At 46.2% G+C, this 1,153,433-nt stretch overlaps 1 protein-coding gene across 10 annotated transcripts; it reads left to right on the top strand.

Annotated features, from left to right (window-relative positions):
* The first annotated feature begins 352,174 nt into the window (after window positions 1–352,174).
* On the top strand, window positions 352,175–988,141 carry PHC2 (polyhomeotic homolog 2). Of its 10 annotated transcripts, none has more exons than XM_069240302.1 (17): window positions 352,175–352,334; window positions 433,860–433,978; window positions 568,524–568,740; window positions 662,081–662,251; window positions 663,178–663,255; window positions 673,018–673,182; window positions 715,930–716,088; window positions 723,313–723,610; window positions 781,824–782,284; window positions 785,336–785,510; window positions 867,232–867,434; window positions 881,001–881,075; window positions 892,929–893,079; window positions 938,504–938,618; window positions 957,717–957,858; window positions 960,056–960,338; window positions 982,585–988,141. In XM_069240302.1, the coding sequence occupies exons 3-17, from the start codon at window positions 568,618–568,620 to the stop codon at window positions 982,737–982,739; spliced, it is 2,754 nt and encodes a 917-aa protein (XP_069096403.1). In that variant the 5' UTR covers window positions 352,175–352,334; window positions 433,860–433,978; window positions 568,524–568,617; the 3' UTR covers window positions 982,740–988,141. The 10 variants fall into 10 exon arrangements, with proteins under 10 accessions (XP_069096403.1, XP_069096401.1, XP_069096405.1 ...); XM_069240300.1 differs by having other exon boundaries at window positions 673,015–673,182; XM_069240304.1 differs by having other exon boundaries at window positions 352,176–352,334; window positions 715,996–716,088.
* The last annotated feature ends 165,292 nt before the right edge of the window (window positions 988,142–1,153,433 follow it).

Raw genomic sequence — 1,153,433 nt, 5'->3', positions numbered from 1 at the left:
CGCACTCTAACACCCAGACAGACAATCTGACAGCCACTCTCACCCCAGGTACTCCCTCTCACATCTATTCTCACACCCAGAGAGGCCACAGCCAGCTCCCACCAAGCACGGCTAAGGGCCCGTGTACAGCATGGGGTTTAGTGGTTAGGGGCAGTTGGCTGCAGGGTCTGTGTGCAGGCCAGGTCTTGCAGGCAACCTCCCCTGCTCATAGGTGAAGGCCATGCACGGGGCAAGTTTGGCTGCTAATAGGGGGTTGGCCGAAGGCTGTGTGCAGCAGTGCCTGGATTACTGTATAGTAATGAAAATTACTATATGTTAAAAAAAAGTAGAAATTCAGTGAAAAAACAAAGTTTAGTGGGATGTTATAGTTAAGCTCACATTTCAAGCATACAAAACCACAGAAATTAATCAGTTACAGTTAGAGTTACCTCAAGTAACTATAACTCGTTCCCTAAGGTAACTATAACTCGCGCCCTCACCATACACTGCTAATTATCCCACCAATTTAACGAAAAAACTGTGCATGGCGGGGTGTGAGTTATAGTTACCGTAGGGCATGAGTTATACTTACTTGAGGTAACTCTAATTATAAGTGCTGAATTTTTACGGTTTTCTCCGCTTCAAATGTGAGCCTAACTATAATGAGCCTAACTATTACGTCCCTCTAACATTTGTTTTTTTCAGTGAATATATATATATATATAGACTTAAAAAAACAAAGGATACATAGACGTTATAGTTAGGCTCACATTTCAAATGAGCAAAACCATAGAAAATCAGCTGTTAGAGTTATATCAAGTAACTATAACTCGCACCCTAAGGTAACTATAACTCGCACTCCGTCATGCACAGTTTTCTCATCAATAATGTTACTGCAAACGTTACGGTGATATTATCAATTAATTTGTAAAAGATGTTATGAGTGCTGTCATGTCTGTGGGAACTAGAAGTGTGCGGCAAGTGCATAAATTATAGTTACCTTTGGGCACAATTTATAGATACTTGAAATAACTCTAACAGCTGAATTTCTATGGCTTTGCAAGTAACATCCTCCTATCCTTTGTTTTCTTTAAGGGAATTTATATGTTTTAAAAAAAAAATCCTATTTCCTAAATATAAAGTCCCTGTAACCTTTGCTTTTTTCAGTGAAGTTCTATGGTTTCTTTACAATAAGTAATTTTAATTATTTAATTTTATGTTAATCCAACCCCGCGCCACACACCTCCTTCGGCCAGAAGCGGCAGGGGTTGGTCTATAACCACCCAACCCCATGCCATACACTGCCATGGGCCGTGCGCAGCATTGGTTGGTCACAGGGCCTGGCCTGCAGCCCACCCATGTAACCATCCAACCCCACGGCATACCCACCCTTTGGTCATGCACGGCCAGGGTTGGCTGCAGAGCCTGGCCTGTGGTCAGGCCCTGCTACCTATCCCACAGCACTTGTGAAGCGCTTCTTTCCTAGGTGGAGATGTGATCCTATTTCTATGCATCAGCACCACGTCTTCAAAATCGGAAGGAAACGTATTCAGGGGTGTTTTTAATAAGCTGTCCATGTTCCTGTGAAAATGGAGGAAGACATTGCATACCACTAATATATGAGACTGGACGAAAAGGACGGGTCTTCTAGGCCATTTTACATACTTTTAGTTTTTAAAAGGGATAACACAATCTCTGATCTCAGCAGCGGATGACAAGAATTAACCCATTTGTCACAGTCATGGGGCATTGCACTTGAAATAAGCAAGGATTGAAAGAGCTCCATCAAGGTTTACAGATAACCAAAGATAAATACGCAGGGCAGGACTTATTCTTTTTTACTTTATATTTCAGGGACCTTGGGGGAGCTTCAAGGCTCCAGCGGTCTCGGCCAGCTTCTCGCTTCCATTACGGGACGGCATTGCTCCAGCACACAGGGAGCTGCTGGAAATGAAGCTGTCTGCGCGTGGGAGCAATACCTTTATCCCTTTCCCTGCCCACATGTCTGCGGGTAGGGAAAGAGTTAAAAACTCTGCTTCCAACATGCGGTAGCATTTTGCCAGCTCCTGCTTGGTAGTAGCGAAGGTTTTGCTTTTGCTTGGCGGGAGCTGTCACTGCTCCTGCCAAGCAAAAAAAATAGCTATCTCCCGATGGTGGGCACCTTGGGAGATAGCAGGATCCAGCCCTGGGGGGTGGTGGTTCCAAAGGCCATCTAAGGCTCCAGGAGGGGGGCCAAACTGCCAGCTCCTTTGTTCTGCCCCCCTACCTTTTTTCAAGAGTAATTGGCCCTGGGGAGGTGGCGGTCCCTGTGGCTGGGGGTGGGGGGGGAGCAGGGCCCCCCATTTATTTTTTTATATCTTGCCCTGGGCGTTGGTGACCCCATGGCCCCCTGCATAATATTAGCATTAGCTCTGGGGAGGTGTTGTCGGCGGGGCATAAGAAAGTCCGTGGAGGGAGGCCCTGTGTGCCCCCTCCATTTTTTTAAATAAAGCATGTATGCCCCCATGACCTGGCCCACGGGGGCTTAATTAAAACAAGCACAAGATATTGTGCTTTTTATAAAAATTCACAGTGAAATTCGCGACTATTTGCAAATTTCCCCTGAATTTAAAAAAATGCTTTTTTACCCCGGCAGGGTCTGCCCAATTCTTTTTTTTTGCAGTTTGTTTTTTGGGACTCAGCTGAAGCCGAGTCGTAGAATGTCTGGCAACACTTCTTGGTTAAAGTTTTGGTAACCAATAAGATCTCTGCACGAGATAGGAAGTATTTGCGAAGTCGTCATGATTCTAGAAATACAAATTTGGATTTCCTTTGATTTCTTTAACACTACTGAACAGATTTACAACAAATAACAAAAAATGTGATTTCTGGACCAAAAGCTACCTTTTTGCCTAATTTTGTATAATTCTGTCCAACAGTTCAGGCTGTAGTCATGTTCAAAAGCCCTATGGGACTTAAAATGGGAAACACATTTTTTTTTACTCCACTTTTTCTCAACCTCCCCTTGACAGATCAATCTGGAACTTTCCATGTACAACAAGACCCTTGGCCACAGTTATTTTGAAAAATGTCATAAACATTCATCAAATGGTGCCAAAGATATAACCAAGTCAAAAATGCCTTTTCTATGGAAACTAGATCCTAACTATATCTACCTACTGGCGACTGACAGTAGGTACATTATTGAGGTCACCAGTAGATAGTTATAGTTAGGAGCTAGTTTCCATAGGAAAAGCATTTTTTGTTTTGCTAATAGCTTTGGTGCCTCTTGATGAATCTTCACACCATTTTCAAAACCGATAGGCACCACTAATATATGAGACTGGACGAAAAGGACGGGTCTTCTAGGCCATTTTACATACTTTTAGTTTTTAAAAGGGATAACACAATCTCTGATCTCAGCAGCAGATGACAAGAATTAACCCATTTGTCACTGTCATGGGGCATTGCACTTGAAATAAGCAAGGATTGAAAGAGCTCCATAAAGGTTTACAGATAACCAAAGATAAATACGCAGGGCAGGACTTATTCTTTTTTACTTTATATTTCAGGGACCTTGGGGGAGCTTCAAGGCTCCAGCGGTCTCGGACAGCTTCTCGCTTCCAATACGAGACGGCATTGCTCCCGCACACAGGGAGCTGCTGGAAATGAAGCTGTCTGCGTGTGGGAGCAATACCTTTATCCCTTTCCCTGCCCACATGTCTGCGGGCAGGGAAAGAGTTAAAAACTCTGCTTCCAACAAGCGGAAGCATTTTGCCAGCTCCTGCTTGACAGTAGCGAAGGTTTTGCTTTTGCTTGGCGGGAGCTGTCACTGCTCCCGGCAAGCAAAAAAAATAGCTATCTCCCGATGGTGGGCACCTTGGGAGATAGCAGGATCCGGCCCTGGTGGGTGGTGGTTCCAAATGCCATCTAAGGCTCCAGGAGGGGGGCCAAACTGCCAGCTCCTTTGTTCTGCCCCCCTACCTTTTTTCAAGAGTAATTGGCCCTGGGGAGGTGGCGGTCCCTGTAGCTGGGGGAGGGCGGGGAGCAGGGCCCCCCATTTATTTTTTTATATCTTGCCCTGGGCGTTGGTGACCCCATGGCCCCCTGCATAATATTAGCATTAGCTCTGGGGAGGTGGTGTCGGCGGGGCATAAGAAAGTCCGTGGAGGGAGGCCCTGTGTGCCCCCTCCATTTTTTTAAATAAAGCATGTATGCCCCCATGACCTGGCCCACGGGGGCTTAATTAAAACAAGCACGGGATATTGTGCTTTTTATAAAAATTCGCAGTGAAATTCGCGACTATTTGCAAATTTCCCCTGAATTTAAAAAAATGCTTTTTTACCCCGGCAGGGTCCGCCCAATTCTCTTTTTTTTGCAGTTTATTTTTTGGGACTCAGCTGAAGCCGAGTCCTAGAATGTCTGGCAACACTTCTTGGTTAAAGTTTTGGTAACCAATAAGATCTCTGCACGAGATAGGAAGTATTTGTGAAGTCGTCATGATTCTAGAAATACAAATTTGGATTTCCTTTGATTTCTTTAACACTACTGAACAGATTTACAACAAATAACAAAAAATGTGCTTTCTGGACCAAAAGCTACCTTTTTGCCTAATGTTGTATAATTCTGTCCAACAGTTCAGGCTGTAGTCATGTTCAAAAGCCCTATGTGACTTAAAATGGGAAACACATTTTCTTTTACTCCACTTTTTCTCAACCTCCCCTTGACAGATCAATCTGGAACTTTCCATGTACAACAAGACCCTTGGCCACAGTTATTTTGAAAAATGGCATAAACATTCATCAAATGGTGCCAAAGATATAACCAAGTCAAAAATGCCTTTTCTATGGAAACTAGATCCTAACTATATCTACCTACTGGCGACTGACAGTAGGTACATTATTGAGGTCACCAGTAGACAGTTATAGTTAGGAGCTAGTTTCCATAGGAAAAGCATTTTTTGTTTTGCTAATAGCTTTGGTGCCTCTTGATGAATCTTCACACCATTTTCAAAACCGATAGGCACTTGAGTTCAGGGTGATTTGTTAAGCGGTGCCCGAGAAGAAGGGGGTCCTAAACATGTTTTCCCCATGCAATTTCTCACAGTGATTTAGACATGACTACAGCAGAAACTGCTGGGGAGAATTACACTAAATTTGGCAGAAAGCTAGCTCTTGGTCCAGAAAGAGCCCTGTTTGTGATTTGAAGTCCATTAAGTAGTTTTGGAGTTACTGAAGTTAAAAATAAATATGCATTTCTAAGGACGTGAATCCTCCTCGGATCCGACAGATCTCATGCTGAGGTCTCATTAGCTGCCAACACTTCAACCAGGAAGTGTTGGAAGCCATCTTGGGACTGGGACTCATCCTGGTCCAAGAAAAAAGGTGAAAAAAGCCTAAGGGGGCAGGATAGCAATATCCTGACCACCTAGGCCTGGTTGTGCGGTCACACTGGGCCCTGCCGGGGCCATCATTTTTTAAAACAATTTTGCTGCAATTTCACGGTGGATCAGTGAATCTGTGGCAAAATTGAAAAAGAAAACAAGCATAGGCTCCTGTGCTTGTTTATTGTATGCCCCACGGGTGGGCCAGGTCCTGTGGGTGAATTTATTCTAATAATGTGGGGAGGGCGACACATGTAGCCCTCCCCCCAGGCTGATTTTAACCCCAGGGACTACATCCCTGGGGGGGTCCGGCTGAATAACAGAAGGGGGAATCTTTTTCCCCCTTTTTACACTTTAAAGCTTAAAAAAGGTGTCTTCAGGAAGCGCCAGAGGTTTGAAGGGGTGCTTTCAGCGGAGATCCACTTTGCACCCACCATCACCATGGCCAACACCGCCACCTTTATCCGCTTCACCGTCGAGTACCAGCTGTACGTACAGATTTATGCTCTTAAATTACTAAACATGTGCTTGCTTTTGTACAATTCCTGATGTGGCAATTGCGGCTGAGCGAGGGAAACACAATAGATCTTGTAAGAGTGGGACCGCTCCCATTTAATAAAGTATTGATTGAAACCAGCATGCACTCAACCAGGAGAAGTGCATTATGGGTCTTGTGCCGAATGTGGTTAGAATATCTACTCGAGACCTACTGAGCCCACTGGCACCACAATTGTGATCAAGGGACTGTAAGTTGGAGCTTGGCTTTCTGACTTCTTGTTTGGCATCATGAAGATGTAGAATTTATCCTTCATGCCCTTAGATGTCAAAGATATGGATGAACTGCACAATCGTGACGTAGACGGTCGAATTCTTCCCACATCTTTAGCATGTTAGCCTAATGACTGTACACTTCCATTATTGTCGATATGGGGGCTATAGCTGCAGCATGTCCTTGAAGCCCATTATTGCTGGTTTCTGGATGCTGATCTGTATTTATCTCTGCTAACATGTTTTTTGCTTATCATTCTTAGCACTTTCTCACTGAAGTTTCTGCTGGACTACATCACAACAGCTTGTTTTCCAGCCCTCTCCTCCACCCTTTGTTTTCTAGTATGTGTGTTTCTTTGTGCATCCTTCCTCAAAATGATTCCAACTGACAGTCACCTGTAATGTGGTGGTTCCTCCTTTAGGGCAGAAGAGCGTCGCCCCTCTCCCTAAAATGACCCCCAGAGCTGAAAAATAAAATGGTAATAAAATTAGTTTATTACCATTTTATTTTCCATTCTCTGGTCCTGAACCGAGTTTCAGGAAGGGGGGGCACTGCTGCTGAGTGGTAGCAGTGAGCTGTGCAGTTTAAAGTGCACATGTCCTTTTGACTGTCTGTCTTGCGACAGTCAGACAAACATGCGCACTTTAAACTCCTCTAACTCAGCTGTCTTAGGAAAGCTGGGTTAGAGAAGGCACAGGCCTCCAGTGCTCCTAAAAGTACTGAGTGAGGCTGCTCCCTCCAATCTTGATGCTTCCTTCATGCTGGTTGCCAGCTTGAAAGCAGTGCTAGGATTGATAAGGGAATTTGCTGGAGCCCGAGGAGACCGGAGCGAGGAGGAAGTCGGACGTTGTGCAGCAAGCACGGCGAGTGTTTTTTTCTTTTTATTTCTTTTTTCACACTACTCACCATGCACGCATGCACCAACACCACATTTGTCTGCCTCAACACTCTGCCTACATGCCAGCCACTGCTGTTACAATTAGGGTTCCCAGTTTTATGGTATTTATTTTTTTAACATAGTTATTTTGTGTTTTAAGAATAAATGGAGTCGTAAAATGGTACATTTCCACATTTATTTAACTGTTAAACAAGCACTCATAATTGTATGCCTGACACATTTTAGAAAATTAAGCAGCCATATACAACTGAACATTACACCCACAGGTAAATATTGCCATTATACTTCAGATATACGTTAAAATATGCTTGTAATTAAGGAAATCTCACCCGTTTTTTTTAAACTCCCTATGCTGTTTACCTGCTTAGCTGTTGGCCTGGAATTCACTAAAGACATCATGGCGAGTTGCTCACAAGAAGCACAAATTTCAGTATTTTTCCACTTTTAAAAATAAATACAGACAGAAAACTCATTGTTCTCAATATGTATTTCTCTGTAAAAAAGAAAAACTGGGTGCCCTACCTATAATTCATGGGTCTATGGGGGTGATTCTAAGCTTGGCGGACGGCGGTAGCCGCCCGCCAAGCGGGAACCGCCAGAAGACCGTACCGCGGTCAAAAGACCGCGCCGGTCATTCTGGGTTTCCCACTGGGCTGGCGGGCGACCGCCGAAAGTCCGCCCGCCAGCCCAGCGGGAAACACCCTTCCCACGAGGACGCCGGCTCAGAATGGAGCCGGCGGAGTGGGAAGGTGCGACGGGTGCAGTTGCACCCGTCGCGAATTTCAGTGTCTGCAAAGCAGACACTGAAATTCTTTGTGGGGCCCTCTTACGGGGGCCCCTGCAGTGCCCGTGCCATTGCACTGCAGGGGCCCCCAGGGGCCCCACGGCACCCCATACCGCCATCCTGTTCCTGGCAGCCGAACCACCAGGAACAGGATGGCGGTATGGGGTGTCAGAATCCCCATGGCGGCGCAGCAAGCTGCGCCGCCATGGCGGATTCCCATGGGCAGCGGAAAGTCGGCGGTACACTCGCCAGCTTTCCGCTTCTGGCCGCGGCTGTACCGCCGCGGTCAGAATGCCCGGCGGAGCACCGCCAGCCTGTTGGCGGTGCTACCGCCAACCTCCGCCATGGCGGTATTTACCGCCAGGGTCAGAATGACCCCCTATGTCTTCTTCGTCATTGAACGTGCTGAACTGACAGTGCTTGAGAAGTTTTTGTATGTGCTGGGCAGATTCATCTGTTGTCTCCTTAGGGTGTTGTTTGGCTTTGTTAAATATGTATCATTCGTAGTTAACGTTGGTCTCAAGGTCAAACTGTTTGCGAGTGTGTCTTTTACCTTCTGATATGTAATTATCTCTTCTTTTTGGATTTTGAAGACTGCAGTCACTTCATCACCTACCAGGTTCTTTAGGTATTATTATTTGTCTCCTGTTTCCTCAAACTTTTCAGTAAATTATTCAAGTTTTTCAATCTTTTCTGCCTACCTTGCACCAATATTCAGTTTTTTGCCGTGTCAAACGGTGGTGGGGCACTCCTACCTCATTCCTTTTCCTGCGCATTCACATGGCGTTTCACGGCTCACAAGGTTAACGTTTTATTATTTCTAAGCTTTATGATGTGGCTGTAGTTGTTAGATTGCCACTGCAAGATGGCCTCCTTTTCAATGGGGCCTGCATTGTTGGCTGTAGTACTTTGTACTCACATAACTTGACTTGTTGGAATTCGTTTGCTATGTTCATAGTCTCACTCTAGGGTTTCATTGTGTTTCTCATGCTTTGATGTGCTATTCCTGCTTTCTTGTATGGCCCAACAGTTGCTGCTCGTTTTTCCTTGCCCAATATTAAGAATTATTGTATGTGACATGTTCCATGACAATCACAGCCCAGTCTGAACTAGTCATTATAGCTAATTGATTTACTGGAGCTGAGACAGTTGCTTGAGTTGAACAGGCTCACTTTGAAACAGACTGTCAAAGGCGCTGCTGGTATGAAAGAAGGAGCTGCAGGATTGAGGGGGGAGATTATCAATGCGCCCAATTGGGCCCACGTCTCTCCTAACAAACAGTCTATCATACTTTGGCAAATACCAAACACTTTTCTGTGAGATGGTATAAGTGTTGTTAGGCTTTGAACATTCATTATGTGCAGAGACAATTGAATAATAGTTGTAATTATTTGAATTCAGCAACGCAGTATTTAGTTTGTAGTGCTATCTATTTTGGCTTTTTCTTACCCAATTTATTATTCTTTTTTGTTTTCAGTATAGTGTGAAGAGTTATTCTGAAAATTAAGAAGGCATTTCAGATTAGGTTTTCATTCTGCTGCAGTGTCCAGGTATGATATGCATGTTCAGTTGAATACTCTTTTCAAAGAGAACAGATGAGGAAACAACTGGCTGCCCTTCTGACCATTGTCCACTACAAATCTTCAAAAACATTCTTTAACTACCTAGGCTGCCACACCAATAATAAGAATCGTCAATAATTCTTTAACTACCGAATCCTTTCCTGTAGACCTAAAAAGGACATACATACTCCAATTATTAAAGAAAATAAATCTACACATGCATGGCCTCAACAACTACAGACCCATAACAAATTGGTTTTTCCTGGGCAAGCTGATAGAAAGAGCAGCATTCACCTAGATGTCACAAGTCACTCAAGATAACTCCATACTTTCAGACTACCAAATAGGATTCCGCCCAGGAACAGGCACAGAATCTGTCCTCATCTCCAAATGGGATATGAAAACAAAGTAGCTCGTAACAAGGTCGCTGCACTGCTTCTCTTTGACCTCTCAGCTGCCTTCGACACAGTTGACCATGACACTCTAATTTAAAGACTCTACAAAGTCGGCATAGAAGGGACTACTCTCAAATGGACTACATTCTACCTTCTAAACTAAACAAATGTCTTCTATTCTACCCTTTTCTCATCCAAACCGTACTACACAAAAGCAGGGGTCCCTCAAGGCTCTATCATCTCACCCATGCTTTTCAACATCTACATAAAGTAATTACCAGCAATGATCATTAAATGTCAGCTCACATGCTATAACTATGCAGATGGCACACAAATACTCCTTAAACTGGAAAGCCCCAAGACAATGGAAACTCAAAAATCCTCAGTTGCCTCAGATCCGTTGATAAGTGGATTACATGGAGTCATCTCAAACTGAATGCTTCCAAAACTGAATAACTCACTCTGTGTCTAGCCTGACGATCTGGAACCACCTCCTAAAGTTTTTAAGTAAACCTTGGAATTACTCTAACTCCAAGTTATGAATGAATGCCCAAGTGGACAAATTAGTAAGATCAAGTTTCATTACTATGAAAACTCTTGAATTTCCACACAAGATCCAGGCTACTTTCTCTCTTGTACTGGTTAAACTGGGTTACCCTAATGGCCACTACCATGGGACTTCTTGATCAACTATGAAAACACTACAGCAGTTTCAGAACTCTGCTGCCAGACTACTTCTATTTGCAAAGCTACGAGCCCACATCTCTCCTGGCTTGAGGGTCCTACATTGGTTATGAGTTGCCAGAAGATCCACTTTCAAGCTGCTTTGCATCACCCACAAACCAATACATGGAACAGGACCGCTTTACATCAGGAATAATATCACCAAATACATTCCACAAAGGAACCTCCTCTCCAGATTGGCACTGTAGTGGGCCCTGTTTGGTTTTATTGGGAATCAGGAAACCCGGTCACCTAGTGACTTTTAACCTACTTAGCCTGCTCTGTTTTAGCGAATTTATTTAATTATTTCTTCCGAAATGGCTGCTATGTTTATAATTAGGAAGATGTTTTAATTTCACGTTATCAGTGACACTCTGGGAAATTGTCACTATCAGCGTCAAAGATAAGTGATATACGTAGGTATTCACATCATGTACTTTCCCACTTATGTGTGACAGTAACATAATGTACTTTTTCAGGGAATTGTTTATAAAATTGCCGCCCCAAGTGTGCCTACTTATCGCTTGCTTCGGAACATACCTGCATCATCGGTCCTACAAGATATGTATGAATACATCTCACGCAGACAAGGTTATCAGAGGGGTTCCTACCAGATGCAATCAACGCTATCTATGCTACACGTCACCTTGATGCAGACCCAGCCTTCATGTCCCCACGGAGTCTGATCTAGAGACCTCATTCTAAGATGAGGAGGGTTGGGGGGCTCTTCTCATGGACATGGTACTGGCAGATTGGGTTTAACACACCTAGCTCTCTTTAGGGTAGAGATTAGGTTCATCATGCTAGGGTATTAAGGCTTATTTCACATCTCATGTTGTTTCAATATGGTGGGGGTATTTATATTCACTACTCTCATTTTTACATTTCTGTTTCTTGCATTGTTCATTATCCTAATCATTGCAGCCCATGCATTTTACAGTAGATTGCAGGCTTGTTTATAAAACCTATAGAAAACGTTACTGCAGCTCCTTCACTGCCTGTGTATGACTGAGGCTTGTTGCTCATGTGAGAAAAGCGTAATCTCCATTTAACCACAACTCCACTGAGATGTCGCACTCTTGAATCCATTCATAAAGGCTGCCACAAATCATCTTTTACTATTTGGGTTTTTGGTGAGATACTGCTTGTGAGCCGTGAGGGTTGGGCTGACAGTTGCGACTTGCTATAGGATTGACCTTGTCACCTACAAACAAAAGTGCTGTCATCCTTAAATCAGCAGTCTTGCCTAGAGCAAGAGTCCAACTACGACATGGCGCCACCAACAATGGTGTTTTGGCACTAATTTACGGATGTCCTGAGTATCACTGTCTCACTCACAACAGGTACCATAAGTACCATTATACAGAGATGTCCGTGCTCTTTGGGATAATCCTCCTCAGCTGAACAGGGACCACCTAACTAGGCTGTAGGTTGTTCGAGCTCAGATTCTTAAAAGGACTTTCTCCCCATTTTGGTGTTCCATCTCTTTACTCATTTCATAATATGGCTAATGCCATAGACATTCCTGAGAATGTCAGAGATGCATTAACACTCCACCTGATAGGGCACGGTATGTCAGATGAGGGCCGGGATGTTACATTCATTGTAGAAGCTAATGAAGTTTACCAAACAGAAACATTCTATTCCTGTGTTACCTTTCCTGAGGAAGACCTTGGCACATTCACATTCACATTCCACACATACAGAATTGCAAACATACCACAACGGTACTGCGCATACCAGCATCTTGAAATACTGATTACTTCTCAAGAACATCATCAGAACTGGTTTTATGGGTCCCTATCACACATAATACAACCCGTGAGATTAGGTCCCTTAGGTAATGAAGGACCAACATGGCCAATGTTTGCCACATATACACCTCACAACTGTGTACAAACCATGTAGGCAGCAGATCTGCTCAATCTATACAATGAGCTAGCAACACTATATAGACGACTTGTTCAGTTCGTAATGTGAACTCTGCACAAAACACCAGTGTGTCTAGCACCACCAGCACCTGCTGATATCAATTGGCCACCACTGGGATTAATCCACAAACAGTACATTCTATCATGGGCAAAGTGCCCATGGAACGAGAGAAAATCCTGTTCTGGATATCTCAGAAAACTAATCAGCTGGAAGCTGTGTTTCCCCATATGGGACCATAGAAAAAACATGTTTGCGCTTCTGGATGCTTCCCTCAGTGGATGACTGCACACATGGAGTGCAGTCGTCGCTGCGATTTATACTACCACACATGGTACCCCGACACTTGCCAATTTACCAGAAGTGTTAAAACAAATTTAAAACAAACACAGGGCTGCTCCAGCCCTAGAGTTGGAGATGAAATTGATGCGTAACGTTGATGTAGTCTCCTCAATAACACTCAGTAACACTAAAGGGAAATCGGTAGCATTGGCTATACGCCAGCAGCTCTGAGAGATTCCACACTTGAAATAGGAGCAACAGCTACCAAAAATAAGTTCTGTTACCTATACCAGTACAGGATGGGGTAGTTTGTAAGCCAAGCAGAAAAAGCCTGAAATACAAAGTACCACCCCTAAGGAAGGTACCAAACAAGCACAGGAGGGTTCTAAAAAGCACTGGGATAAACAAAAACAAGTTAAAGACAGACAAAGTCAGAGAGCAGATTCTCCACCCTCGGAGAACTCGGAAAGGAGATATAGGCCCTCATTACAACCCAGGTGGTCGTTGTTAAAACTGCGGTTATACCGCCAACAGGCCAGCAGTAAAAAAAATTGGATCACGACCACAGTGGAAACCGCCATCATAAACAGCCACTTTAACACTCTGACTGCCACGGCGGTAGCAACCAACACTGCGGCGGTCACCGCCATCAGACAGGCGGAAGACAATGTACCGCCCACAAATTTACAACCCGGCAATCCGCCAGCTTTTCCGGGGCGGTACCAACGCCATCTAAAGCACGGCGGAAACAGTGTTTGGAAGGGAAATCACGCACCTGTCGACACTCAACGAAGAACCACAACGCCATGGAGCCCGAATTACAGGTCCTCCCCATGCTGGTGTACCTCCTCATACACCAGGAATATCAAAGGCGGCGGCAGCGACCACAGTGAGTACTGCACCTAGCACACGGGGGGGAGGAAAAAGAGAGTGACACACACACGCAACACGCAACGCCCCTACCCCCACCCTCACCCACAACACCATACACACAAACACATGCATTAACATTACCTTTACACCCCGTAACCCCCTGGAAGAACGCAAGGACAAAGGGAATTGAGTTAAACAGTGGTATTTTAGAAATAGTCAGATATACGTAACGATTCAAAAAACAGTATTTACAAAAATATACAATATGTACATAAGGTCGTACATTGTCCTTTGCAAATGTCCATGGCCCACTGGGCCAAAAATCATTGGCCAAGCCCACACTTAACTCCTGCATCAATACAGAGAGAACACTGCAGGGGCATCAGGTCCAAAACACACAGGCACCTCAGAGGGATGGGGAAGGTGGGGGGGCCTTAGCCGGAAGATGGAATAACGCCACTGCTCCTCGAGGGGGCTCCATGCCCACTGTGTGGTCCTGGGTAGTGCAAAGCCACAGTCTCTCAAGTCTCTCAAGTCTCTCAAGTCTCTCAAGTCTCTCAAGTGGGTGGGTTGCCCACTGCTTGGTCCTGGGGAGTGTAAAGCCACAGTCTCTCTATTGGGTGGGTTGCCTACTGCTTGGTCCTGGGGAGTGTAAAGCCACAGTCTCTCAAGTGGGTGGGTTGCCCACTACTTGGTCCTGGGGAGTGTAAAGCCACAGTCTCTCAGGTGGGTGGTTTGCCCACTGCTTGGTCCTTGGGAGTGCAAAGCCACAGTCTCTCAAGTGGGTGGTTTGCCCACTGCTTGGTCCTGGGAGCGCATGACAGAGTCTCTCAAGTGGATGCCTGTCTTCACAGGTTCTGGAGGGGGATTGGTGCCCAGTGTGCTTCATCCTGCCAAGGATTGGGTGAGTGGATGCCGGTCTTCACAGGTCTGGAGGGGGCTTGGTGCCCAGTGTGCTTCATCTTGCCAAGGATTGGGTGAGTGGATGCCTTTCTCCACAGGTTCTGGAGAGGCATTGTGCCCAGTCTGCTTCATCCTGCCAAGTATTGGGTGAGTGGATGCCTTTCTCCACAGGTTCTGGAGGGGGCATTGTGCCCAGTCTGCTTCATCCTGCCAAGGATTGGGTGAGTGGATGCCTTCCTCCACAGGTTCTGGAGGGGGCTTGGTGCCCAGTGATGCAGCACATGGGGTGTGGCAGTTCACATTCACTCACCTGGGTGTATGAGGCATGAGATTTGCAGGGGACAGGTAGCAGGAACGTCCATGGAGGCAGGGCCAGACTCCATCCTGCGGCGACTAAGGCTGCTAACTGGTGGTTGTTGCAGTGCTGGTGGGGGTGCTGCCAGTGGTGGCTGGAAATCCGTCTCCTGCAGCCCCGGACGGACGCACACTGGGGCTGCTGCTGCTGGTAGTGGTCCTACTGTCAGCGGTGCAGGTGGCGGTGCTGGCGGCGGGGATGCTAGTGGTGCTGGCTGTGGTGCAGGTGCCGGTGCTGCCAGTGGTGGAGGGAGGCACCAGCCCTTCTCCTGCAGCCTCTGACGGCTAGCCACTGGGGATGCTGCTGCTCATAGTAGAGATGGCAGCCGTGGTGCAGGTGGCGGTGCTTGCGGCGGGAATGCTGGCAGCGCTGCCCGCGGTGCAGGTGGCGGGGCTGTCAGTTCTGATGGTGGCTACCAGGAACCCGCCTGCAGGCTCCAGTGTCTGAGGTGCCTTGCCTTGGCTTTTCTGTCCCTTCTTCACCTTGGCAGCTGCTGTTGGGACCTCGGCTCTGGCAGCTGCAGTTTTGGAGGACGTCTTGCTGGGTGGGTCGTGCTCCTTGCCCTTGGTGCATGCTGTCTCTCTTCGTCACCGTGGCAGGTGGCGGTATTGTATGGTCCTTTGCAGGGGTCGGTGGCACACTTACTGGCCTGACGGGTGCCCCCTTGAAGCCCCTGGGAGTTGCATGTACCACAGCAGATGCCGACTTGGTGGCTGAGGTGCTGGCCTGGGTTCTGGACACCCTTGCCCGAGGGGAAGGATGGGGTGGGGGAGAGGTAGCAAACAGTTCAATGTTTGCCAGGAAAAGTTTTTTAGACACACTGGGGCAGGAAGATGGAGAGGGTTTGGGAGTGGAGGAAGAGGGAGTGGTTTTAGGAGGTGTCTTTCTGCTGAGTTTGGGTGAAGGTGCATGGGCTGGATGCTGTTGTGAGGTGGATGGCTGTTGGGTGGGTGGGTGCTTGCGTTTGTGTACTTTGGGAGGAGGGGTCACAGACACACTGGAAGAGGACACAGGGGACGTGTGCATGGTTGTGGGGGTGGAGATTGTCAGTGAGGGGTGTGTTGTGATGGGCGTGCTGGTGATGGAGGTAGTGAATGAGGATGTAGTGCATGCAGGTGTGAGTGGAGACGATACTGGGAGGGAGCCCTGCTACACCCTGGATGGCATTCAGTATGGTTGACTGCCCAACAGAGAGGGATCTCAGGAGGTCAATAGCCTCCTCCCAGAGGGCAGCAGGGCTGACTGGGGCAGGGCCTGGGGTGCCTGGGGCCAAGGAGATTCCCACCCTCCGGGGTGAGCGGGCATGGGAAACATGCTGAGGGGCTGCTGGGAGGGTGGGTTTGGTAGAGGGGGGGTGGCATCTGTACCTGTTGTTGGGGTGGGCACAGAGGTGTCCGCCACCACCAAGGAGCTTCCATTGGAGGAGGAGTCGCTGTCCGTGGTCTCCCCTCCTAAACCTGTCGTGGTGCTCCCCTCGCCCTCCGTCCCACTGGTGCCCTCACCCTCGGTGGATCCGGCCTCATGGGCCATGTGGGATGCAGCTCCCTCCGTCACCGGTGCCTCTGCTCCTCCGCCAGATGATGCTAATGCACACAAGGACAGGGAGACAAAACAAAAAGCGGGGGAGACAGAGGATACACTTGGTCAATGCCACCAGCACCACTACCGTTGGCGTACACAGCACACAGGGAGCAGCCCTATGCACTAGGCAATGCCCAACCATTTACTAAGACAGTCACCAGTCTATGGGGTTCAATGTCTAATGCCATTAGCTGCACACCTGAAACCCACAGGACCCTGCCCAGGAGTAGATGGCCACCAACACTATTGGGGTAGGAGTGAAACTGAGCCTGCCCATCAAGGGACCTACCCTGTCATGTTCACCCTGGACTAGGGGCACCCACAGCCCACATCCCACACCCAGGTACCTCCTAATGCGCACAAAGTCATGTTTCAGATTCTGTACTCACCCCCTCGTGGCTGCCTTCAAGTGCCCATCCAACTCCGGATAGGCCACCACCAAGATGCGGAACATCAGGGGGGTCACGGTGCGATGGGCACCCCTTCCTCGTTGGGAGGCCAGCCCTAGTTGGGCCTCTGCCGTCTTCTTTGCTCAGCGGCGCAGGTCCTCCTACCTCTTGGGTCCGCACCTCCTTGGTGATGGCACGCCAAATACCCTTTTTCTGGTGGGCGCTGACCTGCAGGGAAAAGACAGCAGAAAAGGGAATTATTCACCCGTTCAGACCGTCAGACTCATTGCCCACCGTATCCCACACATCACCTGACGCACATACATTGACCACCTTACATGTTGCACTCTGGCCAGGACCCCTCTGCCTCCCCCTACATGTGGCTTACACACACAGCAGTCCATACATTCATGGCCCACACATCATGCTCACAGTGTACTCACCTGTTTGATGGAGGACAGTAGAGTAACGTGTACTGGGGTAGGACCCCATCCACCAGTTTCTCCAACTCCTCCGCTGTGAAGGCAGGGGCCCTTTCCCCAGACACATGAGCCATTGTCGCTTCCAGACACATGTCACAGCAGCACTTGCAGTATAGGTCCTCTCCTGTTGAAGGCCAGGTAGCAAGTGAGTGATTAGATAGAAAATGGTGGTGACGTCAGCGGCGGTGCGTACCGTCACCGCCGGCATACATCGCAATAGGGTCCTGGAACCCATAGGGCCCAATGATGACCAATGCGAATTTGCACGGCGGTCATCAACCGCCTACCGCGACAGCGCACAACACCAGCGCAATTACCTAATTTCCACTTGTCCCTCCTCACAGGTCAGGCAGCCGCCATTTCAGGGGGACACAGGGCATGGCACCTAACTGCGTCACAGCAGACATTGGCACATCAACGGACTCTCGAGTTCACATACTGTTTCTGTAAAGTCAACAATTCATCATTAGTGCATTATAAGTGTGAATATGACCCTCTGCTCACTGTTTTCTTCTAAAGGCTTCAACCACTGAGGCAGATTATGAGATGGCGGCATCCTCTGGTGTACAGACCCCTGATGGACCTAGCGACAATGGAGGACAGGCACATTATCCTGACCTACAGACTTGATTGTGCCACAATCCAAGAACTGTGTGCCCAATTGGAGCCAGACCTGATGTCTGCTATCCACCAACCCCCTCTAGTGCAGGTCCTGTCAGTTATCCATTTCCTGGCAAGTGGTTCCTTCCGAGCAACAGTGGCCATGGCATCAGGGATGTCTCAGCCAATGTTCTCTAACGTGTTGACCAGAGTGTTGTTTGCCCTACTGAAATGGATGAGCGCAACATCGTGTTCCCCCAGGTGGAGGAGTTGGCCACAGTGAAAGATGACTTTTATGTCCTCGGACCTATCCCCAACATCATTGGTGCCATTGATGGTACACATGTATCATTTGTCCCCCCGGAGAAATGAACAAGTTTACAGGAATAGAAAAAGCTATCGCTCAATGAATGTGCAGAAGGTGTGTTTGGCGGACCAGTACATCTCCCATGTGAATGCCAAATTCAATGGCTCTGTGCATGACGCCTATATCTTTAGGAATAGCATCATCCCATATGTGATGGGCCAACTCCAGAGGTACCGGGTGTGGCTAATTTGTGAGCCAAAAGTCTCCACACAGTATGAGTAGGTGCCTGGGTATGGGGTTGTCCCTAAGGGTTAGTGTGTGTCTAACAGTTGTCCCTCGATATTTGCAGGTGACTCTGATTACTCCAACTTCTCATGGCTACTGACCGCTGTAAGGAATGCCAGGACAAGGGCAGAGGAATGTTACAATGAGGCACATGGGCGTACAAGGAGGATTATGGAAAGAACCTTCGGCCTCCTGAAGGCCAGGTTCCGGTGCCTCCATCTGACAAGTAGATCCCTGTATTACTCACCCAAGAAGGTGTGCTAGGTCATCGTTGCATGTTGCTTGTTGCACAACCTGGCCTTGAGACACCAGGTGCCTTTTCTGCAGGAGGATGAGCCTGGAGATAGTCTTGTGGCAGCGGTGGAGCTTGTGGACAGTGAGGAAGAGCAGGCAGAGGAAGAAGATGTTGACAACAGAACCAATATTATTCCGCAGTACTTCCAGTGACACACTGGTAAGACACTATAGCTTCACTTAACATTTCAGTTATCTGTTGGACATTGTACAAGGCAGCCTGTTTCCCTATGTCTATGGCCACTGACTGTGCCCTTTGGCATCTCCATTTTCAGATCTCTGTGCCCAACTCTGGCTCCTGCTATGTGTACTGCTGCACACCAGAGGTCATTCTAAAGTATATTTCACAGTACTTTTGATCTGCAATGCTTTGATAATGTTGTACTAATACATATTTGAATCATTTGACAGACTCCAGATTGGTATTTGTTCCAAGGGTGTTTATTTAGGTGCTCATAAGTAGAGGGGGTGGTGCAAGGGGCTGGGCTGATGGTGGAAGGAAGTTCAGGGTAGAGTCCAGTCTCTTGATATCACAGGTGCATTGTCCAATGGGGCATAGGAAGGGGAGTAATGGCAGTTCAAGATGGACGGGTGACAGTGTGGGACACAAGGGTGACAATCAGGAGAGTGTTATTTCCTGGCGGAGGTCTTGGCACTGTTCTTTGTCTTCTGCCTGGATCGCAGGGACCGTTTGCAGGGTGTTTCTCCTTCTGCAGGGGGTGGGGTGCTGGTGGCATGTTGGTCCTGTGGCGGGGCCTCCTGTTCACTAGCGCCAGTGGAGGTGGAAGGCTGTTCCTCAGTTTGGCTAGTGTCAGGCGCCCATTGTTGTGCCACACCCTCCCTCATGGTCTTGCCCATGTCTGCCACCACCCCTGCAATAGTGACCAGGATGGTGTATATTTTTGTTAGGTCCTCCCTGATCCCCTGGTACTGTCCCTCCTGCAGCCGCTGGGTATCCTGCAGCTTGGCCAGTATCTGGCCCATCTTCTCCTGGGAATGGGGGTATGCTCCCATGATGTTGGAGAGTGCCTCATGGAGAGTGGGTTCCCTGGGCCTGTCCTCCCCCTGTCGCTCGCACAGCAGTCCTCCCAGCTTCCCTGTTGTCCTGCGCCTCTGTCCCCTGAACCGTGTGCCCACTGCCAATGACCCCAGGTCCATGGTCGTCCTGGGTTTGTGGGGTTGCCTGGGGACCCTGTAGTGGTGGACACACTGCTGATTGACGTGTCCTGGGAACAGTGGCATGGGCCCCCTGGGTGGGTGCTGTGGTGGTGTTTCCTGAGGGGAGAGGCTCTGTGGTGGGTTGGGACTGTCCTGGGTACCCGACTGTCCAGAGGTCCCGGATGAGCCAGGTTGGTCATCGAGATCCAGGCGTGCAGATCTGCTGTCGTAACTGTGGCCCTCTTCAGTGGGGGGTCTGGATGTAGCTGGCACCTCCTCTCCGGTGACGTTGACTATGGGTCCTGTGGGGATGCAAATACAGTGTTAATGTATCTGCGTGTACCATCTTGTGCATGGGTGTGTTTCCCTGTATGGGTGTGATTTCCCTGTCAGCTTGGCCTTGTGTGAGTGGTGATTTACTGGGCATGATGTGGTGATGGGTGTCCATGCAGGTCTGTGATGGGGGTCCATGCATTGGTGTTGCATGCAGGGGGGCTTGGTATTGGGATGGGTGGGTTGTGATGGTGGGGTATATGTAAGGTGATGGAGTGATGGGAGTGAGGGTAAGGATGGGGGTATGTGATGGCATGCAGGGAGGGTGGGGGATATAATAATAAAGATATGACTTACCAGAGTCCGGTCCTCCTGCTATTCCTGTGAGGCCCTCAGGATGCATTATCCCCAAGACTTGCTCCTCCCACGTTGTTAGTTGTGGGGGAGGAGGTGGGGGTCCACCGCCATTCCTCTGTACTGCTACCTGGTGTCTTGCAACCACGGAATGCACCTTCCCCCGTAGGTCATTCCACCTCTTCCTGATGTTATCCCTTGTTCTGGGGTGCTGTGCCACTGCGTTGACCATGTCCACTATTCTCCGCCATATCTCCATCTTCCTAGCTATGGACGTCTGCTGCACCTGTGATCCGAAAAGCTGTGGCTCTACCCAGATGATTTCCTCCACCATGACCCTTAGCTCCTCCTCTGAGAACCTGGAGTGTCTTTGGGGTGCCATGGATGTGGTGTGGGTGAAATGTGTGAGGATGTGTGGGGTGATGTGTTGTGGTGTATGCTGTGATGTGCGTGGATGGTGTATGGGTGATGGTGTTCTGTGCCTCTGATTGAGTGGGTGCTCCTGCCTTGTCTCTGTCTGTGTACTATCGTTTTTTTTGCTGTAAAGGGTTGTGGGTAATGTGGGGATGTGTTTTATAGTGGCGTGAGTGTGTGGTGTGTGTATATGTGTCAGGTGGGTGTAGTTTGATTTGTCCAATGTGGTGTTGTTTTGTAAATGTGTGAATTTTGAGCGCGGCGGTGCGTACCGCCAATGGTTTACCGCGTTTGAAAGACCGCTGCAGTGATTCATGGGTCGTGATACTGTGGGCGTATTCCTGTTGGCGTAACGGTGTGGGTTTTTCTATCACCAGTTTATCACTGACCTTTGGTCTGGCGGACTTGTGTGGGTGTCTGTATTGTGGCAGATTTCTCAGTGTGGGTCATAATACCCATAGCGGAATACTGCTGCGGTCACGGTATGTTGGCGGCCATCAGCACGGCGGTAGGCGGCATTTACCGCCAGGGTTGTGAAGAGGTTAATAATCTCAGGAATAGGAAAAATTTAAAAGCTCCTGACTCATATACTGATTCACGTCCCTCTTGTTCCTTTAAGGATGCACCGGATAGACGTAGCGAAAGAGTGGGCTGGTCAGAGCAATGTCCTGACTACGTGAAACAGAAGAAAGACCCACCGCGGTCTTCAGACAAAAAAGAAGACTAGTTGCCACAACAAAGGCCACAGTTTAAAAAGAAAAAGGTGGCAGCACTGTCAATTAAATACACCAGTAAACTTGAGAACATTGCTGAAGAACAAGATGTGGGCAGTAACGCTGCTGAACAGCGCGGCAGTAATCACGGTATGTCGCCGGAGCCTGAAAGATCATCTCGATGCGACAGCAACTAGCGACTTTATTGCAGTTTAGACTGTGAACGGGCAAGCTCTCCCACCCGCCAGGGTTATTGATCTAAATATCCAGATTGAGGGAGACATAGAGCGCACCATTAGTGTGATATTCTGGGATGAACTTAGTTGTGGTATCCTAATGGTTGACAGGGATTGGCCACCTGAGCACGTCCGTGAGCTGCCACATGGGGAAGATGTAATTTTACCTTCTTTCTCTGATCTTGTTTCAGAATAGGTAAAACAAGCCTACGCTGTCAAATGCGATTTAGCACAGTAACCTCCAATATACTGCAGCCAAATAGGTTGGGATAGGGATTCTCCTTATCATGTAATACAGATTAGGTCTACACCTGAGCCTTAGCCACAATATCCTGTAAAAACACAAAGCTAAGGCTCCAGTGAGGGAGATCCTCACTCAGCTTGAGTACCAGGGAGTAATTGAGCCCTGTGTCTCTGCAATGATTAACCCGTTATTCCCCATTGCAAAACCTGACCATTCATATCAAATAGTCTTAGATTACAGACACTTAAACAGTCATACTCGCAAATACCTAATACAAAACTCACACATCAGAGCACTTATTAACAACATAGTGCGTAAAAAATATTTAAAAACCTTGGATATCTCCAATGTTTTTTTCTGCCAAAACTTAGCACACGAAAGTCGGGACGTGAGTGCATTCTCATTTGGCTCACAAAAACACTTCTGTTGTTTGCCCTAAGTCTACAAGAAAAGCCCAGGGCTGTTCTCAGCCGGTGTAACATCAATATTGCATGATATTGATCCAGAGGCGTTGTTCTATGTGGATGACATCTATCTCACAGACAATGAACTCAACATTGATTTTGCCAGGGTCAATCAGATCGTTCTGGGATTCGCAGCCCTGTGTTACAAATTTAATTAAACTAAAATAGCCTCTCTCAGTGTATTGTTCTTGGGGTATGAGCTATCAAACGAGGGCAAGAGCCTGACCCAGCACTTTTTAGAAAAATGTGCTCAACTCCAGCCACCAAATACTATCAAGAAACTACAGTCTTTACTTAGATTCTTCAACATTGGCAGAACTTATGTTCCTGACTATGCACAATGCATCTAGCTACTTTATGACTTAATATGCCCTGATTTGTCTAGCAGGCACTGGACAGTAGAACACACACTCGTTCTTAGAGGATTGTAACAGGACATGCTACAAGCAAAACACACACCCAACACAACAAAACAAATTTGGTCATCCAAATAATTGCTGGTGCCATCGGGTACACTTACGTCACCTTTAATGAAGTCAACACAGTGCCCATAGCATATAAATCACATTTATATTCCAATGCAGAACAATGCTTTGCACATACAGAAAAAATTCTAACTGCAGTACACATGGCTGTCATTAAGGCGAGGCCACTCGCCCAAGGGAAACGTATTATTGTCATTACCCCAGTGCCAGCCTCAGAGGCTGTCACCAAAGCAGGTGTTGCTGACACTAAAGCATTACATCCATGTTAGATTCAATGGGCAACCTCCCTGACTGCCACCGATGTTGATTACATCTTTGATCCAAAACTTCAAACACAATAATTTCTCCAATATGAACAGGAGTACCCCACACCTCTAGACATCTAGCCGCTTGACATATACAATACTGTCATTTACACAGATGGTTCAGCACAACCAGCTGTAGGTACTAAACATCAGTACTCAGCCGCTTCGGCAGCCGTGAGCGGAGTGATAAAGGATGGTGTATTCCACCCTCACAATACGTATACACAGACCCTGGGGGACTGCACAGCTCAGGTGGCTGAACTTAAAGCACTTACACTAGCACTGGAACATACGGATCCAGGACAACTCACATTGATTGCTTGTGATTCGTACTACTGTGTCCAGTCTTACAATGATTATCTTAATCGATGGTGATTGAAGGGGTTCAGAGACTCAAAGGAGAACACCATAAAACAGTGGTTCCCAACCTATTGACTCCTGCAGTCCCCCACTGAATCATTACTGGAAGTCAGAGACCCCGAACCAACTTGTACGATTTAAATTTCAAGCATTAAAACAGTAATTTGCCAAAAATATACAAACAAGTGCACACCAAACAAACGCTCAAATTATTTTCAATATAATTCTTTTATATGGAAAAAATATGCAAAATCAAAAAAATGTAATGGGAAGGTTGGCACTGCATCTAGATGACTAACTTCTCAATGTTTAGTTTTATTTAGGAAAGCTGAATCCTCAGGTCAGATTCAACACTTCCCAAGCTATTCCTGCTTTTATCTTTAGGTATATAGATCTGAGAAAGTTTTTTCACATAAATATGTGGTGGGGAAAGAAAGTAAAATCATAAGAGCCTCTCATCTCTCCATAGGCTTTCTATTAGATGTAATTTATTTGTTCTATAGCACCTCTCATACCAGTGAAGGGAGTCAGAGCACTTTACAGGGGAAAACAAGGAGTAGGATTCACATAATCCACACTGGTAGGCATTTTCTAGAGTGCTTGGTCTCGAGAAGCACAAACTCAGGATTCAGAACACAACACAGTAGTTAGCATTGGGTTTAATAATAAGAAAGCATTTCCATGCAAGCAACCCTTTTTTAGCAGTGCAAGGAAAATGAAATTCTATGGAAAAAATAACTTTCTAATTTGTGCCTTGCATTTTGCATGCAGCTCCTTAATGGCAGCTCATAGCGCACTGTGCCAGATTATGATTGTAACTTGTGTACTGCACAGTAAGAAAAGAAACAAAAGCAGTAATCCACTGTGCTATTGCACATAAGATACTGTTCTTTGCCTGATACAGGTTCTTTTCAGCAGTCATATTAACCATCTGTGCTACCCTTGAGTCAAAACTACCACTAAACAAAACTCCCACCCCTCTCCAGCAGGGACATTAATCACTAGTGTAATCTTGACGCTTTTATTTTTGTCCGAAAGCTGCTGGATGTAGGAGGAAGTTTGCAGTGCTTTTAAAAATGCTGAAGGGAAGCAATAAATATTAAAAAATGCAAGTGTTTGTCAGAGGAGAATTGCCTTCCTCCTGGCCCAGGCCTGTGGACCCCCTGGGAATGTGTCACGGACCTCTGGGAGTCCGCGGACCACAGGTTGGAAACCACTGCCATAACACACAAAACTCTGTCGGGAAGGATAGCTGATCTTAAGGATAAGCTACCTACTGCTCATGTAGTCCATACATTGGGCCACCATCATGTAGGAGTATACGTTATTGGTAACACTTTGGCTGATGAAGCAGCCAAATCCGGAGTAACCACGGCTTCTGTTGCTGCAGTGACTCGTCCCCAGAAGAGATTGGATAATTAACTTTTCTGAGGGCAAGCCTCTCCCAAAAAGCATACCCTACAAAATATTCATACCATAACAGTGCACAGAATATTGCCTATGCAACAATTTCTGGGGTTGGAGATCGAGTGATCCCCAACCAAGACCAGAGATTAGATCTAATTAAAGCAGCGCATGAGGGTGTAGCCTCTGCATATGCTGGTGCTGCAGCCACAATAAGACTCTTACAGAAACGCTTCTGGTGGCCGGGTACATACCTACAGACCAAGCAATATGTTTTTAGTTTTGACATCTGCTAGCAGATAAAGGGCTCAAATATCAAGCGCCCACGGCAGACATCCCTCTTGGTGTCCAACAGGCCACTACAATGTGTGTACCTGGACCACTGTGGTCCCCTTAAACTGGATGGTGCATACAAACACATCTTAGTCGCAGTAGATTCTTGTTCTAGATTCCTGTGTGTATGGCCTCAGCGGTCGGCTGACGCTCGAACTGTTATAAAAGACTTGCAGATCTTTATTGGTACATATGCAGTTTCAGCATTCCATTCGGACCAGGGACCTCCCTTTGCCTCTAAAGCATTCAGGGACACCATGAGGACAATGGTTGTCGAACTCCATTACTTTTCAGTCGAGGAATCGAGATTCAAAGCAGTCCTTAACAGCTAGAGTACTAGGGGGCACATTTATACTTTTTGGTGCAAAACTGCAGTAACACAGTATTGCACCAAAAAGTTTAGCACCAGCTTGCGCCATTCCTGAGCACTAGCCGGGTGTCATATTTATGGAATGGAACAAGCCGGTTCAAAGGGCTGCATGGCGTAAAAATAAAAAATGACAGTAGCCGGGTGGGGATGACGGTATAGGAGAAGGGGGTTTTGCACCAAAGAATGACATTAGGCTGGTTAGAGTAAAAAAAGATGACACTAACCAGCCTAGCGTCATTTTCTGAAGCAAAAACATACATACCACATGACTCCTGTCTTGGAAAAGACAGGAGTCATGCCTACCACCCCAATGGCCAGCACAGAGGACCAGTGTCCCCAGGGCATGGCCATTGCCCCAAGTTGGGCCCCCGATGGCACTTTAATTAAAAATAAATTACTTACCTATACTTACCCTACCTACCTGGGATGGGGTCCCCCATCTTCTGGTGTCCCTCTAGTGTGTGTGGGGGTGTTCCTGGGGCTTGAGGAGGCAGCCTGTGGACCCATTCCATAGTGTTTAACCATGGAAATGGGTCGACAGGTCCCTTAATGCCCAGTCCGACCCAGGCATTAAATAATGGTGCAAAGCAAGCTTTGCACCATTATTTAGCCCCTCCCCCCACCCATGCGTCAATTTAGCACAGGGGATGAATATGGGGCTATGGGGTTAGCACCATTTTTTAGATGGGAACGCCTACCTTGCATCTCATTGACGCAAGGTAGGTTCACACATCTGAAAAGTGGTGCAAACTCCAATATTTTGACGTTAGACGGGTCTAACGTCAAAATATAAATATGGAGTTAGTTTTGCACCTAAATTGCATTAAAAAAATTATGCAAATTCTGCGCAAATGGGGTATAAATATGCCCCTAGGTTCTGGCCACAGTTCGCTTCATCACCTATAAGGGGCCCAGAAAGCACTGAATAATCTGGCAAGACGGTTCTTGGGAGGACGCACTCCTTATGAAATTCTCTTTGGGATATCTAGGTATGTCCCAGATCTAGATGGCCCTGGTTTGGTGGCAGCAGATACACCTTTTGACATAAATGAACGTCTCATTGTCTTAGAGGAGCTTCAGCAGTTTTGTGATGATAATTCATCTGCCAGTGCTCCCACCTTAGAAATAAGGGATTTACCAACAACTTCTACTGGCTTGAGTCCTAAAGTTGGGGATCTGGTTCATGCAAAGATTGCTGTGAAGAAGGAATTTGGTCCCTCTTACAGAGCACTGGTCCAAGACCTGAAATACAAGGTACCAGAACTGTCATCCTACCACCGCTGCCTGGTTCCAAAGCAAACAGATTCGTCTCCATTGACAACATCAAACTACACCATGTGGCCGATCCTGCACAGTAGACCCAGAAGTCCCTTGGGTTGTTCCCGGTCCCCTCTCCCTACCCAACAGGATATACCTCTTCAAAGGAGAACCAACAACACTTCCAACTACACCATTATGTACAACAATGCTACGAAGTCCTCCTCAAGCATGGGTAGGGCAGAAAATTAGCTTTTACTGATTCCTGTTACCACTTCACCAACAACACCTGTCCATGATGTGGCTGCCCTCAATTCCAACTCAACAGAAACAGACGAGATTGTCTAGTATGAACCTCCACACAAAGTGGATCCATCCACCAGTAATGAACAGGCTCCTGTCTTTGCAGGGACTGCTTCTGGTTATTTCATCGACCTTGATGACTTTTCTTCTACTTCATCCGCACCTGTACCTGAAACTGTTTCAAAGACACGTAACCTGTACAAATAGCGTGAAAATAACTATTTAATTTATCCAAGGAATTATCTGTGGATATTTCTGACATTGCTTGCCTTTCTTTTATGGACTGCTTTTGTGACTGTTCTCTTTCTCCTTATAAATTCTCATTATCTTCCTGAACACTCTTCTTTTGAACCAGTGGATAAAGTCCTAACTCCATATCTTTACTCACATAAGGTCAGAAGAGAATTGTTCCTTGTGAACATTTCAGCAGTACCAATTCTTGATGGGACTGTGTGAGATATATATAGGTACAAAGTATTTTTCTGCTACATTTTCCCAGCATTGACAAAGCTGATAGTGCTGACTTTAAATTGCATTTATGCATACAGTGCTGATAAAGAGCCTTTGTGAATATCTGCGTTAAATTTACATTCAAAAGCCAGAACGGAAAAACTTGTTTCATTGTGGTGTTCTATAAGATCTGGTACCCATCAATTAATGCCACTGTCAGACACAATGGACCAGATTTAGAAGGAACTGGAGCAGTGCCACGCTGCGCCAACATTTGCAGTGCTGCGATGTGTCAGTTCTGGAAACCAGGGATGCGCTGTGTTTACAAAAATACGGAGCACCCCTGTGTTTCCCCTAGCGTTGGTAGTGTTGGTGCTAGATTTAGCTGCCAATGCACGCATCCTTGCATCAAAGTGCAAGCGTGTCTGCGTTTAAGGGAATGACTGTTTGTGTGCAGAAAGGTGTCCCTTACTACATGTAAACAAGTTACAATGGCGATTTGGAACTTCTACCCATAGAATTAGCAAATCGTCATTATTGAATTATTGTTTATGTACAGAAAGGGACACCTTCCTGCACATAAACAATCATTCACTGCATTTGCTCTTTCTATGTGTGCTGCAGAAGGCAGCACACATGGAAAAAGCAGAAACAAGTAGAAATACAAGTATTTCTCCTCATTGTGCCATGCTAACACCACCACTGTGGGGCGTTAGTTTTTGGCGCTGCCTCAGATTTACAATTCCTTGTAAATCTGGAGCACTGTCAAAAGCAATGGGTGTTTCGGTGGAACGGCCATAGCAACACACATTGCACACCCCTCTGCCACAGAAAACTGCACCAGAGGGTCCCATATTTTCAAGGCAGCGTTAAGCCACAAAAAATGGCTTAGCTCCACCCTGCAAATATGGCACAGTACACAGTGCCACTGGAGCATCACAAAAAGTGACGCTCCGGTGGCGCTTGTAAATATGCCCCAAAGTTCTTAATTGGATCTTCCTTTCCCAAAGCATTGCAAAAGATGCATTGCTGTATGGATTGTGCGTTCCAAAACAAGAACAGTGCTGATAGAAACAAATAGCCTCCTCTGTGTTAACCTGCATTTCAAATTCAGCCCTTTCATTAAAAGTTTCCATCTGTGGCTGCACTTCTTCGTTTGTGCTTAATGTCCTTAAAAAGGAAAGCATACCTACACACTTTCCACACGCCATAAACATTACAGCACCCTTGACTAACAAATCAGTACTTGTATATGTCATAGAGGAGGTGGGGCATGCATGCATTTCTGCAGGTCTGGCGCTTATAAAAGGGCAGATTGGGATAGAGGTAAAAAATGGGCAGTTCCTTCTCGAAATCACACCTGTCTTACCTGTATTCAGAGGATTTTAAATTATTTTTAGTAGTGTTTTGCAAAAGCATATTTCAAAAAGTTTTCATTCCTAGGGATGGTAACGAAAAAAACAAAACAATTGATGAGAATTCAGGGTCTGGCAATGGCCCTTGCGAAGCATCGTATTGCCATCTCCTGGAAGGCAGCTGATACACGTGCTAGAGATGGGAGGTGTACCCTCATGGAGCAATGGGATGATTATCTGTCAAAACTGAAGGACATGTTGGGCCCTGGATGAGTGACACCTGTATGTCTGGAGGGGAGGCCCCAGGGAGGGACTGATCCCTGTTATGGTCACATTATAAATGTCCATGCTGTGGGGGGAGGTAGGATAATGGGAAGCAATGTTGGGCCTGGTTCTTGTGAATAGTTCGACTCACTGCCTGATTACACTTATCCCTCATTTTCCATCTGAACGGGAAAGTACTCACCTCTACATAATAATGTACTTTTGTACCCGTTGCTTTCTTGCAATCGGATTCTTGCTCATGCCCCATCACTGAACTGTTATAAACTTAGGGCCTTATCATGAGTTTGGCTGTCCCACCACGTGACCGCCGAACTCAAGGGGAGGACGCCACCATCATAGTGGTGACGTTTCCCCCAAGTGTCGGGCTGTCTGGCGTGAACATTGTAATAAGTGGGAACAGTGTAGGATATTGCCTCTGACTCCCTTAAAGGAGCCTAGGCCAATATCCTGACACTCCAGCACCCTTGGAATGCACACTGTCTGCAGTGCTGGGCAAGGGAGCCCCTGCACTGCCTACAACATGGGTGTGAGCAGTGCAGGGCCCGCCTATGACCCCCAACACATTCTTTCCACCTGCCTTTTCATGGGGTGGATCCCGACCATGAAATGACAGGTAGAAAGCGGGGTTGCAATCAGCCAGGTGGCGTTAAGTCCAGTGCCTCCATGGCTGGTTGCAAGTCCAACCTGCGTCATGCCGTTGGGAGCCATGTTCCTAGCGTGGACAACGGTCCTTTGGCGGTCCGACCGCCAAAGTCGTAATTTAGTGGTCTGGTGGGAAACACAGGGCCTGTGCTTACTTGGCTGCCTGCTCACTAAACCCTAAATGAGGCTGTAAGTTTGCAAAAGGTATAAAATAGAATAAAGATATCATCCTTCATCCACATTCATTTCAGTACACATTTCTAAGAACAGAAAAATTAAGTATTCACTTTGGATCCTATCCACAAAGGTAAGTTTAAATGTAGAAATCTCCATATGTGGTGATCTGCAGCTTCACCTACGTTTAGGTCTCCTCGTGGATGAAATTCACCATTTCTGTGCAGAGATCTCTTCTAGATTTACAAGTCTACACTCATTCAACTAAAGAAGTGAAGACTCCTACAACTGATTTAGGACAATAAAGTTACTTTTAGTGATTTTCCAGCTATTGGTGTTTATCCCTATCACCAGGGCCAAGAGATGAACTGTAGTAAATCCACCAAAGATTTGGAAGAATAGACTCTTGCAATGCTTTCCCTGAAGGTGTGGGTACGCCCACAAAGATGGAAGTTTGAGAGCATTCCCACTCCATGGCCCAACCCAATTTCACATTGGAAATGATAGGAGATTTACTCCAGCACAGTACTGGCATAACTAGACCGCCCCTGTATTTGGTGGGGTCATGGGATTGGACTTTTTAATAGAAAAACATTTTTAAAAATCTGTGGCTGAACGTATAATGCTTTATTATGACTAGAGCCCACAGAGCCACTTCTAAATTCACCAATTCTTATTGGAAACAGACTCGAAAGCTGTGCTTAGGGCAGCTTTCCGTGAAGATTTCATTAAGAATAACATGTTATTTGTTTCCATTCCTTCTGTAGCAGAGAACTCCTAACAGGGGGGATGGATTTCCTTGTGTAAATGCACTTACATTTTATTTTTATTATTTGTGTGGAAAATATTTCCTACCATGGAGAAAGCCTTTCCCCTTCACCTCCACCAAACATGGGGGTGATCCATTCTCCTTCCCACCTAGAAGGAGAGTTGAACCACCCCTGTGCTGAAATAATTCTATTTCCCTGGTGGAATGGGTCAAAATAGGTTGGGAATGCTGACAAATGTACTTTCTTTGTGGGCATTCTGAAACGTTTGAGGCAAGGACTGCCTTTAAACACCCCTTAAATGAATTTATAGATGACAAGATCACTGCACTCAAGTTGGAGAGGTCCACCTTGGACAATGGGTTTACGCCTTCTAGGAATCCATTTGTGAATTCCTTGCAGGGGTAGAAATGGAAAATGTGGCCTTAATATTAAGTTTACAACCAGTTTACAACCAAATTTACCATTGTGATTAGGGCCCTTTGTGTTTTTTGATTCAGATTGAAGGTGTTTTCCACTAAATGTCAGGATGTTGCATCTGTGCTATTTAAACAAATCTTTGCTATACCATGATCTCTGAATTTAAAGGTCAAATAAAGCGTGAAGCTTTGTATATCTTCACAAAAGCAAGTTACAAACTCACTGGAGCATGTTCCTTCATTTCTAAGAACATGTTCATGTTAGATCTAAACTACAATAAATATATACTTTATCAAAGCCAAATAATGCATTAGAACTGCATTTCTAACAGCTTGTGTTGATACCTGTTATGCCATTAATTGTGTTTGACCACTGACTTTGTGTTTCACCACTGCGCATATTAGTTGTTCAATGTTCACCAGTAGCACATTACATGTTGTATTCAGTTTTGCTGCCTATTGGCTTTAACATGGTGTTAGACATTACATTCTTTATTCAGTTTAGCTGCCTATTGGCTTTAACGTGGAGTTCGACATTACAGTTGAGACATTGCAGATGAGCTGTGTGTTTCCACATGGTAGACCAAGCTGTGTTTTTCGTATTGTGTTCACACCGAACCCTAGCGTGATAAGAGAGCATATGTTTTGTGTTTTCCTCTCTACTAAGCCTTGGAAAGAAGCGAGGTTTAGGAGATCTGGCCAATCTCCAATGGCTTGTTTACTTCCCAACTCTGCATGTTTTGACTACTAGAGGAAGGGCTCTGTTAGCAGGATTTTTCATTATAAGACGGTGTCCCTGGGCAGCAGCAAGGGGGAATTTTCCAGGACTTCAGTCAGGAGTGGACGTCAGCTGCCTGACCTCCCGTTTGGGTGGAAAATCTCTTTCTCGCAGTTGAACAGGAGTCATCAACTTGCAGGCATGAGAAGGATGATGAGCAGTGATAGGCCCTACAGGGATGAATTTTGACTTTTATTCTTTGCTTTGAAGTTATGCTATAACATAATCACATGTATTTGCTGTGTACATTGCAATTGAGAAGTACTTTGACATAATTTCCTTTCATTACTGTGACTACTTTTAAACGTGTGCTTCCAAACTACTAATCTCGTCTCTCAGGAACCTTGTGGTGAAGTAATAATAATAAATGTCTTCTTTAAACTCAGAAGTGCATTCCAGAGAAGTTTTGTCAGCTCGGTTATAAGATAAGGAAAGCAAAACAATACCCCAGCTCACGATAAAAGAAATAATACAGTTGTGTTCTACCATAATATTAAATGAAAAATATAATTATTTATTAATATTCTTCCATTTATATTGTGATAAACAAAATATTGTTGATATTAATATCACAGGTAACATTATTCTTTTAGGGCCTCATTGCGAGTCTTTCAGTCCGTGAAACACCCTGATAGTGGTGGCAGTCCGACCACTGCAACTTTGGTGTTCGAACCGCCAGATTATGAGTTTGGCAGACGGACCACCAGAAGACAGCCGGCACTGCCATAGTCAGTGCAGCTGGAACCAGAGCGGTCCTGACCACGGCAGACAGTGTTGGAGATCCTGACATTGGGACTGCCATGGACATTACAACCTGCAAGACTTCCAAGCTTTTAATGGCAATGCAGCCACAAGGAAAGCTTGGCGGTCAGGCATGTAAGGGGCCCAAAATGGGGGGCTCCAGGGGGCACAGTCGAATGGAGGGTGAGGGGGGGCCATGTGGTCCCCCAAAATATTTGGGGTTCTCGGGCACACTGTGTCCTGTGCACAACATTGTTCATGGGTACAGCCCTCCCGTCGTGCCAACAGGTAGAGATGCATGGCCAACAGTATCTCCATTATACTGCTCACTGCCTCCCTCTGTCAGTCAAGTCAGCCCCGTGGGGAACTAGTAATCCGGCGGACATGGGACCATCTGCACGGCACCGTTCGAAAGACTGCCAATATTGCAGTCTGGTGGTCTGACCTCCAAACTTGGCCCTTAATTTTTGTTTAAACAATTCCATAAATTACTACCATACATGGCAGGCATTCAGTTGACTGTGATGGTGGTCGTTGCCCTCCATTGCGATCAAGCCTTGCTACAAAGACATTTTACAAAGACATTTTACCTACGATTACAAACGTTATTAATACACCACTTAACATAGGCTCCACAATTTGAAAATCAAGCAAGCATGGACCATTACTCTAATGACATGTATCTTGTTTGGTTTCTGTGGTATTCCTTATGGAACTTAAGCATTCTTTTTGAAAAATGCTATTTTTGTTGGAAATGGCATTTTATTAACCATTTAGAAGCCAGATTAGATTTGGCATCTTTACCTCTCAATAAAGTGAATGGGGCAATGCTTGTTGTACATTGTGGTGTGGTTAAATATGCCCATACCTTCTCTTCTAAAACTTGTGATACATCCAAACCAGAGGAGATGGCCATTTGCACACCTTCCTTTAAAAATCGATTCGCTCTCTCAGCAAGACCATTCGAAGAGGAACTATAGAGTGCAACTTGTAAATGTTGTATTTCAAAATCCACTAAAATAGTCTCATTTCCTTTGAAACAACATGTAGCCCATTTTCAGTTTCTATTCATTTACGGGTCCCGTCAACTTTAATTTTATTTAAAAAAAAATCTACAACATTGTTTGGACTAGATTTAAGAAGCCCTTAGCGCCATCTTGCGCCTCATTAGCATAATTTTTTAAAAACTAATGTGATGTTAGGTTGGCAGAAACGCAGGACAATATTTACAAAATGGCCCAATGTACGCATTGTGCCACTTTGTAACCCTGAACAGTACATAGGGGCCCATTATAAATAATGGTCTGTCCCCTTTTAAAGCCTTCTCTGAGCAGTCGTTAAAAATGCCACAAAAAATGGCACAAAGAAATCTAAAAGATTTCCTTGTGCCATTTTTTGTCCCCCAACGGGGGAACTCCTCCCTTGCATACATTATGTCTGGCGCAGACATAATGTGGCGCAAGGGTTAACAAAGTCATGCAATGCATGCATTGTGTGACTTTGTAAATCTGGTGCAGCGATTTTGGCTTTGTTGGGCCACATTACTGTAAAAAAAAAAAATGATGCTAATGTGGCGCAAGGAGGCACTAGACCCTCCTAAATCTGGGCCTCCATTTCTGATGGTAGCAAATTAAAAGGACCTGCAAAGTCCAAAGCCACTTTGTCCCAAGCATTCAAAGACAATGTAACAGATGAAAGTGGCTTTGTCTCAGATTTCTAGTGCTTGTTGGAAACAATGCATTGAGGACATATAGGGGGTCATTCCGACTCCGGCGGGCGGCGGGCGCCGCCCGCCTGTCGGGAACCAGCACTTGGCCGCTCCACGGTCAAAAGACCGCGGAGGCCATTCTGACTTTCCCGCTGGGCTGGTGGGCGCCCGCCAAGGGAGCGCCCGCCGGCCCAGCGGGAAAGGCCCTGCAACACAGAAGCCGGCTCCGAATGGAGCCGGCGGTGTTGCAGGGGTGCGACGGGTGCAGTTGCACCTGTTGCGATTTTCACTGTCTGCTATGCAGTCAGTGAAAATCATGCTGGGGCCCTGTTAGGGGGCCCCTGCACTGCCCATGCCAGTGGCATGGGCAGTGCAGGGGCCCCCAGGGACCCCACGACACCCGTACCCGCCATCCTGTTCCTGGCGGTAAAAACCGCCAGAAACAGGCTGGCGAGAAGGGGGTCAGAATCCCCATGGGGGGGCTGCTTGCAGCGCCTCAATGGAGGTTCAGCCCAGCCAGGGGAAATCCGGCGGGAAACCGCCGGATCCCCTTTTCTGACCGCAGCTTTACCGCCGCGGTCAGAATGGGCAGGAAAGCACCGCCAGCCTGTTGGCGGTGCTTTCCGTCGTTCACGGCCCTGGCGGGTTTTACCGCCAGGGTCGGAATGACCCCCATAATAAGGTGATGTGCCACTTGTTTGTCCAATCCTGACTGGAGACTTCACTTACAACGTGGTCAATGCAAAGGCATGCATTTATCACGCTGTCATTACCATGCATATTCTTCCAGCACACATGCCTTTAGCATGCATGCCTTTATCGTGCATATGCGTGGTGATGGCAGAGAGAGTGATCTAGCTGTCTGGGTGGACAGGAAAGAGCAGAGGAAAGAGAGGTAAGTGGGGCTGGGCCTGGGGCCGTGTTGTGGAGGTAGCTTTTAGGGCAGGCAGGGTCAGGGGGGATGGGTAGTTTTTAGGACAGGGTGGAGTAGGTTTTAGGGTTCAGGCTGGGGGGTTGGGTAGTTTTTAGGACAGGGTAGATTTTAGGGTACAGGGCGGGGCAGGGGGGTCGGGTAGTTTTTAGGGCAGGGCGGGCTAGGTGTTAGGGTTAAGGGCAGGGGCTCAAGGTAGTTTTTAGGACAGGGTAGGGTAAGTTTTAGGGCTCAGGGCAGGGGTGGGTGTTGGGATCGTTTTTAGGACTGGGCAGGATGGGTTTTATGGTTCAGGGCGGGTGAGTCAGGGTAGTCTTAAGGACAGTGCAGGGTAGGCTTTAGGGTACAGGGTGGGGGCAGGGGGTTGGGGTAGTTTTCAGACAGGGTGAGGTAGGTTTTAGGGTCCAGGGTGGGGACAGGGCATAGGGATAGTTTTTAGGACAGGGTGGGGTAACTTTTAGGAATCAGCGCAAGGGGGTTTAGAACTCAGGGCAGGGGTGGAAGGGACAGTTTTGAAGGGTTGGGCTTGGTGGAGTATGGTAACAGATGTAAGGGGGTAGGGTGGGGGAGAATTTACCATGCATGTTCCTTTAACAAACATGCTTTTACCACAACATTTGTTGTAAAGACATGTGTGGTAAAGGCATGCGTGGAAAAGAAGAGGTCGTTGATGATACTGTGTTGTTAAGGCGTGGATGATATAGGCATGCATTGTTCCATCATACAAACAATTCCTGGCCACCAATAATTCCGACCGTTTTTTGCAAGTGGCAGATATCCCTAAATGTGCTTGGTGAGCAATTTTAATTAAATGATTACTCAAACTTGAGGGTGGAATAAACGAACCATTTCTCAAACATATTCAGGCGATATTGGGTGAAATGTTTTCAATTCCCCTGAAAGTTGTTTATCATTGGGCCACCCTTTTTTCATATACTCACATACTTTGTATCATTAGCTGTGGCAGCCACCGATTCATCTTCGGTTATCAAACCACCAGAACCCTGAGCAGCATCCAGAGTTGCAACTACAGTCAGTTTCAAAATCTTAATCTAATGGTACCAAGATTGGTAATGTTAAGCGTGATAGGAAATCAATTTTCAATAAAAAAAACTTTCTTTTGGCAAAACAAGCCACAAAAAGTCATTCAAGGTAATGAGCTCTCAATAAAAAAAACTCCATTCAAGCATAAAAAGCATTAAACCTCATTAAAATCAAGAAATTGATTAAAACAGAGAAAATTCATATAAAGGCGCACAACACAACAAATTTATAGCTAATTTCCAACTTTTTTCCTAGCTTTCACAGCTGACGAAATAAAACGATACATAGCAGCACACACCACATCAGTTTGTAGTAGCTTTAAATATAATATTGCTTCCTTGGAGGTCCTAATATTTCAAAGCCCAAGTAATGGAATTAAAATGGCCCTTCTCTGATCACTATATAAATCACAAAGTAGGACCATATGCAATTCTGATTGTGGTGTTCGTGAGTCACATGGGCAAGGAATTAAATCCCTGGCAGTGTGTGTGTGTTCGAAGGGTAAGTTACCTAAAACTGAGTTATACCCAACCAAAACCTCATCAGATAAAATCTGTAATGTCGAGGAACATTTAGGAGATATGGCTCATCTTTCGGAGTAGTGCATGAAGGAAGATATGCTGCCACCAAACCTTTCAATAAATTACTACTCTTTCTATCCTCAGAGATCTTTGCAAGTAGCTCATTCTTAATCAATAGGACAGCCTGTTTAGTTATTGACCCTGGGTTAGTATACAGGGCTGATCTCTTAATACTGCCCAGCATTTTCTCGACATACACTAACCACTTGCACTTATGGACCCCTTATAATTTCAAGCAATCCAAAATCAATGACTAAGGGCTGCTTCCGGTCTGGTCCACAAGGGCATCCACAAAAATTCTGGGGCTAACCTGACAACATCCTCTACTAAAATAAAACAAGGGTCTGATTTAAGGAAAGTGGTGCTGGACCCAGTGCAGCACCACTTTCCTTGCACCCCTCTACACCCCCCTAACACCACAATGAGTGCGCTGTATCTAAGATATGGTGCACCATGGCAGTAGTTAGGGAACTAGAGTTAAAAAAATTGATGCTAGGTCGGAGCTTTGCAGGATTAGTGTAAAAAATGTTGATGCTAATCCTGCAAAGCCCATTGAGACCCATTGTAAACAATGGTGTGCCTCTTTTTAATGCCTGCTCTGAGCAGGAGTTAAAAGTGCTGAAAAAAATTAGGCAAAGAAATCTCTTGGATTTCTTTGTGCCATTTTTTTGGCCCCCCTAATGGGTTAACTACCCTTTGCATACATTATGCCTGGCTCAGGCACATTGTAGCACAAAGGGGGTCATTCCGACCCTGGCGGTCCATGACCGCCATGGCGGAGGGCGGCGGAAGCACGGCCAACAGGCTGGCGGTGCTTCCTGGGCTATTCTGACCGCGGCGGTAAAGCCGCGGTCAGAAAAGGGGAACCGGCGGTTTCCTGCCGGTTTTCCCCTGGCCCAGGGAATCCGCCATGGCGGCGCTGCTTGCAGCACCGCCATGGGGATTCCGACCCCCTTCCCGCCAGCCTGTTTCTGGCGGTGTCCACCGCCAGAACCAGGATGGCGGGAACGGGTGCCGTGGGGCCCCTGGGGGCCCCTGCACTGCCCATGCCACTGGCATGGGCAGTGCAGGGGCCCCCTAACAGGGTCCCACAAAGATTTTCACTGTCTGCTTTGCAGACAGTGAAAATCGAGACGGGTGCCACTGCACCCGTCACACCCCTGCAACTCCGCCGGCTCCATTCCGAGCCGGCTTCCTCGTTGCAGGGGCTTTCCCGCTGGGCCGGCGGACGGCCTTTTGGCGGTCGCCCGCCGGCCAAGCGGGAAAGTTGGAATGACCGCCGCGGTCTTTTGACCGCAGTGCGGTCATTCGGCGGTAACGCGGTCAGAATGACCGCCAAAGTGTTACAAAGTACTTTATAAATTTGGCTTGGCGATTTTGGCCTCGTTGCACCACATTAGCATGAACAAATTACGCTAATGTGGTGCAAGGAGACGCTAGGGGCTCCTAAATCTGCCCCCAAGTTCTTCTTGTGCTATAATAGCAGGTATGCTGGTGGGGAGTGAAAACAAACTCCTCATAAATGTATTTTCACTTATTTGCAAGGATAGCGCTCCTGTGTACCCCCAAAGGCTATCACCATTTGTGGCAATAGGACTGTGCCTTGCTTTATAGACAGTAATAATTAGTGTAAGTGGCGCACAACTAAGTTTAGAAATACATTTGCACAAAGATGCAACCGCCCAGTTGGTCCCATTTACTTTCACTATCAAAGGGTACTCCGAAATAGGTAAATATAATTACACATTTCAAACGAGTATCTCCAATAGAAAAAGGGGGTACTCTGCTTCTGGGATGTCCACACACCATGGTATATGATTTAGCTTTGTGGACAGACCCAACATTGTCATAAAATCAGCGAATTTATCTAATAGCTTTTGGAGCCCCCTCCCTCTTCTCTCCATAAGGACGCAATCATCAGTGTACAATAGGACAGATTGCGGATGAACACTTAACTTTGGGGATGCACCTTTGTCTCTACTAGGGCCTCCTCAAGGTCATTAATATCAAAAGTAAACAGAAAGGAGGCCAGAACACACACTTGTCTGACCCCCTTCCTAACCTTGAGGAAATACAAGCATTCCCCATTGAGCCCGTACCTAGCCCTCACTTCTACATCACTAGGAAGTTGTGCCAGTTTACTCCTAATGGCATTATCAAATGCCGCACTTAAGTCAATGAACGCCAGGTATAGACAACCCTGCCTGGCACCTATGTACTTCTCTTGTAACAGATGGAGGGTCAGACATTGATCAATGGTCCCTAGCGCCCTCCAAAAGCCATACTGCACCGGCAATAGTATGTTATTGTCAGATTCCCAAGATTCCACATGATCTAAAAGGATCCTGCCAAAATGTTTTGCTGTAGCATCAATTAATGATATAGGTCGATAACATGGAGGATCATTATGATCACCCTTCGGAATACTAGTAGCTTTGGACCCTGATAAAGGAGGAGTACTACTTACAGAAGATCTAAAAACATTGGCCAAGATGGGTGCCCAGAGCAGGGCCGGCTTTAGGACTGATGGTGCCCTGTGCGACAGTTTATTTTGGCACCCCCCCCATCCCCATGACCTCCTCCTCAGTTTTACTCACTACCACCTGGCAACTGTGCCCCTCATCTTTCTATCGCTGGCCTTTCACATACATTCATGTGTTTTAAAGAACTTGTAAAGGCTGGCTTTACAAATCCACTCAACTATCTACATAAAATATAGGGGCATATTTAAGAGCCACATTAGCGTCATTTTTTTACCGCTAATTGGGCGTTAGAAGGCCAAAAACGTCATGTCATATTTACAAAGCGGCGCAATGCATGTATTGCATCACTTTGTATCCCTTTGCATTACATTATGCTTGCCCCGAGCATAATGTATGCAAAGGTGGCATTCCCCCATGGGGGGGGGGGCGCAAAAAAATGGCGCAAAGAGATCTGACAGATTTCTTTGCGTCATTTTTTTCTGCCACTTTTAATGCCTGCTCAGAGCAGGCATTAAAAGGTGACTTCCGTTGGTTACAATAGGCCTCTGGGTGCTTTGCATGATTAGCATAATTTTTTTTTACGCTAATCTGGCAAAGCGACTGAATAGCGTAAAAAATTCTGACTCTAGTCTCCTAACTACCGCCATGGTGCGCCATATTTTAAATATGACACACACATGGTGGTGTTAGGGGGGCACTAAGGGGTGCAAGATAAAAAGTGGCGGTGCACTGTGTGCAGCGCCACTTTTCTCAAATATGCCCCATAGTTCTGTTTTTTACAGCAGGCATATTAACCCTCTATGCTACTTTATGTTGAGTCAAAGCTGCCACTAGGCAAAACTCCCCTCTCTCTCCCTAGCAGGAACATTAATCACTAGAGATATCTTGACATTTTAATTGTTTTCTGAAGTCTGGACGCACAAGGAACTTTTCAGCAGGTGCTTTTAAATCGCAAGTTTCTGAAGTTATTGCTAAATACACTGCTAGCGCCACCCAAAAGCCAGCCCTGGCCCAGAGTGCCACATTGTCCTTAAAAAGGTCAACTGGAACTCCATCTGGGCATGGGGCCTTATTTTGGAGTGATCTATCGATTGCCATTATTACATCACTAGGATATATCACCAGTTCCTCACTGTTTGCTTTCTCTAAACCCTCTGCCACCTATTCCACGGAATCCTCCCCGCTACTGGAATACACCTTTGTGAAGTGGTCAATCCAGACGTATTCTGGAATAAGAACTCCCTATGCCCTTATTCATACTTGGAGCAAAAATAGGGGTGTTAGCTACTTTCCAAAACTTTGTTGCTTCATTGACAGCTGCGGCATTCACTAACTTCTCCCAAGCCTCCTCCCTAATCACCTTTTTCCTCTGTGCAATTGCCTCTTTGAAATGGTCTCTACATTTCCTAACTTCAGGTTGACTCCTTGGGATAGGCTTGAGAGCCCATATAAGTTCAGCATGGTCCACTCTTAAATTCTTATCCCCTTGAATATATTTCATTGTTATATTATTTTCTTGTACCTTAGATAAAAGCCTTACAAGACGTGCAGATGCCTTACCCAAACCATTACCACTTAACAAATGCACTAAAGATTTATGGTCAGTATATATATATCAAATGTTGTTCCAAAGATATATATTTTAAATTTTTGTACAGCCCAAGTACAAGCTAGAGCTTCCTGCTCAATTGTTCTATAATGCACTTCAGAATCCTTCAGCAAACGTGATGCAAATGCCACAGTATATTCTTTTCCTGCTATCCATTGACCAACTACAGCTCCTATGCCTCTCAAACTGGCATCTAAAATGTTGAAGGATTTACCATTAAGCACATATGAGTGCAGTGCAGGCGCATTTATTATACGTTTCTTCACTTTTTCAAAAGCTTCACTTACTTGGTCTGACCATAAAAATAATTTGGAATCCTTTTAAAATAAAGACCTTAATGCTTGCACAATTAAAGCATAACCTAGAATGAAACGGGGATAGTATTCACATAAACCTACGAATGAACACAAAGAATCTTTATCAGTTGGAGAAAGTGCTTTAACTATGGCTTCAACATTGCTAAAGTTTGGTTTTATTCCATCCGCTTATATGGTATGACCAAGATAGACTTGTTGTACCATCAATTGACATTTATTTGGTTTTACTGTCATGCCTCTTTCCTCTAAAATTCTTTGAACTTGATGTAAGACTTCCAGTGATGTATCTCTGTTTCTGTGAAAATGAGAATATCATCTTTGAATACTTGCACATTGGGTATGCCATTAAAAAGTTAATCCATCATCTTTTGAAATACACTGGCTGGCTGAAATTTGGCGATATGCCGAATGTAAGTCCATGGTTGAAAAATAATTTGATTCCCTAATGTTGGTGATCGTTTCCTGGATATGGGGCAAATCAACTATTATAGTTTGATTCACAGATCGTAAATCAACACATAATCAAAGTTTCCCTTAATATTTTTTTGTCAAGACAACTGGAGAGACCCACTTTGACGAGTCTGTAGCTTGAACAACTCCTTCAGAACACAACCTTCCCAAGAGTGTTTTCAAACAATCTCTTACACTCGAGGGAAAGGGTGGACTTTATGTTTCACAGGAATAGATTGTTTCTTCAATTTAATCTTATGCTCAAACCCCTGAACTGTCCCTATGTGATCCTTAAAACGTTTGGAAATGTTGGCACCATGCTATGCAAAATAGTATTCCGTTCATCTGTAATAGATAATATAGGTACTTCTCCCAAAACTATAGGAGGATCATGTCCAGGACATAAGTGAATACGTAACTTGGCTAAGTCAATCCAGCCTGCAATGTTGAGTCCTTTTACAGCTATGTAAACTTTTGTCCAAATAAGTCTTTCCAGCCCTTCTAAAGTTATTTGAAAGTAGCCCAACAAATTAATGGTCTGCTCCCCAAATGCCTTGGGATTGATGTCAGGTTTAGTTAAACAAATAGTATCAGACCACAATTCATACAAAATTGTATCAGTCAAAATGGTGATTGGTGCACCACAATCTGCCATAACAAGTACAGTAGCCTGGCATGCTGGTCTTTTAATTGTTCCCACTGATTTATGAGAATCCTGGTCATAGATTGTTAGACAAACATTGCTGAATGTTTCCACACACTTATATATAATATCCTTTTCCTCTAGATTCACATTATTTATTTTGATTTTGTCACTTCCATTCCAACTTCTACAAACTGCCTGGAAGTGCACAATCTTACAACAATGATTATATCTCTTCCCTAAAGCAGGGCACAAAGAACTATTCCCTAGATGCTTCCTTGACCCACATCTAAAAATACACACCAGTCAGCATGGTTTGAGGTTTCTGGTTGTTTACCCCTTTTGCATTCACTGTATACACTGTGGATTCTTGCCAAAAATAATTAACAGGTGTGAAAGCATCTTGTTTTTAAATTATCTGAGACGAAACTATAGACCTTGTCTATGCTTTTAGCAATATCTATAGTTTTCGCAGGGAGAGATTTCTGCAGGTTAATAAATGTTCTTACACCTTTTTTTGACAAAAACAATTAAGCACAAATTGGTCTCTTATGCATATGTCTACATTGTTCTCAAATTCACAAGTAGATGCCAGGACTATAAGTGTAGCAATATATTTTTCAACAGATTCATGCCTCGACTGCTTGCACTTAAAAAAGTTGTGCCTCTCTAGAAGAATTATTGATTCTTCTGCAAACTGTTTGCACAGGCTAGCTTTGGCTTCCACATACACATTCCAAGCTACACCTTCTTGTAAAGGTGCAGGAATGAGAGGTAAAGTATAAAAAAACCTTTGTCCTGTTGTGCCCAAGTGATTAATCGGTAGTGCCAACTTCCTGGGTGGATTGTAGCAATTGGCATCAATTGCAGTCAAATAATTATCAAAATATGTATCGACTCCTTCCCCTTTATCTCTGGCTTTCCTGCCTTTTGAAGAAAAGGCAGTAGCTGTATCACTCCTGAAATAGTTCTCATAGTATAAAAAGAACGGCAGATGAAAATGAAAATGTATGTTGGAGTCTTGAATACAGTCAAAAAACAGAATTCAAATGGGAAAATATCCTTTCGCAATCCAAATTGGCACCCAAAATTGAAAGTGCAAGTCAAAGTTAGGGCCCCATTAGGAGTGTGGTGGTCGGACAAGCTGGCCACCAGACTCGCAGTGAGGAGACAGCCGCAGGGTTGAAGGTCTCCCCACCAGCCACATTACAAGTTTCCACTAGGCCAGTGGTTCCCAACCTGTGGTCCGCGGACCCACAGGGGTCCGTGACACATTCCCAGGGGGTCCGCAGGCCTGGGCTGGGAGGAAGGCACTTCTCCAGCTGGGGCCTCTGACAAACATGTGCTTGTGTGTTTTCATATTTATTACTTCCTTTGTTGAGCAGTTTTAAACGGACTGCAAAGCTCCTTGTACTGCTAAAATAAAAGCTTCATGCTAACTCAAGTGATTAATGTATCTGCTGGAGAGAGATGGGAGTTTTGTGCAGTGGCAGTTTCGACTCAAAGGTAGCGCAGATGGTTAATATGCCTGCTGTAAAGAATGAGTATCATGCAAAGAACAGTATTTTATGTGCATGGCACAGTGGGTTATTGCTTTTGTCACAGAGATTCTTTTGTTACTATGCAGTTCATAATCATAATCTAGCACAGTGAGTTGTGAACTGCCATTAAAGAGCTGCATGCAAACTGTATGGCACAAATTAGAAAGTTGTTTTTTTCCTAGTCTTTCGTTTTCCTTATGCTGCTAAAAAAGGTTTGCTTGTATAGAAGTACATTCTTATTGCTAACGCAGTGCTTAATTTGTGCTTATTGTTTCCAGTGCTGAGCACCGGCACTTATTTTTGAGGGCCGGGGCTTATTCTTCTGCCTCAAGCATTTGCTACGGGCAATAGACACATATGGGAAGGACGGGGGAAGGGAAAAACGAAAAAGCGTCACAAAGGGAGAAAGAATAAAGCTGCTAGAGTGAGATGAAGTGGCAGGGAGTGGCTTTATATGGATTGATCAGCCCGAGATGGCTTCAGGATTATGCTGCCTCAGTATTCCGTGTACCCACATTTAATTGCAGCAGCCACGAGTTTAAGAGGGGGGCTTTGGGCACCGGCACGTTTTTATTTACAAATGAAGCACTGTGCTAACGTCATGTGAATCCTACACCTTGTAGTTCCCTGTAAAGTGCCCTGACACCCTACAGTGGTATGAGAAGTGCTATAAAACAAATGAAGTACATGTGACAGAGAGGCTAGGGAGAGATGAGAGGCCCTTATGGTTTACTTCCTTTCCCCTTCACTTATTTATGTGAAAACTCTTTCTCAGATCTTTCATACCTAAAAAATAAAAACTGAAATCGCTCCGGAAATGTAGAATCTGACCTGAGGATTCACCTTTCCTAAATAAAGCCAAACATTGAAAAGGTAGTTGCCGAGATGCAGCGCCAACCTTCCTAATAAAATGTTTTGGTTTTTGCATATTTTTTCAATATAAAATAATTTTATCTTTAGTAATTTGAGTATTTGTTTGGTGTGTACTTGTTATATGTTTTGCGAATTACTGTTTTAATGTTTGAAAATTAAATCGTACAAATTGCTGGGGGTCCCCGGCTTCCAGTAATGATTCATTGGGGGTCCTCAGGAGTCAAAAGGTTGGGAACCACTGCACTAGGCTGACCAGCAGAAACCAAGGTTTCCGCCGGTCAGCCCGGTTGAAACTGTTCTGCGGCATTGGTATTGGCTCCACATGGAGCCGAGGCTAAAGTCGTCACACAGTAGGGCCCTACTGCATGTAACACGCTCTGACAGCATAAAGTGTTGGTGCAGCCGGAGTAGCACAGGAAAGCAAACTATATCTTCGCCGCAGTATGAGTCATACAAGCCACATCCACATTAGTAAAAATGTAATCCTTGGGAAAGCAGACAGAAACAGCATCTGTAGATTCACTCCTCTCACCAAATATGTAGTATGGGGTACGAGAGAGAGTCAATTCAGTACTCCAACGCCAATGAGACGAAGGCCCTCATTACAACCTGGTGGTCGGTGATAAAGTGGCGGTAATACCGCCAACGGGCCGGCAGTAAAAAAAATTGAATTATGTCCACAGGCGGAAACCGCCCAGACTGACAGCAACTTCAACACACCCACCGCCATGGTGTTAGCAACAAGCACCATGGCGGTAACCGCCAACAGCCAGTCGGAAGACAATGTTCCGCCCACTGTATTAAGACAGGCCTATCCACCACCTTTTTCGGGGCGGTACCAACGACATCAAAAGCACAGCGGAAACAGTACACAGAAGTCAAAGGTCTCACCTCTGGAGACTCAGGGAACAACCACAACACTATGGAGCCCGAGTTGCACATTTTTCCCATGCTTCTATATACCTCTTCATGCATTACGAACATCAACGCCGGCTAAGATGACCACAGTGAGTACTGCCGCCTAGCATACAAGGGAGGGGGGAGGAAAAAGAGAGTGACACACACACGCAATACCCCAACCCCCAACACCATACACACAATCAGATGCAGCAACATTACATATTCAAACCGTACCCCTCAGGAATAATGCAAGGACAAAAGGAATTGATTAAAGTGAAGGTAATAAGATAAAATAGTATAAATATATGCTTCTATATCAAAACAGTATATACATATGTACAAATGGAGGGACACTGCCCAGTCCTCAATGCCCATGGCCCAAAGGGCCACTACACACAGGCCAAGGCCCCACCTCACTCATGCAACAACACGGAAAGAACACTGCAGGGGCATCATGTCGAAAATACACAGGCACCTCAGGGGGATGGGGAATTGGGGGGGCACCTCAGCCGGAAGATGGTACAACACCACTGGTCCTGGAGGGGGCTACATGCCGTGTGCAATGTCCTGGGGAGTGCAAGGCCACAGTCTCTCAAGTGGGGGGTTTGCCCACTGCTTGGTCCTGGGGAGTGCAAGGCCACAGTCTCCCAAGTGGATGGCTTCTTCCACTGGTTCTGGAGGGAGCCTTGTACCCTGTGTGCTTCATCCTGGCAAGGATGGGGTGAGTGGATGGCTTCTTCCACTGGTTCTGGAGGGGGCCTTGTGCCCTGTGTGCTTCATTCTGGCAAGGAGGGTGTGAGTGGACGGCTTCTTCCACTGGTTCTGAAGGGGGCCTTGTGCCCTGTGATGCAGCACTTGGGGAGTGCAAGGTCACAGTCTCTCACCTGGGTGTCACACCTACAGGATTTTAAGGGTCCAGGATGCACTAAGGCTCATGGAGGCAGGACTACAGACTGCCCGCCGGCGGGGACGGCTGCTCAGTGGTCGCAGTGGCGGTGTTGGTGTCGGGCTGCCAGTGGTGGGAGAAGGCTCCAGACCGTCCTCTACAGCCTCGGATGGCTGCCCCTTGGGGCTGCTGCTGATGGTGTTAGTGCTGGTGTGGTGCTGGTGGCGGTGCAGGCAGTGGTGGGGGGAGGCTCCAGGCCTTCCCCTGCAGCCCCAGACAGCTGCCCACTGGGGCTGCTGCTGCTGGTGGCGGTGCAGGCAGTGGCGGGGGGATGCTCCAGCCCTTCCCCTGCAGCCTCGGATGGCTGCCCACTGGGGCTGCTGCTGCTGGTGGCGGTGCTGGTGGCATTGCAGGCAGTGGTGGGGGAGGCTCCAGCCCTTCCCCTGCATCCTCGGACGGCTGCCCACTGGGGCTGCTGCTGCTGGTGCGGTGCAGGCAGTGGTGGGGGGAGGCTCCAGCCCTTTCCCTGCAACCTCGGACGGCTGACCACCATGGTTGGTGGAGGGGGCTCAGAAACAGACCCAACACCAGGCCTCCTGTCCTTCCTGCCTGCTCGTGCAAGCCCCTTGCCCTTCCCTTTGGCAGCTGGTGGTGTCTCCTTGCCCTTCCCCTTGGCAGCTGGTGGGGCCTCCCTGCCCTTCCTTTGGCGTTGGGACGGGCACACTTACAGTGCTGATGGCTGGTTCCCTGGAGCCTCTCCCACCTGCAGTAGCTGTCGACACTACTGTGGTTGTGGACTGGGTGGCTGAGGTGCTCACCTGGGTTCCGGACACCCTGGGAGGGATAGGGAAGAGGTCAACGGCGGAGAGGAAAAGCTTCTTAGGGACATTGGGGCGGGAAAAGGGTGAAGGTTTCGGAGTGGAGAAAGAGGGAGTGGTTGTAGGAGGTGACTGCTGATTTTGGGAGCAGGTGCATGGGCTGGATGCTGTTGTGAGGTGGATGGCTGGTGGGTGTCTGAGTGCTTGCATTTGTGTACTTTGGGAGGAGGGGGCACAGACACAGGGGGAGAGGACACAGGGGACTTGTGCATGGATGTGGGGGTGGTGACTGCCAGTGAGGGGTGTGTAGTGATTGGCGTGATGGTGATGGAGTGGATGAGGATGTAGTGCATGCAGGTGTGAGTGGAGACACTACTGGGAAGGAGGTAGAGGACGAGGAGGAGGGGGACGCAGTGGAGGCAGTGGATGTTGGTATGTCTGCATCTGGATGGTGTTTGTGTGAGTGCCCGTGGAATGATGTGTGGTGCTTGTGTTTGCCTGAGCCACTCCTGTGTGTTGTCTTGGGTGCATGCTGGTCTGACTGTGTGCTTGGGATAGGTTGGGGTTGAGGGGAATGGGACTGGGTGCAGGAAGTTGGATTGGGGAGGCTAGAAACAGTGACAATGGCTGCCATCAGGGAGGAGGCCAGAGCCTGGTTTGATCTCTGTTGGGCCACCATGCCAGAGCGAATGCCCTCCAGGAATGCATTTGTTTATTGCAAATGAGCTGCCAGCCCCTGGATGGCATTTACTATGGTTGACTGCCCTACAAAGATGGATTGCAGGAGTTCAATAGCCTCCTCACTCAGGGCAGAAGGGTTAACTGGGGCAGGGCCTGAGGTGCCTGCGGCAAAGGAGATGCCCACCCTCCTGGGTGAGCGGGCACGGGAAATTCGCTGAGGGGCTGCTGGGAGGGCGGTGCTGGTACGGGGGTGGCAGCTGTATCTGTAGTTGGGGTGGGCACAGCTGTGACCTCCAACAGCAGGGAGCTTCCATCGGAGGAGGTATCACTGTCAGACCTGTCCCCTCCTGTCTCCACCGTGGTGCTCCGCTCCGTTCCACCGGTGCCCTCAATGTCGGTGGATACGGCCTCATGGGCCCTGTGGGATGCAGCTCCTTCCATCACCGGTGCCTCTGCTCCTTCGCCAGATGATGCTAATGCACATGAGGACAGGGTGACAAAACAAAAAGGGGGTGGGGGGAGACAAAGGGAACACTTGGTCAATGGCTGATCCAACACCACCGTTGGCATACTCAACACTCACACACAGGGAACAGCCCTACGCACTAGGCAATGCACTACCAGTCACAATGCTAGTCACCAGGCCATGGACAGGAATACCTACTGCCAATAACAGCATGCCTGGCACCCACAGACCCCTGCCCAGTAGTGGATGCCTACTAGCTTTGTAGGAGGTGGTGTCATCAGCCCCTGCCCAACATGGGACCTACCCTGCAATGTCCGGCCTGGCCTATGGGCACCCACATGCCCACCTCCCCCACCCGGAGACCACCCTACCTCACACAAGTAGTATATTGGGGCACTGTACTCACCCCCTTGTGGCTACTGTGATGCCCTCAAGTGCCCATCCAGCTCCGGATTGGCCACCGCCAGTATGCGGGCCATCAGGGGCGTCAGGGTTCGACGGGCACCTATTCCTCGTTGGGAGGCCATCCCCAACTGGGCCTCTGCCGTCTTCCTTGCCCAGCGTCTCAGGTCCTCCCACCGTTTGCAACAGTGGGTGCTCCGCCCCCCATAGACCCCCAGGGTCCATACGTCCATGGGGATGGCACGTCATATACCCTTTTTCTGATGGGCGCTGACCTTCAGAAAAATAAACATAGAAAAAGGTATCAGTCAGACCGTCCGGCCCACCATTCATGCATCACACTGCCCAGAACCCTTCCACCAACCCCCCCCCCAAACGAGACCCTCACACACAGCACTCCATGCATTCATGCCCCTTGCATCGTGTTCACAGTGTACTCACCTGTCGGTCTGGAGGCCCATACAGCATTCGGTACTGGGGTAAGACCCCATCAAACAATCTCTCCGACTCCGCAGCGGGGAAGGCAGGGTCCCTTTCCCCAGTGACACCAGCTATGGTCGGTTCCAGACACAGGTAACAGCAGCACTTGCAGTGTAGGTCCTCTACTGTTGAAGGTCAGGTAGCAAGTGAGTGAACAGATAGAAAATGACAGTCACGTCCGCGGCGGTGCGTACCGTCACCGCCGGCGTACATCACCATTGGCCACTGTAACCCATAGGGCCCAATGACAACCAATGAGGAGTTGCACAGCGGTACTCGACCGCCTCCCGCAACGGCACACAACGTCAGCAGCATTACCTCATTTCCACATGTCCATACAAACAGGACAGGCGGATGCCATTTCAGGGGGGGCAGGCCATGGCACCTAACTGCGTCACAGTACACATAGACACCATTAGGACCAATGGAACAATATACTGTTACTGTCACAACATTCAATGCAGTGTAGTGTTTGGAATTGTGGAATACTAACCAGATGCTCCCCATTTTGCCCCCTAGATTTAAACCGCTGCAGATGAATAGGAGATGGAGACATCCTCCCCATGTACCTACCCCTGATGGACTTGGCAACAATGGAGGACAGGCACATTATCCTCACCTATAGACTGGACAGGGCCACAATCACAGAGCTGTGAGCCCAATTGGAGCCTGACCTGATGTCTGCTATCCGTCACCCCACCAGGATTCCCCTTCTTGTGCAAGTCCTATCTGTGCTCCATTTCTGGACAACTGGCTCCATCCAAGTGACAGTGGGCTTGGCAGCAGGAATGTCACAGCCAATGTTCTCAATAGTGCTGACCAGAGTGTTGGCAGCCCTGATTAAACACATGTGCAGCTACATTGTTTTCCCCCAGGTGGAGGATTTGGCCACAGTGAAAGCTGACTTCTATGCAATGGGGCATATCCCCAACATCATTGGGGCAATCTATGGTACACATATTGCATTTGTCCCCCCCCTCCCCCCGGGAGAAATGAACAGGTGTTCAGAAATCGAAGGAGCTTTCACTCCGTGAATGTGCAGATAGTGTGCCTGGCGGACCAGTACATCTCCCATGTCAATGCAAAGTATCCTGGGTCTGTGCATGATGCCTTTATCCTGAGGAATAGCAGCATCCCATATGTGATGACTCGACTCCAGAGGCACCAGGTGTAGCTAATAGGTGAGCCCTGGTTCCCACTCAGTGTATGTTGGTGTATGGGTATTGTGTAGGCCATAAGGGTTAGTGTGTCTAACAGGTATCCCTCAATATTTGCAGGCTACTCTGGTTACCCCAACCTCTCATGGCTACTGACTCCTGTGAGGAATCCCAGGACAAGGGCAGAGGAACGTTACAATGAGGCACATGGGTGAACAAGAATAATAATAGAAAGGACATTCGGCCTCCTGAAGGCCAGGTTTCGTTGCCTCCATCTAACTGGTGGATCCCTGTACTACTCACCCAAGAAGGTCTGCCAAATAATCGTGGCATGCTGCATGTTGCATAACCTTGCCTTGAGACACCAGGTGCCTTTTCTGCAGGAGGATGAGGCTGGAGATGGGCGAGTGGCAGCAGTGGACCCTGTGGACAGAGAAGATGAGGAGGCAGAGGATGAGGACAACAGAACAGCAATTATACGACAGTACTTCCAGTGGCACACAGGGAAGACACTGTAACTTCACTTTACATTGACAGTTTTGTGTTTGACAATGTACATGGCAGGCAGATTCTCACAATTCTATGGCCACGTACTGTACCATTTGGCATCTCTATTTTCAGATATGTGTGCCACACTCTGGCACCTGGTGTGTTGACTGCAGCCTACTACAGGTCATTCCTATGTATTTATTCCTGTACAGTTGTATTGGAGTGTTTAAAGCTTGTTAAACAAATACTTTGTTGAATCATTTGACAGACTCCATACTTGTATTTTTAAATGGTGTTTATTTAAGTGCTAAGAAGTAGAGGGGGTTGGGGAATGCTGGGTTGATGGTGGAGGAAAGTCCAGGATAGAGCCCAGTCTATTTGTATCACAGGTGCATTGTCCAAGGGGGCATAGGAAGGGGAGCAATGGCAGTTCAAGGTGGACAGGGTGACAATCAGGAGAGTCCTATTTCCTGGCAAGGGTCTTGGCAATGTTCTCTGGCTTCTGCCTGGATTGCAGCGACCGTTTGGGGGGTGGTTCTCCTTCTGCAGGGGGAGGGATGCTGGTGGCCTGTTGTTCCTGTGGCGGAGCATCATGTCCACTGGCTTCAGCGGAGGTGGACAGCTGTTCATGGATGTGGCTAGTGTCAGTGGCCCGGTGGTGTGTCACTGCCTCCCTCATGGTGTTGGCCATGTTTGCCAGCACCCCTGCAATGGTGACCAGGGTGGTGTGGATGTCCTTCAGGTGCTCCCTGATCCCCAGGTACTGTTCCTCCTGCACCCACTGAGTCTCCTGCAACTTGTCCAATATCTGGCCCATCGTGTGCCCACTGCCACTTACTCCAGGTCCCTGATCGTCCTGTGTTTGTGGTGTGGCATGGGGTCCCTGTAGTGGTGGACACACTGCTGATTGACGTTTCCTGGGGACAGAGGTATGGGCCCGCTGGGTGGGTGCTGTGCTGGTGTTTCCTGAGGGGGGAGGCTCTGTGGTGGTATGGGACTGTGCCTGGGTAACCGAATGTCCGGAGATCCCTGATGGCCCAGGTTGGTCATCCAGATCCAGGTGTCCAGAGCTGCTGTCATCACTGTGGGCCTCTTCTGTGGGGGGACTGGTCGTTGCTGGCACCTCCTCTCCGGTGACATTGTGTGGGGGACCTGTGGGGATGTAAATGCAGTGTTATTGTTTCTGCGTGTGACATCTTGTGCATGGGTGTGTTGCCCGCTATGGTTGTGATTGCCCTGTCAGCTGTGCCTTGTGTGAGTAGTGATTTTGTGGGCTAGGTGATTCTCTCTAATGTGTATGCTTTAGCGATGTGTGTCCATGCAGGTCTGTGATGGGGGTCCATGCATTGGTGTTATGTGCAGGGCTTGGTATTGGGATGGGTGGGTTGTGATGGTGGGGTGTATGTGAGGTGATGAGGTGATGGCATGCAGGTAGGGGGGTGAAAGTAGTAAAGAGTTGACTTACCAGAGTCAAGTCCTCCTGCTACTCCTGCCAGGCCCTCAGGATGCAGTATTGCCAAGACTTGCTCCTCCCATGTTGTTAGTTGTTAGTTGTGGGGGAGTAGGTGGGGGTCCACCGCCAGTCCTCTGCACAGCTATCTGGTGTCTTGCTACCACGGAACGCACCTTCCCCCGTAGGTCGATCCACCTCTTCATGATGTCATCCCTTGTCCTTGTGTGCTGTCCCACAGTGTTGACCCTGTCCACTATTCTCCACCATAGCTCCATCTTCCTAGCAATGGATGTCTGCTGCACCTGTGATCCGAATAGCTATGGCTCTGCCCGGGTGATTTTCTCCACCATGACCCTTAGCTCCTCCTCAGAGAATCTGGGGTGTCTTTGTAGTGCCATGGGTGTAGTGCGTGTGGTATGTGTGAGGGTGTGTAGGGTGATGTGTTAGGTGTGTGCTGTAAGGTGCGTGGATGGTGTATGGGTGATGGTGTTCTGTGGCTCTGGTTCTGTGGGTGCTCTTGGTGTCTCTCTCTTTCTCTGTTGTCATTTTATTTTAGTCATAAAGGGTTGTGGGTAGTGTGTGTGTGTTTGTTTTAGAGTGGTGTGGTTGTGTGGGTGTGGTGTGTGTATGTGTGTCATGTGTGTGCAGTTTGAATTGTTTAATGTAGTGTTGTTTTGTTAGGTTGTGTGTATTTTGAGCGCGGCGGGATGTACCGCCAATGGTTTAGCTCCATTGAATGTTCTCCGTGGTGATTCGTGGGTCATAATGCTGTGGGTGTAGTTCTGTTGGTGTAACGGTGTGGGTTTTGCTACCTCCAGTTTATCACTGACCTTTGGGCTGGTGGACTTGTGTGTGTGGCTGTATAGTGACGGATTGCTATGTGTGGGTCATAATATGGTTAGCGGAAAATCGCAGCACTGACAGTATGTTGGCAGCAGTCAGCATGGCGGTAAGCGGTACTTTCCGCCAATGTCATAATGAGGGCCGAAGGGTTTTCTTTGGCTTTTTCCATAACAGGTTCACAACCTCAGAGACATCTGTCAGGCTCCACAACTCCTGGCAACTGACTCTGCCGAGAGTTCCAGAACTCACCAACAAACTCAAAGGATGCAGAATACGTCATAGACACATAGAACTTTAAATACCATAAACATCAAAGTAAAAGGAAGAAACAATTACAATCTATTACCATAGTACATAGAATACATGATGTACACACTACAACCCTGTTTTTTATCTATGAATTATGTTTTATTGTAATGTTTTATGAACATTGCACTCTATGATAAAACTTCATAATTATTGTGTCTTTAGTAATAACCCTACTTTCCTGTCTGAGTATGCTCCAACGCAGGCAAAAATATTAGTCTTTGTATGGTAAACAACTGCATGGATTGTAGTTAATACTTTTTTGTTTCACTTTTTACACAGCCTTTTTTGCTCTAGCCTCATAGTTGCATTGTTTGCTACATGTGACCACACACAGAATGTATGGTACACCACTGTTTTGAGGTGATACTCTTCATGATGTTCAGAATGAAAAAAAAGTGGTTTTGCTTTCTTGTATTATCTTATGCTAGGTGAAGACAACGGTGGAGATGCTTACAGCTTTTTCAACCCACTTGTACTCTTTCCATCATAAAATGGTATAACATTTTACTGATCTAGAGCAGAGTGATCATAGAGTATTTGTGTCTTGATGAATGCCTTACACTTCTTTGTAGGGCTTCTAGCAAGGCAGAAAAATGTTGACCTCTGCCCCAGGATTGGGTAGAGAATTCCCCATGTGGTTTTCTTTTTAACTCTACCCTTTGGGGACATGGAATAAAATTGGTTTTAAGTCCAACATGAGGTTATTTTATTCTTTTAATTTCCCATTCTAAATCATCTATTCACCACACTAGTTCACACATAGGGCTCCCCTTACTCCTAAAAAAAGAAGCAACCTTGAAAGAACTCCTCCGTTGAGAGAACCAGTAGCCCACACTGTTATACTTACTAACAGTGAAAGGAGGAACCCTTTAATGAAGTATAAAATCTAAGGGCGAATGAGGGTTCTCTTCCTTAACAGAAAAAATTGTAATTGATCATACAAGACAGACACCTCTATGATCCTCCCAGTGTGTAGTTCATCACAGTATTAGCCCAGGTGCAATTTTTATGGTAATCCAAATGAATGGGAGTTGTGCACTGTGCTCTTTAAATTACTCCCTTCCTGACCCTTCTGTGTTGGTACAAGGGAGTTCCCATTCATCCACCCACGTATTTTGGTGCAAACCCATATTCACTAAACTCAGTATGGTTTGATGGGTGTGTGGGAGTGGTGTGTGTATGTGTTACACATGTGTGTATTTGGAATTGTCCAATGTGGCTGTGTTTTGTAAATGTGTGTTTATTTTGAGCGCAGCGGTGTGTACCGCTAATGGAATACCGCAGTTGAAAGACCGCCGCATGGATTCGTGGGTTGTGATAGTGTAGGCGTATTCCTGTTGGTGTGACGGTGTTGGTTTTGTAATCGGCAGTTTATCACTGACCTTTGGTGTGGCGGACTTGTGTGGGTGTGTGGGTTTTGGCGGATTCCGGCCTGTGGGTCGTAATAGCTGTAGCGGATTTCCGCCGCCGCAGCGGTGTGTTGGCGGTCTTCTGCATGGCGGTAAGCGGGATTTACCGCCATTGTTGTAATGAGGGCCTATGTGTCTCATGGTGTTTGACCTGCAGCAAAACACATTACACACCCCTTGCACAGTACGTATTGGTTGGACGGTTGTGTTATTGAGTGTTATTGATGTTGGAAGATTCATCTTCCAAGTTGTACTGCCAGTTAAGGCCATGTCATTGTCACTGTGTGGTTTTAAATTGGTCCCTTGAGTCTCTAGAGTGGCATCTGTTGTTATTTGCATCTGCCATTTGTCCCTAGGTGTGTATCCCATTGGGTCAGGATATCAAACGTGACTAGCAGTGTCACAACCTCAGTTTCTTCCTGGCCATGTGTCAATGTAGTGGTGTATGTGTTGTGTGTCCTACAGGGTTGCTGTGCTGTATGTATGTAAGTAGGTTTCTGTACTTACGAACAAGTAAGCCATTTCCATATCGTCCATCCTAGAAGTGTTGATTGATGGTGCAGTGGCGGAAGATAAATGAATCATGCACACTCCCAGGATACTTTGTCACGATGTTGGTGATCAATCCCCGGTGATCCACAGTGTCCTGCACATTGATGGAGTGGGTGTGCTTCCTGTTGCGGTATAGATGCTCGGTTGCAGCAGGTGGCACAATCCGTACATGTGTGCAGTCAATGGCACCAAGCATGTGTGGGAAGCCGTTGATTTGGTAGAAACCCTGTGTGGTCTCCTGCTGCTTCAGCTGTGTGTTGGGGAAGCTGATGTGGGGGGTGTGAGGGAGATGATGGCATCCAGTACCTTGGGTAGGAAGGCAGAGAATGAGGGCTGTGAGATCCCGGCAACCAGGGCACCAGTGGTTTGAAAAGAGCCACTTGCCAACATGTGCAGGACAGCTAGCAGCTTGGTCTCTGGAGAAATAATGTGGGGTGTCTGCAATCTGGGTGCCAACTGTGGCTCAATGTGGTGCAGCAGCTGCTGTATGGCTTGCCAGTTTAGTCCGTACCGCTGGGTGATGTCATGTTACCTTATGGCCAGAAGGGTTGTCCTGGTCCTGAATATCCTCTCCTGCCTGCTCTGTTGCCTTTGGGGTCCCTTTTGGTGTTGTGGTAGCTGCTGGTGTTGGTCCTGTGCTCTGCGTCTTTGTGCATGCTGGATGAATAGCACCTCAATGACTTCCTTTTAGAGCTCTGATGTTGCTTCTGTTTGTTTTCCTTAAGTACTGGTGTGTTTGGCCCATTTTAACACCTGCCCTGACCCAGGCGTTATTTTTTTACGCAAATCGGGCTGTGCGCCAATTTCCGACTCCGCCTCCCAGCCGTGCGGGATTTTTGCACGGTAGAATAAATATGGTGCACAGGTGATTAAGTAATTTTTTGGACGGGAACGCCTACCTTGCATGTCATTAACTCAAGGCGGTTTCACGCATCCAGAAAATTATATACACGGCTGAATGTTGGCGTTTGCGGGGTCGGGCGTCAAAGTATAAATATGGTGTTAGGTGCCTTTTCTGCAGGAGGATGAGCCTGGAGATGGTCTTGTGGCAGTGGTGGAGCCTGTGGACAGTGAAGAAGAGGAGGTAGAGGAAGAAGATGTGGACAACAGAAGTAATATAATACAGCAGTACTTCCAGTGATACAAAGGTAAGACACTGTAACTTCACTTTACATTTCACTTTTCTGTTGGACATTGTACATGGCAGCCTGATTTCCCTATGTCTATGGTCACTTACTGTACCCTTTGGCATCTCGATTTTCAGATCTCTGTGGCCCACTCTGGCTCTGGTATGTTTACTGCTGCCCACTAAAGGTCATATCCAATGTATAAATGACTGTATATATGACTTGCAGTGTTTTCAGAATGTTGTACTAATACATGATTCAATCATTTGACAGACTCAAGATTAGTATTTGTTCCAAGGGTGTTTATTTAAGTGCTCATACGTAGAGAGGGATATGCAATGGGCTGGGGTGATGGTGGAGGAATGTCCAGTTAGAGTCCAGTCTCTTTGTATCACAGGTGCATTGTCCAATGGGGCATAGGAAGGGGCGTAATGGCAATTCAAGGTGGACAGGGTGACAGAGTGGGACACAAGGGTGACAATCAGGAGAGTCTTATTTCCTGGCAGGGGTCTAGGTAATGTTCTCTGGCTTCTGCCTGGATCGCAGGGACTGTTTGCGGGGTGGTTCTCCTTCTGCAGGGGGTGGGGTGCTGGTGGCCTGTTGGTCCTGTGGCAGGGCCTCCTGTCCACTAGCGCCAGCAGAGGTGGATGGCTGTTCTTCTGTGTGGCTAGTGTCAGTGGCCCGTTGGTGTGCCACTGCCTCCCTCATGGTCTTGCCCATGTCTGCCAACACCCCTGCAATGGTGACCACAATGGTGTAGATGTTTTTGAGGTCCTCCCTGATCCCCTGGTACTGTCCCTCCTGCAGCCGCTGGGTCTCCTGCAACTGATACAGGTTCTGGCCCATGGTCTCCTGGGAATGGTATGGTGGTTTGCTCCCAGGATGTTGGAGAGTGCCTCCTGGAGAGTGGGTTCCCTTGGCCTGTCCTCCCCCTGTCGCACAGCATTCCTCCCAGCTTCCCTCTTGTCCTGTGCCTCTGTCCCCTAAACCGTGTGCCCACTGCCACTGACCCCAGGTCGCTGATCGTCCTGTGTTTGTGGGGTTGCCTGGGGTCCCTGTAGTGGTAGACACACTGCTGATTGACGTTTTGTGGGGACAGTGGCATGGGCCCGCTGGGTGGGTGCTGTGCTGGAGTTTCCTGAGGGGGGAGGGTCTGTGGTGGGTAGGGACTGTGGCAGGGTAACAGACCAGACTGTCCAGAGGTCCCTGATGGGCCAGGTTGGTCATCCTGATTCAGGCGTGCAGAGCTGCTGTCATCACTGTGGGCCTCCTCTGGGGGGAACTGGATGTTGCTGGCAACTCCTCTCCGGTGACGTTGAGTAGGGGTCCTGTGGGGATAAAAATGCAGTGTTATTGTATCTGTGTGTGCCATCTTGTGCATGGGTTTGTTTCCCTGTATGGTTGGGATAGCCCTGGCAGCTTAGGCTTGTGTGTGTGGTGATTTTGTGGGCTAGGTGATTCTCTCTAATGGGCATGCTGTGGTGATGGGTATCCATGCAGGTCTGTGATGGGGGTCCATGGATTGGTGTTACATGCAGGGCTTGGTTTTGGGATGGGTGGGTTGTGATAGTGGGGTATATGTGAGGTGGGGGAGTGATGGGGTTGAGGGTGGGGTGGGGTTATGTTTTGGCATTCAGGTGGGGGGGTGATAGTAGTAAAGAGTTGACTTATCAGAGTCTAGTCCTCCTGCTACTTCTGCCAGGCCCTCAGGATGCATGATTGCCAAGACTTGCTCCTCCCATATTGTTAGTTGTTAGTTGTGAGGGAGGAGGTGGGGGTCCACCGCCAGTCCTCTGTACGGCTACCTGGTGTCTTGCAACCACGGAACGCAACTTCCCCAGTAGTCCGTTCCACCTCTTCCTGATGTCATCCCTTTTTCTTGGGTGCTGTCCCACGGCGTTGACCCTGTCCATGATCCTCCGCCATAGCTCCATCTTCCTTCCAATGGACGTCTGCTGCACCTGTGATCTGAATAGCTGTGGCTCTACCCGGATGATTTCCTCCACCATGACCCTTAGCTCCTCCTCTGAAAACCTGGGGTGTCTTTGGGGTGCCATGGATGTGGTGTGAGTGATATGTGTGAGGATGTGTGGGGTGATGTGTAGGGTGATGTGTTGTGGTGTGAGGTGTGTGGATGGTGTATGGGTGATGGTGTTATGTGGCTCAGACGCCACTGATGCACCACATTTGAAATATGGGGCACCATGTCGTAAGGACCTAAGGTGCATCAGAAATTCTGATGCATCTGTGGGAACTGAGGATAGCCTCAAAAGTGGCGCAAAGCTGAAGGTGGCGCAACTTCAGTGATGCATCAAAATATAGAGGTGCTGCATTTTAAACACTAGTAGCCTAATGTTTTAGGACCAATGTAAAATACTATAAAATGGTGGAATATCATCTTCTGCACTTTTACCTTGGTCCTTGATGGACGAAGTAGTGTATGCAGTAAGTCTATCTGTCACATTACAGGGCACAGTGTACTTATGTGTATGTACAGACCTGAGTATGTGCGACATAGTGAGTAACAGTGTAATGTAAGTGAATACAAGTATGTGTTGAAATGTGAAGTGGCAATACATGTATTACCTGCCTTATGAGTGTACTTACCTGTTGATCTTTGTTTACGAAGGCCTGGATTGGGGGCCAATTCCTCCATGGAGAAGTGACAATCCTGTCCTGTTCCTTGCAAAAAGTACACAACGTCACATTGCCTTGCTGCAGAGGATGACGGAATCATAGGTGCCATGGTCCCAGCTTGGTCATAGGGTCCTACAACATGATTCTCACATGTGTAGACCCACTACTAGAAAAGGGGATGTGAAATATATGCATATTCCAGTGTGTAAAGTGACTTCAGCTGGTCAGATTCCTTTTGCAAAGCCAATATGCTTGGGTTAAGGAGGCTTAGGAATTCTAGATTCTGCGTGTCATTTACCAATGATGTGTCACTTCCCTTAAAACTTGAAAATATGGATGCATCAGTTCTGCGTGGGATTATAACTCCTTCACTGATAAGCCTTCATCCCCCACCCGTGGCAAGCCTGTTTTTGGGCTATTTAGGGTAGTTCGCGCTTAGTCCCTCATAACTTTTTGTCCAGATAAGCTATCAATGCTAGATTTGTGTCCTTTTTTTCCAACATCCTCGGAAATCTAAAGGTACCCAGGGTTTGTGTATTTCCAAGGAGGGGACCAAGAAATAATCTAAAATACAGCTACATTTGGGGGGTTTGGGGGAAAAAGGGAAAAAAGTGCTGCAGAGGAAAGCATCTGTTTTTTTTTCCTTCACAAGTTATCAACAGAGGGTTTCCAGTGCTAAAATCACCATCTTCCCAGCTTTCAGGAAAAAGCAGACTAGAATCAGAAAATCATATTTTACAACACAGTTTTGACATTTTACTGTGACATATGCCATTTTTCCTATTTTTTGTGCTTTCAACATCATTCCAGTTAGTGACAGAAACAGGTGTGAAACAAATGGTAGATCCCGGAAAGCTTTACATTTATGAAAAGTAGACAACATTCTAAATTCATCAAGGGGTCATTTGTGTAGATCCTTCAAGGTTTTCCTATAGAAAGTAACACCTGAAATAAAAAAGAGTTTGAAATTGAGCTGGAAAAACAGCCATTTGTGTCTAAGTTTTTATCTGTAACTTTTTCTAAGCATGGCAGATTTTCAAAACCAATATACTGTTATGCCCGCTGGACCTAATGCGTAATTTGAGATGGTGGTTGCCGGTGGGAGGCGCCAGCATATAATTTTGAGGGCAAGTACTTACTTTTCTGCATTAGGCAATCACTGCGAGCAAAAGACACATATGGGAAAGACAAAGGAAAGAAAGAGAGAAAAGCCTCACAAAGGGAGAAAGCTGCAAAAGTGAGCTGAAGGGGCAGTGAGCTGTAAATGGATTAAAGAGGCCTGAGATGGCTTTAGGATTACTCTGCTTCAGTATTCTGTGCTTACACATTTAAATGCAGCAGCCGCATGTTTCAGAGGAGAGTTTTGAGCACCAGCATGTTTTCATTTACAAGTTAACCACTGGCTGGACCCTTCTGTCTGCAGGGTTATTTAGGGCTTGTAGGTTTTCCAACAACTCAAGCTACCCAGAACCAATAACTGAGCTGCACCTTGCAATGGTTTTTTATTGTGTACCGGATACACAGCAATTCATTTGGTAAAATATCATGATGGAAAATAAGTATCAAGGAAACCTATGTATTTCCAAAATGGGCGCAACACATAATTTATAGAAGCAGTGGTTATTTGCACATCTCTGAATTTGGGGGTACCTATGCTAGCATGTGAATTAGAGGGTATTTCTCAAAATTACTTCTTTCTCACACATTGTCTTACATTTGTAAGGTGTAAATATAGAGAAAGACAATTGGTAATAACACTAGTTCTACTATTCTGTGTTCCCCCAACTCGCCCGATAAAAATGGTACCTCACTTGTGTGTGTAGGCCAGGAAATAGCTAAAAATGCAACTTGGACACCGTACATTTTTCCACTCTAAACTGACCCTTTTTTTGCAGTGTGCCTAGCTGTGGATTTTGGGCTCTAGCTCTGCCAGCACCTAGGGAAACCTAGGAAACCTGTTCATTTGTCAAGACTAGACACCCAGGGGATTGCAGGATGGAGTAGCTTGTGTGGCTCTCACCAGGTTATGTTACCCAGAACCCCTTACAAACCTCTAAAATTGATAACAAATCACATTTCCTCACATTTCCATGGTGGAAAGTTCTGGAATCTGATGGGAGCCACACACTTTCTTCCACCCAGCATTCCCCTATGTCTTCTGATAAAAATGATACCTCACTTGTGTGGGAAGGCCTAGTGCCCAGGACACGAAATGAACCTTTTTCTTGCAATGTGCTTAGCTATGGATTTTTGGCCCTAGCTCAGGCACCATCTATGGAAACCTAGCAAACCTGTACATGTTTTAAATCTAGACACCCAGGGGAATCCAGGATGGGGTGACTTGTGTGGCTCTCACCAGGTTTTGTTACCCAGAATCCCTTGCAAACACCAAATACTGTTTAAAAAGCACATTTTACTCACATTTTTGTGATGGAAAGTTCTGGAATCTGAGGGTAGCCACAAACTTCCTTCCACCCAGCATTCCCCCAAGTCTCCCAAAAAAAACAGGTTCTTCACAGGGAAGGACCCAAAAGTACCATGGAGACATCAAAATATTTATTAAAAAATGACCTGTTTTTGCAAGGGGGCACCAGTGGTTTTAGTCCTTGGCTTGGGACCTAACAAACTAAGACATTTCTAGAAACTAGACATCTGCAGAAGCCAGGGATGTGTGGCCTACATGGATTCCCCAGTGTTTTCCTACTCAGAATCCCATGCAAACCTCAGATTTTGCTAACAAACACATTTTCCTCACATTTCTGTGTGGTATCACCACACCTGCACAAATTTCCGACCACCCAGCATTCCCCTCAGTCTCCCAATAAAAATTGTACCTCACTTATGTAGGTGGGCAAGTGCCTGTGATAGGCAAAAACCTGTAGAAATTGAGGGGAAACCAAACGGAGTCCAAAACAGCAGTTTTTTTCATACATTTTTAGGATGTCTCTGCTTTGGGCACCCACACAAGTGGGGCAATGCAGTTAGGAATTTTGTGGACTCCGGTGGATTCCAGAAGTTTTTCATAACAGAAATGTGGGGAAATGTGTTCTTTCAGGCAAAGTTGGAGGTTTGCAGGGCTTTGTGGGTAATAAAATTATGTGGGAGGCATGTAACCACACCATTGTGGAAATCCCCCAGATGTTCAGTTTTCAAAGTGTCTGTGTCTGGTAGGTTGTTCCAGGTGGCAGCCTAACCAAGTCCAAGAAGTGCAGCCACTCACCATTGGAAGAGGGACAATGTTGGGAGTTAAGCACGCTCTCTTGGCCCATAAGTAAAATCAAAACCCAAGAGTCAAAAGTCCTCTTGCTTGCCATTGTGGTGAGATTCTTTTGTCCACGGGGGGTGAAAGACTGTTATTCACTGCTGTTCGGGTGGGGGCATAACCATGCCCATGGTGGTGGGCAGCCCCCACCCCTCTATTTAAAAAAAAAATCCTGTAGTCTAGTGGCCTGTCTGACCCCCCCGGGGGATCGGGTAATCACCACATCTGCCACCAGGGGGTGGCAGAAAGACTTTATCCCCATTTATTTGGGGTAGGGGCATGGCTAGTCCCCCAACCCTATTTGTTTAAAAAAAGTACTCTCTGAAGTCTAATAGCAGATCCGGGTAATAATTATCATTCCCCCATCGGGGTGGCAGAAAGACTGTTTACATGTTTGGAGCAGGTGGAAGCATTGGTTAGCCCATTTTGGGCAGCCCTGACCAAAAAGTTTAAACTAAAATAATCCCTGGTGCCTAGTGGGCTTTTTGCCTCGCTGGGGGTCAGAAAGACTGTTCACTTAGTTGGGGTGGAGGGTAATGGTAAGCACCATTTTGGGCAGCCCCACCCCAAAGTTTGAAAAACCAAATAATCCCTGGTGACTAGTGGGCTTTCTGACCCCGAGTGACAAATTGGAGACTATTGACCCAATCTGTCCCCCAGGGGGGGGAGACTGTATATATATTTAAGGTGGGAGGGGGCATTGGTAACCCCATTTTGGGCAGCCCCCCCACAGTTTAAAAAATAATAATCCCTGGTGCCTAGTGGGCTTTCTGGACCTCTGGGGGGGGCAGATCAGGGGGCTATTGCCCCCATCTCCCCCTGAAGAAGCAGACTGTTTAAATATTTGGGGTGGGTGGGGGTCCTTGGAAAGCCCATTTTGGGCAGCCCCCCACCGCAAAGTTTGAAAAAAAAAAACCCTAGTGCCTCGTGGACTTTCTGCCCGCCCAGAGGGGAATATCTATTGCCCCATTTGCCCGACCGGGGGGGGGCAGAAAGACTGAATTGTGCCAAAAATATTTAAGGGGATAAAAATCCCTTGCCGAAGGTCTCGCTCCAACTCTGCGCTGTCTAGTGGAGTGGGTCTCTGCTTGGCGATCGCCCTCCTTGAGCGATCAACAAGCAGGGATCCACTTGTGAGGGGTACCATCAGAAAGGGGAGATTCTCCCCATTCCAACAGTACCTCTTCTATCTGGATCGGTTCTCGGGGGCTGAGATAGCCCCACGAGCACCAATGCAGAGCATGTGAAATTAGTCTATTGGCTCATTTCACTTTTGATTTCCACGAAATGACCTCATCGCACCACATGTGCTGATTGTCTTTTCCCTGACAACCCAAAAACAGCATTGGGAGAGGGGGAAGCTGTTTCCCACCTCCCAAGGCTGTTTTTAGAAGCAGGAAATCCCTCTGGTGCCCACACCAGAGGGATTTCCTGGCTCTTGTGCGAGGACAGCTGGGAGCCTTCCGACGCACATCAACACTGTGACGTCGGACGACTCACAGCAGTCCATCACATGGAATGAGTTAAGAGGGAACACCTACTTTGCATATGATTCATTAAACCTGATGAGGCTGGCTGTAGCACAGGTTAAAAATGATGCACCGGACAGAGAAAAGTGATGCATTATGCCTAATGCACCACTTTGTAAATGTGAAGCACTGAAGCACAAAACAAAAACGGTGCAGTGGCGGCGCAAGCTCCTTGTAAATGTGCCACTTGGTTTCTCCATGTACTGCCTTCAAGGTTTTTCTATCAGACTCTCTGTTAGTAAAACAACAGCAAGGTATGTTAGCAAAAAATGCAGAAGAGTTTCTCATGTTAAAGAAATTCAGACCTAGTAAAGCCAACTTTGAACATTGTTCAGCAATTAATTTCACATTATACTGTGTGCATGTTAATTTTCTACAGTTATACGAATATCAGTTTCATAGATTCAGCTAGGATTTCATGTTATAATCAGAATAAATGCAGACTTACTAATACATGAGCTTAGATGTAGTGGAGACATACATTTCAAAATTGAACTATAAAACATTAATGCACGCACTACATAAATAGTTATTGTTTCTAATGCAAATACAGTGAAATAACACAGGGATGGTTAAAAAAAAAAATATCGGGTACATTTCATTTAATAAAGTTAAGGCACTTTGAATATGTTGTTCCTAACACTATAGTGAACGTACTTCATTACTGATGTCGAGTGCACCATTTTCCATTAATCAGATGTTATGACGCACATTATATTTTCATTATGAATCCGTTTCATGATTGTAACGTCAGGGATGGCAGCAAAGTCTGAGCTATTCTACTTGTCATGTGTGCTGGTTATGTGGCTTAGATTTTTAGTGCAGATGAAGCAACATTATAGTTAACTAAATCAAACAGAAAAGTTTTTTGTACAGTTCATAGCCTGAAAACTTGTATTTGAGTGTGCCTTTATGTGATAAGAAAAAGAGGCTGGGAGAAATAAATATTCAGCTAGGCTCACAAAACTTGGTCAAGCAGAGAAGCTGAGACTGAGCACAGTGGTTCTAGTTTCTCATTATGCAATTCATCCACCAAGTAAGTATCCAGTTCTCTTGTTTTTCAATCAGGGATTAATGCTTTTTCTTTCATTCTTGGTATATGACATTACACTGTGGGTATCAGGCAAAAATGAAATCAAAGTTCGGCTCTTTTTGAGCTCGAGGGTGTAAGAGGGACTCCAGCTAAGCCAGGCCAAAACTCCAATGGCTTGCCCACCGCTTTCCCAAAAGGAATGTGTCAAGAAAATGGGAGACCGAGGCTTCCTTTGGGAAAAAACTGTTATTATGGCAAATGTTTCAGAAATCTGAGAAAGCTACAGTATTGAATGGCCCATTTTGGGCTGATGGTCACTCATGTTGACCCAGGGTAAAAAAACCAGTGTTTGATACCTAGTTCGAGATGGTGCGGTCGAATCATCTAAAATCCCCTGGCTCTTAGACACAACTCAGAGCCTAAATGTAAACGCACAAAGGTTGTTTAATATTTACTTTACTGAAATTATAATATAGATCCTGAAGCTGCACATGCACCATGTGACTTTCATGTTATCTGTGTCACACATAGCCTGACCCATTGTTTCTATTCGCAGAATGTTGCATTCTGGGACTTGTGCTAAGAGCAGGCATTAAAAAGAAGCTCTCATTGTGTTCAATGGGCCTCTGGTTGCTTTGCAGGATTAGCGTCATAATGTGTTATGTTAATGCTGCAAAGCGATGGACTAGCGTAAAAAATTATGATGCTAGTCCCCCTGACTACTGCCATTGCACACCATATTTTAAGTGTGGCACACACATGGTGGCATTAGGGGGGGCGCTAAGGGGCCAAGACAAGTGGTGCTGCACTAGGTACAGTGCCACTTTTCATAAATCTGCCCCTCTGTTTTCAACATTCTCAGTGGTAAAGGGGACCCCTTCTTATTTGGGAATGGGCTACCACTACTTTTAAGATTAAGGTAAAGTATTGCTGTTTTGCGACAGGAATTTGGTCACAAAAGAGTAATACATACCATACCAATCAACATACAGACATAAATAGCTGCTTCCTATTCAGCTGAGGAGGATGAATCCTTTTCACCATGGACATCTCAGTGTAAAGGTGAAATAGGAGCCTTGGGCACATGCAAGAAAAAAACCTAATGAGACCCATTAAATAAGTACTTGACCTTAATGGTTGGTGGTGCTATGTTTTATGGTTCCTACGAGGTCAGTAGGATTCTGTATATAACAACAAGAGCTTCACTATATAGAGACTTAGGGACTGATTAAGAGTTTGTCGAACTGGTTTCTCCATCACAAATAGATGTATTATGATTCCCTTAGGATATAATGGGATTGTAACATGGCGGAAGGGATATCCGTCACGTTTGTGAAAAGCAACCCCATTCTCCAAGCTCTAAATCGGGCCATTCTTTTACATATATAAACAATAATTGTTTGTTTCTTTTGGCTAGCTCACAGTAGCACATCCAAACGCCTAAATTGACCACCGTAATAGATGTTATAGGTAACCTCAAACATGACACTCAGCAATGGGTGGCAACAGATATACCCTTTTGTTTGATCACTCTTGCATACCAAGGTAAACACAAGAAATATACGAAAATGCATTTTCAAAACATTTATTAAAATGATTATATTCTTGCAAAGAAAGCATAAGTTGCGATTTTTAGAAAGATGAGATATTACTGTATTTCCCATTTTTAGCATGGTAAACAATATAAACAATTCAAACTTGTTGTTATTAAAGTTGACTCACTCCTATCTGTATCTTATACTATACTAAAAAGAACATAGCGGAAACCCCTTCTTATTTAATATTATTATTAGTAGTAGTAGTAGTAGTAGTAGTAGTAGTAGCAGTACTAGTAGTAGTAGTTTATAAAGTGCAACATTAGTCCAAAGGGCATCTTGCCGCTATCAAACCATCTATCTATACAAGGAGTTTCTCTTCATATTTGCAGCCAGAACAGTTATAACTTACCTCATCTATTTAGGGAAAAGCCATGTCTTCAGATTCTTTATAAAACTCAGCAAATTTCCAGTCACACTCAGGGAATTTGGGAGCTTGTTCCGAAATTGTGCTGATATTACTTGAAAAGATCTCCCATCAAGTCTAATCTTTTTAAACCTGGGCACACAAACAAGCTTTGCTGACAACAACCTAAGGGACCTTAAAGGCTTATAGTGGCAGAATTTATTTTGTAATGTCCTATGTCCAGTTCCATTTAAGGCTTTGCAAACTATACACATGGCCTTAAAGATACATCTTACCTTAATAGATAATCAGTGGACCTGATACAGAATCAAATCTTGATTTTTTTCAGTGCTAACTTTAGCAGCCATCACTTATATCCTGTAGACTCTTTTAAACAGGTAGTCTGAAGCTCCTAGCAAAAGAGAGTTACAATAATTGATTCTGCTTAATACTGTACACTGTACTACAAGCTTTCTGGCTGGCTGTGATAGTAGAGGGGCAGCAATGTTTCTAACATTTCTCATAGGTCCATGGCAAGTATCAGTTTTATTGACATGAGCTCACATAGAGAGCTTCTCGTCATTCTGGACTCCTAATTTGGACCTGAGCAGGCTGTTACAAAGTCTGTGTCATTTGTCCAAGGCCACAAATTGCTTGGAAGTTGATGCAGTACTGAGCTGGATCATCTGGGATAGTCTAACCCCCATACCATGGTCTAAGGTGTTAGAAAGACGGTCTAATTGTGTGGGTTATCTTCAATTGTAAGATGGAGGTCGGAGTCAGCAAGGCTGCATCTCGGTCACAATTCATAGCGGTTCCATGATAATCTGGTGTGAAGTGCTCCTTTCAACAAGAGTAGCATGGATGCTGTTTATATAATAAAACACTCTTCTTATCCCACTGTGACAGAGATGCAGAACAGCCACTTTAGATCATCTAAACGGGTTGTCTCCTAATAAGCACAGAAAAGGAAAACAAGGGAATTGTGTTCTGAATGTACATCCCTAAAATTAATGTGCAGACTACAGGGCTACAACGCTTACCAGGAAGAAATGTGTGAGCGGCACATACTCATGTTAATAGGAAACTATGTGAAAAGTCATCATTATAAAAAAGGATCAAGCTAAAAATGTGAATCTAAAATTGAGACCTAAAGAGGGCCATGCTACTTGATTCTTTTTGCCTAGCTCTGGACTTAAAAGCTTTGAACGAATGTCTCGGGCTTGAGAGATTCAATATGATTACTCTTCAGGCCATAACCCCATTAAGTGCAATGGGTCATTTTTTACCAACATTGGATCTGAAGGAAGCTTTCGTTAATGTCCCAGTTCAACGGGACAGTCAGAGCTTTCTGAGGTTTGCAATCAGCAGAAAACATTACCACTTCCAGGTTCTCTCTTTCAGATTGGCATCTTTCCCAAGTTTCTTTATCAAGCTATTGGCACCAGTTGTGGCATTACATTTGAAAGGGGTGTCTATTTTCCCCTTATCACGATGATTGCCTTTTATGTGCTTCTTTCCTTCCTAAGGTGCAGCTAGATTTGGCAACAGTTTGCAGACTACTAAACCACTTAAGTCTGATAGTTAACCACTAGAAGTCCAGAATAATATCAGACCAGCAGGTGAATTTTATAGGGGTGAATTTCAACACTGAAGTGAGTCCGTTTTCTTGCCCGTCAAAAAAGTGTTGCAACCATACAAATTAATCTGACAAACCTTCTCTCTCCAGAGTGCCACAGCAAGGAACCGGTTGAAGATCCAAGGTTTAATGATAGCTTTGACCTTGGTCTCGTTTTCAAATAAAACCCTTGATAAATCACCTTCTTGCCCATTGGGATCAGACCTCTCAAGCATTTGATTCTCCAGTTCAGGTTCCTGCTCAAGTTGCGGAAGATCTCCAGTGGTGGTTATTCAAGGATAACTTAACAAAAGGAGTCTCTTTCCATATGCCCACCGTGTTGTTACTGACAACAGATGCCAGTCGGTGGGGATAGGGTGCACTTTTCATTCATAAGGAGAGAAAAGGAGAGTTGTCAGACAGGACGGGGACGAGATCGGGGAATCGCAGGGAATTGGCAGCAGTTTGGGAAGCACTAGCATCCCAGGATCAGTTAGAAGAGGTGAATCTCATTGTTTAAAATAGCCAAACTTGTAACCAGCCAGGTGGGACTAGGAATTGGAGACTTCACAAATTAACAACAAAAATCTTTTGTTGGGGAGACCACATCCTCCTTGCAAGCAGGGCAATCTATGTATAGAGTAATCTCAACTTTCAAGCAGACCCCCTAAGTCACAATCTGCCATCATCAGTGCCTTACCACATATTCCAGTCCCATTTCAATCAGATGTCTTCTATTTGGGATGTCCAAAATAGATCTGTTTGCATCAACCTGCAATTTTTCTCTTCCCGTGTTCCCAAGCTTAGTGGGTGGATGCATTTCCAATACCTTTGCCCAATGAAATCCTGTACACTTTCCTCTGATTACTGCTGATAGCGCGTCCAGTCCTTATAAATTACTTGTACTTGGGCACGCTGGAGGTCGGTGAACCTTTTAACCTAGTTGTGCTCTCCTCCTCCTAGAATAGTCGGATCATTCAAATCAATAATCAATAATCATTATAATCAATACCGAATACTTAATTACTGGATCACACAACACATTAAGAATCAATAACAATCAATATTTTGACGCACCATGACCTTTCAGTCATGAATACCACACCAGTTTATTAAAAGTTAATGAATTTATTTTTCTATATTAACAAAGCTAGCACAATATATATAAGTCTCAAAACTAAATGAAATATGTATACGAACATTACTAGCCGTCCATAGCGGCGGAAGAAACGCAATCTACGCAAAATCTGAATTATAATGCATTTGGTTATAGCAATGCAAATCACTAGTATAAGCAATTGAATTTGACTAATTTCATACATCAGTCAGCAGAACAAGATTTCAATTTAGCATGGTGCATCAAGTGAATACCTCAACTAACCTCTAATTAGCATTGGCATGTGGGGTTTCATGCAAAACTAATTTAGTCAACACAAATTTAGAAAACTCCTAGCTTGGGCCCTATCAAAATAAGCAGTTGGTACCTAGGGAGGAAAACACAATGCATAATACGATTATCCTTTCTAAATTACCAAATACAATCAGCATTCAAGAAAAGTCTTCGTCCTTCAGGTACCGGTTCGATCAGCATGGGCAGATTTCAAAGGGGCAGAGTTAAGGGCAAGTTTCCTTGCGGCAGCAAGGAAAATGGGGCAAAAGTTACTACATGGACAGGACGGGGCAAAGTTAAAGTTAAAATCTATAGGGTGAGAATTCTCAAAGTCTCTTTCTCTGGAATAGAGAAAAGGGCATCAAGATGTCGTCTAAGATGGCGTCTGGCATTTGGCTTAAAAATTGGCATCAAGGAAAATGGCTGACTTCTCTTTGTCCGGTGGGTTTAAGTAAGAAACATTCCAAATCCTTCAGGGTCTTCCATTGAAGGGTTCATAGGGTGGCTTCAATTTGACCAATGAATAGTGTCTTTCTCCTAGTACTCATTTTTACATAAGGTGTCCTTGGAGCCTTGGAACACAAGTTGCAACAAAGTTTGCCAATTAATTTTATCTTTAGTGTTTTTGTTGTCTGCACCTGCAGAAACTGACCTTGCTTAAAAAAGGGATGAAACCGGCCTAGCACGAAACCTTGAGATAAATGTATTAGTCATCTCTACTGGAAAAATACAACCTTTAAAGTAAAATACTGTCTTTGTTAATGCAAGTGAAATCCACGCAGTTAAATTTGAGACCAGGCGACTAGGCCAAAGCCTCTACTAAATTTAAGCTAAGCATATAACAGTTTTGACAAGAAAATCATAGAATACATTTGTAATTATGACGGATTAATACATTTGTCAATTCTTCATGATTAATTAAGCTTGTTTATAATAATGGCGAACTACTCCGTGGGCACAATTTCCCACGTACATTATTTTTCTTTGCTAAAATCACACTACCTTATACGATTTTGATTATATGATAAATGAATATTTGTTAGACCTTCTTTTCCGCATCATCAATCCCTCCTCTGATGACTAATTATGTCATCACATCAAATCTTCCACCAGAAATTTTATTCCATTAAAATTCTGTTTTAGTAATTTGGCACTTCAGTCAATTCCCTCTTTCTTTTGGTTCCCTTTGATTTTTCTCTGTATATTTCTACCATTTTATTTTGTTCTTTCTCTTCTCTTCTCCTTTTGTTTCTTGTTTTCAATATTTTAATAGCTTTCCATATTCCCCAAATACCTAATAAACAAATTAATATTATTAATATTCCTTTTACTATTTTCAGTAATATTCCATTCCAAATGTTGCTGAGCCAATTTCCCACAGAAGCAAATCCTTTTCCAACCTTCTCCTACACTCCTGGTTCTTTCAATCCTTACAAATCTGTACTCTTGTTAGTTAAATTCGTAAGCATTTTTCTAATTTGCCCGCTGTTGTCCGGAATATAAGAAAAACAGTGACGTGCACCAAGCATTTTGCAAACGCCGCCATCCTTTGCTAAAAGAATGTCTAAAGCAAGCCGATTTTGAAGAGTCATAGGGGCATATTTATACTCCGTTTGCGCCGAATTTGCGTCGTTTTTTTCGACGCTAATTCAGCGCAAAACTAACGCCATATTTATACTTTGGCGTTAGACGCGTCTAGCGCCAAAGTATGAGGAAAGAGCGTCATTTTTTTGCGTGAACGCCTTCCCTGCGTTAATGAGATGCAAGGTAGGCGTTCCCGTCTAAAAAAATTACTGCGCCGCAAATGCGTCGTATTTATACTCCCGGGCAAAAATGACGCCCGGGAGTGGGCGGGGCAAAAAACCCCGCATTTGCGCCGGATTTTAGCACCTGGGTCAGGGCAGGCGTTAAGGGACCTGTGGGCTCAAAATGAACCCACAGCTGCCCTCCCATGCCCCCAGGGACCCCCCCTGCCACCCTTGCCCACCCCAGGAGGACACCCAAGGCTGGAGGGACCCACCCCAGGGACATTCAGGTAAGTATAATTTTTTTTTTTATTATTATTTTTTTTGGCATAGGGGGGCCTGATTTGTGCCCCCCTACATGCCTCAATGCCCAATGACCATGCCCAGGGGACATAAGTCCCCTGGGCATGGCCATTGGGCAAGGGGGCATGACTCCTGTCTTTACTAAGACAGGAGTCATGTAAATGGCGTCTGGGCGTCGTTAAAAATGGCGCAAATCGGGTGGAGGCGATTTTTGGCGTCAACCTGACTTGCACCATTTTTAAGACACCCTAGCGCCATTTTTCCCAACGCCGGCGCTGCCTGGTGTACGTGGTTTTTTTCCACGCACACCAGGCAGCGCCGGTCGCAAAAAATTTTGACGCTAAACTGCGTTAGCGCAGTTTAGCGTCAAAAAGTATAAATACGGGCCATAGTTCTTTCTGCAGCAAGTTCAGCATCCATCAGGATTATAGCTCCTGAGAATTTTGTCAACATGTTATCCACAATAGTAGACAACTTTCGTATTTTGATTGAATTCAATATGACTCCTACTGAAGGAATCATCGCTCCAAATATATCTCCTACCACATCAGAAGCAGTCTCTCTTTTCTGAACATGATGTGATCCAGACAGCTTTGGGAGTTTCTTTAAGTCGTCTAGTTGATAAATCTTTGGAAATACTATTCCCAAATAACATCTCCCATACCATCCCTTTGGAAGACGATAATAGGCGTTGGGTCCACAGATATAATATATCCCTGGAATAACTGGGTCTTGGCCATTTAACATGAACGTCCATTTAGCTTGAAACAAAAACGTATGTTTACATTCACTCGTTCCCACAAAGATTGTGTCATAATATGATTTAGGTCTATCTACACAAAGCCTCCCTACGTGTACCGTATCTAAAGCTATTTTCCCCTGTGTCTTTATCGCGGCAAAAGCATAATTATCTACAGATGTCCTCTTGTGTAATTCCCTTTCTAATATCTCCTTCCCCTCCTTCCTCCTATCGTCAGTGTGATCTAAAAAGCTTTTCTCTATCGGTGAAAGCAAGCATGTAAGATTTTCTCTGTGAGCGTGAGCGGTGTGAAAAGGTGACAATGGCTCAAAGAAGCCCCTAACTAACTTTATATAATAATCTCTTGCTGTTTTACACAGGAGCTCTATTATGGGGATATATGCAAATACAACAACATAATTAGAATAAAAGTAGTGAATATACTCCTGGCCATAAACTCTGGTCATTAGTAAACTACATGAAATTCCATACGTAAGGGGCATGCTATGATATGTCACTCCTTCTTTTACTGAGGTAGGTATTTGTGTGCACACATAACAATCTTTCGCATCCATTGTCTCAACATACTCATTCAGCAAGCGATAGAAAACATTTGAGGAGAGTTATTTCTTGTCATGCAAATATTTCTCGTCTTGTTCGAGTTTCTGCAAAGGAGTTAGTTCAGTAGTAGGTTTAGAAGTAGAAGCATCATTCGCGTCTCTTTCATTCTCTCCATGCATTCCAAGAACTATTGCTATAATTATTAGTATACATGCAGTTATTAAGCCTATACATATGTATTTACAACATTTCATTTTGTGTCCTTTTGCAGTGTAGCCTGTCATGATCTATATAGAATCAGAAAGTTGAAGACACTTTATCAAATCAGATTTGCAGATATATATATAAAGCTGAACAAGTTCAATGTTCACACGGCTTTCTTTAGCAGCTTAGGGCCAGATGTAGCAAAGGGTTTTACCCATTCTGTGTCTATGGGAAAATGTGTTCGTACATATGGCCCTTAGTCTCTTATCGGTTAGCAGCTTTGTCTCAAAACCGGTTTCAAAGTCAATCAGGCTATCAATGTCTTATCCGGTTCAAAGTCAATCAAATTGTCAATGTCTTATTCGGTAATGTTCATGGAATTTTAATTTCTCAAGTGCCAAAGTGTTGGTCAGCTTCTTCGTTCTCAAGGCTGAGAGATAGGAATTCATCTGACCAGTCGTTAGTGGCTACGTATGCCCACTCCGGACCAGAATATCTTCTGCTCTGTATTCTTTTCCTTTTCAATTTTGCATCTCCTTTTGATTCTCTTTCGCTGGTGCCTTGCTCCTTGGCTGGGTCTTTCTCTTCACTTGGCGTTGTTATTGTGACAGACACTTCTTTTCTTTTCTCTTTCAACTTTGGCCCTTCGTTTTATATTTCTTTAGTCCTTAATTTCACTGGCGATATGCTTTGTCTCCTTTTCGCACTGTTTTCACCTGATGGACCTGCAACCTGTTCTGGAAGAGGTTGAACGATTTCACTCTGTCCCGCCTCCTTTTCTCCCCTAGGAGGTCAATCAGGTTTTCTTTTTCTTTTCTTGTATCATCTGCTTCTGGGAGAGCCCTCCTCTGATCAGGCTCTCCTGCTTCTTCACCTGTCGCAGGCTCTTTGTCATCCTCAGGATCTTCGTCACTTTCTGATGTATCTCCTCCGTTCTCCTCAAATGGATCAGCTGTTTCTTCCTCAGAAAATATTTCCCCTTCCTCTATTTCTGCCTGTTCGCCTCCAGGTTCTCTTTGTCTTGTCTCGGTGCCTGGTACTCTTTTGTCAGTTGCTGGTAATTTCAGCGCTTCGACTTCCTCTTCTGTGGGGCACATCACCCTTTTCGTGTGACTGGCGTGAATCCAGTTGGGAACTCCTGCACACTTCACAGCGGTGGTAGTTGTCAGAATCACTTGGAAAGGCCCTTTCCAACGGGGTTCCAGGCACGACTTCCTCACATGCTTCTTTATCACAACCCAGTCACCTGCTTTCAGGGCGTGTCCTGGACCTCGGATCGGTGGCAAGGTGGTTGCCTCCACCTGGTGAGAAAAAGAGCGTACCACATCAGCTAGACCTCTGCAGTAGTCCAATACCATATCATCGGTAATATTTACAAGTGCATTTGCAGGGACTGCTGGGAGCCTCATGGCTCTGCCCATGAGGATCTCATCCGGCGATAGTCCAGTCTTTCTATCAGGTGTGTTTCTCATTGACATTAACACCAAGGGCAGTGCGTCAGGCCATTTCAAGTTTGTGGATGCGCATATTTTCGCCATCCTCTATTTCAATGTGCCATTCATTTGTTCCACTAGTCCTGATGCTTCAGGGCGGTAGCTACAATGCAACTTTTGTTCAATGTTCAGCGCTGCAAACAGTAATTTGATTACTTCGTTATTGAAGTGACTTCCCCTATCTGATTCTAAAGAGATCGGGAATCCGAAACGTGATATTAGCTCTCTCAAGAGTAGTTTTGCTACTGTGAGACTGTCATTTCTGCATGTAGGGTACGCTTCAATCCAATGATTAAAAATACACACAGTCACCAACACATACTTCAAGCCTCCATGCACAGGCATCTCAATGAAATCCATTTGCATCCTGCTGAATGGCCCACCAGCTCTTCCAATGTGGCTCAAATTTACTACTGTTCCCTTCCCTGCGTTCATTTGTTGGCAAATGATGCAACGATGGCAAACTGCTTCAGCAACTTGACGGAATTTGGGGTTAAACCAATCAATTTTGAATAGTCTAATCATGGCATCCCTCCCAAGGTGGGCTTGTCCATGATACAACCTGGCCAATTGCGTTAAAAGACTGTCTGGTAGAACCAATCTCCCTTCACTTGAAACCCACAAATCATCTGGTTTCTTTATGCATTGTAATTTGCTCCATGAGAGTTTCTCATCCTTACTGACATTATTTTGTAGGAATTTCAATTCATCAATCGTATCTACAAATTTTAAAGCAAAGGCTTCACTGGGTTCAAGTTCTGGCTCATTTATCAAGTTCCATTCGTCTCTGAGCAATATGCAATTCAATGCGCAAAACCTTGCGACTTGATCTGCATATCCATTTCCCAGAGAAACGAAGTCTTGTGATTTCGAGTGTGCACTGCATTTTACCACTGCCACTTCTCCTGGCAACTGGATAACGTGTAACAGTTCTCTTATTCTTTCACCATTTTTCCACAGGTGACCCCGAAGAGGTCATGAAACCTCTCTGTGACCACAGTTGTCCAAAATCATGCACTATTCCAAATCTGTACTGACTGTCAGTGTAAATGGTGACTTTCATTAATGCGGAAAGTTGGCAAGCTCTAGTAAGGGCTACTAGTTCCGCTACCTGTGCAGAGTAAACTCCTTGAAGCCAAGATGCTTCCAGAACACCTGTTATTTTACATACAGCATATCCTGCTCTCAATATTCCTAGTGCATCTCTTAAACATGAACCATCAACAAAAATAATTTTTTCGTTTTCTTCCAATGGGGTGTCTTTGATATCAGGTCTTCGCTTTGTACAAAATTCAGTCACCTGAAGACAGTCGTGCTCGATGTCTTCAGCGTTCTCAATTTCGACATTTTCACTGGGAAACAAAGTTGCTGGATTCAACGTAGTGCACCTTTTCAGCTGCACATTAGGTGAACCCAGAATTATTGTCTCGTACCTTGTAAGCCTAGCACCGGTCATGTGCTGTGTTCGGGAACGTGTCAAAAGTATTTCGACTGAGTGGGGGACCATGACTGTTAAAGGATGTCCCATCACTATTCCTTCACTCTGATTTAGGCTTATACCAACTGCTGCTACAGCACGCAAGCATCCCAGTAAGGCTGCTGCGACTGGATCCAAAGTAGCTGAAAAATATGCTACTGGTCTGTTTACGCCACCATGGGCTTGAGTCAAGACAGACAAGGAACATGCATCACGTTCATGACAAAACAATATAAAAGGCTTTGTGTAATCAGGCATACCTAAAGCTGGAGCTCTGCACATGCATTCTTTTAATTCAATAAAAGCATCCATTTCATCTCTTTTCAACACTATTTCATCCAGCGCTTCTCTCTGGGTCAGTTTCAGCAAAGGTTTGGCTAGAGCCGAGAAATTAGGAATCCATTGGCAACAGTAGCTCACCATTCCCAAAAACTTTCTCACCTCTCTTCTCGTCTTTGGTGGGCTCATTTGAAGTACGCTTGTTATTCTCTCTTTCATTATTCTTGTCGACCCTTTCTCTGTTTGGTGACCCAAATATTTCACTTTCTTCTGGCAGAACTGTAACTTTGAAGGAGACACTTTGGGCCTCATTCCGACCCTGGCGGTCGTAGACCGCCAGGGTGGAGGCCGGAGGTAGCACCGCCAACAGGCTGGCGGTGCTACATGGGCAATTCTGACCGCGGCGGTAAAGCCGCGGTCAGAAAAGGCCAAGGGAATCCTCCATGGCGGCGCTGCTTGCAGCGCCGCCATGGGGATTCCGACCCCCTTCCCGCCATCCTGTTCCTGGCGGTTGTTACCGCCAGGAACAGGATGGCGGGAACGGGTGTCGTGGGGCCCCTGGGGGCCCCTGCACTGCCCATGCCACTGGCATGGGCAGTGCAGGGGCCCCCTAACTGGGCCCCATTAAGATTTTCAGTGTCTGCCTTGCAGACACTGAAAATCGCGACAGGTGCCACTGTACCCGTCGCACCCCTTCAACTCCGCCGGCTCCATTCGGAGCCGGCTTCATTGCTGAAGGGGCTTTCCCGCTGGGCCGGCGGGCGGCCTTCTGGCGGTCACCCGCCAGCCCAGCGGGAAAGTCGGAATGACCGTCGCGGTCTGTTGACCGCGGAGCCGTCTTCCGACGGGGTTACTTTGGCCGGCGGCCTCCGCCGCCCGCCTAAGTCGGAATGACCCCCTTTGTGTCCGTTCCTTCCCAAGTGGTTCAATATGGCAATAGTGTCAACCGTACAGTCATTTTCTGTCTTGGATGCGATCAGCAAATCGTTAATATACTGTACCAAGGTTGATTCAAAGGGCTTTCTTTAGAATCTGATTGAATATTGATGGTGACTCCGAAAACCCTTGAGGAATTCTACACCAACTGTCCAGGAATTTGAAGCAAAAGAGAAACTGGCTGTCCTCATGAAGAGGCACAGAAAAGAATGCTTGTGACAAGTTGATGACTGAGAACCACTCTGCATCACAGGGAATTTGAAACATTATCACAGCTGGATTTGGTACCACAGGACAACATTTGACTATTATGTCATTTATTTTTCTCAAATCCTGAACAATTCAGACCTTTCCACTTGGTTTTATTAATCCCATTATAGGTGAATTACATGGACTACTTAGTACCTCTTTCAGTACTCCCTGTTTCACAAACTCATCAATGAGTTGGGCGACTTTTATGAGAGTGTCTTGTGACATGTGGTATTGTGGAGTCTGAGGAAAGTTTGCATTGGGTTTTACAGTCACTTTCACTGGTTCTCCTCCTTTAACCAATCCTACTTCTTCCCCTGTCATGTCCCACACTTCCTTTCCAACTGTTTCCTGTAATTCTGCAGGAATATCTGCTTCAGTGAGTATTGGATAAAGAGTAATCAGGGGATACTCTTCATCAACAGTTTCCACTTCGTCCCCTCCTAAACTGTCCTCTTCTTCATCATCACTGTTTGTCTGAATTTTAATTCCATCATTTGAGCACATAATTGAGCATCCCAACTTGCACAGTAAATCTCTCCCTAACAGGGATATTGGACTCGAGTCACACACCACAAATTTATGTGATCCTTGATAGTTACCAATTCTGACTACCACTGGATCTGTGATTGGGTTTGTCAGATACCTATTTGCTACTCCCACTACTTGAACCGTTCTCCCTGAAAGTGGCAAATTTGGTTCTTCGATACTTCTGACTGTAGAGCGTGTAGCTCCTGTGTCAACCAAGAATGAAGCTCTGTGACCCATAACTCTTCCTTCAACATACGGTCCCTTTTGATCAACTTCCAGAGATGCTGCAAGCATACAATTTCCCTCCTCATCTGAACTTTCACTCTCCCATTCATTGTTTATTCCATTCTCACTGTGTAACGGGAATTGGTGTACTGTGTCATTTTGATTCACTCCTTGACCCGTGACCTGCTGAGGAAGCATTACTTGTTGCTGATTCATTGGTGCTAAGGGTATTTGCATTTGCTGATTAGGTACCATGGGAAACTGCTGTTGCATTGGCTGCAACTGTGCCATTTGTACACGGGGCATTTGCACCTGCTGTGATTGTATGGGTTGTAAACCCTGCATCTGATTCACATTATTTTGAAAATTTGGATTTGCACCCCTCATTTTTGGTCCTCTCATATTCTGAAATGAATTGACATCATTGTTTTGCTGACCTACACCTTCCTGCACCATCATTGGGAACTCCCGTTTCCAATGCCTGACGATTCCGCATGTGTGACATGGCATCACCTTCTTCATTGCCTGTATACCATTTGAGACTACGACAGTATTCAAATCAGGACCATTATGCACAAAACCTCCTCGGCCTCTGCCTCTCATCTGTGGCTGAAACATAGCATTTCCCTGCTGTTGAAACTGCGGTAACTCTTGTTGGAAACCTTGCAAACCTTGCAAACCTGTCTGAGCTGCTCTAAGCTACATCACCATCACTTTTTCCTTCAACCTTTTCTGCTTTGTCTCAATCTCATCACTGCAGTACTTTGCATAATTCAACACCTCATCGATCGACTTTGACTGCCAACAAATCAAATGCATTTTAATCATCTGACTGATTTCGGGTCTCAATCCTTCCACAAATCTGAACACAAAGTTGAGCATGTCCTTTGCCTCAATCGTTTCCGTACCACTGTAATTTTTAAACGCCTTCAACAATCTCTCATAGTACGCATGTATTGACTCTTTAACTTCTTGTGCTGTTCTGTCAATTCTCTGCCAATCTACATTTTTCTACGCAACCTTTGTTTTCAAATGTTCAATCACTTCATGGTACAAATTCATTACCGTAGGCGATGGTGCACCTGTGTCTCTGTCTCTTTCTGGTTCACTTGTTGGCCAACCTACAGCCCTCTTACAATCTTCCCATAAATCTGCCAGAACCACAGTTTCGAATAAAGTATTCATGTCTTCCCAAAGACATTTTGCGAGTTTCACAAATCTATTTGTTTGTTGATACCATTCGATCGGTTTCTCTCTTAATTTGGGGAAATCATCCGTAAAGGATTGAATATCGCACCTGTGCCACGGTACATGGACAAGTTTTCCCCCTGCTGTTTCTCTCATTGGCAACATGGTTATCAGATCGTCATTCTGTTGTGCTTTTTCGTTCCGATCTGGGGTACTTTCTTTCTTTTTGTCCTTTTTCTTAACCCACCTGCTCTCCCACTTATCTAAACATCTCCAGACCTGCGCGCTTTGCAGTATCTCTTTAAGGTGTGTTTTCATCCCTGCAGATCTCATGTGTTCAAAATCCTTTGTTTCAAAGTCTAGCCTGTAACTTATGCTCAAGTGTTTGGTCTTACCTATATCGATCTTGTTTCTATCTGCAATTTCTTGTAACTTCTTATGTATGCTGCTTACTTCTCTTGTAATCCTAGGGCACATGTATCTCAGCTCTTCTTCTGTGTATGATTCTAACCTGTTCAGACCCATCGTTCCCTCTACTAGTTTGTCTGCTTTCATGCCCAATCTTATTTTATTCAAATATTCTTCTCCTTTTCCACTGGGTGTACTCTGTGTTGAGTTCAGGCTGTTCAACCATTGTGTCAACTGCTGCACGTTCAGTCCCATGAATGTAGCACTTACATCAACTGCTACTGATGGTTTCTGCAACATTTCTGTTTTTGAAGTTAGCGGTACTATTGGTGGTGGACCTGACCTTACCACAGTTGACAGAGCACAAGCTGGAATTGGACTAAATTCCAACAAGGACCCAGATCTATTTAGCAGTGCACCTACCGGAGTTGTTTCTTGGGTATTTTCTATGCATCTCCTTCCTGTCTCATCTTGTGTCATTGCCCCTTGGTCGCACACATTCGGCTTTGCCTGTATATACAATGGTACTGGCAGACCTACAGTAATAGGCAGGGATATTGCGTCTGGATTCTGTCTGTTCCCCGAATTCTGTGGCATGTTAATTCCCACATTATGGTTCATTATTGCTGGCATACCTAACTGGTTTTCTGCTATTTGAGTGTACCTCGGCACTTCTTGTATCTGCTTTTGAGGCATCAAGACTTGTGTTGATTCAGCTTGAATCAATGTCGGTCTTTGATAATTCTGTCCTCCATGCGCCATTAAGCTAGAAGTCATTTCCAAATTATGTTCATCACAATAGCACCTTTGGACTTGCGGCTGATAATCATTGACAGGTTTCAATTTAGGCACATCAGGATATATTCTCTGAATTTGTGGGATTTGTGGTGTAAAAGGCATATCAGGACTACTCTGCCTTTGCAATATTCTCAAATTCGGTGTTACATTACCCTGTATTGGTTCTGGAGGGGCAGTACTGGTGCTTGGGGAATTTTCGCTTATCACATATAGTGGCGGGCGGTCATTTAGCAATTGTATAATGAACTCCTCATCGTCTGACTCGTCTAACTTTTTCGAATTTCTGTTGTTTTCTCTATCTCTGGACTGGCTCCTGTTTGTTTTATAGGTAGCTTTCCTTCCTTCCGTCTCTGCTTCGTCAGTAATTGCTGGAAACAATTTAATTCCCTGCAATACGTCTGATCTCCAAACCTTTTGAGTACCATCCCATCTAGCATCCGCTAGAGTCTTTTCTACTTTTCTCACTCTTGTCTCAAATTTCTTTTGTTGTTGATTTCTAGCCATTAGTTCCCAAATTGCTAACGCTTCAAATTGTGCTGGTCTTGGAGGTACTTTCATGTCGTATAGCGCGAATCTTAGATTCTCCAAAACTCTGAGGTTAAACGACCCATGGATAGGGAACGCTACACTTCCATGCTTTTCTGTTAACTTACACCATTGCTTTAACCAAAGACATGGTGCAACACCCTTTTCTTCAATCACGATGTAAGCTGGTGTACCCTCAGGCGGTGTTTCTTCTCCTACATTTGCTTTAATATATACATCTCCCCTCAAGGCACTCTTAAATGCTTTGAAAAATGTAATCTTTCCGTCTTTTATTTTTCTAAAATATGTAATCAATAAGTGACTTTAATTCCCGGAATACTCTTCGCTTGCCTTTCCCCACCAATTGCGCTTCACGGACTACCTCCAATCCGTGCGCGACCCTTCTCACCAAGCAACCTATCCCAGCGCGGCTCCTAGTGACGTCACACTCACACACTGCGGCTGACAAAGTCCCGCGGATTGTCCTCCTTCATTCAGCTTCACTCAAAACTAATTTCTGCAATATATCACAAGCACTAACCAAAAAGAAGAAAACAAATCTGTCGGTTTACTACAGGAAGGGTAATACAATCGCTTCAGAAACCTTAGGGATTTTTCACTAGCCTCTGCAGTTATTCCATCTTTCTCGGTTTCCCACTTTCGCAAGCAAAATTTGACCTGCAAACTTTACTCTCAACTGATCAATGAACTATTCTAGCGCACCTTAAAATTAGTCAAATCTCAAAGTCGAGAAATTTTCTTTCATTCCTCAATATTCATACCGACTTGTTGACCACGCCCGATCAACCTATTAAACCGAACAGATTACAACATCAATCAAGTGTCTCATACACTTTTCAACATACTCTGGAGTCTCTTGACCTCGCAGGGCCCGTCTCAACATCAACAACCACGTGGACAATTTTTCCTGCACAAAGCGCTACAAACATGTGAAGTTCGACGACTTCCCTACTCTCACACTTTGGAGTATCACTCCTCTAAAATCTTTAATTGGAGTTCGTAACCCCCTAAAATCCTCACAAACTTCTCAATTCATCTGCGGCAATAAGCTGTGCAAGTGTGAAACCCTAACTTCACTCATACTGTCACAAGAAACGCCGAAAACATTCTCACACCTCCATTTCCTCCATTCCCAAGCTCCGAGATTCCGGGAAAGTCATTGGGGACTTAGGGCATCATCATCTCTCAAACTTGTTTTATCAAAGAAAATTCTAACTTGGCTCCGTCTATTGTTCGGATGGGGTCCCAAAGGGACAAACCATCAATCTCTGCTACCATCTACTGATAGCGCGTCCAGTCCTTATAAATTACTTGTACTTGGACACGCTGGAGGTCGGTGGACCTTTTAACCTAGTTGGGCTCTCCTCATCCTAGAATAGTCGGATCATTCAAATCAATAATCAATAATCATTATAATCAATACCCAATACTTAATTACTGGATCACACGACACATTAAGAATCAATAACAATCAATATTTTGACACACCATGACCTTTCAGTCATGAATAACCACACCAGTTTATTAAAAGTTAATGAATTTATTTCTCTATATTAACAAAGCTAGCACAATGTATATAAGTCTCAAAACCAAATGATATATGTATACGAACATTACTAGCTGTCCATAGCGGCGGAAGAAACGCAATCTACGCAAAATCTGAATTATAATGCATTTGGTTATAGCAATGCAAATCACTAGTATAAGCAATTGAATTTGACTAATTTCATATATCAGTCAGCATAACACGATTTCAATTTAGCATGGTGCATCAAGTGAATACTAATTAGCATTGGCATGTGGGGTTTCATGCAAAACGAATTTAGTCAACACAAATTTAGAAAACTCCTAGCTTGGGCCCTATCAAAATAAGCAGTTGGTACCTAGGGAGGAAAACACAATGCATAATACGATAATCCTTTCATAATTACCAAATACAATCAGCATTCAAGAAAAGTCTTCGTCCTTCAGGTACCGGTTCGATCAGCATGGGCAGATTTCAAAGGGGCAGAGTTAAGGGCAAGTTTCCTTGCGGCAGCAGGGAAAATGGGGCAAAAGTTACTACATGGACAGGACGGGGCAAAGTTAAAGTTAAAGGGTCTGATTACGACTTTGGAGGAGGTGTTAATCCGTCCCAAAAGTGACGGTAAAGTGACGGATATACCACCAGCCTTATTACGAGTTCCATAGGATATAATGGACTCGTAATACGGCTGGTGGTATATCCGTCACTTTACCGTCACTTTTGGGACAGATTAACACCTCCTCCAAAGTTGTAATCAGGCCCAAAGTCTCTAGGGTGAGAATTCTCAAAGTCTCTTTCTCTGGAATAGAGAAAAGGGCATCAAGATGTCGTCTAGGATGGCGTCTGGCATTTGGCTTAAAAATTGGCATCAAGGAAAATGGCTGACTTCTCTTTGTCCGGTGGGTTTAAGTAAGAAACATTCCAAATCCTTCAGGGTCTTCCATTGGAGGGTTCATAGGGTGGCTTCAATTTGACCAATGAATAGTGTCTTTCTCTTAGTACTCATTTTTACATAAGGTGTCCTTGGAGCCTTGGAACACAAGTTGCAACAAAGTTTGCCAATTAATTTTATCTTTAGTGTCTTTGTTGTCTGCACCTGCAGAAACTGACCTTGCTTAAAAAAGGGATGAAACCGGCCTAGCACGAAACCTTGAGATAAATGTATTAGTCATCTCCACTGGAAAAATACAACCTTTAAAGTAAAATACTGTCTTTGTTTTAATGCAAGTGAAATCCACGCAGTTAAATTTGAGACCAGGCGACTAGGCCAAAGCCTCTACTAAATTTAAGCTAAGCATATAACAGTTTTGACAAGAAAATCATACAATACATTTGTAATTATGACGGAGTAATACATTTGTCAATTCTTCATGATTAATTAGGCTTGTTTATAATAATGGCGAACTACTCCGTGGGCACAATTTCCCACGTACATTATTTTTCTTTGCTAAAATCATACTACCTTATACGATTTTGATTATATGATATATGAATATTTGTTAGACCTTCTTTTCCGCGTCATCACTGCTCTCCCAAGTGTTCTTCAGAAGATTCAGTAAAAGAAGTGGACAGTGATATTGGTGACTCCATATTGGCCAAGGAGGCCATGGTTTCCCATTTTCCTAAAGATGTCAGCCCAGGCCCTCTTTCATCTACCATTACATCCTCCTCTTCTTCAGTTTCCAAACCTGGGTTTAGAGTCTCTTTTCCACCTCAACTCATCAGCATGGAAACTGAAAGGGACGGGACAGAATAATTTGCCTTCTCTAGTAAGGGTGCTCCTGAAAATGAAGCATTTTCAAAGCCTCTTCTTTAGCTGCATACAACAAACACTGACACTCTTTCCATTGGTGGTGTTTGGCCAACGCCACAGATCCAAGGACTCTACATCCTTTTCGGATTCAGAAATTTTTAAGGGTCAGCTTTCTTAAAGGTCTTGTAAAAGCTTCTATTGCAGTTCAGTGGGAGGTCATTAGGGCATTTAGTACTCCTTCAGATGATTTGCCCGTAATCCAACTATTAGCCAGTTGACTTTTGAAGAGTTTTAAGCGCTGGTGCTATCCTGTACAGGAGCCACCTTCAATATGCCTGTACAGCAAAGCATTTATTTTTCAGAAACAAACCCCCAAGCAGTGAATTTGTTTTCCAAAAACAAAAAAATATTATACCATGCAGCTCAGAGGGTTATCTCTCATCATATGGTAGTCATTTATTTGTTTTCCTGATCAGGCAGAGCAGGATTTCCTTGGCAGTGCCAAATTGGAAAATTAACACATTGGCTAATCTGTCCTGAAAAGGGTGGAAGGTCTGATGCACTTTAACTAGTGGCCCAAATCAGGCATGTTGTGAGTCAAATGTTTCAATTGGCAGAGTCAGTGAAGGCTCCGCCAGTGGAAACATGTTGGGTCCTCAAAGCCAAACAGAGCAAGTGAGCCACCAGTTTGGCTGACAGAGTACACTGTGACGTTTGTGGTGGAGTACCATGTCCGGCCATAGCATTTAGGTGGTGGAGGAAAGAGGCATGAGGTGGACTCAAGACTAGACATCCTTGTTATTTGTCAGATCGATTTGGCAGCACTGACTCCTGAAAATAACTTTGGGCCTAAACAGTGGAGTTCTGAAAGTAATAGAGCAACCATCAAAGTGTGACACTGAAAATGTTTTAACGGTTAACAGTTTCATATCACCATATTGAGGTTGACAGTATCAACCTGCAAAAGTAATTACTTCCACTACATCGCCTAACACTATAATGTCAAGGTAGGCATAACTAAATAAGCATAAATTTACTATTCTTTACCCCACACAGTGGCGGCTGCCACAAATGTCAAGGGGGTACAACGGGGACAGGGGAAACAATTTAAAAAAAACACCATTCTGCTGTTCCCGCAGCCGTCACCTCCTGCCGCCTCGCTCCTCTGCTGTTCTGGTGTCCCAGCATTCACTGGGACACCAGCACAGGCTCCCTAGCAATCCTGGTGCTGCTCTCATGCTGAACCTAGCATGAAAGCAGCATCAGGGCTGGTCTGAGCGGCTTGGCTTCCGCTCAAACACCGGCCTGGGGTCTGTGCAGTTTCTCCAGCCCAGCTGTTCAAAACTGCCAGGTTGGAGAAACCTAAGTGCTCATGTGTGTTTGGCCAGGCTAAGACGGGCGGCCAAACACACATGCGCACTTAGTGCATACCACTCCCCCTTCCAGTGGCCCAGCCCCGCCCCTCTCTGCACTGCTGGCTGAGTCAGCAGATGAAAAATAAAACAGTTGTAAACTATTGTTTTATTTTTCATCTGCTGGCTCTTAGCCAGAGGGGCGACGGCCCTGACTCCACATTTACTTAGATTGGCAATATAGTAGTAGCTCATATAGTGCTTGCAATATTTCTCTTATGCGATACTTCACACACAATATAGTTAACAACACCTTTCCCACTGGCTTCTAATGAAGGTCAAATCCAGGAGAGCAGTGAAGGAAGTAAACTACTGTGCCAGGCCAGGCTTTAAAACAAACTTGGCATTGCTGATGCAGTCAGATATATGTCACTAGCAGGATCTGTTTACTTAAACAGAGCCGCCCCATTGATCTCTTGGAAAATAATCGGTCTGCTCTGAGGCACAATTATGTGCAATTTCTGGGAACGGAACATAAAAATAGCCAAGCGAAACGAGCTGAGGTTAGCCAGATCTCATCATCACTCCATCAAATCTCTGCCTCCTTCCAGGTTTCCAGGCTCCAGTACCAGTGCCCACCAAGCTTACAAAATGATAAATGTAATGAAATGTAATTAAGTGGAATAACTTTCCAATAGGCTCCGCCTCGGACTACTTCTCTGCTTTAGGTAGGGGGCGAGCCTCTTTCCAGTGTGTCCTTCTGTTCTACTATGATGCGAATCTGTATCCACAGGCCACGCAAGTATGTGTAGTTGTGGTATTTTCTTCAAGTATTCAACTGTCCCTGTCTTCGAGCAAATGTGAAAAGTAGCTTGTACCTTCCAAAGTAGGTGCAGAGACGTTTTAACCACTTCGCTGCTAGGCCTTTTCCCCCTCCTGTGCCAGGCCTTTTTTTGCCTATTTGGGGCAGTTCGCGCTTAGGCCCTCATAACTTTTTGTCCACATAAGCTAACCAAGCCAAATTTGCGTCCTTTTTTTCCAACATCCTAGCGATTCTAAAGGTACCCAGACTTTGTGGGTTCCCCTGAAGGAGGCCAAGAAATTGGCCAAAATACAGTGAAAATTTCGTTTTTTTCAAAAAAATTGGAAAAAGGGGCTGCAGAAGAAGGCTTGTGGTTTTTCCCCTGAAAATGGCATCAACAAAGGGTTTGCGGTGCTAAACTCAGCAGCTTCCCAGCTTTCAGGAACAGGCAGACTTGAATCCGAAAACCCAATTTTTCAACACAATTTTGGCATTTTACTGGGGCATACCCCATTTGTGCAATTTTTTGTGCTTTCAGCCTCCTTCCAGTCAGTGACCGGAATGGTCATGAAACCAATGCTGGATCCCAGAAACCTAAACATTTCTGAAAAGTAGACAAAATTCTGAATTCAGCAAGGGGTCATTTGTGTAGATCCTACAAGGGTTTCCTACAGAAAATAACAGCTGAAAAAGAAAAATATTGAAATTGAGGTGAAAAAAACATCAATTTTTCTCTACTTTTTACTCTGTAACTTTTCCCTGCAATGTCAGATTATCGAAAGCAATATACCGTTACGTCTGCTGGACTCCTCTGGTTGCGGGGATATATAGGGTTTGTAGGTTCATCAAGAACCCGAGGAACCCAGAGCCAATAAATGAGCTGCACCCTGCAGTGCGTTTTCATTCTATACCGGGTATACAGTAATTCATTTGCTGAAATATAAGGAGTAAAAAATAGCTATCAAGAAAACCTTTGCATTTCCAAAAAGGGCACAAGATAAGGTGTTGAGGAGCAGTGGTTATTTGCACATCTCTGAATTCCGGGGTGACCATAGTAGCACGTGAATTACATGGAATTTCTCAAATAGATGTCTTTTTTACACACACCCCTATATTTGGAAGGAATAAATGTAGAGAAAGACAAGGGGCAATAACACTTGTTTTGCTATTCTATGTTCCCCCAAGTCTCCCGATAAAAATGATACCTCACTTGTTTGGGTAGGCCTAGCGCCCGCGACAGGATATGCCCCAAAACACAACGTGGACACATCACAGAAAACAGAGCTGTTTTTAGCAAAGTGACTACCTGTAGATTTTGGCCTCTAGCTCAGCCGGCACCTAGGGAAACCTACCAAACCTGTGCATTTCTGAAAACTAGAGACCTAGGGGAATCCAAGGAGGGGTGACTTGTGTGGCTCGGACCAGGTTCTGTTACCCAGAATCCTTTGCAAACCTCAAAATTTGGCTAAAAAAACACATGTTCCTCACATTTCTGTGGCAGAAAGTTCTGGAATCTGAGAGGAGCGACAAATTTCCTTCCACCCAGCATTCCCCCACGTCTCCCGATAAAAATGATACCTCACTTGTGTGGGTAGGCCTAGCGCCCGCGATACGATATGCCCCAAAACACAACCTGGACAAATCACAGAAAACAGAGCTGTTTTTAGCATAGTGACTACCTGTAGATTTTGGCCTCTAGCTCAGCCGCCACCTAGGGAAACCTACCAAACCTGTGCATTTCTGAAAACTAGAGACCAAGGGGAATCCAAGGAGGGGTGACTTGTGTGGCTCGGACCAGGTTCGGTTACCCAGAATCCTTTGCAAACCTCAAAATTTGGCTAAAAAAACACATGTTCCTCACATTTCTGTGGCAGAAAGTTCTGGAATCTGAGAGGAGCCACAAATTTCCTTCCACCTAGCGTTCCCCCACGTATCCCTATAAAAATGATACCTCACTTGTGTGGGTAGGCCTAGCGCCCGCGACAGGATATGCCCCAAAACACAACGTGGACATATCACAGAAAACAGAGCTGTTTTTAGCAAAGTGACTACCTGTAGATTTTGGCCTCTAGCTCAGCCGCCACCTAGGGAAACCTACCAAACCTGTGCATTTCTGAAAACTAGAGACCTAGGGGGATCCAAGGAGGGGTGACTTGCGGGGCTCGGACCAGGTTCTGTTACCCAGAATCCTTTGCAAACCTCAAAATTTGGCTAAAAAAACACATGTTCCTCACATTTCTGTGGCAGAAAGTTCTGGAATCTGAGAGGAGCCACAAATTTCCTTCCACCCAGCGTTCCCCCACGTCTCCCGATAAAAATGATACCTCACTTGTGTGGGTAGGCCTAGCGCCCGCGACAGGATATGCCCCAAAACACAACGTGGACATATCACAGAAAACAGAGCTGTTTTTAGCAAAGTGACTACCTGTAGATTTTGGCCTCTAGCTCAGCCGCCACCTAGGGAAACCTACCAAACCTATGCATTTCTGAAAACTAGAGACCTAGGGGAATCCAAGGAGGGGTGACTTGTGTGGCTCGGACGAGGTTCTGTTACCCAGAATCCATTGCAAACCTCAAAATTTGGCTAAAAAAACACATGTTCCTCACATTTCTGTGGCAGAAAGTTCTGGAATCTGAGAGGAGCTACAAATTTCCTTCCACCCAGTGTTCCCCCAAGTCTCCCGATAAAAATGATACCTCACTTGCGTGGGTAGGCCTAGCGCCGGCGACAGGAAACACCCCAAAGCGCAACGTGGACACATCCTAAATTTTGGAAAAAAACAGAGGTGTTTTTTGCGAAGTGCCTACCTGTAGATTTTGGCCTCTAGCTCAGCCGGCACCTAGGGAAACCTACCAAACCTGTGCATTTCTGAAAACTAGAGACCTAGGGGAATCCAAGGAGGGGTGACTTGCGGGGCTCGGACCAGGTTCTGTTACCCAGAATCCTTTGCAAACCTCAAAATTTGGCTAAAAAAACACATGTTCCTCACATTTCTGTGGCAGAAAGTTCTGGAATCTGAGAGGAGCTACAAATTTCCTTCCACCCAGCGTTCCCCCACGTCTCCCGATAAAAATGATACCTCACTTGTGTGGGTAGGCCTAGCGCCCGCGACAGGATATGCCCCAAAACACAACGTGGACATATCACAGAAAACAGAGCTGTTTTTAGCAAAGTGACTACCTGTAGATTTTGGCCTCTAGCTCAGCCGCCACCTAGGGAAACCTACCAAACCTGTGCATTTCTATAACCTAGAGACCTAGGGGGATCCAAGGAGGGGTGACTTGCGGGGCTCGGACCAGGTTCTGTTACCCAGAATCCTTTGCAAACCTCAAAATTTGGCTAAAAAAACACATGTTCCTCACATTTCTGTGGCAGAAACTTCTGGAATCTGAGAGGAGCTACAAATTTCCTTCCACCCAGCGTTCCCCCACGTCTCCCGATAAAAATGATACCTCACTTGTGTGGGTAGGCCTAGCGCCCGCGACAGGATATGCCCCAAAACACAACGTGGACATATCACAGAAAACAGAGCTGTTTTTAGCAAAGTGACTACCTGTAGATTTTGGCCTCTAGCTCAGCCGCCACCTAGGGAAACCTACCAAACCTGTGCATTTCTGAAAACTAGAGACCTAGGGGGATCCAAGGAGGGGTGACTTGTGGGGTTCGGACCAGGTTCTGTTACCCAGAATCCTTTGCAAACCTCAAAATTTGGCTAAAAAAACACATGTTCCTCACATTTCTGTGGCAGAAAGTTCTGGAATCTGAGAGGAGCCACAAATTTCCTTCCACCCAGCGTTCCCCCACGTCTCCCGATAAAAATGATACCTCACTTGTGTGGGTAGGCCTAGCGCCCGCGACAGGATATGCCCCAAAACACAACGTGGACATATCACAGAAAACAGAGCTGTTTTTAGCAAAGTGACTACCTGTAGATTTTGGCCTCTAGCTCAGCCGCCACCTAGGGAAACCTACCAAACCTATGCATTTCTGAAAACTAGAGACCTAGGGGAATCCAAGGAGGGGTGACTTGTGTGGCTCGGACGAGGTTCTGTTACCCAGAATCCTTTGCAAACCTCAAAATTTGGCTAAAAAAACACATGTTCCTCACATTTCTGTGGCAGAAAGTTCTGGAATCTGAGAGGAGCTACAAATTTCCTTCCACCCAGTGTTCCCCCAAGTCTCCCGATAAAAATGATACCTCACTTGCGTGGGTAGGCCTAGCGCCGGCGACAGGAAACACCCCAAAGCGCAACGTGGACACATCCTAAATTTTGGAAAAAAACAGAGGTGTTTTTTGCGAAGTGCCTACCTGTAGATTTTGGCCTCTAGCTCAGCCGGCACCTAGGGAAACCTACCAAACCTGTGCATTTCTGAAAACTAGAGACCTAGGGGAATCCAAGGAGGGGTGACTTGCGGGGCTCGGACCAGGTTCTGTTACCCAGAATCCTTTGCAAACCTCAAAATTTGGCTAAAAAAACACATGTTCCTCACATTTCTGTGGCAGAAAGTTCTGGAATCTGAGAGGAGCTACAAATTTCCTTCCACCCAGCGTTCCCCCACGTCTCCCGATAAAAATGATACCTCACTTGTGTGGGTAGGCCTAGCGCCCGCGACAGGATATGCCCCAAAACACAACGTGGACATATCACAGAAAACAGAGCTGTTTTTAGCAAAGTGACTACCTGTAGATTTTGGCCTCTAGCTCAGCCGCCACCTAGGGAAACCTACCAAACCTGTGCATTTCTGAAAACTAGAGACCTAGGGGGATCCAAGGAGGGGTGACTTGCGGGGCTCGGACCAGGTTCTGTTACCCAGAATCCTTTGCAAACCTCAAAATTTGGCTAAAAAAACACATGTTCCTCACATTTCTGTGGCAGAAACTTCTGGAATCTGAGAGGAGCTACAAATTTCCTTCCACCCAGCGTTCCCCCACGTCTCCCGATAAAAATGATACCTCACTTGTGTGGGTAGGCCTAGCGCCCGCGACAGGATATGCCCCAAAACACAACGTGGACATATCACAGAAAACAGAGCTGTTTTTAGCAAAGTGACTACCTGTAGATTTTGGCCTCTAGCTCAGCCGCCACCTAGGGAAACCTACCAAACCTGTGCATTTCTGAAAACTAGAGACCTAGGGGGATCCAAGGAGGGGTGACTTGTGGGGCTCGGACCAGGTTCTGTTACCCAGAATCCTTTGCAAACCTCAAAATTTGGCTAAAAAAACACATGTTCCTCACATTTCTGTGGCAGAAAGTTCTGGAATCTGAGAGGAGCCACAAATTTCCTTCCACCCAGCGTTCCCCCACGTCTCCTGATAAAAATGATACCTCACTTGTGTGGGTAGGCCTAGCGCCCGCGACAGGATATGCCCCAAAACACAACGTGGACATATCACAGAAAACAGAGCTGTTTTTAGCAAAGTGACTACCTGTAGATTTTGGCCTCTAGCTCAGCCGCCACCTAGGGAAACCTACCAAACCTGTGCATTTCTGAAAACTAGAGACCTAGGGGGATCCAAGGAGGGGTGACTTGCGGGGCTCGGACCAGGTTCTGTTACCCAGAATCCTTTGCAAACCTCAAAATTTGGCTAAAAAAACACATGTCCCTCACATTTCTGTGGCAGAAAGTTCTGGAATCTGAGAGGAGCTACAAATTTCCTTCCACCCAGCGTTCCCCCAAGTCTCCCGATAAAAATGATACCTCACTTGCGTGGGTAGGCCTAGCGCCGGCGACAGGAAACACCCCAAAGCGCAACGTGGACACATCCTAAATTTTGGAAAAAAACAGAGGTGTTTTTTGCGAAGTGCCTACCTGTAGATTTTGGCCTCTAGCTCAGCCGGCACCTAGGGAAACCTACCAAACCTGTGCATTTCTGAAAACTAGAGACCTAGGGGAATCCAAGGAGGGGTGACTTGCGGGGCTCGGACCAGGTTCTGTTACCCAGAATCCTTTGCAAACCTCAAAATTTGGCTAAAATAACACATGTTCCTCACATTTCTGTGGCAGAAAGTTCTGGAATCTGAGAGGAGCTACAAATTTCCTTCCACCCAGCGTTCCCCCACGTCTCCCGATAAAAATGATACCTCACTTGTGTGGGTAGGCCTAGCGCCCGCGACAGGATATGCCCCAAAACACAACGTGGACATATCACAGAAAACAGAGCTGTTTTTAGCAAAGTGACTACCTGTAGATTTTGGCCTCTAGCTCAGCCGCCACCTAGGGAAACCTACCAAACCTGTGTATTTCTGAAAACTAGAGTCCTAGGGGGATCCAAGGAGGGGTGACTTGCGGGGCTCGGACCAGGTTCTGTTACCCAGAATCCTTTGCAAACCTCAAAATTTGGCTAAAAAAACACATGTTCCTCACATTTCTGTGGCAGAAAGTTCTGGAATCTGAGAGGAGCCACAAATTTCCTTCCACCCAGCGTTCCCCCACGTCTCCCGATAAAAATGATACCTCACTTGTGTGGGTAGGCCTAGCGCCCGCGACAGGATATGCCCCAAAACACAACGTGGACATATCACAGAAAACAGAGCTGTTTTTAGCAAAGTGACTACCTGTAGATTTTGGCCTCTAGCTCAGCCGCCACCTAGGGAAACCTACCAAACCTGTGCATTTCTGAAAACTAGAGACCTAGGGGGATCCAAGGAGGGGTGACTTGCGGGGCTCGGACCAGGTTCTGTTACCCAGAATCCTTTGCAAACCTCAAAATTTGGCTAAAAAAACACATGTCCCTCACATTTCTGTGGCAGAAAGTTCTGGAATCTGAGAGGAGCTACAAATTTCCTTCCACCCAGAGTTCCCCCAAGTCTCCCGATAAAAATGATACCTCACTTGCGTGGGTAGGCCTAGCGCCGGCGACAGGAAACACCCCAAAGCGCAACGTGGACACATCCTAAATTTTGGAAAAAAACAGAGGTGTTTTTTGCAAAGTGCCTACCTGTAGATTTTGGCCTCTAGCTCAGCCGGCACCTAGGGAAACCTACCAAACCTGTGCATTTCTGAAAACTAGAGACCTAGGGGAATCCAAGGAGGGGTGACTTGCGGGGCTCGGACCAGGTTCTGTTACCCAGAATCCTTTGCAAACCTCAAAATTTGGCTAAAATAACACATGTTCCTCACATTTCTGTGGCAGAAAGTTCTGGAATCTGAGAGGAGCTACAAATTTCCTTCCACCCAGCGTTCCCCCACGTCTCCCGATAAAAATGATACCTCACTTGTGTGGGTAGGCCTAGCGCCCGCGACAGGATATGCCCCAAAACACAACGTGGACATATCACAAAAAACAGAGCTGTTTTTAGCAAAGTGACTACCTGTAGATTTTGGCCTCTAGCTCAGCCGCCACCTAGGGAAACGTACCAAACCTGTGCATTTCTGAAAACTAGAGACCTAGGGAGATCCAAGGAGGGGTGACTTGCGGGGCTCGGACCAGGTTCTGTTACCCAGAATCCTTTGCAAACCTCACAATTTGGCTAAAAAAACACATGTTCCTCACATTTCTGTGGCAGAAAGTTCTGGAATCTGAGAGGAGCCACAAATTTCCTTCCACCCAGTGTTCCCCCACGTCTCCCGATAAAAATGATACCTCACTTGTGTGGGTAGGCCTAGCTCCCGCGACAGGATATGCCCCAAAACACAACGTGGACATATCACAGAAAACAGAGCTGTTTTTAGCAAAGTGACTACCTGTAGATTTTGGCCTCTAGCTCAGCCGCCACTAGGGAAACCTACCAAACCTGTGCATTTCTGAAAACTAGAGACCTAGGGGGATCCAAGGAGGGGTGACTTGCGGGGCTCGGACCAGGTTCTGTTACCCAGAATCCTTTGCAAACCTCAAAATTTGGCTAAAAAAACACATGTTCCTCACATTTCTGTGGCAGAAAGTTCTGGAATCTGATAGGAGCCACAAATTTCCTTCCATCCAGCGTTCCCCCAAGTCTCCCGATAAAAATGATACCTCACTTGTGTGGGTGGCCCAGGTGCCTGCAACATAATAAGGCCCAAAACCTGAAGGGATAGAAGGGATAGCACAGCAAGTTTATAAGGGCATATTCTTGTATACATCTTTAGACGGACTCTGCTTTGGGGACCCACATAAGTGAGGTGTCATTTTACTTGGGAGACTGAGGGGAAAACTGGGGAGTAGGAATTTTGTGCTGGAGCGGTGATCCTACTAAGAAAAATCAGGAAAATATGCTTTTTTATGCAAATTGTGAGGTTTACAGAGGAGTCTGGGTAAGAAAATGTTGGGGGAGCCACACAAGCCACACCTCCCTAGACTCCTTGGGGTGCCTAGTTTTAAAAAGTTTCTGGGTTTTGTAGGTTTCCCTACATGACGGCCGCACCCAGGACCAAAAACATAGGTGGGCCCTCCCCCCCAAACACAGGTATTTTTGGAATATATCACTTTGATGTGTGCACATACGTCCGTAATGTGCCAAACACTAAAATTGTGAAAAGAAACACACTTAGGTTATGTGAAGAAGACCCCTCACCCACCAACCAAGTTGGTGGCATGCTTCATCATCGGGGTCCCACCTGAGGCACCTAGCGTGTCTCAAGTGTGCTGCGACGCCTGATTACAGCGGAGCAGGTTTTGTCATTTGTACCACACATACTGGTTGGATTTGGCACGAGGGTGAGTGATGGTTCAGTAGATCAAATTTTATTAACAAGAGATTTCACAAAAGTGAAATGCACTGGTAATAACTGAAAGGCCAAAAAACTGAACCAATGACTCACAGCTCGTGAGCTGTAAAGCCACGACAAGGCACCAACCGCTTTACAGTCCATTCACACACCTTTCATACATGACATGCACTAGACCATTCACGCCGCCAGCCACGGGCCCAGCACATTACAAGACTCGCATCCACAGACAGCGCCAGTCAAGAGCCCATCACTTTCATACGCCCACATGCCTGATACAGCAATCACACCAGCTGATGAGTGTGTGGACTGGCGTTTGGCCGACACTGCCAGCCAAGCGCCACCCCACCCACACCACCAGCCAAGCGCCACCCCACACACACCGCCAGCCCAGCGCCACCCCACACACACCGCCAGCCCAGCGCCACCCCACACACACCGCCAGCCAAGCGCCACCCCACACACACCGCCAGCCAAGCGCCACCCCACACACACCGCCAGCCAAGCGCCACCACACCCACGCCGCCAGCCAAGCGCCACTCTACACATGCCATCCCCTTTTTTTTGTTTTTAAACAACAAAGAAACCACTAATCATAAATTAGTACAAAACTACAAACACAAAAGCTCTAACTGAATACATGACTAATGCCAACCGTGAAACCGAACATATAAAAATATAAAACACCAGTTTACGCTCACGGAATTTCCCAATAATTCTTCTGTGTGTGGTAGCTCCTGAAACAGCCACCCACACACAGCCCAGGCTTTGAAGGACAATCAGGGCAGTACATCCTAGTCTCCTTCCTGATACCTCTTCGAGCACAGACTCTACATCTCTTAGCAGGAAAGTTTTTTTTGGCCGTGGGAGGAATGTGCTCAGCAAAGTGACGATCTTTCAATGTAGCCACATCCTCCACCACTGCTTCTCTAGGAACTCTTGCCTGTTCCAGCACAACAAGGCTAGCTATGATAGACTCCTGAAATTTCACAAATGTCATCCTTGACTCTGGAGAACTATCCTCAAACACAACAAAAGCATTAAAAGTTGCCAAGTGGAACAAGTGAAGCGCTAATTTCTTATACCACACATAAGACTTACGAGCAGCAGTGTAAGGTTCTAACCTCTGATCTACTCTATCAACACCACCCATGTGCTTATTATAGTCTAAGATGCACACAGGTTTGCGCACTTCGGCAACCTGACCCCAAACAGCCACAGGTGAAGTACTCTCATCATGGATGGTGCTTAGCATGTATACATCCCTCTTGTCTACAAATTTCAGAGCTAGCAGCTCATCATTCCGCAAGGCACTGCACTGTCCCTTCTCAAGTTTTTTACAGACAAGCTCTTTTGGATAGCCTTTCCGATTAGAGCGGATTGTGCCACAAGCAACAGTGTCCACTCTGAACAACTCCTTGAACAACCGAACTCCAGTGTAGAAGTTATCTACATATAAATGGTGACCTTTGTTAAACAGTCGTCTACCAAGTTCCCACACAATTTTCTCACTAACTCCAAAAGTGGGAGGACAACCAGGGGGGTCAATATTGGAATCCCTACCAGTGTAGACCCGGAAATTATAAACATATCCTGTACTACTTTCTGACAGCATATACAATTTAATTCCATACCGTGCCCTCTTGCTAGGAATGTACTGCCTAAAAACCAAACGACCCTTGAACAGGACCAAAGACTCATCTACAGATATTTCTTTCCCTGGAACATAGATCTCTGAAAACCGATCTACCAAATGATCAAGGACAGGTCTAATCTTAAAAAGACGGTCAGAATCAGGATGATCTCGTGGCAAGGCTAAAGCATTATCTACAAAATGCAACATCCGAAGAAGAAGCTCATACCGGTTACGACTCATGATGGCAGGAAATATAGCAGTTGCCATCAAGGGACTAGTAGACCAATATGAAGACAGCGACGGCTTCCTTATCAGCCCCATCAAAAAAGTTAAACCCAAGAACTTTTTCAACTCTTCCAGATTTGTGGGAATCCACCGGCTAGCTCTAGAGTGTGGCCTAAGTCTGGCAGCGTTGTCCCTCAAAAACTGCTCTGCATACAAATTAGTCTGCTCAACAATCTCTTCCAAAAATATATCGTCCATAAACAACTCAAAAAAGTTGACGGGCAAAAAGTTTTCCGTATTAACTCGACACCCTGGAAAACCAGTAAACGCAGGCAACTGTGGCTGCTCCATGTTTGGTGCAACCCATGCGTCAGGTCTTCCAATGGGAAGCCTTTCAGCCGCTGGCTCCTGCACCATTGGCACATCACTGTCCTCCTCTAAAACAGGCCCTTCATCAGCACTGAGAGTGGCTTCATCATCAGATGATTCATCTCTGACAGAAAATTCACTTCCAGAATCCTGCACTTCCTCCTCTGCCTCAGATGCAGAGTCAGTCTCATATTCATGGTCAGAAGATGACTCAAAAAGCACACTAACAACCTGCTGAGCGGTCATCCTACGGCTGGCCATGATCCTTCCTACTAAAATTAACTGGACAAATACACCACCAACAACCAGCACTGTGTAAGATAAGTAACAAAGTATAGGTTTATCACTAAGAATTATAAACTCAAAAACTATACTGCTCACTTGCCTGAAAAAGCTTGACTCACCAGCAACTACTCTGCACAGCCACAGCAATCACCAACGATATCCCACTAAAAAGAGAAAAAAAAAAGCAAATTAGACATAAGACAACACAATAATCATTGTGCATAACTCTAAGGACAATTTCACACACAATCCTGCATTCAGTACACCACCTACAAACATGTCATTCATGCATTGCAACAATACTCACTTGGAGTAAATTTATTTACTTACCTAAAACATGCAACTACGCAAACCGCAGGACAACTACTGCCAAAACTGCAACAAGCCACAGCAAAGTCAGCAAAAGCTTTGAACTAAAACAAAAAGGAGAAAAACTGTTATTATCATAAAAGTAAATACTTCACCAGTTGACAAACACTCCGCCACTAACCATTTTTTCATTTTCCCGTGTCTAGTCTTCTCTGCTTGGGGGAAGATGGGCCTAAAAAAAAAATAGGCCAATCTACCCCCAAGGGGAGGGGGCAGAAATCACCCAGATTACATTGCACCCTTTGGGGGGGGGCGACCCTTGCCCAAGGTGCCACACCCCCACACAAAGCACACACACACATACATAGTATCCCTGGCGCTATGGGGATTCTGCCCCCCTTGGGGACAGAAAGGCCTAAAAAATAGGCATATCTGCCCCCTAGGGGGGCAGAACTGCCCAAAAATACATGTGGGCCCCTGGGGGCGACCCTTGCCCAAGGGGCCACCCCCCAACACAAAAAATAAAAATCAACAATAAAATCCCTGGTGTCTAGTGGCTTTCTGCCCCCCTTGGGGGCAGATCGGCCTAAAAATAGGGCCAATCTGCCCCCAAGGGGGGCAGAAACGACAATAAATACATTGCGCCCCTGGGGGGAGCGACCCTTGCCCAAGGGGCCACCCCCCAACACAAAGCACACATACATACATACTATTTCTGGCGCTATTGGGATTCTGCCCCCCTTGGGGGCAGGAAGGCCTAAAAAAAATAGGCCTCTCTGCCCCCAAGGGGGGCAGAACTGCCCAAAAATACATGAGGGCCCCTGGGGGCGACCCTTGCCCAAGGGGCCGCCCCCCAACACAAAAAATACACATCAACAATAAAATCCCTGGTGTCTAGTGGCTTTCTGCCCCCCTTGGGGGCAGATCGGCCTAAAAATAGGGCCAATCTGCCCCCAAGGGGTGCAGAAACGACAATAAATACATTGCGCCCCTGGGGGGAGCGACCCTTGCCCAAGGGGCCACCCCCCAACACAAAGCACACATACATACATACTATTTCTGGCGCTATTGGGATTCTGCCCCCCTTGGGGGCAGAAAGGCCTAAAAAAAATAGGCCTCTCTGCCCCCAAGGGGGGCAGAACTGCCCAAAAATACATGAGGGCCCCTGGGGGCGACCCTTGCCCAAGGGGCCGCCCCCCAACACAAAAAATACAGATCAACAATAAAATCCCTGGTGTCTAGTGGCTTTCTGCCCCCCTTGGGGGCAGATCGGCCTAAAAATAGGGCCAATCTGCCCCCAGGGGGGGCAGAAACGACGTAAAATACATTTGCCCCCAAAGGGGAGCGACCCTTGCCCAAGGGGCCGCCCCCCAACACAAAAAATACAAATCAACAATAAAATCCCTGGTGTCTAGTGGCTTTCTGCCCCCCTTGGGGGCAGATCGGCCTAAAAATAGGGCCAATCTGCCCCCAGGGGGGGCAGAAACGACGTAAAATACATGTGCCCCCAAAGGGGAGCGACCCTTGCCCAAGGGGCCGCCCCCCAACACAAAAAATACACAGCAACAATAAAATCCCTGGTGTCTAGTGGCTTTCTGCCCCCCTTGGGGGCAGATCGGCCTAAAAATAGGGCCAATCTGCCCCCAGGGGGGGCAGAAACGACGTAAAAAGCATGTGCCCCCAAAGGGGAGCGACCCTTGCCCAAGGGGTCGCTCCCCTACACTAATATTCACTCACACACACACACATACAGAAATCCCTGGTGTCTAGTGGGCATTCCTGCTGCCCGATCGCATCGCGATCGGGCAGCAGGAATGCTCAAAGAGACATCGAGGGAAAGGAAAACCCTTTCCTTTCCCTCGATGCCTCTCTGAGAGCACCCCCACCCCGCAGGAAGGTGAAATACTCACCTTCTCCCTTGACGCGCTGGAAGCAAATGGCTTCCAGCGCGTCATTCCCCGTTTCCATGAAATCAGCGCGCGATCGCGCGCTGACGTCATGGGGGGGGAGCGGGGGGGGGCGTGAAAGGGGAAGGGATTCCCCTTTCAGCCCTGGCCTGGGGGTGTTGGGGGGCGGCCCTCGGGGGAAGCGCTAGCGCTTCCCCCGACTGCCAGTCCCTGGACGTAATGGTTACGTCCATGGCGCCACACGGGCGCTGCCATGGACGTAACCATTACGTCCGTGGCGGGGAATTTGGGCTAGGCCCAGGAACCCAGCCCAGGGCCCTAGTCTTTCAGGGACCCCTGGTAGTGCCAGCTATGTTCTGCAGAGAGTATTGCCTCGATGTCCTCGAATACTTCTTAAACAGATTGTTTTGAGCATCGTTTTCCTTTAATTTGTTTTTAATGTGGGTGATGGGTGAGAATCCTTTACAATTTGCAGAAAAATTTGTTTATGTTCACTACAACATCCATATAAACAAAACAGGACTTCTCATATAAGAAATGGGAGAGTGCCACAGAGATTATTTACAGTAACATTAGAGAGCTGCTGCTGTGTTACAATCTTGAAAACACACATAACTATCCCTGAATATTAGATGTAAATACATTGATAATGTGAACAAGTGTGCCAGTGCACTGCCAGTGACCTGGCGAAAGAGGGCATGAAAGAGCTGAAACTGAATCGTAAATTAAAAGCTGCTCCGAACAGGGGCATCAAAATATGTTTGGCCCAGGGCCTCCACAATTCTTAAGATGTCCCTGAGTAGGTGAATGGGGTTTCTCTTGCGTGTGTTTCCCATATTCGCTCATTCTTACAGGTTCACATTTCACATCTCGTTACGGGCCCTACATCTCGCTCCGTCTCGGTCCTTATCTCTGTCTATGACATACATATTCATCTCTCTCTCACACTTTCTCTGTCCTTTACATACCCGCCAGTGCTTTAAATGGGCCGGTACTGTCTGGTACTGAGTACCGGCACTTTTTTATTTTGGGAGGATGAGTACCAGCACATCTCAAGAAAACTGTAATACTTTTAATTGGAGACTACCTGCACTTTAATTTTTCCATTTCAAGCACTGACACCTGCTATATCTCTCTCTCTTTTACAAACCCAGTTCTTCTTTCTCTCATTTTCCTATCACTCTCTCACAAGTCCCCTATCTCCGTTATCTCTCAACTCCGCCTTTTCCCTCTTTCTCTCGTTTCCTCCACTCTCTCTTTCATTGTGAGAATGAGGCTGCTGCTTGCTTTCTGTCTCTCGCTCTTTTTTATCTCTATGCTTGCTCGTTTCTGCATGGTGCAACGCAAAATAATAGACCCCCACCACCACACACACATACGCACACACGCACACACACACACAGAATGTGATCAGGTGCCCATGAGTCTCACATATGTTACAGATAATCATTGGCCTTGGGCTGAAAGGGAGCCCCCTAAACGGTTGGGAGCCCTGGAAGGGTTCCCCCTGGCCCCCGAGCTGCAGGAGTTTTTGTTACGACCATGTTTTCTGTCTATTCACTTCACACTCACCCATTTCACTTCTGTCCCTCGCCCCTCTTGCTTGCTGCTCTCTCTTCTGTTCTTCTCCCTCTTTCTATATCTCTCTCTCTCGTATTTCTTCCCTTATCAGTCTTCAGTCCCAACGCCAAATGTCACAGCAATACTGAGCAAAAATCTCAGTCCGTGGCTCCAAATTCTTTCTGTCCACCTGGGGAGAGCTGTGCACAGAGAATCTGGAAGTCACACGCATTCCATTAAAAGCGCGAGCCTTATCACATTCTGCCCTGTGTCGGCCATCATCCCTCGGGCGGCCTTGTCAGGCAGCGGGCCCTTACACTTGTACAAAAGCACAGTCGTCAAAATCAACTCATTTTGACCACTACTGGTGGAATGGCTAATGGTAAAATAACGATACTAATCAGGGGTGTTATAACAGTATTACTTTTAAATAGAGATGTGTCCTAACAGCTAGAGACGCCGACTTTGGAACTATGGAACCAGGTTCAAATCAGGTCTCTGCTCAAGAATATGTGTCTGGGATTTGGGGCCAAATGTACGAACACATTTTCCCATCACACAGAATGGGTAAAACCCTTTGCTACATCTGGCCCTTGGTTCTTATGTGAAGTGCTCACATGTCCTTGGGCCAAGTTCGTGCTTAATAAAACAGCACACAAACAAAAGATAAACAAAAGTAAGACTGTAAGAAAGAACTGAGATAGCTCTGGAAGAATAGCAAGAGTGGCTGCTTCAAACAACCATTTGCAATGCAGTGGGTCTCGCGTTTGCTCGAGTTAGAGCTATTAGCGTTGTAAATTCCTAACTGGACTCTTCTTGCCACATAAGTTGAAAATGAAAAGTAACACAGTAAGCTCCACGGCCCCTATGCGAATGAGCGCAAAGAAAAGACACAAAAGGAAAAATAAGTTTGCTCGCAGTCAAACGTTTCGGCAAACGTGCACTTATCCATGTAACAGGGTCGAGGGCCAAGGCGGTAATAAAACTGCCCCAAGGAGGGACAAACGTAAAGCATTTACCAGTGATGACAAAGGATTTTTGAAAGGCAAGCTCATTAACAAGTGATAGTGATGGGCATGCAGTGGGCGTGGTTAAAAGCCCACAGATAGATTACAACACGTAAAATCATTTGCACACATGACCTAAAAACCAAGCACTCATCCATACGGCACCAACCAATGAAGGCTGTATCCGTACAGCTGGCTTACAACAGTACCAAGAACATGTGACATACTGGGATAAGGTACTTTCAGGTTGTGTTAAAGGATCACAGCCACTGCCAGTTGTAATAAAGACGGGATGATTCCTAGCATAAAAAGATAACAAAACACCTGAAAATTATAAACATGTTAAAAACTGGAACTTGCCCCGACAGAGAAAGATTATTTGTACAAACTGGTTCTCTTGCACGTTGTAACATGTGATGTGGATAATCAAAAGGACAGCTATATAGCAAGTTTGCACGTGGATGCTCAGAGGGAAAGTACAATGCCCTTTAAATTAACAGGTTTAAAACGTGATTGGATTCTAAGCAAATCCTTCAGTCACGGGTGGTCCTCAAAGTATTCAAAATGTTTCCCACACATCATCCAAAAACAAAAACATGAGGCACAAACAAAATGTCTTACCTGAACAACCTAGACACTAAGGCCCACATTGAAAAGTCCATGGTAATTCAGATAGGTAGTACCACAGGGGAAAAAATAGTCAGCCTCTGTAAACCAATTAAGCCCTCATTAAGAGTGGCCCACCTGGGAATGTGATATTTATCACACCTACTGACATATGCTACATACCATAGTGTAAGGAAATGCCTCTTCTTGCATGTACACCCTCACATTTTTGGACTGATGCTGCTGGTTTAGTGCACTGAGGCCTGATAACCAGACCTCAGTGCCAGTGTTCTAATCCTTTACAAAGTATATGTTGAGTTGGCTATCCCCAATTGGCAAGTACTGACTTACTTATAAGTCCCTACTATACAGTAACCAAGGTACCGAGTGCATGTAATGGAGAGTGTACACCCCGGCTGCAGCACTGATTGTGCCACCCTGTGTGTGACAAAGTACAAAATGGCTCCCAGTGTGCCACTGCAGACTGAAAGGGCAGTGGTCACAGTGCTAGTTTGGCTTTGCCATTCAAACTCAAGGCAAGGCCACCACTTCCCTTAACAACATATGTGATTCTCCCTTAAGGAAGGCCTAAAGAGCACTACGGCAGGGAGCTATATATTATTTAAGTAGAACATGTATTTTTATATATTTCTTAGCTGCATCACCTTTAAATTGTCATTTTGCTGTGGAAAAGTTAGCTAATACAAGGTTACCAGCTGGCACTGACGCTGGCTAACTTCTGAATGGAACTACCTAACTGGGTACTGTAAGGTATCAAATTAATCATGCTATTAAACCCACTCTGATGTCCCTGTCAAATTTAATGTTACCATTAAAGTAATACAATTTTTAGAGAGTTGCCACTCCATGAACTAGCTGCTCCCGTAGCCTCACATAGACACTGGCACACAGACAGCTGGGAATTCAGTTGCCAAATTGGTGTTCTCCATGAGCGTGTAACCCACAGGTAGCCTCACCTCTAGGATGGGCTGCCAAGCTCCTAATAGCTGAGGAAGGTTGCCAAATCTTAGGAGTGGGCAGAATATTGCACTCTTGGATCATTAGGTGCAACACATTGGTGGAAAGACATCACCAAGAGAGAGGGGACCTGGTAGCCCATTGACAAGTGACTGCGTTGCCCATCAGGGCACTTTGCTGGGATAAATATGGCACCCTAAACCTCAGGTCATGTCAGAACTGGAATGAGGACCAAAGAAGGACTGCCCTGTTGACCCCTGGACCACACAAGGGACGGCTGCACTATCTGCTGCATTACACTTGCTGCACCTTGGGATAGCGAAGGTGGGACTGTGTCTGTGGCCCATGGCTCAGGGAAACGTCATGTACTAGGGCAAAGCAGTGATTCCAAGGGTCTGCTGGCTGACCCCTGGAACCAGTTCCAGGGACAAAAGAGCTGAAGTAGCCCAAACCAGCAAGTCAGCAGCCATCTCGGAAGAATCAGCACTGACTGCCATCGGGCACCCTCAAAGACTGATACTCGATGGCCAAAAAATGCACCCAAGTCAGCCAGACCCAGGAGCGTTGTCAGAGACCTGATTAGCCTCCAACAAAGGATATCACTGTGACCACTGTATTCGGAGACCAGTAGCTCAGCTGCAGGTGGCCTTCTGTGGTCTTGAAGATGACTTTGTGGGACCCTCATCTCTGTAGCTTGCCCCACATCATTCGTGGACTGAGGAATCACCACAAAGGCACCCCCTGTCGACCGCACAGCACAGGAGCATCTTTGGCCATCTCTTCATTCTGTATCCCCAGCATCAGGATCACTCCATTAAAGTCTATGGCTGTTGTGCTGTAAAGTTTGGCATTGGACTGCAGAACACTCTGGTGGTGGCAAGGTAACTGTCCAAATCTACCCCATTGCCCCCCAGACCTCCATCTTATCAGAGCTGGTTGCCCAAGCAGGGCTGCCAGAGCTGAACCAACTCTTTACAAATGTTTCCAAAGTTTACAAATGTGTTTGAATGTTTGCGGTTGAGTTAAATATTGAGGAATCTTTAAAAATCTGTATCTCCTGAATCCTCTGGTGGATTTTGCTAATCTTGAACTCTAAAAATTAATAAAATATAATCTATTTTTATAAATTGGTTGTGTTTCAATAATATTGTATAACTTTCTTATTTCAATGTTTACTACTGTTAAATGCTTTACAAGTTATTTTGTGCAAGCCTTGCTGCTCAAAGCCATAGCTACCCAAGGTTGAGCTTAAGATTGTTCAAACAAGCCTGACTGAACCCAAGACAGTATTTGCAAGGATAGTCCACTGTAAGGCTGCACAGCTATACCATGTAATACACCAAAATCCTCACACATAGGGATCGGAATTTAAAAGGTGCGATAATTATTGAATGTTACAAGTTGTGCCCATCAAAATGGAGCATAAAAATTGAAATGCAGACCTGGGGCTTGGGGTCCCAAGGGCATGAAAAAGACAGCATTTCTTCCATTGACGCAGCAGATACAATTGTATTGGGCTCACAGGCCTGATGGGTCAATTTATTACCATATTTTATCATTCAAACGGTAATCAAGGAGCCCATTTCCTTCCATGCAAGAGGGCCACTGGCACACTGGCTATGCTCTGCCCAGACTGTGAAGCTCAAATTCACAGACAGGACTTCTCAATGTGTGGCTGACATCTGGCTCACACTGGTTTTGTGCCCACTGAATAAATGGAAAGAGATGGAGCCATAGTACAAATGGGGAGCACTGCCTCGGTTTGCACGAAGGCGCACCTTTTAGCAGATGTGCCTGATACAAACAGGGGCACCCCATTATGATTAAAACACTGCCATCATGGCAGCCAGAAACTTGTATCTGCCCTGGGGGAAGGGCATCCAGTGAAATACAGAGCTGCAGCTATGATACCACTCTATGTTTTCTCTCTTCAGGCAGCAACCTGCCTACACTTTGAAGAAGGGAGAGAGATCTTATAGCAGGCCAGTCCAGTGAGTAATTGCATCTGCCTGAGGGGGGTGTCTGGGGGGTCTATGGGACCCCCTTTCCCACCGCTAGAGGTCTGGCTTGAAAAGGCGCACTGACAGTGCACCACATTTTGACAAGTGTTGTCATTGCACCTTCTAAGGGCCTGTTTGCCTGTTTGTTTCAATATTACAATGCGGGCGCAAAGGCAAAACGATTGCCTCATTTACATGAGGCCACCCCTCATGCAAATGAGGGAATGTCCTTTGAAAATAGTACTGGAATAGGGTGACCACTTGTCCGTAAATTTCACGGACTGTCCGTAATTTCGCCATGCTGTCCGTTGTCCGTGATGAAAGCTTTAACGGACGGCATTTGTCCGTAATTTTAGCCTTTCACCTAAAGGGCAACGGAGGCAGGGCGAAATTACGGGCAGAGGAGTTTCCCCAGCTGGACTGAAAGGCTGGGAGTCTCCTGTGCTCTGAGGGAGGGGCAGACAGATAAGAATCAGACCTTCTTGCCAGGGGGTCTCCTTCCCTAAAGACATGCAAATGTGGGCAACTGGTAAATCTGCAAATACAAAGGGGCTTGAAAACCTGCATTGACTTTACTAAAAGGAGTCACTTGAAGTTTTCTGGTGGCAAAGATATTTCTTTCAGGGAGGTATTGTAATGGTGTTCCATGGTGAGCTGTGGAGTGAGTGGTTTTAATGGAGTGTTATACATTTTTTAGCACTAGGTATAAACTGTATATTATTCAAATCTGTATTTGAGAAGCACTTTTTTTTTTATTTAACCGAAATGTATTTGCACATTTTGTAGCGGCCGTTATTATGATGTAATTGTATTTTTTACAGTTCTTTCAGGTACTTCGGTACCTCATAGTACTAACAAACATTAGCAAAGCAATAGGTCTCATCTACGAAAGAGTAATTGGCTTTGCTAATGTGTTTTTAGCCATTAGCCATGTTATACACCAGAGTGGCTGCTGTTCAGCATGGCTTAAAGCTAGTGGCATAGTGGTGTGGAGTGGAGTAGAGTAGCATAGGAGCAGTGGCGTAGAGCCCAGTGGTGCAAAGTACAGTGCAGTGGGGCACAGTGCAGTTGTTTAGAGTGCGTTAGCGTAGAGTGCAGTGGTTTAGAGTGCAGTGGCATGGAGTGGCATGGGACAGAGTAGAGTGGCAGAGTGCAGTGGAGTAGAGTGGCATTCAATAGAGTGGCAGAGAGAGCAGTAGTGTAGAGTGGTGCGGTGGCATAGATTGCAGAGTAGACTCACTTTGCAGGGAGTGCAGTGGTGCAGTGTAGAGTGGTGCAGAGTAGGGCAAAGTGCTGTAGAGTGGAATGATGCAGAGTAGAGTGGCATAGAGTGCAGTGGCATAGAATGCAGTAGTACATAGTACATTGGTGTATAGTACGGTGGTGGAGAGTGCAACACTGCAGAGTAGAGTGTCAGTGCAGTGATGTGTGGAGTAGAGTGGCACAGAGCAGTGGCATAGAGTACAGTGGTACAGAGTAGAGGGCAGTGCCGTACAGTTCAGTTGTTTAGAGTGCATTGGGGCAGAGTGCAGTGGCATAGAGTGGCATGGGGTAGAGTTACATAGAGTGCAGTGGAGTAGAGTGGCATACAATAGAGTAGCAGAGAGTGCAGTAATGCAGAGTGGTGCAGTGTCATAGAGTGCAGAGTAGACTCATGTGGCATAGAGTGTAGTGGTGTAGAGTGGTGCAGAGTGGAGTATTGTAGAGTAGTGTAGAGTAGAGTATAGTGCCTAGAGTGCAGTGGCATAGAGTAGAGTGGTGTAGAGTGCAGAGTTGCAGAGTAGAGTGTCAGTGCAGTGGTGTAGAGTGGTACAGAGAACAGTGGCATAGAGTACAGTGGTGCAGAGTAAAGGCAGTGCAGTTGTTTAGAGTGCACTGGTGTAGAGTGCAGTTGCATAGAGTGGCATTGGGCAGAGTAGAGTGGCATAGAATGCAGTGGAATAGAGTATATTGGTGCAAAATGCAGTAGTACAGAGCAGAGTGGTGTAGAGTATAGTGGCGGCCAGAGCAGTGTTGCAGAGTGTCAGCTTACAGTGGTGTAGAGTGCATTGAACTAGAGTGCAGTGGTACAGTGGCGTAGAATAGATTGTTTCAGAGTAGAGTGCAGTTGCATAGAGTGGAGAGGTGCAGGGTAGAGTGCAGTGGCATAGAATGCAGTGGCACAGAATGCAGTGGCATAAAGTAGATTATTTCACAGTAGAGTGAGGTGGCTTAGAGTGGAGAAGTGCAGGTTAGAGTGGAGTTGCATAAAGTGGCATAGAGTGTGATGGCATAGAGTAAAGTAGTGTAGAGTGCCGTGGCATAGAGTGCAGAGGTGGAGAGTAGATTAGAATGATGTACAGTGTATTGATGTAGAGTGCAGGGGCATAGAGTTCAGTGTTACAGAGTAAAGTGCATTAGCATAGAGTGTATTAGCTTAGAGTGCAGTGGCGTACAGTGCAGCATTGCAGAGTGGCAGAGAGTGGAGTTGTGCGGATTAGATTGGTGTTGCCTAGACTTGAGTGGTATGGTGTGCAGACGAGCAGAGCGCAGTGGTGTAGAGAGGCGTAAAGTGCAGTGGCTTAGAGTAGAGTAGTACAGAGTAGAGTAGAGAGGCATAGTGTGAAGTAGCATAGAGAGCAGTGGCATAATGTGGAGTGGTTCAGAATGGAGAAGAGTGCAGTGGCATGGAGTGGCGTAAAGTGGAGTGATACAGAGTAGGGTGCAGTGGTGTGGAGTGGTGCAGAGCAGAGTGGAGCAGGCATGGTGTGGTAACACACTGCCATTACAGACAACACATTTTTTATTGAAATGACCATTACATTTGCACAGATATAAAGTTTTTCAAATCTAACTATATTGTGCACAGACGATGATGTGTGGAAATTGCATCACCTAATGCAATTATTTGTTTTAATCATGTAAAGGTATTTGTTTCCAGCACAGTTCAGAATTAACAAAAATATGCTTGATTTGTACTTCTAATTCTGATATATTGTGAAGTCTATTTAAATGTTGTCATGTGATAGAAAAAAACTCTTTCCTAACCCCAGTATCCAGCAAGATTGTCGCATAAATCCTCTCACTTTGAAGTCAGAGAAAGGAAAGTAAACACTAAGTTCCCACCGAAGAGAGAGCCTGACATTTGACTTTGTTCTTTGAATGCACAGCAAATATGATAAGATAAGAACAAGATTTACAGGCCTGTTTACAGAAAGGGAGCACTCGGCAGGATACTGTAAATAAGGTTTTGGCAAGGGAAGGGACGAATTCAAGCTGCATAGCCTAAAACAAATAAAGCCAGCAAATTGAAAGCAACAAATTGTGAGTTACAAACCACAAGGCCAATGGCAAGCAATGGGCAGAATGCATTTACAAGGAAGCACTATGAATTTACTTAAAGTGACAGCTGTGGGAGCCTTTGTGGGAAAAGTCCAGTATTTTAGTCCATATCTTGCAGAGGTTTGGCTACATCAATCACCCAGGTAGTATGACAAAAAGACCTGGAGTGGTTTTCATGTTGTAGATAGGTCTGTCCACCCATTCCATCAGTTTGCCACCATTTCCTATGGTACAAAGCTTCTGGCACACCTCTTGTAGAGATAGTGCTAGGCAGCAGACATGAAATAGGGCATTTAATGATTATTTAAGGTGGTTGTAAGTAAGGAGTTGACCGGGGTGAAGATGGTAGTCTGCCACAAGGGTTTGGAAATTTAGTAGCTCAAGGTTCAGAAACAAAGCCCCCAATTTTAAGACACCTGAAACATGCCACTGATGGAGTTGCTCTGAGCACAGCCATCCTGTGCGAGTGGGAAGGCTTAGCAAAGGTAGTGTAGGAGCATAGGGTTTCTTCGTGTCAGTGAGTTTACAGGTTCTGGCAAGGCAAGAGAAAGCCATGCATGATAACCCCGGATGGTGATCCATAGAATGGTCAGTAGGAAACGATGAGCAGTGCAGTAAGCCTTCCTTAAAAGTCTTTACTTGTAAACCCCATCTCATGCAGGGAGGTGGGCAGAAAGCCAGTGTGCCACCCATTGGACCTGTGCAGCTGAATAAAAGCATTCTAAGTCCAGAAGATCTAATCCACCCGCAGTCACAGTTAGCTTTAGAGTGGAAAGAGCTCCCGATGTCGCCGCAGCGACCAAATCAGATGTGTGGCCTGTCTGAAGAAGGAATGAAGGACGAGCAGGGGAAGGTTTGCAAAATAATACTATCATTGGGGCAGCACACCATCTTCGCTAGTGCCACATGGCCTCTACAGAAAGCAGAAGAGAAGACCAAAAAGCAAACTGGGCTTGGAGGGACCATTCGCTCTGCCGAGATTTTCATCCAGGAAATGAATGTAAGAATGGTAGATATTAATCACTAGGTATCAAAAGGTAACTGGTTCCCAGTTCAATCTGAGATCTAATTGTGTATAAAGGCAAAAACAGTGCCATATGTTAAAGAAACACTAATTACATTTTAAAATTTGTAAATTTTGTTTGTGCAATTTACATCCCAAATATTTTGAAGATTCTATGTGTACTTGACACTTAGGGATAACCCAGATCTCTAGTTTGGCTTTTGCTCCATTTCAAAACCATATAAAGACATGGACTAAGCAGGCAATTGCCTTGCACAACCTTGCAAGGGGTCTGGCCCCTGCTCACCCTTCACAAGCACTAACAGCGAACCATTGCACCAGAAGAGTTTGCCAAGGTGGATGGGTGTTGATTGTTCAACCACTTGAAAGTGCCCCTTCTGTTTCGCTCCTGTGTGCAGACAACTCCCCAGGTACCCAATACCTTCAAATAGTCTTGGTGGACCCATCTTGTCTGATTTTAGGAATTATCCCACCTTGTTCTTCTCTTCTTTATTTATCCAGTTGTTAGCAACAACCTTTTGAATTACTTGCTGTGGATCTCCCATTTGATCTCGATTTCATCCTACTCTTTTATTATCTTTGATTGGTAGTCCGGGCTCCCATGAGATAAATGTAGTGTCCCAAACATACACTCAAGTGCAGTGAGACTACAGACAAGTTATGGGTACATCACATCCTGTCATTAGGTGTGAGACTGTCACCCACACCATCTGCCCAGCCTCTTTAAAAAAAATTAGGTTGAAAGTCCATGGGCGGTTGGGGTAAGCCAGATGTTTTTGTTCAATTTGTTTAAACTAGCATAAGGTTAATTACCTTAATGTTTCCCAAACTGTTTGCCAGGGGTTTTGAAATGTTCAGAAACATAATCAAAATGTTGCTGTTACTTTCTCTTCAGGAAAGATCGGGTAGATTTGGGTAGGGGGGGCCTTGCCGTGAAGGGCATTAATTTACTACTGAACAAGGACGTAATGTGACATCTGAATGTAGCACACCAGGAGGCAATCACAAAAGGTCCACAGTGAATAAATAGTGCTATGTTAAAAAAGAGTAAATAAATCACTGACAACATAGTGAGGCATGGCCTCTCTTGCGTGTGTCTGTAAAACTGACGTTTGTTCTTGAATTTTTGTCCTGAATTTTGACCCTTTGTCCTGAATTTTTGTCCTGAATTTTGACCCTTTGTCCTGAATTTTTTTACAGTCCTGTCCAGAATTTGCCTCAGTGCCAGGTGGTCACCCTATACTGGAACAACATGTGTGACAGCGCTATCAATATTACAGAAAGGGCCGCACAACCACCTGCAGCCTCTTCTGTCGTACCAAGGCACTTTCCCTAAGCCCCTGGTGCTGGATATCGGACAGGATGTGCATACCCTGGGGCGCTAGATTTGCAGCCGGGACTTGGAGGATCTTTGTTACCCTAAAGGTGCCACTCCGTGGCCTCTTCCTGTGCGCTTTCTACCAGCGGAAGGATGGCTTTTCTGTTCCAGGTCAGAGCCTGAAAGGTATGTACCACCTGAACCGCAACTTTGCTAGCACTGCCCAAGTTCGTACGTGCTTATTAACCTGAATAACAGCCCTGCTGTAAAGCGCCTGAGCCCTGATAGTAATCGGATGTGTCGTTTTTTGGTGTCAGATGTCAAATGCATCTATTTTAAATACTAGAGGCTGGAAGACTTTCGTAACCTGATGCAGAGTTTTGGTGCACAAGGCCCGAGCCTTGAGGACCTGTGCAACCTGAAGACAAATGCCCATATTTATACTTTTTTAGCGCCGCATTTGCGTCGCTTTTTGACGCACAAGCAGCGCAAACTTACCAACTACAATTGTATTTTGTATGTTTGCGCCGTTTTTGCATCAAAAAGCGGCGCAAATGCGGCGCTAAAAAAATATAAATAAGGGCGAAAGTGTCTTGGTCATCAGGGAATCAAACTATGGTTTGGGTTACAAGATTTATTTAAGCCAGTTTGTCCATTTAAATTGCATAATGAGGTGTTTTATTCGGTACTGAACCTGTTACTGCCCCGTGTTTATTTTTATTTTACTTTTTGTATTTTAGCCATGAAGAGGCATCAGATACTGTAAAACTCCCGTCAGCTTGTTTTCATTATTTGTAACAATGAAGTGTGTACCTTTTTACAACAGTACTGGATTGTGATAAAATAACATCTGGCTATTGTTCTATAGAGTATTTTAAAGGGCTCTGACCTTCATGTAAGAATTAAAAGAATGACACAAAAAACTTTAGAGTGTCTCGGATACTGTTTCCCAGGTGCACACTTTTATAATGCTGTTGGTCTGAGGTTGGAGATATTGTTTCATAGCTGCCAGGTGTCTCCATATGAAAAGTGACACCTTTAAGCATTCCTGACATTTTTGCCAACAACATGGTGCATTCTGGTACTTGTAGTTGAATTCATAAACTTAGGTTTAGCAATTCCAAAGTGTAAAGTTTTCTTGTTTAGAAAGCGTGGGCAGGCACTTGGCAGACTGGAAAACTAGTGGCCGTATATTAAGGGGATACAACACCCCTACTGGTCACGAATATTATATTGGAAGTCACGCCGGTGTTCCATGGTCTTGCAGCGGTACTTTCCCTGCATCCTTATGCCTTTCTGTCCGTAGAACGCCTCGATGACTTGCATAATATTAGAATGTGGACATATTTTATCCCACATACAAATATAATGATTTTGCCATTATTGTCGTTAGTATTGTTATTAACAGTATAATACGTGCTAATTGTTTTCCGTTTTTTGACTAAGCCCAGGTACTACCATATTTTAGTAAGCATGCAATATTTTGCTTAATAAGCCAATGGGATAGAAGTCTTGTTTGCCTGGTACTTGCCTTCATATCTGACAGGCAATTTGCTAACCACGCGCTATGATTTCTCATTCCAGTCTGAGGCTTCTGGTTGCCCATTGTCATTCTTCAGAATGTTCAGTAGAAGTCATTCTTCGGAATGTCCAGTAGATGGCAACACTATCTCTTCAATTCAATGCAGGCTGATTTACAAACACGATTAGATAGGGATGACCTACGCTTGGAAAACCTTTTCTGACTGAAATAACTGCTATGAGCTGTCTGCTTAGGATCCTAATAGTGGAGTTTAACACATGACTGCATAGCATGACCTAGTACTAGAAGGTAGTACACAAACAATATGAAGTTGCCCTATGTCTACTAATAGGGTCTGTGTAGCACAGAAGTATTTTTCTTTCACTAAATGTCATCGAGTGCTTAATGTGTACATAAATAATTCCCGGGGCACAAAGTTTTTGCTCAGAAGCCAGGGGCCGCGCTATAGAAGTTTGGCGTGTCAAATATCGAAGCTCTGTGGCCTTGAATCCGCCTCATACCATACCGCTTTAATTCACCGTTAGGCACTGCCAGCACATTCATCTCCCGTTCGCAGGTTCTTTTTTATCGAATTTCTCCGTTTGTCACTGATTTTCTCTTCCTCCGTCTTTCCTCTTTTTGTGTTTTACTGGCTCAAGCTCGTTGAGAAAAAATTAGTGCCGATCTCGAAAAATGAGTGCCGGTGATCCCACCTGCAGCCACGGGCTTAAATTGGGCCCTGGTGTTACTTCCAGTCGTGTTTCTCCTTGGGCAGTTTCTGCTGTCTTGTTTCATGGTGTACTCCTCACTAGTGATATTATGCTACAACCAAATGTATTTATTGCATGCGTGTACATCAGTATCAATGTATGTATGTATGTATGTAGGTAGGTGGGATTTACAGAGCGCATTCCGGCTCCGAATGAGCATTGAAGCGCTAAATGAGCATCGAAGCGCTAAATGAGCATCTAAGCGCTAATGTCCTTCGTGAACTGTCAACAAGCAGCAAGTTTAGCTCAATCTGAATAGTTTGAGAATCTCAGGGAAGTATTTGAATTTGTTGCAAGTGGTCATCAAGTTCTCAGCGGTTCAGTGCAAAAGCAGGATATGTTATGGATGTCTTAGAAGGTACCAGCTTGACAAGAGAGATCCTTGTTTTATGTTAAATATGTGCTGGTGGTTGCAGGTGTTGGATGCTCACACTCATTGCTTGGGGACTGGGTCTTATTTTTCATTATTAGACTTGAACAAAAGCAACAAAGGTAGGAACAAAAGGGAAGATGACGAGGAAAAAAGGACAACAGTGGCAAAGGGAGAAGACGCAGATGAAAAAGAACCTGCCAACAAGAGCTAAAGAGATAGTGGGAGCATGATGATGGAAAAAAGCGGCATGAGATGGATCCAAAACTGGACAGTCTTGGTGTTTGGCTACACGGTTTTTGGCAGGCAGCAGTTGGCACTCAAGACTATGGGGGTGATTCTAACCCTGGCGGTCGGTGTTAAAGCGGCGGCCAACCCGCCAACAGGCTGACGGTCCAAAAAATGGAATTCTGACCCTGGCGGGAACCGCCAACACAGCCCGCCAACTTAACACTCCGACCGCCGCGGCGGTACAGACAAACAGCGCGGCGGTCACCGCCAACAGGCAGGCGGCAGACAATGTACCGCCCACACTATCATAACTCACCAATCCGCCACCTTTTCCTGGGCGGGAGCACCGCCGATAAAAACACGGCGGAAACAGACTACGAACGGGAAAACGCTCACCTCTACGCACTCCACGAGGACGGAGGACAGCATGGAACCCGAATTGAACATCATACCTGCTCTCGTCTACCTTCTCATCTACCACGAGTACGAAGTCCGGCGCAGACGACAACGGTGAGTACTGCACCTACGACACACGGGAGGGGGAGGACGAAAGGTTACGGGCACACACATATGCGACCCCCCCCCCCCCAATCATGTACTCACCAATGCAGAGCACCAAGTCACAGTGACACCACCCAAACACCCCTGAAAAATGCTAGGACATAATCATATTTGGAATAAATATTTATGTACCAAAAAGCTCCAGAAAATTAGCGTACAACCATGAAAGATATCCACAACAAAACTAATGACATACACATCAGTGTATGACTGAAGTACCAAGTCCTGCACATCCTACCAATTCAGCATGTCCGTGGGCCAAAGTCTTGAGAAACAAGGGCAAAGCCCACACAGGAGACCTGAGTCCTTTGGAGAGAACACTGCAGGGGCATCAGATGTAAAAACTACAGGCACCTCAGGGGGAAGGGAAGGGGGGGGCACCACAGCCACATGAGTCCACGACGCCAGATCCACGAGGAGCCACCATGCCCACCTTTCAATCCTGGGGAGTGCAAAGCCACAGTCTCTCAATGTCTCTACAGTGGGTGGGCTGCCCACTGTTCAATCCTGGGGAGTGCAAAGCCACAGTCTCTCAATGTCTCTACAGTGGGTGGCCTGCCCACTGTTCAATCCTGGGGAGTGCAAAGCCACAGTCTCTCAATGTCTCTACAGTTGGCGGGCTGCCCACTGTGCCATCCTGGGGAGTGCAAAGCCACAGTCTCTCAAGTCTCTGCAGTGGGTGGATTGCCCACTGGACCATCCTGGGGAGTGCAAAGCCACAGTCTCTCAGTGTCTCTACAGTGTGTGGCCTGCCCACTGGACCAACCTGGGGAGTGCAAAGCCACAGTCTCTCAATGTCTCTACAGTGGGTGGGCTGCCCACTGTGCCATCCTGGGGAGTGCAAAGCCACAGTCTCTCAATGTCTCTACAGTTGGTGGGCTGCCCACTGTGCCATCCTGGGGAGTGCAAAGCCACAGTCTCTCAAGTCTCTGCAGTGGGTGGATTGCCCACTGGACCATCCTGGGGAGTGCAAAGCCACAGTCCATCATGTGGATGACAGTCTCCACTGGTCAAGGAGGAGGCATGGTGGGCACAATGAACCATCAACGGTGCTTGAGACGGCGGGGCCCAGCGGAGCGGTGCTTGAGACGGCGGGCCCAGCGGAGCGGTGCTTGAGAGGAAGGGCCCAGCGGAGCGGTGCTTGAGAGGAAGGGCCCAGCGGAGCGGTGCTTGAGACGGCGGGGCCCAGCGGAGCGGTGCTTGAGACGGCGGGGCCCAGCGGAGCGGTGCTTGAGACGGCGGGGCCCAGCGGAGCGGTGCTTGAGAGGAAGGGCCCAGCGGAGCGGTGCTTGAGAGGAAGGGCCCAGCGGAGCGGTGCTTGAGAGGAAGGGCCCAGCGGAGCGGTGCTTGAGACGGCGGGGCCCAGCGGAGCGGTGCTTGAGACGGCGGGGCCCAGCGGAGCGGTGCTTGAGACGGCGGGGCCCAGCGGAGCGGTGCTTGAGAGGAAGGGCCCAGCGGAGCGGTGCTTGAGAGGAAGGGCCCAGCGGAGCGGTGCTTGAGAGGAAGGGCCCAGCGGAGCGGTGCTTGAGACGGCGGGGCCCAGCGGAGCGGTGCTTGAGACGGCGGGGCCCAGCGGAGCGGTGCTTGAGACGGCGGGGCCCTGTTCAGCGGTGCTCTTCTGCACCGCGGGCCCTGTTCAGCGGTGCCTATCTCCACGGCGGGGCCCTGTTCAGCGGTGCTCTTCTGCACCGCGGGCCCTGTTCAGCGGTGCCTATCTCCACGGCGGGGCCCAGTTCAGCGGTGCTCTTCTGCACCGCGGGCCCTGTTCAGCGGTGCTCTTCTGCACCGCGGGCCCTGTTCAGCGGTGCCTATCTCCACGGCGGGGCCCTGTTCAGCGGTGCTCGTCTGCACCGCGGGCCCTGTTCAGCGGTGCCCATCCAGCAGGTCAAGGGAGCCAGACCTGGCCTGGACTCCCTGTTCATTCGCCCTCGGACCGTGACGTATCTGGACCCTTCGGGGACGGACTCCTGGCCTCCTTAGTGTCCTCCTTCCCAGCTGGGATGTGGCATGTGGGGTCCACCTTCTCCGCGCTCCTGCTGCCCTTCCGCTCCTTTGATCGGTCTCTCGGGCCCTTGCCTCCCCCAGATGGTGTGGGTGGTGAAGTGGCCGCACATTGCTCCTTGGGGGCAGCCCTGTCAGTCCTCGCACGGCGGTCCTTGGTTTTGCGGGTCCTCTTGCCGGGGGGGGGCTGGACGTGTCCTTGCTGCAGCTCGATGTGTCACTGCTGGCAAAGGGTGGGCTCCAGAACCCAGGCACAACAGTGACACCCGAAGCTGGGCTGGTGGTGGCTGCGGTGCTCTTGGGACTCTTTGGAAATGGATGGGGGGGGTCATCGGGGGGAAAGAGGTTAAGGTTAGCCAGGAAAAGTTTTTTAGGGCCAAGGTAAAGGGTAGGAGTAGTGGAGATGGAAGTGGAGGTAGAGGAGGTGGTTGTAGGAGAGTCAGGTGTGCTGTCATTGGGTGAAGGTGCTGGTGCTGTAGGCTGTCGTGAGGTGGATGGCTGTTGGGTGGGTGGCTGCCTGCGTTTGTGTGTCTTGGAAGAGGGGGTGACAGACACAGTGGGAGAGGACACAGGGGACGTGTACATGGCAGTGGGGGTGGTGACTGCACGAGTGTGGACTGTACTGGAGGGTGAGGTGGTGATGGAAGCACTGGCTGATGTGGGGGTGCATGCAGGTGTGAGTGTAGACGTCACAGGGAGGGAGGAGGGAGACGAGGAGGAGGGGGACACAGGGGTGGCAGTGGCTGTTGGCATGTCTGCATCTGGGTGTTGCTCGGGTGAGTGTTTGCGGTATCTGTGGTGCTTGTGTTTGGATGAGCTGCTCTTGGGTGTTGAGGTGTGTGCAGGCTGGTCTGATGGTGTGGATGGGATAGGCTGAGGAACAGGAGACAGAGACAGGCTGGAGGCAGTCAGAAGAGGGAGGCTGGAAACAGGGACAATGGCTGCCGTCAGTGCTGAGGCCAGAGCAGTGAACGCTCGTTGATGGGCAGCCTGACCCGAATGAATGCCCTCCAGGTACGCATTGCTCTGTTGCACCTCCCTTTGCACACCCTGGATGGCATTCAGAAGGGTCGTCTGCCCAACAATGAGCGTCCTTACCAGGTCAATGAGCTCCGCACTGAGGGCAGCAGGGGCAACAGGGGCAGGGGCTGAGGTGCCTGGGGCGAAGGAGACGCGCGCCTTCCTGGGCGAAGCGGCACGGAGCGAAGACTGAGGGGCTGCTGGGAGGGCGGGGCTGGTGCGCTGGGTGGCGGCTGTACCTGTAGAGGCAGGGGGCACGGATGTTGCCGCCACCCCTAGGGAGCTCCCATCCGAGGACGTGTCGCTTTCGCTGCTCTCACCAGCGGTCCCCGTCGTGGTGCTCCCCTCGCCCTCCGGATCACTGGTGCCCTCGGTGTCTGTTCCTGGGCCCACTGGGCCTTGTGTCCTGCAGCTCCCTCGTGCTCCGATGCCATATCTCCTCCGCCTGATGATGCTAATGCACACATGCACAAGAAGATGAAGAGAAAGGGTGGGGGGAGAAAAAAGAAGACCAGGTTGAGTGCATGCAATGTCAACACCGTTGGCGGAGAGGACAGACACAGGTGCCTAATGCACTAAGCCGCGCATTCGGGGTACACTACTCAGTACTACTGACTAAGACAACAGGCCAAGAGACGTCAAACGCGCACATGGGAGATGCTGGACCTTCAATGGCTGTACTTGTCACCCTACAGAGGTGGGGGCCGGGGGCACAGGGCCATGCCTAAGGGAGAGGACTACACTACAGAAAGCGCCCTGGCCTAATGTCACCCACAGCCCTCCTCCCCCACCCAGACGCCCCCACTGCGCAGAAAGATAGGAGAATGTGCTGATACTCACCCCCTTGTGTCTGCTGTGATGTCTTAAAGCGCCCATCCAATTCAGGGTAGGCCACCGCCAGGATCCGGGACATCAGGGGGGTCATGGTGCGACTGGCACCCCTCCTAGGTTGGGAGGCCATCCCCAGCAGTGTTTCTGCGGTCTTCCTTGTTCCGCGGCGGATGTCCTCCCACCTCTTGCGGCAGTGGGTGCCCCGTCTGTTGTGGACCCCCAAGGTCCGGACTTCCTTGGCGATGGCACGCCAAATATCGATCTTCTGATGGGCGCTGACCTATTAGACATGTACAGGGTGGAAAGGAGGAAATCATCAATGGCCTGCATGTTAGATGTAATTGGCCCCCCCCACCCACTTTGCCATATGGCACATGCTCTCATCTGTCGGGCGTTGCACTCCTCATTCGCCCCCCACCCCACCCCACCAATTTACATCCACCCCAATCCACACAGGCATAGCCCATTCCATTAGCACCCGGGGTACTCACTTGTTGGTCTGGAGGACCGTAGAGTAGCGCATACTGGGGGAGGACCCCATCCACGAGCTTGTCCAATTCTTCAGACGTGAAGGCAGGGGCCCTTTCCCCAGTCACAGCAGCCATTGTATCTTCCAGTCCGAGGTCACAGCAGCACTTGCAGTATAGGTCCTCTCCTGTGGATGATCAGGTCTCGAGTGATTAAGCAGATAGAAAATGGCGGTCACGTCCGCGGCGGTGCGTACCGCGGCGGTGCGTACCGCGACCGCCGGCGCACTTCGTTATTGGCTCCTGAAACCCATAGGCTTCAATGTTAACCAATGCGGCTTTGCGCCGCGGTCTTCGACCGCCTACCGCCACGGTGTGCCCCGCCAGCGCAGTGACCTCACATCCCATTGTCCCACTTCACAGGTCAGGCAGCCGCCATTTCAAGGGCCCACATGGCTTAATTTTGACTGCGACACACAGGCCTAGGCCTTGCATTGCCACACATACACGCCTTTCAACCCATTGCCATTCTTTACCTGTGCAAGCTGTCTGTACGTACCTGTGGTTTGGCTGACTCTGTGCTCCATGTTGTCCTTCATAGGCACCGTCCGCTGGGACTTGGGATGAGAAGGAGGAATCCTCGCGTGTACCGACCGCTGGTGGACCTGTCGACAATGGAAGAACGCCATATAATCCTTCGATACCGACTTGACCGTGCCACTATCCATGAACTGTGTGCCCAGCTGGTGCCAGCCCTGATGTCCCCCATCCGCCAACCCACAGGGATTCCCCCTCTGGTGCAGGTTTTGTCAGTCCTCCATTTTTTGGCCAGTGGGTCATTCCAGACCACAGTGGCCATGTCATCTGGAATGTCTCAGCCTATGTTTTCAAAGATTTTGAGCAGAGTGTTGTCTGCCCTGATGAAACTCATGCGGAGCTACATCATTTTCCCCGAGGAGGGTGACTTGCCCACAGTGAAGGGTGATTTCTATGCCCTTGGACATATCCCCAACATCATTGGTGCCATTGATGGGACCCATGTGGCTTTGGTACCCCCAAAAGACGATGAGCAGGTGTACCGAAACAGAAAGAATTATCATTCGATGAATGTCCAGGTGGTCTGTTTGGCTGACCAGTACATCTCCCATGTAAATGCCAAGTTCCCAGGGTCAGTGCATGACGCGTATGTGATGCGAAATAGCAGCATCCCCTATGTGATGGAGCAGCTACAGAGACAACGTGTGTGGCTAATAGGTGACTCTGGTTACCCCAACCTGCCGTGGCTACTGACCCCAGTAAGGAATCCCCGGACAAGGGCAGAGGAACGCTACAATGAGGCCCATGGGCGTACAAGGAGGGTGATTGAGCGAACCTTTGGCCTCCTGAAGGCCAGGTTTAGGTGCCTGCATATGACTGGTGGATCCCTAATGTACTCACCAAAGAAGGTGTGCCATATCATCGTGGCGTGCTGTATGCTTCACAACCTGGCTTTGCGACGCCAGGTGCCTTTCCTGCAGGAGGATGGTCCAGATGGTGGTGTTGTAGAAGCCGTGGAGCCTGTGGAGAGTGAAGAGGAGGAAGACTCTGAGGACGACACAGACAATAGGGACAGAGTGATACAACAGTATTTCCAGTAACACCCAGGTAAGAATCACCCACGCCATTTCACAATTGCTTCTAGCCTCCTGCATCTATACTTTCTGTAGTTCCCCACAGATGTTTTTTATTAATTTATGCCTTTCCCTTCCCTTCTCAGTGCTGTCTGACTCAGTACCTGACTTCTGCTTGGTTCGCCCATGAAATACAGCGTATTGACATTGGTATGTTGTCATGACTAATTGACAGGACAGAAATTGAACAGTAATATGTTATCCCTTTGTTAATAATACAGCATGACTCAAAACAGGTTTGTGTGCAAAAAGTGATTTATTTACAGTGCTAGATACCGGTACATGTGATTCTAAGGGTGATGGGTGGGGGTGGAGGAATATCCATGGCAGAGTCCAGTTCTCAGTCTCACAGGTGCATTGTTCTTTTGCCTGTGGAAGGATGGAGCTAGGCAGTTCATGGTTGGACAGGGTGGCAATGTGGGACAGTGGGAAGACTTGAGGGGGTATGTCCTGCTGGCGGGGGTCTTGACATCCTACTCTGTCTTTTTCTTTGGTCTCAGGCTCCTCTTACGGGGTGGTTGTTCTTCAGCAGGAGGTGGGGTTCTGGGGGGCTGTCGAGGTGTTGGGACCTCCTGTCCACTAGCGCCGGCGGAGGTGGTAGGCTGTTCCTGGTCCGGCCTAGTGACAGGGGCCCTGTGTGGTGCACCATGGTCCCGCAACGCGTCCTCTATCCTGTGGAGGGCCAGGACGATGGTCCCCATTGCGGTCCCGATGATTCTCAGCTCCTCCCTGAAGCCCATGTAGCGTTCCTCCTGCTGTGCCTGGATCTCAGTGAACCTGGCCAGTACCATCGCCATCGTTTCTTGGGAGTGGTGGTAGGCCCCCATGAGGGTGGTGAGGGCCTCTTGGAGAGTGGGTTCCCTGGGCCTCTCCTCCCCCCCCTGTCGCACAGCAGCCCTCCGAGCTGCCCGGTTTCCCCCGGCCTCTGTCCCCTGGCCGGTGTGCCCGCTCCCACTGCCCCCAGGTCCCTGTTGTTGTTGGGGTGTCGGGTTAGCCTGGGTGCCCTGTAGTGGCAGACACACCGCTGATTGAGCTGTCCTAGAGACAGAGGCATGGGCCCGCTGGGTGGGAGCTGTGCTGGTGTCGGCAGAGGGGGTCGGGTCTGGTGTGGCCTGTGTCTGGGTGAGGGAAACCGACTGCCCAGAGGTCCCCGATGGTCCGGGCTGGTCATCAGGTTCACTGTCGACAGAGCTGCTATCCTCAGTGTGGGCCTGTTCCGGTGGTGGGATGGACACTTCTGGACCCTCCTGGCTGGTGTGTTGTCGTTCGGGTCCTGCATGGGGTAAGAGAGTTTGGTTATTGTTTCTGTGTGTGCAATAGCAGGCGTGTTGTGGGTGCCCTTGTCCCCCAGTGCAGGCATTCCCTGGAGGGAGGTGTTGTGAGGGTATTTAGTGGGGGGGAGGGGTTAGTGCAGTGGTCATGCTTAGGTGATGGGTGCCCATGGTTTGTGTTGGCATGCAGGAGTTGGTGTTGGGATGGGTGGGTTGTGCTGGTGAGACATTGTCAGGAAGGATGTGTGCTGGGGGGTTGGGGGTGAGGGTGGGGGTGTGGGTTGGCATGCTGGTGGGGTGTGGGGGATATAGTAGTTGAGATGGGACTTACCAGAGTCCATTCCTCCGGCTACTCCTGCGAGGCCCTGAGGATGCAGGATGGTCAAGACGTCTTGTTCCCACAATGTAAATTCGGGAGGGGTGGGTGGGGGTCCGCCGCCAGTCTTCTGGACCGCGATGTTGTGCCTGGAGACCATCGACCGGACCTTCCCCCGTAGGTCGTTCCATCTTTTGCGGATGTCCTCCCTATTCCTGGGATGCTGTCCCACCGCGTTGACCCTGTCCACGATCCGCTGCCATAGCTCCGCCTTCCTGGCTATACTGGTGTGCTGCACCTGCGAGCCGAAGAGCTGGGGTTCCACTCTTAGGATTTCCTCCACCATGACCCGGAGTTCTTGGTCCGAAAATCGTGGATGCCTTTGGGGTGCCATGGGGTGGTGTGGGTGAGGTGTGGGGTGGTGTATGTGATGAGGAGTGTGTTGGGGAGTGGTGCTTTGTGCTACTATGTGGTGTGTGTGATGGTGTAGTGTGCCTCAGTGTGTCTTCCTTTGGATTGTCTGCTGTGTCTCTCTCTCCTTCTCTCAGTATTTGGGGTCGCAGGGGTTTGTGGGTGATGTGGGTGTGTGTTTTATAGTTGGTTGATTGTGTGGGAGTGGTGTGTGTATGTGTATCAGGTGTGTGTTTTTCAAATTGTCCAATGTGGCTGTGTTTTGGTGCTGTGTGTGTATTCTGACCGCGGCGGTGTGTAGCGCCAATGGAATACCGCGTTTGAATGACCGCCGTGTGGATTCGTGGGTCGTAATGGCATGGGCGTATTTCTGTTGGCGTGACGGTGGAGGTTTGGTCATCTCCAGTTTATCGCTGCCCGCCGATGTGGCGGGCTGCAGTGGAGGACGGATTTTTGGAGGTTTGGCCGTTATGGGTCAGAATGACCGTGGCGGTTGACCGCGGCCGCGGCGGTGTTATGGCGGTCTTCTGACCGGCGGTAAGGGCATTTTACCGCCGAGGTCAGAATCACCCCCTATATTTGGGTAATGCACGTATATGTTTTTTAAAGTAAGTGATTCTGATGTTTGCTTGAATCAGGAGATTTTCGTTGAAATGATAATGTACCGTAATCACAGAGGACAGTTGGAGCTCTCAATTTTTGAGGAGCATGAGCGATTGAATCTCGAATGGATTCAAACAGTGTACACCCTAACATAAAGTAAAACAGCCCGTTATAAAAGCATCTGACTAATTTCTATACAGGTCAAGTTTTATAGAAAACAGAAATGATCTGCAGCGTAGTAAGGCTGTTTACCCAGCACAATACAATGTGGTTCAATGCTGGAGCAAAGATTAGAAAACATGCTCTGTGGTTGATTTTTTTTTTTTACATGCAGGGGAATTTAATTTCAATGAAAAAATGCATCAATGCATTTTGTTCCTTTATGATACTGGTTAGGCCTCTTTGAGACTATTTTGCTCAGTTATGTCTTGGACCAGAGGCAAAGAGTTGAGAAGAATAGATAAGGAAACCGATCGTACCAAAGTGGAGCTAGAATCTTGATATCCTAGAAACCTATGCTGGGCTGACAATGGTAAAAATGGTGTAGGCAGTAATGGAGCAACAATTTCACTGATTACACTACTATGAGAAGCCTATTCACTTATATTATATAGGTATATAGAGTCATGGTCATGTAACTGTCCTTTAGGAAATTTCCAGTGCAACTCGTATGTAAATAGTTGAGTAAAAAGTGGGTGGGCGGGTTTATTGTCTTTTTATGAGCAATGGTAGTAGTAAGTAAAGCAGGGAGAGAGCTCTTTCTTTCCCTCCTTAGTATTGGGAAATGTATTGGGTTTTTTTCTACATAAAGAATCCAGACACAATTAAAAAAACAATTAACAACCCAAAGAAACAACTTCATAATAACTAATTGAAGGTAATACGCACTCTTTTAGATTACCAAACTACAATAAATTAATTGAGTTCCAGGATCGTATCAAGTTTAGGCAAAATTTACTTAATTTTAAAGAGATTTAGAGTCTTGTTTCCTTTTAATTGGGTAATGGTGTAAATCACTTTTTTGAAACAAAGAACGAAACCAGATATGATTGTCATTTTCAGATTTGAACTGACCTTCAAGAGTTGGTTATTTTACCACTGTAAATGCACCATGGGTATTGGTTTAACATATGTGAGGAAAATCCCCTCTCCTCACTGTGAAAATTAATTTAGCCCTATAATGCAGTTGTTCTGGTTGCATGACAGTTGACTAACAAACATATTTCGTAAATTTGGCCCTTTTTTTGTTATTTTGAAGTTGTTATTTTAGACATTCTAAATTCCAGTTGCATGTACATCTCAATGTACTGGAGGCTTTAGTTTAGGTTGCAGCAATGTAAGTTTGTCTCACTGTTTTTATCATTCTGTTCCGTATACAGCGGAGAGAAGGAAGGCGTTTTCCAAGTTGCTGATGTTTTCGAAATGTCCCAGTTTTACTTTATGTTTAGGAAGGTCTGTACTTTCTGAAAAAGTGTCTTAAATAAACTGAGAACGATATACACTTAATGAAGCAGATCTGGCACAAATGTATATATTGCTTCTAATATGCCAAGAGTGGTAACCACAGACAATTAACTATTGGAAACTGATTTAGATATATAACTAGTTCTGGGGGGAAATTCCTCATGGTGTGCTCATTGGAGTGATGTTGTTGATGGATGTATGACTAGAATTGTCCTGAAGAAGTGTTGAAGAAGACATTGTTCCACAGAAACACTGCATCAACACATTTGTAACAGACTACCATTTACGCCATCCAGTGTATTTTTTGATGCATGCTCTGTTCTTTGGTGGGAATTCACGTTTTTATAAATGAATCTAAAGGAAAAGAGTTACAGGTGTACACGCTTGTTTTTAGGAGGGACAAAATAAATACAGTGAGACGTAATGCATAAGGGCAATATTATTAAATGCGTAAAATAGATTTTCATAGTAACATGAATATTTAATACTTTTCATAATAATCATAATAATAAACGTTGGCTGCCAATGTTGATTCTGTGTACATGGGTTAATAGAGTGTACCAACAAAGGCATTTCTATAGGTTATAGATGGGGATTACATTATTTGTGTTGCAAAAACAGGTTTTACCTACATATGTGCCTTAATATAAATAGGTGTATTACGAAAACACCAGTGCTCATGTGTGCCTTAACATGAACTGTTACATTTTATTATTGAACTGTTATGCCGTTTTTGTACCAGTTTAAAGACCAATACAATCCTAGTCTTTATTCTGAGTTACACCTATTTGAAATACGCTGCAGCCATTTAAATTCATATTGTACAATTGAACATTTTCTGCACTGTGTAGTAAGCATAGCCCCACAGAGACATTTTAAGGCAAGGCGGGCTCTGGCCCAGGGCCCCAGCCTTTCAGATAGAACCAGCTCTGTTCTCCAGTGTATCTTGCCCTAATGACCTTGAACAATTCTTAAACAAATTGTTTTAAATACTCCTTTCCTTTAAATTATTTTAAATGTGGATGATATGTGAGAGTCTATTACAAACATTCACAGAGAAATGTTGTTTTTCTTGAAACACACATAAAAGTTTCTTTTAGAACAAAACAGGACCTCACATACGATAAATGGGAGAGCGTCTCAGAGATTATTTGCTGTAATATTAGTGAGCAGCTGCTGTGTAACAATACTGAAAACACACATTGCTATCTCTGAATATTAGATGTAAACACATATAGAATTTGAAAGTCTAAGCCTGTGCACTGTCAGTGACCTGGCCACAGAGGGCATGATAAAGATGAAATAGGATCATAAATTCAAAGCTGTTCCTAACAGGGGCCCCCAAAATACATTTGGCCGAGGATCCCCAGAAGTCCCTAACATGTCCTTGTAGCCCCATTCTCACTTTTGGCAAAAAGAATCAAACTTTTTAGAAATGAGTGGGTTAGCTACCGTCTGTGCCTTCTGTACAAGGCTGTCAAAGTCTTCTTAAATTTTTTCTCATTTAAAGATCTTGGCTCCTGCTCATTAGTCCATATCAGTTTGTTAGAAATGGGGTTTATGTTTGGCTAGGATATACACCTAAGCCAGGCAGAACCCACCACTCTAATTGAGGCAAGGGAGATACACATCCAAGATAACCACTGCTCACCCCCTTGGTAGCTTGGCACGAGCAGTCTGAGTTATCCCAGAGGTCATGTGTGGAGCATTTGGGCAACACCGTCATACCAGTGACACAATAATTGCACCACAAAAGAGACTCCACACGGAATTATATAAAAATAGGTTTCTGTATTTCATGTAAACATGGACCAAAAGGACATGAAGCAATACTTAACTTGCAATTTATCAACTGTCAGGCATCACGATACGTGAAATAAGAGAGAGATCTATATGGTACAACCAACATGAACCAATATTAGTGTGTGTGCCAGGCAGCCATATCATATGGTACTCGTTATCCTAAAGCAAGGTAAGGCAGAACAACATATATCACTATATTATACATCCATCGCAAGACCAAAACAACGTGAATTATGGCTGCTACGCATAGCATGTAAATCCTAGTATACATGAAATCCATACATACCTGGAAAGGATACATCCATCACAAGACTAAAACAACGTTAATCAAGTCTGCTATGCATAGTATGCAAATCCTAATATGCATAAAACCCATATATCCCCAGAAGGCATGAATCACCAATTATTCCCACAACAGTGCAGGGGGCATTGCATTTTTATTATAGTTCGTATAGGAGTCCTGGACTCCTTGTTGGGCACTGGAGTGCTTGTGCCCGTATCAGGCAAATTACTGTGATTTCTTAAAGAATCATAGACCGCAGGGACACCCGTGGGCCTACTACAGGTAATGTGGTAAAAAAACACACTTTCCAATGATCCGGTCCGGGTGTGGGGCCTCTGTAGAGGACTCAACCTGCCACACACAAGCGAGACCAAATGCCCCCCCCCTCGAAGAGAAGATAAGAGATGGACCTCGAGGGATGTAACTGTGGTCTCTAGGTGGGGGGGGAGTATCTTCCTCCGGTGTGCGGCTGTGTGGCCCCCAGGGCAAAGGACACAGCACATTGAGGCCTGGGCGGCCTCCTCTCTTGTGGTTTTGGGCTGCGGGCTGGGGAGAGAGGCATGAATACAGTTCCTTCAGACGTGCTCTCGCCCACTGCGAGCCTGTTCCTCCATGCTCCACGCAGCCGGTATGGGAGGCCTTGAAAAAGGAGAATCCTGACAGCCGGCAATGCCGCTTCCTGGCAGCATGAGGGTGCTGCGGGATGGCATCTCTCTGGTCGGGTGGTATGTCGCAGCCCCTTTGGCTGGAGGAGGGAACCGTGCTGGACTCTAACCCCCACATGCAGGAGAAGGGTCAGGAGCCAGGTTCAACAGCACTGGTAAAATTGAAAGAGTTCACAACGTGCTTTTACGGCAACCAGGGGCCTGGGGGTATAAAGCACTCCTTTTTGAGAGTGAGCCACCTGTGAGGCGCCCAACCCATTCTTGCACAACGCGTGGGTGGCCTCGCAAATAACTGATCAGGGCTTCCCATCTTCACATGCTCAGGGAGATAACCAAGCGACAGGAAGCAGTGTTCTTCCTGGAGAGACACTAGAGGGGAAAGGCACAAAAAGGGTCAGGCAGGCCGGTACACCAGAGCAAACAGTGGCGGTTCCTCCTGGCAGTTCAGCAGTGCTGGGAAAGTCCAAGTCAGGGAGTACTGCCAGCAAGCCAACAAGCAGAGAAGCAATCCTGATGAGTTCCTTGCACCATCCAGCAGACACCAGGCAGCTGGGCACCAGACAGAAGAGAATTCCAGATGAATCCTTTGTGCAGTCCAGTAATCCTTCTGACAAAGGTCCGGAGGTCCAGTCGCAGTTCCAAAAGTGTTCTCTCGTTGTGAGGAGCAGCCCCCTGTACTCATTTTCGCTCAGCTTCCACAAAGGAAGAAGGGGGGGTTCTGGCCAGCGCTAACCGGTTCCAGGAATGCCCCCTTCTCCTCATGCACTGGCTCCAGACATCAGTAGGGTAAGTGAGCTCTTTGTGTGAGGGCAGGACACAACCTTTACAAATGAAAATGTGCCCACCCTCTCCCTCTCCCAACCCAGGAAGGCCATTCATTATGTAGATGCAATCCTGTTACATCTCCACCCTCCCTGTGTACTGGTTGTCTGAAATGTATGCACAAAGCCCAGCTTTCACTCATGTGGATTGGAGTCAAGCTGAAAAACAACAGAGTCATAAGCACAGAGGAATACTCACTTTCGAAAAGTGGCATTTCTAAAATGTAATAAAAAATAAAAAAAATTCTAGCTTACGCGTCAATAATTTTCAATTCTATTAAGGACACGGAGGCGAGGATTATACTTTCTCTTTCTTTTACTGTTCCAAACAGCAGCCAATTAAATAACAGAAAAACAAAAACATCAATACCCATGATGCTAGATAATATAGTCACATGGTCCAATCATAGCTCAGGACCTCAGCCCATAAAAGCTATGACCCCAAAAGTCACTTCCTCTTTCTTTGTAACATTCAGATAAGAACCAGAATGCAGTAGAAATGAAAGTCCTAACAGATTAACAGTCCATGAACAACCATTCTGAAGTCCAAAACATCCCAGTCCAAGCTCAACAGCCGGCAGGAGAAGATGCAACCTCAACAGCTTCAGCAGAGAAACTGAAAGTCAAAGAGCTGTCTTCTTCAAACACAGGAATCCATAGGTCCAACCCTTCACAGTGTCTTCTGATCTGATCCTAAAGATGATAAACAAAAATTGAAGGTAATACCTTTGTTGAAAATAACAGATACTCAAAATAAAACATCTGTATAGAATCCATAATTCAGGGTGGGCAAAACCCAAAACATAACACAAATTGTAATCATACAATTCTCATCAAAACGAATCAGACATGGTTCATATAATGTTAAGGGCGGGATAATCCTCGCCCCGTGTCCTTTATAGAATTGAAAATTCTTGACGGGTAAGCTAGAATGTTTTGTATTCTATGTCAGGACCAGAGGCTTTGATTATGCTTGTTTAAAGCTGCCCAACAACCACAGTTGCAACATCAACTACCGGTTTGTGATAGAATTTCCTAAACATAGATTCTGATGACCAATCCGCTGCTCTCATAATGTCTTCCAGACAACAGCCTAACGCATAGGTATTGGAAACCATTTCTCCCCTAGCTGAATGAGCCCCATATTTATAAGTGTCTATTCCTGCCTCATTCATCAACCATCTCATCCATCTGGATAAAGTAGCAGATGACACTGGTTTAAATGGTTTCTGCAATGATATTAACAATTGACCCTAAATATCTTGTCTGATATCAACTGTAGCAGTTTTGTAATCCTTCAAACATTGAACTACACACAACTGTTGATTTACAGGAAACCTAGGATATGTTACCAACCTGCAATTGGTTTTCGTTATTCTGGTGACGTTAAACGTAACTCCCTCCGGAGAATATGTTCTCCCAGCTAAATCCAAAGCTCTAACGTCCAAAACACGTTTACAGGAAATAAGGCAAAGTAACATAGTTAACTTTGCTGATATTTGTTTTCTGGAAAGATAACGGTTAGATTGCCATTTGTCCAAAAACTTTAAAACTATATCAACGTTCCAAAGGGAAGAATACCTTGATTGAGGAGGAGATGACATGCGAATCCCTTTCATCACTTTACAAACTAGTGGATGTTCCCCAACCGGCTTATCTTCAACCTGCGTATGACCAGCAGAAATAGCTGACCTGAAATTATTCACCGTACGATAAGCTAGACCCGAACCCGTGAGTTCTGATTGAAAATTTACAATCATTTCAACATTTGACCCCATGGGATCGATACTTTGTCCGTCACACCAACTAGACCATGTCCGCCAGGCTGATGCATACCGCTTATGAGTGCCTGTTGCCCAGGCCTGTTTGATGAAACCTGCAGCCTGTTACGAAATTCCTGGGGAACTCCATCTTGACCTGAAACTGTCCAAGCCATCAACTACAGTTTTTCCCACAGAACCAAGGGATGTTGAAGGCCCTTCGGACTCATCAGAAGATTCTGATGAGGCGCAATGAGGAGAGGAGGAGCACAAGCTAACAGCAGACCTACTGGGAACCAGGGTTGAGCCCTCTAAAGAGGGGTTAAAAGCACAATCTCCACTTTTTGTCTTCGAACCTCAGATAGACCCCTGGAAATCATCATAAATGGCGGAAATGCATATCCCTGAAACTGACTCCAATCCTGAAGGAAGGCATCTGTCGCCAGAGCCATTGGATGCCAACTGAAGAAAGTCGGGATGCAAAGATATCTATGTCGCAGGGACCCATTTCGAGAAGAACCTGGTGAAAAAGATCCTGATCCAACCTCCAATCGCTGGCATCCCTCAAGTACCTGGAGTTCCAGTCCGCTATGGCATTCTGAACCCCTGGGAGATAAACCGCTGTGACACCCAGACGGTGTAGAAGGCAATGATGCCAAAATTCCTTTGCTATCTCAGCTACAATTCTGGACTTGGTCCCCCCAGCTTGTTGACATATCTCACTGCTGATATGTCGTCCATCCTCAATAAAATACAACAATCTGACTTCTGAGGGGAAATACTCTTTATGGCAAATGAGCCCGCTAGAAGCTCCAAACAATTTATGTGAAGTCACATTTCTGTCTGAGACCAACTGCCCTCCATCGCAATCGATCCGCAACGGGCCCCCCAGCACCACTGGCTGGCATCCGATTCAATTATTACGTCTGGGTGAGAACCGAAGATGGCTCTGCCGTTCCAAGCTTCCATACGATTCAACCACCAATGAAGCTCCGTCTTCACCTCCTCAGATAATGGAATCTGTTCTGAGTAGGACAGACCCTTCCGTAGGTGCTGAATTTTTAATCTCTGGAGAGCACGGTAGAGAAGGGGGACAGGAAAAATGGCCTGAATGGACGAGGACAGAAGTCCCACTATCATGGCAATCGCTCTCAATGACACAGTGTGGTTGGTTAAGGCCGACCTTAACACACTCTTGATATTGTGAATCTTTTGAAAAGGTAGAATCAGCTGGGCGTGAACCAAATCTGTCTGAAAACCCAGAAAATCTATCACCTGGGAAGGATTCAACAGTGACATCTGCACATTGATAATGAATCCCAGATCCTGTAAAAGTTGAATGGTCCACAACAAATGACTCTGGAGAGCCTGAGGATCCTGAGCCTTCAGCAAAATGTCACCCAGATAAATGATCAAATGAACCCCTTTTGCTTGAAGGGACTCCACCACTGGTCTCATCAGTTTGGTGAAGCACCAAGGGGCCAACGACAGGCCGAAAGGAAGAGCCTTGAATTCTAGACACTGTCCCCTCCACAGAAACAGGAGGTATCTCCTGTGAGGGGACGAAAATGGGAACTGAAAGGTATGCGTCTTTTAGATCCATACGAACCATCCAATCGCCCTCTAACAGAACGTCCCTCAACATGTGAATCCCTTCCATTTTGAAGTGTCTGTATAATAACCAGCAATTGAACTCTTTGAGATTTAACACTAGATGATGACCTCCACCCTTTTTGTCTACTAAGAAAATAGGGCTGATGAAACCGTAAGGGTGAGGTGAGGAAAAATCCATTGCCCCTTTGTCGAGAAGGGACTGCACCTCTAGATCTATAATGGACAGAACTGCTAGGGAAAAATACTTTGGGGCAGGAGGCCAGGTTTGTTTTGGGGTACTGAAAAACTCCAGCCTGAAGTCTGTCACTATCTGAAGAATCCAAGGATCCCGCAAAATCAGTTTCCAATTGTGTAGGAAAGAACACACTCTGCCCCCCAAAGTCACCTGGGAAGAATGTATAACACTTACCAGAATATCCTGCGTCCTGCATCGCTCCTTGTTGGCCCTGCCTGGGACCTCTGCAGAACATGGCGAGCCCGCCACGGGAACAGGGGGGATAGAAGGTGGCCTCCTCAGGTTCTCCGTACCAGCCTCCTCTACCTCTGGGGTAGTAGGCTTAAGTGCTCGTAAAGGCTCCTCGGCCGGGCATATGCCCTCCATAACGACCGTCCCTGAGAAAAAGGCCACGTTTAAAAACCTTTTTTAGGGACATCTGAGCCTTGTCGAGGGATGAGTAGGTAGAGCAAAATTTAGATAGTTCCTTCCCAAACGGTGCTCCAAAGAGCATTCCATCCGCAGCAGGACCAGCTCCGATGTTGCTAGATCATTTAGTTTGGGATCAATATGCATGAGGAAGGTCCATCTACGTTCGGAAGAAATAGCACAATTAGTATTGCCCAGTTGGCAAATGGCTCTCTACGCCCATCCAATCAGAATATCAGTGTCCATCGCTACTCCAGATGCTTTGGAGTGAAAAGCAAATTCAAAAATTTTAGTAAGAGAGCCTGACATGTCTAAGAGTTTGTCCTGACAATTACGCCATGCCCTGTCTAAACTCTTCTTCGGGTCTTTAGAATTTTTGTTCATGAACATCGTCATTGTGGGGTCCACTTCTGGGATATCTGCAACTTTACCCTCTAAATCTGGTCTGGGGCATTCAGCACGAAGACGGGCGCAAACCTCCTTATCAAAGCTCTTGCGTAAGTGAGCATGCACGTATTTGGCCACTTCAGGAGGAGGGACCCAGTTGGACGCCCTAGGATGAATCATGTCTGTGGGGTCAAAATCAAGAACTTTGGGCGGTGAGGCCCGTTTCTTAGGCCTTTTGCTGGGCCCTGGAACATCCAGGTCATCCGAATCAGAAAAGGAATCATTATCAGAGGTGCATGACGAAGAGCCAGCATCTTATTTACTAGTGGAATTAGGTTTGCTGGCTCTTTTGCGGCAAAATTTATCAAAGGCATCAGCTTGAGCATCCGGGGATGTAGAATCAATATGTTTCCCTTTGTCCTTGGACTTAGAACTTTCACTGGGGGCTGGAATTCCCGGCATCCAACCTTCATTACGAGCGTAATCAATCAACTGGCCGGAAAAGGGTCCCAATGCCTTCACAAGGGCGTTGTTGACTGATTGTTGAACCCTAGAATCAAGGGCCTCGACCAGATTCATTTCAAGCTGGTCAGTAATTATCTACAGGATAGTATTCTGACTCATCCCCATGCCATTGAACCATTCTCCTCTACTAAAGTTGTTAATATGCAGATAAATTTGTGCAGGAGAGATCAAAGGGGGAGTGCAAAACCCCTGCCAGGCTATATTTGAAATTGCCAATAAAATGTACAGGGAGTAGCCTGGAATATGCACACTATGCAGTGCCTATTCAAATATTACAAACACATGCGCTAGCTGTAGGGCGTCCAGGGAGCACAGAAGAGCAAAGATTCTGGGTAGTATTCCTCCATCGTGTCGCTGAAACGAGCCAGCTTCTCTTTAGAAAGTAGAAAGAAAAAAGCCAGCTCGCACACACCACACGAAACGAGGCATAAAAATAGAAATAGGACTACATGAGGAACTCCCGCTCCACAGGCAAAGAACAAGCCAGGCGGCACGGGAAGAAAATTAAACGCTAGACAAGCGTTAAATAAAACAATATAAACATTGGCAAACAGAGTTATAAAGCAAATGTATGCAAACAAATACACAAAAAAGTGCATAGAAAACAATGCTGTACTTCTCTGGCTGCGGAGCAGCAAAGAAAGAGGAAGTAACTTTTGGGGTCATAGCTTTTATGGGCTGAGGTCCTGGGCTATGATTGGACCACGTGACCATATTATTTAGCATCATGGGTATTGATGTTTTTGTTTTACTGTTATTTCATTGACTGCTGTTTGGAACAGTAAAAGAAAGATAAAGCATAATCCGAGCCTCCGATCCTGACATAGAATCCACCTACACCTGTAAGCAGCATTTCTCACTACCATTCCAAACATACTAAACATGCCCACACCGTTCCTCCTAGATTAAAAGATACCACATAGACATATGGCAGGGCATTCCCAATGCAATCCTACTCACAGTAGTGAGAAACTAAGTAGGATGTTTGTCACTACTAGGACATGTAGTACATGAAGTCATATGGCCTACCTTTTACATACACAGCACTCTGCTTATAGGGCTAGCTAGGGCCTACCTATGGGTGACTTACGTGTAGCAAAAGGGGAGTTTAGGCCTTGGTAAGTAGTTTGACTGCCAAGTCAATGTGGCAGAAAACTGAGCACGCAAGCCCTGCAATGGCAGGCCTGAGACAGGTTGGAAAGGCTCCTTCTGTGGGTGGCGCTGGAGGCCCACTAGTAGCATTTAACTTTCAGGCCCTGTGTATTTTTTATACCACTTTACAAGGGACTTACAGTTAAATGAATCAAGCCAATCAGGTGTAAAGCAATTAAAGCAAGTTGTAGGGGAGAGAGCACATGCACTTTAGCACTGATTAGCAGTGGTAAAGTTCCCAATGTCCTAAAGCCAACAAAAGAAGGGTCAGAAAAGTAGGAGAAGAAAGGCAAATAAATTGGGGAAAACCCTGCAGAAATGGAAATTGCCAACACAGTTTGTTTCCTTCTCTGGCACGAATTCCCAATACCATTTGCCTTTATTGAAAAAAAATTCAGAAATATGACAAAGAACTGTATGGAGTTTAGCACTACATGCTCCATCTCATTAAGGGCGGAAGCTGTGGTTCATTTAAACGACAAATGCCTTGCATTATTTTTTGCTTGCTGGTTGGATATTTTTCATTAGATGCAAGTTAGACTTTATAGCTTATTCCGCGTGTTTTGTTTTTCTTTTACAGTATCATCCTACTCACACACTTAACTGGACATGGTTCACAGAATATCCAACACATTAACATACATTATGCCAAAGCAGAACAGGAATAATACAAACTACAGTTGAGACTGTTAAATTAGCTAATACATCCTGCAGTACATAGGGCCTGATTACGAGTTTGGTGGTATGCTTTGCCGACCACCATACCCCTGGTGAGGAGACCGCTGTCGAGGTGGCGGTCTCCCCATTGGCCCTATTACGACTTTACCTCTGGGCTTACAGGCGGGAACCAAGGTTCCCTCCCGTCAGCCCAGTGAGTAAGGTGCGACAGCATTGTTGCGGCTCATAATAGAGCCAGCGGCATTGCTGCCGCACGCAGGGGGCACCAGCACCCCGAAATGGCAGTGCGCATTTGGAGGGTGCTAGCAAGGGGGGCCTTTGCACTGCCCATGCCATCAGCAGTGCTACGGGCCCCCCAGTGACCCCCAGGACTTGTTCTCTGCCAGGCTTTTCATGGTGGTGAAACCACTATGAAAAGGCTGGCGGAGAACAAGGTTGTAATCAGCAGGGCGGTGCTGACTTCAGCATCGTCCTGGCTGATTACAACCTGCACCACTATCATCCTATCGGATATTCTGGCAGGGACAGCGGTAGGTTGGCGGGTCTGCTCACCAACCTCGTAATGTGTCAGCCGGACCACCACAACTGCAGTGGTCCGACCACCACTGCCAGTCTTGCGGTCTGTTGACCACCAGACTCGTAATAACGCCCTTAGAGTGCAGAGTTTATACATAAGGCAAGTGCCCTCATTGCACTTTGTGCTACGTTTGCCTTGGACTTTAGTCCTTTAATGTAAAAATCTTCAATAAGTGGACATTGAGTATACAGTCCCATTTCTAAATTTTAAAATTAATTCCATGGTCTACTATATTTTTGTATCTACTTCACTGACAGAATATACTCATCCCAATGCTGGGTATTTATATTTTTTATTTTTCTAACATAATTTTTCAACTAATGTTTTAAAAACCTTTCAGCCATTTCACCATCACTCAACGCCATAATCTATACTGTAATTATGACGTCTGACCCTCATGAACAATATTTTTTATGAACTTTCCTGTTTGTTGAGATACACATGTGATGTGAAGCACCATTACTTTCATTAAGGTGTATAAGGAGGGGGTATAAATTATTATTATGATTAATATTATTATTACTATTATTATTATGTTTTAAATGAAAGAACTAATTTTCTATATAAACAAGTTAATAGCCTGGAAAATGTCCTAAGCATGCCAGCTACTAGGGCGCCAACTGTGCAGGCTGTGATACGTTCAGATATGAAGTTGAACTAGAAGCTTTAAGCAATCAAGAATCAATTTAAAGAAAACCCCATAACAGAAACATTTCTTAAATGTTCCCAACATGATAGTTGAAAAAAATTAACAATTCCTTGATAATCTCTCTGTGCTGCACATATGAAAGGTTCATAATTTTATTATGACGAAGGGAACAAACCAGTTCTATAAAGTGCAGACATAAAGCTGATACAAACAATCCAAATGTATTTGTCACAATTTAGGAAGTGGTATGGAGACATAATCCCCCTCCTCTTCTGATATACATTTCATGCACAGCCTAAACTATTATTGCTGGTTTTGCCCAGCTACCTTGGATCAAGGGGCCAAATGGTAAAATCCCCTGGTTTATCTCATAGCAACTCAAGGAGGGACCACTCCTCCATTAGAGTGGAGGAGCGTTGCCCCACTAATTAAAATTACGTCATATGTAAAAAACAAATGGTAATAAGTATATTACCATTTTATTTTTCATTAGCTCAGCAAACCTGTGTCACAAGCCCAGTTTCAGGACGGGGTGGGCCGCAGCTGAGAGGCAGCAACAGAGAGGAGTCATGGTCTGGGCTCTTTGGCTCTTTACGTTTAATGTGCGCATGACTCTTTGGCCAGCTGTCTTGCAATGGCTAGCCAGACATGCACACCTTAAACATCTCAGGACAACTGTCTTGGTTGAGAGCAAGCAGACACCTCCAGTGCCCTTTGGAGTGCTGAGAGAGCCCGCTCCATCCAATCCTGGCACTTCTCTCATGCTTGTTTACAGCATGAGAGCAGCAGCAGAATTGGTTGGGGGAGTTGGCTGGGCCCGCGCTGGAATAACACTGGGACGGTTGCGAGCATGTGCAGCAATGTAAGTGACTTGTATTTCCTTTTTTGATGTAGTTTATGTCTTTATATGTGTATTTTATGTATTTGTATGTGCATTTTATGTGTGTGTGTGTATGCTCTAAATCACTGACATGCATTACATTACCATTTTAAAGGTAAACATTTTAAAAACGATAATGTAATGCATATAGGCATTAATTTAGTTAATATAATTTTGCCTGTGCATTACCCATTTTCCTGCCCCACCACTCTCCGTGGTTGGAAGCCGCCACTGGACTCAGGTATACAGGTAGATGTAGCCAGTCAATATATAATATGAAGAATTAGTGAATTACAATCAAAGCATAACATTAGATCACCTGCCAAGCACCATGCACAATGGGCATAATGTACACAACCATCCAACATACTGACATTCTTAGCAGGCCAGACATACAATAGGCGATATTCCCTGCTCCAGTCTATGACACTACATAGGGCACAATGCAAATGCAAATTTCAGTCAGGCCATAATGTTAGAGGGTATGCCAAATGCAGTTGTGCATTTTAGACGGCACAAATGATAGAATCTAAACAAATAGCAATTCATCTGGGCACATTCCATGACATCGTTTTTGTAGCTTGTCAGAGTTTGGTATACTGTGGATTCTATGGATTACTGATTTGGTCCATTGAGTGTGTATGTCAATATGTTGAATGCCCCACCAAGCCTGCTTCCACCAGGGAAGGGTGGGCCCGGGAGTATAGATTTGGAGGATGGGCAAGATGTGTATAGCTTCTGTGGAAGCTTCTGCCTGTATCCTGAAAATGAAGTACAGAAATTTACATTTGGATCTGCGTGGTTCCTGCTCCACCTAGCATTGTGAATTATAACACAGTGCCATAATGGAGCAGATCAATCATTTACAAATAATTATTGGCCCTCCTTCGATAGGAACAGGACAGCCCAAACAACAAGGCCACATACCCTCCGATGGTCATAATACACATTCCGATACCCTAACTGAATAGCTTGTCAGACCATTACTGAGTATAGTAAGTCGATCTGTGGGTGGTGGGCGATGGCGGGATTGCAGTAAGAGGGTGACATATGTCAGTACTAATGTGCATTAGCAGGTCAAATAGGAGTTTGTGACCCAGTCATGAAATTATTAGGAGGTGGTGGAGGACTTTGATGCTTCGCTGGATCTAATTGGTCAAGTAATGGTATTATTTTATGTCTTGAAAGGCACTAGAAATTATCAGTAGCAGTCGGTTCATCATGGACTGTTTCACAAATTTCGATTCAGCCAGTTTGACCACTGTATTTTAGAATATGCTAGTTTTTATAACAGAGATTTTAGATCGGGCGTTAGCCAAAACCTTTTTATTTTACTAAAATTACATCTACGATATACCTATCGTGACTTTCAGCCATCTCTCTTCACCCATGGGCCTTTTCTTGCAACATGGATATTTTCTTCTGCCACCACAACATTCATGGGGCAATAGGTCAGACACCTTTCGGCCATTGGCTAACTTCATTCTTAGTGACATCAATTTGCCTTTTCACAAGGAGCACATCCCTGCACTAAGCAGTTTCTTTAAGTGCCAGGGATTAGTAATGCAAGGTGTACTTTTAAAGACTAAAAAATACTTTTAATCTTAACCATTTTTAATCTTGAAGAGGGCCTGGCATCTTGTTAAACAATGGGGTTTTTCAAAACCCATGTCAAAACAAAACAAGCATTAACCAGCAAAAGTCTGGTGGTCAACGCCATAGAGCAAGAATGTAACGTTGTAGAACCTACCAGATAATTGCCTACGTATGGCATGGCAATGCCAGGAGAATTCCACTTTGGGTAGCTGGTGACAAGGGAAATATTGCTAATTATGAACTATAATATTTGACACAACCCATGCATGACGTTCTTGGCTACAATGCTGATATCCCTAAATTAATCAGAATGTTCATGTGCCTTTGGATATTGCGTTCTTTTGGATGGATGTAGGGGCCTATTCCTAAACTGAACAAATGAGTGAATGATGTAATATAATGTAAACACAGATGAACATGAGTTACTTTTGCCTCTAAAAAAGATATCTGGGAGCCAGTTCGCAGCTATCTGGAGAAAAGGAATATCCTTATGGACTTTTCAAAATCTGATTTTGGATCCCATGAATGTTCGATCCAGAAATTCTTGGATCCAGGTGACTCACTACCAGTTTTTTATATATTTTTTTGCAGTTATATATTGTGAAAGTTCGACCCAGTGGCACTGGAGCTCTTTACAGAAGCACCAGATTACATTACACAAGGTCAGATTTTTTTCAAGTATAGCAATATTAAATAATTTGCCCAGAATAACAGGATGTTGAGCTGACCATGAGGACATGGCTCCCCAATTCCAAAGTGAGTGGTGTTGGTAATTAGGCCACTTCTCGCGTGTCACAGTGTGTGCCAAACCAACTGCAGCTGTGTGTCGTCCAGTATTTTTGCTATAGAATACTATTATGGTACATACACATGCAACATATTTATTTGACCTATTTTTATCATTTTAGGCAGGAGGCTCTATTATGGAGTCTCTCTTCTTGCTTTATTTTGTACAGCACTTACAAGAACACTACAGCTCCCATAATGCCACTCCCCTGGGATTAACATAAACGACGAACACCTCCTTCTATAAACAGCAGGAGTCCATTCACTATGTTCTCGTTTCTTGCTGTTAGATACAACTGAATTACAAAACCCGATTTGTTATCATTGGATTGTGATGTACTGTAGATTTAATTATTGTTTGTTTGATGTTTAAACTTAGGTTTTGATTTCTTTAGTTCAGTTTCACAAAGGTGCCTACACAAGTGCCTACTTTCTGTTTTGTATGAAATTATCACTTTGTGTTGAACAATTTCACATGGGTGCCTTTTAAGGCTCGTGTGTGAAATTGTTACTTTGTTTCAGTGCACTGTGGCTGTGTGTTTTTTTAACTTAAGGTCGAATTCGCCTGTTTCAAGGTTCACGTGTGAATAATTACATTGTAACAGTTCAAGGCTGATGGGAAGTTTTGCATATATTTATTTCATAGTGCGATACATTGTACTGTTTGTTGCAGGGCTTACGCTTGCAAAGCAAAGCGTTTGAGCAAGCAGCTACTTGGAATATGTGAATACCATTTAAATGGACGTACATTTTTCTTTGTACTTATTTTAATATAACTGATATAACTTGTTCAGGGAAAATATTGGTGGGCTTCAATTATCTACTATTTGCTGTTTAAAGTGGTTGACCGCAGTATTAATAATGAGGAGGATGAGGTTTTTAAGAAATACCTTTGTGAGTTATTGGACAATTTAGATTCTAATACTATTTCTAACGGAGTCTCGTCAAAATTTAGAAGTGTCAGAAGTGTTAGATCAGAAATTAGGACGGGCTGCCGAAGGCCAAAAATACCTGAGAAAGCGGCTGAGATTGGATGATAAAATTGTAGCATTTTTAAGCAAAGGTGGAAAAGCCCTTACAAAAGGTGTGGAGAGGGCATGGCCCTAATGCCAAGATAACGCATTGGCTTCCTTGAGTCCTGTTTCCTGTATGCTGTGTGGTGATACAGAAGAGAGGAAATCAGGGGTCAATAGGACCCAGAAACAATTTCTGGCTGAGCCAAAAGGTCATCTTTTTTTAAGGAACACTTTCATTCTTTCATTTCAAGGTTTTCATTTTAGTGATGCAAAGGGACCGTTGTTGCATATTGATCCCAATTTGGGGAGCTAGCCGGCTCAAAGATAGGGGCCAACTCTCTAGGGTGTCTGTTTGGGGATGAATTGATTAAAGAACTTGGGCAATACATTCAGACATTTGTATCTCTGGCCAAGGCACAATTATCACTGGCCCTTGTTTATGGACAGGTCTCTCCCAGGGCCGGGGGTTATGGCGGTCATTTCACCAGCCAGCGGTTCTTCGTCAGACCTTTCTAACACCAGCAGTATGGATGCTCAAGTCCAACATTCTTCCCATAAAGAAGAAGAGGAGGAATGTTTGAATTCAGCAGAGGCCAAGCACAGGAGGGGGGAACTCAAAATGCGTTTAGTGTCCTCTTCCCTTGGAGGACACTTGGTTGGGCCTTTTGATTCTAGAGTGGGGTGTAATATCAAAACACCTGTGAGTGTTACAGATGGTGAGAGGGTTTCAAAGTGAATTGTAGGCAAACCCAATAAAGCCACTATCAAGCGCACAGGAAGTACCTGCAGTTTCTGTGGCAAAGTTAGGCATTCAGATTCAAGCCCCTTCAATTCGGATTGTCCTCCGCTCCTTCACTGATGAGGCTGCTTGTGGCAACCTTCAGAGAACGGGGCTGAGGATTGTGGTATACCCGGACAATATTATATTCCTAGGACAGGCTTGAGGGAGGTTGGTGAAGTATGTTCAGGGGGTCATAGAGTTGATTCTGTCATTGGGTTTTATTAGCAAAGTTAAAAAATCGAGTTGATGCCCTCAAAAACAATAGAATTCATTTGGGTATCTGGTGTATTCCGAAAAGGAGACTCTGCAGCTGCCAGAAGCAAAGTTAAAGATGAAAAAGAAGGATTTGAAGGTGCTGTTATTGCAACGATTTCTCTCTACCAGCTGGCAAGGCAGTAGGTGGAAGGTGGTAGGCTGCTCTCATTTTCAGTTGAGGTGATATTTTCCAAACCCCTTTCTTAAAGGCTTGCCATGGCCTAAAACTAAGATCTCTTCAGAGAAGCCTAGAATGCTCACAAATAGTCCCTTTAGATCAGGAGTCAAAAGTGAAGAAAAGTTGGTGGGTACGTCATGGAGACACATGAAATGGGCAAATGAAATGGGCAAACCATCTTCCCTATGTCCCTTCATCTTGTTTTAGAATCAGATGCAAGTCTGTCAGTTGAAGCACAACATGTGGCATTTTTTTCAACTGTAGGGGACGGTCCAAGAAGGAATCCTTGATGCACATAAATTGTTTCGAGTGTCTTGCTGGCTCCTCTGCAATCTATATCTTTGAAAAAAACAGTGTTAAATGTGTGATCCTACTTCTCATGGGCTGCATTACAGCAGACAGGTACATCAACAGTTCGGGCGGAACAAGGTCAAAGCTATTGGCCGTGTCCCTTTATTAATTTTGTCTATGGAGGAAATTATCTCTGGTGGCAGAATATTTTCTGGGACTGAACAGTGCAGTAGCGGATTGGTTTTCAAGCACTTATATGACTGCAGCGAGTGGTGTCTAGATTCCCATTTAATTGTTAACCTGGATGGGACATAGAGGGTGATTCTGACCGCGGCGGACGGCGGTCGCCGCCCGCCAAGCGGTTCCCGCCGAAAGACCGCTCCGCGGTCAAAAGACCGCGGCGGTCATTCTGGCTATCCCACTGGGCCGGCGGGCGACCGCCGAAAGTCCGCCCGCCAGCCCAGCGGGAAACACCCTTCCCACGAGGACGCCGGCTCAGAATGGAGCCGGCGGAGTGGGAAGGTGCGACGGGTGCAGTTGCACCCGTCGCGAATTTCAGTGTCTGCAAAGCAGACACTGAAATTCTTCGTGGGGCCCTCTTACGGGGGCCCCTGCAGTGCCCATGCCATTGGCATGCCCCGCGGCACCCCCTACCGCCATCCTGTTCCTGGCGGGAGAACCGCCAGGAACCGGATGGTGGTAGGGGGTGTCAGAATCCCCATGGCGGCGGAGCGCGCTCCGCCGCCATGGAGGATTCTCAAGGGCAGCGGGAAGTCGGCGGTACACCGCCGACTTTCCGTTTCTGGCCGCGGCTGAACCGCCGCGGTCAGAATGCCCAGCGGTGCACCGCCAGCCTGTTGGCGGTGCTACCGCCGACCTCCGCCATGGCGGTAATTACCGCCAGGGTCAGAATGACCCCCATAGTGTCCTTTCAGCATAGTCCTCTTTGCATCCCACACAACAGCTCAGTTAGAATATTTTATAGCTACACAGTGGGTCCTAAACCTCTAGCAGTGGCTGCTTTTCTTCAGACTTGGGTCCAGTAATAATCATCATGTTTCTTCCACCATTTATTATGATTCCAAGAGATGTTTCCCAGATCTGCAGACAGTTGGCAAAAGGTCACATTGGTAACTCCAGAAGGTTGCAGCCTACAAAGGTCACATTGGTAACTCCAGAAGGCTGCAACCTGCAAGGGTCACTTTGGTAACTCCAGAAGGCCACAAACTAGGCTCACTCTGGTGGCCTGAAGCCTTTCAGGGTGCTTACAGATATGCCAAGCCTTTCAGAACCAGCTTCTGCTTATATTGGAGAGCCCTGGTCGAAAGGTACATAAAGGGCCTATAAGTCAGCTCTGAGTACCCGGAACAACTGATCTCTGGGAAGAGGTATCAATCCTGTTTTCTCTGATGTAACAAGTGTTCTAAACGTTATGGCACCTGGTTACCGATAGGTCATATGGTAGACTGGCCAGTGTGGAAGGAGGAAGACATGCAGACACTGGAGCAGGTGATTCTGAGGCATACTCTTAAACCATTTGCGGAACTGGGTTCCTAATATGGCCTACAACAAACAACACAATAGAAATGTCTCCAGTTATGTCACTGCTTCGGAAACAAGCTAGGAAGAGGTCCTCTAAATCTCTTGACTTCACTGACCCCCTCATATTTAGATAAGTGGGACACTACAAGTTGAGTGATTTCAGGACTGTATAATGTACTGTCAATTTTTCACAACCTACACTTGATTCGAACAGAATTATTTGGCAAGAGGCTGTAGGACGTCCAAACTCTAGGAAGAACTTGTCTGTGTTGTTGGACTCACTTCGTAAGAGAGGCTAAGTTAAACTTTTCTTACTTCAAATTACTCCATGACTGGTCACCAGCCAAGTTACATAGAGCTGGCTTGTTACGACATTCTGCTTGTTGGAGTGTGGAATGAGTGGTTGTGATGAGGTGCATATTCTATGGAGTTACACTCAATTGACATGTTAATGGTCTGAGGTGTGGTCAGTTCTTGATCAGCCAGAGGATATCCTGATTGTTCCGTCCATCCATCTGGCCCTCTGCGTGACACGAAAGGCAGTACCCTCCTCACTAAACATAGGAAGCAATGGGTAGTAGCTGTCCCGCGAGGGACAAAGGCCTGCACTGGAGGCAGCCGACTGTACCGACAAGCTCTGAGTAGCTTTTGGAAACAGTAAAAATTGCAAAATGAGAGCTAATTATTTACAAAAACATATCAAATGGGCATATATGATAACAGAAACCCTTTTTGTCCCCTCAGGGTGAAGAGTGGAAACAACCAAGGGAAGAGCGTGACTAAGACATTGTTGGGTTCTCGAGGACTTCACAACCGGGGTGGGTGTATAAAATATGCCCTTAAACAAAACAGTCTCACTTTTGTGAGTTTTGCTGCAGCCAGCCTCTCCTTCCCATTTGTAAAAGTACTTCTTTGGGCATAAAGATATGACCTTGGCACAGACACAATGAGATGCCTCACCCGTGTTTGAGGATGAAGAGAGATAGGTTAGTAACCCAGAAACGGAGGACCATTCAGACCAGGAGGGGGGGGAATGAGGAGGAAAGGAGGACAGGTCAGACTAAGGGTGGGAGGTGGAATCGAGCAGTCAGACTCATCTTGAGAAAGGTCTCCTTATTTTCATTTTGTGTCAGAGTAGAAGTGTGACAGACCTGAGTTGAGGATCACCATTAGATGGAAACTTATAATTGACCTAGTGTCAGTATACAGTTGCAGAATTAATGTTCCCTGATTTAAAAAAACCTTTATTTGTACCATTGGGTAGGGTTGTGAGATGTTTATCCTCTGTTGGTATTCAGCGCAATGTTGCACTTGTGCACCATACATTGTAATACTTCAATAAAGAATTGTACCAAAAAAGACATAGACCAGGGACATGCTTTAAAAAAGTATTAGGGTCCATTAAGCTGAACGTGGTTATGTGGCATAGACATTCTCCTCCTTATGGGGTGCAGTGTGGGGCCTATGGTGGAGTAGGAAACAGCTGATTATTCATCCATTGTCATGGTTACTATCTTACTATTATTTAACGGACTTGACATTGTAGCAATGAAAAACATACAGATACATTTCCTGGCATCCTTAGCAGAGAGAGAGGAGGCTTCTGGAACTATTAGTTGAAATAGATCAGCTATGTTAGCAGGATGTCAGAAAGCTGAAGGCTAACCTGGTTGGGAATCACCCGCTGGTTTGTCAATTATTGAAGTGCATCCAGTATATGCACCTACCTAAACGTAGGTATTCTACTTTATGGGAGCTGGAGGTGGTTCTTCAGCTTTTTCCTACGGCTAATGAGAGCTTATTCTTGTAACTGTTGTCAGCAAAATTTGCAATGTTGTTACATTTGATTTCTTTTCGAAGGATTTCAGCTGTTAGTGGACTAGATGTTCCTGTCATGCATTTTTCTTCTATGGGTGTTAATTTTAAAATATCAAGTGGGTCACTGACAGAATATGAAGGGCAAAAATATTGTGTGGACAGAAAATTATGTTAAAAATATTGAGGATCAAAATATCGAGATATCAAGATGGTAAATGCAAATAGGTAAGTATAGATTTGCTATTCTTAGCTCCACATCTATGTGCCTTCAAGATATATATATTCCATCAAGATACATATACGTGGAGCTAAGTATAGTAAAAGTTTGCATACCCATACCTTCACAATATTCTTGCCCTCGATATTCTTGACAAAATATTTTTAACTCAATATTTTGTCTAAAATCCATATCAAACGTACCAAAAAAGCCCCTACTTCCATCGAGTTCCCTACCTTTCCTCTACCACCAACGTTGTGTGTGGTCTGATGTCTTAAACTTTATGTACACGTAATTGATAATTTGAGGGCATATTATGTGGACCTTTTGATAACTGTGCCTAAGCCATTTAAGTATGTTTTTCCACTACCTTTATTCAGTGGGTTAAAAGCAGAATGGGCACGGAAGGGTTAGACACTGATTCTTTTGAGGATCACTAAGGGTGCAATGGCATCTAAGGCTTTTTGGGCTGAGGCATGTTTGGGAATGTTTTTAGAACACTATATTGATCAAGGGTAGCTACATTTAAAACTTTACATTGAAAAACCATGGAGTGTGTGGCTTTAGAAGTTGTGCAAATGCTTTGGACTTCCAGATTAGAGCCTCCTACTTTGTACTAGAATTGCAGACTCTGAGATAAAATCGATATTATTAAAAATAAAGGTGAATTTTGTCCCACCTCTGATATTTGTTAGCTCTCCTTATGGCTATTGGTAACACACATATTTGATTACTTCTAGTGCCAATCTTGACTAGGCAAGTGTAATGCTATCTGTATTTAACCACTGGCTCCATCTCGACCACTAACCCCATCTTGTGCTTAGCTTAGCTTCAAATGCCATCTCTTTGGTGGCGCAGCTTTTTTTCCACGCACAGCTTGTTAACGTGTTTTTGCTCTTTCTCACCAAGAATGGGACATAACTTGGGGGAGTAGAACAGATAAGGCTGTAACAGGCTGAGAATCTTTATGGTAGAGCAGGGTACTGTTCAGTCTTGGAAGTACACCTTTGGGATCTTCCCAGCCTCTAGCATATTCTTTCAACACTGACCTAGTATGACCAGCATTTAAATTACAACTTGGTTGATGGGAGGAGGGTTTCTAGAACCTTCCTCTCATGTTTGTTTAAAGTATATAAGGTGGGGAAGCTTGACAACTGGGAGAAGAAGGAACTCATCTGGTAGTGTACACATTGCTCAGAAAATAAATCCCATTTATATAAATTGGTCCCCCTCTTGTTTCAGTTATCCAGGGTTCCACAACCTGAAGCTGGCAGGCAAGGGATCTTGTCAGAGTCAAGCCCCATGGTGATGCATTTTTAATTCTTATTTTTAGCTTTGCGGTGAGCAGGCATGAATACTTATCCACAAAATATATATATATATATTTATATATATATATATATATATATATATATATATTATATTCATTGTTGAAGTATTGCATTTTCTTTGTTTCTTTGATCATTTTTACCCTGCTGCTGTGATTATGTTGACAATTGCATGTGTGTTGCTACGTTTGAAATAAAAGTTCATGTAATTCTTTTAATGTCTAAAACCTGGGAAGTGTCCTAATAAATTAATTACTCAGACTAAGAGTGCTGCACTTCTTTGCATTCCTTTTCATTTCATTTCCTCTCAGTCTGAAGCAGCGCAGAACTGAAAGCAATGGGTTCAAGCATCTGACCTTAATCTGGCTGGACAATATCAAGTAATGCAATTTGAACATTCGTACTGGGAGAAGGATGTGCAAAGGAAATCATTTCTTTGGCTGCTTCTTTGTGTTCTGTTACAGTTTGTGATTTTTCATTTTTTTTCCATGGGCTGCAGACTCAGACTCATCAAGAAAAGAGAAAATAGTCTATGGATTATTGCTATTTATAGGCAGGGCAGGACCACTGGAGTTATATCATTTTCAGGTGCAGCATTTTCTGCATAACTCTGGATTTCCTGCATGTGCACATAATCCACCATTGGTGCATAATCTGCATGTTTTAACAAAAAAGGTTTTTAGCTCAAACTGATCGAAAGATCCTAAAATCATTGTGGCCGGTGCTGCTGTCCAGTGAAAAGCCCTATGCAAATGTTGACTGGTCATCTTTTAGTTGCTTATCACTAATGAGGTGAAACTATTGCTTAGATAGTGTTACTTGGTGATAAAATGGCAAATTTATGAAGTAATATGATCACAAAACTTTCTTCATACGGTCACATAATTTGCCTTCGCTTAGTTCATAAATTAGTCAAGCCTGCCACATAATTTGGTCTAACCTTGCCACATAACTCCAGTGGCCCTGTTTACAGGTGAGGATGTGGTTTGTTTGTATTAATACCTTCTTGCCCAGAGGTGAAAGATTGTAGGAATTGTGTTCTTTTAAGTGCGGCAAAAAAACAAGAAGAAAGTCTTCCTAATATTTGCCTCCTCTGCCTTTATTAAAATCAGGAATCTCCTTCAATGTTATCTAGGATAATCTGCATTTTCTCCCTCTTATGATGAAACAAAAAAACAAAAAAACAAAAGAGGTCTCTTGATACAAGAAATGAATTTGATGAATGAACTCAGTTTGAGTACGTCTGTTCGAAGTGTAGAATTACCGGGTAGGGAAAGTTGCTAAATGTGGCAGCTTGGCCTGCATTTTTGCATGAAACATCTTCCAATATGTGATATTGCAAACCTAGAAAACTTAAAGCTAAAGACTTTGGGACATGAAGAATAAAACACATTTATCTGTGGGCAAGTGGCCCCCGTATGACCCTGTATGCAGCATTTATTCTGATACCAATACTGGTAGAAGCTATGGCAATGCACAATTTCCCTGAGAAACACCAACTTTTGGCTTCACTTCTTCGAAACGAAACTAAAAAAAATGCCCACTTTATTTGTGCCTTTGTGAGGGTTAATAGAAAGATCTCTCAGGTAGGTTTAACAGTCACGGACACGACTGAGGCTGTTCCGTGTGATGTGTCCGCCATGCTTTGAGAGTAATCAAACTCCGGTCCGGGAGATGCGGCCTAAAGACCAGGGCGGAAATGTGAAACCAGTTTCTCGCTCCGGCATCTGCTCAAAGTTTTGTTATTGTCGAGGAATCGCTTCATCTTCCCCTACCAGGAGAAAAAGTCTGACCTTGGGTAATATAATCTGGGGCTCATATTAAACGCTCTAATGCCCTTGAATCAAATATCGCCGTATAACTGAAAAAAGTACGTCAACTGATATTTAATTTACATAAAAGACTGAGAAGAGGTTGTCGAACTGTACTTTACTAGGACAGCAGAGGGTGCTATAAATACGTAAAACTGAAGGGAGTTTCTTATCATATTCAGTTTGTGGTGCTGCAAATTAGTGAGCTGTGTGAGAAATGTATACACTCTGAATCCGTGTGCTTTAGGCTAAACAAAACGGTCTACTGTACTTAGCGCCTAATTCAAGCAGTGATACATCTGGCAGGAAAGAGAACTGAGGTATATGAAAAAAGAAATGAGAACAAACTTGTGAAGTGGGCAAGTTTCAGTTAGAACCCAGGTCTTCTGGCTCCATATAAACAATTTAGTCACTAGACCGCAATCATATTTGCCCAGCGGTGTTTCTGAAGCACAATAATGCAAAAACACGAAGAGACCGCAAGCCAGTCAACCGTGAGGCGCACCAATGGAGAGCTGTGCATGGCCCTTATCACGTGCAGGAGCTGCTGATGAGCAGGAGGACTGATGTGTATGTAGTCAGTAGCTGTGCACTCAGTAGATGGCGTGCAATAAGCAGATGCCGTATCTATGCATTTATTTCATAGTTATGCAAAGTTTGTGCTGCCTTGTGTTTACCTTTTGCGCTTTGATGTTTATGATATATTATATTTTATATTAAATTGTGTACGACTGTCTCTGGTCGGGCATCGTAGCACTCTGCCTGGTGCAATTACCGGCCAACCAGTTTGTAGTATGACATGTGGGGAGAGAGAGGTCCTGGCACTGTTCTGGTCACGTCGTGGATAACGTGGCACTCACTGCTCATGTGTGTGCTGATGTTTAAAGAGTAGATGCGAGAGACAGATGGTGGTTTATGCAGCTTTATTTTACTGTCCAAGAAGTACTGTCCTGTTTTGCATTGTGGTTCACTAGTGTCCTATTTGATGGGTGTTTACTTGGCGCTTAGGTATCACTTACTGTACAAAAATTCGAAAAGTCATGTCCTTAAGGATTTCCAAAAGCAAGGTAGGCAGCGAATTCTACAACTTGACGGCGATGACTGGAAAGAGAGGCATCCTAGTCAGGCTTTGATAAAGCAGAGCGCCTTCAGCTGTAGGAATGTGTTGCAATAGAGGCATCTTCTAGGGTGGAAAAGTTGATTGTGTTTTTTTGTTGTAAAAATGTTGTGCCTGTTCCATACCATGCTCGATATGTGATTTGAATCCGCTACTGTGAAACGGTGATGGTCAGCACAAGGCCACTAAGGCTGGAGTGATGTGGTCCTAGGTTCTCAGGTGTACAAATAGTCTGGCCATTGGATTTTGAACCAGTTGTACTTGGTTTGGGAGAGATTTCTGAGTTCTGTAAACCATATGTGTAGTCAAGGAGGGAGAGCCCGAGCACAACTTTTGCTTGAACTCTCTGGCAGAAACAACAGCCAGGCCCATCAACCAAGGTAGGAATGTGGTCTGATTATCGTGAGTTGCAGCTTGTATTCAGCGGCAGTTGAGTTCTAAGGAAGTCATTTTTCAAAACATTTCTCAACCTTATGTAATTCGACATGGCTGTCAGGTTGGGTTGAGTGAAGATGTACACTGAGTAAATGATGTGTAGTAAGGAGATGCATACTAAGAATATTATGTGTATTGAGAAGTCGAATGCAGTAAGCAGAGGCGGCATTTGCTACGATAGTGCCCTGGACGTGGGTGGAGAGAAATTTGGCGCCCTTTCTGGTGGTAGTGAATTAAATGAGGCAGCAGGGGGTCGCTTTTGTGTTCACTGGGCGGTCACCCAAATCACCAATAGCTTAGCTGACTCAAGCAGATGATGGTTTTGTTGATGTGTACCAGTAGGGGTCAGAGGGAGAAGGGAGGGAAAGGAAGAGGGCTAAAGGGGTGTTAAAAACATCACTCGCCGTAGGATAATGAAGGACTAAAACCACTGTAAACTGTCAAATCAGACAGAAATGAAGAGACAGGAACAAGCACAAGGCTGGTGCAAGATGAGGAGGATGCTGTTGTTCACATTGCCTTAATGCTCACAGTTCCATGAGCGCCTCAGAATATTGGCGCCCTAGGCCTGGGTCCAGCTCGCCTATGCTAAAGCCTGGCCCTGCAGTAAGCAGATGATGTGCAATGAATATGTATTAGAACATTGGAACGTTGGCAGCTCCATTGAAAACAATGGAGTGCTGCAGGCTTTTACTGGCCGGTAAAATCCCGCTGCGCAAACATTCCAATGTTCGCTTTGTTCACAGCAACAGCTGTGGACAAAGCGTCACGGAGCCTGAGGGGATTTTAATCCCCTCGGGCTCCATGAGGAATTTGTTTTATTTAATAGAACATTCTGCCCTGAGTGGCAGAATGTTCTAATAGCCTTAGAACCCGCCGTAGCGGGCTCTATCAGCTATTAAAGGCCCTCTCCCTTGTTAAAGGCCTTTAATGCGGGAGCGGGCCTTTAATAGCTGGTAGAGCCCGCTACGGCGGGTTCTAAGGCTATATTAGAACACTGGAATGTTTGGAGCCACATTGAAGACAAAGGAGGAGCTGAGGGCCAATAGTAGCGAGAATATAGAGCTTCTGCTCCAACATTCCAATGTTTGTTTTTCTGTTACTCCTGTCTAATTTAGAACATTCAACCCTTAGTGTATGGAATGTTCTAAAAGCCTTAAACCCTTATGCCCCAGGTTATGCCAGTTGCTAAAGGCCCTCTCGCTCATTATAGGCCCCCAACTATAGCTCAGGCTAGTAACTTGGGTTTAAGGCCTTTAACAAACGGTATCGTCAGTTGGCAGCAGTTTAAAAGGCTATAGTCTGTGAATCTTTACGAAGTCTGCCAAGAAACCACTAGATATAAGCTTGCCTTGAGGTGACTATCATGTCCTTGTTGAACTCTGGACCTACAGTGATGAATCATATTAGAACAGTAGGGTATAATCTAATGATATTCTTTTGAAAGTACAAACTTCTAAGGAGGTGCATGTAGGCACACCTGATTTCAGGCATATGTACTCTTTCCCAAAACACCATTGAACAATGCACTATTCTTAAACATCTGAAAAGTGCTCAGTAAAGTGTTTTTGGCATCGGATAAGCCACTACTAAATGACCTCCTTAAGGCGTTAGGCCCTATCACCCATCCTGGCAGTAGCAGACCTTAAATATAACCACCACAATTCATGTAAACTGCCTAGGTCCGTCCGTCAACCATGTGGCCTGTAGCTGATATTTCTGAGATCATGCCAGCCCTCCCACCCAAACCTGCCCTTCAGATCTGGAAAGATGAGGCCCAGAGATTCTCATGAGAAGCACATGCATCAACTGTCTCTGACAGGAACTTGAATCCAAACTCCTGCAGGGTTCCAACACCAGACCCACAGGCTGCGTTCTTCTTCTCCGGCTCCATCATCTATGCAGTGGATTTAATTTAGTTCACCATAATTTTTCTCTAGAAAGTACAAAAAGTTAGCATTTTATGTACCTCTAAAACAGATTGTCAAATACATGCAATGGTGTATTCATTGTGTTCAAAGTCTCGAAACTGACCACAGATTTGCACTGTTTGACAATATGTGCCAGGGTTATAACCCTGGGCAGATGATAATTGTAGAGAATGCTGGGTAGAACAACAAGTGTCTTGAGGGTGACGTGTATTGAAGAACGAATGGGTTCAATTGAACTAAACCAAGATTTCAAGTATCAGTGTGTTCTAATGTGGTAAATAAAAACCTGGGACTGAACATGGCGTGTCCTGTAGCATGGAATGGCAACTCCAGCTTAAGCAGAAAACTATCCGTAAAATCTTTAAGATAACTGAGAAACACCTCCCTTCTGCCACCATCTTCATGGAACTGGCATCTTTACACAAGTGGTCCTCAACCAGTCCCTCCAAGCACTCAGCTCTACCGTCAGCATGCAGAGTAACTACCCTGCAACCTTGGCAGCCCCATGTGTAATCCCTCTGGCATCACTAAATAATGTCAGTCACAAAGTATGATAGCCCCACAACATACTGCAGAATTCCACATGGCTCATTGGCACACAAAGCTATGTGGTTATCTCAACCTGAGCTACTGATGAGATAACAAATGCTACTGATGTGAACTATTGATCCTCATGCATAGCACCAAAACACTTCTCGCATAAACCATAATTGCAACCCGCACACTTCCAACTGGCACCATGCTTTATAAGCCAAAACAACTCACCTCTCACTCATCTTCACTCCATTACATGCCCATGTATTGTGTCATATGACACACTAAGAAAACAACTTTGGTTATCACACACACAGCACAAATTCCCACATTAGCCATACTATAATCCACCAATCTTCCAGCTAAGAATGACCTACTGACAAGCATGGCACCTCCATGCCAAAACACCTCCAGGGTGAGGAGGTGCAATATAAATGCTAGCACAATACAATAAAATGCAACAGACTAATGAGAAGATGGCGTGTATTCAGTAGATATATGCTCATCAAATGTTTAACGAGTATTTTTGTAATGAGCTGATGTCCATCGAGTTGATAATGCATTTGAGTGAACTATGCCTACTCAGTAGATTTGTATATATTAGATGTGAATCCAGTAGGTGTATTCTCGACAGAGGTGTACTATTTGATGTGTACTCAGTATTTCATGTGTAGGGAGTATTTCCCCTTTAGATGATTCTGGGATTTTAATTGTCTGTTTGCATTTGCTTGATGAAGATTGGTTTGCCCAGTGTACTGTATAATAATGGTTTAAACGGGTTAATCTGAAATTAAAACATGTCTGATACCTCCATGGAACTTTGTAGGTAATATGTTTGTGAATGTGCGTATACTGAAGCAAACTGCTATTTTTTCGTTTCACTGGGGAGAACCAGTATTCAACTCCACGTCCAAGCAGAGTGTTGTGTAAACTGACATTGATAGTCAATAAGACAACTTCAATGCATTGTGTTGTGAGGGCGTGGTATGCGTAAACTAATTTATTCTGAATGGTTTTAAGATGTATATTTGGTTTAGTGAAAGGTATATTCGCTTGAGGTGGCATTGCACTGCCAACTATCTGACCTTTGTGAAATGAGGTGCACATGAAGGTGTCAAAAGGTCTGTCTAATGTGTTCTGTTGGGATAAAGTACTTTGTGAGGATTGGAACTGTGTGATAAGGTCAGTTTGGTGCATGCTCGGGTGAATGTGTGGTATTTCTTGGTATTGGGTGAAATAGGTAGCATTGTGATACTTGACTATACGGCATATCTGTGCTTTATTTTATGCAAGGGAGGTGTCCTGCCAAACTGTAAAAACCATTCATGCTTTCAATAATAGATCATAGTGATGTCATTTATTTAAGATAAAGCACTGAATAAATAAGATGGTATGTTAACAGCATTTCACATGTGTGGTCTACTTCTAACCAGGACATTCTGGCCCTCATTATGACTTTGGCAGTCATGAGACCGCCAAACTTGCCGTGGCGGCCTAACCGCAGCGGACCCAGCAGTAAATACCACTGCATTACGAGGTGTGGAGATTGGCCTAAGCCAAACTGCTATAACACCGCCTGTTCCGCCGGTCCAGTCGGACCACTGTGGCCGGTGGTGAGCTTTTCTAGGCCGGCGGCAGGCCTAAGGTTGCATGAAGAGGCAGCGAACCGCCATGCTTTTTGCGGCGGTCGCCCCGCCACAAAAAGGCTGGTGGATATGCACCCGGCAACAGGAATCCCCATTCCTGTCGCCAGCACCTGCACCCCCCACACATCCACACACGTGCACATAGACACCCCCACCCATCCACACACTTCCAAACACCCCGCACCCAACCACAGACACCAATACTAACACCCCCACCCGCTTTCACACTGACATACACACACCCCAATTCACACATATATACCCCCTCCGCAATCATTCACACCCACCTCATCTGCACACTTCCATACAAACACCCCCACATACATGCACTTCCATACAAACACCCCCACATCCCCAGACTTCAGTTCAAACACCCCCACCCGTCCGCGTGCATACTCATACACACCCCCACTCACTCGCAGACTTGCACATATGCACCCCCTCGTCCGCATGCATATACTCAGACACCCCCACTCACTAGCAGACTTGCATACATGCACCCACATTCGTACCCTGACACACACCCCTCTCCTCCGCATACACGCAGGCGCACACACCCTCCACACACAAAAACATAAACACACGCACTCATGCACAGGCGTGGGTCACTTGCTCGCTGCGCCACTGGATCAAGCTAGCCAGGTTGATGAAGGGTGATACCCTGAAACTGGTCCCAGGATGCTTGTTTCCTGTCCAGGCAGAACCTGGCCTAGCAGTTCGGACTGGACTGTTCCCATGGGGAAAAGGGTCAAGACTGATTTGCATATGGCTGGGTCCAAACTGGGGTGACGTGGTGAACCAAATAACAATGGATTAAACCCAGATCTGTGACTGGTGTTTGAAAAGTTTCAACACTCAATCCATCATTTTATTTTATGATGTTGCTTTCTGCACACTAAGTGGCAGAGGTATGCCCAGACGTGGGTCCCTTTCTCACTGCGCCAGTGGATCAAGCTAACCAGGTTGATGAAGGGTGATACCCTGAAACCAGTCCCAGGATGCTTGTTTCCAGTCCAGGGAGGACCTGGTCTAGCAGTTTCGGCTGGACTGTTCCCATGGGGAAAAGGGTCAAGACTGATTTGCATATGGCTGGGTCCAAACTGGGGTGATGTGGTGAACAAAATAATGATGGATTAAACCCAGATTTGTGACTGGGGGTGAGTGTTTGAAAAGTTTTAATACTCCGTCCATCATTTTATTTTGTTTTGTGATGTTGCTACTAATTCTAACCTTGATTTTAAGAGTCTCATCACAGACTAGTGTCATTAATGGTGTATTTGTGGTGATTTTAGTGTTTCTAGGAAGTGTTATGAATGTACTGTACACCGAGTTGTAGTGCTACATGCACTACGTGCAAGGTAAACAGTGGTGCAGGGTGTGGACCATTGGCCTCTGCTTCCATTGGCCTTCGCTTCCATTTTGGTTCACGACTCCATTTTGTCGAGTCTGGTTCTGTGCGTAAGGCACTGTTCTGTGTTTTTCCACAAGCTTCGGCAAGCTACAGGGTGGGGTGTTTTTCTGCTCAACTTCGCTCCATCTGCCTGATACGAAGGGCGCTATTTACATTCCACGAGCTATCAGTTTGGACAACAGGGGGATGCGCCTGTACTCAAGGAGGAATGCAAACTTCACCTTGGAACCCTCTCCTGGGAACTTGGCCCGTTCTGAGGAGACGTCTCGAAGGGTGAACAAGGTACCGCCGATTGCACAATTTGTAAAGGAGGGGGTCTTTTTCTAGAAAAGACTCCTGGGCGTTAGTAAATACTATAAAGGTTGGGGGCCTGGATGGACTGGTTTAGGAACTCTCTTCTGGGTTGGACGCAACGCCAGGAGGACTGATTGTCCCGAAGGAGGCTCCCTGTGCCAGCCGATTTGGGTTCCCCGGCTTTGTGTACGGCGGAGGGTTACAGACGCTCTTTTCGGTGAAGCTTTTCAATTTATTAAGTATATTGTGTGTGCGTGCGTAATATGCACTTATTCTTGCAGTCATTTTCATGCTATTAAGCATTGAAGTATATTGTGTGTGCGTGTATTATATGCACTTACTCTTGCAGTGATTCACAGAGTGCTTATATTCTCACCATTATTCTCATGTTATTCTCTTGATATATATATATGTATATATATTAGTGTGGTTAGCTTTGCCATATGAGAACTTGCCCCTTAAACAAACTTGATTATTTTACTCACTAAGGTGTCTGAGAGTGCTTGCTTTACATTGTGCCTTAAAATATCCTGAAGTGCATAGTTTTGATATTCTGAAGAGTAAAGCAACACAAATTGGCGTAGTCGGCAGGATTCGAAAAAAAAAAAAAAGGGAAAATGCTTAATAAGATCAAAGCGAACTCAAAAGCAAGTTCTCATGTAGCAAATCCGGACATAGAAATACCGGGGTGGGAAACTGCCCCGTATAAACTTTTAGCTCAGGAATGGTCACGTTGTGCTGGTTTGTGTGAAAATTGGAATGTGTGTGTGTCAAATGCAGAACCTGAAGATGTTCTTACATGATTACAAAAGGTATCAATTGATAAGGGAAGGGAGATTTGTGCGTTGGGGAGGCGAGGCTAGATCTTGCTTTCTGCGTACCGAAAGTTGTATGAAAAATGTTTACAGTTACAAAAAGACCACGGGCAGCTGGAGAAGGAGTTAGTAGAAGCCCGAAATTCCTGTACCATGTTAGCTTGTCAAAATAAATTGTTAAGTGATAAGCTTGAAATGTACCAACTGGTTGCAGAGAGAACGGCCGTTAGCGTCGCTAAATATAAACACAAGAAACGAAGAGGGAAAGTTAATAAAAAGAAGGTGCATTTAGCTATCTCTCAGGCAGGATTAGCCTTTGACCCTGAATTTTGGGATGGAAACATCTGGGATACATCTGATTTTTCAGATGAGTCCGGGGGTGATAACTGTCAAGATGTTAGTCAGGGAAAGACAGAGCGCAGGAATGTTGTCCGTGCGCAGCCCATATATCGGCGAAAGTTACAGCATAGCCCAGCTAATCCTGGAGGGGTGATGTTGGATGCCCTGGAGGATTATACACAGCAAGAACTAAGTGATGTGATAGACAGATTTCGACAGAGGTCTGGGGAAACATTTCTTACGTGGATGGTGCGTGTGCATGATATGGGGGGGCCAGGGGGTCCAATTGGATCACGGCGATGCCCCGAGGCTTTGTATGTTAAGTACAGACCCGGTTATCCAAAATGAGTTTAGAACTTATCCAGGGAATGGTCCCATGACCATTTTGTTGGAGTTAGCTGCGCAAGGGTGTGCTCAGAAGTATCCGACAGAGTCAGACTGGCCGCCTAATGATAAACCTTGGTATACTTTGAGAGATGCAGTACAGAGATTGAAGGAAGAAGGGATGAAAACAGCTATCTTTATGGATAATGCCCATGATTTGATGAATGGAATTTTAAGTGTGTCTGTGCGAAACCGGTTGATTAGGGCCGCTCCTCCTGCATATAAGCATGTCATCATGACTTTGTTAATTAATCAGACGGGTAACCCATTGTCTCAGGTGGTAGAAGCGGTGCGTGAGTTAAGTGACTTAGGAGAATGGGCTAAGCCAGAGAGGAATTCACGGTCTGAGAATCGTACTGATAACAACAGGGTGACAAGGCGAGACATGTTTCAGGCCTTGCTGCGAGATGGGGTGACCAGGGATGAAATTGATGGGATAAGCACCAAGGACATGTGGGAAATGTACCGCAAACGCGGTTTGGATAAAAAGGAGGGGAGCAGGAAAGGGAACAAGAAGGATAACAAGGTGGTGAACCAGAGAAAGGCAGGAGGGGAGGAGCGTGAGGGTGAAAAGGGAGAGAGAGGGAGAGAGCCCCACAGGAGAGAGAGATCCCCAGATGATGGAGATTGGGAGGAAGAGCACCGAAGCTCAGAGGGAACCCGGAGCAGGGAGAGAGACCGGGAACTGACAGGTTCTGGGAAAACTCGAGGAAGAGAGTGGGAGAGGGAGCTGGTAAGCTCAGAGAGGTTGCGAAGCAGAGACAGGGAGGAGGAGTTCCCTGAGAATTACCGCAAACTGTATCCAGATCTGACTTGGGCAGACTCTGATGTGCGCAGAGTGAAAATAGATTAGGAAACAGGTCAAACTCCGGTGCAGGGATGGGCTCGCAAAGATAACAGACCTCATGTCAAAGTAGAAATTTATTGGAAACGTGGAAATGTTCAAAAAGTTCGAGCCCTCGTTGACACCGGAGCGGAGGCCTCTTTGATTCATGGCAACCCAAGAAAATTCAGGGGACAGTACTTCACCATTACGGGATTGGGCGGAAAAGAAACTCCGGCAGTGCAGATAGTGGTTCCCATGAAAATAGGGGCACTTCCAAAGAGAGAATACACTGTCTTGATTGTGCCCATTCCCGAGTACATTATTGGAATTTACATTTTAAAAGGGATGACCCTACATTTGGAAGATGGATGTTATCAATTTGGTTCCAAAAGATTTATATCAATAGCCGCCGCAAGGGTGGGGCTGTTGAAGATTCCTCTGGTAACACTTCCCCAAGCTACTAAGGTGATTCAAATGAAACAGTACAGAATACCGGGAGGACATGAGGAGATTAGCCAGACTATACATGACTTACTGGAGGCCGGGGTAATAGTTCCCATCATCACTGCGTGGAATAATGCCCTCTGGCCTGTTCGTAAAAGTGATAACAGTTGGAGGATTTGCATTGATTATCGCCAATTGAATAAACATACACCTCCTCTGACTGCAGCGGTCCCAGACACCATTACCTTGATTGAGAACATACAGAAACACAGTGGGACTTGGTATGCCACCGTTGACATTGCCAATGCGTTCTTTACGATACCAATAGCTACTGAGAGCCAGCCTCAGCTGGCATTCCAGTGGGCGGGGCGTCAGTACACCTTCTGTAGATTGCCCATGGGGTATTTACATAGCCCCACCATCTGTCACCGGCTGGTGGCAGAGCATTTGGATGAAGTACCAGTGGTTCCCGGAGTGCAAATTTCCCACTATATAGATGACGTGATGATGCAGGGAGAGACACAAGAACAGGTGCAAATTCAGCTAGACAAGGTGGTGGAACATTTGCAGAATAAAGGGTGGGAGATTAACCCCGAGAAAGTGCAGGGACCGTCTCAGAGCGTGAAATTTTTGGGCATTCAGTGGAATCAGGGACACAGAGAAGTGTTGCCAAAAGTGAAACAAAAGATTAAGGAATTTGCAGTGCCGCAAAATCGGAAGGAAGCCCAGAGTTTTATTGGACTATTCGGGTATTGGAGACAGCATATACCCCATTTGTCTCAGATTTTAGCCCCATTGTACAAAGTTACGCAAAAGAAGAATGCGTTTGAATGGGGACAGCAGGAGCAGCGCGCGTTTGAATTGGTGAAAGACGCCATTCAGCATGCTTTGGATTTGTGGCCGATTCGGGAGGGAGACATTGAATTGAATGTGACAGTCCAGGGGCAGTATGCCAATTGGAGTTTATGGCAAAAACAAGGAAGAAAGAGGGTGCCCCTGGGATTTTGGACAAAGAAGTTACCCGAGGCAGGAGAGCGATATACTCCCTTTGAGAAGCAGCTGCTGGCCTGCTATTGGGCCCTGGTTGATACTGAACAAATTACACTGGGACACAATGTGATTTTAAGGCCTGAAATTCCCATCATGCAGTGGGTGATGAGTTCCCCTAAAACTCATAGAATTGGGCATGCGCAGGAAGCCAGCATTATAAAATAGAAATGGTATGTCCAGGTCAGGGCACGAGCGGGTCCAAAAGGAACCGCCGTTTTGCATGAGCAGGGAGCGCAGGCTCCAGTGGAGAATTCCGAAATGTTGCATGATGTACCTTCAGTGTGTGAATCCCCAGTAGGGTGGGGCCAGCCGTTCGCGGACTTGTCTGCAGATGACAAAAAACATGTGTGGTTCACGGATGGCTCAGCAAAATATGTTGGAGCGAAAAGGCACTGGAAGGCAGTGTCCTATAATCCTGTTACAAAGAAGCTTTTGACAACTACAGGACAGGGAAAAAGTAGCCAGTTTGCAGAGCTTTATGCCGTGTATCAGGCTTTAAAACAAGAGCTACCCGGAAAATGTCACATTTATACAGATTCCTGGTCTACCGCCAATGGGTTAGCTACTTGGCTTCCCACGTGGCATGCACATCAGTACAAAATCCATAACAAAGAGGTATGGGGGAAGGAGTTATGGCAGGAGATCTGGGAAATGTTACCTCAAAGCACCGTGACTGTCTATCATGTGGACGCTCACTGTCCAACTGATTCATTAGACCAATGGTTCAATTGTCTTGCAGACGATCGAGCCAAGATTCAAGAGGCTGAAGTGGAGGCGCAGAATTCTGATTTGGTGTGAATGGCTAAATGGGCACACCAGAAATGCGGACATCTTGGAGAAAAGGCTACTCACAGGTGGGCTGAGATTAGAGGGATGCATCTTCCCCTAGATTTGATTAAAACAGCGATCATTGAATGTCCCATTTGTTAGCATGCACAGCACAGACCGGTCCCACAGGTGGTGAGAGGCCAGCTAGGCAGAGGTAAATTGCCAGGACAGATTTGGCAGATTGATTACATTGGACCAATGCCAGTGAGCAGAGGGTGTCAGTATGCCTGCACTGTGGTAGACACTTACTCTGGTTATCTCATAGCCTTTCCCTGCAAGCGCGCAACTCAGCAGAGCACCCTGAAAACATTAGATCTGTTGATTCTTTACTATGGGGTGCCACTCCAGATTCAAAGTGATAACGCCAGCCACTTCAAGGGCAGACTAGTGCAGGACTAATGTGCACAACACAATATTGAGTGGATTTTTCACATACCTTACTACCCACAAGCAGCGGGACTGATTGAGAGAATGAATGGGTTGTTGAAAGAACAATTGCGTAAGCTGTCTGATGGGACACTGAAGGGGTGGAGGGATAATATGTACGATGCTTTGCAAATTTTGAACAACCGACCCCTTACAAATGCCGAGACACCTCTCATGAGAATGCTCACACCTGCTTTACAGATTAATCCGTTTACAGCAAGCAATACCATTGTGTATTGGTAAACAGCTCCAGGAGCTTTGGCCCCATATCGAGCTACACCAGAATCTGCAGGACTTGACTTACATGCTTTACACATGCATCGATTGAAGCCTAGAGACATCACTCTGATTGAAACTGGGGTGGGAATTCAGATTCCCCCTGAGCATTACGGTCTGATCGCCCCTCGATCTGGGCTTGCCCTGAGAGGCATCCAAGTTTTAGGAGGCGTGATAGATGCAGACTACCAAGGCGAGTTAAAAGTCATTCTCTTGAACAGTGGTGACGCAGACCTAGTGGTGCAACCTGGTGATCGCGTTGCCCAAATTGTCATCATGCCGGTTTATGGAGGTGTTGTTAAGAAGGGGAGCGCCCCAGCTCTTCTCACTGTAAGAGGCAAAGGAGGGTTCGGATCTACTGACAAGAACCCAGGGGCCAAAGTGTGGATTGAATCCCCAAATAACCCTCCTCAACTCGCTGATGTCATCGCCACTGGACCAGACAATGTCCTGGTAGTTATGCGACCTGGTCAAGACAAATGGGAACATGTTCCCGCTGACAAATGCTATTTGCGAGAATGATAATACGTGTTTTGTCCTTTGTTCTTTTCAGATCATCCTGTGGAGTGCCTGTGCCATGAGTGTGGTGTATGGAGCCCGTTCGGGAGACTCCACCGGGGAGCAGGAGGGGCTCATAGCCCAAAAATTCAACCGTCAGCCGCAGATGCCGACGCTGCTGCATCAACCGAACAATGTTTGGATTCATCTAGCGCAGGAAGTGCTGAATATATCTCACTTCTGTATGAGTAACATGCAAAGCGTTCAAGATCTGATTACCACTTGTCTAGTGGCAGTGCCCACTCCTGCTGCTGTATTATTGCACATCTTTAACAATACAAATCAGGATGAAATGGTGGATGTGAGTGACGTTCGCTCCCATCTGTCACTCTATGAGTACTGCCGTCATTGCCCGGAGGTGGGCTGGCGGTTGTGGAGGAACATGACATCTATACTCACGTTTAACATCTCAAATGGGGATGTGTGCTATTCATTGACCTGTGATCCTATGAAAATAGGTAAATGTGCTCAGCTCAAATTGGAGAAAAGAGACAAAAACTTAACTGCTGCACAACGGACGTTGTGCCACTCACGGAATGACCTGACCTGTTTAAATGTAAATAATTTGATGTTTTGCCAGCATGTGGTGCCTGCTGCCAGCCACATTCAAAATGTTAAGTTGCCTAAAGGTTGGCTCTTTTCTTGTGGTAACCTTTCTTTTACTTATATTCCAGCCAATCTAACCGGAGGGCCTTGTGCCTGGTCACGCTTAGGCTTTCTCATGTTTCCTATGGATACTGCTCTACACCCTCGCTATACCAGAGACACTATTCAATTACCTACGGACTGTGATTCTGAAATTTCATTGCTTTCCAAAACAGAATATGTTAGTTGAGCTGGTTCTATCGTAGGGGTGCCAGGACTTGCAGTATATAATACCAGAGTTATTAATAAACTTGCATGTTTAGTAGTCAAGAATATTAACTATACATCAGCTGCCTTAGCTGAGCTGTTATTAGATGTACAGGGAATTAGAAGAGCTGCTTTGCAGAATCGCGCTGCTATTGATTATTTACTGCTTAAACACAACCATGGCTGCAGTGATTTTGAAGGGTTGTGTTGCTTCAATTTATCCGACCACTCCATATCAATCAACTCCCATATAGAAGCCCTGCATAAGTTAGTGAAGGGGGTGCAGCAGGATGTTGACAAGGGGTGGTGGGATTGGGCTTTTGGATGGCTGCCTAATTTAGGCCAACTGCGTTATATCTTTGGTGCAATCATTATCATAACAGTTATTTTAATTTTGTTATGTTGTTGTATTCAGTGTGTGCCTAACCTTCTATCTCAGTGTCGCCCAAGAGCCTTGCCATTTCAGCTTATAGGATATACTTAGTTGTAAGTTGGCCAAATGGTCCAAGGGTGGAAATGTAGTGCTACATGCACTACGTGCAAGGTAAACAGTGGTGCAGGGTGTGGACCATTGGCCTCTGCTTCCATTGGCCTTCGCTTCCATTTTGGTTCACGACTCCATTTTGTCGAGTCTGGTTCTGTGCGTAAGGCACTGTTCTGTGTTTTTCCACAAGCTTCGGCAAGCTACAGGGTGGGGTGTTTTTCTGCTCAACTTCGCTCCATCTGCCTGATACGAAGGGCGCTATTTACATTCCACGAGCTATCAGTTAGGACAACAGGGGATGCGCCTGTACTCAAGGAGGAATGCAAACTTCACCTCGGAGCCCTCTCCTGGGAACTTGGCCCGTTCTGAGGAGACGTCTCGAAGGGTGAACAAGGTACCGCCGATTGCACAATTTGTAAAGGAGGGGGTCTTTTTCTAGAAAAGACTCCTGGGCGTTAGTAAATACTATAAAGGTTGGGGGCCTGGATGGACTGGTTTAGGAACTCTCTTCTGGGTTGGACGCAACGCCAGGAGGACTGATTGTCCCGAAAGAGGCTCCCTGTGCCAGCCGATTTGGGTTCCCCGGCTTTGTGTACGGAGGAGGGATGCAGACGCTCTTTTCGGTGAAGCTTTTCAATTTATTAAGTATATTGTGTGTGCGTGCGTAATATGCACTTATTCTTGCAGTCATTTTCATGCTATTAAGCATTGACGTATATTGTGTGTGCGTGTATTATATGCACTTACTCTTGCAGTGATTCACAGAGTGCTTATATTCTCACCATTATTCTCATGTTATTCTCTTGATATATATATATGTATATATATTAGTGTGGTTAGCTTTGCCATATGAGAACTTGCCCCTTAAATAAACTTGATTATTTTACTCACTAAGGTGTCTGAGAGTGCTTGCTTTACATTGTGCCTTAAAATATCCTGAAGTGCATAGTTTTGATATTCTGAAGAGTAAAGCAACACACGAGTAAATGTGTGCTGAAAGTGACTTGTAGTGAGTATATATGATCTTAGTCTACATATTATTCTATTACTTATTTGTTTTCGCATTTTTATGGCAGATCGATATTGTTATTTCAGCCATTTCAGAGCACTGAGTAAGATCACTGTGAGGTATTACTCAGATTGATATTGTCTTCAAAAGATATATATATATATATATATATATATATATATATATATATATATATATATATATATACATACATATATATATATATATATATATATATATATTTATATATATATATATATATATATATATATATATATATATATATATATATATATATATATATATTATATATTCACTTAACAAAACAAAGGTTACAGGCACATTATAGTTAGGTTCTGAATTGACTTGCGCAAAACCAGAGAAATTTAGTAATAAGAGTTAATTCAAGTAACTATAACTGCCGCCATAAGGTAACTATGACTCACGCCTCAGCCATGCACAGTTTTCTCATCAATAATTTTATTGCACATGTTGCAATGATGATATCAATGATGTCATACAAGGTGTCATCAATGATGTAATAGGTGGGGTAATTAGCTATGCAAGGCGAGAGCACGAATTATAGTTACCTTAGGGCACAAGATATAGGGTGTCATTACAAGTGTTGCAGTCTTCAGACCGCCACACTCTCGGTAGCGGTCAGGACCGCGGCAAATGCGGCGGTCCCACTGCCACATTACAACCCTGGCAGTTAGACTGCCTGTGAACCACCAGCTTTGCCAGGATCATGGATCCCGACTGCCCAGCAGTGGCGGAGATCGGAATCCACCAGGGCAGTGCTGCAAGCAACAGTGCCCTGCGGATTACAACCTTGTTCTCCTCCAGCCTTATCATTGCGGTAACACCGCAAAGAAAAGGCTGGCAGAGAACAGGTGCAGGGGGCCACAGGGGGGCCCCAGCACTGCTCATGCACTCGGCATGGGCTCCTCTGCCCAGCACCATCACAATGTTCACTGTCTGCTTTGCAGACAGTGAACATTGCGAGAGTGTTGGTGCACCCTGCTGGCAACAGCTTTGCCGCTGGCTCGATTACAAGCCAGAAACAATGCTGTAGCCCGTTTCCAGTGCTTGTTTTCAAATAAGCCCCCGGGTGGGCCTGGTCGCAGGGGCAGTGTTTTGTTTTTAATAAGGGGGGGGCTCCTGGACTCCTGCACCCTGGGGACCACCACCTCCCCGGGGAGAAATGCTTTTATAATGTGGGGAGGCTGGAAGGCCTCCCCCACATCCCCGGGCCCTTGGGACCACCACTTCCCCTGGGTGATATATTAGCATATGTGCAGGGGAGGCCACATGGCCCCCCACGCCCTAGGAACCACCACCCCCCCCCGGAACTGCAGAAACTGAGTATGGGGGCCATGGGCCCCCAGCAGCCCCAGGGTCAACCACTTCCCCAGTAAAAATAATAGAATATGTAAAGGGGTCCATTTCAGTCCACCCTTAGCCCCAGGGACCACCACCTCCATGGGGCTATATTTATTCTAGGTGGGCCGCGCAACCCCCCTCGAGGAGCCACTGATGGCCCTGGGGACTGCTATGTCCCCGGGTGCCCACCCCTGGGACATAGCTGTCTGCTGTGGCTTGGCTGCAACTTTGAGAGCTGCAACCAAGTCACAGCAAACACTCCGATTTTGGATAGGTCAAACAGTTCCCACTGTCAAAAAGTGGAGAATTCATCTCTGTTCCCTGCACGCTGGTATGCATGCAGGGAACAGAGATGGAAGCTTTGCTCCAGCAAGCACTAAGCTGCTTCTTAAAGAAGCTGCCTGCTTGCTGGTGCAGTGGAACCACAGGGGAGGCCTTGAGGCTTCCCCCACATTCCCAGATAGCCCATAAAGGGCATAGTATAAAATAAATCATAAAAATTAGTCAGGGACCGCGGACAGGCCTTGAGGCTCCCCCGTGGTGCCAAATAGCCTATAAAGGGCAAAAACAAAATCATGAAATAAATAAGTAGCTCAAGTTTGAAGGTCGCAGACTTCACACTGAGAGTTGAGGGTTCAAATCCAGGTGTGTCCCTGGTTGTTTACCTTCTTTATTAATTTTTTTAAGGATTATACTGAAAGGTGATCTTTCTCTTTTTCATTGACAATACATTTTTCTTTTCAATTTGTGCAGAAATATCTCATTCTAAAAATATCATCCATCAAAGCCTAAAAAACTCTCAATCTCTCTCCCTCTTACTCTCTTTCTCACTCTTTCAATCTCGTACTCTCATTCACACACCCACTCAGACCCTTACGCAGCCACTCACAGACACACTCAGACACTCACGCACCCACTCATAGACGCACCGACACCCTGATGCACCCATTCACAGACCTATGCAGACATTCACGCACCCACTAAGACACTGATGCAGCCACATCACCCCCAGATACACCCTTTTCTATGGGGTGGAGCTTGCCTGCCAGCATGATGGCCGGCACTCGCTGAGGCTCTGCTAAGCCTGGGGCCTCGACGTACCATTTCTCCTTCAGGACGGCGGATCCCACGTCCTGCTGGCCGGGCGGCGCAGCGGAGATACTGGTGCGGCCGGCGGCAGTGTGAAAGTGGCCCCCCTGCCTCCTCCATGAAGAGCTGGTGGCGGAGGTGAAGGGCCTGGCTGGGCGGGGCCGATAGGTGCGTGGCGTGACGGTCTGGTGGCGGCCCTGGGTGCCGGGGCCTACCCGGGGGCGGGCCTGGTGTGCCATGAAGGATCTGGCGGCCGGTGGTGGAGGAGGCTGGCCAGGCCCCAGCTGTGAGCTGGGAGATGGCATTTTTGGAGTGGCGGTGTGGCCCCTGCTGTACATAGTGTAGCTGTGGACCCTGGTGGCTGCTGGCTGGTTGGCGGCTCGCTGGCCCTGCGTCGGTGGAGACCCGGGCGGCCTGGTTAGAGGAGCCGTGCCGGCCGGGTTGGGTCTGGTGGCCGCCTGAAGGTGTACATTGGAACCGGCGGTGCGCATTTCTGGCCTGGCGGGCCGGCTAGAGGAGAACTGCGCAATTGCTGGCCCGGCTTCCTGCCTCGGCTACTGCGCCTTGGCTGGTTGGTGCTGGGCTGGGAATGCCGGGCCCTGGCTGGAGGGGGCCCACTGGCCGGAGGACGCTTGCGTTGGAGGAGAATCGCTGGCTGGCCCTGGGAGTTCGACTGTGGCCTTTGCTGCTCATGCTTAGGATTCTGGCCAGAGTAACCAGGTGTTGCAGGATGGGCTAGGCGGAACAGCAGCAAGCGAAGATTTCTTTGAAGGGGGGCGGAGGAAGGGGGGGACCCCTTCGGCACAACTGGGAGACGAAGTGTTGGAGGCCGCTTCGACTGACATGTCGGTCAGGGCCATGTTTTTGGATTTGAAGTCCAGTCTGATAGGAATTGACGCCAAGCTCGACCATCTAACGGAGCAGCTTGATCGTATTAAGACAAGGGTAGATGACCATGACTCTAGGTTAGATCGGTTGGAGGTGCGTACTTCGGATATAGACGACCAACGTCAGGGCGAGCGTGCACAATTGTTGCAAATGGAGAAGATGTTAGAGGTAATACGTAATAAGAATGAAGATTTGGAAGCTCGCTCGCGCCGCAACAACGTCAGACTGATTGGCCTTCCTGAATCTACTGACATGGCAGAATGGAAGATTTATTGAAAGCATGCTCTCTGAACTCTTTCCTGGTCAGCTCTCCCGTTTGTTGTTGGTGGAGACGGCGCATAGGTCTCTGGGCCCTCGGCCTCCGCCTGGCACCCCCCCCTCTCATCCCATCATTATTCGACTACTGAATTATCGAGATTGAGACACTATCCTCCGGCTGGCTCGGGAGTGGTGCCAGGTGCTGTATAAAATTAATGAGCTGCAGTTTTTTCCGACTATACCCCGGGGGGTGCAGGCTGCGAACAGGGACTTTTTGCCGATCAAGCGCGTGCTCGGCTAGACGGGCGCCAGGTTTTCCCTTATCTATCCTGCAAAATTGAAGGTGCAGCATGGAGGGAAACTGCACTTTTTTACGGACCCAAAGCTGGCGGCAAAGTTTGTTAAGGCTCTCCCTCGAAGACCTGCGGATGTGGATTTGGGCGGGTCGGGTGCAGAGCGTGAGACGCTCAGCGATAATGATTGATGGTACTGCTGCGGATGCATAAACTGATCGCACAGTTACATTGATATAGAACAGTTCGGCGTCCTGATATTTATTCGCCTTTTGGCCCCATGCCTCCCATTCCCGATTTACTTCTGGGTTTGGGTTCGGTGGCTAGCTGTTCGCCCCGTGGATGAGTCTTGTGGGACAGTTATCGTGTTCTTTCTTAGTTTTCTGGGTTAAGGTGGGCGGGTTATTTGACTTGACCCAGTTGGGGGGGGGTCTGCTTGGGAGGAGGGTGGGTTTATGTGCTTTTATGTTAGTTCCAGTATATTGGATGTTTTCTTCCCTTGTGCCGTGTTTGCGTTGGCTGGGTTGGCTGGTGGGGGCGGCGGCATGTTCTGGCAACTTGATAGGAGTGTTTGGATGAAGCAGAACGGGGTGACAATGGTCCGTTGCCTCACCTGGAATGTGCGTGGCCTGAACGATGGACGTAAGGCGCGGCTCATGTCTGCGTACGTTAAAGGGCCAGAATGTAGATATGTGTATGTTACAAGAAACTCATTTGGTGGCGGACACGATGCATCGCTTGAAGGCTGGATTGGTTGGGGAATGCCACGGAGCGGTATATTCGAGGTATGCCAGAGGAGTGGCAATTCTGCTCCGTTAGGGACTGCAATGGCACACTCGGCGAACTATAGTAGATCCCAACGGGCGCTATGTGCTGATGAGTGGTGTATTGCTGGACAGGCCTTGCAGATTAGTGGCTGTGTATGGTCCTAACACTGACAACCCGGATTTCTTTAGCGAGGTCTGGCGGCTGGCTGAGTCGTTGGGAGGTGGGGATGTGATCTGGGGGGGTGACTTTAACCTAATTCTAGATGCAGAGCGAAACAGGGAGAGTTTGGCCTGGATACAGCATGTGGCAGCGGCTCGAGCTCTTACGGCAGTTATGGAAGATGGTGCATTGGTAGACATCTGGCAGATGAAACATGGAGGCGCTAGAGAGGGCACGTCTGTCAACTAAGCGCATTGCAGTTGGTCTCGCTTTGATTGCTGGTTGGGCTCGCTGGACGTGGCGATGTGACCGCGTTTGGTGGAGCACATGGCGCATACGCTGTCGGACCATTCACCGGCCAAGCTCGATCTGGCAATTCCGGGCAGACCGGGACGTGCGTTTATGTGGCGTTTGTCCCAAGGGGCCTTAAGGGACAAGATGTTCCGGGAGGAGATTCGTCAGCGTATAGTCATCTATTTTGAGGAGAACAGTGGCTCTGTGAGCTCGGCAGGCATGCTGTGGGAGGCCTTAAAGTGGTTATCCGCGGAACTGTATTTCGAAGCAACATGGTGTGCTGCGAGGGTTGCGCCAGGAGTTGGCTGACCTGGAGGCGCGAATTGTAGAACTGGAGGCCCAGTTGGTGGTGGATTGGTCTGGCAACACGCTGGCGGAAATCAGGCATATGATTTCCTTGTAGGAGGAGGCTTCGGAGAGAGAGGTATGCTTCTTGGGACGCTTTGCCAGGGCTAGGCGCTACGGAGAGGGCGAGAGGGCTGGAGAAGGCACAAGCCTTGGGCCAGTAGTTATGTAACTGAAATAGATAATTCGAAAGGTGAACGTGTGATGGGGACAGATGGAGTCATGCAAGTGTTTACAAAGTTTTTTTCGGATTTGTACTCTGCTCCCGACCTCTGGCAAGCCGAGGTTATACAGGCTTACTTTTCGGAGATTAGTTTATCTGGTTTGAGGCTGCCCATAGGGCATATTTCGATGCACCTTTTTCACTGGAGGAGGTGAAGGCTGCAATTCGTGCCCTGCCTGGAGATAAGTCCCCTGGCCCTGATGGCCTGACCCCAGCGTTTTATAAAGAATACTCTGATATACTAGCACCTCATCTGTTGGAGGTATATGCAGAAGCTATGGAGCATGGGATTCTTCCAGCCTCTCTTTGGGAGGCAACGATCGTTACGATCCCTAAGACGGGCAAGGACCCCCTAAGTTGTGACTCCTATCACCCACTCTCTATGATTAACGTTGATAACAAGAATTTGGCCAAGATGATAGCGGCGCGGTTGCAGCCGTTGATGACAAGGTTGGTGCTTTCTGATCAGTCTGGGTTTGTCCCGGGGCGGTCCACGGCACACAATTTGCGGACGTTCTTTGCGGTTGCTGGGTCGACTGCTGCTGATGATGATGTTGCAGCACTGTTTTTAGACGCCACAAACGTCTTTGATTCGCTGGTATGGGAATATCTGTTTACACTTTTGAGTCGGGTGGGCTTAAGCTTGCGTTTCGTGGGCTGGATCCGCCTGCTGTACACTAAGCCTGTTGCTCAACTTCGTCTGAATGGAGGTATCTCCACCCCATTTTGGGTGGCCAGGGGGACACGGCAAGGATGTCCTCGGTCCCTGTTACTGATCGCGATGGAGCCACTTGCGCCCTGTTTGCGTCAGCACTATGGTGACAGAGGGATACCGTTTCGGCAGCGGCCCTTCTTGATCTCCATGTACGCTGATGACATTGCGTTGTGTGTGCGAGAGCCCCGGAAGAATCTGGATGTTTTGTTGGATGAGATTTTACGGTTTAGTGAATTTTCGGGTATAACGATCAACTGGTCTAAATCTGTGGTGCTACCACTGTCGTCGGGTGCGGTGGGCTTTTTGTCCCGATATTCTATTGCATGGGCTGACGGCCGGGTGAGTTACTTGGGAGTCTGGCTGAGCTGTGACGTTGAGACGCTTTGGAAGGCTAACTACGGTACAGTCATGTCATGGCAAGAAGATAGGATTGAGATGTGGCACCCCTTGCCACTGTTGCTGATAGGACGAATAGCCATTGCCAAAATGATTGTGTTACCCAAAATACTGTACTTGTTTGTAAATCTCCCCCTGGTCCTTGCAGCGTGTTTTTTGAAGCATCTCCGCTCTGCCATGATTCGTCTGGTCTGGGCAGGTCGCCAACCCAAAATTGCATGGGAGAAGCTAACGCTTCCGTTTGAACTGGGCGGACTTGCCGCTCCAGATATGGAGCTTTATTACTACTGTAAACAAGCCAATTTTGCGTATTATTGGATCCGCCCTGTTCGTTATATGCCACATCTTGCTCCTGAGAATGACGCTGTTTGGCCGGATGACTTGATGCAAGTGTTCGGGGGTCTGTCTCGGCCTCAACCTCGGGGTGGATACTGTGGCGTGCATTGTTGAGGCATGGCGGGCACTTTTGAAACGATCTGGTGTGCGTGAGCCATTTGTTCCGTCGATGGAGGTGGCTGCTGTAGCTGACGAGCAGCTGTTTCGCGACTCGCGGCTGCTGATCTACCTTCGCAACTCGTCTTTGTCCCTCTTGGGGGAGTGGTTTGTGGATGGACGGTTGATCTCTCCGGAGGTGGTGCTGAGGGATGGTTCTGATGGTGCCCTGCATCGGCTATATGTGCTGCGAGTGTGTCCGATGCCCCGGGCGCAATATTCAGGGTCCCCGGCGTCCCCGGAGTGTGTCGAGTATTGGAGGTAGTATGGAGTGCACAGACGCCTAGGAAGCTAATCATCAAGCTATATGGATGCATGCAGGATCAGAGGGCTGCGTTTGCAGTGTCTGCTAACGTTAAATGGGAGGCGGATGTGGGAATGGCAATCTCTGATGAGACATGGAAGAAGTGCTGTGCGCATATGAGGGCGCTCTCGCCAAACTATCGTCTGCGATTAATCAACTTCACATTTCTGCAGCGTCTTTATTACACCCCCTGGGGCCTGTGTGCCATGGGGTTGCAGACAGATGCTTCCTGTGAGAAATGTCATGCCCCAGATGATGACTTTTTCCACCTGGCGTGGCAATGTGGTGAAGTGCATGATTTCTGGCTGGAAGTTGCGCATGTGATTGGTGAGATGACTGGGCTTAAGCTGGCTCTCTCCCCCGTGCTGGCGCTGCTGGGCAGTGTGGACCCGATGCCGCCGGCTCAGCAGAAACTGGTGGGCATGCTGCTGCTTTTAGTGATGCGCAGAGTTGCGATATGCTGGGGGCGCGGCCGCTGTGCTTGGGTCACTGTCTGGCTGCGTGATGCTGCTTATTGCCGAGAACAGTTGGAGACGTTCTGGGAGTTGGCGCCTGAGGGCTCTAGACCGCGAGATATCTGGGTGCCTTTGCGTGAGTACCTCGAGACGGCTTATTGAGTGACAGGTGCTAGAGCCCATTGCAACACACTTTGGGAATGGTTGTGTCACCCTGACTGAAAGAAGATGCGAATTGTGGACATTTGCTGGTGTCGCCTTGCCTGTTCCAGCCGCCTTGCTACATTGATGTTGGTTGTATTTGTTCATTCCCCGAATACAAACAGCTGTGGTTCATGGTCCCTACAGCTTACCTATTGTGGCTTATTGGTTTATAACATTGCCGAATTCTGATGCACTAGAGTCGGGGTCTTTGGGTGATAATGTAGTTATAGAACAGGGGATTGTTATTCTTGTTGTACTTCCAAATGTACAAATAAATAAATAATAAAAAAAAAAAGATACACCCTCTTATACCTATTCTCACACCCAGAGAGATAGGTTGTGGTCAACTCCCAAAGTGCACTAGCCAAAGGGCCATGCGTAGAGTAGGGTTGGGTGGTTGGCCGCAGGAACTGTTTGCAGGCCAGACCTTGCGGGCACCCCCTGCTGCGCACGGGAGAAGGCCATGCCTGGTGCAAGGTTAGGTGTTTATAGGGAGTAGGTCTCCGGGCCAGGTCACAGGCCAGGCCCTGTGGCCAACCGCCAATGTGCACGGCCAAAGGCTGTGCGTGTCAGTGGTTGGATTAACGTATAGGAACGAAAATTACTATATGTTAAAAATAAAGATAGAAATTTACTGAAAAAAACTAAGGTTACAGGGACTTTATAGATATGCTCACATTTTAAAAGCACTAAACCATAGAAATGTACCTGTTATAGTTACAGTTATCTCAAGTTACTATAACTCGTGACCTAAGGTCACTGTAACTCATGTCCTTGCCGTGCACTGCTAATTACCCCACAAATTACAGCACTCATGACATCTTTGATAACATCACTAATCCTATCATTGTAATATTTGTAGTAAAATATGTTGCAAAAAAAAGTGCCATGGCCAGTCGAAGGCTCCGGCCAAAATGCGTAGCCACTTGTGTTGTTCCTGCACTGAAGGATGATATGAAATAAAATACAATTGATTTAAAGTCTGGTTGTGCTGCCCATTCCTTTTAAACCAGACCTGGATTCTTGAAGTAGAAATGGTATGGTTTGGAGATATATTGGATATATTCATTTTAATTCATGATTTTCATATTAGGAGTTTAATGTTTTACTACTTCAAACTCGATTTATACTAAAATTAGTGCCAGCAATATTTTTTCAGATACTTTCGTACTCACCATTATAGGTAAAGAAGCATGATATTGTGGTAAAAACTATTTTTAACACAATATTTTAGTCAACATTTGTTTACCACAATATTGTGCCAATGAGCCTGGACGATTATATTTGATTGATTGTTCATCGCCAAAGCATAATCCCTCAAATTAGAGAATAAGGCGTGTTTCTTGCTTGTGTGGATAGTTCAGATGGTGAAGGTTTCCCAGAATATAGTCATTTCCTCAGCCTCTGTGAAAATAGTTAAGGTGGTTGATGCTCTCAGGTGTACTTCTTAAAGATTACATCTTTCAAATTTGGTAGATCTGGTCAAGCTTTGTTTTGTTTGAACATGCCTAAGTGGACTATTCTGGAACTACTGGATTTTAAATGCCCTGAATGGATGTAGCAGAGCCATTTTCTGATAATAGATTGGCCATGCTCCCTCAGAGGCTTTGGATATGAGACACGGGTTGTTAGAATTTGTTCTTTGAGTCACTGAAAAACAGTAAAGGGATTTCTGGGGGTTCAGTGAGTTCCTAAATGAGGAACAACCTGGTTGTGTTTCTTCAAATCCAACAAAAAAGTTTGGAAGACTGGAACTTATTTTTTGTGACCACTGGTGTGGATACGGTCAAAGTAGTCCTTGTGGACTGTTACAATGTCTGCAATGATGTCCACCAGATGATTAGACTTGATCAGCAGAAGAACTATGCAAAGCATTATTGATTGGAATTGCATATCTTTAACTATTGTATTGATAGGTAGGGTAAAAGAGAATTCAGAGTCAAAAAGTTACAACACAAATATTTGCTTTCTTGGCTGGGATGTTGCATATCCCAGATGTCATAGCCAGTTAAATACCCCTTGCTGTGTTTCCCACAATTAAAATCCTTGATTTGGAAGAGTGATTATCTTCCATTTTCTGCTAGGTCTTTGGAGGTGGATTTGCAAGTCCTGCCCTCAAACTTGTAATTGGACTCGCTGTTAAGACGTCATTACATCAAGGGACCCATGTAAGAATTGAGCAGGGTTGGTGATAATGTAGAGTGTATGGTACGCCACTTGTCTCCTTTCCAGATAACAACAAAGTGGCACTCATTCTGATATGTTGACTGTGATCAGAAAAAAAGAAAATTAAGACAGGGCCTGTTGTCCATATCCAGGTCTTGAGTCTCCCCAGATGGAGTTTGTGCTCAGGAGTTTGTGCTCAGGAGTACTGTAGGCCATTAAAGTCATGTAGCACTAGAGCAGTGGTTCCTAGTCTGTGGCCGGGGACCCCTGGGGTTCAGCGAAGCCTCCTCAGAGGGTTTGCAACTGCTCAGACAATTCAATAATATTAGCAGATTAGGTCCCCAGCTTTCGGTAATTACTCAGCCGGGTGTTCCTGGATTCAAATAATGATTCAGTGGGGGTCCCTGGGATCCAGTATTTATAAAGTGGGGGTCCACAGAAGTCAAAAGGTTGGGAACCACTGTGCTAGAGCATTGCTATTGGCTTTCCCTGGAGGTATGAGAAAGGATACACTGATGTTAATTGGGATTATCATCCCCCCTCTCGATGGAAGGAATCTCGATCATCGACCTTCATCATTGAGAGATTTCTGTCTGCCCTTGAAGTTGCTTCACAACCTTTCCTTCCAAGATCTTGCTGAGTTGAAAGAGGTTGGATAGAGGTCAGTAGTTATTAAGGACTTTGGGACTAGCTTCAGTTAAATTGTATATTTTAGTGTAACAGGAAATTATCTCTGCTGTGAGATACAACGATGATCTCGGCAATGTAGAACATCAGTGCTATGTGGTGCTTAATTAGGGTCGCTGGAAAGGGTCTTCTGGGATTTAGAGTGTTTTAATATTACATCTGCCAGGATCACTTGGTTTCAGTTCATGATTTTAAAGCAGTTAAGAAGTGACAGTAGTTTAAGGGAGTTGTGAGCATATGTTGTGTTTGTTCTGGGTTGGCCAATCTATGTCCTAAGTAAATGCAATCTTCTTTTCAAAGCTTTTTTGGACATTTTCACAGGGATCACGGGTGAAACAGTTCATTGTCTGAACTCCTTGGTGTGACATATGTATTGAGCTTTCTAACACTACAACACACTCTGTGGCAGATTCCCATCGGCAGAAGGAGCCCTCTGGGCTTTTTCTGTGCTAATCAATGCTACATGTGCTGTGTAAAGAGTGGATGATATGTAATGAGTAGATGATGTGTACTGAGTCAATTTGCACTTGGTGGAATATAGGGACGATATGTCCTGAGCAGTTGTGTTTGGGCGATGTGCACTGATTAGATGAAAATGTGAAAGGCGGTGGAGTTGTGGCTGTGTCTCAGTTGGCTAATGTATCTACTGTATGGAACTATGCTTGACTGCCTAGTCACAGGTTCAAATCCCAGCAGCTCCACTCACCCTTTCACCTTTGCAAGGTGATAAAATGAGCAGAGCATGGTAACTCGAAATAACCATTATCTGCATTACCTCTGGATGTCACCAAAGTACTCATCTGGGGAGAATGTGCTCTACAAATACACCTGTTATGTTATGTGCCCTGAATAGATGTTATTAACCTGTATTTACTAGGTGTGTCCCCAGTAGATTACTGATACTAAGTTGTTGCGCTCTGAGTAAATGCTCTCTACTGAGTGCTGCGTAGGTGACAGACGTTCAGCAGACGTGTACTGACTCTATGACGTGTACCCAGGAGATGTATACTCATTAAACTTCAGGCAGCCTGCTGAGCTCTTTCCTCCCATCCCGCCACCTGTCTGTCTCACCAACAAAAGACCATTCCCATTCATTGCGTGCTGATAGGGACACACATAATGGTTCAAGTGCCTGAATGTGCTCCAGTTCACCCCTTCTAATGACTCGCCTTCTCTCCCCTCCCCGCCTTAGATGATTTCGGAGATGACACTAAGGGGCTGCGTGAACAGCATACTTAATCAGGCTTCACTGGACAGGGTCCAACATTTGCATGCATTTAGGTTCCAGGATGCTCCAATGAGAAAGGAGGGAGGGGGGTTGTGCTAAAAAATGGATTACAATCGCCAATCCTCCTCTGCCGCTTCCCGGGTTGCCATGACAGCAGCCAATAAAGAAAACAGCTGGTTATCTAATTTCATTTATTCCGAGCATCGGTACTACTCATGACCGAGCATGTGTTGAAAGGGTGGGAGTCAGGGGCTGCACACATCAATAACCTAAACAAGCGTCTATCACAATAATAATATGGGTTCCACACTATGGCATATTTAATACTTATTGATGAGTATCGACCTTCTGTGTATGAGCCTACAATATCAGGGTTTTCTCTTTTCTCCCTTCCCTTTATTGCATCCACTCTGATTTTGAAATGCATTCAGGATATCACATCCATATGTTTATTTCTGCCACACAACCGTGTTCAGTAACACTAGAAGATAATCCTTTCTTTCCATGGTTAGATGTGATGTCTTTTCAAGCCATGTTTAAAGTGAATTTAAAAATGAAACGTTAATGAGCAAAACATTTCCTGCTTCTGTTTAGTCTGATTTTGGTATTGTTCACAGTGGTTGTTGATTGTTGGCTAAATATAAGGATTATGGTTTCATACAAAGCGTGTACCTTTTATTCTGCATAAAGACTGTATTTATGATCTCCTCTTCTTCGATTTTATAAGGCTTTTCTTTATGTTCCGATTTATAATGCCGGTAAAGCTTGGCCTTTGAAGTAGAAATTACCTGACAATGCTAAGAAAAACCTGTGCTTTGATAGATAACATTCAGCGGGTAAATGAGAAAAATACTAAAGCCTCGTGTACCGCATGTATTTTTTTTCCAGTTTAAGTTTAATAAGTTTTAATTGACTTGAATAATTTATTAGCAGCAAATATGCTACCAAAGAGGCCTCAGGGCTCTATTCCATTCAAAGCAGGCGGAGCGTGTAGCCACCCTGCGGCATGAACATGCAATCATTGACTGTTCATGGACAAGACAAGATTGGTCATGGACTGATTATATGATGAGGGTACCGGGCTGGTAAACTTCAGTGACTGCCATAGCTCTCCCTCTGATGCAAAAACAACAGATGATGGACGGAATGCAGAGTAAATCAAACATTCACCCCCAGTCACAGTCTGGGTTTAATCCATCAGTTTTTTTGCTTGCCATGCCATTTCAGTTTGAACCCAGCCATATGCAAATCAGTCTTGACCCTGTTCCTCATGGGAACAGTCCAGCCTGAACTTCCAGGCCAGGTCTTCCCTGAACCAGAAACAAGCATCCTGGGACCGTTTTTTTTTTTTTCAAGTTTCAAAAACCTTTATTAAGTGCCTCAAGTAGGGGATACATAGGTTTTTAAAGAGTGGTACCTCTTCCCTTAGGAAGGGCAGTCAACTTCAACTTTGTTTCACATCACATTTTAACAACACAGTCAGTTTACATATGAAAGAAGTAGTAAAGGGGGTTTGGTTTCTTGGGGCTGTGTGGGGATTTCAGTGGGAAGGAGAGGTTAGGGTTTACAGTTCTTCCTCCTTCTCACGCTCCTTGTTGTCCTTGTCTGTGTAATCTCTCACCAGGTTGTGTACCATTCTGCGGCACGCTTCCCTGCTCACCACCTCCCCGTTGGTCACCAGTCGGGTCCTGGCATACAAGAGGATGTCCTTTACGCAGCAGAGGATTCTCCAGCATCCTTGGATAGCCTCCACTGAGTGTGTCTTTGGAAACAGCCCATACAGCACAGAGTGGTGAGTGATGTTTGGGTATGGGATGTGGGCTTCCATTTCTTGTTTTAAGGCTCCCCGCAGTCTCTGGGCAACAGGGCAGGCCCAGAACAGATGGTATGTAGTTTCCTCTGCAGGGCATCCCCTTGGGCATTCTCTGTGTGGGCACAGGCCCCTGCTGTGCATGAATGACCGGACTGGCAGTCCCCCTTTCACGGCCATCCATGCAATGTCTTTGTGTCTGTTGGTTAGGGATGGGGAGGATACATTTTCCCACACCCTTGTTGCTGTAGCAGGTGGCAGGTCGCTCACTGGTTCTGTGGTGTCCCTGGACCTGATTAGTCTGTGGATTGTCCTGGGCTTCCATAGGCTTGGTGTGACACAGTTAATCCCAAATTCCACCACAAACTTCTCAATCTCCTTGTAGTACCAGGGGAGGTCCTAGTTGAACATTGTTGCATTCTGCCACTTATCCCACCCCAGTCTTCTCCATATCGGGAGCAGGAAGAAGCGGAAGACCCTGTAAGCTGAGTGGTCCTTGTTCTCGTTCGTCAGGGTTATTCGTACGCAGCCACACACAAAGAAGGCTCTGAGGATTGTCAGGATGTCAGGGACTGCCTTCTCTCTCTTGCGATGCTCCTTGTGCATGACTGTCCTTTTCACCCTGTCCATCTTTTAGTGCCAAACAAAGTGGAAAACCATGCTGTTCACAGCCCATGCTACATTGGCCAGGAGTGGCCAGGCCTGTGTCACATACTGCAGCATGGGCAGAGCGTCGTTCCTGAGCACCAGAGCCTTTCCTTCAATGCTCAGGTGTCTCAAGCTCCAAAAGCCCAGTTTCTGCTTGACTTTGGCCAGGCATTCGTTCCAGCTTTTCGCCGCTGCTCCTGGTCCCCCAAACCAGATACCGAGGATCTTTACCAGTCCTGCCCCAAAGGGGAAAGGGAGAGGCTCGTTACATAGGTCCCAGCGGCCGAAAAGCTTTGCCTGTGATTTGTCCACGTTGATCTTTGCTCCTGATGCTTTGCCAAAGTCCTTGCATGCCTCCTGCAGGACCGATTTCCCATCCATGCAGAAGAGGGTGACGTCGTCCATGTACAGCGTGCACTTGACTTCTTTCTTTGCGTCTCCTGGTGTCGGGATCCCTCTGATGTTTGGGTTCTTCCTGATGTACTCCGCGAGTAGCTCTATAACCAAAACAAACAAAGAGGGCGAGAGCGGGCACCCTTGTCTTACCCCAGACCTGATAGGAAAGGGGTCTGTTTTCCAACCATTTACCATGACTGAACTGAAGATGTCTGTATACATTATTCTAACATAATTGCAGAAGCGCTCCCCCAGCCCAAAGCCCTGCAGGACCCTCTCCATGAACTCATGGGAGACACGGTCAAAGGCCTTTTCCTGATCGAGACAGACCAGCGCAGCGTGGATATTCCGGTCTGTGATGTACTGGATCATGTCCCTGATCAGTGCTAGGCTGTCCGCTACCCTGCGTCCTGGAACCCCACAGGTCTGGTCTGGGTGAACTATCTCTCCCATAGCACTCTTGAGTCTATTCACCATTGTCTTTGCCAGGATCTTGTAGTCCACATTCAGGAGAGAGATGGGACGCCAGTTCTTGAGGTCACATCTCTCCCCCTTATGTTTATACAGGAGCGCGATCGTTCCTTCCCTTAATGTGTGGGGCATGACTCCCTCCTGCTCCATCTCCTCATACAGCTCCAGAAGGTCTGGTCCCACTAGGACCCACAGTGAAGTGTAGAATTCAGTTGGTAGATCGTCACTACCTGGTGTCTTTCCTGACTTGAAGGATTTAACTGCAATGTGCAGCTCCTCCAGAGTGAGGGGTGCGTTGAGGACTTCCCTTGCTGGTGTGGAAACCTTTCTCGGGATACCTGCCAAAAACCTTTCTGCCTGATCCCCATCTGACCTCTTCTCTGGTATCACCCTTCATCAGCCAGCTTAGCTTGAATCTGGTGACATAGCAAGCAAGGGACCTACGTCTGGGTATACCCTTCCCAGTTGGGGCGACAAATGCAAAAACAACAGATGATGGATGGAATGCAGAGTAAATCAAACATTCACCCCCAGTCACAGATCTGGGTTTAATCCATCAGTTTTTTTGCGTGCCATGCCATTTCAGTTTGAACCCAGCCATATGCAAATCATTCTTGACCCTGTTCCTCTTGGGAGGTCCCAAAAGAACGATGGATTAAACCCAGATCTGTGACTGGGGGTGAGTGTTTGATTGGTTCCGCATTCCGTCCCTCATTTGTGTTTTGCTATAGCTCTCCCTCTAGCAGCTGGAGCACATTATTATGATTATGAGTATCATTATCATTATTATTATTATTCGACAACCAGAGGTCAGGAGCTGTAGCACTTATAAATATTAAAATAATACACAATAATTCTAAAAATAAAAAAAAGACATAAAGTAATAATTTTCTTATTAACATCCAAAAAACTATAAATAATAATAACAGCCAGACGAAACTAGAGTTCCCGTGCTAGAAGTTGTAGCTGCTACTATTATAAGAATCACAGACGCATTCTTGTCATCATTATGAATAAAAATCAGAATAATTAATATAATTAGTAGACGTAGTGTTTATTATTATTATTCTTATAATAATATTATTGTTAATCTTGTTATTACAATGTTATATAATACATGGGATGCAGTAATCCCATATAAACTCTCATCTCTAATATCTTTATGGTCAACGACTTGTGACTCACCAAGTCACAGATTATAAAGAAAATACGCCAGAACTCAACTGTAATACGTTAATACAGTCGAGTTCTGCTATAATAATGCCTGCTGCTAGATCCAGCAGCTCAGGTGAAAGGCAGGTTCGATCACGAAGCAGCTGTTTAAAGCAAAGAAAATAAAGCGCTGCTTTCCTTTCTTCTGCTCTATTTTTCAAGCTCCCAGTAACAAGCAGAAAGAACATGTATATTTTTTGCACTCCTTAGATAAGAATAGAAGTTATAATCTTTCTGCGTATTTTCACACATTCTGAGCTACTGCAGCTTTTTAAAAAAAAAAACTACCTTGTAATGAACTTTTTCTAATATATTTTTGGAACAATTATTTAACCGGTTTTTGATGTGTTTAATTTTACCCTAGAGATCCTATTTTTATTCTTCGTGTTTGCAAACATGCACTCTCTTCCATATGAAAGGGCTACGTACCAATGTTTTAAGAGGTTTGAGGGAAAGGTGCTGTTGTGACCAGGTATTAAATGGGACGATGCACACCCTGCCGTTCATGACAAGAATGTTGGAAGTCACCTCGGCATTCCATAACCCTATAAAGGAATTCAGCCTTCACCCTCATTCGTCCATATAGTTATGGAAGTTCTTGGTGACTTGCAATATCCCTATAATGTATGGCCAGGAGTACTTTATCACTTACATTTCTCTTTCTTTCATTGAACCCCTCCTTCTCCTTGCTTTCATTTGTCTCACTCTCTTTCTCTCTCAGACCTCACTCTTCCTTTGTAATTCTCATTCGATTGTTTACAGCCCTGTCACCATCCTCCAGAAGGTGCAGTCAGCCCTTTCCTGTGACTGAAAAAGCTAATCAGTGTAGGGTTCAAAGAGTTCTCGAAATTTCCTACTGGTATCACATAGTAACATGATACAGTCATCAAATCATGCCTCTTGTCAGCCTACTTTCCTTTGCCATTGACAGTTCCTGTTTGTGTTCCATTTCTTCTTCGTCTAGTGCTCTCTCTTCTTTGAACCTGTAGAAAATAGATATGTTTTTAGCCATGGCTGACCTTTAGCATGCATGAGCTGGGCCCACTCCCAGGGCACATACCTGTAGAGCAGGTTTTTCCACTAAGTAGCTTGGGAGCTACTGGTAGCTCTCGAGCTACCTGTAACTAACTTTCCTCTGCACCGTCCAGCCTAATAAATTAGTAACTTTTACGTGATTAAATTAAAATAGGCATATCAAAATTGAAAACTGTATGTTTGAGACAAAAATGTGTATATTTTCAAAATTCATTTAGCTGACATTATCAATAATATTAACTTGATGTCAGGGGCGTTGCAGCTATTATGATTATATATTACCCACGTAGATGTAATGCACATGGACAAAGCATTTTTTCCTATTACTGCTGACATACGGTCCTAACGTACCGAAGTGATCAGAGGTCGTAATCTTGACAATTGTGGCCACTTATATAATTTTTCCTGATGTGGTCACTATTACAACTCTAATACTACTAGTAGCTTGGGATGATTCCATGGAACACTAGTAGCTCTTAATGCTAAAAAGGGTGGAGACCTCTGCTTTGGAGGCACGCAGGAGCTTCCTGCAGCAGTTTTCATTCAACACGGCTCCAAAGAAAAAGGCATTTAAACACTCTTTCCTGAGGCTTCATGGCTCTCCTTTTCTTTCCCCCCTCACCTTCCCCCTATCCCTATTATTTGTATCAACATACAGGCAGTTAAAAGTATGAATAGGAGAGGGCACCAAATCTGATTTTGCCTTGTGCACTCCGAGCAAACGTTGGCTGTGCTCCTAGCACCTTTACTGCAGTGCAACCTCTCACTTTTTTCAACAATTTGTATTTATTTTCGCATAATAATACAGACATTTTCAAACATCTTACAATTTGGTCACATCAGTAATTGTGAACATGACCTGGTTGGTAGAGGTTTGACCCTGTGGCTGGAGCTGATGTTTCGGTAACAACATTTATTAAAAAAAAGAAAGAAAAAAAAGAGGTGTACAAACGACAAATCACTGCATAGCATTTAGATAAGTTAAACAGTGGTGTAACATGGTAGGTAGTTCAAAAACAATAGCATCAGTGGTGCAGATAGCACAGTTCCCTTTATAAATTCTATCCACCTTCCATCATGAATAAAGACTGTGTCCAAAAGTAAGGAGCAAGGAGGAAAAGGAGGGGGCTGGGTCTGCAGACTCAGTATAGGCAGTTCCCAGCATGGCAGGTGGAAGTGTTATGGTAACTACTTCTCAAGTAGCTAAAGCATCTTGGTGTGGCTGTAGGTCTAGCAACAGCACATCTAAGGATGCCGCCATAGAACCCACGGACCTCTTTGCATCATAGTACAACAGCTTCTGCCCTGCCCCAATTTAAGGTCCCTGGTGTGTGCTTTCCAGTGCTATGCTATAGAACGTTTGACCATGAGAAGTCCCAGGTCATTGAATCTAGTGATGCCTTTTTGAGACGTGCACTTTTTATTTAGACCCAACAGGGCACCCTCCATGGTGTGTATGTTGGTACACCCTGTTATTTCAAAAAGAATGTTGGTGACATCCTTCCATCTGGTGCCTGCTATAGGGCAACCTCAAAACATGTGGACCATGTCAGTGTGTGACGCTCAACTCCTGGGACAGTGGAGGGAGGAACCGTGCATCTTGTGTATGCTGGCCAGAGTAAGGTATTCTCTGTGCAGTATAGTGTGCCGGATGTACTGGAATTTGGAGTTGCAGGAATGTTTGCGCGGGTATCCCAGGACTTTGCCCCACTCTTTGGCAGTGAACTCATGCCCCAGGAGATCGCGGGAGTTAGACACCAGTGCCTTGGCTAGCCATGTGACAAGTCGGCAGGCACTGCCCATAATGGGAAGAGTGTGTACCATTGGGTGGTGTCTGTTATGTGCCATGAGCCACCAGTGTTGCATATGCTAGGAAGAGTCCCATCTGGAGATTACATTCCTCTTGAAGTTGTGCAAATGGAATCAGTGTACCGTCATGAAAAAGATCTCTGACTGTTTCTACCCTATCCGTGGCCCAAGTTCTGACACCTTCCTGACCAGTGTTCGTAGAGAAGGCTGAGAGAGGTCTAGGCGTATTTCTGGTGAGTATAGAGTGAGGCCTGCCATAAAGCGCAAGCTCAGCTTGTAACTATCATTTGTTATTCACAAAAAGCAGTTTGCCTCAGGGGGGTAGTCGCACCCACAGAACCAATTTTGTGCCTATGACTCCTTTCGCCCTAGGCACCGGTATGGGGCCTATTTCCTCTGTCTGCCGCCCCACTAACCATCGTGGTGGCTATTGCAGCTGCACAGTTAGGTAATAATGTTCCAAATTCGGCACCCTTAGACCTCTTTTATCTGGTGGCAATTACAGTTTGTGTAGTGCTCTCGCCTCCTGCCTTTATTCCAGAGTAAACTACCAAGAGCTGTATGCAGGGCTTGAAAGGTGGTTCTCGGTATATGAATGGGAAGATCATGAAAAAAGTACAAAAACTGAGGCAGCATCACCATTTTGGCCAAGGGCTACTCACCCCTGAAACGAAAAATGGCAATGTGCCCCATGGAGGGAGGAGATGGCACACATGAGGTAGCCATCAATAATGTCTTGGGTGTCGTGATAAATGTGGATACCATCGTATCAAAAGTAGCAGGGCTCCTACTGCAAAGTGTTGGTGGCATCCTAGATCAATTGGGGGGGGGGCATTTCTGTCTTGAGGGCATGACATATGACTTATGTCACGGTCATGTGGAATTCTGAGAGGATCTGTGCAATGTCCCCTATCCCCTCTTGGAGGTCTCAGACATATATTAGGACATCGCCTGCGTACAGGGACTCTACATGTAGTTCATCGGGTAACGAGATCCTCCAAGTCAAGGCCCGTACTTGTAATTTGTGGACCAATGGCTCCATTGCTAGGGTGAACAGGAGTGGTGAGAGAGGGCACCCCTGTTGGGTACCCCGAGTCACCATGAGGGGCTGTGAAATTAGGCATCCTACTTTTACCCGCGCTGTAGGTGCAGTGTAGAAAAGGCGGATGAGTCTCAAGAATGGGGCATTAAAGCCCATTCTGGCCAGTACGGAGAAAAGGTAAGTCCAGTCCACTGTGTCAAATGCCTTTTCAAGGCCCAACACAAGGCAGGACATGTTACCAGCGACTCAGGACTACCTCCATGACCTGATGAAGTCGCCAAATGTTATGAGTGGTCGCTCTCCCGGGCACAAATCTATTGTGGTCTCTGTGCACCAATCGGGGCAGATGCTCCATAATGCTCCATTAACCTAAGGGCTACGATTTTACTGAGCATCTTGTCATCCATCCCTAACATTGAGAGTGGACGGTAAGATGATACCTCCAATAGGTCCCTGATTGGCTTGGGCAAGGACACTAGTAGTGATTCTTGAAAGGTCGGTGTGAGGCAGTTTGATAAAGTTCTAATAATTTTGGGGGGGAGAGAGGTTCATAAGTTTTGTAGAACTCAACAGGAAGCCCTACAGGGTTTTCTGCGTAGTGGTCCCTCTAATGGCTGCCCGCATCTCTTGTACATTCAGTGGGGAGTTCAATTCTTTCCTTTCTAGGAGATTGAGGCGAGGGAGTTCAATGTCACCTAGGAAGTCATTGACATAAGGTTGTCTGTCTAAGGGAAGGGGAGTCATGTAGTGCCTGGCAGTGGTTAGTAAATGCTCTATGTCTGATTGGATGATCAGTGGATGGTATATTACATCCTTAAGCATAGTAATGGGCACCATAGGGGTCATGCTGCGAGGAGCCATGCCAATAGCCAGCCAACTCATCACCTTCAGCGTGCATTTTGGCTTGGTAAGCCCGATAGTCCAACAGCACATTTATTTTATTAGGTGGGCATGTCTCTCAGATGTCTCAGCCAAGGCCGGTTGTGCCGCTGTGTCCTCCTTAGTAGCACACTCCAGTCTTCCCAGTGACATCTTAATCTGCTGTAAATTGTTGTGGGTGTCTGTTTGAACTCCCACCACAGTTCCTACACTGTGTCCCCTGATTACTACTTTCATCGTCTCCCATTCCAAAAGTCTGGAGGTGGACGATCCCCAATTCTCAGTGAAATAGTGTGCTAGGGTTTCACATGTGCTTTCCCTAAAGGCCTGAATTTCCAGCATGGAGAGTTGGATTCACCAAGTGGGGCTGGGGGATGAGGTGTGACCCATTCAAAATAAACCTGCAGGCGATTAAGGTCTGAAAAGGTTTTTCCCAAGACACACGGAGATCATGTGAGGCCGTGTAATGAGAATATTCACCTGTCCCGGGTTATAGTTCTCTCCAACTACCATGTAGCGAACAGTGTGCTAGCCAATTTGCAAAGGAGGTAGCTACTGGGATTGACTGAGCATATGGGAGCAGGGGATTTGATCTGCTTAGCTGTGGGTTCAGGTCTGTGCTAAAGTCGCCCCCAAGGATCCAGGGCATATGCGCCCATCATGTGAGTGTGATAGTGAGGCATGCTAGAAATGCCGATTGTGCTGTTTTGGGCACATATATGCTGCAATAGGGAATGGGCTTGCCGTCAAGCTGGCCCTCAACCAGAACATATCAACCCTTTGGATCTATCTCCGTCACAGTGTGAAAGAAGACCCCCAAGTGGATCCATATGAGTGCACCCCTAGCAAAGCCGGAAAAGACCGTGCAATAACACTGCCCCGCTTTTTCAGGCGAGCAGCCCCCCTTTCACTATGTGAGTTTCTTGTAGCATCGCTATTTGCACACCCCACTTTCTAATGTACTGTTGTATGTTAGTACTAAAAGTTTAGATATGGCAATTTGAGTGGAGGGTCAAGAGAGAAGCCTAGGAGGTGGGCCTGCACTGTGTCGCTAAGTGTGGATAAGGAGGGGGCAAGCGGAGGGGCAGTGGCCTGCGCATCCCAAACATACGCACCATGCCTAGTTAGATTCTGCTGTGTTGCATGATCTGCATAATTAAAACTGTTGAAAACCCACTCAACTCCCTTCCCAGGGTGGCTCCCAACAGAGAATCTGCCTAAACAATGCACCAACTATCCCATCTTGGGTGAAACTTTATCTCACACCTTCAGGTGGAGCATCATCTCAGGTGAGACTCAAAAAGATGGGGACAGGTACAGGAACACCGGTGGCCAGGCAGGAATAATCTGTCTCCGTCAGAAGGAGGAGGTGGGTAATCAGAAGGAGAGAGAAAAGGGGAGTATGGCATGCATAGGGAGCCCATGTTGTCTCTGTAGTGAAGGTCAGCTGTTTTATGCATGTGCCTCTGACAAGCGGCGTGGAAGCTAGTAGACCTCGCCAGTGGAGGGACACCTATAGATCAAATGATCCCCTTGTGAGCATGGCTGAGGTGAGTGCTTCCTGAGGGGATGGGTGATGAGAGGTAAGGACAACAGCAGAGTGGCATAACAAATAGAGTGTGTGTACATAAGTCAACAGACTTACATGTGGTAAGAATGAGACATGGATCCTATATCAAACCATCTGCAGTGTGTGGGGTCACCTCAGGAAGCAACCAGGATTCTGCGATATCACATGAGTGGCTTGATCCTGCATCAAAATGGGTATCTGCAGTTCAAATTGATGGGAGGGACGTCTTTCAGCCCACCAGGAGTTGGCCATAGACAGCGCCTGAGTCTGGTCCTTTCTTGCGCCAGCGTGGGGGTGCCCCTCTGGTGATCACGTTTAGGTAAACTGGGAGATGAAGTCGGAAGGGTGTCCATGAAGCAACATTGTTCCACCCAGTCCCAGTCATTCGAGGGAACAGTGAAGAAGTAGCTGATGTCATTTGCCATGATCTTCAGTTTTGCCGGAACAAATAGGGACTACCACAGTCAAGCTTGTCAGAGTTTCCTTGTCATGCCCAGGAACGAGGCTCGCTTGCACTGAACTGCCGTGGTGTAGTCTGGAAAAACATAAACTCGTGCATTTTCAAAGAGGATGGGACCAGTGTCCTTGAAGTATGGCCTCTTTGCCCCTGTAGTTCATTACTCTTGCCACTATGGGACGGGAGGAGGTTTTTGGGTTGGAACTCTGTGAGCCCGTTCCAGGAGGAAGTGTGGGGACAGCTGAATAGGGCCACTGTACAGATTTGCCAGTCCTCCAATATGTCATTGGAGCCTGCCCCTCTGCCTCTTCAGGCAGCCACACTACTCGGATATTGTTTAGACAGGTTCGACCCTCTGACTCCTCTGCCCTGGCCAAGGTCACGTACCTTGTCAGTGAGGGCTTGAAGGATGGCTTCAAGTTTTCAGAGTCATGCTTGAATGTCTGTGATGGTATCCCCAGTAGTGACGACTCCCACAGCCAGCTTTTGCTGGTCATCTCTATGCAGACCTAACTCCACTGCTATCGCATCGACCCTGCCAAACAGCTCCTGCTTGGTGTCAATTATAGCAGCAAATATTCTGTCCATTTGTAGGTCAGTTGATGGTGTCAAGACAGTAAGCAATTTGGGGTCCACATCTGGCATGGTGGCAACGATGTTGTAGGTTCGCAGTTTTGGTGGGGGGGCTGTGCCTCCCTTTCGGTCAATGCTAAGGCTGTGGTCCATAGATATCACTTTCCATTCCCAGGCCCTCAGGGGTGATATGTACTTGTCATACATGTTGTCTCTGGAGGATTCCTTGTCTTGTGGTAAGGGCGCCCCTCAGGACCCCCCAGACACCTCAGACTCCAACGATGAGCCAGCAGGTTGGGGAAGAAGGAGGGTGGCATGTGCAGTCCAGAAGGACAATAAAGGCTGTCACCCGGGAGTGGAGTGAGGGAGTGCCATCCAGTCGCCTCGCTAAAATGTCAAGAGGCAGACATACGTCCCATTGATTTCAGTGGGCATCCAGCTCTCCACTACCAGCAAGAGCAGAGAACCATCTAGGAGGGGCAGGGCTGCCTTCCCCCAACCACCTAGGGTTAAGGGGGAAGCTCAAGCAGTACTGTGTTGTAGGCAAGTGGGTTGCAGATAGTGCGATTGGCTCAAGTAATTGCCACATGAGTCCATTAGTAAGGGAAGGGAGCCCCCAACCGCGTGGCTGCTGCTGTGATGGCAACAGTGGAGGCGTGTGAAGGGCTGTGCTGCATAGCGTGTGTCCCAAGTGGTGCCCCCATCAATGCTGACCCTGTGAGGCAGGGCCCCAGGAGGTGTCTCAGGGCAGAAAGGACAGAAAGGGGGGAGCCTCCTGCCCGCGCCACCCCTGAATGAAGAGTGTCTCTCTCCGGTGCTAGGCCCTCTACATTGTAGTCCAAGCGCTGCAGGCCAAAATTCAGTACCAGTTTGTGTCCCAAGGGTGCCCCCGAAGATAGCAAGCAGTGCTGGTCGGGCTCCTCCCACTGTATCCCTAGTTTCTGTTTCCCAGGCACTCACCATTGAGTTGGGTAGGGGTGTAGCAGATATCCTCCACATTTCATCGCCGCTAGGATAAGCTGTCACAGTGCAGCATATTTCTTACCACTGTAGGGGTGCGAATGCCATCACTGTGTGCGCTGCAGCAGGCCCTACCACTCTCCCCTCCTACTGCTGCCACGCCAGGACCCATTATTCAGCACCTGGTGTGCTGCTGCCCCAGCCAGGGCAGCTCCACTGCTCAAATGGTGTCCCTGGAGCGGTATAGCCCAAGCACAAAGCTGCTTCACTTGCCGGGGCTTGCCCGGCTCACTGACGGATCAGGGCATGAGGCTGCGTTCCAGACTTTGAGGAGCAAAAACCAGGAAAGGTCAGATATAAAAGAAGGACTAAATACTTTACACTCACTTTTATATCTGGCCTGTCCCGTTTTTTTGCGTAGCTTTGTGAGCGTGTGCCTATACATGTGTGTGTATATATATATATATATATATATATATATATATATATATATATATATATATATATATATATATACACACACATTTGCAAAACTAAACATATAAAATTAGCTATGACTTGACACCCACCCTGCCCCCCCAACCCACCCCCACCCACCTCTCACTGCTCCCCACTCCATCTCTCTGCTGGGAGCAGACAGGAGACTGTGTTGCCTGACAGTAACAGATAAATTACTTTAATTATTGCACTTTGTTGGAGTCTGTCAAAGGAGAGCATACCTTTAACTTTTGCTTCCCTAGATAATCTGACCTTTGTGTCAAAAACCGGGACATTTATGTAATGATCTGACCTTTGTCCCCAAAACCGGGACATTTGTTTAAAATTAAGAGAAGTGTCAGGACACGGGACAGTCCTCTGAAAACCGGGACTGTCCGGGGAAATCCGGGACGTCTGGTCACCCTACCAGGGCAAATCAGCTGGCTGGCGGCCTGCCCCCTGTAGAGGGCCGTGATGCAGGAACCATGGGCGGTGGCCTGTCACTCAAGGTCCAAGTTATGGTTGCCTATGCCTCCGCTGCTCTACTTCTCCTTAAAATGAACAAATAGTCTGTTCGTAGGGAGGCAGATCATGGAGATAAATGCCCGATTACAGGTTCTCCAGAGGAGAGAAGCTATTCTGCCATCTTGTGTGGGCAGGCCACGCCCACCACAGTGCCACCTCTCGCAGCTGTTACCAGTGTGTTATTCCTTCGACTTCTGTCCTTAGCGAAGTTCAAAGGCATGCTAAAATTGCCTCCCTGGCTTCAATGTCAGCACCAAGTCACCGGGTCGGACTTCTAATGTTATAGCTCTTCTCAACTTGCACATCTGAACATGATTTTGCTTACTTTGAGCTTTACCTCCAATAAACTGTAATTCACACGAGCCCATCTTCGGTGAAAGGGTATGATTACATAGTTTCTGAACATATCCAGTAAAAAAATGCAAAGTGCTTATTTCTTCTGTGATGAGCTGAAAAGGGCTCATTCTGACTCCATCATTTTCTGATTCACACTTCGGAGTACTTTTAAGGTCTGGCTTGACAGCGCGGTTGCTGCCATATCATATTTAAATTACGGAGCAAGAATTGTAACTGTAACTAGCGAGAGAGGGACGTTGGCTCCACCCACAGGTTGATCCCCTTGAGTACAGCATTAGACAGGACAGACGTGTGCTTCTACTGAAAAGAGAGCTAGTATTGCACATTTTGCCTTTTGAGGAAAGCTAACGCTCAATACTGCAGGATTATGTAGGTTATGGAAGCAGATTAATGAACAAGACTATAAACCTCATCTGTGTACTATTTGAAGGCATTGCATAGGCAGTAGCCCTTACATATTTATTTATATATGATAAGTATATTCTAAAGTCAATTTGACTTTGGAAGGTGATTTTTATAACATTATAACACTGAGTAAAAGGTGTAGATTAGCATTGTCGTATGCAGTATCTCACAGATCACCATAGTAAAAACGGATTTTGGTGTTACCCGACCCCCATGTCAAAACCTGGGATAGAAGATTTACATTGGGATAATCCTTAATAGACTCTCCTAGAACTGAGTGCATTCTGTTTTGTCAAATGATTTTCTCTATATTTGTCATTTTATGATTGTATACCTAATGGATGCCTTGGGTGGGAACTCATGCTCTATACATCAAGCTAACCGAAATGCCATAGGGCTGATTGGGTCACTGGGAAAAGTTAAGTCTGTTGCCATGGGTACGATCTATTTATAATGAAAAGTTATGACAAAGGCAGTAAACCTCACTTATGTGATAGCCAATAGGATTTTAAAGGGTGGGGTGTTATTACACTGTGTTAAAGTCTGTAGGTAGGTAGTTTGTTACATTGAGTTTCACAGATTAACGTAGTAGGCAACATTTTGGTGGTCGTTAGAACATTTTAAAAACTCTTGAGACCGAAGACTTGCTATGTGATAATCCCTGTTAGCTAAATGTATTCCCTGTAAAAACTAGAGGTTAAAGTAATGATATATTTAGATTAAGCATTCAGTAACAATGTAACGGTTTAAACTCTAAAAACCACAGAAATTCACCAGTTATAGTTACAGATATCTCAAATAATTATAACTCAAGCACTAAGGTAACTATCACTCGCACCCTCACCATGCAAAGTTTTCTCATTAGTAATTTCATTGCAAATGTTCGATATTATCAGTGATGTCATAGAAGATGTCATGAGTAACGTAATATGTGGGGTAATTCACAGTGCATAGCGATGGCGTAAATTATAGTTAGGGCACGAGTTATAGTTACTTGAGGTAACTGTAAGTATAAATGGTGAATTTCTGTGGTTTTTAGACTTTGAAACATCATGTCATGAACATTTCACGTAACTATAATGTTACAATAACCTTCGTGTTTTTTCAGTGAATTTGTAGGGTTTTTCTAATGTAAAGTTACATTTTATTACCAAACATAAATCCAACACTCTGCCACTCATGCAGCCAACTCTACACTGCACACAGCCTTCAGTCATGTGAGGTACGGTGTTGGCCACAAAGCCTGGCCTGCGGCTTGGCTCTGTGGCCAACATACTCAAAGGCAGCCAACCCCACGCCGCACAGGGCCTTCAGTCATGCACAGCGGGGAGTTGGCCACAGGGTCTGCGGCCAACTCTCTGCATGTCACCAACCCCACGCTGTGCACAGCCTTTGACAGGACATGGCAGAGGGTGGGACAAAGGCCTGGCTTGCAGCAGCCAAACTCACACTGCACAGGGCCTTCAGCCGTGCGTGGAAGGGCGTTGGCCACAGGGGCAGTGGCAATCCTCCCACAGCAGCCAACCCGATGCCACACACTGCCTTCTGCTGTCTGCAGCAGGGGATGAGCCTGTGCCGCACGGCATAGGATTAGCCTTTGGACACCAAGGACCCTATTCTCAGGACCAAATGGGTCACATGCAAGGTTATCAACAGCATTTACAACTCCGGAGGTTTAGGAATTTAGATGAGGTACTGTCAGATAGCCGGACCAAGGAAGACTTATTCACTATACTTTGAAGTTTTGTTGACCTAATACACAGTCCTACTAAATTAGTAGGAACAGTATAACATGGCACAACCAATGTTTTAGATTTGGTACCTATTTAATGGGTCTCCTGAGAAATTTATTTTGTGTGCCCTTGGTTCTCCTTTATTGACGTTATACAAGACATCTGTGGCACCAAGGATTTATCCACTTCAGTTTTAATATTAAGTACTTATTTATTTCTATAGGTTGATCAAGTTTGGTCTTTTAAAAGGATAATCCCCTATAGTTTTCCCTTTCTTTGACATCCATTCATTACTATGGCGCAACCAGTGGTTATTGCTGTTAATTGCAGACAAGCAGTAACTGCATATTTAACTAGAAATGGGCTCACCGATTGGCAGATGAGATGTTACCTTCGTGATTGAGGCTCACAAAGCATATAAATGCGAAATGTTATATTTCTGAGTTATTTTTCCTGCAGTCAACGCACATTCAGTAAAGTTTCGCATATACTGAGCTGCTGTTCCAGCAGCATAAAGACGTTATGAGTATTTAGAAATACCATTAACTTACCAGGAACATCAGTATTCATTCCAAGGTGCCCTCCCACATGCACTCCTAATATAAGATTGGGTCCTCTCGGTAAAGAAGGGGCTACCTGGCCGGTCTTAGCAGGCTAAATGCTTTTTCCGAATGCAAGTACCTTAACACAGCAAGCAACACTTGCTCTTTTAAACCAATTGGTCAGATTGTATCAACTTCTCATGCAGTCCATTATGTAAACATTCACTACTGCCCCAGCAAGGGTTCCTCAAGCTGGACAGGCACAGTTAGCTGTGCCTGTAATTAGTCTCATTACTATTAATGGGCACATTCACATCCAAACATTTTGGGATTGCGTTCTGGATAGCACAAAGAACATATCATCTAGAGGTAGTATTTCTCAATATGGGACCCCAAGATAAATTTATAATTCTCACTATGGGCCTGATTTAGATCTTCGTGGTAACGGTCCCGCCATTGACTTTTCAACTGAAAACCCATCTGCCACCGCTGCAATGTTCCGCTTGCCGTATTTGGATGTTGGCAGTCCCACAGATGAAAGCCAACATTTCAACTGCACCTCTGCCAAGAAACACCACCTTCATCGAAGGCACCATAGGGAAAAGTGGGTGATGGTGGGACCCAAGACACCTTTACCTTCATGCAGATTTGGATGTGCAATACTGCAAAGAAAAAAGTGGCGGTCTGACCTCCATATTTGAGTTGGAGGATTGTGGGAGAAAGGAGGTGAAAACTCATGTTTTTTTCCTATTCCACCCCTGTTTTGGACAAGATAACACCTGCCACTGCTGCCACTGACCCACTGAGAAAATACAACACCCCCATTGTCGGACTCAAAGGTAGGGATGTTGCATTGCCGGGGTACTTTGGGTGGGCCCTGCACAGGAGGTCAGAACCACTGCAAGCATAAACATGTCACAGCAATTTTTGTGATCACTGTGACATGCATTTGTCGGGTGACAATTGTGTCACATGTGGCTGGGGACACACAGGCACAACATGCATATCGCACTCATATACAACTGTTTTTGTGGTGTCATCATTCATTGCAAAATGTATTCTAGCACAGCAATGACGGTGCACTCACACTGGGCAATGGCGTCCATGTGTGTGCATTGCCTGGGGAGCTGTAGAGGTAGGTTTGTGCTATCTGTTGTATATGTGAGTCAGTAAGTGTATGTGTGTGTGGATTGGCTTTTTGAGGTGGAGGGAGCTGGATTGGGTGGTGTAATTGCATCCATGTGTGTGTAACTTGCATGTGAGACCGATGTTTTTGGGTATGTTGTGTTGCCGTGTGACATATCAGGTGAGTGTTGTTGTTGTATGGCAAACATTACTGTGATGTGTGTAGTTGTGCTTGTGTGTGAGTGTTTGAATAGCTAAGTGTGTAGTTGTTTTGGTTGTTGTGATTTGTGTCATGTGTGGGTGCAGTGTCAATGGTGTGTGTATGCTGTGTCATGTTGTATGTCAATGTGTGTTTTCAGCATGTATGGGTTGTGTTGTGTTGGAATGGCGATGGGTTATTGTAGTTATGTGGTGTGTTGTGCAGTGTGTAGTGCAGGGGTTCACATATTGGTAAGGGACAGTGTGTGAGTGTGTATGTCACTTACCTCTATTCCATAGCCCCTGCCATTGCACAAAGTCCATTAGGTTCCACCACCATCTCCCTCCGTGACTAATCCATAGCCATTCAATCCGCTTCGAGAACTGTAACATCCAAATACGGCAGGTGGAACACAGCTGGCTTGATTTTTTTTGGGGTCTGCCGTTGACGCGGCTTGGTGGTAACACTGTCAAGATCTAAATCAGGACCTGTGTCTTTCACTTAGTATGGGTCTCACAATTAAGGAGTGTAATACATAGGGGGCTGCATTTGCTTCCCTCTACACCATTACTCATGGTACTCCTTCAATTGTGTTTTGCCTGAATTGATTAAACAGATTCAATCTGAACACGGAGCAGCCACAGCCCTAGATTTGGGATGGAACTAATTGTCAACTTTACCACTGTGTGCTCAATTATTTAAAGTAATATTCGAGGGAAAGCAGCTTCTTTGGTGATAAGCCAACAGCTTGCTTTAAATCCCGTTGTGAATCAGGAACATGAGCTACCCAAAATAATCTCTGAAACCTATAATGCTAGAGGTCAAGGAATTTTGTGGACCAGGCCTAATAATCCACAAATCAAGGAAAGATGAGAGGCCAAAATTACCTAGCAGACAGGTGAGTTCTCTAAAAAACACTGGGATAAAAATAAAGACAAAACTAGAACAAAAACTCAGATTGCATCTCCTCAAACGGAGTCTTCTAAAAACATTATTTTTGATGTGAGTGTGATGAACTTAAACAGCCTAATAGATGTCAGTATTCTGATACATGTCCCACTCATTCCTTGCAGGACTCCCCTGAGAAGCAGTGAGAGAGAGGGGGGTCGAGGCGACCGCAGACAGGAAGGGTCTGTGAAACCAAAGACCGACTTGACAATGCTCCTCTGACATCCTTAAATGAGAAGATAAACTTACACCATAAAAAGCCCAGTTTAAAAAGACAAAAGTGGCAGGTATTTCCACTAAAAATGTCTCAAATACTCAGAACTCTTCTTCAGAATAGGAAGTGAGCAAGAACTCTTCTTCACAATATAGCAGAGGTCACGATAGTTCCCCACACTTTGAGAGTTTCTGGTGGTGAGACCGACTGATGAATTTATTCAAGCTGAAACTCCAGATCAGCAGCTCAGCCCTCCTGATAGACTTTATAATTTGGACAGTCAAACTGAGTGACATACTGCGTACTATTCAAGTAATTTTCTGGCAGGATTTGACCCCTGAATATGACATTCCTTTGGCTGAGATTGATTGGCCACCTGTTTTTTTTAGAAGTGTTTAACAATGGGAGGATGTAATTTTACCTTTCTTTTAAATTCTTGTTCCCGAGGAAGTGAAGGCAGCATATCTTGCAGAATGGGCTCCTGTACAAGCCCCAGCTTTAAATTGTAACCAAGCGGGTCGGGATATAGACTCTCCTTATCCTGTTACACCTTTAAGGTCCAGTCTGCAGGTTCAGGCACAATATCCTATTGCACATGAAGCTAAACAGGCAATTAGGGAGATTCTATCACAATTAGAATATCAAGGTGTGCCTGAGCCTTGTGTCTCCCATATGAATAATATGTTATTTCATGTAATTAAACCTGATCATTCTTATCGTATGATCTTATGCTCTGGACATGTGAATAGTCACACATGGACTTTTGTATTACATAATATACACAGTACAGGCTTGATAAATAATATAGTTTGTAAAAAAAATACAAAACTACATTTGACATTTCCAAAGTTTTTTCTGTCAAAATATAGTGCCCGAAATCCGGAATTTGATGGTGTTCTCAATACTAGAATATCAATGATGGTTCTGTCAACTTCCACAGGGATACAATAACTGCCAAGGTCTGTTTGCAGCCCAACTTATGTCAATTTTACAAAAAATTGATACAGAAGGATTGTCTTACTTTGTTGACATTTGCGTCACTGACGATGATTTAGACACTCATTTTGCCAGAATGGATTGTATAATTTTGGGATTCTCTGACCATGGCTATAAATTTAATTTTCCAAAACCTAAAATTGCCTTTCCCACTGTCCTACTCTAGAGATATGAACTATCAAATGAAGGCAAAAGTCTTGTACCACATTCCTTAGAGATATGGGCTTTATTACAACCACCAAACATTTAAACAGCTACAATCCCTTTTTGTTGAATTTTGGTAGAACATACATACCAGATTATGCACAGGTTAGACCATTGAATGATTTAATTTGTCTAGATTTTTCTCATAAATATTAGACTTCTGAACGTGCTAATATTCCCTAGAATATACAGGCAAACAAGCTTAATTCTAAACACTTACATATTCATGTTAACTACTAATTTAGTGATCCGCATAACTACCGGTTATGGTGGTTACACATATGCTGCTGTTAAGGGTGTCATGAAGGATGGAGTTTATCAGGCACAAAAAATATATACAGAACCTTTAGGTGACTGTACCACTCAGCTGGCTGAACTGAAAGCTTTGGTGCTTGCTTTGCAGAATACGGATTCAGACTTCCTCATACTTATAGTGTGTGATTACTATTGCTGCGGCCAGAACTTTAATGATAATTTACCTCATTGTCCCTTGAATGGATTCAGAGATTCTTATGGTAATTCTATAAAACAGAAGCTTCTTTGGGGAAAGGCGGTGGCTCCAAAAGATGCTTTTCCAGGGGTACATGTGGTTCATACATAGACCCATCAACGTGTTGGTTTACCTGTTGCAGGGAATTCACTGGCTGATAAAGATGCTAAGGCAGCTGTTCAGACTGGCCATGTCGCTACAAATACTCATTCACATATGAGGATAGATGATGACATAATGGCTGCCGTCAATGCTTTGGCTAGTGGCATGCCTTCGCCTAAAAGGTATTCTGCTAAAAACTCCTATCTGTTGAGTCCTCAAAATACTTCCTTTGCCCACATTCCTGGGGTGGGTGATCGAGTGATACCCAATCGGGACTGCAGGTTAGAGTTAATAATTGCTGTTCATGAAGGGTTGGCATCAGTCCATGTAGGTGTGGTGGCGACAGTTTCTTTATTACAGAAATTATACTGGTGTCCAGGTCAACAGAGCATAAAATGTTTACTTTATTGTGACATTTGTCAACAGATTAAAGGTCCCACTGTTGCTGGTCCAACACAGACACCACTTTTAGTAGCAAGCCATTACAATGTGTCTATTTAGATCACAGCTGCCCACTCCATACGGATGGTACCTTCAAATATAGCTTAGTGCCTGTTCATTCTTGTTTTCAACTTCTATGGATGTGATCACAGCAATCCGCTGATGCTCAAACAGTTATTAAAGATTTTCAAGTCTTTATCAATATATGCAATGGCAATATTCCACTAGGACCAGAGCCTGGCTTTCGTCTCTAAGGCATACCAGGATACAATGGGCACCCTGATATTTTATGTGCATTTTTTTGCCCCCTACCATTCGGAGGGAAATTCAAAAATGGAACAGAAGAACTGTGACTAGAGCAGTCCTTAACAGCTAGGGTATTAGGTTCAGGTCAAATTTGGATCCAATCACTGTATGGGGTACAGAGAGCTTTAAATAATCTGCCTAGATTAATGTTGGATGGCTGAACTCCGTAGGAGGTACTTTTTGGGCTAAAAATGTTTTTTCCAGATCTTGATAACTCTGGCGCAGTGTTAGTCGATGTGCCCTTTGACATCACTGAACGTTTCACTGCCTTAAAAGAATTACAAAGCTTCTAAGATCAACACTCCAATTTAAGTTCTAAACAGTCTGCCACTGATGAAGAGAAGGCGTAAACTGGAGTTTCTAGCTGGATTGTTGAAATTGGGGGACTTCTGAGAGACGATTGCAGATAAAAAAGAGTTTGGCCTGTCCAATTGTGCAACAGTGCTCCTCCTTGCTGTTCAAGTTACTATAACTGTGATTTTATGACTGCTTGCTGTTAATAAACAGAAACAAGTTACCATTGATTTGATCAAGCTACACAGTGTGGCCAGTCCTCCATAGTATGCCACAAGTGTATCTGGGTAGTTCCATTTGTACTCTCCTTACCCTGCAAGATGTCCTTCTACATGCCATAAGTAGTCCTAATCTTGCTGCTCTCATACTGGGGTCTTCAGATGCTGAACTTTCTATCATACAGGTTGATGGTGGAAGCACAGGGTGTGTTTCTGACATTAGTTTACCGTTTTCTACTGCTGCTCCATGTAGTGAAGTTGTGTATTATCAACCACCTTTGGATGCGTCCACTGTATCTACTTCACAAGTTGAGGTTTCTGTTTTTTCTTAGACTGCCTCTGGTTATTTTCTTATCATTGATGATTTTTCTTGAAACTCCACGCATACATCCTTGCATGATTTGCACAGACTGTTCCTTTGGCTGACAAAGACTTACCAGATTCCTGCTTGGTCCTATTTTTGGAATTTTCTTTCCTTATTTTTTCTTCTCCTTTCGGTTAGATTAATTACAGTTTTCTTTCTAATGTTGCATGGACAATATTTTCTGATCGTACTGCTCCTGAACTGGTTGCTGAGCTCCTTACTCCTCATTCTTCCTCACATAAGGTCTGAAGAGACTTGTCCCTTGTCAACATTACTGCATTCCCTGTTCATGGTGGTATTGTGTGGGAAACGTTCACCATGACATTGTTGGTCTCACAGAGATTTTGCAAATTCTGTATGTGTTTAAAATTGCTGTGGGTGACATTAGTACCCTAAGTTTTATTTCTGATTAGTGGGATGTTGTGACTATTACTAATATGCTATCTGGACTAGATTCATACACAGTATTTGAAAATGAGGATTTGGATTTGAACTCTGTAAATTAGGGTGAAATGTTTGTTTATCATCATTATGCCCATCATTACTTACATAGAGCTACTCCACATATTTGTGTTAATTACATACAGTGGAAACCCTGTCCACCTGTGGGTAGCTTGGCTACATATTTGAACAAGTTCCCTTACTTTTTCCACTCATGTTCTACAAACCAGATTTCATATTATTATAAGCTTACACCTTCACCACGGAAGAAAAACATGAGTTATTCTTATTTGTTTATTTCACAACTTTCCATACAGAGTTATGAAAATTGGAAAAATAATATTGAGCTGAAATCTTTTGGGGCGAACGCAATAGGCATGTCCAAGGAACCGATGCTTTGTTTAGGGCATGTCTAATCCCTCCCCAGATGATCTTTTTAAATAAAGCAGTACAGCAGACTGCATGTCTTGGATTTGGTTGAGCAAAAAATGTAAATATGTCAAGCATTCGCTCTATTGCATGGTTTCATATCTGGTAACCGTTTGTTAATTTTATGTAAGATCATCTTAATGAAATGTTACAGAATGGAATGGTACAACTCTTCAATTTCTAGTTAGATGGGTGGTAGTTATGGCCAATTGATACCAATGGCTGTAATGGTAAATTGTTTAACTCTTCTACAGATAAAGTTCCCTTTTCAGTTGTTGAAACTCCCTCTGCTGTTTGGTGAGTCATGGTTTCATGTCTTTTCTGATTTCCACATTTCATTTCACATCTTGTCTTCGGAAATTACAAGTAGGCCAATATAAGGTGATGGCTTCACACTTTTTACATGAAGCTTGGGTCCTCCCTTTTCAATACAGATGCATGCACAAGAACAAAGAGGTCTTAGTTAGTCTTCGTGGCTGTGTTACTTCACTAGATCACACATTGTTTTGCACAAAGATTACACTTCATGGAGTTTGGACTCCATGGAATTTGTAATACTTCTGTGGATAACTTAGCATATTACTTGAAAGGTACCCCAGTACGACTAATCAGCACTGATTTTTTTTTTGCTTTCAAATGGCAGCCATTTAATTTTTAATGATTGAGGTTGTTGCAGGATGAGACCAAATGTAGTCACTGTTTCGAAAGTTGTCATTTGCTGCATGCATATCTTATATCTCCCTATACATATTACTGGGAAAGTAACTTTGTGGCCCAAGGTCCCTGTACAATTCACTTTTATAAGCTGAGCCAACTCAGTGCCTTATTGTTTCAAATTGATTAGGTTCTCACATCTGGATGAAAAACGTTTAATCTCAATGCAGCCCATTCCTCGTCAGAGGTGCAGTCACTTTAGCGCACCCAAATGCCACAGCATTTTGGTGATCTTGAAGGTATTTTAAATGTTTATAACACCGCTATAGTGCCACACTTTTTAGAGTGATTGGGTCTTCAACTGGTTTCTAGGTTCCAGACAATGCTTGGAGTAATTCAGTCTTTTTAGCACTCTTTATTTTGAAGTGTTTTTGAAGATATTCCAGTTGTACTGTTTCTCCTTGTTGCTATTTTGGTTCCATTTTTCTTGCACCGCAATGGATGATCCGCAACAAGGCCAAATGATCATGGAACTACTACACGTGCTTCTGTGTCGTGAATGCATGATACACTATTATGGAGAATCGATATAACTGGAACTGAACGAGAACTGGTCTTTGCCTTTCCGGTCCATATTGTTTCAGAGACTGTAGCAAGTGTTTAACTGTTTACGGTGCTCATTTAAGTGTGAGCTCAACTTATGCCTTGCTACGCAATTGTCACAGTTTCCTGATATAAATCTGCTCGTGAGTTCTTTGCGGTGGCATCAGCTGTGTTGGCAAACCTTCCTGCTTCCTTTCCTGCAAGAAGCCTATAGTGAGCTGCTTTCCCCAATGCCAGTTGCTGCTTGAACTTCTGGTTTCCTGGCATTTGGGTAGTCTTCCGATGGTGCATTCCTGGAACTGTTAACTTCTGCAACTTTCGAGTGGGCTGGTACTGGCCTTCTTCATAACTTGGATCTAGCTCTTTGGGCCTCTTTCGATGTGCTGTCTGTGGGTGCAGTCTCCATCCTGTGATCTGGTGCCACTCCTGACATGGATGCTGTGTACATTTTGGAAATGCCATCCTCTTCTTTGGATGGCGCATAATATTTTGCATTGGCATTTTGAAAAAATGCTCTTTATGAATAAAAATGCAATAATTTTTATTTGGCAGTTTTTATGGGCTGTGAGTTTACTTATGCTGTTGAGGTATCATTCCTCATGATGTTGAGGTAGTATTATTATTATTAAACACAAAGCTTTTTACATGCACCTAGTACTGTTGAGACTTTTTATATAGTGGTCTCCTTCCAACCAAGGGGAGGTGTGATGTATGGATTGCATTTATTCTCCATTACGTTTTTTTCGGATGGTGGTTTGAACATGTTTTCAATAACATGAGAGAATGCCACACGTATTTATTTTAGACAATTGTTGTTCTGTAGTCTGGACAGTTAGTTTCGGGGACAAATGTCACAACACAATGTCCTTGTTTTATTGTGCTCGTAGAAACACACTTTCACTCTAGACTAAGGGGGTTATTACAACTTTGGAGGAGGTGTTAATCCGTCCCAAATGTGACGGATATACCACCAGCCGTATTAAGAGTTCCATAGGATATAATGGACTCGTAATACGACTGGTGGTATTTCCGTCACTTTACCGTCACTTTTGGGACGGATTAACACCTCCTCCAAAGTTGTAATAACCCCCTAAGTAAGTTGTTATTCTGCATCTCTAGCACAATTAGATAAGGCTGGTGTTTTAATATTAAAACCGTGCCCTTTTTTAAGTCAGGTAGAGGCACTTGAATAAGGCTGGCATTATCAGACAAGCTTCGGAGAGTTGTCAATTAAATGCATCTCTTACGACCCAACATTCATCCTAAGAAGGAAGATAGCTGTGCAGGCTTGCACACAGACAGAGTGCATTTGTTAATGCACTGAGACAGGCTTCCTGACATTACACCAAGGTATGGTGTTAGATCATTCCAACTAAATCTCGCAGAATGTTCTCACTATTATAGGAATATCCCCCAGGGCCGTTTTTTTTCAGAGATGGGTGTGAGCACATGACCCCCACTTCCTGAGCCTTTTTGGCCACGGGGACCTCATCCTTAACGCCTCTACTTATAATTGGCTGGTGCCTTGGTGCCCACAAGAGAAACCACCATACACACTTTGGGGAATGCGGGTGGAGCCCCAGGGCACCTGTGGCCCTAGCCAGCACCGTGCATGCTTCGGGAGCCGGCATTGCTCCCTCCCAAAGGGAGCAGCTATTTCTGCTGCTCCCTCTGGATGGGGGCAATCTCTTGACCTCTTTCTCTGCCTACATCAGTGCGATCAGGAAAACATGTGGGCAGGGAAACAGTTGTCCAGTCTGGCATTTTTAAAGCTCCTGCTGGCTGGGAGCAGACTTTGGCCCTCATTATGAGTGTGGCAGCCTGAAGGCCGCCACACTCGCTGTGGCAGTCTTACTGATGCGGGGCCGGTGGTAAAGACTGCTCTATTATGACATTGGCGGTTTGGCCAAAGCCAAACCGCCACAACATCTGTCGGTACCGCCAGGCCAGAGGTGAGCACCTCTGGCCCAGCGGCAGCCGTAAGACCCCCGGTGGTATTTTGAGTCGGCACACTGCCAGTCTTTCTGTGGCGATCGCACCGCCACGAAAACCCTGGCGGTAACGCACCCGGTGACAGGAATCTCCATCCCTGTCACCAGCACATGCACCCCCACACATCCACACACCTTCAGACCCCCTCCTCATCCACAAACTTGCACACACCCCTCCTCATTTGCACCCTTGAATGCACTCCCCCATCTGCATGCATCCACACAGACACCCCCACTCACTTGCAGACTTGCACACATGCACCCCCTCATCCGCACTCATCCACACAGATGCCCCCACTCACTCACAGACTTGCACACATGCACCCCCACTCGCATGTATCCCAACACACCCACCTCCTCTCTGCATACATGCAGACACACACCCTCCATGCACACATACATACACACAAGCACTCACGCACACCCATACCTCTACACATACATGCACACAACACTCCCCCTAGCCCCCTTTTCAGAAGGTCCACCTACCTGTCTCGGTGAGGTGGTCGTCCAGGAGGGGATAGGTCTAGTTGTTTTCCACCGCCAGCACCACTCCGTTGTTTAGGAAACCGCAATGCCATATTACATATCGTAATATGGCGGGCGGAGTCCTCTTGGCGTGGAGATGCTGGCGGTGGCAAACTGGTCTGTTACGCTGTTGGCTAGGCCGACGGGGTCGGATTTCCACCCGTAAACGGCAGAAATCCGAATGAACTCGTAATTTGGCGGTTTTACGGACCGCCAACACTGCCAATCTTCTGCCATCCGCAACTTCAGCGGTCTGTTGAAAAGACCGTTGAAGACTTTGGGGGTTATTACAACTTTGGAGGAGGTGTTAATCCGTCCCAAAAGTGACGGTAAAGTGACGGATATACCACCAGCCGTATTACGAGTTCCATAGGATATAATGGACTCGTAATACGGCTGGTGGTATATCCGTCACTTTACCGTCACTTTTGGGACGGATTAACACCTCCTCCAAAGTTGTAATAACCCCCTTAATGAGGGTCCTTGTGTTTGCTTCCGTTTCGTGGGAGTGTTAAAAATGCTCCTGCCAAGAGGGAGCAAACTCATGTTTCCCTGCCCGTGCAGGCAGGGAACCGCTGTGTCCCAGGGGTGGGCTCACCAGGACACAGCAAGTGAGCCAGCCCAGAGAGATGGGGTCTCCGGGCCCTTTAATGGTTCAGGGACAGAGCGAAGTGTCCCACCTCTGCTTAAAATATACTTTGGGCCCTGGGGCATAGGAATCCTGGGGCTGTAAACAGCCTTGGGAGGTGGGCAGTGTGCCATTCTTTCCTTCAAAATACTTCAGGCTCCAGGAGATGTGATGCCACGGGCCAACAATGGCCCATGGAGGTGGGCCATGTGCCAAATTTCCCTCTGAAAAAAAGAATGATGAAAACACTTTTTGTGACACCCCCTTTTTCTCAGCTCCGCTTTATGGATTGCCCCAAATTTTTATGAGTGCAAATTAATAAAAAAATTGCATTTTTTAAAACATTTTGGGGAGATTCTTTGAATGGAGTCAAAGTTATTAGCAACACAAAAATGCCTTTCCTATGGAAACATGATCTTAACTATAACTACCCAGTGGCAACTCAAACTGAGTTACAGCTATGTATTTGTAAAAAGTAAGGTAATGACTAACATTGAAAAGCCTAACACCACTGTTGGAAATGGTCCTTTCTGCAGGGACATCCCCAGACTTTTAGCCTTTCTCCTCCTCCTCCTCTTTTTCTGACCTCGTTTTTGCTGGATTTAGGACTCTGTGAACTTTACCACTGCTAACCAGTGCTTAAGTGCTTGTGCTCTTTCCTTAAAACAAGGTAATATTGGCTAATACCCAATTGGCATATTTAATTTACTTATAAGTCCCTAGTAAAGTGCCCTGCAGGTGCCCAGGGCCTGTAAATTAAATGCTACTAGTGGGCCTGCAGCACAGCTTCTGCCACCCACATAAGCAGCCCCTTAACCATGCCTCGGCCTGCCATTGCAAGGTTTGTGTGTGCAGTTTCACTGCCACATCGACTTGACATTTAAAACTACTTGCCAAGCCTTCAACTCCCCTTTTATTACGTATGTCATCCCTAAGGTAGGCCCTAGGTAGCCCATAGTGCCATACGGGAGCGTGCTATGTACGTAAAAGCCAGAACATGTACTTGTAAGTTTTACATGTCCTTTTAGTGAAAAAAAACTCCCAAACTTGTTTTTCACTATTATGAAGCCTGCTCCTCTCATAACCCAGCATTGGGAATTCTCCTATCAATCAGTCAATCAATCAATCAGTTTTTGTAGGGCGCGGCTACTCACCCGTGAGGGTCTCAAGGCACTGGGGGGAGGGGCTTCATCCGAAGAGCCACGTTTTGAGGTTCTTCCTGAAGATGGTGAGCGACGGGCTTTGTCTGAGGTGCACAAGGAGGTTGTTCCAGTTCTTTGCTGCAATGTAGCTGGAGGATCGTCCTCCGGCGGGGGTTTTGCAGATGCAAAGGATGGTGGCCAGGGCCATCTGGGCAGAGCGGCGGGATCTGGCGGGGGTGTGGCAGGAGATCGGGTGGTTCAGGTAGGATGATCCTGCGTTGTGTATGGCCTTGTACGTGTCGGTGAGTAGCTTGAAGGTGATTCGCTTTTCAACCGGTTGCCAGTGGAGGGTCTTCAGGTGTTAGGAGTTGTGTTCTCAGCGAGGGAGGTCCAGAATGAGTCTGGCAGCAGCGTTCTGGATGAGTTGTAGTTTTTTTATGTTTCTAGTGGCGGTGCCAGCGTAGAGGGCGTTGCCGTAGTCGAGTTTGCTAGTGACTAAGGGGTGGGTGAATGTCCTGCGACAGTCTGCTGGGATCCATCGGAAGATCTTCTGAAGTTTGCGGAGTGCGTGCCAGCAGGAGGAGGAGACTGAGTTTACCTGGTGGGTCATGGATAGGGAGGAGTCGAGGATGATTCCTAGGTTGCGGGCATGCTCAGTCAGTGCAGGGGGGGCGCTGAGGGATGTGGGCCACCAGGAGTCGTACCAAGCAGAGGTGGCATTTCCAAAGATGATGAGCTCAGTCTTGTCGGTGTTCAGCTTGAGGCAGCTTTCTCTCATCCAGGTGGTGACGGCTGCCATTCCTGAGTGGAAGTTCCTTTTGGCCGTGAGGGTCTTCGGTGAGGGAAATGATGAGTTGTGTGTCATCGGCATATGACACGATGTTCATACCGTGACTTCTAAGGATGGCAGCGAGAGGGGCCATGCATATGTTGAACAGTGTGGGACTCAGTGAGGATCCTTGGGGGACTCCGCAGTTGACTCCTGGTGGTCTGGAAGTGCAGGGCGGGAGTCTGACCATCTGCGGCCTCCCGGAGAGGAAGGAGTGGATCTATTCCAGGGCTCTTCCGTGGATTCCTATGTCATGGAGTCTGGTGCACAGAGTGCTGTGGGAGACCGTGTGGAATGCTGCTGGGAGGTCAAAGAGTATGAGCGCTATGGTGTGGCCGCAGTCTAGGAGTAACTGGATGTCATTGGTGGCTGCCAGGAGGGTAATCTCCCTGCTGTGGTTGCTGCGGAGGCTGGACTGGGAGCTCTCGAGGGAGTTGTTGGCGTCGATGAAATTTTGTAGTTGTACGTTGATTGCTTTCTCCAGTACTTTGGCGTGATAGGGTAGAAGCAAGATGGGCCGGAAATTCTTTAGTTCTGATGGGTCGGATGAAGATTTCTTCAGGAGAGGGAGTATTTTGGCATGTTTCCAGTCCTTGGGGATGGTGCCAGTGTTGATTGAGCAGTTGATTGTGTTTCAGAGCTCGGGCAATGGATGTGCTGGCTCTGATGTATATGTAGTGCAGGCAGAGGTCCGTGAGGGCTCTGGAGTGGGTGCTGTTCATGATGCTGACTGTTGCCTCTGTGGTGAGCGTGGACCAGCCGTGGATGGTCTGGGTGGGTCCTGGGGGGGGTCAGTCACAGGTTCCGGTGCCAGGATTTTCTGGGAGGAGGCTGTCGTAGATGTCCTGGATCTTGTGGTGGAAAAAGGTGGCGAGTTTGTCGCAGAGGTCCTCTGACAGGGGATGCTGATGGCTCTGGAGGGGAGATCTGTGAACTAGTTGATGACTGAGAACAGTTTCTTAGAGTTGTGTGCGGAGGAGTTGATGTACTTCTGGAGTGTGCCCTTTTATGCGTTGTTGATTTTTCATCGGTGGGTGGCGGTTGCAGCTCTGAATGAGGCGAGGTCTTCGCTGGTTTGGCTGTTCCTTTATTTTTTTCTCTAAAAGTCTGCGGGTACACTTTGATTATGGGAGTTCGGTGGTGAACCAGCTGGCTTTCTTAGGCACATGTTTGGCTGATGTCAGCCGGAGGGGGGCTAGAATATCGGCGCATTCAGTAATCCATGTGTTGAGATTGCGCGCTGCTGTGTTGGTGTCATCGGAGGGAGGGATTTGGCGAGCGATGAGGTCAGTTGCTTGTTGGTGGTTTCGTTCCATTTTGTGGGGGGGTCCTGGGGATGCTGGTGCAGCTGCTGGGTGCGGTGATTGTGAACTGTATGCAGCGGTGTTCTGTCCAGTCTAGGGTGGAGATGGTCTCAAAGGTGATCTGGTTGCTTGAGGTGAAGAAGTGGTCCAGTGTGTGTCCTGCGATGTGTATGGGTGCGGAGACCAGCTGCCTGAGGCCTAGGGTGGTGAAGTTGTCGAGTAGAGAGGTGGTGTTTGGGTTGGCATGGCCTCGAGGAGGAGGTAGTCGTCTGATGCCAGGGCCTGGGGTAGCAGGGTCTACAACATCATCTATGAAAGCTGGATGGGGGCTGGGTGGCCTGTACACCAAGGTGCCGCGGATGGAGGAGTTGTGGTTGGAGTGGACCAGAAAATGAAGGTGTTCCATGGTGGTGCATTGTTCTTCTGGGACGGGCTTGACACGTAGTGAGAACTTGTGTATGATGGCAAATCCTCCGCCCCGGGCGGGAGGGCCGGTCCGTCCTTAGGATGCTGTATCCATCAGGAATGGGGATGGCAATGTCTGTCCCGAGGTGGGGTTGGTCCAGGTCTCGGTAAGGAAGGCGATGTCCGGTCGGGCGGTGTTGATCAAATCCCAGAGTTCGGTGGCGTGTTTGTGGAGGGAGTGGATGTTCAGGAGCAAGTAGTTGATGGGGTTGCGGAGGTTGTTGGTATATTTGTGTGCAGAGAGTACCCTCAGCTTGTTAAGGCTGGTGCTGAAGTTGCAGTTCCTGCAGGTGAAAGGTCCGTTGGTGTCCTTGGGGGAGATGATGCAGCAATTGCTGAGACATCCGGTGTTGAGGCAGAGGAGGGTCTTGCAGTCGTAACAGAGGCACGCCAGTGGGTGATTTAATGGAGAACCAGGGTTCTTGGTGCTGAGCGTGCTCCAGGTGCAGATGGGCTTGCCTTTATCATGACAGCAGCACACCTGCTGGTGTCGGCCGCCATTAAGAAGGGGAGAGGGTGGGGGGAGCGGTCAGCTTGGAGGCGGGAGGGTGGGAAAGGTGCTTTGCAGGGATGAAGGGGCAGAGGAGAAGAGGGGAGAAAGGAAATAAAAGGAAAAATGAGAGAAAAAAGGCAGAACAAGCAAGAGTGGAAGAGCAACAGAGAGAAATACTTACTTGTGATGGCCAGTAGACCACCAGGAATGAGGCGCAGGGATGAGCTGGTAATTTCTGCTCTGAGAGGAGTGGCATTGCCATGTTTTGTATGTTTGGAATTGTAGTGAGAAATCCTGCTTATTGGTAAAGTTGGATTTAACATTAATATTTTAGAAATGCCACTTTTAGAAAGTAGGTGGCATTTCTCTGCTCTTACTGCTCCGTGTGCCTTACAGCCTGTCTTTAATCCATGTCTGGTCTGTGCTGGGTGACAGCTCCCCTTGCGCATTCCCTCCAGACAGCCATAACCAAAGGACACTTAGCTGCATCTGCATTCATCTGCAAACCGATGGGTCTTCCTGGGCAGGAAGGGTGGAGAGGCTCTCACTTACACTTCAAATGGTAATGGCTTGACCCCTCACAAAGGAACGATAATCCCCCACAGATCTCCTGGTAGATGGGCTGGGCTGAAAGATGAACTGGTGCACTTCAAAATCACTCTTTGAAGTCTCCCCCACTTCAAAGGCACATTTGCCTATAAGTACCAGGTCTTTGACCCTCTAAAATCTGACACTTCAGGACCAACAAATGAACTCTGTCAAAAGGACTGCAGTGCTACTCACGGACTCAATGGGACTGCTTTTCTGAATGGACTGCTTTTCTGTTTGTTGCCCTGCTGCTCGATGCTCCCTGACTCTGCTGGACGTTCTCTGCTTTCCCACCACAAGTGATCTCCAAGGTCTTATTAGTTTGCCTCCTGTTCCCAAGTCTCAGGGACAGCAAAGACTTGAACCGCCTGCATCTGGACTCTGAAAGTTGTGAGTCAGCCCTGCCTTGGAACTAGGCCTAAGGTGCTCTACCTTCTGTGGTGTTCTTCGGAACTGCAGCAAAGCAACACAAAGCCTCACAAAGCCTCACCATGCAGATGCCAGCCTCACCAGACCCAACGGCAGGCAGTACGACGCCCCACAAAACCTCACAGCGCAGCTGCCAGTCCATCATAACTGACACACAGCGACGCCAAACCCTGAAAAGTCTTGCCGCACAGCTCTCCAGGATCGATGCAAAGTGATGCCAAGACCCACAAAGCCTCGCTGCACAGCTCCCCGATATTAACACAAAGCTACGCCAAGCCCCTCAAAGCCTCGTCGCAATCTTTAAAATTGCATATCTCTGGATCAACATAGTGGATTTTTGTCATTTTGGTCTTGTTTCATTTATAAATGCATAAACTATTTTTTTAACATGGTGTGGAGTCTTTTTGTGGTCTTTTCATTGTGTTACTGTATGAGTTAATGCACAAATACTGTACACATTGAGTTCTAAGTTAATCCTGCCTGCTCTGTGCCAAACTACCAGTGGGTAAGCACAGGACATTTAGACTATGTTGTGACACACCCTGACTAGGATTGTGGTCCCTACTTGGACAAGGTGCATACCTCTGCTAACTAAAGACCCAATTTCTAACAACCTCGGAAATGCACCGGCTATAGTTTAGTGAACTAACTATAATTTGTACCCCCATTATGCTTTGCTTAGAACCTCATATACTACATAACTAATGACATGTAAACTGACATAATTTATGACAACACTGACTATATCTAAGTAACAACATTCCTGACATTACTAATGAGCTCAACCAGTACTTCTGACAGTGTGTTATAAAGTTTGTGAACGTGGGGTAATATAACAATCTAAACTAATGGTCGGACTCTCATAAGCTCGTCTGTAAGCTGCAAAATAAATGGGATAGTAAGACACTTTTGATCGATCTCATTTTCTTTATACCAGTATTCCCCCAAGGAACTGGTGCAGCGGAGTAGGTAACTTGGTGAACGCTGGCCACTGAACATTATTAAACCATAGACTATTTAGTCAACCTATGCTGTAAAGGGCTGAAGGACAAGCACGTATGTTAGGTGGTCATGGAGGGGATGGTCAATGACAGAGTCAAACATGTCCTACATATTGATGAAAATTGTGTGCAGTGGAGGTTTGATGCTTGAAGAGGGTTAGGTACAGGGCCTTGCTGAAGTCTCAGCACTGAGTGCGGAATGAATGTAAGGTTTGGCTAGAAGCTACGAATGAGATATCAGGAGTGATATTATAAATGATGTAATTTAATACATCATGAGTGAAGCAATATTTGCGGTCATAAGCAGTTAGCGAAATGGTACAAATTAAATTTACAGTTAGTAACTGGTAATTTTAGTGGTTTTTGTTTTTTTAACATTCGGTTATTCCCATTTTTAACAGCTTATTCTAAAGTCGCTGCAGCCATTGTTTTTGTCTTTTTGTTTTGCTTTACATAAGATAAATTATTAATACCTAATCTAAGTATGACCATTATAACAGCACTTTAACTCAACTTTTGTTTTTTTTCTCCATGAAACTTTCCAAAAAGGGTGCTACTTTTTGACAAGTTTCTGTATGGAATGTCTTCAGTCAAGCCGGGGCCGAGGAAAAAGGGGGATTCAAAATGCATTTTTTCACAGAATTCTTTAAACAGGGCCGCACCAAAAATGTGTAACCGGAATTACACCAAGTTTGGCAAGGAAGCTAGCTCGTGGTACGCAAGTCCTGCTTTTTGGGATTTGGTGTAAATCCATTCAGTAGTTTTTGAGAAATTAAGTATATATAAGTAAAGATATCTGAACGGTTGGGTTCGCGAGAGTCTTCAGAGACTTTTTGTGGGAGTGCCAATTTGAAAATAGAGTGTTCTGATTATCCCAGGAAGCTTTAATTCCTGTGGGCCATTTTGCTCCCACAGGACTCCCACTCCCACAAGAGTAAGTGCTCTGATTGCCTGACAGCAACATGAAAAAATTGTTGTTGGCAGCCATTACAGGACTTGGACTTAGGGCCTGATTTAGAACTTGGCAGATGGAATACTCCATCACAAACGTGACGGATATCCTGTTCGCTGTATTATGATCCCCATAAGATAAAATGGGATTGTAATAAGGCAGATGGGATATCAGTCACATTTGTGATGGAGTATTCCCCTTCACAAAGATCTAAATCAGGCTCTTAGACCCCTGTCCTGAACATGTAAAAAAACAATATATAAGGGGACAAGGTAGGGATACCCTGATTCCATGGGCCCAATGAGGGGAACCCAGAGGGTACCCCTCCAGCTGGGCCAACAGACAAATTGCCAAAAATTGCTGTTATCAGGCACAGCACCCACGGGATAAAATAAATATGGCATCCAGGGCCTCATTGTGAGCCCAGCCTCAGGCCTTATTCAATAAGGGGAGGGGGGGCCATGCGGCCTCCCTCCCCAAGTCATTAAAGGCCCCATAGAGCCCACACCCAGGGCTGATATTTTCATAAAAGGGGAGGGGGCCATGTGGCTCCCCCGCGAGCCTATAGAGGCCTTGTGCACCCCATCCCCTGTGGGGCCCATTTCATTAGTAAAGAGGAGAAGGTCACACCACTAAAAGCCATGTGGAACCCACCCCTAGGACCGAAATGTTTAGAGAAGGGGAGGGGGCATGCTGACCCCCTCCCCAAGCCTTCAAAGGCCCCAGGAAGCCCACACCCCCGGACCAATTGCTTTAATTAAGGAAGTGGAGCAACATGGATCCCCTCTCTAAGCCCTCTTTGGTCCTGGGGAGTACATCCCCAGTGCTGGCTCACATGCTGTGTCATGGGAAGTACACCCCAGGACACAGAGGATTACCTGTCTGCACCAGCGTGGGCTGGGAAACCTATCTTTGCTCCCGCTTAGCGAGAGGATTTTCAAATCTTCTGCTATGCGGAAGCAAACATAAAGTCTGCCCCCAGCATGTGTGAGCTTTGAAAGTGCTCCCGGCAGCTGGGAGCTGACTTTTGAGCTGTCGGGAAAGAGATCAACATATTGTCCCATCTGGAGGGAGCAGCATAAGCAGCTGCTCCCTGTGGGTGGGAGCAGTGCCGGCTCCCGTAGCATGCAAGTGCATTGTAGGTGCCCTTTAAGTAATGAGTGCCCAGGGATGGGGTCCACGGGGGCTGATAACAGCTTGGGGATGGAAGCTGCACTGCACTCTCCCTTTTTATTTTAAGTCGTGGCCCAGGAGGAAGGGGTCCTTTATAGGGGGGAGGTGGGCCATGTAAAATTCTCTTACACCATTTCTGCACCCACATCAATGTCTGAAACATTCCACAAGTGTCACATGATACTAGCAACTGTCCAACTGTTGCAAAATTAGATTTAGCAACAAATTCTTATGCAGTATTCTGACCCTGTTCTTTGGAAAACCAGGTACCCTATTGTATAAATATCTAGGTGTCTGCATACATAAACAGCAATACATGACCATAAAGATGTTCAGTGCACTTAAAATGTCATGGTCCTGCATCTAATGAACAGGTGGCGGAGTCAAACCTTTGGATGGCAAGGCAGAAATTGTTGGCCCCACAAGGCACTCTGGTTCCAATAAATAAGGTTGAGGTTTAGGCTTGGTGGTCCCAACTTTAGACCACAATGTTTCTGAGAACAAGGGACCCATAAAAATCCCCATTATTCCATTCCCCAGAGTTACCAGGGTCCCAATAATCTTTGGAGGGAGGGAGAGCTAGCAGGAAATATGAAATGCTGGGGACTAACATTCAGAAATGCAAAGACTTCATCTGCTTACAGCTGGTGAAATCGCCAGGTGTAATACCATTGCGCAAAAGTGTTACGGTTCCTACTAAACCCATATTTCCTATGGACCTCATAACTCCCTTTCTCAGGCCCATCTGAGTTAAATGCCCACCCCTAATGAATGCCATTGTCTCTATAATCATAAAGGTGGGTCAAATAGCCCCTGAGTCAGGGTGATCAATCTTGGTCAATGGAAACTACTTCAACACCTATTGGGGACAGAAAATCCCAGTTTCCTAATGCAAGGAAAGTAATAATATGATCTTTTACAAAATTAAAGATGGTACGTACTGAGTGACTGTCATGCTGGCTTAACATTGACTCTGCAAAGGGTGAGCCCTCAACTCAAAGTTCATGTACATTGTGGTCCTTATCCATCTTGTATGGTTTATTGAGAAATACTAAAAATATGTGGTTACAAAACAAAATACTGACTTTTGCTTTTGTCACCCTAAGTGGAAGGATATGACCAGACGTGGGTCCAGTGCTTACTGCACCACTGGATTCAAGATACCTGGCTGATGAGGGGTGATACCCCGCAAGTGGTCCCAGGATGCTTGTTTCTGGTCCAGGGAGGACCTGGCTTGACAGTTCGGACTGGACTATTCCCCTGGGGAGCAGGGTCAAGATTGATTTGCTTATTGCTGGGTCCAAACTGGGGTGGGGTGGTGGGCAAAAAAACAATGGATTAATCCCAAATCTATGTGACTTGGGGTGAATGTTTGCATTATTCAGCATACCATTCCAGCATCTTTTCATTTTGCTTTTGTCACCCGAAGTGGGAAGGGTATGCCCAGACGTGGGCCCCGTGCTTACTGCACAACCGGATTTAAGCTAGCCTGGCTGACAAGAGGTGATACCCTGAAACCGGTCCCAGGATGCTTGTTTCTGGTCAAGGAAGGACCTGTCTTGGCAGTTCGGGCTGGACTGTCCCCTTGGGGAGCAGGGAGAAGACTGATTTGCATATGGCTGGGTCCAAACTGGGGTGGCATGGTGGGCATAACAAATAGATTAAACCTAGATCTGTGTGACTGTGGGTGAATGTTTGCATTGTTCAGCATTCCATCCATCATCTTTTCTTTTTGCTTTTGTCACCCTAAGTGGGAAGGGTATGGTGAGTCGGGGTCCTGTGCTCACTGAGCCACTGGATTCAAGCTAGCCTGGCTGATGAGGGGTGATACCCCTAAACCGGTCCCAGGGTGCTTGTTTTCGGCCCAGGGAGGACCTGGTTTGGCAGTTAGGGCTGGACTGTTCCCATGGGGAGCAGGGTGAAGACTGATTTGCCTGTGGTTGGGTCCAAACTGAGGTGGCAAGGTGGGGAAAAAAACGATGGATTAAACCAAGATCTTTGTGACTGAGGGTGAATCTCTACATTGTTCAGCTCTCCGTCCATCATCTTTTCTTTTTGCCTTCAACACAGTAAAAGGATTGTAATTGTTCTTAAAGTCCTTGATTCTTTTGTTATACAGATTTGTTTCGTATAATACTGGCTAATGCAGCTGCAAGGTTTGGATGACTCCGGTGTGACTCACTTCTCTTAGGTGACTTGCACCCTTGCTTCATTTTGTGGGACTGTGTTTTGTCCATCTGGTCAGGCTGCTCATGCTCACACTAGGCAGAACAGTGCATTCTTCTACCGGGGGCAAGTCACAGAATCAAACCATCTTTCAGAGACCTTAACTTGTTCCTAGCTTAGAGGCACAACTTCCAGATGCCAGTTAGTGATGATGTCCCTCGGTGTGGATGCAGCGATGCTTCTCTGGCAGTCCAGTTAAATACAGTCTACTAGTTCCTCCAGCCAGTATTACTAAAGCTGTAGGCACTGGAGGAAGCACAGGCCAATGAAGATAGGTTGCCGGGTTCAAAAATTATAACTCCAGTCAAGCATAATGACAAGGTCGAGCATCGGCTCTGTTCCAATGCGTTCACAAAGAAGGCAAAAAGCAGGCACTAGTTGGCGAAATAATGCTACTGCCATTCGTGGCATCGTAGACTGCTTGAGTTATGTCACTACGTTTTAAAAGCCTGCTCTGCAGACCACCAAAGCAGGGACCAGAAACAGCTGTACGTGCTTTAAGTTAAATACCCTGACCAGAGAAAAGCAATCTCCAATCAGATATTGAAACATATTTTCAAAGGTAGTCAGCTGGGTTTATGCCAATCTTTTTAAATTAGGCACATCTTTGGACCGATGTATACTTCAGACAGAAACCAGAGAAAAGAGAAACATATGATTGTTTCAGCTGTGCAGAACGATTGGCTGCTTACACAGATGGAAGATGCACTGGTCCTACTCTGGCAAATACTGTTTCTCAAAGGGACAGCCTCAAGAAACCTCGGGATGTGGCTCAGTGCAACAAGAATGGACGTGTTGCTTGCTGCTGTTGGACAAGGCAAACACTGACACTGGTTTGAGGGGAGTCCTTATTATCCATCTCGACTTAAAGTTCACTTGGCAAAACAGGCACATGGCACAACAGAGGAATAGAAGAAACAGTCTTTTTCTTAGTTTCCTGACCCAAAGTGCCCTGAATTCTCTGGACCACTGAGGGCACGCCGAATCCTGATAGGACGTTGGCTTACTGTAGAGTAGTTTATCTGCCCAAGCAAGTATGAAGTGCCCAGCAGCTTCAATCTCTCATCACTTTCACCATTTGTTCCAGCTCATCACTCTTATTTGGCCTTGCACAACTAATCTCACTCAGGAAGGCAAGCAGCAAGCAACCTCGACAGCCCTAGCAGTTCAGAACTCTGCACCCATGAAACACTGTTCCCTATGCCTCTTCCTCCTGAGACACTAAGGTGGTCATTCTGACCTCGGCGGTAAAAGGCGCCTACCGCCGGTCAGAAATCCTCCATAATCCCGCCGCGGTCGCGGAAACCCGCCACGGTCATTCTGACCCGCAGAAGGCAAACCTCCGAAAATCCGACCGCCACAACAGACCGCCAGACCAGCGGTCGGCGGAAAGGTGGAGGTGACCAAACCTCCACCGCCACGCCAACAGAAATACGCCCATGCCATTACGACCCACGAATCCACGCGGCGGTCATTCAAACGCGGTATTCCATTGGCGGGACACACCGGCGCAGTCAAAATACACACAAACGAACAAAACTCACCCACATTGGACGATTTGAATCCCACACACCTGATACACATACACACACCACTCCCACACACACAATACAATATAAAACACCCACCCACATCACCCACAAACCCCTACGCTTAAAAATTCGTAAAGAAGACAAGAGCGAGACACCAGCATCCAAAACATAACAGCCACAGCCACTCAACACCATCACCCACACACTATCCACACACAAAACAACACACACCACCACACTCAACTCACTTAAATACACATACTCCACCCCACACATCATACACACCACCCCATGGCACCCCAAAGACAACCCCGCTTCACAGACGAAGAACTCAGGGTCATGGTGGAGGAAATCGTTCGGGTAGAGCCCCAGCTGTTCGGCACACAGATACAATACACCAGCATTGCCCGGAGGACGGAGCTATGGCAGAGGATTGTCGACAGGGTGAACGCAGTGGGACAGCACCCCAGAAATCGGGAAGACATCAGGAAGCGATGGAACGACCTACGGGGGAAGGTGCGTTCCATGGTATCCAGGCACAACATCGCCGTGCAGAAGACTGGCGGAGGACCCCCACCTCAACCCCCACAATTCACATCATGGGAGGAGGAAGTCTTGAACATCCTGCATCCTGACGGCCTCGCAGGAGTCGGCGGAGGAATGGATACTGGTAAGTTGAAGCTTCAATACTGCTTCCCCCCCACCTGCATGCCAAATCAGACCCCAACCCTCACCCCCATCCTCGAACCCCACCCTCACCCCCACCCCCATCCTCACCCCCACCCTCACCCCCACCACCATCCTCACCCCCACCACCATCCTCACCCCCACCCCCAGCACACCTATTCCCCGCCAATGTCTCACCATCACAACCCACACATCCCAAAACCTAGGCCTGCATGCGTCCACTAAGCATGGACACCCATCACCAAAGCATGCCCAATGCATATACACATCCCCCTCACAAGCCACCCTCACCAAAGCCCCCACACACGAATGCCAGCACTTGGGGACACGAGAACCCACAGATACACCCATATGCCACACATTGAAACTATAACCATACCTCTATACCCCTGCAGGACCCGACCGTCAACACACCGCGGCGGAGGGGCCAGAATTCTCCACACCCCCCACCCAAGAGGCCGTCAGCGATGACAGCAGCTCTGTCGACCTGGACACCGATGACCAGCCCGGACCATCGGGGACCTCTGGACAGTCGGTTCCCCTCACACAGGCCCAGGCCACTACAGACCCTAACCCCTCTGGGAACACCAGCACAGCTCCCACCCAGCGGGCCCATGCCTCTGTCTCCAGGGCGCGTCAATCTGCGGTGTGTCTACCACTACAGGGCACCCAGGATAACCCACCACCCCAACAACAACAGGGACCTGGGGGCAGTGGTAGTGGGCACACCGGCCAGGGGGCAGAGGCCCAGGGAAACAGGGCAACTCGGCGGGCAGCTGTGCGACAGGGGGGGGAGGAGAGGCCCAGGGAACCCACTCTCCACGAGGTCCTCACCACCATCATGGGAGCATACAACCGCTCCCAGGAGACGATGGCGACGGTACTGGCCCGGTTCCAGGAGATCCAGGTGCTGCAGGAGGAACACTATCGGGGGTACAGGGAGGACATCAGAGCCATCAACACCACCCTGGTTACCATGGTAGGGCTGCTGCAGGACCTCGTAAACAGCAGGGCGGACACTGAACAACACCCAAGGGCCCCTGCCACTAGCCTGGACCAAGAACAGCCATCCACCTCCGCCGGCGCTAGTGGACAGGAGGCCCCCGCACAGCAGCAGCCCACCAGACCCCCACCTCCTGCAGGAGAAGAGCCACCCCGCAAGAGGGCCCTGAGATCTTGCAAGAAGACAGAGTAGGATGTCAAGACCCCCGCCAGCAATGGATACCACCTGATGTCATCCCACTGTCCCACATTGTCACCCTGTCCATCCTTGAACTGCCCATGCTCCATCTCTCCACAGGCCTCTGGACAATGCACCTGTGTGACTGTTACTCTGGACTCTGCCATGGACATTCCTTCACCATAGCCCCCACCCACTTGAAACCACCCATCCCATTTTGAGCACTTCAATAAACACCTATTTTGCACCAAAATATCAGGAGTCTGGCTGTGATTTCAATAGATTGTAATTGACATGACAGTGCAAATATGTCCTTGTACATGGTGAAGTCAACAAACAGCTGCCACAAAGCTGTAGTCCATGGGGAAACGAAGCACAGGACTCGTAGTGGGGACCCCAGATCTGAAATAGGGAGGGAAAAGCCAAAACTCAGTCATCATACACTGGGGCAAATAGACAGGCAGCAGAGATGCAGCAGAGTAGTTAACATTTACTAAATTATCTTTGAAATGTTACCTGTGTCCTATTGGAAGTACTGTTCAATGATTCTGTCCCTGTTGTCTGTTTCAGCCCCGTCGTCTTCCTCCTCGTCACTCTCCTCAGGTTCCACCGCTGCCACAACACCACCGTCTCGACCATCCTCCTGCAGGAAAGGCACCTGGCGGCGCAAAGCCAGGTTGTGAAGCATGCAGCAGGCCACGATGATGTGACATACCTTCTTAGGTGAGTACATTAGGGATCCACCTGTCATATGCAGGCACCTAAACCTGGCCTTCAGGAGGCCAAAGGTGCGTTCGATCACCCTCCTAGTACGCCCATGGGCCTCATTGTACCGTTCCTCTGCCCTGGTCCGGGGATTCCTTACTGGGGTCAGTAGCCACGACAGGTTGGGGTACCCAGAGTCCCCCACTAGCCATACACGGTGTCTCTGTAGCTGTTCCATCACGTAAGGGATGCTGCTATTCCTGAGGATGTAGGCGTCATGCACTGACCCTGGGAATTTGGCATTTACATGCGAGATGTACTGGTCAGCCAAACACACCACCTGGATGTTCATTGAATGGTAATTTTTTCTGTTCCTGTACACCTGCTCCCTGTCTCTTGGGGGAACCAAAGCCACATGGGTCCCATCAATGGCACCAATTACGTTGGGAATATGTCCAAGGGCGTAGAAATCACCCTTCACTGTAGCCAATTCGCCCACCTCAGGGAAAATGATGTAGTTCCTCACGGATTTCATCAGGGCAGACAACACTCTGGATAACACCTTCGAAAACATGGGCTGAGACATCCCAGAAGCAATTCCCACGGTTGTCTGAAATGACCCACTTGCCAAGAAATGTAGTACTGACATGACCTGCACCAGAGGGGGAATCCCTGTGGGTTGGCGGATGGGGGACATCAGGTCGGGCTCCAGCCGGGCACACAGTTCATGGATAGTGGCACGGTTAAGACGGTAGGTCAGGATAATGTGGCGTTCTTCCATTGTCGACAGGTCCACCAGCGGTCGGTACACGGGAGGATTCATCCGTCTCCTCGCCCAACCCAGCGGACGGTGCCTAGGAAGGACAACATGGAGCACACAGTCAAGCAACCCACAGGTACGTACTCACAGCTAGCACAGTATACGATTCTCTATGCAGTGAATGGCGTGTCTGAGTGGCTATGCAAGGCCTAGGCCTGTGTGACGCAGTTGAAATTGAGCCATGTGGGCCCTGGAAATGGCGGCTGCCTGACCTGTGAAGTGTGACAATGGGATGTGAGGTCAATGCGCTGGCGTGGCACACCGCGGCGGGCGGCGGGCCAAGACCGCGGCGCGAAGCCGCATTGGTTAACATTGAAGCCTATGGGTTTCAGGAGCCAATGGCGAAGGGCGCCGGCGGTGGCGGGACGCACCGCCGCGGTACGCACCGCCGCGGACGTGACCGCCATTTTCTATCTACTTATCCACTTGCGACTTGAACTTTCACAGGAGAGGACCTATACTGCAAGTGTTGCTGTGACCTCGGTCTGGAAGGGACAATGGCTGCTGCGACTGGGGAAAGGGCCCCTGCCTTCACTGGAGAGGAGTTGGAGAAACTTGTGGATGGGGTCCTCCCCCAGTATGCGCTACTCTACGGTCCTCCAGACCAACAAGTGAGTTTAATTCAATATGGATTTGGGGCCACTGGCTGGCTTGGGGGCCTGGCGGGGATGGGGGGCATGTTGGGGCTGGCGGGGGGCCTGGCGGGGGGCCTGGCGGGGATGGGGGGCATGTTGGGCATGGCGGGGGCATGGCGGGGATGGTGGGCATGTTGGGCCTGGCGGGGGGCCTGGCGGGGATGGGGGGCATGTTGGGCCTGGCGGGGGGCCTGGCCGGGATGGGGGGCATGTTGGGCATGGCGGGGGGCATGGCGGGGGGCCTGGCGGGGATGGGGGGCATGTTGGGCCTGGCGGGGGGCCTGGCAGGGATGGGGGGCATGTTGGGCCTGGCGGGGGGCCTGGCAGGGATGGGGGGCATGTTGGGCATGGCGGGGGGCCTGGCGGGGATGGGGGGCATGTTGGGCATGGCGGGGGGCATGGCGGGGGGCCTGGCGGGGATGGGGGGCATGTTGGGCATGGCGGGGGGCCTGGCGGGGGGCCTGGCGGGGATGGAGGCGTTGGGCCACTGGAAAGGAAAATGCTGAGTAACTTGAACGTGGTATTTCTCCCTCCCTGTACGTGTCACATAGGTCCGCGCCCATGAGAAGATCGGGATTTGGCGTGCCATCGCCAAGGAAGTCCGGGCCCTGGGGGTCCACCATCGACGGGGCACCCACTGCCGCAAGAGGTGGGAGGACATCCGCCGCGGGACCAAGAAGACCGCCGAGTCTCTGCTGGGGATGGCCTCCCAACGTAGGCGGGGTGCCTGCCGTCAACTGAGCCCCCTGATGTTCCGGATCCTGGCGGTGGCCTACCCTGATTTGGATGGGCGCGTGAGGGCAGCACAGCAGACACAAGGGGGTGAGTACAAGCATTATCTACTCTGTTGTCGCGCAGTGGAGGTGTCTGGTGGGGGAGGAGGGCTGGGGGTCCCCCTAGGCCAGGGCGATATCTGTAGGCTGGGCACCCCCGTAAGCCCCTGTGTCCCCAGCCACCACCCTCAGTAGTTTGTCAGTACAGCCATCCCTGGGCCGTGTCATCCATGGGTGCAGTTGTCAACTCTAGGCGTGTAGGGCATGTTCCACGGAATGCGTAGCGTACCCCAAGTGCGCAACTTAGTGCAGGGGGCATCTGTGTCTGTCATGTCCGCTAACTGTACCGGAGATCCATGTACTCAATATCCCTTTATTTCTCTCCCCCCCCCCCTTTTTGTTTGTCTTTCTGTGCTTGTGTGCATCAGCATCATCAGGCGGAGGAGAAGTGGCATCGGGGCAGGAGGGAGCTGCATCTCACATGGCCCAGGAGGGCCATGCCACAGAGTCAGACTGGACCAGTGAGACGGAGGGCGAGGGGAGCTCCACGACGGGGACGACTGGAGCCTGCAGCGACACGGACACGTCCTCGGAAGGGGGCTCCCTTGCGGGGGTGGCACCATCCGTGCCCCCGCCATTACAGGTACAGCCGCCACCCAGCGCACCATCTCCGCCCTCCCAGCAGCCCCTCCGCGTTCGCCCCGTGCCCGCTCTGCCAGGAAGCCGGGCATCTCCTTCGCCCCAGGCACCTCAGGCCCTGCCCCTGTTACCCCCGCTGCCCTCAGTGAGGAGGTCATTGACCTCCTCCGAACGCTCATTGTTGGGCAGACTACCCTTTTGAATGCCATCCAGGGGGTGGAGAGGGAGGTTCATCGCAGCAATGCGTACCTGGAGGGCATTCATTCGGGTCAGGCTGCCCATCAGCGATCGTTCCAGGCTCTGGCCTCAGCACTGACGGCAGCCATTGTCCCTGTCTCCTGCCTGCCTCTACTAACTCCCTCCTCCCAGTCTCCTGTTCCTCTGCCTGTCCCACCCACACCATCAGACCAGCCTGCACACACCTCAACACCCAAGAGAAGCTCATCCAAACATAAGCACCACAGATCACGCAGACATTCACACACGCAACATTCCGATGCAGACATGCCAACAGTCACTACCACCTCTGTGACCCCCACCTCCTCGTCTCCCTCCTCCCTCCCTGTGACGTCTACACTCACACCTCCATTCACCTCACCATCAGCCAGTGTTTCCATCACCAGCACACCCTCCACTCCAGTCCGCACACGTGCAGTCACCACCCCCACTGCCATTTACACGTCCCCTGTGTCCTCTCCCACTGTGTCTGTCACCCCCTCTTCCACACCACACAAACGCAGCCACCCACCCACCCAACAGCCATCCACCTCACGACAGCCTATCCCTCCTGCACCTGCACCCAAAGACAGCAAACGTGACTCACCTACAACCACATCCTCTCCCTCCACTCCCATTCCCACTGTACCTACCACTCTCCATTGTCCCAAGAAGCTCTTCCTCGCCACTACTAACTTCTTTCCTGACCCTGAGCCCCCCCCTCCTTCTCGTCGGGGTAAGAAGAGCACCTCAGCCACCACCAGCCCTGCAGCCCCCTTGACAAGGGTGCAGGGGTATTGGAGCCCGCCAGCCCGCATGTCTGGATCTTCGCCCAGCAGCAAGGGGACAGCCAGCCCACCCCCTGGGAAGAGGAGCAGAAGGCGGAAGGGGCGCCGCAGGAGCCCGCCTTCTACATCCCCCCCGGACACCACCCAGAGACAGTCACCAGCCACAGCTCCAAAGGGAGGAAAGGGCCACAGGCCGACGACTAAGGAGGGCAAGGGCAGCAAGTTGGAGAGGTCAGGCAGCAGGCCTGCTGCCCAGGAGGAGCCCACAACCCCCATAGCCGCTGCCCCGGGAGGAACCGGCACAGCTGCCCCGGGAGAGCCCACCAGCCCCATAGCCGCTGCCCAGGGAGGACCCAGCCCAGCTGGCCAGGAGGGCCCCACCACCCACAGCCCAGGTGGGCAGTGAAGGAGCACCATCCCCGCTGCCCAGGAGGGCACCACCAGGCATTTAGCAGTTGGCCATAGACCGTCCGCCGTCTCAAGAACCGCTGAACTGGGCCCTTCAAGGCAAGAACCGCTGAACTGGGCCCTTCAAGGCAAGAACCGCTGAACTGGGCCCCGCCGTCTCAAGAACCGCTGAACTGGGCCCTTCAAGGCAAGAACCGCTGAACTGGGCCCTTCAAGGCAAGAACCGCTGAACTGGGCCCCGCCGTCTCAAGAACCGCTGAACTGGGCCCTTCAAGGCAAGAACCGCTGAACTGGGCCCTTCAAGGCAAGAACCGCTGAACTGGGCCCCGCCGTCTCAAGAACCGCTGAACTGGGCCCCGCCGTCTCAAGAACCGCTGAACTGGGCCCCGCCGTCTCAAGAACCGCTGAACTGGGCCCCGCCGTCTCAAGAACCGCTGAACTGGGCCCCGCCGTCTCAAGAACCGCTGAACTGGGCCCTTCAAGGCAAGAACCGCTGAACTGGGCCCCGCCGTCTCAAGAACCGCTGAACTGGGCCCCGCCGTCTCAAGAACCGCTGAACTGGGCCCCGCCGTCTCAAGAACCGCTGAACTGGGCCCCGCCGTCTCAAGAACCGCTGAACTGGGCCCTTCAAGGCAAGAACCGCTGAACTGGGCCCCGCCGTCTCAAGAACCGCTGAACTGGGCCCCGCCGTCTCAAGAACCGCTGAACTGGGCCCCGCCGTCTCAAGAACCGCTGAACTGGGCCCCGCCGTCTCAAGAACCGCTGAACTGGGCCCTTCAAGGCAAGAACCGCTGAACTGGGCCCCGCCGTCTCAAGAACCGCTGAACTGGGCCCCGCCGTCTCAAGAACCGCTGAACTGGGCCCCGCCGTCTCAAGAACCGCTGAACTGGGCCCCGCCGTCTCATGAACCGCTGAACTGGGCCCTTCAGGGCAAGAACCGCTGGCCCTTTGGCAGACGTGGCAGGGCAGGATCTATCTCGGGCAGGGCTGCAGGATGTCCTCTGGCCAACTTGCCTCCTCCAGTGGCAGTGGGGTCTGTTATGGACTGTATGGACTGTGGCTTTGCTCTCCCCAGGATGGCCCAGTGGGCAGGCCACCCACTGTATGGACTGTTTGGACTGTGGCTTTGCTCTCCCCAGGATGGCCCAGTGGGCAGGCCACCCACTGTATGGACTGTATGGACTGTGGCTTTGCTCTCCCCAGGATGGCCCAGTGGGCAGGCCACCCACTGTATGGACTGTTTGGACTGTGGCTTTGCTCTCCCCAGGATGGCCCAGTGGGCAGGCCACCCACTGTATGGACTGTATGGACTGTGGCTTTGCTCTCCCCAGGATGGCCCAGTGGGCAGGCCACCCACTGTATGGACTGTTTGGACTGTGGCTTTGCTCTCCCCAGGATGGCCCAGTGGGCAGGCCACCCACTGTATGGACTGTATGGACTGTGGCTTTGCTCTCCCCAGGATGGCCCAGTGAGCAGGCCACCCACTGTATGGACTGTATGGACTGTGGCTTTGCTCTCCCCAGGATGGCCCAGTGGGCAGGCCACCCACTGTATGGACTGTTTGGACTGTGGCTTTGCTCTCCCCAGGATGGCCCAGTGGGCAGGCCACCCACTGTATGGACTGTATGGACTGTGGCTTTGCTCTCCCCAGGATGGCCCAGTGGGCAGGCCACCCACTGTATGGACTGTTTGGACTGTGGCTTTGCTCTCCCCAGGATGGCCCAGTGGGCAGGCCACCCACTGTATGGACTGTATGGACTGTGGCTTTGCTCTCCCCAGGATGGCCCAGTGGGCAGGCCACCCACTGTATGGACTGTATGGACTGTGGCTTTGCTCTCCCCAGGATGGCCCAGTGGTGATGGAGTCCCCTCGTGGATCTGGCGTCGTGTACTCAAGTGGCTGAGGTGCCCCCCCTTCCCTTCCCCCTGAGGTGCCTGTCCTATTTTCTTTCTGATGCCCCTGCAGTGTTCTCTCCGTGGAGTTCTTGTCGTGGGACTGGGCCTTGCCCCTTTGCACAGGACCCCTGTGATCCACGGACAGTGGTTGGACTACATTTAGTAGCTGTATATATTTTGTACATAGTTTATTTATTTATTGGGATTAATGGCGTACATATTTCAATATATCAGCCCGTTTATGATCTCTTCTTTTGGTCTTTGCATTATTTCGGAGGGGGGTGGTTTGTGGGTTGTGACAGTGATCTGTGGGAATGCATTGATGTGTGTGTTGTAGTGGGTGTGGGTGGGTGGGTGTGTGCCGGTAATCTTTTCCCTCCCCTGTGTCGTAGGTGCAGTACTCACCGATGTCTTCCGCGCCGCCGGGCGTGCTCCTGGTATATGAGGAGGAATAGGAGTGCGGGGATGACCTGTAACTCTGGCTCCATACTGCCGGAATCTCGCGTGGAGTGCGTAGAGGTGAGCGTTTTCCCGTTCGTAGTCTGTTTCCGCCGTGTTCTTATCGGCGGTGCTCCCGCCCCGGAAAAGGTGGCAGATTGGTGGGTCGTAATAGGGTGGGCGGTACTTTGTCTGCCGCCGGGCTGTTGGCGGGAACCGCCGCGCTGTTTGTTTGTACCGCTGTGGCGGTTGGAGTGTTAAGTTGGCGGGCTGTGTTGGCGGTTCCCGCCAGGGTCAGAATTGCATATTTTAGACCGCCGGCCTGTTGGCGGCTTGGCCGCCGCTTTATCACCGACCGCCAGGGTCAGAATGAGGGCCTTAGTAGGCTGTCTATGGCTGAGTATTTGCACTGTCTCCTATCTGCAGTTGCACCTAAAGATATTACTCACTGCTGCCTTTTCAGAACCTGTGCACCACTTTAAGGGCCATATGTACTAAAGCATTTTCCCATAGACACAGAGTGGGTAAAACCCTTTGCTACATCTGGCCCTAAATGCTTCTCGTGGTCCATTATTGGTGGTGAACAATGGGCATGCGGAACCTATAATCAAAAAAACTTGTAAAAAATTGGACGCTGATGTGAGTGATCCTATGTCATTACTTTGACTGTCTTGGATCCATGGTCATAGGCCCCGCTAAACAAATACCCTAATTTAAAAAGAGGAGGTGAGTGCTGAGACAGTCAGACACATTTTAATATAGTGGAACTTGCTTGCAGGAGGAAACCTTGAAGTTATGTATCATAATTAAGACATAATTTATAACCTTAGGGTGACAGAGGTTAAAAATTGGAATTGGTTTGGTGGAATTATTGGGACCTGGGCTTTCAACTATTACTCTGTCATCGTTTCTAAGATTCAGCTCAAATTATTAAAGAGTCTCAAACTTAAGTGAAGTGAGTTCAGTAGAAAATGTTCCTATTTAGTGTACCTATTCAGCTTTCTTTCCTAGCATGGTCCCTTTATCTCTCCCTCACTGTGAGAGATCCCAAGATTAATGTGATGTGAATGTGAAGCAGAAACAAGAGTATGTGCCTTTAGATTAGGCAAATCTAGGCTACAGTACACAGAGGTGGATACACTCAAGCACGTTTGAATGTCGAATATTCTGGGATAAAAATATCGCCCTATTACAATACTATGGACAATTTATATCGATTATCGAAACATGAGGAAGGAAAATAAATACAGGAAAGCATAACCTTACTATTCTTGTCTCCACATCTACGTACATTGGCTATATAAATGTCATAGCAGTACATACATGTGGAGATGAGTAAATCTATACTTACCTATATGTGAGTATCAAAACGATTTTCTGATTGTCGATATTTCAGGTTGATATTAAAATACCAATATTCTGTTAATAAACCTCTAGCACAAAGATGGACTTGGCAGGGAAATAAACATTCAGCGCACCTTACACACAATAAGTCACCATACGATACACATTGCTATTCCCCAAATATGGGTATTTTACACCAATATTTACAAAAAAATAATTCAATAATGTAAAGGATGAAAGGGTGATCAAAGGAGCAACTGCACAACTTAGCCTTCAGCTTCCGGAATCACAAAAATGAGAACCATTGATCTGGGTAAAAGGAGACATTTGACTACAAGTCAATGTCTACCTAGATCGGTGCTTCTCAGTTTCCGAGCTGGGGCATGTCCTTAAAGACCTGATCGTCACCTCTACAATGCAGGATGCAGATACTGGATTTGTGACCCCTGCTCCCCTGTTCACGCATCTGTTGTGAATGATTTGAGTCATCCACTGACTGCTACACACACATGTTCACTGCTGTTCAGGAAGTTATGCCTTTATAATAGTCTAAAGCCCCTTGGCCTCTACGAAGTAAAGTAAAATCGGGCACAAATGCTATTTGCGCTAATGGTATTTGCGCTAATATTTATGCTCGCACCAACTGGGCATTGAGTTCAAATTGCTCTCACCCCTGTATTTTCGCAGGCGAAAATTTTATTTTAGGTTTGTATTTTTTTGCACTTTTATTTAGCGCAAACTCAACACTAATGTATTTAAGTGTTTTACATGAGCAGCAGTTACATATACAAGGACACATTAATTTTTTGTTGTTTTTTAGGCACGGGATGATTACGGGCATGACTTAGATTTTGGTGCCAGGTTACTTCATCACAACAGTGACGAATAGCCCGTTCGCCAAAATATAAATCCCATAGGAAATAATGGGATTTATAAGCAGGCGGATTGAATGTCCGTCACAGTTGTGACAGAGTAACCAGTCTGCCGAAATCTAATCAGGCCCTAAGTGATTTGCCCGGAATCACAGGGTGTTGAGCCGATGCAGACACGAATCTGGTTCCCCACCTCATATCCCCATTGCCATGTGTGCTCTTGTAAGCTGCTACCATATTTTTGATCATGATTGGCAGTGGGAAGCAGTGAGGTTTGAAGTAGTACTCCAATCACATTGTGGTAAGCTGATGGATGCACTTAAGCAGGGATGCCGAAAGATGTAAGACCAATAAATGCACGTTTGCATATACACACCACATTCCTCTTATCAAACACATGGCTGAGTGGCCATGTGTGTGGCCAAAGCAAGGCCATCTTCTGAAGTAAGGAATGTTCAAAAGTAAGGCCAAACTGTATGGGAGAATCAATGTTTTGTCTGTAGATGCAAAGCATAAGCTAAATGGATAGCAATCAGGGGCCACATATGGCCCAGTCCTTAAAGAAAATATGTCTGTCCACAGACAGTAAGTGCAGAGCTTTTAGGACTGAAGTGATGTGGTGATGATGCATGGGGTAGAAGTTGCCTTCCCCCTCTCCCCCAATTCTGGATTAGTTTGAGTCTGCAGAGTAATTTTATTGTATTTATATAGCGCTTACTACCCATGATGAAGCGTTAAAATGTTTTCTGGCGAGTAGCAGGCTACTCTGTAACCCAAAAGGATTAGTGATGGATTAGTATAGGGAAATATGAGTTAATTTGGGTGGTGGACATGTGAGTCTGTTAATTGGATTGAATAGAATAATGGAGGAATAAAAGAGGGTAGAATCTCAAAACTGTTAATTGGGATATCATATTAGTAAGATGCGGTTTGGGATGAGTAAAAAGAGGGATGGAGTAAGGAAGAGTCTGTAGGAAGGTATCAAGGAGATCATAGTAGTAAAATGAGGTTTGTCCTATCTTGCTCAATAGCCATGATCAGATCAAGGCAATGTTGGCCTGCACCTTGTGAAATTATCATTGATATGGAAGGATGTTGTATGTACTTTGAATGGGATAGAAGATGCCTTTGATCAACTGATTTATCTACAATTACAAGAAAGTCTTGGGAGTCCATGAACGCCTCCCGGTTCCTCCTGTCCTTTAAAGTGGTAGTTGGACATCCAAGTTCTTGAGGCCTGGTGGTGAGAGGTACTTTGTCAAATTTCCACCTGTAAGAATCTCAGTGGTTGAGCTTGAGGTGGTTGTATCACCTCCAATGTACAACTTCTGGGAGGTACTGAACTAGGACACATTGGTCCAGGTGTAATGGACTGTGATGCATTAGAATGATAATTTGTCTTCTGCATAGTTGAAGTATGTAATATTGAAGGAGGTGAGGAAGACCAGTACAAGGCTAGGATATGCATTGAAGACAAATAAAGAGATGGCGAAACCTGTGTCATGGCGGAAAAAGAGATGAAAAGAGTGACAGGGAGGAGTAAAGGAGTGACTGCCATCTATAGTCACTAAATCTTACTCTGGAATTTCAAGAGTCTAGAGGCCCATCTATGTCTTTTGTTGAGCCTGTAACTGAGATTCTCATTTCCTTAGGGCCCGACGATTCCTGTTTCAAGCTGAGTCTGTTAGGGGAACAGTCTATTCCTACTACCTCTGAATGATGTGTCCTGCACAGTCTACATCAGAAATGCCCAGCGCCTGGAGCCTCAGGGCTGGCTTTAGAGAAGTGCGACTGGTGCAGACGCACCAGACACAGACTTTGGGGTGGGCACTGTGTTTAAAAGTAACCTAAGAATTCAAAAGCATGTGAACTTCCTTGTGAGTCCAACAGTTTTCAGGCAACAATAAAAATGTCACGAAAACTCTGGTGATTAACGTTACTGCTGTTGAGAGATCAGAATTTTGTCTAGTGCAACTTTTTACTCATCATAAAGTAGCACAGAGGGACATTATGCTTGCTGAAAAGAATGTGTACCATGCAGATCACAAAGCTGTGTTAGTGAACTATGAGTAGCACTTTAAAAAACATTAAATTTATATTAGAGAATGGCTATGGAGGGATGAGAGGCACTGTTGGAAAGTTGTAGTGAGGGAATTTGTAGAGAAGGAGGCTTTGGGGGAGCCAAAAAAGACTGTTACATCAGGCACCACCAGCACTAAAGACAGCCCCGTGGAGCCTGATAATTTTCTGTCTGAAACACTCCATTGTCAATGTCTCAATGTCCCCTGTTAATGCACCTTGCAAAGTTTGCCTTATTGTACAGGCACCAGAGGTCCACTGATGTCTCTTGCTCAAATCAATCCTTCTCTGAAAAAACTTTGAGCCTCATTTACAGTTGGTAGACATATAATGTAACGCATTAGTAATAACGTGGACTGGATATCCATCAGGTTTGTGATGGACGACCTGTCTGCCAAACTCAAAATCAGGCCCAGAAGTCCTTATTCTCCATCCATAAGTCCTTATCCCCAACCCTCTGCACTCAAGCTTATTGCTGGGTCTGTCTCTTGCCTCTATGGGAGATATGAGAGATGTCCTCTGCTGAGCGCCCCTCAGGACCGCTTATGTTCTAGAACCCCCAAGACACGTCTCTTTTTAAGTCGATCTCTGTGACACTCTTTTCCTAGGACGTTCCTTTTGATGCTCCTAGCTGAGTCACTTCAGGAAGCCCAGGAGACAGGTCCTTCCTGCCTCCGGTTTCTGACATATTCCGCTCGGCGTGGCACCAAAACTTCAGACAGCCGTAAAACGACATAGCAGCTAACGTGTGATCTATGCCAGGACCAGATTGTGCAGCCCGTGGGTCATTAACGCTACAGGGCTCCTTTGTGGTGCGCCATGTGTGCAGCCAGACCTGACTAATGTGGGAGCTAATGACTGCGAGGCACACACACTCGTGTCAAAGGAGCAGTGCGGTAAACAGGATATTACACAGCCTTCCAGGACTGCTTAGAAAACAAGAGGCCGGGCTGCATTTTAGTAAAAGGATTTTTGTAAAGATTGGTTCCTCTTGTGTGCGCATTGAAAGCGACGAAGGCTGATAAAAGTGCGTCTTACCAACAGAGAGCCTCCCCTGAATGTGTGCTCCACAACCAATGTGCTGGTTCATAATGAGGGCTGCCGGTTTATGGTAGTTATTTTTTTAACATTTCCGTCTGTATTTATCTATGTTTCTTTTGTTTTCTGTGTTAAGATAAAGGTGCACTAGACTGTTTTCGCATTTATTTAAGCAATAAATGTGCACACAAAAATGGATGCCTGTTGCGGTTTAGCACTAGAAGGAAACGCGTATAATACAACAATGTTCACATTAAAACGTTAGCATTATAATACAAATATGCACATCTTGCGTAATTTTTTTTATAACTCCCAGTGCTGTCATTCTGCCCACATTATGGTGTAACTGTTATGATTGACAGCATGGAAAGACACTAAAAAGAGACCAACTTTCTGCATTTGTCCATTTCTAAAAATGAATAGGAACAAAAAATCCCTTTTTCCTGTCTATAGATATAATTAGAATTGGCAGAACAATGGGTCTGGTTTGGCTGCCATACTTTAGGCTTCGCCGATGTGTCTTTTGTTTTGTAATTTTTTTTCCAAAACTTAATTTTTGAGGAAGCTGTTGGGTCCTCGTAAAACAAGATAAACAGGAAAAACATTTGGTAAAAGCAAAAACATTTTAGGCATTTAATAGGACTCTTTGCCATCTTAGTCTCTGGCACTGAAGGGAACTACTTGGTGTATGATATGTCACTCTCAAAATACCTTGGCATTAGGATGGTGAATACTGCACTTTAATTAACGGTGTGGCTCACGGTCAGCCATCATTCAACTCCGAGTAAGGACAATATGGAACGTTAGAAGCATTGCATAAGATACATTTCCAGAACAGCCAAGAATTAGTCAAATGTTCTCTGCATTGTTAACTGCCAGCTGTATTTATGGGTTTATTCAGGTAGGAATACAAATTAAAGTGATTGATAGACTGATCTTGCTTGTGCATCTGGGGAAATTCTGCTTCTCAAATCCTTCAATAAATTCCAGTTGGCCAAGATATCCTTTGAAGGTAGATCACTTTTTTGAGCCAAGGTAGCTCTGCCTGCTGTATCCTACATACCTATCGGTCTACTCAAAAACAAAACTGCAATTCCCAGAACCCCCAATGTTGTTGGGTAGTAAGCCACCACTTGCTGATGGGGACCTTCATTACAAGGGTTCAGTTTAGCAACTCTGTCTCACTGAGCCTTGGCAAGAAGGGAATCTCTTCTAGACACTTGTAACTTGTAACTGCAGGCAATATTCTACGCTTGCATTGAGGGAGAGATATCTTTAGAAATAAGATGTATCTCCAGACTGACTATGTACATTCAGAGGTTGCTTTATCTTTCACAGGAACTTCATTCAAACCCATAGATACTCTGGGACTGTTTTAAGGTTAGAAGGGTACATGACGTTCAAGGCAGTATGAGGCAATTATGTCAAGGGGAGGGCGTGGCCTGTGGAGCCAACATGCTGGATGCACTTTAATCGGGCTCTGTCATGAGGCCCAGTTAATCCTGAAATTCCTGGTGCACAGGGGCACCATGGAGTGCAGATCGACTGGCTGAGGCAGTGGAGATGCGTACATCCTGTCCTGACTGAGGCCAACAACGCAACCCGAAACCGATGGGTTGTCGGCAGCGGTCTTGTACTGCGTAAGGAAGTGGATTGGTCATCTGGCTGCAGGGAGGAGTGGAGGGTGTGAGGGCCTGGAGCCGCAGCCAGAGAGAGGAGGAGAGAAGCCGCTGGGTTCCATTGCAGGTGAGGGGGTCCCCTTCTGGGGTCTACAGTGCTGAGGTGACGGGCTCCCCCGGGGAGCTCGGAGAGGAGAGGCAGAGTCTCTGGTGAGGTATAGCCCACTGCGGTCCCATGGAGCGGAGGGATGAGGGGGCAGCCCTGGGCAGGCAGCGGTGAACACACAGGCGCTCCCTTTCTGATGGGGAGACATCCTTGGAGCCCACGGAGTGTACGCACCCTCCCCATTTGATAAGCACGAGGACGGCAAAGCCTGGAGATGGAGAGGCAGGGGCCCTCTCCTGTTGTCCCGCTAGGCTGCAGGTTCGTGGCCTAGCGGGACAACAGATCCAGGCCAATGGAACTCGTGGTACCGCCGGCTTATGACGAAAGTGTCGCTGGAGGTGAGAAGACCCGGGTTTGAGCTGCGGAGGGGAGCAAGGAGAGAGGTTGCAGCTGAGGCATACCGTGGAACACGGTGTGGAGCGTGACACAGACTGGAAGCTGTCCCCCCCCTATTTAAACAATGAGGTGCTGATTGGTGTCTCCCCCTCCCCTCAGGCCCATCACAAGGGTGAAAACAGAGCAGCAAAGGAGTTGGGAAGCCACAGAAGCCAGCGCCAACCAGAAACAGGGTTGACATACTAATACTGGGGTGCTGCTGGGGGTACAGACACTGAAGACCCCTCCATACGCCCTAGCCACGTGGGATATAAAATCGGATTTGGGACCACACAGTGAGGGCTGGTTGAGTTACACTGTCCCGGGGGGGACGGCCGTGGAGACACGGCCGCCACGCTATACATCATCCTTTGCCCCGAGAGAAAGTAAGGGAATCTGCTCCCGACCACCAGCGGCATGGGGCGGTTGCACACTGGGACAAGTGGTGGCTCTTTGGCCGGGAGCGCAGGCTCTTCATCCACACTAGACAACAAATTAGATGCGGTACTGGAGGCAATAGAACGCCTCTGAGTCTCATTGGATCAAACCAGAACGTCACTGGGGCAAAAGTTAGACACTGTGGCGACGGACCTTAACCTGCTACATGCAGACCACCGGAAATTAGCAGACAAATCACACTCCATGGAGCGCACCTTACTCGAACTTACCCCCAAAACTCAAAAAGTTGAGGTTCGATGGAGTTGCTGCTGGACAGAGTGGCATTCTTGGAGCGCAGGGTAGAGGACTCAGGTGGGCGCTCCCAGAGAAACAACATCCGAGTGTTGGGTTTGCCAGAAGGGTTCAAGTGGAACAACCCAGTGTCCTATGTGGAAAAATGGATAAAAGAACTGGTCCTTGCTGAAACGCGTACACCTTTTTTCACAGTTGAAAGGGCACACAATGTGCCAGCGAGACCCTTGCCCCAAGGGACGGGCCCGCGCCCATTTCTGTTTCGCCTATTACACTATGCTGATAGAGATTCCATCTTACGTGAGACAAGGACCCTGCAAAGTATTCAGGTGGAAAACATCAAGGTAATGCTGTTCCCGGATTACACTATGTCTGTGCAAAAGCAAAGGAGCTCCTATTTGGGGGTGAAGCAGCAGCTACGCACCTTCAGCTTGAAGTACTCTCTTCTTTTCCCGGCGCTACTTTGGGTGGTGGCTCAAGGACATGCAAAATTTTTCAATACCCCCGAGGTGGCCTAGGACTGGCTGGAGGTGACGGGCTGGGTCCGACAGCCTACGACACTGGAGGCGCATGATGGGGAGCGAAGGCCGAGGCCCCGCCACCGTTGAGCCAGGGGCCAGGGAGGAACAACTGTGCAATGATTGTCGCATGCTCCGAACCTTGAGCAGCTCATACGGGACAGGAGAAGCACACTGCAATCAGCGGTGGCCATTGGGGACCCGACCCGTGGCTTAGACCAGGAGGAGGAGGGGACTGACACTGCCGGTGGAGACGAAGACTCATTTAGTGGGAGCCTTTCAGAGACTGGGACAGTTACCCCACCGGTGGTGACACCGCAGACTGCAGATGATATTGTTTGAGTAGCGAATTCGTGCAGTCTTATGTGATGTGGGTGCGCTGCGGTTTCACAGAGCTGCCAGAGAGCAACCAAAAACTGATGGCCAGTGACATGTTCAGGGGCAATTGCATACTCTGTTTGAATCTCTTCTTCCCCTGGCCGCTGCTCCTGTAGGGGAGGAACCCCCTTTCCCACCCCCCCTGCTGTGCCGGGACCTCCCCCCTGCGAGTGATGCTTCTCTGGTTGAGCATGCGGAAACTGGATGTTTTGGCTCCTGTGGGGGGGGGGGGGGGGCTACGGGTAGCTGTCTTAATGCCCCCTTGTGCGCCGCCGAAACAGCAATACTGGATTGGGCCTTTTGTGTGAGTTCTCCCATAGGCGCTCTCTCTCAGTTGTGTTAGACCAACCATGGCAGTATGATTGGAAGTTTGGGCGGGAGCAGTTTGTCTCTCCACTCTTATGGTATATGCACTAGTTGTGTTGGTTTTGTTTGTGCTTTGTTTTATTGGTCTGTTGTTGTTAGGAGCCTCTGCTGTCACTCTCGCCCTGCGCCCAACCAGTCGTCTGTGAGGGACACAGGTCCTTACCCCATCACAATTTTACATCCGCTTTCATACACCGCACACGTGGCACCAATTAATATACTCATGTGGAATATAAGGGGTACGCATCCACCAGTACGTCGCTACACCATTTATTCATATCTCAAAAGACATTCAGCACATATCGGATTCCTACAGGAAACGCATCTTGTTCTGACAGAGGCCACCAGGCTGCAGAGGCGCTGGTGTGGATAACTCATGGCCACGCATTACTCCTCCTTTGCCAGCGGAACACTCATATGGATTAGACCATGTACCCCCTTTCTAGCTGAGGAGCAGGTAGTGGAAGCTGACGGCAGCTATGTCTTTGTACAAAGCCGTTTAAATGGCTGAGCACTAGTTTTAGGATCCAGAAATGCGACACACACAGAACAAGCATCCTTTTTGCATAAATTGTCTGGTGCTTTGTTCTGATGGAGTGCCCTTCCATGGCTTCTGGGTGGAGACTATAACAGTGTCATCGATCCGGGCTTAGACCATTCCTTCCCGCCCTTGCCCACAGTGCCAGCAATATACGCTGCAACATCGCTGCGTAACTGGCTTCAAAATTGGAGCTTGACGGATATATGGCACCATCGCCTGACCGAGACGAGTATATTCCTATTATTCAACCCGCACGATCTCTATGTACGATTAGACAGAATCCTTTGCACTGAAAACTTAGATCCTCATTATAACATTGGTGGTAAAAACCACCTACAGCCGCAGTGACGGCCGCCAAAAGACCGTCGCCGCGGCTACCAGCCATCCACCATATTATGACCAAAGACGGATTTCTGCCACAAGAAGGGCGGAAATCCGGCTGTAGCCATACTGGTGGATGGCGGTATGGTGGTGCTGCTACCACCAGTAGCGCCACGCTAGTAGACCGTCCCCAGCCGTATTATGAGAAATAATACAGCCTGGCGGTGTTCTGTTGGCGGGCGCTGCTGGCAGTAGCAGCACCCCGTCATGTCTCCTGCCAGAAGACCCCCTGGATCCAGGAAAGTCGGGTCTCTGACAGGGGAGGGGGGTGTTGTGTGTGTATGTGTGTGCATGTATGTGTGTGCGTGATTGCAGGTGTGTGTTGAGTGTTGATTGCGTGCATGAATGTATGGAAGTGTGAGTGCGTGTATGTATAGAAATTATAATTCGTATCTGCATGTATGTTTTGAAGTGTGTGCGGATGTGTGTGTGATTGGATGTATGCATGCATGTATGTATGTGTGAATGAGTGTGTGCCTGCGTGTGTGTGTGTGAATGGGGGCGTGGATGTAGGATCGGGCGGGGGGGTGTTCGGAGAGTTAGGGGGTGGGAGCTTCCTATCAGTAACAAGGAAGGAATTCCCTGTCACTGATGGGGCCTACTGCCATGGTTTTCATGGCGTTACGAACACCACGAAAACCATGGAGGTAGGCTGGGTCATAATACCGCAGTGGCACTATGGTTATCTCCAGCCCAGCGGCTGCTAGCGCCATGGCAGTCGGAATGGTACATTGGCTGGTTGGTGTCAGGAATAAAGCTGTGTTCGGTCAAGGTCCCGCCCGAAACTCCGCAGCGCGCATTTGCGGCGCTTCATGCACATCACTTGTCATCCCCTCTTGTTTTAAAAGTGGTCTTCAGCGTCTCCTGCCCTGTGATAAAGCTCATGTAGCTGCAGGATCAGGACATTGGTGGACAAGATGCACTTATCAGTGCTATTTTAGGAATGGACTACGATTCCCAGGTTTCTAGAGGCAGAGGCCATCTTGGGGTGTGGCAGGCCTATAAAGCCCAGCCACACCCAAGCACATTGCTCACTATTTTGAAGACTTCAATGCAGTCAGACCTCGTGGGGGTTCCTCTGAAGAAGAGCAGATTTCCTGCATGGCAGATTGACAGTAAATCGGAGTATCCTTGTTTCTATGGTGAATTCAGATACGAGTAGGTCGTACTCGTAGCGGTAAGGTCTTGATGAGCCCAATCTTGAAGGGAGTTGTTACTTCCAAAAGTAAAGCGCCCTTTAGCACAACGAGCAAAGCGTTTTCAGTTCAAAGAGTAAAGCGGCCTTGGCGCGATGATCAAAGCGCTTCGTATCACATGAGTAAAGCGCCCCTTAGCACAACAAGAAAGCACTTCAGCCCACACTTGTAAAGCGCCCTTGGCACGGCAATCAAAGCGCTTCAGTCCACATGAGTAAAGCGCCCTTGGCACGGCAATCAAATCACTTCAGTCCACATGAGTAAAGTGCCCTTGGCACGGCAATCAAAGTGCTTCAGTCCACATGAGTACAGCGCCCTTGGCACGACAATCAAAGCGCTTCAGTCCACATGAGTAAAGCGCCCTTGGCACAACAATCAAATCGCTTCAGTCCATATGAGTAAAGCACCCTTGGCACGGCAATCAAAGCGCTTCATGCCACACGAGTAAAACGCCCTTGGCACGACAATCAACACATTTCAGGTCACATGAGTAAAGCAGTCTTGACACGAGGATCGAAACGCTTCAGGCCGCATAAGTAAAGCGCTCCTTAGCATAACGAGCGTATCGCTTCAGATAAAGCAAGTTAAAGCGCTCTCTGGCATATTGAACAAAGCGCTTCATGTATGATGATGTAAGGAAATGCCTCCTTGGCATGGTTACCCCTTGACTTTTTGCCTTTGCTGATGCCAAGTTATGATTTGAAAGTGTGCTGAGGCCTGCTAACCAGGCCCCAGCACCAGTGTTCTTTCCCTAACCTGTACCTTTGTTTCCACAATTGGCACACACTGGCATCCAGGTAAGTCCCTTGTAACTGGTACCCCTGGTACCAAGGGCCCTGATGCCAGGGAAGGTCTCTAAGGGCTGCAGCATATCTAATGCCACCCTGGAGACCCCTCACTCAGCACAGACACACTGCTTGCCAGCTTGTGTGTGCTGGTGGGGATAAAATGACTAAGTCGACATGGCACTCCCCTCAGGGTGCCATGCCAACCTCACACTGCCTATAGGCATAGATAAGTCACCCCTCTAGCAGGTCTTACAGCCCTAAGGCAGGGTGCACTATACCATAGGTGAGGGCATAAGTGCATGAGCACTATGCCCCTACAGTGTCTAACCAAAACCTTAGACATTGTAAGTGCAGGGTAGCCATAAGAGTATATGATCTGGGAGTCTGTCATGCACGGACTCCACAGCACCATAATGGCTACACTGAAAACTCAAAAGTTTGGTATCAAACTTCTCAGCACAATAAATGCACACTGATGCCAGTGTACATTTTATTGTGAAATACACCCCAGAGGGCATCTTAGAGATGCCCCCTGAAACCATACCCGACTTCCAGTGTGGGCTGACTAGTTTTAGCAGCCTGCCATACACCAGACATGTTGCTGGCCACATGGGGAGAGTGCCTTTGTCACTCTGTGGCTAGTAACAAAGCCTGTACTGGGTAGAGGTGCTTCTCACCTCCCCCTGCAGGAACTGTAACACCTGGCGGTGAGCCTCAAAGGCTCACCCCCTTTGTTACAGCACCCCAGGGCACTCCAGCTAGCCACGGCCCCAATTTTGGCAGCAAGGCCGGAGGAGATAATGAGAAAAACAAGGAGGAGTCACTGGCCAGTCAGGACAGCCCCTAAGGTGTCCTGAGCTGAGGTGACTCTGACTTTTAGAAATCCTCCATCTTGCAGATGGAGGATTCCCCCAATAGGATTAGGGATGTGCCCCCCTCCCCTCAGGGAGGAGGCACAAGGAGGGTGCAGCCACCCTCAGGGCTAGTAGCCATTGGCTACTAACCCCCCAGACCTAAACACCCCCCTAAATTGAGTATTTAGGGGCTCCCAGAACCTAGCAAGAGAGATTCCTGCAACCTAAGACGAACAAGGACTGCTGACCTGAAAGCCCTGCAGAGAAGACGGAGACACCAACTTCTTTGGCCCCAGCTCTAGCGGCCTGTCTCCCCACTTCAAGAAAAACTGCAACAGCGACGCGTTCCACAGGGTCCAGCGACCTCTGAAGCCTCAGAGGAACACCCTGCATCTAAAAGGACCAACAACTCCCGAGGACAGCGGCTCTGCTCCAAAGAAGAAACATCTTTGCAACAAAGAAGCAACTTTTAAAGGTCACACGTTTCCCGCCGGAAGCGTGAGACTTTGCACTCTGCACCTGACACCCCCGGCTCGGCTTGTGGAGAAACAACACTAAAGGGAGGACTCCCCAGCGACTGCGAGTCTGTGAGTAGCCAGAGTTGACCCCTCTGAGCCCCCACAGCGACGCCTGCAGAGGGAATCCAGAGGCTCCCCCTGACCGCGACTGCCTGCTTCAAAGAACCCGATGCCTGGTAAAGACTCTGCACCCGCAGCCCCCAGGACCTGAAGGATCCGACCTCCAGTGCAGAAGCGAGCCCCACGTGGCCCTCTCCCTTGCCCAGGTGGTGGCTTCCCCGAGGAGCCCCCCCTTGCCTGTCTGCTTCGCTGAAGAGACCCCTGGGTCTCCCATTGAACTCCATTGCAAACCCGACGCCTGTTTGCACACTGCACCCGGCCGCCCCGTGCCGCTGAGGGTGTACTTTTTGGGCTGACTTGTGTCCCCCCCCCGATGCCCTACAAAACCCCGCTGGTCTGCCCTCTGAAGACGCGGGTACTTACCTGCTGGCAGACTGGAACCAGGGCATCCCCTTCTCCATTGAAGCCTATGTGTTTTGGGCACCACTTTGACCTCTGCACCTAACCAGCCCTGAGCTGCTGGTGGTAACTTTGGGGTTGCTCTGAACCCCCAACGGTGGGCTACCTTGGACCCAACTTTGAACCCTGTAGGTGGTTTACTTACCTGCAAAACTAACAAACACTTACCTCCCCCAGGAACTGTTGAAAATTGCAGTGTCCAGTTTTAAAATAGCTTATTGCCATTTGTGTGAAAACTGTATATGCTATTTTGCTAATTCAAAGTTCCTAAAGTTCCTAAGTGAAATACCTTTCATTTAAAGTATTGTTTGTAAATCTTGAACCTGTGGTTCTTAAAATAAACTAAGAAAATATATTTTTCTATATAAAAACCTATTGGCCTGGAATTGTCTTTGAGTGTGTGTTCCCCGTTTATTGCCTGTGTGTGTACAACAAATTCTTAACACTACCCTCTGATAAGCCTACTGCTCGACCACACTACCACAAAATAGAGCATTAGAATTATCTCTTTTTGCCACTATCTTACCTCTAAGGGGAACCCTTGGACTCTGTGCATGCTATTTCTTACTTTGAAATAGTACATACAGAGCCAACTTCCTACAGATGATCAAAGCGCTTCATGAACAACAAGCAAGGCGCTTCTGCCCAACGAACAAAGCGTTTCAAGTTCAATGAATAAAACTTTCAGGCCTAGGTAGTAAATGTGAAAACGTTTCGGAGATAAGCAAATTATAGTTTCATTGTTTTTTGGGAAGCATAATATGTGAGATACATATTTAAGTCTTTGAGAATTTCTAGGCTGAGATCAAACATTTATGTTTACGAATGCATAGTTGTTACATGATTGATATTCAGAGTATGTCCATAGTCCAAGGCTCTTGCCATCTCTAGGTTCAGAGTTGCAGTTTGTTCTTGTTCCATGATTCAAAGAAGGGGCTACGCCCAATTCACAAAGGGTCTCAATCTGATATCACGGAGACGCCTTTATTCAAGAGACTATTGGTGAGTTATACTGTTATGAATGAGTATATGCATATTTGTTCTAACCTTTTCTTTTCAGATCTCTCTCTCTGCAGTTCCCTACCCTAATTCCCTTCCCCCCGCCTGGCTTCATCATAACTCTGTGCTATAATATCTTTCTGAGTTGGTGATGCCGGGATGTGGGCCTTTTGTTCAGCAGCGTGCAGATCCAGAGGAAAGGGCACCATGACAGAATAGTGAGCCCACAAGTTTATACTTTCCTCTTGGTCTGTATGTGAGCTGCGCAAAATGGCCACCTTACACACCCTTATGCAGCAGTCACTCAAATGCAAAGGGATTTGACAGACGCAAAAAATGTTACAGCTGATTTAGTTAATAAAGTAACCCAGTTACAGAGTAAGGTGGATGGTTCTGAATCTGAGTCTCGTCCTACGCTTTCCACAACAACTAACATAGATGTGAACATGCAGACACAGGTTCCTCTAGCTGCACCAGAAAGGTTTTCAGGGGACCCCAATAAGGTTCAAATATTTCTCAATCAGGTGGAACTACATTTTACGTGTCGTCCCAGTGCCCTTCCGGACGCACAATCTAGAAATGCATCCCTTATATCATATCTGAATGGTGATGCAGCTACTTGGGCAGTGCCATTAGTCCGATTAGACAGTCCCCTTTTGTATAATTAGCATCAATTTGTAGAAGAATTTGTAAAGGTATTTGACAGGCGCGCAATAACTATGTCTGCAGACAAAGAGTTACTAGAATTACGCCAAGGAAACAAAGACTTGATAACATATTTGTCACACTTCAACCGGTTAGTAGTGGAAACCGCTTGGCCAGAGGAAAAAAGATCAGCAGTATTTTATCAAGGGCTAAAAGACGAACTGAAAGACGTATTGGCCCAGGTTGAACCGCAACCGGAAGCTTGTACTGATTTAATTAATCTAACCCTGAGGATAGATTATAGACTCTCAGAGAGAAAAAGGAGTAAGGGAAAAATGGGAAAAAAAACAACTGGCGAATGGAAAGGTCCAGACACCTTCAGTTGTCCTCAGATCCTATTATAGAACCGATGGATATCGGCTTTGTTCGCCCTTCAATGCCAAAAAGGGGAAAGACATGCAAAGAAGAAATGAACAGTGTCTGTATTGTGGAAAAAAGGGTCATTTCGTAAAAGAATGTCAAAAGAAACCCAAATGTAAAATTGATCCAACATTTGTGACAAAGAAAAAGATAGGGATTGCTTTGGAAAATTCACAGGAAAACTAAAGTGCCCAAGAAAAAACAAAGGAGACCTCTTGGTCACATTGACAATCTCTTCAGTGTGTTCTTGCACAAATCGTTATGTCAATCATTTTTGAATTTGAGTACAACTGACTGTACAGGGAAAAAGACATAGGGGGTCATTCTGACCCCCGCCGGCAGCGGAAGCCGCCCGCCTGGCGGGAACCGCCACAAGACCGTACCGCGGTCAAAAGACCGCGGCGGTCATTCCGACTTTCCCGCTGGGTTGGCGGGCGACCGCCAAAAGGCCGCCCGCCCAGCGGGAAAGCACCAGCAACGAGGAAGCCGGCTCCGAATGGAGCCGGCGGAGTTGCTGATGTGCGACGGGTGCAGTTGCACCCGTCGCGATTTTCAGTGTCTGCTAAGCAGACACTGAAAATCAATGTGGGGCCCTGTTAGGGGGCCCCTGCAGTGCCCATGCCATTGGCATGGGCACTGCAGGGGCCCCCAGGGGCCCCACGACACCCGTTCCCGCCAGCCTGGTTCTGGCAGAGAAAACCGCCAGAACCAGGCTGGCGGGAAGGGGGTCGGAATCCCCATGGCGGCGCTGCTTGCAGCGCCGCCGTGGAGGATTCACAGGGACAGGGGAAAGCTGGCGGGAAACCGCCGGTTTCCCTTTTCTGACCGCGGCTTTACCGCCACGGTCAGAATTGCCCTTGATGCACCGCCAGCCTGTTGGCGGTGCATCCTCCAACCCCGGCCCTGGCGGTCCATGACCGCCAGGGTCGGAATGACCCCCATAATGTACAAGTTCTAATTGATTCAGGGGCAACAGGAAATTTTGTGGACCAACAAACTGCACTAGACTTGCATATACCCAGTGTCAAGAAAAAGGTTCCTGAAGTTGTTTATGCAGTTGATGGTAGTGAATTGGCCAGAGGCCTGTTACTAAACAAACCTCACAAATACAAATGATTTGCAAAGATGATGAGAATCAGAACCACTGTGAGATGATTTGCTTCGATATAATCCAAGCACCCCAACATGGTTTTATTTTAGAAATGGCATGGTTAATGTTACTCAATCCATGCATAGACTGGCGCAACCAGGTTTTGCGTTTTTCTTCTTCCTCTTGTGTAAAAAAATGCCTTCAACCAAAATGAAACAAAGAAGGAAATCTTCAGCACTCTATTGCTACTGCAGCTGAGAAAGAAATTGATCTGCCACCACAGTATTCAGAATATACTGACGTTTTCTGTGAAAAGAAAGCGAGCTCCTTACCACCTCACAGGCCATACGACTGTCAGATCGACCTTGTACCCGGCGCCAATATACCAAATTGTAGAATCTATGCATTATCAGAGAAAGAAAATCAAGTCCTACGAGAATTCCTAGATCAATGCTTAGCCAATGAGCTAATTCGGCCATCACGATCTCCAGCGGCTTCTCCGCTGTTTTTCGTACCCAAAGCTAATGGCGAATTGAGAATCTGTATTGACTTTAGAGCGATAAGCAAGATCACTGTTAAAAATAAATATCCACTACCTCTCATACCAGTCTTGTTAGACCAGGTAAAATCCGCCGTTATTTACACCAAAGTTGACTTACGAGGTGCTTATCACCTAGTTTGAATTTGAGTGGGGGATGAGTGGAAAACTGCTTTTAAGACTCGTTATGGTCTCTTTGAGTATCTAGTGATGCCGTTTGGTCTCTATAATGGCCCAGCAGCTTTCCAATATTTCCTAAACAATGTTCTGAGAGAATACCTAGACATCTTTGTCATCGTTTATATTGACGATATATTGATTTATTCAAACTCTGAAGAAATACATGAAGAACATGTAAAAAAGGTATTACAAACTCTACAAAACCATAATTTGTTTTGCAAATTAAGTAAATGTGAATTCCATACCAAAGAAGTTGAATTTGTGGGAGTCATTTTAACACCTGATGACATACAAATGACTGAAAGAAAAATTCAAGCTGTATCTGAATGGCCCACACCAAAATCAGTAAGTGACATCCAATGTTTTTGGGGTTTTGCAAATTTTTATTGACGCTTCGTCCATCACTTCTCCCAAAAGGTAGCACCAATTACCAAATTGCTAAGGAAAAAGGCCGTCTTCAACTGGTCCCAAGAGTCAGAGGAAGCATTTCAAGACTTAAAAAAGGCCTTTACTTCAGCTCCTATTCTAGCTCATCCCAATGTGGAGGAACCATTCATTGTGGAAGCCGATGCATCTGATGTCGCTGTTGGGGCCATCCTATCCCAACGTCACAGAGAAACTGGACAGTTGCACCCCATAGCATATGTGTCAAGTAAACTGAATGAAGCAGAACAGAATTACGCCATAGCAGAAAAAGAATTATTAGCAATTTGCAATGCTTTCAAAGAATGGAGACATTATCTATTGGGAGCAAAACACAACATAACTGTATACTCTGACCATAGAAACTTACAATTTATGAGCTCTGCCAGACTACTAACTCCCAGGCAACTGAGATGGATGCTATTCTTTGCAGAATTTGATTTCATAGTGACTTTTAGACCAGGAGTAGATAATGGTAAGATTCTTCGATCACACATACTGAAAAAAAAAACATGCCTCTTATAACACCTTCAAAAGTGTTGTGTTTAATAGCAGCAGAGAAGTTCTTTGATCTCATTGGTAATCCTTTTCACATCAACAAGTGGCAAGAGTGGTTACAACAAGACACCAAAAGGTCCATTCATCAAGGCCTACCTCTACACAAATCTTGAGTATTCCTGCCTACTGAGGAGTTAGGAGAGACAGCTTTTCATTGGTTGCATAGTCATCCTCTGGCAGGTCATCCAGGTCCTCAAAAAACAATAGAACTCATGAAAAGGTATTTTTGGTGGCCTACATTTGTTCATGACCTAAAGCAAATGCTACAATCATGTGAAGTATGTGCAAGATGCAAAAGCGAATATAGCAAGCCTAAAGGACTATTGATACCTCTACCCATTCCCATTCATCTGTGGGAACATATCTCTATGGATTTTATTACTGGTCTTCCTCAAGTAAAGCAATTTACAACTACTTTAGTGGTGGTGGATAGTCTTATCAAATATGCTCATTTCATTGCATGTAAAGGTCTCCCAAACTCCGACACCTTAGCAACTATCATCTTAGAAAACATTGTTCGCCTTCATGGACTTCCAAGAGTCATCCTCTCTGATAGAAGAACACAATTTTCTGCACGTTTTTGGCAGCAATGGTGCAAGGCTTTACGAATTGATTCGACTTTATCCACTAGTTATCATCCACAAACGGATGGTCAAACAAAGAGACTAAACCAAACTCTAAAACAATACTTATGATTTATGCAACAAAGTCTCCTAAAACCTGGCTGGATCTCTTGTGGCTTGCAGAACTGGCTTATAACAACTCTCACCACTCTTCAATAAACTCAACTCCTTTCTATGGTTTTTCGCCAAAATTAACATTTTGCCAGTTATGCTACCTGCTTCTACTCAAACCACTCCAGCAGTCATGGACATGTTAACACTCATGAAAAAGGTACATTCACAATTGAAAACAAATCTGCACCAAGCAAAGACAAAATATAAAATGCAATATGGCAAGAAACACCAGCCTGGTCCTCAGTGTACAGACAAAGATAGAGTTTGGTTTTCCACAAAAAACTTTGTATTAAAAAATAAAAATATGTTTCATCCAAAATTCATAGGGTCCTATAAAGTTCAGCGACAAGTGAACCCTGTAACATATAGGGGGTTATTCTAACTTTGGAGGAGTGTTAATCCGTCCCAAAAGTGACGGTAAAGTGACGGATATACCACCAGCCGTATTACGAGTTCCATAGGATATAATGGACTCGTAATACGGCTGGTGGTAAATCCGTCACTTTTCCGTCACTTTTGGGACGGATTAACACCTCCTCCAAAGTTAGAATAACCCCCATAAACTAAAATTGCCACCGTCCTTGAAAATTAATCCGGTGTTTCACACTTAATTTCTTAAACCTGCTTCGCACTCAAGTGTCACACAACCTGCTCCTGTATTAGTCCAAGGTCATTGGGAGTATGAGGTGCGATCTATCTTAGACTCCAGATATCTTGGATCTTCCCTTTGGTACTTAGTGTCCAGGAAGGGATACGGACCGGAAAATGACTCATGGGAACCTGTAAGACATATCCATGCACCACGTTTGGTGCGACACTTCATCTTCTCCATCCTGATAAGCCGGGCCCTGGACCGCACTTGGGAGAGGGGTGTAATGTCAGGAATAAAGCTGTGCGCGGTCCAGGTCCCGCCCGAAACTCCGCTGCGCGTATTTGCAGCGCTTCATGCGCACCACTTGTCATCCCCTCTTGTTCTAAAAGTGGTCATCAGCGTCGCCTGCCCTGTGGTAAAGCTCATGTTGCTGCAGGGTCAGGACATTGGTGGACAAGATGCACTTATCAGTGCTATTTTAGGAATGGACTACAATTCCCAGGTTTCTAGAGGCAGCGGCCATCTTGGGGTGTGGCAGGCCTATAAAGCCCAGCCACAACCAAGCACATTGCTCACTATTTTGAAGACTTCGATGCAGTCAGACCCCGTGGGGGTTCCTCTGAAGAAGAGCAGATTTCCTGCATGGCAGATTGACAGTAAATCGGAGTATCCTTGTTTCCATGGTGAATTCAGATACGAGTAGGTCGTACTCGTAGCGGTAAGGTCTTGATAAGCCCAATCTTGAAGGGAGTTGTTACTTCCAAAAGTAAAGCGCCCCTGAGAACAATGAGCAAAGCGTTTTCAGTTCAAAGAGTAAAGCAGCCTTGGCGCGATGATCATAGCGCTCGGATCACATGAGTAAAGCGCCCCTTAGCACAACGAGCAAAGCGCTTCAGGCCACACTTGTAAAGCGCCCTTGGCACGGCAATCAAAGCGCTTCAGTCCACATGAGAACTCCACCCTTGGCACGCCAATCAAAGCGCTTCAGTCCACATGGGTACAGTGCCCTTGGCACAGCAATCAAAGTGCTTCAGCCCACATGAGTAAAGCGCCCTTGGCACGACAATCAAATCGCTTCATTCCACATGAGCACAGCGCCCTTGGCACGGCAATCAAAGCGCTTCAGACCACATAAGTAAAGCGCTCTTGGCACAGCAATCAAAGCGCTTCAGTCCACATGAGTAATGCGCCCCTGGCACGGCAATCAAAGCGCTTCAGTCCACATGAGTAAAGCGCCCTTGGCACGGCAATCAAAGCGCTTCAGTCCACATGAGTAAAGTGCCCTTGGCACGGCAATCAAAGCGCTTCAGTCCACATGAGTAAAGCGCCCTTGGCACGGCAACCAAAGTGCTTCATGCCACATGAGTAAAACGCCCTTGGCACGACAATCAACACGTTTCAGGCCACATGAATAAAGCGCCCCTTCGCATAACAAGCGTATCGCTTCAGATAAAGCAAGTGAAAGCGCTCTGTGGCATATTGAACAAAGTGCTTCATGTATGATGATCAAAGCTTTTCATGAACAACAAGCAAGGTGCTTCTGTCCAACGAACAAAGCGCTTCACGTTCAATGAGTAAATCTTTCAGGCCTAGGTAGTAAATGCGAAAATGTTTCGGAGATAAGCAAATTATAGTTTCATTGTTTTTTGGGAAGCATAATATGTGAGATTCATATTTAAGTCTTTGAGAATTTCTAGGCTGAGATCAAACGTTTATGTTTATGAATGCATAGTTGTTACATGATTGATATTCAGAGTATGTCCATAGTCCAAGGCTCTTGCCATCTCTAGGTTCAGAGTTGCAGTTTGTTCTTGTTCCATGATTCAAAGAAGGGGCTACGCCCAATTCACAAAGGGTCTCAATCTGATATGACGGAGACGCCTTTATTCAAGAGTCTATTGGTGAGTTATACTGTTATGAATGAGTATATGCATATTTGTTCTAACCTTTCTTTTCAGATCTCTCTCCCTGCAGTTCCCTACCCTTATTCCCTTCCCCCCGCCTGGCTTCATCATAACTCTGTGCTATAATAGCTTTTTGAGTTGGTGACTCCGGGAGGTGGGCCTTTTGTTCAGCACCGTGCAGATCCCGAGGAAAGGGCACTGTGACAGATGGGTTCGTCATAATGTGGCAGTAAGTACTGCCAGCCTGTTGGCAGTACTATCGTCACATTATCGCTGACCGTCGGGGTCATAATGACCCCCTAAATGTTCAACATGTCCCACATGGATTATTTAGGTCGCACACTCGCAGACCATAATCCACAATATGTGCAGGTGATGGAGGAGGTCCTGGTCCCGGCTATCCCCACCTGGCGAATCTGGACGGAGGCATTGGAGGATCCACCCTTTCGTGAATCGCTTGGCAGGGCTATCAAGACACATTTTGATAATAATGCTCAAACGGTCTCCTCAAGGCGCCTGGAATGGGATGCATTTAAGGTGACGCTGAGGGGCCTATGTATGGAAGTATGGTGGAACATGTGCAGGATGATTGAGACCAACCTGATGAGGCTAGAGGAAGCTTTGCTGGGACATTAGACACATGCGCTACGTGATCTGGAGCGGTACCGCACCCTGGCGGACAGTCAACGGGAATGCCTATCTCTGTTAGAGCACCTGCGATGCCTTAATTATGCTGCCCACTTGGCTCGCACACATGCTGCAGCGGACCGGTAGGGATGACTGCTGGCGTGCCTGATATGGAAGGAGAGTCCATTACCCCGTTAGTGGGGTTGCGCTCTGCAACGGGAGTGATGTTACAGACCCAACAAGAAGTACACAATGAGCTTATGCATTACTACACGCATTTATACCAGTCAATAGTGTCGGCTAGCCTTAAGGAGTATGATACTTTCCTTACTCCGTTACATTTTCCCCATCTCACGGATGATCAGCGACTGGACTTAGAGGAGCCGCTAACATTATCAGAATTGCAGGAAAGTATACGCGCTTTAGCCACTGGCAAGAGACGGGGCCCTGACGGACTCCCAACTGAGTTTTACAAGACTTATGCGCAATTGCTTGGCACCGCCTCATGAAAGTGTATGAGGAGGCGCTCACTGTGAATGAGCTCTCTATTTCTCAGCGCAAGGCGCTGCTGATCTCTCTCCCAAAGCCTGGTTGCGATCCGACTCTACTGGGCTCGTATAAGCCTCTGGCTATGCTTAACACAGACTATAAGGTACTGGCTAAGGTGCTTGCCGCACGTGTGGCATCATTGGTCCCCCAGTTGGTCCACTCGGACCAAAATAGATTTGTACCCACCTGTAGCACGTCCTTGAATATCCTGTGCTTTTTCCGGGTAATGCGATACTCCAAGCAGGCCTGGCCAGACGCCGGATGCCTGGTGTTGGACCTTGAAAAGGCCTTTGATTCTTTGGAGTGGGCCTTTTTTATTTCAGGTCCTGCCTCAATATGGCTTTGGCCCGGGTTTGCTGAGGTTAGTGAAGCTATTACATTTTCAACCGTTATTTAGAGTGCATACTGGCTCGGCTATCTCTGATCCGAAACTAATCGGCAGAGGCACTCGGCAAGGCTGCCCCCTTTCCCCTTACTGATTTCACTAGCTACAGAACCACTGGCATCAGAGCTCCGCCGTCGTGGGGCAAATTGGGGCATTCAACAGGGGGACGGTCTGTACGTCATGTCCCTCTATGCAGATGATCTACTGCTTTATTTTAGATCTATCTCGGGAGGGCCTGCTGAGGTAGCGGAAGTGCTGCAACTTTTTTCCTCACTATCGGGCCTACGAGTTTACTGGGGTAAGTCGTGTCTTTTCCCATTTCATCCAGACTCAGGAGACCCAGCCCTGCACCTGTCTGGTACCCCAGTGATGTGGCAACTCAGGTCCTTTAGATATCGTGGGGTTCGAGTATATCACTCAGATACTGACTTATATGATGGCAATATTAGGAATGCGGTCACCTCCATCCGCACACAAATGACCTTCTGGCAGACGTTACCGTTGTCTGTGGTGGGATGAGTGGCCCTCCTGAAAGTGGTAGTACTTCCCCGTCTTTTATGTGACTTCTCCAACCTACCCATTTATATACCGGCAAAGTTTTTCCGGGACTTGGAATCCAGGATATGACAGTTGATCTGGGGCGCTGGTCACTGCAGGGTGGCATTGGCAAAACTACATGAGCCACTGGACAGGGGAGGCCTGGCTGTGCCTAATTTAGAACACTATTATTTGGCCACACAATTGCAGTGGGCGACCTATTGGCTTTCAGTTCACTTCTTGTCGGACACGACCATGGCCACGACAAGGCCTCAATGGACACTGGCTAGCATATCTCATTTATTACACCCCAACACACGTACTAAGGTACCAAACTCTCTTCTTTTAGGGGTGGCGCACAGCTGCTATCGTAGGAGCTTAAAGATTACATGCCTGAAAACTCCTTATATGCCAGTGCTGCCTTTATTGGGCACCCCTAGGAATACCACTTTTATGTCGACAGCATAGCTAGAGACATGGCATGCAGCTGGTATACACTCACTGGGAGATTTATATAGAGAGGGCACACTGATTCCTTTCGACACTCTGATGGAAGAGACTGGGTTACCAACGGGTCAATTTTTACTGTATAATTCCTTGAAAACATCCTTGTCCCTTCACTTAGGAGATGTATCGGGGGACCTCCCAACCCACCTAATGGTCCAATACATGTAGGTTATGGGTCGTGGCACACAACTGGCTAGCCAGCGCACTACAAAGTCATACCACGCCTGTACATGCTGAGCTGCGCGCCCGCTGGGAAGATGACCTCACTAGACCCTTCAAGGACAGGTAGTGGGGGATGGCGTAGGCAGGCCCCATGCATGTCCCACGGAATGCGTCCTTCTGCCTGATCCAATTCTATATATTCCACAGGGCGTACCGCACCCCCGAGAATAGGTACTTTCACCGGACGGATGCGTCCTGTCCTAGATGTGAATTGGTTGCAGCTGATTTCCTGCACATAATGTGGTCTTGCCCCTCACTGGGTGCCTACTGGCAGTATGTGGTCACTTCCCTTTCTACCTGCATGACATGCCCATCTTTAAACAGATGGGAGGCCTGCCTACTGGGATTATTCCCCAGATCTAAGAGGCACATGGCGACTACATGTTTCCTGGACCTGGGATTGATAACAGCAAAACGCCTCCTCACCAGGTGGTGGAGGGCACCTGAACCTCCGCCTTCGAGGGCTTGGCTTTGCTCTTTTCTGGTGTGGGCACGGGCTGAGGGAGTGGCACTGCGAAGGGAGGATACACTGGATTGGCGCAAGTATCCTACATCTGCAAGCTGGAACATCATGCTTACTGAGCTTGAGTCTGTACTGGATACACCTGCTGACAATTTGAGTACCTAGGGGTGCGACACTCATAATGCATTGTTTGTGGAATGTGGGGAGCGGTTCTTTATCCTGTTAAAGGTACTCCTCTAGTGTAGGCAATTTGAATTGTTGTATGCATCTGTATTTGGCAAACAGAGTGGGGTCCGTGTGGAAGCACTAAGTGGGCAGCGGGGGTTGTATGAGGGCGAGACATAGTTGGCAGGCTCTGGTTCTGATTATTGAAATTATTATTGTTATTACTTATTAAATCCAGCTATGCCAACACATTCATTATGCAACAGAGGCGCTGTTAATGTATGCCATGCTGGTCTGACAGTCCTGCTCTCCAGATTGGAAAGTTGCCTAAGGATACTGATAGTTCTGCCAAGAGACCTTGAAATTAAAGAAACCAAGAGAGCAAATTACTATATGATTATCAATGAGCTGTAGAAATGGCAGAATACCCATTCCTTCCACATTCTAATCATCACTGGAAGACTAATGGGCTACACTGAGAAAGTAATGGGACGTGGATATTGGAGAAAATATCAGAAATAAATTGTAGGGTAAAAAGGTAAAACATAAGGGTCTCTGGAAAAGTCTGTTTCATTATCTACATTGTATGTGCTAACCAGGTAGTAAATAAGGTGAGTCCGACCCATAACAAGGGCTTCCACTACAATGCTGATTTTGTACATATATGAAAATGTGATGTAATGTAGGGGCTCTTGCACTATACATTATATGAAGTTACGGGATCAACTGACATGGGTATAAAATGTGCATGATTACCAGTCCTATGCCCCAAGAGGAAGAAAAACTGCAATGCAAATTTATAGACTCAACGAAAATACTGGCCAAAGGAGCTACAGTAGTAGCCTGGAAATCTCTGACTTACCACAATGTCAGAAGTGGTTGTTTGCAAGAACAAACAGACAGTGGCGAAAATTACGTATTTGGAAGTGCACAGACAAGATCACAATGGCAACTGACTGTTGGACTCTGGAGGATGCTCTCTGGCATCCCTTAATGCAATTTTAGAAAGATGTAAACTGTTGTTAAGAGTTTCTGTACTAAAGTGATCTATACAATTAATATAATTACATAATTTTAAATCACAGTAGGTTACACTTAAGCTTTTGAAAAGAATGATAACCTGTTCCAATTCATTGTACTGATTTCGAAAAAGAAAATAATGTTCCTTGATTTTTTCTGTTAATTTTACTTTATTATTGTAAGGAGCTGCCTCGTTGTGTATGCTCACAATCCACATTTTGGACTCATGCTTCTGGTTTTTCGACTTTGAGAGTGCACTGAGGCCTGCTAACCAGAACTCAGAGCAAGTATTCTAACACCTTAGAATGAGTATGTCGAATTGGCTGTACCCAATTTGCAAGTGCTGGTTTGCTTATAAGTCCCTAGTATATGGTAACAGGATACCTAGAGCTAGAAAGACAGAGTGCACAACCCAGGGATGCAGCACTTTTTTTGCCACCTTAAGCGTGACAAAGGCCAAAATGGCTCCTAGCTTGCCACTGCAGACTGGAAGGGCAGTGGTTACACTGCTAGTTCGACTTTGTCATTTAAACTAATGGCAAAGTCACCACTTCCCTTAACTCTATATGTAAGTCACCCCTAAGGAAGCCCTATAGAGCCCTAAGGCAAGGAGCTATATATTGTTAAGTAGGACATGTATTTTTATATATGTCGTAACAGCAAAACCCCTCAAATTGGGAAAAAGTCCTTAACCACGCGTCCTCAACGACGCAGACGTTTCCCACGCAAGCGTAGCCACGCTTGCCAGAACATTGCATGGCTTTTTCAGTGTCTTAATCACTCATGTGCTAAACTATGCATATGCGTGGTTAAAGCATAGGAAAAAGCCATGCGTTGTTCAGAAGAGGACGCGGAGGACAGGGTGAGGTAAGTGGGGCTGGGGCAGGGGTGGGGGGTGAATAAAGGGATTGGGGTTGGTGTGGGTGGGGGGACAGGGGTAGGCTATTTTTTCTGAAGGGGCAAGCAAGGGGTTTGGGTATTTTCTTTCAGGGCTTACGGTGGGGTGGTTCGTTTTTTTTTTTTTTTTTTTAGTGGGGGAGTGAGGGGTGTTCAGGTATTTTGTTTATTTAGGGCTGAGCAGGGTAGTTAATTTTTAAGGGGGTAGGGGAAGGTTTAAGGAAGGGTGTTGGAAATGGGTTCTTTGGTTGGCAGTCAGGTTACCCCCTGTCCAAGCAAGAACCCTCACTCTAGTCAGAGTAAAGGAGACTCACCCTCAGTTAACCCCGCTCACCCCTTGGTAGCTTGGCACGAGCAGGCAGGCTTAACTTCAGAAGCAATGGTAAAGTATTTGAACCAACACATACAGTAACTCAGTGAGAACACTACAAAATGACACAACACAGGTTTGGAGAAATAGGTAATATTTATCTAAACAAAACAAGCCCAAAATGACAAAAATCCAACATACACAAGTCGAGATATGAATTTTAAAAAGAGTAAGAGTCTTAAATCCTTAGAAAACAGTGTGAACGCTGTTAGCGCACAAAAGTACCTGGGTAGCATCAAAATAAAACTGCACGGGCGAGCGTGCGTCGGAAAAGGCCAGCGATTTGTCGATTTCTCAGCCACAAGCGAGAACGTGCGTTTTTCCTCCTCCAGTCAGATCGGCGTGTGTCATTTCTTCTCTTCTGCAAAAGAGCGATGCATCGATCTGGACGGGCACCTCAGATCTGGGCAGGCTTTGCGTTGATTTTCCGTGCCCAGCGATGTTGCGTTGAAATCTGGTTGCACGGTGTCAAGGAACCGTGCTGCGTCGGGACTTGCGTTGTTGCGGCTCCAGGTTCCAGATCTTCTTCTTGGCAGAGGATCTCCTTGGTTCCAGAAGTAATCTGATTTTCATGGGTTTTGGGTGCTTTTCTTAGACCCCTTTCTGCCTTTAAAGGAGGCCTACTTCAAAGAGAAGTCTCTGTTGTTTTCAAGATCCTGCTTGCCCACGCCAGGCCCCAGACACACACCAGGGGGTTGAAGACTGCATTGTGTGAGGGCAGGCACATCCTTTCTAGTGTAAGTGACCTCCCCTCAGCCCAGATGGCCCATCAGGATATGCAGGCTACACCCCAGCTCCCTTTGTGTCACTGTCTCGAGAAGAGGTGTAAACAGCCCAACCGTCAAACTGACCCAGACAGGGAATCCACAAACAAGCAGAGCCACAGAATGGCTTAAGCAAGATAATCCCTACTTTCTAAAAGTGGCATTTTCAAACACACAATATAAAAACCAACTTCACTAAAAGATGTACTTTTAAATTGTGAGTTCAGAGACCCCAAACTCCACATGTCTAGCTGCTCCCAAAAGGCATATACGCTTTAAGGATATTTAAAGGCAGTCCCCATGTTAACCTATGAGAGAGATAGTCCTTGTACCAGTGAAAACCGAATTTGGCAGTATTTCACTGTCAGGACATGTAAAACACATAAGTACATGTCCCACCTTTAACATACACTGAACCCCTGCCCATGGGGCTACCTACCTTAGGGATGTCTTATATGTATAAAAAGGGAAGGTTTAGGCCTGGTAAATGGGTACACTTGCCAACTCGAATGGGCAGTTTACAACTGCTCACACAGACACTGCAGTTTTTTTAGGGCTCAGGGCGGGTGGTTTTGGCCAGGGTGATTTTGTTTTTAGGGCGGGAGTGGGGGGTTGTGATAGGTTTTTTTTTAAGGCTTAGGGTGGGTGGGGGGTTCAGGGTAGTTAGGGGGAAGGTTTTAGGGCTCAGGGCGGGTGGAGGGGCTGGGTTGTTTAGTCTTACGGGGGAGGGGTCGGGCAGTTGGGTAGATTTGTTTTTAGGGTTCAGGGTGGGAGGGGGTCAGGGTACTTCAGTTTTTAGAGGCAGGGTGGGGGGTAGGGATAGTTTTTTAGGGCTCATTCAGTGTAGTTTAGGTGTTAGGGGTGGGAGTAGTTTTGAGCGTCTGGGCATGTGGCGGTGGGTGCCTCAGACGGCCGGCCAAACACACATGCGCACTTAGGTGCACACTCCCCTCCTCCCCGCTCCCACTCCCATGGCCCAGCCCCGCACTTCCCTGCACTTCTGTTCCAGTAGCAGAAAACTAAAACTATACAAAACTGTTGTTTTATTTTTCTGCTTCTGGTTTAGTCAGTGGGGCAACGCTTCTTTGCCAAATCAAAGGAGCCGCCCCTGCATGCAAGGGCTAACAATTTAGTTCAGGAGCCATCTTTGTCAGGAAAAAAACAGCCTCCAGTGGGTAAGGTAGGCAACCTCACCCATAGGGCTGCTCAGTCAACATCACTAAGAGGTGCAAAATGCCCATGAAAAATAACATAAATCATAATTTTCGTTGTAAAAGCCTCAGAACACTAAGGGGGTTATTACAACCTTGGAGGTGGTGTTAATCCGTCCAAAAAGTGACGGTAAAGTGACGGATATACCACCAGCCGTATTACGAGTTCCATAGGATATAATGGACTCGTAATACGGCTGGTGGTATATCCGTCACTTTACCGTCACTTTTGGGACGGATTAACACCACCTCCAAAGTTGTAATAACCCGCTAAACGTCTTTTTCATCTTGAAAATAAAATAGAATAAAACGTTGCAATCCTCTTACCTTTTACCTTAAGATTATGGACATGCCTGACAGGAGTCGACTAATAAGCCAAGAAAAAGAAATACCTGGAGGTTTAAAAAAAAGTGAGTGACAGCACCCCGGCCAAAGTGACTGTAGTCCCATAACACCCTAGCCACAATATAGTGACCATGGAATTTTCTTTCCAAAAAGGATACTGCCATCAGTAGCCAAGCTTTCCATTGATCGTTGGGGTGGGAGTTAGAAAATGCTTTTAGACTTTCACAAGAGTCGAAGCACACTTGCAAATGCTTGTTGCCACACCCCCTGGTCGAAAACCCTCCTTGTCTGTGTCCAGAGAAGAATGCATGCATGTTATGCGTTTCCGTTGTACGAATCAGACTGCCTCGTAGACAAGCGGCCCTGCTGGAAATTTCTCTCAACAACTTATTTTTCGGGCAATCATGTGGCATATAGATCACCTACTATACCGAAATCTTCATGAATTCCAAGGATTTAGATCAAGACTTGTGGTAAGGTGGTATGCTGAAATGGGCAACAGAGTGTACTAGAATAAATAGTCAAACCTCTCAAAGAGTTTGCCAACTATTGTACTAACAACAAATATTGTCTACCGCTAGCAAGTGGAATATTACGAAAGGTAGTAAGCAAGGAGAGTCAGAGGAAAATGTATGTAGTCGCTTCTGCAAAGCAGTATACCTGATGCAGCAGACGTTTCAAAGGAAATTCTAAAACAAACTTGCAAGGGAATATATAATCTGTAAATGCAATCGGTATCATGTACTGGACACACTGTTAGCAAAAAGAAAACAACCTACGTTTACGTTGCAGTGTAAGAAATGAATTAAATGAATACACTTGCTTTTGGGCAAAACTAAACTTCTGAGTTTTCTCCTTTGCACTATGTACTTTTATGCTGAATGCTGAAAAACAGAGCAAAATGAAACCTGAAAATGAGTGATTGTACTTGTTTTTCGTGTTCGTACATCTACATTAGAACAACCTATTCTGGGAAGTCACAGTAAAATAGAAATTAGTACAGCGAGATCCCTGGTGGAAGCGGATGAGATAAACTCCATCAAATAAGCGTTGACTGTTGGCTATTTAAAAAAAATGTTTCTACTTGTGTCATAGTTTTTAAAACTCTGTATATATTCTCTGATTCTCAATTTAATATTGTGTATCAAACAGAATCACATTTTGTAATAAATATTGGATATTAAAAAAATGTTAAAACGTAATGAATTGATCATTTGACTCCCCTCAAAAAGTAATCTCCCTTTGGGGTGTTACAGTGGAAATAAAGTGTCAAGTTGGGTTGTGCTTGCTTAGGGAAACACAGACAAGAGGGTTTTGAGTTTGAGTTGTTGCAGCGCCACAGATATGCATGTAGTGGACTCCTTTGAATTTCCACAAGAATCACCATTTTGGAAGGGTATATTATGATTTACTCTATGCCATTAATAGTTACACCTAGTTGCAGGCAACAAATCACTTATCTCACGCACAACTCGATGACAGGCACAACATCCTCTTGCTTCATTGGGCTCCCATTGCCTTTTGAGTGAGAGCCAATGAAGCCCTGGTCATAGTACCAATAGTGTCTCTGGTCCCTGTTGTCGCTCCTGTGAGGTGTTTCTTCTTACCCTTTCTTGAGATACGTTATTGGTTTCATGAAACTGGATATGACTCTTTATGTACAGAGTGGATATTGATAAGAATTCTATTCACCTGTTGTCAGAATTAAGTAACTTCTCTTTTGCAACTTTTTTGTAATTCCTTATAACCAGGGTCTAAACGGGTTACAGCTATAGACTATACAGCTTCAAAAAAGGTCCCATTGTTTTGGGACTTCGAACGTGTTGGTACAGAAGCTATACAACTTTAAAAAATCAAAGAGCCACATAGATGCAAATTGCAACTGCTCTCCTCCCATAAAGTCCTAGAAAAATATTTGAAAAGGTCACAAGAATGAATCAACACTGTAGCACCTCCTTGACAACATAAAGAAGATACCAACTGGGGGTGTGGCTTGAGCAGCCAAAATGGAAGACGTGTTTTGAGTAGGCTCTGCTGCTATGGGTGTGGCTTGAGCAGCCGAAATGGAAGACGTGTTTTGAGTAGGCTCTGCTGCTACTACCCATCTATCCGCCCTTTATCCTGTCGAGGGCTAGCCATCGCCTCATGATGGTCCAACTCCTGCCCACCCTACCTTTCTATTTGCCGAAATACGGCTCAGCTGCCATCATGGGTGGCGGAAGTGGTGTAGCACTGCGACCGGCTGCTGCGGCCTGGTGTTTGAATCTGCAGCCGGAGGGGCGTGGGTGTTGGAGTGGCGCTGTGGAGTGCCTCTAAGAATTGTACCTGCCCTGCGTCCTATCTTCAGGTTGCTGTGGCCCGCTGAGCCCTTGGGGACAGTGAGCTGCTATGACTTGGGAAAGGACTATGCCTGGCTGCACCGGTGGGGCCTACAGCGTACATGAGTGGCCACAGTGAGTTAGCGCATGGTAAACAGAGCTTGCTGCTAACCGCACGGGATTCCATCCTTCTCTTGATGCTGCGGAGGGTGCGGCAGCTGGCTGGGGCGCTGTGGGAGGATGTCCATCGCGTGGCTTGCTGTGATAGCCTGTGCCAGCCTTAGGCCCTAAAAACTGGTCTGCGCGCCAACTGCCACCCCATGCTTCATGGCATGATCCCTCCGGGTTGTGCCTACTGTAAAACGTAAATTGAAATACACTAATGTGGGCCATGCTGGGGGATCGGCTGAGATTTGCTGGAATATCCACATTGATCAGGTGACTATGCAACATTTTTAACAGTGCATAGAACCATGCAGGCCTAATGGTTGCCTTGGCAAACACACTGTTTACTGTTGGGAGAGGCCCCCTGGCCCATTCGGCATGCTTCTAGGAGTCGCCTCCGCCCCTTCAGTACCTTGCACAACTCTTGTGCAATTCGACTCTGGGCCAGAGCTCATCGGATCCACCTACACTCCAATGTGCCCTGGAGCTCCCTAATGCTACTACGGCTACTACGCAACTACACTGGGTATACTAGAGGAACTGCAATGCAGCTCTTTGGTTGTCGACGTGCATCTCTGGTGTGACACGCTGATATATTGTGCTCTTTGTCCAACATCGTGACAGCCTTGTGTGACCTCTTTTGTGACCTTCACTGCTTCAGTCCATGCTCGTCCTTGCCGTTCCTAAGTCTGCCAACTTACTCCTGGATCCACAGGGTTGCTTGTGCTGCCACACCTCTGTGACCTGGCTGGCACTGATAAGTGCCCCCCCCCCCCTTCTGATCACCATTTTCATCCCTGCTGTGCTGGATTTTATGAATGGAGACTTGACCGGTGACTAACCCAGAGGCAGCAACTGTGCAGACCCCTATCAGAAATATTTGCCTTTCCATGTCTATTCCTCACTGAGTGGGCTATCCTCATTAACCTATTCCTGGACCTCCAGGACTGCTCATGCTGCTGCGTCCCTGTAGCGCCACTGGTTGCTGGTAAGTGGGCCCATGTAAGAACACTGTTTTCATTCAACATAGACCTACAGAGCAGTGTGTTATAGGTCGTTAATGAACTGTCACAGAGGGCATGCCCTTGCAGTCATTTGCAGACACTGGCCAACTTATCAGAGGCTCTGGATCCACAGGCACTTCCACTCCTCCTGTATCACCTAGTGTCAAGCTAGACTCTATCCTGGAAGCTGTTGAATGGATTGGGACCTCCCTGGAGAACAAGCAAGCATCACTGGAAAGCAAAATAAACAGTGTGACAGCAGACCTCACTTTGCTGCATGTGGATCACCACAAGCTGGCGATGAGACCCACTCTGTTGAGCAAACCCTCACTGACCTCCAGCCAAGGGCTCAGGAGGTGGAAACCTCAATGCGCACATTGGCAGAAAGGATACGTATCCTGGAGTGCTGTGCTGAAGACACAGAGGGCCGCTCACGGCCGAACAATGTACGAGTGGTGGGCCTTCCGGAGGGGGTGGAGTGGTCGAAAGCGATTACTTACATGAAGCACGGGCTGAAATAGCTACTACCTCCAGAAATGTTTTTGCGGTTCTTCTCTGTGAAACACGCCCATCGTGTCCCTACGAGCCGACTGCCTCCTAGCTCCAATCGTAGGCCACTCCTATTTCATCTACTTTACTATCAGGACAAGGAGTTTATCCCCTGCGAGACACAGAAGCTTCAAGAAATCACAGTTGACAATGGAAAAGTCATGTTCTTCCAGGACTATAATGTAGTGGTAGAAAAACAGGAATTCTTCTCTAGCAGTCAACTACAAGACTTGGACATCCGCTACTCACTTCTGTTTCTGGCATGTCTGAGAGTGGTATCGGAGGGCAAAACAAATGTTTTCAATACCCCTGAGGACACTTGGGACTGCTTGGAGACCAAGGGTCTATCCACTACGGACCAGTCTGTGCAGACTGCCACATTTTCTCCTTAAAACAACCACACTTTGCTGATGAGGTCATCGGCCTCGGTCATGACGCCCAAGACTGTGCACGATCTGGAACAAGCCATAAGGGAGAGGCGTCAGGCCCTGCAGATCACGGGTGCGATATATGAAGCCTTCTGGGTTTGGACCCTGAAAACGATTCCACTGTGTCTATCAGCGATGACGGCTCATTGACCACATGGCCCTCCGGAGTGGACTCAGCTGTCCCACCTGATGTGTGGCCACAGACAGCTGATGACAGTATTTGATACTTGGGTTGAATAATCAATAATGTTTGATATTTCCGTTGTAGTTGATTGTCTTGCCATAATATGCCATCCACATGCTTCTTCACTGTCCTTCCATTACAATTGTATTTTTTGCTTTGATATGGGCATCACTCGGTCAATCTTGATCGAGTTGTGACCACCCTCCCCTTTCTTTTACAGTATTTAATAAATTCATGATGTGCTACCCACATGGGCCCTTGCAGCTGGAAATCCCCTGAACCCCCCCCATTAGCTGCCTTGACGAGCTCGATGCTCAATTGGGAACAGGCAGAAAGCGTACCCTGCACTGGGAAGATAATATCAGATTAAGGAAATACCCTATTGCTATTCACTGGGACGCTATCTTATCTGAGCTTCAATCTAACTCCCAACACAATGTGACTGGTAGCACTGACCTACCATAGAAAGGTATGGCTGACTCACCTACCATCACTGCCTATCTGCTATTCACAACCAATGGGTATTGGCACATCCTGCATATGCTCGCCCCACTAACCCTTCATGATGTGCACTTCGTGCAGGAGTCATATGTGTCAGGGAGACCAGATCCTCTGGGTCTGCGCACGTTCCTAACATGTCCACCACTAGACATTTCCAAGACTCTGATAGATGCAACACGGAGACTGAGAGAGTCCAAGTGGGAAAAAAGAGGATTAGGATGGGAACAGCTGGGAAGGAGACCTGTAGGAACCAAAAGGTTAAAACACACAATATCAAGATTATAACACATTGACATTTACTAGGCTATGGTTCTAAGCATTGTCATACTGTAACCATGGATAACTTAAGAAAGGACTAATAACTAGGCCTCAAGACTTCTGGTTACCTGGGAAGGAATCAAGAATGATTAATACAACTTCTCAATGAACCTTTTCATGAAAGGTTACACATTGACTAGGAATATAAGAACCTTCTAGAATTATGTTTTCAAAATCAAACATGGTCTTTTTTCATGAGGACAAAAAAATAATCTGAACGATTTCCTGGAACACAATAGGAGTTGTATTAAGGACTTATTATGCACATATAATGTAACATCTAGAATTTTAACACTTAGGGGGTCATTCTGACCTCGGCGGTAAAAGGCGCTTACCGCCGGTCAGAAGACCGCCATAACTCCGCCGTGGTCGCGGTAAACCGCCACGGTCATTCTGACCCGCAACTGGCAAACCGCCAAAAACCCGACATCAACAAAAGCCCGCCACACCAACGGCCAGCGAAAAACATGCGATGACCAAACCTCCACCGTCACGCCAACAGAAATACGCCCATGCCATTCCGACCCACAAATCCCTGCAGCGGTCTTTCAACCGCGGTATTCCATTGGCGGTACACACCGCCGCGCTCAAAATGCACACACCTTTACAAAACACAGCCACATTGGACAATTCAAAATACACACACCTGAGACACATACACACACCACTCCCACACACCCAATCCAATATAAAACACACACCCACCTCACCCACAAACCCTTACGACCACAATTGCGACTGAAGGCCAGAGAGAGACAGCACAGAATAGAGTACACCATCACACAGAGGCAAATCCCAACATCACCCACACAATATCCACGCACAAAACACCACACACCACCACACTCACCACACTCTACAACACATACACCACCTCATCCACACCACCCCATGGCACCCCAAAGACACCCCAGGTTTTCTGACGCAGAACTCAGGGTCATGGTGGAGGAAATAGTTCGGGTAGAGCCCCAGCTCTTCGGGACACAGGTGCAGCACACCACCATTGCCAGGAAGATGGAGCTATGGCAAAGAATAGTGGACAGGGTCAACGCTGTGGGACAGCATCCCCGAAATCGGGACGATATCAGGAAGCGGTGGAACGACCTACGGGGGAAGGTGCGTTTCATGGTATCAAGGCACAACATCGCGGTGCAGAAGACTGGCGGCGGACCCCCACCTACTCCCCCAGAATTTACAGCATGGGAGGAGCAAGTCTTGCACATCCTGCATCCTGAGGGCCTCGCAGGAGTAGCTGGAGGAATGGACTCTGGTAAGTCAAATCTTCACTACTTCATTCCCCCCACCCCACCTGCATGCCAAATCATACCCCCACCCTCACCCCCACCCCCATCACACCAACTCCTTGCAAATGGCTCACCATCACAACCCACCCATCCCAACACCTAGCCCTGCATGCGTCCACAAAGCATGGACACCCATCACCAAAGCATGCCCACTGCACATACCCATCTCCCCCACAAGCCACCGTCACAACAGCCCCCACAAGGGAATGCCAGCACTGGGGTACACAGCCACCCACCCATTGCACACTATGGCACACACAGAAGCAATAACCATACTCTTATACCCCTGCAGGACCCGAACGCCACCACACCGCCCAGGAGGGTCCAGAAATGTCCATCCCACCCCCAGAAGAGGCCCCCAGTGATGACAGCAGCTCTGTCTCCCTGGACCCAGATGACCAGCCCGGCCCATCGGGGACCTCGGGACAGTCGGTTCCCCTCACACAGCCACAGGCCACAGCAGACCTACCCCCCTCTGGGAACACCAGCACAGCTCCCAACCAGCGGGCCCATGCCTCTGTCTCCAGGACACGTCAATCAGCGGTGTGTCCACCACTACAGGGCACCCAGGTTGACCCACCACCCCAACAACAGCAGGGACCTGGGGGCAGTGGTAGTGGGCACACAGTCCAGGGGACAGAGGCCCAGGGAAACAGGGGAACTGGGAGGGCTGCTGTGCGACAGGGGGGGGACAGGCCCAGGGAACCCACTCTCTACGAGGCCCTCTCCTCCATCATGGGAGCATACCACCACTCCCAGGAGACGATGGCTACGGTACTGGCCAGGTTCCAGGAGATCCCGGTACTGCAGGAGGAACAGTACATGGGGTTCAGGGAAGAACTCCGAAGCATTAGTTCCGCAATGGGGACCATCGTCGTGGCTCTTAACCAGATTGTCACCACATTGCGGGACCATGTGGCACCACAAAGGGCCCCTGTCACTAGCATGGACCAAGAACAGGCTACCACCTCCGCCGGCGCTAGTGGACAGGAGGCCCCCACACAACAACAGGCCACCAGAACCCCACCTCCTGCAGAAGAAGAACCACCCGCAAGCGGGGCCTGAGATCTCGGAAGAAGACAGAGTAGGATGCCAAGACCCCCGCCAGCAAAGGATACCCCCTGATGTCATCCCACTGTCCCACATTGTCACCCTGTCCAACCTTAAACTGCCCCTGCTCCATCCTTCCACAGGCATATGGACAATGCACCTGTGAGACTGAAAATCTGGACTCTGCCATGGACATTACTCCACCATCACCCATTACCGATTTTCAAGCATGTCCCTAAATTTAGCACTTAAATAAAATCACTTATTGCACTAAAATTATCTGGAGTCTGCTTGTATTTTGAACAAATGTATTAGACATAACGGTGCCAAAATGTTCAGTTACATTGTGATGACAACATACCACTGTCACACAGCTGTAGTCCATGGGCAAACAAAGCAGAGGTCACGCAGTGGGGCCCAGATCTCTGAAAACGGAAGGGAAAGTCACAACTCAGTTAACATAAACTGGGGGGAAACTCAGACAGTAGAGAGGCAGGAGACTGTAAGTACATGTAAAATGGCGGTGTTGATTCGTACCTGTGTGTTATTGAAAATACTGTTGTATCACTGTGTCCCTGTTGTCTGTGTCGTCCCCGTCGTCTTCCTCCTCTTCACTCTGCACAGGCTCCACAGCTGCCACAACACCACCCTCTGGACCATCCTCCTGCAGGAAAGGCACCTGGCGTCGCAAAGCCAGGTTGTGAAGCATACAGCAGGCCACGATGATTTGGCACACCTTCTTCGGTGAGTACATTAGGGATCCACCTGTCATATGCATGCACCTAAACCTGGCCTTCAGGAGGCCGAATGTCCGCTCGATCACCCTCCTAGTCCGCCCATGGGCCTCATTGTACCATTCCTCTGCCCTGGTCCGGGGATTCCTCACTGGGGTCAGTAGCCACGACAGGTTGGGGTAACCAGAGTCACCAATTAGCCACACACGGTGTTTCTGTAGCTGTTCCATCACTTAAGGGATGCTGCTATTTCGCATGATGTACGCGTCATGCACTGACCCAGGGAACTTGGCATTTACATGGGAGATGTACTGGTGAGCCAAACAGACCACCTGGACATTCATTGAATGATAACTTTTTCTGTTCCTGTACACCTGTTCACTTTCACTGGGGGGAACCAAAGCCACATGTGTCCCATCAATGGCACCAATGATGTTGGGAATATGTCCAAGGGCATAGAAATCACCCTTCACTGTAGCCAAATCGCCCACCTCAGGGAAAACAATGTAGCTCCGCATGTATTTCATCAGGGCAGACAACACTCTGGACAAAACCTTAGAAAACATAGGCTGAGACATCCCTGATGAAATGGCCACTGTTGTTTGAAATGACCCACTTGCCAAACAATGGAGTACTGACAGAACCTGCACCAGAGGGGGAATCCCTGTGGGTTGGCGAATGGGTGACATCAGGTCTGGCTCCAGCTGGGCACACAGTTCCTGTATAGTGGCTCGGTCAAGTCTGTATGTCAGTATGACATGTCTTTCTTCCATTGTCGACAGGTCCACCAGCGGTCTGTACACGGGAACATTCCTCCATCTCCTCGCAAGTCCCAGCGGACGGTGCCTAGGAAGGACAACATGGAGCACAGAGTCAAGCAAACCACAGGTACGTTCCCACAGATTGCACAGTACACGATTCGCTATGCATTGAATGGCTTGTATGAGTGGCAATGCAAGGCCTAGGCCTGTGTGACGCAGTAGAAATTAAGCCATGTGGGCCCTTGAAATGGCGGCTGCCTGACCTGTGAAGTGTGACAATGGGACGTGAGGTCAATGCGCTGGCGTGGCACACTGTGGCGGTAGGCGGTCGAAGACCGCGGTGCAAAGCCGCATTGGTTAACATAGAACCCTATGGGTTTCAGGAGCCAATGACGAAGTGCGCCGGCGGTCGCAGTACGCACCGCCACGGGCGTGACCGCCATTTTCTATCTGCTTAATCACTCGAGACCTGATCATCCACAGGAGAGGATCTATACTGCAAGTGCTGCTGTGACCTCTGTCTGGAAGAGACAATGGCTGCTGCGACTGGGGAAAGGGCCCCTGCCTTCACTTCTGAAGAATTGGAGAAACTCGTGGATAGGGTCCTCCCCCAGTATGCGCTACTCTACGGTCCTCCAGACCAACAGGTTAGTACACTGGGACCATGCTTTGAGGGCAATGCCCGGGTTGAGTAGGGTGAATGAACGATGGTGCGGAGGGGAGCGTATGAGGCATGCATCAAACGACAGATGAGAGCATGTGCCACATGGCAAGGGTGGGGATGGGGGGACACTCACATCGAGCATGCAGAAAATGATGATATTTTATTTTCTCTCCCACTGTATGTGTCACATAGGTCAGCGCCCATCAGAAAGTCGACATTTGGCGTGCCATCGCCAAGGACGTCCGGACCCTGGGGGTCCACAACAGACCGGGCACCCACTGCCGCAAGAGGTGGGAGGACATCCGCCGCGGGAGCAGAAAGACCGCGGAGGCTCTGCTGGGGATGGCCTCCCAACGTAGGCGGGGTGCCACTCGTCATTTGACCCCCCTGATGTCTCGGATCCTGCCGGTGGCCTACCCAGATTTGGATGGGCGCGTGAGGACATCACAGCAGACACAAGGGGGTGAGTACAAGCACATTCTGTTATCTTAGCGCGCAGTGGAGGTGTCTGGGTGGGGGAGGAGGGATGTGGGTATCCCTAGGCCAGGGCGAATTCTGTAGGCTAGTCCCCTCCGTAAGGCATGGCCCTGTGCCCCCGCCCTCCACCTCTGTAGGGTGCCAAGTACAGCTATCCATGGCCTTGTGTCACCTATGTGTGCAGATGTCGTCCATTGGCTTGTAGGCCAAGTCTCACTGATTGAGTAGTGTACCCCAAGTGCACGGCGTAGTGCAGGGGGCTTCTGTGTCAGTCCTCTCCGCCAACTGTGTTGCCAATGCATGCACTCAACATGTCTTTATTTCTCCCCCCCCCATTTTTTGTCTGCTCTTCCTGTTCATGTGTGCATTAGCATCATCTGGCGGAGGAGAAGTGGCATTGGAGCATGAGGGAGCTGCATCTCACATGGCCCCGGAGGGCCATGCAACGGACTCTGATTCCACCAGTGAGACGGAGGGCGAGGGGGGCTCCACAACGGGGACACGTGGAGACATCAGCGACACCGACACGTCCTCGGATGGGAGCTCCCTTGTGGTGGCGGCAACATCCGTGCCCACCGCAACAACAGGTACAGCCGCCACCCAGCGCACCAGCTCTGCCCTCCAAGCAGCCCCTCAGCGTTCGCCCCGTGCCCGCTCGCACACCAAGGCGGGCATCTCCTTCGCTCTAGGCACCTCAGGCCCTGCCCCAGTTACCCCTGCTGCCCTCAGTGAGGAGGTCATTGACCTCCTCCGGACGCTCATTGTTGGGCAGTCTACCCTTTTGAATGCCATCCAGGGGGTGGAAAGGGAGGTGCATCAGAGCAATGCATACCTGGTGGGCATTCATTCGGGTCAGGCTGCCCATCAGCGATCGTTCAACGCTCTGGCCTCAGCACTGACGGCAGCCATTGTCCCTGTCTCCTGCCTCCCTCCTCCAACTCCCTCCACCCAGTCCCACTCCCCTGTTCCTCTGCCTATCCCAGACACACCTACAGACCAGCCTGCACACACCTCAACACCCAAGGTCAGCTCCTCCAAACATAAGCACCACACATCCCACAAGCATTCACACAAGCAACATCCACATGCAGACATGCCAACAGCCACTGCCTCCTCTGGGTACCCCTCCTCCTCGTCTCCCTCCTCCCTCCCTGTGACATCTCCACTCACACTTGCATGCACCACTTCATCAGCCACTACGTCCATCACCAGCACACACACCAGAACACTCCACACACGTGCAGTCACCACCCCCACTGCCATTTACACGTCCCCTGTGTCCTCTCCTAAGTGTGTCTGTCACCCCCTCTTCCAAACCACACAAACGCAGGCAGCCACCCACCCAACAGCCATCCACCTCACAACAGCCTCCGTCACAAGCACCTGCACCCAAAGACAGCACACTTGACTTTCCTACAACCACATCCTCTTCCTCCACTCCCATACCCACTGCACCTACCCTTCCCATTGCTCCTAAAAAGTTTTTCGTCTCCAAAATTAACCTCTTTCCATCACCAGACCCACCCCCTCCATCTTGTTAAAGTTCAATCAGCACGTCAGCCACCACAACCCCTGGACCTACAAGGACCATAGTCCAGGGATATTGGAGTCCACCACCTTCGAGGGCAGCTACATCGCCCAGCAGCAAAGGGACAGCCAGCCCACCCCCTGGGAAAAAATCCAAAAAAGGCAAGGGCCAGCGCGAGAGGACAGAGACGGCAGCCTCCACAGGCACCACCCTGGCACCGTCAGGAAGTGGGGTGCCACCTGGCACATCTCCAAAGGGAGGCAAGGGCCACAGAGGATCAGGCAAGGATGGCAAGGGCAGCACGGCCGACAAGTCCGGCAGCAGGCGAGCTGCCCAGGAGGGCCCCACCTGCCCCATTCCGGGGGTGAAGGAGTAGACCCACGGGCACGGGACACCAGCACAGGAGTGCCCCGCAAGCGAGAAGTCGGATGGCGAGTGAACATCATATATTGGCCGGATCTGGTGCCCTGGAGACACATGTGAAGAACCGCTAACCAGGGCCCTTCAAGACAGGCACCGCTGAACAGGGCACCGCCGTCTCAAGAACCGCTGAACAGGGCCCTTCAAGACAAGCACCGCTGAACAGGGCCCTTCAAGACAAGCACCGCTGAACAGGGCACCGCCGTCTCAAGCACCGCTGAACAGGGCCCTTCAAGACAAGCACCGCTGAACAGGGCACCGCCGTCTCAAGAACCGCTGAACAGGGCCCTTCAAGACAAGCACCGCTGAACAGGGCACCGCCGTCTCAAGAACCGCTGAACAGGGCCCTTCAAGACAAGCACCGCTGAACAGGGCACCGCCGTCTCAAGCACCGCTGAACAGGGCCCTTCAAGACAAGCACCGCTGAACAGGGCACCGCCGTCTCAAGAACCGCTGAACAGGGCCATTCAAGACAAGCACCGCTGAACAGGGCACCGCCGTCTCAAGAACCGCTGAACAGGGCCCTTCAAGACAAGCACCGCTGAACAGGGCACCGCTGTCTCAAGAACCGCTGAACAGGGCCCTTCAAGACAAGCACCGCTGAACAGGGCACCGCCGTCTCAAGAACCGCTGAACAGGGCCCTTCAAGACAAGCACCGCTGAACAGGGCACCGCCGTCTCAAGAACCGCTGAACAAGGCCCTTCAAGACAAGCACCGCTGAACAGGGCCCTTCAAGACAAGCATCGCTGAACAGGGCACCGCCGTCTCAAGAACCGCTGAACAGGGCCCTTCAAGACAAGCACCGCTGAACAGGGCACCGCCGTCTCAAGAACCGCTGAACAGGGCCCTTCAAGACAAGCACCGCTGAACAGGGCACCGCCATCTCATGAACCGCTGAACAGGGCCCTTCAAGACAAGCACCGCTGAACAGGGCACCGCCGTCTCAAGAACCGCTGAACAGGGCCCTTCAAGACAAGCACCGCTGAACAGGGCCCTTCAAGACAAGCACCGCTGAACAGGGCACCGCCGTCTCAAGAACCGCTGAACAGGGCCCTTCAAGACAAGCACCGCTGAACAGGGCACCGCCGTCTCAAGAACCGCTGAACAGGGCCCTTCAAGACAAGCACCGCTGAACAGGGCCCTTCAAGACAAGCACCGCTGAACAGGGCACAGCCGTCTCAAGAACCGCTGAACAGGGCCCTTCAAGACAAGCACCGCTGAACAGGGCACCGCAGTCTCAAGAACCGCTGAACAGGGCCCTTCAAGACAAGCACCGCTGAACAGGGCCCTTCAAGACAAGCACCGCTGAACAGGGCACCGCCATCTCAAGAACCGCTGAACAGGGCCCTTCAAGACAAGCACCGTTGAACAGGGCACCGCCGTCTCAAGAACCGCTGAACAGGGCCCTTCAAGACAAGCACCGCTGAACAGGGCCCTTCAAGACAAGCACCGCTGAACAGGGCACCGCCATCTCAAGAACCGCTGAACAGGGCCCTTGAAGACAGGCACCGCTCCGCTGGGCCCTTCCTCTCAAGCACCGCTCCGCTGGGCCCTTCCTCTCAAGCACCGCTCCCCTGGGCCCTTCAACTCAAGCACCGCTCCACTGGGCCCTTCCTCCCAAGCACCGCTCCGCTGGGCCCTTCAACTCAAGCACCGCTCCGCTGGGCCCTTCAACTCAAGCACCGCTCCGCTGGGCCCTTCCTCTCAAGCACCGCTCCGCTGGGCCCTTCAACTCAAGCACCGCTCCGCTGGGCCCTTCCTCTCAAGCACCGCTCCGCTGGGCCCTTCAACTCAAGCACCGCTCTGCTGGGCACCGCCGTCTCTGCACCGCTCCGCTGGGCCCTTCCTCTCAAGCACCGCTCCGCTGGGCCCTTCCTCTCAAGCACTGCTCCGCTGGGCCCTTCAACTCAAGCACCGCTCTGCTGGGCCCTTCCTCTCAAGCACCGCTCCGCTGGGCCCTTCAACTCAAGCACCGCTCCGCTGGGCCCTTCCTCTCAAGCACCGCTCCGCTGGGCCCTTCCTCTCAAGCACCACTCCGCTGGGCCCTTCCTCTCAAGCACCGCTCCGCTGGGCCCTTCAACTCAAACACCGCTCCACTGGGCCCTTCCTCTCAAGCACCGCTCCGCTGGGCCCTTCAACTCAAGCACCGCTCCGCTGGGCACTGCCGTCTCTGCACCGCTCCGCTGGGCCCTTCAACTCAAGCACCGCTGACACATTGGCAGAAGGGGCAGGCCAGGATCAGTGTCGGACAGGGCTGCACGATACACTCTGGGCACCAAGACTCCTCCAGTACCGCTGGAGTCTGTCATCCACTTGAGAGACTGTGGCTTTGCACTCCCCAGGATGGCACAGTGGGCAAGCCACCCACTGTAGGGACTTGAGAGACTGTGGCTTTGCACTCCCCAGGATGGCACAGTGGGCAAGCCACCCACTGTAGGGACTTGAGAGACTGTGGCTTTGCACTCCCCAGGATGGCACAGTGGGCAATCCACCCACTGTAGGGACTTGAGAGACTGTGGCTTTGCACTCCCCAGGATGGCACAGTGGGCAAACCACCCACTGTAGGGACTTGTGAGACTGTGGCTTTGCACTCCCCAGGATGGCACAGTGGGCAAACCACCCACTGTAGGGACTTGTGAGACTGTGGCTTTGCACTCCCCAGGATGGCACAGTGGGCAAGCCACCCACTGTCTGGACATGAGAGACTGTGGCTTTGCACTCCCCAGGATTGAACAGTGGCCATGGAGGCCCCTCGTGGTTTTGGCGTCGTGGACTCATGTGGCTGAGGTGCCCCCCCTTCCCTTCCCCATGAGGTGCCTGTAGTTTTCCTATCTGATGCCCCTGCAGTGTTCTCTCCAATGGATTCCGGTCTCATGTGTGGGCTTTGCCCATGTGTTGAGGACCATTGGCCCACGTACAATGACAGGAAGCCAATTTTGACGGGACAATTTACATATGTGTATAGTTATGGGATGTTCGACTTACTTATTTACTTAGCCTTACAATATATTTGTATTCCAATAACATATTATTTTGTCTTTGCTTTCTTCCGGGGGGTTTGGAGGGTGTCACTCTGAGTTGTTGCTCTGCATTGGTGTGTAGGTAGTTGGGTGGGGGGGGGGTCGCATATGTGTGTGCCCATATTCTTTTCTCCTCCCCCCTCCCCTGTGTCATAGGTGCAGTGCTCACCGTTGTCTTCTGCGCCGGCGTTCGTGCTCCTGGTAGAGGAGCAGGTAGACAATTGCTGGTAGGATGTGTAGTTCTGGTTCCATGCTGTCCAGATTCCTCGTGGAGTGTGTAGGGTGAGCGTTTTCCCGTTCGTAGTCTGTTTCCGCCGTGTTTTTATTGGCTGGGCTCCCGCCCCGGAAAAGGTGGCAGATTGGTGAGTTGTGATAGGGTGGGCGGTACATTGTCTCCCGCCTGTCTGTTGGCGGTGACCGCCGCGCTGTTTGTTTGTCCCGCCGTGGCGGTCGGAGTGTTAAAGTGGCGGTCTGTGTTGGCGGTTCCCACCAGGGTCAGAATTCCATTTTTTGGGCCGCCTGCCTGTTGGCGGGTTGGCCACCGCTTTAACACTGACCGCCAGGGTTGGAATGACCCCCTTAGTTTTAAATGCAGAAAAATGAATCATGCACACTGCTGATTTGAACAAGAATATGCAAATGCCATGAAATGATCGCGCAGACTGCAAGCGATCTGAAACATCAAGTTTTTAATGCGGGAATGAATCGCGCGTCTTGCCGATTCGAATGCCACCATGTAAATGCCAAGAAATAGTCGCGCACACTGATTATCAAAGTTTTAATTGCAAGGAATGAATCGCGTTTCTTGCCGATTCGAATGCCACCATGTAAATGCCAAGAAATGGTTGCGCACAATAATTATCAAGAATTAAATGTACGGAATGAATCGCACGTCTTGCCGATTCGAACTGCACCATGTAAGTGCCAAGAAATGGTTGCGCACAATGAGTATCAAGAGTTAAATGCAAGGAAATGAATTGCGCGTCTTGCCGATTCGAATGCCACCATGTAAATGCCAAGAAATGGTAGCGCACAATGAGTATCAAGAGTTAAACACAAGGAATGAATTGCGCGTCTTGCCGATTCAAATGCCACCATGTAACTGCCAGGAAATGGTAGCGCACAATGAGTATCAAGAGATAAACAAGAGAAATGAATTGCGCGTCCTGCTGATTCGAATGCCAATATGCAAATGTCTAGAAATGGTCGCGCACACTGTTGCCGACCCGAATCTCAAAAGTCAAATGCCAAAAATGAATTGCGCGTCTCGCCGATTCGAATATCAACATGTAAATGGCAGAAACCAAGAGCACATTCACACGCACAAGGAAAAATCGCCCAATATGAAAATTAGGCCCAAGAACTCGAATGCCTTCAAAAACGGGATCGGGGCCCAGCCCGACCTCCGTCTTACCTCCCTGATCAAGGATCACCAATACAATGAAGGGCAAGGCCTGGAAGATCAAAGTAGGCCTCCAGAACAGAAGCTCAGGAAAAGGCTGCTGCTCTGCACCAGGACCTCTGAATAGTGAGCATGTGGAGCTGGGCTGGCTCCCTTATATAGAGTCTGGCCCAGCCCACAAACCACACCCAGTCATGCTGCAGAGAAAGCTTCTAGAAGGCCATGGAAAGGGACCACACCCTGACACACTCTGAAAACCTGCAGCAATACATTGCAAATGAACAGTATTTACAAGCACATTGAATATAAGTTTTCAGAATTAAACTCTGCAATGCAAAAGGTTAAACAACAGCATAGCAACATAATTCATGAATTACGTTATTTCATAGGTGTTGGGTTGTTGCATTCCAGTCCTGATGTTGACAGTACTCCCCTCTCCCAAACGTGCTCTAGTGCCTGGCTTGCCTGGATTGAGACGATGAAAACGCCTCACAAGTAGTGGAGCATCAATATCAGTTGCGGAAACCCATGAGTTACTTTCGGGGCCATAACCTTTCCACAAGATTAAGTACCATAGGTTATGCCCTCTCAGTTTGGAATCCAACACCTTCTTGACTTCGTATTCCACTTCCCCCTGTACTAGAACTGGAGCTGGATGAGGACTGACCTTCTGGACTGCCTTTTTCAGGAGGGAAGTGTGAAACACTGGATGAATATGTAATGACCTTGGTAATTGCAGTTTATAGGTCACAGGATTGATTTGCTGAAGGACAGTGTAGGGACCTATGAATTTGGGATTAAACATGTGCTTTTTCTTGAAGTCTATGGGGGTCATTTCAACCCTGGCGGTCGGAGACCGCCAGGGCTAAAGTGGCGTCCGTACCGCCAACAGTATGGCGGTACGGAGACCCATATTTCGACGGCGGCGGTAGCGCCGCGGTCGCACCACCGGGGCCGGCGGTTTCCCGCCGTTTTAGCCCCGGCGGTGATAATCCGCCAGGGCAGCGCTGCAAGCAGCGCTGCCCTGGGGATTATGACTCCCCTACCGGCGGCCTGTTTCTGGCGGTTTGCACCGCCAGGAAGAGGCTGGCGGTAAGGGGAGTCCTGGGGCCTCTGGGGGCCACTGGCATGGGCAGTGCAAGGGCCCCCTAACAGGGCCCGTGCAGCTTTGACTGTCTGCATAGCAGACAGTGAAAAGCGCGACGGGTGCTACTGCACCCGTCGCACGGCCGCAACACCGCCGGCTCCATTAGGAGCCGGCTCCTATGTTGCGGCCGCATCCCCGCTGGGCCGGCGGGCGTAAACTAGGTTTGCGCCCACCGGCCCAGCGGGGATGTCGTAATGGGGACCGCGGGAGTGCGGCCGCATTGGCGGCCGCACGGCGGTTACAGCTTGGCGGGCGGCGTTAGCCGCCCGTTAATGTTGTAATAACCCCCTATATGTCTTGTAGAAAGCCACACTTTATCACCTGGTTGATACTGAGGTCCCTCACAATGTTTCTTGTCGTAATGCTTTTTGTATTTTTGTTTGGCTTTTTCTAAATGCTGTTGAATCAATTTCTGGGATTGCTGAAGGTGTTGAATGGTTTCTGACACAGCTGGTGTAAGAGAACTTTCTTGAGGGATCGTGATGGGCAAGGTGTTAGGATGATAGCCAAACAAGCCAAAAAAGGGTGTAACACCAGTGGAGGTGTGAAATGAGTTATTGTAGGCTAACTCAGCTAACCAGAGCATTGATGTCCAAGAATGAAGTGCTTTCTCAGCGTAAACACGCAGGTATTGCTTCAATATCTGATTTAGTCTCTCAGTTTGGCCATCTGTTTGAGGATGATGGCTAGTAGATAGTGTGGACGTGACTTGAAGTGTTCTGCACCATGTTTTCCAGAAATTGGAGGCAAATTGCGACCCTCGCTCTGAGAGAATCCTTTTTGGCAGCCTGTGATAACGGACCACTCTATTCAGTAAGATGGTTGCTAGTTCGCTGGAGGTGGGCAATTTCTTACAGGCAATGAAATGTCCATATTTCGTGAGACTATCCACTACCACAAGGATTACTGAATGTTGTTGAACCACTGGTAGTCCTGTAATGAAGTCTATAGAGATGTGCTCCCAAGGTCGACATGGAGTAGGGAGCGGATGCAACAACCCTTTCGGTTTTGAATGACTTGTCTTGATGCGAGCACAGTCTGCGCAGTTGTTTACCATTGGATTGATATCTTTCATCAGAGTAGGCCACCAAAATTAGCGCTGGATTAATTCAAGAGTTTTAGGAGTACCTGGATGACCTGCCGTAGGTATAACATGCAACCAATGAAATACTAACTTGCGAAGCTTGATAGTGGGCACGAACAAGCAAGCGTCTTGGAAAGGTAGTCCTTGCTTGATTGACCTTTTGGGATCTGCTTGAGCCCATGTCTGCCATTTCTCAATGGTGAAGGAATTACGGATGTCTTCAAAGAAATCTTCAGTTTTTATGACGCATAGGACTTTGTCTGGAGCAATGATAGCTCTGGAGGGTTGGACTGTAGGCAACGTGGTAGACTCTTGGCGGGACAAGGCGTCTGCTTTGCTATTGTCTTTACCAGGTCGGAAAGTTACCACAAAATCAAATTCGGCAAAAAACAACATCCAGCGTAATTGCCGAGGAGTCAAAAGTCTGTCTGAACTCATGAACTGGAGATTGCGATAATCAGTATCTACTGTGACAGTGTACTTGGCACCCAGCAAATTATGTCTCCATTCTTTAAAGGCGTCACGAATTGCCAGAAGCTCTTTTTCAGAAATGACATAGTTCTGTTCGGCTTCGTTCAGCTTTCGAGACATGTAAGCTACAGGATGAAGTTAGCCAGTGCCTTTGCTTCGTTGTGACAAGACTGCACCAATTGCCACATCTGAGTCATCGGCTTCCACTATGAATGGCCGATCCACATCAGGGTGAGTCAAGACTGGGGCAGTGAAAAAAAGCTTCTTTCAAGGTTGAAAAGGCTTGATCAGCTTCTGGGGGCCATACACATTTTTCTTTCTTTCTCAATAACTTAGTGATTGGGGCCACTGTTTGAGAGAAATAGTTTATAAACCTGCGGTAAAAGTTTGCAAATCCCAGGAAACATTGTACATCTCAAACAGTCTTGGGAGTGGGCCAATCAGATACAGCTTGTACTTTCTTTTCTGCCATTACCATACCTTGAGGGGTAAGGATAACCCCTAAAAACTGAACTGTGGTAACATGAAACTCACACTTGGTTAGTTTGCAATATAAATGGTGCTTTCGAAGGGCTGCGAGAATTTTCTTGACATGTTGCACATGCTCGTTTTCATTGTCAGAGTAGATCAAAATGTCATTGATGTAGACTATTGCATATATGTCGAGATACTCTCTAAGAACATCATTCAGGAAAAATGTAAATGCTGCTGGAGCATTACACAGAACAAAAGGCATGACAGTGTATTCAAAGAGACCATGGTGGTCATTCTGACCTCGGCGGTAAAAGGCGCCTACCGCCGGTCAGAAATCCTCCATAATCCCGCCGCGGTCGCGGAAACCCGCCACGGTCATTCTGACCCGCAGAAGGCAAACCTCTGAAAATCCGACCGCCACAACAGACCGCCAGACCAGCGGTCGGCGGAAAGGTGGAGGTGACCAAACCTCCACCGTCACGCCAACAGAAATACGCCCATCCCATTACGACCCACGAATCCACGCGGCGGTCATTCAAACGCGGTATTCCATTGGCGGGACACACCGCCGCGGTCAGAATACACACAAACGAACAAAACTCAGCCACATTGGACGATTTGAATCCCACACACCTGATACACATACACACACCACTCCCACACACACAATACAATATAAAACACACACCCACATCACCCACAAACCCCTACGCTAAAAAATTCGTCAAGAAGGCAAGAGCGAGACACCAGCATCCAAAAAATAACAGCCACAGCCACTCAACACCATCACCCACACACTATCCACACACAAAACAACACACACCACCACACTCAACTCACTTAAATACACATACTCCACCCCACACATCATACACACCACCCCATGGCACCCCAAAGACAACCCCGCTTCACAGACGAAGAACTCAGGGTCATGGTGGAGGAAATCGTTCGGGTAGAGCCCCAGCTGTTCGGCACACAGATACAATACACCAGCATTGCCCGGAGGACGGAGCTATGGCAGAGGATTGTCGACAGGGTGAACGCAGTGGGACATTACCCCAGAAATCGGGAAGACATCAGGAAGCGATGGAACGACCTACGGGGGAAGGTGCGTTCCATGGTATCCAGGCACAACATCGCCGTGCAGAAGACTGGCGGAGGACCCCCACCTCAACCCCCACAATTCACATCATGGGAGGAGGAAGTCTTGAACATCCTGCATCCTGACGGCCTCGCAGGAGTCGGCGGAGGAATGGATACTGGTAAGTTGAAGCTTCAATGCTGCTTCCCCCCCACCTGCATGCCAAATCAGACCCCAAACCTCACCCCCATCCTCGAACCCCACCCTCACCCCCACCCCCATCGTCACCCCCACCCTCACCCCCACCACCATCCTCACCCCCACCACCATCCTCACCCCCACCCCCAGCACACCTATTCCCCGCCAATGTCTCACCATCACAACCCACACATCCCAAAACCTAGGCCTGCATGCGTCCACTAAGCATGGACACCCATCACCAAAGCATGCCCAATGCATATACACATCCCCCCCACAAGCCACCCTCACCAAAGCCCCCACACACGAATGCCAGCACTTGGGGACACGAGAACCCACAGATACACCCATATGCCACACATTGAAACTATAACCATACCTCTATACCCCTGCAGGACCCGACCGTCAACACACCGCGGCGGAGGGGCCAGAATTCTCCACACCCCCCACCCAAGAGGCCGTCAGCGATGACAGCAGCTCTGTCGACCTGGACACCGATGACCAGCCCGGACCATCGGGGACCTCTGGACAGTCGGTTCCCCTCACACAGGCCCAGGCCACTACAGACCCAAACCCCTCTGGGAACACCAGCACAGCTCCCACCCAGCGGGCCCATGCCTCTGTCTCCAGGGCGCGTCAATCTGCGGTGTGTCTACCACTACAGGGCACCCAGGATAACCCACCACCCCAACAACAACAGGGACCTGGGGGCAGTGGTAGTGGGCACACCGGCCAGGGGGCAGAGGCCCAGGGAAACAGGGGAACTCGGAGGGCAGCTGTGCGACAGGGGGGGGAGGAGAGGCCCAGGGAACCCACTCTCCACGAGGTCCTCACCACCATCATGGGAGCATACAACCGCTCCCAGGAGACGATGGCGACGGTACTGGCCCGGTTCCAGGAGATCCAGGCGCTGCAGGAGGAACACTATCGGGGGTACAGGGAGGACATCAGAGCCATCAACACCACCCTGGTTACCATGGTAGGGCTGCTGCAGGACCTCGTCAACAACAGGGCGGACACTGAACAACACCCAAGGGCCCCTGCCACTAGCCTGGACCAAGAACAGCCAACCACCTCCGCCGGCGCTAGTGGACAGGAGGCCCCCGCACAGCAGCAGCCCACCAGACCCCCACCTCCTGCAGGAGAAGAACCACCCCGCAAGAGGGCCCTGAGATCTCGCAAGAAGACAGAGTAGGATGTCAAGACCCTCGCCAGCAATGGATACCACCTGATGTCATCCCACTGTCCCACATAGTCACCCTGTCCATCCTTGAACTGCCCATGCTCCATCTCTCCACAGGCCTCTGGACAATGCACCTGTGTGACTGTTACTCTGGACTCTGCCATGGACATTCCTTCACCATAGCCCCCACCCACTTGAAACCACCCATCCCATTTTGAGCACTTAAATAAACACCTATTTTGCACCAAAATATCAGGAGTCTGGCTGTGATTTCAATAGATTGTAATTGACATGACAGTGCAAATATGTCCTTGTACATGGTGAAGTCAACAAACAGCTGCCACAAAGCTGTAGTCCATGGGGAAACGAAGCACAGGACTCGTAGTGGGGACCCCAGATCTGAAATAGGGAGGGAAAAGCCAAAACTCAGTCATCATACACTGGGGCAAATAGACAGGCAGCAGAGATGCTTGAGAGTAGTTAACATTTACTAAATTATCTTTGAAATGTTACCTGTGTCCTATTGGAAGTACTGTTCAATGATTCTGTCCCTGTTGTCTGTTTCAGCCCCGTCGTCTTCCTCCTCGTCACTCTCCTCAGGTTCCACCGCTGCCACAACACCACCGTCTCGACCATCCTCCTGCAGGAAAGGCACCTGGCGGCGCAAAGCCAGGTTGTGAAGCATGCAGCAGGCCACGATGATGTGACACACCTTCTTAGGTGAGTACATTAGGGATCCACCTGTCATATGCAGGCAGCGAAACCTGGCCTTTAGGAGGCCAAAGGTGCGTTCGATCACCCTCCTAGTACGCCCAGGGGCCTCATTGTACCGTTCCTCTGCCCTGGTCCGGGGATTCCTTACTGGGGTCAGTAGCCACGACAGGTTGGGGTACCCAGAGTCCCCCACTAGCCATACACGGTGTCTCTGTAGCTGTTCCATCACGTAAGGGATGCTGCTATTCCTCAGGATGTAGGCGTCATGCACTGACCCTGGGAATTTGGCATTTACATGCGAGATGTACTGGTCAGCGAAACACACCACCTGGATGTTCATTGAATGGTAATTTTTTCTGTTCCTGTACACCTGCTCCCTGTCTCTTGGGGGAACCAAAGCCACATGGGTCCCATCAATGGCACCAATTACGTTGGGAATATGTCCAAGGGCGTAGAAATCACCCTTCACTGTAGCCAATTCGCCCACCTCAGGGAAAATGATGTAGTTCCTCACGGATTTCATCAGGGCAGACAACACTCTGGATAACACCTTCGAAAACATGGGCTGAGACATCCCAGAAGCAATTCCCACGGTTGTCTGAAATGACCCACTTGCCAAGAAATGGAGTACTGACATGACCTGCACCAGAGGGGGAATCCCTGTGGGTTGGCGGATGGGGGACATCAGGTCGGGCTCCAGCTGGGCACACAGTTCATGGATAGTGGCACGGTTAAGACGGTAGGTCAGGATAATGTGGCGTTCTTCCATTGTCGACAGGTCCACCAGCGGTCGGTACACTGGGAGGATTCATCCGTCTCCTCGCCCAACCCAGCGGACGGTGCCTAGGAAGGACAACATGGAGCACACAGTCAAGCAACCCACAGGTACGTACTCACAGCTAGCACAGTATACGATTCTCTAAGCAGTGAATGGCGTGTCTGAGTGGCTATGCAAGGCCTAGGCCTGTGTGACGCAGTTGAAATTGAGCCATGTGGGCCCTGGAAATGGCGGCTGCCTGACCTGTGAAGTGTGACAATGGGATGTGAGGTCAATGCGCTGGCGTGGCACACCGCGGCGGGCGGCGGGCGAAGACCGCGGCGCGAAGCCGCATTGGTTAACATTGAAGCCTATGGGTTTCAGGAGCCAATGGCGAAGGGCGCCGGCGGTGGCGGGACGCACCGCCGCGGTACGCACCGCCGCGGACGTGACCGCCATTTTCTATCTACTTATCCACTTGCGACTTGAACTTTCACAGGAGAGGACCTATACTGCAAGTGTTGCTGTGACCTCGGTCTGGAAGGGACAATGGCTGCTGCGCCTGGGGAAAGGGCCCCTGCCTTCACTGGAGAGGAGTTGGAGAAACTTGTGGATGGGGTCCTCCCCCAGTATGCGCTACTCTACGGTCCTCCAGACCAACAAGTGAGTTTAATTCAATCTGGATTTGGGGCCACTGGCTGGCTTGGGGGCCTGGCGGGGGGCCTGGCGGGGATGGGGGGCATGTTGGGCCTGGCAGGGGGCATGGCGGGGGGCCTGGCGGGGATGGGGGGCATGTTGGGCATGGCGGGGGGCCTGGCGGGGATGGGGGGCATGTTGGGCCTGGCGGGGGGCCTGGCGGGGATGGGGGGCATGTTGGGCCTGGCGGGGGGCATGGCGGGGGGCCTGGCGGGGATGGGGGGCATGTTGGGCCTGGCGGGGGGCATGGCGGGGGGCCTGGCGGGGATGGGGGGCATGTTGGGCATGGCGGGGGGCCTGGCGGGGATGGGGGGCATGTTGGGCCTGGCGGGGGGCATGGCGGGGGGCCTGGCGGGGATGGGGGGCATGTTGGGCATGGCGGGGGGCATGGCGGGGGGCCTGGCGGGGATGGGGGGCGTTGGGCCACTGGAAAGGAAAATGCTGAGAAACTTGAACGTGGTATTTCTCCCTCCCTGTACGTGTCACATAGGTCCGCGCCCATGAGAAGATCGGGATTTGGCGTGCCATCGCCAAGGAAGTCCGGGCCCTGGGGGTCCACCATCGACGGGGCACCCACTGCCGCAAGAGGTGGGAGGACATCCGCCGCGGGACCAAGAAGACCGCCGAGTCTCTGCTGGGGATGGCCTCCCAACGTAGGCGGGGTGCCTGCCGTCAACTGAGCCCCCTGATGTTCCGGATCCTGGCGGTGGCCTACCCTGAATTGGATGGGCGCGTGAGGGCAGCACAGCAGACACAAGGGGGTGAGTACAAGCATTATCTACTCTGTTGTCGCGCAGTGGAGGTGTCTGGGTGGGGGAGGAGGGCTGGGGGTCCCCCTAGGCCAGGGCGATATCTGTAGGCTGGGCACCCCCGTAAGCCCCTGTGTCCCCAGCCACCACCCTCAGTAGTTTGTCAGTACAGCCATCCCTGGGCCGTGTCATCCATGGGTGCAGTTGTCAACTCTAGGCGTGTAGGGCATGTTCCACGGAATGCGTAGCGTACCCCAAGTGCGCAACTTAGTGCAGGGGGCATCTGTGTCTGTCATGTCCGCTAACTGTACCGGAGATCCATGTACTCAATATCCCTTTATTTCTCTCTCCCCCCCCCTTTTTGTTTGTCTTTCTGTGCTTGTGTGCATCAGCATCATCAGGCGGAGGAGAAGTGGCATCGGGGCAGGAGGGAGCTGCATCTCACATGGCCCAGGAGGGCCATGCCACAGAGTCAGACTGGACCAGTGAGACGGAGGGCGAGGGGAGCTCCACGACGGGGACGACTGGACCCTGCAGCGACACGGACACGTCCTCGGAAGGGGGCTCCCTTGCGGGGGTGGCACCATCCGTGCCCCCCGCCATTACAGGTACAGCCGCCACCCAGCGCACCATCTCCGCCCTCCCAGCAGCCCCTCAGCGTTCGCCCCGTGCCCGCTCTGCCAGGAAGCCGGGCATCTCCTTCGCCCCAGGCACCTCAGGCCCTGGCCCTGTTACCCCCGCTGCCCTCAGTGAGGAGGTCATTGACCTCCTCCGAACGCTCATTGTTGGGCAGACTACCCTTTTGAATGCCATCCAGGGGGTGGAGAGGGAGGTTCATCGCAGCAATGCGTACCTGGAGGGCATTCATTCGGGTCAGGCTGCCCATCAGCGATCGTTCCAGGCTCTGGCCTCAGCACTGACAGCAGCCATTGTCCCTGTCTCCTGCCTGCCTCTACTAACTCCCTCCTCCCAGTCTCCTGTTCCTCTGCCTGTCCCACCCACACCATCAGACCAGCCTGCACACACCTCAACACCCAAGAGAAGCTCATCCAAACATAAGCACCACAGATCACGCAGACATTCACACACGCAACATTCCGATGCAGACATGCCAACAGTCACTACCACCTCTGTGACCCCCACCTCCTCGTCTCCCTCCTCCCTCCCTGTGACGTCTACACTCACACCTCCATTCACCTCACCATCAGCCAGTGTTTCCATCACCAGCACACCCTCCACTCCAGTCCGCACACGTGCAGTCACCACCCCCACTGCCATTTACACGTCCCCTGTGTCCTCTCCCACTGTGTCTGTCACCCCCTCTTCCACACCACACAAACGCAGCCACCCACCCACCCAACAGCCATCCACCTCACGACAGCCTATCCCTCCTGCACCTGCACCCAAAGACAGCAAACGTGACTCACCTACAACCACATCCTCTCCCTCCACTCCCATTCCCACTGTACCTACCACTCTCCATTGTCCCAAGAAGCTCTTCCTCGCCACTACTAACTTCTTTCCTGACCCTGAGCCCCCCCCTCCTTCTCGTCGGGGTAAGAAGAGCACCTCAGCCACCACCAGCCCTGCAGCCCCCTTGACAAGGGTGCAGGGGTATTGGAGCCCGCCAGCCCGCATGTCTGGATCTTCGCCCAGCAGCAAGGGGACAGCCAGCCCACCCCCTGGGAAGAGGAGCAGAAGGCGGAAGGGGCGCCGCAGGAGCCCGCCTTCTACATCCCCCCCGGACACCACCCAGAGACAGTCACCAGCCACAGCTCCAAAGGGAGGAAAGGGCCACAGGCCCACGACTAAGGAGGGCAAGGGCAGCAAGTCGGAGAGGTCAGGCAGCAGGCCTGCTGCCCAGGAGGAGCCCACAACCCCCATAGCCGCTGCCCCGGGAGGAACCGGCACAGCTGCCCCGGGAGAGCCCACCACCCCCATAGCCGCTGCCCAGGGAGGACCCAGCCCAGCTGGCCAGGAGGGCCCCACCACCCACAGCCCAGGTGGGCAGTGAAGGAGCACCATCCCCGCTGCCCAGAAGGGCACCACCAGGCAATTAGCAGTTGGCCATAGACCGTCCGCCGTCTCAAGAACCGCTGAACTGGGCCCTTCAGGGCAAGGACCGCTGAACTGGGCCCCGCCGTCTCAAGAACCGCTGAACTGGGCCCCGCCGTCTCACGCACCGCTGAACTGGGCCCCGCCGTCTCAAGAACCGCTGAACTGGGCCCTTCAGGGCAAGGAGCGCTGAACTGGGCCCCGCCGTCTCAAGAACCGCTGAACTGGGCCCTTCAGGGCAAGAACCGCTGAACTGGGCCCCGCCGTCTCAAGAACCGCTGAACTGGGCCCTTCAGGGCAAGAACCGCTGAACTGGGCCCCGCCGTCTCAAGAACCGCTGAACTGGGCCCCGCCGTCTCACGCACCGCTCCGCTGGGCCCCGCCGTCTCAAGAACCGCTGAACTGGGCCCTTCAGGGCAAGGAGCGCTGAACTGGGCCCGGCCGTCTCAAGAACCGCTGAACTGGGCCCTTCAAGGCAAGGAGCGCTGAACTGGGCCCCGCCGTCTCAAGAACCGCTGAACTGGGCCCTTCAGGGCAAGAACCGCTGAACTGGGCCCCGCCGTCTCAAGAACCGCTGAACTGGGCCCCGCCGTCTCACGCACCGCTCCGCTGGGCCCCGCCGTCTCAAGAACCGCTGAACTGGGCCCTTCAAGGCAAGGAGCGCTGAACTGGGCCCCGCCGTCTCACGCACCGCTCCGCTGGGCCCCGCCGTCTCAAGAACCGCTGAACTGGGCCCTTCAGGGCAAGAACCGCTGAACTGGGCCCCGCCGTCTCAAGAACCGCTGAACTGGGCCCTTCAGGGCAAGAACCGCTGAACTGGGCCCCGCCGTCTCACGCACCGCTCCGCTGGGCCCCGCCGTCTCAAGAACCGCTGAACTGGGCCCTTCAGGGCAAGGAGCGCTGAACTGGGCCCCGCCGTCTCGAGAACCGCTGAACTGGGCCCTTCAGGGCAAGGAGCGCTGAACTGGGCCCCGCCGTCTCAAGAACCGCTGAACTGGGCCCTTCAAGGTAAGGAGCGCTGAACTGGGCCCCGCCGTCTCAAGAACCGCTGAACTGGGCCCTTCAAGACAAGGAGCGCTGAACTGGGCCCCGCCGTCTCACGCACCGCTCCGCTGGGCCCCGCCGTCTCAAGAACCGCTGAACTGGGCCCTTCAGGGCAGGGAGCGCTGAACTGGGCCCCGCCGTCTCAAGAACCGCTGAACTGGGCCCTTCAGGGCAAGGAGCGCTGAACTGGGCCCCGCCGTCTCAAGAACCGCTGAACTGGGCCCTTCAAGGCAAGGAGCGCTGAACTGGGCCCCGCCGTCTCAAGAACCGCTGAACTGGGCCCTTCAAGGCAAGGAGCGCTGAACTGGGCCCCGCCGTCTCACGCACCGCTCCGCTGGGCCCCGCCGTCTCAAGAACCGCTGAACTGGGCCCTTCAGGGCAAGGACCGCTGAACTGGGCCCTACAAGGCAAGGAGCGCTGAACTGGGCCCTTCAAGGCAAGGAGCGCTGAACTGGGCCCCGCCGTCTCAAGAACCGCTGAACTGGGCCCTTCAGGGCAAGAACCGCTGGCCCTTTGGCAGACGTGGCAGGGCAGGATCTATCTCGGGCAGGGCTGCAGGATGTCCTCTGGCCAACTTGCCTCCTCCAGTGGCAGTGGGGTCTGTTATGGACTGTATGGACTGTGGCTTTGCTCTCCCCAGGATGGCCCAGTGGGCAGGCCACCCACTGTATGGACTGTATGGACTGTGGCTTTGCTCTCCCCAGGATGGCCCAGTGGGCAGGCCACCCACTGTATGGACTGTATGGACTGTGGCTTTGCTCTCCCCAGGATGGCCCAGTGGGCAGGCCACCCACTGTATGGACTGTATGGACTGTGGCTTTGCTCTCCCCAGGATGGCCCAGTGGGCAGGCCACCCACTGTATGGACTGTTTGGACTGTGGCTTTGCTCTCCCCAGGATGGGCCAGTGGGCAGGCCACCCACTGTATGGACTGTTTGGACTGTGGCTTTGCTCTCCCCAGGATGGCCCAGTGGGCAGGCCACCCACTGTATGGCCTGTTTGGACTGTGGCTTTGCTCTCCCCAGGATGGCCCAGTGGGCAGGCCACCCACTGTATGGACTGTTTGGACTGTGGCTTTGCTCTCCCCAGGATGGGCCAGTGGTCATGGAGTCCCCTCGTGGATCTGGCGTCGTGTACTCAAGTGGCTGAGGTGCCCCCCCTTCCCTTCCCCCTGAGGTGCCTGTCCTATTTTCTTTCTGATGCCCCTGCAGTGTTCTCTCCGTGGAGTTCTTGTCGTGGGACTGGGCCTTGCCCCTTTGCACAGGACCCCTGTGATCCACGGACAGTGGTTGGACTACATTTAGTAGCTGTATATATTTTGTACATAGTTTATTTATTTATTGGGATTACTGGTGTCCATATTTCAATATATCTGCCCGTTTATGATCTCTTCTTTTGGTCTTTGCATTATTTCGGAGGGGGGTGGTTTGTGGGTTGTGACAGTGATCTGTGGGAATGCATTGATGTGTGTGTTGTAGTGGGTGTGGGTGGGTGGGTGTGTGCCGGTAATCTTTTCCCTCCCCTGTGTCATAGGTGCAGTACTCACCGATGTCTTCCACGCCGCCGGGCGTGCTCCTGGTATATGAGCAGGAATAGGAGTGCGGGGATGACCTGCAACTCTGGCTCCATACTGCCGGAATCTCGCGTGGAGTGCGTAGAGGTGAGCGTTTTCCCGTTCGTAGTCTGTTTCCGCCGTGTTCTTATCGGCGGTGCTCCCGCCCCGGAAAAGGTGGCAGATTGGTGGGTCGTAATAGGGTGGGCGGTACATTGTCTGCCGCCGGGCTGTTGGCGGGAACCGCCGCGCTGTTTGTTTGTACCGCTGTGGCGGTCGGAGTGTTAAGTTGGCGGGCTGTGTTGGCGGTTCCCGCCAGGGTCAGAATTGCATATTTTAGACCGCCGGCCTGTTGGCGGCTTGGCCGCCGCTTTATCACCGACCGCCAGGGTCAGAATGAGGGCCCATATCTTGTCTTGAACGCCGTTTTCCATTCGTCGCCCTCGCTCATTCTGACTAAATGAAAAGCACCTCGTAGATCGAGCTTAGTGTAGATTTTAGCTTTCTTTACTTGTTCCAGCAAGACCGGAATCAGGGGCAAGGGATATTTATTCTTGATGGTGACCTTGTTCAAACCCCTATAGTCAATACACATTCAAAGATCTCCATTTGCCTTAGGGACAAAAAACAAAGGAGAAGCTGCAGGATACTTAAAAGGGCGGATGAAACCATTCTCCAAGAATTGATCAAGATACTTTCGTAAATGTTGATTTTCATGTTCTGACAAGGCGTATACACAACAGCTGGGGAGTATCGCACCTGGGATTAGATCAATTTGACAGTCATAAGATCTAGGAGGAGGCAAGGTTTCTGCTTCTTTTTTATCTAAGACATCTTCATAGGATGAATAGTGTTTGGGCAACTTTACTTTTTTCTCTGCTGCAGTGGCTATGTAAGAGTGGCAATCTTTGGTTACTTGAGACTTGTGGAAGCATTTTTCTTTACATAGAGCTGAAGAGAACACGACCTTCCGTTCTGCCCAATTAATCTCAGGATTGTGATGAGTTAACCAAGGTAAGCCAAGAATAATTCCATACTGAGGAGCATGGATCACGTCAAGGATGAGTTTCTCTTTATGTTTGGTTCTTTGCTTCTTCCCCTCACAGATCACCGACAAGGGGACAGTCTGAAGAGTTACTGGGCCTCCAGTCAAGAGTTTTCCATCTACTGCTTGTATTATTTCTGGAGTCTTCTTTTTGGTACATGGGATCCCCCATGCGCGGACCAATTGGGCGTCAACAAAGTTCCCGGTAGCCCCAGAATCTACAAGGGCCTTCTTGAAATAGGTTTTTTTCTTTACTTGAACTTTTATGCCCAGCTTGAGATGTCTAGATTGTGAAGGATCCACGGTGACACCCAAGAGCAAATCTTCTTAACATCTTGGGTGATTTAGTTTTCCGGCTCAACTTGTGCATTGGCTGCAAGTTTCTGGACAGGACCTCGTTTGCTCTTTGGTTTGATTGGACATTCTTTGGCGAAATGACCCTTGCGCCCGCAATAAAGACATTGTCCATTCTTTCCACGTAGGTCCTTTTCGTCTTTGGTCAAAGGCCTCCTGATTGTTCCGATTTCCATAGGTTCTGGAGTTCTTTCTTTATAGGTTCTTGATTCTCTATTATTGTGAACACGCCAGGAATATTTATCAGTCTTTTTGCGTGTTCCCCTTCATTCTGCTAAACGATGATCCAGTCTCAAAACGAGGTTTATCAGATCTTGACAGTCTGTAGGCTGCAGGTCTATTTGAGCAAGAATGTCTTTTAACTCCTCCTTGAGTCCTTTGTAGAACAAGACCGCTTGCTTTCCTTCAGGCCAGGATGTCCTGGCTACCAGCGGATTAAAGTTAGCTAAGTAGGACACTAAATCCTGGTTACCTTGTCGCAAGTCTAATAATTCACGATCTGCCGACAATGTCACAGTTCTACGATCAAATACTCGTTCAAACTCACAAACAAAATTTCTCCAATTGTAAAGCAGGGGACTGTCTTTAGGCACAAGAGGAATTGCCCAGGTAGCTGTGTCCCCAGTCAGGTATGGAAACAAGAAAGCCACTTTGGATTGGCGTCAGGGAAAGAGTGTGGTCGGCAGGTAAAATGTAATTCCACTTGAACCAGGAAAGATTGCGCTTTCAAGGGATCGCCTGACAAATGTTCTGGAGGAGCTAGGGGAATGGCCGAAGGAACGTTGAGGGAAATGTTCGTAGGAGGATTACCTCCAGAAGCTTGAGAAGAAGGACCAGGCCAAGATACACCTGAGGGATTTTGTTCCTTCTTCTCTACCTTTTCCTGTAACTGACTCACTCTCTCAGCTAAGCTGGCTGCTATATCTTTTGATGACACTACCTCTGCTTGGAGCTGCGTGATAACCTTGACTAGCTCGTCCAATGTGGCCATGCTGAGAACACACGCAAACCAGGAGGATAATTAATTCGTAGGCTCACTATTCTGTCAGGGAGAACAGATCCTCAGGGTCTGCGCACGTTCCCAACATGTCCACCACTAGACTGCTCCAAGATTCAGATAGATACATCACAGAGACTGACAGAGTCCAAGCGGGGAAAGGGGGATTAGGATGGGAACAGCTGGGAAGGAGACCTGTAGGAAACAAAAGGTTAAAAAACACAGTATCAAGATTATATCACATTGCATTTACTAGACTATGATTCTAAGCATTGTCATACTGTAACCATGGATAACTTAAGAAAGGACTAATAACTAGGCCTCAAGACGTCTGGTTACCTGGGAAGGAATCAAGAATGATTCATACAACTTCTCAATGAACCTTTTCATGAAATGTTACACATTGACTAGGAATATACGAATCTTCTAGAATTATGTTTTCAAAATCAAACATGGTCTTTTTGCATGAGGACAAAAAATAATCTGAACAATTTCCTGGAACACAATAGGAGTTGTATTAAGGACTTATTATGCACATATAATGTAACATCTAGAATTTTAACACTTAGTTTTAAATGCAGGAAAATGAATCGTGCACACTGCTGATTTCAACAAGAATATGCAAATGCCATGAAATGATCACACACACTGCAAGCGATCTGAAACATCAAGTTTTAAATGCAGGAATGAATCGCGCGTCTTGCCGATTCGAATGCCACCATGTAAATGCCAAGAAATGGTTGCGCACAATAATTATCAAGAATTAAATGTACGGAATGAATCGCGCATCTTGCCGATTCGAACGCCACCATGTAAATGCCAAGAAATGGTTGCGCACAATGAGTATCAAGAGTTAAATGCAAGGAAATGAATCACGCGTCTTGCCGATTCGAATGCCACCATGTAAATGCCAAGAAATGGTAGCGCACAATGAGTATCAAGAGTTAAACACAAGAAATGAATCGCACGTCTTGCCGATTCGAATGCCACCATGTAACTGCCAAGAAATGGTAGCGCACAATGAGTATCAAGAGTTAAACACGAGAAATCAATCGCGCGTCTTGCCGATTCGAATGCCAATATGCAAATGTTTAGAAATGGTCACGCACACTGTTGCTGATCCGAATCTCAAAAGTCAAATGCCAAAAAGGAATTGCACGTCTTGCCGATTCGAATATCAACATGTAAATGGCAGAAACCAAGAGCACATTCACACGCACAAGGAAAAATCTCCCAATATGAAAATTAGGCTCAAGAACTCGAATGCCTTCGAAAACGGGATCGGGGGCCCAGCCCGGCCTCCATCTTACCACCCTGATCAAGGATCACCAATACAATGAAGGGTAAGGCCTGGAAGATCAAACTAGGCCTCCGGAACCGGAGCTCAGGAAATTGCTGCTGCTCTGCACCGGGACCTCTGAATAGTGAGCACGTGGAGCTGGGCTGGCTCCCTTATGTAGAGTCTGGCCCAGCCCACAAACCACACCTAGTCATGCTGCAGAGAAAGCTTCTAGAAGGCCCTGGAAAGGGACCACACCCTGACACACTCTGAAAACCTGCAACAATACATTGCAAATAAACAGTATTTACAAGCACCTTGAATATAAGTCTTCAGGATTAAACTCTGCAATGCAAAAGGTTAAACAACAGCATGGCAACATAATGCATGAATTACGTTATTTCATAAGTGTTGGGTTTTTGCATTCCAGTCGCCCGTAGAGCGTGCACTGCCCTGGTGTTGACAATGGCCCTCATTACAACTTTGGCGGTAAATGCCGCTTACCGCCGTGCAGAAGACCGCCAACACACCGCCGCGGCGCAGAATTCCGCCACAGCTATTACGGGCCACAACTCAGAAACCGCCAAAATCTAGACACCCATACAAGTCCGCCACACAAAAGGTCAGTGATAAACTGGTGATAACAAAACCAACACCGTCACGCCAACAGGAATACGCCCACACTATCATGACCCACGAATCCACACGGCGGTCTTTCAACCACGGTATTCCATTGGCGGTACACACCGCCGCGCTCAAAATACACACACATTTACAAAACACTACCACATTGGACAAATCGAAATACACACACCTGATACACATACACACACCACTCCCACACACCCAATACAATATAAAACACCCACCCACATTACCCACAAACCCTTATTACCCAAAAATTGGAAGAAGGCCAGAGAGACAGCAAAGCAAAGACAACACCACCATCCACAGGCACACAACACCATCACACATACACATATAAAACACCACACACCCCTAAACATCACCCCACACATCACAACACCCCACCCCACACATCACCCACACCACCCCACGGCACCGCAAAGACACCCCAGGTTTTCTGAGGAGGAGCTCTGGGTCATGGTGGAGGAAATCATCTGGGTAGAGCCACAGCTATTCGGATCACAGGTGCAGCACACCACCATAGCAAGGAAGATGGAGCTATGGTGCAGAATCGTGGACAGGGTCAACGCAGTGGGACAGCACCCAAGAACACGGGATGACATCAGGAAGAGGTGGAACGACGTACGGGGGAAGGTGCGTTATGTGGTCTCAAGACACCACAATGCGGTTCAGAGGACTGGCGGCGGACCCCCACCTCCTCCCCCACAACTAACAACATGGGAGGAGCATGTCTTGGCTATACTGCATCCTGAGGGCCTTGCAGGAGTAGCTGGAGGAATGGACTCTGGTAAGTTAAATATTGAACTACTTCATCCTCCACCCTACCTGCACGCTATCACATACCCCCACCCTCGCCTTCACCCCCATCACTCCAACTCCTCACATATGTCCCACTAACACAAACCACACATCCCAACACCAAGCCCTGCATGCAACAAAAAGCATGGACACCCATCACCAATGCATGTCCACTACACATACCCACTCAGACCCCTAAACAATTATCACACAAGGTCCTACACAGGAATGGAAGCACTGGGGTACAGGGTCACCCCCCATTGCACACCATGGCACACACAGATGCAATAATCATGCCTTTACACCCCTGCAGGACCCCTACCCAACGTCACCAGACAGGAGGTTCCAGACATGTCCACTCCACCCACAGAAGAGGCCCACAGTGATGACAGCAGCTTTGTCCAACTGGATCTAGATGACCAGCCCGGCCCATCTAGGACAGTCGGTTCCCCTGACACTGGCACAGGCCACCACAGAGCCTTTCCCCTCAGGAAACACCAGCACAGCACCCTCCCAGCAGGCCCATACCTCTGTCCGCAGGACACGTCAAGCTGCAGTGTGTCCACCACTACAGGGAACCCAGGCTAACCCACCACCCCAAGAACAGCAGGGGCCTGTGGGCAGTGGTAGTGGGCACACGGTTCAGGGGACAGAGGCCCAGGAAAACAGGGGAACTGGGAGGGCTGCTGTGCGACAGGGGGAGGACAGGCCCAGGGAACCCACCCTCCACAAGGCCCTCTCCAGCATCATGGGAGCCTGCCATCATTCCCAGGAGACGATGGCAATGGTACTGGCCAAGTTTTAGGAGACCCAGCGGCTGCAGGAGGAACAGTATTTGGGGTTCAGGGAAATCCCTCAATACCACCCTGGCACCATTGTAGGGGTGCTGAAGGACCTCGTGAACACCAGGAGGGACACTGTGGCACAACAAGGGGCCCCTGACACTATCCTGGACGATGAACTGCCCACCACCTCCGCAGGCGCTAGTGGACAGGAGGCACCGCCACAGGACAACAACACCAGCACCCCACCCCCTGCAGATGGAGAACCACCCCGCAAGCGATCCCTGAGATCCAGGACAAAGATAGAGAACAATGCCAATACCCCCCCCCAAGAAATGAGACCACCCTGATTGTCATCCTCTGTCCCACTTTGACACCCTGTCCATCCTTAAACTGCCCTAGCTCCACTTCCTATGCCCCTTTGGACAATGCACCTGTGAGACAAATAGACTGGACTCTGCCATGGACATTCCTCCACCATCACCCCTGACCATTTTACAACCCCCTCCACTAACTTGCAATTAAATAAACACCCTTGAATCACAAAACAATCTGGAGTCAGTCTGTGCTTTCACAAATGTGTATTTGCTATAACTAAGGAAAATACCAATGTCCATTGTATTGTCAACATACCTATGTCACACAGCTCTAGTCCATGAGGTAACATAGCAGAGGACACACAGTGGGACTCACATCTGTGAAATCGAAAGGGAAAGTGACAAATCAGGGTCCATTCACTGGGTGAAAGTGACAGACAGATGAGAGGTCAAACAATTTTATCAGATGTAGGAGGCAGTGAGGTCTTCTTACCTGTGTCTCACTGGAAGTATTGATGGATAACGGTGTTTCTGTTGTCTATGTCCTCTTCTTCTGCCTCCTCTTCTTCACTGTCCACAGGCTCCACAGATGCCACAACACCTCCTTCAGGACCATCCTCCTGCAAAAAAGGCACCTGTCGTCGTAAAGCCAAGTTGTGCAGCATACAGCAGGCCACGATGATCTGGCACACCTTCTTTGGTGACTACTATGGGTAACCACCTGTCATATTGAGGCACCTGAACCTGGCCTTCAGGAGGCCGAAGGTCCTCTCTATAACCCTCCTGGTTCACCATGTGCCTCAATGTAGCGTTCCTCTGCCGTTGTCCTGGGATTTCTCACTGGGGTCAGTAGCCATGACAGGTTGGGGTAGCCAGAGTCACCTGCAAATGTCGAGGGACAACTGTTAGACACACACTAACCATTAGGGACAACCCCAGATCCAGACAACTATTCACACTGTATAGGGTCCTTGTCCTCACCTATTAGCCACACACGGTGTCTCTGGAGTTGCCCCACCACATAAGGGATGCTGCTATTCCTTAGAATGTAAGCATCATGCACTAAGCCAGGAAACTTGGCGTTCACATGGGAGATGTACTGGTCGGCCAAACACACCATCTGCACATTCATTGAATGGTAACTCTTCCGGTTTCTGTACACCTGTTCACTCCTGCGGGGGAGGGTACCAAGGCCACATGTGTCCCATCAATGGCACCTATGATGTTGGGGATACGTCCCAGGGCATAGAAGTCACCTTTCACTGTAGGCAAATCCTCCACCTGAGGGAAAACAATGTAGCTGCGCATGTGTTTCAGCAGGGAAGACAACACTCTGGACAGCACATTAGAGAACATTGACTGGGACATGCATGGTTCAATGGCCACTGTTGTTTGAAAGGACCCACTTGCCAGAAAATGGGGTACTGACAGGACCTGCACCAGAGGGGGGATTCCTGTGGGATGGCGGATAGCTGACATCAGGTCTGGCTCCAACTGGGCACACAGTTCATGGATTGTGGCACGATCAAGTCTGTAGGTGACTATTAAATGTCGCTCTTCCATTGTCGACAGGTCCACCAGCGGTCTGCACACCGGAGGATGTCGCCATCTCCTCACCTGCCCCAGCGGACGTGCCCTATAGAGGAGAACAGCGATCAGAGGGTCAGCCAACACTGAGGTACGAAATAAACAACTTTATTGCACACATTTGTCAATCCGCTATGTGCCTGTCTTAGTGTGTATGCAAGGCCTAGATATGTGTGACGCATTTAAAATTAATGCCATGTGGCCCCCTGAAATGGCGGCTGCCTGACCTGTAATGTGGGACAAGGGGAAATTAGGTAACTGCACTGGCGTTGTACACCGTCGCAGTAGGTGGTCGAAGACCACGGCGCAATCCTGCATTGGTTAACATTGGACCCTATGGGTCCCAGGAGCCAATGACGATGTACGCTGGCGGTGACGGTACGCACCGCCGCGGACGTGACCGCCATTTTCTGTCTGTTCACTCACTTGATACCTGATCTTTGACAGGAGAGGACCTACACTGCAAGTGCTGCTGTGACCTCAGTCTGGAAGTGACAATGACTCAAGTGTCTGGGGAAAGGGTCCCTGCCTTCACATCGGAGGAGTTAGACAAACTAGTGGATGGGGTCCTCTCCCAGTACACGCTATTCTACGGTCCTCCAGACAAACAGGTGAGTACACTGTGAGCATGCTGTATTGGCAATGCCAGTTTGGAGTGGTGTGGATGGGAGATGGGAGGGGAATGAGGCGTGCATGAAACTACGGTGAGTGGATGTGCGTCAGGGCAAGGGAGGGAACGTGGGCCAATGACTGTGATGGTGCGGACGGTTATAGTTTTTCCTTTTCCCCTGTACTATTCCTGTAGGTCAGCGCCCACCAGAAGAAGGATATTTGGTGTGCCATCGCCAAGGACGTCCAGTCCCTGGGGGTCCACCACAGACGGAGCACCCACTGCCATTAAAGATGGGAGGACATTCGCCGCTGGAGCAAGAAGACAGCGCAGGCCCAGCTGGGGATGGCCTCCCAACGTGGGAGGGGTGCCCGTCGCACCATGACCCCCCTGATGTTCTGGATCCTGGCGGTGGCATATCCGAAGTTGGATGGGCACTTGAGGGCATCACAGCAGCCACAAGGAGGTGAGTACCGTCACATCCATCTGATTCAGCGCCCATTGGAGGTGTCTGGTTGGGGGAGGTGGGCTTGTGGGTTCCCCTAGGCCAGGGCGAGTTTTGTAGGCAAGGTCCCTTCGGGAGGCAGGCTGTGTGGCACCCCACCAGTGTTAAGAGCCATCTACCCCTAATCAGGCTCCTGTGACTTCCATGTGTGCAGCAATCGGGCATAGGCCTTGTACCCCATGTCCCTATGATTATTAGGGAACTCTAAGTGCTTGGGGTAGTGCAGAGGGCTGCTGTGTCTGTAGTGTCCGCCAACAGTAGCGGTATTGCATGCACTGAACATGTCTTTCTACTTTCTTTCCCCCCCTTTTTGCGGTCTCCCTGTTCTTGTGTGCATTAGCATCATCAGGCGGAGGAGCTGTGCCACCGGTGCAGGAGGGAGCTGCATCCCACATGGCCCTGGAGGGCGAGACTACGGACTCAGAATTCATTAGTGGGATGGAGGGCGAGGGGAGCTCCACGGCGGGGACAGGAGCTGAGACCAGCGACACCGACTCCTCCTCTGATGGGAGCTCCCTTGCGGTGGCGGGTCCCTCTGTGCCCACCGCATCTACAGGTACAGCCGCCACCCCCCCTACCAGAACCACCCTCCCAGCAGCCCCTCAGCGGGGTGTTGCGTGTGTGTGTCACTCTCTTTTCCCTCCCCCCCCCTGTGTCGTAGGTGTAGTACACACCCTGACACACTCTGAAAACCTGCAACAATACATTGCAAATGAACAGTATTTACAAGCACCTTGAATATAAGTCTTCAGGATTAAACTCTGCAATGCAAAAGGTTAAACAACAGCATATCAACACAATGCATGAATTACGTTATTTCATAAGTGTTGGGTTTTTGCTTTCCAGTCGCCCGTAGAGCGTGCACTGCCTTGGTGTTGACAATGGCCCTCATTACAACATTGGCGGTAAATGCCGCTTACCGCCGTGCAGAAGACCGCCAACACACCGCCGCGGCGCAGAATTCCGCCACAGCTATTACGGCCCACAACTCAGAAACCGCCAAAATCTAGACACCCACACAAGTCGGCCACACCAAAGGTCAGTGATAAACTGGCGATAACAAAACCAACACCGTCACGCCAACAGGAATACGCCCACACTATCATGACCCACGAATCCACACGGCGGTCTTTCAACCACGGTATTCCATTGGCGGTACACACCGCCGCGCTCAAAATACACACACATTTACAAAACACTACCACATTGGACAAATCGAAATACACACACCTGATACACATACACACACCACTCCCACACACCCAATACAATATAAAACACCCACCCACATTACCCACATACCCTTATTACCCAAAAATTGGAAGAAGGCCAGAGAGACAGCAAAGCAAAGACGACACCACCATCCACAGGCACACAACACCATCACACATACACATATAAAACACCACACACCCCTAAACATCACCCCACACATCACAACACCCCACCCCACACATCACCCACACCACCCCACGGCACCGCAAAGACACCCCAGGTTTTCTGAGGAGGAGCTCTGGGTCATGGTGGAGGAAATCATCTGGGTAGAGCCACAGCTATTCGGATCACAGGTGCAGCACACCACCATAGCAAGGGAGATGGAGCTATGGCGCAGAATCGTGGACAGGGTCAACACAGTGGGACAGCACCCAAGAACACAGGATGACATCAGGAAGAGGTGGAACGACATACGGGGGAAGGTGCGTTATGTGGTCTCAAGACACCACAATGCGGTTCAGAGGACTGGCGGCGGACTCAACTAACAACATGGGAGGAGCATGTCTTGGCTATACTGCATCCTGAGGGCCTCGCAGGAGTAGCTGGAGGAATGGACTCTGGTAAGTTAAATATTGAACTACTTCATCCTCCACCCTACCTGCACGCTATCACATACCCCCACCCTCGCCCTCACCCCCATCACTCCAACTCCTCACATATGTCCCACTAACACAAACCACACATCCCAACACCAAGCCCTGCATGCAACAAAAAGCATGGACACCCATCACCAATGCATGTCCACTACACATACCCACACAGACCCCTAAACAATTATCACACAAGGTCCTACACAGGAATGGAAGCACTGGGGTACAGGGTCACCCCCATTGCACACCATGGCACACACAGATGCAATAATCATGCCTTTACACCCCTGCAGGACCCCTACCCAACGTCACCGGACAGGAGGTTCCAGACATGTCCACTCCACCCACAGAAGAGGCCCTCAGAGATGACAGCAGCTTTGTCCTACTGGATCTAGATGACCAGCCCGGCCCATCTAGGACAGTCGGTTCCCCTGACACTGGCACAGGCCACCACAGACCCTTCCCCCTCAGGAAACACCAGCACAGCACCCACCCAGCGGGCCCATACCTCTGTCCGCAGGACACGTCAAGCTGCAGTGTGTCCACCACTACAGGGAACCCAGGCTAACCCACCACCCCAAGAACAGCAGGGACCTAGGGGCAGTGGTACTGGGCACACGGTTCAGGGGACAGAGGCCCAGGAAAACAGGGGAACTGGGAGGGCTGCTGTGCGACAGGGGGAGGACAGGCCCAGGGAACCCACTCTCTACGAGGCCCTCTCCAGCATCATGGGAGCCTGCCATCATTCCCAGGAGACGATGGCAATGGCACTGGCCAAGTTTTAGGAGACCCAGCGGCTGCAGAAGGAACAGTATTTGGGGTTCAGGGAAATCTCTCAATACCACCCTGGCACCATTGTAGGGGTGCTGAAGGACCTCGTGAACACCAGGCACAACAAGGGGCCCCTGACACTATCCTGGACGATGAACTGCCCACCACCTCCGCTGGCGCTAGTGGACAGGAGGCACCGCCACAGGACAACAACACCAGCACCCCACCCCCTGCAGATGGAGAACCACCCGCAAGCGGTCCTTGAGATCCAGGACAAAGATAGAGAACAATGCCAAGACCCCCCCCCCAAGAAATGAGACCACCCTGATTGTCATCCTCTGTCCCACTTTGACACCCTGTTCATCCTTAAACTGCCCTAGCTCCACTTCCTGTGCCCCTTTGGACAATGCCCCTGTGAGACAAATAGACTGGACTCTGCCATGGACATTCCTCCACCATCACCCCTGACCATTTTACAACCCTCTCCACTAACTTGCACTTAAATAAACACCCTTGAATCACAAAACAATCTGGAGTCAGTCTGTGCTTTCACAAATGTTTATTTGCTATAACTAAGGAAAATACCAATGTCCATTGTATTGTCAACATACCTATGTCACACAGCTCTTAGTCCATGAGGTAACATAGCAGAGGACACACAGTGGGACCCACATCTGTGAAATCGAAAGGGAAAGTGACAAATCAGGGTCCATTCACTGGGTGAAAGTGACAGACAGATGAGAGGTCAAACAATTTTATCAGATGTAGGAGGCAGTGAGGTCTTCTTACCTGTGTCTCACTGGAAGTATTGATGGATAACGGTGTTTCTGTTGTCTATGTCCTCTTCTTCTGCCTCCTCTTCTTCACTGTCCACAGGCTCCACAGATGCCACAACACCTCCTTCAGGACCATCCTCCTGCAGAAAAGGCACCTGTCGTCGCAAAGCCAAGTTGTGCAGCATACAGCAGGCCACGATGATCTGGCACACCTTCTTTGGTGACTACTATGGGTAACCACCTGTCATATGGAGGCACCTGAACCTGGCCTTCAGGAGGCCGAAGGTCCTCTCTATAACCCTCCTGGTTCACCCATGTGCCTCAATGTAGCGTTCCTCTGCCCTTGTCCTGGGATTCCTCACTGGGGTCAGTAGCCATGACAGGTTGGGGTAGCCAGAGTCACCTGCAAATGTTGAGGGACAACTGTTAGACACACACTAACCATTAGGGACAACCCCAGATCCAGACAACTATTCACACTGTATAGGGTCCTTGTCCTCACCTATTAGCCACACACGGTGTCTCTGGAGTTGCCCCACCACATAAGGGATGCTGCTATTCCTTAGAATGTAAGCATCATGCACTAAGCCAGGAAACTTGGCGTTCACATGGGAGATGTACTGGTCGGCCAAACACACCATCTGCACATTCATTGAATGGTAACTCTTCCGGTTTCTGTACACCTGTTCACTCCTGCGGGGGAGGGTACCAAGGCCACATGTGTCCCACCAATGGCACCTATGATGTTGGGGATACGTCCCAGGGCATAGAAGTCACCTTTCACTGTAGGCAAATCCTCCACCTGAGGGAAAACAATGTAGCTGCGCATGTGTTTCAGCAGGGCAGACAACACTCTGGACAGCACATTAGAGAACATTGACTGGGACATGCATGGTTCAATGGCCACTGTTGTTTGAAAGGACCCACTTGCCAGGAAATGGGGTACTGACAGGACCTGCACCAGAGGGGGATTCCTGTGGGATGGTGGATAGCTGACATCAGGTCTGGCTGCAACTGGGCACACAGTTCATGGATTGTGGCACAATCAAGTCTGTAGGTGACTATTAAATGTCGCTCTTCCGTTGACGACAGGTCCACCAGCGGTCTGTACACCGGAGGATGCCGCCATCTCCTCACCTGCCCCAGCGGACGTGCCCTATAGAGGAGAACAGCGATCAGAGGGTCAGCCAACACTGAGGTACGAAATAAACAACTTTATTGCACACATTTGTCAATCCGCTATGTGCCTGTCTTAGTGTGTATGCAAGGCCTAGATATGTGTGACGCATTTAAAATTAATACAAATACACAAAAGGAGAGCACTGGGAGTGTTGCTAGCCCACACCGCCTCCCTAAAGAAATCTATATAATCACTGAAGGTGTGGAGTAGTAGGGAACCGAAGGTAAGACTGGGTCAGTCTTATATCGGTGTCCAGTATTGGTTAGGTTGCTTTGGATCCTAAAGCAGGGGAGTCATTGTTGGAGAATATCCAGGCAGGGGGGTGCTGTGTTGTCCTACAGGGGAAGGGGGAGTTTCCCTTACGGACTAGGTGGTCTCACACACATAATAGTGTCATGCTTCATCATATGACCACCTAGCCCCACCCAAGCAAGATGATACTGCTTGGGCGGACTCAACCTCTTGGTTAAAAGAACCAGAGGGAGTACTGAAATTAAATTGACTGGATAGTTACTTAGATCCAGATGAGGTGAGTAATAAAATTACCAAGCATGTCACCGATAGTTGCTGCTAGTTTTAATATAGGTGCATGCTGGTAAGACTAAAAACAAGGGGAAGAGGCTCGTTAGAGTGTAATGTCTCCTGGAGTCTAAAATGAAAAATGGATGACCAACATGTTTCTGCCCTCACTAGGTGCTGGTAGGTCAGGGGCATTCGTCAGGGTCGGAGCACACGCAGTAAGTGGAGTGCTCAAAGTGGATAATGAATGGCCTACCTGAACGGGTAGTTCACGGTGGGGTAGGTCTGTGATAAACAATAAATAAACCACAATTTATTCAGAAAATATTCAGAGTGAGGAAACCGTGGCAAACCACTGCAAGGCACACAGCAAAAGGTGAAAACATGTAAAAAATGTAAAAGGCAATCACACACGCATGCAGATGTGACTTACCAAGGGGTAGGGGCGATTTGCCTCTGGTCTGGCTAATGCCGGGGAGGGGTTTTCCCTTGTAGTCACACTCTGAGGAGATTAGGCGTTTAAGTAGGGAAGAACGAGGGGAAGAAGATAAAAAATATATAGAGAGAAAGGGCAGAACATGAGGGCACGAGGGAGACCCAGAGAGGGAAGTAAGGATAGACAGGGAAAGCAAAAACAGGGACATAGGGAAGAGAAAAGGGAAAGAAAAGGGGGGGGGAAGGGGGATAAAAGAGGGGGAGAGAGGGGGGGAAAGAAGGGGGAAAAAAGCGGGGGTTGGCGGTTGGTGAAAGAGAAAGGAAGAAAGAAAAAAAGGGAAAAAAAGGGGGGAAACAAGGGAAAAAGGACAAAGAGAAAAGAAAGAGGAAAACAGGAAAAAGGAAAAAAGGGGGAAAAAAAGGGTTGCAGCTAGGCAGTAATGGAAGCAAAAAGAGGGAAAGTAGGGTAAAAGAGGTGAAAGAAAAAGGACAAGAAAAAATCCAAGGGGCCAGGGAGGCCAACACTTACCACTCCAAAGGGAATACCATGGGGGGTACCTACGTGCCGGAGCCAGGCCGCTCTGGTACTGACTAGAGGGCTGATCTGTAATTTATGTCGATCAACAACCAATAGGCGAGAGGCTGGGGAGCCTGGGGGCGGGGTCTGGTGTAAGGATTGTCAGGTGTGCCGGGCGTATTGTCTAAAAGACTCCCGGTTCTCAAGGAGTATTGTTGCCACGCCCATAGACCGGCCGCGCCCCCGTGTGGGGTGCGCCGGTGCTTTAATGCGGGATCCGCCCGCGGGACCTCTGTGAGACCGAGGCCCGCGGGAGACGTGCTGATAGTACGTGATGAGGATGCGGTGCGGCTGGCAGGCGCTGAGAGCGTCCTGCCGTGACGCGTCGCGGGAGGCGCGGCGCGTCGTCTACGCTCGCGGGACTCTGGGAAATTGAGTCCCGTGGAGCGCGCCTGGTAGTTCTGCTAGGACGCCCAGGCGGGGTAGAGAAAAGATGGGGCGGGGGCGGGCGGGTGGAGCCAGGGGAACAAAAAGGGAAAGAAGAAAGAGGGGGGAAAGGAAGGGGGAAAAGGGATAAAAGACGAAAGGCTAAAAGGGGGGGGGAGGGAAAGAAAAAGGGGGGGGAAAAAAGGGGTGAAGCCAGGGGATAAAAAGGGGAGAGAAGGAAGGGGGGGAAAAAAGGAAAGAAAGGGGATAAAAAGGAAGGCTAGAAGGGGGGGAGGGGGTCGGGGGGGAAAAACAGGGGGGAAAAAAATGAAAGAGGGCAAGTGGGAAAGAAAAGAAAAGAAAGAGGAAAGACAGAAGGAAATTGAGGAAAGAACACAAGGGTCGGGGAGAGGAGACAGACGGGATGTGTGAGGAGAGGAGAGGGTATCAAAAGAGGGAGAGCGACGAGGGGGGGGGAGAAAAAAAGGGGAGAAGGACCAGGGAAAGAGGAGGGAAAAGAAGACAGAGAACGAGAGAATAGAGGGGTATGTGCAGAAGAGAACAGGAACAAGATGTGAGAAAGAGAGAGAAAATGAGCGACAATAGCTCTGATGACAGGAGAGAGGAGATTGCTCTGGTTAATAGGGGTATTCCCCTGGTCAAAAATAATAGTAACAAGCGAGTGGGTAATGGAACACGCAGAAGGGCATTAAAAGGCCCCGGGGGGGGGAATTTTTTTTTTCATATGGGGAGGGAATCATAATGGTATCTAGTCATCAACCTAAAGATGACCACTGGATATTGTCATTCAATCCTCTAGTGTCTGTTTGCAGCCTCCATATCCACCCCTGTTCATATAGGAATAGTTTATGTTTGGCATTGATTGTTGTTGATTTCAATTGGTCCAACACCACCCATTGCATGTGGTCAGGATGGTGATTATTGGAGATATAATGTTCAGTGAGTCTTGTGGCATCTCTTTTGCAACGGATGGTGCTCCTATGTTCGACGATGCGTGTGCCCACTTTTCTCGTTGTCATCCCAATGTATCTCTTGTCACAGGGGCATGTGATCATATATACCACGTTTTTGCTGTTGCAATTTGTTAATTGTCTCAGTTCCCAGGGCGTCTGTAATCCTAAATCAAGTGTAAGGGTTTTCTTGGTGAGTGCGCACACGCTGCAGCTGCTGCATGGAAAGTGTCCTTTGGGGGGAGGAAGGTCCCAAAGGGTCCTTTGTCTACTTGTGGTAGGGTTTATCCGTGGGCGTGTATGTACGATCATATCCCGAATACTTTTTGCTTTTTTATAGGCATTCAATGGGATCTGAAAGGGAAGACCCCCAGAAGTGAGGATTTTCCAGTTTTCATTTAGTATCTTTTTGATCATATTAGACGCTGGGTTGAATGTAGTCACACAGATCAATGGGTCTCCCTTATTGGCTCTGCTCCTAGGATGCAGTAGAATGTCCCTAGGGCTCACACGAGCACGTTTATCGGCTCTTCTCAGTAGATGGTCCGGGTATCCTCTTGCTCGAAGTTTGTTAGTGAGCTGCTGCGCATGTTTTTTATAATCCGTTAGTTCGGTACAGTTCCGCCGAAGACGGAGAAACTGGCCCACTGGCAGGTTTTCCTTGAGTGAGCGTGGATGGAAGCTCTGAAACTGAAGGAGAGTGTTTCGATCAGTGGGTTTGTAGAATACGTCTGTTGCCAGTGAGCCATTTCGTTCTGTTATTAATAAGTCAAGAAAGGAAACCGCTGGGTCACCCAGCGTGGCTGTGAATCTCAAAAAGGGATTCAAGGTGTTCAGCCAAGTGATAAAAATATTTGCTTCTTCCCTTGTGCCTCTCCAGATGACCAGGATGTCATCAATGTATCTCTTCCATAGCCTGATATGGTTGACATATGGGTTCTCTTCAGTGAGGACCATTTCTTTCTCGAAGTGATCCACATATAGGCATGCCAGGCTTGGAGTGAAAGTGCTACCCATAGAAGTACCCTGGATCTGTAAGAAGAAGTTCTTATCGAACTCAAAGAAGTTTCTAGTAAGGGCCAGATGAGCTAAGTCCAGGATAAATTCTGGGGGGGTAATATAGTTCCAGATACCCCTATTTAGTAGGTCACTGACCACTTCCAGAGTTGCCTCCTGTGGAATGTTGGTATATAATGATTCCACATCTAGTGTTATGAGATGTTCTTTGTCTTTATCAAATTCCAGGGTATCTACAAGGGAGAGCACATCTGTTGTGTCTTTGAGGTATGTGGGAATTTGTTTCACGAGTGGTTGGAGGAACCAGTCGCAAAATTGGGACAATGGTTCTAGTATGGAGCCAATCCCGGAGACTATTGGTCTTCCCGGGGGTGGGTGTTTATTTTTGTGAATTTTGGGCAAGATGTAGAAGTATGGAGTTTTAGGGTCAGATTGGTTGAGGAAGGCGGCCTCATGTTTAGTGATCCACCCGTTGTTCATACCCTTGTTAATCAGGAAGGTAATTTCTTCCCTGACCTCTTCTGTCGGGTCCCTTGATAGTTTCTTATAGTGATGGTCGTTGTTCAGTAGGCGTAGACATTCAGTATTGTACATCACTGTGGGCATTATCACTATGGCCCCGCCCTTATCGGCTGGTTTAATAGTGATAGAGGAGTCATTGCTAAGGTTCTGGAGGGCTGTGAGTTCTTCGGTACTAATATTGTGGAAGATCTCCCTTTGTGTGTTCTGTAAGCTGTCGATCCTCCTACTCACTGATTTCTCAAATGCCAAGACTTCTGGTGGCATCAGGTGAGGGGAGGGAGTGAACTTGGAGCTCGTTGGTATTTAATACTCTTGGGCTCAGGTTGACAACGGTGGTGGATCCCTTGTTTATACTCTGCTTGTACTGGGGGATTCGTCGTCTGTTAATCCCTCCTTTAGGTTCCAACTTACTCCCTTTTTCCTGCCCCTTCCCCGTCCGGGGCCTCTCCCAAAAAAAGGAACATTGGGATGGGACCAGGTCGTTTGTGGCTGGGGATACAACGGGGCTTGGAATTGGTTTGGTGGCCCATAGGGGGAGGGCCAAGCCCAGGGGGGCATGTTGAGCAGCGGGGGTGGGTGGGGGTGGGGGGATGTTTGGCCTGTGAATGGAGTGGACCAGTTATTCCGGGTATTCCCCCTCCTGCCCCGCCTTGGCCGTGTAAGTTGTGTGCGGCTGGCGTCGGAGTCCGAGCTCGAGTAGCCTCCGGACGGTGTATCGGAGGGCAAAGAGGACTGGGCTGTAAAGTCTTCCCTAGAGTAGGGATGTACTTTCTCTAGGGAGAACCTGTCCAGATCTTTCTGGAATTTGGTAATTTTCCGGTGAGTGAGGTAGTCTTTGAATTCGCCGATTGTCTTGTTAGTTTCTTCTAGTTTCTTCTTGAATGCTGCGACTATGAGTCCAGTCTTTAAGTTACTTTCTGCCGTTTTAATTTGAAGCACTAGAGCCTCTGATAGTCTGGTGGCTGTCTTGATGATTAGGATTAGCCAATCACGTGTGCATTTCCAGGCTATCAGTGACCAGTCCTTCCTAAATTCTTTGTCCTCTAGAAAGATACGTGGTTCGGTAGTAATAATCAAACCATTTGGTGCTGCGTTTTTTCTTAAGTATTCAGTTAGGACAGCCCCGTGTAATATTGTTTTCACTTGTGTCCTCTTAAGTTCAATCAGAGTGTCCCAGTCCCCTAATTGAGCTATTGTCTTGGAAAGAGAAGCATCTCCTAAAAGTGAGGGTGCAGCGAGGATGGCTTGGAGCTCCTCCTCGCTGAAGGCAAGCCCTTCAGCCATGATAGGGGAAAGGAAGTAAGGATATCCAATATTCCTGTGCGTATGTCACAGGTATTGAGGAATATGTAACAAGGCTCTCACAGCTGGCTGCTGTGCTCACTACAAATACACAAAAGGAGAGCACTGGGAGTGTTGCTAGCCCACACCGCCTCCCTAAAGAAATCTATATAATCACTGAAGGTGTGGGGTAGTAGGGAACCGAAGGTAAGACTGGGTCAGTCTTATATCGGTGTCCAGTATTGGTTAGGTTGCTTTGGATCCTAAAGCAGGGGAGTCATTGTTGGAGAATATCCAGGCAGGGGGGTGCTGTGTTGTCCTACAGGGGAAGGGGGAGTTTCCCTTACGGACTAGGTGGTCTCACACACATAATAGTGTCATGCTTCATCATATGACCACCTAGCCCCACCCAAGCAAGATGATACTGCTTGGGCGGACTAAACCTCTTGGTTAAAAGAACCAGAGGGAGTACTGAAATTAAATTGACTGGATAGTTACTTAGATCCAGATGAGGTGAGTAATAAAATTACCAAGCATGTCACCGATAGTTGCTGCTAGTTTTAATATAGGTGCATGCTGGTAAGACTAAAAACAAGGGGAAGAGGCTCGTTAGAGAGTAATGTCTCCTGGAGTCTAAAATGAAAAATGGATGACCAACATGTTTCTGCCCTCACTAGGTGCTGGTAGGTCAGGGGCATTCGTCAGGGTCGGAGCACACGCAGTAAGTGGAGTGCTTAAAGTGGATAATGAATGGCCTACCTGAACGGGTAGTTCACGGTGGGGTAGGTCTGTGATAAAAAATAAATAAACCACAATTTATTCAGAAAGTATTCAGAGTGAGAAAAACCGTGGCAAACCACTGCAAGGCACACAGAAAAAGGGGGGGGAAAAAGGGGTGAAGCCAGGGGATAAAAAGGGGAGAGAAGGAAGGGGGGGAAAAAAGGAAAGAAAGGGGATAAAAAGGAAGGCTAGAAGGGGGGGAGGGGGTCGGGGGGGGAAAACAGGGGGGAAAAAAATGGAATAGGGCAAGTGGGAAAGAAAAGAAAAGAAAGAGGAAAGACAGAAGGAAATTGAGGAAAGAACACAAGGGTCGGGGAGAGGAGACAGACGGGATGTGTGAGGAGAGGAGAGGGTATCAAAAGAGGGAGAGCGACGAGGGGGGGGGGAAGAAAAAAAGGGGAGAAGGACCGGGGAAAGAGGAGGGAAAAGAAGACAGAGAACGAGAGAATAGAGGGGTATGTGCAGAAGAGAACAGGAACAAGATGTGAGAAAGAGAGAGAAAACGAGCGACAATAGCTCTGATGACAGGAGAGAGGAGATTGCTCTGGTTAATAGGGGTATTCCCCTGGTCAAAAATAATAGTAACAAGCAAGTGGGTAATGGAACACGCAGAAGGGCATTAAAAGGCCCCAGGGGGGGGGGGGAAGAGCGTGCACTGCCCTGGTGTTGACAATGACCCTCATTACAACATTGGCGGTAAATGCCGCTTATCGCCGTGCAGAAGACCGCCAACACACCGCTGCGGCGCAGAATTCCGCCACAGCTATTACGGCCCACAACTCAGAAACCGCCAAAATCTAGACACCCACACAAGTCCGCCACACCAAAGGTCAGTGATAAACTGGCGATAACAAAACCAACACCGTCACTCCAAAAGGAATACGCCCACACTATCATGACCCACGAATCCACACGGCGGTCTTTCAACCACGGTATTCCATTGGCGGTACACACCGCCGCGCTCAAAATACACACACATTTACAAAACACTACCACATTGGACAAATCGAAATACACACACCTGATACACATACACACACCACTCCCACACACCCAATACAATATAAAACACCCACCCACATTACCCACAAACCCTTATTACCCAAAAATTGGAAGAAGGCCAGAGAGACAGCAAAGCAAAGACAACACCACCATCCACAGGCACACAACACCATCACACATACACATGTAAACACCACACACCCCTAAACATCACCCCACACATCACAACACACCACCCCACACATCACCCACACCACCCCACGGCACCGCAACGACACCCCAGGTTTTCTGAGGAGGAGCTCTGGGTCATGGTGGAGGAAATCATTTGGGTAGAGCCACAGCTATTCAGATCACAGGTGCAGCACACCACCATAGCAAAGAAGATGGAGCTATGGCGCAGAATCGTGGACAGGGTCAACACAGTGGGACAGCACCCAAGAACACAGGATGACATCAGGAAGAGGTGGAACGACTTACGGGGGAAGGTGCGTTATGTGGTCTCAAGACACCACAATGCGGTTCAGAGGACTGGCGGCGGACTCCCACCTCCTCCCCCACAACCAACAACATGGGAGGAGCATGTCTTGGCTATACGGCATCCTGAGGGCCTCGCAGGAGTAGCTGGAGGAATGGACTCTGGTAAGTTAAATATTGAACTACTTCATCCTCCACCCTACCTGCACGCTATCACATACCCCCACCCTCGCCCTCACCCCCATCACTCCAACTCCTCACATATGTCCCACTAACACAAACCACACATCCCAACACCAAGCCCTGCATGCAACAAAAAGCATGGACACCCATCACCAATGCATGTCCACTACACATACCCACACAGACCCCTAAACAATTATCACACAAGGTCCTACACAGGAATGGAAGCACTGGGGTACAGGGTCACCCCCCATTGCACACCATGGCACACACAGATGCAATAATCATGCCTTTACACCCCTGCAGGACCCCTACCCAACGTCACCGGACAGGAGGTTCCAGACATGTCCACTCCACCCACAGAAGAGGCCCACAGTGATGACAGCAGCTTTGTCCAACTGGATCTAGATGACCAGCCCGGCCCATCTAGGACAGTCGGTTCCCCTGACACTGGCACAGGCCACCACAGAGCCTTCCCCCTCAGGAAACACCAGCACAGCACCCACCCAGCGGGCCCATACCTCTGTCCGCAGGACATGTCAAGCTGCAGTGTGTCCACCACTACAGGGAACCCAGGCTAACCCACCACCCCAATAACAGCAGGGACCTGGGGGCAGTGGTATTGGGCACACGGTTCAGGGGACAGAGGCCCAGGAAAACAGGGGAACTGGGAGGGCTGCTGTGCGACAGGGGGAGGACAGGCCCAGGGAACCCACTCTCCACGAGGCCCTCTCCAGCATCATGGGACCTGCCATCATTCCCAGGAGACGATGGCAATGGAACTGGCCAAGTTTTAGGAGACCTAGCGGCTGCAGGAGGAACAGTATTTGGGGTTCAGGGAAATCCCTCAATACCACCCTGGCACCATTGTAGGGGTGCTGAAGGACCTCGTGAACACCAGGCACAACAAGGGGCCCCTGACACTATCCTGGACGATGAACTGCCCACCACCTCCGCTGGCGCTAGTGGACAGGAGGCACCGCCACAGGACAACAACACCAGCACCCCACCCCCTGCAGATGGAGAACCACCCCGCAAGCGGTCCCTGAGATCCAGGACAAAGATAGAGAACAATGCCAAGACCCCCCCCCAAGAAATTAGACCACCCTGATTGTCATCCTCTGTCCCACTTTGACACCCTGTCCATCCTTAAACTGCCCCAGCTCCACTTCCTATGCCCCTTTGGACAATGCACCTGTGAGACAAATAGACTGGACTCTGCCACGGACATTCCTCCACCATCACCCCTGACCATTTTACAACCCCCTCCACTAACTTGCACTTAAATAAACACCCTTGAATCACAAAACAATCTGGAGTCAGTCTGTGCTTTCACAAATGTGTATTTGCTATAACTAAGGAAAATACCAATGTCCATTGTATTGTCAACATACCTATGTCACACAGCTCTTAGTCCATGAGGTAACATAGCAGAGGACACACAGTGGGTGGGACCCACATCTGTGAAATCGAAAGGGAAAGTGACAAATCAGGGTCCATTCACTGGGTGAAAGTGACAGACAGATGAGAGGTCAAACAATTTTATCAGATGTAGGAGGCAGTGAGGTCTTCTTACCTGTGTCTCACTGGAAGTATTGATGGATAACGGTGTTTCTGTTGTCTATGTCCTCTTCTTCTGTCTCCTCTTCTTCACTGTCCACAGGCTCCACAGATGCCACAACACCTCCTTCAGGACCATCCTCCTGCAGAAAAGGCACCTGTCGTCGCAAAGCCAAGTTGTGCAGCATACAGCAGGCCACGATGATCTGGCACACCTTCTTTGGTGACTAATATGGGTAACCACCTGTCATATGGAGGCACCTGAACCTGGCCTTCAGGAGGCCGAAGGTCCTCTCTATAACCCTCCTGGTTCACCCATGTGCCTCAATGTAGCGTTCCTCTGCCTTTGTCCTGGGATTCTTCACTGGGGTCAGTAGCCATGACAGGTTGGGGTAGCCAGAGTCACCTGCAAATGTTGAGGGACAAATGTTAGACACACACTAACCATTAGGGACAACCGCAGATCCAGACAACTATTCACACTGTATAGGGTCCTTGTCCTCACCTATTAGCCACACACGGTGTCTCTGGAGTTGCCCCACCACATAAGGGATGCTGCTATTCCTTAGAATGTAAGCATCATGCACTAAGCCAGGAAACTTGGCATTCACATGGGAGATGTACTGGTCGGCCAAACACACCATCTGCACCTTTATTGAATGGTAACTCTTCCGGTTTCTGTACACCTGTTCACTCCTGCGGGGGAGGGTACCAAGGCCACATGTGTCCCATCAATGGCACCTATGATGTTGGGGATACGTCCCAGGGCATAGAAGTCACCTTTCACTGTAGGCAAATCCTCCACCTGAGGGAAAACAATGTAGCTGCGCATGTGTTTCAGCAGGGCAGACAACACTCTGGACAGCACATTAGAGAACATTGACTGGGACATGCATGGTTCAATGGCCACTGTTGTTTGAAAGGACCCACTTGCCAGGAAATGGGGTGCTGACAGGACCTGCACCAGAGGGGGATTCCTGTGGGATGGTGGATAGCTGACATCAGGTCTGGCCGCAACTGGGCACACAGTTCATGGATTGTGGCACGATCAAGTCTGTAGGTGACTATTAAATGTCGCTCTTCCATTGTCGACAGGTCCACCAGCGGTCTGTACACCGGAGGATGCCGCCATCTCCTCACCTGCCCCAGCGGACGTGCCCTATAGAGGAGAACAGCGATCAGAGGGTCAGCCAACACTGAGGTACGAAATAAACAACTTTATTGCACACATTTGTCAATCCGCTATGTGCCTGTCTTAGTGTGTATGCAAGGCCTAGATATGTGTGACGCATTTCAAATTAATGCCATGTGGCCCCCTGAAATAGCGGCTGCCTGACCTGTAATGCGGGACAAGGGGATATGAGGTAACTGCACTGGCGTTGTACACCGTCGCAGTAGGTGGTCGAAGACCACGGCGCAATCCTGCATTGGTTAACATTGGACCCTATGGGTCCCAGGAGCCAATGACGATGTACGCTGGCGGTGACGGTACGCACCGCCGCGGACGTGACCGCCATTTTCTGTCTGTTCACTCACTTGATACCTGATCTTCGACAGGAGAGGACCTACACTGCAAGTGCTGCTGTGACCTCAGTCTGGAAGTGACAATGACTCAAGTGTCTGGGGAAAGGGCCCCTGCCTTCACATCGGAGGAGTTAGACAAACTAGTGGATGTGGTCCTCCTCCAGTACACGCTCTTCTACGGTCCTCCAGACAAACAGGTGAGTACACTGTGAGCATGCTGTATGGGCAAAGCCTGTTTGGAGTGGTGTGGATGGGAGATGGGGGGGGAATGAGGCATGCATGAAACTACGGTGAGTGGATGTGCGTCAGGGCAAGGGAGGGAACGTGGGCCAATGACTGTGATGGTGCGGACGGTTATAGTTTTTCCTTTTCCCCTGTACTATTCCTGTAGGTCAGCGCCCACCAGAAGAAGGATATTTGGTGTGCCATCGCCAAGGACGTCCAGGCCCTGGGGGTCCACCACAGACGGAGCACCCACTGCCATAAAAGATGGGAGGACATTCGCCGCTGGAGCAAGAAGACAGCGGAGGCCCAGCTGGGGATGGCCTCCCAACGTGGGAGGGGTGCCCATCGCACCATGACCCGCCTGATGTTCCGGATCCTGGCGGTGGCATATCCGGAGTTGGATGGGCACTTGAGGGCATCACAGCAGCCACAAGGAGGTGAGTACCGTCACATCCATCTGATTTAGCGCGCATTGGAGGTGTCTGGTTGGGGGAGGTGGGCTTGTGGGTTCCCCTAGGCCAGGGCGAGTTTTGTAGGCAAGGTCCCTTCGGGAGGCAGGCTGTGTGGCACCCCACCAGTGTTAAGAGCCATCTACCCCTAGTAAGGCTCCTGTGACTTCCATGTGTGCAGCAATCGGGCATAGGCCTTGTACCCCATGTCCCTGTGATTATTAGGGAACTCTAAGTGCTTGGGGTAGTGCAGAGGGCTGCTGTGTCTGTAGTGTCCGCCAACAGTAGCGGTATTGCATGCACTGAACATGTCTTTCTACTTTCTTTCCCCCCCTTTTTGTGGTCTCCCTGTTCTTGTGTGCATTAGCATCATCAGGCGGAGGAGCTGTGCCACCGGAGCAGGAGGGAGCTGCATCCCACATGGCCCTGGAGGGCGAGACTAGGGACTCAGAATTCATTAGTGGGATGGAGGGCGAGGGGAGCTTCACGGCGGGACAGGAGCTGAGACCAGCGACACCGACTCCTCCTCTGATGGGAGCTCCCTTGCGGTGGCGGGTCCCTCTGTGCTCACCGCAGCTACAGGTACAGCCGCCACCCCCCCTACCAGAACCACCCTCCCAGCACCCCCTCAGCGGGGTGTTAGGTGTGTGTGTCACTCTCTTTTCCCTCCCCCCCCTGTGTCGTAGGTGTAGTATTGTATTGTATTGTATTGTATTGTATTGTAATCGTATTTATATAGCGCTTACTACCCCTGACGAGGCGTCGAAGCGCTTTTCGATGAGTAGCACGGTACTCCGGTATCCAACAAGAATTAGTGATGGATTAGTATAATTTAATAAGGAGTACAGTTTTAGTATTATTATGAGTTAATTTGAGTTGCGGATATGAGAGTTTGTTAGTTAGAATGACTGGATTAATGGAGGGGTGGAGGAGGAAAGAAATCCAGAAGTGTTAATTGGGAGTATATCCTTCATTTTCTCAATCCAAAGGCTTGGGATGAATAAAAGGGGGACGGAGGGGAAAGAGGATGTGGAAGGGTTAGGGAGAGCATAGTAGCAGGGTGAGATGAATGCAGGAGAATTTAGTAGGGTTGTGTGGGAGGTCACAGAGGTAGAGTGAGGTTTGGTGAGTTAGATGTGGAGGTGGAGGGAAGAGCTTAGGCAGAGGTATTTAGGAGATGAAAGTGGTCGAAGGGATTTGGGATGAGTCAGAGTGAGAATGGAGGATAGTTTGATAGAGACATGACATAAGAGTGATGAGTAGATAAGTGTGATAAAATGAGAGCAGAAATTCATAGATATCTAGTATAACAACCCAAAAACCAGGAGCCATGCAATGATCCACAAACATGCCAGGCACAGAAACAACATATACACATACATACATATATATATATATATATTTATACACACACACATGAATATACACACATATGCACATACAATACATAATTAGAATCATGGGTAAAAAATACTTAGTCAGACAGGTTTAAAAGAGTGTGTGTGTATTTTATTGTTATGACAGTAGCAATACATATTTTCCAAAGAAACTATAAATAAATAGAAATACATATTTTCCAAAGAAACTATAAATAAATAGAAATATAAGTATAATCTAAAAAAAATAATTATCCACATAGGCATATGCAGTTCATAGTTGTTTGAAAAAGGGGGTTATGAAGGAAAGAGCCAACTCTTGAGTAGTTTCCTGAAAACAAGAAAGTTATCTGTGGCTCTTATAGTTGGGGGTAATGAATTCCATAGTTTGGCTGCTTGGACGGAGAAGGATGTACCACCTACAGTCTTTTTCTTGTATGGTGGTGTTCTAAGGCGGGGTGCCAGTCTTGAGCGGAGGGTTCTTTGTTGGATGTATTTGGTAATTTTCTTTCTGATAAAAAGCGGTCCTGTTCCATGTATAGCTTTGTGGGTGATACAAAGCAGCTTGAAAGTGCATCTTCTGGCAACGGGTAACCAGTGTAGTGCTCTCAAGGCAGGGGAGATGTGGGCTTGCGGCTTTATATGTAGTAGTAGCCTGGCTGCGGAATTCTGGATACGTTGTAGTTTTTTCATAACAGATAGAGATGATCCATGGTAGAGGCTATTGGCATAATCCAATTTGGATAATACAAGTGAGATAGTAGCTTGCACCTTGTGTGGAAATCCGAGGTGGGGGAAGATGTGTCGTAAAGTCTTTAAGGTGATGAAGCTTGTGCGTGCTAATTTGTCTACTTGGGCATTCATAGTTAGTTTGGAATCCATGGTGATTCCTAGGTTTTTTACTTCCTTGGATAATTGAGGAGGTGGTCCGAGATCGTCAGGCCAGACGCACAGTGGGTCATAATTTTTCCAGTCACCACATATGAGTATTTCAGTTTTGGAGGTATTTAGTTTGAGATGGCTCCAGGTCATCCACTGATCAACGGCTCTGAGGCAACTGAAGATTTGTGAGTTTTCAATGTTTTTGGGGTCTTCTAATTGAAGTAGTATTTGTGTGTCATCTGCATAGTTGTAGCATGTGAGATGGAAATCATTGATCAGTTCTGGTAAAGATATCATGTAGATGTTAAAAAGCAAAGGTGAGATGATTGACCCTTGGGGTACCCCTGTTTTTGTGAGGTAGGGTTCGGACGAGAAGGGGGGCGAGTGGATGATATTCGATCTTTTTTGGAGATAGGAAGTAATCCAGTCAAGAGCAATCCCTTGTATGCCGGCTTCGTGGAGTCTTTGAGTTAGGGTGTCATGGTCAACCGTATCAAAGGCAGCTGAGAGGTCCAAGAGAAGTAGTGCAGCAACTCCATTTCGGTCGACTGTGTTTTTAAGATCGTCCCAGATTGCCATGAGTGCCGATTCAGTGCTTCTTCCTGGGCGGAATCCAGTTTGGAAGTCTGAAAGTATAGAATTGTCTTCAATGAATTGTGACATCTGGGCGAATGCTGCTCTTTCTATCAATTTGCCCAGGAAAGGTCCATTTGTGATAGGTCTGTAGTTGTTGGGGTCTTGCGGGTCTAGATTTGTTTTCTATAATAATGGTCGTATGTATGCCTTTTTCAGGTCTGTAGGAAAAGTTCCTGAAGTTAAAGAGTTGTTGATGATTCTTCTTACAGGTGTGGCAGCAGAAGTAGATAGCAGGATGTTCTTGAAGATTTGTGGTGGGCAAGGGTCAGAAGGGCAGCCAGAAGGTCTGCTTGCTTTGACCAAATCCATAAATTCATCCTGGGATATTTGTTTGAAGGACTGTAGAGGTTGGGATGGTTTATTCTTAAAGGGTATTTTAGTAAAGGGGTTGGTGCTGATGGTTTTCTTCTGTTTTAAATAGGAGTCCAATGTGTCTGCCTTGGTTGTGTAGTGAGTTGCCAATTTGTTTGTGAAATCTTGAGTGGTGGGATGACTTCCTTCCATGCATGTTGGTTTTCGAAATTCATTGAGAATTTTGTAAAATTCCTTGGTTGTAGATTGAGCATTTTGACTTCTGTCTGAGTAGTATCTTTTTTTAGCTTTTTTGATTGATGATTTGTATATCCTGTTAAGTTTGTGTAGCTGCAGTTTGTCTTGACTGTTGTTTGTTTTGAGCCAGGTCCGCTGCAACTTTCTGATTTGTTGCTTTATCTTTTTAAGTTCTGTGTTTCTCCAAGGTGTTGGTTTTCTTTTGTCATGTTTAGTTTTTCTGAGTGGTATTAGGACATCAAAAGCTTCCTGTAGCCACTCATAAAGTTTTGGTACACAATTGATTGTATCTACATCTGTGTTTGCTGTTAGTTGTGTTTCTAAGTGATCCAAATTGAGTTTGCTCCATGGTCGATAGGTGTATGTATGTAAGTGGTTGTGGGGTGTGTTGATTTGTGGAGTTGTCTGTCGGAAAGTTATCAGATGGTGGTCTGACCAGGTGGTTGGTGTGATGCTATGAATAGTAACGAGTTCAGGCTTAGCAAAAATGACATCTAGGATGTGACCAGCGATGTGTGTGGGATTGTGTACAATCTGATGTAGGTTCAATGCGAGTAGGCCAGCGGTGATAACTTTTGGATGGGGCATATTGGGTTTGTCAAACCAAATGTTTAGATCCCCAAGAATGCATAGATTGGAGTATAGTGTAATAAGGTTTGAGACTGTGTCAAGAAAAGCATCTGGGAAAGTGGAGTTGTTAGGTGGAGGTCTGTAAAGGAGGAGAAAGTTACAGGTGGAAGTTGGAGTAGGGTGGCATCTGGTAAGGAGGGCTTCACAACCTTGTATGGAGATGTTGTCTGTTTTACTGAGGTTTATTGCCTGTTTGAATATAATAGCTAGTCCACCTCCTCTCTTGCCTATACGGTTTTGTGTGATGGTTTGATAGCCTGGAGGAAGGGCTTCGTGCAGCACGGGTGCCATGTCATCTCCCAACCAGGATTCCGTAATGAATAGTAAGTCAGGTTGTGTGTCTGTGAGCAGGTCGTAGATGTGGTGCTTGTTTTTTGAGAGTGATCGAGCATTTATGAGCTGGCAGTTTAGATAAGGTGTGTACACACCCTGACACACTCTGAAAACCTGCAACAATACATTGCAAATGAACAGTATTTACAAGCACCTTGAATATAAGTCTTCAGGATTAAACTCTGCAATGCAAAAGGTTAAACAACAGCATAGCAACATAATGCATGAATTACGTTATTTCATAAGTGTTGGGTTTTTGCATTCCAGTCGCCCGTAGAGTGTGCACTGCCCTGGTGTTGACAATGGCCCTCATTACAACATTGGCGGTAAATGCCGCTTATCGCTGTGCAGAAGACCGCCAACACACCGCCGCGGCGCAGAATTCCGCCACAGCTATTACGGCCCACAACTCAGAAACCGCCAAAATCTAGACACCCACACAAGTCCGCCACACCAAAGGTCAGTGATAAACTGGTGATAACAAAACCAACACCGTCATGCCAACAGGAATACGCCCATACTATCATGACCCACGAATCCACACGGCGGTCTTTCAACCACGGTATTCCATTGGCGGTACACACCGCCGCGCTCAAAATACACACACATTTACAAAACACTACCACATTGGACAAATCGAAATACACACACCTGATACACATACACACACCACTCCCACACACCCAATACAATATAAAACACCCACCCACATTACCCACAAACCCTTATTACCCAAAAATTGGAAGAAGGCCAGAGAGACAGCAAAGCAAAGACAACACCACCATCCACAGGCACACAACACCATCACACATACACATATAAAACACCACACACCCCTAAACATCACCCCACACATCATAACACACCACCCCACACATCCCCCACACCACCCCACGGCACCGCAACAACACCCCAGGTTTTCTGAGGAGGAGCTCTGGGTCATGGTGGAGGAAATCATCTGGGTAGAGCCACAGCTATTCAGATCACAGGTGCAGCACACCACCATAGCAAGGAAGATGGAGCTATGGCGCAGAATCGTGGACAGGGTCAACACAGTGGGACAGCACCCAAGAACACAGGATGACATCAGGAAGAGGTGGAACGACTTACGGGGGAAGGTGCGTTATGTGGTCTCAAGACACCACAATGCGGTTCAGAGGACTGGCGGCGGACTCCCACCTCCTCCCCCACAACTAACAACATGGGAGCAGCATGTCTTGGCTATACTGCATCCTGAGGGCCTCGCAGGAGTAGCTGGAGGAATGGACTCTGGTAAGTTAAATATTGAACTACTTCATCCTCCACCCTACCTGCACGCTATCACATACCCCCACCCTCGCCCTCACCCCCATCACTCCAACTCCTCACATATGTCCCACTAACACAAACCACACATCCCAACACCAAGCCCTGCATGCAACAAAAAGCATGGACACCCATCACCAATGCATGTCCACTACACATACCCACACAGACCCCTAAACAATTATCACACAAGGTCCTACACAGGAATGGAAGCACTGGGGTACAGGGTCACCCCCCATTGCACACCATGGCACACACAGATGCAATAATCATGCCTTTACACCCCTGCAGGACCCCTACCCAACGTCACCGGACAGGAGGTTCCAGACATGTCCACTCCACCCACAGAAGAGGCCCACAGTGATGACAGCAGCTTTGTCCAACTGGATCTAGAGGACCAGCCCGGCCCATCTAGGACAGTCGGTTCCCCTGACACTGGCACAGGCCACCACAGAGCCTTCCCCCTCAGGAAACACCAGCACAGCACCCACCCAGCGGGCCCATACCTCTGTCCGCAGGACACGTCAAGCTGCAGTGTGTCCACCACTACAGGGAACCCAGGCTAACCCACCACCCCAATAACAGCAGGGACCTGGGGGCAGTGGTATTGGGCACACGGTTCAGGGGACAGAGGCCCAGGAAAACAGGGGAACTGGGAGGGCTGCTGTGCGACAGGGGGAGGACAGGCCCAGGGAACCCACTCTCCACGAGGCCCTCTCCAGCATCATGGGAGCCTGCCATCATTCCCAGGAGACGATGGCAATGGTACTGGCCAAGTTTTAGGAGACCCAGCGGCTGCAGGAGGATCAGTATTTGGGGTTCAGGGAAATCCCTCAATACCACCCTGGCACCATTGTAGGGGTGCTGAAGGACCTCGTGAACACCAGGCACAACAAGGGGCCCCTGACACTATCCTGGACGATGAACTGCCCACCACCTCCGCTGGCGCTAGTGGACAGGAGGCACCGCCACAGGACAACAACACCAGCACCCCACCCCCTGCAGATGGAGAACCACCCCGCAAGCGGTCCCTGAGATCCAGGACAAAGATAGAGAACAATGCCAAGACCCCCCCCCAAGAAATGAGACCACCCTGATTGTCATCCTCTGTCCCACTTTGACACCCTGTCCATCCTTAAACTGCCCTAGCTCCACTTCCTGTGCCCCTTTGGACAATGCACCTGTGAGACAAATAGACTGGACTCTGCCATGGACATTCCTCCACCATCACCCCTGACCCTTTTACAACCCCCTCCACTAACTTGCACTTAAATAAACACCCTTGAATCACAAAACAATCTGGAGTCAGTCTGTGCTTTCACAAATGTGTATTTGCTATAACTAAGGAAAATACCAATGTCCATTGTATTGTCAACATACCTATGTCACACAGCTCTAGTCCATGAGGTAACATAGCAGAGGACACACAGTGGGACCCACATCTGTGAAATCGAAAGGGAAAGTGACAAATCAGGGTCCATTCACTGGGTGAAAGTGACAGACAGATGAGAGGTCAAACAATTTTATCAGATGTAGGAGGCAGTGAGGTCTTCTTACCTGTGTCTCACTGGAAGTATTGATGGATAACGGTGTTTCTGTTGTCTATGTCCTCTTCTTCTGCCTCCTCTTCTTCACTGTCCACAGGCTCCACAGATGCCACAACACCTCCTTCAGGACCATCCTCCTGCAGAAAAGGCACCTGTCGTCGCAAAGCCAAGTTGTGCAGCATACAGCAGGCCACGATGATCTGGCACACCTTCTTTGGTGACTACTATGGGTAACCACCTGTCATATGGAGGCACCTGAACCTGGCCTTCAGGAGGCCGAAGGTCCTCTCTATAACCCTCCTGGTTCACCCATGTGCCTCAATGTAGCGTTCCTCTGCCCTTGTCCTGGGATTCCTCACTGGGGTCAGTAGCCATGACAGGTTGGGGTAGCCAGAGTCACCTGCAAATGTCGAGGGACAACTGTTAGACACACACTAACCATTAGGGACAACCCCAGATCCAGACAACTATTCACACTGTATAGGGTCCTTGTCCTCACCTATTAGCCACACACGGTGTCTCTGGAGTTGCCCCACCACATAGGGGATGCTGCTATTCATTAGAATGTAAGCATCATGCACTAAGCCAGGAAACTTGGCGTTCACATGGGAGATGTACTGGTCGGCCAAACACACCATCTGCACATTCATTGAATGGTAAGTCTTCCGGTGTCTGTACACCTGTTCACTCCTGCGGGGGAGGGTACCAAGGCCACATGTGTCCCATCAATGGCACCTATGATGTTGGGGATACGTCCCAGGGCATAGAAGTCACCTTTCACTGTAGGCAAATCCTCCACCTGAGGGAAAACAATGTAGCTGCGCATGGGTTTCAGCAGGGCAGACAACACTCTGGACAGCACATTAGAGAACATTTACTGGGACATGCATGGTTCAATGGCCACTGTTGTTTGAAAGGACCCACTTGCCAGGAAATGGGGTACTGACAGGACCTGCACCAGAGGGGGGATTCCTGTGGGATGGCGGATAGCTGACATCAGGTCTGGCTCCAACTAGGCACACAGTTCATGGATTGTGGCACGATCAAGTCTGTAGGTGACTATTAAATGTCGCTCTTCCATTGTCGACAGGTCCACCAGCGGTCTGTACACTGGAGGATGCCGCCATCTCCTCACCTGCCCCAGCGGACGTGCCCTATAGAGGAGAACAGCGATCAGAGGGTCAGCCAACACTGAGGTACGAAATAAACAACTTTATTGCACACATTTGTCAATCCGCTATGTGCCTGTCTTAGTGTGTATGCAAGGCCTAGATATGTGTGACACATTTAAAATTAATGCCATGTGGCCCCCTGAAATAGCGGCTGCATGACCTGTAATGTGGGACAAGGGGATATGAGGTAACTGCACTGGCGTTGTACACCGTCGCAGTAGGTGGTCAAAGACCACGGCGCAATCCTGCATTGGTTAACATTGGACCCTATGGGTCCCAGGAGCCAATGACGATGTACGCTGGCGGTGACGGTACGCACCGCCGCGGACGTGACCGCCATTTTCTGTCTGTTCACTCACTTGATACCTGATCTTCGACAGGAGAGGACCTACCCTGCAAGGGCTGCTGTGACCTCAGTCTGGAAGTGACAATGACTCAAGAGTCTGGGGAAAGGGCCCCTGCCTTCACATCGGAGGAGTTAGACAAACTAGTGGATGTGGTCCTCCCCCAGTACACGCTATTCTACGGTCCGCCAGACAAACAGGTGAGTACACTGTGAGCATGCTGTATGGGCAATGCCTGTTTGGAGTGGTGTGGATGGGAGATGGGGGGGGAATGAGGCGTGCATGAAACTACGGTGAGTGGATGTGCGTCAGGGCAAGGGAGGGAACGTGGGCCAATGACTGTGATGGTCCGGACGGTTATAGTTTTTCCTTTTCCCCTGTACTATTCCTGTAGGTCAGCACCCACCAGAAGAAGGATATTTGGTGTGCCATCGCCAAGGACGTCCAGGCCCTGGGGGTCCACCACAGACGGAGCACCCACTGCCATAAAAGATGGGAGGACATTCGCCGCTGGAGCAAGAAGACAGCGGAGGCCCAGCTGGGGATGGCCTCCCAACGTGGGAGGGGTGCCCGTCGCACCATGACCCCCCTGATGTTCCGGATCCTGGCTGTGGCATATCCGGAGTTGGATGGGCACTTGAGGGCATCACAGCAGCCACAAGGAGGTGAGTACCGTCACATCCATCTGATTTAGCGCGCATTGGAGGTGTCTGGTTGGGGGAGGTGGGCTTGTGGGTTCCCCTAGGCCAGGGCGAGTTTTGTAGGCAAGGTCCCTTCGGGAGGCAGGCTGTGTGGCACCCCACCAGTGTTAAGAGCCATCTACCCCTAGTCAGGCTCCTGTGACTTCCATGTGTGCAGCAATCGGGCATAGGCCTTGTACCCCATGTCCCTGTGATTATTAGGGAACTCTAAGTGCTTGGGGTAGTGCAGAGGGCTGCTGTGTCTGTAGTGTCCGCCAACAGTAGCGGTATTGCATGCACTGAACATGTCTTTCTACTTTCTTTCCCCCCCTTTTTGTGGTGTCCCTGTTCTTGTGTGCATTAGCATCATCAGGCGGAGGAGCTGTGCCACCGGAGCAGGAGGGAGCTGCATCCCACATGGCCCTGGAGGGCAAGACTACGGACTCAGAATTCATCAGTGGGATGGAGGGCGAGGGGAGCTCCACGGCGGGGACAGGAGCTGAGACCAGCGACACCGACTCCTCCTCTGATGGGAGCTCCCTTGCGGTGGCGGGTCCCTCTGTGCCCACCGCATCTACAGGTACAGCTGCCACCCCCCCTACCAGAACCACCCTCCCAGCAGCCCCTCAGCGTGTGCCCTGTGGCCACTCACCCAGGAGGGTGGGCATCTCCTTTGCCCCAGGCACCTCAGCCCCTGCCCCAGTCAGCCCTGCTGCCCTCAGTGAGGAGGCCATTGACCTTCTCAGGTCCCTCACTGTTGGGCAGTCTACCATTCTGAATGCATCCAGGGTGTAGAGAGGCAGTTGCAACAGACAAATGCATACCTGGAGGGCATTCATTCTGGTCAGGCAGCCCAACAGCGAGCTTTTTAGATTTTGGCCTCAGCACTGACGGCAGCCATTGTCCCTGTGTCCAGCCTCCCCCCTCCAACTTCCTCCATCCAGACCCAATCCCCAGTACCCCAGCCTATCCCAAGCACACCATCAGACCAGCATGCACACACATCAACACACAAGGGTAGCTCTGGCAAACATAAGCACCACACATCCCACAGGCACTCACAAAAGCATCATACCCATGCACACATACCAACAGCCACTGCCTCCACTGTGTCCCCCTCCTCCACGTCTCTCTCCTCCCTCCCTGTCACTTCTCCACTCACACCTGCATGCACTACATCTCCACCACTACCTCCATCACCAGCACGCCCATCACCACACACAGCTCACGTGCACTCACCACCCCCACTACCATTCACACATCCCCTGTGTCCTCTCCCAGTGTGTCTATGAGCCCTCCTCGCAAACTACACAAACGCAGTCACACACCCACCCAACAGCCATCCACCTCACAACAGCCTCCATCCCTTGCACCTTCACCCAAAGTCAGCAAACGAACACCTCCTACAACCACTACCTCTTCCTCCACTCCCAAACCCCCTCCATATACCCGTCCCAGTGTGTCTAAAAAACTTTTCCTGTCAAACCTTGACCTCTTCCCTTCACCTCCCCTACCCCTTCCATCCCCTAGGGCCCGCCTCTCCAGGTCCCAACCCAGCACCTCAGCCACCACATCACCGGGAACAGTGGTGCCAGCAGTAACCAGCTTCTGGAGTGCGCCAAGCAGCAGGGCAGCCAGTGTCCCAAGGAGCCAGGCCAAGGACATTCCCCCACCTCCAAAACAAAAGAAGTTGCCCACAGCATGGAGGGAAAAGGCCAAAACACCTGCCACCAAGGGCTCAGCCAGGACAACAGTTGGGAGTGGCAAGACAGCTGCGCCACCATCCAAGGTGGGGAAGGGGCAGAGACAGAAAGGGAAGTCGCCGCCAAACTGCACGGCGGACAAGACCGCCACCGGCACCGCCACATGCACCTCCGCCAGCAGCACGCTCAGTGAGCCCCCCACTAGCACCGCCGCCCAGGACACCACTGGCAGCAGCACGCTCAGTGAGCCCACCACTAGCACCGCCGCCCAGGACACCGCTGCCAGCAGCACGCTCAGTGAGCCCCCCACCAGCACCGCCGACAAGGACACTGCCGCCAGCAGCTTGCTCAGTGAGCCCCCCCACCAGCACCACTACCCAGGACACCACCACCAGCAGCACGCTCAGTGAGCCCCCCCACCAGCACCGCCACCCAGGACACCGCCGCCAGCAGCTTGCTCAGTGAGCCCCCACCAGCACCGCTGCTCAATGAGCGCCGCAAGCACCGCCGCTACTGAGGCCGCCGCCAGCACCGCCAGCGGCCACGCCACATCCTGTGCCAGTGGCACCACCGCAGACATGGCTGCCATCCCTAGTGGTCAGTCGTACGAGGCTCGTCGTCAGTTCCAGGGGCCTGGACAGTTTCCATGTTGCCCCACCGTCAGTGGAGTGTCAGATCCACTACCTCAGTCCTTGGCAGGATGAAGCACTCTGGGCAGAAACCCCCTCCAGAACCAGTGGAGAATGACATCCACTACCTCAGTCCTTGGCAGGATGAAGCACTCTGGGCACAAAGCCCCCTCCAGAACCAGTGGAGAATGACATCCAATACCTCTGTCCTTGGCAGGATGAAGCACTCTGGGCACAAAGCCCCCTCCAGAACCAGTGGAGACTGTTATCCACTTGAGAGACTGTGGCTTTGCACTCCCCAGGATAAAGCAGTGGGCAACCCACCCACTGGAGAGACTTGAGAGACTGTGCCTTTGCACTCCCCAGGATAAAGTAGTGGGCAAATCACCCACTGGAGAGACTTGAGAGACTGTGGCTTTGCACTCCCCAGGATAAAGCAGTGGGCAACCCACCCACTGGAGAGACTTGAGAGACTGTGGCTTTGCACTCCCCAGGATAAAGCAGTGGCCAACCCACCCACTTGAGAGACTTGAGAGACTGTGGCTTTGCACTCCCCAGGATAAAGCAGTGGACAACCCACCCACTGGAGACACTTGAGAGACTGTGGCTTTGCACTCCCCAGGATAAAGCAGTGGGCAAACCACCCACTGGAGAGTCTTGAGAGACTGTGGCTTTGCACTACCCAGGATACATCAATGGGCATGGAGCCCCCTCGTGGAGCTGGCGTCATGCACTCATCTGGCTGAGGTGCCCACCTTCCCTTCCCCCTGAGGTGCCAGTTTTATTTCGATCTGATGCCCCTGCAGTGTTCTCTCCGTTTGGATCGGGTATTGAGTGTGGGCCTCGCCCATGCATTTTGGGCCCAGTGGTCCACGGACTATATAGGTGCAGTACATGGACTTGAATTCTTGGTGTACATATTTGTTAATAGTGTATATATATATAGATTTGATTAATGGATTTTTCCTGATTACAATCGTTCACCTCATTTCCTTTTGTCCTTGCGTTCTTCCAGTGGAGTTTGGGGGGTGTAAATGTAATTTTTCAGCATGTGTTGGTGTGTGTGTTGTTGTGTGTAAGGGTGAGGGTGTTGCATGTGTGTGACACTCTCTTTTCCCTTCCCCCCCCTGTGTCGTAGGTGTAGTACTCACCGTGGTCGTCGCCGCCTTCGGTCGTGCTCCTGGTAGAGGAGCAGGAAGACAATCGCAGGTAGAATATGGAGTTCCGGCTCCATGGCGTCCTAGTTCCTCGTGGGGTGTGTAGAGGTGAGAGTTTTCCCTTCCAAGTCCAGTTTCCGCCGTGTTTTTGTTCGCGTTGAATCCGCCCCGGAAAAGGTGACGGATTGGCCTCTCATAATGGTGTGGGGGGTACATTGTCTTCCGCCTGTCTGTTGGCGGTGACCACCATGCTGTTTGTTTGTACCGCCGTGGCGGTCGGAGTGTTAAAGTGGCTGTCTATGTTGGCGATTTCCGCTGTGGTCATAATTCAATTTTTTTTACCGCCGGTCTGTTGCCGGTCTTACCGCTGCTTTAACACCGACCGCCAGGGTTGTAATGAGGGCCAATATGTCCTTTTGTTGTCTGTGCTGAGGGTGGGAGATAGATGGCTTCCATAGTCATAAGTGTTTATTTATGTCATTAGATTAGTTATGGTATTGTTCCCTTACTTCTACATAGAAACAAATTGAACCTGTTTCTAAAGTTATCAATGATGAACCTGTCTGTTCCCCTTGTCACAGAGGTTATGCTCTGGTCTCCTATTGTATATTTGTTGTCAAACTGTCACAACATATGTCACTCTTACAGGGATGGACTTTAACTGTAGTTTCTCTTTTACAGGATCCTTTAAGATCGCTTACCAATACCACCTAACTGTACTGCTGGTAAATTCCACGTATGGTGACACCTGTTATTGAACATGTGAAATTATGCTTATAATTGTATGCTATCCTATTTGTTGACTCCATTACCTCTTTATTGTGGAATGTAAACTCAATAAACAGATTCAAACAAAAAATAAGGACGATACCAACAGTTGTTGGTTCAGGGAGCACCTATAGGAGACGAAGTAATCTGCATTTCCCAAACATACTTATTAATAATACTGTACTCTTCGAATTAGAATTAATCAATCAGTGAATTTATAAAGCGCGGCCTATCAGGTGCTTGCCTGAGGGATTATTTGAGAAGGGGAGGGGAGGTCCGTAGCTGCAGTGGTCAGTCATTCTATGTCTTTGCTGCAAGTTAGGAGAAGGAGCGTCCTCTGCTTTGGTGGATTCAAGGGTGCGGGTGAGCAAGAGGGATCCAAATAGATGTTGTCTGGCTGATTGGTGGAAGTTCAGGCAATGGTTAGTGTAGGTGGGTCCTTGGTTGTGTAGAGCCTTGTATGTATGGACCAGCAGTTTGTATCAGCATCCCTTCTGTAATGGGAGCCAGTGGAGTTCCCTGAGGTGAGAAGTAATGTGCGTTTGTCAAGGTAGGTCAAGGACGAGTTTGGCTGCAGCCTTTTTTATGGTCTAAAGTCTCTGTAGGAGGTGTGTGGTGATCCCTGAGTAGAGAGTGTGGCTGTAGTCCAGTCAGTTGGTGATGAGGGCCTGGGTGATGGTGTGTCTTGTGGTCTGGGGAAGCTATTATCCCAGCATGCACTGTGTGAAGAAACAGGTGGAGGAGACTGAATTGACCTGGGACTTCACTGTCAGTTTGCTCTCCTGGATATAGCTGAGGTTTCTGGCATGGTGAGTAGGAGGAGTGTGAGAATCGTAGCTCCAAAGGCCACCTGGAAGCATGCAAGTGAGTTTTATTGTTGCCAAAGATCAGTACTTCTGTTTTGCCCGTGTTGAGCTTCTGGCAGTTGTCCCTCATCCAATCGGCGACGCTCGTCATGCACCTGTGGAAGTTGGCTATGGTTGTGGTAGGGTCTTCAAAGAGGTAGAGGATAAATTGAGTGTCGTATGGATAGAATATGATGTTGAGTCTGCAAGATCTAACAATGTTGGCCAAAGGGGTCATGTAGGTGTTGAAAAGGGTGGGGATGAGGAGAGCACCTTGGGGAACTCCGCAGATGATTTCCTTGGGTTCGAGATGAATGGTGGTAGATGGACCTTCTGTGTTCTACCGGTGAGGAAGAAGGCAATCCATCTGAGCACGTTCTCTTGGATGCCGTTGTGTTGCAGAATTGCGATCAGCGTGTGGTTGGATACGGTGTTGAAAGCTGCCAAGAGGTCGGGGAGGATCTGAGCCGCTGTCTCTCCATGGTTGAGGAGGGCTTGGATGTCATCTGTGGCTGCGATCAAGGCGTCTCGGTGCTGTGATTGCTGAGATAACCGGACTGGGAGTTGTTGAGGAGAAGGTTATTGTTAGAAATGGGGTTTCTGGTTGGCCAGAACATGCACAGAAGCTGGGCAGGCTGCCACCACTCTAGTCAGGGCAAGTAAGTAATATACCAAAGAGAATCTGTGCTCACACCCTTGGTAACCAGGCTTATCCCCAGAGGAAATGTGTAAAGCATTTGCGCAACACACTCACACCAGTGACACAATAAATACACCACAAAAAGAGACTCCACACAGGAATCTACAAAAATATCTTCTATGTTCTAAACATAGCAAAAGCCCAAAATGACATAGATCATAAATATGGTGCATATTATGCTACTACTGAATTGTACTTGTTATCTTGTCAGTGCAAGAATACATTATGACATAAGGGCATACAATGCAACAGTTTGGTAAGGACAAACCTACCCAGAAACACCAGGTATCACCATAAGTACATAACTGCCCAAAATGTCACCATGAACACATCAGTAAGTGTAAACCCACATGGACACAGGGAGCCCTGTGCTCTTATCACTAGAGTTACAGTAAATGTTAGAGAGCCTGCATGAGACACGTGTGCTTTGGTGTAGAAAGGTATGGCACAGGAGCACCTGTGTGCCTACTACTAATAATGAGGTAATTAGAGCATGTCCCTGTAATGAAGCATAAAGCCACTTCTCAGTGGTGAATGGGGTCTCAGTGGAGGAGTTGCCCTGTAGGGCAAAGAACCAATGCCCCCAAGGTATGTGCAAAAGCGGTGGCACACACACTGCAAATCTTGGGTGTGCATGGTAATCACAATGCAGCTGCCTGTGAGCGCGTGGTGCAGCTGCCACCACCCTGTGAAACTTAGCTCAGGTTCCAGAGGAGGGCTGCCCATGCAGGAGGGCAGGTTGGTGGCATCATCCCCCACAGAATCTGAGGAGGTCCGGTGTCGATCACAACCCGGACAGGACAGTACTCAATGAGTTTCCCCTCTCTGTTCAGCAGTGTACGAGTGGCGCAGTACTGCTATCAGGGGCCACCCGGACCAGTTAAACTTCCAGAGTTCCTCGGATGAGGCCAGGTTATTGGGGTGAGCAGCTGAAATCTCCGGTACCACGCTGACGAAGGGGCTGCACCAGGACACGCAGGTCCAGACAATGCAGCTGAATGCTGGGACTAGCAACCTCCCTTGCAGAGTAGTGGGCAGGACCAAGCATTGTTTGAGCGATGCTTCCCCCAAAAGGTAGTAAGAGGATCTGGTACCTATTCGGACTCAGACGTGGCCACAAGGGGGTAACGAGTCCCTGAGGGAGACCCACACAGATTCCAGTAGGAGATCAGGTAGATGCTGATCCTCCCAGACCCCGAATTCTAGACTCTTAAAGGGGCACTTATGTCAGCTGTCATTTGGGGAGTACCAAATGTTCACCACGCGCTTTGTGAAACCTGAAGGCAAGAGCCAACGCCTCAGGTTCAGGCAGGCCAAATAAAGTGCTCACCATGTGCTGTCTTCAAAGACACATTTTAGTCTCTGGGGGCAAAGTGCTGAGGCACACAGTGAACCAGGGAGTTGCAAAGCAACATTAACCCTGTGTTGGGTCCTGGGAGAACACTGGTGGGAGAAACACAAGTCAGGAAGCAGGCAGGTAGACCAGCACAACTAGACCAGAAGTCCCGACGATGATCTTTCTTGGCAGCACTAGAGTGCTCTTGCAGAAAAGAGACAGGGAGCAGCTGGCAGCAGCACAACAAACAGAAAAGCAATCCAGTAAGTCCTTTGGCCACCCAGCAAGTAGCAGGCAGCAGGGCAACAGCACAGGAGCAGTCTAGATGATTCCTTTGCGCAGCGCAGCAGTTCTTCTGACAGAGGTTAATTCCCTGTTCCAAAAGTGCTCCAAAGAACATCGGGTCAGGGCCCCTGTACTTACCCTCAAAAACATCTTTGTTCAAGGGGTGACTTCAAAGGAACCCTTTCAAGTGAAACACAGCCCCTTTCGGCCCAGATCTGGCTCTAGACATCAGTAAAGGGTAAATCAGTCCATTGTGAGAGGCAAGGACAAAACTTATTGACATGTAAGTGTGTCCCACCTCCCTCTCTTCCGGCACAGGAAAACTGTAAGTATGTAGGTGAATGCAGATGCCTGTCTTGTCACACCAAGTCTCTTCTGGGTTGTGGCTGTCTGGAAAGTATGCATAAAGTGTAACTGTCACTCTGCCCTAGATATGGATTGGAGACAAGCTGCAAAGCACTAGGGTTATAAGCTCAGAGAAATGCCCACTTTCTAAAAGTGGCATTTCTAAAATATCAATGTAAAATCCAACTACTCCAGTAAGCATTAGTTCTCACTACCATTCCAAATATACCAAACATGCCAATGCCACTCCTTTCAGATCAGAAATTACCACTTAAATATATGTAAGGGAATTCCCAATGCTACCCTATGAGTGGAACAGCCCACACAGTAGTGAAAAGTGAAATAGGATGTTTGTCACTACTAGGACATGTAAAACATAAAAGTACATGCCCTACCTTTTACATAGACAGCACCCTGCTCACAGGGCTTACCGCAGGTGTGACTTAGGTATAATAGAAGGGGAGTTTATGCCTTGGCAAGTAGTTTGAAATGCCATATCAATGTGGCAGTAAACTGTGCACATAGGCACTGCAGTGGTAGGCCTGAGACAGGTTTGAAAGACTAATTCTGTGGGTGGTGCAATCTGTGTATCAGACCCAGTAGTAGCATTTTAATTACCTGCCCTGGGTATATGGTGTACCAGTTAACAAGGGTCTTACAGGTAATTAAATGTGTTAAAGCCAAACATACCATATTTTAGGGGAGAGAGCACATGCACTTTAGCGCTGGTTAGCAGAGGTGAAGTGCCCAGAGTCCTAAAGCCAACAAAAACAGGTCAGTAAAAATAGGAGGAAGGAGGCAAAAATATTGGGGATGACCCTGCAAAAAGGGACAGGTCAACAAAGGGCAGGATGAAGGAGTAGAAAAGAGCAGGAAAGATCATAAGAGGAAGCGGTGAGGTAAGTGGGGTTGGGGCAGGGTTGGCAGGAAGGCACAACTTTGGGAATAGCCTTGCAGAAAGGGCCATTTCCAACAGTTTCTGCTCCAGATGTCTTGTGAGTTGTCTGTTGATGGCCTTCTCCAGGACCTTAGCTTGGAAAGGGAGCAGGGAAATGGGTCAGTAGTTCTTGAGTTTGCTGGGGTCAGAACATGGCTACTTGAGTAGCGGTTTGACCTCGGCGTGCTTCCTGTCTTATTGACGTGTTGAGCAGGGTAGTGAGTTTGAGGATGATCCTGTGACTTTCAAGGTTGAAGATGTGGTGCGGGCAAGGGTCTGTCGGAGCTCCTGAGTGAACAGAGTTCATGATGGCAATGGTGTCCTGGGGTGTGGGTTGGTTCCAGGTGGTCAGTTGGTGTTCTGTGCTGGTTGCGGTGTATGAATATAGGTTGAGGAAGTCTGTAGGTTTGGGCTGTCGGTTGAAGTTTTTTAAAGTAGTGGTGATCTAGTTGTGGAAGAAGTTGGTGATATTGTTTCAGAGTTTCTGTGAGGGGGTGATGCTGTTTTCTGTGGTTGCAGAGTTGAGAACTCTCTGACAATGTTGAAGAGTTCTTTGCTGTGGTTGGAGCTGGATTCGATGCAAGCAGCTTGGGCATTCCTCTTCTTCTCCCTCAGTAGCCACTGGTAAAGGTTGAGGGATGTCTTGAAGGAGGTCGTGTCGGTGGTGTCTTTGCTGGCACACCATCTTCTTTCCAGTAGTTTGCAGTCACATTTTGCAGTTATCAGTTCTTTGGTGTACCAGCTGGGCTGTTTGCTGGATCTCCTATGTCTGCTGTTCTTGATGGGGGTCATGGTGTTGGCACAGATGGTGATCCAGGTGTTGAAGTACTTGACACCCTGACCAGGTTTGTTGCAGCGTCTGGTTGGAGGTGTTGAGAACGTTGGTCCATTGGTTCTTTGATACTTTGCTCCAACTGTGGTGATGGGTGCTTGACAGTGAGGGAGTGGTGGTAATTGGGCTAGTGACTTTGAAGTGGTTAATGGAGTGGTTGGTACAGGTGAGTTTGGTGACGTGGCTGTACTTGATGCGGCTGCCGGAGGTGCATACCATCTATGTATTGAAAGTGGATGATTATATCTGAAATGCTTCTACAAGATATACCCTTTCCAAGTGAACAGATAATGAACTTCCAGCTGTACTACAAATGTGGATGTTGTTTTGAAACATTACGAATTGTCATTTATGTATCTCTGTCAAACATTATTTCTAGGCCTATTGGAATGCAAAATGCAAAATGAGACACTAGAATCTGAAATGTGTTCAGAGGTACTCCCACGTTATGCAATATTGAATGACGGCTAGCCTGCCCCAAGGAGATGGTTTGCAAATTACACAATGTCATGTTGAAGACATTCCTCACCATAAAAAAAGGATTTTTTGTTACTGGTACTTTCCTCATGAAATGTAGTTCACTGTAATAACACCCATAATAATGAGCTAACAAGAACGGATCCTGATAGTTCCTGGGGAAAGAAAGCTGAACTTAATTGGAGATAGAGACGTGTTCAATTTATCATTAATATATTTAAGGGAATCTACTTAACTTGGTTATATTTTATGTTGAATACTCCCCATTATGGTGAATTTTGTTGGTCTTTGATTTGTTAGTAGAAAGACTTGATGAGATTTTACGTTTAATGACTATCTTACATTAATGTCATTCCCATTCTATTGGTGTTTCACACTGACTTTCATCTCATAGCTATAGTTCCCCAGATTAGCAGACAGATCTTTCTCTGCGTTGAAACCTACGGCATGAAATCAATTGACTTTATTTCTCCACAACATCACAAATCATGCCTCCTTTCGAAGAATGTTAAATATTTATTTATTTTGTTGATTGTCACCATTTATTCAGTCGAAATCCATTCTATCACCAAGGTGCCTCATGGTGCATGTGTGCTTATAAATAACACTTGAATTTTCTCATTAGTGTTTCAAGCATCAAATGTTTTAGATTATCACAATTGATTGTATGATTTCTTCATGTGCTAGAATGTGGGCCTATTCTAGCAAAAAAAGTGTTTAATGTTGTGACTATGATAAAGGGTTGTGAGGTAAATGAGTTGTAATTCACTAATTCACCAAACGATCTTGAAAAAAACACCACATTTTGCCATGTTCTGCTTACATTATAAAGAAGCAGCGAGGAGAAGAGTAGTTTCTTTTTTGAAATTCTAAAAAATCAGAGATACAAAAACTATACTGATATTCCTCTTGTGGTACTTTGATGAAGGAGTGAGAACAAGGGTGAGTGACTTTCATGAGCAGATTGAAAATAAGGTATCGGGAAAGCATGAGAACCGCTTAAGTGATCAACTGAAAGGCATTATCAAACGTTAATGGTAGTTAATTGATATTGAAGTTTAGAAACGTAACATTACCACAAGGAACGTGAGCAGTACAATCTTCAATTGGCATGGTGATCATGGGAACACCATCTGATAAGAACTGAAAATACAAAACAGTTCATAGAATTCGAGGCGCCTCCAATTTGCAAAAGCTAGCAGGGAATTAGGAACCTGACTGGATAGGTATAGGGAACTCTAAAGAAAAATATATACAAGGAAACCTAATCTGATAAATTTCAATTTACTCCAACCTCAGCTCTCACATTTTTCCGTATAGCTTGCATTGCACGAATGTCAAATCCATCCTTGGGAATGACTTTTTGTCAAAAAAGTGCCCGCCATACACCTTTTACCGGATCAAAAGGATCCATTGTCTGTGTAGGAAATCTGCCTTTTCTGTAGATTTTTCCCATTTGCTTGACCATATATTTTCCCTGGCTTCATAACTCTGCTTTACCCTTGCTATCAGTATGAAAGTGCCAGTGATCCCCTTTAAACATGGTCGAATAGACATACTCCTTATTGGTATATTTAACTTGCCTTAAAGTCCCTAGTATATGACAAACACTGTACCCAAAGGCCTGAAAGTAAAGTGCTACTAGTGGACTGCAGAACCTATTGTGCCATGCATTATGGTGGCAGTGCAAACATGGCTTCAGGCCTACCCTGTGTAGTCTGACTGTTCTAGTGTAAACATGCACTGTAACCTGCTAAAATAAACCCTTTTGGCAGGCATAAATCTCCATTTTAAATATTAGCTGGTCACCCCTATGTTCATCTTGCAGCCCATAAGGTAAGGTACATGGCATTTAAATATGGCACACGTACAAAGTGCGAAGGCCTTAGGGTGACAAGGCCTTAAAAGTTATTTTCACTATGGCAGGCATAGCTGTCCTATTAAGAAAGCCAAACTACAGATTAAAATATGTATACTGTATCTCTAGAATGGAAACAGCTAGACATTGTTTAAAAAAATAATTAAACAACTATTTTAATAGTTATTAAAACTACAATTCGATTGTAAAGTTTGATTTTTAATAACTTTTAAAAGATTATTTTCCCAGCCAGGTGTTCCTTGAGGCTAATTTCCATTGGCTCTTCAGCTCCTTCCAGCCTTGAATAGGTGTAAAAATTGTGTGAAGTTCCTCCCAACAGCATGCAATAAGCTGACCTAGATGGGCAGAGATGACTCTGGGGAATTTACAATTATATGCAGGGTAGGGGCTGTGAACATCCTTTTTGACACTACAGTGTCAAATTGTGCTTGAAAGGTCTGTTGAGCTGCATTCAGCACTTGGGGCACACTTGAAGGCGATACAGGATGCCAAACAATTCTGATGTATCCACTGCTTGGTTCCTGGAGGACCCTGCTTTTGTCCTACCAGACATTTATCTCTGGATTTGTTGTGGGTACAGTGGCTATCTCAAACAGGAATATGGTGTTAGATATAACAAAACCCTAGGATTAGCATAGTACACTCCCACTCACACCCTCAACCCTCAGAGCCCAAGTTTAGTGTAGCAAAATACTTTTGCCATTTTGAAAATTCACTGACACATTGAATTTTGGGCCTGTTTGCAGAAGGGTAAACAGGAACTTCTCCAAACGTAGAAATGTCAAGGACTAATAAATTTTACCCCGATGGTTAGCGAGGGGCTAGAAGTCACCCCCATACCCACTAGATGGTGCTAGGCATAAATATAACACTTCCAGCAACACACTTCTGAAAACTTTGGACCTGCAGAAGATCAGAAGAGAACTGGGCTTACTGTCTGTGACCTCAGAGGAGCCCTGAAGGACTGAACAAGCTCCCGCTTGTACTCTGGGCAATGAAGTGAACACCAAGGGCTGTGCTGGCTGACCTCCTATGTAGCTGCAGGGAAACAGCAAGATACAAGAAGCCTTTTTCTGGAAGTAACCACCTGATCAATAGCAAATGGACTTAGACTGGATCCTACTGTTGGCCTCGGCCTGACACCCTTGTAGTCTCTGTATCCCTCCCCTGAGGTCCCTGGGGATGTAGAAATGAACTCCTGTGGCGGATTGGGACTTAAAAGATCTAGTGCCTGATTTAATTGTTGGGGGATGGCCCGTTGTTATGGCAGGGAGACAGAGTACTTTATTCAGTCCTCCGGTGAAGTGACCATCTGCTACATTTGTAAATGACCGCCAAGCAGATGGTCATTTATAATGCATTCGACAGTTCCTGCCACTGATTTTGCTGTTTGGTGCAGGGCTGTGTCTTGCAGCCCTGCAACAAAAGTTTTCTTTTTTTATTTTCAGAAAAAAATAACAAATGTAATGCTCCCCTAGCCACAGGAGTATTATTACCATTTTATTGTCTCTCACCGCCAGAGTTGCCTGGCGGTGGTGGACAGTAAAAAAATGGCTATATGTCTGCCCATCCTAATTCGTTGGGCAGACAAAAAATTATTTCTCTGTCTGCCCTTACTCCGTGGGGGCCATCAGAGAGGTCTGGCTATGGAGTAGTAGTCTGTAGCCAAACCAATGGTCAACCCCCATCTAAATCAGGAGGGTGAACCATTATGTTGACGCTATGTATACTCTGTCTCCATTGCAATGGAGTATACATACTGCCGACCTATAAATGAAGCCCTTAGTTAAAAGGTAAAATCTTTACCTGCAACTAATTTGGTTGGTGCTTTGGACCCATGCTCCATCACAGGCAGTCTCAAATTGCTCCTTGGTCCAGGTCTACCATTAGCATAGATTATCATTGGCACTTTGTTCTTGGTGGCTGTATTTTACCTCAATTATTTTAGAACTCATAGAACTCATATATCTGGTTCCCCTGATTTTTTTATGTTGGTGTTGTTTTGTTTGTTAAATTGCACTGTATTTTTCTTACTAGGTTTGGGACTGTTACAGTTTTGCATTTTGACTTTATTTCTTTTTTGGTAATGTATAAATATGTTACAAAGTTCCCTAAGTTAAACCTGTTTGCTCTGTGCCATAACACCTGGGGATTGAGCTCGGGTTAATTTACTGACAGTGAGGGTTCACTCGTACATGGGGTTGTGATTATTCCTTGGGGTGGGTAGTTACCCACTGCAAATATTATCCAATTTCTTACAGTTGCATTTTATGGTGAGAAATATCTGCACCCCCTTCCTCCTCCTTTTTCCTGTCTTGTCATTGCATGGAAAGCTAAGCCTCTCTCCTCTTTCCTCTCCTCCTAACTTCATCTCTCTTCCTATATCTGAGTCAATATCTCCTCTTTCTCCAGCAACTGTTTATTTTATTGCCCCACCCTCTCCACCTACTTACTTTTAGTATCTCTCCCCTGCCTATACTCTAGCAACTCAACCACTGCCCATACCCTATGACCTCTTCCAATGGTAATATCTCAGCCAGTCCATATAGCACTATGTTTTAGGGGGTCACAACGCACCTAAAAACATTGTGGCATTGTTAATCGTGTGCTCTTCAATGGGAGTGGGAGAATGCTGGCCCAAGCACAGGGCATTACTAGTGAGTTGGAGTAATTTTAAGCAACTAAGAAAGGAGGGAGTGGAGGAAAAGACAAAGGGCCAGACCAACATACGAATCTGGGGTAAATATAGTCCTACATTAGGGTCTTTCAACTTTTAGACCCTGATTATGAGTGGGTTGGTATTTTCTGACCCTTCACAACCTCCAGGTTGCACAGGGGTTGCAATTCCGAGTTAGATGTATTTTAACAAATCTAGTAGACACTGGGTGCTTTAAATACCTTGTACATGGTTAAATTTCAACTGATCAATTCTGTTGAAGTTTAACAGGGAAAGGTTGTTCAGATTTTACCATACCATGTGGATTTTGTTACTTTAGGCACCAAAGTCAGCATGTTATTCCCCAGAAACTCAGAATAGGCGCTATTTATGGCACTTGATATATAACTTACTCCGGAGTATCGTTATGAGTAAGTCTTCCGGTATTCCCCGTTTTCACAGATTTTTACAGATAAATACAGAAAGAAAACAAAGTGTTTCCTGTCTGTATTTATCTGTAAAAGTGGAAAAATATTGAAAATTGTGCTTCTGATCAATTACTTTCCATGCCGTCTGTTGTGAATTCCAAGACAGCAGATGAGCAGATAGGCAGCATGGGAAGTTAAAAAACAGGTCAAGGTAAATATAGGCATATGATAAAATATATTGTAGTAAACTGCTAATGTTTACCTGTGGTTGTACTGTTTTGCTGCTGAATTTGTTATAACAGGACAGGCACCAAAGTATGAGTGCATGTCTATTTGTTAAATAAAAGTGAAAATGTACCATTTTTTACTCCACTTATTTGAAAACCAGAAAATAAATATGGATACATACTAATAAGAAGGTCAAAAAATATATATGGATACATAAGATGGAAATGTTAAAAAAATAAATATCATAAAACCGGGAGCCCTATTTGTGGGGTACAATAAATAGCACCTTGATTTTGATGAATGGGGCCTTATTGCATTTGAATGTTTTTCCATATCCTTTGCGGGTCCCAAACAATTATTGTGAAAGCTGAATTAATTCCTAATACATTTTCATTGATTGATGGTTAAGAATTTACATGAATTAGGATGCCATATAGAAAATGATGTGTCTTGGAGAATGTGCCGACTTGAGTGGCCGCCATTATGAGTGCAAATCTTAATAAAGAATTCACATTTATAGTTTAAATCATGTGCACATGTAGAATGAAATATATTAATGGGTTATACCAATATATTAATGTTATGTATTTGCTTAAATAATATTGAGCTTTGATTAATTTTGAGCTTTGGGCATAATCGACAAAGCCTCATGTTAAGTTCCATGGGCTAATAAATGTTCGTAAATGTTTTGTGAAAGTAGAGAATTAATATTGTTCATTGTTCACATGGCATTGTCCAAGCGATTTGTAAATGTATTAAACTTTTCTCATGAGAACTGCTTACTGAAACATCCCGTACTACAAGTTAATACTTTGTAGATTTGATGCGTGAGAAGAAGATGTTCCTGGCCTGGACAATGGCCGCACTGACTGGAGCCAGGATTGCATCGAAAAAGTTACCTGACGACCTTGATGATGGGAACGGGAGAAGAGGAGCCTATCATCTATGTGTGAAAGACTGTTTAGTTTGATTTTAGACTTAGAATTTAGAGACTATTGGTCCTACTGTGAACGTACGATTTTCTGACCAATGACGGCGTGAGAAAATGCTTTATGGATTTTAGTATATCCAGACTACACTCTGTAGAATCGCGGTTCAGTTCAGCTCAGTGTAGCAGTCCCTTTTTCCTTCTAGTCCTGTTAGAGCCCATTCCCTGTCTTTTGTCAGTCAGCTCGGTTGCTCTATCCTATTCTCTACCCCTTAGTAATCCTGTTCGTGGAGCACCACAGTTCCAGGTGTTAATTTCCTTATAGTTTTATCCTCATAGAGTAATTGTGGTGATGCTGTTTTCTTAGTGTTATGTTTTCTAAGTTGGTTCAGTTAACTTAGAGCTCAACCATGGCTGAGCCAATCCCTTTCACTGTCCCGTTGTTAACGCTGATCAGACGGATGTCCAACTGACGAAGAAAATCGCAGCTTGCTGATCCATTGAGGAGAGATATAACGAAATGCTATTGTTTCTGTTATAGATTTTGGCCCTCAATATGACTTTGGAAATCTAGACCACCGTGGTGACGGCCGCCAAAAGACCTCCGCGGAGGTGGCAATCTGCCCGCCGTATCATGAGTCACAAAAACAAAACCACCAGAAAGCATCTATATATTCAACACCGCCAGATCCAACGAAGGCGGGAGAGAGTCAGTCCCACCACCCTTACCGCCACGCCAACAACAAACCGCCCTCCAAATTACGACCCACGAGTCACCACAGCAGTTCATCAACAACGGTAACCCATTGGCGGTGTGGTCCGCAACTGTCGATTTTGCCACTCCACATCAACAGAAGCCAACATTGGCCAGACTGAATTACCCACACCTGATACACACACCATACACACACCAACAGCACTATAAAACACACCCCACCACAACCCACAAATCCCAAATGTTGCTACAATTGCTGGCCCACATATCCCTAGAACTGCACATACAAACCACAGCCACTTATATACCCTTCACGCATTACACACCACACATCAGACATCTACACCAAACACACACAACACCACTGCACTCAATCACTACTTCACAGCATCCCACATACGCACACAACCTGCACACCATCAAACCATCCACCCACTGCACAACACTCACACTACACCCACTACACAATCAGCATGTCTCCACAAAAGAACCCCCGTTTCACTGATGAGGAGTTGAGGGTCGTGGTAGACGAAATCGCCAGGGTAGAGCCACAGCTGTTTGGTGCACAGGTCCAGCAGAAATCCATTGCCAGAAAGATGGATCTAGGGTGGAGAATTGTAGACAAGGTGAACTCTGTGGGTACCTATCCACGCACAAGGAACGACATAAGGAAGAGGTGGATGGTGCGTGCAATGGCACCAAGGTACCACATTGCCGTCATGAAGTCTGGCGGTGGACCCCCACCTGTTCCTCCAGAGTTGACAACATGGGAGGAGAAGGACTTGGCTATTCTGCATCCTGAAGGTCTCACCGGAACAACTGGAGGGCTGGACACTGGTAAGTCACCCATACTTGTCATCCACCACATACATCTGCATGGCATGTTTCCGCGTCACCCTATCTCCCTTCAACTCACTCCATCTCAAACTTAGAACCACCCCCATACCTACCCTCAACAATTTTCCCCTGCATGCCTAACCCACTTAAATCACACCTCTCCAAGGTCATCATTCACACACATAAGTAATGAAAGTTCACCATGAAGCACTACCAATCCCACAATGCATCACCATACACAAACCAAAGGTGATAAAACGACACCCATCCCATAGAGAAACCCATGAATGCTGAACATGCATCTGAGGAGGAATTTAACAACAATCATACATGTCCACAGGTACCCCCGCCAATGTCAGCCGGTAACATGTGCCACGTCTACCCAGTCCTCCCCCAGAAGAAGGCCCCAGTGATGACAGCCACTCTGGATGTCTGGATCTGGAAGATCTTCCTGGCCCATCTGGTACCAATGGTCAGTCAGACACCACAAGCAACACCCAGTCCACCCCAGGGCAACCCACATCGGACTCCACGACAACAGGCAGCCACTCCCACCCATGCTCCAAAACCAACTTCCCCACCCCCAAAACGGAAGAGAAAGACCCCCACCTCCTCCCAAACCAAAGTCTAAAGACCCCCCTTCCAAGAAGAACCCCCCTAATGCCTTTCCTCCAGAGGTGCCTGCATTCCACATTGTTGTCCCTGCCCAGTGGAGTCACTTGGGCTGTCAGGAGTCAAGTTGGGCCAATAACGTTGCACTGTGTATTGGCATGGACACTCGGACTGGACAATGGCCCTTTGTGTAAAGGTTTTGTTTTGTTGTGGGCGCTATTCCCACCAGAATACAATGGTTGACTCACAGGTATTTATCCTGCCTTTCTTTTCTTCAGACTTATGTAATTGTTGTACTTTTCAGCGGATTGTTCTCCATGTGTGTGATATGTGTGTATGGTATGTGTTGTGCATGTGGGTGTGTCACTCATCTCTCCCTCCCTTGTGTGCTAAGTGGCTGTACTTACGGTTGTCGTCTTAATCGACATTGGTGCTCATGGACTTCCATTATGGCACAGCATCGGCAGGACTTCCAGTTCGGGTTCCATGGTGGACGCAGACTCTCTGAGTCCCTGGAACTGAGTGTCTCCTTTTATTTGGCTTGTTTACACCAGGCTTTTGTGGTGGTGGTCCCGCCCCGAAAATCTTGGCGGTCTGCTATGTCGTTATATGGTGGGCGGTGAATGGTGTTCTGCCTGGCTGATGGTTGGTGGCCGGACCGCACTGGCAGTTCAAGCGGTGCATTGGCTGTATGTGGGAGGGATCACAACTGTGGTCATAATATGGCGGTCTTCACTGCCAGCCTGGTGGCAGTACAACCTCCATCGCCGGTGTGGCGGTCAGCTGACCACCAAAGTCATAATGAGGGCGTTTGTTCTTTCTTTTAGGTACCAACCGCTAGTTTGTTAGAACCTTAGTTAGATGTTTTACAAATTAACTTTTTACTAAATTGCTTTTGCATGAAGCCCAAACATACTATTCTAATTGGAGGGTTAGTTAGTAGGTCCAATGTGTTGACAAATGTTAATAACAAAGAATTGATTATGTTCATCTGTTAAATCTAGATGTATGCTATCTCTGTTGTTCAGTTATTGATGTTATTCATTTGTATCATAACTCTTGAATGTCTAATCATTGATGCATTAATTAAATTGAAATTCTTCCACCGCTTTGGTCAGCCCGTGTTGCTTGTATACGCTTATCATTTGGTTTTGAGATTAATTTATGTGATATTAGCATTTTTAATATATGAAAATAGACTTTCTAATTTTACTAAAAGGCGTGGTTATTCATGGCCACATGGGTCATGGTGCATAAAGATTACTGACTCAAAGCTGCTGATATTCAGTCTGTTGAACCTGTTATGTTGTTGCTTTAAAGATAATGAGTAAACGTTTGTGTATATTGTGGAATCACCCAAAACATAGTCAAAATGTCCACTGAACCTCTAACGTGTCCCCTTATAAATAAATTACCCAAGACCAAATAAGGCCAGTCGTGCTCACATTGATAGTGCACAAACTATTGGCAGATAATGACAGATGTATACAAAATGACATGGAGTGGCAATAATGATCATCCCTCATGGTTCTGGAAGTCAAAAACTTTGTGATGAAAGATCAACTCTTACAGACCTTTGGAAACAGAAAAATGGGTTGCAGTAATAGCTTTCTTGTGCAAGATTTGATGGGGTACTCTATTTGGAATACAAAATGTTTTCACATATGCTACTTATCATAAACATAGAAGTATCTAATGCTAATATATGAAATGTCGGCGTGAAATTAAGACCATGAGAGACCACCATAGAGAGCAAAATTGGATTTTGGAGAGTGTTTGCATCATCCCTGCCTGTAACCATGATGGAGCATTTGTATGCTCTTTGCTTGAGGTCAACGGGTCTTCTATTCCCTGCAAAAGGATTATATAGGAAGTTAGGCAACAATTTGTCATAAAAAAAATACAATATGCCAATATGGCCTCAGAATGAAAAAACAAATCAGAAATAAAGTTAAGGGTTTATTACAAATTAACACTCAGGTTAATGTAGACAAATCTCAAAATCATACTGTAAAGATACAGAATAGCAATTAGGTAATCAAATCTTCTGAATAAATTTAGGCAAATGACCATAGGGCAAACTAGGAACTCATTTTCAACAATTCAGAAAATAAACGGCAATATCTGGAGAAAATAATTGTTGATCAGTCCTCTTACACATAGGTGCAAGTTAAAGCATCTAACTGGTGGAGCGTGGCCAAGGTGGAGACCCCCCAAGGTGCGTCTCTCCTGGCTCTCGCTTGGTGCTCCCTTTCCCCTCTGCAACTGTTCCCCCTAGTGAGAGCTCAAGCCTCTAAAAACCCCACGATGAAGCACAAATTCCAGTGAGCCCCATGAAGAGGCGAGAGGGGGTCACGGCGGCCTGAAAAGCGCTTGGGTCGGCCTCGCTTCGCTCGGTGGCTTGGCCCAGGGTGCAGCGGACATCTTGTGGGTTGTCAGTTGGCCTCATGGGGCTGGCCACTTGAGCCCGCTGAGAGGAGGCGGAACTGTTGAGCTGGGGCCCCAGCGGCAGGAGAGCGGACCACCTGCTCCCTCCCTTGCTTGGATGTGATCTCTAGCTACCGGGACCACTCAAGGATGGGTAGCGGTCCGGCGGTGCCATGGAGAAGGAGGACAAATCGTCAGCGGGCCTTGGGTGCAGGTAGGCTGCCTGGAGTACAAACAAACTGGAGGTATGACTGCACCCCCCTTGCCCCGCTGGCGCGTTGGGCTCTGTGGTTTCCAGCAGTGGTGTATTGGGACAGATTTGTGCTTACCTCTGGCTTCTTTCCCGGTGTATCTCCCTGGGTACACCGCCCGTTGATGGTGCCCACCTACACTGCTTTAGTTGACCCTGAGCCCTGACAGCGGACATGTTGGGCTTCCTCTTGTTTCTGGGGCCAGAAGGTGGAGGGAAGCTTGCCTCTGGCGACATCTCCCCTAGGTAATAGCCTTCATGGGGGCTCTTCCTTTCTGGTCATGAGAGTTTGGATGCTATGCTGATTTTGGGCATACTTACTGCATTTCAATAGGCTCCCCAGGCCTGCAGCCATCCACGGGCACCCCCTAGGTTTTAACAGTGACGCCCTGGCTCATCTGTGCTTCTGATACATTACTTGCACACAATCTATCACGCCTCATAGTTGCTCTGCCACATGATTGCTTTCAGAGGGTGTTTCTGGCAGACCTCCTTGTTCTCAGAGAGACACTGCTGCTACTGATCCTCCCCCATAGCACTACTGGAGAGATGACTAAGCAGGCCTTGACCTTCACCAGTGTTCTTACAACACTCGTCTGGTGACAGAGACGTGCAGATGCGTTGTGGCAGCTGCCCACAACCCCTACGGGTCCCACAGCATCTTCATAGGAAATGGCAACCAACTGTGCTAAAACCCCCTGGAACACATCAATCAAAGATTTACTTCAGAAGCTGTACCATCTCAGGTGAGTGAGCATTCTCCCCCACTGCCCCAGTCAGTTTCTGGAGACACCAACGGAGAACCAGACTCCTGCTACCAAAAGGAACACACGCCTCTTACTGACCGAGTTCTGCAGAGACATTAATGCGCTCCACGAAGATGTCACACCCACTCCCTTGGACCTTGACAAATAGGTCTGGCAAATAGACTCTCGTCTAACCATAGTTGAATCAACCTCTGCCGACCTGGTCCTTGAGAATGTCGACCGCACAAGGGGTATTGAGATACTTGAAAAGAACAATGGCCTATTACAAGATAACCTAGACGACGTGGTGAATCACTCCAGGCATAACAATATACGTGTCAGGGGAATTAGTGCAGCGGTCTCCACATCGGATCTATAGACCCACGCCCAGGCTCCCTTCGCCCATCTCTTCGGCACACACTGTTACCAACTGGTTCTTTTAGATCAAACACACAGGGTGTTTTCGTCATATCAGCAGCAGAAAAACCTCTCGCCAGATGCCCTAACCAGGATTTATTACTTCCACATCAAAGCAAAGATAATGCAAGTGGCCAGACAGCAGGAGCCAATAGTCTTCGGGGTGACTGCTTGTCTATATACCAGGACGTGTCCGCTCAAACATTGGCCCGACGCAGAGAGTTTTGGGCTGTCACACTCCAAATGTGTGAACAGAAGATCGTATATCGATGGGGCTTTCCTTGCACCTCCACTTCACTCGTCAAGATAAATGAGTGGTGGCACATACTCCCAAGGAGGCTGGCGAAGGTCTCAGCCTATTGCCTTCACGAGACAGGGAGGCTTCCCCTGAGGCTTTGGCGCTTACACTGGTGGACCGGGGCCAGAATAGCGATATCTGACCTATAGATACACAAATAAAAAAGCTTGTCAGCAGCAAATGACAGATGTGCTGGTCCACCATCAAGCCTCTTCCGATGATGATAGCCCTGCCTGATAGCTGGACTCATGTAAGGGCCTAAGACAGACTACTACAAATGACAGCCGAATACTCGTGTGGTTCACAAGAATACCTTGAGCTCTGACTGCATGGTTTGGATTGTGTATCCTTAAACTGAGGGGATGGGGGACCAAGTATTATTTCTGAGACTCGCTTCCTGCTATCCATTTTATCCTCTTGGTTGTGAGTTGTTCTCTATACTTTATGCTGTTTTTTTTGTTTTCATGTTGGCCCATATAGTCCACACTGGCATGGGGCAAGTCTAGGCCCTCTATATTGGCACATTAGGTGCTTTTGTTTGGTTCTTTCTTTATGTTTTTTATATGTATGTTCATTTGTAGTTTGACACATTGAGATGTCTATGTCAGTTTAAGAACAGGAAGACATGGAGTGCCCCTAGTACCCCTTTAACTGACGATGGTGTTTCCTGTTTTACTTACGACACTTAAATTAGTTACTTTAAACGTCCAGGGTCTCAATTCCCCCATAAAACGCGGGACAATTACTAATTGGCTTCCTCGCCGGGAGGTCTATGTCACCTTCCTACAAGAGACACATCTCCTCAGGAAAGACACTAAACGTCTATGATCATACTGGTACCCCATACAATTTCACTCATCCCACACCTCCAAAACATGTGGAGTGGCCCTGTTGTTCCACAGAGGGCTATTGTTCCATCTCAAAACTACTCATAGATACACAAAGGGTCGCCTGGTGGGTAGCAGGGGTCCCTTGGTATACTCACTAGTTACTTTGATATCAGTCCACGGACCCACCACTGATGGTGCCTCTTTCTACACTGAGTTATTCCCCACCCTTTCTCATTTTGCAAGCAGCACCATTATCTTGGGAGGGTCTCTAAACACCACAGTCTATCCATGCATTGGTAGATCTGGAGCGTGACTTGGTGGGGGTCACCAATTTTCTGCCATGCTTCAGCGCATGTCCGATCTCGCTTAACGATTGGAGACACTTTCATCCTCAAGAGCGTGACTACATGTTCTACTCTTAAGTCCACAAAAAGCACTCACTACTTTTTGGTCTCAGGCATGCTGGTCACGCAGATAGTTGTTTCCACGACTGAAGCTAAAGTCCTATCAGACTATCCACCTGTGCAGCTAGATATAAGGCCTGATGCTCCTCTGCCCCCATTCCTTCGTCCCTGGGTGGTAAACGAAGTGGTGTTTCATTATCCCTATCTTCGTGACAGGATCAAAGACACTGTAAAACACTATTTTACTGAAAACAACACTGGGGATGTGTTTCCTGCGACCCTTTGGGGGCGTGGAGAAGGTGGAACTCAGCAGCGAACCAATATCCCAAACACCTGAGTTCGAACGAGCTGGTCAGCTGAGCAGGCAAGAATTAGAAACTAACCTGTTAGAAGCAGAAATGTGCCACAAACGTCAGGGTGCAGCCCGCACTCTGAATGACTTCTGAAACATCAGGGAAGAACTGGAACACCTTCTAATTAAAGAAGCAGCTAAAAATCCCTTTATATTGGCCACACATATTACGAGCGTGGGGACAAAGCAGATAGATTATTAGCACACACACATAGGCCTCCATTTAACACGCAATCACATTCATGAGATTGGTGATGAAGAAGACCGCCCTTTCTACTCGACTCCAGACATAATGCAGGTCTTCTATGATTACTATTTGGTCCTAAACCAGTATCATTCCCTGTCTGAGCACTTGCAGGATGCCTAACTGGACGGATACGATCCCCCTGACTACAGGGAGGACTTGCTACAACTTGATTCCAAAATTAGCCTGAAGAGGTTAGGTTAGTCATCAATGGGCTACTCGTGTGGAAGGCGCCCGGCCACAATAGGTATCTAGCTACATTTTACAAAGCCTTTGTCCACATCCTAGTCCAACACCTAGCACTAGTCTTTAACCATTTCTTGACTACAGGATCGGTCACCGACACTATTATGGACTCCCACATCACTCTGCTCCTTAAGCCTAATAAACCTCTTACTAGCTCTACATCATATTGCCCCATTGCACTCCTTAATTGTGATGTCAAGATCTTTATGTCTACCCTGGTTAAACGCTCCAACATGTCTTGCCCAGCATGATAATCCCACAGCAATCAGGTTTCATTCGAAATTGTCAAGCCAATGACAACACACATTTGACTATAGCCCTCATAGAGGTAGAAGAACGCACCCACCAACCCCTGCTCCTTCTTTTCTTTGGTCCCGAAAAAGCATTTGATAGGGTGGATTAGGCTTACCTCTTTAAACAGTTGGTTAAATTCCACATAGGCCCCAAATTGTTAACCTATATCCAACCCAATTTTTGTTGGCCTAGAGCAATACTGAAAATTAATGGCACCCTCTCCCTCGCCATTCCCCTGTCAATGGGGACCCGCCAGGGTTGCCCCCTTTCACCCTATATTTTTGCGCATTCTGTGGAACTCTTCAGAATAACCCTGACATCCATGGCATTAGGGTGGGAGACAAAGAGCACAAATTGGCCTTCTTTTCAGATGACGTTCTATGCTTCCCCACCCATCCTTCAACCTCTATGCCAGCACTAATGAAGGAACTTGATGTTTTTTCTGCAGTCTCTGGCTTTAAGGTGATTTTTGCAAAATCCTGTGGTATGGAAGTGGCTGATGCATGGGGCACCCAAGAACAGCATGTGCGACAGGCAGGGTTTCAATGGACAACACGCAGCATCACATATCTCGGCATTCAACTCACTTCAGACACTGCGGCCCTGTACCAGGGCAATATTCCTCCCTAGCTAACCATTTTATTCAAGGACCTTTACCTCTGGGGCAGGCTGGATATTTCCTCGTTGGGCAGACTCAACGGTCTCAAGATGAACTTTCTAATGTGCGTCCTTTATGTTCTCCAGACTCTTCCTCTCTCAATTTCCAAAATCAGCCCTAGCCCACAGTCTAGGTTTGTCTGGGGCAAAAAATCTCCAAGGGTGGCTAGGGCGACTATGTTTTGTGTCAAATCAGATAGGGGGGCCTAGGGTTTTCAGACATACGTACCTATATGCTTGCTGTGCAGCTGCATCCCTCACTTGATTGGACTCACATTCCAGACAACAAACCATGGGTGCAAGTAGAACAAGCGTACTTCCTGGTACCCTTGGATGACATGCAGTGGCTTCCCCTCACACGGGACCCTGCATCTTACTATTCAAGGACACTTTGAGCTTCTGACATGTGGGTCCTTTCATCCCCAGATTCTGCTGAATATGCCTCCTAATGGGGCTATACCACATCTGTCCTGGGTACGGGATGTTCGTCCCTGTTGTGGCCTATAGTTCTATTAAAACCAAGCACAAAGTGAAAAAGGAGAAACTGCTAGAAGCTTAAAGAACAAAGATGACTGTACCTTCTTACACCATCTTAGCCCCTTGGCCCATGTTCCATTGTGGGGGTTTTAGTTGACCTTGAGAGAGGGAGGTGCATTAGAGCACAATAGTTGTAGGCCTGGGGATGTCTTGGGAGCACTTTTTTTAAGTGATAATAATAGATGTTGCTTGATTTGTTAAAACCATTACAATACAATATATCAGTCTATCAATCTATCCTCTATCCCACTCTCTGGCTCACCCCAAACCTCATTCTACTACTGTGAACCCCAAAGTAATCCTTCTTAGACTCTTCCTTCCTCTACCCCTCCTGGCTCACGCCAAACCTCAGTTTACTACTTTGATCTCCCAAACAACTCTACTAAATACCCCCTCATGTATCTCCTCCTTGATTCATCCCAAACCTCATTTTACTGCTATGATCTCCCTAATCCTTTTCTACAGACTCTTCCCTCCTCCATCCCTCCTGTACTCATACCAAACATCATCTTACTACTCTGATCTCTCAATTAACACTTCTGGATTCTTCCCATTGGTCTATTCAATCCAACCAAAAGACTCACATTTCCACTGTTCAAATTAACTTGTATTTCTCTATACTAATACTTCACTCATATTTCCCTTTACTAATCCACTGCTAATCCTTCTGGGTTCAAGAGTAGTGTGCTACTTCCCAAAAAGCGCTTTGGTGCGTCGTCAGGGGTAGTAAATGCTATATGGATACTGTTACATTTTTCACCCTAGGTGGGCTGGGGATAGACGAGCGATCATGGTCATCTCCTTATTTTGTGCTACTTTAGCCACTCATTGAAGACTTGTCATACATTGCAATTGTTACTGTCTTCTTGTTTCATTCTTCACACTCACTTGCTTCTACAAATGCTAGATACTTTGATCAATGTGTCTTGTTTGCTAACTGTTCATATGCAAACTAAAACTTTTTTTAAAAGCATCTAATTAAATAAATCTATGGACAAATAGGAAAAAAACTTCAAAAACTCTAAACTATAAAAAGAGGAAAAATCTATTGAAAAAAAAGCCATAAGGATGAAAGGTGAGGAGAAGGAATAAGGCAAAAATGAATGGGGAAATTGAAAAGAAGGTGTCAGCATTTCAGAAGCTCAGCAGAGAGTCTTCTTAGAGAGTTACGTGTAAGCCTAAGCCACACTCAGCTAAGCCTAGGGGAGAAAGGGGAAAGTCAGAGGTCTATACCTCTCAAATTCCAGGGGAAGAGTGTCCTCAAATCAATCTATGAAAGCCCTAGTAAATACCACAAATCCAAGTAGTTAATACCACTAATTCACACAATCATGGGAGAGGATGTGGCGTAACAGCCAGAGTTGCCGACTTTGGAGCTGGGAACCAGGTTCGAGTCTTGGCATCAGCTCAACATTCTGTGATTCTGGGCAGATCACTTAATCTCCCCTTGCCTGCCAAAATTAATGTTTCCTTGTGTAACATAGCTGGTGCTCATGTAAAGCACTCCAATACCTTTGGGTGAAGTTTGCGCTATATAAAACTGCAAAGAAGAAAAAAATGGTATTCTCCTATCCCATGGTGTAACTTGCAACATTAGCTCCTTTTCTCATACCAGTCCCGAGAACCCTGTTGTCCTTGATTCTCTGGACATCGTTTGCAACATGTATGAATATGGGACTGTCATCTTGCACTTGGTCTCTCCGTGTTCTCTTTACCAGATTTTTCTCTCACACTCTCTATTAGTAAAACAATAGCACATCTGTTTCCAGTCTAAAACTTCACGTGAATGCACCTGCAGTGAAAGGACACAGCAGAAAATGAAGAACAGTTTCTCACGTTAAAGAAATTCAGGCCTAGTTAAGTCAATTAATTTCGGGTTATATTAATTAATACATTTATATCAATGTCAATTACATAGATTCAATTAGGATTTCCTGTTACAGCTAAAATAAATGCATGAATTGTAAATACATGAGTTTACAAGTGACTAGGAACTACATTTTCAACATTAAACTTCAAACACCTTACATAAATTGTTATTGTTTCTAATGCAAATACAATCAAATAGCATGAGGATGGTTATGAAATTCAATTCAGTTATCATATTTCATTTAATAAAGTTAAGGCACACAATATATTTTGTTACCAACACTACAGTGTGCTCACTTCAATATTGATGTGGGAATGCACCACTTTACATTATTTTGTCAATATTGATGTGGGAATGCACCACTTTACATTATTATTTTATTATGAATACATATAAATCATGTTTGTGAGGTCTGGGGTTGAGGCAAAATCTAAGTTGCTCCAACTGGAATATTTAGCCTCTCTTGTGGAAAGCAAATGTTATTTTGACCTAACTTTCATAATTCCTATAATCGATATAGCCAATAATACAGGCTCGTGTTTGCGATAATACACTCTAATATTTGCACAAAGGTAAAATTCTAAGCACCATTTAGAAATCCTCAGGGAGTTTGACTAATAGTAGACACATATGCTAATTTACTCATTAAAATTGCAGCCGAACATTACCATATGATTATGCAGCCATTATTTCTGCCTGTTGTTCGTAATATTGTTTCCGATAATGAAAACCCTGATAAATTACTATGAAACCCTGCACAGCTTCTAAGGTGATTTTTCCACATAGTTTGGCTGAAAAGGATCCCTGCTGCACTTGGAATATTATTATGTGTTTGAATGGCTAGCTGCAGTGTGCGAAGCAAAAATCTATGCTAATATTAAATCATCCTTCCTTTTACTGAATTTGACTTCTGCGCTTCTCCTCCCGTAATATTCTAGGGGACACCAGGAACTGAAGTGCTTAATATGAAAGAAGAGCCTTTCTCCCCACCCCCTCCTAATCCCCCTGCGTTGCTATGGGAAATGGTAGAGGCCCATAGCACCACTGACCTGCCAAGACTGTTTCACTACAGAAAGTGGGGGAGGCGGATCCGAGCCCACCCAGCCTAGGCTCGGATTGGTGGCTGCTGCCATGTGATTCACACTGGAATGCAAATGAATTATGGCATTTTCTTCTCCTCTCGCTCTCAGTTCCCCTCCCCCTCCCCGGCTCTCCCCCTGGTATGCTGTCTAAGGGAGGGTGTCCAGATACAGTATTGCTGCAGAACAGCGGGGACCCCGGAAGGACGCAGAAGGCAGCAGAGGTGTGAGACGCTAAAGGTACAGTTTGGCATGCGCCACCATATGTCTCGTGCCGGCACAGTGAAGCAGGGGTGACTTTAGGAGTGCGCACTTAGGGGAGGTGTTTTGCATGATTCTAGATACTTAGACAGGCACCTCTGATTTAACCCCTTCTACGCGGCACTGCCTCGGTCTCCGAAAGGGGCATAACTTCAGTATTTGTACATAGCACAGACGAGTTTACCTGTTCCACATGTGTGCATGTATGCACAATCATTGTAAATATATTTATCCTGTTTAATTGCGCCTGCAACTTTCTGAGCTTGCTGCAATTTACGGATAAGACAAAGGGGGGCAGGGTTTGGTAGCTGACAGGAGTCTTTGAGGAGCTCCCCAGTTGGAGTGAGGTGAGAGCTGCTGTGAAACAGCCAACCCATTCCTGGATTCTGCAGCTGTGCTCTCCAAGTTGTAAAACGTGTGTGTGTGGAGGGGGGAGGGGAGGGGGGCGAAGGGTGTAAACCATCCAGTATTGTTTATTTTTTTGCTCTTTGTGTCTTTAGTCCCTGGATAAAAAAAAACAGGAATTGCAAGAAATCATATTTAACGGAATGTAATGACAAACAAACATTTGCATGGCTTTCATGTCCCGAATTGTTTATACACCTGTCAAATAGCTGATTTTTTTTGTTCTTGGGTGGGTGGTATTTTTGTCATTTTCTTAAAGTTGAAATATTGGTAATTGACCTTTCAAGTAGGTGCATAGGTCCTGATCGTATCTTCAATTAAATATGCATCACAGAATATGTTGTTGCATTGCAATTATGAGCAGTCGAACTCTTTCTTTTGCACTCTGACAGTTTATAGTGTTTCTTTTTCCGTTGTGGATGCAAATTCCAGAATTAATTCTAAACTGCAGATCTGCATGACACCGGGTAACGTCTGATGTCAATAAATTTTATAACATTTAAAACTGAATTCAGTCCAGATCCCAGCTTGCTTGGCAAAATTACTGACAACGGGCGGCCTTTTCGTTGTATTTATTGTCTTACGAAAAGGATTAAAGTTCTCGCTGTCGTCTAGATGTTTTAGCACAGTAGCATTTTAGTTTGTTTCTAACCCCACTGACTTTCTGACGCGTAGCGCAGTAAATAATGCTTGATAATCCTCCCTAACTACATCCTTCAACCCCATAAGAATGAAAGGCTGAGTTGACCCATTTGGGATTTGAGCTTCTGAACAGCAGGTTGCCCCGAGATCAGCAGGCCATAACTTGAATTTAGCCATGTTCAAACTAATCGTGCTAGAACCAAGAAACAAGGAAAACCCATAGGTATGTAAAATTATTTTCATTGACTAAAGCTGAATCTTTTCTTTCAGTTATTTCAGGCTGAGGTAGAAATAAATGGTAATATTAATTTAATAGCATATATAGCGTATATAATGGCCTTGCACCAAAAGTACTTGGGTGCTGTATGTAGAGCTCAATATATCACAGTCTGATAACAGAGAACATGGGACACATCCGATTAGACCTAATAGGTTTATACAAGGTGAGGGAAGTGCGACAAAAATTCAACCTAATGTAAAATCATACATTAATAGTAGTTTTTTAAGGTGGCTTTGTCCATTGTGTTCACGTTGTGCTCGTCCTCAGAGGTGGTCTCCACACATTAGACAGGCTAGACTTGTGCTGCCGCTGCCCGATGGCGGTCTCGTGTATTTGACAATAAAGGCGCCATCTCGTGAAAGATGCCACAGTCCGGCTTGAAGTTCACCTGTTAATTGTCTGGCATTTTCTGGAAGGGATAGCTGGTGCTGCTGTTGTGAAATTGCACAAAATCACAACTTTACGCAACGAATACATTTAGTTCAGTCAATTGCATATATGGCCCATACCACTAAATGAAGTATCGCTCTGCCGGCTACACATTATCATAAGAAAAGGCTGGAAGTACTAGTTTAATGGCGGTTCCCCCCATTCCAATTCATTACTTGACACTGTCGCCAGTCCTAACTTTTCAAGTGTGTTAGTCTAATTCTGGGGTCCCCAACCTATTGTGTAATAAGAGCTACTTATGTTCAATGAAGGTCATGCAGAGCTACTAATATTATTAGTGATTTAATAGTGACCACGTCAGACAATATTACGTTAGTGGCCACCCCATGCAAGACTGCCAGCAGTGATCCAGCATTAATGTAGAAACGACTTTGTCCATTTGGAATGCCTCTACATATGTAATATTAGTAATAAGTCTCCCCACATGATTAATCACTGAAAAATCACATTTAATTATATTTTGAAAATTGAGAATTTTTTTCTCCAATTTCTTGAATACATGAATTTGGCACATATATATAAATTAAACTAAGCAAAAGGTAGGCTTGGATGCACATAGGAAAGCTACTTGCACGCAGCTGGTGAGCTACTAGCAGCTCACAAGCTACTCCTTGGAGAAGCCTGGTCTAATTAGTCCAGGGGTCTCGAAAGCTTTTCTGTGATAGGAGCTACTTTTTGGTCAGTGAAAATCATCATGAACTACTATTACTAGTGTTGTAATAGTGACTACATCAGACAGGATTACCTTAGGGGCCATCCTATGCAAGATTACCAACAGTGATCAGGAAGGTTGCCAGCAGTAATGTTAAAAAAAGCTTTGCTGAGTCGAAATGCCTTTACATGAGTAACATGTAATAATGTGGACTTTCATTTCCCTCTGCCCATCAAAAACCACACCAGTCTTCCGTCTTGGTTTCTTAGGATCACCTTTATATACGTTCCGGGAACTCTGTTGAAGTATCATATGCAAAGACACATTTGGCCATTCTCAAAGCATGTCTGACTGCACATAGTTTATATACATTTTTACATGTGAAATCAATGGTTTGCATGGTTTGGTCCCGGCCTCATTCCATTGCTCACCAAAAGGGCATCTGCTGATCATCAAAGTCACACAGTCTTTTTTGTACAGAGAGAGTCTGTTATTCACGTCTGGCCTAACCACTAATGTCCCTCAAGGCCATATATGCTCAGCTGTGTACAGGTCAGTAGATTATTTCTTTGACCTGTTTGTGTTCTTTTTACCAAAAGTCACGGCCCCCCCTCCATGACTAGTACATTTAGTGAAACTCCGGTCTCAGCACATATTTTACTGGTGTGTCTATTTCTGTCTCACATATATTTTTTGTATAAGATGGAGTCTGTGACTAGCACATGTACTGAAAACTCGGTTTCAGCACATATTAAACTGGTGTGTCTATTTCTCTCTCACATATATATTTGGAAAAGATAAAGGGGGTCATTATGACCTCGGCAGTAGGCAATAATGCGCTGCAGCCAACCCGCCAATTTACCACACCAACTGCCATGGTGGTAGCAGCCCCCGGGCCAGAGATAACAATCTCCAGCCTGGCAGCCACTATTGTACTGCCGGCAGCATTTTGACCCTGCCTACCGCCATGGTTTTCGTGGCGTTCGTAACTCCACAAAAACCATGGTGGTAGGCCCTACCAGTGACAGGGAATTCCTTCCCTGTCACTGGTAGGAGGCTCACCCACCCCCCAAACACTCCCCAGATGCCCCTACCCCCTCCATCCACGCTCCCTCCCCCCTTCTGATCCCCCACCCCTCCATTCACGCACATTTGCAGACACGCACCACGCATACACACACTCACTCACACTGCCATACACGCATTCATTCATGCATGCATCCATTCATTCTCGCCCGCATCCGTACACACATTCACACTGACATGCAAACATGCATTCACATATCCATTCTTACACACATTCTCACACATGAATAAACCCATGCAAACAACACACAGTTGTATTCACGCACACACTCACACATTCATGCACACAACCCCCCCCCACACACACACACACACTACACCCCCCCACCCCTCTCACCTGTCAGAAGCCCAACTTACCTACATCCAGGGGGTCTTCCGGCAGGGAACGGGATGGGGCGCAGCTACCGCCAGCAGCGCCCGCCAGCAGAACACCGCTAGGCCGCATTTTTTGTCATAATAGTCCTGACGGTGGTCTACTGGCGTGGCGCTGCTGGTGGTAGCAGCGCCACCTTAACACCATCTGCCAGAATGGCCACAGCCGGATTTCCACCCTTCTTGTGGTGGAAATCCAGCTGTGGTCATAATCTGGCGGACGGATGTTAGCCGCAGCAACGGTCTGTTGGCAGCCGTCGCCGCGGCGGTAGGCAGCATTTACCGCCATTGTTAAAATGAGGGCCAAAGTCTGTTCGTAAGATGGAGTTACTGTAGATATTTCTATTTCCACTTCCCCTCTGTTGTCGATTGACTGACACATATTTGATGCTGGTGATTTTGTGACTGCCCCCAACAGTCCATTAGCCTAATTTTTTTTCTAACCAAACTAATCCCTACTCTTCCCATGTTTGCCATCTCTCTCTGGCAGCATTGTAGTATTATTTGGCAACAACATAGCAGTAGTACTATTATTATGGGCAGGAGGAATTTAAATAAGCCTGTCATCCAGGATGGTAAGCCCGAAAACCAATCAGTAGGTTTAGTTTGTTCCATTGTCATGTTTTCTCTCAGAATTTGCAAAGCTAGCATTGCTTTCGACAGGGTACTGTTGGCTTAATCATTTCCTGGAATTAACATACAGCAGAAGGAGCCAATCTTGGCACACACTCCTCCTTCAAAGGCCATTAGTAAGTCCAGTACAACACAATACTGCATCACTTTTATTCTCATTGCCCTTGAGTCTTCTCTGATAGCATTAAAACCATAATCTGTGGATTCACTAATAACATAAGTTCATATTTTGTTTTCTGCAGCTATATGGCATTAGCTACAGCTTGAACCCTGGAATCAGTCCTCCAGAGGACATACTCTTGCCTCAAACCTCACTTTCGGGGAATAGTAGAAACTCTAATGCACACCTTTCATGTCCAGGGCAAATTGTTGACAGATGCTCCTCTTCCACCTGCGTGTTAGGGCATGCTTCCTCTCTTGTCCATTCATATAAAGGTTTCCCACTGTGATATTTTCATGTAATGGTATCACTGGCATTTGATACATTAGCATAACAAGGGAGCAAACACCGTACCAACTTTTAGACAGTTGATAATGTGCTTGTGTACCACATGCCCAATAGGTTACCATTAATGCTGCTGTTCCTTCTTGTAGGCTTTGAAGATCTAATATAATTTGACACTCTTTGTTCATACCTACTGGCTGTGTCCTATTGCCTCGAAAACATATAGCATAATTCACGGCTGGAAACATATGTATTGGTGCTGGTATTGGGTTAGAACACCACTTACTTGTTGTTTCTTGGTCCCATATGGGACTTCATGCTGTTTTTCACATTCTTTCGATGTGCTTCACATCTATTTTACTCGCATTGGTACAATGTCGCTCTGCTCTTCTTCCTAATACTGCTGTGGTATTCATCTTTACTGCCCTGAAATAATATTTGGAATACTGTTTTCGGCCCCCACAGGAGTAGTACATTAATGCTAACAGAAATGTCAGGTCTGTGCTCTCCTTTACTCTCTTTATTTCAGTACTATCTGCTGCATGTGGTATTAATGAGCAAACAAAACATGACTTATCTGAGTGTTCCCTGACAGTAGTGTGTAAACCTTTGTACCAAGTGTTCCTCATCCATCATGGGTGTAGTGAGTGGTCGGTAAGTTCTCTTTTTTGCTTAGGTGATCAGGAAAGGTAAATGCCTATTATCCCTAGGTGCTTGTGGTGTTACAATTGCATTGTTACATAGCAGATCCTTATCTCATAAGGAGGGGATCAGCAACTTCTGAAAATGACTACCTAGCGGGCTCTCATCCTTTATGAGTGTGAGAGACAGCATCACAAACAAAAACAATAATCAACATAGAATAAATGCAGTCCAACATCTGATCAGTCTCTTAGCCCCCCTCTCCTTACTCTTGAGAAGGATACAACGTTCTTCAAGAAGACCTGGCATCTGGGATGGATGCTCTTCTGTTGTACCACTAGTGGGTGGGATGGAGGAGCTCGCTGGTTGCAGCTGAACTTGCTTTGAGAAAACTTGCACAGCATGTGTTTTGCACTCGTATATGTTGATATCTCTTGCCATACTAAATCAATTGGTTTTTGTGCATCAATATTTTTTTATGTGGACCATAGCCCATAGCCATTAACCTGCTATGACTTTTTAATGCAGTGTCAAATGATGGTCCAAAGGGAGAGCATTCCTTAGGGCAAATAGAGACAAAGGTAACAATAAAGCCAATTTGCATTCAAGGTGACTGATAATTTATATATTTTATCCTTCAGAGAACCATTAAATTGCTCAACAATTCTGTTACTTTGTGGGTGATAGGCAGGTACTAAAGAGTGTTGTATGCCTAATCATTTAGTCATGTGCTCAAATATTTTGTTGGCAACATGTTTTCCATTATCTGAGTGAATCCCTTTTGGAATTCGCCATCTTGGGATAACTTCTTTAACTAAATATTTGACTGCACTTTTTGCATCTTGGCTGCAAAGAGGTCCTGCCTCTATCCATCTAGAGAATGGACAGACGACTCTGTGAATCATGTCCACATAATCTATGTGTAACTAATGACAAAGGCCTCCGGGTCTTGGAATGGAGGATGATGGTGTAATTGGTCGTCATGTGGTACCATACTGTTTTCAAATGAGATATTGATGTAAAAACATATCTAATAACTTAGGTGGATCTGGAATGAACCAGTTTGCTGAAAGTATATCCAATTGTTTTTTCTTTGGTACATGTGATGGCAAATGTAATTGAGTCAGTGCTAAGTGCAACAACCTCTGTGGCATCACTAACTTTCCTGTGTTTGTATGTGGATATAGAAAATCACTTGAAACCATACATTCTCTATTTTCCAAAACTTCTTTCTCTTCCACAGGAGTTGTTTCCTGTATGTCCTGTAAATTATGTCCTGTAAATGATGTGCTGCTAAATTGAGATAAGATATGTCAGTGTTTTTAAAGGGCCATTCTGTCACTATACACATTCTAGAGGACATCTGTCCTGCTTCTTTAGCTGCTTTGTTTGCTATGTCATTACCTTGGGAAATTATATCTAACTCACCAGCATTTGCTTGAAATTTGATAATTGCGTTTGTCCCCCATTTCTTTAATTCTGAAATCAGTTCCTGTAGGATAAGACCATGTGCTACTGGCGTACCGTTGCTTTTCTTGAAACCCGGTCTCTCCCATTTGCTAAAACCTGAGTGTACAGTGGAAGTGATATAGGCCGAATTAGAATAAACAATAACATCATTTGTGTGTGTTTAGTATCTGTAAGGCTTGTATCAGAGCTTTCAATTCTGCAGCTTGTGCTGAAAAATGTGATGGCAGCGGTATATACTGTAATAATAAATACATGACATTTTTTGAAACTCCAGCTTGTTTTACTACTGCTGCACCTGTGTGCTTTATCCCTGTTTGCTGATCTATTAGGGACCAACCATCAATATATAACATTCGGCTGTGTAGTAAGGATAATTCTGAAGCATATATTTCTGTGTCTTCCTGATGTGTTACACAATCATGATCGACTTCTGTCAATGATTCCACTTGAAATTGAGCTTGGCTCACTGTGTCAACACAGACTATCTTAATAGCGGAATTAGTAAGTGTTACTTCATAACCAGATGCTCTGTGCATGGTTAAAGTACTTTTTGTTTTTTGCAGAACTGCAAAGGGGGCATGTTCTACGTATAGTGTTGTGAGAATCCCTGCTGTTATCATAGATGCTTTGTCTACTCTGAACACTGCAGCTGCCAGTCCTTGTTCGCATGGAAACTGCCCTTTCATCATCTCTTCTAATTGTCCACTGAACTAGGCTATGGGTTTATGACCCATAGGATACTTTTCCATTAGTCCTGCTGTCATGGTATCTCCATTAGTGTGGGAGAACAGAAAAAAACTATTTTTTATGATCCGGTGTTGCTAACACTGGGGCGGTGGCTATGAAGTACTTTCATTCTTGGAATATTTGTTGCAGTGGTGGTGTCCATTGCAGTGCCATGGTCACTGAAGGTGTGCACTTGAAATATCTGGTACAAGGGTGCAGTCTCAGAGCTGTAATCAGAAATCCACTGTCTCCCAAAGTTACATAGCCCTAAAAAAGATCTGTAATGCCTTCCTTGTCTGGGGTAGTGTTGATTTCTAACTGCTTCAACTCTGTCTTGAGTAATGTGACAGCCCTCAGCAGATACAACCTGTCCTAGGTACTGTACTTGCTGTTGAGCAATCTGTAATTTTGGCTTTTTAACTTTGTAACTTTTGCATGCTATCTGTATCAGTAATTCCTCAGTGTCCTTTTCACAATGTGCCTTAGTGTCACTGCAAATCATCCACATAGTGTAACACTGTACTTTCACATTGAAAATTCATTAGATCATTTCTCAAAGTTCTGTTAAAAACTGAGGGTGACTCACAGTACCCTTGAAGCAAACGAGAATACAAATATTGAATTCCAGAAAATGTAAAATGCTGTCAAATAATGACTCTCTGGGTATAACGGTACACCAGAAAACGCATTTTCGAAATCAATCCCCGCAAGGCTGGTTCTGTCATTATGAATTTCAACATGTCTTTCTGTAGCAGGGATACTTTTAGGGGGAGGCCTCTCATTTGTACTTCTGTATTGCCTGTAGCGGTTTGTAAGACCATACACATGGATGTTATCCCAGGTGTGGAACAAAACATTGTCCCATCATCATTGAATGTAATGCACATTTTTAGTGTATGTAAGAAATCTTTTCCCAGTAAATTTGTAGGAGCTTGGAGTGCATATACCAAAGACTCAGAAACTACAGAATCTCCTACCTGAACTGGAATCTTACAGGTGCATGGTACTGTCATTATTTCACCTGAGAACCCTCGTGCTGCCATGGTTTCATTTGACAGAGGTAAATGTCCATGCCTAATGAACGATTAGATTGCCACTGTATCAATCAATAATTTATACTTTCTTCCCGATATACTAATGGATGCTATAGGCTCTTGTTTGTAATACCATGATCTTGATATCACAGGGCACATCAGGGTCTCAGCCGCAGACCGTCATGGCGTGAAGAATAGAATAGTGCCCCCCCCATCATTGGCTGTAGTGTAGGTTGTGCTTGCTGTGGTGTCTGCTGAATATACTGTGGTGCTGACTGTTACCCTGGGTGGATGTTACCATCCCTGTCTGATAATTCTGTTGTGGTTGTATCATTTGCATTGGCTGTTGTGGAGCCATTTGTCGCGCACTGTACACAAAACCTTGTGGCTGTTGCTTGTACTGGGATGCAGGAGAAACATTCCCTGCAGGGGTAAAATGTCCTCATTGTACCAACTGTGCCTTTCTAAAGTGACAGTCGGCTATTAAGTGCCCTTACCTAATGCAATGTTAACATGTCATATTTGTTTTATTTCCTCTACCTCTGCCTTTACCTTCCCTCAGTCATTGCTTTTGCTGCTATCCTTAGATCATTTGTTGGGGAGGCTGACCCATGGGACCTTGATACCACTGCTGTTGTGACTATCTGTGGTAGTTGTGCTGTAACTTGAACTGGAGGTGCTTGAGTGACTACAATTGCTCCTATTGTGCTCTCTTTCTTTGCATTTTCCTCTAATTTTTGAGTAGCCAATTTGGCGTTCCTTTTCCATCTTTTTTCTAGCATGGTGCAGTATTATGCCCTGTATTTTCGCCCACAGTTTGCTATCAAGGTTTACTATCTATTGCCACCACTGTACCTAATGGCTGCTGTAGATTCTCTGGCAGCCTGTTTTTCACAGTGTGAAAGAACAATCTTGGCCCTTGTGCATCTAGGGGACCCATTTCAGTGGTCCATAGTTTTCTTACGCATTCAAAATATTCTAACACTGACTCATCCTTCCCCATTACTTGGCTCATCATGCCACCTATATCAAACGCGTCTGGATATCTCCTTCTCAATTCTGCCCAAACAAGTGCATGTACACTTTTAAATGTTTCTGTGTCCCTGTCACCATTAATCAATGTTATTAGTCCTGCATTGGTACGCGGAACCACTTGAGAAATTTTGTCTGTCTCATCTCCCAATATACTTGCAAAGAGGCTCTTCACATCGCCTATACCTTATTGTACTCCTGCTGTGTGCCTTTCGAGGGCGGCTATCCATTTAGAAGCTTCCTCAGAAAGTGATGGTAATTGTTTCTTTAGGTTCTCCTTATCCATGTGTTGCCATGGCACATAGGTCAACTGTGTGCTCCTGGACACTTTTGTATCCATGCAAGCTGTCTGAATTGTGGTCTTCTTCTCCCGCCTGTTGGTGTTTCATTCTGGGGTACCTACCATTTCTCTCACCTATTATTGTTGCAACACGCAGAGAGTCTCTCATGTATTCATAATCCCAAACTACAGGCCCTTCCCCCTCAATACAACCTTGGGCTGTTGCTAAGTCGTGTGGGTGGAGGGAACCTTCTCTAGGCCATGGGGGAAGGAAACTTGCCAGGTTTACACCAAGTGCAATCCGCCAAGTAATTTGAGAAAGGGTACACTGCAAATTAGTCTTGTTCTCCTATAATTACTATCTCATTAAGTGGCAGATCTCTCCTATTTGTCATTTTGCGACATACATTCATATAAACCTGTCTAGCGGATTGCAAATAATACATATACTTAAATCCTTATCAAATTTTCCTACTATTTCGCTGTCACTGTCAGTCTGTTCATCCGTTATTTGTCCTTGCAGTGTTCCCTTAATTACACCTGGATTGCCATGCTTCTCATATATTTTCAACCTTTCTACTTCTGTCATCTTTTTCTTGGTGTGTTTTAAAGCGTCACTCAACCCTTCACCATCGGCAGCCTCTGTTGTTACCTTTTATGTTCTGCAGTGGCTGTATCATATATATCCTGAGATAATGCATTAGCATTATCAATGTGTGTTGTCATGGCCTATAATGTATTCCTTTCTTACTCTGTCATCAGTGTACATTCCTGTTCCTTGCTGTCTTGCCATGTGTTTGCTTTCTCTTCTATTTCCAATATGTGTTTTCTAAATAGTTCGTTTATCTGTTCATTATTTGACGGGCTGAATGTTAAATGTGGTGGTGGTAAGCTCATTCACCTGCAACTTCTAGAACTTAGGTCTGGCGAGTTGGAAGAAGTCTGGATCTAGTATTCTTGTTGTTTTACCTGAAATCATAGGGTCACGTCTTTTTGTGTAGGACACAGTATCCTGGCTACGAGACTGTGTGACATTTTGGCCTTCGCTAGTTTCAAAGTGAAGTTGGCTGTGACCTACCCTGTGTATTTATTTTTTAGTGTGCAATGAGTACCTGAGTCTTCTGTTTGTGTTATATCTGGAACAATGTTGCTCTCTCCTAATGGATGCATTCCTGTTGGTTGTTTACACAGTCTTTTGGCTTCCTGATAGGGGCTTACTTTATCTTTCTTATATTAGGAGGAGGGGGAGGCCAACCACATTCAGAAGGTTCCTCTACCCTGTCAGGTTCAAATGCTTGCCACATGTTTAAGGTCACCATTCTTTAATTAATTTATTGCCTTTATATGCCCCATAAATATATGTTTTTAAATGCCCCAATTGGCATAGGTCAAATGATCCCTCTTCTGGCCAAGGTCAAGGACTACGTTTGGTACATATATACCATTCCTTACAATGTTTCTTTATTCTATTTTGATCACCCTGAAACACTTCGATAATATGTTGCAAAGGAGAATCAGACATTTTACTTTGATCAAATGTTCATGCAATATGGATAATTTTCAATAAAAACTTTTCCAATGTATAATAGAACATAAGCAATGTACATATATCATTGTCAACTCATATCACAATCTGACAAAACAGTATCATAAACTATTACACTATTGTCACTTTCCTGTATTTAGTGACACGTCATTCCTGTTTGGTCTCTAGAACAAAGGGATAGATACACCACTACTAACCAATTTACTTAATGCAGACATTTTGACATTCTTATTCACATCTGACTAATTAGGATTCCACTCTATAACAATATCCATATTGTGCCTTATGCTCCTTCAAGGAAGCTTAAGAGGGGAATACTTTTAGGGACATCAATTTATTTAGAGAATGTCTTGGGCTCACCAGTCATCCTGAACTACTAGGACATGTTACCCTTTTGCAGGCAGATTTGGTACAAAAACTGGTATCTGCTTACCTGTTTGAGCGCTGTTTAATCAATGAAGGGTAAGTTGTGGGCTTGATCCCCGAGATCCAGCAGGCTGACCGCAAGAATTCTCCTGGCTAAGGCTCGCCAATGTCACAATGTGGACTTTTATTTCCCTCTGCCCATCAAAAACCATGCCAGTCTTCCGTCTTGGTTTCTTAGGATCATCTTTATTTACGTCCGGGAACCCTGCTGAAGTACTTCATGCAAAGACACATTCGGCAAATCTCAAAACATACCTGACTGAGCATACCCTATATACATTTGAAATGCAATGGTTTGCATGGTTTGCTCCCAGTCACATTCCGTTGCTCATCACCAGCACGTCTGCTGATCATCAAAGTCACACTGTCATGTTTGCACTGAGAGTTTCTGTTATTCATGTCTGGGCTAACCACTAACTTCCGTCAAGGCCATATATGCTCAGCTGAGTACAAAGGTCAGCAGGTTATATCTTGGACCTGTTTGTGTTCTTTTTACCAAAAGTCACAGCTCCCATCCTGTGACTAGCACAAGTACTGACACACCTGTTTCAGCACATATTTTACTTATGTGTCTATTTCTGTCTCACCTATATTTTTTTGTACAAGATGGAGTCAGTAACTAGCACATGTACTGGAACTCTGGTTTTCAGTACATATTTTACTGGTGTATCTATTTCTCTCTCACATATATTGTTTGTACAAGATGGAGTCTGTTCGCAAGATGGAGTAGCTGTAGATATTTCTATTTCCACAAGTATGTAACTGTTATAGGTGCAGTGTCCCAAGCATCAAGGTAATACTGATAGTAATAAGTATCCCCATAGCCACATGGTTTGTCACTCAAATAGCAGCTTTAAATATTTTTGGGAAATTCAACCATTTTTCACCAAATATCATATTATGAGCTCTGAAGATAGACACGTTTTCATCTCAAATGCACACTTTCTTAATTTTAGTATACATATATTAATTAAACCAAGCAAACACTTCAAATTTAGGCCCTCATTCTGACTTTGGCGGGCGGCGGAGGCCGCCCGCCAAAGTACCGCCGTCAGAATACCACTGCGCGGTCAAAAGACCGCCGCGGTTATTCTGAGTTTCCCGCTGGGCTGGCGGGCGACCGCCAGAAGGCCGCCCGCCAGCCCAGCGGGAAACCCCCTTCCATGAGGATGTCGGCTCCGAATGGAGCCGGCGGAGTGGAAGGGGTGCGACGGGTGCAGTTGCACCCGTCGCGATTTTCAGTGTCTGCTTGGCAGACACTGAAAATCATAGTGGGGCCCTGTTAGGGGGCCCCTGCAGTGCCCATGCTGTTGGCATGGGCACTGCAGGGGCCCCCAGGGGCCCCACGACACCCGTTACCGCCATCCGGTTCCTGGCGGCGAACACCGCCAGGAACAGGATGGCGGTAAGGGGGTCGGAATCCCCATGGCGGCGCTGCTAGCAGCGCCGCCGTGGAGGATTCCCCAGGGCAGCGGGAAACTGGCGGGACACAGCCGGTTTCCCGTTTCTGACCGCGGCTGTACCGCCGCGGTCAGAATGCCACGGAAGCACCGCCAGCCTGTTGGCGGTGCTTCCTCTGCCCTCTGCGCCAGGGTCAGATTGAGGGCCTTAGTATGCAGACTGTACAAAGGAGAGCTAATTATACATAGTTAGAGAAGCCTGGATCCGTTAAATGAAAACAAAAAAAGACTACAGCAGCCAGAATACGTAAGGCTGTTATACAAAAGTCAAGGGCTGGAAACAGTATCCGTACTGTCATGGAAGGAGGTGAAAGGTAGAAAACAGTAAGAAAGAGAAAAATCTGGGATGATAAAATAGTCTGCAAGAGTGAGGCAAAAAGACACAAAGGGGGTCATTCTGACCTTGGCGGTAAAAGGCCTATACCGCCGGTCAGAACTCCACCATACGACCGCCGCGGCCGCGGTAAACCGCCACGGTCATTCTGACCACCAACTGTGAATCCGCCAAAAACCCGACATCCAAGGAAGGCCGCCTCATCAGCGGGCCGCGGAAAACTGGAGATGACCAAACCTCCACCGCCACGCCAACACAAACACGCCCATGCCATTCTGACCCACCAATCCACGCGGCGGTCTTTCAACCGCGGTATTCCATTGGCGGTACACACCGCCGCGGTCAAAATACACACACAGCTCCAAAACACTGCCACATTGGCCAATTTGAAATACACACACCTGACACACATACCAACAACACTCCCACACATCCATACAACTATAAAACACACACCCACATCACCCACAAACCCCTACGACCGAAGATCAGAGACGAAGGAGAGAGAAACACATCACAGAATAAAGAGCTACATCATACAGAGGCACACTACACCATCACACACACCACATAGAAGCACAAAGCACCACACACCAACACACTCATCACCATATACACCACCCCACACCTCATCCACACCACCCCATGGCACCCCAAAGGCACCCACGCTTTTCGGACCAAGAACTCCGGGTCATGGTGGAGGAAATCATAAGAGTTGAACCCCAGCTCTTCGGCTCACAGGTGCAGCACACCACTATAGCCAGGAAGGCGGAGCTATGGCAGCGGATCGTGGACAGGGTCAACGCGGTGGGACAGCATCCCAGAAATCGAGACGACATCCGCAAACGCTGGAACGACTTAAGGGGAAAGGTGCGCTCGATGGTCTCGCGACACAACATCGCAGTGCAGAAGACTGGCGGGGGACCCCCACCCACTCCACCCGAATTCACAGCATGGGAGCAAGAGGTACTAAACATCCTGCATCCTGATGGCCTCGCTGGAGTACACGGAGGAATGGACTCTGGTAAGTACAATCTCAACTACTTCACCCCCCCCCAGCATGCTAACCCCCACCACCACCCTCACCCCCAACCCCCCATCACACATCCTCCCTGAGAATGTCTCTCCAGCACAACCCACCCAACACCAACCCCTGCATGCCACCACAAACTATGGACACCCATCACCCAAGCATGACCACTGCACATACCCCCCCCCAAAACACCCCCACAACACCTCCCCCAAGGGAATGGCAGCACTGGGGGACAAGGGCACCAATCAATGGCACGCAATAGCACACACAGAAACAATAACCATACTCTCTTACCCCATGCAGGACCCGAACGCCAACACACCGGCCAGGAGGGTCCAGAAATGTCCATCCCCCCCCCCCCGGAAGAGGCCCCCAGTGATGACAGCAGCTCTGTCGACCTGGAACCTGATGACCAGCCCGGACCATCGGGGACCTCTGGACAGTCGGTTCCCCACACACAGGCCACAGCAGCCCCAACCCCCTCTGGGAACAACAGCACAGCTCCCACCCAGCGGGCCCATGCCTCTGTCTCTAGGACGGGTCAATCAGCGGTGTGTCCACCACTACAGGGCACCCAGGCTAACCCACCACCCCAACAACAACAGGGACCTGGGGGCAGTGGTAGTGGGCACACCGTCCAGGGGACAGAGGCCGGGGGAAACAGGGCAACTCAGAGGGCTGCTGTGCGACAGGGGGGGGAGGAGAGGCCCAGGGAACCCACTCTCCAAGAGGCCCTCACCACCATCATGGCAGCCTACCACCACTCCCAAGAGACGATGGCGACGGTACTGGCCAGGTTCCAGGAGATCCAGGCACAGCAGGAGGAACGCTACATGGGGTTCACCAATCAACTCACCAACATCTCTACCGCTATGGGGAGCATAGTCCAGGCCCTCAACCGGATAGAAGACACGTTGCGGGACCATGTGGCACCACACAGGGCCCCTGTCACTAGCCAGGAACAGCCTACCACCTCCGCCGGCGCTAGTGGACAGGAGGCCCCACCACAACGACAGGCCACCAGAACCCCACCTCCTGCTGAAGAACAACCACCCCGCAAGAGGAGCCTGAGATCCAAAAAATCGACAGAGTAGGATGTCAAGACCCCCGCCAGAATGAGACACCCCCTGAAGTCATCCCACTGTCCCACATTGCCACCCTGTCCAACCTTGAACTGCCCCTGCTCCATCCTTCCACAGGCATATGGACAATGCACCTGTGAGACTGAGAACTGGACTCTGCCATGGCCATTACTCCACCCCCACCCATCACCGTGTTTATATCATGTACCATTATCTAGCACAAAAAATAAATCACTCAATGCACTGAAATCAAACAGGAGTCAGGCTGTATTATTTACAAATGTATAACACATTACCAATCAATTATGTTCTGTTAACTTTGTGCTGAACACATACCAAGATCAATAAGCATTAGTCCATGGGCTAACCAAGCAGAAGTCACGCAGTGGGTCATACAGCACTGAAAAGGGAAGGGAAAATCAAACATCAGTTTAAAAGAACTGGGGGGTCATAGACAAAGTTGAGAAGCAGGAGGCTTTCAGGAAAAGTAAAATGGCGTGGGTGATTCTTAACTGTGTGCTACTGAAAATACTGTTGGATAACTCTGTCCCTGTTGTCTGTGTCGTCCTCTGAGTCTTCCTCCTCTTCACTCTCCGCAGGCTCCACAGCTGCTTCAACACCACCATCTGGACCATCCTCCTGCAGGAAAGGCACCTGACGTCGCAATGCCAGATTGTGAAGCATACAGCAGGCCACGATGATCTGGCACACCTTCTTTGGTGAGTACATCAGGGATCCCCCTGTCATATGCAGGCACCTAAATCTGGCCTTCAGGAGGCCAAAGGTCCTTTCTATGATCCTCCTAGTTCGCCCATGGGCCTCATTGTACCATTCCTCAGCCCTGGTCCGGGGATTCCTCACTGGGGTCAATAGCCAAGGCAGGTTGGGGTAACCAGAGTCACCTATTAGCCACACACGTTGTCTCTGTAGCTGTTCCATCACATAAGGGATGCTGCTATTACGCATCACATACGCGTCATGCACTGACCCAGGGAACATGGCATTCACATGGGAGATGTACTGGTCAGCCAAACAGACCACCTGGACGTTCATAGAATGGTAACTTTTCCTGTTTCTGTACACCTGCTCATCGTCTTTTGGGGGGACTAAGGCTACATGGGTCCCATCAATGGCACCAATGATGTTGGGAATATGTCCAAGGGCATAAAAATCACCCTTCACAGTGGCCAAATCAACCTCCTCAGGGAATATAATGTAACTCCGCATGTGTTTCGTCAGGGCAGACAACACTCTAGATAAAACTTTGGAAAACATAGGCTGAGACATTCCAGATGACATGGCCACTGTTGTCTGGAATGAGCCACTTGCAAGAAAATGGAGGACTGACAGAACCTGCACCAGAGGGGGAATTCCTGTGGGTTGGCGGATGGGGGACATCAGGGCTGGCTCCAGCTGGGCACACAGTTCATGGATAGTGGCACGGTCAAGTCGGTATCGTAGTATGATGTGGCGTTCTTCCATTGTCGACAGGTCCACCAGCGGGCGGTACACGCGAGGATTCATCCTTCTCCTCGCAAGTCCCAGCGGACGGTGCCTAGGAATGACAACATGGAGCACAGAGTCAAGCCAATCACTGGTACGTTCACCACAGCTTGCATAGCACACGGTTATTTATGTTTTGAAAGGCGTGTATGTGTGGCAATGCAAGGCCTAGGCCTGTGTGTCGCAGTAGAAATTATGCCATGTGGGCCCTTGAAATGGCGGCTGCCTGACCTGTGAAGTGGGACAATGGGATGTGAGGTCAATGTGCTGGCGGAGCACACCGTGGCGGTAGGCGGTCGAAGACCGCTACACGGAGCCGCATTGGTTAACATTGAAGCCTTTGGGTTTCAGGAGCCAATGACGAGGTGCGCCGGCGGTAGCGGTACGCACCGCCGCGGTACGCACCGCCGCGGGCGTGACCGCCATTTTCTATCTGCCTAATCACTCGAGACCTGATCATCCAAAGGAGAGGACCTATACTGCAAGTGCTGCTGTGACCTCGGTCTGGAAGTGACAATGGCTGCTGCGACTGGGGAAAGGGCCCCTGCCTTCACGTCTGAAGAGTTGGAGAAGCTCGTGGATGGGGTCCTCCCCCAGTATGCGTTACTCTACGGTCCTCCAGACCAACAGGTAAGTACACCGGGTGCACATGGAATGGGCGATGCCTGTGTGGAGTGGGGTGGATGTAAGTTGGTGGGGTGGGGGGCGAATGAGGAGTGCAACGCACGACAGATGAGAGCATGTGCCATATGGCAAGGTTGGGGAGGGGGGGCCAATCACATCTAACATGCAGTAAGTTGATGAATGTTTCCTTCCCACCCTGTACATGTCACATAGGTCAGCGCCCATCAGAAAGTCGAGATTTGGCGTGCCATCGCCAAGGAAGTCCGGGCCCTGGGGGTCCACGTCAGACGGGGCACCCACTGCCGCAAGAGGTGGGAGGACATCCGCCGCGGAACCAGGAAGACCGCCGAGTCACTGCTGGGGATGGCCTCCCAACCTAGGAGGGGTGCCAGTCGTACCCTGACCCCCCTGATGTCCCGGATCCTGGCAGTGGCCTACCCTGATTTGGATGGGCGCTTGAGAGCATCACAGCAGACACAAGGGGGTGAGTATCAGCACATTCTGCTATCTTTCTGCGCAGTGGAGGCGTCTGGGTGGGGGAGGAGGGTTGTGGGTGACATTAGGCCAGGGCGCTTTCTGTAGTGTAGTCCTCTCCCTTAGGCATGGCCCTGTGCTCCCGGCCCCCACCTCTGTAGGGTGACAAGTACAGCTATTGATGGTCCAGCCTCACACATCTGCGCGTTTGTCGTCTCTTGACCTGTTGTCTTAGTCAGAAGTACAGAGTAGTGTACCCCGAATGCGCGGCTTAGTGCATGAGGCTCCTGTGTCTGTCCTCTCCGCCAACGGTGTTGACATTGCATGCACTCAACCTGGTCTTCTTTTTTCTCCCCCCACCCTTCTTCTTCATCTTCTTGTGCATGTGTGCATTAGCATCATCAGGCGGAGGAGATTTGGCATCGGAGCACGAGGGAGCTGCAAGTCACAAGGCCCCGGTGGGCCCAGGAACAGACACCGAGGGCACCAGTGATCCGGAGGGCGAGGGGAGCACCACAACGGGGACCGGTGGTGAGAGCAGCGACACAGACACGTCCTCGGATGGGTGCTCCCTAGCGGTGGCGGAAACATCCGGGACCCCCGCCTCTACAGGTACAGCCGCCACCCAGCGCACCAGCCCCGCCCTCCCTGCAGCCCCTCAGCCTACGCTCCGTGCCCGCTCGCCCAGGAAGGCGGGCGTCTCCTTCGCCCCAGGCACCTCAGCCCCTGCCCCTGTCACCCCTGCTGCCCTCAGTGCGGAGCTCATTGACCTTGTGAGGACGCTCATTGTTGGGCAGACTACCCTTTTGAATGCCATCCAGGGGGTAGAAAGGGAGGTGCATCGGAGCAATGCCTACCTGGAGGGCATTCATTCGGGTCAGGCTGCCCATCAACGATCGTTCACTGCTCTGGCCTCAGCACTGACGGCAGCCATTGTCCCAGTTTCCAGCCTCCCTCTTCTGACTGCCTCCAGCCTGTCTCTGTCTCCTGTTCCTCAGCCTATCCCATCCACACCATCTGACCAGCCTGCACACACCTCAACACCCAAGGGCAGCTCATCCAGACACAAGCACCACAGATCCCACAAACACTCACCCAAGCAACACCCAGATGCAGACATTCCAACAGTCACTGCCACCCCTGTGTCCCCCTCCTCCTCGTCTCCCTCCTCCCTCCCTGTGACGTCTACACTCACACCTGCATGCACACCAACATCAGCCAGTGCTTCCATCACCACCACACCCTCCTGTACAGTCCGCACGCGTGCAGTCACCACCCCCACTGCCATTTACACGTCCCCTGTGTCCTCTCCCACTGTGTCTGTCACCCCCTCTTCCAAGACACACAAACGCAGGCAGCCACCCACCCAACAGCCATCCACCTCACGACAGCCTACAGCACCAGCACCTTCACCCAATGACAGCACACCTGACTCTCCTACAACCACATCCTCTTCCTCCACTCCCATCACCACTTCTCCTACCCTTTACCTTGGCCCTAAAAAACTTTTCCTGGCTAATCTTGACCTCTTTCCCTTCGATGACCTACCCCCTCCATCTGCAAAGAGTCCCAAGAGCACCACAGCCACCACCAGCCCAGCTTCGGGTGTCACTGTTGTGCATGGGTTCTGGAGTCCACCCTTTGCCAGCAGTGACACCTCAATCAGCAGCAAGGACACATCCAGCCCCCCCCCGGCAAGAGGACCAGGAAACACAAGGGCCGCCGTGCGAGGACTGACACGGCTGCCCCCAAGGAGCAAAGTTCGCCCACTTCACCAGACACATCATCTAGGGGAGGCAAGGGCCCGAGAGCCCCATCTAAGGAGCGTAAGGGCAGCACGGCGGAGAAGTCAGGCAGCAGGAGCGCGGAGCAGGTGGGCCCCACATGCCACATCCCAGCTGGAAAGGAGGACACCAAAGGGCCCAGGACTCCGTCCCGAAGGGTCCAGAAGCATCACGGTCGGAGGGCGACTGAGCAGGGAGTCCAGGCCAGGTCTGGCTCCCTTGACCTACTGGATGTGCACCGCTGAACAGGGCCCGCCGTGGAGAAGAGCACCGCTGAACAGGGCCCACCGTGGAGAAGAGCACCGCTGAACAGGGCCCGCCGTGGAGAAGAGCACCGCTGAAGAGGGCCCGCCGGTGCAGAAGAGCACTGCTGAACAGGGCCCGCCGTGGAGAAGAGCACCGCTGAAGAGGGCCCGCCGTGCAGAAGAGCACCGCTGAACAGGGCCCGCCGTGGAGATAGGCACTGCTGAAGAGGGCCCGCCGTGCAGAAGAGCACCGCTGAACAGGGCCCCGCCGTGAAGATAGGCACCGCTGAACAGGGCCCGCTGTGCAGAAGAGCACCGCTGAACAGGGCCCCGCCGTGAAGATAGGCACCGCTGAACAGGGCCCGCCGTGCAGAAGAGCACCGCTGAACAGGGCCCCGCCGTGAAGATAGGCACCGCTGAACAGGGCCCGCCGTGCAGAAGAGCACCGCTGAACAGGGCCCGCCGTGGAGATAGGCACCGCTGAAGAGGGCCCGCCGTGCAGAGGAGCACCGCTGAACAGGGCCCCGCCGTGAAGATAGGCACCGCTGAACAGGGCCCGCCGTGCAGAAGAGCACCGCTGAGCAGGGCCCCGCCGTGAAGATAGGCACCGCTGAACAGGGCCCGCCGTGCAGAAGAGCACCGCTGAACAGGGCCCGCCGTGGAGATAGGCACCGCTGAAGAGGGCCCGCCGTGCAGAAGAGCACCGCTGAACAGGGCCCCGCCGTGAAGATAGGCACCGCTGAACAGGGCCCGCCGTGCAGAAGAGCACCGCTGAACAGGGCCCCGCCGTGAAGATAGGCACCGCTGAACAGGCCCCGCCGTGCAGAAGAGCACCGCTGAACAGGGCCCCGCCGTGAAGATAGGCACCGCTGAACAGGGCCCGCCGTGCAGAAGAGCACCGCTCCGCTGGGCCCCGCCGTCTCAAGCACCGCTCCGCTGGGCCCTTCCTCTCAAGCACCGCTCCGCTGGGCCCCGCCGTCTCAAGCACCGCTCCGCTGGGCCCTTCCTCTCAAGCACCGCTCCGCTGGGCCCCGCCGTCTCAAGCACCGCTCCGCTGGGCCCTTCCTCTCAAGCACCGCTCCGCTGGGCCCCGCTGTCTCAAGCACCGCTCCGCTGGGCTCCGCCGTCTCAAGCACCGCTCCGCTGGGCCCTTCCTGTCAAGCACCGCTCCGCTGGGCCCCGCCGTCTCAAGCACCGCTCCGCTGGGCCCTTCCTCTCAAGCATCGCTCCGCTGGGCCCCGCTGTCTCAAGCACCGCTCCGCTGGGCCCCGCCGTCTCAAGCACCGCTCCGCTGGGCCCTTCCTGTCAAGCACCGCTCCGCTGGGCCCCGCCGTCTCAAGCACCGCTCCGCTGGGCCCCGCCGTCTCAAGCACCGCTCCGCTGGGCCCTTCCTCTCAAGCACCGCTCCGCTGGGCCCCGCCGTCTCAAGCACCGCTCCGCTGGGCCCTTCCTCTCAAGCACCACTCCGCGGGGCCCCGCCGTCTCAAGCACCGCTCCGCTGGGCCCCGCCGTCTCAAGCACCGCTCCGCTGGGCCCTTCCTGTCATGCACCGCTCCTCTGGGCCCCGCCGTCTCAAGCACCGCTCCGCTGGGCCCCGCCGTCTCAAGCACCGCTCCGCTGGGCCCCGCCGTCTCAAGCACCGCTCCGCTGGGCCCTTCCTGTCAAGCACTGCTCCGCTGGGCCCCCGCAGTCTCAAGCACTGCTCCGCTGGGCCCTTCCTCTCAAGCACCGCTCCGCTGGGCCCCGCCGTCTCAAGCACCGCTCCGCTGGGCCCCGCCGTCTCAAGCACCGCTCCGCTGGGCCCTTCCTCTCAAGCACCGCTCCGCTGGGCCCTTCCTGTCAAGCACTGTTTATGGTTCACTGTGCCCACCATGCCTCCTCCTTGAGCAGTGGACACTGTCATCCACCAGATGGACTGTGGCTTTGCACTCCCCAGGATGGTGAAGTGGGCAACCCACCCACTGTAGAGACTTGAGAGACTGTGGCTTTGCACTCCCCAGGATGGTGAAGTGGGCAACCCACCCACTGTAGAGACTTGAGAGACTGTGGCTTTGCACTCCCCAGGATGGTGAAGTGGGCAACCCACCCACTGTAGAGACTTGAGAGACTGTGGCTTTGCACTCCCCAGGATACATCAATGGGCATGGTGGCCCGTTCGTGGATCTGGCGTCGTGGACTCATGTGGCTGTGGTGCCTCCCCCTTCCCTTCCCCCTGAGGTGCCTGTAATTTTTTCATCAGATGCCCCTGCAGTGTTCTCTCCAAAGGACTCAGGTCTCCTGTGTGGGCTTTGCCCTTGTGTCGCTACACTGTAGCCCACGGACTGTTCCATTTAACTTTCATGTACAGGACTAATTGCCTCGGTTCTCCATGGCAGTGTATATAGTATCATTTTGTTATGGATATTTAGCATAGTTAACCGCTCCATATCAGAGTCTATTTTTTATATACATTTTTCGTCCCAATTCATTTCTGTCTTTGCATTCTTAAGGGGGGTTTGGGTGGTGTCACTGTGCATTGTTGCTCTGCATTAGTGTGTACATAGTTTGGGGGGGTGGGGGTCGCATATGTGTGTGCCGTAAGCTTCCCTCCTCCCCCCTCCCGTGTGTCGTAGGTGCAGTACTCACCGTTGTCGTCTGCGCCGGAGTTCGTACTCGTGGTAGATGAGAAGGTAGACGAGAGCAGGTAGGATGTTTAATTCGGGTTCCATGCTGCCCTCCTTCCTCGTGGAGTGTGTTTTGGTGCGCGTTTTCCCGTTCGTAGTCTGTTTCCGCCGTGTTTTTATCGGCGGGGCTCCCGCCCCGGAAAAGGTGGCGGATTGGTGAGTTGTGATACTGTGGGCGGTACATTGTCTGCCGCCTGCCTGTTGGCGGTGACCGCCACGCTGTTTGTCTGCACCCCCGCGGCGGTCGGAGTGTTAATGTGGCGGCCTGTGTTGGCGGTTCCCGCCAGGGTCAGAATTCCATTTTTTCGACCGCCGGCCTGTTGGCGGGTTGGCCGCCGCTTTATCACCGACCGCCAGGGTTAGAATCACCCCCAAAGTGAGCTAATAAGAAAAAATGGGGGTCCCTGAACTTATTTTGCTTTATAAACAAAGCACTGTCTTTGCTGAAGGTAATGCTACCAATAGTTCACTAGACAGGATTTACAGCTGTTCCTGTTTAGAGACAACAGTGCTTAAACATTCTGTAATCATTTCTTCATTCATGCTTATTTTTGGTGTTTTGTTAAGCTCTGCATTATTTTTGCTGTCACTTCCGGGGGGTGTGGAATTTTTTAAATAATCTACTTCTCCAAGGGACAAAATGCCACTGAGATCTACTTGTCCTGCAAAATCCATTGGTCCCACCTACTCCCTACATCAATTATAAGGGCTGACAGAGAAACATTCAATATATTTTAATTTTGTTTTATTGAAGTCAATAAACAATTCAGTGATTTGTAATAATGCTAAATAAAAACCTGAAAAGCAATATTATCCCTAACATTCAAAAGTATAGAAATTGTATAGGAATACAACTTTAAATGATCTTACATGTCAGGCTGCTTTTAGACTCATAGACTCATACTGACAATACTTTAATAGTTATGCTAGATGTGGCCTTCTATGTCCACTCACATTCTTTGTGCCTACTGTTGTAAGCCAGAGATCAATAGATCTGGTGTGGTCATATTCCTAAAAACTGGGTCCTTCTATCCTAAAAAGCATTAGGTCTTGGAGCACATCTTGATTTAACTGTGTCCTTAGTGGGTTCGTAATGATGTTCATTGCAGAAAACACATGTTCAGCTTCTGCTGTAGATACACAATCTTTAATATAGTAGTCACCGTGGAGGTTTTGTTGCTAGCAGCGTAGAGTATGCAGTCAATACAGTAATACCTCGGGTCTGAAAGCTTTTTAAATGGGTTTTAAGTCCACAAAACTCCTCTATGATTGCCAACCTCTCTCGTCTGTGGTGAAAAGTGGCTCAAAATGTTGAACAATTGCCTCAATATCAGAGATCCCATATTTATAGAGTTCCTCTCTACTTTCTGGCCACAGTGTATAATCAAATGCCTGAAATTCTTGAACTTGCATGCAATTAAAATTTGCAAACCTCTTATTGGTTTATTGGCCACATTGTCAATAAGCTCACTGTCGCTTTGGATTGTGGTTGGTGGTGGGCAGTATCCTACCCTATTTATTTCCCAGCCATCAGTAGAAATGTTTTCAAACGTATTTCATTTGGGGTGGTACAGTTTTTAAACTGCTGCATATATTCACCCAACTCACTCTTTAGGCCTACTAGGGTCAATGCACACCTTTCTACAGTAGGTGGAACATGAAATGAAACCAGTTCATTAGACAGAAAGAATTCTGAAAGCTGAGACACTGACTTCAGACCATCTCTTGGACTGTAAATGTTTTTAAGAAATGTAAAACTAGTTACAATTGAGAGGTATTTTTTTGCCCTAGTGGCAGAACCTGCTGCAACCTGTCCCGGGTGTTAAACCACTGTCTGCCGGCTTAGTTGCATGGGTGCCAAAGCCCTGGTTTTGCTGGATACCCATCTAGCCTGCTTAATATCACTGAAATATGAAAACATTTGATCATTTATTCTTGAAATTTCTTTGGCATCTCTTCGCCTCTTAGGACTATACCAGTAAAAATTGAAAATCAATTTCAAAGTTTGTTCAAACAGACAAATTGAGTGATTGGATTTTACAGAGACTAGAATACTAGGCTGAAGCTTGTGAGCTACACAGTGGAACGGCAGAAGAAAAGGAATATCTTTCTTTAGGAGTGTAGCAACCCGTCCCTTAGATCCCATCATAACTGCAGCACCATAGAAATTGACAGCAATTAGTGATGGACCTGGATGTTCTGTAGACCTCATACCTACTAAATCCAAAGATAAGCTTTTGATTTCCATGGTCGAGTGGAACAAGATCTACAAATCAAGTATAGTGTTTCTCACCACTGACTACTCTCACCAGCACAGTTTCCTGTTCAATGACGGGATTATCTGTGCTTCCGTCAGCAATAATGCAGATGAAGCAAGAATTCTAAACTAATATTTTGATGACCTTTCGAAGTATATCTGCCTCACATTTTATGAACTCTGAGTCTTTATTGCAGTTTGTGTAATTTTTTCTAATATCCACACCTGCTTTCTTCACAGCCAAACATTTTTTTTTTTTTAGATATATTTTATTGTTTTATCAGCCAGGTGGCAACTTACAAATAAAATAACCAAGATTACAGTGTATTCGAGACGCGTTGTACATGACTGTCGTTATGAGTACACACTACATGTCACAGTTCAACCGCAGCACAGTTGAGCATTACAGATTATATTTTTAAGACATTCAGTAGTTTAGTATGTGCAACGTCAGTAGATAATCAGAGAAATATAGCAAAGGAAATTAAACAGAGAGATAGAGTGGGCGCGGCGGGTACAGTCAGGAAGGGAGGAGAGGGGGCAGGCGGGGGGGAGGCAGCAGCTGCGTGAATTATATGTCGGGATGGGGAGAGGTAGCGCTGCTCATTTTCAGCATCTCTAGAGAGCTGACTGGGATTTTTACGCAGTTTATTTCGGATTCTGTGTTGGTGTATCTCTTTCACCGAGCGTTTCGGTCAATCTTTGTAGTAATGATTCCATTTGCTACAGAAGTAACGGGGGTTGTGTTACTGTATTGTTTTAGGGAGGACGAACGTCATCTTTGTTTTCTGCTGCTATCACAAATGAAATTCCATACCTTTAGGCCTTTTACTGGAATACCCTTCTCCAGCATATTTTGTAGGGTCTGTGATTCTGCTTTAGCCCAGCGTATTACCTCTTCTCGCCATTGGGCGGTCGTAGGGGCGCCCGGGGCCTTCCAGTGCATGGCAATAAGGCGTCTATATAGCACCAAGGCCAGGGCGATGCACTTATATGATCGTTTGTGTTTCTTGGAGAGGGGTGTTATACCCAATAAGCATACTTCAGGAGTGGGGGATAATGGAATGTTCGTCCATTCAGTCAATAACGATGTTATGGCTATCCAAGTGTTCCTAACCGGGAGACATTCCCAAGTCATGTGATAAAAGGTGGCTTCTTCTGTATTGCATCTGGGGCATGTCTGGGGTGAAAGGGGGAACATGCGTGTAATACGGTGTGGTGCTAAATAAGTCTGATGTACATAATTAAACTGAGTATATCGAAAGCGGGGATTGCGCTAGACCTCTCGGATCACTCTCATCGCCTGTTCCCATAAGTTAAGTGTTAAGGGCTCTGGTAGCACACTATCCCATCTGTTCTTCGCTTGTTCCTGTTTGTGTTCGGTATGGGAGGTGAGGATGCAATATATATTTGAAATGCTCGATGAAACATTGATGTTCCCCAGTAGCTCATGGAGCAAGGGGGAGACTTCTGGTTCCGAGCTGCCTTTTCTCCAGGACTCTCGTATTACCTGTCTGATTGCGGCGTAGGCTATGAACCCCCCCGACCCAATTCGTGTTTATCGGCTAATGATCCATATGATTGAAGTTGCCCTTCTTGGTAAATGTCTCCAAGTGTGTGTATACCTCTCCTGACCCAAGCGTTCAGACCCAGCGTGACCTCAATATTTGCCAGCGATGGGTGTGCCAATAGTGGTATCCTGGGGGAGTACTGCGGGTGTTTACTGTTTCGCAGTACATAGCGTCCCCAGGCCCAGTGTGCTGTGGTCAGTAGCATATTACTTGTGTGTCTAGGATTTGTCCGATTCATGAGGTATTGCAGAACCTCCGTTCCATCGAGATCAGCCAGCGCCTTCTGTGCTTCCGCTCCGGTGGGATTTCCCAACCAGGTGGTTATCCATTGTATCTGGGAAGCTGCATAATACGCTTCATACTTGGGGGCGCCCAGCCCCCCTAGTTTAAGTGGCTGGGTTATTTTTGCTAATGCGACGCGTCTGCAAACCTTGCCCCATATTAGGTCTGTTAAGAGGCTATTCAGTTGTTTAAAAAAGGAGCTCGGCAATGTTAGGGGCAATGCCCTGAAATAATAGAGAAGGCGCGGGAGCACTATCATCTTTGCGATGGCAATTCTGCCCATGGGAGACAATGGGAGTGAGCACCAGAAGGGCAAGGAGCCCCTCGTTGATCTGATCACTTGACCAAGGTTGCCATCTCTTAGGTCTTGATTGTCATGAAATATATTTACACCTAGGTATTTGAATGTGATATAACACCATTTCAAGCCACCCAGGCTTGATTGCGTTCTGAGAGTCTCGGGGACCGGGTGTAAGGGGAATATACAGGATTTTGCCCAGTTAACTGTTAGCCCGGCTACCTCGCTGTATTTTTTAAGGAGTTCCAGCAGGCCCGGGATGGCCGTAGCATGGTCACGTAGAAAAATAAGGGCATCATCTGCATATAAGGAAACTATCTGGTGCGACTGGCCATCAAGGATGCCCCATATGGGAGCCATTACACGGAGACGGGCGGCCAGGGGCTCGATGGCTAGTGCAAATAGGAGTGGGGATAGTGGACATCCTTGCCTGGTGCCTCTTCCAATGTTGAATTTTTCGGAAATCGTGTCTCCAGTCTTGACCGGGCCAGCGTATAGTGTTTCCACCCAGCCGATGTATGTTCGCCCAAAACCCATTCGATTGAGTGTTTCTATTAAGAAAGGCCATCCCAGTGTATCGAACGCCTTTTCAATGTCCAGTGAGACTGCAACTTGCAGCTCATCATTCGCTGGGGAGTTTCCCATCAGGCGTAACAGATTCCCGATGTTGCTGAAGGTGCTGCGCCCGGGTATGAAGCCTGCCTGGTCCTGATGGACCAGTTCAGCTATGCGCGGTAGCAGGCGGTTGGCTAAAATCTTACCAAGTAATTTACAATCAGTATTTAGCAGTGATAATGGCCTATATGAGCGAACATCTAGAGGGTCACGGCCCGCCTTCAGCAGTACTGCTATCAGTGCTTCCCGGCATGTGTCGGGGAGCTGGTTTCGCTCTAGAGCCTCCCTTAACATTATTAGGTATGGTGTCAGAATCTGGGGTTGGAACGTGGTGTAGTATTCGATGGGAATACCATCGCTACCAGGTGCTTTGCCATGCGTTAACTGTTGTAGTGCACGCTAAATTTCAGCTATCTCTATTGGTCTGTCTAAGTCTGTCGCGTGGGCAGCAGATAAACGAGTCAAGGTGATACCACTGAAGAAGTCTTTTAGTTGAGCGTTAGTGGGAGGTGGACGTGGTTGATACAGTGAGTTATAGTACTCTCTGAAAGCATTATTTATCTCTGCCTGCGTGTTTACTATCGACCCAGATTCCAGGCGAATAGCCCCAATGGGGAGATTCCGGCGTTCATTGTTTATAAGCCATGCTAATAATTTGCCAGATCTCTCGCCTTCAGCGTGTGTACGAGCTAAATAGTGACGATAGTCGTAATGCCTGAGGCGGCTATCTGCGTCAGTCCATTTAGAGCGCATATCAGTAAATTTCGCAAGGGTTATGGTGCCTTTAGCAAGTTTGCATTCAGAGGTTTGGATCTCTTGTTCCAATGCTCGGAGATCGCGCACTAAAGTCTGACGTACTCCGACTGTGGTTGAGATACATACCCCCCTTATGACTGTCTTATGTGCGTCCCATTCAATAGCTCTAGAGCTAGTTGTCCCAGCATTCGACCTAAAATATGCTGATATATGCGTGGCTATGTCCTTCCTGAATGGCGGGTCTTGTAATAATTGCGTTTGCAGCCGCCAAGTTGGAATACATGAGCGGGGCTTGCCCCATCGGATTTGTGCTTTGAGTGGGCAGTGATCCGAGAGTACCCTGGCAGAGTACTCTGCATTCATTATTTTGTGTGTTATGTTCTGTGAGGTAAGGATGAGGTCTATCCGGGTATACAATTGGTGTACTGGGGAATAATAAGAATATTCTCTTTTATGTGGATGCAAGTGCCTCCATATATCTGTCAGCCGGCGTTCTTCTATCCAAGTACCTAAAGCTTGGGAATTTTTCATTGGGAGGGTGGCCACTAATGGGGGATGATATCTATCTTTATCGACGTGTGGGACGCAGTTCATGTCCCCTCCCCAGATGCATGATGTTGTTAGGTCGTTGTTTGATATTGTTGTTTGTAAGAATTCACCTTGCTTAATATTAGGGACGTATAGTCCATTTATCGCGAGCTCCTCCCCGTCCAGTAGCCCTTTTAATTGTATAAACCTACCGTCCTTGTCTTTTATGCTATGTTGTACTGTGAAGGGGACCCCCGGGGCAATCCAGACCAGCACCCCTCTAGCAAAGGATGAGTCGCCAGAGCTGTATATTGAGCCCGACCAGTGTTTTTCCAGCCGGGCAGCCTCCGCAGTTGTAATGTGTGTTTCCTGCAATATTGCTATGTATGTATGGTGGCGCTTTAGATATGCATGTACTCTATGACGTTTACTGGCACCGGCCATGCCCTTCACATTCCAGGTTATTAAGTTATATATAGGTTCCTTGTTCATTGCGTTGTGTGGGAATTGGTGGGTGCTGTCTAATCAGTATTAGCTCGAGCCACCCCATCCCTCAGGACCCCCCCGTCCCACCTGCACCCACCTGCCCCAACCAACCCCATCCCATGCCCAACCATCTCTCGCGCGTCGAGGAGGGAAAAAGAATCCCATAGTGGGTTAAGAGAGAAAGATAAAGAAAAGAATATTCCAACCAAAAGGATATTACGGACAATGTCCGTTCGTTAGACAAAGTGGCACAACCGGTGCCTAAGATGACTTCCGGGGAAGTCAGGTCCATTCGGAAACCGTTCAGGTTTTAGGGGGTCGTGGATGGACGAGGTCGGGCCCTTGGGAGGCCCACCGTCAGGATACGAATCTGCCTCTGCTGGCCCAAGCGCATTTGTACAGTTTATCAAGGATTCAATCATTGATTCTTAAGTTGAGGACTGTTGTCCACAGAAGATTCCAAGGAGAGAGCCCCAATAGTGAAGGCGGGCTGCACCTCAGTTGTTGCCGCCGCCCGGGGGGGGCCGCGGGCACCGATCTTTTCCTTTTAAAGTTCGTCTGCCGATCGTGGGGTAAGGTCTGGGCCCACTAGCAGTGGGGAGGGAGTAGGGCTTGTGTCGCCCCCATGTGAGGTAGTGTCGTTAGTGTCCGATTCACTCCTAAGGTCCATCATCGCACGGGCAAAGGAGTTAGTGTCTTTTAGTGTTTGTGCTTGGTGTAACGCCATTTGCGCTTTTGTGGGGCGAGAGGACGTTTTAGGTTTTTTCCTTTTCTTTCTGGGGCAAGCGGTAGTCCATTCTTCGGTAGGTGTGTCTTCTTTGGTTGGGTCTACCAGACCTTTTGCGTGGATCCATGTCCATGCATCTTCAGGTGTGGGGAACATTAGGGTTGTCTCGTCCGTTACTATGCGTAGTCGCGCTGGGAACATGAGGGAGTAGGTAATGCCTTTTTCTCGCAGCAACTGTTTGACCTTGTTATACGCTCCTCTTCTGCGCTGTACCTCCATAGTGTAGTCAGGGTAAGCTGTGACCCTACTATTTTCCAGCTGGATCTGGTTTGACGTTCTGAAGCATTGGAGCACCAGGTCTCTGTCCCTATAATTCAGGAAGCGTGCTATTAGTGGTCGAGGCGGAGCTCCAGGGCGGGGCGGGTTGTTTGGGATTCTGTGCGCCCTTTCGATCACTGGTGTTGTACCAGAGGACTGTTCTGTAAGTATGTTTTTCAACCAGGACTCCAAAAACACCTCTGCCTTGGGGGATTCCATATGTTCTGGGATTCCGAGGAATCTGATGTTATTGCGTCTGGAGCGTCCTTCAGCTTCTTCCGCTCTGCGTTGTAATTGAGCTATGTCCAGTTCCATTTGTTTCATTTTAGTTTTCATAACTAATACTTCTGGTTGGATGGTTTTCAGGGTTGTTTCAGTGTCATGGACCCTTTCTGTTAATTTGCGGTGGTCGGCACGTAGCAGTGAGACTTCCAGTACTGCGGCGTCAATTTTCCCTTCCAGCGAGGATTTAGTGTCCATTATTGCTTGCATTATTTTATCGAATTGGAGGGAGTGCGTGCGGAGTGTTTCAGTGAGTTGTAGGGAAGTGTCCTATTGCTTGTCTGGATGTCCAGATGGCGGGGGAGGATCACCATCTCCTAGCGGCCCTGTCTTGGGGTGTTTTGGTTTGACCATGGTTCTTTGAAATCTTGCACTGAAACGTTCCACTGGGATTAATGGACAGGTGTTTGCTGGGGGTCCGCTTATACCTCCGGTCTCTGCCCAACACAATATTCGTTTCAGCCGCTTTCCAAATTAATAAGGGGTTCCATTGCTCATGCTATTGTTGGTGTTCATTTTGATGTTGTTTGCGCCTCCATGGGTTGGGGCCCAGTGTGTTTCATAAGTGCCCCTGGCAATGCGGCAGCGGGCCCCACGGCCCGTACGAGGGGCTCAGCTAGATCCGGCACACCATGCGGTGCCCTGCGCCAGGGCGGGGGGGCTGTTCATGAACCGAGGCCAAGGGAAAACCTGCAGCTATGATTATTGAGGGCTCCAACGATGATATCTGGAGGCTGTGGAAGGCCGTTCCCTAGGTCTCCCTCATTGGGGGATTTAGGCCATGCACGTTGGGTCCGGGGCTCTCGTGTGGCGCCGTGGTGGGGGACGATGTTTCTCCCCCCGTGGGTAGTTGAATAGGCCCCAGGCATTCAGTGTAGGTATAAATCACCATCGATCATCCCACGGGGACCAGCCCGGGTGGGGCGCCCTCTCAGGGACGAAGGGCGTCTCCCGTTCCCCAATCCGGGCGGCACGTCGGGGGACGCTCGTCAAGGTACGAGGCTGCCGGACGCTCTCCCTACCTCCTCTTGTTTCGGCGCACAATGTGCACGAGTGATGGTCCCGCGTTGGGGGCAAGATGGGCCCGAGCGTCTGGTGCTGGCATCCGCCGCTCCCTATCGTTCCTCGAGGCGTGCGGCCGGGCCCAGCCCGGTTGGGGCGCTCGCTCTGGAGTGAGGAGCACCTCCCGATCCTCAGTCCAATCGTCGGGACAAGGGAGCTCGTCGAGGGGCGAGGAGGCCGGGCGCTCTCCCTACCTCCTCTTTGTTCGGCGCGCAACGCGCTCTAGCGATGGCCACGATCCTCCGCTATGGCGGCCGCTTCGATCCGCGATCGCCGGATCCACCACGATGGCCGCGCCTTCCGGAACACCGAACTCCCGGAACTTCTGATTATACCCGGGAGTAGTTGCGCTGTAATCCCAGGCGCTTTGGGTCACAGCAGGGCACAGGATTTTGAAGAAACGGTGGGCCGAGAGCGGAGCTCTAAGATTAAGCTACCGCTCCGGCCGCCATCTTGGCCACGCCCCCCTTCACAGCCAAACATAATGAGAGTGGCTTACTGTGTTTTGCAATTAGGTAAGCATTGTTAAACAAGATGGTCAGTTTCTTTCTTTCTTTCTCCTTCAATTTTTTGCGGTGCTTGCATGATGAGGGGACACTGGAATTTGAGGTACTTGCAGTAAGAGTCTGAGACTGCAAGGCTGTTTATTTCATTTCCGGGCAGTGCCATGAAACAAATGCTTATGTACCTTATTAGTTTCATGAGCTCTGATTGGTTCAATGTGCAACTGGTCACATCCACTTAAGAATGCATTTCTACCTGAACCCGAATAGCTGAATGCTACCGTAGGATATTATGGGCAAATAGTGCAGTACACTTTTGGTCTTTGTCCCTCCTGACTTTCCTTCAGTGCTATCCATGGCCAGGATTCCACCCAGTGAGATTGAAAAACTTGCTATGTTCTTTCAGCCTAATACTTTTTGTTCTTGGTTATGTTAGTATTATGAAGGGTGGTCACAGGCCCAACCTCAGTTGGTTCTTTTTGGTTTCCTTCTCCTGGGATTTCTCTATCAGAGTCTTTACTTTTTTAATCCAAATTTGAAAAGGCTTTGCTGAGACATAATTGCCAGTCAGCAGGACAAAGTGATCAAGTCTGAGACTATGCTTGATTCCGATTTAAACTCACAGTCCAGAAATGTTGGGCTATTTATGTCAGTAAGCTTTTTACAAAGGAGACTGCACTAAATCTTTTTCTCCTAGACTTTTTCAAGGTTGTTGAGAGCAAATGCTGAGGCTGCCTGCCGCAATAAATCTCTATGCTGCGACTGTGGTTCATGCTAAGTTATGAATGCTCTGAAGTCTGACGCTACACTGGCTGCACTCTAGGCCTAGAAGAAAAGATTTACACTAAGAACAAGGATCTGAGCTTTGGAAAAGTGTAAGCCTACATAAAGACGATTAAAATCTACCATCCAGATTACCACTTTAAAAAAAAAATCAAAAACATTAGAAGTTATGTGTAACTGACTGCTTAAGATAATTGAATACAATAAATAAAGAAAATGACCAAAAAGAAAGAAGGAAACAAAAAAGGAAATAAGGCAAAAAGGAAAGAAAGAAGATAAAGAGTGAAAGAAGGTAAATAAGAAAGAAAAGAAAGAGGCAAGAAGGGAAAGGTAAAAAGAAAGGAATGAAAGAAGGAAGGAAGGAAGGCAAAAAGGAAAGAAAGAAAGAAGATAGATGGAAGGGAAAATAGTACTTAGTATAAAAAAATGGATACTACAAACCAAATTATATCCCAACTATATTTAAAAAAAGTACTGCAAATTAAACCGTAGCATTTGTTTTGTCTTGGGCAAAGTTTATCAAAGAAGCATGGGTGAAACAGAGTTGTGAATGCCACGAAATAGCAGCAGTCCACAAATTTATAACAGTGTTCGAAGGAGATGGGAAATGATAAAGCTGAAATGTGCCATGTGCTTATTTATGTGTCATACGATCACATTAGGCAACACTGGTACTAAAAACTCCTTGTGGCTTGTGAAAGAGAAAAATGCAGCAAGTGACTTTAACCAGAGGCTTACCTATGCTGACCCACTGCCCCATGCTGTACACCTGTATTGGGTGGAATCAGGAAGCAAAATGGGAATGACACAACAAAACGGATAAACAGAGGTGGCCGAAAGCCCCTTCAAATAAGTAATATATAATAGTACATAGGGTTTGGAGACTGTTCTATCCAATGCATTCCCTCAAGAACATTATATTTCATTGTTTCATTTACACGTTTCCTACTCACCATGGTAACGTTACGAGATGGCACCAATCCTGGGCTTACATTTACACTTTTGTGTGTAACCCTGTAGGTTTGTCTGGTTGATTAAATTGTTGTGAACAAGAACCACAACTCCCAAAGTGCACTATTCCGTTACATGATAATGCATTGTGTTCTCCATGATATAGAGTCACTTGCTAACTCTACTCATCTCACCCCTCCCATGGGCTGCCACATTTGTGATCATCGCCCCCATCCAGCTTAATTGAAATTAAGAACACCGTCTATATCACATAGGTGACTGAACCCCAAGACCAACTGTGTCTGTGATCATTAAACATCCTATAAATAAATTAGGGGCAAGTGGACAGCCATGTTTAAATTGCACGGGTTTCAGTACTTGGCAGGGCTGTCTCAGGTTCCAGTAGCACATTCCGGACCCAGGACAGTGCTCAGATATTGATATAATACTGCTGAGTGCTATGTTTTTTCAAATAATTATAAAGTCTGCGGCCAGGCTGTGACTATGTAAGTGTCGCAATATAGCAGCTCAGCTGCCTTCCGGCTCACACAGCAGTGCACTGAAATGGGTGTAATTTCAGATATTTACTTGTTTCCCTCGTCTTCATTGCTTCATTTTGCTCGCTAGAAAGTCAGTGTCACTCATAGCTACACAGAAATTATGAAAATGTCACACATATCAATATGAAACCTTGGCTGCTATGTTCATTCTTATATATTGCTTAACTTGTACTTGTCTTTTAACCTGGCTTAATTCAGTCTATTCAAGATCAATGGCATGTTATAAATCATAAACAAACGTTTAGTCAATTCTGCACACAAAGGCACAGCAAGGAAGAATGTAGGCCTCGATCATCCCAAACGAGGTACTAAACAGCCCCTCCGGGTTGGGAGTTACAGCTGACCTGGCTTTAGGCTGGCACACACGTGCCACCCTAGCTCTGGAGGAGGAGCCCGCCTATACAACAAATACAGGAACCCACATCCTAAGTTGAAAGTACCATGATAATATTCAAAAGTAGGAGGACCGGAACGAAACTTATTAAGGATTTCCACAACACATGAAAAAAAAGCTATAAAGTACTCCCCGTCTTACCCCACCATCACCACCTGTATAACTGGAGTGAAATCTGGTTCTTCGAGTAATCGTTGTATGCCCGAGTCCACTGTCAAGAGGGATAGCTTATTACAAAAAAGACAAACACACAAAAGGTAAGGGTTCTCATTTTGGACATTAATAAATGCTGCTCCCATCTGGAACCCTTCTGGCAATGCCTTGGCATGACTGCAGCACAAGGCACTGACTGGCGCTAAGTCTTTACACCGAGCTACGAAAGTTAAAGCGGGCACATACCAATGTGCAAAACCATGAGGAGAGTTTTGAAAAGAAAAAGATGAAAATCTGAAGTGAACACCATTCATGAGCTGGCGATTTTAAAAAGGTGTGTTAAACATGATAATAACAAAATAATTGGTGCACCCACCTCCACATCCCAGCTGCCAAAGGAAGGAACTTGCCATCACGAGCTGAGCCATGAAAGAAAAGCAGATGACCCATAATTACTGTTGCGGTAATCTCATTAGCATGTATTGAAGTGTGGGATACAATGTGTGTGAGTGCCTGTGAGAGGAGGTGCGTGTGTTATGTGTGAAGACCGGAGAGATACTCTGTGTTAAGAGATGCATGCTGCATGAGCTCATTGCTTGTCACTCTATTTATGGTGCAGACTATTAAATTGACCACTTTACTTTAACACCCATGCTATTTCACTGCAAAATAGTTCACTAGGGTGGTCGGGAAGCGCTGTTCTACAAATAGCACAAGCAGCTCCCAGTAAGCGTGTGGCCCTGGAAGCGCATGATCAAGCAGTGAAAGGCCATTCATTTTTAAACCCTGCTCTGGACAGAGACACGAAAAAACCCTTCAGAATAAAAATGAGGGGAAGTGGAATCTTGCCATTCAGGTCGTCAGATGACCGATCTTGTCCCTGCACCACTGAAAAGCTGGTAGTGCTGGGGCAGAGTCTGTCGCCTAACAGGGTGTTGACTCGTGACCACAATGTGGTATTTGTAGAATGGCGCTGTCTTGCCGCTCTTAGTGAACCACTACCAGCTCTTTAGTTTTGCACTTCTATCTCCGCAATTTGGTAGAGCTTTGAAGCAGCACTGCAGCCCACACAGCACCAAGAATGAAAATTCCGCGCTATAGAAACCCTTCATTACATAAGCCAGCGTAAACGTTAATATGCATTACAATAGCGCTGTGTCTGTACCTGCGCTAGTGTCTGTGCGGCACTTGCGTCATGAATCTCTGATGCAAACACACCGTGACCGGCCCACACAAACGAAGCATCAGTCATCCAATGAGATTGTCACATGTCTGGGGCGATAGGGGGTTTGAATCCCTCAGCCAGTGGAAACAGTGCCTTTTGCAGTTCTAATTTTTACACTTAAGCCTCACTGACACTAATGTTTCACTCCCCCAGCCAATCTCTAGCTAAAGCCATATAGTGCCTAAACCTCGTATAATATATGTGATTTAATGTCTACGTGTCCTTCGGAAAAAATAACCCTTAAATCTTCCTGCCTGTCATAAAAAACAACTTGGTTTGTGCGTGGGGAGATACGATTACCGCATCCCTGCACTCCAGTGCACTAGCCAGTAAATATACAGGGAACTGGTAGGGGTTTTAGTGGAGATGCAAAGTGTTCTCGAACTGGGTGCGGGCGTTTCTTAAAACTCCATTCTCCTCCAAATGAGAGCACTAAACGGCAGGCTAAGCTATCAGTATGGAGCATTTCTGTAATTCATGAGGCGCACATAATCAATGTAGGGCCTCTTCCCTCCATGTTCTTTCTCTTTCAGAGAGCTCTGCTAGGCTTAGCGCCAAAACAGCTAAAAGTACATCACCCAAACTTCCAGTGAGCATGCTACTGTGTCTGACATGTGAAAAGGAGTCGGGCTGGGGCACTGGTTATATCCAGGAAACTAACCCCTGTTAAATCCTCTGTCTCAGAAGCCCATTAAAGCCAAGTTTTTTGGGATGGATAAATCTAGAGGGTCCTTTGCAGCTGGCTTTATCCCTGGCAGATTTTCATCATAATCGCTGTGCATCCAAATGTATTCCATTTACATTTATTGTATGCTAATTTATCTTTTCTGGATATTCTGAAAGTCTAGCCTGTATGGAGACGTCCTGGACCTGTGTTAGCCACATTTGTATTATCTGCACAGACCTACAGGACTCTCTCAAGCAAACTATGACTCAGTTTGAGTTATATGAATGCGAGCCCTTGAGTCTGACTGCTATAGTGTCTTCTAGATAGCTTCTGAGAAGGCCCAAAGGCAAATTGGTGCCAAAATGTATTTTAGGCCAATTCCCTGTCCCTTTTGAGTTTGTGTGCAAACATTGACTCCGTTGACCATCCCTTTTCTGTGCACTGATTGCCATCCTCTGCTCAGATGTAGTTCAATCTGTTGATGATTACTCTTTTTTTTAAACGTCTCCAGCTGGAGCAGGTACTGAAAGACCAGACAGTGGCTAATAAAAGGATTTCCCAGGATCACACAACTTTGTCACTCCACGATACAAACTCTGGTCCTCTGGTTGAATGGTTGATAGTTTATCCAGTGTGCCACATGTTCTACAGTACAAGAGGGCATAGGCAGGGAGTAAATCTGGGTGACTGGGAAAATTGAATATCTTTGTTAAATTTAGCTTTTAAAATATATTTTAGATACTATGTTGATAGTATTGTTTTCGATGTGTATGGCCTAATGGTATGTTAGAAATATTGTTGGCCATTAATGCAGGTGATTTGTTATTTGTGATTCCTTTGCAAACACCTGTTTATGCTGAGATCTCACTTATAAATAGTGCAATATTTAACACACCCAGTAATTACCACATACAAAAAAGTTCACACCTTTCTTAAAATTTCAGTAGGTCCAACCTCTTAAAATTTACCTGGTGGAAAAAGCACAGTATTTACCTAGACATGTGATCTTGGTGTGGTAAACACAAAAATCTGCATGTTACTCACCAAAAACCTGAAATAGGTAATAATTATCCCATCTGATGAATTAAGAACTCTTCAATGCTGGATTATATTGTGTGCAATAATTATTGCATTCAACAGGGACCATTTGTACTCATCCCCTTTCTGTGACAAATGCTTATGCATTGTGTAGATTTACAACTGCTACACAGATTTACAATACAAACACTTGAATCACAATAATACTGTACAAAGCTTGTGCTGTTTTGAAAAAAACTACAAAGTTGTGCTTAAATTGTAAAAGTGTAAGTGCCTGGGCCCAACGTTTTCCTTAGATGCCCGCAGCTAGCAGTATAAAATGTTGGGTGTGCCGATTACCAAAAATCCACATCATGTCTCTTTCATTCCCACAAGACATTCTCAGGTTCTTTTTCATCCCTAATTTCCCCAATTGTCACTATTTTTTTCTTCCTACTTTTTTCCCCCTTTTGTGTTTTATTTCTGTTCTTCTGGGTAAAAGTCTGATGGTGAAAAACAAGGTCTGGTTCCCAAAAATGGGTGTTGGTTTGCCCACTCTGCCACCAATGACTCAAATTACGCACTGCTGCACAGAGCTTCTGGGGGTTCAGGGATTCTATATGCATACTGTTAGGAAATTATAAAAAAATCATTTTGATCTTAGGTATTTTTCATTAATTCTTTTCTTCTTTGTCCTTTCATGAAATTGTAGAACATTGTTGCACCTTGCCTCTCCTTATATGCCACTTTTACTTTCCAATTTATGCTTAAATGGCAGTGACGGCTGGTAATTTTAGGAGGGGGGGGCGGGAAGCACACACACACTCATTCATTCACATACGCACGCACATCCATTCACAACACTCATCAACATTCAAACATACACACATGCACCAAACATTCATTTAAAAAACACACACACACTTACCTTAAGCTCGGAGGTCCCAGGAGGGTTAGGACTGCTGCCTTCCCACACTGGCTGACCTTAGGTCAGCCAATGAGGGAAGGCAGCAGTCCCAACTTCGTCACAGAGTGGGATGTAGTCACTGAGACTTCTGACCCCACCCTACTCTATGACGAGGTGTCACTGATCGACACTCGCCCTGGGCGCTTCAGGGCTTATACCTGAAGCGCCCAGGTCGAAGTCAATGGGTGACGCTTCCCTCGTCACTGAAGGGAAGGACCTCGAGGCAGCTTTGCTGAGCCGAGCAGGTCAGGCCTATAGGAGCTGTGACCGCTATAGCCCAGCGAAGTTCAGCTCAGGCAGCCAGGAGTCTGCGCAAATCGTGCATGTCTCACTGCCTGATCTGAACATAAAGAGTGTCTGTCAGGCTCACCTTTGCCCAGCCTGACAGACACTCTTCATGAGGGGCAATAGGTAGGGGGGTGTTCCCTCCGCCCTAAAGAACAGGCCACGGCTCTTAGATGGGCAGAAAAATGCACACTTTAAATGAAAAGCACTTCATACAAAGCCTCCCAAAGCCCCTTTCTACTGGTTTGGCATGACTAACAGCCCTAGAGACTTGGCTGCATGTTTTGTGTGTTATCCTGCTGTATAATCTGTGGGTATCTTGTTGCATTAGAAAAGAGCAATGGCTAGGTGTTCTCTTCCTTTAGGTTCTCCAAGTAACAAGGCAATTCACAAGAATATTTCAATATTATAATTGTGCTTTTACCTTGAAAGTTTAACAGCGGAGGAGGTCTTCAATACTCTCTGAACTTCTGACACTCTGACTCTGGAGAGCTAATATGGAAAGGAGTTTGTGAATGAGGATTCAAGGAAACAAAGACATCTTCCTCGACCTAAGCATACTAGTTCATTTTGGGAAGCCGGCTGTTGGGGTCTGGTTGATCAGGAAAATTCAGGTGAGGTTAGATCATGGGGTCCGTTTAAGGATGTGCAGGTTAGATAGAGTTTCTTGGTATCAGCGTTTAATATGAGTTTCAGCAGTTTCTGTTGGTGGAGATAGAGAGTTTGTATTTTTCACAGCCATTGAGAGCACTTCTGGTAGCAGGCATGCTTGTACCTTGCTTTAGCATACTGAAGTTGCTTGTGGCAGCCGCCCAGTTGGCCTGCATGTTAAAAAGGAGAAAGAGCATAGGAGTACAATTTTTGTTGTGTTTGTAAAATGAGATGTTAGATTTCCGGTGACTTTCGGGTTTATATCTTTTTATTGATCGTCTGAGTATGGTCTGCTGTTCCATGTATTTTGAAATTGTCAATAAGGTTACTGTAACATACCAGCTGGGATCACCCATTGTCAGTGAGGATTGCTAAAACCTGCTCTTGTTGGCTAGACAGGTTATTCTGTGATGTATATAAATCCATCATCATTCTCATAAATACAAGAGTCATGCATGAACATATGAACATTAGGGTGGCTCAAAATGGTCAATAATTCAAATAATACAGCCAAAACAAAAGTAGTGCATATGCTGTTAAACTTCAGACTTGCTTGCAAAATCCGGTTCACCTGAAATTGTACTCTGTTCCTGATGCAGACCATCTTAGGTTGACTACAGATTTCTAAAATAAACCATTATCAAGTCTTTTCAGAGGACGCAAACAGTATGCTGAAAGGTCTATCAGCTACCCAATAAGGCAATTTGGTAAATTCCGTATCCTGCATTACCATGAATCTAAATTCAGGCTTTCAAAAGCTAATAAATGAGCTGAAATGGATAAAAGAGAACAGCTCTTCTCAACCCCTGGAAGAAAAAAAAACAATCATCCTTTGTTTCTCAAAAGCCTTTAAAAGCATGTTCCACAGTGAATCAAACCATATTGTTCAAAACGCTTTAAGAAAAGATCTCAAGATCTGGGTGAGTTTTATTCCTCCATCTCCAAACACACTCAACATGTTTGGATCAGATCATTGAAATTATTGTCCTAAATCACACTACTGAACTGAAAGAAAGACAACTTTCATTTGCTTCTGTGTCGACTTTGTTGCAATTGTAAGTTCGATCTATAGTTTTCCCTCACTCGTACATTCATTCATTCTATACATGAATGAAGCTGACATGGAAGTTATGGTTTTGGAATGTACAGAATCTGACTGACTACAGCTTGACTAGCCTCTCAGTTTAGGAGCACTTTCATCTCTTGTGCAGAATGTTAGGAACTTGGGACTCAAATCTGATTCCCTCTTTCATTCCCAAAGTCAATGTTGTAGTCAAAGGCATCTTTGTACACCATTACCCCTTCCATGTAATTTTTTCCTCCTTCAAAAAGACCCCATAATCAGGGGTGTGGAATTTAATAAAATATCTAGTTGTTCATGGGACAGATTGCTTCATAAATCTATTTGTCCTGTAACACAATCCGCTCGGCTCTTTGGTGCAATGTGGTGCAACAAATCATGGCAGCAATCTCATTATAAAAGGGCTCTGATAATAGCCTCTCTGATTAGGCCAGGGCTCATACTATAGCACGGCTGGATACTAGCAAATCCCTTATTTTGCCACTTTTACACAGATGTAAATACTGAGGCTGTAGGTAGCAGTGAGCAATAGGTCCTGGTTCGGAACGCCCTTTTGAGTCTGTGCAAACCTACGAACTTGCATGTTCTAGGGGGGTTTTATCAACTCTTCTCTAATTGTCTTCCATACTGAGAAAGCTTGGACATTTATTCCTGACCGTTGGAGAAAAAGTAATTGGAGGGAAAGTGAACTTGTAAATGCTCCACCGATTTTCACATGAGCAAATCTAGACATACATATTTGCTTGAGCTAAAATATAGTTCACAAATAATTTCTAGGAGTACCATTTCAGGGCCTACTCCTCTAAATTCTTGGTAATTCATAAGTCGTAAATCTGCCCTAATGCAAGGAGACATATTGTGGGTACACCTCTGACTTCTGTTAAGAAATGGGCCCTAATTCGGTCTGGTGATAGTCAAGACCTTTGGTTTTTATTACAATACTGTCTCTCTCTCTTTCTCAGTCTATTGCCTGCATTCACTGTGAGTGACAGCATTGTGCTCTTTGACAAGGAGCATATTGGTACACAAAGTACTTTTGTTCAATGCCAAGAACTAATGTGGCAATGTGTGCTTTTTGAGATCAAAAAAAAATTTTTTGGCAAATGTTTCTTATAACAGTGAGGGCCTGACAGCATAACATTTTACAAAAACCATGTCCAAACAATCCACGCATTGACAAAATCAAAAGACTGACAACCACTTTCAAACCTACTGACTTTGGCAATGCTTGTTTATTTTCATGTTTCCCATAATCTTATTGAAACTGGTTACCACTATTTTGTCCACTATGGATATATTTTTTATAAATAGTAGCATGCATCAACACATTTTACTAAATGATGTTTCAAAGAAATGGTACCTAAACTTTCACAGCAGCTTGGCAAAACGTTTATTTCCTCAATGCATTTTTTTAATGAACATTTTGATTTTGGTATCAAATAATCCTCAATATTGTTTTCAAGCTTCTGCAGATATATGCATCTAATCAGTGAGCATTCTGGAAGCATTATACGTAGCCTCATATTGTCAAACTTGGCAGACATGCATACTCATTTTTATATTGGAACTATTATCAGTAGTGCTGTCCCAGCTTACATTTCCTTAGCACACACTCACCCTAATAATAAAGGCTTTGCATTAATGAACCATAAATACAAGTTAGAACAGCATTATCATATGGGCACGGAGCCAAGTCAAAAAGCAGCAGAGTGCTGTACAAGGTCAAAGACAGGCATATAGTCAATGAGCAATAGATGAGGTAGCTAGTTTGTGGGGAGTTAATGCATTGTGATGTAGTAATCTTTAGAGAGGTGTGCCCATCCACCGAAATCAAAATCCTATTATGTCTTATGGGATTTAGATTTTGGCGGATGGGATATCCATCTCCGTTGCAACAGAGTAACCCGTCTGCTGAGTTCTGAATCAGGCCCTTTGTCTGCTTTCCTTTTAGATCAGCAGGCAGTGAAGGGGCTCTCTTATTTTCAGTTCCACCTGGGCCCAAAATAAAGGCATGATTTGTTTTGAGTATCATCCTGACTGGAAGCTATCTGGAACCTACAACCTAAATGCCAATGCAGTAGAGGGAAACAAAGATAGAAGACTTCACATACTCAAGGGAAACCTTGATTTGGAGTCTGCACTTATAAGAATGTCAGAAGCACCTGTCTGGCTGATTAAGTACATAAACACCAATTTACACAGGACTTAGCAATTTATTTTCATTTTAATCTTTTATGGTGCCACTAGTTAGAGTTCTTTACATCACACACACATTATACAGAGACAATAAATCATACAAGAAAATCAAAGTATGAGAAAGGTAACATAAGACAATGTAGGTTACAAGGTGTAGGACCATGCTCGTACGAACTATATGTTAAGAGTGCATGGTCGAGAAAAACACAGTCAGGAACTAAAAGATAATATAGTGGTTAGGGTTGTCTGTACTAAAAATACTTTATTACTACCCTAAGGAACCCTTTATAGCAACCTTAGAATAACAACAGATTGATAAAAAAACAATGGGGGTTATTCTAACTTTGGAAGAGGTGTTAATCCGTCCCAAAAGTGACTGAAAAGTGACGGTTTTACCACCAGCCGTATTACGAGTCCATTATATCCTATGGAACTCGTAATACGGCTGGTGGTATATCCGTCACTTTACCGTCACTTTTGGGACGGATTAACACTCCTCCAAAGTTAGAATAACCCCCAATATGTTCTAAATCTGTTCCTTGCCACTTACATGATATCAGTCCATAGCTCACTTGCTGTTTAAGAAGTATTGCAACTCATGCATTTGCAAGTGATCAAATGATCTTCAAAGGAGTTACCCACATACCTATCTACATAAAATACAAATATGTGATATGCATTCATAAGGCACATTAGCCCTCCATTCAGTTTAAGGGATAAAAATGATGACTAATCCAAAAAAAACACAGATTCACCACTTAAGTTATCTCACCATTATTATTATCCTCTGAAAATTGCTGGACATGCAAAGGTATCTAAACAAGTGTCTTACACTAGTAGAAAGCTACCTTTTATGATAAATGAAGTAAGCCAGAACAGTTTTACTGTCACATTTGTCCATTTCCAATTTCTTTGTAGCAGAGCTTTTAAAACCTAAATTTGTAAGTGGACTGTCATATATATATATATATATATATATATATATATATATATATATATATATATATATATATACAAAGAGAGGGGAAATTGAGAAAAAAAATAGATAAAGCGGCACAGCTTGTAGAATTATTTTCTTTCTTTTGAACAGTTTTTAGTAGGTTAAGTGTTTTTTAACACAAAGAACCGCACTGCTGTGCACTCAGTACAGTGTATTAGAATAATTTCACACATGCAAGTTGTTTTGTTTCAGTCTCTCCAGGACCTACACAACCCAACACAATTGATGCAATTTGTTTCCATCAACCCATCACCCAATTACATGGTTGCATTTTATTCTGTATGTCCACTCCCCCGAGGGTCCAGCATGGAGGTTCCACTACTTGTTGATTTCCCCAGTCCATAATGTGTTCTCCATTGGCCCCAAACGTTCTCAAATTTCCTGGGACAGCCCCATCCTACCTACATTACCCTCTGCCTCCATACGGAATTCTTTTATTTTTAGCCGTGAGTTCAGAGTTCTGCAGCCAACACGATTGGCAGCTTAGGGGCATGCAGACTGACATTTTTAAAGGCAAAGAGGGGACTCCATTATGTGTTGCTATTTCTTCTTGTGTTTGGATACCTCACTCAAATTATGGATGTGGTAGTTTCATGTGGTCTCATTGAATTAGATTGTCCAGTCTAAATGAGGTCTGGAGAATCCACTTTTTTATGATTCCACCCCCTGTGGCTACACCCCTTTACAGCAGGCCCAAGATTGGTGGACACACTGATTCAAACCACTAATTTCTTTTTTCGCTCCAAGCACTACATCAAGGCCAAACACTCAGTGAAGACTGTGTGCAAGTCATACTTGTGTGGGGGAGATTATTACCTGGTATTAGCACAGAGGTGTAAATGGCCTTACTGGCAGCATTAATATAGATGGGGTAGTAATTGGTGAATAGGATGATATGGCAATGTTTTAGCTTGCTTTTGACCAAGATGTTGATCAGACAGGGTATTGGGGTGTAGGAAAACTATGGATCAATGACTATCACTCACAGAAGTGAATGTCCTTGGTGTGATCATGTTATCACATCATGTCTTGGTAAAGAAGGACCACCATCCCTCCTCAGTTTGACTTGAATCGGCTCAGGTAAAATGGTAATCGGCCACCGACATGAGGCCATGGTCCAAATAAATACAAATCATGTGGAAGTAACAGGGAGGGATTGGTTTTGCTCTGGCAGGAGATCTGTGACTAATTCAAAAGGTATGGCTGACTATCTCTATCTTCCCCATTCATAAAGACAAAGGTTTTCAGAGATGGGAAATAAGATTGTGACCTGCTGGTAAGGATCTAGCTGAGTTTGGGAAGACTAGGTAACAGGATATATCAAGCATCATGCTGAGCTCATGGCAAGGCTTGATACCAGGGAATATTTTCTCTCTACAATGACAAGGGACTTCAGGGTCAGGGGCTAGCATATGAAAAAGAATACCTGAAAGCTGGGGACTAAAGTAGGACAGAAGCTGAGAACTGGAGCAAGTTTGAACAGACCATGATCAGGGGACTTGACATGAACTGGAAGCCTGCAAGGGAAACTAGAAAGAAAACACAAGTACAACAAGATGATACATGTCAGGAAGTAAAACAAACTATGTAAAAGGATAGTTTGTATGCTGCTCGGAAAGTGATCTCTCTGTGTAAAAAACAATCTAAAAAGAAGACAAAGATCAGATTAATCTCACAGACATTGGGGGGATGCCAAGGAGCTCTTGTGGAGAAAGAGTGCTGGGTGGGTCTCTGTGCCAGGGGCACAAGCCTCAGAATCAAACTGGCACCGTTGGTAGAGAGCAGGAACACAGACACAGGAATCAGGCTCAGTGAAAACAGGACTGGAATCAAGATTAGGAAAAGGGCTGGGATATACAGAACTATGAATACTGACAATCTGCATGCTAACTAGAATAGAACAGGAATACGAGGTCAGAAAAGGAACACAGATCACAAGGCAACGAATCTGCATATGCAAAAGGTGTTCAGTCAGATTTAGGAACAAGACAATCAGAGGAACAAAGTGGCTAGAAAAATATAAGATGGATAACAGATACAAGTTACTAGTAAAAACAGGAAATGAAATCAATGAGAACTGACATCAAAGAGTAAACCTGGAAAAGTAGAAGCAGGATTGTGACAGAGCACATGGAGACTCAACATCAAGGTAACTTTGCGAGGCGCTGCACATTGAGCTCGCACAGTGTAAATAGCTTTATGCCCAGGATAAGAGCACAGTTGTAGGGAGCAATCAAGGAACAAGGAGTAACCACCGCTGAGAGAACAATGCTTGGGAAAGAAAAGACAAGGACATCCAGTAAGCACAAGACTGAAAGCAGAAAAACCTGGATCTGAAAGAAGATTGGAAACAAGAGAGAAAAATACAGATGACAGGTATGAAAATCAGAATGTCATAGGAGCCAAAAGATAGAACGACCAAAGAGCCATTGCCATTGTGATTTAGGCAGGGCTTGGTGACGAACAGAACTTCAGGAGCCATGATACATCAGGATAGTTGTGTGGAAACCTGGTCTTGAATGTGACGTGGAGCTAGGAATGCAAAGTGTAGAATAGTGTACTGGCTAATGCTTCTGTAAAAGCAGGGCCTCACAGGGCCCTCATTATATGCCACCATGTGGGCGGATGGCAGGATCCTGAGAACTACGTGCTCCCAAGTGTGGGACAGGCCTTTGTAAATCTATCTTAAGACAACCACCTTCTTGTGAAGCACTCATGTGGACCCAGTAATTCACTTGACCAGGTACACATGTGAAAAACATGCAACCCACGTCCTCACACATGCATATAGATAGTCTTCATACGTGTCCCAGATATTAGAGCGGCCAAGGACCCAGTTATTGGCAACTGAATATAGTTCTAGACAGAATGAGGCAGTAGTTTATATCTCCACAGAGATGTATTTTTAAAGTCCTGTATCCCTCACTATAGGTAAAGTTGTTACCATTGTTTGTCTTGCAGCCCGGGAGGATGGGGTGTAATAATCATCTGCTACAGAGTTGAGGATTCAATGGCCTTTTGAGCAAGTTTCTGATATCCTACTCCCTTAAAACAAGAGTTTACTAATTGGGCCCGCATGAGTGTCACTGTCACTAAGGGGAACGATGCACAGTACATACCAGAAATGTCCCAGTTTCCCAGAGTCATGCAGTGGATTTTCTTCTCAACAAAAGTATGACAACATTTTTCATAATGCCAAACTCATGTCAAATAGAACACCAATATCCTTAAAAGGAGGCAGGGGTTTTACGTGTATTAGAGTGAGGAGATCGATATGATAGTATGTGTGGGCAAAGGATGCAGGGAGTAGATTACTTTGATCTTTGTGGAGTGAAAAATGAGAGAATGGAGAAACAGGAAATCTCTGATTACAGTGAGACAGATAATCTAATTGAATTTTTAAGGTTGGAAATGAGTAGTGGGAAGGGGTAGAAAAGCTGAATGTTATTTGCAATCAGGATAGAAGAAGCAGAAGGAAGGGGATTTATTTTTTAATAAGGTTCGTGAAATAGGACCGTTGTGTAGAGTTTTCCACGTGTTGAGCATAACATCTGGACAAGGACAATTTTGAATTACTAACTTTTGAAGGAAGGCCCACATAATTAATACAGAATCTGGTAAACTGGTATATGATGATTATATTTAGTCTAAAGGCTGTTATTTGTTTCTCCAAATACTATAGGTTGAAGGGATCCAAATCTGCGTTGCAATGGCAAATAAAAATAATAAAATGTGTGTACCCTGTTTTTTAAGTGTAGGTATGGGGAGCAAAACACAGGATGAGGCTGGGGAAACAACACTGAGGGCACAGCTAGGGAAAGCAACACGAAGTTGGGTGAAGAGGAGAAGCAACAGCGACAGAGAGGGAGTGTATGGGTGGGAGAAATCAACATGCGGGGGTTGGAAGCAATGCAGAAGGTAGTGATTGTGGGAAGAGAAGAAGCAACAGGTGAGATAGCGATGTAGAACGTATAAGGGAAAAGCACACAGGTGAGTAAAGAACAGGGAGGACCAAGAGTAATCCACTACCCAAGGGTGGGGGGCTGGGTGAAGCATAGAGGTGTCAGAGAGTAACAGAGTGCAGAAGGGAGAGAAGTACACTAGGGAGACACCGGGAAAAAACACATGCACTCTTGTGGGGTGCTTGACGAGAAAATAGGAGCTTGCTTGAAAGCGAACAGTAAAAGCATAGAAGCCAGCCAATCAAAAGAAAGGGTAAAGAGACTGACAATCACAAGATTGACAAGCTTGGACACAAAGAAGCAGGCAAATAAGAGTGAATGGAAAGCCAAGTAATAGGAAACAGTGAGCGGGCTTCAAGTCCCTGTACATTATTGGTAAGCCCACAATGTATCTTTCACAGCCATACAACTGTGCTACCTGATAGGCCTGTGCAAAAAAGCTGCAGGAGTACCCGTCTGGTCCAGAGCTCTTGCATTCTGCAAAGTTAATATAAGACTGAACAGTTCATCTTCTCCTTTTGGTAACTATGGGCACAGCAGTTATTTCTTAACTTTTGAACTTGTTGAGAACAGTGTGACTAAACATAATATAACAAAAATTATCACAATAATTTGTACAGCTATAGATGACTCCTCCCCCCTTGAAAGACATAGGCCCTCATTACAACCCTGGCGGTCGGTGTTAAAGTGGTGGTAATACCACCAACAGGCCGGCGGTAAAAAAAATGAGATCACGACCATGGCGGAAACCACCAACACAGACAGTCACTTTAACACTCCGACCGCCACGGCGGTAGCATCAAACACTGCGGTGGTCACCGCCAACAGACAGGAGGAAGACAATGTACCGCCCACACTATTACAAGGCACCAATCTGCCAGCTTTTCCGGGGCGGTACCAACGCCATCAAAAGCTCGGCAGAAACTGAACAACGAATAGGAAACACTCAACACTCCATGAAGAACCAGGACGCCATAAAGCCCGAATTGCAGATCCTACCCATGTTGGTGTATCTACTAATGCACCACGAAGTAGAAAGAAGGCGGCGACAATGGTGAGTACTGCACCTAGCATACAGGGGAGGGGAGGAGGGAAAAGAGAGTGATACACACACGCGGCACGCAACACCCCCACCCACAACAACATACACACACACATATCCAGCAGCATCACAGATACACCCCGTCACCCCCTGGAAGAAGGCAAGGACAAACCAAAATGAGTTGGAACAATCAGATAGATCAAGAGAAAGGCAAATAATCAGTATACACAAATATTTACATCAAATACACAAGTCTGTACACTGTCCCATGTAAATGTCCCCAAAAAGCATGGGTGAAGCCCACACATGACACCTGCCTCAAAACGGAGAGAACACTGCAGGGGCATCAGGTTGGGAAAAAAACAGGCACCTCACGGGAAAGGGGAGGGGCTGCACCTCAGCCGGATGATGGTACGACGCCACTGCTCCTAGAAGGGGCTCCATGCCCATTGTTTGGTCCTGAGGAGTGCAAAGCCACAGTCTCTTAAGTCTCTCAAGTGGGTGGTTTGCCCACTGCCTGGTCCTGGGGAGTGCAAAGCCACAGTCTCTCAAGTGGGTGGTTTGCCCACTGCTTGGTCCTGGGGAGTGCAAAGCCACAGTCTCTCAAGTGGGTGGGTTGCCCACTGCCTGGTTCTGGGGAGTGCAAAGCCACAGTCTCTCAAGTCTCTCAAGTGGGTGGGTTGCCCACATGTTCTAGAGGGGGCCTTGTGCCCAGTCTGCTTCATCCTGCCAAGGATTGGGGGAGTGGGTGCATTTCTCCACTGGTTCTGGAGGGGGCTTTGTGCCCAGTGATGCTGCATCTGGGGTATGGCAGTTCACATCCTGTCACCTGGGTATCTTAACCACGCGATGTACCTGGAACAGGTAGCATGATCTTCCATGGAGGCAGAGCCACACTCCATCCTGCAGCGACTTAGGCTGCCAGTTGCTGGTTCATATCAGTGCTGGAGGTGGTGTCTCAAGTGGTGTGTCCAGGGTCCAGGACGTCACCTGCAGACTCGGACGGCTGCCCACTGGGGATGGTGGTGACGTCTGACAGAGTGGTATCGGCTGTGCACGTGGCGGTGCTCATGGTGGTGCAAGTGGCGGTGGCTGTGGCGGATATGCTGCCAGTGCTGGCCGTGGTGAAAGTGTCTGTTGTAGTTGATAGAGACACCATACCGTCTCCGGCAGCCTCAGATGGCTGATCCTTGGGGAGGATGTTGCAGCCTGACGTTTGGTAGCAGCGGTGCAGGTGGCAATGAAGGTGGAGGTGCAGGTGGTGGTCGGAGCAACAGTGGTGACTGTGGTGCAGGTCGCTGCCATCCCTGATGATATGGTGGTCACCAGCCCCTCATCAGGAGACATCGTGCCCTGAGGTGACTTGCCCTTTGGCCTGTGGCCCTTGTTGGCAGTCGCTGCTGGGACCTTGGCACTGTCCTCTCTGTATTTGGGCGAGGCCTTGCTGGGTGGATGGTGTGACTTTCCCTTGCTGGAAGCCGGCCCCTTTTTGACCTTTGCACGTGGCGGAATAGGGTGGTCCTTCATATCTGTCGGTGGCACACTGGCAGCTCTGACGGGTGCCCCCATCGATCATACCAGACTAGCTGGGACCCCAGCGGATGCAGATTTGGTGGCTGAGGTGCTGGGCTGGGATCTAGACATCCTGGTGCTAGGGGAAGGGCGGGGGGAGGTGAAGGGAAGAGGTTAATGTTAGCTAGGAAAAGTTTTTTTGACACACTGGGACGGGAAGATGGAGGGGGTGTGGCAGCGAAGGAAGAGGTAGTGGTTGTAGGAGGTGTACGTCTGCTGAGTTTGGGTGAAGGTGCATGGGCTGGAGGCTGTTGTGAGGTGGATGGCTGTGAGTGGGTGTGTACCTGCGTTTGTGTACTTTGGGAGGAGGGCTCACAGACACACTGGAAGGGGACACAGGGGACGTGTGAATGGTAGTGGGGGTGGTGATTGCACGTGAGCGGTGTGTTGTGATGGGCGTGCTGGTGATGGAGGCAGTGGCTGATGATGTAGTGCATGCAGGTGTGAGTGGAGACGAAACAGGGAGGGAGATGGAGGACGTGCAGGAGGGGGACACAGTGGAGGAAGTGGATATTGTTATGTGTGCATCGGTATGGTGCTTGTGTTAGTGCCTGTGGGATGTGTGGTGCTTATGTTGTCCTGAGCCACTTTTGTGTGTTGAAGTGTGTGCATGCTGGTCTGATGGTGTGCTTGGGGTAGGCTGCGGTAGAGGGGATTGGGTCTGGGTAGTGGAAGTTGAAGGGGGGAGGCTGGACACAGGGACAATGGCTGCCATCAGTGCTGAGGCCAGAGCCTGAAATGCTCTCTGTTGGGCCGCCACACCAGAATGAATGCCCTCCAGGCATGCATTTGTTTGCTGCAATGCCTCTCGACACCCTGGATGGCATTCAGAATGGTTGACTGCCCAACAGTGAGGGATCTCAGGAGGTCAATAGCCTCCTCACTGAGGGCAGCAGGGCTGACTGGGGCAGGGCCTGAGGTGCCTGGGGCGAAGGAGATGCCCACCCTCCTGGGTGAGCGGGCACGGGAAACTCGCTGAGGGGCTGCTGGGAGGGCGCTGCTGGTAGGGGGTTGGCGGCTGTACCTGTTGTTGGGGTAGGAACAGAGATGTCTGCACCGCCAGGGAGCTTTCATCAGAGGAGGAGTCGCTGTCGCTGGTATCCCCTCCTGTCCCCGTCGTGGAGCTCCCCTCGCCCACTGTCCCTTCACCTTCTGTGGATTCACCCTCCTGGGCCATGTGGGATGCACCTCCCTCCGTCGCCGGTGCTTCTGCTCCTCTGCCAGATGATGCTAATGCATACAAGGACAGGGTGACAAAACAAGAAGGAGGGGAAAGACAGACAACACACATAGTCAGTGCCAGCAACACCACTACCGTTGGCAGACACAACACACAGAGAACAGCGCTATGCACTTGGCCATGCACTACCAGTTAGTAGGAAAGTCACCAACCCATGGGGTACAATGCCGAACGCCATTAGCTGCACACCTGAAACCCACAGGACCCTGCCCAGTAGTAGATGCTCACTAACACTATTGGGGTTGGAGTGCTTCAGATCCTGCCCAACAAGGGACCTACACTGCCATGTTCACCCTGGCCTAGGGGCACCCACAGCCCACATCCCCCACCCAGATACGTCCTAAACCGCGCAGAGTCAGCTGTATGACACTGTACGCACCCCTTTGTGGCTGCTGTGATGCCCTCAAGAGCCCATCCAACTTCGGATAGGCCACCGCCAGGGTGCGGAACATCAGGGCGGTCATGGTGCCACTGGCACCCCTTCCACATTGGGAGGCCAGCCCCAGCTGGGCCTCCGCCGTCTTCTTGCTCCAGCGGCGCAGGTCCTCCCATCTCTTGCGGCAGTTAGTGCTCCATCTATGATAGACCGCACTTCCTTGGCGATGGCACGCCAAATACCCTTCTTCTGGTGGGCACTGACCTAGAGGAAAGGTACAGGAGGAAAGGAAATTACTCACCCGTCTGGACCGGCAGACTCATTGCCCACCAGTTCCCAACCATGCCCTGATGCACATACACTGACCATCCTTACATACATCCCTCAGCCCCCCCAACATGTATCTTCCATCCACACCACTCCAAACAGGGATTGCACACGCATCATGCTCACAGTGAACTCACTTGTTTGTCTGGAGGACAGCGTGTGCTGAGGGAGGACCCCATCCATCAGTTTGTCCAACTCCTCTGCAGTGAAGGCAGGGGCCCTTTCCCCAGACACTCGAGCCATTGTCGCTTCCAGACTGAGGTCACAGCAGCACTTGCAGTGTAGGTCCTCTCCTGTTGAAGGTCAGGTATCAAGTGAGTGAACAGGTAGAAAATGGCGGTCACGTCCGCGGCGGTGCGTACCGACACCGCCGGCGAACATCGCCATTAGCTCCTGGAACCCATAGGGCCTAATGATAACCAATGGTGAATTACTCAGCGGGCATCGACCGCCTACCGCAACGCAGCACAACACCAGCGCAGTTACCTCATTTCCCCTTGTCTCTCCTCACAAGTCATGCAGCCACCATTTCAGGGGGGAACATGCCATGGCACCTAACTGCGTGGCACATATACGGACTAACTGCGTCACACACGGATTTACTAACATTACTGCAGACACACTTGTGCAACCTATGTGGTACACAACCCTCTGCTCACTGTTCTCCTCCATAGGCCACAACCGCTGGGGCAGATGATGAGATGGCGGCATCCTCTGGTGTACAGACCCCTGGTGGACTTGTCGGCAATTGAAGACAGACACATCATGTAGGAAGTTGGCTCTGTATGCACTATTTCAAAGTAAGGAATAGTATGCACAGAGTCCAAGGGTTCCCCTTAGAGGTAAGATAGTGGCAAAAAGAGATAATACTAATGCTCTATTTTGTGGTAGTGTGGTCGAGCAGTAGGCTTATCAAAGGAGTAGTGTTAAGCATTTGTTGTACATATACACAGGCAATAAATGAGGAACATACACTCAGAGACAATTCCAGCCAATAGGTTTTTGTATAGAAAAATATATTTTCTTAGTTTATTTTAAGAACCACAGGTTCAAATTCTACATGTAATATCTCATTTGAAAGGTATTGCAGGTAAGTACTTTAGGAACTTTGAATAATTACAGTAGCATATATACTTTTTACATAAAACACATTTAGCTGTTTTAAAAGTGGACACTGCAATTTTCACAGTTCCTGGGGGAGGTAAAGTATTGTTAGGTTTTGCAGGTAAGTAAACCACCTACGGGGTTAAGATTGGGGTCCAAGGTAGCCCACCGTTGGGGGTTCAGAGCAACCCCAAAGTCACCACACCAGCAGCTCAGGGCCGGTCAGGTGCAGAGTTCAAAGTGGTGCCCAAAACGCATAGGCTTCAATGGAGAGAAGGGGGTGCCCCGGTTCCAGTCTGCCAGCAGGTAAGTACCCGCGCCTTCGGAGGGCAGACCAGGGGGGTTTTGTAGGGCACCGGGGGGACACAAGTCCACACAAAAGGAACACCCTCAGCAGCGCGGGGCGGCCGGGTGCAGTGTGCAAACAAGCGTCGGGTTTCCAATGGGAGTCAATGGGAGACCAAGGGGTCTCTTCAGAGGTGCAGGCAGGCAAGGGGGGGCTCCTCGGGGTAGCCACCACCTGGGCAAGGGAGAGGGCCTCCTGGGGGTCACTCCTGCACTGGAGTTCCGATCCTTCAGGTGCTGGGGGCTGCGGGTGCGGGGTCTTTTCCAGCCGTCGGGAGTTTAGAGTCAGGCAGTCGCGGTCAGGGGGAGCCTGGGGATTCCCTCTGCAGGCGTCGCTGTGGGGGCTCAGGGGGGACAACTTTGGTTACTCACAGTCTCGGAATCGCCAGAGGGACATCCCTGAGGTGTTGGTTCTCCACCAGTCAAGTCGGGGTCGCCGGGTGCAGTGTTGCAAGTCTCACGCTTCTTGCGGGGATTGCAGGGGTCTTTAAATCTGCTTCTCTGAAACAAAGTTGCAGTCTTTTTGGAACAGGGCCGCTGTCCTCTGGAGTTTCTTGTTCCTCTTGAAGCAGGGCAGTCCTCTGAGGATTCAGAGGTCGCTGGTCCTGGGGAAAGCGTCGCTGGAGCAGGTTTCTTTAGAAGGCAGGAGACAGGCCGGTAGGACTGGGGCCAAAGCAGTTGGTGTCTTCTTTCTTCTTCTGCAGGGGTTTTTCAGCTCAGCAGTCCTCTTCTTCTGTAAGTTGCAGGAATCTAAATTCTTAGGTTCAGGGGAGCCCTTAAATACTAAATTTAAGGGCGTGTTTAGGTCTGGGGGGTTAGTAGCCAATGGCTACTAGCCCTGAGGGTGGGTACACCCTCTTTGTGCCTCCTCCCAAGGGGAGGGGGTCACATTCCTATCCCTATTGGGGGAATCCTCCATCTGCAAGATGGAGGATTTCAAAAAGTCAGAGTCACCTCAGCTCAGGACACCTTAGGGGCTGTCCTGACTGGCCATTGACTCCTCCTTGTTTTTCTCATTATCTCTCCTGGACTTGCCGCCAAAAGTGGGGGCTGGGTCCAGGGGGCGGGCATCTCCACTAGCTGGAGTGCCCTGGGGCATTGTAACACGAAGCTTGAGCCTTTGAAGCTCACTGCTAGGTGTTACAGTTCCTGCAGGGGGGAGGTGTGAAGCACCTCCACCCAGAGCAGGCTTTGTTTCTGTCCCCAGAGAGCACAAAGGCTCTCACCGCATGGGGTCAGAAACCCGTCTCCCAGCAGCAGGCTGGCACAGACCAGTCAGTCCTGCACTGAACAATTGGGTAAAATACAGGGGGTATCTCTAAGATGCCCTCTGTGTGCATTTTTTAATAAATCCAACACTGGCATCAGTGTGGGTTTATTATTCTGAGAAGTTTGGTACCAAACTTTCCAGTATTCAGTGTAGCCATTATGGAGATGTGGAGTTTGTTTTTGACAGACTCCCAGACCATATACTCTTATGGCTACCCTGCACTTACAATGTGTAAGGTTTTGCTTAGACACTGTAGGGGCATAGTGCTCATGCACATATGCCCTCACCTGTGGTATAGTGCACCCTGCCTTAGGGCTGTAAGGCCTGCTAGAGGGGTGACTTACCTATGCCACAGGCAGTGTGAGGTTGGCATGGCACCCTGAGGGGAGTGCCATGTCGACTTAGTCATTTTCTCCCCACCAGCACACACAAGCTGGAAAGCAGTTTGTCTGTGCTGAGTGAGGGGTCCCTAGGGTGGCATAAGACATGCTGCAGCCCTTAGAGACCTTCCCTGGCATCAGGGCCCTTGGTACCAGGGGTACCAGTTACAAGGGACTTACCTGGGTGCCAGGGTTGTGCCAATTGTGGAGACAATGGTTCATTTTAGGTGAAAGAACACTGGTGCTGGGGCCTGGTTAGCAGGGTCCCAGCACACTTCTCAGTCAAGTCAGCATCAGTATCAGGCAAAAAGTGGGGGGGTAACTGCAACAGGGAGCCATTTCTTTACACATCATAAACGTCTACAGACTTGATTGTGCCACAATCCAAGACCTGTGTGCCCAATTGGAGCCAGACCTGATGTCCTCTATCCGCCATTCCACAGGAATCCCCCCTCTAGTGCAGGTCCTGTCAGTGCTTCATTTCCTGGCAAGTGGCTCCTTTCAAACAACAGTGGCCATGGCATCAGGGATGTCTTAGCCAATGTTTTCTAACATGTTGACCAGAGTGTTGTCTGCCCTTCTGAAACACATGCGCAGCTACATCGTGTTCCCACAGGTGGAGGATTTGCCCCCAGTCAAGGCTGATTTTTATGCCCTGGGACATATCCCCAACATCATTGGTGCCATTGTTGGTACACATGTGGCATTTGTCCCCCCCCCGCAGAAATGAACAAGTGTACAGAAATAGAAAAAGCTACCATTCGATGAATGTGCAGATGGTGTGTTTGGTGGACAAGTACATCTCTCATGTGAATGCCAAGTATCCTGGCTCTGTGCATGATGCCTACATTTTGAGGAATAGCAGTATCCCTTATGTGATGGGCCAACTCCAGAGGCACCGGGTGTGGCTAATAGATGAGGCCACGGTCCCCACACAGTATGAGTAGGTGTCTGGGTATGGGGTTGTACCTAAGGGTTAGTGTGTGTCTAACAGGTATCCCTCGGCATTTGCAGGTGACTCTGGTTACCCCAACCTCTCATGGCTACTGACCCCAGTGAGGAATGCCAGGACAAGGGCAGAGGACCGCTACAATGAGGCGAACTAGGCGTATTATTGAGAGGACGTTCGGCCTCCTGAAGGCCAGATTCCGGTGCCTCCATCTAATAGGTGGCTCCCTATACTACTCACCGAAGAGGGTGTGCCAGATAATCGTGGCATGCTGCATGTTGCACAACCTGGCATTGTGACACCAGGTGCCTTTTCTGCAGGAGGATGAGCCTGGTGATGGTCTTGTGGCAGCGGTAGAGCCTGTGGACATTGAGGAAGAGGAGGCAAAGGAAGAAGATATTGACAACCGAACCAACATCATCAGGCAGTACTTCCAGTGACACACAGGTAAGAGACTGTAACTCCTCCTCACATTTCAGAATACTGTAGGACATTGTATAAGTCAGACTCTTAACCTCTGTCTATGGACACTGACAGTTCACTTTGGATTTCCATTTTTCAGATCTGGGTACCCTATTCTGCCTTCTGCTATATGTACTGCTGCCCAACAACTGTCATACATTGGTATGGGTAAATGCACATTTACATTGCTGTTTGTTACTAATGTTGTCATTATACATTTGTGACAGATCAGACTGACTGTCCAGGGCAGAGACCAGTCTATTTGTATCACAGGTGCATTGTCCAATGGGGCATAGGAAGGGGAGTAATGGCAGTTCAGTTAGGACAGGATGACATAGTGGGACAGAAGGGTGACAATCAGGAGAGTCTTATTTCCTGGTGGGGGTCTTGGCAATGCTCTCTGTCTTCTGCCTGGATCACAGGGACTGTTTGCAGGGTGGTTCTCCTTCTGCAGTGGGAGGGGTGCTGGTGGCCTGTTGGTCCTGTGGCGGGGCCTCCTGTCCACAAGCGCCAGCGGAGGTGGAGGGCTTTTCCTTGATTTGGCTAGTGTCGGGGGCCCTTTGTTGTGCCACTGCCTCCCTCATGGTCTTGCCTATGTCAGCCAGCACCCCTGCAATGGTGACCAGGTGATGTTGGAGAGTGCCTCGTGGAGGGTCGGTTCCCTGGGCCTGTCCTCCCCCTGTCGCACAGCAGTCCTCACAGCTTCCCTGTTGTCCTGTGCCTCTGTCCACTGAACCGTGTGCCCACTGCCACTGTCCCCAGGTCCATGATCGGCCTGGGTTAGTGGGGTTGCCTGAGGTCCCTGGAGTGGTGGACACACTGCTGATTGACGTGTCCTGGGGGCAGTGGCATGGGCCCGCTGGGTGGGTGCTGTGGTGGTGTTTCCATAGAGGGGAGGTTCTTTGGTGGTTTGGGACTGTGGCAGGGGAACCGACTGTCCAGAGGTCCCTGATGGGCCAGGCTGGTCATCTTGATCCAGGCATGCAGAGCTGCTGTCATCACTGTGGGCCTCTTCTGTGGGGGGGGCAGGATATGGCTGGCACCTCCTGTCCGGTGACGTTGGATAGGGGTCCTGTTGGGATGTAAATGCATTGTTATTGTATCTGTGTGTGCCATCTTGTGCAATGGGTGTGTTTCCCTGTATTAATGTGCTTGCAGTATCACCTTGGTGAGTGGTGATTTTGTGGCCTGGGTGAGTCTCTCTATTGGACATGCTTTGGTGATGGGTGTCCGTGCATGTCTGTGATGGGTGTCCATGCATTGTTGTTGCATGCAGGGCTTGGTTGTGGGAGTGGTGGGTTGTGATGGTGGGGTGTGTGGGAGGTGGTGGAGTGATGGGAGTGAGGGTGAGAGTATGTGATGGCATGCAGGTAGGGTTGGTGGGTATAGTAGTAAAGATTTGCCTTACCAGAGTCCAGTCCTCCTGCTACTCCGGCGAGGCCCTCAGGATGCATTATCGCCAAGGCTTGCTCCTCCCATGTTTTTAGTTGTGGGGGAGGAGGTGGGGGTCCACCGCCAGTCCTCTGTACGGCTACCTGGTGTCTTGATACCACGGAATGTACCTTCCCCCGTAGGTCGTTCCACCTCTTCCTGATGTCATCCCTTGTTCTTTGATGCTGTCCCACTGTATTGAGCCTGTCCACAATTCTCCGCCATAGCTCCATCTTCCTTGCAATGGATGTCTGCTGCACCTGTGATCCGAATAGCTGTGGCTCTACCCGGATGATTTCCTCCACCATGCCCGAGCTCCTCCTGAGAAAACCTGGGGTGTCTTTGAGGTGCCATGATGTGGTGTGAGTGATGTGTGACGTGATGTGTGACGTGATGTGTGGGGTGATGTGTTGGGGTGTGTGGTGTGAGGTGCGTGGATGGTGTATGTGTGATGGTGTAAGGTGCCTCTGGATGATGGTGTAGTTTTTGCTTTTCTCTCTCTCTGCTTCCTCAAAATTGTTGCACGTAAGGGGTTGTGGGTAATGTGGGTGTGTGTTTTATAGTGGTGTGAGTGTGTGGGTGTGGTGTGTGCATGTGTGTCAGCTGTGTGTATTTTGAATTGTTCAACGTGATTGTGTTTTGTAAGTGTGTGTATTTTGAGCGCGGCGGTGTGTACCGCCAATGTTTTACCACGGTTGAAAGACCGCTGCGTTGATTCGTGATACTGTGGGCGTATTCCTGTTGGCGTGACAGTGTGGGTTTTGCTATCGCCAGTTTATCACTGACCTTTGGTGTGGCGGACTTTGTGGGTGTCTGTATAGTGGCAGATTTGTCAGTGTGGGTCATAATACCCGTAGTGGATTTCCGCTGCGGTCACGGTATGTTGGCGGCCGTAAGCACAGCGGTAAGCGGGATTTACCGCCAGGGTTGTAATGAGGGCCACAGGGTTGGATGAACGTCTGTTGAAAAAAAGCCATTCTGTTGATATATAGTATTTACAAATCTCTAGACATCATCTTGTAGTTAAAGACCAGCATGGAAGCAGATGTTGGGGGATTTGAAGAGGAATAAGGGAGGAAGCTCCTGGAGCCCCTCATGAAGTGGCAACAAGGTCAGGGTTTAAGCTGATACACTAAAACTACATGGATCATATAATATCAACAAATAGGGAAAATATCTGCAGACAATAGTTTGAGGGGCTGCTCTGGGGGCGTTTGGGATCCTTTCTGCATATACTGTGGTCCTGTGCAGACATGAGGCCATATTGGGGTGAGATAAGGGAGTGTCTGGGGTTAGTGATTGGAATTAACAATAGCAAAAGGGAACGTTGTCAGAAGGTGGGGTGCATGCTTCTGCCAGATATTTGAAACTGGCAAGAGGACTTGGATGGTGTATGCTTGCTGAGAAACAGGTGTACAAACGCAGAGGGTGACCGAAGAAATAGAGAAACATTTGTAAACCCTCGAAGCAATACAGGTGAACAGATATCAGCGTATAGCGTGTGAAATGGATTGCTGCAGGTGAGGTTTACTAGCTGGATGAGGCGCTGCCTAATGTTTAGTCTGAAGGCCCATACTTTCTCTGCTATTGACAAATGCTACAAAGCCGCAGCCTATAACAGTATCAAATGGGCTAATTAATTGTTCAAATGGGTTTCAAAATAAACACAAATATTTTTTTTAACAATTATCACGATAAAGCCGGGTATTGTCTAGACGGGGGAGTTTCTTTTAAAATTAATACAGCTTAGTAATACCTTTTTAATGGAGCCCTTAAACTGCTGATCTGGAGGGCCGAGAGCCATAGCTTCAGTGGATCATGAAATATCATTCCAGGCAGTGTTTTACCATTGCTTAAAATATATCAGAGGCGGCGGCAATGGCTGTTGTAAGTGGCAGATCTTGTAAACTATCTTTATGGAGTACTCAGCACTGCGTCATCCTCGATAGCCCAAGGGCTAGTGTGGCTAAGGGCATGATACAAAGTAACCTGAAGTGACAGGGAATCCTTACACGTATGACTGGTGCAGAGAGTTTCTGCTAATGTAACACTTTCAGCCTTTTGCAACAGGTAACATTGGCTCAACCACATTTCGCTTTAAGTCTTTAGTGGAATGCTGAAATAATAGGTGGGGTTTAGTTGATGTGGTTATAATTTCGGAAAAGAAATGAAAGTTCCTAGAATAAAAGTGTTGTTTTTTAAATGTTTTTGTTGATGTGGTTATGATGTGAGAAAGAAATTAGAGTTCCTAGAATAAAAGTGTTTTTTTTTTTTAATGTTTTCGTTGATGTGGTTATGATGTGGGAAATAAATGAAAATTCCTAGAATAAAAGTGTTTTTTTTTTTTTAATGCTTTCGTTGCCATTAGCGTCTTATAATAAATAAATAGCCTTCCTTCCCTGCAAGTGGGTTTATCTTGTCTTCGGGGATTGGGGACACCAGAGAGAATTCTGGGCCCTTATTTTAAAATCCACTGAATATGGTCATGATTATCTGTTTTCCACCAAATGGTTTGGTTCTGTGTCACCTCGCGGACAGGCAACGTGTAAAGGTATACATCTTAGATTAATCTGTCATACTATTTGTTTCTTAGACCGAAGATGCCTTACGTCTTCATTGCCACTCTGGTAGGTTCAGGAGTCTGCAAAAGAGGCAGGGCATCTTAAATTTCAGCTGGGGCCAGTCAAAAGTGGGAGGCGTTCTCCTGGCACTCATGGACCTGCTGGGCACTGATAGACCATTGTGCAATGCCATACCAGGCGGAGATGTGTACTGCAGGAGAGGAATTTAAATCAACTGCTGTGTGGGGTTATTGGTACAGGGTGCATATTTCAATACCCAGGGTCACCACCTCAGTCTTCTCACCTGCACATTTATTCTGGTGACAGTGCGCCGGGAAATTCCATTTCATTATACAGCTTCTTAGTCAAATCAGGGTTCACAGGCTTATCCTTCCATGAGGCTAATACTCTACTTTTACTGAATTTGCTTTCAGTACAGACATTCACTTCAGACACACAGCCAGGCCCTTCGATTATGGCTCAACAGCAGAACTTCACCGGACTTTGTTTCTAGCTGGAGGAAGCGATTTCCAATGCAATCCATCAGCCAGGAAGCCCTCCTTAGTTCCATCAGGAGTTTCTGAGAGTCTCTCTTCATAATTGTAGACACAGGTTCATGACTTATTCAGTGCAGGGTGGGGTTAGGCCCCAAACAGAAAAGAGTCTTGTTTTGTTTTAGAGTGACAGCTACACTGAAAAGGGGGCATTTTATCAGGCACATCCTGGGAAGACTGGTTTATGTTGAGTTGCCAAATGGTATACATATATTGGGCTTATCGTATGTTGAAACATTCTTTTGGAAAAACAGACATTTGAGGTGCTCAGATTTAAAGTGTATGTATATACCTAGTGGCGGTCGCAGCTAGGTAGTTACAGTTAGGGCCATGTTTCCATAGCGAAAGCCCTTTTTGGCTTCCTTATGCCCTTGTCGCCGTTTGACGAACCCCCCCGAAATTTTCCCCCAAAAAGTGCCCCGATGATTCTTGTTGTGCACTGACAATTTCAGGGTGATCTGTCAAGAGGTGCAGAGAAAAAAGGTGGGTTAAAAAAGTTGCTTTTCCCATGTTAATTCCCATATGACATTTAGAAACTATTACAGCCAGACCCACTAAACGGAATTACACCAAATTTGGTAGAAGGCTAGCTTTCGGTACGCAGATTACGCTTTCGCTTATTTGGTGTAAGTCCATTCAGTAGTTTACAAGAAATAAAATAAAATCCAAATTTGTATATCTGGGCACGGGAATATATCACAAATGTTCACAAATGCGTGCATGAATAGAAGTGCTGTTATTGGCTGGCCACAACCTAAACAGAAAGTACGTCTGCCATTTTATGTTACGGGAGAGGATCCCTGGGGCTGAAAAACAAAATGAAAAGTAGTATAAGGGGTCAGGGTGGAGGTATCCTGACCCCAGGAGTGCGATTTAGGGTTGTTTGAGGGTCAAATTATGTGTTTAAAATGATTTTTCTTCACTAGGTGCAATATTCTTGATTAAACAAGATTACTTGAGATTAATCACAAATAAGCACAATTCACACTCATTCATACACTAATTCATTCACTCATACATGCACTCAGAGACTCATGCGTCCACTCACAACCCACTCAGACACTCATGCACCCACTCAGACCCCCTCATAGATTCACACACCCACTTTCAGACCCACTCAGACACTCATCCACCTATTTAGACCCACTCATAGACTTCCACACCCACTTTCAGACCCACTCAGACCCTCACACACCCAGTCACAGACCCAATCAGACACTCAGGCACCCACTCACAGACGCACTCAGACACTGACGCACCCACTCACAGACCCATTCAGACCATCACACATCCACTCACAGACCCATTCAGACCCTCACGCACCCACTCATGCACCCAGAGCGGCCAAACCCAGTGGGTTTGGGTGGTTATAGGAGGATGGTCGTAGGACCTGCGGCCAAGGGCTGTGCGCAACATTGCTTGGATTAATGTATAGTAATTAAAATTACTGTATGTTAACAAAACGAAAGAAATTCTCTGAAAAAAACAAAGGTTACAGGGATTTTTATACTTAGGAAATTGAATTTAAAAAAACATATAAAGAAATTCACTGAAAAAACCAAAGGTTACAGGGACGTTATAGTTATGCTCAGATTTTAAATGTACAAAACCATAGAAATTCAGCAGTTATAGTTATATCAACTCCCTTTGGCTATGCATGGTGGGTGTTGGCTGCAGGGCCTAACCTGTGGCCCAGCCCTGCAGCCAATCCCCTAAAATCACCAAACCCTGCACCGCGCATGGCCAAAGATGAAAGATGCATTCCCCTCCTCAAAGTATTTTAGATTGTTTTTCAATATGGAATTGCGACGTAAACACACTTGCTTTGCCTTTGCCAAACCCAGGAGTTAGGATAATTTGTACTTTCCAGAAGTGGAGCTTTAACTGGGGAACCTGCTATGTTTATATTTGTAAGTGCTTCCTGATGAGGTTTATTTTCTGTGAAATTAGCATCATGGACAGAACGGAAGCTCACCAGCATGTTTATCCAACAAGAGTCTACAGGTTTGCACAAAATGCTATCCAACTGGATTGCTTTCTACTGGTTAGTTAGTAAGTGCTACCTTGTTGTGTGTGCTAGCTCGTTGGGTGCATTGTGCAGGAGGGGGTCCGCGTGGCCACCCTCCCCCAGCCGATTTCAGTCCTGGGGACCCCATCCCCCGGGGCCAACCAGTGTTAAATGGGGAAAGGGGCTGCATGGCCTCCCTTCCTGGGCTGATTTTGGCCCGCGGGAACCCCATCCCCAGGGGTCAGGCCATCTCTCCTGGGTACCCCCAGGGCACCCAGTGTGCAGGTGCAGTGGGACTGCAGGGGAAGCCTCAAGGCCCCTGTGGTCCCAGCCAGCTCCCTACCTCCTGCGAGAGCCAGCATTGCTGTCACAGACAGGGAGCTGTGAAACATGCAGCTCCCTGTCTGTGAGAGTAATTGTTTCCTCTGTTTCCCAGTCCGCATCAGCAAACAGCAATGTCCCAGGGGTGGGCACCCTGGACAGAGCAGGAGCAGGCCCTATGGGGTGGTGGTCCCCAGGGCTATTATTGGCTCCATGAGGAGGGCCCTCCTCAATCATTTAAACAGCCACAGAGAGGTGGTGGTCCCGGGGTCCATAGCGGACCCCATCTTCTTTTATTTCAGCCCCGGAGAGGTGGTGGTCCCTGGGGCTGCATGATGGGGCAGCATGCCCCCTCCTTAGTTTGAAACAATTGCCATGGTGAGGTGGCCACCCCTGGGTCTGCAGTGGAGGTTGGTGGGGCACATGCCCCCCCCCCTTATTTTGAAACAATTGCCCCAGGGAAGTGGTGGTCCCCAGGGCTATGGGGGGGTCCATAGGACCCCTCTAGTATAATCAAGCAATTTTTCCCTTTCGAGGTGGGGATCCCCTGGGCATAAATAAGCCGAGGAGGGGGCCCAATACGCTGCCCTCCTTTTTTTATATGCCTCTGGGACCTGGCCCACACAGGGGCTTTATTAAAACAAGCACAGGAGACCCAGCTTGGGTTGTAAAATATTTTTGCCACAAATTTGCGACATCATCACGAATTTGCAGCAAAATAGTTCTAAAAAAGTGTTTTTTGCCCTGGCCAGAGCTAAGAGATCAAGGTGTCCCTATCCTGGCCCCTTTAATTTTTTTCACTTTTTTTCCAGGGACTGGGCTGAAGCCAAGTCCCAAGATGACTGCCACCTCTTCCTGGTTGAAGTGTTGGCAGCCAATCAGACCTCTGCAGATCTCAGCACATGCTCATTATTATTTGCGAAGTCGTCCTGGAGGAACCGCAGTCTTAGATATATACATTTAGATTTCCTTTAATTTGTCGGAACGGTTTTATGCCAAATCTACCTTTCTGCCAAATTTAGTGGTATTCCGTGCAGCGGTTCAGCCCGTAGTTGTGTTCAAAACTCCTATGGGAATGAACATCGGAAACGCACCTTTTTTGACCCACCCTTTTTCTTGGCCCCTGCTTGACGGATCACCATAAAACTTTTTATGCGCAACAAGATTCACCAAAACACTTGTTTTAGAAAATGTTGATAAGATTCATCAAACGGTGCCAAAAATATAGGCAGGTCAAAAATGTTTTTTCTATGGAAACATGGTCCTAACTATAACTACCTACTTGGGTAGTTATAGTTGGGATGATGTTTCCATAGGCAGCGCATTTTTTGGGTTTGCTTATAGCTTCTGTCTCTCCGTCTGATGTATCTTCACAAAGCTTTTGAAAAAAAAAATTCCTCCACCTCAGCACCTTCCTGGAACTTTTTTGGGGTGATCCGTCAAGCTGGGGACCAGACAGAGGGGGGCCTCAAAACATGTTTACCCCATTTTCCATAGGAAATGTAGACACAGCTACAGCCGAAATAGCTGAACGGATGTATGTAAAATTTGTCAGAATGCTATAATTGGGTGCAGAAAGCATGATTTTTATGATTTTGTATAAATCTATTCAGTAGTTTTTGAGAATTTAAGTTTCCTAAATTTTGTATAAATCACACAGTCGAGGACCCGCAGAGCTGATAGAACTCAAAACAAGACCTTATTTGCTGCCACCACATTAACAACAAGCATTTACAATGCAATAGGTCTAGAATTTTCTTATTTTCTTGAGTTAGAGCTGCAGTCATTGTAAATTCATAACCGGACTTTTCTTGCCACATAAATTGGTCAACCCTGCCTCAGAATTTCGTTTTTTCCTGCCATATAATTCCAGTGGCCCTGCATAAAACTAAAGCGCTTCCATGTATCTTCTTCCTGTATCTGCAGCAAAAAATGAAAATGTTGCTATTGAGCAGTGTTTAATTGGGCAAAGCTTAATTGAAGCACGCTGACATTGTGTTTACTGAAGGCAAATATGCGCTTACAAAATACACGATTTCCACTTAAAAACTATAATCGAACCACGGAACACATTGGTTACGTGGAAAATAAATATTTTTTAAAAGCTAATGCCTGCATATTAGTACAATTGTGTCTTTTAATATGTATGTTTGTGTGTTGTTTTACTGGTGTGTCCCATGTGGTACTTGGCTGCAATTTACACTGTTTAGGTGTGATTCACTCCACAAAGTTTTATAGCTTCTGATAAGATCACTGCTGTCTACAGAGCAAGCCAGCCATCCAGCCAGCCAGTCATTTACACTCTTTCATCTGGATGATACCTCCCTTTCACAAACACATGCTAATGTTTCTGCTCTGTATTTTCTGTTTTTCACCTCCCCAGCAGTCTTGTTTAGGTTCATTTGCTGTATTTCACTGGGTTTATGAGTAAAGGGTGATTCATGTCCTTGTGTTCAAAATGTTTTCTACAACATGATAACATCTAGTTGGTTAAACTTCTAGCCTGGCAGCTTGTTTATAGTTTGGAGCGGAAGGATATTATCACATGTTACAGTTTGCATTTCTAATAAATTACTCTTTATTTTGCCCACAGTAAATCAGTGAGGCAGAAAAATAACTGATGGACCTTCAACAAGAATTATTTGTGCCCTGCATCGGAACACACCAGCTCAAACTAAGCACTGTGAACATAATAAGTGTGCCGTGTTTAGATACAGCTGTTATGCTACCCATAAGGCTGATTTATTTTTCCTTGATAGCGAAGCCATAAGCTTCATGTTTTTAGCTTACAAGACCCACAATTGCCTTGTTAGCATACACAAAAAGTATGTTTTTTTCTATGTTCAGCTGTCACCCTACACCGCACGCTAATAACTGCTGCATATACTTTTACGAGTACTGAATACTAAAGCAGGCTAATTTGAAATAGCAAAGAAGCGAATTTTCTGTCAAAGAAGCAAATTTTCCTTGTTTGTGTTGCAATTTTGTTTTAGATTTGTTATGACTTTCCCAAGTGTCTCTTTTGAGAAAGTCTCTAAATGCAGCACTGTAAGCAAGAGATGAAGCTTGGAATTATTATAGGGCAGTGCAGAGGGTTAATGTGGCTGCTGCAAATAACGTGTTGTAGGCAGATCACAGACTACATTCAGTCTTCAAATGTTAAAATAACTCTGGTGATTAATGTTATTTCTGGAGAGAGAACTTACTTTTCTCTAGTGGAACCTTGGATTTATTATAAGGTAGCGCAGAAGGTTAATGTGCCTGCTTCGTGGAACATTAACTAGGCAGATCAGAACTAGCAACTAATGTAACAAACTCACACGAAAGGCGATATTTACGGGCTGTTGGCAAGCAGTGGAAACTCCACTCTATGGCACTCCCCTGTCCCCTGTCCCCTGTATGAGGCTCCCCTGTATGCCACTAACTTTTAGCCACGCTGAACAACAGCCACGCTGGTGTACAACATGGCTAAAACATATTGCCAAAGCCAATAGTTTTTGCAAATGGCACAGCCTATTGGCTTTGCTTTTTCTAGTTTATTTTCACCTCCAGCTTGGCCAGGACAAGGGGCTGATTTAGAGGCCATCAGCTCTTCTTTTGGGCAGTACAGTCCTGTCTGGGAGAAATTTGCAGACGCACACCTACGTGCATGAGCAGTGGAGGGGAAACAAATGTGCACAGCTTGTTATCACTTCACAAGCGTTTAAGAGAAACTAGGTTTTGAAAGCAAGCTTTTGAATTTATTCAGTCCCCACGAATAGCCATTTAAATAGCCCAATATTTTTATTTCATTCTTTTGCATATGCCACTTCCTGTGATGAGAGATGAGATGTGAATCGCAGGGATGCACTGAATAGAAGAGATAGTGAGGGTGCAGATGAAGAGGTGTGTCCTTGGAGGTGGATTGACTAAGCCTAAAGGTACAAAACAAGGGGAAACTCCTGAGTAGCAAAAAGGTAGAGACAGGCAAAGGCTGCGTAGGTAGTCCTGCAAGAAGGAGAAGATGTAGTCGTCATCAGGGTTAGATATTTTTCTCTGATAGTCAGCTGGACAGTAGTGCATCATTAAACTTTTCTGGAGGTGGTGTGATGCCACTTGCAGTTGCACAAGAAAAGTCCCCACAGCCCCTTCGGTGCGGGGGGGCCTGAGCTCCAAGGAACCCCCACGGCAAAACTAGTAGGCCAAGGAGGAGGGGGTCCCATCTGTGTACTTTGAAGGAGGGGAGGGCTCAAGTGTTGTTACGCCACTGGCCACTTGATGCATTTCTTTAAAGTTTAGGTTGGGAACGTTTGAGCTTGCTGGCCGGATAAAAATGTTATTGTTTTATAATTTTGAATTTGAATATTGGGATGGGTTGGGAGAAATTTTTATGGGTGGTGGTGCAGGGTGACATAAGATCAGGTGGATTTTTTGTATTTAGGGGGAGAGTGGTAGAGCGCCCCCCCCCCCAAAATGGAGGGGTGCGGCCCCTAGATCTTGGGGGCCGCCGTGGCCCAAACCTTGCGCACTAGTCATGCGTCGGGCTGGCCTTGCCACTTCCTCCCTTTCACCTTACAAGGTGTTAGGGTGGAAGTGATTCGGTAGGGGTCGCGCAGGGGCTGCGTCACTTCTGGGTCCGGCCGCCGGCGTGCATCAGACGGGCCTCTGCCTTTTCTGATGCGATGTCGGTGGTCGGAGCACCCGAAACGTCGTAACCCCACCCGCAAATCTCCTGTTTTAAGGTTGGGAGAGGAAATACTAAAGTCACCATAAAAAACAGAGGGGTCCCCAAGGCAGGGTCCCCTGAATAACACCAGAGGTAGGATCCTGAAGTCCTGAACCAACCTGTGGATGTACACACCAGCTTGGGGGTAGGGAGCCCAGATCGCTGGGGTGGGCATGGGGCTCCCGCTCCTGGCCGCCCTGTTAAATCCCCAGGGCGGATTGGTGTTTGGGGAGGGGACGGAACCTAAAGCTTGAGGACAAGGGATGGTGAAGTCTGGAGAACCGCTCCCTCAAGGGATACAGATGAGGTACGGTTCACCTGTGTGGTCCAAAGGAGGTTCAGGACAGCAAGGGATCCTGTCACACTGATTTATGACTTGAGTAACTGAGTAATTCTTATTGAAATGAAATGATGTGAAGGAATTTGATGTATTGTATTGTTTTTCAAGTGAAATATTAACTGTGTGTGTTTTTAAAAATGTATTCTTCAATATAAAAATAAATTTCCTCCAACAAATAAGACTTGTCGGTCTGTGTGTGCAGGTGTTGGGGAGAGGGCTTTCTGGTGGCCTCCAGGTTCTATGTAAGGATGAGCTGAAGGAGGTGCCCCAATTTAGTGCAATCTGTGCCCTTGACTCTTTGCTCGTGCACAGCTGATCTGTGGGTATTGGGTTTTGGAGGAATACACAAGACAATAGCTGAGTATTTGTCAATCATGCAGTTTGGCAGTTTGGATTTTAAATAACATTATAGACAATTCAAGCTTTGCTTTCATTTTTTGTTTGTGTTTCCAAGGAATGTATGACTTTAGTGTAAAAACAATTTTTAAACAATATTTGTTTTTAAAAAATCTACCCACCTGAATTTTTTTTGTTTTTAGTTAATGTTGAGTACTTTGTTAAGCAGTGTGTTTAATTAATAATAATTTTAAATGATTGACATTTTTATTTTAAAAATCAGCTTTTTTAATTAAGTGCATTATTAGCACCTATCAAATAACCTTTTGATTAGATTTTAATCACCACAAAGCTGTCTCTAAATACATACGTTGGAGTGGAATAAATGCTGTGTATCATTTTTAGGTTATGTAATATATCCATGGTCTTTTCACCATGCCCACGGCACGCCCATTACTATCACTACTTCACAGGCTTGCCTTTCGAAAATTCTGTGTTTTCATTGGTAAATGCTTTACGTTTGTCCCTCCTTGGTCCAGTTTGGTTGCTACCTTGGCCATGGACCCTGTTAGATGGATAATTCCACGTTTGCTGATAAGTTTGACTGTCAGTGAACTAATTTTTCCTTTTGTGTCTCCCCTTATCGCTCATGGCGGCCGTGGCACTTTTAATCGGCTAGCTTATGTCAACTGTTTTACTTTTCATTTTCAATTTATGTGGCAAGAAAAGTCCAGTTAGGAATTTACAGCGCTAATAGCTCTAACTCGAGCAAACGCGAGACCCATTGCATTGCAAATGGTTGTTTATAAATGGGTTGTATGGCAAGAGAAAAGGATCTGGCAAAAAGTAAAATGTACTGTAAATAAAGATTTAGGAAATTAGGAATTTGTCATGGTTTTGTTTAGTTCTACCACTTCCCCTTACACGATGACCTAAGCCGCATCCCACGGATGAAAATGCCATTGCTTTAGAAGCAGAAGCAGGACCAGGACCGAGGGGAACAGAGAGGAGGGATGGCCACGTGGATCCGAGGGTTATGGCCATGAACTCTTGAACGTTCTGAAGCGGCCGTTGCCCTATGCTTCACCTTTCCATTTGTTCTTGTTATCCATCGATTCTCCTATTGTGTTCCTGATACAGAGTAAAGGCTGGGTCAGCCATGCCAAAGATTTGAACTTTTATTACTCACTTATAAAGATGTTCTCATAGCACCTACTATTCAGCCTTAGAACCATTTCTGCTCCAATCGCGCTACGAGGAATCACTGCCTCTCTGAGCATCACAAACAGCATACTTGCTTGGAGACTTCAAGCTTTTGTTTCATGCTACCACCTCAGTGCTGTGACATCGACTTGACATTACCTTTTAACCCCGAAAACTTAATTCCACTTACTGAAACTTCAAAGCGCCTCTGTGCAGTTTCCTTCAGGATGCCATATTGGTATTTCTATCAGAAGAATGTATATATATATATATATATATATATATATATATATATATATATATATATATATATATATATTTATATTTTTTATTTGTTTTCTGTAGTGCCAACATCTAGCCTCGTGGCGCAATGGGACTACTGTGGCTCAGTGCTTAAACTCGATAGCGACAAATGGAGGTACTCACAATCCGAGAGTACCTACTTCCAAGTGAGAAGTGCCAGTACACTCCATTGATGCTATTGGATCCCTAACGTGGAGTGCTGGCTCAATTTTTCAAATCAAGTAAGTGCAGGAAACTCCGAGTTTGCCAGTACCTACCTGCAATTTTACAGAACTTCTTCGATTAAAACAACTATAGGAACATTATGTATTCAAATAGGCGTCCGATCCCCCGGTGACGTAAAAGTCTGACAGGATTGCTTATTCTAATTTGACGTGAGCACTGTTAGGTGTATTATGCCTACTTCAAGACGAGTACCCTGAGTAGGAAGTATATTATTTCTTCTATTAATCTTTGTCCAAAGCACACGGTTGTTCAGAATAATAGAGATCACAGATGTCAGTTTTCATTGAGTTACCTGTTTTTAGGTTTGTGGCAGAGACGGACACCATATTTGGATGATGAATTGTAGGTGGAAACACATACTAAACATGTGCAGGTTTAAATTACTGTGTCCAAAGCCATTTCCACTATCCATAAATAATCCATTACGGCTTGACTTGAAGATCAAAGATTTTATGCAGTGTGTCTCAGATACGAGCATTAACCCATCATGTGCGCAAGTATATGAGTTTAAGTGCTTCTTGGTGGAAGGGTTCTTTACTAGTTTCTTGAAAATGGGAAGCTAGAGGGCATTTCTGAGATGATGAGCAGGGCATTCCATTTCTCAGGAGCATTTCCTGAGAAATATATGGATAATGTACTTTATCGTGTTTAAAATGAAATTTCTAGTAGTAGTTTATTTTTGCTTCTAAACAGCCTTCAGTCTCCTGAGACTTAGAGTTTGTATCATGTGCTTTGCAATATTTAGGTCCTAGACCAACTGTTTTAAAGAACATCTGACCTCGATGAGGAAACATTTACATTTGTAGAAGGTGCGTGAGTGTTATAAGCTGTTAGCCAAGACCTTTGTTTTTAACCTGTATATATATATATATATATATATATATATATACTGTAAATGCTTAATTATACTGTTTTTTTATCCAGCCCTCTTCATCCATTTGTCTGTTGTTCTGTCATTCATCCACATTGTGCTTCTACCCACCACTGCAGACAGCACGTGGGACAAGACCAGCCCACTTCGGCCATTGGATGACCTGACTGAGTCACGTCATTCTGCTCTTGCACAATGTGCACATCCGCACAATAAATAGCCCACTTCAGTTCTAGGGACACCAGGTGCAATGTGTTATTTTTTCTTCATAAAATATATACATTTTGGTATTTAGAAAATTCTTGTTTTTCTCAGGTGAGGGACTGGCACCTGCACCAACACTGCTACTTGGTCGCTTATGCATTGTCATACAATGTCAGCAGCCAGACTGATTGGTTTGCCAAGGTTTGTTTATTTTCTGTTGGGCAAGAAACATTCAGTTTGAACTTGACACGGTATTCAAAAGATAACCAGTGCAACATCTAGTGATGTGCTCTTGAATCTTTGTTTCAAGGCACTTTTCCCATCTGACAAAAGCTTATTTTCTGCAACTGATATCACCTTTTCTCCCATATGCATTTCCTTTTGATGCAATTTTGTCTTCAGAGAACATCAGGGTTTAAGTCATTTTATGCCCATCTGTCTGTCCTATTGAGTGACCTTCTCAACATTAGCAACAGTCACTTCAAGTGATTACTGGAGCACACCCGGGTCAAGCCTTGCACACTCTTCACTTCCTTATTACTGGCCTTCTCGTCTGTGCTTGACTGTTCCAACATATTTCTGGTCTACCATCCCGCACAAGGACACCTGGAGTCCTTACCAGTTTCATTTCTCAGGAGAGTGAGCTTGATGCATCCCTTTGACTCCCATCTAGTCTTTGGCCCCCAGCTATGCAGCCTTAGCCTTGCCATCATCTTCATCTGTTGCTGCATTGCCACCCACACACTCCCTTCTCAAGTTACTATCAAGCCCTTTGCTGTCTTGTCTCATGTATACATTAGCCCCTTCATCCATAGAGTTCCTTCCTTTGGAACAGTCCATATTGCCTGCTGTTCAGGAATCTCCGTCACCATATTTCAAACTGTTTCTCATGATTTGCCTGTTGTACACAGTATTACTGGTCCTAAGTACTATAATCCCTTTGTGCTGCTGTATTGTATCAGCCTTTCGGCCACTTTAACTACACTATTACACAATGACGTATACTGTGCATTAGTAGTAGATATTACTGTACATAGTGGAGGAGGTAGTCCTGCTTAGAATATGAGAATAGTCTTGGGTCATAATATTTGGAATGGGGGATAGGAGGGTGAGGTCGTTAATGGAACAAAGAAAGGAGTCTATCTAAGAGGATACTGACTCAGTACAGTCCATAGTTAACAGGTCATCCCCAGGCCTTCTTTGGTCCCCTAAATCTATGTGGAAAGGGCGCTGGTCACAACCTTTGGTGAATTGGTTGAGGAGTGGATTATTGATCACAAGCAGTTGTCCTATTATGAGCCCAGGCTGCCATGGTAATAATTGGTTGTCAAAAAGCAACAGAAGTAGCTAGCAAGTCTAATCTGCCCTCTTGATTTGAGTTCGGTGAGACAAGGAGAAATCCATTAGTCTCTGGCTCTTGCTCTTCTGTCGGTTGGATGATTGCCTAACTAATGTTGCCTGAAAGAGTTTTCTAAATTTAAGGAGCTTGGGTTTGCCTCTTCAGGATGGTTGCAAGGCATTCCTGATTCAGTCCGTTTTAGTGGATTCAGTCCATATCTCCAAATGATCTGAGGTCTGCTGAAGTTTGAATCCAGGATGAGTGAATGTTTAGCAGTTATTTTTCTACCTACAATCGGTCTTGGAAACTATATCGGTCAATAATCTGACTAGTAGACACAACCAGAGATCGACTAGGAGGGGACCTAGGGTTGATCCATGTGGGACACTACGAGAGATCTTCGCTTGGATGGACTCAGCTGAATCAATTTGGACTTGCTTCATGTGGTTTTGAAGGAATCATTGAATTTCGACAGTGTCAAAATTCCCATGCACCCTTTCATCCTGTTAAGGTGCCAGGATCTACTTATGTGGCAGATCGATATAATAGTATCTGCTCTGCTTTGTGGGACTGTATCATTATTTTTGCTAAAATGTCCTTTTTGTATCAGTCAGTACTGTTTTGGCTGCTTGCATCTTGATCAGACTACCAGTTGTGGAATAAACTTTTCTATTTAGTGTACGCTTGAAGTTGTTGGTTGGCCTATCTTTCCATGATTTTGCTTCGGAATGGGGGTTCGAGAAAGGCTTCAGCAAATTTGATGAACACCCCCATGTGGAGGATGTGCTTACCATAAGTTTGACCACGTTTTTCTAACATAATGCAGCCCATTTTAAAAATTGGTGAGTGGTCCATTTTACAATCCACTGTCATGATATTGGCAGATGTCTCGTTAACTTCATGTTGTTGATGGCAAGGGTGCTTGAATGTTGGATTAAGTTCCTGCAAAGTTGTTGACTTCAGTACAAGGATAATTGTTGGCGCACTACTGTGCAAAGTTTTGTCAGCAGTACATATTATTGTGTGTGAAAATCTAGGTTAGACTTTTGCCAGCACATGTGGCATGATGTTGACAGCCCCCCCCATATGTTGTGTTGACAGCTGTCCTAGGAAAGATGTTGGTTGCACTCCTTTGCATGATGTTGGCAGCAGTCAGTGGCACACTGCTGGAAACAGTCTGGCAAAATGTTGACAGCACTCAGTGGCATAAGCAGGAGTCAATAGCATACTTTTAGCAGTGCTTCCAAGCATGATGTTGGCAAGTCATGTCGTAGTGTTGCAGTAGTTCATAGGATATTGCCGGCACGCATAATGCATTACGGCATTGTTTCAGACAGCGAATGCCCAATTTTGACAGCAGTCCATGATGTAACATTTGTAATTGTCACTGCTCCAAACATGACAGCTATCTCCTAAATAAGGGTTTTCGGCAGACCCTGCTATAATGTTAGAAGCAATGCTTGACATAAGGTTGGTTTTACTCCCTGGCACGCTATTGACAGCATACAACTATATAAGGTGGGGCCTCATGTATCACTTTACTTCTAAAAAGGTTACTAGGTAATTCTAGTGTAGCTGGGACTCCATTTTGTGTTCCTTGGTTTACCTAAACACCCTTGTACATGCTAGGATTTGTATTCTTAATTCACTTCAACAAAGACAATGAGACGTCACACTTGAAACCATTGATTTTGTTTTTAAAAAGGTAAATCAAGGATTGGAACATGGTCCCCATGATGACATGAAGTAACTTGATAACCTTACTTCTGCTAAAAAATTTGGAATTCCAACTGCCACTCGTGTGGGAAAAAAACCCTTGTTTAATATAATAGATGGGGTATCCACACATATGGAATTGCATGTCAATCTAGCAAATAAAATCAAATTAAATACTTATTTGGAATAACTGGTGGCTAACACGCACAGCAAGTGATAGATGGGATGCTTGAATTATTTTCTGCATTCTCTGAAATATTCTCTGCATTCCAGCACACAGTTTTATAAGTTGCCTTTGCCATTAGAGACTGGGACCAACAATAGAATAGGCAAACTTAAGAGTTAGTTGCATTGAAACAAAGCCAACAAGCCACAGATTTTACTGGATACATGGTGCCATTCTCAAATTAAGCAATGTGGCACTTTTAGTCCGTACCAAACACAAATCTTTACAAGTCGCACATTGCTACCATTTTCATATTTAACACTAATATAGGTAGAATAGGCGAGATCTCTATTCATGGAGGCCTATACATCACCGGCTGGGCTCATGCATACTGCCAAATGACTGAAGCATTTTACTTAGTTCCCAGTCCTTAGAAAAGTAAAATAGGCCTTGGGAGGCATGTTTTAAATTCTGACTGTTCATTTTTTTAAAAAATTTTGTTCAGTTTCCTGAGTGAAAAGTGTTTGAAAAAATAAACAATGCCGTTTACAATGTTTGCAAATATTGAATTCAGTGAACAGTTTCTGGTGACTTAAGAAATATTTGCGTTTGCTTTAGTATTTTGAATTAAAAACTACTTTACAAAGAAGCATTGGCAAAGCGAAAAGCTGGGTATTTCAATTATAAAGCTTTGTTTACTCAACATTCTGGTGTTTGTCATAATTGCAGGACTGCATGTACCAGAATGCAAAAAAGAAAAAAAAGTACGGATCGAGGTGATTAACAAAACACCAAATGCTACCGCGGGAAAATTCAGCAGAAATAGAAGAAGGGATTGCAATTCTATGTGAGCAGGAAGTTTGGAGTTTGTGCAATAGAAATGACCAGAAATAGGACCAGAAACCCCGATAGAAAGTAGAAAGAGAAGAGAGGCAGACTGCACGAAGGAGTGCAACGACGTCGGTTTTATTGAGGGGGCGGAGCCCTAGAGATAATATCCCATAATTGCTTCTGCTCCTATTCCGGGCAAATGCCGCGCAGTGGGTCCCAAGGGGCTGTCAGGATTGACCCCCGTCTGGGGGTAGCAGGAGCCTCTATGAAACGCGATTAGCCCGCAGTATCAGCTGCGCCTCGCGCCGCCCTCTAATGGCTCATTTATATGCTAATTACTGAGCAGGGAATCGATGGGAGCCGGTAATCAATATGATATCAGAGCAGCAAGGGACGCGAGCTCTGCCAGTCTGGAGGGACAATGCAAGGCAAGCAATTATGTGCACACTGGAGGGGCCGGGATGCCCTGCTGCAGGAGCCCAGCTGCACTCTTTCCCTCTGAGGCGCGCGCTTCCGGGAGCCATCAATGTATACATGGTCTGTCAGTCTAGACTGTAAGAGGAGAGCCCATTATTACCAACTGTGCAGGCGAACCATTTTTCCAACGTCTGCTCACAGCGTTTTAACTCTGGAAAGGCTGCCTTTATTTACATTCAGGCTTGCTGGTAATTTTGTATATAGTGGCCACCAATGTAATCTTTTCCTATGTGGTCACAATACAGAACTCTTAATATTAGTAGCTGACGATGATTTTCATTGGACATAAGTAGCTCTTATTACACAGAAGGCTGGAGACCCCTGGATTAAAGTATAGTTCCTTAGGGTGTGACTAGGCTCCGCCAAACAACCACTGCTAAGTTACAGCTACTTCTCAATCTATGGAAAAGCTAAGAATCAATGCAAAGATCATGGATCGGTGATCTGTAGCACCTATGTTCTTGCTACTGACAAGGAACATCATGGACATATAAACGGAGTAAAATCTTAATTTGTTACTTGCTCATTCTCGTATTCATTCCTATCAGTGAGTTAAGAACCCGCACCAGAGATTTCTGTAACCTGTATGATACTTATACCTTAACAGCGCATGTTCTGCGAGTGAGAGATGCTTGCCACACTGAATATGTTCTGTGCGGAATGGAATATTGCGCTTGCGGCTTTCTGTGTGTGAGAGACGCATGCGTTGCTACTTCCATGCTGCATCTCTTCTCTGAGGAAGCAAAGCTCGTACAGCCGCCGCCTGGTTTGTACATGTCCTCTGATGGCAAAAGTCTGTGCTGCTCTCAGGTGTACCTGTGGTCTGAAGCAGGGATGTATGCAGTGTTTCTGCCAAGGTTGTACCTGTTATAGGAAGACGGGGGTCTTTCCACTGCCTTTTCCCCAGTTAAAAACAATACAAATAATATACCCTATGAACCAGGTCTTGTTCCAGGATATTTGATGTGTTGAACCAAGACCCCTAATTCTGAGGAAGGCGCCCGACCACGTGGAGCAATATTTAGATCATCTAGAATGTAAACGGCCGTATAAAGAGACGTGATACTAACTTGTTTTGCGGGATGGCCTTGGGAGTGGAGACATTTTGCAAAGGTGGACACCGCAGACAACGCATCGAGGTTTGTTTGAAAATAGAGAGAACAATAAGTAAGGGCTGGTAGCAATTTTAGCTGGCCTTTCTGGGAACCCTGCATGAGAGTTTCTGGGCATTTTTTGTGTCTGCAGTGGGATGTTGTTGATAATCGGCAGAGCAGCTGGACAAAAGAGTGCTATTTTTTGGAGCATTTTCTGTATTGTGCATTTTCTGTATTGTGCATGGTATGTTGCTTTTGGTCAGTAGTTTTGCTGTTCTTTATTGCATCATTTACTTCTGTTCAAAGTGAGCAGCTTCTTGATTTTTTTGATTTTGTTTATTGCTTGGCAGTTACTTATACCAATATGTTATTGCTTATAGCTGCTATTGATAGTGTTCTAAAAGACCATGCCTCCTAAAGCTGTGAGGAGGGCAGCAGGGCAGTCTATCAGGGAAGATGGCATAGAGTGGGTAATGTGGATGCTGGACTCCATCGAGGAGTTGCTGTCTTTACTACGCTTATCTGTTAGAGGGGTTGGGAGGCGGGGACTTCGCCAACTACTATGCAGGAGCCGGCTTGAAGACTGAGAGTCCCACTTAAGACCACTTTGCCCTCTCTTCCCAAGAGGCAAAAAAAGGATGGGACCAGTAAAGGAGTCGGAGCAACCCACATTCCTGATAGTGGCAATGTACTGATTGTACAGGTAGCATCTCAACTCCAAGGTTTGTCTATTGGTCCCACCCATCCAATCAGGGGGACCCGTCACCTGAAGTTGGTTCTGTGGCTATTGCCTCCTCTATGGCCACTCGTGCGACAGCCAGCAATGGGAGGAACATTTCTGCTCTCAGATAGAGCACCCTGCAGCCTATCATTGCCCCAGTGGTTCCTAGTTTGAGGGCTGTCAGGGGCTCAAGCAGCTGAATTGACAGTGGCTGCCGTTATAGTTGGTGCTCAGGCAGGTCAGCCTGATTAGTGTCAAAATTGACAGAGTCGCTGTGGATGTCTAAAATGGGGCATCTTTTTGCTGCAGTCAGTACTTGTTTAGCAGCACAAGGTTCTAATGAACCGTGGTCTAGGGCCAAGAGGTTGGTAGGCTTACTTGATGTTAGTAGTCAGAGCCAAGGCAGTTCAATATCCAGGTCATAGGTATAGCATCAGTGTCAAGGTCACCCCCACGGTGGGAGCGGCTTAATCCATCTCATTGTCTGGTAGCCATCCTTCAGCTCATGGGGTCCTAGCTGGCGAAGGGGTAGCTCAGCAGATGTGTACACCTGTGAATCAGTCTCCAGTTCAGGGCCTCCTGGTTAGTTGGGCTACAGGTCTGACATTAAAGGTGCTGACTGTTACGTTTGTGGAACAAAAATCCTGAGACAAAGTCGGTAAAAAGAAAGTTAAAGACCAGCCTTTGAAAGGGTAATTCCTGGGTTCAGTTATGTCCTCCAAGAACCTGCTTGGCGTGCACTTACATGAGGAGGTTAAGAATAAGATTTGGATGAGGAGTTTTGTGGCAATGTCTGACCTGATATTTGAAACACTGATCGGCGAGGAGGGTGAGCACAATAAGCAATGTTCTCATAAACAGCACAAGCCCAAAGTGGAGGAGGCACTTACAAATTGGATAGAGTTTCACAATTTTTCAGGCACTACTGATGTAGGAGTTCCCTGATTTTGCTCCCTAAGTATCTTGTTACTACGTCAATTGTGTATTCTACAGAGTGATTGAGTGACACGGGCTGGCAAGACTCACTGCATAGGTTTCCATTGATTAGACCTACCTGAAACCCAATTGAGTTGCTATTGCAGCAAAATGTTATCTTAGTCCAGGCCAGAGGTGTTGGTATGCTTTCTCTCTTCTGAACATTCAGACAGATATTAAAAAAATCTACAGGAGTTAGCACTGTTCCTGTTGGCATAAAATGCAGTAAATGATGGTAATATGGCTAGGCCTCATTACAAGTGAACCAGAAACGCATAACAATGGTCTTAGGCGCTATATATAAAAATAAATTGAATGGAAGGTTGAAAATGTGCCTCTGACAGTCATTGTTCAATGTTCCATCCAGGTGTGACAGACAAATCAGCAGAATTTCCTAGAGGTGAGCGGTCATTTGGTGTAAAGCTGATCTGGTAACTTGTGGCTGCATTACTGTACCAAAGACAGGCCTCACAGAACACGGCCACTGGAATTATGCGGCAGGGCAGTGCCAAATTATGCGGCAGGTTTGGCTAAATTATACAGCAAGGAAATGCAAAATGTGCGGCAAAATCCATCACATTTTGTGATAGAAATACTTCGTTATTTTGTCATTTTAAAACTGGTTAACACTGTCCTGGCATTGGTTACAAGCAACGCGCGCCACTGCACTTTTTCTAACTTTTGAACCGTTTGAGCTAGAAACATTTTTTTTTGGTTAAAATTCGCAGATTATACAGCAGATGACGGATTATATGGCAAGTGCAGAAAATCTATAATTATATGAAAATCGCCGCAGCAGCACAATCGCATAAATCCAGTGGAACTGTCACAGATTTACCACAAGGCCCCATTCTGCTTGAGCCAGTCTATAATGAGGTTGGCAGAGTACACCAGGGACCACCTATAATGTCTATAATGAGGTCGGGGGCTACGGTGGAGACAGGCATAGGCCAGGCTGTCCCCTTCATAGTGCGTTTTTTTGTCTCCGTTAATATGTCCCTCGAGAGATGGATGAATTGTTCGGGACTACCCTGCAATTTCTTGCGAGTATATGCTTGAAATACTGCTAGTGAAAAAGCGGTGCCCCCCTGATTGGTCGTTGCCCGGTAACATCATAATCATCAGGAAATTAGGTTGTTCCTTTTTTTCTACACAGGGCATGCGAATGATTGCAGTACGGAGGAGAAGGGTGAAGGGAAAGCGCCTGTCACGGAACAAAGAGATACACGGGGTGGTGCAACGCCCATGGATCCACACAGGCAGCCTCATCCCACGGTAGGCCGCAATTTCCATTTCTGCCTCTTTGTCAGTGATGGATGATAGGCGAACAGAGTGCACAGTCATTTTCTTTTATAGGTTATGAAAAACAGAACCCTAATGAAATTGGGATAAGGTTCAGTTTGGGCTGTTCTTGTGGATGTGCTTGTATTCGTCAGTGTTTTCTGCTATATGGCGTAAACGTGTGTGGCAGTTTTGTGTCTGTGCTCCTACTTCTTATTCTGCCAAATTATATTCTATTTTTATTATGCTGTACTGCTGTATTGATGTTTGTGTTTTCCAGAGTACAATGTGCATATCTGTGTTCAACTGTGTGGATCTGTGTAGGCCCCTCCTTTGGCCTTAACGAGCAAGTGTGTGCGCTTTGGAGGGTCTGTGTGAATATGAATGGTTCTCTCTTTGCTCATATGTTAGCATAGTTTCAGTATGTTTCATATCTGTACACATTATTTGCATGGCTTCATTGAATGGCTGCCCAGTTCTTGGCATTGGTATTCGTGTGTATATCTCCTGGCGTCGTTATGTTTGTGCTTATCCATTTCCCTCGGTTGGTATGTTTTTGAGGAACTAGTGTACCCCTAGACCGGGCTTTGTATCCAGGGGCCTTTACATAATTTAGCCTCTCCCTGTGTATGCTGCTGAGAGCTGTTGTTTATTCTGCTGCTCAGTTCTTGAAGTATTTTTGGTGGTTTAATTTTCGCGATTGTTTATTCTGCTGCTCAGTTCTTGAAGTATTTTTGGTGGTTTAATTTTCTCTGAGTGTATGAGGGTGATTGCTTTCTTGGTTGTAGACGTGTGTGAGACAACTGAGTACTCATGCATTTTTGTGGGGGATGAGGGGCTTAGGCTAAAATCCTATCTGTGCTTGTGCCTAGCAGTGGTTTAAAACTCGTTTTGAATTTCTCATCGATGTTGCAAAATGATTTCTGCCAATTGTAGCTCTTATTTTTGACAAATTTGTGATAATATACTTCGGTTTTTTTCTTCTGTTTATGATTTTGTTCGTATTATACCGTTTTGGGATTTGGTACATAATCTCGAATTTAGTAGTTACTTTTGTTTCTAGTTTTCTAAATGTCCAAGTTCACCTGTTATTTTTTCAGCATTCTGTTCAGATGCCTGTTTGTGGAGGGTACATGCACCTGTGGTGCTGTGAACCTTATTTTCAGCCATGCTACTTATATAGTAATTGTGGCCACTAAATACAAACAGCTATATATCATTATGAGCCAGAAGCCTCAGTTATGTATCTGTAAGCATCATAAATCAGTAACCAACAGGGAAGTAGTGTTGATAGTGCTCCCTCACATCACATGATAGGTGGCCGGCATGGCTGCTTTTGAGAGAGTCTCTCTCTCTCTCTTTCTCTCTCTCTCTCATCTCTTCTCTTTTCTTTCTCTCTCTCTCTCTCCCTCTCTCCCATTAAATGTTTTCTTTTTTACTTCATTTTTGTAGTGTTGTTCCATGCTTTCTTCTCTTGCCTTAAGGGAGCCATAGCCCGTGAAACAGAAGAATGCCTCTTTGCTGCTCATCAGCAGCCCACTGCAGATGCAGGTCATACCCCCTGTAGGTAGAAGATCATGCTGTGGGGTCCACATTTTGGTAAGATGGATAGGCAGGTGTTAGGGCAGTAGCACAGACGGCAGCAATGTACATTGGATGTGCAGCGCCTGCACCTACATTCCTTACGAATTTCTGCCTCTGTCCTGGAAAACCAGGCTTTCAGCGCACCCTATGCTGGCAACAAAGCTGTCGAACCGGCCGCAGGTGCTTTTCCTGTCCCAATGTGCCATGAAAACCATAGGTCAAAAACTTACACAAATCTACCAACATGACAGTAAAAGTCAACAAAGGTCACCCATGTGCTGTGTGGAAGCTCCCAACATGTGGAGCGGGAGGAGGGGAGATTACTTTTTCACTGAAGACAGACATCTGCTTTGGGTCTTTATCATTAGAAAACAATTACTGACAAGTCTGCTTGACAGTGCATTCCTCCTTTTGCTGTTTTAAGGCCTTGCATTTGCCTAGTAGGCAGTACAAGCTGTCTGCAAAATAGCTATTATCAACTTACAGAGGGGTTATAGCCCACCCATTGCTTACAGGTGGGTGGCTTTATTGTCACTCTCATTTGTTTCCTTATTAGGCCAAGCGCGCAAGTGATTTTCGACCTTTTTATAAGTAATATGGGGGCTTTCAACCACGCCCATCACTTTCACTCATTTGTGGGCTTGCCTTTCAAAAATCCCTTGATGTCATTAGTAAATGCTTTACGCTTGTCCCATCTTGGGGCGGGTTTGTTACCGCCCTGTAGACTGACCCTACAAGGATTATTGTACGATTGCCGATATAGTTCCGCATGGGCAAACTATTTTATTGCTTTTGTCATTCCCCTTCATGCTCCATGGTGGCCATGGCGCTCACAGGGAAGAACACCATCGCGAACTCCGTAAAGCGCTGGTCACATTGTTCACAAAAGTAATTTTTTTTGGCTCTCCCTTTCAACTCCACAGCTTTCACAAAACACTTGCTATCGATAAATACTAATGTAAAAAACACAGAAATCCTCAAAGCGGTTCTGCCCAAACAGCAGGAGAGCCAATACTAAAGTAGTCACTGCACTCGGGAAACTCGCCCCATAATGCTTCGCTAGCATTCTTTTACAAAACATTGCTCCCCATAACCCAGCCTGTGGTGGTCCTAGGACAATGGGACCACCACCTAAATGTTCAGCACAACACACTCTTTCTGTCTAGGTCATCTCTGGGTCTCCATACTTGGTTAGTTGGGACTCCAAAATAATAACTAATGGTTACATGATCATGTTTCTCAGAAATGCAATTTTTATTGTGATGTCCTCTAGGGGCTTTTCTAAGCATTACAGTCAACATACTACAATATTTGAAGCACTCAGAGACTTGGCCCATAATGCTTTGCAAACATTCTTTTACACAACATTTTTGCCCATAACTTAGTCTATAGTGGTCCTAGGACAATGGGACCACCACCAAAATGGTCACAGCAATGTGCCCTTTCTGTCTACACCATCTTTGGGTCCTCACACTAGGTTAGTGGGGACCCCAACATGATAACCCTTCCCACCATTCAGTGTCTGTTTAAGCTCTCTCATGGCTAGAACTTTTGTTTCACAGTTGAGATCATTTTGTATTTTAAGGGCCTTGTTTGTAATAACATTGTTGTAGGCATGCTAGCTGGGCTACCTCTTTAGGGGCTAAATATATGCTTGCACTGTCTTATTTCCTGTTATTCTGTATTTATGTGATTACGCCATCTAGGGGCTAACTATATAGTTACATGACCATGTTTCTTAGAAATATTTTTATTTTGGTGTTCTCTAGGGGCTTTTCTGAGTATTACAGTCAACATACTACGTTCTGTCTAGGTCAACTCTGGGTCCCCACACTAGGTAAGTGGGGACCCCAACATAATAACCCCTCCCACCATTTGCTATATTTTTAAGCTCTCTCATGGCTGGAACTATTGTTTTACAGCTGAAAGTACTTTGTGTTTTGAGGGTTTTGTTTGTAATATCATAATAGTAGGCCGCTAGCCTTTAAAAATGTGTATTGTACTACGCTCTATAGGGGCTAAATATATGGTTGAATTGTATTATTTTCTGGCATTCTGCTTTCATGTGGTTATGCCCTCTAGGGGTGAACTATATGGTTACATGACATGTTTCTTAGAAATGCGATTTTTATTGTGGTGTCCTCTAGGGGCTGTGGTGAGCATTACAGTATACTACAATATTTGCTGCACTTGGAAACTCACCTCATAATGCTTTGCAGGACATTCCTTTTACAAAACATTTTTGCTCATGACTCAGCCTATGGTGCCTATGGACCACCTTCAAAATGTATTCACCTTAACGTGCTCTTTCTGTCTAGATCATCTCTGCATCCACACACTTGGTGATTGGGGACCCAAAATAATAAACCATCCCACTATTCAGTGTATTTGTCATCTCTCTCTTATGGCTGGAATTTTTGTTTTGCACCTGGGACTAGTTTGTGTTTTAAGGGCCTTGTTTGAAAACAATATTCCAATAGGCCTGCTAGCCCTTTAGTTATACGCAGGGCCACTGGAAATATGTGGCTAAAGACCAAAATATGTGGCAGGGTTGAACTATTAATGTGGTAAAAGAAGTCCAGTTATAAATTTACAATGTCAATAGCTCCATCTCAGGTAAATACAAGACCTATTGCATTGCAAATGTTTGTTATTTAATGGCTTCCTTTCCCTATCTTCTGTTTGCCCTTCACCTGAAGCATACCCTTTTTACAATCATTTTGATAAGCTGCTGTCTTGTGTCCTTCCACTGCTCAAATTTAGGGATCTACTTTCGTTTTGCACTCCATGAAAGTGTATGCATTGCTAATCCTCCACAAAATTCCCATCTTGTCTGTAAAAGCAGAGCACGAGGGATATTTTTGGTGGTTATATATGACTGAAGAATATACTTTATGGGTCCGTTTTGTTTCTTTCTCCCGAATTCCACATATAGCACAAAAGTACAAGCTTTTGAACCGAAATACTCTTCTAGCGCAGAGACAGGCCACCAGCAGCACTCAGCTGGCATCTAAGGCAGAATGTGTACTTGGCATGAACCTTCTCCTAGAAGCCCATAAATCTGCTCCTGATGCTATCGCAGATCACCCAATGGCTGAATCTTCTGGAAAGTCAATTGGCCATTGCCAAACCTTTCCATTCCTACACTTACTTTATTTTAAATTATACTCAGAGTTTTCTGAGTGAAACATTAATAAAAAATAAATTATGCTATTTTAAAGATTGATAACTTTGATTTCAGTATAGAGTTTTGAAAAGTATCCAGTATTTAAAAAAAATAAAATTGTTTGCTTTTTGTAAACAATACTTTATCCACAAACATAGGCAACGAGAACAATTTGGCACTTGCATTATAAAGACAAGACCTACTGCCTTTTCCAGTGCTCTGTTTTTCTTTAAGGTGGCTCAAGCTACATCAGGGTGATAAAATGACACTGCCACGATAAATAGGCCTGCCATGACTAGGATGGCTGCTTAATCGCTGTTAGTCCACTTAGGACAAAAGGAGGCCATCAAATCCTATACATGTTCCTTTGTGTCCCGTATGTATCTCTGTCTCCTCCAAGAGGGCTTCACCTAAAACAAATCGGAGGCAACTCATCCAGTTGCAAAAAAATTAATAGGTAAAAACAACAGCAAAGACAACATGCATTGTCACTTTTCACTCTTGCCATTTAATGAAGACTGTTCTTTCATGATCTCAAGCCCATCAGATTGTCAGATAGGGATGGCTTCCTGCAAACTGTTCGAGAGCTCACATCATACTCACAGGTCACAGGACATGATATCTGAACTAACATAATAAAATGTAATATAATAACTGAACCATAAACCTTTGAAGGGATTTACAGACCTAACAGTATAAATGATGCAAGGGTATAAATCCCTTTAAGAATGGTGGGTCCCAGACAGTGATCTCTTTTGAACAAATTTGTAGGTATTTGCGGAAGTGGAGTTTGACTGCTCCACTATGACACCTGAAGTGTTTTAACATGGCATTTATCTCTCCCTCCCAATAATGAGACATTGTACTTGGTAAGGCACAGGCATCGATAGGAGGTAGGCACACACAACAAGCCACTTTAGCAAACAGTAAAAACAAACTTAACTTTTAGAAGATCGTAGTCAGTGTAAGATTAGTTAAATCAAGTACTTCAGACAAGTCACTTTTTGACATTTCACAAAAAGTCTAGAAAAGGCAATACACTCTAAAAAACATGAGAAGTTCACACTTCCACAGAATCCTTTGTATTTAAATTATGAATTTCTGATTTGTTGTTTCTATCTATTCTTGAGTCCTTTCTGCCCTCTTGGTACCTAGACTAGGGCACCTACAAACTCCATTTGCAGTTCTGACTTCTGTTTGCTCTTAGAAATGAAAAGCATACCTCATGGCTCACATAGCAAAAGACGCTTTGCTGAAAGATGCATGTTTTTACTATGAGCATGAAAGTACTGCTTGCTGTGCATAGCCAATGTAGCTTCAGCAAACCGTTCAGATGCCTTTTCCCAATCCTAACATCCTCTTTCCTTCATCCTTTTTCTTTGAACATGCGCATTCCTTCTCCCTACATCTGCCAAGGGTAGACTAAAGGCATGCTTGGGAATGGAAGTGGGATTGGTGGAACTGTCCTCCTATTTATTCTTGTAGGAGATGTGATCAGGCACCAGTGGATTCTTTAAGCTGGATTAGTGTTGCATCTCTGCCACTCTGCAGCTAATGTTCACATACTTATCCTTCCACCAACTCTGGAACCAGCACATTGGTTGTCTTTTTGTGCCTTCCGAGCCCTGTGGCAACATCTGGAGCTCAAGGTTTTCTTAGCGGCGAGTGTGGGAGAGTCAGGAGATGCACAGAGTGTTGGGGCACTTTATAGATTAGTGATTGGAGAAACTTGCAATGTGGAAAGTGGCGAGGCAAGAGAAAATATTAAGGACATATCATGTGTATATTATTGTGCGCTCCTAGAGCTAACAGAGCAATGGATGTTCTAACAGGTGGCCAAAGATGACTGGACATGAGTGGGTCATCAGTGTCATCCGAGTTGCACCCCCCTTTGATACTGCACCACCCTTCTCAATAGAACCTATTGTTAGAGAATAAGGAGACAAAGGGGTCAAGTCATGTAGGGCTGGCCTTTAGCATGGGTGAGCTGGGCCCATTCCTAGGGCACTCACTTTCAGATGAGCTCAGCAGCTGCCTGTAGCTATAGCCTACTGACCTGCCTCAAAAGAGAAGTGTATTAATTACTGTTTCAGAAGGCTGCTGTGTCTTCATTTGTGTGTTTTTCTACTCCTGGATTTCCTAATTCCTTCCAACTACACCTTCCCCCCTGCTGCTCTCAATTTTTCAACACACTAGCAATTGAAGACAGGAGGTGGGATGGGATGCTAAATTTGTTTTTACTCCGGGCACTATCTGCACAAATGCCAACTCTGAAGTCATGATATCCGATGAGAGAATTAGACCATGAGAGGGAGCTAAATAGGCCTTAGCCATTAGAAATTGAGAATTATAAATTGTCCTGGTGTTCAAGCATGAGAGAAAAGCATGAGTAAACTGTAGCAAATGGTAAAGTTGGCATTACATCAAGCCCTAGCTTAGTCCCTGGTAGTTAAATCACATAAAATAATGCCAGATATGCTCCAGAAAGGTTGTCTACAGATTCAGAAGTAAAGTGTATATGATGATGCTCCTAACGAGTCTGTATTCCTATCTTCTCAACTGGAGAAGCTGTGTGCTAGATGTACTCACTGAACTCTTTGGCAAAACAGCAAACTAGCTTGTCCCAGAAAGTGAGAATCAACAACTTGTCCATTATAGCAAATGACACCAAACCTAGGAATGTACAACTCCTACCAATCTAAAAGCAGTGCACAACAAATTACTTTCTTCCCTAATTGACTTGTTCTCCTGAGTTTTGGAGCAGACTGAAATGATTATCAGAAACTTGCTGGAAGACAGTAGAAAAGAAGTGCATTGAGAGGAGCTTCCTTGAATGAACTCAGGGATGTAACAGGATTGTCTCTTCAGACAAAACCAAACTCTGCTACATTACCTGACATTTGGAGCACTTAAGCGTTGCGCATCAAGCCATACATTTTGACAACTTGAAATGGTTCTATATGCCAGACGATCCTGTACCACAACAACTGTATATCAGGGTTGTCTTTCAATCAAGTACTACAATTGTGGTCTTAAACTAGATAACCTTGTCTAATGAAATCCCCATCGTTGTTGTTTCTAGAAGAAATCATGCTATGTATTTGTTTGCTGAAAGCCAAGTAAGCAGCTGGCCTGCATGTTATGGCAAAATCTCGGAGACTAAAATAACATTCTTTTGCAAAATATGCTAATTCAAGAAAAGACGGTGAACAAACTTAAAGCACTTGAAAATTGCATTGTGTGGTTTTCTAGAGTCATGATACCACAAAGGAAGCAGGCACGGCTTCTCCATTTGGGCGGAGGATCGTCGCCCCACCGCCAGCAGCAACCACTGCAAATCCTTTTACATGGAAAGGATAAATAACTCTTTTTATTATCTTTCCCATGTGAAAGGAGCCGGGCATTTGGGGTGTCAAGCAGAGGGGAGTGCACTATGCACTCCCCTCAGAGTGCATGTGTGTTTGGCCAGCCGTCTCGGGCTGGCCAAACACATATGCACACAGGGCTTTCTCCAGCAACATGGTTGCTGGGCTGTAGAGAGCCTGCACAGGCTCCCAGTCTGCCTGGGAGCGCCTGTCAGGATTGGCCGCAGGGCAGGCTAGGAGCATGTGTCTGCGGCAGCGATGGGAGAGCAGAGGTGCGGTAGCTAAGTAGGTAAGTGATTAAAAAAAATATATATTTTCTCCCATGCCCCCCAAACTCCTCCCCCGCACCCCACGCCCTGCCCTGACAAAGCCCCGCAAGCCCCTTCTGAAAGAAGAGACAAAAAGAGAAACACAGAAGAAAGTTACTGTACCACAGGTGCAGCTAGAACCCCAGCCAAAAAAATAGGAAAAATATTGTGGCATTTGGGAGATAGGAATCCAAAGGAGGAGTAAACTGAGTTTGTGTCGTTTGATAAGGGAAAAGAGAACATTCTCTTTAAACCTGAAAAGTTAAAAAGTTTGAGCCATATTGAGAAACCCGACTAAAGAGCCAACAATGTGACCGTCAATATACAAAATACCTCTTTGAGCACACCTAGAGATATAATGAAGAGAAAATTGTTGTTAACTTGGCTAAACCACAAGTTGTGATCAGCCACGGTTCCTGACTAATGACCTGAAATTCTTAAAAGAGTTTACCACTCCCAGAATGATCAACGCAGAAGGAATGCATAATAGTAGTGGAAAGTAGAATTAAATCCTGCCTCTTCAGCGTACTAAATACAACGAGTTGTACATTCTTACATTTTAAAATGTTACTAGAAGACATGTCTACCCTATTCAAAGTCACAAAGCAACACAACTTTGTGTATGTCCACGGTAAGAGATAAGAACATTTTACTGAGCTGAAGGTCAAATAGATATAAGGAAGTAGCAAAATATTTCCCAAAAATGTTAAGCGTGAAGGACATAAAAAGGTGGATATATATGTGCCTATACCACCAAGAAACACCCTGCTATAGCCCTGGGTATAACATGCAGGTCACCGAAGGTGGGTGGGACACAATGAAACTTCCTACATCCTACCCAGTGTCTTTATGTAAGTTCGGAACGGTACTCAAAAACAGAACACAGCAGGTATAAAATCCTTCTTTTTATTTGTGTTTGTGTGTGTGTGTAATACGAAGCTGGTATTTTCCATGTTCTACTTTCCCTCGCATTGTTTATAAAAAATTTAACTGACCCAAAGATAACTTTTGCCTGAAATTTTGAGAAACATTTGAAAAACGTAAAACCGCAGGATTCATCCTGATGTGCCAAGATAATAACGTTCGTTTATTTTGTTTATTTTATTAAGGAATTCATTCATTTCCTCAGCTTTATGAATAGAAATATTTGAAATTGCAAGAGTAGAATGACTTTTAAGCATTGAATGATATGAATCCCCCTCCAAAACAGTTAACTGAAGAAGGATTTGCAAATCAACACAGAGATGTTGGAAGCAGGAATAGCTCTCTTCGGTCCCACAAGTATATCCCCTAATTAACCATTTCCTAAGCACGTCACAAATACGTTATAAAACAAGCATTTCATTTGTAACTGCACAAGCATGTTAAGTTTTATAAAAAGTTCATATAAATATATCCTGAAAGATGCATATTAGCTACAGGAGTGTGAGAAGAAACTTTTTGGTTGGTGTTTTACCTGGGAACAACAAATAACCCAATACATTTCCATTTATGGTTTCCTATGTGGTAAAACAAATTCCCTTTCCTAAAGTATACTACGAACAAAACAAAAACAAGCATTTTCAAAGCCAATAGGTTTGAAGTTGGCACTGAAGCTCTGACAAAAACAATACAAAACTGCTTGTCACAGTGCAAAACAGGGGGGAATGAGTACATGAGGGAGGCTGCCGGTAAACACAGGTACTGTAGTCAAGTGCTTAAACAAAAAGTGAAAAGTAGTGCTCAAAAAAGGAGGAGTTGAAGGGCACAAGTAATGCGGCCATCCTCCAGGGCAGGGACAAACACCATAGTGAAGTCCGCACGCACAAACGAATGAGACGCAAGGAAATGAGTGAGACCATGAAGTCAACCAATAGTAAGTAACAAGCAGTCTATAAACTTTCTGTAAGCTAACAAAATACCTTACAATCAACAGCACTGTCTCATACGAGACCTAAAAACTCTGCTTTAGACCTTTAATTTGAAAACTCAGTAGATTACTCCCAGCAAAAGTCCTTTATCGGAAAGAAGTGTTTGGCTGACACCCACTGGGAGTGCTACCTGTATCACTTCAGCTTTGTAGAAAATGGTTGGGTGTCAGGGGCACCATTAACAATGGCGGCTAGAGGTGAACGAGCCACTAAAAGCTTGAGTCAGATGCTCAGCTTGGGGGCCTATTGGACCCTGCTGCCCAAAACAAGCAGAGCTTTGACGTGGATTGTGTATGCACCTCACATGCCAAGAATGCAAGACAAGGCAGTGATCCCTTCTATGTAAAATCGCCAGAGAAAGAAATACACATATTGTGGCAGAATTGCACAATGCAAAGCCTTAAAATCTGGGATCAATCCTGGGTTCCCCATTTGGCCAAGCCTTGGGATCCCTGGCAAATACTTTTTCACTGAACCTCCTTTTTCTTCATTATCATATGGGAACAACCTTCAAGTACGTGAGTTCAGAATGTGCGAGGTACTTGTGTTTGATTTAATAGTCTTTAATGTCCCTTTACCTATAATAATAACAGGATGTGCGTTGCACAAGAACCTCTTGTGTTTGATATAATTGAAGGCAATGTTCCTTTAGCTACAATAATAAATAAGGAAGCTTGTAGAGTACACTTGTCTCTTAGTTCGCTAGTGGAACTGCCCTCATGATGGAGGCATGCACATTTCTAAATTTATGTTTTTAAAACTATCACTTTTATTAAACACCTCTCAAATCATTTATTTAAAATGATGTACGATGGTGAAACAATTCCACATATTAAAGCAAGACCCTTTCATTAATTTTAAGGAGATTTATGACATTTGTCTTGGTGGCTGTTGTATAATGCTCTTAGAGCCAAGACAGGCCAATAGCTCAGCTCTGGTTGGGCTATCTCTGTTATTTGCTGACTTGCCATCCTCCAGTGGTGACTCTTTACAATTTGAACAGGTGCAACACCTAGGCTGAGACTGCACTGTGTCTGGTAAGCGCAAAACAATTTGTGCCCTATCTAGTGCATTGTTACTGAGACTGTGACTAACAGTAGTCTTTAAGGTTACAGCTTCTTCTCGACATGTTGATAACCAAAGAACCAACTTAAACAGCATGTCCCTGAATGAGAGCAGCAGGATTTTCAGGATGCTGGTGTTGATCTCTCAACAGGGAAGTGTCGGAACTATGCCATATTCACTCTCTCCACAGAGCTGCCTGTAGCCCTATGTCTTTATAACATAACTGCTCATGTTCTGTGAGGGATGAAAGTTTATACTAGCCTGTCCTGCTGAATCGATTCTGTGGGAATCGAAGTTCACCTTTGCTGCCTTCTGTTAGAAAGAGAGAATTTGATTTTCTGCTGCTGAGCTGTATCTGTTCTGTGAGGAAGCAAAGCTTGCACTGCTGCAATCCGATGTGCATGTGTCTTGAGCTTGTAAAGCATGTACTGTTCAGGTCTAGTTGTGGCTGTCCTCTGAAGGAGGGAAGCTTGCACTGTTTTTGTCCAAAATGTACCTGTTCGACGAAGTAGGGGTGTTTCCACGGCTGTTACCCCGTCCGATAAAGGCCTCATTTAAATAACATGCGAACCAGAGGCTGTTTCACATTATTTGAGGCAAGATACAGAGACCTATAGTCCTGAGGATGGCACTAGTCTCTAGGAACAATAAATATAAAGGCATCAAAACATGTCAACACAAAAGAGAAGCAGCGTCTGTTGCTCGACAGTCTTGTTTTTAGGGTCGAGCCTGCGTTGCATGCGCTCGCGCATGCGTATCGCAGTGAGACGCTTTTGTATTTAGAAAAGGGCTCGGAGCCCTGTCAACTTCACGTCAGTGTTTCTTATTGGTTCGTGGGCTTGCCTAATAAAATCTGCTTGCTTTCATTAGTCAAAGGCAAGCATACGTCATGCCTTTTCCGGTGGCTAGCCCTCCTCGAGAGCAGCGACCAAGTACAGAAAACATGCAAGGCTCGCTGTTTTCCATCGGGCTCGTGGACTTCTTTTTCTCTAATTTACGAGCGCGATCTCCCTTGGCAGAAGTCGAGTGCTTTACATAGTTAATTTCACTTTTTCAGGTTGTGTACACAAACGCACTTTTGCCCGATAGGTGAAAAATCGGGTTAGGAGTTTACAACGCGATCAGCTCTAACATGAGCAAACGCGAGACCTGTTGCATTGTAAATGCTTGTTAATCTTGTGGCAGTGTAACTCGGCTCACTCACAAGCAATTTCAATGCAGGTTTGATAGTTAAATAAAGGGAGAATGTAAATGCCAACACGAGGGACGTAACCTCACCCCAAACCAGGGAATCCTTAACTAGGAGACTGTAAAAGCAGAGAATAGATGCTCTTATATGCTTTCTAGTGCTAGTTCTTAAATACACTGATGAAAAATACTACACCCTGTAGGGGAGGGCTCATTATCCTATGTGGATATCTGAATGTATGGTAATTCCAGAAGAGGTTTGGCTGTTTCTTTCAAGAATGTTCTATTAATTGAATGTTTATGGAGAGCATACAACAGTTCTTTAACTCTTCTCACTCTCTATTTAGTGTCTTACCTGTGTTGGGACTGTTCTGTATGTGCAAGCGAATCATGTTATGTTCTTTGTGTTAGAAAATGTTGTACTGCTGCTGCCTGTGTTGTATTATACCAGTGGTTCCCAACCTTTTGACTTCTGTGGACCCCCACTTTACCATTACTGAAACCAGTGTACCCCCACTGAATCATAATTGCAATCTGGGGACCCACCGCTTAGTCATTACAGAAAGCTGGGGACCTAATCTGTTAATATTATTTAATTTTCTAAGCTGTTGCGGACCCCCTGAGAAGGCTTTGCGGACCCCCAGGGGTCCCCGGTCCACAGGTTGGGAACCACTGTACTATACTACTCACTAACTTAAGTCACTTGACAAAATATGTAAAGCATAATGATTGTCAAGAAAATAATGCAGACAAATGCTGCTTAAGTCTCGATATTTCGCCTACGGTTCACATTTTGTGCCTGCAAGATTTCCTAATCAATACGGCACTATCCTGGGGTGGTCTATGAAATCTTGAAGCTTGAGTACCCATTTAATTAATGCATACTTGTTCTCCAGCAATGTGTAAGTAGTTTCTCCTAGGTGCATTGTGGAACAATTGAAATTGAACTTCGCTATGATGTTGACCTGCCTAAGACACCGTCCGTTCAAATTCATGCACACTTCTTCACTCAGACATCTTGCTTTTAAGGTTGTTTTTCTGGTTGCTATTAATTCACAGCATAGATTTAATGAAACCCATGTATTCACAGTAAAGCAGACTTTGTCACTTGTAACTTAACATAAACGGCTAAGAATTATTCCTCTCTCTGCTTTTTTGCTGATCTAAGGTTGGCAGCAAAAGGGATTTATAGACGTTGGATGTTAGATGAGTCACCGTGTTTTACATTGACAAAATAAATCCGATAAAGACGTCTATCACATGCTCCAAATCTGGTGTGACCTGCAGGTCTTAATTTTACATCCTTGGAAGAACAACACATCCTTTTATTCTTCTGAGGTCCACAACTTGATTACCTTTAAACTAGGTGATAATAGCACCTAAAATTGGTACCACTTAGAAATGTCAAAAACTGTCGTATGATGTGCTGTATAATTAAAGCAAGCTTTATTTAAAAAAAAAAAAAACACACACACACACATTTTCTGTGCCTTTCATTGTGTTTCTGCACTAGTGGGTGGATCTGCAGCACAGGTGCTAGTTGGTGCTTCTCCAGTCTGTAATGTGCACCAGTAGATTAATGTGCCAGCAGTTTAGATGTGTGCGGTTGTGGTACAGCTGCAATGCCGGTGACAACATGTTTAGATGTAGTAGTGGTGTGAGTAGGCACAGGTGTTGTGAAGCTGCCAGTGGGTTCATGTGACAAAGAATGGATACATAACTAGGTGCAAAGCGAAAGCTAAACCGTAGGTGTAATAATGGTACTTGTGGGTGCCGGTACTGTGCAGGAATCAGTATCTGTAGAGGTCCCAGTGTTCACTGTTTGGCTGTCATGTACTCTCATCCAATCTCTGACTGGTAGCACAGGCCAATGTTCTCTCCTTTTGGCGGATGCCCCCTCGAATGCAGAGTGGTAAAGCCCCCCCACCATTGGCAGGCGGAGGAAGAAGAGCTTTCGGAGGATCTCCAGGGTGAGAAAAAGCATACAAGCGATGGGCCATTAAATTGAGCTGGGCTGAAAGGCAAGTGAATCCTATCCATGAGCGATAAGAGCCTTGTGACCCATAGATGCTGTTTTTCAGAGGGACTATGTGTCCCAAAGCCATCTTTACTGCCCGTGACTGCAGGGGGAGGAGGGGCCCACAACTTATTTGCGCTACAGAGTGCTGGGCCTACTCCAGCTGCGCGGGACCCAAGGAAGCTGCTTTTCAGAGAGACTATAGCCCTCATTTTACTCCGGGCCAAAGACCGCCAGTGGTGGCGGTCTTCCGTCAACTGTATCATGACTGCTGGCAGACCTTTTTCGGACGGAGAGCAACCAGCATCCATAGTGGTGGTTGGCGGTGAAGTGGAGGCTGCTCCACCTCCACCACCATGTCTTCAGGACACCGCCTACCGAATCAAGTCCCAGGATTCGGTGTGGTGGTGTTCTGTTGACGGGGTGCTGGCGGTGGAGCAGCCCCCATGGATCCCGTTCCCTCCCGGAGGATCACCGGAACAGGTAAGGTGATCATCCGTTAGGGGAGGGGGATGGAGGGGTGTTGTGTGTGTGCGTGCATGGGGGTGTGTTTGTGAGTGTGTAGTGGGGTTGTGTGAGTGCGTGTATGCATGTGGGGGGTGTATTGTGTGTATGGGAAATGTGACGTATATGTCTGTGTGCATGTGTGTGTGCGTGTTTGTGTATGTGTATGAGTGGTGTGAGCGTGCGTGTAGGGGGTGTGGGGTGTGTGTGGGTGTTTCTTTGGGGGGCGCATGGGGCAGTGGTTGGGAGGGGGTCCTACCACTTTTGGAAGGTGGTAGGGGGGTCGTGTGTGTTGGGGGAGGACTCAGGTGAGGGGGAAGGAGGAGACCCCAATCAGTGCCAGAGTACGAATTCCCTGGCACTGATAGTGCCAACCGCCATGGTTTTCGTGGCGGTAGAAACCCCATGAAATCCCTGGCGGTATGCGGCATCCTGATACCGCCGGCGGTCTAGTGACGGCCGACAGGCTGGAGACTGAAGTCTCCAACAACCCAGCGGTCGTTACCACTCTGGCGGTCGATGTGTAAAAGTGGCGGTTTTGCATGGCGGTAACCGCCATGGTCGTAATTCAGTTGTTTTTTCCGCCGGCCTGTTGGCAGTATTAACGCCATTTTTACACTGTCTGCCAGGGTTGTAATGAGGGCCTATGTGTCCCAGAGCCATCTTTGCTATCGTGACCACTGGGGGGAAGCAGGGCCCGCAACAGACTTGCACCTGAATGTGCTGGTTGTACTCCCACAGTGCAGGCACGTGCACACCATGCCCTGGCAAAGCCTGTGCCAAGGGCGTGCCTGTCCTGCACCCGTTAGCACCCGGAAGAAGCTAAGCACCCCCAAAGAATTCAAGTCTGGAATCGTAATGTATTTTGGCAGACCATTTGCTCTTTGCTTCATGTTTCTACTTGACCAGAGTGCATATTGTGCTGATATGGGAAAGAGAAAGTCTGCTTTTGTAAGAGAGAACCCATGGGCAGGCACTATGGCATCTTCCCTAACAAACACCATGAGAGTACTCAAACAGGAGATTGGCTCTGTCGAAGGGCAGCTGAATACTGCTATGAAATCTGTTTCCGGAAAGGTAGCGGGATAGAGCCTAGTCATCCTATTGAGACCAGCGGTAGTTCAAATGTTCCCTTACGGCAGTCAGCCACAGGGGGGAGAAACTTGTGCTTAGCAAATATTTCAGATGAACTAATTATTACAGATGATGCACCCACTGCACCTATTCAACCCGACTCACATTACTTATCAAAAAGAAGTGCTCCCAGTGCAGGAAAGGAAAAGCCACTCAGGCTGCTTCCTTGGCAACTGAGGGGGCGGTGCCAGCAACAGCAGGGTTCTTGGGGACAGCTTTTGACATAGTAGGATCACTTGCTTGCAGGATAAACAAGCAAATTTAATCCCTGCTGTGATGGGTAGGCTGGACTCTCATATGCTGAGCAAAAGTCATAGTGGCCATAATTCTGGACCTCCGATTAAGGATGCAAGTACAGACCCTGAAATGGATAGGGGCCAGGAATTGAACAGAGGGATTTTCTAGCTCCTTCTAGGCCCCCTTTGAAAATTCAGACAATTCAACAACACCAAGCTATGGAGCTTTGCGATGCAGGGGCCAGTCACAAGGTGGTCTCTGGTGATAATCTTGCTGATATATATGCCACGAGCAAGGATCAGTCGTTAATGACACCTCCATCTGGCCTTCAAACGTTTCATCTACCCCCACGTGCTAGTTCTCAAAGGTGTGCCTCTGTTGAGGCCAGGTACTCGCGAAAACTATGAGCAGCTGCTAAACAAGGTAGTCCACTGTGTAACTAGGAAGGTGAATGACCCAGGACAACTACACAGTCAGATCAATCATGTGTGAATGGTCTCTTGGGTTGGCAACCTTCCAAAACCGGATAGCATTGATTGCATTGTTGTGAACTTTAGGAACCGAGCTATTGTCAAATACATCTTGGGCAGGGTTCATTTTCCTATCTTTAGCTGTTTAGCTATTGATATTGATATTTTATAGACCAGTCAACAATCCTATCTGGCCATTATGAAGCTCCAGTAATTGTGTCACCACTACAGATAGATTACTACCTTTAGCAGCCTGCCTCAAAGTTAAGTCTGCCGATCCCAAGGTCCATATGGGTAGAGACATGAGTTGAACTAAGCCCATCCTTCCTGAGAGGGTGGTTGGCTCTCTCATCCCAACTGAGGAAAGTCCTGCTGCTAGGGGCTTCGGAAACTTCTGAAGCAACTGAGACAAAAACAACAACTTTACATCTTGGAATGTGGCAGGTCTGGGTGGAAAACTGGAGAATACAGGCTGGTGAGATTTTATTACGCAGTTCTTTGTTTTCAAGAGACATGGATCTTAGAACCTTCGGTCACAAAGGTGGCCCTTAGTTTCTGGGGTCAGATTATGAGGACAAATCTGGCCTTGCCCCCACTATCAGATTATTGCTATTGAGTGTAAGAAAGAATGCATGCTACTGGTAAATCTTTATAATAATGTTTTTTTGTGTATAATACTGCTATTGTGAAAGCATTGTAGGAGGATATAGAGCAAAGTCTGAGCTAACTTGAGGGTAACTGTGTGGTTTTGTGGATGGGGGACTTCAGTCTAAACATTGTCAAGAGTCCCCAGAAATGTTACGCAGCCTGTTGAACATTGAAGGGGAGCCCACTACATAGTTTAGTTATAGCCCCTATGGAGAAAAAATGAATGTGCTATTAACAAAGTACAATCTAATGTTTGCTTTTGACTCATCGAATAGTGGCTTGATTTCTACTCTTACATTTGTATGGCATGGCCATGGCATGGCTATCCCAGCTAAATTGATTTTATTCTAATATCCTATAATTTGTTGTAATTGATAAGAGCCTTTGTGATTCTGGATTCCCCTCTAAGTGATCTTAGGCTCACATCTGTTTAAATAAGAAACTGCTTCTTTGAAAAGCAGCAGGTGTTGGCCTATCTGAGGCTGCTGGCTTACTCAATAAACAAGGGGGTCATCATGAGCTGGGCAAGAGTGGGTAATGATCTGTTCCTTTCTAATCTAATATCTGCAAATCACTGCTGTTTTACTGTGTGCCTGGAGGTGAACAAGGGGATGAGATAATCAGCAGTTTTGATAGAATATGTGAGACCATACAGGAAATGCTCACAGTCAGAACAGACACCCATCAGAAAAACGTGTGAGGTGGTTTGACAAAACTTGTGCCAAAGCTCATAATCAGCTATTTCTGGCACATACAAATGTGCCTGAGAATTGGTTCGCACCTGCAGAAAGGCCGCCATATTTCCTCAGAAGAAGTTTACTTATTTTTTTTTAAGGTCAGTGATCTGAGAGATAGCAAGCTCTTCTGCAAACAGTAAATCATAATTATCTGAAGAGAGTCAATCATACCAGGCTTGACACAGTAATCCCCCCGAAGGTATGGGTTAGGCATTTTTCCCAACTTTATTTGGATCGTGTCCTTTCTGAGGACCATGCTTCCAGCAAAACCCAGACATCAACACCTGTAGTCCCAACAGCCCTTGCCAAACAACTATGGCCCCGAGATCAATATAAATTATGTCTTAGAGGCCATTTATAAGTGCTCCACTGCAAAGACTCCTGTCCCAGATGGGATACCAGTGCATCTCTTTAGGGCAAATCTTCCCCTCCGGTCTTTGGGCGCCTCTCCTGATAAATGTTCTTAAGGCTGCCTTAGCTACGGGTCCACCCATGGCTTAGTCACACGTGACATTAGTCCCGATATTTAAAGAAAGTATCTAGCATGGACCCAAAGTGTTATCACCCTAAATTTTTTATTCAACGGCAATAATGATGGGCAGTATCTGACTAGAACGTGTGTAAACTTGGGCAATGGGAAATAACGTGCTCTCGGATCTCCAGTTTGGGTTTCTTGTTGGCCTCGGGACAGTGGAGCAATGTTTTAACTGTCAATAAATATACTATAGCAAAGGAAGTAAGGTTTATGCAGCTTTTATGGATCTGAGCTCGGAGATCACAACTCTGGGTAATTATGACGATATTGGAGGTTGAGCACAATGTCATATATTTTTAATGGGAGCTTCATTGGGAGGTAACAGCAAGCGTGAGGTATGGCCCACCAAGGGAAACAACAGATAGCTTTAACCTTGACCGTGGCGTGCATATTTCTTTTTTCTCAGTATGTTAATGGCCCAGAAAAGCAATTATTGCAATTTAAAGCCGATTGTCCCATGGGTGGCAAACGCAGTATGCCTGTCTCAATTTATGCTGATAAAACTGTTTTAGTAGCAAGAACTGCGATTGGATTCTAGTGTCTATTAGGTCAGTTATGCACCTTCATGAACACCTTAGGCCTGATGGTTAATCAATCCAAAACACATATTATGTGCTCCTAGGGAAACCTTTTTATTACCTATTTTGCGTAATTTGCTCACTCTTTCTTATAAAGAAGGATTGATTGGCATTCAAAGCCTTTCGTCCGAATAAATGTGCAGCTCTATTTGAAGTTTTATCAAATCCGCTATCACCATTAGGAATCGATATGAATTAGCAATGTGACTATTTATTAATGGAATTCAAATACTGTTTTATTGTTGTATACGATTTTATAAGTATTTATATTATATATTGATTTAGTAGGCTTAAGTGGTACGCTTAGATTTTATAGACTTGCAGATCGAAGAGTCTTGCCTTTTGAATTATGCAATAAGTACTGTATTTTATGATGATTTATATTTATGCATGTGTACTTTTATGGCAATACGCTGAATAAAGTTATTTTGACTGACTGACTGATTTGTGGATCTCAAAAAAGGGACAATAGGGCTCTTTCTGGTGCGACAATTAGAAAGGTCCGGTCTTATCTGTATCTGGGAATAGCATTTGATGACAGACTGGCTTGGGGCACTTTGAAAGCTCGAAGGGCAGCTGCGCTATGCAGAAGCACAGAAGCAGTTTTGGGTTTCGCAGCCAGACTACGCAGAAAGCCAAACATCTGCTAAAAATCTATAAATCTAAGTGCTACATAGGGGCTGGTGTTTGGGGTTTATGCGATCAGCTGGGGCTGGAGAAAGTAGAGCATGCCTTTATAAAAAAGGTTGCTAGCTGTGTTCAGGTTCATCAGTAACTTAATATGTCATATGGAAGTCGGACTTGGGTACATATGTGTCTGTCTTAGTGAGGCTGCCACCTCTCCTGCTATGGTTGAAAATTTGGACTAACGAGGCAACCATATTGAACCACACAATTGTAGCTGACTGCCTGGGAATGGAAAAGAGTTTAAAAATTCCATGGATCGCATATATATCTAAGACCTGTATTTGGCTAGATCTAAATGAGTTGTTTTCAAACCCCTGTGCCTTTTCTGCCAGCTTTTCCAGAACACTGATGAAATTATTTGTAGCTAAATGTGCAGAGGAAAGACTTCTAAAAAATGCAGGAATATTGTTCATTTCCTTGGTAAGGCAAGGATTCTAGGCAAGGTAGTTTGCTGCAAACCTGACAGTTTGCCCATGTGATGGACAGTCTGCACAAAGCACCATGCACTTTATCCTTTTTTGCAAATTGTATTCCTTGTTAAGGAGCGTGCCCATTTTACCTTTCTTGAAGAAGGCGACCCATAGACAGTGCCGGGCTGCTGTGGAATTTTTAAAAACACTACTGACTGTGAAGATATGCTTTGCGAATGCAGCCTTTATACAGCGATCAACACGTATGCGCTCTACAACTGTTTTATGAATTTATACTATTGTGGAACATGTTTCTAGTCCTTATTCTTAAGATTTTATCAGATTTCATATGACAGTGATTTTGAATATCCTTCAAATGTGTATGTTATATGACTTTATTGTGTTGTGAATCTTTGATGGTCACTGGATGACCAAATAAAGAATAATGACGGCCATGCGAGGCTCCCTGCTTGACACCAGAGACCGGAATCCTTGTAAGCCTAGGTTTGAGGGAGTGTGCCTCAGAGAGTACAGAGCTCTGTGATGGGTCTCCAGGGTGTACATGGGGTGGAGCAGTTTGGGGCGGGGAAGCCTCCAGTTAAGCTTCACCATTTGGCTTTTCCTTGTTGCTTTTGTTAAAATAGCCATGTTTTTAGAGTGTGAAGGTGAGATGGTCATAGGTTTTCAGATGTGAACTGAAAAGGATTTCCTTCGGTATCAAACCTCTTTTAAATGATGGCAACATGACCTAGAAGATGTGACACAGAGCCAGTTTTCTTACGTACGTAGTCATGCCAAGATGCTGGTTTTCAGAGCAGCATCAGGTGTTGCCATTTGATTGCTGGTCTTCTTCATCAATGGTTAGTTTCCGACCTTCTCATTCTACATCTCCCAGTTTGTGTGTCTCACACCTTGAAGGTTATAGTATGAGGAAGTTGATCTGTTACACTACTGTTTGTTTAGAAGGCCTTGTGAGGTTGAAAAGTTCTCTAACAAGGCAGATTACTGAATTAATAGAAAATATTGTGTGTTTCTTGTGAAAAGAAATCATTCAGTCATCACTCAAGCAGGATTACAATTATTCTTAAGTATGCCACCTCCTAGATGTGCTTTTGGAGCTTTTATATTAACTATTGTGCAACTTTGTATTTTGCAAAAGAATACATACAAATGCCAGTAGCCTCTGTGTCTTATAGCAACAACATTACAGATTAAGAGAATCTGTTTCTTAATATAGATCAACTCCCTTGGATGAAACTTCTTGAACTGATAATGCATCTTATAAATCTTTGTAACACAGTTCACCAAAATAATTTGAACCTTTTCTCTTTTGAAGGTAAACTTTAGCTGTCAACCATTTATATAAGACTGCTTGATATGCCACACGTTAGGACTTAAGCAAGAGAGGGATAGGAAAGGGAGGGAGCTGGAAGAGCAGGTAACACAATCGGAAGCACAATATATTACATCCTCCGACGTAACCCTCTCCACCCAGATGGAAGACACGAACGACGTATCCTGTATCAGGAGGAGAAATCACTCTATAGGGTCAAACAGTACAGGGTATACAAGACTGGGAATAAGGCAGGGAAACTCCTAGCACGGCTGGCGAAGAGAGAACAAGGCCAACAATGGGTGCTGAAGCTGTACGCCGGGGACAGTCACTTGGTGAAAAAGGCGGGGATGATTGCACAAACATTTGTAGACTTTCTATGGGAACTAAATTGCTTGTGCAGAGGGAGGCGAGAAATCTCTTGGATGGAGAAATCCAAGAAGGCAAAATTACGGAAGTCTTGATTCAAAGAGTGGGAGGACCTAGATGGACTGCCTGGTGAATTTTTTTTTTTTTATGTGTATGGAGCAGGGTCATGAAGGCGATTACCTGAATGCTTGGACAGTCCAGAGAAGCAAGAGAACTCCCCAAGATCTGCGGTGTGCAACCATAGTGGCCATACAAGATGGCACTGTTGGAGAGGCTGTGATTTGGTCTACTTACAACCGCCTGTTCGCTCAGGTTGAGGCAAATTGTATGCTTTTAGGGGAATTTGAACTGGGAAGGGGGACCAGGCAAGGGTGCCCTCTATCTCCAATCCTATTTGCAGTGGCAATGGAGCCTGTGGGTGCGTGGATCTGCAGAGAAGCGCTGGTGAGGGAGCCACGATGGTATCATACCTGGGAAGATGTCATCTTGCTATATGCGGATGACATCCTACTTATTTGGCAGAGCCAAAGAACTCCATTGAAATAATTCTTTATATCTTTGAACTATTTGGGGGTGCTCTGGAATTCACACAACCTGGAAAATGTCCTGCCTGCACCCGTTGGAGGGGTGACAGCCTTGTGAAGGACAGTACTGCTCTGTGCCCAGGGAGGCAAGAGTTTTACATCCTTGGGGATCTATAAAACTCAAGATCAGAAATCACTCTGTGAGAGAAATCTGGGACGGTTGTTGGATGGCTACAAGAGGTACAGTATTGGCACTGACTGCAGCTATCCCTGCTGGGCAGGCTGGACCTTTATAAAATAATTATCCTGCCCAAGTTCCTTTTTGCTCTCCAGAACTCCCTCTTTAGGATCAGTGACTGCTTTTTTGCAGTGGTAGAGACTGAAATGAGGCTCTTGCTGTGGAACAGCGAGAATAGCACTATGTACATTGACTAGGAAGTCGTTTGATGGGGGTATCACCTGGCTGGCCGGACTTGCACTTTTACTACTTGGTGTCCTAATTAGTTGCTGTTAATGATTGGTCCTTTGCGGAGCAGACAGAGCCATCACTAATGGCGGACCATATATGGGAGGGGAATACTGATGGTCATGCCAGTGACAGCAGTGGTAGCAGTCATGGCCTAAAGAAAGGAGACCAAAGGACAGGATGACAATTTAGATTGACTTTGAAATGCCTCTATGGGACACAGAGACCTTGGCCCTATTGAGGAATGTTGAAGGTTGCAAAAAACATGGGACAATATGGGCATCTCAAAACGAGGGTACATATGGAGTGACACTGGGATGGCAATGTTTGCGATGTTACAGGCACAATACAAGATGAGAGGAAGTCAATTCCAACGATACATGCAGATGAGGCACATTCTAAAGGAATGCATTGACATTTCGACTGAGCTCCCTGGCAAGACCCCAATGGAATAGAGAGGTTTTGCCCCCCCTGCATAAGCATGCCATTTCCATATTATACAACTCAATAAAGGTAAATAGCCTCCAATTTGTGACAACACTAAGGGAGAAATGTAGCAATTCAGGTGGAGTTCCGACTGATCATCTCAAGCTCCTTCACAGAGCTTCTTATACTAGAACTAGAATGCAAGCCGTGGTAGAGCAGATACAGATCATTGCTCGCAGGGGTGTGCACTAAGAGGTACACTCTCACACACAGTGGTGTGGAATGACCCGAACTGAGGCTGTTTTGGATGGGAGTACAGAACAGGATTATGAGACCATAGAAGAGCCGCTGGAGCTGAGCCCATGATTGGTAATGCTGGGATTGTGGAAACACCTCACCCTAGATAGGTGTTTGCTTATCTTCTGCATTGTGGCACTAATGATGGCTAGGTGGGACATTATCTGAGGGGGGGGGGCTGCTTAGATCCCAATGGTGCCCCGATAAGAAGCCAACATGAACTGGTGGACACAAGCTGAGAAGCAAGTATAAAAGGCACAGGCTTGTTCCCAAAACTTAATCAAAATCTGGGTCCTGTGAAGAAATCTAACAACTGAAATGGTTTGGAAGGATGAGCACTGGGCCTGCCACTAGATTATTAATTGGGGCCCATGGAACGAGGGTACGGTTCACTGAGAACAGAAACAACATTTTATATTAAATGGAGAGACAATCCCCTGAAGAAGAAGACAAGTTAGACTGTGGGAATGTGGGAATGCTTTCCTGTTCTGAAGGTTGCACTTGTCTGCTGTCAAGGTATATGTAAGGGTATTGTTTTAGTGTTAAGATATGTAACAATGCAAACTAAAACAGAAAAAACAATTATATGAGAGGTCAGTGTAATTTGTCCTTTATGTACAGATCCAATGAATCGTTTATTCCATCAGGGTAAAGTATAGTGTACAAATATAGATTCTACTTTCAGTGGTCTTAGGCATTCAACTGAATCAATCTGAAATGCTTACACTTTTATTTTTGACATAAAAAATCAATAATAAAATGTGCCACCAATTGCCCTTCTACAATGAGTGAATTCATTTGTTTGGACTTTCTGAAAATATTTAATTGGTTGAGAACATTTGTAGATGACAAAGGAATACATAGTCTGTCTCAGAGTACCAAGCCTTTCTTTGCTATCCTTCTAAAAAAAGACTTGTTGTTAACGGCTTTGGGGTTTCTCTTTATGATCCAAAGCATTATCAACGTTGTTCCCCTTTATGTTTCCTGCCTTCTAAAGGTGAAGTTCTGACAATATATGCAGTCTTTACTTCTATCCAAGAGTCTCTCGCTGTTAATTATTACACCGGGGTTGATGGCAGGTTTCGTACACCAGTCTAGAGAACCTTTTGCTACTGAATTTAGAAGTTTTTGTTTATGATCACTTTTGTTCCTCATCTCACTCTTTCCATTTTACACACTGGTGGGAAAATCCTTGAGTGGTCATGATTTACACGTCTAAGAAAATGACAAATAGTAAGTTACAGAGTAGAATGACAACTATCAGAAGTATGTTCTTAATTTTTAAAGTCGACAAATCTTGATGTAGTTGGGCCACCATGGGTCATTGTCACCATCTCCACTTGTTAAATAGTATTTAATAATAAAGGTCACTTGAAACCTTAAAAGGATGGCTTTCTAGCCACTTGCCATCACAAAGCTGTCATTCGAATCAAAACAAAAATGACATTGAAACTACACTGGTATGTTTCCTATTTTGGTTTCAGATATGCAACCTCTCCTGCTGGATATTGTTCCCCTTTTCTTGCAGTTGTCTACTGTTAACACCTATAACCCTAGCACGGTGGCCATAGCTAGTGTTCGCTTTCTGGCATGTTTCATAATTCCTGCTATATGTGCAGTATTCATACATAACAACAGACATTCGTCATCCTTGGTATCCTCACTAGCACATGTCCGATGTGACTTGTTTCCTGGGCAACAGAAAGTTCTTATGTTTGTGTTGTGCTTCTCTAGAGATTGGTTGTTAACTCTCCTTCAGAGTTGAGGAATGGGGCAACATGAAGTTGCAGCATATGTAGGAGTTATCCAGTCTAGATTGCTCTGTACCTGGTTCAGGGTAAGAGTCTATCAATCCTACCTCCATTGTCACCTTCTATTAGGGTTTTAGGTCTTTGGATGAGCCTCGCACCATTCCAGTGTTCTTATGTAGGGTTAGTAGAAGATACTGTCAGATTTATAACGCTGTCCTAGGGACTTAGGAAAGTCGAAGTGGAGGTGCTGCTGTATAATCAAACACACATCATATTAGGGCTTCTATACTGAACAGAAACCCTAATATGGTGTGTGTTTGATTATATGGTAGCTCCCCCAATTCCTGCGTTTTATCATGGCCTGATTCCTTTACGTGCTTGCTCTTTACATTAACTCGTGGAGCACTTCACATGCAACCTTCCCTCTTTTATTCAGAATACTTTGTGTTGTCAACATATACCTTACCACTTCTACGTTTTTCACCTTCTTGAAGTGAACACCAGCAATGCAACACTTTTCGGCCGACCAACTTATCAGGTCCTTCGATTACCGGAGCCACTGACCAGTAAAATTTGTCAGCATTGATAAAGTCCAGTAGGACGAAACATGGTTCAGCTGCTTTGGATGTTATTTACGGTTCTATCTGTGTATCCATAACTATCATGGAAGGACAATAAAAGGATACCGTTAACTTTAATATTGAAACTCAGGAGTGTTTCTTTGACTATTTCCTCCCAACAACGTTTCAAACTTTTTGGGCCCTCATTACAACTTCAGCGGTCTTACAGAAAGACCGCCGAAGCTGCCGGCTCCACTATACCGCCAGTGCTGGCAGTATTTGTGGTTCCCTATAATGACTTTTCAACTGGGCCAGAGGATGGAAACAGCGTTTCCGAGCGCTGGACCAGCGGAAAATTCACATCAACATTGCAGCCGGCTCATAATAGAGCCGGTGGCAATGTTGATGTGCAGCGGGTGCAGCAGCACTCATCGCGCATTTCACTGCCCGAAATTCGGGCAGTGAAATGCGCAATGGGGCTGTGTGTGGGGGCCCCTGTGCTGCCCATGCCAAGTGCATGGGCAGTGCAGGGGCCCTCAGGGGCACCCCGTGTCCCCCTTACCGCCAGCCTTTCCATGGCGGTATTTACCGCCATGAACAGGATGACCGCCAGGCAGAAGCCTGGCGGTATAGTGGAGGGGCCGGCAGTATGGCCATGGCTAATGCCCCACAGTCATAATACACTGGCAGTACACCGTCAGCCTGTTGGTAGTGTTACCGCCAATGTACCGCCGGCCGTCAGGGTCATAATGAGGCCCTTTGTGTGCTCCAAACCTATTGTCCTGTATCTTAGATGTTAGTCAGAGTATCTGTCTGCTAGCAAGACACTTGGGCGCCTTGATTTTTCTTAGGCACTTCGGTTTTTCAGTAACCAGTGGGAGGCAGCAGGGAAGCTTGTGGTATGCAGCCTGAATGAAGTATAGTCTTAGCACAGTCAAAGGACAGTGAGAAGTAATGAGGCCGATGACCCTTTTCCTAATACCAACTATGCACACACAAAAAGTGGATTAGCCTATGCATGTTATTGTCTGTGTATTCGAATGCCTTATCCTGTTTTCTTTATATTTTATTATTCCTGTAGGATATGGAATTCAAATCCACACAGGACATAAAACACACAGACAAGGCCTCTGTGCTTGGGTTGTGGAAGGTTTCTGTATTTGGCAGGTGCTAGGTAGGGACCCAAATTAATCTGTCTTGAGATTGTAATAGCTATGTAATAATATTGGCCATTCTGTACAGGGGGCTTTTTCCCCAGCCACTCTTACCTGCTAGCCATTTCTCTGGGTACTGCTGCCAGCCAAATTGGCTACTCGGAGTTAGCAGTGGAAACTGGTCTAGTGTGTCGAGCAGATGTTGCAGGGAAGTTTAGACTCAAGCCTCAGAGGGCCTTTCCTTGCTTTGCATAATGGCCTTGTTCCTCAGTTCAGGTATCTTTAACTGGCCGGCTATGTCATGATGTCACAGGTGACATAACCTGTAGACAAATTGGTAGAATTGACAAGTAGTGGATGCTGCAGAACAAGCAGAGAGCAGCTCTGAGGATTTATTTTAGTATGTTGCCCCCACAACCTTGGATTTGTCCAAGCTATGCGTTCCTTAGGGTCTCTTGGTTTACCTTCCTGCTCGTAGAGCCTACAAACCCTCTGACAAAGTACTAAATCGAGGATTATTTATTGTACTTCTGATGGATTATGCAGGTGCGTCACTCAAGTGATTTAATCGGGCATCCAATAACCTCGTGGTGATGCTCACTTTTGCCTTGTAGAGTATTCAGATGGGGCTTTCAGATAAAATATGTCCCCTGATGTAGTACAGTTATGGCAGTAGTGCACCTCATAGTGCCCCACACCCTACTCTGGTACGCTGTGCGGCACATCCCAATCCATTCACTTATTGAAGTACAGATGCTGCTCGGTCATTACTATGGTGACTAAGTGTACTTGATTTGATGGAATAGTTCAGTTGTTTCACCATCTTTGTCAGGCAATTCATGATGTGTTCCTTGATCAGTGCAGATTTGTATCTTACATATATTTGTGTAATGCCTTGGTATTTTGATTTTTAATATCTTGGTCACGCTAGTTATTACCCTTGTCACTGCTCAAATGTGCAATGTGATGTATGTCACTCATAGGTGCTGCCAAGCTGTGCACGTTCTGTAGTTCAGTTATGACCATTGAGCACCTAAATATGCTACTGGTGCTGCTCAGGTGTGCCTGTGACACACTTTAATTATGGCCAAGGTGTTTCTCACTTACACTCCTGCTGCTTAATCGTGTGCAAATCACATAGCTATGTTGTGTTGCTTAAATATGGCCCTGATTGGATTTCAAATTAAACTCACGATGCTGCTCAATTATGCACCCCTAGTGCCGGTCAGCCACAAGAGCAACCAATTCCCTTCAGCCACCGAAGGCATCCAGACCCAGCATTGCCCAGTTCTACTCCCAGCATTGGGAGGCCCCTACTGTCCCACCTCTTGTTTTGTCACAAATGAGTTTAGCGGTACCTGCTGGAGGAGGCAAGGTATAATGTGGCACTGTCTCACCGGGTACAAATTTGACTGTATGTGAACAGCTGACTAAAGACTGAATGTTTGTGGGTCTGGGCCAAAAGCTTTAGCCCACGTTCACTCAATGTGTGTACAAGTAAACAATAGATTCCTCAGTTTGAAAACAGATATGTTATATAGATAACCGGCATCCAGTGTCTGTGGACAACCAGGGACTTTCTCAGTGAACTGGTCGACCAATTCACCTTGCTCCTTTCAAATGTGAGAAGTCACAGTGGCAGCGTTGGAGTGCAAGATTCATCAACAGAAACATGATGTGCATGCCTGCTTTGATTCTGTATTTACATTCTAGACAAAAAGGGTCAAAGGTTACCCTCAGTCCTTGAATGGTTAATAAAAATGAACTTCTCAGTCCTTGAATGGTTAATTAATAAAAATGAACCTGACTACAGTGTTTTATACTGGTGGCTTTGCCTAGAAGTTTCAATCGTAGCAGGTACTAGCCATTTGGAGGGACATATCAATGCATGTTTCTCACACAGTGTTCATAATGCAAAGGTTTCAGGGACTAGCCTTTTTATTACCTCTATGATTCTGTCACTTACTACCCCAGACAAGGCGTTGAAGCTCTTTACCCCAGGCAGCATGCCAGCATGCTGCTTCAGAACCCAAGGTTAGTTGGATTAATTGCTGGGATTAGTCTTGAATGTCAAGTAAAAACTATTCCAAGCATTCACTCCAGTTTGTTTGTGGTAGATTAAGGTAGTAGGAGTTAGGAGTGATTGTTATTGTGGTATTAGAGTTCATGTATATGGTCAGTGGGCACAATAACTAAGAAAAAAAAGATTGGGTATTGTTAGGTCGCAGGTATGTGACTTTCAAAGAAGAGGTTGTGATTTTTGGGTCTCGCCTGCCAGAAAGAGCAAGCTGTCTGTTTATGATAAGACTTAGGCCCTCATAGACCGCCAAAGTACCGGCAGCCACAAAACTGCCAGTGATGGCAGTCATCAGACCACCATATTATGAGTGCTGGCGGCTCTCCGCCATAAATTGGGCAGAGAGCCGCCAGCAGGCATACTGGCGGTTGGCGGTGCAGTGGAGGTTGCTCTGCTGGCACCGCCACTTCAACACAACACCGCCACACCTATTACGACTTAGTAATAGGCGTGGCAGTGTTGTATTGGCGGCAGAGCAAGCGCCATGGACCCCGTTCCCTCCCGGATGACCACCACGACCAGTAGGTAAGTTGATCGACCGACAGGGGAGGGGGGGTGTTGAGTGTTGTGTGCGTGAACGGGTGTGTATTTGTGTAAATGGAGCGGGTGGGGGGTGTCGTGTGTGTTTGTGTGCGTGAGTATGCAAGTGTATGTGTACGTGTGTGAATGTGTGCATGCAGGGGTGGCAGGGGTGTCAGGGCCATGTGTTCATGTGTGTGTGAATGAGTGTGTGTGTATGTATGTATGTGTGATGTGTGCCTGCATGGCTGTACGGGGGCAGGGGGGTTCGGAATGGGGATCGAGGGGAGGGGGTGTCACTGCTTGTGGGTGTGGGGGCATCTGATGGGGTCAGGGAGTGGGGGGATGGTCCTACCTGGATGAGGGGGGGTTTGGGAGTCCTGCAGTGGCGACAGGAATGAGCATTCCTATCGCCAGTATCGTTACCGCCAGGAATTCCATGGCGGGGTTGCTGCCACGGAATCCCTGATGGTAAGGATGCTCAAAATACCGCAGGCGGTGTTAGGTGGACCGCTGGGTCGAAGGTGGTCAACCTTCGGCCAGGCGCTCCTACCCCCCTGGCGGTACAGGTGGTGAACTGGCTGCAATACAGCCAGTTTACTCCAATTGTCATAATTTGGCAGTTCTGCACCACTACGCAGTCGGCGGCCTGGCCGCCACCACCGGCGTGGCAGAGCAGGACCGCCAGGGTCATAATGACCCCCTTATTGTCAGCTTACAGTGTGCTGAGAGTCCTCCCATTGCTTAGCATTTGTTGACTTTATTGATTTGCTAACTTCTTATTTGTAAGCCTGTGCATGCTTGCCTAGAATACATTGGGCTCCTCCTCTGAAACTCTGAAACTTGAGGTGCTGTTAACCGGCAACAGCATCTCCAAAATCCTGAGGAAAATTAGAGGCACAGGAGCGCCTGGCCCAAATGTCATACCAGCACAGGTCTTTAAAGAAGACACAGACCTGTGGTCAGCAATACTAGTCCTGCTATATTAATCCTGCCTTTCAACCCAGCAGGTCCCGGAGAGCTGTAGGGGCTCTATCTTGCACCCTATGTTTTAGAAGGATGATAGGCAGGCCCTAGCAAACTACCGCCTCATTGCCCTTTTGGTCATCGAAGCAAAGGTCTACGCCTCTACGCTCTTGAAAGAGGTGGAGTGTTGGCCTGAGGCGAAGAAGATAATTTTATTTAGCCTAACAGGTTTCAGGGATAATTCCTCAGCACTGGATAACATAGTTGCTCTTACTTAATTCATCAGGCAACCAGCAAGAAGCAGCTCCCGCTCTATGTTCTTTGTCGACTATTCTGTGGCATTTGACTTGGTAAACAGGAATATCTTATGGAGAATATTCAGAGTGTGGGTGTTCCCAAACAACTTGATTCAGGAAATTATATACTTATACACCTCAACCTGGGTCAGGGTGAAGTTTATTATCAACTGTGACTACAAGGTAAATCCAGATGGACAAAGGCCTAAAGAAAGAGTGTGTTCTTGTGCTGCTGTTATTCAATCTGTGGTACAGCTTATGTGCAGTTCTCTAGAAAGGCCCTCCATAGATCCAATAAGATGTATAATATGAGCAACACTCATGCCTACAATCAGATATGGCCATGAAGCCTACCTGGGCCAATTTGTCAACGCCATGGATAAATTCCAACTAAAAGCCTACAACAGAGTATTCAGATTACCAACATATTTACGGAAATGCCTGGTAAGGCTGGGATTAGGCTCAAACATGGGCCAGTATTGTGTCCTTTGTAAAGTTGTACTTACAGGTTCAAAGCAGCACCAACCAAGACCCTGAAAGCATTCCTCCAGAATTTCTTCAAATCATAAGGGAATCCTGGATCATACTATCTCTAAAGATCAATTGCTACTCTCCAAATTGACCAGACGGTATTAAACAAGTTACAGATTTCTTGCACAGCACTTAAAGCGATACTAAAATAACAAATAAGGACACTTTTGAAGGCAAGTGACTTAGACAAACTTAAGAACTCTAATGATTATTGCGAGCTGTGGAAAGATTGTAAGCCAAAACGCAGCCACATTGCCTAAGTCCTGAGCCATAATGCCATTGGGTGCTTCAAAAAAGTTGCCTCAAATAAACACTGATTGTAAGGCTAATGGGCCTACAATCTAACGAACTAAACCCAAATGGCTCTCTCTTTCCAAGATCACAAACTGCAGACTTTGCGCTTATAAGTTTGAGTCCTTCGATCATCTACTATGTTGCTGCCCAGCATTTCTGCAACCCTGTTGCACATTGCTAAAACCACTCTTTCTTGCTCATGGACTTTGAACTTGCAACGAGGCAAAGAACCTGGGGTTCACTATCGCTGAGCAGACCAAGGTGGCTAAATTTGGCAAATACATCAGCCTTACATAAGTTTGTATAAAAGAGGTGAATGAAAACTGTAATCCCTCTCCAGGGAAGGATAACTTTGGAACCGGCTAGCTATCACCGGATAGCAGCAAAACAGTAGACCACTCAAGGACAATCAACCAACCTGTTTTTCAAGGTAGATAAAATGACTGAAAATTACTGGGGCTAGCGAACAACTTGCTAAACTACACCACCCATCCCCCAGCGTATATGTAACCAATGCTAGATAATCAACTTGCACTTTATCTTTTGATACCACATTGCATTTGAGAGTAGTACGTTGTAACACTTTAGCCAGTATCCTGTCAATGATCAAGCACCTTATAGCTTTGTATGTGTGATATTCAATGCTGCTATAGTGTAGATTTTTTTTAAATATAATTTCCTCCCGTGTATACTGATGCTTTTACATTTGCTTGCCTGCGACTATATGCACTCGCTTTTTTATAGCTTGTAACGATTGTAATCACTTATAAAACCACTTTATTGCTTTAATGTGATTCACAGCTGCTTCTTTTTGCCCCATTTGCACATCTTGAGGTTTTATTCTATTTTAATATAATCAGGCTCCTAGTGTTTTTATGTATTTGTTCATTCAAGATTCGAATATTGTAAAAATTGTATTTAATCACACAAACACTTTTTCATCGTTTGTAACAGAACTACCCAATGAGAATGGCTTCAGCCATAAATATTGAACTCGCTTTGTACGTGCTTCTTAAATTTAAATAAGATTTGGCTATTTGAACTTGAAGAGACTGCTTTCATGACTTCTCAAAGAGTGCAGCTTTGGGTTTATGGCTAACTGGTCCAATTGTTTGGGTTAATGGCTGGACACATATATTGGAAAATATCAAGAGCATTAGGCTGCCCTCAAAAGAAGCAGTAACATCAAACAGGGAAAAGGTGATTCTGCAGATGCTGGAGCAAATGTCTTCTGATATTCATCCTCAGATTTGGCTCCCGGTATTAATATCAAAGCAAAGTAGGATCAATGTTGAATGCCTGTAGGTTGACCTTGCCGAAGATGAAGGACAATGACACCTTTCCCAGACAGTGAAAGTGTATTGCTTGCGTTCCTGTGGCCAGAGATGGAGATCCAGACATTGAAGAGAGGAGGATGAAGACAGGACTTGCCAAATAATACATTGTTAGGGAGGTGCTGCTTATCCGACTTCCAGATGCATTGTTCTTTGATGAATGGTAGGAGTGAGGGTTGGCAATACAGATTCTGTTGTGCAGGGCAAAGGGACCGTATGGATGAGGCCCAACCTTTTGTCTTCCTTGATCACTTTTAGTTGGGTTGATAGGAGACCAGCGCAGGAACTTCACACCTCTTTCTGCCTCTGTTTTGCGGGCTCCAGGCCTGAGACTACCCTGCTGTGAAGATAAGTACACAAAGGCTTTGTTTGACGAGTAGCCTGGAAAGGACATTTGAAATGTGCTTTGTGTATTTTGTCTCATTTAAAACAAATTGGTTGTCCACTTCTAAATCAAGCCTCAGTATTAGTTCATGTATTATTTAAATTGAAATCTCTTCACTACAGTATTTTACAATGCTGCCAGGTCTTAGTAAGAACAGATTTAATATGCAGATGCTGATAAAACTGCACGAAATTAAATAACTTATGGGATACTATATTCTGCTTTTGTTTCACTCCTCCTCCTTTTAGTAGAGGAATGAACTCTGAGTTAACCCTGAAGAGAAATAATGAAACGGAAACATTGGAAAATCGTAACCAAATCATTTCAGCTTTTGGGGTTTCCTGTAAGACAGCCTATGTATTACAGTGGCAACAGTGCAGTAAATCATTTGACTTTCCTTTTATGGCTTACTTGTGAAAAGTTGCATCATTGAAAAGACACATTGGACTCAGCCCATCCAATCTTGTGGAAGGAAGAAAACAGTTGTGTGCTGCAGTGTCCAAATGTGTAATTATTACATTGTGACAGGCTTTGCACTTGGGGGGGAAAATAAAATAAAGTTAATCAAAGACTACAAGTATAAGACCGTTAACAAGGCCAGGAGTGGGAGGAAGTGGTGCTTAAACAACTACTCATGTGGTAATTAGTACTACAATCTAGTGCTGTCTATGCCTAGGAACTGCAAGTGCTTATAAAACTCATCGTATTGATGGAGAGAACTATATGCTCACTCTAAATCGACCAGCAAAATGTTCCACTCTTGAACTAAGGTAAATAATACACTGAAGTTCCTGGGATGCACTTTACTGTGGTAAGGGGAAAAAAAAGTCTGAAGCCTCTTCACACCAGAGCCGCCACCTCAGACATGACTCTTCACATAGTCCACACTGCTCCTACTTTTTAGCACCAGGATACTGTTAGCGCTTTTTTCATGTAAATGTTGGTCCCATAAAGCGCTGTCTGATTAATCAAAATCCACAACTGAGGCTATCCGTCATCATTTCAAAACATTTAAATAAAGTGAAGCATGTTAGACTCTACAAGGAATACAGAGTGATAAGTTTCAAACCATAAAGGTGTATTAAAAGTTACAAGGTTTACAGATTCAAAACCATCAAATCAGTGTCAATCAGTAATCAATACAAGAATGGATTAGTAAATGTGAAGCTCATGTCAATCAAAGTTATATAAACAAGAGGTTGAATTATCATAAAGTCGCCACAAAAGGAACAGTTAAGTAAACCCTACTCTGCTGTAAGCTAGATCAGAAGTGAACAAAGCATGTCTGCAATTGTTTTCTGAGCTCTCCTGTACATTGCACTTGTATAAATCACACAATTCTAACATTTGTTCCACCTACTCATGGTTATCATAAAATGCTTTAATCAGGTTGGAGCATGAAGAGAGAATTCAGAGCATGTTACTTTCTTCTGTTCCTTCACAATATTTCTTCTCTAACATCCTTCAAACTTGCAGGTATCTGCACCAAAAGAAGAATCATTGGACCATCCTGTACTCTGCAGGTGTACTGGTGCAGTAATTAGGTCAATCTACAGTTATCACATACAAAAACAATTCACATGGGAATAAAAACAAGATGCATCATATTTCATACTTCAGTTTCTCCTAGAAGTAAAATGCACGTGTTTATATAACAAGATAGCAACCAGGTGTTAGCCTTTTAAGAATGGGGACCTACATTAGCTGTGGTCAATCTAAACATAAATAATACACAGTTAATACTAAATGTGCACGTTTACATATTAATGTTGATTAAAATGCAAAACATTTCATATGGAAAAAAAAACTTTCAATACCCTCCTGGTTGAGCTGTGGACTTTACAAATATGTGTAAGATAATGTAACAAGCATATCAGCTCCCCCATCTTTGGCTCGGAATTTTCCACATTCTGTTGCCACTTCCAAATCCTATCAGGTCTTTTCAGAGAAAGGTTTACACATTGCGTTCGTATCTTCTTTAACATGGGTATACATTTTGGGAACGATAAACCTGTTCATGAATCAGTAAATTATGAGAATGTGACACTTGCCTTTTTAGTTCAAGCCTAGGGAGCGCCCATGTGCTGTCTCTGAACATGCTGTATCTCCTCTGTGGGCTTTCAGCATGCATATCGCTTGTCATTGGTTGGTTCGGATGCCTTTCTAAATTGCTTACTTTTCATTGGTAAATCACTGCCATTTGTCCCTCCTTTTAGTGTGTCGTTCCCTCCCATGGCGAATGGCCCTGTTACATGGCTTATTCTGTTTCTTGCATTTGAGTTTGTTACAGCACACTACTTTTTTAGATTGCCTTAGCTCATGTGTTTGGAATGCTGTGTTTGTTGGCTTTCCGAGTCACACGCGCACAGTTGATGTTTTCAACCTTACGTTTTTTTTATTTGAGAAACATACTGGTTACTTTTAGTGCCAATCTTAGCTGACAGTTTATGTTTTTTACAAACACACCGTACACATTGTGACCCGGAAATCATGCTTGAGTTTGTGTGGTTGTTGCTGTGCCAGCACCGGCACGGCCCCGCCTCTCCCACCTGTAAGTCGCGATCCACCTGGAAAGAAAAGATGAGATCTGGCCGAGAGCATGCTGCAAACAGTTTTTTTAATGCCACTGATGGAAACAATGATCAATCTCTAGCCACACAAAGTGAGCACACCTGGTTTAAAGTGAGCAACGATCCCGGTGGACAGCCTCACCTCTGCTCCTCTCTACCAGTACTGGGCGGGCACAGATCTGTAGCTGTCTCTTTCCAGGGTGAATAACTGACACAATATTATTTTTTTAATCTAATTTATGACAATGGTAGTTTTGATGTATAATCTTCTAAAACCCAGGACTGCAAGTACCCAAATGCAGTGTAACACTCACAACAGACAGAGCTGCTCTCACAGTGAAACTGCAAGAGTCAAAGCAGCCTGCACGTGCTGCTTGTTTACAGTGTGTGCTTTCTCAAAGGCAGATTCAGTCCCTGCAGCCTGGGTGGTGAGGCGTGTGATCATTACAAGTGCTGCTGTGTGCCACCTTAGACAGCATTGGTGCTATCCGCAGAAAGAATCGCTGGGGTTTCTGAATCTAGTACGATGCTTGTGTTTATTTGCAGTTACTGCAACGTAGGGTTTCAAAGCTTAGTGGGTCTCATTACAGGGTGTAGTGTGCACAGCGGCATGGTTTGTCTCATGCAGTGTAAGGTTTTGGGCACCCTGTCCGCGAATGCTTTCAGTGCCTTCTACATAACCATCCAGATCCTACCGCGGCATCCAAGGCTTTGACATGTTTTGTTTAACTCACTGAATGTCGTACAAGTAGCTTTGATGAGACTCTATGCCCAGACTGAGCTGTTTCATCCCTCCCTTAATTTCATTGTAGTTTGACAACCAGATGATTTCTCCCATGGCCCTGGGTGCAACTTCTGATACAGTTGTGTCACTGGGGGTAGCTAGGACAGTTTTAGGTAACTATGATGTCAAGAATCAGGGACGTAGGTATTCGTTGTGCAGCAGGTGTAGTGACACTGAGAGCCATCCATTTTATTACCAAATCATTCACGGAACTGGAGAGGGGACATTAACTCTGTTTGCATTAGGGCCAGTGAGAGGCGTTGGTCGGGTGACAGAAGCAGGAGTAGGCTGACAAAATTTAACCAGGGAACTGTGCCTTATCTGTACCGCCGGCATGTCCCCTTAACACTTAGCCCTGCCTGGAGTCGAGGTTTATGAAGTCGCACACACGCGTGAAGAGCCTAGGAGTTCTGTGAAACATGTGTCTGCAGCTACCGCCCAGGTGCATGTGTAACCTTGGCACTGCCTGTGTTTACATTGTTAGAGCTGCATGCATTCAGACGTACGTCCCACTTCTCTCTGATCGGAGGTGCTTTCCTCTTTGGTCAAACTTTGTCCAGACATTTTCTCTTAGCCTTCGTACTGCTCTGGTGTCCAGGAATTTCATCTAAATGTGTTATTTCCAATTAGAATTATGCTGTTTTTTATTAGACACTGTACTTTGAATTGTATTCTACTTTGCCATGTTGAGTTTTTTATGCTAAAAAAGACACTATGCTTGAACTTGAGAACGGAGATAAATCTCAGCATGAACAGTTTTCAGACAACAGGACAACTGCAGCCATTGGACTTATTGCCATAAGTGGTTTAATGCTGCACTTTTGCCAAGTGAGAATACCCTTCTGAATCGGTCAGTCTCTTCATTTTCAGCCGACCAATTTGCCACTCGTGTGTATTTTGAATAACTTTCCCTCTTTGTTCAACCACGCTTCCAAGCAAACGCACCGAAAGTGTAACCCAAGTGATTGTGAAGCATTGTGGTAATGAGTATTGGTGACCGAAAGCAAAAGGTAGCGCCTTTAGGTGCTGCACCACACAAGGTTAGTGGGGGATCACACAGTGGTTTAATCTTTCAATAGCCTGGATATGAAAAAGATATGACCCAATGTAGGAGGCTGGCCTGGCTTATAGTGGGTACCTTGTGGTAATTACACCCTGTGCCAGGTCCAGTTATCCCTTATTAGTAGAAAAGAGGTGTTTCTTGCAGCTTAGGCTAATAGAAGGTAGCTATGGCAAAGCAGCTTAGGCTGAACTAGGAGACATGCAAAGCTCCTACTGTACCACTTATATAGCACAATATCACAAGAAAACACAATACTCAGAGTTACTAAAAATAAAGATACTTTATTTTTATGACATTATGCCAAAAGTATCTCAGAGAATACCCTCACTTAGGAGGTAAGTAATATACACAAGATATATGTACACAAACCCAAAACAGGTAAGTAACAGTAAGAAAAGTAGTGCAAACAATGTAGAATCACAATAGGATGCAATAGGTGAACATAGGTCTAGGGGCAACCCGAACCATATACTCCAAAAGTGGAATGCGAATCACGAATGGACCCCAGACCTATGGGAGCTTGTAGAGGGTCACTGGGACTGTAAGAAAAGAGTCAGGGTGTCCAACTCAGAGGGTTGAGCATTGCAGGACGGAGTGCTGGGGACCCAGGCTAGGCTGTGCACAAAGGAATCCTTTGAGAAGTGCACAGAAGCCGGAGCAGCTGCAAATCACGCAGTACACAGGTTTGCTGTCTGGTGTGGGGAGGCAAGGACTTACCTCCACCAAACATGGACTGAAGGATCACTGGACTGTGGGGGTCACTTGGATCCAGCTCCTTTGTTTCAGGGACCACGCTCGTCGGGATGAGAGGGGACCCAGAGGACCGGTGATGCAGTCTTTTGGTGCCTGCTTTAGCAGGGGGAAGATTCTGTCGACCCACGGGAGATTTCTCCTTGGCTTCCAGTGCAGGGTGAAGGCAAACAGCCCTCAGAGCATGCACCACCAGGAAACAGTCGAAAAAGCCGGCAGGATGTGGCGCTACAATGTTGCTGGTAGTCATCTTGCTACTTTGTTGCGGTTTTGCAGGCGTCCTGGAGCAGTCAGCGGTCGATCCTTGGCAGAAGTCGAAGAGGGAAGTGCATAGGAACTCTGGTGAGCTCTTGCATTCGTTATCTGAAGAATACCCCAGAGGAGAGACCCTAAATTGCCAGAAAAGGAGGTTTGGCTACCAAGAAAGGAGCTTTGGCTACCAAGAGAGGTAAGAGCCTATCAGAGGGGGTCTCTGACGTCACCTGCTGGCACTGGCCACTCAGAGCAGTCCAGTGTGCCCCTAACACTTCTGAATCCAAGATGGCAGAGGTCTGGGACACACTGGAGGAGCTCTGGGCACCTCCCCTGGGAGGTACAGGTCAGGGGAGTGGTCAATCCCCTTTCCTTTGTCCAGTTTCACGCCAGAGCAGGGCTGGGGGATCCCAGAACCGGTGTAGACTGGCTTATGCAGAGATGGGCACCATCTGTGCCCATCAAAGCATTTCCAGAGGCTGGGGGAGGCTACTCCTCCCCAGTCCTTCACACCTATTTCCAAAGGCAGAGGAAATCATTTGTTCTGCCTTCCTGGGCCGGGGCTGCCCAGACCCCAGTAGGGCAGAATCCTGTCTGAGGGGTTGGCAGCAGCAGTAGCTGCAGTGGAAACCCCAGAAAGCCAGTTTGGCAGTACCCGGGTTCTGTGCTAGAGACCCGGGGGATCATGGAATTGTCCCCCTAATACCAGAATGGTATTGGGGTGACAATTCCATGATCTTAGACATGTTACATGGCCATGTTCGGAGTTACCATGGTGACGCTACACGTAGGTAGTGACCTATGTGCAGTGCACGCGTGTAATGGTGTCCCCGCACTCACAAAGTTCGGGGAAATTGCCCTGAACTATGTGGGGGCACTTTGGCTAGTGCCAGGGTGCCCACACACTAAGTAACTTGTCACCCAACCTTCACCAAGTGAGGGTTAGACATATAGGTGACTTATAAGTTACTTATGTGCAGTGAAAATGGCTGTGAAATAACATGGATGTTATTTCACTCAGGCTGCAGTGGCAGGCCTGTGTACGAATTGTCTGAGCACCCTTTGGGTGGCAAGAGAAATGCTGCAGCCCATAGGGATCTCCTCGAACCCCAATACCTAAGTACCATCTACCAGGGAATTATATGGATGTACCAGTGTGCCAATCAGAATTGGTAAAATTAGTCACTAGCCTGCAGTGACAATTTTAGAAAGCAGAGAGAGCATAAACACTGAGGTTCTGGTTAGCAGAGCCTCAGTGATATAGATAGGCACCACACAAGGGACACATACAGGGCATACACTATGAGCACTGGGGTCCTGCCTAGCAGGATCCCAGTGACACAAGGGGAAAAACGACACAAGGGGAAAAACAAACATACATACAGTGAAAATGGGGGTAACATGCCAGGCAAGATGGTACTTTCCTACACAACCCCACCCCAAATGAAGGACAATAAGACTAGCCTTGTCCAGGCATTGTCTAAGTGGAAATATCTGGAGAGTCCATCTGCATTGGAGTGGGTACTCCCAGGTCTATGTTCAACTGTATAGTCCATTCCCTGTAGAGATATGGACCACCTCAACAATTTAGGGTTTTCACCTTTCATTTGTTTTATCCAAAGTAGAGGCCTCAATTTGTTCAGTGCCCAGACCACAGCAAAGGCCTCCCTCCTATGGCAGACCAACGCTTTTCTCTAGGGGTCAACCTTCTGCTGATAAAAGCAACTGGTTGATCCTGGCCCTCAGAATTCAGTTGTGATAGTACTGCCCCTACCCCTAATTCAGATTAATCAGTTTGAACAATTAATTTATTGGAGTAACATGGGTTTTTTAGGACAGGTGCAGAGCACATGGCCTGTCTGAGCTCCTCAAAAGCTTTCTGACAGCTGGCTGTCCATAATACCATCTTAGGCATTTTGTTGCTAGTGAGATCATTAAGAGGGGCTGCTATGGAGCCATAATTCTTGATGAATCTCCTGTAGTACCCTGTGAGGCCTAAAAAGGCTCTCACCTGGGTCTGAGTTGTAGGGGGAACCCAATCCATGATAGTTTGGATTTTCCCCTGTAGTAGTGCAATCTGTTCTCCACCAACCAGGTGGCCCAGATAAACCACTTTCCCCTGCCCTATCTGGCACTTTGAGGCCTTGATAGTGAGGCCTGCCTTTTGCAGGGCCTCCAAATCTTTCCATAGGTGGACCAGGTGATCATCCCAGGTTGAGCTAAAGACAGCAATATCATCTAGATATGCTGCACCGAAAGCCTCCAACCACCCTTGCAGGACTGTATTCACCAACTTCTGAAAAGTGGCAGGTGCATTTTTCAAACCAAAGGGCATTACTGTGAATTGGTAGTGCCCTCCAATGGTAGAAAATGCAGTCTTGGGTTTAGCATCTTCTGCCAATCTATTCCGCCAATACCCTGGAGTTAGATCAAAAGTGCTAAGATACTTGGCAGAAGCCAGTGTGTATCAATGAACTCATCTGCCCTGGGTATAGGGTGAGCGTCAGGTTTTGTTACCTGATTGAGACCTCTGTAGTCTACACAAAACCTCATCTCCCTTTTTCCATCTTTTGTGTGAGGCTTTGGTACAAGCACCACTGGGCTAGCCCATGGGCTTTCAGAAGGTTCAATCACCCCTAAGTCCAACATTTTCTGCACCTCTTGTTTAATGCAGTCCCTGACATGTTAGGCTGCCTATAAATTTTACTTTTGACAGGCAGGCTGTCTCCAGTGTCAATTGTATGTTCACACCAGGATGTTGTACCTGGTACAAGTGAAAAGAGGTCTGAAAACTGGCTTAAGAGATTGATGCAGTTGTCTTTCTGTTCTGCAGTCAGACAATCTACTAAGACTACTCACTCCACTAAGGCATCTGCCTCAGTGGTGGACAAGAGATCAGGGAGAGGGTCACTCTCTTCTTCCTGTCCCTCATCTGTTGCCATGAGCAGGGTTAGATCAGCCTGTCATAATAGGGTTTTAGGCGGTTGACATGAATCACCCTAAGGGGACTCCTGGCAGTGCCCAGGTCTACCAAATAGGTAACCTCACCCTACTTTGCAACAATGAGATGGGGTCCACTCCATTTGTCCTGGAGTGCCTTTTGGGGCCACAGGCTCCAATACCCACCCCTTCTCTCCTGGTTGGTACTGAGTCAGGACAGCCTTCTGGCCATGCCATTGCTTTTGCAGCTCCTGGCTGGCCTGAAGGTTTTTACTGGCCTTTTTCATATACTCAGCCATTTTGGATCTTAGGCCAAGTACATAGTCTACTATGTCATGTTTAGGAGCTTTTAAAGGTTGTTCCCAACCCTCCTTCACAAGAGCAAATGGACCTCTTACAGGGTGCCCAAAGAGGAGTTCAAAGGGGCTGAAGCCCACTCCTTTCTGGGGTACCTCCCTGTAAGAACAAAGGAGGCAAGGTAACAGGACATCCCGTCTCCTTCTGAGTTTTTCAGGGAGTCCCATTATCATACCTTTGAGAGTTTTATTAAACCTCTCAACCAGACCATTTGTTTGTGGATGGTAAGGGGTGGTGAACTTGTAGGTAACACCACACTCCTTCCACATTGCTTTTAGGTATGCAGACATAAAGTTGCTACCTCTGTCTGACACCACCTCTTTAGGAAAACCCACTCTGGAAAAGATTCCCAGGAGGGCCTTTGCCACCGCAGGAGCTGTAGTGGTCCTTAAAGGTATGGCTTCAGGATATCTTGTGGCATGGTCCACTACCACCAACATAAATCTATTGCCAGAAGCAGTTGGAGGGTCAAGGGGGCCAACTATGTCAACCCTTTCAAAGGGCACCCCAACCACTGGAAGTGGAATTAGAGGGGCCTTTGGAGTGCCACCAGTCTTGCCACTGGCTAGGCAGGTCACCCAAGATTTACAAAAGTCTTTTGTGTCCTCTGACAAATGAGGCCAGTAACACAAGGGGACACGTCTTTCCCAAGTTTTCGTCTCACCCAAATGCCCAGCAAAAGGAATGTCATGTGCTAGGGTGAGAAGAAACTCTATGTACTGCAGGGGAATGGCCAATCTCCTGGCAGCTCCAGGTTTTGAGTCCCTTGACTCTGTGTACAAGAGGTTGTCTTCACAGTACACCCTATGACTGTCACTGAAATCCCCATTCTGCTGTTTGACAGCTTGCTGTCTTAGACCCTCTAATGTGGGACAGGTTTGCTGTGCCACACTCAGCTCTTCCCTGGTAGGCCCCCCTGCACCAAAAAGCTCAGCAGTGTCAGCTGCCAGCTCCTATGGTGTAGGTTCTGCACAGGGAGAGGATTCCTCTTCCTCAAAAGGGGATTCATCTGTAGAGGGAGGGATAGTGGGTAGGGATTTACCCTTTCTACCCCTAGCTTTAGGGAGCACTTGGTCCATTGTTCCAGGATCCAAGTTTCTCTGTCCTTTTTGCTTCTTGGCCTGAGCCCTTGTCAAAGCAAAAATATGCCCAGGAATGTCCAGCATTGCTGCATGGGCCTCCAACTCCACTTCTGCCCAAGCTGATGTCTCCAAATCATTTCCTAGTAGACAATCTACAGGTAAATCAGTGGCTACCACAACTTTCTTTGGATCAGTAACCCCCCCCCAGTTGAGATTCACAACAGCCATGGGGTGGCTAAGAGTGTTGTTATGAGCGTCTGTCACTTGGTGCTGCTGACCAAGTAGGTGTTGATCAGGGTGGACCAGTTTTTCTATCACATAGTTACACTGGCTCCTGTGTCCCTGTAGGCCTCCACCTCAACACCATTGATTAGGGGAAGTTGGTTGTTCTTACCCATATTAAGGGGACAAGCAACCAAGGTGGCAAAATCATTGCCACCATCAGAGACTAAAACAGCCTCTGTGGTCTCCCTAACAAGACCAACCCCAACTACATTGCCAATAGTGAGCCCAGCTACACCCTTGGATTGGCTATTAGTAGTAGATTTCCCACCACCACTGCTATTACTAGGGGCACTAGAATTTGCAGCAGGGGTTGTGGTGGTGGGAGGTTTGGTGTTTTTCTTTGGACAAGTGGAATCACTTGCCCAATGGCCTTTGACTTTACAGAAATAACACCAAGGCTTTTTCTGATTATTAGAAGAGGATTTGGACCCACCACCCCCAGAGGCTTTTTGTGGGCCTGATGAAGACTCAGAATGTTTACTTTTGTCCCCACCCTTCTCAGAAGACTTACCATCCTTCGTCTTGCCATCGTTGTCACCCCCTGTATGAACTTTTCTGTTCACCCTTGTTCTGACCCATTTGTCTGCCTTCTTTTCCAATTCTTGGGGAGAGGTCAGATCAGAGTCTACTAGGTATTGGTGCAACAAGTCAGACAGACAATTGTTAAGAATATGCTCTCTCAGAATAAGATTACACAGGCTTTCATAGTCAGAAACTGTACTGCCATGCAACCACCCTTCCAAGGCCTTCACAGAACAGTCAACAAAATCTGTCCAGTCTTGAGAAGACTCTTTTCTGGTGTCTCTGAACTTAATCCTGTATTGTTCAGTGGTTAAGCCAAATCCATCCAAGAGTGCATCTTTCAAAACTTTGTAATTATTGGCATCACTTTCTCCACCAGTAAGGAGCCTATCTCTACCCTTTGCAGTGAAAGATACCCACAAAATAGCAGCCCACTGCCTTTGAGGGACCAACTGTACCATACAGGCCCTTTCAAGTGCAGCAAACCACTTATTAATGTCATCCCCCTCCTTGTAAGGGGGGACTATCTTGTGCAGATTCCTGGAATCTTGCTCTCTAACAGGATTGCTATCGGAAATACTGCTGCTGCCACCATGGGGAACTAACCCCAACCTCTGTCTTTCACTCTCTATGTCTAGGGATTCCCTATCTAAGGCCAGCTGTTGCTGTTTAAGCTTCAGTCTGGTCTCTTCCACCCTCAACGTTTTGAGTTCCCTTTCCATCAAGTTATCCTCAGGGTGGGTGGATTGGGAATGTTTAGACACAGAGGAAATGTGGGAAGTTTCAGAGGGAGACCTGTCCCTAACTGTCTGGACCCTAGTAACCTGGCTTCTAGGGGTGAAAGATGCCCTACTGGTGTGGGACCCTCTAACACTACCAGTGTCAATAGGTGCCCTGCTAGGGGGTAGGACTTTGTAGGAAACCTCCCCAGCTTCTTCAGGGCACTGATCTGAGTCTGACTGGGGAGCTTCCCCATCTTCTAACCTCTCGTGAGATGGGCCAGACTGGTTCTGGTCATCTACAATGAGCATGTTAAAGAGAAACTCTTTTGTAGGATTCTTACCTATACTCAAACCTCTATCCAGGCAGAGACCCCTCAAACTTTTATAGTTCAAACTCTCATATGTTGCATTAACAGTTTTTTGAGTGGGCTCTACAGACTACAGACATGATAGAAAAGGTTTAAGGATAGTGAGAGAAAAAGTTTTAGAACTTAGAAAGCACAAAGAAAAAACATTTTCAAACTTTGGAAAAACTTTTAGAAGTTTTCAAAACTTTTCAGAAACTTTGTTTAAAGTTTTAGAGTAGAAAAGTAAACAGTTTTGGTTAAGTGTACATATACTGAACTATTTGATATATGATTTTCTTATGAAAAGCACCAAATGGCAAAGTGGTAGAGCAGTTACAAGTACTTATCCCACTGCTGCACCATCAATGTAGGAGGCTGGCCTGGCTTATAGTGGGTACCTTGTGGTACTTACACCCTGTGCCAGGTCCAGTTATCCCTTATTAGTAGAATAGAGGTGTTTCTTGCAGCTTAGGCTGATAGAAGGTAGCTATGGCAAAGCAGCTTAGGCTGAACTAGGAGACATGCAAAGCTCCTACTATACCACTTATATTATATAGCACAATATCACAAGAAAACACAATACTCAGAGTTACAAAAAATAAAGATACTTTCTTTTTATGACATTATGCCAAAAGTATCTCAGAGAATACCCTCACTTAGGAGGTAAGTAATATACACAAGATATATGTACACAAACCCAAAACAGGTAAGTAACAGTAAGAAACGTAGTGCAAACAATGTAGAATCACAATAGGATGCAATAGGTGAACATAGGTCTAGGGGCAACCCGAACCATATACTCCAAAAGTGGAATACGAATCACAAATGGACCCCAGACCTATGGGAGCTTGTAGAGGGTCACTGGGACTGTAAGAAAAGAGTCAGGGTGTCCAAGATACCCCACCCCAAGACCCTGAAAAGTAGGAGTAAAGTTACCCTACTACCCCAGAAAGACGCAATAGTTGTGATAGGGGGATTCTGCAAGAACCACAAGCACCAGCAAAACACTGAAGACAGATTCCTTGACGTGAGGACCTGCAAGGGGACCAAGTCCAAGAGTCGCGATAGTGTCCAGGGGGGGCAGGAGCCCAGGAAACCCCTGATGAAGGTGCAAAAGGGCTGCCTCTGGGTGGAAGAAGCCGAAGATTCTGCAAAAACGAAATGGGCTAAGAACTTCTCCTTTGGATGGAAGATGTCCCACGGCGTGCTGGATGTTGCAGAAGTGTTTCCACGCAGAAATACTGCAAACAAGCCTTGCTAGCTGCAAGGGTCGCGGTAGAGGTTTTTGGATGCTGCTGGGGACCAGGAAGGACCAGGATGTCGCCCGTTGGAGAAGGAGACAGAGGGGGCGGTCAGCAACTCAGAGAGCCCCTGCAGAAGCAGGCACCACCTACAGAAGTACTGGAGCAGGCACTTAGAAGAGTTGTGAAACCGGAGTCACAAAAGGAGGGTCCCACGACGTCGGAGTCCAACTCAGAGGGTTGAGCACTGCAGGACGGAGTGCTGGGGACCCAGGCTAGGCTGTGCACAAAGGAATCCTTGGAGAAGTGCACAGAAGCCGGAGCAGCTGCAAATCACGCAGTACACAGGTTTGCTGTCTGGTGTGGGGAGGCAAGGACTTACCTCCACCAACCTTGGACTGAAGGATCACTGGACTGTGGGGGTCACTTGGATCCAGCTCCTTTGTTCCAGGGACCACGCTCGTCGGGATGAGAGGGGACCCAGAGGACCAGTGATGCAGTCCTTTGGTGCCTGCTTTAGCAGGGGGAAGATTCTGTCGACCCACAGGAGATTTCTTCTTGGCTTCCAGTGCAGGGTGAAGGCAAACAGCCCTCAGAGCATGCACCACCAGGAAACAGTTGAAAAAGCCGGCAGGATGTGGCGCTACAATGTTGCTGGTAGTCGTCTTGCTACTTTGTTGCGGTTTTGCAGGCGTCCTGGAGCAGTCAGCGGTCGATCCTTGGCAGAAGTCGAAGAGGGAAGTGCAGAGGAACTCTGGTGAGCTCTTGCATTCGTTATCTGAAGAATACCGCAGAGGAGAGACCCTAAATTGCCAGAAAAGGAGGTTTGGCTACCAAGAGAGGTAAGAGCCTATCAGAGGGCTGACATCACCTGCTGGCACTGGCCACTCAGAGCAGTCCAGTGTGCCCCCAACACCTCTGAATCCATGATGGCAGAGGTCTGGGACACACTGGAGGAGCTCTGGGCACCTCCCCTGGGAGGTACGGGTCAGGGGAGTGGTCACTCCCCTTTCCTTTGTCCAGTTTCACGCCAGAGCAGGGCTGGGGGATCCCAGAACTGGTGTAGACTGGCTTATGCAGAGATGGGCATCATCTGTGCCCATCAAAGCATTTCCAGAGGCTGGGGGAGGCTACTCCTCCCCAGCCCTTCACACCTATTTCCAAAGGGAGAGGGTGTAACACCCTCTCTCTGAGGAAATCATTTGTTCTGCCTTCCTGGGTCGGGGCTGCCCAGACCCCAGGAGGGCAGAATCCTGTCTGAGGGGTTGGCAGCAGCAGTAGCTGCAGTGGAAACCCCAGAAAGGCAGTTTGGCAGTACCCGGGTTCTGTGCTAGAGACCCGGGGGATCATGTAATTGTCCCCCTAATACCAGAATGGTATTGGGGTGACAATTCCATGATCTTAGACATGTTACATGGCCATGTTCGGAGTTACCATGGTGACGCTACACGTAGGTAGTGACCTATGGGCAGGGCACGCATGTAATAGTGTCCCTGCACTCACAAAGTTTGGGGAAATTGCCCTGAACGATGTGGGAGCACATTGGCTAGTGCCAGGGTGCCCACACACTACGTAACTTGGCACCCAACCTTCACCAAGTGAGGGTTAGACATATAGGTGACTTATAAGTTACTTATGTGCAGTGAAAATGGCTGTGAAATAACATGGACGTTATTTCACTCAGGCTGCAGTGGCAGGCCTGTGTACGAATTGTGTGAGCTCCCTATGTGTGGCAAAAGAAATGCTGCAGCCCATAGGGATCTCCTGGAAGCCCAATACCCTGGGTACCTAAGTACCATCTACCAGGGAATTATATGGGTGTACCAGTGTGCCAATGAGAATTGGTCAAATTAGTCACTAGCCTGCAGTGACAATTTTAGAAAGCAGAGAGAGCATAAAAACTGAGGTTCTGGTTAGCAGAGCCTCTGTGATACAGTTAGGCACCACACAAGGAACACAAGGATTTATTGCAACATGCATCCAGTGGCCACCTCAGAGGTGCACCCTACAAAAGCTAACTACCCATGCGTGGTTGCTGGCTGGTCACATCCAACCTTCCACCACCAGACAAGATTCTGAGTCCCCCGGGTGAGAGATCCTGCTCTCTGGGACCCAGAACAAAGCCCTTCCTGGGTGTAGGTGCTAACACCCCCTCCCTCAGGAATGTGCACTGCCTTGCTAGCGAAGGCTTACAACCTTTGAAACTCAACCCCACTTTTGGCAGGAGCAACGGCGCAAAACCAAAGGACAGGAGGCCTGGTCAGTCCTGGCTTGCACTACCACTAAGGTGTTGCATGCAAGGTGACCTCTTCATTTCATTTTCCTCCATTTTGCATGGAAGGAAAAAGGCCGATCAGTTGTAGGAAAGTGACCTCTGCCCTGAGGAAGTGGCCACTAAATGGGTGTAGCCACCCTAAGGTAGATAACTCATTGGTCACTACCAGGTAACCCTTAAAACACCCACTAAATACAGTATTTAGTGGGAATCCACTAAATACAGTATTTAGTGGGCATCCCTACACCAAGAAATCAGATTTTAAGGACAAAAGAAAACCAGCAACAAAGAAGACCCAAGGCTCGAGAACTGAAGTACTGCTGCACCAAAAAAAGGCGCCAAACCTGCCAGCTGCACCCAGGACTCGACAATCACCACTGAGGGGTTGCTTGAACGTTGGACGGCATCTGCAAACCCCCATAGGACCTCCATTCTTCACAAATCGCCAAAGATCTCCCTCCAGAGTGAAGTCATCACTCCACAACAGCAAGGAACCAAAGTCCCAGTATAGGCCACTTCACTGACCTGCTGCTGACGAAGGAACCGTACACCGCATCCTTACAAAACTTTGCCTTTCAGACAGTGAGGGGGAACCCTGCCATTGTGTCAAGTTTGGTAGCACTGCGCCCTCCATTGGCCAGACTGTGAAATATCCTTAGGTACTGGTCACCTGACATCAGACACCCAGAAGAACCATCCACACCGGACTGAAAAAGGACCAGGAGGAAGTCCCAGTCAAGGGACTTCAGGAACCACCTGGACCTACTACCAGAGTGCCCCTGGGTTAGCAAGGGCCCTGGGCACTGACAACTTTTTAGGCTACATCAAATACCAGGCAAAAAGTGGGGACTAACCATGACAAACAAGACCTTTTCTCACATCCTCCCTCAGCCCCACCCTGTTCAACATTCATCTGGCCCCCTTGCAGACATCGTCAAATCCTACTGACTCAATATAGTCTCCTACGCTGATGACACTCAACTAAACCTCTCACTCACCGAAGACCCCACGACCCCAAAGCCAGCTTCAGCAACGCCATGACCAACGTAGCAACATGGATGAAAAACAGCTGCCTCAAACTAAACACCAACAAAGTGGAAGTTCTGATCTTTGGGAAGGACACCTCCCTGCGGGACCACAACTGGTGGCCAGCAGACATTGGACTAACGCCATCTCCATCAAACCACGCATGAAACCTCGGCATCATCCTTGACTGCCAATAATCCATGAATCGATAAGTAAACTCAGTAACCTCCTCCTGCTTCATCATCCTCCGTATGCTCCGCCGCAGTTAGACTCATCCTCAACCTCCACAAGTGCTCAAGCATCACCCACACATCAGGAACCTCCACTGTCTCCCCATATAGAAGAGATGCCAATTCAAAATCCTCACACTCACATACAAGGCTCTCCAGAACCTAGGGCCATCGTACATCAACCATTGACTAACCTTCTATGTCCCACCAAGACATCTGCGCTCTGCCTCGCTAAACCTCGCTCATACCCCCCTGCATCCATTGCAGCCCCAGCAGAGGCCTCTCCTTTTCCTGCACAGCAGGCAAGTCCTGGAACAGCCTGCCCTTCCACCTCCAAACAGCTCTCTCACTGGCAGACTTAAGAAGGAGACTCAAGATGTGACTTTTCGACAGAGACACTGCACCCTCGGTGCCAGCATACCCTTAAGGGTGATAGTGCTGCACTTTACATATGCTATGATTGATTGCTTCCAGTCCTAGTAGCTCGTCGTCCATGACTTTTTCCATTGTCATGAGTACGTCTTCCATAGTCCGTACTGCTCCCAGTGCCAGGACTGTACCTTCCATGGTCCTCACTGCTCCCAGTGCCAGGAGTGTACCTTCCATGGTTGGCACTGCTCCCAGTGCCAGGAGTGTACCTTCCATGGTTGGCACTGCTCCCAGTGCCAGCAGTGTACCTTCCATGGTCCTCACTGCTCCCAGTACCAGGAGTGTACCTTCCATGATTGGCACTGCTCCCAGTGTCAGGAGTGTACTTCCATGGTTAGCACTTCTCCCAGTGCTAGGAGTGTCCCTTCCATGGTGTGCACTGCTCAAGGTGCTAGGAGTGTGCTTTCCATGGTCCTCACTGCTCTCAGCGCCAAGAGTGTACCTTCCATGATCCTCACTGCTCTCACTGCTAGGAGTGTACCTTCCATGGTCCTCACTGCTCCCAGTGCCAGGAGTGTACCTTCCATGGTCCTCACTGCTCTCAGTGCCAGGAGTGTACCTTCCATGATCCTCACTGCTCTCAGTGCCTGGAGTGTACCTTCCGTGTTCCTCACCGCTCCCAGTGCTAGGAGTTGGACCTTCCATGGTTGGCACTGCTCCCAGTGCCAAGAGTGTACCTTCCATGGTTGGCACTGCTCCCAGTGCTAGGAATGTACCGTCCATGATCCTCACTGCTCCCAGTGCTAGTAGTGTACCTTCCATGATACTCACTGGTCCCAGTGCTAGTAGTGTACCTTCCATGGTCCACACTGCTCCCAGTGCCAGGAGTGTGCCTTCCATGGTGTGCACTGCTCAAGGTGCTAGGAGTGTGCCTTCCATGGTGTGCACTGCTCAAGGTGCTAGGAGTGAGCTTTTCATGGTCCTCACTGCTCCCAGTGCCAGGAGTGTACCTTCCATGGTCCTCACTGCTCCCAGTGCCAGGAGGGTACCTTCCATGGTCCTCACTGCTCCCAGTGCCAGGAGGGTACCTTCCATGGTCCGCACTGCTCCCAGTGCCTGGAGTGAACCTTCCATTGTCCGCAGTGCTCCCAGTTCCAGGAGTGTACCTTCCATGGTTGGCCCTGCTCCAAGTGCCAGAAGTGTCCCTTCCATGATCCTCACTGCTCCCAGTGCTAGGAGTGAACCTTCTATTGTCCGCACTGCTCCCAGTGCCAGGAGTGTACCTTCCATGGTCCTCACTGCTCCCAGTGCCAGGATTGTACCTTCCATGATCCTCACTGCTCCCAGTGCTAGAAGTGTACATTCCATGGTCTGCATTGCTCCCAGTGCTAGTAGTTTGCCTTCCATGGACCTCACTGCCCCCAGTGCTAGGAGTGTACTTTCCATGGTCGGCACTGCTCACTGTGCCTGGAGTGTACCTTCCATGGCCTGCACGGCTCCAAGTGCCAGGAGTGTAGCATCCATGGTCCGCCCTGCTCCCAGTGCTAGGAGTGAACCTTCCATGGTCTTCACTGCTCCCAGTCCTAGGAGTGTACCTTCCATGGTCTGCACTACTCACAGTGCTAGGATTGAGCTTTCCATGGTCCTCACTGCTCCCAGTGCCAGGAGTGTACCTTCCATGATCCTCACTGCTCCCAGTGCCAGGAGTGTACCTTCCATGGTCCTCACTGCTCCCAGTGCTAGGAGTGAACCTTCCATGGTCCTCACTGCTCCCAGTGCTAGGAGTGTACCTTCCATGGTTGGCACTGCTCCTAGTGCCAGGAGTATATCTTCCATGTTGCCAACGCTCCCAGTGCTAGGATTGTACCTTCCATAGTCCTCACTGCTCACAGTGCTAGGAGTGTACCTTCCATGATCCTCACTGCTCCCAGTGCCAGGAGTGTACCTTCCATGATCCACAACATGGATGAAAAACAACTGCCTCAAACTAAACACCAACATAATGGAAGTTCTGATCTTTGTGAAGAAACCTCCCTATGGGACCACAGCTGGTGGTCAGCAGACCTTGGACTAACGCCATCTCCATCAAACCACGCATGAAACCTCAGCATCATCCTTGACCTCCAACTATCCATGAATCGACAAGTAAGCTCAGTCACCTCTGCTTCTTCATACACAGTATGCTCTGCTGCAGTTAGACTCATCCTCAACCTCCCCAAGTGCTCAAGCATCACCCACACATCAGGAACCTCCACTGTCTCCCCATAGAGAAGATATGCCAATTCAAAATCCTCACACTCACATACAAGGCTCTCCAGAACCTACATCAACCATTGACTAACCTTCTATGTCCCAGCAAGACAACTGCGCTCTGCCTCGCTAAACCTCGCTCATAACCCCCGCATCCATCGCAGCCCCAGCGGAGGTCTCTCCTTTTCCTGCACAGCAGGCAAGTCCTGGAACAGCCTGCCCTTCCACCTCCAAACAGCTCCCTCCCTGGCAGACTTAAGAAGGAGGCTCAAAATGTGACTTATCGACAGAGACACTGCACCCTCAGCGCCAGGTACCATTAAGGGTGATAGTGCTGCGCTTTACAAATGCTGTGATTGATTGCTTCCAGTCCTAGCAGCTCGTAGTCCATGACTTTTTCCATTGTCATGAGTACGTATTCCATAGTCCGTACTACTCCCAGTGTGAGGACTGTACCTTCCATGGTCCTCACTGCTCCCAGTGCCAGGAGGGTACCTTCCATGGTCCTCACTGCTCCCAGTGCTAGGAGTGTACCTTCCATGGTTGGCACTGCTCCCAGTGCTATGGTCCTCACTGCTCCCAGTGCCAGGAGTGTACCTTCCATGGTCCCCACTGCTCCCAGTGCCAGGAGTGTACCTTCCATGGTTGGCACTGCTCCCAGTGCCAGGAGTGTATCTTCAATGGTTGGCACCACTCCCAGTTCCAGGAGTGTACCTTTCATGGTTGACACTACTCCCAGTGCCAGGAGTGTATCTTCCATGGTTGGCACCGCTCCCAGTGCTAGGAGTGTACCTTCCATGGTCTGCACTACTCACAGTGCTAAGAGTGAGCTTTCCATAGTCCTCCCTGCTCCCAGTGCCTGCAGTGTATCTCCCATGATCCTCACTGCTCTCAGTGCCATGAGTGTACATTCCATGGTCCTCACTGCTCCCAGTGCCAGGAGTGTACCTTCCATGGTCCTCACTGCTCCCAGTGCTAGGAGTGTACCTTCCATGGTCCTCACTGCTCCCAGTGCTAGGAGTGAACCTTCCATTGTCTGCACTGCTCCCAGTGCCAGGAGTGTACCTTCTATGGTCCTCACCACTCCCAGTGCCAGGAGTGTACCTTCCATGGTCCTCACTGCTCCCAGTGCCAGGAGTGTGCCTTCCATGGTTGGCACCGCTCCCAGTGCTAGGAGTGTCCCTTCCATGGTGTGCACTACTCACAGTGCTAGGATTGAGCTTTCCACGGTCCCCACTGCTCCGAGTGCCAGGAGTGTACCTTCCATGGTCCTCACTGCTCCCAGTGCTAGGAGTGTACCTCCCATGGTCCTCACCACTTCCAGTGCCAGGAGTGTACCTTCCATGGTCCTTCCATGATCCTCAATGCTCCCAGAGCTAGGAGTGTACCTTCCATGGTCCTCACTGCTCCCAGTGCTAGGAGTGTACCTTCCATGGTCCTCACTGCTCCCAGTGCTATGGTCCTCACTGCTCCAAGTGCTAGGAGTGTACCTTCCATGATCCTCACTGCTCCCAGTGCTAGGAGTGAACCTTTCATGATCCTCGCTGCTCCCAGTGCTAGCAGTGTGTCTTGTGATCCTAACTGAATAGGCCACTTATGGCTCTGAATGTTGCTGGAGAGCAGTCAGGACTCTTTATGTCTGATGTTACTCCTAGTTTTGCATCCATCAGTTCTGGTGAGGGTTCCAGTTGTTAAGCCATGTGTCATGTTGATGATCCTCACACGCTTGATCTGTCTTTTCTTCAGGTCTCATAGCTGTCACCATCCTCCCCTTCTGACGTGCCACCGGACACTTACGGACTAGAGGATTGTTCTGGGTCTCTTAACCAACCAGTTAAGACCCCTTTTTAATGGTTTTACTTTCATGTTTCCCTTGTGGATGGGGGAGACGTTTGGCTTGGGCTTTAAAGGAACCAGGATCCCAATGGCTCACATCTATACGTTTTTACCTGGGATTGCCAGGACGCAGTGTTAATGAAAACAAATAAAATCACATTTGTTTAACAAAACAGGAAAATAGTGGGCAATGACTCAAAACACAGGGGACACAAAATGATATAAACAAAAGAACTCAGGCGATGCGTTACATAAAACAAAACAAAAATCTGTTAGCCACAAATAAATCTACAGCAGCAGTTCTGCCCTTATGTGCATTACTGTATACATTTTATAAGGTCAGTGTGTGTGAGTCGACAACGTGTGGATCCTGTAACCATAACAGGAGCATCATCAGGACATTGCAGTTGATGCATGGGAAGTGTAAGAACACAATAGCTCAGTTATGGGAACTGCTGTCGCTTGGGTGCACCACCTGCAGTTTGGACTCACACCCCCAGAGCTATCTCCTCATGGGACTCTGCAAGGACACCCAGCAGGCAGAGGTTGATGGTGGCCCCTCTCCTTGGCCTCTAGAGTTGGTTGACTGGAGTATAGGAAATTAAACTGACGCTCAGGGAGCCCCGGTGGGATGCAGAGGTTGCAGATACTTCACGTTTCCTGTCCCAGTGGTAACAGTGCCTGCAGATGAAAATGGTAAACAGCTTTTGGGTTGTTATACTAGATATCTACGAATTCCTGCTCTCATCTTATCACACTTATCTACTCATCACTCTTATGTCATGTCTCTATCAAACTATCCTCCATTCTCACTCTCTCATCCCAAATCCCTTCTACCACTTTCATCTCCTAAATATCTCTGCCTAAGCTCTTCCCTCCACATCTAACTCACCAAACCTCACTCTACCTCTGTGACCTCCCACACAACCCTACTAAATTCTCCTACATTCATCTCACCCTGCTACTATGCTCTCCCTAACCCTTCCACATACTCTTCCCCCTCCATCCCCCTTTACTCATCCCAAGCCTTTGGGTTGAGTAAATGAAGGATATACTCCCAATTAACACCTCTGGATTTATTTCCTCCTCCACCCCTCCATTACTCCAGTCTAACTAACAAACTCTCATATCCGCGGCTCAAATTAACTCATAATGATACTAAAACTGTACTCATTATTCAACGATACTAATCCATCACTAATTCTTGTTGGGTTCCGGAGTAGCGTGCTACTCATCGAAAAGCGCTTCGACGCCTCGTCAGGGGTAGTAAGCGCTATATAAATACGATTACAATTACAATTACATACAGGACATACACTATGAGCATTGGGGCCCTGCCTAGCAGGTTCCCAGTGACACAAGGGCAAAAACAAACATACATACAGTGAAAATGGAGGTAACATGCCAGGCAAGATGGTAATTTCCTACACAACCCAATAACTAGTGAACTGTGAAATAAATAAAGACGGCTTCTTATCCTCACTGCCAAGTTTTGCCATGTTGTGTGATCGTGGCCGCATCAAATAATGCACGTATGATAAAGTTGCTTTATCTGACAAAAAATGGCAACATTTATAAACTGTCCCTAAAGAGCAGTATGTGGAGATTGATATCTTCACTCGCTCTTCTGCAAGCTCAGGCAACACTCGTGCTTGTCAAAGCTCCTAGTTATTCCAGTGTATGTCACTGATATCTAAACTTGAACCTGCCCATTTTACACTTTATGCAGCACATGGCTGAACCTCCAGTGATCACACCTCTATTAACTGCCCACAATACAGCACACACACTTTTCTCTCTCTGGTGGCACTCGACAGTTACCTTACTTCAGTATTACCTCTCTTATTCACAGCACTACAAAAACCATGAAAATGCACATATCGACTATTTAAAGACAAATTTCTTCACAAAAAGGCAGTGGGGGCCCCATACATAGAAAAGACAACCAACTCTGCCCATTATTCTGATTAATTCAACCTTCCTTTAAGCAGCAAAAGGCATGGAATGTGCTTGCTCAAGTGCTCTGCAAAGCGCTGCGCAGGCGGCTTCTCTGAACTATAGATAATCTGCCAATGCTTGGAAGTCCAACATGCCAGTAATTGGTGTTAAATGGATATGCCTGTGCCTTTCATGCAACGTGGGGTTTACTGAACACTGAAACAAATCTGCACATACTTAACACCTGGTCTGACGCCTTCTGTCAATTAATCAAGGTATCTATCAATTTATGACAAACCAATAATTATTACTAATGACCTTACATATTCATTTATTTGATGGCTTTTTTTCGACAGCATGTTAATTTACCACAAACGTTGATGTCTTTAATGGCTAATGTAATGGATAATGTCATTTAATGGATAATGTGCTCTATAATAAACACTTATAAGGTCCCAAAGCTGTTACCTATTGGCGATGCCAGTGCTTGTTTATCGTGGTCCTGGTTTACCAGATCACGGGCACTAGGGCTGTCTGAGTATGAGGTGCTGTGCAAACAGCAGGCCGGCTCCACTGAGAGCATTTGTGCAGAGTTACTTCCCGCCTTCAGCGCTAAGGCGGCGCTCCATTGGGAGTGCTAATTAGGTGCAATGTGGCATGAGGCGTAGTGCACTCTTCGTGTTGGTATAGTCAAGTGCTTGCACAAGCCCTCCTGCTCTCCCCTCCCCCATGCCTCCCTTCTCCTCTTCCTATTTCTTCACCCCTCCAGGAAACAGCTTGTTTGAAGGGGCGGTCTTTGATGTGTGTTTGTTTTAGGGAGGCAGAAGGCCTCGTGCCCCCTCTGTCAGAGGGAGGGGCTTCGACAACTGCTCAACATGAAGGGGTTTGTTAAGGAGGTGTGAGGCTAGACCTGCTAGAGATGTGACGGAGTGCACGAAGGTGGGAGACAAGCACAGCCCTCTCAAGAGATCGGAGCAGCACGGCACTATGACCAGCTCTTTAGCCAGTAAGTGCCCGCGAAGTGGGGTTTGGGAAATATATTTCACGAGCAGGTATGGAGTTCACGAGTTATGCATCCTGTTGCCAAATTTGGAGGGTAATGTGAGCCGTGGGGGAGGAGAAGGGAATACATTGAACGTGTTACATTGGCTTAACGGGCAGACATATAGGATTTAATGCATTTAAAACGTGTTGGTGGTGTACTTGGTGGTGCTGCTGCAAATAAAGGGGTCTTCCAGATTTTGATCGTTGTTGTTTCACTCCATCCTAAACAATACTCAGTACTGTTGTGCACTTGTTTCCTTGGCGCCCTCTTCCCGAAGCTTGCGAGATAGCTTATTGGTTCGAGTCCCTGCCACAGAGATGTGTATGTGTCCTTCATGTGTCAGCCTTAATTCCTTGCTCAACTTTACCCATATCTAAACGCTGAATAAATGAGTATCGCGGGATCAGTCAGTGAGGCCTGCTATTTGAGTGCCAGTGCACTATGTTTTTGTGAAAGGGGCATTCAAACAGTAAATAGTCTGAGCCCAGTACACGCTCAAGAAGATGGTATGCAGCTCAAATGACATGAGGATCGTTGGACATTTACTCCCGAAAATAGAGGTAAGTACCACAAGCAATCCGTCACCACAGTGCATTGTGCGGAGTACTAACTTTAAGGTTTGGGAAGGGTGGGGGGAATGTTAGTGTCCAGTCAACATGTAGTGAACACCTACAAACCCACAAGTTTGTTGACCTTTACACACGTTGCCTGTCATTTTGCACCTTCTGAGTCAAGGCTTGGAAAGGGGAGATGATACCCTATATTTTGTGGAGCAACAGGGATAAAGGGTTACCCCAAGGAGATTTCCCCCATCAGTCTTTTTATTGTCCTCAGTGCAGACAACAGGGGTAGCCATCACTTTTCTTCAGTTGCACAGACAGCAGTGCCGCCTCTCACTTGTATCAGCAGAACTGTTCACCACTCTGCGGATGTACATATAACAGGGCGCATGCATTTTTGTCTCTACATCTGTATCTATACCCGGAGACAGAAAGTCTTATGGATGAGGAGTATTTAGGGACAGAAAGGACTAAGGGGGTCATTGCCGCCCGGCAAGCGGTAACCGCCATGCGGCCGCCAATGCGGCCGCACTCCCGCAGACCCCATTACAACATCCCCGCTGGGCCGGCGGGCGCAAACCTAGTTTACGCCCGCCGGCCCAGCGGGGATGCGGCCGCAACATAGGAGCCGGCTCCTAATGGAGCCGGCGGTGTTGCGGCCGTGCTACGGGTGCAGTAGCACCCGTCGCGCTTTTCACTGTCTGCTATGCAGACAGTGAAAAGCTGCATGGGGCCCTGTTAGGGGGCCCCTGCACTGCCCATGCCAGTGGCAAGGGCAGTGCAGGGGCCCCCAGGGGCCCCAGGACTCCCCTTACCGCCAGCCTCTTCCTGGCGGTGCAAACCGCCAGAAACAGGCCGGCGGTAGGGGAGTCATAATCCCCAGGGCAGTGCTGCTTGCAGGTCGTAATACGGGTCTCCGTACTGCCAGCCTGTTGGCGGTACAGACACCACATTACCCCTCGTAATGACCCCCTAAGTTGCTTCAGGGAAATGGAACCCCAGACTCAGTGACTCTAGGTAGACACTACAAGCAAGTCTTTAATATAGGATTTTCCTATGGATATACCTTTATGCCCCCATCATACATACTCTATAAATTGCTACCATATGCATTTTAAAATATTGTGTTTAGTCTTAATAATATTGATGGTAAGTGATAATGGCAGGGGTTGACCAAATGTTAATTATGTATCTCTGTTTTATGCACCAGAATTAACCCATTGAGTTTTATGAGTAAGTGAGGAGAGCTCGAAGACCAATGCTTACTAGAATTTGGGGTCTGTAACCAAGCCATTGCTTGATAGACGTCTGTTTTAAGATGTTCTGGTGAGGGATAGTGTGTGGTGTGTTTTATTGGACAGTGCTGTTGAATGAATGCACAACAATACCCATCTGTAGGCCATTTTGTGATGTATTGGATGTCTATGCCATATTTTGTGTACTGCTGGCAATTAAGCACGTGATCCACTACGTGTAATCAGTGATGTGTGTTGTTTTGCTATTCAGCTACGTGAAGTACATGAGCTGTGTTGGATATGTGTTGTATGGTCTGTCCAAGGTGTCCTGTAAGTGCAGACATAAAAACCTGCATTGCTATAGTGAGACAATTTAATATTTTGGTATAGCTCGATTGAGCTTGAACCAGATACTTGATTAAAGGCCCTTATATTTGAGGAAAGTGCAGTGGACGAGTTCAGATTGTGCTGGTGTCCACTCACAAACCATTGTTAGAGCCACACTCCTATAAACTCACCATCTACCTTTGCATTTATGCTGGTCCAGAGTTCACTGGAATGGTAACCCAAAGCTGTTTGTTTCTCAGGTAGATCACAGTATAAAGTGAAGCCGGTGTGATGAAAGTAATAGTTGGATTGAGTTGTAAGAGATATACCTCTAGTGGGTTGTTGTAAATTTAAAGCACTTAAGCTTATGTCACTAGTTAGGTTAATTGTATGATTTAAGCAGTTCTCACCCCGAATAATTACAGTGATTTTTAGGTTGTTCTTTAAATAGTTTTTATAACATCTCTAAAGTAGTGCAGTCAAAGTGTTTGTTATATTCCATTCCCCTCCCTCGTCCCATCTGACTTCGCAGATGATAACAATAGTTTTATTTTACCCTGTGCTTCAAACCATTCTTCTACCATTTCTAAACACTGAAGGCTAACAGATGTTACTATTATCCAGTGGAATGATAGTCTATTTACTAACTTTCTGGGGAATGGAGAGCTCAATCATCCTTACCAGGTTTCAAACTTGATCACCGATTTGCTAAAAATGTTCTTCTCATTGAGGTATTCCTCTGACTCTGATGCAGACTCAGAAACTTTAAAATCGTACATGTTCTAAAGTTCCCTGGGGCATGCAAAGTGACTATGGCCCTTTGCTCTTCATGGATCTTCTATTTTCAGTCATTAATCAAAATGGATTGCATGACAGCACTCCAGTTAACAAGTGAGGTTAGCTGCATCGATTCTTGCTCACTAAAGTGAGAAAAATATTGTGTTCTGCCACCTTCTCCTGCTGGGAATCCATTCCCACCTACATGTCTGAAATCAAGGAAAGAAGAAGCCCAAGATGAATCAGGTTTGTTCCTGAAGTCCCGGGATGGGCCAGAGAGCAACCACTTGGTGAGACCTCTTCTTGTAAAGCACATTGAGGTGAACAGCTTCACACGCTGCATGCTACAAATCACATTTCAATTCTGTTTTCCTTGTTTCAGGCTTGACTCCTGTGTGTCTTTGGCTACTCCTGGATGGACACATACTTGCTGGGTGGTTTTCTGGTTTTGCTGGACCTATGTCCCTCGGGTCTGTTGTATCTGGGCTGAGAAGGTGTTGTAGAAAGTGCGTAAACTGAATAGAATCCCAGTTGTACTCAATATGTTAAAATGAGCTGTTGTGAAGATGAGGACACATGTAAGGCATCACCAGAGTGCACAGCCGCAAATTTGGCTAGTACAATGCACCTGATGCCAGCACTGCTCAGGCTTGAGACAGACTACATAAAGGGAGGGACTCCAGTGCCGACATGCAGAGGTTTTAATCTAAACTTGAAAATGTGACAGAAATAATGCTTTGCGCTTGCTTGTTCTTTGGCAGCAGAAAAGTTCAAAATGTATTTTTGGAGTACAAAATTTTACCTGTATATGGATCACAAGCCATTGATATATATGTTGGGTGACAGTTGCTCTAACAAAGCATCTTCCAGATTAACAAGGTAAATTTCTAAATTACTTGAATTTAATTTTGATATTAAGTGTATCCCAGGCAGTAAGAATATAAGAGCAGACTTTCTTTCAAGTTTGCCAGTTGTTGAAGATCAGAGTGAACAATATGTTGAGAAAGAGTGTGTGATGACCGTGTCAGATGCTACTTTTGATTTCAAGATATCTGAGGAAGAGTGGAATGAGAGATGCAACAATGAAGATTGTTTATCCAAAGTTGAGGAGTATCTAATTTCTGGTTGGCCTTCCGACAGTAACTTGGACTAGGATTTGAAATCCTTTGCTCAAATAGCACTTGAATTGTCAGTGGTCAATGGTATTGTGATGAGACAGAGTGTGTTTGTGCCACCTTTAGCTTTAAGATATGGTATTATTTCAATTGCACAACAAGGACATTTCGGCATTTCGGCCACTGTGAAGAATATTAAACAACATTACTGGTGGCCTGGAATAGACTTTCAAGTTAAATGTTATGTTGATAAGTGTGCTGAATGTTTATGTTCAGATAAACATAATCCTTTGTGTTTTACGGAATGGCCCAATAATGCATGGTAAAAGATTGGGTTAGATTTTGCTGGACCATTTACCATGTTGAAGAATGAGAACAAATATATGATAGTAGCCATTTGATTATTTTTCCAAGTGGTTGTATTTTGCTTTTGTCGAGTCTGCTCGACAAAACAGAAGTTTTTGAAACGTCTGTTTCTATTTGAAGGTCCATCGAAGGAAGTTGTTAGGGATAATGAAATGACATATGAAATTACAGATTTTCTTTTAGGACATTTTGTGAAACATTATAAAGTACCCCTTTACAGTCCTTCTTCGAATGGACTAGTTGAAAGAGCCAACTGTATGTTGAAAGAAAGACTGCAGACAGCCATTGCTAATAATCTTAATGTTTCTCAGTATTTACAGCAAAATGTTTGGTCTTATAATACCACACCCACAGTACTACTGGGGTTGCACCTTTTGCCCTGTTGAGGGAAAGAAAACCTGTTACAGCTCTAATGCCCGCCTAGTTGGAAGATATAAGAGGACGTAGCAATGATTGTATTGATTTGGAACAAGTTTGTATGCGTATGAGGAGCAAACAAGAAAGCTGCAAGAAATATTTTGACAGAGTGAAAAATGTAAGGGATCTAGAGGTGAAACCTGGTGCATGGGTTTTATTTAGAAAAACTTATGAGAATAAACAAAGGTGAATCAAAATTTTCAGAACCTGTCAAAGTTGGGTAGGTTTCTAGAAGAGCGACTGTCCTGCTACAAGGCACAGGTTGGTGGAACAAGAATGCCGTAGTGAAAGTTACATGTGAACAAGCTGATACTATCAAAAACGAACTGAGAAATGGAAACTATGGAAACCTTCATCATGATAATATTGATTGTAATTATTGGGATGTTTTATCTGACAAGGAGAAACATGGTAGGGATGTGGGTTCTGCAATTACTGAGCATGACATCAATCAACAAAAAAGTTTTGAGACTTCTGTGAGTAGAAATATTGGTAAGAGCTATAGAATTAAAAATACTCCTGTTAAATTCAAAGATTTTTTTAGATATTAGTTATTTTGCTTTAGATTTTAGTTATGTGCTTTGTTCTAGATTTTAGTTATTTTTCTTTGTTAAAGGAGAGATAGTGTTATGTGGGTAGTAATCTTATGTGGAACTGTGATATTTCTTAGGTTGTTGTGCTGTTCTAGAATTCTGTATGCAGACTTAGTCAGTAGGAACTTCGCAAGCCTGGCTGTCAGTCGTGGATCCTTTTCCAGGAATACATCTACTTTCTTGGAGTACTTCACGTATTGCTGGCTGTTTATTACCCGCGCTTACTACACCAATACCTAGACTACGTAGTCTTTAACCCAACTCATGCCACCTTACTTCACTACCAGATGCCCCCTTGCCTTTATCTCACTCTTGCAGGATTCTGCTTTCTTTCTTTATGACGTCTTTTTCTTCCTCTGCCTTTCTGCTTTGTTTTTCAGTCGCTTGCTCTTGGTAAATGCCTGGTACAGAAAACTAAGTGATGGTCCCCACAAATGTGTGCAGGTGGCCTTCACCGGCCACCACCAGCTTAAATTAAGCACTATGTGCTCCCTGCCTCACCCGGGTGGATGCCTCAGGTAAGTGCCATGGCAGGTTGTAGAATGTTCATTCCTAAGGGTTGCTCCCTGCCACACCCATGGGAATGCCTCGGGTATGTACTGTGGCTCGCTGTGTTCCCTGCTACACCTGGGTGCACTCCTCAAACAGTTAGCGTAGTTTGTATTGAACTACTTATCTAGGATCCAGGCTCGTTGCTAAACTCAATGCAACACAGGCTAGGCCGCCCTGCCCCTTCTGATCATAAGAAGGACTTTGCAGTCTGGGTGTCTTTTAAGACCACAGGTTGTTACTGAAGGACCAGATAAAGACAATCATGTACGATGCTTTTTGCAATCTACGTCAACAATGGAGACATTCTGATTTTCTCCATGGTGCATCATAAGGTCGTTACATAGTTGCCCTTTTAATCAATTCCAAAATTGACTAGTCAAATGACAGTGGTTTTCTCAGATAGAGCAGCTGCTGGTGGTTCACACAGTAGCTCGTCTTGACTTGGAAATAAAATAAATACTCTGCTGCGCGCAGTTGGAAGGCCTTGCACTGGCTCTGGCTCTCTTTGGAAGCGGATAGATTGTGAGATCATACACTTGTCGTACGTGTGTCTCAATGCTATGGCTAACAAGGATCCGAAGAAGTAGATAGATAAAAGAAGATAGTCCCCTATGCTCCAGCTTCTGCATTTTTATCTGATTCCCGATTAATTCACACATTCCTGAGCACAAATCATATTAGTGGAAAGACGTGACTATCTCAGTTTGTACCCCCAAATTATTGAGTATGCTTCTTGAATTTAGGCGACTTCCCGACCTACACTGCTGCAATCCTGTAAGTCTTTTCAGACATTATTGTTCTACTGGGTTATTCGTTTGACCCTATGCAATAACGTGACGGGCATCTCGGTGTTTGAGAAAATAGATTAAATAAAAAATAAACTTTGGAAAATGTATGCTGTCTTATTTAGATAACTTGACACATGCCCCTTGCTTATTGGATGATATCGTGGTACTTGCCGTCAGCGATGTCTCAACTGCTTCCCGCATCTCATTCCCCCCCCCCCCCCCCCACTCCACATCCTGTGCATCCCAGTGATTTCCTAGTAAATTTCACGTTGCAGAACTGTACGCATTGCTAACATTTTACGTGTTTCATCGGTTCGCTCTTCATTGTATAGTACACCAACGTGAGTTATAATTTAGGTTATTACTGTATCATATGCCGTGCGTTTATCAATGAAATCAACAGTGGACACTTAGTCCAGCAAGACGCTCAGCCGCTCACTGTCGGCTCGTGAGTGAACTCTTTGAAGTTTAAGTGAAACCCCGGAAGCACATTTTTCCTTTTTTCCTGGGGGTGTTACGTTTTGTTTTGACGGGTGCTAATTGGTATGGGGCAGCTGCAGCGAGGGGGGGAGGGCGGAAAAAGAGCAAGGGGTCACCAACGGCGTAGTTACAAGTGGATTCAAGTTAGCATTTAACATTGGTACCGGATACAACGGGGAGTGGAAACGTTGAAATCATTTAGGTGATCTGCGGGCTGTGACCAAATGATGTACTTAGAACAGAGCGTCCCTAGACCACCTACAATGCCATTGAAACGCCGAATCCTTTCTTAACATTGCTCAAGAGGTGTACCAGCCACGACTATCCGTTTGAGATTTGCATACAATAAGATGTTATCAACCTTGTGCTCGACTCTAAGGTAGTACCCAGGTAGGCATTTGCGGTAGAAGCGTCGTCATTCGTGTACCGAAGTACACTGAAACACAAAAAGAAGTAACTTTTTATTTTAAAATGTTATCAGATGTGCACGTGACAGTTGCGTGGTTCGCACGTCAAATCTTGTGATCTGGCTGGATCTCACGCTTCATGGATTTGTACATCACATTGGCAACAGTAGTATACATTCATACACACACACACAACCTCACCAGTGAAAACGTCCCCCACAGGACAGATTGTCTTTTTTTCACACTTAATATATCAGTAGGTTCTGTTCCATTCTTTGTACACATAGAGAAGGTTTCAATTTCCAGCGGCTTGCTTTGTGCTTGGGACTGTTGGTGGTTGAATAGAGCGGGAGGTGAATCGAATGTCGGAAAGGTGTTTCTCACCACGCCTCCATCTGCTCCTCCCGAAGGCCCGTCATACATTTGCAGCAGTATCTTCCTTTTTTAAAGGCTGGGCACAAGTAACAGCGTCAATAATTCTAGATCACTTGCTAACCCGAGAGGACAAAGACCTGCAGCTGGTGCGGTTCGAACTGCGGCCAGCTTCATATTTGCCAACTTTACTGAGAGAGTTTTCCCTTTGGTGATTACAAACTTTTGTAGCGATTAAAAAGGCGGAAAAATGTTTCAGCTTTGAAAAACAATCCTTTGAAGATTTTTTTTCTGGATATTTTAAGAATGCAGACAGAGATTTCACAGTCTCGCAGTTGCTGCTGGAGGTTACTAACTGAAGCAGTGTTAGGAAAATTATGCTGACCCCCGTAATCAAAACTGTCTCACTTATGACATGTAATTTATATTTAATGATGTAATCTGGACAGAAGCCACTTGTTTTTACTTCTCCGATTTAGATCTGATTCCATGTCATACTTTCCTGTGATATTGTTTGCGCAACGGTCTGTAACTTCTGGTGACTCCATTAGTATACTATTTAACCATCTCACGACTGAAAACTCGATCTTATTTTGGTCATTTATTGTTGGCAAGTATTCAATTTTTTACTCTAGCTTCACGATCTCTTGTATATAGAGCCCGGTGCATAATGTTTGCTCTCAGAGCATGCATATTTCTGATGGAGACTTGCAACTGCAAATTCATCACCTTTTGAATAATTCCGAGGCGCCACACTGGATCCAGAGGCTTTTCACAGCAGTTTGTCCACGCGCCAGTAGGTGGTGTCATGCGGCTCTTTCGTTCTGTCCTGAAAGTGACTGAGTGGAGCCAATATAGTCGCCAGCTTTGTTTGATGATGTCTGTTCTTTTCTTTCCTCACCTTCAAGTGGTTGTACAGCTCCTCTTTTCCTTCTCGTAAATATTTTGACAAGGTTTTTACCCACTTTTTCCTAAAAGTAAATACCGTAAAACTAGTGTGCAATGAAACTATGTCCCTTTCAAGTTCCACTTTTCCATTTTGTCATTGTTTAGAAAAGCTTTTTACCCAATTTTTGCGTTAAAAAATAAATAAATAAATACTTTAAACTAGAGTGCAAGGAACTGTGTCCCTTCCGAAGACTAAAGGATTTGCCCCATGCAGGGACTTTTATGAACACAGTGCCTGTCTTTTGTGTTTGTCCACAGGACATGGCTCCAAATCATGTGAGGAATGTGTCTTGATGAACCCTAAAACAATCTGAGAACGTGAAACGAAGCTGCAAGTCATCGATAATCTCCGGAAACTGCCCAAGTTCTGCCTTTGTTCAGTCTAGAGCGCAGACCAGCTTCTGCATCCAGACCTAAGGTCATTCCCATGATAGGTCCTTGTCAAGGTTGAAGTCCTCAAATTAGATTTGGGCTTATCCTAGGAGTCACACAAGAAAGCCAAGCAAGATTCATCTCTGTCACTCCACTATGTCAGGTGAAGTCGCAAAGGCATCCACCTGCCACTGGGTCTCACTCCCTATACACAGAGGAACCAGTTTCACAGCGAGTCCTGATGCGCCCCAGATTTCCTGAGTCATTGGCAGCACTGCAACAGGGCCTTATGGCAGGCTACCGCTGGATGATCCGCCCTTGGTGCCATCTGTGCCTCTCAAATCCACTTTGAATTCTGCCCTGGCATTGGTGCCAACCTCCGCTTTGGTGGCAGAATCTGTGCTAGTCCCTTTGACATTGGTGCCAGTACTGACAGCAGTGGAAGGAGACTTCATACCGATTTTGGAATCTGACTCCAAGCAAAACTTGTATTGTTTTGACCGAGGTCACATTGGGAATCCACACTGATACTCCCTGTCCCCACTCATTCTGATTCTGACAGAACACTGCCCCTGCAGCAAAACTGCCCTAAGTGATCCATCAGCTGTTTGGTTCAGACTCTAACCAGAGTTGCAGATGGCAATGCAGATAATGGGGATGTTAAACACCCCCCCTCCCCTCCTCCACACTCACTACGATGACAGTTTGTCAATGGACTTGCAAGAGGCCAGTGGGTTTGATATATTTCCTGGCACCCGAATTATCTCTCCCATGGAGCCTCAACATAAGAAAGTGCTTCCTTTGCTGTGGTCATTAGACATAAAGCAGAGGTTTTGGACGTTGACCGTAACACTATGGATGTCAAAGCTAACATCCTGACAGAGGTCCTGCACCCTTGGAAGGCTTCCCCTGAGCAGTTGGGCAAAACCTTCTTCATATACCCCATGGTGAACAGCCAGGTTGGCAGACAGCACAGGCTAGCGCCTGGCGACCCTGATTTCCTGACTCAGCATTCCATTCCTGAAAGCCTAGTGGTTCAAACTTCTTCCTCCAAGGTGAAACATAACTCTTTCCCTATGACCCCCTCACACCCATGGACAGATCCACATCTTCCTCCAACATCAGAGCTGTTTTTAGAGAACCACTTAGCCATGTCACTGCAGAAAGTGAAGGCTCTCCTGTTCAAAGTAACCAGAGAGGATGCTGGCCTTGGAAATCAGGACTGAATATTATTACCTCCATTTCATGGTGCCTAAAAATGACATACTCTTTTGTCCTATTTTTGATTTTAGTCAATTAGGATTCCTTTCTGCCGAAGGACAAATATAAGATGCTCACATTGCCCCAGGTTCTGCCTGTCCTGGATTTGGGCGACTGACTGGATAGTAGCTTTGGACCTACAGGATGCTGATTTTCATATGCCTATCCTGCGGTCCCACAAACATTACTTGCAGTTCAAGGTATGCAGGAGCATTTCTAATTTACTGTGTTCGGCCTCGGTTTTACCAGTGCCCCTCTGATGTTTACAAAAGTGATGGCGGTGGGCGTGGAACATATTCAAAGTTCTGAGATAGCTGTTTTCCCCTACCTTATAACTGGCTTTTGAAAGTGGGCTCACCATTGTCAGTCGTACACCACCTCCAGATGACTGCGAACCTCTGGGGTTTATTATCAATGTGCTAAAGTCACACCTCACTCCTTCGCAGAGGCTACCTTTCAATAAAGCTATTCTGGATACAGAGCAGTTTTGGTCCATCCTTCCATCTCAATGAGTCCGTAGCATCCAGGCTAAGACCCCAGGGTTTCAGCTTTGCTTCTACATCTCAATAAAAGTTCATGGCCTATTGACCGCCTGAATCCCGCTCGTGGATCATGATAGGTGGCATATACAGGCCCTGCAGTTGGATCTGAAGTCTCCATTGCGCCAGCACCAAGGGAACCTGTCTGATTCCATTCTGGCTTCAGAGGAGACTGCAAAATAGCTGCAGTGGTGGCTCCTCGACTGCAATTCCAGTGAAAGACCCCTCTTGCTTCTCCACCCATAGACGATGGTGGTGACGGATGCATCGCTGCTGGGCTGGGTGATGGAGATCAGGTGATGCTGGTCTCCAGCAGAAACTCTGCTCCCCCTCAGTCTGTTGAAGTTGTGGGCCATTCACCAGGCATTGAAGGCGTTTCTGCTACCCAACAAATGGAGGCTGGTGTAGATTCTCACTGACAACACCACCCGAATATGGGACTGCAACAAGCAGGGTGGAGTTGGGTCCTAAGTCTTGTGCCAAGAAGCTTTTTGCCTCTGGAGTGACTGGACCGTTAGGGCATTTCCCTGTTTGCCAACCACCTTGTGAAGTTTTAAAGAAGATCAGAAACATCCAGACCCAAGTCATCCTAGTTACTGGGGATTGCACCTGGAGAGTGTGGTTCCCAGAACGTCTATGAATGAGCATCTGCTCCTGATCAGGCGGTCACACCTCAGGAGGCCCTTCTACTGCAGCAGCAGTGTAGGGTTCTGCACCCAGGCCAGCTAGTCTACTACACCTCTCAGCATGAAGATTGAGCAGCAGCAGATACCTTCATTCTATTTGCCTCCTCAGGTCATCCTTGCTGTGTAGATGACTTCTATAGAATCCATTTATGCATGGCACTGGGAAGGTTTGTGGCCTGGTGTAGAACCTGCAAAATGGACCCATTGCAGGCTCAACTTTCTAATGTTTTATTGCTTGTTGTGCCTTTCGCCCAGCAAAGATGCTTAGTGGTCACAATCAAATGTTATCTGCTAACACTTTTTAACTTTTTATGAGCGAGCACAAAGTGCTCCGTCCATTCTGTAATCTCTCTTTGGGCTTGAAACCACGCCCATGTCACGTCAGTCACTTACATTGGTTCGTGGCCTTGCCTTTTAAAATCCGCTTGCTATCATTTGTGAAAGGCATGCATACGTCATGCCTGTTCCGGTGTTTACCCCACCTACACATCACCGGTAAAGTAATAAAAACATATGGGGCTCAATGTTTTCAGTATGGAGTCCGGACTACTTTATCTGTTTATTTTCCACGCAGCGTGATTGTGCTGCATTTTACATAGCATGATCGCGCTGCGTTTTTTTTTTGCTTTACAACACTAATAGCTCTAACTCGAAGAAATGCGAGACCCGTTGCATTGAAAATGCTTGTTGTATTTGCCAGTTCAGCTGTCCTTGTTTAAGTCACCAGTGGTGACGAGTTTTTTGAAAGGTTTGACACAAGTTTCCTATAAAACCCTTTGTGATGCCTCAGAGGGATTTTAATTTTTTTCTCGCTTCTCCAATGTGCTGTCATTTTGCCAAACGCTGTAGCTCCTTTTCATACTGGGTAATCTGTCACCTGTCCAACTTTCTTTGTTCCACTTCACCTCTATCAACTGGACCCTCAAAGAGCATTACGTTTTTACATTGATCGCACCACAGACCATAAGGGCTCATTCCACTAGGGCAAGGCTACTACCACTGCATTGGCACAAGAAATGCCTGTTATGGATATTTATCTGCCTGTGATGTGGGCGTCCGTGCACATGCTCACAAAGCACTACCCCCCAATTCCACAGACCCTCCACCTTAGGGAGTTGATGCTTTGATATTTATTCTACAGATGAGGAATCTGCAGTTAGAAATATCCATCAAAAAAACAAATTACATACCTTCAGTACTGGTCTTTTTGGTACATACACTATTTAACCACAGATTCCTCACTGACCTCATTGTTTTGTGGAATGGTCTCTTTACCCATCTAAAAAGGTGCAAATCTACAGATCTTCACATCGGTACCTCTGATTAATTTATGAACTAACTGTCTGAGGCATGTACAGAGTCAAGGAAGACACTGATGTCTATATGCAGGGGTGATTCCTCTATTGGCTGTGCTCTGTCACTTCCGGGGCAGAACAAAGATATAGGAGAGCTGCACGAGGCCATCTATTGGTGCATTGGAGCACTGCTGTGAAAAGCTTACAGATCCAGTCTGCCGTCTGGAGATTATTCTAAAGATGAGGAATCTGCAGATAGAGAATCCACCAGGAACAGTGTTCCCTAGGGTAATGCACTTTTTGTTTTGTTAGAAAAAATAAAATAAATAAATAAAGCAAAATTATGTGACTAATAAGCCATTTAAGGGTTACACGTACATTGTAGGTATTAGAAGCCCTGCTGGGATTTAACTTGTGAAGTTCAGCTCACACAGCTATGTGTATGGGGATGTTGAGCATCAGCAATGCTGCACTACATTGTGGCATTTTCGATGGGCAGTAAGAAATGACTATGGTTTCTAGTGACACCTAGGAAGACTGTGCCGTACTATGGGTGATTGGCTTACAGGTGGAGCTTAACTTCTTCAGTCAAACAAACATTTTGGACAACAGTGTTTTACAGTATGGGATGACGACGATGCACTGATTGTTCACACAAGGGGTGTTCACCACAGACACTTATGGTGAGGAATGGCCCAGTCAGGCAACTGTGATGATGAGGAGCAGAGGAGCTCTGAAAGAGGTGGCCCCTGGCATGTTGGTACAGTCTGAATGACTGTCAGGAGTGAATTGCACCACAGATGCATCTTTAGGGAGGTAGTCCAATCAAGAGAGAGCTAGGTGGCTGTGCGGCCTTACGTCAGGGACTGCAGTAGAGAGTCCTACATGCAGGTGGTAGAGATTGGGCACAGTCTAGTTACACTGATGCCCCTGTTGAGGAGATTCTATCACTGTCACCTTCACCATGATCTCACTGACTTAGTTAATTATTCTGAGTGGCATATGACATTCACTTACAAGTTTGCACACATAATTGGTTTCTCCCACTAGAAGTGATGAGATTTCATATCTTCAGTCTTTCAAAGCTGTAGACATACTCGTTAAGATGTCACCCACCCCTGTGCTGTAGATATTTCTTCAATAATACTGTGGTGAAATGTCCTATACAAGCGCTTCATATGTGAGACACACAGCTGAACAGATTCTGTGTCTTGGCTCCTGGCACTATCTGTGGGATACCACCACACTTGAAGGGAGTATCCAGGATGAGACCCAGACTTTACATTACACTGCCCCAGTAGTCTCGACTCTGCTTACAGAGAAAACTTGTGAATACAACAGATGTAAGAAGTGATTAAAGGGTTAATGACATTTTCTGAACTCTTGTTTGGAAGGGAGAGACATGAGAGTGAAAGAGTGAAGTTGTAAGTTTATTGTGATAAAAAATTTGACTTAACTTGCATGAAGTGCCACCCACCAAATCTTCACACCCACGCATTATTTGAGTGAATTGCACACTGTGCCACGATTAAGTAGCTCCTCATGGAAAAATTTATAGAAGCCATCCAAGAACCTTTTGTGATGAGGGAGTTGTGGGGCAGGGTATGACAGAGTGAGTGTATGGAAGAAAGGAGAGGAAAGAGTCTCTGCCTTTGTGAATCTAACCTAAAACTGCTACCACAAATCTGACTTGTCAATGAAAGGGTCAGTGGCCATGCGTGTAGCCCACGATCTGGCCTTATCCCATTTCACTAGCCTTTCATTTTGGGAACAGGCCTCCACCTGGAATCCCTTTTGGGGGGGGGGATGTAAGTTTACGGCCTTTTGTATAGTTTTAAGTATACTTCTTCTGTGGGCTTAAAACCATTTCATTTGTTTGTTTAAGTGTCATTTAAAAATCCTTCATTGCCAGTGGTCAGTCATGCCTCTTTGTGCCTCCTTTTACTCTTTGGAAGCAGGGACCAACTACTGTATAATTAAGCTTTGTATAGTTTATTTCTTTTTTGGATGACTTTTTTTTTTTCCTTTGTTTTCTGCTTGTGTTTGGCAAAGCTTCCCTTTTCATTTGCAGGCCCACTTGTTTATTTAATTACTTGTTTTCACTTTCAGTGCTAAGGTAGTCCAAACTCGACCGAAGGAATTGAAAGCTTTACATGAGTACCAGGTACATTACACATATTCATTTTTTGTAGGCACGGGTAGATATAGTGATGTTGAGCCGAAGTCGTGACTTGAACTCGGTCCACAGTTCCAAAAGCAGCTCTGGTCGTGGTGCCACACCTTCTTCTTGTTTGACCAGGTTTCGGTGGAGCGCATGAAGCATTCCAGTTCCTTTCATTGTTGCAGGGCGGCACGCCGCGCTATATGTTTATGTATGTCGGCCGCACCTTTCTTTCGTTCTGAGGCTTTCCAGTTCCTTTCATTGTTGCAGCACTGCACGCCACACTTTATGTTTACATATGTCAGATACGCCTTTCTTTTGTGCTGAGGCATTCCAGTTCCTTTAATTGTTGCAGCGTGGCACGCCACACTTTGTTTACATATGGCGGCTGCTCCCTTCTTTCGTTCTGCACGATCTTTACAAAGGAGTTGAAGTAGATCAGTAACACATGGCTAAACAAATTATTACGCTAGCAAGAGTGAGCGACAAATACCCCTCACGGATGTGGAAATACACACCTGTCTAAGGCAGCAGTTGTTGTTGCCACATACGGCTAAAGTTACTGACTCTCCCGCGGCTCCACCGGCTTTTCATTGCCTTCGTCTGGCAAACCGGCCTTTCATCATATCGTCCAGTATTTATTTTAGGCGACAGCCCCTATTTCTGCACAAGAAAAATATCAACATTAAACTGGTAGTAAAGCCTACCAGCAGCAGGTTCTGCAGAGTGAAATCGGTTAAGATCAATAGGTGCATAGTGGGAAACCGTTCTGCTGAACCCCTTTCAGCGTGTAGATGGGCTGAGTGGAAAATGTTGCTTTAATAGACATTTAAACGGGTGCAAATAGCTTGTATGTGTGTGTTAATGTGGCTAGCATCTATACTTAATAATGCATCGGCAGAATCACTCCTTCTGCCTGCCAAAGGTCACACCAGGGTCACCCCTATTGACTGAAAGCTTCAGGAAAGGTAAGAGAACCCATTAACATTCCCTCTTAACTTTTCTAGCAGAATTGTTGCTTTAACCCTCATGCAGGAGCATTTACCACGTACCCCTAAACCCAAGGGGTTTAGCTTGCCCTTAATTTGGCTTTTTTCCCCCAGACAAAATGCAGGAAATCTGAACAGCTGTTCTGAGAAGCAGTGCAACCAACACATCACCACAGTAGTCCCTTGTCAGGAACCCCCAACATTCCTCTGTCCCACCAACCAAACCTTTATATGTTTTCTCTTGACCCAAAATCCTCAAACCCAACAAAAAGACTTGAGCTAACTGTACTTTTACAACTGCATCTAACACAGCGAAACACCAACCAACCCAACAATAGCATCTATAAAGAGAAAGATGTCACAGCCATACAAGTACACACTACTTAGTAGGGGCATCTCTAAACTTCTAGTCAGCCTCTGGAGTTATGCGGCAAGAAAAGACAATTTACGCATCATTATGCAGTACATTTTGTGACAGTATTACTTCATTATTTAGTAATTTTTAGGTTGAGCACATAGAGGAAGAAGGTAAATGGAAGTGCTTTAGTTCAATGCAGGGACACTGGAATTATGTGACAGAAAAGGACCAAATTATAAGGCAGGGTTGACCAATTTGTTTGCAAGAAAAGTCCAATTAGGCATTTACAATGCCAATAGCTCTAACTCTTGCAAATGCGAGACCTATTGCTTTGCAAATGCTTGTTTCTTTTGTTGTTTATTTGCTGACGCGCTCTTTTCCTTTAGCTGCATAGCCATGGTAATTGTGCCTGGCACCATGCACGTGCTTTGTTGTAAAACCTAAATCTCCCCACTGTCTGATACCTGATTTGGACAGGGTAAATGTGACAAAGAGGATTAGGATTATAATATAATGCCTATTCTTTCACTCCGTACTGTCCTATCTGTTTTTGGAATGTCTTTGGATGTTCTCTAGAAGAGCACGGAAGTAATTGGGGAGATGAAGCAGAGGACTATTACAGTACTCTAGAGTGCTAAAATCAGGGAGAAGATAAGTGATTTGGCACCCGTGAACAGAATCAATGAGTGGATTTTATATACCTTAACTAGTCTGAAGCGACTGCGGTGGGTGTGTTGGAAGGAAATACGGTTAAGTCCTTGCTTCTGGGAACCGAACTTGGAACCTGCAGATCTCAAACGGGTCTCTGACACATAAGATTCGTTAAGACTCGGAAGAGTTCAGGCAGTTTGGGCTGCTCGGATTACATAGGTGGCGGAGGCATTCGGGCACTAGTCTCACAAGAGTTTGGTCAGTAACTAGAAGGAAAATAAAACGCTTAAAAGCAGTTTTTTTTTTTTTAAAGCGAGTGTTGGAGAAAGAATGGAAATAACGGTGGGACAGAAGAAGCATTGAGGACGACGAGGGAAGGCAGAGGAGGAAGGGGGACGCCAAAGGAACCTTGGGAAGGGTTGATGGGATGGCAAAGCAACACGGGAGATGACGTGAGGGATAGCGCAGCAGCAAGGGTAGGGGTATGGCAACACAGAGGGCGAGTGGAAAGATGCAGGCCACAACACCATGGGCAAGAACTCCTTACTTGTCCTAAATGTAATGATTTGCATACATGATATTTCCTCCAGATTTCAAAGGAGAGCCTCTATCAGAACTTTTAATATTGTTTTGGATATTTGATTTTAATATTCCTTCAATTGATATTGTGGTGCGATACTTTTAAAATGGATCATGAAACTCAAAAGTTAGGTTCTAAAATGTTGTTTCCCTAGTTTTATTGTGATATTGAATTGAAGACTGGAGTTGTTTATTGAGACAGTGGTTGGTCTTAAAGTGATAGTGAATGAATATGTAGATCATGTTAGTCATATCTGTGAATAATGTCCAGCTCCAAGGTAATTAGCTTTTTTTTTTACCCACAGAGGATAGGAAATTGACCTGATTTTGCATTAGTTTGATCTGAAGGTGGCTACACACTGATATTTGCAGAAACAGCTTAACCCAACCAGCTCTCATGCCAGCTAAAAAGCATCATACTAATTATTATAACTTCTGTGGTATTCCGTTTTCACAACTGGAGAGACGTACAAGTGATAAAGGCAAACCTGACCCTGGTCTAGAATCCCTTCCTTGGGCTTCGGATTACATAGTGACATTAAATAAAACACATGTTATTTAATGGTATTTACAGACAGAATTAACTAAATCATTGTCTTCTTGGCATGATTAGGTCAGGTAGAGCAGATTAAGATCTCCAATTGGGTTCTTCCATTCGTAGTGCCACGCAAACCCCCCCAATGCCCCTAAAAGTGTACTGTAAGGGTTTTCCCTAGAAGCGTTTTTTTATATGATGTCTGATTGCGCAACCTTCCATGTACCATATGTATATATATTCCCCCAGCTCCTCACCAAGAACAGTTGAAGGCCCTAGTAAAATGAAATTTTTTCATAAATCAGACTATTTCCTCTACCAATAAGGCCTTTCGTTTCAATCTGGGGTCCTCATGTGGCCGTTTTGTAATGGCAGTGTAAGGCAACTGCCTTCAGTGGGTTTATGTAGCATTGGTCTGTTTTCACTACGAGTTTTTTGAGAGAAGATTCTAGTATTACGACCCCCACCTAACCCATTCGAGCTATAGCTGCCTTGTGTTCCATTGTGGAATGCAAAGTACTATACCGCGAGTACAGTAGCAACACTTCTGGCACACTCCTGGTTAAGATACGCTCTATCATTGTACTAATTTCAGGTAGCCTCTCTGCCTTTTGTTTTAATATCCCCTTAAAATGATTAACTTAGAACTAGTACAATGCAAAAGTTTTAAAAACTACCTTTGTTCACTAGTTATTTAGAAGCTATTAGAAAGCAGGATGCCTTGCAGGTTTCTTAGTACTCGTGATGAAGATTTTTTTTTTTTTTTTTTTACTTTCAGTCATGCTGCACAACAGCACCACTGCTGTACAACATGGCTAAAACATTGTCAAAGCCAATACTTTGCTTAGGCGAGGCATATTGGCTTTGGCAGTGCTTCTTGTTTTTTAACCTCTTGCTCTGTGGAGTGTCCTTGTGGTATTGTAGCAGCTTAAAGCACCTCACCCTGAAGTAGCTGGCATCCTCAGGTGGATAAAGGGCTGGAACAGGCACCCTCCTGAGGGATAGTACAGGTTAAAGGTTATCAGCTATCAGAAGGAAGGCTGTTTATGGGCGAGCACAAAGTGCTCCGTCCATTCTGTAATCTCTATTTGGGCTTCAAACCATGCCCATGCCACGCCAGTCACTTACATTGGTTCGTGGGCTTGCCTTTTAAAATCCGCTTGCTTTAATTTGTGAAAGGCATGCATACGTCATGCCTTTTCGGTGTTTAGCCCACCTACACAGCACCAGTAAAGTACCAAAAACATACGAGGCTCGATGTTTTCAGTGTGGAGTCCAGACTACTTTATCTGTTTTTTTTCCAAGCAGCGCGATCATGCTGCATTTTACATAGCGCGATCGCCCTGCGTTTTTTTTTGTGCTTTACAACGCTAATAGCTCTAACTCTAACAAATGCGAGACCCGTTGCATTGAAAAATGCTTGTTTTTATTGTGGCTACGTTTCAGTCACCTGAGCTGGAATGGCATGGCAAGCATAAAAACTGATGGATTAAACCCAGATCTGTGACTGGGGGTGAATGTTTGATTTGCTCTGCGTTCCGTCTGTCTTCTGTTGTTTTTGCATTTGTCGCCCCAAGTGGGAAGGGTACGCCCAGACGTGGGTCCCGTGCTTGCTATGCCACCAGATTCAAGCTAGCCTGGCTTATGAAGGGTGATACCCTGAAACCGGTCCTAGGATGCTTGTTTCTGGTCCAGGAGGACCTGGCCTGGTAGTTCGGGCTGGACTGTTCCCATGGGGAACAGGTTCAAGACTGATTTGCATATGGCTGGGTCTGAGCTGGAATGACATGGCAAGCAAAAAAACTGATGCATTAAACCCAGATCTGTGACTGGGGGTGAATGTTTGATTTGCTCTGCATTCTGTCCATCTTCTGTTGTTTTTGCATAAGTTTCAGTCACCTTCAGCTTGTCAGGTCTTCCTGAAAGGGGGACGGCTCCATTGTTAAAGATATACGTTAGACACTTTCACCTTGCCAAAGTACACGTTTTCATGTGTGTTGTAAATATGTCTTTTGGGGACTAGGATGGGGTGCGAAGTCTAAAGCATTCAAGGGAAAACGAAGCTTTTAGGCTTATAGATGAAGTGCATATCTTTGCAGAGGCAGATGGTGTTCCGTATAAAGAAACTTTGGACAATTGCCAAACAATGCATTTCTGGCTAAAAAGCCACCTGCCTATCACACATTTCGGACGGCTAGTGTATGGGATAAATCAATCCTTAAAGGCCAGCCATATTTCTTAATCGCGTTATTCTTAAGCAGCCGAAATACATTTGTGTCCGTCCTGAAAATAAATGTCTTGTAGTAGGGCTGGCTGGATAGTGAGTGTCCAGCGGGAGAAAGTAGTTGTTGGTTTTGCAGCACTTGACACTACACCTCTTCTGTTTGTAAGCACTGTAAATAACATGTGTTATTGTCTTCCCTTTCAGTGGTACTTTGGGTTAACCATCTGTGCAGGATGGTTGGCCATGCCACTGTTGGAAGTCACAGCAGAAGTCAGCAGTGAGAGTTTAGATTACTGAGACTTCTATTTCCTGCAAGAAAATACGACCAGCATAACTAACCATTGTACCAGGAAAAAAGAAAACATCAGTTTGTTTTGTAATATTTTTTCCAAGATGTAAGGACATGATATACTTTTGCCAGTGTATGTCCTCCCAGAATCTGATAATTTTTATGCCTGAAAATAACATACTTTTGGAACTGCTGCAGACATTTGCCACTGTGCTGTCCTTACGTGTCAAATTACTGCTATGCTATGCCAGACTGTGTATTTCTGATGCTGTTCAGAGGCCACAAGCAGCTGCGGTGCTGCTCAGTTATGCCCCTGAAAGCTGCTGCGGCCTTTTTATGCTGTGCCCTCATTTAATTATGCCCTGTAATGCAGCTTTGTTCAGTCACTGTGCAAATTAATTTCCCCGTGTGGTGAGCTCAGCTACCCTGAGTGACCGTTCAAATATGCCCATGGTACTGATGAATGATGCCATGCGTTAACGATGATTTATGCCACGTTGGCAGGCTCAGTAACTCCTCTGGCCCTGCTCGTTGTGCCGAATGCATTTGCACCTGTGATGTAGTTCTGTTTGACTTCATTGTGAAGGTTAACAAGGAGCTTCCGCACAGCTCGTGTTAGCACCCGTTGCTGCCTGGCTATGCCCTGTGGTATGCCACCGTATAATCTGGATGTATTTGCACCGAGAAACTAGATCGATGTTTGGAAAAGCGTGCCTGCTTCAGTAAAACTGCATCAGAATGTTATTCTCCATTGCAAACTCGATTCGTGTTCCATCCTCAAGTCTGGCGTGTAGGCAGGTGTGAGATTAGGCTTTTGGCCTTCAAGTGTTTTTGGAGGATTGGTGGTGCTCACTGGTGCAGGACATAGAATGGGGGTCACAGGGCTTATTTCTGATATGTTTGTAGAGTGAAAGAGGGAAATCTTTAGTCCTCAATGAAATTCCAGACGTTCAGCTTGGAAACCTGGGGCCAGATGTGCAAATGCATTTTTTGTGGTCACAAACCTAAGATTTGTTAAATCGAACATTTTGAAACAGGAAATGTATTTTTTTGACTGTGTTAAATACATTTACAGATTCGGTAATAAGTGATTAAATCAGTAAATGGGTTCAGGAAAGTGTTAGAAATCACAGTTTGGAGCAGGCATGTTCAGGGCATTACTTCAAAATAACAGCAATTCATTATGATACATATTAATGTTCTGAAACCGGAATCTGGTAACAAAACATTGATGTTTTACTAAATACTGAAAGACAGTGGTAGACAGTTGTCAAAATGGAAGGGGTCCTTTAAGAAATTGGATTATTAATGGTCGCGGGTGACTACCTAATGGAAGGAATATTCACAGACCTGCTGAGGGTAAATCCTCAAAGTCAGCTAATCTAAGTCTAACCTCCTGGTAGCTATGGCACAGAGCATGTATAAAGTATTTATGCGATATTAAAACATTAATAAAGTCAAAAATGCAACACAATAAAAATCCCAAACCAAATTAGACAAAAGAGTAAAGTTTTAAATAGAAGTAGTGCTAAGAAGCATAAAGTGGCAATGAATGTCAGTGGTTGCGATAGTCTGGGCCCCAGACGCCATTTGAAGATGACCACAGCACAGTGGGGTCGTATATGCCAACCAGTTTGGTTCTTCCTGGTCAAAAAGTTTACCTTCTGGCTTTAATCCTTTAAATCCCAATCCATCATAGGATTACACTTCCAAAGACCCCCAAGGACTCTGGGGGGGATTGGGGGGGGGACAATTAGAAATGCACATGGGGGTGTCAGACAGAGGCCAAACAGCAGGGTCTAGTCTAGTCCAGTTCCAGTTGCCACTGGACAGCTGGGCAGTTGCATCCCTTTAGTTTTAACAGGAGATCAGGCCATGCCCTGGAGTCCACTTTGCCCTGGGCATAAGTAGGGTTCAGGTCTATCCTTCTGGTTCTTCTCACTCCTCAGACAGCAACAAACAGCAAGATCAGTTCCCATCGAATTTTCTACATATCTAGGAGTGTTGTGAAGTGGGTGCCTAGAGGTGCCACATTTATCCCTTGCACAAGCTAGTGGGTGGGAATGACCCCTGGGCACACCCACCCAACCAGTCTGGTCAAAGGTCTCAGGACCAACTCTACCCAGTATGGGCATTTTCAAGATGGCAAAAGTTGTCTGATACACTAAACTTGGGATGTGCGGGCTGAGGGTGTGTGGGATGTACACTGTGGTAATCCCTTTCACATCTAACACTAAAATCTAGTTTTAGGCTGTCACAGTACCTCCAAAAAACTGAGAGACAGAAGTCTGATAGAACAAACCGTGGGTTTACAGCAACCATACAGTAGATACACAACAATTATTTTGACATCCTGTTCTCACTCTTTGAAGTGCACCCCCATTGTTATATGTAAACACCAGCAGATCTGTCAAGCAGGATTTGGCTCTGTAATATAAAAAAGAAGCCTGCAGTGATTGGAACCTGCCTGGTTGTGGTGAGTTGGGTAAAGAATGAGCTCAGCCAAAGTGTCAGCTACTTTTTGCCTGTGACAGTACAGTTCTCCTTAAAGTGTGCCCTAAGTGCTATATTCAAAATCTTAACAGAGCTGTCAAGCAGGATTTTACATTCAAGTAGTATTTGATGCTGTAATTTCAGAAAGGATTCTCACATCCCCTCCCTGCATATTCTGTCAAGTACACATCGGTCATCTCTTCCCATTCAGGTCAGCCTATTGACTGCTGCAGGGAGGCATTTCATACCCATTTACATCTATTCAAATGCTGATTACTGGTCGCAGAAGTGGGATAGCAAATTCAAATGGTCCTTCAGAGGCCTCTGGCAGGGAAAATGTAATTTTCTAAATGTTAATTATCCTTAATATTTAATTTAAAAAAACAGGCTTCACAATTACATTGGATTTTTAATGCATATTAAAAATAGTTGTTTGATTATGTTGTAGCTATCCCCATTATGTTAGGATTTTAATCTGTACTCTGTATTATGATTTTAATTTGTTTCTACATTGGACAGGTATGACTACCACCGTGAAAAATAGTTTGTGGGTGATAGTATATGTAAGGACATGTTAACATCAAATTTCTACATGTCCTGCTTTTAAATACGATGCACCCAGCCTTGTGGGTGACCAGTTCTACATAGGGGTGCCTTATCAATATATAAAGGGGAATTTTTGAACTGTCAAAAGTGTTTATTTTGACATGTCAAACTGCATGCTTTACACTGTTAGTCAGGTTATGTAGGTAGCCCTGAAGCCTTGTTTTACACTGTCACTGTAATCGGTGGCACAATAGGTGCTGCAATCCATCATTGATATTTAACTTACAGGCCCTGGGTACACATTGTACCAATACTAGGGACTTTTAGGTAAGTTAAATATACCAGTTGGGGCAGTTGGGTATATAACAATACAACCCTGTTAAAAAGAGGAGTGCAGGCCCTTTCTACTGCTTTTCATGGGGAACAGCTATAGAGTTCAAAAACCACCGAAAATATATGGTCCAGCAAAAGAAGATAAAATTGAGGTGACCATTCAGAAAAGGTATATTTCCACAGGTCCCACAAGGAGCCCTTCCTTTTTGTGAATGGCCATTTGCGGATTTGGCAGTGGTCCATGGGTCTACTGTCTACTTTTAAAAATTAGTTTTAAATATTTTTCTTTTTGTGAATCCTGTCTTAGTACATCTGGCCCATAGTTCTTTAGTTAGTGTAAATAAATAGTTATCCTAGTAGCCTATTGGGACTTGAGCCCACTGGAAATACCCTGATAGGTCAGTGGCCGAATCCAGGCCTGATTGTGACAGTGTCGTTACAGCGACAGAGGGATATAATGTGTTCAGTGCACACCAGACTGCCCAGATATATGGTAGAATCAAAGTTGGATTGGTGCCCAGAGGCTGATCATGAGGTGGTGATTGCTTCAGACTCCACAAAAGTTAAAAAAAATAAAATGCATACATGGATCTGGATCGGGCACACGCATGAACTAGCAGATGGAAAAACAAGTATTGGCAAAGCTGATAGGTCTCACCTTTAGGAATTATTGGCTTTGCCAATAGTTTTAGCAATATGAAACTGTATATACACTGCATATTTTACATAAGTAAATACTTTGACTTTGCTAACCTTTGTAAAGTCTCTTTTTTATGGTGCAGTTATGTAATGTAATTATAATTTACTTTACTAAGTATGAGCAAAGCAAAGAGGTGTCTGCTCTAAATGGCTGACCTGTGCTGGGCTGTTGTGTTTTCCAATGCTTGTCATGTGAGAGGAGTCACATTTAGGTGTCCAAATGAGTTCTGGTTGGGAGAGGGTGGTTCTATTGGTGCAACTCGGAGCTCTGGAGCTAAGGCTGAAGGCAGTGCGAGTCAGTGGGCTATAACTGTGTTCACATTACTTGCTCTCACAATCCTTGTCCAATCTTTCCAGGACGCACATACTGAAAGTCACATATGTCCCATTTTAAAGTTAACGAATCTCGTAATAGAAATATCTTTATTCGGTTTATAAAAACCATAAAGGAACAATGTAAATAAAATAAAACATCTTGTACATAAAAATCCACTTAGCAATAAATTATACAGGAGTGCATAAAATACACACACTGTAGGTGGTGAGAAAAATACAATTACACTTATGATTAAACAGCACTGAGCATTACCTTGCATAATCACTAGGGCCTATTATTGCCTGGAATTTCCACAAATGCTTCCCATTGGAGGTAAGTAAAAACCCTATAATCGGTATTTTCTGGCGTTTTCAACATTTAAATAGGATTCCAAAGATTTACACTTGCATTCAATCGCTCTAAAATAAAAACGGGTTGGACGTTTCCACACAAACCTAAGACTTACAAATGCTTCATAAAGTGCCTTGTATAGCAGTAATATAGCAGCAAATATTTTAAAACGGCACCAATATTCCATAATGTGTAAAGTGGTGACAGGTTAAAATAGATTGATATCAATTTGTACTTGATATTTTTGACCTGTGTTTAAGAAGACATCTAAAATAATAAAAACAAATTACAATACAATATATGACAGTACATTTTCCACAGCAATTGCGGGCCAAGGCCTGCAAGATGCAAGCATAGTACTGATATACCTAAAGTGCCCGTGCATCCAATTGACTAGCATCATGCGAAATGTAGGAATGGTGAGCAAAAAACTGTTAAAACACTGGAGGTATCTGCTAAATTGACAGTTGTAGTAAAAGCCTTACATGAATATGATCACATATGTTTGCAACGCACCCGTCAAGCATATAAAAGATGCCGGCAGAGTGCAAAATGACTAATTCTAATTATTTACAACAAAATAATTGTTGCTACACCTCATGTCAAACAGTTAACAAGCACTCACAGAGCCAATAGATCTGGCTTGTTTTTGGTGTAAGTTTGTTGTTTTGTGGTATGTCTGGATGCAGTAGCAGAAAACTCACAAAGTGGTGCATAAATGCTGGGCAGACAGTATGCTGTGTAAAATACAGGATTGTAGTGCACGTCTTAAGCCAGACCCTTAATTACTTGGACCACACCTTTTTTAGAGACCCTCTTCCCCCATCCCACCTTTTTCATATCACTTAAAACACCGTGGGCCATAATAGGCTGTTGCCTATTGACAGCTAAAAGCTCTTTCCTTTCTTATGTGAGACCTGAAAATTTGGATGCCGCAAAGCGGTGGAATCCTTGAAGTCCTATCTAAAACTTGTGGAGCAGAATGGAGTGCCCATTCTGTAATGTCTGGGAGGGCAGGAGCACAGCTGGTATGACGTATCATAAGGGGTGAGTAGTTAATTTCAGTAAAAAAGAGCAATGGGTCTGACCTCCTCCACTGTGACACCCCTGGCTGTTTTTGTGGGTCCTGGGGATGTTCTGCCACTGTGCCCCTTTAGAAATGGTGCTGGGTATTTGTCCCCCAGTGAAGTTGATTCAAATGTTGTGAAGGTCATTTGCTTTCTGGCAAAGCTTATCCAAATATCCTAAGCTTCTTTGGGAGTCTAGAGCAAAGCGAGAAATACAGGTGAGAGACAGCATTGTGGCGTGTCGTGGGAGCTGGGCACAATACGGTGAGCAGGTCGTGGAATCATAAACATTGGGGTTTGGTAAGGAGCTGGTGGGCATGGAGAAGCAACAGGGTGGGGCAGGGCAGAAGCAACACGGAGGGCTCAAGTATGGGCCAAGCAATACAGAGGGGCACATGGTGGAAAGCAAACTAATGGTGAGATTGAGCAGCATGGAGTGCTGGGAAGAAAAGTAAATGGTTGAGAAAGCAACGGAGCGGGTTGATGAGAAACACATGGGCACAAGAAAGACCGCAACAGGAAGTACAGAGGTGGAAGAGACACACTAGCGAGACAGCTGGAAAACATATGCACTCTTGTAGGATAGTAAAACAAAAAGTAAACTGTAGGAGCTGGAAAGTGAGTAGTGGAGTGACTCAGGTAATGGCTTTGGGGGAGGGACAAACTCACGAAAAAGAAAAGCCCACTCAAGCTAACAGATAAGAAGCCAGCAAATGTGAGTGACAATAAAACCAACCAATGGTAAACAATGGACTGGCTCTAAGCCCACTGTAAGCTAACAATACCTTTTGCAACAGACAACAAATGTGCTGTCTAGCAGTCAAGACCTAATGAGAGAAACAGACATGATTAGATCACTTCATTTGGACTAATTTGATTGTTTATGTGAAGGAAACCTAACCAGGCACTAACCTGTCCTAGAAAAGAGACAGAGACTGAACCAGATACATTCTTCAAACCAGAGTTTTGCCTTCATTTGCATGGCCCTCTATAAATGAACATGGGGTTCATTGATTGACATTAAGGCTACAACGGAGAGTTAGGGGATATATGAACATTTCACCCTATCACAGCTACAACAGAATGTGGACTTCATGGTACTTGAAAGCTTGCTTAATGTATAGTAGCAAGAAGAAATCTGGGGACCATAGCTCCTCCCAAGAGTTCAAATGAAATTCACAGACAGGTGAAACACAGGGAGACAGACTTCAGTGAGGTCGAAACCCCCTTTTGCCTGTCACAAGTTGGAGTCTATGGTCTTTGATAATCTATCAAGGCTACTTCAGCAGTGTATTTTGTAGCCGTAGATACTCGTGAATAATATGAAGGAAAGGTGTAATAACTCGTAGACACCAACACATTAGCAAGCTGAGAATGGGCTGGGAAGTTTGTGAAGGATGACCCATTAAACGTCTATAGTGGATAGATGCATGGACAGCAGCGAACTGTGGAGAATGGCAGAGCTGTGAAATCCATGGTTTATGACACCCTGCCAATGTTACAGCCAAGGTGAAATTGATGGGCTGGAATACTTTGTCAAGGTTGAAATGGAAGGATAGAGTTTATAGACAAGGGCTACTTGTGAAGGCTTTAACAGCATGCTTGAAATTAAGGAGAGTGACACCCTGCCAAATCTAGAGAAGTTCATGAATAATGAGACATCTCATCAAGCCTACACTTGCTTGAAGCTAGGTCTGGTTTAAAGGAAGCGATACAGCTAAACACAGGAAATGTTATCTATCAAACTTTCCTCCCTCTCTTCTCTTGTGCTCACTCACATTGTAAAGTAAAAAAAAGAATCAAGTACCTCACTGCTAAATGAGGCAGCATTGCTTTAACATCCACATAAATAAAATCGGAAAGCTGTGGTTTTTTTTTTAGTCCTCTGAAATTGCAATTTAAAATAAAGGAAGAAAAAGAAAAGTGAAAATATTTGTAAGGACCACAGCTTGACTGAACCTACTATATCTGCTGCATTCAGAACCCATAGCCTTAGAGGTAAAGTCGTGTCACCTTGTGTAAAGTTACTGTTAATGAAGGAGGCACAGGTTTATAAAGCTGAAACAGATAATAGCGCAACGACAAAGCAACACACTGGCCAGCAGGGTAAGAGGCTCCATGCCTAGATGTAGATTGTACTCATATAAACCTACAGAGCATGCTGCACTACTTGAATTCCGTAGCCACCATAGCAAGAACATGGACTCAGGAAAAACCACAAGCTGTACGTGGACATTAAGACGTAAAATTACTGTTTATTTGTAATTGTATTTATATAGTGCTTACTACCCCTGATGAGATGTTGAAATGCTTTTTGGCGAGTAGCACGCTACTCTGTAACCTAGAAGGATTAGTGGTGGATTGGTATAGGGAAAAATTAGTATAATATTAGTATTAGTATAGGGAGGTATGAGTTAATTTGAGCAGAGGACATATGAGTCTGTTAGTTGGTTTGAATAGAATAATGGAAAAAGAGGGAAGGATCCTGGATTGTTAATTGGGAGATCCTAGTAATAAGATGAGGGATGGGATGAGTAAAGGAGAGATGGAGGAGGGAAGAGTCTGTAGAAAGGGATTGGAGAGATCATATAAAATGAGGTTTGAGAAGTGTCAAAGGAAAGATGCACAACTGAGAATTTAGGCTTGTTTGGGAGATCATAGCAGTAAATTGAGGTTTGGGGTGAGCCTAGGAAGGGTTATTTTGGAGATCGCAGTAGAATGGGTTTGGGAGACAGGAGACAAGGACAGGAGCTAGAGGATCTATTCATAGAAGTATAGGGTGAGGGTGAGACAGAGTAAAGCTTTTGAGAGCATATTTCTTCCCCTTTTTTTCTCTTGTACAGTAGGACTAGAGTAATATGTAGATTCATGATTACATAGTAAGGGGATATATGTAAAAGGAATATTATATATATTGAGATTTAAAGTTGTATTGGGACCAGGAAGGCCGGCAATATCAACATTTTAATAAATTGCCACAGCTGCCACGTTTTCAGTTTGCTCAAGAGTGCTTTCTTGGCCTGCGTGTGAAATTTAAATGCTTTAAGTGTGACACTATGAGTGACACTTCATCATAGGTATATATCAAGACAGTAGATCCACGTAACAAGGTACATTTCATAAATTAACACTTCCTGTGCAATTTATTGGGGTACCATCAGTCTTCAAATGTTGTAATGCTTTTGAAGGATTCACTCTCAAGAGGGCTGGGGGACGATCATGTCTATTCCGTAGATGCACAAAGTGTGTCAGCCTGCTTCAGACTACAGGACAAATGGTGTGAAGAATTCACTGGGAGAGTGAACCTAGCACAAGCCGCCTCACAACATGTATAATCCGATATTAATCCACGTCCCAGTATTTACTAAACAACTTCTGTTCACTTTTCCTATGTATCTGCAGAAGGACCTCAGGGCCTGATTTAGACAAGTTACTCCATCACAACTGTGACGGATTTCCCATCCACTAAAATCTAAATCCCATTATATTCTATGGTATTTAGAATTCGGCAGTCGGGATATCCGCTACCGTTGTGATGGAGTAACTAGTCCGCCAATATCTAAATTAGGCTCTAAGTCACCCATTTAGAAATTTGCATGTAATGTTTCCCTGTGTCATTAACCCATCACATCAGTATGTGAATTGTATTTATGCTAAATGGTGTGTGTAAAATTATGCTAAAATTCTCTTTTATTGTGGTGTGTAGCACAGAGTTGACTTCTGGAGTAAAAAATGTTAGCTGCGCCTATTTTTTAAATTTATTTATTTTTATGGAAAAACTCAAAGTTTTTTCAAACTAAAATCTAATTTTAATGCTTGAATGCATAAAAACAGTAAGCTGTAACGAATACCTTATACCCCATTTACACTATCCATTGGCTGCAGGAAAGTCTTTGAGTCAGCTGCTGAAGGGTGGCGGGCAGTGGTGTAACAAAGGCCCCTGCGGTGCAGCAGGGGGCCCAACTCCAGAGGGGCTCTCTCAGCACAGTACCCTGGCTTGAGACCTCCCAGGTGAGTTCGGAGGGGACACCCTCCATGTACTTTGCAGTAATCAAGTTTCCTCCCGCTGCTGGTGGTAGGCAGCTGCTATAAACCTACAGGTGACCAGTCTTTACCCTTGATCTATTTCTAAAATCATCCAAACCAATAGGAGACATTCTGTATTGTACTGCATCAAACAATTTACAAAATTCCAGGATAGGCCCAGTTACATTGAGTACCACCTTTCTGGTCCCAAAGTACACAATCTGTTTATCTGGAAAGATAGCTGTGCAGGTTTTATGATCCCTTTTGGAAATCTGTGGCATATTGCAGGCCACCAGTCGAAATCCCTCAATAGCCAACTCAGACTTTATAAAGTGAATATTCATTGAGTTGAGTCATGGTAACACCTGGTAGTTCAACTGTAGCGATGCAGCAAGAAGTGGTTAGCAAGTACCATATCAAATAAATTCAGATGAGGTGAAGGGAATCATTTTTCGGGTTAATCCATAAAGTCCCATGGACCAAGTGTCCCAAGTCACAACCTCCTAGATTGCAGTTTGTGAGAGAATAATGCTTTTCAGTGCGACCTGCACATAGTGCCCTCAGAGGCCTGAGGGCCTCACCGCTACCTTTCATCACTGTTTGTTGGTATTTCAAATGGATTCTGCTTGGGCCTTCCGCCTCCCCATGGCATAACCATGATTAATTAGAAACTAGCTCCACTTATTTCTAATTACTGTCTTTGTTGAATTACTCCTAAGCGGCCTGTTTGCAACTTAAATGTAGGCAAATCCCGAAATAAGGACCCCATTTGCACTGCGCTAGGAGTGGTGTGCACAGTTAACTGTCAATGAAGCAGGCAATCGCTGGTGCTAACTGCCCTCAGTATTAACTGAAACAGGCAGGCCACAGTGTCTGCAGTATTAATTCCCACCAACCAAAAGTGAGCGTACAGGCCTTACTGTAAACAAGCCCCTTCTGGTGTCTAATGGTGCGGGCAACCATCTGGAACATTCAGGTGTGCTGTGCCTGTGCGGGTGCTGTGTGGGAGTTGCAGCCTGATTCCTGTAAAAGTCGCACTACTCTCCAGCTGCCTCTTGCACAAAGCACCCTGATCCCTATGCCTGATTGGACCCTCTAAGAACTCTTACTTATGATACACCTCCAACTTATTGCCAACACTAAGGGAGGACGACCAATGGCACGACCAATAGCAATGGCATTGCCAGGGGAAGAAAGCTTAGGCCATTGTGGTCCAGTCAGAATTGAAGGACTCACTCGGGGGTTGTGCCATTCAAAAAAATAAGGAGGTTAAACAACCCACAATTAATTTAGGTTCCAGCCTGGCAAAGAGGGTTGACATGGTGCACAGAGCTGTGAAAAATGTCCTGCATTTGCATCCAGTTAATCAGCATCAGCTCAGTACTGTGAGTATTCTTGAACCCTGTGGTGATGCACATAATTTTAGATAATGCAACATTTGAACCCATGATGTTTAACTTGCCAGGGCTGCACTACTCTGTTTTCCTTAGGTTTACATTGTGCTGCAGGGAAGAATATGGATATATTTTTGAAACACATAGTTTGCTCAAATTTCTGGCACAAACTTTACAATAAAATGACTCTATTTAGTGTCCATGTCTCATGTGTGATTCAGTCATACTATCAATAGTGTCCAGTGTTAGCACTCAAAGTCCTGTACTGAAACCATTTTCTTTCCTCACAAAGCTAGAGAGGATAAAACCTCAGACTGTGTGGCCAGGAAACTGTCAATTCCAGTTCCCACTAGGCCAAAATGTGTCAATCAATCAATGGATTTATATAGCGCGACTAGTCATTTGAAAGGATATCGAGGTGGTTGAGGGTCATGAGGGTCAAGGTGACACAGTTGAACAGCCAAGTCTTCAGTGCTCTCTTGAATTCCACTAGAGAAGTGGAGGTCTGTAGCTCCACAGGAAGGTCGTTCCAGGTTCTGGTTTTCATTGTAAAGCAGGAGAAGGAGTGCCCTCCTATGCTGCTTTGGTGGATACAGAGGGTGTGGGGGAGTTTGAGGGAGGCGGCGTGTAGTTGTCAGTAGGTTGATGCAAGTTCAGACGGTGGTTGATGAAAGCTGGTCCTTGGTTGTGCAGTGCTTTGTAGGTATGGATTATCAGCTTAATTGGCATCGCTTCTGTATAGGGAGCCAGTGGAGGTTTATGAGGTGTGTGGTGATCTGGGTCCCTCCAGGAGGTCGAGAATGAGGATGGCAGCAGAGCTGTGTATTGCGTGGAGCCTCTGCAGAAGATATGTAGTGATTCCAGCATAGAGCACGTTGACATAGTCTAGTTGGCAGGTGATTATGGCCTGAGTGACGGTATGTCTGGTGTACTGGGGAGCCATTTGAAGACTTTGTGTAACATGTGAAGTGTGAGAAAGCAGGCAGAGGAGACTGCATTGATCTGGGACTTCAGATGGTTCTAGTCCTGAGGGTCACCAGGAGTCGTTCCATGGGGTGGTAATGCTACCGAAGATCAGCACTTCTGTTTTGTTCATGTTGAGCTTCAAGAAGTTCATCCATTTGATGACATTCGTCATGCACCTGTGGAAGTTGGTTCTTGTGTTGGCGGGGTCTTCTGAGAGTGAGAGGATGACCCTGGAGTTGTCTGCTTAGGATATGATGTTTGGTCCTTGGGATCTGACAATGTTGGACAAGGGGCACTTGTAGGTGTTTAAATGGGTAGGGTTGAGGGAGGAGTCTTGAGGAACCCTGCAGATGATGTCCTTGGGTTCGGAGGCGAACGGTGGTAGGCGGACCTTCTGTGTCCTTCTGATGAGGAATGAGGATGAGCAATCCTCTTGAGGTCATTTCTTTGGGGACCAATATGGTGCAGTCTTTTCATCCAGGTTTGATGAGATACTGTGCAGTGTTAAAGGCTGCTGAGAGGTTGAGGAGGATCCGAGCCAGCATTTCTACCTTGTTGAGACATGCTCTGATGTCATACGTGGCTGCAATCAAGACAATCTCTGTGCTGTGTGCGGACTCCAGCTTGAGAGGTATCTGGTAGAAGGTTCTTCTCCAGATGTTTCGTGAGTTGTCGATTGAAGGCTTTTTCCAGGACTTTGGCGGGGGAAGAGAGCAGGGAGATGGGGTGGTAGTTTTTGAGTTCGCGCTGGTCGGCGGATGGTTTCTTGAGGAGTGGTTTGGCTTATGAAATTTCTTTCTTCGGGAAAGGTGGCTGTAGCAAGTGAGGATTTGAACAGGCTGGTGAGCTTGCTGCTAATTCTGCGGCATCCGAGGTTGAAAATGTGGTGCGGGCAGGGGTCCGTGAGAGCCTCTAAGTGAACGGGCTTCTTGACGGTGGTGGTGTCCTGGGGATGAACTGGTCCCGTGAGGTAAGTCGGTGGTCTGTGTTGGTTTCTGTGAGTGCGTGAAGATGTAGTAAGTCTGAAGGCTTCGGCTGTGGTTTGCAGTTCTTGTAGATGGGGCAATCTTTTAGAAAAAGTTGGCAATTCTGTCATATAGTTTTTAGGAAGGGGTGATGCTGTTTTCTGTGGCTTCGGGGATGGCGTACCTTCTGCCGATGTTTCTGACAAGGCTGAAGAGCTCTTTCCTGTGGTTGGAGCAGGACTTGATTCAGTTGGCTAGGGCATTCCTCTTTGTCTCTCTCAGTAGCCAGTGATGGAGGTTGAGGGAGGTCTTGAAGGTAGTCCTGTGAGAGGTGTCCTTGCTTGTGTGCCATCCTCTTTTGAGTAGCTTGTAATGGCGTTTTGCACCTCCCTTCAGCCATTGTTTTTATATGATTTACATTGCTTAAATAGGCTGTTCGTCAAGCCTATGACATTTGTAGGACGGTTACATTGTCCTATCTGTATTCAAATTGGGTTTTGGTAATCAAGTAGTTCTGTTTGATCGCAGATGCTGCATGACCTTTTGTTTCTAACTGAGGACTAGTGTGTGTTCTTTGATGTATTTATGTTTTTTTTGTTTTGTTTTTTTAAATCAGAAAGCCGTACATTATGGATTCCTCACCCTTTCAGAACTGTACAGTGCTATTCACTAATCAATCACCCTTGCAAGTTAGTTTGCATTATTTTACTGTCATGATATCCTGTGGGAATTATAGATTTTGTGTTCACACAGTAAAGACATGCAGGCATATTGGGATTCATCAAATAGGAACTAAAATACTGGCCCTATACTGTGCCAGCCTTACGTTCAACATTCATAATGCAACTGTAGTGTTCTAACTACTTTTCACAGTACTGTCTTGACGATAAAGTTTAACTTTGCTTATGTGGTTTGTTGAGTAAAGGGAACCTACTTCCATATTGGTGTTGCCTAGAATTTTACTTCATCATGGACTACTCTTTCTAGGACAACTGGGGGCAACACACAAAGTTGCCCAACTAATACCAAATGTTTCCCCTAACACAACACTAGACCTATTGGCTCTGCCACTGCTTATGTCTTATAGTAACCAAAAAGCACAGACATAAAGCTGTACTTTTGTGCCAGTGCTTGTATTTTTACATCTAGTTAAGTACGCGTTAAGAAGGTATGGATTTCAACATGACATTAAGCAAATCAATTGAAACTAAGTTATTGAATGAAATTTCAATTTTCAAAAAAACAAATGATCTTTTTTAGAATTTCAAAAAGTCTTGCCAGATTTTTACATGGCATCTGTTGCATGATTTATATTGTGGGTCTTTGAGTGGCTTGGCTTCTACTTTGACCATTGAGACCAAGCCAGACACAAGCTTGATCCTTTCCTACGGGCATTTTGTGTTTTTCCCACCTCTTACTAAACTTCCCTGAGAAATCTCTTAGCTCTTACCTGTTACATGTATTGTAAGGGCTTGTTTTTCTACTACTAGCAGAATTGAAACGAGTGTTGCTCTTTGGGAAGCAGGTTCCCCTACAAATATTCAAGACCAATAGTATGAAGTCAGATTACCATAACATAAAATCGCCCAATTAAAGATTCAACAATACACCAAAAAACTAAGTATTTTTAAAAACATTTCTGATCATTATCAAACGTCTCTGTTTTCTATCCTAGAAGCATCCCCTGAATTACATTAGCCAAATTCTGATGATTGTCCTCTATTTCCATTTTATGGCATACGCCCTTATCAAGAAAAGATGTAAATTACTCATGATTATTAAAGAAACCGAACATTGTGCCTTGTTATTTTACTTGTTCAGTGTGTGGCAAGCTTTTCTGTGACCACTCGAGAAGCATTTCTTGAAGGCAAATGAGCATACTGATGATATAATCTAGTTGTTAATGTCCTTTGGTAGGGAGAGAGCTCCAGGAGGAATTAGTAAACAGACATTGGCAAAGCTAATGGGTCTTGCCTATGTAAGACCTATTGGCTTTGCCAATTTGTTTTAGCCATGTTGTACACCAGTGGTGCTGCTGTTAAGTGTGGCTAAAAGTTAGTGGCATAGAGGAGAGTGGCGTGGATTGGCGTAGAGTTAAATGGTGAAGAGTGGAGTAGAGGGTTGTAGAGTGGAGTGGTTGAGAGTTATATATTGGAGTTGCATAGTGTGGAGTTGCATACAGTGCATATACTGGAGTGGCGTAAAGTGGACTGGTGTAGAGTGTTGCAGAGTATAGTGGTGTAGAGTGTAGTGGATTTGAGTGCAGTGGCATTGAATTCAGCAGCGTACAATGCAGCGTTGTAGAATTAGTATCATAGATTAGAGTGGTGCATATTAGAGTGCAGTGGAGCAGAGAAAAGTGGTACAGAGTAGATGGCACAGAGTAGAGTGATGAGTGAAGTGGCATAGAGTTGAATGATGCAGAGGGCAGTGGCCCAGAGTAGAGTTGAGTGGCATAGAGTGCAGAGTAGAGTTGAATGGCATATAGTGCAGTGACGTAGAGTGATGCAGAGTAGAGTAGCATAGAGTGGTGCAGTGTGACCCCTGACCTGCTTTTGGGCCAGGAGTACACTCTGCTCCACCAGCCTGCCTTTGTGCCCCTGGCCCCACCTTTGCTGCAGAAGGAAGTTCGAGGCCCTCCACCACCCGCAGGCACCCGCGTATCTAGTGTGCATTGTATTTCATTTTTTGTAAATCTTATTTTGTTTTTTTGTAACTTGTATTTCGTTTTGTGCACTGTTTTTGGCGTTGCCTGTGCCCATTTGCTGCTCTTCTTTGTTTTGCCCTCTCTGATTGTCCCCGTGCTCAATTCTGGCTCTTGCCGGTTGTTCCGACCCTGCCGCTGCGTCCCCTGCGGCCCCGCCACTTTCGTGCCCCCATTGGCCTCTCCATCCCGCCTCCCAGCTGCTCCTCCCTCCCACCTCCCCTTCTTAATGGCACCCGCTGCGCGGTTCCGAGTGTGACCTCTGACCTGCTTTTGGGCCAGGAGTACACTCTGCTCCACCAGCATGCCTTCGTGCCCCTGACCCCACCTTTGCTGCAGAAGGAAGTTCGAGGCCCTCCACCACCCGCAGGCACCCGCCTGCGCCTCATCTCTGGTGCCTACTGGTAGGCGTATCTAGTGTGTATTGTACCTTGTATTTCGTTTTTTGTAAATCTTATTTCGTTTTTTGTAACTTGTATTTTGTTTTGTTCACTGTTTTTGGCGTTGCCTGTGCCCATTTGCTGCTCCGCTTCGCTTTGCCCTCTCTGATTGTCCCCGTGCTCAACTCAGGTTCTTGCCGGTTGTACTGACCCGCCCCACTCAAAATAACCAACACCCACACCAACAGGACAGCCCCCTGGTTCATCGCAGAAGTTCAGTCTTCCGAACGAGAATGCCGAAAAATTGAGAAAGCCTGGCACAAAGAGCCCTCAGTGAACTCCGCCCTCAAATCAGCCATGCGCAAACATCACCAGCTCATCCGGACCACCAAACAATCCTTCTACAAAGAACGCATAGATGACAACGCACACAACAGCAAGGAACTTTTTGCCATCATCAAAGAACTCACCAAACCCTGCGACATCGGGCCTCCACACTCCCAAGACCTCTGCAACTCCCTCTTCAACTACTTCCACTGCAAGATCGCAGACATGCATGACAGCTTCACATCATCATCACCCACCATCACCACCACCGACACAGCCAACACCACGGCTCCCTGCCGCACCAGCGTACTGAACACCTGGACCCCCACCAACGACAAAGAAACCGGCAAAACCATGAGCTCTATCCACTCAGGCTCCCCAACAGACCCTTGCCCCCACCACATCTTCAACAAGGTTAGCCAAATCATTGCTCCCCAGCTCTGGGCCGTCATCAACAGCTCCTTCGAGACCGCAACCTTCCTTGATATTTGGAAACACGCCAAAGTCAACACTCTTTTCAAAAAACCCAAAGCAGACCCTGAAGACCTCACAAACTACCGACCTATCTCTCTACTCCCCTTCCCCGCAAAGGTCATAGAGAAGATAGTAAACATACAACTGTCTCGCTTCCTAGAAGACAACAACATACTCAACGTCTCCCAGCCTGGATTCCACAAAAACCACAGCACCGAGACCGCCCTCATCGCCTGTACAGATGGCATTGTGACCAAATTGGACAAGGGCGAAACCGTACCCTCATCCTCCTAGACCTCTCCGCACCTTTCAACACTGTATGCCACCAAACCCTTAGCACACGCCTCTTCGAAGCCGGAATTCGCCACAAAGCCCTGGACTGGCTCACCTCCTTCCTCTCCGAAAGAACCCAAAGAGTTTGCCTCCCTCCTTTCCGGGTCTACAGCCACCAAGACCATCTGTGGGGTCCCCCAAGGATCCTCCCTCAGCCCCACCCTCTTCAATATCTACATGGCTCCACTCGCTAACATCATCCGCCCCCATGGCCTCACCATCTTTTCATTCGCCGACAACACCCAGCTCATCATCTCCCTCACGAGGAACCCATCTACCGCTAAGAATAACCTACATACAGGACTCCTCACCATCGCTAACTGGATGACAGCAAGCCACCTCAAATTGAACTCAGAAAAAAACAAGATCATCATCTTCGGTCCCAACAAGACAGCATGGAACGACTCTTGGTGGCCCACCACCCTTGGACCACCCCCAACACCCACCACCCACGTACGCAATCTCGGCATCATACTGGACTCATTGCTCTCCATGACTCAGCAAATCAACGCCAGATCATTCTCCTGCTCAAATAGATTCCTTTAGAAACAAGAACGGTTACCCACGCCATCATAAGCAGCAGACTGGAGTACGGCAATGCCCTCTACGCTGGGACCACAGCCAAGCTTCAGAGAAAACTCCAGCGCATCCAGAACGCAGCCGCACGTCTCATCCTCAACCTCCCTCGCCACAAACACATCTCCGCCCACCTCAGATCCCTACGCTGGCTGCCCATCAACAAAAGGATCATTTTCAAAATCCTTGTCCATGCTCACAAAGCCCTCCATGACACCGGACCAGCCTACCTCAACAAACGAATCAACTTCCACAAACCAACTCAACAGCTCCGCTCCACCGACCTCGCCCTCGCTACAGTCCCCCGCATCCAATGCACCACCTCCAACAGCAGATCCTTCTCCCACCTTGCCACCAAAACCTGGAACTCCCTCCCCACCAACCTACGCAAGACCCGGGACCTCCTTACCTTCAGAAAGCAGCTCAAAACTTGGCTCTTCGAGCAGTAACCCCACCCCCCCCAGCGCCTTGAGACCCTACCGGGTGAGTAGTGCGCTTAAGAAATTTATTTGATTGATTGATTGATATAGTGCTGTAGGGTGTAGTGGCATAAAGTGCAGTGGCGTAGAGTGGAGCAGTGCAGAGAGTGCAGTGTTGCATAGTAGAGTGTACATGTGCAGTGTTGTAGTGGAGTAGAGTGCAGTGACTGCATGTTTTGTAGAGTGCATTGGCGTAGAGTGCAGTGTTTGAGAGTAGAGTGGCATAGAGTGCAGTGGCATAAAATAGATTGTTTCAAAGTAGGGTGAAGTGGCGTAGAGTGGTGTGGTGCAGGGTAGCGTACAGTTGTGTTACACCATGTTACTCTGCGCCATGACATATAGTGTAATGGCGTAGAGTAAAGTGGAGTTAAGTGAAGTGGCATAGAGTGCAATGGTGCAGAGTAGATTAGAGTGACGTACAGTGGATTGGCGTAGAGTGCAAAGACATAGAGTTGAGTGATACTGAATAAAGTGCATTGATATAGAGTGTAATGGCACAGGCATACAGTTTTACTAATCAAACCATACAGTGCACAGATGAAAATGTGTGGAAATTGCATCACCTAGTGTAATGATTTATTTTGATCGTATTGAAGTATTTATTTCCAATATTCTTCAGAATGAACAAAAAATATGCTTTGTGTTCCTAATTCTGATATATTCTGAAATACTTATACAGTTCATTTAAATGTTGTTGTGTGCTTGAAATAAAACTCTTTCCTTCCCCCACTATCAGCAAAATTGCTACATAAATCCTCTCACTCTGAAGTCAGAGAAATAAAAGTAAAAAAAGCCATCCTTCCCCCCATTGAAGACAGTGCCTCACTTTTGACCTCGATCTTTCAATGTACAGCAAATGTGATGAGATAGGATCAAGATTTTCAGGCCTGTTTACAGAAAGGGAGGACTTGGAAGGATACAGTAAATAAGGTTTCGACAAGGGAAAGTACTAACTCAAGTTGAACACCTAAAACAAATGAAGCCAGGAAATGGAAAGCAAGAAAATGTGAGTTACCAAGCATAAAGCCAATGGCAAGCAACGGGCAGAATACAATCCTGAATGTCCATAAGATGTCCTTAGCAAACCACATAGCTGCGCTGTCTGGTCAGCTTCGACCTAAAAAGAAAATGGCTAAACCACAGCCACTTATGCTGTGATGAATGATAAAGACAGTTAAAAAGTATTTAATTTACTGCCACACTGGATGGGCTGTTCTGGTCCTGAGTGGTAGTTACAATTTAACACTTTAGCTAAATGAGGGAGAGACTCTTTCCTCGGCCGCTCTTGACGAACATTTTTATTACATTGTGTTGAGGCTAATTTTTGAAACAGAAAGAAATCTTCTAGGTCAAAAGATAGCTCAAAAATCCCCATTGGCAATGAGGTAAAAGTTACACGTTGGAGACTCCACATTTATGAGGAATCAAGTGTTGGCAAAGCCAATGAGTTTGCATTTAGCAGACTGATGAGAACAGTATCATTTTTATTTTTTATAGCAAGAAAGTATTGCAAAGTTAAAAAGAAAAATAAGCAGGCTGTCTAATTGGGGAAACCATATGCACCATTTCATATATTTTAAGATTATGAATACTTCCAAGCAGGCAGTGGTACTTACAAGAGGTATAGATGTGGTTCCTTTTGGTGCAAAGAAAATTGATTATAGGCTGTAAATTTATGTAACATGAATACATACTTTAACTAAAAACACATTTTGTAAATAAGTTTCTGCTCTTTGCGGGTCATTTTAATACATTAAGTACTGCCTGGACAGAAGCTAGATCTCATTGCTAACAGTAAAACACCTGTGATGCCGCAATCCAGAACTCAAAGGTGCCCAGTTAAACTTTGCAAAGAGCGTGACACACCACATCATCACTGTATGTGTCACTATTTTAAGGAACATTTAATCAACTTGAGCTACATTAAAATGTCTATTGTGCTAAAGTCTGCAAATTATGCAGCACACAATAGATAATATGGGAAGTCTTGTAAATCCATAATTATGAGGAAAGCAGAGAAACCGCAGAATTACATTATTCCAGCAGCCTTCACTGTACTGTACATGTTCGTTGTGGTCACATGTAAGTACTTTTTCACTATACTAATGACGAAACGATTGGCTTCTCCAAAGTTTGTTCAAAGTGTGTAATGGTTCAACATTCTGGCAAGTCGAGCTGTTAACATGTATCAGAACGTTTGGTTTAAAAGAGACGTGCGAGTAGTTTGTTTTACTGCAACACAAGTGAGCTTGGAAGCTGTTGCAACTTAGTACATTTTGGGTACTTTGCATATAATCATCATAAGTTCTTGTTTAGGACCAGTAATGAAACCAGTATTTCGGAAAACCTTTGCAGTAACAAGCAATGGGTACAAGAATGATGAATAGCCTTTGGGTTGAAAAGGATATAACAAAGATGGGCATCAGTAATAGGTTGGCCTTTTAAGGCGGGCATGCACTGTGACACATAACATCCATACCTGTAGTGACATAGAGTACAAACTCATGCTTATGCAGAGCCACAGACCAACAGGCATATGTGAACACCCATCCTATGCATCTACAGGCATCCACACATTCAGACCCGTAGACATGCATTCACCCATGCACACAGACCAACTAATACTAATACGTTTGCAGGTCAGAGTAGGCAAGGAACCAGGTTACGCCGGCCACCAAGCAGTGGGCCACAGACGCAATGCTTGCTGCTAAAAAAGTTTAGTATGACGATGTTGACGGCCATCGAGCAACAGAAAGTAGGCAGGTTTGAAAACACGTAGGAGGGTCTTTCTGGAAGCCACCGAGGCAAAACTCCAGGTCTGTGTTATGGGCAGAGGCATTAAAAGAAAACTCAGCATTTCCCATGGGGCCATAAAGGCTTTACAAATATGTGGGTTTTAAATATGAGCTATGTGGGAACGTACATGGCAAGCGTTTCAATTCAGACTGAAAAAGGGGTAGTGAGACTGAACCTGCCCGGTGAAAAGAATATGATCCAATTCATAGATGAAAGGCGAGCCCCATCTTGCAAAGCAACAGTGGACGGGATGTGGTGTTTCAGGACACCGACAGACTCAAGACGATGAGTGTGGTAGCATTACATTCAGCTCAAGCCTGAAGTTGTCTAGGACTGTGATGAAGGCTATGTCAGCTGTGAGCAGGCCAGAAACTTGACAGAGCAGCATCCAGAGAGGTGGTTCCTCCAGAAAAAGTTGTGAGCTCCGAAACCTTTCCACTGTTTTTGTTGGTAGACAGAGCAAAGATATAGAGAGATTGTGGTTCAGTACCAAAAATCCGTAATGAGCATTTTAAGTACCACACTGAAATTCCTGGCTTGAGAGAAGATGGGAGAGCAGCAGTGGCCATATAATGATCGAGGTTGTGCCATTGTGCAGATGAACCAATCAATGGATCAAAAAAGGACCCAGGACTATAATAGCATTAAGATAATTGATCACCTATTTGACTTTGGCCAGGAAAAATTGCAAGTGGTTGAAACTACTTAAGTGGGGAATTGGAAATGGAGTTCAGGTGATCGACTGGCAGCAGGCTGAAAGTTTCTCAAGGATTCCTTTTTTAAATCCAAAAAGTAAAATGTATGAACAGAGATAGTGAAGGAATGAAGACGAGGTTCCTCTTAATATAACAGTGACCAAACATAGGACAATGACGTTCTTACCAACTACATTTGTTGTCCCGCAAGTAGCATTCCACTTTCAGGACGAAAATCACATTTCAGTCCGTTCGTTGTAGACAGTGCGCTCCTGAGCGCTGTTAATGAATGAAGGGCTGGGTAATGAGATACCTGAAGAGATGCTCATGTCTGCACATCAAAGCCCAAAGCTCCGCGTTACTCATTTGGCTCCTTAACTGAAAGGGCCTACCTTCCGAGGGACAATAACGAAACCCATCACAAAGTGATATTGTTTATTTGTTTACCTTTTGCAAAGCTGCCAAACCGGTTTCCGACATGAGGTATGCTTGTTTGGTGTGCAAATAAGACTTGCTTGTGTACCGTTGAAAACCTTAGTGCATGCATCAAGGGATGCGTAGAGCAGTATTTTGTATTATGTATTTTTTGTAGCAGAGATTCTTCCTAATACTGTAGTCTTTAAGGTGCATGGTAAATTACATTTTTTTTCAGTTATTGCAAGTTGTCCCTTTAGAATCAAATATGTAAAAGGAATACGAATTGGAAATATTTTGAAGCATCTTTTGTTTCCACCGGCTTCAAGGTTGCTGAGATTCCAAAAAGGTGTATGTGCATTTTGGTACCAGTGCTGCAATTGAAAAGGCTTAACTGAAACTGGAAGGGCGAGGCAAGCAGAAACAAATTACCAGTATACTGTGCATATATACCAATAACCCAGTTTATGTGTACAAAACCCTATATAGTATCAACCAAAGAGGAGTGAATCAGGGGATCCGATTACAGTCTGCTAAATGAATCCATCCAGGCTGGATTCAGTTGGAAGAATGTGTACAGGTCCCTTCATGTATCAGGTAAACGGGGAGACGCATATGCAGTATCTAGACAGGTATTCTTTGGCTGTCATTGAGACTCTTGATTTATTCCTCTTTGTTTGGTACTATATTATGTTGGGACTGTGTTCATACAATTAATAAGGTTTCATTTGTTTTTAAAGTGTGTTCTACCCATATACTAGGTTCAACACCTTGTCCTGATGATGGCCTCATGTACTTGTTAGATGACTGGAGACTGACAGGTCAACGGATTTGACCACCACAATTGCTTGCTGTAAGGACTCACACGACTCTCCCTAAGGAAAGCCTACTTAAAAACCAAGGAAGACTAAATGATTGGGTGTCCCCAGTTCTCATCCCTTTAAGGATTATGAGGTGCTTTCACTTGCATTCAGCGACCATGATCCCTTATTTTCAAAATTCAAGCAAACCCGGCCCGCCATAATACCTACTAAGGATTTCTGCTCCAGCAGCTACACAGTAATTAAGGGGGTGCGTTTTTAGTGGGACACTATCGAACCATATACGTTTTCTATTAATTTGGTTAATTCCCATCACAAAGAGCTCCTGAGTTGTCTCGCCTGTGTAGAAGATGACCCCTCCAAAAGTTTGGGCGGTTTTAGGACGATTTCAAGTGCTATATCAAGTGGGCTCACTTCTACTAAGCCCTTTAGCGAGAGGATCGGTCACCCATGGTTTAGTCATGACTGCACATCAGCTTTAAAAACCTTAAAAGCAGCTACAAATACCACCCTGCGCAATATTATCAATATCAAAGCAGCTAAGTCATATCATAACTATGGCCTTCAACAGAGAAAGAGTGATATTAAGAGGAGAGCCTGGGAGGATCTCTCAAAAGCAGTTATGTTAAAGGACATTTGTTTATTTTGGAAATAATCACCCCTTTTTTCAGATAATCAGTCAGCAGAGTTGGTCTGCCACATTCCTGCACAAGATTGGGTGAACCATTTTAATTCTATTTTTAATTTGGCCATTCGGGAGGAAAGAGGTCACACTGAAAACAAGCCCAATTCACACCCCATGAATAGAGTGGACCTTATTCACCTACCACCAGTAATTGAAGCCATTACGAGGGCTAATAATGGGAAGCGCCCCCCACCCCCACGCCCCTAACACAGACCTGCTGGGGTCCTGAGTGACCTGTTTAAATCAAATATTGTATTTTGGGGCCCCCTGGTCACCACTGTTTTGAGGGTGACAGTGAAGGGCGACCTGAGGACCTCATGGAGAGAATCCGTAAGCATTCCCATTTGTAAAACGGCCGACCGAAACTCTCCCAAGCACTGTCATCCAATTTCTTTGATTGATTCAACAGCAAAGATCTTAGGTCATGTCATTCTGGAAGCACTAGAATCCTGGGCAGCTTCAATTCTTTTTTAAGTCCTGTTTAATATGGGTTTCACTCAGGTCTGGGCACAGTAGAGCAGGCACTGAACCTTACACTTATAAAGGGCAAATACGTTAAGCCCAGGAGAGGGTCCTGCATCTGGCCTTCATGTCCCTCTCCTGTGCTTTTGACCTTGTGGACAGAAAAATATTTTGGGGTATGATGAGCCAGGGTGGTAACGAGCCCTTTTTATTGAACCTAATCAGGAGCTTATATCGCGAATTCTTAGCAAGGGTGTGTTATTCCCGATCCAGTGATTGCACTGACACAATAAGGGTGACCAGAGGAGTCAGGCAGGGCTGTATTTTAGCCCACTTTCTTTTTCTAGTTCATATAAGTTAATTGGAAATAACTCTGAAGACCTGTAGCGAAGATGCTCCCAGGATTGGCATTCGGGCAGTTCCTGTGCTGCTATGCGCAGATGATGCAGTTCTCTTAGCCTGTACAGGTAATGATATTAACAATTTTATGTCTGGTTTGAAATTAAAAGTAAACCAGCAAAAATCCTTCACCATGTCATCTAACCCCAGAAACATTAAAACAAAGGGAACCCCATAGCAAAAGTCACCACTTTTAATTCTTTAGACATTTTGCTAGATGCAAGCAGATGCTTGGATTGGCTTCTGGTTAAGAGGGTGTATAAAATGAAGGTTGTCTGCAACGCTATCTTCAGGTTTGCTAAAAGGCCGGGGCAAAAGCCGGTCCAGGAGCTGGCTCAATTGTGCAAAAGTAAATGTCTTGCAGAGGGTACATATGGAGCAGGAGTGTGGGATTACACCACAGCAGGGAAACTCCAGGCAGCTGGAAACAGTTGTTTGTGTAAGCTCGTGACTGTATCTAGAGCCACGACAAATTTTATTACTCATATGGACGTGGGCCTGAAATTTATAGAGGACCAAAATAATGTTACACCTCTTTTATTATGGCAAAAAAATTGGAATACACCGGACGCCACTTCTAGGCAGGTGCTGGCGGATTGTGTCTGTCTGGCAAATAAGTCAGCAATTCCGTGACTTTAATATATAAAAAAGTCTTTGATTATTCTGGGGTATATATTATTTTTTGACAATCCCAAAACTATCGGCCCAAGGTCACAAATATTGCTCAAAGAAGCCTTTGTGTCCTATAAAGAGGAGAAAAGACTTGCAAGCCTTCTGAATATGTCCTCCGTATTGAGGCATATGCAATTGTCCCAACAGGAGGCTTGGAACCATACTCAACTTGGATACGTAAACCCCAGTACAGATTTTACCTTGCAAGGTTCAGATTCTACACTGTGCACTATCAGTGGCTTTTGCCGTTGTAGATTTCTGGCATGCTTCTCTCCCGTGTTGTCCCTGTGATGGTAACACAGCACTATCCACCACACACTTTATACCTTTTTGCACTTTATATTTATAAAGTTCAGCTGTGGCATTTTCTGCCACCAATTCTTTATTTGAAGCATTTTACTTCCCATAAAGACTGGCTTAAATTTTTGCAATCTCTCTTCTCTATCGAAGTTTGTACTGCTGTCCTCAATTTTATTATTTCCGCTATTAATTTGAGATCATTTTATGCATTCCAATAAATGTATATTTAAATGTACAGTTGATCTATTGCCTTTGCTTTTAATATGTTCTAAGTATTGGACATACTTTTAAATGTGCTTTTATGGCCAAAACATTTGGCCAGATAAAGATTTATTTGCCATTTTTGGGTTTCCCCAATCTATCTCGGATCACTCTTGAGGGTACAGGAATATTTTGGCGATCCTTAATCTTGCAGCGGGAGAGTGCGATTTGTTTGACTCTTTCTTGATGTTTTTAATACATTGTGTATTAAATACATTGTCATTTTGTGTCATTGAACTTAGAAATAGGCCTGCCTCAACACTTACTTGTACGCTATAAAGCATTAATTTTCTTTTTATTATTCATTGCATTGAATGATGGGAGCGGATATTTTGACTGCATCTCGTGAGGAGAAAACTGAGTCTTGAGTTACTCCTTCAGGAGGCATTGTTTGTTATATGTGTTTATACCCAGTCTCCTGTGGGGTTATTGGGTTCCCCAACTGTTTTGATGTGTCCGTTTATAAGCATATCAACCAGGTTGAGCGGTTCTGTACTGCCCCATTAAATGTAATGTAGCCTTCCTGTGAAGTACTGGTAACTATTCATTAGAAGCACAGCAGCCACCCTGAAAATACTCCGTACTGTTATAATTGACACCCCACTGCTCCATGGAGAAGTGCTTATTCTGGCTCATTAAAAGTTTGTCATTAAAAGTATGTCTGCCGTGCTAACAAGTGCACTTTTGCTCCCATTAAAATTTAACATCCCTACTAAGAAGTGCAAAAAGTGCCTCAATTAATTAAAGCAACCCTGCTGTCAAGTGCTGTTTCTGCCCCCTTCGTAAAAGGCTGCCCCGCAGAGATCTGCCCGTGCTGTACCTTTTCTAGTACAGCTTCCTTGCTATGAAGTGTTTGTATTCACATTTGAGGTCGACCAGCAATGATGAGAAGCAACAGTTCTGCTTAGACATGGGTCCTGTGCTCACCGTGAACCAGGGCTTTAGCTGTACTTCTCTTATGAGGCCCAGCAAGGACAAAACTGATCTGAAGGTAATTCTGTGCCAGTCGGGTGGTGACCTTGTCTGACAGATTTGATGGACTAAGATTGATTTGTGTATTGATGATCTTTGTCCAGCATGCCACAATGAGTAAAACGATAGACTGGGATCAGACACGAGCCATTGATAGGGGCTGAGATAAATTAAAGCCTTCCTTCTAGTGCCCTGTTGTCGATTCCATTTAAAGTTGTGCAGACTGGTGCCTTAAAGAGCACTGTAGATGTATAATAGCCATCTGAAACTGCATATAGCTTCTCTCGTGCCCTCCCAGCTTGCAAGATACCTGCTCAGTAGGGTAAAAAGGATCTCCGATCCCTTAGTCCTAGTATCCCCAGTACTTTGTGCTCAGATTCCAACAAGTGAAAGTACTGACTTCAGATATAGCGTCTTAGAAAATATGATACATCATAACATTCAGTGAGTCAGTGAGTGTGGGAGTGGGGTCAAAGGTATGGCTACGAGCAGCAGCATATTATTTTAACTCGATTGAAATGGGGTCGATCTTAGGGCAGGGGACGACCTCCAAGGGGGCCATATCAGCCAGACTCGGGGAATGAGTCAAAAAGATTTTTTAAGGAATGAAAAGAACCAACCTCGCTCTTAGGCTTATTAGTATTCATTCGGGGCTTCTTCTATCCAGAGGTTTGCGGACTTCAATCCGATGTTTCTTAAGGGCAGTTTTTGCCTGGAGAGAATGGAATGATGCCTCTCGCCCCCCCCACCCCCCCAGTACCCCCTCACCTCACCCCATTCCCCACAATTTGGAAGAATTGCCTCCTTCCCTCCTTTTGTTTTTTTCACGAACTGTGCAGCCCAATTTATGGCATCCTCCCCTCCTTTTGCACCCACCAATACCTATATAAGTTCCAAAAGAGTATGCTCTGAATTATTTACAGATTCTTTAACAGGGCAAGAGTGGAAAACAGGATTCCCTCCATGCACTTGAGACATTCCGAATTTTGGATATAAAGACGAAGAAGATTACAACATGGATTTACAAGTAAATCTAATTCGGAGGTAGCTGAGGTTTCTGGGGCAGATGACTGTATCCCCATAGGGGTGCTGCTGAAGAGGTATAGTGCTTATTTTTGAAAGGTAAGCAGGTGGAGGCAGGTAAGACTAACACTTGTGCCACTTTAATCACCAATTCTGTATTGACATCGGGTTTTGAAATGCGATTAAGACCCTTCATCATTTTTAGACAGTGGGCATGTTCCTTAGGGGATTAGGTTTGATCTTTTTTTACAGGCCTTATAGGATCATTCTCCCAGAACATAACTTCCTTATTGTCATATCTCACTCTCTCCTATGACTTCCTCGCACCAGAGCGTTGGAGCTTAAGCCTGTTGCTCACACCAGAACGTGGTATGGCCGCTTCTGCACTGATCTCCTGTGGGCTCAACCCTTCGTCACTAGGCCTAACTCCCGGGACTCACTGCTATCTAGAGGCTGTCTTAAGGGTGCAAGGTCATCAACAGGGCAAGAACGCAAATGTGCAAAAGCACAAAGGGCAAGGTTGCAAATTAAAGACGCCACATAACCTCCCTACCTCCATGGTGTACACGCTTCTCACCCCACTGTGGTAAAAATGCTGATGCTATTGTCCAGAGACTGCCAACGTGCCACACAATAAAAGGTGGGAGCGCAGACGGCGATGAACTGGAGGTCTGTGGCATCCTAGCTCATACCTGGCTCCCACTCAAGCTCCTGAAGACAGTTTGCAGCTTGTGACCTCAAGGTGGTGGGGAGCCAGAGGGGTAGTGCCTAATGGCCTGCTATGTCTTTGTGAGACCACCTCGTTCACCTCAGCGCTTCGCTGATCTCTGCTCGGCGTCCTCGGCATCCATGGTGCTCCTCTGCACCAATGGTCATAAGATGGTGGGGAGTCAGAGGGCAAATGGCATGCTACAGGGTCTCAGAGCCTCAGGGACTGCTGCATCCTCATGGCTCCTCTGTGCTCCTTGCTTCCACCACACGAGATTCGACTTGTCTGGTCTGGCACCTGGACCAAGCACTTCCCTGAGCAGAGCTTTGTCAGGTACCATTTTTGACCATGATCGACCAATAGGTTTTGTTACATTTTTTCTACATGGCTACAAGAGCAAAATCATCTCTAACTATGTTGTGGCCCTAAAATATTATAGACATACACATATAAAAGTAAATGCAACTTAAACTCGTCTGGTGGAATATATACTTCTGGTAGGAAAGTTAAAATGGTTAATGCGGTCACACCAGCTGTGTGTCTAACTGTAGGGTCACTGATTTGAATCTTGGTTGGTGCACGGGGAATAATGACATGTGCAGAAAGTTTCAGTATTTGAGTACTTGAAGTACTTTTTAAAAGTTATACTTTTAGTACTAGGAATCCAACTGTACTTACTACAAACCCTTTTTGTAGTTTTACATTGATATAAGGCTTTCTAGAACTGGCAATGCAGTTACAGTGATTCGGAAAGAATAACTCTTTGTCACCTTGAAGCTAAAAATCACACCGACAATTAAGGTCTAATAAAAGCTCCCAAGCAGGCTTTAGATATTTTGATTAACGGGTTGCACACATTTAAATTTCTTTCAAGTAGCAGGAACGCATTACCTTACTGCATAATTTTTCGTAATAAATGTTTTCATGCATACCGGAACCTGTATAGTACTTGACAAAACTCAAGAAAGTTTGTTTGAAAAAAAGTAGCAGGACCCTGGAAGGATGGATTGTTTTTTTTGTTTTTGTTTTAGGTATCTGTCTCTTCTCTTACTTCACAATCCTTCCTTTCCAATTAAAGGCTCCTCAGTGTTACACTAACTATTCCAGAATGTTGGTTTGAAAAACAAATAATGGGAACAATTTTGGAAAAATGAAAAAAGGTTTGTAACATAATAACCAATCGATCCCACTGACTTCGACTTCTGATGATACATTGGGCACTTAATAGCAAGCACTCAGGGCTTCAGAACACATGTATAGATGACATGGTGCAGTGCAGTCCAAGGGGTTCATTCTCTGTCTGTGGAAGTACTCAGCATTGACCCCGCCATAGAAACCACAACAATCAGTCATTCAACCAAGTGGATTTATATAGCGCGGCTAATCATTCGAGAGGGTATTCAGGCTCTTGACTCAGTCGAACAGTGACTCTCTGAGCACTCTTCTTGAGTGCTCTCTGGAATTTCACTAGAGATGTGGAGGTCCGTAGCTGAAGAGGGAGGTCGTCCTGGGCTGTTGCTTCGCTGGATGCAGGGGGGCGGGCAAGTGAGGGGGAGGCAGAGCATAGTTGTGTGGTAGGGTGGTGGAAGTTCAGGCGATGGTTGATGTAGGTTGGTCCTTGTTTGTGCAGTGCGTTGAAGGCATGGAACATCAGCTTGAATTGACATTGCTTCTGAATGGGAAGCTGGTGGAGTTTTCTAAAGTGGGGGTTTATCTGGGGAGGTCGAGGGTAAGTCTGTCAGCAGAGATCTGTATGATCTGCAGTCTCTGCAGAAGGTGTGCGGCGCTCCCAGCATAGAGTGCATTGCCTTAGTCTAATCGACTGGTGATTAGGGCCTGAGGGAGCCTTTTGAATACTTTCAGTAATATATGAAGTGTGTAAAAGCAGGCAGAGGCAACTGCTTTGATCTGTAACTTCTTGTTCAGTTTGCTGTCCGTGATTATGCTGAGGTTTCTGGTGTGGACTGACACACTCCAGACCCAATATTTATTCTACATATTTGCAACCATTATAATTCGTATAAAGGAGCAAAATAAACAAGGATTTAAAATGTTTGGCAGAACTACAATGGTTTGACTATGTATTATAAGAAATTAAATACCCCAAAAGCTGTTGTAAGTCACCCAGGAGTTCCAGCCTTCAACTTCTTTCCCCCATATGTTCATGGAACTCTACGGTTGCAGTATAGTTACACCACCAATTGGTACTTAATACCATATAACATTTGTGGCACAGGAAAATACAAAGTTGTCTAGGATATGTCTTTATCTGTCTCCACCAGACTGCACCCTTTTCACTATTTCCAGAGCTGAAAATGCATCTCTTCCACCAGGATCCTTTCATAGGGTGGCCATCCGGCTGCCATACCACCCTTAAAAGGTGGCCTCTCTGTAAACATCACCCCAGCATAATGCACCACGCAATTCAATTTAGGCTGAAGCCTGATAGGTATTTTTAAGTCTGCATTAAATTTGACCCAACACCTCCTTGGTGCTTTACTTGTGCTAGTTTTTCTTCACAGTTGAGATACGGACTGTCAAAATAAGATTACATCGGGCAAAAGCCATTCATTATGTGCCAAAAATGTTTCAAATTATTTTGCTCCCAGATATGCCACTAGCTAATCCCTGGTGAGAAAGTGAATCTTCCTGCGTCTGTGGACTTTGTACCCAACTTATAAGTAAATTTGTATTGATACTGCACGTGTAAGTTTTCTATGCCCCCCTGTTTTGGGGCTCACATGATATATTTAAATTTAGGTTAAAATAGGCCGGTTGGGTTAGATCAAATTTAGCCCATGTGAGGCTGCATTTTTGGATTGTAACTGAAGTGTTTTGTTTAATTATTTGATGCTTGAAATGTACAACTCAACGGTTATTTTTTCAGAGAAGCATCTAGAGGTGGATTCTGAAACTCTGCCAGTTAATGACTGTTTACTATGTATAAACTGCAATGACGAGCTGCAGTTCAGATAGGGATTGACTGGAGCGTTGAAAGAGGCAGTGTGCAGGTCCAAAGCCCTGTACAAGAACACACCAAGGCTAGTCCAGGCTCTATCTAGTCCAGGCTTCTTCAACGAGCTCGCAAGCTAATGGTAGGGCTCCTGCTACCTGGAAGTAGCTCTCCTATGTGCATGCTAGCCTTGGAATTTGTTACTTGGTTGAATATACGTATGCCAAAATTATGTATTAAAGACAGAACTCAGAAGTTGATGTTAGGAGAAAATTATGGTAATTTTCTAAAATACACTCAATACATTCAAAGCTGCTTTAGAGTGATAACTCATGTGAGGAGACTTATCACTAATATTTTTACTTTCGTGCCGGGGCTGTATAGCTGTGGTTGGCATGTAATAGCTATGTAGAGGTATTTCAAATTGCCATAGTCATTTTACATAACTGCTAGAAACCTTGCCTGATACACTGAGGCGATCTTTAATTTTCATTTATATAGCGCTTACCACCCCTAACAAGGCGTTGAAGTGCTGTATGGCGAGTAGCACGCTACTGGGAGCCCAAAGTCACTAGTCAGTCCATTAGTTACTGAAGTTAGTTTTGCTTGTCCGTTCCATGCAGTTACACCAATTGCTTGTGGTACATTATTACATATATGTGCTAATTAGATGGGGTTATGTGAGAAGCAATTGTTTGCTGGAAATAAGATACTTATGATTTCCAACCAAAAGAGCTCATGCATGTCTGTGACCCATTCAATACCCAGTTCAGAAGGTGCTGTCCACTGCGTCCCGCAGAAGATACCAGGGCCAGAAGAATGACCGTGTCTGAGATTACTGTCACCTTTTGGTGATCTTCTATGTGATGGCCATTGATGTAATGCTTTCTGATGTGGTCACTGTAGCAACACTAATATTATTTGTATCTTGCGTCAATTTTCAATAAACATAAGTACCTCTTAATAAACGAAAGGCTTAAGACCCTGCTTCTTGTCTGACTAAATTAGACAATGAGATGTGATAGGGTGGACTAAATTATGCCTCAGGCAAAGGCAAATTGTAGCCTAACATGATACATTTGATTGCAGTGCGAAGTCACTATTTTGCCATCTTTACACGTTAATTCCCTCTAGGCAAATGTTTTACCTCACTGTCGGTGTAATACCTAAATACAGAAATCAGCACCAAACATTGACTTACCCCCAAGCAGCGAAGGGCCTGCCACTGCATGGCAATAGATATGGCAGTTTGTTAATAACTTGATCCGTTCGAGCTATAAACAATACTTGTAAAAATCTGCAAAGTATGCAAAAGATGAGCGATCAGTGGCAAGTGTGACAGATCTAGAATGATTCGTAAATCTCAGCAGCAGCAAAAATGGGTACTTGCCCTTGATATTGTATTTCACACACTCCACGCGCCCTCACCCGAACAACATTACACAAACTCAACCGGTGAAGCTGCCTGCTTCTGCACCTAGTGTAGTCTATTACTACTTCTCATCGGGTAACGGGTGTGTGTATTACAGATGCTTGAACTGCAGCTGCCGCGCGGCACCTGGTCCGTGTGTGCCGTGACATCGCTAGAGGGAGGCTGGATGCCCACCCACCCCAGTAGGCGCTTCCACCATTGCTATTGAATTTGCTGGGAGGTGACAAAAAAAGAAAACCACACAGTGCACTTTGCCACTCACTGTTTGTCCAACTGGTGTTCACTGCTAAGAGGGATTCTTGTAGGCAATATAGGAGCCCGCATTTCATTAACATGTTTAAATCGGACATTGAATGTACATGTGTATATCTATAGGTAGATGCTCAAACACATACAAAGTCAGATTTAAACATTTTAAGCAAATCTGTATGTATAATCCATATATAGATATCAGTGCGTATATCTGTATTTGTGCATATATATATCTGCATAGCCACTGGAATTATTCGCTGGGGAGGACCACATTACGCTGCAGGCTTGACTAAATTGTGTGGCAAGAAAAGCCAAATTATACAGCATAATGCTGTACACTTTTGGGATAGTATTTATTATTCTTGTCATGTTTACTTCAGATTGTACTGTCTAGGCAAAAAATGAATCTCGTGAGTAACAATTTAACATTCGAATACAGCAGTAAGCAACTGAAAGATGTCCCCTTAACTTTTGCGAAAGACCATCCACTGTTTGTGGGAGTGTGTCATCAGGGTTTTGGTAACTTTAGATCCTTGTGAGCTCAAACGTTTTTTTGTTCAAATCTTCAGGAGCTGATGAATTATGTGGCAAGCATTGCGAATCCTCAATCATGCGGAAAACTCTGCGGCCGCAAAATTGCGTAGTTTCACTGGCCGTTTATGTATGTGCACTCGCTGTTGTAGTTGACACCGCTAGTTTTAACCTGTGGCCCAATTTGTACCCCCCTCTAAATTTTACTCTTAGAGATGCCATTGTGTCTGGAAACCTTGTACTCCCGCGACCACCTACACTGTACCCGCTTTGTGTGTTAGGGAAACTTTCACTGCTGCTGCGTGTGCTTGATTTGTGGTGTGTGTTAGCGATGACTGGTAAAAGTATTTTCACTATGCCAAAGCCAAACTTTATGAGGAGGGGTAAGGGACAGGATTTGTGCAATTCTGCACACAGAAATACACCAAATTCCCCCCAAAAAGTCACATTGCATTTATTTGCAGTAGCATGGCATTTCCAATCGACGCCGGCTGTGACTGGCACATATTTTTAGTCGCACTACTTGGAATGTTTGTGATTTGCAAAAGATAGTAAATCTGCATCTCTTTTTCGAGTGTTTCCACGATTACTGATTTCCTACTTTTCTGAAATAGGCCCACTGAGAAATGTCTAGAGACAAGCAAAGATGGAAACCCCATGGAGGTAATAGGTTACTACCGCCTGGTTTATTACAGCACACTTCTGGTGTTGGAGCAGAAGAGGCCCAGTAAAAACGAGGGTTACAGGAATCCCTCAAATTCTTAAACTGTCAGACCGCGCGGCCTTAGCAGCTACCTCACTTCACTGTAATGCTGGCTGGCTGCTGGTCTTGGCACGTGGTGCACATAACACCTCAAGGACTGCTGTGTGATAGAGACAACGTAAATGCATGCCACTGCCTTTTTTTTTAACCAATTCATACACATTTTCACATTATTGCACATATTTCAGTGCGGATGTCAATATAGTTTTTGGGTGAAAGAGTGTGCAGACGGACTACTGACACGAGTATGTGTGAAAAATGTTGCTCCATTGAAACAGGTGGCCATCACAAAAACATAGCTCGGCATACCTCCTTTCTCAACGAAAACATCACTGTACAATTCTGTCACCTACTCTTCTTACTCCCCACCCTTAAAGACCCACCCTCACTTAACGTACCCCACAGTTATCTGCGTCATGACCTCCTGCACTCCTGTGGTTGTAACACTTTATTTCCCCTTTCATTTAACAGTGAATCTCTTAACATCTATAAACTGAACTTCCTATGACGTAGCCTTTAACTTCCTGTGTCGTGCCAGTGTGAGGTTGTCGACACCCTCCCGCTGAGCCTGATCCCCCCTCTGTTAACTACAATAACATTATCGGAAGCCCTGCAAACTTGTGGGCCAACCTCCAGCCATTGCACCTCTCTCAAAATGAAAACCATGGATGACCTTCAAAACCTTCAAATCCTGCAAACCCGTCCCGCATACCACTGCCAGAGCTGCAACACCACCATCTCACATGCTGCAGAATTCATGGCTTGAGTGATTAAAAGCTTCCTAAAATGATAACTCTAGGGCTGCCACCAGGTGTACCCACCACACAATGGTGGTAGGCAGCTAAAAAGAGGCACCTGTAAAACCCTTGGTCTACATCTTTTAGCGGTTGTAGCCCAAAAGCGCACTGTCGTCTAGACTGCACCTGGCTTCCCCAAATGCCGCCGTGGGACAGACCTCCCTCCGGTCATCTATCCATCAAAACCCTATTGGGTGAAAGGGGGCATAGACAGATTACTGATACTCTATTATGTGTGAAAAAGGCCTATTTATTGAAACAGGTGCACATAAAAAAAAAGTACCTCAGCATACCACCTTACAAAACTAAAACCTCACTATATAATTTTGTCATCTCCTCTTCCTAACCCCACCTTTAAAGACACCACCGCCACATAACCTGCCCCACAATCATCTACATCATGACCTGCTGCACTCCTGCGTTTGTAACACTTCACAACCACTCCCATTTAACAGTGAATCTGTTAACATCTAATAAATTGATCTTCCCATTATGTAGCCTTTAACTTCCTGAATCGATCCGGTGTGAGCTAGTTTACATCCTCCCTCTCAGCCTGATCAGCCTATGGCAACAACAATAACCTTATTTAAAGCCCTGCAAACTTGTGGGCCAACTTCCACCACAAAAAAGCATTGGCTTGACTTGTTCTGCCCCTCCCCCTTTATTTTCGCGGTCTCTGGTCAAACGTACACTAGTAATCTCAGCGTTCGGGACAAGAGCTCCTTCAACTCCAACAGATATAATTCTGCCCCATAATGGGACAAATGCACTCCATCGTCTCTAAAGAACTCCACTTCCTCATCTCCAACAGATATAATTCCAGCCCATACCGAGACAAATGCACTCCATTGTCTCTAAAGAACTCCACTTCTTTATAACGTATGTCGGAATGTTCCACTCAACCTACGACTTCATCCCTGCAAAAGTGCCTCATTTCCATAGTCACCTTTCTCCTTGCTTTGTCTATTGTTGCCTGCTTGCTAGCATCTCTCCAAGTACTTCAGAGGTTGAAAGCGGACCAAGCTACAAAACACCTTGCCCACTGAGCCTTTGTCTCCCTGAGATCCTTCTTCAGGGCTCGTAGTAACGACAGACCCTTCTCAACAACCACATTATTTTCGTCCGAATGAATCAGCAAAATGCCAGGACACGCTTTCCTCCTCAACAGCTTGTTAAACAAAGGCAACAGTTCTTTCTACCTCATACCCTCTTTTCCAAGCCACACCACTGTAAGAGTATTAAAATCAAACCCCAGATTACGTCCCCCAGCGCTTCTGTCTGCTTCCCTGACAGCCCACTTCACAAAGGAATGTCCAATGAGCCAAACCGCCCAGCCGGCAGCCATCAGGCCTGCAACCAAACCCAAAAAGAAAATAACAGTCAGAAGCACAAGAAAATTACATGCAACCCATCTCACTAATCATTCCTGATATACCACTGAAAACAGGTGGAAGACCACCTACCCAATCCCATAATTTGTTCTTTGAACCAACCTCTCCTCCCTGCCTCCATAGCTGCCCAGATGTGAAAAGAGTGCGTGCCATAGTCAGTAGCCACTAAACACACCCCAAACAGCACTTTCCTGCAGGATTGCCAACAACTGAAACGCTGTCACTGAATTACCTTGGGCATGCTTGAAAACCGCAACTGTAGGTGCCAGTCACTGCTCCCAAAGTTTCGTACCCCATGTCAGCGGGCAAAAACCTATCAGTGGATAAGTTGGAAGAAGAACTATCTCTGATCTTTCTTGTAACTACATAGCCAAATGCTTAGCCCTGTTGCTTTCCCACAGTACCACCCTGATCCCCCTGACTCTCAACAATTTTGACAACCTGAAAGTTCCAAAAAACATCAATGTTATAAGTGTACTGAACATTGTTGTTTCATGTGCAGTGACAAAACGTCTGGCAAAATACCAATAACTTTGTAAAAAAAACTGCAAGGTTAGAGGTTCCCCTCTGCCTCTTTGCACGACAATGCTTCCTAGCCCAACTCCCCCACCAAATCCTGTTTCCCAATTCCTTTGCCAGAACATCATGCCAGTGAAATCTATACCAGCTGTTATAAAGTGCCTCTTTTTGGATGGTCCCCCCCAAGTTTTGGCTGCCATATGCTCTTGTTTTTGACCTGTCATTGTAATGATGCCTGCTAACGAATGTTCATCCCCTTAAATTATATGTTGAATTGCATAGGCAATTCGCAAGAACCTTACCATTCCTAGTAATAGGTACCCATGGCAAGGGTGGTAAAGGGGGTCACCAGGGCTGCAGACCCTTAGAATAGTGGGTTCGGGGTAGAAAAGTGACGTACTCCCATAGGATGTTGTCACTTCAGGGATTAACCGCAGGAAATAGTAGCCCATTGGCCTCTGTCCCTCACGCCCTTAAACGCCCCCTAGACCAGGATGTAAAGGGCTCCCATGGCACCAGAACTTAGATCTGACCTGGAAAAGAAGAAAGAAGCACAAAGAGACGTCTGCATAAACAACAGGACCTGGACTCCAGCCCCAGCACAAAGAAGCGGACACAGAGTGACATAAGGAGGCCAGGACTGGAACCGAGTGCCCGGCCTGTGTCTGAGGTGAAGACTCATGGGTCCCAGCAAGAGGGATCTCAGTGGACAAGGAAGACTCCCCTGACTGGTGGTACAAGTCCCATGTAACTTGGAGTAAAGGAGGGCTGAGATCGAAGAACTGTGACCCGACAGGCTGTGCATGTCTGAGCCTAAGGAAACTCTGTGCCCAGCTTCTAAAGAGTGGGAGTCAGGCCCAAGCTAAGTTTCAAGCCTCTACTCTCCACTAAATGACCTCCAGCTGCCAGAAAGCCTGTCGACCACACTTGGAGCTACCAAGGCTTGTCTGTTGCCTGCTACATGATATTCACCGTCTCCAGGGCACCCCCCAGTATAGAGACCGATTCAGCCAGTGACCCCCCTTCTGTGGGTTTGCAGTATGAAGGAAGTGACTTTTACTGGAGCAGCAAAGGATCTTTGGCACAACCAGCCCCGTAATTGATAACTAGAAGCCACCTCTGCACCTGGAGATGCTGGACGATATGGTGACGATCTAACTCTCGATTCCTGGTCCTGACCTCCCAAAGACCTCTACGTCCGAAGGGTAGAGTGTGAGTCCACCTCCAGGTCCAGTTTTGCAATGGAGTGCAAAACGCACCAGCCACTGCGGACCATTCAGCACCGAGGACAGCCAAGGCACCTCTGCAACCAGACTCCCTGGGCATGGTAACAAAGTTCTGACTGTTGAATCTTGGTCTAGGTCCCCCCAGAACCTTAAGTTCCTGTGGGTTTGTCAGACCTCACCCTACAAGCGCCCGAGTGCACACTGCTATTTTCCCCTTTGACTACAATGGAAGTTTTTTATATCTATAAAGTACTATATTTTCTAAAGGCCTCAAAGACTGCAACTCCGATTGTACCAAAGCTACAAAGTTTGTTTTGGTGTCTAAGTTAAGATTAAAATCTAATCTATTTTTATAAATTGGTGTCGGATTTCTATTGAGCTGTGTCATTTACTTATTGTCCATGCTGATATTGTGAAATGCTAACACCTGTTCCTCTAAGTAGCCTGACTGCTCTTTTTGCCACACTACCAGGACTAAGCTAGGGTTTACTGTGAGTGAATCTGAGGTCCACTACTGGGTATTGTGTTTGTATTCCATGGTAAGACTACCTAGTCATACCATATAATACCTTCCCCTTGTTACACCAGCCAATTTACCAGCGATCGTGACCCGTGAAAGCCCTTTTTTAAGTCAATGACTGGAAATACTGCACAACATCCTCAACTCCCATTCTGCCACTCTCCTGTGAGCTCTTGATGCCAAAAATTCCTCCCAGGCCTGAGTATATGCCTTCCTAGTGGACACATCCAGAGTCCCTACTACCATCTGGAACATCTGTCTCTTACTGTCCATAAGTCCTGTAGCATATTAGTCTTGACACTGTCTGCCTCTGTGGCCAGTCCATGGAAACTCTCCTACTGTGAACGAAACAAAGCATCCACAATGTAATTGTCCACACCTGGCACATGTTTTTCCTTAAATAGAATATCACGCCGCAAAGCACTATAGCACCAAAACCCACAGCAATTTCAATACCTGTGCCCTTCGCCGACTGCCTATTGATCGCCTGTACCACTTCCATGTTGTCCACTCAAAACAGCACCTTCCTGTGTGCCAAAAACTCTCACCACAGGGTGACAGCCACCACCACCAATGGGAGTAACTTGAGAAAGGCAATGCTGTGTTCCCCATGCTTCCAACTGTCCATGCATTCCTCCACCTACCAACAACTCTGCCAGTACAAGCCAAAACAATTGCCCACTGCTGTATCTGAATAGATTTGTACATCGGACTCCAACTCCCGGGGCGCATTGGGATGCCATTGAAAAAGTCCCAAAAGAAATGCCACATTCGCAAATCCTCTCTTACCCGTGCTGACAGGCTTAAGTGGTCGTGTGGCATTGAGAAGCCTGAGAATGCCAATCAAAGTCTCCTACAAAAAGTCCTATCTGCTCTTACCACCCTACATACAAAATTGAGATGCCCCAGAAGTACCTGGACCTTCCTGACCGTGACCTTAGGTTTTGCCAGCATTGTGTCCAGTAGCAACGGCATCCCCAATTTTTTGCCCTGAGGCAAGCGAGCCTCCATGACCTCAGAATCCAGTTCAATTCCCAAGAATGACAGTGTTGCCTGTGATCCCACTGTTTGTTTTCGGTGCCAAAGGGACCCCTAAGTCCCCCATGAATTCCTGAAATCCTACCAGCAAATGCTGGCAGTCCGTGAAGCAGGAGTCTGTGACGAAAAGTAAATCATCCAACTAGTGGGTCGCCCTCTTGTGCCCAGTGCACCATGTAGACAACCATTACAAGAAGGAGCTAAACCTCTCGAAAAGAGCGCATGAGATTGAACGTCCCATTGAGTGGGCCTTGTCCACATACCACTGCCCTCCAAATTGAATACGCAGTAACTGAAAATCCTGTGGATGCACAAGTAGCAATCGGAAAGCCGATTAAACATCACCTTTACCATTTGTGCGCCTACCTCATCTTTTTCCACCAATGCCATTGATACGTCCAGTGACAAATATGACACTGACAACAGCCTCACCAATAAATTCATTCACAGATTGTCCTTCTGGCCAGCATAAGTGCTGGACCAACCGGAACAGACCCTGTTCATTTTTGGGAACCACCCCTAGCGGGGATGCAATCAAATTCTCCATAGGCCATTCATCAGATGGGTCAGCCATCTGACCCTCATATCTCTTCCATCAACTTTTCCTGTGCAACATGGGGATGTGCCTTGACTGATTTCAGATTTTCCGCCCAGCAACGCACTCTAGGCCCCTCAAACCCCAGACGAAAACCCACTTCAAAACCACCTTGCAGGATTGCTGTATCCTCCCTATTCGGGTAGAACTGCAGCCAAAATCTTAGTCTGTGCAGCTTAAGTAGCATACAGGCTTTTCCCCCCAGATCCATGTGCCTCCTGTCCTCACCTATAGTTGCCTTACGTGGCAATTGCTCCACCTGATCCTCCTGCAGTCTGTTGCCACCAATTAGAGATGCCCCCTGCCTGACTGCCTTGCGTTCCTTCGGCATTACTATAGCAATGCATGCGTCCCCAACCATTTGCCCTTTATTGAACTCCCAACAGAACCCAAACGTTCCTCCGTGGCTCTTAGCTGTTGTACCCACCCCTTCACAGGATGGACAGGCATGAAAGGGCACGTAAACTATTGGTAAACCACTTGTGGTAAAAATGGTCTTCCCAGATTATGCTGGACTCATCGTATGCTGCCAGAGGTCAGCATCGATTCCCTCCCCCCTTCCATTTTGCCTCTGGATCCAAAGCCATATGGGCACAAAATTAATCATAATTCTGCACCCAGGAATTGCACCTGAATGAGGTTTTCACCTTATATATGACGTCCAAGTATTAGAACAGGACCACACTCGGTTCAGGGTATTTCTCGCATTATACACTAGCGTAAATTAAAAAGACCGCCGTCCAGTTCTCTGTGGTCATTTGGCACCTGTGGGCGTTTCGCCAATTCTTATTCCTTCTCTTTGGACCCTGGGCCCTCAGTTCTCTATGTAAAAGCTTAAACATTCCTATGTACTCCCCTTTCCAAATTTCCCAATTTTTTCTTTCGTAGATAACATTGGATGTGCCCCCAACGGTTTGGTGACCCCCAATGTAGGGGAGTTTCCTTAGTTTAAATTCCTTGCTTTCCTTGCCTTCTACCACATCTGTCTTATTGCTTATTTTTCCTTGTTACTGGCACTCATGACCTCAGCAAGCTCATCGGATTGGTATCTCCCCTGTTGTTCCTGCTAAGGTCCTACCCTTTGCACAATCTGTCTCTTTTTCGTAACCTGCATTTCATGTGGCTCAGTGTCATATGTCCCCACTCCTCTGTCCCTCACATACATGCCCTTCTGCAACCGCGCTTCATCTTGCCCCTCCAGCACCCTGCATCCATGCCTATTGATATCACCACCGGGGCTGCCTTTCCAGCCGACCACTCTTACCTGGCGTTAAGGTCGGTGCCTGCTCAAAAGCCAGCTGCCTTGCCAATGAAAGCCTCTGTTCCTCCAGTGCTTATCAGTGGATTTTGCCAAAACCCCCCATCTGTTCTCTCAGCACACTTGTACCACCACCTGTGTTCCATATCACCTAAAACATCACTATCCACAATCTCGCCCTCTTTGAGACTGTCATCCTCGTAGTCCAATTTCACAAAGTCGGACCATATGTCCTTCCTTACACCATATTTAACTTAAGCCACCCCATGTGACACCTTGCACCCCACTACAGGGCCACCGTTTACCTTACCCTGGGAGACTGTACCAAACCTTCCCGGGGCTCCCCGATGCAGGACATTGCGACCCATGAATCTGGCCAGTTGCCAATGCTCTTCACACGTCTGTGGATGGTCTCACTGCACCTTCATGCATCTGTTACGGCCCGGTCCCACAACGCTGTCCGGCCGTTCTGCTCAACTTTGGAGTGTATGAGCCAAACTGTACTCTCCCGAGTCCGCTGCCTAATGGAAACCTGCTAACTGGAAAAAAAAGGATAGGTCTAGCGAGCAGCACCTAGAAATCCCTGAGGCCTGACCCTTACCATTGGAATCTTCCTTCCCACGGAGTGGGAAGGTAAACCTCATGTGCTCCACCTAGCCTCCGAGTTTCTTGTTGCATGTGTACTGCCCCTTCCCCGACAGTACAGTAAACGCGAAGGAGCCTGCGCCTCAAAACCTGACATTCCTTCTCTTGACCTACATTCTCGTTCCATACCACCATCTCAGATAGGATTGCAGATACTGGGCCCCTCTTTAAAGCCGCGGCAACGTCTAGGGGCAAAGGAGTGCCCCTCCCTGGACCACCCCAACTCCTGCTGGTCCAGATCTTCCCAGGGGAAACTCTTATGCCACCTCTTCTGAATTCCTTTGGGCGCCCTCTCGAGCCAGTCCCAAGCTCCCCATGACACCCGGGGCTTGGCTAGAGCCCCACTGGCCACTCCGACCATTGCCAAACCTGAGCTTCCTACACTCATCAGGCTGGCTTTGACCTCCCTGGGGGGTGCCCTTCTAGCCCCCTGCCCTCCAGGAAAGGAACCTCCTGCGTGTCCAGTGCAGGGCCAACAAGGCCCCCACCTGCAAAGAGCTCATGTAGGGGCTAATCCCCTCATGGTCATATGCTTCTGATATACCATGTCCCCAAGTTGCAGTGTGGGCCCCTTCAGATTCCGGCCTTCGCACGTGTTGAGCCGAGCCTTGTCTACTGCTCTGTTCTTTGGCAGAATTCTTGAGGGAGATATTCTCATTAAACCCGCCACCCAAGCCGCTTATGCTAGGCGATTCCTCATGCGCATTACCCAGGCATCTCTTGGCTTTTGGGGCCACCCCGTGGACTCTCCAGTCCCCGCCCTATTGGCCTTTTCAGTGCTCATACAACGGGGAGCATGCCAAGACCATGGCAGCTACCCTGCCCGATGCAAGCCTCGCCGCCCGGCCCGCCTCTACAAGGGCACCTTCCCGAATCAATAAATGTAGGCGCCTGGCTTTCTCAAGAAGTGGGATCGCCTTTACACCTTCTCTTCAACCATTATTGAAATTAAGCCAAACAGGTACAATGGCTGAAAACGAACAATGTTCTGCTAAGGCACTGAACGAAAGAGATCATAAAACGCATCAAACAGTTTGCTAAGCTCACTAAAACGCTCACCCTGGGGCTGCCACCGGATGTTCCCACCACATAATGGTGGGAGGCAGCCCAAAATGAACCCCTATAGAGCCCTAGAGCTACATCCTTTAACAGATGTTGCCTGAAGCCGTAGTTGTATAGACTACACCTGGCTTCCCCCAATGCTCTCGGGTGACAGACCTCCCTGTGGTCGTCAGTCCCCCAAAACCCCATTTTCCTTACACGCTTAAAAATACTGAAGCTAGAAAATATATTCTCAGAGGATTCATACATTGCACCGATTGCCATTGACATAGTTCTATCAGTACGACATAAATACAATGTTATGTCATCACAAATGCAGTTTATAGGTTAGATCACTCATGCAGACTGCAACATTTCCACCCAATCCCTCCTCCTTTACATGTGTGGCATATGGACTCTATAGCCTCACAAATCTGTCCATTCTGTCACAATCCATGCATATTTGCCATTGCATTTGTTACTCATGTTTTAATCCTCCATAACCTCATGAAAGGGGATTCATCTTCTTCCTAAATTAAGCTATTGAAAACCCTGCTGTTAACAGAAACTGTATAAAGAATGTGCTGACATTAGACGAATGTGGGTAAAATCAATCACCACCCATGTATCCCAACAATATCACTAGTGGGTCCAGATCAAATATGATTTCTTTATGTCTTTAGTAGTCTGTATTACTGTCACCCAATAATTTAGATTTTTGAATCTGTCCACCACATCAGCACCCATGGTTAGTTAACAGCAGAACCTGTCCAGCATCACGCAGAAGACCCAAACATAGACTTTAGTCTTACCCACCCAAACTAACTCTCATTAGAATATTATATCAATTTTCTTTTTATTGTGAGCATATTAAAGTTTTGCAGCTTTTTCTAAATACATGTCTTCAAGCAGGGTTCGACGGAAAGTCCTTACATTTTTTTTATTTTTATCCTGCTGCTCACTTCCCTGCATTGATTTGAACAGAGTTACCTGTAACCATCCATGGGAGAAAGATCAAAGGCCTTAGCACATTTGCCTCTACTTTTGGTCTCTCCGTTTTAAAAGTTTTCCTAAGCAGATTGTGATGGACAATTTCCACTCAAGAATCTAGGACCAGTCACCCCTGGTGTAAGGTCTTGATTGTGGGCTAGGAGAGTCATTGGTAATGGGTATGAGGTAATATTTTCTCCCCTGTTTACTATATCCCAGTATTATAGAAGAATTGTGACTGATAATACAGTGTTCACCTTTGTGTGTTTTGGCAAAAAACATAGCAGGTGAGATAGTGGAGCTATTAAGGTCTGTTCTACTAGGACCCCTCGTTTTGAGTGAAGCCATCTAGACCATTTAAGTGCAAGCATATCTGGTCTGCTTTGGATATACATCTATACCCTTCTAAGGATTGTGTTTGTTTTACCTAGACTTATTGTTGGATGAAATTCATTTTTTGACAAAACAACAAGATCTCAAATTGGACCATCTATTCATGTCCTAGTAGAGTGTGTCCAGGTCCATGTTTACATCTGTACAGCTTTTTTTTTGGTTGATGCAGTATTTACCAGGGCTCTGTCCCCAGGAGTTTTTCACCCTTATTAGTAGTTATGTCCTAAGCAGGGTTTGTGAATTAATATGTGTCTGCTACACTCATTCCCACTGATTTACCATAGTAGATTGTAAAGCCCAAACTTTCTGGGAAACACTGACTGAGATCCCAGGGTGAGTTATAAATAAAAAGATACTGTCTGTAATTAATACCATTTATTTTGTCTGCTTTGCAATGCGAGTCCCCTGATTTCTATGTTTGTATTTTTATAATGACTGGCCGAATTGACGGGGCAAAGAGGAGCAATAAGAACGGGCACCTATGTTTAGTCCCCCTCAGTTAAGTTATCCTGCCTGAAAACACACCATTCGTCTTGACCCTTGTTTTTGATACTTGTAATTGGCTGTAAGGAATATCTTCAGGATTATGCCTAGTCCTGACTTTAACAGGTTTGCATCTGCCCTGTCAACTAATACAGAGCATCCAGTGTTAGAAGGAATAGCTAGTGTTAGTTTGTTCAGAAATGTTATTGTTGAACCTGGCCCTTGTGGCAGGTTCATCCCCTGACTTTTGCATCCGTCCTCCTATTTTTGTCTGACCTCTCGCTGTTGGTGCTAGGACTCTGAGCACTTTATCACTGCTGATCAGTGCTAAAGTGCAGATGCTCTCCCGTCTAAAGTTGGTATGATTGGCTTATACCTATTTCCAATATTTAATTTACCTGTAAGTCCCTTGTACAGTGGTATTTCTAAAGCCAGGGCCTGTAAATTAAATGCTACTAGTGGGCCTGCAGCACTGCTTGCCCCACCCACTGAAGTAGCCTTTCAAACCTGTCTCAGGCCTGCTAGCACAGGGCCTGTGTGCGCTGTTTTCTGCCACAGGGACCTGGCATCTAAATTTACTTGCCAGGCCCAGAACTCTCCATTTACTACATGTAAGTCACCCCTAAGTTAGGCCCTAGCTAGCCCTATGGGCAGGGTGCTATCTATGTAGAAAGCAGGACATGTGCCAGGTAGCGTGGCCTGTCCTGGTAGTGACAAACAGCATATTTGGATTCTCGCTGCTGTGAGTGCTGCCTTCTCATAGGATTTCATTAGAAATTCCCTGCCTTATGTGTAGGGGGTATTGTCTGATTTATGAGGGGTAGCATAGGCATGTTTGGTATGGTTGTAGTAGTGATGAGAAATGCTGCTTACTGGTGTAAGTGGATTTTTTTTATTGCTGTTACAGAAATGCCACTTCTAGAAAGTGATCATTTCTCTGTCCTTAACTCGAATCCACGTCTGGGCAGAGTGACAGTTGGGCTTTGGGCATACTTTTTAGACGGCCTGTACACAGGGAAGGTGGAGGTGTCATAGAGGTGCATCTGCATACTGAATGGTCTTCCTGGGCTGAGGGAAGGGAGAGGCGGGGCACACCTGCATTTTGAAGGCTGTGCCCTGGCCTCACACAATACGGTCGTTTACCCCCAACTGATGTTTGGAGCCTGTGCTGGAGGAGAGAGGGGGCACTCCCAGAATTAGTTGTAACTGGTTGGAACCTCCTTTCACCCTTATTTGTAAACACACTGTAAAACTGAGTATAAGTACTGTGGAATTTTTCCCACAATTTGGAGACACTTTGGAACTTACTTGAAACTGGACACAGAATGCTGGAGGAACTCACCAGGATTCACCATGGACCGCTGCTGCTTTGCTGACCTGTGACCTGCAGGGTCACTAGGAGAGACTGCCACCTGCCTGCATCCCCCTTGCGCTGGCCTGCTGCTGGGCCCTACCACCTGTGCTCCTTTTTCTCAGACTGTTGTTCCCCCAGGGGCAGGGTGCTGTGGCCCCTGACCTCTGAAACCACCGAAGCACACAAGGAGTACTTCTCCTCCATCACATAGCGCCTGGAGAGCGCTGGATTTACGGATCACAAGGCACCCTAAGAGCTACTTCTGTTGTAGGTCAATAGCACCTTGCAGAGCGCTGTCTTTTAAGATTATTGGCGCTTGAAATCGCATTGCTGCCGTTGGAGAATCATCACTGCTACCCAAACATGGTAAAATTCCAAAAGCGCAAGTGACTCGATGCTTCTGGGACCCCTGGGGCACCTGTGATTGGAAAGAAGTAGCTAGCGCACTCCTACCGTGCCCCCGGGGCAAAGCGCGCCTCACAGTTATTAAACCCCTGTTCGGGCAAACTATCCCATGCATATTTTTGATACAACTGATTTGGTAGCCTGGCCATATTGGATTGAGACTTATGACAAGCATTTTAGTAAATATATTGTCATCCATGTTCAGTAGGCCAGTAATACTATAATAGATGCATTTAGTTTATTTTTTGTCAGATTTCAAAGTCAATGAGAGCGTGAACTCCATCATTGTTCCTGTCATGTTTCCTGACTGTATAAACAATTTAAAACCTTTATCAGGGGCTTTGCTAGTATCCAAAAAAAATGCTTCCATAGAGAACGTGACCACAAAGCTGTCTGGCCATGGGGCCTTATTGTCTGTTAGATATTTCATTGTATGTTTCACCTCAAATGTAGTTTCCTTTGGCTGTACACTGTGGAGTATACAGTCAAAAAATTGAAATATAAAGTTAGTTGTAGGTGATATTAAATCTTTCCCAATGACTGATTTTGCCGTATCCCAATTTTAAACATCTCATCAACACCACATTGTTGTTACTTTAATAGATGCAGGAACCAACGGAGACGTTCCAATCTCGATCCTCTGCTCATTCGGCTTTCACCTTGCTGACATTCCCCACTCACCGCTACCCGCCACTTGCAATCCTTCCTCCCTGCTCTCGGGACTGCTCCGCTCGGCTCCCCGTAGCTTTCATCAAAACAGCATAGTTGGTTCTTTGCTTTCGGCTCTGCTTCGCCTGCCTGTGGCTGAGAGCACCGTGAGCATATTCAGGAATAAATGTTTTGATAGAGGTGAATGCTACAAATCTGGAAGAGTGGGAGTGCAAATTTAACCTCCTCAAAGAGAGAACGCTTTGACTGAAGGTATGAACCAAATAATACCAAGAGATTTTATCTTTATGTTCCAAGTGGCACGGTCTTGCACTGTCTCACCGATTCAAATCCATCCCCAAGCATCCAGTGCTTCGCGTTCTCAAACACAGAGACCCTGGACCATACCTAATTCAAATCGTACCACATTCGAAGATCTGGCGCCTAAAATGTGATATATACTCACTCCTCCCCTTCAGTAACTGAGCCTGCATAAAAATAACCAGGAAAATCAGAAACCCCTGCCACCACCTTACTTTTACCTAAAAGGCCCACATTGCACCAGATTTAGTTAGTATCATTTCCATTGCATTCTGTGGCTTAATCAGGCCCCATCTGTCACCTTGCGCAATTACGCGAGTGACAAAAATTTCCCCAAAGCATCTTTACCACACGCCTAACTTTCTCCCAGCAGTATTGACATTAATCTCTATTTGTGTACATGTGTACCCGCATATACCTTTGAAGCTGGCCGCAAGAATGTCTGAGTAAGAGAATAAGACAAATTATGCCCAAGACATTTCCTTCATCATGGGAATTTTTAACTGGATTGAATTAAGCGATTCAGATGCTAGGTTGCTCTGATTCACAGAAACTGTTTTATACAAATGTATCTTTTTTTTTTTTGACCTACTGGTCCACAGATTGACTTGTATGTATTTTCCCATTCAGCGTCCTCCTGTAGACAATATGTTATTGGTGGGAAAATGTAATATGCCATTTAGGGAAAAATGCAGTAACTATTGTACAAATCAATTGGTCAAGTGCTGATGACAGCATCTTTATCTGTGACTTGGATCCTCGGTGTAACGGTTTTGCTCTGATAACAGAGTTCACATCATTGCTGAATGGGAATGATTTGGCCCAACAAAAAATGAACATGTACATTTAAAAAGGCCAGTGTATCAAAATCCGTCATTGATATAAGCATATTCAAATAAGACTTCCCCAAAATCAGCACTCCTTTTGAGTCTGCTCGTTACCCCTGAACATTCCAAAAACAATGACCAATAGTGAGACGAAGTGCATAAAAAGTTAGCCCAAACCCTCAAATTGGCTCTGCACATTCTGACACCCATCATTCTCCTCCTGCATTCTATAGGCATATAGCGCTGATTTAAATCTCCTTCATACCTGCTTTAATAAAATTGTGATTGACACACAGATAAACTAATGCAAGTAACCATAAAGTCTACTCTTTGATTCTCTGTAAAGTTATAACATACATAGAAGAGATGGATACAACATAGTATATAGGGAACTGTTAATCGGGTAAATGCATTTTGAAAAGATGGGTTTTTATGCTTTTGTGGAAAAGCATGCAATACAGTTTTAGTTTGATATGATCAGAGACGCAGAGTTCCACAGCCTGCGGGCTAGGGAGGAGACAGCCTGTTTGGATGTTTTTGTTCTTCAGAACCCTAGTATGTCCAATCTTACTTCGCTTCTCTTCCTGGTGTTTCTGCTTCATATTGTGACCTGAAGTTTATCTTTCAAGTAGGGTGATTGGGCTGTATAAAACGCTTTGAGTTAAACAGCCAATCTTGAAGTCAGTTCTTGCTTCCAGGGGGACACCATTGAGGGTGTTTTAGAATGGGTGTAATGTGATCAGACTTTCTAAACTCATGACTAAGAAGATCTGAAGGTGTTTCTGCTCAAAAGACACACTGGTGACAGACTCACACCCCTATCTACTTTTAACCTTTCCTCACTGAGCAGGACCAACAAAAACTATATATTAAAAGCCAAATGGACATGCATCAAGACACACATTGACAGAGCTGGTGGTAGGTACCATAACAAAGTATTTAAGATTGTTAGACATGGGCCTTTCCACCCCCAATGATCTCTCAGTCATATGCAAAGTTTCAAGAACTCACATTGTTCATTGTGTGTATGAAAGAAGGTTAAGTGAGAGATAGTGCTCTCTGATCAAAATCTTCACCTCCCCTCTAAGCAAGTCTTATGCTGCATGGTCTCAGTTCTCACCCAGCCTACGATTGATTTACAAAAATTGATGAACTGTTTGAAACCTTTGAGCTTCCGACTCTATACTTTCCTCCAATGTAAAGTCAGAATTTCAGGGCATAGATCTAACATAACACCATTAATACTTCATTGCACCAAGGAGAATTTCATGACAGCTAGGAAATAGAGAAAGGCACTCCTTGAAAAAAGCAACAGCGTGCGTATTGGACTTCAGCAACTCTTGTCCTGTTATGGCAAACATAATCAAAAGTTGTATATCCACACAATTCAACAACATGATTAATGACCTGTTGAGGATGCACCAGTCTAGTTGTCGACGAAGATATATAGCAACAAAATGTTCACCTAGCACACTGCAGATTGCATGTTTCTCATTGTTGTCATAGGATACTCATGCCTCCTTATAATTCTTGACCTTTCAGTAGCCTTCAGCACAGTTGATCTGTTAGTATCTATCAATAACATAAAAGGCAGAATGGGCAACAGTGGCACAGTGCTCAAACGGTTTACATTCTTCCTGCAGGATCAAGCCCAATATTAAATCTCACAGATCCCATGTCCATGCCATCCTAATAATATATGGATTTTCCCCAAGGAGCTGTACTATCCCGATGTATTTTAATGCTTATATAAAGTCTCTAATCGGAAAAATAAACAGATCAGTTCACCTGTGGTTGGATGATACTCCATTGTGTCTCTCAGAATGAAATATTGCCCACCCATACTAATTCAAATTCATCCAGGATGTTCATAAAAATTCGAAACTGAGGTCATAGAAACTTTGAGGAACATCTGGAACAATGTCCTATGTTGTTAACACAAGCGGAACCACGGTTGCGTTAATGACTCTCTTTTTCTCTGCCTTAGCCACGCATATGTTGAACAACACACCTGCATGGTTAAGTCAGAGAAAAAGGGAAAGTGCATTGGGAGAGGACGCAGGCAGGTAAGTGGGGCTGGGGCAGGGTTGTGGGTGGTTTTTAGTGGTGGGCGGATTAAGGGCTTGAGGGTGGAGGGAGGTCAGGGTAGTTTGTTTTTTTAGGGCAGGAGTGAGGGGATCGGGGTAGTTCTAGTTTTTAGGGGTTGGGGTAGTTTGTGCTTTTGGGGGTGGGGAGTCAGGGTAGTTTGGTGTTCGGGGGTGGGGGATCGAGGTAGTTTTGTTTTTAGGGGCTGGGTGGGAGGTCGGTTGTTTTTAGGGTGGATAGTTGAGGTCGGGGAAGGGTTTAGGGCTCTTATCCGGGGTAGTTTTGTTTTAGGGTTGGGTAGTTTTAGTATTAGGAGTGGGATACTTCTTGGCCTTAGGACAGGTGGAGGGGGGGCCGCATGCTAGAACCACGCATGCTGTTCACACACATGCCTTTACTAGGCATGCTTTTACAATGAAAAATCGTTGTAAAATCATGTGTGGTAAAGGCCTTCGTGGTAACAACGCGGTCGTTGTTCTGACCGTGTTATTCAGGCATGCGTTGTTCCAGCATTCGTCGTTCCATCATACATTCAGAAACGACATTTCTGATCCAGACGCCAAAGTCTTCCTCTTTCATTAGCCACCCTCAAACTCCTCGAAGACTACTGTATTTATAACCTGGCAATAAAGCATGATATTACATGTACAGCATTGAAATAGTTCTAGTCCCCAGCATCTTCATCTGAAGTTCTTTCATGAGTAAGGAGATCTGCTCTCTACATAGGAGGCTGGCACTGGCATGGTGGCATGTAGGACCTGAATAGTGTAGAGGGGTGCTACACCACTGAGACAGCTAACACCCCACTCTGTGGTTATGTAGTTGCCTTCAGGTGGCATCTTAATTGCTGTTGAGTCTTTCCCTTAACATTCTTGAGCACTTTCAGTCAGATAATGTGGATTTACCAGATTGTTTACTCTTGCAGTTATCCCTCAGCATTATAATATCCCGCCAATCCTGCTAACCACTAACTTAATTTCAACTTCCATGTGGCTAGTGTATCCTACAGATCTAACCTGAGCAAGAAATGACTACATCTTCTGAAGCCAGGTATCTCTACCAGAAAGATGATGCCCAGTTAAAATAGACTCAACCAGACATCATGAGTCCCCTCTTCCCTTCCCCTCCCCTCCCCTTGACAGTATGCAAAGGAGGGACCAAGGTTGGCTTTGGTTGATAAAAGTCAGGATAATTGAAGAAATAAACCAAGACCAGGAGGGCTAGGGCTGTGGACCTCAACAGGGCCCCACTGCATTAAACGCACTAGGGTCAGTCACGTGGTGAAATAGGGCAGAAGTATGAAATTCCTATAGCCCAACTCCCAGGACATATTGCTTGGGGTCAAGGACAACAAGTTTTCATGTTTAGTTTGTCTTTGGGACAAGTAGGCCAAACCCTCTACAGCACAAATCATTTGGCTGCCAGTTTACAGTACCACATTATGGATCAGGGAATGGCATTCTCTTCAGTTAACGAAATATTTGTGCCCACAGGTTAATGCTGTTCGAACTTGTATTTATGGTTCATTATTGCAAAGTCGTTTTTATTAGAATGAACGCTCAAAGGGAATGGTGTAAAATCGGACTGCACTGCTAACAGTTGTCCCAGTATAAATATGTGTACACACATTTACAAAGTTTAGCAATATGAGGCTATGTTTAATGTCCAATAATGCTCTTTGACTAGATGCAGATAATTGCAGAAGCATGAAAGCAAGATTGATGAGCCTTTGTTTTCCAATTAAATATTCACAAAAAAGCGCAACTAGGAAAAAAGGATTGGTAAACTAATACTAATCTTTGAAGCATCATCCAGTAAAATGTGTTGATGCATGCTAGTATTCCCAAGTAATATTCATAATGGAAAATAAGTGCAAACAGTTTTAACAAGATTACGGTAAACATGTAAGTAAATAATCCTTAACAAAGCCAATAGGTCAGACATAGGTGGTCAGCCTTTTGTTTTTTTCAACGAGTCTTGTGTTTTTACATGAATTTTGTAAAACTTTATTGTGGGAATTGCCTGGCCCTCACCATATTAACAAACATTGTGAAAAAGCAATAATATTATTTGGTCTCAAAAAGCACACATTGCCACATTAGTCTCTGGCACTGAACACTACTACTGTGTGTGCCAATATGCTCCTTTTGAAAGAGCAAAATGCTGCCTCAAAGTGAAGCTAGCCTATAGATGAAGCCAGAATTTTAATAAAAACAAAAGGTCTTGGTTAATAAAAATCCTAATTAGGGACACAATGCTTAAATAAAGTTTCAAAAGTGCATCCATGGTATATGCTCTTCCATTAGTGCAGATTTACAGCTTTCACAAATTCACAATAATTTACAGAAGTAGGCCAGGAAATTGTATTTCTAGAAAATATTTGTAAACTGGATTTTAGCACAAGCAAATATGCACATGTAGATTTGCGCATTTGAAAATCTGTTCAGCGTTTACAAGTTCACTTTCCCTCCCTATAAGAAGTTTTAATTCTTCCCTTATCAGAAGTACATTTCCAGCCTTTCTCAGTATGGGACAAGATTAGAGAAGAGCTGGTGAAAACCCCTAAAACCTGAAAGTTACTAGGTTTTCACAGACTCCAAAGCGCATTCCAACTCTGGAACTATTGCTTAATGCCAACTCCAGCCCCAGTATGTAGATGTGTGAAAAGGTGTCAAAATGTGGGAATTGCTAGAATTCAAACCCTACTGTAGTATGAATTCTGACATAATCAGAGAGGCTATTATCAGAGCTCTTATATCATGAGATTGTTGCCATAATTTATCGACGCACTATGCTGTGACGCCAATGAGACAAGTGGATTTGTTTTAAGGACAAGTGGATTTATGAAGCAACCTGTCCAATGAACAAGTAGATATTTTTTTTAATGCCACACTCCTGTAGGGGCACTTCTGTGCATGTGATCACATTCCTCTTTGTGTTCGAACATTGGAATTTTGGAAGCTCCTTGGAAGATAGCGAAGTGGCTGAAGGCCGATATTGGTTAGTACTGACCTTGTACTTCAACAATCCCTTGTTTTTCAAGTTTTTTGTCCCCGAGTAATTTACACCATACTAACCTCAACGGATGGAATGTTCTAATAGCTTTATACTCTCTGCTTCTTAAACGTTAACCCTCTTGGCTACCTCCCACCCCATGGCTATACCACTTGTGAAGACTATCTCTCTCTTCTGCATGCTTAGTACTGTAACTAAGCTAGAGGGCTTATAATGGCCAGCATAGCTCTTGGCAGCAAGCTGCAATGCTATATTACCACCATTAAAGAGGAATACTTTAATAAAGCTACATTGTCCATTACACCTTCTGTGCTGCAAGACCCCCTCCGTTCAGTGCTTCTATGTAAAAGATGCTGGCCTTTCACAGGCACTCTTTACGGGTCATGTTAACAGTGTGTAGGAACATGCAAGAGCCAACCTACCTGGATCATTCTAGGAACCCCAGCCCATTCCAGATGGGCCTAGTTTCCAAGACCTACTCACAAAAGACAGAAATCTGCTACTTTCCGCCAACATTTAGATACAATTTCCAAGAATTCACCATTACTTCCCAAAATTAAATCTGGACAATTCGTCATTAGATGGAATGCGAGTGCGAATGGCCGTTTGCGAATGCAAAAATTCCTTTCAGTATGTATGAAAGGCATTCGCTATGCAATTTTAAGGAATCGCTAAAATAGCGATTCCTTAAAATTGCGAGCCCGATAAGAGAATTGCAAATTTTGATTCTCTAAGTAAGAAATCGCAAATAAGTAATCCTTATTTGCAATTTCTTAAGCACATGTATCAAGCTTTTCCTTAATGCAAATTGGGCATTAAGGAATCGCAATTACCACCAAATAAAATTTTATGGTAACCCTGTGCAAAATTTTAAAATGCAATAAAAATGCATTTTTAAAATTAACATGTAACACACACATGCCCCTTTGGCATGTACTAAATTTTTTTTTTTGGGTGCAGCAAAGGGGGCCTTAGGTCCCCAGCACCCTGGGGTTTGCATTTCCCAAATTGCGAATTCCAGTTAGGAATTCGCAATTTGGGAAATGCAAAAAATTTGTAAATATGGCCCTCCAGGCCCATAGGTGCGAATGGGGTCAGAATAGCTATTGGCGATTCGGTAATAGCATTTGCGATTTTAAAGAAATCGCTATTACCGAATCGCAAATATGTTACATACCATTTTGCGACTCAGAAATAGCGATTTCTTAAAAATCACTATTAGAGAATCGCAAAGTGGATTCTTCATACATCTGGCCCTAACTTGTTTTGTCGTTTAAATCCAAGCTGGGAGTATGTGACAAAAGGTAAAGGGCTCCAAATACTCTTCAAAACTCCCCACCCCCAATAATCACACCGTGAATACTTTTCACGTTAGTAAGGCCTGTATTAATGCAATTAAATATATAATGGCAAACATAAGGCATCATGTATTTAATTGCATTTTTAAAATATTAGCAGAATTTAACTCCAGTGTTTAAATATGTCTAGACACATCTTAAATTTGCCAAAACATTGCCAATGTAATAGAATAATTGTGAAGAATCCGGTAAAGGGGGGGGCGATTATTTTTGTGTTACTGGGGGCATGCACAGCATTAATAGTTTGGAGACCACTGATTTACACACACTGGCAAACTTAATTTTGATCAGGAAGTAAGAGGAAAGTTTAAATTAGTTATGCAAAAGTAGAGAATGCATTCAAGTGTGTTCAGTTGAATATATTTTACTAACACAGAAGGTGAAATACTTTAATAGTGAATGACTTAAGTTGAAAGGGTTTTCATGAGAATCCATAAACGTGTTCTAATGGTGTTCTATTCCCTTATTTCTTCGTAGCTTTAGGTTGATGTTCCTCATTCTTAAATCAGTGGCAGATACGGATTTGTTCCATCCAACATTTTAACCGGAACTTTTGACCAAAGCTGCCGCCATGGAGAATGAGCAGCAGGCCCCGCCCCCATCCAGCAGCGCCGCCACCACCACCACAGCCAGTCGCCAGACAGCCCCTCAGATATCCGTGTACAGCGGAATGCCAGATCGGCAGACAGTCCAGGTAACACTTGACAGATTTGAAGTATGACTGTCCGTGAACTGTTTAACAACTCCCTAAAATGTATGAATGCTACTTTTTTTGTGCCCACTAGTGATGAACTTACATTTTCTTTAACAAGTGTATGGCTCGAGAGCCATAGTAAGTGCATTACTTTCGTTATTTTGTACTAGGGATGTGAAATTTCTATGTGAAAAGAAATTGGTGTGCAAAGTAATACTGTTCATAAGTCATGTATGAGGTAAAGGAGTAATTTAGGTAAGTTGTTATGTTGTGTAAAGTAATACTTGTATGCAGTATGTTGTCACTCCGGAAGAATTTGAACCCACTGTGCGTTTTCGTAAACCAGCATAGAAAATAAAAATCATAAAAAATATTTAACATGACAAAGCAATTTAGATAAGCTCCTTTAGTCGGGCCCAAACAGCGCATTTGTTAGTTCCATTAGGAATGTGACCAGATTGCGGTGGCCAAGATGTCAACGTTTGGCGAGACAGTTGGTGACACTCAGGAGTGAGGGGCTGGGAAAATCACCAGAAGATATACTATACGGATGATTCCCCATTGTCTAGAAACCTGTTGAAAAAAGATATTACGAGAAAGGCTTTCCCATTGTGCGTACAGGTCGCAGTTACATTCCTCACTTAAGGCCCCTAAAATAAGGGCACAACAAATCTTATGCAGATTACCTAAATTGCTCTGTCATGTTCTTTGGGGTGTACGTCTCGTTACCTTATAGTCAGTGTGTTAAAAAAAACAGAAGTGGATATTAATAAAAGTTGTTTATGGCACTGAATATTTTATGTAGATTCTTATTAAATTTGTGTATAAAATGCGATCCCTGATCCCCCAGTTATCTCTTCCAGCTCTGTTGCAGTATCATATTGTTATCTGATAGAGACTTCTACCTCAAATTCCTTACCTTTGAATTTCCCCAGGCATCAGACTGGACCTGTAAGATTTTTCGTGAGCAGTCCCCCATGCGCCGGTAGGTGGCATTGATCGGCTCTGTGCTGCATTGTGTACCTATATAGGTGCCACCTCGATGCTCTGGTGTCAGTTTTTTTCTTTCCGTGCAGCTAGCGCTGATCCGGAGAAGAGCTACCCTTATGTCATTTTAAAAAAAAGGAATTTTTGACATTTTCTTGACTTCTTTTTTTAGGTTTTTCTTCTTGGTGTGTCGAGGATGTCTTTGAGGAAGACAGGTTTTAAACAGTGTGGCGCCTGTCACTGTGCTATGTTAGGTACGGACCCGCACCTTGTGTGTCTGTGGTATCTGGAGCACAACCATGCCTCCAAGTCTTGCTCCGACTGCTGGACCATGGTCCTCAAGGCTTTGAGGGAGTGGTCCCGAGCGCCTGACAGGCGACTCTGCATCATGTGACTCCTCAAAGGTCTCAGTCCTGGTCAAGAGGAAGGTCCAAGGACCACTCCAGGAGCCCCAGGATATCTTCATCCCACTCAAAATCTTTGGGTCACTTAGGTAAGAGACACAAGAAGCAAATGACACGACAAAGGAACATCGGCGTGTGAGGCATGGCTCTGGATAGCCTGTGTTGACTTTGCGCCTCCCTTCTTTTCTGAGATCCGGAGCAGCCCCCGCTTAACTTAAATAATTTTACCAGGCCATGCGCCTAATTTTTGAGGAGGCCGACCCCTCCAGAGCACCTTTGGGCCCCATGGGGTTTGAGGGGCCCCATCTGGTTCCACACCTGTGGCCCCAAGGATCTCCAGACCAGCAACGGCTGTGCCAACATGACCTTCCATAACGCTGATGCTCCCGCTGGTGCCCACCAGCCCCATTTGGATCTCCAAATCTGACACAGAGCCGAGTTAACAGATTCCGACTCTGGTGTCGACAGGACCTGTGTGTGCTAGGTTGGTGTCTCCGCATTATTCGGAAAGGCTAGGCCTCCGGGAAGAAAGGGGAGGGATCACTGGTCCCTTTATAATACCTGCCTGAAAACTGAGAGAAGGCCCTCCTAGCCACCCCAAGGGGACAGGGCACCGTGACACAGTAAAACAAGAAAAAGTCCCCAGAGGAAACGACAATCAATCAACACACCCTTTCAATTCAATAACTATTCACCAATACACCACCTTAACTGTACTATGTCACCCAATCACTCACTCCAATGATTAGTCTCAGATAAAGGAATCAGTAAAATTCTTTGATTTAGAATACCAGCCTGGAGACTGGGTCAGGTAGCCAGCAGCCTGCCTGATTCACCACCCTCTCGGCAGCTGCAGCCTCTTAGCCCTCCTAATCTGGCCCTTCAAAATCAAGGGCATCCAGTTGGTCAGTCAGGTCTGCAGGCTTCGGCGTTTCGCCCGTTTGGTCCTGAAGGGCTTTCTAGTTTAAATTTGTCAGCAGCCCTACCACCAGGGATGGTATTGCTTGGGTATCTATTCAAAGGTAAGTAATCTGCGACTAGAAGTCACTAGCAGATGTACAAGTTACTTATTGTCAGTAATGCCTTATCTGGTAGAGACAATGTCTAGCAGCAGATTCTTTACCAACCCACCCAACCTCCCCACTCTGTGGATAGATTTTTGTGGTTAGGGATGATCCCTTTCAAGGCCCTATTTTGGTCACACCACTGTCAGTGCACTTCATGGTTCTGCTCTCCTGGCGTGGAAAGTCGTGAAAAGTATCTGACGTCAGCATGCTAAGGTGGCGCCCATGTAGTTGACACGAACTTCACGTCCGGCGCGGACAATGCCGTGCAAAGCCAATTAACGTAATCTACTGGAGCGCAGTGGTACTGCTGCGAAAAATCTTCCGGATCCAGTCTGACGCCTGGGTAAATTCAAAGGTAAGGAATCTGCAGGTAGATATTGTCTCTACCATATAGGGCATTACCCAAGGAAAGAAATGTGTTCATTATGCCACATACTGGAAACATTTTGAGCCAGTGTGGCTTTGTCTTGCACATGATATGATGTTTCTGGATTTGTTGTGTGATTTTGCTCACTTATGGTAAATTACGTAAGTAAGAAATTTTGTACATTAGACTGCTAGCAATTCAACTGATATGTCTGGAATGATCTAAAGATTGTTGCTGAAAGTGAAATTCTACAAAGATGTGGTTTGCAAAGAACACAATATCCACATCTGTCGCTTGACAGATTTTAGAGCCCAGGCTTCATTGATTATATTTCTGGAGTGACACTGAACTGAGCGCGCCTTAGCTCTTTAAACAGCTAGCAGTGTTTTTCAATTTGTAAATTGATCAGTGTTGCAAGACAGCTTTCTCAATTCATAGATCTTTGCACAAAGGTTGCTATGCACACCCTATTGTCATGTTCATTTTTTCATTTTGTTAAAAAAAAAACTAATTATATGAAAAAGCCAATAATTTTTCTAAGTCTATCTTCAAAGTTTATTTAGGACCATTTGTGTAGGTCTAGCTGTGAATTTTCATTTTCTGTGGTAATCACATAAAAAAAATACTCAACACCCTAAAAAGCTGACCAAATGTCCTTTCAAATTTGTGAGCACTGGCTGCTGTACAGTAAGGGCAACCTTTCCTTTCTGCGTTTGGAATACAAATTTAAAAATGTGCCATTTGCATGGGAACATATTCAAGTAAAGAAATGTATTTTAATATATAGTAAATGGTGAATATTATCATGATAATAAATTGTAAATGCTTTACTATTACTATGAACACTTTTCAAGGGTGGGGGCTGTCTTTCCTGCATCACCAACTCTCGTATTTGAAAGTAATGCTGCTTATGGGAAATAAAGACATTTTAGGAACTGCTACTCTTGCAAAATTCTAGATAAATGCTGTTTAGCTCTACATGATGCTCTGGCTGGTTACGCCATTGTGCTGTCATTTCCGAAGCACATTCTAGAGTAATTCTTCTGTAAAGAGCTTATAACTTAACTAAACGTGTCACAGTGGGTAGACCATTCAGAAGTCTAATTATTGTATTGTGGTTGTGTTCATTCTAGGTGCCAGTGCTGTAACCATGAAAATGATTTACCAGTGATGTGCGTTCTGAGACACAAATGTAATCATGGCACAAGACAATGAAATATAAATATTTTTTGATGAGGGAGTTTACTCAAAAGTAACTTATTCAATGTCTTCCTAATTTTTGTCTACGTCATATGTAATTTTTTCAATCCCTACGTAGAACAAAGTAAAATGAGGTGGCTTAGTAATACACATGTACGAATACTGACATGAAAGTAATATATTTAATGATACAAGATTAGAAATATATTCAGCATTCTTCTGATAAGTAGTTACATTTTTGAACATGGCAGTGAAACACAGCAGGAGAAATAATAGTAAACTACAAGTTAGGGACTGATTAAGAGTTGAGGGATAGATAATCCAGCACAAACCAGACGGCTGTCCTATCAGTCTTATTTACCAGTCCAATGGATTATAATGCATTTGTAATAAGAGTGACTTGATATTTTATCTTTGATGAAGTAACCCATCTGCTAAACTCTAAATCAGGCTCTTGGTATCTAAAGTTATTTCTTGAAGTAGTATGCACACATTTTGATCTTGCGTCTCCTGTTTTGTGTATTGTGGTCACAAAAAGATAATTTTCAATAATTATGGAACTCTTACCTATGCTCATAAATTAGATACCATTTAGAACGCCTGTGTCGTTCATTCTACTAAGTAAGTTTTATTTCAGTAGTCTCAGAATTAAAAATAGGCCAGGCCCTGATTACAGAGTGATTTGGAAAATTATTACAGTATTGGTGACGTTTTATAGTGTCCACATTTAGGCGTTATCTGGGGTGGAGAACCTTCAGGGTTGAGGTTCAAAACACATGAAGAATAGCTCATTTGTTTTGGTTTCTTAGAAAAAACGTGTTGCAATTAAGAGTTTTACTGTTGTTACCCGCCCAATATTTGTACAGTGGTGCTGACGCCGCACCAACTCTGAGTACAATCACCAAACAAGCACCACTGTCCAATCATGCGCTTTAATCAAAGACAGCAGGAGACATTTTGCTCATTTTACAACATTCCGACCCATTAATTTTAAATACTTAAAATAACGCAAGCCCGTTAATTTGTCGGTACTGACCGCGCTTACGTTTTTGTTTAAACAAAAATATCAGATTTTACTTAATTAAATAATTATTTTATATCCATAGACTGTAAAGTTGTATCATCTGGAACCTGAGCGAGTCTGATGGGAAATCATACAGTAAGGTTGCAACAGCAGGTAGCTGCGAAAACGTTTAGGTTTATAAAAAAAATGGGGAAAGAATAATGACTTATACATAGAACGTAAGCTCCACGGCGCGTACCACCCAGCCTGCAAAAACAAATGTTACTGACGCCTGTGGCACGCCATGCGCCCCTCGGCCAGTGCGTAGTTTTCTGTTTCAGTGCAACTGAACCCTACACGGCCCTGCAGATTCAGTCAGGCCCGTTGTTCTGCCATTTCTTTGTTGTAATTACTCATCCGGTGCAGGGTCCAAACGTTAACGGAAAGAGACCCCCCCACTCCACCTCACCCATGTCTGTGGCCCCGGCGATCAATCACCATCAGAGACTGAGATTTGGACAGGCCCTCCTCCTCTGTTTCTCTTCAGGAAGAAGTGACCAGGCCAACGGGCATTTAGGGGGAGACGCTGTGCAACCTGTTAGCAGAGCCCTCTGGAGCTGCAAGCCACGTGGTATAAATTAAAACTTAATTGAGAGGCTAATGACTGGGTGGGTTCGTTACAGACGTGTATGGATGGCTTTTGTTCCTCTGAGCTAGATTGCAGCCTCATTGTGCCTCGAGGCGGCGCAGTGGGCAGCAGCTTAAGTGACCTGCAGACACATCTAGCTTCAAACAAAACGCGTGTCGCACCTTGGCAAGACTCACTGAACATTTGACTTCCACATATGAGTGTCGAAGTGTGTCTAGTTTTGTAATTTTAAGTGTTTCATAAACACTGCTGCTAGGCCCTAAAAGTAGAGAACGTTCTTAACAACAAATGGTAGTAGGGTAAAAACTTGCAGGACGGCTGTAAATTTAGGAGGAATCATAACCAATACATCAGTTGGGGGAAGTGAGAGGTATACATCTGTTGTTGCTATCGGTGTAACAAGAAGACCATTTAAAAGGTCTACATATTCTTAGTCGGCTTTGAGCAAACATTTATGGAGAGCAGCAGCACGACATATAGATTTGTAAAAAGCAGCTGTTGTGGGAAAGAGGATAAGGGAAGAGTGTCTGTCCTTTAATGCATGAAGAAGACACAGATCTCTCTTGAAACACTACGTGTTGACTAGAATTTAAATTAACCCAGGACTGTAAAAATGGTGTTCCAGAGTGGAGTGAAATGTGGCTATTTAGTAAAGCTAACACTCTACTGTATCTTAGTTGATTTTAGGTTTCAGTCGTGTTTAATGTAGGGTGGACACTAAATTCTACTCCACCGGCTGTGTTGGCAGACTTTTGACAACTCCGTATTACGCTTGTAATGTGGAGTTCTAGTCAATGTCTGCCAACTGCTGTGTGGTAGAGTTTTTTCTGCGGTAGGCTCACTAACAGATAGTTGACGAGCAAGAGCGAGACTTGGCATCCCTTAGCGTGATTTTTGGCCGTTAGTAGGGCACAGGGCGAGATTTTTCCTATACGGTCTGTTGCTGGCGGGCGCAATCATTTGCGGTAAGAAACCTGACGCTCGAGTAGAAATTTTTCTCAAGCTGCAGCAAAATCAACTTGCGAAGCAGCCCCCTCTGGCACACCAAGAGGTGTCATTAGCGCAGATTTTTCAGTGCAAAATGTGCAAAGGGAGCTACAAATCAGTGCAAGCAGCGCAATGTGCCTATTTCAACCCATTCACGGAACTATGCAGAATGTCACGGAGGTTTCATGTAACTCCGCAGAATTCCACAGAGTGAAACTCTGCAACTTCTGCCCACCCCTAATATTTTTGTTATGTTAGTCTTGTTTTTTCTCTTGTCAGTACTTATTACTTTTAATTTTACTCACCTGATTACCCTAGCCCCCTCTTTTCTTCACCATCAATTTGAGGAATAACTACTTGTATATCCTACATGTAGGAAAACACCTTTTCTGCGTGGTCACCCTTGGTTTTTCACCTTTTGCCAGACCCCATACTTACGCTAGCTTTATAACTGTGCACTTTACCCTTGCTTTGCCTATGCTCCCATTTTAATCATTGGTAAATTGGCTATAGCTAGTTGTAATATTTAGCATTTCTATATGTCCCTAGTATATGGTGTACAAAGTGTACCCATTGCCTGGTAGTTAAGTGCCACTAGTAGACTGCAGCATATATTGTGCCATTCACTACAGTGGCTAAGCAAACATGGCTTCAGGTCTACTGTGTGTAGCCCAATTACTGCAGTGCAACCTGTGAAAATAATCCTTTTTGGCGGGTAAAAACCTCCCAATCCATCATTTTATCATATGAGTAAGTTACCCCATGTAGTCTTTGTAGCCAGTATTTAATAGTGGGGTATGTAGAAAACTAATGTTACTGTGTCCCTACAGTGACAAGGCTTAAAATATATTTTCACTGAGGCAGGCCTAGCTGTCCTATCAAGAAAACCAGAGCACAGAAATTGAACAGCTATTTAATAGTTGTTAAAAATCCAATACAATGGTGAAGTCAGATTTTGGAAAAGTAACATTTATGATGTTACCCTTTATCTTATTGAACTGTCAGAAGGCTAATTAACATAAGCCTCTGCCAGCTCTCCGCCTCTGCTGAGCCTTGAATAGGTGTGAAATAGTTGCGAAATTCCTCTCGGGAGCAACCAATAAGTTGACCTGAATGAACAGAGATGACTCCTCTGAACTCCACATTTAACACTTAGGGTGTACTTCAGAGGGAGAGAAGAGGATGGCAAAACAATTTGTGTGTATCCAGTGTATGGTTGATGAAGGGCACTGCTTTTGTCCTACCAGGGTTCTGTTTCTGGGTTTCTTGCAGATATGCTGCCTGCCTCAAACTGAATTTTAGTGATAAATGTGGGACACTAGGATTAACATAGTACACTCCCTCCACCCAGCTGGCCTTCAGAGTCCAATTTTAGTGTGGCCGAAGACTTTCGTCATCTTGAAACTACCCTGACAAATGGCAATTTGGACCTGTTTGCACCAAGGGAAATAGGAACTGCAGTAAAAATCGGTAGGTCAGGCCCTGGGAACTTTTACCCCATTGGTTAGGGTGTGCCCAGGAGTCCTTTCCACACTGTTTAGTGCCAGGCATACATGTGACATCTCCAGTCACCCACTCCAAAAGACTTACTGAACCTGCGAAGGAACAGAAAAGGACTGGATTTGTTGTCTGAGACATGAGTGGAGCCCTGATGGGCTGGACCTGTCCCATTTGTATTCTGGACACAGAAGCGAACAACAGAGGTCAGTTGTCTGACCTCCTGTGTGGCTACAGGGAGACAACAAACTGAAAGGGGCCTTTGGCATGAAGTACCCAGCGATCAGTGGGAAATGGACTGGACCCTGCCTTTGGCCTCAGATTGGCACCTTGTGAGCCTCTTAAGTGCCTCTCCCGATGTCCTGGGTGGTTTTTAAAGTGTAGTCCTGTGGTGGTTTGGGACTCAAAAGACTTAAGGGCCTAATTTAGAGTTTGGCAGAGGGTTACTTCATTGCAGCAGTGACAAATATCCCATCTGCAGAACTATAAATTACATAGGACAAAATGGGATTTATATTTCGGCGGATGGGAGATCTGTCACCATTGTGAGGAAGTAACCTCTCTGCCAAACTCTTAAATCAGGACCTAAGTGCAATTTGAAGATGACTGGGGTAGAGTGCAGGTCAGATACACTGACCAAATATTTCCTGTCACACAGTAACCGCTCCACCAATATCTAAATCAGGCCCTAAGTCAGAAGTTACCTGTTACCTTCACCAGGACAAATTTGGTCAGTGTATCAGACCTCTACCCGGGTCATCCTCAAATTGCACTAAAGTCCTGGTCTACCTCAACCATTTGCTATCATTAATGTTTGTGTTTAAAAAAAATCATATTTCTGGTTCCCCTAATTGGATTTTTTCCTTTAGCTGTCTTTGTTTATTACATTTTACTCTTTGTCTAAGCCACTTTGGGGTTTTTATTATTTTGCATTTTGGCTTTATTACTGTTATGGGGCCTAAGTTCAGTTTCTCTGCTTTGTGCCATATCTGCTAGGGAGTTGAGCTCAGGATAATTTAGTAAACGGTGGCAAGGGTTGTGATTACTCCTTGAAGAGGGTAGTCACCCACTCCAAATAATCCAATTTCCTACCCAGGGATCCAAGAAGAGACCTTTATAGCTGGTCCCCTCAGTCCATCCCTGTTTTTCTAAATCTGAAGTAACAGAGAAAGTCATAATTTGCATTACAGCATTTAATGGTTTCAAACTATTCAACTCTCAATATTGGGGCTTTCTACAGAACCAGCATGAAAGCAAAATCCAAACAAGTTTAAAATGTGCTGCTAATATCAATAACGGGAACCTAAATCAACACTTAAATATGAAGGAATAAATGTGTGAGTTTATTAAGTGTACAGATACCTCAAAAGGAAGTGTTCTGATGGAGGGCAGAAGAATACCGGGAATATGGGGCTATGTATACTTTGCTGAATCTAAGAAATAGTATAATGGAAGCTTTATTGAGATTGACATTAGAGCACAGCATCCAATGCTTTGGAGGGCAAAATAACTTTGTCATACTGTTTATGAATGAATAAGTAAAACCAGGTCCTTCACTTACAATTAAGGAACTGCTTAAAAATCCTGGCAGTATGGGTTGGTTCTATAATGAGAACATATATTAAATAATTACCATGTATCTCATTTTTGAGTGACACAGAGATGTCCTTGATTTGCAACAAAAAATATATTGCTGTTGCAGTACACATCTTCACTTTTAAATTGGATAATCAGGCTCTACTACTTCGGACAATGTGTATCATTCTAGTTGGGCGATATGCTGAATTGATTGATCTCTTGCAACTAAGAACTATAACATTAGTCCATATCTGAAGGTCATAAGAGCAAAACATTTAAAACCTGATCGACTAAAACATGAGTTAAGAAGTTGTAAGGAAGGATTTGTATATTATGGTGCCAGTAACACTGACCAAAGTTGTTCCTTTAAGTTCACTACTTCTGGCTACTGGCAAGTATATTGCAATAACCAGGAAATTATCAGATATGGCTCTGTTCTGTAAAATTTTATTATTGAGTGGATTTGATTAGACCATTGTAGTTCTATTTCCTTGACTGTGTTTTTAAGTTTGTTTCCCTTCATTGGATCCCTTCTCTTAAACTGTAGAGTTCACACGTTGTAGAACTGTGCACTATTTTAATGAGCCATTTTAATAAGTTGTATTTTAACTGATAAAAGTGATGATTATATTATATTTTCAATGCTGCTGCATTAAGTTTGCAGTCTAAAATGCAATAAAGATTCGCTAGTACTACTAAGAAGAACTTGTTTTTAATTGTAGTTCCTCGTAATTTTTATAGTTATATATATAGAACGTATATATAGTTTTTGTTGTCACTTACCAATCGCATCAGACTGCTGGGTAACGCCAATAGACAAAAGAATAGGGTAGAAAGCAGGCCATTAGATTTTGACAGGACTAGGTGGCCATCACCATCTTTGATTGCAGCTCTAGAGAGAGGGCTTGAGACAAACGTTTTCTTGAGGTGTTCGTATTAAAACGTTACCTAAAGAAAAGGCAGATTGTCTCAGCTTTGAGCTTGGGGTTCAGTGCTCCACAGTGTTGGACCCACAGACCCAGAAATGAGTAGCCATATCTGTCATTTGAAGGAGCATTGTAGCATCTCTAGTGTTCCACTGGGGCATACGAAGACAGCTTATTGCTCGTGCTTGGTGACTAATAAGGAGTTTTTCATAATTGTCATTTGAGTTGTCAGGAAAAGGACAACCTGTTTCGTGGAAGAAGCTGTGCAAGGTTCTCCGAGCAGGTTCTATACTTTGAAAGTAGCATATTGGTCTCCTCTTTGCTAACTTGTTTGATATGAGTAAATCGTGACTTCTAGATCGATGTAGTTAGCTGCATACGGGGGAATATGGAATGTTGTTAACAGTTGATTAAAGGAGATTTGTAACGTGACTAAAGAACTGACGCAGAAGTTCACAGTGATGTGGTGTTTGTGGACTGGTTAGAACCTGTTAAACGCTGAACATTTGCTTTGTTTGCTTTGTGAAGTCATTAAAGGTTTTGTAAGGTTTTTTTTTGTTCTCAATAATTTTAAACCAGTTGATCATGGTGCATCTCACCGCACCAATAGAATTACTGTTTAAAACTTTAAAACGACATCCAGTGTTTAAAAAGATCTACAGTACTTTTAGATTAATTGAACACCATTACTCAGATGGCACACCACGTAATGCTGTGAAAAAAATGTGTAAAGCTTACATGGTAGTAAGCAAAACCTAGACAGCATATCTGGGATTGTCATTTTGAATGTGACTTTTTTTTAGCCAAAGTCATATTTAGCTTAAAGCTGTTCAGCAACCTCAAACAGCGGCTGCAGGGGTATGTATGATGTATCAGTTATGGGTTACATAGCACCTTGCAATGGATGTCTTCCCCTGTTACACTTTGGCAAAATGGCACACTGGGTGAGATCTTAAAAAATGCATCTTTGTGATAATAGACTACTTGGTTGGACGTAGCTGAACTCACCTCAGCAGTACCTTTGCTCCAGTGAAAAGGTTGTTGTTAGACTTTTCATCCTTGGCGTGGTCTCCCTTAACTTTTTGCCTCTGTTCCCCAGGTTGTTGATGTGTGCTGGACTCTGATTTTATTGTGTTTGTTACTCTGGGCACTTTACCACTGCTAACCAGTGCTAAAGTGCAAGTGCTCCTGTTTAAAATGTGTACGTAATTGGTTCTCCATGATTGGCATATTTGTTTTACTGTTAAGTCCCTAGTAAAGTGCACTAGAGGTGCCCAGGGCCTGTAAATCAAATGCTACTAGTGGGCCTGCAGCACTGGTTGTGCCACCCACATAAGTAGCTCTGTAATCATGTCTCAGACCTGCCACTGCAGTGTCTGTGTGTGTATTTTTACACTGTAAATTCGACTTGGCAAGTGTACCCACTTGCCAGGCCTAAACCATCTCTTTTCTTACATGTAAGGCACCCCTAAGGTAGGCCCTAGGTAGCCCCAAGGGCAGGGTGCAGTGTATGGATAAGGTAGGACATATAGTAATGTGGTTTATATGTCCTGACAGTGAAATACTGCTAAATTCGTTTTTCACTGTTGCCAGGACTGTCTCTCTCATAGGATAAAATGGGGGCTACCTTTAAATATGATTAAAGCGTAGATTCCCCTAGAGAGTAGATGGACATGTGGAGTTTGGGGTCCCTGAACTCACAATTTAAAAATACATCTTTTAGTAAAGTTGATTTTAAGATTGTGCGTTTGAAAATGCCACTTTTAGAAAGTGAGCATTTTCTTGCTTAAACCATTCTGTGACTCTGCCTTGTTTGTGGATTCCCTGTCTGGGTCAGTTTGACAGTTGGGTTGTTTTTCACCTCACACCAGACAGTGACACAAAGGGAGCTGGGGTGTAACCTGCATTTCCTGATTAGCCATCTCTGCTAGGAGGGAGGGGTGGAGTGGTCACTCTCATCTGAAAGGACTGTGCCTGCCTCTAACAATGCCGGCTCCAACCCCCTGGTGTGTGTCTGAGGCCTTGCCTGGGCAAGGCAGGATTTCACAAGTAGGTGTGAGTCCCCTTTGAAGAAAGGTGACTTCAAAGACTAAAATGGGTATAAGAAGGGCACCCAAATCTACAGACTTTAGAAACACTTCTGGAATCAAGAGGAACCTCTGCCTGGAGAAGAGCTGTTAGCTGAGGAGGAAGTGCTGCCCTGCCTGTGACTGTGCTTTGTGGAGCTTTCCTGCAGTGCTGCTTCTGCCAGAGTAAGAGGGCAAAGACTGGACTTTGTGTGCCTTCCATCTTGAGAAGAAATCTCCAAGGGCTTGATCTAGAGCTTGCCTCCTGTTGTTTGAAGTCTCAGGGACAGCAAAGACTTCTCTCTGCCAGCACCTGGAGTCTCTGGAGAGACTCCTACTCTGCCCTGTGGTGCCCATCCAGTTCCTGGGACCCTGAAAGGAGAAGCTGGCAGCCTAAAGACAAGAAAATCCACGCACAGAGCGCCTTGCGGGGAAAAGATCGACGCGAATCCGATCTGCGGCTGAAAAACGACGCGCCGCCCGCTCCGCAGCTGAGAAACGACGCTCGCAGGAAACGCGACCGAAGAATCGACGCACGGAGCAGGAGAAACGACGCGCAGCATCGCTGACGGAGGCTGGGAGATCGCAACCTGCGGAGCGGGCGGCGCGTCGTTTTTCAGCCGCAGATCGGATTCGCGTCGAACTTTTCCCCGCAAGGTGCTCTGTGCGTGCAACCTGCGCGGCTGGATCGTCAACTCATCGTGCGGCTGGATTTTTGACTCGAGTACCGCCGTGCGGAGTTATTTTCGACGCACGCCCGCCCGTGCGGGGTTATTTTTGACGCACACCAGGTACATTTTCACTCTAGCAGCGCTAGTGTGTTTTTAAAACTACTTAAAGACTCTTTTTGATTTTTAATTAATAACTTGACTTGTGTATGGTGGATTTTTGTCGTTTTGGTCTTGTTTTGTTTAGATAAATATTTCCTATTTTTCTAAACCTGTGTTGTGTCATTTTGTAGTGTTTTCTTTGAGTTACTGTGTGTGTTGGTACAAATACTTTACGCCTAGCACTCTGAGGTTAAGCCTACTGCTCTGCCAAGCTACCAAGGGGGTAAGCAGGGGTTAGCTGAGGGTGATTCTCTTTTACCCTGACTAGAGTGAGGGTCTTTGCTTGAACAGGGGGTAACCTGACTGTCAACCAAGGACCCCATTTCTAACAGTTGTTAAAAGCTGCTGATTTTTATAAACAAGGCAAGTCCATCCTATTGTATGTACATTTAAGATTCACATGAAGTAGCTATTATTAATCTGTTGAAACCAGGCTTTCTGTCTTTAAGGTAGAACAAATACATAGTTTTGCCACGTTGGAAAATGACGGAAAGCTATTGCATTTATCTCTATAAAATCACACCAGCACCTGCCTAGAATTGTCTTACAATGCAAAGCCAAGTATTTGAAACTGAAATCCTTTGTGATCGCCTTTTTAGGAGGCATCTCGTGTTCCATAATTTCGGTGGACCATGGCGAGAGCTGGTGGCACACACTTGCACACAACCATTCAGTTAGCAGGAACAGTATTTCATTAGTTGCTCGAAAGACTGGTGACCTTAGGTTTGTTACGTGAACTTGTGCTTGGAGTAGCTGGTGAAAACTTGCTAATTGTTGATTGGTTGAGGGTCCAAGAGCAGGGATCCTCACTTATTTACTTATTATTGCCTGGCTACCATCACTGTCATGTTGTCCTGGGCTATACCTGCAAGATCCATGTCACTCGCAAGAATGGCTTGGTGCTGGTAGTACCGTTGCCTGTCAGCCTGGGGTTTGATATTTGTTCTGGACACAGTGGATTACAGTCATCATCTGGTAACCTTGTGTTAGTGTGTGTGCATAGAATGTGCCCCGTAGCCTGGAGGTGTTGTCTGTTCTGCTTTGCTTTATTTGGCCATTCTGCCTTGAAAAACACTCAGCCTTTTGAGTATTCATAATGGGTGAGGTTGAGTGGTTTTAGGCAGGTGAATAACCTGTGAAATAGATGGAATGGAAATCAGACATTTGCAGAGGATGAAAAACCTTTTCAGGGCAGGTGGTGCCATTGAACTCTGAGAGGCATTTTGCCTTTTTGATGGGCGAAGCTGACCCCAATGAGAGTAATCTGAGAGGTATGCTTGTCTCATTTACTCATGGTTTACTACATTGGCATCTAGTGCATGGGTGATGTTTCTGGAGTGTGCATGGTTTTAGGCTTGGTCCTTCTGCATCCTTCCACTGCTGAACTGCAGGAGAGCTTATTGGATGCTGATGATGAGTGTGGGGCAGAATAAAGAATTGAACAAACAAGCATTTGCAATGCATTTGCAAGAGTTAGAGTTATTGGGATTGTAAATGGAAATGTCTTTTATCTTTGTGTTTTGGTTTGGAATGGAGTTGATGTATGTGGTTTGGAGTGGAACTATGTGCGTTGAATTGGAATTGTTAGTTATGGAATTGTGTGGTGTGTATTTGTGTAGTGGAATTATGCCACATGGTGAATAGGTATGGGTGATAGCTGCACAGACTAGATAGAATGGAAGATAGAGAGGGATAGGTAGTTATTTCATGACGTAGCAAATGAACTCTAGCCAGAGGGACAGAAAGAGTGTGTGAGAAAGAGAGAAAGAATGAGAGAGCAAGCCACAGAAGCATTTAAGAGGAAACGCCTGTGTACGCAGAAGAGACCTTAAGAAGAGGATTGTGAGAGTGTGGGTATGAGAGATGGAAATGTTGAAAAGGCACTGGAAAGAAATTGTGCTTGAATACCTGAAGTGACCAAATTTGAGCGAGACGAGAAGCGTGCATGAGAGAGAGTTGTGAGAAAGAGTACGAGAGCGAGAGAGAAAGAGACGAGTAGGAGGGGCACCTAGAGATTTGGGTGGGGTGAAATTTTGCACAGCACAAGGTGGTACAGGAAGGTAGCATGTGTGAGCAGACAGTACAGAGGAGGCACGGATTGTGAGGGAGGGATGAGAGGGGGTAGTGGAATTGTAAGATGAGAGGGGTAGTGGCAGTGTGAGGGAAGAAATGAGAGTGGCAGGGTGTGGGGGAGAGATGCTAGGGTTGGTGGAATTATGAGTTAGAGATGTGTTGTTTTGGAATTGTTTGTTGTGGAATTGTGTGGGTGTGAATGTGTGGCGTGGAGTCTATAAATAAGTTGTGTTTGTCAAGAAGGTGAATGGGGTGAAAAGAGAGCAGCACCCACCAAATTAATGCAGGTTGAGAGAGCAGTGCTAAATATGTGGCTTTGTTAGTTAGCAGCTTTCAAGTGTTTTGTGAGAAAAGCGTTAGGATCCGGAGGCCTCCAGATGGCCCCCACTCCCCCCACCAGAAATTCGCAGAGTGACAAGTTTAATCGTTGGGAGTGGTTACTTTATTCTTAAAAACACATCTCAAAGAAACATCTCATAACTCAACAAGCAAAATTATTTATAACAAGTATAAAAAAGGTTAGTCATTTCCACAAACATTTTTATTTACATGTAACGAGAGTTTTTGTGACCATAAATCAAATCTGACAGGATCCCTTCCTGTCCTGAACCACCATTGGACCACACAGGTGACCCATGTCTCACTTGTATCCGTAGGAGGGGCGGTTACCCTGACTACACCGTACCTTGTCCTCATGTTTCGGGTTCTGCCCCCCCCCCCCCCCTCCAAACACCAATCAGCCTCGGGGTGTAACGGGGCAGCCAAGAGCTGGAGCCCCATGTTCCCCCCAGCGATCTGAGCTCTCTTACCCCCTGATCTGGTGTGTACATCCGCTGGTTGGCTCAGAACTTCAGGATCCTATCCCAGATGTCCTCCCGGCGGCCCAACCTTGGGGACCCCCCCTGTTGTTTTTAGTCACATTTATATCTCAATTTCCCAAAACCTCACTTCCCAACATAACCAAAAGAAAGGAGAGGGTGGGTGGGTCAATTGCGGGCTCCCGCACAGGTCTGGCCGCCGCACACAGGTAAAGAAGGTCTAGCCTTCTTGGGGGGGGGCTCTTAAGTAGCCCCCCACCGGTTTGCGGCGGCCGGATCCGGCCAAGAAACCAACGATGGCCCCACGTCAGGCCCCCTGCTGCACTTCCGCCCTAACGCCTCGCGAGGCGCGAGGGTGGAAGTCCGGCCGACACTGCGCACCTCTGGTGAAAAGAAGACAAAGGAAAAGGGGGAGTACGCCTAGGGCCTCGGCGGCCCCGACCCCTAACGGGCCGTGCCCCCCCACCTTGTTGAGGGCGCTTTTCCCTAGGATCCGGAGGCCTCCAGACGGCCTCCACTCCCCCCACCAGAAATACGCAGAGTGACAAGTTTAATCATTGGAAGTGGTTACTTTATTCTTAAAAACACATCTCAAAGAAACATCTCATAACTCATCAAGCTAAATTATTTATAAAAAGTATAAAAAAGGTTAATCATTTCCACAAACATTTTTATTTACATGTAACGAGAGTTTTTGTGACCATAAATCAAATCTGACAGGATCCCTTCCTGTCCTGAACCACCATTGGACCACGCAGGTGACCCATGTCTCACCTGTATCCGTAGGAGGGGCGGTTACCCTTACTACACCGTACCTTGTCCTCATGTTTCGGGTTCCGCCCCCCCTCCAAACACCAATCAGCCTCGGGGTGTAACTGGGCGGCCAAGAGCTGGAGCCCCATGTTCCCCCCAGCGATCTGAGCTCTCTTACCCCCTGATCTGGTGTGTACATCCGCTGGTTGGTTCAGAACTTCAGGATCCTATCCCAGATGTCCTCCCGGGGGCCCAACCTTGGGGACCCCCCCTGTTGTTTCTAGTCACATTTATATCTCAATTTCCGCCACAAGGGTGACCAGGGCCAAAAGGTCCTTCGCCCTACCCCCCCCCCCCCCACCCAAAGAAGAGACTGCGGGCAAAACCCCACAGGTCACGGATAAATTGATCGGTTCCTTCATCAGATAAATGCACCTGGTCTTTGTGAAACATGTGGGTGCCCTTAAATAGTTTGTGGGGGATGTTCCATAAGTGCCCCGGGCCCGGGCAAAGTTTTGCCATCTCGGCGTTAAGCCGGCGAACTGACACATTGATAGTCCTCAATCTAATCCCTGCCCCCCACTTTCGACGCAGCACCATGTGTGACCAAGCAGTTGCTGCCTCTGGGAACTGCTTTGCTACTTTTGTGATTTCTAAGAATACTGTCTCCCTTAGTGCCTTACAGCCCAATCGCACCAAGTCGTTGCCCCCCAAGTGAATAATGATTAGATCCGGAGACTGCAGTCCCCCACATCCTTTCGCCATATTGACCAGATGCTGTAGTTGTGTGATGCCTACTCCACCAATTCCGCACCAGCGAAACGCCACACCTTGCATGCTCGCCGGATTCAACCCACGGAGCTGTTGCACCCGGTACGCCGCCCGACGAACAAATGAATGACCCAAAACCCAGACCACACGTTGAGACATTTGACTGAAAAGAAAAGAAACAGGAGCGTGAGAGATAACAAACAAGCATCCGTGCCGCCATTACACCAAATCAGGCCTGATGTACCGCTTGTAACATTCTGAAGACTACCGCCCTATGCCTTTTACTGCGGTAGCTGGAAGGCCCGCTGCCGCCGCCACTGTGGCTGCCCCTATTCTAAATGAATGGGAGGAGTACCCTTTTGGATTCACCCCAATTGCTTTTAGGGTCAACTTGAAGACTTCCGAGAACTGGTAGCGCGATAGGCAGTCTCCATTGGGGTGTATGAAGAAGGCCGAAGAGACTGCTGGAGGGCAGACTGCGAAATATCGGTTTGTAAGCACCACCGGGCATAAGGGGGAACCGGGTGCGGCACAGAGCGCGTGATGCATGTTCCTTTTTTAAGCTGGTCTGTCTTTGATTTGCGCGACATTATGGACAAGGGACCCCATGCAGACCGACACATCTCCCCGCTGTAGTCCCCCTAAGTGGTCACCCCTGGAAGAGCTCACCAATTCGCTGATGCTGAAAGCCCCGTAAAAGGCCAACGCGAATGCTACGGCGAATAAAGCCGCCTCAACCGTTGAAGAGCAGATGACGTGGAGTGTACTTAAAAAAAAAATCGAACAGAGGGGTGGTGACGGATCGCCTAGCATCTGTGCTACCTGGGGAATCCCTTGTCCCAACCCACTAGGGCCTGTCTTATAATAAAAGTATTCAAAGGTCCCTCTGAATTTCTGATCTTTGAAAAGAAGCGTATCGCCGCCAAGTAGGCCATTGCGCATGACACAGGGGGCCCTAAATTTTTTAAATGCTGCAGGAAAACCCTAACCGCGGATTCAGTGAACGTGTCTGAAATATGGTCTTTCCGCAAAAACCGCCTGTAAAGGTAAAAATTGTTCTCATAAGCTGCTTTTGTACGTGGTGTGGGAGGGCGGGGCACCAATCTTCCACAGAGATTCTTCTCCATCGCCTGTGGGTGATACCGCAGAAAATCCTGCATTAATGAGCGAGACAGTGCGTCAGCTGCGTTGTTATGGACCCCAGGCACATGTTTTGCCCTGAACGTAATGTTGTGTTGCAGACAAGCCAGAATCAAGTGTTTCAACAGGCGCAAGACCAGAGGGCATGAAGCCCCTTGACGGTTAATAACGTCTACAACCGCCATGTTGTCAGACCAAAAAATTACAACCCTGTTCTTTAATTCTTCCGCCCAGATATTTACAGCAACCACGATTGGGAATAATTCCAAAAAGGCTATGTTCTTGGTCCACCCCCTACTGACCCAATCTTCTGGCCAATTTGCCCTACACCACAATGTGCCCAGTATTGCGCCAAAACCTATGCTACCCACAGAATCAGTGTATAGGCCCAGCGTGGGGCTGGATATCGCTTTTTGTGGCCAAAGGACAGATCCGTTGAACTTATTTAGAAACAGGTCCCACAACCTTAGGTCCTCCCTAACTTCTCGAGACAAACAAGTGTGGTGATGTTTTTCCTTCAGACCCGCCATTGAGCAAGCGATTGACCTGGAAAAGGGGCGGCCCATGGGAATGATTCTCAGTGCAAAATTCATCTGGCCCACTAGCACCTGGAGCTGGTGCAGGGTCACCTTTTCTTGAGACAACGTAGCACGAATGGACCCTTTGAAGGCTAGCAACTGAGGCAAGCAACACTCCCCCACCACTGAATCAATTTCAATCCCCAGGAAAGTGATGCAGGTAGAAGGGCCGACCGTTTTCTCTGGCGCCAAAGGTACCCCGAATTCTTCAAACAAAGCGATCAAGGCACGGAGAGCCCACCTGCACCTGTCAGAACTAGGAGGGACCAGTATCAGGAAGTCATCCAAGTAATGAATGACCTTGCGGTGCCCAGTACAAAGGGAAAAAACCCACTGAAGAAAGGAGCTAAATTGTTCAAAATAACTGCACGATATACTACAACCCATGGGCTTGCATTGGTCATAATAGTATTCACCCGGGAATTGAAAACCCAATAGGTGGTAGTCATCGGGGTGGACAGGAAGCAAATGGAAGGCTGACTCAATGTCGGTTTTTGCTAACATTGCCCCCCGGCCCAACGCCCTGACCTTATCTACTGCATTGTCCACTGATACATAGCGGACCGAGCAAAGCTGAGGATCAATGGCATTGTTGACTGAGTACCCCCGAGGGGCCGACAAATTGTGAATCAGTCTGAACTGTCCTGGTTCTTTCTTAGGAACCACTCCCAAAGGGGAACACATAAAACCAGTTAACGGTGGCTTTTGAAAGGGCCGGCAAGCCTGCCTAGTGCCCTTTCTTTCTCCAGCTTCCTGGCTACCACTACAGAGTTCTGAGATGCGGATATTAAGTTCTTACAGTGATTCACAGGAGAGACATTAGGGGCAGGTATCCTGAAACCAAAGAAAAAACCGTGAAGAAGTACTAATGTGGAATCCTAAGCCGGGTAAGCTTGCAACCAAGGGCGCAACGCGTCTAGCCTAATAGGAGAGGGCAGGGGGCAATCAATTTGATGGTTTACTAGGATCCCTACCCCGCTCTTTTGACTTCTTGATACATTTTGATTCCGGGTGGGAGGGGTGCCCACAAAAGGAACAATTATGTCTGAATTTGCAGGTTCCGGCGGGACGTGAACACGTCTTTCTGTTGAATGCCCAGCATGACCCCTTCTTCGCACCTGACATCTGAGGCCGAAAGGGCTGCCTCCCAGAGACCTTGTTGTTAACGCATTCAAGCCACACATTAACCTCAGTCTGATCCCAACCAATGGACGGATACTCTACTTTAGCCCAACGAAAATCTCTGTCATATTCCAACCAAGCCAAACCCCCATAAGTGTGTTGAGCTTTCAATATTTTATTTGCGTAATAAATCAAAGAGGTGCCCAACTCTGTTTTTTTCTCCAACAGGATTGACATGAAAACATTAAAACCGAATAACCAATTTGTGATGTTCTCCTCTATTTTGGGCTTCCTTTCCACATAAGAGGATGACTTAGGTTCTTTTTCTTTCCCTTCAACCTCCCTCCTTTTTGCCCTTATCAAAGAAAAGATGTCCACAAATTCCCCCTTCCATATCTTTTCTTTAACTTCCGTACTGACGTGAGCTGCCAGCTTACCTGGTCTGGATAGTAACAAATTTGTTGTCCCTTCCTTTGTAGGGTTGACCTGACCAGGGACCTTGCTGGAACTAGGCAAGACGTTTTGCACTAAGGGGGGTGAGGTGAGAACGGTGCTCAGTGTCGGGGCGACACTCGGGCTACTATTTGAAGCCTGTAGAGGATTTGAGGTATGCGCTGCCACCAGTGCGTCTACTTGACGCTTTAGGTCTGTTACTGTATTCTGGCAAGAGTCGCTTGACCCCCACGGTGCTGTAGGCGGTGGGTGTTGGTAGCTGGAGCCTTAATACTGGCCAACAACTTAGATACCTCTAATAGCGCCAACCTGGAAGGATCCTGAACCTGCGCCTGCTGCTCGGGCAAGCACACTGGCGGGGGGCCCGATGGTGCGGGAACCGCTATCCCTGGTAAAGGAGTGGGTGGTGCCCCGGACTGAGCTGTAGGCACCAAGGCCGCCAGGGACTTACAGATATCAGCTAGGACCCCTTCTAAGCCCAGGCCCGGTGGTGCTGTGGTGCCCGTATTTAAGGCGGGAGGCGCAGGGGGTGGCACTGCGGAAGGGGCTGGGGTATCAGGCAAGATAATCTGTGCTGGCAGACTAACAGCTGTGGAAGGCGTCAGATTAATGGAGGCCGGCACATGCGCTTTCCCATTCTTCCTGCGCTTAACCGGGAGGAAAGCAGCGCTGGGGGCCACATGGGATCATTTTGGGCGGGTGCCCCTATCCCCACCAACTTCCTTTTCAGGGGGCCCATTGACCTCACTTGCGTCCTCACTCCCCAATTTTTCTAAAACTAATCTTAAAAGCTGGGACAACTCGGGGTCCCGACCTTTTCCTTTTTGGGTGTTAGCCTTCTTTGGTGGCATGATGGACTGTAAGGTGGGCAACTACTCTGAGGCTGAATTGAAGAAGTTAAATATAGATTTTTCTTTTTTTTTACTGAAGAACCTGAAAATAAGATGAATACAACACAGTTAACCACAAGGATTAAGAGGATAACCCCTCTTCAATGCTTAACTCAGCGATAATTTGGGCCACCATACATATACCAAAGCCCTGTGGCTGAATCAGAGTAAGCCCCTTAATAAATCAACAATTTCTCTTTAGTTACGCGCAACTCAGGCAGGTCTAACACAACATAAAATCACACTTGCCTTCAGGCACCTTCGTATCTGCGAGATTCAGAATATTTTTCTAAAACAGTACACTGTGCAACAGTACACCCGACTCGCGTGCCCTTTGGGCGGTGTGTGCAATACGGCCAAAAAAAAACCCGCGCGCCAAGACTTGGCCGGTTCTCTGCAGAGGCAAACACGACCCCCAGGACTCAGCTGCCTTGAATTGCTTAAAAGCGCAGCCGACGAGCGCTGTATTAATAAACCTACTACCTCGCGTTACTGGCGCGAGGTATACTCCGATATATACCCCCAGGACCCAGCTGCTTTAAATTGCTCGAAAGCGCTGCAGACCCGCGCTGTAATAATAACCAACCACCTCGCGTTACCGGCGCAAGGCATTCCTCCGATATACCCCCAGGACCCCGCTGCCTTAAATTGTTGAAAGCGCTGCAGACGCGCGCTGTGTTGATAAACCAATTACTCGCGTTACCGGCGCGAGGTTTCTTCTAATATACGGAGAGGGGAGCAGGAATCAAAACAAGGACCTTCAAATCTGCAGTATAAAGCTCACCCGAATGAGCTATTTTTTAGGCGCTTAATGTACTAACTAACATTCCCCAACGCGCGTGCAAGAAAATTATCATTAGTAGCAACAACCAGCAGCCCGCGCCGATACTCACACACAAAATCCGGACCACCGAATGGAAACTCCTGTGCCGCTCCATTAGAAGTGCCACCGGCGCAATCCAGCCCCTTCTCCGCTCCTCTAGGACTCCGCGATGCAGGATGAAAACCAATGTCGGTAAGAAACAGGGGGAACGAAGGACAGAGTAACCCTAATCGTGGGCTCCTCAATCGCGGGCTCCCGCACAGGTCCGGCTGCCGCAACACAGGTAAAAAAGGTCTAGCCTTCTTGGGGGGGCTCTTAAGTAGCCCCCCACCGGTTTGCGGCGGCCGGATCCGGCCAAGAAACCATGTCAGGCCCCCTGCTGCACTTCCGCCCTAACGCCTCGCGAGGCGCGAGGGCGGAAGTCCGGCTGACACCGCGCACCTCTGGTGAAAAGAAGACAAAGGAAAAGGGGGAGTGCACCCAGGGCCTCGGAGGCCCCGACCCCTAACGGGCCGCGCCCCCCCACTTTGGTGAGGGCGCTTTTCCCAAGTCTTCTCCAACTTCAAGTGAGTTTACTGTAGATATTAAAACTGCAGATTCAACCAAACTGGGTTAACTGTAATTTTACATTTGGTGTCATGCTCATTTGAAGACTTTTTTACTCAGCCTTATAGTCTTCCACTCAGCCTGACAGACAGCTAAGCTCATATTTAAGAGCCCCTAGCACCACCGGAGCGTCGTTTTTCATGACGCTCCGGTGACACTAAGCACTGCTCCATATTTACACAGCACTTTTTTGTGGCATTACGCCTCCTTGTAAATATGGGCCCCTGTGACGCAGAAATCTGTGTCAGAGGGGTGTGCAATGGGTGTTGCGGTGGGTGTTCCCCTGCAACACCCATTGCCTTTGATGCTGCCTCAGACTTACGAGTTGTCGTAAACCTGAGACACCGCCAAAAGCTAATGCCACCCCAAGGGTGGTGTTAGCATGGCAAAAAATAGGAGGAATGCTTTTATCCCTCCCTGTTTTTTGATTTTTGTATGTGTGCTGCATTCTGCAGCACACATAGAAGAAACAAAGGGGCATATTTATACTCTGTTTGTGCCGAATGTGCGACAAAAATTTCGACACACATTCAGCGCAAACCTTTCCCCATTTTTATACTATGACGCCCGACCCCGCAAACGTCAAAAATCCTAAATGTGCAGCATTTTTTGGATGCGGGAAATAGCCTTGCATTAATGACATGCAAGGTGGGCGTTCCGTCCAAAAAATGACTTTAAGGCCTGTGCGCCTTATTTATACTCCTGCGTCATTTTAACGCACAGGAGGGGGTGGGCCTTTAAAAACAGCGCACAGCCTGATGTGCGCTGTTTTTTAACGTCTGGGTGACGGTAGGCGTTAAGGGACCTATGGGCTCACTTCCATGGTCTCTGACCATGGAAGCAGTCCAGAGGTGCCCTTCCCTGCCCCCAGGGACACCCCCTGCCACCCTCGCCCACCCCTGGAGGACACCCATGGACGGGGTAGCCATCCCAGGTAGGTACAGGTAAGTTGGAGTAAGTAACATTTTCTTATTTTTTGAAAGTGGCATAGGGGGGCCTATTCCCCCCCCCCCCCCCACATGCCACTGTGCCCAATGACCATGCCCAGGGGACAGAGGTCCCCTGGGCATGACCATTGGGCAAGGGGGCATGACTCCTCTCTTTGCTGAGACAGGAGTCATTTCAGTGGGGGCTGTTCGTCAAAAAATGGCGCAAGTCCGGTTTGAGCCATGATTTTTTACTCAAACCTGACTTGCACCATTTTTTGACACACAACCCCCATTTTCCCCTACGCCGGCTAACGTCAATCCTGAAATAAGGCGCCCGCCTGGTGTGTAGGAATGGCGCTAGCCGGCGGTAAATCTTTTGCCGCAAACCATCGCTGGCGCTGGTTTGTGTCAAAAATTATAAATATGGGCCAAAATGCCATGGGCGATTGTTTATGTGCAGGAAGGGATACCTTCCTGCACATTAACAATCATTTAGAATGATGCTTTGATACTTCTATGTGTGCTGCATTTTGCAGCACACATAGAAGTGCCAGATCGCCATTATAAATTGTTTATGTGCAGGAAGCAACACCTTCCTGCACATAAACAATCTATCCCCTCAACGCAGACACCCTTTCACTAATGTGCAAGGATGCCTGCGTTGGCACTAGGCAGCTCAATTCAGCGCAGGAGGAAACACAGGGGTGTGCTGTATTCCTCTAAATACGGCGCACCTCTGCGTTTCTAAAGTGGCACAGTGTGGCACTGCTATTTTTGGCGCAGCACCGCGTTGCGCCACTTTATCATAAATCTTGGCCCTAGTATTTATCATTTCCGTGTCTCCTCTGAGTCAACCAGCACGCTCTCAATTTCATGTAGCAAAATGTTGTTCTCTTCAAATGCCAATTGCTTTCTGCTGTGGCGCTCAGAACTGCAGAACGCAACTCTCCTGTGATGATTTATCGTGCATGCTTAGAGCTGATAATGTATTTGAATAAAAAATGGAGATGCGTTATTTCTCCCAGTCATTTTATGTTACCTCGTACTGTTCTCGTGCGCTATAGGCACACTTCATGCACATTTCATCCATGGCCACCTAGCTCACATTGCTAAAAAGGATGTCAGTATCCATTATTTTCTGTCAAGTAGTTATCGGCTTTAGAGGATTTGAATTGATACTGCTAAACAATTACACATGTCTGAGCAAATCAACCAGAGCAAAGAAACTCAATGAAATGATTGATCGCAAGCGAACTAGGGAAACAAGTTTTGATAAATGAAGTTTAATTGTCAGTAAAATCTTACTCTTGTTCTCAGATGGCAGGAAAAGAATTTGGAAATGGAATGCAAAAGCAATAGTCAATCTTTAAAGTCACAATGAGTGTTATTAATAAGACAGCTAAAGAGGAAACTCTTGATGCATTTCAAGTCTTACATAAAATTCTCTGGGTAATTATTTGATATGATCAGTTGTTAGTTATCAAGAGCAGTTCGAGTGAACCCTTATTGCAAATTAGTGTGCATAGGCAGAGAAAGCGAAGGGGTCATTCGGAGGCCATGTTCAATCAAAACTTGGGCCCATATTTATACTTTTTGACGCTAAACTGCGCTAACGCAGTTTAGCGTAAAAAAATTTTGCGCCGTCTAACGCCATTCTGAAGCGCCATGCGGGCGCCGTATTTATGGAATGGCGTTAGACGGCGCAATCAGACCGGCGCTGCCTGGTGTGCGTGGAAAAAAACCACGTAGACCAGGCAGCGCCGGCGTTGGGAAAAAATGACGTTAGGGCGTCTTAAAATGGCGCAAGTCAGGTTGACGCTAAAAAATCGTCTTAACCCGATTTGCGCCATTTTTTCGACGCCCAGACGCCATTTCATGACTCCTGTCTTAGTAAAGACAGGAGTCATGCCCCCTTGCCCAATGGCCATGCCCAGGGGACTTGTGTCCCCTGGGCATGGTCATTGGGCATAGTGGCATGTAGGGGGGCACAAATAAGGCCCCCCTATGCCACAAAAAAAATAAAAAAATAAAACAAATTATACTTACCTGAACTTACCTGTACTTCACTGGGATGGGTCCCTCCATCCTTGGGTGTCCTCCTGGGGTGGGCAGGGGTGGCAGGGGATGTCCCTGGGGGCAGGGGAGGGCACCTGTGGGCTCATTCTGAGCCCACAGATCCCTTAACGCCTACCCTGACCCAGGCGTTAAATTCAGGCGCAAATGCGGGTTTTTTTGACCCGCCACCTCCCGGGCGTGATTTTTGCCCGGGAGTATAAATACGACGCATTTGCGTCGCCGTCATTTTTTTAGACGGGAACGCCTTCCTTGCATCTCATTAACGCAAGGAAGGCGTTCACGCAAAAAAATTACGCTCTTTCTTCATACTTTGGCGCTAGACACGTCTAACGCCAAAGTATAAATATGGCGTTAGTTTTGCGCCGAATTTGCGTCGAAAAAAACGACGCAAATTCGGCACAAACGGAGTATAAATACGGGCCTTGGTCTCTCCACCAGGACAAGCATAGACAGTGTCATACAGAAATTAAACAGATTGCACAGGAATACACACACAGACTTAGACACAGACACAAGAGTCTACAAGTCCACATAAAAACACACTCCTACTTCATACAACCATACTTACTCAGACACACGATTGCTGGCACGCAGACACACATACATAGCTGCCAAGGTTTGAGATTGCTTATATGTGACACTTTAAGAGTTTCAGTGTACTGATATTTAAGGACCAAATGAGTGACACTTTCTCACAAGTAAAATCAAGCAATGAAGTCAAAGAAAACAGATAAACGTTACACCAATAAGAACAATAAGAAACTGTAGTCTTTAGACTGCTGCGAAGTACCTGAAATGGAAGGGCACTAATCCCTCTCTTTCATGTTTTTCATTTGTTTTATAGCACTCCTCATACCAGTGCATGGTGTCAGGGAACTTTACATCATACACACAATATGCAGAGACAACCAATCATACGTGTGTAAATCAGTTTAAAGAAAATGTGACATAAGACAGAGGATTACAAGTTGTATGAATCACGCCATCCATACTAGTGGGCAGTATCTTTTAAGTGTGTTTGGTCAAGAAAAGCACAAACTCTGGATTTAGAACGTACCGCCGTGGTTGGTTTTACTATAAAGAATGTATTGCTACCAAACTAATCCTTATAGCAACATTAGGATAATGAAAGACGGGGAAAATTAATGTTACAACCTATACCACACAGTCTGAATGAAGCCCCTTGATGACAGTTCATATGTAATTGTGTTATATTAAGATTGTAACTTATGAACTGCAAGAAACAATTGGATCTCTGACAAAAGCAGTAACCCACTGAGCTAGCCTTATAAAATGCAGTTTAGGGATCTACCCTGTACATGTCCTGGCAGCAGGCACATTAACCCTCTGCGGTACTTCATAGTAGGCAAAAATTGCCATTAGACAAAAGGCTTGTCTTGTTCCAGCAGAAACATTATTCACAAGAGTTATCTTGACATTTCAATTGTTGCCTGAAAATTCCTGGACAGACAGGGAATTTGGCAGAAGGTGATTTTATTTCTAAATACACAGCGCCTGAGGAGGGAGGGGGCACTGCATGAAGTAAAGTAAAAGCAATCTAAAACACCATCAGGAGAGGGAAACTTGACGTACGTGACATGATGGCCCCCGCACCACAGCAGCTAAAACAAACAATACTCCTGAACTTTTGATATTAAAAAAAAACAATTCCCACCTACTAATATGAAAAGGAGGCCCCTGCACTTGTAGTCGAGGGAAACCTTTAGCAACCTGCCCAGAATTTAAAGTCCATAGTCTCACAAATATGTGCTGTGGTGGCCTCCTGCCCTGAAGGGGTTCGTGTGTCATGGTCAGGGAGGTCAGCCAAACTATTGCAAGGGGCAGCAATTATTAGGGGCTCAAGTCCATTGGCAGGAAATTGAAATTAAAAACACATCCTGCTGCCACAGCCTGAAACTAGGCCAGACCCTGCAGCTATAGAGAGACCGAGTCTGTCTGCATGCCCCGATCTGAGTGACGTCAGCAGCCTCAAACTGGCGACGATGCCAATTCCAGATAGAATGAACTGTAAGTGCCCTTTGTAATACTTTGCAGATAATCCTGCCCGTGACTGCCAAAAGGTGTCAGTGGCACAAACGGGTTGTGGGTGAGCTGGTGCCAGTTGCTGAAAAATAGCAACACAGGGAAGGCACCACCCCTGGTTCACTTGGCTGGCTCTACACTCACTGCTACAAGCAGAGTGCCCACATGAAATGGTACCACCTAGGAGGCAGCTGCAGCGGGTCTCAGCTGTTTACAAATCAGTGCGGTCAGCTGGAGCCAGCACACAGCTGTAGTCCCCACCGGAGGTGAAAGCAGGCTGCTAACGTTTAAAGTCGCTTTTGACACACAGACCTGATTGAATAAAGCAAGAACGATTCTTGGAGCACAGACTGCACCGCACTTGTCGGGTGTGCTCTGCTGTTAATGTAGCTCCCAAAGACGTGCAGCCTCCCGAATTGGACGCCATGCTTAAAGATGAAGCACGACGACTGTGAAGGGGGTGCCATGCTCAACTTTGGAAACCCTGGAAGGCTTGCGTGGAGTGCTCTTTTACATTTAAAAAAAACAAAAACACCATATTTGAGCGCACTCACCACAGAGCACCCCGTCGCAGCAGCTCCGATCAAAGCACAGCAGCTGGTCTTTTCAGGCTACGCCCGATGCAACGAGAAATTAAAGGGGGTAGAGTTAAAGCCACCAGAATTAATTGCTCTCCATTGCAAGCTGATCCTGGGAGCTGCCTTCGGGATAAATAGAAACGTATGTCAGCAACTTGGGAGGAACTGGGAGGGATGGATAGTGCCATAAAATGCAACAGTTACAGGCCTGAGCACCCACAGTGTAACAAGGGCTGGAAAAAATAAATAAAAAAGTCCCCCCCACGAACAGATAAACACAACAAAACATAATGATTTTGTATTTAGTTCCTTCTCCGTGAGAGGACGAAAGAGAACAAGCATTTGCAATGCAATAGGTCTAGCATTCGCGAGAGTTAGAGCTGTTGGTATTGTAAATGATAATGACAACCTCACATTTTGGAACTTATAAATATTTAGCCATGCATCACTTTAAACCTTTATCAGAAATAAACTGTGTTTATGCATTCCTCCATACACTTGGCATTAGACTGTAATGGTCTGAACAGCCCCTACAGAGCACCACAGTAAAAATAGTATTTGGAAGAAACATGGTTACGTAACCATATATTCAGCCCCTAGAGGACATAATCACATAAAAAGAATGATAAAGAACATTGCAGTGTAACCATATAATCAGCCCCTTGAGGGCATAGTTTATTACACATTTTCAGGCCTAGCAGGCCTTTAAAATATCATTTAACTGTGGAGTCAATGGCATAAGGGTGCAGTGCCACAGGTTGTTAATAAATGTCCCTGTAGAGTCAACAGCAGAAGGTGCAGTACCACTGGCCATGGCTAGATGTCCCTGTAGAGTCAACGGCAGAAGGTGCAGTACCACTGGCCATGGTTAGATGTCCCTGTGGAGCCAAAAGTACTCAGAGTACAGTGTCAAAGAAAGCTGTCAGAACTTCTTCTGACGCCAGAAGCTTAGAGTGTCCCCCAAACCCGGAAACAGCTGGAGAAGTACCAGGTCCTCAGTGAAACGGCTGAAATATTTTACGCATACATTAAACCTTTATCAGAAACAAACTGTGCATTAGCAGAAGGTTCAATACCACTGGTCGTGGCTAGGGGTCCCTGTGGAGCCTACTGAGTTAATAGTGCCTTTGGTCACTTATCATCCTTCACCCCTTGGAGAGCATAGTGCATTTCACATTTGCAGGCCAAGCAAGGCTGTCAGAATATTATTACAAACAAGACCCTTATGACAAAAACTCCTCTCAGGTGTAAAAACAAAAGTTCCAGCCGTAAGAGAGAAGCTTAAATATGCATTGAATGGTGGAAGAAGTTATGATTCTTGGGGCCCCTCTAACCTAGAGTGGCCCACAAGATGACCTGGACATACAAAGCACATCGTTCTGAATGTTTTGGTGGTGGTCCCATTGCCCTACAGGCACCACATGCTGAGGTATGGCCAAAAATGTGTTGTAAAAGGAATGCCTGAAAAGCATTATGGGGTGAGTTTCCCCTGAGTGCAGTGAATATTATAATATTGTATTTCTGCTCTGTGGAGAGAGTCACAGTTGAGGATTCATTTCTGGGTTGATTTATGCTATATAAAGCCACAAAAAATATACAAAATACCTGCATGACACAACTACTAGTATTTACTGTTCATGTAAAATAAAGACCAAGTGAAGGACAAACACAGAAAACAAGCTGCACACTTGAAAGTGCATACAAACAAGAACCTTATAAGACAATCTCCTTTCTGCTGTATAAACAAAAGTTCCAGCTATTAGAGAGAAGTTTAAATATGCATTGAATGATGGAAGGGGTTATGCATTTTTGGCCCCCTCTAACCTAGTGTGACCCACAAGATGGCTGAGACAGAAAGAGCACATAATTCTGGGTGTTTTGGTGGTAGTTCCATTGCTCTAGGACCACCACGGGCTGAGGTATGGCCAAAAATGTGTTGTAAAAGGAATGCCTGCAAAGCATTATGGGGGGGAGTTTCCCCGAGTGCAGTGAATATTGTAGATCGGCTCTCCCACTGTGTGTGGAGAGCCGCTGTTGAGGATTAATTCCTGGATTGATTTCATGCTACATAAAACCACACAAAAAATTTACAAAACACACACACAACACAACAACTTGTATTTACTGATTATATAAAGTAAGGACGAATTGAAGGGCAAACACAGAAAACAGACCCCGGGTGTGAACTCGAGTGCTTACTGACAAACATGAGAGGGAGGAAACAAAAAATAATAGTCCGTCCAAAGAACAGAGAAACATTCCAGGCGTAATTAAACTGTACTTGGCCGGTGCTCCTCTGCCAAGTACAGGAAGTGACGTATCGGATTCCAAACCAGTTAGGAGGCAGCAAAAAAACCAGCAACACTGCCTTCAACCTATGGTAAGCGGCAGGCGGGAGCAAAGTCCTATACTTATTCCAAAAGGTCTTGCAGACAGCGCATATGCGCTGTCTAGGCTCGACCTAAAAAGGAGGGACAAACCAGCAGTACTGACCACTAGCAAGCAATGATTTTTAAAGGGCACTGAAACAAACTTAGGAAAAGCAGGGGGATGGCTTTCAAGCCCATATAGATGTATACTAAAGTATACAGGAGGTTGTACGCTTATGCTCGACCTAAAAACGGCTGGGTAGCAGACCAAAACCGTTTGTTAAAGGGGTCAGTGTTGTTCATTTAGTTCAGAGTAGTGCTCGTCTCTCTGCCTGCTGAATTTCTCTGCTAACTGTCTGCTTTAGCCGTTCATCCTCGTGCGTTATACACTGTTCTTAACTTTTTCTCAGCAGTGTCCTGCTGTTTCAGGGACAATTTCTGAAGTGTTCCTTCATTCTTGTGTTCTCTTGTGTTTGTTGCAGCTGGGTATTCACGGTCCTCCTGGGCACTTCGATGTGCTGCAGTTGACTGTCATATACATGTTCTCTTAGGGACGGTTGTACTGCAGCTGCCTGCTTTATATCTGTCTTGAGTAAAGGAGGTTTGTGTGGGAGTCACCTAGTTTCTCCCTGTTGTGTCAGTGAGGGAAACTTGGAATTATAATCTGTGCCCCGTACCTTTAATGTGTGTGTCTGGGGGGAAGGGGTTCCACTGCCGCTACAAGCCATGTATCTCTGTTGTGCATAGGGGTAACTTGCAGTGCTGCTGCTTGTGCTGTACCTTGTATGTGTAAAGGAGGAGCTTTCTTTAATGCTGCTTGTACTGTACTTTTGTGCGAGAGGAGCTCTTGCTGCTGCCTGTGTACCCGGCGTGTGCCTGTGAGAGAAGCTTGCCTTGGTAGGCTGCAAAAAATTTGGTGCGATGTACCGTCTACTGGCTGGTGACATGCAAGACAAATAGATGCCTGAGAACAATTTTTTCAGCCCAATACCTGTAACCAGGACCACCAGAGCTATGTAATGCTGTGCCTGTGGTGTATGCTACATATGATGGATTTGTCATATTTGCCACTTAATCCATCATCTCATGCATAATTTGAAGATTTTAAGAAAAAAAGATTTTTAGCTCAAACAGATCAAACGGTTAATAAAAACACTACCAAACAAGTTGCAGGGCTGAGCCAGGCCTTTTGGCATGCAAAGACAGACCATCTTTCAGTTGCCGATTGCTATATTTAGCAGTTAAACTCAGATTAATGAGGTGAAACCTTTCCCTATGCACTGTGTATAAATATGCGTAAAAATGTCAATATAATGAAGTAATACAGCTTCAAAACATGCCGCATTATGATGCATAAATTGCTGTTTCTTGCAGCATAATTTAGTCAACTCTGCTACACATTTTGTTACTCCCCTGCCGCATAACTCCATTGGCGCTGCCAATAATATCTGATGAGTGTGAGACAGAGTAGCTGTATGTGGCATGCCAGTTAATAACAGTTAAAGGCACATAGCATGAACGCGAATCCTGATGAAACTCGTAATATGTGGAGGCAGCTTGTGAACCAGTGTGATGAAACCAACATGTACTGATGGGCGCGTGTCTGCCAATGCTGGAGATGTTGCAAATGGCAACTACTGGTAACAATTCTGTGGACATACTGTGCCATGCATTTAAATCAGAAATGCACTGTTGCAAGTAATCTCACCACAGATGAAGACGTAATCCAGATAGATCCCTGGTAGATTTGTTACTGGCAATAAAAAATGTATCGACTACCAACCATCCACTGGAGATTGGGTGGGGATTCTAACGTTTGACAGTTGGAGATGAGAGCCGCTCATCTCCAACTATCGAACGTTAAAAATCCCCATCCCAGACACACTTTATGACATCCTTAATATTCATGTGCATTACTGATGTAAATGAACTAAGAGAAAAGACCATCAAATAATATGGCCACAACATATAGGGGGTCATTCCTACCCTGGCGGTCATAGACCGCCAGGGTAGGTGACGGAGGAAGCACCGCCAACAGACTGGCGGTGCTTCCGGGGGCATTCTGACCGCAGCGGTAAAGCCGCGATAAGAAACGGGAAACCGGCGGTATCCTGCCGGTTTCCAGCTGCCCCAGGGAATCCTCCACGGCGGCGCTGCTTGCAGCGCCGCCATGGGGATTCCGACCCCCTTACTGCCATCCTGTTCCTGGCGGTTTTCACCGCCAGGAACAGGATGGCGGTAACGGGTGTTGTGGGGCTCCTGGGGGCCCCTGCACTGCCCATGCCACTGGCATGGGCAGTGCAGGGGCCTCCTAACAGGGCCCCATAAAGAAATCGCGACGGGTGCCACTGCATTCGGAGCCGGCATCCTCGTGGAAGGGGGTTTCCCGCTGGGCGGGCGGCCTTCTGGCGGTCGCCCGCCAGCCCAGCGGGAAACTCAGAATGACCGCTGCGGTCTTTTGACCGCGGTTCACAATCTAGGCATGACCCCCATAGTCTATGAAGAAGGTACCACACAGTGCTACCTGCGTTTGATCAGGTATAGAATGTAATTAGCAATATGTCACTCTGTGGGCCTGGTATTTCCAGATCTTATGGCACTTCATTGGCATAATAATCTAAGATTGCAGTGATCCAAACACCCATCACCTGCTCAGGTGGTACACACAAATCTGTGGGCGTCATGTCTACCAACCTATATGTTACAAAGGTTGTTTGGAGAAGCCTTGATGGACTTCGTAGCTGTCAGTGCAAGGTTTATTATATGTGTGCTGCACTACCTGGATGCTTTTCTTATGGCTGGGAAAGAAGAGTGCCAGGGTGAGCGTGCTGGGCTATTAAAAACCCTTAAAGAAGTGACTGAACATTTGGGGTAATCCATTAGCTATAGAGAAGACAGACGGCCTGATGACCTGCCTGGCTTTTTAGGCACACTACAGAACTCATTAGCTGTTGAGCCATGCCTCCCCACAGATAAAATATAGACGTTGCAGGGGTTGCATGAGCTTGCACTGAGTAAGTATAAAAGTGAGTTGCCTCTAATTCAACAGATATTGGTACATCTACATTTTGCGTGCAGAGTGGTGCATTTAGACAGTGTTATTACCAGACACTTGGAGTCTGCTATGCCCCTACGCACCATCAAATAGCAGACAAATGATAGACGATTTTCAGATGTGGCAACGTTTTCTGGAATCATTAAGTGAGGGGAAGTGTGGCAATATGATGACCAGCTACATTGGCTGGTGGAAGTATTTTCTGATGCATCCGGCAAGGGGTGTATGGGTTGCATTGGAAAGGGAAATAGTGTGCTGAAGGATGGCTGAGGAGATGTAGAACCACCTTAATTAAATTATTTCGAGTATGGTGGCGGTCGTACTGTAGGACAAAGATCTCTCTGAGAAAAATATGCTTTTCTGGATAGACAATGAGTCAGTAGTATATGTATAAACAGAAAAATTACCAAGAACTGGTGGTACTTTTAGAGAATTTGTGTTAATGAACTTGCATTGTAACATTCATTTCAGAGCATGGCCAGAAAATCAAATAGCTGATACTCCATCTTGGTTACAGTGAGAGAGATTCTGTGGTTTGGCACTGGTAGCAGATGCCAAGGCAACAGCTGTGCTGGCTGAGATGTGAGACCTTGGGTAAGAATGAGTTGTCTTTTGGAGATATCATTAGCAGAGTTAACCCGGAACAGCATGTAGTGAGTTTGTGCAATCAGGAATACAGCGCAGAGGCAGAGATCACATGGGTTTGAGACTAAGACACGAAGACGCTATCCATTATGCCATGACGCTGATGAAGAAAAGGTGCTCCTTGGTCATCATTGCTGAAAAGATGGTAGAAATAGTATTTTATGGAAAGTGCTTTTGAGAATATTGATTTGGGAAAGGTGAATTGGTAAAGAGAATAATTGAAGGTTAGGCTAGAGATCATGGAAAAGAGAAAGCTAAGAGAAGGCCAATAGCGAAGGGTATTCTGGGGATGCTGGTGGTGCAGGCAAGACATGTGTTTGCAGTCTCTTGGGAATTCCTTCTCGTCCAATCAGTTTTTGCAATGATGTTTTCAGTTTTTACAATGATGTTTTTTGGGGCGTTGAGGGTCTCAAAGATGGTGGGATCATGGCCCTTCAGTGGAATTAGAAGGGAGGCTGTGTGGCTGCGAGAGCATGAGATGTGGGTATAACTTTAGAGGAGCAAAACCGATCACAGAGGGAAAGGCAAATGGGTGTTGATAGGTGAAAGAAGCGGCGTTGTCACATGTGCATTGCGGACATTGAAAAAAAGGTTGAAGGAGCAAGGACATGGGGGTGGCCCATTGTTTGAGCATGTGGGCAGATGTTTGGTGATGGCTAGAGAATCCCTGAGAGTTTTACAACTTGGTTTATGGTGCAGGGATTTGAAGGAAATGGACTTCAGCATGCACTATGTTCAGATAAGTGTAGCTACGGAAGGTTTTCAGCAAGATATGGACGAGAGAGAGAGCTAGAAAGATTGGGTAGGTGGAGAAGTTATGTTATTTGGTGATTTATGATACTGTATTGCAGGTAGTATTTAAGAGGGATTTTTTTTCTCACTTGAAAAGTGGGCATCAGAAAGCCCGTCAGAAGCGAAAAATATGGATATTGGGACACTCAATTGTGAAATGGCTGAAGTGCAAGGGGAACCTTTGCAGGCTGGAGTACAGCTGGGAGTGGATTGGCAATAGGCAATAGTGAAATGGTTTGCAAAAAAGGGGATGAGATGGGAGCAGTTCATGTCGGAGCTATTGCATATCAGATGGATATGGAATTAGCCAAATGTTTTAATAAAACCCGCAGAGAAAGTTATTTTATGCATACCAGAGGTTTGAAACTCTTAAAAATAATAAAGACTTGAGGGCAATGAGAGAATGGAGGCCAGAAGCTGAGATATGGGGGGGCACAAGAATTGTATGGCAATGGGTAATAAACCTAGCTACTATCAGTGGAGCAAGTGGGAGGTTAACAGGAAGATTTCGGGATTCTGTAAGGCACAAGGTGTTCAAATGTTCAAACACCATGAAATAGTATATGACAAAATTGTGTAGGGGTGCACCTATCCCCTTTTGCTAACGCTTCACATATACAGGCTTTAAATGGGTTTTTGGGACTCTGACAACAGAATACTGAGGAACTCTGGTTATTGGGAGAACAGAAAGACCACCTTCAGGGGTTGTTCAGAAGAGTGCTTAGGATGGGATTAGGAATATTGAGGAAGAGTCCAAGGGATGGTAAAGAAGCAATGAAAGGACGTAAAGGTGGCAGGCTTGATCTATGAGCAGGCAATGCTGCCATGCAGGAAAAAGCAGAGGGAACCAGGAAAAGCCTAGAAGGGCTTGAGGGAGGCATAAGGATGGGTTTGATAAAGAGGAGGTCAAACATGGAGATGCAAAGGTAGCTCAAAATGTTTAGGGAAGGCAGGATGGGTTATTTCTTAACTGTTTAGGTCATTTGTAGTTTGTACAACAGTAAGCCGAAGGATGTTTGTTTTACATGGCCAGCTTGCTCCCAAATAAAGCTGCCTTTTTACTCCTACAGAGTGAATGTGCTTGTGCTTGTTTCTCTTCTAATGTTGCATCTTTATAATCCAGAATATCTATTCCCTTGCTTTGTGTCTTGTTTCCTATACATTGTGCAATCTATAGAGATGCTGATGATGCCCAGTATGGTTATGAGTCCATATCCATAAACATATATGTTCTGCCTTTTCAGAGTGGCTCCTTTTTATTCCAAGGAAATGGGTTGCGATATGCAGCTGTCCAGTTCCGATGTGGCCTTACATGATCTTGGCATGAAGTGCTGGTCACAGAATAAATACGCTAGTGGAGTTACAGCATTGCTGTTGTTAGAGGGAAGAGCTGGCCTTTCTAGAAAGCAAAGCGTTACATACTCAAATATGGTCCTACATACTCTACCCTTCTTCTGCCTTGCTTACAATCTTGCCCTTATTTTCACTTTCCTTTTCATTTGACTGCTACCTAGCGATGGCCACCTCTACCAAACGACATAAGTGATTGACCCATTTGAGATAGATAGGCTGTCTCAGTTGACTACGTTCCATGCTGTATCCATGAATTTTCAATATCACTGTGATGTTAACATATACCACCTTATGGCACTAGGAATATGTTGCAGATTAAACAGTAGGTGTTTTACACCACTCATTGGGACTTCCATGTGTTAATTAGGTGCCTCGCAGCTCAGTGGCATAATAAAAGCTGCAAAGGATGAAGAGAGGGCCACCACAATATCCTATCCCATCTTGCCCCTCTTGTTCCCTTACGAGGCCTCACAAAACCGGTGTATTCCACGGGGTTACCCCTAACCACCATCTTTGCATTTAGACTACTGTAAGGCTGTGCCTCAGGAGAATCAGAAGTTACTGACTTGGAAGGCCACCTTTATGTATAATTTCTCTTTAGTCTAAACGAGTGTGACTTTCTTCCAGTGATGTATGTATATGCACCTAATTAAAGCTTAAATATATTATGGATATCCAGTATCCGCTAGCAAGAGAAGTACCTAGAATTGATGTCCATGGCAATCTACCAGCAAGCATTCATGGGGCATACAACAATGCCCAAAGTCAGTGGTGTACTGGGAACCAAGGACCAGATGTATCTTCACGGCCCTTTGCGAGTCGGAAATAGCGATTTTTAAGAAATCGCTATTCCTGACTCGCAAAGTGCCATGTATCACATTTGCAATTCGGTTATAGCGATTTCTTAAAAATCGCAAATGCTATTACCGAATCGCAAATTGCGATACCGGCCCCATTCGCAGCTATGGGCCTGTTGGCCCATATCTGCGAATTTTTTGCATTTCCAAAATTGCAATTTCTGAACCAGAAATCGCAATTTTGGAAATGCAAAAGCCCAGGGTGCTGGGGGCCTAAGGCCCCCTCTGCTGCACCCCAAAAATGTTTTGGGGGACATGTAAGGTGCACACATGCCAAAAGGGCATGTGTGCTTTACATGTTCAATTTAAAAATGCATTTTAAATGCATTTTTAAATTTTGCACCAGGTTACAACCTGGTTTCTTTTTATGGTATTTTGCATGTGCAAAATGCCATTCTGCGAAAATTCACCATTTGCGCTTTTTTGCAGCATCTCTTTGCGATGTGGATTTTGCGAATCACAAAATCAGGTCGCAACGCAAGAAATCAAAATTTTTACTATTTCTTATTTGTGGTCTGCGAATGCCTTTCATGCATCGCAGACCACTTTTTTGCACTCGCAGACGGCTGAATTTTGCGATTCGCACCGTTTGCGAGTGCAAAACATTTTTATACATCTGGCCCTAAAAGCGTCCGTTAAGAACGTGTTCATACCAGCCTCATGTTGCATCAAGGGACTATACTGAGTGAGTCACACCGTGTCCAATAACATTTCGAGGCTGGGCAATTTTCTAAGTATCTGCAAGAAAATGGTTTGCTTTTCCTCAGAGCTGTACGTCAGTCTGGATAGCTGGTGGTCCTATGCACTGCGAAAAGCAGCTCCGGTGCTCAATCTGCCAGGGTCCCATATGGCCACTCCGGTCCTTCTGTACGATATAATTTGGCATGCACGGCTTTGGCTTGTTATTAATTTTCTGATCCATTCTTTAAAACCACCCAGTGCTATGAGTTTCCCACAATAAGATGAACAATATAAATAGTACCAGATTGAGAAGTATTGGTTCGCCGGGGGGGAAAAAAAAAAACATTTTTGCCCTTGGTGCTACTCCCGCTCACAGCAAAAGCCCAGTATTTGCACTTTACAGCTGTGATACACCACCCTTGCTAGCCCCTGGGCCCTGGTAGCAGTGTAATATTGCCTCATTCTGCCTTATGATATTTGATAGCCTTGTGACGTTTTTGTTAATTATCGTAATCAGTGCTTAAAACCGAATCGTATAAGTAGAGATATTAAATTTTCCAGACAGTGTACTTTCATAATAAAAGTCTGATCAGAAAATTGTGGTACTCTCTTATTACCAGTATCACTGTCTTCTATTACCAGTATTGTACCACTGCTGAGAAATGCAGTAGTCTCTTTCAAATTAAAGAAGTGCAGGAACTCAATAACTGTGAGCACATGTCCATTTCAAGCACTGGTGGAAGTTCAGTGCTAAGCTGCGGTTACCCCACTTTCATTTCAACCACGTCAATGATAATCAAGGGCAGAGTAATTGTAATTGCATTTATGTAGGGCTCGCTACCCCTTATGGGGCACTGAAACATGTTTTCGGTGATTAGCATGTTTTTCCTGGAAACACAGTGTTAGTGTTTAATGCAGTTTAGTTTGTTAATGCTTTCACATGTCAAGTTTATGCATTCGGTTGGAACGGGATTCCTTGTGGTTAAGGGCAATAACTTCAGACTTAAGTTTTGGAAGATGCGATATGTTCATGCTTTAATCTAGGTTATGTGGGAGAGATTAATGGAATTCTGTTAATTGATTAGGCAGGAAAGTTGGGTGATTTTTGGTGATTAATTCCATTAGTGGAGTTGGAAAAATGAAGCAAGTAAGTGAGTTGTTCAAACATGCAATTGAATAGTGAAGTGCGCAGAGGATTAGCAGGCATTTAGCAAGCATTATATTCTTTGGAAAGATGGTATGTAGGTCTAGAAGGCATATGCGTTAGCTTTAGCCCTCGGTTTTTAATAGGGTTAGAGCAAGTCAAAAATTACAAAGTGACAGTAGGAATATTAGGTAGGGTCAAGAGAGGATCTGTGGTCATTACATGATGGAAAGTACTGTCATTTGTAAAGCCTTGAGCAGGCATTTTGACTGTCAGTGGTGATGAGCTACATTCTTTGATAAATAATGTAAGATTAATCCCATAATCTCAGCGTGGTGTTTTGTGTCTTTGTAATGAGAAGTACCATTTTAAGCAGTATGTCCGATTGAGTGGTCCTCGAAATTTTGAGAAAGAATTTCAGAGGAACAGAGCATCCTTACAACTCTTATAGATCTTTCTGTTAGATTATGCTTGAAACAAAAGCTTTGTAAAAACTCTAAGGCAACAAGGCTGATCCGAGTCTCCTGTGATCTTGGACGGTTAGTTCAGGGGCATCTATCTGTAGACAGAGAGGACAGAATTTGCATTGACAATCATCTTTGTGTTAAAAGGATCATACAGATGTTGTCTGATGAATTACATTAGACGTACCCAGTTCTTAACAAGTAATACATTCATCGATCAAAGCAGACACATAGGAGGGAGAACAAACCTTACAGGTGTATCTGGAAAAACAAAATGAAACAAAATATCAGAAGGAGGAAATTAAGTAGTATATTCAGGCAATTAGATTATCTTCCATTTCCATCCTCTCGGACGGCTGCCACCTTCTAAAAGGGTTCACCTTCCCTTCCAAGATGATGAGTAGCATTTGTGAGAGATAATCTTTGGAAGACTGTCATTGCAGGTGTGTACAAAGTCAGCCTGCCCCTGTGACTGAAACTAATTGCAGAGTCTGGGGTGAATTAGTACAAAACCTGCCAGCTCCTTCCGATGCCCAACCTCTGGCTTGGATCGATGTGCCGACTGCCTGACATGGGAGACAGGATCTTGCGCTACAATCAGATCTTTTGTCCCTGCTGACTGATGCTGAAAAAGGGGAAAGCCACAACTGCTTAGATGATTTGCAAAGTGAGAATTTCAGCAGAAAAATTCTAATTTTGCCTTTAGCTTAGAGCAAGACGAAGCTACATCTGGATATTTTTTAGCTAGCCCACTGCCTCTGAAAGGACAGTGGGTTCACCAGCCTTTCAGAGACACCAGCTTACTTGAAATTCAGTCACCCATCAAGCTACATCTGGCATGTGGCTGCATCAAACTTGGATTTTACGAGTCTTGTAACTGTTCTGGCCTACTTGGAAGTCTTGCTTCCTTTCTATTAGACCCGTTCTCTACTGGTGGAACCCGCAGTGAGACGATTACCCACATTTTGTGCACCCGAGTTAAATTTAGAAGCACAAAAACATGTTACTGACTTCCAGTGTAGCTTCCCAGAATCAAGATAGTGGAGTTTAATGTTCATATGATATAGAATGTAGCATTTCTGTTGATTGCAAAGAGAATTTTAGGTTTGCAGGTGGGATTCTGGATGTTCCTGGGAGAGGGGCTGCTAGTTGTACACCAACTAACGTGCAAGTTAGTGAGTATTCATAAACCCCTTGCAGGTAGATAGATTCTCAGCATGGAACTGCATGAACATTTTGTACTGAAAAAGGAAATCTATGTGCCTTTTAAAGCTAGGAATGTGAAGGTAATACTACCATTTTTAATAGGGGTGTATGGAAGTGTTTCTCCACTGTGTTTTCCACATGAAACAGGCTACATAGCGAAAGGACATTTGCTTCACATTTATAGATGTAAGCTTTTCCACCAAAAGAAATTTGATGTATAAGAATGTCCAAGGAAATCTGTGATTGGCACGAAACCTACATTTGGCATAAGGTTGCAGCAGTTCTCCTCGGATCCTTCACAAACACCTACAAAGACAGAAACCTGCTACAAATGTAGGCATTCCCCCACATGAACAAATTATGGACATTTTAAATTTGGTCGCACAAAATGATATACACAGAGATAAATTGAAAAAAAAGAACTTGCTGGGGCTGCTCCTGTATTTCATATTGTAATCTAGTGTAGCGTTTGTACAGTAGTTTATAACACTTGTAGCTTAAAGCACTTTCCAGGGTAATTGAGGTAAAAGGCTACCAAGCTTGGAGTGTGTTGGTGAGACTGTATATGATTATAGTGCGACCAGTGTGGTAGGTGTTGGGTGCTGGCTAGAAAGTTGGAGAGATGCTCCATTTGTGTCCCTGCAAACCTATAGAGGCACTTACGAACGAAGTAAAGCAAAATGATGTGAGATAGATTGTGCCATAGTTATAGATAAAGACCATCCTTATATTGTCAAACGAATAAGTGATCACTGTCAATAGCTCTTTGGAGCTTGAGGTGGTCCTAAGGGTTTCTGTTTGTAGCTGTGAGAGATTTCATGAGCTTTGCCAGCTCGAGAGGTAAGGGTACACGGATATACCCACAATCTGATACTTTCTAAATGTATCAATGGTAATAAGAGGGGCCCAGTTTGGCTGTGAGGATCCTTTAGTGCAGAATTTTGATTTAAAAGGATCAGTGCAGTGCCTTGGATTGCTCAGTGGGGATATAGAGCACATTAAAGGAAATAGATTGCAGATCATCTGATGACATGTTTACAAGAATCACTGCCCATGCCACTGCGTGGAACCTAATCAAAGGAGTGAAATGCTTATATTCACTTTAGTCCCCAACTTTGTGCCCAGTTGATGGCTTCGACAAACTTTGTACAGTGTGTGAGCCCTTCACTAGCAGATAATTTGAGCCTGTGTGTACTAGTGAGTCCCACTGCTCTTCATTTTAGGCACCATGCTTTTTCACTCCCTCAGTTGTCCCTTTGGACTGCCTGAAGACCATTTAAAAACTACCTTGAGCTCACTACGTTGCCTCACTGATCCATAGCTCTCCCAAGCCCAGGTACACCAATAGGCTTGTTGCATGGTGTGCAGTTGACACTGCTCATGTCCTGCCATCATGAGTGTCATTCAGACCACATAGTAATTAATCTAGGTTAGTGTGAATGTGTTGGGTGACTCATGCGTAGCACTGCTTGAGTTTGCATGTTCCATACAATGAGTGTCACCAGCTCGCCACCTCAAACTGTGTCTTTAATTAAAAACCCTTGTTGGGAAATGCATTGCATGTGGTGGACCGGGACCTTGGCTAGTTAACGTAACGCAGTCCACAAACATGGGAGGGGACCTCGGTTAAAGGAGGAGGCCAGAACAAGGCATGGCGTGCTCCGATATGAAGTTAAAAAAACATGGCTCGTAGAGAATGAGCATTCTAAGCAGCGCACTGCAAGGTACATGCCTGGAAAGAGATTACAAATGCAGGGAATGAAGTGTGGGAGAAGAGGACTTCAGAAAAGGAGAGTCTAAGTCATTGATATTGCTAGGGAGCACTACACTCCAGGTGGAGCATAAGGATTCGAAGTACAACGCAGAGGAGCTAGATTATTTCAAAGGGTACGGATCACTGCACATGGTAAATAGACTTTAGTTTCAGAACACTGCACAGAGTGGGAGCAGTACATATAGAGTACATGATGAAGGTACATACGCTCTGTGCCAAGTGCTTGGCACAGTGGTGGAGGACCTGTAGTCAGAGTAAATGTCACTGCATTGTTGGAGATACTCTGCGCATAAGAAAGCTCAAGGTAGACATGAATATTGTGCAGAGAACTGCATGGTACGACAAGAACCTTGGCTAGAGAGCTCAGCACTTTGGACGATGGCACTTGAACGGAATAGGTAATGATATCATGTTGGGAGTATTTTTATTCTGTGCAATAGTACCTTAGAGAATGCACACCCTTCTCTGAGTGGCTGTGTGTGCACACCCTTCTCGGTCTGGGTATGTGTGCACACCCTTCTCCGAGTGACTATGTCGGGATACCCTTCTCAGAGTGGCTGTGTGTGCACACCATGTGAAGTGGTGTACCTCATACATGTAGCCATCTGTCACTTCTCAAGCAGTATTGAGGGCGCATAGCGTGCAATTACATAAGGTTATTTATGGATTCTGTGGACAAAGATTACACCAAGACTAGGAAGAACTACTTGTCTACAGAGATATTACAGATGTCTATCAGCTTCACCCACCCACCATGGAAATCCTTGTATATGGCATATGAAAGCTTCGAGGATAGAAAAACATTCTGATTCGGGATAGCAGATCTAGTACCCCACTGTAGAGTTCATTCTTCCTTGGTGGAATGCAAGTATGCCCTCATTTGCATCTGCAGATAATGCATGTCGTTTTTAAGGAGAGAGGGGGCCTGTCTGGTTTTCTTTTCTTCTTAAAAGAAATAAATGGTACATCCTTTCCCATAAGCAGTGTAGCCTTACTCTGGGAAGAGGTAAATCCCCTGGTAACTGAGGAAGGTTTGTTTTATGTGAGTCATTCAGTAGAAGGAGATCCTGTAGCAGTGGCCTCTAGTTTTCAGAGGATGACAGGCCTCCAGATTCCTTAAGTAGGCAAAATGAGAAGATTTCAAACCATGATTACTTGATTGCATAGGGATTAGAGAGAGCATGTATCTGTATATACAAATCCTGACAACAATTTGTAAATAAGTACTGAGGGAGTGGCAAGACAAAGTTAAGGGATTAGGAAGCTGGCTGCCATGACGATTTGACGTTTCTAGGTACTAGGCTGCAAGTGGAAGGGCAAGTCTTTAGTTGCTGTTGGTTTACTCAATTCTGAATACAGAAGTCAACTGTAGAGATGGAAAGGCTATTGTTTAACTACGGTTGATTGCCGCAGAATGTCCTCCGGGTGGAAAAGGAAAGAGGAGCCTGACATTGGAGCAACTGCCCAGACTAGGAAGGCTTGTATAGCTTAATAGAAAAACAGTTTCATAGAACACCATTTCTGCTAAACAATTTCATGTGACCTGTCTGATATGTATATTTCTAATTGATACTTCTAACCACAGATTCCTCACCTTTGGAGCATTCCCAGACATCAGGGTAGATCAGGAGATTTCTAAATCAGGAGGTCCTGCGTGTTACTGGATGGCACCAAGTGACCTCTCACATCGTCATGGAAGTGACAGAGCAGAGATGCATATTGGTGCCACACCAGTATCCTGACCTCAGATTCCTTCTTTCTACGTCTTTTGACACAGATCTGGAGCACTCAACATTTTTTCAGCATTCATAGACCGCATGCTAGAGAAGACGTCTCTCCCCAAAATGGCATATTTCAAGCAGTGCTAGAACTACAAGAAGCAGGTGCTTGTTCCAGACCCCTGTACCCCCTGACACCATTGACTTGTGTCTCTGGTGATTGTGCTCCAGTATGACTCGAACTTGGTGGATAAGTGTGCCTTGAATAAGCAACACTTAATTAGCAGTAAGCAAAGTTATACACTGAGGAACATGAGAAGTCACTTTCGAAGCAGCAATCCTGTCCTTGCTCCAAGTCGCGAGGATGCTCCCACTCCAGATCGCTGTGCCACTCATGTACTAGACTTCGTTCCTGATCAAAAGTCTTCAGGTAAGTCAAAATCTTAGATACCTGACAAGCACAAGAAGTTCAAGCTGGATTCGTCTCCTTCTAGCCACTTAAAGCCAGATGAGAAGCCACAAGGTTTACTCTCCAAAGGCCCTTTCCTCCTCAGCATCTACTGGTTGTGAATCGGTTCCGCAACTGGCCCTAGCGCCCTGAATTCCCAGGGCATTATTATCCAGCAGCAAATGTAGGCTTTCAAAAAGTCCATGTAGCAAATTTCAAGGTTACAGCAGGCGCTGTAAGGTGCGCTTTGAGCCCCATGGTGCCACAGTGATCTCCAGTTGCATCTCCACTGGTGCTTCTTCCTCCATGCCAGTTGACCCTCTGCTCCAGCCTAGACTCTGGTCTCCGGACCCTGAGCTGAAGTCAGCTCGTGCTAGGCCTGTGTCAAACAATGAAATCGCAAGAGCTCCATCAACCATAATTTAACCTGACTTCTAACCTCTTCCATGATTCCACTATTATCAGAGGTTGAGGGCTTTTCCAGCTAAGATCCGGAAGCAGTCCGTGGCTTACAGCAATTCCCCCATAACAACAAAGTTGCTGTGAAGACAGACAACTTACATCCTCTATCCCACCACCCCCATTGTGCAGTGCAGAACTTTATTTGGACCTTCAGATTGCAAGGGCATTTTATACTTCTATAGTAACTGAGCTGGAATCCCCATCACGTCCACCAATGGAAGAGAGTGCTTGGTTTGCAGTTGTGGTGCACAGGGCAGCAAAAATCCTTGGCCTTCAACAGCTCTCTGAAGGAGCAAAATCCACACTAATTCCAGAAATGTTTCAACCAGGTTCTGTCTCTATAGAACCTCTACTGCCCTTAATTTGGGACACTTTTATTCAGACTTGGACCAAATCGTGTTCAAGACCTTTGACCAGTCGACCTATGGCTAGGTGTTAAATATGGCAACTGGTAACCCATCATTTCTCACTTAGCACCTGGTTCTAGAAGGCTTTGTGGTGGAAGCGTTGATCAGTAAGGTCAGCCAAAATGCCTGTCCTACTCTACTCCTCCTGACAGAGAATATAATTGAGTTGCCCAATTTGGGAAAAAAAGTTTGTCCTCCTCTTGCTGAATGTGGCCCACTCTCTGTATTGAAACACCCAAATACTGTGGAACATGGCCAGTGCATCCTTGACAGCCATTCTAGAGGATCTCGGGGCGACAGTTACTCAAGCCATTCAAGATGCGCAGGGCGCAGCGAAGTACGTGTTGTGTGGTGGTCTTGATACCACGGACTGTGTGGGTTGCACCTTTGACAGCAGTGTAGTGCTTAGACAACACACTGAACCCTTGCAACAGGATTTTCGAGGGATGTCCAGGTGACCCTGATGGACATGCCCTTTGATGGCTCAAAAGTTTTGAGGGAGAAAGCCGACTGAGCACTAGAACTGCACAAAGATAAATATGCTACAGCTCACCCTTTAGCGAGTTTCATCAGCAATACAGGAAATTCAGGAGCTGCTTTAATGGCCAGGCTTACAGACAATTCAAAGCTCTAGGCCAAAATAGCAACCAGTTCAGACAATATGTTACTCCAATGGACAAGGTGGTGGCTGAGACCACTCGCCTCAGCTGGGGCAGCAGTCACTTACCTCCTCCTGCGCTGCCGCAGTGACTGCCAAGCTGCTCTGATTAGGCATGGGTGGAGGTCACAGAGTTCCACTCTGCTGAATTTCACGAGCTGATAAAAAACTCTGTGGAATTCTTCGTAGGCGGAGGTCTCGGAAGCGCTAAGCAGGGTCGGGCGCATTCAGGAGAGGGGCTGTTGGCAGTGAAAGCTTCAGTTTCAGGCCGATACCAAAGACGCCATGCACAAAAGGCCTGAAACTTCAGTTTTCGTGCCAAAGGCCCAGGCCCTGGCCTGAATGCGCCCAATCTTGGAAAGCTTGGCATTTAGGCCAGGGGCGTAGGCAGCAAAAGCTGCTGTTTCAGGCCTCTTGTGCACCAGTATACACAGTGAGAAAAAAAATGAAGACTTTCCAGGGGTCCTCGTTGTCAGTCAGCGGCCTGGCTCTCTGCCTTCGCCAACTTCTGTGCCCTGCAGCCTAGTTATTGGCCACACAGCACAAGTGCAGAATGTCTGTGCTTGCACTCTGTGGCCCATAACTGGTCTGCAGTGCACAAATGGTGAGCTCTGCTCTGCTGGCAGGGCTAGCAGAGTTTTGGGCAAACTCTGCGTTCCAATTGGAGAGCGGAGTGACCAAAACACGGTTAGCTCTGCCAGCGGAACAGAGCTCGCTGCCCACCCCTAGCTCTGATTTGACTTTCCAGAACCACAGCTTGGTGGTAGATGACAGTCTGTTATTTCCTCCACTACTAGAAGCCCATCAAGTCAGATTCATAGGTGTTGCACATCTACTACTTATTTCATCACTCCCCCAATCCCGCCCCTTGCACACATCTCCCACACCAGGACATGTCTCACCAGAGTACTCCACAATTGTGATGCAGGAATTCAGCCTTTTTCAGGCCAAGGGTGAGATATAAAGGGTGCCAGAATCAGACAGAGGCGAGGGATGTTATTCTCGATACTTCCTCGCATCAAAGAAGGATGGACGTCACAGACCCATTCTAGACCTTTGACTTTTAAATAGGCCTGAATAGAAGTTGTGGAGTTTCACTCCGTGGAATTCTGTGGATTTACACAAAACCTTCATAAGATTCCACAGAGTTCCGTGGGTGGAATTGCACGTTGTGCTGCTTGCTTTGATTTTTAGTGCCAGAAGCTTCTTTACAGCATGAGCGGCACCACACGTTGTGCCTGAAGAAGCTGCTTCTTTGTACTGCTTTTTCATTGCGTACAGTCGCGACCTCCGGGGGCGCAGCTAACCGCCGAAGATGGCAGCAGCATAGAGGAGTAGCTCTGGACTGGCCCTCAATGAATCCTGAAAACCCCAGTGCCTCTCCCAGCAGAGCAACGCAGCAGGAGTGTAAGCAAAGATCCCGGCCGACCGGGAAGGATTGGTGGCAATTCCCCCCTGGGTGCACAGCAGCAATAGAGACATGGTGAGCTGAGGCGGCACCGCTGCCCAAGATGGCGGGTGCAAGCTAGCACTAAACAGACGCAGGTGCTAGACACATGCGGCAGATGCAGCCGCGGTGCTGGCGCCCCAACGCTTGCAGCCCCAAGTAGTGAGGAAGGTGCCGGGCCCACAGGACCAGCTGTGAGGAAGCATTAGGCTGACAAATGGTGAAGGGAGCAGAACAGGCCTAAGGAATAGAGGCCTTCCAGCCTCTTCCCCCCCCATCCCCCACGGAGGCTGCACCGAAAGCGAGCGCCGGGGGGGGGGGGGGGGGGGCTGAGAGATCCTCAACACACAGGAGGTGAGGCATGCCAGGAGCGGTGCATGGCTGGTGTGACCTACCAGGAGTGGCACTAATGCAAAACGCTATCAATAGCGGCGAATACACCTCTCAGATCTAGGAGTGGGGTCATGGCAATGCAGAGGGGGGTGACACTGGGCAAGGACAATCCCCCTGGAGAGGGGAGCTGCATACTGAGAGATTGCCCTAATCACAGGAGCGAAAGAAGGGGCTGGCAGGTGCACGCACCGGAACCCGGTGGAGAAGCCACAGCACTGCCAAAGAGGGCTACATTGGGTGTGGATGCCTCTCCTGAGATGGGAACTGAACGCTGAGGGGCCGTTCTTCATCAAGGCACGTCTAGATGCTGGCTGGAGAGTCAGGGTGAGGCAGTGCCAAGCAACAGACAAGGTAAGTGTTGGCATAACCAGGAGACAGGGAAAGTGTCGGCCGGGCTGGGCCTTCTGAGAACTGACCATCGGAAATTGACTGATAGGGTGAAAAACACAGGGGACGACCTGAACGAACTGGGCACGTTGCATCGTGCGCCACAAGCCCAACTCGCCCACCTCACAGACCGAGTACAGAGGCTAGAGCATAGTGCAGAAGACGCAGAGGGCCGAAGCTGGCGTAACAACATACGTATTATGGGACTTCCGGAAGGGGTTGAGGGCACAGATATGGTGGCCTACCTGGAGCCCTGGATGAAAGAACTTATGGGCAAGCAACAACTCACACCATTCTTTGCCATGGAACGAGCACACAGAGTCCCAGCCAGACCTCCTGCGCCCAGAAGACCCCCCAAATCGGTCCTAGTCAAGCTACTGCACTACAAGGATCGGGACTTACTACTTCGGAGAGCATGCAAGACCCTTTGAGGTGGAGAACAGCTGAGGCAATATGTTCCCTGAATACACGGCTGCAGTGCAGGCAAAAAGGGTGTCCTATACGGAAGAGAAGAAGGCCTTAAGAACAGAAGGAATTCTGTATGGCCTGTTATTTCCCTCGAAATTAAAGATAATATGGAATGGCCACACGCATTTCTGTTTGAGCCCCGAAGAGGCATGGGCCTGGCTTGAAACGTATAAAACCGGGAAGAATGACCTGGGACCGCATGAACCCAGCTTTGCACTGAAAACGACAGAGAGATCAAATACCTGCTTATCGGACTTACTGAGGTCCCAATACCTCTGGCGTGCCTAGGACAACTTACCTTATACCCTTGGATATTATCACCTCAGAAATACGACGTGGTACATCTACTCGGATGAACAAACAGCATGACACTCTATTTCCCTAACACAGATGCCATCGATATTTACCATTTGTGAAATACCTACCTTTTACTGCTTTTATAGCCTTGATGAAGTCACGGATGTGACGAAACACGTGTTGGCTGTGCCTGTTTGACTGTACCGTTTGGATTTAGGAAAACTAATCCGAATAAACGACTTCCTGGAACACCAAGATGAATACCGAATGATTTATTAACATAACTGCTACATGATAGCTTTCAATTGTACTCATTAAATTTGTACGTTGTGGAGTGCCCTAGTCTTGTGCGTTCATGACCGCATGAACCCACCATGCCTAGAAGCTGAAGAAAGAGACACCGCTCCAGGGATCAGCTTCGCAACGAAAGAGTAGTGGGGCCAACACAAATGGAAGCAAGCCAGGGAAAGCGTGCAGCGATTAGGGCAGCGGCGTCCCTGACAGATTCGCCCACATTGGACAAAGACAAAAATAGACACACAGACATCCATGAGACGGAAGACTCATCCGGCCATGAGTCGGTCGCAAGTATACTTGAAGATCTCCCACACGTGACACCACAGACAGTAGTAGACATTTTTTAGTGGATGATATCTCACAACATTGTAAAGAACTCCTAATCGGGAGCGTCAACCTGCATACGGACCTGGGCTGGTCCGAACACCATTGAAAACCGACGGTATTAAGACATCACATGGAGAGCTCAGCCCCCATTCGCCCTTGCACTGCTCCAGCAGGGTGAAGATGATGGCCTGTCACAGATTGACATCACAGGTTTGGGTGGTCAGCCGTTGCCATGCTGCCGTGGGGACAGGGAGTTGGGGATGGAATTGTCGTGTTATTGTTATTGCCCAAATATTGTATTGTATTGTATTGTAATCGTATTTATATAGCGCTTACTACCACTAAAGAGGCGTCGAAGCGCTTTTCGATGAGTAGCACGCTACTCTGGAACCCAACAAGAATTAGCGATGGATTAGTATCGGGAAATAATTAGTACAGTTTTAGTATTATTATGAGTTAATTTGAGCCGCGGATATGAGAGTTTGTTAGTTAGATTGACTGGAGTAATGGAGGGGTGGAGGAGGAAAGAAATCCAGAAGTGTTAATTGGGAGTATATCCTTCATTTACTCAACCCAAAGGCTTGGGATGAGTAAAGGGGGGTGGAGGTGGGAAGAGTATGTGGAAGGGTTAGGGAGAACATAGTAGCAGGGTGAGATAAATGCGGGAGAATTTAGTAGGGTTGTGTGGGAGGTCACAGTAGAAGAATGGGGTTTGGTGAGTTAGATGTGGAAGCAGCGGGAAGAGCTTAGGCAGAGTTATTTAGGAGATGAAAGTAGTAGAAGGGATTTGGGATGAGTCAGAGTGAGAATGGAGAATAGTTTGATAGAGACATGACATATGATGATGAGTAGATAAGTGTGATAAGATAAGAGCAGGAATTCATAGATATCTAGTATAACAACCCACCCAGGAGCCATGCAATGATCCACGAACATGCCAAGCACAGAAACAACATATACACATACATATATATATATATACACACACACACACACGAATACACACACATATGCACATACAATACATAATTAGAACCATGGGTAAAAAATACTTAGTCAAACAGGTTAAAAGAGTGTGTGTATATTTTATTGTTATGACATAGTAGCGATACATATTTTCTAAGGAAACTATAAATAAATAGAAATATACACATAATATGAAAAAATATTTATCAACATAGGCATATGCAGTTCATAGTTGTTTGAATATGGTGGTTATGAAGGAAAGAGCCAACTCTTGAGTAGTTTTCTGAAGACAATAAAGTTATCTGTGGCTCTTATAGTTGGGGGTAATGAATTCCATAGTTTGGCTGCTTGGACGGAGAAGGATGTACCACCTATAGTTTTTTTCTTGTATGGTGGTGTTCTTAGGCGGGGTGCCAATCTTGAGCGGAGGTTTCTTTGCTGGATGTATTTGGTAATTTTCTTTCTGATAAAAAGTGGTCCTGTTCCATGTATAGCTTTGTGGGTGATACAAAGCAGCTTGAAAGTGCATCTTCTGGCAACGGGTAACCAATGTAGTGCTCTCAAGGCAGGGGTGATGTGGGCTTGCGGCCTTACATGTAATAGTAGCCTGGCTGTGGAATTCTGGATATGTTGTAGTTTTTTCATGACAGATAGAGATGATCCATGGTAGAGGCCATTGGCATAATCCAGTTTGGATAGTACAAGCGAGATAGTAGCTTGCACCTTGTGTGGAAATCCGAGGTGGGGGAAGATGCGTCAGAAAGTCTTCAAGGTGATGAAGCTTGTTCGTGCTAATTTGTCCACCAGGGCATTCATAGTTAACTTGGAATCCATGGTGATTCCTAGGTTTTTAACTTCCTTGGATAATTGAGGAGGTGGTCCGAGATCGTCAGGCCAGACGCACAGAGGGTCATAACTTTTCCAGTCACCACATATGAGTATTTCTGCTTTGGAGGTATTTAGTTTGAGATGGCTCCAGGTCATCCACTGATCAACGGCTCTGAGGCAACTGAAGATATGTGAGTTTTCAATGTTTTTGGGGCATTCTAATTTAAGTAGTATTTGTGTGTCATCTGCATAGTTGTAGCATGTGAGATAGAAATCATTGATAAGTTCTGGTAAAGATATCATGTAGATGTTGAAAAGCAAAGGTGAGATGATTGACCCTTGGGGAACCCTGCTTTTGTGAGGTAGGGTTCGGACGAGAAGGGGGGCGAGGGGATGATATTAGATCTTTTTTGAAGATAGGAACTAATCCAGTCGAGAGCAATCCCTTGTATGCCGGCTTTGTGGAGTCTTTGAGTTAGGGTGTCATGGTCAACCGTATCAAAGGCAGCCGAGAGGTCCAAGAGAAGTAGTGCAGCAACTCCATTGCGGTCGACTGTGTTTTTAAGATCATCCCAGATTGCTATGATTGCCGATTCAGGGCTTCTTCCTGGGCGGAATCCAGTTTGGAAGTCTGAAAGTATAGAATTGTCTTCAATGAATTGTGACATCTGGGCGAATGCTGCTATTTCTATCAATTTGCCCAGGAAAGGTCCATTTGTGATTGGTCTGTAGTTGTTGGGGTCTTGCGGGTCTAGGTTTGTTTTCTTTAATAAAGGTCGTATGTATGCCTTTTTCAAGTCTACAGGAAAAGTTCCTGAAGTTAAAGAGTTGTTGATGATTCTTTTTACAGGTGTGGCAGCAGAAGTAGATAGAAGAATGTTCTTGAAGATTTGTGTTGGGCAAGGGTCAGAAGGGCAACCAGAAGGTCTGCTTGCTTTGACCAAATCCATAAATTCATCCTGGGATATTTGTTTGAAGGACTGTAGAGGTTGGGTTGGTTTATTCTTAAAGGGTATTTTAGGAAAGGGGTTGGTGCTGATGGTTTTCTTCTGTTTTAAATAGGAGTCCAATGTGTCTGCCTTGGTTGTGTAGTGAGTTGCCAATTTGTTTGTGAAATCTTGAGTAGTGGGATGACTTCCTTACATGCATGTAGGTTTTTGAAATTCATTGAGAATTTTATAAAATTCCTTGGTTGTATATTGAGCATTTTGAATTCTGTCTGAGTAGTATCTTTTTTTAGCTTTTTTGATTGATGATTTGTATATCCTGTTAAGTTTGTGTAGCTGGAGTTTGTCTTGACTGTTCTTTGTTTTGAGCCAGGTCTGCTGCAACTTTTTGATTTGTTGCTTTATCTTTTTAAGTTCTGTGTTTCTCCAAGGTGTTGATTTTCTTTTGTCGTGTTTAGTTTTTCTGAGTGGTATTAGGATATCAAAAGATTTCTGTAGCCACTCATAAAGTATTGGCACTGAATTAATTGTATCTAGATCTGTGTTTGCTGTTAGTTGTGTTTCTAAGTGATCCAAATTGAGTTTGCTCCATGGTCGATAGGTGCATGTATGTAAGTAGTTGTGGGGTGTGTTGATTTGTGGAGTTGTATGTTGGAAAGTTATCATATGGTGGTCTGACCAAGTGATTGGCATGATGCTATGAACCTTAACTAGTTCAGGCTTAGCAAAAATGACATCTAGGATGTGACCAGCGATGTGTGTGGGATTGTGTACAATCTGATGTAGGTTCAATGCGACTAGGCCAGTGGTGATAGCTTTTGGATGGGGCATATTGGGTTTGTCAAACCAAATGTTTAGATCCCCAAGAATGCATAGATTGGAGTATAGTGTAATAAGGTTTGAGACTGTGTCTAGAAAAGCATCTGGGAATGTGGAGTTGTAGGTGGAGGTCTGTAAAGGAGGAGGTGGTTACAGGAGGAAGTTGGAGTAGGGTGGCATCTGGTAAGGAGGGCTTCACAACCTTGTATGGAGATGTTGTCTGTTTTACTGAGGTTCATTGCCTGTTTGAATATAATAGCTAGTCCACCTACTCTCTTGGGTATACGGTTTTGAGTGATGGTTTGATAGCCCGGAGGAACGGCTTCGTGCAACACTGGTGCCATGTCATCTCCCAACCAGGATTCCGTTATGAATAGTAAGTCAGGTTGCGTGTCTGTGATCAAGTCGTAGATGTGGTGCTTGTTTTTTTAGAGTGATCGAGCATTTATGAGCTGGCAGTTTAGAAAAGGTGTGTTAGTGGTAGTGTTGTTTTGTTTAGGAGAAGGGTAAGTAGTATAATGTGAGCTTGAAGCAGGAGTGTTGCTAGTTGTGATAACTGTTTGAGGCTCACAATAGTCTTGCTTTTCAATATAGTTTTCCTCTTCCAGCAGGTTAAGGAGGCATTTTGTTGGGTCTGTGTGTGGGTGGTGGACTTGGTGGCTGAGAGAGACATGAGGAGTGTATTGTTTTGCAGACAAGGGGATGCGAGGTTGCTATGAGTGGCATGTTTTTTATTTTGTTTGCGTTTGTTTAGTGTGGATGGAGTATGGGTAAGGGGTGGTGGAGGAGCATGTGGATCATGATGTAAGGTTCTAAATTGTGCAATGGAGGAGAGGCGAGTGAATGAAAGTTGCTGGGTTGGGGTTATTGTGGTAGGTGTTTGTAAAGAGTGAGAAAGTAGGGGTGGAGATAGGATGGAATTTGTATTCTTTGTGTAGTCCTGAGGGTGGGAGTGGGTATGACGATAAGTGTAATGTAAGTTTGTGTTGCTTTGATGTGCTGATGTTTGTGATCGGTATTGTTTTTGTGGAATAGTGAGAGGGGATATTGGTGTAGTTGTTTTTGGTGAGGGATTTGTTTGTGAGTTAGTGCTGGTAAGTGGAATTTGAGTGTTAGATGGGGTGTTGATGTGTTTTGGAGATGAATGTACGAGGTGTGTAAGAGGTGATGGGTGTGTGTCAGGGGAGTTAGTATTAGTTGTGATGACTGGAAGAGGTAATATGTGTGGTGGAGTGAAATGTGGGGATTGTATGGTTGTGTGTAATTGGTGAGGAGAGGGGAAGAGTGTTTGTAGATGGTGTGTTTGAAGGCAGGGTTTGAGCATTGTTATGATGACAGGTGGTCTGTGTGGAGCAAACAGCGGATAGTGTTGTTGGTTAGTATGATCAGAGAGTGTGTATCTGGAAGGCTGAAACTGAGAGAAATGTATGCTGTAGTTTTGTATTGTGTGGGTGATGGCAGGTTGTGTTAGTGGGAGTGGACAAATATGTGATTGGTGTGTGGGATTGGGATCGAGGGGGGATATTAGGGGGTGGTGATCCATGGTGCACACTGACAAAACTCTTAAATTGATGTCCGAGAATGTATGGGGGATGGGCACCACGTCAAGGTGCCATAAAATTCTGACATACATGAAGAGGAGAGGGGTCCACATTACTGTGTTACAGGACTCATACCTTACTAAGGTTGAAGCTGACCACCTTCATAAAAGTTGGTGGGGGCAACTGTTTGCTACTACTTACTCTGCATATGCTTGGGGAGCAGGAGTACCCTTTAAACCTATCTGGGTGGACACAGACAAGGAGGGCCGCTATGTATTAGTAGAGGGCCGCCTGTACGGACGATTAATAGTGCTGGGGATTATATATGCCCCCAATCAGGACCAGGTCACCTTCCTCCACACACTGTCAGCCCGCCTGGCCAGAAACCCAGATGGCCCCTGTCTCTTGGGGGGAGACTTCAATAGCGTCTCTGACCCAGACCTGGACCGTTCTATTCCTCCCATGCAGGGGGCGGCGGCACTCAGAGTGGCAAAGGGCTTGATGACGTGGAGATCTAGGTGGGACATGGAGGACAACTGGTGGATTCAGCACCCCCTCTGTAGGGAATTCTCCTACTACTCCCACATCCATCAAGTACACACTAGGATTGACCATATGTTCTGCTCAGCTGGCATCATGATACCTTCGTACCATCAGAATATTTGGGCCGCACAGTGTCCGATCATAGTCCGTTACTAATAACAATGCAGACATTGGAGAAACCTTCACCGATTCCGATGTGGTGCCTGTATCCCAGAGCCATGGAAGACGAGGTCTTCCTGAACACCTTAACGGTCAAGCTGACAGAATGCCTTACATTAAACGTGGGGACAGCCTCTACTTGGAGGGTGGAGTGGGGGGCATTGAAAGTGGTGGTCAAGGGCCATTGCCTGGGTCAAACGGTGGGGATCAGGAGGGAGCTGGAGGCTGACATCCTCTGTATAGGGACAGCCTTACGCAGGTGGGAATTGGAATTGGGAACCAATCCAGAGGCTCCCCAACAACTCTTAGAAACACGGTAAGCAAATAATGAGTCAATAGAGCGCCTTCGATGTCATGATTGCAAAACACACCTGGACAGAATCCATGAAGCGGAGGAGAGGGCGGGGAGGCTGTTGGCCTGGCTGATTAAACCGGATAGCAGGGGCACGCCAATTACTCACCTGACGGCTAGGGATGGAATTCTGCTGTATTCGCCGGCACAATTAATAATGAGTTTAGATCTTACTACATGGCCCTAAACAGCAAACTGCCACCTGCGGTAGTGGGCAAACTCCACAACTATCTGGAGGGTTTGTACCTGAGGACACGTTTGGTGCAGGAAAGCAAACATCTTGGGCCACCGGTGGACGTTCAAGAGGTGCAGACTGCTATCAAAGCTCTGGCGACGGGGAAAACCCTCGAGACCGACGGCTCCCCCCAGAATTTTATCAAAGATTTGTAGGAGCACTGACACCACGACTTGTAGATATGCACATAGAGACCTATGAGAAGGGAGACTTACCCCCTCCACTAGGGAGGCATTGGTGATACCCTTTCCGAAAGGGAAACAGGACGAGGCGACGGTTGCCGACTTCCGCCCACTCTTAATGCTAAACACTGACTTCAAGGTGCTTAGCAAAGTGCTTGCAAACCGATTGCTCCCACATATGTGGAACCTCACTCATGAAGACCAGAATGGGTTAATTCCTGCGCAGAACACATCATGCAATCTATGGCAGCTCTACACGCTACTGTATAATGACTGACACCAGCCTGACCCAACAGCAATGATAGTATCAGTAGACCTGGAAAAGGCCTTTGTTACAGTACAATGGGACTACCAGGAGGCTGTGATGTTGTGTATGGTCCTAGGACCTGATTGGGGGGTATGGGTTCATTTACTTTACACCCGCCCTACAGCAAGTGTCAAGACCAGGCGCATGATATCCAACAGTTACGATATCTACAGGGGGACCAGACAAGGCTGCCCGCTCTCACCCTTGCTGTTTGCTATGGCCATAGAACCGCTAGCGGAGAGATTCAGGGCCAAGGGGCGGGAGTGGGGCATATTTAGAGGAGGGGTCCCACACACCATATCCCTTTGTGCAGACGACATCCTTATTGATATATGAAATGGAAATGCCGTGCTACCCATGGTGCTCAAGATGCTGGAGGACTTTGGTAAACACTCTGGCCTACGACTCAGCAGAAGGAAGACATGTTCCTGATGATCGAAGGGGTGGCTCGGCCACTTTCATGCCCGGAAGACATACTCGGGGCTCCCCGAACATTTAGATATCTGTGAATTCAGATCTATCACGATCGAAGGGACCTTAGAGAGGTTTACCTTGGTTGGGCATATCGCGCACTGAAAGCTGCGGTGGCTTTCTGGCGCTCGTTAAAGTTATCCCCCATGGCCAAGGTCACACTTTCCAGATGGTGATGCTCCCCAGACTCCTTTACTATTTTACCAACCTGCCGCTGTATATACCGGCATCATGTTTCCGTTCCCTAGACGCATTATTGCGTGAATTGGTGTGGGACGGGGGATGTCACCTGGTAGCGCTGGAAACTCTCCGCCTGTCACCAGAGAGACGGGGGCTTGGAGTCCCTGACTTTGAGCTACACTACTTGGCGGCTCAACTTCAGTGGCTGGCGGGATGACTTAATGACTTAATGGGTTGGATTTTTAGAGATCACCCTGGACAGAGAAGCTGAGCAGGGGAAGGAATTCTTGGTACGAGTGCTCTGGGGGAGTACCTCCCAGACCAAAAATATGGTTGCGTGGCATAGAGCCCTTAGGAGAACAGGCTCAACTAACGCCTATGCTCCGGCACTACCTCTTATTGGAATTCCACATGGTGAACCCTGTACCTCTTTTACTCCCAGAAAACTAAAATAATGGACCGATGAAGGGGGTAATAGTTGGTGACTGTTACCAAGGGGTGATGCTGTTACCTTTCGGGGATTTAACAGAACAAAAGGGTTTACGTGCTGGCCAATTCTTAATTTTTTATGAGGCTGTTACACGTGCCCTGAAGGAGTTGTGGGGTGACAGTAGTGAAGAACCCCCCACAACTGCAGTCCTCCAGACTATGCTGGTTATTGGTGGGGGATCTCACCTGGTCACATATATCTACAGGGCACTGAATGGGATGATTGAACGACCACTAGACGGACTGTCACTCAAATGGGACACAGACATAGGCAGAAACTTGACGGATGCCGAATGGGCTAAAACTTTAGCATCTGCACACAAGATTTCATTAAATATGCTATGCTATACTATACAACTACGTTCACACGACCTACCTCACCCCGTATAGAACTAATCAGATATATGGAGTGATGACAGAAGCATGCCCCTGATGTCAGTTGACTGACGCAGACCTCCGCCATATGACTTCAGAATGTCCAACACTAAGACACTCCTGGAGAGGGGGGGAGTCATTGCTTGGATCAACAACGTTTTAAACAGACAATTAGACGATGGGCCGGTGGTATGTTTACTGGGCCTTTCCGATAGGCCTTTAGTAAAAAAAAGTGGGGAACAGCTTTGCGGACCTGGCATTGGTGCATGCACGCAGGAGAGTGGCGATGGCCTGGAAAAACAACCATGAGCCTAAGTTGGCCACATGGGCAGCGAACGTTACACACTGGGCGAGAGCAGAGGAAAGGGCACTACAGAGGGAGGAGATGAGGGGACTGAGGCGCAGGCTGATAGCCCCCATGTGGGCAGAGGTGCTAGACACCTGGGAGACACTAGATGCTGCCACAGAAGATAACTGTGAGGGAACACCGGTCCAATATGAGCAAGAGGTGGAGGAGTGCTCACCCCCGGCCTATCCCCAGCGGTCATACAAACTTGGCGGAGGCCCCCCCTCTTGAGAAGAGGCACCCACTAGACGGTGATCGCTGGAGGGGCCTGAGGAGATACCCAACGATCCGGCAACTGCAACCACACACCATATGGATGTATTAAACATGTATGGGCAAGTTAATAGGTTATCTGATTATTTAGTTACGTTTACTCATATTTCTTTATTGGTTTACGCTATGGGGAAAGACAGATATACAGGTTTGCAAAGCTATAATTGATGGAAAACGACTCGATGTCTCGCAAACTTGCCACTGAGAAATTGAGATGCCTAAGATGTTGCCACTGCAACTCTACATACTGGGGTATGACTGCAATTAAGGTTACCTTGAGGTAGTGGTATTCTAATGCATGTAATAGACACTTAAAGACTGTACAGTAAAGTGAATGATATACCCGCATACCATGCTATGGCTTTGTGAAAAATGATAAATACAAATAAACATTTGTTTAAAAAAAAAACTGTTGCGACCTCCTGTGACCGCCTGCATTTAGTATTCTTGCTGGGAAGCATTCTAGCACCTGAAAATCATCCTAGGGGATGCACATTTTTGCTCACCAACTTAACATTGGCAAGCCAAACATGAGAAAAAAATTCTGTCACATGATAGTCAACTGAGTTTTGCCAGAACTCTGCGCTCCAAGGAGAGTGCCAATTAGGCAAAACTTCTCAAAGTCCACCGGCAGAGCAGAATTTTTCACCCACCACTACTTTTAAATGCCTTCTTGTGGAAGAACAGATTCAGATGCTCAATCTGGCTCAGGTTCTTTCTGCTCTGGGTTGAGGTGACTGGATGTTACTCTTGGACATGCAGGAGGCACGCTTTCGTATACCTGTCCCGCAGTCCCGCAGTCCCACAGACCTTACCTGCAGTTCATGGTTGGGTCGAAACCCTTCCAATTTGCCGTACTACCTTTTGGCCTCTTCTTGGCTCTTGAGTGCTCACAAAAGGTTAGGTATGCATGTGTTTCTGTACCTCAGGTACTGGTTCCTTAAGTTGGCCTTGCCGCAATGAGTCACAGACCACCTCCGAACAATGGTCTCCCTCTGAACGTCTGAGGTTTTCCATCAGCGGTGCCTAACTGATGCCTATGCAGATTTTTACATCCGTGAATGATGTCCTCAACCAAGTGACATTCCACCACCACAGTGAATCTGGGATGGATCTAAGGCTTCTTGGGCTCATAGGCTCTCCTTGTTCTGTGCAGCAGATGACATATGTGGGCCCTACTGGAATCTTCGGTTCCAGTGGGCTCAATTCCGGATGTCCTGACATCATCCCTGTCTCAAAAAGCACACCCCAGGAACTGTAGTGCTGGCAAGCAGGCACCATCCTGAATTGTGACAAGCCGCTCTCCTTACCCACTTTGAGTTTACAATATTGACGTACAAATTGTCTCTGGATTGGGAAGGCCAACTGATACATCAAACTGTTGAAGCTCCATGACAATCGGCTAGCTCTGAAGGGAATCCTACTGACCATCCAAGAGAGGCCTTTGGGGCAGGTATTATTGGCAAGACCACCACGTGGTGCTGTAACATGCATGGCAGAGCGGGGTCCTGGGTCATATGCCACGAAGGCCTGCAGCTTTGGAGGTGGCTGAATCAGCAAGAAATTATCCTGGTGACCAATAAACTGGGCACACGTAGGCTGACAAACCTCAAATGATGTGTTTATTCAGAGGTTGTCCAGGATATCTTCAACCAGTGAGGCATGCCCTGGCTCAGAGGTCTTCAAACTTTTTGATGCCGTGACCCCCCTATCAAAAATCTTTTAGGCATAAGGACCCCCTCCTGACAAAAACTTCTAGAGCCTGGTACTTCTCATCATCAACAACCATACATGCCTCTAATTCCCACAGCAGGTCATTTTTACTGCTACAAAACACATGAAAAGTTTTATAATATAAAATATAGGGCCTGATTTAAAAAAAAGTGGTGCTGCATCCAATGCAGCACCACTATTCTGGCTCCCTTTACCGCCCCCCTAACGCCACCATGTGTGCGCCATATTTAAGATATGGTGCACCATGGTGGTAGTTATGGAACGCTAGTTTTGCGCTTTGCAGGATTAGTGTAAAAAATGTTGAAGCACATGGAGGCCCATTATAAATAATGGTAAGCCTCCTTTTAATGCCTGCTCTGTGCAGGCGTTAAAAAATGCTGCAAAAAAAAATCACCCCTTGCATACATTATGCCTGGCGCATGTATGATGTGGCGCAAGGGGTTACAAGGTGGCGCACTTTGTAAATATGGCATGGGGAAAAGGCCACCTTAGCACAACCATAGTATAAAAAAATTAAGCTAAGGCGATGCTAATGTGGCGCATGGGGTTCTTAAACCTGCCCCATAGATTTTAGCAATACCCAGACTGTGTAATGCAATTGTTTTTACATAACTGCCCCTTCAACACCTCCTTGGGGTAGTAAGTGCTATGTAAATACAATTACAGTTAAAAGCACTCGCATCACAGCTCAGTTGTTAATTGCACTTCCACTCAAAAAGAATAAATCTTTGTCACAAAGATTCATCAATTAAAGTCAGCACCGGCTCCAAGCACCCTTTACATTTGCAGATTAACTCGTAGCGCACATTTGCATTTCTTTAAGGCAACAAGCACCCTAGTAGGAAGTAGTTTATCTGTGTGCCGGGCTTTGGTTTCACAGCGCAGGACACTCCATGTATGACACTTCAGCTGAAGCATTTACAATATCGGAATTAACCGTCCCCGTGACGGTTGTTTTACGAAAAGTAGAAGAACAGTTTTTCATAAATCCTTTTTGTGCTGACAGAATACCTTTGGAATGTGTGACCCCCATCCCATGACTCCACCTACCCCCCCCACCACCCCCACCCCCTGGGGGGTTGCGCCCCACAAATTAAAGCCCTCTGCCCCAGCTTGATCTTTTTGCCAACCTGAGAACTTGCAGGATTGAGAATACAGTGTGCTGGTTTTCCCAGCAAGAAGGCCGTTTCGATTGCCCTCCAGTCCCCTGAACACTCTTCCACCAGTCTCTCTCCTAATTCAGGTTTTGAGAAACGTCAGGACAGACTATGCTCATGCCATCTCGATAGCCCTGGATTGGGCTAGGAGAGAGTGGTACCCAGACTCCTAAGCATTTGCCCTCTGATCCAACTACCTCTTTGGATAACATCATGTCTCAGTTACAGGGCAGGATTCAGCAACCCAGTCTCTACAATGTATAACTCCACAAATGGAGAATGATGAAGTAGTGGATGTAGTTCCTGTAGCTAGACATCCCTTGTCCAAATCCCAGTATTCAGGACGCTGGGGGGAAATGTGGCTTGGTGTATGGTCCATTATCTTGATTCCCTACAGGCCAAGTTTTCGATGCTATCCACGCCGAGCTAGATAGGGACAAAGTCTTTCGCCATTTGTACAGCAAACTCTTTAAGCATAGCATTTGCACAGCAAAATCTTTAAGCATAAGATTGACACAGCACTGTGCTGATCCTATGCTTAAAACTTTTGCTAGATAAACAGACATTTGAGGTGAGCAAATCTAGAGTGTTGCTAGCTATCTATCTGTCTATCTGTCTATCTATCTATCTATCTATCTATCTATCTATCTATCTATCTATCTATCTATCTATATTACTTAGTGGCAGTCACCACTAAGAAGTTATAGTGAGGATCATATTTCCATAGGAACAGCGTTTTTTGTTTGACAAGTTTGTGCATGGAAATTTCCGGGGTGTTCCGTCAGGCGGGGCCCGAGAAAAAAGCGGGGTCCCAAAACGCAGACTCCCTATTCATTTTCCATAGATTCTTTAAAGTCGGGCTACAGGAAAACTGCTGAATGGAATTACACCAAATTAGTCAGGAAGCTAGATCTTGGGCCGCAGATTGTGCATTTTGTGATGTAGTATAAATCTGTTTAGTCATTTTTGAGCAGTTAAGGGTCAAAAATAATTGTTTATCTGGATGGTTGGGCCATTTTTGAAATACAGTTTTCTGATTGGCCCAAGGAGCTTTATTTCCCCAGGGCGATCTCGCTCATGTGGGAATCAGACTCCTCTGAGAGCGATCGCTCTGATTGGCTGCCAGTAACATGAGAAAAATTTTGCTGGTAGCCATTACAGGAATCGGGGACTTAGCCCCCTGTCCTAAAGTTAGAAAAAATAGTATTATAAGGAGAAGGGTACAGATACCCTGACCCCCTAGGCCCCATGGTGGGGACCTAGATGGACCCCCATCCCCTCAGGGCCACAAAGAAAACAAGTTGGCAAAAAATGTCATGATCCCACGGGACTCCAGCAGGATTAAAATATTGACTGCCAGGCGGTATTTTTTGTTATGGTTATTCCCTGGGAGCCCATCCCCACAGGGCTGTATTCATAAAGCAGAGGTGGCTGCATAGCAGTCCCCCTCCTCGAGCCTCCAAAGGCTTAGGGTAGCCAACCGCCAGGTCACAAATTATTTTATGTGGTGGAGGGGGCTGTGCGGCCCCCCTCCCCAAATTTTAAAAGGCCCTTGAGAGCTTACCCCAAGGCCAAAGTTTAACAAAGTGGGGAATGGTGGGCGAGGCAGTGGGTTGGATTTATGTACTGTGATTAAATATTACTAAAAATCTTAGAAATTAAACAAAGGTTGAAGTAACGTTATAGTTAGGTGAATTTGTCAGTGAGAACATTGATGTTTTGAACTAAAAAAACACAGAAATTCACCAGTTGTAGTTAGCAGAGCTAACTAACAGTAACTTGCACTCTTGCCATGCAATACGTATGATCACAAATATGACATCACTCATGAGAAGATGAGCAAAAGGATAAGTAACTGGGGTGAATGACTACCCACCTCAAGTAACACCTCAAGAAACAATCACAACCCATGCCAAACCAAATTAGAAAAAAATAGAGTAAAATGTAATAACCGATATGGCACAAAAATCCAGTAAGAGGAACCAGAGGTATGAATTTTTAAAGTTTTAAGTAGAAATGGCACCAAAAAGCACAAAATGTCAATGACAGTCCATAGTCACGTAGACCCGGACATAGGTGGAATTTGAGGCTGACTGTAATGGACTGCAGGTCAGATACACCAACCAGGTTCATCCTGGTCAAAAATGTTACCTTCATCGTAGTCCTTTAAGTCCCAGTCCATCACAAGAGTACAGTTCTAAAGCCCCCTAGGACTGCAAGGGGGGCACTTAGGCATCACAGGGTGTCAGGAAGAGGCCAAAAGCCTGGTTCAGTCCAGGTCAACTTGCCTCTGGTCCACTGGATACTTCCTGAAAAAGGCCTCTTGTTGTATCCCTGCTGCTTGAACAGGAGGTCAGCTTATGACACTTGGAGTCCACTTCTTTGTTCTGGATGCAAGAGGGAGCAGGTCCAATCCTTCAGGGCTCCTCTCAGGTTAGACATAAGGTCAGGTCCTCTTCAGATCTTCCACAGGTCCAGGAAGTGTTCTGAAATGGGTGCCTGGAGGTGCCACATGTATTCCTGGCACTAGACTAGAGGGTGAGAATTACTCCCGAGCACGCCCTTACTAATGGGGTAAAAGTTCCCGTGTCCAAATCTACCTACTTTAAGCATTTTCAAGATGGCAAAAATCTGTGGCTACACTAAACTTGGGCTTTGAGGGCTGTGTGTGTGTGTGTGGGAAGTGTAATATGGTAATACTAGTGTCCTCTCACATCTAACACTAAATGATTGAGGCAGTCACTGTATCCACACTCAACCCAGACTTCTGGTAGGGCAGAAGTAGAGTGCTTCTGCAGCCAGACTGTGGATCCGTAGAACTGTCTTGGCATCCTGTTCTCTCCTTGTTCAGTTGTGCTCCCAGTGTTATAAGTGAGCCCAGCAGACCTGTCAAGCAGTATTTAACACTCAAGCAGTATTTGACACTTTAGTGTTGAAAGGGGTGACTACACCTCACCTTGGAAATTCAGAGGAGGCATCGCTGCCTATTCAGGTCACCCTGTTGCTTGCTCCTGGGAGGAATTTCACATCTATGCACACCTAGTTACTGGCTTGGAGAGGCTTGAGAGCTAATGCACATTAGGCTTCAGGAACTTCCATAGGGGGAAGGTAACTTTCTAAAAGTAACTTTTTCTTTATCAAAAATTTGACTTCACCACTGAAATGGATTTTTAATAAATGTTAAAAAATAGTTGTTTAATCACTCCTTTAGCTGTCCCATTCTCGAGATACATTAAATTTCAATCTGTACTCGGTTTTTCTACATGGGACGCCGAAGTGTGCCACAGAGAAAATTAGTAAAATAGCTTTTGGGTGCTGGTCTCTGTAAGGACATGTTAACATACATTTTCTACATGTCCTTTTAAGTACCATGCACCTCGCCTTGTGGGCTACAAAGACTAAATAGGGGTGACTTTTTAATATTTAAAAAAAGGTAGGTTTTTTTCTATCAAAAAGGTTTATTTTTACAGGTCGAAAGGTAATTTTTACATTGCTACAGTGAGGCAACAGTGGTAGGCCATAAGCTATATTTGCCCTGCCAGTACAGTGGATGTCACAATAAGTGCTGAAATCTCTAGTGGTATTTACATTCCCTACCCTAGGTACATTTTTCACCATAAACTAGGGATTTATAGGCAAATTTAATACACCAGTTAGATATACCAGTTAGGATTATGCTAATTCTACTATGTTAAAAGGAGGAGCACAGGCACTTTACTACTGGTTACCAGTTGAAAACTGTACAGAATTCTAAAGCTAGCAAAAACGTAAGGTCCAGCAAAATGCGCAAGATCGGGATGACCACCAAGAAAATGTGGACACTAACCTCACCCTCAAGCAACACTGAAAAATAATTGTACTAGTTCTCTTTTTTGAAGGAAGTGACACTTTCTTCCAGACAGTGACTTTAGTACTGCTATTCAAGCCCTCCTACTATTGCATCTGGATGGTGGTAATGCCCCACTCCCAGACTCCACACTGGGATCTCTCCGGGACTCCTACATGCCACACACATCTTGTCCAAAGCATGGAGAAATATGATCACCTTACCCCCATCCTGATTGAAGTCTCTTTGCTCCCCTTGCCGGTCTGCACCATCTTCAGAACCAGTAGCATCATTTACAAAGCCATCACGACCAGCAACCCCGCTCAGCTTGTGGACAAGTTCAACATCTCTCTAGATTATGGGTCCATTCGCAGCCCGGACACCCCTTAAAGCTGCAGAATATGAGGTATAGAAAAGAAAAACCAAGGCAGCTGGCCTTTTACGTTCATGATCCCAAATCTGAAGCAACATCCCTGTGTCCAACAGTACCTGCCCAAAGCTGGTTCAGTTTAGAAAAAGAGTTGAAGAAACACTTCTTTAAAGAGTGCTACATCATAATGCATTAATCGTTCACAACCCAACACCTCTCCTATCACTTGTTGACTTCTTGCTTCTCTTTTTGCTTGTCTCCACTACCTTTTGCCTAAGTTTTGTGCCGTTGACATATGATCTACATGCATGCAGATTTCTCGCTGCGCATAATATTTTTCTGAGAAAATTGCTTTTGCAATTGAGTGTCAGGGTCGTATTAGCTCCCAGATTCAGTATGTTTCTCACAAAGTAGATTGTCTTTTCCCCATGTGCTATATGAACATTTGTGCATCAGGAGTCTACAAGCGCTTATAAGATTACAAAATAGAAAATACGATCTGAAATGCATCTGAAATGGGTATGGCTGCAGTTTTGCGTTGTCCCTCCCCCTCAAGGGTAATGAAAACAGCCTGTGACCCCCCAAGATACAATAAACTGGGCTTCCCTTCCAACACTGGGGGTTTCAAAAATGTCTTGTTTGTCCACTCAGTGCTGAACTGTCGCACTCGATGTCAGAGGTCATTCCTTGTGTTTATCAGGAGAAAGGAAAGGATGGAGCGCTGTAGCTTCAGTTCTCAGCAGCCATAGGCTCCCTGCCATCCAGTGGATGTGTTTGGCTGCCAAGGCCATTGTGTGATGGAACTTGTATGGGGCAAGCTTGCCAGCCGTAAAGGACTTTTTTCTGGCCGATCTGTCCCTGCGGCACAGGCAAAAGCCACGCTTTGGACCAGGCTGGGTGTCTCAGCAGTGCTGCTCCACATCTGGACACTGGGTCTGTCACCCCGAGTGCCTCGGCCCATCAGCTGTTCCCCGCTATTTTTGAGGTAAGAACACAACACTTGCGGTTGTTAGCTCTTACTAATATACTACATTAGCTTGGGATAAGGAGGGGGGGTAGAGAGGATGGAATACTAATATTACTAAAAGTATCCTGATCGGAGGGTACCAACACCACATATATAGGTATTCCGGTTGTTTTGAGAATGGACAGGAGAGGGACTTTTCTCACACGAGGACGTGAAGGAAAGTGTGGAGGCTTTTCTTCTAAATAGAAACCCACTGGCCTCTTTTTAATATTCTAGTGGAGGCGGGGTCTGGGACTTGAGTAAGAAATGGTGCAAGTTCCTTTCTGTCCATGTTGTGCGCATACCGCCATCTCTCTTTGCTGAGGTAGATTATTGGCAGTGGTTTAATTGTTTGCACAGCTGCAAATCATTCGTATGGTCGTCTTCTCCTGTGTACTTTTGTGGGTTGTTTTCAGATGGAGCAAAACATTGATTTTTAGGATTTCTGCGATACTTGCACCCGTTTTAACAACGATTACATTTTGTCAAGCGACAACAACGTAGGACTGGTTCCGCAGCCCTCAAGTTGTTCGTTCTGTTTGCCTCGAAGCTGAAATCCATTTGAAAGGACACAGCAAAAGGACCACAAAAGGAATGTTCCTTCACTGTGTTTCTGAGGATACTGATTTCTGGTTTTCGCAGGTGTATTAAAGGGGCATCCTTTGTTGTCTATTTAGCAGCTACACAGTACGGTGTTGACCCTCATTCACAGAGATAACCATTGCAGTAAGCGATTTGTGAGCACACTTCCAGGGAGAAAAGAAGGCTGAACACTCACTAACAGAGCAAGGCCGGTATTTACGAGCAAGGTAGACTGGAGCATCGTGGAACAGTGCACGGATAGGCAGATAATGTTCTTGATCACCGAGCGAAGAACAGGGACACGTGTCACAGTGAAAGACAGTTGACACACTCATCACAGAGCATAAAGAAGTAATGACAAAGCCAAAATGCATATGCTGCCAGCCTTTTGGCTTTGAAACGCTTGGTTTGTTTTGTCATTTTTTTGTAAGTATTTATTGATGGAAGAGTCGCCAAGCCGTTACCAAAATAAAAACAAATTTGCTAAAAGCAAAAATATATTTGGTCTAAAAAAACACACAATATTCTTGGCACTGGAGGGACCTACTTAGTGTGCAAATGGGCTCCTTTCGAAAGGGCAAAATGGAGTCACTCACAGTGAGGTCAGCCAATGGCTAAAGTGGGCTGTACCATTGCCCGTCCTGTTTGCTTTAGTAGGGGGAAGAAAAACTTGAATGGCACAACAGTGGGTGGGTGTAGAGGGTTGGTTATAGGGCCCTATGACTGGGAAAGAGTGGAAAAAAGCACTTTTAGTTTGTAAGTCCATCCATTACATTGTGTCTCGGTTTTCTTACTCGCACTTGTAAAACTTGTAAAACATAAGACGAGTAGAGGAAAATTCTGTTAAACCAAACAGACCCAATTTATTACATTTTTGAAAATCTCAACCTGATCGTATTTGAGTTTATAGTAGCAGAACCTTGCAGCAGAGATGTAGTTACACCTATCTATAGGATGGACATTCTTGTACTAGCAGCCCCTCATTCCTTTCTTGCACAGACCTCAATGATTACATTGCAGACCGCAATCTCCTTGTGAGTCGTACATGACTGTGTGTGGAGACAGGAGCATAGCTATGTGTCATGAGCCCTCGTGCAAAGAAGGAAATGGGCCCTCGGTTGCTGTCGGAATACGACAATACACCTATAATCAGGGTTCAGTGAGCCTCTCAATCCTCTGGGCCCTGGTCCCACTGCTCCTGCTGCACCTATGGACGTAGGGCAGCAATCATATCTGAAGGACATGTGTTAAAACACATCGAAAACTCTACCTTAATCAAGAGTTGAAAACGATTATTATACACTAAACACTGTTCTACAGTTTAAGGGTTTTTGAAAAATGTATATCAATGGAGCAAACACATAGGTTGAAGATATGGTGTTCTAAGCTTGAATATATAGTGACCAGCTGCCCTGACTGGTTTAGACAGAAGGGGGTTAATCTGTCCTTTATATGAAAGACGATATGTTCACTGGAGATGCAAGGGGCTAGGGTGTATGCCCCCTGTACTGGAGGAGGATGTATGGCACACCCATTACTGATATCATTTGACGGTATTTTGGAAGCTTATCTGGTGTTTTCATGCAAAAGCTATTTAAAATAATTTAAAAAATCAGCAAGTGTCCGTATTTTTCCCTTTGAAATCTAAACTGAAAATTACCGAAGGTAGATAGAACACTTAACAAGTATTTTAGGTCTATCTAAACGTTTAACATGATTACCAAAGGAAATAGAGTCAGTGTTAAAAAATAGTAAAGAGAAATTTACACCAGACCTGAAAACTGCAAGGCCTTATCTAGCTAGAGCTCTTGTGGAAAGAGGAGGTGGACTGGCTACTTGTTCTGGATTGGCCTCTGCAGTCAGGTGGTCTGATGACTTCATAACATTCTGTTGTAGTTGTTGAATTAGTTGTTTCCTTGACAAGTGTATTATGATGTCATGGGTTTCCATCCGATCTGCTGCTGTGTCAGTTCCAGTTATTGTTTTGCTGGGAAGCAGCTTGCCAAGGTTATCTTCAAGTTACACTAAAGCTTTCCATCCTGAACCGCGCATTTGTTTCAGATTCTTCCAGAACACGGAGGAAACCTCCAACTGCTGTACTCGCTATCATTTTCCCAGAAGGAGGAAGGTGCTCAGGTATGCTACTCACACATTCATTGTGCTGTAAAGCTTTAATTTACTGGGACTAGCTGTTCCTGGCTAGACTCATCCCTGAGGAGATGAAGGATTATGTGGCCCCCTCTGCCAAGAGTTATGTCTTCAGCTGGTGCACTTGAAGTTTCGACCCAAAGAATAGTCCAGATACGTCTCTGTAAAGTCATCCTAAGTCGCTTCATATTTAACAGCAGATGTTGCCTGCATGCCCCACCGCCTCAGAAAGATAAACATCTTGGGTAGTTACATTTTCACTGATCCCCACTCAGAGCTTGAATACGAAGACTATTTCTCAGTTCATAAAGTGCACTCCACACTCGATCCATCCCTGCTCAACAGATTCCTCCTGCTGCGACCTACTGGACAAGTAAGAGAGGTCTTTTTTCTCTATGTGGGACATAAAGGGAATGTTATAACAACATACTGCAGCCCACGGAGATTGGCTATACACCTAGCTCAGGCCATTTACTCTTGATATCCCAGGGCCCTCCCTACTCTGAATCCATCTCAACGAGGTCAAGTACCCCCTTGTGCACCTGACTCTCAGTTTGGCAGTGTTGTACGAGCAGTCAAGGCTCCTTTTTAGCAAAGTGTTGATGAAGATCAGTGAATACAACTCATAACTGAATGTGCAGGCAGCGCACAAAATAAACCAATGTCCAGTCAAATACTTATTTTGGGTAAAAAAAAACATTTTTAATTCTAATTCTACCCATGTAAAGGTAAACGACATTCAAAAAGCAATAACACAGTTCCCCCTTGAAGGAGACACACCAGGAGTTGTCAGGTCACTCCCTGTCTACCCAATTCCTGTGTAACAGGTGTGCTATTATTCCCCATTCACATGTGGCGGCATCTAGGGAATGTAAACTATTAGGCCCTGTTTGCGGGGTATCCACAGCTCAGACTCACTTAATAAGGTGTAGTTACTTAGTCAAGTAGGATTGCAGCAATCAAGGGTGGTATGTCCCGTAGGGCCCGGTCGGCCCAGTTCTCAGCTTAACTGTTCCGGCTGCACGAAACCTGGCAGCAGTGCAGGCCGGTTGTAGCCTAGATTGGCAAAGCCACACTTACAAGTGTACTGACAATCGGAGTTGCTCAGGCTCCAGCCTCATGTGTTAAGTCTTTTATTTTCCTTGTTTGGGGATGAGAGTAGTGTTCTTGCTCCAGTGGGCTCTGACGGCATTTTCTCTGTCCTCGGGCCTCCTCGGACTCAAAAACCCTGTTGTAGCAGGAGTTTTGGTCTTTGGAAATGACCGGGACTTCTGCCCTCAGTGTTCCCATGTGGCCCCTCCTTGCATACGTTTTCGCTACAGCAAACCTTACTGTTGGATCACGCTAGTCGCAGGTTGCCACTTCAGCGGACCCTCCTGGGATATGGGGTCGTGGCAACTTCCTGAACATGATCGATGCAACACACTTCTTTGGCACCCAGTGGTCTCTCTTGACGTACGGGGTTGCCAGACTTTCACCACACCGCACATTGGCAATGTCCAGATCGGTCAGCACTCATTCTTGGTGCACGGCAGCCCTTCCTGGCATACAGGGTTGCCATACTTCCATTACGCGCGGCATGGGCAAAGGCCAATTAGTGCAACACTGTTCTTGTTGCATGATAGCCCCTCCTGGCATACTGGGTCATCAAACTTCGTAATGCTTCACACCCAGGAAACAGCCCTATTGATGCAGCACTGTTCCTCGCAAATTTTTCAGGAGCCCCACACGTCTAGGCTCCCTTCTGGATCTCGCTTTCTCCAACACACTCCTCTCTGTCACAGGCACTCTAGTCTTGGCCAGCAGGCAGGTACTGGTGCTCCAGAATCCAAGACAGATGATCTTGTTTTCCCTGGGTGATGTCCTTCACCCAGCACAGAGTCTGGAAGGATGTGCCCCTAGTCCTGGTCACATACAGAAGTCACGAGGTGCTTCAGCTCATCATGCAGCCTGGCTGGCTCCTTGTCGGATGATAAAGTATGGGGGTCTCAGACTCTCCTACTTATAGTTCTTTTCCAGATACAAAATGTGATTTGGGGTATGAACATCTGAAGTTTTATGTTGGCGTTCTGCTTCTTTCAAATGGACATCTCTCTCCTTTATTCTTCCTCCTGAAGGATGTTTGTCACAGCAGGAAGGACTCTGAAGCTGATTAACCTACAACAAGATTCATGAGAGTGACCAGAGTTCACACCTGGATGTCAGCTACAGTGATATTTGCATCAAAGGTTAATCCTGTGCATTCGGCCCTGCCCTTTATGATTCTCTTAACATACCCATCACCCTCTTCCTGAGATGTGTCCAGGCCCTTTCCTTGTTATTTATTACTGAATCAAAGAGTCCTTTTAAATGCACATGGAGAGCATGGCTCCACCCCATCCATTCATTGCTTGTCCCACCCAATTTACATGAATGCAGCATTATACAATTCTGTCTGGGGGATTCCTCTACTTATCATATTTTCACTAGGGAGGCCTGAGTTTCACAAAATGGAACCCAAGGTTCTCTATGTAATGTGCCAGTGCAGGCACTTCTGCTCTCAGTGTACATTCCCATTACGTTCACTGTCCAGCACTGCTGTCCTTATGCTTTATGCTACCACCACCATATCCACATATAACACACACATGTGCACTATTCTTTCAGTTAATGATTTCATTACTTATTTATTTACCTTATATATCTTTTATATGTCACTACTTTGTCAACAAAGGCTAGTTCAAAGTTCTCAGACTCCAAATCCCTTTCAGGGCCCTTACAATGCCTTGCTGGGCCCAAACTGTCTCCAGCAGGACGTCGGATTGCTCCTAATTGCACAGAAACCTGAAAATCTTCACTCATATGCAAACACATTCTATGTCTATGAACTCTTGAAACTCTTGTGGTCTGTTAATTCCTGGCAGATGTTGGGATCTTGTTCTGCCCCAAGGTAAATGTGACATTTATTTTATGTGGCTGTTGTATTGGGCATTTATCTTTAAGGTCACTTCATTTTGTCATAGTATTCTGTTGTGTCTTGGGATTCCACTGCTGTCGAGGGAGTCCTTCTTGTTTACATTTCTCACTGGAAAACAGTTGATCCTTGAGCTCCTCATTTTTAGGCCCGGGCAGAGCTCACGGAGTCGAGGGAGTCCATCTTGTTTACATTTCTCACTGGAAAACAGTTGATCCTTGAGCCCCTCATTTTTAGGCCCGGGCAGAGCTCACGGAGTTCTACTCCGTGGAATTCCGTAGAGTTGGTTAAAAACTCTGTGGAATTCCGCTGCCCGACTACCACCCTGGCTCATGGGCCAATCTCGGAAGTCTGACCTCCGAGATCGGGTACAAGTCTCCAGTTGCACACTTCCTTTCACCAACTGCCCTCCTCCACAATCCTGCAACAGAGGGCCAAGGACACCCCCTGTCTTGCACCAGCCTTGCAATTGCTTCATCTGCACTTACACACAGCCTCAGACCATCCTTTCTTGAGGGCCCAGCGCTAGTCAGCAGCAAACCAGCTCACCACCAGCAGTCTGGTATTTTTTTTTTCACAAAAAGCCTAGCCTTGCTTGCCACTGGGCTCTAAGGCACTCTCTGAGGCCACACACATCTGGTTGGGGCTGCCTGACTACCACTCAGCAGCTGATGCGCCCCCGGTCTCCAGCTCTCCCTGCTGGCCTCAGTTCCATACCCAAATAACACCACTTCCTTTCTCAGGGACTCTGGGGAGACAGTTTCTTTTCAAGTGGAGCTCTGACTGCATGTTTCCTTTTTTCCCAAGCACAGATGCTACCTTTTATGCTCTTATGCAAATACTGTCCATGGCCTATACCAGCTCCCATGTACACACAGAAGAGAAAGCGAAACGAGCAGAGGCAGGTCATACCTGCCTCATGTCAATGCTGTCTGGGTCCAGGGTCCCCGTTGCCAGTGGCGTGGCTCTCTGCCTCCCTCTGCTACCAGGCTGCCGAGGACAGTGAAAGGAGGGAGGCCTGGATCCGGAGCTGTCGCCGGAGCAGCCCCTCAGCTGCAGCTCCACGCCGACGTGGCGGCAGAATAAGTGCAGCCCAGTTATTGGCCACACAGCGCAAGCGCAGATTGTCTAAGCTGAAAATCTGCACTTGCACTGTGTGGCCCATAACACTGGTGCGGTGACCTCTACTCGGCTCTGCTCCGGGGCTAGCAGAGTGCCCAAAACTCCGTTAGCTCCTCCAGCGGAGCAGAGCTCATATCCCACCCTTACTCATTTTACACTCTTCATGGGTTTAGTTACATGTTTGCCTGAATGTTTCAGTAAACATTTCTGTACAAATTCATTCGTCATTTGGCTTTTTGGATCATATGTTTTGGTGACGAGTATTAAATATATAGAAAATTTTAGCCCACAGAAGGATTTTAACATCCACTGTTGCTGCATCATGGATAAACCTATCTCAGGAAACCTTGTTAATTGTATGTTTTCAATTTACTTATTTACTTAATTTAGTTCATCGAATTTGCCTCAGCTCGCAATCAGTACGTTTTTACCTGCTTCACGTGCAGATTTTTAATCATACATCCTGCTGCTTCGAATTTGTTGAGTGTGTGGTTCCAAGCTGTATGTATCAGACTCTTGGGACACTCATGTACCGATGAATGATGGAACGGTTTCACGACGTTCGCATCCTGAATGCTGGGAAAGTCACATGCTCTCAAGACAACGCACAATATTGGAGCGCGCTCAATATAGATCACTCCATTATTTATCGGAGTTGGAGCTTAAATACAGGAGCGCACTGATGAAATTTTCAAGACTTTTCAGTAGCTTTGAGGTTGGTTCATTCTTCTTGTTTCGTTGTGGAAATTAGTTTGTTAAAGAATTGCTCTACGTCAGTAATTTAATCATAAACCCAGTCCATTTCTCCCGAATATTGCTAAAGCATAGGTCAAATGGGATAGTGGTCTAAAGTATTTGAGAACTATATTATTTCCAATTGATGAAAAAGATTTCTCACTTGAAACAAAAAAGGACGTGTGTTTAGCCTGCTTAGAGATGCTGGTCAGGAGCTTTTCCATAAGATTCCTGAAGTAGATGCTCCTGTCATGCAGTTTATCCCTTGGGGTCTTTATACAGACGTGTTTTATTGGCCAACCAAGAATAATTCTGGATAGACATAGTTTTATTCAAAGAAATCAATTTGCTGACGAGTGTATTGAGGAGTACATTTTCAACTTACCTATTTTAGCATCTGGTGAAAACATTGACAGTTACTTGAGAGATGAATTAGTCTTCAATTTTTTTTGTAAGAAAGTTCAGGAACATTTATGCGCTTGCAGGACTCAAATTCTGAATGGAGTATTAAACATTGTGAAACACATTGAATGTTGTTCTCTGTCTAATAAAGCGGTGGCTGGTGGTGAACCAATGCTAATGCATTACGAGTCATTTCTTACAAACTGAAAGGTGTTGGATCAGGCAAATGAAATAATTTTTCTTCACATCACAAGAAGTTAATGTGTTTCAGATGTGGTTCTACATCACAAATTGGAAACAATCCTAATTGTCCTGCAGTTGGCAAATGATGCAGTAAGTATAAAAAGTTCGGACATTTTCAGAGTGTTTGCAAATCTAATAGGAGCAATTCATCCATGAGGGTAAATGTTGTCCAAGAATTGGAAGATGATATTTTTAATAAGTTGGTGCTAACTCCTGACAGCGAGAGGGAGGCCACTGATTTCACACCTTTTAACACACTTTTAGGGCTAGTTCATATTGATGAAATTGTTCTTGAAAGTATGGTGGACTCTGGCCCTCGCATAATTATTTTGTTTGATAATACTTTTTGGAAGACATGTTCTAACAAAAAAATGATTGTGACTGATGTCGATCATAAAGCATTTGGTATCCAATTTGTTGGGCTATTTTCAAGATACATTACATTTCCTGGGGGGCGCCACTGAACAAAGATTTATGTAGCTCTGAGAATTTGGACTTTTGGTTGTGGGGACTGAAACCCTGCTCAAGCACAGCCACATTCCTTGTCAGGGTGAATCACAAACAGAAAGTCACTAAATTAATATGTGCTTAATCCTCTGGTAGCTTCGCACAAAAACAGCCAGGCTTAACTTCGAAGCAATGTGAAAAACATTTTTGCAGCACTTACACAGCAATAAAGTGAAAATGCGACGCAAGAAAATGCCCAAACTAATTTAGGAAAATAGAGTACATTTTAATACATTATTGAACACCAAAACAACAAAATTCCAAAATAGCGGCCAAAAGATCAAAGCTTTAACAACGGACATCTAGACCAGGGCTAAGTCAAAGGTTATGGCTGACCACAGTGGAGCGTGGTTAAGTTACATGAAGTGCATTGGGCCCAGTCTCCACCTACCTATGGACTAAGACATTTTTTTTAAAGAAAAAGTTCTGAGAAGATAAAATTCACCCAGGCAAGGCAGCTGATGGCGTCCTAGGAGGAGGCGTCGTCATTGGGGGGCTGCTGGACAACATTGCAGTGAAGATTTATATGTTCGGACATAGTCTCTTTTATGGAAGTTGAAGATCTCCAGCGAGATGATCCCTCAACGAGACTGGACACCCCTTCTGTGAGGAGCGGCTGGGCAGGATATGCTGCTGTGGAAAAGAACAGAGGAGACTTGCAGCAAAGTCAGACAGAGAGGCGATGCACCTTGAGCAAATCAGCGAGCAAGTAGGTCCCGGTCTCCTTTTGTTTCTAACAGTACTTATTGGCAGAAAATTATTTAAGTCCCAAGTTTTGGATTGGGTCCATCGGGGCACCTTTAGCCCCACTTCCAAGGGTCCAGGACTAGAGGGGCACCACACTGAGGGTCAGGATTCATTCTCGCTGTGTCCAGATGCAGGTTCAAGATGGTTGGAGCCTTTTCTGCCCATGACAAGCAGGTATGGTCTCAGCTTTTTCAGTGCTCAGACCACAGGAAAGGCTGTTCTCTCAATAGCAGTCCACCTCTGTACCCGGTAGTAACCTTCTAATAATGAAGGCTACCGATGGGTCGAGGGCCACCTCATTCAACAGTGATAATACAGCCCCTGTGGCATGCTCTGAAGCTTCAGTCAGCACTATAAATTCCTTGGAGAAGTCAGAGACCCTGAGTACATGTGCAGTACATATGGCCTCCTTGAGGGTGTCAAGTGCTTTTTCGCAGTCCTCTGTCCAGATCACCTCCTCGAGCTGCTACTCAGAATTCAGCTCTGTTAAGGGGGAATGGTGTCATACCCCTTAACAAACCTTCTGTAATATCCAGTGTGGCCCAGGAAGGTGCTCACTTCTGTCTGAGTTTTGGAAATTCCATGGCCATAATGGCCTCAATCTTGGCCTGGGTGTGCTGCACCTTTTCTCCACCCATCAAATGTCCCAGATACACCACAGTTCCCCGTCCTATCTGGCACTTGCTGGCATTGATAGCCAGGCCAGCCTGTTGTAAGGCCTGAAGTAACTCCTGGAGCTTTATGACTTAGCTGTAGACAGCTATGTCATCCAGGTATGTGGCACTGAAGGTATCCTTCCCTCTGGAAGGTGGCAGGGACATTTTTTAATCCATTAATCCAAAAAGCATCACCCTAAATTGATAGTGGCCTTCTGGGGTCAAGAAAGCTGACCTCTCTCTGGCCACCTCAGCCAGAACATTCTTCCAGTACCTGGATGTGCGATCAACAGTATTGAGGATCTGGCAGTTCCCAATCTGTCTAAGAGCTCATTAGCGTTGAGGATGGGGAAAGCATTAGTCTTGGTGACTGAGTTGAGTCCCCTGTAGTCCACACCACACAAAACCTGAGTTCTGAGACTGCGCCCGATGCAGCAGCCTTAGGTACCAGCACTACCTGGCTGAACCAGCAGCTGTTGGAAGGCTTAAACACCTCTTATGCCAGCATTTTGGAGACTTCCTCCTTAATGTTTGCCATCACCTTATCTAACAACCTGTAACTGGTATTGTTCACAGGCATACTCAGCAGTAGCTTTATCATGGGTAAATAAGTGTGTGAGTCCAGGGGTGAGGGAAAACAGAGAGGCAAACTGCCACAACATCTGGTAAGAGTTCCCCTGCTGTTCTAAGGTCAGGATAGGAGAAAGGTTGACACCCTTTACTGACTCATCATTCCCTTTAGATGATAGGAGGTCAGGAAGAGGTACCCTTCCCCCTTCCATCACCTCATGTGTCACAAGGACCCTGGGACATTAGATCTCCTATAATGGGGTTTGAGATGATTCAGGTGGAGAACCCTTAAGAGGTTTTTGGGAGTCTTAGGGGCCACTAAGTAAGTGACCTCCACCTTCCTCTCTTTCTCCTGATAGGGGCCTGACTAACGGTCTTGAGGGCCCTGAGCTCCACTGGCTCCATCACCCACACTTTCCAGCCAGGTTTAAACTCTACCACAGCGGTTATCAAGTTTTTGGCTTCTGTGTACTGTCACTTTCTCACAGTTGGAAACTGGGGACCCCCACTGAATCATTATTGGAATCCGGGGACCCCCATTGAGTCATTACTAGAAGCGGGGGACCCAGGCCTAAACATTGTTGATGATTTGAACTGCAAAACAGTACACACAAAATACAGAAACAAACATTCTATCAAACACATACACAAATGATAACACATTTTATTTAATTTGCAAGCATAATACATTTTTTTTTTATTTTAATAGAAAGGTTTGAAGTTATCTAAATTAAATTGAAGTCACACATTGTCCATACTATATTCTGTTTGATGCACCTGCACGGCTCCCACAAATCAGTCTGAAGATGCTCATTTAATTTTTAATCTCCAATTTCAAATCCCTTGACATTTACAGTATGTTTTAAAATGTTAATTTGTACATTTAGCCACGTTATTTATATACACTTTAGTAATCTGTTAATATTAGTTAATTTGCTAAGCAGTCACGGGCTCCCTGAGGAGGCTTTGTGGATAACCAAGGGTCCCCGGACCACATGTTGAGAACCACTACTGTACTAGAATGGCCTTCTGGTAGTACCAAAACCTCATGTCTTCATGACTTCATGGCTCGCTTTTGCTTTTCTGATTTCTGAGGGCCAGCATATCCTTGGTGGATGGGGGAGGGGTGTAACTTGTAGGTTACTCCACACTCATCTCACATCGACCTCATGTAGGCAGACATGAATTTTGATGCCCCCTGTCAGACACACTTCCTCGGGGAACCCCACTTTGGGGAAACTCCCGAGCAGGGCTCCAGTCACTGCAGGTGCTGTTACAAATTGCAGCAGTATGACCTTTAGGTATATGGTGGCATGGTCCACCAAAGCCAGCTTGACCTGGTGGGCCAAAGTTATGGCTGAAGGGAAGGGAGTTTGGTTTGTATCCAGGAAGTGATTTGGGCCAGTCTCCATCTACCTTTGGACTTGGAAGAATTTTTCAAGAAAAATGTCTGCCAAGTTAAAGTTTAGTGGAGCATTGCAGCCGGCTGTGTCCGTGGAAGAGGCGTCGCTGTCTGGAGCCACTGAACAAAGTAATTATAAAGATTTTCATGTTCGGACTTAGCCACTTTTTTGGAAGTCGAAAATCTCCAGCTGGACAAAGCTGCAGCCGATGAGGGCTCCATGAAGCCAGGTACCCATTATGCGAATTTCCTGCCTTCCTGCCTTGATCTCAGTCTAGCTGGTAGCTGGTGTGAAGTTAATGTGTGAGATGTGGTGGGGTCCTTGAAGAGCAATTAGAGCTGTGCACATCTCCACTCCTCCCCCTCCATCCTGCTTAGATGACCCATCCTGCCCGCGCCCAGAGCTTTTACTGTGTGGCTGATTGGGAAGTACACAAAGGACAATTGCACCTAGTCATGTGACCCAGAAAAAAAGGCTTTGGGCATCAAATGGTTGGGGCAAAACATTGCTATTGCTCTAAAAGTGGCATTTTCATAGGTGTGTCTTAAAATCTGACTTTGTCATTAAAGAAGATTTTAAATTACAATTCCTTAGGTACCATACTTGACATTTCTATCCTCTCCCAAACAAAAGTTATCACTTATTAAACAAAGTTGAGTTTTTCACTACCAGTACATGTAAAACTTAACAAGTACATGTCCAACTTTTTAAGTACAGTTCACCTGCCCGTAGGGTTCTTTGAGGACTACTTTAAGGGTGGCTTAAATGTAATGAACATTTCTGTCTTAGGCCTGGGAAGAGGCTTATTTTGCCAACTCAAGTTGATGGTTTAAAACGGCTTACAGGCTGCAAAGGCGGGATTGAGGCATATTTTATGGGGCTACAATAAGTGCTGCAGGCCCACCAGTAGCATTTAACTTGCCAGCCCTGGGTATATGGTATACCACTTTACTAGGGACTTATAAGTAAATTAAATATGCCAATCAGGTTTAGGCCATTATTTCCATGTTTCAGAGAGTGAGCATAAGCCCTTTACTGCTGCTTTGCAGTGGTAAAGTGCACTGAGTCCTACGAAAAACAAACAAAAATCAGCAAAACTGGAAGGGAAGGAGGTAAAACGTTTGAGGGAAGATCACCCTAAGGCTGACCAATCTAACAGTAGCCCTAAACCAATGTGACATTGTGGGATGATGTGATTTAGGTAGGTTGGATATGATTTTTGAACCTTGTTGTGTCAATTCTTTTGTCCTGGGTGATATTCCTATTGCCACTGTGAAAATGAAAAGTGATAGGACTGAGAGGGACATGAGGAAAATCTTAGCCAAGTTCCTTGAAATATTTCATCCAGATGTTGGTTGTGTCAAGGATGTTGCACATGATATCAAATGAAATGTGGGTGCTACTCGTGTAATGCACAACATCAGACTATTGCCGCTTAGTGTTGGAAGGGAGTTGAAGAAATTATTGAATGTCGTATACAAAGATGGTATTATTTAATCTACTGATTGGTCCGAATGGGTAGCAACTGTAATGTTAGCTAAAGAAAAGTCTGGTAGCTTATGTTTATGTGCTGTGTTCCTTAAATATGAGCTTTGTAGTAGGTTCTCCTTTTTTTTTCTCTTATAGACCACAAGTCAGTCTGTCATCAAGTATCTTTGTCAAAACAGTCACAGGATTTGACTACCTTTGTAACACCCTTTCGTGCCTTTGAAAATGTAAGATTACCTTTTGGATTGACACCTACTACAAGCGTTATTTTTTTCTTAAAAATGTATGGACAATTTATTTAAAGGAGGCAAAGGGTTTCAGGCTTTTCAAGATGACATATTCGTTTTTGCAAAGAACATAGAAGAACATTCTTACTTTAGAGCAAGTACTTGGTATCCATTGTGAGAGAGGATAAATGCACATTTTTAGTTAAGGAGCTTGAATATCTTGGTAACACCATTTCTGCTGATAGAAACAAGCCGAAGAGTGATCTCATGGATGGATTCGTTGAGATCGTTTCTGGGCAAAAGTGAACATTATGCCAGATTTGTTCAAGTGTCTGCCATGACTATTGAACCCTTAATACGCCTTGTATGAAAAAAGGGAAATATTCTTGTGGTCAAAAGAGCAGAATGAAACATTTCAGACTATAAAATCATGATTAAGTCTGCATCTTTTTTGCACTTTTTTTGTAGTACTGACTAATGCTGCAATTGTGGATACCAGCTCCACTGGATTAGGTGCTGTTTTAAAACAATTGCACAAGTGTAATGAACACACAATTCCATTCATTTCTCGCACTCTCAAAGATCCAGAGAGTCACTATAGTACCATTGAGAGGAAAGCTCTACCGAGCGAATGAGCTGTTGAGAACTTTAAAACTTACTTTTGGGGCAATTGGTTTAGATCTCATCACTGATCATAAACCACGTTTGTACCTGGAGGGTAGCGAAACTGAGCTGGCTTCTTCCAGACTTGCATGACTGTTATCCAAGTTGCAAGAATACCATTTTGACATTAAGTATGTTCCAGATGGGAAGAATGTTTGGGTGCATTGAATTTCTAGGAGATTAATCTGAACTCTGGATTAATCAGCAGGGTGAATGTGATTGTTCTGCTGTGGATATTTCTGTTTGTTGGTAGGGAGTGTTAGTGAGAATGGCTGGGTAGAAACACGTGGGAGCGATGCTGTGTTATGTGAGGCTAAAAGGTACAAAACTGATGATTGGCTGCCAGTTAGAAATGTACCGAAAAGTATTACTTTGTTTCAATAATTTTTTGCTGAACTGGCCATAAAAAAAGTATGTTGACCAGACAAGGTTTTCTTGTTCCACAGTTATCTTTGAAAAATAAGTTTATTTAAATAGCTGACAATGAATATTGTGGTATGTCATGCACTAAAAAACAGCTGAGGCACCATTATTGGCTGCAAATCATAGATACTTGGGTGGAACAGTTAACAAATGAATCTCCTATATATTTGCAATCAGACAAACACTGGAAAATTGGCAAAATTAAATCAGGATTTAATTCTCTACCTGCGTAACTGTGGGTTAAGTTGTCTATTGACTTTACAGGACCATATAATCTTATCACAGGAAATTCGATTTTTAATTCGATTTTTATTAGTTCTGACAGATTATTATTCAAAGCAAGTCTGGTATCATTTTGTACTGTGTACCACTACTGATGATGTTATTGACTTCTTGAAAGATGTATTTTCCAAAGAGGGAGTACCTCACATCCTAGTTTCTGATATGGTGCTCATTTTACTTCAAGGAAAATGTTGACCTTTTTGAGTAAGTATGGCAGAAAACATGAAAGGACACTCCTGTATTTTCGTGTTGTATATTGTTTAGTGGAGAGTTCAAATATTAGTTTTTTTTAAAGAATGTATTCTAATCACTTTAGTGTCTAAAATGGATGATCGGAAATATTTGAGAGAAAAATATGTGGAGTTATTTAAATACATAGGCCCTCAGTATGACCCTGGCGGCTGTGGTGGTGGTCTCACCACCAACGGGCTGGCGGTGACGACCGCCATATTCGAAGGTCGTGGTTTCACGGATGCCAAACAGCCGAATCCCCACCTGTCCCGCTGCTTTTCTGCAGTCAGCCGTGCTGGAGGTGAGCACCTCCAGCACGGCTGACCCCGCAATACTGCCAGTAATATTACGAGGCACAAGACCGCCAACATTTTCCTGGCAGTCACACCACCAGCACCTTGCATCCCGGCGACAGGAATAAACATTCCTGTTGCCTAGGACACACTTGCACACACATTAACATATCTCCATGCATGCACCCAAAAACTCTTACACGCACACAAACACCCCCCCATGCACCCACACAAACTCGACATACACGCCCATTCACAATCACACATACACCGCTGCACGCACAACTCCCTCCACAAAGCATTCACGCACCCCCACTCACCCACGCATTCAAACAAACATACATGCACCCCCGCTCAGCACTGCATTCATACATTCAAACACGCACTCACACATGCATGGAGACACCCCCTCCACCACCTGCATTCAAACATGCATGCAGACACCACATAAACTCACTCAACACCCCCCTCCCCTGTCGGACGATCAACTTACCTTGTCCGTTGAGGTGGTCGTCCGGGAGGGGACAGGTCCCAGCACTTTCACCACTGGCAGCGCCCTGCCATCAGTACACCGCCACACTGTATTACTGGTCGTAATATGCGTGCAGCGTCCTTTTGGCGTGGTGGTGCCAGTGGTGGGGACCGCCTCTTCAGGCTGACTGCTGACAGATTTCTGCCTGATTTCTAGTGGAAATCCCTCAGCACTCATAATATGGTGGCTTGAAGACCACCAGCACTGGCGGTCATCTGGCGGCTGCAGCTTTGGCTTTGGCGGTCTTGACAAAAGACCACCAAAGTCGTAAAGAGGGCCTAAATCTTTTCACCATTTTTTACTCAAAGGTAGAGAAGAAGTAACTTGCCCTATGCCTGAGTGGTGTAGCATAACGTATAGTGACCATCATGTGGACAAGATAATGATGAATCATTCTAGCGTGGATAAGAGTGTAAAAGAACCTGTTAATAGTAGGTACAAGTTAAATTACCAGAATTGAAATAACTTATATGTGTGCAAACCAAAGGAGTTTAAAATTGGGGGTTGAGTTTTAATTAAGAAAGCTCACAAAGCTCGTAAAGGGGACTCCAACTTTTTTAAACCTACGCAAATTGTGCATGTTTCTCGCACTGCTGATTTATTGAAAGGTCATGGTTGAAGGAACAAGGGAGCAGTTGTGAAGAAAAATTCCTTTCAAAAGAGATTGACGGAGAGTAAGTAAAATGTTTGTTATGGAGGTGGTTATACTATGTAGGATATGTATTCTGATGTTTCCAGTACTTCACGCATTTACATGTTCAGCATCAGAAGGTGAGGCCTTGTAATTATAATGGGGAAATGTGTGATGAAGATACCAAGTATTCTGACACCATAGCTTCTGATACCATGGCTTCTGGTATAGTTTCCCGGAGTGTTGGAGTACCATCTAATGTTTTTTTCTAGAAGCAGAGGAGTCAACTCTGTCGAGTATAAAGATTATTTATTGTATTCGTTTTTCGTTTTCTTTGGTTATTTTTTCCCTTAATTGTTATTGCTTTTTGTGAAATTAGAGATGTTGTATTGTGTAGTTACCTTTAAGGGTACTTAATATGTCATTAAGGTTATTTGCTATGTCATTCTTTTGCGTCTTGGGATGCCACTGTTGTCCAGGGAGCCATTCTTGCTTGCGTTTCTCACTGGACAACAGTTGCAACTTGAGCTCCTCGTTTTACTCTTTGAGAGCTTATCTGCACGTTTGCATGGATACTCCACATTTTCTTTACAGCTTCATTTTCGTCATTTGGCTTTGTGGATTTCATCAGGGGTTGATTGTGGGATTTAGTCTATTGCTAGGCGTCTGCCTAAGATTACACAGTTTGATTAAGCACAAAAGTTGGAGTTGAAACTCGGTTTACAAAATCGGTAACTTGTTATTCTTTTATAACTAAAATCAGTGCCACAAGAAAATGGGAAGTGCTGTGCAGTTGGAAGAGATTCACTTTGAGCTTGTTCTATGAAAATGGGTAATGTTCTAGTGAACAGCATCTTCTCAGTAGCCTCACAGTTTCATGTACTATTTGGGGGTTCAACTGTGATTCTAGGTTTTTAGTTAGAGGGATATTATCCCAGGGTCAGCTGTTTAAACCCCCTGTTTTTGGGTCGAAACGTCCCAGTCTGCAAAGACATCTTGGTGACATTCCGAAAGCCTCCCTGGAGTACATTCTGCCCATTGCTGACCTTTGGCATTTTGGGGTTTGTAACTCATATTTGCTTGCTTTCTATTTGCTGGCTTTATTTGTTTTAGGCTGTCCGTCATTTCTTTGTCCCTCCCGCGCAGCATAGCCTAATCACTGTTGCTCCTTGTATTCTTCCACTACTGCTAACTTTCTGTAAACAGCACTTTACATTTTGTTTTTATTTGATCCCATTTGCTGTGCATTCACATACAGAAGTCAAATGTTAGGCTATGTCTTCCAAGGAGCTTGGTGTTTACTTTTCTTTCCCTAACTTCAATGTGAGAAGATTTAAGTGCAACCCTGCTGGAAACCCATGTGAGTGCAAAGGCTGCATGGTGTTATTTTTTCTAACACACAACACAATATAAATGTCTGTAAATGATAAATATTTAAGAATATATGAAAATATTTAAGAATATTTCATTACTAGGAAAGCACAAATGAAGCACATTTTTTGTAATTCTGAAGTGTGGTGGAAACAAATATTTTAATACACTTAAGACAAATCAATACATTTAGTGATACAATTACTCCTCTCTACGCTATGCGACTCCACTCTACACCACTCACTCTACACCACTCCACTCTGACAGTACTCCATGCCACTCTACCATACTCCACTCCACCCTAAACCAATCGACTCTATGCCAATTCGCTCTATGCCACCTACTCCATGCTGCTCCACAGTATGCTACTCCACTGTATACCACTACACTCTACTGCAATACTCCACTCTATGATACACTGCTCCACTCTACACACATCCACTTTATCCCACTCCGCTGTACGCCACTCTGATACTCTACGCCTCTCTATGCTACTTCACTCAAGGCCACTCTACTCCACTTCGCCATTCTACTCCACCCTACACCACTTAACTCTACCCCACTCCTACTTCACTCCATGATACTCTACCCCAGTCCATGACTGTCACTCCACTACACTCTGCTCCACTTTACTCCACTCTTTACCAACCCATGCTATGCTACTCCCACTGTGACACTTACCTCCACTTTACGGCACTCCACTCTAGTCTACTGCACTGTACAACACTTTACTTAATTCTGTGCTATGCCACTCTAATACCTTCCACTCTACTTCACTCCACTTTGACACTCAATGCCACTCTACTCTATGCTAGAATACTCCACTCACCTCCACTGCACCCCCTATACACTCCACTTTACTCCACTCTGCAACACTTTATTCCATGCCTGCTGTGCCACTCTACACTCCTCTACTCCATGCCCCTCCACTCTGTGCCACTCCACTCTGCAACACAACACTCTGTGCAACTCCACTCGGTCATTCCACTCTATACCACTCTACTCCATTCAGCTCCAATCTGACACTCTACATCACTCTGTACCACTTCACTTTAGGCCACTCTACTCCACTCTCGGCAACTCCAGCCTATGCCGCCCCTCTCGCCAACACTACACTCTGTTATACATCACTTTATAAAATTCTTCTCCATTCCACTCTACAACACTGTACTCTACTATACACCACTCAACTATACTCCACTCCACACCACTCTTGGACACTTTCTAAAGTAAATGCACTACTCTGTCGAAGACTACTCATTTTGTTGACCCATAAGGATAAAAACCTGAGTTGGCCCTCCTTAGGTTCAATCCTGTGACCTGCTTCTGGCACATTTTCTTGGAAGCAGCCACATTTATCAGCCGAGAACCCTGTTTGCAGAGTTCCCATCATTTGTCACGTTAGGCGTCAACCATTAGCACGTTGTTTAGGGGTGTTCTGTTCGGTCGAAAGTAAACACCTCAGTTGATGGAAATATGAAGAATATGTGAACTGCAGAAGGTCTGGCCAGTTTTGTCGCACAACGGCATCCGATTGTTAACGTATGTGTGGCCTGCAAGTGGCCCAGAGTAGTGTCAGAATCCCATCCCGTGGTCGTCGGCAGCTTTTTTATTTATTCTGTTATTCCACATGTGTTTCTAAACTGCGCAGCCCGTGTCTGTGTGTGAGTGCTGCACGTATTGAAACCCCGGAAGGCCTATGCTTAGGGACGTGGCAGACCTTTTTGTCAGGACGTGATGGATTGCCCTTGTGGAGGAAGAGAACCTCCTGGCTCTTTGATGGATGGCAAGTTGGGCTTATTTTGACAATGCCCAAATAGGGGTGGGGGTGGGGGGTTTGAAGCTGTCGCAAAACAGGGAAGCATTAACTTTGTGTTACAAAGGGTGGTGGGAGAAGGGGTCAAAGCGCGGTGTCTTTTTTGACCTCCTTTAACCCTTTGTCATTTACTTTAATAAGTACTAGTTAATAAGTTCCAGCTGGGGTAAAGTGGCGCACCTGAAAGGAGCAGACGTGCATGGGTGATTGCTGACGAGTGGCTAACAAATGAACGACCCCACTTGGCTCCTCCAGGCTGTCCTGTTCCCAGAAAATGCTGAGATTTCCAAATGAGCATTCTTTGCTGATTCGAAGATGTACCTCACGTCACAAACTAGTGCAGGAGGGGAAGCTCTGCCGTGCTTAGGACCAATACTTTGGTATAGGCTCCCCTTGGGATTAAATGTATTGGTTCCTATATGCGTTTTCTGAAAGCCGGGGCAACATATTTATTCTGTTAATGGGTATTTAGTTATCTTACTCCTGTGACTATCATAGGTTATTTGTCGTCATCTAGCGCCAAGAAACCCTTCGGGGTGAACGTTTGCGCTCCATAAATGTTGAGGTCTTTTTTTTAACTCGTTGGGGGTGGGAGGGTATACCTAGATCGTATAATCTAAACCTGGATGTAATTTAAATTAATCCAGCAAAAGTTGATACTGTTCTCCTATGAACTGGGACGTTGCAAGTTATTTAGTTCATGTGCAAGAAGATATGGAATTTGAAAATTAATAAGTCTTATTATAGATCAAAGTGGAATTAAAATGCTACAATTCAGGTTCTGTTGTCCTAAGAGACGTTTATGGAGCCAGGCATTAAGCCGATGTTAAGCACCACTAAGCAGGATTGGCCAACTGCACCCCGGAACCTAGGAACAATGGCTGTCATTACTGGAGTTTGTCTGCGTCCTCTGGCCTTATGAGGCATGACTGTGAGGTAGCTATGTATACTCCCTGTTATAGACTGAAGGTAACATGCAGAAGCATGGTTGGATAATGCTTCTAGCCCTACACTTGAGATTCCTATTCCGGACCACAGATCCATGTTGAGAAGTGAGGGATAGGGGAGTGTTGGTGGGGGATTGGCCGATTTGGAAGTGATCTAAGAATGCATCAATGTCACGTTTCATGGCTCATCAAGGAACATGGTTGTTAAATGGCAACCAATACAATGGAATCTATTATTTTTGTTGTAATGTATGGACAATCTGAGGGACCTCCATTATTTGAAACAGCTATCCTGGCCCTATTTCTACTACTTATATATTTCATTTGGAATGTCAGTGGCACAGGACAGTTCAGGGCATGGCCCCTTAACGCTAAGAAAATGGAAATATATGGAAGCAGTGAGCAATTGTGGTCCCAACAACGATTTTTAGAAGGACGCACCATAGGTTGGCTTATAAGGAGGAATATTTGTCAACATAATATAACGTCTGCTAATTCGATTGGAAAGATCACACCCCACTCTATCTTGACTTGTCTTGGTGTTTCTAGGAAATCTGAAAACACATTTACACAGAAGCAGAGCATGGATTTTAGGCTGTTGACTAAGAAGCCATGGGATTTAGTTGAAGGGTATAATAACTTGACATTCTTCGTGGTGAATTAAATAGCCCCCTATATACTTCCCAAAATGAAACATAATAAGAAAATTCATAAAATCTCTCTCCTGAGGTTAAGGGCTAACAAAACAGCTTGAGGAAAAGCAAGGCAAGTTGTATGAATCGTCATCTGATAAACATGTAAAGGAGGTAAAGCAAGATTGTATGACGGATAGAAATGCTGTTCATGAGGTAAAAACAAACAACCCTTCCAATCATAAGTACAAGCGTGGCGCCTAGAAGGGGCACAGATATGTCCTCTGTTCTGGGAACTGCTTGGCAGGGATGGAAGGTCGACGCAGTTGTTCTCTGCCTTACTTTACTTCAGCCTGTGTGCTTTGCAGGTCACATGCTCGATTGGCATGTCTTGGGTTTGCATTTATAGTGGTGTTTGCCTGTGTGAGTGAAGCATATTCTTTTACTTGGAGAACCTTCTAGAGCCAGCCAGAGCGGCAGAGATTGTTCTGTGTTGTCATCATCGACTGGTGGACCGCAGCGTAGACGCTTACTATGTCTCCCGTTAAGGAAAAAGTGTAAAGCAGTGACTTCGTTTGGAAGAGTGGTGTGCTTTTGGAGGAAATTTTACGTGCTTACCCATCACCCTAAAAGATCTAAAAGAAATGTTCATCTCAAGTGCACCAGAGTAATGTCACTTGCTCTTGATAGGAAGAGGAGTATCTGTGTCACAAAATCCCAGAGATGTTCCTGATGAGTGAGTGTTACCTAAAGCCGTTAAAACTCTTAATTTTAAAGAAAAGACCTATATATATATATATATATATATATATATATATATATATATATATATATATATATATATAAAGGTTAGCATGCATAGTTTAGCTTACAATATGTACAGTGATTAACACTCGAACACTCTCCATTGTCACTTTTTAAACGATTGAAAATGATGCCTCTGCCGACGTGTATGCTGTTAGCTAAAAAGTGCTTAGAGTGCAGAGTGGCACTAATAGAATCCACAGCCACTTTTCCCACTTGTCATAAGGGCACTTTAAAAACTATTAGAAAATGTGAAAAGTCTGCAAAGAGGAAGTATTACAAAGATACAAGATATGCAGACACTGTTTGTGTAGGGTTCCATTGTTTTCTACACATTAACCCATCAACCCATTAACTTATGGGTAAATATGTATTTACGTTCGCCCTCGTTTCATTTATTGGATGTGGATTAGCCTTCTGTTCTCAAAGTGTTAGTTTTGAATTTCTGGGCCCTATATGTGAATGGTTGCAGACCACAACTAAGTTAACAAGTTGACTGTACATTCTACTTTTCGCTTGACTCACTGATCTCTTTGCATGTTGGTTCAGAAGTAAAAAAAAACAAAAAACGCACATACCCCCTTTTATGGCACATCACGTTTGCTTATCTTTGCCACATTCATTTATTCTCCACTTCCTAGGGTAGGTACCTTAGGTTTTATTAGGACTACTGAGAAAGGCACCTGGCCCACATTGTCAAAGGTGTCAAACCCCCTTAACCTAACACGAGTGAAAGTCTTAATTTGGGACATAAGGATCAATGTTTGGTACAGTTTGCCATGCCAGAGTCATGTAAACAAGTTTATTATGTGTCCTTGTGAATGAGATTTAGTGGAAGTATGTGGCATGCAGTCAGGACAGCTCCCAGTAACCCTCAGGCAGAAACACTCCCAGCGCACGTACCCGGGCATGTTACCTCACTCCTCTTGTGATGGGTACTGGCGAGCTCAGAGACCACTGTACATGAGGCATCCAGAGTGTAGAATGGGTGCTGGGTGTAACAGAACATTCATATGTAGTTAGGAAGCTCCATTTCTATGTGGAGCCTTTTACTCACCTCTTCTGTGATCATGGTAATACTCTTCGCTGTAAGGTCGCTGATAGGACGGGTGAAAAGTTGTGTTGAAATGCGAATTGGACCAAATCTACGCTCTCTTTTTGTTAGTTTGTCTTTAAAGCCAAATACAGTTGAGAAACCACCAAACTCTGCTCTTTGGCAATCTAGAGAAAAGAGCAGTTTACATGCCTCAACACCGAAACATGACTTAAGTTCTGCCTGCTGGTTTGTCTCCAGTCTACTAGTTAACCTGACCAGGACTATTCTGAATGGCTTTTAGCAGCCTTTGGAGTGGCCTAAACACAGAGTCTAGCTTTGATTGATTGGTACTCAGAACTGGCCTATGGTATTAGGTCATCCCCTCTGGCTCCTTGAAGCTATTCAGAATGGCTCTGTCCCAGTCTTCCAATCCCATGATGGACTGTCATTGACAGGATGGTATGACCACTAGTCTCACAGTGGTTTGTGGGTCATCGCGAGATACGTTTATGCCAGTGGTTCTTACTCTTTTGACTTCTGTAGACCCCCACTTAATAATTACTGGAATTTGGGGACCCCTACTGAATACATATTGGAATCCACAGACCATCAGTGAGTTTTTACTGGAAGCCAGAGAACCATACTAAGCATTTTCGATGATTTGAACCACCAAATAATACACAAATGAGTAAATATTTTATTCAGTTCAGAAGCAAATATGAAAAAAACAAAATTTGAATTTTAGTGGGTATGTTGGGGCTTTTCTAAATTCAATGAAGATATCCTATCATCAGTACTATACTCCGTTCGATGCATTCTCACTTTCCCACAAACCATTCTGAGTATACCAACTTAATGTTTAGCCTCCAATTTCAAACTCCTTCGCATTTAGAGAACGTTTTACTGTTTTCACTTGTACATTTTGCATCCTTATTTATATACACTTTATTCATCTATTAATATTTAATTTTCTCAACAGTCATAGACTCCCTGCGTAGGTTTTGCAGAACCCAAGGGGTCGCCGGACCACAGGTTAAGAACCAGTGGTCTTTGATTTTCTCTTTTTGCACGTGTTAAGTGATTCCTAAAAACTGTGGATTCGCCTGATGATTTGAGTCTGTATAGCTCACAGAATAAAAAATTGTTCCCTCCTGTTTCAACAATTTGTTTCATTTAAAGGTGTCCTTCTTTTGTTGTGGAATCCTGATTGTTGGCTATTATTGGGGATGTAGGACTGATCAAACAGAATTATATCGGGTTACAGCATACTCCCTTTAGTTATAATTATACCTGAAATAGCAACTTTGTATTTGTGTTTTTGGTGAAGTCGGGATTTCCCTTTCCACTTCATTCTCTACTTTTATCCGGCTTCCCAGAGTTCCTGGTCTAAACCGATGGCGGTGGTTAACTTATATTTTTTAATAAGTGCATATTTTCAGTTTCTTATTTAGCAAGGCCTTCAGGGACAAAGTCAGGAACAGTATTGTAATCTAGCACAGCGTCCTTTCCTTGTTCCAACAAGGAACACACGCTTTCGATGTTCAGTCACTCTAAGCAAACTTCTGTTAAGTGCATAAGACACATGAGCTCTGGGTGATCCATGGCTGTGAATAAATATATTTATGAGTAATGAATGAGTAACGTTTACACTGACACTGACTTTAGATCACTCAGTGCCTTTCATGGAATTTATTAAACAAAATAGTTGGTGGTCCATGTTGGAAACTTACCTACTTACAGTTCCTGCATGTGCGCCGATTCAGGGGCAAAAGTCCTCAATTAATGGTTATGGATGAATGTGGAGTTATCACTGCAGTAAGCAATTGTGTATATTCTTCTTTTGACTTCATACATGTTTTACTTTCTGTACTGAATCCAGTTCAATTTCACACACCTAAAATGTGTGTTTGTATGCTCCTATCGCCAGGTTATCCAGCAAGCCCTGCACCGCCAGCCTAGCACCGCAGCGCAGTACCTCCAGCAGATGTACGCAGCTCAACAGCAGCACCTCATGCTGCAGACAGCAGCCCTTCAGCAGCAGCAGCAACAGCAGCACCTGAGCAGCGCCCAGCTGCAGAGTCTAGCAGCCGTGCAGCAGGTACGGGGCCCACCTCGCTGTCTCAGCAGTGCCTTGTGAAGGCCCAGGGGTGCGACGGTCCCGCTGCAAGAGACGAGCAGTGTGGACGTGCCCGTGGGTGGGAGGTTTAGAGCTTTCAGATCTGTAAACAAGGACTGCCTTGACTCCTAAAACAGTGAACACACACCAGTGACTGAGACAGTTCACATCCCACAAACTCTGGAATCAAGAATAGCCCTCCTCTAGGAGTCAGCGTTGTCTTTAGTGATCCCAGACATACTCTCTCTCACGGGCCAGAGGATTATCAAGGAAGGCCCCTTCACGGTGACCTAGCCTCAATCTCTGGCCCTTCCATGGGCCCCCATAACCCCTCGACCAAGACCCCCTTCTCTCACATGCTATGGCACTGGTTGCAAGTACCGTTCATGGATAACCCCATCGTCCTCTCTTCAATGGGGAGGGGAGGGGGCATTGTTCGTAGAGGTACCTCGCATCTAAAAAAAACAAAATAAGTCACATCAATCTCATCACGTTCTAGCGGAAGAGGCCCCTCACCCCTTGCGGACATTAGCATCCACTTCCTTGTCAAGACTTGCACACCCCCTGCTCCCCCTTTCTTCTCCTTAACACCCACTTATGCTCACTAAAATAACAGGTGTGGACAGTGCAGTGCTTGGAGATGGCAGGTGGGTTAGGGGTTACCTTGCAGCCCAGGGCATGTGTTGGGCACCCTGCTTACCCGCATGGAGTGGTGCCTGGTTGCAGGGCACCTGCCTGACCCTGAACCGAGCGAGGTGTATGTGAGATTGGCGCTGCTGGTGTCGGTGGATAGGAGTGCTCGTTTCTCACTGTGCACTGTTGGATCACTGTCACCACTAATATGGTTATGGGTATTCGTGCATTGGTGCCGGAGCAGGACGTGTTCACCTGTTTTTCCTGTTTTTTAGGCCAGCTTGGCTGCCAGTAGGCAGGGGGGCTCGCCCAACAGCAATGCATCACCACAGACATCCCAGTCATCTGCGGCGGTAAGTGATCAAAACAGCGCGAGGAGGGAATGCATAACAAAGCATTTCTTACCCATTTTTCTATTGACTTTAAAAATTCTATCGTACCCAAAAGAGTGAAATAGAATGGCAAGGGTGTGTTTTATTCGTTGCAGAAATGTGATACTAGTGAAATGGCCAGCCATCAAAATAGAGAAGAACATTTTCTCGGTCTGTCAGATGCAGTCGTAAACGTAATGGGATAATAGGATGAGACCCGTTTCCTGGCTGATTTGAAGAAAGTGAAACCAAAAAACCTGGCTAAATCGCGGCATGCTCGAATAAATTGTGTGATCTCAGACAAATATTTTATTGCAGCTAAACTAATCGCGCATGAAAACACTTTCAAATATATGTGAGGGCAGACCACCGGTTTTACAAAATTATCATTTTAATCAGTACTAATCACTGCAGCGATATATTGTGCCATGCTAACGTTAAAGCTTCCACATGTGAAAGTCGTACACTTCTTAGAATTTTGACGAGACTTTACTATATTGTACGTGATGTTTGTTGTATGCTTTACAGAGCAAATATTTTCTGGCCTGGCTCGTGCACGGGCTCTAAGGTCCGAGCCAGACCCTTGGCTCGGCTCTCTGTTAATTCTTTGGCCCGCCCACCTCCAGGAGACAATGGTTTATGGGGCGCAGGTAGTGGAATTCCTTTGATCCTCTGAGGTCGCTGGCAGCAACCACAGTACCACCTCAGTTCTGGGCCGCTAACTGATCAGTGGTTTGCGAGTGCAGTTGCAGACACTAACGTGTGATGCATACCTTTCCGGATTGCTGATTAAGAGTAGGATGCCCATTTTACACCCCTCTTACTTACAATTTGATCACGGTAGCCCTTTACAAGCCTGAAATACTTGTGTGAGTACGTTGTGAAAAGCCCTCTTTGGTCGTATAGACCTTGTGATTCACCAGTGCGTGTTTTGAAAAGTAAACTGCTATATTGTGTTCTATGATACATTAACTTATTTGCCAACACTGTCGTTATTTTTTACTGTCTATTTACATGCAGCAACGATTTCACTTTAGTATGTTTCATTACCTGTCTTGAAATCAGATCCGAGTGGTTTTCTAGGAGCGAAAAGGTAGGACTGGTGCATCTCTGACCCCTAGTGGTCAGGTAGGGTAATGTGTTGTCGCAATGGCGCATGTAGACAGCCTCGTTTCCCCGGGAAGCGGGGTCAGTAGGTTCGGGTGTTCCCTTTCGGGGAGCTGGTACTTCAAAAGCATGTTTATGTATGTTGGAAAATGGGTTATTGGTAGGGCAGGTAGGTACCTACACCTAGCAACAAGCCACTAACCTCCACCTAGGTACAGTTAGGTCTCAGTAAATTAATCCCAGCTCAACCCTTGGTAGCTTGGCAACGAGCGTCAAGGCTTAACTTAGGAGACAAAGTGTAAAGCATTCAAATATCACAAAACAGTAATTAAATAAAACACAGGAAACCGTTTAAAAATCCAAAACCAATTTATAAAAATAGTTTATATTTTTATCTTTAAAATGACACAAAAACGATTAAAATCGGTTCAGGGGAACCAGAGATATGAATTTTTAAAGAATTATTACTTTTCTAGCGCTTAGAAACAAAAAGCGCCAATCGGGTCATCTGGTTGCACCTCGACCGGGGCAAAGTCAAACTTTCAGGCCGACCGCGATGGAGCCCTGCTCGGCTACAGGTCGCGGGAGGCCTCGGTTAAAAAGTTACCTTCTGACTTAGTCTTTATTTGAAGTTTTTCTTCACCGGGACGAACCTGCCAGTTGAATCCGACCTCCTGGAGCCCTTGTCCGGATACGCGATGTGGGTTTCCTCGGTGGAGACTTTTACCTTCGGACTTAGTCGTTTTTTCGAGGTGAAAATCCTTCGACCGGGGTAAACCTGGATCTTGATCCGACGTCCATGGAGCCCTTCTCGGATACGATGGCTGGGAGGTCCTAGTCAACTTTTTACGTTCGGACTTAGGGGTTATTCTAACTTTGGAGGAGTGTTAATCCGTCCCAAAAGTGACGGTAAAGTGACGGATATACCACCAGCCCTATTACGAGTTCCATAGGATATAATGGACTCGTAATACGGCTGGTGGTAAATCCGTCACTTTTCCGTCACTTTTGGGACGGATTAACACCTCCTCCAAAGTTAGAATAACCCCCTTAGTCTCTTTTTTGGATGTTTTTCTTTACCGGGACGAACCACGAAGTCAGGCCGGGTCGCGGTTGAGGCAAGCCGGCTAGAATTTCCGCGGCGGGTCGGTCCCTCTCTGGAGCTTTTTTCCAAAAATTCTAAAATCTTTTCCAAACTTCTGGGGCTTCACCCAGATGTTCTTTTAAGGTTCTTTTGGGGTCCACAGCTCACCCCAAGGGTCCAGAAGTTCTGTGATGGTCCTTGGGGGGTGCGGACTTCAACTCCCAGAATGCACCTGGCGCAAACTCCTTTTTGGCCACTGGACAGTGGTCAGCTGGTCGCTTTCTTCAGGAGTTGGTGCAGGGGACTCTGGTTTAGCAATTTTTCACCTGTAGCAAACAGGGAGTCCCTCCTTGAACCAGTTGAAGCCAGGCAAAGTCCTTCTTGTGGTGAAGCCCAAGTGTGCAGCTGGTGCAGTCCTTCTGAGTGCAGGTTCCAGGTGCAGGCCAGGGGTCCAGCAGGGCAGTCCTTCTTCTTCTTTAGTTCCTTTCTTGTTGAATTCTGGAGGGGATCTGAGGTGTGGGTGCAGGTCTGCCAGTTTTATCCTTGCTCCTGGGTGAAAAGCAGGGGGGCCCTGGTTCTCCAATCAGGGACTGGGTCGTCCCCCTGTGATGACCACTTCCTGGGAAGTGTGGCAAAAAATCCATCCAAGAAGGCAACAGTCTCTAAAAATCCAACATGGATGAATCTGATTTTTGGAGGTTACATCTGGCTGAGCCCACCCACTGGTGTGGCTAAAAATCATAAACACACCCCTCTCCTGCCCTCTCCTAATCTAATCAAGGGGGCACCTAGCTGTCTGGGGTTGCAGGATGTGGGGGTGTTGCTGGGTGCTGCAAATGTCCTTCTCTGCCTTTGAAGACCAGTTTGGCAGCCCTCCCCCTTCCTGCCTCACCATCTGCTGAGGGGAGATTCTCTCCCCCAAGCACATTCCTTTGTGTGAAGCCTGGCCACTTCACACCTCATCAAGGCAGCCTGGCAGAAGCTTCTGCAGGCTGGCCAATCAGAGCACAGCAGCAAAAACAATGCAGAGCTGAAATTGGCAACTTTTTAGGTAAAGTCTAAACTTTTTACCTGAACTAGTTATATTAAATCCAACAACTGGAAGTTGTAGGATTTATTACAACAATTAATTTGATACCAAATTCTTGGTATGCAACATTTAAGGAGACTTTAAAATTTAAAATAAAGTCTGCCCATTCTAGCCTATGAAGGCCATTTACTTCCATGAGGGAAAAACAAATTTGGCTGTTTTTACCTCACCAGGGCTTATAAATCTATTTTTATGAAGTCCCTGCTTATAGTTACGTGGCACCCAGCCCTAGGGGCACATAGGGCACACCTTAGGGGTGACTTATATGTAAAAATAAGGTAGTTTAAGACTTTGGAAGTACCTTTAATTCCAAAGTCGAATTTGCATATAACTTTAATTTAAAAGCAGCCAGCAAGGCAGGCTTGCTTTTAAAATGACACTGGGCACCTCAGCAGTGCACCTAGGTGTGCACCACCTATGCTGTGGTCCCTAAACCTACATGCCCTACCATATACTAGGGACTTATAGGTAGGTTAACTTAGCCAATTATAATTAGCCTAATTTGCATATCCATTTTACACAGAGCACAGGCCCTGGGACTGGTTAGCAGTACTCAGGGCACCTTTAAAGTCAGGAAAACACCAGCAAAAAGTGGAAAATGGGGGCAAAAAGTTATGGGGCCTCTGCAATCAGCCCTGTTTTCTCACACAACCCCCCCCAGCCCACACGCCCAGGAGACTCAGCCCAACCCTGGGAGAGTCTTCCTGGCTTGTTAGGCGAGGAAGACAGTGAAGAAAACTGGCTGTCCCTTTGCAGGGCCTACTCTGCCTTACACCCTCCTGTCAGGGTCACTCCCTCTGGGTAGTGAAGCCATCCCAACAGTAAAAGGACCCAACTCAAACTGAAACTTCCCTTTAGGGGGGTCTTCCTCCTTTCTCTCTGCCAACTTGGGTAGTGAGGTGCCCACCTCCCCTACTCCAATTTTTGCTAGGGCAACACCTAGCTTACCCAAAGAGGTCACCCAACACTTGAGCAACCCCACCATGACCAATAGGGTCAGGGGGCCTACTTTGCTATTGGCCCTGGGGTCTGCCTCCCAGGCCAAGTACAGTGCTGCCAGGAAGGCTAGCACCCAGCAGAGGCTACTGACAGCTGTCAGTACCCAGAACCACACCCTAAGCTCTCCACTGACAGGTGGCTGAGCTGCTTTAGGGGCATCTTTGGGGTCCTGGCACCCCTCTTGCTGTCTAGAGTGGGGGGCTACCACCTCCTGTGGCAGACACCCTCCTTCCACTCTCCCTTCTGTCAGTGCAGGGGCAACACCTTGCATCTGGATAGCTGCCTGACTACTCAGGACTTCCTTGGGGTCAGGTGAGGCCTCACCAGTGCCAACTCTGGGCTCCCCCCTTACTGGGGCAGAAGGCCCTTGGCTCCCTGGAACTCTCTTTAAGAGTGGCCTACCCTTCCTTTTCTTCTTTCCTTTTCTTGGGGACCCCTGTCTCCTAACTGTAGGGACTGACTCCCCAGGACTTTGGGTTGGGGGGGCGCCCTGGGCGACCACCCCATCTGTGACCAGACTCACCTCTGGGAGGTCATTGCCCAGGATACAATCTAGGGGAAGGTCAGCACTGACTACCACCCTAATCCAGTCAATGATACCCTCCCTCTCTAGGGGCACTATGGCTACAGGTTTGGAGGTGACCTCCCCTGTGGCTATCCTGACTTTCTTTGTCTTTCCTGGGACATACATGTCTGGGGTCACTAACCGGTCACTCACTATAGTGTGACTGGCACAGGTGTCTCTCAGGCCAGTGGTAGGGATCCCATTCACTTGAATGTGGTGGAAGTGCCTACTCCCACCCTCAGGGATCACCAGCTTACCTACTGGTCCTGTCTCCCAGCTAAATGCTAGGAGGACTTCATCGTCTGAGGAATCCTCCTCTATGGCTACACTGGACAGCCCAGTGCTAACCACCTTCTTTGGACAGGCTGCATCTCCTCTGAAGTGACCTGTCTGCTGACAGTCAAAGCAAGCCCTACTGTCCAAGAGCTTTTTTAACCCTGGGTCTAACTGTCTCTGCTGGTCAGAGTGGGATTTACTCTCCTCCTTCTTAGGGTTCTGGGGTACAGAGGGAGTCTCTGTGGTGGGCTTACTACCTCCCTCCTTAGGTTTTTGGGGACCTGTCCCCCCCTTCTTGGAGTCTCCCCCCTGGGACTTGACAACCACCCTGGTTCTCAACCACTCATCAGCTGCCTCCCCTAGCTCTCTAGGGTTGGTCTGCTTAGAGTCCACTAGATGCTGGCGTAACTTTTCTTGGATACAATTGGTCAAGATGTGCTCTCTCATGATCAGATTGTATAACCCCTCATAAGTATCTACTTTGTTACCAATAATCCAGCCCTCTAGTGCTTTTAGTGAAATGTCCACAAAGTCAACCCAAGACTGGGTACTGACCTTCTGGGTGTCCCTGAACTTCATTCTATATTGCTCTGGGGTCAGACCAAACTTCTTGGCTAAGCACCTCTTCATACTAGGGTATGAATCTGCCTCCTCCCCCTTAAGGTCAGAAGCCTATCCCTCCCTGAGTTGTGGACCAACTCCCACAAAAGGGAACCCCAGTATTGAGGCCTAACCCTTCTCATTTGGAGTGCCCTCTCAAAGGCCCTCAGCCACTTATCTATGTCATCCCCTCTACATAAGCAGGAACCACCCCCTTGGGTAATCTGGGGCAAATACCCCCACCCATGGACACCTCAGCTTCTTTATCGCTGCTTCCATCTCTTTTCTCTTTGTATGCCCACTTTTTCTTTTCTAGGGCCAGCTTCTCTGCTTCCAAAGCTATGTATGCTAGCTGGGCCTCCAGCTGTCTTTCTCTGATGGATGGGTTCTCTCCTCCTGAAAGGACCCCCTTCCCACCACTAGCTTTGGATCTGCCCCTAGTGACTGTATTTACTGAGGACCGTTCTTCCTCGTCCTCACTTAGGGTCAGATGCCTTCCCTCCCCTGAGTGGTTAGAGCTTGCATCCTCCCTTCTTTCTCCCTCCTCTGGAGCTTCTTCTGACTCTACCTCTTGGGCCTCAGCCCATGCTGTCAGGGATGTGATCAGGATTTGCTTCCTGAGATCAGTGGTTGCAGGCAACCCTCTTTCAAAACACAACCCCCTAAGCTGGACTACTGTCAGTGTGGGTAGGCTAGCCAGATCAAGCTCCATGGTTCCCTAGTTTTGTGTCAACAAAAACTTTTTGCAAAAATTGGAAACAAGAATTTAGAAAAATTACAAAAATTCAATAATTGAAATTAATCCAAATTAAAAATTAAAAACAATTTTTGCACTAGGACAATTTAAAGGATTTTTAATTTGTTTTACCTAAAACTGTAACGTGATATTGAACACAAGTACAGGATCCCGTCGCTGCTTCCAATTATGTTGGAAAATGGGTTATTGGTAGGGCAGGTAGGTACCTACACCTAGCAACAAGCCACTAACTTCCACCTAGGTACAGTTAGGTCTCAGTAAATAAATCCCAGCTCAACCCTTGGTAGCTTGGCAACGAGCGTCAAGGCTTAACTTAGGAGACAAAGTGTAAAGCATTCAAATATCACAAAACAGTAATTAAATAAAACACAGGAAACAGTTTAAAAATCCAAAACCAATTTATAAAAATAGTTTATATTTTTATCTTTAAAATGACACAAAAACGATTAAAATCGGTTCAGGGGAACCGGAGATATGAATTTTTAAAGAATTATTACTTTTCTAGCGCTTAGAAACAAAAAGCGCCAATCGGGTCATCTGGTTGCACCTCGACCGGGGCAAAGTCAAACTTTCAGGCCGACCGCGATGGAGCCCTGCTCGGCTACAGGTCGCGGGAGGCCTCGGTTAAAAAGTTACCTTCTGACTTAGTCTTTATTTTGAAGTTTTTCTTCACCGGGACGAACCTGCCAGTTGAATCCGACCTCCTGGAGCCCTTGTCCGGATACGCGATGTGGGTTTCCTCGGTGGAGACTTTTACCTTCGGACTTAGTCGTTTTTTCGAGGTGAAAATCCTTCGACCGGGGTAAACCTGGATCTTGATCCGACGTCCATGGAGCCCTTCTCGGATACGATGGCTGGGAGGTCCCGGTCAACTTTTTACGTTCGGACTTAGTCTCTTTTTTGGATGTTTTTCTTTACCGGGACGAACCACGAAGTCAGGCCGGGTCGCGGTTGAGGCAAGCCGGCTAGAATTTCCGCGGCGGGTCGGTCCCTCTCTGGAGCTTTTTTCCAAAAATTCTAAAATCTTTTCCAAACTTCTGGGGCTTCACCCAGATGTTCTTTTAAGGTTCTTTTGGGGTCCACAGCTCACCCCAAGGGTCCAGAAGTTCTGTGATGGTCCTTGGGGGGTGCGGACTTCAACTCCCAGAATGCACCTGGCGCAAACTCCTTTTTGGCCACTGGACAGTGGTCAGCTGGTCGCTTTCTTCAGGAGTTGGTGCAGGGGACTCTGGTTTAGCAATTTTTCACCTGTAGCAAACAGGGAGTCCCTCCTTGAACCAGTTGAAGCCAGGCAAAGTCCTTCTTGTGGTGAAGCCCAAGTGTGCAGCTGGTGCAGTCCTTCTGAGTGCAGGTTCCAGGTGCAGGCCAGGGGTCCAGCAGGGCAGTCCTTCTTCTTCTTTAGTTCCTTTCTTGTTGAATTCTGGAGGGGATCTGAGGTGTGGGTGCAGGTCTGCCAGTTTTATCCTTGCTCCTGGGTGAAAAGCAGGGGGGCCCTGGTTCTCCAATCAGGGACAGGGTCGTCCCCCTGTGATGACCACTTCCTGGGAAGTGTGGCAAAAAATCCATCCATGAAGGCAACAGTCTCTAAAAATCCAACATGGATGAATCTGATTTTTGGAGGTTACATCTGGCTGAGCCCACCCACTGGTGTGGCTAAAAATCATAAACACACCCCTCTCCTGCCCTCTCCTAATCTAATCAAGGGGGCACCTAGCTGTCTGGGGTTGCAGGATGTGGGGGTGTTGCTGGGTGCTGCAAATGTCCTTCTCTGCCTTTGAAGACCAGTTTGGCAGCCCTCCCCCTTCCTGCCTCACCATCTGCTGAGGGGAGATTCTCTCCCCCAAGCACATTCCTTTGTGTGAAGCCTGGCCACTTCACACCTCATCAAGGCAGCCTGGCAGAAGCTGCTGCAGGCTGGCCAATCAGAGCACAGCAGCAAAAACAATGCAGAGCTGAAATTGGCAACTTTTTAGGTAAAGTCTAAACTTTTTACCTGAACTAGTTATATTAAATCCAACAACTGGAAGTTGTAGGATTTATTACAACAATTAATTTGATACCAAATTCTTGGTATGCAACATTTAAGGAGACTTTAAAATTTAAAATAAAGTCTGCCCATTCTAGCCTATGAAGGCCATTTACTTCCATGAGGGAAAAACGAATGTGGCTGTTTTTACCTCACCAGGGCTTATAAATCTATTTTTATAAAGTCCCTGCTTATAGTTACATGGCACCCAGCCCTAGGGGCACATAGGGCACACCTTAGGGGTGACTTATATGTAAAAATATGGTAGTCTAAGACTTTGGAAGTACCTTTAATTCCAAAGTCGAATTTGCATATAACTTTAATTTAAAAGCAGCCAGCAAGGCAGGCTTGCTTTTAAAATGACACTGGGCACCTCAGCAGTGCACCTAGGTGTGCACCACCTATGCTGTGGTCCCTAAACCTACATGCCCTACCATATACTAGGGACTTATAGGTAGGTTAACTTAGCCAATTATAATTAGCCTAATTTGCATATCCATTTTACACAGAGCACAGGCCCTGGGACTGGTTAGCAGTACTCAGGGCACCTTTAAAGTCAGGAAAACACCAGCAAAAAGTGGAAAATGGGGGCAAAAAGTTATGGGGCCTCTGCAATCAGCCCTGTTTTCTCACAATGTAAAATTCAGTTTTTTCCTTTTTTGTTAGCACAGAAATGATGCCTCTTAATTGCTTCAAAACCTTTTGGGAATAACTTAAACAGTATTAAAATTCATTTGAAGTGTTTTATCGTATAAATGTTGCTCAAAGTTTATATTTCAAACAGGGAAATTCTGGATTGTAATGACTTCCTTGATTTGTAGGTCTTGCATGACAGCGCAGCTGCCTGCATGACCTAGTGTTTCAAATTCTTTGTACATGGCGTGGTCTTTGGCTTGTCGCAGAGGCATATTTTTTTTCTCACTCTCGCTGTTGTGTTTGGTGTATTTTTCCACCTTTAATTCGTTGCTAACTGCATCAGTGTTTTTGTACATTTCACAAGTTTACAGTTCTTTATCTCATACATGCTTTGTACTCAGAAAGGTGTTTTAAATTTATTTTTCACTGCAGTAGATCTTTTTAAATGTTTTTAGCCCCGACTACAACACAAGCAACACCTGTTGGCTTTGTCAATGTTTGTTTTAACTCTCAGCACGAAACTTCCGGCCAGACAGGGACAGCACTGGTCAGGTTGTAATCCTTTTTTTGTGACTTATAATGCCTTTCTTGTGCTCTGTAGCAGATCAACCTATCAACCTCCCCCGCGGCTGCCCAGTTAATGAGCCGAGCGCAGAATGTGAACTCCTCTTCGGCCTCGGGTATAACCCAGCAGGCAGTGCTGCTCGGAAACGCCACCAGCCCTGCACTGACGGCCAGCCAAGCCCAGATGTACCTACGCGCCCAGATGGTAAGCAGGCCCGCAAGGCTTTCCCGCCAAGGGCTACTGTGGGACAATAGCTGCACTTAAAGAGAGGCGGGTCATTGGTCAAGTGGATTATATGAATTCACAATACTTAAATATACACAAAATCAAATAATGAAAGTTCAATTGGAGGTCTTTTTTTCTTTCATTGGTATTGGTCAATTGTTGAGTCTCTTTATACAGCATATATATTTATATTATTATTATTATTTTCCGATAAGCTAGAAGTCTGCAGGCATGGGCGTCAATATCTCTTCAAAAAAATATTTTAGCGACCCGTCTTCATAACAGTGGTTTAAATGGGCAGTTACAGACAGACTCAGAGTACCTGCACTTGTTTTATTCGATTGAGAGATTACTTGCACTTCTTAGCAGGGGATGTGTTACTATCAGCAGAAGAGTTCCAGCGCCGGGTATAAACCCTGAAGTCAAGGATACTATGTGCCTGCACTTCTCGCCATCTGTTTCAAGCAGAGATTACTCACGTCTATAGGAAAAATCAGTTACCGTTGTATTCATTTTTTGTGTGTTTATAGAGTTCAGAGTGCCCTGATAAAGTCCGAGTGAGCGTGAGATTGATGGATTAAAGCAGTATGTGCATATTCTTTGTTCAATTTATTGTTTTTTAAAACACATGTGGATTTTCTGTGTGATCTGGAAGCTATCCTATTACTAGAGATTATTGTTTAAAACACGCAGAGTTCCTACTTGAGATTGCTCAACAAAGATTATTATTCAGTTTCTAACCCCTGTGATGTTTAATGGTGCCATCCAGTGTAGAGAACATACAAGGTAGAAAACATGCAATGTACGGAATATACATATATTCTTACATAGAGGCACACATAACTACATGCATAGTGAAAACACCAGTTCCCTCCCAGCAGTCGTGCATCTCAGAACAGTAACCAGCACTAGGCATTCTAGAATGTTGCTTAGTTTGATGATGTCCGATTGAGGGGTTGAGATCTATTGTGAAATCATTCACTGTATGGCTCCTTTAAGATAACTTTTAAATGTGCATTGATGCATGCCCTGTGAGCTCATTCAGACTTTAAGATAATGACACATTCTTGCCCGTGTCCTGGATATCAACCCATCTCTTTTATGCTTGGTGCGGCAGTGTGATGGCATGCATAAGAGCTTGAGGTAGTCATTCTTGAAGTGCCCTAGCTGCCATAGGCTTCACACCAGGGCAAATTCCATTTTTAAACCTCACACTACATAAATCGATGGAATAACTAGCTCTGGTAACCTGTAAAGTTTCCAGGTCTGTCCCTATAGCCAAGGACACGATAATGTTGTCCTCGACTTTATTTTACTCTAGTAGTTTATTAGAGATGGTTTAAATAATTGGAACTGAATGGACAGTACCACAACGTCCAGAATGTATTTGTTAAAAGTCCAGGACTTAAGCGTTGCTTCATTGATGGCATGCAGTTGTCTCGAGACCGTAGAAATTAAGAGAAGTTGTGTTTATAAAACAGAAGTTTCACTGGAGTTCCTTCCTATGGGGGATTCAGAGGAGCTGCGTGGGAATCAGAGACTGATAAAAACGTGCTTGAAGTGTGTATTTAATTTCTGGGTTGTTCCTTACCTTTGGACAAGAGGATACATGGAGCACTCCACCTTTGCTGAAAACAGATAGCACACTTTACTGAAAGTTGAGGTAGCTCAGACTGCTGCTGTTTGCTTGCATTCCAAGTCCAGTGACTCGGACATGAAGCAGAGATGTTTATTTGCTCGTAGTGGGCGAGAATAGCATTATTACCCACAAGCTGTCAGGGCCCAACAACTGATAATTATACATTCATGCATTATGTTGTGTCATCTTCGGCATCAACCACACCAACGGGGGCAGCCAATAAACAACAAGGTCCTCTGCAGACGTTATTAAGAACTGTTAAGTCCATAAGCACATTGCAGTACCTCCTAATTGTATTTTAATAATCACTGTCCAATCTCTGCTTCTAGCTTTATTCGTTGTATTTGTGCATTATGGAAATTAAAACTGAAACAGAAGAGCTTGTAAGCAGACGTTTGTAACAGCAGACCTTGCAGCATAGGGCTTTTCAGAAACAATGCATATGATATTTCACAGCAGACAAATGTAGAGCAGAACCCTGGACTAGAGCCTCACACAACTAATAAGGGATATCTTATTTGTTAACAGTGCATTGGCTCTGTGGGCTGGTACATCCACTGCAGGGGCATGTGTTAGTATCTCAGTAGTCACAGATTTGATCCCTAGGTCGTTAAACGACACTGGCATTGCACGAATGACACTAGAATGTGCATGAGCGAGTTTAATAACAATAGAACACTTATTTTATGCGATTCTGCCCAACCAGCTTTTGTGCCTGAATCTTCAATTGCTGCACTTGCTGCATAATCCCCTATCTGTACATAATTTACAATTAATACAAAAATATTATTTTAGATGGTCAACAGTTATCAAAAGGCTGCACCTCTGACACACCATTTCGCTTTGCAAAAGATAATATTTGCAGCAGGTGTTGGCCGCAGATACACATGATGTGCACACTCATGCCATCTAGTGTTGGGTTCGGAGTATGCAAGTTGTTTTTCTTGAGAGAGTTTTTTCATTTTTGGTGCGACGTTTGGTCTCCACTTCCTGGAGAGAAAGCGCATGTCCAACGGCTTTTTTGATTGATTGATTTTTTTTCTGCCAGCGGGTTCAGAGAGATTGCACCGGAGCACCATACAGCTTCAGCACTTAGCGGCCTGCAGATGCCTAACAGTTCGGAAACGGAATCTATACCTCAGCCGCAAGTTCGACAACTCATCAGCGCTAGCAGAGCCGAGTCCTTCAGACGACGCAAGAAGTTTACCATCGACTTCGCAAAACTCCCTTCGAGGACATGTCAAGGAATGTTTGGCTCTGGGTGATAGAGGTTAAGAGAGACAGTCTCTTCCGTAAATTCCCTCAGTGTGGTGATAAATGCGCTTACTCAGACACACACGACGTCTGCAATATCTGCTTGACGCCGGAACACAAAGAGCAGGACTGCGCAGACTGCAGTGCAGCCTATTCAAAAACAAAAGGACACTTCGGATCAGACGAGATCGATGATCAGCCCTTAATATGGAGTTAGCGGTGGAAGCAGAATACTCACAAGAAGAGGAACAACAACTGCAGTCCTTCGGAAATGAAGGGGAAGGAGATATGACAGAAGGCGCCATGAGCGCTAGTCCACACTACATCAATTCCGATGGCTCCAGCCGGCAAGAGGAGGATGAGAACTCAGCCTTGCTGGTCAGGGAGGCAGCACAAGAACAGAGACCATCTGGATCAGGTCCCAGGATGAAGACCACGGCACCAGCCATGAGTACTCAAGACCCACCACACATACATAAAGTAATCGCCCAGCTCCTCCAGCATTGCCTTAGTGCACCACAACCTTTGGGTATTGGTTGACACCAAGAGTGTGCCTCAGAGCTGAGTCAGGACAAGTGGCTTCTCGATCCCAATCCGGCTACAGGTGTTAGGGATAGGCATGGAGTCGACATGCAGCAGCACCCAGTGCGAAAAAGCCATAGGCTCCTGCACATGAGTGATTACACTTCGCCATCAGCCGGCCCCGACAGAATCATCAAAGCCGAGCAAGCACACAGTGTCGACACACACCTTGTTGGAGCTGAAACACGCATCGACTCCAGAGAAGGTATCGGAGCACAGCCACAGTTCAGCTCCTAAGAAGAATACGGCATTGACTACTTCGTGCAAAGACAGCACAGAGGCAAAGCATAAACAGGCTGGAAGGGATATTGCAGCTAAAAAAACCTGTGGCATCTGACACTGAAGGGAATGTTTTTGGGAACCTTCAAGAGATCATGAATATGCAAGCACTTGCCAGAAAAGACACAAAAAAGGAAAGGCAGGACCTCAGCCAATTCTAAAAAAAGACACCCAAGGAGCATAAGGCCACACGCCCTATGCCACTGTTCTTAAATGCATCTCCACAGCCGTAATCACCTACTTCCACCCACACAATAGGGGAAGAGGCAGCAAATCAAACTTACTATACTTATAATGACTCAGACTTTCAAGGAGATCCCCCTCATAGCCCAGATCCATGAAATGACTGACATATTGCTATCAGACACTACCATAGAACCTCCAGTACCAACTAAAGCATCTCCCGCAGATGATGCATCATCATACCACAATATCTTTGAAAGAGCAGCTGAATTCCACATGGTCAAAATGCACACCGCAGAGGAGAAAACAAACTTCTTAGTGGAAACACTCTAAAAAACGGAGTGTACAGTGCAATATCTCCCAATGATAGGGTCCATGCTTAAAGTCTCAACAGTAATTTTTAAAGACCCTCTCAAGACCAAAGTCCTCACTCCATGTATAAAAAGGGAATACAAACCCTCACCCAATGATCCTGTTTACATTAAAGGTCATCCACCAGCTGATTCCCTAGTAGTGAACAGCTAGAAAGAGAGCATCTTCTCGTGCCACTGGGGATGCGCACCTACTGAAAGGAGAGTGAGCGTATTGATGCAGTAGGAAACAGGGTAGCAACTGTACACACCAATCCCTGGGGTATTGCTAACTCTATAGGACTCCTGTCCAGATACAACTGGGCAACATGGGATGAGATGGAAGATCTTATTCAACATGTCCCTGAACAGGATAGAAAAAGGGGAGAAGACCTTGTTGCAGAGGGTAGGCAAGTATGTAATGCAGGTATACGTTGTACCTTAGACAGTGCAGACACGGCTGCAAGGAAAATACATTCCTCTATTGTACTTCGCAGGCATGCATGGTTATGCATCTCGGGATTTAAGCTGGAGGTGCAGCAACATTTACTTAGTATCTCATTGATGAAGAGCATCTATTTAGGTCCGAGGTCAACTCCCAATTAGAATATTAAGACTGCTAAATCCATGGGAGCCCTGCAGGTTACAACACCCAGACAACATGCCTTTCGGAAGATTCAGAGAAGAGGAGCTTCAAAAAACACCACTCCTGACACCCAAACGTATCAAAAACAGCAACAGCAATACCATCAATAAGCTGGGAAAAGCTATTCTAGGGGAGGATTTAAACTACACGAGAAAGGTAGAGGAACACACACAAATGGAGCCAATACCTCTAAGCAGTGGATGGCCTTCCGTTCCCCTAATTACACAACACATGTCGAGGGAAGGCTACAACAGTACCACCATTTGTGGCCAGAAGTAACACTAGACCAGTTGGTGCTGGGCCTTTTCGGACAGGGATATTGGCTAGAGCTAAAAAGTCACCCACCAAACATTCCTCCTCACAAACAAATACTCAACCCTCTGCATGTACACCTTCTCAAAAAAGAGGTTAAATCTTTACTGCAACAAAGGGCTGCAGAGCCTGTACCACACAGACACAAAGGCGAGGGTGTGTACTCTCAGTATTTTATAATCCCCAAAAAAGAGGGAACACTAAAACCAATACTGGATCTACAACCGCTAAACGTATACATCTTATCAGAACATTTACAAATTGTGAAACTACAGGATATGATACCACTAATACAAAAAGGTATCTTCATGACAGCGCTAGATCTGAAGGAAGCATATTTTCATATACTAATTCACCCTGCACATTGCTGGTCTCTTCGATTTGTGGTAAGTGGTTGTCATTACCAGTTCTAAGTATTAACTTTCAGGGTGACAACAGCCGCAAGGGTTTTCACAAAATGCCTAGCTGTGGTTACAGCCCATTTAAGAAGACAAAATATGCATGTATTTCCATACATAGATAGTTGGCTCATCAAGGGTTCAAGCAAACAGAGGTGCCTACAAGACGCACACCCCCATCAATCTGCTACGCAAACTGGGATTCTCTATAAATGCCACAAAATCCCACTTACAACCTCTGCAGATACAACCATGTTTGGGAGCATGACTTAACTTGATCTCAGCCAAAGCTTACCCCAATTCCCAAAGGTTTCTCAATCTCCAGCACCAACTGGCTCTCTTTCAGCCACATCACCTAACAGTCAGGATAGTCATGCGTTTGGTTGACATGATGGCCTCTTGAATAGCAATAGTCTCACATGGCAGGCTACACATGCACCCATTGCAAAAGTGTCTAGCATTTCAGTGGTAACAAGACAATGGCAATTTGGAGGATCTAGTGCTGGTTTCACCCGGGATGCATCAATCTTTAAAGTAGTAGAACGCACACAACACCCTGATGTGCAGATCTTTCCTGGCCCGAGTTCCGCAGGTGACTAAAGCAACGGATGCTTCCCTCATGGGATGGGTAGCACACATGGAGGCCATCACAGTTCACCAACAAATACTCCACATCAGTGTCCTAGAGCTCATAGCCATACAGATGGCTCTTTAGTCTGTCCTCACATGCGCCCTACCCCCTCTCCAGCAGGTATGAGATTGTTTCAAATGTACACCTATATATATATTGTTTTGGTATTAGACCCATGTTCATCTGCAACTACTATCATACAACACTACATCCTTACTTGCGGACATGGCAGTGGAAAAAAATGAGCAATCTAACAAAGAAGCCGTTGGACATGCACTTTCTCTCAAGGGGGTGGAGGCTCGTTGTCACACCAGCAATGAAAATACTCTCTCTAGAAAAACAACTTGTAAAGTCCCAGCCCAACACATGATGGCAGGAGTGTGCATAGCATGTGAATCAGCAAAACTGCATGCTTCAAATAGATGCTTACAGGGTAATTAACACACTCCTTACCACTTTTGAGATGCAGATTGCTTTATTCAGAGATTAAACACCTACATCTCTTTCAAGGGCTTGATCACTTGAATCTTTAAGTGCCTCCCACTAGACACAAGTATAATAAATGTGTAGCACCCTTTTTCTAATGCTTTTTGGAGAGGGTGAATAGTATTGTCAAAAGTAACACTTTTTGCAGATGCTTTTTAATATCACCAAAAAAGGCACTATGATGCTGCTGCTGTTTGCGGTCACGATATTCCAAAAGGAAGCAAAGCAAACTGGTCTTCTCCCTGTTCCCCACAAAGCTGAGGAACATTAAGTGGTCCGTGTCCGCAAAGCCATAATGAACGTTTCACAGTCACTTACCACACACAAACCTGCCCACTTCTGTCCCCTTTTGCATCCTTGAGGAAATCTATAAGCATGTGTCAGTGGTTGCATAAATGTACGTTTGTAAAAAGGGTATTGTGTATCTATGTGTACACAATGGGTTTGCCATATAGAATGATGCAAGATCAGATCAATTTTCGTTCGATTTTTATTGCCTGATCTAAGATGGCGAACGTCATTTAGATCAGTCAATAATTAAAAAAAAAATTGTAGGTGAGCAAGTGCGTTTTTGTGTGGGGTCAGCAGCAATTTGCTACCGGGCCTCATAAAATAATATATATGTAATAAAAAGAACAGCATCGATAAAGGTAAAAGAGGGTAGTGGGTGGGGGAGCGGGTAGAGGAAAGCAGTGGAGATTGAATGAGGCATGGTGGAGCCAGAACACGGGCAGGGGAGAAACTTAACTGGAAGAAAGCAACATGACGGTGGGGGAGAAGCATACAGGGGACAAAGCAACGCGCAGAGCACAGTGGTACGGGGAGAAGTACACGGGGGAGAGAGCGAGCAGCCACAAGGAAGAGAGTGAACAAAGAAAACAGTGAATATTTGACAGGGGGGTAGAGAAACAGATGAGGGAGAGAGCTGGAAAACACTTGAGCTTTCATAGAGTGTTTAATCAAGAAGAAAAAAGTAGGTCCCTAAACTGAGCAGTGCCAGCAGGTCAAGAGGATGGTTAAGAGGCTAGGATACCGGGGGAGGGACAAACGCAACATGGACAAGAAAATTAATTGGCTAAGAAGCAAGCAAACGAGTGACAATAAAGCCAACCAGTGGTGAGCAGTGGGCTGGATGTAAGCTCCAAGTAAGTTCTTGATAATTCCACAATAGTATTTTGCCACCAGACATTTGTGGTAGCCCTAAAGCTGGTAAGGATGAACAGCAAATGCTTACCTCCCAAGATGACTATGAGTAGAGTTGAAAATACCAAATATAAACGTTTCGTACAATGTAGTTGTCAATGAATGGATGCAGTTTTAGTATAGATCAATATTGTCGACTTCGATATAATGTCTTACACCCCAAAGGATGTACTCTTAAAAGCAGTGTTAAAACAAGTTTTTTTGTCATTGAATATTTGGATACATTCTGCTTCCAAAGAAGTAATCAATAGGTAATCTCCTCCAGTATTACTGCATTGCAAGAATAGAAAGAAACTCTAGAATGGCCTAAGCCAAAGCATTAAGCAGACTCTTCTCCTAGAATGCGTGTTACTTAAATCATGGGACCTCTGAAGAATTGTTTTCAAAGGGCACAATGTTTATCATTATACAACAATTATGCACTGAAGATGAACTCAAAAAGCTTCAGTACGAGAATTGTTGAGGAGGCAAGAGGAGTATACAGTTGATTGGCAGATCTCACGTTCCTTAGGTTGGGCCTGCAGCACTCCGAGGTATACCAGACATCCCACCTACTGAAACCCATAACACAATGGTCATTGCCTCTCAAGACTGCACAGTTGCTATGGCTTCCTGCTAGACGTGCAGACTAAGCGCTCTGCTATGTAGAATGTTGCAGAAAGACTGTCAAACCAGACCAGCAGAATGCAGCCACCACCAGACCCTACGCAAGAGTGGTCACTGGCTTCCCACAAAATGTACAGCCATTTCCCAGACCCTTCGTTGCAAACTACTAGCCCAGATTAGGGCCAGAATAAATCCATATTCCACAAGCATAGCCGACGCCAAAGATCAGCTACTCTCATATAACAGTGCCCACATGGAACTTAACAGGAGGGAAGGACGGTTCTCTTGTAGAGCAAGCTGGGGTATGTAACCTAGTCCTTCTCACTGTCAAATTAGAAAAAAACTTTAAGGCCTGGCTTTCCACTCAAGCCTTCTAAGAGTCGTAAATAATCACATAAGCTCTGTAAATAATGGGCAGAGAAGTGGTTCTCAGAGCAGTCAGTCCTCGCTCCCAGGCGGCGTGGAGGGGGTGGGGGGGGAGGGCCAGTTTATTGACAATCCTGGTAATCTCACACCCTCTAGTGGCTAGTTCAGTGCACTGTTTTGTAAAATGTTTCGTCGGCCTTTGTGCTTGCTACTATACTAGTTAAATGGACCTCGCAGAGAAATGATAAACCTTCTTTTCCCCATAAGAGTCAATATTACAGACAGGCTAAAAAGGGTGAAAAAAGACGTCTTGTACATTTTTCCACTAATTACATCTCTACTTTTGTTGTTAATTAGGCGTTTACGGTCCGTTTTTGGTGTGATATTACTGTATATAGTGACTGTATTTACCCAACTAAGTCGTACTTCTGTCAGGGATTTTTACGTTTTGGCCTGAAAGCTGTTTACATGTGTTTGACATCCCAAAAAGTTCCATTTAAAATACAAATTCAGGAATAGGAAGTTAAAGGTGTAATATCCAGTGAAACGTCTGCTGAGACAAAACACGGAAACTTTCCAAGCCTCTCTATTTATAGGTCTTGATTATTTTCCTGCATTTCTTAAATCAAATGTAAATAGATGTACAACTTCACTAAAATTGCAACACGGCAACATTTTGGGCTACTGTGAGCCCTTAGTTAACCAGACAGTGCTCTCTTGGTCCCATTGTTTGGGGAAATGCAGCTGTTAGGGTAGGTTTGTCAGCTGGGTATAAACTGGTATTATTATTTTGCAGAATTGTGGTGCCTACGTTTTTGTAACTGGATGTTATTTTTGGAAATATTATCCACATCAAACATAAATAAAGCCCCAACACAATGGTAGTCTGGGGAGGTTCAGAAATGAAATCAGAGAGTTGAATTTGAAAGTTTTGTTGAATGCAAGTTACTGCAGATCATGATAGCTGACCTGTAGAATGCTGGGGAGCTATCTTAACTGGGAAAGCTTCTGAAAGGCCAGCAGAATGATTTGTTATTAAGATTTATACCGGTAATGGATGCCTTCCGCAGGGCCTCCCAGCAAAACAGCAGAAGAAAACCATGCTCACAGCTGGAACAGCCAGGTCTCAAACTGCTATCTGAAACTGAAATCATAAGAAACTGCCCTTAAATGAGTTGGAAATAAATTCCAAAGGGAAGGCGCCAATACATGGAAAGACCTTCCTCCCTGCCTTACCCTTAAAGCATGGTATCACCGCCAGTTTAAGTTCCACAGATCTTCTGCTGAATATAATCTTTTAGGCCATGACCAGATTAGCAAACTCGCCATTTCCCTCCAGGCTGGCCTGCCTCTGACTGGAACATCACAATAGAACATGATTGACCACTATCATTTTCAAAAGGTAAAGTGCTTTTAGATAGGAGCCCTTTTCAGCATTGTTCAGTGTTTTTTAATTGGCCTGTTGTTGTTTGTTGTAATCAAGCAGAGTCTTTGCTGTAAAGCCATCGGTTGAAGGCGCGACTAATATGCAAATGAAAAATGGGAATACAGATCCTCTGAACCTCCAGGAGTATTTTGTATTTGATGGACGTTCCTATTAGTATGGACTTGGCCACCAATGAAAGAATAAAACAGAGTCTGTCATTAGCATGTTAGGGTTGTGAGTAATCCTACAGAACCTAATCATCATACGACCATCCAGTCTCTCTTTAGCTGCAGCTGTTTGCATGTACGTTCATTTGTGGCATTATCTGCGAAACTGTTTATCCTTGAGAGATATAGTCTCCCTTTTATGTTCATGTGTAAGAGAAGGAAATGTTACCTATTGTACATTTGTAGGCATTACTAATAAGTGCCTTTGGGAGACCACGGTACTTGGCAGTGCCATATACTTCCTCCTCCAATGCCAAAAGTCTTGTTTGTTTTCCACGCCCTCACTCACTCCACGGTGTTTAATCCTGCACTGGCATTGGCCCTTTTGGACCATTGAGGTGAGACACCCTTGTGCCTTGTGCTCGTTTGTTGAGCATGGTAGCGATAACACAGGCCCAGCGTGCCTTGTGGTGTGTTAGCGCCTGGTAGGCTCATTAGAGAACATGTCTAGTCTAGTCTACGTGTAAGTAAAGGGCGGTGTGAGTCAAACTGGTCTGCTCCCTATTCCCCACAAAGAACAGAAAGCTGAGGCACAGTGAGTGGTCTCTGTCCTTAAAGCCACAATGAGCTTTCTTTAAGCACTCGCCTTACAAACCTACCCACTTCTACCCCCTTCACATCCTTTAGAAAATGTGTAAGTAGTTGCCAGTGTTTACATAAAAGAACATGTGTAAAAAAAAAATACTGCACATCTACGTGTATGTAATTTGTTCGCCATTCAGTGGGGAAAAGAAAGGCCTTTGTAGGTATCAGTTCCAGTAGCCCTTCTGATGAGATCCTGCCGGAGTCTCGGCGCTTTTTGTGCAAACTTCAACCATTATCACTTGATTTCACTGTGTTACCTGTGACAAAGCATACCCTTTCTTTAAAACAAACTGTAATGCCTCTAACTTTGGAGCATTCTAAGTTCTCACAGATAAACACAACCCAGTCCCTGCATTCAAGCAGATCCTAAGAAGGATTGTCACAATAACCTGTGTTTTTATGGCTCCCACTCTCACCGTTGATGGTAATTAAGTCTGCTCTGGGGGCCTTCAAAATTTCCTGTGACGGCAGAAAGGTCTATAACCTGCACTGCCAGACCCGCAGAAGACATAATGTGTGTGTGACTGTAGCCTTGCGGATAGGACTACACTTATTTTGTGTGGTAGACCCAGTGTGGACATGGTTCTTGCTGCCCCAGTCTCCCACTTCGACAATGAGACCCCCTGGTCAGAAACATTTAACTCTTGGAATGCATTTATCCCGTTTCCTACAGTCAATTTAATATTGTTATTTCTTCACTTGGACTATAATAACCCTCAGAATTAAATTATGTGGTTGAATTCTTTAATTCTGGGGCTTTACCTGTTCACACTTCTGTTATCCAGTTGTTTAAGAGGTGACTGGTCGTATCCTCCTAATGTTGCTCTTAGTATGAAACCTGTTCTTTTTAAATATTACAACATCTGTTGGTATGCCCTTTGGAGTGCACCAAGACCTCACATCGCAGGAATGCATCTTCCTCTCTCCTGGCTTGCTTTAAATTTGGCAACCTTCACATTTGCACGTATTTGTTCGTATTGCATTATATTTGCTTGCATTGTGCTGTATTTGTGTATATACTGTTTGCTTTGCCACGTTGCTGATCATGCCTGCTGACTGTGTTGCTGTGTTCCGTGTTGCTGTGCCTCCACTGGTTGTGCAATGTTTTGTATCAAAGTGAGTGTTCATATAAGGCCTCCTTCAGTCAAATGCAGTCAAAAGTCTAGAGTGAAATCTAGACTGACTCCACCATAGGAGCAAATTCTGTGCAGCAAAAAAGACAAATTAGTATTTCCCCTGAAGCCAGACTGTGTTTTTGGGGGTGTGGGAAAGGGGTAGAATGTCCATAAAACCAAAACACAGACCTGTTCTTACCAATGATTGGTCACCCAGAGTTGTAGTGTATTCAGTTTTATGGTCTGGCCCGCCATGTGGTTGTAACTACTGGCCCTTTTTTGTTCCTATTTAACCTTATTTGAATAAGTCTTCTTGCCATTTGTCATTACGTATGCCTGCTCCTCCGTGGAACATGCCGGGTGGGGGAAGAGGCGGTCCGAGACAGGCCCGAAGGATATCTGAGGGAGAACACCTTGAAAGGATTCTTAAAGATGTAGGAATACACATAAAATCCTTGTATTTGTGCCTTGTTACCTTAAATGTGAGATTTGTCCATGCTCCGTGTGCAACCTGGAATCCTAGTTCTCAAGTAGAATGTGCTAATTAATCAACGTTTTGTGCAAGCCCTTCCTAGATGGGCCACTCCACCCTTGGGTTAATTGTCCAGAGAGCTGCCGCTTCGGCCTCTTTGGGGAAGTCCAACAAGGTATGCAGGAGCAGGGATGCCAGCATGGACTGCAGACTCGCTGACAACCCCTCGGTCACCGGGAAGCTTGAGGCTGATGGAAAACCAGAAAAGCCTTTTGCTCTGTGTACGAAATCTGTTTGGTGCCAGATTGAAGGTGTGTAAACGTAAGTCCGAGGTACCAAGAATTCATTTTAACACATCTAATTAGCTGCAGGCATCTAAGAAATCTTCAGGCAAATCTTGACACCGTGACAATCATTTCTCCTCAGCAGCTGCAAAATCTGAATTTCTGTCTGCAGCCAACAGATCTTTCCAGCATGAGTGGCAGCACATTTTAAGGGAGTATACAAGGAGAGGAGACAAAGCTTACCCACATTCAGTCAGTGCGGAAAGGTGTGATGCATACGAAATGAAATGGATGGCCAATCAGCACCAGCCCCCTAAAGAAAGGAGCACCTCAGAATAGAGATTTTTGTTTTGTTTTTTTGCCTACGATCCTTCATCCAGGTACCACCAGTTGACGAAAAATTTAAATTCTTTGACCTCTGCAGTAATGTCAGGATGTTTTTGGCTTATGTTGGGCTTTTCAGAAGTTGAACAGGTGGGTGACCGCAGGTCAGGTCGTGATGGAAACTCTAGCACAAATGTTCTGTTGGTGCATTCAAGGCACTATCACCATCACTTGACATTTAGGACTACTAGCTTCGAAACATGTTAGTAAAAAAGTGACAGTTCGCAGTGTCCTTATTCGGTTTCAAGTTAACATCACCTTTGCTTATCAAGGCGATAGGCCCTGTAATTGGAGAGCTATGATCAGAATGTAAACAGATTCACCCATACATAAATAGTTGCCTTCTATGCATACCAACATTCAGTCTGACATTCCTCAGTAATCACTGAGGATGTGACACCAGGAGGGATTTGGGTCTCTTGATCAATTTTAAATTAAGACCCTTTACAACCAGCACAGAGATTGAACTTCATCTTATTCAAGATGAATGTCAGAGAGTCTTTATTCTTTTAGGAAGAACACAAAGGTTGATGGAGGATCGGGGTGGATTACTGAAGCAGGAAGCAGCTTTGGTGAGATTCTGGCTCTAGTTTCAGGAATATCTGGAATCAACATTTTTTCTGGCGCCTTATGCTATTTAGTCTGGTGCCTCAGGCTACTTAGGCTTCATTAGGTGAACTGGAAGCCGTTGACTTTTCATCTTCCAAAATTGTGAGATTCAGTGTTTCAAGACTTTGAGAAGCGGATACCAAACCTTTCTTAGATTTGCACAGATTGTCTGTTGGTTGCCTTCAGAATACTTATAGGATGGGCCACAGCTGTACTCCCATTCCCAAACCGAGAGTGCCCATGACAGACGATGGAGACAAAATGATTATTACACTTGCATCAAAAGTGGCACATAGCCCATCTTTTAAAGCACCAGCAAAGATGTTGCCCATCTTGAAAGAGCTGGGGGTCATCAGCCCATCTCTAGTTGTCTAAGCTGACCTGAATGTTTCTGCTTTGAAAGTGTGCACCAGCAATGTGGCACGCAGGCATTTGTCAGCATAGAGGGATATGCCAAATTTTTAAATCTGGTGAAATTGGCATCTGCATGGTGCAATGGGCAGAGTAACAAGATCTGTCATTCTCAATATTTTACATCAGAGGAGTTCACCATCAAGACGTAGACTGTCTTTTCTCCGATTGTAGAGCCCCTGTTTTTCACAGATGCTCAATGAAATCTGCAGGCAGTATAGATAACTTGTGATAGATCTCTTTACAGCCAGAGGCAGAAGAGTATGTCTAAAGTGTTGTTCCCAGTCCCTGGACATAGTGCCACTGAATACTGACTAGATATCAGCTAACTAATCAGTTGGTCTCTTGTTTATGTCTCCCGCATCTCTGAAACCCAACTATGGTTACAAGTCTGAGGAGGGAAATGGGAATAGTGCTGATAGTTATTTTACCCTCAGTCATGGTTCCAGACAAACGTGCTTACGTTGCTGAATTTGTTTTTCAGTTAGGATTTCATAAGGCGACTTGGAGCTTTACTTATGGGTCTCTTCATATCCGCAAGTGGTACCGCCCCTGTTTTTTCCCTGAAAGTATTCGGGGAGGAGAGTTGCTGCTATTAACGTCAGCTAGTACACTAAGAATGGTAGATACTTGAATGGTCCGAAAGTATGATTTGAAGTTGTGGTGTTCGGGGTGACAGCTGCACGGTTTACCACTGTGGCAATCTGTGGAGTTTGATTTACAACAAAGGGGTCAAAATCCTGTAGCTGTGACATTAAGTAGCGAGATTTATCACTTTAGCACAAGGGATTGTCAGTTGACAGGAATTACTAGCCATTACAAGGGCAGAACCACTTATTAATTAGAGGCATTCTTGGACAGAAGCTGGAAGTATTCCAGTTTAGGACATTTGCTGAGCAGCCACATGGGCTTCCTCTTGAACATTCATTACACTGAGTCGCCTCTTCCTTGAAATATTCCTTACTCCTGCCTTCATAAGAGGCAGGCGTAGAAGCCCTTAGCAAAATTATATAGGTAGGGGAGAGAAAAGACTGGACAAAAGGGTACTGATGTAGTAGGCAGAAGCTATTTTTTCCTTACAATTGGGAATATACGGTCTGTTTGATGTTTAGACAAATTATATTTGTAACTAAGGTGAAGAGGAGAGAGGACTCTGATTAACAATGAATATTGGCTTATTTTAGATGATTGATCCTGTGGATGGTGGCTTGCTGTATTTTTGAAGCCTGTAGATTGCGAGTACTGATAGTGGTTCGGTGGGTTATGTGGAATTCACCGCTTGTTCGCTTCGTGGCGCTGTTTTCATTAGGATCCGGAGGCCTCCAAAACGGCCCATACTCCCCCCGCCAGGAATACACGAGACGACAAGCTTTACTCGTTGGAAGAAGTATCTTTTATTTCAAAAGACATAATTCAAAATGACTCATAACTTCAAAAAGCCAAACATCAAATAGCAAGCATGGCAAGGTTAGTCAACAGGAAAAACAGTTTTTATCTACATGTTACTGAGAAATTCTTGTGACCATAACCAATCTGACAGGATCCCTTCCTGTCCTGAACCACCATTTGGACCACACAGGTGACCCATGTGTCACCTGTATCCCAGGAGGGACGGTTACCCCGACTACACGGTACCTTGTCCTCCAGTTTCGGGTTCCGCCCCCCCTCCAAACACCAATCAGCCCTGGGGTGTAATGGGGGGAGCCAAGAGCTGGAGCCCCATGTTCTCCCCCAGCGATCTGAGGTCTCTTACCCCCTGATCTGGTGTGTACATCCGCTGGTTGGCTCAGAACTTCAGGATCCTATCCCAGATGTCCTCCTGGGGGCCCCACCTTGGGGAACCCCTCCTATTGTTTCTAGTCACATTTTTTATCTCAATTTCCCAACTTCTTTCCAAACTACTAAACATAAAGGAGAGGGTGGGTGGGACAATCGCGGGCCGCACGCCAGGTCCCGCCGCCGCACACAGAAAAAGAAGGTCTAGCCCTCTTGGGGGGGCCTTTAAATAGCCCCCCACCAGTATGCGCCGGCCGGAACCGGCGCACGGCGAACGCCGGCCCCACGTCATGCCCCCTGCAGGATTGACTTCCGCCCTAACGCCTCGCGAGGCGCCAGGGCGGAAATCCGGCCGAACTCCGGCACCCCCGGCAGAAGGAAAGGGGGGGAGTGCCCCAGGGCCTTGGAGGCCCCGTCTCCTAACGGGACGCGCCCCCCCACTGCGGGGCGGGCGCTTTTCCCTAGGATCCGGAGGCCTCCAAAACGGCCCATACTCCCCCCGCCAGGAATACACGAGACGACAAGCTTTACTCGTTGGAAGAAGTATCTTTTATTTCAAAAGACATAATTCAAAATGACTCATAACTTCAATAAGCCAAACATCAAATAGCAAGCATGGCAAGGTTAGTCAACAGGAAAAACAGTTTTTATCTACATGTTACTGAGAAATTCTTGTGACCATAACCAATCTGACAGGATCCCTTCCTGTCCTGAACCACCATTTGGACCACACAGGTGACCCATGTGTCACCTGTATCCCAGGAGGGACGGTTACCCCGACTACACGGTACCTTGTCCTCCAGTTTCGGGTTCCGCCCCCCCTCCAAACACCAATCAGCCCTGGGGTGTAATGGGGGGAGCCAAGAGCTGGAGCCCCATGTTCTCCCCCAGCGATCTGAGGTCTCTTACCCCCTGATCTGGTGTGTACATCCGCTGGTTGGCTCAGAACTTCAGGATCCTATCCCAGATGTCCTCCTGGGGGCCCCACCTTGGGGAACCCCTCCTATTGTTTCTAGTCACATTTTTTATCTCAATTTCCGCCACAAGGGCGACCAGGGCCCAAAAGGTCCTTCGCCCACCCCACCCAAAAAAAGGGGGCTGACCAAGTCTCACCTGTATACGGCAAAGAGGTCTGGGAACAGAAGTCCCCCGCCCCCCTTCACCTTCAGGACCAGTCGCTGTAGGTGAGCGACTCTCAGCACGACGATCACCACTGTGTATGCTGCGCAGCCCCTGCCGGCATGGGCTTACGGAGCGGAGGCAACCTGTAAGCCGCCTGCCAGACAAAGGAGTGACTGAGCACTCATAAACCATCCTGCTACTGAAACAGAAGAAAACAAGCATGAGTGTGTTTAACAGAAGCGAGACATAAGCGAAGCAGAATAGCAATTTCCAATGCATCACCGGCTGCATACAACGCCAGCAGCAAACAGGGGGAGGCCCCTAGCCGCTTGCTCCTGCTTCCCCTGAGAACATACCGGCGTTTGCCGCCGTGGCATCCGCCCCTTGAAGAAATGACCGCCAAATAACCAGTTGGGAGCCGCAGTTATTCCTGAGTCCGCCGCCCTGTCTGAAGAGAGCTAATACCGAACCCGTTCAACTTCACCCGTGTGAAGGAAAACCTTTGCTGAGGAAGTGCACCCCTCTCCCACAGGAAATGGGGGTTACTGCCTTACAGATTTCAACTGCCCACCAACAGGATGCCTATAAGTCAAGTGAGCAGCTGCTTGCCGTGGTCCCAGCAGAATGTTGCTGAAGCATCATAGGGTTCTGGCCGGAACAGGCCTCCTAGGGAGTGGGACCACAGGGGTTCCAGCGACAGGGCGAGAGAGAGACGACCCGCTAAGATGAGGGAGAGAGAGACAACCTGCAATTGACCCAGCGAGGGTTTGCTATGCCCCCCGCTAGGCTTGCATTGGGCAGGGAAAGGAGCCCCAAGGCTCGAGAAGGGAGGGGCTCGTGTAAGCTGTGCAATTACACATGAGATGTGAGTGCAGTCATGCTGGCGCACATCGGTGCCTCTCTGCCAACACCACATGATGAAACAGTGCCCATTCACGGAACGAAGAGATATGTTTTTGCCAAAACATACCGATGAACCCAAGGACAAGGAACTAACTAGGTATCATACGGGTACCTCTTTGAATTGCCCGAGTCATTTACGGACTCACAGTAGCTTGGTTACTGTAAAATTGGTATTCATTGATCTGACCTCAAAAGGATGAAGGGATGGGCTCCCAAATGATTATGTATCTCACCCGCCATAGGTGAGAGATAGGGTGGCCCGGGGCAGGAGCTCTCATCCCCCTCAATTCGAGCCACTAAGGCAATGAAATATGTACGTGTATCAGCCTTTCACCCCGCGATGCACCCAAAGGACAACAGAAGCTCCATCTACCAGCTCCCATTGCTAGTTACCTAAGATGCAGACATTGAGGCACCATCAGGGTGTTAAGGAGCCTTCCCACCCTATTTCTTGCCAGACCTTCCTTAAGTGCAGGAAGTGCACTACAGGTAATAATGCAAACCCTAGCTGGTCAAGCTATCCCAACCCCAGGAGCCCCTTTAGAAATTCCGTATATGACTGGGGTTCTGTTTCTACCGCCCAGGCTTTAAAGGTTGGAGAACACCGACAGACGCAGAGTAGCATCATGTTCTATTGCAAATCCTGCGGTGAGCCCTGTTAACTCGGCACCCTAAATTACCTATATGTAATGCCCCCTCCAATTATTGCTGAGGAAAAATGCTCCTGTGCCAAGAGAGTATTTGGCGCCGCCATTGCCTTTTTGTGAGGCCTAACCGCTGACCTCGTCCCTGCCCCTAGTTTAAAGCAGGAAACGGGGATATACATTATTGCTATGTATTAATGCTTGAACGCGACCAAGCCCAGCCCCCTACATGCTCTCCGAATTAGAGTTTGCTAACAAGGAAGACCTACCCTTTGATTGCATTCAATGCACGTTGGATTCAGTGTACCCCTGTGCTCACTTAATGTACCCCACCTGGAGCCTGCATGGTTCCTTACCAGTGCTAACATGACCTGCATGACTTTAGCAACTGAACATTTTATTTGTTCCCTCCCCAAACACTCCTTGTAAGGAAATGCCTCCTTGGCATGGTTGCCCCCTGACTTTTTGCCTTTGCTGATGCTATGTTTACAATTGAAAGTGTGCTGAGGCCTGCTAACCAGGCCCCAGCACCAGTGTTCTTTCCCTAACCTGTACTTTTGTATCCACAATTGGCAGACCCTGGCATCCAGATAAGTCCCTTGTAACTGGTACTTCTAGTACCAAGGGCCCTGATGCCAAGGAAGGTCTCTAAGGGCTGCAGCATGTCTTGTGCCACCCTGGAGACCTCTCACTCAGCACAGACACACTGCTTACCAGCTTGTGTGTGCTAGTGAGGACAAAACGAGTAAGTCGACATGGCACTCCCCTCAGGGGGCCATGCCAGCCTCTCACTGCCTATGCAGTATAGGTAAGACACCCCTCTAGCAGGCCTTACAGCCCTAAGGCAGGGTGCACTATACCATAGGTGAGGGTACCAGTGCATGAGCATGGTACCCCTACAGTGTCTAAACAAAACCTTAGACATTGTAAGTGCAGGGTAGCCATAAGAGTATATGGTCTGGGAGTCTGTCAAACACGAACTCCACAGCACCATAATGGCTACACTGAAAACTGGGAAGTTTGGTATCAAACTTCTCAGCACAATAAATGCACACTGATGGCAGTGTACATTTTATTGTAAAATACACCACAGAGGGCACCTTAGAGGTGCCCCCTGAAACTTAACCGACTGTCTGTGTAGGCTGACTAGTTCCAGCAGCCTGCCACACCAGAGACATGTTGCTGGCCCCATGGGGAGAGTGCCTTTGTCACTCTGAGGCCAGTAACAAAGCCTGCACTGGGTGGAGATGCTAACACCTCCCCCAGGCAGGAGCTGTGACACCTGGCGGTGAGCCTCAAAGGCTCACCCCTTTGTCACAGCCCAGCAGGACACTCCAGCTAGTGGAGTTGCCCGCCCCCTCCGGCCAGGCCCCACTTTTGGCGGCAAGGCCGGAGAAAATAATGAGAAAAACAAGGAGGAGTCACTGGCCAGTCAGGACAGCCCCTAAGGTGTCCTGAGCTGAAGTGACTCTAACTTTTAGAAATCCTCCATCTTGCAGATGGAGGATTCCCCCAATAGGGTTAGGATTGTGACCCCCTCCCCTTGGGAGGAGGCACAAAGAGGGTGTACCCACCCTCAGGGCTAGTGGCCATTGGCTACTAACCCCCCAGACCTAAACACGCCCTTAAATTTAGTATTTAAGGGCTACCCTGAACCCTAGAAAATTAGATTCCTGCAACTACAAGAAGAAGGACTGCCTAGCTGAAAAAACCCCTGCAGAGGAAGACCAGAAGACGACAACTGCCTTGGCTCCAGAAACTCACCGGCCTGTCTCCTGCCTTCCAAAGATCCTGCTCCAGCGACGCCTTCCAAAGGGACCAGCGACCTCGACATCCTCTGAGGACTGCCCCTGCTTCGAAAAGACAAGAAACTCCCGAGGACAGCGGACCTGCTCCAAGAAAAGCTGCAACTTTGTTTCCAGCAACTTTAAAGAACCCTGCAAGCTCCCCGCAAGAAGCGTGAGACTTGCAACACTGCACCCGGCGACCCCGACTCGGCTGGTGGAGATCCGACACCTCAGGAGGGACCCCAGGACTACTCTGATACTGTGAGTACCAAAACCTGTCCCCCCTGAGCCCCCACAGCGCCGCCTGCAGAGGAAATCCCGAGGCTTCCCCTGACCGCGACTCTTTGAACCTAAAGTCCCGACGCCTGGGAGAGACCCTGCACCCGCAGCCCCCAGGACCTGAAGGACCGGACTTTCACTGGAGAAGTGACCCCCAGGAGTCCCTCTCCCTTGCCCAAGTGGAGGTTTCCCCGAGGAATCCCCCCCTTGCCTGCCTGCAGCGCTGAAGAGATCCCGAGATCTCTCATAGACTAACATTGCGAACCCGACGCTTGTTTCTACACTGCACCCGGCCGCCCCCGCGCCGCTGAGGGTGAAATTTCTGTGTGGACTTGTGTCCCCCCCGGTGCCCTACAAAACCCCCCTGGTCTGCCCTCCGAAGACGCGGGTACTTACCTGCAAGCAGACCGGAACCGGGGCACCCCCTTCTCTCCATTCTAGCCTATGCGTTTTGGGCACCACTTTGAACTCTGCACCTGACCGGCCCTGAGCTGCTGGTGTGGTGACTTTGGGGTTGCTCTGAACCCCCAACGGTGGGCTACCTTGGACCAAGAACTAAGCCCTGTAAGTGTCTTACTTACCTGGTTAACCTAACAAATACTTACCTCCCCTAAGAACTGTGAAAATTGCACTAAGTGTCCACTTTTAAAACAGCTATTTGTCAATAACTTGAAAAGTATACATGCAATTTTGATGATTTGAAGTTCCTAAAGTACTTACCTGCAATACCTTTCGAATGAGATATTACATGTAGAATTTGAACCTGTGGTTCTTAAAATAAACTAAGAAAAGATATTTTTCTATATAAAAACCTATTGGCTGGATTTGTCTCTGAGTGTGTGTACCTCATTTATTGTCTATGTGTATGTACAACAAATGCTTAACACTACTCCTTGGATAAGCCTACTGCTCGACCACACTACCACAAAATAGAGCATTAGTATTATCTCTTTTTACCACTATTTTACCTCTAAGGGGAACCCTTGGACTCTGTGCATGCTATTCCTTACTTTGAAATAGCACATACAGAGCCAACTTCCTACATTGGTGGATCAGCGGTGGGGTACAAGACTTTGCATTTGCTGGACTACTCAGCCAATACCTGATCACACGACAAATTCCAAAATTGTCATTAGAAATTGATTTTTGCAATTTGAAAAGTTTTCTAAATTCCTAAAAGACCTGCTAGGGCCTGGTGTTAGATCCTGTTTAGCATTTCTTTTAGAGTTTAAAAGTTTGTAAAAGTTTGAATTAGATTCTAGAACCAGTTGTAGATTCTTAAAAAGTATTCCAACTTTTAGAAGCAAAATGTCTAGCACAGATGTGAATGTGGTGGAACTCGACACCACACCTTACCTCCATCTACAGATGAGAGAGCTAAGGTCACTCTGTAAACTAAAGAAAATAGCAATGGGCCCCAAACCTACCAAAGTACAGCTCCAGGAGCTTTTGGCAGAGTTTGAAAAGGCCAACCCCTCTGAGGATGGCAACTCAGAGGATGAAGATAGTGACTTGGAGGGAAATTCCCCCCCTCCAGTCCTACTTAGGGAGAGCAGGGCTTCTCAAGCCCTGACTCCACAAATAATAGTCAGAGATGCTGGTTCCCTCACAGGAGGGACCAACAACTCTGAAATCACTGAGGATAACTCCAGTGAAGAGGACATCCAGTTAGCCAGGATGGCCAAAAGATTGGCTTTGGAAAGACAGATCCTAGCCATAGAGAGGGAAAGACAAGAGATGGGCCTAGGACCCATCAATGGTGGCAGCAACATAAATAGGGTCAGAGATTCTCCTGACATGTTGAAAATCCCTAAAGGGATTGTAACTAAATATGAAGATGGTGATGACATCACCAAATGGTTCACAGCTTTTGAGAGGGCTTGTGTAACCAGAAAAGTGAACAGATCTCACTGGGGTGCTCTCCTTTGGGAAATGTTCACAGGAAAGTGTAGGGATAGACTCCTCACACTCTCTGGACAAGATGCAGAATCTTATGACCTCATGAAGGGTACCCTGATTGAGGGCTTTGGATTCTCCACTGAGGAGTACAGGATTAGGTTCAGGGGGGCTCAAAAATCCTCGAGCCAGACCTGGGTTGACTTTGTTGACTACTCAGTGAAAACACTAGATGGTTGGATTCAAGGCAGTGGTGTAAGTAATTATGATGGGCTGTACAATTTATTTGTGAAAGAACACCTGTTAAGTAATTGTTTCAATGATAAACTGCATCAGCATCTGGTAGACCTAGGACCAATTTCTCCCCAAGAATTGGGAAAGAAGGCGGACCATTGGGTCAAGACAAGGGTGTCCAAGACTTCAACAGGGGGTGACCAAAAGAAAGGGGTCACGAAGACTCCCCAGCAGAAGGGTGATGAGACAACCAAAACTAAAAATAGTAAAGAGTCTTCTACAGGCCCCCAAAAACCTGCACAGGAGGGTGGGCCCAGAGCCTCTTCACAAAACAATGGGTACAAGGGTAAAAACTTTGATCCCAAAAAGGCCTGGTGTCATAGCTGTAAACAGCATGGACACCAAACTGGAGACAAGGCCTGTCCCAAGAAAGGTTCCACTCCAAACTCCCATCCAGGTAACACTGGTATGGCTAGTCTCCAAGTGGGATCAGCAGTGTGCCCAGAGCAAATCAGGGTCCACACTGAAGCTACTCTAGTTTCCGAGGGTGGGGTGGATTTAGCCACACTAGCTGTCTGGCCGCCTAACATGCAAAAATACAGACAGCAACTCTTGATTAATGGGACTAGAATAGAGGGCCTGAGGGATACAGGTGCCAGTGTCACCATGGTGACAGAGAAACTGGTTTCCCCTGGCCAATACCTGACTGGAAAAACTTACACAGTCACCAACGCTGACAATCAGAGAAAAGTACATCCCATGGCAATGGTTACTTTAGAATGGGGAGGGGTCAATGGCCTGAAACAGGTGGTGGTCTCCTCAAATATCCCAGTGGACTGTCTGCTTGGAAATGACCTGGAGTCCTCAGCATGGGCTGAGGTAGAGCTAAAAACCCATGCAGCAATGCTGGGTATCCCTGAACTGGTGTGTGTGAAAACAAGAGCACAATGCAAGGCACAGGGTGAAAAAGTAGAGCTGGAGTCTGGAAAAATGGCCCAGCCTACCAAGAGAACAGGAAAGTCAGTTGGGAAACCAACTGCAACACAGCAAAAGAAAGGGAACCTCTCTTCTCAGGAAGAAGTTCTGCCCTCTGAGGGAACTGAGCCTTTGGAGCTTGAACCTTATCAGGTTGAGCTCTTAGGCCCAGGGGGACCCTCAAGGGAAGAGCTGTGTAAGGGACAAGAAACCTGTCCCTCTCTTGAAGGCCTTAGGCAGCAAGCTGCTGAAGAGTCCAAAGGCAAGAAAAATGGAACACATAGGGTCTATTGGGAAGATGGGCTCCTGTACACTGAGGCCAGAGACCCCAAACCTGGTGCCACTAGGAGAGTGGTAGTGCCTCAGCTGTTCAGAGAGTTCATCCTAACATTGGCCCATGACATTCCCCTTGCTGGACATTTGGGACAAACCAAGACGTGGGAGAGGTTAGTCAACCACTTCTACTGGCCCAATATGTCCAACATGGTTAAGGAGTTTTGCCTCTCCTGCCCCACCTGTCAAGCCAGTGGTAAGACAGGTGGGCATCCAAAGGCCCCCCTCATTCCACTTCCAGTGGTGGGGGTGCCCTTTGAAAGAGTGGGTGTGGACATAGTTGGTCCACTAGAACCTCCCACAGCCTCAGGAAATATGTATATCCTGGTAGTAGTGGATCATGCTACCAGGTATCCTGAAGCTATTCCCCTTAGGTCGACTACTGCCCCTGCAGTAGCCAAGGCCCTCATTGGTATCTTTACCAGAGTGGGTTTCCCTAAGGAGGTGGTGTCTGACAGAGGTACCAACTTCATGTCAGCATACCTAAAGCACATGTGGAATGAGTGTGGAGTGACTTATAAATTCACTACACCCTACCATCCACAAACTAATGGCTTAGTTGAGAGATTCAACAAGACATTAAAAGGCATGATCATGGGGCTCCCAGAAAAACTCAAAAGGAGATGGGATGTCCTCCTGCCATGTCTGCTTTTCGCTTACAGGGAGGTACCACAGAAGGGAGTAGGGTTCTCACCCTTTGAACTTCTGTTTGGTCATCCTGTAAGGGGACCACTTGCCCTTGTTAAAGAAGGCTGGGAGAGACCTCTCCATGAGCCTAAACAGGACATAGTGGACTATGTACTTGGCCTTCGCTCTAGAATGGCAGAGTACATGGAAAAGGCAACCAAAAACCTTGAGGCCAGCCAACAGCTCCAGAAGTTTTGGTATGACCAAAAGGCTGCACTGGTTGAGTTCCAACCAGGGCAGAAAGTCTGGGTTCTGGAGCCTGTGGCTCCCAGGGCACTCCAGGACAAATGGAGTGGCCCTTACCCAGTGCTAGAAAGGAAGAGTCAGGTCACCTACCTGGTGGACCTGGGCACAAGCAGGAGCCCCAAGAGGGTAATCCATGTGAACCGCCTTAAGCTCTTCCATGACAGGGCTGATGTGAATCTGTTGATGGTAACAGATGAGGATCAGGAGGCAGAGAGTGAACCTCTCCCTGATCTTCTGTCATCAGACCCAAAAGATGGCACAGTAGATGGAGTGATCTACTCAGACACCCTCTCTGGCCAACAGCAGGCTGATTGTAGGAGAGTCCTACAACAGTTTCCTGAGCTTTTCTCCCTAACCCCTGGTCAGACACACCTGTGTACCCATGATGTGGACACAGGAGACAGCATGCCTGTCAAGAACAAAATCTTCAGACAGTCTGACCAGGTTAAGGAAAGCATCAAGGTGGAAGTCCACAAGATGCTGGAATTGGGAGTGATTGAGCGCTCTGACAGCCCCTGGGCTAGCCCAGTGGTCTTAGTCCCCAAACCTCACACCAAAGATGGAAAGAAAGAGATGAGGTTTTGTGTGGACTACAGAGGGCTCAATTCTGTCACCAAGACAGATGCCCATCCAATTCCAAGAGCTGATGAGCTCATTGATAAATTAGGTGCTGCCAAATTTCTAAGTACCTTTGACTTGACAGCAGGGTACTGGCAAATAAAAATGGCACCTGGAGCAAAAGAAAAGACAGCATTCTCCACACCTGATGGGCATTATCAGTTTACTGTTATGCCCTTTGGTTTAAAGAATGCCCCTGCCACCTTCCAAAGGTTGGTGAATCAAGTCCTTGCTGGCTTGGAGTCCTTTAGCACAGCTTATCTTGATGATATTGCTGTCTTTAGCTCCACCTGGCAGGATCACCTGGTCCACCTGAAGAAGGTTTTGAAGGCTCTGCAATCTGCAGGCCTCTCTATCAAGGCATCCAAATGCCAGATAGGGCAGGGAACTGTGGTTTACTTGGGCCACCTTGTAGGTGGAGGCCAAGTTCAGCCACTCCAACCCAAGATCCAGACCATTCTGGACTGGGTAGCTCCAAAAACCCAGACTCAAGTCAGGGCATTCCTTGGCTTGACTGGGTACTACAGGAGGTTTGTGAAGGGATATGGATCCATTGTGACAGCCCTCACTGAGCTCACCTCCAAGAAAATGCCCAAGAAAGTGAACTGGACTGTGGACTGCCAACAGGCCTTTGACACCCTGAAACAAGCAATGTGCTCAGCACCAGTTCTCAAAGCTCCAGATTATTCTAAGCAGTTCATTGTGCAGACTGATGCCTCTGAACATGGGATAGGGGCAGTTTTGTCCCAAACAAATGATGATGGCCTTGACCAGCCTGTTGCTTTCATTAGCAGGAGGTTACTCCCCAGGGAGCAGCGTTGGAGTGCCATTGAGAGGGAGGCCTTTGCTGTGGTTTGGTCCCTGAAGAAGCTGAGACCATACCTCTTTGGGACTCACTTCCTAGTTCAAACTGACCACAGACCTCTCAAATGGCTGATGCAAATGAAAGGTGAAAATCCTAAACTGTTGAGGTGGTCCATCTCCCTACAGGGAATGGACTTTATAGTGGAACACAGACCTGGGACTGCCCATGCCAATGCAGATGGCCTTTCCAGGTTCTTCCACTTAGAAAATGAAGACTCTCTTGGGAAAGGTTAGTCTCATCCTCTTTCGTTTGGGGGGGGGGGTTGTGTAAGGAAATGCCTCCTTGGCATGGTTGCCCCCTGACTTTTTGCCTTTGCTGATGCTATGTTTACAATTGAAAGTGTGCTGAGGCCTGCTAACCAGGCCCCAGCACCAGTGTTCTTTCCCTAACCTGTACTTTTGTATCCACAATTGGCAGACCCTGGCATCCAGATAAGTCCCTTGTAACTGGTACTTCTAGTACCAAGGGCCCTGATGCCAAGGAAGGTCTCTAAGGGCTGCAGCATGTCTTGTGCCACCCTGGAGACCTCTCACTCAGCACAGACACACTGCTTACCAGCTTGTGTGTGCTAGTGAGGACAAAACGAGTAAGTCGACATGGCACTCCCCTCAGGGGGCCATGCCAGCCTCTCACTGCCTATGCAGTATAGGTAAGACACCCCTCTAGCAGGCCTTACAGCCCTAAGGCAGGGTGCACTATACCATAGGTGAGGGTACCAGTGCATGAGCATGGTACCCCTACAGTGTCTAAACAAAACCTTAGACATTGTAAGTGCAGGGTAGCCATAAGAGTATATGGTCTGGGAGTCTGTCAAACACGAACTCCACAGCACCATAATGGCTACACTGAAAACTGGGAAGTTTGGTATCAAACTTCTCAGCACAATAAATGCACACTGATGGCAGTGTACATTTTATTGTAAAATACACCACAGAGGGCACCTTAGAGGTGCCCCCTGAAACCTTAACCGACTGTCTGTGTAGGCTGACTAGTTCCAGCAGCCTGCCACACCAGAGACATGTTGCTGGCCCCATGGGGAGAGTGCCTTTGTCACTCTGAGGCCAGTAACAAAGCCTGCACTGGGTGGAGATGCTAACACCTCCCCCAGGCAGGAGCTGTGACACCTGGCGGTGAGCCTCAAAGGCTCACCCCTTTGTCACAGCCCAGCAGGACACTCCAGCTAGTGGAGTTGCCCGCCCCCTCCGGCCAGGCCCCACTTTTGGCGGCAAGGCCGGAGAAAATAATGAGAAAAACAAGGAGGAGTCACTGGCCAGTCAGGACAGCCCCTAAGGTGTCCTGAGCTGAAGTGACTCTAACTTTTAGAAATCCTCCATCTTGCAGATGGAGGATTCCCCCAATAGGGTTAGGATTGTGACCCCCTCCCCTTGGGAGGAGGCACAAAGAGGGTGTACCCACCCTCAGGGCTAGTGGCCATTGGCTACTAACCCCCCAGACCTAAACACGCCCTTAAATTTAGTATTTAAGGGCTACCCTGAACCCTAGAAAATTAGATTCCTGCAACTACAAGAAGAAGGACTGCCTAGCTGAAAAAACCCCTGCAGAGGAAGACCAGAAGACGACAACTGCCTTGGCTCCAGAAACTCACCGGCCTGTCTCCTGCCTTCCAAAGATCCTGCTCCAGCGACGCCTTCCAAAGGGACCAGCGACCTCGACATCCTCTGAGGACTGCCCCTGCTTCGAAAAGACAAGAAACTCCCGAGGACAGCGGACCTGCTCCAAGAAAAGCTGCAACTTTGTTTCCAGCAACTTTAAAGAACCCTGCAAGCTCCCCGCAAGAAGCGTGAGACTTGCAACACTGCACCCGGCGACCCCGACTCGGCTGGTGGAGATCCGACACCTCAGGAGGGACCCCAGGACTACTCTGATACTGTGAGTACCAAAACCTGTCCCCCCTGAGCCCCCACAGCGCCGCCTGCAGAGGAAATCCCGAGGCTTCCCCTGACCGCGACTCTTTGAACCTAAAGTCCCGACGCCTGGGAGAGACCCTGCACCCGCAGCCCCCAGGACCTGAAGGACCGGACTTTCACTGGAGAAGTGACCCCCAGGAGTCCCTCTCCCTTGCCCAAGTGGAGGTTTCCCCGAGGAATCCCCCCCTTGCCTGCCTGCAGCGCTGAAGAGATCCCGAGATCTCTCATAGACTAACATTGCGAACCCGACGCTTGTTTCTACACTGCACCCGGCCGCCCCCGCGCCGCTGAGGGTGAAATTTCTGTGTGGACTTGTGTCCCCCCCGGTGCCCTACAAAACCCCCCTGGTCTGCCCTCCGAAGACGCGGGTACTTACCTGCAAGCAGACCGGAACCGGGGCACCCCCTTCTCTCCATTCTAGCCTATGCGTTTTGGGCACCACTTTGAACTCTGCACCTGACCGGCCCTGAGCTGCTGGTGTGGTGACTTTGGGGTTGCTCTGAACCCCCAACGGTGGGCTACCTTGGACCAAGAACTAAGCCCTGTAAGTGTCTTACTTACCTGGTTAACCTAACAAATACTTACCTCCCCTAAGAACTGTGAAAATTGCACTAAGTGTCCACTTTTAAAACAGCTATTTGTCAATAACTTGAAAAGTATACATGCAATTTTGATGATTTGAAGTTCCTAAAGTACTTACCTGCAATACCTTTCGAATGAGATATTACATGTAGAATTTGAACCTGTGGTTCTTAAAATAAACTAAGAAAAGATATTTTTCTATATAAAAACCTATTGGCTGGATTTGTCTCTGAGTGTGTGTACCTCATTTATTGTCTATGTGTATGTACAACAAATGCTTAACACTACTCCTTGGATAAGCCTACTGCTCGACCACACTACCACAAAATAGAGCATTAGTATTATCTCTTTTTACCACTATTTTACCTCTAAGGGGAACCCTTGGACTCTGTGCATGCTATTCCTTACTTTGAAATAGCACATACAGAGCCAACTTCCTACACTCCTCAATGAATTTTCACCTGCAAATATCCACATTAGAACCAGAATGACCAGCAATTAGCACGACCAGTATCTCCAACCTGCTGCTCCCAGAAGTACAGGTCACCAACAGACCTTTGTGACAACTGATGAGACTGAATTAAACAACCCAGGACAAACCACTGCTTTCAGGAGGAAATGCTCAGAAGAAAAAAGGCCCCATCACCCCTTAACCCCTTGTGAACAAAGCACCTCCAGCCTGGGGACTTTCGTCCCTCCCTAAGAAACAGTGAGGCGTCTCGTCTGTCTCGCCGAGAAGGTGAACCCTTGATAACAAAAGGCGCTAAATCTACACTCGGGAACAGGGATGCTGTTAAAGTACATATGTAGACCCATCACCACGGATTCATACAGTATGTGTACTGATTAAGAAATGATTCTAAACTGGGATCGAACTACCTCACAGGAGAGTACTGAGTTCAAAAGCAACTGTAGACCAAATGTACTTATGCGAATAGCCAGGTATCCCTTTCAAGTGACTTCAAAATTCTTTTCACCCGGTGAAGGTGGGCCCCAATGATTTTTATTTTTCAACTGGGGGAACGAGGTACGACATTGAAAAGTTTGAAAACCACTACTCTATAGTGATGCCTGCGCCCATCCACTTGTGTCACTGTCAAACTGTGACTATCCCCGTATTCCTCGTTTATGTCCTCCCTTTCCAAGTCCGTGTATTCTGGACCACCATGCCCTGTATAGCAGCAATGCTCCTATCTTGCATTTGTGAACTGCACTGAGCCCTTATATCATTTTTAGAAAGGCCCAACAGGGCTGACGAGCCTAGCGAGGAATTCACATAGCCTCGGACTCATCTCCAGAGCACTCACTCGAAGCTCCTCGTGAATACTCACCCCTAGCCAGACTAGCCCAGGAAAGAATATGAGAAAAAAGCCCACAAGTATGAAAGGACTGCATACCCAGAGAGAGCCAGCATCGCCCAGAGCGCACAAATCCACCTCAAGCATGCTCTCTAGACGCAGATGTCCTCAACTAAGATGGTTCAAAAGTCCAAACACACCAATCCCACGAACCTGATAGCACCCAAGACCCCCTTGGCAACACGCGTGAATGTACACCCTAGGGCAGCAAGTACATGTACAGTACAGTAATGTACACTTAACATCACTAGTTGAGCCATCCAATCCTTCATATGAATCCTGTTTCACCTCTTCCGTCACTTCTGCTGCATAGCCATACAAACCTTCACATTACAAGTTAAATTAAATTAATGTATTTGTTTGCACTGTTCTGTGTAGCCTCAAACCCTGGTCAGGCATATTATTTTGTCCACCTTAGCCACCAATCTATGTAATTATGTAAAAGAAAATTGACACTATGTCCATGATTTCTTGCTAAAGAATTATGCAGTGTTCGAGTCACGTGTGAAACAGCACGCCCAAGGCCGGGAATGCGTGGCCCCACCACAGCACAATCAGGGGGCGTCACGCCACAGCAGAAAACTGAAAAATCACAAACCGGGGTCATGTGCCGCAACACAAACTGAGATCCCACAACACAGCGGGAGCCAAGGTTTACAAAAGGCAGATTCTTAAAAGGCAGCATTACCCCAGATCATCGAATGTCAGGACACACAAGAATACCGAATCGCACCAAAAATTGATCCCTGTTTGCAGAGACTATAGGAGGCGCCTTGGCTTTTGCTGGCATGAATGAACCAAGGCTTCCGCATGAACCTGAAAACATTATGCGAGGCATAGTTCAGTTTCTCGTACACACCTGGATGGAATTCTGCATAGTGCAAACACACTTCATTCCAGGGCGCCTAATTATGGAGACAACTTGTTTTAATTGTGTGCAATAATATCGGACCATTGGCTACAATGTCCCTAAGCATTTATTGAGCAGTCGTTTAACCCCGCAACCCTGGCAGAAGCCGACTAATGGGAGCCACATTGCATGGTATCACCCTTGCCCAGGCACACATGATTGTCCAACAGGGCTGGGAAATACCAGCCGGTAATGGGAGTCAGGTATGCATAACCTAGGGGATTATTCCTCAGAAACCCTGAACGGACAAGTGGTGGTTTTCACAGCAGCCCCTTAACTGGAGCCGGGCTGAGCCGAGCACAGCTTCGTGTTGTGCATTACTGTGAAGGGACTCGATTTTAGATGAGCATTGGCCCGAAGTTTCTGAGAAAGGCTTTGTTCGCGTTAGATGAATAACACCATATACCCTGGGAATATCACTTGTGCAAGAGCCACACCCACTCCCTTCACTGAGTTCTCATCCCCAAAATGAAGGCACTGCTGGGAGCTGACTTTACTAAAAAATTTTGAAGCATTTCCAACACGCTCTAAGAACACTCTTATTAAATTAATGCCCCCCTCTCGACTGAATGCCCCACACCGCCTTGTTGGGCGAACACCTCGGCGACACTGAGAGCCAAGTTGTAAATGAGAGAATGAATGCTGTCGCTGAGTGCAAAATTTTCCGCGAAAAGACGGCCCATGTTTGCCCGTTAAACGCCCTGAATAAGGTTGTAATGTAGTTCAGGGTTCCGTTGCCAACTTCAAACAACACGTCTTCAGCACCCCCGCCCGGGGACATCAGGAATATGGGTGTCATGAACACCCCAATTTCATGAATTGTGCAGTGTTTAACAGAGGCCCCCGAGCTGTTTGCACAAATCAAACAATCAAACGCCGGAGCCAGCCCCACCACAACTGCTGCGCAGTGTCCACACCAACCCCGAAAGAACGGCGAAGCCAGGGGCCACGCCGAAATAGCATGCAATGAAAGGGGGCAAAAACTATGACTCTGCCTTGTTCCAAGACCACCAACGCCACATTTATCCACGTTCAAGTTGGGAACGCTGCGCCCTGATGCAGGCATAGCCAAGACGCGGGTTCACTATTCACGTGAAAAAACACAAACCGACCTCACAGAAAAAAGCGCGGCGACAACCGAACCAGTGCCTACCTCAAGCTCTAGACTCCAGAGGCCTACAATGTCGAGTATTTGGACGTGCCCATGCCAGCGCGCACATTTGCACTTGGACGCACACAATGATGTTTGAACCACGGGCGCTACGTCTGTTGCTAGTGCCATGTAGTGGACACTGCTGGCCCAGGATCACACAATGTACACCGCCAGGCATCCAATCACTTGATGCTCGCCGGCGCAGAACGAGCCACACTCACCCTGTAAAAGACCGAATTGGCAGCCTGGCGTCTCGGAATTAACAGCCACAATAGGCTGTATCAGAGCGGCGAGGTGGGAACGTCAATCGCGGGCCGCACGCCAGGTCCCGCCGCCGCACACAGAAAAAGAAGGTCTAGCCCTCTTGGGGGGGCCTTTAAATAGCCCCCCACCAGTATGCGCCGGCCGGAACCGGCGCACGCCGGCCCCACGTCATGCCCCCTGCAGGATTGACTTCCGCCCTAACGCCTCGCGAGGCGCCAGGGCGGAAATCCGACCGAACTCCGGCACCCCCGGCAGAAGGAAAGGGGGGGAGTGCCCCAGGGCCTTGGAGGCCCCGTCTCCTAACGGGACGCGCCCCCCCACTGCGGGGCGGGCGCTTTTCCCTAAGTGCTCTGCGAAAGGCGCAGACTTGCACCTTTCCTCACTGGTTGCAACAAATATAATCGCAGACATCCGCGAACGCTACTTTCGAGTTCCTTCACTTGTTATTTTGTGACTGTCCCGTTGATAGCGCTTTATTCGACGTCTTGGGAGGGCTATAGCGAGTACTAGGAGTTGCTTTATTTCGCTAGTAGAGAGGTACTCAGCTAATGTTGTGGGCGGGATTCGATGGCTCACTGGACGGTATTACGTCTGCTTTTTCACCAGGCTGCTCTGCTAGGTTTGTTTTTTGCGAAAGCCAGGTAGGTGCTATGAAACCAGTAAGATGTCAATGTATTTTACTGGAGATAGCCGAGCAGGGATCTCAGTGTCCCAAGCATGCTTTGTGGTAAGGTAGAGTAGACTCGCCATTTGTTTATATCCACTGTTGATAGAATTTTACCAAATGATTTGGGGATTGTGGAAGTACTTGGAAAGACTTCCGGGCTAGCTCATTCGGGCTCGTGCTGCACAGCACTGTCGCTGACCCCTGCAGCGGCCAAGCAGCACCGCCGCATAGTTGCTGTCATTGTTCCTTCAGCCCGGGAATCAGACACAGATAAGACTAAGGCCGCGCAAAATGTCAGCACACCCAAAACACACACCATATCTGTACTTGTGCACTGAAGGCAGCCCAGGAAACGGGCGCTGTCCCCGGCACCATGTTGTTTGCTCCTATGAGCTGAACATTGCACAGGTAGAACCTGCGAGCAGAATTAAGAAGACTGAAAAAGGCAGCAGGTGAGTAGGTTTATTAAAGAAGTGCAGTGAACCCCCTCTAGAGTAACGACTCAGACTTTTGGCTGCAATCTGAAGGAGACACGGATGAAAGGGGCTTCAGGGACCAGCATCAGTCTGCATCGAGAAACGTTGTGCCTGGGAACAATCACAAACAATCTGCTATGTGAGTCTTTTGCTCTCAAGTCTTCACATTGCTGCCAACTACTGCTGAGCTATGGTGGTGGGGTGGGGGGGGGGAAGTGGTCCTGGGCTTTTCACCAAAAAAGTAGGCATGCTCGGACTCGTCAGAAAGGTGAAACTACAGGTTCCATCACGCTTAGTGCTCTCACCTGAAACCCTGGTCTGGTGCAAGTCCTCACGCAAGAGCTACAGTCCTTGACATTGTGAATCCGGGCCTAGGCTTTCTACCCAGTGCTCCCTGTGAGTTGTAGTCTTGGTGGCCAGCTTGTATTAAATCACTGCACCCGAGGAGCAGTTTTAAAGAGGAATACCCAGCATTGTTAACATTATATACTAGTGGCATCCTGCTCAGATTACTCGGTGGGTCTTCTTACATCGGAACCCGTTCTGGCACTCATTGTCCCGAGATTATCCAGTCTTTGTGCTCATTCAGAACATGACAGAATAGAGCTTCAGAACTGTGTACACAATCCAGAAAGCCCACTTTGTTTCCGCACAAACAGGATTTACGTTTACTATTTTATTTTAAATGCATTTATTTTAGAGGACTTGAGTTGAGTGGGCCAAACCACAACAGACTACTGTAGCCTACTGGTTACAGATAGCCTCAGTGATTGAGTTATATCAGTCTGTGCAGTAGAGCTAATCCTGGACACAATGAGGCTTGCATACACATGCCCCTTACCCCTAACTTTGTGGCAGACACAGACATAATAGTGCATAAGGGGGTACCTATATACACTAGTGGGTTTCTCCTGAAATTCTTACCAGCAAGGACTTTCGATTTTCTTTCATTCACCCAGTCCAACAAAAAGTGTCCAAATTACTCTGACCTTCCCACAACCCTCCTCTTTGGGCAGTTCATGAATATATATTTTATTTTATTACATTTAAGAATTGATTTGGTGACATTCCTTAGTGAGACACAGAAATGTATTGAGAGAAGTCAGCAGGTGTTATCTTTGTAAACCAGTGTTCGGTGGCATGTGTAGCTGCAGATACACATGCTGTGCATAGTCCGCCGTCTGGTGTTGGGCTCGGAGTGTTACAAGTTGTTTTTCTTCGAAGAAGTCTTTTCGAGTCACGAGACCGAGGGACTCCTCCCACTTCGGTTCCATTGCGCATGGGCGTCGACTCCATCTTAGATTGTTTTTTTCCGCCATCGGGTTCGGACGTGTTCCTTTTCGCTCCGTGTTTCGGGTCGGAAAGTTAGTCAGAATTTCGGAAAAATTCCTTGGTATTGTTTCGTTCGGTATCGGGTTAGATTAGAACAAATCGACACCGAATCTTGAAGAGCTCCGGTAGCCCTTCGGGGTAATTTCGAACATCCGTCGGGGCCTGGTCGGCCCGACCGCGTGCAACATCGAGACTGATGGAACGGACCCCGTTCCGATTCTGTCCTAAATGCCATAATAAATATCCTTATACGGATCAACATTTGGTCTGTAACTTGTGCCTGTCCCCCGAGCACAAGGAGGATACGTGTGAGGCCTGTCGCTCGTTTCGGTCGAGGAAAACGCTCAGAGACCGAAGAGCCAGGAGGTTGCAGATGGCGTCCACGCCGACAGGACAACAACGGTTCGAGGAGGAGGAAGAAGAGACTTTCTCCATCCATGAGTCGGATTCCGAAGAATTCGACGTCGAAGAACAACCAACCGTGAGTAAGACGTCGAAACAAAAATCACACGATAAAACTGACAAAGCCCAGGGGACGCCACCGCCAACAGGCCATGGCTTAACCCGGAAAGTAGGTGACCGTCCATCGGCACCGAAAAAGGGCGAGCTGGTGTCGAAGTCGTCCGACTCAGGTCGAGACACAGGCACGCAGCAATCTCGGGACCAAGAGAGTGGTGCAGAAAGGGGTCGACACAGAGACAGCGGCACCGAAGTTGCTCGGCACAGAGACAGCGGCACCGAAGATGGTCGGCACCGAGAGGGCACGACGCCAAAAAGAAGAAAGATCTTGTCGGAGCCGAAAAAATCCAGAGACACGGTTTCGGTGCCGAAACACCCGGCAACCGAACCGAAAACCGGTTCCTACTCAGAGGAACAAGGACTATCCTCTCAAATAAAAAAACACAGATTTGAGGAGGAATTACAAACAATAGAACCAGATCACACGCAAAAGCGGATCTTTATCCAAAAGGATACAGGGAAGATCAGCACTCTTCCACCAATCAAAAGGAAAAGAAAACTTGACTTCCAGCAAGGAGACAAGCAACCACAAGCAAAGGTGGTAAAGAAGGTAACTCCACCACCCTCTCCACCACCGTCAACTCATGCATCACCGGCACAAACTCCACCACACTCACCAGCTCATACCACAATGAGCCAGGATGATCCGGATGAATGGGACCTCTACGACGCTCCAGTTTCGGACAATAGCCCGGAGTCGTACCCAACTAAACCCTCACCACCTGAAGACAGTACATCATATGCACAGGTGGTAGCTAGGGCAGCTGAATTTCATAATGTATCGCTACATTCGGAGCCTATTGAGGATGACTTCCTCTTTAACACCCAGTCCTCCACCCATAGCCATTATCAAAGCCTTCCCAAGCTCCCAGGAATGCTAAGGCACTCTAAACAGATATTTCAGGAGCCAGTTAAAAGCAGAGCCATAACTCCAAGGGTGGAGAAAAAATACAAGGCACCGCCCACAGACCCTGCTTTTATTACATCACAACTGGCACCAGATTCAGTAGTTGTGGGAGCAGCTCGTAAAAGAGCCAACTCGCATACATCAGGCGATGCACCACCTCCAGACAAGGAGAGCCGCAAATTTGATGCAGCGGGAAAAAGGGTTGCAGCACAAGCGGCAAATCAGTGGCGCATCGCCAACTCGCAAGCACTCCTAGCGAGATACGACAGGGCTCATATTGGGATGAGATGCAACATTTCATCGAACACCTCCCCAAAGAGTTCCAAAAATGAGCGCAACAGGTGGTGGAAGAGGGACAAAGTATCTCGAACAACCAGATACGGTCTTCTATGGATGCAGCGGATACAGCTGCAAGAACAATAAATACTGCAGTCACCATAAGGAGGCACGCATGGCTGCGCACACCTGGGTTCAAACCCGAAATCCAACAGGCTGTGCTCAATATGCCGTTTAACGAACAACAATTGTTTGGGCCGGAGGTGGACACTGCAATTGAAAAATTAAAGAAGGACACTGATACAGACAAAGCCATGGGTGCACTCTACTCCCCGCAGGGCAGAGGCACATTTGGCACATTTCGTAAAACAACTTTTAGGGGAGGGTTTCGAGGTCAACCCACAGAAACCAGCACCTCACAAACAAGACCACCTACCTACCAGGGACAATATCAAAGGGGAGGTTTTCGGGGGCAATACAGGGGACAATTCCCAAGAAACCGGGGAAAATTTCAAGGTCCCAAGACCCCTCAAAATAAACAGTGACTCACAAGTCACACAACCCCTTCACACAACACCAGTGGGGGGAAGACTGACCCAGTTCTACAAATCTTGGGAGGGAATAACAACAGACACTTGGGTCTTAGCAATTATCCAACATGGTTATTGCATAGAATTTCTCCAACTCCCTCCAAACGTCCCACCGAAAACACACAATATGTCAAAACAGCATATAGACCTTCTAGGACTAGAAGTTCAAGCATTACTGCAAAAGGACGCAATAGAATTAGTACCAAGTCGACAAAAGAACACAGGAGTTTACTCACTGTACTTTCTAATACCGAAAAAAGACAAAACTCTAAGACCAATACTAGATCTCAGAACACTAAACACCTACATCAAATCAGACCAGTTTCACATGGTCACACTACAAGACGTAATCCCACTGCTCAAACAGCAAGACTACATGACAACATTAGATCTAAAAGATGCGTATTTCCATTTACCAATACATCCTTCGCACAGGAAATACCTAAGGTTCGTATTCAAAGGAATACATTACCAATTCAAAGTGTTGCCATTCGGAATAACAACTGCGCCAAGAGTCTTTACAAAATGCCTAGCAGTAGTAGCTGCACATATCAGAAGGCAGCAAATACACGTGTTCCCTTACTTAGACGACTGGTTAATCAAGACCAACACGCTAACAAAGTGTTCACATCACACAAATTATGTTATACAAACCCTTCACAAGCTGGGTTTCTCCATCAACTATGCAAAGTCACACCTTTTGCCGTGTCAGACACAGCAATACTTAGGAGCGACAATCAACACAACAAAAGGGATAGCCACTCCAAGTCCACAAAGGGTTCAAACATTTCACAAGGTAATACAGGCCATGTATCCAACACAAAAGATACAAGCAAAAATAATATTAAAACTCCTAGGCATGATGTCTTCATGCATAGCCATTGTCCCATACGCAAGGTTGTACATGTGGCCCTTACAACAGTGCCTAGCATCACAATGGTCACAAGCACAGGGTCAACTTCTAGATCTGGTGTTGATAGACCGCCAAACATACATCTCGCTTCTATGGTGGGACAATACAAATTTAAACAAAGGGCGGCCTTTCCAAGACCCAGTGCCAACATACGTTATAACAACGGATGCTTCCATGACAGGGTGGTGAGCACACCTCAATCAACACAGCATCCAAGACAATGGGACATTCATCAAAGAAAGTTCCACATAAATCACTTAGAACTGTTAGCAGTATTTCTAGTGTTGAAAGCATTCCAACCCATGATAACCCACAAATACATTCTTGTCAAAACAGACAACATGACGACAATGTATTATTTAAACAAACAGGGGGGGACACACTTGAGACAGTTGTGTCTCCTAACACAAAAAATATGGCATTGGGCAATTCGCAACCAGATTCGCCTAATAGCACAATTTATTCCAGGGATCCAGAACCAGCTAGCAGACAATCTCTCTCGGGATCACCAACAAGTCCACGAATGGGAAATTCACCCCCAAATACTGAACACTTACTTTCAAATTTGGGGAACGCCTCAAATAGATCTATTTGCAACAAAAGAAAACGCAAAATGCCGAAGCTTCGCATCCAGGTACCCACACCGGCACTTCCAAGGCAATGCACTATGGATGAATTGGTCAGGGATATTTGCGTACGCTTTTCCCCCTCTCCCTCTCCTTCCATATCTAGTAAACAGATTGAGTCAAAACAAACTCAAACTCATACTAATAGCACCAACATGGGCAAGACAACCTTGGTATACGACACTACTAGACCTGTCAGTAGTACCTCATGTCAAACTACCCAACAGACCAGATCTGTTAACACAACACAAACAACAGATCAGGCATCCAAACCCAGCATCGCTGAATCTAGCAATTTGGCTCCTGAAATCCTAGAATTTGGACACTTAGACCTCACACAAGAATGTATGGAGGTCATAAAACAAGCTAGAAAACCTTCCACTAGACACTGCTATGCAAGTAAATGGAAAAGATTTGTTTATTACTGCCATAATGATCAAATTCATCCATTGCATGCATCTCCAAAAGATGTAGTAGGATATTTACTACATTTGCAAAAATCCAATCTAGCTTTCTCTTCCATAAAGATACATCTCGCCGCAATATCTGCTTCCCTGTTTAGAATACCTGTCATTAAAGCGTTTATGGAAGGCCTAAAGAGAATTATACCACCAAGGACACCACCTGTTCCTTCATGGAACCTCAACATCGTCTTAACAAGGCTCATGGGTCCACCTTTCGAACCCATGCATTCTTGTGAAATGCAATACTTATCGTGGAAAGTTGCATTTCTCATTGCCATCACATCTCTAAGGAGAGTAAGTGAAATACAGGCGTTTACCATACAAGAACCATTTATTCAAATACACAAGAATAAAATAGTTCTAAGAACAAATCCAAAATTCTTACCAAAGGTTATCTCACCGTTCCACTTAAATCAAACAGTAGAATTACCAGTGTTCTTCCCACAGCCAGATTCAATAGCTGAAAGAGCACTACATACATTAGACATCAAAAGAGCACTAATGTACTACATTGACAGAACAAAAGTAATTAGAAAGACAAAACAACTATTTATTGCCTTTCAAAAACCTCATACAGGAAATCCAATTTCAAAACAAGGTATTGCCAAATGGATAGTTAGGTGCATCCAAACCTGCTATCTTAAAGCAAAGAGAGAGCTGCCCATTACACCAAAGGCACACTCTACCAGAAAGAAAGGTGCTACTATGGCCTTTCTAGGAAATATTCCAATGAACGAAATATGTAAGGCAGCAACATGGTCTTCGCCTCATACATTTACTAAACACTACTGTGTAGATGTGTTATCTGCACAACAAGCCACAGTAGGGCAAGCCGTACTAAGAACTTTATTTCAAACTACTTCCACTCCTACAGGCTGAACCACCACTTTTGGGGAGATAACTGCTTACTAGTCTATGCACAGCATGTGTATCTGCAGCTACACATGCCACCGAACGGAAAATGTCACTTACCCAGTGTACATCTGTTCGTGGCATTAGTCGCTGCAGATTCACATGCGCCCACCCGCCTCCCCGGGAGCCTGTAGCCATTTGGAAGTATATCTTCAACATTTGTACATTTGTAAATATATTACTTTAACCTTCATTTTGTACATACGTATTCATTCCATTGCATGGGCACTATTACTAGCATACACAACTCCTACCTCACCCTCTGCGGGGAAAACAATCTAAGATGGAGTCGACGCCCATGCGCAATGGAACCGAAGTGGGAGGAGTCCCTCGGTCTCGTGACTCGAAAAGACTTCTTCGAAGAAAAACAACTTGTAACACTCCGAGCCCAACACCAGACGGCGGACTATGCACAGCATGTGAATCTGCAGCGACTAATGCCACGAACAGATGTACACTGGGTAAGTGACATTTTCCTTCATTGGCCATGATCTGTGTCGAAGAGAGAGACTCAATCTACTCGTCAAATCGTATATTTCTAAAGGACTGGTGCCGGAAGTCCATCAGCCACCTGTTTACCAGACCTTTGCAGGTGACTGACCTTGTGGCCACCTCTGCTCTAGAGATATTTCAGAGAACAGGCTTTAAGGTTGTATCCCAACTTTTCGCAGATCTGCCCTCCTCTTTTCAGGCTCCATATAGAATCCCAGTACTTGAATCTCAGCCCTTCGTTTCTTGATGCAGACCAAGTGATGCGGTCATCCCCTCTGGCATGGGCTGATTTTGAATGGCAGGTTCAGGATATTAGCTTTGTAACGCTGACTGGAATCAGCTGGACATCTTTTCATAAGCTGGTTGCAGTGACACTTCTTTTGGCTTATGTGCACAGACCTAACAGTGCCTGTTCCAGGTTATATCCTCTATGTTTTGGCTTCTGTGATAAAGGTAATTGGAACAGCACCCAAACCATGCCCTTGCAGCTTCGTAGACAAAAAAGAGCTCACTATGCAGGCAGCAGTGCATTATGGGAAGGACTCTAAAAGGCAGATCAGGCAAATTTTACTGAATGCCCTGGTGTAGAGTGCTCCCCTATGTTCTCACACTCCTCTTCATGCCTCCTATTCCAAGCACCCAGACCACCGCAGGCTCTACAAAGCATACCTGCAGTGGAATAGATTAAAAGGGAAAACCAGCCGGTGCTGGTCAGGATTTGACTGTCATCCACAGAAGCCAGGGGATCTTATGTCAGGCATAAACTGGTGCCAGGCCTTTCTTACTGGTTCAGATCCCCAACCAATGCGTTCCAGAGGCACCAGGGACATCTTTGTGAATGCCGTTATAGCAGACTGCGTCATGACTGGCATCATGGTCACCTTTCGTTGCTGTTTGACAGCTCCACAGACTGAATTCAGAACCTCTACCTCGTATTGTACCAAGACTGTATTACTGAGCAGCCAATGCCTTTACTAACTCTCAGCAAGGAGTAAGTACATGCTGGTGCCCACATGGAGTATTTTTGGTAACTGTGATCATGTTGTAGGTACCAGGTGACTTTAAAAACGCAGAACATTAAAATTCGGTGCAAGTTTAGAACGGTGTTCATCCCTTGTAAGCCCTACTGATGATCCCACAACAGGAGTCAGATTAGAATGTCCAAAATCCTAAAATCTACAGCTCTGGAAACTTTACTCAACGTCTACAAGTTAAAAGGAGCTGAGGTTCTGCTGGCTACAAAGCAGAACATATTTATACCTTGCCCAATCTGTGAACGTAGGTTCCCCCGTCATGGCATGCATGCGAATACACACTCAACTTGTAGATTCCAACTCCCCAAGTAATGTAGAAGGACTGAGATAAATCCTCGCAGGTGCTTGTTTAAGTATTGTTCCAACCACCTTAAATCACGGCCACTACAGAGCTAGTGCTATGAATCTGCCAGAAAGAATCAGCCCTAGCCTTTTCTATCTACTCTTCTTTGGCTGAGCCAGTGCTTGGATGAGGCGAAACCAGCAACACGCATCTCATGTGATTTTCAGGCCCAGCAAAGTAACCTTGTGCAAGTAGCTAGGAGCCTAGGACGTGCTGTTCCTTTATCCCCGCAGCTCATCTTCACGCCCACAGCCGCCGTCACCACCATGCAGTCCGACGTCAGCACTGCACCCACCTGCCAGTCATCGTCGACCACGACAGCTCAGGTAAGAGCATACATGGGCTTCTGCTTCTGCTGCTTGTGTCAATCTGTCTGTCTGCCAGTCTGTCCACCTTAACGCTACTGCTGTTTTCAGATGCGGGGGCGAGTGTTGGGACGCTGCTGGGTTGACAGAAACAAAGGTTGCCCTCGTATCTGGACTGACCACTGTTTCATTCTTTGGTTGAGCAGGCGCAACTAATGGGGTGAAAATCCCATCTGAGAGAGTGGATGCAGGCGACTACTCTCTAACTCGTTTGTACCTCTATCCTGCAATTAAATCTGTGGGTAGGAATTAAATTTAAAAAAAACACGCGCTGAATGTTGACTGAATGTTTTATTTTCGTCCTGGTTCTGGTGCAAGTCAATTCATTTTTTAATGCATTCTATAATACTAAGCCGAATGTGGTCTGCGGTCACACTGGAAATAGCCATCTAGCGGGTGCTTTAAGGTTTCCAAAGGGTTGTCATTAAAATTTTGTCTTTCTGTGGGACAGCAGGAGCAACAGTTATACAACGGCCCAAAGCAGTGAGAGAGTTAGCGCTACAATGCAGTGTAAAATGTTTTAAAAAAATGATTAGGTACAGTGTCTTAGACGTAATAGTGTAATGTAAGGGATGGTCCTGCTGCTTAAAATGTGAGAGACTGCCCCCATCAGTACTGGCCTTTGCACCGAGAGCACCTGTTCTCGGCACCTCCAATGCCCTTTGATCTGTGATAGAATCAGCTACACATCCCTTGCCTCACGCACAAGCACTAGTCCAGGGTAGCCTCCCTCTACTGTCACAACTAGTTATGACTCCACCAAACTTTCCAAACTCCCGATCCTTGCATCCAAGCAAGTAAGACATTGAGTCAGTCCCTTCATCATCCTAGTCCTTAGGTACTGGTAAACCTCACAGCATGCAAAAAAACGTGCCCACACTTCTTTCCTTGAGGCTTTTATGTTCATTCATCAAAAGGTTTTTGCAGAGACCAGTGAAAAGTGGCTTAGAACATACATTGAGATGATTACGTTCACAAGTCAAGTGTTTCAAGACATTTAAAAATGTTGTGTGCATCTTACACCTCTGCTGGAAAGCTGACCCCATTCCACCATTTTTTTTGGTGTGCCATGCTGTCGCCAGCAGCGCTGAAAGGCTATTGCCACATCTTCTATGAAGCTGCTTTAATAATGCACTCTTTCTATCGAAAAGGTGTTGCATGCTACCACAACCTCTGTTTAGACACTCTTCCAGACATCAACTAACTAGTAAGACATAGCTTGCGTTTACCACTTCTGTAGGTAAGCTTTTTTAAGATCCACCACTCCTACTTGGAGGCTGTTCAGGGATCACACTGCTGTGTGTAAGAAGTGGTTCTTCCACCATATCTGCCTGGGGCTATAGCATGACACCCTGTCCCCCTCCCCGTGCAGGAAGGCTGTTGCATACATGTACCTACCCTACTGGAAGACTGTTGTCTGCGTCCACCACCGCCACTGGAAGACTATACCATGCGTGCCCCACCTTCGTTGGAAGACTGTAGCATGCGTGCACCACGTCTGCAGGGAGACTGTTGCATGCTTCAATACTTCTGCTGGAAGATGTGCATGAATGCACCACTTCTGTGGAAATACTCTTCCTTAGATGCACCACCTCTTCTGTAAGATTGTTGCGTGCATGCACCATCTCCACTAGAAGACTGGATGACTGTTCTGTACATGCACCACTTGTGTTGGAGGAATATTCCCAGCATCAGCCACTTAAATTAGGAGGCCGTTCCAGACATCCACGGCCTCTTATGGGAGGACCTATTCTGTATCCACTACTTTATTCGAATCTCGTTCCACTGACACATTTCCTCCACTGATAGTTTCTTAGATGCATTCATTGATCATTATTCATTTATTCACAGGCATGTGGTCACACATCACCTCTCCCTCTAGATTTTGGTAAATTACATCAGTGACTCGGAATAATGTTTGGCAGTGCACCAATGTGAGGCATTTTCTTCTGGTCCTGGTAAAGTGAGGCAATATTAGGCATTATCTTTTGGGGCTGATGCTATTTGTTACGGATTATGTAAGAACACAAACCCAGTGCACCTAAAATAGGATAGAGTGGGCATGTTTATTGGTATTTCACTCTAGCAGGGTAGGGAGGATGATCAAACACGAATGCCCGAAGGTTGAGGGGCTTAGAAACTCAGAAACTGTATAACAAAGAAGGAACCACTTAATAATTCCAGTGTCCAGTCAGCACTTAAACTTTAGAAAAAAAACATTTTTGTAACAGGTAAGTTAAATTGCCCACTCAATTTTTTTTTACAAAAATAAAACCAGAAGAAGCCAGTGCCTTCAGGGCTAGAGTTCGAACAATAAACATTTTATAACTTCTTTACGCTGGGTGCTAAAAATCTCCTTAATATTGAGCCTATGGCAGTATTAACCAATGTGGAATGTTTCACATGGAATATGTAATGCTCAGAAGTGCCCTGATCAGATCTCTAAAAACAGGGTTTTGAACGACTTGATACAGATAGAACTATGGTATCCCAGGCAGAACTTTGCTCCTGTGGTACCCAAGGATGTTCCAAAATAGAAGGAGCTGCCTCTAAAAATAGTCCACACCTACAGCATTTGAAAATGGCCATCTCATAAAACACCACGCAAACAGGATTTCCACCCCCCCAGGATCCCTGTCAACTTCTTGTGAGACCAGGTGGCTAGATGCTGCCTGCTAGTGATCAATGTACCTACAGTCCAAGTCACCAATGCCCAGGCAGTACTACACCCTTCTTCAATCTTTCACGGACATATTGAGTATAGTGGACTCGCTCCCAATAATTGTCTCATTGATGCCTATTTGCAGCAGGGTCCTCTCGTCCCACATCTAATGGTCGCAATAGAGTCTTTCTAGTGATGGGATCCCACAGGGTCCTGGGAGCACCCACAGATGTTCACAGCAGTACTAGTAGTCACTGGACTGGTAGAGGAAATCTTTGAACCGTAAGGGCTAGAAGTATAATTCAAATGTCTCTGGATCCACCTCTGGATGATGTGAAGTGGCTCCATTAAGAGGATGAAGACAAGTTGTCTCCTGGCCATACTGAATTAATAGAGTAGGCAACTACAACTATCTCACGTGCATGGTGAAGTGTAGAGATAAAGCAGGCTCATTCATCTTATGTTATGAAGTGGATGGAGCTCCCACGCCAACTTAGAAGCATCTCTTCCTCAACAGCATCTGGTCTTAGAGGACTTTGTGGCTTTTGGGCAGCCCTCGTTTCTTGTGCTCGGGTTAATTGTACTGTGCCTGCTATAAGACTCCAGTCAGATAAGCCTTAGGTTCCATTCCTTTGGATCGAGTCACTCTTCCTGGCAGTGCAGTCAAGCTCCTTATGCAGACCGGTATGCCTTTCTTCACAACTGGGGTTGCAGAGCAATGCGATTCTGTGGGCTTCCTCTTATTAAGCCCAGGATGGTGGAGGAATGCCACCCATCCAGAGGTTCCACTACTGCTTCTTGTAATCTGTTCTATACTGGTGCACAGACCTCCTTGGTCCCACTATGTTGAATGTGGTAATGGCTTAGCGGACCAATCTTTTTCCTCTTCTGGCCAGAAGTGGACCGCCAGGCTTATTAAAGTGCTACAACTTTTAAAAGTCTCAAAGCTTCTTAATCCCTTTTCCATGTTGTGAACCAGATTTGCAGATTTCCTACTGTCCAGACAGACTAGTTAGGGACTGGCCTAGGTGGGGATGTTTAGTAGCCTTCTCTGGTGAGATTTTTCTAGAGAAAATGGATACACCACCGGAAACAGGAGATGGGTGGGTTTCTCTCTTGCAGGCGAATGTGGGCTGCCTCTCTTCTCCACCCTCTGGTACATTAGTGTTGAACAGGGGGAAAACAGCGTGTATTTGAAGGCTGAAATGCCTGATATGGATATTGACTATTCAGAACAAATATGTCTTTCTCTTTTGTACAGGCAAAAACCTACACTACCACAATCAAAGTAGGAACAAACACCTGGGACAGTCTGCATCTTGTTTCCCAGCACCAATCTAAAACACTGCTAATGTAACCTTTCAACTTATTCTAAAGGGTTTCTAAGCCATGCTTTTAGATGTTTAGCCAAACGATCCTTGAGTCTGCAGGCCTGAAAGCAGAAGTGAATGCGTATGGGAAGAATTATGATACACCCAAATGATCCTTCACCACATCACTTTTGCACTTATTGTTGAGGTAGGGTGACCAAGGTCACCTCCGCTTCACAAGTAAATGGTCGCCCATAAATGTGTGCTCATCACAAACATTATCATTATAGTATGAGCTCTTTGATGACCTTGACAAAGACACCTTGGGGACGGGTGGGTTTCTTTCATGCAGGCGAGTGCCTGCACTAACTGTAGGCTGCCTCTCTTCTCCACCCTGTGGTACATTAGTGTTGGAGAGGGGGATACAGTGTGTACTTGCAGGCTGGCATGCCTGGATTGGATATTGACCGTTCAAGAACAAATATATCTTTACTATCCCCAGTGCATGACCCGGCAGTAGTGTAGGTCTTTGCCTGTACAAAAGAGAAACAATCAACTAAGGGTAAAAAGCCCTGGGCAGTGCGCATCTTGTTTCACAGCACACATCTAAAACACTGCTAATGTAACCTTTCAAGTTATTCTGAAGGGTTTCTAAACTATGCTTTTAGACTTTTAGCCACATGGTTCTTGAGACAGCAGGCCTGAAAGAAGAAGGGAATGCGTAGGTGAAGAATTAATGATCCATGAAACATGATCCTTCACCAAAACACTGTTGCACTTATCGTTGAGGAAGGGAGACCAATGTCGCCTCCACTTCACAAGTAAATGGTCGCCCATAAATGTGTACTCATCACAAACATTATCATCATAATATGAGCTCTTTGTTGACCTTGACAAAGAGGCCATGGTGGAAAAAACATACCTAATGTTCAGGTTGTCTCCTGTTAAGGCTTCAGGGTATGGGGGTCTTTTTGTGTCATGTCAGACCTCTTTCGTCTCGTGGGACCACCTCTCTTTTCATGTCTAATTGCTGGAAGAGTTGCTAATTTTTTTGTGCAAGGAGGATTAAAACACATCACGTTCAACTCCCTTCTTTTAAGCTCCGGTGAGGAGGTCTCATCATCAATCAGTGAGATACCTGAATTGCTTATTAGAAGAATAATCTAGAGAAGGATGGGCAGTATTCTCTGTGAGCAGGTATTGGAAGGAACAAAGTGTGCTTTAAAACTGCCTTCTCTTGGCAGAACCCACAGTTTGCTGTCTTTGAAATCTGTTTGCTTCCCCTCATCAAAATCATAATTTCGTCTGTTGAGCACCTACTATTTAGTCACACTTTCTAATTTCAGTATTCTCCTTTTTGTCTTTTTCTAGCAGAGTATGTTTTATAGTAGTGTCCACTAATTTAGAAGGTCTCAAACAGGGATGTATTTATTTATCAAACACAGTACTAGCCCAGGATAAGAGGGTCCTATTGCCCCTGCTTGCTTCAGGACCTTTGGCACTTACACTCCACACCATTGGCATCAAAACAGATCATGTCGTAAATTTGAACGCTACGGACCTTGCCGGCGATCACTAAACGAACGTGTGAAAAAAAACTTTGTATCCGTTAGTGTTGTTCTCCTAGAAGTATTGCTGTCCTCTTAGAAGAGTTTGTGATATATGTAGCCCAAACAAATACTACTCTGCATCTTCTAACGTGGAGAGGCAGCCCCAAATCAGAGGTGTGATGCTTCTATCTGACCTCAAAATGGCCACAGAGTCCTTGCTAGATTAGGTGTACGTGAACAGTGCTGCAGATTGTGTATATATAGGCCCTGCCCTAGCAATATTCACCTGTCTTGCCTTGCAATTCGAAAGAAACGAGGTGGAATGGGTACAAGGAGGAGTCCTTCCCACACTTCTGCTGTGGCCTTTATTTTTCAAAACCTAATTACTGTAGTTGTATTTGTGACTGACATTATGATGCCTCTAAACCACTGAGGGGTCAGTACAAAGTTACAGCAAGCATATCAACATAAACCATCTCCTCCCCTAAAAAATATCTAGATTAAAAGGCCAGAAGTAGTTGACTGAAGAATAAAACACCTCTATTAGACCAAAGACCAATTTACAAGTTGTTTCCCTACTATGCCCTGCCTATTTCCACTACAGCTATATCTTTGGATTAACACTTGCTCAGTTCTTCACAACCAATCCATGGGATCAGGAACAAGCTGGAAGTGGCAGGATGTCTGAAGTCATACATGGCAGGAGTGCTTTATCTTTAATGGCAGTTCCTCTCTGTCCTCCAGACACTTTGCTGTTATGATGGTATTTGCAATGACTCTGGAGGTTTCTTTATTTTCATTGGATTGTGGTGTATGCCAGTAGCTGGAGAATGGGGTGATTGCCTTCCTTTGCCAAGACATGGGGTATTGATGAAGCCTTGTTTTCTAGTTATGCCCCTCTTGTGTCAAGCATGCACTTGAGATGTGCAGTATGCAGTGGCAACTTTTTTCTGACTTTACTTCACTAATCAGATTTCAAAATGGAACCCCCTCCTCCCACTCTTCCGGATCTTCTTCTTGGACCCTGGGCCTCCTGTGAAACAAGATTACATTACCACTTCATTGGGTCAGTAGGCATATCCTACGTGTATTGTCTGATGGGGAACTAAGATAGAAGACCTTCAGCACTAGCACAAGTGCAGCGTATCGCAGCAGGCTGGTCGCTCTGCATAAAGTATGCAACCCTCCCTTTTGACTTCATTGTACAAAAGGCCTTCTTTTTTCCTTTACACGGTCAAAGATGAGGCAGACGTAATTTTTACACAGCAGTTGTTTTCGTGTCCTTACACCTGTTTTTTAAATTCATCTCCCAAACATCATCTAGCAAATATTAAAGGAGTATGAAACAAGAGCACTCCCATATTAAAAGTAGAACATTAGCACACAGAGTTAAGTTTGGACTAATGTACACCAGCCTGAGTATGTGTGGTTCACATTATGAAAAAAGATTATAATTAATTACATGACCCAAAACAGAAAGAAATGCATTGAGATGAACAAATGCATAAAACTGTGTAATGTGTAATTTGTGCCCCACACTAATTCAAGGACTACTTCTATTTGCTAGCCAGGAAACATGAACATCGAACCCAAACTCTGCACAGAACCAGTGATACAGGTTCTTGGGCATTTGACTCTTCACCATCTCAAATCTTGGTTTCAGGTACAGAATTTGGCCATCAGGTGCCAGCCGACAGCTTGTGTCAACTCTTCCCAGTCACAGCTCCCCAGTTTGGCCATGAAACCAGCACAACCAGGTCCCAACTCTGCTCAGGGCAAGATGGCAGGCCACAGCCCAACACTGGGAGCAAAAGGGGGTCAAGCTGATGGGCCCGACAACCTCAAAAAAGGAGATCCACAACACCATCCCAACAACAACAGCCTCAACAGTATAGAAAGCCGAGGGAATACTCCGAGCCGAACACCAGTACCTGTGACCACACACTCACTCATTGCACCGGGTAAGGAAACTTATGCCTATACTATGAGCATCAAATGCGACATTTGAGTGTTGGTTTTGTGAGCTTTGTTTTTCTAATGTGAAGACCGACCTCGCTGTTTCTTGGATGTTTTATTGTTTATTTTCACAATCTTTTTTCCACATTCAGAGCATCTCATTCCCCCTTTCCATCTCTTATGGATTTACTCTTTGCCACTCTGCCTTTCACCTTTTACCTTCCACTACCTCTCTCCTTCCATACCTGATGCCTCTGCCCTGACGTGGCCCACACACCGAATATTGCATCCCACCTTCACCCATTCCTTTCCAACAATCATTATCACAGTCTCTGTATTCTCTCTTTGTAAAGTTTATCACTTTGCACTCAAACTTACCATGCTGCAGTCTTTCTCCTTTCACTTCCTCTTGAACTCCATCATTTTCATTTACATGTCCCATATATTGATCTCTTTTTCACTTCTTTCCACTTGACTCCTAGTTTCTCTCTCTCTCTCTCTCTCTCTCTCTCTCTTCACGTTAATCCAACTTGTCTTTCACTTTGCCTACAGTCCTCATGACTACAATTTCCCCTGTTGTATGTATTGCAAGTCATAGTTTTGTAAACTGGCACGATTGGCTCAGTCTTATATCGTTTCAACATTGTTTAATTGTTACTTATTTGTCATGCTTCCCCAGTTGTTATAACCTTGTCATGCTCTGGTCTGTCTGGATGATACTTAAGCACATAGACGGCAAACAGGAGTCTATGTAATGAAAATGTTAGTCCTCTTGTACACTGGTTCTCACACGTCTAGCATGGTTGTCTCAAAGTTTTAAGTTTTTGTGTCTTAATGTGCAGAGTGTTTGTCTGCCAATTGTCTCTCTACCTGTTTGTGGCTGTGTCTCTTCCTCAGTGCCCGTTTCTGTGCCCTGTCAAATTATACTCTTTGTTCAAGCATCTTTCTGTACCTGTCTTTCACAGGCATGGTGTTTCCCTCGTCAAGCCACAGTGTCCACGCCCATTTTTTTGATAGAGACTTCTAAACACAGATTGCTTACCTTAAAATACACCCAGGCATCAGTCTGAATTCAGAAAAATTCGAACTAGTATCCTATGCACTGGGAGGGGGACACTTGTGATTCTGTATTGCTGCCGTCCTCACCAGATGTCATGTGGGCCGGCCTGTATAGGCACCACCCATGTGTACTGACATGAGTTCTTTTCTTTATGTGCCTAAAGAAGCAGATCCAGAGCTACCTTTGGATGTACCTGTGCAAGGGACATGTTCTCCCAACAGATCAACAAAGTTTAAGACTTGTGGGGAATGTCAAAGACAGTTGCGGGTGACTGGTCCTGACGTGGTCAACCTATGGCGCCTGGGGTTGTCTTATGACTTCGCAGTCTGCAGCGGCTATACCCAGATACACTGAAAAGCCATCGTGGGCACAAAGCAAAGTTCTTAATTGTGCAACATTGGAAGACTGTGTCTGTCTAAGTGAAGGAGAATACAAGCCAAGGGTAACCAGTTCCTGCAACAATTCGTTGTCACGTTCTGCAGGTAAGTCAAAGAAAAAGAAGTTGTGCAAGAGGGACTCTACCCAGTCATGTCCCTCTAAGTCCCAAATGAGGGCGTGGGCCATCATTCTGCCTCTAGGATCCACCCTCACAGCTGTTTTGCAGAGCCTGTCCCTGACCCTGTCCCATGCCAATCTGAGGAATCTGAGTCTTGGCAACTCAGCTAACTATAACTGCTGAATTTGCACCCTCCCTCCTCCCTAAAAGCCTGTGGCCGTTGCAGTACTATATATTGCAAATAAATATGTACATACATTGCATGGACATCTCATTTCTTTATGGTATATGTACATATACACCTTTACACTCTTTACTTCACCCTCCTGCGGGAAAACAACCTAACAAAGTACTCTGTGCCCTTGTGCAGTATCACCAAGAGGAGTCGCCGCTCAATCAAGAAAAAAAACAAGAAAAATAACATGTAACACCCCGAGCCCAACACTAGATGGCAAACCTATGCAAAGCATGTAAATCTACAGCACTACATGCCATGAACGAATGTCTACTGAGTAAGCAACATTATATACATAGATATATATATATATATATATATATAGTGCTATACTTGATAAGTATAGTGCATATTTATCAGTAAATTAATGTAGGAATACATATAGAATTTTTATGACTCCATTTATTCTCGAAACACAAAATAAATATGGAGAAATACCTGTAAGATGGGCAAAAAATAAAAATGGAGAAATACCAACAGAAATCTTGGAAAAATAAATATCACTAAACCGGAAGCCATCTTCTTGACAAATTTGATACTGACTCTGAAATGGAAATGGCACCTAAGGTACAGGGCATGACATTCTCAGACATAACAGGACAACTCATGGTATCCTGACCTCTAACTTCTCCTTCTCCGGACACACTCTTGTTCTCCAGCTCAAGGGCTGGTACTGAAAGGAGCATGTCATTTGCCATAGTGTTATGCAGAGCTGCGGAAATCCTTGACCTCCAGCTTCCCACTCAAGCCAAGACTAATGTACTGACTGAGATCCTACACTCTGGCCAGACCTCTTCAGAGCTTCTCCTCCCTTTTAACAAGGCATTGACCGGTATTCTCTTGGGGACCTGGGCCAATGCCTGCTTGAACCTGGTCAGCGGCCAGATTGCTTGCCGTCACCGTCCTGCAGCTTGGGTCCTGTACTTTCTTACCCAAAATCCTTCCCCTGAGAGTCTGTTGGTGTAGACTTTGACCAGTAAAGTCAGCCCAAATGCATTTACTCCCGCCAATCCAGGTAGGGAATCTAAATGGATCAACACGTTTTGGGAACATAGTTTTATTCTCCACCAGTTTTGCCCTAGGTTCTGTGAATACCAGGTCTCCTTGGCCACCAGACAGGACTTAATGGCCTAGGTTTCACCAATTGTACCAGAAGAGGCCCAAGCTGTCCTCTCTCACTCCATGTAGGGTGGCTGTGATGTTCTTAAATTTAAACTCGCTGCAGCCTTGACCCTACTAACTCATTTGCTAGAGCTCTTGGTACCTGTGTCCCCATCTAAAGACGTGTATGGGTGCAGTCAACTGGTTTTGCTGATGATGTACAATCAAGCCTCATAGATATGCCCTTTAACATTTACCAACTTTTGGGGCCAATGTGGATTCTGTGCTGTAATGCTTTAAGAATAGCAGGGCCACATCCGTCTCCCTTGGGCTGTCTGCTGCTCCACATTAACCATCTTTCCACTTTTGTTGTCTCTGTGACTTTGGCAGGGGTTTTTAGGATCGCCAGCAGATGCTACAGCTCAGCATTTGTCCCAGCCCTTTCTTGGTTGTGGCTGGGGGGTCCCATACTCCACGTGAAGAACCAGGGTAGCGTGCAACCCATCCTTCTGCCCCTCCAGCTCCTTCACCTTTCAAGCCACTTTGACATGTCCCTACCAAGGCACAGTCACCCTGTTAGAGGCAAGATTCAAGACTTTCTGCCAGGGTGGTGGCCATCACCGGAGATAAATGGGTGTTACAGAGTGGGGTTTTTCCCTTCCATTCCTCAGTACCCTACCACCTTTGCCACAGTCCCAAGAACTATTGACTGAGAACCAACATTCGCTTTTATGACAGGAATTGCAAGCCCTTTTGTCCAAAGGAGCCATAGAGAGAGTGCTGGCATCAGAAGTTTGATATGGTGTTATTCCTGCTACTTTTTGATGCCAAAAAAGTCCAGAATCCTCCTTCCCATATTGGATCTTTGCCCTCGCATGTCCTTCCTGCAGTAGACCAAATTCAAAATGCTTACACTGGCCCAGGCCTTGTCTGCCCTCCACCCCGGAGACTGGGTTGTAGCATTGGCCCACAGACTACTTTTGTGGTTAATGGTGGACAAGCACTATTTCCAGTTTGCTCTGGTCCCTTTTGGCCTCACCAGTGCCCCTTGGGTGTTTACGAAAGTGATAGCAGTGGTCACAGCTCACCTTCGGAGGTTGTCGGTCCCAGTCTTCTCCTTCCTCTGCTATTGGCTGCTGAATGTGGGCTCGCTCCAGGCAGCCGTCAGCCACCTCCAGACTATGGCAAATCTTTTAAAATCGATGGTGTTCACTATCAACATGCCAAAGTCACACCATCATCCTTTTCAAACTCTTCCTTTCATTGGAGCCCTTCTAGAATTTCAAATCTTTCCATGGAACAGAGTGTCCAGGACAATCGGGCTATGACTCTGGTGTTTTAACCTCAGTCCCGGATTTTGGTGAGAATGATGCTGAGGCTTCTGGGATTGATGGCCTTCTGTATCCTGCTGGTCAGTCCCACCGGTTGGCACATGTGACCTGTGTAGGGGAATCTGAAGTCCCAGCACCAGTGCAATCTCTCAGAGTTAGCCCAGGTTTTCAAGGAAGACTATGAAAAATCCACATTGGTGGCCCTAGACCGTGATTGGGTCACTGGCATACCTCTCTCCCTTCCCCAGCCGTACTTGACATTGGGGACTGATTTATCAATTCTAGGAAATGGGGAGTTTAGAGGCATCTGGGGCCTGATGGAGACCTGGCTCCACATCAGCTTGTTGGAGTTGCGAGCCATCGGTGTGGTGTTGAACCCTTCCTGTCATCTATCGAAGGGAGGCTGTTCCAGGTGTTCACAAACAACATTACGCCATGTTGTACTGCAGCAAGCAGTGACGGTTGGGGTCATGCACTCTTTACCAGGAGGCTCTGCATCTCTTGGCGTGATTGGAATGTCAGGAGATTTTCTTGGTGGTGCAACACCTGGCAGGAACTTTGATATTCAGGGCAGACAAACTCAGCCATTAATGCCTTGCAAATCACCAATGGAGGTTTCATCTGTAGGTGTGCAAGATCTCTTCTGCTAATGGGAAGAACCATGGCTCAGTCTGGTCACCACCACAGAGAACATGCAATGTCAGCGCTTCTGCTCATTGGAGTTTCCAAATTAGAAGGCACATTCCACTTAGAGTTGAACTCTAGACTCCTGTAACCTTCGCGCGGATACCTCTCTTGCCCCATGTTCTCAGGAAGTTCAGGACTGAACGGTCAGTCACACAGAGAGTATGGTAGCTAGGGTTCCTGGGCATGAGCCGCCTCAGGGAGGACCTTCTGTTGCATCCTGCACCTCCAACCTGTGCACCCTCCACCTCCATGACTGGACATGAGTAGTGGCAGTTGAGAGCCTTTAACCTCCCTTCTGAAGTCATAGATGTCATTCTGGCATCCAGGCATCCCTCAACCAAGTCTCTATATGCCTGCTAATGGGACAAGTTTATGGCCTGGTGTGCTACTATTCAACCAGTCCATGCATTGCTGTTTTATTGTTTGTGTTGTCCCAAGCACAGCAAGATCTTTCTTTGGGCACCGTTAAAGGCCAGTCCTCTTTGTTTAAGCCAGTTGTGACAATATTTCTAAAAGGATAGCAGCACTTGTTTCTAAATTCTACTTTATCATGCCTCAGTGGTACTTGAATCTAATTTTAACTTTTCTTAAGTGTTCTTCATTAAAACTATGGCACAGCTGTCCTCTCTGGTTACTGGCCCTCAAGACAGCCTTTCTCGTTGCTGTGACGTCGGCATGAAGGGTGAGTGAGCTTTAGGCTTTCTCAGATAATATACCTTACACTACTTTCTACCCAATAAGGCTGTTTCTGCAGACTTGTGCCTCCTTTTTGCTGAAGGTGGTGCCTCCTTTTCACATTGGACAATCTGTCAACTTTCAGACGTTCATTGCTCAGCCTCATCCCTCTGAGGAGGAGATATTACACTGACTAGATCCATAATAGACTTGCTGCTTCTATAATCAATAGTACCTGAGAGGACAGAGGAGAAGATCAGCTCTTCATTAATTTACTGGATCTAAGAAAGGCAAGGCAGTGCAGAAATGGACAATCTCACACTGGATCTTACTCTACACAAAGATCTGCTCTGCTTGGGTAAAAAGCAGCCTCCAAAAAGCTTACAGGCTCATACTGCCAGAGCCAAGGCTGCTATCTCTACATTGGCTCATGGAGTGTCTGTTCTGGACATTTGCCAGACCAATACGTGAACGCCTCTCCATAGTACTCAAAGGTGAGGATCCTGTAATTAGATAGAGTCTATAAAAGAAAAGGTGTGACTAAAGATAAGTAACTTGTTCTGCTGTGTTCTTGAGCCCTTTTCCATTGAAATCACTACCCGTTCTCAATTATCTATTTATCTGTGTCAGTTTCTCACTGTCTGTGTCTTATCATCGCGTTATGTTCAGCTATTTATGTATTCCCTTAGCCCGGTGTCTGTGATTCCATTGCCACATAGCCACTGTTTCTGTGCCCAGAGGACTTTGTTTCCTTCATTGTTTGTCTATTTTTCTTGCTCCATTGTATGTCTCGATGCCCTGCTATCAATGCTTTCCTCCCTATTTCCATGCCAAGGCACCTTTGGGCATATGTTTCCCTGCCCCAAAATACCTGTTTTCCTGAACCATTGTCCATGTTTACCGGTGCTAGAAACTGAATTAGAGCCTGATGTTTACAAAAAGTCCCGCACAGCCTGACACTTCAGGGTTTCAGTATTTTTACAGAAATACCCCTTTTTAGAGCACATTGAGTTTAATAGAGCCAAGGAGTGGGATGAGAAGAGGGGAGAGAGAGAGAGAGAAAGAGCGAGAGAGAAAGCAGAGGCAGTTTTTTGCATAAGGACATACAGGGGCAAGAGTTTGTGGCTCAGGAACCCGGTGTAAATTTGCAGGGTTTTGGCCCACAACAAACTTATGAGTATTCTAACTAATTTAGAGTCATCCAAACTGCCATGTGACACTTGGCCATTGGAAACCTTTGTGTATGCCAGAAATCTTCAGACAACCATGCAGCGCATAATAATTAAAAGCCCCAGCTGCAAGGACAAAACTCCCCTCAAGCCAGGGCCATTGATTTTTTGTGTCTTAGAAACAACCCTTCCCCACAATTTTGGGGTTTGTTTCTGAGAACAATAAGGCTGAGTAGGCTGCAACGACATGATAGCGTGCCATGCGTCATATTTCTAATGAAAGTGTTCCTGCCTTGTCAGTGGAAGTGCTGTCAATAAACAAAAAATGACCCAGCTGAGCAGCATGGATCTTAAAATACAGCATTCTGCCTACTTTCGGCAGCCAAAGGCCCTGGCTCTGTTGACCCAGCAGGAACCTGTATTTAAAATAACCCAGTGCAGGCGTAGGATTTGCCGCATAACTCATACTAGTACAAACTAAAAAACACAAAAATGAACTCCGAATACTCCAAAGCCATGGTGCACTATCCCATTGGAGAACAGGGAAAGGAAGAGTGGAGAGGGGACATGCAATATAGAGGCTGTGCTTCAAGCAACGAGATCCCAGTTGCATGGTGACACTGTGATTCTGAGAAATCCCTCTGGATGTATGCAAGTTGTTTAATCAGTCATGTAAAAACCACAGAGATAGTTCTTCTGTCCGAGGTCTTAGTCTAACAGTTATGTCTACTGCCTCAGGCCTGAGTTTGGAACATTTGTGTTAAGTATGGAATAGCTCTGCTACCACAGACCTGAACCTGTTACGTGCCAATCAAGGGTTAGCTTTGCAACCTAAAGCAAACATAACAAAGATCTGTGTGATATTAGCCCTGCTATATAAAGTCAAACTGTGTAATCCTCTGGCATACCTTTGCTGCACAGAGCCTGAATCGCTAAGGTCTTTGTTGCCTAAAAGACAGCTCTGCTTTATGAAGTCTGCACCAGTACATTGTATTTCTTCACAGTGATAGCTCTGCTACTTAAAGCCTTATAAAATATTGCTGATGTTTGATGACTCTATGTTCTGTGTTGTCTTTCATAAGCAATTGATTATTTTTCCTATGTTATTTTGTTTTGTGGGTGGTGTGTGAAGGTTGGCAAGACTCCTGTAAAATATATGCTCTCTGCAGTACTTTCAGAAACCCCAATATAAGAGCATATGTTTTCCTTGAAGCAGGGACCTTAGTGTGACTTGGGTACATTTCTCTGGTGCCTTCAGTAAGCCTCTGGTGCCTTCAGAAACCTCTTTTACTCTCTTAAGTGTAACAAGATATTAGGGACTTATTCACAAAGGTAAATATGCACATGTAGAATTAGTCATGTATAAACCTGCTACTGCACATAGTAGGAACTTTAAACTTTTTTGCTGTCCACCTTTTCTGAGTGTAAATTTACCAATAGGTGCAGACTTGCTTGTCTCTATCCCTTATCCCTCCCCCGCACCTCAAAAATAAGGGTGAAGCCTTTTGGAACAGGATTTAAAAGTGCAAAGTTGATATTGGTACATTTACACATGCTAGTGGAGGTCTGTGCCCTATGGTAAAGTATAAGGGAAATATATAAAGTTTAATGATTCTTAAAATATATATATTCAGATGTTTTAATGTGAAATAAAAAATATAAATTAACTTAAAATAATTGTTAACCTAGATCTCAAAAAATAAAATATTATAACACTTAACTCATTAAGTTAAATGTTTAAGGAGAAAGGAATTAAAATACATTAATTTAACTTGTATTTAATATTATCTAAACGTAAATCACCCTTGCTATCATTTTTATATTTATTAATCTATTTGCTCAAAGAATTACATTTTTATTAGGTTTACAAGTTACCTTAATTTTAAAAATAAGTGTTGACAATTATTTTGTTTCAAAAATAACAAAATAATTTTAAATTAAATATAACTTATAACCTACACACATGTAATTTAAAATTCGAAATTATTTTATTTATCATTATTTCCTTTGGTGTGTTATTGTAAGCCCTTGTCTCCTTTATGTTCTATGGAAGTGTCCTGCAGTACCTGCGAGTGGCCATGTGAGGTGATGGACTTATTTCAAATCTGTCTGGAGTACATTTACATCTTTTTTGGGTCTGTTTTGGCTGTAGTAACTTTAGAAGTGCAGTTTGTGAATAGCAGTGGATTTATTTTTTTACGAGTGGATGTTTGTATATGCATGTCCCTCGTTAAACCCTTTATCATCTCTCCCTAAGCTCCCTCCTACCCCTCCCGTATAGTAGTAAGTATGCCCCATTTTCCAGCCTCTATCCCAAGTTCTTCCAACATTTACTATTAAAACAAGATCTCCACATAGAAAAGATAGAAAAGGTTGAGGTATCATAACTGGTTTGAAATAGCATTTTGTAGCACATGTTGTACTATTGTAGTACTACTAAATGTACTATAAAGTGCACTTTATAAATAGGCCCCATTATCTCCCACACAGTACCTCTCCTGTTTTATTACTGCAGACCTGTCATCTCTCCCTGTTTGTGGGCGACTCCTCTAATATTGAACCAGAACTCCATGTTTTCTTCAAAGATTACGGCCTTTTTAATTTTTAGTTTTCTAAAAATACACAGACTCTATTTTAAGTCAATGAGTAAGTGACAAAGTGTGAAATAGCCAGCTATCAGGTCTACAGGCATTGACTGTCTGCATTACGCCTCATTGCAATTAAGGCAAGACAAACCCTTATTTGAAATACGTTGCAGTCTATGAACCTGATTTAGAGTAAGGCAATGTTTGCACCTGGGCCCTCAGCATTCATTTTGTTGTTTTTGTGTGTCAGCGCCCTCACTTATTTATGGCTAGGGTTGTTGTCACCTTTCAAAGAGAAAACTACTGGTCATTTGTTGTTGTTTTAAGGGCCTGCAAAGCCCAGCCATAATACTAAGTAAGACTTTAAACAATATTGAATGTATGTATGTGTAATATAACTTTTTTGTCTTTGTTTACTTTAAATATTAGTCAGGGATCGTTAGTGCAGCTCTAGAACACATTTAAAAGTGTTTTTTATTCATAATTGCTGTTTGAAGTATTTACAGATAAGGCCTAAATACTGTTTCCTGGCAATTATGGTTATTTTTGTATCCGCTGGGACATTAAAATACTGGTGATGCCTGTGGAAACCCTGCTATTTGACAACAATTGGGGCAAATGTTTTATTCAGATCTACCCTCGAAAATAATGCTATAATTACTTACCAGTAATCTTCATTACTTGGATTCCTCCTTCCTCGTCCCATTACTTACTGTAGGAATGAATGTGCCCATTCACTTCCTCCATTCCACCACTACCCTAGCTGTTTCTCTTGTTTCTGCTACCCAGGTAGAGACTCTTCCCATAAAATACCACCTTCCATTCAACACTTCCTGTGCTGCACCAAGCCCTTGCATAGAAGCTGATGAAGGAGACTTTGTGGAATAGAGGGTCGTAAGTATTGGGACGAGGAAGGAAGAATTGGAGTAATAAAGATTACCAGTAAGTAATCAGAGCATGGCCAAATCATTTCCTTCCTCCTACATATTGTAGGAGGTATGCCCAAGCAAAAGCCCCCTTCATCAGCTAAAAGACCACAATCAGATTGTATAGAGGAGAGAAACATTTAGCTGACCTCCCTCTCTACATCATTCATAAAATGAAGGAGAAATAAACCCTCAGGTTCCAAAATGGGGAAAATATATAATTGAACGGAAAAAGGGTTTACTTTGCCAGTCAGAAGGATAACAGGTTTATCTCAGTACTTGACTGGTCTGTACATAACAGACAATAATTCTGAAACCCAGTAACTGGTTGAACCTTTTAAGTGAATTGTTATTGTCCGCACTATATCCAGAAGATGTATTAACAAATCTGGACCACTGATGCTAGGTGTTAGAACAGTCTATTGACTCATATAAAAATCAATATTGACTCAGGAAGGAATTTTGAATCTAGGGAGAGAGCAATCGGATCATGAAACTCCCCCAGACAGAGAAGAAAATAACTCAAAATAGCACCCAGTTCATCTGAACGACGAGCTGTGGTGGAGGCTACTAAATGGAAAAGCTTATAGCTACTAAATGGAAAAGCTTTGAGGCTCAAAATGAGCTTCGCGCAGCTATGCTAAGACCAAAGGTACATCTCCAGCTGGAAGGAATATGAACCTTAGATCAAAGAGGACTAGAACAAATAATCTTGATACTAAAGGTTCTACAGAAGAAAGCAGTGTCCAGGGGGGATGAAGCAACCTAATTGCTAACCACTGTGACCTCAGCGTAGAGACAGAGAACACTTTAAGAAAATCCTCTGCATGAATCGAAGAATAGTAGGAGTTGCAGGAGTGAGATAAGAAAACATCAATCCCCACACAGTGCATAAAAAGAGGCCAAAAGGTAAACATAAACATTGAGAACTAAGAGACTGTGTACGCTCTCTTGTATCGACCTGCTGTGTTAACCTATTTCTGTTTGGTGGAATCTATGCCAAAATGATGGTTCAAACAGAACCTAGGAATCATGCCAATGAAAAATAGCTGCAGAAATGGGGGAGTCTTTCTCAAACTTGAAATGAAAATCAGATCCTCGTAACCCAGTTAAGGAGGAATCCGATAAAATAAAAAGTGGGCAACCCCCGTACCAAGTGCAATTGCACCCAAGGAATGACATGCAATGGAATCCCCCAAAAAGGAGAAACAGAACGAAACCCGGGCATCTGTTCAAAAGAAAGCCAAAGTAGGAAAGTGACCCATAATTTACATGCTTTCCTCGAATTGAAGCCACTCTCTTTCTGATTCCTTCTGCTTCGACAACAGTATCTATAAGAAGTACATGAGCTTGTCCTACCTGGACTTTGGGAGCAGACTGGGACCCTGAACAGTGTAGAATATGGGCAGCTGAACAGAGACACGAAGGTCTGCAGTGTCTGTATGGTCAAGGCTGTATCCTCCCTCACTGGCGATAAAGTCAACAGATCATCGAGATCACAGAGGACTGTAATCTCTGAAAATGCAGGAGCTCTAAAAAAGAAATCAGGACTCATGTGGAAAACCTGTATAAGGAATTCAGTCCTAAAGACAACACTTGAAACTGCAACAGATAAAGCCAGTCATAAGCCTGAGAAATATTTGGAGAATGAGAACTAACATGATGTGGTGGTAAGCATCCTGCTGGTCAATTTTTATTAAGACTTGACCCATAGAAATTGAAGGGATGATCCTCTGCAGAATGTTCCTCCTGAAGTGAGACATGGGGGTGAACTGATTCGGGTATTACTGATCCGACCCATCTGGAGTTGACTGAAGCCTTTTGAACTAAAGAACGTTCTGAAAACAATATTGCCTTCTCCCTTTCCATAAGTTCAAGGACATTCAGCAAGGTTGTTTCTCCCTAGCTCATTCTCCAGCTAAGGAGACTGGACAAAGCCAGGTTCTGGAAAATCTGGAAGCATATCTATGTAGAATCTGTGAGAAATAAATAGCATACTGCGTCTGCTGAAATCTCAGCACACCTGGCTTGAAAAAAATCCAAAGGCAACCTCTAAACTGACCATTAAGTCCCGACATCAACAATAATTCCATTTGTATTGGCTTTATCTTCCAACTGACATGAGGGTAAAGTTCTGAGTCTTGGCAGATTTACTCAGCACAACTTCCGTTTTCCACCAGTCAACCCCTGAGCTGGCTCCATGTTAAAATTCTAAGCAGAAAGTGTCTCCCATCAGTAACAGTTACTGGGGATTCCCTTTACAGAGGCTTCAATGACAGCATCAGAGAGAAAATGGTCCTGGATCATCATCCTATCCAGCAGCTGCAATGAAAACTTTAACACACCTGAATACAAGCAGATAGGGACAGGAATAATTTGCTAAGGTTTTTTTCAGAGTGAGACCTGAACATTTAGGCCATAAAAACTCGCCCAGCTAGGACCGAGAGAGGAAAGTAAGAAGGAGGTGTAACCCCTCTTAAACCATGTTCTAGACTAGAGTACTGCAATGGCTATAAACCATGGAAGAGACAAATGTAAACAAGCATTTGCAATGCTATTGGTCTCGCATTTACTTGAGTTAGAGTGATTGGCGTTGTACATTCATAAATGGATGTTTCTTGCCACTTAAATTGGTCAAACTTGCCTCATAATGTGTTATTTTCCTCCCACATAATTCCAGTGCAGCGGCTCTGCATATAACTAAAGCATTTCCATTTATAGTCTTTCCATCTGCAATAAAAATGAAACTGTTGCCATTCAGCATCCTGATTTAAATCTGACATGCAAATTAAATACCACGTTCACCACCCCACCATCAGAGCTGCAGGCTGGCTAACACAATATGAAGATAAAAAAAATAATTGCCAAGTTTGTGGGCTCTGCCGGCGGTCGCATTTAGAGCTGGCTCACAAACATTTGTGCATTTACAAGTTTATTTGCAGGTTGAGTCTCTGCCGTGGGTAAAAGCAGCTCCGTTCTGCTAATCCCTTCCCAGACTTTCCAGAGCATGTCCGAGGTAGGCTGGTGCGCAGAGTCACTCTTGGTTACTTAGCAAGTCTGTTTCATTTTGACATTTCTCCTGTCAGCTGTTTATTGTTCAATGCATAATGAGGAGGGTCAGATAAGATTCTTCCTGTTTCCTTGCTAAATTATGTGGCAGCCATTGGAGGATAGGGGCAGGGCGGGGGCAGTACCATTCGCAGCTGTTTAACTACAAGAAAGAGTGTGCTCCTCAGACAGATGCCGCTAAAGTAAAAGAAACAAGAGACCAGACACAGAGATTAGGCTTCACAGCAATGTCCGCAGTAAAAAGCAAACATTGGCAAAGCCATGTTGCAAATGGCTGAAAGTAAAGATAAAAAGCTTTGACATAGCCAGCGTTTGCTGCGTTATACTGTTTTTTTTCTTTTCTTTACTGAAGCCAGCGCTGCTATATAATCCATACTATAATGTCTCTGTAGATCTATAGTCTGAGGCAGCAAGTACCCCCCTGAACTTTGCACACAGTCCCCTGTTCAAAACGGGTAGCATTTATTTTACAATTTAATCCACATAATCCATTTACTAGAAAGCAAGTAACTAGGGTAGCCTGCTCAGTTAATGTTTCATCCACCTTCATTTTTAAAGATGCTCTGCAACAAACAAGTAAAATATGAAAAAGTCTATTCAAAATATAGCAATAATCGGTGTTTAGTGGGTTACCCTGAGCTTTTGGCCCCTGTACCACTACACCTGCTGCACCATTCAAATCATGGTCTTGGTGCCTGCAGGTAACTGCACTTGTGGATGCTTGTTTAGTAGAGAAAGACAGAAATAATCAGTGTTTAGTGGGTTTGCTAGACCTTTTGGCCTCTGTGCCGCTACATCTTCTGCACCATTCATAACATCGCACTAGTGCCTGCGAGGTCACTGCACTTGTGACTGCTTGTTTAGTAGTAAAAGATAGCCATAATCAGCATCCAGTGGGTTTCGTAGCTCTTTTGTCTCCTGTCCCACTGCACCTGCTGGGCTATTCAAATTATGGCCCTAGATCCTGCAAGGTAAATGCAGTTGTGACTGTTTGTTTAGTAGGAAAATATAACTATAATCGTTGTTCAGTGGGTCCCTAGAGCTTTTGGCCCCTGTTCCACTGCATCATTCAAATCATGGCCCTAGTGCCTTCAAGGTAACTGCACTTTTGACTGCATTGTTAGCAGTAAAATATAGGCACAGTTGCAGACAGAAGACTTAATTACTGTGTAGCTAAACATAAACACAGAGACTTTCGTAAAAATTGCTTTTGAATTTATCCAACAACGAGGTGCCACATATATCATAAATAAAGCATATGTTTTACACATCAAAGTGAAAGCCAAGCATTGTAAAATTGTGTTACAATGTGGCTGGCTCTTTCCTGTGAAAAGATCTTATACTGTGCTTGACAGTGAATGGGCCATAAACAGCGTAAATTGCCTAATAGTTTTCGCACATGATTTCAGAAACGTTCATGAATCCACCCACCCTGACAATGCCAATAGAAAACGTCATGCCCCACAAAATAAAATACAAGTGTGCAGCGAAAGAACAAGATTCCTTTAAAATGGCCATATCTAAAATGCAATTATCAAAAAAGGGACAAGTAGGCTCCATGTAGAAATTACACTGTTTTCCTTTTTTCTGTAAGCACTCTCACTATGCAGTCAACCAAAAACAAAATAAACACCAGTCTTTGTGGAAGACACATCTTTACACTTTAACTCAGTCTTTGAATACCCAGCAAATGAGATGAGATAAGATTTACAGGCCTTTTTAATACAGATAAGGAGGTCTTGGAAGTGTAGTGTAAATATGGCTTTAGCATGGGTAGGTACAAATTTGAGCTGAGGGGACTTAAGCAAATTAAGCCAGCAAATAGAAACCCAGAAAACAAGAGTTACACATAACAAAGTCAGTGGCGAGCAAAGGGCAGAATGCATTCCCAGGTCCACTCTCTGAAACTCCCCAAGATGTCTTTGGCAAACCAGACAGATGCACTGTCTATTAGACTGCGACCTAATGTAATGCGGCACCACCTGCAGCAGCTTATCAAAAGTGAAGTGCAGGGCACCCCTGGCCGCCACCAGTATAGTACACAAAACACAGAGAGCAGCGACAAGGATGGGGCCTTACCTATGGTAATTGTGATAATTTTGAAATGCGGCACCGAATGCAACCATGTAACAAAAGTAAATTGCAGGGCACATCTGGCACCCGCAGCTAGAAGAAACAAAATGCAGGGACCAGCCACAATGACATAGTTCCGCTCGTAGCGATCTCAGCAGAAAAAAAAAATGTGCTACCTACAGCCACTAAACGTATGGCAATCTCTGCAGTAGAAGGGAAATGTGGTGTTACCTGCAGCTGCATAACAGAAGTAAAGCGCAACAACGTGAAATAGCTTTACGCATAGCAAACTCTGAATTAAAAAGTGAAATGCAGCACCACTTGCAGCCGTCCTTCAAAAGACATTGAGGCAATGGCAGCATGATTCTGCTGCTCTGGATGGCGTGGACCAATTCAAAAGAAGATAAATGCTTTTCACTGCCTGACGTCAAACAAAAATGGGGCTACATGTGCACTGAAGAGAACTGAAAATGTAATCAACATCACAAGGTGGAAATCTGGTTGGTCCTGGTTAAGGTCCGTCCCTTCATCCCAGTGGGTCAGAAGTGACTTCTCAGAAGTGCGTTTGATTCATAGGGAAGGTGGGAACTATGTCGTGTACATTTCACTCCTGTGGAAAGAACAGATTTAATTGAATACTACATATTTCAGCATGTGGTATTTATGGAACATACTGGCCTAATTAGGTACTTCTTTCTCCCATGGTCCTGAAGGGGCCAATAATTATAAGGGGCTGAACCGTGTCGACCTTTTCTTTAAATGAGAGGTTGCCAGAATTGTTATATAATAACAGTGACCCTGGGACACATCCTTTTGAAAAATGGACAATAACATTTGCTTGATGTGACCATGGTGCAACCATCTTCTTTGTGGATTAGTGTATAAACTACAGACCAAAGTCACATTTTCCTGAAAGTAAAAGGATGATTAGAGTACATCTTTGATGCATTGAAATGGTTGAACAATTGTTTGTGCTTGTTCAAATATAATTTGTTGTCTTATATGTTTTGTATAATATGTAAGTGTATTTTGACATGTCTAATATGTTTTGACCTAGGCTATTATACTGATAAAATATGATTAAATTAATTGTAGAAATTGATTGTTCCTCCCGTGACTGATTTTGGGTTTCACTGCTGCCCTGATGATGATATGTTTTCCTACCATTGTACCACAATTCTCATAAATATCCTTCAAAAGTAAGGTGTGCAGTACCCCCAGCAGCTGCCACTATAGTAGACAAATGCAGAGACCAAACTAACAACAGAGGAGAAAATGAAGCTTTAAAGACAGGACAGCTAACCTATTAGATACTGCCAATGTCTGCATGGATAGCCGCCAAGCATATCCCCAGGGGCAACGATATTCTCTAGGTATAACTTTACTTAAATAAACAAAGTAAACAAGAATGCAGTGCCAAAAACAGTAACCAAATACATAAATGGCAGTCTGCGCAGTTGCAAGTTGAAAAGTAGGGTGCCTAAACAGACAGTACAATAATAACATACTTTTTAACAAATACACTTACCTTACAAAAATGTAAACCACATAATGAGTCCTTAGCACTCTTAAGTGAAAAAAGGTTGCCCCAGCACACCTTCAAACAGCCCTCATAGCAGAGCAACAGGGCACAACAAGCATTGTAAAGTAAATAGGTTTCACTTATGGGTGAGCTATTGCCTTTGGCAATCGGTGGGTGTGGAGAATGGGAGGGTGTGTGGGGATGTGGGGAAACCGGTGGCCCTTGTCCTTCACTGCTGCAGTGCTGAGGACACTACACTCCGCACCTCGGAATTGAGCCCATAGAGGTTTAATGCATTGTAATGCATTTTAGCAAGGTTATTAGGAGCAACACAGCAGCTACAGTACCGGCAACACTTGGGTCTGCTGCTGTGTGGCAGACTACAACATTAATCTGAAATCTCTCCACGCATTTCAATGCAAAAAGAAAAATCTAAACACTGTGAACAGATCACCATAAAATAAATTGACATGCGTTTCTAGGAAGGGTATTTTTCTCACCTAAGCACTTTATCCCTCTGCAATACAGATTGAGCAAGGGATGGGCCACATCACAGCTGTGTCATGCTAGGATCCGGCATATTAACCCACGTTGCTAATATATGGGAAGCGGCCTTCCACAAGGGCAAAGAACTTCACCCGTAAACGTAATGAAAGGCACATGATCTTTTGCCTGACTTCAGTGTGGAAGACGATCTCAACAGGAATTCTCTGTACTGTACTAGGAGGGAGAGGCTGTGGTGTAACGGCTGTAGCTGCTGACTTTGGAGCTTGGGAACCAGGTTTGAGTCTCAGCGTCAGCTCAACAGCCTGTGATTCTGGGCAAATAATCCTAGTGCCCACCAAAACAAATGAAAAGATTTCCTTCCTAGTATTCCATCTTCTATCTTTCCAAATCCCACTGCCTCAATTTCATGTAGTGCCTCGCAGAGGCATACATGTTTCAGAGCGCCCAGAGGCTGCCTATTTTCTTGTTGTGGTGGTAGGGTAAGGGTGGAGTAAACAGGAACAGCATATAAGTGCCTCATAATTATACAAAAAATTTCGTCTCAATGTGCTTATAGGAAGTTGGCTCTGTATGTACTATTTCAAAGTAAGGAATAGTATGCACAGAGTCCAAGGGTTCCCCTTAGAGGTAAGATAGTGGCAAAAAGAGATAATTCTAATGCTCTATTTTGTGGTAGTGTGGTCGAGCAGTAGGCTTATCAAAGGAGTAGTGTTAAGCATTTGTTGTACATACACAAGCAATAAATGAGGAACACACACCCAAAGACAATTCCAGGCCAATAGGTTTTTTTATAGAAAAATATATTTTCTTAGTTTATTTTAAGAACCACAGGTTCAAATTTTACATGTAATACTTCGAATGAAAGGTATTGCAGGTAGGTACTTTAGGAACTTTGAATGATCAAAATAGCATATACACTTTTCACATAAATCACATATAGCTATTTTAAAACTAGACACAGTGCAATTTTCACAGTTCCTGGGGGGAGTAAGAGTTTGTTAGTTTTTGCAGGTAAGTAAACCACCTACGGGGTTCAAGTTTGGGTCCAAGGTAGCCCACCGTTGGGGGTTCAGAGCAACCCCAAAGTTACCACACCAGCAGCTCAGGGCCGGTCAGGTGCAGAGGTCAGAGTGGTGCCCAAAATGCATAAGCTTCAATGGAGAAGGGGGTGCCCTGGTTCCAGTCTGCGAGCAGGTAAGTACCTGTGTCTTCGGAGGGCAGACCAGGGGGGGGTTTGTAGGGCACCGGGGGGACACAAGTCAGCACAGAAAGTACACCCTCAGCAGCACGGGGGCGGCCGGGTGCAGTGTGCAAACACGCGTCGGGTTTTCAATAGGTTTCACTGGGAGACCAAGGGGTCTCTTCAGCGATGCAGGCAAGGGGGGGGCTCCTCCGGGTAGCCACCACCTGGACAAGGGACAGGGCCTCCTAGGGGTCACTCCTGCACTGGAGTTCGGATCCCTCAGGTCCTGGGGCTGCGGGTGCAGTGTCCCTACCAGGCGTCGGGTTCTTGGAAGCAGGCAGTCGCGGTCAGGGGGAGCTCGGGATTCCCTCTGCAGGCGTCGCTGTGGGGGCTCAGGGGGGGGCAACTCTGGCTACTCACGGTCTCGCAGTCGCCGGGGAGTCCTCCCTGAAGTGTTTGTTCTCCACAAGTCGAACCGGGGGCGTCGGGTGCAGAATAGCAAGTCTCACGCAAGTTGTTTTAAAGTTGCTCCTTTGTTACAAAGTTGCAGTCTTGGGTGAACAGAGCCGCTGTCCTCAGGAGTTCTTGGTCCTTCTAGAGCAGGGCAGTCCTCTGAGGATTCAGAGGTCGCTGGTCCCTGGGGAAAGCGTAGCTGGAGCAGTGTCTTTAGAAGTGGGGAGACAGGCCGGTAGAGCTGGGGCCAAAGCAGTTGGTGTCTCCGTCTTCTCTGCAGGGTTTTTCAGCTTAGCTGTCCTCTTCTTCTTAGGTTGCAGGAATCTATCTTGCTGGGTTCTGGGAGCCCCTAAATACTCGATTTAGGGGTGTGTTTAGGTCTGGGGGGTTAGTAGCCAATGGCTACTAGCCCTGAGGGTGGCTACACCCTCTTTGTGCCTCCTCCCTGAGGGGAGGGGGGCACATCCCTAATCCTATTGGGGGAATCCTCCATCTGCAAGATGGAGGATTTCTAAAAGTCAGTCACCTCAGCTCAGGACACCTTAGAGGCTGTCCTGACTGGCCAGTGACTCCTCCTTGTTTTTCTCATTATCTCCCCTGGACTTGCCACCAAAAGTGGGGGCTGTGTTCAGGGGGCGGGCATCTCCACTAGCTGGAGTGCCCTGGGGCATTGTAACACGAAGACTGAGCCATTGAGGCTCACTGCTAGATGTTACAGTTCCTGCAGGGGGGAGGTGTGAAGCACCTCCACCCAGAGCAGGCTTTTGTTTCTGTCCTCAGAGAGCACAAAGGCCCTCACCACATGGGGTCAGAAACTCGTCTCTCAGCAGCAGGCTGGCACAGACCAGTCAGTCCTGCACTGAACAATTGGGTAAAATACAGGGGGCATCTCTAAGATGCCCTCTATGTGCATTTTTTAATAAATCCAACACTGGCATCAGTGTGGGTTTATTATTCTGAGAAGTTTGGAAATAAACTTCCCATTATTCAGTGTAGCCATTATGGAGCTGTAGAGTTCGTTTTTGACAGACTCCCAGACCATATACTCTTATGGCTACCCTGCACTTACAATGTCTAAGGTTTTGCTTAGACACTGTAGGGGCATAGTGCTCATGCACCTGTGCCCTCACCTGTGGTATAGTGCACCCTGCCTTAGGGCTGTAAGGCCTGTTAGAGGGGTGACTTACCTATGCCATAGGCAGTGTGAGGTTGGCATGGCACCGTGAGGGGAGTGCCATGTCGACTTAGTCATTTTCTCCCCACCAGCACACACAAGCTAGCAAGCAGTGTGTCTTTGATGAGTGAGGGGTCCCTAGGGTGGCATAAGACATGCTGCAGCCCTTAGAGACCTTCCCTGGCATCAGGGCCCTTGGTACCAGGACTACCAGTTACAAGGGACTTACCTGGATGCCAGGGTTGTGCCAATTGTGGAGACAATGGTACATTTTAGGTTAAAGAACACTGGTGCTGGGGCCTGGTTAGCAGGGTCCCAGCACACTTCTCAGTCAAGTCAGCATCGGTATCAGGCAAAAAGTGGGGGGTAACTGCAACAGGGAGCCATTTCTTTACAGTGCTGCTTCTAGTAGAGCGAGAAGTGCAGAAAATATACAAAACATGGAAGAGTAATTGGATTGCGAAGTGAGAGGTAACATATTCCTAGTTGCGAGAAGATTTCGGGTAAAAGCAATTGCATTTTCTGAAAGTAATATTTATATTCTGATATTAGTGGATGCTGGAAAAATACTGCAAAAAGCAGATGCTGCGCTCAATACTTGGAAGAGTACCTAAAGAGTGCGAAAAGGGAGGGAGTAAATGTGTTATTAAGGTTGACAGGTGTCTTCTTGTTATAAACACCTGGTTCCAGTCAGAATTTACTACCACAACCCATTGCAATAGAGAAATGTAATCCAACTGGTTTAATTAGTGTCACTCAGAACAACAAATCCCAGAATGCAATGGATTGTTAATGAAAGCGGACTTCTACAACACAGTATTTCCAAAGACATGGAGTTATCTGCCAACCAGCCTCACTGAGTCAAGTTCCTGGCCAGGGCGTCGGGCTGGAATAGGGGAAGTGATAGTGATGAGCAGTGTATTCACTTTCTTGTGTCTCCTGCAGATGCCTTTCCCAATAAGGAAGGATAGGGTGTGGTGTAATGGCCACAGCTGCCTTTGAAGTCTCGGCATCAGCTCAACATCATGTGAGTCTGGGCAAATCAATTATTCTCCTGTGTCTAGCATAAATTATAAATGAAATAAATGTGCTCTTGTGCAAACATAACTGGTGCTCATGTAAAGCACTCCAATCACAATACCTTTGGGTTGAGTTGCGCTATAAAAAACTGCAAAACAACAAGTGGAACTGATTGCATCGGACATGAAGGCAAACAAAGGACTAATGTGACAAGGAGGTGGGAGGGAGGAATGCTATTTTAAAATGTAAGCAGCTACAGGGTCGAAGCTGCAAACAGGAAGACGAGTAGATATTAAAGAAAAAATAGTCCCTCCAAAGAACAGATAAACAACCAAAGCCTAATGATACAGTACTTAGTCCCTGCTCCAATGGGAGGAACGAAAGAGAAAAAGGAGGGACAAAGAGGTAGGACTGACCACTAACAAGCAAGGATTTTTAGAGGACACTGAAACAAACAAATGGAAGCAGGGGGTGGCTTTAAGCCCAGAAGAGAAGTACAATAAAGTATACAAGAAGTTGAAAGCTCGACCCAAAAAGGAACAGGAAGTGTTGACAGAGGTGCTTTATGGCTAGAGTCTCTACTTGGGTCGTAGAATCAAAAGAAACAGCTTGGGAAGTGGTGGAATGGAGGAGGTAAATGGACGCATCCACTTCTATAATAAGTAGTGGGACGAGGACAGGAATCAGGAGGTAATGGAGATCCATGGTTCACTTCTATTGTTCCCCTGCTTGTGCCAACTATAGTACCCAGTGTTCTTAGTATGTTTGGTATTTAAGGAATTTCTCAAAGGTATAAATAGTTCTTGAGTGATGGTGATCATGGTGTCAGAGTAGGACTCCTTACAACACAGTCGAACCTTGACAACTCTTAGTATCATTGAATTTTATAGAGTCCTCGACCTAAGGCTGTAAAGTCACCCATCTGTTGATTGGTTTGGTAAATATTTGTTAAATCTTTAGGTCTTTGTCACATAATTTCATAATTCATGTTTGAATTTAAAATGTCATTTTTCATAATTATACATTCAAATGATTGTCATAGTAACAGATTTCTGCAGTGTATATCAGGTTACTGCGAGTCACGCCTAATACCACTAGAGGTCAAACTAATTGTCGTGGATACTTCCTTTCTAGGTAGGCCAAAGCACACATCAGCCACATTGACATATGTCCTAATCAGATCTGGATTCAATATCCAGATCTCTGGCATTGTGTACTATCCGTTAGATGTTTGCAACTTAAATCATGTATCAGAATTGCCTTTAATTACAAAAATAATTTGTAAATGCAGTCAATGCTGTTTTAGTTGTAGTGATGTTTCATGTGCAACACCTGTCAAAGAAATACAAGAAGGTCCAGAACAGCAGCCTTGGAACTTGCTTTTGCACACTGTAAACACAGAGCCCATAATTACACCTTGGCATCGTACACATAGTTTCCAGTGTACATGTACAGGAAATTTACAGTGAAATTTGGAGGCTTATACCACTGGCTATTGATCGGAAACTAAATTATTTGATTTCATAAAAGTGCCATCTTCGATCATGTTACAAATATTGTCTCTATTTGGCAGGCAGTTTACACCCTTTCCAAGTAGGGACCCTCACTCTAGTCAGGGAGCCACACAGCTAAGATAATGCCTGCTCACCCCCTTGGTAGCTTGGCATGAGCAGTCAGGCTTATCTCAGAGGCAATGTGCAAAGTATTTGTGTGTGCTCGCACGCACACACACATACACACACACAACCCCCATCTCATCCCCCACCCCCTATACAAAAGGACTACACACCCTTTTAGAAAATAGCCGATTTTTATCTGAATAAAACAAGACCAAAAGAGCAAAAACATACACAAGCAAAGATATTGCTTTTAAAAAGTTGCAAAGATCTTAATCCAGAGGAATCAAAGGATATGTCTTTTTAACACACAGTATCTGGAATGCGTCAAAGACAATGCAGGCCACAGAGAAGGTGAGGCCCAGAAAACAAAGTGATGTGTCGGTTCCTTACTGCATAGGGGAGGTGATGTGTCGGTTCTCTCTCCCCACAGGAGAGGATATGTGTCTGTTTCCGGTCACGCAGCCTAGGTTCCTTGCTGCGGTGCAGGTTCGATGTGAAAATGACATCCAGGGATGTTGCATGGGAAAATTCAGGTGCATTGTGATGATAGAGCCACAGTGGAACAGCAGGTACATCGATCTAACAGGCACTGCGTTGATCCTCTCACTGCAAGACAGGCACTGCGTCAGTTCCTCAGCCGCAAGGCAGAAGCTGCTTTGATTCCTCTGCTTCTAGCCCACTGATGTAGATTTTCAGCCACGCCGATCCGATGCATGGATTTTCTTCCTTAGGATACCAGTTTACACTTCCAAGGGCCTCAGGACTGGGCTTGACACCACTTGGCAAGTCAGGACCCTCAGCAGAGGGGTTCAGGCACTGGCAGATAAAGTCTTTGATGTCCCTGAGACTTCTCAGAGGAGGCAATCTCAGTTCATGCCCTTGGAGAACATTTGAAAGCAGGATGTAGAAAGCAAGTCCTGTCCTTTCACTCCCAAGACACAAGCAGCAAGTAGCAGGCCAGCACAACAAAGCGACAGGCAGAGAGTGGCAGTTCCCCCTACAGCATCCAGCTTTTCTTCCTGGCAGAATGTCCTTAGTTCAGAAGTGTTCTGAAGCTGTAGTCTTAGAGGCCCAATACTTATACTCATTTCTGCCTTTGAAGTAGGCACACGTCAAAGGAAAGTCTTTGTAGCACACAAGACCCTGCCTTTTCTGTCCTGGCCCCACACACACTCCAGAGGGTTGAAAACTAATTTGTGTAAGAACAGGCAAAGCTCTGTTCAGATGCAAGTGTCAGCTCTTCCCTCCACTCTAGCGTAGGAAGACCCATCAGGATATACAGGACACACCTCAGCTCCCTTTGTGTGACTGTCTAGAGTGTCTTCACAAACAAGCCAACTGTCATCCTGCCCCAGACGTGCATTCCACAGCCAGGTAAATGCACAAAATTGTTAAGCAAGAAAATGCCCACTTTCTAAAAGTGGCATTATGATCTTACAATTCAAAAAACAACTCCCAAAGACCCCAAACGCTACATCTCTGTCTACTCCCAGTGGGAAATTACACTTACAAGATATTTCAAGGCAATCCCCATGTTACCCTATGGGAGAGATAGGCCTTTGCAATAGTTCAAAACCGAATTTAGCAGTATTTGAATATTCGGACATGTGAAACATTCCATCACATGTCCTACCTTTTAAATAGACCTCACCCTGCCCATGGGTCTGCCTTGGACCTACCCTAGGGATGATGTATGTGTAGTAAAAGGGAAGGTTTGGGCCTGGTGCACTTGCCAGGTCTAACTGGTAGTTAAAACTGCACACACAGACACTGCAGTGGCAGGTCTGAGACCTGTTTAGAGGGCTACTCCTGTAGGTGGCACAATCAGTGTTGCAGGCTCACTAGTAGAATTTGATTTACAGGCCCTGGGCACACATGGTGCACTATACTAGGGACTTACTAGTAGATCAACTATGCCAAGCATGGAGAAACCAATCACCAGTACCACTTAGATAGAGAACACTTGCACTTTAACACTGGTCAGCAGTGCTAAAGTGCCTAGAGTCCTAAAGCCAGCAAAAATAAAATTAAACACAGAATCAAAAACAGGAGGTCAGAGGCAAAAAGACAGGAAAACCCTGCAGAAATTGCCATTTCAAAGATTAAAAATGGTCTTGACATCGTAAATTTGTAAAAACTTGAACATATTATACCAGGCTTTAAAACTGTACATCGGCTCCAGGTGGACGTGTAGTGTAGAATCCTGTATGCAGTCTACAGGGCTTACTGAGACAAAGGAATCTGATGCCTCCAAAATGTGCTTATTATCATACGCCAAAAGGAAATCTGTACTCATCTACGTCAAGTCTCATCACACCATTGCTCAGGGTACAGTGTTTAGGCTGTGGAATGCACAGAACCTGAATGATGGCAGAACCAAAACCACTTAGAAGTCCTGAAAACTGAACTAGTCGGCAACACCCCTGGTATTGTTAAAATTGGAGGGGAGCAATTGAAGAACATTAGATCATGACCCGTATGTCAACAGAACTACAACTACCCCTCCAACTCCTCCCATGAGCTCCAAGGCTTTTGCTCACTTCTACCACTCTGAAGTATCGGAGGGGTAACAGGCAACACTTGATACAATTCCAAAATAAATACATCTGGTCATCTGTTTCAGTGTCTCCGACAACAGAGCTACTCGGGGTTTGAGACCCTGCTACTGAGTATACCTAAATCACTGTTAGAAATTAATTTAGCCCAAAACCACATAACCCGAGAAACAAGAGACAGACCCTTGAAAAATAAAAGTGATTACTTTTCGGCACCCAACAATCCCGGCACTGTACTCGAAGGGTCTACCAGCGATGCGTTTGCCTGTGCCCAGTAGAAGCCGGTTAAGGACCGAAGTGGCCTCACAGTTTATAATTTGGATTCAGATGTACTCATGAATCAGCTTCAGCAAAGGTTATGACTCTAGTAAACACTTGCTCCGCACTGGAGTGCAAAGCCCCATTGATGTCCAGTTACAACATCCAAGGCCCAGAGGGGCCAGCATTTACAGTAGCCTCTAGGCACAGTTGGTAACCTTGGTTCTTGCTTGTTCAAAATCGCACGTTTCTCTAAACATGAGGTAGCAAATAGTTTGTGAAGGTTCAAATGTAGAAGTGACAAGTCAGGCAACTCGGAACAATTTAAGGCAGGATGTGTTTCAAGACCGGATGGTGCAGCTATAAAGTTCCAGATGCTGGACGGAGGCAGGGACACAGGAAAAGTGTGTGTGCATGTTGTGGGAGGGGGAAACAGTGGGGAGTTTCACTGAACTGAGGTTAAGCTTATGCTATCGAAGATATTGGAGTTCCATCAACCACCCATTATTTCTAGGAAGAATGCCCTAAAAGAGGGTAACATCTGGGCTCTTACTTTTGGGTTGAAAGTTCTTTGTGTGGTTTGGACATCTCTATGATCTCAGATTTGTTGCAGTAGGCGGTGTTTTTAATTGCACCTGGTAAAGTCAGACCCAGTGAGGAATGTAATATATCACGTACAGTAAATAGCACCTATCTTGAGTTTTAATGAAATAATACGCAGAGTGTGGTGCTTACTGCACCAATATATGCATGTTAGGTAAACCATCATGCTTTCCACGATATGTTTGCCTTATAAACTCTCTTCTTCAGAATTTGAGCATTGAAAAAATAAAATCTTCTGGTTGGCATCGATTTCCTTGTTTACCATGGTTGAATGGTAGAACGATAAACGCTGGTTCTATTGAAACAGTTACCTCACACCACCTACCTAACACACCTGTGTTATGTGAACCTATCACCAGGAGCTGAACATTGTCGGGGTTGCTGTTAGCTGCATTTCTCAGGAGTGTTTAAATCTGAGATCCTCTGTGACACAGTAGAGGGCTGACCGAGAGGAAACTAAGCATATCAGCCTACAGTAGTAGCTGTAGCAGGACTCCCAGGAGTAGCCTGTCTGATCCCAGGAGGAGATGCACAAGACCAAGATGCCCGGAAAACCTCTGAGTAGGATACCTCAATGGAAACAGTTTACCAGCTGCCACGACCACAATATTGCCACAGCCAAGATGGTCAGGAGAAAAGAGAGCCATAACTCAGCCATTGGTATGTGGGGCTGCAGCATACCCTGTCCTCAGAGCCTACGACATTCACAATATATCCTTGCATCTGTTTTGTTTGTATCTGGTGCCTAGGGAAATCATCCTGTTTCCAGAACTGTATACTTTTTCTTCCTCCTCCCCCATGCACACCATGCATTTAGAATGAACACTGCTAGAGACCCTACTGTAAATCCAGTTCCCATTTAGAGCTGAAGACGGCATTAGGTGTTAGATTCTGTGGCTTTCCAGGCCTCTGAATCATTTAGATCATTATTGGTGGATCGTGAGAAATGACCCCTAAAACTTAAGTACTCCATGCAGCTCCATAATAAGTGCTAGCTTACTACTGCATCTGCCCCCAGTAAACGGATTAAAATGTTTTTTTAGATTACAGTGAACTGATTGTGTCCTAACAGGGCACTGGTGCCCCAGCCATCTCTTTCCATTGATGCAGACATTGGAAATTGGGAATAACCTGACTTGTGCCACTGACTTCTTGGGTGGGTTCCATCTTGTTCTTTCGGTGGCTATTTGCGATTAAAGATTTTTGGACACTTCAATTGTGGTTATGAAAATTCTGCAGACCAGTCTCCAGCCCATTGAGTTGTCTGGGGTACTACCAAAGGGTGGACCGGGACAATAAATAATCCCAAACACTGCATCTGGATGCTTTGTACAAAGCCAAATTTGTGATGGAAAAAAAAAAAATCTGGTGATTTAAGAATCGACCTGAGCGCAGCCCAACAGTATACTATTGGCCATAAAAATGCAACCCTTATAAACTATTAAAAACAAGTTTGGGTTTGATCTAAGGTATGATAGTGATTTTGTAGCACTTACTGCCCATTACATTTTTTGCCCCAAGCTCACAAAGGGCCGAATATATCTCAATATACACCTTCCTGTAATTTACACCTGGCAGGTTGAAATGCATTTACTAATGCAGATTTCTCCAAATCAAAAGCAGATAATTCCACAGTAGTACATACAGAACTTGCACTCACCATAAAAGAAAACACTACATTTGTTTCCTCTCCTGTCACCCTTTTGAATACGTTAAATGGCTCCTTCAGGGTACAGGTCCTAAGCCATGTGCCTAGGAAAAATAAAGAAATCACATACTCTTTAGGCAAACTAGCTTCTGACAGAAAAGCAATTGAAATGTTATATAGGCAGTCTAAAGAACCTTCAGTCCTGGCATCCCTTAAACCCCTTAAATATGAGTACCACGCAATTATGAGTAAACAGACTCAGCTTTCGGTACATCCCTCCCTCAATCACCACCAGCGGCAGCCATAGCGTTGGATGTTGTTTCTTTTGGTGGTAGATCCACTGCTGTTAATGCTAAACGAATCCAGCAAAATTGCTGGTCTTAACTTCAGAAACACAGTATTCAAAACTGCATTGTATTCAGATGACATTTTGATCCTTCCAGAGGCCCCTGATGTGGCCATTCCTTGTGTTTTTGCGCAGCTATTCCTTAAACAAGGATAAAACTGCAGTTTTACCCTGAAATATTCACTGTTGGCCGGCCTGTATTGGAAACTCAAGTTTTCAATGGCAATCAGAATTTATCAAATACTTCGGAATTTTGTTCTGCAGTAACTATCAGAGTAAATTTAATAGACCAGACTAAAAAACAAACTGAACGTTTTACTAACATCACGGTCAGCTAAGCATATTTCGTGGTAGGGTAGATTGGAAACTTTAACCGTCCGCCGTTCCAGGTCCTTTTCCTTAACCATTGATGAAATTACCTCTGACTTCCTGTTGTGCAAGAGAAAGCCCAAAATAAGCTTTTAAAACTCAAGTTCACGTTCAGGAACGGCGGATGCTATCTTCTGAACTGGTTCAATTACCAGATATCATTCCCTGCTGCTCAGGGAGCACGTTAGCTTGGAGGTGATCCTACCAAGGTGCCCACCTGGTTTAACATCAACTGTTACCTCTGCTACCCCTTCCAATTAATTGCCACCTTTTCCAACTCTCGCACCTCCTCCACCTGTAAAATATTAGTAACAACACAATTAAAACCGTATTATTGGTGGACAAAGCTCTCTCCTCCAACATCAATAAGTCCTACTCCATTTCACTTTGAACTAATAACAAACTACAAACACTTCATTCCTGCACATTTGGACCAAAGTAGGCCAATATTGGCATCTCTCTAGTAGCAGATCTTTTCGGGAACCAAACCTTTAACCTATCAGCAGTAGAGCCTTAAACCATTTTCCAATCTGTTAGTGGGTAGTTCCTTCTAAAAGTCGCTTCTGACTTTCTTATTAATCAAAATATTACTTTGCTTACTTTCTTTGCCAGTCCTTCCTCAGTTGCAGAACATGCCCTGAATTCACTAGACTAAGAATGTATTGTTACAAGGACAGTATCCTGTATCACGTTATGCTACCAGTTAGCAAACAAACCTCTGACAGAGAAGCCTAAGGGTCATTCTACCAGAGGAAAAGCAGATATGACAGCTTGGTCCAGGAATATACCAGTTGCTGACATTTGTAAGGCAGCAACATGGAAGTCTGACCACACATTCATGAGACACTATTACTTGCAGTCAGATGCTGAAGGAGGTGCAGGAAACGGCGAGGAAACCTTGAGGAACCTCTTTGATTAAAGAATATATTTTTTTGTCATTCTGTTCTCTACGCCGAGGATTAATGTTATTTCTGTTTTCTTCCTGCTGCTTAAAAACCACCTTCTGGTTGATAAAAGTAAGCCGGCTGCTCTGTTCTAGCTTTTATGACTGTCAATGAAGATCCTACGATTCTGAACAAAAGGTACTTGCTTGTTTTCCTAGTTCTTCATGGTAGGAATCTTCTTTTAATTCCTAAACGGCCTACCTGCCTCCCCGGCGGGGTATGGTTGGGAATTTGAAGGCAAATACAAAGTGAACTCTATCACCGGTATTACCATAAAACAGAAATGAGTCTGTGAGGTAACTACCAGTACAATGCATCGTGGGTAATGGAAGCTCATGGGCTCTTAAAGAGGCGGCGCTCATTTTTTTTCACCTTTCAATGAAAGCCTATGAACTGCATTTTTCCTTCCCTTTCACACACACACTTTCTCATCTTTCTTGCACATTCGATGCTGAAATGCAGGCGTGAAACTGCTCATTTAGGTTCATTAATGCAGTTCCAGGAAAACTTTTGGCCCCTGATAGACTATTAGTGTTGCTCTTGACGAGGACAGATGGCATCTAACACTTTATGTGACGTTTAAATGCACAATACATCTCTGAAAAGTGCTGTGGGGTCCACACAGTGAGGAATTACTCTAGTGTTTATTACTTCAATGAAGGACTAGGACTACAAGTAAGTAACCTTTTCTTCAGTAGCTGGGGACTAAGGGGACGACACCATGATATAAGTGGGCCAGATTTGGGGTAAATCCCCTAGGAACAACCATTTTACAATTCCAGTCTCACAGAACACATCTGGTATTTCTGACATTTGTACTTAGTCCATGTACTCTTTTCACCCTCTTGTGCCTGATCCTGTTAGTCTACAACATTCTTTAAAATAAGACATTTAGCATCTTGGGACACATACAAAGTTGCTTTGGAGATTGTTGAAAACGCAGCATTTTCAGCAGCATTGTCAGCGAAAGGATTACCTTTGGACGCTTTATCTTGAGTGGACTGAAGGGCAGCACATGTAACAACTACTACTTTTATGGGAAGCTGTAGACCACTAAGGAAACCTAAGATCCATTTTTGATGAAGGCTCTGTGGATGTGAAAAGCCCTCACTGTACCCACAGGAGCCCAGAGACATTGGCAACTCCAGTGGCATACTTTGAGTTGGTTAAAATAGGTGCAGTTTTCCTACACTGCTAGAATACAAGCACATTTAAGTGAAATCAGTTGTGTTACTTAAGTACTGTGTACCAACAGTAAATAACAAATTTCAACAATTTAATGTGAAGTGTAGACAGTGTAGCCACCAACTAATATCCCCTCCTTATATCTGAAGCACGAATCATCAAAATAATACACAAGTTGACAGTTCAGAAAGGCACGTCAGTGAGATCAACACGGGCTTGCTAAGTCAGGCAGTGGTGAAGATACAATTGTGTGGTTTTCCATTGAAGGATATAGGGGCCATTGGAGCTGTATTCTCTGAGAATCATACCAAAGTGGTGTTTGAAGCAGGGAAACACAATATTTCATACAATCTGGGCATGGAAAGATGCTGAGTTTTAGTTGTTATAACAGTGCAGCTGTAGCAAGAGTTACGCAACAGTGAGGGACGACCCAAAAACATTCTTTCAAACACTTCGACAAAGTGGGCAGATGCTGCATCAGCACACAAACAGAGAGGCAGCTCTGCAACCACATCATCAAGTGTAGACAAATATATGCAGGCAGCTTCTTTTTATCTCCATGATCCTGCACCAACACATCACCAAAGGGTAAGCCCCGCCTTCTCACAGTAACATGGTATGAAGGGGTTTCATATAATAAGTTAAACCCAGAGGGGACAGATGATAACTCCTTTTTTCCAAGACATAAAGTCACTTTATGCTTCTGAGATGCAGGGCAAATGTTCTGATGTATCCCCATTAAACAACATTTTGCAAGCCTAGCCTAAATGTGATGTAAAGATTGAAAATACTGTAACCATAGTGTACTTTTTCTCTGGAGGCATTATGCCAACTCATATTGCCCCCCTCTCTCCTCCACTTCTTCAGAGATATCATTAGTCATAAGGGCATTGAAATATGGAAAAGGCAGTCCAATAGGGACACACGCTCTCACCATATACCTGAAACCACTAATTTGGTATCAAGGTTTCTCTCGGATGTCCATAAGATCTCACACCTCGGATTCCTGCTCCTGTTTTATGGCTTTCTTATACCAATTTAGGAAAGCTAACCATTCCTCTGGACTAGATCATACTGAAGCTTTTTTTATCTTATTGTTCAAATGTTCCGTTTCTGAAAGATACTTCTGTTCACCTTGTGAAACTCGCCCAGCACCAGACCGGCCCTGGAAACTCTTACAATGGCTCCTGCGTTCTGACAGGTGGTGCTGTCAGCCTGTTACATGACTGACCCACCCCTGAACAAATGATACATGGCCGCACAGTCGACATCCCTACTTGCTGGCTTCAGTTCCTTTTTTTGGGGGGGGGGGGCTTTGATGCAGATCTGGAGCGCTGTTTCTTCGATTTTTAAACTTATATGAAGGTTTTCTTCAAAACCTTTGGAAGATCTGCAGGTATGAGCTACTCCCCTGTGAAAAAAACTACAGTATAATAGAATTTATAGCAATTGTGACAAGCATTTTAGATTCTATTAGGGATAAGGAGGCGAGGATTGTGCTTTCTCTTTCTATAGTACTCAAATAATAGCAGCCAATCAAAAAACTTCTAAAATAGATAACAAAACACATTTCCCAAGAGACTTTCAACCACGCCTCCATTACAGTCTTCCAATAGCCTGTAGACATATCCTACAAAACACAGAAGCACCATCATGACTTCCTCCTTCTTTACATTAAGAACAGTTCAACTAGTAAACATAATCAGTCAATAACTGGAACGAAGAACCAGACCAGGACTCCATTCTGAGTAGAGTTATCGAAGTCCAAAAGAGAACTGACATCCATAGGGAACTGGAGCACCAAGACGTTTTAGCCTTGCTTCTGATCCGAGCCTGAAAACAGAGATGGGACATATGAACTTAAAACCACAACCCTGAAAACAAATCACAGGAGTGGGCAAAAGAGAGAATTTGCAATCATGATATACATATCAGATAACGACACACTTTATCATAACATCTTACCTGTCCCAAAGGGCGGGATAACACTTATCTCCTTGTCCTTAATAGAATTTAAAATTCTTGGCGCAGTTGTCAGAAATGTTCTATTATTCTATTCTGTGGCTGGACCGTAGGCTCCAATTATGCTGGTTCCACCCTGACAAACCACAAAAGAAGAAGCATCCACAGAATCAGATCACCAATCAGCAGCACGTAGAATGTCCTCCATTCTGGATCCAGGCACAACCTCATTGGAGGCAATAGCCCTCCCCCTCCCACCAGCAGAATGAGCCCCATAAACAGACACATCAATTCTAGCCTCTGCTATGACCCAACGGGCCAAGATTGAGACAGATACTGGTCTGAAGGGTTTCTAAAGCGCTAACAGAGGACCTAAGGGATCAGCTCTACAATTCACAGTGCGTTCCTCTTAACCCATTAAACATTTCACTACAGAGTTTTGCATTATGAGCAACAGCCAGGCAGTCAATAGCCTTAAACATAGTCTTCATCCTTTTTTAAATAAAGAATGAGACACCATCAGGTGAAAACAGCCTATCTGCTAAGTCAAGGGCCTGGACATCTGACACCCTTCGACACAAAACCAAACAAAGAAGCATGGCCAATTTAGCAGAAAACTGTTTTATGGACAAATCAGAAATATCTGGCCAAGAATCAAACAGGGAAAAAAACACTATTAACATCCCACAATTGCGGATATCTAGGCTTTGGAGAATTTGCCACTCAGATACCTATAAGTAATTTACGCACCAATTGGGCCATACCCACCTGTTTACCATCAATGAGATTGTGTTCAGCTAATAAAGCTGACCTGAAATTATTTACTGACCTGTAACATAACCCAGATTCAGCACATTCCGGAAAAATATTTGAAATCATCTTTCAAGTCGGATCTCACGTGTGCCATATCCCATTGAAAGCACCACCCCACCCATCTCTTCTATGCAGAAGAATATTGTTTTATGGGTGGAAGGAGCCCAAACATGTTGTGTAAAAGTGGCAGCTGTCGTTAAAATGCCTTCGATCTGGCCATGTCTCCCGATATTTTCCAAGCCATGAGAACTAGCTGGCCCTGGAGGAGAAGATGGTGAGAAGAGCCCATCGGATCTAAGAGAAGACGTGGGAATACAGGAAGAAGCAAGGGAAGAAACAGACATTTCCAGGGAAGCCGGAAACCAAGGTTTTGTCTTCCAGACCAGTGTTATCGGAACTAATGAAGCCGACTGTCATCGGGCTTGACCTGCAACTCTCGGAATTATGGAAAAAGTTCACTTGACCAATTCTGCAGGAAAGCATCCGTGGCTGAAGCCATTGGGTCCTGTCTCCAACTGTAAATGTTTTTCAGTTGAGCATTCAGACGATCTTCTGACTGAGACATAAATGCCCAAACTCTCTGGCTATGTTGGCTAGAAGGCAAGACCTGTCTTCCCCAATCGATAGATGTACCAAACTGGGGACACATTGTCCATCTGCAGTAGGATGCAACAATTGCTTTTCTTGGGCGAGAGAGACTTTATGGTTAAGAACTCCGCCAACAGTTCCAGGCAGTTTATATGAAACCCTAACTTTTCTGATGACTAGCACCCACCAGTGGAAAAATCCCAGCACGAACAGCTGCGTCGAATTCGATGACGACATCCGGCACTGCCCTGAAAATGGCTGTGCCATTCCAGGCTTCCATATGGAGAAGCCACCACTAGAGTTCTTCCTGAGTGTTGGGAGTCCAGGGAACCTGAGCATTTTAGTTCAGACCTTTCTGACGTAAATGGATTTTTAAGTGTTTAAAGGCTCTGTAGTCTAACAGCCTGGGAAAGATCACTTGTATAGAGGAAGCTAACAGACCCACAGTCCGTGTTAGGGATCTCAAAGTTACCATCTGATTGTACAGTCATCTTTAGCTCCCATTTGATAGATTTCACCTTTGGAGGGGAAAGAAGAAGTTGAATTTTGACCGAAACACACTAGGAACCCCAAGACATCTATCTGCTGTGAAGGTATCATCATGGATTTTTGAGAATTGGTTATGAACCCCAAATCCTGGAACAGGGACACCGCCCAAGACAGATGCATCAGGAGTTGAGCTTTGTCTTGTGCCATAAGAATCATGTTGTCTAGATAGACGATCATACGGACACCAAAGTCCCTTAAACATTCTACCACTAGTTTCATGAGTTTTGTGAAAGCCCAGGGGGCTGAGGAGAGTCCAAAAGAAAGGGAGAGGTACTCAAACCACTGATTCGGCTCCTGGAATTGCAGATAACGCCTGTGTGGGGGAAAGACAGGAACAGATAGATATGCATCTTTGAGATCTGGATGTACCATTGAATCTATTTCCTGAAGCAGGTATTGTAGAAAGTGATACCCTCCATCTTGAAATGGCACAAAACCACCCAGGGATTGAACTGTCCGAGGTTGGGAACCAGCCTCTGACCTCCACCCTTTTTGTGAACCAAGAACACATTGCTACAAAAACTCCTCGGGTAATGAAAAGTTGGTGCATTAACCTGTTTCGCCAAAAGTTAAATTTCGGAGTCTATGAAATTCATGGCTCGTTGTGAAAAAAGGAGAGAAATGATAGGGGAGATTTGAACAGGCACCTGAGAAAGCTCTATACGGTAACCTTGAACCGTGTTCAATACCCAACAATCTGTCAACATCCTGGCCCAGTTATGTGCAAAGTGACGTAATCTGCCCCCCAAGGGAAGATTTGAAAGAAGAGGAGGAATCATTACCTGAGGATTGGTTGTTGGAAGTTTGGTTGCCCCTGTAGATGCCTCTATTGTAACACCCTCGGGAGCCCCAGGGCCTGGAAGGGAAGAAGCCTGCTTGTGCAGGATCCTGCTAGTATTGGCTTTGCGTCGGTAAACAAGCAGGCTGTCAGCCATCCTCTGCCACGGCCGGTCCGGCCAAAAAGTGGATTGAATACCTTTTCAGAGAGTACTGGGCCTTGTCCAATGAAGCGAACGTATACACACATTTATCTATGTCTTTGACAAATCTGTAGCCAAACAATTGACCTTCGGCTAAGTGGCTGAGTTCAGTAGTAGCTAGTTCACCAATTGAGGATCAATCCTCAGAAGCACCGATTTTCATCTTTCAGAGGCCAGAGCTCAGCTGGCATTGCCCAGTAGACAGATCACTTGCTGGGTCCACCCTGCCAGAGCATCAGGGCTAATGGGGGTGCCTGTGTCTTGAGTGTGAAGGGCCAATTCAAGAATTTTTGAAAATGGGCCAGAAATGTCCAGTAACTTATCCTGAAAACTCTGACAGCTCTGTCTATTCCATTCATGGGATACTTGGTGAATTTCCTTAGAAAGGTAAGCATATTGGAGTTGATGTCAGGAGTTTGCGACGTCTTATGGGCAAGGTCGGGCCTAGGGCACTTTTCTCTAAGTCTGGCATGGACCTCTTTCTCAAAGCTCTTGCAGAGGTGGTGTTGCATGTTGTCCGTAATCGCAGGGGCTTTGATCCAGGCAGAGGTTCAGGGATGAAAGATGTCAGAGGGTTCAAATGTGAATAGGTTGGGGGAAGGGAACGTTTACGTTTCTTGGAAGGTTTTGAGGCTTTAGATTGGTGAGAGGAAGATGAAGCATCTGTATCAGTGCCAGAGGACGTCAGAGGGGTCTGGGATATTGAAGGTTTCTTGGTACTGCAGGTATGTTCACCTAAAACCCATTGGAACAATTTGTTGCAGCCTGCTGGAGGGGTAGGAGAGAGGGCAGCACGATTTCCAGAAAGTTTTTCAAGCCGTTTAAAAATAGCTGAAGGGCAGAAGTAAGGGTTTTATTGAGTGAGAGTTGGACTGACTGGTCAATGACCTCAACAAAGCCTTCATCATAATAATTTTCATCTTCATTAGGTCCATAAGCCTCAAGGCCCTGATCAAAGGGCTTGTAGTCAGACATGGCCGCAAGAGGGGGAAGCCTCTTAATCTTCTGTTCCCCAGAGGGAAGCAAGGGTCAAGCATTGAAAAATGGAGGTGAAGAAAAGACCCTGATAAAGATTAATGTAGCCCTGGGATACACAAATGTACCCGGTGTCTATGGGAGCAATTAGCTGTTAGCAGGCCACAAAGCTATCAAGAAAAGCAGTTCCAAAAATGATCTATATGAGAATAAACTCCTAAAATCAGTAATTGTCTATTGAACATTTCAGCACAAACACTGATCAAATTCAAGTCAGACCCAGGCCTGCAATCAACAAGCAACAGGAAAATCTTACATCACAACCCTTAATCTCTGCAATTGATATTATGGCTCACCAGGGCCTAGTATTGGGCCTGGAGAGTCTGATACTCAGAGCTGAAGACCACCAGCATCTGCTGTTCTGTTGGGCTTCCTCTTCGGGAAGGTCAGCTGTCCCAGCAGCAGGGCAAGAAATTGAATCCAGGCTTCCACAATCTACTGCTCCATTTGAGGAGATTGAGCAGAACGAGCTAAGATGTTTAAACTTCTGTTGGATGTGAGGTGGTGTTCACCACTCTTCTACCAAGTTCATCTATTTAGGCGGTTGGTCCAAGGTGCCTCGGTGAGGTAAAGCAGCTCCTCTGAATGCTACGTTTTCTGATGCCGTTTTTTTATTACCCTTGCCCTAGTAAGGCTTTGTTGTAAGCAGTATTAAAGGTTTACTTCTCAGACATTTCAGCCTTTTCTTATTTTGGTTGATCAGCCCCCTCTTCATACAGAGCATGCGTTGTGAATAACTTTCTCATGTTTACTATTGCACTGTACGCCACTCTAGTCTGCACCACTCCACACTGACACTTCACTCTACTCTGAAGCAGCCTACTCTACACCACTACACTCTACTGTGCCACTCCTCCCTGTGATACTCCATTCTATGCCATTGCACTTCACGCCACTGCAATCTATGCTGTAACACTATTCTCTAGTCTACAGCACTGCACTCTATGCCACTCTACTCGATGCCACTCTACTCTGCGTCACTCAAAACCAATGCATCCTAGCCAGTCTGCTCTACACCACTTTTCTTTTCGCCACTTCACCCTAAGACACTCTCCTTCTCTACAACAGTCCACTCTACAGAACACTACACTCTACTCCTCAACACGCCACTTTGAAACACCACGTCACTCTCCTTTACCACACTCACTTTTATCCATGCTGAACAGGAGTCACACAGGTGTACAATATGGCTAAAACATATTGGCATAGCCAGTAATCCTTGCACAGTTGAGACCTATTGGCTTTGTGGATCGGTTCTCTTGATTGTTTAAAGCAGTGGCCAGTCAGTCGAAATACACATCTGTCGACCTACAACCCTGGGGCCGGCAACATCCTCAATGCAGAATAAGACATTATAACTCATAAACCCCCCAGAATAACTCCTGTACTCCCCAGGCTCCCACTCCCAAAAGCTCTGCTTTTCTTCCAGACCTATTGGCTTTGGCAATGCTTGTCATTGTTGCTTTCTCCACTTCAGGGTGTTGATAGTCTGAGGGGCGCAGCAACATGTGTACCTGACTCTTCTCGGTGGTGATAGTATGAGGGTCGCAACAACATGTGTACCTGACTGTTCCAGGCAATCAGCTGGAGACTCCTGGACAGTGCTGTGTGTGTCATTAAGAGTGTGTATGGGTTGTACATTACTTGGTAAACAATTTATGAACTTCCCAGTCTCTCATGTTGGTGCATACCATTTTTGCCTTTTAAAAACAAAACACATACTGTAGTAGTGTTCTAAAAGATTAGAACTTTTCACAGGTCCTTGCCTTCAGTAAGGCCTCATTGCATTATTGTAAATGTTATCCTTGCATCTTCCATTTCATTGTCAGTCTTAATTTAACTGTAAAATACTGAGCAGTGTTCAGTGAGGTAACCTCCTTTCATTTGAACAATTTCATTTTTAGTAGAGTACTTTCCTGGCATTATGATCTTTCCCTACTATTAAAGCTGTTCTTGGGACATTATTTGGTGTCACCAACCTTGAATGCTGCCACATCTCTAGTCTGGTTTAGGAGATCCATTTTTCTAAAATATACCACGCCACAGTGGTGGACATGCAACTCCATTCAGCAGAGTGTTCATGGGAATGCATCTGGTCCAGGCACAGTCCCCATTGATATGATAAAGTGATACATTGAACTTTGGGCTCCGTTACTGACTAACGTATTTAATAATCTGGTTCATTCCCTGATACTGAGTTCCTGGCTCACTTCCACTAACGTCCAAATATTCAAAAAAGTGGATCAGTCACAGCCTAGTTGCTGTCGGCCAATTTCACTCATTGACACATCTGTTAAAATACTTGGCAAAGTTGCTTATAAAAGGTTTCAGGAATGGGCCTTGTAGGAAGTTGGCTCTGTATGCACTATTTCAAAGTAAGGAATAGTATGCACAGAGTCCAAGGGTTCCCCTTAGAGGTAAGATAGTGGCAAAAAGAGATAATACTAATGCTCTATTTTGTGGTAGTGTGGTCGAGCAGTAGGCTTATCAAAGGAATAGTGTTAAGCATTTGTTGTACATACACAAGCAATAAATGAGGAACACACACTCAGACAATTCCAGGCCAATAGGTTTTTGTATAGAAAAATATATTTTCTTAGTTTATTTTAAGAACCACAGGTTCAAGATTTACATGTAATACTTCAAATGAAAGGTATTGCAGGTGGGTACTTTAGGAACTTTGAATTAGCAAAATAGTATATACAGTTTTCACATAAATCACATATAGCTATTTTAAAACTAGACACTGCAATTTTCAACAGCTCCTGGGGGGAGTAAGAGTTTGTTAGTTTTTGCAGGTAAGTAACCCACCTACGGGGTTCAAGTTTGGGTCCAAGGTAGCCCACAGTGGGGGGTTCAGAGCAACCCCAAAGTTACCACACCAGCAGCTCAGGGCCGGTCAGGTGCAGAGGTCAAACTGGTGCCCAAAACGCATAGGCTTCAATGGAGAAGGGGGTGCCTCGGTTCCAGTCTGCCAGCAGGTAAGTACCCGCGTCTTTGGAGGGCAGACCAGGGGGGGTTTTGTAGGGCACCGGGGGGGGGGACAAGTCCACACAGAAAGTACACCCTCAGCAGCACGGGGGCGGCCGGGTGCAGTGTGCAAACACGCGTCGGGTTTTCAATAGGTTTCAATGGGAGACCCAGGGGTCTCTTCAGTAATGCAGGCAAGGGGGGGGGGCTCCTCGGGGTAGCCACCACCTGGGCACGGGAGAGGGCCACCTGGGGGTCGCTCCTGCACTGGAGGTTGGTTCCTTCAGGCCCTGGGGGCTGCGGGTGCAGAGTCTTTACCAGGCGTCAGATCTTAGAGGCAGGCAGTCGCGGTCAGGGGGAGCCTCGGGATTCCCTTTGCAGGCGTCGCTTTGGGGGTTCAGGGGGGGGCAACTCTGGCTACTCACGGTCTTGCAGTCGCCGGGGAGTCCTCCCTGAAGTGATTGTTCTCCACAAGTCGAGCCGGGGGCGTCGGGTGCACAGTGTCAAGTCTCACGCTTCTGGCGGGAAACGCAAGTTGTTTCAAAGTTGCTTCTTTGTAGCAAAGTCGCAGTCTTGGGTGAACAGGGCCGCTGTCCTCTGGAGTTCTTGGTCCTTCTAGATGCAGGGCAGTCCTCTGAGGCTTCAGAGGTCGCTGGTCCCTGTGGAAAGCGTCGCTGGATCAGTGTCTTTAGAAGTGTGGAGACAGGCCGGTAGAGCTGGGGCCAAAGCAGTTGGTGTCTCCGTCTTCTCTGCAGGGTTTTTCAGCTTAGCAGTCCTCTTCTTCTTAGATTGCAGGAATCTGAGTTCCTAGGTTCTGGGGAGCCCTTAAATACTACATTTAAAGGTGTGTTTAGGTCTGGGGGGTTAGTAGCCAATGGCTACTAGCCCTGAGGGTGGGTACACCCTCTTTGTGCCTCCTCCCTGAGGGGAGGGGGGCACATCCCTAATCCTATTGGGGGAATCCTCCATCTGCAAGATGGAGGATTTCTAAAAGTTAGAGTCACCTCAGCTCAGGACACCTTAGGGGCTGTCCTGACTGGCCAGTGACTCCTCCTTGTTTTTCTCATTATCTCCTCCGGCCTTGCCGCCAAAAGTAGGGCCGTGGCCGGAGGGGGCGGGCAACTCCACTAGCTGGAGTGCCCTGTGGTGCTGTAACAAAGGGGGTGAGCCTTTGAGGCTCACCACCAGGTGTTACAGTTCCTGCAGGGGGAGGTGTGAAGCACCTCCACCCAGTACAGGCTTTGTTACTAGCCACAGAGTGACAAAGGCACTCTCCCCATGTGGCCAGCAACATGTCTGGTGTGTGGCAGGCTGCTAGAACTAGTCAGCCTACACGGATAGTTGGTTAAGGTTTCAGGGGGAACCTCTAAGGTGCCCTCTGGGGTGTATGTTACAATAAAATGTACACTGGCATCAGTGTGCATTTATTGTGCTGAGAAGTTTGATACCAAACTTCACAGTTTTCAGTGTAGCCATTATAGTGCTGTGGAGTTCGTGCATGACAGACTCCCAGACCATATACTCTTATGGCTACCCTGCACTTACAATGTTTAAGGTTTTGCTTAGACACTGTAGGGGCATAGTGCTCATGCACTTATGCCCTCACCTATGGTATAGTGCACCCTGCCTTAGGGCTGTAAGGCCTGCTAGAAGGGTGACTTATCTATACTGCATAGGCAGTGTGAGGTTGGGATGGCACCCTGAGGGGAGTGCCATGTCGAATTTTTTTATCCCCACTAGCACACACAAGCTGGCAAGCAGTGTTTTCTGTGCTGAGTGAGGGGTCCCCAGGGTGGCATAAGATATGCTGCAGCCCTTAGAGACCTTCCCTGGCATCAGGGCCCTTGGTACCAGGGGTACCACTTACGAGGGACTTATCTGGATGCCAGGGTGTGCCAATTGTGGAAACAAAAGTACAGGTTAGGGAAAGAACACTGGTACTGGGGCCTGGTTAGCATGCCTTAGCACACTTTCAAATCAAAACTTAGCATCAGCAAAGGCAAAAAGTCAGGGGGTAACCATGCCAAGGAGGCATTTCCTTACAGGCCTCAGATAAATAATGCTATTAAACATACCTGTCAGTATGGATTTAGAAGCCGCATAGGTACAATAGAGCAATGCATGAATTTAAACTTGATCATAGGCAAATACACTGTAGCCAAGCGAATATGTGTATCTTGCTCCTAGGGATCTGACCATGGCATTTAATTGTGTGAACTGCTCGAAGCTCTAGCAGTGACTCTTCACCAAAAAGTTGGATGAAGCACTTATGCACTTTTTGGCCTCCCTCCATGAGGACATGAAGGCCAGATTATGGTTTGGGTCTAATGAAGAAGTGTCCAAAGAGTTCAAAATTTCTTGTGATGTGCGGCAAGGCTGTGTGTCGGTGCCATTATTGTGTATTTTGTTTATTAATGAACTAAGTCCCTACTTAACTACAATCACTCCAGACGTCACTAAGGTGCATGGTATCTCACTTCCCTCCTTGCTGTATGGCTACGATGCCATGCTGATGGCATGTACACCAAAAGCTTTGCATCTGTTGGTCTTGTTTTATCCAATTCATGGCAGATCTTGATCTCCTGACTAATTTTTTGAAGACATATGATATGGCCTGCGGCCTAAGCGCAACCAGATCCATACTCTTGCTGTTGGTGCAAACCCCCTAGAAAGAACAAGCATGATGTCATATCTCAAGGTTATGTTTAACTCAGCCGGCTCCTGGGTAAATAGGATTGCTCAGCGGAAGTTGAAGCTATCCAGGGCAGTCGGCTCACTTCTGAGTCTACCTCATCCCTCTGGTGAGTGGGGGGCAGGCACTTCCACCGCTTTTGCATATATATGCAACTCTGTGCCTGCCTGTCACAACTTATGGGGCAGAGGTATGGGGATATTGCTAATTGTGAAGCTATACCTATGGAGGAAAATCGTTTTTGCAGAAAGGTTCTCTCTGCCCCCATATCCTTCTCCCATCTTATTTGCCACAATGATTTGGCTCGGTCTTATCTGAGCAATGGTATTAGGGCCCATCCTTTACTCCTGTGGCTGTCTATTTGGAGAACGGAGGAGGTACCCTTAATAGAGACATCATCAGAGATTCCTTGGCATGTGACAAGAGCCTTGGTATACCCAGCGTATGTGAGGAAATCTTTTCAAGCGATTGGACTGCTGCATCCGCCCTCGAGTGGAAGTTTAACTAAAAAGGAGGTGAAAACATTGCTATGTTTACACAGACTTCCTGTGGAAATGGTAAGGCTATGGTTCACAGTCTATCAGCATTTGAGGCTTAACAGCGTGCCAACCAAACATTTGTTTAGTGCATGTGGGTGTTCGTAAAAGATGTTCATTATTCCGCTTCAGGGCAGATACCATCAAGTACTTGTTATTCCACTGGGCTACCAAAAAAATCTCACCTCCAGCATATGTCCCTGTGGTGTTAGATCTGGGCAGCCAAATATGGCATTTTACCTTTTTTTGTGAATTTCATACAAAAAATATATACTAAACAATTTTTATTTCCATTTCTGAGGGCTCAGAACTTTACGCAGTGCAGCTTAGTCTTTAACTTCTTACAACAGTTGATGAATGATGAGACCGGTCTTCATGTCCTCTCTTTTTTTAAAGCCGCCGTAAGTTCTTATAGCACAATGCATTTTGGGTTATGTACTGATTTCTTGGTTTGTTATGTCCTTACATATATTGGTCTTGCTGTTTTTATTGTTTTTTTCATTTTAAATGAGTATCTATTTTGCAACTTTTAATCAGGTGTGGCTTGCAGTGCTTTGTAGGGGCGGGGCAGGACTCGGTGGGTTTAAAAAAAAAAAAAATGTCCCTGCACTGTCACCGCTGCTCCCACTGCGCAGCTCCTCTGCTGCAGGCACAAGCTCCCAGCCTACCCTGCAGCCCATCCTGACGCTGCTCAGAGCAGCCTTAGGATTGGCTGGGAGCGCACAGCCAGGGCGCTCCGAGGGACACTGGGAGCCGGTCCCTGCTCTCTCGAGTCCAGCAACACAGTGCCGGGCCGAAGAGAGCACAGTGCGCATGTGTGTTTGCCCAGACTGAGACAGCTGGACAAACATACATGCGCAATGATAGGGAGTGCTGTGCTCGTCACAGCTCGTGGCCCGCCCGTTTTACTACAAAAAGGTTTGCAGGTGCTGGCGGTGGCGACGCTCCTCCACCTTAGCGGAGGAACTGTGCCTGCTTTTAATCTGTATTTTTAATGAGCACTTCAGTATATCATGTTTTATTTTTGGTTTGTCTACTTTTATGGACGCACACCTGCATCCCAATAAAGTTTTGCAGTGAAGGAAATGCTGCAGAACAATCCAAATGCTAAAAAAATCCACATACCTCATCCAGCAAGAGAGCGACCCATCTGCTCAGACCACTGGCTCTGGGAGCCGCATATTTCAAAACCAAAATCAGTTATTATAAATACAGCACTTGCTCGCTGAGGTTTCAATATGCTGATAACGAGAGTTAATCCCCTATAGACGGGATTACGAATTGCTTGGTGCAGAGGTACCCAAATTACAGGGAATTAAGTCACTAGTTCCTGCTGGTAATTCCACCTCTGTACTGTGCAACTATGGGTTTTTGTCGCTGGATTTGGGACATGGAATTGCCCGAGACAAATCTTCTCCCACTTTCCACCCTTTCTGGGGAGACAAAGCAAAAACCTGGGCTGGATGAGCTTCTCCCGCGTGAACCTGGGAAACGTTAAAGCTCTGTCTGGTGGGCTGGGAGGGGAAAAGAATCTACATTGGGAAGGTCTGTGGGAGAGGCAAAGTAGCTTGTAGTGGTCAGACATTCCTTTGTTGTATTTTAAAGTAGCAAACACTCTGTAACAGTTCTGGTTTGTGGGAAGATGTGATGCATTACTTCTGTAAAATGCTGTCTGAGAGAAAGACAGGGCTTCCTAAAGCTAACTTCCGAACAAGACGAGACACTTGAAGCGACCAATCACAGAGTTGTTTAGTTAACTAGGCACAATAACTTTTCTCATTACTTCGCCTATCAATAGGGTGCATTCCGGAATTACCATACTGTAGAATCATTGTAGTGGGAAATGTGATTACTTTTTAAAGACGAAGGAAAGCTCACGCATATTATCGTATCACTACTCTACACTCTTCCGAGACCCGTGTAAAACATATTGAGTGTCATACCATACGTATACGTTTCATCGCAAAGCCCGCGCTGTTTTCCCCACTGTAAATAAAAAAAACATCCTTTTGTTATGCTTGAATTTTCTAAATCAGCTCTCCCTAATTGGAAGTTAATTATTTGCCTGGCCAAGCAGTTAGGGGCCAGTGAACAGTGCTGGTTAAAAATAACACAATCCCTGGAATTAGAAACGCATGGAAATGCATCCTTTCTTAGTTAAAAGAGAAGCTGGCCTTTGTGGGTAAGAGTTTCAATTGTGGGAGTTGGGAAAGATGTGCATATTTGTCAGCCTTGAGATGAGAAAATTAAAGTTTTGGCAAACACGACAGGAAACAGGTAGTTTAATTGATATGTTAACATGAAGGCCCGACCATCCAAAACCATATTCCTCACTACCACCGGGTTACTGGATGGCCGATAAGATCCAGGTTGCCAGCATCCTATTCAGAAGCGAAACTACCGCTCCCAGAATCCCCTGTTCTAAAGAGGGACGAAAGCCAGGACTGTATCAGTTCTCCTTGCTGGCATGTTTTTTTTTTGTTGGCAGGTCTATGTTTGCCCGAGGCCGCAGAGCCAGCACAGAGGGAAGCTTTGTGTTTTCTTATGCAAATACAATAAGCTTGTAATGCCAGCAGCCCCAGGAGGCAGTAGCAGCATGCTTGAGTGGCAGAGGTGAAGGAGCAGGCGGAAGGGCCTTCCCTGCCCCTTTATGTCCCTGGGGTTTCCTCTTAGTTGCTGTGAGATGAGCGGTAGGAATGTTCATTTGTTTCTGCTGTTCTCCAGAGAGCAGGAATTGGGGGAAGTGAGTGCGGATTCAGGAAGGGGCGAACTAAAACTGTGTGAGGCCTCTGCTTGCCCTTTAAATGTGCCAGGAGCCGACAAGATATGTCTGCTGCCACACGTGAGGTAATTTTGTCGGGTTTTGTTTTAAACTACATATTTATATAACCATTTATGCGCTTAACTAAATAAGAAAGAGCTTACGGTTGGGCTACTGGAACATGAAGGACGTAGATCATGTGACTAATTTGGAGGAAAGTTCACCGGAAGAGGTGGTCTGGTCTGCGGAGGGATGTTCTGGCATGGTGGTGCGTGTGAAAGGCCCGTGTGGGGGTACGCATAGCCGCTCACTTAAGTAACTCTTAACACTTGTAACATGTGACTGACTCATCCTCAGACCAACCTACCGTTTACAGGCAATAACTTCCAAATAAATAGTCATATTTCCCCAAACCACGTTCGCTTGTTCCCAGTACCCTTCTCATAACATTGAGTGGCGTGACGGAAGGGAGGCTTTCATTATCGAAACGTCGAGTCTAGCTTGTAGTTCCCTTTGTAAGGCTGTCCCCAGCTTGTTTATGTTGCACTTGCAATTTATTGTATTTTATGTAGCATTCGCATTCCCATAACCGCAGTTGCAATCCTGTACTTTGGCATGTGTGGAACGCCCTATTTGGCTTGCTGCACCCCCGTGCGCCTTGGGGGACCGGGAGTGGCCGTGGGAGTCAGGATGTGTGTAGGCTGGCCGGTCTCTGTGGACTCCACGCCCTCTCGGATGCTGCCAGTCCCCGGTCACGCGGGAGAACGCGGAGGCGCGACACGCAGGATAGCAGTGGAGAACCCGGTTATCTGTTTAGAAGTAAAGTTTGGTTTCTAGAAAACCATGAATAAAAGCTCGGAAGCACAGCCTCTAAAAGCTAACATTATTGTATAGTTCTCTGGTAAGGCTGTGATCTGAAACCTTACTCTCCTGCCCACAACACTTTCCCGCTCATTACTTTTTTTGAACTTTTTTCATCTTATCTGGTCCTTCCGCACGTTTTGTTTGTTTTTGTTGTAGGCCGTTGTAGAATCCAGGAGAGCCGGAGGGATGGTTCGTGGCTTACTGCAAGAACCAGGAAGTTACACAATGGGGTGTACTTGGAGCCCAGCTATTATTAGTGCAACGGGTGCAGTTGCACCGGGGCTTGGCATGTGTGACCGCGTGAGAGTCCACTGCACCGCGAACATGTTTTTAATAACCCGTAAGGGTGGCGAATGGGGAAAATTTGCCTTATTTATATTATGGGAGCTGGTACCCTTTTCACGCAACTGTGACGGGAGAAGGATTGCAGGGGGGTTAAGAAAATCGGAGACTTGCAGTTGTGCTGCAGCCCCCCCATCCATCTTGGTGGACAGCAGATGGAGAATTAACATTGAAGATGCCTTTTTTTTTAGTCCCGAAGTATTTACAGTTGCTGTAACTACAAACCTTTTCGTGACAGGTATCTTCGTTAGAAAAAGTGCTGCCAATCGTTTTAGAACGGAGAGCTGCGTTTACCCCAGATTGCATGTTTCATATATTTCTAATTTTAACTAGTGACACTGTTGCTTGGGAATAGACGGGGAAGAAGGACATATGTTTTCCAGATGTTTTCCAATTCATACATGGATGTTACATGCAGTGCTTTAAATTGAAGCATAAAAGTGCTGGTTCTCTCTTTTTAGAGTATCTGTTTCCTTCCGAGAAGTGCCAGTACTGTCTATTGCCAGCACCCCAACTCTAAAAATTGTATCGGCAACACCTGAGGGGGTTGAGAAATTCAAAAGGATTGCGATGTATATAAAACAATCCAGTCATGTCCAGGAGGCACGAATGGCGATGGCGGGGGCGTTTGCAAGACGGGGGTGTATATGGTAGATTCATTTTATTAAACAAACAAAAAAAAAAACTTAAATGTCCTCTAAAGCCTCTCGCAGGAATTCAACAAAAATGTGACTCATTAGGACCTCCAACCTTGAAGACTTTCACACTTTATAAATATCACTCTTTGGGGTGTGATAGGACTGACGCCATTTCACCCTCCTCCATTAACGGTTGTCCCTTTCTTATGCGAGTGTCTGCTTGAGATTCCCATTGTCGCTGAAGATGGTAGCCGGGGTATGGCGAATCTGCTTTTTGCATGAATTAAACTGTCCTCCAGCCCCGCCCGCCGCTCCAGCCCCCAGGGAGCTTTTGTAGGCCGGTGAGAATGTCCGCAGTTGTTGGGGAGAGGGCGCGCTTTCACGAATAGCTTTGCCCATTTATATCTGTCAGTCAGCTCGCGCGTGTGGCACATCACAGGGCAGTGGCTGTAAATAAGCTATTGCAGATGATGCCGCTGTTGGAACAGACTTAACTGCAGGTTTTCGGACAATGCCATATTTGTTGTGAAGTAGCCGATACTTGAGCGCTCCGGTCTGGCGGGTACTCGCTAGGATGCCATAGAAAATGAGTGATACTTTAAAATGAATATTCTGGCACAGCAGAGTATCTTACTCCGTTACTGCTTGCTTGCACGTCGTGAGACCCAGAGATAACTTTAGGGTGTCCTTAAACCTGCTCCGCATTTATCCTCGAGCCCTTGGGTTTGGATCGGACCTGGACTCGCCGGTCTCCAGCGAGAGATTCTTCCTCTCCCAGTGTTTGTCACTATCAGCTGAACAAATTGGCAAGGCAGCTGTTGAGTTCGGCAATGTGGCGGTATTTCTACAGGGAAGTAATATGAATTTACAAGCTCGTAGGACATTGTGTAGGTCGTTCTTTTAGCAAGTGACAGCATAGCAGCCCTTTTTCTTAAGAGGTACTTGAAATCAATGGTGTGACTCACAGCAAAGCTATCAGAAAAAAGATTGGAGGGGGGGTTCTTTAAGAGCAATGCCTGCTGCCATCCACACACCCGAGCCAGCCAGGGCACAGTGAACACCCTCAGTACATCTGCCTTTTATTATTAATAGAAAAGTCCCAAACCTAACCTGGTGTACCTTTAATTAATAGATTCTAATATCAGGTGGTAGGTATTTTCTTACATGGCTACCTGCAGAAATACCCTATGACCTGGTATCTTATCTTTAAGCATACTCTCTCTCACCCCTTGTTGCCTCAAATTCAGGCACAGGTAAAAACAAGATCATCGAACCAGACTGGTTCTTATGCACACCATCAGCACTACCCATGCAGGCCACATGGCAAGCTGGTGTCGCATCCTGTGCTCTTCCCAGGCCAATGTGCTGCACATCTGCACAACGCTTCAGCACCTCATCAGGAGTAAGAACTGCTGTATAAGATTAGTTACGATGCAGTGCTCTGCTTATCTGCTAACAGAGAGACAGACCCAGCAGCTATCCTGAACCATGTGCTAAAACATTGACCATAGGCCTTTTTTCTTTTCTTTTTGTGTTTTATGGAGCGTCAAGTATTCTCTTGCAGTCGCTTGGTATATTATTATTCATATGTGTATTCTTTGGATTAGGCAGTACGGATTTGAGACCTGGAACTTCGGGGGACATATCTGCTCCATTTTCCACCCTCTCTGAGGAGACAAAGCAAAAACCTGGGCTGGAAGAGCCCCTCCCACATGAACCTGGGAAACTTTAGAGCTCTGTCAGGTGGGCTGGGAGGGAAAGGGAATCTATATTCGGAAGGTCTGTGGGAGAGGCAAAGTAGTTTGTAGTGGCCAAGCCTTGTTTTCTTGTATTTTAAAGCAACCAACACTGTGTAACCGTTCTGATTTATGCAAAATGTACTTATTACTTTTGTAAGGTGCTGTCTGAGAGAGAGAGAGACAAGGACAGGGCTTCCTAGAGCTAGCTTATGAACAAGACGAGACAACTTGAAGCGACAAAATCACAGAGGTGTTTAGTTAACTAGGTACAGTAATTTAAATGCTTAATTTTCTCATACCTCCACCTGTCGATACGTTGCACTTCTAAATTGCCAAGTATCTTCTGAGATATGTGGGGTGTGGAACGAGAGTTGCAGTAAAGGGGTGCCTCGTCATGTTTTCTTTGAGGAAATGGGTTGGGGTTAGAGGGTACACGTTTTGATTCTGTAAGGAAGTATTAGCGGAAGGAGGATAGGTATTGCATGGATAGGAAATAAGCCATATTTCATGGCCGGGAGTAAATTGACAGAATGTTGGGTGATTCCCCGATCTGGGTCCCCAAAACCCATTGCAGAAAGTCTTGTGCAGAGGGCCGAGGACTATCAATTTGATGCTGCACTTTTACCAGATCAGTCAGGAACTTTTCAAGGCACATTCCTTGCGTTCTTCTTCTTCTTATTTTTTTTTGGTTGAGGCTCAGACTTTGGATCAGATTTCAAAACCAAGGCTTTTATCTCTGGTCGGTAACAAGTTAGTAGCACTCCTTTCATTTTACCATTGTTTAAAGTTGAAAGTCTGAACCTTCAATCACCCAACTTATTTGAAGGTATACTGGCAGTGTGAAGAAGGTGGGTGTGGCCGTGTACATTTTAATGCAGATTTTTCTTATTTTTCTTTTCCAAACATAAAGGGTTACAAAGTTAAAGAGAAACATTGAAGTGAAGGATTACTAGATTCAGACGTGTTGCTGTAACTGGCTTGTTAAGACTTCTATGCACTAAAACAGTGACAGCTGTTGCAGATTGCAACAGCATTGACAAAATCAAATCTTTTTGGCTTTTTCAATCAATCAATTAATCATAGCATTTGTAAAGTGCATCACTATCACCCTGAAGGGTATCTGGATGCTGAGGGTGCGGTGTCTCTGTCAAAAAGCCCCAAGGGGGAAGGGCAGGCTGTTCCTGGACTTGGCTGCTGTGTAGGAGAAGGAGTGGCCCCTTCTGTGGCTGCGATGGATGTGGGTGGTGTGTATGAGGTTTAGCGAGGCACAGCATAATTGTCTTGCTGGGACGTAGAAGCTCCGTTGATGGTTGATGTAGGATGGCCCTAGGTTGTGGAGAGCCTTGTGTGCGAGTGTGACAATTTTGAATTGACCTCTCTTCTGGACGGGGAGTCAGTGGAGGTTCCTGAGGTGTGGGGTGATGCTTGGGGAGGTTGAGGATCAGTCTGTCTGTGGTGTCCTGTAGAGTCTGGAGTCTTTTAAGTAGCTGGGAGGACACTCTGGCATAGAGATCATTGCCATAGTCGAGGCGGTTGGTGACCAGGGTGTGCATGACTATATTTCTGGCTTTCGTGGAGAACCATTTGAAGATTCGGCAGGGCATACGGAGGATGTAGAAGCAAGAGGAGGCAACTGAATTTGCTTGTCAATTCATGAGTAGTTGGCAGTCAAGGATGATTCCGAGGTTTCGTGCATGGTCTGATGGAGGGGGCATTGGTCCGAGTTATGCTGGCGACCAGCTGTGGTTCTATACAGAAGTATTCTTACCAAAGATCAGGACTTTAATTTTGTTGGTGTTTAGTTTGAGGCAGCAGTTTTTCATCCACATTGCAACATTGTTCATGGCATTGCAGAAGCTGTCTTTGTGGGGATCTTCAGTGAGTGAGAGGATTAGTTGAGGGTCGTCAACGTATGAAACTATATTAAGTCCGTAGGATCTGACAATGTCTGTGATTTCGAGTTTTGATACTGAAACTGTAATACCAAGCTTCATCAAAACACACAGCATTCTTACGGCCTTGGCAGCAGCAGTGCAAGTAGTGCACACATGCACGCGCCAAGTACAGCGCAGGAAGCAGCAGTGCCAGCTTTTACCGTATACAGTAAGCCAGGACTCACAAGTAGAACAGTGAATATGTCTTTAACCCCTACAGTGCGGGCGTCAGCCAGTGGTGCTGGTCACGACCAGTGGCCGACACCAGGGAGGGGTGGTTCAAAAATACCCCAGGAGACACGGAAGATCTTCTGTGTCTCCCCCCGCACTCGCCCCTTTGTGAAGTGGCGCGCTGACGTCACTATCTGTTTTCTCCGATAGGCCGCTTCCTGCTCCGATGGGAAAAACAGCCCCAAACAGCCTTCCCGCGATCGAGGGCCAGGAAACCCCCACTAGACACCAGGAATGTCACTTGGCGGGGGTTGGCCCCCTTGGCAAACGGGCCAGGGCATATATATATATTTTTTAAAGGTCGGTTTGCCCCTAGGTGGTGCGATCGCAACCCCCAGGGGTTTAACATTAAAAAAATAAATAAATAAATAAATTGACAGGGAGTCGCCCGTGAGGAGGGCGACCCCCTGTAGGGGCAATCATTTTTTAAAATAATTGTATGGTTTCCCTGGGGGCCACTACGGGCACCAAGGAAACCATACAGCTATTAAAAAAAATTAGAGAGATCTATATATATATATATGTAGATATATCTATATATACAAGTGTGTGTGTGTGTATATATATATATATATATATGTGTATGTGTCTATATATACATTTTTATATACATATATATATATATCACTTTTGTCAACGCATGTGTGGTTTCCCTGGGGGCTGCGATTGTCCCGCAGGAAAACCACACCGACGTATATAAGTGATATATATCTCTCTCTCTCTCTCTCTCTCTCTCTCTCTCTCTCTCTCTCTCTCTCTCTCTCTCTCTCTCTCTCTCTCTCTCTCTCTCTCTCTCTCACACTCTCTCTCTCTCTCTCTCTTTACATACATATATATATATTCACCACCAGTTCTCCTGCAGTTGCAGCTTGCGTCTTCAAAGCAATGCACATACTTCAACTGTAGCTTTTAGGCAGCAATAAATAAGTAAAGTAAGTCTTATGATAATGTTTCTGCTACAAAAGGATCTGACTTTTGTCTAGTGGCAGTTTTGATGCCATAAATGTGTGCAGAAAGTTTATATGCCTACTGCAAAGATCATATCTGTATTTTATGTAAATAGCTGAGTAGATTTGTAAAGTCAGCCATTAACTGCGCTATGGAGAGATGAAGGGCACTTTTGCTGGGTGGTAGTGTGGGAATCCGAGGAGGAGGTCTTCGGAGTTGGAGCACCAATAATGACTGTTGGGCTTGGCGCTAGAGGCGCTAAAGACTGTGACGATTGGTATGTGACAAGGTGAAGTAATAGTGTGTCTTTTATTGAGTGTCTTGAAAGCACGTTCTGATTGAGGGAAGAAGCGAAGGTAAGGTGACCTCTACTGTTGCACGTATCACACAAACACACCCACCAGCAATTTTGTGACTGTCTACATAGGGTAGTGTTTTAGAGCAACAGTTTAGCCAGTAGCAGAGATGGCATCTCGTTGGATGACTGCTGCTCATGCCCTCACCCAGGTTATAGAGGACAGCTCTGACGTAGGATCAGAGACTGAGATCTCAGATACTGAGAACAGCATCTGAGGGATAGGACAATGGCGCAGGTTCTGGGAGTGATTTTTCAGTCGAGAGTCCCATTCAATAACTCCTCTTCCATTGATTATGAGAGAGGTGATAAGGACAGTCCTGCTGTCCCTTCGCAAGCACAGTCTGTGCAGCGGGACAGTAGCGGGTTAGCCCAACCCATAGAGCAGGTGCATGCGGTGGCAAGCACAGAGAGAGTGCTCTCTTGGGAGCTCCCCAATTTAGTTCAGCCCCAAATTCCACTGCCCTAATCGTATTGTGGAGACATCAAAATTATCTATCACAAAACAACCTGGTTTTGTAAGGCAGGCACATGCGTTTTTGGTCCTGGGCTCGGTGGCCATATAGGGAAACCTAACAAACCCAGACATTTCTGGAAACTAGACATCTGGGGGAGTCCACAGAGGTGTGACTTGTGTGGATTCCCCAAAGTTTTCTTACCCAGAATACCCTGCAAAGGTGAAATGTTGAATAAAAACGAATTTTATTCTTGTATTTCTGTTACACAAACTACAGGAGTATGCTGGGATCCATACAATTCCTACCAACCTGTGTTTCCCCACCTGTCCTGATAAAAATGCTACTCCACTTGAGTGCCTGTACCTACTGCCTGTGTCAGGAATGGATCACCCCGGGGTCAACAGTTGCCCTCATGTAAGGACCAACATTGACCATTGTGAGATCTATTCCTGTTGCGGGCACCAGGCCTACCCACTCAAGTGAGGTACCATTTTTATCGGGAGACTTGGGGGAATGCTGGGTGGAAGAAAATTTGTAGCTCCTCTCAGATTCCAGAACTTCTATCACCAAAATGTGAGGAAAAAGTGTTTTTTTTGCCAAATATTGAGGTTTGCAAAGGATTCTGGGAAATAGAACCTGGTGAGAGCGCCGCAAGTTACCCCATCATGGGTTCCCCTAGGTGTCTAGTTTTAAAAAATGCACAGGTTTGGTAGATTTTCCTAGGTTCCGGCTGAGCTAGAGGCCAAAATCCACAACTAGGCACTTTGCAAAAAACACATCAGTTTTCTTCGGACAAATATGATGTGTCCACGTTGTGTTTTGGGGCAATTCCTGTCCCGGGCACTAGGCTTATCCACACAAGTGAGGTACCATTTTTATCGGGAGACTTGGGGGAATGCTAGATAGAAGGAAGTTTGCGTCACCGCTCAGATTCCAAAACTTTGCGGCACTGAAATCTGAGGGAAAAGTGGTTTTTTTTGGCCAAATTTTGAGGTTTGCAAAGGATTCTGGGTAACTGAACCACAAGTCACCCCATCCTGGATTCCCCCAGGTGTCTAGTTTTCAAACAATGCAGGTTTGGTAGGTTTTCCTAGGTGCCGGCTGAGCTAGAGGCCAAAATCCACAACTAGGCACTTTGCAAAAAACACATCAGTTTTCTTCGGACAAATATGATGTGTCCACGTTGTGTTTTGGGGCAATTCCTGTCCCGGGCACTAGGCTTATCCACACAAGTGAGGTACCATTTTTATCGGGAGACTTGGGGGAATGCTAGATAGAAGGAAGTTTGCGTCACCGCTCAGATTCCAAAACTTTGCGGCACTGAAATCTGAGGGAAAAGTGGGTTTTTTTGGCCAAATTTTGAGGTTTGCAAAGGATTCTGGGTAACTGAACCACAAGTCACCCCATCCTGGATTCCCCCAGGTGTCTAGTTTTCAAACAATGCAGGTTTGGTAGGTTTTCCTAGGTGCCGGCTGAGCTAGAGGCCAAAATCCACAGCTAAGCACTTTCCCAAAAACATGTCAGATTTCAATGTAAAAATGTGATGTGTCCATGTTGCATTTACTGTCGCGGGCATAAGGCCTACCCATGCAAGTGAGGTACCATTTTTATCGGAAGACTTGTGGGAACATAGAATAGCAAAACAAGTGTTATTGCCCTTTGTATTTCTCTACATTTTTTCCTTCCAAATGTAAGACAGTGTGTAAATAATACGTCTATTTGAGAAATGCCCTGTAATTCACATGCTAGTATGGGGACCTCAGAATTCAGAGATGTGCAAATAACCACTGCTTCTCAACAACTTATCTTGTGCCCATTTTGGAAATACAAAGGTTTCCTTGATACCTATTTTTCACTCTTTATATTTCACCAAATAAATTGCTGTACACCCAGTATACAATGAAAATCCATTGCAAGGTGGATCTCCTTTATTGGCTCTGGGTACCTAGGGTACTTGATGAACCTACAAGCCCTATATATCCCGCAACCAGAAGAGTCGAGCAGACTTAACTATATATTACTTTTGAAAATATGACATCGCAGGAAAAAGTTACAGAGTAAAACGTGGAGAAAAATGGCAGTTTTTTCATCTTAATTTAAATATTATTTATTTCAGCTGTTATTTTCCGTAGTAAAACCTTGTAGGATCTACACAAATGACCCCCTACGGAATTCAGAATTTTGTCTACTTTTCAGAAATGTTTAGCTGTCCGGGATCCAGCAGCTATGGGCGTTAAACTTAGATACCCTCACTAGGTTCAACAATGTCAAGTAAAGTGCATGCTTCCTTTAAAAAGCACAGGACAAGTATAGCACTGGCAGCAGAAGTGCAAGCTACTCTGAAACAGACTGAAAAGGTATGGTAGGTTTGCAGTTAAGGCTTATTTAATACACACAAAACTAAAACGTGAATGTTCATAACATCATAAACCTATGGATGGATAAAGAAAGTTTTTGAGGTCGCCCATAGATCCGCAACCGATTGTACCACAGACAAGACACTTTAACCTACAGTTACAACTGTTTCCAGACTGGGTTTCTTTTAACTAGCCGCAGCATGGCGTCCGGCTAAAGGCCCATTCTGTGAGAAAGGTCAGCACTTGTGCTTTTATTACATCTAACGCTCAGGTGGTATTTTCACTTGTATCAGAGAATCATGAGTTTTGTGACATAAAGGGCCAAGTTCACAGTCGAAGAATGCTATCTGTTTAAGTTTAGCTTAGACTCATCTCGTCAGCCTGATGGAAGTTTAAAACAAAAAAAACCATTTAAAAATATATTTCTGGCGATTAGCATTGTCAGCCATTTTCCTTCCTTGCTTTATTCTGCTCGTTTGCCATACACAATTTGCTTCCACTCACTGCAGTATAGAGTAGGGGGTCAATCTACTTCAGCTATTGACTCTCTTTCACTGTGCATGACTGATACTTGCCTGCTCTTATGTACACATTCAACTGGATAGAACACCACTTTAGGGTTGGCGGACCAATACTTTTCCAGTGATTTTTTTTCTTTCCTTTCTTTATTATTATTATTATTTTTTTGTTATTCTTTGTTCAAATTAAGTTTCAGGTTAAATTAATTCAAAGCAGTGCTTTAAATAGGAATATAGAGGTGCAGGAACTTACTATTTATAGTACCTGTTTGCTCTGAGAAGTACCAGTACTCTCCCATTTAATGTATTGCAGCAATGGTGAGAAGTGCAGGTACTCTCCCTTTCAAATCAAAATAGTGCAGGTACTCGGTACCAGAGAGTACCTGCCCATTTAAAGCACTGAATAAAAGCCAATAGTCCCTTTTCTTAGCACCAATAAGAATCCTGTTTTCCTGCGATGTGCATTACAACTAAAGAGGGTTTCTATACCTGTTCTAAATATACCTGACTTTTAGAAAGGACCTATTTGTTCTATTACAATTATATGCCCTTTTAAAGTTATTGCAATTGAACATTTTATTGAAAACACTTGGCCACCATGTTTAAGCAGCACACCCTTTTCCTTTCTAATAGAGACAAATATCAACAACCAACGTGTAAGTTTAGCTTCAGGGAGTGAAAACTCAAAGGCAATCTGTTCTGCTGGATAGCAGGACATTAATGACAAAGACAGGTGCACCACTTTCCATTGACGTTTAATAGCTTCTTTGAATGAGATAAGTGAATGATGTGCTCACACTGTTACCCTTCCTCACTGTCAGGATGGAACATATCTGAAGCGACCCTTCCTTGCCCCCCAGTGTACCCCCTGGCTTCCCCTGGCACTTCCAAGTATTACACCCTTGCCCACTCTCCCTGACTCCTCCCTGTCCTGCTATAACTGGGGAAAATACAATTTCCAGATGGTTCCACTTAGTCCAGCTGCTGCATATCCGCTGTCATACATAGAACCAAAGTCCAACAGAAGCGTAAGGGGAAGTCTATTGATGAAAAACGATGGACATCATTAAACACTCATAACTATTTCCATAATTTCTCTGAAATTTTCTCCACAGCAAGTCACTATATGTGCAGGCTCTCATGATACCAAATGTGTCTGATCGGTTGGAATTCATAGCCTGAAAAACACTGGTATTCTGTCCGTCCAGCCCCTGGGAACGAGACTGTTCAGATTTAACATTTTCGCAGAAGTTATACTTTTGAAGCGTAACGGGGGGGGATGAGCTTGTGTTTTGTCTGTCCAGCAAAATAATATTTTTCATTTAGAAATAAACTGTGATCCCTGCCTTCCCATAGCCACAAGCCCCTTGGACAGACAGGCGGTTTATTCCACACCATGTAGTCTTAGGAAATAGGGAGGAGGAACCAGGACGTTAAGTAGACTGCTACAGTGATTTACGGCCTTTTACACCATCCAGACCAACTGCTGCCCTGCATACAACTGTAGAATTATTCTCACAGTTTGCTAGCGAAATGGGCACACAGTGAGGAGCATCGCTGCCATGCTGCCTCCTCATATTGTAATAACCCCAATGGGTGGATGTTGATGGAATACTGTTGTGCGGTGCCATGTGGCCTGAACAATGACACCGCCTCCCACATACTACTTCTTGCGAGTTAGGAAGTTCACTTTTTTAGTACTGGTGGTAGATTATTGCACCCAATGTATGTAGTTGCTACGTTTATTTTTACTTTGTTGTTTGGTTAGTGTTCATCTATATGTGGCAACAGTCCTGAGTATGTTGTAAACCCAATAACGTTTAAGAAAAACTTGGAAGGGGGAAGCCGGAAGCCGGACGAAAAAGATGTGAAATCATATGTTTATTAACATAGCTTCACACGTGAGGCAGGGAGAGCTAACTGTCTCTTCTGTATAGCTGATCTAAGGCTCAAATTGAGAAAGAGGGCACTTGTCTGTAGCAGGAGCTTTTAGATGGTTGGTTCATCCTAATCCTGTGCTCTCAGTACAGTGCAATTAGATGGTAAAAAATGTTTTGATTTGTGTTTGAACAGCGCCTATGGCCTTGTTGAACAGAGAAACACTATTGTATTTTTTGAATGTCCTAAAGTCTTTTTATGTTTTTTTTTTATGCAGCCTACTCCAACCTTCAGTCCCACCACCTCCTGCAGCAGCAGAAGCAAATCCAACATCAATTTGTGATACAACAACAGATTCAGCCACGGCCGGCCACCCAGCTCCTGCAGACTAGTGCACCATCGCAGCAGCCTTCGCAGGCACAGAGTCTAGTGATGCCATCAGTTACCTTGGCTACATCCATCCAGTCCCATCATGCCCCCCTCTCCTCTACAGCCACGCTTCAGCATCCACCGCCTCAGTTCCACCTCTGTAGTGCCCAGAAGCAGGGCACCATCCAGCAGGTGCCTCCTTCCCCTCATCTTGCAACAGGCCTTCAACCTATGGTACTGGCAGCACAACAGGGGCACGAGACAGGGACTCTGAATGGGCATCCAGCATGCCTGAACCACCATGGTACACAGCGAAAGCTTCCACAGGCCTCAGCCGTTATCCTGCAGATACAGCCCGCGCCTGCAGCGGTGAGTTCCTAACTTTGCATTTACGGTATTGAGACCATTACTTGCAATGTTGTAACCACTGTATTGTGATCCACTGGGGACATCCAAGTCCAATCAGGTAGGCTTTGCATAGCATGGGTGCGAGTTTTTTTGCAAGGCTGCATCTGCAAGCTGATCAATCGTACCGGGATCTAATCTGCTGCTGGTAAACTCCGATTTACTCGGACAAGCATTATTCCGATAAGCTGATACTTGCCGCATTAATAAGTAACATGTAACTGATTGTAATTTACTCTTTAAAATTGCCTGTTCATAGTGGGCACTGACAGTAATAAGTATATAGCTACAATCTATCCTGTTCGATTTGTTGCCAGTTGCATGCAGCTAATGCATACAGATGTATCCGTGTTGTTTTTATCTGGGTAAGCTTCGGTACTACCTTTTTAGCTCATTCAGCGCTTCACATGAAGATGTTGGTTAATCCGTTTTCATCCAGGATCATAGGTGTTTATAACATTCAGCTGCGTCTTCGTGCAAAATATCCTGAAATATGATCCCAAAGTGCATACTTTTGAAAATATCTGTAATCTCTAAACCTAGGCCTTCCATTCCCTAAACCTAAAGCTGATTTCAAGACTCGCACTCACTCTGTGCCAATCCCGAATTTCATTGTGATGCTGATCTGAAACCTAAACCCTTACTCATTTCACATACTCTAAAATGAACCCTAACTAACTCGGAGACATAAATCTAAACCTAATGCTAAACTTGTGCCTAAGCATAGACCATAGTTATGTCCCTAAAACAACTATGGCTTTTCGCACCACAGGAAATAGTCTTGCAGGTTCCAAATAATAGTTCAAATACAAACAGTTCACTGAAGGCCAGGATAATAGTGTCAGCATTAACATTCTATTTGCAAACGATTTCAGTTTGTATGAAAAAAAAGACATGTCATGTTTTGAACACAAAATATTTAAAAAAAATAAAAGTCCACCAGTCTTACATTTGTGTCTTAGTTTGTAAATCATGACAATATACTGCTGGGAACGCCATAGCAGGGTGCGCCTTTGGCAGCTGCTAGACATTATCTTGATGTGGAAGCGTGTTGTTGAGTGGCCCATATTACTGAAAAAAACAAAAACAAATCTGTTTGGCTCCTGGGTGACTGGTACCTCTGTGAGGTCTGTTGGGTTTTCCTTTAGAATGTTTTGCATTGAATTATCGGATATATCAAAAAAACCTTTAGCTGTAATTGACCCCAAATGGCATGTTAGTCTACAGGTAAAACGTTCTGATGGTCAGAGCAGCATGGACCAGTCAAAACACACAAAGAGCCAAACTAACAAATGTACGCTAAGCTGTGAACTAAGGCTCTTGTGAAGTCATAGACAAATCAACACATGCAGAAAGCCATGAAGCAACCACCACTCATACAGAGCCAGTTACTAGCTCACGGCCATGCAGAATCAATGGGTCTTAATGTACACCGTAAACTATAGAGTAGGAATTTGCCATATTAAAGCCAGTACACAGATAGTAAGACATGGAGCAGTCCAGCCAAGGAACAGCAGAGCTGCACCATTGCTTGTATGCAAGCTATTTGGCAGCCAGACTGCACTGGAAACTACAGTGCAGGTGGTGAACATGGCCATTTACAGAGCATGCAGCACTAGTTTTGTCAGAAGCTTTTTTGGGCCTGGGTCACAAATGCCTTGAGGAGAACCTCGGTCAACAAAATACATGCCCAGGGCCATATTTATAGGCAGCTATAGCACATGCTGCCAACTAGTGCCAATTGACATTGCCTGCCTTGTCCTGAAAATATCACAAATGTCTGCCTTTGTGAAGGAAAACTACAGTGAGCAGTGTCGGGCCTGCCTGTGCATTCCCTCCCTTTGTGACAGCCCTGCCTAACACATAAGGGAATCATGTAGGGACAATATACAAAATTACCCGGAAGCAGCAAACACACATTGGAAGCCCCAGAGAAGCAATTGCCTAAGGGAAGACGAGGAGCAGCCAACACCAATGAGAATCCACAAAACAATTATGCATTGGGAAATTGCAGACCATCCATTGCATACTGGACGCCAGAGAGTAGCTAGCGTGCTGGAGAATCTGGGGAGTAGATAGCATACATGAGAAGCGAGAGAACAACTTCACTCACAGTTGGCCACGGAGCTGACTATGCACGCTGGAAACCTAAGAGTAGCCAACAGGTATGTGCACTATTGGGCAGCTGTGCCTCTGCGGGCCACCCCTTCCACCCATCTTCCCCCTCCCCACCTCCCCAAGACACCGACTCTACCTTCAGAGATGAGGGTGGCAGGGGAAAATGCTGGCACTCTACCCTCCCTAAAAGTAAATGTAGAAGTCAGAGTAACAGGTCACCACCCTTGTAAAGATGAGGAAAAACAAAAGGCAAAAAAAATATTTAAAATGGCAACCACAATGTAAGCCTGCTATGGAATCCCAACAGGGCTTCGTTTTCGGGTCGCTCCCAGGCCCTGTGCACCCTGCGGCAGTGTTACCATTCTTTCCTGGGGAACACTTAAGTAACTGCAAGGTCATCACGTTGGTAAAAAAATAGAGAGTAAAAGTAAGGGAGTAGGTTAAGGCTATGTGTTCCTGTAAAAACGTGTTTCTGGGGAGATTTCACCACAGGAAACCGTCAGCAGCAGGGAGTTCATAAAGGTGTAAAGGTCTGGAAAGAACCCAATGCAGACAGGAAGTCATAGAGCAGTTAATAGCTGGAGGAAATCATATGAAAGCTCACAAAGGAATTTGTTGATCAGACAACACATTGGGATAATAGACAAGCCACAAATCACAAACACCACAGACAAGTATTCACTGCACAGAAAGTCATGTAATGTGAGCACAAGTATGGAAAGATGTACAGATTATTCACCAAGTAAATCAAGAGTTAAAACAGAAAATGCCTTTAATGGGAAATCAGATGCCAGTCGTAAATAAGAGAGTTGTTAAAAAGTACACAAATTGGATACAATGTTTCTGCTGATTTCAGTGAGGGCATTTTCTACCTCATATTTTTTCTCTTATACACAGCCGCAGTCCCATCCCCAAGAAAGTACAAGGAAGGATCCTACCATGGGAGAAAAGGATCTCACAGAAAACTTATCCGCACAAAGTCTCACATTGCATCCCCAATCATCCACAGTACCAGCATCCCTACCTCCTGCAGAGTCTGAGTTAACAGGATCCATCAGGCCTTCCATGCATGGTAAGGCAAATCAACATCATAATCTAATCATTGAACCATTAATGCTGCTCCAGACCCAAACCTTCTCCGGCTATCGTTGGAAAGGACTGGTCTACTCAGGGCCTATGCCTGTTCTTATTTGTTCACAAATGTGTGGTTGTTGCTTGGATATCTGTGTTTTACAGAGCAGCTGCAATGTTCCGTAAGACACAGGATCATGATGTTGATTTATTTTATATATCACGACTTGTGAAAGACTTTCAGGCCAGTAAAAGCACTCTTGAAGCGACATGGGCTAACTGCTGCTTTACTGCAGAAGATCATGGATACACAGGGGTGGCCCAACAATATATTATACTTAATATTTCTATGTGTTAGTTTCATTACCTTAATGAGCAAGTCACTCTGGTAATAGAGCTCTTCACTTGTGAGGCTGACAAGAATGGGAGGTGAGTTGTAGCCACAGGTCACTTGAGCAATCGACTGGTCACTTTTGTTACCATTCATTGCCCCAGTATAAATTCTCTTTAATTTTCTGGTGAGAATAGGAATACTTGCAGCAAGCATCTGAATTTAACACCATCCTTGACACGATCTTCCCTGATAATAACACACATACAATATTGATTAAGGTGCAAAATCGATTTGCCAAGTGATGTTCTACCAAGATGTATTTTTGGCGACATTTAAGTTTGGCATTTGAGTACACATTTTACTCGATTGTGGAAGATTTGGCATCAAGGATCAATTATATGCCTGTTCGTATGGACACTCCCTGATATGCTATAAATTTAGTACAGGCTCCTTTTAATATACCTCTGCGATGTTTCAAATGTAATTTCTTGACAGAAAGTGGCTTGAAGAATCAGATCCATGTAGATGTAAATTTTAATGACTGTAGCCAAAGAGCACGGTTATCGTGGACACCACAGAGCAGGTTTGGTAAATCCTGCTATTCTTTTTTTAGACTATTTACTTTGTGGCTCACCTTGACCAATAAATGCCTGTTCTCCGTCTGGGACAATGCTGGAATCAAAACTCCTCTTAGCATCCTCAAATAATCATCCATAGCATCCCTAAATAATCCCTTCTTCTCTCCAGATCACCTTCCCTACACCATTTATATTGACTGCTCACTCACAGGTTGCAACTTCTAAAACCCTGCTGAAGTGACCAAAAACATATATTCTTCAGTCTCTTGGGCCACACTGCTCCTGGGTACATTCTGATCTAATCTCCATCACTAAAAGACATCTGTCGCTCTCCTGTATGTCTTGTTCACAAACCTTTCTCGACCAGCTTTGTGCCAAGTTCCTTGCCTTGCCCATGGCTGCCTGTCTCATTGCCTTCCAATCCTGACACTCCTGCTTCCTCCCCTCCCCATTGGCCGACCCCTGTGCTTGAACCAACATTTGCCTAGGGGGTACCCCGGTACTATTCCTTTCACATACATTTCAAGCCCCTTCCTAGCCTGGTTCTAGTTAGCAGAGCGTCTGTCTATTTGTTCTTTCTTTCTACTTGTCTACCCCTATACCTTACTTGAACCCGCCAGACTCACCCTGACTTTTGCTGTATTGTTCCACTTAAAAACTCCTTGCACACTGTACCCTTTGTCTGTCTTGAACCTGCCCAGGGTGCTCTCCCTATCTACCATGCCTCGTAGCTTTAAAACCAAGACGGTCTTGTGTTGCCAATTTGCCCAATTCCATTTGCTCTTGCGGAGTACACCTCTCCATGCGCCCCGTCAAATTTATTCCGAAGCTTGCCCCTTTTTTGCGTCAGGCCTGCCAGATCCTTCCTTTAAGAATGCCTGCCTGTTACACCTCCTCTGCAAGGAATTCTGACCCTTCTTTCCCACTGTAGTACCATTCAAAATACCAGCCATGTGCACCTATTTCGAATCTGTGTTTACTATGAGGATTGAGTCAATGGGCTGCTGATAGGTTGAGTCAGTCTTATCGCCATGGCCTTAAGTTCTCTGTAGCTGGAGATCACCCCCAGCACCTTGCTGTTTTTCCTGTCTTCACTGTTTTTTCAACCCACCTGTGGGCTCCTCAATGGCTATGCTGCTTCTTTTTGTTCATGTGGTTATCCCTCATCCCTGTTTTTTTTTCTTTGAGCACTTATTCCGTTTGCTGTCCTGCCATCTCCATGTTCTCCCATATTGGCATCTTTTTTAGATGGAAACCTACCAGACAGTGCATCTGTCTGGTTTGCTAAAGACATCTTGTGGACATTCTGAAACCTTTTCGGCAATGCATTCCACCCATTTCTTACCATTGGCTTTGTGGTTTGTAACTCACATTTTCTGGCTTTCTATTTGCTGGCTTTATTTGTTAAGGCTGTCCAGGTACAGTACGCCCCTCCCAAGGAGCAAAGCCTTTTCACACTACCTCTTCTTGTATTGTTCCACAAGTTCTCCTTTTGTTAATCAGGCATGTAACTCTTGTTCTAATCTTGTCACATTTGCTGTCCATTTAAAGAAAGTGGTCAAATGTTAGGCTTTCTCTTCTGAAGATGCTTGATGTTTACTTGTCTTTCTCTGACTTCAAAGTGAGAGGATTTATGTGTAGGAAGTTGGCTCTGTATGCACTATTTCAAAGTAAGGAATAGTATGCACAGAGTCCAAGGGTTCCCCTTAGAGGTAAGATAGTGGCAAAAAGAGATAATACTAATGCTCTATTTTGTGGTAGTGTGGTCAAGCAGTAGGCTTATCAAAGGAGTAGTGTTAAGCATTTGTTGTACACACACAGGCAATAAATGAGGAACACACACTCAGAGACAATTCCAGGCCAATAGGTTTTTGTATAGAAAAATATATTTTCTTAGTTTATTTTAAGAACCACAGGTTCAAGATTTACATGTAATACTTTAAATGAAAGGTAATGCAGGTAGGTACTTTAGGAACTTTGAATAATCAAAATAGCATACAGTTTTCACATAAATCGCATATAGCTATTTTAAAACTAGACACTGCAATTTTCAACAGTTCCTGGGGGGAGTAAGAGTTTGTTCGTTTTTGCAGGTAAGTAAACCACCTACGGGGTTCAAGTTTGGGTCCAAGGTAGCCCACCGTTGGGGGTTCAGAGCAACCCCAAAGTTACCACACCAGCAGCTCAGGGCCAGTCAGGTGCAGAGGTCAAAGTGGTGCCCAAAATGCATAGGCTTCAATGGAGAAGGGGGTACCCCGGTTCCAGTCTGCCAGCAGGTAAGTACCCGCGTCTTCGGAGGGCAGACCAGGGGGGTTTTGTAGGGCACCGGGGGGGACACAAGTCCACACAGAAAGTACACCCTCAGCAGCACGGGGCGGCCGGGTGCAGTGTGCAAACACACGTCGGGTTTTCAATTGAAATCAATGGGAGACCAAGGTGTCTCTTCAGCGATGCAGGCAAGGGGGGGGCTCCTCGGGGTAGCCACCACCTGGGCAAGGGAGAGGGCCTCCTGGGGGTCACTCCTGCACTGGAGTTCGGATCCTTCAGGTCCTGGGGGCTGCAGGTGCAGAGTCTTTACCAGGCGTCAGGATCTGAGGAACAGGCAGTCGCGGTCAGGGGGAGCCTCGGGATTCCCTCTGCAGGTGTCGCTGTGGGGGTTCAGGGGGGGCAACTCTGGCTACTCACGGTCTCGCAGTCGCCGGGGAGTGTTCCCTGAAGTGATTGTTCTCCACAAGTCGAGCCGGGGGCGTCGGGTGCAGAGTAGAAAGTCTCACGCTTCTGGCGGGAAACGCAAGTTGTTTCAAAGTTGCTGCTTTGTTTCAAAGTTGCAGTCTTTGGTGAACAGGGCCGCTGTCCTTGGGAGTTCTTGGTCCTTCTAGAGCAGGGCAGTCCTCTGAGGATTCAGAGGTCGCTGGTCCCTGGGGAAAGCGTCGCTGGAGCAGTGTCTTTAGAAGTGGGGAGACAGGCCGGTAGAGCTGGGGCCAAAGCAGTTGGTGTCTCCGTCTTCTCTGCAGGGTTTTTCAGCTTAGCAGTCCTCTTCTTCTTAGGTTGCAGGAATCTGAGTTCCTAGGTTCTGGGGAGCCCCTAAATACTGAATTTAGGGGTGTGTTTAGGTCTGGGGGGTTAGTAGGCAATGGCTACTAGCCCTGAGGGTGGCTACACCCTCTTTGTGCCTCCTCCCTGAGGGGAGGGGGGCACATCCCTAATCCTATTGGGGGAATCCTCCATCTCCAAGATGGAGGATTTCTAAAAGTCAGAGTCCCCTCAGCTCAGGACACCTTAGAGGCTGTCCTGACTGGCCAGTGACTCCTCCTTGTTTTTCTCATTATCTCTCCTGGACTTGCCGCCAAAAGTGGGGGCTGTGTCCAGGGGGCGGGCATCTCCACTAGCTGGAGTGCCCTGGAGCATTGTAACACGAAGCCTGAGCCTTTGAGGCTCACTGCTAGGTGTTACAGTTCCTGCAGGGGGGAGGTGTGAAGCACCTCCACCCAGAGCAGGCTTTGTTTCTGTCCTCAGAGAGCACAAAGGCTCTCACCACATGGGGTCAGAAACTCGTCTCTCAGCAGCAGGCTGGCACAGACCAGTCAGTCCTGCACTGAACAATTGGGTAAAATACAGGGGCATCTCTAAGATGCCCTCTGTGTGCATTTTTTAATCAATCCGACACTGGCATCAGTGTGGGTTTATTATTCTGAGAAGTTTGATACCAAACTTCCCAGTATTTAGTGTAGGCATTATGGAGCTGTGGAGTTCGTTTTTTACAGACTCCCAGACCATATACTCTTATGGCTACCCTGCACTTACAATGTCTAAGGTTTTGCTTAGACACTGTAGGGGCATAGTGCTCATGCACCTATGCCCTCACCTGTGGTATAGTGCACCCTGCCTTAGGGCTGTAAGGCCTGCTAGAGGGGTGACTTACCTATGCCACAGGCAGTGTGAGGTTGGCATGGCACCCTGAGGGGAGTGCCATGTCGACTTAGTCATTTTCTCCCCACCAGCACACACAAGCTGGCAAGCAGTGTGTCTGTGCTGAGTGAGGGGTCCCTAGGGTGGCATAAGACATGCTGCAGCCCTTAGAGACCTTCCCTGGCATCAGGGCCCTTGGTACCAGGGGTACCAGTTACAAGGGACTTACCTGGGTGCCAGGGTTGTGCCAATTGTGGAGACAACAGTACATTTTAGGTGAAAGAACACTGGTGCTGGGGCCTGGTTAGCAGGGTCCCAGCACACTTCTCAGTCAAGTCAGCATCAGTATCCGGCAAAAAGTGGGGGGTAACTGCAACAGGGAGCCATTTCTTTACATTATGTGACTATCTTGCTGGATTCTGTGGTTAGGAAAGAGTTTTACCTAGCACACAAAAACATTTAAATGAACTGTTCAAGTATTTTAGAATTACCAAAGCACAAATTAAACATATTTTTGGTTAATTCTGAAGTGTGTTGGGAACAAATACTTTAATATAATAACAAAACACCAGGTGTTGCCACTTTCACACATAATCGTATGTGCACTGTATATTTTTATAATTAAAACTGTATTTCTGTGCCAATGTAATAGTCGAGTCAATTGATAATGTGTTGTCTGTAATAGCAGTGTGCCACCACACCATGCATACTCCACTCAATGCCACACCACTTTACACTACTCCACTGCGCTCTACTCTGCATCACTCCACTTTACACCACACCAATGTACTCTACACCACTGCACTCTACTCTACACCACTTCATGCCACTGCACACAACACTATTTCAATCTACACCTCTCAACTCCGTACCACTCTACTTTATGCCAATGCACTCTACGTCACTCTACACCACTACACTCCTTGCCACTCCTCCCCACACCACTCAAGTCTAGGCCACTCTACGCACTTCATGCACTCTGCAACACTGCACAGTACTTTGTGCTACTCCACTCTGAGCCCCTGCACTCTGCCAGTCCACTGTACACCACTTGTATTTACTCTTCACCACTGCACTCTATGCACAGTGCACTCTACACCTCTTTATGCCACTATTTATGCCACTTCGCTCTACATGACTTCAGGACACCCTCCACCACTCTGTGCCAGTGCACTCTACTCCACTACATTCTATGCCTCTGTACTCTATGCCACTGTACTCTGTCACTGCACAGTACGCCACTACACTCTACCCTGTCCATCCTACTGCTCTATGTCATGCCACTACACTCAATACCAATGCACTCTGTGCCAATCTACGACCCTGCTCTGCAACACCTAACTCTCTGCCACTCTACTCTGCACTACTGCACTCTTCACAAATACTCTGGCACTCTCTTCTCTGCACCACTGCACTCTATGCCACTGTACTCTGTTACTCCACTTTGCATCACTGCATTCTACCCCACTGTATTCTATGCCACTGCACTCCCGTAACTGCATTATACTCTGCACCACTGTAGTCTGTTACTGTTCTTTATGCTACTCTAGTCTATGCCACTGCATTCTACGACACTCTGCAACACTGAACTCTCCGCCACTCAGGACTACTGCACTGTTCTCAACTGCATTCTACGCCACTCTACTCTGCGATGCTGCACTCCATGCCACTGTACTACACACCACTCTACTCTGCACCACTGTATTCTGTACCACTGTATTCTATGTCACTACACTCTCACAACTGCACCAATGTAGTGTGCTACTGCTTTCTACTCCACTGAACTCTGCAACACTACTCTGCAACACTGCACTCTCCACATCAGAACTCCACGCCACTCTACACTGTACTACTGCAGTCTACACCACTCCACATCACTATATTCTGTGCCACTCTAAGCCACTCCACTCTGCACCACAGCACTATATACCCCTCCACTCTGTGCCAATACACTCTACGCCAGTGCACTGTACTCTGCACTCTATGCCACTACACTCAGTGCCACTTTACGCCATTACTGCATACCAGTCTACACCACTGTACTCAACGCTGGACCATTCCACACCATTTTACGAAACCCTCCACCCTACACCACTTCAATCTATTCTGAAACAATCTACTTTACGCCACTGCACTCTATGCCACTCTAGTTCGTGCCACTGACCTCTACGCCAATGCACTCCACTCTCCACCAGTGTAGTCTACACCACTGCTCTCTATGCCCCTCGACATCACTGCACTCTTGACATTCTCCAATACTGCACTCTCCACCACTGAACTCTGTGCCATTCTACTCTGCACTGACGCAGTCTATGCAATTGCGCTCTGCAGCATTCCACTCTATGCCACTGTACACCACTGCACTGTGTGCCACTCTGCTTTGCACCACTCTACTCTATGCCACACTTTGTACCACTGCACTCTACGTCTCTGTATTCTACGCCACTCCACTCTGCGCCACTACACTCTGTTATGCAACACTCTAATCTACACCACTGCATTCTACGATGCTGCGTTGTATGCAGCTGAATTCCATGCCGCTGCACTCTGTGCTCTTCACCTACACCAATGTACTCTGCACTAATCCACTCTTTCTCACTATTCCACTCCCTGCCACTCCAATACATGATAATCTCTGCTGCTCCAATCTACGACAGTCTACTCTAGTCTTTTCCATTCCACTCTCCGACACTCCATGCCACTCTCCACTATGTCATTAACTCAGCCAAGCTGAGCAGCAGCCACACTGGTGTACAACATTGGCAAAGCCAACAGCTCTTGCATAGGAGCAACCTATTGGCTTTGTCAGTGCAGTGTCTTTTTCTTTTTACGTTTCACTTCCTGTCTCCGTGCACTCCTAACACGGAGCAGTGATCCGCTCCTCATGCCAGCAGGAGTGCGTCACTTCTGAATAAATAATAGCAAGCCATAAAACATTGGCCAATCAAAATCAACAACCCAGTTCTATGAAATCATGGGAGCAGGCATAAGTAAAAAATTTTGATAAAACTGTAATAAAGGTTTGGAAGGTCTATAACCAGGAAAAATGTTAGTCATTAAATTGGAGGCACAATGTCTTCTCTAGGGAGTGCTTTCTGTGTACCTCCCTTTCCAGGTCGTGCCTAATAGGCAACGAAATCTGTAACATTTCTAAATACCTGTAATGGACTTAACGACAATTTAAGTGTGCTTAGAGACCCCGATTGTGTACCTTTGGTTCGCTTTACCGTCACTCTTTTTTTATTGTATTTATTTTTTTAGATTGATGAGGGCACACACAGCACCTTTTTCAGAAAACACGTTTTGCAAAAATTATGACAAAGCAAACATTGACAAAACCAAAAGGCTGGAAACCAATGCTAGATCTGCCGGCTTCACCAGCTCGTGTTTCATTCTAGTAAGCAATGTTGAGATGGCCTGTGTGTTCCAGCTCACTCCCTGGCGTGTTTCTCCTTCCTCACCCCCACTCCGTTTTGTTCTCTCCGTCCTGTGCTCCCCTCCACCCTCCGTGTTGCGCTCTCTCGTCTGCTATTCTTCTTCCCCTCGCCCTAACCCCCTCCCCCCAAAAAATCGGGTTTACTTATTGTTGCATGGCCCTGCCAGCTAGCTCCCCCCACCAAACACAAAATCCTGCCGATTCCTCTGTTCTCCCCGCATCCCAAAAGGACGAGTCTGCTCATCCCGCCGTTTTTTTGTCTGTTTTTCCCCCCCTTCGATTGGCCATGCTGCAGAGCATTGCCAAAAAGGCTTTGATAAAGCCAGTTGGTCACAGAAGTTAGGCTTGTTGGTTTTGCCGATGCTTGTTTATACCTCCTTTGTTTCCCATCGTCTTGCTCAATCATTGGTTCGATATTGCCCCTCTGTTTTGTTTATAATATTTTAATGATCTTGTGGGCGTCTCAGCCGCGGGAACTCTGAACCATTACTAACGGGCAATAATAGCTCCGGCGTGCCCCCGACTGTAGCCGCCGCTTCATCTTACAGCTGCTGCCTCTCCGCTGCCATCCCTGGCGTCCATTTCCGCAGCCCGTGTGCTTTGTGTGGTGAAGGGGACTGCGTGCCTGTCGAGCGTGTAATCGCCAAGAGGTGCGGTGTAGGCTGTACAAGAGTTGTAACCTCTGTAACCAAATAGGTGTCGTATTGTTCGAGTTTTAAACCTGAAAAGGGTGCAAGGAAAGCGTAATCCTGTAAGACCTTTTCAACCTAAGGCATAGCTCTGATGTCTTAAATGTAAAGTGTTCAAAAATCTGTTCCCACGTGGATAGCTAAGGTGTTCTACTGTTGATCGTCGTATCTTAAGGGATAGCACTGCTTGCAGAGAGCGGCTGGCATAGGAGCGACGTACATCCGTTAGCCGACCAGTGGCCTTGGAAGAGTTATGTCAAAGGGATATCCCTGCATTCACAGCATGTGGAGTGTGTAAAACCGTAAAAATGCAGACCTCTAGTGTGAAACAACAAGGCATTGCTTCATATGACTACCTCAATTTTTTTCTGTCTGCCCTGCCACTTATTTTCCCTAACGTGTAATTTCAGTCTTCACCATTTATTCGCAAGCACCCCTCGGTCACTCATCCGCTGTCTGTTTATTTAAAATATGAATGCCCCCTCCCTTTGGAGCTCGTGGAGGAGGTGGGGGTGTTAGAAACTTCCCATGTGATGCTGTGTGTTTGGATGTCTCGGTCATCGGATCTGTTCTCGAGCTCTGTGGTCCCTCTAGATCTGACCCTGCCCGGTTCCTTCCAGCCTCCACGTTGATGGGAGCATTGAGTGAGCCTGTCGTCACCTCTTCTCGCCCACCCAGTCCAGACCACCCGCTCCTGATGTATACATACTGTGTGAGCCCAGCCTGTAGGATGAGTGAAAAGCTGCGTCTGCGTCAAACGAGACTTTGCACACGGGTCTGCCTATATCCAGTGGAGGTAGTATATGACAGAGAAGATACTCCTAGTAGGAGAAGTATGATTACTTCCTGGCCTTAGCTAACCCGCATTGTAGCACTTAGCCTTTTGGATGGAGGTTTGGGCCAAGCTTAGGCCACTCTCAGTCCTCGCACAGTCTGCACAATCATTTTTACATTACAATGTACTTGTTTTCCGATTGGTAAAATGACATTTCTCCTACAAGGGTGGGTCTTTGATAGATTAATCTACAATAGATACATATTTTAACAATATTTATAAGCTGTCTGTCTGTCATGCTATGTCTCTTAAACTGTGCTTGCCTCTACTGAGCAAACATCCATCTGTAAATGTCAAAGATAAATCTTTTTGAAAATGTGGTTTGTATAGAAAATTTTACTATTTTGACATGACATTAGCACTCTTAAGACTTAAATGCTGATGAAGGTTGCAAAGTGAGAAGCTTTGCCATTCTGTGCCCTTTCTCCTGGGTTCAACACTGGACAGCTTACTCAATAGAAGCCCCAGCTGCTAAGTTTCCTATATATAAAATAGTACACATCCTAGCTCACAAAAGACCACCATCCAAATGTCAAGGGTACCACTTAAGTAAACTCAAAGCTAATCTTTCTTAGTGCCAAAATCCCTTTTGTCCAAGTTGGTGGTGACTGACGGATGAGAAACCGGTGTCCAGGTGAGACCAATGTTGCGTTTATAGGGCCTAGTTGAGGTCCCAATTGGTCTCTCAGCTTCTCAACGGCCATCAAAATGTGGGAATTTGACAGTGCACTAGTCGGATATAGGAACAGCAACCATTACCTGTGTCTCCAAGACTACCAGTCAGTCAGATTTGTTTGGTGGCTGGTACCAACAGGGACTGGATCATCCAGTAAGGCTTTTGCAATTCCTCCTGTAAACTGGATTTGAGGATTATGGAACAATACATCTTGAAATTATAATAATTTACGTGACGATGGTTCCAAGCTCCGCTGTAGCTGAATAGCACTTAAGCTGATGCCCAGAATGTAATATCAATGGTGAGTGTGAAGGCGTCGAGACTCGGGAGGGGTGAATCCTTGAGTGGCTGATGACGCCCTTCAGTCCTTGAACATGGAAATAACTAACCAATTACTCTGTGTTGATCTTTATTTCTCGTGGATGCTGTGCTTTTTAATGTGTAGAAGCGATAAACAAAGTAGCACAAGAGGAATCTGTGTAGTGAGATAAAAATCACATTATTGCGGCCCTATTATCTTTGTCGCAACCGTACTGTTCTGCAATGACTGGAAGATTAATCTAATGTTGGCTGGTACTGTGGTAAAGGAAGTCTGAATTTACATGCACTCATGGGTACCGGAAGTAGTGGTGCTCGGTGGGTGAGGGAAGGTTGAGGGGGTGGGGCGTTGAAGCACCTCCAAAATCATGCTGGACTTCGGAGGATGAATGAGCAATTATGAGGCCTTTACATTTTCTCTTGTCATAGAGGTCAAATGCTATGCTCGGTCTTCTCACAAGTTGCCGCTTATTCTTTTAACTTGGAGACTAGTGTTTACTTGTTTTTCTCTGCAAAGTGAGAAGATTTTTATTCTGAATTATGTAACAATCTGGCTAAGAGTGAAAGGAAAGGCTCTAAGATATTGATTTTTTTCAAACCACATATCAAAACTTGAACTGTGCAACTATTTCAAAATAAACCAGAAGTTAGGAAAGAACAAACTAAGTACTCTGTTTTGTAAGTCTGAACTGTGACGAAAACAAAAATTTTAATAGCATCGAAACAAATGGAGACACGGGGTAATGTGCAAATGTTAAATATTCACTGAAACCCAATTTCCAAACTTTATCATTTGTGGGCTTTTATAGTGTTAGTAGTTAAACTGTATGTCTGCGCAAGTACAGAGACACCTTCAATGGAAATGTGTTTGTACATGACAGTGCGCACCATCATGCTTTAGTAATACATTTATATAAACGATAATAAGACTTGCGCCAAATAACGTTTCATTGAGCTGTATTTATTTTCACTGATGTGTGTGGCGAGCACATGCACTCCTTTCAGTTGTTCATTACTTGGCCCTCTGTGTGCCCTGATCTTTCGAGATAATTTCCCGAGAGTAACGCTTTATTGAGCTCAATGTCATTCATAAATCCAAAAATGATATGCTCCACGCTCCTTTACGGTTTCTTAAAAAAAAGAGAAATAAACTTTTAAGCAAGCGTGTGTGTGTGTATATATATATATATATATATATATATATATATATATATATATATATATATATATATATATATATATATATATTTATTTTTTTGCTATCCTGAAATCTACTAAAACAAGGGGGGCAGAAAGAGTCACGCGATTGCAAGGCCACGCTGCAGAGTTGAGGATTAGTCCCCCATGTGCCGTTTTGAAAGCCTTCCAGCTAGCACAGCAAACAAAGCTTTTTGTTTTTAAAACACAACCTCGAACGCATGGCATCTTCACACACCTCCACCCTCAGGTCATCCATTCACCAGCCCGCTCAATCAAACTGCAGGCTGCGTGCCTTTTAATCCGACTTTGTGTACACAGATCCCCATCCCCCAGCTAGATCTCCCCTTAACTCCCTCGCCCTCACTTGCCAAATGGAGCCCCCCCGCCAACTCACACCTGCCGCATTGTAGCTCTCAGCAGCAGATTTCTGAAAGCTGTCTGCTCCTGCCCCCAGAAAAAAAATATTTTTCTTTAAGAGGGGTTGTTGCAAAGGAAGTTGGCATTTGGAAATCCTAATCAAAAGCATGAATCCAGCATTACCACAGTGCTCTATGTACATGCGCTTTAAAATGTAAGGCACACTGCACAAGCAACTCTGTTGGTGAGCACCTGCTGCTGAGATCTGTCGACAAACTTAAAGCCCCGTGTTCAAATCAAGCAGGTGCACTTACCCTTTTGCCCTTTCGAGGTTGGTAAACGTCTTTGGCTTGGGTGTTGGTAACAACACGTGTTGTGTGCAGCTCTGTGACTCTCCAAGCCCTTTCGGTACGCATTTTATAAGTATTAAAACACATACTGCATTGTTCTGTAGTAATTTAAAGTTTGTTAATGATCTTACACTTCGTATTTACGTTGCCTATGTGTTTGTGATACGCTCCGTCTCCCTCTGCTAACATTCCATGCCAGTTTACCCGGCTTATGTAGCAAATACACAATATGAGCCCCAGCTGTACACTAATAGCTGGGGGTAATGGAGTGGTCTACCTTCCCTGTCCTCCCTGGGGCTCCCCTGTGCCTGGCTCACAGTGGCGTGTGTAGGTTTGCTGATCAGGCCACGACCAGCCAGGAGCACCAAGGAGACGCGTGCACACAGTGAGTAGGCTGTAGGGAAACTGCGTCAGCGCAGTCCCTCATTTATTAAACCACCTCGGTTCCGCGTTCCGTCCGGACACGCGGAACCAGTTACAAAGTATAGAAGAGGCCGGGTGGCTCTCTACATCCCTCCCATGTTTTACTTCACACAGAAAAGGGGAAACAACCCAAAACAATCGAAAACACAAATGGGTATATGCGAACACGCAAAATGTCAAAAACAATAATAGGAGGCATGCGGCATCTGAGAACGAAACTCTTCTGATTACAAGACAGCCAGGACCTCACACAGCTCCCTTTGGACTCAGCGAACATACAAAGTCTTGGAGCCGACTGTTAGGGACCGGATTGGGGCGTAGATTATAACATCCGCCCCTACTTGGGGATCCCTCAGAAATGTCGTTTTCACCTGGATGATATCGGGCACTTGGTGTCGCCACCGGAGCGTCCCCATTCCTGGCCTCCTAAGCAATAGACTCCAACGTGGAGTCATTGACCTCTTCCTCCCGATTTATGATTGGAGTTCCGGCACTCCTAAAGTACGATACATTTCTGGTGACCCTCTTACTGCCTCGAGCTGCTGTCACCATGGCACCCCGTACACTTACAATTTGCCAGGGTTCCGGCTCAAACAGAGTCTGGAATTTTCCTCCTGGCCGGCAATTCTTCACCACCACTTGGTCTCTCTTTTGAAACCCTCGATATTTACTTCGCCTTCGCTCGGTGGCTTTACGATTAGTACACTCCCTGCGTTGTTGCGTGGCTTCAACATTGAGCTCGGGTGCGACCCACTGGGGACCAGACGGGAAGCAATCCCTGGGAGGGACCTTGAACATCAGTGTGGCCGGGGCACACCCTGTAGTTCTGTGGGGGGTCTGTCGATAAGCACTCAAGAATTCGAATAGACATTTCTTACTGTCTTCTCTTTGTTCCACACCTATTCTGAGGCCTCGGTTTAAAGTTCGCATAAACCTTTCAACATCCCCATTTGCCTGCGGCCAGTAGGGCATAACCTTGCGATGACGTATGGCCAAACCCTCAAGGTAAGACCGAAATTCCTGTCCATGGAAAGGCGGGCCGTTGTCTGTTCTGACTTCGTCGGGGAGGCCAAACATGGCAAATGTTTTCTGAAGTACCGGCCTCACATTCTCAAACGCCGTGGAAGACACAACGTCCACGACAGGGAATGTTGTGCATGAGTCAATAATGACGACCGTCAGCCGCCCATCCGGGAAGCTCCCAAAGTCCATACTCACTTTTGTCCATGGCTTCACACTCGCCGGCTCAGTGACCACGGGGCAACAGGGTGGCTCCCCTGAGGTGATGATACAGGAATGGCACTTTCCCACCAGTTCATCCACCTGGCTGTCCATGCCGGGGAACCATACCTTGGCCCGCAATCTTGCCTTAGTCTTTGCAGCGCCTTGATGGCCCTGGTGTGCTAGCTCCACTACTTTGGCCCACAGACTCTGGGGCAGCACGATTCTCCTTCCTCTCAGGACCAGTCCTTATCCATCCGTGAACAATTCATCTCGCACCCTCCACATTCCTTGCATGGCTGCTTTGCACTCCCGATTGGCTGCTTTGGTTCTTTCCAGGAACAACTTCCACTCTTTGTGTTGAAGCGCTTCTTCAACCTGGTTGAGGGTTGCATCCACCTAGGAGGCATCTACAATGCCTCCCTTATCACGTTTTGAAATACTTCGGCCGCCGAGGATACCCCAAAGCTCAGTCTTTTGTATCGCCAAGTCCCACATGCGTTGAAAAGGTAGTGATATTTCTACTATCAGGCTCCAGTTCCAGCTGATGATACCCAGCATTGAGGTCCAGCTTCGAGAACCACTGTGCACCATTCAGATCTGCTATGATATCATCCATTGTAGGTGTTATGTGCCGCTCCCTTTTGATCGCCTTGTTGGGTAGGCGCATGTCGACACATAGACGGATAGCACCAGGTTGCTTAGGTTTCGGCACTATTACCAACGGCGACACCCACGGTGTGGGACCTTCTAAGATTCACTCCTTGATCTTCGAGTAGTTGTAGTTCCCTTTCCACGGCGGGGCGTAGGTGAAACGGAACTCGTCTGTGCCTGAGAGCAACAGGTGTCACGCTGTGATCTATATGTAGCTTAACACTTTTGCCTTTGAGTCGCCCTAGGCCTTCGAAGAGCTGCGGAAACTCATTAACTAACCGTTCAGCGTGAGAGTCATATATTTGTCGCGCAAAAAATACTAGTTCAAGCTCCTCCGGGGTGTGGCACCCCAACAGCGTACCTCGGTCTCCAGCCACCACATAGAACCTTGCCAGTGCTGCCACTTGTTCGCTGGACACTGACACCTCCACCGTGCCCCTCAGAGGAAGCGGTTCTCTGCCCCCATAGTTGTAGATTTTGGTGGTGGTTGGGGAGAGCACTGATGCGGGGGTCAGCTGCCTGAAGAGAGTCTCATCCATCACATTCACCGATGCGCCTGTGTCTATGAGCACTGTCGCTGACTTGCCGTTGATGTGGACCTTGCTCATGGGTGGAGGTTGCTTTTTCAGTTGCCTCTCACCAGTGAACGAGATGACAAAGATGTCTTCATCTTCATCCTCTTCGAAGACAGGGGTTTTCTGAGCCATCGTCTCGCTAGAATTATCAGCCTCGGTGGTCACGCTTCTGACCTTGGTGTCTCTTCCTCTCCGGTTCCCTGGCCAGCCTTTTCCAGACCTGCATACTCTCGCAAAATGGTTGTCCTTGCCACACTTGTCACATTGTTTTCCTTTGGCGGGGCACGCCATGGGTGGTTTGTGATCATACCCACAGCTTCGACAGGTGCGAGCATTTTGTCCGCCAAAGTTCACCTTTCGTCCTGACGGTTGACGCATTTGGATGGCCTCCACTTGCTCTTCCTTCACCGGGACCGAGAGTGCAGTTGACGCAGCTGCCAGGGACTGTCCCCTTACTGCTGCCATGGCATCTGCTCTCACTGCTGATAACTCATGTGAACGCGCTAACACCAGAATGTCATCAAGGGGCATTCCCTGCTGGTGTAGGATGAGTTTCCTTAGTGCATTTGAACGACATCCTTGAATGATCTGCGCCCTGATCTCCTCTTGTTGATTCAGGCCTACGCATGAGCTTGCTAGTTTTTTTAATCGGGCATAGAACATGTCCATTGATTCAACATCAGTTTGTTGAGCCTGCCGAAGTGTAAAACGCTCAAAGTCTGAATTTAGTTGTGGGTCAAAATGCTTGTTGAGAGCATCGACCGCCGCATTAAAGTCCGACTTATCACCTGTGTTGGGGAGCGCATCAAACAATTCTTGCAGCTCATCCCCTCCCATTAACAGCATGAGAGACCTGCGCACGGCCCCATCTGTCTCTCTCGTGGCGCAGAAGTAATTCTCCAGTCGGTTCAGCCATAAGCGGCATCTTGGCGAGGCAGTGGCCAGGTCAATCAGTTGGCTAAATGGTGGCAGTGCGGTTACTGACGAGTGGGCACTGGGGCCCGCTTGCACAGGCGCCTGGGGGTTCTCCTGCGGTGGGGCATCATGATGTGCTTTGGTTTCTTGTGCCACTACTTCTTTATATGTTTATTTTCCCACTTTTTTTTTTCTCTCTACAGGGGCTGCATTTGTTTGTTAATGTTCACTGTTGGTGTTCCAGGTTATTTGTTGATTTGAGTCTCCTTTTTTTTTTTTTTTCAGGGCCTCCAGCCCTCTGTACTCAGCACAGTTTCGTTTTATTTAACAATTCCACTTTTTTTTTTTTTTTTGTGTGGTGGGGGCTCCTATGCTGTGTTCCCCTCTCTGGGGAGCACAGCCCGAGCGGCCTGAAGGCGGGGTGCGTGTGCCTGAGATAGCACACGCCCCACGTGGTGCTGCGGGGCTGCCGGAGCGCTGCCTCCGGTCCCGTTTCTGCACACTTTTACTTTTTTTTTCTTTTAGCTGCACTTGCAGCTTCCCTGTGCTGTGCGCGCCTTCCGGGCGACAGCACAGCAACTCGACGGGGGTACGGGACGCCAAATGTCCCTTGCGGCAAAGAGGCGGGGCGCGCCACGCAAATCAGAGCGCCCCACGCCACTTGCCTGTCGGAGGTCCGACGCTGTCGGCGCCGCCGGGCATGGAGCTCCAGCCCGTTTCCTCTTCACTCCTGTATGTCTTCTGGAGACGACGCAGGGTTTCAGATGGCCCGCTCATCGCCACTGTAGGTTTGCTGATCAGGCCACGACCAGCCCGGAGCACCAAGGAGACGCGTGCACACAGTGAGTAGGCTGTAGGGAAACTGCGTCAGCGCAGTCCCTCATTTATTAAACCACCTCGGTTCCGCGTTCCGTCCGGACACGCGGAACCAGTTACAAAGTATAGAAGAGGCCGGGTGGCTCTCTACAGCGTGGACAACCCTGCCTGAATCGCAGATTGTCCTTTTTTCCTTTTTAATAATGGCTACACAGATGCCTCTGAGCTGGCTATGCCATGATCTGGCTTAAGCAAGCAAGAGTGTGTGTAACGTAAAGGAGTGTACTATTTGAATGATATAAATACTACACTAAGAAAACAATTGCCATAAAAAACACATTTTTTTAGGGCGTGGGAGAGCGTGACTTCCCACAAGGCAGGTTCGGGGCCACCCTCGAAGAGAAAGAGGCACTAAGAACACAAAAAGAAAATGTGGTTATAGTTGTTTGTTACAGGAATAGTGGCAGTGGCGTTTGTGGTTACACCATTCAAGAATATCACATCAGTCCAGGGGCAGTGATGTGTGCTGGAACATTCAGACCTTCGTTACGAATTAGCGTAAATTCTGATGGGCACAGGAACAGGCAGCAGTTTCAAGACAAAAAATACAAATGTGATTTCTGGATAGAAATTTGTATTAAAATAGAGAAACTATTGATTGTGAAAATTGTGTATTTTTTTTTTTTAAATATAATGTTTTGACTAGCCGCAGATTCCTCACCTTTTGAATATTCCCCAAGCATCAGACTGGATCTGTAAACTTTTCAGCAGTCTCTCAGCACGCTGGAAGGTGGTGGTTGTGGCTCCGCACTGATGCTGTTCTGCTTTAGAAATGACGTGCAGTGCCTATATATGCGACACTCCAGTGCATGGATGTCAGTTCCTTTCTTTCTGTGCAACCAGACACAGATCCAGAGATCTCTCATAGTCTCTTTTAGACTTGTGCCTCACATTTTTTCCGGTGTGTATGGAATGTACCCATCCCAAAACTACAGGTTTCAAGCCCTGATGGGAATATTTCTAACAGATGTCTATAACGGATCCCCACCATGAATGTTTATTGCGCCTAGGGTCGAGCAACGACTCCAGTGCCTACACTGAATGTTCATCGATAAGGCCAACGGGCAAAACTTTGTCACAAAGCATAAGACGACTCTGTGTTGGGGCCACTCTTGTGGTCCGTGTCCAAGTTCATTCCCGATAACGTTCCCGGAGTCATCGGAACAGGTCGATTGGCTGGTCTTCACCACACTCCAAAACATCAGGTAAATTTAAAAAGAAACCCAGGAAGTCAAGCGGGATTCTGCTTCCTTGCACCACCCACATTCATCTGAGCAGGTGCAGAGGTGGTGCCATTCTTTTCTATATCTCTCTCTAAATCTGCTTACTTTGGTGCAGATCCCACAATTTGTGATGGTACAAGCTGAGTTTCTGCAGCCGAATGCCACACCACTTCAGATCAAAGAGTTCCACATGGCCATGCTCTGGCTCTGCAGATCTCTTCTGACCCTCTTCTGGCATGCCTCTGTGCCCCAAGGAGACACAAAGGCCCTTCTTCTGGGACACTGCCAACGAGTTAATCCTGGGTGCCAGTTGGACCCCTGAGCCCGTTTGGTCTTCAGCTCTGTTTCAGACACAGACACATGTGCCAGCCCCAGCTTCCTCAAAGTGTGATCTCAAAAGACGTTGTGCCGAATCCGACTGAGACACCACTTTCTTTATTGGATGTTCCTATTTCTCAAGAGAGGCATCCCACCTTGCACTCTCTTTTTTGAATGGATTCTGAGGACTATGACCAGGATGATAAGTTTGCTCAGCTCTATACCGATGACAACTGGTATGACGACTTGCAGGAGGCTAGTAGCCTAGACACCTCGCCTGAGACAGCCCTTTTTACCCCTCCTGAACCCAGCACAGAGGAATCGGCCTCCTTTCCTTTGGTAATGCATAGAGCAGTTAAAGTTCAAATTCTTGAATTCCCCACCATTGAGATCAAAACAATTGTTTTTGCTGAGGTCCTACAACCTGGACAGACTTCTGCTGAGACTCTCCTCCTATTTTACATTTCCTTGTCTTCATCAGGGGCCGGGGCCAAACCTTGCTCTTGTCCCTCTGTCAGCCAACAAGTTGCCAGGCACCACTGTCCTGCTCTGGGCGACCTTGCTTTTCTCTCAAAGCATCCTTCACCAGCCAGCCTTGTTGTTCAGACCTCTACAAACCAGTATAATTCAAACAAGCTTCTCCCCACTCCTCAGTAACAGTTTTGCTTTGACCACTGGGGTGTTAGACTGGAAGTAAGTGCTCCGTCTCAAGGGTAAAGCTTGTGGAGGGCAGAAGCGGACCAGCTAGGTCTGTGATGCAGGTTGCTCTCTTCCATGTGCTCCCAAACCCCTGGTCCCCACTTACTCTGGATTATTCACCCTTGGCCTGAATTCATCAACCGGCTACGAGTACTTATTAACGTAAATTCATCTCCAGAGGCATAGCACACAGTTCTTAGATCTTGAAAGTTGCCGCCAGCCAACAACGACTTCTGAACATTTTACTGTAGTGAGTGAAGGCTGCGATTAGATGCAATTGAATAAAGGGAAAAGCTATCCCGCCATTATGACAATTAAAAAGCTAAGAAACCGTACTGTAGTACTGAAGAGGCTGGGAACAGAACAATAGTAAGGCAAAGCAAGCGGAAATGTTCGCATATTAGTATGCTCAAAGGGCTAACAGCGATCCCTAAAATTTTCCCTATGATCTCTTCCTCAATAAATGGAAACAGGGAACAAACAGTAAAAGGAAGAGAATGATTGGCAGAGAGCCAAGTGATAAAAAAAAAACTAAAATTGGTAGTACAAAACATGAGCCAAAAGCTGAAGAAAATGTAGAAAGCAACAGGACTGATTTTCTATTGGAACTAAGCAGTCATTGGACAATCTGTACTCCACCAACGGATTTCACACTTCCGATATAGACCTGTACCAACTCCCCCGCTCGCCTGGGAGCAAACCACCTAAAGAGACTCTCGAACTATACAATAGTACCCTGAGCAATGTATCCGAACTTGAAGTCAATTTATCCCATACCGCAGATTTTCCATTATTGACATAATTTCATGCTGCTGATGAGCACGTAAATATCTCGTAGTCTCTACAATCTCTGCAGAGGGTACTGGAATCTATTCTTTCATTGCTAGAAAAAAACAATGGCTAATTTGGATCATTCAAAGGAAATTCAGACCACAATATTAGAGTTTTTAGAGAATCAAAGTGGCTTTCCTACAGCCGCAAGGGTTGACCTCGGAGCGGAGTGCATTCAAGCAAGACTGTTCATGGTCGGAAAATACAATCTAGATGGAATATATCCAAAAAATCAAGTGCAACTCAAATAAGAGATCTCCAAAAGGGAAAAAAGTGAAAGGGAATAGGGCAGAAATAGTGTATTCACTTCAGAGGTTGTTCTCAAGAGTCATCACCTGACGTGGATGTAGGCAGAGGGTTAATTGCCCCTCCCTGTAATCCGATATTTAACCACACTAATAGAGCAGGGTCCTCAAAAAACCTCCTGTCACACCTTACTGACGTAAAGAGAGCCAACAGTAACAAGGCAAAAATAAAGAATCATGCAATGGAAAAAAGAATCATCCGTAGAATCTCAAACCGGAAGTCTTGCAGAATAAAATGTGTCCAATCCGACACCTCTACAAGCAATGCGGTAAAGCGAGTAAGTGGGCCCAGAACTATAAATATGGTACACCCAGAGGTTACTCAAGATTCAAGTACATTTGTCCATCCATCCAGAAAACAAGCGCTGAACAATTAACTCCTCAGGCCCTTAACTTTGTAAGTTTAAAGTCTTCACAAGACAACTGACCCCCTGCTCAAACAACATTGATAACTAGCACTACTGGAGGGTCGATGTTTGTAAATCCAACAAAAAACCTGTATCGCGTCCTTCAGATATCTGACCTTTTTGCTAAAGGAAATTATCCCTCAAATCGTCAAAGAATTTTAGAGCTCCTGCATGATCTTCCTCAACTCCAATCCCTCTCTCTCTCTCTCTCTCTCTCTAAAATAAAATTGGCTTCTTTTCCCAATATTCAAGATTCCTCTACAGTTTTGGTAGAATTCGGGTTCAGCGTGATTCCTTCGATAGTGCTCCAAGAAAGTGAAAGCCTCCCCATAAATGTCTTTGACATAGTGGGTATCCATTACGAATCTCCTGTATCCCCTCCTACATTGCATGTACCATTCAGTGGAGCAAAACGCCTGTTTTCTATGCCCTGCCATAATGGCAATGGATACAATAATGGATACGTGGACTCATTAACAATCCCTATTGAAGTTTGCGATAGACAGATTTGGATGGTCTGCCCAGAGAAGACAAAACAAAAACAGATGTCTCCTGGTCTTGGCTCTTGACGAATGTAAATGTAAATAAATTAAATGGTGGCTCTTAACCCCCCTTTTTTAGCAATGCTATATCCGATATACCTTGGAATAACGCTAGGTTGGAAGCATCAAAGGTGTACAGCTTCTCTAGATTATGTCCAGCAATTATTTGCCTCCCAGAGGCTTGGTCCACAGTTGAATTTGACTGGAACAATTATTTAGTTATCAGCGTCCCTGCCACTACGGTCAGACGAGGATATGCCAGGGGAAGTCTCTTCATCCTACTGACAGGAGAGATACAGTGCGATTTTGAAATAGTCAGTCTCCTGTGCAACAGTACAAAATTAAAATATGCATTAAAATAAATCTCACTAAAGTAAATGTTCCTTCAGCTGATACCTTATTTTTATTCAACATATATGTTCATCTGGTCTAGAATTAACTTCCTGATGGTTGAGATGTTTGACCTAATAGAATCTATCCGTGTGTCAGGAAGAAACTCACAAACGTTAATAATGGGTGACGTAAATTCTAAAATCTCTAATCCTATGTTAAAAGCTCCCAAAAATAAGGATCTTGAAGAAGCATGGTCACTCCCTGATCCTGTTTTAACGGCTTCCATTAAGGCAGATAAATGCGGAATATAAAACTGAAATCACTTAAAGAAATATACGGCGTGATCCTAAATAGTAGAACAGAATGGAATATTCTGGCAGCCTTCACCAGAAAGGGGATCACTGGCCTTTCTAAACTGGACTATATCATAATCAGCCATGATCTGTATCAAAAATGTCAGCTCTTTAAAGCTAAATTCGTACAAGGTAGTGACCATGCACTACTGTACTAGAACTTGTGCTAAATCTATATACAACATTGTCGTGGTCCTTAGCAGAAGGAAATGGAGAGGCACCAATAGTCTGCAAACTGGGCCAAATTATTTGGAACTCCAGCAGTGTAACTAAGATGAATGTAGCAATCATCTCAAGACAATTGTACCATGCATCTGAAGGAAGCAATCCAATTAAATTTTTCGAAGGGATAGCTATGGCTGCCACCTTTATGCTCCTACAAGGTCTGCAATTTGCGATTATATAGTACCCAGGAAAAGTATCCCGCAAGCTGAATAAATTAATTTGTCATCAGTTCGTAGTCTTCTTAGTCTCACGGGGCAAAGAAATCCTAGCTTTACGGAAGAAGCAAAGAAAAATTTGCTGATCGTTCAAAAGAGCCATCATGGATAGGAACTGGGCTGAACTGCAGCAAGCAGCCATGCCAAGAACTAGCAACATTTTCTGGCAGCTCATCTCCAGGTTTATGGGTTGCAGGAAAAAGCCATCTGCAATTCCTATCCTGCAGACGGAGTAGATAAATTATTTCTCCAAACTGTGTGGGACTAACTTTGACTCGTCCAACAGTGGGGAGTCCACCGTATCCATGCCAGCACTCGAGCTAGTTCAGCATGTAACAGCCCCCAATGCAAAACTTATAGTCATATATAAGGAAAGCAAGACCTTCAGCAGTAATGGGCACAATAAGATACCCATAAAAGTACTACAGGATGACCCTAAAGGTAGGACTAAGCTTCTCACTCCACTCTTCTATTGTTATGAAACAGGACGCATTCCAAGTTCATGGTCCGGAAGCATGGTGGTCCCTCTTCACAAAAAAGGCTCCCACCTATCCTCTTGCAATTACTGTCAAATTGCACTTAATGCAACGGGAAAGATTTTTGCATCCAGCATTGTGGATCACCTTAAGTATTGGGCTTTTTCTAGGGGCGTGATACCTACAGTCCAAGCAGACATTTGAACCAAACTGTCAGTGACAGATAACGATGCAGTTTTGCAAACAGTAATCAATAAGTATGTGGTGACCAGATTGCAAGTTTTAACAGTGTGTTGACATTTCAACTACTTTCAACAGGGTTGATAGACCACCTTGTGGAGGAAATTAGCAAGAATTGGGATTCCCAGCTCTTTATTGCGGCTTATAGTTGCACTGCATACATCCACTTGGTGCAGAGTCCTTATGTGGGGTGACAGGGGATTGACCCCAAAGATATTAACACAAAATGGCCTGAAACTGATGCATTTTAGGTCCACTTTCGTTTTCTTTATTTCTTAATGATTTGCCGGATTGTTTCTTGAAAGTAAATAATGTTCCCTCAAAAATAGCATCTCAAACTGTATATGTTTTAATATACACTGACAACGTGGTCATCTTTAACCTTACACCTATTGGTCTAAAGTGTAAGATGAATGCGCTTTTGCAGTATACAGAGATTTCTTTTAAGTAAATATTACTGAAACTAAGGTGGTACCATTTAGAGGGAGAAAACAATATTGGCCCTATAATTGGAAGTGGGTGGAAGGCCTGTTGAGGTAGCAAGAACATACATTTAATTAGGGAGGGTCTTCTCCCAATCATTAGTATATACCTCTAACTTCTCTCAGATTGGTCTTAAGAAAGGTGCTTTAAAAAGTTTTTATTGTCCTCAAGAAGGAGGCATTTTCAAATCCTCCTTGATATTTACCAGGCCAAGTTATCCCCTATCCTTTCATACGCACTCAAATATATCCCATAAGCAAGTGGTCAATTTTAAATTTATTTGAAGGGAAGCTTCTCCGTAAAATATCATCTTTAAACCAAGCCACTCCTATACATGGATTACGCCTAGAGTTTTCCTTACCCAGTGCCTACTCTAGATTTTTGGCAAACGTGATCAGGTAGGCACATAGGGGGTTATTCTAACTTTGGAGGAGTGTTAATCCGTCCCAAAAGTGACGGTAAAGTGACGGATATACCACCAGCCGTATTACGAGTTCCATAGGATATAATGGACTCGTAATACGGCTGGTGGTAAATCCGTCACTTTTCCGTCACTTTTGGGACGGATTAACACCTCCTCCAAAGTTAGAATAACCCCCATAATCTCCTGCATGCGTCAGATGGTTCTCTGAACACTCTACCGAGAAGTGAAACTTTCCCGGAGGGCAGTAGTTTGCATGCTTTTAATAGAAATCTGTAATTGCATTAGGGAATTTCCAATGTACAATTGCCCACCTGCAAACATGGACACCAGCAGATTTGAAGATGTTTTTTAAAAATATGACGCCCAGATTAAACCTCACACTTGATGATAATGCACATTGTTCTCAGCTCGAAACGTATAGGCCCTATAGTGACAACCTTGAATATAAAATCTCTCAAAAGTATTTGAGGTTTACATTATATCACAGCAGTAGGTGATGTATGATTTTGTTACGTTTAGGCATTTTACCTTTAAACATCCTTAAAAAGCACTGGTGTAAGGAAATGCCTTCCTTGGCATGGTTACCCCCTGACTTTTTGCCTTTTCCTGATGCCAGTTATGATTGAAAGTGTGCTGGGACCCTGCTAACCAGGCCCCAGCACCAGTGCTCTTTCCCTAAACTGTACCTTTGTTCCCACAATTGGCACAGCCCTGGCACACAGATAAGTCCCTTGTATATGGTACCCCCGGTACCAAGGGCCTGTGACCAGGGAAGGTCTCTAAGGGCTGCAGCATGTCTTATGCCACCCTGGGGACCCCTCACTCAGCACATGCACACTGCCTCACAGCTTGTGTGTGCTGGTGGGGAGAAAATGATTAAGTCGACATGGTACTCCCCTCAGGGTGCCATGCCAGCCTCTCACTGCCTGTGGCATAGGTAAGTCACCCCTCTAGCAGGCCTTACAGCCCTAAGGCAGCGTGCACTATACCACAGGTGAGGGCATAAGTGCATGAGTACTGTGCCCCTACAGTGTCTAAGCAAAACCTTAGACATTGTAAGTGCAGGGTAGCCATAAGGAGTATATGGTCTGGGAGTCTGTCAGACACAAACTCCACCGTTCCATAATGGCTACACGGAAATCCGGGAAGTTTGGTACCAAACTTCTCAGCACAATAAATGCACACTGATGCCAGTGTGGGATTTATTGTAAAATACACCCTGAAGGGAATCTTAGAGATGCCCCCTGAATACCAGTCCAACTCCTAGTACTAGCCTGACCAGTTTCTGCCAGCCTGCCACAACCAGACGAGTTTCTGGCCACAGGGGGTGAGTGCCTTTGTCACTCTGTGGCCAGGAACAAAGCCTGTACTGGGTGGCGGTGCTTCTCACCTCCCCCTGGAGGAACTGTAACACCTGGCGGTGAGCCTCAAAGGCTCATGCCTTTTGTTACAGCACCCCAGGGCATCCCTGCTAGTGGAGATGCCCGCCCCTCCAGCCACTGTCCCCACTTTTGGCGGCAAGGCTGGAGGAGATAATGAGGAAAACAAGGAGGAGTCACCCACCAGTCAGGACAACCCCTAAGGTGCCCTGAGCTGAGGTAACCCCTGCCTTTAGAAATCCTCCATCTTGAGATTGGAGGATTCCCCCAACAGGAATAGGGATGTGCCCCCCTCCCCTCAGGGAGGAGGCACAAAGAGGTGTAGCCACCCTCAAGGACAGTAGCCATTGGCTACTGCCCCGAGACCTAAACACACCTCTAAATTTAGTATTTAGGGGCGACCCGAACCCAGGAAACCAGATTCCTGCAACCTACAACAAGAAGGACTGCTGACATGAAAGCCCCGCAGAGATGACAACTGACTTGGCCCCAGCCCTACCGGCCTATCCGACAGGGACCAGCAACCTCTGAGGACTCCGAGGACTGCCCTGAACCCGAAGGACCAACAAACTCCCAAGAACAGCGGCACTGTTCCAAAACTGCAACAACTTTGCAACTTTAAAGCAACTTCCAAAGAACTCTCTCTTCCTGCCGGAAGCATGAGACTTCACACACTGCACCCGACACCCCTGGCTCGAGCTCCAGAGAATCAACACTACAGAGAGGACTCCCAGGCAACTACGACGACGTGGTTACCCTGAGTCGATCCCCCTGCACCCCAACAGCGATGCCTGCAGAGAGGATCCAGAGGCTCCCCCTGACTGCGACTGCCTGGTAACAAGGAACCCGACGCCTGGGCCAAGCACTGCACCGCAGCCCCCAGGACCGAGAGGAACCACCTTCCAGTGCAGGAGTGACCAGCAGGCGGTCCTCTTCCTAGCCCAGTCCGTGGCTAGCCCGAGAAGCCCTCCTGTGCCCTGCCTGCATCTCCTAAGTGACCCCCGGGTCCCTCCATTGCTTTCAATAGCAAACCCTTTGCCTACTGCACCCGGCCACCCCAGTGCTGCTGAGGGTGTGTTTTGTGGGCTTGTGGGTGCCCCCACCCCGCCCCTCCCCAGTGCTCTACAAAACCCCCCTGGTCAGCTTCCCGAGAACGCAGGTACTTATCTGCTAGCAGACTGGAACCGGAGCACCCTTGTTCTCCATAGGTGCCTATGTGTTTTGGGCCCTCCTTTGACCTCTGCACCTGCCCTGTGTTGCTGGTGCTGTGACTTTGGGGTTGCCTCAAACCCCCAAGGGTGGACTGCCTATGCCCAGGAGACTGACTGTGTAAGTGCTTTACTTACCTGAGAAACCTAACCAAGCTTACCTCCCCCAGGAACTGTTGATTTTTGTTATGTGTCCACTTTTAAAATAGCTTATTGCCATTTTAACCTAAACTGTGTGTACTACTGTTTTAAATAAAAGTTCTATAATTACCTGTGTGAAGTACTTTACATTTTATATATTTACCTCAAATCTTGAATCTTGTGGTTCTAAAAATAAATTAAGAAAATATATTTTTCTATATAAAAATTATTGGCCTGGAGTTAAGTCTTTGAATTTGTGTTCCTCATTTATTGCCTGTGTGTGTGTACAACAAATGCTTAACACTACCCTCTGATAAGCCTACTGTTCGACCACTCTACCACAAAATAGAGCATTAGTATTATCTAATTTTGCCATTATCAACCTCTAAGGGGAACCCTTGGACTCTGTGCACACTGTCTCTTACTTTGAGATAATATATACATAGACAACTTCCTAAAACTGGATAGACTAATTTGACAAGTCAGGATCATGTGATCTATTCTGGGAGGGGGATTCAAGACACTGAGCACGTATTATGTGCCTGCCTTAGTAAGATAGTGTCAGAGTCAAGGAATTGTTTTTTTAAACATGTGTATCTAAAATGAATGATGATTGCTTCAGCAAGGTCACCTCCTGATGAATGTGTGTTACATTTTGTATACATTTAAAAAAAAAAATGATCCCCGTTTTAACTGGAGGAAATTGCAGAGCTTGTTACTTTTCTAAGTTTCTTTTAGTAATTATTTAAGACTGTATGTATTGTTGATCTCTGAATAAGTCTAAATCAATAAAATTTGATTTGATTTATAGGCACAATTATAAGATCTAGAAACAGGTTGCTTAGGAACAATGTACGGATCAGAGTACCAGCTGGTACAGAGAGGTTTAGCATTGAGGCCTTCGTTCGGATTCTCTTCAAAGCCTTGACTAATACTCTAGACCAGTGGTCCCAACCTGTGGCCCAGGGACCCCTGGGGGTCCGCGAAGTCTACTCAGGGGGTCTGCAACTGCTTAGAAAATGTAATAATTTTAACAGATTAGGTCCCCAGCTTTCTGTAATGACTCAGTAGGGGGTCACTGGATTCCAAAATTATTTAGTGGGGGTCCCTGTGTTCACGTATTGATAAAGTGGGGGTCCACAGAAGTCAAAAGGTTGGGAACCACTGCTTGAGACTCAAAAGATATCCTTGTGGACAGAACCCACAGACCTGTCAATTTCTTCAGTACAACAAACCTGTCACCAGATAATCTGACATGAGTACGCTTCTTTCATCAAAAGGAGGAAATCATGACCGGGGCTAGGCAAATAACAACTTTTCATACAATGGCCACAACCTTCTCTTCTTTCAAGACGTCTGTCCAGTAGCACTGCATCCAGTCCTCAAATTCTCATGGGAGCACCAGATTACAAAGAGACGGGGCCAACCCCTCCGCCTTATCTTTGGATGGCAGAACCTTGCACCATGCTCTAAAACAAGTGAGAAAATAATTCAGAGTTAGGCTGAGCCCATGGGTAAAGATGAAAATCAGAAAGATCCTGATTGCTTTGCTTCCCCGGTCTGCCAGTCCGTGGATGGCAGAAAGCTATTGAAAAAGCAATTTAGATCAAATTGTCAACCAAGTACAGTGGTAAAAGAGATTAAATCAGTACTTGAAAATCTGAAGAACTCTGCCTGTTGGCTGCCTCTTCATAGCTGGCTCTGAAAGACTAGGATGAGATCTACAATTAGATAGGCTTCCTGCCTGCCATTTATAATGTGCTTGGGTGAGGGCCCAATTGTTATCCCATGAGGCAATATAATGGCTTTCCGCATGGTGCATACCTCTGAATGGACAGATAGTAAATAAGTACACTGGGTTCTTTTGACCATAATAGAGACAAGTAGGTGAAACCTATGAAAGTGTCACAAAGAAGTTAGTTGGCTGTTATTGGAGAAAAGGGATATTTGAGAAGCGTGGGCATGGGTGGGGACTGGATGACTTAAGAAGTTAGCAGTTCACCCCACTTTACCTTCTCAATAAATATGACTCAGTTTAATTAGAGTCGGAGACTTTACAATTGTCAGGTTGTTTCATGTTTGTCCCAGATTTTAGTTGGGGAGTTATGTGATAGATTATGAGGAATTTCAAAAGAGAGGTGTCAGCTACACTACTAGAACATCACTACAACAGGGCACTTAGAGCGTCTGTATTACAACCCAATTACCAAACTAGTTATTTGTAATGTAAGAGGCCTAAACTAATAAACTGAATGGCTAGTAATCCGAATTCAATTACACTCATTGAAAGGTGAAGGTTAAAATATGCTCCTTATTAGAAACCATTACATTTTACAAAACCGTAAGGAGGTGAGAGGGCTTAGGGACAACCTTCACCAACTTCCTAGTGGAAAACAACATAAACAATACTGATCCAAATACTAAATGTTCTGCCCCAAACGTGGTAGTCTGGAGGCAGATCATCTCATATTCTGCATAACAAAATAAAGAAAAAAAAGACAAATGGGAGCAATTAGAAGCCTATCTAAAGAACTTCAAAGGCAACTGCAAGTTAACTCACTCCCAGAAAATATGGCGAAGGTGATGGCAGTGAGGGCCAGGTAAAGGCGCTGTGGGAATTAGACAGTATTATTCCTTAACAACAACATTTTGATGGTAGCAATAGAGAAGGCAAATTGCAAGCTTTAAGAGCCTGCAATACACTACTCTGCATACGAAATGGGGAGAGGCAGCTTAATTAGGTACTCTAATCAGGAATTAGCAGATTCCTTTCAGTTGCTCTACATGGAGCTCTATTCACAAGAGGATGCGTTCTTTGCAGAATTAGAAAAATATCTGCAAATTACACCCACCTCCTGATCAAGTGCTCCCCTAAGATGACCTTGGTATGTAAGCAAAGTTTTGCAGCATGAATCATTTTCTGGATTTAAATTTTGTGCATCTATTCTACCATCTAATGGTTGGGTCCTGGAATTTTGTGTTGTCTGTCTTCTCTCTCTCAAGTCCATCCAATGTGTGACGTCAAACGTGCTTTCTGGATGTTCCTGTGTGTGGTTGTCATCTTTAGATTCTTTTTCTCCAACCACTGGGTCTGGAAGCTTGAAGCACCAAATATCACCTGGAAACACAAAACGCTCAGAAGACAGAGAAGAGGGGGACTTCTCAACCCCGACAGGGGACCATACTGGTGAGCACCACATAGTCAGAGAATGCAGAGCCATGGCAAACACAAGTTCTGTCCCTACTGGAATCACAAATTTGCAGAGAGACCCCCACAAGGTGTGCAGTGGGTGCCTCCCATAGAGCCATAGTGTTGAAGAATGCTAGTCCTATGCAGTATTCGTCCAGAACACAGTTAATGCAAGACTCAAACAGCACCTGGCACAACACGCCATGGCCAACACCCAGAGAATACAAGAGTTCTTGAAAAATGTAGGCCTGTCCAGTGAGGAAGGAAGAGAGTGAGAATTTGAAGGAGGCCAAGCCGGTAGAGGGCAGCGGGTCAGAAGCTGAGGAGAACATCATCATTGAAAGGGCAGAGGCTGCAATGAGAGCAGCGAGAGAGGCACTGAGAAGAAGCAGCCGCATAAGCTAACCCAGATGCAGAAGGATGCAGACTCTAGATCCCCTAAGGCTACCTCAGTGCCTGCGTTGAAGCACTCGATGGCTAAAGGTCTGCACAAGCATAAAGAGCCACATGGATCCTGACCAAAGGACACTGAGGGCAAAGCTTCTAGCTAGCCCTCTACGCCAGCAGGCACATGAGAAGGGGCGAAGGACGGGGAGCTTTAAGACCAAAGAACTGCCGAACTAGAAAAGGAAGGCTTTTTCAGCTACTTAGACAGAATGATTGCTCAAGGTCAAGCAAGAGAAACGGCAGCTCGAAGCTGAAATGGCGGTATCCTTCCTCCCATGGTTCCAAGAGCAATAAGACAGCAGAAGGCCAGTAAAGCTCAGGCCCAAATCTGGTTCCTGTAGATTTATTTCTGACAGACCCAGGATATTGTGCGTATATCCTTATCAACATTATAATGCATATTATCAACACCGTGCTTCCCGCAGTGTTGGTGCTCTGCCATTTTAGTACCATTGTACAAAAATGGTAGCAACAATGACCCAGTTTAAGTGCAGCGCTATTTTTTTGTTGGATGGAGTGGGGCAAATTTTTGTAAGGTTGGCTAGCTACAAGTCACGATTTAACTAACTGCCAAGCATGATTTAGAAGGGGGCTGGGAACTACAGAATAGCTATTACACATGCATTTAAGACGTAATAAATATGCTATGATTTTTTTTTTAAACTGTTCTAGCTGGCATTCATTGATTTAGGGTCAGCTTTTGACCTGGTGTGGAGAATTAAGCTTTGGAGTACATTTTCAGCAAAGAATTGAGCCAACTTTATTAACAGCTATTAAAGCACAGGGGCTCCCAACCATTTCTGATCAGTGAAAAACATTGTGAGCTACTGAAGACTGAACAACGTGTGCATTGTTACCAGACACCCCAATACTCAACTTCACTGACTTTATACCTTTCACCTCTCCAAACACAATATTACAGCCTTGATTTGGTAAAATGCCATCCAAGCCAAACTGGAATGAGCAAAAGCAACCCCTGACATGTTTTGCTATTATTATTGCTCTTCAGAGAGGTTTAGCTTTGTCAAGTCATAAGGAAGCATGCAGTATAAGTAAAAACAAAACCCTTTCAGGGTTAGAGTGACGCATAAATTATGCAAAAAAGAAGAGAGAACTCTGGGTAGTTCCCAAGTTTAGGTGGAGAGCAGCTCCAGTAAGGAGCACCCTGCAACATCGGCGACCCACTAGATTTGCTCACTTCAAATGCCTGTTTTTCTAGCAAAGTTTTTAAGAATAGGATTAGCACAGTGTCAAGGCGCAACAAGTCTGTTTTGTCTGCGGTGCAACCTTGCAGTTAATTGAAATCCTTGATGGAGGAGTTTGCATGGTTGCTCTTTTGAGCATATCTTACATAGTGACTGTGACAAGTGTGTTCTTTATTGTCATCTCCTGTTGACAACAGAGCTCGCCGTTCCCCCTCTCAACCATCTACGAGTATGCAAAATGACCTAGAAGCCCCGCCCACTATAACTCATGTCCTGAGGTAACTATAACTCACACCCTTGCCATGCATAGGTAATTGCTCCACATATTACATCATTCATGAAATCTTCTATGGCATCATTGATATTATCACTGAAACATTTGCAATAAAATTATTGATGAGAAAACTGTGCATGGCGTGGAAGGGGAATGAGTTATAGTTACTTGAAATAACTGTAACAGCTCAATTTCTATGGTTTTGTGCATGGAAATTCAGAACCTAATTATAATGTCCCTGTAACCTTTATTTTTGTTAGCTAGGGACTTATCCAACTAGAGTTTATTGCTTAAAACTGGATAACAATTGTCAAAATTCTGTACTTGCATGTCAGAGGCAAAGACTCAATATTGCACTTTGAACTGTATTGTACTAAAACTTGGTCCAAGACGGAATTGGCTCCTCAATGTATTCAAAATCAGTGGAGTAAGTCATTCAGACGTTTTATCATTCAGCTATAGTGTTGATATTTTTATTGTTTGGTCAGTTGCTTCTTACATGTGGTCTGCCTGGCTCATCTTGAGTGAAAAAAGAATTAGACTAAATTCCTTTCTCTGTTTCTAAGATCAAATGACAGTGTATTTTACTTTTAGTTTATCATACCGCTTATCAGAATTGTATATTTATTTGTGTGTACTTTCTAATAGACCTTCTTCAGGGCTGACAATGACAGTTTTGTATATTTACATACATATACATTTATACACTGGTATAATCTAGTGTGTGTGTGTATATATATATATATATATATATATATATATATATATATATATATATATATATATATATATATATATATATATATATATATATATATATATATACTTAAAAAAAGAAAGGATCCCAAGACCAACCCTAATACCAATATCCACATTAGGAAGGAAAATGCCAGCCTATGAGAAGTGTAGAAATACAATTCTAGTGAGTAATACCAGAGAAGGAAGAGCAAACGTCCATGTAATATCATTATCAGTGTGATAAAAGTCACAGTAACAATCTTGTTGTAATTGAAGTGACCCAGGCGACAGCAGAAGTTGAATCACTTTGTACTTGAACTCAACAAGAGTCCTCTGTGATCTATGTAAATATATAACTGTTATGTGCAGCCCTGAAGAGGTTTTATTAACGAAATGTGTTAAATGTGGCTGTATTGATTTTAAAGTGGTTTTCAATAAAGAAAAATCTATGAAAATCGTCAAAGCTGTTGTCGCTTCTTCGGGTTTAATGAGTATGATTACAATTGGAGTGCCCTCTGATACGCGTTTTGTTTTTTCTCTGCTTAGGCAGCAGCATCCTTAGCAGCTCAGTACCGTTGGGGCGTACACCTGCTCATTACTTGTGACTAATTGGGGACTGCTGTTCTTTATGCCTTAGCTGCTGCGTAAATTAATTGGTGTCTATATACATACGCGATTCATTTTGATTACGAGCTATTAAAACGTTCCTCATAATAAAAACAATGGTATGCAGGTAAAAATAGATAATCCATCCCAAACAATATTATCATTGTACATACATGAAGAGAATCATGACGTCTGCATGCACCCTACCAAATGTACTCTTGCCCTAGTTAAGGGTGTAGTACATAGGCATAATCTGCTGAATTTTGTTTCTGCTATGGCATTTCCACTTAGGCAGTAAAAACTCTAAAGAGTAGCTAGTCTTTGGGGACATTAATGATCCTGGAACTTTAGGCTTTTCTAGACATTAAACCATTGTTGTTTTTAACATAAGCATGCAATTGAAAAGTAATAGCTACTACTAGAGTTTAAAGCGCTACTTCTGCCAGCATGACTAAATGCTAGGGGAATATTACTAACACACACTTTCTTGGAAGGCTTTAAATAGTGCATTGTATTCTACAGTTTTATCTGGTAATTTTCAACTAACTCCTTCCTCCACTAAATATTTGGTTGATTCTAATAGAGATGATTGGTCTTATTGTGAGAGGACAAGGGGTTTCAGGGTCTGTTTTAGTGTAAATGTTTTCATTGTGTGCTATCGCGATATTCATAGGACGGTGCAGATTTTGCCTTTTCCTAGCGCAGTAAATAACTGGTGTTATTACCTGGCCCCGTGGCATTCGTTTTGTCATTCTCATAGGCATGAAAAGTTGAAGTAAACGCGTCACCTGCAGGTTACACACATATCTTGGCACTAAACCACGGGTAGTCTGCAATTATCTCCCCCTTGAAAAGAAAAACAACGCACCGCGAAATCCAAAATGATTGCTGGTGGCATAAAAAATGACTGTGAAAAGCAGTCGTGCGTGTTTCTTTTTCTTTGCCCGCGGATACTTGTGCAAGGATTGATGGCTGTCACCAAGGCGTGCTCAGGGTACCTCGCACGCCGGGGACAGTCTTCCTTTTAGGGAGTTGTTCACATTTGCAGGGAGGGGCAAACTTGAGGGGAATTCCACTTTGTAGGACTTCCCGGGAAGTTCTCTGGCTCATTTATGTGGGCGCTCTCTAGGGGTCCCGGGCGGCGGGGATCTCTGTCAAGTGCAGTTAAAGCTCTGTGCGCTTCCTCCCGTAGTGGCCAACATGGCAACAGGACAGCTGGGCCCTTCCCACGAGCAGCTGCGTGCGCTCCTCCGCTTCCCACTCCTGCCTCCTCCTCTGAGTCAGGCCATGCTCTGAGGGCCAGTTCTTAAACTCTCGTTCATTGGCTTACAGGGCGGGCTGGGGAGCCAACGGGAAGCCGCGATGCTTCTCGATAGAGCCCGTACAAAGAGTCCGGTGCCCACGCCCTCCCTCCTCGGCTCTTACACGTTCTCCTGCAAAGGCTGGACAGAAGGCGCTGCTGGCTGCATTGTTTGTGCTGGCCCTGCGCTGAGCCAGACGCAAAATACAGGCAAACAAAAGCTGCCAGCTATACCAGATGCCCGCTCAGTTTTTTTTTAATCTGCATCTTTGAAGTCGGTCTGGGAACTCAACTTTAAGCTCCTACGATTGAATGCAGCCTGCGCTTTCCGTCCAGGCTGTCGAGCGAATGCAGAACTCGAAGGGAAGCCCAGGGTCGCCGAACGGGTATTGTGCTACAGGTTCATGGAGGCCAGCCCCTTGCTGTTCATTATCCTCATCGTTGAGTTGTGTCGTTGCACTGGAAGCCAATCTTAAATGGGACGTTTGGCGGTCTGTCTGGAAGTTTCAGGAGTAGAATCCGCTGCAGAGTTTATTTTGATGTTCAGGAGGAACAGGTGTTTGGTCTGGATATTTTCTGCGCTGTGTTACCGAACCGTGGATTTGTGTCAGCAATGATCGGTAGACCCCATACCGTGTACTGAGCTGTAGCCCTATTTCCATTAGTTTCTGTGGACCTGTCCCAGTCCGTTGCAATTGGGATATCTCGGACAGGCTGTGATCTGCTAAGCTCTTCCGCACTGCCCTGGTTTAATTTTTTTGCGATACTTGGGGTTGGCTGCGGTATTTTGTGTTGTTGAGCCCTCTTGACCTGGCCGGTCCCTGCTGGAGGGTTAGAGGTGAGATACTGCAAGTACCCTTTCTTCTGACTCTTATGGCATGGGATGCTTTTGAAGTACCTTTGGGCTGGTAACGAGGATTTCCTGCGCATCACAGGCTGCCTTTAGCTGCCAGGTGAGTAAATGCTAGGTTTTCTGGCTTTTCTATCGTGCAGTATCTGCCCTGGCACTAGTTGTCTTAGTTTGGCAGAACCCTTTATACTGAACGACACAATGAATGACAGGTCTCATCTTTCACCTGCAGCATGGTGCGCCAGAGGCTGCTTTAATAAAAACACCCTGCTCATCATAACATATGGTAGCACTTATCTGTATCAGCTTACTTATTAAATCCAATCAGAATACTTATATAATCAACGCTTGTCCTACACCCCCAAAGAGACCACCAACTTGGGCCCATGGGCTATCTCGCACCGCCCCCCCCCCCCCCCCCCCCCCCCGTGTTTCCTTTTCTACTGCCTGTAAAGCGGCGCTACCCTCCGAGTACCGTAAACCCATTTCTTGTACCAACTGGTGCTCCATTATGTGACGTCCAATATCTATTGACCCATCAATTCCAAAGTCGTCCGTTACACTGCTTTTACTTCCGGATCCCACCTTCTGGGCCCGCTGGCTTACTTACTCGTAAACTCCACCCAAATGTAAACTGGCCTGTCCGCACAGCGACCGCGCCAATCTCTAACACCCTCCCCCCCACCCCCCCCCCCCCCCCAACCAACTCCTGCAACTCTGTCAACTATGTTATTCTTGCCGTTGTGAAAAACTAATCTATACTAGATGGAGCTTGAATTGTCTGTGGCACAGTCAGTGCCCAGTGGCACAAATGCATCCGGCTCAACCTGCATATAGGACAGAAACTGCCCAGGGGATAGACTTCTTGTCATTGCTTCTCCATCATGTGCTGCAAAATCTTCACTGTCCGTGAAACCTAAATGTGCTCGGACAATCCTTGTGTCCGTGTCACACTGCTCCAGCGGTTCAATCTGTGTATAATTGCCCCAGGGTTGACCCTGCGTCCACTGTTAATGCATCAGTGTTTCCCTATCTCATAGTCCGTATTAATTCATATTTCATCTAAATCACTAGTGCAAGCATTTGAAGCTTCATGTTGCAGCTTTAGGAGAGAGGGTGTGAGAACCGACATCAGGATACATTGCAGTCACTCAAGTCCAACAGCTAGGAAGACCATTCAGCTGATTACAGAATATTGTGAAGTCTTCACCCAGTCGGAGTGACTACTGAAGGGATTTCCGGAGGAAGGAGAGTTGTTTGTACAGAGACCTGCACCCTACTGTTTATACTACTTCTCCAGGCCCAGTGTCGTCACTGGGCATGAAGGTGCCTGCGGTGGCATCTTTTTTTATCCGAGTGGAGCAGTCAGAAGCTCATAAAGTTCCCACTGAATTATCACTCATGGTCCAAAATATACAAAGCAGGAGGCTACCTTTCCACCAACTGCAAAATGTACGTTGGCATCTCGCCAGGGCTATGATGCCGTATTGTAATGCAGTTGTAAATCAGTGCAATATGAATTGGTATTAGGCTACCGACCTTCTGTATAGTATCGAAAGGCCATACCAGTTAATGTAATGTAAACGTCCAGTTTTTATAGCACGTAACACGGCTTTGGAACAACCACTAGTGGATCGCTAGGCAACAAGTCTTTTCAAATATTGTTCAATGGGAAATTGTCATACAGAGTAAAGGTGTGCGAACTAGTCCATCATGACGATTTTTTAAAGTTCCACATTAAAAAAAGTCAACGTTCTGTTAAGAATTCAAACATTTAAACTTAAAAAAAAATTCAAACATTCAGAGTTCGTTTATATATACAGGTTTCAAGAGAAAAGTTCTGCTTTGGTTGCGTTTGAAGAAAGAAACCAAGAAAAAGCTACTTATAGTAAAAATGCTCTCAATGGTTTTGTGATCAATTTCTCTTGCAAAATATATATATGTATATATTTAGATAATCTCCTGCTGCAAGTGAAGTTGGGCAAAGTTAGTAAACACCAAACGTTGTGGAGTGTACAACCTTCCCACACTTTTGGGGACAACGTGTAAAACTGTGTCCATATCTAATGCAAATATCTTAATATTATTTTTTTGCTCTCCCATACAAAATTCATAAGATGAAGCTAGCATGTTTTATAGACTTTGGTCAGACGAGAAACTGCCTCTCAATCCTACAGAGGTTTAAGTGTGACCTGTAAATCCCTATGTCATGTGCTCGGTCCGCAGAGCTAGCTTAAAGCATCAACCCATTTATTTCTCATCTTTATTCTTGCCCCCAACAAACCCATACCTGTGATGAGAAATCCTAGTCTAGCCCACGTTAGGAGGCTTCCCACCTTGGTTTAAATCTCCAATTCCTTATGTTGTTAGTCTCCACTAAAGGGTTAGCATGCTCTATAATGGCCAAAAACTGGAATATGGGACGTCATGTAAACAAATATGTACACATTGTGTGATTGCGCAAGCTCATGGGGCACTGAGTTATCCAAAGTGAAATTTGTACTTTGAATCCATGGCCTCTAGTCCCAGCTCGTCCCCTAACTTCTTGTGTAAGCTGGTTGAAAGTGATGGAATAAAGTGAAGATTCAATGTCCCATAAGTAACTTGCCACACAATGTCGCACAATAAACTTGCCATTGCTCGAGCAATGCACGCTAATTGTGCAGCACACATCCCAAAATGCGTTGTTCCATGCTTATGAGGCATATTTTCACTAAGATCTTAGATAAAGTGGATTTGAAACCACTCTGTCTTTGACCACCTTTAGGTGGCTTTACATTGAGTGCTTTCACATGACATTTAGATGTATTCGATGGACCCCTTTTGTACCTTTCTTTTTCGAGAAACTTGGCATGTCAAGGATTTAAAACGTTTACTTTAAATATACTTTTTTTCAAATAAAACGTTCAGTTGCACAATAAAGTAATGAGCAAATACCGTATGTAATTATTCAGCTTAAAATAAATGAGGAACATGTTACTTACTGTATGAAATTCGCTGTAGGCACGAATATACAACTACACAAACTAGCCAAAGCAATACGAATATATATATATATTTTAAATCAGGGGTCAGATTGTTGTTAATTAACACTCGCATAGCGCAAAATCTGCCCCATCGCAACCTCTTTTGGTTGTCTGGACGATGACTTTCCTAACTTTTTCATCGCAGATTACAGCCAGATTAATTGTTGTGACAGAGCGTAGTCAGTAGGATGCCGATGTTAATGAGTTGTGATGTTTTTGGGTGGGTGAGGACATAGGGCTGTACCAACGTGCTTACGTATTTCCTCTGTGGGTGCAGGTGCCCTTTGCCCGGAAATTGTATGTGTGGCAAGTAGCTGATGCTAGCTTCAATCATAGGTTTGGCAAGCAGGCTTTACCCCTTAAGTGACTCATATCCTTCTGTGTTTACGTAACTAAAGTTATTGCAAAACTCGGTGGGACTTATTCACACCACCACATGCTGTCGGATCGTACTTGAATTCGGTAAGTTAACACAGATCTTTTCAGCTCGCGCAGACTCTTGTAGCCCTCTCACTAGTCGGCACTGGGAGTTCAAAACCCGGCCCCCTCGATTATAAAAATCAACATTTCTGAATGCCCAGTAGTTGTACATTTTATTGCGGCTATTAGTCTGCATAATAGAACAGATTGGCCTCCAGGGAAATTAAGAGGATTGATGGCCCGTTGCGAGCTAAGAAAGGCCCATGGGGGATGGGGCAGATAAATTCTTATATCTAGCACCCTTTCTTGAAGCTTATTTCGCACTAGAGCCTGCCTGCCTTCCAGAATCACCGAACTTCCAAGATTGTCTCCTGATTTCCCCTTAGGGCAGTCCAAATCTCAACCCCGCCCTTGTTAATTTATTTATGGAGCAGAGCAGTCGTTCTGCTGTGCGTCCCTGTCCTTTGTTTGCACTTGGGTCGCTGGGAGTATATACTCTTTCGCTCTGCTCAGTAACGCTGTACAATATGATATGTGCCTACGCGCGTGGGGCTCCCTAGTGGGCAGGAGCATGCTGAGGTAATTATGGTCCAGGGCCGCCACTATCTGCCTAGGACGAGCACTTTGTTTTCACTTTACGTTCTGCTTTGGAGGACCAGTGTCATAATAATGTTCTTTGAAGGGTGATGTAAGGGTGTGCCATGGACGTGGCTACCCTCAAAGGCGTACCATCAGCTCCTGGATACCCTCCATGGTGACGAGCAGCGCTCTACATATCCACCTTACATTACATTCACCAAAGTGCCGGTGGTGGTATCACATGACCTTTGATCCCCAATGTCATCACAGGGTTGACCACTCTAAGCCTGTCAGCAGCCTCATGTATGGTACTCAGGAGACTGGGGAAGAGCAAGGCTTTCAAACTACTAAAGTAATCCGGGTTCTTAGCCCTGTTTACTTTGTGTTCCTGCTACTGCCTTGGTTTCCTTTGAAGAGACTGTGCCAGGAGCACCAAAGTGCAAATCAGGTGTAGCAGCTTCCGCCACATAGTGTCAATGTGTGTGCCTGTCGATGGCTGCAGGATGGCAGATGTTTGTTCATAGCATTTTGCAGTCACTAACCACATTGTGCTGCACCTCTAGGAGTCCCATTAAGGTCAAAACCTTCCTGTTTTTGCTTGATCTTGTTCATAAGAAATATGAGCTAGCAGTTCAGGATGGACCATTCCCCTAGAGCAGGACCACGATTGATTAGTCTGTTTTAGCAATGTCACAAATTATCTTAAAAAACATCTGGGCACTGTGGAAGCAATAATTGTTACGTTGGCACTCAACTTGGAAGCATGTTGACCGTGAGTTGTCACGCAATACTTTGGGTCATCCATGCTCTATGCATGCAATTCTGTTTTATCTTATATAGATAAGCTTTGGAAGTTTTCGATGTACAGCATTTAGCAATTTGGGGTTGTGAGCATAGGATGGGTGGCAATGTGGCAGCCAGTGCTGATGAGATGTAAATTAAAATCCTATCCTACAGTCCTTTTTGCTTTACTTCAGTATTGAAGAAAGCAGTTTGTTAGGTTGCCTTTATGCCGAAAATAGATGACAGGCATTAATGTACGTATGCAATAGGTAAGCTCTCAGGGACTTCTCAACACTTCCATTATTTCCTAAGTCTGTTTTTGAGACTACTGTACTGGCATTGAGAAAGCTTCAAAGGGTGCTTGAGTTTAATTTCCCAAAAACAGTGATTTTGAAACCTGGGACATTGCATTCATGACTGGACAGGGTGTGGTCTGTCAGCTCTTTGGATTGGTACCCCTGTGGGCCACCACTAGGCTATGATGCGGTACCCAGTGGTGCAGAGTGCTAAAATGATTGTAGTTGGCTTACTGTGCATGTTTTCTATGCCTCACCATTCTAAAAACATCTTCTGTATTACTGACAACGCACTAGTAATACTGGCATTTGTCCTGACAATGACATACATTTCCTGTAATTTTTAGAGGGGTCTCTGGCAGGTTTCTGCTACCATAGAACAGTGGTGAGATTCCTGCAGAAACTGTGTTTTCTGCTTATTTCCAAATTGAAATGTGGGTGAAATGGCCTCGGTTAACAATGTATTACCTGTTTGGCCTTTTCCAACATATTCTACAAAGTTCGTAATCTAGTTCTTTACCAGGAAGTCATGAGTTTAATGCCAGTTCCACCACATGTAGAAGGTGTTGGTCGGATAGCGTTATTGTTCTTCACTTAAGTTCTGGAGTTTATATAGCTTTCTTTCCCCACTATGTTGATTGTTGAGTAAGGAGCTACTCTGTAGGTTCAGTTCACATAGGACGTAGGTGCCTTTTATGAAGACATGGAAGTGCTGTGATTTTTAATCACTGTCCAAGTGCCCCCTGACTGTATGATTAAAAGCGTGTTGCTGTGGTGCACCCAACTGGGCCATGGACTTAATCCACTAGGATGTTGGATAGATATGATTCATTGGTGCAAGAAGGGTTCTTTTGGCCATAACGCAAGGAAAGAAAAATGTGCAATATCCTCTCGTTGAGTATTAAAACTACTACACTAATCGAGATGCTGAAGGTCCCTCATAACCCTTTGTCGAGATGCCACTGGACCTGGTGCACTACACCCCTCGCAAACTGAAAATCAGTGCACTCTGAGAAATGTGCACTGTTAAAAACGACCATCTGCTCACTCCACTTTATGTCCAAATATGGTTTTGATAATTAATTGCTTATTAAAATGAGATTAATTGTATTTATACAACTCTTGATGAGGCGGTAAAGTGCTTTTTTGATGAGTAGCACATTACTCCTGAACCTAGATGTGGATCAGTGGGGGATTAGTAAAGGGAACTATAGATTGATATTGTGAATGCTAGACATTTTGAGTCTGTTAGTAGGATGAATAGAATAAAGGATGGATAAATGAGGGAAGAGTTTGGAAAGGGTTATCTGCGATTTCATAGTAGTGAAAGACGAACACAGTATCCCCAAGGCTACACTGACAAGTAATATAAAGCATGTATTGTTTTTCGTAGATTGAAGTTAGTAGATTTCTTAGTATGTATTAACTCTTTTGTCTTAGCAATATGTACTTTTAATTCCCCTTTTTGAACCTTATGTAGAATGCCTCTTGCTCCACTAAAAGCTTTTCTACATGCAGCAGCTCAATTAGTCTCTGGGGTCAAAAGGAATTTCCATATCTCACTGGTACTCTTAACGCTTTGTTGGCCTCCTTTTGAAGTCAGAACTATATACAGAACAGCCTGCATAACTCAAAAAGTCATTTCACGTCCCCGGTTTCACTATACCTGGCACCCAAGCTAAAAAAAATCTAGTGGGAGTAGACTGCACGGAATGCTGAAGTACTGTTTCTAGAACCTATAACCTTTATCAAGCATTTGCAATGCAATAGGTCTCGCATTTGCTTGAGTGAGAGCTATTGGCATTGTAAATGCGCAACTGGAGTTTCCTTGCAACATAAATTGGTCAACCCTGCTGCATAATTTTGTCCTCTCCAACATAATTCCAGTGGCCCTGGATAAAATTAAAGCACTTCAATTTTCTGCAGTCTTGCCCTGATGACCTTGAACATTTCTTAGACTGTTTTTAGTACCGTTTTTTATTAATTTATTTTTAATGTTGGCGACGTGTGAAGGACTGTTACTGACATTTTCAGAGAAATGTTTGTTTCATGCAGCATCCATTAAACAAAGGTTATTGAAGACCAAACCAGGACTTCACATATGAGAAATGGGAGGATGTCACAGAGATTATTTGCAGTAATATTAGTGAACTGCTACTGTATTAATTGTAAACACATATCACTGAATATTAGATGTAAACACATTAAGAATTTGGGAGGGTGTGCCTGTGCATTGTTAGTGATCTGGCCAAAGAGCACGAGAAAGAGCTGGAACTAGATCATAAATTCAAATCTGTTATGAATAGGGGCCCCCAAAATACATTTGGCCCAGGGCCCCAATATCCTTAGGATGCCCATGGGAAGAACTAGGGCAAAAGTATGACAAATGTGGTTGCACAAGTAGGGAAGTCGATTAGGCAGCAGTTGTCAGTAGCTGGGAAAGTATATCTTATGGAGATGGTTCTTCTCCTGAAAAAAGTTTGCTAAAGAGTTCACAACAGGCCCGGCTCAAGAGGGTGGGCCAGGCCCACCCAAACATTACCTTTGGTCCTCCAAGACACAGCAAAAGTGGTCATAGAGAAAGCACTTGTTAAGTGCTTTCGCCATGTTGGCAAATGTGATTTTATTTTCCCCCCGCTTTTGTTTACTTTAATTAGCAGTCGGGGATCCTCGAGAAATCTCAAGAATACATTTTAGAGTGCATTGTTTTAAAAAATATCTGTTTTACTTACGAACTGATAGGGAGTAAAATACCACATTTATATGATTTTCCATATTTTTCTACTGTCTGAGACAAAACTCTTGACATGCCAGCGAAAAGAAAACAGCCCCGTGGAGACCTTAGCTCATGTCTGAGGCAAGCTCGATTGGGGAGGTGTGTGTGGAGGAAGAGGAGACAGGGGTTTACCTGCCAATAATGCAGCAGGTGCAGTGACACTAGAGCCCAGGTTGTAGGCTACCTCCAGAATTGTCGAAAATTGGGCACACATCGGACCCCCCAAACGCACCCTTGGCCTATCCAGATATAAATTCCTGGAACCGGGCTAGGTTTACAACAGACGTGTAGCTTTAAATGGGGCAAAATTGAGTAATTATGGCTGACATCTCCTCGAGAGAGGCAGAGTGTGGACGCATTTTTGCATGTGTGTAAAAATTCTTGGTGAAATCCAACCGACACAGCACCATACTTGATGGAAAGCACCCTTCCTTGCCACAAAGGATGACAGGGTATACATTTTAGAGCAACTTCAAGCCCGGCATCTATGTGAATTCTTGTTGCTGGACGACTTATGGCTTAAAATCTCCTCCAAAATCACCACAGTTATTTTATAGTTTTATACAGTGCAAACTCGACCAGCATGCATCGGAGCAACAATTGTATTGCACAAGTGCAGATTCATTTTTGGGGGTGCGCGGGTAGATTAAGTGAATTGCCTTGAATCATGGGTTGGTGAACCAATTCTTGAACCTTGTTCCCCAGTTACAAGGGGGCAGCTTTGGAGCTACGCTACATTTGAGGCATCTATTGACAGAGAGTGTTAATTACAGTGGAACGATTTGGATAGAATGGACCAAAAAAAAAAAAAAAACAAGATTAAGTAAAGCAACGAAATGTAGTCAGGAAGAACATGGTTACATTACCTCTTTTATGCTTATAATAATATGCTGGCTGAAAAAAACCTGTAACACTTACCATTCCAATGTGCACAAACCAGGTAAAGGGTGCAGTACCACAGGCTGTCCAAAGGTGTCCTTTGGGACCTCTTTTGGCAACATAATGGACTCCACCCTGCAATTTCGAATTCCACACACCCCTTATGACTTTTAGGCACAGCGCTGAAAAATGAAGAGTGGCGCCCGTTTTGTGAAACGTTTTAGGCTGTGCTTTCAAGTTATGAGGGAGCAGAGACGAGTAATATGCTGGCTTAAAAAAAAAATAAATAAGTAGCAACAACCTGGAAAAAGCAAACACTCTTAGAGAATGCTAGTTTAAGTAAAGCATCTGAAATGTAAGCAGGAACAACATGATTATGTTAGCTGAGAACAAGACTACTTTCCAAATGAAAAGGGAAGCTTCACGGCACACGAGGAGGAAACCACCGCCGTACTTGACTGAAAGCACCTTTCCACGCCACAAAGGATGATATTGTTATTTTGCAGTTTTATGTAGTGCGAACCCGAACAGCTCAATCAAAATGCTTTGCAGTAGCACCAATTATACAACACAAGTGCAGATTCATGTTTTTGGGTGGCACAGGGAGATTAAGTGAATTGACCAGAATCACTGGATGTTGAAACTCCACATCCTCATGTAAAGCACTCAGACACCACAAAGAAACAGGGAAGAGGAAGAAACATACGGCCGCGAAGAGGCAAAAGAAAAAATAGTGCGCTACACTAAGCTATATCGCAGATCATGCAGTCATCTATATTACAGCGTCAGTCTGCAAGGCGGTAACATAGCAGCCTTAAGGTGGGCCAAACATTAAGCATTTCCCTATGAAATCAAGGGAATTTTGAAAGGCAGGCCACGGACCAAATGGAAGTGACAGACGTGAGATGGACGTGGTTAAAGCCCACAGATGTAGATTACAACACGTCAAAAGACAGCTCTTGCACACTGACTAGATTCGACCTAAAAAAGAGGAGTATATGGCCTAATTCTTTTCAGAGAGCTACCAGAGTATGTAACTCTAAATCTTCAAATCCAAAAATAAAAATTATTCTGTATGAAAGACATTTCATTTATTTTCTGCCTACCAACCCCTCTCAGACTTAAATTTCCAACAGAGCCTTGCTTAGAGGCTTACCACTATACTGCAGTATTACTTTATTTATCCTCCTACCTTTTTACATGTTGCTTAATATTTATGACTGGTGTAGTTTCTTTCTTTATGTAATGTTCTATTACTAGTGTAAAGTGCTCTAACACCTTAGGGTTTGTTTCACTGCTAATAAAACATAAATTAATGTCTGAACTCCAAACAATGTGTGCTCTGAGGCATGCCCAATGTTAGCCTCGCCATATTCCCCCGCTCCACCTCCCCATGCTGCAGAGTTCGACCCCTTCAGAAGACTTTTATAGCCGACAGCTGAAAGCAGTTAATGGTTAACACCTCACACCCGCTTCTCTACAAAAAACACATTAACTTGGTCTGAGAAAAGAAATCTGGGCAGGTGACTGGTTTCTCTAAAACTGCGCTTTATCAGCTGTTTAAGTGAAGTTCGATTGGGAGGCAGAATTTTGGGAATGGGAGTGTCTGACAGGTGAATATGGAGCCCTCACCAGCCGCCACTAAAATATGATATTTTATTTAAGCATTTGAGAATACATCGACCTTAAGTCATAATTCACAATGACCATAATTGGCATTTCTCCGAACATGGCATAGTCGGATTGCACAGCGAAGTGAGATCTGCAGCCATTGCAGTGATTTGCAAGTGATTACACTTGATTAGCGCTTCATACGTATTTTTCTCAAACATAGAACTGAACCCTCTCTTGCACAGACAGACCAGGGAGTTGAGGGTGAGGTAAGCTCATAATATTGCATTCAGTTGGAGCTGTCACTTTTCTGTGGCAGACTGTTGCATACCTTTCTTTTATGGCATTCAAACCGTTATCATGAAGTATTGTAAACTTTCTCTTTGCTGATCGCATTCAGGCTCTCTAAGCACACCGAGTATCTTTGCGCTGCTTCAAACAATCACTACCAATGGCTATTTGCACCCCAGTACACCTGTAAATGATTGAATCTTTGATTCTCATCAACGAGCGCAGATGAAGTGGGATAAGAAGCATCCTTAAAACACATATTGTCTGATCCGTTATGATGACTGGCCTGTTAACGTAAAAATCTTTTGTCCAAGGTGATACTACAAATTTCCACCTTCAGGTTGAAGATATTGCCTCTCATAATTTGGACTTGTGAAGTGGAATGATCTTACTGGACCTCAAACTTGGAAGACACAAAGAGAACTACTTACATCTATTGCAGTGCTTACTTTATAAATAATAGTGTTCCGGTGCCCAAAGCCGTCCTCCTAAATACACAGCTGCTGCAATTAAATGTACGAGCACAGAATATTAAAGCAGCGTAATCCTGAATCCACCAGGGCCTCTTCAATCCATTTAAAGCCACTCCCTGCCCCTTCAGCTCACTCTTGAAGTTTTCTGCTTTTTCCCACTGTGTTGCTTTTTCATTTTCTCTTCCTTTGTCTTCCCCATATGTGCCTTTTGCTTGCAGTAAATGCTTGAGGCAGAAAAATAAGTGCCGGCTCTACAATCACAAATTAACTGATTTATTGTGAACTTTGCAGCTTTTGAATATTGAATATTTATACTGGGATTTTTCATGCACACCAGTTTGACAAATAGGATTGCTTCTAATCTTTCGATAAGCTTCCCATAAAAATTAGATTTTGAAAAAAATTGATCAATGTTCCTAATCCTGATACCTCAGTATATACTGCTAGCCTCTAATCGATACAACAGTCTATTGTGATTTCTTGCGTCAATTTATATTATGGTTATTTGACTAACAGATATAGCTGCACATGTTAAAGACAATACAGTTAAATTGAGGGCCACTTTTGTGTTCTTTCCAACACATTTCCCTGTCAACATATTATTACTTGTCAATAAAGTTATCTCTTCACTTAGGAATATACCTTTTGAGATTGAGGGTACATTTTGTAATGTGTAAATCTAACCTCCCTTTGAACATCATTACGTTTCCCTTCAATTAATCGATTTTGCTACCAAGTAATCTGGAGTATAATTCATAGTTAATATATTTCAGAGAGCTTTTTAATTAGTTTTTATGTCAGATTGTGTGTCAGTTTGAGTGCACGTTTATATTGCTTGTTCTGCTACGGTATTATGTAGCTTCTGGAAGTCCTAGTTGGAAAGTGTTCTTCAGATTCTGGCACAGTTCGTAATGTCTTTAGTGGAGACCACATCTGGTACAACCCGTAATACTAAGCAGTTCAAGCTGTCCCTTGTTTGAAGAGTGGATTAAAGTGTGCATTTTGTTATGTGATGGTCCCTAAATTGCTTCATAGAAGAAACTTGTGTAATCTGTTCCATGTAGGGCTTCCACATGGTTTGCACAGTTGGGGAACTGAATTCCTTGCTCCCACTGATGGCAAGGGCTCCACCTTGTGTTACAAGTTACTTTAATGAGAGGCTACAAGAATGGAGGCAGATATGTATCCGAGTGTGGGTAAATAATCTACATACATTTCTGAGGATTAAGTTCATGTACTCCCTCTAGAAAAGTATGACACTCGCATATATCACACATGAAGTTCAGTCCCTGAGGTTATAATGACCATTCACTAGGTTCTTACAGTTTGGGTCACACTGGGGTGTCCAGGCTGTGCCATAATTGTTTGCGGTATCTTTCCTAGTGGGCTAGCTTCCCTGCCTCGTGAGGATCAATATCCTGGGGAAGCGCTGTGAGAACCTGCGTGTTAACTTCGAAGACATTGCATTCTCTCATCCTTAAATGGGGTGGCATCCTCAAGAGTTTAGGCTCCCAGGGCATCCAGGTGCTAGAGTAGCCTACACCTGCTTCAATATTGTGTCCATCCCTTCGCAGGTGCCCTGCCTCACCCATGGGGCTCGAAACACTATTACACAACCATCACATTTTGTTCTCTTACTTTTCCCTTCTGGTATCTGCTCAGCTCAGTTGCTCCCTGGATCGATGGCACTCAGTTCCATCAGCAAGTACTCAACCAAAGGTTTCTCTATTGAATTCTCACTAGGGATACCATTCCTAGGGAAAGTGCTGTGGAGGAAAAGCATCCTTGGGGTGGTGATGTGGTGATTTCTTTCTTGCAACCCTCTTGCCAGACCAACTTCCTGAAGAACTGTGCCCAAACATAATTTCTCACAACCTAGACTCCAGGGGGACTTCCACTGGTGCAAGAGAAAAAACATATCCCACCACCTCTACTATGGTCTAATTAAGATGGATATCTGTGATGTGCCTACAGAATGCACTGAGCTGTTCACACACAAGAAGCTCCCCCCCCCCCCCCATGAGCTGTTCACACACAAAAAGCTCCCCCCCAACCCCCCACCACCGCCTTGCAGTTTTTTAAAGAATAATTTTAATGTTTAGGTAACATTAAAACAAAAAGTAAACTCAAGCTGTAAACAATGCAGGTAGACTATAAATGTATTCCATCTTCTCCAGAAGGTTCTAGTCCAAGATAGTTAAGATCAACGATCAACAAGGTTAGTATGTTCCCAGTTGGTATGCAGTCAAATAGGGACATCATTCATGTTGAACACGAGAGGAAAAAAAAAATAATAAACAGAAATGTTTGCAGGTGTCAATGCGAGTCAAAAGTTAACTCTTTTTTCGGAAAATGTGCAAGAGCAAAATGTATTATTCATTCTCCTTTTGGCAAACTAGTATTGTGTTTGTGTCGTCGTTCCTTCGCTATTCCATCCACAGGAGCTGTCATAGTTGATGGAACCATTTAACAAGTTGTAGGCGGTTTTTGTTTTACTTCACAGTAAGCCAGTTAAAATCTTAGCGGGAGCCAATAAATGTAGAAGCAGGACCTAGTGCTCCCGACCCCCACTTCCCGAATGCCTGGATTTAAGCCCAAGTATGATGAGTACCGGCTCTCCTCAAATCAGGAGCCCTAATATTCCATTAACTGATCAAGTATTTCCTTCCAGAACATTTGGATACCTGAGCATAATTGTACCCTCTTCTTTAGATATCCCCAAAAGTGTTTTGAAAAATATAGAGAAAAATATGCTGTATGTGCACCAGTGTCACGTACCATTGAGGTAAAGCCTTTTAAACGGACTCCTCGTAAGGAAATCTTCTGTATAATTGAGATTTTTCCAGAGCTCTGACCTGTATTCCTCTGTCATCTGCCTGCCCAGTTCTCTCTACCACCCCCAATGAGTACAGACATTTGGATTGTCCACTTGACTTAAGTGTTTGCTATGCATTTGAGATACCACCACTGGAGCGTGACTGTTCTTACTCAATTTTTCAAAGGGTGTTAGTTGTCTGATCATTGCCCATAATTGCTGGGCTGAAGGGCCCATTGTCTCACCCAAGTTAAGTCACATATGGAGCACCATATGGTCCATGAACAACCACTTTTTCTGATTTCGTGGCTAGCCACTCCAAGATTGAGTCGGGTAGATTTATTGCATTACAATGTTTGGACAGACAATCCTTCCTCGTACCCTGGTACCATTGGTATTTTCTTAGAAATCAGTGCGCTATCTGTGCCATGTTAATTTTTACCTCACTTATGTGGCCAGCCAGAAAATACATGGATGTCTCCAACATGACTTGTTTGCTCCCTGAGGTTCGTTCAGTTTCTACATTTAAGTTAAGTTCAAAACCAGACAGCTGATCGATTTTGAAGCCAATTTGAATTGCTTAATCAGCAGCTGTCTTGTTGCAGTCTCTTGTGGGGTCATTTGTTTCAGTATTACTGATTTTAGGGACACATCTTAAAAATTTCGGAATTGCTTTTTCCTTACTAAAGTTGGAAAATATAAAAGTTTTCAATAGCAATTCATAATGGGTCGCAAATTGACCTACCTCATGAATATTAATGAGGTGGGGCGCAACGTGCAACCCATTATAAATAATGTCCTTCACAGGGATGGTGGCCTGCTGGGGTCAATCATACATAGCAGTGCAGTTCAATAATTGGAGGAGACGCGCTAAACATGCCCCTTCCAAATACCACATCGTGAACCGAAGTGCAATTCAGTAACAAATTACCGAATCATAATTTGTTTTTTTTATATATGTAAAATCATTTTTGTAGACGGAAACAGCTGGTACATATGGCCATTCATCTTTTTTTAATAGCGCGTTATTGATTTTTCACTTGGATCTGCATGAGTAGACTAGGTTGCTTACAGCATTTACAATAAACATAAAAACATGACATAAACATTTTTAAACTAGTTCAGTTCCTATTTGTTTCCAACCAGTATCATACTCCAGTGGTAACACGAGACAGGAGCCTATTGCTCCAAAATATGAGTGCGTCCTGGATCCCTCATCATCAAAAATTGGCAGCTTGAACAAGCTAGAATAACCAACGCAATCTTGTAAATAATTAACCAGAAGCAACATATGCATTTCACTTGGGGGTGCCTCCCTTTATATTCAGCACAAGTATGACACCCAGTAGGCTGCCCTCAACACTCTTATTTTGTTTCTAATTATATTGTAACATCATTCCACTCAGCATCTAAAACCACCTCCCGCATACCACGTGGTTGATGTAAGTGAATTGTATAACTTTCAAACAGGCATTTCTGGAGTGTGTTTTGGTGTATCCTCTTCGTCCTGGTCTATTCTGTATCAGACAACTCTTTATTCTTTTTTCTTCTCATTGTCTCTCATTCCCGTTGGGGGGGAAACTGCTGGCAGCATGGCATTGTAAAGTAGAGTTATTGCATGTCTACCACGCCATGTGTTAGCAATGCATGTAGTGCTTCGGACCTTAAATGCTCATTTGGTTCTGTCTGACGGACTTGTCTTAACAACCTCGCCTATGCTTCATGTGTCATAAACTGGCCCGGACCCATGCAATATGTTTCTCTGATCAGGTCAGATGTACACCAGATATTACTATCATATAGGGCCCTAACTGTGGTCATTCCCAACTCTGTTTTTGTTTTTTTGTTTTCCTTTGTTCGATCTGATGGAACTTCAGGAGGCACTACAATGGGATGGCTAGGAGTACACAGGAGTCTTGCTCAGTCGTATTAAATAGCCCTGCAAGAAATATCTTGCTGTTGTGATTCTTTGGGCAGTGAGACTTATTTTAGTTAGTTCTAAGAAGACTTCCAGTTATGTATGTTTTTTTGGGGGGTCTTTTATTTAGCCTGCAGCACCTTCCCTAGGGCGTCCACTTTCTCATGTACTCGCTTAGTTGGTCATGGTAACTGCAGTGTTAGATAATATGTCCCGAAGTTATGCATACCCAGTTCTCCTTTGCCTAATGGTTTTATTTATGGGCATTTTTGCTGACTTTTGTCTGTTATCCTGGAAAGCTGATACTCTGTCACACTTTTAAGCGCATCAAGTACAGCTTAAAGTGAGATTTCTCAATTAATCGAGGATAGAATATCATTTTCTACCAACATACATGATTTCCCCAGGAAAAGATATCCCTCCAAAATCTGGTTTTGCTCTGATCTATAATGCAAGGGCTTCTACTACCAGCGCAAATAAAAGAGTGGAGAGTGACCGACTGACCGACCGACCAACACACCTCTGGATAGTTACACTGGTCACTGTCTCTAAATCTCACACCCTTTCATAATATAACCCTTTTTTTTGTCCAAACCTGTTTTGTTCAGGATTGCTTCTAGGAACTCCTGATCAGAGGCCTTTTCTATAATGAGGGAAAACAGTAGAGCTGAGAGTTTCCTTCTAGCCATCTCCTCTTCTAGGGTGGGCTATACGTCTTTAGCAGGTGTTCTCTATGCCCATTATTGTTACTAGCTTGTCTGTTCTTAATGAAACCCACTTGATCAGGGTCAGCACAGATTCTAACCTATTGGACAGGGTTTTCCTAAAATCCGGGAGTCTGTATTTAGCAGGGCATTTAGCCTAGATGAGGCACACTCTGCTTTCCTCTCAGGCTTCAGTATCAAGGATATATGTGCCTCCTGCATTGTTAAGGTCAAGCCTAATGAACGTGTAAGGGCATTAAATAATGCTGTCAATGGTTTCTTAAGTTTTGAACAGAAAACCTCATGAAAGGAGCATTTATTTTAATGCTGCCTAAATTTCAGCTAAAAATCTAGTTCTTTTTCAAGATACGTAGATGTATATGATGGCTTTTGCACCAGCCCCAGCTCTTGTTTGGATGGCTTTCTTGTCTGTCTATTTTCACTGCTTCTCATTCAGTGGTTTTTCTCCCTAGTCTTAGTTTGCCCTACCCCCTGGAGCATTTCTTCTTTACCATGTTTCGATTGGGTGACAACAGGGGTGTGGAATTGAATAAAATATTTACTTGTCGATGGAAAAGGTTGCTTAATAAATCTTGTCCTGTGGGAAAAAAAAAAAATCTACTTATCCCTTTTGGTGCCATGTAGTGTGGCGACAGATTATGGCAGCAATCTTATAATATTTGAGCTCTGATAATAGGCTCTCTGATTATGCCACGGCTAATACTTTCGTATGGCTTGAATACTAGCAATTTCCTTATTTTGCAACCCTTCCGCAGATCTACATACTGGGGCTGGATGTCGCAATAAGCAATAGTTCCAGAGTTGGAATGCTCTTTGGTTAAAACCTACTAACGTGTATGTTTGAAAGGTTTTCATCGGCTCTTCGCTAACCTTTTCCCTTACTGAAGAAGATTGGAAATTTACTCCTGACAGGGGCAGAAGTAAAACTTCTTCCAGGGTTTGAGGGAAAGTCAACTTGTAAACGCTCAACAGTTTTTTGCATGATCAAAGCAACACATGCATATTTGCTCATGCCAAAATACAGTTCACAGATATGTTCTATGAGTACAATTCCTGGTCTAAGTGCGTAAATTAATGTGAATTCACGCAATACGTAAATCTGCACCAATGCAAAGTCGTCTACTGTGGGTACACTTTTGTGACTTTATTTAAGAATTATTCCTCTAAATTCGTCTAGCGTTGACGAAGACCTTTTGTTTTTATTAACATTCTCTCTAGCAGTCTTTCAGTTAGCTTCACTGTGAGTGATAGCAATCTGCACTTTCTCAAGGAGCATATGGCCACGCAAAGTATTTTTGTTCAGCGCCAGGAACTACTTCTTTTGCTTTTTGCCAATGATTGTTACAGTGGAGAGGGCCTGGCAGCTCCCTCAACCATAACGTTTTACAAAAGCCATGTCAAAACAAAACACACATTCACAAAACCAGAAGACTGACCACTAATGTCAGACCTATTGGATTTACGAAAGCTTGTTTATTTTCATCTTTCTCTAATTTTTGTTGAAACTGGTTACACAGATTTTCTATTATGAGTACATGAGTGCATTAACACTGTTTAATAAATGATGCTTCAAATAAATAGTGCTTAAAATTTCACAGTCATTTTGCATAACATTTTTTCCTGGTTGTCCTAGTTTCATTTTAGTGGAACATGTGTTATGAAAGCACAGAATCATCATTCTTACTTTCAAGCTTCTTTGAATATTTGCATTTAATCAGAACATTCTGGGGGCAATATACATAGCCTCGTATTGTTAGCCTTAGTAAACTGTACCCTTTTTTTTTACTGGAACCACTATCAGCAGTGCAGTTTGGGCTTACAACATTTATTTAAAGTGCTCACCCAACTAGTAAAGGCTCTGCGTAAATAAACCATGAATACAAGTTTGAACAGCATTAACAATTGAACAGAAATATTCCTTCAACTGCAGACAATTCCATTCCATGCTTCATAATGTGGTATTATGGACTGGCAATGAAAGGGTTTGTGCTGCAGGTGGTTGGGTCTACTTGTCGAAAGGACAAAACAAACATGAGAACTCGCTGACCTTGACCCCAAACAATATGTCCTGGGCATCGGGCGATAGGAATTCCACACACCTGAACACGTTTCTGTCCACTGCTTATGTTCACAGAACTACATTTTTTTTTCTTTCTATTCGCCCTCCACTCTTGCTCTCCTCTGGGTACTGCTCACCTGTTCAGAACATTTCGCTTCCCATGCTCTCTGTATTAGTGACCCTAAGCTGCTGCTGTTGCTTCCTCTAGCCTCTGCATTCCACTCAACATCTTTTTTCTGCTTTGCTTTTTAATATGCTTCTGCCGATCTCGATTGCTTGCACACCCTTTAGGCTTTGCACACACCACATGTATTCACCAATGTAATCCGTTATTCCCCAATCATCCTGTTTTTATTTTATTTATTTAATTTTTAGTAAACTTTTTGGAGAGCCCGGGTAATGCAATTCACAGCTGAGCTGCTTATTACTATTGACATAGTTTTGTGCATCTTTTATCAATTTTTTTAATTAAAGGGGCAAGAGCATCCACCATCTTGGGATGGTAATTTAGGGGCGAAAAGACAAAATGTTTGATCCCTCATGGTGTGTACTCGTGGACATGTGTGGATGCATTCATGCTTATAGATCATGGTGGCTGATGAAGAACGACTGCTGCGTTAGGGTGTTTCAGTGAAATTAAATCTGCTTGCCTACCCATTCGTCCACCAGTTTGGCAGCCAGCGAGATGTACTCAACTTCTTCACTCCTCTTAATATTCTTCATTCAATGGCTGTATCAATATATCCCACAGCAGCACTTCCAGCAGAGGTACTCCGTCCTCCACACCATTTCATCGTTTTTTTTCAAATATTTCTGCTCTTGGCATTCTCCAGCACCTAAGGAGAGTGATAGTTTCTGCTGCTTTGCAGGTTTCTTTTTTTTTTTGGTGTGATTGTTTGGGCAATGATGACATTTCACACCCTCACCTGCATCACCATTGTCCTAGGCCTCAAAGTTTTTCCATGATCAATATTTGGAATCCAGTAGTTGACCTAGTTTGTTCTGTGGCTTTATTAGATTTTTTTAAATCCATATTGATGTTTCCAGAGTAGAGCCTTAACATGATTCTCCATGTTCTTATGCTGTTTGTTCTGTCCCTCGAAGGACTTTACATCCCATTAGACATTATTTTCTTTGTAGGTTTCTGTTTTTATTGTGTCCGTCCTTTATGAAGGGCGTGGCTTTTTCTATGTGGTAGCTTTTTTTAAACTACTGCCATCAGACCCTTGTGGTGTTCATGTAGGTTTACTAGGTTTTGGGATAGTTTCTTGTTTAGGTACCAATAAATAGTCTTTTTTCAAGTTAATTTGTTTCATACGTTTTTCATTTTTGACCATGTTCATGGGCATTTCATAGTCACTGACAAATATAGACCTGCGATCTGAGTTACTTGGATATATATTTTGCCATCTAATAAGTGTGATTGATTTGTTTAATTTATTTACATTGCCTCATTCATTCTTGGATTCACCTGTGTTGCTTCACCCCGTGGTTCTCCCTGTTCACTTGCCTTGACATGCCCCACGCACAGCATTTAACACCATTATTGGAATAATGTTACATGCTTGGCCATCTATGCAACCCAGATTGAGTCTTCAAAACATTAATACTTTCTAGATTGTTTCATGCCATGTGTAGGAAGTTGGCTCTGTATGCACTATTTCAAAGTAAGGAATAGTATGCACAGAGTCCAAGGGTTCCCCTTAGAGGTAAGATAGTGGCAAAAAGAGATAATACTAATGCTCTATTTTGTGGTAGTGTGGTCGAGCAGTAGGCTTATCCATGGAGTAGTGTTAAGCATTTGTTGTACATACACATAGACAATAAATGAAGTACACACACTCAGAGACAAATCCAGCCAATAGGTTTTTATATAGAAAAATATCTTTTCTTAGTTTATTTTAAGAACCACAGGTTCAAATTCTACATGTAATATCTCATTCGAAAGGTATTGCAGGTAAGTACTTTAGGAACTTCAAATCATCAAAATTGCATGTATACTTTTCAAGTTATTCACAAATAGCTGTTTTAAAAGTGGACACTTAGTGCAATTTTCACAGTTCCTAGGGGAGGTAAGTATTTGTTAGGTTAACCAGGTAAGTAAGACACTTACAGGGCTTAGTTCTTGGTCCAAGGTAGCCCACCGTTGGGGGTTCAGAGCAACCCCAAAGTCACCACACCAGCAGCTCAGGGCCGGTCAGGTGCAGAGTTCAAAGTGGTGCCCAAAACGCATAGGCTAGAATGGAGAGAAGGGGGTGCCCCGGTTCCGGTCTGCTTGCAGGTAAGTACCCGCGTCTTCGGAGGGCAGACCAGGGGGGTTTTGTAGGGCACCGGGGGGGACACAAGCCCACACAGAAATTTCACCCTCAGCAGCGCGGGGGCGGCCGGGTGCAGTGTAGAAACAAGCGTCGGGTTTGTAATGGAAGTCAATGGGAGATCTCGGGATCTCTTCAGCGCTGCAGGCAGGCAAGGGGGGGGGTTCCTCGGGGAAACCTCCACTTGGTCAAGGGAGAGGGACTCCTGGGGGTCACTCCTCCAGTGAAAGTCCGGTCCTCCAGGTCCTGGGGGCTGCGGGTGCAGGGTCTCTCCCAGGTGTCGGGACTTGGGACTCAAAGAGTCGCGGTCAGGGGACTCTGCAGGCGGCGCTGTGGGGGCTCAGGGGGGACAGGTTTTTGTACTCACAGTCTTAGAGTAGTCCTGGGGTCCCTCCTGAGGTGTTGGATCGCCACCAGCCGAGTCGGGGTCGCCGGGTGCAGTGTTGCAGGTCTCACGCCTTTTGCGGGGAGCTTGCAGGGTTCTTTAAAGCTGCTGGAAACAAAGTTGCAGCTTTTCTTGGAGCAGGTCCGCTGTCCTCGGGAGTTTCTTGTCTTTTCGAAGCAGGGGCAGTCCTCAGAGGATGTCGAGGTCGCTGGTCCCTTTGGAAGGCGTCGCTGGAGCAGGATCTTTGGAAGGCAGGAGACAGGCCGGTGAGTTTCTGGAGCCAAGGCAGTTGTCGTCTTCTGGTCTTCCTCTGCAGGGGTTTTCAGCTAGGCAGTCCTTCTTCTTGTAGTTGCAGGAATCTAATTTTCTAGGGTTCAGGGTAGCCCTTAAATACTAAATTTAAGGGCGTGTTTAGGTCTGGGGGGTTAGTAGCCAATGGCTACTAGCCCTGAGGGTGGGTACACCCTCTTTGTGCCTCCTCCCAAGGGGAGGGGGTCACAATCCTAACCCTATTGGGGGAATCCTCCATCTGCAAGATGGAGGATTTCTAAAAGTCAGAGTCACCTCAGCTCAGGACACCTTAGGGGCTGTCCTGACTGGTCAGTGACTCCTCCTTGTTGCTTTCTTTGTTCCCTCCAGCCTTGCCGCCAAAAGTGGGGGCCGTGGCCGGAGGGGGCGGGCAACTCCACTAAGCTGGAGTGTCCTGCTGGGCTGTGACAAAGGGGTGAGCCTTTGAGGCTCACCGCCAGGTGTTACAGCTCCTGCCTGGGGGAGGTGTTAGCATCTCCACCCAGTGCAGGCTTTGTTACTGGCCTCAGAGTGACAAAGGCACTCTCCCCATGGGGCCAGCAACATGTCTCTAGTGTGGCAGGCTGCTGGAACTAGTCAGCCTACACAGACAGTCGGTTAAGTTTCAGGGGGCACCTCTAAGGTGCCCTCTGTGGTGTATTTTACAATAAAATGTACACTGGCATCAGTGTGCATTTATTGTGCTGAGAAGTTTGATACCAAACTTCCCAGTTTTCAGTGTAGCCATTATGGTGCTGTGGAGTTCGTGTTTGACAGACTCCCAGACCATATACTCTTATGGCTACCCTGCACTTACAATGTCTAAGGTTTTGTTTAGACACTGTAGGGGTACCATGCTCATGCACTGGTACCCTCACCTATGGTATAGTGCACCCTGCCTTAGGGCTGTAAGGCCTGCTAGAGGGGTGTCTTACCTATACTGCATAGGCAGTGAGAGGCTGGCATGGCACCCTGAGGGGAGTGCCATGTCGACTTACTCGTTTTGTTCTCACTAGCACACACAAGCTGGCAAGCAGTGTGTCTGTGCTGAGTGAGAGGTCTCCAGGGTGGCATAAGACATGCTGCAGCCCTTAGAGACCTTCCTTGGCATCAGGGCCCTTGGTACTAGAAGTACCAGTTACAAGGGACTTATCTGGATGCCAGGGTCTGCCAATTGTGGATACAAAAGTACAGGTTAGGGAAAGAACACTGGTGCTGGGGCCTGGTTAGCAGGCCTCAGCACACTTTCAATTGTAAACATAGCATCAGCAAAGGCAAAAAGTCAGGGGGCAACCATGCCAAGGAGGCATTTCCTTACACAACCCCCCCCCCCCAAACGAAAGAGGATGAGACTAACCTTTCCCAAGAGAGTCTTCATTTTCTAAGTGGAAGAACCTGGAAAGGCCATCTGCATTGGCATGGGCAGTCCCAGGTCTGTGTTCCACTATAAAGTCCATTCCCTGTAGGGAGATGGACCACCTCAACAGTTTAGGATTTTCACCTTTCATTTGCATCAGCCATTTGAGAGGTCTGTGGTCAGTTTGAACTAGGAAGTGAGTCCCAAAGAGGTATGGTCTCAGCTTCTTCAGGGACCAAACCACAGCAAAGGCCTCCCTCTCAATGGCACTCCAACGCTGCTCCCTGGGGAGTAACCTCCTGCTAATGAAAGCAACAGGCTGGTCAAGGCCATCATCATTTGTTTGGGACAAAACTGCCCCTATCCCATGTTCAGAGGCATCAGTCTGCACAATGAACTGCTTAGAATAATCTGGAGCTTTTAGAACTGGTGCTGAGCACATTGCTTGTTTCAGGGTGTCAAAGGCCTGTTGGCATTCCACAGTCCAGTTCACTTTCTTGGGCATTTTCTTGGAGGTGAGTTCAGGGAGGGCTGTCACAATGGATCCATATCCCTTCACAAACCTCCTGTAATACCCAGTCAAGCCAAGGAATGCCCTGACTTGAGTCTGGGTTTTTGGAGCTACCCAGTCCAGAATAGTCTGGATCTTGGGTTGGAGTGGCTGAACTTGGCCTCCACCTACAAGGTGGCCCAAGTAAACCACAGTTCCCTGCCCTATCTGGCATTTGGATGCCTTGATAGAGAGGCCTGCAGATTGCAGAGCCTTCAAAACCTTCTTCAGGTGGACCAGGTGATCCTGCCAGGTGGAGCTAAAGACAGCAATATCATCAAGATAAGCTGTGCTAAAGGACTCCAAGCCAGCAAGGACTTGATTCACCAACCTTTGGAAGGTGGCAGGGGCATTCTTTAAACCAAAGGGCATAACAGTAAACTGATAATGCCCATCAGGTGTGGAGAATGCTGTCTTTTCTTTTGCTCCAGGTGCCATTTTTATTTGCCAGTACCCTGCTGTCAAGTCAAAGGTACTTAGGAATTTGGCAGCACCTAATTTATCAATGAGCTCATCAGCTCTTGGAATTGGATGGGCATCTGTCTTGGTGACAGAGTTGAGCCCTCTGTAGTCCACACAAAACCTCATTTCTTTCTTCCCATCTTTGGTGTGAGGTTTGGGGACTAAGACCACTGGGCTAGCCCAGGGGCTGTCAGAGCGCTCAATCACTCCCAATTCCAGCATCTTGTGGACTTCCACCTTGATGCTTTCCTTAACATGGTCAGATTGTCTAAAGATTTTGTTTTTGACAGGCATGCTGTCTCCTGTGTCCACATCATGGGTACACAGGTGTGTCTGACCAGGGGTTAAGGAGAAGAGTTCAGGAAACTGTTGTAGGACTCTCCTACAATCAGCTTGCTGTTGGCCAGAGAGGGTGTCTGAGTAGATCACTCCATCTACTGTGCCATCTTTTGGGTCTGATGACAGAAGATCAGGGAGAGGTTCACTCTCTGCCTCCTGATCCTCATCTGTTACCATTAACAGATTCACATCAGCCCTGTCATGGAAGAGCTTAAGGCGGTTCACATGGATCACCCTCTTGGGGCTCCTGCTTGTGCCCAGGTCCACCAGGTAGGTGACCTGACTCTTCCTCTCTAGCACTGGGTAAGGGCCACTCCATTTGTCCTGGAGTGCCCTGGGAGCCACAGGCTCCAGAACCCAGACTTTCTGCCCTGGTTGGAACTCAACCAGTGCAGCCTTTTGGTCATACCAAAACTTCTGGAGTTGTTGGCTGGCCTCAAGGTTTTTGGTTGCCTTTTCCATGTACTCTGCCATTCTAGAGCGAAGGCCAAGTACATAGTCCACTATGTCTTGTTTAGGCTCATTGAGAGGTCTCTCCCAGCCTTCTTTAACAAGAGCAAGTGGTCCCCTTACAGGATGACCAAACAGAAGTTCAAAGGGTGAGAATCCTACTCCCTTCTGTGGCACCTCTCTGTAAGCGAAAAGCAGACATGGCAAGAGGACATCCCATCTCCTTTTGAGTTTTTCTGGGAGCCCCATGATCATGCCCTTTAATGTCTTGTTGAATCTCTCAACTAAGCCATTAGTTTGTGGATGGTAGGGTGTAGTGAATTTATAAGTCACTCCACACTCATTCCACATGTGCTTTAGGTATGCTGACATGAAGTTGGTACCTCTGTCAGACACCACCTCCTTAGGGAAACCCACTCTGGTAAAAATACCAATGAGGGCCTTGGCTACTGCAGGGGCAGTAGTCGACCTAAGGGGAATAGCTTCAGGATACCTGGTAGCATGATCCACTACTACCAGGATATACAGATTTCCTGAGGCTGTGGGAGGTTCTAGTGGACCAACTATGTCCACACCCACTCTTTCAAAGGGAACCCCCACCACTGGAAGTGGAATGAGGGGGGCCTTTGGATGCCCACCTGTCTTACCACTGGCTTGACAGGTGGGGCAGGAGAGGCAAAACTCCTTAACCATGTTGGACATATTGGGCCAGTAGAAGTGGTTGACTAACCTCTCCCACGTCTTGGTTTGTCCCAAATGTCCAGCAAGGGGAATGTCATGGGCCAATGTTAGGATGAACTCTCTGAACAGCTGAGGCACTACCACTCTCCTAGTGGCACCAGGTTTGGGGTCTCTGGCCTCAGTGTACAGGAGTCCATCTTCCCAATAGACCCTATGCGTTCCATTTTTCTTGCCTTTGGACTCTTCAGCAGCTTGCTGCCTAAGGCCTTCAAGAGAGGGACAGGTTTCTTGTCCCTTACACAGCTCCTCCCTTGAGGGTCCCCCTGGGCCTAAGAGCTCAACCTGATAAGGTTCAAGCTCCAAAGGCTCAGTTCCCTCAGAGGGCAGAACTTCTTCCTGAGAAGAGAGGTTCCCTTTCTTTTGCTGTGTTGCAGTTGGTTTCCCAACTGACTTTCCTTTCCTCTTGGTAGGCTGGGCCATTCTTCCAGACTCCAGCTCTACTTGTTCACCCTGTGCCTTGCATTGTGCTCTGGTTTTCACACACACCAGTTCAGGGATACCCAGCATTGCTGCATGGGTTTTTAGTTCTACCCCAGCCCATGCTGAGGACTCCAGGTCATTTCCAAGCAGACAGTCCACTGGGATATTTGAGGAGACCACCACCTGTTTCAGGCCATTGACCCCTCCCCATTCTAAAGTAACCATTGCCATGGGATGTACTTTTCTCTGATTGTCAGCGTTGGTGACTGTGTAAGTTTTTCCAGTCAGGTATTGGCCAGGGGAAACCAGTTTCTCTGTCACCATGGTGACACTGGCACCTGTATCCCTCAGGCCCTCTATTCTAGTCCCATTAATTAAGAGTTGCTGTCTGTATTTTTGCATGTTAGGCGGCCAGACAGCTAGTGTGGCTAAATCCACCCCACCCTCAGAAACTAGAGTAGCTTCAGTGTGGACCCTGATTTGCTCTGGGCACACTGTTGATCCCACTTGGAGACTAGCCATACCAGTGTTACCTGGATGGGAGTTTGGAGTGGAACCTTTCTTGGGACAGGCCTTGTCTCCAGTTTGGTGTCCATGCTGTTTACAGCTATGACACCAGGCCTTTTTGGGATCAAAGTTTTTACCCTTGTACCCATTGTTTTGTGAAGAGGCTCTGGGCCCACCCTCCTGTGCAGGTTTTTGGGGGCCTGTAGAAGACTCTTTACTATTTTTAGTTTTGGTTGTCTCATCACCCTTCCCCTGGGGAGTCTTTGTGACCCCTTTCTTTTGGTCACCCCCTGTTGAAGTCTTGGACACCCTTGTCTTGACCCAATGGTCCGCCTTCTTTCCCAATTCTTGGGGAGAAATTGGTCCTAGGTCTACCAGATGCTGATGCAGTTTATCATTGAAACAATTACTTAACAGGTGTTCTTTTACAAATAAATTGTACAGCCCATCATAATTACTTACACCACTGCCTTGAATCCAACCATCTAGTGTTTTCACTGAGTAGTCAACAAAGTCAACCCAGGTCTGGCTCGAGGATTTTTGAGCCCCCCTGAACCTAATCCTGTACTCCTCAGTGGAGAATCCAAAGCCCTCAATCAGGGTACCCTTCATGAGGTCATAAGATTCTGCATCTTTTCCAGAGAGTGTGAGGAGTCTATCCCTACACTTTCCAGTGAACATTTCCCAAAGGAGAGCACCCCAGTGAGATCTGTTCACTTTTCTGGTTACACAAGCCCTCTCAAAAGCTGTGAACCACTTGGTGATGTCATCACCATCTTCAAATTTTGTCACAATCCCTTTGGGGATTTTTAACATGTCAGGAGAATCTCTGACCCTATTTATATTGCTGCCACCATTGATGGGTCCTAGGCCCATCTCTTGTCTTTCCCTTTCTATGGCTAGGAGCTGTCTCTCCAAAGCCAATCTTTTGGCCATCCTGGCTAACAGGAGGTCATCTTCACTGAGAGCATCCTCAGTGATTTCAGAAATGTGGGACCCTCCTGTGAGGGACTCACCATTTCTGACTAACACAGTTGGAGACAGGACTTGAGGGGTCCTGTTCTCCCTATTTAGGACTGGAGGAGGGACATTGGCCTCCAAGTCACTAATTTCTTCCTCTGTGAGGTCATCATCAGAGGGGTTGGCTTTTTCAAACTCTGCCAACAGCTCCTGGAGCTGAATTTTGGTAGGTCTGGAGCCAATGGTTATTTTTTTGATATTACAGAGAGACCTTAGCTCCCTCATCTTAAGATGGAGGTAAGGTGTGGTGTCGAGTTCCACCACATTCATCTCTGTATCAGACATTATTTTGCTAAAAGTTGGAAGACTTTTTAAAGAATCTAAAACTGTTTCTAGAATCTAATTTCAAACTTTTAACAAACTTTTAAACTCTAAAAGACAATGCTAAACAGGGACTTAACACACAAGGCCCTAGCAGGACTTTTAAGAATTTAGAAAAATTTCAAATTGCAAAAATCAATTTCTAATGACAATTTTGGAATTTGTCATGTGATCAGGTATTGGCTGAGTAGTCCAGCAAATGCAAAGTCTTGTACCCCACCGCTGATCCACCAATGTAGGAAGTTGGCTCTGTATGCACTATTTCAAAGTAAGGAATAGTATGCACAGAGTCCAAGGGTTCCCCTTAGAGGTAAGATAGTGGCAAAAAGAGATAATACTAATGCTCTATTTTGTGGTAGTGTGGTCGAGCAGTAGGCTTATCCATGGAGTAGTGTTAAGCATTTGTTGTACATACACATAGACAATAAATGAAGTACACACACTCAGAGACAAATCCAGCCAATAGGTTTTTATATAGAAAAATATCTTTTCTTAGTTTATTTTAAGAACCACAGGTTCAAATTCTACATGTAATATCTCATTCGAAAGGTATTGCAGGTAAGTACTTTAGGAACTTCAAATCATCAAAATTGCATGTATACTTTTCAAGTTATTCACAAATAGCTGTTTTAAAAGTGGACACTTAGTGCAATTTTCACAGTTCCTAGGGGAGGTAAGTATTTGTTAGGTTAACCAGGTAAGTAAGACACTTACAGGGCTTAGTTCTTGGTCCAAGGTAGCCCACCGTTGGGGGTTCAGAGCAACCCCAAAGTCACCACACCAGCAGCTCAGGGCCGGTCAGGTGCAGAGTTCAAAGTGGTGCCCAAAACGCATAGGCTAGAATGGAGAGAAGGGGGTGCCCCGGTTCCGGTCTGCTTGCAGGTAAGTACCCGCGTCTTCGGAGGGCAGACCAGGGGGGTTTTGTAGGGCACCGGGGGGGACACAAGCCCACACAGAAATTTCACCCTCAGCAGCGCGGGGGCGGCCGGGTGCAGTGTAGAAACAAGCGTCGGGTTTGTAATGGAAGTCAATGGGAGATCTCGGGATCTCTTCAGCGCTGCAGGCAGGCAAGGGGGGGGGTTCCTCGGGGAAACCTCCACTTGGTCAAGGGAGAGGGACTCCTGGGGGTCACTCCTCCAGTGAAAGTCCGGTCCTCCAGGTCCTGGGGGCTGCGGGTGCAGGGTCTCTCCCAGGTGTCGGGACTTGGGACTCAAAGAGTCGCGGTCAGGGGACTCTGCAGGCGGCGCTGTGGGGGCTCAGGGGGGACAGGTTTTTGTACTCACAGTCTTAGAGTAGTCCTGGGGTCCCTCCTGAGGTGTTGGATCGCCACCAGCCGAGTCGGGGTCGCCGGGTGCAGTGTTGCAGGTCTCACGCCTTTTGCGGGGAGCTTGCAGGGTTCTTTAAAGCTGCTGGAAACAAAGTTGCAGCTTTTCTTGGAGCAGGTCCGCTGTCCTCGGGAGTTTCTTGTCTTTTCGAAGCAGGGGCAGTCCTCAGAGGATGTCGAGGTCGCTGGTCCCTTTGGAAGGCGTCGCTGGAGCAGGATCTTTGGAAGGCAGGAGACAGGCCGGTGAGTTTCTGGAGCCAAGGCAGTTGTCGTCTTCTGGTCTTCCTCTGCAGGGGTTTTCAGCTAGGCAGTCCTTCTTCTTGTAGTTGCAGGAATCTAATTTTCTAGGGTTCAGGGTAGCCCTTAAATACTAAATTTAAGGGCGTGTTTAGGTCTGGGGGGTTAGTAGCCAATGGCTACTAGCCCTGAGGGTGGGTACACCCTCTTTGTGCCTCCTCCCAAGGGGAGGGGGTCACAATCCTAACCCTATTGGGGGAATCCTCCATCTGCAAGATGGAGGATTTCTAAAAGTCAGAGTCACCTCAGCTCAGGACACCTTAGGGGCTGTCCTGACTGGTCAGTGACTCCTCCTTGTTGCTTTCTTTGTTCCCTCCAGCCTTGCCGCCAAAAGTGGGGGCCGTGGCCGGAGGGGACGGGCAACTCCACTAAGCTGGAGTGTCCTGCTGGGCTGTGACAAAGGGGTGAGCCTTTGAGGCTCACCGCCAGGTGTTACAGCTCCTGCCTGGGGGAGGTGTTAGCATCTCCACCCAGTGCAGGCTTTGTTACTGGCCTCAGAGTGACAAAGGCACTCTCCCCATGGGGCCAGCAACATGTCTCTAGTGTGGCAGGCTGCTGGAACTAGTCAGCCTACACAGACAGTCGGTTAAGTTTCAGGGGGCACCTCTAAGGTGCCCTCTGTGGTGTATTTTACAATAAAATGTACACTGGCATCAGTGTGCATTTATTGTGCTGAGAAGTTTGATACCAAACTTCCCAGTTTTCAGTGTAGCCATTATGGTGCTGTGGAGTTCGTGTTTGACAGACTCCCAGACCATATACTCTTATGGCTACCCTGCACTTACAATGTCTAAGGTTTTGTTTAGACACTGTAGGGGTACCATGCTCATGCACTGGTACCCTCACCTATGGTATAGTGCACCCTGCCTTAGGGCTGTAAGGCCTGCTAGAGGGGTGTCTTACCTATACTGCATAGGCAGTGAGAGGCTGGCATGGCACCCTGAGGGGAGTGCCATGTCGACTTACTCGTTTTGTTCTCACTAGCACACACAAGCTGGCAAGCAGTGTGTCTGTGCTGAGTGAGAGGTCTCCAGGGTGGCATAAGACATGCTGCAGCCCTTAGAGACCTTCCTTGGCATCAGGGCCCTTGGTACTAGAAGTACCAGTTACAAGGGACTTATCTGGATGCCAGGGTCTGCCAATTGTGGATACAAAAGTACAGGTTAGGGAAAGAACACTGGTGCTGGGGCCTGGTTAGCAGGCCTCAGCACACTTTCAATTGTAAACATAGCATCAGCAAAGGCAAAAAGTCAGGGGGCAACCATGCCAAGGAGGCATTTCCTTACACCATGTTACCAGATAGTTAACCCAAGGACAAGAAGAAAGCACTCATAGCTGAACAGGATTTGTAGTCTTGTATTGTAGCATTTTATTGCACATTATGTGGCTGATGGGGCCATTAAGAGCACTGGTTTGTAACTGGTTTCTAGTGCCTTTTGGCGGTTGATGGGGTCTTGAATGTAATTTGGCCCATATGGAAGGCATAGGAGGTTTGGAAAATTGCTCAAAAGAATGTGTTGCCATATCTTTTCAACCGCTATTTATGACTTCTAATGGTTAATTGACTACTTGTCATGTGCGTGATCCAGACCAGTGATGGTTCCCCAACCTTGGGGTTAGTTTACTTTTGTATATCTGTATTCTTGTTATCCTTACCCAAAGGAAATGAACAGTAGAGCTCTGTGAGGATAAATTTGAATTGGCAATGTAGGAGAGTGTGCATTTGTGATGCTCATTTACAAACCAAAAACATATTACCACAACAGCTTCTGCTGGTACCAGGTAAAATTAAAAGGGCATATTTACACAAAACTCGAATAGTGTACCAATACGTGTATTCCAAAGTAATACAAGCATTGGCAAAGCCAATATGTCTCGCCTATACAAGAGCTATTGACTATGGCAATGTGTTTTGCCACATTGTACACCAGTTTGGCTGCTGTTCAGCATGGATAACAGTTAGTGGAGTGGGGGAGTAGAGTGTTGTAGAGTGGATTTGTTGGAATGTCGTAGAGTGGAAGAGGAAAGTGTTGAGTAGGAGGGGAGTAGAGTTAAGTGGCAGAGAGTGTCGTAGAGTGGAGTTTGGTGGAATGGGTTGGAGTGGATTGAGGTGAATTGGATTGAAGTAGAGTGGGGTGGATTGCATTGGAGTTTAATTAATTGAGTGCAGTGGATTTGAGTGGGCTGGATGGGTCAGGTTGGATTGGAGTGAGGTAGACTGAACTGCAGTGGGTGAATTGGATTGGGCTAGAGTGGGTGGATTGGAGTGTGGTGGGTTGAAATGGGATGAGGTAGATTGGATTGGGGTGGGATGGATTTGATTTGATGGATTGTGTTCGGGTGGATTGGAGTGGGGTGAATTGAAGTGAGGTTGGGTGGATTGGAGTGCAGTTGGATGGATGGATTCGATTGGAGTGCAAATGAATGGATTGGAGTGGGGTGGACTGAACTGAACTGGAATGGAATGGAATGGTGTGGATTGGGGTAGAGTTGATTAGAGTAGGATGGATTGAAATGGAGTAGTTTGGATTGGGGCGACCTGAATGGATAAGAGTAGGGTGGACTGGTATGGGGGTGGGTTGGATTGGGATAGGGTGGATTGGAGTGAGTGTGGCGGATTGGGGTGACTTGGAGTGGGGTGAATTGAAATGGTGTGGATTAGATTGGTGTGTGGTGACTGCAGTGAGATGGACTGGATTGGGGTGTGTGGACTGGATTGAGTGTTGGAATGAACTGAGGTATTGGATGGGTTGGAGTGGGGTGGATTGGATTGGGGTGGATTTGTGTGGGGTAGGCTGGATTGGGGTGGATTGGATTGGGATAGAGTTGGTGGATTGGGGTGGCTTGGAGTGGGATGAATTGAAATGGGATGGATTGGATTGGGGGGTGGTTGGCTGCAGTGGAATGAATGGGATTGGGGTGGATCTGTTTCGGTGGAGTGTGTTGGGATGGATTGGAGAGGGGTGGAGAGCACTGAGGTGGGATGGATTGAATAGGAGTGGGGTGGACTGAACTGGGGTGAGGTGGATTGGGGTGGGGTGGATTAAAATTGGGGTGGGCTGGATGGATTGGAGTCGGATGGACTGAACTTGGGGGATGTATTGGAATTGGGTGGATTGGAGTGAGTGCGGTGGTTTGGATTGGGGTGTGGTTGGCTGCAGTGGGATGGGTTGGATTGAGGTGGGTGGATTGGATTTGGTGGAGTGTTTTGGGGTGGACTGAACTGGGGTAGATGGGCTGGGTTGGATTGGAGTGGGACAGGCTGTATGGATTAGAGTGGAATGGTTTGGAGTGGGATAGAGCGGGTGGATTGGAGTGAGGTGGGGTGGATTGAAATGGAGTGGATGGGAGTGCAAGTGAGCTGGAGGGGGTGGATTGGAGTGGGGTGGATTGGATTTCTTTTTTTTTTTAAATCAATTTTATTGATTTTTGTCAGATTAGTACAGTACAATACATAGTAACAAACAGTACCTCTCACAGGTTTCGTTTAGCATCATCAATGTCAGTAGTTTAGTAAGCAGAATTTTATGCAAACAGTATCTAACATTTAATCATGACAGTAAAACTTTTCACACCACCACAATCACTCCATTTTGAATGATAATTCTTCCATTCACCCCCCACCCCCCAAAAAAACATCTGTATCAATCTGCCATAGGAATGTTTCTTGTGTTCCCTCATCTCCTGCTGTGTACATCCCGACAATTAGGTCAAATATCATGGAATCAAGAAGCACATGCAACAGGGAGAGCATGGTGGCAGTAAGTAGTGTGATGATGTCTCCTGTGTGGTCATAGCGTGTGATAATCAATCTGCAAGGGCTTCTTTAAATGCTTGCAAATCCTGTAGCAGGGTGACCAATGATGCTGCTATGGGGAGCCTGTGCAAACCTCAGACCTCTTCTTGACAAAGCGTTAGAACTTCGGCCTTACACCACTCTAGGGGTGGGGTGGGGCGGATTGGAGTGGGGTGGTTTGGATTGGGTGGGATTGGATGGATTGAATTGGAATGGGGTGGGGTTGATTGGATTGGAGTGGAGTGGAGTGGATTGGGGTGGGGTGAGGTGAATTGGAATGGAGTGGGATAGATTGTACTGGGCTGGATGAGGGGGGATTGGATTGGTGTGGGGTGGACTGGATTGTAGTAAATTGAATTGGAGTGAGGTGCTTGGGATTGGAGTGGGGCGGATTGGCGTGTGGTAGATTGTTTTGGATTGGAGTGGGGCAGATTGTTTTGGTAAAGTGAGGTAGATTGTTTTGGTTTGGGTGTGACAGTTTGTTTTAGATTGGAGTAGGGCAGATTGTTTTGGATTGGAGTGGAGTGGGGTGGATTGTATTAGGGTGGATTGGGTTGGTTGGTGGGTGGATTGGATTGGTGGGTAGATTGGATGAGAGTGGAACAGATTGGACTGGGGTAAAGTGGATTGAAGTGGTCATATTGTTTTGGATTGGAGTGTGGCAGACTGGAGTGGGGAAGATTGTTTTGGATTGCAGTAGGGTGGATTTGATTGGGACAGATTGTTTTGGATTGGAGAGGGGCTGATGGGAGTGGGGCATATTGTTTTGGATTAGAGTGTTGTGAAATATGAGTAGGATAGATTGGAATGGGGTGGGATGGATTGGATTGGGGTGAGCGGTTTGGATTGGGGTAGGGTGGATTGGTGTGGGATAAGGTGGGTTGATTGTAGTGGGGCTTGTAGGAAGTTGGCTCTGTATGTGCTATTTCAAAGTAAGGAATAGCATGCACAGAGTCCAAGGGTTCCCCTTAGAGGTAAAATAGTGGTAAAAATAGATAATACTAATGCTCTATTTTGTGGTAGTGTGGTCGAGCAGTAGGCTTATCCAAGGAGTAGTGTTAAGCATTTGTTGTACATACACATAGACAATAAATGAGGTACACACACTCAGAGACAAATCCAGCCAATAGGTTTTTATATAGAAAAATATCTTTTCTTAGTTTATTTTAAGAACCACAGGTTCAAATTCTACATGTAATAGCTCATTCGAAAGGTATTGCAGGTAAGTACTTTAGGAACTTCAAATCATCAAAATTGCATGTATACTTTTCAAGTTATTGACAAATAGCTGTTTTAAAAGTGGACACTTAGTGCAATTTTCACAGTTCCTAGGGGAGGTAAGTTTTGATTAGTTTTTCCAGGTAAGTAAGACACTTACAGGGTTCAGTTCTTGGTCCAAGGTAGCCCACCGTTGGGGGTTCAGAGCAACCCCAAAGTCACCACACCAGCAGCTCAGGGCCGGTCAGGTGCAGAGTTCAAAGTGGTGCCCAAAACACATAGGCTAGAATGGAGGGAAGGGGGTGCCCCGGTTCCGGTCTGCTTGCAGGTAAGTACCCGCGTCTTCGGAGGGCAGACCAGGGGGGTTTTGTAGGGCACCGGGGGGGACACAAGTCCACACAGAAATTTCACCCTCAGCGGCGCGGGGGCGGCCGGGTGCAGTGTAGAAACAAGCGTCGGGTTTGTAATGGAAGTCAATGGGAGATCTAGGGATCTCTTCAGCGCTGCAGGCAGGCAAGGGGGGGGTTCCTCGGGGAAACCTCCACTTGGTCAAGGGAGAGGGACTCCTGGGGGTCACTCCTCCAGTGAAAGTCCGGTCCTTCAGGTCCTGGGGGCTGCGGGTGCAGGGTCTCTCCCAGGTGTCGGGACTTTGGATTCAAGGAGTCGCGGTCAGGGGAAGCCTCGGGATTCCCTCTGCAGGCGGCGCTGTGGGGGCTCAGGGGGGACAGGTTTTGGTACTCACAGTATCAGAGTAGTCCTGGGGTCCCTCCTGAGGCGTCGGATCTCCACCAGCCGAGTCGGGGTCGCCGGGTGCAGTGTTGCAAGTCTCACGCTTCTTGCGGGGAGCTTGCAGGGATCTTTAAAGTTGCTGGAAACAAAGTTGCAGCTTTTCTTGGAGCAGGTCCGCTGTCCTCGGGAGTTTCTTGTCTTTTCGAAGCAGGGGCAGTCCTCAGAGGATGTCGAGGTCGCTGGTCCCTTCGGAAGGCGTCGCTGGAGCAGGATCTTTGGAAGGCAGGAGACAGGCCGGTGAGTTTCTGGAGCCAAGGCAGTTGTCGTCTTCTGGTCTTCCGCTGCAGGGGTTTTCAGCTGGGCAGTCCTTCTTCTTGTTGCAGGAATCTAATTTTCTAGGGTTCAGGGTAGCCCTTAAATACTAAATTTAAGGGCGTGTTTAGGTCTGGGGGGTTAGTAGCCAATGGCTACTAGCCCTGAGGGTGGGTACACCCTCTTTGTGCCTCCTCCCAAGGGGAGGGGGTCACAATCCTAACCCTATTGGGGGAATCCTCCATCTGCAAGATGGAGGATTTCTAAAAGTTAGAGTCACCTCAGCTCAGGACACCTTAGGGGCTGTCCTGACTGGCCAGTGACTCCTCCTTGTTATTCTCATTATTTTCTCCGGCCTTGCCGCCAAAAGTGGGGCCTGGCCGGAGGGGGCGGGCAACTCCACTAGCTGGAGTGTCCTGCTGGGTTGGCACAAAGGAGGTGAGCCTTTGAGGCTCACCGCCAGGTGTGACAATTCCTGCCTGGGAGAGGTGTTAGCATCTCCACCCAGTGCAGGCTTTGTTACTGGCCTCAGAGTGACAAAGGCACTCTCCCCATGGGGCCAGCAACATGTCTCGGTTTGTGGCAGGCTGCTAAAACTAGTCAGCCTACACAGATAGTCGGTTAAGTTTCAGGGGGCACCTCTAAGGTGCCCTCTGTGGTGTATTTTACAATAAAATGTACACTGGCATCAGTGTGCATTTATTGTGCTGAGAAGTTTGATACCAAACTTCCCAGTTTTCAGTGTAGCCATTATGGTGCTGTGGAGTTCGTGTTTGACAGACTCCCAGACCATATACTCTTATGGCTACCCTGCACTTACAATGTCTAAGGTTTTGTTTAGACACTGTAGGGGTACCATGCTCATGCACTGGTACCCTCACCTATGGTATAGTGCACCCTGCCTTAGGGCTGTAAGGCCTGCTAGAGGGGTGTCTTACCTATACTGCATAGGCAGTGAGAGGCTGGCATGGCACCCTGAGGGGAGTGCCATGTCGACTTACTCGTTTTGTCCTCACTAGCACACACAAGCTGGCAAGCAGTGTGTCTGTGCTGAGTGAGAGGTCTCCAGGGTGGCATAAGACATGCTGCAGCCCTTAGAGACCTTCCTTGGCATCAGGGCCCTTGGTACTAGAAGTACCAGTTACAAGGGACTTATCTGGATGCCAGGGTCTGCCAATTGTGGATACAAAAGTACAGGTTAGGGAAAGAACACTGGTGCTGGGGCCTGGTTAGCAGGCCTCAGCACACTTTCAATTGTAAACATAGCATCAGCAAAGGCAAAAAGTCAGGGGGCAACCATGCCAAGGAGGCATTTCCTTACACAACCCCCCCCCAAACGAAAGAGGATGAGACTAACCTTTCCCAAGAGAGTCTTCATTTTCTAAGTGGAAGAACCTGGAAAGGCCATCTGCATTGGCATGGGCAGTCCCAGGTCTGTGTTCCACTATAAAGTCCATTCCCTGTAGGGAGATGGACCACCTCTAACAGTTTAGGATTTTCACCTTTCATTTGCATCAGCCATTTGAGAGGTCTGTGGTCAGTTTGAACTAGGAAGTGAGTCCCAAAGAGGTATGGTCTCAGCTTCTTCAGGGACCAAACCACAGCAAAGGCCTCCCTCTCAATGGCACTCCAACGCTGCTCCCTGGGGAGTAACCTCCTGCTAATGAAAGCAACAGGCTGGTCAAGGCCATCATCATTTGTTTGGGACAAAACTGCCCCTATCCCATGTTCAGAGGCATCAGTCTGCACAATGAACTGCTTAGAATAATCTGGAGCTTTGAGAACTGGTGCTGAGCACATTGCCTGTTTCAGGGTGTCAAAGGCCAGTTGGCAGTCCACAGTCCAGTTTACTTTCTTGGGCATTTTCTTGGAGGTGAGTTCAGTGAGGGCTGTCACAATGGATCCATATCCCTTCACAAACCTCCTGTAGTACCCAGTCAAGCCAAGGAATGCCCTGACTTGAGTCTGGGTTTTTGGAGCTACCCAGTCCAGAATAGTCTGGATCTTGGGTTGGAGTGGCTGAACTTGGCCTCCACCTACAAGGTGTCCCAAGTAAACCACAGTTCCCTGCCCTATCTGGCATTTGGATGCCTTGATAGAGAGGCCTGCAGATTGCAGAGCCTTCAAAACCTTTCTCAGGTGGACCAGGTGATCCTGCCAGGTGGAGCTAAAGACAGCAATATCATCAAGATAAGCTGTGCTAAAGGACTCCAAGCCAGCAAGGACTTGATTCACCAACCTTTGGAAGGTGGCAGGGGCATTCTTTAAACCAAAGGGCATAACAGTAAACTGATAATGCCCATCAGGTGTGGAGAATGCTGTCTTTTCTTTTGCTCCAGGTGCCATTTTTATTTGCCAGTACCCTGCTGTCAAGTCAAAGGTACTTAGAAATTTGGCAGCACCTAATTTATCAATGAGCTCATCAGCTCTTGGAATTGGATGGGCATCTGTCTTGGTGACAGAATTGAGCCCTCTGTAGTCCACACAAAACCTCATCTCTTTCTTTCCCTCTTTGGTGTGAGGTTTGGGGACTAAGACCACTGGGCTAGCCCAGGGGCTGTCAGAGCGCTCAATCACTCCCAATTCCAGCATCTTGTGGACTTCCACCTTGATGCTTTCCTTAACATGGTCAGACTGTCTGAAGATTTTGTTCTTGACAGGCATGCTGTCTCCTGTGTCCACATCATGGGTACACAGGTGGGTCTGACCAGGGGTTAGGGAGAAAAGCTCAGGAAACTGTTGTAGGACTCTCCTACAATCAGCCTGCTGTTGGCCAGAGAGGGTGTCTGAGTAGATCACTCCATCTACTGTGCCATCTTTTGGGTCTGATGACAGAAGATCAGGGAGAGGTTCACTCTCTGCTTCCTGATCCTCATCTGTTACCATTAACAGATTCACATCAGCCCTGTCATGGAAGAGCTTAAGGCGGTTCACATGGATCACCCTCTTGGGGCTCCTGCTTGTGCCCAGGTCCACCAAGTAGGTGACCTGACTCTTCCTCTCTAGTACTGGGTAAGGGCCACTCCATTTGTCCTGGAGTGCCCTGGGAGCCACAGGCTCCAGAACCCAGACTTTCTGCCCTGGTTGGAACTCAACCAGTGCAGCCTTTTGGTCATACCAAAACTTCTGGAGCTGTTGGCTGGCCTCAAGGTTTTTGGTTGCCTTTTCCATGTACTCTGCCATTCTAGAGCGAAGGCCAAGTACATAGTCCACTATGTCCTGTTTAGGCTCATGGAGAGGTCTCTCCCAGCCTTCTTTAACAAGGGCAAGTGGTCCCCTTACAGGATGACCAAACAGAAGTTCAAAGGGTGAGAACCCTACTCCCTTCTGTGGTACCTCCCTGTAAGCGAAAAGCAGACATGGCAGGAGGACATCCCATCTCCTTTTGAGTTTTTCTGGGAGCCCCATGATCATGCCCTTTAATGTCTTGTTGAATCTCTCAACTAAGCCATTAGTTTGTGGATGGTAAGGTGTAGTGAATTTATAAGTCACTCCACACTCATTCCACATGTGCTTTAGGTATGCTGACATGAAGTTGGCACCTCTGTCAGACACCACCTCCTTAGGGAAACCCACTCTGGTAAAGATACCAATGAGGGCCTTGGCTACTGCAGGGGCAGTAGTCGACCTAAGGGGAATAGCTTCAGGATACCTGGTAGCATGATCCACTACTACCAGGATATACATATTTCCTGAGGCTGTGGGAGGTTCCAGTGGACCAACTATGTCCACACCCACTCTTTCAAAGGGCACCCCCACCACAGGAAGTGGAATGAGGGGGGCCTTTGGATGCCCACCTGTCTTACCACTGGCTTGACAGGTGGGGCAGGAGAGGCAAAACTCCTTAACCATGTTGGACATATTGGGCCAGTAGAAGTGGTTGACTAACCTCTCCCACGTCTTGGTTTGTCCCAAATGTCCAGCAAGGGGAATGTCATGGGCCAATGTTAGGATGAACTCTCTGAACAGTTGAGGCACTACCACTCTCCTAGTGGCACCAGGTTTGGGGTCTCTGGCCTCAGTGTACAGGAGCCCATCTTCCCAATAGACCCTATGTGTTCCATTTTTCTTGCCTTTGGACTCTTCAGCAGCTTGCTGCCTAAGGCCTTCAAGAGAGGGACAGGTTTCTTGTCCCTTACACAGCTCTTCCCTTGAGGGTCCCCCTGGGCCTAAGAGCTCAACCTGATAAGGTTCAAGCTCCAAAGGCTCAGTTCCCTCAGAGGGCAGAACTTCTTCCTGAGAAGAGAGGTTCCCTTTCTTTGGCTGTGTTGCAGTTGGTTTCCCAACTGACTTTCCTGTTCTCTTGGTAGGCTGGGCCATTTTTCCAGACTCCAGCTCTACTTTTTCACCCTGTGCCTTGCATTGTGCTCTTGTTTTCACACACACCAGTTCAGGGATACCCAGCATTGCTGCATGGGTTTTTAGTTCTACCTCAGCCCATGCTGAGGACTCCAGGTCATTTCCAAGCAGACAGTCCACTGGGATATTTGAGGAGACCACCACCTGTTTCAGGCCATTGACCCCTCCCCATTCTAAAGTAACCATTGCCATGGGATGTACTTTTCTCTGATTGTCAGCGTTGGTGACTGTGTAAGTTTTTCCAGTCAGGTATTGGCCAGGGGAAACCAGTTTCTCTGTCACCATGGTGACACTGGCACCTGTATCCCTCAGGCCCTCTATTCTAGTCCCATTAATTAAGAGTTGCTGTCTGTATTTTTGCATGTTAGGCGGCCAGACAGCTAGTGTGGCTAAATCCACCCCACCCTCAGAAACTAGAGTAGCTTCAGTGTGGACCCTGATTTGCTCTGGGCACACTGTTGATCCCACTTGGAGACTAGCCATACCAGTGTTACCTGGATGGGAGTTTGGAGTGGAACCTTTCTTGGGACAGGCCTTGTCTCCAGTTTGGTGTCCATGCTGTTTACAGCTATGACACCAGGCCTTTTTGGGATCAAAGTTTTTACCCTTGTACCCATTGTTTTGTGAAGAGGCTCTGGGCCCACCCTCCTGTGCAGGTTTTTGGGGGCCTGTAGAAGACTCTTTACTATTTTTAGTTTTGGTTGTCTCATCACCCTTCTGCTGGGGAGTCTTTGTGACCCCTTTCTTTTGGTCACCCCCTGTTGAAGTCTTGGACACCCTTGTCTTGACCCAATGGTCCGCCTTCTTTCCCAATTCTTGGGGAGAAATTGGTCCTAGGTCTACCAGATGCTGATGCAGTTTATCATTGAAACAATTACTTAACAGGTGTTCCTTCACAAATAAATTGTACAGCCCATCATAATTACTTACACCACTGCCTTGAATCCAACCATCTAGTGTTTTCACTGAGTAGTCAACAAAGTCAACCCAGGTCTGGCTCGAGGATTTTTGAGCCCCCCTGAACCTAATCCTGTACTCCTCAGTGGAGAATCCAAAGCCCTCAATCAGGGTACCCTTCATGAGGTCATAAGATTCTGCATCTTGTCCAGAGAGTGTGAGGAGTCTATCCCTACACTTTCCTGTGAACATTTCCCAAAGGAGAGCACCCCAGTGAGATTTGTTCACTTTTCTGGTTACACAAGCCCTCTCAAAAGCTGTGAACCATTTGGTGATGTCATCACCATCTTCATATTTAGTTACAATCCCTTTGGGGATTTTCAACATGTCAGGAGAATCTCTGACCCTATTTATATTGCTGCCACCATTGATGGGTCCTAGGCCCATCTCTTGTCTTTCCCTCTCTATGGCTAGGATCTGTCTTTCCAAAGCCAATCTTTTGGCCATCCTGGCTAACTGGATGTCCTCTTCACTGGAGTTATCCTCAGTGATTTCAGAGTTGTTGGTCCCTCCTGTGAGGGAACCAGCATCTCTGACTATTATTTGTGGAGTCAGGGCTTGAGAAGCCCTGCTCTCCCTAAGTAGGACTGGAGGGGGGGAATTTCCCTCCAAGTCACTATCTTCATCCTCTGAGTTGCCATCCTCAGAGGGGTTGGCCTTTTCAAACTCTGCCAAAAGCTCCTGGAGCTGTACTTTGGTAGGTTTGGGGCCCATTGCTATTTTCTTTAGTTTACAGAGTGACCTTAGCTCTCTCATCTGTAGATGGAGGTAAGGTGTGGTGTCGAGTTCCACCACATTCACATCTGTGCTAGACATTATGCTTCTAAAAGTTGGAATACTTTTTAAGAAACTAAAACTGGTTCTAGAATCTAATTCAAACTTTTAACAAACTTTTAAACTCTAAAAGAAATGCTAACCAGGATCTAACACAAGGCCCTAGCAGGTCTTTTAAGAATTTAGAAAACTTTTCAAATTGCAAAAATCAATTTCTAATGACAATTTTGGAATTTGTCGTGTGATCAGGTATTGGCTGAGTAGTCCAGCAAATGCAAAGTCTTGTACCCCACCGCTGATCCACCAATGTAGGAAGTTGGCTCTGTATGTGCTATTTCAAAGTAAGGAATAGCATGCACAGAGTCCAAGGGTTCCCCTTAGAGGTAAAATAGTGGTAAAAATAGATAATACTAATGCTCTATTTTGTGGTAGTGTGGTCGAGCAGTAGGCTTATCCAAGGAGTAGTGTTAAGCATTTGTTGTACATACACATAGACAATAAATGAGGTACACACACTCAGAGACAAATCCAGCCAATAGGTTTTTATATAGAAAAATATCTTTTCTTAGTTTATTTTAAGAACCACAGGTTCAAATTCTACATGTAATAGCTCATTCGAAAGGTATTGCAGGTAAGTACTTTAGGAACTTCAAATCATCAAAATTGCATGTATACTTTTCAAGTTATTGACAAATAGCTGTTTTAAAAGTGGACACTTAGTGCAATTTTCACAGTTCCTAGGGGAGGTAAGTTTTGATTAGTTTTTCCAGGTAAGTAAGACACTTACAGGGTTCAGTTCTTGGTCCAAGGTAGCCCACCGTTGGGGGTTCAGAGCAACCCCAAAGTCACCACACCAGCAGCTCAGGGCCGGTCAGGTGCAGAGTTCAAAGTGGTGCCCAAAACACATAGGCTAGAATGGAGGGAAGGGGGTGCCCCGGTTCCGGTCTGCTTGCAGGTAAGTACCCGCGTCTTCGGAGGGCAGACCAGGGGGGTTTTGTAGGGCACCGGGGGGGACACAAGTCCACACAGAAATTTCACCCTCAGCGGCGCGGGGGCGGCCGGGTGCAGTGTAGAAACAAGCGTCGGGTTTGTAATGGAAGTCAATGGGAGATCTAGGGATCTCTTCAGCGCTGCAGGCAGGCAAGGGGGGGGTTCCTCGGGGAAACCTCCACTTGGTCAAGGGAGAGGGACTCCTGGGGGTCACTCCTCCAGTGAAAGTCCGGTCCTTCAGGTCCTGGGGGCTGCGGGTGCAGGGTCTCTCCCAGGTGTCGGGACTTTGGATTCAAGGAGTCGCGGTCAGGGGAAGCCTCGGGATTCCCTCTGCAGGCGGCGCTGTGGGGGCTCAGGGGGGACAGGTTTTGGTACTCACAGTATCAGAGTAGTCCTGGGGTCCCTCCTGAGGCGTCGGATCTCCACCAGCCGAGTCGGGGTCGCCGGGTGCAGTGTTGCAAGTCTCACGCTTCTTGCGGGGAGCTTGCAGGGATCTTTAAAGTTGCTGGAAACAAAGTTGCAGCTTTTCTTGGAGCAGGTCCGCTGTCCTCGGGAGTTTCTTGTCTTTTCGAAGCAGGGGCAGTCCTCAGAGGATGTCGAGGTCGCTGGTCCCTTCGGAAGGCGTCGCTGGAGCAGGATCTTTGGAAGGCAGGAGACAGGCCGGTGAGTTTCTGGAGCCAAGGCAGTTGTCGTCTTCTGGTCTTCCGCTGCAGGGGTTTTCAGCTGGGCAGTCCTTCTTCTTGTTGCAGGAATCTAATTTTCTAGGGTTCAGGGTAGCCCTTAAATACTAAATTTAAGGGCGTGTTTAGGTCTGGGGGGTTAGTAGCCAATGGCTACTAGCCCTGAGGGTGGGTACACCCTCTTTGTGCCTCCTCCCAAGGGGAGGGGGTCACAATCCTAACCCTATTGGGGGAATCCTCCATCTGCAAGATGGAGGATTTCTAAAAGTTAGAGTCACCTCAGCTCAGGACACCTTAGGGGCTGTCCTGACTGGCCAGTGACTCCTCCTTGTTATTCTCATTATTTTCTCCGGCCTTGCCGCCAAAAGTGGGGCCTGGCCGGAGGGGGCGGGCAACTCCACTAGCTGGAGTGTCCTGCTGGGTTGGCACAAAGGAGGTGAGCCTTTGAGGCTCACCGCCAGGTGTGACAATTCCTGCCTGGGAGAGGTGTTAGCATCTCCACCCAGTGCAGGCTTTGTTACTGGCCTCAGAGTGACAAAGGCACTCTCCCCATGGGGCCAGCAACATGTCTCGGTTTGTGGCAGGCTGCTAAAACTAGTCAGCCTACACAGATAGTCGGTTAAGTTTCAGGGGGCACCTCTAAGGTGCCCTCTGTGGTGTATTTTACAATAAAATGTACACTGGCATCAGTGTGCATTTATTGTGCTGAGAAGTTTGATACCAAACTTCCCAGTTTTCAGTGTAGCCATTATGGTGCTGTGGAGTTCGTGTTTGACAGACTCCCAGACCATATACTCTTATGGCTACCCTGCACTTACAATGTCTAAGGTTTTGTTTAGACACTGTAGGGGTACCATGCTCATGCACTGGTACCCTCACCTATGGTATAGTGCACCCTGCCTTAGGGCTGTAAGGCCTGCTAGAGGGGTGTCTTACCTATACTGCATAGGCAGTGAGAGGCTGGCATGGCACCCTGAGGGGAGTGCCATGTCGACTTACTCGTTTTGTCCTCACTAGCACACACAAGCTGGCAAGCAGTGTGTCTGTGCTGAGTGAGAGGTCTCCAGGGTGGCATAAGACATGCTGCAGCCCTTAGAGACCTTCCTTGGCATCAGGGCCCTTGGTACTAGAAGTACCAGTTACAAGGGACTTATCTGGATGCCAGGGTCTGCCAATTGTGGATACAAAAGTACAGGTTAGGGAAAGAACACTGGTGCTGGGGCCTGGTTAGCAGGCCTCAGCACACTTTCAATTGTAAACATAGCATCAGCAAAGGCAAAAAGTCAGGGGGCAACCATGCCAAGGAGGCATTTCCTTACAGGGCTGATTGGAGTTTTCTGCCCAATTATGTGTTAGAGCATCATTTGAGAAATTACACATAGTAAAGAAACAATGTCGCTTTACAATATTTCAAACAAGGTTATCCTTTGAAAATAACGTCCACGAGCAAAAGCAAAAGAAAACATGAGTGGAAAGGGAGAAAAGACGACTTAGCAAAGTAAAAGGAAATTAGCTTTAAAAATTAAAACTTTGCAGTGTTTGTCCTGCTGGGCACGTGCTTGCCATTCACAAGCCTTTTGTTTGCCCCGCAGTATAAGTTAAAAAGAACAAAATAGTACCTCGATCGCGCTGGGAGCAGCGGCCAGGCACTGCTTAAGTTGAATGAATCAGTGCTTGGTTTTTGCTCCACAGAGAGGAATGAAGTGATGTCAGGCCTGCAGTGACGAATTACGAGGCTGTGATGAAGAGTGTCACGCAAGCCAACAAATGGTGAGCGACAGGCGGCTCCAAGCCCTTTACTGTACACAACAGTCTCTCTCATGCGAGACACACATGCTCGTGTATGCACTCGCAGGCTCAACCCCAAAAATTGTGGATCATTCTGTAGGGCAACATAGTCCAGTATTTGGTGTAGAGCTCAGTGGTTATAAGTTACATAGGACAGCAATGCTGGAGTATTATTAAATGTCTGTTTTTACTGCTCTGAAGCTCGAAGGGCGCAATTCAAAACCTTTTTTCTATGAGTAGATGCAACTTGCTTCTAGAAAAATATTTGTGAATCTGTTCTATAATCACCTTACAATCCATTTGTAGCTCACATTTAGTCTCGCTCTTTTCAAGCTCATCTTCTATCAACACAGGACATATTTTCTTTTTATCCGGTACTCAGTCTCTAGCTCTTCCCCCTCCCCCCCCCCCCCCCTCCCCACTAGCTACAGAAGTAGCTGTAGGTTATTGGGAGCTCTCGACAGATCAGTGCCTCTGAAAGGCCGGCAGAGCTTTACTGGTGTTTCAGGAAGTGCTGGTTTACCAATGACCGTGTATATCTTCTTTTGTGCTCTTATAAACTCTTTCTATTCTACTACATCTCTTGCTCTTTCATACTACTGTTTTATTATAACTTTATGAGTATTGTAATGTGTGTACCCTTAGGCATTCTGGTTTTCTCTAGTTTGTACAGTACTACTGCTTCTCATGTGCTAGCTCGCTTACTTTGGTATGTTTTGTCTTTCCTTTGCAATCATTTCCTTCCCAGTAGTATGGTCCATCTTCTTCTGCTTTCTCTCCATCAATCTGTTCAAGACCATTCTTCCTTTGTCGTATAACCTCTAATGGGGATGACATTGTCTTTTAATTGGTTCTGCTATGTTTATCTTATTTTTATACGACTCCTGTTCTATTGTCATTGCTCATGTCTTACGTTTTTTCTTCCTCAAAATAGAGGTGGCCCGAGAAGCTGTTCATGCACATAATAACCTCAGCAGCACCGGCATGACATCAGGAAACGGAAATTCCACCTCGACCGTTGCTGGCACTACCCCCCAGAACGGTGAGAACAAACCACCTCAGGCCATTGTGAAACCCCAAATCCTGACGCATGTTATCGAAGGCTTTGTGATCCAAGAAGGTGCAGAGCCCTTTCCGGTAGGAAGTTTTTAATTTCTTATTTTCCATTTGTATTTTATAACCCAGTGTGCAACCAGTAAGAATATTATTAACTGTGAGTGAAAAGCAAGATAGGCTAAGTCCTTTTATAGGGGGTGTGGCTAGGCAAGCCAACATGGCAGCCGCATTTTAGCCGAAGTCCGTGGCTTGCCCTCATCCGGCATTTTCCTACCTGACCCTGGTGGCCCTGAGGTCACCGGGGCTGCTGCGAGGGTGCCGTAGGTGACCTGGTGAGGGCCGGATTGGCAAAAGGGGTGCGAGGGATTCTAAGGCGGGGGAGCGGGCCAGCAGCAGTATCTGGTATCATGGAGACATTACAACCCAAAGTTTCACCAAGATCGTATCTTAATTTGGTCCCAGACTTTGCTGAATTAACTGAAGATAACATTATAGCATCAGCTGTGGTACAGCCAGCTATACCTAGACTTTTCTAAAAATATATACCATTAGATCAAGACCCAATCTACCTCAGAAATGAACCCAAACTGGATTTGAACATTGAATAAGCTGTCAGAAATAGGCATGCTTCAGTGCCTGAAACACCAGTTCCACCAGAAAAATAATTTAACAAGGTAGGTACAGTGGAGAGGAAGATCTGTAGTTCGGCCGCTGTAGCTTTCAAAACATCTTGTCTCAGCACTGCTAGGTAGATACGATAAAGCCTTATGGGAGCTTTTCGTGCCATCGTAAATGATATTCCCAAGGAGAGATTTTTTGGAAATTGTCTTGGAGGGTCACATAATTTCCCACCGGTCTATTAGTGCAACAGTAGATTCTGCAGATTTAACAGTAACTTCATACTGTCATGGAACACCACTTCGTCAAGCCTATTGGTTTATGTTTATAACTTTAAAGCTAGAAAAACTATTGAAAATTATGAATTTACAGATGAGGAAATGGAATGTATGAAGAATGAATCCAAAACCTTAAAAGCCGTTGGTTTGGAAAAAAAGAAAAGATATTTTCAATCACAATTTAGAAAACACAAGACCAGATACCAGCTGAGACCAATAGTTTAGTTCCCTCACTGATCCACTTACACTTTATCTTAGGATAGCCTCCAACAACAATGGGTCCTCAAAGATTGCACAAGGTAGAGTAATAAAACTGTCTTTTCAACAAAACGTGTTAACGATGAAAGTGTGTCAACTATACAAATCAGTAAAACAACCCTCAGCTTAACATCATGTGGCCAGAAGAGGAAGAACAAGAAGGTGCTTTATGGCAGAACGTAACAGATTTACACATTGGTGTAAGAAACAGGGAGTCAAGGAAAGTTGGGCAGAGAATATTACTCTCTAAACTTGCATCACTCAGCCATAGTCACCTATAGTAGTTGAACCACGGGAACAAGTTTCTTCAATGCGCCAGTCCTCAACAGGTTCCTGAAAGGGGAAAGAAAATAGCCCAACCAAGAGCAGTTCTCTCATCGCTATGGAACCTGAACTTGGTGCTAACCAAACACATGTCAGTCTCATTCAAGCCAAGAATCAAAAGCAGATGTCAAGCACCTAACCCATAAGAAAAACTTCTTAATCACTGTAATTTCTTTTATTTTACAAACAGTGAGTTACAAGCACTCACAACACAGGAACCCTCCTTGCAAGTGCACAAGGACAGGTGTAGGAAGTTGGCTCTGTATGCACTATTTCAAAGTAAGGAATAGTATGCACAGAGTCCAAGGGTTCCCCTTAGAGGTAAGATAGTGGCAAAAAGAGATAATACTAATGCTCTATTTTGTGGTAGTGTGGTCGAGCAGTAGGCTTATCAAAGGAGTAGTGTTAAGCATTTGTTGTACATACACATAGGCAATAAATGAGGAACACACACTCAGAGACAAATCCAGCCAATAGGTTTTGTTATAGAAAAATATCTTTTCTTAGTTTATTTTAAGAACCACAGGTTCAAATTCTACATGTAATATCTCATTTGAAAGGTATTGCAGGTAAGTACTTTAGGATCTTTGAATCATTACATTAGCATGTATACTTTTTACATAAAACACAATAAGCTGTTTTAAAAGTGGACACAGTGCAATTTTCACAGTTCCTGGGGGAGGTAAAGTTTTGTTAGGTTTCACAGGTAAGTAAGTCACTTACAGGTTTCAGTTCTTGGTCCAAGGTAGCCCACCATTGGGGGTTCAGAGCAACCCCAAAGTCACCACACCAGCAGCTCAGGGCCGGTCAGGTGCAGAGGTCAAAGAGGTGCCCAAAACACATGGGCTATAATGGAGAGAAGGGGGTGCCCCGGTTCCAGTCTGCCAGTAGGTAAGTACCCGCGTCTTCGGAGGGCAGACCAGGGGGGTTTTGTAGGGCACCGGGGGGGACACAAGTCCACACAAAAAGTACACCCTCAGCAGCGCGGGGGCGGCCGGGTGCAGTGTGGGAACACGCGTCGGGTTTCCAATAGTTTCCTATGGGAGACCAAGGGGTCTCTTCAGCGATGCAGGCAAGGGGGGGGCTCCTCGGGGTAGCCACCACCTGGGCAAGGGAGAGGGCCTCCTGGGGGTCACTCCTGCACAGGAGTTCCGTTCCTTCAGGTGCTGGGGGCTGCGGGTGCAGGGTCTTTTCCAGCCGTCGGGAAATGGAGTTCAGGCAGTCGCGGTCAGGGGGAGCCTCGGGATTCCCTCTGCAGGCGTCGCTGTGGGGGCTCAGGGGGGACAACTTTGGTTACTCACAGTCTTGGAGTCGCCGGAGGGTCCTCCCTGAGGTGTTGGTTCTCCACCAGTCGAGTCGGGGTCGCGGGCTGCAGTGTTGCAAGTCTCACGCTTCTTGCAGGGAGTTGCAGGGGTCTTTAAATCTGCTCCTTGAAACAAAGTTGCAGTTCTTGTGGAGCAGTGGCGCTGTCCTCGGGAGTTTCTTATCTTTCTTGAAGCAGGGCAGTCCTCAGAGGATTCAGAGGTCGCTGGTCCCTTGGAAAGCGTCGCTGGAGCAGGTTTCTTTGGAAGGCAGGAGACAGGCCGGTAAGTCTGGGGCCAAAGCAGTTGGTGTCTTCTGTTCTTCCTCTGCAGGGGTTTTTCAGCTCAGCAGTCCTCTTCTTCTTGTTAGTTGCAGGAATCTAAATTCTTAGGTTCAGGGGAGCCCTTAAATACTAAATTTAAGGGCATGTTTAGGTCTGGGGGGTTAGTAGCCAATGGCTACTAGCCCTGAGGGTGAGTACACCCTCTTTGTGCCTCCTCCCAAAGGGAGGGGGTCACATCCCTAATCCTATTGGGGGAATCCTCCATCTGCAAGATGGAGGATTTCTAAAAGTTAGAGTCACCTCAGCTCAGGACACCTTAGGGGCTGTCCTGACTGGCCAGTGACTCCTCCTTGTTGTTTTCTTTGTTTCCTCCGGCCTTGCCGCCAAAAGTGGGGGCCGTGGCCGGGGGGGGCGGGCAACTCCACTAGCTGGAGTGTCCTGCGGTGCTGTGACAAAGGGGTGAGCCTTTGAGGCTCACCGCCAGGTGTTACAGCTCCTGCCTGGGGGAGGTGTTAGCATCTCCACCCAGTGCAGGCTTTGTTACTGGCCTCAGAGTGACAAAGGCACTCTCCCCATGGGGCCAGCAACATGTCTCTAGTGTGGCAGGCTGCTGGGACCAGTCAGCCTACACAGATAGTCGGTTAAGGTTTCAGGGGGCACCTCTAAGGTGCCCTCTGGGGTGTATTTTACAATAAAATGTACACTGGCATCAGTGTGCATTTATTAAGCTGAGAAGTTTGATACCAAACTTCCCAGTTTTCAGTGTAGCCATTATGGTGCTGTGAAGTTCGTGTAAAACAGACTCCCAGACCATATACTCTTATGGCTACCCTGCACTTACAATGTCTAAGGTATTGCTTAGACACTGTAGGGGCACAGTGCTCATGCACTGGTGCCCTCACCTATGGTATAGTGCACCCTGCCTTAGGGCTGTAAGGCCTACTAGAGGGGTGACTTATCTATACCTGCATAGGCAGTGAGAGGCTGGCATGGCACCCTGAGGGGAGTGCCATGTCGACTTACTCGTTTTGTTCTCACCAGCACACACAAGCTGGCAAGCAGTGTGTCTGTGCTGAGTGAGGGGTCTCCAGGGTGGCATAAGACATGCTGCAGCCCTTAGAGACCTTCCTTGGCATCAGGGCCCTTGGTACCAGGGGTACCACTTACAAGGGACTTATCTGGATGCCAGGGTGTGCCAATTGTGGAATCAAAAGTACAGGTTAGGGAAAGAACACTGGTGCTGGGGCCTGGTTAGCAGGCCTCAGCACACTTTCAATTCAAAACATAGCATCAGCAAAGGCAAAAAGTCAGGGGGTAACCATGCCAAGGAGGCATTTCCTTACACAACCCCCTCCCCCCCCAAACGAAAGAGGATGAGACTAACCTTTTCCAAGAGAGTCTTCATTTTCTAAGTGGAAGAACCTGGAAAGGCCGTCTGCATTGGCATGGGCAGTCCCAGGTCTGTGTTCCACTATAAAGTCCATTCCCTGTAGGGAGATGGACCACCTCAACAGTTTTGGATTTTCACCTTTCATTTGCATCAGCCATCTGAGAGGTCTGTGGTCAGTTTGAACTAGGAAGTGAGTACCAAAGAGGTATGGTCTCAACTTCTTCAGGGACCAAACCACAGCAAAGGCCTCCCTCTCAATGGCACTCCAACGCTGCTCCCTGGGGAGTAACCTCCTGCTAATGAAAGCAACAGGCTGGTCAAGGCCATCATCATTTGTTTGGGACAAAACTGCCCCTATCCCATGTTCAGAGGCATCTGTTTGCACAATGAATTGCTTGGAGTAATCTGGAGCTTTTAGAACTGGTGCTGTGCACATAGCTTGCTTCAGGGTGTCAAAGGCCTGTTGGCATTCTACAGTCCAGTTTACTTTCTTGGGCATTTTCTTGGAGGTGAGTTCTGTGAGGGCTGTCACAATGGATCCATATCCCTTCACAAACCTCCTATAGTACCCAGTCAAGCCAAGGAATGCCCTGACTTGAGTCTGGGTTTTTGGAGCTGCCCAGTCCAGAATAGTCTGGATCTTAGGCTGGAGTGGCTGAACTTGGCCTCCACCTACAAGGTGTCCTAAGTAAACCACAGTTCCCTGCCCTATCTGGCATTTGGATGCCTTGATAGAGAGGCCTGCAGATTGCAGAGCCTTCAAAACCTTCTTCAGGTGGACCAGGTGATCCTGCCAGGTGGAGCTGAAGACAGCAATATCATCAAGATAAGCTGCACTAAAGGATTCCAACCCAGCAAGGACTTGATTCACCAACCTTTGGAAGGTGGCAGGGGCATTCTTTAAACCAAAGGGCATAACAGTGAACTGATAATGCCCATCAGGTGTGGAGAATGCTGTCTTTTCTTTTGCTCCAGGGGCCATTTTGATTTGCCAGTACCCTGCTGTTAAGTCAAAGGTACTTAAGAATTTGGCAGCCCCTAATTTGTCTATCAGCTCATCAGCTCTAGGAATGGGATGGGCATCTGTCTTGGTGACAGAATTAAGACCTCTGTAGTCCACACAAAACCTCATTTCTCTCTTTCCTTCTTTGGTGTGAGGTTTGGGGACTAAGACCACTGGGCTAGCACAGGGGCTGTCAGAGTACTCAATTACTCCCAATTCCAGCATCTTGTGGACTTCCACCTTGATGCTTTCCTTAACTTGGTCAGACTGTCTGAATATTTTGTTTTTGACAGGCATGCTGTCCCCTGTGTCCACATCATGGGTACACAGGTGTGTCTGACCAGGGGTTAGGGAAAAGAGTTCAGCAAACTGCTGCAGGACCTTCCTACAGTCAGACTGCTATTGGCTAGAAAGGGTGTCTGAGTAGATCACTCCATCCACTGAGCCATCTTTAGGGTCTGATGAGAGGAGATCAGGGAGAGGTTCACTCTCAGCTTCCTGGTCCTCATCTGTTACCATCAACAGATTTACATCAGCCCTGTCATGGAAGAGCTTAAGGCGGTTCACATGGATCACCCTCTTGGGGCTCCTGCTTGTGCCCAGGTCCACCAGGTAGGTGACCTGACTCTTCCTCTCTAGTACTGGGTAAGGGCCACTCCATTTGTCCTGAAGTGCCCTGGGAGCCACAGGCTCCAGAACCCAGACTTTCTGCCCTGGTTGAAATTCAACCAGTGCAGCCTTTTGGTCATACCACAACTTCTGGAGTTGTTGGCTGGCCTCAAGGTTTTTACTTGCCTTTTCCATGTACTCTGCCATCCTTGAGCGAAGGCCAAGTACATAGTCCACTATGTCTTGTTTAGGCTCATGAAGAGGTCTCTCCCAGCCTTCTTTAACAAGAGCAAGTGGTCCCCTTACAGGGTGGCCAAACAGAAGTTCAAAGGGTGAGAACCCTACTCCCTTCTGAGGCACCTCTCTGTAAGCGAAAAGCAGACATGGCAGGAGGACATCCCATCTCCTTTTGAGTTTTTCTGGGAGCCCCATGATCATGCCCTTTAATGTCTTGTTGAATCTCTCAACAAGACCATTAGTTTGTGGATGATATGGTGTAGTGAATTTATAAGTCACCCCACACTCATTCCACATGTGTTTTAGGTATGCTGACATGAAGTTGGTACCTCTGTCAGACACCACCTCCTTAGGGAAGCCCACTCTGGTAAATATACCAATGAGGGCCTTGGCTACTGCAGGGGCAGTAGTCGACCTAAGGGGAATATCTTCAGGATACCTAGTAGCATGATCCACTACTACTAGGATGTACATATTTCCTGAGGCTGTGGGAGGTTCCAGTGGACCAACTATGTCCACACCCACTCTTTCAAAGGGGACCCCCACCACTGGAAGTGGAATAAGGGGGGCCTTTGGATGACCACCTGTCTTACCACTAGCTTGACAGGTGGGGCAGGAGAGGCAAAACTCCTTAACCTTCTGGGACATATTGGGCCAGTAGAAGTGGTTGACTAACCTCTCCCACGTCTTGGTTTGTCCCAAATGCCCAGCAAGGGGAATATCATGGGCTAAGGTCAGAATAAACTCTCCGAAACCCTGAGGCACTACCACTCTCCTAGTGGCACCAGGTTTGGGATCTCTTGCCTCAGTGTACAGGAGTCCATCTTCCCAATAGACCCTTTGTGTTCCATTTTTCTTGCCATTGGACTCTTCAGCAGCTTGCTGCCTAAGGCCTTCAAGAGAGGGACAGGTTTCTTGTCCCTTACACAACTCTTCCCTTGAGGGTCCCCCTGGGCCCAAGAGCTCAACCTGATAAGGTTCCAGCTCCATGGGCTCAGTTCCCTCAGAGGGCAGAACTTCTTCCTGAGAAGAGAGGTTCTCTTTTTCTTGCTGTGTTGCAGCTGGTTTCCCAGCTGACTTTCCTTTCCTCTTGGTAGGCTGGGCCCTTTTTCCAGACTCCAGCTCTACTTTTTCACCCTGTGCCTTGCACTGTGCTCTTGTCTTGACACACACCAGTTCAGGGATACCCAGCATGGCTGCATGGGTTTTCAGTTCTACCTCAGCCCATGCTGAGGACTCCAGGTCATTTCCAAGCAAACAGTCTACTGGGATATTTGAGGAGACCACCACCTGTTTCAGGCCATTGACCCCTCCCCACTCTAAAGTTACCATAGCCATGGGATGTACTTTAGTCTGATTGTCAGCGTTGGTGACTGGATAAGTTTGTCCAGCCAGGTATTGGCCAGGGGAAACCAGTTTCTCTGTCACCATAGTGACACTGGCACCTGTATCCCTCAGGCCCTCTACACTTGTCCCATTAATTAAGAGCTGCTGCCTGTATTTTTGCATGTTAGGAGGCCAGGCAGCCAGTGTGGCTAAATCCACCCCACCCTCAGAGACTAATGTAGCTTCAGTGTGACACCTGATTTGCTCTGGGCACACTGTTGATCCCACTTGGAGACTAGCCATTCCAGTGTTAGCTGGAGTGGAGTTTGAAGTGGTATTTTTCTTGGGACAGGCCTTGTCTCCAGTTTGGTGTCCAGACTGACTACAGCTACGACACCAGGCCTTTTTGGGATCAAAGTTTTTACCCTTGTACCCAGAATTGTTTTGTGAAGAGGCTCTGGGCCCACCCTCCTGTGCAGGTTTTTGGGGGCCTGTAGAAGACTCTTTACTATTTTTGTTTTTGGCTGTCTCACCACCCTTCCCCTGGGGAGGTTTTGTGACCCCTTTCTTTTGGTCACCCCCTGTGGAAGTTTTAGACACCCTAGTCTTGACCCAATGGTCCGCCTTCTTTACCAATTCTTGGGGAGAAATTGGTCCTAGGTCCACCAGAGGCTGATGCAGTTTATCATTGAAACAATTACTTAACAGGTGTTCTTTCACAAATAAATTGTACAGCCCATCATAATTACTTACACCACTGCCTTGAATCCAACCATCTAGTGTTTTTACTGAGTAGTCTACAAAGTCAACCCAGGTCTGGCTCGAGGATTTTTGAGCCCCCCTGAATCTAATCCTATACTCCTCAGTGGAGAATCCAAAGCCCTCAATCAGGGTACCCTTCATGAGGTCATAAGATTCTGCATCTTTTCCAGAGAGTGTGAGGAGTCTATCCCTACACTTTCCTGTGAACATTTCCCAAAGGAGAGCACCCCAGTGAGATTTGTTCACTTTTCTGGTTACACAAGCCCTCTCAAAAGCTGTGAACCATTTGGTGATGTCATCACCATCTTCATATTTAGTTACAATCCCTTTAGGGATTTTCAACATGTCAGGAGAATCTCTGACCCTATTTATGTTGCTGCCACCATTGATGGGTCCTAGGCCCATCTCTTGTCTTTCCCTTTCTATGACTAGGATCTGTCTTTCCAAAGCCAATCTTTTGGCCATCCTGGCTAGCTGGATGTCCTCTTCACTGGAGTTATCCTCAGTGATTTCAGAGAGGTTGGTCCCTCCTGTGAGGGAACCAGCATCTCTGACTATTGTTTGTGGAGTCAGGGCTTGAGAGGCCCTGTCCTCCCTAGATAGGACTGGTAGGGGGGAATCTTCCTCCAAGTCACTATCCTCATCCTCTGTGTTGCCATCCACAGAGGGGTTGGCTCTTTCAAACTCTGCCAACAGCTCCTGGAGCTGTAGTTTGGAAGGTCTGGAGCCCATTGTTATTTTCTTTAGCTTACAGAGTGACCTTAGCTCTCTCATCTGTAGATGGAGGTAAGGTGTGGTGTCGAGTTCCACCACATTCATATCTGTGCTAGACATTATGCTTCTAAAAGTTGGAATACTTTTTAAGAAACTAAAACTGTTTCTAGAATCTAATTCAAACTTTTCACAAACTTTTAAACTCTAAAAGAAATGCTAACAGGGACTAACACAAGGCCCTAGCAGGACTTTAAAGAATTTAGAAAAATTTCAAATAGCAAAAATCAATTTCTAATGACAATTTTTGGAATTTGTCGTGTGATCAGGTATTGGCTGAGTAGTCCAGCAAATGCAAACTCTTGTACCCCACCGCTGATCCACCAATGTAGGAAGTTGGCTCTGTATGCACTATTTCAAAGTAAGGAATAGTATGCACAGAGTCCAAGGGTTCCCCTTAGAGGTAAGATAGTGGCAAAAAGAGATAATACTAATGCTCTATTTTGTGGTAGTGTGGTCGAGCAGTAGGCTTATCAAAGGAGTAGTGTTAAGCATTTGTTGTACATACACATAGGCAATAAATGAGGAACACACACTTGGAGACAAATCCAGCCAATAGGTTTTGTTATAGAAAAATATCTTTTCTTAGTTTATTTTAAGAACCACAGGTTCAAATTCTACATGTAATATCTCATTTGAAAGGTATTGCAGGTAAGTACTTTAGGAACTTTGAATCATTACATTAGCATGTATACTTTTTACATAAAACACAATAAGCTGTTTTAAAAGTGGACACAGTGCAATTTTCACAGTTCCTGGGGGAGGTAAAGTTTTGTTAGGTTTCACAGGTAAGTAAGTCACTTACAGGTTTCAGTTCTTGGTCCAAGGTAGCCCACCGTTGGGGGTTCAGAGCAACCCCAAAGTCACCACACCAGCAGCTCAGGGCCGGTCAGGTGCAGAGGTCAAAGAGGTGCCCAAAACACATAGGCTATAATGGAGAGAAGGGGGTGCCCCGGTTCCAGTCTGCCAGCAGGTAAGTTCCCGCGTCTTCAGAGGGCAGACCAGGGGGGTTTTGTAGGGCACCGGGGGGGACACAAGTCCACACAAAAAGTACACCCTCAGCAGCGCGGGGGCGGCCGGGTGCAGTGTGGGAACACGCGTCGGGTTTCCAATAGTTTCCTATGGGAGACCAAGGGGTCTCTTCAGCGATGCAGGCAAGGGGGGGGCTCCTCGGGGTAGCCACCACCTGGGCAAGGGAGAGGGCCTCCTGGGGGTCACTCCTGCACAGGAGTTCCGTTCCTTCAGGTGCTGGGGGCTGCGGGTGCAGCGTCTTTTCCAGCCGTCGGGAAATGGAGTTCAGGCAGTCGCGGTCAGGGGGAGCCTTGGGATTCCCTCTGCGGGCATCGCTGTGGGGGCTCAGGGGGAACAACTTTGGTTACTCACAGTCTTGAAGTCGCCGGAGGGTCCTCCCTGAGGTGTTGGTTCTCCACCAGTCGAGTCGGGGTCGCCGGGTGCAGTGTTGCAAGTCTCACGCTTCTTGCGGGGAGTTGCAGGGGTCTTTAAATCTGCTCCTTGAAACAAAGTTGCAGTTCTTGTGGAGCAGTGCCGCTGTCCACGGGAGTTTCTTGTCTTTCTTGAAGCAGGGCAGTCCTCAGAGGATTCAGAGGTCGCTGGTCCCTTGGAAAGCGTCGCTGGAGCAGGTTTCTTTGGAAGGCAGGAGACAGGCCGGTAAGTCTGGGGCCAAAGCAGTTGGTGTCTTCTGTTCTTCCTCTGCAGGGGTTTTTCAGCTCAGCAGTCCTCTTCGTCTTGTTAGTTGCAGGAATCTAAATTCTTAGGTTCAGGGAAGCCCTTAAATACTAAATTTAAGGGCGTGTTTCGGTCTGGGGGGTTAGTAGCCAATGGCTACTAGCCCTGAGGGTGAGTACACCCTCTTTGTGCCTCCTCCCAAGGGGAGGGTGTCACATCCCTAATCCTATTGGGGGAATCCTCCATCTGCAAGATGGATGATTTCTAAAAGTTAGAGTCACCTCAGCTCAGGACACCTTAGGGGCTGTCCTGACTGGCCAGTGACTCCTCCTTGTTGTTTTCTTTGTTTCCTCCGGCCTTGCCGCCAAAAGTGGGGGCCGTGGCCGGAGGGGGCGGGCAACTCCACTAGCTGGAGTGTCCTTCGGTGCTGTGACAAAGGGGTGAGCCTTTGAGGCTCACCGCCAGGTGTTACAGCTCCTGCCTGGGGGAGGTGTTAGCATCTCCACCCAGTGCAGGCTTTGTTACTGGCCTCAGCGTGACAAATGCACTCTCCCCATGGGGCCAGCAACATGTCTCTAGTGTGGCAGGCTGCTGGGACCAGTCAGCCTACACAGATAGTCGGTTAAGGTTTCAGGGGGCACCTCTAAGGTGCCCTCTGGGGTGTAGTTTACAATAAAATGTACACTGGCATCAGTGTGCATTTATTGTGCTGAGAAGTTTGATACCAAACTTCCCAGTTTTCAGTGTAGCCATTATGGTGCTGTGGAGTTCGTGTAAAACAGACTCCCAGACCATATACTCTTATGGCCACCCTGCACTTACAATGTCTAAGGTATTGCTTAGACACTGTAGGGGCACAGTGCTCATGCACTGGTGCCCTCACCTATGGTATAGTGCACCCTGCCTTAGGGCTGTAAGGCCTACTAGAGGGGTGACTTATCTATACCTGCATAGGCAGTGAGAGGCTGGCATGGCACCCTGAGGGGAGTGCCATGTCGACTTACTCGTTTTGTTCTCACCAGCACACACAAGCTGGCAAGCAGTGTGTCTGTGCTGAGTGAGGGGTCTCCAGGGTGGCATAAGACATGCTGCAGCCCTTAGAGACCTTCCTTGGCATCAGGGCCCTTGGTACCAGGGGTACCACTTACAAGGGACTTATCTGGATGCCAGGGTGTGCCAATTGTGGAATCAAAAGTACAGGTTAGGGAAAGAACACTGGTGCTGGGGCCTGGTTAGCAGGCCTCAGCACACTTTCAATTCAAAACATAGCATCAGCAAAGGCAAAAAGTTAGGGGGTAACCATGCCAAGGAGGCATTTCCTTACAACAGGGTATTGAGGACAAACACACATTCATATCAATGAAACATTGCAGTTGCCATCCTTCTTCCAAAGATCTGTAGATGGAAGCAGAAAAGGGCCTACTCACACAAGGTGTAAAACGAGTAGCCATGTACTACTTACAAAAAACAACGAACATCAAGAAAACAAGCCAGTTCTTTATCTCATTTGCATCAACCAACATCAACGCACCAGTCACTAAAGGAACCTTCATAAGATGGATAGTGCAAACTATCCGGGTATGCTACAAGATGGCTACTGCACCGTTGACACATAAATGAAGAGTCCACTCTACGAGGGGGAAAAAGGGCCTAACTGGCTTTTAAAGGCCAGTGTATCCATCAAGGACAAATGGTGGCTGCATGGTCTTCCATATACACAAAACATCACTGCATGGACAAGGAGGCATAGGTGGGATTGAAAGTACTGTTTGCATCCTCACTCATTTCAGGCCAGCTTCCTGGGTTGTGATGATACTGCTACGAAATCCATCAACAGCATGTAAATTCACAAAAGATTCACACTACAAACTGAAATGGTTACTTACCTGTAGGAGTAGTTTGCGGCTTGAAATATTTTCTGGATTCACATGCGACTCGCCCACCTTCCAAGAAATGAGGAGGACTGGAAAACAAGAAGTCAGAACAAGAGTAATGGAAAATGCAGGGAAACCTCAACAAGGGAAGAGTCAGACAAAAGTGAAGGGGCAGGGGTTGGGGGAATCTGAAGGTGGCGAACAAACAGGTTTCCAGGAGTAGAAGATGAGGGAGACAGAAGAAAGAGCCAGTAAACCAAACACCACCCAGCAAAAAAAAAAAGAATAAGAAGAATTCTGGATGCAACCACTAAATGTTGGGATAATGCACAGTCTTTGAATTCAGGAAAGACTTCAAGCTGCACACCTACCCCTACAGGTATGGAAACATATTGTTACAAGGCCAGACATAAGCATTTGTATACTTCGGAACTTCTAAATTGTCAGCATAATTGGGAAGCAGTGGAGCAGTGTGTTGTAGTGGGAGAGAATTCACAGTTGTGTAGAAATGAGTAGAAGGCTTTTCACATAAAGATTGGGACAAAAGAAGCTGTAGGGTTTGCGTCAATAGCGGGTGAGAATATTTGTGAAGAGTTTTTTTAACAGAAGCATAACCAGTTTGCATGTAAGTATTGTGTTTTTCTCCATCTCAGTGTCTGGAGCAGACACAACACTGATTAGGGTGCGTTTAGCTGATGCTGTTTCATTTGGGGTATTTGTTTCTGTGAAGGCTTTATAGCCCACCCGTTTTAATGTGTGTCTGTGTGTGTGTGTGTGTGTGTGTGTGTGAGGTTCTCCAACTCTTTTATAAAAGAGTTTGTCTACATAATCCTTTTTTGCATGTACGTCACATTAGAGTTTTGAGGTTTTGTGACATGAAATCCCTGTGTTCTGATGAAGTAACATCATGCCATTGTCTTCACTAGACGCACAGGACATCAAAATCAGCTGTTGGATCTGAAAAAAGGCACAAAAAAGGTGGTGACTCCTTAGTTGATGGGGTAAGCAGTTTGAAATATACTGAACCATGCAAAACTGGAAATGGAATACATTGTAAACAGTTTATGTGATTTTAAAACTGACTTATGCTCTCTGTTCAGCGAAAGCATGTTTTAAATGCTGGAATATTCCTGCTTCAGTTTAACGGAACTCAGACTCACTGCATTAGCATCTGCAAGGTCCTGTTTCTCACCCAGCTTAAAGTAGGAGGAGTTGCACTATACTAGGCACTGTTCTCTCTTGAAAACCAATTTTAAAAACTATGCACACTGTGTGTATTTTCTACAGTTGCCGAAGGGCTGCACGATACTAATTTCATCAATTATATTCTTAACATAGTTATTTGTTTAACCATTTTTTATGGGATTCATGTATAACCAGAAGTACACCCAGAACTGTATCAGGTGCCTCACACCATGCTTTAAATTCAACTAACCAAAGATCAGCTTCATTAATAGTATTTTTTGGGGCTGCTTATTCTCCTAGTACATTGGTGTTGTTGGCCTGCTGCTGTTTGTCAGGCAGAGGCAAATTATTCTCAGACAATGAAAACTGCAGATCTTTTTCGAGTCAGGATTTCTTCCCTTGTAGAAATATTTGGTAAGCAGTGCATTGATACTTTTCAGACATATGTAGATCTGATTTCAAGCAGTACTGTTAGATTGACATTATTAATTTTTGTGTACACGAATTGTTAGGCCTCATCCTCCTTTTAGTATAAGGGGCAGCTGAAGAGTCATGGTGGTGACTGCACCTGCCTTGCATTTGTAAGCTTCTTCAGAAGTTAGGCAGTGGTGCATTTAGAAAAAAACGTTGTGGGTGATGAGGAGACTTTAACAAGCAGCTGTCATCCAGAGTAATCCAATTTGGGATTTTTGGCGGAAGTTCAGTTAGTAGAGTTTGTGTGTTCATATGACTAGCCTAATGGCAGCATGTAGAACCTTTTAAGGAGCTTAGTGTTGATTTTGCCACCATTGCTAGAAGGGGTTTGCTGTAGTCAACAGCTGACAATTTGGGGGTTTGGATAGTCAGTGTAGGTGAATATCGTAAATATGAATTTCTGAATCTTCAAAAGGAGGATAAACCTATAGGTTGAAGCTTTCTCTGCTTCAGGTCATGAATAAAGAGGTGGATTGAAGCTGTCTAGAAGAACCAGAAGGATGTGTCTTTGCCAAAAATGGTGACCTGGCTACTGATCTTAGAAATTGGTGTAGCCAATTATCAATGTTGAAATTACCAGTGTAATATTCAGTGATTAATTACTCACTGTCTGCATTGTTTCGATCGCGTTTCCACCCATAGTCGAACCGATAGTACTGTTGAAAACCAAATTTCACCCTTTGGGGCGCGTGCGCCCAACTCGGGCCTGTTCGAGCCTACCACGTCGAAGCCTGATGGATCGGACTCCATTTCAGTTTTGTCCCCAATGCCATGCAAGATTTCCAAACACAGACCAACACCTTTTATGTAATCTGTGCACCTCGCCCTATCACCGAGAAGAGGATTGTGAGGCCTGTCGATCGTTTTGATCCAAGAAGACCCTGCGTGGCCAGAGAGCCAGGAGACTGGAAATGGCATTGAAGAGTACCAAGTTTATCAACACCATGGAGGAAGAACAGGCGCAGACTGCAGTTTCCATACGAGACACCGACTCTGAAGAAGGCTCGGAGGAAGATGGACTCGTTACTGCCGGTCAGCACATGAGTACAACTGCCCCTACGCCCACTCCAAAAAAGTCCGCGAAGGCCTTGGGTGCACCACTGCCAGAAAGACATGGTTCGACCTGCAAGAAACTACTCGTCAACCGACCTTCAGGTTCGGCACCGAAAAAGGCCATACCTCCTTCAAAACTGGAGGCGAGCAAATCCACACAAATCTCACTTCCAACCCGAGCTGGCGTTTACATTCTTCGGAGTTGAAGCCTTGACGTCCTGCCTTGGAGCCGAAACAACCGGCTGCATTTTCGGGCCCGAAAAAACTAATCTTCGGAGACGAAAAAGTCTTCTTATGCAGAAGAACAAGGACTTTCGAGCAATCTAAAGCAGAGCTCTAAATCATATGACGAACAGTCCTCTAAATCATTGAAACCATCTGAATATGTTTCTGAGGACACAGAGATTCAACCCATTCTGGAAATCATGGATTAGAGACAGTCAAGGATCCATATCCTCAAAGAGACTGGCAGAATAATTACTGCACCTCCTCTACAGACTAAAAGAAAGTTGGCTTTCCATGAACGTTTAGATACTGCTCCACCACCAGCAAAGATTTTCAGACGGAAGGAGAAGACATTACCTACGCATACTTCTCCCTCTCATTCACCACAACTTTCTTTTTCACCACCACCCACTAGCCCACCACCTTTGCCCTCACCAACTCATTCACAAACATATTCTCATGGTAATACGATTGATCCTTGGGATCTATTTGATCCATATCCTATACCTGCTAATGACCTGCTTATATCCTTCCCCACCAGAAGACACTACTGCATACACGCAGTTTTTTTTCTTGGGCAGCAGCTTACCACGGGGTACTTATGCACAGTGAGCCTTTGGAAGAGCATTTCCTTTTTAATACCTTATCCTCCACGCACTCACAATACCAGTGCATCCCAATGCTACCTGGCATGATAAAACATGCAGATTAGATATTCAGTGAGCCCGTAAAAGCGAGGGTTTTAACACACCGCATTGACAAAAAATATAAGCCTGCACCTACAGACCCTGCATACATTACCCGCCAAGTACTTCCAGACTCAGTGGTTCTGAGTGCCGCTAGAAAAAGGGGAAATAGCCAGTCTTTGGGGGATGCCCCTCCCCCTGACAAAGAGAGTAGGAAATTTGATGATGCTGGCAACAGGGTAGCTACACAAGCAGCTAACCAATGGTGAATTGCAAACTCACAAGCCTTGCTAGCAAGGTATGATAGAGCCCACTAGGATGAGATGCAGGAGCTGTTACAACACCTGCCAAAAGAACACCAAATAAGAGCTCAACAAATTGTTGAGGAGGGTCAGGCCATAAGTAATAACCAAATACGGTCTGCCCTTGATGCTGCAGATACAGCAGCTAGAAGCGTGAATACTGCTGTTACCATACGCAGACACGCATGGCTACGCTCCTCTGGCTTTAAGCTAGGAATACAGCAGGCAGTATTGAATATGCCTTTCGATAATAAACACCTGTTTAGGCTTGAGGTTAACACCACAATAGAAAAACTCAGGAAGGACTCACTGCTAAAGCAATGGAAGCCTTATATACAACACCTTACAGAGGCTCCTTTCGTAGGCAACAATTTAGAGGAGGATTCAAGCCACAATCCACAGAGGCTTCTACCTCCCAATCTAAACAAGCGCAACAAAAGCAGTACAGAGAGGGGGATTTAGAGGCTCTTATAGAAGCCAGCACTTTAGAGCCAGAGGCAAATTCCAGGCCTCAACACAAGTCACTACCCCATCAAAACAGTGACTTATTAAGCATGCCACAACCCCACACATCTCTTGTGGGGGGCAGACTGCAGCAATTCCACTCCACATGGCAAAATATCACCACAGAACAATGGGTACTTTCAATTATCCGCAATGGTTATTGCCTAGAGTTGATTTCTACCCCTCCAAACATTCCACCTCGTTATCACAGGTTGTCCCCAGAACACAGTGTTCTATTAAAAGAAGAAGTACAATCACTACTACTTAAAGAGGCAATAGAATTGGTCCCAAAATCTCAACAAGGAACAGGGGTATACTCACTATACTTCCTCATTCCCAAAAAGGATGGCACTCTCAGACCCATTCTAGATCTCAGACCACTAAATCATGTCAGAACACTTTCACATGGTAACTCTGCAGGACGTCATTCCACTACTACAAAAACAAGATTACATGACTGCATTAGGCCTCAAAGATGCGTATTTCCATATACCCCTCCATCCAGCTCATAGAAAATACCTAAGGTTTGTGATAGCAGGAAAACATTACCAATTCAAAGTTCTGTCGTCCGGCATAACAAAAGCTCCTAAAGTATTCAAAAAAAGGTCTAGCCGTAGTAGCATCTTACCTAAGAAGACAGCACATACATGTCTATACACAATAGAGACCTTACATACTCTAAGGTTCACTCTCAACTACCAAAAATCCCAACTTCATCCAGCATGGTTGCAACCTTACCTAGGTGCTATTCTCAATACGTAAAAAGCCTTAGCCTATCCAAATACACAAAAGATACAAGCTTTCCAAAACCTCATACGACAAATGCAGCCAAATCAACAATACACTGTAAGATTTATCATGAAATTATTGGGAAGTATGGCATCCTGCATAGCAATAGTACCGCATGCAAGACTAAACATGAGAACACTACCACAGTGCTTCTCATAGCAACGGTCTCAAGCACAGGGTCAATTGCAAGATCTAGTGTTGTTAAACCGCCAAACGCACAGGCCTGTTCAATGGTGGAATCTCAGCAATTTAATAAAGGGGTGGTCATTTTAAGACCCTGTTCTTCAGACCACAATAACAACAGATGCATCAATGATAAGTTGGGGAGCTCATCTCAGCAACCTTACCATTCAAGGGGAATGGTATTCAAAACAGCTAAATTATCACATAAACCATTTAGAATTATTAGCTGTGTTCCTTGCCCTAAAAGCGTTGCAACCACTTCTCAAACACAAGACTGTCTTGATTAAAACAGACAATGTGATGACCATGTATTACCTAAAGAAACAAGGCAGGACACATCCATCTCAACTGTCCCTTGTAGCCCAAACAGTATGGAAATGGGCAAATCACAATCACATTCATCTATTAGCAGAATACATCCCAGGAATACACAATCAGCTAGCAGATCACCTAAGCAGAACACATCAACAGATACACGAATGGGAAATTCACTCTCGGGTATTTCATCAGTACTTTCAAAAGTGGGGGACACCAGAAATAGACCTATTCGCAACAAGCGAAAACGCAAAATGCCAAAACTTCACATCCAGACATCCACAACCTCTGTCCAAGGCCAATGCTGTATGGATCAACTGGTCAGGGATATTTGCTTACACTTTCCCCCTCTCCCATTACTTCCATTTCCTGTCGGCAAACTGCATCAGACCTCTCTCACCATGATACTCATTGCCCCAACGTGGGCACGACAACATTGGTACACACCACTCCTAGAGCTGTCAGTAGTACCTTACTTCAAACTTCCAAACAGACCGGATTTGTTAACACAAAACAAAGGACAAATCAGACATCCAAATCCCAGTGCTCTCAATTTAGCGATTTGGCTCCTGAAGTCATAGAATTTGGATACTTACAACTTACATTCGAATGCATGGAAGTTCTCAAACAAGCACACAAGCCTACAACTAGGCAATGCTATGCTAACAAATGGAAACAGTTTGTTTAATACTGTCAATCTAAAAATACTGACCCACTTACAGCAGCAATACACCATATTGTATGCTACCTACTTCAATTACAGAAGTCAAATTTAGCTTTCTCATCTATTAAAATTTCATCTTCCTGCCATATCACCATATTTGCAGACTATACAACATACCTCACTCTTTAGAGTCCCAGTTATAAAAGGCTTCATTGAAGGACTAAAACATATTTTTCCACCTAGAACACCACCAGTTCCTGCTTGGAATCTGAATATTGTCCTCACAAGACTAATGGGCCCACCTTTTGAACCCATGCATTCCTGTGTGATTCAATTTTTACCCTGGAAAGTTGCTTTCCTAGTTGGGATTAAGTACTTCATTAAGAAGAGTTAATGAAATACAAGCATTCACTCTTGAGGAACCTTTTTTCCAAGTGTACAAACAAAGTCGTACTTAGAACTAATCCAAAATTTCTTCCAAAGGTTGTTTCCCGTTTTCACATAAACCAAACAGTGGAATTGCCAGTCTTCTTCCCACAGCCAGATTCAACCGGAGAAAGAGCCCTTCACACTCTTCACCTTAAAAGAGCTCTAATGTATTATGTGGATAGAACAAAAGAATTTAGGAAAACTAAAGAAGGTTTTGTTGCTTTTCAACAACCACATAAAGGTAATCCTATCTCTAAACAAGGGTTAGCTAGATAGATTGTTAAATGTATTCAAACATGTTACATTAAGGCAAAAATAAAACTTTTAGTCACACCTAAAGCACATTCCACCAGGAAAAAAGTTGCATCTATGGCATTTTTTGGAAACATACCAATGGCAGATATATGCAAAGCTGCCACATTGTCTACACCACATACATTTACTAAGCATTACTCTGTAGATGTATTTTCAAAGCAACAGGCCAATGTTGGCCAAGTTCTCTTAAAACATTATTTCAAACAATTCCAACTTCTACAGGCTAGCCACCGCAATTTATTGGGAGAAAAACTGCTTTGTAGTCTATGCATAGCATGTGTATCTGCAGCTACACATGCCATCTGAACGGAAAATGTCACTTACCCAGTGTACATCTGTTCATGGCATGTAGTGCTGCAGATTCACATGCACCCTCCCTGGGAGCCTGTAGTCGTTGCAGTTTTCTTATTTGTACATATGTGTTCGATGGCATGTGTAGCTGCAGATACACATGCTGTGCACAGTCCGCCGTCTGGTGTTGGGCTCGGAGTGTTACAAGTTGTTTTTCTTCGAAGAAGTCTTTTCGAGTCACGAGACCGAGGGACTCCTCCCCTTTCGGTTCCATTGCGCATGGGCGTCGACTCCATCTTAGATTGTTTTTTTTCCGCCATCGGATTCGGACGTGTTCCTTTTCGCTCCGTGTTTCGGGTCGGAAAGTTAGTTAGAATCTCGGAAAAAATCGTTGGTATTGTTTCGTTCGGTATCGGGTTAGTTAGAACAAATCGACACCGAATCTTGAAGAGCTCCAGTGGCCCTTCGGGGTAATTTCGATCCCCCGTCGGGGCCTGGTCAGCCCGACCGCGTGCAACTTCAAGACCGATGGAACGGACCCCGTTCCGCTTCTGTCCTAAATGCCATCACAAATATCCGTATACGGATCAGCATCTGGTCTGTAACTTGTGCCTGTCCCCGGAGCACAAGGAGGATACGTGTGAAGCCTGTCGAGCGTTTCGGTCGAGGAAGACGCTCAGAGACCGAAGAGCCAGAAGATTGCAAATGGCGTCCACACCGACAGGACAACATCGGTTCGAGGACGAAGAGAAAGCGTTCTCCGTCCAAGAGTCGGATTCGGGGGAATCCGACGCCGAAGACATAACAACCGTGAGTAAGACGTCGAAAATTAGGACTCACGTAAAGTCCACAAAAGCCCAGGGGACGCCACTGCCAACAGGCCATGGCTTAACCCAAAAACTAGGTGACCGAGCCAAGGCACCGAAAAAGGGCATGCTGGTGTCGAAGTCATCCGACTCCGGTCGTGATACCGCCACACAGCAACCTCGGAGCCGAGACACCGGCTCCGAGACAATTCGGCGCAGAGACAGCGGCACCGAAGATGTTCGGCTCCGAAATACCACGCCGAAATCAAAGAAATCTTCTTCGGAGCCTAAAAAGCCTACCGAAAGGGTTTCGGTACCGAAAAAAGCCTTGGAACCGAAAATTAGTTCCTATACAGAGGAACAAGGACTAAACACCCAATTGCATAGATTTGGTGAAGAGCTTCAAACTGTTGAAACTGACTACACTCAAAGGAGGCTTCACATCCAGGAAAACACAGGGAAGATAACCACTCTTCCCCCAATCAGGATGAAAAGGAAACTTGTTTTCCAACAAGGGGACAAGCAACCACAAGCAAAGGTGGTAAAGAAAGTAACACCACCACCTTCTCTACCACAATCAACACATGCATCACCGGCGCAAACTCCACCACTAACGCACTCACCAGCTCATACCACAATGTGCCAGGATGATCCCGATGCATGGGACCTCTACGACGCCCCAGTGTCTGACAATAGTCCAGACTCATATCCAACTAAACCGTCACCACCTGAGGACAGTACATCATATGCACAGGTGGTCGCAAGGGCAGCCGAATTCCACAATGTCTCACTACATTCGGAACCTATTGAGGATGACTTTCTCTTTAACACCCTGTCCTCCACCCATAGCCAGTATCAAAGCCTTCCCATTCTCCCAGGAATGCTAAGGCACTCAAAACAAATATTTCAGGAGCCAGTTAAAGGCAGAGCCATAACTCCAAGGGTGGAGAAAAAATATAAGGCACCTCCCACAGACCCAATATTTATTACAACACAACTAACACCGGACTCAGTAGTTGTGGGGGCAGCTCGTAAAAGAGCCAACTCGCAGACATCAGGTGACGCACCACCTCCAGACAAGGAGAGCCGCAAATTTGATGCAGCGGGAAAAAGAGTTGCAGCACAAGCAGCAAATCAGTGGTGTATCGCCAACTCGCAAGCACTCTTGGCAAGATACGACAGGGCTCATTGGGATGAAATGCAACATCTCATCGAACACCTTCCCAAGGAGTTCCAAAAAAGAGCGCAACAAGTGGTGGAAGAGGGACAAAGTATCTCGAACAATCAGATACGGTCTTCCATGGATGCAGCTTATACAGCTGCAAGGACAATAAACACTGCAGTTACAATACGGAGGCACGCTTGGCTGCGCACTTCTGGGTTCAAACCCGAAATCCAACAGGCTGTGCTCAATATGCCGTTTAATGAACAGCAATTGTTTGGGCCGGAGGTAGACACTGCCATTGAAAAACTAAAAAAGGACACAGATACAGCCAAAGCCATGGGCGCACTCTACTCCCCGCAGAGCAGAGGCACATTTCGGAAGACACCTTTTAGGGGAGGGTTTCGGGGTCAACCCACAGAAACCAACACTTCACAGACAAGACCACCTACCTACCAGGGTCAATATCAAAGGGGATGTTTTCGGGGACAATATAGAGGAGGCCAATTCCCAAGAAGTCGGGGAAAATTTCAGGGTCCCAAAACCCCTCAAAATAAACAGTGTCTCACAAGTCACACAACCCCACCACACAACACCAGTGGGGGTGAAGACTAAGCCAATTCCACAAATCTTGGGAATAAATAACAACAGACACTTGGGTCTTAGCAATTATCCAACATGGCTATTGCATAGAATTTCACAAATTCCCTCCAAACGTCCCACCGAAAACACACAATATGTCAAAACAGCATATAGATCTTCTAGGACTAGAAGTTCAAGCATTACTACAAAAGGATGCAATAGAATTAGTACCAAGCCTACAGAAAAACACAGGAGTTTACTCACTGTATTTTCTAATACCAAAGAAGGACAAAACTCTGAGACCAATACTAGATCTCAGAACACTAAATACCTACATCAAATCAGACCACTTTCACACGGTCACATTACAAGACGTTATCCCACTGCTCAAACAGCAAGACTACATGACAACATTAGACCTAAAGGATGCGTATTTCCACATACCGATACATCCTTCCCACAGGAAATACCTAAGGTTCGTATTCAAAGGAATACATTACCAATTCAAAGTGTTGCCATTCGGAATAACAACTGCGCCAAGAGTCTTTACAAAATGACTGGCAGTAGTAGCTGCACATATCAGAAGGCAGCAAATACACGTGTTCCCTTACTTAGACGACTGGTTAATCAAAACCAACACGCTAACAAGGTGTTCACGTCACACAAAGTATGTCATACAGACCCTTCACAAGCTGGGTTTCTCCATCAACTATGCAAAGTCACACCTTTTGCCGTGTCAAACACAGCAATACTTAGGAGCGACAATCAACACAACAGAAGGGATAGCCACTCCAAGTCCACAAAGGGTTCAAACATTTCACAAGGTGATACAGGCCATGTATCCAACACAAAAGATACAAGCAAAAATGGTATTAAAACTCCTAGGCATGATGTCTTCATGCATAGCCATTGTCCCAAATGCAAGATTGCACATGCGGCCCTTACAACAATGCCTAGCATCACAATGGTCACATGCACAGGGTCAACTTCTAGATCTGGTGTTGATAGACCGCCAAACATACATCTCGCTTCTATGGTGGAACAGTACAAATTTAAACAAAGGGCGGCCTTTCCAAGACCCAGTGCCACAATACGTCATAACAACGGATGCTTCCATGACAGGGTGGGGAGCACACCTCAATCAACACAGCATCCAAGGACAATGGGACATGCATCAAAAGAAGTTTCACATAAATCACTTAGAACTGTTAGCAGTATTTCTAGCGTTGAAAGCATTTCAACCCATGATAACCCACAAATACATTCTTGTCAAAACAGACAACATGACAACAATGTATTATTTAAACAAACAGGGGGGGACACACTCGACACAGTTGTGTCTCCTAACACAAAAAATATGGCATTGGGCAATTCACAACCACATTCGCCTAATAGCACAATTTATTCCAGGGATCCAGAACCAGCTAGCAGACAATCTCTCTCGGGATCACCAACAAGTCCACGAATGGGAAATTCACCCCCAAATACTGAACACTTACTTTCAAATTTGGGGAACACCTCAAATAGATCTATTTGCAACAAAAGAAAACGCAAAATGCCAAAACTTCGCATCCAGGTTCCCACACCATCAATCCCAAGGCAATGCTCTATGGATGAATTGGTCAGGGATATTTGTGTACGCTTTTCCCCCTCTCCCTCTCCTTCCATATCTAGTAAACAGATTGAGTCAAAACAAACTCAAACTCATACTAATAGCACCAACATGGGCAAGACAACCTTGGTATACAACACTACTAGACCTGTCAGTAGTACCTCATGTCAAGCTACCCAACAGACCAGATCTGTTAACACAACACAAACAACAGATCAGGCATCCAAACCCAGCATCGCTGAATCTAGCAATTTGGCTCCTGAAATCCTAGAATTTGGACACTTAGACCTCACACAAGAGTGTATGGAGGTCATAAAACAAGCTAGAAAACCTTCCACTAGACACTGCTATGCAAATAAATGGAAAAGATTTGTTTGTTACTGCCATAATAATCAAATCCAACCATTGCACGCATCTCCAAAAGATGTAGTAGGATATTTACTACATTTGCAAAAATCAAATCTAGCTTTCTCTTCCATAAAGATACATCTCACCGCAATATCTGCTTACCTGCAGATTACTCATTCCACTTCCCTATTTAGAATACCTGTCATTAAAGCGTTTATGGAAGGCCTAAAGAGAATTATACCACCAAGGACACCACCTGTTCCTTCATGGAACCTCAACATTGTCTTAACAAGGCTCATGGGTCCACCTTTCGAACCCATGCATTCTTGTGAAATGCAATACCTAACGTGGAAAGTTGCATTTCTCATTGCCATCACATCTCTAAGAAGAGTGAGTGAGATTCAGGCATTTACCATACAAGAACCATTTATTCAAGTACACAAGAATAAGGTAGTTCTAAGAACAAATCCAAAATTCTTACCAAAGGTTATCTCACCTTTCCACTTAAATCAAACAGTAGAATTACCAGTGTTCTTCCCACAGCCAGATTCCGTAGCTGAAAGAGCACCACATACATTAGACATCAAGAGAGCACTAATGTACTACATTGACAGAACAAAACAAATTAGGAAGACAAAACAACTATTTATTGCCTTTCAAAAACCTCATACAGGAAATCCAATTTCAAAACAAGGCATTGGCAGGTGGATAGTTAAGTGTATTCAAACCTGCTATCTTAAAGCAAAGAGAGAGCTGCCTATTACACCAAAGGCACACTCAACCAGAAAGAAAGGGGCTACCATGGCTTTTCATGGCTTCAAAGGATGGTGGTGCCTCCTGTGATAAGAAATGCATATGAATGTCCTACTTATGAATAACACTGCCTGTTATGCACCATTTAAAACAAAAAAATGTTTTCTCTCTCGCAGGTAGGGCGTTCATCTCTGCCAGTCGAGAACCTGAAGAAGAAATATCAGCAGGCCCTCTTGGTTGAGAAAAGCCCCCAACAAGACACTACAGCTACCACCACCACTACCACCACCACAACGGACTCCGAGATGGAGGAACCTTCCCCTCAAGGTAAGCATTAGTTGGCACCAACTAGCTAGCATTCAGCCAGGGTTTGAAGGGTACTCCATGGCCGATGGAAAAAAAAAACTCAAAGTCTTCCTCTGGCTCTGATTAGTCATATAAGGGTAGGTAAGGTAGTCTCTTTACCGAGTATTGCGCCAGAGAGGTAACGTCTGTACCTCAATGCATGTTATGCATTTATTACAACAGGTGACACAATAAGAGGCAATATGTTGTCACAATGGCAAGGTTGCAGATTATAACTTCATTTAAAAGCATTAAAATAGAAACCTATTTCTGGAAACCCAAACAATTGAAAATTTGTTAAGTGGAAAAACACATTAACAGAAATACAGTTTTTAAAAAAGAATTATGACATTCAACCCAAGAATACTTAATATCACCAATATTAACTTTTCTAAAAACACTAAATTCAAAAATAACCAGTGTTAAAAATGAAAAAACATGGCCCATTTCCTAGTGAGCGCTCAAAGTGCTAGAGTGCTGGGATCTCAAGTAGCTACAGCAGAGGAGGGTTAGTGATGTGCTCTGGAGCATTAAAAATAAGAATAAAGAGAAAAGCAATCAAATCTGTAGCAGAGACGTAATAGAGAAAATAATCCATTCAATCTTGAGTAAAAACTGCAACAGATGCCAGTGCTGTGAGACCTAAAAATCGGCCCAACCATCATAACATTGCACAGGGACAGTGTATGATTAAACAAAACTCAGGAAAGAGTCTCAGTCAAAGCAGAGTTCAGGGATACGAAGGGGTGTCACAAAAATCAGTGCTGCTAACTATTATGCTCCTTTGCTTAGGTGTTTGTGGGCAGACTTGTAGATTAGACCTCTTTGTTCTTTGGTGGTACTGTGTACAGCTACAGGACTTTTGTGGGGTGAATCTTCGATAGTCACGTGTTTTGCATCACCCTAATTTTCAGAAAATTTAAAAGAAAACTTTGTAGGCATTGTCTTGAGTTTGTGCTCCTATTTAGGTCTCTTATATGATGCTGGCCAGTAAGCACACATTTCCCGAGAATTGTTAGTCTCCTAAATTTTCTGTTTAACTTGTTCCGGCCAGCCTAGGAATTCTTCCGTTTTGAGAAAATACAGTTTACGGTGGCCTCTGAAGACAGCTTGTATGAGAGTAGTAGTATTTGAAAAACACAGTTAAGAATTATTTTTTTTGTTGTTCAAGCGCATTTCAAAATCTTTTCAATTCTGAATAGCCATTAATGCAGATAATTCCTCATTAGTTATTCCTACAGAAAGTCGAATAAACGGGCACAATGTGTGCTAACCTGCTCGCTTACAATATGACAAGGGAAACTTTGCTGAAATAAAAGTGTTAGCCAGAAAATTTCCCAGGGCCTAACAGCTATTCTGTCCTTAAGATTCTAAATTACTGGTCTTCAGAGAGATTGATGTGATGGATTAAAGTTCATCAAAGAGCACTGAACCAATGTGAAACTTGCAGAATAATTAGTCTTAAAATTGTCCCCAGAATATATAGAGCTTCCATAACTACAGGGCTAAAGACAAAGCCCATTATTTAGTTAGTTATCATTAAAAAGGTAGGATCACAGAAGGTATGGAAAAAAGGTACAACCCGGGGCCTTCCGCCCGACACCAAGGTGTGACGGATTCATTCTGAATATCAGCAAAAATGAACGGTCATAGAGGCCTGGAAAATGTCACTTAAACTCTTCAGATTCATGTTACTTGTCAGATCTACATGGTTCAAAAAACAGTAGCAGCCATCCTGAGGTGCACCTGACTGCTTCAATGCCACCAGGGTCTACATGTGTCCCTCCATTCAAAAATAAGATCATAAAGCAATAAGGAACGAAAGTACATAGTGCAGCCTCATTCTGTTTTAGCCAATATGACATTGCTTGTGTCGGTCCCAGAGGCAACATTACCAGCAGGGCAGATAAGGTAAAATGACTACTTTTTAAACAGCACTCGCTGGTGCCCTGTGATCACCTTAATTCACAGAAAAATTACTACATTTCCTTCAACTGAGATAAGAAAAGGTATTTGTATCATGTCTTGGCCATAGATACATATGCTTAGCATACTTCTGCCATCTAGCGTTAGGCTCGGATGTTTGCAACTTGTTTTCCTTCAAAGAAGTATTTTGAGTCTTGAGGTATGGTGATTCCTCCCATAGTCTGTATTGCACATGGTCATTTGCTCCTTTGTTAGACATGGATACCTGATGGCAGAGAAAACAATCTATCTCAAAGCTCCAATACCGAAGCTTCAAACCTTTCCATAAGGCCTTTTCAGCACCCTGATCCACAGCTCTACGACGGATATCACTCAAAAGACAAAAAACGACTGGTTTTCTCCACATATTTCATCTGCCCACACAGACGCGGCCTTTCAATTTCACCTCCATCTTCTTCCGCTCAAACCTCACGAAGTGATGGAAAAAAACTCCCGTCAGTTTCTACCCCATGTGTCACTAAATATTTCAGGCTAGAATCAACACTCGGTCTACAACCTGTGCCTTCCTGTCTCTAGAACATGAGACGTTGTGTGAAGCGTGTCTGGTCTTCTGATTGAAAAATACACTTGACCTACAGAGAGTACACCTCCGGGCCCACACCAGCACACAAGCATACCTAGCGAGAGGCACCTAATATCTTCAGCATACCAACCACTCGACCTCCAAACCGGAGAAGACATCGAGGGGAAGCAGAAGCTCAGGGCGTACCTATGGACACAACCTCTTCCTACTTGCCAGCAGAAGGGAAGGGTCCAACTCAGAGTACAATCCTATAACCTCACACAAAAACATACCTAACGACTCACAGAACACCACTGCCCTTCGGCTATGGCAGTGTCCAGTATAAGGCAAACATCCATCCATATGGAGACATCTGGTCTTCAGCCTTTGCAAAAGCCGAAAGGCACTGAAAAAACGAAGGCACCAACAATTTCAAGCCAGCCTTTTGCTGGTGTCCAAAATGCAAACTTCGACATTGGAAAAACCTACGAGGCCCTCGTAGCTGAAAGCTACACCTTTGGGACTGAAAAGGCCCTTGGCATCCCTCCATGTCAAGCACACATCGAAGCTGAAAACACCTCTGGCTTCCAAGCCATCGGCCCTAAAATCATCCTCAACACTGAAAATAACTAAGACCGCAAAGGAGCTGGTAGAGAGAGTTTATACTCACTAAACTGCAAGAAAAACTTGACACCAAGAAAAGACTCTGTCTATTAACCCAGGCACTGGAAGAGTAATTACAAAACCACCTCCAGCACCAGCAGACACACTCTCTAAGTGGCGGTGGCCAAGATGGCAGTACAATCGGATGTACAGTAAAGTGCTCAGCCGAGGACTGCTAGAATCCGGATGTTTATCCCAGGCATCCTTGATTAGGGAGCCCGGAATTCCCCGCATATGATGCACCCCTGAGATGTTTGAACCCACCGAATGGGCATACCAATGCTCTCAGGCGACTCGAAGCACGTCCACGAGGCAGGCCTACTTTGCATTCCCGACCTGCAACTTGAAAAAAGACCTGTCCTCGCCACAAAACTTCCTTATCGGAGAGGGGGATACAGGGTGGCCCAAAAAGGCTCTACTGTGACTTCGCCTTGGGAGGCTGCTGGACTCCTACCAAGGAGTGGAGCTAAATTGGAGTCTGGCCCGGGCAGTTGGACTGACCAGGAGCAATCAGGAGAGGTCGGACCCTGGTGAAAGACAGTGGAGTGGGTACCCAAGGTAGGTGGAGGCCCAGAGGGGCCACCGGATAACAGAAGAACTGTAGCAGCTGGGATCACTCCTGATCGGTGTCCGTTGCCCTTGAAGGACTACATTGCCTGAAATCCTTGCACCGCTAGGAGGGGCTATTACAGAGGGATTTCCCTAGAGGCCCGGGCCGTTCAGCGGTATATGACAGGAGCAGGGGAGAGTCCAGTGATTGCTAGTGTTGTTAAAAAAGAACACCCAGAGCGTAAAAGCCATGCAAGCAACAGCAGCCCCTATAACAGCATCCGCGGTGGCGGGAAAGCTTAGGCCTGCACCTAATTACTGTTAGTACAGCAGCGCCGGGTTCGCCATGCTAGGAGGAAGATGTCCCTTTGTTTGGTGATAGGACTGGGGCAGCTGGGCCCAATCTGAGGATTGCCCCTACTGTTGGCTCGTGCTTGCTGTTTGCCACTACAGCCCTGCACAGTGGGCTCCTTCTGGCATTGCTCTCCCCAGTGAATGTCAATGTGAGCATCTTCGGTCTCCCTAGGGGCACAGGAAAATGCTGATAGCATAGATCACTGGATGCGGTGAGTTTTATTGGAGAGCTCACTGCGTTGGAACCCTCAGCTTGGTGACATCATCCCTAGGAATGAGGCCCTGTATTAATTAGAGCTACCACTGTGCAACAACACCCACTCTCCCCCCACAACGGAGTGGGCCCTGAGCAGGGCCTACTTGGGCCTGATCATGCCAGGGGGGATTGCCCAGTGCTAGGAGATTCCTGGCTATCAGAGACATAATGGAGGAACATTAATAGGTGATGCTTGGTGTGCACCCCTACCAGCGCCCTGATATAGCATTGTTCCAGGCCGAAAATTGAGTGGATCAGGATTACAGTGCTTCTATACTGCCGCCTTGGGTCAACCGACAAAGGATGAGGACCTAGATGCGAGGGCCCCTACTTTGGCAGGGCCTTACATTACAAGACATACACCAGGCAATCACTACCACCAGGGAAGCTTTAGTGACAAAGATGGACACATTGGGAGCTGAATTTGGGACCCTGAAAGATGATCGTCACCGTCTAGCTGAAAGAGTCACCACAGCAGAAAGGAGACTAACAGATATCCCTCCTGACCGTCTAGCATTGCAAAAGAAACGTCATGGAGGGCAAAGTCCAGATCCTTGAACAGCTCGTAGAAGATGCCGAAAATAGGTCCGGAATGAACAATATTCCAGTAAAAGGCTAGTCAAAAAGGTGTAGTGACACTGTATGGTGCCTTCCTGGAGAAGTGGCTTCAGGAAGGGCTGGCCCTGGAGGGCCATTCATGCTTCTGAAAGGGTGCATTGAGTACCGGCACACCGCCACGCCTTTTGGTGGCTAAACTACCCTACTACAGGGATTGATACTGCATCCTAGCCTAGGCCAGGAGCAAAAGTGATCTAATAATGGACAGTAGTGAAGGTATGATTTTCCTTGACTTTACTAGAGACGTACAGAAGGAAAGGTCCACTTTCCTTGCAGCAAAGAGTTTCCTATGACAAATGGACGTAAGTTATGCTACGTTATTCCCCGCCTGACTGAGAGTGGTCACACCCGAAGGAGTGCAGTTTTTTGTCACCCCACAGGAAGTGTGGGACTGTATTGACCGCAGACCACAGGCAGGCCTGAGCCAAAGCGCACCTGCACGCTCACCAAGACAGAAGCAACTGCGACAAGGGACTCGAGGGGCCTCTGGCACAACCACATTAGGGGAAGAAGTTCAGCAAGAGCAGCAGAGGGCACTGGAGGCGGTGGCAGCCTTGGGCAGCAGTGGGGGAGCCCACCCACTTCATTAGGCAGCGAGAAGGAGGAGTAGATGTCTGACCTTGATGGAGGGTCCACCTCTACTGATGACTCAGACTCTGAACTGCCTGTGGTGACACCTGATACAGTGAATGAAGTTATATGACTGGTTCATGGTATGGTAAGGAGAGCTGAGTAAGCCAGACATACCCCTCAGGATGGAATGGGAGGGTCTTTTATGATATTTTAAAAGACTATCTGATTGATATATTTTGCCCCTGTGTGCAAGAAGACTCCAAACGCATAACAACCTTATTGATTACAGCAAAGAAGCAAGCCCTGAGCAAGCCGTTCCAGTTGCCCAACACCCCATCTCCCTGTATTCGTGTGAGTTCACCCACTACTGTTTGAGTTGCTATATAAGTTTGGGTGGGTGGTGTTCACCTGCTGGTCCTGGGGACTGGGAGTTGGGGTGATTGCTGTTTGAATGTGAGGGAGGTCTATAACATGTTGCACGCCATGGATACATATTGCTTAAAACAGTGAGTGGTTGCTGAACGAATATACTGATTATGGATTCCAACAGCGAATGGGTTCCTCCTTTACTCTCACATTATGGTTACCCCTATGACATAATATCCTGGAACGTGAAGGGGATGCACACCTTGGCAAAATGATTGAAAGTATTTTCCTATTTATCCAGCAGGAGCCCATATAGCACACCTTCAAGAAACACACCTCATTGCTAAGGAAGGGCGGCACTGCACCAAAGGTGGCAAAATCAGGCTTATTATACAACTTATTCAGCATTTGCAAGGGGGAGCATTAATTGGATTAGCCTGCGAGTCCACTTTCAGTGCAATAGGGGAGCTCGTTGATCCAGATGGCCGCTCTGTGGTGGTCACAGATTGTCTTGATGGTAGAAACATCACCATAATTAAAATATGTCCCCAAACACAGATCAAGCAGGGTTCCTTTTGGAACTGTTGAGGAGATTAGCCCACTACTTAGTGGGTTCTGGTGTCATGGGAGGGGACTTCAACTCTATAGCTGACCCAAAACCAGAATGCTCATATCCACCTCTAAGTGATTCTCCAGTTATAAGAACGGACCAACTTTTTTTCAGTTGAGAGGCGTAAGTGGGATTGGTAGACTCTTGGCGGGTGCATCACCGCAGGAGCAGGATTATTTTATTTTTTTCGCCTCTACACAATCTCAATGTGCAGTTGGATGTATTCCTTTGCACACCGGAGGTTCAAAGCTTAGTGCACAATATAGAATAACTTTCTAGGCCCATATCCAATCACAATCCAGTTTTGCTGCATATGTGATGGGGAGAGCTCCTCCCCATATAGCCACATGGAAAATGGAACTGGAACCCCTAGACGATCCTGTACAAAGGAACTCACGGAGACAGAGCATCACTTAACACATTGATGATAACTCAGAAACAACAGCTTTCCCCAGGGTGGAGTGGGATGCATTTAAAGTGGTGCTTCGAGGGAGGTGCATCGTATGAATAAGTGGGCATGAGATGCACCTTGCTGACCAACATACTGTCCTCTGCGAGCTTGTGAGATATCTTGAATTAGCCAGAGCAGGGCCCTCAATCCTCCAAACAGCTTTACTTGAAGAGAGGAGAAAGTTGCAGAGCAAGTTGAACGTCTTTGTTGCTTGAATTACAGAGCCCATATGGTGAGAGCTCATGCGGAACATGACTGGACGGTTCAACATTTGGCGTGGCTTGAGAATCATGCCAAACGAAGTACGGTAATAGTTGAGCTTTAAACAGATCAGGGAGGTAGGCTTTATAGATAGTTGGACATTAATCACAAATTTTACACCTACTATTCACTCCCCTTTATGAGAGTGCAACCCTGGCGGGTGAGGTGGAGATTCGTGACTTCTTGCCTCCTTGAATTCCCAACTATGACACCTGAAGAGGCTAAAAAATTGGGAGGGGAAATCGCGCTTTCAGAGGTACAAGCAGCTATCAAACACGTGGTCAAAGAAAAGACACCGGTAACTGCTGGGTTCCCAGTGGAAATATATGCTACCTACACTAACACTGGCACCCAAATTGGTTGACTTTTATATAAAGCGGCTAGGGGTCAGAAACTCTTCCAGACTCCACTTAAGAAACATTAACAGTACCTCTTCTGAAGCCATGGACGCCAGCTAAGGACAAGCAGGCGTATCGCCTTCTGTCAATTTTAAGTGTTGATTATAAAATTCTTAGCAGAATTTTAGCTAATAAACTTCTTCCCCACATTCCCTAACTTATCCATCCTGATTAGGCAGGGTTCATCCCTGGCCGTAAAACGGCACCTAATATTCACAGTTTTTTAAAATGATATTAGAAGCAGGCGTCAATATTCAATCTACATAGAAAAGGCCTTTGACAGCCTGGAATGGGCCTTCCTATATGGGGTTATGGAACGCTTCCAACTGGGACGGTGTTTCTAGAATGGACCACGTTACTGTAATCCACTCCTAAAGCTGGTGTAAGGATGGGGAATATTATCTCAGAGATTATTGATGGGGGCTAGAAACTTGTCAAGGATGCCCTTCTGTTCACTATAGCGATGGAGCCCCTAACCTGTTATTCCAGGATGGAGAACAACTACCAGGAATAGCAATAGAAGGGAGGACACACTATATAGCCTTAAATGCTGACAATCTCCTATTGTTCCTCTAAGATAGGGACGAAGCCTTGACAGGAAACAGGAGTGTAAGGAAATGCCTCCTTGGCATGGTTACCCCCTGACTTTTTGCCTTTGCTGATGCTATGTTTTGAATTGAAAGTGTGCTGAGGCCTGCTAACCAGGCCCCAGCACCAGTGTTCTTTCCCTAACCTGTACTTTTGATTCCACAATTGGCACACCCTGGCATCCAGATAAGTCCCTTGTAAGTGGTACCCCTGGTACCAAGGGCCCTGATGCCAAGGAAGGTCTCTAAGGGCTGCAGCATGTCTTATGCCACCCTGGAGACCCCTCACTCAGCACAGACACACTGCTTGCCAGCTTGTGTGTGCTGGTGAGAACAAAACGAGTAAGTCGACATGGCACTCCCCTCAGGGTGCCATGCCAGCCTCTCACTGCCTATGCAGGTATAGATAAGTCACCCCTCTAGTAGGCCTTACAGCCCTAAGGCAGGGTGCACTATACCATAGGTGAGGGCACCAGTGCATGAGCACTGTGCCCCTACAGTGTCTAAGCAATACCTTAGACATTGTAAGTGCAGGGTAGCCATAAGAGTATATGGTCTGGGAGTCTGTTTTACACGAACTCCACAGCACCATAATGGCTACACTGAAAACTGGGAAGTTTGGTATCAAACTTCTCAGCACAATAAATGCACACTGATGCCAGTGTACATTTTATTGTAAAATACACCACAGAGGGCAATCCCGAGGCTCCCCCTGACCGCGACTGCCTGAACTCCATTTCCCGACGGCTGGAAAAGACGCTGCACCCGCAGCCCCCAGCACCTGAAGGAACGGAACTCCTGTGCAGGAATGACCCCCAGGAGGCCCTCTCCCTTGCCCAGGTGGTGGCTACCCCGAGGAGCCCCCCCCTTGCCTGCATCGCTGAAGAGACCCCTTGGTCTCCCATAGGAAACTATTGGAAACCCGACGCGTGTTCCCACACTGCACCCGGCCGCCCCCGCGCTGCTGAGGGTGTACTTTTTGTGTGGACTTGTGTCCCCCCCGGTGCCCTACAAAACCCCCCTGGTCTGCCCTCTGAAGACGCGGGTACTTACCTGCTGGCAGACTGGAACCGGGGCACCCCCTTCTCTCCATTATAGCCTATGTGTTTTGGGCACCTCTTTGACCTCTGCACCTGACCGGCCCTGAGCTGCTGGTGTGGTGACTTTGGGGTTGCTCTGAACCCCCAACGGTGGGCTACCTTGGACCAAGAACTGAAACCTGTAAGTGACTTACTTACCTGTGAAACCTAACAAAACTTTACCTCCCCCAGGAACTGTGAAAATTGCACTGTGTCCACTTTTAAAACAGCTTATTGTGTTTTATGTAAAAAGTATACATGCTAATGTAATGATTCAAAGTTCCTAAAGTACTTACCTGCAATACCTTTCAAATGAGATATTACATGTAGAATTTGAACCTGTGGTTCTTAAAATAAACTAAGAAAATATATTTTTCTATAACAAAACCTATTGGCTGGATTTGTCTCTGAGTGTGTGTTCCTCATTTATTGCCTGTGTGTATGTACAACAAATGCTTAACACTACTCCTTTGATAAGCCTACTGCTCGACCACACTACCACAAAATAGAGCATTAGTATTATCTCTTTTTGCCGCTATCTTACCTCTAAGGGGAACCCTTGGACTCTGTGCATACTATTCCTTACTTTGAAATAGTGCATACAGAGCCAACTTCCTACAAGGAGGATATTGGATCAGTTCGGAAAGTCTCCCAGGCTGAGAATTAACAGGCAAAAGTCAAGCCTGTTCCAAGGAAGGCTAATACTGTACCACTGCAGAACCTAGTGTACTTACAGTGAGAACCCATATGTATACAGTACTTGGGAGTGCGAGTATTCCAGGACTCTAATGACCTTTTAGATGGAAATGTCAGTTGGATGATTCTAGCCCTCCAGCACTCTATCAACTTTTGGAGAATAATCCCCCTCTCAGTTGTAGGCAGAGTGGCATTACTGAAAAAAAGTGCATTGTTCCACTTGCTATACTACTTTGGAGTATTGCTGGTGTGGGTCCCGTTGCTGATAGTGGCATTGTTTTGGGGTTCCGGTCGCAAACTGGTGGCACTTAACTACATTGCAGAATATTCAGTAGGGGAAGGAGGATTGACTATCATGGATTTTGAATTGTACTACCTGGCTGCATAGCTGCAGTGGCTGACACAATGGGAGGTGGGCCGCTGACTCCCGAAAGGGAGAGAGAACCTGGAGTACCTGACAGTGAACATCTGATCAAAATACTTTTATGACTTAAATGCCCCAAAGATACTGACTCTACGGAATTTGCAGTACTTAGGCGATGCTGGATCAGATGCTTACAGAAAACATGGGCAGGTATTCCATACTCTCCTGAATATACCACTTAGCATGTTGGAGGCCCTCCCCCGAGGAGTCAATTAGAGAGGGCTGGTGGAGTGGACAGAGGCTCAAGTGACAACACTAGGGGATTTTGGCAGAGATGGAGGACATCTCGAGGAGTTCCAGGTGTAATGTGATCTACACCTTAGAGACTTTTTACCACACAGGACGATAACTGCTGCTATATGAAAACACTGGAAAACAGGGTTGTTGGAACCCCCTTTGAGCACTCTGCGCTCACAGTGGGACAACAGGAGGAACCCCATAGCTGAGAAGGACTGGGCAAAGACGAGAGTTCCACGGCTATCAAGGATGCTCAAGCAAATAAACGTTTACACTAAGTGTACCTTACACCCGGAGGATCAATAGGTTTTCCATATAGGAGATGCAAAATAGCCAAGATGTGTTGAAGAGGGTGCAGAATATTTCCATATGTTTTGGTCTTGCCTGAACCTTGTTACCTTTTGGGATTACATGACGGTTGCTGATCTTTTGGACAAAGAGGTCCCATTTGAGCCTTTACATCCTGAGCAATTTCCTACACACAGCAAAAAATGAAACCCATTTGTAGATTCCAATACCTAGCTTTCATACTGGCGAAGAAGGAAATTACTACGAACTGGAAAACAGCGGGAGGACTTAGCTACTAGTTCGGCGACAGGAACTGGAAAGGTGGGATGACTGTGAGGGTGCAGTGGTGCTCCGCGAGGCCTTACGCAGGTGCAGATCCATGGACTTAGCCAGGGCATGGAAAGGATTACTTGAACCATTTAGAAATGCAGAAACCCTTTTCAATGCCGCTTTACCGAACGCTCCTTGAAGTGTTTTCAACAATAGAATACCAACTTTCTCAGTGTGGAGATTTTGGGACTATGGTGCACCTGTTGATCCAAGTAGACCCGTCTGAACTAAATCCAAAACGCAAATCCAGTAGCTCCACTTCATATTCTTATTAGACTGTAGTATATGTGGTGCACGACAAGGAGAGGAAGGAGGGTAAAACTTCAGGAGAGGTTGCTCCCAGATTGCTTTGGCTCTTAGGATTTGAATATCTCTGGAGATGGAACATTACATGCATAATTTAGCTAGCAAGGTTTATTGGTATTGTAAAATCAGTAAAATATGTTTATAAAAAAAAGGCACTCCCTAAGAGGAAGAAAACATTTGAGGAGGAGATCAGGGGATCTGAGCAAGACCCCACGAAAAAAACATAGACAGGGTTACTAGTACCATAATGTTTCTTCAGCTCCCATCTCCTCCCCCTCTTACTCCACCATTACCTCTGCCCTCTACTCCACCACCTATTCTTCCAACACTAGCTATACCCCCGCTCAATGATTATGATAATCACAACACTCCCCTCATGCTCACCGGCGGGGATCACGCACGCCATCTTTCGTGGAGCATAGCCCAGGGGATAAAATTGATCCCTAAGAAGCACCATATTTTCCAGATCATCAGGGTGACCATCAAACTATTGACGGGTTAACTATGATATAGACCCACAAGATGATACTGACCCTGACTTTTACCCCTCTAAAACCTCCCCACCAGATGACACAACTTACCATGAAATCCTGCACCGGACTGCACATTACTAAAAAGTAGACATGCACACTCTGGAAAATAAGCTTAATTTTCTTGTAGAAACACTATCCAGATCGCAGCGTACAGTACAATTCTTGTCAATGTTAAAGGCCATGCTTAAGCTCACAGTGGAAATCTTTTACAAATCCTTAAAACCAGTGGTCCTTACCCAGAGGGTTGACAAAAAATAAAAGCCTTCCCCATCCAACCCAGCATATATCAAGGGTCATGTTCCTCCTGATTCTTTAGTGGTACATGCTGCCAGAAAACTGGCCAACTCTCAGGATACTGGTGATGCCCGCCAACCCCTCACCCCTACCTCCCCCCATGACAAAGAGAGCAAGAAGTACAACACGGCAGGAAAGTGTGTGGCAGCACTAGCAGCCAACGACCTCAGGATCGCAAACTCAGCAGGTCTCCTCTCTGGATACAACAGGTGGGCAGAACTGGGAGAGGAAGGGAGGATACTATCTAAGGCCACCATTCAATGTGCCTTAGATACAGCAGAGACAACCACAAAGAAGGTTAACACCAGCATCATTATAAAGCACCACACATGGTGTGGAGTTTCGGGCTTCACGCCTGGTGTACAGCATCATTTACTGAATTTGCATTTCAATGGGGACCATCTCTTTGGACCACAGTTATGTGAAATGATAGAGATAATTAAGAAACCTATCCCAGTCCCGCAGTGGTTCAAAAATTCCAGCTAGCATTGACTTTTTTTCAGCCACATTGTCAGTTCACAGTCAAAACAGTAATAAGCTTTTTTAGGGATGATGGCTTCCTGTATCTCCATACTCCCAAACGCACATCTGCACTTGCACTCCCTTCAACGGTGCCTCCAATCCTAATGGTCTCAAGAGGGGGCATCTTCAAGATAGTTAGGGCCAGTGACCCATCACTCTCTGCAGTGGTGGGACAACAGGAATCTGTTGCAGGGTCGGCCCTTCAAAGCCTCTGTCCCACAGGTGACCATTACAACAGACGTATCCATTCACGGTTGAGGGGCACATATACAAGATCTCGCAGTGCATGGCCAGCGGTCTGCAACTCAGAAATACCTATATGCATATATAAATAGCTCTCAAAGCTTTTCAACAATATCTTCACCACAAGATGGTTCTAGTCCGCACCAACAACATGACCGTCCTGTATTTAATTAAAAAATAAGGGGGCGCACACTCCATTCAGCTCTTCCGCATAGCAGAGCACATATGCCATTGGGCCATACATCTCAAAGCGCACCCACTACCAGAATACCATTTAAGTGACTTTGCAGCTATGCTTATCATAGTGCAGCAGCAGGTATTCGAGTGGGAAGTCGACACAACATTGCTCCATTCCTATTTCCAGCGATGGGGATACCAGAGGTAGGGCTCTTTGCCACACAACAGAATGCAAATGTCAAAGATTCGCTTCCAGGTTTCCTCACCCACAGTCCAAAGGCAATGCACTACGGATCAGGTGGTCTGGATTTCTGCTTACGCTTTTCCTCCATCTTCACTCATTACTTACCTGGTTCAAAGGCTCGCTCACACATTCCTCACTCAAATGCTAACAGCCCCAAAATAGGCTCGACAAGCATGGTTCACAACCCTACTACAGTTATAGGTTGTACCATATGAGAAGCTGTCACTTTGGCAACGGCTTCTGACTCAGGAGCATGGAAGGGTCACACACATCCAACCCCATTCAGCTCAATCTAGCGATCTGGCTCCTGAAGTCTTGGAATTTAGAGACCTCAATCTTCCACTAGAATATATGACAATTCTAAAACTAGCTCGCAGGCCTACCACACAACCATATTACACAGCCAAATGGAAAAGGTTTGTACACTACTGCATGGCAAAACAAATCCAGCCACTTTTTTTCCCAGTTTAAGACCTTATGTGTTACCTACTTCATTTACACCAAGCCACCCTTGTGTATAACACTATTAGACTACACTTAGCAACACTTTCTGCATACATGCAAAACAGACTACACATCTTTGTTTAAAATTTCAGTAATTAAAGCCTTTATGGAAGGATTAAAAATGGGTTGTTCCTCCCTCCATCCCTTCAGCACCAGTCTGAAACCTTAATACAGTTCTCACCAGGCTTATGGGTCCACTTCTTGAACCTCTACATTATTTTGCTGTATAGTTCCTCACAGGGAAGGTAGCATTATTGGTGGCTATAACATATCTTAGATGAGTAAGTGAACTCCAAGCGCTCACTCTGGAAGCTCCTTTTTCCCAAATCTATCCAGATAAGTTAGTACTGAGAACAAACTCAAAATGTTTCCCTAAAGCTTTTCCACTTTTTATGTAAACCAGACCATTGAGCCACCAGTCTTCTTTCCTAAACCAGACATGGTAGCGGAAATAGCTCTTTACACATTCAGTATTAAGAGCACTAATGCATTGCATCGAGAGAACAAAACACTTTGCAAAACACAACTTTTCATTGTTTTTTCAAACCCACAATAGTGTTCACCCATGTATAAAGCAGGAATTGTTTTCCACAAAAAAATATCTGTAAAGCAGCTTCATGGAATAACCAACATACATTCACTAAACACTACTATGGTGATGTCTTAGCTAACCAACAAGTTAGAAAGAATGCTCCAAGTTGGGGGGGGGGGGGTGATTCCTTTTTATTTATTTATATAGTGCGAACTCGACAGGAAGGTTGGAGCTCTTTACATGAGCACCAGTTAAATTTGCAGCCCCATTCCTAAATTCTTCCCAAGTTTAGCAGTTGAAAGATATACAAACTGGCGCCTTTTAAATAGAAAAACACAAGGGAAACCCTCAACGGCTTTACCCGACACAGCATGAGACCCTATATTACAATATTAACTGCACCCGGGAAACTCACCCCATAATGCTTTGCAGGCATTCAATTTACAACATATTTTTGCTCATAACTCAGCGGGACCACCACTAAAACTCTCAGCACGATGTGCTCTTTCTGTCCAGGTTATCTTCTAGTTCCCCACACTAGGTTTCGGGGGGCTCCAAAATCATAACCTCTCCCACCATTCAATGTCTTTTTAAGCTCTCTCATGGCTGGAGCTTTTGCTTTATAGTTGGGAGTAATTTGTGTTCTAAGGGCCTTGCTTGTAATAATATTCTAGCAGGCCTGCTATGTTTGAAAATGAGTAATACACTATGCCCTCTAGGGGCTGAATATATTGTTACATTGCTATGCTTTCAGCCATTCTCTTGTGGTTATGCCCTCTAGGCGCTGATTATGTGGTTACATGATCATGTTTCTTCCAAAAGTTATTTTTATTGTGGTGCTCTCTAGGGACTGTTCTGACCATTACAGTGTAATGCCAAGTGTACAAAGGAATTCACACACACAGTTTATTTCTAATAAATGTTTAATGTGCTGTAGGGCTAAATACTTATAATGTCCCAAACATAGTTTATTTCTGATAAAGGTTTAATGTCCTGCATAGATAAATACTTATAAGGCCCAAAGGCAAGACCTTTTGGCTATGCCAGTGCTTGTTTAACATATGTAAATATATGTATATAAATATGTACTCATTTATATGGTATTTTTATTGATCGAACCAAGTCAAATGGCAGTGGTGTGCTATAAATGGTCAAAGGCAAGCTTAAAGTCAGAAAGTATTAGGAGAGTGTAGGAAGCTGGTCTGGTGTGTGGTGGGTACCTAAGGTACTTACACCTTATACCAAATCCTGGTATCCCCTCTTAGTGAAGTGTAGGCAGTGTCTAGAAGCCAGGCTCTCTAGCGGTAGCTGTGGATAATCAGCCAAGGCTTATCTGGGAGACATGCAAAGCTCATGCAATACCACTGTAGTCATACAGCACTAACACACATGAAAGAGAACACCCAGTTGTACAAAAATAAAGGTACTTTATTTTTGGTTACACAATACCTCAAAATACTAGAAATGCAACTCTCCAATAGGAGGTAAGTAATACACTAATTATATAAAATAGTAAACTGTATTAGGCATAGAAAAGTTTAGAAAACAGTGCAAATACCAATAAGCAAAAGTGACCCTAGGGGGAGCCCAAACCATATACTAGATAAATGGATTGGGAACACAGGACCCCCACGTAGGTAAGTTGAATGTGTAGAAGGTATCTGGGAGTACTAGAAAACCACAAAAGTAAGTAACACATTACCCCCCAGCAACCAGGAAACCAGGAGTAAAACACTGACATTTCTCCAAACCACCCAAAAGGAAGAAAAAGAAGGCACCCAGACAAGACTGCAAGAAACCAGCGGTGGATTCCTGGGGAGGAAGACCTGTGGAGAGAGGGGACCAAGTCAAAGAGTCACAGTGGAGTCCAGGAGGAGTAGGAGCTACTACCCACCCAGCTGTACTTGCAGGAGTTGGCCGACGGTGATGAAGATCAGGTCTGCACTGCAGCCCTGGAGCCAGAGAAGGCTTCCTGAAGGATGCAGAAGATGTCCCATGCTGGAGTGAAGACTGCAGGCAGGTGTCGGTGCAGGAAACACGGTGCTGCTGGGTACTAGCAAGGCCCAGGAGGACTCAACCCAGGAAGGGAGTTGGAGGGGACCCTCAGCGACACAGAGCGCCCACAGGAGCAGAGGCAGCACCCACAGGATGGGGACACAGAAGTTGCAGAAGGGGCCCTCGCAGCACAGCCGAAAGGGATCCCTCAACGCAGGAGAACCACGCAGAGGGCTGTGCGTCGCAGGAAAGAGTGCTGGGGACTGGAGCTACACGTCGCCTGAAGATCCCTTGGAGGAGATGCAAACATGCCTTGGCAGCTGCAAAAGACGCGGTGCACGGAGGTACTGTCCTGTATGGGAAGGCAAAAGCTTACCTCCACCAAAGTTGGACAGCTGGCAGAGAGGGCAAAGAGGACTACCCCGGGCCACCACCCGTGGTGCAGGATCCATGCAGCTCAAGATGAGGGGAGATCCACGCAGCCGGTCGTCATTGCAGCAGGTGCCTGTGGATGCAGGGAGGTGGCTCCTTTACTCCAAAGGAGATTCCTTCTTTCTTCTGGTGCATACTGAAGACACGCCGTCCTCAATGGATGCTTAGCCAGTTCAAGTTGGTTGCAGGAACACTGGAAACAATGTAGTAGAACAGTTCTTCTACTTGGAGGCAGATTGTCGGGTACTGGAGAGTCCAGTCACAGTTCTGGAGGCCAGAAGTCGAAGTGAAGGTTGCAGAGGAATCCTGCTGGAATCTTGCAAGATGAATGTGAGGACCCACACACGAGAGAGACCCAAAATAGCCCTGAAACAGGGATTGGTCACCTACCCAGGTAAACCTATCAGAAGGGGGCTCTGATGTCACCTGCTTGGCCTGGCCACTCAGGTGCTCCGAGAGTTCTCTGCCAACCTTGAAAACAAGGTGGCAGAACCCAGGGACCCTATGGAGAAGCTCTGAGCACCACCCCTGGGGTGGTGATGGACAGGGGAGTGGTCACTTCCCTTTCCATTGTCCAGTTTCGCACCAAGGCAGGGACTGGGGGGGTCCCTGAACCGGTGTGGACTGGTTTATGCACAGAGGGCACCAAATGTGCCCTTCAAAGCACACCAGTGGCTTGGGGAGGCTACCCCTGCAAAGCCATTCACACCTATTTCCAAAGGGTAAGGATGAGGGTGTTACCTCACTCTCCCAAAGGAAATCCACTGTTCTGCCTTCCTTGGCTTGATCAGATCAACAGCAGCAGGGCAGAAATCTATCTGAGGGGTGGCAGCAGTTTGGGCTGCCCGGAAAACCCTGTATGTCTGATGGTAGCAATGCTGGGGGTCCTCTAAGGAGCCCCCAGAGTGCATGGAATCGTACTTCCAATTCTTGAAACAGTATTAGGGTATGATTCCAACATGTTTGATTCCAAGCATGCCCAGGTTTGGAGTTATCATTATGTAGCTGGTCAGAGGTAGTGACCTATTTTCAGTACATGCGTAAAATGGCATCCCAGAACTCACAAAGGTCTGGGAAAATGGACCTGGAGTTTGTGGAGGCACCTCTGCTAGTGCAGGGGTGCCCTCACATACAGGTACCTGCGCCCTCCCCTCTGTGCTGAGAGGACCTACCATAGGGTTGACTTATAGTGACCTGGTGCAGTAACCTGTAGTGAAAACATGTGCATGCACCCTTTTCACGCAGACTGCAATGGCAGGCCTGCACAACCCTTTGCATGGGCTCCCTATGGGTGGCAGAATAACTGCTGCAGCCCATAGGGATCCCCTGGTACCCTAGTGCCCTGGGTAACTGGGTACCATATACTAGGGTCTTACATGGAGGGACCATTATGCCAATTGTGGGAAGAAAAGGTGCAGTTACCAAATTTTACAGGAGAGAGCATAACCACTGGGGTCCTAGTTAGCAGGATCCCAGTGAACACAGTCAAACACACTGACAAAAAGGCAAAAAGTGGGGTAACCATGCTAGAAAGAGGCTACTTTCTTACCTAACTCCCTCCCCCCCAAACAAAGGACAATAAGGCTAACCTTGGCCAGATGAGCCTCTATTGTCTGAGTGGTGATAAGTGGAGAGTAGCTTTGCAGTAGAGTGGTTACTCCCATTATCACCCACTATGGGCCCCTTCCGTGTGGGGAGGTGGACCACCCTATTTGTTAACTTTTCCCTTAAGTATACTTAAACTGTGGGCCATGTGATTCCCTGTGTTTAAGGTGTGGAAAAGTGATAGAGCAGGGGGGTGACTGTCCCTGGGGCTCTGTTAGGGCAGGGTTGCTGTCCTAAGAGCTGTAAAGCTCGACTGGGGTGCTGTCTTAGCAGGGCTAAAAGCAGGACAAAATAAGGGTCCTAAAGGCTCTAAAGGTGGACAGGGTTGCTGTTCCACCTGGGGTAGAGCAGGACAGAGTTGCTGTCCTAATGGCTCTACAGAAGAGAAGGTTTGCTGCCCTAAGGTGTCAGGGGTTGTGCAGGGTGGCTGCTCCAAAGTTTCTCTGGGAGGGCAGGAGGGCTGCTCCAAGTTTTCTAAGACAGGGCAGGTTTTCTGTTTTATCTTAGGTTCCTTCCATAGGGGTTCTTTTACCCCGGGAGCTCAACTATGGTAGTCTTTCGCCCCTGTGGTACAGGCTCCACCCTGGGGGTGGTATCCTCCCACAGAGGAGTGTGATCCTTCGTGGGAAGGTGGGCAGAGGATAATTTGGTATCCTGCATTCCTTTGTTTTTATGAGTGTCCTGTGCCATTATTCCAGTCTCCAGGACTCCTTCTACTTTGCTCTTTAGTCTGCTGAGAGAGTAAAGGGGATGCCCAGCATGGTTGCATGGGCAAAGAACTCTACTTCAGCCCAATTTGAGGTCACCAGGTCATTCCCTAAGAGACGCTCAACAGGTAGGTTAGGTGAGACTACCACCTGTTTAGGGCCATTAACTCCACCCCAGCTGAAGTGTACTACAGCTAAGGGGAGGGGCTGAGTGGAGTTATTCACATCAGTGGCTTGGTACTTGTGACCAAGTAGGTGTTGTGCAGGTGACACTAACTTTTCAGGTACTATGGTGAGACTGGCACCTGTGTCCCTGTACGCCTCAGCCTCAACACCATTTACTTGAATGTGCTGTTTGTACTTACCATTGTTAGGGGGACAAGCAGGTAGGGTGGCAAGGCCAGTAGCGCCCTGGGACACAGAAACAGTCATAGGGGTTTCTATTCCTACCCGGATTCCACTAAGGACCCAAATGTGAACCTAGCTACGCTTTTTGGCCGACTACTGCCAGTAGTCCCACCTCTACTCCCACTATTGCTACTATTACTACTACTACCACCATGAGTGGAAGTGGAGGTAGTAGTGGTGGAAGCTCAGGGACTTTACCGGGGCAGGAGCTGTCCCCTGGCCTATGGCCTTTGTTTCTGCACACATAGCACCAAGGCTTTTTAACATGTGCAGAGGAGGAAGAGGTTTTAGGCCCACCTCAGAAGAGGTTTGTGGGCCTGATGGGGGGGTTCTTACTTTTGTCTTTGTCCCCACCCTTGTCCTAGGACTTACCGGTTTCCTTTTTCTTATCTTTGTCACCCCCTGTATGAGCTTTTCTGCTCACCCTTGTTATGACCCACTTGTCTGCCTTCTTTCCCAATTCTTGGGGAGAGGTCAGATCTGAGTCAACCAAGTACTAGTGCAACAAATCAGACACACAATTATTAAGTATATGTTCTCTCGGAATAAGATTTTATAAGGCCTCATAATCACTGTCTTTGCTACCATGTAACCAGCCTTCCAAAGCCTTCACAGAGCAATCCACAAAAATAACCCAAACCTGGGAGGACTCTTTCCTGGCCTCCCTGAATTTCATCCTGTATTGTTCAGTGGTAAAACCAAACCCATCCAAAAGAGCAGACTTCAACACAGTGTAATTATCGGCATCTTCCTTTCTGACAGAAAGGAGTCTGTTCGATGGCATCTGTCGCTGTAGATACACATGGTATGCATTAGCTCGCCATCTGGTGTTGGGTCGGAGTGTTACAAGTTGTTTTTCTTCGAAGAAGTGTTTTCGAGTCACTGGACCGAGTGGCTCCTCCTTCTGTGCTCATTGCGCATGGGCGTCGACTCCATCTTCGATTTGTTTTCTTTCCGCCATCGGGTTCGGACGTGTTCCTGTCGCTCCGAGTTTCGGAACGGAAAGATAGCTGAAAACGGAAGATTTTCGACGGTATCGTTGCGATCCGATTCGAGATAAACACATACGACGACGCATTGAACATCGAAGCGCTTCGGTGCCCTTCGGGGTAGATTTCGGCACACCGTCGGGGCCTAGTCGGCCCGACCGCGTGGAGAACAACGCCGATGGAACGGACCCCGTTTCGATTCTGCCCTGAATGCCACAACAAATATCCTTATACGGACCAACACTCGGTCTGTAACCTGTGCCTGTCACCCGAGCACAGCGAAGAATCCTGTGAGGCCTGTCGGGCGTTCCGGTCCCGAAAAACTCTGCGCGACCGTCGAGCGAGAAGACTGCAGATGGCGTCCACGCCAAAAGAGCATCGACAGTTCGAGACAGAAGAGGAACAGGAGGAATCCTTTTCCATCCAGGGTTCAGACTCCGACGAACTCGACCATCCAAAAACAGTGAGTAAGACGTCGAGATCAGAAATTAAAAAAGGCAAAAAGGCCCAGGGGACGCCACTGCCAACCGGCCATGGCTCAACCCAAATTCACGGTGACCAACAATCGGCACCGAAAAAGGCCCATTCAGTGTCGAGATCGTCCGACTCCGGTCGAGACACCGGCACGCAGCCTCCTCGGGACCGAGAGAGTGCTAAAGAGAAGCATCGACACCGAGAGTTCGGTGTCGACACGGATCGACGCCGAGACAGTGGCGCCGAAGATCATAGAGGCCAAGATTTTTCGGCACAAAAGAAGAGGAAGGTTACCTCGGAGCCGAAAAAACAAACAACAGGGTTTTCGGAGCCGAAAAAAGCACCAACAGACCCAGTTTCAGGCTCCTATACTGAAGAACTTTCGATGTCTTCACAAATGAAAAGACACAGATTCGAACAGGAACTGCAATCCACTGAAGTGGATCACACGCAGAAGCGTATCTTTATTCAGCAGGGGACAGGGAAGATCAGTACCCTTCCACCTGTCAAAAGAAAGAGAACACTTCAGTTTGTAGCACGAGAGGCTCCTCAGCAACAAACAGCAAAGACGGTAACACCTCCTCCCTCGCCTCCACCTGTAACTCCGGCTTCACCAACTTACACCCCGTCACATTCGCCAGCTCACACCGCCATGAGCCACGACGACCAAGATCAAGACGCGTGGGACTTGTACGATGCACCAGTGTCTGATAACAGCCCAGACACATACCCAACTAGGCCATCACCACCTGAGGACAGCACAGCCTATTCACAAGTGGTGGCTAGAGCAGCTCAGTTCCATAATGTGGAACTACACTCTGAACAAGTAGAGGATGACTTTTTATTTAACACCCTCTCCTCCACCCACAGCTCCTACCAGAGCCTGCCCATGCTCCCAGGCATGCTTCGCCATGCAAAGGAGATCTTCAAAGAGCCAGTCAAAAGCAGGGCAGTAACGCCTAGAGTGGACAAAAAATATAAGGCGCCTCCTACGGACCCTGTATTCATCACCTCTCAGCTGCCACCAGATTCTGTGGTGGTAGGGGCTGCCAGAAAACGGGCAAATTCACACACTTCTGGGGATGCACCTCCCCCAGATAAAGAAAGCAGAAAGTTTGATGCAGCCGGGAAGAGGGTCGCTGTCCAGGCAGCAAACCAGTGGCGCATCGCAAACTCACAAGCGCTGCTAGCGCGATACGACAGAGCCCACTGGGATGAGATGCAGCATCTCATTGAACATCTCCCAAAAGATCTACAAAAAAGAGCAAAACAGGTTGTTGAAGAAGGTCAAAACATTTCCAACAATCAAATACGCTCCTCTATGGATGCAGCAGACACAGCCGCAAGGACCATTAATACGTCGGTTACCATCCGTAGGCACGCATGGCTCAGAACGTCTGGATTCAAGCCGGAAATTCAGCAGGCAGTACTTAACATGCCAGTAAACGAAAAAATGCTGTTCGGTCCGGAGGTCGACACAGCCATAGAAAAGCTCAAAAAGGACACTGACACTGCCAAGGCCATGGGCGCACTCTACTCCCCGCAGAGCAGAGGATCTTATACCACCTTCCGCAAAACACCTTTTAGAGGAGGGTTTCGGGGTCAGGCCACACAAGCCAGTACCTCACAGTCCGCACCGTCCACCTACCAGGGACAGTACAGGGGAGGCTTTCGGGGCCAGTATAGAGGAGGGCAATTCCCTAGGAATAGAGGAAGATTTCAAAGCCCCAAAACCACTACCAACAAGCAGTGACTCACACGTCACTCACCCCCCCCACACAACACCAGTGGGGGGAAGGATAGGTCAATATTACGAAGCATGGGAGGAAATAACTACAGACACATGGGTCCTAGCAATTATCCAACATGGTTATTGCATAGAATTCCTGCAATTCCCTCCAGACATACCACCAAAATCACAAAATTTATCAAAACACCATTCACAGCTTCTAGAGATAGAAGTTCAAGCATTACTGCAAAAAAATGCAATAGAATTAGTACCAAGCACACAAATAAACACAGGAGTTTATTCACTGTACTTCTTGATACCAAAAAAGGACAAAACACTGAGACCAATTCTGGACCTCAGAGTAGTAAACACATTCATCAAATCAGACCACTTTCACATGGTCACACTACAAGAAGTGTTACCATTGCTCAAAAAACACAACTACATGACAACCCTAGACCTCAAAGACGCATATTTCCATATACCAATACATCAATCACACAGATAATATCTAAGGTTTGTATTCAAAGGAATACATTACCAATTCAAAGTATTGCCTTTCGGTTTAACAACCGCTCCAAGGGTATTCACAAAATGCCTCGCAGTAGTCGCTGCACACATCAGAAGGCAGCAAATACATGTATTCCCGTATCTAGACGACTGGCTAATCAAAACCAGTTCGCTCACACAATGCTCAAACCACACAAATCAAGTTATACAAACCCTCTACAAACTAGGGTTCACCGTCAACTTTGCAAAATCCAACATTCAGCCAAGCAAAGTACAGCAATATCTAGGGGCCATAATAGACACGACAAAAGGAGTAGCAACGCCAACTCCACAAAGAATTCACAATTTCAACAGAGTCATTCAACACATGTCTCCAAATCAAACAATACAAGCAAGAACAATACTACAGCTCCTAGGCATGATGTCCTCATGCATAGCCATTGTCCCAAACGCAAGACTGCACATGAGGCCCTTACAACAATGCCTAGCCTCACAGTGGTCTCAAGCACAGGGTCACCTTCTAGATCTGGTGTTAGTAGACCGCCAAACTTACCTCTCGCTTCTATGGTGGAACAGTATAAATTTAAACAAAGGGCGGCCTTTCCAAGACCCAGTGCCACAGTACGTAATAACAACAGATGCTTCCATGACAGGGTGGGGAGCACATCTCAATCAACACACCATAAGAGGACAATGGAACATACATCAAACAAAACTGCATATAAATCATCTAGAATTATTAGCAGTTTTTCAAGCACTAAAAGCTTTCCAACCAATCATAACCCACAAATACATCCTTGTCAAAACAGACAACATGACAACGATGTATTATCTAAACAAACAAGGAGGAACACATTCAACGCAGTTAAGCTTATTAGCTCAAAACATATGGAAGTGGGCAATCCACCATCAAATTCACCTCATAGCACAGTTTATTCCAGGGATCCAGAATCAACTGGCAGACAATCTCTCTCGAGATCACCAACAAGTCCACGAATGGGAAATCCACCCACAAATTCTGAACACCTACTTCAAACTCTGGGGAACACCTCAGATAGACTTATTTGCAACAAAAGAGAACGCAAAATGCCAAAACTTCGCGTCCAGATACCCACACAAGCAATCCCAAGGCAATGCCCTATGGATGAACTGGTCAGGAATATTTGCTTACGCTTTTCCTCCTCTCCCTCTCCTCCCTTATCTAGTGAACAAATTGAGTCAAAACAAACTCAAACTCATTTTAATAGCACCAACGTGGGCAAGACAACCCTGGTACACAACACTGCTAGATCTTTCTGTAGTACCCCACATCAAACTGCCGAACAAACCAGATCTGTTAACGCAACACAACCAACAGATCAGACACCCAGATCCAGCATCGCTGAATCTAGCAATCTGGCTCCTGAAATCCTAGAATTCGGACACTTACAACTTAGCCAAGAGTGTATGGAGGTCATAAAGCAGGCCAGAAGGCCATCCACTAGACACTGCTACGCAAGTAAGTGGAAAAGATTTGTTTGTTACTGCCATCATAATCAGATACAACCACTAGACGCAACTCCAAAACATATAATAAATTATTTGCTCCATTTACAAAAAGCAAGGCTAGCCTTCTCTTCTATTAAAATACACCTTGCAGCAATATCTGCATACCTGCAGACTACCTATTCAACTTCCTTGTATAGGATACCAGTCATCAAAGCATTCATAGAAGGTCTTAAAAGAATTATACCACCAAGAACACCACCTGTTCCTTCATGGAACCTAAATGTGGTCCTAACAAGACTCATGGGCCCACCTTTCGAACCCATGCACTCTTGCGGAATACAATTTCTAACCTGGAAAGTTGCCTTTCTCATCGCCATTACATCTCTGAGAAGAGTAAGTGAAATTCAAGCGTTCACAACACAGGAACCTTTTATACAAATACATAAAAATAAGGTCGTCCTACGACCTAATCCAAAATTTTTACCAAAAGTTATTTCACCGTTCCATCTAAACCAAACGGTAGAACTACCTGTTTTTTTCCCACAGCCAGATTCTGTGGCTGAAAGAGCACTACATACATTAGATGTCAAAAGAGCATTAATGTACTACATTGACAGAACAAAGAACATCAGAAAGACTAAACAGCTATTTATTGCATTCCAAAAACCTCATGCAGGTAACCCAGTATCAAAACAAGGTATAGCCAGATGGATTGTTAAATGCATCCAAATCTGCTACCTTAAAGCAAAAAGACAACTGCCCATTACTCCCAGGGCACATTCAACCAGGAAAAAAGGTGCTTCAATGGCCTTTTTAGGAAACATCCCAATGCATGAAATATGTAAGGCAGCCACATGGTCTACGCCTCACACATTCACCAAACACTACTGTATAGATGTGCTATCCGCACAACAAGCCGCAGTAGGTCAAGCTGTATTAAGAACTCTATTTCAGACAACTTCTACTCCTACAGGCTAATCCACCGCTTATGGGGAAATAACTGCTTACTAGTCTATGCATACCATGTGTATCTACAGCGACAGATGCCATCGAACTGAAAATGTCACTTACCCAGTGTACATCTGTTCGTGGCATCAGTAGCTGAGATTCACATGGGCCCACCCACCTCCCCGGAAGCCTGTAGCAGTTCAGAAGTTACCTTCAATTTTGTACATTTGTATATATATTATTTAAACCTTTAATAGGTACATACTTACACACTTCATTGCGCGGGCACTATTACTATAGTACAACTCCTACCTCACCCTCTGCGGGGAAAACAATCGAAGATGGAGTCGACGCCCATGCGCAATGAGCACAGAAGGAGGAGCCACTCGGTCCAGTGACTCGAAAACACTTCTTCGAAGAAAAACAACTTGTAACACTCCGACCCAACACCAGATGGCGAGCTAATGCATACCATGTGAATCTCAGCGACTGATGCCACGAACAGATGTACACTGGGTAAGTGACATTTTCATTCCCTTTTCTTGTCAGAGAAGGAAAGCCAAAGGATAGCAGCCCACTGTCTCTGGGGGATCCTCTGTACTTTACAGGCCCTCTCCAGAGCAGAGATCCATTTGTGGATGTGATCCCCCACCTTGTAGGGGGGAATAACTTTACTGAGGTTCCTGGAGTCAAGAGTCCTCCCTGACCTTAGGGTCCCTAACACCAAAGTTGCTGCTGCCCCCATGGGGTGCTAACCCCAAACCCTGCCTCTCTCTTTCCACTGCGAAGGCCTCCCTGTATAGGGTAAGTTGTTGCTGCTGCAGCCTCAGCTTAGCCTCCTCCAGTCTCAGTTGTCTGAGTTCCCTATCTAGAATCTTCCCCTGGAGTTGTGCAGTGGGTCCCTTCAGATACTGGGGAGATGCGAAAGTGGACAGAGGATGATCTATTCCTATTCTGAGGGCACCCTCTGCTCCAACCCTCCATGGACAAAGGTGGACCTACTGTTATGCCCCCCTTTTACACTACTGACAGTGCTCCTACCAGGACTGTGGGTGCACCTAGGCTTTGCCTGATCCTCCCTGGGTACGTCCTAACCCACCTCAGTGGCTAAATTCTCTTTTTCTAGCACTGGCGGGTCAGAGTCTACTTCACCTGCCTCCTCCTCCTGGCTACCAGCATGTTCCCGGTCATCCTGGCGGAGTAGGCCCAGAAGTAGAGTCTTGTTGGGCTTTCTCCTAGCCTTCAGTTTTCATTCTGCACACAACTCCCTAAGCTCTTGGAAGGTCATTTCCTCATAAGGAAACTCCATGACCTGAGTTTTGTGCTCTGCTGAAGACTGCCTAGACCTTTCTCTTACCCACTCCCAAGAGACGTGCTTATCCCACTGCTTCACCACCAATGTAGCAAGCTGGCCTGTTGTGTGGTGGGTACCTAAGATACTTACACATTATACCAGGCCCAGGTATCCCCTCATGGTGAAGTGTAGGCAGTGTCTGCAAGCCAGGCTCTCTAGAGGTAGCTGTGGATGAGAAGCCAAGGCTTATCTAGGAGACTTGCAAAGCTCGTGCAATACCACTGTAGTCATACAGCACTAACACACATGAAAGATAACACTCAGTTGTACAACAATAAAGATACTTTTTTTGTGGGTTAAACACTACCACAAAATATTAGAAAGACAACCTTAATAGGAGGTAACTAATACACTAATTATATAAACTAGTAAAAGGTAATAGGCATAGAAAAGGTTAGAAAACAGTGCAAATACCAATAAGCAAAAGTGACCTTATGGTGATCCCAAACCATATAATAAATACATGGAATGTGAACACAGGACCCCCACATAGGTAAGTTGAATGTGTGGAAGGTATCTCGGAGTACTAGAAAACCACAAAGATAGGTAACACAGTACCCCCACAGCAACCAGGAAAGCAGGAGTAAAACACTGAAATTTCCCCTAACCACCCAAAAGGAAGAAAGGGAATAAAAGAAGACTAGACTGCAAGAAACCAGCAGTGGATTCATGGGGAGGAAGATCTGTGGAGAGAGGGGACCAAGTCCAAGAGTCAGCACTGCAGCCCTGGAGCTGGAGAACAGTTCCTGATGGATGCCGAAGATGTCCCACGCTGGAGTGAAGATTGCAGACAGGTGCAGGAATTCCAACAACAAGCCTTGGCAAAGGCAAACTCGAGGTTAGTGAGAAAGTGGTGCTGCCGGGGACCAGCAAAGCCCACAACGACTCAACCCAGGAAGGGGAGTCAGAGGGGACCCCCAGCGACACAGAGAGCCCAGAGGAGCAGAAGCAGCACCACAGTAGTCCCACAGGATATGGACACAGAAGTTGCAGAAGGTATCTACGCAGCACTACAGAAAGGGAACCCACGCAGCAGGAGAACCACGCAGAGGGCTGTGCTTCGCATGAAGGACTGCTGGTAACTGGAGCTACATGTCGCCTGAAGATACCTTGGAGGAGATGCAAGGAAGCCTTGGCAGCTGCAAGAGTCGCTGTGCACATGGGTACTGTCCTGCGTGGGAAGGCAAAGTCTTACCTCCACCAAAGTTGGACAGCTGGCAGAGAGGACCAAGAGGACAACTCCGGACGACCACTACCCATGGTGCAGGATCCACACAGCTCAAGATGAGGGGAGATACATGCAGCCGGTCATCGTTGCTCCAGGTGCGTGCGGATGCAGGGGAGTGACTCCTTCACTCCAAGGAAGATTCCTTCTTTCTTCTAGTGTAGACTGAAGACAGACCTCCCACAGTGGATGCACAGCCAGTGGAAATGTTGCAGTTGCTGGCAGGAGACCTGGAAACAATGTTGCAGAAGAATTCTTCTTGGAGGCAGATTGTCAGGTCCTGGAGAGTCCAGTCACAGTTCCGGAGGCCAGAAGTCGAAGTGAAGATTGCAGAGGAATTCTGCTGGTATCTTGCAAGCTGAATCTGAGGACCCACCCAAGAGAGAGACCCTAAATAGCCTTGAAAGAAGAATTGGTCATCTAGCCAGGTATGCACCTATCAGGAGGGGGCTCTGACATCACATGCCTGACCTGGCCACTCAGGTGATCCCAGAGCTCCCTGCCAGCCTTTGAAACAAGATGGCAGAACCCAACACCCCCCTCCCCCCCCCCCAATGAGGAGCTCTGAGCACCACCCCTGGGGTGGTGATGGACAGGGGAGTGGTCACTCTCCTTTCCATTGTCCAGTTTCGCACCAGAGAAGGGACTGTGGGGGTCCCTTAACTAGTTTGGACTGGTTTATGCACAGAGGGCACCAAATGTGCCCTTTAAAGCACACCAGTGGCTTGGAGAGGCTAAACCTCCCAAGCCAGTCACACCTATTTCCAAAGGGAGAGGGTGTTACCTCCCTCTCCCAAAGAAAATCCTTTGTTCTGCCTTCCTGGGCTTGATCAGATCAAGTAGCAGGAGGGCAGAAATCTTTCTGAGGGGTGGGAGCAGCTTGGTCTGCCCGGAAAATCCTGTAAGACTGGTGGTAGCAATGCTGGGGGTCCTCTAAGGAGCCCCCAGAGTGCCTGGAATCATTCCAATACTTGCAACAGTATTGGGGTAGGATTCGGACATGTTTGATATCAAACATGCCCAGGTTCGGAGTTACCATTATGTAGCTGGACATAGGTAGTGACCTATGTCCAGTAAACACGTAAAATGGCATCCCGCACTCTCAATGTCCAGAAAAATGGACCTGGAGTTTATGGGGGCACTTCTGCTAGTGCAGGGGTGCCCTCACACACAGGTACCTGCACCCTTCCCTATGGGCTGAGAGGGTCTACCATAGGGGTGACTTATAACGACCTGTAGTGAAAATGTGTGCATGCACTCATTTCGTGCAGACTGCAATGGCAGGCCTGCAGAACCCTTTGCATGGGCTCTGTATGGGTGGCAGAATAACTGCTGCAGCACATAGGTATCCCCTTGTACCCAAGTGCACTGAGCACCTGGCTACCATATACTAGGGACTTACATGGGAGGACCAGTATGCCAATTGTGGGGGGAAAAAAGTACAGTTACCAAACTTTTACAGGAGAGAGCATATCCCCTGGGGTCATGGTTAGCAGGATCCCAGTGAACACATTCAAACACACTGACAAACAGGAAAAAGTTTGGGTAACCATGCTAGAAAGACACTCATTTCCTACAGAGAGGAAGAGTCCAGAGTTGTGGACGGTTCTTGCATTGTGATAAGTACAAAGTAAAATATTGAATAGACTTGCAAGTTATTAAGTGTTATCTATTGTATTACACTGGATTCTGTGTTGGGAAGCACCCCCACCTCTACCTCCTGAAGAGCACCTTGACTGCAGGACTTCACCACCCAAAGGGAATCAAAAGCTAAAAGAGAGCTCTTGGCCATTTCAAGTGGGGAGCAGAGGTAGTGTGGCCCCTTCACCTTGTATACATCAGATGCTTTATTTCTGATGGATACCTCTAACAGAGTCCTCAATAATAGAATAATCCCCAGGTACAAAACTGGATCTGGACCCTTTTCACTCCAGCACATAGGTAGGTGACATCGTGCAGCTCTGCATTGCCTTTGTCCTTCCTCTGAAGTCTTGGAGTGGGTCAGGTGTAGATGCTACTTTTGGACGCTCACGTCACTTCCTATTTTGCTGTGCCATCAAACATGGATCTGGAGCTCAACTCTTTTTCTTCACCATTTAACGCACTTTTTTTTGCAAACATTTTTTTCTCCTAAATTTGAAGACCAGTTTTGTAGGAAGTTGGCTCTGTATGTGCTATTTCAAAGTAAGGAATAGCATGCACAGAGTCCAAGGGTTCCCCTTAGAGGTAAAATAGTGGTAAAAATAGATAATACTAATGCTCTATTTTGTGGTAGTGTGGTCGAGCAGTAGGCTTATCCAAGGAGTAGTGTTAAGCATTTGTTGTACATACACATAGACAATAAATGAGGTACACACACTCAGAGACAAATCCAGCCAATAGGTTTTTATATAGAAAAATATCTTTTCTTAGTTTATTTTAAGAACCACAGGTTCAAATTCTACATGTAATATCTCATTCGAAAGGTATTGCAGGTAAGTACTTTAGGAACTTCAAATCATCAAAATTGCATGTATACTTTTCAAGTTATTGACAAATAGCTGTTTTAAAAGTGGACACTTAGTGCAATTTTCACAGTTCCTAGGGGAGGTAAGTTTTGATTAGTTTTACCAGGTAAGTAAGACACTTACAGGGTTCAGTTCTTGGTCCAAGGTAGCCCACCGTTGGGGGTTCAGAGCAACCCCAAAGTCACCACACCAGCAGCTCAGGGCCGGTCAGGTGCAGAGTTCAAAGTGGTGCCCAAAACACATAGGCTAGAATGGAGAGAAGGGGGTGCCCCGGTTCCGGTCTGCTTGCAGGTAAGTACCCGCGTCTTCGGAGGGCAGACCAGGGGGGTTTTGTAGGGCACCGGGGGGGACACGAGTCCACACAGAAATTTCACCCTCAGCGGCGCGGGGGCGGCCGGGTGCAGTGTAGAAACAAGCGTCGGGTTCGCAATGTTAGTCTATGAGAGATCTCGGGATCTCTTCAGCGCTGCAGGCAGGCAAGGGGGGGGTTCCTCGGGGAAACCTCCACTTGGGCAAGGGAGAGGGACTCCTGGGGGTCACTTCTCCAGTGAAAGTCCGGTCCTTCAGGTCCTGGGGGCTGCGGGTGCAGGGTCTCTCCCAGGCGTCGGGACTTTAGGTTCAAAGAGTCGCGGTCAGGGGAAGCCTCGGGATTCCCTCTGCAGGCGGCGCTGTGGGGGCTCAGGGGGGACAGGTTTTGGTACTCACAGAATCAGAGTAGTCCTGGGGTCCCTCCTGAGGTGTCGGATCGCCACCAGCCGAGTCGGGGTCGCCGGGTGCAGTGTTGCAAGTCTCACGCTTCTTGCGGGGAGCTTGCAGGGTTCTTTAAAGTTGCTGGAAACCAAGTTGCAGCTTTTCTTGGAGCAGGTCCGCTGTCCTCGGGAGTTTCTTGTCTTTTCGAAGCAGGGGCAGTCCTCAGAGGATGTCGAGGTCGCTGGTCCCTTCGGAAGGCGTCGCTGGAGCAGGATCTTTGGAAGGCAGGAGACAGGCCGGTGAGTTTCTGGAGCCAAGGCAGTTGTCGTCTTCTGGTCTTCCGCTGCAGGGGTTTTCAGCTGGGCAGTCCTTCTTCTTGTTGCAGGAATCTAATCTTCTAGGGTTCAGGGTAGCCCTTAAATACTAAATTTAAGGGCGTGTTTAGGTCTGGGGGGTTAGTAGCCAATGGCTACTAGCCCTGAGGGTGGGTACACCCTCTTTGTGCCTCCTCCCAAGGGGAGGGGGTCACAATCCTAACCCTATTGGGGGAATCCTCCATCTGCAAGATGGAGGATTTCTAAAAGTTAGAGTCACCTCAGCTCAGGACACCTTAGGGGCTGTCCTGACTGGCCAGTGACTCCTCCTTGTTTTTCTCATTATTTTCTCCGGCCTTGCCGCCAAAAGTGGGGCCTGGCCGGAGGGGGCGGGCAACTCCACTAGCTGGAGTGTCCTGCTGGGTTGGCACAAAGGAGGTGAGCCTTTGAGGCTCACCGCCAGGTGTGACAATTCCTGCCTGGGGGAGGTGTTAGCATCTCCACCCAGTGCAGGCTTTGTTACTGGCCTCAGAGTGACAAAGGCACTCTCCCCATGGGGCCAGCAACATGTCTCGGTTTGTGGCAGGCTGCTAAAACTAGTCAGCCTACACAGATAGTCGGTTAAGTTTCAGGGGGCACCTCTAAGGTGCCCTCTGTGGTGTATTTTACAATAAAATGTACACTGGCATCAGTGTGCATTTATTGTGCTGAGAAGTTTGATACCAAACTTCCCAGTTTTCAGTGTAGCCATTATGGTGCTGTGGAGTTCGTGTTTGACAGACTCCCAGACCATATACTCTTATGGCTACCCTGCACTTACAATGTCTAAGGTTTTGTTTAGACACTGTAGGGGTACCATGCTCATGCACTGGTACCCTCACCTATGGTATAGTGCACCCTGCCTTAGGGCTGTAAGGCCTGCTAGAGGGGTGTCTTACCTATACTGCATAGGTAGTGAGAGGCTGGCATGGCACCCTGAGGGGAGTGCCATGTCGACTTACTCGTTTTGTCCTCACTAGCACACACAAGCTGGCAAGCAGTGTGTCTGTGCTGAGTGAGAGGTCTCCAGGGTGGCATAAGACATGCTGCATCCCTTAGAGACCTTCCTTGGCATCAGGGCCCTTGGTACTAGAAGTACCAGTTACAAGGGACTTATCTGGATGCCAGGGTCTGCCAATTGTGGATACAAAAGTACAGGTTAGGGAAAGAACACTGGTGCTGGGGCCTGGTTAGCAGGCCTCAGCACACTTTCAATTGTAAACATAGCATCAGCAAAGGCAAAAAGTCAGGGGGCAACCATGCCAAGGAGGCATTTCCTTACACAACCCCCCCCCCAAACGAAAGAGGATGAGACTAACCTTTCCCAAGAGAGTCTTCATTTTCTAAGTGGAAGAACCTGGAAAGGCCATCTGCATTGGCATGGGCAGTCCCAGGTCTGTGTTCCACTATAAAGTCCATTCCCTGTAGGGAGATGGACCACCTCAACAGTTTAGGATTTTCACCTTTCATTTGCATCAGCCATTTGAGAGGTCTGTGGTCGGTTTGAACTAGGAAGTGAGTCCCAAAGAGGTATGGTCTCAGCTTCTTCAGGGACCAAACCACAGCAAAGGCCTCCCTCTCAATGGCACTCCAACGCTGCTCCCTGGGGAGTAACCTCCTGCTAATGAAAGCAACAGGCTGGTCAAGGCCATCATCATTTGTTTGGGACAAAACTGCCCCTATCCCATGTTCAGAGGCATCAGTCTGCACAATGAACTGCTTAGAATAATCTGGAGCTTTGAGAACTGGTGCTGAGCACATTGCCTGTTTCAGGGTGTCAAAGGCCTGTTGGCAGTCCACAGTCCAGTTCACTTTCTTGGGCATTTTCTTGGAGGTGAGCTCAGTGAGGGCTGTCACAATGGATCCATATCCCTTCACAAACCTCCTGTAGTACCCAGTCAAGCCAAGGAATGCCCTGACTTGAGTCTGGGTTTTTGGAGCTACCCAGTCCAGAATAGTCTGGATCTTGGGTTGGAGTGGCTGAACTTGGCCTCCACCTACAAGGTGTCCCAAGTAAACCACAGTTCCCTGCCCTATCTGGCATTTGGATGCTTTGATAGAGAGGCCTGCAGATTGCAGAGCCTTCAAAACCTTCCTCAGGTGGACCAGGTGATCCTGCCAGGTGGAGCTAAAGACAGCAATATCATCAAGATAAGCTGTGCTAAAGGACTCCAAGCCAGCAAGGACTTGATTCACCAACCTTTGGAAGGTGGCAGGGGCATTCTTTAAACCAAAGGGCATAACAGTAAACTGATAATGCCCATCAGGTGTGGAGAATGCTGTCTTTTCTTTTGCTCCAGGTGCCATTTTTATTTGCCAGTACCCTGCTGTCAAGTCAAAGGTACTTAGAAATTTGGCAGCACCTAATTTATCAATGAGCTCATCAGCTCTTGGAATTGGATGAGCATCTGTCTTGGTGACAGAATTGAGCCCTCTGTAGTCCACACAAAACCTCATCTCTTTCTTTCCATCTGTGGTGTGAGGTTTGGGGACTAAGACCACTGGGCTAGCCCAGGGGCTGTCAGAGCGCTCAATGACCCCCAATTCCAGCATCTTGTGGACTTCCACCTTGATGCTTTCCTTAACATGGTCAGACTGTCTAAAGATTTTGTTCTTGACAGGCATGCTGTCTCCTGTGTCCACATCATGGGTACACAGGTGTGTCTGACCAGGGGTTAAGGAGAAGAGTTCAGGAAACTGTTGTAGGACTCTCCTACAATCAGCTTGCTGTTGGCCAGAGAGGGTGTCTGAGTAGATCACTCCATCTACTGTACCATCTTTTGGGTCTGATGACAGAAGATCAGGGAGAGGTTCACTCTCTGCCTCCTGATCCTCATCTGTTACCATCAACAGATTGACATCAGCCCTGTCGTGGAAGAGCTTAAGGCGGTTTACATGGATCACCCTTTTGGGGCTCCTGCTTGTGCCCAGGTCCACCAAGTAGTTGACCTGACTCTTCCTCTCTAGTACTGGGTAAGGGCCACTCCATTTGTCCTGGAGTGCCCTGGGAGCCACAGGCTCCAGAACCCAGACTTTCTGCCCTGGTTGGAACTCAACCAGTGCAGCCTTTTGGTCATACCAAAACTTCTGGAGCTGTTGGCTGGCCTCAAGGTTTTTGGTTGCCTTTTCCATGTACTCTGCCATTCTAGAGCGAAGGCCAAGTACATAGTCCACTATGTCCTGTTTAGGCTCATGGAGAGGTCTCTCCCAGCCTTCTTTAACAAGGGCAAGTGGTCCCCTTACAGGATGACCAAACAGAAGTTCAAAGGGTGAGAACCCTACTCCCTTCTGTGGTACCTCCCTGTAAGCGAAAAGCAGACATGGCAGGAGGACATCCCATCTCCTTTTGAGTTTTTCTGGGAGCCCCATGATCATGCCTTTTAATGTCTTGTTGAATCTCTCAACTAAGCCATTAGTTTGTGGATGGTATGGTGTAGTGAATTTATAAGTCACTCCACACTCATTCCACATGTGCTTTAGGTATGCTGACATGAAGTTGGTACCTCTGTCAGACACCACCTCCTTAGGGAAACCCACTCTGGTAAAGATACCAATGAGGGCCTTGGCTACTGCAGGGGCAGTAGTCGACCTAAGGGGAATAGCTTCAGGATACCTGGTAGCATGATCCACTACTACCAGGATATACATATTTCCTGAGGCTGTGGGAGGTTCCAGTGGACCAACTATGTCCACACCCACTCTTTCAAAGGGCACCCCCACCACTGGAAGTGGAATGAGGGGGGCCTTTGGATGCCCACCTGTCTTACCACTGGCTTGACAGGTGGGGCAGGAGAGGCAAAACTCCTTAACCATGTTGGACATATTGGGCCAGTAGAAGTGGTTGACTAACCTCTCCCACGTCTTGGTTTGTCCCAAATGTCCAGCAAGGGGAATGTCATGGGCCAATGTTAGGATGAACTCTCTGAACAGCTGAGGCACTACCACTCTCCTAGTGGCACCAGGTTTGGGGTCTCTGGCCTCAGTGTACAGGAGCCCATCTTCCCAATAGACCCTATGGGTTCCATTTTTCTTGCCTTTGGACTCTTCAGCAGCTTGCTGCCTAAGGCCTTCAAGAGAGGGACAGGTTTCTTGTCCCTTACACAGCTCTTCCCTTGAGGGTCCCCCTGGGCCTAAGAGCTCAACCTGATAAGGTTCAAGCTCCAAAGGCTCAGTTCCCTCAGAGGGCAGAACTTCTTCCTGAGAAGAGAGGTTCCCTTTCTTTTGCTGTGTTGCAGTTGGTTTCCCAACTGACTTTCCTGTTCTCTTGGTAGGCTGGGCCATTTTTCCAGACTCCAGCTCTACTTTTTCACCCTGTGCCTTGCATTGTGCTCTTGTTTTCACACACACCAGTTCAGGGATACCCAGCATTGCTGCATGGGTTTTTAGCTCTACCTCAGCCCATGCTGAGGACTCCAGGTCATTTCCAAGCAGACAGTCCACTGGGATATTTGAGGAGACCACCACCTGTTTCAGGCCATTGACCCCTCCCCATTCTAAAGTAACCATTGCCATGGGATGTACTTTTCTCTGATTGTCAGCGTTGGTGACTGTGTAAGTTTTTCCAGTCAGGTATTGGCCAGGGGAAACCAGTTTCTCTGTCACCATGGTGACACTGGCACCTGTATCCCTCAGGCCCTCTATTCTAGTCCCATTAATTAAGAGTTGCTGTCTGTATTTTTGCATGTTAGGCGGCCAGACAGCTAGTGTGGCTAAATCCACCCCACCCTCAGAAACTAGAGTAGCTTCAGTGTGGACCCTGATTTGCTCTGGGCACACTGTTGATCCCACTTGGAGACTAGCCATACCAGTGTTACCTGGATGGGAGTTTGGAGTGGAACCTTTCTTGGGACAGGCCTTGTCTCCAGTTTGGTGTCCATGCTGTTTACAGCTATGACACCAGGCCTTTTTGGGATCAAAGTTTTTACCCTTGTACCCATTGTTTTGTGAAGAGGCTCTGGGCCCACCCTCCTGTGCAGGTTTTTGGGGGCCTGTAGAAGACTCTTTACTATTTTTAGTTTTGGTTGTCTCATCACCCTTCTGCTGGGGAGTCTTTGTGACCCCTTTCTTTTGGTCACCCCCTGTTGAAGTCTTGGACACCCTTGTCTTGACCCAATGGTCCGCCTTCTTTCCCAATTCTTGGGGAGAAATTGGTCCTAGGTCTACCAGATGCTGATGCAGTTTATCATTGAAACAATTACTTAACAGGTGTTCTTTCACAAATAAATTGTACAGCCCATCATAATTACTTACACCACTGCCTTGAATCCAACCATCTAGTGTTTTCACTGAGTAGTCAACAAAGTCAACCCAGGTCTGGCTCGAGGATTTTTGAGCCCCCCTGAACCTAATCCTGTACTCCTCAGTGGAGAATCCAAAGCCCTCAATCAGGGTACCCTTCATGAGGTCATAAGATTCTGCATCTTGTCCAGAGAGTGTGAGGAGTCTATCCCTACACTTTCCTGTGAACATTTCCCAAAGGAGAGCACCCCAGTGAGATCTGTTCACTTTTCTGGTTACACAAGCCCTCTCAAAAGCTGTGAACCATTTGGTGATGTCATCACCATCTTCATATTTAGTTACAATCCCTTTGGGGATTTTCAACATGTCAGGAGAATCTCTGACCCTATTTATGTTGCTGCCACCATTGATGGGTCCTAGGCCCATCTCTTGTCTTTCCCTCTCTATGGCTAGGATCTGTCTTTCCAAAGCCAATCTTTTGGCCATCCTGGCTAACTGGATGTCCTCTTCACTGGAGTTATCCTCAGTGATTTCAGAGTTGTTGGTCCCTCCTGTGAGGGAACCAGCATCTCTGACTATTATTTGTGGAGTCAGGGCTTGAGAAGCCCTGCTCTCCCTAAGTAGGACTGGAGGGGGGGAATTTCCCTCCAAGTCACTATCTTCATCCTCTGAGTTGCCATCCTCAGAGGGGTTGGCCTTTTCAAACTCTGCCAAAAGCTCCTGGAGCTGTACTTTGGTAGGTTTGGGGCCCATTGCTATTTTCTTTAGTTTACAGAGTGACCTTAGCTCTCTCATCTGTAGGTGGAGGTAAGGTGTGGTGTCGAGTTCCACCACATTCACATCTGTGCTAGACATTATGCTTCTAAAAGTTGGAATACTTTTTAAGAAACTAAAACTGGTTCTAGAATCTAATTCAAACTTTTACAAACTTTTAAACTCTAAAAGAAATGCTAAACAGGATCTAACACAAGGCCCTAGCAGGTCTTTTAAGAATTTAGAAAACTTTTCAAATTGCAAAAATCAATTTCTAATGACAATTTTGGAATTTGTCGTGTGATCAGGTATTGGCTGAGTAGTCCAGCAAATGCAAAGTCTTGTACCCCACCGCTGATCCACCAATGTAGGAAGTTGGCTCTGTATGTGCTATTTCAAAGTAAGGAATAGCATGCACAGAGTCCAAGGGTTCCCCTTAGAGGTAAAATAGTGGTAAAAATAGATAATACTAATGCTCTATTTTGTGGTAGTGTGGTCGAGCAGTAGGCTTATCCAAGGAGTAGTGTTAAGCATTTGTTGTACATACACATAGACAATAAATGAGGTACACACACTCAGAGACAAATCCAGCCAATAGGTTTTTATATAGAAAAATATCTTTTCTTAGTTTATTTTAAGAACCACAGGTTCAAATTCTACATGTAATATCTCATTCGAAAGGTATTGCAGGTAAGTACTTTAGGAACTTCAAATCATCAAAATTGCATGTATACTTTTCAAGTTATTGACAAATAGCTGTTTTAAAAGTGGACACTTAGTGCAATTTTCACAGTTCCTAGGGGAGGTAAGTTTTGATTAGTTTTACCAGGTAAGTAAGACACTTACAGGGTTCAGTTCTTGGTCCAAGGTAGCCCACCGTTGGGGGTTCAGAGCAACCCCAAAGTCACCACACCAGCAGCTCAGGGCCGGTCAGGTGCAGAGTTCAAAGTGGTGCCCAAAACACATAGGCTAGAATGGAGAGAAGGGGGTGCCCCGGTTCCGGTCTGCTTGCAGGTAAGTACCCGCGTCTTCGGAGGGCAGACCAGGGGGGTTTTGTAGGGCACCGGGGGGGACACGAGTCCACACAGAAATTTCACCCTCAGCGGCGCGGGGGCGGCCGGGTGCAGTGTAGAAACAAGCGTCGGGTTCGCAATGTTAGTCTATGAGAGATCTCGGGATCTCTTCAGCGCTGCAGGCAGGCAAGGGGGGGGTTCCTCGGGGAAACCTCCACTTGGGCAAGGGAGAGGGACTCCTGGGGGTCACTTCTCCAGTGAAAGTCCGGTCCTTCAGGTCCTGGGGGCTGCGGGTGCAGGGTCTCTCCCAGGCGTCGGGACTTTAGGTTCAAAGAGTCGCGGTCAGGGGAAGCCTCGGGATTCCCTCTGCAGGCGGCGCTGTGGGGGCTCAGGGGGGACAGGTTTTGGTACTCACAGAATCAGAGTAGTCCTGGGGTCCCTCCTGAGGTGTCGGATCGCCACCAGCCGAGTCGGGGTCGCCGGGTGCAGTGTTGCAAGTCTCACGCTTCTTGCGGGGAGCTTGCAGGGTTCTTTAAAGTTGCTGGAAACCAAGTTGCAGCTTTTCTTGGAGCAGGTCCGCTGTCCTCGGGAGTTTCTTGTCTTTTCGAAGCAGGGGCAGTCCTCAGAGGATGTCGAGGTCGCTGGTCCCTTCGGAAGGCGTCGCTGGAGCAGGATCTTTGGAAGGCAGGAGACAGGCCGGTGAGTTTCTGGAGCCAAGGCAGTTGTCGTCTTCTGGTCTTCCGCTGCAGGGGTTTTCAGCTGGGCAGTCCTTCTTCTTGTTGCAGGAATCTAATCTTCTAGGGTTCAGGGTAGCCCTTAAATACTAAATTTAAGGGCGTGTTTAGGTCTGGGGGGTTAGTAGCCAATGGCTACTAGCCCTGAGGGTGGGTACACCCTCTTTGTGCCTCCTCCCAAGGGGAGGGGGTCACAATCCTAACCCTATTGGGGGAATCCTCCATCTGCAAGATGGAGGATTTCTAAAAGTTAGAGTCACCTCAGCTCAGGACACCTTAGGGGCTGTCCTGACTGGCCAGTGACTCCTCCTTGTTTTTCTCATTATTTTCTCCGGCCTTGCCGCCAAAAGTGGGGCCTGGCCGGAGGGGGCGGGCAACTCCACTAGCTGGAGTGTCCTGCTGGGTTGGCACAAAGGAGGTGAGCCTTTGAGGCTCACCGCCAGGTGTGACAATTCCTGCCTGGGGGAGGTGTTAGCATCTCCACCCAGTGCAGGCTTTGTTACTGGCCTCAGAGTGACAAAGGCACTCTCCCCATGGGGCCAGCAACATGTCTCGGTTTGTGGCAGGCTGCTAAAACTAGTCAGCCTACACAGATAGTCGGTTAAGTTTCAGGGGGCACCTCTAAGGTGCCCTCTGTGGTGTATTTTACAATAAAATGTACACTGGCATCAGTGTGCATTTATTGTGCTGAGAAGTTTGATACCAAACTTCCCAGTTTTCAGTGTAGCCATTATGGTGCTGTGGAGTTCGTGTTTGACAGACTCCCAGACCATATACTCTTATGGCTACCCTGCACTTACAATGTCTAAGGTTTTGTTTAGACACTGTAGGGGTACCATGCTCATGCACTGGTACCCTCACCTATGGTATAGTGCACCCTGCCTTAGGGCTGTAAGGCCTGCTAGAGGGGTGTCTTACCTATACTGCATAGGTAGTGAGAGGCTGGCATGGCACCCTGAGGGGAGTGCCATGTCGACTTACTCGTTTTGTCCTCACTAGCACACACAAGCTGGCAAGCAGTGTGTCTGTGCTGAGTGAGAGGTCTCCAGGGTGGCATAAGACATGCTGCATCCCTTAGAGACCTTCCTTGGCATCAGGGCCCTTGGTACTAGAAGTACCAGTTACAAGGGACTTATCTGGATGCCAGGGTCTGCCAATTGTGGATACAAAAGTACAGGTTAGGGAAAGAACACTGGTGCTGGGGCCTGGTTAGCAGGCCTCAGCACACTTTCAATTGTAAACATAGCATCAGCAAAGGCAAAAAGTCAGGGGGCAACCATGCCAAGGAGGCATTTCCTTACAAGTTTGCAAGGGAGCTATGGACTCTGTGAAGACTTCAGGGTTTACGCTGTGCAGTGACTGTTGATAATAGATATCCGTGACAGACGCCCATTAGGTATGCCTTTAGTGTTTGGGCTCAAGTTGTGTGAAGAATGTGCCCTCATGAACTCAGAGGCAGTCCGAGACCTTGAAGCAAAGCTGCACTTCACTAAACACCAGAAGAAACAGCTCAAGTCCGGCTCCCGTTCAGAATCGAGAGCCTGGAACCACTTCTGTGCTCGTTCTCCTGGAAGTCCTCAGGTAAGGCAACATCAAAAAGGAAACACAAGATAGCCAGGTGAGACTCTTCCCCATCCTACCACTCTCTATCACCAGAGAAGTTGTGAGGACGTCTGTGTGCAAGGCTTTGTAGCTGCCAGTCCATTGAGGAACAGCTTTTACTATTGGTCCTGTTGTACCCTGAACATCTCGGGTCATCAGTGACATCACAATAGATCAAAGCCTTCAGGGAGAACCTGCTCATTATATTTGGCACTCTGCCAGTTCCGTCTGGCACAGCTTCAGGCCCCAAAGGACAGCACGCTCCTTCAGCTGGTCTTCTGCAAAGGATGAGTATTCAACGCTCTCTGTGTCACTCTAGCTTGCCTTTGATTTCGCAGTAGTGTCTGTGCTGGCTTCCGCTCCGGTGCCGAAATCTGCACCAGTCCATTCAACATTGATGCCAGTACTGACACCTCTCGCACCAGAGGAAGAGCCTATCTTGATTTCGGGGTCTGCTCCAAGTCTAATTTGTTTTGGCCTTGCCTTAGGTCACGTCTGAAATCCACATTGACGCACATGGTCCCCATTCAGTCTAATTAGGACAGAACAGCACCCTGCTATGGGACCGCCATCAGGTGCTCCGCCAGTTGTTCAGTTCAGACATTGATGAGCCACCATTTGGAGATCAAGGAATGTTATCTCCAAACTATGATTATTGTTTTGTCCACAAGCTTGTAGGGGGCTTGTGGGCCTGATACATCCCCTGCACTGTTGATTTCTCTCTCCGGACCATCAACAAAAGAAAGTGCTTCCTTAGCCATAGTCATTAGACATGTAGCCGAGGTCTTGGACCTTCCACTTCCCGCTATGGAGATCAAAACTAACATCTTATAGAGGTCCTTTTACCTGGCTTGGCTTTATGTGAGCCCCTGTTTACAATATAATACAGTCCTGAATGTGACCTTGATAGGCAAAGCCTTGTTAATGCCCCTGATGAACAGGCAGGTTGCCTGGCACCCCGATTTCGGCATCCCACCCCTGAGTCAGGTGGTTCAGGCCTCTACCAGCAAGGTGAAGTCCTTCCCTACGACCCCTCCATACAGAGAATCGAAAAGGCTTGAGGCATTCAAGATTCAATTGTTCTCATCAACAACCCTAGCCTCGAGGCCAGGAAATGCTTGGCCACAGTATGTACACCATGGGACATGGTCAGTGACACGTTGCCGGTAGTCTCTGAAGCTCTTCAGGCCTCTCTGGTGCAGACCATTCAGGTTGAGGCTAAGTGACATTTTGCTGGTTTGAACATCACAAAATTCTTAGGTTGAGTGATCGGTACCAGTGTGGTCATCCGTTACCATGCTTGGATGAGATCTGTTGTTTTTTGGGAGATGTCCAGGCCACTCATATGCACATGCTATATAACAGATTTCACATGTTTAGGGAGAGAATTGATTCAGTCCTAGAATGCTTCAGTAAAGCTGAGCCAGAAGTTTCATTGTTCTCTGGATCTTTAAGCTTCTTCCAGGCTACTTAATCAACAAACTAGCCCCTTTGGGGGAGTCTACAGAGGACTGACATACAGATAGTTGTTACTTGCGGTTCAGGATAGGACAGAAGCATTTCCAATTTGCTGTTCTCCCTTTCGGCGTTAGCAATGTCCCTTGGGTGGGCACAAGAATAGAGGTGGTCCTGGCACATCTTCGGAAGTCAGAGATAGCGGTTTCCTCCCGCCTCGATGATTGTCTGCTGATGGCGGCCTTGCTACAGTCAGTTGTAGACCAACTCAGTTGAAGGCGAACCTCCTGGCATCCCTGGTGTTCACTATCAACGTGCCAGATTCACACTTGACTCTTTCGGCTTAGCTGTCTTTCAATTAAGCCATTCTTCATACGTTGCAATTTTGGGCCTTGCCTCCATCACATGTCGAGGACATTGTCTTAGATCATGATATTTCAGTCTCGTTCCTGGGTTTCGGTGGGAGTGGTTTCAAGCATCTTTGCTTGTTACATGGAGGCTCTGCAGTGAGATCTGAAGTCTCAATGGGCCCAGCACCAAGGGAACCTGTCTTATTCCATTCACGTTTAGGAAGAAACTGTGGTGGTGGCTGCTCGACTGCATTTCCAGCTGTGTTCCTCTCTCCTCTCCACCCAGAGTTGACTATTGCGACGGAGGCTGGATTGTGGAGGTTATCTGGGAGGGGTGGAGATCAGAAGACTGTGGCCTCTGGTGAAAACCCAACACCACATCTACTGCACACCCACTCAGAGCATCAGTCCAAGACATTGTTTGTTATTTGCTGCATTTGAAAAAGACAAATTTAGCATACTGTTCATCTTCATTTAGAAGCTATAGCTGCTTACCCACAAAACAGACAACATATCTCTTTATTCAGAATTCCAGTTATCAAAAAGCCTTCATGGTAGGCCTCAAAAGAGTCATTCCACCCAGGATTCCTCCAGCACCATCCTGAAATCTTAATATTGTACTTACTAGGCTCATGGGTCCACCTTTTGAGCCTATGCATGCTTGCACCTTACAATTCCTTTAATGTAAAGTAGCTTTTTTTTAGTGGGGATCACTTCCCTAGGACAAGTGAGTGAACTCCAGGCTCTAACTTTAGAAGAACCATTTTTCCAGTTACATAGAGATAAGGGAGTTCTCCACACAAATCCTAAATTCCTTCCAATAGTAGTTTCACAATTTCACATCAGTCAATCAATCAATTGAATTACCAGTATTTTTCCCTCACCCAGAATCCGTTGCAGAGAGAGCTCTTTACACACTAGGTGTAAAAAGTGCTCTTGTGTATTATATTGACAGGACCAAGCAGTTTAGGAAATCAAACAACGTTTTGTAGCATTTTCAAATCCTCATATAATTACCCAATATAAAAAAATGATATAGCCAGGTGGACAGTCAAATGTATTCAAACTTGCTATGCCAAAGTCAAACGGAAGTTACCTATTTCCACTAGAGCACATTTCACCAGAAAGAAAGGTGCGTCTATGGCTTTTTTAGGTAATATCCCAATAGCAGACATGTGTAAAGCTGCTACTTGGTCTACACCTCATAGATTTACTGGGGAAGATACCATGATGTATCATCCAAGTTCCTCAGTCCAGATTACTTATGAAACCAACACAAAATCTGTTACACAAAGAATGGGCACAGATAAAGGGAATATGGCATATATGTGGTTAATTTTTGCAGAAAGTGTTAGTTCTTTAATACTGCAGACGATAAGTTAATCTCTTGCAGTGGAACCATTCAGAAATCATCAGCCACCATCACAATCAGGTGAATCCCTAACCGGTTGAGGAGAATATATTCAGTGACTAAAAGGCACAAGGGAAATGTACTATACACTATTACAGTTTCATATCAGTGTTGTAGGACTGACGACTAACAGTGAAATTATTTCTAGCAGTCATACAGAAGAATTTGATACCTCTCGAAATGTATAGTGCAACCTGGATTCACTACATTTTGAAATCAGTGGAAAATCATGCACCCTGGTAATCACAGAGAGCATTGATATGGGATTGCACATTACAATATAACTGCACAGCATAACCTAGGTATAGAAAACACAGCGTTCAAGATGCTGACTTATCATTCATGATCAGAACACACAGAGCTAATGTAAATAGAAGACACAACATTCTCTAGCAACAGACTGGGCATTGTAACCCAGAGTGTGTCTGTGCCTCTTTACCCCCAGCAAACTAGAAACTCGAACATGGAACCAACATATCAAATCTAGGTGTGTATATTGTATGAATGTTTCAGCTTTAGCCTGACACATTGATAATCTATAGACCGATCAGTCCCATATAATTTTTATGTTTTAATCTCTTCTGGATGGAATTAAATGAATCTGAATGTGTATTCCTTCAAATGTCTTGGTTTTTGCACTAAAGGATGACTTGTAACCCAGAAGTGAATGTATCTCACATTCATGCAACCTGGATATGGAGGAAAAGGTCCTTAAAATGGTATACTGGAGTGCACAGGTTGTTATACCAACCAGAATAATAATCCTCATTGCCATGTTTACTTGACCCATTACAGGCAACTATTCCTTTCTTTTGCTAGTGAGTAATTGTTTTCATGGTTTCTTTCACCTCAGAATCCAAAGATGATGCAGACACCCCTAAACTGAAATGTGAACTGTGTGGTCGTGTGGATTTTGAGTACAAGTTCAAGCGGTCCAAACGTTTCTGCTCAATGGCTTGTGCAAAGAGGTAAGAAAGCACTTTCCACAAGCCCCTTAACCCTCTTAGACATAAACTGTTACCACAAAACCAGCAGAATGTAGAGCCACTATTTCATTATATTTACTTGATTATTCTCTCTAGACATCTGAAGGCTTGTTGGGATTACTCTAATGCTGTAGTACTATTTATAGACTCTTAATGACATACTAATGTACAGTCGTCAGGAACATACTGCAAGGACACTCAATAAATAATTACTCATAAGTAGACACTCTAAAGACATTGAAAGTATGAACTCTGATTAGAAGCCTGGTTTCCCACTTGACTACATTTTATGTTTCTGGGTAAATTACATCGTGTTAAGGGTCCTTTAATTGGAAGTGCATAGTAATTTGCTAAATGGCCATATATTGCCCTGTTTAAATACCGATCGTATACATACTGTGAGGTTATGCTGTAAAGACAAGCTAAGAACATTTGTAAATTAAATGCTACATTGTAATGTTGGAAAGCTATTTTTTAAAAGCATTCTATAATTTCTTGGTGCCTTTTGATGAAGATGTACTCTAATCACTTACTCCCCCTACATGACATGATAGTATACAGAGTCATGAAAATATGCCCCATATGTGGATGCTACTGTGTAAGAGAATGCTTTAAGATGAAACTATAAAAATATACCACAGGAGCTACTTTAAAACATGCTTTATCTAGTACTGCATTAGTACAATTCAAAAATGTATTGAGCTGATTAATGAAAAATTAAACTTGATGTATTACTGAATAGGATTATCCTTGATGGATATCAACTCCATCTTATCAATACCTCTTCCTCTTTAAATGCCAGATTATAGCAATCAGCAGCTCAGTGGTGCTCCTACTAAAGGTCCAATGTTTCTGGCACTATATTCGTCTCAGTGTGCAGCTTTTTAGTGCCTTTTTGATTTGCGAGAGCCTGGAGGAAGGAACATGTTTTGGTTAAAATCTGCCAGTCATGCAGCAGTTGAAGGATTACATTGCAAATATGGTGGATATTTAATTAAGCTGAAAATACGACAGTACATGAATTGTGGGAATTCCACCCGTCCTGACTTTTGAGTGATTTTCCCAGCGGTGATCCCGACTAGACCAGAGAAGGATCAATAAAATATCAGGAATGTGTGAAGCACACTCCTTCCAAATGCTGCAGTGTGCTCCTCACCCTCACTACAAAAACTTAACCCTATAAATTAAGGTGATAATGCTTACCCAGGTTAATTGTAATACATTTGTCCAACTTGAATATCCTGCCAGGATTTGGAAAGGCTAGACATAGATCTCACCAGGGAGCTGTTAAGTGCGACCTGGAAAAGTCAAGTGAAGCCCATGAGGCATCTTATAGTATCATATCTGTAATGATATTGGAAGTTACACCAGGTATTCCGCAAAACGTCCTTAGGCTGCTTACTTCATTTTTTATTACAGGCCACTTTTGTAGCTACCTGTTTATGTCCCTTTCTGGAGGGAATTAAATAGATTTGTTTTAGATATTCACCAAGCTCAGGTTTAACAAACCTTGAGTTTGAGACCTTTATACTGGCTGTTGTATTGACAGTGTCTTAAGTTAACTTTAAAAAAGAGGGTGTTTTTATTTCACAAACCCATGGGAATTAAGGTACTTGATTTTCATTCTGGTTTTGGATCCTCCAGGATATAGTGCTTTCAAGTTGGTGGGTTTTCAGAGCATTTGTGCACGTGACTCCCTTGTGATTTTATCTTGTGTCCCTTTCAAACCCTATTTGGGGAACCACGGCTCCTATTGAAAATTCCCGACCAGCTCCTTACTTCATAAATATCCCTGGTATGGAGTTGGAACTTTTTCCATCTGACCGTCCAATAATATCTGAACTTGTCATGAGCAGTAGCTTCATTCGTATCACATGCTACCCTCAAACTCTGTACGCGCACTTGTGATTTTTCTTTTGATTATGACAATGCTTTACTCACTGGCCCTCTCCAAAATCAGAATCAACCCCTCTTAATCACTGGTTATGTTTCAGCTTAGCTCATCTCGGGCTCCAACAAATCTGATTAGACACTTTTATCCCAATCGTGTACACGCACCATTGGAGTCGCAAATAGGGTTGAGCCACCAGTGTGTAAACTAAGAGATCTATGTCTGGGCATGCAGGGTTTTCTGTGAGAATTGATGTGAGGCCCAGTGCTAAGGATTCTCAACTCAAGGAGACACTGCTGATACAGTATGACACCACCGGCCAATGACAGCTCTGCTGTCTTAGCTGTTTTGTGTCTGATAATGGTCACCACTGCCACAGTTGTGCCTCTAAAAGCATCTGCATTTGCTTAGTTTAACGCTCCAACAATATAAACCATCTTACAGCTAAACTAAATGGAAACCAACCTCCATAGTACCAAATCTAGGTTTCTGTGTTCCAAATTATTAGATGTTAGTCCAATAGGCTCTTGAAAAAACTGTTCCCATAATTTCCAGGACAAATTGAGGTCTCAAGTGGTAGCCCTTGGCTGCAGATGTAGACTCCTAAAAACATGAAATAAGACTAGCAACCATAAGAAAGACAATACTCCTCTTAATTTACTTAATAAGTGCAATTTAACAGAGTCAATAGTTTTTTGTTTTTTTTAATAAACATTATGTGTGCGTATTACTTCATACAGCACTGTTCTGCATGCACAATGAACACGTGGCTCAAGTAATAAATAGCCGTTCTAAACAAAAAAAATCTGGAAACTTTGTTTCACCGTCTTGTATACCAGAGGTGTCCTCGAGAAATGAAGCAAACCAAAACCTAGGATTTGTAAGTCTTTGGTGGAATTCATCTTTCAATGCGGTTTCCAATAGATACTGTAACTACAGATTCCTCATCTTGTAAATAACCAAAGGTGTCAGCCTAGATACAGAAATTTAAAAAGCAGTGCTCCAGCGTCCCTAGTAGTTGGCATTTTGTGGCCTGCACCAACCTTGTTCCACTCCAGAAGCAACAACTGTAGACGAATGTGCCCCCCAGTAACGCTGACGTCCGTTCCCTTCTTTCTGCCATCCTTTCTGCGCAGATCTGGAGTTTGCTTCTTGTTTTCATCTCTTGAAGGTATTTTTTCTCTCCAATCTTCTAATGTGCAAGCAACCATGTTGTCTACTTAAACCGCAAGGTTCATCATACGACTCCAAAGACTGCAACAGCTGCAGCCAAATGAACCCGAAAACCATTGGAAAATTAAAGGCAAAACTCTACCTGACAAAACACTGCACACAAGTCCTGCTCCTTTTCAAGTGAGACTTGGCTTCATCCTACTACCAAGCACTAACCAAACCTCTTTTACCCTGCTAGGAGGCCCTCGCTGACATATTCTTGGGCTAAACCATGTTTTGGCCCTGTGGTCAGTTGCCAAGTTCGTGTCACCATAGACGAGCTCCAGGTGACACTGATTGATTGATGAGATAGATAGATATCTATATATATATGTTCAATGGCATGTGTAGCTGCAGATACACATGCTGTGCATTATTCTGCCATCTAGGGTTGGGCTTGGAGTGTTACAAGTTGTTTTTCTTCGAAGAAGTGTTTTCGAGTCACGGGATCGAGTGACTCCTCCTCTTCAGTTCCATTGCGCATGGGCATCGACTCCATTGTTAGATTGTTTTCTTTCCGCCGTCTGGTTCGGACGTGTTTTCTCTCGCTCCGAGATTTCGATTCGGAAAACTTTGAAAAACTCTTTTCGTCGGTATTGTATTGATCGGGTTTATATCTTCCATCGACACAGCGGTACCGTAGGAGAAAACAACTTTACTGGCCCTTCGGGGCGTGCGCGTGTAAGTCTCATGGATTGTACTCCATTCCGGCTCTGTCCTCTGTGCCACGCCAAATACCCATATACAGACCAGCATCTGGTTTGCAATATTAGCCTTTCCCCGGATCATCGGGAAGAAAATTGTGAGGCCTGTCGGATCCTTCCGATCCAAAAAGACTCTTCGAGACAGGAGGGCACGTAGACTCGAAATGGCGTCGAGAAGCAGTGAACAATTCGACGTGGAGGAGGAAGAACTGATGCAAACAGGATCAGGAATCGGAAGTAGACAGACCGGTCACAGCGGGACAGCATGTGAGTACGACTGCCCCTGTACCCTCACAAAAGCAAAAACATAAACATAAGGCCTTGGGTATGCCACTGCCAGAAGGCCATGACTCGGCCCGCAAAAAGACTACCGGCGACCAACTTACCAGTTCGGCACCGAAAAAGGCCACTCCTCCCAAAACATCGGAGGCAACAAAGAGCTCCGTGTCAGACTCCAGCAAACCTTTTTTGGAGTCGAAAATTAGAAAATCACTCTCGGAGCTGAGAGCATCGACAGCATCATCTTTTTCAATCCCAAAAAAGCCTGCTTCAGAGCCGAAAATGCCAGCATACACAGAAGAACATGGACTTTCAAAAAGACTTAAAGAAAGCCACAAAACCTCTGAAGAGTAGTATCAAGTACAACCAATACTTGAAGTTATGGGTGAAAGGCAGTCCAGGATCCACATCCATAAGGAAACAGGCAGAATTCAGACAGTACCTCCTCTAAAACCAAAAAGAAAGCTAGCCTTTCAGGAGGAATTGGACACTATGCAGCCTCCAGCAAAGGTGCCAAAGCAGAAGGAGAAACCACCGCCTCCTCAATGTTCTCCTCCTCATTCTCCTCCTCACTCTACATCTACCTACCTTTCCTCCTATTAGTCCTACACCAGTGCAGTCACACACTCACTCTTTTGACTCACAACAGGACAATGTTGATCCATGGGACCTTTATGATCCAGATCCCATTCCTAGTAATGACCCAGACAGCTATCCCTCTAAACCTTCACCACCTGAGGATAGCACTGTCTATAATCAAGTTATAGCTAGGGCTGCATCATACTCCCTATCCTCAACACACTCTAACTATCAATGCCTTCCCATGCTCCTAGGCATGTTAAAACACGCAGCACGCAGATCAGATATTTAGTGGACCTGTTAAGGCACATATAATAACACCCGGGATAGAGAAAAAATATAAACCTCCACCCTCTGATCCTGATTACATCACCCAGCAGGTACCTCCAGATTCTGTGGTCGTTAGCGCTGCCAGAAAAAGAGCAAGCAGTCTGTCATCAGGAGATGCGCCCCCACCTGATAAAGAGAGCAAGAAATTCAATGCTGCAGGGAAACAAGTTGTATCCCAGGCAGCAAATCAGTGGAGGATAGCCAACTCAGAAGCACGGTTAGCCCGCTATGACAGAGCCCATTGGGGCGAGATGCAAGACATAATCCAGCATCTCCCCAAAAAACACCAAAAGAGGGCACAACAAGTAGTGTAAGAAGGGCAAGCCATTCCTAACAATCAAATTTGATCTGCCCTAGATGCAGAAGACACCACTTACAGAAGGGTCAACACTGCAGCTACAATACGCAGGCATTCTTGACTCAGATCTTCTGGATTTAAACCAGAAATACAGCAAGCTGCGTTAAATATGCCATTCAATAAAAAAACAACTTTTTGGGCCAGAAGTTGGCACAGCCATCGAAAAGTTAAGAAAGTATTCAGTCAGAGCGAAAGCAATGGGCGCACTATACTCAATACCATACAGGGGATCCTTTCGGAAACCTCAGTTTCGAGCTGGGTTCAGACCACAGACAACAGAGACATCCACATCACAGGCAAAGCCAACCTACCAACCTTAATACCAACAAGGTGGTTTTAGGGGCACATATAGATGACAGTACCCCAGAAATAGAGGGGAATTTCAGACCTCTAAACAACCTCCACAGCACCCTAAACAGTGACTTATCTCAATCCCTTCCACTCCACACACCTCTTATGGGGGCAAGACTACAACAGTTCCTCACAAATTTGCAAAACATTACCACAGACAATTGGGTCCTATCAATTATCCGCAATGGCTATTGCCTAGAATTGATACACACTCCTCCAAATATACCACCAAGGTCACACAAACTATCCACAGAACACATCAGTCTTTTACAAGAAGAGGTCCAATCTCTACTACTTAAACAAGCAATAGAATTGGTACCACAATCTCAAATAGAGACAGGAGTTTACTCCCTATATTTCCTAATTCCCAAAAAAGATGGCACCCTCAGGCCAATATTAGATCTTAGGAACCTCAATCTATACATCATGTCAGAACATTTTCACTTGGTAACTCTACAGGATGTCATCCCACTACTACAAAAACACGATTTCATGACAGCATTAGACCTCAAAGATGCGTATTTTCAAATGCCCATCCATCCTGCACACAGAAAATATCTCAGGTTTGTCATTCAAGGAAAGCACGATCAGTTCAAAGTGTTGCCCTTTGGAATAACAACAGCTCCAAGGGTACTCACAAAGTGCCTAGAGGTAGTCGCAGCCTACCTAAGAAGACAACATATACATGTCTTTCCATATCTAAACGATTGGCTAATAAAATCAAACAGTCATACGCAATGCCAAAATCATACGCATTATGTAATACAAACCTTGCACACACTAGGGTTCTCAATAAACTACCAAAAATCACATCTACAACCGGCACAAATACAACAGTATTTGGCTGCAATACTAAATACTCAGCAAGCGCTAGCATGTCCAGATACAGAAAGGATACAAGCTTTCAAAAATGTAATCACACAAATACAAACAAATCAACAATACACTGTCAGATTTGTAATGAAAATGTTAGGGATGATGGCATCATGTATTGCAATTGTTCCACACGCAAGACTAAACATGCGGCCCTTACAACAGTGCCTTGCACAACAATGGTCACAGGCACACGGTCAACTTCAAGATCTAGTGTTGATAGACCGCCAAACATGCATGTCCCTTCAGTGGTGGAATTAGACAAATCTAAGCAAAGGGTGGCCATTTCAAGACCCTGTGCCTCAGACCATAATTACAACAGATGCATCAATGATTGGTTGGGGAGCTCACCTAAACAATCACAACATTCAAGGGCAATGGGATGCCAAACACAAACAGCTACATATAAATCACTTGGGGTTGTTAGTTGTCTTCCTAGCACTCAAAGCTTTTCAACCTCTTCTCACACAGAAGAATGCTCTTATCAAAACAGACAACATCACAACCATGTATTACCTAAACAAACAGGGGGGGGCACATTCATCCCAACTCTCCTTTCTAGCCCAGAAAATTTGGAAATGGGCAATCCACAACCAAATTCACCTGTTAGCACAACAGGGATAGACAATCAATTAGCGGATATCCTCAGCAAAAATCACCAACAAACACACAAATGGGAGATTCATCCTCAAGTACTTCAAAAATACTTTCAACAATGGGGATCGCCAAACATAGATCTGTTCGCCACAAGCGAAAACACAAAATGCGAAAACATCACATCCAGACACCCACATCCCCTATCCAAGGGCAATGCTCTATGGATCAATTGGTGTGGGATATTTGCTTACGCTTTTCCCCCTCTCCCACTCATTCCTTTCTAGTCAACAAGTTGCGTCAAACTTCACTCAACATGATACTCATAGCACCAACGTTGCTATGTGGTACACGTTAACAGTGGTACACAACATTATTAGACATGTCAGCAGTACCACACTCCAAGCTCCCAGACAGACCAGATCTGTTGACACAAAACAAAGGCCAGATCAGGTACCCAAATCCCAAAACACTCAATCTAGCAATTTGGCTCCTGAGGTCATAGAGTTTGGATATTTACAACTCCCATCAGAATGAATGGAAGTTATTAAACAAGCAAGAAAACCCACTACTAGACAGTGCTATGCAAACAAATGGAAAAGATGTGTATATTACTGATAAACATATTCACCCTCTTACAGCATCAATACAAGACATTGTATGCTATTTACTTCATTTACAAAAATCATATTTATCTTTCTCTTCCATAAAAATTCATCTTACTGCAATTTCAACATATTTACAAAATATACAGCACAGTTCCTTATTTAGAGTTCCTGTCATTAAAGCTTTCATGTAAGGTTTAAAACGCATCATTCCACTCAGGACACCTCCAGTCCCCTCTTGGAATTTAAATATAGTGCTTACGCAACCTATGGGACCACCATTTGAACTCATGCATTCCTGCCAAATGCAATTCTTAACATGGAAGGTTGCCTTCCTAGTGGCAATTACTTCTTTAAGAAGAGTAAGTGAAATCCAAGCCTTTACTCTTGAAGAACCATTCTTCCAAGTACACAAGCATAAAGTTGTACTAAGAACAAACCCAACATTTCTTCCAAAGGTCGTTTCACCATTTCATATAAATCAAACAGTGGAACTGCCAGTCTTCTTCCCACAGCCAGATTCTGTAGCAGAAAGAACTCTACATACATTAGACATCAAAAGAGCTTTAATGTACTATATTGACAGAACTAAACCATTCATAAAGACTAAACAGCTCTTTGTAGCCTTCCAAAAACCTCATACAGGCAATCCCATATCAAAACAAGGTTTAGCAAGATGGATTGTAAAATGCATCCAAACATAATACATTAAAGCCAAAAGACAACTCTTAGTTACTCCTAAAATACATTCTACAATGAAAAAAGGTGCTACAATGGCTTTTTTAGGGAACATACCAATGGCTGAAATATGTAAAGCAGCCACTTGGTCAGCACCACATACATTCACTAAACACTACTGTGTAGACGTTTTATCATGACAACAAGCCACAGTAGGCCAAGCTGTACTAAGAACATTATTTCAAACAACTTCAACTCCTACAGGCTAACCACCGCTCATTTATGGGAGGACAAACTGCTTTGTAGTCCATGCACAGCATGTGTATCTGCAGCTACACATGCCATTGAGCAGAAAATGTCACTTACCCAGTGTGCATCTGTTTGTGGCATGTTCCGCTGCAGATTCACATGCACCCTCCCACCTCCCTCGGAGCCTGTAGTTGTTTAAGTTACAAACATTTGTACATATGTATATACATTTATATTAGCATGGACATCTTTTACGCTGTACCTATATACTCTATCACTCCTTCCTTTACCCTCTGTGGGAAAACAATCTAACAGTGGAGTCAATGCCCATGCGCAATGAAACTGAAGATATTCCCAACAAAGATATAAGACCAGAGTTAATTAAAGCAGTGCATGAGAGGGTAGCATCTGCCCATGCTGGTGTGGCGGCTACAGTATCATTGTTACAAGCCTGCTATTGGTGGCCAGGTCTATACAAAGAGGCCAAGCAGTATGTTCTCTGTTGTGACATCTGCCAACAAATTAAAGTTACCACTGTTAAACGCCCGCCGCAGACACCCCTCTTAATTCCTAATAAACCATTACAATGTGTGTACTTGGACCATTGTGGTCACCTAACACCAGACAGTGCATACAAATACATCCTAGTCGCTGTTGACTGTTGCTCCAGATTTCTATGGGTGTGGCCACAACGCTCGGCTGACAATCAGACTGTTATTAAAGATTTGCGAGTCTTGCGGTACATATGCAGTTGCGGCTTTCCACCCGGACCAGGGCCCTGCTTTCGCCTCGAGGGCTTTCAGGGACGCCATGGCTTCGTTGGGGGTCCGACTCTAGTACTTGTCTCCATTACATCCAGAGGAAAATAATGTTGTGGCGCGATTAAACTGTGATTTAAAGCAATCCTTAACTGCCAGAGTCTTAGGTACAGGTTGTAGTTGGATTAATCACCTGTATTGAGTCCAGAGAGCACTTAACAATCTGCCTAGAAGGTTCATGGGGGTTCGTACTTCATATGAGTGCCTGTTCGGAACTTGAATGTATGGTCCAGATCTTGATGGTCCTGCCGTGGAGGCGGCAGAAACACCCTTTGACATAAATGTCTGTGTGGGGTTTAAGGCAAAGACGCCGAAGGCAGAGACAGATGCACTACGTCAGAAACAAACACCATGCTTGCAAGACTTAACTCTGTTGAGCGACAACAATGACAATGTCACTGAAGGAGCAGAGGGAGAAGACTCGTATGTGGAGCTGTAAATGGTTGACATTGAGAGGGAACACCAGAAGCCAAGAGAGGAGACAGCCCAGGTATCCCCCAAAAAGATAGAGGGAGAGTCTAAAACTACAGAGTCTAAAACACCAAAAGCTGCCTCGGCGCAGAGGAAATCGCAGACCAAAGGCAAGCAGACTCAAGAAGAACCCCTCAGGTCCATTTACAAGGATACTGCAGGTGTTCGAGCACTTGTAAAGACAAAGACGTTGAGAGATGATTGGAGTTGAGCTCTTTCGACGTCGAAAAAGATGAAAGGCGGGGACATACCAAAAAAAAGAGTACACTGAAACACCCTCGATGTAGAAGAGAGAATCTTAAGCGTAGAAAACTGGTCTGCCGAAATCAAAAAGAAAAAACATTTCAGAGTAGAAATACTAGCACTTCTGCAAAAACGGAAAATTCAAAGCCTTACTTCGCAAGTTCAGAATCCCACAAAAGCCACCAACACAAGAGGAGCAGCTAGAGAAAACACGACATGGCACACATCCTGTGGTCCATGTACCTCAACATTGCATGCAATATATGTAAGTCATCCCTACAGCAGGCCTGTCATCCCTAAGGCAGGGTGCATTACATTACATCTGAGGGCATATCTCCAAAAACAGCTATGCCCGCTATGTCTTTGTCAGGTCTCAGACATAGTTAGTGGCCAGGGAAGCCATTTTAAATGCATGTGCTGGACACTGGTCAATACGAGTTCCCCAGCTACATCATGGCTTCACTGAAGATAGGTATGTTTGGTATCAAACATCTCGAGTGGGTCAACCCACACGGATGCCAGTGTTGAATTTACCAATACATGCACACAGATGGCACCTTAGAGGAGCCCCCTGAAAACCCACCAACCTCTGGGGTGCTTGCTGACTGGTTTCTGTCAGCCTGCCGCCTGCCACCTAGGAGGCCCACAACAAAAGCCTGTCTGGGAAGAGGGTGCAACACCCTGCCCACAGGATGACCTGCTGCTTAGCCTTCATAAAGCGGCAAGCCACAAAGGGCTGCTACCTTTGAAATGCAAATCTCGCTCCCCTCACAGGAGTGGAAGCCCCCCCCCTGTCCAGAGCCAACTTGGCATCTGGACAGGTGGGAAAATTAGCTAGTCAGGTAGGCATGGCACCTCCAGGTTAGTACCACTCCTAAGCTGGGCTACTGTGAGGTGGACTTGAAAATTTCAGAGGTAGCCATTTTTGTGGTGCCGTAGCTTGGAATTCTGGGACAGGGTTATGCCCACTTCCCACGGGAAGTGGTCATATAGGGGACGTAGTGACCCCAAGGGGCAGTAACCCATTGGATACTACCCTACACACCCCTAAAGCACTGAAATTCAGTATTTAGGAGAACCCCTGGCACCAGAGAAGCAGATCCTGACAACTTAAGAAGACCAAGGACACAGAAGAGACACGAAACCAGAAGAGGAGAAAAGAAGCAGCTGACCTGGTACCAACCGGCCTGTCTGCATTCCGCATAGATATTTGCACCAAAGTCGACTAGTCCTGCAGCTGTGACTCCAGAAACCCAGTAGAACTGCCTGCCTTTGTAAACTACCTGCTTTAAAAAAAAGACTCGACCTCCTGTGAACAGCCGATCTGTTCTCCAACAGACTCCATAATAAGGGACTCTAAAGCCGCCAAAACCCAACACTGAAGTCACCACTGCACCCACCGTCTCTGACACGAGTTGAAGTGGACCACCGGTGGCAACAAGGTTCCCCATAGTTCGATTCCATTGTGGTTTCATCCCTCCTGGACTCCCTGCAGCCTCTGCACACAGCTCCCTTCCTCCGCAACCACTCCGGTACGGACACCTCTGCAACCATCATCCCTGAGCTGTAGAGAAGAGGAGCAAAGGTGCTTGCCTGTGTGCGAGCACCATGCGGCCTGGGCCCTGCTGTTGGTTCAGTGTGACTGGCCTCTTAGCCAGAGCCTGCAGCCTCTTTTTGCAGTGACTGATCCCCGTTGGGACACATTGCACACAATGCTGTTTTGCACCCAGTCATCCCATGCCACTAAGGAGGAACTGCTGATGCTGCCTTGGTCCTTGCCCACTACTCACCTTAACTCCCGGGGATAGGTCTTGCAAGTCACTGTACTCTACCTATTTGCAGAACTTGTTAACTTGTTTTTCCTCCTATAGGATAACATTGCAAAACTCAGAAACAGCCCTGTGTCCACTTTTTAAAGTGAAAAGAATTCATATTTAAAAACATACTTACCTGAACGCTTTTTCTCTGATGCCTTAACATATATAAAGACACTTGCTATTTTTATAAATTGGTGTGGATCTCCTTTTTGAGTCGTGTGTTTCATTTATTGACTATTGTGTGTATTTGTAGGTGTCTTCCACTCTTCTGTGTTAAGCCTAAGACTGCTTGACCACACTACTATCAAATAGAGCTCTTTGGAATTGCATTGCATTGTTCACTCACTGCGGAACCCCCAGACCCTCTACACAGTATTCACATACCACATACAGGGCCAGCTTCTTACAGCCCCCTTTAACACCAGAATCTCAAGAGGAAGAAAAAGGAACAGCAGTGTTTCTTTGGGGGAATGGAGTCACCTGTGTTCCAGGAGGGATCGGAGTATGCTGAAGCACAGTGGCAGGACATGGAGACAAACTGTCCTGAAGAGGCAGTCAACCGGTATACCTCAAGACCTTCAACTCCTGATATCACCATGTGTGATCAACTTTATTAAAAGGACAGCACACAAATATGGTGTGCAGTTAGAGGAGGAAAAACCTCAGTCATGCTTCCTCTTGGAAACTCTCCTACCTTCTCAGACCAAGAACCAGTTCTTGCCTATGTTGCCTAGCGTACTTGATCAAGGGAGAGAAGGCTTCATGGAAACTGCAGCATGCAGAGCAGTCACACCATGAGCAGAGAAGTACATACACAACTCCACAGACCCTATGTACATTGAGTGAACGGTACCAGCCGATTCTATTATTGCAGCTATGGCAAGGAAAAGGGCAAATAGCCCAACAACATCTGCACCACAACCAGCTAAAAATAGCAAGAAGATGGATCTGGTTGGCAAAAAGTTTGAGAGAGGTGGTGACCCATTGGAGAAAAGCTAATTTAAATACTCTCGTGAAAAGTAATGCTTACCACCACCTGGAAGAGATGCAGGAGCTAATGAAACACTTGACCGAACAGTACTGCAAGAGAGTGTCCTCTTTGGCAGAGGAGGTAAAAAATATCACAAGTACATGCCTCAAATTGGCTACAATAGTTCCAAGAGACGTACAAAATAAAAAAAAGACAACTAAAAAATAACGAATAAAGTAAAAACAGGTGCCAACCCACAGTATAATTAGAAAAACATATTATTCAGAAAATATTTTTGAACCACTACAAAACTGGTTCCACAAACCACACTGACATACAAATAAACATAATAAACAGTGTTTAGACAGAAAAGCGATTGATTCAAAGTTCAAACAACTAAGACCACACTGGGTCAACGCAGACAATACAAAAATTGTTAAGTCCAATTAGCTTAAAAAAGCGTTGATGGAGTTTCGACCCCTAGCTGCTGAGAGGGTCATCATCAACACTTTGATAATGGGAACACATATATAATAGCCTTCAGTTCTATGTGTCAATAAAAAATGTAATCTTGCTATCCCAAATTGAGCCCAAAGAAACGTTAGGGACTTGATAGAACTAGACAACCCAGGCATTCAAAATGAGGCTATTTGGGACCAGAAATCAAATAAACAATCTAACACATAAGCGAGAATATATCAAGCTGAGGACAGGCTCAAATTACTCAACTGCCCTGTATCAATTTGCAAATCGGCGCTAGACACAGCTGAGACAGCAAATCGTTAGATGGGGGCAGGAACAACTCCTAGATGCCAGGCATGGTTAAGAGTTTCAGGATTCAAGCCAGAATTGTAAGCTAAAATCATGAATACCGCTTTCAAAGAAGAGCTGTTGTTTGGCTGTGCAATTGATGAGACCCTTCAAGAGCTGAAGGACAATGTAACTGCAAAATCCATGGGATCATTGCAGTTCCAAGGGAACTTAAGGAGAGGGACGATGATGAGCTGAAAACCAGCAAGAAGAGGATGTTTCCCTAGCTCAACGTCACATCAGGGGTTTTAAAGCACATGCCAAACCCAGTAACCTGCACAACAATGGCAATATTGTAAACACAGGCATGCCTGCCCTTTTGAGAACAAGCACAGTGAAGAGAACAGCCCCAGAAAGGAGGCACAACCTCCTCTGGAAAGTGACTTAACAAATCTCCAACACCTCACACACATAATACAAGAGGGAGTGAGAATAAAATACTTCCTTCACGAGTGGAGGAAGATAACATCAGAAAAGTGGATTTTAAACATCATAAAATTTGGATATTGCATAGAATTGGTAAAAACACCACCATAAGGATACTGAAGAAAAGAGTGCACTCAGTAGAGGAAACATCACTTACTCGAAGAAGTAGAGGAATTTTTGGAAAAGGGAGCAATAGAAAGAGTCCCATAAAAAGAGATCAGTCAAGGAAATTACTAAACATATTTCCTAATTCCATTACCAGACGGAACCATACAGCCAATATTAGGCATGTGGTTCATAAACAAATTCATAAAGACAGAAAAATTTAAAATGCAACTCTTCAAGAAGTCGTTCTGCAATTGCAAGTAGAAGACTCTATGGCAACAATAGACCTAAAGGATGCATACTTGCGCATCCCAATGAATTACAGACCTAGGAAATAAGCGTGGTTTGTAGTGAACATAACACATTACCAATTCAAAGTACTTGCCTTCAGCATAAAATCTGCACCAAGGGTTTTCACAAAATATCTGGCAGCATTAGCAGCACATCTGCGAAGACAGGGGATACATGTGTATGCCTACCTAGATGACTGACTAATAAGTGCACATTCTTCATACAAATGCAAAACAGATATACACAGGGTGGTAACAATATTTCTCAAATTAGGGTTTTCAATACATACAGTAAAATCTTCAACAAAGTTAGGAGCAAGGCTGATATAGATGCATATCCTAGAGAAAAGGATAGCGTCAATACTGCAAGAAGCTCTCCTGTACCAGAAGGGGCGCTCTCTTAACAGCGAGGAGTGTGGGGAAGATTAGGAGGAAAATGGCATCATACATACCTCTCATCCCACATGCAAGGCTAAATATCTGACCAATCCAGGAATGGCTGCAAACTCAATGGTCACAAGCTACAGGGAGTTGGGAAGATCTAGTGGTTGTCACACAAAAAAACAGAAGAGATGACATGGTGGAACAGTGAGGATACCTTTTACACAGCCAACTCCAACAGTTACCATTTCTACATATGCCTCGCAAATGGGTTGGGGACCACATATGGCCTCACTCAAGTTCAGATGTGCATGAAAGGAGCCAGTAGCAGTCCAACATAATCAGTAGTGTTCTGGAACTAAAAACTGTGTTCCTACCTTAAAAGCCTTTCAGAAACAGCTGTGGGGAAAGTCCATATTAATCCAAACAGACAATACCGTAAAATGTAACACCCATAATACACTGCAAATTAAAAGGCATTGTTGAAAGTACACTTGGCTGTAATAGTGTCCTGCACAAGGTATCACATTGGAAGGTGCCTCTTCACACCTCCGGTGCTAAAATGATTCTTATGGGGGGAGGGGGGCAAAGGGAATTCCACCACCAAGAAAGGTACCTGCACTTTCAAGGAATCTAAATTTAGTATTCAGATAATGAAGGCAGCCTTTGAACCTTTACACAAACCATTGCCTTTCTAGCAAATACACCATTACAAGATATTTTGAATGGCAGCAACATGGTCATTTCTCCACTCGCTTACAAGACACTGCAGCATAGATATTCAAATGAACAAGGAAGTTCAAGTGGGACAAAAAGTAATAAACCATCTGTTTACATATGTAAGTCCATCTTCAACCACTAACAAAAACGCTTCAAAATCCATGCAAAGCATGTGAGTCCAGAAGAGATTCCTGTTGCAAAGCAAGTAGTTTATTACCTGTAGGTGTAGATTTCCAGCTTGAATATTTTTCTGGATTCACAAATGACAAGTAAAAACAAATCTGAAGGCAGCGAGCAAGGGGTAGAAGCTTTTGGGGGAGGGTGTATAGCATCACAGGAAGCACCAAATGAGGTCCCGTTGACATTTAGCAACAACAGAAAATCAGAACTAGAATGACTAGTAAACAAGCAGGAAAGTGGAGAACTTGTGGACCCAACCACTAGATGGCAGAATAATGCACAGCACGTGAGTCCAGAAATTTTTTAAGTTGTGAAATTACACCTGCTGGTAAGAAACTATTTGTTTCCTATTAAGACTGCCCTAATATTCTGTGAAGTTCTCTTCCTCTTGGAAGAAAACCCTCAGACAGACCCTTATTCTGCTTTTATTGTTTGCCTTCAGTAGTCTCTTCATCCTGAGACTTTTGGTCACTGTCAGTGGTTTTCCAAACGTACTTTAAAGCAGTGTTCCCCAACCCCCGGGCCGCGGACCGGTGCCGGTCCGTGGATCAATCGGCACCGGGCCGCCCCACTGTGGCGGGCGGTAAATGTTTGATAATTTTTCCGTGGCCCGCTTGTCACACAATGGGACAAGCGGGCCACGGAAAAATTATCAAACATTTACCGGTCCGCGGCGATAAAAAGGTTGGACAACACTGCTTTAAAGGAGAGAGAAAAAGATCACAAGAGAAGACATTCCCGGTCGGCATTAAGAAGTATGGCATCGAGAACAGAGCAACTTTTGGTGTGCTTTCTGTCAACAGGTATGCCGTTAAAAGTAAGGTTGAGCCACCACGCCACATCAAGGCTTCCTCGCGTTTGCGACAAAGCCAACAGCAAACCTACCAGCACTGGAAAAACATTAGATGCCGAAAACAGTAGAAAAGGCACTTTCGACCTTGACAGAAAAATATTTGATGTTAAAGAATACATCACAGCCTTTTACCAACACCCAGAGCTGAATCTAGGCCTCGCTCTACATCTAGGGCCAAATCCCATACACCTTTTAAATCTCTATCCACTCTGGTTCAAAGTTTACAGCATAGACATGTGCCCCATACTTCGTACTCTTGGTACTATCAAACAGATTCACCATCAAGGGTCACACCTGAAATACACATTCCAGATACACCATCACCTAAGGGTTCTGCATCTACTCAATTTTCTTTAGGCAAACCCTCTGTGCTCCCTACGTCTCCACCAGGGCGCGTAAGTATAATGTCTAGGAGTCCACTACATCACCTTTACAGATCTACAGTGACATCCAGATCTAGAAGATCAAGCAGAAGACCAAGACCTAGACACAGAAGGAGAGCTCCATTTTGGTCCACCACTACTTGCTCATCAGTCGGAGATTACTCATCTACTTATACCATACATTATTGTCTAGATTCAGACGCTAAAGCAGATACTCAAACGGGACAGGCTCCTTTAAGGAACCTTTTCAGGTGATTGTTGGAGCTGTTTTTTTTATTATTTCATGTTCCCCTCTTGTGGGATGGGCTAGCTATTCAGTGCTTATGGCTATTGATGAGGATCCCCTAGAAGAGAAGGAAACATTGCTTACCTGTAGTCCTAGTTGTCTTCAAGGAAAAACCTCATCAAAGTCATAAGCACCCACCCCACCTCCCCAAACAGGCCTTACTGCAGCTCTCAATAGTTACTTCAACCAATATTCCAAAATTCTGTAAAAAGTACCTGACCTAACTGTCACCTGTGAAGCTTGATTGATTCAGGGGGTACTATGAGGTTCTTAAAAGGCACATTGCCAGGGTTCTCTTTTATTCTTTGAATGGGAGCCTATTGGCTAACAATGTCTCATGTTCCCTTGCCGTTTTCTTTTTTAAAAAAAAACAAAAAAAAGGTTTGTGACAGATTTGTTATAGTCATTTCTTTATTAATGACATTTCTGTGTAATTGGATTCTTTTTCAAATTAAAATTCAATGTAATCTGGTCATTTTTAGTCTCCTTAGGCTGCTCATAAATAGTTAAAGTACCATGTAAGTGTATTATTTAGATATAAAACATTTTTAACAGTGCTCCAGTATTCGCTCGCGTGGGTGGGACTATTTAGTGCTTATGACTTTGGTAAGAATTCCCCTGGAAGAGAATTAGGATTACAGGTAAGCAGCTCTTCCTTCTGGTGGATACTCAATCTAACGGCAGCTTCCTCAGTGCCTGCCCAGTTTTTTGTTCTGTAGAATGGTCTCTTTTGCCATCTAAAAAGGTCCCACTGTAGGAATCTGAACCCTGGTCCTTCCTATTTACTGATTGCTTCTCGTCTGACGGTGCAAACAAGCCTGCGAAAAAGAAATTGACGTCAGTTTGCATGGGTTGGGATTACATGTGGCTCCAGTTGTTTCCAGAGTGGAGCAAAGTCAGCAGAGAGCCGCACAGTGTAACCTATCGGTCCACCTGAGCTCTGCTTTTGTTACGTCTCTGGGCCCATCCAGGCACCTGGGGATTTTCACAAGGTGAGGAATCCGCAGAAAGGTAGAGTATCCACCGGAACGAGCATTACCAACGTTTTTAGGTAACTACTTGTTTTGGTGCTAGTTACTCATCCATTTATCCATTCAGCGATTGTGGAAGAAGTGAACTGTACAAAGAAGCATCCTGCAGCTAAAGAAAAAGCAAAAGTTTGTCTATTTTAACGGGAGTTATTTGACAAAGTTAGTTGATATGAAATGATTATTCCCCACTTGTCCATCAGAGCTAATAAATAGTATTCATATGGGATTGTTCACGGGTTGGAAGAGCTCACAGGTATTTCTTGTACATTTAGTAACACTCGGTGATCAGATACTTATCAAGGTGGTATTTCCTGCAATAAACAGTTGGTGGCATCCAATGAGAACATGATTGGTATGAGGTTTGTCTTGTGAAGAGGAGACCTTGGTGTGGGGATCACCTCACCACCTGCTGTTCCAAATGTACACATCCCAAGCATAATCAAAATTCATCCTACGTTTCAGAAAAATCTCAAACGATTAACTTCAGGGTTCTTATAAATCGGTCCTGGATGTTTGTTTACAAAGTTTCCTGTTTTTTGGATTGAGAGCGTGTTGATGTTGTTAATCTGGGCTTCTTCTTTTTCTCTATGCAGGTACAATGTAGGGTGTACAAAGAGAGTTGGTCTGTTTCACCCTGATCGGAGCAAACTGCAGAAGACTGCAGGCACCAAGCACGACCGCAGGCGATCGCGTAAAGGCAGCCTACAGAATATCAACAAAGACACTAAGAAACAGGTAAGAGATATGAGAATATAAAGAGTTACTGTCTCCCAAGCAGGTTTTTTATCTTTATATATGTACACTGCCGGTTATGTTTGGGAACCTTGAGAACGAGTCGTTTTGGCAGGTTTGTTCCTCACTTTGAATTTCGTTCATGCATCTAAAACACAGCAGTGCTCTGAGGAAGTCTCAAGAATTAGATACATCTAGAGAAAAAAACTAATATTTTCAGTTACTCAACTGTAATAATTAATTCAGAGAAAAAGTTCAAAGTCTGCATCTCCTTACACATATTAAACAGGTTTCTGCTGGTAACACAAACTATATAATATTGCTTGGTCTGAAATATAAAAGTGGGACTCATTTAGATTTTGGCCTCCCATACACCACCACTTTTAAGGGTTTCTCTACGAGTTTTCATAAGCAGTATAGAAAATGCTTGTTGGGTACTGTCAGTCCCTCAGAAATATGTCTAAAGGTGACTGCTTTTCAATTAATGGTTACGTCAATGTAAAGTAAATATTTACTAGGTCAGCCTACTTTCCTTAAATACCTTGTATCTTTCCTTTTCAACTGTAACACCAGTCCATTGGCTGTTTGCAAATCCAATAAGAGCTCTACCAAGCTTGTCAGTCTGGCTTTCAGTTAGCAATCCCAAGTGCCCATATGAAGATGGCCTACAAGCAAGCCCCCTCTGGTCTGTCATAAAATCTCCTTAGTTCCTCTTGGAGGTGGCTTTTTGAATAGTTCCTATAATGTTCAAACATATTTCAGGACCTGTATCCGCTCAATGTGCAAAGGTACTACACAGAACATTACTAGTCCAAGAGGTTGAGCATATATTGGTGTGAAAATAAATCCCACGTGGTACATGAAGAAACCCATCATCATTGATTTTTTGGTGACAATGGGTTTTATCTCTTAAGCTTCACGATCGTGTACATGATGATAAGAGCTTGCATTTTATATAGCACATGATTCAGCAATTCGCCAGTTTGAGGCCTATAAATTATAGATGTTACTGGTGTCCACGGTTTTTGGTACATAATACACTGACCACAAAAGGGTTGAAGTATTTGTGGTGATTGCAGGGATGTGAGCATTTGACTTGTAGATTATTGAATGGGTCAGCACTGAGCATTAAACTCACTGGCGAAACCGCTCTTTTGCTAAATACAAGACTAGCATTTGCCCTGCTGCAGACCTTCTCAAGGTGCTACTTCCTAGACATATCTATAGCTTTGGAAGAAATGGCGTTCATTAAGGTAAGTAATAAATGAGGTATTGAAGACCCAATAAACGGTATACCAGTAACCATTAAGAGGATTTGTTTTTTGGTCCGTCGTATATTTACTTGATTATTTGAAGGCTTTCTTCCTTTTGTTAGTTAGGTTTCACTTTCCTGAAGCATAGCCTCTTTACCATCTTTTCAGTTGGGTGGTTTGTATCTTTTCACTGCTCACATTGAGAGAATTGTTTTTTTTTATTTTAGCACTCCAATAAAGATGCATGTGTTTTCTTTATCTGTCCACTTGTGCTGTTCCCTTCCACTTCCCATTTCCTCTTCCTAACACACACCCTCAGTGCTGCTTCCTTGCCAGTTTGTTAATAAAAGCACAGCAACAGGTATATTTCTGCTGGGTTTTGACTAAATGCAGACTTCAGGTCGTTGTTACGTTAACTCCTGCTGTCACCATGTTGCTTGAAAGCGCAGACTTTGGCCCACCACAGCAGTATTCATGTTGTGGGGGAAAGGATGGGCTACTGCCAATCTGCTCTGGAGACTGCTGCAGAGCACCAAATGGCAGAGGCATTTCTTTCTTTCAAGTGTCACAGAAATTAAAGTAAGCCTTGGCAAGAGTTCTCCTTCAAATTCTGACAGTCTCTTCGCGTTCTCTAAAAATAAACTAATCTTTAACAAGATTTAAATTCTTGGAGTCAGTGTGCAGTTTCGTGATACTTTAAGATAAGCTTGCTTTTTGTACAGTATTTTTCTTTTACTTTTTTTTTGTAGATTAATATTGCTTGTTTTTATACTTAATTAAGAACATTTCCTTATGTGGATTACTGACCTTTCCTGCTTAAAAACATAACTTGCATTACTGTGTCAGAGGCAGACTACAAAGGAGAATATTGCCTTCCTCATAACATTGAGTGAATTCCTAGTGGGCTGACAACGAATTCAACATGTTTTCTTTCTGTGTACTTGCAGCCACCCCCTATCCTTCCATCTATGAACTCTGTGGCAGCTGCCATGAAACTGAACCACAGTCGGGAAGACTCCAGCCGTGGATCTGACAACTCCAGCTACGAGGAACCACTGTCCCCTATTTCAGCTAGCTCATCTGCTTCCCACCATCGCCAGGAGGAGCATTGTCTGGAGCTACCGGACATCCACATGAGAGACCTGGTTGAAATGGGACACAACTTTCTACCCAGCGATCCCATCAAGTGGAATGTGGAAGATGTGTATGAGTTCATACGCTCTTTACCAGGTGCGATAACAGTTAGTAGAGTACCTTATTGTGAAAACTAGTGAGCAATCTATGTGCAAATTAGCAATTATCTGAAGAACCTTAATCTTACTGGTTCCCCATGTCAAGTCTGGCAATGATTGCAATTTGTGCTATGTTGTGGTATGTTGATCAGTATGCAGCCTGTAAGAGAGTAGATGGATTTCCAATTTGGCATATCTGTAAACTACTGTAGTCACTTTGGAAAGGCCACATTCTTGATGGTAGATTCTGCATGTAAGCTGATGCTTTGGTTGCCCGTCAGTCAAAATTTATTAACTGGGCCAAGTCTTGTTTCATAATGTTGTTTTGACTGTATTCATACTGTAATCTTGTTATAGCAAGCAAAACCTGCAAGTCCGTATTTTTTTAAACAGAGTAGCACATGCCCGAGTTAGACCAAGTTTTCTTAATGGTTTTGTACATTGTACTTGCAGTCCCGGGTCTGACCTCTTCTATTGTTTCTCAGCCCTTGCTGACTCTGATATTCAAAATTTGCAGGCCAAGTTTTTACTTGAGTACATTGATAAAGTACTTCAAAAACCAAAATTGCATCTCTGCATGTCACTCCACTTGCTAAACGAATAACTGGCCAGATGTCGCATGCTCACAAACATTAGTAAAACATGTACATTTGGCCTGGTCAAGTTGACGCAATGGTAGTTTGTTGCAAAAACAAAAAGATGAAAAAAACGTTGACACCTGAATGTGGTATCCATAATTGTGCAACAAAAAATGTAAATAAAAAAACATGGTTCATAAGGGTAATAAAACAGGTTCTTGCTGGAAGGCAGGTATACTTAAATCGAGAATATAAACCCTTTTTAGATTAAATGCAAATCACAGGAAATATGACTGTTATTGGAGCGTAAAGATATGATTAACTTTAAATTGCAGTATCCGGAAGACATAAGGTCTCATTTACAATAGGGTAGATGGCCCACTGTCCGTCGGGGTTGTGGGTGGTTACTACCTTTCCTACCTTGGCTGCACTATTGCCCATCATATTTTAACATCCCTGTAGAGGTATGTGGTTTCAGGGGAGCTACTGCGACTGCAGCTCAGGAAGTGACCTCACTGTATTTTTGACTACGACTGGGTCAAATGTCTCCTCTGAAAATTCAAGGGTTTAAGCCTGTGTCTTTGTTGAATGTAATGTATACAACATCTTCATGAGTTCTTTAAAACATGAAGCTTCAGTTTTCCACTCCTAATCATGTATGCACAGGACATCCTGTTCCCCTTTGAGCCCCTTCATAACAAGACTCCTAATTTATTATACAGGTATGAAAAGCATCTCAAGCTCTGGAGGGGGGGAGTACAAAATATAAAATGTTGAGGTACATTTTTAACCAATCTAGTCAGTTAGGGAGCCCTTCCTTTTCCTTCAATGAGGCTCCTCTAGAACTTGTTCTGGCTGTTTGAGAGAAATCTTTTTCAGACCCAGCAGTCCATAGCAAATAGCCAGATGCCATAGATCTACTCTGAGTGACCCAAATATTTAGTCATCATCTCCTTTGTCAGAAATACTAGCTGTCCAAGCTTACTCCTCAACAAGCATTAGCAAACCCAGTAGGTCTCACTTATGAGGCCTATTGGATTTGTCAATGATTTTTAGCAATGCCGTACGGCATAGGTGAAAATAATGTTTAAAATAAAAAGCTCTAGGAACCATCATTTTGTAGGTACGTGCAAACAGTCTCATGCTTACAAAAGCAAGTGTGCATGTTTTCTTTTATTTGTCAGATTGAGTTTCAATAGTAAATACCAAGTTGCGAGAAATGTCCTTTTCAGGTTGAGCACACAAGTGCTCTGGCCTGTTGTAATCTTTTCACCACACCCACCGTACGCCCATCACTATCACTTTGTTCATGGGCTTGCCTTTCAAAAATCTTTTATCGTTGGTAAATGCTTTACGGTTGTCCCTCCTTGGGACAGTTTTGTTACCACCTTGGCCATCAACCCTGTTACATGAATAATTGCACTATTGCCGATACGTTTGATTGTGAGCAAATTTATTTTTTCTTTTGTGTCTCCTTCGTGCTTATGCCATGGCGCTTTCAGTCGGCTTGCTTATGTCAACTGTTTTACTTTTAATTTTCAATTTATGTGGCAAGAAAAGTCCAGTTAGAAATTTACAACGGTAATAGCTCTAACACGAGCAAATGTGAGACCCATTGCATTACAAATGCTCGTTTGATAGTGCTATTGTGCTGAAAAAAAAAAAAAAACGGGTGTGTGGATTGGGGATGAGGAGCAGTAAAGGGGTGAGGAAACTCAGAGGGAGAGAGGGTGGGAGAGGAGGATGTGGGTGAGGGAAAGAAGGAAGGACAAGTGAGAGACCACAATGGGGAAGCAGAAGAACGGCAGAGTAGGTAGACAGGGAGGGGGAATCAAAGTGACCATGAATGAGTACAGGTAAAGATGGGGATACACATGGACAATAGAGATGAGTGGGGAAGCAAGAACAGTAATAGAAGGGGGCATGGAGGAAGGACGAACAACTGAGGGAGAGAATGTGAGTGAGGCACACCTGGGCAAGAAAGAGAACACAAAACACACCCGGGAGGCAGCTGGAAAACACACTCTTGTAGACTACTTAAGCTGAAAGAAAAAGGTGGCACTTGAAAAGAGAGCATTGGCAGGACACAAGTAATTAACCTAGGCAGCAGACAAATACCAAATAAGAAGGGAAGCCCATGGAACCTGCTGCAAAATAAACAAGCAAATGTGAGTGACAATAAAGCAAATCCGTGGAAAGCAAATCCGTGGTAAGCAATGGGGGTCTCTAAACTGCGAGGGCATTAAGACCTTTGTAAGCCAACACTTTTTCTTGCAAAAGGCATCTCATGTGCTATCTTAATGGAGACGTAAAAAATTAACCCAAATGCCTTTGTCATGGCACCTCTATGGGCCTTGAAGGCTTCACTTGTGACAGCCTTTCACTTCATAATGCGAACATCACCTGTCTCCTGGGTCATTGTGTCCTCACTAAATGAGATTTGGGAAAACCTGTAGGCTGTCATTGCAGTTGGTGGAATTTCACCCGGAGCAAAAACTTGGAGTAAAATGCTGCCGTCTGCAATCGTTTCGGGGCTTGGAATTCCCAAGTATGTAAACTCTTCCTAGAAAATTCTAGGCTGAGACACACTGACCAACATATGCTGTATGGGCTGTTGGCAGCAGCGTAACCCAACATTGTTCAAACCCAGCAGCAGCTCTGAGATTGAGGCAAAGGTTGGGAAGATTCACCAGGACAGGCATGAGCCTTTCCTGACCCCACCAGCCTTCCCACACCCCTGCTGTCCCTCCTGCTTGCACTTTGTTTCTGCTCAGAGGGCTCATTATCTCTGGGTTAGTGCTTTTAATGTCCATTCCAGGGAGAAAACTTGTAGAGGTTTTTGGTGCGGGCCAGAATCAGCACTTTTCGCCTCCAGTATCCCCTCACCAAAATCCACTAATCTTTGAATGGGGCATAGATATCAGCCTGGCAGACAGACTACAAAAGAAAGCCATTATGTGATTTGATCAATGATGGCTTCGGTGCCTCCAAACAGATCCTGAACCTTGGGTGTTGGATTCCTACTGCCTGACAAGTAGGCCAAGTGATTAATGCTGCAAAACAAAATGGCTATTTTTTTCTGTCCTCATATCACTATCAACTCTACTTCCAATCATCTCCTCCATACCTTTCCACAGTCGGAGAGGCTGTTAAGTTGTTTGCAAATGGTGCATAAATGCCGCTAAAACCTGGCCTCTCACACTGAAACATTAAGGTGTAACCATTGGACCAGGTGCCACATCCTAAAACCATTCCCTGTAATATCCAAACTCTTAGGGTCTCTGGCAAAGTGCATTTAGCTTAGATAATTAGCTAATCTAATCCAATCTGTAACTGCAGGGGAATCTGTCGAGGTCCCTTGTTTTCCAGATTTCTCTCCTCGCTAAAAGAGCCAAATAAAACACTAGCTTTTACTGAGGTTTCTTCAACAGTTCTTTGAACGGTGGATCAGTCCCCATTAAAATTAAACTTGGGCTTACCTTGATTGTATGTTTCATGATCTCACTTAGAGCTTTACTTACAGCTTGCCAGTATGCATGGAGCCCCAGATAGTCAACTAACATCGGCCCCTGACTGGTTGCATGTCTTACATTTCGGATCCACTTGTGTGAACTTGGCAAGTCTCTTGGGCATCCAGTATATCCTGTGGAGAGTGATGAAGTAATTCCTCTTTAAGGGAGCAGGCTTCACTTAGGAAAAAGTAAGCTTACAGATACTTGCCATAGGTTTTCCATCACTAGCTCTGGCAAGTCTTGACTCCACACTCATTATGACATCCTTTTGTAGCCTAACTTTATTTATTGAGATGTCATCTTGGGCCATATGTACGAACACGTTTTCACATAGACACAGAATGGGTAAAACAGTTTGATACATCTGTCCCATTGTTATCAAACTGCCTCATCGGCCCACTTTTCAGCTGTCCACCATCAATTTAGCCTGAGTTATTTAACCCCTTTGCTGCCAGTCCTTTTCCCCCTCAGGTGGCAAGCCTTTTTTTGGATATTTGGGGGAGTTTGCGCTTAGGCACTCATAACGTTTTGTCCACATAAGCTATCAACGCCAAATTTGCGTCCTATTTTCCCAACATCCTAGGGATTCTGGAGGTACCCAGAGTTCGTGGGTTCCCCTGGAGGAAACCAAGAAATTAGCCAAAATACAGCTAAAATCTTTTTTTATTTGTTTTTTTCAAAAAGTGGGAAAAAAGGGCTGCAGAAGAAAGCTTGTGGTTTTTTCATAGAAAATGGCATCCTCAAATTGTTTGCTGTGCTAAAATCACCATCTTCCCAGCTTTCAGGAATAGGCAGGCGTGAATCAGAAAACCAAATTTTTCAACACAATTTTGTTTTTTTTACTGGGACATACCCCATTTTTACTATTTTTGTGTGCTTTCAGCTTCCTTCCAGTCAGTGCCAGAAATGGGTGTGAAACCAAAGCTGGATCCCAGACAGCTAAGCATTTCTGAAAAGTAGACAAAATTCTGAATTCAGCTTGGGATCATTTGTGTAGATCCTTCAAGGTTTTCCTACAGAAAGTAACCGCTAAGTTAAAAAAAATATTGAAATTGAGGTGTGAAAAAAAGAGCTATTTTTGTCCACGTTTTCTTCTATCACTTTTTCCAGCTATGGCAGATATTTGTACGCAATATACCTTTACCTCCGCTGGACTTTTCGTTGTTGCGGGGATATTTAGGGCTTGTAGGTTCATCAAGAACTCCAGGTACCCAGAGCCAATAAAGGAGCTGCACCCTGCAATGGAGTTTCATTGTATATTGCGTATACAGCAATTCATTTAGTGAAATATAAAAAAGTGAAAAAAAGGTATGAAGGAAATCTTTGTATCTCCAAAATGGGCAAAAGATAAGGTGTTGAGAAGCAGTGGTTATTTGCACATCTCTCAATTCCGAGGTCCCCATACTAGCATGTGAATTACAGGGCATTTCTCAAATAGACTTCTTTTTTACACAGTCTTACATTTGGAAGGAAGAAATGTAGAGAAAGACAAGGGGCAGTACCACTTGTTTTTCTATCCTGTTTTTCCCCCAAGTCTCCGGATAAAAATGGTACCTCACTTGTGTGGGTAAGCCTAATGCCTGCGACAGGAAATGAACATGGACGTATCACATTTTTACATTGAAATCTGACGTGTTTTTTGGAAAGTGCCTCGCTGTGGATTTTGGCCTCTAGCTCAGCTGGCACCTTGGGAAACCTACCAAACCTGTTCATTTTTTTAAACTAGACACCTAGGGGAATCCAGGTTGGGATAACATGTGGCGCTCTCACCAGTTTCTGTTACCCAGAATCATTAGCAAACCTCAAAATTTGGCAAAACAAAACACTTTTTCCTCACATTTCGGTGCTGCAAAGTTCTGGAATCTGAGGGGAGTTACAAACTTCATTCGACCCAGCATTCCGTCAAAAATGGTACCTCGCTTGTGTGGGTAGAACTAGTGCCCGCAACAGGAAATGCCCCAAAACATTACGTGGACACATCAAAATGATCAAATATAAAACTACCTGTTTTTGAGGGTGGCACCTGCGTTTTTGGTCCTGGGTTCAGCAGCTATCTGGGGAAACCTACAGAACCCAGACATTTCTGAAAACTAGAGACCTGAGGGAGTCCAGGGAGGTGTGACTTGCGTGGATCCCCCAGTGTTTTCTTAACCAGAATCCTCAGCAAACCTCAAATTTAGTTTTAAAAAATCACATTTTCCCCTCATTTCTGTGTGGGATCACCGCACCGGCACACATTTCCTACCACCCACCCTTCCCCTCAGCCTCCCGATAAAAGTGATAACTCACTTGTGTAGGTGGGCCAAGTGCCTGTGACAGGGAAGGGCCAAAAACATGTCAAAATTGAGGGGGAACCAAAGCGGGTCCAAAAGACAGTTTTAAAAAAAGACGTTTTTAGGCTGACAAGTGGGGCAGAATTATTATTGGTATAGATGCGACAATGCTGGATGGTAGGAATTTTGTGGATTCCTGCAGCTTCCGGAAGGTTACATCACAAAAATGTGGGAAAATGTGTGATTTCAAGCAAAGTTGGAGGTTTGCAGGGCATTGTGGGTAAGAAAATGGTGCAGGTGCATGTGAAGCACACCACCTGGACTTGCCCAGGTGTTTAGTTTTCAGATGTGTATAGGTCTCGTAGATTATGCTAGATGGCAGCGTCCCAAAGTCCAAAAGGTGTAGCCCTCACCATTCAAAATGGGACAATTTTGAGAGTTATACAAGCTCTCATGGCCCAAATGTAAATTTAAAACCCAAAATAATCAAATGTCCTCTTGCTTGCCTCGGGATAAGCCCTTTTAGTGTGCGGGAGGAGCTGAACAGATGTTACCCCCTTTCGTTGTGGTGGGGCCATAACCATGCCCATACTGGGTGGTAGCCACCACCCCACGATTTTTTTTTTTTTTTTAATTCCCTGGCTTCTAGTAGGCTTTATGCCCTCGTGGTAGTGGATCGGGGGTATTTGCCCCATCTTCCCACTGGTGGGCAGAACAACTTTGTACCCATGCCCCCACCCTCTTTTTTTTTTTTTTTTTCTTTTCAATTCTTCCCTTGTGTCTGGTGGGCTTTCTGCCTCCCTTGGGGGCAGATGAGCCTTACAAAAATAGGCTGATCTGCCCCAAGGTGGGGCAGAAATGGCCAAGAGTAATGTGCCCCCCCCCCCCCCCAAACAAAACACACACACACACCAATCCCTGGTGCCTAAGTGGTTTCTGCCCCCCTAGGGGAAGATCGGCCTAACAGAAATCGGCCGATCTGCACCTAAGGGGGACAGAAATGGCCTAACATAAATTTGCCCCCCAGGAGAGCGACCCTTGCCTAAGAGGTCGCTCCCCATCTATTTAAAAAAAAAAAAAAACGGTGCCCAGTGGCTTCTGCCCCCCTTGGTGGGTGATCGGCCTAATTAAACTAGGCCAATCAGCCCCCAAGGGGGCAGAAATGGCTTAAAATGAATTCCCCCCAACCCACCCACCTCTCACCCTGGTGCCTAGTGATCTCTGCCCCCAGTGGGGGGCGGAAATGGGCTAAAATAAATTTGCCCCCCAGGGCAGCGACCCTTGCCTAAGGGGTCGCTCCCCTTTTGTGACATTGTCGTAAATAAAAAAATGTCCCTGGTGTCTTGTGGTTTCTGCCCGCACCCCCGGGGCAGATTGGATTAATTAAAAAAGGCTGATTTGCCCCCGGGGGGGGGGCAGAAATGGCCTAAAAACAATTTGCCCCACCCTCCCCCTCCCGCCAGGGGAGCGACTCTTGTTTTTTAAAAATTAGCCCTGATGTCTAGTGGCTTCTGTCCCCCTGGGGGGGCAGATTGGCCTAATTAAAATAGGCTGACCAGCCCCCCGGGGGGTGGAGGGGCAGAAAAGACAATGAAAAAAATGCCCCCCAGGGGGAGCGACCCTTGTCCAAGGGGTTGCTCCGCTCATATGTAAATTAAAAAAAAAAAAAACTCCCTGGTGTCTAGTGTGCATTTCTGATGCCCGATGCATTCAGGCTGCAGAAATGCTCAGAAAGACATCAAAGGAAAGGAAAACCCTTTCCTTTTCTTTGATGACTCTCTGCCTGCCCCCACCCCAGATCAGAAGAGAAATCCTTTCATTTCTCTTCCAACTTGATCGCATGCTGTTGCCCTCAGACGTCACGGGGGATGGCAGTGGGAGCGTTCCCCTTCCATCCCTGCCCAGGGGAAGGGGATGGGAGGACGAGCTGGTCTCGCCCTTGGCACACAGTGGCTGAGAGCGGAAACAGCTCGTAAAGGGCACCCAGACAGGTTAAATCTTGAGAATTGTCCTTTTGTTGTTACTAAAACGTTATCTTGAGTAATCAGCCGTGTTCCATATCTAAGTTCACCCCAGGTGTTACTTTCCTATAGTAGTAGTATGCTGCTTCAAGAATATTCTGGATATGGATGTGACCCACCTGCCTCCCTAGAAATGAGGTGAGAGTTGCAATTGAGAGAAGAAGAGAGTACATAGATTAGAAATAGGAAGCCCCAAAACAGTACTTACCCAGCAGTAGGGGAGGAAAAAAAGAATCTAAAGATGGTGGTCATGCATTTGTGATTCATGGGTGTACGTCTGATGTCACAAAGGGATAGTCATATCCGCCAAACGGTGAAATGGAAAAGAGACAGTTATGGACCCCACCATTAGATGGTAGAATAATGCACAGCATGTGAATCCATAAAATACTTCAACATTCACAATCTTACAGGTAAGTAACCATTTATTTTTATGTCATAATCTTGTTCGTTAATATATTAACAATTTACAGAGAAATTTATTTAGAATATAAGACCTATTTGGGATTAATATTACACCTAAATTGGTTGGCCACACTGTGAGGGGGGTGAACTATTCCATTATCTTGTTAGACTGTAGCAACGCATTTACATTGCCTCTTAAGTGCTTCAACTGAATTTCTCCTCTGTAATAACTTAGGGCCATATGTACAAACACATTTTCCCATAGACGCAAAATAGGTAAAACCCTTTGCTACATCTGGCCCTGAGTCTAAAGATTGGCAGAACCGAAAGCATCCAGTTATGTATCTGTAGATTAAACATAAATGGTTTATGAAGGGCACAAAAACAACCTCAGTAACATCTTATCAATACATATGGGGTTATGTTTTCTACCACTTAGCACTAAGGATTACTCAGTGAATCTAAAAGCAAAGGCAGTTGTTACTGCAGATGCCGTGGCTAAACCTTTTTAAATTTGTCATGCTCCTCATCAACTCTAGTTTTAGAAGTAAGTGAAGCCAGGTTTTAACCTGCAATGCTTTACGGTCTGACAAAGTTTTGTGAGAGGCTTCATGGTTTTTGGGTAAATCACCAAACTGGATGGCTGTGTATCACATTTAAACTGATAAAGTCTATACTGCAATCACACGTCAGGTTTGAATGTGACATAGAGAAGCTATCCTTGCTAGCTGAAGAAGCTTATATGAATTGTTTCTTCAAAGCTATATAATACCATATCTGGCAAGAACTTGTGTACAGGCAACAGGATTATGATACCCTTGGCCTACTTGCCTGGAACATTTGATTGCTAGATTTGCATTGACAGCAATTTGGATTGACCTCCTTTCAGTGTTACATGTCAAAAGAAATATACTAATAAACAAAGGCAAAGTCAATAGGTTTCACCTTTACAAGCTGATTGTAGATTAAGTGGTTATGTCAATTCTTTGCACTGGCAAAAAGAAAAAATTCAGAATGAAATTAAACGTATCTCCCTTATATCAGCAATGCAGTGATGCACCTTGTAGGAAGTTGGCTCTGTATGTGCTATTTCAAAGTAAGGAATAGCATGCACAGAGTCCAAGGGTTCCCCTTAGAGGTAAAATAGTGGTAAAAATAGATAATACTAATGCTCTATTTTGTGGTAGTGTGGTCGAGCAGTAGGCTTATCCAAGGAGTAGTGTTAAGCATTTGTTGTACATACACATAGACAATAAATGAGGTACACACACTCAGAGACAAATCCAGCCAATAGGTTTTTATATAGAAAAATATCTTTTCTTAGTTTATTTTAAGAACCACAGGTTCAAATTCTACATGTAATATCTCATTCGAAAGGTATTGCAGGTAAGTACTTTAGGAACTTCAAATCATCAAAATTGCATGTATACTTTTCAAGTTATTCACAAATAGCTGTTTTAAAAGTGGACACTTAGTGCAATTTTCACAGTTCCTAGGGGAGGTAAGTATTTGTTAGGTTAACCAGGTAAGTAAGACACTTACAGGGCTTAGTTCTTGGTCCAAGGTAGCCCACCGTTGGGGGTTCAGAGCAACCCCAAAGTCACCACACCAGCAGCTCAGGGCCGGTCAGGTGCAGAGTTCAAAGTGGTGCCCAAAACACATAGGCTAGAATGGAGAGAAGGGGGTGCCCCGGTTCCGGTCTGCTTGCAGGTAAGTACCCGCGTCTTCGGAGGGCAGACCAGGGGGGTTTTGTAGGGCACCGGGGAGGACACAAGTCCACACAGAAATTTCACCCTCAGCAGCGCGGGGGCGGCCGGGTGCAGTGTAGAAACAAGCGTCGGGTTTTCAATGTTAGTCTATGAGAGATCTCGGGATCTCTTCAGCGCTGCAGGCAGGCAAGGGGGGGATTCCTCGGGGAAACCTCCACTTGGGCAAGGGAGAGGGACTCCTGGGGGTCACTTCTCCAGTGAAAGTCCGGTCCTTCAGGTCCTGGGGGCTGCGGGTGCAGGGTCTCTCCCAGGCGTCGGGACTTTAGGTTCAAAGAGTCGCGGTCAGGGGAAGCCTCGGGATTCCCTCTGCAGGCGGCGCTGTGGGGGCTCAGGGGGGACAGGTTTTGGTACTCACAGTATCAGAGTAGTCCTGGGGTCCCTCCTGAGGTGTTGGATCTCCACCAGCTGAGTCGGGGTCGCCGGGTGCAGTGTTGCAAGTCTCACGCTTCTTGCGGGGAGCTTGCAGGGTTCTTTAAAAGCTGCTGGAAACAAAGTTGCAGCTTTTCTTGGAGCAGGTCCGCTGTCCTCGGGAGTTTCTTGTCTTTTCGAAGCAGGGGCAGTCCTCAGAGGATGTCGAGGTCGCTGGTCCCTTCGGAAGGCGTCGCTGGAGCAGGATCTTTGGAAGGCAGGAGACAGGCCGGTGAGTTTCTGGAGCCAAGGCAGTTGTCGTCTTCTGGTCTTCCTCTGCAGGGGTTTTCAGCTAGGCAGTCCTTCTTCTTGTAGTTGCAGGAATCTCATTTTCTAGGGTTCAGGGTAGCCCTTAAATACTAAATTTAAGGGCGTGTTTAGGTCTGGGGGGTTAGTAGCCAATGGCTACTAGCCCTGAGGGTGGGTACACCCTCTTTGTGCCTCCTCCCAAGGGGAGGGGGTCACAATCCTAACCCTATTGGGGGAATCCTCCATCTGCAAGATGGAGGATTTCTAAAAGTTAGTCACTTCAGCTCAGGACACCTTAGGGGCTGTCCTGACTGGCCAGTGACTCCTCCTTGTTGCTTTCTTTGTTCCCTCCAGCCTTGCCGCAAAAAGTGGGGGGTAACTGCAACAGGGAGCCATTTCTTTACACAAGCCCCCCCCAGCCCACAGGCCAGGAGACTCAGCCCAAGCTGGGAGAGTCTTCCTAGTCTGTCAGGCGAGGAAGAGTAGGAGAAATAGGCTGGTTAGTTGCAGGGCCTACTCTGCCTTACATCCTTCTGTTCAGGTCATTCCCTTTGGGGAACTGACCCACTTCCACAGTGATAGGACCTAGTCTGAATTGCCTCTTGTCTGCATCTTCAATGTCTCCACCCATTCTTTCTATTCTGGTTTTAGAGGTATCCACCTCTGCTAACCTTATCTTGGCCAGGGTTACCCCTAGCTTACCCAAAGAGGTTACCCAGAGCTGGAGTAACCCCACCATGACCAATAGGGTCAGGGGGCCTAACTTGCTATTTGGCATGGGGTCAGACCACCATGCTAAGGATAGTGCAGCCATAAAGGCTAACACCCAGCAGAGGCCACTGACAGCTGTCAGTGCCCAGAACCACACCTTTAGCTCTTCACCTAAAAGGGAAGGGGCTAAGTTACAGGCTTCTTTGGGTTCAGGTTGCCTGTCTGCTGTATTAGAGTGGGGGGTTACCACATCTGGTAGTAAACACCCTTCTTCCACCCTTTCTTCTGTTAGCTGAGGAGCCACCCACTCAGGTTTAACAGTTGCCTGACTAGCCAGGACTTCTTGTGGGTCAGGTTGGACTTTATCAGGGCCATTTTTGGAGTTCTCCCCTACTGGAGCAGAATCTCCTTGGCTTGCTGTAACCTTGGCTAAAGGTTGTCCACCCTTCCTACTCTGTTTTCTTTTCTTCTTCTTCTGGGGCCTGCTTGCATTTACTGCAGAGGCAGGACTTCCAGAATCCTTGGGAGAGGACTGGCACTGGACCAGTTCCTCTCTTGGGCTCTGACTAACCTCTGGGTAGTCATTTCCAAGGAGACAATCAAGGGGGAGGTCTGTACTGACTACTACCCTTCTCCAGCTAAGAGTGCCACCCACTTCTATGGGCACTAAAGCCACAGGCCTCTTAGTGACCCTGTCTAGGCTTACTCTTACCCTGGCAGTCTCACCTGGGATGTACTGGTTTGAGAGCACCAGCCTGTCATGCACAATAGTGTGACTGGCACAAGTGTCTCTCAGGGCAGTGGTTGGGATTCCATTCACCAGTAGGTGGTGGAAGTGTCTACTTCCCTCTGGAATCTCCAACTCACCTGTTGGGCCCTGTTTCCAGTTGAAGGCTAGGAAGACCTCCTCATCTGAGGAGTCATCTCCCATGGCTACACTGGTTACCCCTGGAATTTTGTTCTGGGGTTTGTTTTTGGGACAAGAAGTGTCCTTGGTGTGGTGCCCAGACTGTTTACAGTTGTGGCACCATGCCTTAGTGGCATCCCAGTTCTTACCCTGGTACCCACCTTTGTTTTGGGTTGTGTCTTGGGGCCCACCCACCTGTTCTGGTTTTTGGGGGCCTACAGAGGACTCTTTTTCTTTGTTTCTAGTGTCACCCACTTTCTCCTGGGGAGTCTTTGTAACCCCTTTCTTTTGGTCACCCCCAGTGGAAGTTTTGGTTACCCTAGTCTTGACCCAGTGGTCTGCCTTCTTTCCCAATTCTTGGGGAGAAATTGGACCTAGGTCTACCAGATACTGATGCAACTTTTCATTGAAGCAGTTACTTAAAATGTGTTCTTTCATAAACAAATTATAAAGCCCAACATAGTCACACACTTCATTTCCAGTTAACCAACCATCTAGTGTTTTTACTGAGTAGTCTACAAAATCAACCCAGGTCTGGCTCGAGGATTTTTGAGCCCCCCTGAATCTAATTCTATACTCCTCAGTGGAGAATCCAAAGCCCTCAATCAGGGTACCCTTCATGAGGTCATAAGATTCTGCATCTTTTCCAGAGAGTGTGAGGAGTCTATCCCTACACTTTCCAGTGAACATTTCCCAAAGGAGAGCACCCCAGTGAGATCTGTTCACTTTTCTGGTTACACAAGCCCTCTCAAAAGCTGTGAACCATTTGGTGATGTCATCACCATCTTCATATTTTGTTACAATCCCTTTGGGGATTTTTAGGATGTCAGGAGAATCTCTGACCCTATTTAAGTTGCTGCCACCATTGATGGGACCTAGGCCCATCTCTTTTCTTTCCCTTTCTATGGCTAGGAGCTGCTTTTCCAAAGCCAATCTTTTGGCCATCCTGGCTAACTGGATGTCCTCTTCACTGGAGTTATCCTCAGTGATTTCAGAGGTGTTGGTCTCTCCTGTGAGGGAACCAGCATCTCTGACTATTATTTTTGGAGTCAGGGTTTGAGAGACCCTGTTCTCCCTAGATAGGACTGGTAGGGGGGAATTTTCCTCCAAGTCACTATCCTCTTCCTCTGAGTTGCCACCCTCAGAGGGGTTGGCCTTTTCAAACTCTGCCAAAAGCTCCTGGAGCTGTATTTTGGTAGGTTTGGGGCCCATTGTTATTTTCTTTATTTTACAGAGTGACCTTAGCTCCCTCATCTTAAGATGGAGGTAAGGTGTGGTGTCGAGTTCCACCACAGTCACATCTGTGCTAGACATTTTGCTTCTAAAAGTTGGAATACTTTTTAAGAATCTACAACTGGTTCTAGAATCTAATTCAAACTTTTACAAACTTTTAAACTCTAAAAGAAATGCTAAACAGGATCTAACACAAGGCCCTAGCAGGTCTTTTAAGAATTTAGAAAACTTTTCAAATTGCAAAAAATCAATTTCTAATGACAATTTTGGAATTTGTCGTGTGATCAGGTATTGGCTGAGTAGTCCAGCAAATGCAAAGTCTTGTATCCCACCGCTGCCACCAATGTAGGAAGTTGGCTCTGTATGTGCTATTTCAAAGTAAGGAATAGCATGCACAGAGTCCAAGGGTTCCCCTTAGAGGTAAAATAGTGGTAAAAATAGATAATACTAATGCTCTATTTTGTGGTAGTGTGGTCGAGCAGTAGGCTTATCCAAGGAGTAGTGTTAAGCATTTGTTGTACATACACATAGACAATAAATGAGGTACACACACTCAGAGACAAATCCAGCCAATAGGTTTTTATATAGAAAAATATCTTTTCTTAGTTTATTTTAAGAACCACAGGTTCAAATTCTACATGTAATATCTCATTCGAAAGGTATTGCAGGTAAGTACTTTAGGAACTTCAAATCATCAAAATTGCATGTATACTTTTCAAGTTATTCACAAATAGCTGTTTTAAAAGTGGACACTTAGTGCAATTTTCACAGTTCCTAGGGGAGGTAAGTATTTGTTAGGTTAACCAGGTAAGTAAGACACTTACAGGGCTTAGTTCTTGGTCCAAGGTAGCCCACCGTTGGGGGTTCAGAGCAACCCCAAAGTCACCACACCAGCAGCTCAGGGCCGGTCAGGTGCAGAGTTCAAAGTGGTGCCCAAAACACATAGGCTAGAATGGAGAGAAGGGGGTGCCCCGGTTCCGGTCTGCTTGCAGGTAAGTACCCGCGTCTTCGGAGGGCAGACCAGGGGGGTTTTGTAGGGCACCGGGGGGGACACAAGTCCACACAGAAATTTCACCCTCAGCAGCGCGGGGGCGGCCGGGTGCAGTGTAGAAACAAGCGTCGGGTTTTCAATGTTAGTCTATGAGAGATCTCGGGATCTCTTCAGCGCTGCAGGCAGGCAAGGGGGGGATTCCTCGGGGAAACCTCCACTTGGGCAAGGGAGAGGGACTCCTGGGGGTCACTTCTCCAGTGAAAGTCCGGTCCTTCAGGTCCTGGGGGCTGCGGGTGCAGGGTCTCTCCCAGGCGTCGGGACTTTAGGTTCAAAGAGTCGCGGTCAGGGGAAGCCTCGGGATTCCCTCTGCAGGCGGCGCTGTGGGGGCTCAGGGGGGACAGGTTTTGGTACTCACAGTATCAGAGTAGTCCTGGGGTCCCTCCTGAGGTGTTGGATCTCCACCAGCCGAGTCGGGGTCGCCGGGTGCAGTGTTGCAAGTCTCACGCTTCTTGCGGGGAGCTTGCAGGGTTCTTTAAAAGCTGCTGGAAACAAAGTTGCAGCTTTTCTTGGAGCAGGTCCGCTGTCCTCGGGAGTTTCTTGTCTTTTCGAAGCAGGGGCAGTCCTCAGAGGATGTCGAGGTCGCTGGTCCCTTCGGAAGGCGTCGCTGGAGCAGGATCTTTGGAAGGCAGGAGACAGGCCGGTGAGTTTCTGGAGCCAAGGCAGTTGTCGTCTTCTGGTCTTCCTCTGCAGGGGTTTTCAGCTAGGCAGTCCTTCTTCTTGTAGTTGCAGGAATCTCATTTTCTAGGGTTCAGGGTAGCCCTTAAATACTAAATTTAAGGGCGTGTTTAGGTCTGGGGGGTTAGTAGCCAATGGCTACTAGCCCTGAGGGTGGGTACACCCTCTTTGTGCCTCCTCCCAAGGGGAGGGGGTCACAATCCTAACCCTATTGGGGGAATCCTCCATCTGCAAGATGGAGGATTTCTAAAAGTTAGAGTCACTTCAGCTCAGGACACCTTAGGGGCTGTCCTGACTGGCCAGTGACTCCTCCTTGTTGCTTTCTTTGTTCCCTCCAGCCTTGCCGCCAAAAGTGGGGGCCGTGGCCGGAGGGGGCGGGCAACTCCACTAAGCTGGAGTGCCCTGCTGGGCTGCGACAAAGGGGTGAGCCTTTGAGGCTCACCGCCAGGTGTCACAGCTCCTGCCTGGGGGAGGTGTTAGCATCTCCACCCAGTGCAGGCTTTGTTACTGGCCTCAGAGTGACAAAGGCACTCTCCCCATGGGGCCAGCAACATGTCTCTGGTGTGGCAGGCTGCTGGAATTAGTCAGCCTACACAGACAGTCGGTTAAGTTTCAGGGGGCACCTCTAAGGTGCCCTCTGTGGTGTATTTTGCAATAAAATGTACACTGGCATCAGTGTGCATTTATTGTGCTGAGAAGTTTGATACCAAACTTCCCAGTTTTCAGTGTAGCCATTATGGTGCTGTGGAGTTCGTGTTTGACAGGCTCCCAGACCATATACTCTTATGGCTACCCTGCACTTACAATGTCTAAGGTTTTGTTTAGACACTGTAGGGGTACCATGCTCATGCACTGGTACCCTCACCTATGGTATAGTGCACCCTGCCTTAGGGCTGTAAGGCCTGCTAGAGGGGTGTCTTACCTATACTGCATAGGCAGTGAGAGGCTGGCATGGCACCCTGAGGGGAGTGCCATGTCGACTTACTCATTTTGTTCTCACTAGCACACACAGGCTTGGAAGCAGTGTGTCTGTGCTGAGTGAGGGGTCTCTAGGGTGGCATAAGACATGCTGCAGCCCTTAGAGACCTTCCTTGGCATCAGGGCCCTTGGTACTAGAAGTACCAGTTACAAGGGACTTATCTGAATGCCAGGGTGTGCCAATTGTGGATACAATGGTACATTTTAGGTGAAGGAACACTGGTGCTGGGGCCTGGTTAGCAGGGTCCCAGCACTCTTCTCAGTCAAGTCAGCCTCAGTATCAGGCAAAAAGTGGGGGGTAACTGCAACAGGGAGCCATTTCTTTACACACCTCATCCAGTTAAAGACAGTAAAGCAGCTCCCCCACGTAATCAACAGAGATTCTACCTCACAAGAGGAGACTGGCATTCAAGGAGGAACCTGCATCAGAGGCCCACCGTGCTGACATACTTAAAAAGCATAGAGACAGGGGAACCAGTCAGCTCCTTATGCTCCACTTCAACCACTGCCGCCTCCACCACCATACTGTACATCACCTCTGTTGTCTCCACAACAGTCACCAGAGAAAACTCCACACTCCTCTTAAGACCCAGGCAGCCCCTTTAGTTCTGTAGACCCCTATGAGACACGCTTTGAGACACAGTTGCAACCTAAAGAGTCAGGCATTGAGCCCTATGCATAAAGTTCCATGGCCTCCAGGGCCCGTGATGACTTCAGCCTCTGGTTGACACAGAACAAAGGCTTCAGATAAGAAAAAGAAGAACCTGACTAAGGGTGTCAAGCCTCAGGACTACCAACAGAAGTCAATTCCACTCAAAGCAGAAGGCTTCATCAGTGCTGCCAGCTAGGCCACTGTCAACTCTGACGCCCATCATTGATGTAAAATACACCCTTGATAACTGGCTCCGATGACTCGGAGCAGCTGATTCTACAAAGACTGCAGGAGAACACCAGGCAGAAGCTCCTCATCATCTGTTCTCTTAGTTGAAGGATTTTGTCAAAGCAATCCCTTTCCAAAACCCACAAAGACTCTGCCTCAAAAGAGGAGAATGACATACATGGAGGAACCTGCATCGGACACCGCTCGTGCTCCCATGCCTATGAAGCATAGACAGGGCATCAGTTTGTGCTCCACCTCCATTACTGACCACACCACCACAGTCATCAGGGTATGTTCTAGTCTGCCCCAGAAACTTCCAGGACACCTGTTAAGGTCAGGTGAGTAACACCAAGGGTGAAAAGGTATATACTCTCTCCCATTGACCGAGTGTACATTAGGGGCCATGTGCTGCCACACTTTCTAGTTGTGCACAATGCCTGCAATCTTGCTTTAGCTCAAGCCATAGGTGACACCCAGCTACACCTGGCAAGAGGGTGGCCACAGGGACAGTCGACCTCGGGCAGATAGCCAACTCCATGAGACTTCTTTTCTGCTACGATAGGGCCTATTGGGAAACAAATGCTGCAGCTGGTCAAACATCTCTCACAGAGTTAAAAAAAAAAAAAGGGAGGCTGAGCTAATGTTGGAGGGCAAGACCATCTCCGCCATCCGTTGCCCTATGTGTTATGGACCTCACCACAAACTACTTACTTGACCATCCTCCCCACGCTGATTATATATCACCTGTTTGGGGTAGGGGATTTGCAAGATTTCCTCTGTTTCAAGGAGGAAATCACATCAGCTCAATGGGTAGAAAAGGTGGTTCTCCACAGCTACCACCTAGAATTTCCCACAGCTCCTCCCACTAGCCCATCCCACACACATTCCTTCAGCGGAGAACATCTCAGCTTTCTAGAGGAAGCGCTCCACGTGCTCCGCCACAAAAGAGACATAGTGCTCCCTCACCACGGGCAGGGGTATCTACACTCTTTAATTACTCATTCCCCAAGAAGGACTTCTCCCTTAGGCCAGTCCTGACCATCAGATTCCTCAATTAGTACTCCCTGACGGTACATTTCACCAACAACCCTGCAGGATGTCATCCAACAAGGTGAATACGCGGTGGCGCTAGATCTGAAGGATGCCTCATTTTTCATCCATATCCATCCCACCACATGCACTACCTCTGCTATGTGGTAAGTGGCCAACATTACCATTCTAGATTTCTTCCTTTTTGGGTAACCACCACCTCAAGGGTATTCATAGAGTGCCTAGCAGTAGTAGTTGCCCATCTAAGGAAGGGAACAAACACATTTATCCTTATTTGATGATTGGCTGATCAAGAGCGCACACAAGCAACAAGGCATAGCCCACCCTCACGCTGCGATCTCCCTGATTCATGGCCTGGGGTTCACCATAAATATTACCATGTCCTACCTGCAACCCCTCCAGCTTCACCCCTTACTGGTGTCTGTACTCAATGGGGTCATAGGCAAAGCCTATCGTAGATAGCAGAGGGTTTTGCAGTTGCAGCAACTCCTACCACATTTTCAGGCCAATCATCAACTCAGTCAGAACTTTTATGCACCTCCTAAGGATGATGGCCTCCTGCATTGCCATAGTCCCTCAAGCCCAGCTCCATATGCACCTGTTGCAGGAATGCTGCTCGTCTTAACGGTCACAAGCATTGGGTCACCTGGAAGATCTAGTGTTGGTAAAGACCAGTGCCCATTGCTGTCTAAAGTAGTAGAACATCAATAACTTGTTGCAGGGCAAGGCCATTTTAAGAAACCTTAATGTCAGTCACTATTACCAAGCACTCCTCTCTCACCTGCTGGGGGTCACATCTCAACCATATGGCAAAACAGTGGGCTGTACCCTCCCTATCCCCCACCAAATCACCAGGGCAGCACACAATTATTTTGTGTCACTAGCCATACACCTCCCTCAAGTTCTTCCTTCAATTAATCAAGGGCAAAGTAGTCTTGATCAAATCAGACAACATGCCTGCCATGTACTAGCTTTAGAAGCAGTGGGTACCTGCTTTCCTCTGTTCACTGTAATAGCATACAACACCTGCACTAAGCTGACAACCACTGCATTCATCTCTGTGCACCGTACATTCCAGTAGCAGACAACGAATTACCACCCCTGTTCAGCAGGACTTGTTTACTACTCCTGAAAACACAAAATGGCCTGTTAAGCACAGTCCATGGGCAATGCACAATAGATGAACTGGTCTGGAATCTTTGCCTGTGCTTTTCTGCCTCTTCCAGTCCTTCTTTGCCTGGTTCAGAAGATGCGGCAAACATATATAAAATGTACTCTGGTCACTCCCATGTGGGCCAGGCAGTCCCACTGGATGACACTCCATGGGATGTCCTTCAGCGAAGCTCCCCAAGAAACTGCGCCTTCTCACTTGCGTCCAAGGCCAGATGAGATATCCAAACATTAGGCCACGCAATCTAGCCATCTAGCAACAAGGGTCTTAGAATTTGGCTACCTTCGCTTCCCACAGAATGCATGGACATTCTGCTGGAATTGTACAGAACAACCATGTGGGCCTGAAACTGCACAAAGTGGAAGAGGTTTGACCATTATTGGCATCACCAATCACTTGGACCATCTTAATCCTAGTGTCCAGGACATCATCTTCTGTGTTCTTCATCTGCAAAATGAAGGCCTTACTTACACTTCTGGACAACTGCATTTACCAACTGTGGTTGCATGCATGCAAAATGGGGAGCATTTCTGCTGCCTCTTTCATATCCAAGTAATCAAGGCCTTCTTAATGGAGGACCTCAGGAGGGTCATCCATCACAGAGCCCCTGCTGCACTGATATGGAAACTCGTACTCTCCCTCTGGTTCCCTCCACTTCACCTCTCCCTTGAAACCTTGGATTCGTGCCCCTAGTGATTTGTCTCCTGAAAAGTACTTTCCTTATAGCGGTAACATCTTCCAGGCGCATCAGTAAGTTGCAGTTTCCTACATTCCAAAAGCCTTTCATTCACGTCCACAGCAGGATCATTCTGAGAGTCAGACAGATGTTCTTCCACAAAGTGGTTTCCCCGTTCCACCTTATCCAAACCATACAGCTGCCAGTCTGTTTTCCCCAAAACAGACTAGGTAGCAAAAAGAGCCCTTCACACCTTATATGTTAAACTTGCCGTCATATATTACATTGGCAGGGTCAAGCCTTTCTGCATAGCCGATCAGCTATTTGTATCCTTTGCAAAATCTCACTGAGACGAGCCTATTTCTAAGGCCAGCATTGCAGATAGTTAAGTGCACCTCCTACCATATAGTTAAGAGCCCTCCCTGCAGTGGAACACTGTACAAACAAGAAGGCAGTAACCCTGGCCTTCCTTTGTAACACCTCAATAGCGGACATGTATAATCCAGCCATTTGGTCAACCCCACACACTTTCATTAAGCACTTTTGCGTGGAGATCCTATCCCTCCAGCAGGCTTTGGTTAGCCAAACAGCCTTAAGGACTTAATTTCAGACATCTGCATTATCCACACGCTGGCCACCACTCGTAGGGGGGGGACTACTTTATAATCTATTGAGAGTGTGTGTATCTAAAGCGACATGTGCTTCGAATGGAAAGAGTTACCCTGTAAACATCTGTTTGTAACTTATAGTGTTGTAGATTCACATGCGCCCACTCTCCTCCCTGGAGGCGTGCAGCTCATTAGCACGTTTTTTAATTCAACTTCTACAATACACATGGTGCACCATACTGCGTTCACTCGCCACTCCATACTAACTCTCACCCTTTTTATGAATGACAATCTAACATGGAATCCGTGCTCATGCGCATTGCCTACAAAGGAAGAAGTCACAGGTTGTAACTCGAAAACGTATCTTCAAAGAAAACAAGTTGACAACATCAAAGTCCTAAACTAGATAGCAGGAGTATGCAGAGCATATGAATCTGCAGCACTACATGCTACGAACAGATGCTTACTTCGTAAGTAAGTTTCCTATATTTCTTTAAGTTGTCTTAGTTTTTTTTCGACTTTTTTGACGGTTTTCATTAACTCTTACAATAAATATCAATTTGTCACAATATGACTTAGTTCTTCCTTAATTCATTTAATACATTCAGATGGTATATTGGATTTGATCTTCTAGATGTGAGCCTTTTCTTTTTATACATAATGGATGTCCCTAATCCTCCACAGAAAACCAAGAACGAAATGTTAACAGCACTACAGTGGGAATTGAACATTATGGAGTGAGTTGTAGGGAAAACCATGGTTGCAGAAGTATTGGCATATTAGTAATGTGTTGAAACACAGCCAAGTGTATTTGTTCTGTGAATATGTTCTGCATAACAAGCATTGTTGAGCCGTGACATCAAATACTTATAATGATTTGGCTGCTCTATGGCAAAAACCTAGAGAGCTTGTGTACATTTGAAACAGTTAATGTGATGCACAACTAGCAGCATATTTAAGTAAGGTCATTTTGTGTTATTGCTTTGACAGAGCGTTTATATCGCCGCAAGGCTTTCGTGGAGATGTGTCTTTATCTGAATATCTTCCTTGCGTTCCCACTAACACATCTATCTTTATACTGTCAACCAGGGTGCCAAGAGATCTCAGAAGAGTTCCGGGCTCAAGAGATCGATGGGCAGGCACTCTTGCTGCTGAAGGAGGATCACCTGATGAGCGCCATGAATATCAAGCTAGGACCAGCACTGAAGATCTATGCCAGGATAAGCTCTCTTAAGGATTCCTAACAAGCTGAGGAACTGCCCTCGTGCAACGCAACCCAGTATTGCACTGAGATAAGTCAGCTGGCATTGCCCACGCCTCGCACTAGGATGGCTGTTGCGTCATATCAGAGCCCAACATCAGCTGCGCAAAGAAACACCAGAGCTTCGCGGCCACAAATTATGAAAGCTAACTTTGTCCGTACCGACAACGGGGGCCTGGTACATACAGCCGTGGTCACTCGTGGACTGAGAGGTATATGAAGCTGAGAGGAACGATCAGTCTTAAACTGCACTGAAGCTAAGGGATATCTGTATGTGTCTGTGTATGGGGGCCGTCCACACAGCCTACATCAGTTGGTACTTTTCCCTCACCTAGCCTCAGTTCTTTCAGATTTTAAGTTGTAGCTTGGCCAACGGGCAACCAATTGGGTTCTCACGAGTGTATTCCAGTTGTTTAAATTATATGAGTATCTTCAGTAAAAAAAAAAGTAGCAACGCACACAGTACTAGAAATGCTGCAATGCTGCCACTGCTTGTACTATTTTCAAAGGTCATCATGTGATAGGACTTGTGTGCACTACTCAGGTCTTGTAATAAAACAGTAGCAGCTCTTTTCTGCAGGACTTATATTTAATAGCAGAGGGCTGCCACGTCTGTGCAGCATGCAAAACTTGTAATGAAACTGCGGCATCACCATTCCAGTGATGTGGAAATCACACCAGGTAATGCGCTGGCTACATGCAATTGGAGGCTTTAATGTGTACCCTGTGGCACGCATTGATATTGGGGTGTTTCTTTCAAAATGTTACACTAATTATGTCAGCATATGCGTCATCAAAATATTTATTTTTCCCAAAGCTTTGACACAAAAAAGGAATTTGATGTTGCACCACAGATTACTTAAAGTTGCATTCCGTCTGTAAGAGCTAGACTATAAATGGTCATTACAATGTACTAATTGGTCGACAGATATTTCTTTTCTGGAGGATGTGGATACTCTAGCATTTTCCTTCTCAGTGATGAAAATAGCATTACATAAAGGGTAATTATGAAATATATTTATTCAGAAGAAATACCTTTATTTTACAAGATCTGGAAACTGGTGGGTTTTTCCAAGAAAAGAAGGTCTGAAAACATAAGCTGCCCCACACCGGTAATGCACAAATACACATTTTCACGGTTTTTATCTGTCAATTAATGTCCACTTCTACTCTTTTTTTTTTTTTACTTCTTGCGCAGAATTGCCTACTACTTCTTTCATAAAAGAACCCCACATTGTCCCGTACACACTCATTTCTTGTTTTGCATTCTCACTCGCCTGTGTCCCTTAATGTCTTGGTGCATCTATTTCCACATCTATTATTTTATTCTTTTCACTTACACGCTCATCTATTTTTGAACTCACTGGGTGGCGTCGTTAGTCATAAAATTGGGATCAAGTGCTAAAATCGGAAGACGGCCAGCAGATGATGTAATACGACATAGGTTATTTTATGGCCTAAAGAATGGACCTTCTTTTCAGAGCAGCAGACGTAGAAGAACGAACATGTTCAGTACCTCATAAAATAAATTTTAAGCTCTCAAATAATGTTGCACCTTGTAAAGTTCGAGTAATTTCTACAATGAACAAGCACTGTTTGGCAGGCCGAATTATGTAAACTAATCATTTTGGAAATAAAATCAATTTTAAAATGCTTACAAGAGTGCAGATTTAAAACAATAGACATTGAAAGCTTGTTGGGAAGGTATGGTTTTATTCAGAGATCTTTGGGTCTTTTCAGCGCAGACCAGTAGTTTGCAAAAATATGACAGTAATGGAACGTAGGCTTTAGGATGGATAGTTGTTCAAGTGCTTGGGTTATTTTACCATAACAAGCACTTTGTGACCTGTGGTGTGGGGCTAAAAATCCCCTGTTTTAAGGTGAACAGTGTGGGTCTAGGTTTATCGAATATAGAACGACTCAGTTCAGGGTAGGAAACTGCAGGTAATGGAATTTCGAGTCACCTAGAGCCCTGCAAGGATTTATGGTGCTCCACGCAAAAAAGAAAATTGCTGCAGGAGCACATCGCCCCTGATTTATTGAGAAATGTTTGAGCTTTTTCTTGTTATCGGGTGCCAACTTGGAATGATGCCCTTAATATACTGCCTTATTGCACCTTATGGACGTGCCTGCTTTGTATGTACCCTATCAACAAAAAACAAAAGCCCACAAAAATCACAGCCCTCGTGGCTTGGTTCCCAGTTTCTAAAGGCCTGCGGGTCCTATTACATTATCACCAAACAGTGTTGTGTTAATTCCTAAGAAATATTATGTTCGCCCTTTGTTTGAGAGACAGAGTTTAGGTTTTTGTTTCAACATTTTTCATTTTGCTCGCTAGTTATTATTTGGAGTTGGTGACAGTCCATTTTTCTGTCAGCACTGCCTTGGAACAAGAACCTGACCTGGCAGTGACTCCACTCATTGCTGGTAGATTTGAGACTTATCAATTCTGTAAGCTATGCAGAATTTGTTGAGAATGCCAGTGGTAACAACTTTATGATATTGGGCTAATTGCAAGTATAGCCTAAGTAGAGCAAGAGTCAACGTGCGTGTTATGTAATAGAACAAAAATAACTAAATTATTTCTGCACAAAAATGGCGGTATTTGGAATTTCAGCTTCAGAGGGCTTGTTTAATGTACTCCACCAGCTTGCCAGACAATCAAGGTATCCCAATAGCTATTGTACTATATCTTTATCCTCTTCCCTTCAAAGGTTGACTTGTTCTTGCATTTAGATGTGCAAAAGGAAATCATGTTAGCTTTCTCCAAAAAATACAGCTGCATGTTCAGAATTCCATGGTTTCATCTCCATTGGCAGCTGGTTCTCGCCTTTGGTACTTAGACGCATTTTGATAACCCTAAATTTAATATCGAAGAAATGATCTTATCCTAAGAATTTTATTAGAAAGTGCTCCTGTGATTGGAATAGAAATTAGTATGGGCAGCATAGCCTTTAATACATTGGATCACACCAGAAGTCTATTGGTCATAACACTGTGGACATTTTTTGTTGTTAAGGAGGGAGCCCGGTGTACATAGGGGCGCAGTCTTCTTGCTATATGAGACATTTTGACTTGTGTCTCTGTTAGTAGGCACCCCGAAGGTTGCTTTTGCATGCACAAGGGCTGCTTCCAGAGACTGACTCCATCTTCTTTTGAGCCTGTAATTTTTTTGGGCTGGATGGAGCAGTTGAATTAAAGTTTTGGTGCGTCTCTACTAGGTACTGCACGTTATCCATTCTTTTTTTGTGGAGGCTACAGCTGAAGGGCTCATTCTTGGATACGGTTTGCAGATGAAGACAGAGGCCTGTAAGTTATCCGCGCATGTACTTCTTAATTTGTTAAGAGAGCTGATCATTAAAATGTACTGTTCTGTCTACATGTGGAAATGGAGAGGGTATGTTCAGTTTGAAAAGTTTAAATAGAAGCATTGTGATCTCCTAAATGAAGTAAATTATAAGCGTTACGGGTGTTTACCGTGCTATCTAGTGTATTTGCATTCAACCATTGGATATGTGAAAAATAGTTAATGGACCATCCTCTGCGGCATCCTTGTGAAGAATGTGCACACACACACAACGTATCACGTGTTATCATAATCCGGCCAGTGGTAGGACGCAATGCTTTACCATGACTGGTTATACTAACTGTATTACATACAGTATGTCTTGGTACAGTTTATATGCTGGCATTTTCATTGTCAGTTATTTGGAGGATTCTTATTAATTTTTTTAATATTGCACTGAAACTTATTTGAAGAGATTAAATTTTAGGTTTGAGGTGTAGAGGCGCGTGGTCCACTGTCAAAATAATATGCACATACTGCAGGGGATTGCGGTTCAATCTTCTTGGCTTCTTTGGCTGAAGAAACTTTAGCCATTCGACTGAGACCTTGTCAATAACATCTGTGATCAGCCCACAGGAGTATGTTAGTCTTTTTTTCTTTCGGTTGGTTCAGTGAGTGTCTCCTTTTTGAGTTCATTATAAGCAGATGCAAATCTTTTCAGCAATTTAAATTTTGCGTCGTCCTGCCCCAAATTAAAAAGGTGAAATGCTGCCAGAATGCATAGTTGCACAAAGGATCATTGTTCCGTTGCAAGGAATGTATGGAATGAGGAATTCTTGTGCTGTCCCACATCGTCAGGGGCCAGGCAACGTAATTACCATAATTGTATAAACATTAAGTTAACTGCAATGTCACCTGACATTGTATCAAAGCATGTTACCTGCAGGGAAACCTCTGCCTCCCAGAAGGACTGTGCAGCCAGGCGTTGCGCACAGGCTTACCTGTAGGGAGCATTACTTTCAGGAGTACTATCGGATCTGAGGAAATGTACTCAACTTAATGCAGTTATTAAGGCAAATGCAGCTTTCAAAACATTTGCTTTGCCAGTGCTGGCTCTGGCTTGCCACAGCATTTGTGACTGTCCTTTTTGGCCAATTTAAAGGGCTAAGTGCAGTGATCTAGAAAAGGTGAAATAAGTGACAACTACTGCAAAATACTAGAAGGGCTATGTGAGACATATCTTTTTCTGCACAGGACCTAGTATTATACATCTAGGGCAGGTCCTGCAAAATAAAATTCTATTTCTGTTATGAACGTGCCTATATCTGTAGTAAAGCATAAAAGGCATAAGTATTGTTTTGTGCATTTACAGTAGGAGACTGATCCCTGTTCCGTTGGCCATATATTGTTACTTATACATTATCTCAGTATGACTATTGATCCTGATGTAGAATCCAAAAATTGGGGTGGCATGGAAATACATGTCTCTCTTGTATCTTGTAAATTTCCACATATCATTAGAGAGAAGTATGCCTGGGGTAGAGTACCACCCTCATCATTGCACAACAAGCTTAGTTGTTGCACGCAGCTTGCGTGCAGCAGCCTGGCACACTTAATTCTTCTGTTCCTTGCTGCCGGACGTACGTAAATTATGGATTATTTTTAAAGACCCCATCTTCTTATGTTGAATGTGGCTTTTAGAAAAAGGCAAACTGTTTTTAAAAGGACCTTTCCCTTTCATTGATGGGTGAATCCACATATCCTGATGTTTATTTGCAAGAAACCTTATTGTATCTTTTTAGAGCAACAATAATTTGGTCAGTGTTGAGAAAGTCTGTTGTAAATCCTGTTCACTACTTGGGAAAGCCATGGTGTGAATAGGTTTGTCTCCTTGCCAACATCAGTGTTCTCCTTCAGTTGGTATTGCAAACACATGACTGATTGAGTGTCCAGCCTCTGTCCTGTGAACCTTCTACCTAAAAAGTCCTGGTAACTCCACTGGTGCTATCCTTTCTGGACCCATGTCTGGGTTCACATGAAAGTTCTTTGTACAATTGTTTTTTTTTTTTTTTAAATAAACATGAAAAAATAAAACTTAACTTTGGTTGTTGTGCTTTTGGTGTTTTGTCTTGATGTGCAGCTGTAGTGAACGATGTTCATTCCATTGCAGATAGTTTCTGTAGGAGAGGTGACAAAGGGACATGCAAAAGATGGTATACAAGCTGCAACATACCCTGCTCAGCTTCTTAAGGGATAAACACTTATCCTTCACCTTGCCACATGTCTGTCTTTTGAAATTAAAGGTTCGATGGCATCTGTCGCTGTAGATACGCATGTTCTGCAATAGCTCGCCATCTGGTGTTGGGCCGGAGTGTTACAAGTTGTTTTTCTTCGAAGAAGTCTTTCGAGTCACGGGACCGAGTGACTCCTCCTTTTGTCTCCATTGCGCATGGGCGTCGACTCCATCTTCGATTGTTTTTTTTCCGCCATCGGGTTCGGACGTGTTCCTGTCGCTCCGAGTTTCGGAACGGAAAATTAGCTAATTTCGGAAGATTTTCGTCGGTATTGTTGCGTTCGGGATCGGCGTACTTAGATTCCACACCGCATCGAAGATCGAAGAGCTCCGGTGCCCTTCGGGGTAGTTTTTCGATCCTCCGTCGGGGCCTGGTCGGCCCGACCGCGTGCTGAAGAACGCCGATGGAACGGACCCCGTTCCGTTTCTGCCCCAAATGCCACAATAAATACCCCTACACAGACCAACACTTGGTCTGCAACCTGTGCCTGTCACCTGAGCACAGCGAAGACACCTGCGAGGCCTGTCGTGCGTTCCGGTCCCGAAAAACACTCCGAGACCGTCGAGCCAGAAGACTTCAGATGGCGTCCGCACCGACAGCCCAACGGGAGTTCGAGGAACAGGAAGAGGAAGGTACCTTCTCGATCCAAGACTCAGACTCCGAAGGATTCGACGATACACAAACCGTGAGTAAGACGTCGAAAACCACACAGAGAAACATTTACAAGGCCCAGGGGACGCCACTGCCATCCGGCCATGGCTCCACCCATAAATTCGGTGACCGACCGTCGGCACCGAAAAAGGCCCAAACAGTGCCGAGATCGTCCGACTCCGGTCGAGACACCGGCACGCAGCCTTCTCGGGACCGAGAAAGTGCTGGAGACAAGCCTCGACACCGAGATGCCGGTGTGGACACGGCTCGACGCCGAGACAGCGGCACCGAAACAGATCGACGCCGAGAAGTTTCGGCCCCGAAAAAGAAAAAAGTCACCTCGGAGCCGAAAAAACACGCAGACAGGGTTTCGATGCCGAAACAAACTGCAAGCGACCCAGCTTCAGGCTCTTATACAGAAGAGCACTCGCTAACCTCCCAAATGCAGAAGCATAGGTTTGAGGAAGAGCTACAAGCAACTGATGTGGACCATACGCAAAAGCGTATCTTCATACAGCAGGGGACAGGAAAAATAAGCACCCTTCCCCCCATTAGGAGAAAGAGAAGGTTGGAGTTCCAGACTGAACAGACACCACAACCAAAAGTGGTGAAAAGAGTTACCCCACCACCCTCTCCTCCGCCCGTGATTAACGTCTCACCAGCACAAACTCCATCACACTCCCCAGCTCACACCACCATGAGCCAGGGTGACCAAGATCAGGACGCATGGGACCTATATGACGCCCCAGTGTCAGATAACAGTCCGGAGGCATACCCTACGAAGCCATCTCCACCAGAAGACAGCACCGCGTATTCTCAAGTGGTGGCTAGAGCAGCACAATTTCATAACGTAAGCCTCCACTCAGAACAGGTCGAGGATGATTTTTTATTCAACACACTCTCCACCACCCACAGCTCATACCAAAGCCTGCCTATGCTCCCTGGTATGCTCCGGCACGCAAAAGACATCTTTAAGGAGCCGGTCAAAAGTAGGGCAATCACACCAAGGGTGGAAAAAAAGTATAAGGCGCCTCCTACAGACCCGGTTTTCATCACTACACAGCTGCCACCAGACTCTGTCGTTGTAGGAGCAGCTAGGAAAAGGGCCAACTCCCACACATCTGGAGATGCACCACCCCCAGATAAAGAAAGCCGCAAGTTCGATGCAGCTGGTAAAAGAGTCGCAGCACAAGCTGCAAACCAGTGGCGCATCGCGAACTCCCAGGCACTACTTGCGCGCTATGACAGAGCCCACTGGGACGAGATGCAACATCTCATTGAACATCTGCCCAAGGACTTACAAAATAGGGCAAAAAAAGTGGTTGAGGAGGGACAGGCCATTTCCAACAACCAGATCCGCTCCTCCATGGACGCTGCAGATACAGCTGCAAGGACAATTAATACATCTGTAACTATCAGAAGGCATGCATGGCTCCGAACGTCTGGATTTAAACCAGAGATTCAACAAGCAGTTCTCAATATGCCTTTTAATGAAAAAGAACTGTTCGGTCCAGAAGTGGACACAGCGATTGAGAAACTCAAAAAAGATACGGACACTGCCAAAGCCATGGGCGCACTCTACTCCCCGCAGAGCAGAGGGAATTACAGCACATTCCGTAAAACGCCCTTTCGAGGGGGGTTTCGGGGTCAAAGCACACAAGCCAGCACCTCACAAGCCACACCGTCCAGTTACCAGGGACAGTATAGAGGAGGTTTTCGGGGACAATATAGAGGAGGGCAATTCCCTAGAAATAGAGGAAGATTTCAAAGCCCCAAAACCCCTGCTACTAAACAGTGACTCACATGTCACTCACCCCCTCCACACAACACCAGTGGGGGGAAGAATACGTCATTATTACAAAGCATGGGAGGAAATCACTACAGACACTTGGGTTCTAGCAATTATCCAACATGGTTATTGCATAGAATTTCTACAATTCCCTCCAAACATACCACCAAAGGCACAAAAGTTAACAACACACCATTCCAATCTCCTGGAGATAGAAGTGCAGGCACTATTGCAAAAGAATGCAATCGAATTAGTGCCAAACACACAAATAAACACAGGAGTTTACTCACTGTACTTTCTGATACCAAAGAAGGACAAAACGCTGAGACCAATCCTAGACCTCAGAGTAGTGAACACTTTCATCAAATCAGACCACTTCCACATGGTCACACTACAAGAAGTATTGCCATTGCTAAAACTACACGACTACATGGCAACTTTAGACCTCAAGGATGCTTATTTCCATATACCAATACACCCATCGCACAGGAAATACCTAAGGTTTGTATTCAAAGGAATACATTACCAATTCAAGGTACTGCCTTTCGGATTAACAACCGCACCAAGAGTCTTTACCAAATGTCTAGCGGTAGTCGCTGCACACATAAGAAGGCAGCAAATACATGTGTTCCCATATTTGGACGACTGGCTAATCAAGGCCCATTCGTTCATACAGTGCTCAAATCACACAAATCAGATCATACAAACCCTCTTCAAACTCGGGTTCACCGTCAACTTTACAAAATCCAACATTCTGCCGCGCAAGGTACAACAATACCTAGGAGCCATAATAGACACATCAAAGGGAGTAGCCACTCCAAGTCCACAAAGAATTCTAAATTTCAACACCATCATACAACGCATGTATCCAACACAAAAGATACAGGCAAAGATGGTATTACAACTCCTAGGCATGATGTCATCATGCATAGCCATTGTCCCAAACGCAAGACTGCACATGAGGCCCTTACAACAATGCCTAGCATCACAGTGGTCTCAAGCACAGGGTCACCTTCTAGATCTGGTGTTAATAGACCGCCAAACTTACCTCTCGCTTCTGTGGTGGAACAACATAAATTTAAACAAGGGGCGGCCTTTCCAAGACCCAGTGCCACAATACGTAATAACAACAGATGCTTCCATGACAGGGTGGGGAGCACACCTCGATCAACACAGCATACAAGGACAATGGAACGTACATCAAACAAAACTGCATATCAATCACCTAGAACTTCTAGCAGTTTTTCAAGCACTAAAAGCTTTCCAACCAATAATAGTTCACAAATACATTCTTGTCAAAACAGACAACATGACAACAATGTATTATCTAAACAAGCAGGGGGGGACGCACTCCACGCAGTTAAGCCTGCTAGCACAACAAATTTGGCATTGGGCAATTCACAACCAAATTCGCCTAATTGCACAGTTTATACCAGGGATCCAAAATCAACTCGCAGACAATCTCTCTCGAGATCACCAACAGGTCCACGAATGGGAAATTCACCCCCAAATTCTGAATACTTATTTCAAACTCTGGGGAACACCTCAGATAGACTTGTTTGCGACAAGGGAGAACGCAAAATGCCAAAACTTCGCATCCAGATACCCACACAAACAATCCCAAGGCAATGCCCTATGGATGAACTGGTCAGGGATATTTGCTTACGCTTTTCCTCCTCTCCCTCTCCTTCCTTACCTGGTAAACAAACTCAGTCAAAGCAAACTCAAACTCATATTGATAGCACCAACTTGGGCAAGGCAACCCTGGTACACAACGCTGCTAGACCTATCAGTGGTACCCTGCATCAAATTGCCCAACAGGCCAGATCTGTTGACACAGCACAACCAAAAGATCAGACACCCAGATCCAGCATCGCTGAATCTAGCAATCTGGCTCCTGAAATCCTAGAATTCGGGCACTTACAACTTACCCAAGAATGTATGGAAGTCATAAAACAAGCCAGAAGGCCATCCACCAGGCACTGCTATGCAAGTAAATGGAAGAGGTTTGTTTGCTACTGCCATATTAATCAAATACAACCATTACACACAACTCCAGAACATGTAGTGGGTTACTTGCTTCACTTACAAAAATCTAACCTAGCTTTCTCTTCCATTAAAATTCACCTTGCAGCAATATCTGCATACCTGCAGACTACCTATTCAACTTCCCTATATAAGATACCAGTCATTAAAGCATTCATGGAGGGCCTTAGAAGAATTATACCACCAAGAACACTACCTGTTCCTTCATGGAACCTAAATGTTGTCCTAACTAGACTTATGGGTCCACCTTTTGAACCCATGCACTCCTGCGACATACAGTTCCTAACCTGGAAGGTGGCATTTCTCATCGCCATTACTTCCCTAAGAAGAGTAAGCGAGATTCAGGCGTTTACAATACAGGAACCTTTTATACAACTACACAAAAATAAAGTCGTCCTAAGGACCAATCCTAAATTTTTGCCAAAGGTTATTTCACCGTTCCATCTAAATCAAACAGTGGAACTTCCAGTGTTCTTTCCACAGCCAGATACCGTAGCTGAAAGGGCACTACATACATTAGATGTCAAAAGAGCATTGATGTATTACATTGACAGAACAAAAAACATCAGAAAGACTAAACAACTCTTTATTGCATTTCAAAAACCTCATGCAGGAAACCCAATTTCAAAACAAGGTATAGCCAGATGGATAGTTAAATGCATCCAAATCTGCTACCTTAAAGCTAAACGACAGCTGCCCATTACACCAAGGGCACACTAACCAGAAAGAAAGGTGCTACCATGGCCTTTCTAGGAAACATCCCAATGCAAGAAATATGTAAGGCAGCCACATGGTCTACGCCTCACACATTCACCAAGCACTACTGTGTAGACGTGTTATCCGCACAACAAGCCACAGTAGGTCAAGCCGTATTAAGGACATTATTTCAGACTACTTCCACTCCTACAGGCTGATCCACCGCTTTTGGGGAAATAACTGCTTACTAGTCTATGCAGAACATGCGTATCTACAGCGACAGATGCCATCGAACTGAAAATGTCACTTACCCAGTGTACATCTGTTCGTGGCATCAGTCGCAGTAGATTCGCATGTGCCCACCCGCCTCCCCGGGAGCCTGTAGCAGTTTGGAAGTTACCTTCAATTATTTATATATGTATCATCTCAACCTTAAATAGGTGCATACTTAGTCACTCCATTGCATGGGCACTATTACTACAATTCAACTCCTACCTCACCCTCTGCGGGGAAAAACAATCGAAGATGGAGTCGACGCCCATGCGCAATAGAGACAAAAGGAGGAGTCACTCGGTCCCGTGACTCGAAAGACTTCTTCGAAGAAAAACAACTTGTAACACTCCGGCCCAACACCAGATGGCGAGCTATTGCAGAACATGCGAATCTACTGCGACTGATGCCACGAACAGATGTACACTGCGTAAGTGACATTTTCATTACCCCTGTAATCCGTGTTGGCACTATGTGTACCTCGCTTGAAGCTGAGATGGTTCAGATAATAGAAGAAGGGGGAAATGAGTAAACTTTACTAGAATCATAAAGTCTGTTATTTTGTGTTGCACAAGCCCAAATAATTTTTGCATAAGTACGAAAAATCACAGTATTCGTTAAAGGAAAATCCAAGGCATGTGTGGCTGCAGATAAACATGCCTAGCATAATCCCACAATCTTGCGTTGGGCTCGAAAGTGTGCAAGTTGTCTTTCTTCAAAGGAAGTCTTTCAAGTCACAAGACAGAGTGACTCCTCCTCTTGCTGGTAATGTGCATGGGCATCAACTCCATTGTTAGATTGTTTTCTTCTGCCACTGGGTTCAGACTTGTGCTCCTCTGCTCCGGTTCAAGACCGTCATCAGTTACTTTCCTAAATACCGTCTATCGTTTTGATCACGGATCTTTCTCTCACGTTAGTGAAGTGCATCAACGTTGAATTTGTGCAAGCGACTTGAGTCTGCTGCGGCCCTGTTTGGGTCTCCAGTGCGGAATTACTCTTCGTTGTTTCCTTCAAGAGATGTCCACTCGGTGATGGAACGGACGCCTTTCCATTTTTGTCTTCATTGCCACTGTAAGTTTCCAAAAAACAATCACCATCAGGTGTGTAACTTGTGCCTTTCCCCCGAGCACAAGGAAGTGACCTGTGAGACCTGAAGGTCTTTTCATTGAAAGAAAACATTTAGAGATCGAAAAGCTCAATGCTTAGAGATGTCTCAACGCAGCGCCAAAGAAACACCAGACCTCTTTAGTTCAGAAGATCCAGAACAGGAGGTACAGGCCCGCACATCTGCTACTGATGGGCGCACCTTCTCTCCTGAAGACTGCTCTGGTTCAGAGATGGAGATGCAAGATATCACTCCAGGGCACTCCATGAGTACTGTGCCCCACTGCCTCCACCCTGAACACAGCAGGTTGCTACAAAGAGTCGCCTACCTACCCCAGGGCCATGGGCAGCACCGGGCAGGTGTTTCGGACACGCCCAGCCTCAGCTGAAGGCTGAAAAAGCAGCATCAACAGCATGTCCCAGCCTGAAGTCTGGTACTTTGGACTCCAGGGGGCCCTCGGAGCTGAAAACTACAAGTCTGCCTTTGGCCCGAAAACCATCAGCGCTGAAAATTCCAGTGTTGAAATCCACATCGAAGCTGATAACTTCTACCTTTTTGAAGCATCCTTTGGAGCCGGCTAAACCATGCTTGATTAACTCCTGCACGAGTTAGACCCATGCCAAAAGCACATAATGATACACCCGGACACTGACCGTAACATTGCAAAACCTCCTCACTCAGGTGTACAACCAGCAAAGAGGCGGTTATCTTTTGAAAAAGTCTTAGAGGTTCCCATTCTAAAGAAGAAAACAGAAGACAAGGCTACCAGCCCACGAGCAATGCCCACTGCACACCACACTTCTTAACCACCTCTTTCGCCTGTTCACACCACAATAGACTTGCCTCTGGGTTCTCTACATTCATACACAGAGGACAGGTGGAAGATGATCAATGTTCCATCCAACCGCAGGATGATTGTTTTACTTTTATTATGCAGATCCACCAGAAAATACGGACCCAGATCTCCATCCAGCCCAACACTCTCCCCTGATGACACTGCCACGTAGCTTGACCACATAGGTAGGGCGACTACACACAGCCTTAAAAGGGTGATGTATTTTATTTGAAACATTCTCCTCTACTCTGTGTTTGGCACAATGCATGCCAATGTTGAAAGGTATGCTCAGGCACACACAAGATACTTTTAATGACCCTGTCAGGTCCTGAGTCATCACACCTAGGTTCAACAAGCAGTACAGTCATCACCTCTTGACCCTACATACATCGAAGGGCAACTTTCATCCGACTGCCTAGTGGTGGGCACAACCCCTAAGAGGGTTAACTCAAACAACAACTGATGCGCCCCCACCAGATGAGGAGAGCAGGAGAATAGATGCAGCACGTAAAAGGTTCATTGCAACATCTGCCAGCCATTGGAGAATCGCAAACTCCATTGGACTGATCACGTTATGATAGGCCTCACTGGGATGGCGATCTTCCAACATCTCTCAGAGGAGCACAAAAAAACAAGCATCCCATATTGCCCCTGAGGGAAAGCACTTATCCAACACTGTGATTCTTTGTTCCCTCTGTGCTGCTGCCACCGCAGCTAGAGGCTTACATTCCAGTGTCCAAAACGTAGGGGGGAACCAGGTCCCCTCAGCTCTCCCACCTAGTACAAACCATTTGGAAATGGGCTCTCTGATAAAACATTCACCTGTTAGCGAGAACCTGCCGGAACTGATCTCCTCAGCAGGAGTCGTCAAAAAGTCCACGATTGGGAGATCCACCCAAAAGACCTAATTCTAGTAGCTCCTACATGGGCATGGCAACCATAGCTCACTACTCTCCCAGAACTTTCAGTAGTCTCACCCAAGGTACTGATGAACAGACAGGACGTCTTGCACAAAACTATGCGACCTGGCTCTTGAAATTGCCACCTTGAGGAAGTACACAGACCAACTACTTGTGCTTGTTATGCTGCAAAGTGGAAAATATTTGTCCACTACCGTATTTCCAAACAAATTGATCCTTTAAAACCCAATGTTGAAGACAATGACTGTTATCTATTCTATTTACATACTACTGGTATAGTTTTTACATCTATAAGACTGCACCTAGCTGCAGTGGCCACTTATCTACAAAACAGACACTTCTCTATTCTGGATCCTGTCATTAGCACTCATCCAACACTGTGATTCTTTGTTCCCTCTGTGCTGCTGCCACCGCAGCTAGAGGCATACATTCCAGTGTCCTCCTGAAAGACTTGCTTGGTTTGGGGTTTCAGGTATTAAACCTTCAGTTCAACAGAACCTCCTGGCTCTTCCCTTCGATGGGGAACACCTCTCCTGACCACTCAACACCTGTTGGAGGGTGACTACAAGGCTTTTTTCCCACCTGGTGTAACATCACCTCCAACCATTGGATGCTGGATATTATACAACATGGTTGTCTGGCGCTCTGTTCCACACCTCCAAACATTCTCCCTCATAAACAGAAACTCTCACTAGAACATTAACAGTTGCCCAAGGAAGAAGTTCAAGCACCTTAGAAGCAGTGCCAAAACACCAACAAGGCAGAGGAGTCTATTTACTCTACTTCCTTATTCCCAAAAAGGAAGGGTTCTTGAGACCAATCTTGCTTCTCAGACCCCTAAATGAATACATTTCCTCACAGCACTTTCACATGGACATTCTTCAAGATGTCATTCCCTTACTACAACAAGGTGACTTCATGACCACACTATACCTGAAGGACGCCTATCTCCACATTCCCATTCACCAGGCTCATTGCTAATACCACAGGTTCGAAATAAACAGGCTGCATTTCCAAATCAAGGTGCTCCCATTTGAGGTCATAACCACTCCCATGGTTTTCACCAAATGTCTTGCAGTAGTAGCGGCCCACCTGCACAGGCAAAACTTACATGTTTTTCCATATTTAGACAATTGGCTCATCAACACCACTACTCGTCAACAGTTCTTCCAACACACTCAGGCCACCATAAACTTACGTCATCAACTAGGATTTGCTATCAATACAGTCAAATCCCATCTCCATCCTCTCCAAATACAAGGATTCAGTCCTTTCAGATGCTTATTCCTCAGTTCCAGCCTCACCAGCAAGTAACACTGAAGACACTCATTCATCTTCTCAGTATGAATGCATCATGCAGAGCCATAGTACTTCATGCCAGACTCAACATGCATCTGTTGCAAGAGTGCTTAGTGCACCAGTGGTCTCAAGTGGAAGGTCAATTGGATGATCTAGTGTTAGTCATCATTCAAGTTTGCCTCTTTCTGCAATGGTGGAACATCAACAATCTCCTAAGAGGATGGCCTTTAATGGACCCAGTTCCACAGAGAACGATTACGACTGATGCCTCTCTCACAAGTTGTGGAGCGCATTCACAAGATCTCACTGTCCAGGGGCACTAGACACTCAGCCAGAACCCATCTCCATATCAATCACCTGGAGTCGCTACTGTTCATCTAGTGCTCAAAGCCTTCCTTCCCCATCTGAGTGGCAAGGTAGTCTTGATTAAATGGACAACATGACTGCCATGTACTATCTCCAAAACGTGGGGGGCACCAGGTCCCCTCAGCTTTCCCACCTAGTACAAACCATTTTGAAATGAGCTCTCTGATAAAACCTTCACCTGTTAGCGAGAACCTGCCGGAACTGATCTCCTCAGCAGGAGACGTCAAAAAGTCCACGATTGGGAGATCCACCCAAAATACCTCATTCTAGTAGCTCCTAAATGGGCATGCAACCATAGCTCACTACTCTCCCAGAACCTTCAGTAGTCTCACCCAAGGTACTGATGAACAGACAGGACGTCTTGCACAAAACCATGCGATCTGGCTCCTGAAATTGCCACATTGAGGAAGCACACAGACCAACTACTTGTGCTTGTTATGCTGCAGAGTGGAAAATATTTGTCCACTACCGTATTTCCAAACAAATTGATCCTTTAAAACCCAATGTTCAAGACAATGACTGTTATCTATTCTATTTACATACTACTGGTATAGTTTTTACATCTATAAGACTACACCTAGCTGCAGTGGCCACTTATCTACAAAACAGACACTTCTCTATTCTGGATTCCTGTCATTAAAGGTCTTTAGAGTAATTTCTCCTAGGGTTCCACCTGCCCCTACTTTGAATCTCAATATTGTATTAGCAAGATTGATGGGCCCTCATTTGAGCCCCTCCACTCCTGCCCCCTCCAGTTTTTATCCTGGAAAGTATCATATCTGATACAGACTTATAGCTGCAGACTCCTGACCTTTGAATTCTCCCCAGGCATCAGACTGGATTCCTAAAATTTTCAGGAGCAGTACCCTTGTCTGCTGTTAAGTGGTGTTGATTGGCTCTGTGTCCAATGGCTGCATCATCTGAGAAGGATATGACGTTGCAGTTTCGGTATAGGTGCCACTCCGGTATGCTGACGTCAGTTCTTTTCTTTCCGCACCAGCAAGCGCTTATCTGAAGAGAGCTACCCCTCAGTCCATTTTTTACGGGCTTTTTTTCCTCTTTTTGTCAAGTGTTTTCGAGTGTTCTACTCCTGGCACGTTGAGGAAAGATCAGCTTCAAGACCTGTGGATCCTGTCATCTGGGGATGTCTGTGATAGATCCAAACCTTGTGTGTCTTTGGTGCCTGGAGCACGACCATGACCCGAACTCGTGCTCCGGGTTTCGGGCTATGCATCTGAAGGCTTTGAGAGAGCGGTCCCTGAAGACGAAGGTGGCCCAATGCTCTACTCCACAAGTTGAGATGAAGGTATTGGGATCAGTTGCAGAGTCCTCCATTGTCGTCGTCCCACTCCAAGTCCTCAGGGCGATCTGGTAAGTCAAGGCGAAAGAAGAGGTCCAAGATGCTTTAGCGTTCTTTGACTTCTCCTCATCCATCGGTCGAGCGCCTGCGGAGGCTTGGCCGACCCCACGTCTCCCTGAGTTTCCTGGAGCCAGAGCGACTCTTGGTGACTCTGAAAGTTTTACGAGGCCTTGCGCCTCATTTTTTGGCAGCCTGACACCGGTGGAGCTCCTTTGGGCCCTGCAGAGTCGGGATGGGCCCATTCTGGTTCTGCACTGGTGGCTTCGACCTCAGCTTCGATGGGCACCCAGGGATCCAGTCCTGGATCTAGGCTGGCATCAGTCGTACCACCCTGACCTTCCCCGGTGCTGGCCCCGATGCCTACGCTTCAGGTGCCGTCCATGCCCACGGGTGGCACCATCCTCATTGTAATTCCTGAAACAGTCAGGTGGGCGTTGTATAACGCAGATTCTGACACCGGTAGGAGCTTTACCGACTAAATCGGATCCTGAGTCCTTTTTCTATGGTTTAGGCCTCTGGAATGAATGGGAGGGGTCACTGGCCCTTTTAGAATACCAGCCCCATGAAGGAATGGATTGATGGTGAGAATAGCAGCTGAGATCCCGGAACTTCAACTGCCAGTAGTTGTCAAGACCAATCTCTTGACAAAGGTGCTGCAACCGGGAGCTTCCACCGCAGAACCCCTACTCCCATTTAACGAGTTCCTCACTGACATCCTACTGGGTACCTGGTCCAAACCCTGCACAGGGGCTCCTGTGAACAGGACGGTTGCCCGCCACCATCGACCCGCACCTGGGATTCAAGTTTCTTGATGCAACACCCAACCCCTGACAGCTTGGTGGTCCAAGCATCAGCACGTTCCCTTCCGCTTCACTGGATAGGGAACCCAAAAGGTTGGACTCCCTTGGAAAGATGTTTTCTTCCAACAGCCTGGCACTGTGGTCCGTGAACACTGGATGCCTTTTGGCCTGTTATTCCCACATGCCTTGGAATGCAGTTGCGCAAGTGCTGCCACAGGTCCCGGAGGAGGCCTGGGCTTTACTCTCTCGGGCTGTTGCTGATGGAAGAGACCCAACGAGGTTCACAATCTATTGCGGACTGGTCACGAACGACTCGCTGGGCAGAATGGTTTCAGAGACAGTGGCCCTAAGGCACCACGCCTGGCTGAGGACTTCAGGCTTTTCGAAGGATGTCCAAGCTTCCTTGATGGACATGTCCTTTGATAGCACGTCTCTTCGGAGACAAGGTAGACTGCGCTCGAACTCTTCAAGGATTCTCTTGCTACGGTCAGGTCCTGGGGCCTCACGGCAGCTCCACATCCCCCTCAGTCTGCCTTTCACCACTTCCATGGCTAGAGAAGGGGTCCCCAATCATGCGAAGTATGCTGCCAAGCCTCTGCATCGTGGGTGAGGATGTGGGATCCACCTACCTCATGGATCAGGTGGCTGGTGGTCTGGACAGACCACCCCCCAGCAGCCTCTAAACCTTCCTAGTCTGACTCTAACCCAACCATGGGCCAGTTGGCTGCAGGATTCACCATCACCTGCTCTGCTGGCAATCACGTCAGACAGGTGGGTCTCCAAAGGGGCCCCTTCGAGACTACCCCTCAATCCAACGATCAGATGACGGAGAATTATTTGCCCCTCTGCGAGGAAGTTACAGCTCTCTTGGCAAAGAAGGCCATAACAAGGTTTCCTGTGCCAGCAGTAGGTCGTGGTTGCAATTCCTGCTACTTTCTGGTCCCCAAAAACCATAAGGGACAAGGGTCTCCGTCCTATCCCAGAACTTCAGTCCCTCCATCTCTTCCTCAGGAAGGAGAAGTTCTAGATGCTCACTTTGGCTCATGTTCTATCTGCCCTCTTCCCAGGAGACTGGATGGTAGCGTTGGGCTTGCAGGATGCTTATTTTTTTATCCCCATCCTGCCTGCCCACAGATGTTACTTGTGGTTCACGGTACGCCACAAGCACTTACAGTTCACCGTGACCCCTGTGGCTTTACCAGCGCTCCTCTGGTGTTTATTTACCAAGGTAACAGCAGTGGTTGCAGTTCATCGGTGGAGATCAGGGATTTCAGTCTTCCTCCTATCTCTACGACTGGCTTATGAAATTGGGTCTGCCCCAGGCTGTGTCTACCTCCATACTACGGCGCACCTCCTGCATTCGCTGGGGTTCACTATAAACGTGCCAAAGTCACACCTGACTCCCTCTCAGACTTTCCCTTTCATCAAAGCTGTTATGGACACAGTGCAGTTTCAGGCTTATCCTCCAGAGCAGTAAGTCCAGGATATTCAGGCTACGATACCGATGTTTCAGCCACTATCTTGGGTTTCGGTGAGAATGACTAGGCAGCTGCTAGGCTTCTTGATCTCTTGCATCCCTCTGGTGACAGATGCTGAATGACATATGCCAGCTCTGCAGTGAGACCTGAAGTTCCAGTGGGCGTAGCATCAGGGGATTCGACACAAGGTCCAGAAGTCGGATGGAACTGTGAAAGATCTGCAGTGCTGGTTAGCCTTCCCACCATATCTAACAGTAGTGACAGATGCGTCACTCCTGGGTTGGGGCAGCCATCTGGGAGAGGTGGAGGTCAGAGGCATTTGGTCTCCAGCAGAATCCAGACTCCTCATCAACCTGTTTGAGCTCCATGCTGCCCTGCTAGCACTGAAAGCATTTCTTCCTTCTGTCAAGGGAAAGATGGTGCAGGTGTTCACAGACATCACCGCCGTGGGGTACTGCAACAAGCAGGGAGGGTAGGGTCATGGACCCTTAGTCAAGAGGCTATGCGCCTCTGGATTTAGCTGGAACAGCAGGGCATAACCTCGGTAGTTCAACATCTGGGAGGATCTCAGAACGAAAGTGCGTAAGAACTCATCCAAAAATGCCTAGGGGATAACAAATGGCATTTCCATCCTGAGGTGGTGCAAGGTCTCTTTCAGCAGTGTCTCCACTTGGTTAGCTCGGTTTGCTTCGCAGAGAACGCACAATGTCAGCAGTTTTGCGTGTTGGAGTTTCCACAGCAGCAATCGCTCAGAGATGCTTTTTGTCTTGAGTGGAACCGTCCATACCACTTCCATGCACAGTTCTCAAGAAGATCAAGAAAGGGGAAGGATCTGACCCAAACATATCCACTCTCCGCCTTCTTGTGTGGAGATTGAGTGGCAACAGTTGGCAGCTTTTAACATTTCTCCTGAAGTCTATAACGTAATCCCATCCCTCCACCAAAACGGTATATGCCTGTCGTTAGAATACATTTGTTATATGTGCACAAACAAGTCTGTTGACCCCCTTTCTGCCCCTCTCTCTGAAGGCCTGTTTATTCTTTCCCTGGCCTAGCTGGGCTCTGCTATGGTCACTCCTAAAGGTTATTTGCCTACTATTTCTGCTTTTTTGCTTGGTCAACCTTCTTTGTTTAAGTACCCTATTTTACATAAGTTCCTCAAATGTCTTACACATTTCATTACTCCATCCCCATTCATTATGCCCCAATGTGATCTGAAATAGTTTTTGACATTTCTGATGTGCGCTCCTTTTGAGCCTCTCCACAATTGTCCACCCAGGCTTCATAATTTGAAAACAACTTTCTTTGTGGCCATTACATCTGCCTTCCTGGTGAGTGAGCTGCAGGCATTGCCATCTGAGCCACCCTACCTTTCCATCTATCCTGACAAATGGGGCCAACAGTGGGTATGACCTTTCATGTAGGCCAATCTATCACCTTGCCTATTTTTTACGCACCCTTGCATTCTTTTAAGGAAGAGATGAGACTCCATCACCTGGACCCAAAAAGAGTGTTTGAGTTCTACCTTGATCTTACAAGAGTTCCGGGTGGATGACCAACTCTCGTTGTAGGCTATGTGGGTGCGAAGAATGGTCAGGCAGTGTAGAAGCAGACCATCTCCAGATGAGCTGTACTCTACACTAAGATCTGCTGCACACTGGCCCAAAAGCAACCCCCTGAGGGTTTGCATGCTCATTCTACCCATGCTAAAGCTGCTACCCCTCCGTTAGCGCGCAGAGTTCCAGTCCTTGCTGTCAGTCAGGCGGCAACGTGGGCATTTCTACACACATTTACCAAGCACTACTGCCTGGGCAGTCAGGTCCATAGGGACAGGTACTTTACCTGTTCAGCTCTCCAGTACTTTCTGTTATGAACTTGGTTCTCAGACCCACCTCCGTGGATGGTAATGCTTAGGTATCTATTTAGAGAAAAGGAATCTACAGCTAGAAGTCTCTGTCAGATGAACAAGTTACTTAACCTAGGTAAAGCCTTATCTGCTAGACACAATATCTAGCTTCAGGTTCCTTACCAACCCACCCAATCACATGCCCCCATGCTGTGCTAAAGCTAAAAGAACTTTACCTATCCCTCCTACAGCTAACTCCAATTTAAAAAAAAACAAGCATTTTCAATGCAACGGGTCTCACATTTATTTGAGTTCGAGCTATTAGCATTGTAAAGGAAAAAAACACACAGCGTGATCGCGCTATGTAAAATGCAGCGCGATTGCGCTGCGTGGAAAATAAACAGATAAAGTAGTCCGGACTCCAGGCTGAAAACATCGAGCCTCATGTGTTTTTGGTACTTTACTGGTGCTGTTTTGGCGGGCTAAACACCGGAAAAGGCATGACGTATGCATGCCTTTCACAAATGAAAGCAAGCGGATTTTAAAAGGCAAGCCCATGAACCAAAGTAAGTGACTGACGTGGCATGGGCGTGGTTCAAGCCCAAAGAGAGATTACAGAATGGACGGAGCACTTTGTGCTCGCCCATAAAAAGGAGCTTCAATGGCCTTTCTAGGAAATACTCCTATAGCTGACATATGGAAGGCAGTTACATGGTCAGCACCACCTACATTTACCAAACATTACTGTGTAGATGTAGCGGCCCTTCAACAAGCCAATGTTGGCTAAGCAGTTCTACATACACTATTTCAAGCCACTGTAATCCCCACAGGTTAGCCACGGCTTACTGAGGATGACTGTTTTTCGGTCTATGCTAAGCATGTGTATCTACAGCTACACATGCCTCAAAAGGAAAATGTTACTTACCCAGGAAGCATCTGTTTGTGGCATGTAGTTCTGTAGATTCACATGCCCCCCCTTCCCGAGACACTGGTGTGTGTTACAGTTGCTTTTATAAGTGATTACATATTAACTTATTTTGGACATCTTAATATACTACAGTGTGCTTCACCTTCCATACTCGCCAGCCTTGTGGGAACACAATCTAACAATGGAGTCGATGCCCATGCGCATTACCAGCAAGAGGAGTCACTCTACCTCATGACTCAAAAGACTTTCTTAGCAGAAAAAACACTTGCACACTTCTGAGCCCAACACTAGATGGTGAGATTATGCTGAGCATGTGAATCTACAGCACTACATGCCGCGAACAGATGCTTACTGTAACATATTCCTTTGCGAACATTCATAATGTCCTTTACATTAATGGGATATGCAGGAAGCTGGCTCTGTACATACTATACCAAAATTAGGCATAGTGTGCACAGAGTCCAGTGGATCCCCAGAAGCTAAAGTAGATAATACTAATGCTCTCTATTGTGGTAGTGTAATCGAGCAGTTACGCTTATCAGAGTGTAGTGCTAAGCATTTGCTGTACACACACAGTCAAGAAATGAGGCACACACTCGATGACTAACTCCAGGCCAATGTTTTTATGTACTAAAAATATATTTTGTTACTTTGTTTCTAGAACCAAAAGGGTCTTTGTTGCAGGCAAGTACAGTTTCAAGAATGTATCACTTTCAAGTATCAAATGCACTTTGTTTAGAATTCACAGGTAAAACAGTTTATAGGAGGGTAATACTTTTCAATTTCAAAAATAGATACAGTGCAATTTCTCCTAGAAAGCAGTGCAATCCTATGGGAGGAAAAGTAACAACAGTTTACTGGTAAGAAGTGGATTCCAATCCCAGTCTCAGGGGGTTAAGGTGTACACAGGTCAAAGTTTAGGAAGACACCAAGTGTGCACCAACAGCAACACAGGGCCAGCCAGGTGCAAAGGCCAAAGTTGGTATCCTATGAGACATGGGGCACTCAAAAAGAAACAACTGGCAGGTAAGTACCCGTGATTTCAGGGCACAGACCTCGGGGGTTTAGGTCAGCAACGGGGAATGGAGCCACAGGTAAGCACCAAACGCAGACCCTTAGGGGCACAGGGGTGGCCGGGTGCAAACACAGCATCAGGCGCCCAACGCTTTTCATTGAGGAAACCGTGGGGGTCACACAGATGCTGCAGGCTTAGTCCAGGGGGTCGACTGAAGATAACCAAATGCTGGACAGGTAAGTAGAGAGCCCTCTGGACGTTGCTGGACCATCGGTTGGCTTCCCCAAGCCTAGGGGGCTGCGGGTGCAGGGGTACCTTTAGGCATTGGAAAATCTTCACTGGATCTGGTCGCAGCTGGGGGGGGTGGGGTCCCTCTGGATTTAGGCTGCAGGTGTCGTTGTGTTGGTCAAGAGGGGTCAACCCAGGGTGAATCTGAGGTCAAAATAACCTGGGTACTCTCTCTGGTCCAATGGGCCACCTGGGCTCGGGCTGTGGGTGTCGGGTGCAGAGTGGGCAGGACTTGCAGATCCGGGGCAGTTCTGGAGTCCTTGGATGTTTCTTGTGGACAGGGCCGCTCTCCTCAGGAAATATTGGTCCTTTGGTAGGCAGGCAGTCCTCTGGGGGTTTGTAGCGGTTGCTGGTCCTGCAAGATGAGTTGTCTTCTTGTAGCAAGGGTCTTGAAGCTGCAGGCAGGCTGGTAGGGCTGGGGCCAAGTCAATTGTCATCTGGAGTCTTCTCTGCTGGGGCGGCTCTTTAGTCCTTCTTTTCAGGTCACCAGAAATCTGAAGGGCAAGGGTCAGAGGTGCCACTAAATACAAGTTTTAGAGGCTTTACAGGAGTCAGAGGGCAGTAGCCCTTGACTGCTGACCCTTCGGGTGGCAAGACCCTTCTTGTCCCTAATCCCTTTGGGGATGGGGGGGCACATTCCTATCCGTATTGGCTAACATCCTCCTAAACAAAATGGAGGATTCTGCCAGGAGGGGTTCACCTCCGCTCTGGGCACCACAGGGGTTGTCCTATATGGGGTGGGCACACCTTTTGGTGTTTACTTATTTGCCTGCCGGACCTGCCGCCAAAGTGGGGCTTGGTACAGTGGGCAGGCATCTCCACTATCTGGAGCACTGAAACCTGAGGCAGGAGCCTTTGAGGCTCACTGCCAAGTGCCGCAGTTCCTTCAGGAAGAGGTGTGAAGCACCTCCACCCAGTGCAGGCTTGGTTCCTGACCCCAGAGAGCACAAAGGCCCTCACCACACGGGGTCTGAAACTTGTCTGTTAGTGGTAGGCTGGCACAGACCGGTCAGCCTGACACTAGCAAGTTGGGTGAAATACAGGGAACATCTCTCAGATGCCCTATGTGTGCATTTTTCAATAAATCCAACACTGGCATCAGTGTGGGTTTATTATGCTGAGAAGTTAGATACCAAACTTCTCAGTCTTCATTGAAGCCATCATGGAGCTGTGGAGTTCATGATGACAAACTCCCAGCCTATGTACTCAATATGGCCACACTGCACTTACAGTGTCTAAGAATGGACTCAGACACTGTAGGGACATATGGCTCATGCAGCTATGCATCACCTGTGGTATAGTGCACTCTGCCTTTGGGCTGTAAATCCTGCTAGAGGGATGGCTTACCTGCAATCTCCATTGCAATCTGCAGTGGAAGTGTGTGAGGGGGCCCTTAGAGTAGCACAATACATGCTGCAGTCCACAGGGACTCTCCCTGGTCACAGGCCCTTGGTACCACTGGTACCTTTCACAAGGAACTTGTGCAAGCAATGGTACAGTTTAGGGATCTAACGCAAGTGCTGGGGCCTGATTAGCAGGATCCCAGCACTCACAGTCAAGTTAGGCTCAACATCAGGCAAAAAGTGCGTGGGTGGGAGGTAACCATGCCAAAAGGGGTACTTTCCTACACATCTTCCTCACCAACCGAAAGAGGATGTGACTAACCTTTGCCAAGAGAGTCTTCATTGTCTAAGTGGAAAAACCTGGAAAGCCCATCTGCATTGTCTTGGGCAGTCCGAGGTCTATGTTCCACTGTAAAGTCCATTCCCTGTAGGGAGATGGACCACATCAAAAGTTTAGGATTCTCACCCTTCATTTGCATAAGCCTTCTGAGAGGTCTGGTCAGTTTGAACAATGAAGTGAGTACCAAACAGGTATGGTTGCAACTTCTTCAGGGACTAAACCACAGCAAAGGTCTCCCTCTCAATGGCACTCCAACGCTGTTCCCTGGGGAGTAACCTCCTGCTAATAAAAGCAACAGGCTGGTCATGGCCTTCATCGTTGGTTTGGGACAGTACTGCTCCTATCCTATGTTCAGAGGCATCTGAATGGCTTAGAGTAGTCTTGAGCTTCTAGAACTGGTGCTGGGCACATTGTCTTCTTCAGGGTGTCAAAGTCCTTTTGACAACTAACCATCCAGTTAACTTTCTTGGGCATCTTTTTAGCAATAAGTTCTGTGAGGGGGGTCACAATGGACCCATACCACTTCACAAACCTCCTGTAATATCCAGACAAGCCAATTAATGTCCTGACTTGAGTCTGGGTGGTAGGAGCTTCCCAATCCAGAATGTTCTGGATCATGGGTTGTAAGGGTTGCACTTGGCCTCCACCTACAAGGTAGCCCAAGTATACAACAATGCCCGGCCCTATCTGGCTTTTTGATGCATTAAATGGTGAGGCCTGCAGATTGCAGGGCCTGTAAATCCTTCCCAGGGTGGACCAGGTGGTCCTGCCAGGAGGAGCTAAAGACAGCAATATAATTTAGATATGCTGTACTACAGGTCGCCAAGCTAGCAAGGACTTGATTCACCAACCTTTGAAAGGTGTCAGGGGAATTCTTTAAACCAAAGCGCATAACAGTGAACTGATAATGTTCCGCACCGCAGTGTAACAGCACCGAAACCACCCTCCTCGCCGCCAAAGACGACATCAGAAGCCACCTTGACAATGGAGAGACATCAGCCCTCATCCTCCTAGACCTATCAGCCGCCTTTGACACCGTCTGTCACCACACCCTAAAATCCCGCCTCCACGCAGCAGGAATCCAGGACCAAGCCCTCGAATGGACTGCATCCTTCCTCGCCGGCAGAACCCAAAGAGTCCGCCTTCCCCGTACCAATCCAAAGCCTTCAACATCATCTGCGGCGTACCCCAGGGCTCATCCCTCAGCCCGACGCTGTTCAACATCTACATGGCCCCCCACGCACAAGTGGCCCGCCAGCACAACCTCAACATCATCTCCTACGCCGACGACACCCAACTCATCCTCCCCCTCACCAAGGACCCGCACACCGCCAAAACCAACCTCCACGAGGGACTAAAATCCATTGCTGACTTGATGAGAGGCAGCCGGCTAAAACTGAACTTGAACAAAACAGAGGTCCTCATCCTTGGGCACACCCCCTCCACCTGGGACAGCTCATGGTGGCCGTCCACACTGGGTCCCCCACCGACACCCACCAACAGCACACAAAACCTCGGCTTCACCCTCGACTCCTCACTCTCCATGTCAAAGCAGGTCAGCGCCATCTCCTCCTCCTGCTACAACACCCTCTGCATGCTTTGCAGAGTCTACAAATGGATCCCAACAGAAACTAGAAAAACAGTAACCCAAGCCCTCATCAGCAGCAGAATCGACTATGGCAACGCCCTCTACACCGGTATCTCATCCAAACTCCTCCAACGCATCCAAAACGCCTCCGCCCGACTCATCCTCAACATCCCTCGCCACTGCCACATCACCCCCCACCTAAGAGACCTTCACTGGCTCCCCGCCAACAAGAGGATCACCTTCAAGCTCCTCACCCACGCACACAAGGCACTCCACAACACCGGACCATCATACCTGAACAACAGACTCAGCTTCTACACCACCACCCATCATCTCCGCTCCGCTAACCTCGTCCTCGCCTCGATCCCCCGCATCCGACGCAAATCCTCCAGTGGCAGATCTTTCTCGTACCTCGCCGCCAAGACCTGGAACACCCTCCCGCCGGATCTACGACTGACCCAGGACCTTCTTCCCTTCAGAAAACTCCTCAAGACTTGGCTCTTCGAGCAGTAGCAGCACAGTATGTAGCGCGCTTTACAAATTGATTGATTGATTGATTGATAATGCCCATCAGGTGTGGAGAATGCTGTCTTTTCCTTTGCTTCTGGTGCCATGTGAATTTGCCAGTACCCTGCAGTCAAGTCAAGGTACTGATCAGCTCTGGGTATGGGGTGAGCGTCTGTCTTAGTGGCAGAGTTAAGACCTCTGTAGTCCACACAAAACCTCATATCTTTCTTTCCACCCGGAGGATGAGGCTTGGGGACTAAGACCACTGGGCTAGCCCAGGGGCCCCCCTAACTCCAATATATTGTCGACTTCAACTTTGATGCTCTCCTTAACATGGTCAGACTGCAGGTTGATCTTAGATTTGACTGGCAAGCTTTCTCCCTTGTCCACATCATGGGTACACCCGTGTGTGTCTAGGGGTTAAGGAGAAGAGCTCTGCATACTGCTGCAGGACTTGCGGGCAGTCAGCCTGCTGTTGGGCAGAGAGGGTGTCTTAGTAGACAACTGACCCATCTTTAGGGTTGTGAGCGAGGAGGTCAGGGATATGTTCACTCTCTACTTCCTGATCCTCATCGGTAACCATCAGCATGGTTACATCAGCCCTGTCACAGAAAATCTTGAGGCGGTTCAAATGGATCACCCTTTTGGGTGCCCTACTGGTTCCCAGGTCTACCAAGTAGTTGACCTCACTTTCCTTTTCAAGAATGGGGTAAGGGCCACTCCACCTGTCTTGACGTGCCCGGGGAGCCACAGGCTCCAGAACCCACACCCCAGCAGTGCAGCCTATTGGTCATACCACTGCTTCTGCAGCATTTTTGGCTGGTCTCAAGGGTTTTGGAAGTTTTCTCCATGTGCTCTGCCATCCTAGTGCATAGGCCTGGTACATGGTCCACCACATCTTGCTTAGGTTCGTGGAGAGGTCTTTCCCAAACCTGCTTCGCAAGTGGTCCCCTGACAGGGTGGCCAAACAGAAGTTCAAAGAGGGAAACCCTGCTCCCTTCTGAGGCACCTCTCTGTATGATGAAAGACAGCATGGCAAAAGGATATCACATCTCCTTTTGAGTTTTTCAGGAAGCCCCATGATTAGGGCCTTCAATGTGTTGTTGAACCTTTTAACACGTCCATTGGTTTGTGGATGGTTTGGTGTGGTGAACCTTTAAGTAACCCCACACTCATTCCACATGTGTTTCAGGTAAACTGACGTGACGTTGGCACCTGTCAGAAACCACCTCCTTAGGAAACCCTACCCTGGTAAAGATACCAATAAGGGCTTTTGCTACTGCAGGGGCTGTAGTAGACCTAAGGGGAATTGCTTCACGATACCTGGTAGCATAATCCACTACTACCAGTATGTATTGGTTTCCTGAGGCTGTGGGTGGCTCAAGTGGACCACCTATTTCCACACCAACCCTTTCAAAGGGGAACCCAACCACTGGCAATGGAATTAAGAGGGGCCTTTGGGTGCCCACGTGGCTTACCACTGGCTTGGCTGGTGACACAGGAGCTGCAAAACACTTTCACCTTTTGTGACATGTTGGGCCAGTAGAAATGAATGATTAGCCTATTCCTAGTTTTGGTTTGGCCGAGATGCCCAGCTTGGGGATGTCATGGGCTAGTATGAGGATGAACCCTCTAACTGTTAAGCCACTACCACTCGCCTGGTGGCACCAGGTTTCAGGTCTCTAGACTCAGGGAATAAGAGTCCCTCCTTCCAGTAGGCCCTGTGGGAGCCACTGACATCTCCCTGTTCCTGTGCAGCAGTTTGCTGTCACAGGCCTTCAAGAGTGGGACAGGTCCTCTGTCCCTGGCACAGCTGGTCCGTAGTGGGTCCCCCTGAGCCCAAGAGCTCTACCTGATAAGGTTCAAGTTCCATGGGTTCACTTCCATATGGGGTTGGTAAGACTTCTTCCTGAGAAGAGGAGTCTTTTTTTTTTTCTTTAAACAGATTTTTTTATTGATAATTACCCCAGGTAAATGATCAGACATTATTAGCTCAATACATCTACTTTCAAGCTTAAAGACTCGGTATGTTCAGATCTTCTCAGCGTTGCCACTTCACTGGTTCTTTAAGGCATTATTGTTGTCCCCCAACCCTCTTCCAACCCAACTTCCCCCCCCCCCACAATGAGTCATATTTCTTGTTGTGTGATGGATGTGGTGTGGTGAGGTCAGCTGTGTCTCATTTTCCTGTGTGTAGTTTAAATTCAGGCTTTTGCTCAGGTGGATCTCTATTTTCAGGTGTGAGGTGGTTGGGTCTGAGCAGTTTTTCTCAGGACCCGGGGCATTCTGGATCGCCTCTCTCACAGTTTCCACTATGGTGTCCCATGCTCTTGCTACATCAAAGGGTCTCATCCCTCTTTTGGCCTCCCTGAGATGGGCATCCCCTTCACACCTAGCCCATTTTCTAGTTCCAGATGCCAGCTGGTTATTCTCAGACCTCTCGGGTTCTTCCAATTCATTGCAATCTCCCTCTTGGCTAGGATATAAGCTAGGTCTTGGAATATGCTAGTGACCATCGTTTTAAACGTATATGGGAACCATCCAAGTAGACAATGACCCATTGTGCAAGGAACCACCCTGTATATTGTATCTGCTACCGTTTGGGTCACCTCCCCCCCAGAACGTCCCAATCTGTGGGCAGTCCCAAAAGATGTGCCTAAATTCTGCACTGAGGGCCCCGAATCTTGGGCATTTTGCTCCTTCCGTGTTGAAATCTGACGGGGAGGGTTAAATATGGGCTATGCAACACGTAAAAGTTGATTAGCTTAAATCTGGCATTTCTCGACACTTTAGTAGTTCCTCTCAGTATATGTTCCCAGGCCGTGTCAGGGATACTGGTTCCCAAATCTCCTTCCCATTTGAGGTTCAACGAAGCCAATGGGAGGGTTGTATCTGTTCGTATTCTATTATATAAGTATGTAACAGCCTGTATTATACCTGTTGAGGTCGCCAGATAGGTACAAGTTGTCTGTGTTTGGGGTTCCCCCAGTCCCTCATGCCAGTGATGTAAAATACCTGCAGTAACCGAACCATATAGCAGAAAGTGACCCCAACCCCCCAATCCGGCAGGTCAAATTCTGCTCTGAGGTCCCCGAATGGGATCATTGTCCCTTCTTTAAAAAGGTTACCAATAGTTAACACTCCCGCTGCATACCAGGAATGTAGCCCCTCCCAGTTATCCCTATGTGGCAGTGCTAGTAAAAACAGCAGAGGGAGGTCTGGGGAGTAGGGGTCTTTATCTTAGATTTACTCAAGTAGCTTCTCCAGCATTGTATGAGTGTTTTCAATTCAGGAGAGTCCTCTCCCCTATTACGTCAGATTCCCAATAAGACCTCTATTAGTCTTGTCAGTGGAGGGGTGAATGACCTCACCAATGCCCTGGGATCTTGTCTGCTCACTATCCATTGTGTGAGCCAAGGAGCTGTGCCGCTAGGTAATAAGCCTCGAAGTCATGGACAGCTAACCCCCTGTCCGTAGACTGTCTTTGAAGTTTAGCCAGGGCCACTTGTCTTCACCCGTTACCCCAGAGGAATGATGTTACTAGTGTGTCCAATTCCTTGAAGATTGCCCTGGGATTGCAATACTGTAAAATAATATAGTAGTCTAGGAAGGACTATCATTTTGAGAAGCGCAACCCTACCTGCCACTGACAATGGTAATGTCTGCCAAAAGGCCATTCTGGTCTGAGTGGATCACTTGGCTCTCCCCACATTTCCTTCAAGGATGTCCTGTGAGTCGTGATGTATTTTAACCCCTAGGTAGGAAAGACAACTCGTTCTCATATTACAGTACTTAGCTCGAGGGGGGGGAGGTGTTCCAGCAGGTCCCAGGGGGAACAATCGGGATGTTTCCCAGTTTATTCTAAGTCCCGATATAGCCCCAACCTTGGACAGTATCAGTTGGGCCCCTGGCAGGTCCCTCTGCATATTCTTCAAGAATATTAGCAGGTCATCAGGGTACAGGGCTATGCGGTGCCACTTCCTGCCTGCTCATATCCCTTGGCCCCACTCTCCACTACGAGCCATAGCTGCCAATGGTTCCATCCCTATCGCAAACAGCAGCCTAAACAGAGGACAGCCCTGCCTGGAGTCCCGCTCAACTGCATAGCTTTCTGATATTGTCCGACCAGTGCGGACTCTAGCTGTTGGTTTAGTGTAGAGCAGTAATACCCATGCAATATAGTCTTCCCCCAATCCCTTCTTTGCCATCACTGCATAAAGGAAACACCACTCTAGGCTGTCAAAAGCTTTTTCAATGTCCACCACCAGTACACCCGCTAACATTTTGTCATAGAAATGATCTCTTATGACCGTTAGCAGTCGGCATATGTTACCGGCCGTGTTCCATCCTGGAACAAAGCCTGGTTGGTCTAGGTGTATCACCTTTGTAATGTGAGGGAGAAGTCTCGTTGCCAGGATTTTACTAAGAATCTTGTAGTCCAGATTCAGCATTGACAATGGTCTATATGCCCTGCATTCTGTTGGATCTTTACCGGGTTTTAGAAGGGGTTTTTGCCACGGCCTCTCTCGCTGTTGCTGGAAATATTCACCTCTCCTTTGCGGCCATATAGAGGGCTTCCAAACTTGGGGCCAACAGGTCAACATACATGGCATAAAACTCTACCAGGAAGCCGTCAGTCCCCGGTGTCTTAACCCTAGCAAAGTCCTTAACCCCTTCGCTGCCAGGCCTTTTCCCCTCCTGTGCCGGGCCTTTTTTTGGCTATTTGGGGCAGTTCACGCTTAGGCCCTCATAACTTTTTGTTCACATAAGCTACCCACGCCAAATTTGCATCCTTTTTTTCCAACATCCTAGGGATTCTAGAGGTACCCAGACTTTGTGGGTTCCCCTGAAGGAGACCAATAAATTAGCCAAAATACAGCAAAAATGTATTTCTTTTTTTTTTAATGGGAAAAAAGGGCTGCAGAAGAAGGCTCATGGTTTTTCCCCTGAAAATGGCATCAACAAAGGGTTTGCGGTGGTAAAATCACCATCTTCCCAGCTTTCAGGAACAGGCAGACTTGAATTAGAAAAAACAATTTTTCAACACAATTTTGACATTTTACTGGGACATACCCATTTTTACTATTTTTTGTGCTTTCTTCCTCCTTCCAGTTAGTGACAGAAATGGGTGAGAAACCAATGCTGGATCCCAGACAGCTAAACATTTCTGAAAAGGAGACAAAATTCTGAATTTAGCAAGGGGTAATTTGTGTAGATCCTACAAGTGTTTCCTACATAAAATAACAGCTGAAATAAAAGAATATTGAAATTGAGGTGAAAAAAACAGCCATTTTTCTCCAGGTTTTACTCTGTAACTTTTTCCTGCAATGTCAGATTTTTGAAAGCAATATACCGTTACGTCAGCTAGACTCTTCTGGTTGCGGGGATATATTGGGCTTGTAGGTTCATCAAGAACCCTAGGTACCCAGAGCCAATAAATGAGCTGCACCTTGCAATGGGTTTTCATTCTATACTGGGTATACAGCAATTCATTTGCTGAAATATAAAAAATGAAAAATAGGTATCAAGAAAACCTTTGTATTTCCAAAATGGCCACAAGTTAAGGTGTTGAGAAGCAGTGGTTATTTGCACATCTCTGAATTCCGGGGTGCCCATACTAGCATGTGAATTAGAGGGCATTTCTCAAATAGATGTCTTTTTTACACAATGTCTTACATTTGAAGGAAAAAATGTAGAGAAAGACAAGGGGCAATAACACTTGTTTTGCTATTCTGTGTTCCCCCGTGTCTGCCGATAAAAATGGTACCTCACTTGCATGGGTAGGCCTAGTGCCCGCGACTGGAACTGCCCCAGAACACAACATGGACACATCACATTTTCACAAAGAAAACAGAGCTGTTTTTTGCAAAGTGGCTAGCTGTGGATTTTGGCCTCTAGCTCAGCCAACACCTAGGGACACCTAGCAAACCTGCACAGTTTTGAAAACTAGACACCTAGGGGAATCCAAGATGGGGAGACTTTTGGGGTCTAACCAGGTTCTGTTACCCCGAATCCTTTGCAAACTTCAAAATTTGGCCAAAAAACACTTTGTCCTCTCATTTCGGTGACAGAAAGTTCTGGAATCAGAGAGGAGCCACAAATTTCCTTCCACCCAGCGTTCCCCCATGTCTCCCAATAAAAATGGTACCTCACTTGTGGGGGTAGGCCTAGCGCCCGCGACAGGAAAAGCCCCAAAACACAACATGGACACATCACATTTTCACAAAGAAAACTGAGCTGTTTTTTGCAAAGCACCTAGCTGTGGATTTTGGCCTCTAGCTCAGCCGGCACCTAGGGAAACCTAGCAAACCTGCGCAGTTTTAAAAACTAGACACCTAGGGGAATCCAAGATGGGGTGACTTGTGGGGCTCTGACCATATTCTGTTACCCAGAATCCTTTTCAAACCTCAAAATTTGGCCCAAAAAACACTTTTACCTCTCATTTTGGTGACAGAAAGTTCTGTAATCATAGAGGAGCCACAAATGTCCTTCTACCCAGCGTTCCCCCATGTCTCCCGATAAAAATGGTACCTCACTTGTGCCTAGCACACGCGACAGGAAAAGCCCCAAAACACAACGTGGACACATAACATTTTCACAAAGAAAACAGAGCTTTTTTTGCAAAGCGCCTAGCTGTGGATTTTGTCCTCTAGCTCAGCCGCCACCTAGGGAAAACTAGCAAAACTGCGCAGTTTTGAAAACTAGACACCTAGGGGAATCCTAGATGGGGTGACTTGTGGAGCTCTGAGCAGGTTCTGTTACCCAGAATCCTTTGCAAACCTCAAAATTTGGCCAAAAAACACCTTTTCCTCTCATTTCGGTGACAGAAAGTTCTGGAATCAGAGAGGAGCCACAAATTTCCTTCCACCCAGCGTTCCGCCAAGTCTCCCGATAAAAATGGTACCTCACTTTTGTGGGTAGGCCTACTGCCCGCGAAAGGAAATGCCCCAAAACAGTATCTGGACACATCAAAATTATCAAATACAAAACTACCTGTTTTTGTAGGGTGGCACCTGCGTTTTTGGTCCTTGGCTCAGCAGCCTTCTAGGGAAACCTACCAAACCCAGACATTTCTGAAAACTAGACACCCGAGGGAGTCCAATGAGGTGTGACTTGCGTGGGTCCCCCAATGTTTTCTTACCCAGAATCCCCAGCAAACCTCAAATTAAGCTAAAAATCTAATTTTTCCCACATTTCTGTGTGGGATCACCGCACTGGGACAAATTTCATACCACCCAATGTTCCCCTCAGTCTCCCGGTAAAAATGATACCTCATTTGTGTAGGTGGGCCAACTGCTTGTGAAAGGGAAGAGCCAAAAACATGTTGATATTCAGGGGGAACCAAAGGGGATCCAAAAGGGCATTTTGCAAAAAAACATTTTTAGGCTGACAAGTGCAGTAGAAGTTTTATCGGTATAGATGAGACAATTCTGGGTGGTAGGAATTTTGTGGATTCCTGCAGATTCCGGAAGGTTCCATCACAAAAACGTGGTAAAAATGTGTGATTTCCAGCAAAGTTGGAGGTTTGCAGGGGATTGTGGGTACAAAAATAATGCGGGGTGCATGTGAAAAACACCACCCTGGAATCACCCAGATGTTTAGTTTTCAGATGTGTCTAGGTCTTGTGGATTTTTCTACATGGCAGCGTCCCAAAGTCCATAAAGTGCAGCCCTCACCATTCCAAGTGGGACGATTTTGAGAGTTAGCCAAGCTCTCATGGCCCAAATGTAAAACTAAAACCCCAAATAATCAAATGTCTTCTTGCTTGCTGTGGGATAAGATGTTTTAGAGTGCGGGGGAGAGCTGAAAGACTGTTACCCCCTTCAGTTGGGGTGGGGGCGTAACCAGGCCCATACTGGCTGGTAGCCACCACCCCAATATATATATATTTTTTTAATTCCCTGGCATCTTGTAGACTTTCTGCCCCCGGGGTGTGGATCAGGGGTAACTGCCCCATCTGCCCACTGGTGGGCAGAACAACTTTGGCCCCATTTATTTGGGGTGGTGGTATGGCCATACCCCCACCCTCTTATTTTTGAAAAAAAAACTTCCCTGGCGTCTGGTGGGCTTTCTGCCCCCCCTTGGGGGCAGATGGGCCTTCCAAAAATAGGCCCATCTGCCCCCAAGGGGGGCAGATATGGCCAACAGTAATGTGCCCCCTTGGGGAGCGACCCTTACCCAAGGGGCTGCCCCCCCTAAAGAAAACACATGCATACCCACACACCAATCCCTGGTGCCTAAGTGGTTTCTGCCCCCCTGGGGGCCGATCGGCCTAATAACAATAGGCCGATCTGCCCCCAAGGGGGGCAGAAATAGTCTAAATACAATGTGCCCCCCCACCCCCCCCCCCAGGAGCTACCCTTGCCTAAGAGGTCGCTCCCCTTGTGTGACATTGGCACAAAAAAAAAATGATCCCCGGTGCCTAGTGGTTTCTGCCCCCCTTGGGAGCAGATTGACCTAACAAAAATCATCCGATTTGCCCCCAAGGGGGGCAGAAATGGTCTAAATACAATTTGCCCCCTAAGGAGCGACCCTTTTTCTAAGGGGTCGCTCCCCAACTAAAAAAAACAAAAAAACAATTTTGTTTTTTTATCCCTGGCGCCTAGTGGATTCTGCCCCCGGGGGGGCAGAAAAGGCATTGAAAAATATTGCCCCCCTGGGGAGCAACCGATGCCCAAGGGGTCGCTCCCCTCATGCCAGTTTCCATACATAAAGAAATCCCTGGTGTCTAGTGGGCATTTCAAAAGCCGGATCGCTTTACAATCCGGCTTTTGAAATGCTCTGAGAGACTTCAAAGGGAAGGAAATTCCTTTCCTTCTCTTTGAAGCCTCTCAGGCCCCCATCACATGATCGGAAGAGAAATGCAAAGCATTTCTCTTCCGATCGCGCTGGAAGGATGGGGAAGTGGCCTCTGATGAGGTCAGCGCGCATTTTCGCGCTGACGTCATCAGACGTCACTGGGCGGTCAGGGGATGTCAGGGGTGAAAGGGGAAGGGCTTCCCCTTCCATCCCTGCCTTGGGGGGGTGGGAGGGAATCCCACAGAGGGAGCGCTCTGAGCTCAGTGCCCAGGACGTAATGGTTACATTCTCGGCACATGAGCACTGTGCCGCGTGACGTAACCATTACGTCTGCGGCGCAGAAGGGGTTAATGGCCCCCTTGATCTCTTGTAGAGTAGTGGCTCCCCCCCAGCTGATCTGCCCCATTTCTGTTGTAAGTGTGGCGAGTGGTATCTGTTCCAAGTATGCTTCTGTGGCTTCCCTATCATACTGAAGGGTTCTTTTATATAGCCTCTCATAAAAAGACAGGAAGTGAGCATTAGTCTCTTCTTGTTTGTATAGGCTATTACTCGTCCCAGCTTTCACTTCCATGATGATCGATCCTCTCTTGGTCAGCGACCCCCCCCCCCTCCCATGCCAGCATTCGGGCCCACCTTAATCTCTTTCTATGTGAGCCCTGGCTATGTAATTCTTATAGTCAAAGCAGTGAAGATGCTCAACACGTTCTGCTACTGTTTCTTTTAATTCTAACATTCTATGCTTACGGTCTGGCTGCTCTGGTCTATTTTTTCTCCTTCTCTCAGTTTGGTCTCTGCCTCTATGGTGTCTCTGAGTAATGTTCTTTGTACTCCCACCGAGCTCGCTATGCACCACCCCTCAGTAACCCTTTAAAAGCATTCCATTCTATCAATGTGCTACTGGCTGTGGCATTGTTATCCATAGAGAATTGGGCAATATGTTGTCTCGCCTCCCCCAGGTATTGTGTGTCCTCTAATGATTCCAGTTTTAATTTCTATGTGGGAATGCGGGGAGAGGCGAGCCACACCTCAGTGCCAGCAGTATTGGGTTTTGATCTGAGATGGTGCAGGCCAAATATTCAACATTATGTGGTTATGAGAACACATCTGGGGTGCAAAGGAATAAATCCAGCCATACATGTACATGGGAAAATATGAGTACTCTCTGGTGTGTGGGTAAGCCTTCGCCATGCATCAACCGGGCCCCAATGTGATTGCCAGGATGTAAATTGCCGTGGCACCCTTGTTGTTATGGAGTTGTGCAATGGGGGGTGGGATCGGTCTTTAGTGGGGTCCACCACGCAATTAAAATCACCTAATACTATTGACTATTGTAGAAGTGGGGCCAGGCGGGTATAGAGTTTTTCAAAATTTTTTCCTTAGTTTGAGGTGGGCACGTGGACATTAGCCAATACGAGCTCCCGGCCCTCTAACCTCCCTCGTACAGCCATGTATCACCCTTCTGGGTCTATGAGGCTTTCTAGCATTTCAAATGGAACCCCCGCTCATATCCATATCAGGGTCCCTCTGGCGTAAGTGGAATGGGTGGTGTAGTATAATTGGCCTCTCCACCATTTCTGTATAGCCTTCCCTTCTACTTGTGTTAAGCGTGTTTCTTGTTGCATTGCCACTTGGACTCCCCTCCTCTGCAGGTACGAGAATACCTTATACCTTTTAGCTATTGTGTGCATGCCCTGGACGTTCCATGAAATGAATTTATAGGAGTCAAATGTAGCCAGATTACTGCCCAGCTTAAGGGCATTTTTGCGTCCATCTTTACCACCCCGATTCCTGCAGCTGGAACCCCCCAAACCACACACTTGGGTTTGTAAAAAGTGAGACTCATAGTTCCCCATGTAACGAGTCCAACAATTAACTTCCCAACTCCCCTTCCCCAGGACAAAAGGGTCATTACCTCTCATCCAAACCTTAATAGTTACGTCAACTAGTCTGTTGAATCTGGTAGCAGTCCTCTTGATCGTTTAGAGGATTCTGCCGTGTCGCCTGTTTCTCCCCCCATCTTTCTTTCGTAACTGTGCTATTGTGCCCGACCACCCCGCATCTGGTTCTGCCCGTTCATTCTCTCGGAGTCAAAAAGATAACTCCTGGGCATGTCTTGGCAGCTTTATGGTGTTGAAGCTGATCTCCAAGAAAATCAGGAGAGAATGGGTCAGATGATGCAGTCCGATGTCCCAGGCGTCACCTCAGGTCCCATCTCTTCAGATGTGCGTGTAATGTCTGAGTCTCAATCCGACCCTGATTGTTCAATCTCCTCGCTCAGCATGTGGAAAGGGCAGGGGCCCTGCCCGCGTAGGGAAGCCACTGCTTCCACGACTTTTGGCGTTCCTGTTGCACTTCTTTGTTAGAAGGGGCCGATAGTCTGTGAGTCAGTCTATGCCGGGGTCGCCTATGTTGTCACTGCTGTAGGTTACCTGGGTGACTGACATCGCTAGATGGCGATTGAGAGTCTCTCCACTGCCATATGTCCTCATGTGAGGTAAAGAATTGCATTCCTCCTTTGGTCGTCACCATCAATCGTGCCTGGAACATCATTCCATACTGTATCCCCATTTGTCAAAGTTTTCGTTTAGCTTCTCTGAAGGTGGCTCTCTGTTTGTGCACCTCTCGCGAAAAGTCTGGGAAAATGCGGACTGTGTTATTGCCTACTGTGCAGTCGCTGTTTTTCCTCACCTGACTCAGCAAATATTCCCTGTCCCTATAGTGCAGCAGGCGTGCTATACCCGGCCTTGGTGGGGCCCCCAAGGGGAGAGGGCACACCGGGACCCTGTGCGCTCTCTGGAGAGCGAAGAAGGGCGAAAGCCCGTCCTCCGCCACCTCTTTAAGCCAGCGCTCCAGAATCTCCACCAGGTTATTTTTTTCTATGCACTCTGGTAGTCTGATCACGTGGATATTGTTTCTTCTTGATCAATTTTTGCATCCACTGCTCTTAGTTCCAAGTCGAGAATTTGCCTCTCCATCTTGCTAATGGTGTTGACTGCATAGTTAACCGTTGGTAGGATCTCTTTAAGTTGCTTCTCCGCCATAGATACTTTTTCCGCCAAGTGACAGTGGTCAACCCTGAGTATAGTTAAGTCTGTTGCCAAGGCATCGATTTTCCCTTCGAAAACTTCACGGGAGGCTGTATTGGCTTGTAAAATATCTTGGAGGGTGGGGGTCCCCAGTTCTCACTATTGGGTGGGCGCTTTTGTTTCCTTGTTGTCCGGTCCAGGCGTTTACATTGGTTTCTTCTTATGGCTCTGTGTCCTTTTTGCGCCCTGTTTTTCCCATATCTGGGTCTCTTCTGGCCTGTGCCGCTCTTTCCAGTGACGGTTATTGTTATATCCCCGCTCCTGGCCGCAAAAATATGGTTGCCACTTCAAGGTCTGTTCGCTATTAGGGGTAGAGTGCTCCCTTTCCTTTGTCGTTCTCCGTGCCTCCAAAATCTGTAGGTGCTCCCCTACTGCCAAATCTGTTATATCTCTTAACTTAGGGCTTCCAAGTACTTTGCTAGAAGGTAGCTCCAGGGTCGTTGCCTCTAGAATGTTTATTCATTAAGACCTCCAGGTTGCTAGTTGTTCAAGTCGTGATGGCACTCTCCCTGGGGAGTTCCCCCGTATCCTGGCCTCTCTCACCTGATCTAGGTGTTCCTCAGATGCTGCGGTCCGCCTCTCCTCCTTCCCTGGAGCAATGCGATGTCTTCCCTCATAGGCGAAGAGCGGGGTCCACCTTGTCCCTCCCCTGTGCCGCGAAGGGCCGCCGCTGTGGTTCCACTCGCTGCTCCGTGCACTATGCTCTTCTACTCGGTTTTTATTCAGCAGTAGTCTCAGGTCTCGGCAGCGCCCCCCCTCTCTTCTGTTCTTGGGCCCCTGCTGCTGGGTGCACAAAATGTAGCAATCTGCCTCCCTTTGTCTGTGTAAACGTTGCTCTGTTCTCTACCAAGGGCAAGGAATTGAGCCCACCTCTCCTCCCCGCTCTCTGAGATGTCTCTTTATTGGGTCCGCTTCCATTGTGGACGATCGTGTCTCCCCAGGATCGCCATTGTTGGGCTCACCTTTGTCGGAGTGCCGCTTTATTCTCCAGCAGCAGAAAGGCGCAGGGCCCACCCAGTCTCCTCGCATACCACGCTGTCCGTGGGCCCTTCTCGCACTAGCGGCTGCATTCTGGGGGGGTCGGGGGCTCTCTGGATAACAGAATTTTATGGGGAAGGGGATCACTGGCAGGAGCCTCACAGAGAGACTTCTTCCACCATTGGCGTTTGGCCATGCCCCCCTGAGATGAGGAGTCTTGTGCTTGTTGCTGTACAGAAGCTGGTCCCCCAAACTTCTTGCCTTTCCTCTTGGAAGGTTGGGCCATTATTCCAGGTTCCAATACTTCTTTTTCACCCCGTGCTCTGCTTTGTGCTCTAGTCTGTACCCACACACCATCTCAGGGATTCCCAGCGTGGCTGCATGGGTTTTGAGTTCTACCTCAGCCTCTAGGTCATTCCCTAGCAGACATTCAGCTGGAACTGCAGAAAAGACCACTACCGGTTTCAGGCCAGTAGCCCCTCCCCATTCTAAAGTCACCATAGCCATGGGATGGACCTTAGTTACATTATCAGCATTGGTAGCTGGATTTCTTTGTCCAGCCAAGTACTGTCCTGGGGGAAACTGTTTTTTCCATCACCATGGTGATATTCGCACTTGTATCCCTCAGGGCTTCTAGTCTGGTCCCATTAATCAAGGGATGCTGTCTGTACTTGTTCATATTAGGGGGTCAGAAAGTAAGAGTGGCAGCATCTCCCCCACCCTCAGAGACTAAAATAGCTTCAGTGGGAACCCTGATTTGCTCTGGGCACAATGTTTATCCCACCTGGAGACTGGTTATACCAGTGCTAGCCGGTGCAGTACTAGGGGGATTTTTCCAGTTTGATGCCCATTATGTTTACAGTGTAAATACCAGGCCTTTTTGGGATCAAAGTTTTTGCCTTTGTAAGCATGAGTGGATGGTGAAGAGATTTGAGGCCCACTCTCCTGAGAAGGTTTTTGGGAGCCTTTAGAAAACTCTTTACTTTTATCCTTAGGTGTCTCACCACCCTTCCCCTGGGGAGGCTTAGTAACCCCTTTCGTTTGGTCACCGCAGTGGAAGTCTTAGTCACCCTAGTCTTGACCCAGTGGTCTGCCTTCTTTCCCAGTTCTTGGTGAGAAATGGGACCTAGGACTACCAGATATTGATGCAACTTTTAATTGAAGCAGTTACCTAAAATTTGTTCTTTCATAAACAAATTATAAAGCCCATCGTAGTCATGCACTTTACTTCCAGTTAACCAACCATCTAGTGTTTTCACTGAGTAGTCTATGAAATCAACCCAGGACTGGATGGAGATTTTCTGAGATTGCTCTCTGACCCTAGGTATTATGCTGCTGCCACCATCAATGGGCTCTAGGCCCGTTTCTGCTCTTTCCTTCTCTATAGCTAGGAGTTGTCACTCCAAAGTTAGTATTTTGGCCATCCTTACCAAAAGGAGGTCCTCTTCACTGAGGCTGCCCTCAGTGATCCAAGAGGAACCAGACTCCCATGTGGGAGACCCAGGTCCTGTGAGTGCTATCTTTGGTGTCAGGGGCACAGAAGCCCTGTCCTCCCTAGTTAGGTTAGGAAGGGAAGGTCAGGGGATCATCCTCCTGATCCCTAACTTCTTCCCCATCTGAGGGGAAGTCATTCTCCTCAGCAGGGTGTTTCTTTGCATACTCTGCAAAAAGCTCTGGGAGCTGAATCTTGGTAGGATTTGAACCAGTTTAATCTTTTTGAGATTGCAGAGAGACCTTAATCTTGGGATGGCGGTAACGGGGGCAGGTTGAGTTCCACAACTATTTCCTCTGAGCTGCTTATTATGTTACTAATGTTGGGGATTTCTTTTATGAACTAAAACTACTTCTAGTTACTTACCCCTAACAACTGTGACTTTTTAAACTTAAAAAGAAATGCTAAAGGTGACTTAACCAAGGCTCTAGCAGGATGTTTGAAAATTTGGAAAAAAATGTCAGTTAAAAAATCAGTAGGATCTAAAGGCAATTTTGGAACTTAGTTGGGTGTTCAGATGTTGACTGAGTAGTCCAGCAAATGCAATGCCATAGACGCCACCTCTGATCCACCAATGTAGGAAGCTGGCTCTGAATATACTATACCAAAATGAGGTATAGTGTGCACAGAGTCCAGTGGATCCTCAGAGACTGTACAGAATCTAAAGTAGATAATACTAATGCTCTCTTTTGTGGTAGGGTGGTCGAGGAATTAGGCTTATCAGAGGGTAGTGGTAAACATTTGTTGTACACATACAGTCAGAAAAAGTGGCATACACTCAATTCCCAACTCCAGGCCAATGTTTTTATGTATCAAAAATATATTTTGTTACTTTATTTCTAGAACCAAAAGGATCTTTGTTGCAGGTAAGTATAGAATGTATCACTTTCAAGTATCAAATGCGCTTTGTTTAGAATTCACTGGTAAAACAGTTTACAGGAGAGTAATACTTTTCAATTTCAAAAATAGACAGTGCAATTTCATATAGCAATGCAGTCCTATGAGAGTAAAAAGAACAACACAGTTTACAGGTAAGTACTTGACTTACGATCCAGTCTCCGAGGGTTAAGGTGTCCACAGGGCAAAGTTTAGAAAGACACCACGGCTGCACCAACAGCAACATGGGGATGGCTGGGTGCAGAGGTCAAAGTTGGTGTCTGGCGCCCAATTGATTCCTATGGATACAGGGGACAATCAGAAAAAAGCAGCTGGCATGTAAGTGCCTGTGACTTCAGGGCACGGACCTGGTCAGCCCGACACTATCGGGTTGGGTGAAATACTGGGATGCCTTTTGTGTACATTTTCAATAATCCAACACTGCATCAGAGTGGGTTTATTGTGCGAGAAGTTTGATACCAAACTTCCAATTCCTCAGTAAAGCCATCATGGAGCTGTGGAGTTCGTAATAACAAACTCCCAGTCCAGGTACTTAATATGGCCGTGCTGCAGTCTAAGAATGGACTTAGACACTGTAGGGGTATATTGCTCATGCAGCTATGTCCTCACCTGTGGTATGGTGCACCTAGCCTTAGGGCTGTAAGGCCTGACAGAGGGGTGACTACCTTTGCCACATGCAGTGGTTTGTGGGCATGGCACCCTGAGACGAATGCCATGTCGACTTTACCTTTGTCTCCCCACAGACACACACAATCTGCAATGATAGTGTGAATTTGTTTGGTGAGGGGTCCCTGAGAGTGGCATAATACTTGTTGTAGCCCTTAGGGACCCTCCCTGGTCACAGGGCCCTTGGCTCCACTGGTACCTTTTACAGGGGACTTAGCTGTGTGCCAGGGGTGTGCCAATTGTGCAATCAATGGTACAGTTTAGGGAAAGAACACAGGTGCTTGGGCCTGGTTAGCAGGATCACATCACACACTCAGTCAAGTTGGCATGAACATCAGCCAAAATGTGGGGGGTAACTGTGCCAATAGGGGCACTTTCCTACAAGGTGTCTATTAAAAGGTAGATTTAGGCAATCACCAGGGTTCACAGCTTTTCTGGCTTTTTATGGCTAGATTTACAACGAAGAAGATATATTACATAGGATAAAATATTGCATTCCATTGAAGGCATACAAGTTACTAGTTCTGCAGTTCTCTAGTTTACTACCTTTTTTGGGGGTCTTGGTGCAGTTAGGGTTTAATGGCCAGTATCAAGGATGGGTAAAGTTGTGTTTCTGGCATGTGTGGCTGTAAATACACTCGCTCTGCACACATCCACCGCCTAGTGATGGGCTTGGGCATGTACAACTTATTTTTCTTCAGAGGAAGTCTTTTTGAATCACAGGAACTAGTGACCCTTGTCTTAATGATAATGTGCATGGGCATCAGTGTCATTGTTAGATTATGTTTTTTCTCTGCCATCGGGTTTATACATGTGGATGCAAGCTCCGGTTCGACGACTTGTGGTATTCTCTCTGGTCCTTCAAATCCACTCAACGCTTGTGAGAACAATCACGCTTACTCGTCAGTCTCCACGGTCTCAATCTTGATTCTGTTCCAGAGGACCACCTCTTAAAATACCATCATTTCGGTTGAGGATGTCCCTGTGATGGAAAGGACTCCATTTCGGTTCTGCCCTACTTGCCTATGCTAAGGATCCAATGACAGACCTTCACGAAGACTGAAAATCTGTGTTTGTCTCCCGAACACTATGAAGATTCTTGTTCACCGTGTGTCGCATTCTAGAACAAAAAGACCCTTTGGTACTGAAGAGCTTGCTGCATTATTTTGACTTCCATGTGCATAAAAGGGAGGTGGAGGACACCCTAGACTTCTTCGGTGAGAGGAGTCGGATTTCGAACAGTTGGACACTTCAGCTGCCAAGGTCGAGAGGGATTCTTTGTCGGAAAGCATCAACTCTGAGGCGGACGTCGAAGTAGAAGTTGTCCGCAGGCCCAGCTTCTGCCAAATACCACAGTGAGTAACATTACCTCCCCTGCTTACCAAAGAGAGGCACCAGCCTCGACCTCCTGGGCTACCCCTGAGGCCTCCTGGGCTACCCCTGAGGCCTCCTGTGCAACACTGCTATTCTGAGCTGGACCTCACGGTCGCACCAAACTCAGTGCCAAATTCCTCTTACATAGACTTCCACTTCGGTGCGGAATCCGAAGGCACTGGCTCAGCCACACTCAGACTCAAAATGGGTGGGCCCAAAGCATTCAGAGCCGAGACACAGCCCAAAGCATTCGGAGCCAAAGGGCACTGACCCGAGGAACTCTGAGCTGAGGGACACCTCGCAAAGCATTCGGAGCCAAGATTGATCTCGGTGTCAACTGGACGTTGAATCTCTTTGGCTCCATCGAGACTGCCTTCTGCAGCTGCGTCCTCTGCTGCTTCTGAGGATTTAGAACACCAATCCTTCTGTGGCTATAAGAACTCCTTGGTGCCAAGCAGCAACAGATCCATATCCAGCGAGGCACTGGAAGGATCCTAGGGAATATTCTGCAGGTGCCGAAAGACTCAGTTCCTCACAAGAGAAAGTTGACTTTTGAGGAAGCCCTCAATCCTCCTGTGACCCTCACTGCCAAGAAGTCTAAAAGACCGACCGGGCAACCTCTCACTGTCTCCTGCTCATCCTTCTTCACTGCCACCTTCTCTCTTCACTTTCCCCTTCCTCTCCTTTGCTGCCTGTGGACTCTCCTCAACACTCACCACAGGGTTCCTCATACTTGTGGGGGATAGTCCACAAATAACTTATGACCCTCCAGTTCTCCCACAGGACCCAGACCTATCAGACGACTATGACACAGCCTCCAGCAGACACAGACCCAGACCTGTGTCCTGCAAAACGCTCACCCCCAGACGACGTCACCTAATACCACAAGGTCCTACATAGTGTAGCCACCTTTCACAAGCTAGAGATGCATGTGCAATGTAAGGAAGATGATTTTCTCATGGAGACCGTCTCCTCCACTTTGTTCCTGACAGTACCTCCATATGCTCCAGGGAGTTCTTCGACTCGCTACCGGAATGTTTAGACAACCAGTCAGTGTGGTTACACATAGAATGGATAAGAAACTTAAAACTTCTTCCACAGATTCACCATACATACATGGCCAGTTACTTGCTGACTCCCTAGTAGTTCATACAGCTTGAAAGTGAGCTATCAAACAGGGGCCTCACACGCTCCAGACAGGGAGACTAATAAAATCAATGCTGGGGGCAAAAGGGGAGCAGCGCAGTCAGCTGCACATTGGTGCATTGCTAACTCTATAGGCCTACACGCCCATTATGACCACCCCTTCTAGGATCAGATGGCGGACTTTATCCAGTATCTCCCAGAGCAGTATTGCAAAAAGAGACAGGAGTTGATGGTGCAGGGTAAGATCATCTCCATCATGAAAATCTGCTGTGCATGGATACTGCAGACACGGGGGGAATGTTCAAATTGTTAACTTCCTTTAATGGCTACCCCCAACAACCTATAAATTCTTTTCATGGAACATCCTCGTAATGCATACCATGTCCAAACGATGTAAGATCCTCTCATATTTGCATAGAAGGGGTATTCAAATAGCTCTCTTTCAGAAACCCACTTAACAACCATGGCATGGTTGGCATTGAAACGACGATGGAGGGGCCAGGCCTACTACACTACCTATTTGATGTACGTCTGTGGGTTGTCGGTATGGATTGGGGCAGGAGTACCATTCCAGCATACAGGTGACCTAATTGACCCAGAGGCTTGCTACTTTGTGGTGACAGGCAGGCTGGAGGGCCGAGATATAGTTATAGTAAATATTTACGCCCCTAACACAAAGCAGGGTATGTTTATAGCGGGCCTTTCAGGTCCCTTGGCCCCTAAACTCACACTCCTAACCATCATAGGAGGCGATTTTAGTTGTATAGTGGACCCATAAATAGATAGATCACACCAACCTTTGCTGGATTCCCAGTTAGGGTAGCCTGCACATTCACAGCCTGGCAGATACGTAGGGGACTGATTGACACTTGGACCTACCCACAGGCCCGAGATTATTCTCTTTTTTTCAGGATTACACAAGCCCCACACACGTTTGGACATCTTCCTCTGCAGCCCTGATGTGCATGCTCTGGTCCATGATACAGGGTACTTGGCATGCACGGTCGGATAATAATCCTATCCTCCTCCAGGTGAGGTGGGCACGACCCAGAGCCTGCATCCCTACATGGAGGTTGAAACCCGGGTCGGTGGAGGATCAGGCCTTCAGGGAGATAATTAGGACCAAAATAGGGCAGTATTTCATGGAAAACGACGGGATGGCTTCCTCCATGCAAATTGAGTCCGATGTATTTAAGGCAGCGATTAGGGGGCAATGCATGCAACAACAATGGGCATCAGGGACACATCATTGATTTCTGGGCATTTGTGGAATGCACCCACTTTGGGTGGTATCGCTTGGGAATCCTGTTAGCATGCTTGGCCAATACAGCCAAGTGCTGACTGCTTATAATGCAAATTCAGTCAGAACAGGCGGACTGGATAAATAGTCAGGAGGGCATTAACATCTACTTTTACCATTACTACTCAGACCTTTACAAGAGCGCCACCCACTATGATGTGGGAGCAGTCAGGTATTACTTATCTTCAATGCCCCTCCTGCACCTCACTGGGGAGGAGGCAGAGGAACTCAAAGAAGTGAAAGGTTCTATCAAGAATCTGCACGCGGTAAGACTGATGCCGGGACACATGGGTTCCCCACCAAATTCTACATCACCTATGCTTACGAACTGGTATAGACCGCTTTTGATGTTCAACATGGACTATAGGATTCTGAAAAGAATCTTGGCGTCAAGGCTCCTTTTGTAGATGACCAAATAAATCCACCCAGATCAGGTGGGTTTTACACCCGGGCGCATCACTGCACTCAACAATAGACGATTATTATGTCTGCTGAGGGCCCATGGTGGGGACGCTAAGAACGAGGCGGTATTCACCATTAATACAGAAAAGTACATCGAAAGACTAAGGTGTGGAGTTAACGATACAATGTGATTCTGCATATGAAGCTTGGAGAGGGCTTTGTGGCATAGACTAAGGTGCTCTACACAGATGGTACCATTGCACCAGTTTGTAAACTCTCGCACCACATAATTCCTGCACCAGATATAGTGTATGCAAGGGAGGCGTTCCCCCGCTAGGAGGCCCGCAGAAATGGTGCAGTGAAATCTACAAGATTTCACTGCATCATTCTAGCGTCATTTTTTTTAACACCTGCTCCGGGCAGGCATTAAAGTAACGCTGTGGTGTTTTCAATCGGGCCATCCTCTAGCTTTGCTGGACTAGCTTTGACATTTTGACGCTAGTCCAGCAATGCTAAGGTTTAGTGTCAAAACTGCATCAGTATTTCTAATGCAGCTGTGGACACTGCGCCTTGGAGCACTGTACTGTACATACAGCGCTCCCATTGGTGTCATTAGAGGGGTGCAGGGCAGCGCAAGAAAACTAGTGCATTGATCACGATGTGCCAGTTTCTGGTAACAGAGGCCCTATATTTTCAATAGATTGGCTCTTTGGCCAATGCTATCCTATGGGGCCGTGCTTGCGTCGTCTCTGGGATCTTTGAAAATGCTCAAATCTTGAGTTTGTTTGCAACAGCTTTTCTTCCATGAGATATTCTGGTTGTGGAAAGGATATAAATGATTTGACTCTCAACCTAAGGCTTATTCTTGTCCAGTCTTGGGTTCCACATTGGCTATACTGGTCAGCTCAGTGGGCTGGAGCCTCTGCTACTTAGTTTCCTATAACCAAGAAAAATAAACTACAGTATGACTCTGAACCTAAGGCTTATTCTTGTCCAGTCTTGGGTTCCACATTCGCTATACTGGTCAGCTCAGTGGGCTGGAGCCTCTGCTACCTAGTTTCCTATAACCAAGAAAAATAAACTATGACTCCAAAATTTTACTGTCGAAAATCTACCACCCAAACAAAGACAAACCATAATAAAGTTACTTGTGCATGCTTAGAACCAGTGATGAAGTCAATGGGGAACAGATGAGCAGTCACAATTGTCTAATAGGGATAAGATACAGAAGTCCAACAAGTTTCTGACCCAACTGGCTGTGCTTTTAATTACAAATGGACAGATGTAGTGTGTCAGTATCCAACATGGAGGCCAGAATACCTCCAATTTTAGAGGCTTGTGTCTCTGGATCCACTGGTTGAGTACATGTTTTTCTGGTTGAGGAAGCACCCACCGGGACCGGATTTACCCAGTGCCAACAGGCAACTGGATTTTGTGGATAGGAATTGATAGCTAGTTTAAAAGTTCAAATCTGCTGAATTATACAGGCTAGAAGGATGTTTCAAATGGTTCCAGCCTCCGCCAGTAAAACTTCCCCAGAACTGGCAACGAGGATGTTATGGACAGACTCGAAATCTGACGTGTATTCAGTATAGGGGTACAACTACCCAACAGGTAGGTCAGGAACAAAGAAAGAACTTTACAAGAATGTACCTTTTTGGTGAGAAATAGCCAAAACAATCACTGGGAACAAATTGGAGGACCTAGAACTGATGCTCAAAGTAGCAAAGTCTTTTTGACTGACAAACTAAAGTAGGAAAGTTTAACCAGGAGACCATTTACTTATTTTGCTGCCATCGGTGGAGCAAAAACTGTCACCTATTAAATAGTACTTTGCCATCAAATGAATTAGCAAAATTTCTTAAGAAATGGGACTACACAATGATGTCTTACTATATCCTGTATATCAATTAATATATGATTGCCAGTTTCAATTTCGTTGAGGTGAAATTTCATGCTTCGTAAAATAGGGTGCAAACTTAGGTATCTCTTGGGGATTCTAAACCTGTCTCCACGAGAAAAGACATTAAAAACTATTACAAACCTATCTCTCCTTATTTTCAGAAAAACTACGGGCTAAAACACTTACGTGCCATCACGTAGTTTGCAAACCAACCAAAATTATCCCATAGCCATATAGTATTCTTGAAGCACAGAGAAAGCGGAGCATTTGCCTTGTTTCAAAGACTAAATGGGCACCTTGTTTTAACACCACCAAGCATATGCTTCTGCATATTTGGACTATATTATATAAAGCCCTAATTAAGAAAGACGTTTAACACATCTGCTTCTGGTCCTTCCATTTCTATTGACTTTCTTGCTGCTAAAATCATGGAGCCATCCCAGAATGCATACAGCTCTCCAAATTTGCTAATTTCTAAACCTTATGGAAACCTACACGTCTTCATGGGGAATCTCCTCATGAGTCACATACTATGCATTATTCCCCGGTCTAATAGGTGAGCCCAGAAACTGTGTAAAGGCCAATGTTTTCCTTTGTGGGCCATCAAGCACAGGCAGAGCCGAAAAAGACTCCACTTATATGTCGAGTGAAAGACTACAGTTCCACAGCCAAGTAAGCCCCCATGTTCAGATTCTGTTTTTCTGCTGTTGAGCTTGGGAATACAGAACACAATTTTTAAACCACCTTCAAGAAAGAGGAGGATCATGTGGAAGGAAATCTGGCAGGAGGCAAGCTACAATATGAGGAAACCTGTTCCTGGTAACCAAGGGGAAAGAATTGCGGTTAAAACACTAGGCACCGCATGATCACAAAAGGTACTCTGAAGAATCCCTCATGACATCGAGGAAGACTGAAAGGAAACACTTTTCTTGGGTGCCAAACTTAAGGGGCTGAGAATGTTTGTTAGAAAACCATCTCGTATCTCTCGGTCTCTTGGAAAGGTTAACAGAGGAAATTATGAAAATGTCATAACTTTTTAGTTTGGTCCTAGGTACCACCATAAGTTGGCCAGCAAGGATTTGCACGGTGTGTAAATTACTCCTATTGAAAGGTGATAAATCCGAAGAGTGTCTGGCTTGTGCAGCCTCCTGAGACTGTAAAAACTAGGGAAAACAAAGGTGGGTGCACTATACCATGACAAATGATGTTTCCCTTTAGGGATTTTGGTCTGTTTTAAAGGAGGAGTTCAATGATTTAGACGATACTGAAGAAGCTCACGGACATTGATTAGTCAGACATCGAAATATCGGTATTGCAGATTGGGTACACCAAAACGGTGCTGAAAAATATTTTCAATGATGAAATACCCGCGGATTACAGTGCCTCACTGGGAAAGGCTCATATAGATAGTGGGATTGCAAGACTTTGGGAATACGAAAGTACTCTTGATGCTGAAAGGAAGCCTGTGGATCGAAAAACAAACTTCAGTGCAGACAAGCTTGCAGACTCTGAATCATTGATCATGATAAGAGAAAATGAAGAAAAAAAGAGTAGCTCGACTCATCAAGAACGGGTGCTTGATGCCATGAAACAAAAGCAATGTCTTAAAGCCGAGGTAGCAGATTTATTACAGAAAAATATACTTTGCACTTATAAGATTCTTTAAAAATTAGGATATAAAAGGCCTAGAAGGGACTAGCGGAATAGGTTGAAGAATATCCATACCCTGAGTGACCAGAGCAGGTGGACTGCTGTTCTGCTTTCCTGCTCTTATCACATAACCGAGCTTACAGAACCTCTCTGGATTGCACTTCTGAGTTTAAAGACATTTATTGTTATTACGTACCACAAGGTTCCTGAGAGATGAAATTAGTAGATTGGAAGCACACGTTCAAAAGTAGTCGCCACAATGAAAGCAAAATATATCAAAGTACTTCTCAGTTGCAATGTGCACAGCAAATACATGTGATTATGTTATAGCATAACTTCAAAGCAAAGCATAAAAGTCAAAATTCATCACCGTAGGGGCAAGGCTGTAGGGCCTATATTCAGCTTCATCTTTCTGGAGTCTGCAAGTTGATGACTCAGGTCAACTGCGAGAAAGAGATTTTCTACCCGAACGGGAGACAGGCAACTGACGTCTCCGTTCCTGTCTGAAGTCAAGCAGATTCAATCTAACTCTGCTGTCGTCCAGAGTCATTGTTCCAAAAACGTGCCCCCTCCTCCCAGACTCGGGAAAACTACGCAAGTTTTTGGAGACTGGCCAGATCTCCTAGACTTCTCCTCTTCCTAAGGCTGAGCAGAAAGGAAAACACCAAATGTACTCTCTCTAATCAGCTATAGTCTGGTGTGAATAACACAGCTTGGTCTATCTTGTGGAAAAACACAGCTTGGAAAAACACAGCTCATCTTCAAAGTCTCAACTGCAATGTTCAACTCCACGTTAAAGCCAATAGGCAGCTAACCTAAATATCAAATGTAATGTCATGTTAAAGCCAATAGGCAACTAAACTGAATACAGAATGTAATGGCTAATGTCATGTCAAAGCCAATAGGCAGCTAACCCAAATACCAAATGTAAGGTCTAATGCCTTGTCAAAGCCAATAGGCAGCTAAACTGAACAAAACACATAGGGGGTCATTACAACATTGGCGGTAAAAGGCGCTTACCGCCGTGCAGAAGACCGCCAACATACCGCCGCGGCCGCGGAATTCCACCACAGCTATTATGACACACAGCTCGGAATCCGCCGAAATTCAGACACCCACACAACTCCGCCACACCAAAGGTCAGTGATAAACTGGCGATAACAAAACCTTTACCTCCACGCCAACAGAAATACGCCCATGCTATTACGACCCACGAATCCACGTGGCGGTCTTTCAACCGCGGTATTCCATTGGCGGTACACACTGCCGCGCTCAAAATACACACACTTCTACAAAACACCGCCACATTGGACATTTCGAAATACACACACCTGATATACGTACACACACCACTCCCACACACCCAATACTATATAAAACACACACCCACATCACCCACAAACCCCTACGACCAAAAAATCACGAACGAAGGCCAGAGAGAGAGCACAGAATAGACAACCCCATCACACAGAGGCACACAACACCATCACCCACCTCCTCCCCCACAACTAACAGCATGGGAGGAGCAAGTCTTGACCATCATGCATCCGTAGGGCCTCGGAGGAGTCGGTGGAGGATGGGACACTGGTAAGTAAAATCTTAACTCTCATATCCCCCACCCTACCTGCATGCTCTCACACACCCCCACACTCACCCCCTCCCCTATCACTCCAACTCATCACTAATGTACTAATAACACAAACCACTCATCCCAACACCAAGCCCTGCATGACACAACTAAGCATGGTCACCCCTCACTAAAGCATGCTCACTGCACATACCCAGAACAACCCCCTAACCTTCATCACACAAACCCACACACAGGAATGCTTGCACTGGGGTACACAAACACCCACCCATTGCACACCATTACACACACACACATGCAATAATCATGCTCTTACGCCCCTGCAGGACCCCGAAGGACCGTCACCACACCAGAGGGTCCAGACAACACCACCCACAGAAGAGGCCCGTAGTGATGATAGCAGCTCTGCCCTACTGGATCCTGATGACTAGCCTGGACCATCATGGGCCTCAGGACAGTCGGTTCCCCTTGCACAGGCACAGCCCAACACTGACCTTCCACCCTCTGGTAACACCAGCACAGCACCCACCCAGCGGGCCCAAACCTCCCTACCCAGGACAGGTCAATCAGCGGTGTGACCACCACTACAGGGAACCCAGGATAACCCACCACCCAAACAACAACAGGGACCTGGGAGCAGTGGTAGTGGGCACACGGTCCAGGGGACGGAGGCACAGGAACACAGGGGAACTGGGAGGGCTGCTGTGCGACAGGGGGCGGACAGGCCAAGGGAACCCACTCTCCACAAGGCCCTATCCTCCATCATGGGAGCATACCACCACTCCCAGGAGACGATAGCGACGGTCCTGGACAAGTTGCAGGAAATGAGACCACCCTGTTTGTCCTCCCACTGTACCACCTTGTTACCCTGTCCATACTTAAACTGCCCCAGCTCCACTTCCTATGCCCATATGGGCAGTGCACCTGTGAGACTAATAGACTGGACTCTGCCATGGACATTCCTCCGCCATTACCCATCCTCTTTTTACAACCCCCTCACATTTCTGAGCACTTCAATAAACACCCTTGAAACACAAACAATCTTGAGTCGGTCTGTGATTTACTAAATATGTATTATCAATGACAGTGTCATAATGCGTTTCCAATTGTAAGGCTAACATACCTATGTCACACATCACAAGTCCTTGAAGGATGCAAGCAGATGACACGTTGGTAACCACACCTGTGAAACCGTAATGGAAAGGTACAACTCAGTTACCAAATAGTGATTGAAATCGACAAACAGGATAGAGGTAGACGTGTGAAAGTTAATGTAATGTTAAACATGAACATTTTCTCACCTGTGTGTCACTGGAAATATTGCTGTATGACTGACTCCCTGTTGTCGTTGTCTTCTTCCTCAGCTTCCTCCTCATCACTGTCCACAGGCTCCACAGCTGCTACAACACCGTCATCTGGATCAACCTCCTGCAGAAAAGGCACCTGGCGTCGCAAAGCCAAATTATGGAGCATGGAGCAGGCGATGATGATCTCGCACACCTTCTTCGGTGAGTAGAATAGGGATCCACCTGTCACATGGAGGCACCTGAACCTGGCCTTCAGGAGGCCGAAGGTGCGTTCGATCACCCTCCTAGTCCGCCCATGGGCCTCATTGTAGCGTTTCTCTGCCCTGGTCCTGGGATTCCTAACTGGGGTCTATAGCCAGGAAAGGTTGGGGTAACCAGAGTCCCCCATTAGCCATACACGGTGCCTCTGGAGTTGACCCATCATATCAGGGATGCTGCTATTCCCCAGGATGTAGGTGTCATGCACTGAGCCAGGGAACATAGCATTTACCTGCGAGATGTACTGGTCTGCCAAACATACCATCTGGACATTCATTGAATGATAACTCTTCCTGTTCCTGTACACCTGTTCACTCCTGTGGGGGGGACCAGAGCTACATGGGTCCCATCAATGGCACCTATGACGTTGGGGATATGTCCAAGGGCATAGAAGTCACCTTTCAATGTAGGCAAATCTGCCACCTCAGGGAAAATGACGTATCTCCTTACGTGTTTCAGCAGGGCAGACAGCACTCTGGACAACATGTTGGAAAACATAGGCTGGGACATCGCTGATGCCATGGCCACTGTTGTCTGAAAAGACCCACTTGCAAGGAAATGGAGCACTGACAGCACCTGCACGTCAGGGGGGATTCCAGTCGGATGGCGGATTGGTGACATCAGGTCTGGCTCCAACTGGGTACATAGTTCCTGGATTGTGGCACGGTCAAACCGGTAGGTGACAATGACATGTCGCTCTTCCATTGTCAACAGGTCCACCAGCGGTTGGTACACTGGAGAATTCCGCCATCTTCTCAACTGTCCCAGCTGACGGTGCCTATGAAGGACAACAGCGAAGAATCAGTCATTATTCCTCCAGGTATGTACCCACAGTTACACACAAGACTACACCACTCACAAAACCATTCCTGTATGTGTGTTGAGTGTAGGCCTAGCTATGTGTGACGCAGAGGTAAATTAAGCCATGTGGGCCCCTGAAATGGCGGCTGCCTGACCTCTAAACTGGGACAATGGGATTGTGGGGTAACTGCGCTGGCGCTGCACACCGTCGCGGTAGGCGGTCGTAGACCGCGGCACAATGCTGCATTGGTTAACATTGGACCCTATGGGTCCCAGGAGCCAATGAACAGGTGCGCCGGCGGTGATGATGCGCACCGCCGCGGACGTCACCGCCATTTTCTATCTGTTCAATCACTAGATACCTGACCTTCGACAGGAGAGGACCTACACTGCAAGTGCTGCTGTGACCTCGGTCTGGAAGCGACAATGGCTGCTGCGTCTGGGGAAAGGGCCCCTGCCTTCACTGCACAGGAGTTGGAGAAACTGGTAGACGGGGTCCTCCTCCAGTACACGCTACTCTAAGGTCCTCCAGACCAACAGGTTAGTACACAGGGAGCACGTTGTATGGGCTAGACCTGGGTGGAGAGGGCTGGTTGGAAGAGGGAAGGGGGCAGAGTTCATAGAACATTAATGCATGGGAATGAATGGGCCACATGGCCAGAGTAGGGAGGGGGCCACTCACAACGACGGTGCAGTTGGTAATGACTGTTCCTCTTTCCTTGTGCATGTCATGTAGGTCAGCGCCCACCAGAAGAGAGACATTTGGCGTGCCATCGCCAAGGAGGTCCGGACCCTGGGGGCCCACCAGAGACGGGGCACCCATTGCTGTAAGAGATGGGAGGACATTCGCTGCTGCAGCAAGAAGACGGCGGAGGCTCAGCTGGGGATGGCCTCCCAACGTGGGAGGGGTGCCCGTCGCACCATGACCACCCTGATGTTCCGGATCCTGGCGGTGGCCTACCCGGAGTTGGATGGGCGCTTGAGGGCATCACAGCTGACAAAAGGGGGTGAGTACAACCTCATTCTGCTGACTTTGCGTGCAGTGGAGGTGTCTGGGTGGGGGAGGTGGGCTGTGGGTGTCCCTAGGCCAGGGCGAGTTCGGTAGGCAAGGACCCACCGTAATGTAGGCCATGTGGCACTCTACCCCACCTCAGCAGAGTGCCAAGTCGAGGTATATTTGCCCCTGTGGCATCCATGTGCGCAGATGTCCACCATTGCCATGTAGGCCATATCCCAGAAATTGCATGTGCAGAGGGCAGGAGCACGGCGTAATGCAGGGGGCTGCTGTGTCTGTCTTGTCCGCCAATGGTAGCGGTATGCCATGCACTAAAACTCTCTTTCTTCTGTCTCCCCCCTTTTTCTGCTCTCCCTGTCCTTTTGTACATCAGCATCATCAGGCGGAGGTACAGTGGCACCGGAGCACGAGGGAGCTGCATCCCACATGGCCATGGAGGGCCACACCACGGACTCTGAATGCACCAGTGGGACGGAGGGCGAGGGGAGCTTCACGTCGGCACCGGATCACCAAGCAGCGACACAGACTCGTTCGCCGATGGGGGCTCCCTTGTGGTGGCGGCACCATCTGTGCGCCCCACTTCTACAGGTACAGCCGCCACCTCCCCTACCAGCACTGCCCTCCCAGCAGCCCCTCAGCGTTCGCCCCGTGCCCGCTCACCCAGGAGGGTGGGCATCACCTTCGCCCCAGGCACCTCAGGCCCTGCCCCAGTCACCCCTGCTGCCCTCAGTGAGGAGGCCATTGACCTCCTCAGGTCACTCACTGTTGGGCAGTCTATCATTGTGAATGCCATCCAGGGTGTAGAACGAGAGTTGCAACACAGTAATGCATTCCTGGAGAGCATTCATTCTGGTCAGGCTGTCCTTCAGCGAACCCTGCAATCTCTGGCCTCAGCACTGATGGCAGCCATTGTCCCTGTGTCTAGCCTCCCCCCTCCAACCTCCTCCACCCAGACCCAATCTCCTGTACCCCAGCACACCTACAGACCAGCATTCACACAAGTCAGCACACACAGGTAGCTCAAGCAAACATAGGCACCACACAACCCACAGGCACTCACGCAAGCCTCACCCAAGTACAGACACAGCAACATCCACTGCCTCCACTGTGTCCCTCTCCTCCTCTTCTCCCTCCTCCCTCCCAGTCTCGTCTACACACACACCTGCATGCGCCACATCTACAGGCACCATGAATCGCACAAGGAGACCCAGCACCACAAGCCGCTCACCTGCACTCACCACCTCCACTCCCATTTACACGTCCCCTGTGTCCTCTCCCAGTGTGTCTGTGACGCCCCCTCCCAAAGTACACAAACGCCGGCATTCACTCACCCAACATCCATCCACCTCACGACAGCCTCCAGTACCTGCACCTGCACCCAAAGCACCTAAAGTGACACCTCCGACAACCACCTCCTCCTGCTCCACTCCCAGGCCCCCTCCAACTACCCATTCCAGTGTTCGTCAGAAACTGTCCCTCTGTAAAGTTTACCTTTTTGCCCCCACCTCCCCCCTCCAATTCATCAGTCCCGTCGTAGCGCCTCAGCCAAAAAGCCTCCCATACCAGTGGTGCCTGTTCAAGGTTTGTGGAGTGCACCGGCCACCAGGGCAGGCAGTGTGACCCGGAGCCAAGGCACCGGCAGCCCACCCCCTGTAAAGGCTCTAAAATTGGAGAGTGGACGACGGGACCGTGTGAAGACTCCTGGTGGGAAAACAACTCACATGGGTTCCAAGGGGATTGGAGAGTCAGCTGTGACTCCACCAAAGGTGGGGAAGGGCCAGAGGAAGTCTGCCCAGCCTGTTGTGAGTGTCACGGCGGAGAAGTGCGCCATCATTTCCGGCAGTCGAGACACAACCGCCAGCACCGTCGTCACTGGTCAGGAGACCACCGCCAGAGTCATTGCCCAGGAGAGCCCAAGTATCGTCACTGGTCAGGAGACCACCGCCGGAGTCACAGCCCAGGAGGGCCCAAATATTGTCACTGGTCCAGAGACCACAGCCGGAGTCAGTGCCCAGGAGGGCACAAGTATCGTCACTGGTCCAGAGACCACCGCCACTGCCGGAGTCAGTGCCCAGTAGGGCCCAAGTATCGTCACTGGTCAGGAGACCACCGCCGAAGTCACAGCCCAGGAGGGCACAAGTATCGTCACTGGTCAGGAGAACACTGCCGAAGTCACAGCCCAGGAGGGCCCAAGTATCGTCACTGGTCAGGAGACCACCGCCGGAGTCAGTGCCCAGGAGGGCACAAGTATCGTCACTGGTCAGGAGACCACCACCAAAGTCACAGCCCAGGAGGGCACAAGTATCGTCACTGGTCAGGAGACCACCGCCGGAGTCACAGCCCAGGAGGGCCCAAGTATCGTCACTGGTCCAGAGACCACAGCCGGAGTCAGTGCCCAGGAGGGTCCAAGTATCCTCACTGGTCAGGAGACCACCACCACCGCCGGAGTCAGTGCCCAGGAGGGCACAAGTATCGTCATTGGTCCAGAGACCACCGCCGGAGTCAGTGCACAGGAGGGCCCAAGTATCGTCACTGGTCAGGAGACCACCGCCGAAGTCACAGCCCAGGAGGGCACAAGTATCGTCACTGGTCAGGAGACCACTGCCGAAGTCACAGCATAGGAGGGCCCAAGTATCGTCACTGGTCAGGAGACCACCGCCGGAGTCAGTGCCCAGGAGGGCACAAGTATCGTCACTGGTCAGGAGACCACCGCCGAAGTCACAGCCTAGGAGGGCACAAGTATCGTCACTGGTCAGGAGACAACTACCGAAGTCACAGCCCAGGAGGGCCCCGGCTGCCACAGCCCAGGTGGGCTACGATGGAACGTCATGCCACACACCAATGCCCAGTGTAGGGAACGTCATGCCACACACCAATGCCCAGTGTAGGGAACGTCATGCCACACACCAATGTCCGTACCAGAACCGCCATGTCAAAGCACCGCTGAACAGTCCTGAACCGCCATGTCAAAGCACCACTGAACAGGGCAAAGACAGCCATGGCAAAGCACCGCTGAACAGTCCTGAACCGCCATGTCAAAGCACCGCTGAACCGGGCAAAGCCCGCCATGGCAAAGCACCGCTGAACAGTCCTGAACCGCTATGGCAAAGCACCGCTGAACAGTCCTGAACCGCCATGTCAAAGCACCGCTGAACAGGGCAAAGAAAGCCATGGCAAAGCACCGCTGAACAGTCCTGAACCGCCATGTCAAAGCACCGCCGAACAGGGCAAAGACCGCCATGGCAAAGCACCGCTGAACAGTCCTGAGCCGCCATGTCAAAGCACCGCCGAACAGGGCAAAGACTGCCATGGCAGGGCAAAGGCCGCCATGGCAAAGCACCGCTGAACAGTCCTGAACCGCCATGTCAAAGCACCGCTGAACAGGGCAAAGACCGCCATGGCAAAGCACCGCTGAACAGTCCTGAACCTCCATGGCAAAGCACCGCTGAACAGTCCTGAACCGCCATGTCAAAGCACTGCTGAACAGGGCAAAGACCGCCATGGCAAAGCACCGCTGAACAGTCCTGAACCGCCATGGCAAAGCACCGCTGAACAGTCCTGAACCGCCATGTCAAAGCACCGCTGAACAGGGCAAAGACCGCCATGGCAAAGCACCGCTGAACAGTACTGAACCGCCATGGCAAAGCACTGCTGAACAGGGCAAAGACCGCCATGGCAAAGCACCGCTGAACAGTACTGAACCGCCATGGCAAAGCACCGCTGAACAGGGCAAAGACCGCCATGGCAAAGCACCGCTGAACAGGGCAAAGACCGACATGGCAAAACACCGCTGAACAGGGCAAGCACCGGGTAGGAATGAATAGACCGCCACATTAGGCATCCTTATCCCATGTGCAGCTGGGACAGTGACAGGACAGGAACATTCACCGGGAGACTCATCCAATCTGGGCACCAGTTCCCCTCCAGAACCAGTGGAGACCTGCATCCACTCTGTCTGTCCTGCACAGGATGAAGCACTCTGGGCACCAGTCCCCCCAGTACCAGTGGAGACCTGCATCTACTTGAGAGACTGTGGCTTTGCACTCCCCAGGATGGCACGGTGGGTACCCCACCCACTGTAGAGACTTGAAAGACTGTGGCTTTGCACTCCCCAGGATGGCACGGTGGGCACCCCACCCACTGTAGAGACTTGAAAGACTGTGGCTTTGCACTCCCCAGGATGGCACGGTGGGCACCCCACCCACTGTAGAGACTTGAAAGACTGGGGCTTTGCACTCCACAGGATGGCACAGTGGGCACCCCACTCACTGTAGAGACTTGAGAGACTGTGGCTTTGCACTCCCCAGGAAACATCAATGGGCATGGAGCCCCGTCGTGGATCTGGCTTTGCAGTCATCCGGCTGAGGTGCCCCCCCTTCCCTTCCCCCTGAGGTGCCTGTAGTATTTCTATCTGATGCCCCGGCAGTGTTCTCTCCGATTGTGGTCAGGTATCCTTTGTGGGCCTCGACCATGCATTTTTGGACTGTTGGTGCACGGACATTGTTATGTACATATCTGCACTACTTCTCGTAATGTATATAATTATGACTGATTTTCATATATATCTGTATATTTTTGTATGACATGTATATTGCCACATTACAATGTTTGACCGAATTTTGCTTTGTCTTTTCATTCTTCTGGGGGGATTGTGGGTTGTTAATGTGATTTTTGTGAATGCATTGGTGTGTATGTTGTATTATGCGAGGTTGGGGGTGGGGGTGGGGGTGGGTGTGTTTGGTGGGTGTCCCCCTAACTTTTGCCTCCCCCCTCCCCCAAGTCGTAGGTGCAGTACTCACTGTTGTCTTCGGCGCCTACGTAGATGATGGTCGTAGAGGAACAGGAACACAAGGGCAGGGAGTATTTGGAGTTCCGGGTCCATGGAGTCCTCGTTCCTCGTGGGATGTGTTCAGGTGAGCGTTTTCCCATTGCAAAAGCTGTTTCCGCCGTGTTTTTATCCACGGTGAATCCGCCCCGGAAATGGTGGCGGATTGGTGGGTTGTGATACTATGGGCGGTACATTGTCTTCCACCTGTCTGTTGGCGGTGACTGCCGCGCTGCTTGTCTGTACCGCCATGGCGGGCGGTGTGTCAAATTGGCTGTCTTTGTTGGCGGTTTCCGCCAGGGTCATAATTCCCTTTTTTTGTCCGCCGGCCTGTTTGCGGTATTACCGCAGCTTTAACACCGTCCGCCAGGGTTGTAATGACCCCCATAATGTGCTACTGGTGAACATTGATCAACTAATATGCGCAATGGTGAAACACAGTCATTGGTCAAACACAATTAATAGCATCACAACTGCGCGTACTCCGAAGAAGGCATTTGGATATTGTCACAGAGAGATACTGACACCGAAGAGGGTGTATGGCAGGAAATTCAGCCAGATCCCTGCAAGAGGAAACGGATGCCTATCCTTCAATATCATCTCTCAAGGATGACTTCTCCACATATCTGATAAGGGGAGCAAAAGTAACAAGTGGAGTCCAGTTAGGCGGAAAATGCAGGCATGCTTTCTCTTAGTAACACTAAACCGAATCTAAAGAATACAAACTCTACCTTCCTATATTACTCTGTATTATCCAACAAGAGAGAGGACATTTCTAAAAACCAGCATCCCTAATGTAGTAGCGGCTAGTATAGAAAAGAAACATAAACCTTCTCACGAGACCCATTGTACTTGAAAGGCAGAGTGCATGCTGATTTTCCTGTGGTCTTCTTGGCCAGAAAGCCATTACACGGCCCTCTTGAAATAAGGACAACAAAAAGTAAGATGGAGCAGGTTAAAGACAGAGGAGGTCATTACAACATTGGCGGTATAAGGCGCTTACCGCCATGCAGAAGACCGCCAATACACCGCCGCGGCCGCGGTAGACCGCCACAGCTATTATGACACACATCACGGAATCCGCCATAATTTAGACACCCACACAATACCGCCACACCAAAGGTCAGCGATAAACATGCGGAAACAAATCCTCCACGCCAACAGAAACACGCCCATGCTATTACGACCCACAAATCCACGCGGCGGTCTTTCAACCGCGGCATTCCATTGGCGGTACACACCGCTGCGCTCAAAATACACACACTTCTACAAAACACTGCCACATTGGACAATTCCAAATACACACACCTGATATACATACAAACACCACTCCCACACACCCAACACAATATAAAACACACACCCACATCACCCACAAACCCCTACAACCAGAATTTCTGACAGAAGGCCAGAGAGACAGCACAGAATAGACAACCCCATTACACAGAGGCACACAACACAATCACCCACGCAACATCCAAGCACAAAACACCACATACCACTACACTCACCACACTCATCAACACATACACCACCCCACACATCACACACACCACCCCATGGCACGCCAAAGACACCCCAGCTTCTCCGAGGAGGAGCTCAGGGTCATGGTGGAGGAAATCATCCGGGTAGAGCGACAGCTATTTGGCTCACAGGTACAGCACACATCCATAGCCAGGAAGATGGAGCTATGGCAAAGAATAGTGGACAGGGTCAACGCAGTGGGACAGCACCCAAGAAATAGGGAGAACATCAGGAAGAGGTGGAACGACCTACGGGGGAAGGTGCGTTCAGCGGTATCCAGGCACCACATCACGGTACAGCGGACTGGCGGCGGACCCCCACCTCCTCCCCCTCAACTAACAACATGGGAGGAGCAAGTCTTGACCATCTTGCATCCTGAGGGCCTCGGAGGAGTCGTTGGAGGAACGGACACTGGTAAGTCTAATCTTAACCATCATAACCCCCACCCTACCTGCATGCTATCACACACCCCTACCATCACACCCTCCCCTATCACCCCAAATCCTCACCAATCTACCCATGACACCAACCACCCATCCCAACCCCAAGACCTGCATGACATAACTAAGCATGGACACCCATCACCAAAGCATGCCCACTGCACAGACCCAAAACACCCCCCAACCATCAGCACACAAGCCCCCACACAGGAATGCCTGCACTGGGGTTCACGCACACCCAACCATTGCACATCATGAAACACACACATGCAATAATCATGTACTTATACCCCCGCAGGAACCCGAAGGAACGTCACCACACCAGAGGGTCCAGACAACACCACTCCACCCCCAGAAGAGGCCCACAGTGACGACAGCAGCTCTGCCCTACTGGATCTTGATGACCAGCCCGGACCATCGTGGGCCTCAGGACAGTCGGTTCCCCTTGCCCAGCCACAGCCCAACACCGAGCTTACACCCTCTGGTAACACCAGCACAGCACCCACCCAGCGGTCCCAAACCTCCCTACCCAGGACAGGTCAATCAGCGGTGTGTCCACCACTACAGGGCACCCAGGGTAACCCACCACCCCAACAACAACAGGGACCTGGGGGCAGTGGTAGTGGGCACACGGTCCAGGGGACGGAGGCACAGTAACACAGGGGAACTGGGAGGGCTGCTGTGCGACAGAGGGAGGACAGGCCAAGGGAACCAACTCTCAACGAGGCCCTCTCCTCCATCATGGGAGCATACCACCACTCCCAGGAGACGATGGCCACGGTCCTGAACAAGTTGCAGGAGACCCTGCGTCTGCAGGAGGAACAATATTTGGGGTTCAGGGAGGAGCTCAGGACCATCGGCTCCGCCCTGGGCACCATCGTAGGGGTGCTGACGGACATTCAAAAGACCTTGAGGGACACCGTGGCACTCCAAGGGGCCCCTGACACTAGCCAGGATGATGAAATGCCCACCACCCCCGGCGGCGCTAGTGGACAGGATGCCCCGCCGCAGGATCAACACACCAGCACCCCATCCCCTGCAGACGGACAACCACCACGCAAGCGGGCCCTGAGATCCAGGAACAGGACAGAGCAAGATGGCAAGACCCCCGCCAGGAAATAAGACCACCCTGATTGTCCCCCCACTGTCCCACTTTGTTACCCTGTCCATACTTAAACTGCCCCAGCTCCACATCCTATGCCCAGATGCGCAATGTACCTGTGAGACTAATAGACTGGACTCTGCCATGGACATTCCTCCACCATCACCCATCACCATTTTACAAACCCCCTTCATTTTTTAGCACTTAAATAAACGCCCTTGAAACACTAAAAAAAAATGGAGTCAGTCTATGATTTGTAAATCTTTATTATCAATTACAGTTTCATAATGGGTTACCCATTGGAAGGCTAACATACCTATGTCACACATCACAAGCCCTTCAAGGATGCAAACAGTTGACACGTAGGTTACCACATTTGTGAAACTGAAATGGAAGGGGACAACTCACTTAACAAATAGTGAGTGAAATGTCGGTACAGAATAGAGGTAGATGTGTGAAAGTTAATGTAATGGTAACAATGAAAATGTTCTCACCTGTGTGTCACTGGAAATATTGCTGTATGACTGACTCCCTGTTGTCGTTTTCGTCTTCCTCAGCTTCATCCTCATCACTGTCCACAGGCTCCACAGCTGCCACAACACCGTCATCCAAATTATGGAGCATGGAGCAGGCGATGATGATGTCGCACACCTTCTTCGGTGAGTAGAATAGGGATCCACCTATCATATGGAGGCACCTGAACCTGGCCTTCAGGAGGCCGAAGGTGCGCTCGATAACCCTCCTAGTCCGCCCATGGGCCTCATTGCACCGTTCCTCTGCCCTGGTCCTGGGATTCCTCACTGGGGTTAGTAGCCATGACAGGTTGGGGTAACCAGAGTCCCCCAATAGCCATACACGGTGCCTCTGGAGTTGACCCATCATATCAGGGATGCTGCTATTCCGCAGGATGTAGGCATCATGCACAGAGCCAGGGAACATAGTATTTACCTGCGAGATGTACTGGTCTGCCAAACAGACCATCTGGACATTCATCGAATGATAACTCTTCCTGTTCCTGTACACCTGTTCACTCCTGCGGGGGGGACCAGAGCTACATGGGTCCCATCAATGGCACCTATGACGTTGGGGATATGTCCAAGGGCATAGAAGTCACCTTTCACTGTAGGCAAATCCTCCACCTCAGGGAAAATGATGTATCTCCTTACGTGTTTCAACAGGGCAGACAACACTCTGGACAAGACGTTGGAAAACATAGGCTGGGACATCCCTGATGCCATGGCCACTGTTGTCTGAAAAGACCCACTTGCAAGGAAATGGAGCACTGACAGCACCTGCACGTCAGGGGGGATTCCAGTCGGATGGCGGATTGGTGACATCAGGTCTGGCTCCAACTGGGTACATGGTTCCTGGATTGTGGCACGGTCAAACCTGTAGGTCACGATTAAATGTCTCTCTTCCATTGTCAACAGGTCCACCAGCGGTCGGTACACCGGAGGATTCCGCCATCTTCTCATATGTCCCAGCTGACGGTGCCTACGAAGGACAACAGCGAAGAAACAGTCACTATTCCTACAGGTATGTACCCACAGTCACACAAAAGACTACACCAGACAATAAACCCTTCCTGTATGTGTGTTGAGTGTAGGCCTCAGTATGTGTGACGCAGTTGAAAATGAATCCATGTGGGCCCCTGAAATGGCTGCTGCCTGACCTCTAAAGTGGGACAATGGGATTGTGGGGTAACAGCGCTGGCGTTGCACACCGTCGCGGTAGGCGGTCGTAGAGCGCGGTGCAATGCTGCGTTGGTTAACATTGGACCCTATGGGTCCCAGGAGCCAATGAACAGGTGCGCCGGCGGTGATGATGCGCCCCGCCGCGGACGTCACCGCCACGGACGTCACCACCATTTTCTATCTGTTCAATCACTAGATACCTGACCTTCGACAGGAGAGGACCTACACTGCTAGTGCTGCTGTGACCTCGGTCTGGAAGCGACGATGGCTGCTGCGTCTGGGGAAAGGTCCCCTGCCTTCACTGCACAGGAGTTGGAGAAACTTGTGGATGGGATCCTCCCCCAGTACATGCTACTCTACGGTCCTCCAGACCAACAGGTTAGTACACAGGGAGCATGTTGTAGGGGCTAGGCCTGGGTGGAGAGGGCTGGGTGGAAGAGGGAAGGGGGCAGAAGTCATACTACAGTAAAGCATGGGAATCAATGGCCCACATGGTCAGAGTATTAAGGGGGCCACACACATTGATGGTGCAATTGGTAATGACTGTTCCTCTTCCCTTGTGCATGTTATGTAGGTCAGCGCCCACCAGAAGAGGGACATTTGGCGTGCCATCGCCAAGGAGGTCCGGACCCTGGGGGCCCACCAGAGACGCGGCACCCACTGCCAGAAGAGATGGGAGGACATTCGCCGCTGCAGCAAGAAGACGGCGGAGGCTCAGCTGGGGATGGCCTCCCAACGTGGGAGGGGTGCCCGTCGTACCATGACCACCCTGATGTTCCGGATCCTGGCGATGGCCTACCCGGAGTTGGATGGGCACTTAAGGACATCACAGCAGACACAAGGGGGTGAGTACAACCTCATTCTGCGGACTTTGCGTGCAGTGGAGGTGTCTGGGTGGGGGAGGTGGGCTGTGGGTGTCCCTAGGCCAGGGCGAGTTAGGTAGGCAATGCCCCTCCGTAATGTAGGCCATGTGGCACTCTACCCCACCTCAGAAAAGTAGCAAGTTGAGGTATAGTTGCCCCTGTGGCATCCATGTGCGCAGATTTCCACCATTGCCATGTAGGCCATATCCATGAAATTGCATGTACAGAGGGCAGGAGCACCGCATTGTGCATGGGGCTGCTGCGTCTGTCTTGTCCGCCAACGGTAGCGGTATGCCATGCACTAAAACTCTCTTTCTTCTGTCTCCCTCCCTTTTCCTGCTCTCCCTGTCCTTTTGTACATCAGCATCAACAGGCGGAGGTACAGTGGCACCGGAGCACGAGGGAGCTGCATCCCACATGGCCACACCACAGACTGTGAATGCACCAGTGGGACGGAGGGCGAGGATAGCTTCACGTCGGCCACCGGATCACCAACCAGCGACACGGACTCGTCCGCCGATGTGAGCTCCCCTGTGGTGGTGGCACCATCTGTGCGGCCCACTTCTACAGGTACAGCCGCCACCCCCCCTACCAGCACCGCCCTCCCAGCAGCCCCTCAGCGTTCGCCCCGTGCCCGCTCACCCAGGAGGGTGGGCATCACCTTCAACCCAGGCACCTCAGGCCTGCCCCAGTCACCCCTGCTGCCCTCAGTGAGCAGGCCATTGACCTCCTCAGGTCACTCACTGTTGGGCAGTCTACCATTGTGAATGCCATCCAGGGTGTAGAAAGGGAGTTGCAACACGGTAATGAATTCCTGGAGGGTATTCATTCTGGTCAGGCTGCCCTTCAGCGAACCCTGCAATCTCTGGCCTCAGCACTGATGGCAGCAATTGTCCCTGTGTCCAGCCTCCCCCCTCCAACTTCCTCCACCCAGACCCAATCCCCTGTACCCCAGCCCATCCCAAGCACACCTACAGACCAGCATGCACACAAGTCAACACACACAAGTAGCTCAAGCAAACATAGGCACCACACACACCACAGGTACTCACACAAGCATCACACCCATACAGACACAGCAACATCCACTGTCTCCACTGTGTCCCCCTCCTCCTCTTCTCCCTCCTCCATCCCAGTCTCATCTACACACACACCTGCATGCACCACATCTACAGGCACTAGGACTCGCACCAGGACACCCAGCACCACACGCCGCTCACCTGCACTCACCACCTCCACTGCCATTTACACGTCCCCTGTGTCCTCTCCCAGTGTGTCTGTGACGCCCCCTCCCAAAGTACCCAAACGCCGGCAGTCACTCACCCAACATCCATCCACCTCACGACAGCCTCCAGTACCTGCACCTGCACCCAAAACAGCTAAAGTGACACCTCCTACAACCACCTCCTCTTCCTCCACTCCCAGACCCCCTCCAGCTACCCGTCCCAGTGTACGTCAGAAACTCTCCCTATGTCAAATTGACCTTTTTGCCCCCCCCCCTCCAATTCATCAGTCCCGTCGTAGCGCCTCAGCCAAAAAGCCTCCAGTACCAGTGGTGCGTGTTCCAGGTTTTTGGAGTGCACCGTCCACCAGGGCAGGCAGTAGGACCCGGAGCCAAGGCACTTGCAGCCCACCCCCTGTAAAGGCTCCGAAATTGGAGAGTGGACGACGGGACCGTGTCAAGACTCCTGGTGGGTCAACAAGTGAAATGGGATCGAAGGCGATTGGTGAGTCAGCTGTAACTCCAAAAAAGGTGGGGAAGGTCCAGAGGAAGTGTGCCCAGCCTGTTGTGAGTTTCACGTCGGAGAAGTGCGCCATCATTTCCGGTGGTCCAGACACAACCGCCAGCACCGTCGTCACTGGTCCAGAGACCACCGCCAGAGTCACAGCCCAGGAGGGGCCAAGTATCGTCACTGGTCAGGGGACCACCGCCGGAGTCACAGCCCAGGAGGACCCAAGTATCGTCACTTGTCAGGAGACCACCGCCGGAGTCACAGCCCAGGAGGGGCCAAGTATCGTCACTGGTCTAGAGACCACCGCCGGAGTCACAGCCCAGGAGGGGCCAAGTATCGTCACTGGTCAGGGGACCACCGCCGGAGTCACAGCCCAGGAGGGCCCAAGTATTGTCACTGGTCCAGAGACCACTGCCAGAGTCACAGCCCAGGAGGGCCCAAGTATCATCACTGGTCAGGAGACCACCGCCGGAGTCACAGCCCAGGAGGGCCCAAGTATCGTCACTGGTCAGGAGACCGCCGGCGGAGTCACAGCCCAGGAGGGCCCAAGTATTGTCACTGGTCAGGAGACCACTGCCGGAGTTACAGCCCAGGAGGGGCCAAGTATCGTCACTGGTCCAGAGACCACCGCCGGAGTCACAGCCCAGGCGGGGCCAGGATGCCACAGCCCCGCTGAGCAATGATGGAACGTCATGCCACACACCAATGTCCAGTATGGAAATCGTCATGCCACACACCAATGTCCAGTGTGGAAATCGTCATGTCACACACCAATGTCCAGTGTGGAAATCGTCATGCCACACACCAATGTCCAGTATGGAGATCGTCATGCCACACACCAATGTCCAGTGTGGAAATCGTCATGCCACACACCAATGTCCAGTGTGGAAATCGTCATGCCACACACCAATGTCCAGTATGGAAATCGTCATGCCACGCACCAATGTCCAGTGTGGAGATCGTCATGCCACACACCAATGTCCAGTGTGGAAATCGTCATGCCACACACCAATGTCCAGTGTGGAAATCGTCATGCCACACACCAATGTCCAGTGTGGAAATCGTCATGCCACACACCAATGTCCAGTGTGGAAATCGTCATGCCACACACCAATGTCCGTATCAGAACCACCATGTCAAAGCACCGCTGAACAGTCCTGAAGCACCATGTCAAAGCACCGCTGAACAGTCCTGAACCACCATGTCAAAGCACCGCTAAACGGTCCTGAACTACCATGGCAAAGCACCGATGAACAGTCCTGAACCACCATGGCAAAGCACCGCTGAATAGGGCAAAGACTGCCATGTCAAAGCACCGCTGAACAGGGCAAAGACCGCCATGTCAAAGCACCGCTGAACAGGGCGAAGACCGCCATGGCAAAGCACCGCTGAACAGTCCTGAACCACCATGGCAAAGCACCTCTGAACAGGGCAAAGACCGCCATGTCAAAGCACCGCTGAACAGTCCTGAACCACCATGGCAAAGCACCGCTGAACAGGGCAAAGACCGCCATGTCAAAGCACCGCTGAACAGGTCAAAGACCGCCATGTCAAAGCACCGCTGAACAGGGCAATGCACCGGGTAGGAATGAATGGCCCGCCACATCAGGCATCCTTATCCCATGTGCAGCTGGGACAGTGACAGGACACTACCTTTCACGGGGAGACTCATCCAGTCTGGGCACCAGTCACCCCCCAGTACCAGTAGGGACCTGCATCAACTTGAGAGACTGTGGCTTTGCACTCCCCAGGATGGCACAGTGGGCAACCCACCCACTGTAGAGACTTGAGAGACTGTGGCTTTGCACTCCCCAGGATACATCAATGGGCATGGAGCCCCGTCGTGGACTGGCTTTGCATTCATCTGGCTGAGGTGCCCCCCATTCCCTTCCCCCTGAGGTGCCTACAGTGTTTCTATCTGATGCCCCGGCAGTGTTCTCTGCGATTTTGGTCATGTATCTTTTGTGGGCCTCGCCCATGCATTTTTGGACTGTTTGTGCATGGACATTGTTGTGTACATATCTGCACTACTTCTTGTATTGTATATATAATTATGAGTGATTTAGAGATATATATCTGTATATTTGTGTATGACATGTATATTGGCACTTTACAATGTTTGACCGAAATTCGCATTGTCTTTGCATTCTTCCGGGGGGATTGTGGGTTGTTAATGTGATATTTTTGACAGCATTGGTGTGTATGTTGTATAATGCGAGGATGGGGGTGGGGGTGTTTGGTGGGTGTCCCCCTAACGTTTGCCTCCCCCCTCCCCGTGTCGTAGATGCAGTACTCACCGGTATCTTCTGCGCCTACGTCACTGTTGGTCGTGAAGGAGCAGAAAGACAAGGGCAGGTAGTATTTGGAGTTCCGGCTCCATGGAGTCGTCGTTCCTCGTGGGATGTGTAGAAGGTGAGCGTTTTCCCATAGCTAAAGCTGTTTCCACCGTGTTTTTATCCACGGTGAATCCGCCCCGGAAAAGGTGGCGGATTGGCGGGTTGTAATGGTGTGGGCAGTACATTGTCTTCCGCCTGTCTGTTGGCGGTGACCGCCGCGCTGCTTGTCTGTACCGCCGTGGCGGGCGGTGTGTTAAAGTGGCTGTCTTTGTTGGCGGTTTCCGCCATGGTCATAATTCCCTTTTTTTGTCAGTCGGACTGTTTGCGGTATTACCGCACCTTTTACACCGTCTGCCAGGGTTGTAATGACCACCAGAGAGTTCAGCAGCCTCACATTGGAGAACTGTGAACTCTTAGCACTCCTCAGTAGGTAAAGCCAACAAACTCGGACCATATAGGAGTTAATGCAGCATCTTCAAGAGTAACGTATGAAAAGGACAAAACCTGTAATTCAGAGGTGAATGCTATATCTAGCAAATCCTTTTGGATTTTTGAATGCTGCTGACACAGCCAGCAGACATATGTGTACAGGTGCTACGCTCAAGACACTTGTGGTTAAGGATCTCAGTGTTCACACTAAAAATTCAAGCCAACCTTTTTAGTACACCTTTTATAGGGGGACAACCTGTTCATAATTGTTGGTGGTGAGTTGTCCAAAAAATGAATAAAGACGATGTTGGTGGTGAGTTGTCCAAAAAATTAATAAAGACGATGTTGGTGGTGAGTTGTCCCAAAAATGTATAAAGATGATGCAGCGAAGCAAACTTTGACAACGAAGGCTACTTTTAAAATGGCAACTACTTTAAGCAGAAGCGGGTCAGAGAATATATCACCTTTAGTCCACAATCAGTGTCAAGAACCCAGGGCCTCATTTACAAAGCCTATGCACCACTGTTGCATCTTTTTTTTTTAACGCAGCTGTGGCGCCAGCAGTGCTCTACACTTCTCCAGATTTACAAACTGACGCATTAGGCCCAATGTGTCAGTTTGTAAACAATTGCCTCGCTGTAGAAAGTTGGCTCTGTATATACTATTTAAAAGTAAGAAATAGTGTGCACAGAGTCCAAGGGTTCCCCTTAGAGGTAAGATAGTGGCAAAATTAGAACATTCTAATGCTCTATTTTGTGGTAGTGTGGTCGAGCAGTAGGCTTATCAGAGGGTAGTGTTACGCATTTGTTGTACACACACAGGCAATAAATGAGGAACACACACTCAAAAACTTACTCCAGGCCAATAGGTTTTTCTATAGGAAAATATATTTTCTTAGTTTATTTTAGGAACCACAGGTTCAAGATTTGAAGTAAATACATATAATGCAAGGTGCTCCACACAGGTAAGTTAGGAACTTTGAATAAAAGCAATATCATATACAGTCTTTGTTAAAATGGCAATAAGCTATTTTAAAAGTGAACACTGCAAAAATCAACAGTTCCTGGGGGAGGTAAGTAAAGGTTAGATTGTGAGGTAAGTAAGACACTTACAAGTCTCACTTCCTGGGTATAGGCAGCCCACCGTCGGGGGTTTAAGGCAACCCCAAAGTTACCACACCAGCAGCTGAGGGCCGGTCAGGTGCAGAGGTCAAAAAGGTGCCCAAAACACATAGGCACCTATGGAGAACAGGGGTGCTCCAGTTCCAGTCTGCCAGCAGGTAAGTACTAGCGTCCTCAGGGGGCAGACCAGTGGGGTTTTGTAGAGCACTGGGGGAGACACAAGTAGGCACACAAAACATACCCTCAGCGACGCAGGGGCGGCCGGGTGCAATGTGCAAAGCAGGTATCAGGTTTTAGATAGGTTTCAATGGAGAGACCCGGGGGTCACTCTAGCGGTGCAGGCAGGCACAGGGGGGCTTCTCGGGACAGCCACCACCTGGGCTAGGCAGAGGGTCGCCTGGGGGTCACTCCTGCACTGAGGTTCGGTTCCTTCAGGTCCGGGGGGCTGCGAGTGCAGTGCTTGTTTCAGGCGTCGGGTCCCTTGTTACAGGCAATCGCTGTCAGGGGGAGCCTCCAGATTCTCTCTGCAAGCATCACTGTGGGGGCTCAGGGGGGTCGCCTCAGGCTACTCACTGGGTCGTAGTAAGTTGCTTCTTTGTTGCAAAAATTTAGCTGTTTTTATGCGGAGCCGCTGCTCACAGGAGATTCTTGGTCCTGGGGGTCATGGAAGTCCTCTGAGGCTCCAGAGGTTGCTGGTCCCTGTTGGATGCGTCGCTGGTTGCAGGTTTTCGACTCTGGAGACAGGCCAGTAGGGCTGGGGACAAAGTTGTTGTTATCGTCCATCGTCTCTGCAGGTTTGTAGGTCAGCAGTCCTTCTTTGTAGTTCAGGTTGCAGGAATCTGATTTCCTGGGTTCTGGGGTGCCCCTAAATACTAAATGTAGGGGTGTGTTTAGGTCTGGGAGGGCAGTAGCCAATGGCTACTGTCCTGGACGGTGTGTACACCCTCTTTGTGCCTCCTCCCTGTGGGGAGGGGGGCACATCCCTAATCCTATTGGGGGAATCCTCCAAAACTAAGATGGAGGATTTCTAAAGGCAGGGGTCACCTCAGCTCAGGGCACCTTAGGGGCTGTCCTGACTGGTGGGTGACTTCTCCTTGTTTTTCTAATTATCTCCTCCAGCCTTACTGCCCGTCTGGATGTGGCATGCTGGCGGAAACTCGTCAGCCCCACACTAGAAGTCGGATTGGTATGCAGGGGGCATCTCTAAGATGCCCTCTGGGTGCATGTTACAATAAATTGCACACTGGCATCAGTGTGCATTTATTGTGCTGAGAAGTTTGATACCAAACTTCCCAGATTTCAGTGTAGCCATTATGGAACTGTGGAGTTTGTGTTTAACAAACTCCCAGACCATATACTCTTATGGCTACCCTGCACTTACAATGTCTAAGGTGTTGCTTAGATACTGTAGGGGCATAGTGCTCATGCACATATGCCCGTCACCTGTGGTATAGTGCACCCTGCTTTAGGGATGTAAGGCCTGCTAGAGGGGTGACTTACCTATGCCACAGGCAGTGTGAGGTTGGCATGGCACTCTGAGGGGAGTGCCATGTCGACTTATTCATTTTCTCCCCCTCAGTACACACAAGCTGTGAGGCAGCGTGCATGTGCTGAGAGAGGGGTCCCCAGGGTGGCCTAAGACATGCTGCAGCCCTTAGAGACCTTCCCTGGCATCAGGGCCCTTGGTACCAGGGGTACCAGTTACAAGGGACTTATCTGAGTGCCAGGGCTGTGCCAATTGTGGAAGCAAAAGTACAGTTTAGGGAAAGAACACTGGTGCTGGGGCCTGGTTAGCAGCAGGGTCCCAGCACACTTTCAATCAAAACTTAGCATCAGCAAAGGCAAAAAGTTAGGGGGTAACCATGCCAAGGAGGCATTTCCTTACACTCATGTTATACCTGCACCAAGCATAATGTATGCAAGGTAGGCGTTCCCACAGGAAAAGCCATGCAGAACTGACGCAGTGAAATGTACATTTCACTGTGTCATTCTGCAACTTTACTGCATCAGAATTTTAATGCCTGTTTAGAGCAGGCGTAAAATTGATGCAGGGCCTTTCTCTATGGGCGCCTCCTCGCATGGCTGGAGTAGCATAATGTTTTTGATGCTGGTCCAGCAATGCGTGAGTTTAGCACCAACAGATGTGTCAGCATTTCTGTATCTGTGAAAACGTGCGCCATGGAGCTCTGTATTGTAAATACAGCACAGCCATGGCGTCGTTAGGGGATCGTAGGGCAGCTCAAGAAATCTGATGAATCGGGTCCAATGTATTAGATTCTTGTAAATGAGGCCTCCATTTTTCAATGATACGGCTAAGGCAGCAGTAGCTTTGACAACTCAGGTGCAGTATAAAATGACAACTACAGTAAGCAGAAATGGGTCAGAGATTATCCTCTTCTTATCTAAACAGTTTCCAAGAACCCAGTCTTCAAGGTGCCAATAATTTACCTTTCCATGCTACAGCCTGGCCAAGATAAAAAATACCTGTTGAGGTGTGAAACTCTATTACCTTAATATAACTGTACTTCAGCAGCTATTTTATCTTATCCACGCTAACCACACCTAAAGGATGTGTCAGTCTGGTGTTTAGAGCCATATCTTTGCTCCTGAGACAAGGTGTTGATTAGCTTGTTTCATTCTGATGGATACTTTTAATCAGAGGTTCCTCCATTTTAGAATAATCCCCAGGCACCCTACTGCATCCGGATGCTTTTCACATCAATACTTAAGCACACCGGTAGGTGGAGTCATTGGGCTTCGCAGTGACTTTTTCCACCTTGGAGGTGATGAAGTGGAGCTGATCCATACCCCATCCATGTGCACTGACATCATTTTCTTTCTTACTGTGCCTTCAGATAAAGATCCAGATCTCTGCTCCCCTCTTATCTCATCATTTGATGAACTTTTTGCAAGATATTCTCTCTAAAAATTCAAACCCATGTGAAATGCCACTACATCCCTCCAAAGACTACAGGATTTACAAAATGGAGGGACTGTTGCAAACAAATGTCTGGGATAACCCCCCTACCATGAAGTGTGCCTTTAGTATTTGGGCTCTGGGCATTACTCCAGGTCATCTGAGTAGAGTTCCTTCATGAACCCAAAGGTGATGCAGGACCATAAAGCAAAGCTATACGTCAATGAACACCTGAAGGAACCTTGCATGTCAGCTCCGGCACAAAGTCAAGAGCGTTGACTCACTCACAAAGCCATTTCCATAGCAGGTCATTGTTATGGTAGAAATCTTTAGGTAAGTCTGGGTCTAACAAGAAGCAGAGACACAAGCAGGACTTGTACCAGTCCTGTTACTCTTTCTGCAGAGACGTTGCAAGCATGTTAACCTGCCACCCAGTCTCACTCACGGTCCACTGACAAGCCTATTTTGACATTGACCCCGGTGCCCAATTAAATATCTGGGTCATTGGTGACATAGCAACAGATTGAGGCCATCATGGAGGCTAGGTTGTGCATCCTAGGCACTCTCCCGGTTCCATCTGACGTGCTTTCCGGCCACAAGGATCCACAAGGAACTCCATTCTGCTACTGCTGGCAGACCCATCCTTGGTATTGTCTGTGCCCCTCACATACGCTTGAGGTTCAGCACCCACATCAGTGCCGCCTTCCAGTCTGGGACCAAAACCTGAGTCTGTCTCTTCATCATGTATGCCAACATTAATGCTGCCAGAGGAAGACCCTATGATGATTTTGGTTTCAGACTGAGCCAAACTTGTCTCAACAAAGGTGGTGTCTGGTACCCACATTAACATTCCCGGTCCACATTCAATCTGATTCTGACAGAACACTACCCCTACCTTTGAACTGTCCTAAGATGCTTCACCATTTATTTGGTTCAGACTCTAATCTGTCTGCCACTATTTGGAGGTGAAAGTGCTGATGATGGGGATGTGTAACCCCCACACTACAATGACAACATTTTATAAATAGACTTGCAAGAGGCCAGTGGGCTAGACGTATCACCTGAGTTGATTTCTCCCTTGGACCACCAACAGAAGATAGGGCTTTTCGCTCTGGGTCATTAGATATGCAGCAGAGATCTGGGAACTCCGTCGTCTCTCCAGGGAGATCAAACTAATGTCCTTATTCAGGTTCTACAACAAGGGCAGGCTGCTTCTGAGCCCTTATTTCCCTTGAATAAAGCCATCACTGATACACTGATTGGCACATGGACAAAGCATTGTTCATGTCCACTGGTGAACAGGTAGGCTGTCAAATGCCAGCAAACCAAGCAACCCTGATTTCCGGACTGCATCCCACTTCTGAAAGTCTGGCGGTTCGAATCTCTACCACCAAGATTAAGTCCAACTCTTTACCTATGACTCCCCTGGAAAGACAGTCAAAAAGGATTGAGGTATTTGTAAAACTGAGGTTCTCATCACCCAGCCTAGCCATTGGGTTGGTCAACGCCAGCTGTTTGCTTGGCAGATATATGTGTGCCCTTTCCGACATGGTCAGTGAGGTTTTACTACCACTCCATGAAGATCTTCGGGCCTCCCAGGTACAAACCAATCAGGATGGCCAGGATGCCGCTAAATAGATCATTTGGTCTGGTACACACACCACTGATTGCTTATGTCTGAGAACCTGTAAAAGGCCAAAAGGGTTGACAGATAACCGTAAATAGTGCCCACTGCAAGTTCTTGCTGACCAAAGACAAAACAAAAAATACATCAGAAAGTTTAGCCTGCAATGGGTCAGTATAGTGGGCTCAACGCAAGGCACAAGCTTGCCCCATGCCTGGATAAGGGATTTTGAAAATCACTTTTCCCGACGTCTGAAGATATGCCGTGATATGCCGTGACCACTGCCATCACTTTCAAGAACACCTGAGGGACACTGGTAAGGCTGAAGAAGAGCACAGAAAATTAAAATGCTCCTAGCTTACCCTGAAACATATTTACAGTCTGTCAGTCTGCAGGAGGGGTAAATTAAGAAAATGCATACTGCAGGTCCAGGGCTACAAACCAGTCATCTGGGTCCAGGGCACATAGAACCTGGGACAAGGTGAGCATCTTGAATTTGTCCCATTGAAGGAAGGCATGCAGAGGGCAAAGATCTATAATAGGACAAAGGCCTACAACTTTCTTTAGCACCAGGAAATATCAGAAATAACATACAGTCCCTATTGCTGAGACTCATTATGACTGGTAGGTAGTCTTCTGAAAGCTGTTCTCATGTAGGTTGAAAAGGAATGGAGAGGCATAGCTCATTTGAACAATTTGAAGGATCCATCGGTTTGATGAAATCCATTGCAAACCCTGGAAAATGCCAGGATGGGTAGTGAGCTGCTAAGACGAAGCTAAAGTGGCTTGAAGGCAGCTGTTGCAAGAAGGGGGGACTGAGACAATCGGTGCCCCTGCTGACCAGCATTCTGTCTGCCTGATCCCTTTCCCCTACCCTGAAAGGTCAGGGGTTCCTGCTATGGCAGTGAAGGGTTTGGTGTTGTCTGTATGCCAAACCTCTTTAGAAACTCTGAAAGGCCAAAGGAATGCACTGAGGCTCGGCTTTTTTTAAGGCATTCCAGGGCATAAACCGCTTTCTCGCCAAATAGGAGTCACGTCATATAGCATGTCCATAAGTGAGGCCTGGACAGCCCGAGGAAAACCAGATCTTATTCACTCGTGGTGATGGGGGGTCACACTAGTACTAGGCACACTATATTTGAATGTTACAAACCTAACTGACCTCATGTAAAATCAATTGTGATGCATTATGCTAAGTGAAATACATTATATGTTATTAGAAAAAGTTAATTTGCCAAGGCAAGCTCCTTTTGCTGAAGCTACTCGTACTGCTGCTAGAGATGCACTTTTGAATGCAGTTATTGAAGTGTATCCGATAAAAACCAGTTGGACCAAGATAAATAGGTACAAACAGAACACTAGTGAAACTTCTGTTTATTATCTTAATAATTTGAACAATTAGTTTGATGGCTACTGTAATATTCACAGGGCTACAGAAAAGGCAATATTGGTTAGTTGTTATGTTTAGGTGTTGCTAACTGAATAAAGGATCAGTTACTTAGTATCTCCATCAGATGGCAAACTAAATATCTGAAGCATGTGTGGCTGTAGATAATCATGCTGTGCATATTCTTGACATTTCGTCTCATAGTTAAGAAAACTTAGCGCCGCTTTTTTTTTAACGGAAAATCGGCGCTAACCTAGCGCCATATTTATATTTTGTTGCTAGATCCGTCTAGTAACAAAATATTAGAGTTAGCGTCATCTTTTGGGCCCGCCACCCCAACTTACGTCATTTAGTGACAATTACATGCAAGGTAGGTGTTCCCTTCCAAAAAATGACGCTAGCCCTCCAGCACCATATTTACCTCCCAATGCAAAAACTATGCACGTTAAGGAACCGGTCCGAAAAAATGACACAAAGTCACATTAGCATCAAATTTTAATGCCTGGTCAGACCAGGCGTTAAAATGAGGGAAACACACAATAGGAGCATTGGCAACCCCCTGGACAACATGGAACTGTTAATGCTCCAGCTTGGCACACACTGTAGACAACAGCGACAACACCATGTCCTACCATTATCCCCAAACACCACCACAGTAGCCACAAAGGCAGCGCAGAAGGCGGGAGAGGATATTTCGACAGCGAATAACCATCCTTGCAATCAAGGAACAAGGGGCCAGATGTAGCAAACAAAAAATTTGAGACTCGGATTTTGCGAGTTGATGCGACTCGCAAAATGCGAGTCACAAATTGGAATGCAGGCAAAAAAAACGTGCCGAAATAGCGACTCGCACCCGGACTCGCAACGCAGTGTGCAAGTCCGCCGATTGCGAGGTCGCTTTTGGCGAGTGTGCAAAAAACGAACTCGCAATTAGCGAGTAGATGTCGCAAATTGCGATTAACTTGTAAATTGATTACAGGTGCAGCAGAACACTCCAGAAACCACTCCAGAACACTCTGGAAACACTTCCTGGCACATGATGATGACATCACAGCCAGGAAGTTTACTAATACACCTGGGAGGAGGGAGGACCACACCCTTTTATAACTGCGGAACTACACACAGGACAAACAGCAGCTGCCATGGAGGGAACACCAAGGAAGAGGAAGCTGAAATTCTCTGAGAGGGAGCTGGAGGTGCTGACAGACGAATGCTGTCAGCACTATGATGACTTGTTTGGAAGATCAGCCCTCAATGTTCCTGAAGCCACCAAGAAACAGCTGTGGCAGGACATAAAGGACAAGATAAATTCCCTGGGGGTGAGCCATAGGACCATAGATGACATAAAGAAAAGGTGGTATGACATCCGCTCCCGGACCAAGAAGAGGGTGGCTAAAAGGCTCCGGGAGATGAGAGGCACAGGAGGGGGACCATTGTCTGTGCCACCACCCATACCCCTGGAAGAAAGGGTGGAGGAAACCTTGGAGCAGGAGGCAGTGTCTGGATTTGGGGACCTGGACACCTCAGAGCCCAGCACATCAACCGGTGAGTACCATGTGATATGCCTGTACCCCTATCAATGCCATACCCCCACCCACCATGTACACAGGGGCATGCACAACCAAGATAGCTCCATTTCAGGGTAGCAAATGCCAGAATGATGCATTATGGGAAATGTAGTCAAGTAGGCAGTTCATAGGCAAATGTTTATTATGAAGTGTGCAACAGATAGTAGACACTGACAGTCTGTTCCCCATGTCCCACAGGTCTCCAACAAGACACCACCACTACTCCAATCAGCCAGCCCCATGAGGACACCTCAGGACCCGCCAGCACCCCCACCTGCACGGTCACCAGCATCCCTGCAGTAGCCACACCTGCTGCAACAGTATCACAAGAGGCTTCCCCAGCAACAGGCAGGGATGAGACAGGGGAAATCACAGGGCAGCCACCGCTGCGCAGGCGTCGCAGGTCCAGGACATCAGGGCTGCAGTCTGCATCCGGGCTACTTCCTCCCAGCACCAGTGAGGCACATCTGCTGCATGGGCAGCGCCTACAAAATCGAATTTTAGGGAGGATTAGTGGTGTGCTGCACCGCTTCGTGCGCAATAACCATGCCAGCATGCAGCACCTGAACTCAAGGATGAACATGATCTGCAATAACACTGGGGACCTTGTCCTTGCCATGAGGGAACTGGCGGGAGGACTACTGGCCCAGGCCGAGGGTGGGCGGCGCAGGGACCGTCAGCTCCTGCACAGACTGGACAGGATGGCCACATCCATCGGCAGGCTCGCCATGAACACCACAGGCCTGTCGAGGAGGACAGTTGTGCTGCAGGTGGAAATGGGCCATTTCGCTGGGGATGTGGCTAGGGGCCTGGGACGTCTGACCCACATCATTGACTTGATGGAGACACGGAATATGTCTCGGGGCACAGGGGAAACACCCCAGGACAGTGAGGAGGGCTCGACAGTGAGCAGTGTCTCTGTCACTGACAGCAGGGTGCTCAGGAGTAGCAGGCAGAGCACGACGGAAGCACCAGGGACCAGCCAGGCTGGCAGGAGGGGCAGAAGGTCATAGACATCACCCTGGACCATTAGAAGTGGCACATGACGTCAATGTGCCACATGCCTGGTTTGCATTTTCATGCCCATGGACATTCAGTACTTGTAAATAGTTTCATTTCTGCACTAATAAAATAGTTATTTTTGTTCCACTTAACAAATTGAGTTTTTGGTCAATAGGTGAGTATGGTTGGAGTTGACACGTACCTTCCAAAATATTGTGTTGCGATGTGTTCCCGTCTCAGTCTGCCTTGATTAGCTATACTCCTATCCCCATGATGGCGATGTGGTTGTTCTTGCTCTTCGTCATCAGGATCTGGGTCTGCAGGGGTGAGAGGTAGCCCACGTCGGGTGGCTATGTTGTGGAGGATGGCGCAAGCGACCACAATTTTGAATGCGGTAATGGGGGTATATTGGAGGGCACCTCCACTGCGGTGGAGGCATCTGAATCTTGCTTTCAGGAGTCCGAAGGTGCGCTCGATGAGGTTCCTGGTCCTCTTATGTGCATTGTTGTATTGCCTCTCACATTCATTGCTGGGTGTTAAAAACGGAGTCATGATCCATGGCCTAAGAGCATATGCACTGTCACCTGTTGGGCACAAAAAGTACACTGTTAGGAAGTCCTGATTGTTGTGCACAGTGACCTGTGTGTATGTCTGCAAGTGTCTGTAGCTCTACCTAGGAGGTAACCGTCTCCGAATTCCCCACTTTCCAGGCGTTGATGTATCCCACTATGCCTAAACATGTATGAGTCATGGGTACTGCCTGGAAACTTAGCTACAATGTCTGTGATGACATAATGGGCGTCACAAACAACCTGAATATTGAGTGAGTGGGTACACTTTCTGTTGCGGAAAAGGTGTTCCAGATTTGCAGGGGGGCATATTTGAATGTGTGTCCCATCTACACACCCTATGACATGGGGAAAGTGGGCAATGCGGTAAAAGTCCAGCTTGGTGCTGTTCATTTCTGCCTCATTCCTTGGTAGGTATATGAAGTGAGACATGTGCGTGACTAAGGCATCTAGGAAGGCCCTGAGGAACCTTGACACTGCACTTTGGGATACCCCACCTGCCACAGCAATGACCCCCTGATAGCTCCCTGAGGCCAAGAGGTGCAGTGAGCATAGCACTTGCACATGCGTAGGGATGGCGCAGCCACGCAGAGTCTGGTGTTCTAGCTGTGGTTTCAGTAAATCAATTAATTCTAGGATGGCTGCGCTGCTAAGGCGGTATTTATCGTATATCTCATCCTCAGTTTGCTGAAAAAGGGTCTGCCTTGTTCTATAAATCTTCTCCTGTCTGTGGCCCCTCCTCCTCCTCTGCTGGGCTGCGTGGACTCTCCTTCTCACTGCTATCAGGTATATCTCCGCCATCTTGAGTAACCCAGATGCCTTCTGGGTCTCCTTTTATACTTTGGTAATGGTTACCACCTGCTCTGAGTTAGTGGTAAATGGGACGTGCAAAATGGGCTTTTTGCGACTAGTCGCAATTTGCGAGTTGCAATTGCATAAGGTTTGCGACTCGCAAATTGCGACTTGCTATTTGCGGGTCGCAAAATGGGGTCGCAACTGATGCGACTCGCAAACGGGTCCCATCGCTTTTTGCAAGTCGGAAATGGGCTTTTTGCATCCCATTTCCGATTTTGCACTGTTGCAAATAGCGAATCGGCCCATTTGCGACTCGCAAAACTTTGCTACATCTGGCCCCAGATGTCATCCCAACCTGCCGTCTGAAGTGGGAGTCCATCGTAGCCTGCTGCACCACATTGTGCCAGACATCACTGCAAGGGCGGAAACTCCAACAGCTAAACCACCCATTACCAAACTCCTGGCTGTCCTCCATATGCTGGTGTCAGGATCATTCCTGACAAATGACACACAAGTGGGTGGATTCTCCCAGCCATCCTTCTCTGCCTTCCTTCCAAAGGCTCTGGATGCAATCATCCTCCTCACACCCCACCACAGCTGCTTCCCCAGCAACTGCAGCAGGAGATCAAGCAAGGTTTCTACCAAATTGCTGGGTTCCTACATGTGCTGGATGCAATGGACCGCACCCATGTCCACTTGTGCCACCTGCTTCAACGGAACACCACTACAGGAACTGCAAACACACCCATTCTATAAATGTGCAGGCCATTGTGGACCACCGTGGGCTCTTCACAATCATCCTAGCGAAATATCCCGGCAGCGTCCAGGATTCCTACATATTCTGGCACTCCACTATCAATGAGCCGTTTCAGGATGGGCAATACGGCAATGGCCTACTCGTAGGTAAGCCACCATACAATCATTACACAGACAACACACCAACCTTGTCGGACAAACAATACATAAACCACACTAAGCACACATGGACAGGGGAACACAGATGTACAGAAAACAACACATATGCCACATGCCACACTACACTTCATTCATTACACATCACACACACACACCCATATGTACATAATACATGCACAACCTGACTGGCACACCACATGAAGGACAGGTGGAGCTATGTCCCCTTTGCATACAGAAGCTGGGCTCCAACCACTACAGGTGTCCACTGCTTGACAACTAAATACAGATCCCACACACATAACACGTAACAAGGAATAGTTCAGCTATATGAATGGTACTGGTCATGTCAATGGGAAGAAAGTCACATATAGGCACAGCCCCACATTTGTCATGGTGTAGAAGCCTCTGACGGCACCAATATCAAATGCCATTCAAGTGTTGCCATCACCAACTACATATCACGTAAAATACCAGACGTACCCATTGTGTCCACCTTCACCTGTCTGGTGCATTGTGCCGCACACATAGGAATACAACATCACAAGCCATGAAAGACCATGTGTAGGGATGGACACCTCACAGCACACCTACAATCATACCCAGTAATTCCACAATTCGCTAACATGAGACTAGGGTACCAACAGGGCACTGTGGCAGCTGGACTCCTGACAATGTACTGGGAGAGGCCAGAGATGCATGCGAATGAGGAGACTTGGGACTTAGCAGGACTCGACATACGCTGCAGGGCACTGCAGAAAAACACATAATTTCCTCTCCGGCCCACAGTTGTCTGAAAAAGCATGCATACATCACTAAACATACCATACAACTCTGCCACACTGTGCCCATGATCCACATGCAGATACGTATCCCAGACAGCAATTTCCAGCCACAAAACATTGTGCAAGGGAGCTTTTCCAATGGAAAAGAGGTGGGAATCACATGCTACACACAGGGCACAACACCTGTGTCATGGAACATAACACACAAAATTGGTTCAAAGTCCCAGAACATCACTTTCTGCAGGCCTAAAATAAAGGGACTGAGGGCCACATGTCAGGAAAGTGGTGCAGCATCAACAGTAGTGCCACTGTAGCTGTGCCCCTTTGCCACACCCTACTGCCACCATGTGGGCCCCGTATACAACAAAAGGCACACCATGGCGCAAAATAGGTGCAATAGTGTCAAGATAATGTATACTATTGTTGGACTCATTAGGAGTACTAACAACATACCTGACCATTTTATGCACAGTACATAGGGAACAATTCAAAACTATGGTGTGCCCCCTCCTAATGCCAGCTCTATGCAGGTGTTGAAAGTATCTGTTATAAATCATGTCTAGGAACCTTGGAGAAACCTTGGAGCTAGTCCTACTATTGTGTGAATCTCACCCTCATACACGTGATGGCTGGCACAGGCATAATCTGCCACAAATGGTCACTGAGTGTTGCACTGCATGCATAGTGCCACATGGAAACATGGTGTCCTGACTTTGGCCTTGTCGGGCTACCATAGCGTCATACAAATTATGCTATTGTGATGCAAGGAGCTGGTGGTTCCACTAACATTAGGACACAGCCTCAAATATGGTCAACACAACACATAATTTGCATGGTCGAACTGTCCGTCCAGATTTAAAATGACAATCACCAGGTCCCTGAGCCACAACCCATGATAGTAATGTCCAGTATCACACACCAATGCAACCATTCAACAAAACAGGAACACACACAATACCAGATTCAAGTCTGAATCACCACTCCACCTAAAAGTAACATCTGCCATGGAACATATGAACCCACAAATATGCATGAAAGGCACATGTTCTCACATTCCTTTGCAGCCGACAGAGGTTACGACATACAGCCATGGGTGATGACCCCTTTTGGCAACCTGTCAATGGATGAAGAGTGGGCATACAATGAAAGTCACGGAAGGACACAAAGGGGGTCATTCTGACCCTGGCGGTCGGTGTTAAAGCGGCGGCCAACCCGCCAACAGGCAGGCGGTCAAAAAAATGGAATTCTGACCCTGGCGGGAACCGCCAACACAGGCCGCCACTTTAACACTCCGACCGCCACGGCGGGACAAACAAACAGCGCGGCGGTCACCGCCAACAGGCAGGCGGCAGACAATGTACCGCCCACACTATCACGACTCACCAATCCGCCACCTTTTCCGGGGCGGGAGCCCCGCCGATAAAACAGACATTTCCAATGGAAAACACTCACCTCGACACACTCCACGCGGAATCGGGACAGCATGGAACCGGAACTCCACATCCTCCCGGCCATTGCCTTCCTGCTCTTCTTCCAGGATCACGAACCTCGCCGCAGACGACAACGGTGAGTACTGCACCTACGACACAGGGAAGGGGGGAGGAGGAAAGGTTATGGGCACACACATACGCCACACACCCACCCCCACCCTCACCCCCACCGATATACCTACACACCAATGCAGATTAAAAAGTCAGAGTGACACCCCCAAACCCCCATGGGGGGGATGGGTATGTGCAGTGGTCATGCTTAGGTGATGGGTGTCCATGGTTTGTGTTGGCATTCAGGGGTTGGTGTTGGGTTGGGTGGGTTGTGCTGGTGAGACATTAACAGGGAGGATGTGTGCTGGGGGGTTGGGGGTGAGGGTGGGGGTGTGGGTTGGCATGCTGGTGGTTGGGGGGGGGGTGAAGTAGTTGAGATTAGACTTACCAGAGTCCATTCCTCCGCCTACTCCAGCGAGGCCATCAGGATGCAGGATGTTAAAGACCTCTTGCTCCCATGCTGTGAATTCGGGTGGAGTGGGTGGGGGTCCGCCGCCAGTCTTCTGCACAGCGATGTTGTGTCTTGACACCATCGACCGCACCTTCCCCCGTAGGTCGTTCCAGCGCTTTCGGATGTCTTCCCGATTTCTGGGATGCTGTCCCACAGCGTTGACCCTGTCGACGATCCTTTGCCATAGCTCCGCCTTCCTGGCTATTGTGGTGTGCTGCACCTGTGTGCCGAAGAGCTGGGGCTCTACCCTAATTATTTCCTCCACCATGACCCTGAGTTCTTGGTCCGAGAACCTGGGGTGTCTTTGGGGTGCCATGGGGTGGTGTGGATGAGGTGTGGGGTGGTGTTTGTGGTGATGAGTGTGGTGGTGTGTGGTGTTTTGTGCGTAGATGTGGTGTGGGTGATGAGGTTGGGTTCCTGTGTGTGTTGTGGTTTGCGTTCCCTGTGCTCTCTCTCTCTGTATTGCGCCTTGTCTCTGAATTTCGATTTGTGGGGGTTTGTGGGTGATGTGGGTGTGTGTTTTATATAGTGATGGGTGTGTGGGTGTGTTGTTTGTATGTGTATCAGGTGTGTGTATTTTGAATTGTCCAATGTGGCTGTGTTTTGTAAAGGTGTGTGTATTTTGACCGCGGCGGTGTGTACCGCCAATGGAATACTGCGGTTGAAAGACCGCCGCGTGGATTCGTGGGTCGTAATGGCATGGGCGTGTTTGTGTTGGCGTGACGGTGGAGATTTGGTCATCTCCAGTTTATCGCTGATCGCTGATGTGGCGGGCTTCAGTGGAAGTCGGGTTTTTGGCGGTTTGGCAGTTGTGGGTCAGAATGACCGTGGCGGTTTACCGCAGCCGCGGCGGTGTAATGGCGGTCTTCTGACCGGCGGTAAGCGCCTTTTACCACCGAGGTCAGAATGACCCCCAAAATGTAGTGGAGAGGACAGTTGGGCTCCTGAAGTCAAGGTTCAGGTGCCGGGCCCTGACAGGAGTAAGCCTGTTGTATCATCATCCCTGGTGTGCAATCTTGCATAACATATGTATTCGGACTAATGTCCCCTGGGATGAACTGGTAGATGAGGAAGAGGATGACAATGGTACAGCTGAAGTGGAGGGAGAAACTACGAAACACTGCTGCAGGAGTTTGCAGGAGACAACAATTTGTACTGAACTTCTGTACTTTGCACCAGATTGTCCTTGCACTACTCATTCTCTACTACATACTACATATGCCATTGGAAAGTTGCTCATACCTCAGCAGGAAAAAAACCACAACAGTTACAAACAATGTTGGAACATAGGTTGTGATTTAAGTGGGTCTAGCGCCTCCATGCTGCACATCAGTATCACATTACTCACACTCATGTGGCTCTCAAAGGCCTCGATCCACCCACCAGAAATACTAAGGGGCATATTTATACTCAGTCTGCGCCGATTGTGCGTAAAAATTTTTGACGCACAATCAGCGCAAACGTTGCCCCGTATTTAAACTTTGATGCCCGAGCCCACGGATGACAAAATTCCGCCGTGTGCATCATTTTTTGGATGCGGCAACCTGCCTTGTGTTAATTATATGCAAGGTAGGCATTCCGATCCAAAAAATGGTTTAAACAGCCGTGCGTTGTATTTATGCTTCCGGGCAAAAATTACGCACGGCCGGGAGGCGGAGCCAGAAAATGACGCACAGACCGATTTGCGTCAAAAATTAACGCCTGGGTCAGGGCAGGCATTAAAATGGGGCAAATACACCTGTATTTAATCAGAACACACAGAACAAACAGCAGAGCAGCAACAGGGATCCATGGAGATGATTCTAATCCAGCATGCACGCAGACGCAGAGCCCAGCAGCAGCAACAGCAGCTACAACAACACCAGCAGGGACCCCAAAGGCAGCGCAGAAGGCAGGAGAGGATATTCCGCCCAAGAACAACCCTTCAGAGCCTCCGGGAACACAACATCATACAGAGGTACCGGTTGAACTGGCAGGCCATTCAGCAGCTGCTGCGAAACATTGAACAGCAGTTGGCCCCCACTTTGGTGACACCCCCCACCATACCAACAGAAACAAAGCTGCTTGCCGTACTCCACATGCTGGCAAGTGGCTCATTTCAAACAACTGGTGCCCTGGTAGGCGGAATATCACAACAGCAGCTACAACAACACCAGCAGGGACCACAAAGGCAGCGCAGAAGGCAGGAGAGGATATTCCACTCAAGAACAACACGATATCATACAGAGGTACCGGTTGAACTGGCATGCCATTCAGCAGCTGCTGAGAAACATTGAACAGCAGTTGGCCCCCACTTTGGTGACACCCCCCACCATACCAACAGAAACAAAGCTGCTTGCCATACTTCATATGCTGGCAAGTGGCTCTTTTCAAACAACTGGTGCCCTGGTTGGCGGAATATCACAACCATCATTCTCCGCCTTTTTGCCCAAAGTACTGGACGCCATCATCCGACTGACACCCTGCCACATCTGCTTCCCTAACACACTGCAGAAGCAGCAGGAAACAAAACAGGCCTACCTCATTAGTGGCTTTCCACACGTCCTTGGTGCAATCGACTGCACACATGTACGCCTTGTGCCACCTGCTGCAACAGAACACCTCTACCGCAACAGGAAGCACACACATTCCATCAACGTGCAGGCCATAGTTGATCACCAAGGATTGATCACCAACATCGTGGCTAAATATCCTGGGAGTGTACATGACTCCTTCATCTTCCGTCACTGCACCATCAATGAACACTTCCAGGATGGACGGTATGGCAATGGACTATTTGTTGGTAAGTACAAAAACCTACATATATATACACTGCACAGCAACCCTCAGGGACACACAACACATACACCACAACAGCAACATGTCGACAGGAACACACTGAGGTCATGACATCGCTAGCCATGTTTCTTAAGTCACCATTGAACCTGTCACACATCGAAATTTACTGTACAGCCTAATGTGAAGACGTCAATGAGTGTGGTTGCCTAAATGTCACCTTGCAAATTGTAAGTGTCCCAATGACCTTTACATTAATACATTGCCTAAGTCTAAAGGTATGGGATGTCCAGGGTACTTTGATATGAACGTGTTAACAACACTTTCAATTTTAGCTCTGCATGGAACTATCATCTCACCCCCAGTGAAGACACACAGACACCTGTATCACAAGTCACAATGCTAGGGAGGGCACACTGTACTGAAAATCCCAAAACATACTGCTGACAAATGGTTAGCAGACAAACACTTGTTCAGCCAAGGAAACAACACAATGCAGATGGTAAAGCCTACAAGCATAGGATGTCACATTAGTACACAAAAGAGTCACAGACAACACAAGACAACTACTGCCATTAAAGGTCTTTTCAATAGTGCAATCTACATCAACATGATCCCATTCATTTTCTCTTGCAGCTGATCAGGGGTATGGCATCCAGCCATGGATTATGACACCATTTGGCAACCCGAGTACAGCTGCAGAGCTTGCATACAACGAGGCCCATAGGAGGACGCGCAGCATTGTCGAGCGGACCTTCGGCATCCTCAAGTCAAGGTTCCGCTGCCTCGACATCACTGGTGGTAGCCTCCTATATTCCCCCGAGATGGTCTGTAGGATCATCCTCACATACTCCTGGAACCAAACCCACACATGCCTGAAGAGGAGGAAGAGGAGGATGCTGGCCTGCAACAGGAGAGGGAACTACAGAACACAGCTGCTGGTATACGCAGGCGGCAACAGATTGTAAATAATTTCTTCTGAATATGATCACCTTCACCACTTTAGTTAACTAATGTAAATAAACACCTATTATAATCACCATATCATGGTCTGGCTATTCCTTTTTACACACCTTCATCTCTACTTATCAGAATAAGAGTGTCGCTTCATGGAGCATTGCTGAGATACTGAGTAGGACACGGAACATCCCTGAGCTTATGTGATGCCTAACATACAATGGTCACATACACACACACTCTTAATGACATATATCATGTACATATCTCCTTTGAAGGCCTATAGCAGAGGACCACAACGTTTTCACACATACATGTTGAAAGCAAGGTCCAACGCAGCATATGGCACACAACTATGACACCATCACTCAATAAGGGGAAAACAAGCCTCATACATCAGGCAGTCAATGTGCTTTGGCATCACTAACAGGAATGTCTGACAAGACCCTTGACAGCAGTTAGTCCAACTGCATCCAATATTTGCAAGGAATATCTGTGACTAGAGTTCCATAGAAGCAGAACATAGACAGCACAAGTGCCACACATATGACATGCATTGTGCACATGACATTCCATGTACATGTCAGCCCATTTCCGAACTCATCACACACCCATGCACCTGGTCACAACCCACCTGTCGGAAGAGGTCCCTGGAATACTAAGATGTGTACCCTGATAATACCTCCTCTACAAACACAGACCAACATTAGCAAACCAGTGTGCTACACCCTTTCCTAAGGTATGCCATTGTCAAAGAACATCTGACTGCATGGACATCAGGTCAATTTATACACTGTCTTCTAGTTTCAAAGCCCTGTTAGCACATGTAGATTGCTTCCCCTTGTGAAACTGTCTGTTGGCCCTTAGAATGCAAGTCTCACCTACAGGACTGGTGGGAAACAGATGCAGCCCACACCTGTGAATACCTCCATGCACACCACCCATTACAAAAAGCACTGCCCCTGATGATGCCTGGAACAGCATAGTAGTAGCCATTATGTCAAATACATCGTCAACCATTGATAGTAATTAAGCCGTGTAACACAGCCCTTGGGTTCATTTGTCACCTTCAAAAACACAGGACATACACAGATTGACATGTCAACTGTCTAGTTTGTCCTCCAAACAGTCTCAGTCAGACCACTGATTATGTAACTTGTCCAGTAGCTGGCTCCTGAATCATCTTGCATTCTGTCAGCCTGACTGTCAACTGTCTGTGCGTCACACTAAAGTATCCCTGTGTCTACATATGTGCCACACTTGCGTTGGCAAACCTGCCATTCATCAGGGGGCATTGGGCATGGGCTTCTACCATGCATACACAAATACATTGTATAGCATCATCTGCCTTTTAACTGTACCATTTGAGTTAAATCCTCTTGGAAATGCAAAATGTATGGCCCATCCCTTTTCTGGGTTGCATGTATGCATGAATGACAAAGTGTGACCGTGTCCCAGGGTCATAGGCAGGGCTTGGGTACGGGGCTTTCAGCACAACCAGCAACCTCTGATAATGTACATGACTAATACACAAATGTCAGAACCATGACAGTTCACATACAGCATCACAGTGCGCACAACATAGTGATGGGCCGTGTGTGCTGAATAGCTGCTAGAATAAACAGCACAGAGGCTATGATGTTCCCAGATGCAGTAGGAAGTGCAGAGGCCAACCTGTGTACAAATGTTGTAATGACACCTGCCGGAACATGACAATTGAGACAATATCTCACTCAGCACACCAAGGTTGCCCTGTTGACTGTCTCATTACACGTCTTTAGTGACAGGGTGGGACCATCCACATGTTGCTTCACATGTCCACATCTACTTTACTCACATTGATCAACAAAGGATACTCAGTAGTTACAGGAATAGCTGCCACTGACTCATGATGAGTCCTGGTCCAAACTGTGACAAATTACATCCCACAAAATCTACAGGATCATCATTGGACCACACACATGGACAAGACACCTATGTGCAATTGATCACTGGAAATATGTGGACACGTGCTGTCTTGTATGCTGGTCCACCAAAGCCACTTGATAGTTGGGGCTTACTTCTATGGCCTCAACTGTGGTGTCATCATACATATGTGATTGACCCTTGTCTGTCTGTGCAAACAACATGGTACCCACTTCCTCAATGCATGTGTATGACTCACTGTGGGATTCATCAACTAGTGCCTAGAAAGCTCTTACCAATACTCTAGGACATAGGATGTAGAAATTGTGGACCTTTGACATGAACATGTGTCTGCCATCCATCTGGTGCCTGCTATGTCTCATGTGGTGTCTACGTGACCCTAAAACTTGGAAGTATACTTTGCGGGTGTTGTTACATGTATGACTAACACATGCCCTTGCTCATTCCAATTTTTACTTGCATCTTAGGGTTGGACACATGGACGCCACATTCATACAACCAAATGTACAATAATGCTTCATGTGATGTACACACATATCTGGTCAACCAACAAATTAGTTGTCAAAGCACACACTTTGAGCCAAAGGCAATTAGGTATTGTACATATGTGCGTCACATTGCTATCCTCTCCTTATGGCAAACATGCACAATTTGTGCCATACATATATGTGGGCCACACATATGACCATCTAGTCAACTGTAACCATACTGTGAAGGGTGTAGTGGATGATGTTCCGCTGCAGTATGATGTCACACATGTGAACATACACCATCAACACCACTGTCTTCAATTAGCCAATCTCTGATGTGTTCCAAATGTAAAATAACCAAAAAACATGTAAAAATGCCCCAAACCAGTTAATGCACTGTAATTTTGACGTCCCCAGCGGTGTGCGTCATTTTGTGTTGCCTAAAACTGTATTTTCGTCGTTTTTTTTGACACACAGGAGTGAAATATAGCCCGCATCCAGATATTTGTACAGTCCATGTATCATTATGTGGATGCGAGTTAATATTCACATCTGTGCGTCCAAAAAAATGACGCAAATACAGTTTTGTGCAACAAAAAATGACGCATAACGCGAAAAAGGCGGGACTTTTCATTCAGGAAGTGATGTAATAGGATATCCTGTTTACAGATCATGTACAGTGGGTGTACTTTCACTTTCACTTTGCAGTCTATGATCCTTCTAGACTGTGTGGCTGTGTAGAGAATGTTGTCCAGAGATTTTGTGCTGTATTTGTCCTGTGTGCTATATGTTAAGTCCTTTTGTGAAATAAATTTTGTTTGTGTATACTGTAGTACTGTTTTTTGTCTAGAAAAACAAAGAGGAGGGACCTGGGAGATTAGTGGTCCAGTGTACAGTCTCCCATGTATAGTGATAAGAAAAGGAGGGTACACTGTTCCAAACAAAATGAAAGTAGGACCTATTTCTACAGGAGCGAGAACCCTCAAGCATCACATTGGATGACTGGTTTCAACATTGGGAAAGCTCCTCGTTAGGCCGGCACTGCAATAGCTAACGGGCTCCCCTGAGGGGGCTCTTAACCGTTTTTGCTCTACTGATGGTTAGAGGAAACTAATCATTCTGATAGGGTACCTGAATGCAAGGTACCTGAGCAATAATGTAGAGAAAACAAGACTAAATAAAATTGGTTATCCATCAACAATAAACAATCATAATTTTAATCAGTGATGATGTGATGGAGACCAAAGTTAAAAACAGAATGGGAGTAAAAAGTGAGTGGTGATGCTCACATACTCTCAAAAAATATACTGGAGGATTAAACCAATTGTGGCTCCTCTGAGTAAAGGGTCTACATGTTTCGCGTCTGGTGGTCCATCCGGATCCCTTGACGCTTCATCAGGACCAAAGAAAAATAATAACTTCTCCAAATAGATTAAAACAGACCCAATTAGGAGCAGAAATATTGAAAAACAGTCACTTACTGTAGGATTATTCGTTATGTCAAACAAAATCGCCCTAAAAATAAAGCAACAGCATGTAGAAAATAGAGTCCCAATCAATTGCACTTATAAACATAATAGTTTAGTACATCATGCGCAGAGGGTATGTAAAAATTAATTGTGTAAAAATTATTAAGGCTTACCATCCCCGGTATGTGGATAGAGCTCCTGGGAATCATATATCAGGAACCGGAACTGACAATCTAAGTGTCATAATAGTATAAAAGAAAAACAGGAAGTGGTGACACGTACAGTTATATGTCATAAACCACAATCGTACGGATCGTCACAAATGTGGTTAACAAATCTAGAAAGATTCGGACATTGCTTGTGAGTTGTGACTATGTCTAATTAAACATATCAAAACCGACTGATATTTTAAGAGAAATGTGCAAAAATAAATGACTGATGTCTCCCATGGCGTCAGCTAACAAGAAACACGAAGATAGGGGCAAAAAAACACAAATTGATCAATGCCCTAAAGTGCATAGATTTCTATAACCAAGCCTAATATCCCCGGTCGGTCATAATGACTCGCGTTAGTAAAACACATAAAACTTACTTCTGTCAGACGTCCGTAAGTCATTGCACCTACCCTCCTGATAGCGTCCCCGTAAGACATTAGCCGGGCGCTTTCAGGAATGTTAAATACGCGTTGCCGAACCCTGAAGTTCTATTTGGCCCGCGCGTGTCAGGCAGTCAGGCAGAAAGCACAAACATAAACGACGGACTCATTCTCTGTCACCATACTAGGAGGGGAAAAAAACGGACTAGTAGCTGTTGAACCAAATAAGGGAAAAAAGAAATACAGGAGACTCGTAATTACAGAGTCATAATAGAAAATTGTGTAAAAGGCACCAAACTAATGTATGTTGGTGGCATACTGAAACTATAAAAATAGGTATGGGAATAAAAAGACTCATTTGTCTTAGAGTCAATTTGGATTGATGTGGGGGCTAATCAGGTTAATATTAAAAGGTAGCCATTGCTAGAATTGCAAAATAAGTTGGTAAGACTACTGAAAAAGAAAGTCTATAAAGATCATAGTTGATGTATATCAGTCGCTGACAAATAAATACATGGAAGGAATGAAGATATGATTTATCTGAATGTAAGTGAGGACCATGGAATTTCGTCATTGAGTCCCCGTATTGAGGTACCCAATCTAAAGATCCAACGTTGCTCAATTCTAAAAAGGGAATGTGAGTCATTGTGTCTGATTCTAGGGGCTTCCAAAACCACCCACTGTAGCTCATCTGGGGTATGAGGAAAATCTATGAAATGCGCGCAGAGTTTGGTAGTTACTCGGCGACATCTAATGTTACTCCTGTGTTCGTTAATACGTATCTTGACAGGGTGTGTTGTCATGCCAATGTAGCGTAGTCCGCAGGGGCACGTGATCATGTAAATACAATTCTTGGAATTGCAATTTGTATGTTTTTTTAAAAACCATCTCCCAATGGGATCAAGGTCTAATGACATTGTTTGATTAGTCAATGCACACACATTGCAATTACCACAGGGGTAGTGGCCTTCGACTGGGGGCAGATCCCATAGTGTTCTTTGTGTGGGAGTGTCATGGGAGATACGTGGACGAGTATGAACCACTATGTCCTTAATGTTAGAAGTTCGTCTAAAGGCAAAAAGGGGTTTTGACATTGGAATGCCTCCACTTTCCAGTATCGACCGACGTTTATTGACCAATTTCTTAATGTCATTGGAAAGAGGAGTGAACGTCGAGACGCAAGTTATGAATGTCTGGGGGACCTTTTCTTTGTTTTCTAATAAACTCTCCCTATGATTGTTTCTGGCTCTCTTACAAGCCAAGTTAACAATCTTAGGTGGGTAATGGCGTTCATAAAGTTTAGCCTGTAGTGTGCTTGCTTGTAGATAAAATTCTGTTAGAGAACTACAGTTCCGTCTGAGCCGTAAGAACTGGCCAACAGGTAAGTTGTCTCTTAAAGCCTTAGGGTGGTAACTCTCGTATAAGAGGAGACTATTCTGATCCGTGGGTTTTTGATATGTGCTAGTTGACAATCGACCTTTATCTACAGTGATCATCAAGTCTAGAAAAGGTAAATGAGTAGATGATATTGTGGCGGTGAATTTCAGATAGGGGTCAAGGGAATTTATCCAGGTTGTAAACTCCTCTGCTAAGGTTAGCGGTCCTTGCCATATGACCAAAATGTCATCTATATAGCGTTTCCATAATTTGATGTCACTCTGAAAGGGATTGTCTGATGTCAAAATGAATGTCTTCTCAAAGTCGTACATATATAGACAGGCAAGACTTGGCGCAAATGTGCTGCCCATCGATGTACCCCTGATCTGGTGAAAAAATTTATCTTCGAATTTAAAATAATTCTCAGTCAGAGCCAAGGTTGCACATTGCATGATGAAGGGTATTGGTGTGGAAATGGAAGTAGAGTCATTCAGAAGTTTACAACCTGGATAAACTTTATGAACGCCATTACGCACCTATGATTGTTAACTTGGCTCGTAAGAGAGCCAGAAACAATCATAGGGAGAGTTTATTAGAAAACAAAGAAAAGGTCCCCCAGACATTCATAACTTGCGTCTCGACGTTCACTCCTCTTTCCAATGACATTAAGAAATTGGTCAATAAACGTTGGTCAATACTGGAAAGTGGAGGCATTCCAATGCCAAAACCCCTTTTTGCCTTTAGACGAACTTCTAACATTAAGGACATAGTGGTTCATACTCGTCCACGTATCTCCCATGACACTCCCACACAAAGAACACTATGGGATCTGCCCCCAGTCGAAGGCCACTACCCCTGTGGTAATTGCAATGTGTGTGCATTGACTAATCGAACAATGTCAATAGACCTTGATCCCATTGGGAGATAGTTTAAAAAAAAACATACAAATTGCAATTCCAAGAATTGTATTAACATGATCATGTGCCCCTGCGGACTACGCTACATTGGCATGACAACACGCCCTGTCAAGATACGTATTAACGAACACAGGAGTAACATTAGATGTCGCCGAGTAACTACCAAACTCTGCGCGCATTTCATAGATTTTCCTCATACCCCAGATGAGCTACGGTGGGTGGTTTTGGAAGCCCCTGGAATCAGACACAATGACTCACATTCCCTTTTTAGAATTGAGCAACGTTGGATCTTTAGATTGGGTACCTCGATACGGGGACTCAATGACGAAATTCCATGGTCCTCACTTACATTCAGATAAATCATATCTTCATTCCTTCCATGTATTTATTTGTAAGCGACTGATATACATCAACTATGATCTTTATAGACTTTCTTTTTCAGTAGTCTTACCAACTTATTTTGCAATTCTAGCAATGGCTACCTTTTAATATTAACCTGACTAGCCCCCACATCAATCCAAATTGACTCTAAGACAAATGAGTCTTTTTATTCCCATACCTATTTTTATAGTTTCAGTATGCCACCAACAGACATTAGTTTGGTGCCTTTTACACAATTTTCTATTATGACTCTGTAATTACGAGTCTCCGGTATTTCTTTTTTCCCTTATTTGGTTCAACAGCTACTACTCCATTTTTTTCCCCTCCTAGTATGGTGACGGAGAATGAGTCCGTCGTTTATGTTTGTGCTTTCTGCCTGACTGCCTGACGCGCGAGCCAAATAGAACTTCCGGGTTCGGCAACGCGTATTTAACATTCCTGAAAGCGCCCGGCTACTGTCTTACGGGGACGCTATCAGGAGGGTAGGTGCAATGACCTACGGACGTCTGACAGAAGTAAGTTTTATGTGTTTTACTAATGCGAGTCATTATGACCGACCAGGGATATTCAGCTTGGTTATAGAAATCTATGCACTTTAGGGCATTGATCAATTTGTGTTTTTTTGCCCCTATCTTTGTGTTTCTTGTTAGCTGACGCCATGGGAGACATCAGTCATTTATTTTTGCACATTTCTCTTAAAATATCAGTCGGTTTTGATATGTTTAATTAGACATAGTCACAACTCACAAGCAATGTCCGAATCTTTCTAGATTTGTTAACCACATTTGTGACGATCCGTACGATTGTGGTTTATGACATCTAACTGTACTTGTCACCACTTCCTGTTTTTCTTTTATACTATTATGACACTTAGATTGTCAGTTCCGGTTCCTGATATATGATTCCCAGGAGCTCTATCCACATACTGGGAATGGTAAGCCTTAATAATTTTTATACAATTAATTTTTACATACCCTCGGCGCATGATGTACTAAACTATTATGTTTATAAGTGCAATTGATTGGGACTCTATTTTCTACATGCTATTGCTTTATTTTTAGGGCGACTTTGTTTGACATAACGAATAATCCTACAGTAAGTGACTGTTTTTCAATATTTCTGCTCCTAATTGGGTCTGTTTTAATCTATTTGGAGAAGTTATTATTTTTCTTTGGTCCCGATGAAGCGTCAAGGGATCCGGATGGACCACCAGACGCGAAACATGTAGACCCTTTACTCAGAGGAGCCACAATTGGTTTAATCCTCCAGTATATTTTTTGAGAGTATGTGAGCATCACCACTCACTTTTTACTCCCATTCTGTTTTTAACTTTGGTCTCCATCACATCATCACTGATTAAAAGTATGATTGTTTATTGTTGATGGATAACCAATTTTATTTAGCCTTGTTTTCTCTCCATTATTGCTCAGGTACCTTGCAGTCAGGTACCCTATCAGAATGATTAGTTTCCTCTAACCATCAGTAGAGCAAAAACGGTTAAGAGCCCCCTCAGGGGAGCCCGTTAGGTATTGCAGCGCCGGCCTAACGAGGAGCTTTCCCAATGATGAAACCAGTCATCCAATGTGAAGCTTGAGGGTTCTCGCTCCTGTAGAAATAGGTCCTACTTTCATTTTGTTTGGAACAGTGTACCCTTCTTTTCTTATCACTAGTACTGTGTTTTGTCTACATTTGTCAATTTATCTTGTGTATTTCTTGTTTGTGTGAGTCTGTTGTGGGTAGTGTTAATTTGGGGATAGTTGGGCTCTTTTAGTGTTTAGGTTTACTTTTTTTCTGTCTTTTTACCCCTACTTTCACCCATTTCCCCTTTCTGTTTCTTTTACCCCTATTCCTTCTCTTCAATTAGAAGTATGTCTGGTAGGCCACGTCTTGGCAGGATGGGGAAAGAGTAGTTAGGGGGCTTCATCTGGCTGGTGACACATTTCTTGCCGCTCATGACCCAGGCAAGGGGCAGGGTCATACAGGGCTACCCAACAGAGGCGCGCAGAATCCGGTGGGGAAAGGTGCTGCATCACCTGCAGCGTGTGTATGCCAGCCAGAGGAGTGACCACCAGCTGAAGCACCGGTGGGCTGACCTCATCACCAGGGAGCAGGATCTCTTGGACCACCCGGGAATCATGATTGGTGGCACTGTTGGTGAGTACGACTATTGTTATTGTGCACAAATGAATCCTCTGTTGTGACATCAGTGGATTAGTGCAATGTCTGCCACCTAACTTGATGACTCTGTGTAATTTTGGGGACATATAAGGGGATCATTGATGCACTATGGCAAGGATCACAATTGCTAGCTGTCAGGTAGCACGTGCTCAGCAAACTTACAGGTAACTTTACCATGAAGGAAATTGGTGCGGCCTTTCTGTCAGCACAGCTAACAAAATAGGAGCCAATCATGTCTATATAGGGTATTATTGACAGAGAAGTACAGATGTACCAACATTTAGGCCAACTATGTTGACGCAATTGCTAGACTGACTTTAGAATCACTACATGATGAGTGCTGCCTTCACAACAATTTATAATAGCAAAGTGGCTCAAACATTGGTCTCATGTGAGTCTGGTGAGTGTGGAAGGAAAGCGTTCACAGAAGTACTATGAATGTGTGGGATTATTGTGTTTCTTAATCTTTTAGGATAAATGTCAGTTCATGATTTGAATACATCGTGTAAAGGTGTAAGGTGCCCTCAGCTAACATCGTAAGATGTTTGTTGGAATCGGTTGAGCCACAATCCAAATATGGATGGCAGACCAAGTGTATGCACATGGCTTCACATCTCCATGGTTGGTGCAAATCACCATAGCTGGGCCACATCAATTGACTATACTGTAACAACAGGACGGCTTACAGGAGTCCCTGCCCCTTCCTCTGTACATTGGGCCTATGTGCACTAAAGGTGTCATGGCCACAAGGCATGTTTGACTGGTAATGCAGTCCTCAAGTAACCAGGCGTTGGATGTTTCTCTTGGATGCACATGACGAGACGATTACACTCCATATTTTTTCGTGCTCACCAATTATGGGTCAAGTTTGCAACCACATGATAGTTAGGGCCAATGTATGTGTGCAGATATGTGTGTAACTGTCACAGGAGACCCATGCTATGTACAAGTTGGGCGTGAAATATCAGATGCAGTACCATCATGTCTAAATGGCTGCCATTTACTTATTCAGCCTACACATTGTAAATGATACTGAAAATGTTGCACTGTGCACAGATTTTGAGCACATTTCTTCCTTCCATACCTTACAGGTGGACCGGCGCCCTACACTGTGGGAGAGGTGGCGATATTTGAGGACCCCGACCACTAGAGTAAGTGTTGATATGTTTGTTATGTGTTGTGTTTGCTGGTTATGGACTCGTGTGAGTTGGACGCTTACCAAGGTGTGATGCTGTGGTCAAGTTTTTCACTTGTTCCATGAGTGGGAATGCAGTTTTCACATGTTTTGAGTTAGCCAATGCGTATCCAATGGTATCATGTAGGGATTGTAGGACATCCCTGTAGGCTCCACTGTGAGTACAGGGGATAATCATGTCTCTGACACTTGTATCACCAAGAGTCGCAATGGAAGTCAGCCCCTATTTAGTCAGCCTGTCAGACCCATATTCTCTAAGATTGGTGGAGCTAATAGCTTCCCAATAGACATCTGCTTTGCTATTTACCTACGTAATTTTGAAACAGTAGGTAGAACCTCCTAGCATCATGTACTTCCACATGTAGTGCATCAAGTCTGTGGAACCTGAGTGTAATGGCCTAGGTGTGCATGCAATTCATGCTCATGGGTGTTCTAGCAACTCTGTGTCTGATGTAAGTCAGGCCTCACTGGAAGTATATGTTGTGTACTAAGTTCTGATTTTCCTGACATGTCTGACCCTATGAGTACTCTAGGGTTTGCTGACTCCAAAATGTAGATAGACCTTACCTGTGGTGTGTCTGTAGAGACAAACATGTGTGGATTAGCCTACACACTCCTCGGTGTACATGTTGTTGGCAAATTATAGTTGTATATTCACCGCCCCCCCTCAAACACGGCCATGGGTCTGTGAATGGGGTACCTAGTATTGATGCTACCAGTATGTTACACATACCTGTGAAGAAGTGACGGGTTGGTTGCATACTAGTATACACACTCAAGTTTGGCACTTGGTACCATACTGGAAATTCCAGTTACAACTTGCAGACCATGTGGCTTTAGTTTTGCTTTCCGTACACTGACATTTGTAGCCCAGCTCTTGGTGGAGGATATGCAGCATGATTCTTAGATGTTAACTGTCAGAACTCAGATTGCAAGTCAAGGCCAGTTGTTAACCATCTTGTGGGTTATGAATGTGCTTTGTGTGATGTGACCTTTGTTGTCTGGCCTGCCATGTAATTCCTCAGGGACATTCGATGCTCTGTATTGTGATATGAGCTGTTAGAAGTACAGTAGATGTATTGTCTGATTAACTTGCTGTGCTGTTTCACACAATGCAGTTACTAATGTGGCGTATCTGCATTTGTCTTCACAGCAGCTAACATGACTCCAGACCAGGTCCGTGAATTTCAGGGTCGGGCCATGCGATACCAGCACATCCTGCTGGTGGAGTCTGGGTTCCGGAGGATGGCCCGGCGATATCGCCATGAATGTGCCTCCGGGGCATGGCGAGCCTTCCCACAGGGTGGGCCTACTGTGCCCACTACAGCCAACACAGAAACAACCACCAATGAGAGCCAGGTGGCCCCACCCACAGCTGCCTCTGTTGAATGTACATCTGCTGGACTTCCTGGCCCCAGCATTGCCACCAGTGCAGGACAGCCCACACAGACCTCCTCCACCGGTACCCAGACTGCCACTGCTCCAGCTGTTGACCCTGCTGCCTTCAATAGACTTGAAAACAAGATGGACAAAGTGCTGCGCAAGGTGAGCCACCTGAGCCGGGACGTGGGGCACATTAAACGGCGGGTCAAGGATATCAAGAGGACCCTCCGGAGGGCCAACCTCTAGACAGTTGAATAGATGGACATGATACCCTCCACTCCCTCCTCTTTCCTTGTTCTTATACTTAGTGGGCTTAGTGTTAGGTTAGTATAGGCTGTTAGTTTAGTCAGTGTTAGTGGGTGGGGGGTAGGGGGTCCTGCTTGTTTCTTTTTTGACTCAATACATGTGTGGGTGGGTGGGGGGCTATGTTGGGGTTCTTGTGTGTAAAAATGTCGGCCATGTGGCAGGGACTAATGCTTCCGGGTCATTTTCCTTGTGAATGTGATCTGTTCCATGTCTTCTTCTTCTGATGTGTGTGTTGCCTGCTTTGTCCTTGTTGTTGGTTGTGAAGGGGCAACACACACCTCAGTGTTAGAAGACGTGGAGTCAGACATCCCGGTCACTGCTCCCTGTGAAGGTCTTAAGGGCAGTACTGCAGCAAGGAGAATCTGCTGGTTCTTGAGAATAGCAGCCACATCACGATGGTAGGCAGCCAGGTCGGCCCTGAGGGGGTTCAATGTTGCATTCGTGCACGCGTTGACAGGATTGCTGTTGTAGGTGTTGGGTCAACTGTATTACAACTGTGCTGCCTGATCTGCAGATGGCATCATGCACGAACGCACCCCCTCAAGGCTGGCTGCCATATTTTGCATCCCTACCCTCACCTCCTTGGCCAGCTCCCGCTGTACTCCAACTACAGTTCTCTCAAAGCTGGTGCCAGTGTCGTCTGAGTCCTCAGCTGTATTGGAGCTGGCAGGTCTTTCAATTGGGGTGGTGGGTGGATCCTCTGCGATGTCTGCTTGTTCTGTGCTCCTCCTTGTGACTGAAGGTGGGGTCTGGAGGGTTTCAAGGACCTTTTGGATAGTCTCCTGGGGAATGTTTTTCGGCTCGTCATCCATGTCATCAAGGTAATCTGGGACAGGCTTATCGCCAGGAGATCCATCGTCCTCTTCAATGAAACAGGGTACAATTAGTGTGTCTGTGTTGTGACAATTTTGACGTGACGTGCCTGCCTTTTGATGAATTCACTTTGTGATCTTGTTTTGTATTAATATCTGCAGTCCTTCAGATGGGCATTGTTTCAGGCCTATGGCCCACCTGTGTGTCACATGTATGTTATTGAGTTATCAGACTTGTCAGCCTCATCGCCTCTAGGTGTTGCTTTATGCCAAATCGAGAATTGACACCTTTTTGTCCTACTCGACCGTCCGTGTCTATCCATTCTCATGGTGAGACCTTTCACTGGCTGTGGGTGTTCTGATGGCCCTGGCAGCACACTTAACTATCAGGACCTGCCCCAATCCCTGATCGTTCACATCAACTTAAATGTAATTGACATGTTGCATATCCTATGCATGGCAATGTTATGATCTGATATGGATGTTGACATTGTTAATGTGTCTTGCTGATGTTGGGTAATGTGTGTTACATTGGATTGCCCTGATAGTCGTATCAGTGTCCTATTTCGTCCTCTAACTGTGCAGGTGTCTTTCAGTGACCAGTTACATGTGTCCCCTCCTCAATGCTGTTGTCTGAGCAGTATAACATTTGTGATGTTGCCTTGTTACCCAGGCAAAGGATGGACCCTGACATATGCAGCATGGGTGTGTCCTTAGTGCTGTGTCGCTCCTATTGTTGTTTACATTGGCTGAAGTTTGTGACAACTATGGGCATTGACATTTGAGTGTACTGGAGCCTTTGTCTTGTTTCAGGAGATTGTTGCAGATGTCATCCTCACCCCCTAATTTAGGTATGTATGTTCCATGGAGAGGTTACTGCCATTGGCTACTAGAGCTACACACAGATCAGAGGTGGTAGTGGCAACTGTTTGTTGCAGTTACATTGCAGTTGTCGGTTTGGCTAGAGGATTGCTAATAGGGCCCTAGTTAATATAGGAGGTATGTTGGCTGACGAGTGCCAGGATGTCAGTTTGACGTAGTGGCCTTCCCTTCTGTTGTGGCTTTCCGTTTGCTCCATCGTTGGCATGACAGCATGCCCCCATGGGACTGTTGTTGGTGTAGTGTAATGGTGTGCCCCAGCTTCTGTTTGTGCAGGCCATGCCCCCATGCCGTGCCCCTTTACCCATGCCACTCCATATATATGATGACTTACATGCAATGTGTAGTCAACTGCAACCCCCCCGGTTGCAGTTGACATTAGTGCATTTCAATTCCCCATGCGACTTACCCTGCATGTGCGTTGTCTCCTGGTAGTCTACGCTGTCCTGTCCTTGAATCCCTGTGACGATCTCCTCAGGGATGACAGCTGCGACCATCTCCTCCATGTGGTCCAGAGCCTCCTGGTGTGCTGGACTCCCCCCTCCAGTCTGCAGTGCTGCCTTCCTGTTCCTGGCCATCTTTTCCTTGGTCTTGCGTTTGCAGTCATGTCAGCGTTTCTTGCACTCGATGACTGTTCTGCGTACTTCAGCCACACTGTTAATCTTGTCGACAATTTTTTGCCATATAGCCTCTCTCCTACTGATTGGCAACTTTGAGGTGACAAACAGTTGGTGCTGGTGTTCCGTCACCTCTTTAACCAGGATTTCCTGCTACTCTGCACTGAAGCAACACTTTCTTTTCTTCTTAAAAGTGTCCTGGTTCTTGTGTGGGTCCTCCTGGCTGGTTCCTGGTCTGCTGTCATCTTCCTGGGGTCTGTAGTGGCATCTGGGATCCATTTTGGCTCTCCTCTGGTGAACTGCCAGTGTTCACGTTTTTTTTTTACGCTATTGCGTAAAAAAAACGGCGCATATCCGGTTTGCAGTGTCGTAAATCGACCCACAGGCATTTCCGCCGCGTTAACGTCATTTTCCTTTACGACTTGATGCTGCGGTGTGCGTCAAAAATAATGACTCCCACCTGTTGTTTGCGCCGCAATGCGTCAAAGTATAAATATGACGCCCGCACGGCGCACCAAAATGGTAATATTTTTGACGCAAAACTGCGCTGGTGCAGTTTTGTGTCAAAAAGTATTAATATGGGCCCAAGTGGCATAATGTATGTAGTGTGCCAATTCCACCAGGCAAGATGTATGCAAGGGGGCGTACATACGGTAGGGGCTGTTTCAAAATGGTGTACCTGAAACTAAGGAACTAAACTGTGTCACATGTCAGGTGGGTAGCTGTAACGCCAGCACTGAGCAGGTGTGACAAGGCAGAACACAATTGGCATCAATGGACTACCATATACTGGTCAGGGTTAGGGGCCAAAAGTTTGATCTTAACCCTGCACCATATATCAATGGTGTTACGTACAGTGAGCGCTATTGTCCCCAACCCTGCAGCATGGTGTGCTGCCAATTAAATATAGCACACACATGTTGGCTGTGGAGTGCGCTAAATGTCGTAAGACAAGTGGATCAGCAGTGGGTGCTGATCCACTCTCCACACATATTATTCATAGCCAGGAATGAACAATAAAATGGGAGAATGGACCACCACATGAACGTGTGGGTGGAATGTAGGCAGAGTCTGTAGCACTTCCAATGTACATTCTTAGACATGTGTCACACAATTGGGTTGTCTTGTCATATGCCTGCAGCTAATCTGGAAATACATGTGAACACTACTGTACCTGTTTGCGGCTTAGGTAGGAAAGTGTTAGCAATTACCTACAATGGTTGGTTTGTGTCTGCAATGTAACCCAGAACAGTCTGTATGGTACCATCACACACGTCATATGAAAACACACTTCTCATTGTCACTCACATGTCTGACCAAGAGAAAGTGACCTTCTGGGACCAAAACCCTGAAATGCCTAGGTCTCCCACATGCCAATCCGGTTTGGGATGTGCATGTAAGTCTAGCAATGTCCAAACATGTGACAGACCCATTCAAAATTGTATGGGTTAAGAAGGAGACAGAAATGTTGCATGTGACAAATCATACAATCATAGCTGAGATGACTCCACACACTAACAAGATACACTTATGGTGAAAGTGACATAGGTTGTGGAATGCAGATGTGAGTGCATGCCAAAAGATGTGGAAGAACAGCTGAGAGACTCCCTCAGACACATGGAGATACAACATGGGGAGGTCACTCAGACACTACACAAGTGCTGTGGCTGATGTACTGTCGTGTGTGTTGAAGTCATGTGATCTAGCAAAGCCTGGTAATGGGAGGCATACTATCATGTAACCAGTAGAAGAAGATGTGTTCATCTTCAAAGTACACAAGTCTCATGTAGAATCCTGTCCATGTATGACCAGACAATGTTGCAGTAGAAGATGTGTACAAAGGGTAAGCAGCCTAAAGAATACCAGCAATGTAGGATCAAATCAATTCCAAAAAGATATGCTGTTAATGTTGAAGAAGGTACACACATAGACCAATATTGACTGTACAACAAAACAATGTTGCCACGTGATCACCAGACATACATACACAGAGGATGTCTAGGTTAGTACATAACCTATTCATGTTTGCAACTACACCAATGATGTAGTTTCCCAGTGCATACTATTGTGACAGAAGGCAGTGACCGATAACATAATCTGTCCCCCAATTTGGAAAACATAAGCAAGTTACACTAGAGATACATGCCCTAACCAAGCTTGATATGGAAAATACAAACAATGTATAACCATTTGTGTCAAACCATGCAAAATTATGAGGCATGTCCTGCACACACAAGAAGCCAGTCCTGTACATGATAGGGCAAGCCTGACATCAAGTACCCCAAAGGAAACAAAACATGCCAGGCCATGAGATCACATTGGTGTAGGTGTCTGTCTGGTGTGTCGAGCAGGTGCTGGTCGAGGAGTGGTGGTTTTTCAGAGTTTTGTGCTGTGTCCTGTTGCTGTCCTGTCAATTTTGTAATTTTGCTAAGTCTTGTGTAGTGTTTTTGCCCTGTCATAGTAATTGTTTGTTGGGTGTTTCTCTTGGGGTAGCATAGTCTGTTGAGGTATTTGGGGTTTGGGGTTAGGTGAGGTAGTGTTTTATTATTTTTTGGACTATTTTATTTGCAGTGGAGGGAAACTGCAATATATCGGGGAAGGGGAGAGTGCAAAGAATGAGTGGAGATCAACTTGTAGGGTTTATCTGGTTGGTCAAGCACTACCTCCCCGTGATGTTGAGTGTGGGTGGCCGGGTCATCCAGAGCTACCCAACAGAGGCACGGAAGCTGTGGTGGGGCAAGGTGCTCCACCACCTACGGAGGATCTTTGGTGTCATGCGTACGGGCCACCAAATCAAAAACCATTGGGCAGACCTCATTGCATGAGAAAGAGATCTACTAGATCACCTGGTGATTCGGATTGGTGGACCAGTTGGTAACTACCCCTTTTGCATTACAACATCCTCATTTGCATGACAGGGGGACATAAGGTTGAATGCAGCATGTTTTGTCAAGGGTCAGGACAGTAAGTTTAGTGTCTCAAGCAAACAGCATTTAAGAATACTTAGCTATGCACTGGTTTCAGACAAATTGCACATTCCTCTTTGTGTACGTTGTGTATCACATATACACAATGTACACAAATATCAATATGTGTGTCAAATATCAGACACACGTGCAATGGTGCAAGGATACATGTTTCCTATGCACAAAATTACATATCCAACATGGTCATTACAACTGTGTAAATGGGGTAATTAAAATTAAAGTGATGGTAAACATGAAGCAGGAGTGTGTGTGTATGCAGAGAGTCATGTATGTGCGGAGTGATATGACAGTTACACAAATGTAAGCAGGAGTGAATGCCTCATGATGCTACATTTGTGTCTAATTGTTTTTGAAGGAAATGTTACCAATGGAGGCAACTACTGCCTTAACATATGTCAAAGATTTGACATGTGCAAGCATTGTTGCAGTGTGAAAGGCTGGTGCCACATGATGGCAGAACCGGGCCTGAGGAATGCAGGCTATGTATTCATGCTGTATGTGGCACCCAAAATATATAGCCTTAACATCGACTTGGTTACACAGTTCCTTTATTTAAGTCAACTTATATTTCTGCCTAAGGCGGGTTGTTTACATGACTCTTCCTTTGCCATCAAGAAGACAATTTTCACTTTGCACGCGTAACATATTCATGTATGGTGCCAAACATTCCAAGTACAACCATACTGACAACATTCCCAACATCAGTGTCCTGACAACTGCCATGGCGTGCCAAATGTTACATATGGCACGCACATGATGGAGGTATGTGTTGGTGCTATGTGACTTGAAAACAAGCAAGCATCTGAGTGGTTGCCTGCTTCTTCACATAGATCAACTACAAGAGTCAATGCTTTAGCCAATGGTTAGTATTCTGTTCCCCTATATTGTTATATATATGTATCTGAAACATGTACAAATGTCTGCCACCCAAATCTGTGCATATTCTTGTGTGATAACTATGAGCCACATATGTGACAAACAGGTGCAGAGCAGTGCTGGGCCAACATCACCTGCACTGCATTGCTCTGAATTTTAAACACAGGCCTGCCCTGTAGTACCTAGAGTACAGGGCAAGCCTGCGTCTGCACCGACACATGACTCAGCGCCAATGCAGGCATACTTGGACCACAGTGCAAGTGTGTCTGTGTTGATGGGAGTGCCTGTGTGCAGGTAGGTATTCCTTCCTAGACATAAACAGTCTACGGATATGCCACTTCAATGTATGCTGCAGCATGCAGCCCACATAGTAGTGCCAAGACATCTGTTATGTTATTTTGTAAATGTGCTGGAAGGGACACCTATGTGCACATAAGCAAACATTCATGGCATTTTACATCCACTGTGTGTGCCTTCAAATGGTGTACACATATGCAAAGCAAGAAACAAGGAGGTATTAAAGCATTCCTCAACTCTTTGCCATGCTCACACCACCATTGTGCTGTTGTTAGTCTTTTGACACTAGGAGTAAATACGATGTCTTGAAAAGCTGGGGCAGCGTCAGAAGCTAAGTGTGTTACATTGGGACGGCCACTGCAACAACCTTTGCATGCCCCTCTGATGCAGAATACTGTGTCATTCTGCCCCATATGTACATGGAGGTATTACGCTACAAAAAGCAGCATAACAGCTCCTTGTACATATGGTGCAGTGAAAAGCACCACAGGAGTGTCAGGTAAAGTGATGCTCTGGTGGTGCCAGGGCCTCTTTAATCTGGCCCTTTGTCTTACAGACAGAAATGTAATGGTTGGCAGTTGTTAAGTCCTAACACAAAGTTGACTCGCTTACTCATCTTAACAAGTTGAATGTGTAACAGTTGCCATGCTCATAAATGTTCAAAATTCACTAAGCTATGTGTTCCTGTCATGTCTTGCAGGTGGACCTATACCCTACACAATTGGAGCGGTATCTCAGTTTGAAGACCCCCAATGCAGCCAGTAAGTGTCACCTTGTGTGTCACATGTATCAGAGGGTATGATGTGTGCAATGTAATGTTGAAATGGCATGTGTGACCAATTAGATAACATCATCTGAGTTAGGGTATTGACATCATGTCTGATGCAGTGTTGAGGATGTAGATTACGTTGATTGTTGCACAAGTGCTAACCTGTGCTGCTATGGAATTGTGGGTGTTAGGAAAAGGAAAGCTTGCCCACATGCACATTGATGTCAGTCAAGATATGTGTCAGAGGTGCTGTTTATCAGATTAGCATGCCTGTTGCCAAAATATTTGTCATAGCACTTTTTACAGCACTGTGTGCCACGCATTGCTTTAAGTTACTCAGGACATGGTACAAATGATATCTATGTGTTGAGGTCTCTAGGGGGCTTATGAAGGAGACACTTCCACCACCGGTGCCTCACTACCCTTCAGAAATTAAGTGAGGCAGCTGCTGTGCAGGGAGCCTTGTTGTGCTAGGCAACAGTCAGTTGAGTATACAATGAGATTTCAACTCTCCTCCAAGTGGATGTGGGACATGTCTATGGATTGTAGCAAACTAGGGCCCATATTTATACTTTTTAGCGCTGCATTTGTGCCGCTTTTTGATGCAAAAACGGTGCAAACTTACAAAATACAATTGTATTTTGCAAGTTTGCACCATTTTTGCGTCAAAAAATGGCGCAAATGCGGCACTAAAAAAGTATAAATATGGGCCTAGATGTGTGCAGATGAACCAACATGATCTACCCATCATGATATTTGTGAGTGAGCTTGGTCACATCACGTGTGTATAGAATGTGGATGCTGAGTGTATACCTGGTACTTAAGAAATGTAAAACATGCATGTGCACAGGTAGTTCAATAAGAAGGAATAGTGTTGTTACATCCAGTGCAGTGCTGCTGCTCTTCCTGTGCCCCTTAGGGCACCCATGCAGCCACTATGTGTGCGCTGCATAAGACATTTTGCACACCATGCCACAGGGTTTGGGGCAATAGGTACATATTCAGCAGACAATATAGAGGTACAGTTCAGCCTTAGGGCAAACAATATGGGCACTAACCCTGAACTGTACATAGGGGCCCATTGTAAGCAATGGTGTGCCCCCTTGTAACGCCTGCTCTGAGCAGGTGTTGACCAAAGAAAACATGAATGATGAATTGGCATTCTTTAGAATTCCCAGTGCCATTTTTCCTGCCTTCTACCGGGTGAACCCCACCTTGCATCCATGATGTCTGACCAAGGCTTAATGTAGCAGAAGGGGTGTTAAAGTGGTGGAATGCATGCATTGCACCACTTTGTGACTATGGCACAGGGATTTGGGACTTGTTGGGCTACTTGATCCTCATACGTATGATGACACAAATGTGGCGCAAGGAGGCACTAGCCACTTACCTCTGGGCCCTAATGGTCAACAATAGATAGCCGTGAACCCGGTGAATTGAACAGATGGCTGGTAGGAAGTTTAGTCTTGAAATGGTAATTGACATTTTTGTGGAATGTCTGGTGGACAGCATGTGTCATCTGAGGATGCTGGTTACATTGCATTTTTGTTCTATCTCTACCCAATGCAGTATTTGAGGACAATGATCTCCCCCTGTTTTAGCTGGCATTATGACCACAGCACAGAAGCATGCTTTTAATAGGAGGGCAGAGCATTTCAGCCACATCATGGAGGTACAGGCAGGGTACCGGAAGATGGCCAGGAGATATTGGCAGGAAAACAATCAGGGGCTTGGCTTGCCTTCCCACATGGGGAACCTCCTTAACAGGCCGCAACAGTGCAGAGCACATTGGACACTACATCAGGGGTGCCTCCGCTGGCCAAACCCCCTTCACATTGACAGCACCTATGGAAACACAGCCACCACAACAGCCACCTGCAGCAGCCACATCCTCCATCTTTGAGGCGGTCATGAGGAGAGACATGGCAGCCATTATGGCGAGGTTGGACAAACGTGAGCATGACAATGCTCGCAATTTCAAGCTGTTGAAATATTGCAAAAAGAAGCTGAAGAAGCTGTAATCATGTAAATGCTCAGTCTCCCAGTTCCTTCCCTTCTCCGGTTGTATATTGTAATTAGGCTTAGTGGGTTTTAGGAAAGTAGTGATAGGTTAGGTAACATGGATTAGGTTGGTTGTAGGATAGAGTAAGTATAATTGGGGGAGTGGGTTTTAGTATTTTTTCTGTGTGTTTTGGGGGTTAGGTGGGCGGGTATGTATGGGGCTCTATGTTAAAAAGTAATTTTAAAAAACAAAACAAAAATTACAAAAATATATATATATATATGTTTAGGATATGGGTTAAGTTAGTACATGTGTAGCCTTAGTGAATGTTGTCCTACTGGTATCTTGTCTCTTAAGTGTGGTGGAGGACAATGTTTAGTGTGTGGAGTTAGTTAAATGTATAAGATAAGTTTAGATTAGTATAGATAGCTGTAGGGGTAAGTCTAGATAAATTAGTATAGTTAGTGTAGTGTAGGATAGTGTTTAGATTAGGTTTTAAAAAGGTGTTGTTTTTAAGTACCAATAAGTCCTATTACTTGTAGACAATTAGGTGTCATTGTTGATTGAGTGTCTAGGTGTTCTCATGTGTGCACTGGCAAAGTTAGAGGAACGCCTTAGGATTTACATGTATGACTATGTGTATCCCCTATGACTAAGGAGCTGTCAGATTTGCTGCAATATGACATCAACTACTCAAAACATTTGTCATCCCCGGTTCCTGACAATCACATTGTGTATGCATATGAAATCTTTGACAGGTAAGAATGAAACATCACCTGCCATCACTGAGGTCTGTCACAAATAATCTTGTAAAGTGTAGCACATATTACTTCACCTTATTTGAGGTATGTATCCTGGTACACTGACGGCTGCCCTTCACTGATCAATTTTGCCTCTTCTGTTCCACACGTATTAGTTTCACTGGTGCTCAAATCAGGGAAAATTCCAGACACTTGGTTTTGACCCATTCATCCCATATGCCAACTTGCATGGATATCTGTTCAATACATGCTTTTAAGGGTCTGTAAGTTGGTTGTAGCTCACAACGCCATCAGTCACCTTTTTCATGTTAGAGTATTAGTGTGTGGCTTTGTGTCTGACAGTAAGCCACACGTGTAATTAGGTTTTGTTCTCATTGACATTGCTTCACACAGTGCATACATTCAGATGAGTTGATGGATCACAGTAAAAGATGACATGATACATGTGAACATGGAGATTTATTTACATGTGCAAGTGTATTTTCAAATGCAATACAAAGTCCAGTTCAAAGACCCCATGAGAGATCCTTAGCCATTTCTTGTACATTCAGAGTCCAATGGTGAGGGACATGTCATGAGGCATGGGTAGGAGAAGTGTGCATTAGTGGGGAGGTGTCCGAATTGACAATAGGTAGGAATTGAGATTATGACAGTCTATAGCAGATAAGCCAACAGTGGTTGAGTGAAGAGGGCACATTGCCAGCTGTCACAACACTGGCATTATCTTAAGCACAGAACTAAGGAGATACTGTCCATGTGGCACAGACTGGTGCTACCGGGTGGTTTTACGTGTGAATGTTGTTCCTTCCACATATTCATCCACTGATGTGTGTGGTTCTCCTGTGCCATGGGTGGTGCTGTTGTTGAAGTTGAGGGACACACACACACATCAGGGGATAGAGATGTGGAATCAAAGGTCCTGGCAGATGCCATTTGTGGGATGACATAAGGCATCACTGCAGCAAGGCGGAACTGCTGATTTCTCAACACCGCAGCTACATTACGGTGGTAGTCAGCCATGTTTTCCCTGAGGGAGGCCACTTACGGCTGTATGGACTCCAGGGCATTTTCTATTGCCCCAGCCTATTATCTATCATGCTGCTGCCACATTGAGAGGACAAATCTTGAAGCCTCTACCTCATGACAGCGGCTGTGTCAGCCAGGGACTGCTGGAGTCCACGTAGTGGGGAGTGGGTGCCTCTGATGGCAGCTGAGTTGTTCTTATTTAGACTGAGACACCTCTGCACTCCCTCTAGGCTGCCTGCCATGGTCTCCACCCGCACCTGCTTAGCCAGCTTCTGCTGGATTCCTACCACTGTCCTCTGAAACGTGATGTCTGAGTCTTCGGAATCCAGGGCTGTGGCAGGACTGGTTGGTGCCGTGTTGGTAGTTGGTTGATTTATGTAAAGACCCCGCAACGCTGTGTGTCCTCCCTGCAACTGGAGGTGGTGTTTGGAGGGAACCTAGGACATCCTGGAGAGACTCTTCATTGATGGTCGGCAGCTGGTCATCCATGTCATCTGTAAAATTCAGGACAGGCAAGTTGGCAGGAGGTAAGTCATCCTCTGCAATGAGATAATGAAACGTCAATCTTTGACTGTAGTGGCTGTTGACATGGCCCATCATTTACTTGCTACTGGAGGCTCAGTGACTCTGTACACACCCCAGGTTGTAGTTGATAATTATGTGTTGCATTGTGCATCACACATGGGGCAATGGTGCAAGGTATTTTGTGCATTGATCCCACACCACCATATTTCTTGCAGGCCCCTGGCCCCAGACACTGACACCATGGTAGTGTAATGAATAATGGCACTAGTGCAGCAAAGCACATGGAGGTTCATTGCTTAGAATGCTTGTGTTACTTTGTCGTCCACCTTTAGCAGGCCCCACACATGTGCTAATTGGATGTCACAGTGCAACCATGATGAATTGTCAGCCACATGAGTTCGTCCCTCCCTACATTAGGGACATTTCCTTGCATACAGCATATCTGCCACAGGCATATCTTGGTGTAAGAATGTACAATGTGAATCAATGCATACATTTTGAGAGTTTGTTAAAGTGGCACAAGGGTAATCGGCAGCTTGGATCTACATTGGCAACTATTTGTATGATGGTATTGTTGCATTACGGGCTAGTGACGTTGTTCCCGTGGTGCAATATTGATGCCACTTGTGCCTGTTCTTACGCATGAAGGTGTCCCTTTATGGACAACACCAACCATTCACACAACACAGACAACTTGTTACATGGCCAAATTGAAGCTACTTGTACAGCAGCACAAATGATGATCTCAGACATGCCTCATATGTTGTATGAGTTCCCAAATGGTGCATTGAGGTGTGTGAGAGGTGTTGTTGGGCCACCCTGTGCGGGTTGCATACCACATGTTGCACACTAAGGCCCTGATTTTCTCTCAAGTGGGGCAGCTCGATACAGCGGCAAAAATAGCTGCACCACTTTTGAAACGGAGGAATGCACCGTAGTTTCTGAAATACGACACACTCCTGTGAAATTCAACACAGTGCATGCTCAGATTTGAGCTCCCTGCACCAACTCAGGCATCCTTGCACCGTAGGGGGGAAAGATTGTTTTGCTAGATTTTTTATATGCAGGAAGGTGTCCTTTCCTGCATGTAAACAATCTATTATGGCAAGGTGGCATTTCTATGTGTGCTGCAGGATTCAGCACACATGAGAAGGGCAATGACATGAGGAGGATGGAAATCATTTTGCCTTGTTGTGCCATCCTGACACCACCCCTAAGGTGGTGTTGACTTTAGTCACAGTCTCTAGTGAACATGTTGTCTTGGATCTGTTGCAACAACAATATGCAATGGCTGCTGTTGTGGCACAGCCACACTGATTGCACACCCCTTCCAGGGAAAGGGCTGCATGTGTAGGGGCCATATTTGCAAGGTGGTGTTATGCCACAGTAAGTGGCTTAAAACTATGTTGGGTATATGTTGGAGTGCATAGTGGCACCAGAGTGTCACTTAAAGTGAAGCTCAGGTGGTGACAGGGCCTTTTGATTCTGGTCCTATGTGTTCCGATGCAACCGTTTTGCATGCAATCAGTATGCACTATGTGCATCATCCTTCTGCCATTTGTGCTATTCCAGATAGTCCCCCACTGCAACTTACCCTGCATTTGTGATAGTTCTTGGTAGTCTGTTCTGTTCTGTCCTGTCCTGCGATTCCAGTGACCAGCTCCTCTGGAATGACCCCTACCACCATCTCCTCCAGCTAATCCTTGTTCTACTGGAGTGCAGGACTTTCACCTTCAGTCTGCAGTGCTGGCTTTCATTTCCTGGCAGGTCTGTCTTTAATTCTGCCCTTGCAATCGTGCCAGTGCTTCTTTGCAATCAGTGACAGTCCTCTTCACCTCTGCCACGCTGTTCATTTTATCTACTATTGCCTGCCGTATAGCCTCTCTCCTACCTATTGGCAATTTGGAGGTGACGAAGAGCTGATGTTGGTACTCCGTCACCTCTCTGAACAATATTTCATTCTCACTAAGGCCACACTTCTGCTTCCTCTTCTCCTTCTCCTGGGACTTTGCTGGACCCTCCTGGCTGGTCCTTGGCTGTTTGGGCTTTCCTGGGGTTTTTCCTGGCCTGCATTCTCCATCTTGTCTTCCATTTTTTTTTCTCACTCGCTCCTTTTTATTTATTTTACACTTATGCTGTTAGATATGGCGCTAATATGTTTGTGTAAAAAAACGTGGCGCGGAACATTCTAACGCCACTTTTGCAGCATTAGCGTAATTTTTACTTATGGCATGTCATAGAGGTTAGCATCAATTTTTTGACTCTAACCTTTCCTTAGTGCCATTGTGTGTGATTTTGAAAACAGAAAATACCAGGGCGCTCCAAATGATGAGTCCAGAATATGCAAGAATCCAAAAGGTTTTAATTCCTTGTGTTGAAAAAAAGTAAGCACATCAACTTTCAAAGACAGCCAAGTAAGCACATCAATTTTGAGAGACAGCCAACACGTATTGCGTCCAACCGGACTTTTTCAAGGCATATAGCTTGATGAGCTACTGCGTCCAAAAGGATATCTCCAATTGAAAGAAAATCGTAGGTCCTGTATGATGCAACGGCTGTATAAGCCAAACGTCCGAAATAGTGAGAATTGTTCGTGGCAGGGCCCTGATAAGCCCAAACTTCTGTCCTCTCAACCGTCCCGAGAGGCAGGAAAAACAATTAAACGGCATGCACGCGGTGTCAGAAGTGAGATTTTATTAATATGGTGCACAGATGACGCAGGGAATGCTGTTACCTTGCGGTACATTTTTTGAGGCACAACTGCGCTAGAGCAGTTGTGCATCATTTTTCTTAAATATGGGTCTGTGTTGGGCTCGAACATTGCAAGTTGTGTTTCTTCAAAGAAGCCTTTCGAGTTACAGGGTCTTGGTGACTACTCCTCTAGACATTGGTGAGTCACCTAAACGCCCAGCCCTAAGTATATTCACTCTGACACCTCTGAATTAGGTGAGCGGAGGAAGAAGAGATACTTGAGGATGCCATATCCACCTCTGTGGGCTCCGAACAAAGCGTCAGAATAACAACACATATGAGTAGGGTCAACACCCTGTACCGGTCACCTCTTATAAGCAACCGCATGACAGATCAGAGCAGCGCCCCTCTGAGGGCCAATTATCGAGCTCACTGCTGATACTGCTGCCATCTTCAGGTGCATCACAGCTCCCCAGCACTGGTCGACACCGAAGCAAGGCCTCAAAGCTGAGAACAGACTTTTCTAAATCACTCGATCCTCAACCAGCCTTTATGCTGAAATCACCCATCAAAGTATAAAAAAAAAGTGATGGATGGAATGCTTGAATTAGTTTTAGTCTCTGGTAGCTACTCAGGCCACATCACAATCCATTGTTATTTTGCAGACCATGTCACCTCAGTTTGGAACAAGTTTTATGCAAATCAGACTTGACCCTGTTCCAGTCTAGCCCAAATTGCTAAGCCAGCTACCCCCTGAACCAGAACAAAAGCAACCCAAGATTGGCTTTGCCCTAGTTATGGGTTTCATAGCTGGGTACAGCTAGGTTACAGTGACAGTGTGCGGGACCCATGTTTGGACCTACTCGTTCCACTTAGGGTGACACGCTAAAGTATACAAAAAAGTGGTGGATAGAGTGCTTGAATTATTATCAGCTAATGGTAATTACTCGGGCCACATCCAAATCCAAATTGCACACCATGTTACCTCAGTTTGGACCCAGCTATATGCAAATCAGTCTTGACCCTGCTCTAATCGGAACAGTCCTATTCAAACTGCGAAGCCAAGTCCTTCCTGAACCCGAACACAAGCAAGCCAGGACCGGTTTAGTGATGGATGGATTGCTTGAATTAATATCAGCCACTGGTCATTAGTCTGGCCACACCAGAATCCATTGTTATTTTCCACAGCATGTCACCTCTGTTTGGACCCAGCTATATGCAAATCAGGCTTGACCTCTCTCAAATCAGAACAGTCCAGCCGAGACCACAAAGCCCGGCCCTCCCTGAAATGTAACACAAGCAACCCAGGACCAGTTTCAACCTAGTTACAGGCTTATCAGTCAACTGCAGCTTGGTACCAGTGACACAGTGTGCAGGGGGCCTATATCTGGGCATAACCGTTTCACTTAGGGCGTCATTCTAAAGTGTACAAAAAAGTGATGGATGGAATATTTGAGTTAATATCAGCTACTGGTTATTAATTACTCAGGCCACATCCCAATTCATCAGTATTTTGCACACCATGTTACCTCAGTTTGGACCATAGGTCTTCAAAGGTCAAGACACCGCCCCCAGTGGGTGTCACAACATCACCTCAGAGGGGGAGCGCACTCCACCCCACTATTTCACCTTCCATTGTTGCTTTACTCGTCAGAAGAACTTTTGCTCCTGTGTTTCATACCTCCATCTCGAGTTAGGGCTCTCTGATTGGAGGTTCATTCAGAACAGCCAATCAGCATGTAGTTACTTCAGCACTGAGGTTGCTGCCTTTTGCCTTGTGGTTGCCAATTTTCACGTCAGGGTGCTGCCTTTACCTTGCTTTGAAGCCTTCCTGGTTCGAGGTTATCCTGGCCCTGGTTGGTAACCTTACAGCTCCTGCCTTTCACTGCAAGGATTTACACAGGATGCCTTCCTGAAGATTCCATTCACTGGCAGGTAAGCATGAAGAGCGTTTTCTGGTTGTTTTTTTTGTTGTTGTAAAGTCTTCCTCCCTTCCTTTTCGTCCCACTACTAGTAGAAACGTAGAATGTTTTGAGGAGGAGAGGATGTGTCGATACTGGTTGAGCTGCTGACTTTGCTTCTAGGGAAGTAGGTTTGACTCCCCCCCGGCATCTGCTCAACATCCTGTGATCTTTGGCAAAACACTTGATTTACTCATTACTTAGGGGAAATGAATTTGACCTTGATTATAGTCCCTGATGCTCGTTTAAAGTGCTTGCAATATCCTACAGCACAGTCAGCAAGCCTGATATACAAATATTATGAAATATGCTATCTGTCATCACTTCTTCCGTAGGACAGATGTAAATGCTTTCTTGTCCAGCTGTTTTTGAATCTGTGGAAGGTAATCTTTTTTATAAGCCAATTATGTTAACAATGGAATGGCTCTTGATGTTAGAGAAGAAAGGCAAATACCCACTTGAATCACTTCTATGACATATGTGTCTGATGTAGGTGTACTCTATGACTTCTTTGCAAATTGTGGATAGCCTTCTACTGGTGACCCCTGGCCATTCTCCACATAATTACAGATTTTTCACTTGTGTCAAAAAGCATGTTTGGTGGGACTTGTTCTCCTGATATCTTGTCTGGGGTTAGGATGTGGCATAATGACCAGAGTTGCTGACTTTGGAGCTAGGGAACCAAGTTCATTTCTCAGCGTCAGCTCAATCCTCTGATTCTCGGCAAATCACATAATCTCTCTGTGCTTAAAAAAATGAATGTGTCCATGTGTAATGTAAAAGGTGCTCCTATACCTTTGGGTCATGTTTGTGCTATATAAAACTTCAAAAAATGTATAAAAAAATTCTAAGCATTCAGGTTTCTTGGCTGTTGTCTCTGTGAAATAGACACATTCCAAACTGGTTTGTTATAAGTCTGCTGTGCTTCTTACCCTGCTGCTCACCACCCTCTGATGTTTCTTTTGTTTAATAATCTTACTGATCTAGTTGCCTAAATAGAATTTAGGAGCCTGCAACTATCTGTGACAAGTCTGTCTGACAGATATAGTTGGTGTTTTTATTAATCTATACCACATTTTGTGTTGTATAGGAAAAATAAAGCACCATTGTAATTATTTTGTCTGCAAAATGTTTCCTGGAGACTTTTCATTTTAACTCTGTATTAAGCATCTGTCACCTAAACACAGGCACTACAAAGACTTCAGTTTACTCAGTACGCTTACTTTATCTAATATCATTTTCTGCATAGAGCCTGGACTCTGTGGATTGGAATGGATGTTGTTGATGCAGGGTACCAGGTTCCAGAATTTTTTGTTGTAGGGTGGTTGTGGGGGTGGAGGTATATGGGGGGGGCACTTGACATCTAAAAAAGTTTAGATGGGGGCTCAGCCAAAAAACGTTTTAAGACCTCTGGTTTGGAAACAGCTCTATTTAAATCAGTCTTGACCCTGCTCCAATCATAACAGTCTAGTCCAAACTACCAAGCCAAATCCTTCCTGAACCAGACCAGCAGCAACCCAGGTCTAGGTTTGCCCCAGTTGCTGACTCATAAGCAGAATGCACGTTGGTTTCAGTGAGACAGTGTGCACAGGACCCACTTCTGGGTATACTCATTCCACTTAGGATGACACAGTAAGGGTCACAAAAAAAGCGATGGATGAAATGCTTGAAATAATCTTAGCCATTGGTAATTACTTTGGACCACATACCAATCCACTGTTCTTTTACACAGCATGTCACTACAGTTTGGAACTAGCTATATTCAAATCAGTCTTGACTCTGCTCCAATCAGAACACCCTAGTTATGTGTTCATCAGCCCTTTACAGCTTAGGTTTGAGTGACACAGTGTGCACGGGACCCATCCCACGGCATACCCGTCCGACTTAGGGTGACACACTAAAGTACACAAAAAAGTGATGGATAGAATGCTTGAATTAATCTCGGACACTGGTCATTACTCGGACCGCATCCCAATCCATTGTTGTTTAGCACACCATGTTATCTCAGTTTGGACCCTGCTATATGCAAATCAGTCTTGATCCTGTTCCAATCAGAACAGTCAGTGCAAACTGCCAAGCCAAGTCCTTCCTAAACCACAACACAAGCAACCCAGGACCAGGGCCCAGATTCTCAAAGGTTTAGCGTTAGTTTTTTTAACACTAAACCGACACTAAACTTTTTTGGGCATTCACAAAGCAACACACATAAGTATTTGTGTAGGATTGTGTGGCAAAGTAAAAAAAAGCTGCGTTTTGCGCTGCTTTGTGTTACTTTGCATCAAGGGGGCGTAACATGGGTGGTACATGGGGATTCTCGTGCTGCCACCCATGCATTGTTTATGCTAAACCCGATTCTGAAACATCAGAAGAGAGGGTTTAGCGCCAAAAAGTAACACCTTTGAAGAGCAGCGGCAAAAAAGTGAAATATTTTCATTTCTCCCTGCTTTTCCTACTTTGCATGTGTGCTGCACTGTACAGCACACATACAAAGTGGAAAAAGCATTTGCACTTGTCAAGGCATAGTATTTTGTACAGGAAGGATATCCTTCCAGTACAAAACCTATTCTAGACTCACGAACACACCCTAGCACTAGAGGGCTAAGGTGTGTGCATGGCGCATAGCAGCTGAAAACAACGGTGGTGCTAGGGAAAGGGGATGAGAGTGCCATTTCCATATGGTGCTCTTCTTCTCTCTACTTGACACGCAATGAAGCACAGCAACTTTGGCTTCTGAGCTGCGCTGTGTTGCATGTCACCAACCAGAGTCTAGGCCCATGTTTGCCCCAGTTGTGAGCTACAACTTGGTTCCAGTGAGACAGTGTGCACGGGACCCACATCTGGTCATACTCATCCCACTTAGGGTGACACATCAAGGGTAACAAAAAGGTGATGAATGGAATGCTTTAATTAATCCAAGCCATTGGTAATTGCTTAGGTCCACATCCCAATCCATTGTTATTTTGCACACTATGGGAATCATTACGACCCTGGCGGCTGGCGGAACACTGGCGGTAACACTGCCAACAGGCTGGCGGTGTTCTGCCAGTGTATTATGACCGAAGCGCAGTTGCCACGGCCATACCACCGGCCCCTCCACTATACCACCAGGCGGTCATAATCCCCAACCGCCAGCCTGTCCATGGCAGTAAACACTGCCATGGAAAGGCTGGTGGTAAGGGGGACTCGGGGTGCCCCTGGGGGCTGCACTGCCCATGCACTTGGCATGGGCAGTGCAGGGGCCCACAGGCACAGCCCCATCATGCATTTCACTGCCCAAATTTTGGGCAGTGAAATGCGCAACGGGTGCTGCTGCACCCACTGCACATCAACATTGCTGCCAGCTCTATTATAAGTCAGCTTCAATGTTGATGTGACTTTTCCGCTGGGCCAGCGGAAATGTCAAAATAGGGTGCCACCAATACCACCCACACTGGCAGTATTGAGGCACCAGCAGCTTCAGCAGTCTTTTTTCAAGACCGCCGAAGTCATAATGAGGGTCTATGTCATCACAGTTTGGACGCAACTATATGCAAATCAGTCTTGACTTTAGTCAAATTGGAACAGTCCATCCCAAACTGGCAAGCCAAGTCCTTCCTGAACCGGAAAACAAGCAGCCCAGGACCAGTTTCACCCTAGTTATGGGCTCATCAGCCCAGAGCAGCTTGGTTCCAGTGTGGACGGGACCCATGTCTAAGTATACCCTTCCCACTTACGTTGACACACTAAAGTATACAAAAAAGTGAGGGATGCTTGAATTAATCACAGCCACTGGTAACTTCTCGGGCCGCTTCATAACCAATCGTTATCTTGCACACTAAAGCCCAGATTTATGAGGGCCTAGCGCCATTCCAACGCCACATTAGCATAATTTGTTTTACGCTAATGTGGCGTTGGAAGGCCAAAAACCCACTTCATATTTACAAAGTGGTGCAGAGCTTGCGTTGCACCACTTTGTAACCCCTTGTGCCACATTATGCCTGCCCTAAGAGATTTCTTTGGGTCATTTTTATCACCTGCTAAGAGCAGGTGTTAAAAAGAGGCTCCCATTGTTTTCAATGGGCCTCTGGGTGCTTTCCAGGATTAGCGTCAAAATGTTTGACGCTAATACTGCAAAGTGCCGGACTAGCTTAAAAAATTTGGATGCTAGTCCTCCTGACTACCGTCGTGGTGCACCGTATTTTAAATACTGCACACACATAGTGGCATTAGGGGGGTGCCAATGGGCTCAAAAAAGTGCACTGCACTAGGTGCAGCACCACTTTCCATAAATCTGCCCCTAAAGTACTGTAAATTCACGTATGCTCAACCTCCTCCTCAGGAGCAAGAGGCTGATACAGACTTTTTTCCTCTTGATATTTTCTTCTGTATGGTCACTGTTCTGTTATTTTTACACACACTTCTTACTTACAGTCATCATTTGGGCAAAAACAATCTAACAATGGAGTCAGTGACCATGCACATCTACACATAGAGGAGTGACCGAGACCTTGTAACTCTAAAGAATTTATTTTTTTTAGAAACAACTTGCAACACCAAAGTCCAACACTAGATTGAAGGAGAATGCAGAGCATGTGAATCTAGTGCACTACATGCAAGGAGCAGATGCATATAGGGTAAGTGACTATTTGTTGTGAATTATTATGTGTCACAAATCATTGTTTTGCTGTACAAATAAGAAATTGTCTACTATATCTAAACTAATGTCTTTATAAATTCAATCTCTCCACAAGATTGTCAGAAGAAGGGACTGGATAGGAATGAGCCTCAATTTGAATATGGTGGACAAGGAAGTGATAGGTCTAGACTGAGGTGAGTGAGGCAAAGAGGAGATTCTGTGATGCCTGGTGGTTCTTCATGTTTCAACTGAAGGCAGTTTGGGCACTCGGGCGAGTATTGTTCTAACTTGCTCAAGTTGTAATGCAATCAGCCTGACCAACCAAGTTTACCAACCCAGATTTCACAACATCAACTCTGATTAAATACTGCCCTTCCCTAGGTGTCACCGTCAAGTGCTCCAGCACTTGTTCAGATTAGACTCTGAGCAAAGCTACCCAGGTTTTGGTGATGACGGTGATGGTGGAGATGAGTTTTCCCCACAATATGATGATGGCAAATTTTATATGGAGCTGCAGGAGGCCAGTAGGCTGGACACATTGACTGAAAAGGGCCTACTTTCTCCCTGACCCTTTCATATAAGAGAATGCCTCATTTACCATGGTAATCAGATGGGTGACCGAGGTCTCAGATCTATTGTTGCCTTCTGTTGAGGTAAAGACAGCAGGCAAGACATTCCTTATCAGTACCACTAATGCCGTTCAATAAGGCCCTGACTGACACCCTCATAAGCACTTGGGCCAAGCCCTGCTCCTGCCCACCCATAAACAGACAGGTAGCTGTTGTCCCACACCTGCTCCTGATGTCCCTGCCTTTCTCAAGCAACATCCTACCCATGAGAAACTAAAGACAGAATGGTTGGAAAGCTTGTTGCCTCTGCGGGCGTGGATGCTGTCAGCCAGATCCTCTACCCTGACCTCGGAAGGACTAGGGTGTCTGTTGTTGGGGTAATATTCGAAAATCCCCTTGCCGTTTCTTGGGAGCAGCACCCAAAGGTGAAATGTTGAAATTCTCGAAAAAGCCAGTACTGAAAAGAACCGACAATCCTACCTTCACAACCTTTTTTTTTCAGTTCCTGTCGAACCACTTCCGTTTTATCAAGGCAGAACAGAAGTTGTTCGTCCACCACCTTATCCTAGGGCCTTGATAGCATAAACAAAAACTTTCCACAAAACCCCAAAACAAACACATTGCTTCCTCTTTCTGGGGATAGAACTGTAACCAGTAACTAAGGACATAAAAATCGACTGGCATAAGACCTTTTTCACACCACTGACTGCATTTGGCCGCTACTCTTGTCTGCCAAAATTGGGCCCGTTGTCAACCCATTTGCATCCCACCAAAACATTGGACCACTGGGTGCCTCATACCACAAATGGCAGTCACAGGAGAACCTGCACTGAGGTTGTGTACAAGAACCCCTGTTGAATGATGAACAAGCCTTTTTTGAGGCAATTGTTCTTGCCCGGCAACGCCTACCTCGAACTGGGTGGGCCATCCTTAAAATGCCTTCCATTGCAAAGGAAGCCCACTGGTGGTATGAATCACCAGTACCGGCCTAGCCAATCACATCTGTTGCATCCACAGCTCGTTATCAATGTCACCCCACTCCTTAACTGGATTCACTGCCAAACAAGCTCTGAATTCTTCATCCTATCAAAACTAACCAACGCCTACATAGTCCATCTAGGCTCGTCAAACCACATCCATATATTTAAACAGAGCGACACATTGCTTCAGATGGTGTTAACAACAAACACTGTGTAAATAAAAAAAGCTGACATCCAATTGTCAATTGTTGTCAGCAAGAGCCCACCTTGGCCTGCACCTCCCTGTGTCCACAAATTCCTTCTTTCAAATCTTTTCTGTCATAGGCTGTGTCATATGCGCCCCCAAAGGCTCCGAAAGATCGATGTACGGTAATTTTTTGTTCTTGACACTACATCCAGCTGCCCCCGATGCACTGTCGCTGCCAACCGTTTCACCTGTGGTAGGAGCTGCAGTATACTTTGAAAACTGTGCGGCTGTTTCCTCTACCTTTTCCATCCTGTCCTCCTCTGCCCAGTCCCATAATGGCATTGACTGTATGGCTTGCAAAATACCAGCACTCCTCCTGTCATTAGAACCCAAACCCCCACTGCTGCTGTTCATCCACTGGCTATTGTGCCACTACACATACGTCCATAATCTCACTCTTCTCCTTTCTGTGGATCGCTCATCATCATAATCCAAAAGCTCATACCATCCCCCACACCACCACCCATGATGTTCGAAGTTTGCTGTTGCTCCCTTTGTGTCAAGCAGCTCATTCTGGATACTGCTGTCTCTTCAGACCAGTGGCCTGGGCCTCTACCGGGGTCTGGAAGCTGTCATGGACCTCTTGCGGTCACACCTGTGTGCCTTACTCAGTAAGGCCCTCAACTCCACTGAGTCATCACACCCAAAAGCCACCCCCAAGTCATCCACTCACCTCCATATCAGCTTCACATGAATGTCATATACATTGTGCCCAGGGGGAACACTAAACCTCCCCCCTCCTGCTCAAATGCCTACCATCCTGCACATTGCTGACTACCATTGATGCTCTGCCAAACAACATCCTGGAATGTGGCAAAAGCATTTCCACCTCCCATTCCTGCACCTTATTAATCATTGGGCTGACCCAACAGGGTATAATCAGCCCTGGACTTAGTACCTTTGCCTTTGGTAGGGTGTAGGAGGCTGGCCTGGTTTGTAGTGGGTACCTAAGGTACTTACACCTTATACCTGGTCCAGTTATCCCTTATTAGTGAAATGTAGTCAGTGTCTAGAAGCCAGGCTGTCTAGAGGTAGCTGTAGGCAGAGCAGCCAAGGCAGATCTAGGAGACATGCAAAGCTCTTGCAATTCCACTGTAGTCACACAGTACTCGCACACGAAAGACAATACGCAGTGTTAGCAAAAATAAAGGTACTTTATTTTAGTGACACAATGCCAAAAATACTTTGGAGACTACACTCCCTTGGAAGGTAAGGCAATTACACAATATATTCACTAGTAAACAAAAACATGTAAGTAAATAGTCAGAAAATAGTGCAAACAGTGAAAATGACAATAGGTTGCAATGGGCTTGGGGGAACACAAACCATATACTAAAATAGTGGAATCTGAAAGTTGATTTCTCACCTAGGCCAGGGTAGTGTGTAGAGGGGCGCTGGGAGTGTACGAAAACACCAAAGGTATGTAAAATATCCCACCCCAGAGTCCAGGTCAGCAGGAGTAAAACACAGCAAGTTTCCTAAAACACACTAGAAGTTGTGATAGAAGACAGTGCAAGAACCAGAAGAGACTGCAAGACACCAACAATGGATTCCTGGACCTGCAGACCTGTGGAAGAAGGGGACCAAGTCCAAGAAGCACTGAAGAGTCCAGGGAGAACAGGAGCTCCTGCTAACCTGGATGAAGGTGCAAAAGAAAAACCTCTGGTGAGAAGACAAAGTCAGTATTGCACCAGAGAAGACAGATGAGGGTTCCTTGTTGGTGCAGAAGATGTCCCACACCGGATGGATGAATGAAGTCTGGTTTCTGTCACTGGATTCCACCAACAAGCCTTGGTACACGCAAAGCTCGCGGTTAGCCGACAATGGCGCTGCCCAGGACCAGGAGAGACCTGGTGGCCTCTACTTAGGAGGAGGGGACATAGGGGGCTCTCAGCAACTCAGAGAGCCCTCAGAAGACCAGGCAGCGTGCACAGGAGTCCCACTGCACAGAGACAAAGGAGGTGCAAATGGAGGCCCACGCAGCACAACACAAAGGATTGCCACGCCACCGGAGAACCACTCAGGAAGCTGTGTGTCTGAGATGGAGTGCTGGGGGCCTAAGCTGTGCTGTGCATGAAGAACTTCGTGGAAGGGCGCACACAAGCCTTGGCAACTGCAAGTCACGCGGTGCATGGGGGCACTGTCTTGCTTGTGGAGGCAAGATCTTACTTCCACCAAATTTGGACAGCTGGACGTTGGGACTGTCGGGGTCACTTTAGTCCACCACCTGTGTTGCAGGATCCACGCCTGTCTTCTGGAGAGGGGAACCAAGCCACCGGTTGTTGCTGCAGAAAGGTGCCTGCTGAAGCAGGGAAGTGACTCTGTCACTCCACTGGAGATTCCTTTGATTCTTCTGGTGCAAGCTGAAGACAGGCAATCCTCAGAGGATGCATGACCTGGAAACTGTTGCAGTTGCTGGCAGGAGCTAAAGATACAATGTTGCACAAGTTGTCTTTGCTTCTTTGTTGCAGTTTTGTAGAGTTCCTGGAGCAGTCAGCGGTTGGAATCGGAATCTGAAGAAACACCCATAGGAGAGACTCCAAATAGCCCTGAGAGGGGGATTGGTCACCTAACCAGGTAAGCACCTACAAGGAAGAGTCTCTGACATCACCTGCTGCCACTGGCCACTCAGATGATCCCAGAGTGCCCCACCACTTTGGACTCTAAGATGCAAAATCCAGGGACACTCTGGAGGAGCTCTGGGCACCACCCCTGGGGTGGTGATGGACAGGGGATTGGTCACTTCCCTTTCCTTTGTCAAGTTTCACGCCAGAGCAGGGACTGCAGGTCCCTGAACCGGTCTAGACTGGATTATGCAAGGAGGGCACCATCTGTGCCCTTCAAAGCATTTGCAGAGGCTCTGGGAGGATTCCCCTCCTATGCCTGTAACGCCTATTTCCAAAGGGAGAGGATGTAACACCCCTCTCCTAAAGGAAATGCATTGTTCTTCCCTTCTGGGAGTGACCTGTTCAAGCCCCAGGAGGGCAGAAACCTGTCTGTGAGGTGGCAGCAACTGGAGCTGCAGTGAAAACCTCAGAAGGCTGGTATGGCAGTACTCGGGGTCCACTATGGAGCCCCCAGAGTGCAAGGGATTTGTCAACCAATACTGGAATCAGTATTAGGGTACAATTCCCAGTTGTTAGACACCTTACATGGCCATATTCAGAATTACCATTGTGAAGCTAGGCATAGGTATTGACCTGTGTACAGTGCACTTATAAAATGGTGACCCCACACTCACAAAGTCTGGAAAAATGGGCCTGGACAACATGGGGGCACCTCTGCTAGTCCAGGGGTGCCCTCACACTCAGGTACTTTGCACCCAGCCTTCAGGGTCTGAAGGCCAGATATATAGGTGACTTATACGTGACCTTGTTTAGTGAAAATGGATGTGAAAAAGTGCATGCACTATTTCATACAGGCTGCAATGGCAGTCCTGTAGACACCTTTGTATGGGCTCCTTATAGGTGGGGCAAAAGAAACGCTGTAGTCCATAAGGATCCCCTGGAAACCCCAAATGCCCTGGGTACCTATGTACCATATACTAGGGACTTATAAGGGGGGTCCAGTATGCCAATTTGGAGTGAAATACTGGGTTACCAGTGTGTAAGTACAAATTTTGAACCAGAAAGAGCATAAGCACTGGAGTTTTGGTTAGCCGGTCTCCAGTGACACAGTTAAGCATACTGACAAAAACAGTGAAACAAACTGACAAGTGCTAAAGCAGGCGCTTTAATAAAAATATTAATGAATATTCATGTATTTGTAGTAATGGATTTGCGTAGAAAATGTAATAATATGGAGAAAAATGATGCACACATTTGAAAATGTGTCCAAGTGAGTGGCCGCCAATGTTCACGAAGTATACTTATTAATGGCTTATTAATATGAAACATGGAGCTTATGTTTGATTAATGTAGTAATACATCATATTGAGGGTTATGCATTATGTATTAGCTTTATTAATTATAGGCCTTAACTTAGCGGAGGTCCTGGCCTAGTTGCACGGCCTCATTTCACGCTGTATTTCTAAACCAATTAATACAACTTTTGCTTGGAGAATTAAATTGTGATTTTCCACTGTGGTGACCAAATGTGCTCGTAGCTAAAAGTCTTTCTCCTGAGAACTGCTTGCTAGAAAATGCTGTTCTTATAAAGTGTAACATTATAAGTATAATGTGTGTAAGACTGACTTTCTCAGGAGGAGAACCATGAAGAAACTGACTGGAATACAAGCTGCAACATTATTGTTACCTGACGAGCTGGATGATGAGGACGTTACAAGAGGAGCCAATCAGCGACATGTGAACCGAGTACTAGTAGAAATTATAGATTTGAAGTTTTAGTTTTATTGGACAAGGTGTGAACATGCAATCCCTTGACCAAAGGGACTTGGGAAGTAGCTTTAGGAAATCTAACTCAGCCGGACTGCACCAAGAGGAGATGCGCCATTCTCCCCATTCTTCTTGAGGGTTTACCTCTATTCTTTTGAACTGCTTAAAGACTTTGCCTTTTCTGAACTTTGATGCTGAATCCTGATGCCTTGCTGACCGATCTGTTGTACTGATTATAAAGACTATCTTAGCTTGACGATTCATTTGAGAAGAGGCATATTATTATTGATGTGTTTCTTAAGACTATTTGCTTTTAATTTCTGGGTCCCAACCACACTATTTTGATAGAGCCATAGTTAGATGTTTTCCAAATTTGTGTTTACTAAATTATTTTGCATGAAGCCCAACATGCTGATGCTAATCTGGTGTTAGATAAGGATCCTCACTAATTAAATTCTGCTACAGGGAGTAACGTTTGATGTCTTTTTTTTGCTGAATCTAAATGTATGTAATATCGTTTGCGCAATTGCTCTTGTTATTAATTTGCACTGTGACTTTAGTATGTGCAGTGGTTCAAGCTTTGATTAGATTACGCTTCTTTCGCCGCTTTGGAGAGCCAGTGTTGTTTCTGTATGTTTATCATTTTACACAACATTAGCATTGTTAATATAGGGAAATAAATATTTTAACTTTTACTAAAAGGTGTGGTTATTCATGACTGAAAAGTCATGGTGTGTGACAATTACAGACTCCAATTGAATTCTACTGCTATTGATTATCTGTAATTGTTATTGATTAGTTATTGATTATTGATCTACATGTACTGGAGTTATGGTGGGAACATCTTAAATGCGAGTCAAAAGGTTCATCAACTATTAGCGTTCCCTTGCAAGTTTACTTATTAAGGTTTGACGCGCTAACAGAGATGGTAGCAGACTGATGGTTTGTCTCCTTAAGAGCCCATCATAGATGTCCAGTACAGGTCAGTCTCCTTAAGAGCCCATCATAGATGTCCGGTACAGGTTCGTCTCCTTAAGAGGTTCACAAAGATGGCAACAGCTTGATGGTCTGTCTCCTTAATAAACTATCATAAATGTTCACTGAGACGGTAGCAAAAAGACATAAAGATAAATGGAGATGGTAGTAGCTTGATGATGTGGTCTTTTGAGAGTTCATTATTACTGAGATTTGCATTTATTTTTCAATGATGCCAACTGGAGAGAAAATGTTTCCTTAAGTCCTAAATGACTTTCCCAGAATCTTGGCGCCTGCCAATGGTTGTTTGAGGATGTTCCCGGCTTTCTAGTGATAGAGTGAGTGGAGTAGGGTTTTGCGTTTGCACAGCTTATGCAAATCGCAGATGAATTTAGATATTTTTGAGGATTAAGGGAGTTTGCGTGCTCCAAATGAAGTTGTAGAAGGAGTGTACCTTACTCTGCAGTGTGAGAGTAGGGAAGTCTTCAAACTTCATGTGTGTGGTGATTTGTGCTCAAAAATTGTCCACATGGTTATTGATGTACGGACCCTGCGTGGTCCAAGACTCTCAAGTATATTAAAAAGTCCATGATGCACTTTGTTTTATGCTGTAATTTGTCTGGTTTAATAGGTCGATTGGGTGTGGTCGACAAGTCAGAGTGTGAGTCTAAGTGAGTGAAAGAGAGTTTTGACTGAGATCTGGTGAGTCCTATGTGCACCAGGACAGACCCACTGATCAGTTGAGAGTAAAATTTGAAGGTCGAATTTTGCTTGATAATCAGGGAAGCTGAGAAAGAAGGAGTATCTGTAAGAGCGGGAAGAACCATCAGTGAGAAATCCGTAAAGTTTCTGAAGCAATTGTGTTACCTTTCCTCCAGTAAACCAGCAGATTTGGTTTTTGATTTTGGGTAAGTGCTCGCAATTTTTGCATTAGTTTTGTGTGAGTCTGAGTTTGGGAGGACAAGTCGCAAGACTTTGTCAGCCGCAGTACATATGAGTGTGACGTCATTGGAGCTGCGCTGGGATAGGTTGGTTAGTGAGAAGGGTCACGCACGGATTGGCAGCCGTCCGTGAGGCGCAATTGGTTGAGAAGGTGTTTGAAGAGAATTCTGTGATTAAAAGTAACTTCCTGATTTGATTTTCAAAAACACAACATTTTTTAAGGCTTTAAAGAGTGCTTTAAGGGGTGTTATGTACATTACAGTGAGTATAGACGAGGCTACACCGCCAGAAGGTACACCAGCTTAAATTGTAATGTAAGAGAAGGGTGTTGCGCCATGTCTTTGGCTACAGCAATGGTGCAAAGTGACAGAGAAAGATAGAAGCTTAGCATTTCCTACAAATGGAACTTTCAACCTGAGGGTTTTAGAGCATTTAAGGATGGTGCTATATGAATCGAAGCCCCGTCCGAGACCAGCACAGTTTGAGGCATTAGCGACCTGGGAGCTAGTAGCCAGACAGCAACAGCAACAGAAATTCGAGAGGAGAATGAGAAAGGCAGAAAAGACATTAACAGAGGCTAGATGGGACAGTGTTCAGAGAATTTAGAGAAATGAGACTACACAAAATTAAGTTGTTTCCAGCGATTACACAGGAGAATGAGAAGGAAGGAAGGAAAGCTACTAGAAAGACTAACAGAAGCCTGTCCAAAAGTAGGGAGGCTAGAAAGTCTTTAACAGTGGAGGAAGAATCAGATGATGATGAATTTATTTTACAGTTATTGAGAAGTCGTCCACCACCATATGCAGCACATGAGAGTGGCCGGAGCACCAGTGCTGATCCTTCAGCTCCAACACAGGTTAATGGGACACTAAATCCGGTGCAGGTTAATACTAGCCTGACACAGAGTACGATTGAATTTTGTTCATGTCCCTTGGAGCAGAAGTGATATTCTGTCATTTACAAATGGTTATCCAAAATTGTTGAAGGAGCTAATAGAGTGGTACCAGCAGATACATAGGTTTGTAAAACCTGCAAAGTGCCTGTGGAAGGATTTGAACACCTTATTAGAGATAGTGGTCCCAGCTGATCTGTGGATAGTGTAAGAAGAGTATAGACTGGCCAACAAGAGAACCAGGGAGAGATAAAATTACAGGCGCACCGTCTCCCGAAGTAATGAAATATTACTATAAGGTGATTGAATTTTTTAAAACGAGAATTTCGCCCAATAATATTGATTGACAGAGAATTGACAGGACAGCTCAGGAAGCAAAGGAGTTGACACATGCGTATTATGAGAGGTTGTTACAGTGGTACAGAGACAATTGAGGCGAAGGACATGATTAATTTTGTGTTCAGATTTGTGGATGGATTGAGACCTGAAATTAACCAGATGATTAAGAGTCATTTGCTTTGCTGGCAAGCAAAGCCAATTGATGAGGTGTTGCAGTATGCAAAGTACTGTAGTGATGAAATTGAGTTCAAGCAGAAAAAGCTGAAAGAAAAGGCGATTGTGATGCAGATTAAAGCTGCTCAGACAGGCATGCAAGTGAATTTTCCACAACAGCAACCACAGCAGCAGCAGGGAAACATGGCGTTTAAGCCCCAGATGAGAGGTAAAGGTCGCACAGGTAATATGAATTGTGGTCCAGACTTGGGTACTCTAGTGGTTCAGAATGATGTGCAGGGGATGAAGAAATGATTGCCTTGTCACACTTGCGGTGCCGTTGGACATTGGAAACAGGAGTGTCCGATGTTGGTGCAGGAAGGTGTTGTTCAGAAAACTAATGATGTCAATTCGTTCCAGAATATGAGAGGACCGAAATTGAGAGGTCCTTATCCAAATTTTCAAAATAATATGAATCAAGTGAAGAATTTACAACTCACGCAGCAGGTGCAAATGCCAAGTGTACAAATGACACAGTTGCAGCAAATGCAGCAGCAGGTTTGCATGGTACCTAGACAACAAATTCAAATACCTCAAGCTCCAATGGAACAGAAGCAAATGATGCTTTCTCAAGAGGTCACAGATCAGAAGCTTAACCAAAGTAATAACACAGTACACCAATTCCCGTTACACAGTGAGAGTGGAAAAAATGATGATTGGGTGAGCGAAAGTTCAGATGAGGAGCCATGTGTGCTTGCAACCTCCTTAGAAGTAGATCAGAGAGGTCCCTATGTGAAGGGAAGAGTCATGGGTCACAGAGTTTCAATCTTGGTTGACACTGAGGCTACACGCTCTATAGTAAGATCAGTTGAAGTCCTGAATTTGCCACTTTCAGGTAAAACAGTTCAGATTGTAGGTGTAGCAAATCAGTATTTGACTAACCCAACTACAGAACCAGTTAAAGTTAAAATTGGCAACCACCAGGGATTGCACACATTCGTAGTCTGTGATTCAAGTCCAGTATCCCTACTGGGAAGAGACTTGCTGTGTAAAACAAGATGCTTGATTACTTGTTCAAATGAAGGACTTGAGATTCAGACAAATAGCGATGATGATGGCCAAGCCCCAGAGACAGAATGCGAGACAATAAATGAGGAATACCCTCTGATTGATTTTTCCCGATGTTCACTGTGAAGGAGCTTCATCCTGACTTGCAGGGAATGGTTAAAGAGAAGTTGTGGGATCTGACAGGAAAAGAGATAGGTCTGATAAAGGGAGTTAAGCCTGTTAAAGTTACTGTAAAGCCGAATGCTATTTTCCTCACATTCCCCAGTACCACATGCCACAAGATGTTCTTATGAAGGTCGCCCATATAACTGCAGACTTTGTAAAAACAAGGGGTTTTGAAGGAAGTATTGAGCAGCCCATGTAATTCACCAATAATGGGTTTGAAAAAGCCCTGTGAGAAAGTTTGGATTGTCCAGGATCTGAGAAAAGTAAATGACACTGTGGTCAAATATTGTCCCGTGGTGCCAAATCCAGCTGTGATAATGTTTCAGATTTCATGTGATGCTGAGTGGTTCAGTGTCATTGACTTCTCGCAAGCCTTCTTTTCTGTGCCTCTTCATGAGGACAGCCAATTTTTCTTTTGCTTCACATATTTGGACTGAGTTTACTGTTGGTGTCGAATTCATCAAGGGTTTTCAGAGTCACCATCCATAGTCAATCAGATCTTGAAAAAGAATTTGGAGTCGTTGGAATTGCCTTTCCGATTGACCTTGGAATAGTACATTGATGACTTGCTGATTGCATCCAAAACAAGGGACGAGTGCAAGTATGACACAATTGCTTTGCTGAACCATTTGGGAAAGAATGGTCATCAAGTGTTTCGCTTAAATTGCAATACTGTCAGAGAGAAGTGAAATACTTGGGTCATCAGTCTGAGAAGGGATCGAGAAAGATATCTAGAGAACGGGTTACTACCATATTGCAGATGACTCCAGTTGACCACACAGAGAGATGCCAGGATGTTTCTTGGGATGGTAGGCTATTGTCGCCAAAGGATTTCCAGTTATTTCAAGACAATTGCAGAAGCTGACTCATAAAGAAGTCACTGATCCCATAGTGTTAGACCAGGCTGGAATGAAAGTGTTTACTGAATTGAGAGAGAGTCTGTGCAAAGCTCCAGCTTTAGGTATGCCTGACTACACAAAACCTTTCACATTGTTTTGTCATGAGCGTGATGCATGTTCTTTGTCTGTCTTGACGCAGGTCCATGGAGGTGTAAACCGCCCAGTAGCATATTTTTCAGCTACTTTGGACCCAGTTGCAGCATCCTTACCAGGTTGTTTGTATGCAGTTGCAGCGGATGGACAAAACCTTATACAGTGTGAGGGCATTGTGATATAATGGTCCCTCACTCTATTGAGATCCTACTTACAAAGACGAAAACTAAATATTTGACTGGTGCAAGATTGACCAGTTATGAAACGAGTATTCTAGGGTCACCAAATGTGTCACTGAAAAGATGTACAGTGCTGACCCCAGCAACCTTACTTCCAAATGAAAATGTTGAAATTGAAAAACTGGAAGACGTCGAGCATGATTGTCTTGAATTAACTGACTTGAGCACAAAAGCAAGACCTGACATTAGAGATACCCGATTGGAAAAGAATTACCAAATTTTCTTTGTTGATGGTTGTTGTCAAAGAGACAATACAGGGGCACTGAGAACAGGATGTGCCATGTCCACAATTACTGGCATCCTGGAAGCTTCTTGGCTTCGAGGAGTGTATTCTGCCCAAGTAGCGGAACTGGTAGCCCTTACTAGAGCGTGCCATGTTTCTGCTCAACTGAAGGTTACCATCTATATGGATAGCCAGTATGGATTTGGAATAGTCCATGATTTTGGCCAGTTGTGGTCACAGAGAGGTTTCTTGACCTCTTCTGGTTCACCGGTGAGAAATGGTGAGAGAATTAGAGAACTGTTGCATGCTATCAAATGCCTGGAAAGATTGCTGTGGTGAAATGCAGTGCACAGCTGAAGTCTCAGGACTTCGTGTCAATGGGAAATTAATATGCAGATCAAGTTGCAAGGTTTTGCGCATTATCAAAGATATGTGGGTCAAATTAAGAATGGAGCACACCTAAACAAGTGAAAGGGATTACAATTTCTAGTACAATACATGGAATCCATAATACTGTTGAGAAATTTGATAAATAGTCGTACTGTGATTTAAGAGAAAAATAGACCTACGCTGTAAGACAATGGTGTATGATGTATCCGAGACTGTACTGTTACAATACTTTTAATACCAAGCATATCTATAAAATGTGCATGTGTACAACAAAAAATTTGTGAAAGACCAACAAGAAATATTTATAATAAAGCCAAGTCAAGAAAAAATTTAAAAATCTAAAAAAAAAAACAGCTGACTTAGGGTGCACTCGCCCGGTGACGTGTTTACTATTCACAACCTTGATAAAGTCCCGCTTGGGACGAAACACGTGTCGGCTGAATTGGATTATGGCTGAATTGGATTGTTGATCTACAAATTTTTTTCTACATCGGTCTGAAATGGATTATTAAATTACATGTCGATCTTCCACATTGGATGACAAGAACTTCCAGTGCAACAAACCAATGAATTGGATATTACTCGGCTACTGATGAACTTATTGCAACATGAGGCTTGCACATTGCCAAAACACAAAATACGAGGCTGTGACTAAGTCATAGGTCTTGGGACAAATGTGTGGTGTTCTTGCTTATTCTTGACTTGGCTTTATTATAAATATTTCTTGTTGGTCTTTCACAAATTTTTTGTTGTACACATGCACATTTTATAGATATGCTTGGTATTAAAAGTATTGTAACAGTCAAGTCTCGGATACATCATACACCATTGTCTTACAGCGTAGGTCTATTTTTCTCTTAAATCACAGTACGACTATTTATCAAATTTCTCAACAGTATTATGGATTCCATGTATTGTACTAGAAATTGTAATCCCTTTCACTTGTTTAGGTGTGCTCCATTCTTAATTTGAGCTATAAGTTGTTGGTACAAGTTCTCTTGTCCCAGAATACATGTTTGACAACAGGCATGTTCAGAATGTATTGAGCACCAATACTATACTCTACACTAATGGGAATGTGAGGCCATATAGCAAGGTTTTCTGTTGTCATGTTAATTAATTGATTTCAAAGATATGTGGGAACTGTTACCCGAAGAAGATGAAACATGTCCAAGTTTTGCATTGAAAGTAATTGATACGTTGGAGGAATTGGAAATGTTTCAGAATAATGTTGACAGGGAGGAGAAATGTTCATGGAGCGAAATGAAATGTGTACAGCGACAAGATGAATTGTAGGTTTCAGAAGAGGGTCAATTTGTTTTGCCTAATTGTCTGTTGTCTCAAAAGGCTAGGTATTATCATGGTCAAGCACATGTTGGGAGGGATGCCATGATTTGTTTGTTCAAGCACGATTGGTTCAACCCAAGGTTTAGACAGGTTGCTGAAGCAGTTTGCCATTGTTGTGTCATATGCCAACAAATGAACAAGGGGAAAGGGACAGTGGTTAACTTAAGCCACTTTGGAAGAGCAGGAGGTCCACTCAGCAGAATGCAAATGGATTTTATTGAGATGCCTGTGTGTGGAGGTTTGAGATATGTGTTGGTGATTGCATTTTTTAGTCACTGGATTGAAGCTTACCGTACACGAAGAAATGACAGTCTCACAGTAGCGAAAATATTGCTTAGTGAGCTGATGCCACATTTCGGGTTTCCGATCTCTTTAGAATCAGACAGGGGAAGTCACTTCAACAATGGAGTAATTAAGTTACTGTGTGCAGCATTGAACATTGAGCAGAAGTTGCATTGTAGTTACCGCCCTGAAGCATCAGGACTAGTGGAACTAATGAATGGTACCTTGAAGTCAAGAGTTGCAAAGATGTGTGCGTTCACAAATCTGAAATGGCCCGACGCACTGCCTTCAGTTCTGATGACAATGAGAAACACACCCGACAGGGAGACAGGATTGTCGCTGCATGAGATCCTTATGGGCCGAGCAATGAGGTTGCCAGAGGTGCCTACAAATGCACTTGTCAACATTACAGATGATATGGTGTTGAACTATTGCAAAGGTCTGGCTGATGAGGTTCGTCTTTCTCTCAGCAGGTGAAAGCCACTACACTGCCACCGATCCATGACCCAGGGCACAACCTGAGAGCCGGAGACTGGGTTGCGGTCTGGAAACACCTGAGGAAAAAGTGTTTGGAGCTTCGTTGTAAAGGATCTTTCCAGGTAGTTCTGACAATTACCACAGCTGTAAGGTGCGCTGGAATTCCAAGCTGGATCCATGCCAGTTACACGAAGAAAGTGATATACTCGACTGATGAAGAAGCAGAGTTGTTGAAAGTACCAACAACAGTGAAACAGGTATCAGGGCTGGAAGGAGAACAAAGGAGAACTGAGACCGGATCTGAGACTGTTGAAGACCTTTCAGTCACTCCTGTGCGAGACGAAGGAGAAGACCTCCAGGAAGATAACAGTGAGCCTATCTCAATTAAGGCAGCAGGATTTCCTGGTCACAGGAGGGCTTTCCCAGAAGCAGATGATTTTGAGAGACAAACAGAGCAATTGCCAGACCCCGAGAACCATAGAACAAGGAGATGTTTCAAGTTCAGCACTGAAAGGAACATTGACCAAGGGTCCACTGAAAAGAGATAAGTGGCTAGAGCCACAAGCAAAGCGAAGACAATTAGGTGTTGAAGCAACAATTGAAGAAGTGGATACAACAAGGAGAGAAGATCTAAGTAAAGGAGAACTGAATGGTGATCGAAAGTTGAAAAGAAAGAGAATAGCAAGTCGAAGATACGCAGGTCCTGAATGGGCGTATGCACCTACAAGTGAATGTCAGAAATATTTTTTGTCTTTTTATTTTGATAGAGACATTCCAGGTCAATATTTTGGCGCTTTTTGGAAGTTGATGAACTGACCTGTTTAAACAAATCTGAGAAATTTTTTTGAGAAAGAGACTGTTGAAAGTAACCGGAAAAGACTTTGATAACCTGATTTGACCTTTTTGAAACCTGATTTTGACAAGCTGCTTACCGATTTTTGACAAGGGATCCTGGAAGAAAGACTGAAAGCTATAAATAACTGCTTAAAGAAGAATTTGTTTTGATTTTGATTTTTGCTGCAGTTTTTTCTAAAATTTATCTTCTACTTTCTGATTCTTTACAGATCATGAGTGACATTAGCCGACAGGATAGGAAAAATAGGTGCTGTAAATATATGAGTATTGGTTTCGCGATTGTATGTGGGATACTGTTTGTAGTATTGATTGTGGGTATGACTGTTCTTGATAAGAGCAAAGCCTTTCGAAACAACTACTGTACTAACAGCAATAGAAAGGTTTAGGTTAGATGAGAAGTATTTGCATGAGGTTACTAATGCCCAAGGAGAACTTTCTTCTAACGTCTTCTATCGCTTGTTTAATGTGTATGTTGAGACAATGGATGCAAGGAATTGCTATGTGTGTACACCTATTCCTTCATCAGTTGAAGAACGAGTTACTTATCACAGTTTGCCCCTAAGGTATGGAGGTATGGGATAAGTTGTAGTTTGTTACTAACAAGATTGTATATTCAGGAGTACATTCAGTATTTCTACTCCAACTATGACGTGGATTTTCATTTGTCCCTATAATTAGGTATCTGAGTAGAGTAGCTCAGGATAATGGCATAGGTGGTCATTATAACATTTGCGGTGAGTGATAAAGTGGCGGTAATACCCCCAACAGGCTGGCGGTAATTACTGCCAAATTATGACCATGGCGGTGATAACTCCCATGGCAGCCAATGTACCACACCAATCGCCAGGGTGTAAACACCACTGACCACTGCGGTAGCCATCAACAGCCAGGCGGAAGACAAGGTACCGCCCACCATATTATGACACAGCACACTGCCATGATTTCCAGGGTGGTACCAACACCATCAAATGCCTGGCGGAAACACAACACAGAAGACAAAAGACTCACCATTAGAGACACAGAACAATGCCGCCATGGAACCGGAACTGCAGGTCTTCCCGATGCTTTTCAGTGCCATGCTCCACCTGGAACATCAATGCCGACGAAGACGACAACGGTGAGTACAGCCACCTAGCACACAAAGGAGGTAGGGAGGAAAAGGAGAGTGACACACACACGCCCAACACATACCCTACATGCAACCAGCTGCAGGCGAAAAACAATGTGACAGGACACACGTCATAATAATGCAAGGACAAAAGTAAGGCAGAATTGAAAATGTATTTGCATGATAACAACCACCATTAGTACCGAAGTGACAAATATTATACATGAACCATTGTCCAGAAAGGGCCAATGCCCGGTCCAAAGTACAAAAGGCCCACATGGCCACAGGGCAGCGTCCAAGCCCCAACTTGATCCAGACATTCACCCAACCAAACTGCGCAGGGGCAATATGTTGGAAGTGGGCAGGCACCTCAGGGGGAAGGGGGGAGGGGAGCACCTCAGCTGAAGTGGGGAACTTGCCCACTGGTTCTGAAGGTGGGCTCCGTGCCCATTTCCCAATGCTTGGGAGTGCAAGGTCACAGTCTCTGAAGTGGGGAACTAGCCCACTGCTCCTGGAGGGGGTTCTGTGCCCACTTCCCAATGCTGGGGAGTGCAAGGTCACAGTCTCTGAAGTGGGGAACTCGCCCACTGCTTCTGGAGGGGGCTCCGTGCCCATTTCCCAATGCTGGGGAGTGCAAGGTCACAGTCTCTGAAGTGGGGAACTCATCCACTGCTTCTGGCGGGGGTCTGTGCCCATTTCCCAATGCTGGGGAGTGCAAGGTCACAGTCTCTGAAGTGGGGAGCTTGCCCTTTGCTGGAGGTGAGGGCTGCATTGTCTCTGCTGGGGGAGGTGTCTCCTGGGCAGACTCTGTTGGAAGTGAGGGCAGCATTGTCTCTGCTGGGGGAGGTGTCTCCTGGGCAGCCTCTGCTGGAGGTGAAGGCTGCATCAGCTGTGCTGGGGGAAGTGTCTCCCGGGCAGCCTCTGCTGGAGGTGAGGACTGCATTGTCTTAGCTGGGGGAGGTGTCTCCTGGGCAGCCGCTGGTGGAGGTGAGGGCTGCATTGTCTTAGCTGGGGGAGGTGTCTCCTGGGCAGCCGCTGGTGGAAGTGAGGGCTGCAATGTCTCTGCTGGGGGAGGTGTCTCCTGGATAGCCTCTGCTGGAGGTGAGGGCAGCATTGTCTCTGCTGGGGGAGGTGTCTCCTGGGCAGCCTCTGCTGGAGGTGACGGCTGCATCGGCTCTGATGGGGGAGGTGTCTCCCGGGCAGCCTCTGCTGGAGGTGAGAGCTGCATTGTCTTAGCTGGGGGAGGTGTCTCCTGGGCAGCCGCTGGTGGTGGTGAGGGCTGCATTGTCTCTGCTGGGGGAGGTGTCTCCTGGATAGCCTCTGCTGGAGGTGAGGCAGCATTGTCTCCTCTGGGGAAGGTGTCTCCTGGGCAGCCTCTGCTGGAGGTGACGGCTGCATCAGCTGTGCTGGGGGAGGTGTCTCCCGGGCAGCCTCTGCTGGAGGTGAGGGCTGCTTTGTCTCTGCAGGGGGAGGTGTCCCCTGGGCAGCCTCTGCTACAGGTGAGGGCTTCTTGCCTTTCATTGGTGGTTGAGTGGGAACCATTACTATCATTGGTGGTTGAGTGGGAACCATTACTGTCATTGGTCGTTGAGTAGGAACCTCTTCTGTCATTGGTGGCTGAGTGGAAACCACTGTTGTCATTGGCGGTTGAGTGGGAACATTACCCTTCCTGGTTGGTGGAGTAGGATCTTTCCCTTTCCTGGCTGGTTGAGTGGGATCCTTCCCTTTCCTGGCTGGTGGATTGGGATCCTTCCCTTTCCTGGCTGGTGGAGTGGGATCCTTCACTTTCCCGGCTGGTGGAGTGGGATCCTTCACTTTCTTTCCTCCACAACTAGGAGGTGCCTCCACTGTCCACGTGGACTGTTGGGCTGAGGTGCTTGGCTGGGTCATTGGGACCCTGTTCTATGGGCAGGACAGGGGTGGAGCAGGCGGGAGAGGTCAAGTTGGGCAAGGAAAAGCTTCTTAGGGACGGTGGGGCGGGATGAGGGAGGAGGGATGGGAGTTGAGGTTGAGGGAATGATTGTTGGAGGAGTACGTCTGCTGGACTTGGGTGCAGGTGCATGGCCAGTGTGCTGATGTGAGGTGGATTGCTGTTTGGTGTCTGAGAACATGCCTTTGTGTCCCTTAGAAGGGGGGGACAGATAGGGTGGGAGAGGACACAGGGGACGCGTGGACGGATGTGGTGGAGGTGTCTGCTAGTGAGGTGTGTTTGCCGCTTGATGTGTTGATGGTGGTGCTGGATGTTGAAGCAGTGCATGCAGGTGTGAGTGCGGATGTGACTGTGAGGGAGGTGGAGGAGGAGGAAGAGGAGGAGACAGTAGAGGCAGTGGATGTGGTTGTGTCTGCAACTGTCTGGTGTTTGCGTGAGTGCTTGTGGGATGAAGTGTGGTGCCTGTGTTTGACAGTGCCACTCTTGGGTGTTGTCTTGTGTGCATGCTCATCTGTATGTGTGCATGGGATGGGTTGGGGTTGGGGAGACTGGGAAGTTGTAGTTGGAGGGGGGACGGAAGGAACAGGGACAATGGCTGCCATCAGAGAGGAGGCCAGAGCCTGAATCGAACTCTCTTGAGCCGCCAATCCACCGTAAATGCCCTCCAGGAATGCATTGCATTGCTGCATCTGGGATGCCAGTCCCTGGATGGCATTCACAGTGGTTCACTGCCCTACAGAGATGGATCTTAGGAGGTCAATAGCCTCCTCACTCAAGGCAGTAGGGCTCACTGGGGCAGGGCCTGAGGTGCCTGGGGCGAAGGAGATGCCCACCCTCGTGGGTGAGCTGGCACGGGCAACTCGCTGGATGGCTGCTGGGAGGGTGGTGCTGGCACAGGGGCTGGCGGCGGTACCTGTAGCTGGGGTGGTCACAGAAGTGCCCGCCAACACCAGGGAGCTTCCATCGGAGGAGGTATCTGAGTCTCTGTTGTCTCCTCCGGTCTTTGCTGTGGTGCTCCCCACGCCCTCCATCCCACTGGTTTCCTCGGCATCAGTGGACTCTGCCTCCTGGGTCCTGTGGGATGCAGCGCCCTCAGTCGCCAGTGCCCCTACTCCTCCGCCAGATGATGCTAATGCACACATGGACAGGATGACAGATGAAAAAAGGGTGGGGAGAGAGAGAAAGGGAACACTGGGTCAATTACAGCACCAACACCACAGTTGGCATACACATTACCATCACACACAGGGTTCAGGATTGAGCACTATGCACCACACTGGCAATCAATTGGCTAGGTGCCACAGCAAGAAGAGGCCCAAACACCGCCAACTGCAGCCCTCCTGGGATCCACTAAGCCCTGTCTGACATGGAATACAACCTAGCTAGGTTTCCTGAATTTGCTATACAACCATTACCCTTGAGATGGGTCAAGCTGCAATGTCTGACCTGGCATTAAGGGGCACCCTCTGACTCACAACCACCACCTTGATCCCACGCCACCCACCAGTGACTGTAGTTACACCCACTGTACTCACACCCTTGAGGCTGATGTGATGCTCTTAAGCGCCCACTCAGCTCTGGGTAGGCCACTGCCAGTATGTGGGCCATCTGGTGGGTCGGGTTCCAACGGGCACCCCTTCCTCATTGGGGGACCATCCTCAGCTGGGCCTCCTTAGTCTTCTGTGTGTCCAGCTTCTCAGGTCCCCCACCTTTTCCGACAGTGGGTGCTCTGCCTGCTGAAGGCCCCCAGGGTCCACACGACCTCGGCGATGGCACGCCACAATCCTTTCTTCTGATGGGTGCTGACCTGCAGAGGTAATACAGACAGAAGGACACCATTACAAATACAATCCAGCCTGTCACACATATGGCCCACAATTCCCATTTTCATCTCCATTGGCACACACATCACCGGCTCCCACCTTGTACACTGCCAACAGACATACCACCCCCCAAATTGCACGATGCTTGCACACACATCTCCATGCAACCTTGGCACAAGCATTGTGCCCAAGGTGTACTCATTTGTTGGTCTGGAGGCCCCTACAGCAGTCCATACTCGGGTAGGACCCCCTCCGCCAAACGCTCCAACTCCTCTGAAGTGAAGGCAGGGGCTCTTTCCCCAGTCACACGGGCCATGGTAGGTTCAAAACACAGGTCAAAGCAGCACACACAGTGTTGGTGTTGTCCTGTGGAAATTCAGGAATCAAGTGAGGATTTAGATAGAAAATGGCGGTCACGTCCACAGCGGTGTACACCAACACCGCCGCCGCTGATCCCCATTGGCCACTGTACTCCACAGAGTCCAGTATTAGCCAATGAGGAATTGTACAGGTGTGCGAGACTGCCTTCTGCCACAACGCCCAGCGTTGGCGGAGTTACCTCACTTCTACCTGTCCCTACATACAGGACAGGTGGTCACCATTTGAGGTTGGTGGACAACATTCAGATAATCCATAACTTCGTCATTGCTGATGATAGCACGTACATTGCCATTCCCACTGTCCCATCAGATTAATGCTCTATGTACACTGAGGTGGTGGTTCCATTGTTCAAATTGTGACAGCCTACTCACTCTTCTGTCTCTTAGATACCTACCACTGCGGATGAATAGGAGGAGGAGACAAGCCCCCGTGTACAGACCCCTTGTGGACTTGGCTACACTCGAGGAGAGGCACATGATATTCACCTATAGACTGGACAGGGCCACAATCACAGAGCTGTGTGCCCAATTGGAGCCTGATCTGATATCAGCTATCCGTCATCCCATTGGGATCCCCGCTCTTGTGCAAGTCCTATCAGTGCTCCATTTCCTGGCAACTGGTCCTTTTCAAGTGGCAGTGGGCTTGGCAGCAGGAATGTCACAGCCAATGTTCTCAATCGTGCTGACAAGGGTTCTTTCTGCCTTGGTCAAACACATGTGCAGCTACATCGCTTTCCCCCTAGGTGGAAGATTTGGCCACTGTGAATGCAGGATTCTTTACAATGGGACATCTACCAAATATGCTTGGGGCGATTAACGGAACACATATTGCGTTGTCCTCCCGCCAGAATGAACAGGTGTTCAGGAATCAGAAGAGTTTCCACTCACTCAATGTGCAAATGGTGTGCCTGGCGGACCAGTACATTTCCCACGTCAGTGCCAAGTATCCTGGGAAGCGTGTATGATGCCTTTGTTCTGTGGAATAGTAGCATCCCATAGCTGATGGCACAACTACAGAGGCACAGAGTGTGGCTAATAGGTGAGCCTCAGTGCCCACCTAATGTATATCAGTGTATGCCTTCTGGTGTTAACCCCATACCATTGTGTAAGGCTAATGCTTGTCCCTCAATAATTGCAGGTGACTCAGGCTACCCAAACCTATTGTGGCTTCTGATCCCTGCAAATGATTCCAGGACAGGGGCTGAGAATCATTACAATGATTTACATGGGCGAACCAGGAGAATTATCAAAAGGACCTTCGGCTTCCTGAAGGCCAGGTTCAGATACCTGCATCTGACAGGTGGATTCCTGTGCCACTCACCTGAGAAGGTCTGCCAGATAGTAGTGGCATGCTTCATGTTGCACAACCTGGCCCTCAGACAACATGGGCCTTATCTGCAGGAGGAGGAGACTGGAAATGCCCCTGTGGCAGCAGTGGACCCTGAGAATAGTGAGGATGAGGAGGCAGAGGATGAGGATGTGGACAAAAAGAACATCAGTTATACGTCAATACTTCGAATGACACACAAGTGAGACAGTGTAACTGACCATTCCTCTGACTATTGTTTTATCTGTGTGGCTGTAGCAGGATGGAATTCACTTCCTTTGCATCTCTACTTACTGTCACCAATGGCTTCTCATTTTGCAGATGTTGGTGATCTTACAATAGTGTACTGATGTGATGACTACAGACAGTCACAGTTTATTAATTGTATGCTATCACAGTTTTCAGATCATTTGCACATGATGTGACTGTTTCCATAAATGCACATTTTCATCACAATAAACACTATCAGTCAAGTTGTGTTCGAGGGTGTTTATTGTAGTGTAAATAATTGACGGGAAAGTGCAACGGAATGGGGTGATGGTAGAGGAAAGTCCAGGGTATGGTTCCATTCTGCTTGTATAACAGGTCCAGTGTCCAATGGCCATATGAAGGGGAGCAAAGGCAGTTTAAAGTGGACAAGGTGACAGGGTGAGAGACAAGGGAGACATTCAGGAGGGTCTTATTTCCTGGCGGTGGTCTTGACAAGTGTCTCTAGATTCTGTCTGGTTTGCAGGGAACGTTTGCAGGATGGTTCACCTTCTGCAGGGAGAAGGATGCTGGTGGCCTGTGGGTCCTATGGCAGGGCCTCCTGCCCCCTAGCTGCAGCGTAAGTGGAGGGCTGGTCAGTAGGCTGACTAGTGGTAGGGGCCCGCTGGTGTGCTGCCCATTCCCTCATGATGTTGGCCATGTCTGCCAGCACCCTTGCTATGGAGATCATGGTGGTGTTGAGGGCCTGCAAATCCTCCCTGATCTCCTGATGGTGTTCCTCCTGCAGCCGCTTGTACTCCTGCATGTTGGTAAGGATCTGGCCCATCTTGTCCTGGGATTGTTGGTAAGCCCCCGGGATATTAGTGAGTGCCTCCTGGAGAGTCCTGGCGCACAGCGGTCCTCCGAATGTTCGTGTACCCCTGTGCCTCTGTTTCCTGAACGGTGTGCCCACTGCCACCTACCCCAGGACCCTGATTGTCTTGTGGGTGAGGTGTGAACTGGGGTCCCTGTACAGGTGGGCACACTGCTGATTGACATGTCCTGGGGACAAAGGTGTGGGGACGTTGGGTGGTTGCTGTGGTGTTGGATACTGATGGGGGGCTCTGTGGTGGACTGTGTGTGGGCTGGGGTGTCCGACTGACCAGTGGTCCCTGATGGGCCAGGTAGTTCATCCAGATCCTGAAGTCCAGAGTTACTGTCATCACTGGGGGCATCTTCTGTTGGGGGACTGGCTAGACGTGGCACATCTTCTCCACTGAGATTGGCTGGTGCACCTATGGGGATGGTAGTGATGTATTATGCCTCATGTCTGTGACAAATTGTACATCCCTAACTTCCCCTCTATCGTTGCTGTTGCCCTGCCACCTTTGCGTATGGTGATGTATTGTGGGGTTGTTAGTTCTCCATGCTGTGCATGCTTTTGTAATGGGTGTCCATGCAGGGCTGGGATGGCTGTCCATGCATTGGTATAGCATGCAGGGCTAGGCATTGGGGTTAGTCATATGTGTAGGTGCAGTGTGTGGGATGTAGGGGAGTGATGGGAATGAGGGTGAGAGGGTGTGATGGCATGCAGGTATGGGGGGGGTGAAGTAGTAAATATTGACTCACTAGTGTCCAGTCCTTCGGCAACTCCAGTGAGTCCCTCAGGATGCAGTATTGCCAAGACTTGCTCCTCCCATGCTGTGAGCTGTGGGGGAGTTGGTGGGGGCCCACCGCCAGTCCTCTATATGGCAAGCTTGTGCCTTGCTGCCACGGAACATTCCTTCCCCCTTAGTTCGTTCCACCTCCTCCTGATGTCGTCCCTTGTTCTTGGATGCTGTCGCACGGTGTTCACCCTGTCCACGATTCTCGCCATAGCTCCATCTTCCTGGCAAAGGATATTTGCTGTACCTGTGCTCCAGACAGCTGTGGCTCTACCCTGACTATTTCCTCCACCATGACCCGCAACTCCTCATCAGTGAAACAGGGGTGCCTTAGTGGGGACATGGGTGCTGCGTGATATGTGTTGGTGGGAGGGTGTTGAGTAATGTGGTGGGGTGTGGGATGTGGGGTGCGTGACGGATGTGTGGGCGTTTGCGGTGTGTGTGTGTGTAGTTGTCTCAGTGGTCTTGGTTTCAGTCTGGTGGCAATAATTGGTGTTCGTAAAGGGTTGTGGGTAAAGTGGGTGTGTGTTTTATGGTGCTGTGAGTGGGTGGGTGTGGTGTGTGTGTATGAGTGTCAGGTGTGATTTCGGTTTTGGCCAATGTAGTGTTGTTTTGTATTTGGGTGTCCATTCTAAGCGTGTCGGTGTGTACCGCCAATGGTTTACCGCCGTTGAATGTCCGCAGTGTGATTCGTTGGTCATAATGTGGTGGGTGTTGTTTTGTTAGCATAACGGTATGGGTGTTGGTACCGACACTTTACCACTGACCTTTGGACTGGCGGATTTGTGTATACGGCAGTATTCTGTCGGATTGGTGTGTGTGTGTGTGATAATATGGGGAACGGATATCCACCACTGCGGCGTTATGTTGGCAGCCATTACCATGGCGGTAAGTGGCATTAACCGCCAATGTCATAATGAGGGCCATAGTATTAGTTAGAGGTTTCTTTGAACCTACATTAACATTTGGCACAGCTTATGCTCACAAGAATAACCCTACATGCTTGCTTACACCTTTAGAGAAGAGCTTCTTAGATCACCTAGATGACAGGAGAAAAGCATTGAAGGAGAAGTTAGAAAAAGGCTTAGAGAAGAGGACTTACAAGAATGAGTATGCTTGTAGTGCAATTAAAATACAACGGAAATTAGCTCTAGATGCATAACATGTAGGGAAACGTTGTATATATAGGCCTAAGTCAGGCACTGACACGTTATTTGTGGGAACAAGTGAATGTAGACGTGTTTTTGTTTAAGAGTAAATGGACATTTTAGTTGAATGGACAGGATCCAGCGTTTCCTGGGAAAATTTTACACCTGTGGTCCTAATGCATATTACCGTCTTCCAAGAGGATGGTATGGGACATGTTATTTGGGAATAGTTTTCCCAAAGATTTTTCAAATGGATGACTTAAAGAAGTTTCCGAAAGTGACTGAATTACATAATATGAGACAGAGGAGAGAGTCTCTTTCAGGTATAGTGGGAGATATATTTGGAGCAATAATTCCTTCAGTGGGAGTTCTTCTGAATTCAATAAAGATTAGAAAGTTGTCTACTATTGTGGATAACATTCTGACAAACTTTTCAGGAGCCATACTCTTGATAGATACTGAATTAGCTTCTGAAAGAGCTATAACTCTTCAGAATCGCCTTGCTTTAAATAATTTTTTAGCAAAGGATGGCAGAGTTTGTAGAATCTTTAATTCTAGGCATTATTGTTCATTCTTTCCTGAAAATAGTAAAGGATTTAGAAGCTTACTTACTAACCTGACTAATGAAAGTGCTAATTTGAAAGAACTGAAAGAACCAGGTGTTTGGGAGACAGTTGGTAAAGGTTTTGCTTCAGTGGGAAATTGGCTCAGCAACACTGGGAAAGGGATTTTATTGCAAATTATACAGGGGCTATTAATTGTAATGGTTTGCCTAATTGGAATTTGGGGAATATGTACATTTTCTAAAAGAATACAATTGGAAAAGACAAAGAATAATCAGAGGAGGGAAGAAAAGAAAAGGAAAAAATTGTTTAGGGAAAATTCGAAAAGGGAAAAAGGATTTGAAGGAATTGAAATGACAGAATTTTAGCTGATGCAAACATTTGTGAGTGATAGTTTGGTGTGATGACGCATTTAGTCAGAGGAGGAATTGCTAAAGCAGGTGTTTTAATAAAATATTAATGAATATTCATGTATTCTGAGTAATGGATTTGTGTAGAAAATTTAATAATATATAGAAAAATTATGCACGTATTTGAAAATGTTCCCACGTGAGTGGCCGCCAGGGTTCACAAAGTATACTTATTAATGGCTTAATAATATGAAACATGTAGATTATGTTTGATTAATGTAGTAATACACCATATTGAGGGTTATCCATTATGTATTAGCTTTATTAATTATAGGCCTTAACTTAGCGGAGGTCCTGGCCTAGTTGCACGGCCTCATGTCAAGCTGTATTTCTAAACCAATTAATAAAACGTTTGCTTAAAGAATTAAATTGTGATTTTCCACTGTGCTGACCAAACGTGCTCGTAGCTAAAAGTCTTTCTCATGAGAACCGCTTGCTAGAAAATGCTGTTCTTGTAAAATGGAACATTACAGGTGTAATGTGTGTAAGAATTACTTTCTCAGGAGGAGAACAATGAAGACACTGACTGGAGTATAAGCTGCAACAATATTGTTACCTGACGAGCCGGATGATGAGGACATTACAAGAGGAGCCAATCTGCGACATGTGAACCGAGTACTAGTAGAAATTATATTTGAAGCTTTAGTTTTATTGGACAAGGTGTGAACATGCGATCCCTTGACAAATAGGGACTGGATTTGGGAAGTAGTTGTAGGAAATCGAACTTAGGCGGACTGCACCAAAAGGAGATGCGCCATTCTCCCTATTTTTCTTGAGGATTTACCTCTATTCTTTCAAATTGCTTAAAAACTTTGGCGGTCATTACAACATTGGCGGTAAAAGGCGCTTACTGCCGTGCAGAAGACAGCCAACACTCCGCCTCGGCTGCGGAATTCCGCCACAGCTATTATGACCCACATCTCGGAATCCGCCAAAAGTCAGACACCCACACAAGTCCGCCACACCAAAGGTCAGTGATAAACTGGCAAAAACAAAACCGACACCGTCACGATCAACAGAAAAACGCCCACACTATCACGACACACGAATCCACGGGGCGGTCTTTCAACCGCGGTATTTCATTGGCGGTACACACTGCCGCGATCAAAATACACACACTCTTACAAAACACAGCCACATTGGACAATTCTAAATACACACACCTGATACACATACACACACCACTCCCACACACCCATTACAATATAAAACACACACCCACATCACCCACAAACCCCTCCAACCACAATTACCGAGAGAAGGCCAGAGAGAGACACCACCAGCAAAAACAACAGCATCCACAGGCACATAACACCATCACCCACACAACTTCCACGCACCTCACACAACACACCACTACATATCAGCACACTTATCACCACACACTCCACCCCACACATCACCTACACCACCCAATGGCAGGGCAAAGACACCCCAGGTTCTCGGAGGAGGAGCGCAGGGTCACAGTGGAGGAAATCGTCCGGGTAGAGCCACAGCTATTCGGATCACAGGTGCAGCATACCTCCATAGCTAGGAAGATGGAGCTATGGTGAAGAATCGTGGACAGGGTCAACGCAGTGGGACAGCACCCAAGAAATCGGGAGGACATCAGGAAGAGGTGGAACGACCTACGGGGGAAGGTGCGTTCCGTGGTCTCAAGACACCACCTGGCGGTTCAGCGGACTGGCGGCGGACCCCCACCTCCTCCCCCACAAGTAACAACATGGGAGGAGCAGGTCTTGGCGATTCTGCATCCTGAGGGCCTCGCAGGAGTAGGTGGAGGAATGGACTCTGGTAAGTCAAAGCTTTACTATTACATCCCCACCCTACCTGCATGCTATCACATACCCCCACCCTCACCCCCAGCACCCCAACTCCTCACAAATGTCCCAACATCACAAACCACACATCCCAACATCAAGCCCTGCATGCAACAACAAAGCATGGACACCCATCACCAAACATGTCCACTACACATACCCATACACCCACCTAAACCATGATCACACAAGCTCCCACACAGGAATGCTAGCACTGGGGTACACGGTCACCCACCGATTGCACACCATTACACACACAGATTTAATAAACATCCTTTTATACCCCTGCAGGACCCCTACCCAACGTCACCAGACAGGAGGGCCCACACATGTCCACACCACCAACAGAAGAGGCCCACAATGATGACAGCAACTCTGTCCAACTGGATTTAGATGACCAGCCCGGACCATCGGGGACCTCTGGACAGTCGGTTCCCCTCACACAGGCACAGGCCACCACTGACCTTCCCCCCTCTGGAAACACCAGCACAGCACCCACCAAGCAGGCCCATACCTCCGTCCCCAGGACACATCAATCAGTTGTGTGTCCACCACTACAGGGAACCCAGGATAACCCACCACCCCAACAACAACAGGGACCTGGGGGCAGTGGTAGTGGGCACACGGTCCAGGGGACGGAGGCACTGGAACACAGGGGAACTGGGAGAGCTGCCATGCGATAGGGGGCGGACAGGCCAAGGGAACCCACTCTCCACGAGGCAATCTCCTCCATCATGGGAGCATACCACCACTCCCAGGAGACAATGGCAAAAGTACTGGCCAAGTTTCAGGAGACCCAGCGCATGCAGGAGGAACAGTATATGGGCTTCAGGAGGAACTCAGAACCATCAGCTCCACCCTGGGCACCATCGTAGGGGTGCTGAAGGAACTACTCAACACCAGGAGGGACACTGTGGCACTACAAGGGGCCCCTGACACTAGCATGGACGATGAATTGCCCACCACCTCCGCCGGCGCTAGTGGACAGGACGCCCCGCCACAAGACCACCACACCAGCACCCTACCCCCTGCAGAGGGAGAACCACCCCGCAAACGGTCCCTGAGATCCAGGAACAAGACAGAGAATAATGCCAAGACCCCCGCCAAGAAATGAGACCACCCTGATTGTCATCATACTGTCCCACTTTGTCACCCTGTCCATAATTAAACTGCCCCAGCTCCACTTCCTATGCCCATAGGGGCAATGCACCTGTGAGACTAATAGACTGGACACTGCCATGGACACTCCTCCGCCATCACCCCTCACCATTTCAGTACCCCCTCCAATTTTGAGCATTTAAATAAACACGCCTAAAGCACAAAATGATCTGGAGTTTGTCTGTGATTTTGAAATAGTGTATTAGCAATTACAGTGACAAAATGTTTTTTAAATAGTAATGTCAACATACCTCTGTCACACAGCTCTAGTCCATGAGGAATCTAAGCAGATGTCACACAGTGGGACCCACATCTGTGAAACCGTAAGGGAAAGTGACAACTCAGTGACCATACACTGGGTGAAAACAACAGACAGGAGAGAGGTAGTAGTGTAAAAGTACATGTACTAGGCAGGATTGTATTCTTACCTGTGTCTCACTGGAAATATTGCTGGATCACTGAGGCCCCGTTGTGCATGTCTTCTTCCTCTGCTTCCTCCTCATCACTGTCCACAGGCTCCACAGCTGCAACAACACCACCATCTGGACCATCCTCCTGCAGAAAAGCCACCTGGCGTCGCAAAGCCAAGTTGTGAAGCATACAGCAGGCCACGATGATCTGGCACACCTTCTTTGGTGAGTAGAATAGGGATCCACCTGTCATATGGAGGCACCTGAACCTGGCCTTCAGGAGGCCGAAGGTCCGCTCGATCACCCTCCTAGTTCACCCATGGGCCTCATTGTAGCCTTCCTCTGCCCTGGTCCTGGGATTCCTCACTGGGGTCAGTAGCCATGACAGGTTGGGGTAACCAGAGTCACCTGCAAATGGTGAGGGGCAACTGTTAGACACACACTAACTGGAGGGATAACCCCAGACCCAGACAACCATTCCCACTGACTTTCTTCCAGGTGCTCACCTATTAGCCACACACGGTGCCTCTGGAGTTGACCCATCACATAAGGGATGCTGCTATTCCGCAGGATGTAGGCGTCATGCACTGTGCCAGGGAACATGGCATTCACATGGGAGATGTACTGGTCTGCCAAACATTCCATCTGTACATTCATAGAATGATAACTCTTCCGGTTTCTGTACACCTGTTCACTCCTGTGGGGGGGGGACCAAAGCCACATGGGTACCATCAATGGCACCTATGATGTTGGAGATATGTCCCTGGGCATAGAAATCACCTTTCGCTGTAGGCAAATCCTCCACCTGTGGGAAAACGATGTAGCTATGCTTGTGTTTCAGAAGGGCAGACAACACTCTGAACAATATGTTAGAAAACATAGGCTAGGACATCCCTGATGCCATGGCCACAGTTGTTTGAAAAGAGCCACTTGCAAGGAAATGGAGCACTGACAGCACCTGCACTTGAGGGGGGATTCCTGTGGGATGGCGGATTGCTGACATCAGGTCTGGCTCCAACTGGGTACACAGTTCCTGGATTGTGGCACGGTCAAGCCTGTAGGTGATTATCAAATGTCGCTCCTCCATTGTCGACAGGTCCACCAACGGTCAGTACACCAGAGGATGCCGCCATCTCCTCACATGTCCCAGCGGACGGTGCCTATGAAGGACAACAGCAAGCACAGAGTCAAACAACTCAGAGGTACGTACCCACAGTTTACCCAGAACACCAATCATGCACAAAAGGTGGCCTGTATGTGTGTTGAGACTAGGCCTAGGTATGTGTGACGCAGTTGAAAATGAAGCCATGTGGGCCCCTGAAATGGCAGCTGCCTGACCTGTAAAGTGGGACAATGGGATGTGAGGTAACTGCGCTGGCATTGTACACCGTCGCGGTAGGCGGTCGAAGACCGCGGCGCAATGCTGCAGTGGTTATCATTGGACCATATGGGTCCCAGGAGCCAATGACGATGTACGCCGGCGGTGACGGTACGCACCGCCGCGGACATGACCGCCATTTTCTATCTGTTCAATCACTCGATACCTGATCTTCGACAGGAGAGGACCTACACTGCAAGTGCTGCTGTGACCTCAGTCTGGAAGAGACAATGGCTCGTGCGTCTGGGGAAAGGGCCCCGGCCTTCACATCGGACGAGGTGGAGAAGCTCGTGGATGGGGTCCCCCCCAGTACACGCTACTCTACGGTCCTCCAGACAAACAGGTAAGTACAAAGGGAGCATGTTGTATGGGCTATGCCTGTGTGGAGAGGGCTGGATGTAAAAAGGAAGGGGGCAGAGTTCTGCGAGCATGAAGGACTGTGAATGCATGTGCCACATGGCAAGGGTAGGGATGGGGGCCACTCACTTTGACGGTGCAGTTGGTAATGACTTCTCTTCTTCCCCTGTAAATTTCATGTAGGTCAGCGCCCACCAGAAGAAAGAAATTTGGCGGGCCATCGCCAAGGACGTCCGGACCCTGGGGGTCTACCACAGACAGAGCACCCACTGCCGTAAAAGATGGGAGGACATTCGCCGCTGGAGCAAGAAGACAGTGGAGGCTCAGCTGGGAATGGCCTCCCAACGTGGGAAGGATGCCCGTCGCACCATGACCCCCCTGATGTTCAGGATCCTGGCGGTGGCCTACCCAGAGTTGGAAGGGCGCTTGAGGGCATCACAGCAGACACAAGGGGGTGAGTACACTTTCATTCTGCTGACTTTGCGCACAGTGGAGTTGTCTGGGTGGGGGAGGAGGGCTGTGCGTTTCCCTAGGCCAGGGCGAGTTCCGTAGGCAAGGCCCCTCCGTAAGGCAGGCCATGTGGCACCCCAGCCCACCTCTGTAGAGTGCCAAGTACAGCTATTCATGCCCCTGTGTCATCTGTGTGTGAAGATGTCATCCATAGCCTGGTAGGCCATTTCACAGGAACTGAACAGTGGAGCCCAAGAGCGCGGCGTAGTGCAGGGGGCTTCTATGTCTGTTTGTCCGCCAACGGTAGCGGTAATCCATGCACTCAACATGTCTTTCTTCTGTCCTCCCCCCCTTTTTTGTGGTCTCCCTGTTCTTGTGTGCATTAGCATCATCAGGCGGAGGAGCAGTGGCACCGGAGCACGAGGGAGCTGCATCCCACATGGCCCTGGAGGGCGAGACTACGGACTCGGCATTCACCAGTGGGACGGAGGGCGAGGGGAGCTTCATGGTGGGGACAGGAGCTGACACCAGCGACACGGACTCGTCCTCTGATGGGAGCTCCCTTGTGGTGGCGGCAACATCTGTGCCCCCCGCATCTACAGGTACAGCAGCCACCCCCCCCTACCAGTACCGCCCTCCCAGCAGCCCCTCAGCCTTCGCCCCGTGCCCGCTCACCCAGGAAGGTGGGCATCACCTTCGCCCCAGTCACCTCAGGCCCTGCCCCAGTCACCCCTGCTGCCCTGAGTGAGGAGGCCATTGACTTCCTCAGGCTGTTGGGCAGTCTACCATTTTGAATGCCATCCAGGGTGTAGAAAGGCAGTTGCAACAAACTAATGCATTCCTGGAGGGCATTCATTCTGGTCAGACGGCCCTTCACCGAGCTTTTCAAACTCCGGCCTCAGCACTGATGGCAGCCATTGTCCCCGTCTCTAGCCTCCCCTCTCCAACTTCCTCCACCCAATCCCCTGTACCTCTGCCTATCCCAAGCACACCATCAGACCAGCCTGCACACACCTCAACACACAAGGGAAGCTCTGGCAAACATAAGCACCACACATCCCACAGGCACTCATGCAAGCAACACACACATGCAGACACACCAACATCCACTGCCTCCACGGTATCTCGCTCCTCGTCGTCTCCCTCCTCCCTCCCAGTCTCGTCTACACTCACACCTGCATGCACTACCTCTACAGCCACTACGTCCCTCACCTGCACACCCACCAGCACACCCCGCTCACGTGCAGTCACTACCCGCACTACCATTCACACGTCCCCTGTGTCCTCTCCCAGTGTGTCTGTGACGCCCCCTCCCAAGATACACAAACGCAGGCACACACCCACCCAACAGCCATCCACCTCACGACAGCCTCCAGCGCATGCACCTGCACCCAAAGTCACCAAACGTACACCTTCTACTACCACCACCTCTTCCTCCACTCACAAACCCCCTCCAGCTACCTGTCCCAGTGTGTCCCAAAAACTTTTCCTGGCCAGCCTTGACCTTTTTCCCACACCTCCCCCACCCCGTCCATCTCATAGGTCCCGAAGTAGCACCTTAGCCACAACATCTCCGGGACCAGTGGTGCCTGTAGTCACCGGTATGTGGAGTGCACCGGCCACCAGGACAGCCAGTGTGGCACGAAGCCACAGCACAGACAGTCCCCCACCTGTGAAGCATCAGAAGTTGGCCAGTGCCCGGCGGGAGAGGGGGAAGACTCCAGCCACCAAAGCCGCTCCCAGGAGTCCCGTTGGGAGTGTGGAGTCAGCTGTGACACCTTCCAAGGTGGGGAAGGGCCACAAGAAACCCGGTAAATCTGGACGGCGGAGAAGACCGCCATCATCCCCGCTGCCCAGGAGGCCACCGCCAGCCCCAGCACAGCTGCCCAGGTGGCCACCACCAGCCCCAGCACAGCTGCCCAGGAGGCCACCGCCAGCCCAAGCACAGCGGCCCAGGAGGCCACCGCCAGCTCAGCTGCCCAGGAGGCCACCGCCAGCAGCAGCCCTGCTGATCCATGAAGGACTGCCAGCAGCAGCCCCGCTGGGCCATGAAGGACCGCCAGCACAAGCCCCGCTGAACAGGGCACCGCCAAATCAAGCACCGCTGAACAGGGCACGGCCAACTCAAGCCCCGCTGAACAGGGCACCACCAAATCAGGCACCGCTGAACAGGGCACCGTCAACTCAAGCACCGCTGAACAGGGCACCGCCAACTCAAGCACCACTGAACAAGGCACTGCCAGCTCAAGCACTGCTGAACAGGGCACCGCCAAATCAAGCACCGCTAGCCCATTAGCGGCAGGGGCACTGACGCAACTGGGTCCGTCACGGGGTGAGTGATGCACTCTGGCCACCAGTCCCCCTCCAGAACCAGTGGAGACATCCATCCACTACCTCTGTCCTTCACAGGACGAAGCACTCTGGGCACCAGTCCCCCTCCAGAACCATTGGAGACATCCATCCACTGCCTCTGTCCTTCACAGGATGAAGCACTCTGGGCACCAGTCCCCATCCAGAACCAGTGGAGACATCCATCCACTACCTCTGTCCTTCACACGATGAAGCACTCTGGGCACCAGTCCCCCTCCAGAAAAACGTGGAGACTGTTATCCACTTGAGAGACTGTGGCTTTGCACTCCCCAGGATATGACAGTGGGCAAACACCCACTGTAGAGACTTGATAGACTGTGGCTTTGGACTGCCCAGGATATGGCAGTGGGCAACCCACCCACTTTAGAGACTTGAGAGACTGTGGCTTTGCACTCCCCAGGATATGGCAATGGGCAACCCACCCACTGTAGCGACTTGAGAGACTGTGGCTTTGCACTTCCCAGGATATGGCAGTGGGCAACCCACCCACTGTAGAGACTTGAGAGACTGTGGCTTTGTACTCCCCAGGATATGGCAGTGGGCAACCCACCCACTGTAGAGACTTCAGAGACTGTGGCTTTGCACTCCCCAGGATGTAACAGTGGCCATGTGGCCCCCTCGTGGATTTGGCGTTGTGCCTCAAGCAGCTGAGGTGCCCCCCCCTTTCCCGCCCCCTGAGGTGCCTGTTTTCTTGCTGTCTGATGCCCCTGCAGTGTTCTCTCCGTCATGGTCGGGGATCTTGTGTGTGCCTCACCCATACCGTGTGCTCCCAGTGTTCCACGGACTTTCTTTGTGCAGTACCTGGACTACTATGCCTGGTATATATTTTGTACATGGTGTATATATATATATTTCTGCCTAATTGTTTGTAATATATTCTGACGGTTAAACTCATTTTCTTTGGTCTTTGCATTCTTCCGGGGGGGTTTAGGGGGTGTAACTGTGATGTATTGATATGCATTAGTGTGTGTGTTGTAGTGGGTGAGGGTGGGTGAGGGTGGGGGTGTTGCGTGTGTGTGTCCCTGTTTTTTGCCTCCACCCTCCCTTGTGTCGTAGGTGCAGGACTCACCGTGGTCTTCTCCGCCGGCGTTCGTGCTCCCGGTAGAGGAGCAGGAAGACTATCGCAGGTAAGATTTGGAGTTCCGGTTCCATGGTGTCCTCGTTCCTCGTGGAGTGTGTAGAGGTGAGCGTTTTCACTTCGAAATTCCTGTTTCCGCCGTGTTTTTATCCGCGGTGTATCTGCCCCGGAAAAGCTGGCGTATTGACCGGTCATAATAGTGTGGGCGGTACATTGTCTTCCGCCTGTCTGTTGGCAGTGACCGCCGCGCTGTTTCTTTGTACCGCCGTGGCGGTCGGAGTGTTAAAGTGGCTGTCTTTGTTGGCGGTTTCTTCCACAGTTGTAATTGCAATTTTTTTACCGCCAGCCTGTTGGCGGTCTTACCGGCGCTTTAACACCGTCCGCCAGGGTTGTAATGACCACCTTTGTATTTTCTGAACTTTGATGCTGAATCCTGATTTCTTGCTGACCGAACTTGTGTCCTGATGACGAAGACTATCTTAGCTTGCCGATCCATTTGAGGAGAGGTGTATTATTACTGATGAGTTTCTTAAGACAATTTGCTTTTTATTTCTAGGTATCAATCGCACTATTTGATAGAGCCATAGTTAGATGTTTTCCAAATTTGTGTTTACTTAATTATTTTGCATGAAGCCCAACATGCTGATGCTAATCTGGTATTAGATAAGGATCCTCACTAATGAAAGCCTGCTATAGGGAGTAATGTTTGATGTATTTTCTATGCTGAATTTAAATGTTTGTAATATCGTTTGCGCAATTGTTCTTGTTATTAATTTGCACTGTAACTTTAGAATCTGTAGTGGTTCAAGCTTTGATTAGATTACGCTTCTTTCGCCACTTTGGACAGCCAGTGTTGTTTCTGTATTTTTATCATTTTATTTTGAGATTAGTTTACTTGACATTATCATTGTTAATATAGGGAAATAAATATTCTAACTTTTACTAAACGTTGTGGTTATTCATGACTGAAAAGTCATGGTGTGTGATAATTACTGACTCCAATTGATTACTAGTGCTATTGACTATCAATGATTGTTATTGTTATTGATTAGTTATTGATTATTGATCTACATGTACTGGAGTTATGGTGGGAACATCTTAAATGTGAGTCAAAAGGTTAATTGATCTATTTGCATCCCCTTGTAAATTTACTTATTAAGGGCCGGCGCCCTAACATAAGTAGGCCACAAACCAAGAGTACTGGGGTGCTGGCTAGCAGGATCTCAGTGACAAAGTTATAACACACTAACAAACACTGACAAAGAGGCCAAAAATGGGGGTAACCATGCTAGAAAGAGGCTACTTTCTCACATAGGGTCAAACCAACAATGCCCTGTATTTGCCCAAATTCCTTATCCCTCTCTCCCCTTCAGACTCTCCACCACTGTCTACAGTGGGCACCGCCATCTTGCCTGGTCCTGCTAAAGTACTTTGCTCAGGACGTGCATTTGCTGCTAACGTCTTTTCTGCTAGGTGCGCCTGGGCTGCCAACACCCTGTCAATATAATGCTCTAACGTGCTAGTTCTGTTGTCTTGCAAGCCTGCCCCCTGATGATGTGCAGCCACCACCATGGGTATTACTTGCATACCCTGCTCCCTTCTGCCCACCCTCTTCCAAAACAACACACTGATACGTCTAGAAAGGCCCGCCGCTCCTTTCCTGCTTGAATCTGAAGGTTCTTCTGACCTCACATTGTCAAACTGAAATGTTATCATTTTATTCACCAGGGAGAGTACACCAACACTGTGGCTGCCACTGCTGTCCTCCCTACCCTCACCCTTCAAAATTTGAAGGGCTTCCAATACCCGACTAACTCCTGACATCTTTTCCCAATGGTATGTTCATTATAATCTGGTGAAACAATATTAAACTACTTTTGGCCTACGAATGAAAGCACGTCTACTGCGTTCTGCCCCGGAGTGTGACAATGGCCAAAAAAAAAAAAAAACCCTCAACCCTTTTCTGATACAAAAAAAAAACACCTATACCCCAACTACCCATTCCTCCACCAATCAAATTCCCCAGATCACTGCTGGGGCACACCACATACCTGACAAGCCCCGGGGGAGACCAGGCAAGACAGCCCCCCCTAAACCCACATTGTGCAAGAGACTGAGATGAGACACGTAGTAAGAGTTTGAGTGACAATGATGTTGGCACAGCAGATTGACTTGATATTGAAGTGTAATGGTATTCAAGAGCTATTGAAATATATTTGTGGGATGGTAGCATTGAACAAAAACCCAGCTCCCTTCATCATCCAGAGACCCATAACATGTTGGACTGCAAAAAAGAGAACTTTCAAGGGTGGTTTTCAACTTGCAAAATCGAAAGAACTAGACTGGAGAAAACTTTGGAAACTTGTTTGGGCATATTGCATGTCTCCACACTCGGTGATAGGGAAATTTTCTTTTGGGTTATATAAAATGGGAATGTCCAGTACAAAAATGTGGCCGGGTTGGACGATAAGCCACAAAGGTGTGAGAGATCATGGGTTACGAGTATGGAGACTGAAACAGGCACTGTTGGAAGACAGAAGAAACAAAAGGTTTGACCAAATTAAGTTGGTGAAGGAAAATCAAAAAGGGGGGCCTTGTGGTACATTGCATAATACATTACATTACAGGAGCTCTCGTTTGTTGTAATGTACATCCCAAGTATCCAAAATTGTACTGCTGATTGGCTAACCATGTTGATTGGGAAGATAAAGGAAAGCTGTTGAGAAGTAGAAAATGAAGGAAGGTATGAAATCATATCTGTTTCCTTCTTGAACATATTTACTATTTCTGAAACTGAATTGAAGCATTAGCTGGGCAAAGATGGAGTCTTGAGTGGATTAAAATAATGGATAAGTATGTGCTAACAAGTGAACCAGGATGGAATAACAGAAATTTGCAGACGGTAAAGCATTAGCTACCAGTTACGGATGGACTGTTCCATTGAGGGGCACATTCAGCACTGGTTTGCATAAGGCGGTCCTCTTTCCAGAATGGCACAGTCGGTGACAAACAATGGGGTAGAATGCTACCTGGAAGGACTGCCAGTCATTTAGACTATTTCAAGCCTCCCTCCCTTCACCTTTTGTGTGTCTAATCCACAGAAGGCATTGACCAGTTTTGACTAGCGTGACCCACATAAATTGCCCACAAAACTCACCAAAATTAGGAGAAAAAAACAACAGTGCATGTCCTCACAGATGGAATAGCATTTTCATCTTCAAAGCAAGCGTGCAGTCTTGTTGCGACATGCTTCATATCAATGTCCGCCAAAGTAGGGTGTTTACTGAAACACTGCAATAAGTAATTTTATGTCATTGGACCCTGCACAGCAGAGGAAGAATGTTGATAATTGCTGCCATTGCTTGAAGATGCGGGTAAGTTGTGGACTCTGAAGTACCTTGCTTCTATGAACTTTGGAAAAAGGTGATTTGGCCTGCCTGGGTGTCGGGTGCGGGGTTGTTGTGGGAGTTGACTACCAGCAAAAAATGCACAAGACCCAACAGACAGAAGAGCTATGAGATCAGGGGCCTATTTAAGAGCCCCTAGCACCACTGGAGCATCACTTTTCGTGACCCTCCGGTGGCACAATGCCATGCGCGTATTCACAACGTGGCGTTAAGCTACTTTTTGTGGCTTAACGCCACCTTGTAAATACGGCCCCTTTACACGCAGCACTTTGAGTGGAAAGGGCGTGCAGTGGGTGTTGCTGTGGGCGTTCCACTGCAACACCCATTGCGTTTTGACGCTGCCTCATAAAGCTCAGGCACTGCCAAAATCTATCGCCACCCCAGGGGTGGCGTTAGTATGGCGCAACGAGGAGAAATGCTTTCATTTCTCCTCGTGTTTTGCTCTTTCTTTGTTTGCTGCATTCTGAAGCACACATAGAAAGAGCAAACTGACATTTATGATTGTGTGCCAGATGTTCCTTCCTGCACAAAAACCATCTTCCCCTCAACGCAACCTTTCCACTATGGTGCAAGGGTTGCTGCTTTGGCGGAGAGCAGCAAATTTATCATCAGTGCCAGGGGAAACACAGGCATGCTTCATATTGTAGCAAATACGGTGCATCCCTGCATTTTGAAAATAACAGTGCGTGACACTGCCAAATTTGGCGCAGCGCCTCGCATCATCATTTTCTATTAAGTCTGGCCCTAGATTTTTTTATGTGGATCATATTTAGAGGTGTTCTTATCTGTCAGCAACGTCCTATTCATTAAAGTTATAGCATTGACTGGATATCGAGTTCAGGTGTTTTTTACTGTGCGTGTTTGTGTCACGCTATTTCTGAATTCCTATTGACCTACCACTTCTTAAATTAAATTACCCCTTAAGAGTAAAATAACCAAAGGGAGTAATTTGTTAGTCAAATAACGTGCAATAGTATTTGTGGCTCTGATACATCACTGACTTCATATACAACCCATTAACTACTGTCTGCCCAAAAACCCCAAAGCCTCACAGGGACGACTTTGCTCCTTTCGCAGTTGGAGTGCCAGGATACAAAAAACATGCACAAGTCCAACAAGTAGAAGTCTTTGGTAGATTGCTTCGTAGCTCTGTGGAAAGTAACAGTCTGGCAGCCATTAAGCATTAAAAAAACTAAGACATGACTGCTTATGGTGCTTAAATATAAGGTTGTACCATCATAATTGTTGTCATTCCTGTGAAAAAAATAACTTGAATCAATATTAAAACTTTAACTGTTGGGGGCGTGGCCAAGTAGACAAAGATGGCGGTCACATCTTTGATACGATCCGGGACTTCCTCCAGTATCCCGAGCCATCCTCCTGCTGACGAAGCCCATCATTATGTTCCGTAGTGTTTCCGTCTGGCAGTGGTGGGCCTCTTTGCTCCCGGGGCCAGAGACCCAGAGACGAGGCCTTCACACACACAAATCCATGCATTCATGCCACATGCATCGTGCTCACAGTGTACTCACCTGTTGGTCTGGAGGCTGATACAGCAGTCCGTACTAGTGTAGGACCGAATCCACCAGTCTCTCCAACTCCTCCGAAGTGAAAGCTGGGGCCCTTTTCCCGGGCACACAGGCCATGGTAGGTTCCAGACACAGGTCACAGCAGTACATGCAGTGTAGGTCCTCGCCTATGGAAGGTCAGGTAGCAAGGGAGGAATCTGATAGAAAATTGCAGTCACTTCTGTGGCAGTGTATACCATCACCACCGGCTAAGATCACCATTGGCCACTGTACCCCATAGGGCCCAATGTTAGACAATGAGGAGTTGCATGGCGGTGCCCGACCGCCTCCCGCAACGGCGCACAACATCAGTGGAATTACCTCACTTCCACCTGTCCATCCACACAGGACAGGTGGACACCATTTCAGATGGGGGAGCAGGCCCTGGAATAATGCTGCGTCACAGGAGATAATAGCACATACTGGACAAATCACAATGACATATTACATGATTACAGGATGCAAAATACTGTTGTGGCTCCAGTGTTCAGTTTGTGACCGGCTCCTCACTCTTTTGTCCCTTAGATTCCTACCGCTGTGAATAAATAGGAGATGGAGACAAATTCCCGTGTACAGACCCCTGGTGGACTTGGCAACACTGGAGGACAGGCACATTAGCCTCACCTATAGACTTGACAGGGCCACAGCCACAGAGCGTGTGCCCAGTTGGAGCCTGACCTGATATCTGCTATCCGTCACCCCACTGGGATCCCCCCTCTTGTGCAAGTGCTATCTGTACTCCATTTCCTGGCAACTGGTTCTTTCAAAGTGACAGTGGGCTTGGCAGCAGGAATGTCACAGCCAATGTTCTCAATAGTGCTGACAAGAGTGTTGTCTGCCCTGATAAAACACATGTGCAGCTACATTGTTTTCCCCCAGGTTGAAGATTTGGCCACAGTAAAGGCCGTGTTTTATGCAATGGGACATATCCCCAACATAATTGGGGTGACTGATGGAACACATATTGCATTTGTCTCCCCCGGCAGAATGAACAGGTGTTCAGGAATCACAAGAGTTTTCTCTTCATGAATGTTCAGATGGTGTGCTTTACGGACCAGTACATCTCCCACATCAATGCTAAGTATCCAGGGTTGGTGCATGATGCCTTTGTCCTAAGGAATAGCATCATTCCAAATGTGATGGCCCAACTACAGAGGCACAGGATGTGGCTAATAGGTGAGCCCTCGTTCCCAACCAGTATATGTTGGTGTATGGGTATGGTGTGGGCCATATAGGATAGTGTGTGGCTAAATGTTGTCCCTCAATATTTGCAGGTGACTCTGGTTACCCAACCCTATCATGGCTGCTGACCCCTGTGAGGAATGCCAGGATAAAGAGCAGAAGAATGTTATAATGAGGCACATGGGCAAAAAAGAAGGATCATTGAAAGGACTTTTGGCCTCCTGAAGGCCAGGTTCCGGTGCCTCCATCTAACAAGTGAATCCCTGTGCTACTCACCCAAGAAGGTCTGCCAGATGGTGGTGGCATGCTGCATGTTGCATAACCTGGCCCTCAGACACCATGTCCCATTCCTGCAGGAGGAGGAGGCTGAAGATGCCAATGTGGCAGCAGAAGACCCTGTGGACAGTGAGGATGAGGAGGCAGAGGATGATGATGAGGACAACAGAACATATGTGATCCAACAATACTTCCAATGACACACAGGTAGGACAGTGTTACTTCACATTTCAATTACTTTTGTTTTAATTTGTGTGGCAATAGCATGCTGATATTTTCAACTTCTAGGCCCACTTAGTGTTCCCTCTGGCAATTCATTTTGCAGATGTTGGAGACCTGACATATACTCCTGGTGTGATCACTACAACCAGCTACAGGTCATTAATCTTTGCTCATTCTCTGTACAGTTGATTTGCAATGTTTGTACCTGTTACAATGAATACATATTTTGATATACATGACATACTCCAACATGTTTTTTTTCTTCCAAAGGGTGTTTATTGAAGTGCTGATATATAGAGGGGCAAGTGCAATGGGATGGGGTGATGATGGAGGAAAGTCCAGAGTATTGTTCCAGTCTATTTGTAGCACAGGTGCATTGTCCAAGGGGACATAGGAAAGGGAGCAATGGCAGTTCAAGTTTGATAGGTTGACTGAGTGGGACACAAGGGTGACAATCAGGAGAGTCTCATTTCCTGGTGGGGGTCTTGGCAAGTGTCTCTGGATTCTGTCTGGGTTGCAGGGAACGTTTGCGGGGTGGTTCACCTTCTGCAGGGGGAGGGGTGCTGGTTGTCTGTGAGTCCTGTGGCAGGGCTTCCTGGCCACTAGCGGCAGCGGAGGTGGAAGGCTGTTCAGATGTCTGGCTAGTGGCAGGGGCCTGCTGGTGTGACACTGCATTCCTCATAATGTTTGCCATGTCTGCCAGCAGTCCTGCTATGGGGATCAGGGTGTTGTTAATGGCCTGCAAGTCCTCCCTGCTCCCCTGGTACTGTCCCTCCTGCAGCTGCCTGTTCTCCTGCACATTGTCCAGGATCTGGCCCATTGTGTCCTGGGAATGTTGATAGGCTCCCAGGATCTTGGAGAGTGCCTCCTGGAGAGTCGGTTCCCTAGGCTTGTCCTCCCCCTGGCGCACAGCAGTCCTCCCAGTGTCCCTGTTGGCCTGTGCCTTTGGCCACTGAACCGTGTGACCACTGCCACTGACCCCAGGTCCCTGATTGTATTGGGTGCAAGGTGGGGCGACAGCTGACCCATTGGACAGGGCCTCTCCTGCGACGGAGTCTGGAGCTGTCGTGAGTATCTATTGCTGCTTCGTGGTCCTGCTCTCGCTGTTTGCTCTACTGTTTTTCCGGTGTAAATATTGCGAAACAGGGAGGTAACTGGGGTGTTTCGTAAATATGTTTCCTGCATAGAGTGGTTATGCATTTATGGTTAATATTTCTATTTTGCCGTACCTCTTAGACAGTTTTTTGTAATTATATTTGTTTTTATTCTCTGTCTCCGGTGGCATGCCAAGGGCATTTCTTCCTCTGTTGTCTTCTGTTGCGGGCTCCGATAATGCACCTCGCGAAAACATTCAGATAGTTAACTATAGCCGTCCGCAGGCTGCTAGCATTCTGTGTTAATTTGGTTCTTCCATTCTATTACACCATTTCCTTCCTCCCTGCGCTGCAGCTGTATACTTAGAATAGCTTCCTGTATTTCATGTAGCTTGTTACTGTTAAAAAAAGAAGTCCGAGGAATAGAGGCAACTAGTGGTGTTGCTTCAGAACACAGCGCGAGTCGCTGTTTGCAGTCCCCAGCCGGAGGGGCTGGGGCGGATAACTCTGGCCAGAGAGGATGTTGTAAAAGGGCGTTGCCCAGATGTGGGATGGTAGTGGTCCGTTCCAGGTTCTATGTGTACATTTAAGAGGAACTGGCATGTGATGTCAGCATCCTTGTGTTTATAGGAGTGATAGTGGTTCATTCCAGTAACTGGATGATAGTGGTTCATTCCAGTGGAGCAGGCAGGCTCTGTTTGTCATGCTAAAGAATTGTTATGTTCTCTGTTTCCTGTGATATTGCAGCTCTTTGAACAATGCTTATGGCATATTGAACTATCGGCTACTCATGTGAAATGGTGTAAACTATAGATGCTGGTTTGATTAAGTGTGTGTGTGAAAGTGGTTTTTGAGGTATAAATCCGTGTGTGTGCGAAAGTGGTTTTTGAGGTATAAATCCGTGTGTGTGCGAAAGTGGTTTTTGAGCTATAAATACGTGTGTGTGTGAAAGTGGTTTTTGAGCTATAAATACGTGGGTGTGCGAAAGTGGTTTTTGATTGATGAAGGAAGGATTGACAACAAGGTGGTGTACTGTGATTTATTTTGACTGCATGCATTTGCGATTTAGGATAAGAATTTGTAGAAAATTTAAGACTAGGTGGGTGGACTCCTGGGCGACATAATACAGATTTTTATGACAATTGACTGATTTAATCTGCAAACATCACACAGTACAAACACCCCCCCTGCACTCACTACATATTGATACAAGGGGTGGGAGTAGGATCACCCCACAGGGCTAGTTGTACTGTGACCCTTGTCTATGGTTCTGCCGTCACATGTGGTTGCTTGACTTGTTCACCGCTATTGCATTATCTGTGTGTCACTGGCCAAGGATCTGGTCCTTAAATCTGTCCCTCCTGACTATTCTGTAATCTCTTGATTTACCCCAAAGGACGCCAGTGTGGACGCCGTCACTAGCACCTTGGGTACTGTCTGATTTCCAACTTTGTGTGAGCTAAGGTGGACATGGCTGGCTGAAATTGTGGCATGGATGCAGACCGACTTGCTTCCTGCTTTTACTAATCAATAATTGCGGCTGGCAAAGAGAGGCTGCGTGTGTGAATATACCCATTGTTACCCCTTCTGTGTCATGGGGTATGAGCGGTGTAATAAGAAAAAAAATACACCGACATCCTACTGTTTTCTGGAACGATTGTAATTGTCTTCGTGTTATGTAACAAAAGGCTAGGGTAAGACAGTCACGAGGAACCCTCTTAGTAAAGGCAAACTAGAGACACATCAACATAGCGCCAAGGACAGTCCAGCATACCAAATAGAGGCGAAAGAAGGCCTATAGGGACTACTGTACTTAGACTTTGACTTTGCAAGGAAACGGACAGTAGTGTTTTTGTGGCTTTGCGGACATGTGTGGTGCTTTACAATGCTGCCTACATGCTAGTTGCATATGGGATGTGCATTGAATGTGGGGCTGTCCTGTATGTGGAGGATAAAACAAATAAATAAATAAATAAACTGAACTGAAGAATGGTTTCCTCCACATGGTGGGGGGGCTGACAAGGGCAGGGAAGATTGGAGGACGAAGAAAAAAAAAAAAAAGAGAGATAATAGGGGCTTGTCAAGCTCTCTTCCTGTGACAAGTGCACAGTCACAGGAACAAAACATCAATTTTGTTTGAAGACATTTGGGAAATACACTACAGCGTGAGGGCACCACAACAGGGACCAAACACTCTGAGCTGCCTCTACAACAGCAGGCAGAGACGGAACGTGAAAGCCGCACCCTGGCATGGCGTTTGATGGATGAGGAAGTGAAAAATAAAAGCAAAAAGTAAGAGACCTTGTGAAATAATTAGACAGTTATTCCATAGCCAGGGTAAAGAGGAAGTGGCTAACGCAATTAGAAAACATGAACAGAAGTACGAACAGATATCAAATGAATTGGAAAAATGTATTGGCAAGGGGCGAGAGGGATCACACAATTTACTATGGTATATGTCCATGTATGCACATCACACAATCCATAACATCAAGATGTGGAAGGAGGTGCCCAGCAATACAAACACACAGCTGGAGATCACAAGACACAGTCTCTCGACGTACATAAAAATGTACAGAGTTAAACAGAATAATAGCCATGGGAAGGGCTGCTTTGGAAGGATCCGGATACATTGTTTAGCATTATTGTACCATGAGATTTGTGGGAGGATTGTAAGAAGGCGATACACTGGCCTGAAAAATGTGACCACTACTCAAATTACTATACTATCATTTGGCGCAAGACTGAGTATGGGAAAGGTTTGCAAGTAGACAAGGGATGGCTGTAACATGCTTACACACTGTAAAAATTTTAAGTTTAATTGTTAAATTATCACACGTAGTGAGACACAAAATTCAGACTTTATTACTTGTTAATGGCTTTAAAAGCACTGCAAAGAGCATTGTACAGCGAAAATAAAAGCGTCAAGATAACTCCAGTGATTAATGTACCTGCTGGGGAGGAATGGGACTTTTGGACAGTGACATTTTTTACTGAAAGATAGTGCAGATGGTTAATATGCAGGCTGCAAAGAATGTGTATCATGAAAAGAACAGTAGTTTATGTGTATGGCACAGTGGGTTACTGCTTTTGTCACAGAGATTCTTTAGTTACTGTACAGTTCATAATAGTAATCTAGCACAGTGAGCTATGAACTGCAATTAAGGAGCTGCATGCCAACTGCATAGCACAAATTAGAAAGCTGTTTTTTCCCAGTCTTTCATTTTAAAGTGCTGTAAAGTGTTCCAACACCTACACTGGTATGAGAGATGCTATAATAAAAATTAATTACATGTGACAAAAAGGATAGGGAGAGAAGAGAGGCACTTATGGTTAAAAATTGAAAAGTTGGTCGCCAAGATGCAGCACCAACATTTCCAATAAAATGTTTAGATTTTTGCATATTTTTTCAATATAAAAAGAATGATTTCATGTTTGAAATTTAAATTGTGCAAATTGCTTGGGGGTACCTGGCTTCCAGTAATGTTTCACTGGTGGTCCCAAGGAGTAAAAAGGTTAGGAACCACAGGTGTACAACAAATTAGAACTTTCTTATGTAGGGATTACATTTAAAAATATTTGACCCATGCAAAGGTTGCCAAAATTCTTACAGTGAACAAATTTAGTCTGGAGGGAACAGAGGATTCATTTGCAGCAGTTAACAATATGTTGTCAGGAGTGTGGAATTTTATAAAATGTCTAAATTGTCCATGGGACAGTTTGTGTCATCAGTCTACTTGTCCTGTAAAAAGACATGCATATTTTCCTCCTGCTAAAATGGTGTTTACAAATATTGTCTAGGAGTTTGATTTCCTGGTCGGCCTCATTAAATGCTAGCTCATGTATAAAAGCTGTAAATCTGCACTAATGCAGGAACAGATACCATGGGTGCACTTTGTGATTTTCTTTGAGAATTCTGCCATAAACTGGTTATCACAGATCTTTTGTTATTTGAATTCTGTCTCTCTGTTTATTGACTGGCTTCAGTGGTAGTGACACAATTCTGCTCTTCCATACGAAGAATATTGGCACAAAGTAGTTTTGGCACAAAGTAGTTTTGTTCATGCCAGGAACTACTATGGCAATGTGTAACTTTGATGAAAAGGTTACATTGATTTTTCCTGTTATGAATATAAATGTTGGAAATACCACCATGCATCCGCACATTTTACTAAATGATGCTTCAAAGAAATGACACCTAAAATATCATGGTAGTTTAGCAGAATGTTTCTTTCCTAGTTACATTGTTAGTGAAGGTATTTTGAAAGAAAGGATTAACAAAATTTTGCTTTCGAGCTTTTGCAGATATTTGCATCTGATGAGAGAGCATTCTGGAAGAATTGTGCTGGGCATTTGTTTATGGTAGTTCCATACCCCTGGTTGTGTATTTCTTCATAGCTCTATAGAGTATATACTAATAATTTAGTCATGTTCAATGACAGAAGAGATATAGAAATTAACAGAAGTGTTAAAATGTGATGAATTGTAAATAATATAAGGAAATAACAGATATATAAAAATGTGGGTTGTTGTTGGGGTGTAGAGTGAGTTAATTATGTGATAACAAACTTCTACTAAGGTGTATTGATATTTAAAATAAACACATTAGTGCAGTAATAATGATTACACATGACGTGTTAGTGACTGATCGATTACACTTAATGAGAGGCTAAAAGAAAATAACACAAGTGGATGTTTAAACATCTGCAGTATGTGTAGTATGTTGAAGTCATGTGAGTGCAACCAGGGTGTCAAAAGGGCAATGAATGGGTAAAAAAATGCAGCACATTTGTCATAAATGTGTTTTATTTTTATGGTATTTTATTTTATGCATTTATCTGCCAGGTCCCGTCCCTATATTAAATTGTAGCAGTTAAGATTACCTTCCCCATTTCTGAAAACCACAGACTCTGGGCATGACTCCAAGGGCAAAGCCACGGATTGTTGCGATATGTTACCATGACGTTCCAAGTAGAAATGTAAAATAAATGTACAGCTGAATGGAATAGGATTTTTTTTATATACACCCTGGACGCAGGATGTATGTATCTACGTATATATATGTGCATATAATTGGCGGCAGGAGGAGTATTTTTCTATCCATGTTTTTCCCTAGGTTTCAGAACATGGACGAGAAGATGTGGTTTCTGTATCTGTCTGTCTATGTTACGTTTTATGTTTTCATAATTAATGGGAGTCTTCCGTGGTATATCTTAATGAGCGCAGTGACATGTATTGCCTTCATGTGTTGGTAGATTGCAACTAAATATTCTCCAAACTGGTTTTGGGTATTGAAAATACCTATATTAGGATAGAGTTATTACTACCTTAGGATGTGCTATGTAGTACTGCAATACAGCTATGAGTAATATACCTCTGATGATGAGGGTGCCAAATATAAATAAATAAAATAAATATAATGTCTTAAAGGAACATCAGCATTTCAGAACATCACACTTGTACGAGAAAGGGGAAGTGACTTCTGATGGCGGTGATGCCTGCAAAGTCCCAACCCTTCCAGAATTGATGCAGATATTCAGGGTGTTGAAATTGAATAATAGGATACAATGCTATGTTAAAAAATTATACCAGTGTAACGTGTTTTCTCCTGACCTTTGGATCACCATTTGTTTGGTGAAATAGTTTGTGTGAATATTCCACTGTTACTGAGTGTAATTGTTATTTATTTTTTTAGTGTTTATTTGAGTTTAAGAGTGTGCTAGTTACCCCATAAACAAGTCAGATATGTCCCTTTATAAGATTTTGTGCATCTGCTGAGTGGTTCTAGATTGATGCACTACCGCTTGCTTCATTGGTCAAGA

This window comes from Pleurodeles waltl, chromosome 6, assembly GCF_031143425.1.
Source record: "Pleurodeles waltl isolate 20211129_DDA chromosome 6, aPleWal1.hap1.20221129, whole genome shotgun sequence".
Lineage (NCBI taxonomy): Eukaryota > Metazoa > Chordata > Amphibia > Caudata > Salamandridae > Pleurodeles > Pleurodeles waltl.
The sequence above is the reverse complement of the archived record's forward strand: the minus strand, read 5'-3'. Positions and strand labels throughout refer to the sequence as shown.

What these genes read in the sequence shown, in the direction of transcription:
- PHC2 (XM_069240300.1), top strand. Translation starts at nt 568,618, where the DNA reads ATGGAGAATGAGCAGCAGGCCCCGCCCCCATCCAGCAGCGCCGCCACC. An exon ending in TACAGCCCGCGCCTGCAGCG is followed by an intron (nt 782,285 to 785,335) that starts GTGAGTTCCTAA and finishes TCTTATACACAG; the next exon opens with CCGCAGTCCCATCCCCAAGA. An exon ending in GGAGGAACCTTCCCCTCAAG is followed by an intron (nt 893,080 to 938,503) that starts GTAAGCATTAGT and finishes CTTTCACCTCAG; the next exon opens with AATCCAAAGATGATGCAGAC.